The 942,403-nt window shown below is 39.1% G+C and overlaps 12 protein-coding genes, 2 long non-coding RNA genes, 4 other non-coding genes and 3 pseudogenes across 71 annotated transcripts; 8 read left to right on the forward strand and 13 right to left on the reverse strand.

The window, feature by feature from the left end:
- Positions 1-530: 530 nt before the first annotated feature.
- Positions 531-12,188, reverse strand: MYOZ1 (myozenin 1). The gene is made up of 7 exons (XM_026004721.2): positions 12,075-12,188; positions 7,090-7,191; positions 5,878-5,968; positions 4,722-4,900; positions 2,938-3,181; positions 2,398-2,563; positions 531-1,041 (listed from the first exon to the last, which is right to left on the reverse strand). Exons 3-7 carry the CDS (start codon positions 5,948-5,950, stop codon positions 810-812), a joined length of 894 nt encoding a protein of 297 aa, XP_025860506.2. The 5' UTR covers positions 5,951-5,968; positions 7,090-7,191; positions 12,075-12,188; the 3' UTR covers positions 531-809.
- Positions 8,825-9,116, reverse strand: LOC112927749 (small ribosomal subunit protein eS21 pseudogene; annotated as a pseudogene).
- SYNPO2L (synaptopodin 2 like) lies at positions 9,791-19,420 on the reverse strand. 2 transcript variants are annotated; one of them, XM_026004711.2, is made up of 4 exons: positions 19,114-19,420; positions 17,762-17,913; positions 16,797-17,311; positions 9,791-13,584 (listed from the first exon to the last, which is right to left on the reverse strand). In XM_026004711.2, the coding sequence occupies exons 1-4, from the start codon at positions 19,216-19,218 to the stop codon at positions 11,444-11,446; spliced, it is 2,913 nt and encodes a 970-aa protein (XP_025860496.2). In that variant the 5' UTR covers positions 19,219-19,420; the 3' UTR covers positions 9,791-11,443. The 2 variants fall into 2 exon arrangements, with proteins under 2 accessions (XP_025860496.2, XP_025860499.1); XM_026004714.2 differs by lacking the exons at positions 16,797-17,311; positions 17,762-17,913; positions 19,114-19,420 and adding an exon at positions 15,533-15,730.
- Positions 12,294-53,082, forward strand: SEC24C (SEC24 homolog C, COPII coat complex component). 11 transcript variants are annotated; one of them, XM_072756250.1, is made up of 26 exons: positions 12,311-12,412; positions 23,122-23,321; positions 26,211-26,293; positions 28,806-29,004; positions 31,260-31,395; positions 40,691-40,866; positions 41,076-41,447; positions 41,706-41,842; positions 43,292-43,360; positions 44,646-44,757; positions 45,193-45,320; positions 46,951-47,089; positions 47,297-47,412; positions 47,593-47,717; positions 47,865-48,056; positions 48,263-48,356; positions 48,574-48,690; positions 49,042-49,212; positions 49,695-49,791; positions 49,894-50,039; positions 50,261-50,399; positions 50,547-50,665; positions 50,761-50,940; positions 51,199-51,390; positions 51,622-51,711; positions 51,856-53,082. In XM_072756250.1, the coding sequence occupies exons 4-26, from the start codon at positions 28,833-28,835 to the stop codon at positions 51,994-51,996; spliced, it is 3,360 nt and encodes a 1,119-aa protein (XP_072612351.1). In that variant the 5' UTR covers positions 12,311-12,412; positions 23,122-23,321; positions 26,211-26,293; positions 28,806-28,832; the 3' UTR covers positions 51,997-53,082. The 11 variants fall into 11 exon arrangements, with proteins under 11 accessions (XP_072612354.1, XP_072612353.1, XP_072612351.1 ...); XM_072756252.1 differs by lacking the exon at positions 43,292-43,360 and having other exon boundaries at positions 12,297-12,412; XM_026004701.2 differs by lacking the exon at positions 23,122-23,321 and having other exon boundaries at positions 12,324-12,412.
- A 169-nt stretch (positions 53,083-53,251) lies between these two features.
- FUT11 (fucosyltransferase 11) lies at positions 53,252-59,242 on the forward strand. Of its 2 annotated transcripts, XR_003235886.2 has the most exons (4): positions 53,259-53,998; positions 54,115-54,740; positions 56,529-57,029; positions 57,275-59,242. XR_003235886.2 is itself a non-coding variant. In XM_026004727.2 (3 exons), the coding sequence occupies exons 1-3, from the start codon at positions 53,291-53,293 to the stop codon at positions 56,674-56,676; spliced, it is 1,482 nt and encodes a 493-aa protein (XP_025860512.2). In that variant the 5' UTR covers positions 53,252-53,290; the 3' UTR covers positions 56,677-59,242. The 2 variants fall into 2 exon arrangements, 1 of the variants encoding a protein (XP_025860512.2); XM_026004727.2 differs by having other exon boundaries at positions 53,252-53,998; positions 56,529-59,242.
- Positions 59,243-60,331: 1,089 nt separating this feature from the next.
- LOC140598625 (uncharacterized) lies at positions 60,332-61,584 on the reverse strand. Its single transcript, XR_012001114.1, has 2 exons — positions 61,471-61,584; positions 60,332-60,516 (listed from the first exon to the last, which is right to left on the reverse strand). It is a non-coding gene; the product is annotated as an uncharacterized lncRNA (long non-coding RNA).
- Positions 61,585-61,609: 25 nt separating this feature from the next.
- On the forward strand, positions 61,610-62,921 carry CHCHD1 (coiled-coil-helix-coiled-coil-helix domain containing 1). Its single transcript, XM_026004749.2, has 3 exons — positions 61,610-61,771; positions 61,896-62,014; positions 62,618-62,921. Exons 1-3 carry the CDS (start codon positions 61,648-61,650, stop codon positions 62,729-62,731), a joined length of 357 nt encoding a protein of 118 aa, XP_025860534.1. The 5' UTR covers positions 61,610-61,647; the 3' UTR covers positions 62,732-62,921.
- Positions 62,922-64,568: 1,647 nt separating this feature from the next.
- Positions 64,569-78,959, forward strand: ZSWIM8 (zinc finger SWIM-type containing 8). Of its 5 annotated transcripts, none has more exons than XM_026004782.2 (26): positions 64,569-65,188; positions 67,336-67,489; positions 67,742-67,836; positions 68,013-68,185; positions 68,361-68,468; positions 68,587-68,668; positions 68,806-68,926; positions 69,165-69,366; positions 69,512-69,687; positions 70,056-71,049; positions 71,829-71,960; positions 72,093-72,272; positions 72,378-72,561; positions 72,772-72,870; positions 73,453-73,577; positions 74,244-74,484; positions 74,585-74,743; positions 74,842-75,070; positions 75,243-75,532; positions 75,689-75,912; positions 76,445-76,933; positions 77,161-77,344; positions 77,447-77,623; positions 77,806-77,925; positions 78,183-78,361; positions 78,482-78,959. In XM_026004782.2, exons 1-26 carry the CDS (start codon positions 64,981-64,983, stop codon positions 78,683-78,685), a joined length of 5,529 nt encoding a protein of 1,842 aa, XP_025860567.1. In that variant the 5' UTR covers positions 64,569-64,980; the 3' UTR covers positions 78,686-78,959. The 5 variants fall into 5 exon arrangements, with proteins under 5 accessions (XP_025860567.1, XP_025860549.1, XP_025860577.1 ...); XM_026004764.2 differs by having other exon boundaries at positions 78,251-78,361; XM_026004792.2 differs by having other exon boundaries at positions 77,161-77,320.
- Positions 78,960-79,081: 122 nt separating this feature from the next.
- On the reverse strand, positions 79,082-87,507 carry NDST2 (N-deacetylase and N-sulfotransferase 2). 8 transcript variants are annotated; one of them, XM_072756259.1, is made up of 16 exons: positions 87,364-87,507; positions 86,585-86,680; positions 85,125-85,163; positions 83,681-85,036; positions 83,402-83,489; positions 82,935-83,089; positions 82,565-82,750; positions 82,161-82,289; positions 81,847-82,029; positions 81,665-81,761; positions 80,994-81,117; positions 80,681-80,855; positions 80,297-80,416; positions 80,082-80,191; positions 79,808-79,910; positions 79,082-79,711 (listed from the first exon to the last, which is right to left on the reverse strand). In XM_072756259.1, exons 4-16 carry the CDS (start codon positions 84,683-84,685, stop codon positions 79,586-79,588), a joined length of 2,601 nt encoding a protein of 866 aa, XP_072612360.1. In that variant the 5' UTR covers positions 84,686-85,036; positions 85,125-85,163; positions 86,585-86,680; positions 87,364-87,507; the 3' UTR covers positions 79,082-79,585. The 8 variants fall into 8 exon arrangements, with proteins under 8 accessions (XP_072612360.1, XP_072612358.1, XP_025860596.1 ...); XM_072756257.1 differs by having other exon boundaries at positions 80,297-80,467; XM_026004811.2 differs by having other exon boundaries at positions 80,297-80,467; positions 86,444-86,680.
- Positions 87,508-88,104: 597 nt separating this feature from the next.
- CAMK2G (calcium/calmodulin dependent protein kinase II gamma) lies at positions 88,105-142,925 on the reverse strand. Of its 17 annotated transcripts, XM_072756263.1 has the most exons (23): positions 142,678-142,906; positions 141,219-141,313; positions 130,026-130,085; positions 122,493-122,547; positions 121,543-121,608; positions 119,089-119,161; positions 118,837-118,939; positions 118,324-118,407; positions 117,784-117,878; positions 117,066-117,188; positions 113,176-113,259; positions 112,890-112,932; positions 110,279-110,341; positions 108,226-108,269; positions 100,785-100,817; positions 98,526-98,594; positions 97,327-97,371; positions 95,985-96,033; positions 94,671-94,784; positions 92,700-92,775; positions 92,282-92,376; positions 90,571-90,815; positions 88,105-90,127 (listed from the first exon to the last, which is right to left on the reverse strand). In XM_072756263.1, exons 1-22 carry the CDS (start codon positions 142,740-142,742, stop codon positions 90,583-90,585), a joined length of 1,767 nt encoding a protein of 588 aa, XP_072612364.1. In that variant the 5' UTR covers positions 142,743-142,906; the 3' UTR covers positions 88,105-90,127; positions 90,571-90,582. The 17 variants fall into 17 exon arrangements, with proteins under 17 accessions (XP_072612364.1, XP_072612366.1, XP_072612365.1 ...); XM_072756265.1 differs by lacking the exon at positions 110,279-110,341; XM_072756264.1 differs by lacking the exon at positions 100,785-100,817.
- Positions 142,926-172,185: 29,260 nt separating this feature from the next.
- On the forward strand, positions 172,186-177,962 carry PLAU (plasminogen activator, urokinase). The gene is made up of 11 exons (XM_072756281.1): positions 172,186-172,350; positions 172,578-172,650; positions 173,085-173,118; positions 173,277-173,384; positions 173,713-173,887; positions 174,072-174,163; positions 174,349-174,568; positions 174,787-174,935; positions 175,513-175,653; positions 176,005-176,153; positions 176,833-177,962. The coding sequence occupies exons 2-11, from the start codon at positions 172,609-172,611 to the stop codon at positions 177,007-177,009; spliced, it is 1,287 nt and encodes a 428-aa protein (XP_072612382.1). The 5' UTR covers positions 172,186-172,350; positions 172,578-172,608; the 3' UTR covers positions 177,010-177,962.
- Positions 177,963-220,865: 42,903 nt separating this feature from the next.
- LOC112927752 (actin, cytoplasmic 2-like) lies at positions 220,866-223,782 on the reverse strand (annotated as a pseudogene).
- Positions 223,783-247,015: 23,233 nt separating this feature from the next.
- Positions 247,016-360,554, forward strand: VCL (vinculin). Of its 2 annotated transcripts, XM_026004978.2 has the most exons (22): positions 247,094-247,351; positions 286,019-286,089; positions 313,077-313,227; positions 313,435-313,543; positions 315,662-315,784; positions 317,550-317,710; positions 326,326-326,416; positions 327,232-327,379; positions 330,864-331,017; positions 331,739-331,914; positions 335,198-335,388; positions 337,200-337,399; positions 338,543-338,671; positions 343,590-343,739; positions 346,092-346,200; positions 347,318-347,620; positions 348,868-348,992; positions 350,258-350,443; positions 353,397-353,600; positions 355,578-355,781; positions 356,199-356,303; positions 358,456-360,554. In XM_026004978.2, the coding sequence occupies exons 1-22, from the start codon at positions 247,184-247,186 to the stop codon at positions 358,600-358,602; spliced, it is 3,405 nt and encodes a 1,134-aa protein (XP_025860763.1). In that variant the 5' UTR covers positions 247,094-247,183; the 3' UTR covers positions 358,603-360,554. The 2 variants fall into 2 exon arrangements, with proteins under 2 accessions (XP_025860756.1, XP_025860763.1); XM_026004971.2 differs by lacking the exon at positions 353,397-353,600 and having other exon boundaries at positions 247,016-247,351.
- Positions 254,245-255,447, reverse strand: LOC112928808 (non-selective voltage-gated ion channel VDAC2 pseudogene; annotated as a pseudogene).
- Positions 360,555-362,021: 1,467 nt separating the features above from the next.
- On the reverse strand, positions 362,022-380,739 carry AP3M1 (adaptor related protein complex 3 subunit mu 1). Of its 6 annotated transcripts, none has more exons than XM_026004992.2 (9): positions 380,407-380,739; positions 372,935-373,210; positions 372,126-372,297; positions 369,129-369,266; positions 367,884-367,969; positions 366,726-366,859; positions 365,671-365,878; positions 364,583-364,727; positions 362,022-364,119 (listed from the first exon to the last, which is right to left on the reverse strand). In XM_026004992.2, the coding sequence occupies exons 2-9, from the start codon at positions 373,205-373,207 to the stop codon at positions 364,019-364,021; spliced, it is 1,257 nt and encodes a 418-aa protein (XP_025860777.1). In that variant the 5' UTR covers positions 373,208-373,210; positions 380,407-380,739; the 3' UTR covers positions 362,022-364,018. The 6 variants fall into 6 exon arrangements, with proteins under 6 accessions (XP_025860777.1, XP_072612407.1, XP_025860803.1 ...); XM_072756306.1 differs by having other exon boundaries at positions 379,704-380,739; XM_026005018.2 differs by having other exon boundaries at positions 379,667-380,739.
- Positions 380,740-380,858: 119 nt separating this feature from the next.
- On the forward strand, positions 380,859-875,671 carry ADK (adenosine kinase). 9 transcript variants are annotated; one of them, XM_072756308.1, is made up of 12 exons: positions 380,863-380,973; positions 408,207-408,315; positions 419,637-419,711; positions 443,930-443,983; positions 544,206-544,284; positions 614,632-614,804; positions 617,838-617,946; positions 714,777-714,947; positions 778,921-778,956; positions 788,462-788,576; positions 838,928-839,014; positions 874,850-875,671. In XM_072756308.1, exons 3-12 carry the CDS (start codon positions 419,656-419,658, stop codon positions 874,972-874,974), a joined length of 1,005 nt encoding a protein of 334 aa, XP_072612409.1. In that variant the 5' UTR covers positions 380,863-380,973; positions 408,207-408,315; positions 419,637-419,655; the 3' UTR covers positions 874,975-875,671. The 9 variants fall into 9 exon arrangements, with proteins under 9 accessions (XP_025860814.1, XP_072612412.1, XP_072612409.1 ...); XM_072756307.1 differs by lacking the exon at positions 380,863-380,973 and adding an exon at positions 401,442-401,624; XM_072756310.1 differs by lacking the exon at positions 380,863-380,973 and adding an exon at positions 401,533-402,203.
- On the reverse strand, positions 505,129-505,235 carry LOC112928950 (U6 spliceosomal RNA). Its single transcript, XR_003236824.1, has one exon. It is a non-coding gene; the product is annotated as a U6 spliceosomal RNA (small nuclear RNA).
- LOC112928863 (small nucleolar RNA SNORD2) lies at positions 584,394-584,459 on the reverse strand. The gene has a single exon (XR_003236808.1). It is a non-coding gene; the product is annotated as a small nucleolar RNA SNORD2 (small nucleolar RNA).
- Positions 795,744-795,812, reverse strand: LOC112928846 (small nucleolar RNA U2-30). Its single transcript, XR_003236806.1, has one exon. It is a non-coding gene; the product is annotated as a small nucleolar RNA U2-30 (small nucleolar RNA).
- LOC140598626 (uncharacterized) lies at positions 803,907-807,464 on the forward strand. Its single transcript, XR_012001115.1, has 2 exons — positions 803,907-804,058; positions 807,262-807,464. It is a non-coding gene; the product is annotated as an uncharacterized lncRNA (long non-coding RNA).
- Positions 872,221-872,324, reverse strand: LOC112929032 (U6 spliceosomal RNA). Its single transcript, XR_003236841.1, has one exon. It is a non-coding gene; the product is annotated as a U6 spliceosomal RNA (small nuclear RNA).
- Positions 875,672-942,403: the final 66,732 nt, after the last annotated feature.

Genomic DNA, 942,403 nt, shown 5'->3' on the forward strand with positions numbered 1-942,403 from the left:
TGTTCACACAGAACTAGGCATACTGTATGCCTGGTTTTTCCCACTTTCTTCTGGATTCTAACATGGCTCTCTACTGTATGTCATCCTTTCAGGAATCTATAAACTGTGACCCACATATTCCTCAGGCTATTCTATTGTCATCTGAGACTTTATGGCATGCTCTAGTTCTGTGATAATTGAGTAATCCCGACCATCCCAATCTCTAGTCAGCTACACAAAGAGAGCTAACACTAGCGTCACCAACATCTACTTCCTAACCACAGCACACAATAGCTTCTTAGCTTTGCCCACATATGGGCCAACACATGTGTTTGTGCACGATTGTCTTTACTCTTGAATAATTATGTCTTTGTATATACCTATGAATATGGTCTCGTGGGTGTGGATGTGGGTGTGGGTGTATAAGCAACCAGAGCTCAGGTCTGGTCTTGAAGTCTGAATAATGAATGCTTAGTACTTGACTTTAATTAGTCTCTGTGCATTGTTAGCCTCAATTTTCATCTGCCCTTAAATATCAGAGGAAGAATGAGTTCATTTCCTTGAAGTTTATTGACTGTTACCGGTGGCAGAGCAAATTCCATAAAAGAGCAGGTTCCATACAGAGCAAGTGGAAGGGGAGCTCTGAGCTGGTGAGGAAGGATGCTTGGAGTGGGGACTTGGAGTGAAGACTGGAAAGATAGATATTTCCCTCCTTTTTCCCTCCATTCCCACCAGGATACTGGATTTACAGTAGGGACATCCTGCTTAGCATTCCCTTTCAAACTGAACATGAGAAGAGAAAATTGATACAAAGTAGAGGAGGAAACACCTCACAGCTCCTCTGTTTCTCCATCCAAGGGGATGCCAATATCCACATTGTAATCTACTGGTTCCCCAGAGCTCAGCCAAGGAATAGGGGTTCGATTGAAAGAAGGCCTGTTGGAGAGGCTCTGGTTGTAGAGGACCAAGGGTTCACTCAGTAGGGGCCCCAGGTCAAACTTGGGCATCTGGAAGGTCATGCGTTTGGAGGCCTTCTCATATCCACCATAAGGCATTGCCGTCCTGAAAAGGGGACACATTATTTAATTAAAAACCTGGATAAAAGGAACAGCTTTATCAGTAAGATGTTACCCTGTTTTGAGAATGGGGAAGTTTGTAAATTTTAGTTTAAGATTGCTTCTGCCCAGTGCCTGGGTGACTCAGTCCGCTAAGTGGCTGACTCCGGCTCAGGTCATGATCTCAGGGTCCTGGGATTGAACCCTGTGTTTGGCTCTATACTAAGTGGGCAGTCTGCTTCTCCCCTTGCCTCTCCCTCTACCCCTCCCCCAGTTCATGCACTCTCTCTCTCTCTCTAACGGATAAATAAAATCTTAAAAAAAAAAAAAAAAAAAAAGATTGCTTCTGTACTCCTTATTCTTCTTCTCCTTTAGTACTCCATTCCTGGTTTGCTTGTTTCCCCAGAGCTAATAATGAGAAAAGAGGTGTAGTGGGTACTGGATAGAGAGCTTCATGGAGGGTTGTGACTCAGACACTACAGAACCAAGGGTCGTCTGAGACCACCTTAAATTACAATGTAAAGATACCCCCCCCACACACACACACACACAACTCCTACCCCACTTCCAGTGGATAGCCATGGCCTAGTGAGAAGAATTAGCATTGCCTGGAAAATTCAGGATTCTTAGGATCAAATGCAAAATGCTTCTCTAGTGTTTCCTCATTCTGCTTTCACATAGATCTCCTATCCACAGTCTAGAGAAGCCAAATTCCAAAAGAATAGATACTTAAGCTTTACTAGAGTATAAAAAAAATTAAACAGTAATGGAATCCTACAAAAACAATAATGGAATCCTAACCTTCAAAGAAAGGAACCTCCACTGTACTTTAAATATGTAATACACTATTCCCCCCCCCCCTTTTTTTAAGATTTCTTATTTATTCATTTGAGAGAAACAGAGTGAAAGCACAAACAGTGGGGAAGTGCAGAGGGAGAGGGAAAAGCAGACTCCCCACTAGCACAGGGAACCCAGCATGGAGCTCTATCCCAGGACCCTGGGACCATGACCTGAGCAGAGGGCAGACCTTTAACCTACTGAACCACCCAGGTGCCCCTATATTATTCCCATTTTACAGCAAGGCAACCAAGGCTCAGAAGTAGGGTGACTTTCCCTTGCTCAGAACAACTAGTAAGTGGCAGAGTGAACTAAAATCTTGCCTCCCAGCAAACATTTCCTTTATCAGACTGCACTGTTCCTCTGGACTCAAGTGAAAAAAGCAAAGACCTCCAGGAACGGCTCCCATGTTCCTTCCCTCCCTCCTCAGCTTCCTTCTGGAACATAAGAACTAAAGTCTCCATCCCAACTGAGGACACTTTGCCACATACTGGAATGCATCTGGTTCCTCCTTCATAACCCCTACCTGTTAAAGGACTTATATTGGGGAAGTTCAGGTTTGGCCCCATAGGCCAGTAAGTCGATGCCAAGCTCCACTTTCTGCTGAGAGTCCACCCCCATGGCTCTCTCCCATGGGGAAATATAGGTCTTGAACACAGTGATATGTTTTCCTCCTCCACCCGTCTGGTCTCCTGGCAGCCACAGGAGAGAAAATTAAGTCAATAATAATGGTTTGTAGCCAGTGGAAGTTAGTCTTACAGCCCTCCACTAGGGAAGTTGTTGAGGCTCGAGACCAAAGATATAACATCCTGGTAACTGTGCTAGTTTTGTGGAAAAATGACAGCCTGGGGTCAGATCTGTGACTGAAACTGAAAAGCCAGAAAGGTGACTGAAAGATAAGGCTTCCAGGTGAAACAGACACAACTCAGTTTTCTCCTGGGCCCAGAGAATCCATCTAGGTATCTCCACAGGCCTCCCTTGTTCCCTAAACCCAGTCCAGGCCTCATTCCTGGGAATATCTCTGCTCTAGGGACCAGACACATTACTCTTGGGTAAGGATACTTGCCTGTTCCTGTCTCGCCAACCCCTGCTGTTCCAGCACCTCCTCCTCTGCCAGTCTGGCCCCCAGGACCACCTGTACCCCCAGATCCAGACCCAGAGCCCTGATGGTGATGCTGGTCAGAGCCATGATGTGTGGCAGAGCCACTTCCCCCTGCCTGGCCTCCACTGCTGCCTTTGCTGTAGGAGAATCCCTGACCAGCTGTGCCCAGCTGTCCCCCAACAGTGGGAAGGAACTTCTGGAAGTGATCCTGAAAAGAAAGGACAAAGTGAAGGGAAGATTAGGCAATGGGTATGGGGAATATACAAAGATGCAGGTGTGCATAGCAAGGAGGAGACGGTCAGAGACAGTGGCTAACCAGAAGACACTGAATCCTCAGAGATTCCACCTCCAATAGGTGGAAGGAATGAGGATAGCCTGGCTGAGAGGAATTAAACCTTCCTTAAGGGAGAGGACGCCCCCTGGCTCAGATTTCCTACAATTACACCTTATGATGGACAACTGATTCTCTACACTTTCCTCTCCTAACCTTACCAAGACAGAGGACCAAGATTTCTGCTCAGCTAAAATGTAAAAGGGTAAGGTGGCTTCCTTTGAAGAGCTAGAGAGACCTCTGCCCTCTCCCCTTCTTTAATCCTGTCTAACAAACATAACTCTCTTCTTTCTCTTTTTCTTCCTTTCCCTTTCTCCTCTTGGTGTCCATGGAACCAGGACTTCCTGACCAAGAAACTGTAGCAGGTAGGGGGAAGGGTGATCAAAAGGGCAACCCTGGATTCAGCCCCAAAGCCTAAAAATAACCCCACCAACTCCTTCAGGAGGCTCTCCTAGCCACCCCACCATGTACACCCCTCTGTTCCAACCAGTGTAATCAGACCCAGCCAGGGAGGAGAGCTTTTGGCTTCCTAAAGTTAGATATGACCAGCTCAGCACTTTTGCTCTGCTTCTCACTTAAGGGCCAATGACAGACACTCCTGCCTCTGGCCCCATGTAGGCATCTATTTCCACTTTCCCCTGGCTGCCCAGTAAAGGTGGAGGGGGAAGAAAGGTAATGGAGAAGATCCCCTCCTTCTCAGCTATAACATCTTGTGCCTGGCACCCTTCCAATCCCTACTTCTCTTGGGAAAAGAATCCTCACTAGGGGACATTAGCGGATAGTTTCATGGAGTCCTTAGACAGATTCTTCAGATAAAAGAATGGCTCAAGGAGATGCTTATAAAAAGTCACTTAACTCTTTCTAGGGTTGCCAGATTTATCAAATAAAATCAGAGGACACCAGTTAAATTTGAATCTCAGATATACAACAAATACTTTTTTACTATAATTACACTCCAAATATTGCATGTGACATATTTATATGTAAGAGAGTATTCATCGCATATTTAAAATGAAAATTTAACTGTATCCTGTATTTTTAAAATTTAATTTAATTTAATTTAATTTTTATGTCCCAAATATTTCACGGGACGTACTTTACTAAAAAATTATTTGTGTATATCTCAACTTTAAAATACAAGACTTGGTGTTCTGTGTCTTATCTGGCAAGTCTATCTTTAACACTTATCCATACTGGGAAGGGACTTTCTCCCTGAGGGTGTACCCACCCGCTTGCTGGCCCTAAGAATTTCAGACCTGGGCTGACTCCCTTTGGAGCTGTTGGGGGTTTACTAAATCTTAATAAGCTTATATATATGCAGGGAGGGGAGGTTGGTGATATTTTGGAGATTCAGGGTCTACCAAGAAGCTGCCAGAAGAGGCAGTAGGCTATGAGAGTTGTAAAGTTCTGAACTCACCATTGAGCTGTCGGAGAAGACATCAGGGTGGTTTTCATAAATAAATTTCTCTACCCGCATCTGCCGCAGTTTGAACATCTTGGAGCCCCTATTAGTGAGCAGTGACAGCTCTTCCAACATCACATCCCTTGGGACACTGATCTTCTTGCCCAAGTTCAGGCCTGAGCTCTCCCGTCCACCTTCCAGGGAGGTGGGGAGGAAGAAACAAGGAGAGTAAAGTAGGATTTTCTAGGCTCACAATACAGATGCCATCCACAACTACGTGTGTGACTCCTGCAGGATCACAGAGGGAAGCACAGACTGTCTGTGATATCTGATCAATTGTACCTTGTTTGTGAGAAATTTTTATTTCCTGGGTTTGGAGTTGAAGATAATGCGTGGGAACTGGGGTGCAGAGCGGAAGCAGTGGGGATACTAGAATGGAGAGGGTGAATGAGGTAGAAGGGGCAGAGGCATGGAGTGTGGGGCAAAAGGACTGAGGGAACATCATAGATGGAACCATTGGGGGAAACTATAGTGCGGGAGCAAGCCCAATGGCCAACACTGTGTGGAGTTGACCACATCTAAATACAATTTGTCTTAACTCCTTTCCCTTCTCTTCCCCTCAAAGAACTCTGGCTGTAGACTGCCTCTGGGTGTTGGGAGAGCTCTTCACGTGCTTGTACTTCTACCACCCCCACCCCCCATCCCGCCCAGATGAAAACAAATGCCTGAGTATTTTTCCATCTTAAGTGCTCAAACAGGCTCCCTAGCTCTGGGGTAAAAAGTAAGGAAGTTAACCATTTATTGAGACTTCGCTGTGTACCAGTCGCCATCATATATATTCTCTTCCTCAAACATACCTCACTGACCTGTGAGTCTTGTTGTCCTGGACCTGCACTGGTGATATGTCAAGGATACTGTTGTCTCAGATTACAAGGTGAAAAGGGTGGAAGGGTGAGTGGTCAAGTGTTGAATCCTTTCTCTTTCTCCCTGCCCCCACCCCTAGAATTTCTCCGGTCTCTTCACATCTCTTCACCTTAAGACATATGTAATTTTATGATTTTTCTGGGACTCTTGGGCCTAAGATGCTCTTTTTTTTTTTTTTTCTTTTTTCTTTTTTCTAAGATGCTCTTAACAGGAAGTCCCACACTAGGTAGGTGCAAACATGCCATACCTCCAGTGAGTTCCATGATTAGCTTGCTGGATTTCCTCTTCTTGTTGGGGGCTGGGGTTCCTGAGAGCGGCATTGTGGAGGCAGATTCAGCCTGGATAGGGTGGGAAGGGGAATATCTACAATAAGGCAATACTTCTTAACCTGGGGTTAAGGGTTTCAGGTTAAGGCCTATTCCCCAAAAGTGAAAACCCATTGCTTTAGGGCTTCTCCTTTCTTGGAAGCAGGGCAGAAAGTACAGATGCACCCTCTGCTCCTACCTTCTACCAACCTCTTTCCTGCTGTTTAAATAGAGCTCATACAAGGATTAGGAACATAGTATGTGTTGGGAGCAATGGGTAAAAAAAACAACACACACACAGGGCACTGCACCCAGGTTTCATTGGCTTGGCATGACTTTAAGTTTTTATTTTCCTGGGGCTCTCAGATCAGGGGTGTCATTCCAAACTCTGGTCTTTCTTCAGTCTTCCTCAAACCCCCTCCCAGGGGTGGGGAATGTTCTGCCAGAGTTGAGGAGATTCAGCCAAAAACATTCTCCATAGGAAGGAGAGGTCATTGCTCCCCTATTGGGCCAGTTGGAGTGTGGCCTGGGAGGTCCCAGCAGTATTCCTTGCTCCCTTTCAGTCACTCCTGCCCCAGACCCCAGAACTAGAGTGGAGAGGAGGGCCAGGGGCATTTGAACCCTGGTGCGTGTCAATTCAGCAATATTATAGCAGTGTGGAATTGACGGGGGACAGGAATGTAATAATAGAATCTGGCAGTGGAGGGGGACAAGCTGGGAAAAGCTGCAGACTCCAGCTCCTCCTTGACAGAAGTTGGCACTCAGCAAAACACTGTCTTCTACTGAGCCCCGTTTCATAACACGTCTGCAGTTCCACTAACTTAATGGGGCATGCTGAGGCCAGACTCCAGGAACTGCTAAATGGGCATTCACTACACCTCTCTCAGCTCTAACTAGATTACTTTTTCCCCCATCCAGCCTCTCAGACCCCCTTCTTATGATCCCAGTGCTTCCTCCAACATGTCCATTCCCCCCACCCTCCTGGGCCCCTCTCCTTTCAACTCTGTGGCTCCCCCAAACTAGACAGCTGGGGACAAAGCATAGACAGGGGAGGGAGACAACTCTCCCAGGATCGAGGGTCACAATTGCAGACACAGATACAGCAGTCAACAGAGTAGGCTCCAGACCCTCTGGCCATAGAGCTGGAAACTTACCAGCTGCTCAGGCGGTGGTCAGCACTCCCTGGGGTCCAGCAGCTTTGGAGGACTGAGCTGCTGTGACCGGAGAACTCGAGCTGGGCAGGCGTGGGGGCAGCACTGGCAGTGGGGGAGGGAGGGCAGTTATTAATAGAGATGATGAGTACAAGCAGCTCAAATGGCACTGGGGGTACTGAGACCCTGGAACCAAGATCCCGCCCTCCTTGCCCAGAGGCTCAGGAAGGAGACAAATGGCCTTTGGGATTCTCCCACTAAGCTATCTGAGCCAGGGATCAGTGTGCCCAGGGATTCCCCTTTCTTGGCATCTAGAGTCTGAGATCCACAGAAGCCATTCAGGGAGAAATTGAAAACTGAAAGGGAAAGAGGAAGCAAGCAGAAAGTGATGGATAAGAATTCAGAGTGGGAAAGCAAGAACTTGGAGAACATGTCTGGAGAGCCACTCAAAACCAATCCAGGCTGGAGCTGGAGGGACATGAGTGCATCTTGGGGGTGAGAGGCCATAAGGTGCTATGTTTGGGGAAAGGAAGTCTGTTCATAATGGGGCTGCTCATTGAAAATTCCTTGATGTGTTGGTTTTTCCTCTGGGAAAGCCAGATCTTGGCAGAATAAGGGACCAAGTTCACCAAATCTAGTGCTTCCTATGTTGTCAGAGATGATGTGGGGAAGACTTGACCAATTTTCACCTTTTAATTCCCATTTGCTATTGGGGTGCTCAGTTCGGTTTGTTTTGCGGGATAGATTTTGAAGTCTGAGAACTACATACATGCCAGGTCCTTACTTTCTGGGGTTCCCACTTGGGATTTTCTTCAAAGGGAGGACATATCCCATAGGATCTAGATTGTCCCATTCAAACTCTTTCAGAAGATCCCTTGTGCAAGGGCACAAGTTTGAGAGCCTCCTTCAGGGAAGCCTGTTATTTACCCAGGCCTTTCCTCACTAGCTGCATGAACATCCTGGATCCTCTTCCACCCTCTCAGATTCTGGAACCAGCTGCTGCTACACCTCTGTTTCAATAACCATCCTGTTATGGCTACTTTAAGAAGTGACTTTGCACCTGCCATAATGCCCCTCTGCGAGCTCTCCACTCTTCCTGACCTTGCCCTTTTCCCATCCTGAAATTTTCAGGGTCAGGCCAGGGTCTGAAAAGTCATCCCACCTCCTTCTAGTTGACCTCTGCCCAGACCAGTTTAGCCTCCAAATCCCTCATCTTTTGTCCTCCTTCTCCATTCCATCCCAACCCAAAGAAGCAATTAGAAGAAAAAATACAAATGGTAAATAGTGATTTTGTCATCACCATCACACTACTCTCAAAAACAAAAACAAACTGAAGTTTTGGTCTCCTATGATTGAGGACCTAAATGAAGAAAATATTCAACTATGCTCAATGGGCCCCCTTCCTCTGGAATTCTGAGCCTGTATGCAGAAGCATCAGGGTCCTGGGCCTGGTTATTTGCACAAATATGCCCCCTACTGGAGTAATAGCACTTTCTTTCTCAGAAGTCCTTAATAAAAAAAAAAAAAAAAAGAAGTCCTTAATTCTATCTAGTCTGCCTCCAATGCCTTCTCTTCTACTTTTTTTTTTTTTTGGGGGGGGGGGGGATTACTGTTTATTTACGACAAACCTTCCCCATCCGTGGTCTTCTCCCATCAGAAGTTCTTTGAAAAAAATAAATAAATAAAATGAAATAAATAAAATAAATAAAATAAAATAAAATAAAATAAAATAAAAAAAGAAGTTCTTTGAAACGATGCCGTTGGCCTTGGCCAGCTGGAGGATAGAGTCATCAGACTTGCCCATCCTGCAAATGGCCTTGCAGATAGCGTGGTCTTAAACTGCCCGTTGAACCTGCCGGTCACCTTGTCAACCTCGGCCACGTTCATCTGGATGGACGCGTGGTCCTTGGCGCCGATGATGCGGTTGCTGGCGGAGCATTTCCGCGGCATGTACAGGTCCACGAACTCGCCAGCGTCGTTCTGCATGTCGAGGGTGCACCTGCTGCCGCCACCACGAGCTCCAGCGCAGAAAGGCTCTACTTTTCTTTTTAAAGACTTTATTTATTTATTCATGAAAGACGAGAGAGAGAGAGAGAGAGAGAGAGAGAGAGAGAGGCAGAGACATAGGCAGAGGGAGAAGCAGGCCCCCCGTGGGGAGCCTAATGCAGGACTCAATCCCAGGATCCTGGGATCACAACCTGAGCCAAAAGCAGACGCTCAACCACTGAGCCACCCAGGTGCCCTCTTCTCTTCCATATTAAACTCTATTCACACTGATCCACTCTCTTCCTTCCCTCTCCCATCCCACTTTCACCTTCAGGCATTGCTTTCCTATGGAAATACCATTGCTTCCTCCAGAAAGCTAGGAAATGATGATTATAAAAGTTCAGAGGCCCTTCCCACTCTCCTTGGTTCTGAAATTGAGGCCTTGCCTGGGAAGTATGGAGCAGGAGATGGAGAAGGGGAGAATCTGAATGGAGAACACAGGGAGAGAGAACCAAAGGGAACAGTGGAGGTGGCTAAATCAGAGTGGGACATAGCTGGTAAAGAAGAGCAAAAGGCCAGGCGGTAAAGGGCAAAGGGTGAAAAATAGGGCAGGAATGGAGAGAGTTCAGGAATCAGGAGATCGGGGAAATGGGTTAGAGAAGATGGAGGAGAGTCAGGATTTAGGCACACAACTAGAAGAGATGACAGAAACAGAAGGTTTGGAGCATAAGTTTATTCTTGTGCACAAATCAAAGTCTGTGACTCACACCCAATATGCAAAGGAAACGATCAATCCAGATCAAGCAGCAAATGTGGCTGATTGGTGGTGGTCATGGTGAGAGGGGAGTCCATACCCAACTAGGATCAGAGATCAGGGCCTGAAGCTTGGAAGGAACAAGAGCTAGGGTTTGAGTGATGGGGCGAGGACTGAAAAGAGGTTTGGGCTCTGGGTATCTCCTTGCCCTTTCTCAGGTCAACATAACAAGTTGTAGAAGGTAGAAGGACAGACTTAAAGGAGGTAGCAGACACTACCTATTCTTTCAACACTCAACCCACACTCTCACATCCCCCCATCATCATCCGTCCTCACTCCAACAAATGCATTCTTTTTTCTCATTTTTTCCCCTAGACCCCCAGTTGTACATGCTGAGTTTCTTGAAACCCAACTGTACTGTCTGCCAAGACAACACTCTCCTTCCTCATGCTCCTCCCTGTGGCGCAATTTCATTCATTCCACTCTGCTCCTGGTTTCTACATCACTTTCCACACCATGCCTCTTTTCTCCCTCCTTTCTATCTTGGGTACATGAGGCAATGAAGCCAATGATTTTTTCATTCTCAGGGGAAATTTTTTTGTCTGCCTTTTTCACTTCCTGGATGTTTGTAGCTCAGCATGGGCCTCTTAAGTTGCTAACTTTCTGAAATCCTGATAAGTAGAACTTTTTATTTATTTATTTATTTATTTATTTATTTATTTATTTATTTATGTAATCTCTATTCTCAGTATGGGGCTCAAACTCAGGACCCTGAGATCAAGAGTCACATGCTCCTCCAACTGAGCCAGCCAGGCACCCTCTGATAAATAGAATTCTTAGTTCTATTCCTGTTCTAGCTGGTGTATCTCAGTCCTTACAAACTGCCCCAGCCCTCAGGCCTTCTCATAATCTGTTTCACAAGGTGCTGTACCCCTGCTACAGGCATTGGTCTTTAATTCAAGTCAATGTCTTTCTCCTCACTAGACTCTCCATGAGGGGCTAGCTATCTGACCCTTCTTTTATCAGCACAAGGGTTAGACCCAGATTGGGTCTTTATTTAGACCACTCCTCTTACTCTTGCTTCAGACATAAGAACACATCTGTGCCCAAACACACTTGCACATACACACATGCACACATACATTTCTAGATCTATGCCAGCCAAGGTTGGGAAATGAGAGTGAGGAGTAGCAAGCTATTTAGTGCAAACAGAGATCAATTCAGTCCCTTTGAGGCCTGCCTGATGGTGAGCCTCTTGCCGAGGTCTCACTAGTAACTACTCTGTGTGCTTCTCATGGAACATTAAAATGAGGCTCACAAAGCACAGATGTAGAGAAATAGAGACCAGTGGAGGACTGTGGGTGGAGACTGAGATTTGGAGATCCACACAAGGAACTACAGAGACAAAGAAAAGCACAGATAAAGAAGCAGAGATAGTAGGTTGCAAAGCAGCAGGGAGGTTGGGAGCCAGGAGAATGGGACACCAACTCCAAAACGATGTCTGGCAGGAGGGAAGTTAGCCTCTAGATGCCTGAGAGAGGGCATGGGTTGGGTAGGAGAAACAACTTTAGGAACTGGATGTTCCACTTCTCCTTGGTCCTGGAAGCTGTGCCCTGCTCAGTGGTGGCCTGCCCCTGGCCTCCACACATGAGCCTGCAATCCAGTTCTGGTGGCTGAGAACCGGGGCCTGGCTACCTGGAAGCTACAAGAGCTGGGGGAAGTCCCAAGACCCCTGGGAGACTCTGGAGGAGGGGCTGGGCTAAGAACAGGGGTTGAGGCCAGTTCAGCTCTCCAGATGGGCTCATCCAATGTAGTGGCTGCTCGGGGGGTGAGCACAGTGGGGGCCAGGGGTTCTGCAGTGGGCTGGGGTGCTGGGGTGGAAAATCGGCGGATCTCCTGGACTCGGGCAGTTTTGGGGGGCCCTAAGGAGGTGGGGCCAGGAGTCTGGGGAACCTCATCGAAACAGAACATGGCACTCTTAAGTTGGTAGGGCTGGTGCCGCATGAAATCCAGAGCCTTGATACCCTGCTTGGGGGTTGCCCGAGGCCCCTGGGATTGGGCCTTATGAGGGAGAGTTCGAGCAGCTTGGGGGAAAAAGGGTGAGAGCAGTGGGTTGTAAGCAATAGGAGGTGGGGCACGGATGTTGGGTGAATATTTCCAGGAAGAGGGCAGTGAGGGTGTAGGGGAAGGACTTCTGGGCCGAGGGCCAGGGCCAAGGCCAGCACTAGGTGTAGCTTCCACCACATACCTGTCTGCTCGGCTCTGCCGCTTGGCAAACAGCTCCCCACCCCTGCCCTGCAGCCTGGCCGGCTCAGGGATTCCAGCCGAAGGGGTTGCCCCATTCACTAGCCCATCAAGGAACCCTCGTGGCGCGGGCTTAGGAGCCACCGGGGGTGGAGTCTTAGGAGCCATTGGGGGCGGGGTCTTGGGAGCCATCGGGGGCGGAGTTTTAGGCGTCACGTGAGACGGAGTCTTGTAACTCCTGCCCCCTGGTGGCTGCATGAAGTTGCAGGCTTCAGCCCCGAGGCTCAGCGCATCCTCCTCCGGACCGGATTCCGCGCCCCCGGCCCGGGGTTTTTCATCCAGGTTCTGCACCAGCGATAGCAGCTCGGGGTTGGGCGAGTTCTTCGTCTCCTCCTTTCCCGGGCGGAACATCTGCTTCCGAGTTCCCCGTCGCCTGGCTTCCTGGAGGATGCCAGTGCGGGCAGCTGGCACGGAGATGCGCTGCTCCCGAGCGCTGGGGGGCTCGGGTGCCCCGGGGCCTGGGGCGGGAGCCTCCGGGCGCGCAGCGGGTCGCAGAGGTGCCGACAGGAAGATAGAAGCGGTGGAGGTCATGGCAGCGGCGCTAGAGGGGGCGGGGGGCTCGGGGGCTCCTCCTGGCGTAACAGGACGATTGGGGGCTGGGATGTACAGGGAACTTGTGGCTGTGACGGGGCCCGAGGAGCGTGGAGTGCTGGGGGAACCGGAGGCTGGCACGTGGCTGGGCAGAGGGGTGGGCCCCGGTGGGGGGGGCTGGAAGGGCGGTGGGGCGGGGCTGAGGCCTCCCAGGCTTTCGTTCGCCCTCTTGGGAGCTAGGGGCCGGAAGATAACCGAAGTGGTACCTGGCCGCTGCCCTTGCAAGCCTGGGGTGAAGGGCCTGGCTGACCGGTTAAAGATGTTTGGAGCTGGGGTTGGGGCTCCACCGCCTGGAAGGAAGGGTCTGGGGCTGGCTACAGGGGCTGGTGAAGGGCTGGGTGGGAGCACAGTCGCCTCCGGAGGAGCACTCTGGGCCCGAGGTGGTGACTGCAGGCCCTGCCCATTGAGCATGGCGGCTGGACCATCCCGGGCCAGCTCCTGGGTGCTGGACGCGGTGCGCTGGCGCTGCTGCTCAAAGAGCTGGGCCCCTCTGCCGGAGGCCTCGCTTAGCTGCCCGCCCTGGCCCTCTGCTGCAGCCGAGCTTGGCCTGGCCAGCTCCATGTCCAGATAGGGGCTGTCCCAGTCGCACTGGTTGGTGAGGCTACGGGCGTCGGAGAAGGCCTCCTCGTCCAGTTCCGACTCGCTTGTTGGAGGGACCCCGTCTTCTTCTTCAGTGCCTGTCCCAGCAGCAGCCCCAAAGCTCACTAGGGTGTACTTCTTGGCTCGCTGCCGTCGTTTCTTAAACATAAGCACCCCCTTGGAATGGGGGTTGGGGGCTGCAGTTAGTAGGGATGCAATCGTCCGGCATTTGGTCTTGGCCTCCTTCACACTCTTCTCTTGGAGGCTTTCTGCCCGTTGCAGTTCTGAGGAGGCCAGGAGGGAGAATGGTCAGTGAACCTCTTCTAGTTCTGCTCCCTACGTCTTTCACCCCAGCCCCACCCCCAACCAGTTTCTGCAGTCCTCCCACCTACTGTCTTTTCCCTGGCTTGATCCACAGTGTCTCTTGCCTGTGGCAAAGTCCTCTGACTTGGGGGCAGAGTGGTAGGTGAAAGGTGAAGCCAAGGACAGTTGAAGGGAGTGGCTCCCTGACGCTACTCTGATCACAGCTCTCCTAACCTCTCTCCTATCTACTCTGCTTCTATCTCTCCAAAAATGTGCTCTTATCCACCCCACACACATTCTTCCCTGCCTCCCACCATTCCTGGCTGGTAATGCTGGGGGCTAGGCTGGAGGGCAGTCAATTCCCACAGCAGCCAGGGAAATGAGGCAGGCCCCAGGGAGAGACAAATTGAGACCACGTTAGAGGGCTTCTCAGAAACGTAGGGACTTATCACCTCATCCCACCCCTTACCCCTATGATAGGAACATAAAGGACCCTTGGGAACAAGAATGTTCATTTACAATTCCACCCCCATTATGTAGTCCACGTCATACACATTCATGGAAATAACACCTACCACACATTTCAACAAGAATATGGGTCTAGTGAAGGCCAATTATGGGCATATTTTCTCAGATTACTTTTCTCTCTCATTCATGTATGCCCCATTCTATATCCACCCTAGTTCACATTTACATATATAAATACACATGTACCCACACAAAAACACAGTCATTCAAATACATTCACACATGTGCATACTCCCTCTTCCCAGAGTTCTGCCTGCAGAGACCCTGTTACTAACAGTTTGAACAAAATTTTACAACTGATATTGGCCTTCCATCCACCAGGGCACTCCTCTGTGCCTCACACCCCTGCTACTTACAGCCAGGGATAGCCTCAGATCCAAGATGCAGGAAAAGTCAGAGTGCTGCTCTCCAAGGCAACCCTCCATATCTTTAGGATACTTCAAGGTCGCCAGCTAAATATATCCCATCACCACCACCCCCAGCTGGGGTGGGAGTGGGGGGGCTTCTTTGGGGGTCAGCCTTCTGGGTAGAGAGCTCTGGCAGCCACCAACAGGCAGACACACAAGGACTATGTACTAAGGGGAACCTGGGCAGGGCTTTCTATGCCATGTGGGGCCGGGGAGGTGGGGCCAGGAAATAGGAGAGGCTGCCCTGCTGCTAGGACCCTGCCTTGGACACAGATACTCTCTGATCCATGATCCCCAGTTCCTCCTGAAAAATTCTTGAAATTCCATCCACTTTCCACTCAAGATACCAAACTCCTTTCTAATTAGGGCTTTCGTTCCATGCATCCCAAAGTTTGTACCACAGAATAGTACTGCACATGAGAGATAGGCACTGGAGTCAGAGTTCAGTTCAGGTTTTTGGTTCTTGGTAGAGTTACTTCACTTCATTGAAGTTCAGTTTCCTCATCTGTAAATGAGCATGATAATGACTATCTCATAGGATTGCTGTGATGATTAAATGAGATAGTGTAGATAAATTTAGCATTTCATGGCAGCCGTAAGGCCTGCAGTGACTAACCATTACTATTAAAGCTTTCTTGACATCAGCTACACATGTATACAGACACTTTCTTGTTCACACATATATTCCCCCATGGATTCCCATATACACGCCTTCATGTATTCACATATTACTCACACTTCTCTCACACACACTCCCTCCCCATGAGTTTTCTAGAGCTCATGTGGTCACAAACCCCTTTGACATGTGGCCAGAGCATCAGCCCATTCTGAGAAAGGGGCAGTGGAACTCTCCTGAGAAAAGAAGGAAGAAGAAATCAAAAAGGAGGAACAAATAAGGGAATAAGACCTTTCCCAAAGACATCCCTTCCTAAACAATTGATATATTCTCTCCATGCTAGATCCCAGAACTCTCTTGGCTATGGGAGGGTAGTACCTGCATAGAATGGGTCCTGGAGCCCAGGAGCTGGATCTGGGGCTTTGTTGCAGCTGGCTTGGCTGAAGGGCTCTTGGCTGATGGGCTCAAAGGTCTCCATGCCGAGAAATGAAGTGTTGGCTGGAGCAAGACCAGCTTGAGCCACCCCCCACGCCTTTTAAAGCCCCTTTGTCTTGTCCCCAGAGCTGGCAGCTGAATGAGCTCATTGTGCTATTTTTGGAGCCTAGCCCCCTCCCTTCTCTCTGCTGCCCCACAAGCCCCGGTGTGATGGACGTGGACACCTGCCTACCCTTCCCCCCACTCCACCCCACTGGACAATGAGGTCTGCTTGGCTAAAAATATCCCTGAGCCACTAACTGCAGTCTTACCCAGCATGATAGGAAGGGAGGGGCACTAAAATGAGGATTGGGGATAAGCATAGGATCCTGGGCATGCATCTGGAATTTCTTTGTGGAGTATTGGACATTCTTAGGGATGTCAGACTCTAAATTTTCAATTCCTGGGCCCATGTTCCAGACTTAGATGCATAAAATTTTATGGATCAGGAATCAGAATGGTAGAGGGGAGGAATGAGAGATGAGAACTAGAGGGGTAATCCTAGATTTTCAAGGTGACAAGAAAGGTCTCTGGGGTAGAAGCATGGGACAGGGAGAAAGTTCACAGTTAGACCTTGTTCTGGTGCTCACATCAAAAATAGCAAAGAGCTTGAGATAAGTGGAACTGGCTTTTTCTGCCCAGGCCTACATTCTTGCGTGAGATAAGGAGTCAAAGATCCCTCCCTCTACCACTTCCTAGAGATCTCATGACTATCCCATAGGCTCCCAGTCCCCAGGAATCCTAAGTGAACTTACAAATGTCAAAGGTAGCTCTGAGGGTATGGCTGCAATTAACCCTGAAAAGCCCCTGCCCTGCTTCCAAATTCTCCCCTGCATCATTTCTATACTCTGCCCTCACCCTGACACTTAGCAAAATCATAGCAACAACAACAAGCAAACCCTTTGTTGGTTTCATGTTCTTTTCCAACTTCCCTCCTCATTCTGTTTCTGGATTGGGTTGAACTACCTACAGCTTTTGCCACACTGGTTCAAGGACTAAAAATTATGGGGACTGTGAGAACCATTATTTTCCCCTTCTACTCATCATTCCTCTCCACTTGTCCCCAGGACTGTATCCAAAGGAAGCATAAAGTATGGTTATGGAGGGGTAGATTTAGGACTCAGATTGAAGGATCCTGGCTTGGGAAAAAAAGGGTTCAGGCACTCACTGGCTTGCTTGGCCTTCTGGGTGTAGGTAGTAGTGAGGTCTTCTGCCACCGGGTGGGGAACAGGTCCCACCATAGGGATGAGATTTGGGCCAGGCCGGAGGGGGCCGTGGGGCAACAGCAGGGCCTCAGCTGGGGGTGGCTGAAGAGTTGCCCCATCCTCCCATGATGGGGAGCTCACACGGCTGTCACCCTGACTGGGAGGACTAGTGACAGCAGGTGCTGGCTCTGCAGGGCTGTCAGATAGGTAGACTTCATCAGGTAGGGCTCCCGGAGGGGAGGGCCTTGTGGGGCCTCTTCGGCGGGGTCGGCGGGGCTTCTCCTGGGTGGCGGGGCCATCGGCATCACTGTCTGTCTCTCCGTAGTAAGCCTCACTGTCAGGGGGTGAGAGGAGGCTTCCAGGCTGAAGAGGCTGGCGAACTGGAGCGCCAGGGGGCTCAGGACTCAGTGGAGATAAGGGTGACAACACCTGAAGCTCACCAGGGGATGGAGATCGCACTGGCCCCTCATCCTCTACCCTGGATGGGAAAGAGGACAGAACTTGAGAAATGGACTGGGTGACTGACAGCGAGGACTAGAGGGGATGGGAGAAGGAAGGAAAGGAGAGAGGGTACTGGTATAGCTGGATGATTGGGCTGGGAAGAGTGGGGATCTGAAGACAAACCAGGAGGCAAATGTGCTTGAAGGGCTGTGAGTGGACATTGGCTTAGAGGGAGATATGATGGTAAGGAGACTGGCAAAGGGCTTCAAGCCCACACACTCAAATGCCCATTTGACACCCCCAGCCCTTAATTGGAGATACACTGAAGTCCCCTGGGAGGCATAGACAAACATCTATACTCCAACACAAACGTACAAGAGTGTACTTAGTAGTAGCTAAAGCCAGGCCAGTGAGACAGAGAGCTGAGACAGGCATTGGGAGCCCTGGGCTAGGGGGATGAGGTGGCTGGGGTGGGAGGGGTCCATACCGCCGCACTGTGAGGATAAGCTGATTCCCTGAGGCATCGATGAGGCTCATGGCACTGGCATGGGAGAGGCTGGTGCAGGAGACCCCATTGATGGCCAAAAGCTGGTCCCTCTCTCGGAGTCCTGCTCTGCCAGCCTGGCTCCGTCTTCGGATCTGAGAAGGTGTTGGGAGGAGAGATTGTAGGTGAGGGAGAGCTCAAAGTGGGAATAGAATGAAAGGAGTCATGGGAAGGTCCTATGCGTGAAGCGGATATACTTTACAGGGTAAAAAAAAGGTGGGGAGGAACACAGAGCTACAGTGATGGGGGCTATGTAGAGGGAAGAAGGTGCAGATTGTTGGGAGTAATACATCATACGAGGGGAGGTAGGGCAATCGCCAAATCAAAGAGGCTTGGGAAAAACTGTAGAGGGGAAGTACTAGAAATGACAGTTGCATCCCCAAAAGATTTCCCTTCAAAGGCAATATCTTTACTGGCCAATAGTTCTCTTTTAGGCCATTGTCTACACAGTCAAGATTTTAGAACAATATTCCAGATTGGAGGGAGTCCAGCAGAATCTGGGAGATTGTCATTGTGTGTGTATGTGTGCCACGCGTGCACACACACATACATATGTTAAAGTAATGATAATAGGTGTAAAGGCTATCATTTATTGAGTGCTTACTAAATATTAGGTATGGTGCCAAGCACTCTACATGTATTATTGCATTTAATTCTTAGAATGGTTCTATGAAGTAGGTACTGTTATCACCCACATTTTATAATTGGGGAAACTAAGCCTGTATGAAACCAAACACAACAGCTTCATCTGACAGGCCAGACCTTGCCATAACCCTCCGAGCACCTAAAAAGTCTTGCCTTAGGAGAGCAAGTATCTGATGAAGGGAAAGAGGAACACTGGTGGCCTGGACAGGGTAGGGTAGGGCAGGGCAGGGCAGGGCTGGGCTGGGTAAGACAGCCTCAGCTCATCACATACCAATTTAGTTCAAGAAAAATTAGAACCTTCCCTATATTCCTGGAATTTGGAGTAGAGGCACAGCCTCAGGAGAGCAAAGACTGGATGGCCAGAATTGGGCCTCTGCTACTATGGTGCCGCCGGGAACTGAGGCAGTCTTCTTTTTTTTTTTCTCCCAGAAACCAGGAATTCTTTTCTAAAAGCCCTCTGCAAGACGCTTGTGCTCAGAAACTACTCCTCCCACCAGATGAGCATGCTTCCCTGCCCACCTGCCCACCTACCCACCCACACTCTTCTTCACAGCCTCCCACCTCTCCCCCAGAGGCCACAACATGGCTCTTCCCAGATTCCCCTGGGTTTCCCTTTCCCTGAAACCTCAATAATAGGGGCTCTCCCTTACCTTGGACACCTGTAAAGGTTTCCTCTGCTCGGCCCCCCCCTGAAGTCGGAAGCCCCAGGGGGCTCCCCCTGACAATGTGACCAGCACCTTCTCCTCAGCACCCATCGCACAGCTTGGCCTATGGCCCTCGGAGTTTGGATAGTGTCCCAGGGAGAGAAGTCGAGGCGCTGGTACCCCGTCCGGCCTGTCTGTATGGCTGTCCTGCTCCTGCTGCCCCAGGCCTTCCCCCCCACACCACACACCACGGGCAGGCAACTTGGCCCTGGGATCACTACAGTCCAGCACACATGTCCTGTCAATCGGGGCTGTGCTCAAAATAGTTGCCGGCTGTACTCCCTTCCCTCCCCCAGCTGTATTACTCCCAAAGCTAATTATAGTAAAAACCTCTGCCTTCCAATTTCCCCCATTCCCCTGCATAGGCCTTTTACTCAGGACTCTGAGTACCAGCTCTAACTAATATACATACTTTCAGGGACTGTGCCATCCCTGATAGGATCATGGACTAATCCCAACTGCTTTCCTCCAAAGCTCATTTCAAAGTGGCTGCAGCAGGGGCTTCAGTTCCATAGCAAGGAATGCCTGGACTGGTCCCACAAGTTCACAAGCTCCCGAGAAGTGTGCTCTCTCTCACGTGTGAATTTACCTGTTCATCAAATTGAGATCCATATTCCACTGCAGTGCTAAGTGCAATGTAACTTTTAAAGCTACTGGTTTCCAAAAATAAGACTGCATATAGGATATAGGATTAGATGATTATATAATGAAATAATCTATTGATGTGTATATATATATATATGTGTGTATATATATATATATATATATATATATATATATATATATATGATTCCCAGGCCTCAGCTTTAGAAATCCAGATTTTATTGGTCTGATACCTAGTATTGCTTTTTATTTTATTTTATTTTATTTATTTTATTTTATTTTATTTTATTTTATTTTATTTTATTTTTTATGTTTTCCCACTTTTGGTAACTGTTACAATTGTCCACTTTGTGACGCCCTGTTCAGTTAGCCCCTGAATTTTAGGGACTTTCCGAAAGTTAGAAGTAACTCCCTTCCCTGGTCAAAGCCTAATTACACTTTTTAAATAAGCAATGAGACAAGAACGTTTAGACACCAAGAGTTTTACAGAACAAAACAATTCTTATGCCCTACCTTTATTTTATGCAAACCAATATTATAAAACAGTAAGATGGTCTAATAATAGGTTCTGAATGCCCCATGTCATGCTACTTCTCTTCCCTTTTTTTTCCTTTTTCCTTTCCTTTCCTTTCCTTTCCTTTCCTTTCCTTTCCTTTCCTTTCCTTTCCTTTCCTTTCCTTTCCTTTTTTATTTCCCTCCTTCCCTTCCTTTCTTTTTTTCTTTTCTTCCTTTGGTATGGCCAAACGGATCCAGACTCTGACTAAGGTCTGGGAGGCAGACACAGAGGCTTTGCCAGCCTTCCCACTCCTGGCTCATGCTTCTGGAGTATCTAGTTCTTTTTATAATCCCTCTTGGGGAGAAATGATTGGTAGTGTAACATTGAGTCATAACTCTAATACCTCATTCAGTTTGGCATCATGGACAGGCTCTCTATATTATTTCATAGCAACATTAAACAAGTATACTTTGGGGATGCATTTTTAAAAATATTTTATTTATTTATTCATGAGAGACACAGGGAGAGAGAGAGAGAGAGGCAGAGACACAGGCAGAGGGAGAAACAGACTCCATGTAGGGAGCCTGATGTGGGACTTGATCCCGGGACTCTGGGATCACACCCTGAGCTAAAAGCAGACGCTCCACCACTGAGCCACCCAGGTGGGGGGGACACAGTTTTTTTTTTAACAGAATCTTTGCAAGGATGCACGTTCCATTTTTGCGTTTTTCAATAATATTAAATATATCTTGCCCTGCCAAATCTTTTTTTTTTAAATTTATTTATGATAGTCACACACACACACACACACACACACACACACACACACACACAGAGAGGCAGAGATACAGGCAGAGGGAGAAGCAGGCTCCATGCACCGAATCCCCGACATGGGATTCGATCCCGGGTCTCCAGGATCGCGCCCTGGGCCAAAGGCAGGCGCCAAACCGCTGGGCCACCCAGGGATCCCTTGCCCTGCCAAATCTTATTGGCATTAAAAAAATATTTTCTTGGGATGCCTGGGTGGCTCAGCCGTGGAGTGTCTGCCTTCAGCTCAGGGTGTGATCCTGGAGTCCTGGGATCAAGTCCTACATCAGGCTCCCTGCGTGGAGCCTTCTCCCTCTCCCTGTGTCTCTGTCTCTCTCTCTCTCTGAGTCTCTCATGAATAAACAAAATCTTTTTTTTAAAGCTTTTTTTTAAAATTTTTATTTATTTATGATAGTCACAGAGAGAGAGAGAGGCAGAGACACAGGCAGAGGGAGAAGCAGGCTCCATGCACCGGGAGCCCGACGCTGGATTCGATCCCGGGTCTCCAGGATCGCGCCCTGGGCCAAAGGCAGGCGCTAAACCGCTGCGCCACCCAGCGATCCCGAATAAACAAAATCTTAAAAAATATTTTATTTATTTGAGTGAGAGAGAAAGAGAGAGGAAGCATGAGCAGGGCAGAGGGGCAGAGGGGCAGAGGGAGAGGGACAACCAGACTCCCTGCAGAGCAGGAAGACTGATGCTGCACTGGATCCCAGGACCATGGGATCATGACCTGAGCTGAAGGTAGATGCTTAACTGACTGAGCCACCCAGGTGCCCCCTTATTGGCACTTTTATTGGTATTGTGAACTTTATAGATCAATTTACATAGTTTTGATGTTAGGTTTTGCTACCCACTGGAATATTAGTTCCTAGATGGCAAGGATTTTCTCTCTTTTGTTTAGTTTTATATCTCCAAAGCCCAGAACAATGCCTGGCATATAGTAAGTGCTCAGTTTTTACTCAATGAAACAGTGCCATGCCTTTACATTTGTTTTGGTCTTATGTTCCTCAGAAGTGTTTTAAACTTTCTTTTTTAAATCTTGTACATTTTTCTTTCCTTTAAGATTTATTTAGTGGTTTATTTGTTTATTTATTTATTTTAATTCTAGTATAGTTAACATACATTGTTATGTTAGTTTCAGATGTACAATATAGTGATTCAACAATTCTATACATTACTCAGTGCTCATCACTCCATCTATTTCACCTATCCCTCCACCCACCTCCCTTCTGGCAACCATCAGTTTATTGTCTATATTTAAAGGCTGTTCTTTTTGTTTGACTCTTTTTTCTTTGTTCATTTGTTTTGCTTCTTAAATGCCACATATGAGTGAAGTCATATGGTATTTGTCTTTTTCTGACTTATTTCCTTAGAATTATACCTTCTAGATCTATCCATGTTGTTGCACCTAGTATTGCCATTTTAAAAAGTACCACAGGAGGGGTGCCTGGGGGGCTCAGTGAGTTAAGCATCTGGCTCTTCCTTTCAGCTCAGGTGATGATCTTCCTGGTGAGATTGAGCCCCTGCTTCCCCTCTGCCCCTCCCTCTGCTCACACTCTGTCTCTTTCTCTCTTAAATAAATAAATAAATAAGCCTTAAAAAAAAAAAAAGTACCACAAATGATTCTAATGTGCAATGCTGGGCCATGTAGAGGAATTCTAATCGGCCCTACCCCAGCTGAATTGTTGCTTCTTCCATAAAGCCTTTCCTGCCCTTCTCCCAACTTCCTCCTCCCATAGAATTAATCTTTCCATTCTCTGAGCAACATATGTATCTTGTTCATATTTTTATTGCATTTCTCAGCCAATATTGTAGTTTGTTTATAGGCCTGTCTTCCTCCTAGATTGTGAGAAATTTTAAAGGACTATATGCAATAGCCCATCAACAGCCTGGAGAGTGATGCCTGATGTGACAGGTGCTCAATAAATGTTGGCTAAATTACATAACTTCTTACAGTGCACAGGTGGTCATGGAAAGGTGGATACAGATAGGTGTGCATAAACATGCCAACCCATGTTGATAACAAAATCTCTACTTATTTTTAGGTTTTTTTCTCCTTTTTCTTTTTTTCCCTTTCCTTTATTTTTTTAAAAAAGATTTTATTTATTCACGAGAGACACAGAGAGAGGGAGAAGCAGGCTCCATGCACCGGGAGCCCGACGTGGGATTCGATCCCGGGTCTCCAGGATCGCGCCCTGGGCCAAAGGCAGATGCTCAACCACTGAGCCACCCAGATGTCTCTCAGGTTTTGATTATATGAATGTACTCTAAGAAATCTCTTTCTGGTATAAATCGTAACATCATGATGCTGTAAGTATAGTTATCAAAAGCTACAGTTTCCTGGAATAGCTGCTCTACTAGTGTGCTAAATGCTGTGCCTTGGTGCATGATGTAGTCATAGAAAACACTTGGGGTTTAGTGTCTAAACTGGACTTGGAATTTTTTTCCATTTATTAGCTGTGTAACCTTGGGCAGTTAACTTGACTTCATCAGTAAAAAATGTATCTAAATATACTTTTTTATTTTTATTATTTTTTTAAATTTTTATTTATTTATGATAGTCACAGAGAGAGAGAGAGGCAGAGACACAGGCGGAGGGAGAAGCAGGCTCCATGCACCGGGAGCCTGATGTGGGATTCGATCCCGGGTCTCCAGGATCGCGCCCTGGGCCAAAGGCAGGCGCCAAACCGCTGCGCCACCCAGGGATCCCTAAATATACTTTTTTAAATTAAATTTTATTATAACGTGTGTGTGTGTGTGTGTGTGTGTGTGTGTCAGAGAGAGAGAGAGAGAGAGAGAGAGAGACCGAGTGAGCGCACAAGCTGGAGGAGGAGCAGAGGAAGAATCTTAAGCAGGCTCTATTACCAGTGCAAAGCCTGATGTGGGGCTTGATCTTACAACCCTCAGATCGTGATCCCAAATTCATGACCGGAGTGGAAATCAAGAGTCAGATGGTTAACCAACTGAGCCACCCAGGCACCCCTCCCCTCTAAATATCCTTTCACTCACTATTCAAATACTTATTAAGCCCTTGCTACATGTCAGCCATTGTGCAATACCAGTGACTTTCGATTAACTTTAAGTGCACATTAGAGTCATCTGGCAAAAAAATTATGTATGTATGTATTTATTTTTAAAGATTTTATTTATTATTCATGAGAGACACACACACACAGAGGCAGAGACACGGGCAGAGGGAGAAGCAAGCTCCATGCAGGGAGCCTGATGAGGTACTCGATCCTGGGACTCCAGGATCACGCCCTGGGCCAAAGGCAGGTGCTAAAGTGCTGAGCCACCCAGGGATCCCCCCCCAGATTTTTTTTTAAGATCCTATGTTTAAGTAATCTCCATACCCAATGTGGGGCTCAAACTTACAACCTTGAGATCAAGAGTTGCATGCATTACTGACTGAGCTAGTTGGGTGCCCCTCACCTGGAAAAAATTTAAAGCTAAAAAAATTTAAAGAAAAAAAATTTAGCTTCCCTAAAATAAGACAGTGTATATAGGATTAGATGATTGTGTAATGAGATAATCTACTAAAATTATATATATATACATATATATATACATATAATATTATATGATACATATAATAATTCCTAGGTCTCAACCTTAGGGATTCTGATTTTATTGTTCAGGCACCTATTATTGCCATTTTAAAAAGCATCACAGATAATTCTGATGGGCAACCAGGATTGAGAAACAAGAGCAATGATACAGAAAACAGTATAATGAAACACATCAGACTCTATTCTCGAGAAACTATGAATTTAGGCTCTACCATGTACTAGGAGTGCAACCTTAAGCAAGACAGAAGACCCCTACTTTCTTGTGCTGATATGAAAGGTAAGTGGGATAAATTACGCGGAAATGCTTAGCAAAGGGCACAGTCTAGGACAGGTGCTCAACAAAATTGAATTTGATAAATTACTAATCTAGATGAGTAGTTCTTAATCTTCAGTATGCTATGGAATTGTCTTGGGCCTGAAACCTTGGCTTACTGAGTTTCCCCTCTAAAATTTCTGATTCAGTATGTCTAAGGTGGGTCTGACATTTGTGTTCCTAACAGGTTCCCAGGTGATACTGATATTGTTGATCCCAGGATCACACCTGGAGAAACACTGACCTTGACTATAAATTCTTAAGGACAGGTGCAATCTGCCACTAAAGCATGTTCAGGGATCCCTGGGTGCCTCAGCGGTGTGGCACCTGCCTTCAGCCCAGGGCCTGATCCTGGGGTCCTGAGATCAAGTCCCACATTGGGCTCCCTGCGTGGAGCCTGCTTCTCCCTCTGCCTGTGTCTCTGTCTCTTTCTGCGTGTCTCTCATGAATAAATAAAATCTTAAAAAATAAATAAATAAAGCATGCTCAATGCCTAATATAGCTTCCAGCACAGAGCAGAAGTGCAACTTTTTTTTCAGTGAATGAATCACTCTGTGCCTCAGATATAACTGTTATTTACAATCACAATCACAGGAGAGCAAGAATTTTTGCTTTGTTCACTACTGTATTCCCAGAACCCAGAATATGGCTTGCCACACAGCATGCTTAAAAAGAAAGAAAGAGGGATCCCTGGGTGGCGCAGCGGTTTGGCGCCTGCCTTTGGCCCAGGGCGTGATCCTGGAGACCCAGAATCGAATCCCACGTCGGGCTCCCGGTGCATGGAGCCTGCTTCTCCCTCTGCCTGTGTCTCTGCCTCTCTCTCTCTCTCTCTCTCTCTGTGTGTGTGACTATCATAAATAAATAAAAATTTAAAAAAAAAAGATTTTTTTAAAAAAAAGAAAAAATGAAAGAGTTAAATGAATAATTCTTATTGAAAGGGTTAAATGAGGTCATGTGTTTTTAAAAATCCTACAGTATTAGCTACAATATTGCTATTCATTAAATGGGATAATAATTACTCCAGGAACTGTAGCTCTTCCAACAGGCGGGGGACATTCCGAGTGCAGAGATCATCACCCTCTGGCAGACCTCTGCATCTAAACTAAGCCACAGTATAAAAACGGTTAACTAATAATACATGACATTTACTGAGTGATTGCTATGGGGCAGAGAGATCTATGTGACTGTCTAATTCCATCCTCTCAAAAAGCCATTATTAGAAGGGCATTCAGTATTCTCTCCCATTTTACAGATGAAAGAAACTAAGGCAGAGATAGCTGCTCCAGCTGGTGACCTGCGGAGCCAGAACTCGAACACACGAAGTCTGAAGGCTGAGTTAGTACCTTCTACTATAATACGTTCCGTGATCTCAGAACCAGCAAGAGTCCTAGGTGAAAGCATCTCCGTAGACGGAAATCAATGGGGTCAGGGGTCAGCAGGAAGTGGCTACAACTAAAGATCAGAGAGGTCGCTAATGTGTCATAGGGGGATTGTGGAAGCGTTACTTAACATAGTTTGACACAGCCTTCTCGATCGCATCTTAGCGGGACTATAAAGTGACCAGAATATCTGGGGGGAAAATAAAAGGCGGAAATGCATAAGATTCTGCGGAGAATCCCCGGGGGTAGCCATGACGCGAGGTGAGCAGTGGCGCATGCGCGGCATCCGGGTTCTTCAGGCCGCGTCTACTGCAGACGTGGCAGAAGGAGTGGTCGCCCCCAGGGCGTGGGGGAGGAACTTCCGGGGACGACGCTCAGTCCCCCTCGGAACCGGAAGTTGGGCCTGGGAGCCTTGACGTTAGGAACGAAGTCGAACCTGGATCTGGAGCCGGGTGAGGAGTGGCATCGGGAGGTTGGTGGGTAGGAAAGCAGGGGAGAGGCCGGGGTACCACTGGCCTGATCGGGGTCTGGTCTGAGCAGGAAGGGAGGAGCCTGGGGGCGGGGCATGAGGAGAGACCCTCACCTCACGCATCCAGAATCCTGGATCAGTTCTAGATCTTCCCTTCTCTGCTCCCGGCCCCAGATTCCGGCTCCCGCTTCCTGCCCGGAGCTTGTTGAAGGGCGCAAGCCGTTCGATCTCCATGCTCAATGGATCAGCCCTCTCGTCGTGGCCCGAGATGCTAGTTTGGCTTCTTGGTCTTGATTCCCAGCGCTCCCAGCCTCCACAAGCTCGACTACTTTCAGAGTTCTAGGAAGCTTGCCCCGCCCCCTGGGTTGTCACTCTCGGCTGTCTACCCAGAATGGAGTCCAGACTTGAGCCTTTCGCCCAACTCTGGGGTGTGAGATTATTTCCTGGCGGAGAAGCTCCTTTCCTCCGGCCCCCGCCCTCACACTGACTTTCGGAAGATACAGGGGAAGAAGGGGTCATCTGTCAAGCTGAGTGTTGTGACCAGTGCAAGGCTTAGGATTTGGAAGAACAGTACCTGAGATGGCTTACGTTTCAAGGATTCCAGTCCAGGAGCAGCTCAGCGTTTCTGTAATCAAGATGACCCTCTCTAGCAAATGGGAGAGGCCCATTGTTCTACTCCAGCGGCTGTGAACTCTCCTGCTTCTTGTGCCCCATCTGTCTGTAGAGTAGTCGGAATAAGGCTGTTTAGATGTGATTAGACAGTCTTGTTCTTGGAATGACCCACGAAAGGCCCTCTAAGTCATCCCTCTGTTGCCGGACAAGATTGTAATAACTTCAGTGGTGGCCTAGATTCATGACAGGTATATAAGGAAAGCAGAAACGGAGTTGGAGAAGGGCATGGGATTTGAAATATTCCTAGTCCCTCTGCTTGAAGGATAGGTGATCTTTTTACACGAAATCTTTGTCATTGATCTTTGAACTGTTTTCATAGGTTATTGTGAGAAGTTTTTGTACCTGCCCTGCGCTTGGCTGGAGTCTGGTACCTTGCTAGAGTTTGTGGGTGTCCTTTACACTTAATGATTTTAGTGCTTCCGTTCTCAAATCCATACATTCTTTTGGTGGGAAGACTGGGAATGGAGTAGCATTTGAATTATTGCAGTTCAGCCAAAGGATTGCATTTCTCTAATCAGTTACTCTGTATTTGTCTTTTGAGAAGGAGGGAATTTAGCTGATCTGTTTATATGTGTAGCCTGAGTGATTAAAAGTGACTAGCATATTAGAGGGTATTCAGTGTTTGTTGAATGAATCCATGCTAGAGTGAATGAATGGAAAGTGGAACATTGTTTCATTTACTTATAATATCACAGTAGTTCATCAGTGGCAGGAGTCAGTGTGAGACTAGACGCTAGAACTCATACCACTTAGGAATGGAGGCTGTTGGGATCCCTGGGTGGCGCAGCGGTTTGGCGCCTGCCTTTGGCCCAGGGCGCGATCCTGGAGACCCGGGATCGAATCCCACGTCGGGCTCCCGGTGCATGGAGCCTGCTTCTCCCTCTGCCTGTGTCTCTGCCTCTCTCTCTCTCTCTCTGTGTGTGTGACTATCATAAATAAAAAAAAAAAAATTAAAAAAAAAAAAAAGGAATGGAGGCTGTTGCTCCATCCATTGGACCTATCTGAAGTTGAAATTTATACCCTCTTGGCAGTGACAAAGCATGGGGTTCACAGTAACAAATCTTTACTTTGAGGAAGTAATCTACTGGCTGGGCAGAAAATTACAAAGATTCTCTGGTAGTATGGGAGCAATTAGGCTGATAACTGCCTGGTAAGGTCAGTCTTTTTTTATGTCTTACTTTCTAGCCTATATAGCTGATATCTCTTTAGAAATTGATTTTGACTATTTTCTATTGACTATTGATTTTGACTATTTTCTATTGATTATTGATTTTGACTCTTTAGAAGTTGATTTTGACTATTTTCTCTCTTCTTTCTCATCTTTTAGGTGAGACCAAGTGGGGATGCACTCATAATGAACGTCAACCAGTCAGCTCCACCTGTGCCGCCATTTGGGCAGCCCCAGCCTGTCTACCAAGGGTATCATCAATCCAGCTATGGTGGGCAACCAGGGTCCACAGCCCCCACCACTCCCTATGGAGCTTACAATGGCCCAGTACCAGGCTATCAGCAAACATCTCCCCCAGGTATGTTTCCAAGTTTTCTTTGAGCTTAGGAGGGGAATCAGTAGTGTTCAGGTTGGGTGGCATTGCCCTACCTAAGCTGCCTAGAGAGTTGAGGTAGATGGGATTGAGGAACATGACTCTGGTTCTCAGTCACTGAGAATTCTGTGGACAGTCTGCCTTTCCCTGTTTTTAGTAGGTTCTGCCTTAAAACATCTAGTTGAAGCACATCTTCCAGTTTCAGTGGCAGTTCACTTCATGTGAGTGTCACTCTATACAGCCTCAACTGCCTGCTTTGTTCACAGCTGGATGGAAAGGTTGTGGTCACGACTCCTGCAGAGTCTGTGGCCAGGACTGCCGGTTCCCTTTAACCTAAAATCTCACTGAATTCACGTGTTCCTCATATATATATTGATAATGCTTCATTGGATTGATGGTTTTATCTATAAATGACCCTGCGACATGGGGAACTAATTCATGGATAAAAAGTGTAGTGGTACTTCTTATATCTTTCTACTTTCACTTGAGTACTTGAGTTTCCTCTGCTTCTGAGATGCTCTGTAATATCAGGGAAATAAGAGAAGACTAATATGGTGCTGCCTTAGGATCAGTGTTTGACTTTTATGTTACTTTTTCAAGAAGAGCAGCTGGTACTCTACAGATTGTCCATATGGCTTTTTGGAAAATGGTTAACGGTAGATCTTTGGTTAGGCTAGCTGAAGACTTAGAGTATGCCAAACATTTTATGCTTTTTAAGATAGTAAGTTCCATACAGGGATATGGGAAAAGAAGGCACCAAGAAAGCATAAGTAAGATTTGGGAAATGAATGAAGTGTTACCATTTTAAATATAATTTTGAGAAAAAAAATTGTTAAGTGGTGAGATTAGGTCTCATGTCTTTGGAAGAACCTTAGGCTGGGTTGAGACTTTGGCTGGACAGAGTCCACTTCTGATCTTTCAAGTCCTGGCTTATCAGGATGGAGTTTGGCATTGCCTCAAGAGGAAGCTTTGTTATTGAAAGGAAAACGAATCTGGTTCTGTGATAGCTAGTGATCAGGTTCAGATTAATTAGTCTGTAGGCAGGTTTTGAATTTTCTAATCTCTACTGAGGAACAGAGCAAAAGAGAACAATTGTTTGAATAGGGGTCAGCAACATTTCCAAAGTGATGTGCCAACTTACTAATTCCCTGCATTTCATGTGAGAAGGATGGTTGGGGATGGTATGCAGAAAGGTTGGGGGTAGTAGAAATAGCTTTGATGCACCCCTGATGAGCAGAAAGGACAGAGTACAGCTTTTGTGAAGACAAAGGTGGCAGCACTAATGGGAGGGCAAATCAACTGTCCTGACTGAACCACTGGGCAAAGTCTCCAAACTATGAGAACACTTTCCCGTGCCATGTGATATTGGGAGCATCAACACTTGGATGTGGGTGAAAAGATGGTTAGAATAAGTAGCATATATGAAAAAGAGGTTGACAGAATGACCTCCCCAAGAGGAACTTTTCTTTGTAATCTGGTTCAGTATATTACTTGATTATCGTTTGCACCACCTTTCTCATATGCTTTAAGTGTCTGAGTTCTGGAGTAGGATCTTTTCCTTAAAAGAACTGACTTTTTGGGGTGCCTTGCTGGCCAAGTTGGTAGAGCATGTGACTCTTGATCTTGGGATTGTGAGTTTGAGCCCCATATTGGGCATAAAGATTACTTTAAAATACAATCTCTGGGGATCCCTGGGTGGTTCAGCGGTTCAGTGCCTGCCTTTGGCCCAGGGCATGATCCTGGAGTCCCGGGATCGAGTCCCACATCAGGCTCCCTGTATGGAACTTGCTTCTCCCTCTGCCTGTGTTTCTGCCTCTCTCTCTCTCTCTCTCTCTCTCTCTCATGAATAAATAAATAAAAATCTTAAAAAAAATAAAATAAAATTTCTCTCTCTCTCTCTTTTTTTTAAAGAGTTGATTTTTTGTCTAGGGTAAGAACATTAGACTGACCTGGATTGAGTGAGAGTCTATGGTGATCAGAGGAAGCCTCAATATTCTTGTAGCTCTGGTTACAGCTTCACCTGTACTATATCTATCTAGGAGAGTAGAGACTCTGATTGGTCACCCATGTTGACAATCTTCTGTAACTAGAGTTGCATGTTCATGGTAAACTTTTGATTGCAAAGCTGTGGTATTATGCCAGGGAAGATCTGAGCTTATTTATACTTGCTTTACATTCCTTGCTCAGGGTGGAGAAGAAAGTTATTTCCCAATCATTTAGTTTCTGTCCTTTACCCTCAGGTGTGTCAAGAGCCCCACCTTCTTCAGAGGCACCTCCAGCCTCAACAGCACAGGCCCCATGTGGCCAGGCTGCATATGGCCAGTTTGGCCAAGGAGATGTACAGAATGGGCCAAGCTCCACTGTTCAGATGCAGAGGTATGTACTTGGGTCAGCCTAACATGGGTCTGATGAAACTAGAAGAATTAGGAATGGATGAGGGCCTATATCCTCTACTGTTTTTCTTTGCCTTTCTCTTAGATCCTTTTCTCTTTTCCCTCCACTTTTTTGGTATTTTGTTTTCATTTTTCCAGGTTATAGGTGCTGCTGTTGTCCACTCTGTAGATCATTAACCCGTCTTTGTACCTAAGTTCTTTTGTATATTCTTTCTCCTTCTGTGAACTTGAGTTTTTTTCTTGACTAGACATATAGCTTCCATAATTGTTGCAATCCGACCGAACCTGTCTTCAGGGAGAAACAAGAAAAAGGAATCTCAGAATTATTATTATTATTATTATTAAGATTTTATTTATTTATTCATGAGAGAGACACAGAGAGAGAGAGAGGCAGAGAAACAGGCAGAGGGAGAAGCAGGCTCCACGCAGAGAGCCTGATGTGGGACTCGATCCAGGGTCTCCAGGATCACGCCCTGGGCTGCAGGCAGTGCTAAACCGCTGCGCCACCGGGGCTGCCCGGGATCTCAGAATTATTTATGTTTCTTCTGATTTCTACTTTTCCTCTAGATCAGGCAGATAGTAGGACTTACTGGTTAAGTTTGGGTGTGACCAGTGATGAAAGGAAAGATACTCAAAGAAAAGCCATATAAATGATAAAAATTTTGGTGGCATATGATCCAATAAACAACTGTCTTTATATTGAAGTCCATTAAAGAAAGGCAGTCATCTCTGTTGGACTGTTGTTTGTTTCTTGGTAAACAAAGAATAAAGTATAACTGAGTAGGGTGTGTTGTGTGGTAATGGAAGAGTCACTTTTTGACATTTTTATTGAGTGTCCAGAAGATACATGTTTATTTTTTTATTTATTTTATTTATTTATTTATTTTTTTTGAAGATACATGTTTAGCATAGAAAGTTAGCCTATAGAAAGAGCCCGGGAAGTGCTCCCTAACCTTGTGTGTTGGAAAACACTGAGAAGCAGTATAGAGAATTCATTCATTCATCTACCCAAAAATATTTATTTTGTATTTTTATGTGTTGGATGTTGTTCTAGAGTTTGGAGATAGGGGATCCCTGGGTGGCTCAGTGGTTTAGTGCCTGCCTTTGGCCCGGGGCACGATCCTGGGGTCCCGGGATCGAGTCCCACGTCAGGCTCCTGGCATGGAGCCTGCTTCTCCCTCCTCCTGTCTCTGCCCCCCTCTCTCTCTCTATGTCTATCATAAATAAATAAATAAATATTAAAAAAAAAAAAAAAGAACCACTTAGAGTTTAGAGATAAAACAGTAAACAGACCAAATCTCTGCCTTGATGGAACTTATAATCTAGTGGAGTACACAGAGGATAACAAGTAGACAAATATCAAAAACAAAACAGAGTAAGGATAGTAAGGATATACAGAATGTCTTGTGAGGAAGTAGGGAGCTGTTTTAACTACATTGGTCAAGGAAAGCCTCCTTGAAATGATATTTGAAACATCAGTGAAATGATAAAGGGAGCTAGCCAAAGATCTGGAAGAGGAGTGTCTTGGATAGAGGAAACAAGTATAAAGGCCCTCAGGGAGAAAATTGTGGTGGATGGGAAGGAGAGCAAGAAGGCCAGTGTGGCTAGAGTAGAGTGGAGAGTGGAGGAGAAAAGACAGGAATATAGGCAAGAGCCATATCATATAGTGCTTTGTAAGCTGTAGTAAGAAGTGTAAAATTGATTTTAGTTGCAGTGAGAAGCCATTGGAGAGTTTTGAGCTGGGGAGTAACATGTTTGCATTTATTTCTTCATTTGTTTGTTTATGCAATCGATCTTTTCATTGTAATATAAAACACATACCAAAACAACCCATATAAAATAAATGTGTGGCTTAGTAAATTATTTTAGTATATGTGCTGCCGAAGTGAGCACAGGCTTAGTAAATTTTTTTTTATTTTTTTATTTTTTATTTTTTTAATTTTTATTTATTTATTTATTTATTTTAGTAAATTATTATAAAGGGAACCCCCTTATAACTACAACCCAGATGAAGAAATGCAATTCGGCCACACACCTGAGCCCCTTCCAGGTGCCTTAATTCAATCATAACTCTCTCCTTATCCCCATAAGTAATGATTATCCTCTTATAGTATCCACTTTCTTATGTTTTTAAAAATTGTCTACACCCAAATCTCTAGATACCACAGTTTAGTTTATAAACTGTGGCAAACTGTTGTTTGCCTATTTAAAAACAAACAACTTGATGTGTCTTTTAAGTCTGTAGGTTCCCTCTCTATCTCTTTCTTTTTCTATTTATCTGTTAAAGAACTGAAGCCAATTGACCTAAAGAATTTCCCACAGTCTGGATTCTCCTGGTTGCAAATTCCATCTCAGAGTTCCATGTGTTGTTCTTTGTATTCTTTGCCAATTGGCAGCTTGATCCAGAGACTTGTTTTCTTAATATCTTGTTTTCTTTTTTTTTGTGATAGTTTTGTGTTGGCAGTTGTTAGTGCTTATTAATATATATGTTTATGAATTTGTTGGGTTTCCAAGATGGTGATACTTTTAAATTCTTTTTCATTTATTTATTTGTTTGAATATAATTATTGACATTTCTCCTCATGTGTTATTTGGTTACCACTCGTGCAATTCATTTACCTTTATTTACCAGTTTATAAGAGAATGAATTGGTCCTCTCTTATTTACTGAAGGTGACCATTTCTTCCTTTTTTTTTTTTTTTTAACATTTTATTTATTTATTCATGAGAGACACACACACACACACACACACACACACACACACAGAGAGAGAGAGAGGCAGAGACGTAGGCAGAGGGAGAAGCAGGCTCCATGAAGGGAGCTGACGTGGGACTCAATCCTGGGTCTCCAGGATCACACCACAGGCTGAAGGCAGCGCTAAACTTCTGAGCCACCTGGGCTGCCCCATTTCTTCCTTTTTAAAAAAAAAAAAAAGATTTATTTATTTAAGAGAGCGAGCGAGTGAGTGTGCAGTGGGCAAGGGGCAGAGGGAGAGAGAAACTCCAGACAGATTCTGCACTGAGCAGAGCCCATTGCTGTGCTTGATCACACCACTCTGAAATCATGACCCCAGCCAAAACCAAGTCAGATGCTTAACCAACTGTGCCACCCGGGTGCACAGTTCTTCCTTCTTAATTCCTCCCAATTCTTCCTTCTTAATGTTATTGTGAATTTAAGCATATTTGCTAGGTTTCAGTCCACTGTAGTTAACCATCATTATTAAAGCTTAGAGTGCCCCATCTTTGACCAATGGGAATCTCTTCAATTTGAATCCTGAGTACTTTTGGGATGATCCTAAGGAATCTTTGGGTATGATAAGATGTTCTAAGATTATCTTATATATTTTAAACCCCAGACTAGGAATTAGCCATTTTTCCAAAAAATCCTTTATTTTGTTGGTGAGAAATGACATTTTATGGGGCACTAGGCATGTTTGTTGCTACCTGATTGGTTATGTCTGGTCCTTTTCAGTGGGCATAGTTAAGAAACACATATCTACATATATAAATATGTTGTTTTTAGTTTATATTTGTACTTCCAATTCAAATTCAAGACTATAGAGACTTCTCTTATCCTATTATATCTGTATCTCTTCTTTTTATTTTATTTTTTAAAGATTTATTTAACTATTTGAAGGAGAGAGAGAGCATGCTCCTATGTGTGCAAGTGAGGGGGAGGCACTGGGAGAGAATCCCCAAGCAGACAACGCCGCTGAGCACAGAGCCCAACACCCAGAAATCATGACTTGAGCTGAAACCAAAAGCCAGTCACCCAACCAACTGAGCCCAGGCACCCCATCTCCTCTTTTTCTTGAGGCCATGGGGATGATGGAATTAGAATATTGAAGTATGCCATAATTTCTCATTTATTTTATCCATTATTATATACAGTAGTCTCAGTAAATAGTACTAACATTATCACAAATGTGATTACTGAAAATAGTATCTGTTAAAAATTTAGCATATATTCTCCTCATTCTCTACTAATTAAAAAATACTTATTTTTATTTTTTTAAAGATTATATTTATTTATGCATAAGAGACATAGAGAGGCAAAGATATGGACAGAAGAAGAAGCAGGCTTCTGCACTACTATTTGCCCAGTTGCTTAAGCTAGCAGGTTAAAAGACATTCACACTTATTCTTTCTCTCTTGTCTCACATGCAATCCTACTAACTCTACCTGTGAAACATATCCCAAATCTCTTTCTCACCACCCCTACCACTACCATCCTAAACCTGAACTACTACAACAACCTCCTAATAGGATTCTGTACTTCTACTCTTGAATCCATCAGTCACTTCTTTTTAAAGATAAGTATTTTGGGGACACCTGGGTGGCTCAGTGGTTGAGCATCTGCCTTCAGCTCAGGGCATGATCCCCATCCAGGGATTGAGTCCTGTATCGGCTCCCCACAGGGGATCTTCTTTGGTAATGAAAATGTTCTAAAATTGGATTCTGGTGATGGTTGTACAACTTCATAAATTTACTAAAAGTCATTGAATTGTACACTTAAAAAGAATGAATGAATCAAATGCTATGGAAATTGAATTTCTTTTTTTTTTCTTTTTTAAAGATTTTATTTATTTGAGAGAGAGAGAGAGATAGCGAGAGAAAGCATGAGCAGGGGCAGTGGAGGCGGGGAAGGAGGCTCCGCTGAGCAGGGAGTCCAACGTGCAACGTGGGGCTCAATCCTAGGATCTGAGATCATGACCTGAGCCAAAGGCAGAGACACCTAACCAACTGAGCCACCCAGGTGCCCCTGGAAATTATATTTATAAACTTTTTAAAAAAATGTCATCTTGGGTGGCAGTATCAGGGAGTATATTATAGAAGCAAATGTAAAACAACTACACTCTCTCAACTCAGGCTGTAAAGGATTCTCAGAGAGAAAATAAATTGACTAGATTAAATAGAGACTATTATAGGAGATCAGATAGTGGACTAGTATCTTAAAAGCATTAAGGGAATATAATTGTCAGTGCAGAATTTTGTACTTAGCTAGGAGAAAGCACAGATAAAGACATTTACAAACAGACTGAGAGTTTACCATGTATAGACCTTGGTTGAGAAAACTATTAAATAGGGCATCTGGGTGGCTCAGTGACTGAGCATCTACCTTTGACTCAGGTTGTGATCCCAGGGTCCTGGTATTGAGTCCCACATTAGGCTCCCCACAGGGAGCCTCTTCTCCCTCTACCAGTGTCTCTGTCTCTCTCTCTGTATCTCTCATGAATAAATGAATAAAATCTCAAAAAAAAAAAAAAAACAGGAAAATAAACCCAGAAAGAATGATATTTAAAAAGAAAGGGAAATAGGAACCAAAGACGTGGAGATAAAGACCAATTCTTTGTAATGTTTGGCTAAAGGAGGAGCAAAAGCTGGCAGGAGGTATGAGGTTTTAGGGCAATTTTATTTGGCTGGATTTTTATTTTATTTTTTTATTTTTTTAAATTTTTATTTATTTATGATAGTCACAGAGAGAGAGAGAGAGAGAGAGGCAGAGACACAGGCAGAGGGAGAAGCAGGCTCCATGCACCGGGAGCCTGATGTGAGATTCGATCCTGGGTCTCCAGGATCGCACCCTGGGCCAAAGGCATGCGCTAAACCACTGCGCCACCCAGGGATCCCTGGCTGGATTTTTAAAAACAACTTAATTGAGATAAAATTCACATACTACGCAGTTTGCCCAGTTAAAGTATACAGTTCATTGGTTTTTAGTATATTCACAGATATGTGCAACCATCACCTCAGTTTTTTTTTTTTTTTTAAAGGTTTTTTATTTATTTATTCGTGATAGACAGAGGCAGAGACATAGGCAGAGGAAGAAGCAGGCTCCATGCCCGGGAGCCCGATGTGGGATTCGATCCCGGGTCTCCAGGATCGCGCCCTGGGCCAAAGGCAGGCGCTAAACCGCTGCGCCACCCAGGGATCCCCATCACCTCAGTTTGAGAACATTTTCGTCACTTCAAGAAGAAACACCATATCCTTTAGCTCAGTAGCTACTGTTAATTAGCTATTCCTTCAATCCCCCCTGTACCCTAAGCAACCAATATAGTAGTCTCCCGTTCTGCAGTCTGGAAGCAGATGATCCTCTTTCTGATGTACTATCACGGGGTCAGTAGTAACTTCATCACAGTGCCTACATCATTTACTCCCTTTGTCTAATCACGTAGGCATTTTATCATCTCACATCATCACAAGAAGAGGAGTGAGTATAGTACAATAAGATATTTTGAAAAAGAGAGAGAACATATTAAAAAGCTATTCAAAAAAAAAAACAAAAAATCAAAAAAAAAAAAAACAAAAAAAAAATAAAAAAATAAAATAAAAAGCTATTCAATCTCATAAGAAAAGTCCAAATCAAAAAACATAAGATTCTTTTTTTTTTTTTTTTTAAGATTTTATTTATTCATTCATGAGAGACACGGGGGCGGGGGCGGCTGAGACATAGGCAGAGGGAGAACACTCTTCATGCTCCCTGCATGGAGCCTGGTGTGGGACTCGATCCTGGGACTCTGGGATCACACCCTGGGCCAAAGGCAGGTGGTAAACCGCTGAGCCACCCAGGCATCCCGCATAATAAGATTCTACTATGTATCCATCAAAGTGGCAAAATTAAAGTCTAACAGTCCCAAATATTGCTAAGGATATGGTGTAGTAGGAACTGTTATTCAGTGGTCAGATGCAAATTAGAACAACTCATGTCAGATTCTGCGCTGGGCAGAGAGATTCCCAGAGATACTTTGGGGAAATAATTTGGAATTATCTCTTAAAATTAAAGATATACATACCTTATAATCTAGCAATTCACTCATAGATATATGCCTTAGAAAAATTCATGTATGTATAAATAGCAACACTGTATTATTAAAAAAATAGAAAAACTTAAATATCCATCTACGTTAAAATACTTAAGTAAATCATGGCTTATTTATTTAGTGGAATAACATTTAGTGATGAAAGGCAATGTCAGCCATTTTATTTATTTATTTATTTATTTTTTAAATTTTTATTTATTTATGATAGTCACAGAGAGATTGAGAGAGAGAGAGGCAGAGACACAGGCAGAGGGAGAAGCAGGCTCCATGTACCGGAAGCCCGACGTGGGATTCGATCCCGGGTCTCCAGGATCGCGCCCTGGGCCAAAGGCAGGCGCCAAACCACTACGCCACCCAGGGATCCCTCCATTTTAGATGAATTTCATAATCATAGTTGAACAAAAGAAGGCAAACCCAGGGAGTATGTATAATATGATTCTATTTACAAAAGTTTAAAAAAGTCGGGGTACCTGGGTGTCTCAGTTGGTTAAGCCTCTGTCTTTGGCTCAGGTCATGATCTTAGGGTCCTGAGATCAAGCCCCAGGTCGAGCTCCCTGCTCAGTGGGGAGCCTGCTTCTCCCTCTCCCTCTGTTGTTCCCCCGCCTTGTGCTCACTTGTGTGCTCTGTCAAATAAATAAATAACCCCCCCTAAAAAAAAGAACTTTTTTGTTGTTGTTTTAGGGGGGCGGGGAAGGGGCAGAGGGAGAGAGAGAGAATCTCTCTGCCCAGCGCAGAATCTGACATGAGGCTCTGAAATCAAGAGTCAGACGCTTAACCCACTGAGCCACCCAGACACCCCTGAATTACGTTGCTCTAAAGACAAGGAAATGATTATTAGGAAGTTAGGAAAGTAGTTATCTCTGGGAGAAGAAGGAGGGCTGTGATGGAGGAGAGGCTGAGATGGAGGAGAGACACTTTCGGTGCTAGTGTGTTCTTTTTCTTGACTTTGTTTTTAGTTACATTGGTGTTTGATTAATTATTCATCAGTACATATTTATCCTATGTATTTTTTTTTCTATTTCTGTTATATTTTACAATTACAAAGTAAAGTACATTGAACTAAAATCAGTTCTGGGGTTGGTTCTAGCTTGGTTTGCCACTTAACACTCTTCATGTCTTACTCTTCTATCTGCTCAGGGGCTGCCAGGACCACCACCTCCTATGCACTCATTTTGCTATGATAATTAAATTAAATAAAGCACTTAGAGATGCTTTATAAGTTGTGAACCTGTTTACAGATAATATTACTAGGGCATGTGATGGAGTAACAGTGGGTAGTTGATAGTATTCATATTAATGGAGTAGTGACCATGGAATATGATTATTCTGACACGGATTTATGAGCATTGGCTATGGAGCTAACAGTATGTTTGGTGCTGTGGAAAACAAGAAATGCTAAGCCCAACAGAGAGCTTAGGGAGGTGAAAGGTTGACTAGCATAACGCTCAGGAAAGAGTAGTTGAATGAATGAATGAATGAGTGAAAAGTGTTAAACTACAACACTAATAGGAACTAACCAAATATAATAAAGTACAAGTTATTCAGTAGAGACAAAATAAGAAGAAAGGATAAATCAGAATTTCAGTGTAACTGACTATTGTGAAGAATTTGATTCATTCATGAAATTACATATGGAGCTTGTTATGTACAATAATCTGTGTTGTAGATTTCTGCAGTAATAATATCACCATAAGTGCCAGTGCAGTTACTTGTTGATATGTAATGATACTGGAATAATTTTGTATTTATATTTTAATGTCCCATCTAATACCATGGGAATGTCCAGTGTAGCTATCCAAGTAATGAGGCTTTTGCTAGATAAACTCAGCTAGAAGACTATCTGGTTTATGTCCTGTTTCCTGTTCTAGTAGAGTTGGCATCATCTTTCTGATTAGTACAGAGTGTCAAACTCAGCTGACCTACTCTGCTCTTAACAACTTTACCAGGATAAAGTAGTTAAATACTTTGGTTTATTTATTTATTTATTTTTATATATATTTTTAAATACTTTGGTTTAAAAGTAAAACAAACTGCATTTGTTTTATCCCACATTTATTAAGTGCCTATTGTGTTAATGCATCTGCACACTTTCCAGCTTCTTCAGGACTTCTACTTACAATACTGAAGTGTTTTGTTTGTTTATTGAGGCAATTTTTCAACAAAGGATTAAGTCAGAGGAAGTGATAATCTAGTAGAGTAAATACTTGATCTGAGGGTGCTTGGCATATGTTTGTGGAGTGAACCTAATGGAAAACAAGATTTTCCATGGATAATCATAGTGTAGATCATTGGGAATGTAATGTATTTACAAGTGTACAAAAGTACAAAGCCATAAAACAGCCCAGGATGACAGTAAGATGCTGTAGAAAAGTATAGTTTCCTGTATGATATGGAGCTCCTGCCAACTTTGAAGGGTGTGCCAGCATGCTTGTCATCTCTGCCTTCCTTGTCCTCACAGGTTCCCTGGGTCTCAGCCCTTTGGGTCAGTCCCTTTGACCCCTGTGGTCAGCCAGCCAACTGTGCTTCAGCCCTATGGCCCTCCCCCGACAAGTGCACAGGTGACTGCTCAGCTGGCCGGAATGCAGATCAGTGGTGCTGTGGCCCCAGCCCTTCCCCCTGTGGGGCTAGGCTATGGTGAGTAGAAATGACCGCAGGAATGTGACTATCTCCTTCTTTTTAGAAGCATCAGACTCTGGGGTATACCTGAATCCCTTTTATTTCTAGTGTTTCTGAATGCCAGCCAATGGGACAACCATTCTTGCTCCTCATGTGGAAAAGGAGTGATTTACTGATTAAGAAGGCAAAATGACTAGGGTTCTGACTCTACCTCTTCTACTTCTCAGGCTCACCAGCATCACTGGCCTCAGCCTCAGGAAGTTTCCCCAACCCTGGTCTGTATGGCTCTTATCCTCAGGGCCAGGCTCCTCCCCTTAGCCAGGCCCAGGGTCATCTTGGGGCCCAGCCTCCCCAGCGATCTGCCCCACCACAGGCCTCCACCTTCACATCCCCAGCTTCAGGGGGTCCTCGGATGCCTTCGATGACTGGTCCATTCCTGCCTGGACAGGGTTTTGGGGGGCCCTCATTGAGCCAGCCCAACCACGTGTCCTCACCTCCTCCTCAAGCTCTGCCTCCTGGCACCCAAATGACTGGGCCGCCAGGACCACCACCACCTATGCACTCCTCCCAGCAGCCAGGCTATCAGCTGCAGCAAAATGGTGAGTTTTTTCCCAAGGTCCGTCTAGGAGCCAAAGGCTTCAGCTATTCAGGTGTTTTTTTGTTTGCTTTTAGTATTGCTTGCTAAGTAGTGAACTAGATGGACAGTTTCAGGGTATTAGTTCAGATAGTGTGGCCTTTCTCTGAATGGCTATTACCTCATAATTCTGCACTTAGAGGAGTCTAGCCATTTTCCTGAGGCCTTAAGAAGAAACAGGGAGGGATTTTGAATTTATGAATCTTGTGCCATTGTCTCTCAGGTTCCTTTGGACCAGCCCGGGGTCCTCAGCCCAATTATGGAAGTCCCTATCCAGGAGCACCCACTTTTGGCAGTCAGCCTGGGCCTCCTCAACCACTGCCTCCTAAACGCCTGGATCCTGATGCCATCCCAAGCCCTGTAAGTAGATACTTATGTGGTCCTAGGGAAGGAGTTTGTGGCTGCCAGAAAAATGAGTCAATCTAGATGAGATGTTTGCCTAGCATTTTCCGATTATTTTCCCTTTTCATTCATCTTCTTGTAGATGTAGAACCTAGATTTGATTTTTGACTCTTTGAACTGGAGCTTGAGGCCCCGGAAGACTTTTGGAGGCAATTTTACTCCATAGCTGGGCAGGAACGGAGGGGAAGCCAAGAGTGATAAGTAGTGTCAGTAGAGCTCTGGGTTGAGTGCTGCATTCTGTCACTGTTGGACATAGCATGGTAACCTCTCCCCTTCTATGGAATAGTAGCTGGGTCCAGGTCTTGTCCTCTTAGATTTGGCAGGGTAGCAGTCTACTTAATGGACTGCAGGGTAGAGCTGGTGGGAATTCTCTGATGGTAGGTGTTAAGAGAAGGAACGCCTCACTGGTTTCTCTCTGCCCCTAGCTGGACAGTATTTTAGGAGGAAACCTCCAGTACTTTTGTTGGCTAGAATTTTGCTATGTAGTTGGGGGAAAGTGATCTATAGTTTATAAGGGCAATGTGGGGGAGCTGCTTTTCCCAGGAAGAGGGTGAATCTCACCCTTAGAGCCATCATCAGAATCCTTAGGCCTTCTTATCCTACTTGGAATAGAGGCTGGGACTGTACTCCTAAGTGGGGGCTAGTTTATAGTTCTGTCTACAACATTTGCTATGTCAGTTACCTCACCATGCTTAGCCATTGTCATATTCCATTCTGTTCTCTTCCCTCTTCCTTTGGGGAATTACCATGGTGAAGGACCCTGTTGGCTAAGAGGGACCCTAGAGGATTAAGCAACCTCTCCTTTTCCCCTCCAGGGCGAAGGAGAGTCTAGTTGGATGTCAGGAAAGGCTTTTTTTTTTTTTTTTTTTTAAGATTTTATTTATTTATTCATGAGAGACACACACAGAGAGAGAGAGAGAGAGAGAGAGAGAGAGAGGCAGAGGGAGAAGCAGGCTCCATGCAGGGAGCCTGACATGGGACTCGATCCCGGGTCTCCAGGATCAGGCCCTGGGCTGAAGGTGGTGCTAAACTGCTGAGCCACCCGGGCTGCCTAGAAAGGCTTCTTTAATAAGCACAGTCCTTAGATGGGAGGTTTGGCCTTTTGGAGGGAACATCCCTCTTCCTCCTTAAGATTTCTCCCATTCAGCCCCTCCCTGTAAAACCTCTGCTTGCTTCTTGTTTGCCCTGTTATATTTCTATATCATAGTCTGAGCCATTAAAGCCTCTGTGTTGGGCCAGCGAGACTTGGAATTTCTAACCTAGAGAGGGCCTGATTTCAGCACTATAAGCTGGGCTCCAGCTATTCATGTCTAACTCATCGGGGTCCAGAGAAGTAACATCTGCTTCTTGTTCTTTTGTCTCCCTCCCTGTATTCCCCTGCTGCCTTTATTATTAAAACACTAAAAGCAACTCAATGAGCTGCCTCCTCAGCAGAAAACCAGGCACAGAATAGACCCTGATGCCATTCCTAGTCCAGTAAGTGCAGGGGGTGGTATGTGTGTGCGTGTCCTCCCTGTGTTAATGCCACCCATGCATGTCTGTGACCTCATCTTCACCTCATCCACCATGTCCATCCCTCTCCATCCTCTTCCCTTAGTCCTTCTAGACCCTTGCTTTTACAAACCAGAAGGATGTGCATGTCTCAAATCACCATGTAATGAAATAACAAGCTGTTAGCAGTGCTTTGAGTATGGGTTGGTAGATCAGGCTCTAAGGGTGGGATCAGTTGGCATGTTAAGCATTGGTTTTGGTCCTGCTGGGTCCTCTAGGAGCCTGCATGTGACATTTGATAGAACAGGACAAAGTGGAGTGGTAGGTTCTTCCCTTTGGGGATTGATTTATCTACAGCTTGTGGAGGAACTTTGGGTAGGTGCAAGTGTGGGAATACTGGCATTTCTCACAGGGGACGAGACTGCTGGTTTGGGAAAAGTGTGGGCCACTTTCTCATCTGGAGGGTCTGTTTGACTCTGATATGTTTCAACTCTTTCTGCTGTGGGATATGGAGTCTTACTCTCCCCTTACTTTTTCTGGTTTTACCAAACCATCTTAAAGTAACTGACCAAAGGTCATCAGCTACACGAAGATCTGATAACTTTTGCAAGATCTTTTTTTTCCCTTCCTTTTGCTGGGTCTGTCAAAATGTGGGGGACTGAGGACTGGGCTTGTAAGGATCGGGTCCTTAATCCTCTTCTCCCATATTGACGCACTGATGCTTACCTGAAAATAAGGCAGCATCTGCTTCCTCACCTTACCTGGTCATTTCTGTTTAATCCTCTCCTCACCCTGTTCCTTCTGCTTTCATTGAGTGTAGAGTCATTCCAGGTAGATTCATTTTTTACATGGTTACTGTTGTCTGTTTTCCAGCTCTGACTCAGATGTGTCTTGGTGAGAGGAGGGGAGGGGAGGCTTGATGGGGGAGGGAAGCAGAATCTGATCATGTTTGAAGGTTTGTGACAAGACTTGGAGCTTTCCTGGGGGGCGGAAGGGGGTGGTCGCTACTGATTGGGGATCAGGGCATTTCATAAAGAAGTCCATTCTCTAGTGTTTCCTGTCTAGCATTTTGCTGCTGACTGTAGGGTGGAAGATTGGCATTGTAGCATTTTATGTGATCTCCAGAAGGAGAACAGACCTGATGCATGAGGTATTCTTGGCAAATTACTAGTTTCCGTGCTATAGCTCTAGCCTTTTTTCTCCTGGCTCTCTAGGACCTGATAGTTCCCTTTTTTTCTGTCATCTCACTCATTCCACTTCTTCCCTACAGATTCAGGTTATTGAAGATGACAGGAACAACCGGGGTTCAGAGCCATTTGTTACTGGAGTACGGGGACAGGTGCCACCCTTAGTCACCACGAACTTCCTGGTGAAAGACCAAGGTAAGAAGGGTATTTCTCCCTGTGAAGGCTTTTTCTCCAAGATTATCAGCTTATGGATAAGCTTTTGTCGGCCTCATTTTTTTCTTGAAGATTTATATTTATTTGAGAGAGAGGGAGGGAGAGGGAGTACACATGGGGAGAGGGGCAGAGGAAGAGGGAGAGAATCTCAGGCAGACTCCTTGCCCAGTATGGAGCCCAATGTGGGGCTTGAGATCACGACCTATGCCGCAATCAAGAGTTGGATGCTTAACTGCCTGAGCCACCTGGGTGCCTCGCTTTTGTCAGTCTTCAATCAGAAACCAGTCCCTCCTTGGTCTCTAGGGGAAAAGCTGCCATCCGCTTTAGCATTTTTTGTGGTGATGGCGTGTATCAGCAATGGAGAGCTAGTGTCTGGAGGGATTCTCTGATCTGACCCAGGTTTTCTACCTCCTCCAGGGAATGCAAGTCCCCGATACATCCGATGCACATCTTATAATATCCCTTGCACATCTGACATGGCTAAGCAGGCTCAGGTGCCCCTGGCAGCTGTTATCAAGCCACTGGCAAGGCTGCCACCAGAAGAGGTAAGTCAAGGAAAGGATTAGAGTATAATGAATGGGAGGAAGAGCGAGGGAATAAGACTTCTTCCTAGAAATGATGCTGGCATTCATAATGGAAGAGGTCTTGGTTGGGTGTGAAGGGAGAGTATCTTCAATAGCTTTCTACCCCAGGGCCTGTGCCTCCTGGCATAGGTGGTCGGGATGAAGGTAAAATCCTAAGAAATTGTTGGATGGAAGCACAGTCCATATGGGAGGCAAACTATGAAAAAGAGGTAGGGGGTTCCCTGGGTGGCGCAGTGGTTTGGTGCTTGCCTTTGGCCCAGGGCGCGATCCTGGAGACCCGGGATCGAATCCCACATCAGGCTCCTGGTGCATGGAGCCTGTTTCTCCCTCTGCCTGTGTCTCTGCCTCTCTCTCTGTCTCTCTGTGACTATCATAAATAAATTAAAAAAAAAAAAATTAAAAAAAAAAAGAGGTAGGGCCAACTTGTAGGGGAGGAGACAGCTGAATGCAGAAGCTTCTCATAGCATGGTTATCTCCAAATGATTACAAGTACATTATCCTGTTTTTCTTTTTCTTTTTTTTTTTTTTATCCTGTTTTTCTTTTGTACAGTCCTATCATCCCTGGTAAGTTAGGGAATGTTAGGACAGCATATAGGAAAAAAGGGTAGATTAGGGTCTAATAGTCCTTCTCTTACCTGGCTTGGTCCTGATTTATCACCTGAAATCAGCATGAAAAGAGAGCGTGAGCTTGTCAGCTGCTCTGCCAGGCTTTGGTAGGATAGCCTCATGTTGGTAAGAGGAGGCCTAGCTTATTGAATTTAGGATGGATTTCTCTATAACTGGAAGCTCAAGACTCAGTTTACATCCTGCTTCTCTCTGTCTTGCTCTGTGTTTTTCTCATTCTGGGTCTCAATGGGGATGGTTAGACACTTGGCCGCTGATCTTTTATTTGTAGGATAACATCTACTTGGGTCATTGGTAGGTAGGTGTCACAGAAACCCAGGGATGGGGGAGGGTCAGTGTCCCAGGTACTTGGTTGGGGAAGGAAGCAAAGTTAAGATTCCTAGGGCAATGGGATCCCTGGGTGGCGCAGCGGTTTGGCGCCTGCCTTTGGCCCAGGGCGCGATCCTGGAGACCCAGGATCGAATCCCACGTCGGGCTCCCGGTGCATGGAGCCTGCTTCTCCCTCTGCCTGTGTCTCTGCCTCTCTCTCTCTCTCTCTCTGTGTGACTATCATTAAAAAAAAAAAAAAAAAAGTAAATCCTTTAAAAAGAAAAAGATTCCTAGGGCAAGAGTGAAGATAATTGAAGATAGGGCCAAAAATAAGAATCCTAGATAATCTTTGGCTTTCTCCTTATATGCCTGTGGCAGCCCCTGATTTGGTAGGTCCATTTTCACAGGTCTTCTCATTCAAGAAGTGGAATTCTAAAGAGGAGAAAGAAGAGGAAACTATAGAATTTGAACTCTTAGGAACATTCCTGTCACCAGTACCCTCATCATTTATCTTCATTCCCCTTCACTGTACTCCTTCCTTAGGCAAAATATCTTAGCTATGCCCTCCTCCTTCCAGGTCGTTCCTCTTCATCTATTGCCACATGTCTCAACCCACTGTAGCTTTTCTCTGTGTGAGCTCTTCTCCTTTGCTCCTTAGGTGTCACCCTATGTTGTGGACCATGGGGAATCTGGCCCCTTGCGCTGCAATCGCTGCAAAGCATATATGTGTCCCTTCATGCAGTTCATTGAAGGAGGGAGGCGCTTTCAGTGCTGCTTTTGCAGTTGTATCAATGATGGTATGTTCACAGAGGCTGGGACTGGGGGGTGTTTTGTACTGCATCTTCATTATTTTCTTTCTAGTTAGATAGGTGAGGTTCCATTATTCGGGAACTGGGGAATAGGGCATATATGGGGATGTGGGGCAGTAGAGTGAGCTCAGCCAGGGCAAGACTTCCTAAGATTGAGAGTGGACATTTGAATAATTTCTGCATGCTCCCCCACAGTTCCCCCCCAGTATTTTCAACATCTGGATCATACTGGCAAACGTGTGGATGCTTATGACCGTCCTGAGCTATCCCTGGGCTCTTATGAATTCTTGGCCACTGTAGATTACTGCAAGGTAAAGGAAAGTTGCATGGGGAGGAGCAGTGGGTGGAGCACATTGAGACTAAGAATCGCTGTGTTGCTGTGTTCATCCCTCACCCTTTTGTTGTCCTCTTTGATGTTGACTTCTCTCTAGTCAACTAGTTTGCTTACCAATACCCCATACCTCTCTCCCCAACATTTCCTTCTTTTGCAGAACAATAAGTTCCCCAGCCCCCCTGCCTTCATCTTCATGATTGACGTCTCCTACAATGCCATCAGGAGTGGTCTTGTTAGGCTCCTCTGTGAGGAGCTCAAGTCACTGTTAGACTTTCTACCTAGGTGAGACTTCTGGAGACAAGGTGCTTCCTTTGGACAAAATCATGGGGGTGGGAGGGTTCCGGCTTGACTCAGTAGATAGAGCTTGAGGTCATGAAGTTGGCTGGGGGAGAAGATGGCAAGTATGGGTAACGATGCTACCTTCTACAGGGAGGGAGGAACAGAAGAATCAGCAATCCGTGTTGGCTTTGTCACCTATAATAAGGTGCTCCACTTCTACAATGTGAAGAGCTCATTGGCCCAGCCACAGATGATGGTTGTATCTGATGTGGCTGACATGTTTGTGCCGCTGCTGGATGGCTTCCTTGTCAACGTTAGTGAGTCTCGGGCAGTCATCACGAGGTAAGAGCCAGATTGTAGAGATAAAGTGGGAGTGGGGTAGGTACAATCAAAGAAGACCAGACAGTTGAGCAGAGTGGTCAGCAGATGGATAGGGACTGTGCCTCAGGAGTTTCAGTCTAGAGGCCACTAGATTCTTCAGAGAATTGAGGACTGAGGAATCAATCTGGATAGCAATTTTGATTGCCTTCCATCACCTGTCTCTTCAGCTTATTGGATCAGATTCCTGAAATGTTCGCAGACACAAGGGAGACAGAAACAGTATTTGCCCCAGTTATTCAGGCTGGGATGGAGGCTCTAAAGGTAAGGCTAGAACCTTGGCAACTTCCTCTGCCTTGCTTTCCTTTGACCATCTGCTACCTTGGGATATAACCCCTGTTTCTTTAGTGATTGATGACTGTCCAGTAACTCATCACTGGCATATCTGACATATCTGGCAATGACAAAATGACGAGGGAAGGAATAAATGAATAATAGCTGAATAAAGGAAAGAATGAACAAGTAGTCCTCTCTTTCCTAGGCTGCTGAGTGTGCAGGGAAGCTGTTTCTGTTCCATACCTCCCTGCCCATTGCAGAGGCCCCAGGGAAACTGAAGAACAGAGACGACAGGAAGTTGATCAACACAGACAAGGAGAAGGTGTGGGACTGGGAGATGGGGGGAGGACTTTCCATTATAGAGGAAGGTGGTAATTCTTCACAATGCAATACTCTTAACTTTCTTGAAGGGGGACTGGGACTAGACACCCTGCTCTTTCACATGTCAAGTCCATGACTGCCAACCTTCTCTAGTGCTCCCACACCTCTCTACCCCATCTCATCTCAAAGCCCTCGATAGATTCTTTTTTTAGAGAATGTCCTACTAGTGTTGCAAATAACCTACGAAATAGATCTGAAGTCTTAGATATATTTGAATATCCTGTATTAAACATATAGTTCTCAAATAGGGTAGAGCTGAAGTATTTGAATGTTTTCTTCTATTCTTCCCCAGACTCTGTTCCAGCCTCAGACAGGTGCCTATCAGACCCTGGCCAAAGAGTGTGTGGCCCAAGGCTGCTGTGTAGATCTCTTCCTCTTCCCTAACCAGTATGTGGATGTGGCCACACTCTCTGTTGTACCCCAGCTCACTGGTGGCTCTGTCTACAAATATGCTTGCTTTCAGGTAGGATATGGGACTCTGGGTGGCAAGTGGAAGCAGGACTGGGAATATCTGCTTACACATGGAGTAGTTCTTTAGCTGCTGACTCATTAATAGGAATCCTAGTGAAGGAGAAGACTATAACATAAAGAAGAGAACCACAAGGGTAGTGGTTAGGAGCATGAGGCTTGGAATTGTCCTTAGTTGTTATTCTGGCCCTCCCAGAATACTAGGAGTCTGACCTAAGAGAATTACTCAATTATTGTTTCTTTGTTTCATCGGTAAAATGGGATTTTAATACTTAATTAGGGTTTTTCATCAGGGTCAAATAGTTATATGTAAAATACTTAATGTGGTATTTGGCATGTAGTAAATGCTTAAAAGCTATCATTATCATCTCCACTGTTGTTATGATTCAGCAGCTTGTAGAGTGGAGGGGATGCAGGGAGATAGTCCTCAGGACGTAATGTAGTCAGTGATGTGACTCTGGGCCTGGGGGGCTGCAGGTGGAGAATGACCAGGAACGGTTCCTGAGTGACCTCCGTCGGGATGTACAGAAGGTTGTTGGCTTTGATGCTGTGATGCGCGTTCGGACAAGCACTGGTCAGTCCTGGTTAGAGAAGAGCAGGTTGGGGGCTAAACCTGGGAGGGAGGCAAGTGGCATCTGTGATATCTGTAGCCCTGACCCTATCCACGTGGTCTCAGGTATCCGTGCAGTAGATTTCTTTGGGGCTTTCTACATGAGCAACACAACAGATGTGGAGCTGGCTGGGCTGGATGGGGACAAGACGGTGACTGTGGAATTCAAGCATGATGATCGGCTCAACGAAGAGAGTGGAGCCCTCCTGCAGGTAGCAGGCAGCAGGCAGGGGCTGGGGAGGAAGTGTCAAATATCATACTGGTTATAAATGGGCTGCTACGAAGAAGGTAGGAGGGAGGGGAGAGGACTAGAAGAGTCTGGGGAAGGGTGGCTCATGTCTTTCTTTTAGCTTAATAATACAGCAAAAGAACAGGCTTTCAGAGGGCTTTGGTGAGGGAAGGGTATGAGTTCTCCCCTTCTCCTTTCCCCTAGTGTGCCCTGCTCTACACCAGCTGTGCAGGGCAGCGACGGCTCCGCATCCACAACCTGGCCCTGAACTGCTGCACCCAGCTGGCTGATCTGTATCGAAACTGTGAGACTGACACGCTCATCAACTACATGGCCAAGTTCGGTGAGGGTAGAGGCAGGGATTGGGAAGTGGGATTGGGGCTGAGAGAGAGGTGACTGTCAATGATGCAGCACTCCCAGGTAGGTATGGTGGTAGGAAAGCACATGTGATGGGGTGGCCAGTCAGTGACTGTGCTGTCTCCCTTTCCAGCATACCGGGGGGTCCTCAATAGCCCTGTGAAGACTGTTCGTGATACTCTCATCACTCAGTGTGCCCAGATCCTGGCCTGTTACAGAAAAAACTGTGCCAGCCCCTCCTCTGCAGGACAGGTAGGACAAGCCCATTGAAGGAATTGCTGGGACAAATTTTTCCACCTGGGAGAGATTTCTCATGATCATTAACTTTACTTTAATAACCCCTGCAGTTGATTCTTCCTGAGTGCATGAAGCTACTCCCAGTTTACTTGAACTGTGTGTTGAAGAGTGATGTCCTGCAGCCTGGAGCTGAAGTCACTACTGATGACCGTGCCTATGTCCGACAGCTGGTTACTTCCATGGATGTGGCTGAGACCAATGTCTTCTTTTATCCTCGGCTTCTACCATTGGTGCGACTGAGGGCTGGGGTGTGAGACATTGCGTTGAGAAAGGGGCATCATAAGAGGAAGGGAGGAGTTAATATTATCTGTGTCTAACACCAGTGAATTTGTTTTTAACCTACATTATCTGATGTAATTTCCACACTAAGAAAGTTACTGAGATTTAGCTTTCTGAAATTTTGTGTGTGTGTGTGTGTGGGTGGTGGTGGCACAAATGTGTTTTATGGTCCTTGGTAAATAACCTTTTGCCCCCTTCCTCTTGTTTAGACAAAGTCTCCCATTGAGAGTGCCACTGAACCGCCAGCAGTTCGAGCATCTGAAGAGCGTCTAAGCAATGGGGATATATATTTGCTGGAGAATGGGCTCAACCTCTTCCTGTGGGTGGGAGCAAGTGTCCAGCAGGGTGTTGTCCAGAGCCTCTTCAATGTCTCCTCCTTCAGTCAGATCACCAGTGGCTTGGTGAGAGCAGGAAGTCAAGGGGAATATGGGTGTGGAAATGCATTTTGTGATATGAGTGGGAGCCAGTAAATCTTGGGTGCTAGTCCCCTTGAATAGCAGGTAGTATTTGGGGAGCAGGGAGGGTGCTGTCATTTCCCAGGCTCGTTTCAGATGATGAATACCTCTGTGCTGCCCCATGTGACTGGGCTCAGAGTATCTTTACCATAAGGATAAATTAATTTTGTGTTGCAGAGCGTTTTGCCAGTTTTGGATAATCCGCTGTCCAAGAAAGTGCGAGGCCTCATTGATAGCTTAAGGGCACAGCGATCACGGTACATGAAGGTAACACTGATCTAAACCCTGCATTTCTTACTTTGTCAAGTCCTCCCCCGGAAGGGGGGTGGGAATAAGTGATTGGATAATGGGATGTTAGGGCATATTTCATTCTTTTTGGTGCTGCCTAATGACCCTATCTTTTGGCCATAGCTTATCGTGGTGAAACAGGAGGATAAGCTGGAGATGCTGTTCAAGCACTTCCTGGTGGAAGACAAGAGCTTGAGCGGAGGAGCATCGTATGTGGACTTTCTCTGTCATATGCACAAGGAAATTCGGCAGCTACTGAGCTAGAGCAAGTGGGTAAATGGCAATAGGGTCCCAGGCCAGCTTCCAGAAAGTATCCCAGGATGGCAGAGAAATTGGAACAGTTCCGTATCTAAGTCATGTAAGCTGACCTCAATCTCTTTGGGGGGTGGGGGAGGTATAAGGAGACACCTTTCTGGGATCAAGTATCCTACCACTCTGTCATGTCCTGCTGATGGAAGGTGCCCCTATCCCCTCACTTTATCCTCCTTTTCCTGCTAATCCTGTCGTAATGAATGTAGTTTCTCAGTTCACTGTATATGATTCGGTGTTGGGGGATTTGGAGGCACCCAGACTCTGGCAATATAATATGTCCCCTTGGACCAGCCTCCAAGAAGAGAGGGGCAGGCAGGAAGGAGTGGGAATCCCAGGGTTACCATGGGGGGGGGTGCTAATTCAGCTCAGTGTCATCAACAACTTCCTATATTAGGGATGAAACATACAGGTGCACAAGAGCTGGGGTATAGACCATAGATGGTGGAGAGAAAAGTGGTTGGTCAGTCCTTCTTGGGCCTAGAAATCAGCAACCAAGTCAAAAGTTATGGAGAGTGGCTGATTAGCTTTTCTCTCTTTCCTGTAATGATTGGTGATCACTCAGTGGATAGAGGCACATTGTCACAGATGAATGAGCCTGGGAAATGAATTGCAAAGATTAGGACCTGGAAGAGGTACCAGCCTCTTTTCCAGCTGGAGAGGCTCCAACACTGGATGGTTCTGTAGGGAGCCTGGTCATCAACTTGCAATACCTCACAGAGCCAGCCCCTCTCCCACTCTGCGCTCCCACTGGAAACACTGATTCTCCAAGCTGGGAGTTGTTGGGGAGAGAGGCAGAGGTGGCTGGAGCTCTGTTCTCTCCTGCCCGGACACCACTCGAGCTGTGGTATTGACAGAGTGGCTGACAGCTATCTTCCAACCTGAACTGGCTGGGGCAGGACAAGGGCTAGGCTTGATGGTGGCCAGGCTTGTCTGCTCCCAGCCTGGGATTCCCCTGCTCTGGACCTCTCATTTCTCTTCATTGGTTTATTTTTCAATGCATCTTTAATTTGTAAAGAAATAAAATAAATTAAGATGTAACAGCCTCATTTTTACTTGTGACTTACCATCCCCCCCCATTCGTTCCTGGGAGGCCTAGCACTTCCCAGGAAGTGGCCGGCTGCGCGGAACTGCGCATGCGTCACACGCCCCGTGGGCGTCGGATCCTGTCCGGTCGCCGCTCACCGCAGGGCGGGGTCTGGTGCCGCCGGGAGGAGTTGGGGGGGTGGCGGGGCAGCTGCCAGCGGCCATGGCGGCAGGCCGCGGCTGGGCTGTGCTTGCCGTCCTCGGGGCGCTGAGTGCTTGTGCGGTCAGCGGCCCTGGGCCTGAGGCCGAGGGGGACACCGGCGGGGAGGCGGCCTGGACGGAGCCGTGGGATGGTGCGGTTTTCCGGCCGCCCTCAGCGCTGGGCGCGGTGGGGGTGGCGCGCAGCCCCGGGGCCCCGCGGCCCGGCGGGGAGGAGGCGGTGGGCCTGCCGGTGCTGCTGTGGTGGAGCCCGGGGCTGTTTCCCCACTTCCCCGGCGACTCGGAGCGCATCGAGTGCGCGCGCGGGGCGTGCGTGGCGTCCCGGGACCGACGGGCGCGGGGGCACCCGCGGACGCGCGCGCTGCTCTTCTACGGCACCGACTTTCGCGCGTCTGAGGCGCCGCTGCCGCGCCTGGCCCATCAGAGCTGGGCGCTCCTGCACGAGGAGTCGCCCCTCAACAACTTCCTGCTGAGCCACGGTCCGGGCATCCGCCTTTTCAATCTCACTGCCACCTTCAGCCGCCATTCGGACTACCCGCTGCCGCTGCAGTGGCTGCCCGGGGCCAACTACCTGCGCCGCGCGGCGCCTCCGCTAGAGGAGCGCGCCGAGTGGCGGCTCCGGGGCTACGCGCCGCTGCTCTACCTGCAGTCCCACTGCGACGTGCCTGCGGACCGGGACCGCTACGTGCGGGAGCTGATGCGCTACATCCCGGTGGGTGGGGGCGGGGCGGGGCCGGGGGGCGAGGGGGCGCGCGGCTGAGGCCGGGACCTCCGTTGTCCCGGCCGACCTGCGGCACCCGCTTGACGGCCGTCCTCTACCCCGCTCAGGTGGACTCCTATGGGAAATGCCTGCAAAACCGGGAGCTGCCCACTCCGCGGTTACAGGACACAGCCACAGCCACCACCGAGGATCCAGAGCTCTTGGCCTTCTTGTCTCGCTATAAGTTCCACTTGGCCCTCGAAAATGCCATCTGTGATGACTACATGACCGAGAAACTGTGGCGCCCCATGCATCTCGGGGCTGTGCCTGTGTATCGCGGCTCTCCTTCAGTGAGGGACTGGATGCCCGACAATCACTCCATCATCCTCATCGATGACTTTGAGTCCCCGCAGAAGCTGGCAGAATTTATTGACTTTCTGGACAAGAATGACGAAGAATACATGAAATACCTGGCATATAAGCAACCTGGGGGCATCACCAACCAGTTCCTCCTGGATAGTCTGGAGCACCGGGAGTGGGGAGTGAATGATCCTATGTTGCCTAACTACCTCAATGGCTTCGAGTGTTTCGTCTGTGACCATGAACTGGCTCGTCTGGAGGCCGAGAAAGCCCACGCAGCCTCTCCCGGGGACATCCCTGGCCCTGAACCTCACATTGCCCAGCCCTCACACATGGACTGTCCAGTGCCCACACCTGGCTTTGGCAGTGTGGAAGAGATTCCTGAGAATGACAGGTAAGGATAGCTGGGGTCCCTGTAGCGCCATCAAATCAAATGGCTGACTTACTTGCTTACTGTGGGCAGTGAGCTAGTAACTAGATTCTGAGGGGATTATTGTATAAGAAAATCATGACATGGGCTTACGCTGCCTTTAAAGTGTCAGGGAAGGGATCTCTGGGTGGCGCAGTGGTTTAGCGCCTGCCTTTGGCCCAGGGCGCGATCCTGGAGACCGGGGATCGAATCCCACATCGGGCTCCCAGTGCATGGAGCCTGCTTCTCCCTCTGCCTGTGTCTCTGCCTCTCTCTCTCTGTGACTATAATACATAAATAAAAATTAAAAATAAAATAAAGTGTCAGGGAAAAAGAAAGCGTCAGGAGTCTAGTTGGGGAGACCAGACGGAAAAACATGAGGATCAGCTTATGTGAGCAGTGTTTACAATAGTGATTCAAAAAGGCTTCAACCAAAAAAAAAAAAAAAAAAAAAAAGGCTCCAGCCAGAGCTGAGGGGGCCTGTTCGGAGCAAGTGATGGGGGAGAGACCAAGTTGGGTAGATAAGCTGGGGCCAGGCTCTACAGAGCTTGAATACCTGGCTCAGGAGCTGGACTGTCCTGAAAATCAACTCAGCTGTTTATTCAGTACCTTCCATATGATGGGGGTGGGAATGAGCAGTGCAAAGATGGGTATTTTGAGAGCTTTGTCTGCAGCAGGGTTTACGTCTGTTTGTATAATTATTAGTAGCACCTCCTTTCATTCTTAAAAGTACTCTGATTTGGATGATAAATTATGTTCACGGGACGCCTGGATGGCTCAGCAGTTGAGCATCTGCCTTTGACTCGGGGCGTGATCCTGGGGTCTTGGGATCAAGTCCCACATTGGGGTGGACTCTTCAAGGAGCCTGCTTCTCCCTCTATTTCTGCCTCTCTCTCTCTGTCTCTCATGAATAAATAAAATCTTAGAAAAAATTAAAGTATCTATTTTTTAAAAAATCTTTAAAAAAATTATGTTCACTCTAAACAAAATAGGACTGCTTTCAATAGATAATAATGAAATGGTGGGCGAATTGGAAGAGAAGTGAGGAAGCTACTGCCACACGGCGCATTGGGAAACAATGTCAGCATGGGAGGTAGGGTGGGAAAATGTTGAAGCCACTTGTAGGAAACCACAGGTGTTCAGGGAGAGGTGATAAAAATTAAGCTTAAGAAAGCAAGGCTGTTAGAATGGCCTGCAGAGACTGGCTTACACAGTGGATGGCAGCAGAGGGTTGTTTGTATACACTGCTGGCACAGTTTGGTTCTGGGAATGGAGTCCTCCTCCGCCAAGTAGTTTGTATCTATGCTGAACATAATTCATTATGATTTACTAGAAGCAAAAGTGTAAAACATTTAAAAAAGAAAATATGTTTCATCTAGACATTGGACATCACTGCACCTTCATTAAAGGTGCAATTTATACAATAACTAAAGAGGCTCCAGGCTTTACTTTCAGAGACTTCTGGTTCCATAGTCTGGCCCTTGCCCTGCCTTCCTCTGAACTCCTTCCACATTTGGGAACCAGGAGTGAGCAAGTCAGGAAGTTTAATTCATTAGGGGTGGGTTGTGTGGGCTGTGTGATAAATACACGTTTGCAATTTACTGTCACCTGTACTACTACTAGATTTACTTCACATTTCCTCCCCTTCAAAGCAGAGCCCTGTCCCAGCCAGAGACTGCTGTATCTGCTTAAGATTTCTTTGACTCGATTCAGAGAAGGCAGGACTCAGCTGTGTAGAGGTTCCATAATCCAACTTTTCTTTTGATGTTTCAGCTGGAAGGAGATGTGGCTGCAAGATTATTGGCAAGGTCTGGACCAGGGGGAAGCTCTCACTGCCATGATCCACAACAATGAGACAAAGCAGATGAAATTTTGGGATTACCTACATGAGATCTTCATGAAAAAGAACCAAAATCTCTAATTACCCTTGCAAGAGCCTTTAACTTGGTAGAGCTAAGGAGATGGAAGTCCTTATTCTACTATGGGACATAAGGGGCATCTGCTGCACAACCCTTAATGAACACTGTCTTATAATGAGTTCAAGGAATTCCAGTTATATCCACTGATATTTTAGCCTAGTGATGTGTATCCAGTGTCTCAGCTTGTGGTAATAAGGCCTCCGGTTCTTGGATTAGTGGGAAGCAAAAGCCTGAAACACCCACTCATTTCAAAGTGCTGATTGAACAGAATTTTAAAGGAACTACATCTTTCTCTAGCCATTTCATCCTCTCAACTGTGATTGGAACAATACCTTGGCACTTGGCTAAGAATGAGGTAAGATGTGTCAGGTTTAGGGTCTTAAAACTTTGATGCTGTACCTTAAACTCTTCATTATTTAGTACTTTTTCCTAATCTTTTCCTCATCTCCTACTTTATATACTGTTATGTTGGTGGTACAGCCAAACTCCTGGTGGGTTATATTCTGGTTCTTTGGAATTGTATTTTTTTATGTCATTTACTTGCCTTTGATGTCAAACTTGTTTAATTTAAATGGATTTTTCTTTCCTGCTTTTCCACAGTATCTAATGAAGATGCAATGACCTTGCCACCATCCCTACATTCATTCTCCCCTGCATTAAACTGGCTATAGATTTGACAGCTTTTCTTACTGCTATTTTGTTTGTTTTTAGAGCATATCTGGAATTCATTCTCAACTCATGCACAGAAAGATTCAATGGCTAATATATGCCATGTCAATTTAATGAATTGTCTTGCTCTATTTTAGGTTAGAGATTAAGACTGGAAATGATGACAGAAAAAAGTCTCTTTGATGATTTTTAATGATTTCGAAATGTTAAAATAGACCAGTGCAAATCAAACTGCAGATTTTATAAGTCTTAGGTTTTTTCTGTCTGCCTGATGAACTCTTCCCTCTATTTTATTATTTTTATATGCTACAAAAGTCCCATTTTCCCCAGAGTCATGAAAATTATGTTGGAAAAAACAGCCCAGCAATATAGTTGTAGTAAGTATCTCATATTATGTAGCATTTTTCATTTTATGTGAAATGGGATGAATACTCTGACTTCATTCATTCTGTTACTGATACCCTTCTGTATAACTTTGTAATACTTACCGAGGCTACATTTTGATGGAACCCATCTCCTCTTCCTAAGCACGAGGAGATGAGAGGTGAGGCAAAATAGCCAGAAGTGGCTGGCTAAATAAAAAGCTGTGAGGCAGATTTGAGGGTATAGCTTCAGCCTTTTATTGCTGTGGTTTGAAAATAAAGCTTAATGGGCAGGGGGACCATTAGCTTTTTCTGGGCTGGTGGAAAAAGAATACTTTGGATCTTAACACTACTCTGGTTGTAATGTACTATTAATGCATTAATTAGCACTAGAGAAGTTCCATCTGCCTATCAGTTTATCTGTTTGTAAATTAATGTGTATACGTACCTTTATATACACACACATACTAATTTACAACCAGATGTGTATGTGTTAGATGCTTTTCTTTTTTTTTTCTTTTTTTTTTTAAATTTTTATTTATTTATGATAGTCACAGAGAGACAGAGAGAGAGGCAGAGACATAGGCAGAGGGAGAAACAGGCTCCATGCACCGGGAGCCTGATGTGGGATTCGATCCCGGGTCTCCAGGATCGCGCCCTGGGCCAAAGGCAAGCGCCAAACCACAGCGCCACCCAGGGATGTTAGATGCTTTTCAACAACGAGGGTCTCATCCTTAGTATCATGACATCTAAGGATGTGGCCAAGGAGAACAACAATTTGGGCTGGATTTCACTGCCAGGGTGGTTCTTTTTCCATTGTATTTTTAAGTAAAACAACAGCATAGAAAGTTTGCTTAACCTGTTTGGCTTGTGCAGAAAAGAACAAGAGGGGAAGACAGACCTTCAAACACATTTATACTAAAATTGGGTATCGTAGGGACCCACAGAAGAAGTCATATTCAGGGACTCTGATTTCTAAACTTGCAATCTATTTAAATGCAGGTGCTGATTTATAATGCAAAATATACTGTTCAAGTGCAAACTTAGGAATCAGGTTTCAATATGTGCAATAAAAAGGTTAAGTGCAATTTGTAAAATCATCCTTCCCTAATTGCACCAGTTCACACTGGCATTCCTTTAGCACTTTTATGTACAAAGTGGGCCAATTGTTTAAGAATGCTTGTGGCTGGAGACTCATGCCTGCTTTCTGGATAGTGCTTCCCAGACTTTCTCCTTTAATCCTATCACCATAAAAGTATTCATAAAAGAGCAGAGTAAACCAGGTACTACATTTCCACCAGAATCAGTATCAGGAGAGAACAAACAATGTGCATTTTCTCTCGTTTGGGCCCAGCTTGCTCTGTAAACAGCAAAAGGTTTAGCATTATTGGTGGTAGAAGTGTCTGGTTAAGAATCTGTTTTATTTGTGCTGCTGGAGTGGTGGTGGAGCATGGGACTGATGCCTTTATTACTCCATATGTTGCAATTTTCTATTATCTCAGGTTTCATTTTGTATAATAAATGACTTCTTTTTAAACAGTGTGTCTATTTGGTTATATTTCTAGGCTGAGTATGATACACTTGGAGACTTGGAAAAATATGTCAAACATTTGTTCACTTAACAAGTATTTACTGTCACTATTCTGGGCACTGGGGATTCAATAAGACAGGGTCCCCCTCTCTCATGGTGCTTACATTTTAAATGGGTGTTGCTGGTAAGTAAACAATAAATGAACAAGATAATTCAAACTGTGATAGGCACTATGAAAAAACTGAAGTGGCTTGATGGTAGGGAAGCAGGAGGGGGAAATCAGGGAAGGCCTCTCTGACAGGAACTGAAACTCAACAGATGACAAAGAACCAGTCATGCAGAGATCATTGGGAAAATTAAACATCTGTGATAAATGATTTTCATTTTAGCACATTAAACTTTACACAACCAAATAAATATTGTTCCTCCACTTGAACTAAAAGCTGTTCAAGTTAGGCTCCCATTACCAGAAACACTTATTGGAGCTCATTTCTTTTTTTATTTAAAAAAATATTTTGACAGGGCAGCCCGGGTGGCTCAGTGGTTTAGCACCGCCTTCAGTCTAGGGCCTGATCCTGGAGACCTGGGATTGAGTCCCATGTCGGGCTCCCTGCATGGAGCCTGCTTCACGCTCTGCCTGTGTCTCTGCCTCTCTCTGTTTCTCATGAATAAATAAATATTTAAAAAATAAATATATTTTATTTGACAGAGAAGTACAAGCAGGGGGGAGTGGCAGCTAGAGGAAGAGAGAGAGCAGGGATCCAGATACAAGCTCAGTTCCAGGACTCTGAGATCATGACCCCGGCCAGAGGCAGATGCTTAACTGACTGAGCCACCTAGGCGCTCCTTGGTGCTCATTTCTAAATGCTCTGAGAATCCTTGACACATCTTTGAATTTTGTAAGAAGCTAAAAGTCACTTAGAAGCAAGTCTGATGAAGCTAGGCATCACAACTGAAGGATCAAGTCTGTTAATAGGAATGATGCCACCAAGTATCTTCACAGGATTGGAGAGAGGATTAAATTTGATGATAAATGCTAAAGTGCTTAAACCTCACCCTACCCAATGAGATCATTACAAAGGAGAGCAAAGGATATATAAGTAGTAATAACTTTATTTTTTTTTAGAGATTTTATTGGGGATCCCTGGGTGGCTCAGCGGTTTGGTGCCTGCCTTCGGCCCAGGGCGCAGTCCTGGAGTCCCCGGATCGAGTCCTGCGTCGGACTTCGGGCATGGAGCCTGCTTCTCCCTCTTCCTGTGTCTCTGCCTCTCTCTCTCTGTCTATCATAAATAAATAAATAAATCTTAAAAAAAAATAAAGATTTTTATTTTTATTTATTTGAGAGCAAGAGAGATTCACAGAAGAGAGAAGCAGACCCTCCCACTCCCACCCCACCCAGTGAGCAGAGCGCACTAAGCGGGGCTCAATCCCAGGACCCTGAGATCACGACAGCATCTGAAGGCCTGACTGAGCCACTCAGTCGCCTCTGTATGGTTTTTAAGTAGACTCCACACCCAGCATGGAGCCCAGTGCAGGGCTTGAATTCACAGCCCGGAATTCAAGACCTGAATTGAGATCAAGAGTGGGACGCTTAATTGACTGAGCCACCCGCGTGCCCCAGTAGTAGCAACTGTTTATATGAGCCTAATTTTTCTTTACCGCTTTGGGGTGGTCTTAAAGAGTAAAATCCAACAGTTCTTTTAGACTAGTTAAAACAGTTAAGAATTAAAAAAAAAAAAAAAAAAAGCATAGTAAGAATCTGTCCCAAACTAACATCTCAAAATCTCATATTCGGGCAGCCCGGGGGCTAAGCGGTTTAGAACCGCCTTCCGGGGATCCCTGGGTGGCGCAGTGGTTTGGCGCCTGCCTTTGGCCCAGGGCGCGATCCTGGAGACCCGGGATCAAATCCCACGTCGGGCTCCCTGTGTGGAGCCTGCTTCTCCTCTGCCTGTGTCTCTGCCTCTCTGTGTGTGTGTGTGTGTGTGTGTGTGTGTGTGTATGTGTGTCATGAATAAATAAAATCTTAAAAAAAAAAAATCTCATATTCGCTCCCATCCTCTGCCTATGTCAGCCGTCCAGAGGACGTCATCCTCTAGTTCAGCCAGCTACCACCACCATCAACGGGTGTCCCAGTTATCAGGTCCTTTCCCGGATGTTCCCGGCCTAGCATCGCCCAGAGCCCACAAGAGAGCGGTCCAGGTCAGCGCACGAGCCCCAAAGACTCTCCTTCTAACCTGCACACAGGTCTTGAACAACAGGCGTCCGATCCCAGCCAGTACCCGGCCTAGAAGGCCAAGAAACCAAGCGACCGACCCTCTTCCTCCAGGCTGCGCGCCTAAACCCGTCGGGTGCCTGGGGGTCACGCAGGGTCACGCAAGGCGACGCAGAGCCTGCCGGGAGCTCGGTGCGCAATGGCGACGCCCAGTCTGCGGGGTCGCCTGCCGCGGCTAGGAAACCCACGGAAACCTATCCTGAAGCCCAACAAGCCCCTCATCCTAGCTAATCGTGTCGGGGAACGACGGCGGGAGAGGGGCGGTGAGCAATGGGAGCCAGGGAGGCTCCAGAGCGGAAGCGGGACGGATGCACGGGGCGGCTTGTGGGAGAGCCTGAAGGTAAAGGTTTCCTTGTGACTGAGGGTGCTCTCGTTCTGCTCCTCCAGAGGCGACTTGTATCACAGAGATGTCGGTGATGATGGCGTGTTGGAAGCAGAATGAATTCCGCGACGAAGCGTGCAGAAAAGAGATCCAGGATTTCTTCGATTGTGCTTCAAGGGCTGAGGTGACAGAAGGCTTTTAGGGTGCCCTCTTTGGAGGAAAATTGGGGGGGGGGGCGGATACAAGTAATTGTTCTCCTTGCCTCTTGCCAGCTGATAGGAAGTCCTTCTCATTGTAAAAAGGCGAGGAAAATTGTGGGAGCGATTTCACTCACGCCAGAGTGGAAAAGGTTATGGTTTTGAAGGCATTGTCATCTCGAGCGATTTGTTTCATTGCTCGAAGCTTTAGCTATCCCAGATGTAAAATGAGGTTAATATTAACCCCTGCCTTACAGAATTTTGTGAGTTAAATAAATGAACGGGAAAATTGTTTTGTAAAATTTAAAAGTGTTGCTCAAATGGACATTATTGTCTGAAATAGAGTTAAAGATAATGAAGGGCCAGTTGTTTGGATTTTAGCCTAGAATGAATTGCTAGCTGGCATGGTAGTTTCAGGCCATACAGTCACCTGTAGGTCCCAAGTTCCTTTTGAAAGGGGACTGGGAAGATGACACAGATAATTCCAGGCTGGCTAATGTATTAATGTGCTTTGTGCATTGTAAGAACTGTTGGCTTAAGTCAGGATAAACTGAAGAGCTGTCATTTTTGTTTTCATTCTGTCTTTTCAGGCAGCCCGAAAGATGAGATCCATCCAGTACACGTTGGGAGAATCTGGGAATTTACCCCCCAAGAAACTGAATACATTGTTACAGAGGTTTCCTAACAAATCTCATATTAGTTGAAAATGGAGAATCATTTTCTATGACTGGACTGTAGCCACTGAGAACTATGCGGAGGTGTTTTAGAGATGTTTGCACTGCCATGCTCTCTGTATTTGAAAGGCAAAAGGGGGCAAGACACCTTTTCACCCTTCGGACTCACTGTCAGGATGGAAGTTTTGCTTTATCTTGAAATAAAATTGTCTGAAGAGAACTTGGCCTTTGTTGTAGATTAGGTTCTCCTTCCATACTTGAACTCTGTATCCTCCCCAAGACTTTGGAAGTTCTTTGCTCCCTGATTTGCCCCAGGAGCAGGACAAATTTATTCTTGCTCTGCATTTGAAGGCCTTACACTATTTAGTGCCCTTGCTTTCAGATGCAATAAGGGAGTTGAAGTCTGCCTATGCAGAGGGTTTTTTGGTAAGTATTTAGTGACTGCCTATTTTGTGTATAGCCCCTGGATGCTCCCAGAATCATCAAAAGTTCACAAACTGGTGACCAAAGTTACTGCAGATGTATTTTATTTAGCCAACACAATTAAAAAAAATTTTTTTAAATTAGATGACCACCTTCAAAAATAGGAAAATGTTATAAAAAATCCACTTTTTAGCATTCCATTAAAAAAAAGGATCTGGCAACATCAGTTTCTTCTTCCTGCATGGCAATAATTAAGTGGAGCTGATTATCATTTGTCTCCCTTCCCCAGGTACCTGGCATTGGCCTCTCCCAAATGGTAAAACTGAAACTTGTTTGGCAGTTATCTTTTTTGTATCACCTGTTCACTTCTCTCATTAAGTTACCTCCCTAGTTGCTGAAGGCATTAACTTCTGTGACCCCTTGATATCAGAAACAATTGTGTAGCATTTTAGGTACTTCTGCCCTTTCAGGCATAACTAACCTAACCTTTTCTATATATATTAGAGCATTAAATAGACAAAGGGATCAGTGGGGTTTCTAAAGCTCCAGTGGGGTAATTATTAAGATAAAGAAGGGGTCTTACTTCCCTGACCCCCACAGCTACCTCTTCCTATAGTCCTCATATCCCATGGATAAAGCACTGGGCAGTTGCCTGGTTCTGAAAGCTGAGGCTCTTGGCTGTAGGAAGAAGCCCAGTGCCTATGCACTTTGGGATGGACCTGAGTTCTGTGGACATAAATGGGAAAGAAATTTTGTCTTTAACTACAACTGAAATTTAGCACTTCAGTTAGGACTGAGGGAAACATACCACAGTATGTCAGCAATACCTATGTGAAATCATATTTTCATATAGTAGATTTCAGATACCTCAATATCATTTATACCCATCACTAGCTTCAAAATTACTGTATTTGGGTCTTAATGTGTAAATAAAGTATCAGTGTGTTACAAATTTGTTTTATTATTTTGGCAATTGTATTTCGACATAATTGGTTTCCTTTGTAATTTTTAAGTTTTATTTTGTGCATTTATAACAACTGGAGAAGGGGGGTCTAAAGACTGCCAGGCTGCCAAAGGGTCCGGAGCACAAAAAAAAGGACCCACTGACAAAACCGTACAACCATTTCCTGAAATCAAGTGCGTTCTTCTCGTGGTGCTTCCCTGAAGAGACCCTATTAAAAAGTATGATGGAATGCAGGCTTCTGGACTACAACTCCCAGAAGGTTATGCGGCCCCAGGGCCTATCCGGAGTTAAAACCGTAAACTCCACCTAATAGTTTCTGTGTTATCGCTTGACAGCCTACGTTTCCCGGCGTTCATGGCGGCTGTTTATTCCTCGGGGACATTATGGACGCCGAGTTATTGCTGGGATCTGTAGTCATTTCATATTCCTCTGTGTATTGATTTCCTCTTACGGTATCCGAGGGTGGGTTCGAGAAAAAAAGGCAGGAAATGCAGTAATTAGAAGACAGGTCCTCTACATCTGCCCGTCCCGGGTCAGGTTCCCAAGCGCGCGAGGGCGGAAGTGGTGGTGGCCGGCGCGGCCGGAAGTTCAGATCAGCTGATGGGGGAGGCGGCGCCGCAGCCGCCGAGAGGCCCCGGCTGCCGAGCGCTTCGTCCGGGCCCGGAGTCTCGGATACTGGCCACGATCCCTGTTCGCACCTCGCAGTTGGGCGAGGCCCGATTCCATATCCCTTCCAGGCTTGAGATCCTCGTCCGGCACGGCCGCCCTGAGCGCCCCGGCCACCCCCAGCCCCGGCTCGCCCCTCAGGCCCCGGGCCTCCCCTCAGCCCCCGGCCGGCGGCCCAGGCCCCGGATCCGCGGGGGGGGACCCGGCCCCGGGGGGTGCAGGCCCCATGGAGCTGATGTTCGCGGAATGGGAGGACGGAGAGCGCTTTTCATTCGAAGATTCGGACCGCTTTGAGGAGGATTCGCTCTGTTCCTTCATCTCCGAGGCCGAGAGCCTCTGCCAGAACTGGCGGGGATGGCGCAAACAGTCCGCGGGGCCCAATTCCCCCACTGGCGGCGGTGGCGGCGGTGGCAGCGGCGGTACCAGAATGCGAGGTGAGGGTGAGCGGAGGGGGAAGGGAGCGGACTGGCTCTGCTCGGGCCTTGCTGGGGAGCTGTCCCTGCTCGGGAGCTGTCCCGGCCGCGAGCTGTCCCAAGCTCGGAACGGACTTCTGGACTCGCTTTTCCAGTCTTCCTGGGCTTGGCTCCTCCACGCCAGCGCGCGCGCGCGCGCGCCTGTGTGCGTGTGTATGGGAGTGAGGGCTGGGAAATCCTCCGGTGGGTAGGATTAACGACAAAGTACATCTTTTGTGGTTCATTTGTCTTAGAGATGGGGTAGGAGAAAAAAAACTCCCCTGACTTTGGGAGTACTTACCGAGTTCAGCCCGTGGCGAGCCAGAAAAATAGAAGAGAAGGCGGGTAGGGGGTGGATCGTGAAGAAGGGAACCACTTGAGGTGTGTCGACCCCACTGCAAAGTGCGTTGGGAACTTCCTGTTAAGGGCGATGACAGCCTCTGATCCTGGCTACACCAGGAAGGGGTTCCATCCAGAGGAAAGTGTAGGTGAACTGGCCTGTGAGAGGAGATTCCATAGTTACATAGGTTCAGATCAGAGGCTTGGTTCCCAGCCATGTTGAACATCTGTCAGGAGCCCAGGCTGGGACCGCTGGATTAGAGCCTTAGATTTCTATCATCTGGGACCCCGGGGAAGAGTGTAGGTAATTGTTTCTAGAGTTTCCTTATGAAACATTCTTACTGGGTTTTTTTTTTTTTTTTTTTTTTTTTTTTGCAGTAAGCTTCTTTCATCCTTGGGTCTTTCAGTGAATTAACTGAGCAGTGCTGTGAAGATTTTTCCTTTAATTAAAGGGGATTGAGGGGAGAGTGAGGATAAGTGAAGACCCACAGCCTCAAGACTCACCACATCCTTTCCCTGCCTTCCTCACGGCACAGTTTTTGTCCTGGGCCTCAATGCAAGCCGACTTTTTTCGGCATTTGGGGGTGTGATTCTACTCCAGCCATTCCAAGAGTCCTGTTTTCCAAACTGCCCTGCAGAGATTTTTAGCGCTTTTAGCACCACTGGGACAGAGAGAAATGTACACATGTGACTCGTTAGGAGTGGTAGTGTTCAACTTCAGTTGGAGAGGTGGAGTATGTTCTGTGTACACACACCCACATGCCCACAAAGATCATAGGCAGTTTCACTGTGGGTCTTCTATGGTTTCTTTGCTTTTCTCACATTTGCATGTATGGGTAGCCTTGGGGCTTAGAGGGAAGTAACTGAAGTCATGTTGATGAAAATTTTCAGCATATCAGTATTTTCCTGAATAGGTTAAAATCTAGAAAAGCATGTCATTCCCCAAACCCCCTGCCATCCCGGGCTACCCCCAGTTGCTTGCTTGTAAAATAAGGAGATTAACTTTTTAAAAAAAGGTTTCTTTCAGTTCCATGATTTTCTGATCTGTCTTCTACTCTGATTAGCAATTTGGTGAGATATGTTTGCAATCTGTTTTTGTTTCATCACTTTTTGATTAAAACAGTGCAGGAAACATTGAGTAGCAACTCCATCCTGCTGCAGGTGATTACAGGAGCAGTAGCTAGGTTTTCCTAGGATAACCCATCTTCCTCCCCACCCCCCTTCACAGGCTTGCATTGTAGGAAGCCAAGGCTCAGGTGTGCCAGAGGACATGCAGTCTCTCTTTTACTGGACCTCTCTCTCTTAACTCCTCTGGGTTCTGGCCTATCTTCACTCCTTAGGTAGAGGTCTAGAGTCATCTAGAGAAAAAGGGATAGTAAAAAAGCAACTAGAGAAGAGAATGTCAGAGGAAGAGACATTAACAATGTAATATGAATCTAAAGTGCTAGGTATGAGGGAAATTAGATGCCGAGCCATGTGAGAGGGGTTACTTGCTAGGATCTTGGAACACACCTGTTTGGCCAGGAATTTCTGGGATATCCCTGGTAACTTCTCTTCTAGACCTTAGGTAGCAGGCTGTTGGTTGTAGTTGATTAGCTCCCCTCCCCCAGATGGAGCCTTAAGGGTTAATGTATCCTAATTGGAACGTCCCTGGGTTTTTCATCCAGATCTCCCCTTTCTTTCATAGTGAAGTGGGGCCCAAGAAGTTAGGCACTGGCATTGGTGCCAAGTAATCATGGCCCTTTTCATTTCCCCTTCTCTTTACCCTCACCCAAACATTTGTTTCCAAGATGGACTGGTGATCCCATTGGTGGAACTATCAGCAAAGCAGGTGGCATTTCATATCCCATTTGAAGTGGTGGAGAAAGTTTATCCCCCAGTGCCTGAACAGCTACAGCTCCGAATTGCTTTTTGGAGCTTCCCTGAGAATGAAGAGGATATCCGGTGAGGCTAAAGGACTGATGGTGGGGAGTGGGTCCTGATATTCCACACTGTGTGCTGGGCTTCCTACAGAACAAAGGAGATACTGTATTTGGGGCTGTGGTAAGAAGACGACAAGGGGAGGAGAGAGTGCCTGGGATTTTCCCTAAGAGGGAGTGACACTGGGGGGAGAGTGCCCAGGGCATTGTGGTGTCTGACAGGGTCTCTTGAAGGGTATTTGCTGAGTTGTGGCTGTGTCTTCTTCTTCACTATCAGGCTGTATTCCTGCCTGGCCAATGGCAGTGCGGACGAGTTCCAGCGAGGCGATCAGCTGTTCCGCATGAGGGCTGTGAAAGACCCACTGCAGATAGGTAAGGGTCCTCTTGCGCCCTGTGGCACCCCCTGCTCCTCCTATCCCCTGTGTTAGGAATGAAGGACCTACTGCAAGAAGCCAGAGCAGGTCGTCAGGATAACTGCAGGGCCAGGGTTGAGGGCAGAGAATTATGTCTCGATGGCTCTCCCTGACCATACCCATGTTTCTTCCCAGGGTTCCACCTGAGTGCTACAGTGGTGCCACCTCAGATGGTCCCCCCCAAAGGGGCCTACAACGTGGCTGTGATGTTTGACCGCTGCCGGGTCACTTCCTGCAGCTGCACCTGTGGGGCTGGGGCCAAATGGTGCACTCACGTCGTGGCACTCTGTCTCTTCCGCATCCACAACGTGAGGCCCTCCCAATTTATCCCGGCCCTATCCTACGCTCCATCCCCCCCTTCTCTGCTGCATGCCTGGCCACAATGTGAGCCCCCTCGCCTCCCTGAATCTGCCTGTCTTTCCCAGCTCCGGCGTCAGCAAGCCTTCTCTCAGCTTGTTCTATTTCTCTCCGTGTCCCCTTCAGGCTTCTGCAGTCTGCCTGCGTGCCCCAGTCTCAGAGTCCCTGTCTCGGCTGCAGAGGGACCAGCTACAGAAGTTTGCCCAGTACCTCATCAGTGAACTCCCTCAGCAGGTGAGTGAGGCGTGCCCTCCTCCAGCCCCCGAGCTCAGGACTGCGCTCATGTTAGAGTCTTCATGTTAGAGCAGTGCCTCCTGGAGTCATCTGTGCCTTTGTCCCTTTCCCCGCTCAGATCCTCCCCACAGCCCAGCGTCTTCTGGATGAACTCCTCTCTTCGCAGTCCACGGCCATCAACACTGTGTGTGGAGCCCCCGGTGAGTGTGGAGAGAAGGAAGGGCAGTGGGAAGGAAGCAAGCTGGTAGCGCAGAGCACCGCTGACTAAAAACAGCTTGCTGCTGTCAGGCGAATCCAGGCCCCTATCTCTAGGTAACTGACTGCCTGTCACCCCCAGACCCCACAGCAGGGCCCTCCGCCTCTGACCAGAGTACTTGGTATTTGGATGAATCCACACTCACTGACAACATCAAGAAGACATTGCACAAGTTCTGTGGACCCTCGCCTGTGGTCTTCAGGTAAATGGATCGCTTCATGCCTGTGTCTGTGGTGCAGGGGAGCGTCCTTCAGGCTGTTGACAGATTGACAGCACTTTGTTCTGTTAATACTTGTGGATCAAGAATTGTTGTTGTAGCGTCCTTCCCCCCACTCCATGTTTGGGGTCAGGACCCCTTTTGTGTCAAAGCCCTGGTGCACTTTCTCTTGTTTCCTGCGACCCATCTCAGGGTTAGCATTTTCCATCCACTGCCTTCACAGTGACGTGAACTCCATGTATCTGTCTTCCACGGAACCTCCGGCTGCTGCCGAGTGGGCCTGTCTGCTGCGCCCTCTGAGGGGCCGCGAGCCAGAGGGGGTCTGGAACCTACTTAGCATCGTGCGGGAGATGTTCAAACGGAGGGACAGTAATGCTGCTCCCTTGTTGGAGATCCTCACTGACCAGTGCCTCACCTATGAACAGGTAACCCTCTGGGGTTGGCAAGCCCCGCTGTGGTTCGTTTTCTCCTTCCCTTACCCTCGCCTCCCTCCTGATGGGGACACTGGGGAGCACCACTCTTTCTTTCTCCGGGCTGCTAGGTGCATCTCGGGGCCCTCTTTGTTTCCAGATAACGGGTTGGTGGTACAGCGTGCGTACCTCAGCCTCACACAGCAGCGCCAGTGGGCACACGGGCCGCAGCAATGGGCAGTCGGAGGTGGCCGCCCATGCGTGTGCCAGCATGTGTGACGAGATGGTCACCCTGTGGAGGCTAGCTGTTCTGGACCCTGCACTCAGTCCCCAGCGGTGAGTCTCTCCTCACGCTCGCCATGGCACCCATCTCGGGCCAGCCCAGACAGACCGAGCCCTCATCTCCCAGACCCATAGACGTGTTCTCTTCTACTCCTCAGGAAATGGCAGGTGCTGAGTATTAGGGTTGCTGGAGATTTAGGAGTTCTTTTTCTGAGAGGCTTTCTTCCTTCCCTCCCCGAAATAGCTCCCGCTTTCCCAGATGCCTGAGTGTTGGAGTGATGGGTACGGGCTGTTTGGAGCAGTGCTTCCCTGGGGCCTTCCTTGGGCCCCCCTTCTGGGGTTCGTGCCGGCTCTGTCTCCTTCCATCTCCTCTCAGGGCAGAATGTAGCCCCCCTGCAGCCTCCCCAACTTTGTTCCCACAGTCGCCGGGAACTGTGTGCACAGCTACGCCAGTGGCAGCTGAAGGTGATTGAGAATGTGAAGCGGGGACAGCACAAAAAGACCCTGGAGCGGCTCTTCCCTGGCTTCCGGCCAGCAGTGGAGGCCTGCTACTTCAACTGGGAAGAGGCCTACCCACTTCCTGGTGTCACCTACAGCGGCACTGACCGGAAGTTGGCGCTGTGCTGGGCCCGGGCCCTGCCGCCTCGGCCAGGTGCCTCCCGCCCTGGAGGCCTGGAGGAATCCCGGGAGCGGCCCCGAGCTCTCCCTTCTGAGCCGGCTGTGCGGCCCAAGGAGCCGGGGGCCAAGCGCAAGGGATTGGGTGAGGGGGTCCCCTCGTCGCAGCGGGGTCCCCGCCGCCTTTCTGCGGAGGGGGGAGATAAGGCCCTGCATAAGATGGGCCCAGGTGGGGGCAAAGCCAAGGCACTGGGTGGGGCTGGCAGTGGGGGCAAGGGGTCATCAGGCGGCGGCAGCAAGCGACGGCTGAGCAGTGAAGACAGCTCCCTGGAGCCAGATCTGGCCGAGATGAGCCTGGATGACAGCAGCCTGGCCCTGGGTGCAGAGGCCAGCACCTTTGGTGGATTCCCTGAGAGCCCGCCACCCTGCCCTCCTGCTGGTGGCTCCCGAGGTCCACCCACCTTCCTTCCTGAGCCCCCAGATACTTACGAAGAAGATGGTGGTGTGTACTTCTCGGAAGGGCCTGAGCCGCCCACAGCCTCTGCTGGCCCCCGTGGCCTCTTGCCTGGGGAGGTCTGTACCCGGGATGACCTCCCTTCCACAGATGAGAGTGGCAATGGGCTCCCCAAAACCAAAGAGGCAGCCACTGCAGTCGGAGAGGAGGATGATGACTACCAGGCATATTATCTGAATGCCCAGGATGGGGCTGGGGGCGAGGAAGAGAAGGCCGAGGGCGGGGCCGGGGAGGAGCACGACCTGTTTGCCGGGCTGAAGCCACTGGAACAGGAGAGCCGCATGGAGGTGAGAGGACGCCGAGAGGACGCTGAGGGTGCTCCTTAGCCACAGCTGGGAGAGGGGCCGTCTGGCTCTAGTCAGGGGTGTCAGGACTAGAGCATGGCTGTTAGAATCCTGTGGTGGGGCTCCTAACTGGCCCTCCTGCCTGCCATCCATTCTCTTCACTGCTTCCATGTTGATTTTCCTGGGCTGTCTGGTTGTGTCGCTCTGATGCTTAAAAGTATTCAGTGATTTCTCACTGCCCTGAGTTTAAAAATGAAGGCCCTTGGCATGACCTGTGAGGCTCTACTTGGTCCGATCTTTGTGTGCTTCTGCAGCCTCATCCAGCTCTTCTGTCCTTTATACTGGTCAGCTGAACCATTCCTCTAGCTTGCCATGCTTTTTCTTGCATCCTTATATTTGCACAGATTGGCCTTTCTGCGTAGAATGTTCTCCCTCACTTTACCCAGTTAGTTCCTATTCCTTCCTCAGGTCTCAGATATCTCAGAGATCCCTTCCTCTAGGAAGTTGTCCCTGAGATTGCTTCTCCACCCCAGGTCCCAGTGAGGTATCTTACCCACCTGTTCCCCTCTCGACCTTTCCCAATGGTAGCTGGCTTCACGCTGGTTTGTGTGTTTGTGTGTCTGTTTCTCTAATCAGACTGTGAGTTCCTGTGGTATACCCAGGACCAGTAGAGGGCCTAGCATATAGCAAGGACTCATGGGATGTGTGCCGCATGAGTGAGTATGGTGTCCTGCCCCTGGAAGTTAGGGCTTCAGCCTGTGTGCGGCCCATGTCCTCCCCAGGTGTTGTTTGCCTGTGCTGAGGCCCTGCATGCGCATGGCTACAGCAGTGAGGCCTCCCGCCTCACCGTGGAGCTTGCCCAGGACCTGCTAGCCAACCCACCCGACCTCAAGGTAGAGCCGCCCCCTGCCAAGGTGAGAGACTCCCACCTACCTCCCCACTTGCCCCAACCCTCTTCTATGCCCCACCCCAAGTGAGAGCCTCCTTCTCACTCCACCAAGATGAGTCAGACTCATCAGCCTGCCTCCTTGCACTTACTTCTTTAGGGCAAGAAGAACAAGGTATCTACGAGCCGTCAGACCTGGGTGGCCACCAACACCCTGACCAAGGCAGCCTTCCTATTAACAGTGCTAAGTGAACGTCCAGAGCACCACAACCTGGCCTTCCGAGTTGGCATGTTTGCCTTGGAGCTACAGCGGCCCCCAGCTTCTACCAAGGCTTTGGAGGTCAGAGGTTCTATCTATCTGAGCCTTGTACTGCAATCTCCTCAGAGCCCTGCGGCTTGATGTGCACTGGCACAACAGAGGTCTGAGCTGTGCTTATGCTGTTAGGTGAAGCTGGCATACCAGGAGTCTGAGGTGGCTGCCCTGCTCAAGAAGATTCCTCTGGGTCCAAGTGAGATGAGTACCATGCGGTGCCGGGCAGAGGAGCTTCGGGAGGGGACGCTCTGTGACTATCGGCCTGTTTTGCCTCTCATGTTGGCCAGTTTCATCTTTGACGTTCTCTGTGCTCCAGGTATGGTGCATGACTTTATAGCAAGTAGGAATCTTGGGTAGGAGTAGTTTTCTCTCAGGAGAAACCAAGAGCCCCAAAGCTCTGAATTGCCTTTGGGACCCATCAGGCAGCTTCATGAGAGGTCTGGAATGATAAGAGTCTTGGGTTCCCTACATTTTATTCTTCCCCATGATGCTTCTGTCTGGCTGACTAACTTCAACTTTCGTCCAGTGGTTTCTCCCACGGGTTCCCGGCCTCCAAGTCGTAACTGGAACAACGAGATGCCTGGGGATGAGGAGCTGGGATTTGAAGCAGCAGTTGCTGCCTTAGGTGAGTTTAGACTATCTTGAGCACAACTATGAGCTAAGCCTGTGGCCAGGAAGGGTGTGAGATGTGGCCCTGTTTTGAAGGGGCTGCATGGCAGTGGGACAGCCAGAATGACGTGTATAAGCCAAGTACTGCCTATGAGACAGTCAAGAATTTAGGAACAAAATGTGTGCTATGGCTGTTGGGTGTTATAAGAGCAGCAAAACAAAAATCTAGGAAAAGGACTCCAGGAGGATATAGAATATGGAATGTAGGTTAAAAGATCAGTTAGGTTTTTGGTAGAGGGACAAAAGACCATGAATAAAAACAGGGATAATTGAGTCTTCATGAGAGTGAGGAGTCCAACTTCCTTGAAATGATGGATATGCTATGAAGGTAGAGTGGGCCAGCTTATGAAGGTCTTAAAACGTAGATCGGAGCTAAGGCTGGGTATAATAAGTGGTGGGGACCTTCCACAGGGGATGTGGGTTGGATCAGAACTCCTTATGTCATATGCTGGTTGACTCAGTAGCCCTGGCCTGTTCACCTTTGGCATCTTGGGAGTTATGGCCATTCTCAGTCCCTATGAGACCCTTCTTCTCACAGGTATGAAAACAACAGTGAGTGAGGCAGAGCATCCCCTCCTGTGTGAAGGCACACGTCGGGAGAAGGGTGACCTGGCACTGGCTCTAATGATCACTTACAAGGATGACCAAGCCAAGCTTAAAAAGGTAGGGACAGAGGTACTGGGATTTTGATGGGCAGCAAATTTTACCATCTTTCTCAGGGGATTCCAGTACAATAAGGAAAGGGCTATACTGCCCATAGGAGATTAATGGAGAATTCTGGGGACACTTCATAAAGAGTAAGACCAAATGGGGTGTGGGGGGGGTTGCTGAGTAACTTAGTCGGTTCAGCGTCTGACTCTTGATTTCAGCACAGGTCATGATCTCAAGGTCATGAGACTGAACCCTGTGTCAGGCTCTGTACTTGGCATGGAGCCTGCTTGGGATTCTCTCTCTCTTCTCCCTCTGGCCCTCCCTACCCCACTTACACACACACTCTCCCTCTAAAAAACTAAACAAAAAAACCACTGACTAAAAAAGAAGACTAATGGTCTCAAAGGAGTGCTTGGGCTGGGGGTGGAAGAAGAAAAGCAAAGGGCATAAAGTCAGTTTTACATTTATTTCATATTTATTGAATATCCATATACTCAGTCCTATGGTTAAGTGTTAGGATACCAAGATACGTAAGCCAGCCCCTATCTGGGGGATGGGGGGGATCCTCCTATGGTTGTTAACTGGGGAGGGCTTCTGGAAGCTGTTTCAAAGAGAGAGGAAGGTAAATAGAAATAGAAGTCAGGAGCTAAAGGGGATCTTGTCTGCTTCTGTTCTCAGATCTTAGACAAACTCTTGGACCGAGAGAGCCAGACGCATAAGCCCCAAACACTGAGTTCGTTCTACTCATCCAGCCGCCCAGCCACAGCCAGCCAGAGGTCTCCTTCAAAGCATGGGGGCCCATCTGCCCCAGGGGCCCTGCAACCACTGACCTCGGGCTCTGCAGGGCCTGCTCAGCCAGGGAGTGTGGCAGGGGCTGGGCCAGGCCCCACTGAGGGCTTCACAGAGAAGAATGTGCCTGGTGAGGTGGGGGCACTGGGCAGGGGGGATGAATGGTATAGGAACCATGTTGGGGTCCCCTTTCCTGAGCTCATCCCAATGTTCTATTTTCTCTCACCTAGAAAGTTCCCCACATTCTCCCTGTGAGGGTCTCCCATCTGAGGCAGCCTTGACCCCAAGGCCAGAAGGGAAGGTTCCCAGCCGCCTGGCACTTGGCAGTCGTGGAGGCTACAATGGACGGGGCTGGGGCTCCCCAGGGCGGCCTAAGAAGAAACACACAGGTATGACAGCCTGTGGGATGACATGGAGGGAAGGATATTCCTGAAGTCTGAACTCTGGAACTTCTGGCTTCTGAGACTGACTTGTCTTGGGGGGTTAGGCATGGCCAGCATTGACAGCAGTGCCCCTGAAACGACGTCGGACAGCTCCCCCACCTTAAGCCGGAGGCCACTTCGAGGGGGCTGGGCCCCCACCTCCTGGGGCCGAGGACAGGACAGTGACAGCATTAGCAGTTCTTCCTCGGACTCCCTGGGCTCCTCGTCCTCCAGTGGAAGTCGCCGGGCCAGTGCCAGTGGAGGGGCCCGGGCAAAGACCGTTGAGGTTGGCAGGTCAGTGGAAGAAATACCCATCTCCTCTCCTCTGGCCCACCCTCAGAGCCATATCCCTAGTGTAATCCAGCTAATGTTCCCCCATAACCCCTTACCCTGGTCTTACCCGAACAACCTGGATACCCATTTCAGAGAAACCCCAATCCCCGTCCCTACCCCATTGCCCCTTCAGGTACAAGGGCCGCCGTCCCGAGAGTCATGCCCCCCATGTACCCAATCAGCCATCAGAGGCAGCTGCACACTTCTACTTCGAGTTGGCGAAGACGGTGCTGATCAAGGCAGGGGGCAACAGCAGCACTTCAATTTTCACACATCCATCTTCCTCAGGGGGCCACCAGGGTCCTCACCGCAACCTGCACCTTTGCGCCTTCGAGATTGGGCTTTATGCCCTTGGCCTGCACAACTTTGTTTCTCCCAACTGGCTCTCACGTACTTATTCTTCCCACGTTTCCTGGATTACAGGTAAACCCAGTGTCTTGATTTGGGTATGGGAGGGGGGGGGTTTATTGATAGAGCTAAGAGTCTTATCTTCATGGAATTACTGATCTCAGACACCACTTGCACTCCCCAGAGGTGCCCATACTCACCCCATTCTGATTTTTGCTCCTTTCCCTAAAGGTCAGGCAATGGAGATTGGCAGTGCAGCTCTGACTATACTGGTAGAGTGCTGGGATGGACACCTGACACCCCCTGAGGTTGCATCCCTGGCTGACAGGGCATCACGGGCACGAGACTCCAATATGGTGAGGGCAGCGGCGGAGCTAGCCCTCAGCTGCCTGCCTCATGCCCATGCATTGAACCCTAATGAGATCCAGCGGGCCCTGGTGCAGTGCAAGGAGCAGGTATTTCTATGGGCAATCTGGGGACCTGCTTTGAGGCATCTGGGCAGGGACTTTGGGCATGAGGAAAATCAATAGTTCAGCTCTTGATTCCTGTGTCCTGGAGCTCACAGATTATCCCGTTTGTCCTGTTGTGCTGTTAATGCACTTTCACATCCATTTCTTCTTTCACCATACGACTCTGAGATTAGGATTATTCCTATTTTATAGTTTAAGGAAATGGAGGCCTATGCTTTAGGGATGGAGGCGATCAGCAGGCTGGAATACTCAGGGCAGACTTTAGGGACACAGTGGAATTGGATGGGAGGGGGTGTAAGTTAGTTTGGAACTAGGACTATAACCTGGGTCTTCTACTGGTCAGTTGTTTGTTCGGCATCTGTGTGAAGCACTCATTACTCTGACATGGACTCTGAGCATCGGCCTGACCCTCTGATGCCTCCCCGGGAACCAGCCAACTCAGAGGTGGTGGAATGTCATTTAAGAGCGACCCTGAGGGAAGCCCCTCCCCTTAACCCTCTGTGTCCCTCCCTTCCAGGATAACCTGATGTTGGAGAAGGCCTGCATGGCAGTGGAAGAGGCAGCAAAGGGTGGGGGTGTATACCCCGAAGTGTTGTTTGAGGTTGCTCACCAGTGGTTCTGGCTATATGAGCAAACAGCAGGTGGCTCATCCGCAGCCCGTGAAGGGGCTACAAGCTGTAGTGCCAGTGGGATCAGGGCAGCTGGGGAGGCTGGGCGGGGGCTGCCTGAGGGCAGGGGGGGCCCAGGGACTGAGCCGGTTACAGTGGCAGCAGCAGCAGTGACAGCAGCAGCCACAGTGGTGCCAGTCATCTCAGTGGGGTCCAGTCTATATCCAGGTCCAGGACTGGGGCATGGTCATTCCCCTGGCCTGCACCCCTACACTGCTCTACAGCCCCACCTGCCCTGCAGCCCTCAATACCTCACCCACCCAGCACACCCTGCCCACCCAATGCCTCATATGCCCCGGCCTGCCGTCTTCCCTGTGCCCAGCTCTGCATACCCACAGGTGAGACCAGTGTTCTGGGGGGTTGGGCAGGTGGAAAAACATTGAGGGTTCGTGTGGGGTTGGAGTGGGGTCCTCTGGGAGAGTCCTAGGGCTGTCCTGGTGAGGTGGTGGAGGTCTGGGGGACCCAGGCCAGCCAACTAAGATAAAAAATGTAGGGACACCAGTTGTGGGACCAAGGGGGAGAGCTACATCTTAATAGAATCCTCTTCTCTTCTCCCTGTCTTTAGGGTGTGCATCCTGCCTTCTTGGGGGCTCAGTACCCTTACTCAGTGACTCCCCCCTCACTTGCTGCCACTGCTGTGTCTTTCCCTGTCCCTTCCATGGCACCCATCACAGTACATCCCTACCACACAGAGCCAGGGCTCCCACTGCCCACCAGTGTGGCCTGTGAGTTGTGGGGACAGGGAACAGGTGAATGGAGGGGAGGTACACAGGGCAGGGAGTTGGGGGAGGAACCCTCTCTGTCCCCTTTTGGGCCGGGAATTCCTCATCTGGCTTTCATCCCACCCTCAGTGAGCAGTGTCCATCCAGCATCCACGTTTCCAGCCATCCAGGGTGCCTCGTTGCCTGCCCTGACTACACAGCCCAGCCCTCTGGTGAGCGGGGGGTTTCCACCACCCGAGGAGGAGACACACAGTCAGCCTGTCAACCCACACAGCCTGCACCACCTGCACGCTGCCTACCGTGTTGGTGAGAGGAGGTCCCTTTTTGTGCCCCCACCTGCAGTTGTGCCACAAGCTCTTCAGCGACACCTCCCTCCCCACAGCTCTTAATTGGTTTACTGTGGGGTCAGGTGTACCATGTTGGGGTAGAGGATGAAAAAGGATGTACCCCCACCGTGTGGGTACATCCTGGTTCCCACCCTCTTCCAGGAATGCTGGCACTGGAGATGCTGGGTCGCAGAGCACACAATGATCACCCCAACAACTTCTCCCGCTCCCCCCCCTACACTGATGATGTCAAATGGTTGCTGGGGCTGGCAGCAAAGCTGGGTAACACCTCCTCTCCCCAGGACCATTGTCCGCCCCCCTCCCGCTTCCCCCACCTTCCTATCCCAGACCTCCTTCCTAGCTCTTGCTCAGAGTTGAGGCCTTGGTCGGGTATGTGTGCGTGCGCGGGGGGTGGGGGGGTTACCTCAGCTCCTGGGGTGGAGGGAGGCTCTCTGCCAGGCCAGAGCTGAGAGATAAAAGTTGGGTCCCTAGGGCAGAGGTGGCCACCCCCGTCTCATGCCCCTCCCCCTGCCCCCCAGGAGTGAACTACGTGCACCAGTTCTGTGTGGGGGCAGCCAAGGGGGTGCTGAGCCCGTTTGTGCTGCAGGAGATCGTCATGGAGACGCTGCAGCGGCTGAGCCCTGCTCATGCCCACAACCACCTGCGTGCCCCGGCCTTCCACCAACTGGTGCAGCGCTGCCAGCAGGCATACATGCAGGTGACAACCTAGGAAGTATGGAGTAGGGCAGAGCACTTCCTGGGCAGGCAGGGAACAGATTACCCCGTGCGCTAGGGAGGATGGGCCTGATTCTGTGCTTAGTGGCTCATCCTCTTCTAGTACATCCACCACCGCTTGATTCACCTGACCCCTGCCGACTACGACGACTTTGTGAACGCGATCCGCAGTGCCCGCAGCGCCTTCTGCCTGACACCCATGGGCATGATGCAGTTCAACGACATCCTGCAGAACCTCAAGCGCAGCAAACAGACCAAGGAGCTGTGGCAGCGGGTCTCCCTCGAGATGACCACCTTCTCCCCATGAGTCTGGCCCCTCTAGGGTCCTATACAGGGACACAGGCCTGTGGCTATGGGGGCCCCTCACACAGAGGGAGTGAATCTTGGCTGGACAGATCCTCCCCACTCAGTTCTCTGGTAGCCCAGACTGGCAGCTGCTCTTGGGCTGTAGCTTGGGGCCAAGATGTCTCAGACCCTAGAAGCCTAGGGTTGGGGGAGACAGCCCTGTCTGGGAGGGGGCATTGGGTGGCCTCTGGTATTTATTTGGCATTTATAAATATATAAACTCCTTTTTTACTCTAGTCTGCCTGGGCCTTTGCCTTCTTTCCCTTCACGTGCAGATGAGCTTTGAACCGGGGTGGGGGAAAAGACTGATACTTGCTTTAGTCTAAGTTCCTCCCACTCCAGTGAGGCAGACAAAACAGAAAAATAAGGATGTTTATTTAAGGACATTTCTAGCCCACAGCTAGGGCTCATACTTAGCTCTATGAGCCACTGTCCGGCCTCGTCCCCATTCAATGTGAATGACATTAGGGAGGCCGGGCCACAGGTAGATCCCATTGATCCCACAGTAGGGGGTCCCTCCCATAGTCAGGTATAGATAGATATACTGCTGAGGATGAAGAGGGAAATCACTGGATTAATAAGTTCCTCTACACCCTGCCTGGACCCTTTCATTCCTGCCCACCTTCCAAGACCATGGGTCAAAGGTGCCTAGTACCATGATGTGGGGTATCAAGGGAAGCCCCTTTATAAGACCCCAGAGCTGTGGGAAAGGACTGCCCTTCCCTTCTCAGCCATCCCAGGCCTGGGGGCCACTGAGGTAGAAGGGGCAGGGGCTGGGCCACTCTATCCCCCTTGTGGGCCCTGCTCTGGGCTTGCCCTTTAGGGAAGCAGGGGGCTTTTGCTGGTACAGGAGGCCCGGACATCAGCCCAGACTGGAATGCTGCAGTTCTTCCCGAAGCCATGAGGGCACTGGCTGTCCAAGCCGGCTTAGCAGCTTCGACAGATCCAAATTGTGGTTCCGGAAAAAATCCGTAAGAAAAAGGCGGGACTAACAGGAGAAAAATGGAGGCAGAAATGGTAAGGAGTGGGACAAGGATGAGATCTTAGAGGTAGAGAGGGATACCTCGTCCCAGGCTTTACTCACCTCAGTGTCCATATCTGGATACCTTCGGCCTTTGCTCTTCCCGAGACAGCGAGTCTTACCACCTTCAAGTCCCTGGCACCAGAATCCCTTATCTTCATCAAACCTGCTTGACAAGAAGAGGCCACTGGTTGGTAGGGAGGAAGGAAATTCAAACCCCAGAAATGTACACTACCTCTCCCAGCTCACAGGGACACACATCTCTTCCAAACAGACATGGTCAACCTGCTTCCCCATTTCCCCCAGATTCCTCCTCCCCTGGGTCATACTCTCCCACCTGAGGGTCCGTGTGTAGTTCAGAAAGGGTGTGATACCCAGGAACTTCTGGATGCTCTCCATTGAGGCAGCTGGGTTGGTACGCAGCTCTTGCCCATCCACAATCAGCAACTAAAGGGACAGGGATGTGGTTTCTTCTGTATTCCTTAGAAGCCTCTAGACTGAAGGAAGAGGAAGGGAAGGGGGACCCCAACAGGGTCTATTGGGGGACTGTACCTGTCCGGAGGGATAGTAAGTCAGCCAGCGCTGCAGATGGGTGGAATAGTAGCCAGGGACAAGACAGCGGTTCTGCAGGGAGCGAAGTGCCAGAGGGGCCTGAGAGGAGGCGGATATCACCTGGTAGAAGGTATAATTCAGAGCAACTGGGTCTCCATGTGCTCGCTGGTGCTGAAGGACAAGGAATAGGAAGGGAAGGGATGGGTGATTTGAGAGAATTACTCTGCCCTACTCTTGGTCTGGATAAACCTTGGTGTGGATAAACAGCATAAGAACCCCTCCCCAGGGCGACTGGCTTAGTTTCCCTACCCTCTTCCTTCTGTCGCTCTGGCAGTCACCACTTCCCTCACTTAAGCCCTAATGTATCCTTAGTTTCAGGCTCACCTGATACCAGGAATAGGCCCTGTCAGCAGGGTTGGTGAGCACAGTGATGATCTTGGCTCGTGGCAGGAGGGCAGCCCCCCGACGTGGTACAACCTCTGAGTCAAAGTAGGTGGCACTTTTTTCAAACAGAAAGTCAGTGCTGGCATTGGAAGGGACAGGGAAGAAGTCCATGTACCTAGGAAGTAGTACAGATGAGAGGCAGAGAATTTGCAAAGTGAAGGGGCCAAACATCTGTGCTAGTGGAAGTTGGAACGGGGTATTTTGAGGGAAGGGAGTGTTCCTCTGAGAAACATTCCAAGGGTCCCAGTCTCACCAATCAATGCCCTTGTGGTAATTAGGGCCGTTGAAGAACTGAATCTCCTCAAAGGTGCTGGGGCTAGGGAAGCTGCTAGTCACAGCTGGGTGCAGGCTCAGGAAGAAGTGAATAGCTGTGGTCCCTAAGCAGGAGAGAAAGTTCAGGCTATTGTGGGAAAGAAACCAGATCAACAACACGGACTTTAAGGAGATGAGAAAATAACTACTCTGGGTAGTAATATCCCCTTTGGACAAACTAGAATGAGAGATGCAAAGACTGAGAGAAGCCCAGGGAAGTGTTAGAATAGTTTTCAGCCTTGACTGGATCAGAATCACTTGTGGATTTTTCTAAATATTTTATTCATTCATCTCTCTCACACACACACACACAGGCAGAGACATAAGCAGAGGGAGAAGCAGGCTCCCCATGAAACTTGATCTCAGGACCCTGGGACCATGACCCGAGCAAAAGGCAGATACTCAACCACTGAGCCACCCAGGTGCCCTCACTTGTGGATCTTTAAAACAAAACAAAACAAAACACAGATGGTTCTGATGCACCACCAGAATTAAGAAACACTGTCTAAAGAGACTGGATTAAGGAGGAGTGGGTATGTGAAGGGAATTCTTTGGCCAAAGAATCCTTTGGGTGTAAGGCAGGTAAAGAGAAGTTAGCTAGGGATGATTCACCTGTCTTCTGGGGGCCCACAATCAGGAACTTGGGGAGCCGATCACAGGTTTTCTCCTTGGACCAGATATCTTTGTGCCTCTTGTCATCACAAGGATTCTGAAGATGAAGCAAAGAATCAGATGTCTAATCTTTTCCTCCCCACCGTCATCACATCTCTGGTCACCCTGAGCTCCACCCATACCTGCCAAAGGGGGCTTCGCTCTTGAGGGAACAGTTCAAAGTACTTTCGTGCGAGAGGGACAGGAGGAAGGGTCTGTAGGCGCAGCCGTGTCCAGCACTGGAGGAAGCGCACCAGGCTCTCAAAGGTATACAGGCCCAGCCGATCATTTCCATAATTGGACAGATGGGTCATAAAAATGCTGATCTGTAAGGGGGTGCCTGCATGTCAGAATTGGAGAGCCTACCCCACCTCAGAATCAGGCTTGGTAAGCAAAGGTCCCAGCTTCCATACACTTCGGCCCTCCAGTCTTCTAGCCCTTCCTCTCAGCACCTTACCGGATTAAGCAGCACTGTCAGAAAGAGCTCTCCACCTCGGATGCTCCTGTCTAGTTCACGAGAACCTCCAGGATATTCGTTATAGAAGATTGTGTGAGTGAAGAGGCCACACGTCTGCCGTGGCAGTACCTAGAAGAAGGGGGGGGGGGGGGGGAAGAGATGAGATTTGAAAGGTGGAATGAAAAGCAGATAAGGAACAAAAGTCCTACAGCATTATGATTCCTTGGGTTTGTAGAGGACTGAGTTATACCAGTAAAACTCCTAGTATGTGCACTATGATGTTTTACCCCTCTACCCCATATTATGTAAACTTGGACTAGAAGTTGATAGGATGGAAGTCAATGCAGGGTGGTGGTTGTCTAAACATAGGAGTTTGATTCAAGTTTGTGTTGGGGGTCCCTCACCATAATGCCATTGTGAATGAAGCCACGGCGGTAGCGGGCAGGGCGGAGATGGGGGTACTCCTCAGTGCTGGTCACCTGGATGCCCCACACAGATTTCCAGGCCTCATAGAGCTGCGTGTGGATGGGGTATACACCCGAGTGGTGGGGGGCCACAGCATACCCCAGATCCGTGGGAATCCCATGCTCCTGGGAATGGCATAGACTCTCACCAGGACCTGGTGAGGTTTAGGGAGTAGAGGGTAAAGAGGGTGGGGATGCCTCCACGGAAAGAAAAATGGACAGGGTAGGGAAAGGGTACCCATTAGGGGAAGGTTGAAAAGGAAGCATTATCTTTGGGCAAAAGTATGGGGACGAGATCCAAGTGTCTCACCAGAGCAAACTGTTTGTTGAGCCTCATCTGGTCAGCTAGCACGGAGCGATTGTGGAACAGGTGTGGCTGCATGTGGCTCCACATGTGGGGGAACCACCAGAACTCTCTGCGGTGCTTCAGCAGCATGTCGTCCCCTGCATCCTCCTCCTCTGTCCCTATGATCACACACTGACCACTGACCACAGCCAGTTGGGCCCTGTGCCCTCCTCTGTTCCGTAACAATACTGACCACCTTCCATTCTTTGGACAAGATTGTTGACCTCTGCCTACCTAAGCCTATCTGTCCCCCCGCTAACCTGTCTTCCAGCCAACCATGCTAACCTAAATTCACATCCGCCGCCCGCTCTGCACAACATTTTGATCCCAAACCCTGCCCCTTTTCTCCAACTTGTCTACCCAGGAAGATGAACAGTGAAGGGACAGATTACACTAAGACTGATATGCTGAGAGGGCAGAAGAATACTCACCAGTATGATAAAACTTGCCCGAGAAGCCCAGGTTGAAGGTGAAGTTGGGGACTAAGGTCCTGAGTTTGTTCTGGGTGGTCAACAGAGCCTGGAAAAGGTGGCAGGAACATGAGAAATCATGAGAGCACACTAAACAGAAGAAAAATGAGAAGCAGTGTACTTCCTGACTGAAAAGGGCAGAGATTATACCGATGACAAGCTCAGAGTCAGGGTAGGTAGTCTGATAGGATAGAGCTTGAAACAGCTTCTAAGGAAATAAATTGCAGGAAAAAGACTGACCTCAACATCAGCCACCTTCATGCGGGTACCTTCCTTGCCCACAAAGATGTCATCGATGTCTACTAAGATGTAGCGGTCAAGGTCTAGGCAGAGGCGCTTGCCAGTGAGGTACGCAACAGCATCAACAAAAACAAGCTTGTGGAGCCAGAAGGAAAGGCCATGGCCAAAGAGCACCCGTTGGATGCCATCATGAAGCCCCAGGTCCTGTATGACAGTGGGAAGCCGGGTCCGGCGAGGCACTGGTACTGGCACAGGGGGCTCAGCTGGCCGAAGGCTGGCAAGAAGCACTGGTTCATATGTGCTATGATTGGATTGGAAGATGGTCCAGTCATCACCAGGCAGTGGCCCAGGTTCTAGGCGGCTGGGGCGTGTGAGATGCAGTAGGGGGGCAGAAGGATTCACTTGGTAGTCCCGGAGCCCCAAATTTGAGTGTAGAAAAAGGGGAAAGCCCTTGAGCTGGGCACTCAGTAGGCTATGTTCATGGGCTCGGAAAAAGCCAATGATGCCCACACCATACTCCACACAGTACCGGTCTAGCAGTTCCCGACTCCACGCATCCAAGTTGACATACTTGAGCAGGTTTTCATAAATGACCAAGACATAGCGGCCACGGGTATGATCAGTCAGTGTGGGCATGTCCCCTCGGCCAGGTGCTAGCTCGGTGCTATAACGAAAACGACTAGACTCCAAGATGGCCACAATCTCCTGTCCCAGCTGGGAGTATGCACTCTCCACAAATACAAGGACCACAGGTTCAGTTCGGGCTGTCTCTGGTGGCCTGGGGGGCCGTGGCGGGACTGGAGGACGCACAGGGCCAGGGCCAGCTGCCCCACCACTGCTGCAGTCTCCCAAGGGCAGGGGCAAGGGTTCCTTGGCCTTGGGGCTGGTGGACACATAGTAAGCCAGGAAGCCCATGGAGCCCAGACTGAAAGCAATCAGCAGCAGTATGAGGCGGTGCAGTTCCAGCTGCCGAGCTGGGCGTACCACCTTCCACAGCTTGAGCATGGCGGGGGAAGGGGAGGCGGGGAAGGGGAGGCAGGGATGGGGACTACCTCAGGGGATGGGAGGTAGGAGTTCTATAGGCTGGGGCTCTCTCAGGAGGGTAGAAAGATAGGAAAATAAGGGAAAAGGATTTCCTCAGGGTCAGTCCCCTGAAAAGCAGGAGTCAAGTACCCTCACTTTAGGGTAGGGGAGTCAGAAGGGGCAATAAGGGGCAACTGGACAGAGTCCATTGGTCTCAGGTCACCATGGCCCCCTGCTCCATGGCTTCAGGATGCAAATCTAGCGAGGTTCCACTCTCCGTCCTGCTGAGCTCCTCACATCAAAGGTTAACAAAGTTCATCATCTCTGCTCTCACTATTTATAAGACAGAGAAATCAATGGGTTACTTCTCCACCTGAAAGTGTATCTTTAATCCATTCCCCTCTTCACGCATCTCTCTTACCTCCTGCTCACAGGATGATTTCTTTTCCAAAAAAAGCTCCTGCAGAAGAACAACACAATCCGAGTCTCATACTTTCATTTCATAGCTTGTTCCCTTTCTGAAAACACTGTCTAAATTCCCCTTCCTGAGCTAATTTCTGAGCTAGAGCAGTATATTCAAGGTTTGGAAGGGAATAAATCTCAACAAGAGATCAAACAGTCCAGGAGGCTGAAAATGAACCTGCTCTGAAAAAAGTTCCCAGCCCAAGACTGAGCAGTTGGTCAGCCAGCAGGAGCTCTGTTGGCCTGGGAGGGAGGGACGGAAAGCCCCACAAGTCCCGTGCTCCAACGAAATATCAGATAAGAGGAAACTCATGAGTCTGTTAATCTTCCTCATCAATCAAACCCAACATCACAAGCTAAAAGCACTAACGAACTTGCAGTCAGGAGGACGCTAGGGTGGGGGGAGTTGAAGAGGCAAGAGAAATGCTGCTAAGTAATCAGTCAATTCACTTCCAAATCCAGAACCTGGGAACTCTCTTTTCCATTGCTTGTGAAAAATTACTCAGCCCCTGCCCTTCACCTCACCTGCACCAGTGTCAGAGAGGTGACAAAAATGTAGCCCCAGGGCAGGCCACATCACTGGGGCCTGAGATAACCCGGAGAGCTGACTCCAGAGTCTCTCTCTCTATCACTTTAGCTTTCCTTCCTAACTTAGCCTAGGTGATACTATATCCTCATCACTGAACAGCTCAGGAAGGTCCTGAGCTAAACTGTGGAGACACGAGGGATTGAAGCCTGTTTCAAAAACAGCAAACTGAGTGGGGCTGGATGAGAGCAACAGGAGCTTAAGTCATATCCAACCAATAAGAGAGAGGTAAGGACAGTGTGATCAGAAAACAGTTTCAGGGAGGCCTAATTTTGGAGACTGTTTTCTTAAATAGATAGACTGCTTCTAGAAGCTTTACTGCTCCTCTCTCCAGCTCAGCCATTCCTCATAAGGCCAATGACTGACAATCCTACTCTACTACCCCCCTCCCAGACACACACATCTCAGGGGTGATTAGGCAGAGACAGGGTTCCTTGGAATTGGGAGATAATTTAAGAACAGCTGGGCTTTGGCCTGGGTCAAATTAATGGACGTGAGAGGAAAAAAAAAAAAAAGCTCAGGGAGGATCAAAATGGTGATGGGAAGGGGTAAATCCCAAGAGTTAAAGGAAACTGAAGGGAAAACGGAGTAGTGAGAAGTCATCACGGGGGCGGGGGGGGGGGGTAGTGGACACTCAGGGTGTCTCACCCATTAATGATAAGAAAAACAGCAAATAGTTACTGAGAGCTTACTCTTCCTCAGACATTCTTCTAAGAGCTTTCCAAATATTTAACGCTCACACCAGCCCTGGGAGGTAGGTAAGGAGTAGATACTATTATTATCCCCGTTTTACACAGGAGTAATCTGAAGTCCAGAGAAGCTTAGTAACTTGCCCAGGATTACACAGCCCAGTGAGTGGAGGGCTTCAGAGTCAGGCCCGTCAAGCTCCACAGCCGGTGCTCGTAAACCGCTGCATGTCGGCTTCACACCTAGAAGCAGCAGCGATACTCAGGGAAGGGGCGCCCCGGGAGCTACTGGGGTAGAGCGCGGGGTGGGATGGCAAACCCCGAAGCAGGGACACCGGGCAGGGGTGCTGCGCGTGTGGGCAGCGCCGGGAGGTCTTGGGGGCAGAAACCGCGGGGGTCACCGGGCCTGGGCTGGGCGACAGCACCCGGGCTTAGGGACCGGGAAGGCGGGGCTGGGGGCCCCGCGCGGGGAGACGAGCGCAGCGGCCGCTGGCGGAGGAGGGGGCGCCGAGCAGCGACGACGGGATGCGGGGCTGGCGCACCGGGGGGGGGGGGACGGACGGGGGGGTCCCTGCGGAGGAGGTACATGCGGTCACAGGTGGACGCCAAGGGAGCGCCAGCCGGGAGCCCCGGCAAGGGACGCGCTGAGGAGAGCCGGGGGTGACATCGACGCAGGCGTCGGGCTGGGAGAGCCCAGAGGGAAGGCGGAGCCCCGCACCGAGGGCACTGAGGCAACCGGGAGGGCGGCGGGTGGAAGGGCCGCGGGAGAGGGCAGCGCGGGGCCGCGCCGAGGGCCGCCCGGGACAAGCTCGCGGGTGGTGATGGTGGCAACACTGAGGGGAAGTGTGAGGGGAAGAACTGCGGGCGACCGCGGGGGGGGGGGGCCACAGTCTGAGTGGGGGTGGTTACCCTCAAGGGCGGCTCACCCGGCGGACTAGGCGGCGTCCCCGCTGGCCCCGGGCTCCGCCGCGTCCCGGGGCTGCCCGGCTTCCCAGCTCTCGGGGCCTCTGGCCGCGTCGCCGCGGCTCCGCCATCTCCGAGCGAACGCTCTGCCGCAGCCGGGCCCAACCACCGCGGCCACCCGGGGGGGGAGGCGGCGCGCTGCCGCTCGCGGCGCCCGCTCGGGTCCCCGCGGAGTCCGCGCCTCGCAGCCGCGCTGCTGAGCTGCCGGGCAGCCGAGCCGCCCTCCGCAGCGCCCTGGGCAGCCTCGGCCTCCCGGACGGCGGGCCGCGCGCTCCGCCCGCAGAGGCGCTCCCCCACCTCCCCGCCCGGTGGCACAGTCCGGCGAGCGTCGGGCGCCGGGGCTCCCGGGGCGGGGGCGGGGCCAGGCTACGGGCTCGTCCACTCCGCCTGGCGCAGGGGGAGCCGAGCGGGCCCACGGAGGGCGAGGGGGCGGGGCGGCCCCTGACGCGGGCGGGGCCGGGGGCGGGGCGAGACCCCGGCCCACCGCCGCGGGCCCGCAGCGTAGCTCCCCAGCCTGACTCGCCTTGGCCGCCGCAGCCAGCCGGGCGGGCTGCTTGGAGGCTGAGGAGTTTGTGAGGAACTTTTATTCTAAAACGGGCCCCAAGGGAGTGGGAGAAGCTACATGTCTCCGTCTGGGGCCCTGTAACCCAGGCTGCTAAATCTTAAGCCCTTGGCCATCAGCCTCCAACAGCAGTAACACAATGGACTGTTTAAAGGTTATTTTATTAAATATCTTCAGTTCAAGGTTTCATTGTAACAAAGCTATGAAGGGTCTACCAACATTCAGAACAAACACTAACTATTTTTAAATTATTTCTATGTCATCATGCAAAAATTCTGCATCAAATGCCTTCCATTTCCTGTTTTAAAAGGTGATTTTTTTTTTAATAGTCTATTGTCTATAGATGCTGACATTAGCCCCAGAAGAGGAGTAAGAATGCTAAGAAGTGGGGCTGGAGCAGCCATATGAAGCTATGGGTCTTAATGAACTCTAAGACCATTTTTCTTCAAGCCAGCAAAACCAAACCCTGTGGTGAAGGCGTCTGCGTGCTGGTACTGCAGGCTGCAGGGCAAGAAAGGGCGAGGGCCCAGGGGCTGAGGCATGCATGAGGTGCTCAGAGGAGCCTGGCTAAACCCAAGCACCAGCACCTGTGAGTCTGCTCTCTTCTCAGCTGGCTCCAAGGTAAACCTGTAGCTTTGCCTCTTCTCCCAGCTCCTGTGCCCCCTGAAGGTAGTCCAGGAAGCTAGGGCTTACCCACCTTTCCCCCAATAGTGCAGATATTTGTGCATATAAGTCTGCACAGTTGTTCTGGAGAAACCAAGGCCATGACCAATTGCTCCTCCATTATCTTCTCTGCTGTCTGCTTAGAGAATTGATCTTTCCCTCCAGGAATGGAACTCCTTGAGCACAGAGAGGGACAATGAATGTAGGAGCCTTGGCTCTGGACACCTCTTTTGGGTACATGCAGGTGAGGGGGGGTGATGCCCATGCAGATTGTCCAGCAGTAAGTCATATACTTCAGGTGGTCAGTAGAGAGGCCTCTTTAAAGAGAACACCTCTTCTTGCCAGAGCAGTCGGGTCAATCTCAAAGACAGGAAAAGAGATGGACGTGCAGCAAGGGAAGAGTAAGAAGGGAGGCAGTCCTGAGGGCAGCCTGAATGCATAGAAACAACCATCAACTCAATCCCGCTGCCTCACTCCTCCCATCCCACAGGGGCACTTGGCAGAGGGCCCAGGCCCAGATGAGGGTCAGCACGGGGACCACCACCATGAAAAGGCAAGACAAGGATGGTCCAAATTAGCACAGAAACAGAACTGCCAAAGGCAGCAAGGGGAGCCCTGACCAGGGCGTGGCTCTCTCCTTGCTAAGTTATAAGAAAACAAACACAAAGCAAAGCAGCAACCCCTCCCTCTTCCCAGCTGCAGGTATTAGGGCTCAGTATCAGGGCCCACGTGCATTGTGCATCCTATAGAAATGGATGAGTGAGTACATGTCAGACTAACACGAGGTTTCTCATCAGCTTTGTAGCGGACACACTTCTGCAGCACCAATTCTCTTCCCTTCTACACTAAATGGAACAGTATAGCAACGTCCAGGCCCTCAGTCCCTCAGTTCCGAGGCCACTGCTTCTCAGCTGCCTCCACAGCAGGCTGGGAGCTCTGCATTCTCTCCCAAGTAGGTCTGACGGCCACGATGTTCTCATCAGCCTCATTCTAGGCGCTATGCAAGTTCAGAAGAAGTCCATTCCTAGACCTGGGGCAGGCAGGCCACCTCAGGGGCTGCAATCACATCACAGCCCCCAGAGCTCTGTCAGAGTTCTCGTCTGGCCCCCCAAGTCCATGGAGGCCAGAGGCCGAGCTCACCTCTTCAAGGCTGGTGGGTGAGCCGGCTGCTCATGCCAGGACGGGTGTCACACAAACTCCTGCCTTCTTGCCAGCCCAAGGGCTATCGGTGGTTTTAAAACGCATCATGGTATGGATTCCATTTTTTTTTTTAACAATCTTTTTTTTCTTTTTTTTTCTTAAATGTAAAAAACACCTCGGTACAGCAGAGACAGACACGAAGGGCGGGCGGGAGGGCTGCATGCAGGGGCGTGCATTGGCTGCTGCCGCTTTGTAATTTAATTGTTTTAAACCTCAAACGAACAGGACTGCCGCTGTCACTCAGGCCCTCCAGAGCCACTGGCTGCGAAGGTTTGACCTCCGGCTGGGATCTCCTAATGCCCCTGTCAAAGAGGACAGATGTGGTAACAGAACAAAGGACAATAAGCACACAGATGAGTTCCAGGGACTTAAACACACTATACACATGGCCAAGTCTGCCTGAGAAGGTGGAGGATGGGGGAGAAGCTAGCATTTAAATATAACATCACTTCACATTTGCTGAGAGCAAATGCTTCACTTAGGAGTATCTTATTTAATCCTCACAACTCACAGAAATAGGAACCACTTTCTCTCTCTTTTTGACAGCTAAGGAAACTGAGGCTTGGGGTAGGGAAGTAACCTGTTCAAAGTCACCCAACTTAACTTGGAGTCCTGGGGCCAGACACAAGTCTGTCTGCCCGCCTTTGCCACGCCTCTGAGATGGTCGAGATCTCCTCCCCCAGTGTGACTTTCCTACCTCTGATCCCACCTGTCCCCTACCTCACACCCCCCCTACCAGGTGCACCTGTGGCTGAGCTCACTGCAGCGGTGCAGCAGGGGCTCCTGAGCAGTGATAGTGGACATTGAGCCACTTGCCATCCCGGCGGTGCCAGACCCGGGTCTCCTCCGATTGGCTGGTGCGAGGCCGACCCTGCCCATCGATGTACTGGGTGAGGCGGATGTAGGCGATGCAAGCTGCGTCCTCCCCAATCACGTGGACGTGCGGGTTCAGGATGGTGGTGTGGATGGGCTTGCTGTTCTTGGACAGAACTGCAGGGGGCAAGGCAAAATGTAGGAGGTAGGAGGGCGTCAGGCCCAGGCACGGATTTTCCTCCCAGCCTGCACTTCCAGGTCTCCCCCTCGTTCCAGCAACCATTCTGGCAGTCTCTAAGTCCCGCAGACACCAGAGGCCAGGAAATCTCAGGACAATAAGTCTCAGTTACCCAAAAGGAAGAAAGAGGTGGAGAACGAGGATAATAGCAACTGCTACTTTAATCAGACATTGTGCTGGGGTTTTACATACATAAGCTCTATTTCTTGGTCAATATCTTTATTATAAGATAATGAAACAGGTTCAAGGAGGTTAAGTAATTTGCTCAAATCACACAACATTTGAACTCAGATCATCTGACTCTTTAACAAAGCCTAAGATCTTTCCACTCTTCCGGGCTGATGTTTAGATTTCCTAAGGGTTGGCTTGTCCCTAATTGGCTGCAGAGCAAAATCAAGAGCTTAAGATTTCAAAATGGATTTGTGATTTAGAAAAAAAAAAATGTCCAAAGTTAAAATTGAATCACCAAAGCACCAAGCTCAGGATATTCCTGGGGTTCCCAGGTTCTTCTGGGGGAAAGCCAAAAGAAGTTTTGCCATTATCAGCCAGCACTGCAGATGGAGTTGCTTTTAATGAGATTCACATTTTAATTCATTTCAAATGTTGGATAGGGGCTACCTGAGACCCTCCTAGGGATTCTATGAACTCTGAAACTGTTTCTGGCTAATAGAATTAGTTAGGTAGCCAAGGGTTTACATTCGAAGCTGAGGCATGGAGAGGATGGTAGTTAGTAGAGAAAACAGTGGCAAAATAAAACTCAGGGCAGGATGGGGAAGGCCCAGGATAAAGTAGGAAAGAAAAGAAAAAAAAAAAAAATAGGGAAGAGGAGGGTGCTAGAGAGTGGAGAGAAGGATAGGAGGTGGTGAGTCATCATCTTATCCCTGGGACTTCCACGAACAGTGCAGAGTGCATAGCCCCTCAGCCAGGACTGTCTCCCTCTGTGTTCAGGAGGACCCAAGCCACAACTTCTGACCTCATAAATCACCTCCAGTGCCCTGCTACTTGCTTGTACATTCTTATCCTGGTTTTAATTTCCTCTACTGTGAAACCTGTAGATAGAGAGCTTCATTATTACTTGCTGACATCATCTCAACCTTATCTCAGTGGTTTCCAGTCCTCATGGGAAGAGGCGAGGCTTAGAGAAAGAGTGACCCTGACTGTGGCAACCAGCACTGCCACCGAGCTGCTGCAGAATGAAGGGACACGTGGGGTTCTGGAGCAGGTCCTTCAAAGGTGTCAGTTTAAGACCATCCTCAGGGTACAAGGAGGCAAACACAGACCAGGGTGCAGCCAAGCATGTCAAATAAGGGAAAAGCGGGCATCTGGGAAGAGGAGGTGAGCAGGGACAGAGGCAAAGGGGGTAAAGGGGCAGGCAGGAGTATATCAGCAGCACGAACCCACTCACGATTCTCAAAGTAAAACTTATGGAAATCCATCCCCTCCACGAGGTTACCAAGGGCCTCAGGCTCAAAGGAAGTGAGGCCTGGATCACAAATCTTCCTGCAGAAAGAAAAGCAGCCTGTCAGTCTCCTATGAAGACTGTCTTTCTTGTCCGTGGTGTCTGTCCTGCAGCAGGTCAGCTATGGGCTAGGCCCAACAAGATGACAAAGATCTTAGGGTCCGCCACCGGGACCCCATGGCAGGGTGGGATACTATCACAGGGTATCTACCCGGGAGAGAGGCCAGCCTAAGGGCCTGGGGTTTAATTCTGACATTGTGCCCAAGGCCCAGCTCTCCCTTTTCCCAGGGTACAAGCTGATGTTGGGGAGAAGGGAGGGCCTCGAGAGACAACGTGGGTCTCAAGGAAATGGGTCTCTACTCACGTGTAGGCTTCAAAGTCCCCATTGTTGATGGCCTCAATCAGTTGTTCTGTGATCTTAATGATCTCCTGTTTTCGCACTGTGGAGGGAAAAAAAAATCCAGCAATTTACTTCCTAAGTGACAGAGAGCCCTCCCCAATCCTTCAGAGAATCCCTGTGATCTCTATCTTTAACATCGAGGCCCTCTTCAGGGAGAGCGAGCCCACTTTCTCTTCATTCCTTCTCTGTTGTCTATGGAGCTAATGGCCCCCTCCTCCTGAAGCCCACCCTTTCACTATGGTTCTCTGGCCTTTATCTCCCTTTCCATCAACAAGTAGGATGCAGAAAACGCTCTTGTCTTTTACAATTGAGGAGGCTAGCCATCATTAATACTCTGCCTAGAGTCCGTGTATCCCATCCCCAGCACGTTTAGCCTCTAGAAGAAGCATCTCCTGATATGGCTGTCTCCATTGCCTGCTTACTTCTCTCACCTGAAGGGGCTCAGTCAGGTCTCAGTTTCCACCACACCACACCACCCCCAACCCTCACTCAGTGGTCCAGAACCTAGCCCTGGGCAACAGCCAGCCTGAGAGCAGAACCTAGCCAGTGATGAGGGCTCTAAAAGGATGAACAGAGCCCTGGGATGGATGCTTAATTCTCTTCACCTTGCTCATCTCCTCCACAGGGCTTTTTTGGGATAAAGGATCTTGGTACTATAAACACTCTTTTTCAACGGAGCTTCTCACCAGAGAGATGGCTCCATTTACCCTGGACGAGCCTCGGAAAAGCTCTAAATCTCATACCAGCTCTCATGCCAGGATGTGTCCCTCAAGAAAACCAAGACAAGGCTCAGAATGACAGGCAGGCAGAACTGGAGCCCTCAGAGCCCCCCACCCCCATGCTATCCAAAGCCGAGGAACTGCTGGTGATACCCTGCACTCATCGGCAGTTCACTGACAGGGAACAGCACTGTTAGCCGGAGCAACACTAGGGTAAAGGAGGGCTCAGACTGAGCTCAGGCTAACCCTGACCAGAGACCCGGGCTGGCCCAAGCTACAAGCCTTTCCTCACAGGAGCAAGAGGCTGCAAGACAGATGCGAGCATTAGAACAGCACAGCCGAGGGGCACAGTTGGGAGAGGACAGCACAGCCAAAGACACGACCAGGTGGGGGCCCCACAGCCACCAGCGTTGTCACGTAGACAGCTCCAGGTGAGTAAGCAGCATGTTGGGGGAACAAACAAGCTCTATCCACTTTCCAGAGGCAAGCAGGTACGTGTGTACACACACACACACACACACACACACACATTCCCTCTCCAACCCCACTGAACCCATTTGTAGGACCTGACTGGGGCCCTGTGGGTGAAGAGGATCGTGTTGATAAACTCTAAAAGGATAGACAGTAGAAGGAAAAGAAGCAGACAAAGGCATTCTCTACATGACACAACTTAGACATTCTACTATCTCATGTCTTTTTCATTACAGAGCTCTGAGGTAGGTGCTATTTTATTCCCACTTTATAGATAAGGAAGCTGAGGCTGTGGGAGGTTCAAGCTACTTCAGGTGTGTCTCACCCCAAGCCTCATGCTCTCAGTAGGATATGTTGAGCCTCAGGCAACACCGCATCCCAACATGGTTCTCGGCTACAGCAATTTCACCATCACCCCCGCTCCCACCACCTTTGACCTGATTTCTGACTTGGCCTTTCTTCCTGGCTCATTGCTGAGGCAAGGCCCACCAAATATCCCAGGGGCTTTCTATTCCTTCCCACCATGTTCTTCCACCCACTCTTGATGTCTTTGGGCCCTGGTCCCAGGGGCCCCTGCCTGGCCTTAAAGGCACCTCCAATCAGCTCTCCCACCCAGCAGAGGCCGAGCTCCCCAAGCTTACTGAGATAGACAGCTGGGTTGGGCTGACAGCTCTGGGGGGATCCCTGAGGGGCTTCAGGATGAGCCAGGGAGACAGAAGCCAGATTGTGCCTCCCTCAAACTTACTGGCTGAGGAGCAGAGAGAAGGCTGGGGCTGCATGCCTGCAGAGGGGGCTGGTCTGTCCCGGGAGCTCCGTCCTTCAGGCACCGAGCTGCCATTCCCAGTGCGGAGCGGGGCAGCTAGCCAGCCAGGGCAGGGCAGGGCAAGGCAGAGCAGCCAAAACAAACAGAACAAGGCAGGTGAGCGAGCAAGCCAGACAGGACCCAAGCCCGTGGCACTGCAGAGCCGGGGCAAGGCAACGCCTCGGGCTGCTGTGGACACTGGACCACATCCCACGCTGCCACCTCTGCCAGAGAGGCCTCCCAGCTGACAGTCCCAGGAAGGTGCACAGACTTGGGCTTGTGGCTTCCAGAGGAGCCTTTGAACAGCCTGTACAGGTACCCATGCTCCCGGGGAAGATGTCACAGGGGGCTAGGCTACAAGGTCAAGAGCCATGAAGGAGCCACTTACTCCACCAGCATCTCCAGAACTGAATTGCTCTGGCCTTAATCCCAGCAGCCCTACAAGTACTGTTTTTAACTCCCTTATATGTTTATGCTTTTTATTTTTTTCAGGTTCCAAAGGTTCAGTGCCCCTTTACTGCTCCTGGGGGTGCTCTCTCAGCTCTGTCCTGCAACTTTTCTGCGACCCTGGCCTCAGGTCACTTACTGATGGTAAAGGGAGCAATCCCAGGAGGCCGAACCAAAGAGCAGGACAGAAATTCCCACTGGTCTGGTCTGCCACACCCTCCCACACCCCCTGGCCCTCTGGCCAGGCCCAAGCTTAGGCTGGTGGTCCTCACAGGACCACTAGGACATGGCCAAATGTGGTCCTGACTCCATCATTCATGCCAAGATTTTGCGACGATAGTCGCTGATCCCAATGTGCCCAAGGACTGTTCCGGTTTTAAAGCTGAAAGTTCCACATCCTGGGAGTTGCTCCAGGCCTAGGGAAATCGGGACGACTGGTCACCCTACTAATGACTCACTCCATTTGTGGGTTACTGCTCCAGGGACTCAGGATGTTTTCCGTACTGGGATGTCCTATCCTTATCAGCAACAGGGACAGTTCTCTGAGCCCTGGCCCCAGAAAGGCCCAGGAAAAGCTCTAGTTTAGCTATTCCAGACTTGGGGTCAAAGAAGAGAAATCTCTTGCCCAGCCAGGCCAGACAGGGACCTCACATCTTAGCCCATGGAAAGTAGCTTTTCTGCCAAGCCCTCTCCTAGAGTATAAGGAGGCACCATTCTCAGTTCTGGGGACAGACAAGACAGGTGCCCCATTGGAACCAAGGTACCTGGGACACTGCTGGGGTCCCTTCCCCACCAAGGGCCAGCACCTACCTTTAAGGTCTTCATCTTCTGTGGTGGTGTTGCAGCTCTCTGTAGAGCCCTGTAGGCCAAAAAGAACACGTTTCTATACACTCAGGTCCTTGGAAACTAGAGGAACCGAGCAGAACAAAAGCAGCGTATGTGCTCTGCAGGAGGTACAGGGAAGAATCATAGAAGGCTCTATTTGCACCCTTGCCATCCGACTTTTATAGAACCTTGGATTCCCAAACTCCTTCCCTAGTCTTCCTCAACTCAGTAAACGAAACTATCTACCCTGTCATTAAAACCTACAGTCGTTGGGTTGGCTGGGTGGCTCAGTAGGTTGAGCATCTGCCTTCAACTCGGGTCATGATCTCAGGGTCCTGGGATCGAGCCCCACAGCAGGCTCCCTGCTCAGTGGGGAGTCTGCTTCTCCCTCTCCATCTGCCCCTCCCCTCTAATAGCTTGTTCTTGAGGCTGGAAGAAAATGCGTACTGCTATGAAGCAGTAGTAGCAGGCCTGCGTCATCACCCTCCTGCTGCTCCCCTCCCGGCTCCGCGCTCTTAGCTCTGCTTCATTTCCCCTGTTCTGCATACTTACTAAGCCCCTGCATTCGCAGCTCTCTGGTCTAGGGCACTCTGACCCTGCCCCAGAGTCTGCCTGGCTGTCTCCTTCCCACCATTTAGTTTTTAGCTCAAAAATCACCTCCTAAGGGAGGCTCTTCCCTGACCACTTAAGTAAAAGCCCTGTTCACCCCCTCTCTTCACTTAATGTCATTTTCTTCATAGCACTTACCACTACTGGATTTTATTTTACTTATTTGGTTTTTGGTTTATTATCTGCCTCCCCTACACCTGTGGAGAGAGATTTTTGTCTTGTCACCTCTGTAGACCAGAGCCCCGGACGGTTTGGGGCTCGATAAATATTTACTAATGGTGGTGCAAATAAGAAGACAAAGCTATTGAAGGCATAATGGGGTGAGGCAATGGAGGATGCTCTAGGGTCTGATTATACTTTTGTCTCTTTTTTTAGCTGTTTGCTGTCATTTAAGCCTCACAAGTCATGGAGGGACATTCCATTATTATTATCCTTAATTTATAGGTAAGGAAGTTGAGGTGCAGAGTGCTAGAGTGACTTATTTAGGGGCCTAAGATTCAAACCCAGGCCCATCTGACTATAGGGCCTGAAGTATAGTACCGTTCCAGGGAACAGAGCGACAAACAGGTACACATTGTCTCCAGCCTAGACTCTGCATACACCTTGGCCTCAAGGTGCAGCCTGTAGGCTGCCATCTGCAGGACCCACAGACTCTGTGATCCAGCCCACCTCTTTCCCGCTGATCTTTAAAGCAGGAGACCAGCTCAAGACCACTCACCTTGATCCCATCTGTAGCGTTGTGTACCACGGTGGTTTGTGGCTCCTGTGAGAGAAGATGAAAATTATCCTCCTGACCTGGGGGCAGTCCTACAGCTCTTCCCTGAGGGACCCCATCCTTTACCCCAGTCCCTCATAGACCACTATCATGACCACTGAGGCCTGCCTGCCAGCCAGTCCCATAAAACAAAATATTCTGGCTCAACTGGGTCCAGGCAGCTGGGAAGCCCCAGATTTAGGGGACAGTACTGGCTGAGCAAGAAGGCCAGGCCTGACACTTAACAAAAGCAGGTACCAGGGAAGCTGAGAGGACAAGGAATCTGTCCCTGATTCCTGCTAGATCTGAGTGTTCTTTCCCCACAGGACAAGTATACTGGAAGAGCTGTGGGGCTGAGGCACAGGCCAGGCCCTGCCAACAGTATTCATCAAGGGGTGGGTAGGAGGCAGGGATAGAGGGAGAGTGGACTAAGGTCTCTCAGAAAGACCCAGAATGCCCCCTCAGCAAGCTGAGCCTATGGAGCTGCCTGCTTTACCATCTTTTGCCTTCCCCAGAGTTCCTGTCCCTGTTGCGCCATGAGGTAGCATGGAGGTCCAGGTCTGCAGGAAGTAGGAGCAACAGGTACAGTTCCCCTCCTTCTCTCCCAGTCATTCCTCTGCTAACTCTCTAGTTAGTGCTACTAGCAGAAAGATCTCTGAGAGCACACAGTGCCCTCAGCACGGAGCTCTCCAGGAACTCCAAGACCTCAGCACCGTCCAGAGGTAAGGGACCCTAGCCCTCCTTCCTGTTCATAGCTTTGCAAAGGAGAGGCTGAAGCAGATTTTATAAGGAGGACTCCAAGAACTGAACGACAGTCCCAAGAAAGCTCCTACCCTCTGATAAGCCACTCACCTTCCCGGCCCCTACAGCAGACCCATGGGGGCCCAGCCTGGGGCTAAGAGGTTTAGTTGAGAGCCCTAACCACTCTTCCCCACCCTCAATAGCAAAAGGAGCAGGAGCAGCAGTTCTGCGGTGCAGGAAGGAGCATGGCCACACAGGACAATGAGGGGGAGAGGGCCCATGGGGCAGTACACAAAGCAGCCTGCTCTACAGGGATGAGAAGGAAAGGCCCAAGGAAGCCTGGGAGGGAGGGCAAGAAGAGGAAAGGAGTGGAGCAGGAGGCAGCCAGGGGCAGGGGCGGAGAAGCCGTAGTCAGGAGGTACCATGGCCGTCTGCAAGGGCGCGGGCTCTTGGGCTGGGCTTACGAGACTGTTTTTGTTGTTGCTCTGTGGCTGAGACAAGAAAACAGATGGTTTAGTTCCTCTGCAGTCACCGAAGCTGCTCAGGTTTGACTCCCAGACCTCCCTTGCCCCCGGCCTGGCCCGGAGGAGCTAGGCCTGAGGTGGCCTCCATCATACTATGTGGATGGGAGCAATGATCAGAGAGATGATCGACTGGAGGGGGGATAGTATTTGGAGGGGCCCAGAGACCTAACACTGGAGGCATCCTTAAGGTGGGACCAGCCCAAAGACTTGTTTCAAAGCATCTCTCCAGAAATCTCTGCTTATGCCAGATGCCATGTCATTGCACAATCACATTTCACAAAAAATAAATTCCGGATCTTCTCATTTTACAGGGAAAAAGAAGGGTTTATAAGAAAGCAGAACAAAATGCAGAAACTCTAGGTCCCCTATCTGTGGGCAGTCTCCTGCTGCCCTTTCAACCTGCCACTTGCATTTCCTTTCCTTTAAAACACCAGCTTGAAGCCTGATCTGAAAAGAAGAGGAACATGAAGAGAAAGAAAACCTCACCTAGAAGATGGTATCCAGAGAGGAAGGGGCGGGGGGATATATTGACTTTGGATACAAAATGCACCCACTGCCCCCACAGAGCGGAGACAAGGCTGTGCTGTTGGCCTTTCTGCCTCATAAATCTCGGTCTTGCTCAATTGGGAGTGAGGGCAGAGCTCCAAGGAGGGGAAGGTGAATCCAGGGGGGTGACTGTGGCTGCGGTCCCAGAACCCAGCCCCTAGGAGAGTAGGCTGCCCAGCAGGCCAACATTCCTGACAGCAGCAGACCACTGGACTATCTTGGGATATCTCCTTGCCTTTTGAAATGTTATACTGAGTGGCCCGGGAAGGGAGGGTTTGGGGAGGATGGTGAGGAAGGAAGGAGGCTGACCTCCAGGGCAGGGAGCCATATCTATAAGAGGCTCTCTGCCTCTTCCACTGCCCTCACCAATGTACTCTGTCTCACTGGGAGTCCCAGTGGAGCCAGTGGCCACTGAAGAACAACCTGATGCCTGCAAGTTCTTCAAAAGACAGACAGCCAAACATGTAGCTACCATCTCTGAGCCAACACAAATGAGGACACACTGGCAGGTCAGATGTGCGTCTCCTCTCCTAGGATACACACGGAAAGCTATCCAGACCGCCCTACTTCTTCTTGCCTTGAGGCTTCTTTTATGGCCCCTTGGATCAGACTTGAAGGAATCCAACCCTAGGTTCCTGTCAACAGCTAAGACGTCCCCAAACACAGGACTAAGCATAGAACCTTAAGCCAGGCACCAAGTGCTATAACACTCCACTGAACCCTGCAGGCTGGTAAAGAGGGGTCCCAGCAAGAGTCAGAAAGTGGATCTACACTCACATGAACTCTGCTCTCTTCCAATCCCCCACAGAAGAGGCAGAGCCATCCTAGCTCAGCTACTAAGTCCAATCTGTTTGGGGCTGCCTGAATGAAGGATGTCCTGCTGGCAAAGCCCAGCTGAGACAGAGACCCTGGCAGGGGGCAAAGACTCCAGGGTCTCCTTAAAGCTGCTATATCTGCAGAGGGTTGGGATGTCAACCAGGTGGCCCCACCTCTGGCTTTAATGGATGCTTTCATAACAATCCAGGCTGCTATGCTCCCCGTGGTGGCCTGTGTCCCATGAGAAAGAAGGTGACATTCTCTATAGTCTTTCAGCTGTTCCCCAACCCCTGAGGGGTGGGTAGGAAGGATGAAACGTTGGGCACACCCTGCTAACGGACGCTCGCACAGAGGCAAAGGCCCAGAGAGTGAGGCTCAGGGCTGCGGGCCTACAACCAGTTCCTCCGCCCAGATGTCCACTGGCTGCCAGTCTGTGGGAAGTGCTGGGTGAGCAGGGCCTCTCCTCCTGAGCAACAGTGAGTGAGGGTCTCTCCCTGTGACTGCCACCTGGCTCCAAGTCCCTGCTAGCTTCCTTTTCTGCCCTGGGCTGCTGGAGGCAGTCGGAGCTCTGCAGCAGGGAGTGCCACACCACACACTCCGATGCCCACTGTTGAGGCCACCGGGAGACCTCGGGCAACAGGCCCCCGCCTGGCAGGACAGGCCGCGCTTGCCCACACAGCACAGACATGCAGTGAGGATGAGTGAAGCACACGCACATGGCAGAATGGGTTTGCGTGGCTGGCAGGCGGGGGCAGGCAGCATGGATAGGCAGGTGGGTGGGCAGGCAAGGCTCACCATTAGGTGCACGCTGGAACTCGACTTCCTTTTCTGGACACACCACAGCGAAAGGGAAAGAGAAGGGGAAAGAGGAGGTAAGACGAGAAGCACAGAGATGCTGCAGGTTAGTGCACCAGCGTGGGCTCTGCCTCAGGAGAAAAGAGCGGAAGAAGGAGACCTGGAGCCCAGCACCAGAAGGATTCAAACAGCACCTAGACCACCAGGCACACGCATCCCTCCACGCCCTGGGACAAGAGCTCCGTTGCTGTCAGGTTCACAAACAGAGATTTAGTGTATTCTAAGATGCCTCCGCCTTGCTCACAGAAAGCTCTGGAAGAAGGTTAAGTCACAAGTTTGTAAAGATAACATTCTGCCAATTTATAGGTTTGGGCTTGTAAGGCGGGCTCCTTGTCAGGTTATGTGTCTTCTCTCATTACTAGGTCTGCCTGCAGTTCAGGTGAGCAGCTACTGGGCAAATAGCAAAAGCCATTCAAGGTCATATTCAGCTTCGGAAACCTTAGACTTCTGAACCGAGACTTTTTTTTTTTCTTTCTGCATCCCTACACTGCTTTTCAGAGAAAGATGTTGAGCTTTTGAAAATCATCTGATAAACAGTGAGCTGGGGGCATCCTTTTCTTTGTTGGCATGGCCACGCTCACCTAGAAGATTTCAATCTCACTGCATCTTGCAATTAGTGGGAAATGGGAAAATAGGGGTGCTGGTGACTAAAAGTGCAGTGATCATGAAGATGTCAAGATGTAACCGGGGGGGGGGGGGGGGGGTTTGCTAAAAACAGGGATTCCTTAGCCTCAGCCAGATAGATGCTCACAGATTTTTTGTTCAGATGTGAAACAAAAGCATACAAATAAAGGCCACATGGAGCAATGAAAATACATCTCAGAAGACTGTGTCTAAAAGGTGAAAGGGACTTGAGAAGTTTATAATTAGCTTGCTGGGAGACGGAAGTCCCTTCAGAACATGTCTGCCTGTTGTCTGACTACTGTTCTAGGCACAGTGAACGAGTCAGGTAAATGTTCCCTCTTCAAGAAGCTGACATTCTACTTTAGAAGACATTTTCAGGACTATAATAAATTCAAAAGAAAGGGACTACAAGTATTTAAAAGAACTTAAAATTATATCTAAAGAAAAAGAAAGCCTAGCGTCGCGTGGGTTGCTCAGCAGTTGAGCGTCTGCCTTTGGCTCAGGGCGTGATCCTCAGTCTGGGGATCGAGTCCCGCCATCAGGGTCCCTGTGGGGAGCCTATTTTTCCCTCTGCCTATGTCTCTACCTCTCTCTGTGTGTCTCTCATGAATAAATAAATAAAATCTTTAAAAAAATAAACAAAAAAGATGGCCTAAGAATAACTGGGCTGCTTCTTCTTTTTTTAAAAAAGTATCTTTATGGCCAATGTGGGGCTCCAACCCATGACCCTGAGATCAAGAGTCACATGCTCTAATGAGAGCCAGGAGCCCCCAAATGAGGCTTCTTTTACAATAGCCTTTCGTTTATGCCCAAATATGTAATTTTATTTCCAAAGTTATTCGTCAAAAAGAGGAAGTTAGTTTACATTCATATTTATCCTTTTATCCAACCAGAGTGTTTACAATGTGAGGGAGGGTCCATCTCTGTCACTTCATCGGTGCCTAGTGAAATACCTTAAAGGTAGGATATGATCAACAAACTTCCTCTGAGTTGAAGTGGGCTTGCTGACTCTGGTTTCCCCTCAGGCTAAAGCAGAGCACAGGTCTCTAACTTGCCCAACATTGTTGGAGTGAAAGCTGCGGGAGCACTGACTGGGCCCACCCTTGGTCCTGGTGGTTTACAGGCCCTGGCTGTGTGGTGCAGGCAGCTTTTACCTGGACCTTGCCTTAAGCTAAGCACTTTCAATTGTTTGCTTCATCTAATGGGCAGTAAGTTCCCAATCCTAGCTGGCTCTCTTTTGCCTCAACTGTCCTGCATGCAAACCCAAGATCCTTTTCTGCTCCAGGCCCTGACTTTACCGGCAGCCATGCATAGCTGAGCTTCTCTCAACCAGCACATTGCAGCATGGTTTAAATACCAGGTCATTTTAAAAGAACCACATCTCACTTTTACTTAAAAATTAAAATATTGATTTAAAGTTTGAAGCCAGGGCAGCCCGGGTGGCTCAGCGGTTTGGCACCGCCTTTGGCCCCAGGGCCTGATCCTGGAGACCCGAGATAGAATCCCATATGGGACTCCCTGCGTGGAGCCTGCTTCTCCCTCTGCCTGTGTCTCTGCCTCTCTCTCTCTCTCTTATGAGTGAATAAATAAAATCTTTAAAAAAATAAAAAAATAAAGTTTGAAGCCAGAAAAGGATTTGAACCTACGTTCTATACTTCCACAAATATTCAAACAGTACTTCACGAGATGCCTATATCCCCCCTCTTTTTCCCTTTCTTTCTTTCTTCTTCTTCTTTTTTTTTTTTTTTTTTTTTTGACTGGATGGCCATTCTGGCCTGGGATGAGCAAAACGCATTAACTGTCCTCAACTAGGGGCCTCTCAGGATCTGAGAGTTTGTGGCCTCTCCAGTCTTGTCCTCATACATGGCTGTCATTCTTCTACAGACACTGCGTCCCTGTATCTGCTCTCAGAGAAATCAAACCAAAATCTGGGGTCCCTAAATTCAAGAGCAAAAAGTGGTCTTGATGTTCCAACCAATGCTAAAATCCTAGCATCTTCTGAAAGCTTCTGGACAATGAAGAGGAAACTTCCTATAGACCTTAAGTGCCAGGAATTGGGAAGGGAGAAGCTGGGAAAGCAAGGTGGGATCTATACGGGACCCAGGGTCCTCACAGGTCAGCATCTTCTGGGCAACCTCACAGGACTCCCTCATATACACATGAGGTCATGACTTTGACCTTCAAGAGAGTCCAGAAAAGTCAAACCCCACACCTCTTGCTTTGTCTTCTCCTCTGCCTTTTGCAGCACTTCCATCCAACCATTCATTGTTTTATGTATATATACAAAAATATACATACATTCTAAAAGGTCTGCAGCCACGTTACAAGCAACTAGGAAAACAAAAAAGAAGGGGAAAAAAAATCCACTCCACCTGTAATCCCATATCTCTTGCTAATCTTTTTTCTTACATAATTTAAAAACATTATTATAAGCTGCATACAAGTTGATGCCTTACTTTTAAAACAAATAGTATTTTGATTTTTATTCTGATTATCAAAGTAACGCACAGTGTAGGTAAAAAAAATGTAGAAAACAGAAAAATATATAAAATAAAAGTTTCCCAAATTTCCATTGCCCAATGAAGTTACTATTATAACTTCATGGGGTTACTTCCACATCTTCTTCCATCCACATAATATATACTGAATACAATCAACATCTTTTTTCAGACAAAATTTAGATGACAGTGTTCATACTGCTTTATATCCCACTTTTTCCAATTAATATAAACATATTACATAGTCATGAAAATTAATAACTCTGTCAAGGTCTAGTAAAATGGATTTCCTGTATTTAGCCATTATTTTACTGACTTTTGAAATCGCCTCCATTTTTTTCAGTGAGAAATAGTCATGTTGAATAACCTTCTGTTTTCAGTTTTTCCATATTTTGAATTATTTTTTTTTAGCCCGTTTATTTATTTTTTTAAGTAATCTCTACACCCAGTGTGGGGCTCGAACTCACGACTCCAAGATGAAGAGTCGCGTGCTCTTCAGACTGAACTAGCCAGACGCCCCTTGAATTATTTCTTTGGGAGAAATTCCCAGAAGGAAAATTAAAGGGTAAAAACAGCAGGAACATTTTTATGGCTTTTGAAACACAGGCTGTTTCAGAAAGGGTCACTGCTATCACAAACTTAAGAGTCAAAATATGGCACCTCATTTCAACTTGTGTTTTCTCTTCCCTGACACCAGTGAGGCTAAACATCCACATTTGTTAACTAGTTTTACCTCCTTTTTAGGTTGTCAGTGCAACTTCTCTGACCATTTATCTGCTGGATTTTTTTTTTGGGGGGGGGGGACGGACTGTTATTTGATAGGGAAAGCTTTTTGTATAAAAATAATTATTAACTCATCCCATCACATCTGCTGTGAATATTTTCCTTAACCTGTTGCTGGCCTTTTAATTTTGATTGGCCATTCCCTTCTTAAACATTTGTTTCTTTGCCTTTGTTCCCACCACTATATTCAAAGTCTTTTTCTCTGCACAAAACTCACTGAGCACATAGCAGGGTCAGACATTAGCTTTCCCACATAAGCTCTCATTTGAAACAATTTAACAGTTTCTTTGCCTTGCCCTAATCCCTCCCAGGGCTCTCTAAGGTCTGACAATGTTGCACACTTCTGTTCTTCCCCCACCTCCTCTGTTCTGTTTCCTTTGATGATTCCTCTTCTTCCAGACTCTCAATGACAGAGGGCCCTGAAATTCTGTCTTTACTGAACTCTGAAACCTTCATGCGCTTTAGATTCATATGGGAGAAGGGGAGTGTTATTAAAATTCAGATTCCGCCTCCCACCCAAGGCTTCCTGAATCTGAATTCCAAGCTGGACCCTGGAAGCTGTATCTTTTTAATTAGCTCCTTACACAATTACATGGTTGCACCTGACACATCCTTGCGGCCCCAGACATCTAGAAAGTTCCATCAGAAACCTGTCTTTCAATGGCTCTTTTATCTGTCTTTTCACCACCACCATGGCTGTTACTGCTTTATTTCAGGTCCTATTTTGTGCAATCACTCTCCTTCAGCCTTTCAGAGCTACTGAAGTTCCCAGAATCATCACACTATTTCAAACCTATGTATCTTGTGCAATTCCCCCTGCCTGGAATATCCTCCCCCCTCTCCTGCCCGCTTTAACCTAGCAAGATCAGATCAAAGGAGTTCTTCAAACTCAGTTCATGGGCCATCTCCTTCAGGAAGATTTCCTGTTTTGTCTCAGATGCTGGTCTCTGCTCTGCCAGGGCCTGCCCTGAGCACATGTCCTTCATAGCCCCCCCAGACCATGCAGGACTTTCTGGCTTCCCTGTCTCTCCCTCACTCTGAACACCTTAAAGGGTGGGTTATGTGGCTGTTTTCCCAGCTTGTGAAGCACAGAACTAGCTGCATGAGTGAAGTCACGTGAGTCCTCATTCCCATCCCGAACTGCATGTCCAGTGCTGAGCTCTTTCCTGGGCTCCACCAGCTACTTCCCATCACCTTAAAAGACCTTTCCACCTGGATCTCCACCTGTCTCTGAATCTCAGTGTGGTCCAAAAAAAACTCTGGCTATCATGATGGACATTCTCTCACAACTATCCCATTTCTAACAGAGGTACCACCAATTCTTCCAACTGGTGGTCAAAATTCTAGGAAATTTGACATTATCTTAGATGGGTCCTTTTTAATACGTCCAGAGTGAACCTTTGACACACCTCTAAACAGAGCCAATATCTAATCAGAGCCTCAGCAGGACCATTATCCATAGGTAGTGCCTATTCTGATAGGTTGGTGCCTGTGTTCTTTTGATCACTAAGTATTTTCAATATTAGCCTTTCTATTTCCAATCACCTTTTCTTCACGCTATGCCCAGATTATAACAAATCCTAATTGATAGCTCTGTGTCTAGTTCCTTCCCTCTTCTCTTCATCCTTATACCCTTAGCCAAATCTTTTGAAAGCACTGCTCTTACCATAGGTTCTCTGCTCAGTGGCCTACGTGTCTTGTGGTCTGACACGCAAACCTCCAATCCCACTGCTCAACAGACCAATCCAGCTGTATTTTTGATATCCTTCTACCACTAACCCCATGTTCCAGTTGGGCAGAGAACATCAATATATATGATAGGATTCATAAAAATATTTTGTTGTTTTTAAGTTATAGAAGGAACACCTTCTCATTTTAAAGAAAACGTATACAAGGTTAAAAGAAGAAGAAGAAGAAGAAGAAGAAGAAGAAGAAGAAGAAGAAGAAGAAGAAGAAGAAGAAGAAGAAAGAAAGTAAGTGTGTCTTTCCACCTTCCTCACCTCCAATCCCATTCTCTAGAGGCAATCGCTGATGGAGCTCCAATCTTCCCACACCCTTTAAGCTTTCTCCAATAAGTTTTTGCCCAGAAGCTTCTTGGACTGCACCATGCAATGTAGGGTTCAGTACCATATACCATTCAGTGCTTAGCTGATTTCAGGTGTGTCCAATTTCCTCTTCAATTAACCTGACAACTTCTCAAAGCTAGATAAAAACTGCATCACCTCTTGTACCTCTTGTGTGCTCCTAGAACTGAGCATAGTGCCAGGCCTCTCAGAGGTACTTATGAAATATTTTATAAAGAATCACTGATTCTAGCTTCTCTCCTGGATAGAAATAGGCAAAATCTCTCGCCAACTAAACCTGCCACCTTCTCCTAACTTGGCTCCACCCATTCCAGTTCATGTCCCTCTAACTGGGGGGCTGCTGGTCACCCCCAGATCCATGTCAGCTGGTGTGTGTGGAGCCCAAGCTCCCCTCCTTGGTGCAGAAGTACACAGAAGCAGGCATGCAGAGAATGAGGGGAAGAGGAAGGGGAGCAGGGAGGGGAATGGGGCACACGTGTCTATCTCAGCTGGCAACATAAGATCCTGGGGAACGGCCCAATTGAAACTTGTTGGAATTTAAAGGTTTGGATCATTTCATAGTTTGAAATGCGCTATGGTGTAAATTGGTAGGCTTCAAGATAGCCTATCTAATGCCCCAGCCCCAGGACCCATTCTCCCCCCAAAGCATTTACAGAACACTGTGGGCTCTGTGAGGACCCCTAGGACCCCTAGAAGGTGACCTCTCCGTCACCTTCACCAAGCAGCCATTCTCACTAGAGCTTTCTGCTGGTCCCTGAGGGCCCCTGTTCTCTCCTCTTGCTGTGATCCCACAGGAAATGCTCCCTCAGCAAATAGGAACAAGCTGTGACACACTATGTCCTTCGCCTGTTTCTGAGGAGCCTGTGCCTCTACAAAGTTTGAGACACTTTCACTTAGTAGTATTTGAGCTGGGTTCTGGAAGTGCTTTGGAGATATGACAAAAAAGGATCGTGGCTTCAGGTTCCAAGCCCTGTACTCTGAGTGGACCAGGCAAACCTTGCTTTCGTTTGATAAAAAGGGTTTGTGCTTGAAAAAGAAAAAGGAAAAAAAGAAGATTACCCAAGTGACCTAAAAATCCCGAGAGTCAAGCCATGGAGATGAGGGCATGCGTCTGCAATCAGGTTCAGGATTGAGCTCTCTAGGAAACTATAATTTAGGTCACTTCCCCGGAGTCTTTACACTCAAGCCAGGGTCAAAAGAAACACATCTTTCTTCTGCCCTCTCAGGCCAATGGAACCTGCTGTTCTGAGCACAAAGGTTTCTGGTTTTAAAGCAGAAAAGCAAGGATAGGAAGGTTCCTGGGGAAAGGAGGAACAAAGCCAAAAATCCCCCACCCTTCCCCTTAGAGACTGTTGTGAGACAGTCTTGGGCTAGAGGGGTGGAGACACCTACCTTGACACCACCGTCTGACTTCTTGTTCAGTAGGCTTTTGGCAGCTGTGAAAACAAAAAGGAAAATCAAGCCTCCTGCATTGTACCCTCTCCCTAACCTGAAGTCCGGCAGCCGGATCCACAAGAGTCTGCTGTGTCTGACTTGGGGGCCAGGAGTCTCCTGGAAAAGGCCCTTCCTGGGAGCCCCAGTGCAAGAAAGGCATCTCAAGCGGAGTCAGACCCTCAGGGTGGCACCCCAGGATCTCTTCTGCCACGGAAGAGGTCTCAGCAGAAACAGGGACACACTGCACATGGAAGGAGAAACCACATTCAGTACAGGAGTTGCCTGCTGTATTGGGAACTCTGCCCTCAACAGCTTCCACCCAGGTCTGGAAGCAGAGTGCCAGGGTGAAAGGTGAGGGCTCCGTCCCTAGATGCCATGGACTTCCTCAGAACGGCCAAGCTGGAAGGATGCAAGACATCTCCTGAGAGCTCTTGAGAAACAAGAGTGTCACAATTCACGAAGGAGACCAGACGTGAGGACAGACAGACACAGACACAGAGATCAGGACCACCTACAGGAGGGTCTTGCCAGGGGGGTTGAAGCCTTGACTTGGCAGGTCCTCACCAGGCTTACTGGGTCCTCAGTCTACTCTCTGGACCCACTGAGCAGGAAGCATTGGGCAGAATAATGAGGTATTCAATGGGTTCCAGCCAGGCACAGGATGAGGCTCAAGGCTGATGGGCTTTGTGTAGGAAGGCCGGTGACACCTGCTGGTCACCATGGCCACGGGAAGGTAGCCGACCATGGATAGGAGAGTCTGGGAGGTGCAGAGGGATGGAATCAGCCCAACTGTCTGATCCACCGGGACTTCACTGGCTCGACCAGTTGCCACCTGTATGACCTTGAGTGAGTTACTTAACCTCCCTGAACCTCAGTTTCTTTATCTATAAAATGGGGAAAAGTAGGGCCTAGGTCACAGGACAGTGGTGGGGATCTAATGGGACCATGCATGAAAAGCACTAAGCAGAGTGCTTGGCACGTAGCAAGGACTCACTAGGTGTAAACCATTGGCACTATTACTGCTGCCATTCTTCCCTTCAGGTGGCCATTCCTGCCCAAGCTGGGTCCCATCTCTCTCCAGTGAGAACAGGGATCCCTCCATCACAAGAATTCTGACTTCTCAAAATGGCCTATGATCCTATTTCCAGTCATGCTGGGATAATTTGTGCAACTTATTTTTTTTAATGTATTTACTACTATGGCCTGACCACCTACTGTGTTATGTGCTCTATATCCATCAAGGTTCTGAACTCTGCTCGTTAGGATCACTGTTGGGGAGCTTAAAAAAAAATCATTATGCTTATCCCATGCCCTTGGGATTCTGATTTTCTTTGTCTGGGGTGGGGTGTCAGCCTCAGGATGTCTGACAAACTGTCCTATACAGACAGGGTTGACAGCCTTTGACATACATGACCTTAATCATCACCATGTTACTTATTAGCGTCACCAGAGAAAGAAGGAAACTAAGGCTGGGAGGGCTGAGGTGACTCGCTCGGGGTGTGGCAGGGCAAGGATCCGAACCCTGGGACGGCTCTCCCCACGGCTTCTGCACTCCGCAGCCTTTCAGACCTGGAGGCCTGCAAATGCCAGACTTCACAATTTTGAGGGGCATGGTTTCCTCTGTGAGGTCTCCCAACAGTGCTGACAAAGCCTAGTCCTAGCACTGGGCAGCTCCAGCCATGCCCAGGACTGTCTCTGGGGCTGCCACCGGCCACGGCCCTCAGGCAGGCCAGGCTCTCAGCCGTCCGGAGGAAAGCCTCCTGCTGCCCAGCTCCACGTCCCCAGGCTATTGCCTCCTGAGAGTTGGCAAGCGCCCAGCATGCATGGCTGGTTAGGGGGCTCTGTGACACCAATGCGCTCGCAGATGCCAAGTTAGGTGGTCCGTCCGGCATGCCCATCTCAGCCCGCAAGCATGGGACTCGCCTCCCTGGTGAGTGGGCCTGGCATGCTGGCCCTCCTGGTGGGGTGGCAGGGAGCCGAGGCAGGCGGTCGGGGGACTCATGCCACGTACCTTGCCCGGCCAGGCCGGCGGCGCTCGCGGCAGGCGAGGCGGGGGCGGAGCTCTGCCTGCCAACTGAGGGGATACAGTCTCTCAGTGCACAGAGCTGCCGCAAAGCCACAGGGGCCAGTCAGCAGCGAGCATGCCCCAGCACGAGGCGCGGGAACCGCTGGCCGCCCACACGCAGCAAGGCCCAGGCGGCGTGGCCAAGCCAGCCGAGCTGGGGGAGCGAAGGCGCCGGGGGCAGGCTGATGAGCAGGTGCAGCCAGCCCTGCAGCAGTCTGGGGACCTGAGAGGACTGGGTTCGGTCAGGCTGTGGGGATCACCACAGCTCTAGCACCTGTCCCACGAGCTCCTCAGCTGAGGGTCTACGGGTAAAAGCCTGAATTGGTGAGAAGTGGTATCCTTTCTGAGGCAGCTGAGCCCTAGTTTGAGGCTGTGAAGAAACATAGCCTCACCTTCAGACTGTCCCTCCCTAGGGGACTTAAATGAGGCTATTATCAGAGAGCCTTCTCCTCTGGTCATATTCCAAACAGGAGGGACACTGGCACTCAGGACCCAGGGAGGGTGCATGGCCCTTGCGCAGCTAAGTTCACTGATGGGCCCCAGCTCCCCATCCCTCTCTTAACCCACTAGTTCCTCAGAGACACAGGTTGCTTTCCCTCTTCAAAGCAGGTAGCCAGGACAGACAGTTTTTCTCAGCCTGTATTTCAGTCTTCTGAGGGTGAAGATGCCCAAGAAATGAGCCCCCAGGAAAAAAAAAAAAAAAAAAGAAGGCTGCTGAAGCAATACATTCTAGAAACCCTGATTCTACTATTAGCCAACCTGCCAGAGTCCAGGGCCAAGCTGCACCCTCTATTTGGGATAAACTCAGGAAACAGCCTGGTTCACTCCTAAAAAAACCCACACAGGTGCCCTTCCTTCTTGATTACACCTGGTGACACCTCTTTCTACAGAAGCTTCTAGAGACAGGCTCTGTCCCCACCTGTCCCAGAGTCAGGGCAGCAGAGGTCATCCTAGAATGCTTACAGCACTTTTTTGGTCTCCTCTGACCCAGGGCAAAGTAAGCTCAAAGGTTGATAGTCTGAGCAACAAGGACAGGAGGAGGCTCTTTAGGGAGGAGTGAAAAGTGCTTTGTCCTAACAGGGAGACCAGTCTCCTGAAACCAGGATACCAATTTCCTGAAATGGACAGGTGGGAAGGCTGATGTGGAGGCCATGGACAGGGCAGTCTACTGATTTCCCAGCCTGTCTTCACATTTCTTCTACTTGGAGAGACAACAGATCACCATTCTAGTTCAGCACAGAAATGCCCTTGAGTGTTCTCCAGAAAGGCTCTCATACTCCTGAGAAAGTAGAAGCTTCATATAATTCTGAGGACAAGAAGCCTGATGTGGAACTACAGCTTCACCTCTGTTGGAGGCAGCCGAGCTGTGCCCTCCTGCTCTCATTTGTGAGAGCTGAATCGATAACCATAGTCTTCCACTCATGGATACCCACATAAGAATGAGCCTCAAACTAGAAGCACAGGGAACAGGCCTGAGGTGGGACACCACTCCCCTGGCTCACTCTCCAGTCCTGCCCCTCTAGAGCCCAGTGGCTCCCACTTGGGTTAGAGCTCATGAGGCCCTAGGACTTCTCAGCTGCGGCATCCTCAGACCCATGGCCCTTATGTTACCCCGAACGAGCACAGACAAGCCCCTCAAGCTCAAGGGAGCAACCTTAGCCCAGAGCAGCTGCCATACAACTCGTCTCCACGTCAGTATAGAAGGAAAGCAAGGGAAGGAATCTCGCTATGAGAACGAGAGGAGAGAGTCTTCAAACAGTGGTGCTGGGGAGGCTGGGCAGGGTCAAGGAAGGAGTAAGGTGGGAAGAGATCTTCTGTCTTCAGTTAAGTTCTGACATTAACCATTTCCTCACAGCAAGCCCCTGTGCTTCCCCACTAAGGGCGAAAAAGATGGGGGTTGGGGTGGGGTGGGGTGGGGTGGAGTGTCTTGCATCTTAAAAAGAAACATCAAGTGATTTACAAATTACTGGTCCCAACTATCACAACTTCTCCCTCAAATTTAAGCAAGTTGCTTTCCCTCCATCCTGCTGGTCTCTATTTCTTCACTTTTACAGCTAGTAGTATTACAAAGCATATTTTAAGCACAGTCTCTAAAATGTTTAAGCATCTGGGAAAATTTCTATTAGTCATCTCTACTTAGACACAATGAAGTAGAGATCGCCCCAGTAGGCAAATTAACGGTGGTGGCTGAGAAGATTCACTACACCTCATCTCTTTCTTTTGCCCAGCACATTGTCCAATACCCTAGCGACGGGCTAAAATCTTAAAGTGCTGAGAGTCTTCAGAGAATTCAATAAGAATCCCCAGGGACAAGGAAATGGGAGGCTGGGCAAGTTACTCCTTGGGAGGATCTAGGGAAGAGAATTCATAAATATGAACCCAAAGAGAAGTCCCCCAGAATCCCATGTTATAGGACCCAGCAGCAGCAGCCCCTCAAAACAGGGTCTTCTCCATCTTGGTCAAAGTGTTGCCTGAGACACCCAGCACTGGCATGGCAACCCCTCATTCTGACCCACTCACCTCAGGAGAATTAAAGTGCACAGCTGGGGAAACATACCTGAAAAGTTTCTGGAGACAAGCATGGTCGTGAGGATGGCACCCTGGGGAAAGAAGAGAGGCCTGTGAATTCAACTGGACTCTAGAAAAGCATAGCCTCATCTTAGGCAGAGGGAAGCTGCTGGCCAGAGCTTCAAGACCTTGGGTCTTTGGGGCTCCTCCAACATGTATAACCTTCATAGCTCAGCTCCAGCCACAAAGGGAACTACCTCTTGTGATGGAGCCAGGGGTGTCCTGTCAAAAGCTGTGATTTCAGGATGCTGGCAGCCTGGAAAGGCAAGACTCACCTTCAGTTTTCTCCGAGCATTGAACTTGCGCAAGCACTCCACAGTCTCTTGACGATGCATCATGGATGCCACCGTGGATCGTTGCTAAAACGCAAAGAGACAGGCCTGTAAGCCTTCCAGCCAGGTCCTCTGCCCCTCACCCTAGTCCCGTCATCAAGGGCTGTGCTCAGCCACCCCACAGTTGATCTGAGGGTAAAATGAAGTCATAGATGGGAAGATGCTTTTAGAATAAAAGCACTACCCCAAACTCAAGGTTGTGTAAGGACAATAATCTGAATGCAAAACCACCACTGGTAATTGATGCTAGATGAGAAGGGTGGGTGAGACAGCACTCTCCCCTTCCTTGGGAAATGCAAGCTACAAAATGGAAGAGAGTATCCTGTGTGTTGCGATCCTCACGCAGTCACTCCTTCAGCAACTGTACACTGAGCACCTACTGCATTCCTCAGCAGTGAGAGAAGAGGCAGGGTTCCTGCTCTCTACAGAGAACGTTCACTCCTTCCAAGAGCCCCTCTCAACAGCCCCCTCACAAGGACCCGAAGGAAGGTGTGATCTGAGAAGCTAAGGGTCTTCACCTTGAAGCATTCATTCTTCTCGTCATTTTGGATGGTGACTTTTCCTCAATGTATCACTGCTGACTTCCTTCCTCCTTAAAGGGTCCACTGGAAATGATTTACAATGATTTCCTTGATAATTTAGGGTCAATTATTATGTAGTATCATAATATAGTGACGTCCTCAGGGGCTAACAAGTTACATAGAATGATGGAGGGGGCTATGAAAATGACTCCCAGAACAAATTATATCCCTAGTTTTTATGTACCTGTTTTTGTTTGTTTGTTTGTTTTGTTTTGTTTTTAGATTTTATTTATGAGAGAGAGAGAGAGAGAGAGAGAGAGAGAGAGAGAGAGAGAGAATGGCAGGCAGAGACACAGGCAGAGGGAGAAGCAGGCTCCATGCAGGGAGCCTGACGTGGGCCTCCATCCAGGGACTCCAGGATCAGGCCCTGGGCTGAAGGTGGCGCTAGACTGCTGAGCCACCCGGGCTGCCCTTGTGTACCTGTTTTAAGTTGCTCACCCTCTCCCTTTGCTTTTGCTGTCTTAGCTAGAAAAATAAATCTTCCATCATGTAGCCTGGTGCCAATAACCCTAATAGGGCTGCCCCACCATCCTGCCCCTTGTCCCTGACCCACTCCTTTTCCTGGATCCCTTGAAAGCAAGTCTCCCAACCTTCTCTACCCTTTCTGAGTTGTATAATTTTACTTCTTCCTCCAAACTGTAAAGTTCTCCCCAAAGAGAAATCAGAGATCATCACACAACAACTCCTTCAACCTCAGATCTCCAACCACAAAATGATTTTCATTTGCTTTTGACCTCTTTTTACTACCCCAACCTTTGCTTCCTCAATTAGCTAATATTTTAAACCCCTTATTCTGGACTATATTCTTGTCTGCAGTCTATACATTATAAGTCAAGCCTCTACTTAAACAAAAGTTTAAAAACTCCTCTGATTCATCATCTTCTCCATGTAGTACCATTTCTTTCTCTCTTCTCCTCATTCCCCCTCCACCTCATTGAAGCAAGGTTTTGGTCTCTCACTCCACGGCTTCTGCCAGTGAAATAAGGAAGCAATGGCTTTTAATTGCTCAGGGTCCATGGATTCTTTCTCATCGTTATCATGAACTCTCTGTGGCATCTGATTACGGACATTCCCTTACTGAGACCTCCTGTTTCTTTAGGATTTCCTGCCCCTGAACCTCCTCCTGCCACAGAAGGTCTCATTCCCAGCCCCCTTTGCTGGTGCCTCTAACTGTGCCTGCCTTTATGTGCTGGTGTTCAGTGGCCATCCCTTCTCTTACTGAAGCAAATACAAGTCCATCCTGGGAATTCGATCAGCATAAAAACAATCCCATTTATTTCAACACCACCCACGCAGAAACGAAATGACTGCAACCTGCATTTCCAATTTTAACTTCCTTTCTCATCTCTGGAACCTGTCCGATGTCTCCAGCTAGAGGTCCTCAGACGCCACACTCAATTGTGTGAAACTCAGATCATCATCCTTTCTTACAAAATGGCTCTTCCTCCAGGTCAGTGAATGGCATGACCCTGTGCTTTGTTACCAACTCAAAATCTGGCAGTCCCCAGGGGTCTCCCTCTCTCTCCTTCACTCTCTAAATCCAACTGGTCACTAAATCCTTTTGAGTCTATCTACCAAATGTCTCTCAAATCTGTCTACTCCTTGCCACACTAGACAGGCTCCTATCACTACTGTCAGCTGGGACCTCATCCGGTCTTGCTCAGACAATTACGACAGCTTCCTGAACTCTGTGCCCTGGCCTCCTTCTTTTCTTAGTTCCATTTTGTACACAGCTTCCAAAGTGGCCCTTCTTAACTGCATATTTCATTCCCTCTTTATTTTGTTTTTAATTTTTTTTAAAGATTTTTCTTTTTTCTAAGCCATCTCTACAACCAACGTGGGGTTTGAACTTACAACCCTGAGATCAAGAGTCACATGCTCCATTGCCCGAGTCAGCCAGGCGCCCCTTCATTTCCTCTTTAAACCTCTTAAATGGTTCCCTTTGCTTTCAGAATAAAATCCAAACTCATTAGACAGAAAATTGTATGTCATGGAATCTTTTTGGCTTCAGTTCTCTTGCATTTTTGAAGGCGTATCTTCATTTACAACCAAACTACTTAACATTCCTTAAACTTGCCACAATTTCCCATGGCTTTTCACCCTGGCTCATGCTAACCTCTATCTGCAGGTTATCATCCTGAGGAACTCCCAGCCAGCTGCTAAAAGCCAGGAAGGAGTCACCTCCTCCATGCAGCCTTCAGTAATCTTACTGCTCACCAGACAAGAGTTCCGGGCACTCATTAGATCCTTTTATGTATTCGTCACATTGCAGAATCGTTGCCTATGTGAGTGCCTAGCTCCTCATATAATTTTTAAGATCTTGGGGAAAGGACCACATCCCACTCATCTTTGTATCTCCAGAGCCCACACAGTGACTGGCAAAGGAGAGGCATCAAGTAACATGAAAAAGGGCAAATACATAAATGCATCATGGCTGTCAAGACATGTAATTGTAGCAGACCCTCTTCTTAGTTTGAAAACAGATATTTCACTTTATAGAACTTTATATAAGTGTTTATGAAAACAGTATGTCGGGATGCCTGGGTGGCTCAGTGGTTGAGCATCTGCCTTCAGCTCAGGGTGTGATCCCGGGATCCTGGGAGCGAGTCCCACATCAGGGTCCCCGCAGTGAGCTTGCTTCTCCTTCTGCCTCTCTCTGTATCTCTCACGAATAAAAAAATAAAATCTTAGAAAAGAAAAGAAAAGAAAAGAAAAGAAAAGAAAAGAAAAGAAAAGAAAAGAAAGAAAGAAAACATCCCTATTGATCCCTATTGACAGCCTAGGGAGGTCTCTCCTAGGTTGAGTTTTGTGACGGAACTTCAAAATGTTCTTTTTAACCGCCCAGAGACCCCTTTTGTTTATTTGTTGGATCTTGGACACATTTCCATTACAGCTGCGTGACAGCTGAGATCTGATTATGAACCCTAAGCTTGGCAATTCACTTTGGGTTTTGCCAGCTGCTTTCCAGCATCAACGACCTAGAATGTAAGGGTCAACCTAAGCCCTCACTCCAGATTAGAGCTAAGTCACACCTGACAAGTGGGGAAGAAACAGGTTGAAGCCAGTTAAGCCACCTGCTTCCTTGAATCCCTCCGGTCCCCATCCAGTCCCCCTCTCTCTCTGCTGGGTCCTTTCTCAGAGCCCAGGAGGACTGATTATTCTCTGCTCATAAACAAGAATGTGAGGACAGTACGGAGGGCTCATTGAGGGCTGACAACCCTAAGCTCCTCCATCCCAGGTGAAGACACTTACACAGACCCACGGATGCTTGAGAGCCTGGTCAGCTGTGATGCGCTTTGCAGGGTTTATGGTCAGCATCTGGTTGATCAAGTTCTTGGCTTCTGGAGTTACTGTGTCCCACTCTGGTGATGGAAACTAAGCAGGAAGAGGGAGAGGAGGCACATGAAATCTGTGAGCCTCTGCCTTTGTCCCAACTCCTATAAGGGATACTTATCGGGATACTCTGTACTATCTAAACCTGCCTGGGAGAGAGTTGGAGAAGGCCTGGGGCATCCCAGCACCTGTGTCATATTAAAGACTACGAGAGGAAGATAGAATCACAGTTAGAATGCCAGAATATCAGGTCAGAGCACAAAGGGGACTCCAACACATTCTGATTCAACCTCATCTCCTCACTAAAAAAAAAGACAGTGGCTCAACAACATGCCCAAGGCCCCAGACAGTGAAGGGAGCCCAGACCCTTCTTGTCCCTATGGTATGCAGCACACACCTCTCAGGCCATTCTCTGCAAATAATGGATCACAGAGCTTCAAGGGGCTCCTGGATTTTATAGCTACCAAGAAAGGATGTGCAAAGAAGTAGTTCCTGAGATAGGCTGTGCCGAGAATTGAGACCTGTGTGCCCATCCTTGGGTCCTCAAAGTCCCCTGACACTCCCTGTATCCCATGACACACTAAACATGCCCCCTCTTGTGGATACACCCAAGAGTCGAAAACAAACCAGTCCTTACATCATAGGCCCCAGCCTTGATTTGCTGATACAACTTGTGCTGATCCTCATCCCAGAAGGGAGGGTATCCCACCAGGAGAATATATAGGATGACCCCTACGAGACAGAACACAGGTCATTGAGGTCAGTCACCTACTTCACTGAGGATGAAGAAAAGCCACACAAGGCTCAGCCACCCAGAAAACCAAGGTTATACCAAAGGTAGAAGTGGATGCCAGCTGATGCTGCTGTGCCACCAGCCCCTCCTGCTATGCTTCATTCCCCATGTCACCAAGCCACATTAGGGATTTCTGCAAGCATAACCCATCCTCTAAGGCGTGGCTAAATCCCTCTTTAGGAAGGATGCATTATAATCCAGGAAGTACTTGGGGAGGAGCGTGCGATGAACACCATCATCCCAGGGGCACTAGAGCAAACACTGTAATTTCACATACACCAGACCCCTGTGGGGCCCACACGCAATAGCAATGCCTCTTTCTCACCATCGCTGGAAGTAGAGTGCCCTTAACACCAAAAAGCTGAGTGTGTGGAATGGGCTTACCGCAGGCCCAGATATCCACAGGTTTTCCATAGGGATCTTTCCTCAAGACCTCAGGGGACAAGTAACCCGGGGTGCCAGCAAAACCTGTAGCAGAAGAGAGGGTGGAGGCACACTGAACCCACTTTCTATCTCATTAAAACCATATTAGCAATTTACCCCAAGTCTCTTCTCGTTCTTGGTGCTTTGGCTACCTAAGCCCTCAGCTCATGGGCAGCAAGAGATGACTGGCTGGGTTTCTTGGATGGCCCAGGATAAAATCAGAGGGCAAGTCCATGTGCCTACCAGGAACTCCCATTCCTCCCCAGAGGCAGCAAGAATGCAGTGCTGACAACAGCTAGACTCACTGTACTGAGTCACCTAGGGCCAGGGGATGCTCCATACCCTCCCCCTTCTCGGGTCTCGGAGGAGCCCAGGACCATGAAGGCTCTGGCTTCTAGTTCTGAAAGAGGAAAGGAGATCAGGAAGAGGAGGAAGGGCGGGGGCCACATTCCAGGAAGACAGGGTCACTCTTACCAAACCAAGCCTGCTGCTCTCCCTGTACTTCGATGGCTAGGCCGAAGTCAGCCAGCTTGACGGCGGCACCCTTGCATTTACTCGCCAGCAGCAGGTTTTCAGGCTGTATGAGGAAGAGAAGACCTGGTGAGGCACCCACCGGCCCCCTCCGCCCTGAGGAAGCCTCGTTTGGGTCCCCGCAGTCCCACCACCTGGCACCAGGTGGCGCCTATGCTTCATGAGCGGGAGGCAAAGGGGGAGCCTGGGTAGTACCTTCAGGTCCCGGTGGACAATGTCATGCTGGTGGATGTGATTAACACTCTCCAGAATCTGATGTATACAATGGCTGCAAAAGCACAAGGCAAGGGAATGTCAGTGCGGGGTTAATCCACTCAGGACCACACTACAGATTCAAGCATGTAACGCTGGGTTACAGATTCACAGGAGATCACTGAACAACAGCTAAAACCTCCCACTCGGGACATCATCGCATTCAACCTATTTTACAGAAGAAGAAACTGAGTGCCAAGCCCATCAAGTGGTTTGTCGAGGGTGTCCCACTAGATAATGGCTGAGGACAGACCAGAACAGAGTCCACTATGCCTCCTTAGACGGTAAAGGCCCAATACAACCAGTCCATTTCCAAGAGACCAGGGACACTCCTGAGAAGTAGAGACCATCCAATCCCTTCCTTCCTACCTCCAACCCCCACAGTAAGTCTGTTCTTGGAGAAGAGGCTTGTGGTAGCATCTTAGGAAGGATTGTACAAGTATACCTCAGTCGTTTTGCTGGGGGTACACTTGTTCATTTATTTAAACATTTACTGACTATCTCCAGGCACTGTGCTTCGTCTCACATAGACTACAGAGATGAATAAGACCCAGTGTCCACCCTGAAGCTTATCTTCTAGTAGGGGAGATAAAACCCCAGTACACAAACATCTTTAAGAAACAATGTACTTAAGAAGGTTCCAAACAGGGCAATCCAGGAGCGTTTCTGATGATTTTGCAGAGAAAAAAAGAAAAACTAACCCAGAGTCACCTTCAGCTGCTATTTCTTTCTTTTCTTTTTTTTCTAAATAGGCTCCACACCCAACGTGGGGCTTGAACTCATGACCTTAAGATCAAGAGTTGAGTGTTCCACCAGCTGAGCCAGCCAGGTGCCCCCACACCTATTTCTTCAATCAGGCTGCCCACCTTCCAAAACATTCTGCTACATTTGCAGTCAAGCTCTTGGCAGGGAGCACTGGCAATCTAGGGCAATGGTGAATGCTGAGGGGGATGATTTCTGCCCCCAGGGGACATCTGGTAACACCTGGAGACATTGTTGGTTGTCACAATTAAGGTGGAGATGCTACCAGCATCTAATGGGTAAAGGCCAGGGATACTTCTGAAACTCTACAGTGCACAGGAGGGGCCGTCACAACAAAAAACTCTCTGGCCCCAAACGTCAGGAGTGTTGAGGCTGAGGATCACTGGCCTTGAGAATGAGGCCCCAGCCGGCAGGTCCTACCAGGTATGTGAAGCAGGCTTGCAGAGTGGTGCTGGGCCCGTGACCTGGACTTCTTATTCCTCCTCTAAAATCCAATTCCGGGGCTTCCACAAGAGCCAAGGGGTCTTACCAGGCTCCAGGACACAGCCCATGAGTAGGCCAAAGAGACTTTAAGACTGGGCTGAAGAAGCAAGTCTCCACAGAAATGTATAATTAGAACAGAGCCAGGCTAGCAGGGAGAGCCTTCTGGCCAAAAATGGCAAAAGTGCGAAGTGTCCCAGCAGAGCCAGGCCAAGCCCACTGGTACAGTCACACACCACCCCTCCCCCTAGCCAGCTCTCCCTCCTCCCCGCCAGGCTCCCAGAGCTATCACCGCCTCCTCCTGCCCCAGAGTCTGGTCCTCCCCTGCTGGCACTGGAATTCATCACACCACTTGAGAATTTTTCCTGAGGCTGAAGCATCTGAAGTTGATCAGCAAACACTGGCCTCTCAGGGTTGAGAAATTTGTGAGGAAGCTGCACTCCCCCAATCTCTAGAGGCAGCCAGAGCTGCCACATATGCCAGATAAGCTGCAGGCAGGATGATCAAAACCAGGTTGTATGGACATCACCCTCAGAGAAAACTTGGGGCCAGGGGAGGAGCCGAGGCAGGAAAGGCGGGCCACAGAAACACCCGAGAGCTGTGGTGTGGGAGGAATGCTGCCAGGGCTTCTATGGGGGACTGAAGCCTGAGGCATGCAGCCAATGAACTATCTTCCAGCCTGAGGACCCCCAGGTCAGAGCTTATCATGGTGGTCAAGAGACTAAGTGATCCAGGCTAGAATCTCTTTTGAGAAGGTTCCTGGTTGATTAGCCCAGATGTTTACACTCCTTCAGAACACAGACCACATTTCCTCCATCTCTGGTCATCCCCAGGGTGCCTTGCATACAGTACAATTTGTCAAAAGAAAAAAGCAGAGGTAGGGAGGGCCCTTGAGCAGGCTTGCAAGTACACAGTAGTGCAAAGAAAAGGTATTTTTGGGATGAAAGGGTAAAGGAGACTTGCAAGTGCTTCCCCCCAAAAAACGGATCTAACTTCTAACGTCGCCCATAAAATGCAGCCCAGGTCCAGCTGTATGGAATCTTTGCTCAGATAGGAGCTCTTCTGACCTATGTCCAAAGACTACTGAAACAGGCACAAAGCCTGCCCCCCTGAAGGGGCCAAGACTCACACTGAACTCCAGGGCCCTTGCCTTACCTGGCATCAGCTTCACTGTAGTACTCTCTGGCCACGATGTCTTCAAACAGCTCCCCACCAGTAACACTGCAACCAACAGACGGAGAGGGTCAGAGGAGGCAGGTCAGCTGGCCAACTCTAGCATCCAACAGGCAACAGGTCACACCATGGAACAGCTTTTAAAGAAATCCCAACTCTATATGCATTCCATCCAAGAGCCTAGAACATGTTCAATCCTTCAATGACATGGAGCTTCTCCTTGGGGTAACATGGGCCCTTCCTTCCTCCTGCACATTTCTGTTTCTATAACCTACAGGTTAGCTAATGCTCAGGCAAAGATGAATATACAGGGATAGAAGAGAAAATAATCAACCTCCTCAGAAAGTCATAGCTTTATTTGAGACCAGTATGAATACTAAGATACACAGCTGCCCAAGAAGGACAGACCTACTTCTAAAGTTAAAGAATAATGAGATCAAGGACACAGAGACCCAATCCTGAAAATCCTGGAGAGGCATTTCCAGGAGGTGAAGAGCTACTTTCGAGATATTAAACAACAACCAAAGTGGAGGAGAGACCAACTGGAGTCCAGTTGATGACTACTAGTAAAAGCCACCTTTTATTTCCCAGAATTTCTAAGGTCATGCGAAGAGCTGCATTCTATTTCTCTGCTAAGGACAACACACCAAGAAACAAGAAAAAAGCATCTGCACAAGGTGTGCTGCTGAACAGAAATACAAGAGTAATGCCATCCGGGGGTCTGGAGCCCTGGGGGAGACAGTGAGTGAGCAATGAGGTCCCCTCAGCAACCTGTCCATTAGCAGAGGAAGGTCAAAATCAAATCCTTTCCCTTGGGCAAAGGAGAAGGACCCTCGGCAGAGGCTCAAGACCCAGTTTAGGTCTTTTTCCAAGCCTTCATCGTGAGCCAGCTGGAGGGAAAGGCCCCCAAACCCTCAGAAAGTGGCACTTACAGGTCAAACACGAGGTAGTGAAACCCTTCTTCAGAAATACTGTCATGGAGGCGCACTGCAAGAGAGGAGATGGGGACAGAGATTAACAGAGAGAAACCTTGGAAACCTATTGCTCTCCTTTGCAGCAGCCCCACCCCGGCCCCAGACTGTCAGCCTCACTGGACGGTGTTCTGAAGGAGTGGCATCGAGAAGCAGCAACATGTCCGTCACCCCCCCTCCCCCCCAAGACGAAGTGACACAGCCACAGAGCAGAGAAACAACCGGACCCCAGGTCCAGGGCTCTGGCTGTCACTGCAGACTGCCTCAGACATAGGCAAGAGATAGACACTTTGTGGCTAAGAAGTAAGACAAGACAGAGAAAAGCAAGAGCCTTCCCAGAGGGGCCAGTCCCAGAGAGGGAGGTCCTGGGATATGATGCGTGACAGTGTAACGCAGAGCGAGAGCAAGGGGCACCTAGGGAGGCTGACCGCAGAGGGACAGACAATGACAAGACGGGAGAGCCCAGGAGCTCTTCCACAGGAGTAGTTGGGCAAAGGGGAATTAGAGGGAGGGGAAGAAGCTAGAAAGGTAGAGCCCAGCAGGAAGGCACATGGAATGAGGCTGATGGATGGTGAGCATGGGAGGCAACGTGCAGACTCAGGCAATAACAGCAATCACTGTTTCTTCAGTGCTTCTCACATGCCAGGCCTGGGGTTAGGCTCCTTGCACATGTTCCCTATTCTACAAGGGTGTACTGAGTGCCCACATGTCAGACTCCCTGCTAGCTGGTGGGATTTAGGAAGGACACGGTGGCTGCCTCTGAGGGTTTATTTTTCCGGAAGACCATCCTGAGAGGAAGATTATTCCCATTCTCCAGATGAGGACACTGGAGGCTCAGAGACATCGTATCTTCGCAAAGGCCAAAGATGCAACGGATCAAGACGTAAACCCAGCTCTCTCTGACTCCAAAGACTGGTCTACACCCCTGCTTCCTATAAGAAATGTGGTGTAGCCCACACAGCCAGGCACCAGAGCAACGGAGACCATGAGAGAGACTACCCACGAACGCACCTACAACAGCAGCACAGATGGGCCTGGGAGGCCACAGCTCGGAGCAGAGGAGTGCAGCCCCTCCTCCAGAGCTCCTGGGCCAAAACCAACCTAATGTCTTCCGAGGTCTCCTCTTCAAGCTTCTGCCCACAAAGCCACCTCGGGCGTAAATGCCAACCCCTGAGTACCGTTATAATGCAAACACGAGGTGATGCTTTGGCGGACTGTCGCCGCTGTCCCTTCCCTCACCTGAACTCTTGGGAAGGGGAACCTCTGTTTGACCTTCACACCACTCTTGGGCAGTTTCAGGAGCTCCTCACGGAGCACTTTAGGAATGGCCTGACACCAAACCGACCAGTGACATTCTTGGATACACAGAAGTCACCGTGTCTCTTCCTTGGCAGACCCCAGCTGCCAACAACCCCGGAAGACAGGCTCCATTTCCAGCATCAGACTGTTCCGTCCGGGCCGAGGCGCTTCCCTACAGCCTCTCCCACCACAGTAAAAGCAGCCAGAATGTAAAATACAGGGCTGTGGCTATCCCTCCCGCTCCATGGTTCTCAGCTGACAAGCGAGGACTTGGGCCTGCCAGGACTAGGTCGAGGGCCACCCAACTGTTTACACTTCACGTCGTTGCCTGCTTTATTTGATCTGATCTGGTTACTCAACTCTGATCTGGTTACCTCAAATTCCTCCCCAAACTGTGATTTACCAAGGGGATCAAAGGCAGGGGGTACTTCTAAAATCCCTTCTCCTCCACCTGCTCTCTCTGTACTTCAGCAAGCAAGCTCATACTTCTCTGGGCCTTCAGATGACAGGAGGAAGGCGCTACAGCCAGATGCATTCTTCCCTCCCATCCTAACCGATCATGCTCAAGTGGGCCTCCCCCAAAGCCCTGTGAGCCCCCTCCTCACTTGCGCTTCTCTGGTTTCCGTTGGTGCTGTACCCAGAGTCCTGCTGTAGCTGCTGCTCCCTCGCTTCCAAAAGGACTTTCCATTTAATTAAAAATTTGCTATTAAAAAGCATTAAAGTGTGTAATACAAATAATCCCCTGGAAATCAGCTGTCCCAGAAGCTAAAGACCAGCTTCGTTAGGGAGGTGACTAACAGTAGCAGGACAGTAAGCTAACAGTACAGCAGGTATGATGCTAACAACCACTCCCAGGGGAGTCCTGCCACCTGGCCCTGCCTCTCCCAGCATCCCCTGGAGCCCCCCAGGCCTGCCCCCTCATCCAGCACAGTGGAGCTGATAATGCAGCAAAAAGTACAGGTGCCCATGCCTATGCCAAGACAGGCAGGCAAGGGCACTTCCCTTTCTCCAGGAAGGCCACACACAGAGCCCAGGTGGCAGGCAGCAGGGCCAGGGAATCAGAAGAGAGGAGCGGCAATGGGAGATTAATCCTTCCAAGCCACCCAGCCCAGAGAATGGCTTTGATGTGTGCCCCAGAGCAAGGTACCATCAAGACAAGAAGGGACAGGTGCAAAAGGCCTCATATCTGAACAAGATACTTTTTTTTCCCATTTGTAAAGAAAATTAAGAGAACTGAGAACAAGATGAAAAACTTGACTGTACCCCTCTAAGTGCCTACTTAGCAGCATCTTGACAATCATGACCCAAGTTATAACAACTAACATTTAGTTGAGCTGTTTCTATGTGCCGGACATTGTGCCGCGTGCTTTACACACGTTATTTAATTGAGCTCTCACGTTACCTCTGTTATCCTCACCTACAGGAAGAAGACTGAGGCCCCAAAAGGAACTCATCCAAGGACATCCTAAGTGGCAGAACTGAGACGTGAAGCCAAAACAAACTGGTATCAACTGACATCCTTGATGTCATAGAATTGCCTTCGAGGGAGTCACTCTCTCTGTCCCCTTGGGCAAAGGAACTCCAACCAGTCCCCCCTTGCTCTGGCCATTCTGATCTGCTCAACAGTGTCCATGAAGTGCCTTCCCTGATGCAGGCATGGCTGCAGATGCCACGGATATAGCTGTGAGGAAGAGAAACCTCGCCCTGCTGCTGTGCAGCTTCTAGGTCAATGGGGAAGACAGGCTTTAAACCAGCACTTGCACAAACATATCACTAGGCAATACTGTGGTAAGGGCTACGGAGTAGACATAAAGGATGCTATGGATGCGTGGAAACAAATAATCTGACACCCAGCCCATTCCACAGATTAGAGGGCTTGAAGGCCAAGGGCCAAACCAAGTCCACAGGCAGGAAGACCTGAAAAAGGATTCTAGAGCATTTACTGCATGTCAGCGATAAAACGGATTAATGTTTTAAAAAAAACTATGGAGAGAAAAACAGCCCAAACACCTTAATACCTTTACTTGACGTTTCATACCTTCAAGGACTAACAACACCATAACCCAAATGCTGTGGCTATTTCTGATTCTTTAGAAACCACCCAACAATATGCCACATTTTAACTAGCAAATCTTGGCTCATAACACTCTGGAAAAGTGTCACTGTTAAAAGCGTCTGTAGCAATAGCATAGTGGGAAGGAGGCCCTACTTCCTAGGGGCCTGAGTCTCCCCTCCCCCGCTCTCCGCCAGGAGCAGGTGGGCAGGACTCCCCTCGGCAGAGATTTAGGAGCTGCTTGGACATGACTCAAGGTTTTCTTTTTTTTCTTTGCCCCTGTTTTTGCTCCACTTACTGTGAGCTCAATGGGGCCTGGGTCCGAGGCAAATGGAAGCCCTGCTTAAATATCTTATGGACTGAGCAGGGGCTGAGGATTTAGGGAAGGTCACTTCCAGGAGCTGGAGTCCCTGTTTTCACTGCTTCATTTCTGAGGCCTCCTTTGCCCACTGAATGAACCCTCTCACAACTCCACGAAGAGGCTAAATAATCTGCTGTAGGTCACAGTTAGACCAGCAAACCCCATGTTCAAACTTGGACGACATGATACCGAAGCCACAAAGCTTGCTTCTCCACACACGGCCCACGGACCAGCAGCGTGAGCAACCCCTGCAGAGCATCCCCTCACACTCCCAAGCAGGCTCTGGCCCACCCCAGGCCTACTGCATCAGAACCTGAGTTTAACACAATCCCTCGGTGATTCCTGAGCACATGAAAGTTTCAGTAGTGCGGCTCTAAACCATAACACTAGACTGTGATCGAACCTGCTGAGACAACTCAGCACGAAGGAAGAGAGAGTCTATTCATTAGAGGAATTCAGAGCAGGGAGCAAGCAGATCACAGGTAGAACGTGCTCCATTCAGACTGTAGACAGTACTACTGCCGGCTCCTCCTCTCAACTCCACACCTCTGGCCACTCTCCCACAGTTTTAGGTTCTGCAGTATGCCTCATAACCAATAAGCTTTTTTTTTTTCCATCAGTAAACTTTATTTTTTTTGAGCAGTTTAGGGTTCATAGCAAAACTGAGTAGGAAGTAGAGAAACCATCCACATACCACCTGCCCCACATATGCATAGCCGCCCTACCAGCAGCCTCCCCCACCAGACGGGCACATTTCTTAGGATTTGTTAGGATCAACGAATCTACACTGACACATCGTTGTCACCCCCAGGCCCCACAATTTACATCAGCATTCACTCCTCCAACAGGCTTTTCAACTCCTGGGATAGAATATCTATTAGGGAAAAAAACTGGAGAGGCCTGGTGCCTTGCACCAAATAGCCTTCTGAGTTCAAGTGCCTCCAAGTCTGACAGCAACCAAAGGGTGGCCATGTGATCTCTGTTCTCAGCTTCCTCAACTCTGCACCACTCTTGGGCTGGTCCACTTGTACCCCTACGGGATGGAGTTAAAGAAGCTGGAGCCAAAAGGGCCACAGCTCTGAAGGATGAGGCAGTGGAGAGAGGGGAAGAATAGTGAATTAGGGCACAGAACAGCCTCTTCTCTGCCACAAGCCAGATCAGGAACCATGGCAACCTCCGCCTCCTGGATCCACAGCCCCACCGCATCTCCAGGAGCCCCAGTTCCCACCGGAAGCCAGAAAGCCTGGGCAGCCAGCTCTCCCAGGACACAGTCCTGACTCACCCTTCTCTCTTGCTGCTCTTGACCCCAGAATAAGGCCTCAGACCAACATCTCTCAGGACCTGGGAGCAGTTGTGAAATGAAGCACGATTCTAGGCAATCAGATGCTGACGAAGTAAGTGGGCCTGGCCTGGCCTGGCCTGGCTTGGATCTTGCAGACCTCCTAACAGAGCAGATGGCTGGGGTACATGGTCCCCCAACTGCCAGGTCCCCAGGTAGCCCTGGGAGTAGGTGATAAAAAGGAAAGAGCGGGATTCCTGGGTGACTCAGTGGTTGAGTGTCTGCTTTCGGCTTAGGTTATGATCCGGGGTCCTGGGACTGAGTCCTGTATCAGGCTCCCCGCAGGGAGCCTGCTTCTCCCTCTGCAGACTATGTCTCTGTGTCTCTCATGAATAAATAAATAATATCTTAAAAAATAAAATAAAAAGGAAAGAGCTACCAAACCAAGTATGGTCTAAAAGGTCAAAAGTATATAGTTAATTTCTAGAAATGCATAAAAAGAAGGGTATAACTGTTTTCAGCTAGAATCCCATGTTTGTCCTTCCTGGTCATTTCTCAACTGTCTTCATCTTACCCTAAGCCTTCTAGGGTCGATCAGGTCTGGGCGGCAGATAACGCAGACATGGTTCTGCGCCCTGCATTGCTTACCGCACCTTTTATTCTCCTTTCTACATGAGAACAATTCATCACTGCTCTATGAGTTGATCACAAGTAGCATAAGGGAAGGAAGTTGCTGTCCTCAGACCCTGAGACCTGGGACTGGAATGTCAAAATGCTTCTGTACTTTTGGAGGACTCTAGTGACCCACATGCTTTTTCTTCCTGTTCTGGAACTTCCAGGTTAGAGGTCACAAGCTCAAAAGCCTACAGAGACCAGGTAGGCAGCGCAAACATGAGGTAACAAGGAGTGGCAAAGGAAAATGGCCAGCTGGCTACGAAGGCAGCCACTGCCCAGCCCTCACTGACTCTGGCCGCACATGGATACAGGCTCGGAAGAGCCACAAGGTCTGACTGGAAAGCCTGGGAAGCAGAATTTTTTTTTTTTTCCCCAAAATGCGAGATCTCATTTTTAAATACTGGCAAATAATAAAATATTTTTAGCCCACTGGGCTGGCCAAACAAAACATGCCTGAATTTGCAACTGCTGTGCTAGGCGTTTCTCTCATCGTCTCTCTCCTACCCAGGGTAACACACTGGTCCCCACCATGCAGTTAGACCAGGTGAGCGTCTACCTTCAGAGCTCACCCAGGGAGTTCCAGTAGTTCTAAGCCCAGGACCCGTCAGCTGAGAGGTGTTGGCCCCGCGGAACACACCACACCAGCAGAGCTCAACAGGGGCTATGCCAATCTGCTTCAGGTGTAATCCAAGCTGCTGATTGCGATCTGTAAAGCCCTGCATGGTTGGAGTTCTGGTTACCTCAGAGCTGCTCCTCGCCCCTTCGGCTGGAGTACGACCTCAGCTCTCCCACATGAGAGCTCACGTTAAGCTTTTCCAGCCTGAGGTCTGGGAAACCAGAGGCTGGGTAGCTCTGGAGGAAGCAGCAACCTTCGGCAAGTCACCTCACAGCCCTGGCCGCCAGCAGAGCTGAGCGGGCGGCCTCCGGGGCTCTGTGGGAGCCCCGAAATTTAGGCCATGCCTGAGGAGCAAGGAACACGTGTTTTTCTTTGTGATGACTCAGGGCTTTCAGGGAAAACCTAGGAGATGCTCCCTGCCCCGCCTCAAGTCAAGACTGGGGTTTCTGCTTAGACACTGCAGCCAGCCCGGCTTCCATCCCCTCTGCGAGAAGCGCCACATCAGGGCCAACGCTGTTGGCAAAGACTATTTCAGCTGAACAATGTAAAACGGAGCTCGAGTGGGTTGTGGCAGGCAAACCTCCTCAGGCTTTAGAACAACCAACAATGTGCTCTTGTGCCCCAAGTCAGGGTGGGAGCAGAGAGAAATCCTCTTAAATTTTTCTCCTTCCCCACGAGAGTGGTTCCTGCCATCCCTTCTCTAGAGAAGCCAGGCGGGTGGGCAGCTTGCTTTCCTGGCTCTGGGGAATACAAACGGGAGCACCATGGAAACCCCCAGAGTGTGCACGACACCGTAACAGGAACAAAACTCTTTCAAGTCCAGAAACAAAATCCGGACCCTTTTACGATGGCTGTGGTAGGCCCCTGGTGAGGGACGCTGGCAGGCTACTAGCCCAGAACCTCACACGCTGAGGACCCTGGACCTCAGCCCAAAGACGGAAGGAGAAGGGGAAGAAAGGGAGTCTGAAACCTGTTCCAGTACCTCACATCCTAGCCCTGAAATGGCACAGCAGGGACAGAGACCCTCAGGTCTCTGAACCAGAATGCTCCAGAATTCTGAGCAAGACACAACGGTTATCCCACTTGGACAAAAAAATTACACCAGGCAAAGGTCCAGGGACAGAACTGGTTTCAGACACAAAAGCAATGGATCTCTGTTCTCCCTAATTTCTACAAAATGCCCAAGAAATACCCTGAGGGAAGGTGCTTACCAATGTTTGGATGTTTCAAAAGTCGGCATATCCGGGCCTCACGTTCTAGTTTCTGGTGATCTAAAAGCAAAAGAAAGAAAACAAAAACCATTAGCCATTTGTTCTATTTGGGGCCACTTCGCTATTCATAGTCCTTCAATTACTAGGCACCAACTATGCACTTTTTACTAATCTGCTAAATTAATGCAGCAAATCACAGCAATCCCAGAGACAGGTATCATGATTTTTTTTTAATGAGGAAATGCCCTAGGAAAGTCCCTCAAGTTAGTGAGAGGCACAGTCAGGACTTGAATCCAGGTTTTCAACTACACCTTTGCTACCATTTTCATTACAGCAGGGATTTCACTGGGCCAGGGTGTCCAGAATCTCTTTCTTGATAGAGACACTACTAATAACAAAGTTTTACTGAACAACTACTATATGACCAGGCACCGTGCTAGGAATTTCGCAAATAATCTGACTTAGTCTTCATAGTGTCCCCTGAAACATAATGATGCTGAGAACCAAGATGATGATGAAGATGATAACGATCTGACAAAATGATAACCAGAACTAACATTTCTCGAGAGCTTACTTCTACATTAGGTAGAATCATCTTTTAAAGTATTCTCGTAACAATTCTATGAGGCTGGCACTATTATGATGCCCATTCTACAGTAATCCTGCTCCTCCCCAGGATCCTCCTGGCCATGTACTGCCATTGAGCTCTTACCTCTTGGCACTCAGGCATTGGGGTTACTCTGTTTTGGTGAAAGGACCAGAATCTAGGAATCCCCAGGTGCAAGTAAGCTGCGCTGGTCAATTCCTTCCACAGGAAAGCAGAGCTCCAGGAAGTAGAAAGAGACAATGCTACGACTCAAAGCAAGGCGGCCTAGCAGCCTTCCCCCTTCTACCTGCTAGAATCCTGCCAAACAGTTCCCTCTTTCACAAAGTCTTCCCTGTTTCTCCCAGCAGATGTGACTTCTCTCTCCGAGATTCCCCCGTCTTCCACTGCCCTTTTTATAATTTTCACATTGTACATTACGTCCATTATCTTTCAGTCACAAGCTCTTCAAAGGGTGAGGCCTTTCTGACCAATGCTTCCTAGAGTTCCTGCCATAATAGGGGCTTCATAATGATTTATCAAGAACACCAATGGTAGGGATGCCTGGGTGGCTCAGTGGTTGAGCTTGCCTTTGGCCCAGGGCATGATCCCGGGGTCCTGGGATCGAGTCCCACATCGGGCTCCTTACATGGAGCCTGCTTCTCCCTCTGCCTGTGTCTCTGCCTCTCTCTCTGTGTCTCTCACAAATAAATAAACAAAATCTTAAAAAAAAAAAAAAAAAGAACACCAATGGTAGTAACAACCATTAAACCATTATTTACTGACGATTCACCATATGCCAGCCAGAGGCATGGGTTATCCTACTTCATCCTCACCGAGACCCTGTGAAGTAAAGGATCTGATGAACTCCATTATGTGACCAATGAAGAAACTTAGGCTTAAAAAGTTAAAGTAACCCGCCCAAGGCCCCAGGCAGTGGATGCAGGTAGTCTGAGCCTCTAGCCCTTTATCACTATGCAATGATGACAGGATAAAGAAAAATGAGAACATCTAGTAAAGACTCCAGGCTTTGGGGGCATTTCTCCAGGTCCAGGCAGGTGCCTTCATATCCATATCTGCCAAGCAATTCCTGCCTCCCCTCATAAGGGCTTCTGCCCACCCAACCCCTACCTCAACAGCAAAGAGCCTCTGTAGAGCTCCCTATGAGCCCCCAAACCATCCTACCAGGTGGGTGCTATGAATATTACCATTTCACAGATAATGAAATGGAAGCCCACAGGAATTAAATAACTCGCCTGAGAGCCAACAGCAGGAAAGGGATAGAACTGGGATTCGAACCCAGGCCTGCCAAGATCATGTAGTCTGAGATAATGCAGGGATTACAGACTAAAAGGAATTCAGATTTGTTATTTTACCAATCACCCTGTTTTGTCCTAAACTTTCCCTTTAGCAACAGCCCTGCTTTGTGGAAGGAGGTGGGGACAGGCAGAGATTAGTTCCTGCTGCCCAGCTAATCCAACCCAGCTGCCCAAAGATCTGGGTCAGGCCTTCCTTTCCATCCTCAGGTTCGGCATTACCACTGACCAGGGTGCATCCAGAGAACCAGAGGGGACCCCACTCTCCCCCATCACCTGGGATCCATCGGGATCCTGGAGTTAGCTGAGGAAGTACTGTTAGCCCTGTCCAGTGGCAGGGGGGCTTGCTTCTTTCTGATCTGACCAGGAAGATGTCAGGTCTATCCTGACCTTCCTACCAGCTCCTGGAATTGGGATGGAAGTACCAAGCTAGCCAGCCCCAAAGCCTCCCCCACTCTGACTACTCACCTCACTACCTTCTGACCCACACCTCTGGGGCTTGGCTGCCCAGGCAGGTGCAGGAGAACAGCATCTTGCAATGCGGAGGTGGCTGCTGAGGGGAAGGCCTGGAAGATTAATGTTTATCTCCTCCCTTAAGTCTCTTACTGGCTAATGGTTACAGTCCCACAAGAGCAACAGCACTAAAAATAAGGGTGCTCTGGCTTTACCAGTGACTCAGAACGGAGAGAGGAGAGACAGATTCGTACTTCCAGCTCCTCGAAGGAGCTGCCCAACGTCCAGAGGGTCCTTGATAGCCACTTAATTCAACCCTATGTCCAAGGAGCTCAGTCCCTGCATCTTCTCTGAACCCTAGGCTGCTCCTTGGTCTTTGCTCTGATCCTTAGCATGACTCCACCCATTAACACAAGAGTTTTGGGGTCAGACGGCCATGGGCTGAGTCTGAACACTGCTATGCCAGGTGAGTTATTAAATCCATCTGAGCCTCATTCAATTCATTTGAAAACACTGTTCTGAATGCTATGGATACGGCAGTGAACAAAACAAGACAAAAACCCCTGCCTTCATAGAAGCTAGTGGGGCTGGGGGAGGGACAATCAGAAATGGCACGTTAAATGTCGTGGCAAGTGCAATATAGAAAAATAAAGCAGGGAAGGGGAACAGTACACATTTAAATAGGATGGTCACCAAAAGCGAGGAAGTGACATTTGATTAGACCTGGAGGAGGTGAGAAAAGGAGCCAGGCACATATCTTGGGAAAGAGTTTCCTCACTTCTAAAGCGGAGGCAGTGATATCTGCAGATTAAATGAGGTAATCGGGTAAATGCTCAGTATAGTGCCTGGCACAGAGTAAGAACCTCAGCCGTGGCTCTCAGCAGAGACACCAAGAATCGGACCCACTCTCCCTCAGGTTGGGCAGCCAGAGAGTCCACAACACACCAGCAGAGCCCTCTAACTTGGCTCGGCTGCAGCCCTCATGGGCGTGAAGGTGTTCCCTCCTGTTATGCAGGGGCTCGCCTTTGTCTACAGTCTGCAGGTGACAGGTCAGCAACAGGGGTTTCAGAGAAAGGACAGCCTAGGAAGTGCCACTGCCTGCAGGATCCCTCCTTTTCCTAGGCATCACCCTTGGTGGCTGTGGCGTCCTGCCATCCAGAAGCTCTGCTCTGCTCAATGAGCCATGTGGTTTCTGCCTACCATACTCTCCCTGCGTCTTTACACCATGCACATCAGGCCAGTACCCCAGCCTCTCCAGTGTTGTTTCCTGTCCCTTTCCCCCACACACACCTCCTGTCCTGTAGTCCCCTCCAGGACTGGTCCATGTCTGAGAAAAAGCAGAGGGCTCCACCCCAGCAGCAGCAGTGGTATTTCAGGAACAAATATGGTTTGTACGATATCTTTCCCAACTGCAAGGGCTAAAGCACAGCATCACAACCCCAAAAGCAGTGGAGCCACTAAACTGACTCGGTCCACAGTGGCAGGTCTAGGGCCTGTCTGGGCATCCTAAGGTGATAACACACCAGCTGGTGCTTTTGTCACAAAGATGGCCTTCTCCCCGAGATACCCCTCCTCCATTGACCACTGAGCTCTCTGTTCCTAGGCCTTCCAAGGCTGACCCTCTTCCCACCCACCTTTCAACTGGGCTATTCCCCGCCCCCTTACGTGGCCCAGCCCCCCCTTCCTGTTTGACAACAGCCACTTCCCGCTTTTGCACAGGGCCACTTCCTGCCTGCCTGTGTGCTGCTGCCATGGAGAGACCCACCCCTGTCGACCTTCAGCCCAGCTCGAACCACATCTCTCTGCAAGGTTTTCCCTCTCAATAGCAGAGGTAGCAACAGGAGCAGAAAGCAGAAGTGGCCGTTATCAGGGACCTGCTGGGGCCTTCCCCAACAGCCCACCCAAGCCAGAGTCAGGTCCAAGAAACAAGTATCCCTGAAGGCCTTGCCTCTCCTGCCTTTTGCCCAAGCACTTCAAGACTTGGTTCAGGCCAAGGACCCATCACAGGAAGAGCAGCAAGGAGTGACCAAGTAGTCCGTGCCAAAGGAGGCAGAGAAGAGGAAGCAGTGAGCAGACAGCGTGAGGCAAAGGGGAGGCAAAGTTCTAGAACCACATCCCCCCTAAATCCAAAAGAGAAGCCTTTTCCAAATGTACTTTCCTTCCCCTGATAGGATAAAGGGCCAGGGAAGGCTGGCCCCTGACCCTCCATGGCCCTGCACGGACATGACTGATTTAGTGACGTTTCTCTAAAACCACAAATGCCAGCACTAGCTTCAAATAAGATTCTACTGCCACCTAAATACACAACTGTCTGTAATGGGAAAGAACCCAGAGTCCCATCCCAGTTATGAGGACCCTCCCCAAATTCTAATCACAATGACACTTTTGACTTTTCAAAGGGTATTTCAAGGGTCTGTGCCTGGACCCCCAACATAAATGAGAAGGTTCCTACAGCTTCCTACAGCCTAATTTCAGATGCTTCAAGTGGAGTGCCTCCTCCTGCTGCCCTCCTGAGTGCCCTCCTCCTCCTCCTTCCCGAGTGGGAGCAGCAGAGGACCCCCCGTCTGGCCCCCAGAGCATCACTGTGAAGAGAAGAAACAAGGGCACCATAGGGATTTGGTGTCATAATCCACATTTCCAGCTGCTTATAAACAGCCCCTGGTCTTAGGCACTGACCAGTGGGAATCCCAAGCCACAATCCCACTGACCTCATCCTGACACTGCGATGCCATATCCCTTCCTCTTTGAATCTCACTCTAAAGGTGCAAAGAGTCTCCAATTAAGAGCAAAGTCCAACCAGCATGTAAGAGCATGGGTCATGGCTTTCGAATTCCTTCACACTCACACAGCTGGGACCAGTCGAGGGCCGTGAATACAGTAGGATGGGGCCCAAAATGTGGTCACATGAACTCCCCCAGGCTCTGTCCCGGAATCTGGCATCCTCCCTTTCCTTTTAGTCCTTACCCAAACAGCTTCAACAAGGTAACACAAAGACCCAAGCCCCACTTTGGCCTTTGTGTCTTCAGAGAAGCTTGAACTAAGGAGGGAAGGGAGAGAGACACCAAGAAGTGGTCTATAGCGAAAGTCTCCCCAACCAGCTTGGATGGAGAAAATCCCCATGGGGTCACTTGCAAGCTCCAAGAAGACAGGGCTCTGCCGCTGGACACTCTGGATGCTCTCAGGGCCAGAGCAGGGTCAGCCGCTGAGTTCTCCATGCCCCCAGCAGGGCTCTGGGTGCCTGCAGCCTTTGCCCACTGTTTTGGTGACATTTCCTTCATGGTAACCAGCCCCAAGTAAAACATCCCAGGAAGCAGCCCCTAAAAATAGCTCCTCCCAGGGCAGCAGCAAGCGGGGGGGAGGGGAAAGAGAGGGAGGAGAAAAGAGGGGAGCAGATGGGAAGCTGCTGCCGTGCTGATAGGACCCAGGAAGTAGAGACAGTGTTGGTGGGGGGGGGGGCAGCGGCTGGAAATATCCCCACTACAGAGGGGTCTATACCTAGAGAGGTGGGTACAGATGAGAGCCAGGCCTCAGCGAGCAAAACAGAGGGGTTTGCTCCCCCGGGCTTAGAGCTCTGGGCCTAGATAGAGGTGTGGGGATGTTATATCAGCATTCATCACAGGAACAGAATGCCCAGAATCTCTGTTTTAAAGGGAAGAGCCACAGGGTAGGTGAAAACTATATTGCTTGAGGATGCTGGGGTCAGAGCACTGGCAAAAATCAGTGGCATACTCAGAGCTCAAAATAAACAAACCAACCTTTGGTGCCTTGGTTTCCCCACTGGCCCTGGGGCAGATCTTTCTGGCCATGGGTGGACAACAAAAGGCCTCTGCCGAGAGGCACTCAAGAGGTGCAAAGTGCCCATCTCTTCCTGTCATCACCCTTTTGGCACCCATGGGATCAGGCCCTTGTCGGCCTGCCAAGGCTGTCCAGAGAGCAAGCACAGAGCTGGGGGCAGGAGTCTGTCATACCCATTCCTTCCCTTCCCTTCCCTGTCTCTAGCCTCAGCAGAGAATGGGGTCAGTCACTCACCTCTAGGGTTTCAGCACAGGTTATGATGAGAGACCAGGGCAAGCAGTAGGGAGAGAGCAAGGATGGGGCCACCTTCCAACCTCCATCCCTATCCATGAGGCCAGTACCCAAAGTCATTCTGGGAAGGCGGGTGGGATGGCAGGGTGACAGGCAAATGTTGTATGAACTGATTCACATAGCTCACAGGGTGACTGTATGACAAAACCGGCCCAGGATAAGTCTTGGCCCAGAAAAGGGACCACCAGGCTGCTTTCTCATCCACTCAGGGGGACGAGTCAGTGGAAGCTCAGTCATTTATAGACAGGATGCCCATTTCTCTGTCAACAGAAATTGACTGGCCTGTTATCCTCAGGAGGAAAGCACAGTTTTCCATACAACCTCCTTAAATGCTTCCTCAAGTAGCAGCGTCCCAGTGTTCCAGCACTGCATAGATTGCTCTTCCTCTCCAACCACCACCACCTCCCCAGCCCTCCCCTCTCCGCCTCCCCTCGCTTCACCCAGATCCTTAACAGGAAAGTCTCACTTGAAGATACCGCAAGGGACACAAATGTCATGGGGGCTACTCAGGCCAACACTAAGGGGGTGGGGACTTGCAGCTGGCACCACCTAGGGGGATCCTATTTCAGTCCCCAGGGCCAGCTGGACCCAGAAAGGGACAGTCTTTGCCCTTCTGGTGGCCAACATGCCACAACCTTCAGCCACTTAGCTTGCCGTAGCCTTGGACACAGGCTGACACCCCAATCCGGGGGCTCAGGAGGAGGCCCCTCATCACAGAAAAGCCCATGTGCACAGATGGCCACATACTGGCAGAGATGCCACCTGGAGACGGCCAGGCCAGGGTTTGTCTGGTAAATCTCAGAGAACATGACAAGAGCGATCGTTGGTGCCGTTGCTGATTTTAGATGGCATTTCTTAAAGCGTGGCTATGGGGGCCATCTGCATGAAATCTACTAGGGCACTTGTTTAAAATGTAGAGTCTGGGTCCCAACCCCAGACCTCCTATGGATAGAGCCCAAGAATCTGTACTTTTTAACCAGTACTCAGGTGATCTTTTTGCACACTAAAATTGAAAATTGCTGCTGAGAGGAAGTCCCAACATTGCCCTATAAGGCCATTACTGACAGGGAAGAAAGAATTGTAAGCTACACTATCTTCCTACATCTCGCACCTGCCAAATAGGCCCCAAACACAGGTCTTGAACCTGTGTCCTCTCCAACAGCCGTGTCAGGCCTACAGTCTGGCTCCACGGATCAGAAAGGGGGAACCCAAGCCAGCACTAGGGTACGAGGGTTCCAACAACTTGGCTCTGAGTTTCCTGAGAGTCAAAGCCAAGAAGCAACCATGATTGGTTACGTAGTCCACTGAATCCATTCATTGGATGTGTACAGGCCAGGTATGTGTCAGGCACTTTGTTGGCCCTGCCCACACAGAGGTAAAGAAATAAATAGATGTGGTCCCTACCCTTTACCTCCCAGGTCCTCAAGAAGAGGAAAGCTTTTATTTACATTTAGCCTCAATAGAAATTTCTTCAAATGGGGTATACAGATTAAATAAATAAACATAGCAAGTGCTGCAACAGATTTCAAAATATTGTTTCTGGTAGCATCTCTTAGTAAGGCCAAGTACCCACTGTAGTAAAAGCAATTGGAATCTAGATAAATGGTCCAAATACAGAGGTTCCTTATGATGCGAACTGTTCCAAGGATAAATCCTAAATTACGGAAGAAGAAAGGACCATTTGCCCTTCAACTATAGCAATATGGGGAAACGCTTTGGATGTAAGCAAGAGAGCAGGATATAAAATGTTATGCTCCACGAGGTGAAAATCTATATGCATATGAATAAAGATAAGAAGGGAATCTGAAGATTTAAAAATAAAAAAAGACATAAGGGCTCAGGCTCCTTGGGGGGGTGCTCTTAAATCTTAAAATAACGACTTATCATTGCCATCACCTGGCCCACTAGCTCCTGCATCCAAGCCTATTTTAAATGCCTCCTTCAGCCTAGTGGAGAGCTAAGCTTGGAACCATGGGCTCCCTTAAGAGCCCCAACTCCACACCTATCACTGTTCCAAGCAGAGGGAGTGACGTTATGTGACTTTCAGTGACTTTACGGAGACAGGCCTGCAGACAAAGACGGTGCTCAACACACAGCCACCCGAACTCCACAGCTGTGAACATGGGCCCCCGAGGCCACAACGACAAGAAACAACGTAGCAAAAGAAGGATTCCCATCCAGGTCCAGTCCCCCCATAAGACCAGGGGACCTCTCCCTATGCCTCCTGAGCATTTCACCATTGATGCCAGGAGAAGCAGCTTGATACCCTTTTCTTTCTCTCAATTCGCAGCACAGAAAATCACAAACAAGAAGACAGGCAGAGAGACTCAGCAGAGCGAGCCCCTTCAGCCCCTCACGGATGACTCTGGTGGGCCCACCACATTCCCAGACACAGAAATCCAACACCTGCGGAGCCCTAGACAGGGAAGAGTGAAACCCAGCTCCAGCTGCTGCACCTTTATAAAATATACAGCGTAAACTGAGAGGCTGTAGGGAAGCCATGGGCCTTCACTCCCTAACCCCGTGGGCATCAGCCCAGTGGGCGCCCTGGCCCAACTCTCCACGAGCTCACATCCCCTGTGCCCACACCTACAGCACAGCCCCCAGCTTGGTCCCTCCATCTCCAAGACAACACCCTCCCACTCTCCCACCTCCAAACGGTACTGCCACTGACAGATTCCTGACCCTCTTGTTGGCATCCGTGCCCATCAGCCGGGACCAGGCCTCTGTCCCTAAGTTAACCTGGCACATAAGCCACACAACAGAGCCCCAGTCTTGGCATAACTGTCTCAAGAGGGGGAGTTGATGTCTGAAGCATATGATCTTACACAAGAATCCTTTCCTTGAGGAAAAAAAAAAAAATCAAAGAGAAATCAAACCTCATCCAGTTTGGGCAGGGAGAGAAAGATGTCAGTTGGAGAAGACAAGACAAGGTTGAAAGGAGGTGAGGGAGGCAATAGGACATGATGACACAGGTCAGGGAAGTTCAGGGGGGTAGGGAAGGAGGAGAGAAATGACAGCTGAAGGCAGGCAGCTCCACAAAGTCACCACGACAGCTACCCTCACATCCCTGAGTGTGGCTCCCAGCGTCCCTCCGTCCCTCACCCCTGGGTCAGAGGACACTGGTGAGATGAGGAACACGAAGCATTGCATCATTAACTCAAGACACCAGACACCGGCCCCATTTCTGATGCACCAGGGCTATGCCGTGTGGGCACAGGAAGGTATCCACTCTTGCACTGCCGTCCCTGCCTGCGCCCTGCACCCTTGGCCAGAGGATGTCTGCCAAAGAGCCCAGCCCACTGTGTCATCCCCCTACCCCAGGGGAGGAGGGCATCTGACTGCCCACATTATCTCTATGGCAACCATTGCCGCCGACTCAAGGTACCCAGAGAGAAAGAAAACAAACAAATAAGTCAACTTTATAGCCAATGTAGAGAAACAGCAAGAGATGGAGGCTGGGAGACAGCAAGACAAGCCCTGTCAAAAAAAAAAAAAAAAAAAAAAAAAGACAAGCCCTGTCTGTAGGGAGGAAGAGAAGCCCTCCCAGACATGGAGGCAGACACAGCCCTGCTAAACCGGTCCCGGAACAACCAAAAACATGACAGAAGCCCACTGTCATCTCCATGGAATTTAATAGCTTCTCTGATACTTAGGGACATCAACTATATCTCTCATGCCAGAGTCGTCTGGGTCACTATTAGCCACAGTCCTCATCTTCCCCAGGGCATCTGTATATACTCCTAATATATGTGTGGCATCCTATTGCCCCATACAAATTCCTTTCACTGGGTCTAAAAACCTTTGTCCCCCTGCTGCACCGTGCAGCCTTCAGTCTTCGACTGACGATGACGACGACCCATCCAAATACCTCGGTACTCACCAGACCTGTTCACAGAGCACTTCACACATTGCTGGGTCTATACCTATCAGATGAGGTGAGTTTGGCAAGCACCCAATGCAAGGTTCAGGGAGTGTAGGATCGAGGTGTGAAAGACAGGGCTTCACTCTCCTGGCCTCCGGTACTCAGGAGGATCTCACAAAAAAGGCTCCACGGCCTGAGCCTTCACAATCCTCGGACCTGGAAGCCATGCGGCTCCCACCCAGACCAGGCCATTGAGATTTCCAGACCATGAGGCATCACCCTCCACCCAGGACAGGCTGCATCTGCTGCTGCACCACTAACTTTGTAATTTGATCAAAAAAGCAATCAAGTTCATCTGGCAGGATTTGTTCCCGAGAAGCCCTCGCCAGTAGCAGCCTCCCCTGATGTTTACAGATTCCCTTCCCTTGGGAGTCTGTTCTGCCGCCTGGTGGGCAGGGGGAGGCTGGATTTGTCAGAGCTGTTCATTTACTGCATTTCCATCCAAAGTCACCACTGGGGCATGGGGATTAGGACAGGCCTAGAGTGGCTGTCCACTGCCCCCACACAGAAGACTCCAAATTAGGAGCTCTCCGTTCCCTGCTACCACAACTCCCCACATCTCTCCCTGCCTTAAAGACCAAACTCTCTTGAGCCTTCAGGTACCATTCCTCCCTGTGGCTACCTACAGGTCTTACATCTTTTTCATTCTTTTCTACCTGAGCACTTCTGGTTCACCATGCAATTCCTTGCCTGGCTTCCAAGTCAAGCAACCCTGAAATTCCAATTCTTCTGCAGGGGCTAACATGCACAACCCCCAATTCCTGGAGCATCTTCAGAAGCTAGAGCCTTGGAGGCGGCCTAGGGAGAGGCCAAGATGGGGAAACACTCACCCCGGGCAGATAACTTCTTGGTATTGATGATTTTTGCTGCATACTCTTGCGTGGAGGTTTTCTTCACACACCTGCGGACCACAGAGAAAGCACCCCTGGAGGGAGAAGGGGGAAAGAACTGGGACACGGAGCAGAGCAGAGTGACACAAACATGCTTCAGGTCTGAGAACAGCGATGCTCCCATCACCAGCCCTTCAGTCAAAATCAGACCCACCAGCATAGTGGCCATCACCCTCTAACGTGGGGTAGAAGGATGTGACCACTGCAGGACACTGAATGGATGCGGGGGGGGGGGGGGAGGACCACCTCATCCCACCCTCACATCTCTAGTCGCTGGACAAAGCAACAGCCCCAACCTCAGGCTGTACATCAAGAGCTGGTGGGCAATGCTTAAAACACACACCTGCTGCATCTCACGGACAGCCCTGCAGTCCCGGCCAAGAGAACCAGGAGAAGGGACAGACCCTGCCCTTCTCTCAGCAGGAATAGTTGAGGGTAGGGGAAGGAGAGATTAGAAAGAGGGTATGATTGCGGGAGAGAAATCTCCCTCAATCCTGGGGGAAGGTGAGAAAGTGAGGCTCAAACCCCTAACAGCCGGCATCATCCCACTGCATCCCCGGCTCGACTGGCGGCGGGGAAAGACAGGATCTAGTTGTGGGTCTCAGACATCCATAGCTCCCCTACCCCACGATTTTTTCCACTACTTTCCCCCCAAAATGGGAGCTCGCACTCTCTGGCTCTGGAAACGTCTAGGGGGGCGGGCAGGGCGGGGGCTGCAGTGGCCGGGCTCGGCGCCGCGGGTGGGGGTGGGGGGGGCCGGGGCTGCTGCAGCGGCCAGCTCAGTGCAGAGGGGAGGGGGATGCTGCGGCTGCGGCGCGCGGCTCCCGGGACCACTGCAGGGATAGGGGGAGGGGACAAGGGGGTGCTGCAGCACTGCCCAGCAGCGGGGCTGGGATCCTGGAAGCATCACTAGCGGGGGGCGGGGCCGGGCACCAAACATCCCCCCACACTCGGGCACCGCAGCGGGGTTGGAGCTGCAGGGCCGGGGAGGGTCCAGAGTGCCAGGCGCGTGGGACGTGGGACAGGGTGCTGAGTGAGCTCCAGAGCAGGGTGAGGAGGGGGCGCGGCGAGCAGGCGGGGGCAGAGTGGGGGGCGCCTGAAGGGTGAGGGAGGGGCGGGGCTGGAGGGCGCCCAGGAACCGTCCGGGGGCTGCGGTCCCCGCGGCAGCGCGGTGTGCAGCAGCCCGGGCAGCTGCTGCAGGGCGCGGAGGGGGCTGCGGGGCAGCGAGCTGGGGGCCAGGGGGCCCCGGAGGCGGCGGGCGGGAAAGGCTGGGGGTGGGGCGGGCCGAGGGGGCGCCGCAGCGGCCGGTGCAGGGCCGGGGGGCGGGGCGAGGAGCCGCATAGCGCCCGGGCGGCGGGGACGGGGTGGGGGGCCGCGGCGCGCGGCGGGCGGGCCGTACTTGCCGAGCTCCTCGAAGAGCTGGTAGTCGTCGGTGAAGCGGGTGCAGGTGGCTGTGGTGGCCATGCTGGCGGGCGGGCGGGCGGACGCGGCGGTGCAGCCCGCGCCGACGTCGGTGCACAGTCACCGCCGCCCGGCCGAGGGAGCAAGAGGAGGAGACGGGGCTGAGCCCGGCAGCACCGCGAGACTTTACCGGGGAGAGCGAGGGAGGGAGGGACACCCCCGCGCCCGCCCGCCCGCCCCGCCCCCAGCCCCGCCGGCCCCCCGCCCGGCCCCCGGCCCGCCCCGGGGAGGGGCCTCCCGGCGCCGGCCCCGCCCCGGCCCGCCCCGCCCCGCCCCGGGAGCCGCCCGGCCGGCCGCGCGCCGGGGAGCGCGGGAGCGCGGGGGCGCGGGGGTCCCGGCCCGGGCCCCCCGGGGAGCCGGAAGCCTCGCGACCTGCGGGTTTGCCCCAGAGCCGGCCCTGCGCGGGCTCGGAACGTGCGTGCTGCGTGCGTGGGCCGGGGGCGCCGCGCGGTCGGGCCCACCGAGTTTTCCCGCGGCCCTTCGCCCCCGGCCCCGCTCCCACCCTGTGGAGAGCGCGCCAAGGTCAAAAAGTCGCCGTCAGGCCGCACCCGCCTGTGCGGGGCGCGCTCTCTCAGCAGCCTTCCCTCTGGGAGGGAAGTCTGGACCTGGGCAAGCCTCAGGGCCGTTATTAGATAAAACCCTTCAGGCACGGTTTGCTCAGGGAGACCAGGCCGGGCCCAAGGATGCAGGTGGGACTCTGCCTTCCTGCCGCTCCCGCCTTGGAGAGGAGAGACTGTTCTCTCTCAGGCCAGTAACGAGAGGGCTGAGGTGGGACCCATCACCGAGGTTTTGTGTGGTTGTGGGCCAGAGGAGCAAGCGGAAGGAAGGAGAAAGTATCCCCATTTTCTTGCAGGGCCCCCTGTATATTTTCATTTCATGGCACTCACCACATTTTGTAATGATACGTTTTAATTTGCTGCTGTGAGAGGCGGTAGAGCTAGAATGCGGTCGTCCAGACAGTGGATTCTGATGTCAGACTGCCTGCTTGGATCTCTGGGCAACTCGTTGACCGGCCGTGTGATGTTGGGCAAGTCACTTCATCTTGGTGTGTGTCAGTACGTTATCTGAAAACTGAGAAGAATGGTAGCACCTACCTCACAGGATTGTGAGTATTAAACAGGCCAAATCACATAAAGCAGCTTGAGTAGCTCCTGGCATCTAATTAGAACAGAGGTAGCTATTATTATTTGTTTAATATTTGCCTTCCCACTAAATTGTAGGCTCCAATAGAGCAGGGCCTTTGCCTCCTCTGTTCACCATTGTATACTTAGCCCTAGTCCCTCAGTAAACATTTGTGGAATGAAGGTTCTACTTTGGGCCCTGGCAGGGGGAGTTACCATCCCTTCCTCTGTCCCCACTATCTGAGGACAGTAGGAACTGAGGCACATTAACTGTCTCCGTGGAGGAGAAATGAGCTGGGCGGGTTCCCAAGCTGCCCTGCCCAGGCAGCTGTACCCCAAGTCAGGGGCCAGCCCCAACTGGGCAAGATGGAGTTGGGCCAACTGCTGCGGCTCAGTCTTGATTACAGCAGGACGCCCACTGGGAGTCAGGCCTCCATTGTCAGCGGGCTGGCTCACCGAGAAGGCAGCTGAGAGGCTCCCAGCCTCCCAGGCTGCCTCCCTGAGGGGGTGGGTGGAGCAAAGCTCCCAGGGAAGGCTCCCCTCCTTTCCTCACCCAACAGCCCTGAGAGCTGGGGAGAACCAGACTGCCCAGTGGGGGCGATTAAGGGAATAGGAGAGGAAAAGCTTTAACAGATTGCCTGGGAGGAGGGCACAGAGGGCCAGCCAGAGGAAGGGGCTGAGGTGAACAGATCACCATGCCCCACCCCTCCCCAGGGCAACAGGAAGTGAAGCGCTGGGGAGTAAGGCCACTTCCTATCTCAAAGCACTGGGGTGAGAGCCTGAGCTCCAAGTCCCAGCATGGGGCAAGGCCGTGAGATTATCTGTGGGGATGACAGTCCTGAATTTCTGTCATCCACCTTAAAGGCAGAAGTGATGTCTAGTCTGCACTCCAGAAATAGGGGCTGCATATTAGTCATCGATGTGCCCTTCCCGAGCCCTCAGGACAGCCATGCTCCTGCCCTCCTCATGCTGAAACTTTGTATTCATTAACGTCAGGGGCAGCGAGAAGATGGAGGGAGATCAGAACAAGCTAGGGCTGGTGTGAAGTCCCCTAGGGTATCCCAGGGGAAAAAAATGTAAAATCAGGACTACAACTCCCAGGTACCCACTGTGAGGGGGGCTATCTTCCTTACTGAGGGTGAGCCTTCTATGCTGGGTATTTGAGGGTAACCTTATAAAGCTCTTCTCATTGAATGTCTGGGCGAAAGGAAGAATGATGAGAAAAATAGTGGGGGAAAGCCTGGGGAATGACTCACACTACCATGTAAGTGGAACTAGCTGCCTTTCAACGAATGTTTATCGACTGCCTACTATGTGCTTGGCGATGCTTCTCATTTTGAGAAACGTCCAAATAAAGTGGAAAGTTAGGCTTTACAATTACAACAAAACTCAAATCACTCTCTCCTTTTTCCTTTCTATGTCTACTTCGCTTCTCCCTCTCTCACTACTTCTGTCAACTGGTCAGACTCTGACGTGGCCAGAGTGGCAATGTGGAGCCTAGAGACACGTTTGTGTGCACACACAAACACACACCCTCCTGATCCCCACTGCTGTAGCACCCACACAACCTCCAGCTATCCCACAGCAATTAGAGGGAAGCTACATATAAATAATAACGAGTTCACTAGCTCCCTGCACATCAGTATCTATGGCAACCTCATGGGGTCCTAGAGCTGCGCTGCTTCGGTTGCAGCCAGTCCCCTGGGCAGCACCAGCACTCAGGCTGTGCCCACAGCGCAGGGAATGGGAAATCACACAGGAAATTGATGCTCTGGTAATCACCAGAGGGGCTCCACTGGGTGGGACCCTCTGTCATTCTTCCCATCCCTCTCCTTGAAGTCTCCAAAAATTACACCACAGGATTTGCCCCATGAATTCAAGAAGCTTCCCTCCCAAATTTTCAAAAGCAATTTTAGAGTATAAAGGTACTTATTCTTCAGACCTGAGGAAAATGGGGCAATTGAAAGTGAGGTGCTTTAAATGCAAGGGGGATGACACTCTTGGAAACAGAATAATTACCTGCTTGTTGGAGGATGTTGTAAAATAAATTTGGGGAAGATTTAGTCTTGTGCCCATGAGGGGCTTTCAATCCACATTCCACAGAAACCTATAGGTTACCGGTCATGCCTCAGCAGCTGCTCAACATATATATTGGGGTTCCACATAAGATTTTGTTGAAGAAGAATCTCTGGCTAAAAAAAAATGTTCCTGAAAGAAGTTGGAAACTCACAGCAGTGGCTTCTGAAGTCCCCTCCAACTCTAAGGTTCTAATGCTAGTTTTGGAGAATTCTGGGTGGTGAGGTCATGGCCTCTCTCCAAGGACTCTGAGGAAATTATTAGTGGTGAGGTACTTGAAACTAGTAACAAAATATGACAATGAGGATAAGAGTGAGAAAGGAGTACCTAGGTGGCTCTGCCAGTTAAGCCTCTACCTTCAGCTCAGGTCATGATCCTTCAGGGTCCTGAGATAGTAGACAGAATTTGGCTGTCTACTCAGCGGGGAGTCTGCTTCTCTCTCTCTCTCTGACCCTTTCCCTGCTTGTGCCCGCAGGCGTACGTGCTCTCTCTCTCTCAAATAAATGAAATTTTCTTTTTTAAAAAAGAAGAGTGAGAAAGACAAATGAAAACTCTTAAATTTCTTTTTTTCAGTTTTATTTGTTTAAGTAATCGCTACACCCAGAGTGGTAAATGGTGTGGGGGGTTCAATTCAGATGTGCTCATACCATCAATGGGATCTACATTGGTATCTTAAACCCAAGGTGTGGCTTTATCGCCATCTAATCTGATTCCTGAATCCAGACACTTACTCAGTGGAGATACTCATTCATTCATTTCTTTAATTTTTTTTTTTATCGCGTCTGTTCCAGTCACATGAAAACCTAAGAGAATAATTTGACAAAATTCTTGCCCTCGTGTAGCCAGCACCCACTCAAATTCACGACCCTGACTGAGATCAAGAGTCGCATGCTCTTCCAACTGAGCCAGGCAGACACCCTGACAAATGAAAACATTTAAATAAACAAGTTCTAAACTAGGGGGCCTAGTGAGGGATGCCCCTTTCTCCCCTGGAAGACACATCAAATCACAACCATGCACAGAATAGTTGATATGCCCCATCCTCAGTAACTATTTCCAACAGCCATTGTCCTTAGTGAGAGTGTTTTCCCATCCCTGCTGTGTTTAAGAGCTGAAAAAAAGGATTAGAAACCACAGATTTAACCCATAACTACAGTACTTCTTAAAAGAAGAGCTGAGGAATTTTAAATGAGGGGCTGAGCTCTGAAGAATTGGGCATAGGGGCTGAGATGTTGGGTTGAGAGGCTGAGGACATTCAGGGTGAGGTCTAAAAACTTTGATGTGAGGAACTGAAGTGTCTGAGGTGCTGGGAATGAGCTGAGTTCAGAATTTTGGATAAGTTGTAGGAGTATATAATGTGAGGAACGGTGGTATTTGGAGGGAGGGGCTGAGGGACTAACAGGGAGAAACTTCCATTTTCCAGCTAGAGGACTGGTTCCAAAGGGCAGTCTGGTTTCCGCCTTCCCATCCTCAGTCCAGGTCAGGGCTCTCTCTGCCTCTCCACTGCTCCACCATCCCACTAGAGACTGTGCACTCCTTGAATACAGGGGGGTACCTTATCTTTCTCCTTGTATCCTTTTTTATTTTTTAAGATTTTATTTATTTATTCATCACACACACACACACACACACACACACACACGCACAGAGGCAGAGGGAGAAGCAGGCTCCATGCAGGGAGCCCAACGTGGGACTCAATCCCGGGACCCCAGGATCACACCCTGGGCTGAAGGCGGCGCTAAACCACTGAGCCACCCAGGCTGCCCTCTTCTTGTATCCTTAACACGTAGCACAAAGCCTGGCATATAGTAGGTGCTCAATAATTATTTGTAGAATGAGTGGAGTATTGGGACACAAGACTGAGATATTTAGGACCAAGAGGGAGCACCAGCGGAGAGGTGACAAAAACTGTCATGAGAGAAAGAAGAGATACTGAGGTAAGGGGCCGGCTGCCTGCACCTGTGGGGTGTTCAGGGCACGGAGTGGCAGGTGGGGCCCCCTGGTGGGCAGATCTGAGGCGTACAAAGTGCTAGAGGGAGGAGCGGGAGAGCCAGAGGAAAATGAATTAGAAAGGTGTGGTGAAGATAATAAAACCACCATTGTAGCTAACCTTTAGGGAGAGCTTCCTATAAGAAAGGTGGAGGCATTGAGTACTCTATTCCATTTAATCCTCGCCACCACACTCTGAGTGTAGGGGCCATCAGCCCCATTTTGCCAAAGAGGAAACTAGAGTTTAGAAAAGCAAAGTAGGGACACCTGGCTGGCTCAACTGATAGAGCATCTGACTCTCGATCTCAGGGTACTGAGTTTGAGCCCCACATTGGGTGTAGAGATTACTTTAAAAAAAAAAATAGAAAAGGGAAACAACTTGCCTAAGAGCAAACAACTAACATGTTGCTGGGGATAATGTGACTGAAGAAAAGTGAATAGAAATGGATATTGAGGGATCCCTGGGTGGCGCAGCGGTTTGGGGCCTGCCTTTGGCCCAGGGCGCGATCCTGGAGACCGGGATCGAATCCCACGTCAGGCTCCCGGTGCATGGAGCCTGCTTCTCCCTCTGCCTATGTCTCTGCCTCTCTCTCTCTCTCTCTCTCTGTATGACTACATAAATAAATAAAAAAAAATAAAAAATAAAAAAATAAAAAAAAAAAGAAATGGATATTGAGGTGAGGGAGTGGTAAATGGTATGGGGGGTTCAATTCAGATGTGCTCATACCAGCAATGGGATGGATCTACATTGGTATCTTAAACCCAAGGTGGCTTTATTACCATCTAATCTGATTTCTGAATCAGATTAGACACTTACTCAATGGAGATACTCATTCATTCATTTCTTTAATTTTTGAATCACATCTGTTCCAGTCACATGGAAACCTAAGAGAGCAATTTGACAAAATTCTTGCCCTCGTGTAGCCAGCAAGCAATGAACCTAGAAAGTGGTCCTTTTAGCCTGCAGCATGTTCTAGAGAGAACATAAAATAAAGCAATGAGATTGAGTGGAGAGGAATAGAGAATTCCTTTAACTGAGGCACTCAGACATGGCTGCCCTTGGAAAGAGACTTTTAAGGGACACCTAAACGATAGTGTCCTTATGGTAGGAGGAGGTAGTCATTGGAGGTATGGGACAAGAGCAGCCCTGGTGGAAGGAACTGCAGCAAAGGCCTGAGATAAAAATGGTCATGGTATATTTGAGGGGTGGAAAGAAGGCCTACGTGGCAGGAACAGAGTGGGCAAGTGGGAAGCCATAGGCTAACAGGACCTGGAGGCCCCAATAAACTCCATCGTCCTGGTACAACCACCCTGAGGCTCCTTCCTAATGTGCATCACAGGGAGTCCACAGGGCAGGCTGCCTCCATGTTCACAAAGGAACGCTAGCTGAAACCCCAGCTTAATACCAGAAGATACCTTCATCCAGGGTGGACATCAAAATGGGCCCAAAGCTGGAAGTGACACTGTTCCTTGTCTAACAAAAAAGGAGGGTGCTGGAGGTGAGTTTAGGGTGACCTCTTAGTGCTTCTGGGGCTCGGGGCGTGCTATGCTGAGAGGTTCTGCAGAGAGAGGCAATGTGCTCTCAGTCCATTTAGGTAACCATCTCACTACCCTGGGTAAGCTTTGGTCCCAACTCTTATAGGGGATAAAAAGATGGGCCAGAGATAGGCCCTGCCTTAAAGGAGCCTTACTCACTGGAGGCAAGAAGATAAGCACGATAATAACACAATGATACAAGAAAAGATTAGTACCATAGTACAAATGGCTGCCTGACTCACATTTCCCTCCCCTTGCCTAACCTCAGTTCTCTGTTCAGGTGTCACTTCCTCAGAGTAGCTTTTCCCTGACCTCTTGGCCAGATCAGATCCCTGAATGACAACCCCCAAAATTCCATCCACCACTTCTTCAAAGCACTTGTCCCAAGTGTAATCTTACATGTGTTTGTGTGACTAAAGACTTCATGAGGTTAGGGTCTGTGTCTCTTTATGTTCATCCTGGTATCCTCTAAAGTGCCTGGGATATAGCAGGTACTCAGTAAATGCACGAGGGTAAAAGTAAAGAACTATGGGACTTTTAATGGGGAAACAATCAGATCAGTTGGAATAATTGGAAAACCTGGAGGAGATGAAAGGAGGGGAAGGATGTTGGCAGATGGAATTGTGGGTGAGGAGTCACTGCTAGTAGAGAAAAGAGTGTGAGTCAGGCCCTGAGATACTGAGGGATAGGCAGGTGTTTGGGAAACTGGGTGGTCAGGTGAGCTAGAGGGGAGAAAAAGAATAGAAATCTGGGGACCAGCCAGATGTTAATAGTATTTGGCTCTGGGCCAGGCAGGGATGGGTTTCAGGAAGGACCAATGCCCAACTTTCTGACCAGACTAGGTCCAGAGGTTCTTAGATCCCAGATGTTGGCTAGAGATGATTATTTACCAGATATTCCCACTTGAATGTCCTGCTGTCTCCCCAAATTCAATATGATCCAAATCCAAATTAATCAGATTGAGAGACAGTATAATATGGTAGTTAGAACAATGAAGCCAAATCCTGGCCTTTTACTAACTATGGGAGTCTGCGCATTTTATGGCTTCTCTGTGTCTCAGTTTTCTTATCTGCAAAATAGGTATAATAATAATAGCACTTACCCTATAGGGGTTTATGAGGAGTGCATGAGAAACATAAAACAGTTCCTTGCATATTTAAGGGCTTAATAAAAATTAACTGTTATAATTGTTTCTCTTGCCTTGCCCATTTTTTTCCTCCAATTCCTTTAGCTCTGATGGTAACATGACTCTCCTGCCAATGACTTATGTTCAGAATCTCCAAGTCGACTTTGTTTTTGTTTTTTTAAGATTTTATTTATTTATTCATGAGACACATAAAGAGAGAGGCAGAGACAACAGGCAGAGGGAGAAGCAGGCTCCATGCAGGGAGCCCAATGTGGGACTCAATCCTGGGACTCCAGGATCACACCCTGGGCTGAAGGTGGCGCTAAACCGCTGAGCACCCTCCCTCACCCCGGGGCTGCCCTCCAAGTCAACTCTGACTCATCCCTTATCTCACTTAGAAAGCAGAGCCAGGTTTGAATTCTACCACTCACACTAGTTGTATGACCTTGGGCAAGTTACTTAAACTTCTTGAGCTTCATGTTCCTCACTGGTAAAATAAAGATGTACTTTTCACTCCAGGGTTGCTGTAACAATTTAGTGATAATATTTGTATGTTAGTGGCTCAATTCCTGATGCTAAAGGAATGGTAGTTATTATTATTATCATCCTGTATGCCATCAGGGATCAACACCAGTATGTCTTCCCCTTTAAATGTCTTTGAATCCATTCCTTCCTCTGTATTTTCCTCCCACCACCCTAGACTTGGCCTACCTCACTCTCCAGAGTTACTGCAGTAGCTCTTCTACCTTTGCCAACTCCATTTTATACTTCACTTTTCTTTCTCTCTCTTTCTTTTTAGAAATATTGGTTGAACACCTACTTTTTTTCAGGGCACTGTCTCAGTTCTGGGAGTAGAGCAGTGGAAAAAATAGATGCTGTCCTTGCCTTCGGGAAGCCTACTTTCTGGTGAGAGGCACAAACTATAAACAAATACTTAGTGTACCAGGTGGTGATAAATGCTATGAAGGAAATCAAAGTTGGGGAAGGGGATAGAGGTGCAATTTAATGTAGGGTAATCAGGGAAGGCCCCTCTGCTAAGATGAGTATATATGCAGAGATCTACGGGAAATAATATCACTTTCAGTACATCATCACATCTTTGCTGAAATGCTCTTTCTTTCAGAATTAAGTATGGATGCTCATTTAGAACTTTCTAGATCCTCTGTAATTCTAGCCAGTTTTGTGATTTCATACCACTCCCATAATGCCCTTGTTTCTATAGACATGATTAACATGTTAAGTATGTACATTGTTAGATTAATAGTATTTATCTCTGATTGTGGTTATCAGTGTGGACTTTTCCCTCTTCCTTAAGTGTGCTTTCTAAATTTTATGATGAACATGGATTACTTGAATAACAGCAAGAAACATAATGCAGTATTTTCTCCTCATCATCTTATTATTATAATCTACATATAACACTGCAAGGTAAATTTTATATCCCCATTTTACAGATGAGAAAACTGAGGCATAGAGAAGTGAAGCTGATCCTCTAAACTCAGCTCTTGAAATGTCTGGCATCCAATTTCAGGCTCACTGTGTGCTTATTTTAAACTTCAGTTTGCCTTCTCGGTTAGAGCATAGGTTTCTTAAGGGCAGAGATCTTGCTTATTCCCATATCTCCCTCTTTCTCCTTCTCATGCTTTTATCAGACTACTATGTACGGTACATAATGGGTGTTTTTTAATGGATTGGTCTGTTCCATGTCTGGTCTATTGTTACAATATGGTTTGTTGTCTTGCTGTTGGTGCTATTGTGTATGCTCTTGACCCTGGGCCCATGGGTGGAGAACCTGAAGATCCCCATGTGCAGAGGTGAGGAAGTTGGACCTCCACCCACAAAAGGGCAGTGATTCTGCTTGTCCACTAGAGGCCGCAGTAAGCTTGGGTTTAGAGAGATGTCAGGGCTGTGGATTACTCAGCAGACCCCACCCCAGGAGTCATTTCCAGCACCAAGTCTGTCCTAGAGCCCTGGGCCCCCGGAGACAGCCTATCAGTGTACCTGGCTTCAGTTTCTTCCAATAGATCATCAGATTCCCAGACCTGGAATGGTTAGCTCCAGAATAAAAGCTGCTGATGGCAGCTAGATAGCAGGAGTATGCTGGCAGGCTCCAGATGCCCCTCAATTAGCCGAATCAACAAACACGCATGGAATACCCTGTGGATTGCCTGCTGTGTACCACATAGTGTGCTAGACTCTGGGACTAGCTTGGTGAACAAGACAGACTCTATTCCTGCCCTCCCAGCTCTTATGATCTAAGGAGGTACGCAGACAAGCCTAAAAATATTGTATTGTGTGATGAGCTAACACGATTTCTGTTCCAGGGTTAGTTCTCCTTGGGTCTCATTTCAGTATGGATTATCCCATGAGATATCTACCTGCTTTAGAGAAATGAAATAAATGAAATAAATGAAATAAATGAAATAAATAAAAATGAGAGGCAGAGAAAAGAACCTTTGTCCACATTTGAGGATCCCTCTCTCAAGGGAGAAAACTTCCCAGTGGCTCTTGGCAGATCTGAGGGTGTTTGGGTTGAGTGGGTGCTGGGGGCAGGGAGGTGCTGGGCCACTTCTCCACAGCTTTTCTTCTCTCCTTTCTCCAAGTGGCCTGGGAGCTTTGCTTGGGAAGGAAAGGAGAGTCCCCAGATTTTGGACTACCATACAGAGTGTGACGCAGACTGCTAGTTTTCTCACCGATTTTTCATAGCTTCTTTCTTTTCTTTGTTCCTTTTTTTCTCAGATTATCTGTCAATCAATGTATTTATCACATGAGTGTTTTATCTCGGGTATTCCTTTTTGCCCAGAATCATGAAGTCAAGGAAGTTGCAACAGTTAGGGAGATAAGATAACTAGAGAGAGGGGACCAAAACACACTCATGCAATGCAGCGTTTTGACAAGTACAAATTGGTAGTTGCAGACACTCATTGCTGGGGTCAATCCCTAGGGCTGATGTGGTCTGGGGAGGCTTCCTTACTGGACAATGAGACCAGGGCCTTCTAGGATGAGTCCTCAATCTATTCTGGTAGGGTTTCGCTGGGGGAGATATCCTCAGAGAACAGAGGGGAAGATAAAACATCCCCCACGCCCCAGCTGTTCATTCCACTGTGCCTGGACAAGGGGCTCAGAGGCCCATGTGCTCAACATTCCTTAGAAGCAGCTTCTGAGTCAGAGCCCCAGAAACAGCTGAGGCAGCTTCAGGCTGGAGTCTTGGCTCTCTTTTCCCCTTTTCTGTCCAAAAGCAACTCCCTCCCTAGCTATTTGGATGTGACCAGAAACCCAAGCAGGGCTCTGGGGTAGCAGCCTGGCTCAGCCAGTCTATAAAGTGTATTTGGTCCCTGCATCCCCTCCGAGGCTGCAGCCCTTAAGTAAAGGTGTGTACCCAATGCCACCTCTACCAGGAAGTCTGAGGGATGAGGAAGACTCACGCTGTGCCTACAAGTCAAAGCCCCCAATGCAGCCATTGTTGAGCTCCCTCTGGTCAGGGGTCTTAACCAGGACTTGGCTTGAGTTAAGACAGCAGCATTCCCCAGGCAATCTGCCAGCACCTCCTCACTGCCTGGGCGTGGGGCCCAGGACATGCCAGGGCAATGCCAGAGAGCTGACTCAGGGGGCGGCATGAGGGAAACAGAAAAACCCTTCTCACCCACCAGCTAAGAGAGGAGATGAAGCTGCCCTGAGGCCTGCTGTGATTGCCCTTTAGTGCAGACCACCAACAGGCTCTGTGGGTAAGTCCACTCCTTAGCTACTGATCCATGAAGCACCACATTTCCCGGGGCCACCAGCAGAAAGCCAAGGCTCTCTCTCTCTCCTTTAGTTTCCCTTTTCCTATGAAGACCTCTAGATGTGCAAATCTAGGTTCCCAAACTCCTTCTGCAATTGATTTGGGCCCTGCCATCCTCACTTTCTTAAAACTGTGACCTTGAGTCACTTTGACTTTGGTGAGTTTTAGATTCCTTATATCTAAGGTGTGGGACGGGTAATACCTATTTGCCCCATAGGACTATAGTAAGGATCAAATAAGATCCTTTCTATAAAGGGAACTTAATATAACTTTACAGCACATTTATAATAAAGTATTATTATTGTCGGGGTTATTCCTAAAATGGGAATTACAGCTGCTGGCCCCTGAAGCTCAAAGTCCTCTTCTTTGCCTCTTTTGTCTGACAAGTTGTTCTAAAGTCAGTGCTGGGATCTTAACCCAGTCCAGATCCTCAGAAGCATCGACACAGGCTTTTCTGCCTGGTGCAATGGTGCCAACTTAGGGAAGCAGCACCAGCCCAGCTCTGTTAAACTGGTTCTTTCCCTTCTAATCAGACTTCTCCAGTCCAGTGTGCCTGCAGTGATGACAAAGGAACCTAAAATAGCTCAGGCTCTGCAAACACCGCTGGAGACAGCTTGGGGCATAAGGTGTTGCCTGTCACCCATGAGCCTGTCTGGGCATCCCAGCCAGGTGCAGCCTTCAACCCTCCAGGGCCTGGTGTGTCTTCCTGTATGCAGTAGAGGATGACAGTGCCTCCTGTCAGCACTTTAGGTGGCTGAATTGGATGACTACCTAGAAAGTTGGCCTGGCAAGAGGTGCCAAGGGTGGGGGCTCACGGCAACCCCCCAACTGGCTCCTCACATGCATACTCTGGCTGCACCAAGAGGCCAGGTGAGCTAAGACGATGCAGAATGGCAGCTGTCTTGTAGTCCCAGGAATGGTTGCTGACTGGGAACCAGGGGAGGTTCTGAGGACCCTGCAGCCAGCAGGCCCTGGCTTGTCACTCTTGCTGCAGAACCAGTTTGGTATAGGCGGCTGCTGGGCCTGCCTCTGCTCTGAGACTTTGCACGGGCCCTCGTGTATTCAAATGAGGAGGCATGCCGGGAGGGCTGGGCAAGAGCCGCTGACCTGATCCGCACAGCAGCATTCCTTATGGTGGAATTCCCCATATCTTAAGCAGTCATTTTCATGTAGCACTAGTCTCACCCTTAGAACTTTCTCATCCAACTTTATCTTAAACACTTTTCCTTTCCTGGGTGATTGTTATAAGAAAAATGAAGTCTAGTTTATGTCAGGAATTCCAAACCGCTGGTCTGTTGGCTAAATCCAACCCATAAACTTGTTTCTGTTGACTTGCACAGTTTTAATTGGGAAGTTTTGACATTAAAAAAAAAAAAAAATCCAGGGGCACCAGGGTGGCTCAGCGGTTGAGCATCTGCCTTTGGCTCAGGTCATGATCCCGGGGTCCTGGGACTGAGTCCTGCAGGTTCCCCATGGGGAGACTTCTTCTCCCTCTGCCTATGTCTCTGCCTCCCTTTCTGTGTCTCTCATGAATAAATTAATAAAATCTTAAAAAAAAATCTGGATTTCAGGGCACCTGGGTAGCTCAGTCAGTTAAGCACCCAACTGAAACCTCTTGGTTTCAGCTTAGATTGTGATCTCAGGGCCATTAGATGGAGCCTGGTGTGGGGCTCTCACTCTGCATGGAGTCTGTATGTTATTCTTTCTCCCTCTCCCTCTGCCCCTCCCGCTCTCACTCTCTAAATTTTTTTTTTTAATTTTTATTTATTTATGATAGTCACAGAGAGAGAGAGAGGCAGAGACACAGGCAGAGGGAGAAGCAGGCTCCATGCACCGGGAGCCCGATGCGGGATTCGATCCTGGGTCTCCAGGATCGCGCCCTGGGCCAAAGGCAGGCGCCAAACCGCTGCGCCACCCAGGGATCCCCCGCTCTCACTCTCTAAAATAAATAAATAAATCTTTTTTTTTTTTAAATAAATAAATCTTTTTTAAAAATTCCAGGTTTCAAATATTTCTTAACATTTTGTGTTCTAGGTTGGTTTCTCCCAGAACAAGTTTCAAATAGTTTACTTGGAAGGTGATTCTAGGAAACTCCAGTTAGGAAGTAGGAAAGTGGGACAGGGAAGGTAAGAGGTAAGGGTAAGGCTATTAAGGGAATTATCACCTGGGGCTTGATTCTCCTGGAGAACTCAGAGAAGCAGTGGAGAACATGTCTCAAAGTTATCTCACCCGAGAGGCAAAGGCATTAGCATATTTACCCACCAAACCCAGCAGTCACTGGCTGGGAGCTGCTCCAGTGTGGGAGAGAAGGGGCAGTGGTGGTATTAATTAATAAGGAATGTTCAGCCTGTTGTATGGTGGAAAAAAGTGGGCTCCAAAGGCCAGAAGAAGCTGGAACTGACAGCATCTGGTATGGTGTGGAAGATCTAGCAAAACTGGTCCTCAGTTCTCACTCGGCAGCAATTAGCAGGAGCTGAATGCCAGGTGCCCCATTAAACAAGACAAGAGCTCTTCTGTCTACCATAGAGTCATTACACTCCCTGCCCCACATTGTCCTACACTCCACCTGCTTTGCTCTTTACATTACCTGCTTTGCCTCTTGGGTGTTTGCATTTGTGACTCCTGGCTTATGTCTTTTTGTACAAGCTATTCAGAGCTAGAGCGGTGAATCCCATTGTTCATGTTTCCAATAACTTCTGTTTGTGTTAAAAATTTTCTGTTTCTCTAACCCTGTACTCTGAATTATTTAATTCTCTGAGTCTCAGACCACTTTACCTCGCGTTGTATAACCTGCATCAGAGTGTGTAGGATAGGTCCTCACTTTGGGGGCTGACTTGGGGAGGCCCTTTGTTATCTCTTCAATATCAACCTAATTGGCTTTCAGTTCCTAAGATGTACTGAGCCCTTTTCTGCCTCTTGTCAATACCCCTGCCTGGAAAGTTGTTTTTTCCCTTTATGACGTGCTAATGGGGACTAAGCTTAAATGTCACCTCCTCGGTGAAGCCTTCCATATCACTCACTCCTCTACCCCTTACTAGGTTATGCCCTTCCACTGTGAATTCTCATAGTGCACTGTATTCCTCCTTAACATATTTAAAATAATTACATACACATTGGTGTAATTTGTATTTATACTGGAGTCCCATCATTAATAAAGTTAATTTATGCAAACCCAACTGTACATACTCAGCAGAAAGAGCAAGAAACAAAGAATTTCCTTCATTCATTTAAAATCACACTACATCATTAAAGCCAGATCTTGACATTTACTATCTTAGGGTGACACCCAAAGTGCAAAGAGAAATAGATGTTATTTCTTGGCTTTTGTGCTTCTAAATGCCAAGGTCCTGGCAATGTAAGGTATTTTCAAGAATAATTTTGCAATCTTTGCCTCATGGACTGATTTTAGAATCTGCCACCACCCACTAATACACACAAATGTAGAAGGTCGAAATCAACTGCATTATCTATCTCTCCCTCTAGACTGAGGCTCCGTGAGGACAGACAACATGCTTGCCTCCAACCATTACTGGATCCTCAGGGTCCGGCAAAGTGCTGGACACATAGTCGGTATTCAATAAATCTTTGTTGAATGGATGATGATGGGTAGGTGGTGGATGATGGAAGATGGGTGATAAGGAGGAATGATCAGAACTGTGAGAACCAGCACTGTTGTGCAGGACACACTTGAAGAGAGGGAGATTCTTAATATGATGTAGCTACTTACCAGGCTGCAGGGAGAAGGATGAAGGGATGAGCTTGCTGAACTACTGCATTTGGACTATCTACCTAAAGGCCTACACTTTTATAAGTCTCTGAGGATTTGTTAAGTCCTGTACTCTTCCTTCCCCCAAACCAAATTCTCTGGATTAGAGCCTTATCCCAGGCAGTGTAGCTGCCTCTGAGTCACTGCACAGAACTGCTGTACCCCTCAGGGCTCAGACAGTGCACCATCTGGTGTGGATTCCTAGCCCAAATTAAAAACTCCACCCAACCCCCTACTGTGACCCTGCTCATGACTCCCTCCTTATTTTAGCCCCAAACTTGTTTTGACCCCAACTGATCTCAATCACAGTTGTTTTTATAGCTCTTGTGCTGATCCCAACCTTGATTCCCAACTGGACCTTGACCTTGGCCTGGACATAGGCTTGCTTCTGATCCTGAGTACATTATACAGCCATGCTTTTTTGGTTGTTGTTATTTATAAAAATCTTTACACATAGTATTTAATTTGAAATTAACAACTCTATGTAATCATCTCCATTTTACAAATGAGGAAACCAAGAAGGTGGAAAGTGCCTAAGGTCACACAGTTAGTAAATTGGGGATCCCAAATCAGATTCGGGTCTTCCTGCTCTAAATCCAGGGCTACCGGAGTGTGAGTCACTTAATGTCCAGATATAAGTCTTCATTGTCCTTGTGGCAAAGTAATCCTAGATAATCAAAGACCTCAAGGTACTGATAGTAGTCATAATAATAATAATTTTAACTTGCTAGGCAATTTCTTTGTGACAAGCAAAGTGCTGAGAAGCTCTTCATACATTTTCTCATCTAATGCCCACCACAAGGCTACAGAGCTTGTAGGTCTGTTTTACAAGTAACCAAACCATGGCTTTCGGAGGTTAAGTAATTTGCCCAAGGTCACACAGCTAGTTAGAGGCAAGCCAGAATATGGATTCAAGTCTCTCTGATTTTAAATGTATTTCACTTCAGGGATGCCTGACTAGCTCAGTCAGTAGAAGATGTAACTCTTGATCTCAGGGTTATAAGTTAAAGCCCCACGTTGGGAGTAGAGGTTACTTAAAAAAAAAAAAAATCTTCAAATGTAATTCACTTCAACCTTTACAAAGAAATGGGATAGCAACAGGAAGCAGCCAGGAATCTGAGTCTTGCAACCATGTACTCACCATACCTTTTGAGCCATAGTGCCAAATTCCAGGGTTTTGTGTGTTTTATCACCAAAACTGGGTCAAAAATGAGTCAAGTCTTGGTAGAACTGACTCACTGTGGTGTCTGTCAGCCCTAAGAGGAGACAGGAAGCCTCAGAGGGCAACAGCCAGATGACCACTGCAGAGTGGATGAAGGTCCCGGAAGCATCCACCACAAGCCCCACGGTGGTTAAATGTGGAAGTCCACGTGCCTGCCAAAGAAAAGACCCAGACCCCAGGCCCATTTAAAAAATTAGACCTGCCAATCCCCATTTCTTTCTCCGTACTCAGCCCTATTCCCTACCAGTGCTCCATTTTGGTCTTTTCTCCGTCTTTCATCTCTGACTCTCACATTTTATCCTTCTCCTTCATGGGCGGGCTCTTTGTTTCCATCTCAGGCCCCCATCCCCACCTCATCTCAAGACTCTGAATATCATTGATGCCACCTTCCCATGCCCTGTTTCTCTGAATCCTATTCTCAGTGCCTGGTAGATCCCTGTGTCCCCCTCTTTTTTGGCAACCATTTTTTAGTAAAATATGCATAAATGGTAAGATTTACCATTAATATATATCTTACCATAAATGGTAAGATTTAAAAGTATTAATTAAAAATAAATTAAAAATTATTAATTAATTAATTATTAGCATGGTGAAATATACATAACACTTACCTTTTTAACCATTTTTAAGTGTACAGTTCAGTGACATCAAATACTTGTGCTTTGTTTTATAACCATCATCACTATTCATTTTCAGAACTTTTTCAACATTCCAAATAGAAACTCTGTACTCATTCAATAACTCTGCATACCCTCTCCCCTCAATGCTGGTAGCCTCTATTCTACTTTTTTCTGTGTGAATTCTATTTTAAGCACCTCCCAGAAGTGGAATTCCATGATATATATGGCCTCTGTGTCCAGCTTATTTCACTAAATACAACATTCTCAAGCTTCATTCATGTTGTAGCATATATTCGAATTTCATTCGTTTTTAAGGTTGAATAATATTCCCTTGTATATATAGCATGCCACGTTTTGTTTACCCATTCATCTCTCGATGGACAGTTGAGTTACTTTGCCTTTTGACTTCATCTATTGTGAATAATGCTGCAGTGAACATGGTGTACAAGTATTTGTTGGAGGCCCTGCTTTCAATTCTTTTCAGTATATACCTAGGAGTGGAATTACTCAATCATATGGTAATTCTGTTTAACTTTTTGAGGACCTGCCAAACTTTTTTTCATAGGGGCTGTACCATTTTACATTCCTACCAACAATACACAAGGGCTTCGATTTCTCTACATCCTTGCCAACACTTGTTATTTTCCACTTTTTTTTTTTGATAATAGCCATCGTAATGGGTATGAAGTGATATGTGAAATCCATTTTGAACACAGTGGTTCAAGTATTCCAGATTCCTGGGGTCTGTTCTTCCCCCTGGGTTTCCCATGAACCTCCGCTGGCGGGCAGGATTAGTATTTCCCTGTGGCGGAGAAACCACCATTGCTGATGAGCAGTCAACACACGTCTTTCTTCCTGTACCCTCTGGTCTTTCTTCCAAACTCTGACAAGGGCTGCCCATCTCTCTGCCTTTTGCTTATGGAAAGTTGGACTGAGAAATAACACAGGCTTTGGGAAGATTATGAATTCAATATCTTTAGGCCCACAGTCTTCTGAGCTCTTTTATTCATGTAGTCTTCCAGGCCAGAGGCCATAGGACTCCACAGGGACCGACTTTATAGGTTTGAACTGCCACTGACCTCAGAACTAGAACAGTATCCAGATCCTAGGGCAAAATTGTTTCATGGTCTCATTAGGACCCAAGGGAACTGCTTATATTCTAGTTAAAACCCCCAAACTATTTGAATCAAGCCCTTTCCTTTGCTGAGCCTAGTATTCGGTGGTTTAGGTCTCCAAGACAGATCCTGGGTGTGGTGATTCACCTCCTGCATAACCCTTATGACTCCTTGAGGGGAACTTGGAAACCTGGAATTTTGGTTGGGATTCCCAGTTCATATTCCCAGAACCCAGACTCTCTGGGGCAACATTTGTTTGTATTGTTTAATACTTACGTCCTCTCCATGGACTTCTGATGTCAAGAGCAGAGCACGTCAAACCTGGCCCCCATACGGTCATAAGTTCTGAGTTTTGTTACAGCTCCAGCCTACTTCTTTGCTCATATTAGGTGCATGGTATATTTCTTTTTCTTTTGGTCTTTTCTGTCTTCTGTGAAAGCAGGTGGAAAAAACAGAGACCTACAGAGGGAAGTGATTCACCCTAGTGCATGGATGGAGTCAGCAACTGAGCTGGGAATGGGACTCCATTCTTTGACTCTGAAACCACAGCCCTCACTGTGGGCAGTCACCCTTTTCCTCAAGATAAAGCTCTCAGCTTATGCTCCACTATATGGCTTTTGTACTTGACAGGTGCCCCTGGGATTGGGCGGTGGGGCCCTCTACCCTCAATCTTCCCACTCTAACCCATGAGACTGTTATATTGACCTTCAAATATGGATTTTTATGGTACAGCCCTTGAAAGGAAGTTTCTAAGGCTCTTTCTAAAGCAAAACACATGACCTTGCAAGTTTGGAAACACAAAACGTTCCTGAAGACTAAGAACGAGGCAATTGTAGCTCTCCTCTCTTCCCTTGCATTCTTACTTCTCCTTCACTGTCCTGTCATTTCAATTCTCCCTTCTGCTACCAGCACACAGTCCTAGAGGGTAATCATTTCCCCATTCCGTCCAGCCCAAGCCTAGACAAAACCCAAGTTACTCTCTTTTGCTTCTCTTATTTCAATTGAGACTGGTAAGAGTTTTCAGCTTTACTAGAAACCTTATACATATCCTTGTTTAAGAACCTATAATGCCATGGGATGCCTGGGTGGCTCACCTGTTGAGCATCTGCCTTTGGCTCAGGGTGTGATCCTGGAGTTGAGTCCTGCATCGGGCTCCCTGCATGGAGCCTGCTTCTCCCTCTGCCTGTGTCTCTGCCTCTCTCTGTGTGTCTCTCATGAATAAATAAATTAATTAAATCTTAAAAGAAAAAAAAAAAAGAACGTATAGTGCCTTGGGGCACCTGGGTGGCTCAGTTGGTTAAGCATCCAACTCTTGGTTTCTGTTCAAGTCATGATCTCAGTGTTATAATCTCAGGATCTTGAGATTGAGCTCTGCCTTGGGCTCTGTGTTTGGTGTAGAGCCAGCTTGGGATTCTCTCTCTCTCTGCAACTCCCCACCTTGCACTCTTTTTCCCTCTCTTTCTGGCTCAAAAAAAAAAAAAGAAAAAGAAAAAGAAAAAGAAAAAGAAAAAAAAAGAAAGAAAGAAAAGAAAAAGAAAAGAATAGAAAAGAAAAGAAAAGAAAAGAAAAGAAAAGAAAAGAAAACCGATAGTGCTTTCCTAGAGTCTATGGTATCAAGTACAGACTTCCACCTGGCTTTTAAGATCTCTTACAATTAGACCTCATCCTTTCTAGCTCTACTTCTTTCTCACTACTCTTTGGTGTAAACTCTTCCTAATTGCACCAGATTTCTCACTGCTTATATACATGTGCACACACGTACACACACATACACATAGTTAAGGACTTACAAAACTTACTCTCCATAATATATAAAGTGTTTGTTCCAGCTTCTGTCATTTTCCAGGGCTCTTGTTTGGAACTTCTTTTTTCCCCGTGTCCTACCAATCCAACATGACACATCCTTTAGGATGTTTTCAGACCTAGGACATCTCTAACTTCAGTGTGTCTGTTCTTGTCTTTACTGCAATTTTGGTTAGTGGTCAGATTGGTTCATGTTAACTTTTTAAAAAAATTTTGATAAAAATACACATAAAACTTACCATCTTAACCATTTTTAAACATACAGTTCTGTAGTGTTTTTTTTTTTTTTTCAGTTCTGTAGTGTTAAGTATATTCCCCTTGCTGTGCAACTGATCTTTAGAACTTTATCTTACAAAAGTTAAACTTTATACCCATTCAAGAACAACTTCCGATTTCTCTCTCATCCTATCATCTGGTAACTACCATTCTCCATTTCTATGAATTTGCCTACTTTGGATACCTCTTTATCTAAAGATATGTAGAATCACGTAGTATCTGCGGGGTTTTTTTGACTGGTTTATTTCACTTATTATAATGTTCTCAAGATTCATCCATGTTGTAACATGTGGCAAGATTTCCTTCCTTTTTAAGACTGAAAAATATTCCAATTATATGTATGTACCACATTTTGCTTATCCATTCATCTGTCAATGGACACTTGGGTTGCTTCTACTTCTTGGCTATCGTAAATAGTACTGCTGTGACATGAGTGTGCAAATATCTCCTTGAGACCCTGTTTTCAATTCTTTTGGATATATACTCAGAATTGGGAATGTTGGATCATATGATAATTCTGTTTAATTTTTTTGAGGAACTACCATGATGTTTTCCATGGTGGCTGTACCATTTTACAATCTTACCAACGGTGCAAAAGTGTTCTAATTTTTCCACAACTTGCCAACACTTGTTCTTTTCTTTTTTTGTAGTAACCATCTTGCTTAATGGTGTTTTGATTCCTGTATATTCATTTTGTCTTCCTTAACAGATTTTAAATTTCTTCAGGGTAGGATAACATAAGTTCTTCTGCATGCCCTCAGGGCCTAACCCAGCACTAGGTACACCTTAGGTATTTGAAAGTAATTTTTGGTTGATTGAATGAAATTAACAGCTTGAGTTGAGCTTAATTCTTTTATTTTTGAATTTGGGGTAGAATTTTCTTTGCAAACAGAAATAGCAGACTGTCACAATGGACTGAATAAATCCTTAAGATGTTATGCCGTGGAGCAGAGGGTCTGCTCAGGGAAAATGTTAGTGTTGCTTCCTTCTTGACTAAAAATACAAACATCATGGTCATCCCACAAGCTGCTGGGCCCATTGTTGCTGAGGATAGTTCCCACCCTCCCTGCAAAGGAAACCCAGTTTTACTCAGGTGGAACCAGAAGACCTTAGGTGAAAAAAAAAAAAATTGAGAAGCTCAGAAGGGTGCCAGGAACTGTCACAGAAAGTAAGTACAGATATTCTCAAGTCTGCTTTATTCTCACCTCTACCCAGTTTCTCCCAATTTTCCTGAGGTCCTAGGGAACTAATTTTTCATCCACTGCTGTGACTTTGAGGGTTACTCTCATTCTCCAAACTCTTTCAATCTCTATATAGAAAAGTCCCTCCATTAGCCATCCACTTGGCATTTTTAAAATGAAATGATCATTAGGATCTAAAAAAAGAACAAGACAAAAGTGCCGAAGCAATTAACTTTTTGAGAATAGATTCTTTAGAAAAGTTGCCTCAGGCTGGCTGGGTTTGCACAAGACTCTCAGGTGTACATTCCCTTCTTGATTCATCCCTGTCTGAGAAATTCTGCCCAAAAGTTGGCCTTCCAGCCCTGGATCTTTCCCATCTCTACACTGGCCCTCATTTCAAAGGATAGAATTGGAGTGAAAGCCCCAATAGATAGAAAGTTTGCGATTTAATTGGGCATTTCCCAGGTAAAAAAAAAAAGTAAACCAACACTCCCCAGATATGCATGGACTGACATTTTCCCCAAACTTGTTTGGTGGTAAGAATCTTGTAAGATGCGTATGGAGAATCTGATTCCTAAGCCCCATTCTGGACCTAATGAATCAGAATTTCCAAGGAAATAATCTAACATTCCATATTTTTTAAGCCTTCCATCCAGGTGATTCTTATCATCAAACAAGGTCGGAAAACATAAGATTAGTGAATATTTTATATTAGAGATTCCTAGGTACCTATTCAACACAGTACATTTTTCCCTCTGTGGGAGTGGGGGTGGTAAAGAGACAACACTATCATAGTGATAACCAACACAGGCTTCAGAATCAGAAACCTAGGTTTGACCTGCCATGTATTGGCATGACTATGTGACTTTAACTTCTCAGAGCCTTCATTTCCTTATCTGTAAGGTGGGGATGGTGTTGCATTTTTGTCATTGAGAATTAAATGAGATAATGTACATGGAACTATTACCCAATGCCTGCTAAATAAAATGCACGCTCAGTAAAGAGATGCTATTATTATTTTCCCACAGAAGAACCATAGAGCATTTTCATCATTTAATGATGGGTGAATGATGGTTATGAAAAGAGAGGACTGTCCATAGATGTTTCCAGAGATCCACATGGATACATAAACATAGCCAGAAGACCCGGTGATCACTTCTCTGACTAGACCCAGCTGTGGCTGGCTATATTAAACAAAAGGAAAAACATCTTTATTAAAATCTAGCTCAAGCTAGGTAGGCAGGAACCAACACAGACATGACTTGGACAGCTGGGGCTACCCTGGGATGTCACCAGTGGTTAGAAGTAGGAAGATCCCCAGGTATAAGGACAAGCATTCCTGCCTTCCTGAATAGAATGCAATACTGCATCAGAGATAGTTCTCCACCTCTTGGAATCAAGCAGGTATGGGTATGAGTCCCAAGTCTACCATCTACCTATAGTATGACCTTGGGTAAACTGCTTAATATCTACGAACCTCTGTTTTCTTATTTGTAACATGAAGAAAATAATAGTTTTCCTTAAAGGTTGTTGCTAAGATTGAAAAAGAAATGAATGTTAAGCAAAAAAAGGAGCTTACTACCACTTATCTTTAACAATATCCTCTTGTAGGGAGCAGCCTCCCCGCCTCCCGCCCCCCTTCTTCTTCTTTTAATGATTCCTTTTCTTTTCTTTTTTTTTTTTAAGTAATCTCTTCGCCCAACGTTGAGTTTGAATTCACAAACTCAAGATCAAGAGTCAAATGCTCCTCTGACTGAGCCAGCCAGCCGCCTCCAACCTTCCTCTTCTTTAAACACTGTCACACTTTCCACCATCACTGCTCTCAGAGAAGCCTCCCTACTTGTCTACCTTCATGCTGTTCTTACACTCTGCAAACACATCTATCTCAAGGGTTCTGCTTTGTCCCTGCTCCCTCCTCTCACAGACTTCCATACATTTTGTCCTATACAACTTCTGAAAGGATACTGACCTCCCCCCAGCATTTGGCTGCCTCATCACACTGTTATCGATCACTGCTTAGAGGCAAGCAGCACCCTTCTGCAGGTGGGTAGGAAGGCAGAGAGACCGAGGATGGGGGTTGAGGGTGGTCAGGAAGGGAGGAGTAAGGATTCAGACTGAGGAGGGGAGAGGGTGGAAATGTGTCATGAGTTTCCTCAAAATCGGCCCCAGCCCTCCTGAATTCTGAATCTCATCATTTTCAGTGAATGAATTCAGATGATTCACTTCCCCTCATTAGCCCTTTATTTTCCTCTCTGTGTAATGGAAAGGGAAGTGCTTGCACTTGCTTTAAAGACCGAGAAGCATATAGAATCCAGCTTGGGGGAGCCACAAGCACATGAAATTATACATCATCGGGGCTAGGGATATATGTTGGTTTTCTTCTGAGCAAAGTTTTTGAATAACTAACTCCTGGCTGCATGTATGTCCTTAAACATCATTGACTTCTTTGGCGATACCTATTAGTTTCCCGTTTCCATTTTCAGCCCCTTCCTCCTGGGTATCCCCTCTAGATTCCAGTTAAGCAGCCATTGCCATCCAGCACAGTAACCTAAGCAGAACTTTTGGGACCAGAACTTAGCTTTGGTTCCTGGAGGGTACTCAAAATCTAGATCTGGAAAGCCATGACCAAGACTCCTTTAAGGTTACAAGTTCCTAACTGAGGAAGTAACTGGGTTTGGGTTAACGACAAAGAAAATTTTAGCCAAAGCTCAAAATATTCAAGCAGAGATCTCAGCTAATTGGCTTGGGTAGGGCTAGGAATTAGGCCAGAGATTGTGAGGCAGGGAACGGGAAGAAAGAGTAGGGGTCAGAGGCTGAAGCTGGAGGGACCAAGTTGGCTGCTCTGTTTAGGGCATGACTGACGACAGAGTATAACCTCAGAGTGCAGTCCCTGGGCTCTTTGCTTTCCATGAGTAAGGAAGCAAGTATGTGGTTTCCTCTGCCCTACTCTTTCCACTCTTTCCGCAGGCTGCTGGGGGCCTAACAGTCCTAGCACTTCCCCTATCATGTTTCAGGACCCACTGTGACAACAGCATCTTTTCCCTGAGCACTAAACTAAACACACAGAGGAACATCAGACCCAAGGAAGCTATGTGACCAGCATTTGGTGCCTCCTTCCCAGAATTGCAGAGGAATCTGTCTGCCCTGGGTGTAGGGGAAAAAGAGAAGAGCTTCAGACAACAGACAATGGAGAAAGGGGGAGGAAATGGGAGTCAGGGTTATGAGTGGTGAGCAGCACATGCAGCTGGCCAGTTGCTGGGAACTGTTGGCTAAAGACAGCATCCCCACTTAACTGGAATTCTGGGATGCACTCCAGAGATTGCTGGTCTTCTGGACCAGTACAGCCATAGTCAGGAAGGCAAGGCAGGCACTTGGGGTAGGAATTGTAGTTTACAAAGTTCATCCTTCTTTTTTCTTTTTCTCTTTCTTTCTTTCAGAGAGAGAGAGCACATGTGTGCATGCATGTGCAAACAGAGGGAAGGATAGAGGGAGAGAGAGTATCAATCAGGCTCCACACTCCGTGTGGACCTGGGCTTAATCTCACAATCCTGAGATCATGACCTGAAATGAAATCAAGAGTCAGAGACTCAACTGACTGAGCCACCCAGGTGCCCCAGAAGTTCATCCTTCTCTCTCTAGTATCTAGAACTGTACCTGTCACATAGTAGGCTCCTGATCAATACTGGGTACATAGGTGCACCTGGGTGGCTCCGTGATTGATCATTTGCCTTCAGCTCAGAGAGTGATCTCTGGGTCCTGGGATTGAGTCCCGTGTCAGGCTCCCCGCAGGGAGCCTGTTTCTCCCTCTGCCTGTGTCTCTGCCTCTCTCTCTCTTTCTGTGTCTCTCATGAATAAATAAAAATTTTAAAGTCTTAAAAAAAACACTGGGTACATAAAGGAGCAAACGGATGCTTTCACGCACAAGCATGATCTCATTCAATCTGCAAAGTGAGGCACAAGCAGAGCAGGTGTTGCCTCCTTTTGCACATTGGGAGCTGAGATCAAGAGAGTTAAGTGTCTTGCTTAAGATTGTTCAGCTAGGATGTGGCCGACCCGGGGCTAGACACTTTACTCTCTATATAGTAATATGCTGAGCATTCTTGGTGTAGCGACCCAGGAATATATCCTGTGACTTGACATGAACTTCCCTTTAGGTCCTGCTGGTCAGAAAATAGCCTTTTCAGGGGCCCAGTTTCCTGGATATAGTCTCAGGGCCAAGTTTAGACTTCCTGGTTCCCTTTGCACACCTGACATCTGCCTGATCTTTTATGAGAAGCTTCTGGAAAGGGGGCCCCTCCACCAGTCTCCGTTGCCACATCTTACTGGGAAGTTGGTCCCCTGAACCACAGAGGCGAGGGCTGGTGGTGTGACTCTGAGGGTCAGAACAGAATGAAATTCTGAAATTATGTTCCTTATTCTCTCACCCTTGATAAAAACTTCAGATAGCGAGCTCACCAAGTTAGTTCCCAGAACCTAGGCAAGCAACTAAATCATACTACACCAAGGGTTCCCCAGGAACTAGGCACCCATAGCCCAGGGAGTATTCTGGAAGGCAGTCTCCAAAATCAGCAAGAGGGCTCCCTTGAGCTGGGACATTATATATCATCTGGCCCTCATCTTCACAGCATTCTGTCTTGTACCCCAGTTTTGTACCCCTCTCCATGGAGGCAGTGAGGTAAAAAGCATGGGAACAAGGATCAGAAAACCTGGGTCCTAGTGCTGGCTTTGTCACACATCAGTCTGTATTTTTTTCTCCACCTCCTTCTTCTCATCAGCAAAGTGGGAATAATGCTTTCCAGCTATGCCACAAAGAGGAATAATTTGTATCAAAATGCTTTTTAGGGGGATCCCTGGGTGGCTCAGCAGTTTGGTGCCTGCCTTTGGCCCAGGGCATGGTCCTGGAGTCCCGGGATCGAGTCCCACGTTGGGCTCCCTGCACGGAGCCTGCTTCTCCCTCTGCCTGTCTCTCTTTCTCTGTGTCTCTCATGAATAAATAAAAATCTTTTTTTAAAAAGTGCTTTTTAGTACAAGACAGTACTATTTTTTTTATGGCAAGAAGAAAAGAGAGTAGGGGAACTTCCAGAGTGACCCAAAGCTCTCTGTTCCCACTTGTTTGCTGATCCATTCCTCATAAAGCACCTATGTGAACAAGGCACGTGCCCAGTGCTGAGAGGAGACAAAGACGTTGAGGATGTGATCCCTGCCCTCAAGGAATTGAAAAGACTAACACAGTTGTGCACCAAAAGATGGACAGAGATTTCAGAGAGCACCAAAGATCGCAGAGTGGAAAGAAAGCGAAGAGTTGGAGGCTTCAGTATTGTTCAACCAGGAGAAGGGACCACAGGGGGAAGGAAGGGGAAGAAAAGTGTCAGCTGCATAACGGTCTCCAAGCCTCTTTGTCCAGGAGGAAATGAGGTCATCCTGCTCTCAAGAATCAGCATGACAGCCTCCAGCCAAGTAATCTAGAGTCATGAGAGCTGTTGGGGGTGCTCTGTGAATCATGACAGTATGCTGGGAATTTCCTGATACCCAGTCTAGTAGTTTCGGGGTAAGTCCTCAGGCTGCAACATCTCTGTTTACATTTTGATCACATTTATTTGCAATTAAATCCAAACAAAACATGCTACAGTCCTCTCCAGGAACTAGCGAGGCCAGCTCTGAGACCTATCGCCTCTCTGATTCAGTCCCTTCCCTTGAGATGTTGGCAGCTCAGCTGGGCACAGAAAAACTCTCTACAGAGGATGATGGGTCCCCTTCCTCATGAAAGCTGGATGGTTAACCGGCACTTTCCCCAGGAGAGGCTGGCATCCTGAGGCCTCTGACAGGAGCAGAACAAAGAAGCTTTCCTCTTCCCTCCTCTGCTGCCTTCCTCTTGCCCCTCTCAAGTGGATCCAGACCCAACGTGCAGCTTTGCCAGGCAGCAAAACGCTGTAGGTTCAAGCAGAAAAAGGGACCAAGCCTTGGGCCGGGCTTTAGGGCCCTAGTGAGTTATAGGGATCGGCCCTCTTTCCTCCCATTTAATGGGGACAGTCCTTCTGGGTAGCAGGAAGTGACCCCAAGCTCTGGTTCCCAACCTTAGGGGAAACGGATGGGGTGGACTGAACCTCAGAGTCCCTGCTGTGCTTCTTTACCTATGTCTGAGGAGGGCAGCCTGGGTGGCTCAGAGGTTTAGCACTGCCTTTGGCCCAGGGCATGATCCTGGGGTCCTGAGATCGAGTCCACGTCAGGCTCCCTGCATGGAGCCTGCTTCTCCCTCTGCCTGTGTCTCTGCCTCTCTCTCTCTCTCATGAATAAGTAAATAAAATCTTTAAAAAAACAAACAAACAAACACATGTCTGAGGAATATGTGCTTGTGCATGTCTATACAACTATGTGCCCTTGCCCAGGGCAGGAAGGGCGGGTAGAGTCCTTTACACATGGTTTGTCTTCCTGGAGGCCAATCTGGTTTGATAAGCAATCATTTTTTATCTTATTAGAAGCAAGGCTTTATGATGAAGTCTGGAATACTAAGTACATATGTGTTTTTTTTTTAAAGATTTTATTTATTTATTCATGAGAGACTCACAGAGAGAGGCAGAGACACAGGTAGAGGGAGAAGCAGGCTCCAAGATGGGAGCTGGATGCGGGACTCGATCCCCGGACTCCAGGATCACACCCTGGTCTAAAGGCAGGTGCTAAACCGCTGAGTCATGCAGGGATCCCCAATACATATGTGTTTTTTAAAAAAATCTGTAATTACGTTTTTGGAATGGGTGATACAAAGGTATGTTTTCAAAAATGTAAACAGCACAAAAGGACATACAGTGAAAAATAATCTCATTCTTGTCCTCCAATTCCCCAATCCCTCCCCTCAGATGTGAAAACAGAACTTCTTACCCCTCCACAGCTTACTGTCTGGGTTAATGAGGCTTTACTAGTGTCTTTATCAATAAAGTATACTCTGGCCCAAGCAAATAAAAGGATTGTTTGTTATAGGAACTTTTTGAAACATCCATCAATACTTCAATAGAAAGCATTGATAATTTGTGCCCTTAGACTTTGCTCTCACAATCCCGTATTCCTCATCCAACCCTTGTCAAGCCCTCACTTTCAAAGACCACTCTTAAGTCAAACTGCAAGAAAAATCCGACCTTGCCTACAGGCTGCCCCTGCCAGCCACTACCAAAGGCCCTTTCCTTCCGAACCAATAAACTCGCTTGTCTTATCCACTGGTTGGATTGATGAATTTTGGGAGGCTCCTATTTGACAGACACATCCCCTGTTAGCAAGACTCAGCGAGTCCGTGTCACATGCATTTTCTTTCTTTTCAAAGATTTTATTTTTAAGTGACCTCTTACAGCAACCTGGGGCTGCAACTCGCAACCCAGAGATGAAGAGTCCCACGCTCGCCGCGCTGAGCCAGCCAGGCGCCCCTGTCACCTGCATTTTCACGTTGAGAAAGAGACTTAGCTCTAGGAGCCGCGCACTAGGTCCCTATACCCCGGGTCCCGGTCACTCTCCTAGGCAGTGGGGGGCCGAAGGTGGGAAGACTGGAAAAGAGCTGATTTAGGGGATCTGGGAAGAGACAGCAGAGCCGGCCGGAGGAGAGTCTCGCTAGTGCGGTTCGCGGCGCTCTCGGCCCTGGGGTGGAGCCGGGGCCAGGTGAGCCGGAGGAGGGGGCGAGGGAGTTAGATGCCCCTCGATCCCTCCGTTCAGACCTCGCTCGTCCCCGTCCCCTCCGCTGGGGACCGCGCTGCGCCCCGCTCCCAGCCGAGGCCGTGGAAGCCCACGGGTCCGGGTCGCGGCTGTCCCCAGGGAAGCCGAGGGAAGGAAAGGGTTGGGGAGATCCCAGGCTGGGGCGGGGCCAGGGCCGGGGCGGGTCCTGATATAGATAGAGCCCCGCAGCCGGCGAGCGGCACAGCGCGGCCCCCGGAGCCCCAGAGCCTCGCGGACTGTCAGAGCCCCAGCGGGTCCCTCCGTCCCGGCTCCGCGTCCCCCCGCCCCGCCGCCGCAGCTACCGGTGAGTGCAGGCCGCCCCGACACCCCCCCGCCCCGGCCGCGCGGGGTGCCCGGCCCGGCCCCGCCGAGCCTGAGTCAGCGCTGCCCGCGCCGGTGCGCCTCGCCGGGCATCCATCCCCCCGCGGGGAGCCCGCCCGCGCCCCGGCCCTGCCGCGAGCTGCCGGCACCCCCGGCCCACGTCCTCGCTCCCCCGCGTCCTTCTCAAGTTGACCTCTCCCTCCCGAGCAGAGCCGCCGCCCGGAGCCTCAGCCCCGCCACCATGAGAGCCCTGATGACGTGCCTGCTCCTGGGCGCCCTAGTGGTGAGCGACTCTCGAATTAGCCGCTTTCCCGCGCTGCTCCCCGCGGCCCGAGGGGGGCGGGGGCGGCCTAGGGGGCCGGAGTGCCCCGGTTCCAGCAACCGCGGGGCCGGACCCCGTCAGGGGGAGGAGGACAGATGTGGCCGTGAGCATCCTGACGGCTCAGGGAGTTCCCACTTTGGGGCAAGGGGGGAAGAAGCCCCAGAGACCGCGCCAGCCTCCTTGCCGGCTCTGTGCCGCCAGCTTGAGTCCATCCGTTTCTCCCTGCTTGAAACCTATGATCTTGCACTTGAGGGCTAGTTAGATGTGAACAAGGAGAGGACAGAGGGGCACGGAGGAAAGGGTGAGATTTGGGATTGGGGCCAGTGTTTCCTCATCTTTGAGGCCCAGGAGCCTGGGACCTTGGATGAACTTCTCCTCGCCTCCATCTCTTCCAGGGCAGCCATGAGTTTCATCCAGTGTCTAGCGCATGTGAGTATCCACCCGTTGCACAATATCTGGCTGCACAGACCACTTGCAGAAGCCTCAGGGGGCGGCCCCTCCCAGACGGCGCTGCAGGCCTGGCTCCCCGCTTGCCTGCTCCTGCGCCCCGCCCCCCTTGCTTACCCTTCCATCTCTGTGATCTCCAGCAAACTGCAGCTGTCTGAACGGAGGAACGTGCGTGTCCTACAAGTACTTCTCCAACATTCAGCGATGCAACTGCCCAAAGAAATTCCAGGGGGAACACTGTGAGATAGGTATGGGGATCCTGACTCTAACTGGGGAGCAGGGGGCACCAGAGACTTGGGGACAGGGAGGATGGGCAAGGTGCAAGAGCAGGCAGGAGTCAGGAGCTGGAGGTGGAGTGGGGAACATCTTCATCCCTGTGTGATATACACAGTGGAGCATAAACACATGCTGTTTCGTGAATCTGTGGTTGCACAAATGTGCGATGAGGAGGGAAGGAAACCCTTTCTAGTGCTTTCTGCCGGGCCTGAAATCATGTGAGGCCTGATAGGCTCTCTAAAATACCTGTCTGAATTTCCTCTTCTTTCTAATATCTCTCATCCTCCCATTCTTCCTTAGATACATCAAAAACCTGCTACGAGGGGAATGGTCACTCTTACCGCGGGAAGGCGAACACCAACACCAGGGGCCAGCCCTGCCTGGCCTGGAACTCCGCAGCTGTTCTTCTGAAACAGTACCACGCCCTCAGACCTGATGCCCTTCAGCTGGGCCTGGGCAAACACAATTACTGCAGGTGAGGTGGGAGCAGCAAAGAGTCTCTGGTAGCCCCAAAGGGACCCTGTTACCATCCCCTATATTTCCAGAGTGCTGTCCATAAGCATGAGAATAGCAAGGCCTCTGGCTGACTTTTCCCTGGAGGGGAAGAAAATGCATTCTGGGTTGGAATGACACTCCCCCCAACCTCTCTGTGTTACCAGGAACCCGGACCACCAGAGAAAGCCGTGGTGCTATGTGCAGGTTGGCCTGATGCAGCTTGTCCAGGAGTGCACAGTGCAGCACTGCTCTTTTGGTGAGTGTCACTGACCTGTTTATGACAGTCAGGTGGAAGGGGACAAACTTATATGTCCCTTTATCCCATGACAGGAGGGTGGAGGAGGGAGGCCTGCCTGACCTTGAAAAACTGGGAGGTCAGAGGACAAGACAGGGACACTATCCTACTTGCCTCCCTAAGACATCCTTTTCTTTCTTCTCCAGAAAAAAATCCTCACTCTCCTCCAGAAAAAGCAGAGTTTCAATGTGGCCAGAAGGCTCTGAGGCCTCGCTTTAAGATTATTGGCGGAGAATTCACCACCATCGAGAACCAGCCTTGGTTTGCAGCCATCTATAGGAAGCACCGTGGAGGCTCTGTCACCTATCAGTGTGGTGGCAGCCTCATTAGTCCTTGCTGGGTGGTCAGCGCCACACACTGCTTCATGTAAGTCCCTCCGTCTCTTCTCCCTGACCCTCCTGCCTTACCCCAAAAACATCCCATTCTCCTTCCCAGCAAAGGATTCCACTTAAATTCCACCCCCCCTTAAGCCCTCTCCATGCAGTCCATGGCCTTGGGGACAAGTCGTGCTCTGAGGTTGCTGTGGAGGGGAAATGACAAGATCTCATGAGATCAGACTATCTGACAAGTCTCCCCTCCCACAGTAATTCCCAGAGGAAGGAGGACTACATTGTCTACCTGGGTCGGTCAAAGCGTATCTCCAAAACATTTGGGGAGATGAAGTTTGAGGTGGAAAAGCTCATCTTGCATGAGGACTATAGTGCTGACAGTCTTGCTCACCACAATGATATTGGTGAGTGGAAAACCCTTTTCTGCCATAAAGATGATGATTGGAGGAAGTGGAGTCCAAGAAGAGAACCAAATGGGAGATTGAGGTTGTTAGGGGGAACTGAATATCCTGTTTTATATAATAAAGGGACATATGTGAGGGGCCTGCTGCTCCCCTGTAAGAGTCCTTGAATTTCCAAACATTTAGCCTCATCTAGATGTCAATGGCCCCATGTGCATATGACTTGGGCTCAGAGGCCCCTTCTTTTGTTGGATGCAACCTCTGCCTGTCCCAGGATCTGGAAATTCAGCATTGGGCTGAATTTAGCCCATCTACCTCAGCCACCCATACATCTGTATATAGCAGCCCTGGCTGGCCAAGTCTTATGTCAGCAGCTGGAACAAAGCCCTTGAGGCATGGGACAGGGGAGGCTTGTTTCAGGTAATAATCTATCAGCAGACTTTCCAGGACGACCTCTGTCCCTAACTGATTTGGGGATAAACATCCAATCCTTCAGCATTTGGAGGGGAGAGACGGTGACCGCCTGACCAGGTAGAGATCTTTCCCCCTGACTTCTCCTGCTTCCCTCTTCCCCCTTCAGCCTTGCTGAAGATCCGTTCTGATGAGGGCCAGTGTGCACAGCCATCCAGGTCCATACAAACCATCTGCCTCCCTCCATCACGTGGTGATGCTCATTTTGGTGCAAGCTGTGAGATCAGTGGCTTTGGAAAAGAGAATTCCAGTAAGTGACATTTGGGGCTGGCTGAGAGGGTCCTGGGGGAGTCTTGTCACCTGGAGGTGAGCTCAACTTGAACAAGAGAGGAATGTGGAGATAGAGATGGGAGCATTGTGGAGGTAGCAGATGGGTTTAGAGATGGAATGGGGAGCACTGTTTAGGGAGTGATGGATCATTAAGGTAAATAGATAGGGGGTAAGAGGCTATACATGAGGTAAAAGCTCAGATTTGGGACAGAAAGAGTAAAGGCTTTCCCTGGCAGGAGCACCTTTTGGTCCCCTCCCTGGCCAAGGGTCCCAGTGGGAAGGTTGGACAGACACATCTTCATGTAAACTTCTCCTTGTTTACTCCATCTAGCTGACTATCTCTATCCAGAGCAGCTGAAAATGACTGTTGTGAAGCTGGTTTCCCACCAGGAGTGTCAGCAGCCCCACTACTATGGCTCTGAAGTCACCGACCAAATGCTGTGTGCTGCTGACCCAGAGTGGGAAACAGATTCCTGCCAGGTGAGAGTTCCAGCCTCTCTTCACCCCCAGAACTCCCCAGGGCTTGTGGGCCTGTCCCTGCCAGCTTTGGGGAGCCTCTCTCCAGCCAGAGCCCCAAGAAGTCAGAATTAGGAGCTCAGGCCTTAGACAGTTTAAACTGATCTTTATGTGTTTACCAAACAGTTGTGAGCCTGGCTCTGTGCTAGGCACTTCAGGCTGGAGACAGGAAGGAAATAAGGCCATAAAAGAGGAGAACAATAGAAAAATAATGCTACTCAGTGTTCAGGGCCTGGTATAAACTGTAAATGATCAGATGTTTGGGAGCGAGGGGTGAGTGCCAATTAGGTGGTCAAGAGGGGAGGCTTTAAAGAGAATGTGATTCTGTAGGCATCTGAGGAGACAGGGGGAAGAAAGGAGAACATTCCCATTGAAAGATACAAAAATGAGAATGAGCATGGCATATTCCAGGATGGGGAGGAAAAGTACCTGAGGATGCAGATGGAATTGTGGCAGATAGCTGGGCTTTGTAAGCCAAGCAGAGTATTTTAAACTTGATATGATAGGAAATGCGGAATCACGAAGGATTTTAAAACTAAGAAACTCTCTCTTTCTTTCTCTTGGGGATGACTGGGTGATTGGGTCAGATGGGCCCCTCCTCACTTTTCCCGGGGGCTCACTTTCTGTGTCTTTGGCTTAACAGGGAGACTCCGGGGGGCCCCTGGTCTGCTCTACCCAAGGCCGCCTGACTCTGACTGGGATTGTGAGCTGGGGCAGTGGATGTGCCATGAAAAACAAGCCAGGCGTCTACACAAGGGTCTCACGCTTCCTGCCTTGGATCCGCAGGCACATAGGGGAACAGAATGGCCTAACCCTCTGAGGCTCCCCAATGGGCCAAGGGAAGAGAGGGGTCCACCCACTCCCATGCTGACTATCATTTTTGCTGTAGAACCATCTGCATCAGCTCTCTATAAGGAAGGAACTGAGGAAGATAGGCTATTACAGAGATGATTTTGCTTGTACTGCCCACCAGGGTGAGCAGCAATAGCTTGATCTTCAGATACAGGCCTGGGTGCTGAGTGCCCAGATCTCTTGAGGCCAGGATGGAGGAATGGCCCTGACCCAGGATGGTATTGACCAGTTGTTTGTCTTTCTCTGAACTAAAGCCTCCTGGAGTGAAAAATGCCATTTCCTGAGCATAGGTAGAAAGAGAGCCAGCTCCCCCAACAGCGGGCATTCATGAGGCCCACTGTTGGGAAATGAATAATTTCTTAATTAGGAAGTAGAACAGAACAGAGGTCTCTTGAGGGAGGGTGGCCACTGTTGAACAGTGGCTTGGGGAGTGGAGACACTAATGACTTGATGGAAGGGCTCTGACATTCCATGAATGTATCAGGAAATATTATATATGTGTGTATATGTTTGCACACTGGTGCATAGGCTGAGTGTCAGTGTGTGTAACAGCTAGTGTTCCTGAGTTTGACTGCAAGTCTAGATATTTCCCTAAACTGAGTGTACTTTGATGTCACATAAAATGGTCTGGAGAGGTCACTCCTAGGGCCTCTTGGGCCTCTCATGTGATGATGCCTATGAATGTATCATTCTGGGGCATGGCCTGTGACCAGCACTAAATTTTCAGTTTCATTTTTACATAGATGTTCTTTCTTGGCCAGTTATCCCTTTTGACCTTTCAGCTGAGTTTATCCAATCCTCACTGGGTGAGGTGAGGACCACTCGTGTACACTGAATATTTAATAATTATATTCTGCTATTTTTATTTATATCTATTTTTGTAATTTTGAATAAAGATCAATAAAATGTGATTTTTCTGAAGACTTTGGTTCCTTCTTGGTACTTGTATGAGAGGGAGTTGGGAAGCTTAAAAAGTGGAAAATAATGGTGGTGGGATATACCCCAGAGTTTCTTGGGGGCTGAATCTCTGGACTTAATGGGGCTTTGGGAAGTAGAGTCTAGAAGAGTTATAGAATAGGTCCTCCATATCACATAAGCACATGGTGTGCAGGCTTGATATCAACTGTCAATTCCCTCCTTAGACTGATGCCTTTGTACAGTGCACATCTTGACAGCTGTACACAGTGATCCACTAGGATAGGCCCCACCATATTCTCTTCACCCTGGTCATAATAACCCTGGGGCTGACCTCAACCAAGCAAAACACCTGCATGAGTGCAAATTGCTGATCTAAAACCCAGCCCAGCTTGAGTGTGGCATTCAGGGAACAGAAAACAATTTCCCAACATCTGTGTGAGGGTCTGGTGCTAAGTTTTCTCAGTGTGTTAATGGAGCTCATGACCAGTCACTGCTATCCCAAATATTAGGGGACTCAGAATCTAGAGCTAGGTGGTATCCTAATGGAGGTGGCCACACATTTTGAACCAAACATTGACTTCTGGAGAACTGGGATGTAGAAGGCAGGTGGAGAGATACAACTGAATGGTAAAATGTTGAAATTTCCAAGCTATGTTAATGGGTTTTGGCAGTGTTTCTTAACCAAGTCACCTAAGAACCTTTTAAAAAATATATACATGCCAATGCTCCACCCATAGAGATTGTGATTCAGGTCAGGGCTGGTGCCAGGTCTTGTGAGTTTAGAAAAATTCCCCAGAGGTTTTTCTTTTTTTCCCCAGATGTTTTTGATAAGCACTCTTGATTGAGATCCTTTGGGGACAACTGGCCAGATTACCTGAAGGTCCAAGTAAATTCAAGATATGGTCAGAATGTGTCCTCTGCATGAATAGTCAGTTTTTTGAGTGGAGTTTGAGGGTGCAATGTCTCGTGGGCTTCCGATTCAGAGGCTCCCTAGACCTTGGGCAACTGGCAAGCAGGAACCCAGAGTATTTTGCTTTTAATCCCTATAATCTAGTAGGCCAAGTTATTTATTGTAATACAGTGGTTCAGAGCATGGTTTATAGAGTCAGGTAGTCTGGACTAGAACCCTGGCTCTGACACTAACTGTGTGACTTGGGGCTCTGTGCCCGTTTCCCCATCTGTGAAAAAGAGATAATAATATCTACCTCCCAGGAATGTTACAAGGATTCATGAGTTCACAAATCTCTTAGTACAATACTGGCACCTAGTAAAGGCACAAAAACATTGGATGTTATTACAAAACTTTGTAAATTCTTAAAGAATCGAGCAAGAGCCCCCTCCTCTCCTCCACCCCAGGATTGCATGAGTGGGTTTTATGGGAGCTAAAGCTTGCCAGGAAAGAAAAGGCATGATGTGAAGCTAAGGGGCCCAGCCCAGGCTGAGCTGCTTCATAGCCTCTGCATCCCCCCCCCCCCCCCCCCGCCCCCGCCCCACCGCCTCAGGGGCCAAGAAAGATCTTGTTCCAACATGAGTAGTTCCAGCATCAGGGCTCACAGACACTGAAAACAGGAAGTCTGAGCCCCACCGGCAGGGTTGAGCAATGCTGCTGCTAACTCTTCAGACCATTTCCCAGCCACCACCCTGACCTGACACCCCCACCTCCCGGCCACTGCCGCCACCACCACCAGCACCAGTTGCTACCTCTTCCCCAATCTCTCTCAAGGCTATCCAGGGAACAGCCACTTCTCCAGCCACCAGTATTGTGGCTCTAGACACTAACCTGTCCATCCCTTTAGGGACTGCCTTCTTCTCATCCTCACTATGTACAGGGCACTGGGTTTTGTTTTGGTTTTGGTTTTTTAAGCAAATTCTATGCCCAGTATGGGGTTTGAACTTATGACCTCAAGATCAAGAGTCACATGCTCTAGCCACTGAACCAGCCAGGCACTCCTGTACTGGACACTGTAAGTTCTTTATATGAGAGGCACCTGGGTGGCTCAGTGGTTGAGCATCTGCCTTTGGCTCAGGGTGTGATCCCGGGGTCCTGGGATCGAGTCCCACCCTAGGCTTCCTGCAGGGAGCCTGCTTCTCCCTCTGCCTATGTCTCTGCCTCTGTCTGTGTCTCATGAATAAATAAATAAAATCTTTAAAAAAAATCTTCACTGGTTTAATCCTCACAACAGTCCTGTGAGGAATGTGCTATCATTACCCCCATTTTATGGTAGAGACAGTGGAAGTACTAAGGTTGAATGATTTTCCCTTTTCCCAAAACATTACATCTGGTAAGTGGAAGAGTCAGGCTTCAGAGTCTACAGGCCCTGCACTGTGACAAAGGACCTTCCAGCAGCTCCCAGCCTGGGAAAAGAAGGGCAGCCTCCTTTCAAGCTCCCTACTTCCTGGATGCTGGGTTTACAGGCTGAGTGTAATCAGAGGTATTATATTATTTTATTTTATTTATTTTATACTATATTACATATTCTCTCTCCTCTTAAAAAATTCCCAGGCCAAGTGAGGAGCCCACACTCAGCCACCAGTTTCAAAGTAAAATTTCACTCTCCTCGAGCTAACCTCATCCCTTTTTTGCTGAAACCTGATTTCATTGAAGTGGTTTCCGTTTTCACCAGAACCCCTCCTTCTGAAATATTCTGTGGCCCGTTTTATTACAAGGACTCAACTTGATTTCCACGTATGACAACCCCCCACAACAACCACGTGCCTCACCTACCTCTCCACACTCCCAGCGCGACCATCTTCCTCAACAGCAGCAAACATTTGAATCTTCCCATGGAATCAGACACAGTGGTGGGGTTTCTTTTTGTTTTGTTTTTTGGTTTTGTGTGTGTGTTTTTTTTTTTTTTATGTAACAGGTGTTTTTAAAATAACAGTACTATTGAGATATAATTCACATACCATACAATTCACCTTTAGAGTACACAACTAAATGATTTTTATATCCACAGAGGTGTGCAACACCACCACAGTCGGTGCAAGAACGTTTTTACCACCTCAAAAAGAAACTCCATACTCCTTAGCTGTCACTCTTTTTTTCTTCCCGATCCCCTCAAGCTCCTAACCCACTTTCTGCTTCTGTGGCTTTGCCTCTGCTGGACATTTCACGCAACTGGGATCATAGAATATGTGGTCTTTTGTAACTGACTTCTTTTGCTTGCCATAATGTCTTCAGTTTCATCAGTGTTGTAGCATGTATCAGGGCTGTTGCTGAGTTTTAAATAGCCAACTGGGAGAAAAGATAGCATAGGCCCCCTTCTGACCTTGCAGTCCTATTCGAGAATCATTCAACAAATTAAAAAAAAAATCAAGTACATGGGCACCAGGCATTGTTGTAGATGCTGGGGTATAAGAATGAATGGGACACAGTGCTAGTCTTCAAAGAGCTCACAACTTTGTGAAGGAGACAGAACCAAGACACAATTCAATGTGATAAATGCTATAATAAAAGTATGTATATTCACAGAACAGTGATAAAGAGGCAATTAATTCTACCTTGGGAAGTCAAGGAAGATTTTATAGAGGAGGTGATATTTTACCTGGGCCTATAAAGATGCAAAGAAATTTGCCAAACAAGGAAGAGAAAGGCATTCTAGGCATAGGTAAGATCATGAAGACATGAAAAGGCAAGGGGTTCTCAAGAAATGATGACTAGGGGTGCCTGGATAACTCAGTCATTAGAGTGTGTGACTCTTGATCTTGGGGTCATGAGTTTAAGCCCCACATTTAGCATAGAGAGTACTTTTTAAAGAAGGAAGAAATGGGGATGCCTGGGTTGCTTAGCAGTTGAGTGCCTGCCTTTGGCCCAGGGTGTGATCCTGGAGTCCTAGGATCAAGTCCTAGGACTTGATCAAGTAGGCCTACTTGACAAGTAGGCAGAAAATGGGAGGTGGGGGGAGCTGGTGGGATCTAGTTGGTGAGGACCCTTAGGCAGGGCTGATAATCAGTAGCAATCACGAAATAGCTATTGTTCCAAAATCCCTTCCATGTGGCCCTCTGCCACCCAGCCGCTTTCCACTTCATGATCCAGCAACCATAGGGTTAAAAGTGGGCAGAGGGCTCCCTAGAAAAAGCCTCTGAGACCCATCCCTACTCCAGCTGCCATCCAAGTGTTGGTACTCTGAAGACCTGCTAATTAAATGTTTTGAATACCACCTCTTGCCCATGGGTACTGTTTTTCAAAATCCAGAAAGATAATTGAGGTCCAGAAGTCATAAAAAGTTTTTTTCCTTTTTTTAAAAAAATATTTTATTTATTTATTTATTCATGAGAGACACAGAGAGAGAGGCAGAGACACAGGCAGAGGGAGAAGCAGGCTGCATGCAGGGAGCCCGACTTGGGACTACATCCCGGGTCTCCAGGACCAGGCCCTGAGCTGAAGGCGGCACTAAACCGCTGAGCCACCTGGACTGCCCAAGTTTTTTTTTTCCTTAACTAAAAATTTTCCCCCAGTAGGGGCACCTGGGTGGCTCAGTCAGTTAAACATTAGACTCTTGATTTCAGTTCTGGTCATGATCTTGAGATTATGGAGTAGAGCTGCATGTTGGGCTCTGCTCTCAGCAGGGAGTCTGCCTGGGATTCTCTCTCTCCCTCTTCCTCTGCCCCTCCCCTCCCCTCTCTAGAATAAATGGATGGATCTTAAAAAAACTCCACCCAATTTTAAAAGTAACTGTGAAAATAAAATATTCCCATAGGATTTCATAGCTGTTGTTAACATCTCTGGTTTCTTGTGTCTCCTTTGCAATCAACCTCCTCTAGTGGCCCTGAATATCAGGTTCCCTAAGGCCTCATCCTAGACCTTCTCCTCTTCCCACCTTAAACTTTCTCTCACAGTCTCGTTCACACCCAGGCTTAAATTACCACCAATAAACAGTTGACTTGCAAATGGTTATTTCCAGCCAGACCTGCCCTTATTTTCTGTTGTCTACTTGACACCCTCTTTTGGTTGTCTCACACAGGGCACCTCAAACTCAACCTGCCCCAAATTGGCCCTTTCTTCAGACCCCAACCTGGTGAACTTATTCTATCACTCTCTGACTTGGGTGATGGCACCACCTCCATTCACATCCAGAAATCCAGGAGTCTCCTGATGCTTCTCTCCCCTCACACCCCTCATCCCATCCTGGCAATTTGCCTCATAGCTCTTGAAGTCATCCCTTTTTCATTTGCACCAGTGTAGAGCCACCATTAGCTCCTGTTTCAACTACCACTATAGCTTCCCAACTGGCTTCCCCCATTGATTCTATCTCTACCCCAACTTCCTCCCACACCCCCACCAATCCATTCTGGGAAAATCTTTTGAAAATGCAAGCGTGCCTAATGACTCCCATTGCTCCTAGCTGGCTGTATCGGGCAGTGTCTGGTCCCTATTTTCTCTCCAGCTCCACCTGGAATCAACCTCTCCCAGTCTTGCTCTACTATGCAATTCTCTTACTCATCAGCCCCTTTCTTATTATCATGGGGCCCTTGTTCATAACGTTTCTTCTGCCTGGGACTTTTTTTTTTTTTTTTAAGACTTTATTTATTTATTCATGAGAGACACACAGAGAGAAGCAGAGACACAGGCAGAGGGAGAAGCAGGCTCCATGCAGGGAGCCCGATCCAGGACCGGATCCTGGACCCTGGGATCATACCCTGAGCCAAAGGCAAATGCTCAACCAGTGAGCTGCCCAGACATCTCATGCCTGAGACTTTCTTTGACTGGTTATCTCTTGTGCTTCAGAGATCATTTCCTCAAGGAAGTCTTTCCTGGGCTACCTCTATTTATATAAGATTCCTCTGTCTAGAGGCAGCCCGGGTGGCTCAGCGGTTTAGCGCCGCCTTCAGTCCAGGGCCTGGTCCTGGAGACCCAAGATGGAGTCCTGCATTGGGCTCCCTGCATGGAGGCTACTTCTCCCTCTGCCTGTGTCTCTGCCTCTCTGTGAGTGTGTCTCTCATGAATAAATAAATAAAATCTTAAAAAAAAAAAGATCCCTTTGTCTATAATGTCATGGCAACAAGTATCACCTCTTTAATGCACTTGTAATTGTTGCAATTTTGTCTTTGCTACATCAGTATTTGATTGATGTTCGCTTTTTCATCAGATTATTACCTCCACGAGGGACAATATGTTTTTGATCACTACTGTATCCCCAGCACCTAGCATGATGTCTAGAATATGGCAGACATTTAACAAATTTTTATTGAATGAATGCATTCTGATGTATTTCTTTCTTTTCTATTTGCTTCTTTTTTACCTAGTTGTGTTCACATTCTACACATAATTTTGTATCTTGTCCTTTTCCTTTGACTGTTTTGTCATAAGCCTTTTCCTAGGTGTTACAAGTATCTCCAAGCCTTATCCATACAATGTAGCTAATAACACTCATCCAACCTACCTTTCTGGATCCAGGCATCATAGGCAAAGTATGTGAAAGTTCTTTATAAACTGTATATACATATGAAGCAATATTATTTGCATTTAAAAGGAAATGTAGGTGCCCTCCCCACCCTTGCCTTAATACCTCCTTTCCTGGGGCTTTTTTTTTTTTTTTTTTTTTTTTGGTGCCCTTGTTTTGCTTGATCACCCAGTTAAAGTCTAAAATAACTCATTAACTTTAATATGCTACCAGCCCAAGGACATTGCATTTTTTTTAAAAGGACTTCTACAAGATGGAGGCTCAGGCCAAGCTGATGAGTATTGGGGGGTGGGAGGGCACTCAAGATACTCATTGATTCGTTCATTTATCTTTCATTCATGTAACAAACACTTATTGAGAGTTTCTTGCAGGCCTGGCACTGTGCTATGTACTGGATGTGGAAGTTAAAGCCCCAGTCTCAGCTTCAGTGGGAGTAAAAGGTCAATTGGGAAAAGAGACAAGCAAATAAACGGGGTACAACGTTCCTTTTTTTTTTTAATTTTTTTTATTTTATTATTTATGATAGTCACAGAGAGAGAGAGAGAGAGAGAGAGAGAGAGAGAGGCAGAGACATAGGCAGAGGGAGAAGCAGGCTCCATGCACCGGGAGCCTGATGTGGGATTCGATCCTGGGTCTCCAGGATCGTGCCCTGGGCCAAAAGCAGGTGCCAAACCGCTGCGCCACCCAGGGATCCCAGGGTACAACGTTCCTATAGCTATGAGGAAGATGTGCACAATGGTCATGGATGGATAAGAATGGGGTCTTGGAGGGCAAATATGGAAGGAGGAAATGACAATCTGAGCAGAGGACACAGCATGTGCAAAAGTAAAGAGGCAGGAGAGAGCAAGGGGGCACTAAGGAACTGCAGGTTGTTCAGGTAGATGGGGTATAAAGCCAGTTTCGTACAGGTGATTTGTCTGGAGGGATTGGTGAGAGATAGAACCCAGAGGACCTTGCCTGCCACATGAAGGACTTTGGACTTCATTGTGGTGGAGAGTCATTAAAAAGTTTGGGGCATGTGGTAGTAGTATAAAATATGGATTAAAAGAAGATTCTTGGGCCTAGATGATATTATGGACAGGGAAAGTGGGTTCAGAGACCACTATGCTGAGCCAAGTGGGAGCTACAGAGGGTCTGAACCAGGACAGTGGCAGTGGGGTGTGAGGAGAATGTGCAGATATGGGAGATTTTGTGAAGCTAGGATTAACTTGGCGCCTGGCTGGGGGGTGCAAGGAGAAGGAGGTATCACTTGGCTTAGCTTCCTGTCTTCAGACAGGTAAGATAATTGCATAAATTTATAGCTGAGGTTCTACCATAAGTGATTTCCCTAAAGCCATATCTAGTAGGTAGTTGAACAAATTAGAGTTATTACTGGTGGAATTTGGAGGATCAGTATCTACAAGGCAAGCTAGACCTGCTGATGGCCTCTGTGACTCAGTCCATCCAGTTGGAGAACTTCTTGATCACCAGGATCACTAAGCAGTGATGTTATCCAAACCTGCAGACGTTGATGCTTGTTGCCTAAACATCCCTAGTCTGTTCAGCCCTGTGACTGGGGTTCTGACTCCAGGAACTTCTCCAAAACCTCCAGTCCTGTGATGCACTGTCAGTAAGTTAGTGCATAGGCTTTTGGTACATATAAGGGGATCTGCAGACTAGCTCTAGCTGTTTGCTCTCTCGCTTCCTAAAACTGAGACATGACTTCTGGTGTTTGAGCAGGTCACATGCACTTAGCACATAGCCAATTCCTGCATGCAGAGTATGAAAATAAAATGGATTTAGTAATAAATAAAGACTTTGGCTGGTTGGGTTCCCAGCCCAATCCTTCCATCCCCCTGCCAGTTGCCCTTAATTTTTCACTCCCTCTTAATAAAAAGGACAGGGAATGACTTTCCTCTTTCATCTGGCTCTTCACATCTTTGCTTTTTGGTCTCTTTAGTTCTCTTCTCTAGAGCATGTGTATAAGCTGAGGTCAATACTATTGGTGAGCAGGACTCTATAGTCTCAGCTTGGCTTTTCCTCTAATTACTTTGATGACAAAGGTGACCTCAAATTTTCTCTTATTACTTACTTTACCTGCATGCCATCACAGGCTGAGAGGCTCTGCTAGGGTAGCTGTAAGCCCTTGAGTCCCAGTAGGGCTCGACGTGTGTGTGTGTGTGTGTGTGTGTGTGTGTGTGGAGTTAACAGCTATTGATCATATCACTCTTATTTTTCACTGGACTTTGGCCACCATCCCTGGCCTTGGAGACCTATTAGATTTGTGCTAGGATGCCCCTATGGTGAGCTTACCAGAAGTCCTTCTCTGATAGCCTTTCTTTTAACCTCCTCAGGTCAAAACTCCTTTGGCTACTTGCCTTAGCCCTTTCTTTCTCCTTGGCTGACTCTCATGGCTGAATCAGGAGAAAGGACAGAGAAAGGCATATGATGAAATAAACACTTTGCTTAGAACATCAATCTAAAGTGGTGGTTCTCTGGGGCTCCTGGCTGACTCAGTCGGTAGAGTAAGGGACCCCAGATCTCAGTTGTAAGTACAAGTTCAAGTCCCACATTGGGCATATAGCTTATTTTAAACAAACAAACAAACAAACAAACAAACAAACAAACAACAAACAAACAAGGTAGTGGTCCTCCAAGTTGGTTCTTAAATCAGCAACTTCAGCATCACCTGGCACTTGTTAGAAATGCAAATTATTAGGCCCTATCCCAGACTAACTGAATTAAAAACTCTAGAGTTGGAGCCCAACAATCTGTTTTAAGAAGCCCTGCAGGTGATTCTGTTACATACTCAAATTTGAGAATCACTGGTTTAAGGCACTTATTCTCAGACTGCAGTATGAACCCAAACTTCCTGGGGAGATTGTTAACCATAACCTGGTTAAACAAAACTGGATTGGCATCTGGGAAACTGTATTTTTAGCAAGCTCCCTAGGTGCTTCTGATATTCATCAAAGATTGAGAATCATTGATCTAAGGAATTCATCTTATCAATTAGCTGAGTCTCTTGGGGGAGAGAGCAGACAGGTGGCTGTGGAAATGTCTCTTAAAGTTCCAAATGCCACCTGCATCTTACCCTCCGGGGAGATTGTCAGAAGAGTAGGATCTGAGTATCTAATGTATTGAACCAGACTCTGGGCCTGAGATCCTGGCACTTACATTCAGAGTTCTCTAGGTAATTTTTATGCATATGAAAGTTTGATAACCCTGGAGCAACACGTTGGCAGGTGTTCTCAATGATAGTATGCACATTAGAACCACCTGGGAGCTTTAATAATGACATACTTGAGAGTCTGCTTTAGTCTGTCCAGGCTGGGGCTTCAATATTTTTACAAATCTTCCTCCTCCCTTACCCCCATCCCATCCAGCCACATCCAAATGATTTTAATATATTGTTTAGGTTAAACCATCCAGTTAAAGGCTAATGCAGATCTGGAAAGGATCAGGAAACAAGAGAAAGTGAAGGAGTGCCAAGGAAAGAGTTGGTGGAAGTCTGGAGGGGAAATTAGTTATAAATGTCAAGTTAGAAGTCTAGAGGATCTATAAAAAAAAAAAAAAAAAAAAAAGAAGTCTAGAGGAGATAAAAAGGCAGAGTGTCTCAGGTAGAAGATGAGCAGGTTGGCTTGAATGGTATGGAACTTGGTGAATGAAGAGGGTTAGTGTATTAGTTTCCTACTGCTGTTGCAGTAAATTATTACAATTTAGTGATTTAAAATAACACAAATGTATTATTCTATAGTTCTTGAGGTCAGAAGTTCAAAATTGGTCAGCAGGGCGGTGTTCCTTCTGGAGGCTCGAGGGGAGCAGAATCCATTTCTTTGCCTTTTCCAGCTTCTAGAGGCTACCTACATTCCCTGGCTCATGACTCCACATCACTTCAGCCTTGGCTTCTGTCATCACATCTTCTCTCACTCTGATCCTCCTTTTTCCCTCTTGTAAGAATCCCCTTATCCATTGTGATTACACTGTCCCCTCTCAGATAATCTAGAATAATCTCCCCATCTTAAAATCCTTAACTTAATCACATCAGCAAAGTCCCTTTTGCCACGTCAGCTAACATATTCACAGATTCCAGGAATTAAGATGTGGATATTCTTGAGGGTCATTACTCAGCCTACCACAGTTTAACCTCTGGACCCTAAAGCTTCACATTTATTTCATATACAAAACACACCCACTCTATTCCAACCTCCTACAAAATCTCAATCCATCAGGGTATCACTCAAAGTCTAAAATCTGACCTAAATTTTATCAGCTTGGGACACCTGGGTGGCTCAGTGGTTGAGTGTCTGCCTTTGGCTCAGGGCATGATCCCAGGATCGAGTCCCACATTGGGCTCCCTACAGGGAGCCTGCTTCTCCCTCTGCCTATGTCTCTGCCTCTTTCTCTGTGTCTCTCATGAATAAATAAATAAAATCTTTAAAAAATCTTATCAGCTCAAAATCCTTTACATCTCATCATCTAAATATTCTAAATAAAATATAAGTGAGACACTGGGTACAATCCATTCTGAGGACCATTTTCCCTCCATCTGTGCACTGGTGAAACTCAGGAAACGAGTCATCAGTTTTCAGGGATAGGTATTGAATAATAGTTTTAGACATTCTCACTCAAGAAAAGGGAGAAAATGAAAGGAAAAAAGGTCACTGGTCCTAAGAAATTCCAAAATATAGCTGGGCAAACTCCTTTAGGTTTCAAGGCCTGGGAATAATCCTCTGGGGCTTGAGACTCTGACCTCTGGGCTTGCCCCTCTCTCTTAGTTGTTCCATCTTTTACTTGAAGGATAATTCTGTTTGCAGCTGAGTAATTTTTATCATCTTGTTTTTTGCCTATAGAATGTTGGGAGTCTATCAGATTTCTTTCATTTTGTTTGTTCTCTGTCCCTTTCAATCCAAGTTGACATTGTTTCTGCTGGTATAAAATTCCCAAGAACCTGTAGGTCTCCCATGTATGTCACAGACATTCACTTCATTAGACAAAAGTCTCCTCCACAGATTTTTCCTGGATGGTCCCACCTCTATTTCTGGATTCTACTGAGGTGGTGGTGGGGTTTCATGAGTCACATGCCTAATATTTTCGGAAGAGTCCTCTGTGTAAATGAGTACCTTTTGATACTTCAAGGCATTAACAAAAGGTTGTCTAGTCACACGTTTGGCTTTCTCCCCAGAGTATTCATTTCTGACAGCGATTCTTCTAATTTTAGCACCCTTGCCAATCTAGATAGGCTGAGAATTTCCCAAATCACTAGTCCTACTTCTCTTTTGTTTATAGTTCTTCCCTCTATCTCTTTCTCTCACATTTTACTATAAAGAACAAAAATAAGCCAGATTGCACCTTCAATACTTTCTTTGGAAATCTCCTAAGCTAAATATCCAAGTTCATTCCTCACAAGTTCTGCTTTCCATATAACTGAAGGATACAATTTGGGTAAGTTTCCCACCACTATATAACAAAGACCCCTCCTCTCTTTCCTCCATGTTTCTTTTTCTTTCTTTCTTTCTTTCTTTTTTTTTTTTTTTAAGATTTTATTTATTTATTCACAAGAGACACAGAGAGGGAGAGGCAGAAACACAGGCAGAGGGAGAAGCAGGCTCCAAGCAGGGAGCCCGATGTGGGATTTGATCCCAGGACTCCAGGATCACACCCTGAGCCAAAGGCAGACACTCAACCACTGAGCCACCCAGGAGTCCCTTCCTCCAGGTTTCAATAAAATATTCCTTACTTCTAAGCCTTCACCAGCAACTCCTTTAATTTTCATATTTTTACTAGCATTCTGTTTGTGATGATTTAGATATTCTTTAAGACAAAATAGGTATTCTCCCTACTGTGCTCCTCACCTCCTTCTTACTCCTCATTAGCAATTTTCAACATCCATAGTTCTACTAACAAGTCTGTTCAAGGCGGCCTAGGATTTTTCTATCATTCTTCTTAAAATTCTTCTGTCCACTGCCTATGAACCAATTCCAAAGCTACTTGGTTTTTAAGGTATTTGTTATATCAACACCCTACTCCCTGTAATACTAGTCTGTATTAGTTTCTACTGTTAGCGTAACAAAAGACCACAAATTTAGTGGCTTAAAATAACCAGATATATTATTTTATGGTTCTAGAGGTCAAAAGTCCAAAATGAGTCAGTAAGACTGAAGCTCTAGGCGGAATCTCTTTTCTTGCCTTTTAGCTTCTAAAGGCTGCCTTCCGTCCTTGGTGTCAGGTCCCATATCACTCTGACTTCTGTTTACATCATGACAGACCCTCTTTTCACTCTGGTTCCTCTTGTTCCCTCTTATAAGGACCCTTGTGATGACATTGGGTCCACCTGGATAATCCAGGATAATCTCCCCATCTCAAGATCCTTAACTCAATTGCATCTGCAAAGTCTCCTTTGCCATGTAAACTGGGATTCATAAATTCTGGGGATTAGGATGTGGACATCTTTGGGAGATGATTATTAAGCCTACTACAGTTAGTACAGCTTAATAGGAGTGGAAACAGTTGCTACAGGCACAGTGAAAGCCAAGCCAAGGTGAAGATTCCCAGGACAGAGTCCAGCCTCTCCCAGGGTTTGGTTGGTCACCTCTGGCCAGCTCTGGGAAGCCCCTGGCATGGTTGAGATATTAGGTCAGGGGACATCTGGGTGGCTTGGCGGTTGGGTGTCTGCCTTGGGCTCGGGGAGTGGTCCTGGAGTCCTGGGATTGAGTCCTGCATTGGGCTCCCTGCATGGAGCCTGCTTCTCCCTCTGCCTGTGTCTCTGCCTCTTTATCTCTCTGTGTCTCTCATGAATAAATAAATAAATCTTAAAGAGAGAGAGAGAGAGAGAGAGATATTAGGTCAGGTGCTGAGGCTACCTTGGAATCAGTATGCTTATTGGTACTTCTCAGGCCCTGGACTTTCTCCTCAATCCAGAGAGAGGAGAAGGCAAATAACATTTATTGAAGCCCCATGAAGTGCCTGGGACTCAGGGGCCTTTACCCCTGTCCTCTCAGGAGTGTTGTGGCTTTATCCACGGAGGTGCTGGGAGCAGCAGGTCAGGGTGGCTCGTTCCCCATGGGTAGAGGGGGATGATAAGGAGAAAGGAAAAGGTGTTAGAGAAGCAAAGGAGCCAAAGGCTTGCCCTTGGCCCAGAACTCCAAAGTCCTTCACAGAACAGCATGGGTTCTTAGCACCCAGGGTCAGACTTGCAGTAGTTTCCACAACCCCCAATGGCTAATGTCCTTCCTGGGCAAGCAGATGTGTCATATTGGACAGCACCTCTCCCTCACTGGCACCTGTGTGGTGACTCAGACCCCCAGGTAAAGCCCAACCCCATGGGAAATGACTCAGCATTGAAACTGGCTTCCTCTAATTGGGGAAGAAGGAGGAAGCCTGAAGCTGGGCCTGACCCTCCCTCTCCCTCAGATTTCTCAAGGTAGTGAGGGAGAGGGTGAGGCTCTGCAGGTGACAGTGCTCCAGAGGATGTCCCCACAGCTTCTGCTTTTATTCTGGGTATGTGTACGTATGTGCGTGCGTGCGTTCATGTGTGTGTAGACAGTTGAGGAGATTTTGGGGTGGTGGCCATGCTGGGAACTACCAGATTTCCCCCTTGCTGTCACCCCTGCCATCTGCCATCTCCTATCATGCCATGCTGCCTTTGAAAAGAGTCAAAAGTTTGTTTCCTGCCCCAATGTATCCATTTTCTTGAGTATGGCAAGTGGGATTTGGGGAACAGAGAGGATGCATGCTGGCTGCCTGGGCTGGAGTCCTGACAGTGGGGGAGCACATAAGCACATAGTTGGACATCAGTGGAAGGCTGCCCAGTACTGTAGTGACCTCTAGGGAGGGAGACCAGGGAGCTGGAGGATGGGAGAGGGAGCCTTACTCTTCTCCATATATCTTTTTTTTTTTTTTAAGATTTTATTTATTTATTGAGAGAGAGAGATAGAGAGAAAGCACAAGCAGGAGGGGCAGAGGGAGAGGAAGAGAGAGAATCTCAAGCAGACTCTATGCTGAGTGTAGACTCTGACTCGGGGCTTGATCCCAGGACCCTGAGATCATGACCTGAGCTGAAACCAAGAATCGATGCTTAACTAACTGCACCACCCAGGGGCCCCCTCCCTATACCTTTTAATAACTCAAATTTTGTTCCATTTTCAAATACTACCTATTCAAATGGAAAGATTAATGCCTGGTTATCTGGGAAGGAAGAGAAATTTTTCCATATTAATGTTGAAGCAGTTCATCAAGTTAGGCATCAACCGTACAAATGTTACAAAGTCCCTGTTGGACATCAGGCACTGAGCAAGGTTCCAGAGCAACACAGCATCCCTTGCCTCACAGAGATCCCAGTCAGGAGAGTAGTTCAGAGAACTGGGCAATGGCCACGCAAGTGTCAGAAACAAAATGACAGGAGTGGAAGGAGGCTCTCTCTGTCCTGGCTTGGGAGGTGAAGCCTTCCTGGACTTGGTGCTGCCCATACTGAGACCTGAAAGGTACGCAGCAGTCAGCCAGGGGAGGAGAAGAGAGTACTGAGCATAAGGGACAGCATGCATGCACGAAGACCACAGGAGCCATAAAAAAGTTGACTGCTTCCCTGGAATTGCAAGCAGTCAATAGGTCTGGAGTGTTGAGCTGGAGGCAATGTTAAGGAAATGAAGTTTGAGAGGGAAGGTCAGAATGAAATGTTTTGAAACGTTTTATAAGGCAGTTTAAGGTCAGTTAGTGGTCACTCTGAAAGCAGGTGTGGAGCCCTGGGGGGAAATGGGTAAATAATAACCCACAGGTATTGGAATGCTCGTTTGTGCCAAGCACTTTAATCTTTCTACATGAGTTACTTCATTTAACCCTCCCAACACGCCCATGAGATATTTATTATCATTTTCCTCTATTTTATGAGGAAATTGAGGATCAGAGAAGTTAAATTCATCCAGAAATACTATAGGGTCATTTAGGAAATATTACGGATTCTAGGCATACAGCTAGCTCAGGGCAGAACTGGGGTCTCACTCAGTCTGTCATGCTAACTCCTCATTCATAGAACCGTGGTTCTCAACAAGGAGTGGTGATTTTGCTCCTCTGGAGGTGGAAGTTTCTGGAAACAGTTTTGGTTACCATAAGTAGGGAGATACTACTGGCATCTAGGGTTAACTAACATTCTTCAGTGCGTAGAACAGCTACACACAGCAAAGAACTATGTGGTCCCCGGTGTCGATAGTGCCAAGGTTGAGAAACCCTGAGACTAAGAATAAGCCATAGAGAGGGCAGGCACAAGGGAGGTAGCCAGAAGCTGAGTGTGAGACTTTTGGAAGAGACATTTTAAAAAAGGCCTTGAACATACTGTACTCACAGTAGCAAGAGGCAGGGGTCAGCGACAACAAAGCCTGCGATGGATTTGGCATATCCTTTTCCCAGTGTGCTCATGCTGTTCCAGAGCACCAGCCTTAAGAGCTCAGAGATAGCCATTAATGAGTTATCCTCCAGGTCACCCAGAGCTAACTCTGAAGAGTTTCCTGACATCTAACAGACCCAACACTGCTAAGGAGTCCTAGCCAGGATGGTACCTCCTCACCTGCATATTCTGACAGGCTGCAGCTCCCGGCTCTGGTCCCATTGACACATGGTAACTGAGCCCAACATGATTTTTCTTTTTGTTTTACCAATTTGCAATTTATTTATTTATTTATTTATTTTCCAATTTGCAATTTAAAAGAATGATAACATCCAGCAGCAGCCAGAGACCAAGATACAAGAAATATATTGGAAGCTCTTATTGCCTGAATTTGTTATTCTTACAAATCGCTCAGTATCCCTTCGACCTGGGTCAGGAGGAAGCATTAGGTGCTTAGCTGCCTCTTCACTGATTTAACACACCAGCCAGGAGCTTTCATTTCTTTTTATATAATGCAAACTCTAGAGTGGGCGTAGGTCTTTATATTTATAGGAGGCATATAAAATCTCATAGGATGGGGCAAACGGTTAGCTTAGCTTCCAGGATTTTTGTGTTGGGTATTTGGACTTCCGCGTGCTTTAAATAGTATTTCTTGCTTTTCTGATCTTCAGATGAACTTTTATGTATTGATTTATTTTAGAATTTTATGTATTTGAGAGAAAGAGAACATGAGCAGGGGGAGGGGCTGAGGGTGAAGCAGACTCCCTGCTGAGCAGGAAAGTCTCATGCGGTCTACATCCCAGGGCTCTATCCCAGGGCTGGATCCCAGAACCCAGAGATCATGACCTCAACCAAAGGCAGATGCTTAACCACTGAGCCACCCAGGCACCCTTTCAGCTGAACTTTTAACTGTTTCCCTCCTGATTCTTGTCTGGCTCTCTAGTTTGAGTCTTGACATAGGTGTCTGTCCTAATTGGGTTTTCTAGCAGGCCCTGTCCCTGTCCCAGACCCACATGAGTCATCAGAGTCTTGCCTCAGTCTGCCCTACTCCAGATTTTCTTCTTTCTCACAGCATTAGCCTTGAGAATAAGGAAAAACTCTCCCTAGGACCTAGGATCTAAGAGCTTTCAGGATGACCCACCTTTTCCTATATCTAAGCGTCCACTGTTAGACTTTCCTAGTGTCCACATGGAAGTTCTGTGAGGTATTAATAAGTATGAAGTGGAACAAAGAGTTTTGTAGTCAAATAAATTTGGAGAATGTTCTTTAAGTTTAGTTTCTTGGTGACAAGGCTTCTCAGGGCCTTAAAATGCTATGGATAGGCTAAATATCCAGTCAAGGGGTTGTATGCAGTTCACAATCCAGAATCCAAAACCCTTGTGGACAGATATATTCAGAATTTGGAATTTTTCATATTTTAACAAGATAATATAGCGAATGTGCTATTTTTTCCATAGCATCCCCAGCAGAGTGGAACAGGCTCTGTAATCACATACTTCTGCAGCAAAACATATGGACAGTCACACCAAGTAGGTTAAATAAAGAATCTGAAAAAAACTACACATCATTTAGGTCAAGTTTTACCCCAAGTGATGAAAAATTTTGTTTTCAGGACTTTTTTTGACTTCAACATTGTGAATAAAGGATCGTATATATATATATATATATATATATATATATATATATATATATAATGTCCCCCAAACATATTTGACCATAGAACCCCATCTTTCAGGAGCATCCAGGAGGACTAGGGTTGCATAGACTCTTCAGGATACCTGAGCTATCAGTCTATAATATAACCTTCCCAGGAGAGAGAATATTGGGGTCCTTGCCAGTCATTCACGTTGGCCTTATTATTTCCCATGACAACTAGATCAGATGGGGATCTGACAGTTGAAAGAGGAGGAAGAGATTGAAAGTGCTGAGCCCCAGAGCAGAAACCACAGATCTTGGTAGTGGAGTGTGTGTGTGCGTGTGTGTGTGTGGTGGTGGTGGTGGTGGGGTGGTTCATGGTGCTCAGCCTCCAGGTCCCAGGCAAGAAAAAGGACATGCAGATAAGCAGCACTGTGGAAATTTGGGTTGTTATTTTCTCTTCAACTGTAAAAGGTGGTTGTTCTGAGTGTTCCTGAGGAGAAGAGGCCCAGAGCATTCTGAGGGCAAGATGCTAGGTCCTGGGAAGATGATTTCCTGTTAATGAGGCGTCCTGTCTAAGCCCAGAGTGGAGGTGGGGTGGGTGGGGTGGGCTGTGCGCCTGAGGCCAGTGTCCCCTGGGTGAGAAGGAGGATGTTGGATTCCTGGAGAATTTCCAGGGAGACTTCCTGCTCTGAGAAAAACAACACAACCACAGGAAAAGGCTCTGGGGCCTAGGAGGTGGGAATAATGGCCCAGAGTGGAGGTTTTGGGGTGTCAGAGGCTTGTACACAGAACAGCTAGGAGCAGAGAGGCCTCCCTCTTGCCATCCAGATTCATCCCTGAAGCCCGCTGAATGCATCCCTCCATCTGAGGATGACAGGTTGGGAACTGGAAGAGGGGGACCAGTAACTTCTGAAACACACACCCCTTCTCCACTCTGCACTCAGTTTAATCTTCCTCCATGGCTTGGTTCTTGGAGGGCAGGGGTGGAGAGTAGACAGTAGACTAGGAGGGCCATTTGGCTAGGGCCTCCCATTCATGAAGGGCCTTATATTCAGATCTTATATGTGGGGCTTATGTATCCGTCACTCACTGGGCTTAGCAAAAAACGTGCATCTCAAACCTGTCCCATTACCAAGACCATGTCAACTATATAGTGTGCTATAAATTGTTTTCATACAGCTTGTGAACGATACCATTATGTTGCAGTATATGGGGCTGAGAGTAGGTGGGAGTATCATAAGGTTTAATTTGCTAAATATAAACACTTGAAATAAACCACAATTTTAGTAATTTGGGGGGACATTAAAAAAATATCCGGAGCCATAAAAATGGAACTAGGAAACATATTTTTTTAAATCATACAATGGAAGTACTCTGGCCCTAGCCTCACTTCTGAGAGGGGTGAGGGGAACTCCAAGCAGGAGGCTCAGAGTGCTGGCCCAGCTGGGTTCTTGGACTAAGAGCTTCTGAAGGACAATTATACCACCCCGAGGCCCTGTTGGGAGCCCTTTCCCTGCTCCTGCCAACACTGGCTCCATCTGCATTACTCTAGCGGCCTCTGCTGGGCTGGGGGTGAAAGCAGCTAAAGATGGGGTGGCGCCCAGAACTCTGGCTGGGGCGAAAGGCTTGAGGAGGGGGGATGGCCTAATGGACAGTATGCGGACTTTGCTGTCAAAAGGGGCTCAGAGAAGATAAGCTTTGGCTACCTCAAGGTTGTTTATGCCACTCTCTGGGTTTTAGAAATTGTTCTGATAGAGGTGCTGAGGAAGGGAGGCAGGTCCAGGTCTGACGGCAAGATGACTTAGCCCAGGAAGAGAAATTGTCTGTTGCTGGGTGGGGATTTATAACTAAATTTCTTGGACACCTGAGTGGCTCAGTCGGTTGAGCATCTGCCTTTGGCTCAGGTCATGATCCCAGAGTCCTGGGATCAAACCCTGTGTCAGGTTCTATGCTGAGCATGGAGTCTGTTTCTCCTTCTCCCTCAGTCCCTCCTCCTGCTCATGCTCTCTCTCCCTCTTTCTCTCAAAGAAATAAATAAAACCACTTAAAAATGACTAAATGTCTTCTCTTCTGATTTCTGCCTCCATATGGACCATTAAGGGCCTGGCCTTTCTGAGAAGGGCAGACCTCTTCTATGCAGCTGGTTGGGTCATGAACTCTCTGATTCAGAGAGAGGGAACAGGAAGCCTTGCTGAGGCCCCTTGGCCACAGCTGAGTTCTCTGATCCAGCTTTTACTAAAGAACCTTGTTCTGAGGGCAGCGGGAGCCTTACCCAGCCACTTAATAAAAATGCTTCTACTTGCCCATGTGGCTGGCATTCATCCCTGTGAAGTAGATGGGTGCATTCAGGCCCTCAAACCTTCTTTGCACATACTGGTGACCAAGTGGGATCCAGTGAGTATTTTGGATAAAAATAACACAAGGGAGCCCACAGCTTAGTGCAGCTGCCATGGCTAGTGACAAAAGCTGGTATCAGGTTATTGAGAAAATAGAGCCTTTTAGGTCTAGCAAAGGCTCACTTCAAACAGACAGAGGTTTTAGTCATCGTGAATAAAGCAGTTTATATCACCACAGTTTCCTTCCCCTCTTCGCCCTGTTTCTCATCCAATATTGCACATGGAAACTTTAAACTATAGAAAAAACAGCTTAGTTTCATACAGACTAAGAACACTTATGTGTGAAGTTTGGCTATTAAGTTGCTAGTAGTAGCAGCTTCCCCCAATTCTGTTTTCTTTCTCGTTTTGTATATCACCCAGGTCATGAGACAGGCTCAGCCACCCCTGAAATCATGCGTCCCTCTACTCACATGCCCAGGTCGGCCCTGGCTGGCCACTGCGTGGACCCCTGTGATTGTGGATTTCACAGGATGGAGACTTTGGCTCCACCACAATAAGGTGGCTAGTTTTTATCACCGGACCATAAAGAGGAAAAGTATATTTGTAACAACACAAAAAGCCCATTTCTAGAGCAGTCTGTGTTTAGGAATCCAGTTTGCTCAGACTCAGGATTACTATCTGGAATGTATAGGAAACTCCCACAGATCAACAAGAAAAAGACCAGAAACCCAATGGAAGGCAGCCTGTGTGGCACAGTGGTTTAGCGCTGTCTTCAGCCCAGGGTGTGATCTTGGAGACCTGGGATCGAGTCCCATGTCAGGCTCCTTGCATGGAGACTGCTTCTGCCTCTCTGCCTCTCTGCCTCTCTGCCTCTCTCTGTGTCTCTCATAAATAAATAAATAAATAAATAAAATCTTAAAAAAAAAAAAGAAAAGAAACCCAATGGAAAAGTGAGCAATTGATAAATTAGGAAATCACAGATGGGAAATCAGAATGGCTCGCCAGTAGGTGAAGATGCTCAACCTTAGAAACATCCTGAGCAAAGCAAATCAAAACATATTATCACTTTGTGTTAATCAGATTAGCAAAAGTTAGACAAGTCATATGTTACCTAATACCTGTTGGCAAGGTATGGGGGAGAGGGAACCACAGGTGGAAATATAAACTTGTAGAACCATGCTAAAAGCCATCTGACTCTATCTCATGAATTTAAATATGCTATCCCCAAAGAACCAGCAATCCCACTCCTGGGTATATTGCCCTGGAAAAAACTCTCAAAAGGTCCCTAATGGAACATCAACAAGCAAATTTGTTAGAGGATTGTGTGCAGAGGTGACCCAGGTGTTCAACCCCCTGGAGAAATGGTGAAGTAAAATGTATGGATGCCCATTTTGCAGAACTGTGCAGCAATCAGATTTAATGAATCAAATGTACTCAAAGCCACACAACAATATTAAAAATGTATGTCACTCCCAGGTGATGTAGGGAAGAAATATACTAAAACGTATGGTATAATACCATTTATGTAAACTAACATCATATCTGTCCAAAAAAAAAGAACACTGTCTTTTAAGAATGCCTGTAAACCCAAGGACATGTATTTTTTTTTAATAACAATTTTTAAAAAAAGAGTTACAGGGGTGCCTGGGTGGCTCAGTTGCCTGCCTTTGGCTCAGGTCATGATCCAGAAGTTCTGGGCTGTGTCCAGCTCTGTGCTCAGTGGGGAGTCTGCCTGCGCCCCTCCCCTTGCTCCTGCACTCTCTCTCTCTCTCTCAAGTGAATGAATAAAATCTTTTAAGAAAAGAGTTACATATGATGTGTAACTTTCTTTTCTAAGATTTATTTATTTACTTGATAGAGAGAGTGAGTGGGGAAGGAGCAGAAGAGAGAGTGAGAAAATCCTGAAGCTGAGTCTCCACTAAGTGGGGAGCCCAACGTGGGGCTCCATCCCATCGTCGGGCTCGATCCCATGACCCTGATGTTATGACCTGACCCAAAATCAAGAGTTGGCTGCTTAACTGATGGAGTCATCCAGGTATGCCCCAAGGACATATACTAAATGCATTATAGTGAGTATCCCTTATGGGGTGAGGAGAAGGGTGAGTATGTAGGGGGAAAAATAAAAGAAGGCACCTACTTACTGATGATGAAATAAATGTATGACGAACTGAAGAGATTTGTCCAACTTTCTGTACCAGAGACAAATGAAGTACCCCCCAAATGCTGGTCAATAATAAGAGCATCTAGAGCTTCCCTTAATGATTAGAATAGTTGGTGGCTATATAAAATTTGGATAGACATTTCAAAGGAAGACCCATGAAAATTATTGCAAAATGTTTCAGGCATCTTGGAGACATTTTATTTTATTTTACTTTATCTTTTTAGAGAGAGGGGGCATTGAGGGAGGGACAGAGGGAGAGGAAGAGAATCTTAAGCAGGCTCCACGCCCCAGCATGCAACCCAGCACAGGGTTCAATCTCATGACCTTGAGATCATGACTTGAGCTGAAACCAAGAGTCGATTGCTTAACTGACTGAACCACCCAGGCACCCCTGGAGGCATTTAAAAGTGACATAGGAATTGAATGAGTGAGAAAGCAGGTAAAGGCTTTGGCTCCCAGGTGACATGCTCAGGGAAGTCATGGTGTTGAAATTACAATGGAAGGCATAGAGAAGATGCGCAATGAGGGGAGCCAGAGCACCATGGATCTAATCCAGTTCTGGGTGAGATGCTTCCTAATGAGCAAACCTCCTGGCTGGAATTACTCTACTCAGAGAAAGGGCAGTGAGCAGGATTTATCTGACCAAAGGAGTCTTTAGAGAGATCTCTTATCTATGGGGTTCAGAAAAGGCAGTCTATGGAGAAGCACGTAAGAAAAGTAAATGTTTGGCCTGAAAGCAAGGAGATAGAAAACTGTAGGAAGGCACTCTGGACCCACATTAGTGCTACATGCAGTGGCAACTTAAGAAGCTGGTGAAAATTGTGAAAACTTGTTTGTGTCAATGCAGTGTGGTATCCTGGAATATAAAAAGGACATAAGTGGAAAAACTAGTAAAATCTGAACAGTGCCTAAATTTAGGTTAATAGTACTATACTAATGTTAATGTCTTAGTTTCGATACCTTCAGGTATGTAAGGTGTTAATGTTAGGGCAAGCTGGGTGAAAGTTACACAAGAACTCTCTGACTACCTTTGCTACTTTTCTGTGAATCTAAAATTATTCCAAAATAAAATGTTTCTTAAAAAAAAAGTGAGAGCTCCAGTGCAGAGGCATATAAAAAGAAATAAAAATAGGGAAATATGTCAATCAGGCAAGTGTTTTATAAGATGTTTGCATACATATGTGTTTATAAATGTGTGACTTTTAAAGTTTAGAAGAATTTACACCAAGTTGTTTCTATCTCTAGGTCCTATTATTACTAGGATGTGGAGCTATAGGTTATTGGTTCTTTGTACTTTTTTGTATTGTCTAAATTTCACAACAAAAATATGTAGATGTTGGGGCACAGAGGTGACTCAGTTGGTTAAGCATCTGACTCTCAATTTCAGCTCAGGTTATGACGTCAGGGTCCAGAGATTAAGCCCTGCTTTGGGCTCTGAGCTTAGTGTGGAGTGCTTGGAGTATTCTCTTTCCCTCTCCCTCTGTCTCTCCTCTCCACCCCCCCCTCCTCACTCTCTCTCTCTCAAATAAATAAATAAATCTTTAAAAAATATGTAAATGGGATCCCTGGGTGGCGCAGTGGTTTGGCACCTGCCTTTGGCCCAGGGCGCGATCCTGGAGGCCCGGGATCAAATCCCACGTCGGGCTCCCGGTGCATGGACCCTGCTTGTGTCTCTGCCTCTCTCTCTCTCTCTCTGTGACTATCATAAATAAATTAAAAAAAAATAATAAAAGTTTAAAAAAAAATAAAAAATATGTAAATGTTGTAATTATGTGAAAAAACTGTATTTGGGCCTACCTGAAAGAACAGTGTGCCAGGCTTAGAAGACACCTCCCTGGATGTCTTGCAGAGATGTCTTGCAGACCAACCTCCCCTGGGTCCCAGATTCATCCTCTTTCAGGACCAAGTTTGATCCAATCTCCTGGAGCTGAGCAGCTTTCCTCTCCCTCTGCAAGGTCTACACTGAATGAAAATGTGTGATCCTGCAGATGTTGAGGGAAAGGCTTGGATACTATCATTGGTGGTTAAAGAGCTCTGAGTATGTTTGCATGTCTGCTTGTTATTGTGCATGTAGGCAGTCGTACAGTATGGATTGTATATATAGACTGACAGTATTTTTCTTCCTTTCTTTTTGATCTTTAATATTTCTTAATTACAAAGGTAGTTAATATATATGCGCAGTGTAACAAATTCAAAAAACACAAATGTGTAAAATATGTAAATGAAAAGGTAGAAATCCTCCATATATGGCCCAAGGACTTGTTTTTTTCTTTAAATAGATTTTTTAAAAGAACGGTTTTAAGCTCATAGCAAAAGCAAGTAGACGGTACAAAGATTTCCCATATACTCCCTACACCTATCCACATACAGCCTCCCCCTCTATCAACATACCCCACCAGAGTGGTATATTTGTTGTAATCAATGAACCTGCATTGATACACCCTTATCACCCAAAGTCCATAGTTTGTATTACGGTTCACTCTTGGTGTTGTACATTCTATGGGTTTCAACAAATACATAATGACATGTATCCATTATTTTTGTATCATACAGAGTAATTTCATTGCCTTAAAAATCTTTTGTGCTCTACTTATTCACCCCTCCCTTGACACTTTTCATATCAGTAATTCAGTTATTTATATATATGTATATATATATATATATGTATATATATATCCTTTGAATGGTTATATAGTATTCCATTGAATGATGTACCACATGAGGTATTTTCTAAACCTCTGCTAATACAAATGATGCATCCACAGATACACGTGCACCCATGTCTCAGGGCAGTCTTGCTGTTTCCATAGGATAGAGTCCTTCAGTAGGATGGTTGAATCACACAGTATCCTCACATTTACCATTTTGATAGAGACTACCCTCTAAAATCATTCATTTATTCAGCAAATATATATCGGGTGAGATTTTGTGTCTGACACTTATGAGACCCTAGGTATTCAGCTATGAGCAAAACGACACAGGCTCATCCTGTGTCGCTAAACAGACATTATCACTAAACAAATAATCACATGAATTAATATATTATGGGGATTGTGGTAACTTCTTTAAAGAAAAAGAACAGAGTTGTCAGAGAATGTACAAAGAGGAAACTAATTTGTACTAGGAGTTTAGGGACAGCCTCCCTGAAGCTGAGACATCCAGGATGAATAGGAAGACTAGAGAGACCAGGGGTCTGAGGATGACTGGGGAGCAAGGGGCTTTCCAGACAAAGAAAGCCTGTGTAGAGGCCCTCAGGTGGACAGTGTGCTAAGTTGGAGGAATACCAGAGCCAGTGTCAGGGAGAAAATCTGGAGTCAAGGCTAAAGAGGAAGGCTGAGCCAGGCCACATTTGGCTCTCTAGGTTGCCTGATTTATAGTCTCCCCAGTGGAGCCTGAAGGGTTCCATTTCCCGCATCTTTGAGAGCAGCGATACTTAGAAGTGTTCTCTTACTCCATTCTGTTACTATGTGAACATTCTTTGATAGTTGACATTTCTTAATTTTCAGTAAAAGCCTTTTTGAGAAGCGAGGAACAGCTCACGTTGAAATTGTCAGATTCAAAATGTACATCAAATTTACTTCACAACATTAACCAAATTCCCCAAGTCCCTGTGCATCCCAGCATATTTTTTCTATTTTAGGACTTCAAGTATGAGAGAAATTTCCTGTTTCTGCAAAATCAATTTGTTCATCTAAAGCAAAATGTGCTTGCTCCATTCAGCTCATGTTCTGGAAGCTCCTTCTGGGGGTCCTGGATCCTGCGTTGTTCTAGCCAATGAGATGCAAGGCCTAGATGGGAGGGAAAGTGCTCGGCAGCTGGCCTTTTAGATTCACATTTTTTGTTCCATCCTCCTTGGCTACAGGAACTGTCAAATACAGGCTCCCCAGTCTGTGTGTCTCCTCTGGGCTTCCACAGCATCCTGGGATAAACGTGTCATAGTGAGCTCCACACTGATACTTAGTTTTTTTTATTGGTGTTCAATAAGTATTTTGTGAATGGATGTATTGTATCAACCGTGGGTTAGAAAACATCTAAATTGTAGTATATCATGCAAAGGAATACTATGCAAGCATCAGAAAGAATGCAGTTGATAGAGACCTTCTATATGGAAGGTTGTCCATGAGCTATTAAGAAGAAAAAAGCAACACATATAGTAAAATCTTTTTGTTCTTAAAAATTTTGCATACACATATATGCATACATATATGGAAAACATCTACCTCTCTATACATTTCTGTATTGTCTGAATCTGTTACAGTGCATTCACATCACTTTTGTAATTAAAAGAACAAAGGAACTGGGTGCCTGGGTGGGTCAGTTGGTTAAGTGTCAGACCCTTGATTTTGGCTCAGGTCATGATCTCAGGGTTGTGAGATGAAACCCTGCCTTGGACTTTGTGTTGGGCATGGAGGCTGCTTATGATTCTCTTTCTTTCTCCCCCCAACCCCCCCCTAAAAAAAGTTTTATTTTATTTTTATTATTTTTGAGATTTATTTATTTATTCATGAGAGACACGGACTGAGAGAAAGAGGCAAAGACATAGACAAGGAGCCCGATGCAGAACTCGATCCCGGATGCCGGGATCACGACCTGAGCTAAAGGCAGGCACCCAACTGAGGAGCCACCCAGGCGTCCCTAAAAAAGTTTTGAAAACTGAAAACAACAAAGGATTTGGGGCACCTGAGTGGCTCAGTCAAAGTGTCTTGGGGTCCTGGATCCTGTTTTGTTCTAGCCAATGAGATGCAAGGCCTAGATGGGATCTCAGCTCAGGTCTTGATCAAGTCCTTCACTGGGCTCCATGAAAAAAAAAAAAAAGAACAAAGGAATGAATGAGTAAGGGACTTTTTAGATTTCTTAGAGATTTGAATGGAGAAGGAAACTCTGTCCTTAAGTTTCTATCCCCTACTTGTTTACAAAGTCTGAGACTGTTCTTCCAACTTATATTTGAATAATAATGAAGAAAGGAGACATTTCCAAAGGGTGTTCATGATATAACAAATAAAAATGGTTTCTGAAGAATATGACCCCATTATTGGGAAAAAAATGTATACGTATAGAAAAAGGTCTGGAAGCAAATTGCTGATAGGGCTGTCCCTGGATGTAGGGTGGAAGAGGAGAAACCTCTACTTCCCTTGCTTGAATATTTTATAATATGCATATATATTTTTTTACTAACAAAGACAATAATGAAAGCTTAATTTCCTTTAAAAATTTTTTTTCTATATTTCCTCTTCTTTAAATATTTATTCATTAATTCAGAAAATGTTTATTGAGCCACTGTTATCAGCCTGACACAGGGCTAGAGTTTTTTCTTATTAAGGAACCCACAGCCTGATGGGGAAGACTCACAAAGAACAATGTGATGGGAATGGATGTATAACACCAACTGTCATGGGGCCCTCCATCTGCCAGAAGAGGCAAGGAATGACCAGAGAAGGCTTCAGAGAGATATTGCTTATGTTGAGTGTTGGAGAATAAAGAAAGGTTTGCCAGTTGGACAAGGTGGGAAAGGCTGTTCCAGAGAAAGGGAATACCCTGTCTAAAAGCAGCTTTTATAGAAATGTGGAGGACTGAAAGAAGATATCCTGCTGGTGAACATTAAATAGGTCAGTGCAGTAGAAGCACAGGGGATGTGAGGGAAAGATGAGCTGAGGGAACAGACACTCTAAGAACAATAAGAAGCCCTTGAAGAACCAATTGCTGCCCCCATTTAATAGTTTACAAAACTGAGTCATAAGAGGTTAAAAAACTCACCCAAGGTCACACTGGGGGATAACACCAAGCCAAAAAATAGTTGTAGAGTTTTTATGCTTCAGGCTAATGCACTTCCTGGGCCAGGACATCCTTGAGAGCCTTCTGATGTTCTAACTTGAAGCACTCCAAGTTGTTAACAGTGAAGAACAGGCCCAACCTCACAGTAGGCTCTGACCACACTGGCCACACACTTGGCACACACCCCTGTACCAGAAGCCACAGGAGAGCTTTCTCTAAGAGAGCTTTCCTAGAGAATGGCATGTATACACTTAATCTTGAATTTGATGGGCACGACTCAGAAATGATGGAGGAGGCAGATCTCTAAGACACTAGCTGTCTTGGAAAAGCCACTTTCTTGCTGCCAGCATGTTAGGCCACTTATTCCTACCCAAGACAGACAGCCATGGATGAAGCAAGAGCTCAAATCCAGAACTTTATGGTGCTGCATAGGCTTTGGAATTGGAAAGAGCCCATTCTCACACTCATTCTAAAGGCAAAAATGAAATGACCAATGACTCCATGTGTTGGCAGGGATGTGGAGCAACTAGGCTGTTTTTTGACAGTATTAAATAAAGTAAAACCTATTCCTACCTAAGAAGAATGTTCATGGCATTGTTATTCAAAAGGGCCCTAAAACTGGAAACCACCTCAATATTCATCAACAAGAGAATGGATGAGTAAACTGTGTAGTATATTCATAAAATCAAATACTGCTCAAGCAATAAAAAGGAATAAATTGATACATACAGTGTGGACAAATCCTAGAACACTATACTGAGCAAAAGAAGCCAGATGTAAGAGTATGATTTCATTCATATGAAGTTCAAGAATAGGTAAAATGAATCTATGAGGATAGAAGTCAGAATATTGGTTATCTTGGAAGTTAGGGGGAGTGGGTACTTGCTGGAGAGGGGCACAGGGGAACTCTTAAGAATGATGTAAGTGCTCTAATTTTAATCTGGTTGGTGGCCACATGGGTATATACATATTAAGTATATGCAAACGATAGTTCAATAAAGTACTGAGAGAGAGAGAGAGAGAGAGAGAGAGAGAAGCAAGTCTTGACTGTAGCTCACAGTTCTACTACTGTGAGCCCTGGGCAAATTACTTTAACATTTATGATCCTCTTGTCTCATCTATAAAATGGGGATAATAATAGTACCATTCTCATAGGGTGGTGTTTTTAAAAGATTTTATTTATTTATTTGAGAGAGAGAGAGAGAAAGCAAATGGGTGTGGGGTAGGGACACAGGGAGAGGGAGAAGCAGACTCTTTGTTGAGCAAGGAGCCAGATGTGGGGCTCAATCCCAGGAACCTGGGATCATGACCTGAGCCCAAAGGCAGATGCTTAACCGACTGAGCCACCCAGGTGCTCTCATAGGGTGGTTTTAAAATTAAATTTGTATTTTTATTTTATTGTGGTAAGAACACTTTACATGATATCTGTTCCTAACAGATTTTTAAGTATATAACACAGTATTGTTAACTACAGGCATAATGTTATACAGATCTCTAGAACTTATTCATTTTGCATTACTAAAGCTCTAAACCTATTGATTAGCAACTCTCCAGCCTTCCCTTGGCCACCACAGTTCTGTTTTCTGCTTCTAGGAGTTTGACTATTTTCGATGTCTCATGTAAGTACAATCATATAATACTTGTCTTGTAACTGACTTATTTCATTTAGTGTAATGTCGTCAAGGCTCAACCATGCTGTCACATATTTTTAGGCTTTCCTTCTTTTAAAGGCTGAATAATATCCCATTGAATGTATATTTCTTTCTTTTTTAAAAAAAGATTTATTTATTTATTTGAGAGAGATAGAGCATATTTGTGAGGTGGGGGAAGGAGGCAGAGGGGGAGGGGAGACAGAATATCTCAAGCGGACTCCACACTGAGCATGGAGCCCCGCATGGGGCTCAATCCCAGGACCCTGAGAGCACGACCTAACCTGAGCTGAAACCAAGAGTCAGAGGCTTAATGGACAATGCCACCCTGGTGCCCCTACATTTTCTTTATCCATTCATCCTTCAGTGAACATTTAGGTTGTTTCCACATCTTGACCAGTGTGAATAGTGGTGCAATGGACATAGAAGTGCCAATATTGATTGGTGATCCTGATTTCAATTCTTTTGGATAAATACCCAGAAGTGGGATTGCTGAATGACACAATAATTCTATATTTTCAATTTTTTTTTATTTTTAAAATTTTTTATTTAAATTCCAGTTAGTTAACATATAGCATAATATTAGTTTCAGATGTACAATATAGTTATTCATCTATTCTATGTGATATCCAGTGTTATCACAAGTGCACTCCTTAATTTCCATCACTTATTTCACCCATTCCCCCCAACCACCTCCCCTCTAGTAACCATCCAGTTTGTTCTCTATAGGCAAGAGTCTATTTCTTGGTTTGCCTCTCTCTCATTTATCCTTTGCTTATTTGTTCTATTCCTTAAATTTCACATATTAGTGAAATCATATCATATTTATCTTTCTCTGATTGACTTATTTTGCTTAGCATACTAGTCTCTAGCTTCATTCATGTCATTTCAAATGGCACGATTTCATTCCTTTTTTATGGCTGAGTAATAATTCATTACATGTGCGTGTGTGTGTGTGTGTGTGTGTGTGTGTGTGTGTATACCACATCTTCTTTATTTTGATGAACACTTGGGCTGTTTCCACAATTTGGCTATTATAGATAATGCTGCTGTAAACACGGGGAGGGGAGCTTGTATCTCCCCCCCCTTTTTAAAAGATTTTGTTTATTTATTAATGAGAGACACACAGAGAGAGGCAGAGACACAGGCAGAGGGAGAAGCAGGCTCCATGCAGGGAGCCGGATGTGATACTCGATCCCAGGTCTCCAGGATTACGCCCTGGGCTGAAGGCGGTGCTAAACCGCTGAGCCACCTGGGCTGCCCCCCCCCCCTTTTTTAAAGTAGTCTCCACACCCAGTGTGGAACCCAACACAAGACTTGAACTCATAACCCTGAGCTGAGATCAAGAGTGGGATGCTTAACTGACTGAGCCACCCAGATGGCCCAGGAAGCCTTTGAATTAGTATTTTTGCATTCTGTAGATAAATATCCAGTAGTGTAATTGCTGGATCATAGAGTAGTTCTATTTTTAACTTTCTGAGGAAACTCTATATTGCTTTCCAGAGTGGCTGCACCAGTTTGCATTCCCATCAAGAGTACAAGAGAATACTCCTTTCTCCACATCCTCACATACATCTGTTCTTTCCTGTGTTGTTAATTTTAGCCACTCTGACAGATGTGAGGTGATAGCTCATTGTGGTTTTGATTTGCATTTCCCTGGTGATCAGTGATGTTGAGCATCTTTTCATGTGTCTGTTGGCCATCTATATGTTTTCTTTGGAAAAATATCTTTTCACGTCTTCTGCCCATTTTTAAATTGGATATTCATTTTTGGGGTGTTGTTGAGCTTGATAAGTACTTTATAGGTTTTAGATAGTAATCCTTTATTATATATGTCATTTGCAAATATCTTCTCCTATTTAGTAGGTTGCCTTTTAGTTTTATTGATTGTTCCTTCACTGTGCAGAAGATTTTTTTTTAAGATTTTATTTATTTATTCATGAGAGACCCAGAGAGAGAGAGACAGAGAGAGAGAGAGAAGTAGAGACAGAGGCAGAGGCAGAAGCAGGCTCCATGCAGGGAGCTTGACGTGGGACTCGATCCCAGACTTCAGGATCATGCCCTGGGCAGAAGGCAGGCACTAAACTGCTGAGCCACCCAGGGATCCCTGTGCAGAAGATTTTTATTGTGATGAAGTTCCAGTGGTTTATTTTTCCTTTTGTTTCCTTTGCCTTGGGAGACATATTTAGCAGGAACTTGCTACAGCTGATGTCTAAGAGGTTACTGCCTGTGTTCTTCTCTAGGATTTTCATGGTTTCGGGTCTCATATTTAGGTCTTTGATCCATTTTGAATTCATTTTGGTATTTGGTGTAAGAAAGTGGTCCGTCTTCATTCTTTTTTATGTTGCTGTACAGTTTTCCCAACACTGTTTGTTAGAGACTATCTTCTTCCCTTTGGATACACTTTCCTGTTTTGTCGAAGATTAGTTGACCATATAGTTGTAGGTTAATTCTATTTTCAACATTTTGAAGAACCTCCACATTGCTTTTCATAGTGGCTACCCCATTTTGTATTCCCACCAATAGTGTAGAAGGTTCCAGTTTCTCTATATCCTCACCAACTTGCCTTTTACATAGCACTTGTTTTAAGAGTCAAATGATGGGCTCCTGACTGGCTCAGTTGATGAAGCATATGACTTTTGATCTTGGGGTTGTGAGTTCAAGCCCCATGTTGGGTATCAAGGGTACTTAAAAATAAAGTCTTTTTATAGAAAGAGTCAAATGAAGTAGTACCAAAAAATCTCTTAATCTAAAAGCCTGAAAAATACCAAGAGTTTGGCAAAAAATTATTCTTACTGTTGGTCTCTTACTCACCACCTACTCTTACCAGGAACAGGCCCCTGAAGCCCCACAACCCATCTTCAAAATAACCCCAGTGGCACCTCTGGTTAGCAGCACTTCCAAGCCTCACATGACTAAATGCTATCACTTGCAGAATCCATGAAGCTCCAGTGACTAGAAAGGAGTTTCATCGAATTCTGAACAGGAAGCAGCAATGGCAGCTGATAATCTGTGACCTGAATATAGCCATCCATTATCTCACTGTGGTTTCTTGTTTCTCTGACAGAGGAAACACCCACGACTTTCTTGAAGTTATTCTAAACACCCAGTTCCTTGTTTAGCTCTGGCAGGATAATGTTACCCCTGGGCACTCCTGTGCTTTGGGCTATGGCCTCCTTGCCTTCCTGGGGCTCCCGGGTGAGCAGCCAACCTGTGGGGTAACTGTCCTCTCATCTTGGGGGGCGGTGATAGGAACAAACCAGGAACGAGCCCAACCGTAGGTATAGCTGTTGGAAAAGGAAAGTAAACAAAGCAAGAAACCTTAACGACAACACCCACTTTTTGTTCTTCTTCAAGAAACCAATGAGGCAGAACTGACACACTGGGAGAGTATGTGTCACCAGTTCCTTCTTATCATCACTAGTTTCTAAATTGCACTCTATCTCCAGATGCTTCTCTCTGGTTCTGTTCTTCTCAGAAACAATCTGTCCCCGTGGGTCCACCCTCTAGCTAAGGAGCAGAGCCTGGGCCCAAGTCTCAGGTTTGAGTAGAAAATGGATGTTGACTCTTGTTTTTTGTGAAGCCCATTGTCCAGGAGGTTCTTGGCCAAATTGCACAGCAGGTAATTTGTTCTTTGGCTTCACCTCCCCCTGGCTGCCTCCTGCCCAGCCTGTTCTCTTCCAGAAGGTTTTGTGATACCATGTCACTTACTAGTGCATCTGGGAAATGCATTCTGGAGAATTATGGATTTCATGCGTTGCCTCTCTCAGGAGTACTTATATTTTAAAAGAGAACTCTCAAGACAGTAATGCTTAAATCAAGGGACTCCAGCTCTACGTGACTTCACGGGACCTGTGTTTGGTGGGGAGAAGGCCTGAGGACTCTCTCTGGCCCCCTGGTGGCCATCACTTCTCGGTAGGTTCTCTGGGTGTGGATGATAGCATGACTCTCGGTTTAAAAGACTGTTCTTTTTCTGAAGAGGAACAGAAAGGTGGAACTCCTATAATTTGGTCAGAACAAAATGGGGAAGCTGTAAAAGCAGGTGGCTACAGAGCCCAGGAAAATGTGATCAAAAGCTGCTCTCACAGGCACAGAGCTCGTGCTCAGAGCTGGCAGGCCCCAGAAAGGCTGGAGGAGTAAAGAGTCACTCAGGGATTCTGGGACCCAGTGGAAGCAACACACCACATTAGCAGGGATGAAACCAGCATACTGACTGCTTTGCCACATTGCCAGCAGAGCCCTGAGCAATCCTTCACCTCAGAGCTCATTCTCTTCAATGAAAAGATGCCAGGTGGGAAAAATACACACTGAGATGTTGATAGTGGCCCATGGGTGTGGTTTGAGAGGTGAAGTTGGTTTCTTCTCAGTGTTTAATTAGAGATGAAGAACATCTAAGAATGACAGAGTCAGAGGTTTATTGTGGGGATTTGACATCATGCAACCGTGGGAGCTGGTTCAACAGCTTGCATGCACTTGCTGCTTATGTTTTTGGGGCTGGGCCTGAAATCAGGAAGGTAGGTAGTCAGGAAGAACAAAGAGACGTGAAATATGGGGGAGCGGGAGCAAACCAGAAATTGCAAGAAAAATGTGGCACCGCAAGGGTGAAGTAGAACTGTCATATCAATCTCTCACCACCTCCACAACCTCTAGCTTCAGTGATGGCAATGATCTGCAGAAGGAGTTGGATCCTTTGGCAAGGAGCTAAACACACGTTTGACCCAGGAGGTAGACAAGTCGAAGGACAAAATCTGTTGGGAACTGTGAGTCCAACTGCCCTCCTGTGCCAACAAGATGAATCAGCAGATCTGAGACAACTTGTGTGAACTGTAATGGTGCCTGCCTCTATTCAGACCTCCTGCACAAAAACATGGCTCCTTCCCTTCTGCCCTCCAAGGCCTATGCAAATTGTCTCCTGGCCAACTCTAGCCCAGAACCAGACAAGGAAAAATATTCTGAAAAACATAGTTCCAATTTAGCTAAATTGACATAGTACAAAGCCATCATTATTCCTTTCTGTATTTGCCAAATCTTTTTCAATTAGCATGTATTACTTTGATAACTGGGAAAACAAAACTTAAAAAGCCCCTAGCATATCCAATGGTTAATAAACACGTGAAAAAATACTCAATTCTCTAATCAGCAGGAAAATGCAAATTAAAAGCGCAATAGGAGGGCAGCCTGGGTAGCTCAGTGGTTTGGTGCTGCCTTCAGCCCAGGCCTGATCCTGGAGACCCAGGATCGAGTCCCACGTCAGGCTCCCTGCATGGAGCCTGCTTTTCCCTCTGCCTGTGTCTCTGCCTCTCTCTCTGTGTCCCTCATGAATAAGTAAATAAAATCTTAAAAAAAAAAAAAAAGCGCAATAGGAGATGCCTACACATCACACCAGAATGGCTAAAATAAAAAAGGCAGACAACACTAAGTGTTGGTGAGGATATGGAGCAACTGGAGCTCTCAGACATTGCTACTGAAGTGTAAATTGGTTACAACCACCTTCGAAAAATATCTGACAACATCTATCAAAGTCAAAGATATGTATACCTTAAAAAAAGATATGTATACCTTAGGATGAGCAATTACATTTCTAGAAAACATAAGTTCACTAAAAGATGTGTCCAAGAATGCTCAGTGACATTATTAGTAATAGCTAAAAACCAGAAGCAATTCAAATGTCCACCAACAATGGAATGGATAAATAAATTATGGTGAATTCATATAATGGAGTATTATATAGCAATGGGAAAAATAGTCTATAACTACATACAATAGTTAGGATGAATATCACAACTATAATGTTAAGTGGAAGAAGCCAGACAGAAAAGAATACATACTTATCACTCCATTTATGTCAAGTTCAAAAACAGGAAAAAATTAATCTATGCTTTTAATTTATGAGTAGGAATTACCCTTGAGAGCCTAGTGACTGGAAGGGATCAAGGGAAGGCTTCAGGTGTGCTAGTGACATTCTGTTTTTTCATTTAGGTTTCAGTTATACAAAGGTGCTTGCTGTCTGAAAATTTATAGAGCTATCTATTTATGATTTGTGCACTTTTCTGTATATATATGTCACACTTCCACAAAAAGTTAGCAAAAAGAAAAAGACAAAAATTAGTAATCCCTGGTTTAGGAAATTAATCATAACAACTCTTATTATATCACAAACTGAGGGGATTCAAATGCAATATTGTGGATTACATTACTTGGGGAAAAAAAAACCCTGAGGAATATATAGACATGGGAATAAGGAGAGAGAGAATATATTTTTAAAAGATTTTATTTATTTATTTATTCATGAGAGATACAGAGAGAGGCAGAGACATAGGCAGAAGGAGAAGCAGGCTCCCTGCAGGGAGCCCAATGTGGGACTCGATCCCAGGACCCTGAGCCAAAGGCAGACACTCAACCACTGAGCCACCCAGGTGCCCCAAGGAGAGAGAACCTGGATTGGTATCTTCTTTTCAATCATAGTAAAATATATGTAATTTTTTTTTCTAAGAGAATATGTGTGGTTATACGTGTTACAGAGAAGGTACTGGTTAGTGAGAAGTGAGAAGGAAAGCAGGTTTCCTGTGTCTTTGGTTAGCTTCTGTCATGATTCATTCTGCTTCCTCAGCTAAGGCCTCATGACCAATCAGGGAAATTCACCGCCCCTTGGAGTCAGTCCTGTCATTGCCTGTGGGTGATTCTCTAGCCTCCTGAAGTCACACTAGATCTGATGACAGGAGCTCCTATGAGCTCAAGGAGTGTCATTGAACCTAGATCCCACTCTGTTCTTCCCCACTACCACAACACACACATTTAACCTCGCCAGTGACCATCTCTGCCCTCAAAGTTCTTCATTTCATCAGCAGCCATGAGAAAGACCAGGATTACAAATTCAGTGAGGGCTCGCTTTATTTATTTATTTATTTATTTATTTATTTATTTATTTATTTATTGGAGACAGGGGAGAGTGGCAGAGGGAAAGAGAGAGAGAGAGAAAATCTTAAACAGGCTCCACACCCAGCATGGAGCCGAATGTGGGGCTTGACCTCACAACCCAGAGATCATGACCTGAGTCACAATCAAGAGTGAGATGCTTAACAAACTGAGCCACCAAGGTGCCCCTGAGTAAGGGCTTTAAAGGGCAGTCTTAGGACAGCAGTAGTGGCATCAATTTTGCTTTCCAGAGCATGACATGTTTGCGTTTTTAGGCTCCTTGGGCAGTTGGTTCTTTATTTGGCTCCAACACCTTTCCTCTCCAGCACCATCTGGAGAGGGAAGGAACACAAAGCTCTTAAATATCTACACCAGGGCAGAGGTCAAGGATCACAGAAAAATCTATCTTTGACAATGCCACTGGAGAGAAACAATTGGGTACCTACTGTGTACTTGGGTATGATGCTCCCAGCAAGACACCCGCGCCTCTTGGAGACCAGCAGAGGGCTTAGGACTCAGCCAACTGCAGGTTCCCTGAACTAGAGCTTTTTAAGGGGAAGAGAAATCTGGATAAATTACAGAGGGTGACTCATTCTCCCTCTTCCTGGAAGCCCGGTCAATCTCAGATTTTATTCTACTAAAATCAGGTTAAAATAAACACCACAAACATTTATATGAAGAGAGATCTGGAAAGAATACAGTGCTTATTTTTGAGTGGTGGATTAGGGTTGATATTCCCTCTTTCTCATACTTTTTAAGGCAGCCTGTGTAATAAACACATCACCTTTAGAAAGGAAGCACTTGGAATCAAATCTCAGCTTTGCTGTGTACTGGCTATGGGAGTTTGGGCAAGTTACCTCACCTGTATGAGCTTTAATCTTACTATCTGTAAAAGGGGATAATAAAAAACCTACCCGAATAAAATGATGCACATGAAGTGCTTTCGTACAGTGTCTTATGCAAAGAAAATACTCCATCAAGGCAAAAGGAGGAGGGGCTCCGCCATGGAGTTGGGGATCGGAGTTGAATCGGACTGTGAATCTTTCTTTTTTGACTTCCAGCTGATGAGCCATCTCTTTCTCCTCTGGGTTACTGTCCTCTGCCCCCAAAGCTCAGACTCAGACATTAGAGTAATCGCCCCCAGTTAGCTCTGCTCTGGCAACATCTCTGATTCTAGAGAAGCCTGGTGCACACTGGCTACCAGATGGTTTTTTGCCATGATCTGGGTACAGGGGGACCCCAGCAGCTCAACACAAAGCTCCTATCATTTCCTCTCCTGTTCTGACATGCTGTGTCTGCTTTAAAAACCTCTAAAGATTGGCCCCTGGAGCCTCTCTCTGTGTCTCTCATGAATAAATAAATTAACAACAACAACAAAAAGGGACACCTGAGTGGCTCAGTGGTTGAGCGTCTGCCTTCGGCTCAGGTCGTGATCCAGGGGGTCCTGGGATTAAGTCCCACATCTGGCTCCCCGCAGGGAGCCTGCTTCTCCCTCTGCCTAGGTCTCCGCTCTGCCTCTCTCTGTGTCTCTCATGAATAAATTAAAAAAAAAAAAAAGATTGGCCCCTTGAAATCATACCTCTTTAGTTCCTGGTGCTGGCAACTCATTTCACTTTTTTTTTTTTAATTTCACTTTTAATAAGACATTCACTGCTAGGTCATCATCAAGATAACTCTAGAAAAGGGACATAGTCCTTAGAAGAGGCATTCTCCTTGTTTTTTTCTGGGGTTGTTCCTTTTCCTATAAGGGGATGCTTGCTCTGGCTTCCCCGGCCTGGCCTGGCCTGGCACTCAGCGCACACCCTGGGTCTTGCCTGTTGTCACACTGAGCATGCCTCCTGCAACCGTGGCTGGGGCACACATTCTCCCATATTTGGGAGTAAGCTGGAGACTTGGCGGCATGTGGGTTTCTGTTTAAAATTCCAAAGCCAGCGGGGCGTATATTATCCATTTCCTCAAATCCAAAACGCTGTAAAGCATGAGTCAGAGTCGGATAAGCTTCTTCCCAGGGGAAGTTGTGTCAGTTGGTTAGTGAGTGTAATTAAACAAGGATAATGTTCACTGGCATTAGCTGCAGATTAATGCAGAGGAAAACAAAATCTCCATCTTGAGTTTCCAATCTTCCTGCCAAGATAAGACAACTTCACCAAGTGTCACCGATCAGAGAAGGCAATCCAACCTTTTTTTTTTTTTAATAGATTTTCTTTATTCATGAGAGACACAGAGAGAGAGAGAGGCAGAGACATAGGCAGAGAGAGAAGCAGGCTCCCTGTGGGGAGCCCGATGTGGGACTTGATCCCAGGACCCTGGAATCAGGACCTGAGCCAAAGGCAGACTCTCAACCACTGAGCCACCCAGGCGTCCCAGCAATACAACCTTAATGCAATTTGAGGGGCATAGGAAGACCCTTTCACTAATTGTCTCCCTCCACATAAGTGAATAGTGCAGATATTAGGAACTTTGGAGAGGAGATGTATATTGTGATTATTTTTAAGGTATTTTGCAAGGGGGGTTACATGTTAGCTAATCTCAATGAGGGTTATTTTATCTGATTTAATCATCATCACTCAGGGCCAGGTGGTTGAAAGCAGACTCTGAGGGAATGGAACATGGGACAGATAAAATTTGATAAGCACTGGGAATGATATTCAGCTTATTGTGCTTTGCATACCACTGAGTCCTTTGGGAGGAATGACCAGGAGGAAAGTTAGGAAATAAGAGGTTGTAGGGGATATTGGAAACCCATGGTTTCTATTGCACACTTTAGCCTAGACAAACCCTTTTCCATATTATGGAAGTCACAAAATAGAAAGTCAATTCCACAAAGGCTGTTGAGATCATTTAGCCCAACCTCTCTTCAAAGGAGAGCAAACAGAGGTCCACTCAGAAAGGTTAAGTAATTTGCCCAAATTCACCCAGCAAATTAGTGGCAGAGTTGAGACTTAAGTCCCCTCTTTTCTTTGGTAGTGGAGCTGCTCCAGGAGCCACAATTGCTGACACTCAGGTTGACCTCACTGGCCCATCCTGCAAATATCCACTTGGTCCTGCCTTTTCAAATATAGCCTCTGCACAGGGGAGGAGAAGCAATGCTACACTATCTGAGAAAGTACAGTGTCCTGCCATTAAGGTCCCTCCTGGTTGAACAGCATAAATAATTCTAAAATGTATTTTTTCTTTGTTCCAGTAAAAAGTGTGCTAAATTTCATAATAACTGAGATATAAAGCTTACTGTTGACTAGACCAACTTCTGGGGTTAAAGAAAAAGGATTCTTGAATGTTCTTTTAGCTATCTGATGAAGCATTCCCCCCTCACCCACCGCCCTCCCTGCCCCGTACCTTCCACTTGACCAAAGTATTTAGAAATATACCGGTCATGGGCACCTGGGTGGCCCAGTCGGTTAATCATTCGACTCTTGATCTTGGCTCAGTTCATGGTCTCAGGGTCCTGAGACTGAGCCCTGCACTAGGTTCTGTGCTGGGCGGGGACTCTGCTTCAGGATTCTCTCTCTCCCTTTGCACCTACCCCACCCCCTACCCCCCTGCTTGCTTGCACATATATGCTCTCTTTCTCTTTCTCTCTCTCTCTCAAATAAATAAATAAGTAAATCTTTTCAAAAAGGGAAATATACTTGATATTTTTGTCATTTCTCTGTGTTTCAGTGTTTTCAAGTGCTCCTTCTGATATAGGTCAAAGCATTTTGTTTTTCTTAAATGTAAGATTGTATTCTTTCTGCCCAGATAGCAAGGAAAAGACTTTTCCAAATAAGGAAGTTTTGCTGGAGTGTGTGTGGCTCAGGCAGCAGCAGTTGCTGCCATCCTAGCTTAGTCAACTACAGTAGCTCCCCTCTCCACTAAGCCAGGAAGCATTTAGGGACCCATTAGCACTTCTGCACAGCTGAACCATTGGGGTTGGAGGTGCTGCCAGCAGGTGGTTGTGGCAACCAGGGGCACAGAAAAAAAATTGTAGAGAACGGAAGGTTTGGTTTCAGTATAGCCCTGCTCTCCACATTCTCTCCTTCCCAGACCCAGCATCTAGCAGTATTTATTCTTTATTCAGGACAGAAAGTGGGTGCTCTGATTTTTTTGGACTCAGATAGATAGAAGTTAAAATCCTAGTTCTCCATGTATAATCTGTGTGACCTTAATAACTTGTTTAGACTCTTCCCCCCCTTTTTAAAGATTATTGATTGAGTGATTGATTGATTGATAGATAGCATGAATAGGGGCAGTGGCAGAGGGAAAGGGAGAGAGAATCCCAACCAACTCTGCACTGACTGAGCACAGAGCCAGACAAGGGGCTTGATTTCACAACCCTGAGATCATGACCTGAGCCCAAATCAAGAGTCGGATGCTAAACCAATGGAGTCACCCGGGTGTCTTTCACCTTTTCCCTTTCTTTTAAAATAAAAATTATACTGCTTATCTCATGGTGTCGTTGTGAGCCATAAGTAACCTAACAAATTTAATGTATGTGGTATGTTCCAATTCCCCTTTGTAAGCTATAAAATTACTTGTTTTTCATCTTTTTAAAAGCACCTCCTCTACTATCAGAACACCTTAGTTCTGTACTTAAGCAAGGGTTAAGAGGTAAGTGCAGTTATTAAAATAATTTGTGCTAAGGTGTGAGTGCCTACAATAAAAATGTATTAGCCCAGGGGATCCCTGGGTGGCGCAGCGGTTTGGCGCCTGCCTTTGGTCCAGGGCGCAATCCTGGAGACCCGGGATCGAATCCCACGTCGGGCTCCCGGTGCATGGAGCCTGCTTCTCCCTCTGCCTGTGTCTCTGCCTCTCTCTCTCTGTCTCTCTCTGTGTGTGACTATCATAAGTAAATAAAAATTTAAAAAAAATGTATTAGCCCATATGAATTTCTGACTTCTGTAACCAGGGATGTTGTTGTAAGCAAAATGAAGAATGTCCTTGCAATAATTAAAGACATATCTTCTTTTGTAATGCTCCTTAAGTTACACCACTATGTCTTGCTCCACTTGTCCCTAAAGCCTACTCAGGCCTTTAGGATGAGAAGAGGCAAGTGCTCCATAAAAGTCTACACTATTCTGGAAACTTGATAAATAGGATCGTATTTTTTTCTTTCTAGATAGAAGAATGTTCATCATCATATTTTCAAAAATGTTGAGAGACACATATTCTTCTAGACTGCAAAGTTCAGATCATAATATAGTGAGTCTTTTTTTTTAAATTGTATTTATTCATGAGAGATACACAAAGAGAGGCAGAGACACAGGCAGAGGGAGAAGCAGGCTTCCTGCAGGGAGCTCCATGTGGGACTCGACCGGAAGCCACCCAGGCGTGCTGAGAGAATCTTAAGTAGACTCCATACCCAGGGTGGAGCCTGACTCACCGCTGGATCTCACCACCCTGAGATCATGACCTGAGGCAAAATGAAGCCGGGAGCTTAACTGACTGAGCCACCCAGGTGCCCAATTTAACAATTTTAGGTGCTGGAAAATTCTGTATTTTCTCAATTTCAATCTTTTGGGTTATAAAATATAAATTTCCCAAATTAACAAAAATTAAAATCCTGGAAAATAGTCTTTCCATAATTTGAGATAGGACAAAACACAGTGACAGAATTTAAAAATTAGACCACTATGCACAGTTTGAGCTTTCCTTCTAATCTGTCTCTTTTGCTTTAGTAGGATAAATGTAAATACATTTTGGATTAGCTTGGTGTCATTATGTGAAAAGTGGAGTGTTCTTAGTGGATATGATGTTCCTATTTAGGGTGATGGAAATGTTGTAAAATTCATTGTGGTAAGGATTGCACAACTCTATGAATATATTAAAAATCAATAAATTGTGCACTCTAAATGGGTAAGTTGCGGAGTATATAAATTATATCTCAATAAAGCTGCTACACACACATACACACAGAAAGATAGCCTCAAGGAAAGCACTTGTTAGCCTGTAGGTACTTACAAGTTGGGTGGTTAAAGGCTATAGGACTCCTAAGGTCTGGAAAATGGCCCTGGTATCCATTTGGAGATCCTAGTGAGTGGCTACTAGTTGAGTCCAAGCATTGGTGGGTCGAGCTGGGATGAGAATCTCACAAGCTCCCCATTTTGCATCCTGGTTCTTCTGACCAGAAACATGAATAAAGCAATAATAATAATAAAAAAAAAGGCTAGGAAATGGCTTCTAAAATACATTTAAGCAGTGATTTCTATCTAGTATTGCTGCTGTTTTCTTCTAAAAAATCAAATTTCTCTTTCAGTCCTATAAATAGAACACGACTTATTGAAGGGATATCATTATTTAAGATTGGAGTCGCAAGAGAAATCATATAATTACTAATTCCACAGGCAATGAATTAAAATGGAGTGCTCAAATCAGCCAGAGGGAAATGAGACAGGATCTTGGGGAAAATGCTAGATTATTAACAGAGTTCTCTTGCACTAAAACAAAAAGCCTTAGGAGTCAACATGAAATTTAGCTGGACTTGCTTTGCTTTGAAGATCCAAATGACCAATGGAATATTAAAAGGAACTCTTTGTAGATTAGGAAATTTAATACTGTTAGTAGTTGTTTCAAGATCAATTTTGGTAAAAAAAAAAAAAAATAGTACCACAAGTTCATTAATTTTTGTCTCCAGGAAATTTTTCTTCCTTGATTTATAAAATGGAAACAAATAACTAAAAGGACAATTCAGACCTTAAATCAGCAGCCTCCATTTTCTCTGAAACACCAAGAGAGCAGGGTGAAAATTTCCAGCTCAAAGCATGATTTGATAATTTAAGAATGCCTTTAAATTAGTAAACACTCAAAATTAAGGTTGACTATACATTTAAAAATAATTTTTAGAATTTCAAAAGCAATGCATGTTCATCATAAAAATACAAGAATGCAGGGGCACCTGGGTGGACAGTTAGTTAAGCAATTGATTAGTGGTTTCAGCTTAGGTCCTGATCTCAGGGTCGTAGGATCAAGCCCCATCTCAGGTCCACAATCAGGACTGAGTCTGCTTAAGATTCTCTCTTCCTTTCCCTCTGCCCCTCCCCCTACTCTCTCTCGCTCTCTAAAATAATTAAATAATTTTTTTTTCAAAAAATGTAAGAATGCAACAGCATATAAATCATTACTAATAATTACTAACAATTAATATGTGCTTACAAAGTGCCCAGCAGTAGGTTTAGAGGTATCTAATTTAATCCTTACAATCACCTAGATAATGTAGTTATTATTATAGTTTCCTTCACTTTGCAGACAGGGAAAGTGAAGTTCAGCGAGGTTAAGTAACTTGCTTAAGGTCTCATGTCCTGTGAATGGTAGAATCAGTATTTGATTTGATTTGATTTGATTTTTTTTACTGCAGCACTTTATTTTCCTCACACAATGAGGCATCCCTGGGGCCTAATGTTCTCACATGACAATAGAAAACCAAAACTTGTCCACGTCTCTTAAAGAATTTAAAGTTGTGTACAGGGCAGCCCCGGTGGCTCAGCGGTTTAGTGCCGCCTTCCGCCCAGGGCGTGATCCTGGAGACCCGGAATCGAGTCTTGCGTCGGGCTCCTTGCATGAAGCCTGCTTCTCTCTCTGCCTGTGTCTCTGCCTCTCTCTCTCTCTCTCTCATTAATAAATAAATAAAATCTTAAAAAAAAGAGAGAATTGTGTACAAAAACCTTACATAAATTAAAAGGATGAATAAATTTACTGTTGGAAATGCAAACCAATTTCCAACTCAAGGCAACTAACAACCCACTGTGTTTTGGCAGGAAAATATTTGGTAAGAAAGGAAAGTGGGTTTACCTAGGCTCATACCTTCCCAACCCTGTCAAACCGGCAAGACAGAAATGACAACTGGTTCAGGACTCTTGCCAGCCTCTGGCAAGATTTTCTAGAGAAATCTTGGAAGAGGCAGCCCTTACACATTAATATCCTGCACAGATCAAGAACCTCACAGTCAGGAGCACCTGGGTGGCTCAGTCAGTTAAGTGTCTACCTTCTGGGGATCCCTGGGTGGCTCAGCAGTTTAGCGCCTGCCTTTGGCCTGGGGCGTGATCCTGGAGTCCCAAGCTCGAGTCCCACATCAGGCTCCCTGCATGGAGCCCGCTTCTTCCTCTGCCTGTGTCTCTGCCTCTCTCTCTGTCTTTCATGAATAAATAAATAAAATCTTAAAAAAAAAAAAAGTGGGGCAGCCCTGGTGGCTCAGAGGTTTAGTACCGCCTTCAGTCCAGGGCATGATCCTGGGGACCCAGGATTGAGTCCCACATTGGACTCCCTGCATGGAGCCTGCTTCTCCCTCTGCCCGTGTCTCTGCCTCTCTTTCTCTCTCTGTGTCTCTCATGAATAAATAAATAAAATCTTAAAAAAAAAAAGTGTCTGCCTTCTACTCAGGTCATGATCCTGGGATCCTGGGATTGAGCCCCATGTCAGCAGGGAGCCTGCTTCTCCCTCCCCACCTTTTCCTCCATTCATGCTTGTTCTGTCTCTCTAGTGTTCTCTCACTCTCAAATAAATAAATAAAATCTTAAAAAAAAAAAAAAAAAAAAGAACCTCACAGTCTTGCAGATTCTAAAATGAATGGATTTCTCGTCCATAAACATGTTCTCAACCTCAGGATGAAGTATGATGGACAGTGAAGGTAGGATGGAGCCCCCGGTCTACACGGAGTACTTGCGTTCAGGAGGAGAGATGATCTCGCTCTTCATTGTGCTGGGCGTCAGAGCTGTGATCTCCTTCTTCATCCTGTCTGCATTGCTGGGGTACATGGTATTCCCACCAGACAGACTGTGTTAGCATAGATGTCATTCTGGATACCAACATCATACTTCATGATGGAATTGAAGGTTGTCTCCTAGGTATCAAGGGACGCCATACCCAGGAAAGAAGGCTGAATGAGAACCTTGGGATAGGTGGAGCCACTGTTGCCACTGGTGATCACCTGCCTATCTGGCAGCTCATAGCTCTTCTCTAGGAAGGAGGAAAATGAGGTGATGGCTATCTCCTGCTCGAAATCAGGGCAATGTAGCAGAGCTTCTCCTGGATGTCACACACCACTTCCTGCTTGGCTGCGGTGGTGAAGCTGTAGCCATACTCTGTGAGGATCTTCAGGAGGTAGCCTGTCAGGTCTTGTCCAGCCAGGTCCAGATGCAGGATGGTATGGGGCAAGGTGTGCCCCTCATAGTTGGGCACAGTGTGGGTTACCCCATCCTCAGAGGCTATGACAATACTAGTGGTGTGGCCAGAACCATACAGGGACAGCACAGCCTGGATGGCCACATACATGGCTGGAGATGTTGAAGTTCTCCATGATCTGAATCATCTCATGATTGGCCTTGGGGTTCTGGGGGACCTTGGTCAGCAGCATGGGGTGCTCCTCGGGGGCCACGTGCAGCTTGTTGTAGAAGCTGTGGTGCCAGGTCTTCTCCATGTTGTCCCATCTGGTGACGATGCTGTGATCAATGACATTCTTGAGGGTGAGGATGCCCTGCTTGCTCTGGGCCTCATTGCCCATGTAGGAGTCCTCCTGGCCCATTCCCACCCATAAGATCCTGGTGTCAGAATCAACAGATGATGAATGGGAACATGGCTCAGGGTGCATGATCTCCAGCAAAGCTCGCCATGCGCATGCCACATCGGTTGTCAGTGATGAATTCCAAACTCCTCTTCCATTGCGATTGGTGAAGGTGGTGGGAGAATGAAGAATGCAGGCCGGCTACAGCAAGTGAGCTAGAATCAGGATTTTACACCATGAAGTTGCATTCAATGTCTAAGTGCCTAAATTCCTTTATCCTTTAAGTAAAGTTCTCATCAACTTCTATAATCATCCTCCCTCAAATTAACTATTATTTACTGTTCACTGTAGATTAGAAAGATAAAGTTTGGGAAGCCTGGGTGGCTCAGCGGTTTAGAGCCACCTTCAGCCCAGGGTATGATCCTGGAGTCCTGGGATCAAGTCCCGCGTGAGGCTCCCTGCATGGAGCCTGCTTCTCCCTCTGCCTGTGTTTCTGCCTCTCTCTCTCTCTCTTTCTCTCTGTCTCTCATGAATAAATAAATAAAATCTTTAAAAAAAAAAAGAAAGATAAAGTTTAATAACTGGAGAATAACCATTAGCTTTCTCAAAAAAATATCAATGAATCAGATGTATTATAAAAGATACAAAATTAATTAGATGTATAAATGTATTTAAATGTAATTAAATATAATTAATTATATAAAATTTATTACATATATAATTAATGTATTATAAAATATAATTAAATATTCATAGACTTAGATGTAAACCCAAGAGAAATGAAAACTTATGTCTACATAAGAACATGTATCTGAATGTTCATAGCAGCATTACTCATAATACTGAAAAAGTGGAAACAATCCAAATGCCCACAAGCTGGTGATTAATAAGCAAAATATGGCATATCTACACAATGGAATATTATCAGTAACAAAAAAAAGTGAGGTACTGATACGTACTATCATATGATTGAGCCTTAAAAACATGCTAATTGAAAGAAGTGAATCACAAAGAACCACATACTGATTGTATAATTCCACTTATATGAATTGCCCAGAATAGGTGAATCAATAGAGACAGAATATAGATTAGTGGTACCTAGGCCTTGGGTTAAGGGTGTTCTAATAGGGAGTGACTGAGAAAATTGGGGATAATGAAAATATTCTAAAATTGATTGTGGTGATGGTTTCATAACTTTGTAAATATATTAGAAACCATTGAACTATATACTTTAAATGTGTGAATTTTATAGCATTTATAATAAATCTTAATAAAGCTGCTAAAACTTCGTAACAGTGGAAGAACATCATTATCAAAATCCATTTGGTTATTTCAACCCATTCTTGAAATCTAAACAACAAATAAAAATATAATCAAGAACACCTTCATAAATCAAAGTAGTTAGTTTACTACTCAGATATGACAAACTTTTAATGAGAAAACAGCTGTTTAAAACCACAAGAAACAACCACAAATTTATGTAAATGGTTAGAGGAAGAAAAGAAAGATTATACAAGAATCTAAAGCATGTCTCAGATTTAATCTAGTTTGCATTGGTTCATATTTGGATTTTAAAGATGACTTCTCTAATATGATTTTAAAATATAACAAATTTCTGGCAGGGAGACAGGTAAACTAGCTGTGAGGGCACAGTAGCTAAGCTCTGAAGATGGCCCCTGGTATACTCCCTGTTATTCATGCTTTTGTATGGTCCCCTCTCACATAGAATCTGGATTAACTTCATTCTTTTTTTTTTTAAATTATTAATAATTTAAATTAGACTTAAAGTTTCATACAAAATTTTGAAGCTAGATGATGGGTGCATGAATGCTCATACACTTTTTGCACTTTTTTATGTTTGAACATTTCTCTACCTTTTTGTTTTGTTTTGGTTTAATCAAAAAAATACAATGAAAATGACATTAGGTCAGTTCTAGACTTAAGCCTTAAGAATACTCAGCAATTTTTGCTTCTGTGCTTTTTTTTTTTTTTTTAGAAAGAGGGGAGAGAGCACTCCTGCTGTGTGTGTCAGAGGAGGCAGTGTGAGGAGGTAAAGGGCAGAGGGAGAGGAAGCCCAGCATTGGGGGGGTTTGATCTCACCACCCTGAGATCAAGACCTGAGCTGAGATCAAGAGTCCCATGCTTAACCAACGGAGTCATCCAGGGGCCCTGTTTTTACATTTTAAAAAATTCATTCATTCATTCATTCATTCATTCATTCATTCATTCATTCGAGACACAGAGAGAGGCAGAGCCATATGCAGAGGGAGAAGCAGGCTCCTCCAGGAAGCCCCAAGGGGACAGATCTCAGGACCCCAGGATCATGACCTGAGGGCAGACACCCAACCACTGAGCCACTCAGGCGGCCCTGTTTTTACACTTTTGAAGAGAGTCCTAAAGTGCCATGTAGAAAGTCTGGCTTTACTGCAGGAGAGATTGTAGAGGCCACTTTTAGGCAACCAACTTAAACAATGGAAACCTGAGTGCAGTAGAAGGGCCCAGAGTGATCCCCCCAGCTGAATATAAACAGGCCCATTAGGTGACCCACCTCAAAATATCCATAAACCCAAGCTGACCAATGGGTTACTTACACCTGGACACAGGTATCAAAAAAAAGAAAATTGCTTAGTTCTTATCCCTCCTCACCTTCCCTCTTAACTGCAGCACCCTCCAACCAGTCTCCTGGCAGTCTCTCCTTTGCTCCTTCTGCCTGCTGTTCCCCTTACAGTGTATTCGATAAACTTCCATCTCATTTGTTCTGCCTCGGGTGAATTCTGTTACCACCCGCTGCTGGCCTCTGCCCAATCGGATGGCCCCAAAGACATCACATGGAGAAGTGACGCGGGGAGGCCAGGTAGAAAAGGAGAGACCTTGAGACTGCATGGAGAAGGAGGCCCAGCTTTCCCAGCAGCCCATATATGCCCTCTCCCTCCTTCTAACCACCCTCAGCGAAGTTCCAGACATGGGAGTGTGCCATCTTGGATGATCCAGCCTAGTGGAGGCCCAAATGACAGGGGCTTCATCTGACGTCACATGGAGGAGAACTCCCAACTGAGGCTGATCAATCCACAGAATCATGACAGAGAATACAATAAAGCCACTGAATTTTGGAGTGTTTTTATTACATAGCCATGAATGATTGAAATGAAAATTTTTGTTTTGTATTCCTCCAGTCTTTTAATCCCACAAGTGTTTGCTGTTCTTAGAGCTCTTTGGGGGGAAGAAACTGCCATAGTTTTTCATTTCAAAAACCTTTTATTTATAAATAATTTCAAATTTACCAAAAAGGTGGCAAAATAGTACACAGAATTTCCATAAACCCCCCATCTTGATCCTCCACTTACTATTCTTTTTTTTTTTTTTAAGATTTTATTTATTTATTCATGAGAGACACACACACAGAGAGAGAGGCAGAGACACAGGCAGAGGGAGAAGCAGGCTCCATGCAGGGAGCCTGATGTGGGACTCGATCCCCAATCTCCAGGATCATGCCCTGGGCTGAAGGCGGCACTAAACTGCTGAGCCACCTGGGCTGCCCCCACTTACTATTATTTCTTAATCGTTTGAGAATAAGTTGTAGGCACAATGCCCCATTACCCTTTAATATTTCAGTTTGTATTTCTTGAGTGAAAGGATTCAATACAACAATCAAAATCGGGAAATTAAATTGATCCAGTAATATCATCTAATCTATATACCCCATACAAATCTTACCCATGGTCTCAGTAATGTCCCTTATGGGTCCAGGGTTTGATTTTATTTATTTATATTCATTCATTCATTCATTCATTCATTCCAGGATTTGATTTTAGAATCACATGTTGCATTTAGTGGTTGTGTTTCTTTTCTTTTTTTTTTTTTTTTTAATTTTTTTTTTATTATTTATTTATGATAGTCATACAGAGAGAGAGAGAGAGAGAGAGGCAGAGACACAGGTAAAGGGAGAAGCAGTCTCCATGCACCGGGAGCCCGATGTGGGATTCGATCCCGAGTTTCCAGGATCGCGCCCCGGGCCAAAGGCAGGCGCCAAACCGCTGCGCCACCCAGGGATCCCTGTGGTTGTGTTTCTTTAGTGTTCTTCAATCTGGAAGTTTCTCAGTTTCTTAGTCATCTTTCATGATCTTGATAGTTTTGGAGAGTCCAAACCAATTACTTTTGAGAATGTTTCTCAATTATGGGAACTTGTCTGCTGTTTCTTTATAATTTAGGCATTTCGATAGGAATCTCACAGAAGTAATGCTGTGCTAGTCTCTGGGAATCATATGAGGAGGTACGTGGTATCAATTTGTTCCATTAATGGTGATATCAACTTTAATTACTTAGCTAAGATATTGTCTGATAGGTTCTCTATTGTAACATAATTAATGATTAATTTGTAGCAAAGATCTTTGAGATCATTTGAATGTCTTGTTTCTTATCAAATTTTCACCAGTTTTAGCATTGATTAATGATTTTAACCTGAATAAATTATTATTCTGATGATTATGAGATGAGAATTTTCTAGACTTATCATTCTCTCTAGATTTATTAAGTAGGATAGAACTTTCCTTACTCTCCTATTACTGACAGTAGGGGCTCAGGATTTCTCTTTTACTCATAGGATTACAATATGTTATTGTCATTATTTATTTTGATACTCATTTTGTCCCAGACTTGACCAGTGGGAGCCCCCTCAAGCTGATTGCTATGTCTTAGGGACATGTCTCTATCACTTTTCAAACTTTTTTTTTACTTTCTAGTGTCATAAAATGTTCTAAATACATATATCTTATACTTCTCCTAGAGTCGGCCATTTTAGCAAGGAGAACTGGTTCCTTTTAGTGGATAATGTTATCTAGAAACCAAGATCTAAACATGCTCATTGTTATCAGAATGTCCTTGCTTCTAGACTTTCTTAGTGAACAGAAACACACACATATACACAGTTACATTTGTCTGTCTGTCTAATCAGGTCATAATACTGATATCTCCAATTCTTTTTTTTTAAGATTTTATTTCTTTATTTGTGAGAGACATAGAGATTAAGACACAGAGAGAGACAGAGACATAGACAGAGGGAGAAGCAGGCTCCCCATGGGAAGCCCGAAGTGGGACTTGATCCCAGTACCCTGGGATCATGCCCTGAGCCAAAGGCAGACACTCAACCACTTGAGCCACTTGCCATAGTTGTAACACTTTTCTCCGATAGTGAGAAATCTATATTTATTTGTTTGCCTAACCCTGGACATACCAAACTCTACTCTTACTAGATACCAGTGGAAAGCTCAGCCCCAGTGAAAAGAAAGGGGAAGAGAAAAGGAAAGCCTTTTTCCCCACCCATGTGTCAGAAACTTGAGCAACATATAGCAAATATCTATGTATATTCAACTTTTTGACAAAGCGGTTCACAGTTCACACTTTCTTAAATAGCAAAAGGGACAGGGACACCTGAGTGCCTCTGTTGGTTAAGTGTCTTGACTTTGGTTCAGATCATGATCTCAGGGTCATGAGATTGAGCCCCATGTGGGGCTCCATGCTCGGAGGCTGCTTGAGATTCTCTCTCTTCACCTCCCCCCTGAGCTCTTTCTCTCTCTCTCAAGAAAAAAAATAACAGAAAGGACAAGCAAGTTTGCTTAAAAATCCATATATCATTATTAACAAAGAGTTTAGCAACTAGATTTTCAGTGGCATCTCAAAAAGCAACAAAAAGAACAAAATTATGTGCTGGAAGGAAGTCGGTTTAATTTCTGTCTCCAAGACTCAGTGAAGCAACCTTGGGTAAATTTCCTAATTTCTCTGACATGTAGTTTCCTCTTCTGTAAAATGTAGATGAATGTAAAACATTATTGTTTTTAGAACTAAATGAAACGAATCCATTTGCAATGGATTGCCATGACAGAAACTGGAACTTGACATTTTTAAAGCCAAATAAAAACGATTACTTAAAAGTTATAATATAACTTAAAAGTTATATTAGCCCTTCTTGCTAATAAGTGAAGATTTGGATATGTATTGAAAGTTGACTGCCCTCTCTTCTGGAAAAGCTATGACTTTAATTATGCAAGTAAATACAATATATTCATCCTTTGCTCTTAGGAGGAAAAACTGAATAAAGTAAACAAACTAAAATACAGTGATTTTTTTCAAACAAGAAATTACATATTTGATCACGTAAATTAGGTGTTTCTTTAGTGACCTTGAAGATGAAGGTCCCATTCTATGAATTTAGGCTACCTTGAAGATGAAGGTCTCATTCTATTAATTTAGGCTGCCCTATACCTATAATTATTATGCATTCTTGGAGAGTAGTGTAAGATGTTTTTCCTGCTTTTTTTTTTTTAAGATTTTATTTATTTACTTATTCATGAGAGAGAGAGAGAGAGAGAGAGAGAGAGAAGCAGAGACACAGGCAGAGGGGGAAGCAGGCTCCATGCAGGAAGCCAGACATGGGATTTGATCCCGTCCCCAGGATCACGCCCTGGGCAGAGGGCGGCGCTAAAACGCTGAATCACCCGGGCTGCCCCACCTGCTGGTTTTTTTTTTTTTTTTGTCTTTTGTCTTTTTTTTTTTTTTTTTTTTAATGAGGGAAAGGACTGCAGAAGGGATCACAGGTATGAACTTCATCTCATGTTGGAGGATTGACTGTTCATAATGATAGCCATATTTCACATGATAGTTATTTTATTTTATTTTTTTAAAGATTTCATTTATTTATTTGAGAGAGAGAGAGCATGAGCAGGGGAAAGGGCAGAGGTACAAGCAGACTCCTCGCTGAGCTGGGATACTGAGCTTGATCCCAGGACACTGAGATCATGACCTGAGCTGAAGTCAGACGCTTAACTCAGACACCCCCACATGATTGTTTTTAAGACTGAATAAATCAGAATGTACTGATGCTAATTTGTTAGTTCTGGTCCTCTGAAAAGCAAATCAAGACGCTATTGAATATGCAAGGAATGAGGGGAAATGCATGTAACAGAAAATGGAGGGAGAACAAAGAGAGTTTGGACAGTCATTTTCCAGACTGTGGATGAAAAAGTAAAGAAATTCAGACTATAGAGGGAGGAGAATGAAGCAGGTGCCCAGGAAAACAAGTGGCCCCTGAAGAAGACACAGAAATAAAAGATAGCTGCTATTGTACTTGACCAATCCCTGATCCCTTTTGTCAGGTCTTTTATGAGACCTGGCTGCACATTTTACCCTTGGATTCTGTGGGGTATTCTTCTATTTGCAAAATATGGCTTTTTTGTTGAAGTTCTGACTCACCTTGACCTGCCTGTACTCCGTGCAAAACCTCCTCTACTCAGGGGTACTGGGGACTCTGGGTTCTCCTTCCCTGCATTGAGCCAGGGCAATTGTAAAGCTTGCACCCCTCATTTCCCTTCTTTCAGGGATCAATACCATGCACTGCCTATTGTCCAATGTTTGAAAATGATTTTTCAAATATTTTGTCTTTTTTTATATATATATAGTTTTTAGGCAGGAGGGTAAATCTGGTCCCTGTTACTCTGTCATGGTCAAATTTGGAAATTAACTTCCTATTCATTTAAGCTAGTCTGCTATTCGCAGCTAAAGCATTCTTTTTTTTTTTAATTTCAAAAAAAATTGTATTTAAATTCAATTAATTAACATATACTGTATTATCGGTTTCAGAGGTAGAGGTCAGTGATTCATCAGTCTTATATCCATCCAGCCCTCATTACATCACATGCCCTCCTAAATGCCTATCATCCAGTTATCCCATCCCCCTCCTCCAGCAACCCTCAGTTTGTTTCCTATGATTAAGAGTCTTTTATGGTTTGTCTCCCTCTCTGATTTCATCTTGTTTTATGTTTTCTTCTCTTCCTCTATGATCCTCTGTTTTGTTTCTTAAATTCTACATATGCGTGAGATCATATGATAATTGTCTTTCTCTGGGTGATTTATATCACTTAGCATAATAGGCTCTAGTTCCATCATGTTGTTGCAAATGGCAAGATTTCGTTTTTTTAATGGCTGAGTAGTATTCCATTATATAATATATATGTTTTATATTTACATATATTTATATATTTATACATATATAAAGAGGTGATACATATATCACATCTTCTTTATCCATTCATCTGTTGATGGAATCTGGACTCTTTCCATAGTTTGCCTATTGTGGACATTGTTGCCATAAATATTGGGTGCATGTGCCCCTTCGGATCACTACATTTGTATCTTTGAGGTAAAAACCCAGTAGTGCAATTGCTGGGTCATAGGTAGCTCTATTTTCAACTTTTTGAGGAACCTCCATAGTGTTTTTTTTTTTTTTTTCTCCATAGTGTTTTCCAGAGTGACAGCACCAGCTAGCATTCTCACCAACAGTGTAAGAGGGTTCTCCTTTCTCTACATCCTTACCAACATCTGTCATTTCCTAACTTGGTAATTTTAGCTATATCTGACTGGTGAGGTGGTATCTCACTGCGGTTTTCGTTTGTATTTCCCTGAGGCTGGGTGATATGGAACATTTTTTCATGTGTCTGTTGGCCACATTTGTATGTCTTTGAAGAAATGTCTGTTCATGTCTTCTGACCACTTCTTGACTGGATTATTTGTTCTTTGAATGTTGAGTTTGATAAGTTCTTTATAGCTATATTATGAAGCTGTAACCATCAAAACAGCATGGTACTGACACAAGAACAGACACATAGATCCATGGAACAGAATAGAGAACCTAAAAATGGACCCTCAACTCTATGGTTAACTAATCTTCGACAAAACAGGAAGGGATATCCACTGGACAAAAGACAGTCTCAGGGGATCCCTGGGTGGCTCAGTGGATTAGCGCCTGCCTTCGGCCCAGGGCGTGATCCTGGAGTCCCAGGATTGAGTCCCACATCAGGCTCCCTGCATGGAGCCGGCTTCATCCTCTGCCTGTGTCTTTGCCTCTCTCTTTCTCTCTGTGTCTCTCATGAATAAATAAATAAATAAATAAATAAATAAATAAATAAATATCTTTAAAAAAAAAAAGGAAAGAAAAAGACAGTCTCTTCAACAAATGGTGTTACAAAAATTGAACAGCTATATTCAGAAGAATGAAACTGGACCATTTTCTTACACCGTACACAAAAGTAAACTCAAATGGATGGAAGACCTAAATGTGAGACAGGAATCCATCAAAATCCTGAAAGAGAACACAGACAGCAACCTCTTTGACCTCAGCTGCAACAACTTCTGGCTAGACATGTCTCCAAAGGCAAGGGAAACAAAGGCAAAAATGAACTATTGGGACTTCATCAAGATAAAAAGCTTTTGCACAGCAAAGGAAACAATTGATCAAACTAAAATACAACCTACAGAATGGAAGAAGATTTTTGCAAATGTTTTATCAGACAGAGGGTTAGTATTCAAAATCTATGAGGAACTTCTAAATGATCTTGACTGAGAGGCGATAGGAGTACATGGGTGCTATACCTCAGATGAACATTTCACTAAATTTGTAAATTTCAAAATTTCTCTTAAATGAATTTCTGAAAATCATGGCGTTCTTGTACCAGCCAAAGAAGTTTTCTCCTATAAAGAAGAAAATAGAAATTCACACTGTAGTAAATATTGTTCTTATAGAGTGAACAGCTTCCGAGATTAGTGTTTTCAAATGCTAGAGCTCAGTCTGATTTTGTCAGAATCACCAAGGGATCTTACTAATGATACATATTCTTTAGCTTTAGCACAGACCAACTGGGCAGGGTTTAAAGTTTCTATTTTGAAAAATCTCCCTTGGTTGTTGCTGAGGTGCAACCAATATTTAGAACTACTGACCTAAATGTCTGGGAGACTTCGTGCCCCTAAACAATTTGCCTGTTGCCTTACCACAACACCTGAAATGTTCATGTTGCTTTTAAATGTTGAAGATTTTAAGTGATGTACAAATGTTATCAATGTGTATTAACCAGTGTTTCTTCACTTGCCAGTGACAAAGACCTAACTTAAGCAAACTGGCTAACACAACTGAGAAAAGGGAGGAGAGATTTTGCAATCCTGGCTTGCTTGCTCCAATAATTCAAATTATGTTGTCAGGGATGGAATCTTTCCATCTCTTAGAAGGCTCTCTACTTAATGGGGAAGACAGCTGTTATTAGGCCATGATTTGCAACCTGGGGGGTAGAGAGGGAAGACAGGAGAGAGAGACAGAGGCAGAGAGAGATTGAGAGAGAAATAATTTTCTAATAGCTCAGCATGAGAGTTCCCAAGAACCTCTAGCCAATCATGGATCACACATACTTACCACTGAATGAGAAAAGGGATGTGGTCAGATTCATCTGAACCATCTTGAATAGATTCTCTTTTGGAATGAAGGGTTTTGTCACCAAATAAAGATGTGACACTGGAAAGTCAAAATAAAAGATGATTGCTACAAAATGATACAATAGGGGCAAAGAACTCATTGCGCGGACCAGTGGTTCTCAAAGTGTAGTCCAGGCACTGCTTTGAGTCTCTGAAACATTTTCGGGGGGTCCACATTATTTTTCACAAAAATATGTTATTTATGTTAACGCATGATGGATTTATCATTATTTTTAAAAATGAATTAATACATATTCATCAATTTTTAAAAAAGATTTTATTTACTTATTTGAGAGAGAGAGAGAGAGAAAGCACAAGCAGTGGAAAGGGAGAAACAGGCTGCCCATCAAGCAGGGAGCCCCATGCAGGGCTAGATCCCAGGACCCCGGGATCATGACCTGGGCCAAAGGCAGCTGCTTAACTGACTGAGCCACTCAGGCACTCCTCATCAATTACTTTAAAGCAGTAAATATAAATATACATATAAATATAAATATATATTTAAGATTTTATTTATTTATTTGACAGAGAGAGAGAGAGCCCAAGCAAGAGGAGCGTCAGGCAGAGGGAGAGGGAGAAGCAGGCTCCCCACTGCAGGGAGCCCAATGTGGGGCTCAATCCAGGACCTTGGTATCATGACCTGAGCTGAGGGCAGACACTTAACTGACTGAGCCACTCAGGGGCCCCTAAAGCAGTAAAGACTAATAAATATAATCACATAAACAAAAGATCTTTGGGGACCTCGATAATTTTTAGAAGTGTATAGAGGTCCTGAGATGAAAACATTTGAGAACTGCTGGCATATGCAAAAATGAGCTGTTTTTGTTATGTAGTAGTTTTTGTTTTGTTTGTTATGTAGTAGTTTTACTCACTAGCATAATTCTGGGATCTGCAAAAACATTGCTGAAAGAAGTTCTATGTACATAAAAATCTAGGATGGGAAGTTCCATTTGATAGATTTTAAAAACCCATGGGAATGAGGGAGCTAGAACTGATTCTCCACACAGCTAAGAAAACAGTACAGTGTCCTCTGGTTATTCCTTTGCCATTATACGTAGTTAAAATTTGCAAATTAAAGGCTGTTTGGAAGTGTTTAAAAGGTGAGATTGAGTTTTAAGTCATTTTCAAAAGAATGGCAGGACACGCTAACAAATAAAATATCAGAGTGGGCAGTAATATGGGAAAGTTAGAAGCAAGGAATATTACATTTTAATAATGGCTTCTAAGAAAAATGAGTATATATGTATCCAACCAAAAGACTTCTATGAATGTTCATAGAAGTTTTATTTACATGTCAAAATGTGAAAAAGGAAAACAAATGTCCACCAGCAGTAGAAAGGATACATTTTGGTATATTTACACAACAATAACAAAAAAACAGACTATGCTAGATGTAAGCATATGATGATTCTCACAGATAAATGGTGAGTGGAAGAAACCAAGAACAAAAGAGTACATATAGTATGGATTCATTTATATAAATTTCAAGAACAGACAAAGCTAACCTATGATGATGATAGGAGTCAGATTAGTGAATATGTCTGGGGAAGGGGTATATTACATATCCATTCTTAGGTAAAACATTACCTGAAATCTTAATACAACAAAAATGATTATTATCTCAAAAATGTCAATAAATGTCTGTGGGTCAAGGACTTAAAAGCAGCTTATCAGGGTGGCTCTGGGTTGGGGTCTCTCATGAGGTTGCAGTCAAGATGTCAACCAACTTGTGGGTCATCTGAATGTTAAACTTCAATATCATTAAAAAAAAAAAAAAGAAGAAGAAGAAGAAGAAGAAGAAGCAGCGATGGTCTTGGGACCCCTGTTTGGGCCAGTCAATGGAAGGTGCAACTCTTGATCTCAGGGTTGTGAATTTGAGCCCTACATTGGAGGTAGAGATTACTTAAGGAAATTAAAAAAAAAAAAAAAAAAGCAATAGTCTTCCTACACATGCTGCTAGACTGGAAGCTCTGTCTTATTCACCGTTTTGGTGCACCTGGCACAGTCTAGCACACAGTAGGTTCCTTGTATCAGTTTAGTATCAAGGCTATCAATTTAGTCTTTTTTAGTTGCAAGTGAAAGAAAATCCAAATCAAACTGGCTTAAACCACAAGAGGAATTAATTTGCTCAATGTGCTGAGTTTTGTGTCAGCTAGCCTGTGCCATGGGGTGCCCTGATATTTGATCAAACATTATTCTGGGTGTTTTCTGTGATGAGTGTTTTTGGATGAGATTAATATTTAAATTGGTAGACTGAGGGTGCCTGGCTGGCTCAGTCTGTGGAGCATGCAACTCTTGATTGTGGGGTCATGAGTTCAAGCCCCACGTTGGGGGTAGAGACTACAAGAAAAATAAAAATCTTAAAAAAAAAAAAATTGGTAGACTGAGTAAACCAGATTGCCTTCTCTAACATGAGTGGATTTTTTCCAAACAACTGAAGGCCTGAATGAAACAAAAAGGGTAATCCTCCCCCAAGTAAGAGAGAATTCATTATTTCCTGACTATCTTCCAACTGGGACATTAGCTTGTTTCCTGGCTCCAGACTGAAACTGAAACATGGGTTTTTCTGGGTCTTGAGCCTGTTGGCCTTTGACAGGAATTACACCATCACCTCTCCTGGTTCTCAGGCCTTCACACTTAGACTAGAACTAAAACATTGCTCTCCTGGGTCTCCAGATTGCCAGTCACCCTGCAGCTCTTGGGACTTGCCCTCTTCTGTAATGGCATGAGCCAATTCTTTATAATAAGTCTCTTTGGTTCCTATTGGCTCTGTTTCTCAAGAAAGCCCTGACTAATACTATCAGTAACTGAAAAATCCTGAGGTCAGTCTGGCTTTAGGTGAGGATTGAGTCCAGAATAAAAATTTCACTGCAGACATATTTTTCCTTCTGTCTCTCGCTCTCACTTCTTGCTGTTGCCTTCAAATTCAAGCTTCTATGGTATTCTTCAGAGCTTCAAACTTTCCCCTCATGAAAGCAAAATGATTGCAGATGCTTCCTATTTTCACGTTATGCTTTGAGGGAAAAAGAAAGCTTGTCTTTGGGAGCTCCTCTCCCTGGGAGTCACTCTTTTTCATATTGGACGAAATTGGACCAAATGCTCATTCCTGAACCAATCACTCTGAGCAAGTAGATAGACAGTATTGATTGGCCCATGCCTTCAAGCACTCTCCCTGGAACTGTATTCTTATGCATCAGAAAGGGGCAAGAACTTACAACAGGAAAATGAAAAGGTTTCCTGGATCTCTTATCTTAGTTTCATTAAGGCAGATTTTATCACTTGGCTGTCCCAGCTGCAAGAGCCAGGGTAAATTAGCCTGTTTAGCTGGGTTCTGACAGGAGGAAGGGAAAATAAATTTTGAGTGGGCAGCTAGCAGTGTCTTTTGCACTAATAACAAAGAGTGGGATTGGCATACTTGGTTCAGACAAAGCATGGTTCAATCCTTAGGTTTGGGTAGAGTTCCACCTTTTCTGAGCATGTTTGCCTCTTCTGGCAGGTTAGATTTCCCAAATGTTCTCCTTAAATGTTGCATTGATATTTCTCTATGTTCCCTTGCTGAAATCTGGCTAGGCCTGTGCATGACTCAGGTGAGAAATGCTATTTGTGACTTGCAAGACTAGGTTAAAAAGGTGATACAGCGTCTGCCTACCTCTTGATCTCTTGAGAGATGTGCTTTTATAGTACTGAGTCCTGTATAAGAAGTCTGGCTACCCTGCAGTTGGCATGCTTGTGAGATAATGGTGAGGGGGGACTATGTACAAATGGAAAGAGATTCTTGAAAGGCTCTACCATTTAGGCCTCCAGCTCTCCTCAACTTTCCAGTCCAGGTATCTAACTTGTGACTGAAGGAGCTTTGGAGATGACTCCTGCTGGCTGCAACCAGAGAGACTCTGAGCTAGAACCTCCCAGCCAAGCCACTTTCAAATTCTTAAGGTACAGAAAATGTGAGAGAGAGCAAAGGATTATTATTTTGGTAATATATAGACAACAATAGATAATTAATATACCTCTCCAAACTGTGAGATTCTATAAGCTAAGTATGAGGGAGAGAGAGATGCCTATTGGGGAGGCAGCCAATGGTGTTTATCCCTCTCATAAATAATAAATGTATTAAAATGATAATTCAATGCCTATAAAAATAAAAACTCAAGGCTATCTTTCCAAGCATTATTTACAATAATGAAAAGTTGGAGGCAACCTAAATGTCCACCAAGAAGATTTTTAAATGAACTATGATTCTTGCACACTTTAAATGTAATATGGCTATAAGCTAACCACAAAAATCAAGTTTTGAAGAATATTCAATGTCATGCGCATATGTTCTTGATATAATAATGTTGAGGTGAAAATAGCAGGAATAAAAGTTGAACATTATACTTTAAAAGGGTGAATTTTATGGTGTGTAAATTATCTCAGTAAAAATTTGTATGAGAAAAAAATGAACACACACATAAAAATATATATGAGCAGAAAAAAGGCTGAAAGGGAATATATTAAAATGTTATTAGTAGTTATCTCTGGGAGTTGAAATTTTACATAATTTTTAATAGCCTTCTTTGTAGCTTTCTCACACAATGCAGAAGGTTAAGGTGCAATAAAAAAAATGAGAACATGGAAAAAGTGTGAAGCTGAAAGTGATTTAAATCCACATTGAATTTTTAAAAAACTGGTCAAAAGGGAGAAGAGCAGGATCATAAGGTAGTTCTATTTTTGAGGAACCTCACTTCTGTTTTCCATAATGCCTGTACCAGTTTACATTCCCAACAGTGAATAAGGATTCACTTTTCTCCACATCCTCTCCAACACTTACTATTTTTTGACTTTTTGATAATAGCCATCCTAACAGATGTCAAGTGATATCTCAATGTGGTTTTGATTTGCATTTCCCTGATTTTTAGTGTGTTGAGCACATTTTTATATACTTGTTGGCCGCTTGGATGTCTTCTTTAGAAAATGCAATCCCACTTCTGGGTATTTATATAAAAGAAATAAAATGTAGTTCTTGAAGAGATGTCTGTACTCTCACATTCATTGCAGCATTATTCACAATAGTCAAAACACGGAACAATTTAAGTGCTTGTCAAAGAGAAAAGAAAACGTGGTATATGTATATAGTGGAATATTATTCACCTTTAACAAATAAATAGATTCTTTCATTTGTGACATCATGGATGAACTTAGAGAACATGATGCTGAATGAAAGATAAGGATAAAACACTACACAAAGATAAAATACTACACGATATGTAGAATCTAAATAAGTTGAACTCAGAAACAGAGTAGAAGGGGTGTGGGAATAAAAGGAACGTATAAGGAATATAGTCATTGATATTGTAATGATGTGGTATGGTGGCAGATGGTAGCTATACTTGCGGTGAGCATAGCATAATGTATAAACTTGTGAGTCACTGTGTTGTATACCTGAAACGAATGTGACATTGTGTGTCAACTACACTCAAATTTTAAAACTTAAACAAAAAGAAAAAGAAAAGAAATAAGACTGAATGCCAGGGTGTGTGGGGGGGAAGTGAGAGAAATGGGGAGATGTTTATCAAAGGGTACAAACTCTAGGTTATAAGATGAATAAGTTCTAGAGGCCAGTCACAGCCTGGTGACTATAGTTAGTAATAATTTATTGTATACTTGACATTTTCTAAGAAAGTAGATCTTAAGTATTCTCACACACAGGAAAAATGTAACTACATGAGATGATGATTGTGTGAAATAGCTTGATTGTGGTAATCATTTCACAGTGTATATTGTATCAAAATCTTATGTCGTACACTTATATATGTGTGTATATGTGTATATTAAGTTTTGTTAATCACACCTCAATGAAATAGGTGGTAAAAAAGAAAAGAAGAGAAAATCCACGTTCTTTTCCTTTTTTTCTTTATTCATTATTCATGAGAGACACACACACAGAGAGAGAGAGAGAGAGAGAGAGTCAAAGACATGCAGAGGGAGAAGCAGGATCCAAGCAGGGAGCCTGACGTGGGACTCGATCCCAGGTCTCCAGGATCACGCCCTGGGTCGAAGGTGGCACTAAACTGTTGAGCCACCCGGGGTGCCCTCCATGTTGTCTTCAAAGTGATGGAGGAAGTGGTTGTGGTTTTGGGTGGGGGTGGAGGGCGGGATTTAGTGTTCATGTAGCATTTAGGGAAGAAAAGGAAGAAGTACTAATTAAGCTGTTGTGTGGTTCTGATGTGGGGACAGTGTGGGGAAGAGGATGATGAGATGGTCTGAGCAGAGATGGTACATCTGTGCGACCTGAGGGATGCAGCGTGTGTGTGTTTGTGTTTGTGTGTAAGTTATAGATTTACTCGTGTGGGTGGGAAGTCTACTAGAAAGTATTGAGAAGCTAAAGCCAATCCTTAGGCACACGATTTAGGTAGAGCAGTCCAAAAACGAATCAGGAAGAGAGAACAGAAACTAAACAAATAAATACAACCATATACAGAAGACTCAGATTTTATGTTCACCTCCTTCCTTGATTCAAATTTCCACAAACTGTATTTGTACTGACAGTTGCTACTGTGTCTCAATTTCCCAGTCTGTGTAATAAAAGAGAGCTGTGCTTCTTGTTTTCCACCTATCTCAGAAAACTGCTGTGGACTGAGAACAATCTGAAATTTCCCATGCCATGGGGCACTGTGTAAAATAATTCCCACCATCAAAAACTATTCCTCAATTATTTTTAACTGAGAAATGCTAAATTTTTACTTATCTTACAAGGTTCCCTATCATTAGTGGCCTGAGGCTAATTATACAGCAGAGCGATGCTAAGCTGGCTGCAACCACGAGAAAAAGTCATACAGTCCTTAACCTCTGTAGGTCATAGTCTTGTGGAAATTTACCTTTTTGATCCTACCTTTGAGCTGTGTGAACATTCACTTTCATCCGATGACAGTCATCCCTATCATCCAAAGTCTCACTTTCAGGGTTTCGGTTATCCATAATCAACTGTGGCCCTGAAGCAGCTGGTCTTCCTTGAAAATGGCAGAAGTTTGAGAGTCCCCTGCGCTTCATCACAGTGCCTGTCATTCACCTCGTTTGACCCATCACCTAGGCATCTGATCATCAACCAGCATCACAAGAGGAAAGGCGAATATTGTACAGCAAGATGTTTTGAGAGAAAGACCACATTTACAAACTTTTATTGCAGTATGTTGTTATAATTGTTCTATTTTTAAAGAATTTTTAAAGATTTTATGTATTTATTCATGGTAGAGAGAGAGAGAGAGGCAGAGACACAGGCAGAGGGAGAAGCAGGCTCCATGCACGAAGCCCGATGCGGGACTCGATCCTGGGACTCCAGGATCATGCCCTGGGCCAAAGGCAGGCACCAAACTGCTGAGCCAGGGATCCCCTAATTGTTCTATTTTATTGTTAGTTATTATTGTTAATCTCTTACTGTGCCTAATTTATAAACTAAATCTTATCATAGGTATGTATGTGTAGGAAAAAACAGTGTAAATAGGTAGAGTTCGATACTATCTGCAGTTTCAGGCATCCACTGGGAGTCTTGGAATGTATTCTCCGTGAGTAAGGGTAGACTATTGTACTTTAACCACTGTCCTAGAACATGCTTCCACCTCCAGGCCTTATTCTAGAATATTTGCCTCTTGACTGCTTAACCAAATATTCTTCCTTTGAAACCAGATTTAGTTCCACTGTCCCATAAACTCTTTCGTATCCTTAGGCCCATGGTGATCTCTTCTTGGTTGGTACATGACCACATGGTCTTCATTACATTTTCTGTGACTCAGTTTCATGATGGTTCTTAGTCCAGTGCTGGCTGTGAATTGACCTTGGTTAATGCTTTTCTTGTGCTGACTATGAGCTAAGCCCTTTGTATTAAAAAAGGACCAAAAAGATTATTATTCCTGTTTCAGAGATGAGTCAGTTTGGAATAGTGTGGCTAAATGCTCAGCTATAAATCTGGGGTTCTATTCCTGTGGAGAAAGAACAGAACAAATATCGGGGACATCTAGCAGTCTCTATAATAGACAGGAGAGAAATGTATAATTGGTCATGTGATAAAAGGGCAATTGTGAAAAGTGTTATGAAGGAAGAAAGATTTGTATAAATAGTTTATGCCAGGGAGTCATATAGAAAGGACTAGAAGTGGGCTTTGAAGGTAGACACATTAGTATTCTATTGCTATGTAACAAATGCCTCATAGCCCTCATGTATTATCTCGCAGTTGTAAAGGTCAGACGTTCATCCTGCATGGTGTAGCTGGGTTCAATGCTCAGTATCACAGTCTGAAATCAAGATGTCAGATGGACTGAGCTCTTGTCTGGGGGTTCTGGGGGAAAATCTGTTTCAGGATCATTCTTCTTGTTGGAAGAATTTAGTTCCTTGCAGCTGTGAGGCTGAAGTCCACGTTTCCCTGCTGTCAGCCAGGGTCCACTCATAGCTCCTAGACGCTGCCTGCACTCTTTGACATGTGGCCTCCTGCATCTTTAATTCAGCGACAGCTTGTTAAATCCTTCTTGTGGTTCTAATTTTTACCTTCTTCTTCTTCTGTGACCAGCTGAAGAAAACTCTGCTTTAAAGGGGCTGATGGGGGCAGCCCCGGTGGCTCAGCGGTTTAGGGCCGCCTTCAGTCCGGGGTGTGATCCTGGAGACCTGGGATCAAGTCCCAGTTCGGGCTCCCTGCATGGAGCCTTCTTCCCCCTCTGCCTCTCTTTCGTTCTCTCTCTCTGCATCTCTCATGAATAAATGAATAAGTGAATAAATGAATAAATAAATAATCTTTAAAAATATATATAAAGGGGCTACTGGGATTAGGTCAGACTTGTCTGGATAATGTCCCCTATTTTAAGGTCACCCATAATAGCACCATGGAGGTAAAATCCATTACATTTGCAGTCTTGTGGATTATACCAGGGATAGAAAATCTAGGCAGACATCTTAGAATTTCCCCTACCACAGTGGGCAAGATTAGAGAGGCAGAGAGATCTTTCTAGTTGGGAAAGAAATGTAGGCAAAAGCTCCAAAGGGAAACTCTACCAGTAATTTTTGGAGATTGTGATTATATCTCCTGTGACTGCTCCAGTAACCATAGCAGCTCCCTTTCACAAAGGATCTCCTAGGTGCTTTGCACAAACTCATTTACCAACCCTCTCGTCGGCTCTATAAGGGTGGAATTATTTTACTTCTTACAAGGGAAGAAATTCAGGCAGAGAGAAGAAAAGCCATCTGCCAGAGTTCTGTCCCAATCAAATTGTAAAGCTGGGATTATGGTTCAATCCCAAATACGGTTCACACTCCAAATTTGTGCTCTTTGAGCTATTTAACCCACTTGCCTGTGCATCTGGGCAGGGATGCAGAAGACAGAGAGGTTGGTCTGAGCCCAGACTGTGGAGGGCATTGATGTTAACATTCATTAAAAGGTGCCATGGAAGGGGATCCCTGGGTGGCGCAGCGGTTTAGCGCCTGCCTTTGGCCCAGGGCGCGATCCTGGAGACCCGGGATCGAATCCCGCATCGGGCTCCCGGTGCATGGAGCCTGCTTCTCCCTCTGTCTGTGTCTCTGCCTCTCTCTCTCTCTCTGTGTGACTATCATAAATAAATAAAAATTAAAAAAAAAAAAAAGGTGCCATGGAATTAGAGGACGTGTGGAAGGAAGATGTGTGCTCATGGATGTGTGTACATGGATGTTCGCAAGGAGGGGGACAGACACGGACATGGATGTGGATAGAGGGGAGCACTGGCCTGCATGTGCCATGTGGTATTTTAGGGAGGCTAATATGGTTAGCCTGGAGGTAAGAACAATATATTTCAGTGAGAAGACTAGTGCATGATTAAGCCTCTGAATCTTGCTGCTGATTTGCAGGAAATACACAGGACAGAAGAATGTGTTAAACTGCACATAAGGTATATAATCATCGACCTGGAGGCAGAGTAAAGATTACAGAAAAAGGACTGTACATAATTCCATTGCCCAAATATTACTAATGTGAAATAATAAGCAGAGAAAACAGCTTTGGTAGCTGTGGTGGGCTAGACAAAAAGTTCATTTGTTTTGATGAGAGGGTTTCTGAGAGATAAGGTGGTTTCTGAGAACTCTTTAGTAATTAAGAGTCCATTGTGGTCAGACTTGGGTTACCAGCTGTGAACTAAGGCCGGGATCACAGGCCAGGATGTCCAGTCGATGTAGTCACACAAGCTCTGCTCTCCGAAGAGCTTCACATTTGAGGTCTAATGCTCTTTAGTCCCTGTCTTGATTTTTTGTTTTTTAAGATTTTATTTATTTATTCATGAGAGACACAGGGAGAGAGAGAAGCAGAGGGAGAAGCAGGCTCCATGCAAGGAGCCCGATGTGGGACTCAATCCTGGGACTCCAGGATCATGCCCTGGGCCAAAGGCAGGCACATAACCGCTGAGCCACCCAGGGATCCCCTCTGTCTTGATTTTTAACAATTTTATCTTCGAGTTTTTATTTTAGAAGTCCAATGGGACCGTGGAGCGTGCACCAGGGGTTTGGTGCTGCAGATTTGTATGGTCCTGCCTCTCACCATCTCCTTCAGATGGGTTTTAGGCTGCCTGCTCCCCCAACATCTTGGTCCCCTAACCCCACCCGGGTAGCCTCCCCTTCCTGTCCCCACTGCTGTCCAGTGATCCCAGCTGGGTTCTGCTTTGTCCTGGGCAGGGTTCCGAGTGTGCTCTCCATAGTGACAAGGGGTGAGGCATCGTAGTGGCCGTTCCCAACTCAAGCTCCCGGTACCACCGTAGGTTTGGGGATTGTTAAGGGGCAGTGGGCCTCTTTCTCTCCCTTGATTCAGTTACTGAGCAAGCCTCAGTGTGGAGGGAAAGAAGTCTTTTGTGGTCACGCATCTGCTGTGGGTTGTAGAGGAAGGCCTGTGGGAAGGAGAAATGCCTGGCTTGGCTTCCTTGCCTCTAGCTGGGAACAGTATGTCAGTTTGGCAGCTGGCAGGAGGGGGCTCCAGGCAGCCAGTGGGTTGCATGGGCCCCCAAGTTCTTGTGGGGGTTCTGTATTCACATCAAAGCGAATCACATCGCTGATCAGGTAATGTGACATTAAATAATAAATAAAAAAAATACCATTACAAGTTGAGAGAGAGGCTGCAAAGAAGGGAATAAACCTTATATTTTAGTATCTTTTAAAAAAATGATTTACTTATTTATTTTAGAGGCGGGGAGGGGCAGAGGGAGAAGGAGAGAGGGTCTCCAGCAGATACTATGCTGAGTGCAAGCCCGAGGCAGAGCTTGATCTCACAACCCTGAGATCACAACCTGAGCTGAAACCAAAAATCGGATGCTTAACCGACTGTGCCACCCAGGTGCCCCATTTTAGTGTCTTTAACAGCAGTTTTCCCGGCTCATTGAACAAGGGGATCCACATTTTCATTTTGTACTGGGTCCCACAAATTGGGTAGCTTGACCCTTTGTGAAATTTTAGATAAACTACAGAGTTCAGATTCTTCATCTGTAAAATGGGGGAGAATAAAAAAGTACACTGCATATACCTGAATTTGAATAAGGGTTTTTCCAGTGCCTGGAACTTCTAGTGTACTAAACAAATGTGAGCTTAAAATAGATAATGAATTCCACTGCCTGTAAGGATATGGTAGCAGTAACAAGAAAGTGAAGGTATCATGAGAATGAAAAGTGCAGGATTTGGCAGCATGCACAGCAGAAACAGGGGATCTGTATTACCAGACAAAAAATAATTTCAAAAACTGAATAAGCCAGGGGTGCCCGGGTGGCATCAGATTCTTGATTTCAGCTCAGGTCATGGTCTCTGGGTTGAGATCCTAGGGGCTCCTTGCCCCCTAATCATCAGGAGTCTGCTGGAGACTCTTCTTCCTCTGCCCCTCCCCACTGCTCTGTCTCCATCTCTCTTAAATAAATCTTAAAAAAAAAAAAAAAAAAGTTGCACGGGACAACACACCCATAGTTTAGCCTCTTGCAAAATGTGGGACTTTGAGAAATATTTTCATTTGACTTGAGGATCTTCAGCTTGGACATATTAGTGCAAGTGTTACCTTGGCATGGGAAAGCTTGGGCAAAAGATAATTTGAGATAAGGAAGATATTCACCAGACGCTGTACACAAAGTGCGCCATGAAAGGATCAGTAATTTGGTCATATCAAAATGCAAAATGTATATACTTTTTCATTTTCACTTGGGCTTTCTGGGTATCCTAGATACCTAGGTGCCCTAGATAAAGACAGGTGCACAATACAGAGGCAAGTACAATGATGTTCATGCAGAAACGTTTTTTTTTTTTTTTTTTAATTCTGAAAACCAGAACTCAACCTGAATGCCCATTCCTAGGAAATTGGTCATATAAATGGTTTGATTTCGCGCAACGGAATACCACGCAGCCGTCACCAAAGAATGAAGTAGATCCATATCCATCAATGGTGAACGAGAACCAGGGGGTTTTAATTAAGGGGGGAAGTATCAAATTCCAGGAAGTGTCTAATCCCACTTACTTAGAAGACACTTACGAACAAGAAAACGACTAGGCAAGCCTAGAAGGCTGCACCCTGAGCTGCTGACCCTGACCATCCCCCAGGAAGGGAGCCGGTGGGGTGCGTGCGAATGAATGGGACACTCATGCTTCTCTATGCACTTCTGTTGTCCTAATGTTCTACCCCAAACACTTCCATGTGTTACTGAGAGGAAGCGGAGAGATTATTCCGAGGGCGTCGTGCAGAGGGGAAAGTTGAGGAGGGGGCGGGGAGACCCGGGGTCTGGACACTCCTGCGCCTGGGGAGGTGAGGAGACCCCGCCCCGCTGAGGTGATTCTGCAGAGGGGCGGAGCTCTGCGGAGCCCGGGCGGGAGGCGGCTCCTGGGGGCGGGGCCCCGGCTCCACCGCTCGCTCCGCTCCCACCATGCCCTTATAAGGAGCGCCCCGCGTTAGGGCTCCGGAATCCGGTCGCAATCCCTGCGGCGCAGCCCCAATCCCAGGCCCCTCCCTTGGGAATGGGGGCGGGGCGGGGTCTGGGCGGCGCGGGGGCGGGGGCGGAGCAGCTCGACGCGGGGCCAATAGAAGCGGCGGCCCCGGTCTGAGCGGTGCTGCCATTGGGTGCGGCGACGCGAGGGGGCGGGGCGGCCGCGGGGCTGGTTACGCCGAGGGAAGCCCGGACTCCGTAGTTGCTGCTCGCAGTCGGTCTCCCCGCGGGTCCCCGGCCCCGCCGTTCCCAGTTCTCTGTAGCCCGCGGTCCGCCGCCCCGCTCGCCGCCGCGATGCCGGTGTTTCATACGCGCACGATCGAGAGCATCTTGGAGCCGGTGGCGCAGCAGATCTCGCACCTGGTGATCATGCACGAGGAAGGCGAGGTGGACGGCAAAGCCATCCCTGACCTCACCGCGCCCGTGGCCGCCGTGCAGGCGGCCGTCAGCAACCTTGTCCGGGTGAGCGCGCAGGGCCTGGGGTGGGAGCGGGGTCAGGAGACGTCCCAGTGGCTCCCCTTCGCCGGCTCGCTGCCTGTGGCTTTGCGCGTGGGCTCCGGAGCCAGGTGGCCATGGGTTCGAATCCCGACTCCTCTGCTCTGTGACCTTGAGCGAGCCCCCAAGCTTCGGGGTGCCTCAGTTTCTTCAATCTGTAAAATGGGGGCAGTCGTAATAATGCCTGCCTTGCGGGTGTATTGTGAAGATTCAGCGAGGTGGTATTTGTAAAGTGCCCAGCGCAGCGTGTACGACCCATGGTAGGCGCTCAGTAAATGTGGTTGTTAGGGTGTCTGATGGCCCCTTTCACCCAGCCGGCCGTCGCCCCTCACGTTGACAGCCTTGCTCTGAACCCGTTTAGGCCTCCCGGGTCTGGCCTAGGGGCTGGCGCGCTCTGCTACGGATTCCCCGCCTTTCCTTCCAGGGATTCTTCTTTGAGCCGCGTTGTTCACCTTTCTAATACCTCGGTCCCTCGCCCTGAGACCCGCCGCACGCACCACCCTTCCCCCGCGCTCCGGAGTCTGGCTCTTTTGTCCACTCGTCTTCCTGGCCACTCGTCTCCCGGCCTCCTCCTCCCTTTCCTAGGCATTTCCACTTCTGCTCACACCTCTGGCACTCTCAGCCCCCCCCGCCCCCCGGCTAATTTCTATATATTTCTTTATGCAATAATTCATGATCGTAAGCCCTCTTTCCTCTTTCGTTTCACCCAGCCGCCTTTCATTTTTCTGCCCTCCCGTGGAGATTTCCACCTGGCTTTACCTGCTGTCAAACGGCGTCCTCCCCCTGGGGCCTTTCCAGCCCCGGGGGCCCTCCTCCTCGGCCCCTCCTCCTGGCAGGAAGCAAGATGGAGTGCTGGGAGAGGCCTGTGGACTCTGGGATCTGCGGCCCCTGCCGGAGAGAGGGACCGGGCGTCTCCTCCCCAGCCCACAACTTTCGTGGGTGGCTGAGTGGCCTGCAGACCCCTGGAGCGCACAGCTGTGACTAATAACTTAGGTGGTTCCTAGGGGAGGCGGAGCTCCCTCCCCAAGTGGAAGAAGAGGCGCTGTGACCAGGCTCCTAACACTCCCCTGACTAATATCACACTTTCTTTCCCACTCTGGGTGGGTGACTCAGACCGCTGCTGCTTGTGAGGGACAACTTTGGAAAAAGTTCATGCTGCTCCCCCAGCGAGCCGTGTAAATAGTGTGTTGTCAGGGGAGTTGGCAGGTTGGGAGGCAAGCTGTGGGTCTGGGTGGGGCTTGGGTTACTTATCTGATCAGAGCCCTAAATACACTCCAGGGGCACCTTAGCTGCTTGAAAGTCTTCCTCAGCCTTTGGGGGCCCTTCTGGGGCAGTTGGAGAGACTGATAATTAGGAACAAGGGGGGGGGGGGAGCTCTACTGACCAAATTCCCCTTCTTCCTTCTGTATAGATTAAGTAAGAATCTATTCAGTAGGAACACTGTATTCATTCAGAATATCTAGTTCTACATTGTTCTTGTTCTTTTTATAACTAATTTTAATCTAAGACTCCAGAGTACATTCTTATGTAGTGTTGTCTAACATGGCTGCATTCCAGGGCTCCATTTTTCAACAAATAGGAAACAATGTAAAGAGACAGGGTAATAGTGTCCCTCCATGGAGTACTTCAGGAAATGAAATCTTAAAACCACATGTTGCTGTTGGAACAGAGCTAGTTTAGTCTAGGGGTTGATATCTGGTTAGGCTATTTAGAGAAAAGTTATTTATGAGCGTCATTGCATGAATTAATAAGAATTGAATGTTGCGTAGGGAGCATTGTAATAAATCAGTGGTTCTCAGGTTGAGGTGTGTATCAGAATCACTCGTGGGGCTTCTTAGTAATAAAGATGTCCAACTCCCATTTCAGACTTAACTGAGGAGCTCAAGGCCTTTGTATTTGTATTTTTTAAAGATTTTACTTATTTATTCATGGGAGACACAGAGAAAGAGGCAGAGACTTAGAGGGAGAAGCAGGCTCCTTGCAGGGAGCCTGGATCCCAGGCCCTTAGGATCATGACTTGAGCCAGAGGCAGACACTCAGCCACTGAGCCACCCAGGTGTCCCAAGGCCTTTGTATTTTTATTCTATTTTTTAAAAGATTTTATTTATTCATGAGAGACACACACACACACACAGAGAGAGAGAGAGAGAGAGAGAGGCAGAGACATAGGCAGAGGGAGAAAGCAGGCTCCATGCAGGGAGCCTGACGTGGGACTTGATCCCGGGTCTCTAGGATCAGGCCCTGGACTGAAGGCGGCGCTAAACCGCTGAGCCACCAGGCAGCCTGGCCTTTGTATTTTTAAAAAGCTCCATAGGTGGTTGTGATATATGCTTTATTAGGAAACACTGCAAAGACATTGTGAGACAAATACAAAAAAAGTAAGGCTAGTCAGGAGCTGGAAAAAAAATTACATATAGTTACATCCCAGTACATACCAAAAAAGGGACTTGGGATTGGTGGTAGATCTGAATTAGCAGAGAGAAAGTTGGGAAGATGGTGCTGATAGTCAATAATGAACAAAGGTACTGGTAAGTCATTTCCAGGTTACAACAACTATATTGTCTGGACTAGCTCAGAAAGTCAGTTGGAGAGAAATTAGAGACGAAGTCAGCACATGACATATGGACAGTTTAACAGAGGCCTTATCTAATAAGATGAACAAAGACTGTGGGAGGGAGACTCGATAGATTGTGTTCTCTGGAGGCCAGAGGACCTACCTACAGCTTGGAATCTCAATGCCAGTTGTGGCCATTATATATATGCTACTGACTATTCTGCTGGATTATGTACATGTGTCAAATTCCCAACTAGGTTGTATCTGGAGGACAGGCTTCATTTGATATTTCTTTATGTGCTCCCCAGTACCTACCCTGGGCACACAGGATGGCCCAATAAGTATTGCTGAGGGAAAGAAGAAACTGTGGGAAGAAGGATAAATTGGGAGACCTTTTAAAATGGTTGGTCATGGGATCCCTGGGTGGCTCAGTGGTTTGACACCTGCCTTCGGTCCAGGGCGTGATCCTGGAGTTCCAGGATTGAGTCCCACGTTGGGTTCCCTGCGTGGAGCCTGCTTCTCCCTCTGCCTGTGTCTCTGCCTTTCTCTCTCTCTCTGTTGTCTCTCATGAATAAAAAAATCTTAGAAAAAAAAAAAAGGTTGGTCATGAAGGATAATGAAGCTCTGGACTTTGGGTGCGGCAGGGAAAATGGAGAAGGAATTAATTAGAAATATAGTAGAAGAGTTAGTAGAACTTGATAATAGACTTCCCAGGTTTTGTTAGGAAAAAAATATGTGAAACTGTAAAATAATGAATAAAATAATGAAAATTATTTTATAAATAATGAAACTGATTTTTGAACAAATATTATAGAACTTATATAATTCGGGTTTCTTTCAGTTGCCTTGGGAAGTTACATTTTTATTCCTACATATTTACATATTTATTATTTTTATAACTAATTTTAATTTAAGACTCCAGAATACATTCTTAGGTAGTGTTGTGTAACATGGCTGCATTCCAGGCCCTACTATTTTATGTACCATTCTTGAGTCTAAGTGATCTTTGTATAATTCCAAAATTAAAGTTTACCAGAGAAAGGTGAAATTCTCAATTGTTAAGCATAGTCATTCATTTATCAAATAGGTATTTATTGAGACCCCCTTTTAAGGTCAGAGCAGTAAGTATGATTCTAGGCAAAATAAGTTACTGGATTGAAAGTGCTAAGTGACTCTAAGGCAGTGAAATACTCTGGAAGTTCAGAGGAAGGTGAGGTTACTTTTGATGGGAGAATCCAGAAGGCTTCCTGGAGGATGTAACATTTGAGACAGGTGGGATTTGATTTAAAGATGTGGTAAGGAAGGCATTACAAGTGGAAAGATCTACTCAAACAAAGGCATAGAATTATTGAGAATCTGAGGACCAAGTTTTGACTTAGGGCATCATTAAGTTGACTGCATTTGGAGGGGCAAGACTCATTTGGATTTGTAATTTCATGTATATTTGTTTAACAAATGTATTCTGGTCACTTAATATACATACCTTATCGCAACTGAGTCATCACTTTTATTACACGCTCAGGGAAGGGTAGGATGGGAATATTTATTTACATGTCCTTTGTTCAACTCGGGATCCTGGACAAGACCATTTTTTAAAAACAGTTTTGTTGAGATTTAATTCACATACCATACAATTCCCCCATGTAAAGTATACAGTTGTTTTTGTAATATATTAACAGAGTTGTGTAACCATCACTACAATCTAATTTTAAGAAATCCATGTCCCCTCAAGAAGAAACCTTGTACCCATTAGCAGTTACTCATTCTCTCCTGGTCCCCCACCTTCCCAGTCCTAGGCAACCACCAGTCTAGTTTCTGTGTCTATGGATTTGCCTATTCTGGACATTTTGTGTTAATGGAATCATAACATATGTGGTCTTTTGTATCTGACTTCTTTCATTTTGCATAATGTTTTCAAGGTTCATCCATAGTTTGTTTGTATCAGAACTTCATTCCTTTTTGTTGCTGAATAATATTCCATTGTATGGAATAAGGCCATTTGAAACAGAGTGATTCTAATGCAATAATAAAACAAGAAAGGGGGTCTAAGAGAAAGAAGGGTGGGAAAGGAAAAATAGAGGAGAGGTAAGAAGTTCCAAGGGTGGGATGCTGTGAGCAGTGTGAAAAAGTCAGAAGTCTTAGACTGTCTTGTAGCATGGTATATAAATTTTCCTTTTTTTCTGTTGAAGTGGCCCATGACAATCTGTTGGTCTCTGTGACCCTGCAGTTGTGATAGTTTTATTAATGGGGTTTCAGACTCTTTGCCTTCTCCATTGCGTCTGAGGGCATGTGTTGTAACCACTCCTTGGGCTCATGAAATATTTATTTTGGGAGTTTTTGTGGCCTTGACTTTTATGAGCCTCACCCATATATCATGCCCTCTTGAAACCAGCTCTGGTGCAAATAGCGGCTTTGTCTTTACTTTAACCTGATAGATGGGAAAGACTGTTCTGCTCTTAAAAAGAGATCAGTGGTTTTGTCATTTGCAAATGATCAATATTAGCGTCTGAAATTATTTTTGCTTTAACTTTTTCTTTTTTTGGTTGATGTTAGATTTATTTCACGTAAAATCAATAACAACAGGGGTGCTTGGCTAGCCCAGTTGAAAGAGCATGTGACTCTTGATCTCAGGGTTGTTGAGTTTGAGCTCCATGTTGCCTGTAGAGATAACTTTGAAAAAAACAATCTCAAGAGATAATTAAATACAATGAAAACAATGGTGATAGGCCTGTGGGTGAATTTTTTTAAAAAATATTTTCCTGTATTTTCCAAATTTAAAATGAGCATGTAATTCCTACATTAAGGAAGAAATTAATAAAGTCGATAATAAGAATAGTTGTCTCATCCTTTATAGTTAATAAAATACTTTTTTAAAAAGATTTTATTTATTTATTCATGAGACACAGAGAGAGAGAGAGTGAGAGAGAGGCAGAGACACAGGCAGAGGGAGAAGCAGGCTCCATGCAGGGAACCTGACGTGGGACTCGATCCCGGGTCTCCAGGATCACACCCTGGGCTGAAGGCAGTGCTAAACCGCTGAGCCACCCGGGCTGCCCAATAAAATACTTTCATATACAATATCATGGTAATCCCTTAAGGTAGATACTTTGATGGTCCCAGTTTTACAGATGAGTATACTGTAGATCAGTGAAATTAATCTGCTGACAGTGGCACAGTTAGTTAGTAGTAGAGCTTGAACCCAAACAGTTTTTCTTACTCTGTATCCTTTGCTTTCTCTACTGCACTATTCCGTGTCCACTTAGAGCAAGGTTGTTAAATATCAGTGGACATTTTCCACCTAGAATCTGAAGCAACAAGAATGCCTTTAGTCATAGAGTTTCCATGTGTCCTGAGCCTGGCAAGATTATCTGTTTAAAGCCTGGCTTTGGTATGGCCTGCACAAAGGGCCTATATGAAAGGAATGATGTGAAGGTAGGGTTCTGTTTCACAGCAACATTCAATTTTGCGGCATTTCTTTAGGAAAAAAGTAAGAGTAGTTACAGATCATCATAGAAGTATTTATGTCTGCAAAACAAATAAAGGCTTTTTACAGTATATATGGCTGCTCAGCTTGAAAGCCTGTTAGAACTAATAGTATTTAAAGTACTTTTATAGGATTTCTGTATTTACATAGTATTTAAGGCAATCATGAAGTTTCATTTAAAAAATGAAAAACTTTGGATCAAAAGAGATAAATGAATGGGTCAGATTGTGAACTTTGCTCCAATAATACTTAACATTTACTCATGCGATTGAGAGAACAGAAGAATTTTGAAGATTATAATGTTTCTACAACTATGTTTTTAATTTTAGTAGAGCCCCAGTTTAAATATTTGTTTAAGGGGCACCTGGGTGGCTCAGTTGTTTAAGCATTCTGGCTTCTGTTCAGGTCATGATCCTGGTCCCCTGGGATCAAGCCCCACACACCATCTCTCTCTCTCTCTCTCTCTCTCTCTCTCTCTCTCTCTCTCCCTCTCTCTCTCTCTCTCTCCCTCTCCCTCTCAAGTAAATAAAATCTTAAAAAAAAAAATTTGTTTATATATCTACACATTCAAAAGTGAATTTTTCTTTTTTTTTCTTCACAGTTTTCATAAAGGTCTATTTCATTATTGGTGGGTAGTGCATTTAACAGTTAAATGTATATTAAATAATGTATAGGTGACTGCAGGACTGCAGTATTGGTAACTAGATAACCAGTTCAACTAGAAACCAGCTAACAAGTAACTGTCTAAATATTTAAAATATAGCTCTTGTTCTAGATCATCCTTTGTTTTGATCACCTTCTTGGGTGGGAAAAAAGCCTGCTGGTCACACTGGAAATATATTAAGGCCAAATCTTCTGATATCCATTCCCAGAGGTTTCTTTCAGCTGGATTAAGCCTCCACTTCTAGGGCAAGCCCAAGTTTGTGGCCTCCAGCATTAATGCTTTTCTTGTCTACCAGAACAGACAGTGTAAGCTTGACACCAGGCCTCAGAGTCTGAGTGTAGCCCACTCCAGTTAAACTAGAGTTATTGACTTTTGCAGAAATGGAAGCAGTGGGATCCAACTGGTACTTGGTTGCAGTGGCAAAGAGAGTGCATATGGTACCTGATGTCCAAGCAAGGTTTACTGAAGTGTCAAGATCTTCACATATTTTCTGATAAATTGATCCTCCAAATTCTGGCCCATCAGTGACATGAATGTCTAATTGGAAGTCCCCAGTCCTGTAGCTCACTGCAAGGTTATTTCTTTCTTTCTTTCTTTTTTTTTTTTTTAAATAATATCCAGAGTTCACTAGATTTTTCTTTTCTTTTCTTTTTTTTTAAGATTTTATTTATTCATGATAGACACACGCAGAGAGAGAGAGAGAGAGAGAGAGAGAGAGAGGCAGAGACACAGGCAGAGGGAGAAGCAGGCTCCATGCAAGGAGCCTGATGTGGGACTCGATCCCGGGACTCCAGGATCACGCCCAGGCACTAAACCCTTAGCCACCCAGCCATCCCCTGCAAGGTTATTTCTTGTCAGCTTTGATTGGCACTGTCAAAAGTCATCTGGTAGCAAGCTAGCCCTCATAACCAAAGACGACTGAACCATAGATTGCAGGTCCAGCAAAATCAAAGTCAACATTACAACCAAAGTTTATACACTCCCTCTTGTAAGAAGACTTGATTTTACTACTTTTCCATGTTTGGTGAAAATGTGGTATCAAATGTCAGTTTCAAATCTTGGCTAATCTGGTCTTCAGTTGTGATTTCTGTTCCCAGAGTGTTATCAGTGTTCTGTTTCTGTGAAAGTCGTACCCACACCATTTGTATTTGGTCTCCACGGTTCCAGTCACTTTACCAGTATCTGTATTAGATGAACCCGACGTTGAGATTTCCACAACCACTGCATAACTTTGTTTTCACATCCAGTTTCACCAACCCCAAACCATATCCTTTGTTGAAAATATCTCTGGCAGCTTTGTCAAGGTCAGCATAGATGGAGGAATACACAGTGGCCCTGCAGCTCTGTCTGTAGAGCGCCATGGCGAGGCCACAGGAAGAAGTGATCTGTGGGCAAAGTTGAGCTTTTCTTAAGGGTTTTATAAATAACACCAGTGTAACTCTAAGTGGACAAGATAAAAGTGATTGTGTAAAAGGAAAAGTCTTGAGCTATTAAACACAGTATCTTAAGTTGGCTCCTTCTGTTATAGTCCACGAGTAAGGGCAGCATTAAGGGAACTGCTTTTATGGGGATGGGACTTAATTGGTTTTCAATATTTATTTCTTATATATTTGTTAAAAAAGGAGTTTGGTCATTTTATATACTTATTTAATTACTAGTTATTTATATACTGATAAAATACTTATGCTTTATATGTATCACAACTGAGAGAGTCTTATTATTCCTTATCTTTTACTGCAGTTCAGCATAGTTCAGCATATATACGGTCCTGAGACATTCACCATACTTGATCAGTGTTTATTTTCTCCACTAGATTGTGGGTTTCTCAGTGGCAGGGATCACATCTGTTGGAGTAATTACTTTATTTCCAGTGTCAGGCTATGACCATACATGTACAAATATATATATTTTACTAAATGAACATATATGTAGTATTTGCTTTTTATGTGCAAAATATTGTAATAGAAATTTTGTGAATGAATATTCATTCTCAGCTTTTAAACATCTGATATAGCTGAATTTGAATATTCTCATTGAGTTTATTGTGGGCTTTGTCTGAAACAAGTAGAATATATACTAAGAGGAAGGAATGAATGGCTAACTGCCCATTGGTTGAGATAACAAAAGTGTTCAGGCTATTTTGGGTTGTGGATCTCTGTTTCAGAGCTATTTCAACTACAGGCCATTTACTAAATTCATAATGTGAGAATATGTTCCTATCTGAAAGAGGCATTGGGATCTTGCATTCTTTTAAAATTAGAAGTGTCTTTTTAAAGTTTAACAATTTAGACCAGGTGTTGATACATTATTTGGAGTCCTGCTGGTTACAGTGTAGTATCAGTATGATACTCTGAGTCATGAATTCCTTATTAACAGATCTTCACTTCCTTGAACCATATGGCAGGAGAAAAAGATTATCACAAAGTTGAACTGCCTCTTTTTTGCCTTTTCACTTATCTGGCCCAGTCTTTTTGTTGAACCTTGTCATGGTCATGACAGTGGGTGTATTTTTACCTAATAAGCCAGCATTAGAGCAGTATCAAAAGAAGTAGCAGTCCTTAATGAGCAAATGTCAGAGATTAGTTGGTATCACAGCAGAGTTTCTTTCAAGAATAATGCTATCTACGCTCAATATTCTTGCTGAGGAAGGGTCATTCAATCACCTCATGTTGTTTTTGGGCAGATCTGCCCTTACACCTTCTCTTATAGACAGGACTAAAAGGAGGAAACATAAATTTCAGCCTTGACTTTTTGAAGCTTCAGCAGCCTTCAGTGCTGTAGTATAAATACCTCAAAGAGAGGCTTAAGGAGTAAAGTTTGAATATGTAATAAGGCTCTGAAACACCCGGAGAAAAAAGTTGATGTATTGGAGGTAGGGTCTCCCATTGGAGGCTTTTATCTGTCTTCTTATACGTTGTAATCGGAACTGTAGAATTCTTGCAATAGGTGTTTGGCATATTGGCCCACAGAATTAAGTACAGGTAACAGAAGTTTTGAATGATCAAGGTGGCTGCTTCTCTGTCTTTTTTAGCCATTTTAGTACTTAAATAGTTTTCATTGGGAATGGTTATGGAGGGGAAGACTGTCTTATTTGTTTTTTCTTTTAAAAACGGCTTATTAAAAAAAACCATAAAAACGGTTTATTTATTTGAGATGGGGATACAGAAGGAGGCGGAGAGAGAATCCTCAAGCAGCTCCCTGCTGAGCATGGAGCCCTTTGCAGGGCTTGATCCCATGACCTTGAGATCATCACTTTAGAGATCATCCCACGACCCTGAGATCATGACCATCCTTCAAAATCAGGAGCCAATGCCAAACTTAGGCGCCTCCTCCCACTTCCATTTTTTCTTGGTAATTTATTAGAGAAGGAGGTTGAGATTAATGTGTAGCTAGGGAATTTTTGTTCATTTGTATTTTTTCATATTTAATGTATTATATCCTTCAAATAACAGTATGAATAATATTGAATATACTGTTATGCTGAGCCTCATAGTCTTACAAAAGAACACAATTTTTCTTGTCATAAAAGTGTTACATTTTTATTGTTGAAGTTTAGAAAATCTGTATTTAGTCAGTCTTCTCTCAGTTTTCTCAGCCTTTTTTAGTCTATTTGAACTTAATTTGTCTTTCTTTTTTTTTCTTTCTCTACTCCAATTTTGTATTTCCCTAGATATAAATGGAAACTAAATAATATGTATATAGATACACCAGTTCTTATCCTTTTTGACCATTTAAAAAACTCCCAAACCCTTTAACTCACTTTCCTGTTTAAAATTTTGCAAAGAAAAAAAAAAAAAAGAATTTGCAAAGAAAGTGAGGAGACCAGCTGATACAATATTACAAGATTTTGTCATGTGCAGTTTAAGAAGTCATGATGTACTTGTTGGAATGACATGACTTCAAGATAATGGAGAGGTCCTAATCTAATCTAGGTTAGATTAGAACTTCTAATCTTTACATGCTTATTAAAGATTTGGGGGCTTTAGTCTGATTAAGTCTGTTTAGGTATGTGCATTATGTGTGCAAAGAGATAGGTAGAGTATGATAGAGTAATAGATAAAAGGAGACTTGGATAATTAGATATAGGAAGTTGGGGATTTGTTGCCTTCTTTCCAGTACCTTGGTAGATTTTCGTGTCCTCCTCTGTTGGATCATCAGTCTTTGATGATTGATTTGTGTTTTTTCTTTCCCCTCCTTTTCCCATTTCATTGGGGTCTCTCCCTTTTACACTGTTGATTTCTGGAGGGGAAGGACTGGGCTATAATATTGATACTTTTGGTACTGTTCCTGGGACTGGGAGGTCCCTTGTTCATGGTATTCCTTCCATAAGCGTGTTGTGCTTTGATACTTGCTATCTCAGCTCGTCTTTCTGATGAAGATAGTTCACTATCTCTTGCCTCCTTTGGAAGGCATGGTGATTCTCTTTCCCTGCCCTCTCATGTTGCTATTACAAATGGCTATGTAGTCACAGAGAGAAACAAAGATTCATAAATGACATTATATTGTGTTGTTACATATTTGGACTTTCAGAGTCCAAAAAATTTTATGTCACTTCTATTAGAAGTCACCTCATTGGATTGGTAGGAATGTGGGATATATGTGTGTACAGAGGATGAGAGGTAGTGAATCTTAGAACTAAAAAAGTTTTACAAATATTGTTAAGGTGCAGAAAATAGAGTCTTTGGCCCTTAGAGAATTTCCCACTGATAAGATTTCCAGTTGAGTGACTTTTAAGAGAAAAGTGGCTGAATATCATCATAGCTGGCTACAATCCAAGTAAAAGTGATTCCTTCTTTTGAAATAAGTTTAACTTATTCCCACAAGTAAGCTTTCTGTGAAGGAAGAGAAATAGCACCTGTGTTCTTAGAGTTGGGAGGTTAGGGACTTCTATTATCTAGCTCCCTATATTTCAAGCCTTCTTTTTTTCTCTAATCCATCTCTGAAGAATGGCTCATCTTTTATCTCTAAGGCAGACAACATGTTTTTATTCATACAATTAAAGTAGATAAGGATATATGGATGGGAATATAATTCTTACATAGAAAAAAATTGAGACTACTAACACTTAAATTTCTTATCCTACACTTCTCTGGCCTCAAGTTGTTAACATACAGATGAAATTTATAATATTTTTTTTAAAGATTATTTATTCATGAGACACAGAGAGAGAGAGAGAGGCAGAGACACAGGCAGAGGGAGAAGCAGGCTCCATGCAAGGAGCCTGATGTGGGACTCGAACTTGGGAATCTGGGATCACACCCTGAGTCAAAGGCAGGTGCTCAACTGCTGAGCCACTCAGGTGCCCCTGAAATTTATAACTTATAAAAGATTTATCTTATCCACATCCACTCCACTAGTGAAGTTGTTTGCAGAATTTAAGTTATTCATTTTATAAGGTTGTGCACTAGTACTGGGAATACTTTATTCTTTGGAGCCATGGAGAAAATTAGAGTGGGCCAGCAGCAGAATGAACAGGTGGTGGGCCTCATAGTGAGGAAAGACCTTTGAGCATTGACCTGAGCTGCCATCTTCATGTGGTACTCTAGGCACACTGGGTTTTCATTTCCTCTAAAATGCAGTGCTATTCCTCTGCCTGAACTACTCTTCAGTACTTCTTTATTTGGGTAATTTCTATTAGTCCTCAACTTCCATTTTAAATGTCAATGTTTTAGGAACACTTTCCCTGACTTTATCTCTAAAACTAAGTTTAGGTCTGCCTATCATATGATTAGTATATTTTTTCCCTTCTTTTGCTTATCACAGTTATAAGTAATTATTTGTATGATAATTACTTGTTTAACATCTTTCTCCCCCCTAAAGCCCTAAGGGGCAAATATTGGTTCTGCTGTGTTTGCCACTGAATTTTAAGCAGCCATCATAGTGCTTTTTGGCACGTAGTAGAATCTTGAAAAACATTTGTTGAGTGAATGAATGGGAAGAGCATTTACTGCTTCCCTACCAAAACTTTTTTATGCTTTTTTGGAAAAATATGTATCATGCTGTGGGTGAATCTTGGTGAAATTTAACTGCCAATTAGGAAAGTAGCTGTAAATTGTTGCTTAGTACAAGGCATTTCGTGTAGTAGGACCATCCAATTCCTATTTCTTGAGTGAATAAATTCTAGGCATGAAGTCCTAAAGTACAGATGAGAATAATCCTACTAACACAGGAATATGCAGAATTTGTAAGTGTAAATAAACATATATCATGGATTTGAAATTCTCTATTACTTTTAATCCTTTGCAAATAAACAGAACAGACAACTTTGGCATAATGCATCTAGTATGAGTTAGCAAATACTGAAGTCAGACTTTAGATATAGATACAAGGTAAATCAGCATACAAACATGACAAGGATCTTGGGGGGCAGTAGTAGTAGTAGTAGTAAAGTCTCCAGAGCTAAACTCCTTGGGTTCAAATCCCACTATTGATTGACACATTTGAGGTATGTAAATTGGAAGAATTATTTAATCTCTTTCTCATGGTCCTCCTCTGTAAAGCAAAGCTAACCACAATACTACCTGACTCATCATGTATTTTTGTGAGTATTAATGAGTTCATAAAAATGGTTAAAACTATGCCTGACATGTAGTTGAGAGCTCAGTGACTATTAGATATATTAATATATTTTCCATGGTATTTAAGTCATATTTTAAATGTTACTCTAATGAAAAGGCAGTGTTCGTTTTTTTTTTTTTTTTAAATGTCTTAGCATAACTTCTAACTTTTGCTTAGCAAGGCAAAGTGCCAGTGAAAGCTTTCAGTAGAATTCCATATGTTGTGGAATATACAGTTTTACCAACTGTGGGGAAAATATCACTCACAGTTTAGGTGCATGAGCTTTAGACTGCCATTTTCCCATGATTAAAATCAAACATATGAATTTTTGATTGATATTTCCTTTGGTGCAATAATAAGGGGAAAAGCATATATAAGTATATATATAGCTTCCCCCCAAGTTTAGAAATAAGAAAAGGGACTTAGGATTTGATGTTTTACCCCAAGCCTTGATTGTCTTATTTTCTAAAAAAAGAAAAACTTGAAGGGATAGTCATCCACTCACTAAAATAATAAGTTGGAATCAGCCTTCCAGGTAGAGTTGAGAAGTATAATCCATTTGTGAAATAGAATTCATTTAATTCTGGAACAGCCAAACTAATGTAACAAATATGTAATGACTACATACATACTGTGCTATATACTAAGGGGGCTTAGTATCTCATGTCTGAAAGGAGGGCTAGAATTTCAAATATCCTATCAACATGAGAGTAAAGAGATGAACATGATGGTCACACTACTAGTTTGGAAGGTATACCTATTATTTCTAGTCTTAACAGTGGTTTTCTGGAAAATTTTTAACATGTATGGTTAACTTCAAAGTCTTAAATTAGTTGGCATTTTTACTGTCTACCTGAGTAATATGAAGATTGTAAAATACCTCTAGTTCCATTGTCCATTTATATATGGTTGTCTAAGATTTTGTTTCTGTTTTCTTTTTTCACCCCATAAATTAGATACTATTGTTGTCTTACACTGTTGCTTTTTTCCCCATTTACTCACATTTATGATTTTCTTTGTGATATAAGAAAAATGATGAATAGATCTTTCTTTTAGGTATATCTCTCTACTTCCTGTAGTCCACCCTACATGAATATCTTTAATGGGGTCTTTGGGTAGTATACACTCTAAGTTTTTATTTGTTTAAAATACCTTTGTCTTCTTTTTTGAAAGATAATTTCATTAGAGAAACAAATCAGGGCTGATAGTAATTTTTTTTCAGCACTTCGAAAATATTATTCCAGTGTTTCTGCATTCAAATCAGCCATTGATCTAATTATTGTTTTGCTATACATTATGATTTTCTCCCTGGGGGTTTTAAGACCTTGTTTATTATCTTTCCTGGGTTGTTTTTTTTTTTTTTTTTTTGGCTCCCTGATTTTTGAGGATTGATTTCTTTTATCAATCCCAGAGAATTCTTACACTTTGAATTTATTTTATTTTATTTTATTTTATTTTATTTTTTTGTTTTTTGTTTTTTTTTTTTTCACTTTGAATTTTTTAATTCAAAAAGAATCTCTTTGAATTTTAATCTTTTCCCTCATTTTATTATTTCCCTTGGAAACTCTGGTGAGAAAAATTTACTTTCTCACTCTGTCCATCATAACCCTTCACAGTTTATATTTTTCTTTTTTTTAAAAAAATATTTTATTTATTTATTCATGAGAGACGCAGAGACACAGGCAGAGGGAGAAGCAGGCTCCATGCAGGGAGCCCGACGTGGGACTCGATCCAGGGTCTCCAGGATCATGCCCTGGGCTGAAGGCGGCGCTAAACCGCGGAGCCACCCAGGGATCTGCAGTTTATATTTTTCATTTGGTAATTTATTCTGCCCATCCAGTGTGCTAATTCTCAAGTGCTGTGTCTAGTATGTCATTTAGTCCATCTACTGAGTTTTTAATTTAAATGACAGTATTAAAAAAAAATAAAATAAATGGTAGTATTTTTTACTTCTAGAACTGTTTATATCTTTTTCAAAATCTGCTTGCAGTTTTGATAGTCTCTTGTTCTTTCACCAGACTTTTTAAAGATTATTTATTCATGAGAGACAGAGAGAGAGAGGCAGAGGCATAGGCAGAGGGAGAAGCAGGTTCCCTGTGGGGGGCCTGATGCGGAACTCTATCCCAGGACCTGGGATCACCACCTGAGCCGAAGGCAGATGCTCAACCACTGAGCCACCCAGGTGTCCCTCATCAGACCTTTTAAAAAAGATTGTATTCTCTCTCACTCTCTCTCTCTCTCTCTCTCTCTCTTTTTTTTTTTTTTTTTGGTTTGATAAAAAATATGTTGGGAGTGTAGAAACTATAATAGCTAATACCAGGATGAGAATAGAAAGGTACTTTTGAAATCTAAAGAAATGCCAAGATAATATTGCTGTCTTGAGATTGTAGAAGTCTCTGATTATTTTCTTTTTTTTCTTTAATTTTTAAAAAAGATTTTATTTATTTGAGAAAGAGAGTGCACCAGCAGAGAGGCAGAGAGATAAGTCGATTCCCCACTGAGCATGGAGCAGGACACAGGGTTTGATCCTAGGACTCAGAGATTACTACCTGAGACGAATTCAGATGCTTAACTGACTGAGCCATCCAGGAGCCCCTTCTTTAATTTTTTTTTTTTTTATTGCAGTAAAATGATACATAATGTAGAAATTACCATTTTAACTATTTTTAAGTGTACAGTTCTGTCATGAAGTATTGTGTCATGAGGTATTGTTGTGTCATCATTACCACCTTCTGCCTTTAGAACCTTTTCATTGCCCCCAGCTGAAACTCTGTATCCATTAAATCCTAACTTCTCATTTTTCACTCCCCTGAGTCCCTGACTACAACTCTATTTCTATAATTTTGAGTTTGACTTCTCTAGGTAACTCCTATAAGTAGAATCATGCAGTATTTGTCCTTTTATGACTGGTTTATTTTACTTAGCTTAATATCTTTCAAGGTTCACCCATGTTGTAGCTTATGTCAGAATTTCCTTTCTAAGGCTAAATAATATTCCATTGTACGTACTGCATTTTGCTTATCCGTTCATCCATTAAGAGACTCTTCAGTTCCTTTTTTATGTCTACTGTGAATAATGCTGCTATTTCCTCACTCTTGTATTGTTTTCTGAGGTCTGGACTTTGTCCCTGAGGAGTAGAATCTTCTCATGGACTCAGTCAGGTAAGACTATGAACTTAGCCTCTGATTGCAAAGAGCAAACACGTAATCAAATCAGACCAAAGGCTCTTTTGCACAATATGGCAGGAAGACTGGAGGGGAAATTCATTCTGTCTTAGAGAGCCAGTATTGAAGCATGAAGCAGTTTGCCAGCCAGAGAAAAATGTGAAAGCTTTTGTGCAGGGCAAATGCAAAGATACAGAGTATGAATGAACAGTTAGGGAGTGGAGCAGCTTTAGTAATGAGACTAGTAACGTAGATTTTGCTAGTTTGGGAAGGGACTTAGGTATTAATGAATAACTAAAAAAAACAAAAACAAAAACAAAAACTCCAAACAAACAACCCAACTTTAATTTTTGAATAAGTAAAAAATTCACCTGGTTCAAAAAAAATTTTTTTAAATATTTTATTTATTTATTCATGAGAGACATACAGAGACAGGCAGAGACATAGGCAGAGGGAGAAGAAGACTCCTTGCAGGGAGCCTGATACAGGACTCAATCCCAGGACCCAGGGATCATGCCCTGAGCCAAAAGACAGACACTCAACCACTGAGCCACCCAGGTGTCCCTATGTACCCAGTATTTATCACAAAGCCAGATGTGGGACTTGATCCTAGGACTCTGGGATCACTGCCTGAGCCAAAGGCAGATGCTCAACCCCTGAGCCACCCAGGTGTCTCATGGTTCAAAACATTTTTAAAAGTATTTTATATTTATTAATTTGAGAGTAAGTGAGGAAGTGATGAATAGGGAGAGGAGAGACAGAGGGAGAGGGAGAAGCAGGAAGCCTGATGCGAGGCTCAATTCCAGGATCCAAAGATCACTCCCTGAGCCAAAGGCAGATATCTGCTCAACCCCTGAGCCACCCAGGCGTTCTATGGTTCAAAATATTTTATTTTATTTTATTTTATTTTATTTTATTTTATTTTATTTTATTTTATTTTATTTTATTTATGTATTTATTTAAAAAAAATTTTTTTTTAAGATTTTATTCATTCATGAGAGACCCACAGAGAGAGAGGCAGAGACAGAGGCAGAGGGAGAAGCAGGCTCCATGCGGGGAGCCCGATGTGGGACTCAATCCCGGGTCTCCAGGATCATACCCCGGGCTGACGGCGGCGCTAAACTGCTAAGCCACCGGGGCTGCCCTGGTTCAAAATATTTTAAAAAAGATTTCATATATATTTATTTGAGAGCAAGCGAGCAAGTGATGAGTGGGGAGGGGAGAGGCAGAGGGAGAGGGAGAGGCAGGGAGCCTGATGTGAGGCTCAATTCTAGGACCCTGGGATCATGACCTGAGCCAAAGGCATATGCTTTACTGACTCAGCCACCCAGATGCCCCACCTGGTTCAAAATTTAAAAGGTTTGGCAAGGGATTTAGTAAATAATCTCTCTCCCACCGTTGAACTCCAGCCACAGTTTTAGTAGGAAACCAATGAACATAAGAAACTCAGTGGCTTGGGTATGCTTCTATAGATGGTTTATGCATATGCAGGCAATATGTTTTCCCCTTTTATACAAGAAAGAGATAAAATTGAAGTGGGAGCTCTGAGGAAAGGGTTATACTTGTCCCTGAACTCAAGTATGCAAGTGATTTTTAATCACTCCAGTATGTATTCTAGGCTGGCATGGACAGATCCCTATGCTAGGATGTTAGGCAAAAAGCAGTAGGGGGACATATTTATAGGATCCTATTCTGTATTATCCTATATGTGGAAGAGCATGCACTAAAATGTGGTGGGAATGAGTGGTGGGATTTTAGGTTACATACTTTTTTTCTTACCATAATTCATGTTTTCCCTCTTAGCAATGAACATGTACCACTTTTGAAGTAAAAAAAGATTAATCCAGTATTTCCCCACATCTTATTATTGTTACTGTTTGTACTGTTCTCAATGCTTAGAATCATCCTCTACTCTTGTTAAGATGAGCCCAGTGTTGATGTCACTTTCTCCATGAAGCCTTTTCCAGGCTGCTCAGTTGAAATTAATCTCTCCATGAGGCTTGCCTATGTTTTTTTTTTTTTTTTTAAATCAGGTACAATCATGAATTAGAGCTGCTTATGTGCACGTATGTTTGTACTCCTCTTTCCTCTGACCTTACTCACCATACAAGTTTTGGAAGGCATGCAGTACTTCATAGAGTGGGATTACTTGCTTTTGGTAGATAATGTGACGCTGACTCCATTGTACTGCAGCACTGCAGGTTTTTCTCCATCAGAGGAGGAAGAAATAGATATAAATTCCAAATCACAGTCAGCAGAGTGATTTTAAAATTCTGACTGTGATGATATATCTATATACAACAGATGAATACTGTTTCCTAATTTGAGAAGGCTACAGAAAAGTCCCTGGAGAACAAGGAGCCATAAATAAATAAACATCATCTCTAAAACTGCCATATCTATTGCATCTCTGACACCAAAACACAAATGCCACATTTTACCTGAATTTACCAGAAAGCTTTTATCTTTGAACTAGAAGTTCCAACTTGGACTGTTTGTCCTAAAGTTTCCATACATAGGCAGATTCCTTAATTAGTCTACAGTTGTCATGTACTGATGGCACTGAGGAATGGGAATGCAGAATTCCCATCTTTCCCCTTCTTGTCCAGAAATTGACCCCTTTTATTATATTTGCCAGATAAACCTTTCCTCTTCTTTTTTCTCTTTTATTTTTCCCTCTTTTTTTTTTTTCAAGTAGTGTTCTGTTGATATCTCCTTCCATGTCTTTTTTCTTCTCTTTCCTCAGCTACCAATCTAGATTAGGCTCTAATAGTTTTCCTCCTTGATAGTTACCTACTAGTCTCTCGCTCCCATCCATTACTGCCAATTTTCATAGTAAATCTAAGTACAGCTCTGATCTCAACACTTTACTTGCTCAGAAGCTTGTACCTCCTCCAATTGTCTTTTTAAAGATTTATTTATTCATGAGAAACAGAGAGAGAGAGAGAGGCAGGCTCCTTGCAGGGAGCCTGATGTGGGACTCGATGTCTGGACCAGGATCACGTTATGAGCTGAAGGCAGATGCTCAACTGCTGGGCCCTCCTGGCATCCCTTTATTTATTTTTGTAAAAAAAAAAAAAAAAAAAAGATTTTATTTATTCATGAGAGACACAGAGAGAAAGGTAGAGACATAGGCAAAGGGAGGAGCATGCTCCCTGTGACGAGCCTGATGCAGGATTCTATTCTAGGACCCTGGGATCATGACCTGAGCCAAAGGCAGATACTCACTGAGCCATCTAGGTGCTCCTAAAATTAGTTTCAATATCCATAAATACAATTTTATTGGAACAGCCCTAACCACTCATTTACATATTTTTTATGACTGCTTTCACCCTACAGCAGTGTTGAGAAGTTGTGACAGAGGCTATATGCTCCACAAAGCCTACTATATTTACTGTCTGGCCCTTTATAGAAAAAGTTTGCCAGCCCCTGACCCAGAGTCTTAGATCTACAAAGTTGGAAATAGACCTCTGAGATGTTCTAATCCAACTTTTTCATTTTTTAAAAAGTAAGCTCAGTGCCCACCATAGGGCTGGAACTCATGACCCAAAGATCAGGAGTTACATGCTATTCTAATAGAGCCAGCCAGATGCCCTCAGCTGTCTCATTTTAACAATGAGAAAATGTATTCTCAGACATGATCAACAGGGGGATCTGGAGCAAGTACCTTTGACAGTGGAAAAGCCAAAATCAGAATCCAGTGCTGGTCCTACCCCACCATAGTGCCTTCCCTCAAAACCTGTGCTAGTCCAGTGTGACTGCTTGGCATTTCACAAGCAAATTCAGGTCCTTCTCAGTTCATTTTTTTTTTGCATATACTCCATTTCCTGCCATCTAAGATACCACCTTCCCTCCAGAAGTTATATCCATGCTTTAAGGCTCAGCTCAAATACTGAAGACTGCATTAATCTCAACAGCTGGTTGTACTCTCTGTCCACTACCCCCAGTAGTGCTAAGTTCTGCCTCCCTGTTGGCATTCCCAGGAGCCATGTATGTAGTCCTAATGCTGTCCCAGGCCATAAGCTCCCTAACTACATCTTTGTGTCACCTGCACATTGCCTTACACATAGAAATCTTAGGACACAATTTAAAGAATAAATTAATCTAAAAACGTCAGGATATAAGAGATGCCTTCAACATCTCTAGTTTATGTCTATTATGAAAAAAAAATACAGCACCACTGAGTAATATTTTTGATGGAATCAGCTGTATAGAAGAATTGATGGTAAATTTACCTATATAATAGCTAACTCGCAATTGATCATGCATACCATAGGGAGAACTTCAATTTGTCCTAAGGAAGATCATCTGATTATGTGATTATTATTTAAGATGAGTAGGTGTGTGTGTGTGTGTGTGTGTGTGTGTGTGTGTATTTTTTTTTTCCTTTTTTTAAGAGAGGGACAGGGACAAAGGAAGAGGAAGAAACAATTTTTTTTCCCCCGATATTTGATTCATTTATTTGAGAGGGAACACCAGTGGAAGGCAGTGGTGGGGGGTGTTGCAGAGGAAGAAGCAGACTCCTCTCTGCCCAATTCACGGCTCAATACCAGGACCCCAGGATCACGACCTGAGCTGAAGGCAGACACTTAATCAACTGAGCCACCCAGGGGCCCCAAAATGAGGATATTGATTACTAGGCTTATAGAAACTTGCATGCTAAGGTGGGAATTCATGCTTTAACTTCAAATTCCACACTGATAACCTTATACATTGTTGATCTCCAGGGATTCTCTGCTGTTATATCTTCCATGTAAATTTATTTTGGAAAGTTTTCCAATTATGAACCAATATAGACTTGTGTTGCTCTGTAATGAACCATTAGGAGCAAACTTGGTATTTAGTGATGACTGAAGATAAAAGGACTGTAGTTTAGCATATAGGTGCTTTGCCAGCGTTGACTTTTAATACTTTGGTTAAAACAACATTAACAATAATATGGGTAACCCAGGTGGTTCAGTGGTTTAACGCCTCCTTCGGCCCAGGGCGTGATCCTGCATGGAGCCTGCTTCTCCCTCTGCGTGTGTCTCTGCGCCTCTCTCTGTCTTTCTCTCTGTGTCTCTCATGAATAAATAAATAAAATCTTTAAAAAAGAAAACATTAACAATAATAAAATAAAAGATGAATGGACTCCCATGATAATGTAAGTCTCTCAATTCTGACTAATTCTGTTTCTTTTGCCCAACTGGAATAAGTTATCTGAGATGGTAGAGCCAGAATTACTTAAAGGTTTAGTTGTCTGTGGCAACTATTCAATAGGTAGGCTTGTAGTACTGATAATTTTGCTTTAATAAGCAAGTGAAACGAAAGGAAATAAACTTAATATTCCTGTAAAAGTCTTCTGATTAAGCCAAGTCTATGTTTAATCTATTCATGTTATATGAGGAGTAGTGATGAAATACAATCTGCCAAAGGCACAAACACAAATAGTATTGCTGGGAATGTTTGACAGCTTTTTTTTCTATCTGTACATCTTGGCCAATTTGGTCTGGATGTGCTGTAGCTGTGCTCTTATTTCACTTTTCAGCAAGTTTAGAATTGAGTCTTGCTCAGCCCCTGTGCAGTCACACTGAATATATTTGTAGTCATTGAGAAGAAAAGGTAAAAACATAAACAAGCCTAAAGGTAAAATGTTGGGGGTTTATTTAGTATAGGTACCTCAAAAAAGTCTTTTCTATGGGCGTTTTAAAGCTGGAGCCTTAACCATTTGCCACACAAATGCTTCCAAACATTGGATTTCCAGTTTTGGCTCTTTGTAAGAAATGTGTAGCTTGAGTGGAGAAGTAGAGTAATTTTGTTTCTGGGCTCTAATTTAATGGGTCAGAGTGTCTTTTACAGCCTGGAGACAAATTTAATTACTAAACTGTAAAAGTGACTGAATGATCTCCAGCTAGCAAGGAAGATGGCTCCCAACATTAGTAAAGACACTTAAAACTTTTGCCATTCGGTTACTATTTCAAAATTTGACCTACCAGTAGTTTAAAAAAAAAAAAAAGTGAAAGGCAGGGCACTTTTCAGTCAGTTGGGTGTCTGACTCTTGATTTTGGCTCAGGTCATGATCTCAGGGTTATGAGATTGAGCCTCACATCGGCTCTGTGCTCCGCACAGAGTCTGCTTGAGATTCTCTCCTCCCTCTGCCCTTTTGCCCCTCTGCCCCTATCCCTGCTCACCTGTGCTAAATAAATAAATAGATAAACAAATAAATTCTTTTTTTAAAAAAAGTAAAAGACTACATTATTTGTCAATTTTAAAAGATAATTGAGGCCAGGTTGACACCATTGATTGTTCCTAAGCAAATAACAGTTATGGAGCTGAAGCAGCAGCAGCCCTAGTGAAAACCTGTGGAAACCTTCCAGCTTCTGGGCTGGGAAACCAGAACAATGGGTATGAGTTGATAAGACTGCAGCCTGATGGTTTATAGTTGCCTATTGTGAGCCTGAAGTTTTTCTTGTCCTTGTCTTTTGATAGCTCCAGAGAATTATAGAATCATGCAGTATAACAGTAGGAAACATTACTCATCATTGAATCCCTCTCCCTCATTAAACACACACACACACACACACAGTGGTTTAGAATTAGAGCATGTATCTGCTGAAGTCCACACCATTATCAGAGTAATTTTAAGCATATCAAGTAACGTCTCTGTGCCTCTGTTCATCTTCTGTAAAATGAGATTGTAATGGTACCTACCTTATAGCGTTGTTACAAAGATTTAATAAGGTAATAAATAGCTCCTAACTTACAGCATGTGCTCAGGTAAAAAAAAAACCCAAACAAACAAAAAACCCAAATGCAACTTTTTAAAAAGGAGAAAACAGAAGTCACAAATGAATACCACAATGGCAGAGGGAAAGAAAAAGGGACCAGTGTTAATTTAGCACCTATTATTTTCCAGGCCCTGGAAAATACATATGTATTAGCTAATTTGCATACGCACCACATTCTTTAGCCAGGAGAGAGATTATGCTTTTCCTGTTTTACTGGTTAGGAGAATGAGACTCAAAGAGATTAAGTTACTTGCCCAAGGATACGATATTAATAATAGCAGAGCTGGAGGGAGACTCATTCCAAAGCCCCGTTATTTTTCCCACTGCTCAATGTTAACCTTTCACTAGGTCTCCAGTTTTCCCTACATAAAAATGGATTGCATTTTGAAAATGTGTCTACGAGGTAGGGACAAAGTTACAAATGGTGGTTACATACCCAGACTTATCTGCAAAAGCTACATTGTTATTGAAATTATGCATATTTGTGAACTAAAACTGTTAGGAAAAAGTGCATTTGCATTTCTGGCTATTATAACAGAAAAACAAAAAATATCTTTTAAATTCTATGGAATAATCTTTGAGCAAAGCAGAATTGGTTAGAGAGCAGTAAGAAGATGGAGACTGTTTTGATGCTGGTAGGGCCTTTAGGATACTTTGAGGGACTAAACATTTATAGCTCAGAGACAGTCTATATTTGATAACACTTTGATGATGTACAAAGCACATTCTTATGTGTTATTTCCTTATAATAATGTATGAGCCACATAGGACAGGTGGTAGAGTCGACCTAATTTTTCTTGGCAGTAGTTAGCTTTCTTTTTTTCTTGATTTTATCCATGATTTTTTTTTAAAGGAGCCTAGCTAGTCATCTTAATAGAGGATTAATTTGTATGTTGAAGAATGAGTGAAAATAAAAGAATGACGTTCTTCCTGAGTTAATTGTGCAGAAACAGAAGGAATTGGGATGGAGTAAAGAGTGTATGTGGGCAGATACGAAGATGGTAGAATTAAATGTTTTTTTTAAACGTATTTTTCTTTATTTTTCTTATTTTAGTTGGCACTTTTTAATTTTTATTTTAAAATATTTTATTCCTTTATTTGAGAGCGAGTGAGAGAGCATGAGTGGGGGGAGGGGCAGAGGGAGAGGGACACCCAGACTCCCTGCTGAAGCCAGATGCAGGGCTGGATCCCAGGACCCTGGGAGATGGTCACCTGGGCCGAAATCAAGAGTTGGTCACTTAACTGAGTTATCCAGGCAACCCTAGTTAGTACTATTTTTTGATACTTTGTCAGTCATTGTATATCATGGCTGTGAGGGAAGAACAGTCCAGACCCAGTCTCAATGGAGGTTCTTGTACATGAAGCATCTGCTGAAGATTCTATTCAGATCATGCAATGATCTTTTACTCCCCACCAGTGTTAATGAATATGTGATAGTTACATAATTATAAGACTGGTGTGACTACAACTGAGTTCCCATTTAAGTAATCTTTTTAATAACTAAAAAAATTAGAAGAAGTAAAGCAGATTGAGTGAAAACAATCCTTTCATTTTCCCATAATTATTATTTGCTTTCCTGTTACTAAAGGGTGAGAATTGGCAAACCTTTTTGTGATGTAGTATTTGTTTCTGTATGTTTCAAAACAAAATATAAATTGCTTTAAGTAGGATTTGGTATGCTGTAAATGAATAGGAATGTAGGAATATTTGTCATTTAATGTCTTGCTAGCAAGTTAGAAAGTGTACTTGAAAACATGGGAAATGAAAAAAACAAAAAACAAAAAACCACGGGAAATGGAGCCTAGAGGCTTGGATTCACATTCAAGCCCTGCAACTTTCTTAGAGAAATTATCTCTGTGAGCCTCCTTTCTGATGTGATGCATTTGGATTAGATCGCCAAATTCTTTTTGACTCTGCAATTCTCTGAAATGGAAGGAGCATATTTTATGTTCATTTGAGGGGGCTCAGGAGAAAGTGGGTGGTGGGGAGAACTTTCCTGTGCTGATGACGTGCTTTATAGCTAAATTAGTGGTCATCAGAGCATAAGTGTAAGTAACTGTGAAGTGTACAGAGCAGTCCTGAGTTGAGGGAGAGAATGAACTATAGTATTTGGAAATTGGAAGCCTACCCACAGCATCTTCATAAATAGGAATCTGATGAGCAGGATGCTCTGCTAACATTTTTCTAGCGTTAATTGATACAGTCAATCTTATGTTGGGTTATAATAAGCAGCTGCCGCCAAGGCAACTTAACACTAGTTCTAAGGAAAGTAGGTTGCAGCAAATAAGCGTGCTTGACACAAGACTTGCCACTGACATGGTTCCTCTGCTGTTTGTCTCATATGATTGTATTACCATTGATGCACATTTAAATTCAGTTTTTTTTTTTAAAGATTTTATTTATTTATTCATGAGAGAGACAGAGAGAGAGAGAGGCAGAGACATAGGCAGAGGGAGAAGCAGGCTCCATGCAGGGAGCCTGATGTCGGACTCCAGGATCATGTCCTGAGCCAAAGGCAGATGCTCAACCGCTGAGCCACTCAGGCGTCCCTTATTATTATTATTATTATTTTTAAGATTTTATTCATTTATTCATGAGAGAGAGAGGAGGGGGCAGAGACACAGACAGAGGGAGAAGCAGGCTCCATGCAGAGAGCCCGACGTGGGACTCGATCCCGGGTCTCCAGGATCAGGCCCTGGGCTGAAGGCAGTGCTAAACTGCTGAGCCACCCGGGCTGCCCCAGGCATCCCTTAAATTCAGTTTTTGGCAGTTGGTCAAAATTTGAACCTTTTAGGCACCTTTTAGGTGCTTTCTCGTTACTTTATAGATTATTACATCAAGAATATTGTAGACACATTTTAGAAAGTTAGTTTATGTTTTTCTGATTATGAAGGCAATACATAGTCATTTTTAAAAACGATTTATTTATTTATTTTAAAGAGGGAGAGACAGAAAGCAAGCACATGTGGGAAGGACAGAGGGAGAAGGAGAGAGACGACGCCAGGCTGAGCGCCCTACCAAGGGCTCCATCTCACGACCCTAAGATCATGACTGGAGCCGAAACCAAGAGTCGGTCACTCAACTGACGTGTCACCCAGGCACCCCCATATAGTCTATTTTTAAAAAATCTGGCAAGTACAGAAAAAGATTAAGAAGAAAATAGAGATCACCTGGAATTCTACTTTCTGTGTCGTTTCCTTCCAGTTAATTTTTTTTCAGTTAATTTTTTTTATGTGTATATGTATTTGGGGGAGAGTGGGATAATTCATTAGTGAGATAGCAAAGGCATAAGTGGACATCATGACACTCATGATGTTGGAAGTCTTGCCTCATGCACTGTGCTAATTAAGAACTGAGCGCTTTTGTTAAATTAGTGATACAAATTCAGATGCCTGAATGGCCAAGTAGATAAATGTGTGAATCAGACCAGTGAGAGGACATTGGGGAGTCGTAGGGACCATGGTAAACTGAAAAAATTCAGGACCTGATTGAAGAAAACTGCTACTATCTCCAGGTCATTGTTGTCATATGGAAATAGAGCCTAGTGTTACCAGATCTTCCTGATATCCAATAAAATCCAGAAATCTAGATTTCTTTTTAATGTGAAATTTTCCGTTTAAAAAAATACTGTGCAGATCAAACAAAGTAGGTCTGTAGATTGCACCTGGCCCATATACCACCATTTTGTCATTCTTGACATAAGTACTTCTCTTGGTCATTCTCATATAGCTCTCACAAGAAGAGTACTTTTATAACAGAAAGTATTTAGAGCACTTGGATAAGGAATTTTTCTTTTCTTTTTTTTTTTTTTAAGAATTTATCTGACAGAGAGCAAGAGAGTATGCACAAGCAGGGGGAGTGGCAGGCAGAGGCAGAGGAGAAGCAGGCTCCCTAGTTGGTACTGTTTCTTTTATCACTTTGTCAGTCACTGGGTATAATGGCTATGAGAGAAGAATAGTCCAGACCCCAACCTCAATGGAATTTGTTCTGTACATGAAGCATCTGCTGAAGATTCTATTCAGATTATGCAATGATCTTTTCCTCCCCACCAGTGTTAATGAAAATGTGATAGTTATGTAATTATAAGACTAGCGTAACTACTGCTGAGTTCCCATCCAGGGCTCAGTCCCAGGAGCCTGGGATCATGACCTGAGTCAAAGGCAAACACTCAACTGACTGAGCCACCCAGGCGCTCTGGATAGGGAATTTCTAAGAGTAGCTTCAGGAATTTTCACTCTCTTATAGGCACTAAGAGGATTGCCTAGTGTAGGAACGATAAACTCTGATACCCACAGGGACCAGGAAGTGACATAAATGAGTGAAATGGTCTGGACATGAAGATTATGGGAGTGGTGCAGAGTATATTTTCTATATGGGACATTTGGGTTCTAGCAAATTGTTTCTTTGCTGAAATGCAGATCTGACATGGCCAAATCTTTTGATATTTCAAAATCTTTATGAAATTGCTTGATTTAAAAAAAAAATGTGGCCAAAACAAAAATTACCCTTGGTCCAAATGGTGCACAAATTCCACTAGTTTAAAACTTGTGTCCTAGATCACTGTTTCCCTAAGTATTTCCTACATATCCTAATTCCATCATAGGTTAGTAGGTATTAAGAAATAACAAATTTGGAAAGTGGTCGATTAAATGAAATTAAACAGATTTCCTGACTGAAGGTTATCTTAGATCCTTAAATAAACTAATATGTTTTGTAAATTCCCAAGGAGAGATAGCTCATAGACGCCACAGTTACAATTAATATCTCTACTCCACTCATTTATCTCACCATACTTCCTGTCTCCAAAGAAGAGGTGATTTCTTGTTGGTAAATGTTAGTCTTTACCTGTTCTCCAGGTTCTTTCTCTGCCTCTTCAGAGACGTTGCTTCATAATCAATGTCTTGTTTCCGGCTTCCTTACCTTCAGCCTATCAACATGTTGGTTTTCTTCTATTTAAACAAAGTAGTAACCCTTTTCTTATAGCGCGCGCGCACACACACACACACACACACACACACACACACACACAACTTCGAATGGACTTTGGACCTAAAATGTAAGAGCTGAAATTAAAATTCTCAGAATAAAATTTCAGGGTAAGATCTTCATGACCTTGGTTCTGCAAAGCCTTCTTAGCCCCAATACTAAAAGCACAGTCCACAAAAGAAAAAAAAAAAAAAGGCAGGCAGCCAGGGTGGCTCAGCAGTTTAGCACTGCCTTCAGCCCAGGGCCTGATCCTGGAGACCTGGGATCAAGTCCCAAGTTGGGCTCCCTGAGTGGAACCTGCTTCTCCCTCTGCCAATGTCTCTGCCTCTCTCTCTCTCTCTCTGTCTCTCTCTCTCTCTCTCTCTCTCTGTGTCTCTCATGAATAAATTAATAAAATCTTAAAAAAAAAAAAGAAAAAAAATAGGCAAATTGAATGTCATCAAAATAAAAAACTTTTGTGCCACAAAGGACACTGTCAAGAATGTGAGGACAACATAGACTGGGAGAAAGTATTTGCAAAAGACACAGAACTAAAATTATAATTAAAGTATGGGTAAATGATCTGAATAGACATTTTCTCTGAAGAAGGTATACAAATGGTCAAGGGGCACATAAAAGGATATTCAGCATCATTAGCCATCAGGGATATTCACATCAAAACTATAATGAGACACCACTGCATAGGCTGGCCATGATAAAAAGAAAAAGATAATATAATATAGCAGGATGTGGAGAAATTGGAACCCTCATTCATTGCTGGTGGGAATGTTCAGTGGTACTCTCTGCCTCTTTGGAAAACATCCTGACAGTTCCTCAAGAATTTAAACATGGAGTTACCATGTGATCCAGCAATTCTACCTCTAGATATATACCCAAGAGAAATGAAAACAAACATCCACGCAAAAACATGTACACCAATGTTTATAGTAGCATTATTCATGAGAGCCAAAAAGTGGAAATAATCCAAATGTCTACCAATTGATGAATGATAAAATGTAGTATAACTGTACAATGGTTATTATTTGTGAATAAAAAGCAATGAAGTACTGATAGTATGGTCCAACATGAAAGAAGCCAGTCAAAAAAAGTCATATTCTGTGATTCCATTTGTGTTATGTATAGGCAAATATGGAAAGACAAAGTAAATTACTGATTGCTTATAGCTAGATGGGGCTGGAGAAGGGTTGGGGATAAATGAAAGGAGTGACTACTAATGGGGTGATGAAAATGTTCAAAAATTGATTGTGTTGATGGTTGCACAGCTCTCTTGAATATACTAGAAACCATTGACTCTGGCAGTTGACACTGATGACTGTTTTTCACATTCTTAAAACGATTCCTTTTGTTTTCATAGTTCGACCTTTCCCTGCATATTGCTCTCAGACATTTCCTTCTCAGCTCTTTTCACCAGCTTGCTCTTGGATGAGCTGCCATCTGTTTCTTCAGCCCAGGCAACTAAACTGAGGAATTATCTCTTCAGTTGCTTATTGAACATTTGCTTATCTCCATCTAAACACTCCACAGGGAGTAATTAGTTTCCCTCCCAGATCTGGTTTTCTCTTCCTGTATTACCTCTCTTCCCAAGTCTATTTGAGTCAGGAAGCTAGGAGTCATTCTAGATTTCTCCCTTACCCTGCACATGGAGTGTCATGTAGATAGACCTCTTAAGTCTGCCCTCATATCCATCCATACTGCTGGTGCTTTAGCTCATCAGTAGTTTGTCTTTCACAAAGACGCTAAGCTCTGTGAGGTCAGGGGCCACATGTATTTTCTTCATTACTGTCTAAAATACCTGGCACATGGTATGTTATATAAATATTTGATCAAATAAATGCACTAACACATGAACTTGTCATTGTAGTTTTTTAAATCTTTGGTCCACTTTTGCTGCTGAATTTTTCTTATTGAAATGCAAAGCTAATAATGTCTTTTGCTTAGAACCATTAAATAATTTCTCATTTCCTAGAGAATAAAGTCTAAGCCCACTTCATACAAGTCTCTCCCTAATGTCTTTCTGCTTCTCCAACTTCCTGTCATCTCTATACCTCTTCCCTGTGGATCCGTGTTCCCTGAAGTGACCGTGCCTTCACATATGCTACCCCATTACTAGAAAGCTGTCCTTCCCCAAATCCCATTACACTTGGAGAACTGTTATCAGCCTTTCTGAAGTTTCTTTTCCTCTGTGAAACCTCTTCTACCTCATCCACACAGAGCTGAAGCTTGGATTTAACTGTATTACAGCATGCATTACACTGTGTTACAGTGATTTATTTATTTAAGCATTTGTCATCTTTCTGTGAAGGGCAAGGACTGTGTCTCACTTATTTTTGTATTGCCATCACACACAGTGTTGTACACATAGGAAGTGTTCAATAAGTTCTTGATTAAATGAATGAGTTGGAAATCAGACTAGGTTAGAGAGTCCTATTTTTTCTGGATATATGGATATTTATTTTTTATTTTTTTTACAGATTTTTATTTATTCATGAGAGAGAGAGAGAGAGAGAGAGAGAGAGAGAGGCAGATACACAGGCAGAGGGAGAAGCAGGCTCCATGCAAGGAGCCCGATGTGGGACTCGATCCTGGGTCTCCAGGATGATGCCCTGGGCCGCAGGCGGCGCAAAACCGTTGAGCCCCCCAGGTTGCCCAAGGATATATGGATTTTTATTTTTATTTTTTTTAAATTTTATTTTATTTATTTATGATAGGCACACAGTGAGAGAGAGAGAAAGGCAGAGACATAGGCAGAGGGAGAAGCAGGCTCCATGCACCGGGAGCCCGATGTGGGATTCGATCCCGAGTCTCCAGGATCGCGCCCTGGGCCAAAGGCAGGCGCCAAACCGCTGCGCCACCCAGGGATCCCGGATATATGGATTTTTAAATACCTGACTCTAGTATATCATCTGTGAATGATGCAAAAGATACAGTGGGGGTGGATGGATCACAAGTCCATCCCTGCAGGAAAACAACCAAAAATGTTGCTGATGGTGGGCTCATACATTATTATCATCCTTCTGTGGCCCAGATGTGGTACTGCCCGCAGCTGCATATCATGATGGCCATTCAGTATAATAGATTGATCAACCTAGTATTTACACTGTAGAAATAGTGATTTGAGCCAAACTAAGTACAGGCAGATTGTCAGGTCACCATCAGTTGGTTTCCCTCAGTTGGCTCCATAGCTGACCTACTGTAACTTTAACTGTTCCTTAGGCTTACATTTTCATCATTTACATCTTCTTGTCCAAATATTAGAAACTTGTATTGATTATCATATCCCTGCATCCTTTAAATGTGATGTTCCTTAGATACCACTTATACTGTACAAATCTGTAACACAAGTCCTCTCTGATGTGTTTTGTCTTCCTGTATTCTTATACTTAGTCTAGCTAAGACATCTACATTAACATATTTTTTAGTCTGGGTAATGACTTTAACCAACCAAGCTGTTTTTTTTTTTTTCTGGAGTGAAACCAAATCTCTCTACATCACAGAACCAAACTGAATTGATTGTGATAAAAGGGGTAATAATAACAATAGCAGAAGACAAAGGGCCTCTCACATAGAATTTTGAACTAAAGTCACATATTGAACAAAAGATATTTAAATTAACTACTGAACAAAGTAAGAGCTCTTCAAAAGAAACAGGGCTTCCTGCCAAGCCCCCTAAAAATGCCCCCAGGCCTCTCTTACTCATTCACTACCATTATTTCAGTTTATCTAAGGATGCTTTATTTCTTATCTCATTCTCTTCCCACCACCTAGCGGACACATAGTTGGCACTTACTGCCTGTTTATTGAATTGAGCAGAATTGGGCTTCATGAGTTAGAGGCGATTCTCTGAAGAAGAAAATAAAAGAGAAATAGTTTTAGCAGTGAATAGAACCAACAAATCTGAATTTCTGCAGTGGAATAAAGCTTTGAGGTAATAAAATGTATTTACTATAAAGTTAGATTACTCTGAAGGGTTGTTTTGAAATAAGTGCTGACCAGAAAAACCTGCTCAGAACTTAGACTCCAACTAGGACCTATTTGTCATTCTTTTTTCTGCCCTTCTTTTTTAAACCCTTTATCTATGGGTCTCTTTTCGGAGGGAATAAAATTTATTTTAAGGTTGAAAAATCAGGCATCTGCTTTAATCTCACAATCATAAAGCATATAGATAAAATATACAGGAAATGAGAGCTTTTGAATTTTGTATTTGTTAATCGTTTCATACCTTGACTTGTTCTAAAAAGAATTTGAGGTCATAAAGGAGGATTTAAGGTAGAGAAGATAAAGGTAAATTTCCTTTATCAGAGAACCAAAAGGGAATTTGGCCAACCTACAGTAGATAAGTATGGAGATACCTAAAGAGATCACATAGCTTAGAATAAATATTTGAGTAATTATATGATTTGTTTGAGGTCACATGACCATTATTAGCTAAGCTGGAACTGGAAACCAAGTCACCAGATTCCTGTGTGTGTGCTCTTAACATGTATGTAGCAAAAACATTTGGGTTAACTAGTCAAGTGTTTTGGTGACTGGTGCCCCACAGGTTCGAGAAATATTTATTAAAATTATTACTGACCAGGGGAGCCTGGATAGTTTAGTTAGTTAGGCATTGGACTCTTGACTTCCACTCTGGTTGATTCTTGGCTTTATATTTTGGGGCCATAATCTCTGGTCATGTGATTGACCTGGGGGCGGGCTCTGTGCTCAGTGTAGAATCAGCTTGTTCTACCCCCTGCTCACGCTCTGTCCCCCAACCTCTTTAAAATAAATATATAAACTCTTAAAAAAAAAGATTATTACTCACCTGCTTATTTGCAAGTGTGACCTGTATTAGGAATCATATACTTCTCCATTCTAAGGCTGACCTCCAGGAGTGTGTTTTTCTGCAAGCCATGACGATTCCCGCTAGTTAACAAAGAACATATTGTGAATTAATCCCCTTCTTAATTGTTCTACTCTTTTTATTTGGAAAAGATGGGTGCTAAAAAAGCTGTTTCTGTTTAGATAGTGTGGGGAAGGAGGTGGAAAGTACATTTCCTTTCGTTTCCTGGTTGATGGCTTAAAAATGTGAAGCTGTGTCTTGGCTCTCCTAGATAGACTTTGCCAGTTGATCATAAATAGAAGATGCCTTTCTGGTCCTGCATATCTTTAGAAACTGGCTTCTTTGGAACTTCTTGAATCGATCCTTCAGTGATGGAACACTGAATTGGAAAGATCTAGAACAGAGGATGACAACCTTTGAATAAATAGATAGGTTAAGTTACATAATCCTCTCTGCTTTTCCTTGGCGTACAAAGCCTTTCCCAGGGTGACTGGAGCTTTCCTTTCTAGCCTCATTTCTTTTGCTAGACCATACTAGCCTGTTTTTCTTCTCTAGTCCACCATGTGCTCAAATATATCTGAGCCTTTGCCTATTTCCTCCTTTTTGGTTTGCTCTCTGATCCCTCCCTTCTCCATCTGGCAACCCCTGCCTTTCCAGGCCCACCTCCTTTCTTCTGTGAAGAGACCATGTAGCATAGACAAAAATGAAAGTTAATCTAGCAGCTGTGTGAAGAGTAAATTAGAAGAAAGAAGTCTAGAGGCAGGAAGACTAGTTTTAGGAGACAGGGAAAGTACCACAGACCTGAGCTGTGGAATATAGTAGCCACTAGCCACATGTGGCAATTTAAATTAAAATTAATTGAAAGAAGCCAATCTGTAAAGTCTATATCCTGGGTGATTCTGACTATATGATATTTGGGAAAGGTAAAACTGTGGAGACAGTGAAAAATATCCGTGGTTGCCAGGGATTTGGGGACTGGGAGGGATGAATAGCCAGAGCACAGGATTTTTAGCACAGTACCCTGTATGATACCATAATGATGGATACATGTCCTTATGGATTTGTCAAACCCATAGAATGTACCACACCAAGAGTGAACTGTCCTGTAAATTGTGGGTTTTGGGTGATTATGATGTAGTCGGTGGTGGGTTTACTGGAAATAACAAATGTACTTCTCTGGCAGGGGCTGTTATTGAGGGAGGCTGTTGTTGTAGGGAGCAGGGAGTGTTTGGGAAATGTCTACATCTTCCCCTCAGTTTTGCTATGAACCTAAAATGCTGTAAAAGAGAAATAAAATCTTAATTTAGAAAATTAAGATTAATTAAAATTAAATAAGAAGTAATAATTCAGTTCTTCAGTTGCACTAGCCATATCCAAGTGCTCAATAGCCACATGTGGCTCATGCCTACTGTATTGGGTAAGACAGTTTAAATAGAACATTTCTATCATAAAAGAAAGTTCATATTGGACAGCATTGCTAAAAATCCATTCCTCAAGTGAAATGACATTCATTCTACATAGTCATGCTTTTATGCATTGTGCCTTAAAAATGGGATCATTTATTTACTGTACCTAACTTAATTCTGGACTGAATGTACTAAAGATTGGAGTGATTATGGATATTATCACCATAAGTATGAATGCAGCTTAGAATAGTGAGTCAAATTTAGTGCCTATCATTTAAATACTTAAAAATAGCTTCTGAATAAGTAGTCTTTGAGTGTTTTTTTTTTTTTATTTTAAGACTTTATTTATTTATTTGAGAGAAGGGGGAGGGACAAAGGGAGAGGGAGAAGCGGACTCCCTGCTGAGCAGGAAACCCAATATTGCTTTGGGGCTCCATTCCAGACCCTGGAGATTATGACCTGAGTCCAAGGCAGATGCTTAACTGAGTGATCCATCCAGTTGCCCACCCTTGAGTATATTTTTATTATCTATTTTTCTTTCCCCATCTACCCCTAACCTCAAAAAAAGAGACATAAAATAATTACATAAAATTCATTCTTTAGTAATTATCTCCACCAGGGTCAGAAGATTGGCTCTTTGCAAAAATGTTTTTAAGGATTTGGTTGGGTGTACTCATGATTGTTTTATTTTTTGATGATAAATCTTTCCCATGTATCAACCTTCTAACATTGCTGCCTTCGAAGACCTTTCATTGCATTGATCTAGGAGTCCTTTCTGACTTTTGTCCCCTTGGTCTATTCCCCATCCCTTGCTCCTCCCAGTCTAAGAGAACATCCTATTACCTCTTCCTCCAGAAGAACGAATTCCCCATTTCCACTTTCATGTCTTAAGTCTCTGCCCTCTCTCCCCTGGATGACTGCAATAGCCTCCTAACTGGTCACCCTGCTTCCCCTTGCCTGCTAAGCTCACTTTGCCGTAGAACAGGCCAAATGACTTCTGAAAAACAAAATCAGATCATTTCAATCTCCTGTTTAGCACTCCTGCTTTTTACTGTATTTAGAAAGGATTCCACACATCTTAACCTGGCCCAAAAGGCTCTCTGATCTGGCCCTTGCCTTCTTATCCAACCTTATCACCATATCTTCCTTCACTGAGCTTTAGCCACTCTGGCCTCCTTCAGCTTCCTTGAATATACTCAGCTTTTCCTGCCATAGGGTCTTTTTCTTTTTTCTTCCTCTGGAGTGTTCTTTCCTGGCTCTTCCATGAATGGTTTCTTCTCAGCTTCATTCTCAACTCCAGTATTACTTCCTCAGAGAAGCCTTCTTTAGCCACTCTTTTTGAAGTAGGCTCCTTTTACTCCTACCCCATACTCTTCATGGCGTCACTCTTAACCATTATCTGGGATGATTTTGTTGGTTTATTTATTTACTTGTGTATTCTCTATCTACTAGTAGAATATAAGTTCCATGAGGGCAGGATACTCAGGCTGTACCCTCAGTACCTAGAACAGTGCCTGGCTTATGTAGTTGTACTCAATAAATGTTTAATAATGCTAAATAAATGAATATTTTCTAAAGGAGATATAAGAAGAAGAACTCTCTCCTCTTCTTCCCTTGCTCTGTCTCTGTCCTTGTCTCTTTCTCTCTGTGTGTAAAATAAATCTCCATGTGTCTAAATGTGAATATCCTTCTAAGCCCTTGATACTAGTATGAACTAGTGACTTTATTGCTGAACTTCATTTTTTTACTTCATGGAATCATGGCCCACAGCTTTTTGAATGGTTGATTTTAGTTGGAAAATATAGTGAACAATACATCTGGAAATACTCTGTCATGTTTTGATCTGAGAAACTCTAGAGAACCAGCTGCTGATTTGAAAGGCTTTTATTATGATACAGACAGTCTATTGTCTACGAAAGCACTGGCTATTACACAGTGGTATATGTGTTTTGCTTTTTTCTGAGCTATTAACTTGAGAGAAAACACTTGTATTCATTAACTTATGCATGACTTGTATTCCCTGAGAATAATTTATCGTATTATTTTCTTTAGGTGATTTACTGTGTGCACTTAGGGATTTTTCTTACTCGTTTTTCTTCTTTAAACTCAATCAAGAGTTAAATGGTTAAATAGTAGGGCTGAGATACTTTCCATTTTAGGTTTTAAAAAATTTCACTGATTTCTATATTAAACTGTGGTTTATATTTACGATTTAGCACTTTTACATAGCTTTACTTTATATTTATATTTATATTGAATTTCATCATTTAGTATATTCAAGTTTACCTCTTTTAGAGTACTTTAGAATATGTCATATAACTATAATGAAAGAAAAATTGACATCCAAGCCCTCCATAGGAATAATCTTGAAGAAAGTGAGTGTATCTTTTGTGGTATAATAAATACATGTGCACGTATATACAATCTGGTTAGTGTGACTTTTAGTATTTTGATATAGTTTTATGTTTTTAGCTATTACTATTTGGAAGATTTATATGAAATGACATAATTACCATAGTTGTTAGGTAGGAAATAATTACATCTAAATAGCCCAGAGTAACATTTTAATGTAACTTTTTTTTTTTTTAGATTTTATTTATTTATTTGAGAGAGAGAGAGAGGGACAGAGCATGAGCAATGGGGAGGAGGCAGAGGCAGAGGGAGAGGGAGAAGCACATTACCCGCTGAGCAGAGACACTGACATGGGGCTCTATCCCAGGACCCTGAGATCATGAGCTGAGCCAAAGGCAGATGCTTAACTGACTGAGCTACCCAGGTGCCCCTTAATATTACTTCTTAAATTGTAAAATTGTATATTCACATTTCGGAAAATTAGGAAATTCTGTATCTGTATATCCTATTTTCTAAGTATCATTATAACCACTGTTAACATTTTGTTTTGTATTCTTTCAGTGTTTTACTTCATGCATATGGGTTTTTTCAGTTTGTTGTAATCATTGTGTATTTATTATTTTTATTCCTTTTAAATGAAATGTAATGGCATAAACATTTTCTTGTAGTGTTGAGTCCTTATAACCATTGTTGTAATGGCCCTATAGTACACTATCTAAAGATATATCTTAATTCCATTAACTGTTCCTCATGGTTGGATTAGTTATTTAAAAAATATTTTAGCTTTTATAACTAACATGATAGTGAATATTTTCGTGAATATTGTTATTACCACATTTGGTATGATTACTTCAGGGTATATTCTCATTAGAGGAATTCCTAGATAGGACATTTTTTATATTTCCTAATTTATACTAGCAAATGCTTTTCCGAAGAGAGTTTGCCAGTTTACATTGCCACCAGAAGGGTATAAAACTATTCCATTGTAGAATTCAGCATTATATATTATTTTTTTTAAAGTTGTTCTATAATTAGGGGAAAATCATGTTGTTTTAGTTTGAATTTACTTGATGACTGGTGAAGTTGTGTATTTTCATATGTTTGGTTTCTAGTTTCAGTGTCATAATTGCTTCATATTTTTTTCAGTTCCAGTAACATCTGTTTTTTTTTTTTTTCCCCTGTATGGACATTTTAGCCTACTTACCTTGACTCATGTACTTCATGCATTGTTATAGAGATTTAGGGTTGCCTGGTTGGCTCAGTCTGTTGAATATGTGACTCTTGATCTTGGGGTTTTGAGTTTGAGCCCCACATTGGGTGTAGAGGTTACTTAAAAATAAAATCTTTTTAAAAAAAGACAGAGATAGCAGTTTCTCAGCTAAACATATACATATAAATCTCAGTGATAAGGGGCACCTGAGTGGTTCAGTGGTTGAGTGTCTGCCTTTGGCTCAGGTCGTGATCCTGGGGTCCTGGGATCGAGTTCCGCCTTAGGCTTTCTGCAGGAAGCCTGCTTCTCCCTCTGCCTATGTCTCTGCTTCTCTCTCTGTATCTCTCATGAATAAATAAATAAAATCTTATAAAAACCCCTTAGTGATGAATTTGTCTCTTTTTCTTTTACTATGCTCAGTGGGCCTTCAAATGAATTACTCTGAAGAAGGGGTAATACATTATGTTTGTATTCCATATTGTTATCCAAGTTTATTGTGGAAGCATATATGGGAACAATCTTGATAATTTCAAAAATCCAGAGATTTTCTTTGAATTCAGAAACTCTAATGATAGATTATATATAAAGCATATGTCTGAAATATGTTGAAGTAATAGTTTTTAAAAGTCTGAGAATTTATTACTAAATTGTGAATCTTTTTCTCCTATAGGTTGGAAAAGAGACTGTTCAAACCACCGAAGATCAGATTTTGAAGAGAGATATGCCACCAGCATTTATTAAGTGAGTAATTAAAACATTTTTCTCTTGCTAAACAAAATAATCCTCTTATTAGGAAAGAAAATTAACTGATTCCAGGAGCAACCTTTTTTTGTAATATAAAAGTGCTTACAATTGTAATTTCAACTTTTGATCTTTTAACACTCTGGTTTCCTACTGTTGATTGTATTCATTGCTGTTAGGCATTTTTGACATAATAATTTTTAATAAAACTACGACTTCTGAATTTCATTGTCTGGAATGGAAAGGATTCAGAAACATTCTGACCTTAGCAGGCATGAATCAGACTTATATGCTAAACACCTTTGCTTGGAGATAAGGGAATAAAGTAGATACAAACTTTAAAAAATTAATTTCAGTGTATTTCAGTAGCATTTTAAATTGAAGTTATACTTATATGTCATCCAAACTCCTACAAGTAATTTGCAGGTGTTTTGCCTATGAATAAAACCAGAGATAATAACTTTTCATTAGTTAAAACTTGTATCAAGTTTTTGATTACATGGTCTTTGTTCAGTGGCTTTGTTCTATGGCAGTCAGTCCTTGTAAAAGCTGATGCATATGACCAAAAAAAAAAAGAAAGAAAGTAGAACCTCTATAAGAGTAAGGTAAGCCTATTCAGTTGCAAAAAGAAGGGCAAAGGATTTGATTAGGTGCTTCAAAAGAGAGGAAATCCAAATGGCCAAAAAATTATGCCCAGGTTCTGTATCTCATTAGTCATGAGAGCAGTGCAAATTATTCTATTATAACCCCTAAATTAATCTGATTTATAACTGATAATATCAGTTGTTGATAAGGATGTGGAGCAATTTTAACTGTTATACACTGCTATTAGGAATTGGTGCACTTTGGAAAACAGTTTGGTGTTTGTAAAGTAGAAGACAGGCAATTCTTAGAAAAACTTATGTTCATGTACACTGGGATCTATATATGAAAGTATTGGTATCAACATTGTTCATGATGACCCTACTGATATATTTATAGTAGAATGGATGAAAGCAATGATGGTATAGCCATAAGTTGGAATACTAATCAGGAATGAAAAGGATTTAGAATTTTTACTTCAAAATGGTTAATCTTATGTTATTTAAATTTCACCTTAATTGAAAAATGAATGAATCTCAAAAATAATTGAGAGAAATGAATGATAGATATGTAGGTAGTCCCATTTATTTAAAGTCCGAAAACATGTAAAAATAAACAATGTTGTTTAGAGATACCTACTTATGTGGTAAAAAAATAAAGATAAGTAAGGAAATCATGATTGCAAAAGTCAGGGTAGTGGTACCTCTGGGAGGAAGGAAGGGGGTTGTAGCCAGGGAGAGGCACACAGGGGCTTCTAAAATGGTAATAATGTAAAAATAAACATACAAGTAAATAAAATGGTAATATATCTCTTGACATAAGTATTGAGTTACATGGGTGGTTGTTTTATAATTATTCATTATGTTATACATATGTTTTATACAATTTTCTGTATATGTTACATACACAATTTTAAATACAGAAGTATTCCTTTATTTTTTATCCTCCTTATGTTCTATTTTCATTGAACAGATGCAAAACTTCACCCATATTGATGTCTCCTTATTTCTAACTTACTTGAGTGGGTGCTTCTACATAACGGTGTTTCTGTTAATACTGCAAAATGTTCATGTGTTAGGAAGTAAGGGGCCAGAAGCATCTGTTTTCTGTAGAGCTTGTTTAGTGGGAGTATCGTGTCTGATTAGACTTCATAACCTCCAAGGTTTCTCCTAGCTCTAAACCATATGAGCCTACTTTGTTTTGTTTTGCTTTTTCTTTTTAAAGATTTTTAAAATTTATTTATTCATGAAAGACACACACAGAAAGAGGCAGAGACACAGGCAGAGGGAGAAGCAGGCTCCATGCAAGGAGCCCAACGTGGGACTCGATCCTGCGACTCCAGGATCACACCCTGAGCCAAACACAGGCGCTAAACCGCTGAGTCACTCAGGGATTCACAAGCCTACTTTGTTTATGTGCCATTCCATCACCATGATAATATTAAGAGGAGTCCTATCCTGTCAGTTAAACACTATAGTTAAACATATTTATGCTACATTAAAAAACACAGCTGTAGCTTTTATCCTGTTTGCCCCTCAACTTCTGGAAGGTACACAGTGTGGTAAGATAATGTACAGGGGGTTTCAACATCAGATAGGTGGGTATTCGAACTACATGACCCTGTAGAAAGTTCCTTTCAACCCTCACATTCAAGTCTATGAATATCGTTTGATTCATAAATGAATTTCTTCAGGGAACTCATTTCTGCTCATTCCCAGAGATACATCCTTGAAGTATGCTATATGCTCTGACAGGCTTTCTTGGGGACTTAGAAAAATTAAGGAGTGTGGGTTAGTCATGATAATATTTTCAAAAAAGTAGGTAACTTTAAAACAAAATAAAACTTCATTGATTTTCTTGGTGGTAATAGGACACCAATCCCTTTCTCTGGGAATTGGATATTTATTCATTTATTGGTATTGGTAATTTAAAGAAAAAGGTTTGAGCATTTATCTTGCCTTTCCAGAGACTGTTTGAAAAATTAAAAATAGAACTACCATATGATCCAGCAATTCCATTTTTGTGTATTTACCCAAAGGACACAAAATCACTATCTCTAAAAGATATCTGCACTCCCATGTGCATTACATTACTTAAAATAGCCAAGACATGGAAATGACCTGTCCGTCAGAGAATGAATAAAGAAAATGTGGTATGTTTGTATGTGTGTGTGTATATATATTTGGATGTGTATATATATGTATTTACATACACAGGAATTTTGGGAAGTGATGAAGGTGGTCAAAAGGTACAGACTTCAGTTATAAGATAAATAAATCCTGGAGATGTAATATACAGTGTAGTAACTATAGTTCATGATACTGTATTGTATATTTGAAAGTTGCTAAGGGTGGGGGCACCTGGGTAGCTCAGTGATGGAGTGTCTTTGGCTCAGGTCATAATCCCAGGGTCCAGGATCGAGTCCTGCATCAGGCTTCTTGCAGAGTCTGTTTCTCCCTCTCCCTATGTCTCTGCCTCTCTCTTTGTGTCTCTCATGAATAAATAAAAATCTTAAAAAAAAAGTTGCTAAGGAAATTGATGTTAAAAGTTGTCAACCCCCCCCCCCCTTCCAAAATTGTAGCTATCTTGCCTTCCTTGTACAGACTTTATCTCAGACCTAATAACCCTAGTTGGTGAGGGGAATTCCAACCAACAAATGTGGAATTAATGACAGAATTAGAAGGTCATAATTGTCCAATTTTAATTATGCATAATAAAATTATGCAATTTTAAACAGTGGATTTGTGTAAGGATCATCAATAGGTGAGACCATTCAAACTGGGGAAAAACCCTGGTCTTCATGGGGAATCAGGAAAAGACACTATGTTATGATCAACTGAAAAATTTACTGAGCAATGTTTAAAAGGTACATGACTAATATATTATTTGAAAATGGCGGGGAGGGTGCACCTGGGTGGCTCCGCTGGTTAAGCATCTGCTTTTGGCTCAGGTCATGATCCCAGTGTGATAGAGCCCCTGTCAGGCTCCTTGCTCATTGGGGAGGGGGGGAGTCTGCTTCTCCCTCTCCTTTGGCATGCTACTCTCCCTGCTTGTATTCTCTCTCTCAAATAAATAAATAAAATCTTAAAAAAAAAGAAAGGAAAATAGGATAGAGTACACATAACATGGTTGTGATTGTCAAACAAATTTGGGGGGGAGGGGAAGCAAATATTCCACAATTTAAAATATGGCTCTTCATGCTTTTCTTTAGAGTGCAAAATGAAGCAGAAAATAACTTTAGTAGATGCTTTGACTTGAAGGGGGAGGGGACAGAGAGAGGGAAACAGATGGAAGCAATTAATGACATCCTTGGAACTGTTGAGTAGGACATTCTTTTGGGCTGTTTGGTTGATGTTTGGAGGTTTCCAGGGCATGACAGAGCTTCCTCTGTCACCCACTTTTACAAGGACTTCTAAATAGTGTCTGCTTAGGTAACACTAAAGAATAAAATGTATTTTAAAAATGTATTCTTAGATGAATTTCTACTCCTAGAATGTTAGAATGTCAGAACTAGAGAAAACAGAAGACTTCTGGTCTGTAGACAGATTTATACTAAAGCAATCTGATATATGTTTAGAGATTATTCAGGGAAAGATATATTTTCAGGATTTTTGACATTTTTAGGATTTGAGGGTTGTCAGAATCAAGTCAGTCTATTTGAGGGACTGGTGTCATTAAGGACATGTTGATATATTGGAGAATGGGTTTAATATCAACTAAAAATTATATATTTGAGTTATAATGTTCAGTTTGCGACTTCAAATGCTTGGGCAATTCCTTATTGTAAAAGTGAGAACTTTTTAATAATAGAGCAAAATTTGCATTGTTACAGAAAACCTTTCTCTTGGGTGGAACAAAAGTTATCTGATCTTTAACCGCCCTATGAGATAGAGTTTACAATTTACTAATTTCACCCCAGATTGTAATAGCCACACTGTTGCACAGGAGGTGTAGGGCTACATGGTGATTGCCACAGAAACTGTCTTAATCTTCATAAACTTCAGGAGTATAACGGTCATGCTGTACTGTTATAATTTTGGTTAGATTTGCATAATATTGGTTAGGTTTTCTTGGTAAAAAATAGTTTGTTCTTTTAGAGACTGTCAGCAGAAGAGTATTTTGCATTATTGTCAATCATTATCAGGCAGCAGCAGCAGTAATATTTATGTGTAATTGATTGATAAATGGGCTAGACACACTAGTTGGTTAATTAAGTATTTATTGAATACCTTCTACTATGTCTAGCACACTAAGTGCTACACAGAATGGCAGTTCTTACCAGTGTATTATGAATGACCACTTGTAAGATGTATTATAAGTTATTTATTAGTAGTAATAACATGCCAAAATTTGCAAATGCTTTTTTTTAAAGTAAATTGAGCATATTCAAAATCACATGTATAACATCCCTCTCATTTCCACTTTCTAGGTAATTGTTTTTTTTTTTCTTTAGTCTTTATTGAGGTATAATATATTCACTTCCTTTTATATTATGCTTTTTTTTTTTTTTTAGTAGAAGAGATAATAATGGAATTATAGCTGTTATGCCTGGAAATTGTGCATAATCCCAGATATACCCATGGGGGGGTGTCTTACATGTGGGTTTTATTCCTCTGTGTATCATGATGGAACAAATTTCTGCTGTAGAGAAATTTTTAAAAAATGCTTTAAGAAGGGGGTGCCTGGCTGGCTCAGTTGGTAGAGCATGCAACTCTTGATCTCAGGGTTGTGAGTTTGAGATTGTTAGGTATAGAGATTGCTTAAAAAAAAATTTTTTTTTTAGACTAAGAAATGCTTTAAGAATTTTTAAAGAGCTGTAATGTGGAAGGACACCTGGATAACACAGTCAGTTAAGTGTCTGACTCTTGGTTTTGGCTCAGGTCTGATCTCAGGGTTGTAAGATTGAGCTTGATGTCAGGCTTGTGCTTAGTGAGGAGTCTACTTGCGTTTCTCTCTCCCTCTGCCCTCCCTCCCCCTCCCCCCTTGCGCAGGCACACACTCTTTCTCTGAAATAAATAAGAGCTGTAATGCAGACTGACATTCACTGTGTAATAGGTATTCAGAGGGGCACCTGGGTGGCTCAGTGGGTTAAGCATATGCCTTCAGCTCAGATCATGATCCCAGGGTGCTGTGATTGAGACCCCATGGGGCTCCCTGCTCCCCAGGGGGGCTTCCTTCTCCCTCTCTTTGCCACTACCCCCCTGCTTGTGCTCCTGCACGCACCTGCTCTCTCTCTCTCCTCCCTGTCAAATAAATAAGTAAAATCCTTTTTTAAAAAATAGGAATTCAGAGAAAGTGCTATCATTGTAGGTAGGAATAGTAGAAAGAGGCTGCAAGTAGGACGTGGGACTTGGGAAGATAGATGTGGGGGAAAGGGAAAAACTCCGGGTGGAATGAACTATAGGAACAAGTCATGGGGCCTCTGAGGAGAGGGATGGTCGTGTTAGGAGTGGTAGGATCTAAGCCAAGGTAAGTTCTGCTAGGTGATAAAGGCCCTTGGAAGCAGGCAGAGGAATTTGGAGTTGGGCAGCAGAGAAGCTTTGCAGCTTTTGAGCAGTAAGATGACAAGCTGAAAGTGATTTTTCATAATTCATAGCCAAATACTGGATGAAGAATAGGTGCTAGTGAAGGAGAGTGAACTATATGAACCTATCAGATTCATTTTCTGTCAGTGTTGATTTATTTCAGATGGATTCCTTACAGGTAAAAAATGTTTATGGCAAACTATTTTATTTGCCTTGGAAAAATTGCTGTTGTAGTGTACAATGGCATTTCATTCTTATTTCTGCAGTGGAGTGGAAATGAAGAGGAAGACAGTTTTTGTACCCTATCCAAGGGTGTTCAGTATCTGAATGTCACTTGTGTCACTTGGGAGGTGGTCTTGTGGTATGAACTCCTTAAAAAGGGCATCAGTGGCTTTGTCTGTTGGCAGGCAAATGATAGTTTCATTTTGAACTGCAAACTGTTGCCACTTTCTGTTCAGTGCTGTTATGAACAATCTGCTTGAAATCATCAAAACTTGGGTTGATTCACCAGTTTGTATTATTTTTGAAACATATTGTAATGTCTAGGCCTGTTGAATAAAAGAATGTTCCTAAAACACTATGTGAAAGGGTTTATATACTATTAACAATCTGCATGATTAGCATTAATCATATTTCCTAGAAAATTGCCTTCTTTTAACTCTTAAACTTCATTAGTCAAGCCCAATTGCACTAATATTTGTACAATTTTACCTTGATTGATGTTCATGTACTACAGGGAAGTTTGAAAAGAGTTGATACATGCTTATGCTTAATTTAGATCTCTTTAGACCTAAAGTAGTAGTGTCCTATTTTTGGATCACCAGCCCTTATATTTGGCTTTTTCTTTGCTTATGATCTTGACCACTCAAAATCATCTGTGGTGAAATTTATATTTTTAAACACTCTTTTCAGTCAAAGAGCCCAGAATATCTCCTTTTAGAATTAATTCTTTGATCATACCCTTCAATGCACTTTGCTTATCTGGTGTGATTCTAATGTTTTATATTTTAACTTGAGTTTTTTGTGATCCTTTCCATTGCTATTTAAGAAAATATTTTTGTTTCAACATAGATGGCCAAGGTTCTGTGAGACAATTATTCACATCTGCTGGCTGACTTGCTGCATTTTTGACCTAGAGCAAACACTCAAACTCCTGGGTGGCGCAGCGGTTTAGCGCCTGCCTTTGGCCCAGGGCGTGATCCTGGAGACCCGGGATCGAATCCCATGTCGGGCTCCTGGTGCATGGAGCCTGCTTCTCCCTCTGCCTGTGTCTCTGCCTCTCTCTCTCTCTCTCTCTCTCTCTCTGTGTGACTATCATAAATAAATAAATAAAAATTAAAAAAAAATAGTTCACCTTTGAACTTGCTACATTAAACATAATTGGGAACTACTGTTTTTCACAGACTTTCTCAAACAAAAATGATTTATATTTTAAGTCTTCTCAGTAATAAACTCTGAGTCACTATTACTAATTTGCAGAGGAGTTCTCAACAATTTGGTAGGGATTTGATCCTAGGTTTACTTTGTATACTCTTTATGATTAAGAAATAAACAAAACTTTAAACGTGTAATACTTTGGTTTCTATTTCTACAGAGTAATCCAAATCATATGATTGAAAGGAACTCAAGGGACCAAGGGAACACACATTTATCAAGTGCATATTATTGGGCCAAGTACTTACATATTTTCATTTTCTGAGAACATCAGCGTCATGGTATTGATAAATTAATTCAACAGGTAAAAAATTCACCCGAGGTCGACTCTGTTTGTATGTGGCAAGACACGTTTCCTGTTGGTAGTCTCATGACTTCCAAGGCCATGTTCATAATTCATAGCCAAATACTGGATAACTTCTGAGTCCATGTACTTTCCACAATCTGACCTTCTATGAAGGTCAGACTTCTGGGTACGTGTTCTTTTTTTTTTTTTTTAAAGATTTTATTTATTTATTCATAGAGACAGAGAGAGAGAGGCAGAGACACAGGCAGAGGGAGAAGCAGGCTCCATGTAGGGAGTCCGACGTGGGACTCGATCCCGGGTCTCCAGGATCACACCCTGGGCTGAAGGCGGTGCCAAACCGCTGAGCCACCTGGGCTGCCCCATGTTCTTTCCACAATCTGACCTTCCATGAAGTCCTATAGTCCATACTTTTCTCTCAGGCAGTGCTAATTTTATGCCATTCTTCGAGGATAACAACTTATACTTTTCCTAAGCATTTCCCACCGAAGGGATATTACGGATGTAATTTGTAATGTATGGCAGTGTCTTATAACTCTTAAACTGTAAAGAAGTTAAAGTTGTAACATTTCAATGTTAAAAGGAATCCTTGAGATTATTTACTCCAACTGCTTTATTTTATAGAGGAATGGAGGTCATTGGGCATGTCCACCTTACTGCCTCAAACAGAAACACTATAAATAATTAGACACAAGTATTCCCTTAACTATTATCTTTACTGTTCCTGTATAGGTCAAGTCCTAAATCAAGAAATTCTCAAGATTAAAATTTTTCTCCTCATTTGTTTAAAATCTTTATTCTTCTTTCCTTACTACAGTGAAAGAACCTTACAAAAATAGCTCCATTTCTTGAATATTTTTGGTGAACTGGGTACTTTGAGTTGTATTCTTTGATTCACCTCATCTTGCACTTGAGGAAGCTAAGACCCAGAGAAGCTCAGGAACTTGTTGCCAAGTCTTCCAGTACATCAGTGACAGAGGCAGGATTCAAACCCTGCACTAACTCCCAGGCTGTTCTCATTCCAGTATGCCAAGACTCCCTTCTCTCTTCATTATGAGAACTTTTTATAACATAATAGTTACTGTGAGGCTTAAATGAGTAAGATAATATATGTGCAAAGGCTTAAATGAGTGAGAAAATGTATGTGCAAGTACCTGGGGGGAGCGGGAGGGGAAGACTTTTGGTGATTATTAGCTTCCTTCCTTAGCTTCTCAGTCTTTTTTTCTCAGTCCTCTTCTTCAAATAAAGTCAGTTTCTTCTTAAACTTTTCTCAGATAGAATTTTCCCTTAATTTAATGTCTCCTATGGTAAGGTCTTTAAAAAAACTGAACAAAACATGATTGCTTGTTTTTATTTAAAGCTCTTTCTGTATCTATTTAGATGATAATGCAGTTTTTATCACATATAAGATAGACTCTGGTCTACTACATGAATGTAGATTTTCTACTGGTTAGCCATCTTTGCATCTCTAGAATTAATGCTACTTGGTAGTGATTTTAAAAAGAAAATACAGTCCTAAATTCAATTTGCTAATATTTTAAAAAGAATATCGCTTCTTTGTTCATGAGGTATCTTGATATATAATTTTCTTGTTCTGGTTTTTTTTTTTTTTTTAAGATTTTATTTATTCATGAGAGACACACAGAGAGAGGCAGAGACATAGGCAGAGAAAGTAGGCTCCCTGCAGGGAGCCCGATGTTGGACTCTATCTCAGGACCAGGATCATTCCCTGAGCCAAAGGCAGATGCTCAACCACTGAGCCACCCAGGTGTCTCTTTTGTTCTGTTCCTCCCAAGTTCTGGTGTCAAGGTTACTTTAACTTCATAAAATAAGATCCTTTTCTAGTTTTTTGAAACAGTTTATAAAATAAACTGTTTTTTGAAAGTTTGGCCAAACTTGCATATAAAACTGGATCTGGTGTCTTTTGGAAGAAGAAATTTGATTACTTATTCAGTGTCCTTTTTTTTTTTTCCTGTTGTTTAATCTAATTCTGGTCTTATGTTCATTTTGAGTCAACTTTGCTAATCTGATACTTTTCTAAGAAGTTACCTATTCATCTAAGGTCACAGATTTATTAGTATGAAGTTCATAGTAACTTATTCTTCTGTTACATTTCTAGTTATATCACCTTTTTTGTTAAGCATTTATTTCTGCCTTTTTTCTTATCACTCTTTTAGAGATTTATGTTTTATTATTTTCCCTCAATGGTCTGTTTCATTAAATTCTTCTCTCATATTTATTATTTACCTTAAGTTTATTATTTATTTAGTGTTTAATTGAAGTAGAGTTGACACAATGTTATATTAGTTTCAAGTGTACAGCATAAGAGATTTGACAAGTTTATATGTTGTGCTGTGTTCACAATATAGCTACTATCTGTCACCATACAACACCATTGACTATATTTACTGTGCTATACCTTTCATTCTCATGACTTATTCCTTATTAAGTTTATTTACATACTTTGTTTTCAACATTTCAGTATTTATGTTCAATCTTTCTTGTTTTTAATTAAGTATATTTTGAGCTCTTAATTTTGTTCTAAGCTCTACTATAAGTTTGGAAACAGCTATAGGTATATGTTTTGTTATTATTCAGTGTATTTAAACTAAAGAAAAGGACAAAAACAGTTTGCCCATTTCTCTCACCCTGGACCCTGGCCTCTAGCAACCAATAATCTCTTCTCTGTACCTATGTGTTTGGTTGGTTGGTCATTCATCCATCCATCCATCTATCCACCCACCCACCCACCCATTTACTTGATTGGTTGATTTCACATATAAGAGAGATGATCAAAAAAAAAAAAAAAAAAAGAGAGAGATGATATGGTATATGTCTTTCTCTGTCTAACTTATTTCACTTACCCTAGGGCTCTTGAGGTCCATCCATGTTACAAATAGCAAGATTTCATTCCCTTTTTATGGCCAAATAATATTTAGTTGTATATACATGTATATATACATACTCACCACAGTTTCTTTATCCATTTATCCATCAATAAACACTTAAGATGTTTTCATATATTGTCTATTGTAATAAGTAATGCTACAGTGAACATAGGGATGTGTATATCTTTTCAAGTTAGTGTTTTCAGTTTCTTTGGATAAATACCCAGAAGCAGAATTGCTGGATCATACAATAGTCTATTTTTAATTTTTTGAGAATGCTTCATAGTTTCCAACAGTGGCTATACCAATTTATATTCCCACCAATAGTGCACTAGAGTTCTCTCTTCTCCATATCCTCGCCAACACTTGTTACTTCTAGCCCTTTTGATAATAGCCATTCTGATTGATGTAGGTGATATCTCATTGTGGTTTTAATTTGCATTTTCCTGGTAATTAGTGATATTAGCACATCTTTTCATGTGCCTGTTGGCCATTTATATGTCTTTTTATGGGAAAAATGCCCATTCATATTTTCTGCTTATTTTTAAATTGGATTTTTTTGTTGTTGTTTCTGAGTTGTAAGGTACTCTTTATATATTTTGGATATTAGCCCCTTATCAGGTATATGATTTAAAAATATTTTCTCCTCTTTAGTAGTTTGCCTTTTCATTTTGTTGATGGCTTCCTTTGCTGTGCAGAAGATTTTTAGTATGATGTAGTCCTACTTATTTTTGCTTTTGTGCTTTTGTTTTTGTTGTTAGAAAAATCGTCTCCAAGACCTGTGTCAAGGAGCTTATCACATGTTGTCTTCTAGGATTTTCATGGTTTCAGGGTTTATATTTAAATTTGTAATTCATTTTGAGTTAATTTTTGTGAGTGATGAAAGATAGGGGCCCAGTTTCGGGGCACCTGGGTGGCTCAGTCAGTTAAGCATCCGATTCTTGATTTCAGCTCAGGTCTTGATCTTGAGGTTGTGAGTTTGAGGCCTGTTTTGGGCTCTGCACAGGGCATGGAGCCTACTTAAAAAAAAAAAAGAGGTCCAGTTTTATTCTTTTTCATGTAGCTGTCCAGTTTTACCAACACCATTTATTGAAGAGACTGTCCTTTCATTATTGTATATTCTTCACATCTTTGCCATTAATTAATTGACCATACATATGTGAGTTTATTCTAGGCTCTCTTTCTGTTCCATTGATTTATGTGTCTGTTTTAAAGCCAATACCAATACCATGATATTTTAATTACTTTAGCTTTGAAACATAGTTTGAAGTCAGGGGGTATGATGCCTCCAACTTTGTTCTTCTTCTCAGGACTGTTTTGTCTATTTGGGATCTTTTTTGGTTACATACAAATTTTAGGATTGTTCTATTTCTGTGAAAAATGCCACTGAAATTTTGAGAGGGATTATGCTGAATCTGTATATTGCTTTGTGTAGAATGGACATTTTAACGATAGTAATTCTAATTCATGAGTATGGAATACCTTTCTGTTTATTTGTGTCTTCAATTTATTTCATTAATGTCTTGTTGTTTTCAATATATAGGTCTTTCATCTCCTTGGTTAAATTTATTCCTAAGTATATTATTCTTTTTGGTGGGATTGTAAATGGAATTGTGAATTTTCCACTATAGGAACTTTAATAGTTGTAATTTTGGTTGTGAATTCCTCTAACAATATTTTAAAAATTTCAAAATTCTTTTTACTATCTTCTTATTGTTCTATTTCTAATTAATTGTGTTATGCCTATAACATGATTGTTATAATATCAATTCTTGGAAATTCTTTTGTGATGTAATATATGGTCAGTTTTGGTAAGTGTGCTATATGTGTTTGAAAAGAAAGTATATTCTCTTTTGCTTGGGTTAAGGTTTTCTTTGCATCAGTTAGGTCAACATATAAATATTATTATTTTAAGATTTTTTTTTTAATTCATTTATGATAGTCATACAGAGAGAGAGAGAGAGGCAGAGACATAGGCAGAGGGAGAAGCAGGCTCCATGCACCGGGAGCCCGACGTAGGATTCGATCCTGGGTCTCCAGGATCGCACCCTGGGCCAAAGACAGGCGCCAAACCGCTGCGCCACCCAGGGATCCCCTATTTTAAGATTTTATTTTTAAGTAATCTCTACACCCAATGTGGGACAAACAACCCTGAGATCAAGAGTTGTATGGTCTACTGAGTCAGCAAGGAGCCCCTAAATATTATTGATCAAACTTTTTACTGCCATACTATTTTGTCTGTTTGAAGTATCACTTTATGATGAGGTATGTTGAAATCTCCTGTAATAATTGTAGGCTTGTCAGTTTTCTCATAATTGTCAGCTTTAGCTTTATATATTTCAAAGCAGTATTATTAGTGATAAGTGGTTACAAGGTTATGGTTCTTCTGGGTCCTAAATTCTGTCAATTATTTATTACCCTTTTAAAAAATATTTATTTACTCAGAGAGAGAGTGAGTGTGTGTTCATGTGCACTAACAAGGGGAGGGGCAAAGGAAGAAGGAGAGAGAGAATCTCTAGCAGACTCCTGGCTGAGCGTGGAACCCTGTGTGTCCCTATCCCACGACCCTGGGATTATGACCTGAACCAAAATCAAGGGTCAGACATGCAACTGACTGAGTCACTCAAGTGCCCATTTATTGCCCTTTTTAAAGAATGACTGTTGACTGATGTTATTAATCTACTGTTGTAGACTTGTATCTCCAGATTTTTTTGTAAACCATATCTTAGTTTTTGGCTGTTTAAGTAAAAATATTCTCCTACTGTGTCTGTTCTATTTCATTTTGTGTTTAGATATTGATACTTAACTCATTCATCACATTCTGCTGTAGAACAGCGATTATCAACTTTTTTTTAACATAAGGACCTTCAAATAATAATAGTGAGATTTTTATTATTATTTAAGAATAGATAAGAATAGGGCAGCCCAGGTGGCTCAGTGGTTTAGCGCCACCTTCGTTCCAGGGCGTGATCTTGGAGACCCGGGATTGAGTCCTGTGTCAGGCTCCCTGCATGGAGCCTGCTTCTCCCTCTGCCTGTGTCTCTGCCTCTCTCTCTCTCTCTGTGTCTCTCATGAGTAAATGGATAGAATCTTAAAAAAAACAAAAAACAAAAACAAACCAACAACAACAAAAAAAGAGAATAAAAGATGTTGTGATTTCCTAATGTTTTAAAATAAAATTTTGTTTTATTCATCACAGCAGCCTTACGACACATTAAAAACCTACTAGTATCTGTAAGACACACTTGCTTCTATATTTTCTGTTTCTGCTGTAATCCTACCATGGAGGGGAAGGACCATAGGAGCCAATGGACCTACAGGGAGCAGAGTTCTTGCCTGAACCTTGCAGGCTCGAATCTCCTCTTCTTTCATAGATGCCAAATTTCAACAGGGGTGAAGGAAGTGGAGAGAGAGAGACCACGACTAATCTTTTAGGCTTTAAAGGATTCAAAGGTTATGGCTCCAACTCTAACTTTCAAATAAGCGGCCTACCAAGATTTGAAGAGCATGTGGTGTGGGCAGTAGTGACATTCTTAACTTTCCTTCCCAACATGTCACTTCCTCTTCAGTTACTCTCTCAATTCTGGCAGACTTTTGCTTTGTTTGAAGACCAAGTTAAAACTGGTTGCCAACTCTCCTACTCTCATCTGAAATGAAGTAATTTAGTGAGCCCATGGTGTTTCTGTGTGTCTTTTAGCTTTGGTTATCTCAGTGTACATGTTCAGCAAAAAGAGATTGGTGTGGCCCTTAAAAGGCTTTGAATGTTTTAAATATGATTCATTGTGGTTTCTAATTTTAGTTTTGGGTGTATACATGCAGTGTCCTATGCTATCACTGAGTTAGGAAAGGGATAGGAATAATTCGTGGATGAGGCCTGTAGGATCTTTAAATCTGGGAGCGCAGGGTTGGAACAGCCTGTTTTAGTATTATCGCAGTGTATGTGTGGGTGAATTGCGACCATGTTCTTTCGATTTGAACTAGATTAAAGTTTGTCATTGTACTCTATGTTCCCAACTCCCTCCTAAAAACTGTAACTATTCTTATGGCCTTCACTCAGGTTTCTTGATGACTAATGGCTGAGGATCCTTGACCTTTCTCAAAATGGCAACGCCAGGACCAAAGCGTATTGGCTAGTCCTAGTCCTGGGATGCCACAGAATGATTCTACTTTTGCTATTTCAAAGTAGAGTTTGTGGCAGATGGCTGGCATATAAAAGTCTCTCTGAGACTTTTGGTGATCTTCACATCTATTATTATTTTTTTAAAGATTAATTTATTAGAGAGAGAGAGAGAGAGCAAGGGAGGGGAGGGGTCATGGGGGAGAGGGTGAAAGAGAATCCTCAAGCAGACTCCTGAGGCAGGGCTCTATCCCAGGACCCTGAGATTATGACCCCAGCTGAAACCAAGAGTTGGATGCTTAACTGACTGAGCCACCCGAGCATCCCATTCACACCTATTATTTTTATTATTGCTTTTTAATGCTATGTACATACACAACGAGATCTGAGGATGAAATGAATTGCTTATAGAGGTGGCACTTCCTATTGGAGGGATACCAGAAAGGCTGAATTGTCAGTTACTGGTGCCTGAAATTTCACTGGAGCTCATTCCTCAGGTTAACAGTTTAGATGCTTAAATGCCTGGTGAAGGGAGAATTTTTGAGGTTTCAGCAGTCATCTTCACTTATCATATGTTTGACTGAGACTAGGCTCTAAATATGGAAAAGCAGAGAGAGTTTGAAGGCCTGACCCTTACCCCACACTGTGGCTTTTCTCTCAGGCTCAGGCCTGGGCTTAAATATTATTTTCAAATGATACTATATATGTAGTCATAGAGAAAAAGAATCTTAAAAGAAGCTGTTGGGGTGCCTGGGTGACTCAGTTGGTTAAGCATCTGTCACTTGGTCTTGGCTCGGGTCATGATTTCAAGGTCGTGGTATGGAGCCCTGTGTCAGACTCTGGGCTCAGCATGGAGTCTGCCTGGTATTCTTTCTCTCTTCCTCTCCCTCCTCCTCTGTGTCCCCCCTCTCGCCAATGAATAAACAAAATCTTTTTAAAAAAGGTGTTTATCGTGCCATTAAAATTATTAAATGTAAACACGTGTACCACTCTTTTTATGACCCTGCTTTTGCATTTCTTAACTTTGAAATGTGATGGGCTTCTCAAACTTAGAAGTGATCTGGGCCTTTCCTGACCTCTGAGAGACTCCACACAGATGGGAAGGAAAGGAAAGTCTCCACAAGGATTGAGGTGAGAGCAGGAATAACCTTGACAGTCACTTTTGCCTGCCAAATAATTATGCCAAGGCCAGCCTGGTTGGAAATGGCAGTGATGGAGGTGCTGGGCACTGTGGCCACAAGGAGAAAGCCTCACAGACCAGTTGAACATGTTCTTCTTTCACCTGTTTCCTTTTTATCTTCTGTAATGTTGTTTTGTGTAATATTCCTGTGGCCTGACCAACTCTCTCTCTTAAAAGGACAGGTCCCAAAATGTAAACAACCTGCTTCCTTGGGTGTGCCTCAGGGTAATCTGACTTCCATGAAATAAAATTTTCAGGTGTTCTACTTCACAGATCTTCAGTCTTTAGCAAACAGAATGTATTTGTGTGTGTATGTGACAGTATGTATAACCTAAATGGCTATACTGATTCAGTTCAGATTTTATTAAAACAGTGAATTTGATATAGGATCATTTCCCCCACGCCACCCAACATGGTTTTTTTTGTGGCGGGGTGAAGTTTAACTCGAATGTTTCAGGGAGCTTTTCAGCTTTATTTATTTATTAAAAAATATTTTATTTATTTATTCATGAGAGACACACACAGAGAGAGGGGCAGAGACACAGGCAGAGGGAGAAGCAGGCTCCATGCAGGGAGCCTGACACGGGACTCGATTCCAGGTCTCCAGGATCACGCCCTTGACTGAAGGTGGTGCTAAACCACTGAGCCACCCGGGCTGCCCGGCTTTTCAGCTTTATCATATGGAGCAGTATATGTCTAAATAGGCCCAGCAGACGGTTTCCTTTACATTATTTTATTCCACAACCCTCTCTTCTTCCCTCTGTTCAATCAGTGAGCTAAGATTTGCTAGTTGATTTTTACAGAAGCAGATTGAGATTGGCTTCAGAGTGAATGAGTTACCTGCACTTTGTGATAATAAATGGCCCTCTCTAGTCAAACCAGGTCTCTGGCAAATGCATATTACTTTTCACAGAAAGAACTCTGTGTGTGTGTGTGTGTGTGTGTGTGTGTGTGTGTGTATGTGTGCGCGCACACGCTTGTGATAGAGAATATTATTCCATTGGAAAAACAACTCAAAGAGATGCTATGCAGAGGATTGTCTTTATAAGTAGTGCTAAGCTTCTGAGGCAGAAGCAACTTGTAGCCACCTTCTCCATCACCATTTTCCTAATCTTTCAGGTAAAAATGGCTATTCCCACTCTTATGTTCCCTTGGCATGTGCTGGATATACTTCTAAATACTAATTTATATTTGTTTACATGTATGTCTTTTCCTATTGAGGTGGTAACACTTTAAAAATAGGGACTTAAAAATACTTTGTATTCCTAGGACTCATGTAGCATGTGATAGGTCCTCAATACATTAGATGAACAAAAGTATATAAGAATTAAAAACTAAAGGAATTTAAGATTAGATGCGGTCTAGGAGAACCTTTAAAAATGATTTACGGCAATCTTTATAATCTCTGGATCTGGTTTTCCCTTATATTTCTTAAATTAAAAATTCAGCATAAGCTTAAGCTTCTTGATTAGTGATCATTGAAATAAAATGAAACTGAGTAGTTTGGGATCTTTATACGTCTTAAATTGTATCAAGTTATATCATGTGTAATCCTGGAAAGAATGGATTAGTGGATTATGAGTGAACATATTTTGGGCCCTGTGAGGCTATTATTGGTCCACTGATCTAAAGCATAAGAATTTTCTGTTAATTTAAGTTGAAGACTCAAAGGCAGAGAGAAGCTTTTAACTTGTGATATTTGATTGATGTTAAAATATCTAAATCAATATTATTAGGATATACTCAAGATATATAATTATTTAGGAAACAGACCTTTTCCCTATTGTCATTCTCTAAAATGCTTTTCAAAAAATTTAGATTTGTGTTAAAAAGTAGAAGATCACTTTAAGAAGTGAGGCAGCTTGAATGTTTTAATAAAATCACATTTTCCACAGACAAAACAGACTCCTATCTTTTTCTAATCACTGGTTAGTCATGGTGGGATTTGTTTGGCTTTTATGAATGCCATTAAATTTTAATGTACAGATCAGATGTCTTATTGTAGAAAAAATGCTACAGTGTCTGTTTTAGCCCTATCATTTTACCACACAAGGGAACCATTAGTGGAGAATCAAATTGATTCCTGTAAAGCTTTTTGATTTCGTCATTTTTTTCTATTTCTTTTCTCCATGATGATTATTTCTAACTTTCATTTATTTTTCATTTTTTGTTTTGTTTCCAAATTTGAAACACTTCTGTAGTAACTGGATCATTGCAAGTAGGTATAACACAACTGTACGTAGCATTCTGTGATTATTAGGTTTGCTTTAATTTCATCAATGTTCATGTTACCTGGAAATAAAATCAGGTTTTGTGACTTTTTATAAAGTTAATGATTTTTATGGGCCTGTACTGGGTGAAAATTCCTGATTGACTGTAATTAACAAGATAGACAAGGTTCTTGGCCTTGCTGAATGTAGAGTCTTGTGAAAGATAGAGAAAACTAAATTGAGAAGTTGTGATGTGTCTCATGGGAGCATGTAGAAGTACTTGTAGAATTGGGATGGTTTCCTGAAGGAAGGGTCATTCATTATTTATTTATTTATTTTAAGATTTTATTTATTTATTTGACAGAACACAAGAGAGAGCACAAGCAGGGGGAGTGGCCGAGGGAGAGGAATAGCAGACTTCCCGTTGAGTGGGGAGACTGATGCAGCTCCATAGTAGGACCCGGGGATCATGACCTGACCTGAAGGCAGATGCTTAACTGACTGAGTCACCCATGCACCCCAGGAAGAGTCCTATAAAGACAGTCTAAGAGAATAAGTAGTGGTTAGTCAAGCAAAAGTAGGGGGTGAGGGAGAGGTGTCTGAATTAGTGGGAATGGATATAAAAAATTATTGAAGCAAGACATTAGTGCTCTTTCATCTAATGGTCTTCAGTGAGTGGTTGGTCATCCTTAAAGATCTTCTGAAATATTTCTTTTGAATATTTTAAAGTTTTCATTTATAAATTTTTATTTTTATTTCCAGTATAGTTAACATACAGTGCTATAGTAGTGTCAGGTATACAATATAGTCATTCAGCACTTCCATACATCACCCGGTGCTCATCACAACAAATGCACTCCTTAATCCCTATCACCTGTTTTACCCGCCCCCCCCACCGCCCCTCTGGTAACCATCAGCTTGTTCCCTACAGTTAAGAGTCTGTTTCTTGGATTGTCTCTCTTTTTCCCCCCCCTTGCTCGTTTATCTTATTTCTTAAATTCCAGAAACATTTTTTTACTCATAAGTTTAACTAGTTGCACAGCATGTGTTTTCTGCCATATTATGTATGATATACCTGTCTTAAATATGTTTCCATGTAATTTTGGTTCATTTGATTTATGGAAAACATCTGCCATAATCATTGGCAAGGCTAGTCCTCATTGTCTTTCTAGCCACCTGAATCAAATTTACTTTTTTTAACTTCATTTTTAAAAAAGTTTTTGCTTTTGTCAGTTGTCTTTTAAACATATTTAAATAATAAGAATTTTACAAATATTTATTCACATAGTTAGCATTTTGTTATTTATATAACATCTTGTTGTTTGTTGTCATTTTTTCCCCTGTAAATCCGAGTTTCTGTCTGGTATAATTTTCCTCCTTCCTGAAGGATTTCCTTTAATTTATCCTATAGTTCAGGTTTGCTGCTCATGAATTCTTTTAGCTCTTACATATGTGAAAAAGTCTTTATTTTATCTTAATCTTTGAAATGTTTTTTTTTTTGGGTTTTTTTTTTGGGGGGGGGGTGTATAGGTTGTGAAGTTGACAGGTTTTTTTTCTTCTGTTTTGTTTTTTTTCTTTCAGTACTTTGCTTCACTGGCTTGCATTGTTTCCAATGCAAAGTTTGTTGTCATTCTTTGTTCCTCTGTGAAAGTGTCAGTTTTTTCTAGTTAGTTTTAATATTTTCTATTCAGTCTTGGTTTTGAACAATTTTATGTATGTGCCTTTAAGCAATTTATGATGTGACTTGTAGTTCTCTTGGTATTTTTTGTGCATGGGGTTTATTGAGATTCTTGGACTGGGGCTTTATAGTGTTCATTAAATTTAGACACATTTTGGCCATCATTTCTTCAAATACTGTTTTCTGTCTCCCTCCTTCCTCTCTTTTGAGGACTCAAATTACACATGTATTAGACTGCTGTGAGTTGTACCACAGCTCAATGATGGTCTGTTCCTTTTTTTTTTTTTTTTGGAGTCTTTTTTTCCCTCCCTGTTTCATTTTGGGTAGTTTTTAATTGCTGTGATTTGAATTTCACTAATCTTGCTTTCATGCAATATCTTATCTGCTAGTAATTTATTCATTGTTTTTTTGTATCTGAGACACATTTCCAGTTGTTCTGTTTGAGGCTTATTTTGATATCTTTCATTTATCTATTTAATATACTCAAACTTTCCTTTATCTGTTGAACATACGGAATACAGTTGTAATGGTTTTTACATTCTAGTCTGTTCCGTCATCTGTGTCATTTCTGGGTTGTTCTTGAATTACTGTTTTTTCTTTTCATTGTGGATGGTGTTTTCATGCCTATTTGTATGCCTGGCAAATTTTAATTGGAGGCCAGTGTCATACTACTAAATGTTTTGTGTTCCAGTTCTGGAGTTCAGAAGTCCAAAGTGGGTTAATAGAATTGTGTTTCTTCTGGAGATTGTAGAGAATTTGTTTCTTTGCCTTTTCTTTCTTTCTTTCTTTCTTTCTTTCTTTCTTTCTTTCTTTCTTTCTTTCTTTCTTTCTTTTTCTTTTCTGTTCTGTTCTGTTCTTTCTCCTTGCCTTTTCAGCTTGTAGAAGCTACTCAAATTCCTTGGCTTATAGCGCTGCATCTCTTACCTCTGCTTCTGCCATATTTTTTTTTGCTTCTTTTGTTACATCATAGTGAAATAATACCTTCAATATGTGGTAAAATAGCTGTCAACCTAGAAATCTATACTACTGAAATGGTCTTTGAAGTAGGAAGACAAAATAGACATTATCAAACAAACAAAAACGGATACATTTTGTCACTAGCATTCTCTTAGTAGAGGAAATTCTAAAGAATGTAATTCAGACAGAATCAGATGATTCTAGATGTAAGGCCTGAGATATAAGAGGGAATGATTAGTCAAAATATGGGACAGTTTGTTGGTAAATATAAGCAAACTTTGACTTATATAACAATGTAATATCTAACAAGATTTAAAGATTTAAAATAAAAGATAGAATATTTTATACATGAAAACAATGTAAACATAAAACAAAATTTGAAAACAATAGCATAAAAGTCAGGAAAGGGATGATTGAGAATTAAGTATCCTAAGATCATTCTTTGGGAAGGAGGTAAAAATATTGACTCATTTTAGATTTTTATGAGACTGATGAGCTGCCAGCTGTATTAAGAGGACAGCTTTTATTTTAGATTTTTAACATGACAAGTATGCATGCTAAAATATTTAAGGTAAGCACAAAAAGAACAGAGTATATAACCTTTAAAATTAATAAAGGGAAAAGAAAAATATAGAAAAAACTAGCAATCTCCCCCCTCTCAAAAAAAATAAGAAAAGGTAAGGAGAAAGAAAAAATAAGTCAAAATTACAGGCCATATGGAAAATAAATAATATATGAAAATAATTCTAGGGGTCCTTGGCTGGCTCAGTTGGTTAAATGTCTAACTCTTGATTTCCACTCAGATCATGATCTCAGGATTGTGGGATTGAGCCCCACATTGGGCTATGTGCCAGGTGTGAATCCTCCTTGGGATTCTCTCTTTCCCTGTCCCTCTGCCCCTCTCTCCCCCCACCTCTCTCTCTCTCTAATAAAAAAGAAAAAAAGATTCTTAAAAAAAAATGGATGAGTTGCTTTGGTGGCTCAGTCAATTGGGCATCTGTCTTCAGCTCAGGTCATGATCCCAGGGTCCTGGGATTTGAGCCCTGTTTTGGGCTTCCTGCTTAGCTGGGAGCCTGCTTCCCCCTCTCCCTCTACTCCCACCCCCACATGTGCTTTCTCTCTCAAATAAATAAAATAAAAAAAGAAAAAGAAAATAAATATACCAGTAATATTAATAAATTTAAATGGGCTAGATTATTAAATTAAAAGTTCCTAAGCTAGATTAAAAAATGCATGTAGCTATATGTTATTTATAAAGATACAACTAAAACGTAATGACAGAGATTGAAATAGTCAAAACTGATCTGCAATATTAATGTCAGATAAAATAGACATTAAGGCAACCAACATTATTGGAGACATAGGTGAATGTCACACAAAATAGACATTAAAGCGACAAACATTATTGAAGGTACAGAGAGATGTTACATAATGATAAATAGGTTCAAGTTATATAATAATTGTAAACTTATATGTACCTAAAATGTTAACTTCAATATATTAAAATCCAAACAGAACTACAAGGAGATATAGACTAATCTGTCTATATGGTAGGACATTTCATTGCTTAGTAATTGATAGATAAGGGTAGCCCGGGTGGCACAGCGGTTTAGCGTCGCCTGCAGCCCAGGGCGTGATCCTGGAGACCCTGGAACGAGTCCCATGTCGGGCTCTCTGCATGGAGCCTGCTTCTCCCTCTGCCTGTGTCTCTGCCTCTCTCTCTCTGTCTTTATGAATAAATAAATAAAATCTTAAAAAAAAAAGTAATTGATAGATAAAACAGACAAAAAAAAATCAGCAAGGATATAGAAAATTTGAACAGGTTTAATTAACAAGTTTGAGAATAAACTATGTAAAATAGTTCACTTAAAAATTGGAGCATATTCGTTCTTTTCAGGAACACATATAAAATTTATAAAAGTTGATCATGTGTTAAGCCATCACACTAGCCTCAACACATTTCAAAGCCTTACAGTCTTACAGGCCACATTCTCTGACACAATGCATGTGAATGGTAAATCAATAGCAAAAAGATAACTTAGAAAAGCCCCTTATGCCTTGAAGTACATTTTAAAATATCCAAACAATTCATTGTCAAAGATGTCATAATGAAAATTGTTCAGAGCTGGATGATAATAAAAATGCTACCTGTCAAAACTCTTGAGGCCCATAAACATAAAAATACCCCTAGCCCCTACCCAGTTTCATTAGTAGCAGAGAAATGCAAATTAAATTCACAATAATTTAGCATTTCACAATCACCACATTGGGAAATTTAAAAATTCACATTGCCGAGTGTTGGTAAGGTTCTGGAGCAATTGTGAACACTGCTGGTTAGTGTTTTAAATTGGTGGAAAACTGTTTGACTTCCCTTGGTAGAGTTGAATATATGCATTTTCTGCAACCCCATTTTTCTACTACTAGATATACTATTAATGTGCACCAGAAGCCAGTGTAAGAATGTTCATAGTAGTAGTATTGATATAAACACCAGTAAAAAATAAGATAACCTAGAATACCTGTAATGTCAATCAGAAGTTGAATGGGTAAATAAATATGGTATATCCATACAGTGCAATATGTCATATTAGCTGTGGTCCTCAATATGATAGGTCTCAAAATCATAATATTGAACAAAAGAACAGTCACAGAAGCATATATAAGAGTATAATTAGACTTATTTAAGATTTTAATATAAACAAAACTAAATGATTCATTGTTTAGATATGTATAGATACCCAGGTATTAAAAGTATACAAAAAATCAAGAGAACAAGTAACAAAATTCAGGATAATGATTAGTTCTGAGAAATAAGGAACATTTGGTTAGGGTGGGGCGTCTAAAGTACTTGGTAATATTTCATTTCTGAAGTATGATTGTTATATCTGTGGTATTTGAATATAAAAGTATTACAGTTTTTGTGTGATTTTATTTTGTAATTTAAAAAATATGAAAATATTTTTAACTTCATTAGTAATAAAATAATGCAAATTAAAACTATGTTGAGTAAAAAACACCTACAAAATAGAAAATATTTGCAAATTATATCTTTTTTTTTTTTAAAGATTTATTTATTCACGAGAGACATACACAGAGAGAGAGGCAGAGACACAGGCAGAGGGAGATGCAGGCTCCATGCAGGGAGCCCGATGTGGGACTCCATCCCAGGTCCCCAGGATCACACCCTGGGCTGAAGGCGGCCCTAAACCACTGAGCCACCCGGGCTGCCCGCAAATTATATCTGATAAAGATTTAATACCCAGAGTATATAAATAATTCTGACAACTCAACAACAAAAGAAAAACATCCCAATTAAAAAATGAGCAAAGCATGTCAATAAACATTTCTCCAAAGAAGATATATTCCATAGGCATATGAAAAGATGTTTAACATCTTTGATCAGTAAAGAATCAAATCAGAATCACAATTATACCCAGTAGGATGGCTTTAGCCCCCCAAATCTTAAAAACTAAAAAATAACAAGTGTTGGTAAAGATGTGAAGAAATAGGAACTTTTCTACAAAGCTGGTAGGAATATAAAGTGGGTGCAGTTGCTGTGGAAAACAGTTTGACATTTTCTCAAAAAATTAACACAGACTTCCACTTGTTGGTATATATCCAAGAGAAATGAAAACCTAAATCTGCGTAGAAATTTTTTTAAAAAGATTTTTATTTATTTATTCATGAGAGACACAGAGAAGGAGAGGTAGAGACACAGGCAAAGCTAGAAGTGGCTCCCTGCAAGGAGCCTGATGTGGGACTCTATCCTAGATTCCGGGATCACACCCTGAGCCCACGATAGACGCTCAACCACTGTGTCTCCACGGTGTCCCCCATGTAGAAATTTGTATATGAATTTTAGTAGGGGCATTATTCATAATTGCCAGAAGGTGGAAATAGTGCAGATGCCTATCAATACATGGATGGATAAGCAAATTTTAAAATTTTTGTATTTGCACATATACAATAAAATATTATTCAGGTATGAAAAAGAACAAACTACTGACACATGCTATAACCTGGATGAACCTTGAAACATTTATGCTTAGTGAAAGAAGCCAGACATAAGTCACATAGTCACATGATTCTTTTGATATGATATATCCAGAATATGTAAATTCTTAGAGATAGAAAGCAGGTTAATGGTTACCAGGGGATGAAGGAAGAGGGAAGATGGGGAGTGATTACATAAAGGGTTCAGGGTCCATTTCTGAGGTGATAGAAGTTTTGACCCAAGAGAGGTGATAGTTGCTCATCATTGTGAATACATTAAATGCCATTGAATTGTATATACCCTTTAGAGCTACTAATTGTATGTTATGTGAATTTCACCTTAATTAAAAAACTATATTGGTCTATCATATTAGTGAAGATAAACTTAAGTTCGATTATATACCGAGTTGTTGAGATGGAAGAAACAGGTACTGCTGTCATCCATTTTGGGGGGAATGTAAATAACCTCTGTGGATGGCAATATGGCAATATTTGTCAAAACTGTAAATGTCTACACCTTTGATTCAACAATTCCATTTCTGGCCTGTATCCTACAGATATATACATTTTACAATGATATTATTCAAGGTGATTTATTTTAGCAGGCTAATAAATTATGGACTAGTTTATGTGGATTATTAAAGAATGAGGAGGCTCTTAATGTACTTTAATTAGAACATCTCTAAGTTAAATTATTTTTTTTTTTTTAATTTTTATTTATGATAGTCACAGAGAGAGAGAGAGAGGCAGAGACACAGGCGGAGGAAGAAGCAGGCTCCATGCACCGGGAACCTGACGTGGGATTCGATCCCGGGTCTCCAGGATCGCGCCCTGGGCCAAAGGCAGGCGCCAAACCGCTGCGCCACCCAGGGATCCCTCTAAGTTAAATTAAAGAAGTTTTTTTAAAAGATATTATTTATTTATTCATGAGAGACAGAGAGACAGAGAGAGAGAGAGAGAGAGAGAGAGAGGCAGAGACACAGGCAGAGACACAAGCAGAGGGAGAAGCAGGCTCCATGTGGGGAGCCCAATGTGGGACTCAATCCTGGGACTCCAGGATCACACCCTGGGCTGAAGGTGGCGCTAAACCTCTGAGCCACCGGGGCCGCCCTCTAAGTTAAATTTTAAGTGGGAAAAGCAGAATGCGGAGAGTATGCCTGTTATCCTATTTTTGTATAAAAAAGGTGGAAGCCTGTTTTTGTTTTTCTATGAATAAAATATTTTATTTTGAAGAAACAGAGGAGACTCTATAACATTGGTTGCAAGTAGATGGGATTTGAAAGCCTAGGAGATAGTAGAAAGAAGGTGATTTTTCACTGACTGTGTCATAGATATGAATAGACAAGTTCTATAAGTTAAATTAAAACTTTAATTTAAAAATTAAAAAGAAACAGTAAACAACTAGTTTTCTAGGAGTGATCCACAGCCACAGCAATGAGGTCTAGCTCTTCACTGATTCATTCATTCATTTATTGTTACATATGATCAGGTTGTCTATATTATTAAGCTGTATTAACATTAAACTATTAATAACTGTTTGTTATTAATGCTAGTGACATTTTAATTAACAAAATGGTTTTATAGGGTGGTTTTCAAACAGTTCAGTGGATTTGTCAAATCCATTTAGCTAGATGAATGGGAAATCTATGCATTACTTCATACTTTTTGTTTCCTCCTAATCCTTTGTATCTGATTATTAAATTTCACTTAATACAGTACTTTGGCATTTTATTTCCAGATATTAAATCTGAAACTGTTGTCAAGGATTTCTGTTCTTAGTGTAGTGTCTTTTAATGGTGTTTCAGAGATGTATAGCAACCTAAAGTGAAAGGTCCAAACCATTTTGTCATCATTTTTTGTTGCCAGGAAATAACAAAGAACAAGGGCTTAGTGCAGTGAATGAAGTGAATGAATGAATGAATGGATGGGTGGATGAATGGACGTGCAGCCCTTTATTGTTGATTTTAAAAGCTAAAACTTAGGTCCTATTATAAATTGGTCTTGGCTATTTTCCATATCAGAAAAAAAATGTGACTATGTCCATTAACGTTCTTTGTATTTGCGTGTCATATTCTACTTGGTTCTGCCAGTGGGTTAAACTCCATGTTCCTTCCCACAGGGTTGAGAATGCTTGCACCAAGCTTGTCCAGGCAGCCCAGATGCTTCAGTCAGATCCTTACTCAGTGCCTGCTCGAGATTATCTAATTGATGGGTCAAGGGGCATCCTCTCCGGCACATCAGACCTGCTCCTCACCTTCGATGAGGCTGAGGTAGGCAATCTGAGGCCCATGCAGTCCTCTTCCAGACAAAAATCTGAAAGATAGTTTTAAAGGTAATAATTGGAGGATTGCTGATGTTTTAGGATGAGAAAATGTCAAAAGGCTACCCCCTGAAGTAGCATGTTTTCTACATATTGTTCTGTATATTGTTCTCCCATATGTTCTACATATTGTTCACTCACTAAAATATGTTTACAGGTTCGTAAAATTATTAGAGTTTGCAAAGGAATTTTGGAATATCTTACAGTGGCAGAAGTGGTGGAAACTATGGAAGATTTGGTCACCTACACAAAGAATCTTGGACCAGGTTAGTTGTGTCCAGTTTTTATAATAAATTTTTTTGTGGATTGTCCATGTTTGATCAAGGTGAAAGGAGTACTCCCGCCTGCTTTTTGCAGAAGATAAATAATGATGCTTTGGGCTTTTAGGTGTCTCTGCTCTGTTGATGGAGCTGACACTGTGTTTCTACTGAGGAGGTATCATTGTTTCTGAAAGCTGAATCTGCTTTCTACAAATCCTGGCCCTGCCTAATGAATTAAACTAGACATTGCAAATGTTGCTGGAGAATGTAGGAAATACTTTTCTATTACTGTAATGCTTTAAGGCCACCCTGAATTCTGACCTCTCCATTCCACATTATACTGCATTCCTTCACTGTCTGCCAGCTGGCCCATAGCTCTTTAAGACCTCTTAGCTCATTAATTAGCCCGCCTACTATTATGGATTCATGCCCTAGCCGGAGGCTGCATAATATTATCAGACCTAAAAGGAGAGAATAGCTACTGTGACTAAATCTCATTTTGAAATGATTGTTTAGTCACCTGAGAATTGAATATTCAAAATACGTGAACAGATACCAGCTTTTTCTCTTATAGTCATATAGCATGAACTCTGGAGGGTTCTTAAAGTATGATTGAGACCAATGAAAAGGCACATCAGATGTTTAACTTGTCAGTATAAAAGATCACCTTATAAAAATCTTTTGTCGGGGATCCCTGGGTGGCGCAGCGGTTTGGCGCCTGCCTTTGGCCCAGGGCGCGATCCTGGAGACCCGGGATCGAGTCCCACGTCGGGCTCCCGGTGCATGGAGCCTGCTTCTCCCTCTGCCTGTGTCTCTGCCTCTCTCTCTCTCTCTCTCTTTGTGACCATCATAGATAAATTAAAAAAAAAAAATTAAAAAAAAATCTTTTGTCTTAGGTAAAAATGATTCTCAATTAACGGTATTTTCATGAGGTTCCGATACAGTCATTCTGTAAACCTCTGGCATTTAAGAATTTCTCTGAGCCATCAATGAAGATCACCAGGAAATGCCTTTAGAGCAGTATTCTTTAAACTTTCCCATAGGACTAGGGAAAAATTTATTTCTTCAAATAAAATCTTACGCAGAATCCCAATATATAAAAGACAAAAATGGAGCTACTCTGAATGAAGCAGGGGCAACCACTCCTTTTCCTCCCCCCTTTGGTACCCCTTGATGACCTGTGAAACTGCTTAAGAAATCCTAGGAACAGTTTGAAAACCCAAGCTTTAGAGAATCACACAGCACCTTTGAATAATAACCAAAGTAAACAAAAAGGGCTAGCAGACTGATTCCAAAACACCAGATGCTTTTGATTGCTGTCCTAACTATAATTATTTTTATAATATTTCTGTTTGTTTCTAATTATAAAAATAGTACTTGCTTATTTTGGACAAGTTGGGAAGTACAGAAAAATATAAAGATGAAAACAAAACGCATTATTGTAATTCTTAAGATTTTTTTCAGCCACTGGATTCTCAGTACTAGGCTCGCATGAGATTCTTATGTAGACACAGTGGCCAGACACATGACATGAGCCTGGTATGTGTGGTAACCAGGAAAAATATTTTTATTTATTTTTTAACAGACATATATTTACTTTTTCAGTATGTTTTGTATTTGTGAAGTATTTGTGTCAAACGTGTGAAAATTATGTCATATATAGGACTTTCATTTATTTACTTATTTACTTATGTTTTAAAATTTTTAAAGATTTTATTTATTTATTTGAGAGAGCCTGAGAGAGAGTATGAGTAGGGGGGAGGGGTGGAGGCAGAGGGAGAAGCAGATTCCCTGCTGAGCAGGGCGCCCCTTGCGATGCGGGGCTTGATCTCAGGACCCTGGGATTATGACCTGAGCTGAAGGCGGACGCTTAACTGACTGAGCCACCCAGGTGCCCTAGGACTTACATTTAATAAAGTATGTTTAATAGAAATGAATGAAATTGGATTAAGTAAGAATTGTCCAGAATATTCTATGTCATAAATGCTTACAGTTCAGTGGTAGTATCTGTTATTTAAGTGGGCATTTTGGACTTTCATCATCATTCATAATGGATTTAGGCTCAGAAAGCCAGTCTGCAATGTTTCACTACTCACCCTGCACGATTTATTCCTTATGCCTCAGGAATGACTAAGATGGCCAAGATGATTGATGAGAGGCAGCAGGAACTGACTCACCAGGAGCACCGAGTGATGTTGGTGAACTCCATGAACACCGTGAAAGAGTTGCTGCCAGTTCTCATTTCAGGTATTTTCTGCTTCTACATTATCTTACAGGGGAAAAAAAAAATGTCAACATACTCTAAACTCTGTTGTTAATTTTCCTTTACTGCTTAGTTGCCTGTCCTTCAGGCTGGGTAAGAATGAGACCTGATAGATTGGGTGTTACCACATGGCTGCAGCTGATTGGCTAAGAACCAGTATTCATCAGTATTCACCAGAAGGAGAGCTCTCCTCCTTTTCTTTGTTTGAAGCTGCCCTTCCTGTTGCCCAGCTCTGTTCTGAAGTTCTAATAGTCCTGTTTTCTGGGAGATGGAGTATCTATAGGAATTTTTACATTTTTATTCGTGTTATGAAAAAAAATTAGGAGCCGGAATAGATATTATTGAGCACTGTAGGATAAAGAAGTGAGCCCAAAGCCCTTTTCAGTGTCATGCTAACACAGTTTTTCCTAAAAGACATTTAACTGTTCTCTACATTTATAGAGTTGGTGGTTTATATACCACATGCGACCACTTTCCCACTGGGTAGAGCCTGGTGGCGGCTGTCTCAGCTAGCAAAAGGGAGCTATATTTATTGTCTAGTATCTACCAGACACCTCACAGTTTACGTAAGTTATCTTAAGTTATGGGTGAATTAGTTTAACTATCAGAAGAGGGCAGCTCTATTTTCAAAATTTTATGAGGCATGGCACGGTCATCCTCAGTTCCTGCCTTCCTGCTTTGACATTTTAGGTAGTAGCTAAAAAAGGAGAGGTGAGTATAGGAGCTCAGAACGCCCTCATATGAACTAGAAAACAAAAAAATTGTAAGTAGAGTCTTATAATCTCCATGGGAAATATGTTTTTGAGGGGCTGTTCCATGTGGTAGAAAGGTTTTGAGAGTAAGATTTCTTTCTGATCTAGGTCACTTAGTAGTGTGTCAATTAATTGTTGTTGTTTTTTTTTTTAAGATTTTATTTATTTATGAGAGATACAGATATAGGCAGAGGGAGAAGCAGGCTCCTCAAGGCAGCCCGATGGGGGACTTGATCCCAGGACTCCGGGATCACGCCCTGAGCCAAAGGCAGAGACGCCCAACTGCTGAGCCACCCAGGTGTCCCAGTGTCGATTAATTTTTAACAATTTTAATTGTTTTATGGGAAGATAGCCTTTTTCTCCAGTGCTTCAAATTAATATTTTCGTCTTCTTTACTTTTGGGGGTTAGAAAGTTCCTGCTACATGTTGAGAGAAATTCCGGAAGATAAACTCAACATTTTGGGATCTTCCATTACGATGGGATATAGCAGGATACTCCATTTAGTTTTATTGACTGTTTTCATCTTGTCCTGTTAGGTGTATGTTAGATGGGGCCAGTGTTAGGGCTGGGAAGATAACTGATTTAGAAAGACACTGGGTATTTTGTGATTGTAGGTCATCAGTATATGCATGTTAAGTTAACTCCCTGATCATGTTTTAATGATGTCTTGTACCTTAAAGTTACTGATAGTGGAACTTCATTGGCAGACTTGCAGTGTTTTTTTGTTTTGTTTTGTTTTGTTTTGTTTTTAACATTCTTTTCTGTTGTTAAGATTTCTTTTTTAAATAACTTCTACCCTCAATGTGGAGCTCAAACTTAAAACCCTGAGATCAAGAGTCACATGCTCTACTGACTGAGCTAGCCTAATATAGTCTTTTTAAGACCTTAGAAACCCAAAACATGTACTCAAAGTGTGGAACATCTTGTGTGAATGTTTTTATACAGCAAGTTTAAATTCCGAGCTTAGTTTCTGATTGTTTGTTTATTTTTTTATAGCTATGAAGATTTTTGTAACAACTAAAAATTCAAAAAACCAAGGAATAGAAGAAGCTTTGAAAAATCGCAATTTTACTGTAGAGAAGATGAGTGCTGAAATTAATGAGATCATTCGTGTATTACAACTCACTTCTTGGGATGAAGATGCCTGGGCTAGCAAGGTAAGTGTTATTGGAAGAGAAATAAGCAAACTCCTGAATTCTCCCCCTCACACTTTATCTTGTAATTGTGGGTAGTGTAAGACTACTGAGATATTATGAAATGATTTCTACTTCACTTTTCCTGGGTTTCATGAGTTAGTTGCTGCTTTTGCAAATTTCCTTTGCCCCAGGCTAGAACAAATAAATAGGCATGTGGGGTGAATGGCTGGTTGAAGACTGAGATGTGTAGCTTTTTCTTTAAGCTGGACACTCATTGGGCTGGTGGAGGAATTCTTGTAGGGTGTATACTCCCCTGGGTGGGAACCCTGCCTTATTATATGGGTGGTTGTTGCTAGGTGACCAAGGAAGATACAGAATATGACTGTTAATTTAATTTTATGGAAACTTTTCCTTAACCAATCTTTGACCTAAGAAATCTACAGAGGAGAAACTCTTGGCCTTTCTAGGTGTGTCTGTTTGTCATACCATTTTCCTTAAGGAAAGCTTAATTAAAATATTGGTTTTCATATTCGTCCTTGAGTTTGAGGGGTTCCTTCACCCTTTATCTAGAATTTCTTCCTGAACTCCAGAAGGGTTGATTCCTTCTGGAGCCTAGCAGCAGTGATCTTAGGTTGATACTGCTCTGGTCTACTTTTCCCTGTCTAGTGACTGTCTGGGAGATCTGAGGCACTTAGGTTTATTCTTTCCTTATAGGAGCCCAAGGTACAACCAATGGGGGAAACACACTGCCTCCAGGATCCAGCTTCTCCACCCAAATGATGTTTCCAGGGCCCCCCCTCGAAAAGAGGGGATTTGTAGTATGACTTCCATTGGGTGCCCAGTATGGTTGTATAGAAAGAGGGGATTTGTAGTATGACTTCCATTGGGTGCCCAGTATGGTTGTATAGAAAGAGGGGATTTGTTGTATGACTTTCATTGGGTGCTCAGTAGGGTTGTGTTTGTTCTTCAGAACACCTCTAAGGTAAGGTCAAAGCTGGGTCTTAAAATCATATTGCCCAGAAAGTGAATCTAAATATGCAGAAGGAAATTAGCTTAACTATGGATTTTACAGAGACACAAAGTTCTTGAACAAGTTTTAAGACTGTATTTTCAATCTATATGGTAAAATCATTTTATTAAGTCTTTGATATTTTACTTAATTTTGCTTTTGCATATTTGACAACTTTCACTTCCCTGTTATGACTTCTTTATGCATCTTTTTTTTGTTCTCTTGTCTGTTTTATTCTTTTTCTCACATTTAGAAGGTAAGCTTTCTCTTGCCCTCTAGTCTCTTTTTCGCTTAAAAAGAGAAAAAAGCATGTCTGTAAGGTTTTCTTGTGCTGTGTGCTGTGCCTTATTCTGTGTGCCGGTGTGTAACACTGTGCTCGAATATGTGTCAGAATGTGATTTAATAGGGCCTCGGGGCTGTGCCAGGCACTGACTCTGGCTCATATTGAATTATTGCTTTTGGGAGAGCAAAATAAAAGACATTACTATGGGATATCAGGCTTTCTGTATTTGGTGGATGCTTTCATCTTTTTGAACAGGCTCCTGAGAACTGTTTTGGCCTGGTCATTCCCACTGACTTAGTTTGAAGGGCAAGTTTCTCTAAGTAGCTGGGTGACCTCCAAGTGACCTATGGACCCTGTTCTTGGGAAATGAAACTTGTAGCAGATGCCATCTCTCTATTTGCATTTCATATCAGTCTCTGCTTTTGGAGATGTGTCATTGAGGTTTTAAACCATAATGAAAATGAGTAGGTTGAAGAGTTTAGATGGGTCACCTGTCCTTCACAGTGACCCTAGCCTTCAAAATCAAAAAGGGAAAAAGTTAAGTGTATCTAAGATTTTTCCTAACTTCAGCCCGTGGTTCACTGCATGTTCTGCTAAGCTGTGAATCATCCATAGTTCTCCATGACCTCACATTCCCCTAACCTAATCTCTTTCCTTATTCTCTCTCTTTTGCTTCTAGCAGATGAGAAATAGCAAAAAAAGAGGAGCAGGTCTTACCACCTCAATGTTTTTCTATTTTTGGAGGGGAAAAGTTATCCATCATTTAGTAAATAAGTGTTGCTGAGCTTTATTTTGTACAAGTGCCATTTGTACAAGTGAGAGATGCTGCTTCTTCTTCTTTTTTTTTTTTTGAAATGTGGTCAGTTGAGTTTTTCAGGATAAAGATGTGGCACCTGGGGAGATATACAAGGGAAATGAACCTGGTCCCCACTGTGTACATTCTTGTAGCTGTCTCATTTTTATGCTGATCTGGAAGGAACCAGACTGTACGGGGTGTTGCAAAACTATCAGAATGAAAGAAAGTAAATAAAATTAGTTCAACCAAAAGAAGCTCAAGTACAAAATGACATCAGAATGAGCAAGAAGTGTTCATTTTTAAGTCTCATTTTGTTTTTGTTTTACATTTACCTGGTTCAAAAATCAAAATGCTATAAAAAGATATACATGAAAAATCTTACTTCTGACCCCATCCCCATCTACTCTACTTCCAGCTACCCCTGAACTGTAATTACTTTTATTAGTTGCAAGAATAATGAGGAAAAAAAAATTTACCTTGAAAAGGTAAACTGGTACCAAGAATTTTGGTTATTTTTCAGTTTACTAGCATTATGCATCTTTCATTGCTCACCTGTAAGCAGTGAATTAATCAGACCTTGCCTCTATCTGTGAACACTGAGTCCCTATTCTATTTAATACGTGATATCTTTTACCTCCTCTCGACCCTACCAATTAAGAATTAACTTTGTCTTACCATACTTGTTTCATGCTTCCCCATTGGTGCAGTTTTCTCCTGGAAAGTGATGGTTCCTCTAGAAAAGTGGGGGAAGAAAGTAAGTGGAAAAAATTTTTGGTAAAAGTGCGTCTTGCCGAATAAGTTAAGTTCTTAAAGAGGCAGTGCAATAGCTGATTATTTTACCTTTTATACCTACATTCAAATTACATATTTACACATTTAAAAGTACTTTGAGTTTAAATGCTTCATTTTATTTTGAGAATAAAAATTTTCCCCTCCTGAAATCAATAATCTTCGTATAGTGATCATTAAAAATGAATTTAGTGTTCATTATGAAAGAAATTTGTGAATTAAACACAACTCTAATTCTGCCCTTTGTAAATTTAGCAATCTCTTTTTAAAATATTTATATTACTTGTCTCTTGATGCATGCTGAGAATTAAGAGGAAGTGAGAAAAATTTTAAGCTAAGAATTTTTTTACCCTACCTAGATGCTCCTACAACTGGACCTGAGTCATCCCATGCTGTTATTCAGAATTAGTTCTTCCCTTTTTTTTTTTTTTTTTGAAGATTTTGTTTAGTTATTTGAGAGAGAGGGAGAGATAGCACACAGGGAAAAGGAGAAGCAGACTGCCCGCTGAGCAGGGAGCCCAATGTAGGCCTCGATCCCAGGGCCCTGAGATCATGCCCTGAGCTGAATGAAAGGAGATGCTTCATCGTCTCAGCCACCCAGGCTCCCATAGAATTAGTTCTTGTGGATCTCCTGCCCCTGTAGGCCTAGGCTGGTGGTGGGGTAAAAGTAGTGACTGACTCACAAGATGTCTTGCACAGAAGATTTCTGTACCCTACCAGAGAAGGAAAAACTGGTTAGAACTTGTGATCTGACTTGGTCTTACTTATAGACAGTTGAGGTTTAAGTGTTGATATTTATTTCATTTTTGAAAAAATAAGGTTGTAAGTGCGGGTTTTTTTTTTTTTATTAGAATATCTACTGTGAAAATGAAACATGATTTAAGATTGACTTGATTAATTAAAACGATTCTACTTTAGATGTTTTATTTTTATTACTGAAATACAGTTGACATATAATGTTATAATAGTTTCAAGTGCACGCATAATGATTTGACAATATTTGAACTTTTTAATGAGTCTTAGACTGTTTTCTTTTAGCAGCTAATACAATAGAGGACTTATCTCTTAGAGTTTGAGATAAGTAGTTAATTCAGACATTTATCATATTTTAGCCCCTCCCCTCAAACTGAAGAAGAGCCCAAAATGTTGAAGCAATTGATATTTCCCTTCTCATCCAAGTGATCTTCTACTTGGTACATCTGATTGTACACACATAGGTGGCATTGCATTTTAGAGCTGGGGAGGTATTCTTAAAGATGAGGAACTAAAGCCTAATTTGCCTGAAGTCTCAGGGGGAGACAACTTTCTCTCGTTACTTAAATGTAGTTTGTAAGATTTTGTTCTACTGCCCATTTATTCTTTCCAGAAACATTTGTTTAAAACACGGATTAAGGAGTGGAAATGCCATCAGTAATGGAACAGAGTGGGAAGAGTGGGGAGGGGAGGTGTCAATGGGAAAAGGGAGAGTAGATTGGGCAGCAAACAAGAGGCAGTCCTTAGTCCCATATTGAAAATTTTCTAGAACATGGCATTGTAGGACCTCACTTTTTCTATCACAGTTCCTTTTGATTATCTCTAGGAGGAACTCCAGGGTTCTCAGTACTATTCTGTGTTCCTTAGAACTAACTCTATATTAAATTTCAGGAGTGTTTCAGTTCCTGGGAGAGCATATAAAAAGTAGTTCTTTTAAGGTTGTCCTTCCACCTTTTGGTGTGCGTGCGACTGCCAAGTCAGTGTGGTTTTTTCATTTAAAATCTGAACTCATAAGAATTTCACTGTAAAATGGACCTTGGGGAGGTGACCAGATTCCTGTTAGCTGTCCCTAAAACTGCGTGCCTAGATCTGGTCTTTTTTACACTCACTCTTCAAAACAAAACAAAACAAACAAACAAAAAAGAACAACAAAAACCCAGAGAAGAGAGTAGTGGAGACTTTTCTCTTTTCCAAATTTGAGATTTTACAAAGATACTCCAATGACGATTTTTTTCTCTATTAATATACTTCTTATGATGCTTATGACAGTTCTGTCAATTCCAGAGTAAAGACTGCTCTTCAAAAGAACTATATATGGGATTCTTAGAAGACCAAAATATTTGTTCCCATGGACCTTTTTTATTTTGATAGGACATTAAAGTGTAATGTGTTTAAATGATTATTCAAAACTTGATCGGTTCCAGAAAGAATCGAAAGTGGTCCTTTTGGGACCCTGGGTGGCGCAACGGTTTGGTGCTTGCCTTTGGCCCAGGGCGCGATCCTGGAGACCCGGGATCGAATCCCACATCGGGCTCCCGGTGCATGGAGCCTGCTTCTCCCTCTGCCTGTGTCTCTGCCTCTCTCTCTCTCTCTCTCTCTGTGTGACTATCATAAATAAATAAAAAAGAAAGAAAGAAAGAAAGAAAGTGGTCCTTTCAGTTACTGCTTTAAATCATCAAAATTGTCTAAAATTCATGCTATTAAAAACTCTGGTAACTAACTGAAATTGTCACTTTAAATAATGTAGCTTCATTTCAACTTTGAATGGATCCTTTTTAGGGGCAAATTAGCACCTCTTAATTTTAACTTATTTTTTTTATTTTTTAAAGATTTTATTTATTTATTTATTCATAGAGACAGAGAGAGAGGCAGAGACACAGGCAGAGGGAGAAGCAGGCATCATACAGAGAGCCTGAGGTGGGACTCGATCCAGGGTCTTCAGGATCATGCCCTGGGCTGCAGGCGGCGCTAAACTGCTGCGCCACCGGGGCTGCCCAATTTTAGCTTATTGATGTCACATCTTCTCCCACTCGGGAGTAAATTACTCACTTCCCGAGGATTAGATTCTTTCCTTGAAGTGTGGTGGCCATTCATGCTTTATTAGGAAGAAAAACGATGATTTTTGAGGGTACTGAATAGAGCAAAGCTACTATTTCCATCATGTTTCAAATCATTTTTGGGCAGTGAAGAATAAAATAAGTCATTTATGGTAGTAAGGATTAGGATTTTGATTTTTAGAGCTTATTTTCTGGTCAGTATTAACCAAAGCCAAAATCAACAAGGGAAAGACTTACTATTACTGAAGGTTAGAATCTTTGGCAACTCTTTTTGGTAAAAGAAAAAAATTCATGAATTTCATTTAATATAAAATAAAGAGGTTTGATGTCAGCAAACCTGTGATTAGTTGGATTTGTAGGACTGTTTCTTAGTTTGTAAAATTGCATTTAAATTTGAGGTTCAATGAAGTAATGAGGGGAAGCAATACCTAAAACAGAACCTATCATGCAGGAAATCCTCAATTAAAGTTAGTTTCCAGACTAGTAGCCTTTTTATTTATTTTTATTATTTTTTTAAAAGTAGGCTCCATGTCCAATGTGGGGCTCCAACTCATGACCTGGTGACCAGGAGATGCATGCTCTACTGACTGAGCTAATGAGGAGCCCCTAAAGAGTAACCTTTATTTTTTTATTTTTTATTTTTTAAAGATTTATTTATTTGTTTATTCATGATAGACACAGAGAGAGAGAGAGGCAGAGACACAGGAGGAGGGAGAAGCAGGCTCCATGTCGGGAGCCCGACGTGGGACTCGATCTCGGGACCCCAGGATCGCGCCCCAAGCCATAGGCAGGCGCTAAACTGCTGAGCCACCCAGGGATCCCCTCAAAGAGTTGCCTTTAATGCTAGAGTAGACCCACAAAATATTTGATCTTTTGAAATGAAATCAATTTCCAGTTTTTTCACTGAAAAAATAATAGCGTGTTAGAGAAATGGTTATTTAAAAGATTATAAATTATTTTCACATGGGTATAATTTCTCTTTAGAGTAGGCGCAGACTTCCCTAGGAAGAGATTATGATTTTTTCTTTTCTGTGCCTAGACAAAATCCTGTAACTTGTATTAGACCCTAGGCTATCTAATTCTCTGAGGTTGGGAGTTGTCTGAGCCTCTTTTTAAATAGGTATTGATTTGGGCCTTGCTAATCTGGAATCAAGCTAAAGCTGGCTTTTAAAGACAGGGTTTGTTATACAGATTAATGTAGAACAAGATGGAGGAGGAGTAGATATTTAAGCTATTTGAGAATACAAGCACTTCAAAAATGCCATTTGTCTGCTTGTACTAATTCAAATGGATTTCGAAATAGATACTCTTATGACTCTCCCTGCCTTCTTTTGAGAGATAGCCTCCATAATTCCATATAACTTGATAATAAACAATATTCTATTTACATTTTTTTGGTAATTTAGTTCACTTCTCTTCAGTTGCTGTGGCTGAGAATTTGTTATTTAGAGTCTTTGATAGCTGAGGTTAAGACAGAAGAACAAACTTTATCTGTTTAGATGGGGAAGGAGGAAATACTAAAGCTGAGAGTCCTTATAGTTTGAATAGATACTTTGGAAAAGCTGTGGTCAGGCTGCTGACCTTACCCCACTGGGCTCTTGCTGCCAGTGCTTATTTTGTACTAGTTTTGGTTGGATCTTGCGTGGATTAGAGAAGTGGGGAAGCTCCTCGTGCCCCCATGTGGAAGAGTGGTGATACAACACCTTTAAGAACCCCACGTTGCAGGACTGGGAAGTGAAAAAAAAAGTTAGAGATTCAGGGCATTGCTTAGAATTTCAGAGGTTAACTGTGTGCTTTGGTGTGTGGACTCTGTAAGAGCCAGTTCCCTAGAGCAAAAGGAGTTCAGCTGTCTTTTTTTTTTTTTTTTAAATTTTATTTATTTATTTATTTTAGAGAGAGACAGAAGGCATGAGTGGTGGGGTGGGGGCAGAGGGACAGAGAGAATCCCAAACAGTATGGAGCTGGACATGGGGCTCCATCCCAAGACCTGAGCTGAAATTGAGTCAGACGGTTAACTGACTGAGCCACCCAGGAGCACCTCATCTGTCTTTTAAGGTGTTAAATAGAGACTTACAAGATAGCCAGCCTGTCAGTTGTGAGGATGGATACCTGGGTACTTTTTACATTGTTCTCTACATTTTTGTGTATTGTAAAAACTTCATCAAATTATAGGTGTTATTTTTAGTGTGCTTCAGCTTTTCATGCTATGTCTTGGGAGATTTTATGGTAATTTAATACTAACTATTATGAATTCTGATTGTAAACAATAAATTGAGACCCACTTATTTTATCCTGCCTCTTCTTCCAGGTTAGGATGATAAGGGAACTTAGAATGAGGAAGATGAAGAGTATGGCAGAGAAGGCCAGAAAAACAGTTTTTTCTTGCATTACATGGAGTGGTTTATTTGTGGAATTAAAACTAAATTGCTAGATTAAAATTTTCCATTTTTTTCCCAGCCAGTAACTCCACGTTTTTCAGATTAATTAAGTATAGTGAAGCATTATCCAGTGTTTGTGTATTTCAGAACAAGATGTAAAAGAACTGTGATTTGTGGCACCACGTGCTAATGAGGCTTCCCTGATGCTGGGAGGGCTGTGCCAGGGCCGCAGTAGATGATTGTTGAGTAGAAGGCTGATAATGAGGCATGTGACAACAGGGCTTTTTCCTGCTGCAGACGTTAAGCATCTTTTGGCTTGAGTGATTTTTACCAGTTTTCACAGTTTAGCAATAGATCAGAAAACAAAATAGAATTAACTGAAGATTTGCATGCACGATGCTGCATTTTGACAGAAATAAGCATTCTGGTGTGATGAGAGTATTTTTAAGGCTGTTGTAGGACTACCTTAGTTAGCTATTGTATGTTAAGTGCTGTAACTTTTTCTCTGTCTTACTTTGTATCATAGTATCTCAGTTTTTGCAAAGAAAATAACTGTATTTCTCTTCAAAAGGACACTGAAGCCATGAAGAGAGCATTGGCCTCCATAGACTCCAAACTGAACCAGGCCAAAGGTTGGCTCCGTGATCCCAGTGCCTCTCCAGGTAATCTAGTTCTGCTTCTCTGACAGATACACTAAAAAACTAAAAGTTGAGCCAACAAAAGAAATAAAGAAAAATCTTCCCATAACCTCATTCTGAGATAACTACTGCAACATTAAGGGACATACTCTATTCTCTGATAGTTTTGAGTAATCAAAGCATTTACTGGTCCTTAAAAGGATGAAGGGCAAAGACCAATCACCTTTCATTCTGGAGGAATTAACCAAGCTGAACTGGGCATTCTTTGTTAGATTATTGGTTCACTTCTTCCCTGAATCAGAAAGGTAATTATTTTGAATAAAAACTCTTCTCTTTTAGTTCCCATTGGGCGGATTTCCATTTATGTCAACAAAGTACTTAATTAAACAGATTAAATGATGATGCCAATAAGAATTGGAAAGCAAAATTGACTCATGTAAAGACCCAAATGGGTTATTGAGCTAGGTTTTATGGATTTTCTAATCTAATATTCAGTTTTAGATTAATATTTGAATGGACGTGAAAAGCCTAATGGAGGTTAGAGGTGCTAAGTAGTATTAAATTAGTAGAGCCTATTTTCATCATCCATATTCTTACCACAAGCTGCTTATCATCTCCAGATGGATATGATTCCAAGTATCTTTTTTAGAAGTATCTGCGGTTGAAACCTCACCCTCTGGTTGTTAGGGCATGGTTAGCTATCAGATGTATTGTCTTCTATTCACTTGTCTTGTCATTTAAAATCATCCATTTCTTCATGAATGAAGTGACTTGTAAAGCATCCTTCCTAAATAATTAATGTGTCAACAGTGTAGATATTGAATATCTCTTTATTTTAGGGGATGCTGGTGAGCAGGCCATCAGACAGATCTTAGATGAAGCTGGAAAAGTCGGTGAACTCTGCGCAGGCAAAGAGCGCAGGGAGATCCTGGGAACCTGTAAAATGCTGGGGCAGATGACTGATCAAGTGGCTGAACTCCGAGCCAGGTAAAATTCCTCTACTCTTACCTGAGTTAGGTAACAGATCGGATGGCATTCCTGACAAAGTGATTCAGAGAGTAAGGGCCTGCTAATTTTACTGTGTTCTTTTTGATGAATGGATAACGGATTATTATAGTCTATGAATTCTCTTGAGATTGAAGTGAACTTTTCCTTTGAAAAACTTTTAATTTTTTTTTTTTTTTTTTTAAATTTATGATAGTCACAGAGAGAGGGAGAGAGAGGCAGAGACACAGGCGGAGGGAGAAGCAGGCTCCATGCACCGGGAGCCTGATGTGGGATTCGATCCCGGGTCTCCAGGATCGCGCCCTGGGCCAAAGGCAGGCGCCAAACCGCTGCGCCACCCAGGGATCCCCCTTTGATAAACTTTTAAAGTAGGCAGATGCCTTGTAGTAAAGTTGAAATTGAAATGGAAATCTGGTATCTTAGTTTCTATCCACAGGCTTATGATGAATAAGGGACAGTGGTGAAGTCTGGCATGGGTAGGCATATCTTTTATTAAGGATGGGTAAAAAGAAACATAAAGAGTGAAAATATTGGAATTGTTTCGCATTATTTAAAAAACCACTTAAGTAGGTTATCATGTATGTTGGTTATTTCTAGGATTTTTTGAGTTTCTATTTCATCATTATTCATTTGGTTTCATAATTCTTTTACCTACTTCAAGGCTTGACTTCTAGAACTTTTCCCCCTGTATACTATATATAGTTTGTTATTAAGAAAACTCAGTATAACATAGGCTTCTTTGGAACCCACCCGTAGAATCAATGAAGTTCTAAAAGATCCTCATTTTTATGGAATTTTATAATATGGGCATTCTTGAAACTCAATTTCAAGAATTGAAATATGGGGACTACTAGTGTGGCTGAATATTAATTTGGCTTCAAGAATGTCATGAAACACCTTGAGATAACTGGAATATGCAGGGTCTCCAAACAGGCCTCAGAAATACCCCTTGACAAGTTGTACACTGTTAGACCTGGTTTCAAATGTATTAACAGAATAGACATAAGAATACAGTTCTTGGGGTACCTGGTTGGCTCAGCTGGTCGAATGTGCTACTCTTGATCTTGGGGTTGTGAGTTTGAGCTCCACATTGGATGTAGAGATTACTTAAAAAAAGAAAAAAAGAATATAGTCCTTTTTTTTTTTAAGTTTATTTTTTAGTAATCCCCCCACCCAACATGGGGCTTGAACCCATGACCCTGAAATTAAGAGTCACATGCTCCACTGACTGAGCCAGCCAGGTCCCCCAAGAATACAGTTCTTAAAGGCGTGGTTCTTAACCTTTTGGGTCAAGATAATTCTTATCTGATGAAAGCCATTAATCTGTACGTAAAAAGGTGCCCATAAACATGCCTGTGTAATATGTTTAATTTCCAGAGGTTCGTGGATTCACCGTAGCCCTGGAAGTTCCAGGGGTTTCAGGTCAAGAGTCTTTACCTTGTAGGGAGAAGGAACTGCATAAATAAATGCGGTCTCACTGAGCTCAATGAGCCTTTTTCTCCTGCTGTGAAGCAGTCTCCCCTGTCATGAGCATGACAAGAACTTTACAGAAAGGACAAAAAGAAGTTCTGTTCCCATTCGGAGAATTGCCAGTGCAGTTTGACAAGATTCTTGGCTCTTCTAATTTCTCACTGCTGGCTCTTTTGTCTGCAGCCTTTTCACAGTGTGGTAGACAGTTTTCACTTGGAATTCTCGAATACACAGTTGTATGTGTTTAGAGAAAGATGAATTTGAGCAAGAGAACAAGGTGGTTGCTGTATGGGATCGACTGTAAATCTGTAAAGAGACAAGGCTACAACAGTGATGAGCTGTGGGCCTGCTTCACACTGGAGCTTGCAGTGTCCTTTTCTGATGAAAGATTAGCAAGCTATCTCCCTGTTAGCCTTTCTTAAATATGCCTAGCTATTTAACATTTTAGTGGCTGAGCCTCAGCAACAATTTCCTCATTGATAAACTTCTTTTCTGTTGCTAGGGTTTCTAGGTTGTAAGGATGTATTTTTCCTCCATGGGACCCAGTAAACTTTTATTTTGAATGAAATATTATAAATATTTTTTACATTTTCACACTTGGACTTTTGTCCTGTAAAAAGTTTCTCATCACGAATGACTAGAGTTGAAAGAAAAAAGCAAATTAAATTGTAAAAGGTCCCAAAAGCCTTCCACTCCTCAGCACATCTAAGGGGAAGCCTCAAGTACAAATGAAACATACTTGGCAAAAAAAAAAAAAAAAAAAAAAAAAGAAACATACTTGGCAATAAATATTATTGAGTTCATGACTTTACATATTGGTATAGATGAAAAACAAAGATGAATTTTAGGAGAACAGATAAATGAATGACAGATCTATGCTACTATTAAGGGGAGCTATGATGTTTTGGAGTTCATCCTAAAGTCAGAAACTTAGGTTAGGAGGATAAGCTTGCCTTTCTACCAACTGATAAAGTTCCCCACCCCATCATTGAGAGTACCAGGCGGAGCGGCTTAAAAATCTGAGTTTGTGAAACGGTGGCAAATCTTACTTTGTTATGACTTGGGAAGTCTCTTACAAAAAGAAAACAAGTGTCTAATGATGCACCTCATTTTTAATATAGCGTACCACTTCCGAGAGAGGAAAATAGTAAAATTAGTCCTTCAGGAGAATGATGGGAAAAAAAAAAACCCAGTTTCTCACCAACAGTGCTTTTTTCCTCCTTAGTACCAACTGGTTTTGATATTTATAGATTGCATAGGAGTGGAAGGTAGACATTTACAATTATTATTAGATTTATTATAATAATAATGACAGTTAAATAGCAGCAGTAGTTATATTATTTGTATGGCTTTGTTGCCACAGTGTTCTATAGTTTACCCTTTTGCTTGAAGCCACTCTGTTGGGTAAGCTGGGCAAGTCCTGTTACCTACCCAGTCCTCATTTTATAAGTGAGAAAGCTAAAGCCTGTCATAAACAAGGTTCACAGGTCCCAAGACTAAGAATTTGAACACAGATCTGCTTGGTCCCAGTTTGTTGTGCTTTTAGTAGCACTGGGCATGTTACTTCCTGAAATATTTTCGATGTATACTTGCCCATAAATAAGACAATCTAATGGGATTTTTTTTTCTAAAGCACACATTACTATGGTAACAAACCCTCCATAGCAAGAAGATCACAAGCACATTTTCCCCCTGAAGTTCAGACTTGATTATGTAATCACCATCAAGAGGAGAATCATTATTATCAAAATTTGCAGGCTGGTCTTTAAAGTGGTTATGCAGTTCCAGGAAGCTAATGCATATTTTTAAAAGCAAAAGGAGAAAGTAGATGATTTGGGTGTTTTGCTTTATTTCTGTGTTTTCTTGTGCTACCCCAGATTTGCTGGAGGAAAGGAAAAAGACAAGCATGTTAACAAAAATGACATATTTGTGCTTCTCATGATATTTTGCCAGTAAGTATTTGAGAGAGTGCAATGACAACATCTGTTTTGAACAGAGGACAAGGAGCCTCACCAGTGGCCATGCAGAAAGCGCAGCAGGTGTCTCAGGGTCTGGATGTGCTCACAGCAAAAGTGGAAAATGCAGCCCGCAAGCTGGAAGCTATGACCAACTCAAAGCAGAGCATTGCCAAGAAGATTGATGCTGCTCAGGTAGTAATGATGATTTTCAGGAGGGGTGGGAAATAAATATCCTGCATCTCTGTCTGTTTGTCTGTCTTTCTTATTTACTGTGGGTGGATAACGAGTATTTCTAAGTGATGACTGATTCTCGGCATTTACCAATGTTAACACCTCTCCCTGTCACCACAGATTTAGACTCATGTTATCTCTATTTTGAAATAGAGATCTTAATTTTGAATACTTTGATTAGTTAAAAGAATGTACTCTGAGTACCAAGAAAATCCTAGTTCCTGGTAGAGATCACAGAATATGAAAACTGTTCTTTTTTTTTTTTTTTTTTAAACTGTTCTTTATGTTAAAATTCACAACTATATTTAGTCATATCACTGTTAAAGGGTTAGAGTTTTCGGATGCTACTCTCCTGTAAAATGATTTTCATGCATTTCACAGAGAAACACAAATGTTTGAGCAGGTGAATTAATAAGGTGTGATTAAGTCAAAGATAAGATAAAGCTTGTGAAAATATTTATTCTAATGGGTATGGAAAAAATAACTTATAACCAGATGAAGGATAGATTTGATTTTACCTGAGCCAAGAACCTGTGTAAAACAATAAGAATTAGCATTATAAAAGTGATCACTGGTGTGCCTTGTGATTACTTTTGAGATCTTTCTGATGGCCTTGTTAAGTTTAAAGAAATAGTTTCTGAGGAGATCACAGTGTGCTTTTTTCCCCTTTCTGTGTGTGCAGAATTGGCTTGCAGATCCAAATGGTGGACCAGAAGGAGAAGAACAGATTCGAGGGGCTTTGGCTGAAGCTCGGAAAATAGCAGAGTTGTGTGATGATCCTAAAGAGAGGGATGACATTCTACGTTCTCTTGGGGAGATATCTGCTCTGACTTCTAAATTAGCAGATCTGCGGAGACAGTATGTATTTAATTTCTGATATTGCCCTTTAATCTCTCTTTTCCCCCTGGCATGTAGATGGTTGAATGCTGTAGGTTAAAGGCACATATGATGTTCTTCCAGTATATTCCTGTTGATTCTGTATGACATGGCTAGGTCAGATATTATTTCCATTTTATTATTGCCATAACTGAGGCTTAATGATTTATTGCTGGTCAGATGGTTTTAAATGAATAAATTTAGGATGCCAAGAACTCCTTTTTTGAGATCTACTTTTTAATTTCTAAGCTAGGACTTTTCCTGCTACATCATGTTTGTGGCATAACTGATTTCCAGGCATATGAGGAAAATAATTTTTGTGGCTCTCTAAGAAAAGATGCTGTGGAGGGGGTGGGGAGGGGAGGCATAAGAAGACACTTTTTTCTTTCCCCAGCAATGTTATTTCTTATGTAACTATTATGAAAGATCCTTAAATATGACGTCCTCATCACAGCTGCTGCGTTTAAAGACTTTCATGGCATCATCCACTTTGATTATGTAGAAAAGAGGTGTAGCTTTGTTCTTTTGATTGGTATTTTTCTCTCTTAAACAAACTGCAGCACGTGCTGAAAGAACATTACAAGAGTACAATGTCGAAGTAAAAGTTTCTTCTTCCCCACCTCAGTCCTCTAGCCTCTTCTCCGGGGTTACCGTAGTCAAGTATTTTGTGAGATTTGGGTTTTCATTTAACTTGCATATTTCATTTCCTATTCTTCCATGGGAGAACCTAACCTTTTTTCTGTGACAGGCACCTTGGAGTTCTTTCAAGTCTTGTATTGACCAAGAGGACAATGGTGGTTAAAAAAAAGCACATTCCTGTCTAGCTAGGGCTGTGAAATAGGAACTGAGTGGAAGCAGAATAGACATGCTTTAGGCAGAAAATTGTGATGAGACCAATTTAAATAATAGCTCAAGTTTGATTATATACCAAGCTTGATCATTTGGGGATGACTGAATTGTTTAGACTGAGAAAATAAATAATTTGACAATTGTACAATATAATGTCTGTGCAGTTAGGTCTATGTTCATTAATATTAACCTATTTATATAATCTGTTTACATTCTTATTAGTTTAAAGATACTGAGAGGAGAAAACTATTTTAAAGACCTTAACACAATTCCATATACATATCAGGTACTCATTATGTTTCTTAATGATGAAGAGAGAATTGGTGGTAATGGTATCAACAGCAAATGTCCCTGTGTGGTCACATGCCATCATTCCTTATTATAACATGTACATATACATAGCTTCCTGGCAGCAGGAGCAGCCATGATCAGAACCATGATAAATAACCTTCTTTGTCCAGCTCTATAACGGAGAAGGTATTGAAATTTAAAGTCACAAAGGAGTTCTTAGGAGAGTATCTAAATTAGTCATTCTGGCAGGTAGAATAATATTTTCATTTTTATTGGTGAGACAGAGAAGATTCATCTGAAGTTTTCTCTAAGTAGACTTGAGATATAAAATGCATTAGACTTGGTATATGTTAATAGTGGTTAGAACCTGAAGTCTTTGGAGTAGGGTTTTGGGGGCAGTAATCTCCCTTTGTGATACATAATTGTGGTTTTCTTTTTATTTCTGTGTTGATGGTCTTGTTGAAGTTCTTTGGTTGCAAGGAACTAACTCAAGTAAAAAGTGGAAGTTTATTAGAAATATGTAGAGGCAGCTAATGGAGCTTGATAGTTTGAAGTATGGCCAGGTCTAGTGGCAATTGCAAGCTTCTCCCTCCCTCTCTTGATAGTTGTATGGTATGCTGTCTGCTTCACTCTGTGTGTTGACTTTATTTGGGTTCTTTGTCTAGCTTTCACCTACCTGTTCCAGGCATAGTATGGCTTTCCAGTTCCAGATCCACCACTAGTTGACTATGTAGTGTTTTTGAAGTATGGACCAAGGACAACTTACCTTAAAATCATCTGGGAAGGTTGTAAAAAAAAAAAAAAAAAAAAGTACACCCTGGACCCCTCACCAGCATACTTGATCAGAATCTCTTTTGATGGTAGATTTAACAATCTGCATTTAAAACTAAGATCCCAGGTGACTTTTAGCCATACTGGAATTAGGTACCTTGCTTGACTGTGGCCTTGTTGTCTTTGAGTTAGATAACCAGTTTAATCAGTTATAGCAAAGATTGGAGAATTACTTGATAGCAATGTAAGTTTCTAAGAGTGAGGACTCAAAAGTTAGAGCGCCTAGGTTTGAATCCCGAGTCCACCAAAGAAAGTGATAGACCAAAAAAAAAAAAAAAAAAAAAAAAAAAAAGAAAGTGATAGACCTTGGGTAAGTTGTCCAACCTTTTGGCACCTCAGTTTTGCTTTTTGAATAGCGAGGATAACTTTGGTGTTTACCTTATAGGGTTGTTGTAGGATTAAATAATAGGAGTGTTTGCAGTAGTAATTATCAGAGTTGGAACTCAAAGGACTGTACTCCTGGGCACCTGGGTGGCTCAGTTGGTTAAGCATCTGCCTTTGGCTCAAGTCACGATCTCAGGGTCCTGGGATTGAGCCCCACATCAGGCTCCCTGCTCAGTTGGATGTCTACTTCTCCCTTTCCCTCTCCCTACCTCCTGCTTACCACACTAGTGCTCTCTTTTTCTCTCTCTTTCAAAAAAAAAAAAAAAAAAAGGATCATACTACTACTAGTTCTATAGCTAGTTCTTTTTTTTTTTTTTTTTTAAATTTTACTTATTTATTGATGAGAAACACAGAGAGAGGTAGAGACATAGGCAGAGGGAGAAGCATGGTGTAGGACTAGTCCAGGACCCCAGGCTCACAACCTGAGCCAAAGGCAGATGCTGAACCACTGAGCCACCCAGGTGCCCAGGAGTACAGTCCTTTGAGTTCCAACTCTGATAGTGCCCCCTACTATAGCTAATTCTACAGGTGCCCCCTACTATAGCTAGTTCTACAACTACTTCAACTACTGTTATACAACATACTGGCTACTTGAGCCCACCTAGTTCCTGAGGGAAGTAGTATTTTCTGCAATGGCTGAGTGTTGCTTGATTGAGCTCAGCTAACCAGATGGTTGAGCTTGATTGAGGTAGAATGACTCAATCTCATATTTAATGTTTTAACTGGGATAATGCAATCTGAATTTAAATTATTAATTTCTTATTTTAGTGCCAAATAAACCATTCTCCTTCCAAACTAAGCTAATAATAATGATTAGCAATTTATCATCTCATTAGCATTTGTATAGCAATTAAAATAATCTCAGTGTAAATAGTGTCTGTGACAGGATGGCTTTTTTTTTTCTCTTCAGGGGCAAAGGAGATTCCCCAGAGGCCCGAGCATTGGCCAAACAGGTGGCCACAGCCCTGCAGAACTTGCAGACCAAAACTAATAGGGCTGTGGCCAACAGCAGGCCCGCCAAGGCAGCTGTCCACCTTGAAGGCAAGATTGAGCAAGCACAGAGGTGGATTGATAATCCCACAGTGGATGACCGGGGTGTTGGTAAGGTCATAGTGCACTTAACCTTCATTAAACTGGTCTCAGTGAAAATAAGCAAGTTGTTGATAGAGATCTTGTTCATCTGTAATTAGGTGCAGAAAGGGTTCTTAGCTCCTGGTAAGTAAGTCATTCTACAACATGACTCCATTTCCAAATGTAGCTGATATGATTCCTGTGATTTAATCAAAAAGAATTAGCAAATAAATGATCTTGCTATGGGCAAATAGAAAGGTCCTTAGATTGGAATTGAAATTTTGAAGTAATTATTTTCAGTATATAACTGTGTATACTTCTATTCTATTATATTTCTATTACAGTCATTGGAAAGTACCCAGTTAAATGTAATTTTTGAAAATAAGTAAGAGGCACTTAGGTACCAAGGTTATTTTCATTTGTAAGGGCTCTTGCATCACTTGTCACCAGTGGAATTGATAACTGAGAATTTTGATTTTGGGGAGATTTTAGGGATGAATCTATAAGAATTTAGGTCATTTTATGATAGCAAGCCATCTGAAGCTGAAAGATCTGTTTACTTTATTAACTGTATTAACTGTATTTGTTGGATAAAAAGATAAATTTTTAAGTTGGTGATTCCCAGTGTTGGGGAATCAGACAGATGCATAATTTACTGGGGGAGGAATAAATTGGTATAAATGTTCTGAACAGCAATTTAGTATTACATGTTAAGAGCTTTAAAAAAGTTCATACTCATTGACTTAGCAATTTGACGTAGAGGAATTCATTATAAAAAGTAATTAGACATGTTTCTAAGGGATTACACACAAGAATGTATATAAATATAAATGTTTAATATGTATGTGATCAATAATTATAAGTAATATAAAATATTATATAGATTTTTTTTAGGTCATGATTTTTTTTTTAAGATATTTATTTATTTATTCATGAGAGGACAGAGAGGGGGTGGGGCAGAGACACAGGCAGAGGGAGAAGCAGGCTCCATGCAGGGAGCCAGATGCGGGACTCGATCCCCGGTCTCCAGAATCAGGCCCTGGACTGAAGGCAGGAGCCAAACCGCTGAGCCTTCCGGGCTGCCCTTAGATCATGATTTTTAAAGAATATTCAGTGATGCAGAAAAATGCTCCCATTAAATAAAAGAAGCAAGAAAAATTAATGTAAAGTATGATCTCAATTTTGTAAAAGAGAAATGTATATTTGTATAGGAACATGCAATGCATCAAATAAACTAGAAAATTTACAATAACAAGGATGGATCTAGACGGTATAGTGCTAAGTGAAATATGTCAGAGAAAGACAAATCATTTCTCTCATGATTTCACTCATCTGTAGATTTTAAGAAACAAAACAAATGAACCAAAAATTGAAATAAACTAATAAAACCAGACTTAACTATAGAGAATAAATTGATAGTTACCAGAGAGGATGTAGGTAGGGGAATGAGTGAAATAAATGAAGGGGGTTAAGAGTATACTTATAGTGATGAGCACTAAGTAATGTACAGAATTGTCAAATCACTATATTTTACACCTGAAACTAATACGACACTGTATGTGAACTATACTGGAATTAAAATGAATACATATTAGTAGAATACTTTTTAAAAAGACCAGAAGGAAATGTTCAACTGTATCAATTTTTGAGGATTATGGTGAATTATCTATTCTTATTTATACTTTTCTGAATTTCCTACAGTTTTCTATTATGAGGGGCAAAAACCCCACAAAATGTTATTAATTAAAAAACAACAACAACAAAACCCCAACAATACAGTAGTTTACCACACTTGCCTTCTTTGGGTCTACGTGAATTACAGTGCTTTCCTCTGGATCCAGGTCAGGCTGCCATCCGGGGGCTTGTGGCCGAAGGGCATCGTCTGGCTAATGTCATGATGGGGCCATATCGCCAAGATCTTCTTGCCAAGTGTGACCGGGTGGACCAGCTGACAGCCCAGCTGGCTGACCTTGCTGCCAGAGGGGAAGGAGAGAGTCCTCAGGCGAGAGCACTTGCCTCTCAGCTCCAAGACTCCTTAAAGGTAAAACTTGGAAGCATATATCATTACATCTGTGTGCTTACCATTATTGACAAACTAGGGAGGGAGAGAGATTTTTAAAATACATAATTTCTTGAGACTGGCAAAAGTGAAGAGTGGATCGAGGAGGATATAAGGAAGTCCAGAGCTTATTAGGAAAAAGCTCCCTTGTGTTTGACAGCGGCTGAAGTTTCTTTCTGAGTTTCAGTCAAGTGGGAGCTCTTTCGGGATATTTGCCCTGCTGTCACCTGTACTTCTTTATTTGGTCCATATTTTTCTTAAAATGGACTCCGTTTTTAATCTTAGGTAGATTTATTTAAAAGAAAAATTTATAATAAACCTGAAATCATGAGCTTGATGAGCTAGTTATATTTTTCCTAATATTCTTTAAAAGAAAACATGGAATTATTAAAATAAGAACACCAATCTAACACCTAAAATCATCTCAGGTATCATGAACTACTCATCTTGAGAAACAGTGGGAGAGACTGAGACTTCTTTGTATAAATCCAGAACACTTAGATCAGACTAAGTGTGATAACTACAAAAAGGAGCCTTTTCATGACTTCTAAGAACCGTCTTTAGACTCATGTTAAGAAATGGATACATACACTGGTTATCAAGTTATTCCAGAAACTTAACTGAAAAAACATGTATCCCAAAGAAATTTCCATCATTAACTTATTTACTTGTAATGTGAGAAAATGCTTAGAAATTTGGGACTGTGTCCACCCAACCATCCTTACAGCTTCTGTGGTCATTATCAGGCTCCTCCAGCATTGGGAGTGGTGAGGAACTTCATTTCATTTCAGGGTCTTCTTTGGGTTCTACCCCATGAATCTCAGTATGATTTCTTAGAGGCCACCAAGAAAAGAAGTAAGATTTCTTGTTTGGGTGGAGCAGTCTCCAGGGAAATGTGGGTCCTGTCTTACTCTTTCTACCAGACACTGATCTCTTAGAGGATAGGACTCATATCTTACACCTGTTCCGTGCTGGCGCAGTACTTTGTACATAGTTGATAGTAAATACTTACTGAATGAAAGATTGAATGAATGAATGAATGAATGTGTCACTGAAGTGAGGACATTGGCAGATGTGCTTTTTGGACATTTTTGGTAATTTTTATTTGTAAACAATGTTTTTAAGGATCTGAAAGCCCGGATGCAGGAGGCGATGACTCAGGAGGTGTCAGATGTTTTCAGCGATACCACAACTCCCATCAAGCTGTTGGCAGTGGCGGCCACTGCACCTCCTGATGCTCCCAGTAGGGAGGAAGTGGGTATCCGAGGTCTTCCATTTCTTCTCTTGGCCAGCTGTAAACACACACACACTCATATGTATTTGTATATTTGTAAAGGCAAAGTGTGATTTCTGTGTGCATCAGGGGCAGTGGTTGGGAAATTGTGGATGAAGTGTGGGAGGGCAGAAGAGGGAAGGCCTTGCCACATCCTCCTTAGTCATCAGGTGTATCAGTTAGGTATGTCTTTAGGACATGTCTTCAGTTGTAAGCTGCAGAAGACCTGACTATCAGAGACAAAAACAAATGGGTTTTCTTTTTATTGTGTGACAAGAAACATGGAGATAGGTGATCCTTGACAGGTTCAGCAGTTTGTCATCATGAGATCTGGCATACCTGTGATTTTCTTGGTCTTTTCCTAATGGTGTGAGATGACTGCTATAACTCTATGCATCATGTTCAGAGCAATAAGACACAAGGGGTAGGGCCCTCCAGTCATAACCGTCCCTTTTATTAGGACATTTTATTCTCAACACAGAATTCAAGGCAAACCTTTTAAATGATTTGATGTCATTCAGATATTAAGCCTCTTCCGATGACTCCTTCCTCTTCCAGAGTAAAGCCAGCGTCCTTTAAATAACAGTAAGGCCAGTGATGTGCTGGCAGGACAGCACTCCAGGAAAGTCTAAAGACCAGAACACCCTAATTTGTAAAGCTTGTTTATTTCCATGATGTAAATATTCCCATCATGACTGTTTGTGGAGTCACTGAAAGCAGAGTTGGGAAGGAAGAGATGGGCATGTTTGGCTCTGATGAGCTGGTGTGAATTGTTCTCGAAGCTTCCGGGGCACCACGGCAGCTGGTTCCTGCCTACTTCTCTGACCTCACCCCTCATGCTCCTCTGTCTACATTGACCTCCTGGTGTTGTTTCCCGGGCTGCCATGTTTATGTCTACTGTGTTCTCACCTTGGGGCAGTTGTACTTGTTCTCTCTGTTCCTCCCATAGATAATTATTTGTATTATTCATTCCCTTTCTTCATCTCCTACTGAAATGCCACTTTTGGGTCACTGCCTAAGATAGCAACCCCAGCCCCAGACCCGGGGATTTCCTAATCTCCATATCCTACTTTTCTCCTCAGCATTTTTCAACATTTGACATGTTTACTTCACTTTTTGTTTGTCTGTCTGTCTCCCTCACAGTAGCCTGAGAGGCCATGCAGGCAAGGAGTTTGTTTTGTCATACTTTATTCCCAGTTTTTTTTCTTTAAATATTTTATTTAAAATCTTTATAAGAGGGATCCCTGGGTGGCGCAGCGGTTTGGCGCCTGCCTTTGGCCCAGGGCGCGATCCTGGAGACCTGGGATCGAGTCCCACATCAGGCTCCCGGTGCATGGAGCCTGCTTCTCCCTCCGCCTGTGTCTCTGCCTCTCTCTCTCTCTCTGTGACTATCATAAATAAATAAAAAAAAATTAAAAAAAAATCTTTATAAGATTTTATTTATTTGAGAGTGAGCGAAAGAGAGAGCAAGAGAATGAGAGCATGAGCATGAACAAGGAGAGGGGCAGAGGGAGAGGGAAAAGTAGAGGGAGAAGCAGGTTCCCCACTGAGCAGGGAGTCTGACTTAGGGCTCGATCCTGGGATCATGACTTGAGCTGAAGGCAGATACTTGATTGACTGAGCCACTCAGACCTCCCTTTATTCCCAGTTCTTTTTTTTAAATTTAATTTTTTAAAATTTAAATTCAATTAGCCAACATTTAGAGCATCATTAGTTTTAGATGTAGAGTTGAGTAATTCATTAGTTGCATGTAAGATCCAGGGCTCCTCATATCACATGCCCTCCTTAATGCCCGTCACCCAGGTAACCCATTCCCCCATCTTCCTCCCCTCTAGCAACCCTCTTTCCCATAGTTGAGTCTCGCATGATTTGTCTCCCTCTCTGATTTTTTCCCATTCCATTTTTCCTCTCTTCCCTTTTGATCTTTTGCACTGTTTCTTATATTCCTCATATGAGTGAAACTATGTCGTAATTATCTTTCTCTGAATGACTCATTTCACTCAGCATAATACCCTTCAGTTCCATCCATGTCATGATGTAAATGGTAAGATTTCATCCTTTGTGATGGCTGAGTAATATTCCATCTTGTGTAGTATATATCTATCTATATCTATATCTATATCTATATCTATCTATATCTATTTATATCTATCTTCTTTATCCATTCATCCACCGTTGGACTTCTTGGCTCAAAAACAGACACATAGGGACACCTGGGGGGGTCAGTGGTTGGGCGTCTGCCTTTGGCCCAGGGCATGACCCTGGGTCCTGGGATCGAGTCCTGCATCGGGCTCCCCACAGGAAGTCTGCTTCTCCCTCTGCCTATGTCTCTGCTTCTCTTTCTGTGTCTCTCATGAATAAATAAAAACAATCTTAAAAAACAAACCAACCAACCCCAAAACAGACACACAGATCAATGAAACAGAATAGAGAATCCAGAAATGGATCCTCAACTCTAAGGTCAGTGAATCTTCTGACAAAGCAGGAATGAATATTCCCAATTCCTAAAACAATGCCTGGCACATTGTTGGTGCTGAATGAATGGAAGTAAAGCCTTTCCCAGAAATCTTCCAGGAGACTTTTGCTTATGTTTCACTGGCTAGAACTCGGTCATATGGCTGCTCCAGCTGTAGGGGAATCTAGGAAAGCAAGTATTGGCAGCAAAGAAGAAGGGGCTGTTGGGTCAGGCACCTAAGACCATGTAGAAGTGGTGGGTGGAGGTTTGTGTTATTCCTTTTTGCTGATGACCCCCGTTTTCCTTCTTTAGCTTAGGTCATGGCACAGTTCAGCTCATGGTCCCCTTCGACTAGGATGATTTGCTATTTTTTTCATTCCAGAATTCTCTGAGTCTTAGACTAGTAGAAAGAGTCTCTGCTGGTTCCTTGGTATGTCAGCATGTGTTGTCCTCCTGTCCCCCTCTCTCCTCTCTCGGAAATGTGTGAGTCGCCATTGAATCTTCCCACACCAATAAATATCTAAGGCAAGCTAATTTGATCTCACAAATATTCCTTGAATCCTTTACGTTTTCCATTCATGTTGCTACAGCTCTTGTTCTGATCCTTATCCCCTGTTGCCTAAATGACTGCACAGCTGTGACTGGTCTTCTTTGAATCTGTCACTAAGCCACCAATAAAATAAAAATACAGATTTGACCCTATTTCACTACTTAGCCCTTTGGCAGGCCTTCCCTCTCGCATAGGATAAAGCCAGAGTGCCAGGATCTGCTCCTAGTACTCTCTTTATGCCTGTTTCCCACAAGCGTCTGCTTTTCAGTTCATGCCCCAGTAGCCTTTAACTGCTTATAGTTTCCTACAGACTCTGTCCTTTTTCTCTTCCTTGTCTCTGTTCTTTTGGTTTCTAATTATCTTTCCCTTCTTTTTGGGCTAATTCCTATTTATCCTTTATCCTTTTATCCTTTACTTCCTGGATAGATTTAAGCACCTTTCCTTTTGCTCTCATGATGTCAGTGCTTAGGTTTATGATTGTACATCATACACTCTAATATAAGTATCTGTTTATGGGCCTTTTTTTACATCTCAAGGATGTGAGCTCCTGAGTTGCAGAAATTGTGCCTTATTCATTTTTTGTATCTTCAGCATCTATTCCAGTGTTCTGGCACATAGTAGGTGCTCAGTAAATTTTGACTGAGTGATAAGAAAAGCAGGCCAAACAGCCAGTTAAATCAGAGGATGCAGCAGACAGGGCTGGAATTGGGATGATTAAGTAGGGTAAGTGAAAGCCTTGTAGATCCAGGTGTGGGAGACCAGCCAAGATAAGAAACAAGGACTGAGGCTAGGAGATCAGAGGTTCAGACAGAGATTCTGAGCATTAAATGGCAAGAACCCAGGTGGCTGAACCCAAACAAGAGGCCAGTGTGGGCAAGAGACTTGAGTGGGTCAACCCAGCACCCTGGCGATTAGATTGGAACCTGCTGCTGAACCAGGAGAACTTTAGAGCTTAGAGATGGTCTGCTAAGAGTCAGAACTGCCCCAGTGGGGCAGGTAGATCCTCGGGGGAAAGCATAGAAGAGGATGGATCCTGTCAGCAGTTTCTGACATGCTCTGTGTAGAGTGTAAACCTGACCGGGCACTGGTATGCCTTGTGTTTTCAAGCACTGTTACCCTAACAAGCTACAGAAGAGCTTTTGTCATTTTATCTGAGTTAAATAGTCCCCTTCATCATACTCAGCCTTGCATTAATATCCACATCAAAGGATAAGTTAACTTTTTTTTTTTTTAATTTGAGAGATGAATGAACAATTCAGTAGGTGGTTTTGTATTCAGGGTAATAAAAATCAGCCTTCCTTGCCCTAGTCTCAGGCCTGAGTGTGAGCACCAGCTATCATTTTTCCCATGGAGGTCAGGAGCAGAGTTTTTACAACATTAATGGTAATGGATATGAGAGGGATGCTGCCTTGAGGCGGCTGGAGTTCAGGTTAGGACGAGGATGTTCTTGGCCTTTAATATCCCCAGCCAACTACACTGGAGCCTGGGTGGGTTTGTCTGTCTTCCTGAAACTACAGGATAATACTTTTGGGAACAGGGAATTTTGAAGTCTGTGGCCTTCTTATTGCAGACTACACGGTGCTCTGTATCCTGTCTGCACTTGGTGAGCATTGGTTGAACTGAAATTCGAAGTTGGGTAGGAAAAAAAAAAACAAAAACTAAAGTTGGGTAGGCTGTGCACATGCACGCATGTGATGCTTATGGCCAAACCTCTGAGGACACAGAGCAAGATCTGGCAATCGCCAGATTGTTGTCTTATTGACTAAGGTTTGATGTCATCTGTGAAGTTGTTGCTTGAGTGGTTACTGCCTCTACTTAAAGAGAGTTTTTTCTTTGGCTTCTTGACTTCTTTTACTGAAATAGATTTTCCTAATTTCTTTGTTTTTTCCTCAAGGTATTTGATGAGAGGGCAGCTAACTTTGAGCACCATTCAGGAAGGCTTGGTGCCACAGCGGAAAAGGCAGCTGCTGTTGGAACTGCTAATAAATCCACCGTAGAAGGCATTCAGGCATCAGTAAAGACGGCCCGAGAACTCACACCCCAGGTTGAATTTTGTTCAGTTTTCGTTGTTTCAGTACTCACCGTATAGTGTGCAGTAAAGGTCAATTATAGAATAGTTTCTATACATTTTTGAACACTTACTCTACATTGTCATGAAAGAAACAAACTCACAGTGTCAAAATCATTTTTGTATTGTTTTAGCTTTCTACAATGATCATAGATTACTTTTGAGAGTAGAAAAAAGTAGTAAAGCAACCCCTGCTCACACACACCCATAATTTGGGAAATATTTGGATAATCTTGAGAGGTTAAGTCTATTTTGATTGCAGAGCGTCTGCCTTCCCCACATCTCTTTGAGGATATTTTTAAAAAATCCAGTTGTGTTCAAAACTTGTTTTCTTTTTTTCTACTTCATTATATAACCACGTTATAGCCAGTATGCTGTGAATAGTATACTGGTAGAGTGGGAGCAAAAGAAAACAAATTGGGTGGGAATTGAAGTTCTAATATGTGATAAGTATTCTTAAAAATACCAGTCCAACATCTTTTAGTGTGATGTTTGTACTTTTTTTTCTAATCAAATTATAGAGAATTCATTTAAAAAATTTGATTTATTCAGCAGATATGTATTGTGTGCCTTTAGTATATCAGGAGCTTTACACATCTGTGATACTGGCTTTGGTGAGAACTTGCAGGAAGGGATGGAAAAAACCCACACCTCTTTATTGTTTGTTTTTTTGCCCACGTGGCACGTTAACAAATTAGATTCTCTTGAAAAATCACACATGTCCAACTTTTAAAAAATATTTCCATAAAATATGAACATGTGTAACTTTCTTTAAAAATTTCCATAAAACATAGAACATAGGCATTTCTGTATAAAACTGGGATTCCTAAAAAAGAGAAACAGAAAATTAAAAATACCAACTATGGAAAGAGTAAGGATTTTGGAGACAGATCTAGACTTGCATCCTCTGTGACTCTGAGTTTAATCATCTGTAAAATGGAGGGAATTCCTTCCTAATGGATATTTTGGAGGATTAAGAGGATATGTGTGTAGCCTGTAACTTACCAAATATTCGGGCAGTGTTAGTTCCTTCCCCAGCTCCTCTAACTGGTTCGCCGGGAGCTCTTGAGCAAGTCGCTTACATTTTCTAAGTCTTGGTTTTTGCATCTGTAAGTTGGTGGAATTACCTACCCATCCTGTTTCCTAAGGGGTGTTGTGAGATAATGGATGCAGTAAGATAATGCATGTGGAAGTACTTCGTGAACTGTAGCCAGTTCCTTTTTTTTTTTTTTTTTAAATCTGTAAATAGCAGTTTTAAGTAATTTGCTGTGTCTCTCTTGGTGGTGCTTTTTAAGATGGAAAAATCTACATCAAGTGTTTATTTATTTCTTTTATTTTATTTATTTCTTTTAAACATCAAGTGTCTAAACATAAGTCACTTTTTTTGAACTTTACAAATTTATTTATTTTTTTTATAAATTTATTTTTATTGGTGTTAAGTTTGCCAACATATAGAATAACACCCAGTGCTCATCCCATCAAGTGCCCCCCTCAGTGCCCATCACCCAGTCACCCCCACCCCCCACCCACCTCCCCTTCCACCACCCCTAGTTCGTTTGCCAGAGTTAGGAGTCTCTCATGTTCTGTCTCCCTTTCTGATATTTCCCGCTCATTTTTTCTCCTTTCCCCTTTATTCCCTTTCACTATTTTTTATATTCCCCAAATGAATGAGACCATATAATGTTTGTCCTTCTCCGATTGACTTATTTCACTCAGCATAATACCCTCCAGTTCCATCCACGTCGAAGCAAATGGTGGGTATTTGTCGTTTCTAATGGCTGAGGAATATTCCATTGTATACATAAGCCACATCTTCTTTATCCATTCATCTTTCGATGGACACCGAGGCTCCTTCCACAGTTTGGCTATTGTGGACATTGCTGCTATAAACATCGGGGTGCAGGTGTCCCGGCGTTTCATTGCATCTGTATCCACAAATGTTGGAGAGGATGTGGAGAAAGGGGAACCCTCCTGCACTGTTGGTGGGCATGTGAACTGGTGCAGCCATGTGTGGAGATTCCTCAAAGAGTTAAAAATAGATCTGCCCTACGACCCAGCAACATAAGTCACTTTGTATATGTTCTGAAGTATCAAGTGAACGCCACTTTGTCATTCTGGTACCTTCTCAGAATCAGCCTGTGACTGTAAAACCTTTTGCTCTGGTGAGCGGTTGCAGAGACCAAGTGTTCCTGCATTCGGCCTGAAAGGCTTGCCCATTTTTGGCTTTCTAGTGCCATCTGTAGGTGGAGAGAGGGGAAAGCTTCGCTGAAGGTTTGTGTCCCAGTGCGAGAGCGCCCTAGGGCTTACAGGTTGTTTTGTCATCCACAGGTGGTCTCAGCTGCTCGCATTTTACTTAGGAATCCTGGAAACCAAGCTGCTTACGAACACTTTGAAACCATGAAGAACCAGTGGATCGATAATGTTGAAAAAATGACAGGTAGGCTTGTGTGCCAAGCTCTTACTGTGGAGCCTTTGAGGAGTGCATTCGCAGAAACTCAAGCAGGACCGGTTATGTGACTGGGCTGTAATTGGAGGAAGGGACGGTCACGTGCCCGACAGTGTACTTGGCCCTGATTAAGGCCGCAGAGCAGCGGCAGCTTCTCATTCAAGCCTTGCAACTTGTTTGAAGAGAGGCTCTTTGAGTCCCTCTTATTTTAATGCTGCCCTCCCTGTGTGATGTGTATTGTTAGGGCTGCTATCTCCTCTCTGAATAGTGCCTTTGCTCCGTCTGAACCAGAGTTTGGTTTCAGAGGCTGGGAGGCGGTGTTCGCGGACACAGTGAGCAGCCCTGTCATTTTCAGTGGGTTCACATTTCAAGGAACCACAATAGCTACCATTTAATACACCTTGTCTCAGAGTTTCCTCCAACTTATCAACTACGTAGTTTTTTTAAAAAAGAGGAGAAGCCAACCGCCAGCAAACGCGTGTCCGTGCAACTGAAGCGGCACCTCCGAATCTTCTTCACGGTCTGTGGAGGGAGGCCTAGGAGAGGAGGGCAGAAGGGAGGGATGCGGGCTCTCCGGCTTCCCCGGCTGAACCTGTGGTGACGGGAGCCACGGCAGCCAGAGATGAAAGTGGAGCTCCTGAGGTGTCGGAGGAGAGGTAACAGAAACAAGAAACAGCCGCCCGGGGTTATTAGAATCCTCGGCGTGGCTTGTCTTGGGCACTACAAGCTGCCAGCACGCAACAGATGGCTGTGGAGTGAGGAGGGAAGGGAGAAAATGTTATTAACAGAATGTGGAGATGCCGCAGAGGCCTGAGTCGCCATCCTCCTGATGTCGCTGCGGTTCTGGTGGCCTGTGGTCGACTTGAGAAGGCCAGTGACCACGGTTGGTATGAGTGTTGTGAATCTGTACAGCCTCCTGGACTACATCTTCACTCTTTTTTTGAACTAAGGTAATCATCTGGAAGCTTTTGCTTGTTTAGGAAGGACTCGGAGCTGAAGGAGAGAATTCTGGGTGACATTTTCACGTGAGACTCGAGTGGACAACAGGGTTTTTGAGCCGCTGTTCTTCTAAAGTAGAAACGAAATTCCATTTCTGTTCTCCTGACAGGGCTGGTGGACGAAGCTATTGATACCAAATCTCTGTTGGATGCTTCCGAAGAAGCAATTAAAAAAGACCTGGACAAGTGTAAAGTAGCCATGGCCAACATTCAGCCACAGATGTTGGTCGCCGGGGCGACCAGCATTGCTCGCCGGGCCAACCGTATCCTCCTGGTGGCTAAGAGGGAGGTGGAGAACTCTGAGGATCCCAAGTTCCGTGAGGCTGTGAAAGCTGCCTCCGATGAATTGAGCAAAACCATCTCTCCAATGGTGATGGATGCAAAGGCTGTGGCTGGAAACATTTCCGACCCTGGTAAGCGATGCATGGTGCGGTTCACCTCCCTCGAGAGGTTAACTCGGGAAGCTGACAGGGTGCCGAGACGGTGTGCAACCACCCCACAACCACCGTGTCCAGTATCTGAGAGCAAAACCTATAGATCTGTAGTTTGAGATTGCTAGATCACTCTTTTGATGTCCCCCCAAAATATCACACTCAATATTTTCTCCAATATTGGCAGGTTTTATTGTGAGTTAGTTTCTCTGGGCCAGCTTTTCTGTGCTTTCTTAATGTTGTCTGACTAGATAGCTCCTGGCTCTGTTTAGTCATTGTTTTGGAAATTGCTCAAAAGATGCAAGAAAACCATTTTATCAACCATTTAGCTTATGTAACTGGCATTAACTTCTCTTCTGCTTTTCTTAAACTGTCTTTTCTCTGTAAGACATTTTCTGTTTCTGCCAAATCTGGAGGGCTTAAGTTGACCTGTAGATCTCCTTGGTAAATATCCCGATCCCACACCAAGGAATCTAGATTTTTCTTTAGCTGAATTCTGAGCACATTTCCAGTATTACTAAAGATGTTACTGCTTCTTTGGTCAGAAACATCTGAATTCCTCCGTGTTCTGAGCATCCAGCGTGTCTAGCCTTGTCTCCGAGTAACCCAGGCAGCGTAAGGGAGTGGGAAGGAAGGGCGGCCCTATTCATCCCTACCCACGCCTTCAGCCCACCGTCACTAAGAACACACTCCGTTTCCTAGTTGGAGTTTCTAGTAGTTCGAGTAGAATTCCTGAATCCCAGGTGACTGGACACCGTAGCAGCATTTGATCAACATAGGGGTTAATACACTTAATGCCAGGTTGAGCAAAGAAGTAGGGAGAAAGGTGAGACGTCCTCCAGGGACCGTATGCCCCATCTGAAACCAGCATCTCTCCTGTTCTGACTTGGCAGCCTTATCTCTTGACTGCTTCATCATTATAGGAGAAGTGGTGAGCACCACCTGAGCCCAAAGTGATCACACCCAGGAACGTCTTGAGTACTTGTTAATTGTACAGGCCAGAAGGCACCCTGCAGCGCAGGGACTAGCTGGTTTGTGACTTCTGGCTCTTTGTAGGCCTTATGGCATCTGCCTTGCCGTGATGTCCCTTCCCCTTCAATCACTGCCTGTGATGCTTCCTGGCAGCTTCACATCCAGCTTTTGTTAATAGAAACCAGTTCTTCTGCTGGACAGACAGTGCTCCAGGGCACTGACCTGCCCAGCTGAAAGTGAGGGCGTCTTATGTTTAGGCCTGCAAAAGAGCTTCCTGGACTCAGGATATCGGATCCTGGGAGCTGTGGCCAAGGTCAGAGAAGCCTTCCAACCTCAGGAGCCTGACTTCCCGCCTCCTCCTCCAGATCTTGAACAGCTCCGTGTAAGTAAATTCAGGATGACGGGGAGAACTGAGCAGAGGGTGTTGGGACTGTAGCAAATGTGCTCTGCAGCCTCATTTACTAGGTGTCTCTGTTTAGCTTTTACCTGAAGCTTAGGCGCACAAGTTGTTTTTAATTCCCAAATCAGTAGAGCACCTCACCCCCTGCACCCCGTTCTTATGCATGGGATGTGGGTTGGCTGACTGTGCTGGGGACCCACTAACGTGGAATAGTTGGCTTTGGCAAATGTGCGTGTGATGAGTGCTGAGGTCCTGGATGAGTTAATGAGGAGTGGGGAAATCATCTGGTAGTGTGGAGATGTTTTGTGTTCCCAGCTGACAGTGGTGAAACTGAGGTAGCTAGACGTGTGTACCTTCTTTCCTTTCCTTGACTTTTTTTTAGTAATAAAAGTAGTACAGTCTTTGGTTTTTTTTAAAGCTTATTTTTCCCCAACTATAATTTAAAGTCTTTTGATGCATCCCCGGAGTGCCATAAATTATTCTTCCATAGGTCAGTGGTTGAAGAGGAGGCTTAGTTGGGCAATATCTTATAGATACAAATCTTAGGATAGGAAATAGTGATTATTCTAACACTACTGGAAATAGCTGGACTTTGGGAATAGTTCATCAAGGCAACCATTTGATTTACTTTTGCATGTTTCATGTCAGTAAAAGATGTGAGTTTCTAGGTTGGTTGGGGACAGAATTGGGTCATTTTGCCCGAGCTAAGACACAGTGCTTCCGTAGCCTCCAATGCTTCAGCTTCGTTTGAGTCTCTGGAGCAGGGCTGTTGGTGCGTGGTGAGGGCCAGGGTGGGGGCTATTCTGAGACCTGGCTTTGTATGTGATCAGCAGATTCATGACACTTAGACTCAGGACCTTAGAGATCATTTGGTCTAGCTGCCCCTCGTTGCCAGATGGGAAAGCTGAGGCCCAGGAGAGAAGTTAACTTGCCTATGCAACTGGCTTCAACAATCAGGACCACAAATTAGATCTTCTCTAGGAATCTTCAGTCCCAGAGAAGTGGTGCTATGTGTGCCTCCCTGGGATGCATCCAAAACTGTAGCTGTTGGCTTTTTATGGAGAAGCAAGGAAGAAAGTATGCATCTGTTGAGATTGAAGCAGGTGGTCCCTGTGCTCAGTGTGGGTGGTCTTTTATGGAATGAGTGTGGGTGGCTTTTCTGGGGATGCTTTTTAGAGGAAAAGGAAAGAATTCTAGAAGGGAGTAGTTCCTAGGGTTTTACTTACAACCCAGTAATTCTTCCTTAGCTGGCAGATGAGCTTGCTCCTCCCAAACCACCTCTGCCTGAGGGTGAGGTCCCTCCGCCCAGGCCCCCACCACCGGAGGAGAAGGATGAAGAGTTCCCTGAACAGAAAGCCGGGGAGGTGATTAACCAGCCAATGATGATGGCTGCGAGGCAGCTCCATGATGAGGCTCGCAAATGGTCCAGCAAGGTAAGTAAGGAGGCTTTTCTTGTTGGAATAGGATGAAGAAGAGCTCACAGCCCAGGAAGAAGAGTCTGATTGGAAGGTTACCCTCTCTCTGCCTTGGTTCCTGCTGTTGCCAATAACATGATCGCCCTTTTACTTGTGGTTTAGTAAGATATTTGAGAGGAGGTTCCTTTCCTCTGTCCATGCAAGTGTCTGCTCCTGTGACCCTGGACACTTGGGGTCTTTTAAAAATTGCTTTTCTTTCTTGGGATTGCTGAATGTGTTTAGATGCTCTCTTGCTAGTTATCAGCGCTCCAATCGTGAAGTAGTCTTCTGGGGGCTCTGCTCGAGTTAGATGAAGTGTTTGTTTCCCTTCTATTTTTCATAAAAGCAGGTTGATGGATGTCTTAGAAGCCACATGCTTTATTCTTTTTCTCAGAATCATCTTACTCCTCAATTGCAGCCCGCTCCAGGCTAACTCTAGCTCCACAAATCTCAAAGTGTCAATATTAACGTGGTTGGTGAAAATGTGGATGCTGCTGCAGCAGCAGTCATGCCCCATGACTGCCTCTATCCCCCTAAATGATGAAGAGTGCATGGTAGTTTTTCTAGATAAGAGCTAAATATTATTGCTAGCCTGACAGTGAGATGTAGTTCTACCTCAGTTCTAAACTGTTTGTCATATGACGCTTCCTTCTAGATCTTCATTCCCACCATTTATTTGCCTTTTCACGCCCTCAGCCGTCTCAGGCTCTTGTATTAAATGCAGTTCTCCAGGGACCTTTTGCAGGCAGCTGATCTTGGGTTTTTCCAGGCTGGGAAATTGACCTTGGTTTTTTAACTCCGTATTTTTCTGTGCTGTTAGCTGTGAGCCCAGGTTCTAAGAAGGAATGAATAGTGACCTTGCTGGTGTTGGGTCTGATCGTGGAATTATTTGCAATCATATCTTTCTACCTGGGGCATGCACACCTCCAGGACCATTAGCAGTGCATGTGGAAAGTGGAGTGGAGGTGACAGCAGAGGTTGGTTTTACTCAAAGATTTTAAAGGAAATTTAAATTTCATTATAATAAACCCAGATATACTGTGTAGCTGGACACAAAATATATGTGAATTATAAATAAACTTACAGGGCACATGGCATCAGCCTACATATTTACCCCACTCTGCTGTTTGTAGCCAGAAGTCTTGAGGCCCGACTGTCTCGGGAGGTTTGGAGCATTGGGGGATTGGTGACTTTGAGCTGTGTGAAGTCAGGAGCTCCTTGAACCGTGTGCATTTGTGTATCTGTCATTCTGACTTTGTACACGGTGAGACTCTGAACTCCAGCAGCAGCGAGCTGCCCTCTCCTCTAAGGAATGAGGATGAGTCCTGGTTGAGACAGAGTTTAGGGAAAGGGTTTAGAATGTACCTGAACCCCTTGTTTGCCCTGAATTCTGGAACTTTGTCATCGCCTTTTGGAGACAGGTTTCCTGTGCAGGATAAGAATTTTAGGAGTGACAGCAGCCTCGAATAAACTTCAAGTAAACTCTTTCTTCCTCTTGGTTAGATGTGTTTGATATAAAGAACCTGTGTTCAGGGGCACCTAGCCGGCTCAGTTGGTAGAGCATGTGACCACTGATCTCAGGGTCATGAGTTTGAGCCCTACATTAGCTATAGAGATTACTTTAAAATAAATCTTTTTTCTTTTTCTTTTCTTCTTCTTCTTCTTCTTCTTCTTCTTCTTCTTCTTCTTCTTCTTCTTCTTCTTCTTTTCTTCTTTTCTTCTTCTTCTTCTTCTTCTTCTTCTTCTTCTTCTTCTTCTTCTTTCTTTTTTTTTTAAGAAGAAACTGTTTTCACCATTCTTCATATGCATGGTTTGGCTTCATTGAGGCAGTTTCTTTAATTTTCTTTCCCCTCCGCCTATTTCAGCATCCCATCACACTGCCTCTTGCCCTGGCCTTCCAGAATCCCCATCCCTGGTATTAAATGCATTCTTGCCCGCTCATGGGTCCTGTTCTCTCATGGGCACTAATTTGGGCTCCTTTCAACTCAGCCTTGGTCAGTTGCCACACTCATGTGTTTTCTGTGAAGTGTGTAAACTGAGGTTGGAGTGAGAATGCTAGTGAGCAACAGGAGAGATTGAGGTTGTACCCAAGGAACAGCTTTCTGAGTCAACCCTAGCAGTGGATGTGGTGTGAGGTCGTGGAAGTGTTGTCTCTGAAGACCTTGAGGGGATAGAGAGAGCTGGTCTGCAGTGTGGGCTTTCCCTAAGATGGAAAGCTGGATGTGGCTTATTCTGGAGGCTCCTTTCAGCTGGCTGATTGTATCTGATAGGTCCTCTTCACGCAACCATTGTGTTTGTTTTCTTTGGCTCTTTCCTGGTTTGCCATCCGTTGCCTCTGATGTATCATTTTAAATTCTGAGACTCTTTAACTCCTGAAGGAAATAATGATCTGTGGCCTGGCAACTGCAGTGCTGACCCAAGTCACTTCCTGTGTCCAGGAAGATAGAGAACAGTGCCCAAGGGAGCCAGCAAGGGATGATCACTTTGTTCTGTTCAAAGCAAGTTGTGTGGCTGTATTTGCTTTTTCCCCCCTGGATTCCTTTTAAAGGTAATCAGCCACTATTGTTTGGTTGTTTGGCTCCTCTGAAATGTCGTGACATGAAAATTATTCTTGGCAAGTTTAACTCTGGTGGTAAGTTATAAAAAAGGAATGCCGCTTGCTTTCTTGGTTTAAATTTTTTCTCTGGAAATCTTTTGCCACGGGAGTGAGCCTTTCTTTCACTCACTGAGAACGGAGAGGGCTCGGGCTGGTGCTGGAGGCTGAGAATTCCCCTTCTGTGGGGCTGGGTTCATCTGGCTTCTGGAGAGAGGCCATTCTCCTTTCCATCCTAGGCAAGCTTTGGTTACTAAGCCAGCTGATGCTCAGCTTCCCCAGTCCTACTGCTCTTACTAACACTGTCCCTGTTTCTCATCCTTCCTGCCATCGACCAAGCCGGGTAACCGAGCCGCTGAGGTGGGTATAGGCGTTGTAGCTGAGGCAGATGCGGCCGATGCTGTCGGGTTCCCTGTCCCCCCTGACATGGAAGACGATTTCGAACCTGAGCTGCTGTTAATGCCATCCAATCAGCCGGTCAACCAGCCCATTCTGGCCGCGGCTCAGTCATTGCATCGGGAAGCTACCAAGTGGTCTAGTAAGGTACTGATTAGCACCCCAGTGGGGGCTGCTCCATATGCATCCGGCCATGTGCAGCCTTGACACATTGCATCACTCATGGTCTGTGCGAGTCCTGTGAGTCTGGGCGGGCGGGCCTCTGTCTGCACCTTGTTGTTAGGACTGGCTTCACAAGTTTGATAGGTCTGCTAATGCCAGAGTGATTGGATTGCATTATGTTTGGGGCTAGAGATGGGGTCACTTTCTGAAAGGATTCCTTTTCTTACTGACCTTGGGGCCACAATTGGAACCTTAAGCCCCCTTGGGAGGCCATGGATATGTCTCTCAATGACATGCAGGTTGGGGACCATTGTAGACCGTTAAGAGGTCACCTGGCCTGACCATTGAGCTTTGCCTGCCACCCCCTCCTCTGCTGACCTGTCACTGATGGCTCAAGCAGAGCTGGTCAGGGTGAGAAGCAGCTTATACGGCGGGGTCTCTGGGGCGGACTGCTTGCTGCCCTGCACTTGGCTGCCTGGCAGATGCTGGCCTTAATAGGAACCCACAGGGAAGGGGCTTCACTGACTGCTTGGGTCTTTCGGTGGGGGGGTGGGGGACAGGGAGCACTCAGGGCTGCAGGACAGGCAGCCACAGAGCTTCCACCTTGGGACTGAACCCACGCTAGTTTGGGGAGTGGAGGAAGAGGGTAATCACTTTTTTCCTTTTGAAGGTAGCATGTTGCAAGAAGAAAGGGTTTGGAGAGTGATGGGTAATAACTAACCCTGGCACTACACTGTCTTCTAATCAAGTTCGTGAAACCCTGCAATGATCCCAGGTCTACACTGGAAGAGACAGCCTTGTCTAACCTGCCCCTGTTCTCGTGACTTCTTCCCGTACCTCTGTTCTCTCTGGCCCCAGTTACTGCCTGCGATGATACACGCCTCCCTGCACAGTGATCAGCCACTTCCTGATGCCTGTGGGGGTGTCTCCCAGAGTGCCCTGCAGTGGCATGGTTTGTGTATGCCTCACGCCTGGTCTAGAAATTGAAATGCATGAGGGGAAAAATGAGTAGGGCCTGACCTTTTAGGTCGTTTTGAACATTGCAGTGGTTATTTTTGGTTGTTAGCAGCCAAAAAGCTGCTCCTTTTGAGGGCATAAAGTAAATTTCATGTACATTTCTTGATTATGACCCACGAGGGTTTTAATGAATCCAGATGCCGAATTGAAGATAAACCGCTAGTAGTTGGAGTGGGGGGTTCCATTTACAGCTTGACTCATGAGTTTTATTTTTTTGCTCTTAGCTGAAGGTTTCTTTAATTGAAGCCACTTAGCTGAGAGGACTGATTCTCAGCCTTTTCAAATGTGATAAATTAAAATAACATGTTCCCTTAGGCTGACAGGACAAATAAGAGGCAGTAGACGGGAGGGCAGGAGCAGTCTAGGTGAGAAAGTAGATCTTTTCTCATCAAGGCTGATAATGGTTACTTGGTTTAAATTCTAGCTCAGCGGCAACAGTCCGTCCTTGGCTGTTATTGGCCATGAGGGTTAGGGCGAAGGGGATGATTTCAGCACCCGGAGAGGCTCCTCCGTATTTTTCCCCTCAAGCCAGCTCTACTGCTTTTCCCCTACAGAAAGAAAATGCCTGTTTAACCAACTTCTTGGTCCCGTCCTCATTTTTATTGACATGATTAACTTGGAGATGCTGAGGTGCTCGTTCATTGCCATGCCGGGGCGCACATGTTGCCCTTCCAGACTAATATCCGGGTCTTCCCTTTCTCAGTGGGGTCATCTCTTTCTTTCTGCCTCTCTCACTGAGTGCTGGGAGGAGTGTCCTGGCTCACCCTTCTCTCTGTTCTCCTGTACTGTCCATGTCACTTAAGAGCAGTCCCCTTATTCTCTCCTCACCCTTCCAGAGGCTGCTAGCGCAGCAGGCTCCCTCCTCTCTTCTCTGTGCTTCTACCTTCTTCCCTAACTTGGCCAGAGTGTGGGCTGAGCTCACATTATATCTTTGCTTCTCTCTAGGGCAATGACATCATTGCAGCAGCCAAACGCATGGCTCTGCTGATGGCTGAGATGTCTCGGCTGGTAAGAGGGGGCAGTGGTACCAAGCGGGCACTGATTCAGTGTGCCAAGGACATTGCCAAGGCCTCAGATGAGGTGACGCGGTTGGCCAAGGAGGTTGCCAAGCAGTGCACAGATAAGCGGATTAGAACCAACCTCTTACAGGTACTCAAGAGAAATGTGTGTGTGTGTGTGTGTGTGTGTGTGTGTGAGAGTGTGAGTGTGTCAGAGTAGGGGTTGTGGGAGGGAGAAAGCGAGAGAGAGAAGACTGGATGAGCAAGGAGGAGGTGGAGGAGCTCTGAAGAGGCAGCAAAAAGGGGAAATACACGTATATATTTGGGAAAGACAGATTCAGGACAATTTCCTTCCTAATCAAATGAAAAAATGATAATGGTAGCGCATCATTCTGAAGAGAGGGACTAGACTGCTTCTGGGGAGAAAGCAAGTGGGATCCTGCTGCTGATTTACCGAATGCCTTCTGCATGCCAGCCTCAGGAATACAGCGGTGGATAAGTCTTGCCCTCAAAGAGTTGGCGGGCAAGAAGAACGTTAGAAACATACTAAATTAAGTTTCCTTTTTAGGTATGTGAGCGAATCCCAACCATAAGCACCCAACTCAAGATCCTGTCCACTGTGAAGGCCACCATGCTGGGTCGCACCAACATCAGTGATGAGGAGTCTGAGCAGGTATGTGTCCTCTGCTTCTCGTTTCTTGCCAGCAGCTTCTGTGCCATTTTATAGTAATTTAATCCAGGTGAAGGAAAGCTCTTGTGTGGCTTTTGTCCCTCTACAGATGGGAAGTCGAGGCCTGGGGTTAACCTCAGTTCTTTTCCTCCAGGAAGTAGCTTTGGCTCTCTTGAGGCCTCCAGTGCCTATTCACTCCTTTGGCTGGAGAGCATTTCTGCTTCCTAGCTCCCCGGGATATCAGTACCTCGAGGAGGAATCGTGCTGGCTTTTCAGGGGCATGAGACAGGTGTGTGCTGAGGCCGAGATGACAGCTCAGAGGAGGTGTTTCTCTTGCTTTCTTTGACAGAAATTGCAATAAGAGTGGCAGGAGGGTTCTCTGAAGTGATGGCAACCGCTTTTTTGGAGTTTGTCGTCCTTCACTGCCTCCTGGAATTGTGGCCCAGAACTATTGGGAAAGCTCTCATGTGAGCACCTCTTCCTCTCCTTAGCTCCCCTTTGGGAGGCCGCGCTGTGTGCCATACGTCTAGTGTCACCTCACAGTAGGTAGCACATCTTTTGTTGAGCTGCGCAGATAGGCTCATCGTACATGGGTGAGCATGTGGCTGTGGATTGGGCGCTGTAGTGGAGAGTTAAAGAAACAGACACAGTCCCTCTCCTCAGGGAACTCACAGGTAGTTCAGGAGGCCAGCCCTGATCTCTGGGCCAGGAGACAGAGGCTGCCGTCTGGTGCCAGTGGTGCTGCTTCCACTGCCTTGTTTTAGTCCAACAGCTCTCCCCCCTCCCCCTCAACGAGGGGGACACCATGGGGTTGGATCTTCACCCCTAACTTCCATGTATTCTAGGCAGGGTCTGGGCACTTGGGCTGTTCCTTGTCATGTGATCTCATCTGCACCAAGTAAAGGAAGTGGAAGCAGAGAAAGAAGGATAAAGATTCATGGTTTCAGACCATATTGTTTAATTAACCAACACAAATGTATTTGGGGAATTTCTCCTATGTTCCTCCTAATATTACAGTAAAAAGAGAAACTAACAGTGTGGTCGAACTGCAAAACCACAGGACTGCAAGTCAGATGTTTTGAGTCCTCATCCTGATGATTGTGTGAGTTTGGTTGCGAATCTCTGAACCTATCTGGGCCTTAGCCTCTTTGTGGACCGAGTGAAAAGATCAGCTGACCAGGAATTTAAGCCCGTAGTTATGTGTCTCAGAGCCAGTGAACCCTCAGAAACTGTGTGGACAAATTTTATACACGCGAGCATTTTCCAGGGAAGACTCTACAGAATTCCTCAAAATCCTCAAAATCCTCAAAGCGTCTGTGGCTCAAAAATGGTGTTTTTTTTTTTAATCAAAAATAGTTAAAGATTTAAAAAAAAATTACTGTCCTAATAGATCAATAAGTTCTCTGAGTTTCTATGTTGGAGTATTAGTGTGTTTGCAGTAAGCTTGTGTGTCTAAATTTATGTATTTAGACTTTCATGGATTTATAAGATGATTGGTTTGCTCATTTGGTTAATTTTTTCATTCATTATTAAAATATTTATGAAATACCCCTTTTTGTGCCAGGCCCTGTCCTAACACGGGGCATAGCAGCAAACAAAAGTGACAAAAATCACTGCCCTCGTGGTACTAAAATTTGATAAAATCAGGTAAAATAGCAGATAAAGCAAACAACTTAGGTAAAATTTGCATATAGCGTATCAGTAATGATGGATTCTGTGGAGAAAAATGAAGAATTGGAGGATGAAGAATGCTGCCACTTGGGAAGGTGTTTGTATTTAAAATAAGGTGAACAGGGAATGCCTCTCAAAGTGACATCTGAGCAAAGATCTGAAGGAGGTGAGGGCTAAGCCGTGAGGGAAAAGCATTCCAGGTAGAGGGAACAGTAAGAGCCCGAGGCGAGGCGGCAGCTTGTTTGAGGACCAGGAAGGGAGTATGTGCTAGAGGCCAGCTGCGGGTATAGTACATGATCATTGATGGCCGTTTTTGGAGAAACCTCCCCCCCCCCCCCCCCCCGAACCCACCAGTGATGTGACAAGTATGGGGGATGCCAGCTGCGGGTCGGGCAAACTTCAGTCCACTCCTAGCTTAAGCCAGTTCTGGAGGTAGGGCCACATCAGGGACTATGAGTAACGGAGCGTTTCTCTTTGCTTGCAGGCCACAGAGATGCTGGTTCACAACGCCCAGAACCTCATGCAGTCAGTGAAGGAGACTGTTCGAGAAGCAGAAGCTGCTTCAATCAAAATTCGAACAGATGCTGGATTTACACTGCGCTGGGTTAGAAAGACTCCCTGGTACCAGTAGGCACCTGGTCACACCTGGCTGGCACAGAAACCCCTACTAAACACAATGAAATGGTCTGAGTCCCAGAAGATGCTGAGAATTGCTAGGGGGTTAAAAGCCACCCACATCCTGGCCTGACATAACAGAAAGGAGTGGGGCCTCTTCACTTTAGAAACCTTGTATACTCTTGTCATGGACACTTTGAAACGTGTCTCCGTACACAGCCTGTATTCTCAAACACAGTTATACTCGTAAGCACTCTGTCCCAATAGGAAGACTGGGTTTCTAGCCCACGGACTTCACATAAGCTCAGAATCCACGACTGAACACTAGCCAGACACCCTGCTCCGCCCTCATTCTCTAGGGGACAGTTCCTTTTCTGCTTCCTTTTAACTACCCCCCCCCCTCCCCCCCGCCCCGGCAAGTTAGTTAAGAAGGAAATTGCTGTGCCTCCAAAATGTGTTTTGGGCTTTCCACGTTGCCCCTGACCCTGGCTGTGCTGTCTGGGTCCTTTTCAGAAGTGAGCTTTGCTGCTACAGGGGAAGATGGCCTCTGGGGAGCCCCAGCATGTGGGGCCTGGATTCACTTCTTGCCCTTCTCGTTTCATCCTTCTAATTTCCCCTAGTGCAAAACCAAATTTTGCTCTCAGGAGGAAATCGCAGAATCACATTTGTGTGCTTCTGTCTTTACCTTGCCCCTGAGCAACGTCTGTGCTAAGGAAGGTTCCTGTCCTGTAGCCCGCCTCGGCCTGCCAAGGTAGCCATCCCACACACTGTGTGTCCTGGTGCTTTCTGCCACCGAGGGGCAGAGTAGCCGGGTGCAGCCCTGCCCATCTTCCCAGCAGGGCTGCGCCCAGGCGCTTCATGCTTCGTCACTGCCTGCAGAGGTCTGCGCTGAGGCCTTAGCATTCATTCTTAGCTCTTACTGTTCCTTCTGAGCTGAAATGCTGCATTTAGTTTTTAACCAAATCATGTCTCCAATCCTGGCTTTTGTATTCCTCCCTCATTATTCTTCCTAGACAAGATTTTAAAGATATGTGTTTGTTCATTGTAATTTTGAAAGATCCTTTTTATCCTTTTGAAATTCAGTCCTAAGAACTGGTGCTTGCCACCCCCGGAATGTTTAATAGAAAGGCAATCCTGTCTGAAGGGCACTTCCTACCTAAGGGAGGTTGGCACTTGCAGACTGGAATTCTGGCACCGTTGGGGATGAATCAGTGGGAAATAGTCCTCAGTATATTCTTTCCTCCCTTAACCAAGCCCCTCTATCCTCTCCTCCCTCCCAAGTAACGAATGTCCGTGAGTAATGAGTATAATATTTAATTATCACCATACGTTTCCTATTAGCAAAGTGAGAAGAATTCTTTTTTTTGCACTTAACACTGCTGTCTAAGCATTGCCCAGCACATGAAATCGTACTTCTTCCCAAAGCCAGAACTGGATGAGTAAAGGAGTAAGAAACCATTGCCTGAATGTCCTTCCTTCTCACCTCCAATGTGTTAAATCCCAACATCGAATGTATAAACCTTGTCCTCAGTTGGTACTGTACACTCAGGCTTTCCTCTATTTTCCTTTAACTGATGAATATTATTTTCAAGGCCCTCAGCATATTTGTATAGTTGCTTACCTGATATAAATGCAATATTGATGCCTTTAAAGTATGAATCTATGCCAAAGATCACCTTTTGTTTTATGAAAGATTACTTAGAGGAAATAAGAAAAATCATGTTTGCTCTCCAGGTTCTTCCAGTGGTTTGAGACACTGGTTTACACTTTATGCTGATGTGCTTTTCTCTAATATCAGTGCTCCAGACACAGTGAAGCAAATTGGGGAAAAAAAAAAAAAAATCCCTGAAGACTGATTAGAGACATCACCACTAAAAAACTACATTTATAAGCTAGGATTTGTTATATGCAAATATTTTCTGCCTCTTCTTTTGTTCTGTTTAAAACAATAAAGTGCATTTGTATAAATAATGCTTTAAATGATGGGTATATTATTTTGGCAAACACGTTTAGATCAGCTTTCTCCTTTGTTTGAAAAATGGCCAATGAAACTAATCCTCAGGATCTGGAAATGAAACGCTTTTATTTAACCCAGGTGTTGTACTGGATGAACAGTGTATCCTACTCCTGTAGAGCAGTAGTGTATTTACTTAATGAGCGAAAGGACAACTTTGGGGATTACATGCTAGAAGGAGGTGATCAAGGTGAACAATAGGAAGGAAACAGATGATGTGGATTATTTCCTGGTTGAAGTGGTGTGTCTTTATCTTAATGCTAGCCAGTCATGGAGACCATCACTCCTGAGAAGCTGAAGCTTTACATGTGCAGGAATACCACAGGTCTGTTTTTTCAGATTTCAAAGTCCAATATAGAACAATAGGGCTGTGGAGATCCGCCAGGGTTATAAGGCAGACATAGCTTTGGGGGACATACTTATCTTGCTTGAGGAAGTAGGAGTAGGTACTTGGGAGTTAGAATGGGCACATCACTGTTTTTGCCTGATTTTCCGGATCTGAAAGGAGATCGTTAATGAGGGGTAGTGCTGTGGACTACATTTACTGCTGGTTTAGAAGCATTGCTGACTAGAGAGGCCAATTCCAAACTGCTGGAGTTAAAGAGAAATGTCCAAGGCTACAGAATTAGCTCGGCAGTATCTGAAAACAGTATTCATGGTCTCATTTTTGTAACTCACCGTATGTTCACGGGTACTGCCTTCCTGCTACATTATATTTTAGTTGTTTTCTCAAACCAGAGGACTCCAAGAACAGTGAAGACCAGCATCTTCCAAGGGTTGTTCTGTAACACCACTTTAGGAATGAATCCATCGCATGGATTCTGTTTGGATAAATGATGGTAACTTCCTTCTGTAGAGAAATGAGCATCTACTTCATTTGCTCTTAGGGTATCTCCTTTAAGAAATTATAAAATGAGGGCTGCCTGGGTGGCTCAGGGGTTGTGCATCTGCTTTCGGCTCAGAGTATGATCAATCCCAGGATCCAGGATGGAGTCCTGCACTGGGTTCCCTGTGGGGGACCTGCTTCTCCCTCTGCCTGTGTCTCTGCCTCTCTCTGTCTATAAAAGAATTTATAAAATGGGGCAATTCTGGGATTAGCTGTAATTCTGCATTTGAAAAATATTCTACTACTAAGTTATTTGTGGATCTTTGTTATTAGTAGGTGGTAGTGGTGGTGGTGATAGGGAGAGTAACTTTGATCACTTACTGCTCAGTCTCTGGCGAGACAGTGATGCTCAGAGAAATTATCCATGGCTGTTAACATTTTGAGGTTAAGAGAGGAGCACTTCCAAGTACTTTGCTGCAACCCTTACAGCTTATGTGATGATACAGAACAAAATCTGATCATGTTTAGGCTGCTCTGATGCTGAGGCGTACCCATCTGAGAATGCTCAATCAGCAGTCAAGCTAAAAAAATCAACTTGTTGCTTTCATCTTTTTATTGACAGTATAGCCAGATTAGAGAAAGGATTTACTGGATTCAAATGAATAAATACAATAATTTAATTGTAAAAGGAAACAATCTACTTGAAAGTTTTAGCAGAAATTGCTAGATACAAAGGACTCTTGGCATATAATCTGCTTACTTATATATAAGAGAAGACAGCACAAAGAAAATTGGACAGTCCAGTTATACATGGTTGAGATTCGGGATTCTGCAGAAAGAAAATGTACTGATTGTTCTTTTGAGATAGGACATTAAAAGACATTAAAAATAAAAGCAACTGGGCTGTGTAACCAACGTTAGGCAAAGACAATAAATATTTGGCAACATCTTGATTTTAGCTGCCAAGCTAATATTGGTTACCCAAGAAATTTCAAATTTTCAAAAAGTGCCATTTCCTAGTAGGTGAACGGCAGGCTGGGTACCCTATGGAGGCAGAGGTAAGAACGCTGCTGTCTGCTGGGCTCTCTCTGGTAGCCTCGACCACTAGCCCTAAACAGCAGAGTGGGATGAATTTAAGGGCTGTTCTTATGATATGGGAGGAGTTAGAAGCCGAGAGGAAGGAAAAGAAGGGAGTCACAAGAAAAAAACTAACAGCATAAGTAAGAACCAGTGGGAACCATGACAAGCACTTGTATCTTCCAGCCTTCCTCTCTCCTTCAGGTCTAATGAGGCCAAGTGACTGGGCAAGGACTTCAAAGCCAGTGAGGTTGAGTGAAATGATACAACTCTAGACTGACTTCTCAGCCAAGACGATCAATATGGTTTCATCAGTGTCACTGAGGATCTTGTTACTGCCTCAATATCATGTACTGTGTCAGTACAGCAGAGACGCTCAAGTGACAATTATGACAACAGTCTGAGGAAGGAATCTACTGACTACTGTAGCCTTGGGAAGCACACAGTATGAAACAGGAGCTCCCCTTGAAGGCAAGGGATACAGGTAAATTCAAGACCTTAAGAACAACAATAAAAAAGAGAAAAGATTAAAAAAAAGTGACCATAGTGAAGCAGGCACATTTTTTTTTTCTTTTGCTGAACTAGGGCTTGAGGCCTTTAGGCTAAGATGGTTTAAGTGGTGTTGATAAGCTTTCTAAAACATGAAGGTGGCAAAGTTCACTTAAGTTTCTCTTCTACCCTTTAATTTGCTTCAAATCTCAAATGCTTGTGCTTGCAATAACTTCCTAAAAGCAGAAGTAGTGTTCCCTTTTATTGCCTTAATAAAGCATTTGCCCCTTTGATACGATTTTTTACTATGCTATCTAACAGCTGAACTAGTGGCACAAAACTGAGATGGGTACTTACTGCAGCAAGGTCCCTGTAAATCAAAATCTTAGCTTTACATAAAAATCTTATTTATAAAAAATACAATACCAAGTACAGTGAGAATGAAGCACGGAGCAGTGGTGCTCCCTGCCAGGGCCATGTGGAAGTGGCTTTTGCTACAGTGCTTGCTTAATGGCACAAGTGAAAAGCTGAATAAGGCAAACACTTGAAGAGGCAGTTTTTTGTAAACTTCTTGGGGTGGGGGGAACTTCCTCTGTGGGGATAGATGCTGATTTGGGATGGCTAAAATCAGGTGTGATGTTTGGCTGCACTTGATACATCACATTACAGATTAAGACTGCTCCTGCTGAGACCAGTTCACTTGTTTTTGGGGAGAGGTTATCACTGTAGCCTTTTGCCTTTATTGTCACGATGTGCAGCCTCCAGCTGACGCCCCCCTATGGAAGCAGTCACCTCCAGAATCTTTCTAACTGAAAAGATATAAAATAAGCTAAGTCATTCAAAGTTTCCTTAGCTGAAAGCTCCTTCAGAACCCTACATTGATTACTAAGCAACTTCATTAGCGGTGTGTAGCATGATAGGAATGCTTTGACTAGAATATGTATTCCCACCCACTTGGTACCTAACAGTAATAAACTATAATGACACTAGAAAAACAAACGGATCTTGAGGAATTTTGGCCTCTTCTCATGTTCTCACTTGGAACTTTCCAGCTTTCGTGACATATTTGACTCCTTTAAATGGCTTATATTTCTCTCCATACATGTCCAAGCGGTTTACTTTTAAGCCTGTGTCCAAAAAAAAAAAAAAAAAAAAAGGTAAGGAAAGGAACAAATTATTTTCCTGGCCATACCAACCAACAATTATTTGTCTAGCAATGAACACTACTGAGTAAATCTGACATTAACCAAGTGTCCCTTCTACTATTCACAAATTATAGCACTGTGGGGGGATGGTTTTAGTTCAGATTCCCAAGTGGGCAAAGAATGTCTTTTAAGGATAAATCTTTCTGTATGAATGACTCCTCCCTTTGTGCTTGGATGAAGAGGGTGCAGAGGAAGAAAGCTGTGTGAAATAAAGTGCTCTGCAAATCACTGTACCTCGGACTATGGCCCCACAGCACGGTGTGACAGGCAAACTGGAGCTATTGTTCTTTCTAGAGAGGAAATGCTTGTACCCTTCTAAAATCCAAATAGTTGACCCCAGCAAAACTCAGGTAAACCGCAAACATAAGTCAAAACTTATCCTTACCAGAAATAGCAAGCTGCTGGATCTTGAACTGTATGTTGAGACTTGGATTCTCTTCTGGCTTGGGTGCTCCAGACTGTAAATTTACCAGTCCTTTAAGACTCGGGAGCTTTTGTGGAGTAATTTTTCCCACATCCCATGTTAGTACCTTAAAAAGGCATAAGAAATACAATCTGAACCATTTACTAAAGACAAATGTTCAAAGACACTATAAACTTCTGTACAGAATGACGCACAGTATCTTGGAAACAAGGGACCTGGGATCTTCACAGAGTCTTACCACTAATCAGGTCTGTGACTGAATGGTGAGGGCAGAGAACCAACATTTGTAGAGCATCCACTTTTGGATACAGCACTGTGCTTAGCACTATTCATACATCTCAAAAAGGCCTATGATGTAGGTTTTGTCTTCTTTTTACAAAGAAACTGAGGCTCTGTGGTCAACCTCTGGGGAAGTTCTTCAAATTCTGAGGACTGGTTTTTACTTTAAAAAATGCCTTTTCACTTAGCAGGCAGCTCAATGACTCTGCTGCTGAAAAGAACCACACTTTTTACCCAAGCAGGAATCTGAGAGAAAACCATCTTTTTTACAGTTTCTCTGCAAACCCTGTGCTAGAGGCACGTTTACGTATGGTTATGTATGGTGAGGAAGCAGCTATCCTAGCCAGCATTCCCTGTGGAAGAGTATGAATTGCTTGTAAATGAAAAAGAAAGGTCTTAATGATCAATTTCTACAGAAAATCGAACAATTAATAGACTACAATACTAACTTCTTATACCCAGATCATGCTTTTCTCTTTTTAAAAAAGCTTTCTACGTCTTCTTCCTTAGTGAGTATGTCTCTAGATTATCAGTGGATGAGGAAAGGCACACTCTGAAGGAGAACAGAATGAGTCTCACGTTTCTGTTCATCTCCTCAGCAGCAGATGCGGGATTCCCTCCATAGCCAGTGGCCGAGTACAGGTTGTTCTCAGGTTTTGTGAGGAACTTTAGTTTTAACAAAGACATTAACCCTTCCTTCTGCCCTCCCTGCCATCAGAAAATAAAGACTGCAGAAACATTTGCTCACTCTTGATTAGAGCTAGCTGTACCTTGGTAACTGGATCAAATGTATAGCTGCCTTGTGTTGGTGTCAGGTTCATATTCAGCACAACTTTGGGCATATGAACTGTTACTGTGATTCCTTCAATAGTTTTCCCCATATTCTGCTTTGGTCCAATTGTAATATCAAATCTACCGCAAGAACTGTTCTCCTTAAAGCTGATGCTATGTTTCACATACACCGGTATTGCCACTAGACTGAAAAGAAAAAGACAGATACAACCACAAACATAATTAATTGTGTGAGACAGCTCCTGAGGTAGCCTGAGAACCTCAGTCCAGAGTATTCCACTCCTTTGACTCTACCACAGGGCCATATACCCCCAGACCTGGAGGGTCAGCATTCACTAGTACTCACCAGAGAGTTTGAGCACCACCACACTAGGAATTACACAATTTCTGAGCAAGAAGTATCAAATCAAGACAGGACTCAAGATAGGATAAACAAGTGGCACAAATAGCCCTAGTTTGAAGAAATTAATTAAGGTCCCATAGAAAAGAGAATTTAAAATTAAACTAAATGAAATTGTCCCTATGTGGTAAGAGCCAAGAAATAACTCCTCTGCTTTTGAGTATTACTGATGCTACCCAAACGCCTTCTGATATTTTCAAGGGACAAACCATTTACAACCCACAATGCCATTTCATTCATTTAAACCTTAGTACCTGAAAGAGTGACCGGAAGTCAGTTAATTGGGCGACTGCCTAGAGAATTAGAGATGTATCTGTCTCCCTCTGTTAGATATGAAGTCTATAGACCACAGTAAAATTATGGCATGGGTTCAAGGTTTTGTGTAGGTTGTGCGCAGTCCAAAGTGTTTGTTCTCCGGTATATGTTTTGCTAGTACTTTATATTCTCACATTCAAAGAACACTGATTATTTTAGATACATATTTTCACCAGTTCTTCCTGAGTTTCCTAATGAGCCATGGCCAAAGAGAGCAGTGATGAATTCAAGTATCCACCTGTCAGAATGAAAAAGGTAAGGGGACTACCCATCACTCTGATACATGATAGCAGATTTCTAGTTGATGCATCAACGTACTTTTGTGAGCTGACACGATACGATATGAGTCGGAAATTTCCATCTGGAGGAATAAATGACAAAACTCTTTCAGATTCCCAGCGCTTGAACCGGATGCAGGGGTGGAAGCTGACATCGTCGAGAAGCCGTGGGTTCTGCCAGGAAAACAAGATGGCAGTATTCACTGAGTGTGCGGAATAGGGCAAGTCTGCTAGGATACTATGAGAAATTAATATACTCCCTAAGGATAAAAGTTACATTACGAGTTTGTTACTATGACCACAATAACACACAGTTAACAGTTTCACAAGGCTTTGAGATTTCAAATATATTTTGTAAAGCAGGGGAGGGGGCAGAGGGAGAGGGAGAGACAATCTTCAAGCAGATTCTCCACTGAGTGTGGAACCAGATGCAGATCTCGAACCTCACAACCCTGAGCTGAAATCAAGAGCCGGCTACTTAACCATCTGAGCCACCCAGGTGGCCCGCAAATATTTCATATGTTATTTTGGTTGAATTTCAATTACTATTAAGTAGAAAATGTGAGCCATACTATCATTTCCATTTCACAGATGACAAAAATGAAGTTGGAAGAACTCAAGGTCAAAATGAGACAGCAACAGAACTTTGTTCTCTTTTCTTAGTAGTGTATCATGCCAAGTCTAAAATGATGCAAAAGATCAGTGCCCTTTCTTATCAGTAAAGCAAATAATAATTCAGTGAGATTACAGATTTGCAGAAGCCATCCAGCCATTTAAGCCACTTCTAACATAGCCAGGAGAAGACTTCTCCTCAGCCTTTCCATAAAGGCCATGCTCATTACGTAAGCCACTGTCTTGGGAAGCTGTGCTAAGAATATTTCTGAGATAGGGGTACCTGGGTGGTTTAGTTAAACAGCAGGCTCTTGATTTTGGCTTAGGTCATGATCTCAGGGTTGGGAGAGCAAACCCCATGTCAGGCTCCCTGCTCAGCGTGGAGTCTGCTTAAGATTCTCTCTTTCTCTCTCTCTGCCCCTCCCCTTGCTCATGCTCTCTCTAAATAGGTAAATAAATCTTAGAATATTTCTGAGATAATACTTACAATTTAAGATACAAACATCTCTCAGTATTTATCATTTCTTTCAGTACTTCATATATATTAGGCATACAAAGATCTACAGGACAGGAGAACAAAACTTACCATGAAAGAAAGAGAAAGGTCAGGCATTCCAGATAGCTTAATGCAAGCATCAATGACCCCCTGAATTTCTGCAAACACTGTAGATCCTGAAGAAAGGAAGTGATAACATCACTGGAATTAGAGTCTAGTAAAGACTAGAGCGATCACTGTCTCTGAAATAATGGAAACATCGCCTCGGTGTCAGACATAATGAAACTTGCACATCTACTAACAAGTTAGTGGGACAGAGGATCCATTGCACCAGTTATGACAGTTTCTTCACTAAACGCCCACACCTAACTGGTAGGACTGGGGTAATTCTACGGAATATCAAACCTGCCTCTGTCTTGACATAGTCAACCTTATAAGACTGCTGGATATGAAATTAAAATGTTTTTGGGGTGCCTAGGTGGCTCGGTCTGTTAAGCAGCCGGCTCCGTCTGTTAAGCAGCCGGCTCCTGATTTCTGCTCAGGTCACGATCTCAAAGTCCTGAGATGCAGCCCCACCTTGGGCTTCCTGTTGGGCATGGAGCCTGCTTAAGATTCTCTCTCCCCTTCCGCCTCTGTCCTTCCCCATCAACTCTTTCCCTTTTAGAAAAAAAAAGTGTTTGAAGTTAAGATATTTTTAATGGAATTTAAAAATGAGGCAAATTTCTCATTGAAATGGACTAAGCTGTTAACTTTGAATAGGAGCCATTATTCTGTAATAATGTAGCTATTATTCTGTACGATAGAATTTTTATAATGAAAAGGGCACTGATTGAAGAAAAAATACTGGCTATAATTCACAATAACTCATTTTCACACAGCAACTAGCTGTGTGACCTTGAGCAGATTTACTAAACCCTTTTGAGCCTCAGTTTCCTTATGTATAAAATGTGAAGGTTGGACTAGATGTTTTTAGTAAAATTTATGGTTCTAATAGAGTAAGCTGTTTTGTCTGAGGTCTTCAGAAGTACTGTATGTAAAGTGGTAGCAAAAGTATGGTGCATGGTAGGTAATACAATAAATGTTGAATAAATGGCAAGAGGGAGAGGCAGACAGGGTAATAACTGGCTTAAAGTAAGGCAGCATGAGATCTGATTTACAAAGGTTTGGCAGATCTCAGCTAGTGGTTATGAAAATTATATGTAGCCTCTTGGCAAAATAAACAGATTTTAAGCTATCAGGAAGTGAATGCCTTTCTGCTGAAACCATACTACCAAGAGATTTCAATTTTGTCAGCTCAACTGTTTTTCCCAAATAAGATCACATGCACACAATTACCTGATTTATCTATAATTGCATCTATTTCTTCAACGACATCAAAATAGGCTTCATTATTTGTGTACTTTACCCCTGCCCGGCGCCATGGGATGTTGGACAGCTGCCCAGTGGGGAGTGTGTCCCCAACATTACTACTGCCTAGAAACCGGAAAAGGAGAAAGCAAAGGTAATGCATAAAATAGTCATCAGGAAAGCTGTTAACAAAAAAATAAAAAAAAAAAAAGGAAAGCTATTAACAAGGGTGATAGGCTGGCTCAGTTGGTAGAGTGTGTGACTCCTGACCTTGGGGTCGTGAGTTCAAGCCCCACACTGGTGTATAGTTTATTTTAAAAACAAAAAAAGAAAGAAAAACTATTAACAGGAAAAATAAAAGAATGCTTTAGTTGCTTCTTTAATGTTTACGTTTTCTTCATCGAAGTTGTGGATGGTTTCCAGAATTGCTGGAATTGCTATACCGACATGATCAAATTTCTAGGGGACAGAAATAGGCCCTGTGGTCCTCTATGTGCCAAACCAGGTTAAATTCATTTACCTATCTTTTGCTTCCTGTGTGTTAACAGTAACCTAACCTAATTCTAGTGGCTCAACAACAGAATCTCGTCCTGCTGCCAGTGATGAGGAAAAGAGGCTAGTTGTTGTAGAACCTTCTGCTGATAAAATGTCTCCACTGAGAATAAGTGATATGTAGGCCCTTTGGTATTCAGCTTAAATTCTACATGAGATGCTGCCAAGCAGGCCTCAGCAGAGTAACTGGATGAAGAACACACTCTGGCCTTTTCCCATTTTAAGGTCAGCACAACGATATGGCTGTAATATGGCTAAGGTTTAATATAGGGCTAATTTACTGGTAAATTGACATATGTCTGAAAGTAAGTCTGATTGTCTAAAACACACCCTTGAGCTGTGACATATTTAACATTTTGGTTAATTTACATTTCCAATTCAAAAGTAGTATATGCTTAGTAACAGCAACACATGGAAAGCTCAGAAAAGTGGCTAAAAAGAATCTATCTTTCTGTTATCAAAATACAACTACCATTAAAAGTTTGGTATAATTCTTTAAACATTTCCCTCAAAAATAGGCTGCATTTATTTTTTTCTATTTTGGTAAGTTTGTTATTTTTGACTGCACCTTAAAATATAGTTGCAATCATACTGTATATACAATATACTGTATATATATAATTAGATTTTACAGTCTAATTATGATTGGTGTTTGTGTCTCATTACTCAGTAAAAAAACAGCTCTGCTCCTGTTAAATAATTAATACAATTCTAGGTTTTTCATGTTGTGTCTTTTTTTTCTCATATAGTTCCATCTACAGAATGCTCTTATTCCTCCCTCTTTCCCTAAATTCTGCTGATTCTTTAGGGCCCTGCATTGGGGCCAAGCACCACAGTTCAGGAGGGATTATTTCCATCTACTGAACCATTCTCTTGAATGCACTGCCTTAATAACCTATGTATTTTCATTCTCTATTTTAGTAACTATAAAATACATGTTTATTTTAGAAATTAGAAAGTATTAAGCAAAAATAAAGATAGTATGTTGTTCCTTAGTTGGAGACGGTCATTGAAAATATTTTAGAACTTTTTTGTCTGTAGGAATGTTTATGTGTAATTAACAGAAACTTTTATAGTTTTATGTTGGTATTTTTTCCATTTAGTATTATATCATGTGTACTTTCCAATGTCACTGTATTGTTTATAAAATATGGAATTGCCTTTTACAATGTTATATTATTATTTACATACTTTAATTTTTTTCTAATTTCCCATCCAGAGTCTAAGTTTTAGGTGCATACATTCTATCTTATCTTTCCTTGAATTTCTCCTAACGCTCAGCTTTGTACAGAAGATGAATAAAGGCCTCTTATAGGCCTCTCTTGTCCCATTTTTTTAGGTCAGTACACTTAGAGCAGGGTTTAAAATGGTAGACAGCATAACTGGTGTGTTATGTAACATTTCACAGAAATCTTTCTCTAGAAGACTTCAATACTCTCAAAAAATACTGTCATCTGGATGTACCTAATTTCTAGCTATATTCAAGAAATAAAAATTACAAACTTATAACATGGAGCACCTGGGTGGCTCAGTGGTTGAGTGTCTGCCTTTGGTTCAGGTCATGATCCCAGGGTCCTGGGATGGAGCCCTGCATCAGGCTCCCCACAGGGAGCCTGCTTCTCCCTCTGCCTCTCTGTATCACTCATGAGTAAATAAATAAACGTCTTTAGAAAAAAAAAGAAGCTTAAAACAAAGTACAAGGTCACAATGCATGAGATCTCACTGACAGACTAATTTCCCATCTTTTGTTTTAATAAATCTTCTGCATGTATAAAACAAAGACTTGGAGGAGATAATATATACTCTGTGGTGGAGAGTCTTAAATTTTCTATATCCTAGTAATTTGGGGGTAACAACATAATGCTAGTTTTATAATGCTATTTATAATTTTAATTTTTCTCCCAGTTTTATTGATATAATTGACATTTAACATCGTGTTAAGTTTAAGCTATACAACATGATGATTTGATACACTTATATACTACAATTATAACCCAATATAGTTAGTTAACATCTTCATCACATCATATACAATAATGCTAATTTAAATATTAAAATGCCAGTCTATAAATAGATTAAGTGTTCTTCTAAGTAGCTTCACATATAGGCTTTCCTTTTATAGCCTCACTATATTGGCTTCTTTAGGATTAACTGGGAAAATTTATTCAGGCTTATTATTTAGTGTTAAGTAATAGTAACAATGTTATTGTGGTCTTATAGAAAAGCCTATAATAAAAGAGCAATTATCAAGTTTTCTTTATCATTTAAGACCTAGTCTCCTCATGAAAAGAAATACACATTCATTTCAACAATACTACTAACTTTAACTCTGGCCAAACTGAACTACCTTAATTATTTGCCAGATCAAGCAACAAGGAGTTGTTTATAAAGTGTTAATTGCTTAGTTCCTAAGGCAGCACATTTTCACCTTACCTGTAATAGAGTTGACGACAGAACGTAGAATTGTTGGTGGTTTAATCAGTTCTTTCAAAATATTAGATTCAGTAGCCAGTGGAAATCCATTGTCTAACATTTCTTCCAAGAGCTCATATACAATGACCACATTATCCTTAATTGCAGCTTCCGAACACTCACCAAAGTAGTCCTTAACAAAATGTACATAATATTGTACAATGGAAGGCATGGAGAAAGGCTTGCTAAACACTCTTTGTTTAGAAGGATAAACTTACAGTAGCGTAATTAATTAAGATGTTGAAATATGTAAATTAGAAAAAACCCTCTATAGTTCTATACGCTATTTCTCAATATCTTCAGATTGAATTGAATTTCCATTACATTGAAACATTAAACTAGGATGCGAACTATTAACTTAATTTGCTCTGACTGGGTACCCCTAAAACATAGATAAGTTTTCAATTATTTGGTACATTTAGCAAGATAATAAAATGTAAATATTAAGACGATTACATAACCAATAAAAATCTTGGGGCCATTCAGAGAACTGTATGTGGAGGGCATTACTGTTTCCTGATGACACAATTTGTAATACATATAAAAAATATGGCTTCCATGACCATGAGATTACGGTGTTCTACTGAAATAGTGAATGGAACAGCCATGTATACTGCTATACACCCTACAAAGAAAGGGTTTATGAATTTATTCTTAGTTGAAAAGAAGAAACAGGATACATCCAAAGCTGATTACTTAGAGAATATAATCATTTATCCCACCCCCAACTAACTTTAACTTAAATTCAAAAGATTTGATGAGTAACCAACCTGAAAAGTGTCGGCAACTCGATGTAGGAACTCAATTACAAAGAGAGGTGGCACTTCAGTCTGTATGACAGACACAAAGAAGAGCTTATCCCTGTAGATACTGATGAGGTAGTGATGAGGTGTTGAAATGACAGGTGGTACATTTTCAACATCAGCAGCTTTCTCTTGAGCTTCAAAGAAATAATCACAGACAGACTGGCTCACAACGCTCTTCCAGTGCTTCTCTAGAAATATGTCACCGGAACAGTTTATGAGAAATAGACTGTGGATCATTTTCTAGGGGGGGAAGAAAGTTTAAATTTAATGTACATCAAAAAGTATCCTTGTACTATTCTGATACCCAAACCAGACAAAGGCAATACAAGAAACTATAGACCAGTATCATGTAAGAATAGTTATAAAAATCCTTGACAAAATACCAACAAACTAAATCCAGCAACATATACAGATTACACACCTTGACAAATGGGATTTATTCCAAGAATGGAAGACTGGTTCAACATATGAAAATCAATCAACGTAACACACAGTATACATAAAAGACAAAACATAATCATTTCAAAATGTGTAGGAAAATCATTTGATAAAGTCTAGCACTTGCTTATAATAAAATGACTTAAACTAGAAAAAGAAACACTTTAAAATGGTGGGTTTTATAATATGTGAATTATATTTCACTTATATTCTTACTATGACACACAAATCTACTTCCAGGTGGATTAAACATAAATGTGTAAAAATGTGCACCAAAAACACACATAAAAATGTAATGTTGTAGTGAAAACCTGGAACAACTCAAATATTTATTAATAGTACAATGGAAAAATAAACTATAGTGTATTATTAAAATGAAACACTATACAGCAATGAAAACAAATAACCTATTGTTAAATTAAGCAAATACGGATGAATCTTACAAATACAATACTGAACAAGCCAGATGCAAAAGGATACATAAGTATGATTCTATTTATATGTGGTGCTAGAACAGACAAAATTAATCTATGATTTAAGAAATCAAATGCCATCTTTTATGGAGGAGAGAGGGAGGCAGTGACTAAGAGGGGATGGGGGATATTTCCTAAGGTGCTTATAATGTTTAATTTCTTGATCTAGATGATAGTTATAAGTTATATTCATTTTGATAATTCATTGGGTTTTATATTGTGACATACAATTTTCTGAGTATAACTATGTCAAATAAAAACTTTATTATCCTTGCAAATGGGGGATAGTAGAAAAATATCTAATAACCTTAATGTGTTCATTTCTTTTATGTAGATAACATCACTTATCAGGTGTTTAGTCTCGTGGTCCACTAATTTGAAATTATAGTATTGTATAAGTGTACTCCAACTGTAAAAAATTTAAAACGCATAGTTTCTCTGCATGAAGATAAATTACAAAGAGGAAAGGAAGACTTTCCAGAATGCATTCATTCAATTCCATTGTCACAGAAGACAATGACACCAACCTAATTCTTTTGAGAGCAAGTCATTTATTTTATGAATGCAGCTGACATTTAAGGACTACCTGGTGATTATTTCCCCTTCCCATTTGGCACAGTTTCAGAAGTTTTTAGATAAATTACTAATTACTAAGATGTGTTTTAGTAGCTACTGTATTAATAAATATGAACATTAAGAGTCAGGGTTCCTGTCACTAGAGAAAAACAATGTTTCTTTGTTCAAAGCCATCTCTATTTAGTCAAGCAATCAACATGAGCTGGTAGCAATAACTCTGAAGCTTTTTACCTACTAAATTTTTCTAGATTAATACTGAAACCTATTAAATTTTTCTACTTTATCTAGTCGGATGCTCTGTTTAAAGGTTTGCTTTGTGTCAGCCTTATAGTTCTATTCAGGTGTTAAATAGTGTCACTGGAATGTAGACTTACTATGTAGAACCTACTAACTTTAGCTATAACCTCCGCTGATACACTTTTTAAAAAAGTGAAACAGGAATATCCAAGGATAAGATTTGCAACTAAATTTGTATTATGATAGCTTTTCTTGGAATAAAATCTTCATCTGAAATACAAAGTATAACTGAAAGAAGAATATTGTAATCCACTCAATGAGATTTAGATTTGAGCACTTTGGGTTAGCCGGTTGTGGAATATGGTACTCTTTGAGAAACTAAATTTTCAGCTCTATTCAAAGTGTTTATTCATTAAGGATAAATAAATATCTAAAATGTCTTCTAGGCCAGGCACTATACTAGGCACTTACTTACCTACATTATCTCATTGAATCTTTACAACTCAATGTTACAGATATTGCAGTTATCCCTGTTTTACAGATAAGATGATAAGGTCTTAGAAATGTTAAATCAGATCATACAATAAGTATCAGAGCTAAGGTTCCAACCCAGGCCTGGATGAATCTTGGGCTCCTGTTCCTACCTGACTCCTGGAGACTAATTATTATGAACACACATAATGCAGAATTGTCCAGTAGGATTTCCTGCAATGGTGACTGTCTTATATCCGTGCAGTCCAATATAACATCCACTGTCGCCACTGAACACTTGAAATGTGGCTAATGCAACTGATGTACTGAAGTTTTAATGTTAACTAATTTAAATGTATATAACTACATGTAGCTAGTGGTTATCATATTGGACTGAGCAGCAAATGTGCTCTTTGAGCTTATAATATAAGAAGAGCTGAAGGATATGTTTCTTTTTTAGTTAAATGCCAAAATGTCTTCTAATGAATTATTTACAGCAGAAATTATATTTAAAACATCTGACATAAGTTATCTTATTAAACCATTTATTCTATAGAAAGTATAGTTCACATGGGTTGGTGGTACTTTGTGCCACAGTACACCCTACAAGAGTTGTTTGTTCTTGAAGCAAGTGGCTTCATAGTTCCTTTATTTTAGAGGCCAGGTTCCTATTCATCCTCTTACTGGTAAAAAATTCTTTCAAGGGAGTTTGCACTCCTGGAAAGTTGTTTTCGTTGGTAACAGTTCTAATCTCAGAAGAATACAGTAAGTTAAACCAGCCATCTGGATTTATTGCTTAGTACTTAGTACTGGGATGAAAGCATAACACTTGTAGCTCTCAACATTGTTTGGCTTTAAAACCAAATTCACCTTTCTATCATAAGAAAAGAGAGCTTAGAGGTGCTTGGGTGTCTTAGTTGGTTAAACGTCTGCCTTCAAAAAACAAACAAACAAAAAAAAAACGTCTGCCTTTAGTTCAGGTCATGATCCTGGGGTTCTGAGATGGAGCCCCATGTCAGGCTCCTTGCTCAGCAGGGAGCCACATTCTTCCTCTGCCCCTCCTCTTGCTCATGTTTCTTTCTCTCTCTAATAAATAAAATCATTTAAAAAAGAGAGAGATTATTTATTCTATTCCTTTATGACCAAAGGCTAATGCATATAACAATGAAATAAATGTCACATGTGACAATATAAATTAGCCTGTTTCTTTAGTTACTTATTCTTTTGGTAGCTATAGTTACTTCTTTTCATCTTTTTAATAAACTTTCTGGGAAAGCTACACACTGCAATCACAACCATTTTTTGGTTCTTAGTGACTTTTGAATCAGAAAACAGAATGCGACCAGCTTATTTTAAAGCCACTTGAGAAAGTTCCATCAGAGCTTTGACTGCAGCTTAAATATTTCATAAATCCTCTTTACCAAATGTTGGACACTCAACCTGATGATTCACAAACAATGCAATTATAATACAGACGGTCCCTGACTTATGATGGTTTAAGATTTTTCTACTTTAAATTTGTGCAAAAGTGATACGCATCCATTAGAATCCATAATTCGAATTTTGATCTTATTCCAGGAGAGCAATATAATACTCTCTTGGGATGCTGGGTAGAGGCAGCAAGCTGTAACTCCCAGTCAGCCACTTGATCCAGAGTAAATGACAAATACACTTACAACCATCCTGTTCTTCACTTCAGTATTCAATAAATTACAAGAGACTCAACACTACTCCAAAATACACTTGGTGTTAGATAGTTTTACCCAACTGTGGGCTAACAGTAAGTGTTCTGAGCACATTTAAGGCAGGCTAGGCTAAGCTATGGTGCTCAGTAGGTTTAGGTATATTAAATGCATCTTTGACTTACAGTATTTTCAGGACATAACCTCATCATAAGTTGAGGAAGATACGTAGTCAAAATATCCTTCAAATAGTGACTAAAAAAGAAAATGCATTCCTTCTACATATAACAGAATGGAGGCACAGAAGGGCCTATATGCAAGGTAAGAGAATGAGATTAGAGAAGAATCTAGCACCTCTGATTCCCAGGCAATATTTTGACCATTTACTCATTCAACAAGTAGTTCTGAATATGTTTTATATATAGTAGGCAATGGCGATAAAAGAGTGAACAAAGTAAGAGTACCTGAACTCAGAGTGTTTAGAGTTCAGCAACGAAGGCAAACAATACAGTAAGATGCAATTTCTATGACAGGGGAAATACAGTGTCCTTCAGAATTCCACAAATCTTTGAGGTGACAGAGAACACAAGTAAAGAAATCCAGTACAAATTTAGCAACTTTAGGAGGTGAAGGTAGGTGGCAAGATGAGATTGGGAAGGAGATAAGCAAATACTGGTTCATTTAATTGTCAGAGCAGTTTTTTATGGTAGTAATTAGGGAATTCATGAAATCCAATTGACAGTTAAAAAAAAATTGCACTGTAGAAATTTAATAGGGCACCAGTTCAGAGATGAATTATGGTGGTGGCCTAGACTACAGTGTTGACAGCAGTGATGAAGTAAAATGAAAAGATAAATATTCAGGCTTAAGCAAAGATTAGGTGGATTTGGACGCTGGAGATGAGAGGGAAAATGAGGCATTTAGCTCTGATCCTGTATATTGACCTAATTCTGGATATATTTGACCCAAATGGATATATTCAAAAAACTATTATAAATGTAGGTCTAGTGCTTCAGAGAGAAGCTGAGTTGGAGACATGCCTGTGAGTACACGTGCCTTTTGTTAATGGGAATTATAGCTACAAGAAGAAAAAAAAAACTATAAAGAGATTATGTGCATAGTAAGAAGGGAGCCTATGGAAAGAATTCCAACATCTGAGTAGCAAGTGGGTCAAGGAAGTGGGCCTAAAAAAAGGCTGAGAAGATGTGGCTAAAGAGCAGTAAAAAAGAGGGGGCTAACAGTTTTTAGTAACTAGAGGTGTTAGTCTTGTTTCCAGAGGAACAGAATACTACACATTTTAAAGGGCACAAAGAGGTCAAGCTATAAGAACTGAACATGTGGTGTTTTTTTTTTTAATTACCTGCTGAAGGGCTTTTTCAGACTCCCCTTCAATTCCGTAGAATTTTAATATTATATATTTATGTATCTAATATATTGTAAAAATACTATGTTTTATATATGCAATGATTTTTTTTTTTTTTTGCCTCACAAAAAGCAATTTCTGTCCCTATTGAAAATTTATAAATTAACATATAGAGGACATTGGTGATCTTAGTAAAGGTAGTTTAGTGGTAGTTCAGTGAAAGGCAGGAACAAGACAGGCTGAAATGGGCTGAGAAATAAATAGCAAGAAGTGGGGAAATCAGAGATAAGGAGAGAAGATGATACATTCAAGAACTCTAGCTGTCAAGAGGCTGAAAAGACATGAAAATAAATGGGAGTATTTCACACAGTTAAGAAAGAATATTTCTAATTGCTGAAGGAAAGGTGTGAGTAGAAGGGGAAAGGTGGATGATGTAGGTGGAAAAAACTGAATAAAAGAGGCTCCTGATAGGGTAGGAGAGGATGGTATTGGGTAGATGAAAGGACCTACCTTCCCTCATAAGGGACACTTTTCCTCTTTAAACAAAAGGGAAGAAGTTTTGTACATTTGGTGGTAGGAAGATGATCGCCTCTATTCTCTCTGTGCAATAGGAGAGATCATTTGTAGAGGGAGAATTCCTCTTCTCTATAAAAGCCATCTGCTACTCATGCACTGAGGTATTACTGAGCTACTTAAAAATATCTAGCCTGGGGAACTCTGTGTATAATGGCAAATGTTTAGAAATATTCTAAAAATCCTAAGATTCAGTAAGAAAAAATCAGCCTTCCTGCAAAGAGAGTTTTCCTACCAAAGGTATGTAAATTTCAGGTACTTCCTCATTCATCTCTTTTCCCAGCTTTTCCTATAGTCTCAATTGAGAGTGTCCTCCTTCCTCCAAAACGAATTCTTCCATTTTTAATTTTGATCCCACTCCCTTCTCTCTCTTCTTGGATCTTATCTCCTCTTTCTTGAATCTTTAATCTTACAAACCTTGGTTATTGTTTTCTGCCCCCAAACATAATGTGCCTTGTATTCTTTAAAACAAACTCAGGGGACAGCCCGGGTGGCCCAGCGGCTTAGCGCGCTGCCTTCAGCCCCAGGGCGTGATCCTGGAGACCCCTCATGGAGCCTGCTTCCCTCTCTCTGCCTGTGTCTCTGCGTCTGTCTCTCTCATGAATAAATAAATAAAATCTTAAAAAAAAAATAAAACAAACTCAGGACTTGACAGCCTCAATAATGACTTGCTTCCTGCTCCAAATGACGGATTAGTTTACACTCGCAGTTAGTATCTCCTACCAGTTACTCACTATATTAAAGCAGTTCTCTCAAATAGCCTATGGACTCCCTAATCATCGAATCTAGCTACCTATCCTCAGACTTCAACTTCCACCTTTAATCCTTGCAGCATTTCGTGTCATTGATAACTTTCCCCCAAACCCAAATAAATACTTCTTACCTTCTTACAGGAAAACTTCACCTGGTTTAATTCTCACCTTGAAAGTTTCTTTTCGGCTTACTTCCCAGCCTTTTTTTTTTCTTTTGATTTTTCTACCGTTCACACCTAAGACACTGTTTCAAACTCGATATATCCCAATCTCCACAAAATTCCTCCTCATGTGAGGGCTCCTAATTTTAGTGGCTCCACCTCCTTAATCATATAGGCTACATATGCTTCAACTTCGGGCACGATCCAAATCCAACAAATCCTACCAGCCACAGCGCTCATCACTTTAACACCATCAGTTTGGATTCCTGTCACCTCTCCTGAAGCCCTGGGACAACCTCCTCACGGTATTCCCTACCCCGAGCTCATCTGGGCGCCACCCTCTGACTGGACGTCTGTTCAGGTGTGTCAGGGGTTTTGTCTTCCAACGCAGAAGCCTGGGGCTGAGGTCCAAGCTGTTGGTACTCCGGCTCACCGTGGATGGCAAGATCTTCTCCCCGAGCCGAAGCACGGCGAGGGACCCCAACGAGTCTGAACCTCTTGGGCCTGGGACCCGAGCAGGCCGGGCTGCAGGTGCACCTCTCCCTTCCGGCCCTGCAGGCGAGCAAGCCCGGAAGGCCGAGAGGAAGGCGCGGTCAGCATCAGAGACTCTCCCGCAGCCCCGGCTGGAGTCCGGAGCCCCAGCTACTCAGACTGCTCCCCAGTTTTCGAGCTGTTCCCTGTCCGCAGACTCCCCGCCCCCCCACACTCACCCCGACACCTGGGCCAGCCAGTGATTCGGCGCCAGGTCCACTCCGGACCGAGGCTGAGGCAGCTGAAGAGGCCGCGAGGACCCCGAGCTGGGCTGCCCAGTAGATTGCCTGACTGACAGCTTCAAAGTAACCAACTGGGGCTACGGTATCGGAAAGATTACACGAGCAGAAAGACGTTGGATGAGAAGAAAGGTGTCTCCTGAGGTTTAGGATCTAAAATCTTCTCGATCACTCAGAACCCAGAAGAAAGGAGGGTTTCGCCCCATGTGGACTCAGGCGCTCGGACGCAGCCTAACTCAGTCTGGGGTCCCCCCGACTAGTTGGGTGGGCGGGGCCAGAAGGAGGCTGGGCCAATGGCTGTGGGAGGGAGAGCCGCGGAGTGGAGCCAGTCGGGAGGGGCGGGGCTCGGAGAGAAGGAGGCGGTGATAAGGAGAGGGGGCGGGGCCAGAGAGCCGAGGGGCGGGGCGCACGCCGGGAGCCCGAGCGGGGTGGGCGCGCGAAGATGGCTGCGGCCGACGAGGAGCCGAAGCCCAAAAAGCTGAAGGTGGAGGCGCCCCGAGCGCTGAGGTGAGCGCTACTCGACGTCGGGTGGAGGGTGACGGCGCCTGCCGCTAACCAGGGCCCACGTGGGGTTGCGCGGCTCCGGCGGCGAATGGCGCTCCGGCTGCCGGCGTGGGGCCAACGCGCAGGACCGGCTGCTCGGCGAGCTGCCCGCGAGGCTGTGACCTTCTCGCCCGGCGCCGGCCCGCTTTGGCCGAGTAGCCGCCTGCTCCGGGAGGGCTTCGGCTGCCCTTGGCCAATCAGAGAGCCGGTCTGGGGGAGCTTCGCCGGCAGTGGGCAGGCTGAGGGCGCCACGTGGGCGCTGGTGCGACCCTGGCGGACCTGACCGGTCCGGAGCCGCGTCCGCCGCGGCCACCTCCTGTTCCCTGGGGGGTTACGACGAGGGGGCCCAGCCACTGCCCTCCCTTGGGCCAAAGACAGAATTCCCGGGGATTTTTCGTAAAGTGTCGCGGAAGGGCGCCTTGACCTTCCTTTTTTTGTACCTGCTCTGAAAGTGGACACCTTTGAAGACCACCTCTGCGGGACCCAGATACCCCGCCTCCAAGGCTTTGCAGGGGTGGTATTTGGCTGAATAGATAGGGAATGTTGACTTTTCTTGTTTTCTTTGCACTTTTTGGCAACAGTGCTGCTGCCCCCAACACCTGCCTCAGTGTGATTGATGTGGCAGTTTATTTGCAGAAGATAGTTTGCTAAAATGTTCCCTCCTAATAAGTACAAAGTGCAACATGCACAATCCTGGATGATTTTGAAATATTTGTTGGAAGGCATTGACTTTTCTATCTAGAAATAGACATAAATTGATTTAAAACTGTTGGGACCTTCCTTGATAGTACAAAATAAGTTTCATTTTTTTTTCCCCCCAACATCATCCACCTTCACCTCCCGAAATAATGAAGCATTGTGAAAAGAAAAGGTCAGTTAGGGACTTGGTAGTGTTTGCAAGCTATTTTGAATGGATGGTGATCAAATCCCTGGGAGTGCCTTTAATGTATTCCTACTATCCTCAGAGTGTTAGTGTGCCTACCTTATGAAAAGAAAATAAACTTGTTTTTCTTCTGACAACTCAGGATGTTCTATTTTTAAGTTTTCAAACCATAGAATAAATAAAGCAGAGGCCTTTTGAATCAGACTTACCTGGGTTCAAGGCATGTGCTTTCCCTACTTTGCTCATTATTGGGCTATTTCTTTAAAAGGTATGTCCTTCATACAATTTCCTCTACCAAATTGAGAGACAGATGCAACTTTTCCCTACTACCCACTAAACATAGGGCCCTTCGATTTTCCCTTATGCTAATTCATTTTCAGAGCACTTTCCTGTTTGATGAGGAAATTGAGGTACAAATGAAACAGTTAAGGAAGTGAAATATCAACCCAGAGCATCTGGGTGCAAGTCCATTGGTTGAAGGTGGATACTATAATTATCTTCATTTTACCAAGGAGGAAACAGTCATAGAGACATTAAGTTGATCAAGGTCACCTATCTAGTAAGTGAAGGGGTTGGGATTTAATCCAGGTAGTCTGATTCCAGGTCTTTGCTCTTAATTATCATGCTACACTTAACTAACCAATTATCCAAAATTCCTTGTGAACTGTTAAGTCAATTTTTGTTTCTCTACTTTTGCTTCTTTTTTTTTTTTTAGTGTACATAACTTTTTCTGTTATTGCAGTATATAGGCATATCATACTTCTTAAATATATAGACTCTATTGTATATGTCTTTAGTGTTTATTTAAAACTTGTGAAAGTCCTGGGGTACCTGGCTGGTTCAGTCATTAAAGCATGTGACTTTTGATCTCATGGTCATGAGTTCAAACTCCATGTTGGGCAAGGAATTTACTTAACAAACAAAAACATGTTAAAATCTTTTTTTAAAAAAATTTTTTAAACGTTTTTTTTTTTTAAGATTTTATTTATTTATTCATAGGGACACACACACAGAGAGAGAGGCAGAGACACAGGCAGAGGGAGAAGCAGGCTCCATGCAGGGGCCCCGATGTGGGACTCGATCCTGGGACTCCAGGATCACACCTCGGGCTACAGGCGGCGCTAAACCGCTGTGCCACCAGGGCTGCCCCCAATTTTTTTTTTAAAAGTCTTTAGGCTAAAACTCATTTTATATAATACCTACTTAGTACCACTTTTAGACATGAAGTTAAAATCTTAGACACTTGAGTACTTGAATAAATCTCTTAATTTTGTGTGAAGACCTTTTGGGATTAGCTATTCCTACTTTTATTATATTTGGGTTTAAGGGTTGCAGTGTGATAATGTACCAAGTGGTTGGATTGCATGCATTATCTGTGACTGGCTTGACAGTTAAGGGGCGAGCTGTTTTGGTTGACTTTTTTTTTTTTTTTTTAAGATTTTATTTATTTATTCATGAGAGACAGAGAGAGAGAGAGAGAGAGAGGCAGAGACAGAAGCAGGCTCCATGCAGCGAACCCGACGCGGGACTCTATCCTGGATCTCCAGGATCATGCCCTAGGCTGGCTAAACTGCTGAGCCACTGGGGCTGCCCGTTTTGGTTGACTTTTAAGGGGAAGGGCTTATAAAGCCTAAGCAAAGTTTAATGTGTAGAATGAATCAGTGGGGAAAAATGTATGAGACATGTTTGTAGATGTCAGAGAAAGGACTTAGGACTTACTGAGAATTTCAGTTAGCTCTAGGGTAGTAGTTCTCAGCCAGGTGAAAATTTGCCTCCAGGGGACACTTTGCAATGTCTGGAGACATTTTTGGTAGGAGAGCACTACTGACACCTAGTAAGTAGACTTCAAGGATGCTGCTTAACATCCTACAATGCACACAAAACTCCCTACAACAACAAAGAATTATCTAGCCAAAATTAACAGTAGTGTTGAGATAGAAAAAAAACTGCTCTAAGAGAGAGCATCTGACAAGTCTAGCTTCCCTTTTTCAAATATCCATTATTTTTCTGTTGAATTGCTTTTCAGGTTGTAGCAGTTACTAAAGTTGTGAATAAGCAGGCTCTAATATATTTTCATGTTGGGTTGGGGAATAGAAGGGGTATTAATTGAATGCCAGACATTATTCTAGGTGCCTTATATATATTAATCTCGTTTAATCTTTCCAGCAACCCCATGAGGTAGATAACAATCCTCATGTTACAGAGGAGGTATTGGAGCTGAAAGAAGTTGAGAAGCATTTTCAGGAACTGATCCCTAGATAGATATGTTCCATGATGAATACCTACGTTTAGGACTGCTCATTTTCTTTTCTCTCTTGGAAATTTCATACCAGTTCATTTCTTTGGCAGTCTCCTTTAAGAGGATCCTGTTCCTTCGAAAGCTTATTGAACACATGCCAAGTCTGTTTTTTCCAGTCTTTAAATGGCTGCTATTTTAGGTATAATGCTAAAAATTAGGTGCTAATATGTTGAGAGGTAAGACGTAGGTACCTCCTCCTGGGAAATGAAAAGGTTTGGGAAAATGATACCTGAGCGTTCTAAAGATGACAAGGAGTTAACCAGGTATGAAGTAGGGTGTCTGGCTTTATAGGAAAGCTTGTTTGGAGGTAGATCAGAGAGAGCTGCTTCTGTCGGGTAATTACAGAAGTTTGGTCTGACTGAAGCAGAAAGTAGAGGGCATCCAGGCTTTGTACTGGACATTTATTTACAGGATCACGTGTGTGATTGCTATGTCCTTAAGTTCTAAGAACCTCGTTTTAACTATCTGCTGAATATCTCCTGAGTGTCTTGCTGATCCTTCAAAGTCGTGTATATCAAACTAAGTCCGTCTGTTGTCCTGAATCTGCACCTTCTTCCATGGCTCCTGCGTCTGTTAATGGTACTACTAACTTCTCTTTCTCCAAAATTTGGAATCTAGGTATTTGCTTCATTTTCCATTCACATATAGTTATCAAAGTTGGTCTTTTCTTCTTCAGAAATGTCTCATAAATGCCTTTCCTTTTCCATTCTGGCTGCCACAATTCAGGCGTAGACTAAATCTTGCTTAGGTTTTGTTGGCTTCCTAACTAGTCTCTCCACCTCCAATGTCAAGTTCTTCCTAATCTTCAAGCATAGCTCTACTTGTTCATCATAGCAAATATTTGTAAGCTCTGAAGTTGATGTTAAGAAGGGTTGAATCCTAAGGCCCACATTATAACTCTATATGACATTAGCAATTAAAGATTGTTTCACGTCATGACTTTTAGTAATGTTAAAAAGAAAAGAAACTGCAGTTTCCCAATCAGCAAATACTAAGCTTTTCTCAAATTATTGCTTCCAAACCATTTCACTTTCCTGGATTCCTTTTATTCTTTCCCTGTGTCCTACCTCACTAAGGACTCTGTGTTTTAAAATTGTATGGGAAACAGGATAAAAAGTCTATGAGTATCTGAGGTAACAGTTTTAGTAACCACTTTTTCTAAAACACATTTTTTTTTCTTTCAGAAAATTCTCTGGAAGATTATTTTTACAAACTGAGTACACTGTTCCAGGAGTGGTCTGTTTTAAGGATAAAATGAGGAAAATATATGCAGACTGGAAAGGTGCAAAGATGATCATGTGTCCTTAATGTGTTACACAGTGCCTGGTCCTTAGGACCTATTCAGTTAATGCTTGTTGACTGAATTAGTAGCCCAGCATAGAGTGGGAGTGATAACCTTCACTTTTCTAGACCTTTTATGTTTAATAATGCAGCCTAAAATTGAAGTTGGTGGATCTTTTTTGAATGATACCACATGCTGTTCACTTATGTTTAGAAATGTAATCTTTTAAGCTTAAGGCTTTGGACTATCAAGGAAAATGGAAAACAAAAGTCTCCTGAGGGGAATTGTAATATCCGCACTATCATGTGTTATCTAAAAGAGCACCAAGCTTGGAGGTCATGTGATCTGGAAGTGAGGTGGCCTATCTCAAACCACCAGAAGAAAGGAAGGGAAAAGTTTTGAGCCTGAAAGTAAGCATAACCATCAGGAGATAAATTCACTCAAAATCTAATGGAATTAGTCAGCAATTTAAAATGACTTTAAGTATTTCAGAGACTCTTAAAAAGGTAAAGTAGTAGCCATTTAAAAACATGTTATGAATAAAAAATTAATAAATATGAAATAAATAGCTAGGTCAAAGAATAAATCGTTATTGAAATTAAGACAAAAAATAGGAAAAAAAAAGATAAAAAATAGGTTGATAAAACTTTATGCTAAACATATTTGAAGGGAAAATTAGCGAATTGGAAGATAGTACCAAATAATTCATCCAGATGTAGCACAGAGAAATAAATAGGAATTAAGAGATAGGAGTATACCTTAACTTCTGAGTGTTCCAAAGAGAGGAACTATTGTGAGTGGTGGAGAAGATATATTAGAAGAGATGATGGCTGAGAATTTTTCCAGACTTTTAAGTTCACTGTTCTCAGGTTGAAAAGGCATTCCACTTTGAGGGGGGCACTTGATGGGATGAGCACTGGGTGATATCCTATATGTTGGCAAATTGAACTCCAAAAAAAAAAAAAAATTTAATTAATTAATTTTAAAAAAAGGGTATTCCAGGTACATAGTAACATAAAAGCAAAAATCCACACTAAAATTATAGAGATTTTGATCCTAATTAATATGTATAGAAAGAATCTGAAAATTTAGTTACTTCTACATGGAAAGATTGTAGTTATTTTTGTTTTCTTTATTTTTCTTTTTTTGTATTTTCCAGCTTTTCTGCACTGCACATGTATATTAGGACTCTGGATTTTAAGCTGGAGAAACTTGATGTGCACTAGTTATGTATCCTGGGCGAGTGCTGAGTGGCTAAATATCACCATTATGGAATGGAACTCTGGGATACTAAGTAGACCTGGAACTTTATAAAATAAGTAGTACTATGATTTTATTATAGGTTGTAATCTCTTCATCTATATTTCTGAAATTCCAAAAGCTCTGAAAACTGGAAGTTTTTTAAAAAGGTTGAGATGAATTAATTTGACAAAATGTGATATGAGACTCTCTGTAGAGTTTATCTGTCTTACACAGATGTGTATGCTTTGTTGTAGAAATGTTAGTCTGTTTGTTAATGGCATTCTGCATGAAACTCTGGGTGGTTTACCAAACATACAGTACATACAGTGTATTGTCTTCCTGAAAGCTCTAAAATTTGGAGTCTCTTAAAATTCTGGCCCTAAAAATATATCTTGCCCACGGAAGTCAGCAAAAGGACTGTGGACTTCTATTAAAATTTTTAATTGCTTTTAGAAGTTTTTAGAAACATTCTTATCAGTCAGTTGCTGCATTTTCCCATTCTACACATCTATGATTTTAAATAGATGTTTTTATTTCAAAGATCTCTTTTGTCTAGCCCTATCATAAAACTGGTACTGGATATGTCATCAAGTTATTAGGCTTTTCTTCCTCTCTAATACTGACTGACTAAAGATTTTTCTTCAGCTTCTGGATCTCAAGATTTGAAAGGCTTATTTTACTGAAATTTCATATACTACTTAGAGAAGATATTTTTGAATATTATCCAAAGGATATTTAAAGTTGTTGCCCTCACATATTTTTTGATGTTTTTGCTTGTACTTGTTTGTACTTGTGGCCTTGTATGATTTGTCTTCATCTAAAAAGCAGTGTAATTAGCTTTCAGCATAAGAACATCTGAACATGTGAGTTTCCATTTGCAATTTGGCTTTCATTGCATGCATGCTGATTTCAATATCTTTTCTAGAATAATACAGTATGTACAGGAATTTTCCTTTAAGAAATTTTTACCTTCTCAAGTCCCATCAGTTTGATTACTGTAACAACAGGATCTCACTATTTAGCCACATTTAGTTACTAGTAAATCCTGCTATTTTGCTGTTACCTGCAATTGCAGGATTATAGATAGGAAGGTAACCTATGTGATCATTGATCATTGATCACTCACAAAATTAGGAATGATTAGAAATGATATTGAAGTGATTATTTGGCATTCTAGAGACTGAGGCTGGACTTTAGTGCATCCTTATTAGAACCATTTCTAAGTCTCTAAGGGACTCAATTTAACTAACATAACTGGTAACTGCAGCCAGTTAAGACTCATTCTAGGAGTGCATCCCCTGCCTCCATTGTTCTCGGGTATATTGGATTTATTTCTCATGTAGGCCATCTTTTTTTTTTTTTTTTTAAAGACTTTATTTATTTATTCATGAGAGACACAGTGAGAGAGAGAGGCAGAGACACAGGCAGAGGGAGAAGCAGGCTCCCTGCGGGGAGCCCAATGCGAGACTCTATCCCAAAACCCTCTGGATCACAACCTGAGCCAAAGGCAGACGCCCAACCGCTGAGCCACCCAGGCGCCCTAGGACATCTTAATATAACAAGAAAGATGGCATTTCTCTGCCCAAAGTCAAAATCTCCTGAGCCCAGTGGAAGAGATTTTCCATGCCCAGTGGAAGAGATTTTCCATGTTCGTGTATCAGTTTTGAAAATACTGCCTGGATTACATACCCACCATTGAGCCAGTTACTGTATCAGAGGTGGGGATTTTGGGCAGCCTGGGATATATTCTTACTCCTCATCCTGTGTGTGTTGTGTGTGCCCATGTGGATGTGGGTGTGTGTGTGAGCATGGTGTTTGTATGTATGGGGTAGTAGATGGAGTTCAGAGGAACACGCTTAATCAATAACTCTACTAGGGCCTTGTAGAGTGAGAGAGGTGCTGTCATTCCTTAAGCATGAGAAAAATCCATAGCATAGAAAAATCCATTTCTATAGCATGTGTAGAAAATATCTGTGAAAACAAACAATCGCCCTACTGATAATCTTATTTCTTAAGGTCCGGCCAAAAAAATTCTCCTGATCATCCACTTGGGAACACCTCCTCTGGCTGTTTATACTTTGCATTACTGCTTTGTATACTGTGCATGTTTTGCCTCATTTACTGCTGCTTGAAATCAGGAAGCTAGTTGAATAACTCTTAGTGCCTCATAATTAATTACTTCATTGCAGTATAATAGGCTCTAAACTTTTTTTGAATAAATGAATTCTTAAGTAACTCTTTAATGATGTTTTATGATTGTTTGTAGTACTCAGTGTTGCAAAATGGGTTCATGTTATTACCTGTAAATTCTTACTTGAGAACACTTCATGGACCTTTCATTTTTTTGTGTACAAAATAAATCCAAAGCCACAGGACAGTAGAGGGAAGAGATGTACTCCTACATTGCATTTCTGTTCTTTCTCATGACTGTAGTGAATTTTGACTATAACAATTTCTTGCATTTGTCCATGGGGAAAATTCCTTCAGAAGTAAAAAAAATACTTCTACACAAACATTAAGGCCCTAAGGTCACTGTTTTCTTTACTTTCTCTCTCTCTCTCTCTCTCTCTCTCTTTTTTTTTTTAAAGATTTTATTTGTTTATTCATGACAGAGAGAGACAGGGGCAGAGACATAGGTAGAGGGAGAAGCAGATTCTCCACAAGAAGCCTGATGTGGGACTCCATCCCGGACCCTGAGATCACTCTCTGACCCGAAGGCAGACACTTAACCACTGAGCCATCCAGGCATCCCTTACTTTCTTTTTTAAATATAAAATTACTTATTTGGTGGAGGAATAAATTTTCTGAAAGAATTAACAAAGATCTGAGTCACCTATCAGAATGATTAATGTTTTTCCTTTGGGTTAGCAAGTACCTTAATTAGTGAGACTATTTGCAATGTAATCAGAACTCTAAAAAACATAGAGGGTTAACAATACTATTCTTAGTTTTGTAGCATACTGTGTAAGCGAATGTACTCTGTAACCAATGGATAATACCACAAAATGGTCTTTTAAAGAAATTTGTCTCTGTTGACTCATCCAGGAGGGGTCACTTGAAAACAAAATATGGCAAAAGAATTAAATTCAGATGTCTTAGTTTTCTCAAATTCCTTTAAGCTTAATAAAGCAAAATGTTTTACTCTGAGTTCTAGAGCTGGTCTGAAAAACCATGTAAATTTTTGAGTAAACAAGTTGAAATACAAGAAAATTATTTCCTTTAAAAATAAATAGTTCAAATATGTTGTCTTTGAAGTTAACCACATTAGAAATTTGAATGTTTTTTGTTTTATAGGCGTGACTAAGGGAAGTCTTAGATTCCTCCTAAAAATAGAATTTTTCAGAAATTGTTTCTCCTAAACAGACGAGACCTTAGTTATAATTTTTAGTTCTTAGTTTTGTTGAAGATTAAAGCTGTTAAGCTGTAGAAGTGATGCAGGCTTCTACCCTCAGTTATGTGTCTGTTCTCACACACTCAAAATAAATGACTATATTGCATTTTAGCATGGGATAGCACGTTGATTCACATGAAAGTATACTGACAAATTTCTACTTTGTCTTGTTAATTTTACTTAGCACTTTCTTACCCAAATGTATGCATCTGGGTAGTGTACATTTAAAATATTAAAACAAAACATAGTTACACTATTTAATGCAGTAAGTAGTACTCAATGTTTAGTATTAAAAATAGTATTTTAGTAAGAAAAAAAGGAAAAGATTTGTCTTTCTAGGGTGTGGGTGGGGAATATAGGTTCTTCTCTACATGGTAGGTTTGACTTCATTGGGTCTTCCCTATGTTTGAACATTTTAAGGATACTCTATAGAGAAATATATAAACTTCAAGATTTACACTCACAGATCCTTAGAATCGGGAAAGATACTAAATTTTCGTGGCTCAGCCTACTACATTAAGCAGGAATCCCTTCTTTAGCACTCCTCTTCCCCTTGTTGTATACCATTCCTCACCTAGATTCAGCACAAATAGGGGAAGAAGAGTACATTTTCCACTAATGGAAACACATACACACCTGACCTTTGACTTATGTGAAACTTAAATAAACTATATTCCTGAGAAGACTTGCTAATATCCTGTATGTAGATATCAAGTCCAATTCAGAGCTCTTAAAATGATCTGTTAACCAAGATGTTGGATCTTTACACTCATAAAACAGGTCTGTACTTGTAAGCAGGCGCTTCTAGCTTTTCCCTTTGAGAAGCTATTCCCTTTGAGAAGTGTTTCCAAAGAACTCTGGTGGGAGTGAGGGTAGGAACAGGGGTGGGAGGTGATGACAGTGCAAATTCCTTGGTAGGGTGGGCCCTCCTAAAGCTGAGGTTTCCCACAAATTATGGAGTTGGGGTGTGAAAAGAACAGGTCTCAGCCAAGATGTGCTACTGAAATTCTAATATACAATTTCATGTGATTTTTAGGAACCCCCCTTTTTTTTTTTAAAAGGTTTTATTTATTCATGAGAGACCGACAGAGAGAGAGAGGGAGAGAGAGAGAGAGAGAGATTGAGAGGCAAAGACACAGGCAGAGGGAGAAGCAGGCTCTATGCAGGGAGCTTGACGTGATATTCAATCTCGGATCTTCAGGATCAGGCTCTGGGCGGAAGGCGGGCTAAACCGCTAAGGCACTCCGGGGCTGCCCTTTAGGAACCCTTTGAACATGTTTTAGAATCTATATTAGTGCCTGATGAAGTACTTAAAATCAGCCTATTATGTTGTGCAGTTGAGAGAATTGAAGCCCAGAGAGGTTAACTGATACCTACTCAGGTAACACAGCTAGTTACTTAAAGCTATGAAGTATTTGAGTTGAGATTTGATTTCAAGTCATAAAACTTCCCATTGAATTTACCTTCTGGAACAAGAAATGAAGTATCTGTTTTCTTTCAAGTTTTTGGATTGTTTTGAGATAAGAATAACATGGTAAAAATTTTATCAGGTGCTTTCCTTAACATTTTCTTACCTATCCTTGAAGGTAACCTTTAGCTGAGGAAATAGAGGAGACTCTAAGAAATGAGCTCTCAATTCACACTCAGGACCTAGGACTCATATTTCCTGCTATTCACATTACACTTATAAAGCTGTAAATCGAGCACTTATCAAAGTGAATTCTGTGTGTGCTAGATAAGCACACTTTTTAAATAAATTCTGTGGCACTGTGTTTAGTAACTTTGTTTAGATTTTTGTCTTTCAAGTTCTCTCATTGACACATATGTAGCCCTTCCTCCGTCCCCCTACTCCTCAACAATACTGTATTCCATTGTGGGATATACTTAATGGTATGCTTTGCAAATGGATTAACCCCTTGAACTTGAATTTGGGGCAGATTTCTAATTAAAAAGCCTTGAGCAAACCAATTTTGCTTATGTTTAAGCGTTAAAATGTTCCAGTTGACAGAACAATTTCTAATATGTTTTAAATTACTTTGGAGATTTTGCACTTTCCTCTGATACTAATAATTTCAATCTTGTCTTTAGCATTATTAATTATTATAATACTGTGAAATAACTGTTATATTGAAAGTTTAATATGCCCAAGATTACACAGTGAGTGGCAGAGATAGGATTCAAACTTGAATCTTATTAAAGATTTTTCATAATTAGCTATAATATTCAGATATTATATAACCAACAGGAATCAATGGTGATTTGTATGATTAATATTTTTAATCATTAAGCACACCCTTTGCTTCAAAAAGTATTCCTATATTATACATGAAACAAGTACTAGTAATCCTCTAGAAAGCTATTAATGTTTTTAATACTATTAGTAATTTGAAATCCTATGAAAATGTTGTACCAGATATGAGATGGCGCTGATGAGAAGGTCTCTGGTGTGTACGTGTTTCCATTAGTGGAACTCCTTTTCAATAAAAATGACCTGCAGTCATGATTAGCCTTGGACCTCATACAAATAATAATAAAGGCAACCTTTTAAAAGAAGTGAAACATTCAGTTAGTCTACTTTTAAGAATAGGACTACTACATTTCATTAAATTAAAATGTTATTTAAACTCTTCAGTTTCATGATGCTTGATTATCATAGGAAAAAGGAAATAGGGGAAGAGCAAGAGAGATGTGTGAACAGGAAGGGGGAGGTAAAGGGAAGTGATAAAAAAGAAAAAGTCTCAATTCCATTTAGTTATTTTTGATTTCTGTGTAACCTCCAACCTCAGACACTTCATCTCTTTAGCTTTTCATTCAGTTCTGAGCTGTGAATGAGAATTCAGGAGAAGCTTCTTGTTATGAACTAGGTGCTGTTAAGGTTTTTGTCTAGCTTTGTGTATGCACCTGTGAAGTGAGTAATATAAACTGAAATGCTTTTCAAACTAAATCATGACTCAATTTGGTTGTAGCACAACTGGTATTTTATAAAAGGAAAATAGAATAGAAAATACCAGTGCATTGAATATGGTAAGCATTAGTATTGCTTTGTGAAACATTGTTCAATTAGCTCTAAGTATAGCATAGTAGGTTGCAATAAAAAAAAAAAAAAGTATTTTTCACAGTGAGTTTGGTTTTCTATCCCAAAATGTAGTGGCTTAAAATAACAACTCCTGTATTAGAGTTCATTATTTTGTGGGTCAGGAATTCAGACATGGTTTGGCTGGTTGATTCTTCTCTGTGTGGTACTGACTAGGATCACTTGGAGGTATTTAGCTGACAATAGGTCTGGTCTGGAGTGTTCAGATTGCCCTTACTTGCCTGATGTTTTGTTGAGGATGGCTGGAAAGCGGGGCTCAACCCTGCTTCTCTTCCCCTCCATATAGTTTGTGAACCTCTTCATGTAGTTTCTTCAACCTCTTTGTTGGGCTTCTTACCTGGCAGTTCAGGTAACAAGACAGGAACTGGCAGTCCTCTTAAGGCTAGCCAGGAATCTGTTACAGCATCATTTCATGTACTGTACCCTGTTGGGTAAAGGAGTCCTAGGCTAGCCCAAATTCAGGGGGAGGGGACATAGATTCCTGTTTCCAAGAAATTGAGTCCATTTTTAATCTGCTACAGTTATGATAAAATAATTTTGAAGAACATGACTGAATTATATTTCCAAGCTTTTAATTCTGTTATTGCCTCTTGAAAGATGATTACTTTTGATAGTCTCCCCCTCCCCATTGGAAAGTATGTCTATTTTTGGTTTTAAAGTTCAGAATTTAATGTGTATATTATTTTTCCATGAAATACTGAGTATTTTTGGTTTTTGAAGAAATGATTTAAGGTTCAAAGATATATATGAAGTCTGAAGTTTGCTGTCTCTACCTAAAAAGTCTATTTGACACGCAAAAGGAGCTGCCTTCTTACAATGCATGAAGATTACATTTGGATTTAATAGCTTCCTTCATATACAGGCCGTCTGAGGCTGTTATGTTTGTGTTGAAAACAGAAAGTGAGATATCTCCTTCTGTTCCCCACCCCTATCTCACCATCCTTCAGTAAAGAAAACAAAAATGTTGAATAAAAGAAAATGTTAGAAAATCATTCCATTATTGTAAAACAACCAAATAGAAATGATTACTCTTTAGGACATTTTTCAGATAAAATGCATATTCAATTTGAGACCACATTTATTTTTACTCTTATAAAGAAAATGGTAGGGACTGGGGGTTAGAAAAAGGAGATACTTATGGCCTATGTAAGTAAATTTGTTTTGGAACCTATTGTGAACATTTGTGATTTCAACTTCTGAGTCTTGAGAGGTCTTGATAAGGAAGGCCTCAGTAAGGCTTAAATTAGATTCACATAGCTGAATGGCTAGGATGGGGAATTTGCTTAGCTTGATAGTAAGCTTAGCCACTTGATACTCATTGTGTACCCCTAAATTCTTGCAGAGTGGTTAAAGAATGATTTTGTTAAAAATCACTCTTGTGATTTTGACAAATGAAATTGTGGTTGAAATTTTGAAAAATAAAAAGAGCTCTAAGAAACAATTCATCTTTTTTTTTTGGAGATTTTATTTTTTTTATCCATGAGAGACACAGAGAGAGGCAGAGACATAGGCAGAGGGAGAAGCCGGCTTTCTGCAGGGGGAGCCCAATGCAGGGCTTGATCATAGGACCCTGGCATCACAACCTGAGCCAAAGGCAGACGCTAAACCACCGAGTCACCTAGGTGCCCTATTTTTCTTATTTTAAAGAGGAGGAATTAGTCCTAGCAATATTCTTCCTTGTAATTAGTTACCACAATATGCCCCCCACTGTTGACTCCAATATGGTTCCTCTTTTGGGGTGTTGTTCAATAAAACTGCATATTCAATTCTGAACATTTATTTTTAGTCTACCGATAGGAAATAGTAGGCACCACAGAGTAAGAAAGACTAGAAGGAAAAATCTGTTTTAGAAGTTTCTATCTCCAATTCTGACCTCTCCCAAAGCTCCAGTCTTCTGAGCTTCTTTCTCTTTTGCCTTCTCCATTTATCTCAGTAAACAGCACCATTTGTCCAGTGTAGTCCACATTTACCCAATATATTCCAAAGTCTAGGAGTTCTTGATTCCTTCCTTTTCCTTAGTCTGTCATATTTAGTTCACCAGCAAGTTATGTTATTCTGTCTCCAAAATGTCCTTCTGTGTCTAGCAGTATTATTTGTCATCTCTATTACTGTAGTACACTTCTAATTTGGTCTTTCTCCTTTCATGCTCCTATAGTCCATTCTTTCCACAATAACCTAAAGTGATCTTTGAAAACAAAATTAGATCATGTTATTTGTCTGTTTAAAATGTTAAAACGGTGTTAAAATTAACAGTGGCTTCTTGTCATGCTTATTATAACAAAATCAAAACTTTGTAGGCTTATAAAAGGGAACATGATCTTCCTTGTTCTCTGACTACAAACATTTTTTCTCTCCCTTGCCTTTTGTTTCACACCGGTCTTCTAGATCATTTTAGTGCTATCAGTAATGGCTTTCCTCCACCTGGCTTTTCCTTGTCATTCAGTGCTCTCCTGCTGGAAGCTTTCCCTGACTATCTAAAGGAGCCTTTCTCTCCATTTATCTGCTGGTTTTAATTTTCTGCATAGCACATATGATCATTTGATGTTCTTACTGTTGGATTATTCATCCGTATCTCCTCACTAGAATGTAAAGGCATTTCATGTGCCTTTAGTTCAGCTTGATTGTAGCTGAATCTCTAGTGTCTGGAGCAGTTGAATAGCTGTTTAATAAATATTTGTTGAGTTAATGAGTGAATAATTGCTAAAAGCTTGTTTTTAAGTACTGTAGATCAGATCTGTAGTGAAATAAAAATAAGAAAGATCTATAGAAACTATGTAAGATTTCAACAAGACTTTGGGAATAGCTGTTCTTTATTTTGTGATGTCCATATATATATTTAAAGATTTTATGTATTTGAGAGAGAGAGACTGAGAGTGAGTGGGGAGAGGAACAGAGAGAAAGGGACAGACTCCACGCTGTGTGGAGCCCGAATGAAGCTTGATCTCATGACTCTGAGATCATGACCTAAGCCAAAATCGAGTCACTTAACTGAGCCACCAGGTGTCCCTCCTTCATATATTTTTACGTTAAAATGCCCTTTCTTTAATGAAATGGTGATGATACTCAATTGTATAATTTAAAACTGTGTTCTTGGCAGTATAAATAATTGGGTAGCACTGTTATCCAAAGCACTGGGGGTTTTCTTTGAGCTTCAGAGATTTGTAGTTCCCTGGAAATAAAGCAGCACTGTGTAGGTGTTCCTGGGAGGGAGTTTTGCTAAGAATTCTTACTAAATAAAATTTAGTCAATCAAACATTATTATATTCTTCAAATTTTCCTTGGAAATAAATGATCAGATTCCATTTAAAGATTATATTGCTTGAATATGTAATGTTTAAGTGAAATGTGACACAAGAATCTACAGCTAATAATTAAAAGAAAATAAAAATAGCCGACCTTTTATATATAATGTCTTTGAGGAAAGAGTTAATACACTTAGCAGTGTTTCTTGGAATAGTCTTGTCTGTAATGAAAGCTAACTAAAATTGCGTTAAAACTGATCAGCTCTTTAAAAAAAACGCTAGTTGTATTGAGACACAAGTGAGCTTTTTTCTTTCCTTGGCCAATAAAAACAGAAATTTCAGGACTTGAGATGTCACCTATAACAAACTTCTTTGTGTTTCAGGTAAGAAAACTGATGGCCAAAGGTTATAATGTTCTTTATAAGGTCCAAGATTAAATAAAATTCCCATCTCTCTTTTCCCAGGCTTGAACCTTACACTGTGGCACACTACTTATTTTTAGGGAGACAAATCTGAAGAAATTTTTTTTTTGAAGTAGGATATAGATTGTTTTGAAAGTATTATTTTATTAGCATTTTAATTTATAGGAAACGGGGAGATGTATTTTTAACTAATATGCAGGGAAGGCATTCCACATTCAGTATTGTGACAGCTGCCCTCATAAGGGCTATGCAGAGCTCTAAAAGCGGTATTTATGCTTTTAATTTTTGTCAGTTAAGATTTAAAATTAACCAAGAAAATCATAAAGACATTTTTGTTGTTTCTGTTTAAGCAGTCTTTATACATGAAAAGATGAGACATGTATAAAAGTAAGCCCAGTTTCTTTAAAAATAAGTATAGCTTTGATGGATTGTGATTTAAAAAATACAATTTTAAAAACAGAAGGAATAAGTTTTGTATTTTTAAACCATTTCAGGAAGATAATTAAAATTTAATAATTATGAAAATTTTACATTAATAAAACCACTTATAGTAGAAAGTTTATAAGCTGATGAAAAAAGTAAAAATTATATACTTCCACTTTTCTGAGAAACCCATGATGCTTTATTGGTATATTTTTTTCCAATCTTTTTTCTTTGCATAATGGTATGAATTTTTTTTAACACGATCAAGATCATACTCTACATTCTTTTGTTTGTTTATTTTGTTTCATTTAACATGAGTATTTTCCTACATCCTTAAAAAGTCTATAAAAACATTTTGTAATAGCTCCATAACATTCTTCTGCAATTTATTTAACCATTACCCTATTTTTGGCTATTTAGAATATCAGATATTTTCTATTATTAATGCTAAAATGAATAACTGGGAGTACAAATCCTTGTTTGCATTGTTCTATTTTATTTATGATAGTTGCCTAAAAAAAGGAATTGGTGGCACTTACTGCCAAAAAGTTTTCTAGAAATGTATTAATTTATACTCCCGCTAACTATGTATGAAAAAGCTGATTTTATAGCATCCTTTGAAGAGAACTGTGCTATCACTTTGGGCCTTGAAGCATTTGTTGAAAAAATGTAGTAGGGTGGGTCTATGTATTTATTTATGCTATCTGGAGGCACTCAGCTGTTTGGGGTTAGTTATCTATTTGCTTTTAAAGTGGCTATCTACACTGTTAAATAAAATAGAATACGTATCTATCCAAGAGCAAGCTATCTGGACCCACTTATCTTGATGCAACTATTTATTTATTGGTGCAACTATTTAAGCTGTACGGAAGTTAATGAAGGATCCAAATTTTAGTTGGCTGATTTTTTCCCTAAAAAGCTTTCCCTTAAAAGCTTTTAAGTAAGGGCACCTGGGTGGCTCAGAGGTTGAGAATCTGCCTTGGCTCAGGTCGTGATCCGGGAGTCCTGGGATCAAGTCCCTCATTGGGTTCCCTGGAGGGAGCTGGCTTCTCCCTCTCCCTATGTCTCTGCTTCTCTGTTTCTCTCATGAATAAGTAAATAAAATCTTAAAAAAAAAAAAAGTAATAGTTACTCGGTAGCTGTTTGTGTGTGTATTTGCATGTGAGAGAGAGAGAGAGAGAGAGAGAGAGAGAGAGAGAAAGAAAAAGGGAGGGAGGGAGAAATGGGAAAGACTGGGTGGAAGAGAGGATAGGGAATGAGAAGAAAAAGAGTGGAAGGCCCGAGAGAGAAAGAATAAAGAGAATTTCTGTTTTTGCCTGGAAAACCATGTCTTTACTTTTGTCCCTACCTGATTGACTCTGAAAGAACAATCATACATGAGCCCTGTTTGCTGAAATAACATTTTTATGTCTATACCTGCTGAAATGGGACTGGTACCTAAAATACATTTTAAAAGAATAAACTTTTTGAAAGTTGTGTTGACTGATTATAAGTAAAAAAAATTTAACATTTTGATTGTTAGATGAAGAGGATGTGATATAGTTTTATTCTGATTAAAGATTTGAATATTGCAGTCTCTAATCTTTCCTTAATGAATTCAGTGTATTTGTTAAAAATAAAATTTCAAGTCTAGCTATTTTGGCACCAAAATTAATTTAAAAATTAATTTAAAAAACTTTTATTGTTAAAAATCAAAAGTGGGAATCACTAAGTATTTTAGGCATGAGGAAGAGTGCATTTTATATTTCATAGAGCCAAGTTCATGTTAACTTTCATGTTTCGCAGAGATGGAATTTTTACCAGTGTGATTATAACGAAGTAGTACTCACACCACGTGCCAAGGGCTCCAGTAGACACTTTACTAGAATTAGTTAAGTTTTAGTTTTCACAATGCCCTGAAAAGCATGTAATGGGTAAACTGAGGGACAGATAGGTTAAGAACCTGTAATATATAAGCCAAGGTCCTGCAGTTGGTAGGGAGTCAAGAGGGTTTCCAAACATTGTCTTGCTGCCTTTATAGCCTTTCTACCCTCCTTTACAGCCTTGACACTTAACATGGTCCGTTGACTAGAAGCAATTGATGAGGTCTGGGTGCATAAAGAACTGGCAAAATCTTGGCCACAGAGACTTAGTGAGTTTAAACCTTTATTTTAACGAGATCTCTCAAATCATATGTATGTATAATAAAGCAGCACCACAATACCTCCCATATTAAAAGTACATTGAGATTTTGAAATCCTTTCTAAGGATTATTCCTGATTTGATTTTAGTTCATGTGGACTACCAACATTTTCCACAAGAGGAGGAGGGAAACTATTAAATTGTTGGTCCTCTGCTGCTTTGATTCAGATCCTCTTTAATCCAGAGGAACAGCTGATTTGTTCTGCTTGTGGACATTTAGTCAAAGTCTCACTCAGCCAAGCATAGTTATGTTTTTAACAGTCTTTAGTCATGGACTAAACACACCAGATTTATAGTTCATGGGTTCATTCTAGATAGTCATTTACCAATTTGAAGAGAACAATGCTAAAGAAAAAAGTATTTTTGAATAAAACTGGAAGTCTTTAAATCTTGATGTTTAGATGGTTAGCAAGGAGCCTCAGATCTGTATAAACTGATCTCCCTAATTGCCTTTTGTGAATAGAATTATTCTGTCAGAAGGGTAATGATAGGCAAGAAAAGAAGGAAGTCTAACTTGGACAGTAGAACAGCAGTGTCTAGTAGAAACAATGCAAGATGCATATGTTTTAAGTTTTCTAGTAGCCACATTAAAGTAAAAAGAAACAGTTTAAATTTATCTTAATATATTTTATTTAACCCAGTGTAGTAAGATATTGTTACAACATGTAGTCAGTAATACATTTTTTTTTTGTACTAAGTCTTGAAAAACTTGGTATTTTATATTTACAGTGTCTCACTTTGGGTGCTAAATTTTCACATAAATAGTGAGATACAGTCCAATGAAAAAAATTGATGGAAAATATTTTACGTTGCTTTGGTTTTAAAATTTAATTAAAATGAAATAAAATTTAAAAATCAGTTTTTCTGGTCACATTAGGCATATTTCAGTATCATATGCTGGATTATGTTTCTATATATAACTGATTTCAGACCTGTGTAATTGATCACACCACCCCATAGGGTCAGTAAGTGAACATCACTGGAGACTACAGTGTGTTAATATAAATATTACTTTACACAGAATAAGGAGGGAATAAAGAAAGCTATTTAGGTCATAAAGCCTACAGTGATTTTGCTTCCTCTGATCTTTACCGCAGTTGAAATTTACCTGTCTCCTTATTGCTTCAGAATCAGTTTGGCCCCACTAAATTGTAAGGTTAGGGCCAGGAGTTAGGGTCCTTTCATTTCTGCCCACCCCACCCCACCCCCGCCCCGCCCCGCCTCGCCTCTGTGGCATTAGATGCTTGCTTCAGAGCTTTGCATACTTTTCAGAAAAGTGTGGTAATTTGAGAAGCGTGGCGAGCAGTATCATTTAAGTGGGCTAATTGGCCCAGAGGCTTTGAAACTTTGTGTACCTGCAGCACCTGGGCCTCACCTTTTCTAGATTCTGAGGCACAAAGCTTACAGTGGGCCCTGGACACTTCCGCGTTAAATAAGCCGTTCTAAGTGTTTCTGAAGTCCAAGAACGGTGGGGGACCACCGGACACAGCAACTGATTCTGAGAGGCTGCGAGTTCGAATTCAACACATGCTGCTGTTGCCACGCGTTCGGTTTCCGCCAGGCCGAGGTCCCCCCAGGAGGTGGCCGCTTTTCTTCTGCAGATGGGTTTTCCAGGCTGTTCAGTCCCATCCGCGGGGGCTGCCCGACAGCGTCCGCGCCCCAAGCCCGGTTCAAGCGACCTGAGCGCAGAGGTAGACCGTGGCCATGTGACTGACAAACCGGTTGCCAGTCGGGGCGGCCATTTTTGAGGCGGGCACCCAACCTCGTGCCCCACCAGCCGGAGATGGGGGGAACCTTGTTACGAAGACCCAAGATGGCCACCGCGCCCGCTAGCCACCCGGCGAGCCGGCGAGCCAGGGAGCCGACCCGAGACACGCGGGCGGCTCGGCCCGGCGGGCGGCGCCCGGGGCTCCTCTCGGGCCGCCGGCCGTGGGCGGAGCGCCCGCCCCCTCGCGGCGCGGCCAATCAGCGCATGGGGCCGGCTCGGCGGGGGCCGCGGGCGTGCGGGGTGTGTGAGGACGCGCTCCCGGTCGCCGAGCGCCGGAGCCAGGGAGCAGTTGCCGTGGTACCTGCTGCCGCCGTCGCCCGTGCGGACGCCGAGCCTGAGGCGAGCGCTGGAGCGAGGGGCAGGAAAGTGGAGCCATGACGTCCATCAGGTAACGAGAGGGCGGCAGTCTGCGGGGCTCGCCTGCTGGGCGGTAGCCTCCCGCCTGCTGAGAACTGCCGCCGCCTCCCTGGAGCGGTCTGCAGCCCCCGGTGGACGGGTCCCCTCACCTGGGAGGTTCTCGCTGCACTTTCCATTTGGTCATTTCTGCTCTCAGAAGTTTTTGGGTCTCGGGCACATGGCGGAGCCCTGTTAACTAGCCGCACCGCTGAGGTGACCCTCGCCCGGATTCCAGGATTTGAAGCTTGCTTGCGTGTGTAGTGGATTTCTCATGGGGGAAAAAATGCAGCACCTTTAACCCCTCAGGGGTGACCCAGCGCCTGAGGAAGTGTGACGTGGACCGTGTGTGGCCATGCTTGCATGTCATGCCCTCTGACAACTTCGTTGGTGGCCATGAGCAGACCAGCATATTTGGCCCTTCCCTGAAGCAGATTGATCGCCCCTAAGTTGCGAAATTGTGTGTCCCTCAAAGGTTAGCTTGTGGCTGGAATCCGTACTCTGGTTCCCCAAGGTGCCATCTGTCTACCTACTTTTATCGGAGAGTCACGAGTGGAATGACTTCGGTGAGGCGGTAGGTGTAGCCTGAGAGCAGTGAACGGGAGGAGACTTGCCCCCAGTAGCTCTTCCAAAGTTGTGAAGATTTGTTTTTTTTGTTTTTTGTTTTTTTGTTTTTGTTAATGATGGCAGCTTAATGGGTCGCTCCACTTTCTCGGCAGGTAGCTAGACTGAATGTTTATGCTAATGCGACTATTTATAAAAAGAGATAAATTGCTTTATTTACCCAGAGTTCTGAGCCGCCTCTTTTAAAGTAGACCTTGGCATTCATTGTCCCAGAGAAGGGGAGGCTCCAGCACAAACTGTGAAGGAATAAAATAAATTAATTTTTGGTTTGTGAGCTTCTAGCCGTCTTAGCCTTGGTGATTTAACGGTTTCTTATTGGTAATTTTGACTATATAATATTTAAGAGATGACTTGGGAACCTAATCCTCAGGTAAGACAAGATGCGACTGTGCTGATCTCAGATACACTTTCTTTCTTAAATTGTGTAATATCCGGACACAGACAACGAGTACTTACCTCATTATGCGGGAGGAGAAATCCAGGTACTAGAACTCGGAGACCCGCCTGGAAAGGTTTCACAGTAAGTTATATTGGGACCTAAGAGTCTAGCTTTTATGCTAACAGCGTTTTAAGACGAATTAACATTATGCTGTCAAACCAAGTAAATCTCCCCTCACCCCACTCCCATTTCCATTCCCATCCTTGCAGCCTGCTGCTAATTAGGAGTGTGAGTCAAATACTTTCTGTGTTCAGAACCCGTTCTTATGTGGACTCACATAAGAACTAATTGACCATTGTCTTCCTGGTTGCTCTTCAGTGGAGAAACACAAATCCAAAGCTTCTACTCCTTGGCATGTGACAACAGGATGGGTGTTTTAATGTTGGGGGTCTAATGGCTGTTGTGTTCAAGACTGAATAAGGTTTCATATCAGCCTTATTTGACTTAATGGAAGGATCATAATTGCTAATAGTTAAATTTTATGGTTTCTTCAGATTTAGTTTGCAATTTACGTAGTCTTGAACTATAGTGATGACCCCCACAATTAAAAAAAAAATTTTTTTTTTTAAGATTTTATTTATTCATGAGAGACACAGAGATAGAGAAGCAGAGACATAGGCAGAGGAAGAAGCAGGCTCCTTGCAGGGAGCCCGATGTGGGACTCCATCCCAGGACTCCAGGATCACACCCTGAGCCGAAGGCGGATGCTCAACCGCTGAGCCGCCCAGGTGTCCCAAATACGTTTTTTTTTTTTTTTTTTTTTTTTTTTTAAGATTTTTTATTTATTCATTTGACAGGGAGAGTACAACCAGGGGGAGAGGCAGGGGGAGAGGGAGACTCCCCATTGATCTGGGAGCCCAATTTGGGGCTCTGTCCCAGGACTTGGAGATCATGACCTGAGCCAAAGACATACGCTTAACCATTAGAGCCACACATATGCCCCTTAAATATGTTATATAAACCAGATACCACATTTACACCTGAGGAAACAGACCAAGAGAAATTGGGTGCCTGGTTTGAAATCATTTAGTAGCAGTTAGGAATTGAATCCAGACATCCATGATGTAGTACACTGCATGATACTTTTATAGGAACAATATGCTACTTAAATTTCCTGAAAAAGCTGTTTCTATGAACAAAATTTGTCAAGTATTGTGAGAAACAATTATAGCAACTTTTTTGCTTTACTCTAGTCCTCTAAGGAGCTTGATAACTTAGAACTTAGGTTGATGAGTAGACAGGGAGACTACGGAAGTTGAGGCAGCTCTGCACGAGTTGGTCGTCCTACAGATACCAGCCACTTTCCACTGAGGACTGCATTCAGTGCAATTGTGTCAACTTTAGTTTTCACCAACATGGTATTGTTAGGCTTGCTTCCATTTTGTGCCTAGTCTAATAGTGGCCCAAAAGATAGGTATTATTGATTGGCTTTTTCCGGTGAGGAGAGTGATCAAGATAAAAAATTATCCAAATCTGACTTTATGTCCAATGGTGCCTTTTACACCACTTGAAATATTTGTTCCTGGGCAGCCCGGGTGGCTCAGCGGTTTAGCACCACCTTCAGGTCAGGGCCTGATCCTGGAGACGCAGGATCTAGTCCCACATTGGGCCCACTGCATGGAGCCTGCTTCTCCCTCTGCCTGTGTCTCTGCCTCTCCCTCTCTGTGTGTGTCTCTCATGAATAAATAAATAAGACCTTTAAAAAAAAAACACTCATTCCTAAATATTGTAATATGTAACTCTTTGCAATGACAGAATGTAAGATTGGAAGCCATTGAGGACCATGGTCAGCATACCTAGGTTCTGAGAGTCTTTTTCTTTTTTTTTTTGAGTTAACCATTTTCCTTTTCTTCTCTGGATATTTGTTTAACGAAATACTCAGTGATGATGATACTAATATGTATCTCACAATGTTGTGAGGTAGGTATGAAAGTGCTTTTAAATTTTAGGGCATTTTATAAGTTTTATAAAAATTCTGTCATTAAAGCAATTTGAATCTCATAGAGAATAGTGTTATCTGAAAAAAATTAAATTTTATTTTTTCTATTTTTTAAAGATTTTATTGGGATCCCTGGGTGGCGCAGCAGTTTGGCGCCTGCCTTTGGCCCAGGGCGCGATCCTGGAGACCCGGGATCGAATCCCACGTCGGGCTCCCGGTGCATGGAGCCTGCTTCTCCCTCTGCCTGTGTCTCTGCCTCTCTCTCTCTCTCTCTCTCTCTCTCTCTCTCTCCCCGTGTGTGACTATCATAAATAAATTAAAAAAAAAAGATTTTATTTATTTATTCATAGAGAGAGAGAGAGGCAGAGACACAGGCAGAGGGAGAAGCAGGCATCATACAGAGAGCCTGACATGGGACTCGATCCAGGGTCTCCAGGATCATGCCCTGGGCTGCAGGCGGCGCTAAACCCCTGCGCCACTGGGGCTGCCCAAGTTTAAATTTTAAAGTAGGAAGCAAACTCCCTTATGTTTCAAGAAACTGAAGCTAGGAGATACTGTTATTTGTTTAAGCTCAACCAAACAGTTGCAGATCTTGAACTAGAATCTAGATCTCTAGATACCTGGTTCAGTGCCCTTTACAGTGTAGCATTCATCTATTCGAAATTCATAAATAATGATTTAAATCAAAAGTATTTTTTTTAAACTTAAGATCTTTGAATGGATTTGGCTGTAGATACTGTCTCTTCAACTTGCTGTTTATATTCTACTCTGCTGAATCATTACTGTTGAAGAGTCTGAATTACAGCCTCTAAAACCAATAATCCTTTTGAAGAATAACTTTTGTCTTTTCTTATATATCAGATTCCAGTTGACCTTAATTTGGGAAATGATAGAACATGTTTGATAAATTGATACTTTTGTAATTTTTTAATTGACCCAATAGGAAAGTTGATGCTTGAGTTAAATTCAGGAGACATTGGGAAAATGTGCAGTGTCATGACTAGTTCAATGAGAATCTTAGAGGGCATTTTTCCCTTTTCCTGTCTCTATACTGGACCTTGAGGCTCAAAGTGAAGGGTATGTCCTAGTTAGGCAGTGGTAGAGCTTAAGATAGAACTTAGGTCTTTTGGCTCCTACTTTATGTGCTTTTCATTGAGCAACACTGTTTCAAAATACTGCTATGAATATTGCCTTGTTTTCTTAACATCACTGTCTAGTTTGATTTTGAACACTGCTTTAGAGCTTGATTTTGTGCCAGAGAAGACTAGGAAAAAGATAGGGAGACGGGGAGAGTGTTTGCTATAGAGCTAAGGAACCCTATTCTTTGGCCTGCCTAGACAGGTCAGATTTGGTCTATTCTGGGACTTGACATGATTGTACCCTACATGATGATTCTGGAACTACTTTTGTGGGTTAGGCCTACATTGGAAAATTTATGTGGGCTGTGGGTTGGGTCTTAGGGTATTTTTCTCCTAACACTCAAGACTTTTGAGATGTATCCAATAAGATCTGCCAAGCCACTCAGATGGCGAACATTCATACGGAGACTAAAATGTGGCTAAGATTGAAACTGCCTTGCTTTGTTGAGTTGGTTTCTTTGGAGCCTTTAAATAGAATTTTCAGACTCCTTGCAGGACCTGTATCTTTTATAAGAATTGTAAATTTCAGATTACTATGCAAACTTTTTTATGCTATAGGACTTCTTAGGTAGATGAGCTTTTATTTATTTTTTTTAAAGATTTTCTTTATTTATTTGAGAGAGAGGGAGACAAAGCCTGCTGTGAGAGAGCTCAAGCAGGGTGGAGGGGCAGAGGGAGAGGGAGAAGCAGGCTCCTCGTTGAGCAAGGAGCCCAACGTGGGGCTCAATCCCTGGGCCTGGCTCAATCCGAGAACCCCAGGATCATGACCTAAGTTGAAGTCAGATGCTTAATGGACCAAGCCACCCAGGTGCCCTGAAAATGAGCTTTTAAAATAAAATGAAATTGTTTCATTTATGAAATATTCTGAAGAACTAAAACAAATCTTTCTTTTCCGGAACTGTGCAATGTTGTCAGTTGTTAATGCTCATATTTGTAAATAGGTCATCTTTGTTTGAAAAGGCATACAAGGTTTTCTAACTACAAATCTTTCCAGCCACTGTATTGCTACATTAAGAACAGTTAAAGATAAAAGGGAACCAAAATGATTGCCTAGACTGTTTGAATTTTAACCCTTTCCTCCATCATTCGTTAACAATCATGTTTCTTTATCTCTTCATGCCTACTTGGTTTTAAATTGTTATTTTAACAATACTACAATAAAACATAAGTATGAGTTTTTATTTTTAAATAGCAAAGCTAGCTTATAAATAGGATGACCATATGTCTCAGTTTGCCCAGGACAGTCCTGCATCATGCTAGTTATCCTGGCAAAATTATTAATAGATCTTCCTTTATTCTCAAAAGTGTCCTGTTTGGGTAATAAATTATCTGGTCACCTACTTACACTCTGTAATAGTTTTGTTGTAGTAGATTTTGGTCATTGAAATGTTCTTTGAAATAGGACCATAAGATAGTGGAATATTAGCTTCTTTTTGGTTAGATATGGGTAGTTTTCATTAGTCAGACATTTTTATTGTACTAAGAGTTCTGGATGTCTAGATGTAGTATATTAGACGTGGAAGCACATAATTTGAAGTTGGGAATCATTTATTTGGCCTTTTGCAGATTATAAAATCCTTTGAACCTCCTGTTTTTGTTAAACAGAAATAATTGTAATGCCTATCCTATGGGGTTATTGTGAGGATTTAAAGACAATAACATAAAAAAAAAGTAACCTATAAAAATGCTTACGCTACACATTATATGTATTAGTCATGTTACATATGTGCTTCTGAAAATTGAATTTAAAATGAACAATTTTGGGGTGCCTGGCTGGCTTAGTTGGAAGAACATGCAACTCTTGATCTCAGGGTCATGAGTTCAAGCCCCATGTTGGTTATAGGGCTTACTAAAAAAAATTAAATGAACAATTTTATCTGGTTTAGGGGCACTTACTATTTCACAGAGCATAGTCTTTTAGAAATGTTTTGCTGTAACAAGCAGCAGGGACTACTACAACTACTATTAGTTGATATATGTGGATTTTTTTGGGGGGGAGGGCTGAAATTTGAACATCTACATTTATGTTGTAGAGAGTCATCTAGGATGATGCTGGACAGAGCGAAGAGATCTTTTTTTTCTGTCAAAAAGAGATTACATGTTAGTATCTCAGTAGATGAGAGTATAAATTTTATTTTTTTAAAAAAAGCTATATTAAATGAGTTACTGTATCAGAGATCATTTTCTTGAGCATGCAGGAAGGAATATTCAGAATAAAAAATGGAAGGATTGGCCTTACAGAACCTAAGGGACCCAGGTATTTCCCTGGTCTGTTCACTTGGCTAGTGAAAAAAATGCCAGTGATATAATTTACATACAGTTAAAATCACAGTTCCTAAGTTCACTGAATTTTGAATATGAGTATATATATTTATTTATATAACTACAACTTAGGTCAGTATATAAAACATGTTCATCTACTCTGCTTCTTTTCAGTCAATCCTACTGCCTGTCCCATCCAGGCAACATTTTTCTGACTTCTTTCGGTAATACTGGTTTGCCTGTTGTAGAACTTCGTATAAAGTGAATGGACTGAGCCACCCAGGTACCTCACATCCTACAAATTTTGATATGTGTGTTCAGTTCAAATTATTTTCTACTTTTAATTGTGATATCTCAGATCTATAGGTCATTTAGAGATTAGTTTCATGGCATAGCTTATAGTCTGTTCTGCTGAATGTTTCCTGTGTCTTTACTCTTTAATTTCACTCAGCAATATTTTGAGGTTTTCAGTGTAGATGTTGTGTACACCTTTAATTAAATAAATGAATATAGCAGTTACCGGGTGTAGTGTTCTATACCAGATAGGTCAAGTTTAGTTGTTTTGTTCACTTAACTGTTATTAACTGTTATTTAATTGAGATATAATTCACATACCCTAAAATCTAACATTTTAAACTCTACAGCTCAATGGTTTTTACTATATCACAAGGTTGTACAACCATTACCACTAATTCCAGAACATTTTCATCACCCCAAAACTAAACCTTGTATCTGTTACCAGTTAATCTCCAGTTCCTCTGCCCCTTCCCTTGCAAACCAGGGAAACTTTGTGAATTTGCCATATTTTGGACGTTTCATTAAGCAGAATCCTATTTGGCCTTTTGTGTCTGACTTCTTTCATTGAGTATAATGTTCTCAAAGTTCATTTATGTTGTTGCATGTATCAGCATTTCATTCCTTCTTATGGCTGAATAATCTATAGTATGTATATAACACATTTTATTTTTAAAAATATTTTATTATTTGAGCAGGAAAGAGAGCATGTGTGTGAGCACAAAGTGGAGGAGGGGGAGAGGGAGAAGCAGATTCTCTGCTGAGGGGCTCCATTCTAGGACCCTGGGATCAAGACCTGAGCTGAAGTCAGATGCTTAACTGATTGAGCCACCCAGGCGCCTCCATATATATACTACATTTTGTCTATCTCTTGATGGATATTTGTATTTCCACTTGTATATTATGAATAATGCTGCTATAAACATTCGTGTATGTTTTGGTGCTGTCACATGTTTTCATTACTAGTACTTAGGAATGGAGTTGCTGGGTCATATGGTAAATATATGTTTACTTTTTCAAGAAACTGCCCAACTTTTTTTCAAGCTAGCTGCACATTTTCAACAGCAATGCGTGAGGATTCCACTTTCTCCATATTCTTGCCAATACTTGTCTTCCAGTCTTCGCTGAGAGGCTCTGTGTGAGGCATATGTTTAACACTCAGAGGGACTTAACCATTCTGCCATAACCTTTATTTCCTCCTGCTTGTGCAGAGGCTTATGGCTCAGAGATGATTGTTTAGGATCTTTCAGGTCTTTCATGAGCATGCCACAGCTCTGGGCACATGTACATTGCCTTCTAGATTCTCAGGAATATTCAGAACTTTTCAGAACCCTTTATGGACATCTCATGCCCCCACTTTTCCTTTTAAGTTTTTTGGTTAGCTTCTTGTTTGTGCCAACTGCTTCAGACAGCTAGGATGTTAAACAATTGCAGCTGATTGTTTTTGACAAATTCTCCTGGAGAAAAGGGTGTTAGAGCTGGGCAAGCTGAGTCAGGTCAAATAATGAGAAGCCTCCGGAGTAGGGTTTTTCAGAGAACTGCCTGTAAGCTCAAATAATAGCAGTTCTCTGAAAATAGGGCTTTGAAAGAGCTCCAATCCTGTTCTGACCCCTCCAGTAGCTGCTAGGCTTCTAGTTTTCACTGTGCTTGTGGGCTTTTTCTTTTTAAGGCTACCATGGAGCTAGGAAGAGGGGGATGGGAATAGGGCAAGTTAAAATGGCACAAAGCTTGCTGTTTTTAGTGAGATTTGGCCTTTTTCTTTTCTTTAATGCTTCCTAGATTGTTGTAAGCCTTTGTTTAATATTTAGAGTTCTGAAAAAGTTGATATTGATTTTTTTTTTTTTTTTGACAACTTGTTGCTTTAATAGAAGAGATAGTTTTTGGAGGCTCTTATTTCTCATAATGTCACCCTAATTGTGTTTTAAAACATTTTTAATATACTCTTTCTTTTGAAATACTTTAAGACTCACAAGAAGTTACAAAAATAGTACAGAGTTCCTGTGCACTCTTCACAACTTCTCCTAATGATACAGGACTATAAAGTTAACTACAAGTGTTATTGGAGTGTTACCAGTTTTTGCACAAACAGCTTTTTAATGGTGGGGTGGTGGTGGTATATAATTCTGTGAAATTTTAACATGTCTAGATTAGTGAAACCATTAACACAGTTAGGATCCCAAACTGTTCAGTCACCACAAAGAAACTGCTTTGTGTTATCTATCCCTCTATGTTCACCCCTGCTCCTCAAGTCCTGGCAATTACTGATCTGTTCTTCAACAATATAGTTTTGTCACTTTAAGAGTGTTATATAAACGGAATCATAGAGTATGTAGCACATAGTACAGATTTTATTTTCATTCATGTATGCCTTTGAGACCTATCCAAGTTGTATTGTAGTTCATTACTTTTTATTATTCAGTGTTTGTCTATTGTATTGGTATACCACAGCTTACCCACTCACTTGTTGAAGGACATTTGATCATTTCCAGTTTTTTCAACTATTACAGATAAAACTGTTGTGAACATTTGTGTAAAAAGTTTTTATGTGAACTTAAGTTTTCATTTTTATAGGATAAATGTCCAGTAGTGTGATTTCTTCCTTATTTTGTGTTTTACCAATTACTGAAAGAGGGATATTATGACTGTATTTGTCTCATTTGTTTCTCTCAAGTTTTTTCCCCCAAGTATTTTGAAGCCATTTATTTTCTTGATGAAATGACTTATTTATATGAAATCCTTTTTATATGGTGCCACTCCATGTTTTAAAGTCTACCTTGTCTGTATAGCATAGGGATTACTGTTAATAGTATTGTAGTAGAATATGATAACAGATGGTAGCAATTCTTGTGGTGAGTATAACATGTATAGAATTGTTGAATCACTATGTTGTATACCTGAAACTAATGTAACATTGCATGTCAGCTATACTTTAATAAAGTCTACCTTGTATGATAATAATATAGCCACTGCAGTTTTCTTATAATTAGTGTTTGGATAGTATATCTTTTTATTCAGTCTTTTATTTTCAAACTTTCTATGCCTTTATATTTAAAGTGTATCTTTAGTAAATGATGTTTAATTTGTTTTTGTTTTTTAAAATATTTTGACTATTTATTTGGAGACAGAACAGGCAAGCAGAGGCAGAGAGGGGCAGAGGAAAGAGAGAGAGAGAATCTCAAGCAGATCCTATGCTGAGCATGGAGCTTGACGCAGGGCTCAATCCCATGACCCTGAGATCACCACCTGTGCAAAAGCAAGAGTTGGATGCCCAACCAACTGAGTCACTCAGGCACCCCTGTTTAACTTGTTTAATCCATTTACATTTATTTATTTATTTATCTATCTATCTATTTATTTATTTATTTAAAAGATTTTGTTTATTTATTCATGAGAGACACAGAGAAAAAGAGAGGCAGAGACACAGGCAGAGGGAGAAGCAGGCTCCATGCAGGGAGCCTGACGTGGGACTCGATCCCGGGTCTCCAGGATCACACCCTGGGCTGAAGGCGGCACCAAACCGCTAAGCCACCAGGGCTGCCCAATCCATTTACATTTAATATAATTACTAATATGGGTGGGTTTTAGAATATCATCCTTTTGTTTTTCATATGTTCTTTATATTGTTTTGTCTTTCCTGCCTTCTTTTCTAAGTTGAGTATATTGTAGTTTTTCATTTTATATTCTCTGTTGGATTTTATTGTATTATTGTATAGTGATTGCTTTAGGGAGCGCAGCATTTGTTTTTAACTTATCACAACCTATCTTGAATTACTGTTCTGTCATTTAACCCTTAAAAAAATTTATCAAAGAACTTACAGAACCTGAGGGAATGAATGAATAAAACTTTGGAAGGAAGGGCAGCAATACTTAGAACTCCAGAAGCTATCATCCATACTGTGAACATCACCCTCTGGAGTTGTACAGGGGACAACTTGTGCACCTTTACGTGGGAACCTTTTGGTATGAATTGGGCAGAGAAGATTTTCTAAAAGAGGTGTCATTTGTGAAATTTAAAAAGATCAATGGGGCAGCCCTGGTGGCACAGCGGTTTAGCGCCGCCTGCAGCCCGAGGTGTGATCCTGGAGACCCGGGATCGAGTCCCACATCGGGCTCCTTGCATGGAACCTGCTTCTCCCTCTGCCTGTGTCTCTGCCTGTGTGTCTCTCTCTGTGTGTCTTTCATGAATAAATAAATAAAATCTTAAAAAAAATTTAAAAAGATCAATGGGAATTTGCCAGGCAAAAGAATTAAGGGAAGGATTTTACAGTCAGCCTTTTTCAGGGAACAGTGAAATATTATGATTAGCAAATAGACTGTGTATGTATTAGAATGGTGAGAGATAAAGGTAGAGAGGCAATGTATTTCATTGATTTTAATATGCACATTTCTTTCCATTATAATATCTGTGATATTAGCATGAATTTTATAACTGTATCTTGCCAATCACCATGAGAAATTGGAACATATATTACAGTTCATGGCATCTTAGGTTTGATGAAATTTGGTAGGTTCCAGCTGGATTCAGTATCTTTTATGTTAGTTAGAATTTATGTTGTAGATTTTACCCTACATATAATTGGAAGCTAGGCTAAGTAGAAAGATACAATAGGTTTGTTTGAATAATACAATTCTGGTGATACTGTATAGGATTTATTGTGGCTAAAAGGAATTAGTAATATAAGGATTTAGGCAAGATTTGTAGAGGGCCTAGTTAATAGTTAAAAGCAATGCTAGTGGGATGTTGTGGAGGTTCCTAGTTGATAAACTGGTTGAAGAACTGTTTGATAAAAGAGAAAATGCAGTTACTGGTAAGGTAGTACTTGTTAGTGGAGAGAGAATTCACATATAAAGCTTATTAGTATTTATTCTGGTACCATGGTGCAAGTAAACATTTTTGCTAGCCATAGGGCTGATCAACATTAATTTATCAATAGCCTAAACAAATTTATCTTAGGAACTTTTAGTCTGATATCTGTGTTAGTGCATAAAATTTGTTAGCTGTTGAGCAAAATAATAATTATAGGACAGGTTTATGTTGGCTGGGAGCCAGAATTATTAGGAATTTAAAAATTACTGACCAAAAAAAGATGTTCAGTGTCTTTCACCTAGCATCCATTCCTGGAAAAAGACGCTGATAACATTTGAAACAAAATAGTAATCACAGTGTGGGTCAGTCGTAGTTTTTGGCCACAGCAGACACCATCTTGTTTACATCTAGTAGAACAAGATCACAATAAATGATCTTATATAGATTGTTTATATAGATTCTTTGTTATTGAAGAAGTGTAATACGTGTCTTAGTTTGTACTGGCCAGGACACTAGTTTGTGTTTGTATTTAAGAAACTGGCCATTTTGAAGAATTAGTGTTTTTTTATTAGAGTTTTGTCATAATAGAATGAAATCCTGTTAATAATATGATGAAGAGTAAAGTATTTGCTTCTGGAAATAATTGTGTAATTTTTTTTAAAGTAATCTCTTCCCCCAATATGAGGCTCAAACTCAACAACCCCAAGATCAAGAGTCACATGTTCTACTGTCCGAGCCAGCCAAGTGCCCCAAGAAATAATTGTATAATTTTAGCTTACTGTATGAAGACACTTCTTATGTGCTATTTTACATTTACAGAGGTGTCCCCATCTCTTAGGCTAGCCATTGTTGCTGCAGCAGGGTCCACACAGGCTTTGGGCAGTTATAGCCTAATAGCATTTCTCATCAGGACCCATGCTACATATTTCTTGTAATGGGAGACAATAGTCACTGTATAAATTCTCTCTTTTGTCCTTTAGATAGGGGTCTCTGAATCACAGTTCAAAACTTTTCCAGAAAAGTTTGAGCTGCAGTCACCTGTGGTGATAAGATTGAATGTTATCATCTGTAATTGTGGCCAACTTGGTAATATCTTCATAGGCTTTTGCTTTTTCTTGTTTCACTCCCTCATCTCTCACCTCTTCTTTTTGGAATCACTTTTCAATAATGGCCTTGTTTATATGCCTTTGTCTCAGGCTCTGCTTTTGGGAGAACTTAGCCTAAGACAGTTTTTTACTTATTTTTTAATGTTTATGTATTTATTATATTTTTAATGTTTACCTGTTTAATGTATACTTGTTTATTGTTACCTGTTTATAATAAAATATATAACCATATGGAAGAGAAGCATAGGGCAAGTACCAATGTATAGGTTTTTCAACACCACCAAGCAATTAACTCAATTTTGACTCTATCTACATGGAGATAGTGTTAGATGCCACAAGTTAAGGGCTCAGTCCCAGGAAACTGTCCCCTCCCACACTTCACATTCCAACCATAAGTCCAGGTTGTTATATGTACTACTACTTTTTTTTTGTTGTTTTTAAAGATATTTTTATTTATGAGAGACACAGAGAGAGGCAGAGACACAGGCGGAGGGAGAAGCAGGCTCCATCCAGAGGGCCCGATGTGGGACTCGATCCCGGGACTCCAGGATCACACCCTGAGCTGAAGGCAGACGCTTAACCGCTGAGCCACCCAGGCGTCCCATACTTCTTCTTCTTCTTTTTTTTTTTTAAAGATTTATTTGTTTGTTTTAGAGAGTGAGCATGCATGCAAGTGGGTGGGGGAGGAGCAGAGGAAGAGGGAGGGAGAGGGGTCATAAATCTCAAGTAGACTGCAATGTGCTGAGTGTGGAGCCTGATGCTGAGCTTGATCTCACAACCTTGAAATTATGACCTGAGCTGAAACCAAGAGTTGGACGTTTAAACTGACTCAGCCATCTATTATCTATACTTCTGACCAACCAGTTATAGATTAGAGATTCCCACCACCCTCTTCTTGGGTTCAATAATTTGCTAGAGTCGCTTGCAGAACTCAGAGAAGCATTTTACTTATTAGATTACTGTTTATTATTGTCAGATGACAAAACTAAAACAGTTTGATGTCCTTTATTCAAGGGAAAACTGCATGGATTCAGGGAGTACAGTGCCTTATATGCAGTGGAGTACTCCTTCCAAGGGATTTTGGGCAAGAGTATGTTTTATAGAGTGTTAAAAGAAGCAACAATGGAATGGTGTGATTGGCTAGGGTTGCATATCTGACCTTATTTAGAAAGATTAAGGAAAAAAAGAAATAAGTATAGAGTTGGCTGGTGTTAGGAGAGGAGGTGACTGAATATACTACATTTCTGGTCAGTTGGACCATTTACAGAAACACGAAAGCTTAGTTTGCTCCTGAGGCACCCTGGGCAGGAAGGAGATAGCTCCATTTTAGGCCTAGAAATTATTTTAACATAATAATTTATGAGGAACACCCAGAAAGAAGAATTGCATAAGCCAAGCAAGGTATGTGGGAAAGGATGGGAACCTCCATGCTCTGTGGATGAGCCACTTTCCCCAAATCTCCATATATGTTTACAAGTCTGGAAGCTCTCTGAAACTCAGACTTTTGGATTTATATGGAGGCTTCATTACATAGGCCCAGTTGATTATATCTGTGGTGATTGAAGCAAGTCTCCAGCCCTTTTCCCCTTCCTGAAGGTGAGGGTGGGACTGAAAATTCTAATCCTCTAGTCACCTGAGGTTCCCTTTGCAACCAGGCCCCCAATCATCCTTAGGTTACCAAGTTTTCCAAAAGTAACCTCATTAACATAACAAGACACCTTTATCCCACTCCTCAGAAATTCCATTTTTAGGAGCTCTTTTCCAGGGACCATGATTGAAGGCCAAGTGTGCATTTCTTATTCTAAATCACAGTATCACACAATTTGGGAGTGGGGAAATGGAAGTTCCATGAGCAGTGTGACCTTCCCGATAGTTGTATTCACCAGTCTAGCAGCTTTTACATCATTTTAATTTATTATGTTTTTAAGATTTATGTTAAAATGTTGATTGGCATCTTCTAGTATATTTATTGAATTACTCTTGGGGAAGTGGTTTAGGTGTACAGTTTAAGAATTAGAAATAATTTTTATTAAGTTAAGACACAAAGCCTCTGTGAATAAGATTTATTTAAATATATAAAACTACTATTACCATTTGTTGGAGATATACAGAGAAAATGGTAAATGCTCGTTGAACATATTTTTTCAAGTTCACTGTTTCAATAACAGTAAAAGTAAAATCCATATAACCCTTCCCACAGAGGGAAGGAAAAGAAATCCAAGAGATCTAGTATGCCTGGGTGGCTTAGTTGGTTAGGTGTCTGCCTTAGGCACAGGTCATCATCCCAGGATCCTGGGATCAAGCCCCTCCTCAGTGGGGAACCTGCTTCTCCCACTCCTGATCTCCCTTCTCTTTGCTTGTGCTCTCTACCTCTCTCTGACAAATAAATAAATAAATCTTCAAAAAAACAAAACAAAAAGAAATCCAAGGGATCTAAGTTAAGACTTTATTTTAGCCTCAGAGGAGCTTGTGTTCCTCAATGGAACACAGTTTTTTTTTTTTTTAAATTTATTTTTTTTAATTTTTATTTATTTATGATAGTCACAGAGAGAGAGAGAGAGAGAGAGAGGCAGAGACACAGGCAGAGGGAGAAGCAGGCTCCATGCACCGGGAGCCCGATGTGGGGATTCGATCCCGGGTCTCCAGGATCGCGCCCTGGGCCAAAGGCAGGCGCCAAACCACTGCGCCACCCAGGGATCCCCTGGAACACAGTTTGTAATGCAAATACTAACAGTCTTGTGGCTTTATAATAAAAAATGCATTACAAAATAAAGCAGATTCACAAAATGAAATACAGCAGTTTATATCTGTTAGTAGTAGAAAACGAATTGAAATTGGAATCAACAGAATAACCTACCTGTAATTGAAAAGTCCAGAGAAAGTATAGATTTCAGGTGAAGCTAAATTGGTCCCATAACTTCATGAATGACCCAGTTTCTTTATGTTTTTCCATTCTGCCCTCTGTAATGTTGGATTTATCCCAAGGCAGCCACCTGGAGACCTTGAGGTACTTAAAGAGGACAATACCGTTTGCATTTATACCTACTAGAAAGGAAGAGATTTTGTATGTGAGCACTCTTAGAAAAAAGTCTTGGGGTCCTTTTTGATTTGCTTGGCTTAGGTTACATGCCTATCTCAGACTGATCAGGAAGAGTAGAGAAATACACTGTGCTGTTTGGCTTAGGCTTTGCTGTGCTTCAAGGTTAAACCAATCAGGCTGGAGTGGATCAGTTTCACCCAGATCTCTTGAATGAGGAAATTTGGGGTGAAAGTAGGAGGATGACAAGGAATAGATGACAAGCACACAATTCTAGCTTATTAGGAGAATGGCTTCCAATGACTTTAGGTGACTATATACATTTGGCAACAAGGCAAAGCCTGTTGTTTAGTTTATTAACAAATAATAAAAGAATAAATTACCAGTTAAATTTTTTCCCAATCATTACTCTTAATAATATATAAAAAATTACTTTCAGTCTTATTTTTTTTTTTAACTTTCAGTCTTAAGTTTGAGCAATTCAGTCCCAGCATATTCTTGTGCTTTGTGTAAATATATTCTTGTCCATTTGCATTCAGGAAAAAAAAAACTTTTGCTAGACAAACAAGTTTAGGAATACAAGTTTAAACAGGATTCTGAGATTCAGTGTGCTCCTCTTTTCCATGAATTTGAAAATTCCCATATGCATTCAACTATAGAAACCTTAGACCCACAGAGGGTGCATGGATTTATTAATATTTTACTAAATTTTCAAATGGAGTGCAATGGACTATTTTGGGAATGCAGGAGATGTTCAAAGGATTGACTTCTGAAAAAAAAATGTAATTATACTCCTTAAAACCAAGCAAGGACATGTTGGGGTAGAGATTGACATGAGGGTAGCCAGATACTTTGTGATGTTAGAAATGTGCCATATTTTGATTCTGGGGGTGGTTTCATGACTATATACATTGACCCAAACACTAAAAAAGATTGAATAAAAAGAAACAGCCAAGCATTCTAGTAACACCTTACACTTCTTTTTTAAAAGCAAGTTCTGGGGAAAAAAAAAAAAAACAAGTTCTGGGAATTTTTTATCGTTTGAGTAACAGTACACAAATCAGGCAGAGAAGTTTCTAATGGTCAAGTTTTACTGTATTTTTATATTAAATTTTTATTCTAATTACAAATAGGACTTAAGTCTGAATAGATCAGTGTATTTTCTTTTAATTCTCCCCCATTCAGCTTTCTTTAAAAAGAAAAGGACAAATATCACTATTATATATTCAGCCATAGTTGTCTAATCTGTGGTTTTATTTTGTTATTTTTAAAAGTTTTTTAATTTATTTATGCGGGGGGGGTGGTGGAGAGCAGGGGGAAAGGGAGAAGCAGACTCCCTGCTGAGCAGGGAGCCCAACCCAGGTGCCCAATCCCAGAACTATGGGATGATGACCTGAGCCAAAGGCAGACACTTAACAGACTGAGCCACCCAGGTGCCTCCAATCTGTGGTTTTAATATGATACTGTAATACAGTCTTCTAAATTGTTACAGACTGTAATCATAGGTTATATCCCATATTCTTAAACTCTGGGGTACCAGTTTTAACTAATATTACTGATGGTATCCAAATGGTAAGGATGGTAACTGGTTTGGAAGCCACTGGAAGAGATCTTCAGCAAACTGGAGACCAATGGCAAATTAGAAGCAAATTTCATTGAAAAACCAGGAGAATTCCTCCCATCAAGGCTGACCCAACCATGGCCACCGGTTCATTTCTTGCTATCAGTTGCACTCCTGTTTAAGGCATCACTTGTAGTGGAGTTCTAGCTTTCCCTTGGTTTTGAGCCATACTGTGATCATTGTGGAAACAGACTACTTCAAAGTCTGTTAAATGTAATTACTTCATTTTTGGTACCCATCGTGCAAGTCTCCCCACAGTCATTCCCAGTTTGTCAATAGGGCCTTTGGCTGGACTCCTGTAGGAAATTCTGTAACCTTTCTAATAACTTTTGGTAATTGTATATCTAACAAACTAAAAAGAGTTAATTATCTGTCATGTTTGTTGAGTATGGAACTTTGTTAATGCTAGACTTTAAAAAAAAAGCATTGAAAGCGTTTTAGTCATTAGCTGCTGAATATTATGGAAAAAGATCACTTGATCTGATTTTCTCTTTTATTTCATCCAATTTAAAAGTCATCATTCTTTCTAAATGGCTTGTGCTACCTCTAAAATGTTATCTGAAACGTAAAAGGCAAATCAAAGGTTTAAATAAGCTAGTATGTTAGGTTTATTTTTAAAGTAAAGTGAAGATCTTTATTTTTATATTTGTGTGCATTTTATATATCAACTTATTTTCAGAAATATTTCTAACTTATGCTTACATTTGTGTGTGTGTGTATGTTTTGTTTTTTTTTTTAGTGAAAATATTCTCTTTGGAATGGGAAATCCTCTTCTTGACATCACTGCTGTAGTGGATAAGGATTTCCTTGATAAGTAAGTATTAAATTCTTCACAAATACTGTGTGGAACTTATTATATCTGTAGGAAAACTGGTGAAAACTTTAGACTCTAGCACCTTCACTTGAAGGAGAACTCAAATTTAAACTCATTAATAGGAAATTTAAACTCCTTAATAGCAAGTTGCACTATCATTATTTGAGTAACTGACCACAGTTTTCTCTGGGAAAAACTTAGGTACATTTGTTCAATCATATTGCTGGTTTCACTTGAAATTTATTTCTTATTCTGTGCAGGGAAAAAGTATATGTGATTTACCCCATTATTTAATTCCCAAATTTTTAAATTACTGTCCATGTATTATGTCTGTGATGTACTATAACCTTAAAGGAGAGAAGAAATGGGATTAGAGAAGACAAGAAGAATAAGCAGGACATAATTCAGAGGTCATGAATCTATATTCTTTCTCCTTTAAGAGTAACTTTTGATATTTTTAACTTAGCTGAGAAATCAGTTTGTATTTATTTTTCTGGCTGTCTGACACCATTTGATACAAGGAAAAAATTAAGTAGTAAAAAAAAGATTAATAATGAGAAAGCAAGTTCTGTACCCACAGGGCAACAATTTTAAAAAATGAGGTAAAGTTCACTTAAGATTTATAATTTTAACAATTTTAAAGTGTATAATTCAGTGACTACCATCACATTTCTGGTGTTGTGTAACCATTGCCTCTGTCTACCTCAAAACGAAATCTGTACAAAATAAGCAGTCATTTCTCTATCGCTGCCTGCCCTTCTTCCATCTCTGTCCTGTACCCTGGTCTTTTGGGAACTACCAATTTACTTTCTGTTTCTATGGATTTGCTTAGGACATTTTACTTTATATAAATAGACACATACAGGATGTAACATTTTGTGTGTCTTAATTTCACTTAGCATGATGTTTCTCAAGGTTTCTCTAAGCTGTAGCATGTTATCAGTACTTTATTCCATTTATGGAGGAATAATATTCCATTGTATGAATATATACACACTATCCTTTCATTGATTCATGGACGTTTAGGTTGTTTCCTTTTTTGTCTATTGTAAATTAAGCTTCTATGGACGTTTGTGTTTGAGTTTTTGTGTGGACATATGTTTCATTTCTCTAAGATGTATATATTGGAGTGGAATTGCTGAGTGATATGATAATTTTGTGTTTAACTTTTTGGGGAACTACTTTTTTTTTTTTTTTAAAGCAAAGTTTATTGGGTGATAGTACAAAGCTGCTGAAGAGGGGAACCAAGGAGGTTTCTGTTGGAGTTTCCAAGTCTAGGGATTTAAAAAAAAATTTTTTTTTAAAGATTTTTATTTATTTATTCATGAGAGACAGAGAGAGAGAGAGAGAGAGAGAGAGAGAGGCAGAGACATAGGCTGAAGGAGAAGTAGGCTCCCTGCAAGGAGCCTGATGTGGGACTTGATCCCAGATCCCGGGATCACTCCCTGAGCCAAAGGCAGACAGATGCTCAATCACTGAGCCACCCAGGCATCCCTGGGATTTTTTAAAAAAAGATTTTATTTATTTTTTTATTCATGAGAGACACACACAGAGAGAGACAGAGACATGGGCTCCTTGTATGGAAGCCTGCTTCTCTCTCTGCCTGATGTGGGACTCAATCCTGGGACTTCAGGATCACGCCCTGAGCTGAAGCAGGTGCTCAACCGCTGAGCCACCCAGGCATCCCACTACCTAACTTTTCTACACTGATCGCACCCTTTTACTTTTCTATCACTATTGTACAGGAATTCTGTTTTCTTGCCAAAACTTGTTCTTTTCTCTTATTTATGTATTCATTATTTTTAAAGATTTTATTTTTTGGGGCCACCCGGCTTCCTTGTTAGTGGAGCCTGCTACTCTTGATCTTAGGGTTGTGGGTTTGAGCCCACATTGGGTATAGAGATTACTTAAAAAATAAAATCTTTTTTGATAGTTTACTTTGATGCAGAAGTTTTAAATTTTGATGAAGTTTACTTTTTCTCTTCTGTTCTTTTGTGGCTCTGGTTTTTCTGTCATCTGTGAGAATTCATTCTAAATCCAAGGTCACAAAGACACATGTGTATGTTTTCTTCTAAGAGTTTCATAGCTTTTAGCACTTAAATTTAGGTGTTTGATCTGTGTTAATTTTTGTATAAGATGCTTATTAAAAATTCAGTTGAGGGATGTCTGGGTGGCTCAGTGGTTGAATGTCTCTTTTGTCTCAGGCCATGATTCCAGGGTCCCGGGATCAAGTCCTGCATCTGGCTCCCTATGGGGAGCTTGCTTCTTCCTCTGCCTATGTCTCTGCCTCTCTCTGTGTCTCTCATGAATAAATAAATAAAATCTTTAAAAACAAACAAACTCAGTTGATTCTTTTGTATGTGGAAATCTAGTTGTTTCAGCATCTTTTCTTAAAGAGACCATTCTTTTCCACATTGAATGCTCTTGGTACTCTTGATGAAAATCAATTACCCTAGACTTGTAGATTAAGCCTGGATTCTCAGTTCTATTCCATTGATCTATATGTTTGTCCTTTTGCCAATACCACACTGTTTTGATTGTTGTAGCATTGTAGTAAGTTTTGAAGTAGTTAGGTTAGGGAAAAGCCTATTGATAAATAGTGTAACACTTACTGGTGAAAGGCTGAATGATTTTCCCTAAGATTAGAAACAATTTAAAGATGTTGACTCTTACTTCACAATGTATACAGTGGTCCTAAAGATTCTAGTTGGGGCAATCAGAGAAGAAAAAGTAAAAGACATGTAAAATATTTAATAAAATCTACAAAAGAGCTACTACTAGTTCAAGAACTATTATAAAGCTAGTAATATTCAGGAATCAATTTTACAATAAAGTTTTGCAATAAAATTTACAGTAATCACAATAGTGATATTACCATAAAGATATTATTGGCATAGAATAGAAAATCTGGAAAAAGGTCCACACAAAAATGGACAACTGATTTTTTTGCAAAGGTGCAAGGCAGTTTGGTAGAGAAAGGATTATCTCTTGAAGATATCTATCTGGTGCTAGAACAATTGAATATACACATATAAAAATCCCAACTTGGGAATCCCTGGGTGGCTCAGCGGTTTAATGCCTGCCTTCAGCCCAGGGCGTGATCCTGGAGTCCCGAGATAGAGTCCCACATTGGGCTCCCTGCAGGGAGCCTGCTTCTTCCTCTGCCTGTGTCTCTGCCTCTTTCTCTCTCTCTCTGTGTCTTTCATGAATAAATTAATAAAATCTTAAAAAAAATAAAATAAAAATCCCAACTTGGACCCATGTTTTGCATCATATAATTAATGGATAAAACTAAATGTCAAATCTAAAACTATAAAACTTCTGGATGTTAACGTAGGAGAAAATCTTTCTGACTGTGGTTTAAATCAAGATTTCTTATATATAAAATGAGGAGCATGTTCTATAAAAGAAAAAAAATTGATGATTTGGACTTTATCCAAATGAAAAATTTCTGCTATTGGAAAGGTACTGTAATGGGAATGATAGGACAGACTACAGGCTGGGAGAAAATCTTTGCAAAGCATATGTCTCACAAAGGACCACTGATCAGACTATATGAAGAGCTCTCAAAACTCAATCAGAAAAGAAACAACGCAATTAAAAAATGGGCAAGAGATATAAACATTCACAAGGATATATGGATGGCAAGCACATGAAAAAATGCTCAACCACTTTTGTTATTAGGGAAATGAAAATTAAAGCCATGATGAAATACTACTACTCAATTGTTAGAATGACTAAAATTTTAAAATTGAGCATACTAAATATTGACCAGGTTGTAAAGGAATTGGAACTTTCTGCTCATGGCAAATGTAAAATGCTGCGCTGAGTTTTATAGTCTTAATTAAAAAGTTAAACGTACATCAGCTGTTTGATTTAACCATCCCATTCTAAGGTCTTTATCCAACAGAAGTGACAGCAGATGTCCATACAAATACTCACCAATGTTCATGGTAACTTGGTTTTTAATAGCTGAAATCTGTACATTACCTAAATATCAGCAGGTGAATTATTAAGCTGATTATTTACTCGTATGGTGGAATACTAGTCAGGAATAAAAAAGGGATGCATTGAATATTGACTGGATGATACTCCGAATAGTTGTGTTCATTGAAAGGTGCTAGACAAATGAGAGAACATATTGTATGATTTCATTTATATAAGATTATGGAAAATGCAATTTAATCTGTAGTGGTAGAAAACAGAATATTTGTTTTATGTGCATGGGGCAAGGTGTGATAGAATATGGGAGGGAGAGATTATAAAGAGACAGGAGGGAGTTTCTAGGGATGTGTTCATTATTTTGATTATGTGATGATTTCATGAGTATAAATATCAAAATTTATCAAAATGTATACTTAAAATATATAGGGTGTAATATGTTAGTTATACCTCAAAGCTTTATAAACAACAACAAAAATCAATTGAACATCAACTCATGAATTTGAAGTTAGAGCTTCGGGATCCCTGGGTGGCGCAGCGGTTTGGCGCCTGCCTTTGGCCCAGGGCGCGATCCTGGAGACCCGGGATCGAATCCCACGTCAGGCTCCCGGTGCATGGAGCCTGCTTCTCCCTCTGCCTGTGTCTCTGCCTCTCTCTCTCTCTCTCTCACACTGTGTGCCTATCATAAATAAATAAAAATTAAAAAAAAAAAAATGAAGTTAGAGCTTCTTCATTTGCTTAGTGTGAGAGATTTTGTTCAGGAAATCAATTTATTAGTCCCTATTTAAATAAAATGATATATAAAAGTACAAAGAGAAAGTAAGAAATTTGCAGTTTTATGATGTGTATGACCGGTGTTACTATTTTGATAAACATGCCTCCAGGTATCTCTTAGGCATATACAACCTATAGGTACATGTTTGTGTTTATGGGATAATACTGTGTATAAGGTAATTTGCTTTTTTCTTACTCTACACTATATTTTGGATATTTGTTTTTATTTTTATTTATTTTAGATTAAATTTTTTTTTAGTAATCTCTACATCCAGTGTGTGGCTCGAACTCACAACCCCAAGATCAAGAATTGCATGCTCTACCAACTGAGCCAGCTAGGAGCCCCTGGATATTTGTTTTTAAAAGTTCATGCAAATGTGAGCAGAATGATTATGATTTGGCAGCTGTGTGCTGATACTACCGGTAGCTCAAGTAGCTTCTTTGTTTCATTAGCAGCTGATCCTAAAAGGCCAGCTGAAGCTTAATATTTTTATTTTGGGAGGGTTTTTATTTTTAACCTTGATTTTTAAATTAGTACTTGGAGATTAAAAGCAAGTTTTGGACCCTAATCATAAATGTAAAGACTTTCATATTCTTAACCCTAATAATTTTTTGTAGAATATACTTTGAAAGTATTGTTTATTATTTTAGTAGACTAGGTTTAGTTTACATTTCAGACTATGTTTAAGTATTTTTTACATTTGGGATGTGTAAAAGTAAATTTTTCCAGGAATAATTTCTGGGAATGGGTACTAAGTAAATGAAATAAATTTGTATTTATTAGTATCTTACACTATGAAAATGAGTTAACCATCAAAGTTTTTTTGATAAAGTATGTGTTCTGTTTCTGATTTTTAGGAAAACTCTCTGGCTTTTTCAATAAAAAAATTCTTATCAATATACAACTAGTGCTAATTAAAAAATAAACTACTGAAGTTTTATAAGGAATAACGTTAGTTTTTTGCTGTTTCTTCTACCTTTCCCCTTGCTTTTATCTTATCCCCCCATAAATGCTATTTTTCCAAAAGCAGCCATTTTTAATTCTGTTAGCTGTTTTTTCCTTTTATCTGGTTGGTTCTAAACAATACATTAATATTTGCTGTGTATGATTTTGATAAGGATGTTTGATTGGAGAGGTAAAGAATAAATGTTCCTTTAACATAGGGAAAGGTTACAAGATCATGATTTCATTAGGATGGTTTCCAGAACACAGCATTCTGCTAGAGTGGCACCCTTGATCTTCCATTCCCTGTGGGAAGAGATAACCTAATCATGTTCCTGATGACAGTGGAGAGGATTTGCTCTGTCCTTTGGAGAACTTTGCTTTTGCCATTCTTACCAGAATTTTTATAATCTCTTGATGTTTAATTTTTGAAGAGTCTGATTACTTACCTCCTTGCTGACCAGGTTTTAGTAATTACTAACAACTGCTATACATTCTTGAATGTTGACTGTGACACTAAGTGAACTGAAGGTTAATTTCTTGTGCAAACCATCTGTCTAGCAGTCCCAAGCTTAGGGACTGTTTGAGGTCTATCTTATTAGGTATTTCTTGGGTTTGGTGGTTTTTATTTATTTACAAATGTATTTTTAATTTTATTTTTTTAAAAACTCTACCCCCAAGGTGGAGCTCAAGCTCACGACCCCAAGATCAAGAGTAACATGTTCTACTTACCAACTGAGGAGCCAGCTAGGAGCTGCTTAAGTTTGTCAGTTTTAGATATTGTATATAGACTCCTTATTGTGATAGCTTGTGAAAGCTTTAGCTTTCTTTCACCTACTACCATTTCATCTTCCTCATATTATTAAATTATGTCCAAACAAATCAATAATCATTGTGAACAAAATTGTGGACTGTGATTATGTATAAAACTTTTTGTTTTTCTTCCAGTTACTTAATTTTATCTTGTATTCATTTGCACTATTTTCTGTACAATTACTGAAATTTTCAAACAACTCTAATATCTGTCACATGCCTATTAACCTCTCGCCCTCTGACTCCTCATTCCTCAAAATCAGTAAGTCTCCAACCTCTTTTTCTCTGGTGACCTCCTGTTTAGAATTCTTTATCTTTGTGCTCCAAACTGGACTGGTTGTAGTATTAGACATTTTTTTCCCCTTTAAACAGCAGTTTTCCTTGAACTTCCCTGTGACTTAACCATTTTGGATCTCTTGTTTCCTACACCTCATATCTTCTTAATTGGTTTTCTGTGTGTGTGTGTGGGGGGGGGGTGTGGGGGTGGGGGGGCATAGCCTCAGTAGCTTCCTAAGAGAAAGAGTATGTGTACATTTTTACATATAGTACATTTTTTTTAATCCTTGCATATGTGTGATAATCTTTAAAAATTTTTTTCCTTCACATCTTATTGATTGGTTAGATAGAGTTTCCTTTGCAAATTTTGAATCTATGTACCATTGCCAGCACATCAAATGCATCTCCCTCCTTTATAGATCACAGTTTTTTCTCTGTGGAAGCTTTAGTAGTGTTGTTTTGTTTTGTTTTTGCTATTAGTTAAATTATTATTATGTAACATTCTTGTGTTATGGATTTAATTTTTTTTTTCCTGTCCAAGCATATTAGAGATGATTTTATTTGTTTTTTGAAGGTTCCTCTTCTATTTCCTGCATTATTTCAGTTTTCTATGGATTGGTTCTTTTCTGATTATTTGTCATAGTCTTTCTCCTTCACAATGGAGACTTTCCACTAGTATTAGGTGATTTTTGTCTATCAATTCATATTTAAGGATAAGATATAAACAGTCATTCCATTTATAGGAATAAAAAAATATGAAAGGATATGGTCAAAACAGTAACAGTTGTGGAAGAGTAGATTGGCTAGGTAGTTATTTTATTTCAACACTCTGTACAATTTAAAATTTTTATAACATTCTGAATTGTTTTTATAATTTTTTTAAAAAAAAATTTTTTTTTTTTTAAATTTATTTATGATAGTCACAGAGAGATAGAGAGAGAGGCAGAGACACAGGCAGAGGGAGAAGCAGGCTCCATGCACCGGGAGCCCGACATGGGATTCGATCCCGGGTCTCCAGGATCGCGCCCTGGGCCAAAGGCAGGCGCCAAACCACTGCGCCACTCAGGGATCCCGTTTTTATAATTTTTTAAAAAAGCATGTGGGATGCCTGGGTGACTCAGTTGGTTGAGCATCTGACTGCAGATCAGGTAATGATCCCAGAGTCCTGGGATCCTGGCTTTCATGGTCAACGGGGAGTCTGCTTGTTCTTCTGCACCTCCCCCTGCTTGTAATCTGTTTCCCTCTCTCTCTTTTTCTCAATTAAATAGGGTCTTTTTTTTTTTAAATGCTTTAATAAAATTATCTATTGCTGTGTAACATGTTACCCCCAAACTTGACTGCTTAAAGTAACAAACATTTAGTATCTCTCAGATAGTTTCTGAGGATCAGGAATTTGAGAGTGTGGCATAGTTGGGTGGTTCTTCTTTAGGATCTTCCATCAAGTTGCAGTCAGTCTCTTGGCCAGAGAGGCAGTCATTTCAGGCCTCAGCTGTGGCTGGTGGATTTGTTTCCCAGCTGACTCATTATTGACTGGCCTCCATTTCTAAGAGCTTTTGAACTCAGGGACTCAGTTCCTTATCTCATGGACCAACATATGATTTGAGAGAGGAAGAATCATTTTCTCTAGATGGAAAACTAGTCTTTTTTTTATAACCTAATCTTAGGAGTGACATGATATCACTTTTGCCAAATGTTATTGGTCATACAGACCAAATCTGGTATAATATGTGGGAGGGCACTACACATGAATATGAAAAATAGGAGGCAGAGATACTTGGAGGGGCTAACAGAAGAAATACTGTGATAGCCAGCCTCAAAGATGGCTCCCAGTGATCCCCTCTTGGTATTCCCTTGAGTAGTCTCCTCCCACACTGTGTCAGGGCTGAGCTATGTAAGGAATGACATACGGCAGAGGTGTGATGGTATGCTACTTGACAGATTAGGTTGTCAAAGACTGTGGTTTCCACCTTAGGTGTTCTCTGACTTGTTTGTATGCATACTTTTTCTTTTGGATTACTCATTCTGGGGGAAGCTAGCTGCCATGTCTTCACATTCAGGCACCCTATGGAGAGACCCAGGTGACTGCAGATAAGGCCTCCCTGCTCTCACAGGGAGTGAGGAACAGAGACCTGCCAGCAACCATGTATGTGAGCTTATAAGTGGATTCTCCATCCTCTGTTGAGCCCTGAGATGACTGCAGCTCTGGCTCACAGCTTGATTGTATCCTCTTGAAAGACCTTGAGCCAGAATCCGTTAACTAAGGCACTCCCGGATTCCTGACCCTGAAAAACTGTGTGGGATGATAAGTATTGTTTTTATCTGCCAAGTTTTTTTTTTTTTTTTTTAAGCATTTTAAAAAACTTTTATTTATTTGAGAGAGAGAGCACAAGCTGGGGCGACAAAGGGAGAAACAGACTCCCCTGCTGAGCAGGGCGCCCAGCCCAACCCTGGGTTTGTTCTCAGGACCCCAAGATCATGACCTGAGTGGAAGGCAGATGCTTAACCTACTGAGCTACGCAGGAACCCTCTTTTATTTTTACCTTTTTTTTTTTTTTTTAAGATTTTATTTTTCATTTATCAGAGAGAGAGAGAGAGCTTGAGTGGGGGGAGGCACCAAGGGAAAGAATCTCAAGTGGACTGCACCGAGCCCAAAATGGGTCTTGATCCCACTACCCTGAGCTCATGACCTGAATCAAAATCAAGAGTTGGATGCTGAACCGACTGAGCCACCCAGGTACCCTTAATCTTCCAGGTTTTGGGTGAATTTGTTACATAGCCAAAGGATACTAATAAGTATAGCAAAAAAAAATGTTTTTTCTTTTTCTTTTTTAAAAAAATATTTTATTTATTCATGAGAGATACAGAGAGAGAGAGGCAGAAACACAGGCAGAGAGAGGAGGAGGCTCCATGCAAGGAGCCTGATGTGGGACTCAGTCTCGGGACTCCAGGATCATGTCCTGGACTGAAGGAAGGCAGGTGCTCAACCACTGAGCCACCCAGGCATCTCCCCCAAATTTTTTTTCAAATACACAGCCCACACCCCACATTCAAAACCTCATTGAAAGGTTGGTATGCATAGGTTGAGTTTGTTGACTAATAGGACTTTATTTTGACTTGATTATACTAAAAGCCTATATTTAAGGGGTGACCCCTAATATTATTAGTATTTGGAAGTCTGTGCTCTGAGTCTCTTCAGTTTCTTTACAGAAAAGTCTTTCAAGCCTCATTACTTTATTCTTTGAACTGGATAGGGTAAAAGAGCAAAGATAATATAATTGACTAGGTGGTTTGATCTGACCCTCCTTATCTTTCCTGTTTTGCCTGTTGCCTCTCAGTTAAGAGATGTTTCTGTTTGGTTTCTAATTTATTTTAGGAATTGTCAGTTGTTTTGGTGAGATGATAGTCTGTTTCTCTACTTGCCTTATCCAGTTCCTATGAGACTTAGGGCTTCTGCAAGTAGCTAACGCTTGCCTATCATATATAGCCTCTTTCAGTTGCAATTGAGATTTTAATTTTTTCAGCTTAGCTAAATTCCTCATTCACTTTCATTTTTCCTTTTTTTTTTAAAGATTTTATTTTATTTTTTTAAGTAATCTCTATACGCAGTGTAGGGCTTGAACTCACAACCCTGAGATCAAGAGTCTCATGCTCTACTGACTGAGCCAGCCACGTGCTCCTTGCTCTCCTTTTTCTGAAGATTGAGCCTGTAGATCTTTACCTTTCTTTTTGTACCTTTATTATTATTTTAACAGAATCTTGGGAGAAAGTAGATAGTCTCTTTGCCATAGTTAAGTGAATGTCCAAGGGGTGTATGTGTGTAATATTTCACAGTCATTATATGTGTGCTAGCATATATATCTACGGATTTGTAGAATTTTTGAGATGGATTGGAATCTGGAGATAACTCTTTACCCATTTTATAGCCAAGGAATAGACTCAGAGAAGTTCCATGTTTTGCCCATGATTATAGTTAGCAGTATAAACCTAAGATGGAATCTGTGTCTCTTGACCCTTATTCCTTTCCTGTTCCACCATGCCTTCTAACTACCTTTATTTCTTAACTAGATTATTAAATTATTGATAATTAAAGGATATTGTATGAGTTAATAATAACTACATGCCAGGTTTTGAGGATTTTAAATGAGTAGGCCTGGTTTCTGCTTCATAAATAAACACTGGATAAATAAATGATTATCTTCCTTTAGGTTCAAATCTCTTTGATTGCTGGCTTAATTCTCTAAGTATTTAATAATATGTTAATTTATGTGATCTTGTAATTTCTTCAACAAGCAATGTTTAGTATAAAAGAGTTTTTTTTTTTGTTTGTAGTTTCCTTTGACTTTCTTGGCTCTCATTCTTTTCTGCTTCCTAACTAATCTCTTATTGAAAGGGAGCTCAGTGGTTTTTTTTTTTTTTTTTTTTTTTAAATTTATTTTAGAGAGAGAGAGGGAGTGTCAAGCAGACTCTGTGCTCTGCATGAAGCCCATCATGGAGCTCCATCTCCGGACCTGGAGATCTCTACCTGAGCTGAAAGAGTTGGCCGTCTAACAAGCTGTGGGGCTGCGGTGCCCTGTACTAGGTTTATGATTAAATATCCATAGTAGAAGCCTTGCATGCAGGGTTTATAAACATTGTTGAGGAGAGACACAATTAAGAAAAGTATCTTAGTAAATCTGTAAGATAAGTCTGTAAACTCTTGTATTTTAGGTACATGATAACATTGTTCTGGGTGCATGTTAGGTACTTCGGAAGTAGCATCTCACTGAAAAAAATTTTTATGAAAAGACCTTTTTAAAGTGGGATTTTAGGGCTACTGGTTGGCTCACTGGTTGAGCGTTTGCCTTTGGCTTGGGTTGTGGTTCTGGGATTCTGGGATTGAGTCCCATATTGGGCTACCCACAGGGAGCCTGCTTCTTCCTCTGCTTGTGTCTCTGCCTCTTTGTGCCTCTCATGAATAAATAAAATCTTTAAAAAAATAAATAAAGTGGCATTTTAGGGGTGCCTGAGTAGCTCAGTTGGTTAAGTGGCCGACTCTTGATTTCAGCTCAGTTTATGATCTCAGGGTTATGAGATTGAGCCTCCCCTCAGGCTCTGTCAGCAGGGAGTCTGCTTGAGGTTCTCCCTCTCCTTCCTTCTGCCCCTGACCCATACGTGCTCACCTACTCTCTCTTTCTCTCTCTCAAATAAATCTAAAAAAAATAAATAAAGTGGGATTTTAAGTGTTCAGTATTTAAAATTAATGAGGGAATTAAAACTTTCTTTTTTTGCCTTTAGATATATTTTTCATATAATGTGTTTGTCCAGCTTTCATAACAGTGTTTTAAAGAATCAGAACCATCATATGCTAATGATCTTTGGATATTGGCCTGCGCACTGCAAAGAGCTGAATCTAAAGAATGGCCGATCCATCCAAAAAATATTCAAGAGTATAGAGAAAAAGAGTATAGAGAAAAATAAGAATATAATGAAATTTTAAGAATTAATTATCTGACAAAAATAACATTTATTCAGCGTGTATTAGGTGTATATGGTATCAGTTTAGTCGTCTTGACAACTTTATGAGGTAGATATCTCATATAAAGAATAATTTGGATTTTTTTTTTTTAAAGATTTTATTTATTTATTCGAGAGAGAGAGAGAGAGAGAGAGGCAGAGACACAGGCAGAGGGAGAAGCAGGCTCCATGCAGGGAGCCTGCCATGAGACTTGATCCCTGGTCTCCAGGATCAGGCCTTGGATTGAAGGTGGCACTAAATTGCTTAGCCACCCAGGCTGCCCTAATTTGGATCTTAAGAAATTTGTTCGTGTCCCAAAAAAACACCTAAGTCATTGTGCGGAGATTTGAAATACAGGTTTGTCTTAATTGTAAAATCTCTATTTTTTATCTCTCTTCTTAATTTTCTGTTACCTTACTATGGAAATGTTAATTTGAAAGTGAAAAATGCAATTATATATCCAGGTTTTTTCAGTGTAAGTTATGGTAGATATGTAAAGGTTTATAAACTTAGTGAAATTGTGTTTTCCTTCAGTAGTGTATAGTTGAGAAAAACATGTGTAATTCACTCTAAAGATTATTAATATTTAGTTTTAATTAATTCATTAGAGTAGATTAATAAATCCCGAGTGAGACTTTGAAACATTCAACAATTCTCTCCTTGACTAGGATTTCAGAACAATGCGCTTCTTGTATGAGTTGGTATGTTGCCTACAATTGACCTGTTTTCAGAATACAATAAGCATTGCCATCATTCTGAAATACAAATTAGATACTTATTTGTATTTAAAAAACTTCTTCAAAAATATCCTATTGTTCATTTAAAGATTGTAAAGCCAGTTTTTTCCCCGGAATTAAAAAAGAAAAGTAAGAACTTTATCTCATTAAAAGAAAAGCAGAATTAAGTTACTCAGTTTTGATGTGTCCAATTTGTCAAAATATTAAGACTGAAAATAAGTAGGAAAACTTAAAGCAGGAAGTAGGCTATTGAAAATAATCTTTTTAGCATACTGAAGAGACACATTGGGTGTAAGGGGAGGGTGAAATGTGGTGTATATAAATACTTCCAGATGAGTGTTGACTAGTTAATGGAGAGTAAAGGAAGAAGTATATAGATAAAGAAGCAAAGGAATGTATGACAGGTTTGTTTTGATTTTTCCTGACACTAGATAAATATCACAGAAATAAGGGTATGAAGAGAATTAATGACAAGCTGATTGGGAAGTAGAAACCATCATTAGAAATGAAAATAGTTTTAAGAAAGGAAGTTAGAATGAGGAAATATATTTTTCCTACCAATCTAAATCTTTAATAATGTAATCTCATAAACCTTGGGTAAGTCTTAATTAAGCATGAATGAAAGACATTACTTAATATTCATTCCAAAGATACTCAAGGTAATAATAGTCAGTTGTAAATTTCTGGGTTGATTATTTAATACCAAAGATTACAACTGGATAATTTGTATAAATCAAGATGAATCATTTCTATAAATGAACATATGTTAGGTTTGAAGTAAAACAATATTTGGAGTGTCAAGTGATACTCCATATATAAGATTAAAAGCAAGGAGGGGGCAAGATGGTGGAAGAGTAGGGTCCCCAAGTCACCTGTCCCCACCAAATTACCTAGATTAAAAGCTATAATTGTTTTGCTTTAAAACTAATTATGAAATGCTCTGACACTTTTGTAGTTAATTCTTTGTAAAGCTATTTTGCATTATTTCTTCTACAAGTTTTAACGTTATGATTTGTATACTTAGGTCTTTAATTGACTTGATTTTTTTTAATGATGTGAAGTAGGGGTCCAGTTAGAATTTTTTTTTTTTCTTGAGGGAAATCAACTGTCATATCACTATATTGTTGATACTCCAGTCTTTACTCAGTGATCTACAGTGCCAATTTTTATTTATATATAGCTTGGTTTCTCGATCCCCAATTCATTTTTTTTTCTAGTCTATTTGTTTGTGCTTGAACTAATGCAGCTTTATTTTTATTTTGTTACTGAAGCTTTATAATAAATCTTGATGTCTGATAGGGAAAGTCCCTATACTTTGTTCTTATTCAGGAATGTTTTTAGTTATTCTTGGCCCTTTTGTACATACATTTTGGAATAAGATGTCAAGTTCTAAAGAAATTATTTTTGGAATTTTGTTTAGGATTGTGTTGCATTTTTAGATTAGGAAAAATGAGATCTTTACTGTATATAAGTTTCTATCTATGCAGATATACATCTCAATTTCTTTTAGGTATTTTATATATTTTAATAACTCATAGGCTCTACATACATTAAATACAAGATTACAAAATGGTTAGGTGGTTTTTTTTCAGATTTACACATCTTATGGTACTGATCATTGCTAAATTTGTTAGCTTCAAAAATTATAGGGACACCTGGGTGGCTCAGTGGTTGAGCATGTCCTCCTTTGGCTCCGGGTGTGATCCTGGGGTCCTGCATCTGGTTCCCTGCCTATGTCTCTGCCTCTCTGTGTCTCTCATGAATAAATAAATAAATCTTTAAAAAATTATAAAAATAATTGTGTTTTGGAAAAAATCCAAACCATGTAGAAGTGATTAAATTTAAAACAAAATGTAGTGTAAGTTATTACCTCTACAGCAGATTGGCCACTAGAATTTTCTGTGATGATGGGAATGTTGTGTATCTGTGCTGTCCAATATAACAGATAGTCACATTTAGCTTTGAACATTTGAGATATGGTTAGTGCAACTGATTAATTGAATTTTAGAATTTTATTTAATTTTAAATAATTACATTTATTTTTATTTTATTTTAAAAAGTTTATTATTATTATTATTATTATTTTTTTTTTTTAGTAATCTCTACATCCAACATGGGGCTTGAACCCACAACCCCACAATCAAGTCATACCCTGTTCTGGCTGAGCTAGCCCCTAGTTAATTAAATAGTCATATATGATTAGTTGTTACTAATATTAGTGCAGCTTAGGTTTTATTACAAAATTGTATCATTTTCTTCACAGATACACATTTTTTTGTTAGATTTATTCTAGGTATTTTAAAAATAAAGTCTATTGTGAGTGGAATATTTTTTCAATAACATTTTTTAGATTATTGCTGGTATTTGGAAACGTTACTGAATTTTGAATTTTTTTTTTTTTAACTTGGTTACCTTGTTACCTTCATTAAAAGAAAGATGGTCTTTGGGCTATTCTGAATTCTAGGTTCTTAGATTTTGGGATGAACTGGCATTTGATTCTGAATTTTTAGATTATTTCACATACTAAGTGATTAGTCTTGAGTTGCTCTGAAGCTTCTCAAATAAGATCTAAACTATGGAAATTGAATGAACACAGACTCATTTATGGGGCCTTTATTTTGCTCCATAGATCATTAGATGATACTCGTTGTGGATTCTCTGATGTTCAGACTCGACTTTGGATATTGAGAAAATGGTATTTCTAAGGCTTACCTAAACACGAATACATTTTTAATAGTTCATTTCAACTAAATACAAATGTTCTGGAGCATGTGCTTTGTGGTCAGCACAGGCCAAGTATTGGGAGTACAGAGTTTCTTGCCTTTAAGCAGCTAGTAAGTCTGAAAGACAATTGTAGAAAGAAATCACCTCATTAATGTGACATTATAGGTAGAGATTTAAGAGTGTGCTTTGGAGCTACTTGCAGCTGTGTGACCTTGATTATGTTTCTTAATCTGTGGAAGATCGCTTTTCTTGTAAAAAACAAGGAATATTAAAATAGGATGTTATAATGTGAGGATTGAATGAGATAATTTATGTGTTTCCCAAATACTAGCTAATGTTATTGTTGGCTACTAAGGAGCTTGGAATGTCTCTCTTGTCTTTTTTATGGGCAGTGGAGAGCACTTAAGGAGTTTAAGCAGGGGAATGACTGGTCGGATTTACGTTTAAAATTATATAAAGCATGTGTCTACAGTAGATGGGTAGATTTGAGGAGATAAATTAGAGGAGGCTGTAGTGGTAGAGTTGTTGATGGATGGCAACCTGATCATTGTAGTTAGGAAATGATGGTTTGGAGAAAGTTCAATAATACTTCAGTGTTATAAAGGTAAATTTAATGATCGATTAATGAAGAGAGCAAAGGAGACGAGGATGACATTCCAACTTTGGTTTTGGTGACTGAATAGATGATGGTATTTGCAATTGAGTTAGGGAGTATGGGAGGAAGACATGTTAGAGTGGAGAGATTGAGTTCAGTTTTGTTCATGCATGCAATAAATATGTGATATCCAGGTAGACCCATTTGGGAAGATAGTTTGATTTATGTTTCTGGTGGGTAGAGGATTCATGGCTGGGAGTTGTGTAATGAATAAGCATTATATTTAATTTTACTTTGATACGATGCGTTCAATAAATGTTAGCTGTTACTGTCATTGTCATCATCATATCCTCATTAAAATAGATGGTATTTAGAGCAATCAATAGGCGCACCTGGCTGGCTCAGTCACAAGAGTGTACAGCCCTTAATCTCTTGGGGTTATGAGTTTGAGCTCCATGTTGGATGTAACATACATAGATACATACACATACATATATACACAAACTAATGGCTCACTGATACACATCCAAAGGGTCTCCTGACTAAGGTTTTACTAGACAGTAGTAAATGGCTCCTCAGGGTCCTAGAAACCTTGCTCCCAAATTCCTTAGAGACTTGCACTATCTGTAACTCTCTCCCAACTTAAAAATATATAGTCAGTCACTCCTCCCAATCCCAGTGCAGCTTTTTCTGTCTACTGGTCCTAGACTTCTCAAGAATTCTTTCTTGACTATGTGCTCCTGAGCCCCAACTTTTCACATCATGGCCCAGTAGCCAAGCAGGGACATGTTACAAGCCAAATTTTAAAATTTCCTTTAATGAAAATATGTAGCTAGTCATTTTGAATACTTATCAATGGTTTTTAAAAATAAAAACATAAAAATTTAATAATAAAGAGTGTAGTTCTATTTAAGTGTAAATCTAGTTTGTCTTTTCTTCAGCCTTCTGTAATTGAGTTATAATCCTTATTTAGTTTACTAATGAGAATTTAAAATATTAGTTTCATAAACCTTGTAACTTTTTGCTATTATTTTCATTCTAACCCTGTGGTTTACTCTTTAATCGGTTTCTTTGTAAGCTTCTTAAATTTCAGCCTTAGTCTGAAACATTGTTGTGGTGATTAGCATTTTTGGCCTCCCTTTCTTTCCTTTCTAATATGGTTTGATGAGTTTATTCTTTAATTGCTAGGGCTAATTTAACATGTTATTTAAAATTTTGCCACACCTACACTGTCTGTGCCAATTCTATAAAACTTTGCATGCCACCATTAGTATTCTTTGGAGCATGTGGTAATATTTATAGATTTCTTGGAATCTTGTTTAATTCTTAGAGGGCAATCTCAGTTGCAGGTATTTATGGAATATTTTATTGTTGTGGTATGTAGCTAGTTGTAGCTTGGCATTAACTATTTGTGTGACACTGGGTTAGCCATTTCATTTATGACTGGACTGTTTTTGGATTTCACAGTATCTTCAAGGACCTTTCTAGGTTTGAAATTTTATGTTATGCTAATCTTCAGGGAAAGCACATTTGAATAAATACTCTGTTTCAGTCTCAAGGCCCAACCTTTATTACTGTTAGTTGCATATTGCTGCTATTCTAGCATAGCTTAATAGTTATATATCATATATTGATACATTTTACTTATGTGTTCTGATATTTAATTATAAACCTAAATAACCATACCATTTTCCATTACCCTTGATGGAAATGCCATTATTGGATTTTATTCTTTTTTTGCTTCAAATGTGTCTTCCTTTAACAGCTCAGACAGACAGGGATGAAAGAAATTATTCCTCCTTCCCCTCTCCTGCTTCTTCCCCCCCTCCCTTATTTCTCTCCTTTCCCTCTTCCTTTTTTCCTCTTTCTTTCTATCCACTTGTCACCTGTTGCTGTCCATATTTATACAATAAAAATACTTAAATTTATTTAAAAAATTCTCCACAAGGAAAGTTTTTTTTTTTCTTTTAAAGATTTATTTATTTATTCAAGAGAGACACAGACAGAGAGAGAGGCAGAGACACAAGCAGAGGGAGAAGCAGGCTCCTTGCAGGGAGCCCAATGTGAGACTTGAGCCCAGATCCTCGGATTACGATCTGAGCTGAAGGCAGGTGCCCAACCACTGAGCCACCCAGGCATCCCATACACAAGAAAAGTTTTGAACTAATCTTTGGAGGCTTAAATGTTCATTGCTTGAAAAATTAAAGTGAAACCTCATCCAGATGAATATTATGACCACATTCTAAAGTGGTATATATGTATTTGTTTTTAATACATTTTTTCTAATTTCAAAAGTAATTTGCTTATTATTTACATTTTGAAAACATGAAGAAGAGAATAAAAATAATTTGTAATGCTGTATAATATTTTGAAGTTATGTTTCCAATTCTTTGGAGGAGTATATTGCCATTTTTCTTTTTTTTAAACTTAATCTTGAACCATTTCCCCATTGTGCTGTAATCTACTGATTATAAATGTGCTTTCTGTAGTATTTGCTTACAATTTTACTTTTCCATAAATAATGCTTGTACACAACACTGACATACTTGTGCACAACACTGATGTTTTCTTTTTTTTTTTTTTTAAGGTATTAAGCCTTTTTTAAAATTTTTATTTATTTATGATAGGCACACAGTGAGAGAGAGAGAGGCAGAGGGAGAAGCAGGCTCCATGCACCGGGAGCCCGACGCGGGACTCGATCCGGGATCTCCAGGATCGCGCCCTGGGCCAAAGGCAGGCGCTAAACCGCTGCGCCACCCAGGGATCCCAACACTGATGTTTTCTTAATGGAAATTTGTAGCTATGCATTTGTTTCACAATGTGAACACTTTAAACTTCCCTCCATATTTGAGCTAATTGAATCAGTCATTTTACAGAGGTGAAAGCATTTCAAGAAAAAGGGGAGAAGTATTTATTATATGTTCACTGCTGACACTTGAACACTTCATGTATTATCTTATTTGATACACATAGCAACCCGGTGACATAGGTAGTTTTATCCTTACAGAAATTAAGTGGCTTGCCTACTTCAAAAAACTAATTACTAGCAGAATTAGGACAGTAACACAGGTCTCAGAGGTGTTCTGTGGGGGCTAGAGGCAAATAAAGAAGGTGCTTCCCTGTATTCTTTCCAGCTTCCTTATCTTCTGTTGATTGGAATAAGTGCTTGTCTTTATCCTCTGGTAAATTCAGGCAGAAGAAAGGTTGAGAACTGCCACTATACCATTTTGCAATGTCTGGCTTTTTAGAGGCCATGTTTATGTTTGAATTTAAGAAATAATAAAAAAGCAGAACATCTATCTCATGTTTAAGAAACAGAACCCAACTAAAAAATAGACTGTACTAATTTCCTAAAATGCAGTGTGCAAGAGTCAAGGAAGAGATAAGGAAGATAAAATTGATTTAAAAATATCCCCAGCAAAGTTGAAGGAAAGTTAAAGTTACAGAGATGTGATGAAAAGTTAACCTGGTGTGGAGCAGGGGGAAATCAGATGAGAGAAAGAAATGTTATGGGAAGAATGATCGCTTGAAGTTTGGGATTAGAGAACTAATTTGCTTGGAGAATGGTTCAAAGTGGGTCTTGCAAATTTATCCTTGAGGATCTGGAAACATACTCTGTGAATTAGAAAAGTAAAACTTTCCTTTTAGTGTTTTGATCAAAATCAGGCTATATCCCTTCCTTGCCTGCTTCTTGCCTATGTGGACTCTTTTTTTCCCCTGACTTCCTTCATCATTACCTTTAAAAGTCTCATCTTGAGACTTTTAGGATGTTTTAGGATATTTTGTTTTGATTTAATGGGAAAAGAACAGAGAAGAGAGGTGAAATGGGGAAGGAAGAGAAAGTTGGGGAACAGATAAAAGCTGTCTCTTTTTTGACTGTCTTAGGAAGGAGACTTGTTACTCTGTTTTGTTCGAACATTATACATTGTACTTCACTTTATTGTAACCTTCTCACATCACAAGCAATTATTTTTATTCTAATTCACTTACTGAATCTTGAGGTCCTTAAGTGCAGGAAATGTTTGTTCTCTATCACTAGCCAGCTGGAGAAGGAAAGTAAAGATTGATTGAGTTGCTATTGTATATGTACAAAACACTTTGCTATCTATCCAATCCACTGGTTTCAAACTTTTTAACTTTTTTTTTAAAAAAGATTTTATTTATTCATGAGAGACACACAGAGAGAGGTAAAGACATAGGTAGAGGGAGAAGTAGGCTTCTTGCAGGAAGCCTGATATGGGACTCCGTCCCAGGATTCTGGGATCAGGACCTGAGCCAAAGGCAGATGCTCAACCACTGAGCTTCCTAGGTGCCCCTAAACTTCTTAACTTTCATAAAAATGTTTTAATAAACTTCCTCACTCATTAGGTTAATATTTATGATTTTTTATTGTAATGTTAAATAAAACTGATAAACATTCTTTTAGTGAACTCTAAATACTATAGGGGTTTGATACCTACCATTGTCCATTTATTAAAAACATTTTTTTTTTTACCATTATCCACTTATAAAAATATACAAGCAGGCTCTTTTCTTAGCTTTTTAAAAAGATTTTATTGATTTATTCATGAGGGACACACACACACACACACACACACACACACACACGCAGAGGCAGAGACACAGGCAGAGGGAGAAGCAGGCTCCATGCAGGGAGTCCCATGTGGGACTTGATCCCGGGACTCCAGGATCATGCCCTGGGCTGAAGGTGGCGCTAAACCGCAGAGCCACAGGGGCTGCCCAAATTTTTATTTCTATTACACTTTTTGCCGCCAGATTTTATCCTGTGTAATGTGTTTTTGTGCGTGAATTATCTTTTTATGTAATATATTATGCATATATTATGAAGACAATATATTTTCATGTATTAAAGCCTTTCATACATATTAATCACCCTATCATAGATCTCCACAACAAATTATGCCTGTATATTGAATAAAAAATATTTCCTAGTCATTAAATTATATTTAACATATAGTTAGTAAAACAACATAAATGTAATAAAATTTTGTTAAATATTAAGCAAGGAAACATTTTATTGGAAATGCATCTTTTAATGAGGTGGATGAAACTAATTTATTTCATTTAGTTCAACCTTTCTTGGATAAATAATATTGCTGCAATAAGACAATGTTTAGCATTAATTTTATTTCCCTTTTTTCTTTTAGAGATGTGTAGAGGTTCAGGATAGGCCCCCCTCAGAATGTGACACTTTGGTATGTGGATTATTTTGAGCTGAAGGCGCTTGAGAACCTGTGGGTGCATGAGAAACTGTTGCCCCTCCCTTAAATGGGCAGAAGAATCTAAATTGGGGATCTTTCTCAGAATAAAGATTAACAGAGATAAATTATATCTGAGTGACACATTTATATAATAGGACAAATATCTAATTACTCACACATCTCTCTCTCTCTCTTTTAATTGAGAGAAAGAGAGCAAGGAGGGGCAGAGGGAGAAGGAGAGAGAGAATCCTAAGCAGGCTTCATGCTCAGCAAAGAGCCTGACTTGGGCTCCATCTCATGACACTGAGATCTTGACCTGAACCAATCAAGAGTCAGATTCTTAACTGAGCCACCAGGTGCTCCCAAACATCCCTTCTAATTGCCCTGTACATTCCTTTCCTTGAAATCCCAGACCCCTACCCTCTTTTCCTTATTTCAGAATGATAGGTGTACCTCATTTTGTTTGACTGTCTTTGGGATTTCCAAAACTATGTGGACTCCTCATACATACACCTATTAAATTTGATTTTCTTCTGTTAATCTGTCAATTTGGTTCTTAGACTAGCTAGAGGGACCTTGAGGGGGTTAGAGGTCTTGCTCCCTAAGAAGGGGATGAGGAACTTGCTCCTTATCAGGTGAAAATGCTGAAATATATGTTCACATAATTCATTGGATGGTAAATGAAGAAGAGTGTTGTTTCAGCGGCATCTTGAGCTTCTCTATTATCAAATGATCTATCATCAAAAATTACTTTTATTTGTCTATCAGCTGATTATTTGATTAGGTCCTTCAGTTTTTTTGGAAGCAAAGAATTAGAAACCACCTGACTTTCCAGTCATTAGAGTCATTAAAGACATGCAATTCTAGGAAATATACCAAAAAAGGCTTTGGTAAGACTTCCTAAATAGCTAGTAATTATATCTTTTAGTGCTTTACCTATTGGCATATGTTTACCTAAACATTTTAGGAGATGTTGGGGAAAGTTAAATATTGTTAATTTCAGAAGGATTTTTTTTTTTGATAAAATATTTTTATTGAATGCCTTAACCATGTTTTAGTCAAAACTATTCATCTAGTTAAAGGCTGTTATTTGCCTTGGAATCATTGGTAAAATTGTTCTTCATTGTCAAATCAGATTTACTTTCATGGTAGAAAAAAGTCTGGCTTCATTTTTCAGTTCAAATAAATGATTTGACTTGTTTTTCTGTAACATCCATGTTCTGATATTTAATCATTAATAGATAAATGGAAGATAAGGAACCTTGTTTTAAATTTGTTGCTTGGAGGAAATAGTTCACACTTTCTTATTTTTTTTTTAATTGGAAACTCTCTTAGCTTTGCTTCACAGGACTCTTCCTATGAAGAGTCTTCATTGGACTTCATAGGACTCTTCTTGACAAATAATGCATTCTTTGACAATGTACATGGGATGGAAAAGATAAACTTTTTAAAGAAAAGTGAAATCAGCTTGTGCCCCATTCCATGATATATCTGAAAATAGGACATCCTGTGACAGTTCTCCATTTATATTTTGTAGCTTCATTCTTTACAGAAATAATGTATAAAACAGTAATCTCTGCAGTTTATGGTATTTTACTTAAAGAGGCTTTGCAGGCAAAAATATTATGAACTATTTCTTGTTAAGGACTTCAGAGGTTTTTATACCCCAGCCACTGCAGTATGCTTCTTTTCAGGAGGGGTGAGAGATTTGCCATTCTTTTTATAGAGTAAAGGTACTTGTGAGGGAGAGGCAAGAAAGGGGAATCCACATGACGTTTCTGCTAGGGCCTCTGACCCAGTGTCAGGCAGCTTAGTTTTTAGGAAAGGGTTGAATACAAGTGAAAATTGAAAACCTGGGAATTGCCACTCATTGTTTATTTTTGTCTGTGTACTCCTCAGAAATCTGTTTACCTTTAGCACTACAAATATATGGTAACTTAGAAGATACTTGTTTTATCTAGAGCAACTTCTGTTTTATAGACAGGGAAAGTGAGACTTAAAGAAATGAAATAATGCCAGTGGTTATGAAGCTAATAAGTGGGTAAGTAAAGGAACTACATTATTTTTCCTCCTATGTTACACCACCTAGGACATAATGTGGTACATAGATTTTTACTATGTATTTAATGAGTGAATAACTGCATATTGTTTTGTTAACACTTAAATACTTACTGTAATATTTTCTTGGAATTTTGAACTTCTGGATGAGTATAACATTACAGATTATTCGCCTCAGAAGAATACTGAAGATACCTTGTGTTTTTGAACGTCAGATTGATCCTACTTCAGTTCTTGGGTGGTGTCTGTGATACTGACTAATAGAACAGCAAAGAACTTAGGCATTAGAGTTTAAGCAATTAAGACAGAGACCTGGGGCAGCCCGGGTGGCTCAGCGGTTTGGTGCAGTTTTCAGCCCAGGGCGTGATCCTGGAGACCTGGGATCGAGTCCCATGTTGGGCTCCCTGCATGGAGCCTGCTTCTCTCTCTGCCTGTATCTGCCTATCTCTCTCTCTGTGTCTCTCATGAATAAATAAATAAAATCTTAAAAAAAAAAACAACAACAGAGACCTGTAACAGTGTGGTAGTGCTTGTTTACAGGGGTTAAGTAACTGTATGTTGATAGCCATAGGGAGATGTCCATGAGGCAAATGTACTTGTGTGTTTATATGACCAGTATTTTTTTGTTTCTGTGTTACAGGTATTCTCTTAAACCAAATGACCAAATCTTGGCTGAAGACAAACACAAGGAATTGTAAGTACATTAAAGCCTAGGTGGTCTATAGTTCGCTCTTCTATCGAGATGTATAAACAATCTGATTTTTTTAATTATATAAAATAAAAAGATGCAATTAGCGCTATGATCTTACTTGTAGTAAGAGTAGGATAATTTACATTACATAAAGTTAACATGGGAAATAATTCTGCTTGTGTGCACGTTACAACATGTAGTATCGTAGTCCATCATCTAGACTAAGGGCATTTTGGGAAATATGTAATTTCATGATCTTTCCTCAGATAAAATATTAAGTTGTTAATTTTGGCTTTTACTCAATTGATTTCCCCACTCTCATGATTAAGATGGCAAAATATAATTTTATTCCTTTATGAAAAGTTAAGTGCCCAGTACTGATTGACATAAGGCAAAAACACTTTAAATATGAAGTTTGAAATATGAACAAAGTTTTGTTCCTTTAAAAATTTTAATGTTCTTAGGGTTCTTTCAGGTCAAAATAACTTGAACATAAGATTCTGGAATACCTCCATGGCTATTTTTCTACTCTGTTGTTGTATTTAAAAGATTGTTATTTCATAGGAACTTTGAGGTTTTTTATTTTAAAAAATGACAGGTTTGGGGGCAGCCCAGGTGGCTCAGCGGTTTAGTGCCGCCTTCAGCCCAGGGCATGATCCTGGAGACCCAGGATCGAGTCCCACGTCGGGCTCCCTGCATGGAGCCTGCTTCTCCCTCGCCCTCTGTCTCTGCCTCTCTCTCTCTGTCGCTCATGAATAAATAAATAAAATATTTAAAAAAAATGACAGGTTTGGGAATTTTAAAAATTCATCTTAATATTTTTAGTATTATGACATTGTCCAAAGAGGACAGCTAAAAAAGAATTTATATGCTTCTATTTTCTAGTTAGTCTTTTTTTTTTTTTTTTTCCCATTTTGGAGTAAGAAAGTTCTGATGACTTTAATTATTATGCAAACACCTGATGTCAAATAATACTGTAGAATTAAGAATTTGAGGAATCTGTGGCTGGTTATACACCTTCAAGTTGGACCACAATACTCGATAATACTTAAGGTTCTGGGGCCTGTGGGTGGCTCAGTGGTTGAGTCTCTGCCTTTGGCTCAGGTGGTGATCCCAGGGTCCTGGGATCGAGTCCCGCATCAGGCACCCTGCCAGGGAGTCTGCTTCTCCCTCTCTCTATGTCTCTGCCTCTCCCTGTGTCTCTCATGAATAAATTAATAAATGAATCTTAAAAAATAAAAAAAAATACTTAGGATTCTATCCAATTAATAAGTATATTGGTGGATTTTACGTGCTTCCTTGGGAATTTCCCTAATGTTTGACACTCCCTAGTGTTTAAAGATATGTTAACTTTGAATACAGGTCCCTTATGGTTTAGTTTAATGCAATCTTTAATTTGTTTACATCTATATGGAGAATAATTTTTTTTTGATAGTGTCCCTCAAGCGTATTATTTTTAGGCACAACATAGAGAATAATAGTCAATGATATTGTAATACCATTGTGTGGTGACAGAGGGTAGCTACACTTGTGGTGAGCATACAGTAACCTAAAGGTGTTATGTCACTGTGTTGTATAGCTGAAACTAATGTAACATTATATGTCAACTCTACTCAAATAAAAAGTGCACACACAAAATATTTTGTTCTCAGGTTGTATAGTTTTTTTTTTTTTAAGATTTAATTTATTTTTTTCATGAGAGACAGAGAGAGAGGAAGAGACCTAGGCAGAGGGAGAAGCAAGCTCCATGCAGGGAGCCCGATGGGGGACTCAATCCTGGACTTGAGATCACACCCTGAGCCAAAGGCAGATGCTCAACCGCTGAGACTCCTAGGCATCCCTGTATAATGATTTTTTAAAGTACTTTTAAAACTGCTTTTAAAAATCTTTTCAGAATTATTTCATCCTTCATATGAAGACATTGTAGTAAGTGTTAATCTTAACATGATAGGACCAATGTGTAGGGAGATGATTTCTTCAAGAGTTCTTACAGTCAATATATCCCATTATTATGCTAGCTTTTCAATATTTTCATATTTGTTCTATTCTCATTTGACTATAATCTCCCTTGATAGAGGGTTATCAAGTATACTGTCCTTAAATTTTATTCAATTTCTTTCTTTACTGCCAAGTATAATCAATGAGGTTGGTGATTGTCACTGTACCATTGGTTGGTTACTTGTTATTTATAGGTCTGATAACAGAGCTCTTTTGGTTTGGGAATTGAGTAGTCAAGCTAGAGACTCCTTTGGCCTTTCTAGACTATGACAAATATTAGAAATAACAGAAAACTGCTTTTAAAGAATATATTCATATTATTTAGTATGTAACTTATATAGTATGTTAATTCATTTAAAATTTTATTTACCGTCTATGATATAGTTCACCCCTAAGGGTAGACTTTTTTTTTTTACTTAGATTTTATTATGAAAAAATTTAAATATGCAGTATATATTCATCCATGTACTCAGCAGCTAGATTTTATCATTATCATCACCTGTCTATCAGTATATATTCACCCATGTACTCAGCAGTTAGATTTTATCATTATCATCACCTGTCTATCCATCTGTTTCTTTATCAGTTTTTCCATGGAACTACAGACATCAGAATGTTATCCTCTATATATTTTAACATGCATCAACTATAAGTCAATACTTTGTAGAGCTTTTTTCTTTATGTGAAAATTTCATGCCATGAAATGCACACATCTTAAGCATACATTTGTTGAGTTTTGACAAATGCATAAATGTTTGCAACCTGGGACACCTGGCTGGCTGAGTTGGTGGAACATGGGACTCTTGATCTCAGGGTCTGAGTTCAAGCCCTACACTGGGTGTGGAGATTACTTAAAAATAATATCTTAAAAAAAAGTAAGTGTGTGTAACCCAAACCTCTAGATATAGAACATTATCACCACCCCAGAAGGTCTCTATATGCCTCTTTGTATTTAATCTCTGCTCTTATTCTCCCAGAGGTGAACTGTTATGATTTTTCTAGCACAGATTAAGTTTTCTCTATTCTAGAATTTCTTATAAATGGAATCATATACGTATATGTATATACACCCTGTTTTATATAACTTTTCACTCAGTATTAAATTTTTGACATTCATCCATATATCAGTTAACTTCTTTTCATTGCTTATTAATATAATCCATTTGTTTATCTGTTCTCTTATTGGTACATCTATACTGTTTTGTTCTGTTCTCTTATTGGTACATCTATACTGTTTTTCCAGTTTTTGGCTACTGTGAATAAAGTTGCTTTTGACATTTTTGTTCAAGTTTTTTTGTGAGCATATTTTTATTTCTCCTGGATAATTAGGAGTAGATTTGCTGAGTCAATAGGATAGTAGTTTTTTTTGGGTCTATAAGAAACTACTAGATTTTCTTCCAAAGTATACATGCCATTTTGCATTCTTTTCAAGGTATGTAGTCTTATGGTAGATTAATAGCTCAATTTCTTTTTTCTTTCTTTCTTTCTTTCTTTCTTTCTTTCTTTCTTTCTTTCTTTCTTTCTTTCTTTCTTCTTCTTTCTTTTTTTAATAGCTCAATTTCTTAATCTAATGTGATTGTTTGGAAAATAAATTGTATATAGTGACAAGAAAAATACATTAAAAATTTTTTTTAGAAAAATATGTTATTAATGATAGATATTTAGATTATTAGACCTTTTTTGTTAGGACTTCTTAAAAAGTAATAGAAAATGACATTTTTTAGGTTACTCTTTGCTTTAGTTATTTTATTTCAATTAAAAAGGTGGTAGAGGGGATCCCTGGGTGGCTCAGCGGTTTAGCGCCTGCCTTTGGCCTAGCGCGCGATCCTGGAGTCCCGGGATCGAGTCCCACATCGAGCTCCCGGCATGGAGCCTGCCTCTCCCTCCTCCTGTGTCTCTGCCTCTCTCTCTCTCTCTCTCTCTCTGATAAATAAATAAATAAATCTTAAAAAAAAAAAGGTGGTAGAAAGGGGTCTAAAATCTTATCAGGGGCTGCATGACTTGTGTCTTAACACTTATATATTACACATTTTATAGAAAACACAAATTTTGTTGGCCATTGTAAAATGACATCTGTACAATTGGATTAGTCTTAAATGATGTTATTTTTCCTTGGCAGTTAAATTAACTCTGTGGAATATTACCCAGTTATTAAAATGTTTTTAGGAAAAGATTAATATCATAATGATTAATTAAATGAAAAATCTTGCTTGTGTATAGCCTAGAATAAAATTACAGAATAGTAGATTTTGAGGTGACTGGATTATGGATGAATTTTATTTTATTCTTTTGTACTTTCATGTGTATTTTGTTTTACTTATTTATTAAAATATTTTTTAAGTACGCCCTATGCCCAGTGTGGAGCCCAGTGTGGGGCTTAAACTTATAACACTGAGGTCAGGGTCTAATCTGAGATCAAGAGTCGGTTGCTTAACTGACTGGGCCACTTAGGTGCCCCTATGTGTATTTTAAATCTTCTTTAATGGGTTGTGTTATTTATTTCTCTGGCCAGAAAAGAAAAAAAAGAACTTAATGAAAGAGATGAAAATTTCCTAAGTTTAAATTGTTAAATTAATATACTTACCTATTACGAGGTGCACTTTTTCAACTTTGTAATTGAACTACGTGAGAAAAGATAGTAAGGGTCTAAAGGGCTGAAAGGGTCTAAATTTAAAAAAACAACAACAAATATTTGTATAAATATAACCCAAAGTTTTCCTTCTTCTTTCTTCTAAATAACTAGTGTATATGTAACTAAGGGTCTTATACTTGATAGTATTGTCACTTTATTGTTTTGGCATTAGTTGATCATCTTAATTCTTTGGATATTGGCTCTCTGATATGTAGTTTTCAACGTATACACTATAGAAAACTCTCAGTTAAGTATGCCGCTGTTAGAGCATACTGTTAATTTTTAAAAATTTAACACCAAAGCCCTTTATGAAGGCTTCTCTTAAGTAATTTTATTTTTATCTTTACAATTAAAATTAACCAAGATGTCTTTGTCCTCAAGACCAAACTTTTAAAAAATACCATGAAAAATATAGATCTAAAACAATTTAATTGTTCAGTTAATAGTTCCATGGTTTGTTCTCATAAACATTATTATTGCTTCTTAATTTTTCTGTTAAAGGCAGTTTTGATTCATCACGATATTATAAAAATGCATTGGTAGCATCACATTAACCAGCTTTTTGAAAATGTACTTTAGTTTTGTGTATACCAATAGGTAAGTACAGTGATTAACACTGTGTTGGTATAAATTTATGTGGTAATATTAATTATATTTTCATTTAAACTATTCTTAGTTCCCCAAACGTGGTGATTCAGATTCTATATAAACTTAGTCACTTATGCTTCACAGTTACACCCTTTATTTTTCTGTCTGGGGAAATTGGACATTTAACAAAACAGGGAAGATTGGTCAGCAATGTCTGTGACCCTTGTTTTTTTTTTAAGCAGAATGTTTTTTCTCCAATTCCTGTTTTTAAATGTTCTACAAAGTAAAGATTCTGGAAGATGATTTTAAATAGGGAAAGCCAACCAATTTGGGATGTAATTAATCCAAAGCTATGGAATTTATACTTTGTTCTATACATGGTCCAATAATGAAATGGTTTCATTAGTCTTCCACAGATTTTTCTTTTTCTTTTCTTTTCTTTCTTTTTTTTTTTTTTTAAAGATTTTATTTATTCATGAGTGACACACAGAGAGAGAGAGAGAGAGAGAGAGAGAGAGAGAGAGGCAGAGATACAGGCAGAGGGAGAAGCAGGCTCCATGAAGGGAGCCTGACGTGGGACTCGATCCCAGGACTCCAGTCTCATGCCCTGGGCCAAGGGCAGGTGCTAAACTGCTGAGCCACCCACGGATCCCCTTCCATAGATTTTTCTTAGAGTATTAGTTTTGTAAATGTAATAATTTAAAATAGAAAATCATCACTATTTCATTTAGTAAATATTTTTTCACCTACTTACCTGTCACTCTGCTAGGTACTATTTACAGTAAAGATACTGACTTCATTTCTAAATGGAGATTTACTCTCCAATTTAATATTACCTTATATTGCAAAACAGTTTCATAAATTGGAGATTTTGTAATACTGGATTTTCTTACTGCTGGATATACCTGCAGTTACAGAAGATAGGACCGTTTTGTTTCCATGAATATTTGTTCAATTTATGAATATCCAAATTTTATATTACCTTGACTAGAATATGGAGATAAGAACATACAGATTCAGATAAGTTAAAAATTGACTGGAGTGAGGGGCAAATTGTAAAGGCAAATAGACATAAATTCAGAAGTATCCATGCAGCTTTAAATACAGACAGAAGTAATTTGATCTGAGGATTTTTTTGTCAGTTTGCTGTACTGTATGAGACAGGGGGAAAACCTTCTTTAAAAGAGATTCACTTTATTTACTTGACTTTTCAAGATAGCTGCCAAGATAAAGATATATCAAGACTCAAGATAATGCCTGTGAATTTTTACAGGCGTTGTATTCTGTTCTAGATGAAGGATATTTTCCCATCTCATAGTGAGTGAATTCTTTTTAATGATTATTTTTAATGTCAGAAACTATTTTGTCTCAATATCTCACTTAAATTTTTAAATTTTGTCCTATATGAATTATATTGTATTTAAGTTTTTCTCAATTCAGATTATGATGAAATGGAAGATAATAAATGAATATGTTCATTAAAATAAATGAATTTATTCACCCTTCAAGGGGTATGAAGCACAAGTATTGCCAAGAACACTGGGAAACCTTGATCTTTGGTTCAGTGTAAAAATATAACGTCTTAGAGAATAGCTCCCAATTTCTAAATCAGCAGGAGAGATTTGTAAGTATTTAAGTCACATGTTTAAGAACATGTTTAAGGGCACCTGGCTGGCTCACTTAGTAGAGGGTATGACTCTTGATCTTTAAGTTTTGAGTTTGAGCCCTGTGTTGGGTGTAGATTTTGCTTAAATCAAAAAACAAAAAATTCATGTTCAGAGCTCTTAGAATCATTAACATCTGATATGCTCTTAAATCCATTATTAATATTCTGACTTAGCAGTTCTTTGAAAACATCAAGATTGTTTTATAAGAATAACATCAGGATTGATGCCTGTAAAGAGGGACAAAACTAGCAAATGGAAGTTGAAATTGAAATAGAGAACATTTAGGGCACCTGGGTGGCTCAGTTGGCTCAGCATCAGTCTGCCTTCGGCTGAGATCATGATCTCAGGGTCCTGGGATGGAGTTCCGGGCCGGGCCCCTTGTTCCTCAGGAGACTGCTTCTTCCTTTGCCACTCTCTGTCACTCATGCTCTCCCTCTCTCTTAAATACATTAATAAGATATTTAAAAAACACAAATAGAGAACATCTAGTGTCAACCATATGTCCATTAAAAATTTTTAAATGTGGAAAAAAGCCACGTAGGAACAACAACAAGGTTAAATGTTTAATATTTTTTCAATATTCATAAAGAAGTTATAACATTTAAAATATCATAGATTTAAGGATTTATTTATTTATTTGAGAGAAAGAGAATGCATATGCAGGCACAGGCTTGCAGTGGGGAGGAACAGAGGGAAAGGGAGAAAGACTCTCAAGCAGACTCCACCAGCTGAGCATCGAGCCCACACTGGGCTCAACCCCAGGACCCTGAGATCACCACCCCAGCTGAAACCAAGAGTGGGTAGCCCAACTGACTGCATCACACTTGTTTCCCTATCATGTATATTTTTATGGCCCCTTTCTCAAGGGCCACTTTCTTTCATGTCTTTTAAATTACAGAATTTTGATTCTAGAAATAAACACCAGAACTAATACCCATTTTTTATAATGAGTTGGGTGGGATTTATATGACTTGTTGCAGGTTACACTGCTGCTTACTGACAGTACTGGACCAGAACCCAAGTCTCCTGATTCCTATTTAAGTGCTTCATCTGTCATACCAAGCAGCTCCCTAAGTATACAGTGGTTGGTTTTTGTTTTTGTTTTGTTTTGTTTTTGATGAAAAGAGTTGATATCCATTGCAAGACTCAGTAACTGATTATAAAGGACTCAATAGCTTTATCAAGACTCAATGACTAATTTTATTGTATAGTAATGTGGTTTTAGAAATCAGCTTAGACCAATAGTTACTACTGAGTGAGCAGAAGAAACTCAAGTATTTGTAAGCCTGACTTCCAGATGCAAGTCCCTTCTCATTCTTCCATGGAAGTGGTATGCTACAAAGGTTTTTGGCCAACTTGATTCTAAAAGCTTTGAGAGATATTATGAAATAAGTCAATTTTATAGTTATAATTTAGTTTAACTGTTACACATTTACAACCACCTATAATGTGAAATAATTTTTTTTCTTTTTTACTTTTCAATTCTTTGAACATTCACAATCTACATGGTATGTGAAATAATTTTAAAGTTATTTCTTTTTTTTATTCTTATTCCTTTGAACATTCAGAATTTTATCATTGACGTCTTTGTCACCACTAGAACCTTTTTTCTCTAGGACACATTAGTCTTCTTTGATCTCATTTGATTCCATGTATGATACTTTCATTGGATGTTTCATCCTAAGCTGTAAATGCCTCTTAATGAGAAAAGTGTTTTTTTTTTAATTCATTTTGATATACAGTCATGATCTTTGTAAGATAACTGTTTACTATATTGCTTTTTAAATTGATCTTTAAAAGGCTGTAACATTTACCATTTGTGCTTATGAAGCTATGCTTCCAGGAGTACATACTAAATGTGTGTTAGATTTTTTTTTGCTCATTTTTAAAAATAATACTATCAGGTATCTTCTGTGAGAATCCCAAACTCGCATTGATTGAATTTATTTCAGGCAACTATAAATGATTCTCAACTTATCTGTGGCCAGAGTTTATCCTTTCTGGTGAACTTTTGACTGTGCTCTCACTTTAAAATTCTAGGATTTCATAGTTTCTTCTTATCTGTTGTTATACCTGGATTATGAAATTTATGAAAAATTTGCTTATTTTATTGTTTGGAACAAAATTATTAACCCTGTCAGAAAGAAGTCATTACAGGAGGCAATTTTAGGATTTATATTCATGAATGTATGATAGATGAATGAAAAAATATAAGATATTATTGGTGAAATCTTAAAACCTTAATCCTAACTTGCTACCTTCTGCTTTTGAAGAAATGTGTGCTGCTTTGGACTTAGCATTAGAAGAAACTTACGTATGAGTTTTCCCATAGACTATAATCTTGGTGTATCAGTTCCACTATGAGTATTAAGAAATAAGGAATTTATTATAGGAATTAAACCTATATTCAGTTGTGGGGAAAACTAGGGAGGTAAAGGCCCACCAAGAATCAGAGAAAAGTCCAGTCCTGGTGTAGGTTCATGAATTGAAGCTTTCAAGAATCCACCTGCCAGAGTTAAACTGTGAGGAGCCTTGTAGGTTAGCTCTTTGCAGTTACCGCCTCAGAATTTTCAGTGAAACATCTGGTAATAGGCTTGGGACTATTTAGGAAGGTGAGCTAGAAGTGGAGTGGAGAAAAATAAAAGCAAATTGGAATTCTCTGTCTTTCATACCTGTGATCAGTAACTACCTTTAGAATGAAATGGCTGCTGCTTTATTTGTACCCCCCCCCCAAATTGTACACAGTTTTTTTTGTGTGGTTAATTCCTAATGTGAAACCATATAGGGAAGGAAATTCTAGGAAATACACTTCTGTTTGACACATTGTAGAACTTGCTACACTTGGATAAATCATTAATTTTCTGAATTTAATGTCTTTATTTGTAAAATAGTAATAATTCCATGTTTGTCATATTAAGTTTAATGAGAGTTAAATGAAATTATATATGTGAAAAAGTTTTGAACTGTGAAAAGGTTATATAAAAGTTACTTGTGTGATACAAGTTTTTGTGAGTGTGATGATGTTTATGAAGGCTCTTGAACTGGCTTTTGTTCTTGGAGTAGCTGCCTCTCAAATATCATTGTGGGAATAGATTAGTGCTTTGACATTTTATTATTATCCATTAAGCAAATGATTTCTTTAATTAGCTACTTTTCTTTTACTCTTTTCACTAATCCTATTGTTTAGTTTCTGAGTTTTTAGCCTGAAATTCATTAGGAAAAAATGCCAATGGACTTCTTTGTTGTTTTAAATTTATTATTATTATTATTATTTTTTCTATCTCTTTGATGTTTTGGGTGGAAGGTTGGGGTGTCTCCTGAAACTTTATCCAGAGCATTTTAGTCTAAGTGTAAGTTCATTGATCCTTTGTTACAAACAATTTACTTGATAGTATTTCAGAGTGTCATATCTATGGGGCGAATATTCATTATGGTCAATCTGGGATGGAGAGAGCAGAAACTGCTGATATGTTGAATTCTTCTTTACCTTGGTCTACACCAAACAGGAATATTTTGAGAATGAAGACAAATTTCTGCCTGAAAAATAATGTAAGGGTTATGTCAACACTGTCTGTTTCTCTTAAGGACTGAGTCAGACTTTTTTAGGAATAATACAGATTTGGAAGTTTTGGGGAACTTTTAGTGTTTACTAGCAGCTGATCTAATCCTTGAAAACATTTTCTTTTTACTAACTGTAAGTATTGATTTGTTTTTGGAAAGTATGAACAATTAAATAACATGTATTAAAAAACAAGGAAAAGAGGGCCTTATTTTGGTTACTTTTGTGCTCTAATTTAATCCTCATAGCAGTCCTAGAATGTAACTATTATAATCATTCCCATCTTATGGGAAACGGGCTTGGAACAATTCCATAACTTCTCTTATAGTAGAAAAGGATAGACTGATTTGATTTCAGGTCTATTTTATTGCTTTGTGCTATGCCCAATTAGGCAAAAATTAGGAGTAAATTAGGAGAAAGAGTATTTTTGACTTTTTGGGAGGAGTAATAATATTTAAAATAAACACACCTGCCTCACAAAGCATTTGAAGGTACTTGTGATGGATATTACATTTCATAAGTTTTAATATGGTTTAGTAGAAATTTGCCTTAATTTGTAGGTAATACTGTATTTTGGGGGGTTATTAATGTCTAAGGTAAAATCTTAGAAGATAATCTGAGCTCAAGTTGAGGAATGGAAATCCGATATTTCTGGGATCCCTGGGTGGCTCAGCGGTTTAGCCCCTGCCTTTGGCCCAGGGCGCAGTCCTGGAGTCCCAGGATCAAGTCCCACGTCGGGTTCCTGGCGTGGAACCTGCTTCTCCCTCCTCCTGTGTCTCTGTCTCTCTCTCTCTCTCTCTCTCTCTCTGTGTCTATCATAAAATAAATAAATAAATCTTAAAAAAAAAAAAAGGAAATCTGATATTTCTAATAGACTAGGTCATTTCTTGAAGTTCAGTGTATATAAATTTATTCTTTGTGATGCTAGCTCCCTCTGTGGAACTTCATTATGATTGCAACTTGACTTTTTCAATTATTTAGCAAAATGATTGAAACATTTAGAATAGATTTTAAATTTTTCTTGTATAATTTTACTTTATATCCTAATAACTCCAAGTGTTTTTCTTGTAAGAATGGTACTTTTATAAAAACGTCTCACCTCATACATAATGAATTTTAATAGCACATGCAAAGTGAAACCGCCTTGCTCAAACATTCCTGCAAGTTCTGTGCTTTTTTGTTTGGGAAAGCCAGAAATACTTGCAATTTCTAGGTCTGTAGCTCTGTGTCAGGTTAGACAGAAGGAGATAAAAAATGCCTAATAGGGACGCCTGGGTGGCTCAGCGGTTGAGTCTGTCTGCCTTTGGCCCAGGGTGTGATCCTGGGATCCTGGGATCCTGGGATCCGGGATCGAATCCCACATCAGGCTTTTTTGCAGGGAGCCTGCTTCTCCATTGGGCTGTGTCTCTGCCTCTCTCTCTGTGTCTCTCATGAATAAATAAATAAAATCTTAAAAAAAGAAAAAAGAAAAAAATGCCTAATGGGAGATTTGGAAAAAAAATATTTTGGAGTGTGGAGTTTGAATGTATGGGCTTTATTTGTATGTGTGTGGTTTGTTTTGTTTTGTTCTTTGAGTTTTTCAGTGTTGAATTGGGTGAGAAAGTATTCATTAAAGGATTTTTTTTTTTTTTTTTGGTCTTGTTGAAGAGAGACAAAATTTCTGCCTTGTAGAAAGAGCAAAGAGGTATCTTAGCAGGATCCGAAAACTCAACAAAGAAATGTAGGAAATATCTTTCATATATTTCTGTAAATTTATGCTCTTGTAAAGAAAATTCTTGGGCAGCCCCAGTGGCCTGGCGGTTTAGCGCCGCCTGCAGCCCAGGGCATGATCCTGGAGACCTAGGATCGGGTCCGTGTCAGGCTTCCTGCATGGAGCCTGCTTCTTCCTCTACTTGTGTCTCTGCCCCGCCCCCCCCCCCCCCCCCCCCCCCGCCGTGCCTCTCATGAATAAATAAGTAATCTTAAAAATTTTTTTTTTTATTAAATCCTACTACTGATTTCCCTCTGCAAGAGTGTGTATATTTCTTTTACCACCACTTTTTCTCATTTGTTTCCCAAACTATTTTATATTTAAATATTAAATTGTATAATTATTTTTTCAAAGATATTTTCCATTCTAGAATGAGGGCAGAGGGAATATGATTAGCTTCCAAGATGGAATTTAGAAAAATGGACAACTGATATCAACCATAAAGCTAGGGACTAAGATGTAATGAAGATAGGAAAGCACTAAAGTGTATGTGCTCTTTGAATTTATAAAAGTTTGACTATACCTTTTACTTACTAAGTAGGATTGAAGGCGTTATTAGGATCATGCATGGATAGGCTTTTAAATAATTTTGTAGGATAATTATCTTTGAGCCCTTCATTAGTACTAAACATATTTATTCTGTTAAAGTATAATGTAGTTTATACAAACACAGGCATGCAGCATGGTGGTACAAAGAAATTCATTTTTATATTTGTTGACCTTAACTGATATCAGATAATTATTTAAAAGAATAGAACTAGTTTTATTAATACAACAAATCCATCCTTTGTTATCCTTAAAGCATATGTTATGTCCTTGAAATAGTAATAATGTTTTCTTATGTCAGTAAAAACTTTGTATCAATATATTTTTGCTGGGAGTTATTAGATTTTCTTTGCCACCCGCCCACCTGCCTGTCCTCCCTCCTTTCCTTTCCTTCCTTCCTTCCTTCCTTCCTTCCTTCCTTCCTTCCTTCCTTCCTTCCTTTTCCTTCCCTCCTGAGAGAGAGCAAGGAGAGAGGAGGAGCATAGGGGAAGGGAATGGGAGGTGGAAAGAATTTCAAGCTGACTCCATACTAAGATTCAGTGCAGAGCCTGGGAGGGGTTCGATGCCATGATCCTGAGATCTTGACCCGAGCCAAAACCAAGAGTTAGATGGTCAACTGACTGAGCCACCCAGGCACCCCTTGTTTTTGTCTTTTAATCATTTACCTTCTCACAATTTTAAGGATAACTAACCCATCTCCCACGAGTCTTTGGAAGAAATATGGAGTGAACTTCTTTTATATTATTAGTGGCTATGTAAGTCTGTGTCATTTTGAATTTGGTTTAACCTTATGTGTCACATGTATAGTAGTAGTGCTTTCCAATGTTAGTACTTCCTGCATTATTTAAAGTATTCTTAATGTGAACTTTAAAAATTGGGCTCATCTTGTTTAATACTTGTGAAATTATGAGTTTTATACATTTATTTAAATATAGAACTATTAAAAGAAAAATGTATGTGTGCCACTCAGTATTGTCTCAAGTAGTAGTTCACATGTGCTTCCTGATGTGATACACAGAGGACAGAATATCACATGTATAATGTTCCTACAAAAATGCATGAACTGATTATGAGAGAAACATCAGACAGACCCAAATTCAACAAAACAGCTGGCCTTTATTCTTTAGAAGAGTCACTGTGGTGAAAGATAAAGACTGAGAAACTTCTAGGTTAAGAGATGTCAAAGAAACCTAACAAGTAAATGTAGTACATGGTCCTGGATTGTATCCTAGGAGGAAAGGAAGGATATTATTATAAAGTATGTTGTTGGAACACTTGGCAAAATTGTATATGGACTGTAGATTATAGTATTATAGCAATATTAAATATCCTGAATTAATAAATGTGTTAGGGTTATGAAAGACAGTGGTCTTAGTTTTAGGAAATAACACACAGATATTTGAGGGTAAAGAGTGTTGGTGTCTGCAGTGTGCTCAGCTGGTTCAGCAATAACTGTGAGTAATAATAAATAGTAATATATATTACTATATATACAGAGAGATAAGTCAAACCATGTTATAATGTTAAGTAAATTGAGGTGAAGAATATACAGGAGTTAGTACAATTTTTGCATTTTTTTGGCAAGTTAGAAATTATATCAAAATAAATTAAAAAATGATATCTCAGCTATCACCAGGGGTACACATACTATATTCTTGGAATCACTTGGCCATATGTATTAGTAGTGGCTGTAGTAAGTACATTTTTTTATACAAGTAAAGCATTTTTATTTTTTTTAAAGGTATATTTATTAGAGAGTGAGCATGACTGAGGGTAAGGGCAGAGGGAGAGAGAGAATCCACAAGCAGGACCCTGAGGTCATGATTTTCACCAAGACTTGGTTGCTTAACCCAGGCATCCCACCCCTATTCATCTTTTAAGGCTTAACTCAGATATTAATTCTTTTGGTAGCTTTCTCTATTGTATAGTCTTGCCTGTACTCTGGGTTAGTTTGGTGCAAACCATCAGACAGACCAGAATTAAAATCCTGGTTTTGATAATTACCAGTTGTGAGACTTTGGGTTAGTTACTTATTTGTTTAAATATTTCTTCATCTAAATTGTGAGAATGATGACACTTAACCTTATAGAATTATTGTGAGGATTAAATAATATACACATAGAGAATTCCCTGATGCCTGGTGTGTGAATAACTACTTCTACTTTTATTTTTTGCTTACCTTCCCTGTAGACTCAGTGCTTTGAGCACAAGGTTCCTATTTTATTCATCTTTATATCCTTAGTGCCTGGCATGAAGAAGAAACTTAGTAAATATTTGAATACTTAAAGACTATTTTAGTCTGCAGAGTATCTGTGATGTTTTCAATTCATATATTTATTCATATTTTACCATTAAGTGGGTTTATTTACAGTAATTTTGGTTGTTCTGGGTTTTACTACAAGGTTGATGATTAATGAAACAATTTTGTTTTCCAAGTTTTGTCTTCATGAATGTAATCAAATTTAACAGCAGGCTACTTATGAAAATCAGAATCCTGAGTTAAATTAAGTGCTTCTCTCATTATTCCTTAAATATTATCAACCTAAGTTTCGTTAGAGAGCAAACATATTTTTTTTTTCTAACATTTGGGTTGACTTTGTATATAGGTGCCTCTAATTCTAGAAGGCAGCTGGTGTTGGTGATTAAATTTGGAACAATGTTGTGATTGCTCCCTTAGGTCTGGATTCAGAGAGAACTTTTTTAATGTCAACTTTATTTTTTTTAATTAGATTCTTTTTCCTTTTTTAAAGTATGTACTAGATGAGAGGATAAACTTTTCCAGAACAACTTCTCTCCAAGTTTGGGAGATACTTATACTATTTATGCCTTTGGATATATAAGTAACAGATACCCAAAACAAAATAACTTAATCTGTAAATGGAAAATTTTATTATTTAACACAATAAACCAGAAGTAAATATTGGTTAATTCAGTGCTTAAGGAACATCATCAGGAAGCCTTTCTTTCTGAACATAATTGGACATAATTTTCAGCCTCTTCCTTAATTTCATCCTTAGTAACCCAACAGGACAACTTTAAAAAGAAACAAAAAATTATTTACTGTCTCTAAACCAGGGAAGGCATGTAAAATATACATGCAGAAGAATGGTATACAGGCATAAAGTGTTGCCTTGGTTCATGCTTTATATTTGAAAAAATATGCTGCATATTTTTAGGGAATCACAGTGGGGAAGTGATTACATTTCTACTGTTGTTTGAAAACATCATTATGGTATAGATTTTGGGAGTAGGAGTTTATTTATTTATTTATTTTTGGGAGGAGGAGTTTAAGTCTTAGTACTTTGGGGGATTTTATTCTAGGCTCATTACTCAATAACTTGTTTAGAGTTATTTTACTCAGTCACATAACAAAGGTAGGATTAGATCTTCTCCATAAGAATATTAATACCGATGTAAAAAGGTATGGATTAGCTATTGATGAAAATTTAAAAAAAGCTTTTTTATTAATGTGAGACTTGGAAAATAACAGTAATAATGTTGCAATTCCTTAAAGATTATAGTAGTATCTAATTTTACAATATTCCTGAGACATGGGTAATTTTCAGCCTCTCTCTAAGATTTTTATATTATTTTTAATTATTATTTTTGGCATGTTTCTTATTTCCCTTGTTGATTCTAATTATGCCCTCAGGAGTTAGCATAGAATGAATTTATTTATTTATTTAATATTTTTTATTTGAGTTGACATACAATTTACATTAGTTTCAGCATAGGTGTACAGCATAGTGATTGAATAACCTATCCAATGTTATGTTTTTCTGTACTCATTACAAGTATAGCTATTATCTGTCACCGTATTACATTATTATAGTACCGTTGAGTAAATTCCCTGTGCTGTACCTTTTATTCTCATGACTTATTTATTCCATAACTGGAAGCCTGCAAGCATATTTTAAATTTATTATGTTTTCTATAAGGCATCTCATCAAATACTTAAAGGTGATTAAACATTTTTTAGGGGTAGAAACTTTCATTTGTGTGTCCAGGGCTCAGCAGGCCATTATATTCATGGACTTGATGGAGAACTTAATGTTTATGTATTATATTATATAATATATATTATATATATTTTATGTTTATGTGTTATATATATAAATTCCATTCCAATTAAAAATATATATTTCCATAATCATTTTACCTGGACTTGCATAAATCAAGTATTTATTTTAAAACTCTAATAATTTAACCTTGTAAACCCATTGTTAGTGATTGGAAAAAAATATACTGTATGAGATGAAGTACTTTTTTTAATTTAAAATTTTTTTAAAGATTTTATTTATTCATGAGAGACAGAGAGAGAGAGAGAGAGAGAGAGAGAGGCAGAGACACAGGCAGAGGGAGAAGTAGACTCCATTCAGGGAGCCCGATGTGGGACTCGATTCCGGGTCTTCAGGATCTACCCCAGGCTGCAGGCGGCGCTAAACCACTGTGCCACCGGGGCTGCACTGAAGCACTTCTTTTTTATTGCTAATTTCGGGTTACACTGGGAAGCCCCTATGTGAAAATATAGGTCTGCTAACTGTCTTTTTTGTTCAGTCTGGAATGATTTATTGATATTGTAAAAGAAAGTTTATCAGTAAGACTTAAGATTCTGTTGGATTCTGGGGATCATTTCATTGATTTTGATACCGGTATTGTTGGCAGTATAGTCATTATCTCCTGATGTCCACATCTGTGTAAAGCCATTATACAGTTTAATTTCAAGAATGACTTAGCATACATTTTACTATCAATCTGTAGGAATTTTTTTTAGAAAAATTTTTAAAAAAACTTATGGTATTATGGTACTTAGTCCCTACCTTTGCTTATGGCCATTTTATGTATTTGGTGGTAAATTTTTTGGTGTTAAAATTGTGTTTTATCATGAATGATTGATTAAAGTGAGTGATTCTATTTTCCATCTACAAAGTTATTTATAAAGTATTAATGTTTTAGGTTATGCCATTCTTCTCTTACATCAGTAATGAAAATGCCCCTCAGGTTTTTGAATGTTTTCAGCTATACAAAACATTTAGTACCATTCCTTTAATTTTAGTAATGAATAAGCTGAGGCATAAAAATCATAATTGGCAAGGAAAAGACCATTACTGAGTCTTCCCTTTAGTCCATTGTTCTTTGTATTTTACCAAATTGTAGTCATTTTTGCAATATATACATTATAGAGACATTGGATTTTGAATTGATGCCCTTTCAGAAAAGCAGCAGATTTGTCCTTTATTTTCAGACTGGATTTTTAGTTTGAATACAGGTTACCTAGTTATCTAGTTATTAAATATTTTATTTGTTACTTTCTTGACCTCTTTTGAAGTAATAGCAGTCTTTCATCCTATGAAGAATAGGGGACTAGAAACTTAACATACTTGTTCAAGATCACAGTGTATGTGTTGAAACGAGAGTAATCAAATCAGCTGTAGCTCTTTCGTTCTTTTATCACCTTTACTTTTGTTAATGTAAGGTAATTCATGTGAATCATTTAACTAGTTCTCATGTATGGGGATAGTCAAATATGCACATTATTTATATTTGGCCTATTATAATTTTTGTAAGTTGAAAATCTGATCTTTTTCTTTCTAGGATTAAAACCTTTTAATGATTTCGCTTTTCATGAGGAAACCTAAAGAACTTTCTTTGCTTTTTAACCCTTAGTTCTTGCATCTTCTTTGCAGTTCATTGAACATGTCCCTCTTGTCCATGTATTTGCACATACTGCTCCCTCTAAAAACCGCCTTTTTGTAGGTCTCTCTCCACTCCAGATCCTTTTTAAGATTCAGATCTTTATTTGGAAAACTTTGATCTCTGTTAAAAAACAAAATTTGAGTAAATTTAAAGCTCAGATTTGCCTTATTTGGTGATGTATTAATCTGGCACCATCCCATCTGATGAAGACTGACTGGGTCCAAGGACTCAGAGGGGTGATCCACAGGACCAGCCAAGAGGGTCCTTGGCTTCTATGAAGACATAGAGTGTAGATATTAACAGAGTATCAGGGAGACTCAGAAAGAAAGAAGAGTGAGTCTTTTACTTTGGATCTGTGGTTTTTGAGGGTGGATAGTCTGGTCCCCTTTGTCTTCTCAGTAATCTAGGAACAAAGAGAAGTATTTAGGTGTCCCCCTTAAGTCCCTTAGACCCTGGAGTCAGGGTCTTTATGAGTCAGTGGTCTTAGAAAGTTCATGATGACCCCACCTAGTCACTTATGTTATGTATTGTGTTAGAATACTCCAAAGAAATTAAGTCCCTTACCTCTACAAAGAGGACATACATTTTCTGTTCTATAGGATGTGAGTAAGGCATGGGTGTAGGTTCTAGCAAAAATAGCAGGAAAAGGAGAGGGGGGTGGGAGGAAGCAGTTTTTTATGGTGGTCCCTTTAGTTTCCCTATCTCATATCCAGCAATAGAAAGGAGCCCCATTGAGCTGCAGGAAAGTAAAGGTTTTTATTTTTTTATTTTTATTTTTTAAAGATTTTACTTATTCATGAGAAACAGAGAGCGGCAGAGACAGAGGCAGAGGGAGAAGCAGGCTCCATGCAGGGAGCCCGATATGGGACTCGATCCTGGGACTCTGGGATCATACCCTGAGCCAAAGGCAGATGCTCAACCACTGAGCCACCCAGGTGTCCCAAAAGGAAAGGTTTTTAAAGGCAGACAGGGAATGGAAAGAAGGAAATTATTAGCAAAGAATCCTGATAAGCACTATAAGATAATCCATTGATAGACCCCTTTTGTTCCCCCTTAAAAGTGGTTGCTGGATTGTGGAGTGCAACAGCCAAGAAAGAAATCTTGAGTGGTATGGTGCAACTTTAGTAAGGTTTACTTATGTAGCAAAAGGATAGGACCCATGGGCAGAAAGGGCTGCACTTTTGCTGTATAAAGCTGGTGATTATATGTGTAGTGCTCAAGGGGGAGGGGACATACAGAGAGTGTTAGATCATAAACTACTTTTGCGAGATTTCTATGGTGCTTATCATTCAGTTTGATACTAACTATTGATGAAACATACAGGCAGTCCTGAGGCCCTTTAAGAATGTAGCAGCCCTTTAAGAATGAGCGTCTACCTGGCCCAGTTGGTGGAGTGTGGGACCCTTGATCTCTGGGTTGTGAGTTTAATCCCCACGTTGGGTTTAGAGATTACTTAAAAATAAAATCTTAAAAAAAAAAAGTAGCAACCAAGACATATTTGATCCTTATTGAAAGTATGCAGGTTTTATAGGTCAGCCTTCTGGCCTAACGGTGAACATTTTCCTGCTTTTGTCCTTCATTTTCCCCCTGACCTTTTTGGTCCTTTAATCTTTAAGGTCGTTGAAGGGCGAAAGAATCCCCTTCTGTAACTTCTTCAAGCTGACAGGGGTCATAGGAATGTTCCTACCTATGGACTGAATGAAATTGGTTACTGTATGTTCCTAACAAGTAACCACTATGGAGACCATTGCTGTAGAGTCCAGAGTGGACATTGGGATCCAGAGTTTTGAGTGGTAAGGATCATCAGTTGGCTGAACGAAGGAGTCAGAAAATGCTTGCATGTATCTTGATTAATAGGAGAGAACAAAGTGAAAGAGACAACATTTTAGGATTAATATAATAAAAGTAAGAAATGTGCTAAGAAGACTCATAAAGGTTGACCATAGTCCACGTCCCAGCTAAGAACTAATCACTGAGAGAACTAGGAGTTATACATTGTCTTAATTTGGGTGTGTATTAGGCTAAAATTTTGGATACATTAGCAGAGTCATCTGGGATACATATACAACATTTAGTCTCAATGTTGTCACAATAGCTTCCTTTTTGATTTGCAGTCAGGATATCAAGGGCCATTAGGTTTTGGAGTGCCACTTTTCAAATTTGTGAGTGACTTTGTGTTGGGTTTTGTTAAAGGTGGCTGTTGTATGTTTGACTAGTTTTTATGTAATTTTTATGTCAATAGAGTTGGCTCCCAGGACAGTATGGCTAAGGAAAAAAAAAACATTAAGAAGCTTTCTTTCTTCGCCTGATGTCTAATCTTAACACTATCCTAATTATGAGAAATTGCTGGCAAGCAGAAGATGACTTGTCTTGGGGAGATAAGGGCATCCCCACATGCATTCTTTAATCCAGTTAAAAGGAAAGTAGGGTACCACTAAACACCTGGGTGTCTTAGTCTGTTAAACATCAGGCTAACATCAGGATTATGTTATCATCTGCTAAACATCAGGATTTTGGTTCAGGTCATGATCTCAGGGTCTTGAGATGGAGCTGTGTTGGGCTCTGCTCTCAGCAGGGAAGTCTGCTTGAAGATTCCCCTCCACCCCCTCCTTCTCTCTCCCTCTCTCACTCTGCCCCTCCTCCTGTTCTCACATTCTCTCTCTTTTTCTCCCTCTCTCAAATAAATACTTTAAAAAAAAATAGGAAAGTGGGGGTGTCTGTTATCTGTACAAGTTAATAGCTAACCTCATAGAGTTACGTATGCTTTGACTTTTAAGGAATTTTTTTCATCTTAGCCACATAGAATCTATCAAGGTGATAATTGAGTTATGCAGTTGTTGGGGAGTCCATGAAACAAACAAGTTTCAGCAGTGGCTTGGGAATATTCCTTAAAGTCCCCATCCTGAGGCACACTAACCAGATATTTGGCTCCAATTATCATAGCCATTAACCCAGAAAACTAATGATGGTGAAAACCCTACATACAACAAGAGTCAGACAACATTCATCCAGTTCTCTCAAGATATATTTCAGATTTGACACACAAAAGAAGAAGCAAACAAAGAGGAGACAGATGACTCAGGAAAAACAAAGGGAGGCATGTACAGGATCTTGGCATCAGCCTATTTACAAGAGAAACAAAGGGAGGGTGTACAAAGAGAACAGGAGAGAACATAGGTAAGGTTATAGATTAACAGTAGAAGGGTTTGAGACAGCTGAGCTGATGGTGGGTTGAGGGGTAGAGAGTAAGGAGAGGAGTGTCTTTAGGCCCCCTAGAAGACTAAAGGGCAGATTAGCATTTTGGCACAGGGCCATAAAGGCATGACTTTATCAAAATGAATTTTGATTCATTTTCCTTGACACTTACAAAAAAGTCTAATTGCTAAATAGTATTAAAGTTTAAGGGCCCATTAATGGATACCCCCCCCCCCCTTTTTAATCATCCTCCAGAGAATATCGAGGCCAGGCATTATTATAGAAGAAGATGAAGCACTTCTTTAAATCCTGTTGTCCAAATTGACTTCAGTGTGTTATGAGACAGCCCAGAGGGAATCCTTTGAGATTGAGGGAGTTGATCTGGTAGTCAATTCCTACAAAACAAGGAGAGTACATTAACTACCTAAGAGTCCATTTACCAAAATCTCCCTTGACTTTGAATAGTATACCATCAGGAATATTGCCAAAAGTTCCTGGTGTTCATAGTGGCTTGGGGCATTTCTCTTTCTTGATCACTTTGGCACCTTTGTACTACCTGAGAAGGGATGTTGACCTCCCTTTGCTTCACCATTATATTCTAGACTACAGCAGTTGCTGGTGAATGGACTGAATTGCTACAGAGATCAGGACTGCCTCTTTCCATTTTGGGGGAGCGAATATGTTTGGTGACCAGTAATAATACCCTCTGAAAGCCTCTGGATCTAGTATTAATTGATGAGGTAGAGGTCTTGGCCTTTGTTAAGAGCAGCAGCTATTTTATATTGTATTAAGCATTGTATAGTACTTTAATTCTGAGAGCAGGACCGAGAATGCCTAACAGCCCATGGGTAAGGACAAATGAGATACATGAAAAAATGAAAGTATGGAACTCCTATCTGATGCAGGCAAGTGTCTCATGAGCTCTATCCATGATCCAGTCCCAAGGGAATGGTCCTCCATTGGGTGAGTGCCCCAACTGGTCTCTTTCAGGAAGCACATGGTCAGACATAACTTGGATTTTATGTTCATTGAGGGGTCACACAAGGTTATTTAAGAGGAAACCTTACATGGGAGTCTTGGGAATGGTGGTCATCCTAATGACAAATGTGGCTGTCCTCTGACTGACAAGAATATATGTGTTAAAAGAACAGGAAAAAGTAGGAGAGTCTGATTTCTGAGCCCAAAGCCATTATGGCCAAGGCAATAGTGCTAAGCTAGGTGACAGTATTCTATCTGCCCATAGTGTAGCCACAGGCAGGAGGCTCTCTCCTGAACACTTGGGTGAGACATATTCTAAAGATGTGTTCTGAAGGGTCATACTATTCAGGACACCTCTGAGAAAGGGAAAAGAACAGGTAAGAAACGAAGACTGGGGTAAAGATGACTTACCAAGTTGCATTGAGGCTCTTGGATTTACTCTGTAATCCCCATACAGGGCCACCAAAAAATGTGGGATCTTTCAGCACAATAGCCAAGAAGGAGTTCTTGAGACATTTTACTGTGCAGCTTAGCAAGTCTATTTAAGTAGCATGGGGCCAAGACCTGTGGGCAGAGAGAGAGGGCTGCACTCTTGCTGTATAAAGCTGGTAGTTATATGTGTAGCGCTCAAGGGGGAGGGGACATGCTCAAGGGGGAGGGGACATGCAAGGAATATTAGATCATAAATATCTTCGAGTTTTTACTTGTAAAACTACTTTTGCAAGGTTTCTATGGTGCTTATCATTCAATTTGATATTAACTATTGGCGAAATTCACAGGCAGTCATGAGACCCCTTAAGAATGTAGCAACCCTGGGCAGCCCAGGTGGCTCAGCAGTTTAACGCCGTCTTCAGCCCAGGGCCTGATCCTGGAGTCCCAGGATCAAGTCCCTTGTCGGGCTCCCTGCATGGAGCCTGCTTCTCCCTCTGTCTGTGTCTCTGCCTCTCTCTCTCTCTCTCTCTCTCTCTCTCTGTGTCTCTCATGAATAAATAAATAAAATCTTAAAAAACAAAATGTAGCAACCAGCACTTATTTGATCCTTATTGAAATTATGCAGGCTATAGGTCAGGTCAGCCTTCTGGGTTAAAGGTGAACATTTTTCTGTTTTTATCTCTCATCAGGAGGACAACTTTGCTTAAAACAATGCAAACTACAGGTTAGCTGGTTAAAGGTTGCATTCTTGGTGGGGTGAATGGGACACAGAGGGGTATTGTTAAAACTTCAGTTAGGTTTGGCAGTAAGTCTTGGTTTGCTGATGTGATGGCTTAACAATAAGTGACTTCATTTTGCTCTAGTGATTTTTAACAATTCATTAATTCAGGAACGAGGCAGCACCCAATCTAGCAAAAAGAAAGGAGATCCAAGGAACTATACAAAATGAAAGACTTCTAGGCAGAAGGGAGTGAGAACAAGAAAATTTTACTAGACAAAAAGCAATTTGTTTTTTTCAGTTACCTTTCTTTAGGAGATGGGGAGGGTCTAATTAGGTAGATTACCTACATAGTACTGATCAGGCCATTCCTGATTGATTAAATATTTCATTTCTGGGAAAGCCGAATCTGTAATTAAATCTTGGTTTGGTGATGTAGGTCTTAGTATATGTTACTCCAGTTTAGGCTTGTTGTCTTCTTTTTAACGCCTCCTAAATCTAGGTTATATGCAGATTTTATGTTAGTTTAATCATTTTGTAATTCCTTGTTTACTTTTCTTTTGTCTCTAGATTATGAGCTACCAAAAGCGAGGGTACTTTTACTTTCATATCATCAGAACCTGGTACTATAGCAGACATATTCTAGGAACTCAATACATTTTAATGACTATTTATCATAGTTGTATGTCTCCAACTCTGTTCTTTTTTTCATAGTTTTTGCCCTAAATGTTATGATAGTACCTCATATGATAACTTTGCCTCCAACCTCACCCTTTCTCCTGTCCTTATTTTACATTCTTTTTTTTTTTTTACATTCTTCTTTTAATGTTTATTGTACTTTTGTTTCTGTCCCACTGCTTGTCCAACTTTCTAGGACACTTATTTGTCCCATCACTTGACCATATTATTAAAACACTTGAGTAGTTCTCCCATGCCTACAGTTTGAATTATAAGTTGCTAAGCATGATTTTGGAAACAGATTGAATCAGTCTTTTCTCTTTGGCACTATCCCCTGCCAACAGCCTTCTACCTTTAGCCCTCGTAAGAATTAATCCCTTGTTATTGTATATGTACCTTTATCTGTGCTCTTCTCCCCCCCCGCTGGAATCTTAGTTGCCTGATACTTCAAACCTTAGTTGCTTCTTCCAGAAAGCTCCCTCTTCATCTCTGATAAATTTGCTCCTAGGGGAGTCTGGGTAACTTAGTTGGTTAAGCTTCTGCCTTCAGCTCAGGTCACGATCCTGGGGTCCTGGGATCAAGCCTGACATCCAGCTCCCTGCTCAGTGGGAAATCTGCTTCTCCATCTGCTCCTCCCTACCCCTTCTGCTCACTCTCTCTCTCAAATAAATAAATAAAATGTTTTAAAAAATTCACTTCTGGGATCCCTGGGTGGCGCAGCGGTTTAGCGCCTGCCTTTGGCCCAGGGCGTGATCCTGGAGACCCGGGATCAAATCCCACGTCGGGCTCCCGGTGCATGGAGCCTGCTTCTCCCTCTGCCTATGTCTCTGCCTCTCTCTCTTTCTCTTTCTCTGTGTGTGACTATCATAAATAAATAAAAAAAAAATAAAAAAAATTCACTTCTGTTGTACTATAATTTGTCTGTGTTATCTTTTCTGTTAGACTGGACTTCTTGAGGCCTGTGACTATTTCATATCCACTTCTGCTTTTTGAATGCTGTTGGAGTGAACTGAATGCCTGTAGTTATGGAATAAGTATTACTTGAAATGGAACTTAAATTTTAAGAAAAATGATGCTTTCAGGAATTTTAGGAAAATGATGTTAGTTTTTAAAACATAATCTAAAATGATGAGATTTTTATTTATAGAAGGACTGTTAGATAATTTAAAATGATTCTGATTTTTTTCTGTTGAATGTTCTGGGAAAATATGAAGAAGATTTTGATCCATAATGTAGTCCTTTTAAAAATAGAGTTAATTATTAGAGCATTCTAGAGCATTACTTTATTTCCATGTTCATGTCATCCTACCTCTTATTTGTTGTCAAGTAAGGGAGAGAAAGTGGTGAAGTAGGGAGGAGGAGAGGAAGAATTGGGAAAGGGAGAAGGAAGAGGGGTAGGTTGTGTGTATGTGTGTGCATGAGAGAGAGAGAGAGAGAGAGAGAGAGAGAGAGGTTTATTTTATTCTTTAGTGTGCAGACTTTTAATCTCTCTGCTTTTTAATATGGATGCATAGCCCTTGTCTTCAGAAATTTCTGAATTCTTTGGCAATTCTGCAAATAAACTTATTTGCTTATTTCTTCCTTCTCCTACCTCCTTCTCTGGTGGTCTAGTTCAGCCATCAGTATTTCTGTTACTTTAAGGACTTTAATATATTATGGATATTTTTCACCAAAAATGGGGTTCTTGAGTGGCAGCCTGGGTTGCTTAGCGGTTTAGCGCCGCCTTCAGCCCAAGGCCTGATCCTAGAGACTGGGGATCGAGCCCCACGTCAGGCTCCCTGCATGGAGCCTGCTTCTCCCTCTGTGTCTCTGCCTCTCTTTCTCTCTCTCGGTCTCTTCATGAATAAATAAATAAAATCTTTAAAAAAAAAAAAGGTTTTTGTGAATGTATTGTCATTTTACTGTAAAGAACAGAGATAAACTTTAAGTCTTTTGTATTGAAGCAGAAGTTAAAATGGTCAGCATATTTTTAATGTAAAAGTTGTATAAATTAAGATGTTCAATTTTTTTTACATTAGGAAACAACAGTATAATTAAAATGGGAAAGAATTGGTACATCTGGAAGGTGCTTAGAGAATGAGGGAAAAAAAAAAGCAGCTACACTGTAAGCGCCAAAAGAGAATGGTTTGTATCTTTTGTATGTTTCTATTTGCTTTGCATTGTATACACAGTGCCTAGCATAGTATAAGGTAGTGTGTGGTTAACCAGTAGTTACTGGAAAGACATAATAGGTAATTTTTATCATTGGAGATAAAAGTGCATCTAAGAAATATACTGCCTTTTTGCTTGGCTTCAGTATTTTGATCCTGCTTTCCTTCTCCATTTCACCTTGTAAAGCCTGATATGAAAATTACCAAAATAAAAGACAGCCTTTCTTCTGATTTTGTCTCCTGTTTGTTTATATTACTTCTGTAGTTGTTACATGTTTATTTGGCTCATTAAAATTGGGAGTTAATTTATGTTTTTGACCATTACCCAGTACGTTGTTAGTGCATGGAAAGCTTTTATTGTTAATAAACCTTGAGATCAGCCTTATTAATTTCAGCTGATAATTTCGACACGCCTATAAAAAAATTAACTCTAGAATAGTGTAAATAACAGACCATACTATCTTTTGTGAAGGTTATTATGTTCACATCTCATCCTTTTCATTGAATAGTATGGATGTATTATATGAAAAATATGAATTATTTTTGTATTGAATATGAACACTTCTTTTTTAAGCTAAGACTACAAGGTTAAGTTATGAGGAGATTTTATCCTTAATGGTATCACAGAAACATTTAACTTCTTAATAATTAAGAAACAATGCTGCAACCTTGGTTCAGTTTTTAAATATATTTGTGGTTGCTAATTAACTTACTTTTCATCATTAATTCATAAGAATACTTAAATATTAAGTAATATTTATTTAATTTAAGTAATGTCTACACTCCATTTGGGGCTTGAACTGATTACCCCAAGATCAAGTCACATACTCTATCAACTGAGCTAGCCAGGTGCCCCTAAAATTACTCCTTAGGTAACAAATAATTTAAATATTAAAGTATTAAAATAATTCCCTATTAGGCAGTTTTTTTCAAAGAAGTATTAATAAGGTAAATGTAGACAATTATTTTAAAACTAAGGTGATACCCACCAGATGGTGCTATTTTGCTGGTTTTGTTTGTGTAATTACAGAGTATGAATGAATACAGAACTAAAAAGTGTATGGAGGATCTTCTAATATTTTTAAGGCATACTTTGGGGATAGAAGAATTAACTCAGTGGAAAGTATTCAAACACAAACTTATATATATGGGGACGCCTGGGTGGCTCAGTGGTTGAGTGTCTGCCTTTGGGTCAGGGTATGATCCCGGACTTGCGGGATCAAGTCCCACATCGGGCTCCCTGCATGGAGCCTGCTTCTCCCTCTGCCTGTGTCTCTGCCTCTCTCACTCTGTCTCTCATGAATAAATAAATAAATCCTTAAAAAAAATTTATATTCAGTACCAAATTTTATCTTAAAGGTAAAAACTATTGGCTAGAGTTACATGCCAGAGAAACTTCTATTTAATCTAAAATTAAGTAGATATACTTAAGGTTGATATAATGTAAATCCTATTAACTATCATAATTCCATATGCATAAAAATGTATTTCTAAAAGGGATTTTTTATTACCAAAATTTATGTTTTAGTTTTCCTTACATTTTCAAGTAAACAATATTACTATCTGTGTTATTTACAAATTAAGGGATTATATTGATTTTGATCAAAATTATTTTATGTCATCTTGAAATTTTCCAAATTTTCCAAATAAAGGAGAGAAAATTACACTTGAATTCATTATTTTTACAAAAGAAAAGGATGACTCTTCTAAATTAATTTGTATATTAGAAAGAAAATAGTATGTTGTACACTGTTCATTTAGATGCTACAATTGAATGACTGTCCATTATAGGCTAGCAAATGAAATACACTTTTCAGTGAAGTACGAATGATTCAGCTTGTATTCCTAGGATTCTAGTCTACTTAATTTTTCTCATCTTATTATCTCTTCTGTTTTTATTTGTATCTGCCCATGAAATTGAAGTATGAAAGTATGTAGGTGCTGTTGTAACAATTTACAAAAGTCATTATTGATCAACAATGATTTTATTGGAATGTGTGAAATTAGAGATTGAAGTTGCTTTTATTTCTTAAATTTGATTTTTTTCTTTGTGAGATACACGTGTTACTTTGAATTCAGTGAATGAAACATCTCACTAAAGGCTAGTAAATATAGATAGATTTTCTTGTATTCCTAAACTTTGTGAATAGTTTAATCATAATTATGTTATCATCTTCATAATACTCTTAAGATTATGAACCATCATATTGCTTTATCTTATAACATTTGTCTTTTTTTCTTTTAGTTTTGGAATCCTTTAGATCTCACCTGTAAGAGTATAAAGTTCTTCCTGCTTTAGTTTCTCTCATTCCGCTTAGAACAGTGCTTTACATATAGTAGATGATCAGTATATATTTATTACATAAGGAGTAATTTTGGGGGCACCTGGCTGGCTCAGCTTAGTTGGTGGTGGAGCTTGATCTTGGGATCATCAGTTCAAGCCCCACATTGGGTCTACATAGAGATTACTTAAATAAATAAATAGGATAAGAGAGTAGTTTTGTTATGGTAAATATTATTAGAAGTATTATAATACAAAGGAAATCATTTTGATAGCTTTTCCTCTGTAGGAATTTCATAGTAACAAATAGTATTCTATATTCTGTTGTTTTAATCTTCTTTTCTGAGATGGCTTTTTATAGTTAGCTTAAAAAGGGTCATCTCCCTGAAATATCTCAGAGTCATAATAGTGATGCATACTATCAAAGTGAAGTTAGGCGTATTGTCATTTAAAAAAAATCAATATGGTGTCATGTGGATCTTGAGAATTACAGATGATCTAGTGTGGTACAGAGCTTCTTGGGAGGGTTCATAAGACCTTTTAGGGGGTCCATGAAGGCAGAACTATTCTCAAAGTGTCCTTTCATTTGTCCTTTTCATTCTCATTTTCTCATGAATAAAGTTTTTTTCCAAAGGTTACATGATATGTGATATTGATTAAATGGGTAAGCGTAGGAGAAGCTAGCTGTCTTATATTAAGCCAGACAAGAGATTTCTAGTAATTATAAAACAATGTTACTCTTCTCACTAAATTTTTTTAGTTTGGAAATACTTGTTTTTCATAAAATATTACTTATGTTGACATTGAATGTTTCTATTATTTAAAAAAATTAATAAACATTTAAAAATTTTGTTTTAGTTTTAATGTGGTAACCAGGAGTAGGTCTAAAAGCTCTTTGAAGTACTGAATGCTTTTTGTATAAAGAGGTGTGAGATCAAAGCATATGAGATCTTCTCCTAATTCTTTATCTTCATTTCACCAGTGAGGGTATTCTGAGGCTCAGAGGAGTTAAATGGTTTAGTCAAGTATACTCAGTTGTTTTTGGCATAGCTGATACTTGCATCACTGACTCTTGACTCTGATTTATTTTATTAACTGTTTCACTATTTAGATATTCACCAACCTCATACCAATTCTGATCTCCTTAAATTGTTTTTTAGTTAATATTTTACCTTTATTAAGTACATGAACAAATTGGGAACATTGATATGATTTTTCAGCTACAATAAAATTGTGTCTTTTTTTTTTTTAAACACATGAAATACCTCGTATAACCTTGCTATAAAGTATGAACTTTCTAGTAGGAAAAGGGAATTGATATGTGAAATAGTGTAGCCTTAGTGTCAAAAAAATAAAGTTGAGGGCAAAGAGGTAACCTCTCATATCTTAGAGACTCTTTTACTACCTTCTTTTTTTTTTTTTTCCCCCTTCATCAACAATATAACATTGGTTACAAGCTTCCCTGGACATTTATGGCAGTATACTCATAGAAGAACAAAGTATTCTATCCTTAGGTTTCAAAAATCAAGAGGATAATGATTGTATATTGCTCTTTTGTTAGCTGTGTATTATTTTTCATGTTGAAACCCATGATTGAGAGGATGGATTCTAAAACATTCTCTTTTTTTTCATGTTGAAGGAATTTAAAATCATGTCAGGAAGCTGAATTGAAAACCTGGATAGTTTTAACTTGGAAGAAAGAGAACCAGGACATATATGATAATCCTCCTTCTTCATTTGAAGAGCTTTCTTCATGTGGAAATGAGATTAGATCTATTGATTTATTTGTGAGACCTCAAGGATAGAAGAACCAGTGAGAGGTGGTATAGACTGAATTATTTTAGCTCAATAAAGGAAAACTTTCTAGTAGTAAAGAAATACAAAAATAGGATAAGCTTGTTTTGGAGGTAATGAATTTCCTTTCTCAGGAGCTGTTTAAAATATGGACCAGGGGCAGTCCTGGTAGTGCAGCGGTTTAGCACCCCCTACAGCCCTGGGGTGTGATCCTGGAGACCAGAGATCGAGTCCCACATCAGGCTCCCTGCATGGAGCCTGCTTCTCTCTCTCTCTCTGAATAAATAAATAAATAATCTTTAAAAAAATAAAGTATGGACCAGATGGATTACCTGGTAGAAATGAACTGGGTTGGCACATGAATCAAGGAGACACAATTAATTCGGTTAAATGACTCTTTTTCTTCCTATTTTTATGTGCTTGGGTATAATTTTTGAAAATAACTTTTAATTTTAAGAGTTTTATTAATTTTTGAAATAAGAGTTAATTTTAAAAAGACAGTTTAGTAGATATATTCTACTCTTATATCAGTGAGTCAATAAACCTGAAGACTGGGATGCCTGAGTGGCTCAGTGGTTGAATGTCTGTCTGCCTTTGGCTCAACTCATGATCCCAGGGTCTTGGGATTAAGTTCTGTATCGGGCTCCCCACAGGGAGCCTGCTTCTCCCTCTGCCTATGTCTCTGCCTCTCTCTCTGTGTCTCTCATGGATAACTAAGTAAAATCTTTTTAAAAAATTAACCTGAAGACTTTTACGGATCTGTAATTTTACCATGAGCAATTTAATTGATTTTCCTAAGAGTGTGTATGTATTTTTATTTGTTCCTTTCGTTGCTGGCCATTTGAGGAAATGATTGATTGGTAGCAAAAATTTGGAAGAGAAACGGATAATAAGCACCAGAAAGGAAGATAAAAGTCATTTTAAAAAAGATTTTCATTTTTAAGGAACTTTTTATTTTAAGTAGGCTTCACGACTAACATGGGGCTCAAACTCCCAACCCTGAGGTCTAGAGTCACATACTCGGGGTCCTGGAATTGAACCCTGTGGCAGGTTCGAGCTAAGTGGGAAGTCTGCTTGGGATTCTCTCTCTCTCTCTCCAGCCCCCTGTTCGCACTCTGTCTCTCTCTCAAATCTTTAGAGAAAAAAGAAAAAAGAAATCATAAGAATTATGTATGTTATAGACTGATAGTAGTTAAAATTTATTGGGTGCTTGCTATGAAGCTTAGCTAACATGCTAAGTATTTTGCATTTATCATCCTATTTAATCCTCATACCAGTGTATATTAAATATTACTACTCTTTGGATTTTTAGGAGAGAAGGTATCTTGACCAAGATTTTATAATAAATAAGTGGCTGAATGGGTAGTGAAACAAATGTCAGTAATACTTTACAACCTAGGCTTTTAACCACTATGCTATTTGTCTGTCTTGTAGAACATGAGAGCTGAAATGGATCTGAAGACATCTAGCCCTGACCTATAATTAAATATATGTCATAGCTGAAATCTGTAATTTTTGTCACAATTAACTATCCAGTTTAGTTAATAAAAAGCATACCCAGCACCATTCATTACTGCTGTTGTCCTTGCAGCAGATCTGGTGTGTGTGTGTGTGTGTATGTATGTATGTAGCAGGCTGATCCTTCTACCATGTGAGTTGAGTAATTCCTTATCAGTCTAGTCTAATTATGGTTGTCCCTTTTTTTTTTTTAAGATTTCATTTATTTATTCATGAGAGTCAGAGAGAGAGACAGAGAGAGACAGAGAGAGAGAGAGAGAGAGAGAGAGAGAGGCAGAGACATAGGCAGAAGGAGAAGCAGGCTCCATGCAGGGAGCCTGATGTGGGACTTGTTCCCGGGACTCCAGGATCACACCCCAGACTGATGGCGGCGCTAAATTGCTAAGCCACTGGGGATGCCCTATGGTTGTCCTTTTTTTTTTTGTTTAGTTTAGATATAGGCAGATGATTCATATCTGGCCAATGAGACGTGAGGGGAGGTTTAATGAAAAACTGCTGGGAAAGGCTCCACCCACCCCAACCCCCCATTTCTAGATGTTCTCCATCTAAGTGGGTGCTTGGAATTGTGAGAGCTACTTTGTAATCATATGAGGGCTAGTTGAGTATGAAATAAAAACTCTATATAGCAGAATGAAAAGATGGAGAGAACCTTGATCTTTAGTGTTCTTGTTGAGCTAAATTACCCAATCCTAAATCTACCTTGTTTCATGACTAAATCTTATGTGAAATGGGAGGAAATTTTTTAGGCCATTTTGAATTGAATAGATAAAAAAATTAAGTAAGTAAGTAAATAAATAAATATTTACAACTGAAAGAAACTTAACTGGGGTCTAAAGTATTTACCCTTGACCTGAGATATAATAAAAAAGGTATTGTAAGGCTTGCATTACTATTAAGGTGCACTTAAAATGGGAATAGTAGACAGTTTTAGTATCAATGTGCCTAAGTTCATTGGGGTATAAGCTAGAAATGATCATATTCTAGAAAATAGGTATTATATGTTAAAGTAGCAAAGTGTCATTGAGGAAATAAGTTTGATTATTTTGATAATAGCTGAATAGATAAAAGGAATAGGAGACTTTTTCAAATTAGGGTAGGAAATAGATATGGATTTCATTTGTAGTCCGTTAATAAGCGTCAGGATTCCTCACATAGACCCTTCCAAAGCCCTGAGAGGATTCCAAGCTATGTGTTTACCTAGCTATATTTTTTGAGAGTGAGGTTTGCAAAAGTTAGATATTTTAACCAGTTAATTTTCCCTCTATCATACAGTCATGTTGGGTAGTGTCATAGTGGCCAGAGGCATTTTTGGGATCTGGTTAGGGGGAAGTTTAAAAGGGGATACATTTAAGTGGAATACATGGTTTGCAATTGCTTCTGTGTATTGTTAAGTTCTTACTAACTGTTTCTGGCATAGTAGGACTTGTAGGAATATTTCTTTTTTTAAAAAAAATTATTTGTGACTAACATGGGTAAGTGAGTCTGCAGGGGCAGGGATAGAAGGAGAATATATTTTTAAAAGAATTAATTAATTAATTAATTAATTAATTATATAGAGTGAGCAGGTACATGATGAGGCGGAGGTAGGGGGTGGTGAACAGAGGGAAAGGGGCAAGCAGACTCCACTGTGTGTAGAGCCCAACTTGTGTCCTGATTCCACAATCCTGAGCTCACCACCTCAACTGAAATCAGTAGTTGGTCACCCAGGTTATTTTTTAAATGACTTGCCAAATTTATCATTATGAATGTTTAAAAACAAGTCTATAAATGGGTAAAGAAGCAAGCAAAGTCTTCACTTTTACAATGGGTTTGCAAGGCTTTGTCTTTGTAAGCAAGAAGAGTTTTTTTGCTGGAAATTCTTTTTGTACTTAATCTCACGGGAGTATTGGTACACAGATACCCACATACCATATTTCATGAGATTTTCATCAACCTGATTTTGTGTAATGCTAGTTCTATAAGCATATAAGTGCCCAGCCAACTAAGGCACCCAGGTGCTCCTGGAGGGAGACTCTACATCTGACTCTCAGACTCCATAGTGAGTGTAGAGCCTGATGTAGGGATCATGTGGCCTGAGTTGAAACCAAGACTCAAGTGACTGTACTGCCCAGGTACCCTTCAGGAATATTCTGTGCTGATGGCTTTGCAATATGTAGTTACAAGGCCATGGGTCTTAGACCAATCTAAATATGTTCTTTGGGTCTAGAACCAGAAATATTTAGGCAGAGGATGTGAAACATGGTTTAAATTTATGTGGAGTCAGAAGCTAATTTGGAAAATTTTTCTAGCTCTTAGAATTCATAAATGAAAGAAACTTAAGAATTCCTACATAAAAGAAGCTTTATAGGAGTTTTCACAAATCTGACAGCATTTCTAAGAATGTATATGACTTTATCAGTAATAACTTTTAAAACTGGGTCTAGAACTTTTAAAACTGGTCTAGAACTTTTAAAACTAGAATTCCTACATAAAAGAAGCTTTATAGGAGTTTTCACAAATCTGACAGCATTTCTAAGAATGTATATGACTTTATCAGTAATAACTTTTAAAACTGGGTCTAGAACTTTTAAAACTGGGTCTAGAACCAGAAATATTTAGGCAGAGGATGTGAAACATGGTTTAAATTTATGTGGAGTCAGAAGCTAATTTGGAAAATTTTTCTAGCTCTTAGAATTCATAAATGAAAGAAACTTAAGAATTCCTACATAAAAGAAGCTTTATAGGAGTTTTCACAAATCTGACAGCATTTCTAAGAATGTATATGACTTTATCAGTAATAACTTTTAAAACTGACAAAAACTTTTCTTAACTATCAATAATAAAAACTGATCAAACACAGTAGCAGAAAGACCAAATTCTTTTTATTTTCTTAATATTATAAAATTTTTATGTCAAAAGGCAATCAAAAGTATGCAGCCAGAAATGTAGGAAAATATGAGCATTCTAGAAGTTGGTCAAGCAGTTTGTAAAAAAAATGCCAATCTTTTTGAAATTTATGGTGTTTGTGGTATTTGTCAGCTTTTAAAAATTTGTAATTTTTTGAGTTTTATTTTCATATTCTAAATAAGTGCTTACTTCACATCTAATTTTGTATCCTTTTCCTTAAAGAGAGTTCCCCAAGTTGTAAAAGATACTGGTCCACAAAACCTAGATCCATTCCTCAAAGGAAACAAAAGATTTGTTTTCTGTAAGTGTTGAAATAGTTAAGTGACAGGTAAGGGAGTCCCATGTTTTAGTTTTTTTTTTTTCCCCACGTTTTAGTATTGTGATAGAAGAAAAAATTTGAAAAGAACAGAGATTGGGGGGGGAGGATAGAATAGAATGTAGCCATTTGAACATCTACAATGGGCTAGAGTGATAATATCTTAATCCCTTAAAATTTTATCAGATTCCTTCTGGTACATGACTGTGGCAGCCTTGATGATATTTTCTTCATTAATGTTCTTCAGAAATTAGAATGGGAGAGATTTGATGAGGGGAAAGAAGGCCTCCACTGTTTGCCAGCTAATGAAGAACAGACTCACTCCCTATTGTATAATAAAGAATTTGGTTTTTGCCCTGGGTTCCTGGTACAAGCAACTAAAACCCTTGGAATTTCCCAAGTGACAGAGTGTCTTTGTTATGTACGAGCTACTTGGATAACTGTGCTATCACTGTCATTATGCTAATGAGGTGACTCATGGTGAGCCCTAGGTCACTTGAGGGCAAACTGGTCACCCAGGATGATCAAATCATGTGATTGTTTAGAGGGTTGGGACTTTGAGCCAGCCTAACTTTTGGGAAAGGGGTTTGGAGATTGTGTGGCCAGTGACTGAGTCAGTCATGGGAGTGAAATCCCAATAAAAACTCTGGACATTGAAGCTCAGTGAAACTTCCTTGTTAATGAACAGATTATTTGCCAGTAATGTATTGTACTCTGATTCCACAGGTAGAAGGCTTGGAAGCTCTGTGTTTAGGACTTTTCTAGACCTCACCTTATTTGTCTCTTCATATGGTTGTTCTTGAGTTGTATCATTTACAAGAAAACTATAATTGTAAATACAATTGAACCCTGAACAATACAGGGTTTTAAGGATGCCGATTGCCCATACATTTGAAAATCCATATGTAACTTTGTATATGACTTAATTACTAGTAGCCTACTATTGTCAATTAACACATATTTTGTATGCTATATGTATTGTAGACTGTACTTACAATAAAGTAAGCTAGAGCAAAGAAAATGCTATTAAGAAAACTGTAAGGAGGAGAAAATACAGTACTGTTTTGTAAAAAACTCAGGTCTAAGTGTGACCTGCAGAGTTCAAACCTTTGTTGTTCGAGGGTCAACTGTATAGCACTTTTCTCAGTTAATGTGAATTAGTCTAGTAAATTATTGAACCTGTGAAAGGGTAATAGAAACCCCCAAATTTGTAGGCAGTCAGAAGTGGAGGTGGTCTCATGTGAAGGAGTCATGCTGTGAATTGTGTCTGTTAACTTGTGCAGTTTGTGCTAACTCTGGGTAATCAGTACCAGAACTGAATTGCAGTATACTAGTTGAGGTTGGGAAGAAATACCTTTGAAAAGACAAATACTAAAATTAATTGCCAAGATGCTGAACACACTTTAGGACTTGGTAGTTTGTATTACTAAGCAAAATACATATACAAACATGTGAAGATATTCACCTTTATTCATAGGAGGTAGAACATTTTATTTTTTAGGCGTCTAACGTGTTCCAGTGTTTCATTGTCAGAAGATGTTAATCTCCTAATTCCCATTGTTGTGTCATTTAGGATTGGATTTGCTTATACCAAAAAGTCCAGAATCACAGCAACAGAAACAAAGTAGAACTTTATTTTTCTTTCATGTAATAGAAATCTGGAAGTTGGGAGCTCAGGTTGGTTTAACAGCTTTTTTATAGTCATCAGGAACTGAAGCTCTGTCTCCTATGTGCTGGTTTCCATTTTTAGGGTCACTTTATGGTGACTGTTACTTCAAGACATGTTAGGTCTTATACTAGGTCTTATTTAGTCTATAACAAACAAACCTAGTCCCTGACATCATGGAGTTTTTAATGTGTGAAGAAGCGTCTTGTAAAACAATGTGTAGTAAGCTTCAAATAGTGGTTTTTCTTGGGGAAGGATAGAGGTGATTTCTGAACAGGATAAATGAGTAGCAATGATGCTATATCATCATCATTATATGATATAATCAGAAAACTGTGAATGAATTTTTTAAAAAGATTTTATTTATTTATTCATGAGAGACACGCAGAGAGAGAGACAGAGACACAAGCAGAGGGATAAGCAGGCTCCCTGCAAGGAGCCCAATATGGGACTCGATCCTGGCACTCCAGGATCACGCCCCAAGCCGAAGGCAGACACTCAACCACTGAGCCACCCGGGCGTCCCAACTGTGAATGAATTTACTTCAAATTGTTAACCTTAAAAATAAAACTGCCAGTTACTTTACCAGCAAAAATGGGTTTATTTGGGTATAATAGAGAATTGCAATTCAATTCAAGCAAGCTACAGCAAGACCATAGGTGAGTCCAGGGAACAAAGGAGAGTTATGCTCTTTTATAGGGGAAAGAAGGAAGTTGGGAAGACTTTTATAACAAAAAAATCATTGGGGGTAAACTGGGAGTTCAAAGTATAGTGCCTTTCATTGGCTGAGTTGTGACAGTCTCTTGTTGACTTGGGTATTGCCTACGGAGGAGAAAAACCTTTCTTCAGCTGGATGAGTAAAGTAGTAGCTAAAGTAGTAGGAGGGCTCCTGGGTGGCTTAGTCAGTTAAACGTCTGTCTTTGGCTCAGGTCTTGATCCCAGAGTCCTGGGATGGAGCCCCGCATCCATCTGGCTCCCTTCTCCCTCTGCTCGTGCTCTCTCCCTCTCACTTTTCCTCTCAAATAAATAAATAAAAAAAATCTTAATAAAGTAGTATGGATTCACAAGGTACATCACTTCCTGTTGGGCTTGGAGTTGACCTTGGGCTTGGAGTTGACCATGAGAGGTCCCCATCTGTCCTCCTGGCTTCATTTTAGTGAGGTTTCCCTTTATGACTTTTTTACAAAATTGATAGATAATCATATAGTATGCTAAAAGAAATAATAAAAGAATTTATGTAAGATACAGAGCTAGCTTAGGGGACGGAATGATTAATTTCCCATAACATCAGTATTGAAGATAACAAGATAGTCTTATGCATGACTTGAAAACCTCTATCTGGTTTCTTCCCGAACCTTCTTTTTATTCAGGCTTTATTTATTCATGAGAGACAGAGAGAGAGAGAGACAGAGACACAGGCAGAAGGAGAAGCAAGCTCCCTTCAGGGAGCCCTATGTGGGACTGGATCCCAGAACTCCAGGATCACACTCTGAGCCAAAGGTAGATGCTCAACCGCTGAGCCACCCAGGTGTCCCTCTTATTCAGGCTTTAGTTTTCTGGTTAGGCCCAGGAGTTCTTTTTACAGTTTCTTGATTGTGCCCTGCCTTCAATGCCTACTTATTTTCTCATCTGAAATATTTTTGCTCTGGCCGATATGCTAACTTCGGTTTGCCTTAAACTCAGCATTCCTTAAAAGGTTATTGAGAACCTTTGTGATCCTCCTTTCTCCCATCATGCTAATTAACCTCTCCTGAGCTCCCATGTTAGTATTCTTTGTATTGTATTGAAATTATTTTCAGTTTGCCGTTTCCTCTAAATTCTGTATTATTTGAAGATAGAAACTGTGTTTTCTTTCATTGCTACTGAAAATAATAAAACATTTACACACAAAAAAATTTTAATGTAGCGTGCTCACCTGCACATGTGTTATGGGATTGTTAATGGCAACCGTCAAGAAAGAATTCTTGAGATATTTTACCTTGCAACTTAGGTTTATTTAAGTAGCACAAGGCCAGGACCTGTGGGCAGATGGGGCTGTGCTTATGCTGGGTGAAGTTGGTAGTTAAATGATTAGTGTTCAAGGGGGAAGGGATATGCAGAGAGTATTAGATCATAAATATCTTTTGTGAGTTTCTACTTGTAAAACTACTTTTGCAAGATTTCTCTGTTGTTTAACATTCATTAACTATTGGTGAGATATACAGGCAGTTAGGAGACCTTTAAGAATGCAGCAACCAATGCTCTGCATCACTTGCCATCAGGGAAATACAAATCAAAACCACAATGAGATACCACCTCACACCAGTGAGAATGGGGAAAATTAACAAGGCAGGAAACAACAAATGTTGGAGAGGATGCGGAGAAAAGGGAACCCTCTTACACTGTTGGTGGGAATGTGAACTGGTGCAGCCACTCTGGAAAACTGTGTGGAGGTTCCTCAAAGAGTTAAAAATAGACCTGCCCTACGACCCAGCAATTGCACTGTTGGGGATTTACCCCAAAGATTCAGATGCAACGAAACGTCGGGACACCTGCACCCCGATGTTTCTATCAGCAATGGCCACAATAGCCAAACTGTGGAAGGAGCCTCGGTGTCCATCGAAAGATGAATGGATAAAGAAGATGTGGTTTATGTATACAATGGAATATTACTCAGCGATTAGAAACGACAAATACCCACCATTTGCTTCAACGTGGATGGAACTGGAGGGTATTATGCTGAGTGAAATAAGTCAATCGGAGAAGGACAAGCAGTGTATGTTCTCATTCATTTGGGGAATATAAATAATAGTGAAAGGGAATATAAAGGAAGGGAGAAGAAATGTTGGGAAATATCAGGAAGGGAGACAGAACATAAAGACTCCTAACTCGGGGAAACGAACTAGGGGTGGTGGAAGGGGGGAGGAGGGCGGGTGTTGGAGGGGAATGGGTGACGGGCACTGAGGTGGACACTTGACGGGATGAGCACTGGGTGTTTTTCTGTATGTTGGTAAATTGAACACCAATAAAAATTAATTAAAAAAAAAAAAAAAAAGAATGCAGCAACCAGTACTTTTTGATCCTTATCAAAACTATGCAGGCTATAGGTCAGCCTCCTGAACTAAAAGTGAACATTTTTCTGCTTCTATCATTCATCACATGCTCTCTTGCTCTGTGTGCCTAAATATATAAAAAACTATAATTTTTAAATATTTAAAAGTATAATTTTCCTTAAGAAATCTGGACTTTTGGATCGCTTTGTTCCACTTAACTATGTTACATAAATTTATAAAATTTATTTTATGTTTTTGAAGATTTTAAAGTATCTCTACACTCAACGTGGGGCTTGAACTAATGATACTGAGACCAAGACCCACATGCTCCTCTGACTGAGCCACCCAGGTGCCCCTAAAATTTATTTTAAATGCATTTGTACTGAACATGTACATGAAAGTTTTGCTATACATTTGAAAAATACTAATATAACTAATAAAATAACAAACTTTTAGCAGCTTTTTCTGGAGGCTGTAACTTCAGTAAGCTATTCTATTTCATATTTTTTAGTTATTATCAATTTTCAAAATTATAGAATTCATCCTTTTTTAGCTCCATGTTCCTTTCTGGTTCATGTTCCTTTTAAAAGATCAAAATGATTCATAAGTATATAGAAAACAAATATTCCTCACAGTTCCATACTGAGATAACTAATACCAATAATTTGGTGTGTGTTTTTCCAACATTTTCCTTGAAGAGTATTTGATATAAGCAAAAGAATTTATATCATGTGTGAAGCATACCAATGAAACAGAGCCATATAAAACAAAATTTTCATGAAGCCATCACCCAATTTAAGAAATTTAATGATATTAATAGCTTTGAGACTTCTTGTGTACTCTGCCTAGATCTTGTTCTTCCAAATCTGCCACAGAAGTAACCATCCTCCTGAATATAGATTTGGTGTTTTTTTAAAAGTATATTTTCTTTATAGTTTTACCATAAATATGTATTCTCAAACAATGTTTTTCAGTTTAGTTTTTAAACTGTATAAAATTAATATATTTTTGTATATTTCTAGATTTTTCCTTGTTGATACATATAGCTCTAGTTTATTTTTATTGTTGAATACTAATATTCCACTGTATTAGTATACATCATTTTATTTTTCTGTTCATCTTTGGATGGACATTTATGTCATTTCCAGTTTTGTGATTATGAACATTCTTATATGTGCCTCTTATACATATGTAAGAATTTGCTTAAGGTAGTGGTTATCAAAATACTGTCAATTGGAACTATTTTTTGTTTTTTTTTTTTTACTATATGTGCTGCCGAAGCGAGCACTTGTCAATTGGAACTAATAGCAAGAAATATATTTTACATTGACATACACATACAGACACATACACACACCCTCCTCTGATTGAAACGCACATTTCAGGAAATAGTACTTTTAATACTAAACATAATAATGAAAATATGAGAAAGTTAATAACAAGTACAGTTTAACAATCTTTAAAATAGCAATACAAACATGAATATTTAGAAATACTTTGTTTTGGAAATATACAATTTTGGAAATTTTTGTGAAGTGTATTCTTGTCTGTTGATAAATTCATTTTAGTTCACTGCATGCACAACAATGCAGTGTGTTTATCTGGTATTCTGTTGAGCCTTTTGCTTTTCTGTGTTTTGCATTAAGTCATTAAATCACATTTGGAATCCTGTATGTACTAGTAGGCTGTTGTCTATGGTAATATATCTTTCTATTTGGCAATAGAGATTTCCTAATCCAGGGACGCCTGGTGGCTCAGTGTTTGAGCATCTGCCTTCAGTTCAGGGCGTGATCCTGTGGTCCCAGGATCAAGGCTCGCATTGGGCTCCCTGCATGGAGCCTGCTTCTCCTTCTGCCTCTGTCTCTGCCTCTCTCTCTCTCTATGTCTTTCATGAATAAATAAACAAAAATCTTAAAAGAAAAAAAAGAAATTTCCTAATCTAAAGTATTTAGTTCTGTTTGATTGGGCATCAATTCTAATATAATTATTGATTCATGGTCTAAAAATTGGATTTTTAAATCTAAATGTTTTTCTTTAATGTTTCAAGTTTCTCTTTCAGAAATTAATCATGAAATGTTTTACACAGAAGTTAGAAGTTACAATATATTTTATTTTTTGCTTAGTTTAAACCTGTCTTTATTAGTAATATTCTCTTCATTAAGCTTGGGAACATACAGTGACTAGAATTTTTAATTTTAAGTTTTATTTGCTATAACATTAAAGTCTTTTGGTATCCTTGAGTATGTCTGATGTATTAAAATATAACCTTATTACCTATAGTTTCACATTTATTTCTTTTAGAGCATTAACATAATCACTTAAATATGCTTATTTTGTTCCCCAATTTTTCGACAGTATTTGCCAGTTGAGACTTTTATTCACCTGAATAAAAAACTGTCCTTTACCTGCATTTCATACCATCTCCTCTGTTTAGCGTTCTTTTTTCTGAACAACCAATAAATGCACTTCAATATTGTATTATAAGAATGATTAGTTCCAGTCTCTGAGCAAAATACTTTAGAAAGTCAGCTATTCAGTGAGTTTCTTTTATTACATTAACAGCTTTTATTACATTATACCCATGAGGTCTGGTGGAATTTCTGTGCTAAAGCTTTATTATATAAAACAATGATCCTAACCAACTCTTTGTTTTAGTAGCCTCTTAATTTTTAAGAATGACTCTACCCTTTTCTAGTCATATTTGCTGTTATATCACTTAAAATTCTTGTAGATTTTTTTAGTTGAATTTATATTGCTCAGCAGCATACTTCATAATTTTATAAATATATTTAAGCCAGTTACATGAGAGGTTAAAATGTCTACAATGTAGAAAATCTTATATGAAATAGTCTTCACACAGGTATTTGACATAAATTGAAAAAAATCCCTATCAAATTAGGTTCTGAAATTTATATGATGAAAAATGAGAAATAAATATTGTTTCTTGTTATTTCTACAGTAGCACAGATATTATGTAATAGTATATCATCACCAAAAGATAAAGCTTTTAGTTCATCAGATCTTTTATTATTATTTTTTAAAGATTTTATATATTTATTTGACAGAGACCAAGAGAGCACAAGCAGGGGGAGAGGTAGAATCAGACTCCCTACTGAGCAGGGAGCCCAGTGTGGTTGGTGCTCTATCCCAGGACCCTGGGAACACCCTGCACTGAAGGCAAATGCTTAACGCACTGAGCCACCCGGGTGCCCCAGCTCTTTTATTATTAAAATGAACATGCTCTTAAATAATACATTCTCTGCACAGTGCTACATAAAAAAATGTTCAGTGGCCATGTGAGTCACTTTCTTTTGCTATGTGTTAGGCAACTAAATGGTGATGACTAGAATGACTAAGTATTGGACTGATAACTTTGTCATTTTTCTTTCTCTGAAACTTTCAAGAATATAGAGCATGGGGATCCCTGGGTGGCTCAGCGGTTTAGCGCTGGCCTTTGGCCCAGGGCATGATCTGGAGTCCCGGGATCGAGTCCTGCGTTGGGCTCCCGGCATGGAGCCTGCTTCTCCCTCTGCCTCTGTCTCTGCCTCTCTCCCTCTCTCTCTCACTCCCTCTTTGTCTATCATGAATAAATAAATAAATCTTTTTTTTAAAAAAAAAGAAAGGAAAGCCTTAGAAGCACAATAAAACAAACAAACAAAAAAAACAAAAAAAGAATGTAGAGCATGCTGTTTTTCCAAGTGTCTTGTTACTTGTGAAGATTTTAATCTTTCATTTGTAAGGTATTACTACAAATAATACCTGGTTTATAATTTTTATTTTTTGTGTGTAGCATTTTCAATATTTATCCTTCCCAATCCAGCAACTAAATTCGAACATGCCTTCGTAGTTTTTTTTACTTCCTCATTTTTCTTCTTAAAATAAAGCCATCTATTTTAATGTAACAATTTGCTCTTGTTTAATTAAGGTGTTTAATATTAAAATTGTGAACTTGAAATATGTTCTTCTATAATATACCTCAAAAAATAGTTTTTTTCTAAAGATTTTATTTATTTGAGACAGAGACAGGATGGAGGGTTAGAGTGAGAGGGAAAAGCAGACTCCCCACTGAGCAGGAGACCCAATAACGGGGCTCGATCCAAGGACCCTGAGATCATGATAGCTTAACCAACTCAGCCACCCAGGTGTCCCTCAAAAAAAGATTTTTTTTTTTTTAAAGATTTTATTTATTTATTCATGAGAGATACACAGAGAGACAGAGGTAGAGACACAGGCAGAGGGAGAAGCAGGCTCCGTGCAGGGAACCCGACGTGGGACTCGATCCCGGGTCTCCAGGATCATACCCCTGGCTGAAGGCGGTGCTAAACTGCTGGGTCACCAGGGCTGCCCCCAAAAAAGATTTTTAAGCTAAAGGTAGTTGACGCTTTTATGGCCAACGGATAATATTTGTTCCAAAACTTTTGATAACTGCAGTGAATTAGGTTAATATAAATACACTATGCAATATTAGCCCTCCTGTTATGGTGATGGTAAAGTGGACTATGAAAAAATTAGATGAGACATCAGTGAGTGAAATATCAAATCAACCTATTTTTGTCTCATTGATAATAATAACTCCACTAACAGTTAATGCCATCTCTATAAACTGCACAGTTCTTAGCATTCAATAAATCTTAGTTGAATAAATCAAAGGCTAGGGAATGGATGAAGGAAAAATGAACTGAATGTCCTGTAACTTTAATTTTATCAGAATTGCCACCAACAAACTGACTCTAGTATTTAGATACTAAAAGGATCTCAAATGAGCAAACTTATTTTTGCAATTATATCTTCATGAACTGACAGGACCCTTATTTGTCAAAACATGTTGCTTCCTTTCAGATCATTCATTTGAGACTGTTGGATGTTAGTTATTTTTCTAGACATTTATGTGTTGATTAGTCAGTATATTCACGTCAGGGGCTACGGATTCAGAGGTAAATACGACAGTCTGCTTTTGGGGAGTTCATAATCTAGTGTGTAGCCGATGAAGAGTCATAGTGGAGACCTGGAGTACAAACTGGGTGCTGGCATCAGACTCAAGTGAACCTTCAACTGTGGTGACGGGCTTAAGCTTAGTTGGAGAATGAGTAAGATTTCATCAAGTGGAGGTGGCAGAGAAAGACTTCTGACTTGGACAGCATGTAAGAAGATGGAGAAGCCTGAGTATATCACATTCGTTAGTTTCTGTCTTTCTGGAGCATTCTGTACGTTGGATTGAGTGTTCTGAGATGACAGAAAAGCAGGCAGGGATCATTTCATGGAGAATGATTAGAGGATTTTAAGCAGGTGGTCTCTTCAAATTTGCAGTTTGAAAGAATGCTTGATAATTACCGTGGTTATACTTTTGTTGGCAGATTTGGCAAGAATAGATTGTTTTGATAGGATAGTGAAGTAATGCAAAAAGGAATTTGGAGTGCTATTTGTATTCAAAGTTCTTTATGAACACTAACCTATCTTTGTAACTAATTTAGAGAAGTAGATACCTTTGGGAAATTTTTTCAAGTTTTTGTTTAAATCCCAGTTAACACACAGTGTAATGTTAGTTTCAGGTATAGAATTTCGTGACCCAGTGCTCATCACAATAGAAATTAAAAAAAAAAAACCAAAACAAAACATTGGGGGGGAGGGCATCTGGCTGGCTCCATTGGTGGAGCCTTTGACTGTTGATCTTGGGGTTGTAAGTTGGAGTCCCACATTGGGCATAGAGAGTCCTTAAAAATTTAAATCTTTTTTTTTTTTTAAAGATTTAAACTTTTTCAGGGTTTTACTTTCTCAGATAATTGGACTAATGAATTAAGAGCAGAAGTGGAAAAAAAAAAGTGAAACGTGTTTTTCTGGGTGGGAGCATTTATTTAATGAGCAGTGCAAGACTGTCCAGAGCTCTTTCCATCTGCTGTGGTGATTGGTGGAATTTTAGATGATGACTGCTCCGTCATCTTGGCTACTGAAATAAGAAGACATAGAATAGAAGGCCCTTAGGTGGCCCATGGGCATACAATGTAAATGAGGAAAAGACCTTATTGTTTTAAGCCACTAAGATTTTTTACTTGTTACCTGATAAATTATTACCTGAACCTTACCTTACCTGTCTTCATTGATGCAACCTGCATTTTAAAACATTCTTGGGATGCCTGGGTGGCTCAGTGGTTGAGCATCTGCCTTTGGCTCAGGGTGTGATCCCGGAGTACCCGGATCGAGTCCCACATCGAGCTTCCTGCATGGAGACTGCCTCTCCCTCTGCCTGTGTCTCTGACTCTCTGTGTGTCTCTCATGAATAAGTAAATAAAATCTTTAAAAAAACAATAAGTAAAACATTTTTTGCTTAAAAATAAAGTTAGTTTAGATGGAATAAAAGTTATAGAAGTATAAACTTCTAGAAAATTTTTTACCTGATTTGATTTAGAGACATTGAAACCACAGTAGTTCATGTATATTGTAATGGAAAAATTTTCATAATATGTGGAGTTTGTGAGGTGAGTTATTGCAACTATCTATAAAAAAGTCATTTTGAAAGAGATCAAAATTACTTATAATTTGTTGACGTGAATACAGCAAGTGTGGTATGAATCCATTATAAAATTGGGTAAAAATTAGACTACTGTAATTGTATAGGTCACTGAATTTAACCTTACATTATATTTTAGCGTATTATTTTACAGTGGGTGTTTAATAAGAAACCCAAGTGGTTCATTTGTACTTTGATATTCACAGGTTCTAAAATAATCTAGATGTACATATTTGATAAGGAGTGTGGTGATATCACTATTTATTTGAAAATATGAGTTACTAAAGCAATTCAGAATTTATTGGCATCAGTTAATTGTTTCGGGTAATCATCATTATCCAATATCATTAGAATAATCATCTATATAACTATAAGTACCTTAATCTTTCTATAAGATTCTCTTTTGGTGTTTTGATAATTATCATGTCTAATTATGAATAATGAGTAAAAATCACACTACAAATATACAAACCAATATATGCTTAAGTTTGTTACCATTTGCTGATATAAATTAGATTTCCACACTAAATGATCCCTGTTTCTCTAGGCAATAAATTTAAACTATAGAAAAAAATGCAGTGTAACTTGTACTGTAAATAAACTATTAGCAATGAACATCACAGTGAGAGCTGGTAGTATATGAATTATTCACTGCAAACTTATTATCTCTCTGTCATTAGCATGTAAGATAATGAACCTAATTACCATGGCTTTAAACTCGGGGGAGTTAGCAATTTATGTGTGGAACTTTCTGGGCTGTAGTTACCACCCACAAGGGGACTGATAGAACTGCAGACATTATTTTTGTGTTTTGTGGCTGAAATACTCTTTCTCCTTACTTCTTGTTGGTGAATTAGTTTGTATTTATTTTTAAGGTAAGATTTACGGGTTTTTTCTCTTGCTTGAATACCTTTTAAAGGAGTTAAGAGAAATATTTAAGTGTTTTAGTATGTGTTCTTTTTAGTCTAATTTAGTACTGTAGATAGACAAAAAATTATTGGTATGCTTTCATTTACTCACATAGTTAACATCACTTATTGATAGTAGATTAACATAAATAACGTGATAACTTAAAAAATCTAGGCTAAAAAGGTTAATAATCAATTTTCTTCTGTTAAAGGATTTTGGACTAAAATGATTTACTTTGAAAGTACTTGGTATTAGCATATAGTCCTTTCTAATCTATAATATTGTATCTCTGATCTTAATTTAAGGTTTTGATGAACTTCTTGATTCTATTTTCTCTCTTAGAGTGTAAATTATCTGTAATAAGACATCCTAATTAAAGTTGGTAAATCTACAACTGCTTCAATTATACACTAATCAATTATACACTAATTTAATTCTACTTATCTGGGTACAGTGCATCATTAATTGGTTCAGCCTTAATATAACAGATTTAGAAATGATCAAAATTTGAAGCATTTTATTTAGCTAGGAAACAGTAAAGGATCATAATGTCAAGTAATTCACATATGAACTCTGATAAACTAAGAAATTAATCTTTTTAAAAATGAAAGTCTCATCTGCCATTTATGTTCATTGTTGAGTGCCGTGGGATGAAATGGTGATTATATAATATCTTTAGATATTAATAGTATAGTTTTTATTCTATCTTTTAAATTTTTACCTTTTACAATTTTTATTTATCTATTTTTAGTTAAAAAAAAAAAAAGTAGGGGATCCCTGGGTGGCTCATTGGTTTGGCGCCTGCCTTTGGCCCAGGGCTCAGTCCTGGAGTCCCGGGATCGAGGCCTGAGTTGGGCTCCCTGCATGGAGCCTGCTTCTGCCCCTCTCTATATCTATATCTATATCTATATCTATATCTATATCTATATCTATATCTATATCTATATCTATATCTCTATCTATCTATCTATCATCTATCTATCTATCTATCTATCTATCATGAATATATAAATAAAATCTAAAAAAAACCCAGCACGGAGCCCAACACAGGGCTTGAACTGATCCAGAGAATAAAACCTGAGCTGAGGTCACGTGTCAGACGCTTAACTGACTGAGCCTACCATGTGCCCCTTTACCTTTTTTTGAATGTTACCGGCTTTGTTTTCTATAGCACAGTTGTATGTATAATATCGTATGGATATATATACCTTCATTGCTTTTCAACTTTTTCCTTGTCATGACTCACACAGAATATTTAATAGTAGTTTGTTTTGAACATGTAAACATATGTTCAAGTATTTATTTTTTTCAGAATTATAAGAAATAAGATGATTAGGTATAATTACCTTGAAAATCTTTAGCAAAGTGATCTATTGTTAAGGTTTTATTTTTGTTGAGGTGGTGACTTAAGTGTTCCTTAGAATGCTTAGGAATGAGTTATGAACTCCGTGTGATAATATTTCTCAAATAACTGCTCATTGAATTGATTCAGATTAAAATTCATTACTCATTCTTTCTCTACATACATATATTACTAGGAATACTCCTTGGCCTACCCCACTTTCTTCTCAATAAAATAGTATCCTTTAAGTGCACTTAACCTTTATTTCTTTATAAGAACGTTCTAGGTGGAGTTTTCCTAGGTTGTGATGACTAAATGCATTTCACCCTTTTGAGGAAGTTATTCTTGGTGACAAATTTCAGGGAACGCCATGGCCTTTGATTCATGGTATCTCAGGGCCACGTTTTAAAAATTCAAAGGTGATAGATGTGTACATGGTTAGAAATAAAATAGAATAGATGGTCTTATAATGAAAAGCAAGACAAATCCTGCTCCATGTTTCCCCTCTGCCATTCCCCTAAAGGGAGCCACTTTTAACTAAGTCTGTTTTAGTGCTTATTGTGGTTATCTCTACCTATAATAAGATTATATAATACTTCTTGATATATCTGCTTTGCTGTGGTCTTCTATGATTAGATGAATCTTCATCTTATACCATCTCAACCTTTTCTTCACCCTGTTTTGATCACTTTCAGTTTCTAAACTGTTTATTTTACATCTTCAAATTATGTATTTCATGTTTTATTAACTGTTTCCTGTTTTCTGTCTCAGCTTCTTTTAATTTTAGCGTCATCAAAATTGATTATACTAGGAACTTGGGGGATCCCTGGGTGGCTCAGCGGTTTGGCGCCTGCCTTTGGCCCAGGGCACGATCCTGGAGACCCGGGATCGAATCCCACGTCGGGCTCCCGGTGCATGGAGCCTGCTTCTCCCTCTGCCTGTGTCTCTGCCTCTCTCTCTCTCTCTCTCTCTCTCTCTCTCTCTCTGTGACTATCATAAAAAAAAAAAAAAATATTTAGGAACTTGGTCATGTAGCCCCAAAGGGGCATCAGAATTTTTTAAATTAAAGTAATTGTTACATATGGGTAAAAAACAGATTGTCCTGCCCTTTTCTTGTTGTTAGTGAGCCCTCTTGCCCCAACAATAGACCCCATCAGCTAAAAACAGAAATAGAAAAGATTGCTTACTTAACTCATGCTCAAACTAAAATCCTTTGTTGGTTTATTTCTTATTGCATTCTTTTTTAGGCATTGATGATGTTTGCAGTGACTGTAGTATTCCAGTCACCTGACCAGAAAAGCCCTGATAGCAATAGGATGCCTAGAAGACTACACCCTACACGTCCTATTCCCTGCCCCTGGTCATGGGCTGAACACATACCACCACCTCCCCCCCATCATGACCTTTGCCTGCTCTTTTGCATGTACCCCCTTGGCCTCTCCTCATAAAACTTTAGGTGTCCCTCTTGCCAGTGGAGAGGTCTCATGTTAAGGCTTGGCCTGCCACTTCTCCTGGCTGCTGGTACCTGAAATAAATTTCTACCATTCTCTTTTCCAAACCCTTGTCTCTTGAGTTACTGACTTTTCTTGAAACAAGTTTATCCTCTGGCAAAAGTGTTGGCAAACCCAGCCAGGAGCTGTGCTTTGGATTTGACCAACCCTTTTAAGATTCCCAGGGATGGAGCAGTTAGCCATGGTGGCACTCTAGTACTTAACGCATTCATTTCCTGAGTTAGTGGCTGTGGTAGATCATTCAGTAACACTCTCAGTTCTCTTAGAAACAGCCACTTTTAATATATTAGTTTAGTCCTTCTGATACTACTTCTGTCTAATATTGTTATTCAGCTTTCCTTGATGAGCCAATTTTAGATGTTATCTGTTGACCTTTTTATGGCAATTTGGGATTCAGATCATATTACATACCTACTCTTGCTAAAGTTTGGGAAGTTATATAATAATTTTGGTTAAACCTATAAACAATCTTATTTATTGTAATGACTAGGTACTAAATAACATAATGCATTATATTGCATTTATTTACTTAAATACATTTTTTTGTCCTTTCTCCTATCCTGTATTATTTATTGCCTTGCTTATTCGTTTGCGTAGTTTTCTATGGGCTAAATTGCTAATTTCCCTCTCTGTTTCATCAGCTTTCTCAGGCACTGCTTATTAATTTTTTTGGAGTACTTAAATATAGGCCCCAAAAGCTTAATTAATATTTTTCTTTTGATTTCTTTCCCTCAATCCTGTTCTTTCTGTCAACTTCTTTCCCTCGATTCTGCTTCAGTCAGTTTTTGTTTTGTTTTTCACTCTCCACAGCTCTCTGATTACACTTTTGTTTTTGCTCTTTTGTTTGAAAAATTACTTTTTGTTTGTTTTTCCTCTTACTAGTTTATTACCTCATTTTGCTAAAGCATATCTTCCAGAGATTGCTTAAGGAAGAAAGAGTGGAAAATAAAACTTTTGAGCACTTGGAAGTGTATAAAATGTCTTTATTCTATCTCACATTAGATTGGTATTTCAACTAGGTATGGAATTGTAGATTGAAAATAATTTGTCCTTAAAAATTTGATGATGCTCCATTAGTAGCCAGTGATGTCCATGAGAAGACTGATGCACTGATTGCTGAGGTTTTATATGTGATTTTTTTTTTTCTCTTTGGAATTTCTTAGATAGGATTTTCTCTTTCCCTGGGTATTTTAAGAGATCTTTATGTAATATTTCTTAGAATAGCTCTTATTATTATTATTTTTTCACTGTGTTGAGCCTGTGATTGGCCCTTACAATCTGGAAACTTGAGTGTCCTTCCTGCCATTTTGTTGTACATATTGGATAATTTCTACTTCACCATTTCTCTGTTCTTTCTCCCTAGAACTGTGAATTCTTTTTATTCACCAGTTCCTACTTAATGAATACTTTGGGTTTTTCTAATTTTTCACTACCAAAACTGCTTAAACTTACAATCTTTTTGCATGGACTTTAAAAAATTGTGCCAGTGTATTTAAGTATTAAGCATATTTATTTACATGTGTTACAATGTAATAGGTGCAAATATGACATTTAATAGTTCTAAAAAGCTTTCTATTCTCTGATTATTGCCGAGATTGAAAGAATTTTTGTCTTACTGACCATTTGTAATATATTTTGCAAAGACTCCTTTTGTATTCATTCTGTAGACAAAGCTGTTTGGTCATTTTCTCCAGCATTCCCCCTGATATTTGTCTTTCCAGTTTTAGGATTCTAATGGGAGAGACCTAGCATGAGAGAATCAATTCAAGGGTTAATGGGTCAAGAAAAAGATCTCTTTTCCTTTAGGCTAACAGTGATTGGCCTTAGTCATCCACTCCAAGCCTTTTTCCTGGTTTTGACATTTTTTAGACGGGCTTGTTCCCAGCCATATGGAGCATTGAGAGAAGACCTTGCTATAAGACATGAGATTTTAATCTTAAAATTGGGATTTGGCCTTCATCCTCTTTATCCTCTGAGACATGGAGAGAGTGGGTTGGTTCCCTTAAGGCGGAGGAAAGAGGAGCTTTGAAGTTCTCCTACCTGAACTTCAAGTTCTGATACGAAGCTTCAAAGTTTAGAATTGCTTTTTCAAGCAAGTTTATTTCCAGTTTTTCATTTTACTTTGTCTTATTATTGGTTTGTTAGACTTCATGAAGTGAAGTGAAGTTCATGTGGAGCACATTAGATACTCATGATAAATGTAAATAGGTAGTTTTATTCATTGAGTCTTCATTTACTCATCCATATTATTTTAATCTTTGGGGATATAGTGTGACACTATACTTGCTCTCATGGAACTTACAGTCCCAGGGATTGTTGTAGGAGTCTAATTGATAAAACATGTATTTTGTGCTTCTCAACAGGATTGAATAATTCAAGAAGAATTTTGAATTCAGAGACAGGCTTTCTTTAAATGGAATGCTATGTTTGTTTCTGTTTTCATGAACACATTTATTAGCTTTTGATTTTTAAAACTAGAAGAGAGCAGAATGTTTTGGCAGAAAGACCTAATATGTGATCCTTACAAGTTCTTCAATTGTTGCACAACATAAACATTCAATAAGGGGTTCAGCAAAGTAGATTAAATGTTATTTAAAACATATGTTTTAGTTGACCTCATGGCTGAATGGCCTGGTTCAGGAATCCATGAATTATCCCAAGGGTAATTCTTATATAGCAAAGTTTTTTGTTTTGTTTTTTGGTCTTTGTTTTTTCATGCTTAAATACTTGATTTCCACAAACACTGCATAGGGGAATTGAATAAGAAGTCAAAAAGTCATAAGAAAAAGAGAAACCTTGCAATTTTACTGCTTTTACAAGGAAGTAGAAAACTTTTTTTTTTTTTTAATTTTATTTATTCATGATAGACACACAGAGAGAGAGGCAGAGACATAGGGAGAGGGAGAAGCAGGCTCCATGCAGGGAGCCCGACGTGGGACTCGATCCCAGGTCTCCAGGATCAGGCCCTGGGCTGAAGGTGGTGCTAAACCACTGAGCCACCGGGGCTGCCCAGAAAACATTTTTAAGGATAGGCTATGCTTCATCATGAAAATACAGTTGGGTTTTTTTAGACCTTCACAAATTTGACTTCATTGTCTTTAGTAGTGGATGTTAGTAGTAAACTGAATGACAGGGAGAGAAAGAATAAACTGAATCTCTAAAACTTCAGGTGGTTGTGTTGTATAGTTTGGAGCATGGATTTTGTTGTTTTTAGACTTTCCTTGTGACATTTTAAGTACATAGTAAAATTGGACAATACCAATACCCCTGTACCCAATATCTTAACAGTGCTATATTTGTTGAGGGTTTGAGTGTGGTGGGGGTGGGAAATAAAACATTACAGTACAGTTGGGGGCCTTCTGTCCACTCTGCAATCCCATTCTCCTCCACATTCCAGAGGTGACTGGTAGTTTTAGCTGTTTTTGGTGTTTTTAACTGTAATACTTTTCTTAGTGCTTAAACTATATGAATGCATTCATCAACAATATGAGGGATTGATTTGCAGGTTCTAAAACATTATGTAAGTGCTTTTTACTGTGTCTGTCCTTCACATTGCTTGCTTATTGATTTATTGATTGACTGATTGATTTTTATTTTTTAAAAAAGATTTATTTATTTATCTATCTATTTATTTATTTATTTATTTATTTATTTATTTATTTATTTATTTATTTATTTATGATAGAGAGGCAGAGACACAGGAAGAGGGAGAAGCAGGCTCCATGCCAGGAGCCTGACGCAGGACTCGATCCCGGGACTCCAGGGTCACGTCCTGAGGCAAAGGCAGAAACTCAACCACTGAACCACCCAGGTGTCTCTGTGTTGCCTTTTTAATTGCAGTATAATATTCTTGAGATTTATATATGGTAGCATATTTATTTTTAACATAACTATTAACATCACTTCTTTCTTCCCATATAGTACTATATGACAATGCCAGTTTATTCTGTTGAAGACTTATAAGTGTTTCAGTATTAGGAACACTACTGTAATTAAAATTCTTGTATTTATCTCTATGTGCATATGTGAGTGATATTCTAGGCTGTATTGTTCAATACAGTAGCCACTAACCAGATGTGGGTTTATAAATTTAAGTTAATTAAAATGTAATACAATTAATTTTGTTCCTTAGTTACACTAGCCATATTTGAAGTGCTCAATGGCCACATGTAACTAATAGCTAATGTATTGTATATTACAGATAAAGGACATTTCTCTTACTCCAGAAAGCTCTGTGGGACAGTGCTGCCTGGGATTTATATGGGCCTGTGGCATTGTTGGTCACATACCTCTTACATTTTACTAAATTGCAAAATTGTGCTTACCAACAGTATCTGAGCATTCACTTTCTCAATTGTCTTGCTAAGAATTAGTATATGTAAAAATTTTACTTTATTTCAGTTTTAGTAGGTGTAAAATGTATTTCATGTGGTTTTAACTTTAATATGCTCAACTCACATTTTAGAAATGTGTTTATTTGCCTAAAGATTCCTGTTTTGTGATTGCCACTTATTATCTTTACTAAATCTTTTTTTCTGTAGGAATATTTTAAAGTTACTATTTGTAGATGTTCTTTATATTTTATGCATACTAATTCTTTGATATCTGTGTTCTCTGTGTGACTTGTCTTTAATTTTGTGGTGTCTTCTGTTTCATACAAGTTTTACAATTTGATGTAATCAATTTATCAGTCTTTTCTCTTATGCTTTTATGCCTTAAGAAATACCTTCCTATCCCAAGTCAAAGAGTTTCCTATATGTGCTCTATAGAGTTTGATCTTTTCATCCAATTGACTACAATTTTTGCATAGAGGCAGAGTTTGAGACTGAAGTTCTTTGTGCATGGATAACCAATTATCCTGCCATTTTTTGATCAGTCCACTGTGATTTGTTGAGTTTTCTCTATGTGTGTAAGTTAGTTTCTGGGCTCTAATTCTGTTTCATTGGTCTCTTTATCACTATGCCATTATTTCATTTGAATTTTCTTAAGATAAAAAGAACAGTCGTGGCTAGGCCTCTGGCTCCCCCCCCCCAAAAAAATGATTTAACTGATGATAAGCTGGAGGATTATAATTCATAATTCAAAATATTAGCAAATGATATTAGTACAACTAGCAGATGTGAACAAGAATATTTTTTTCTGTGATGGTATTTGAGGAAAGGTTGGCTTAACTTTGAAAGAATAAAAAAACCGTTACATATTTAATCCAGGGCTTTTTTTTTTTTTTTTCTGTGTCTAAAGACAGAGGAATCTGTTCCTTTCCCTCAGTACCATCCTTCCCCACTGCCAATTTACAGCATCCAATGTGGACATTCTTGGAGACCATGTCTCCATCTCTCTTGCTGTTCTCTTTTGCCTTTCTCTCTGTCTTTGTTGTTTAGAAGCTGTTCAGTTGGCCCTCAGTTCTTCTTCAGGAGGAATCATTTTGTAAATAGGTATAATCTTATGTATTCCTTGAAGAAGATGAGTTCAGGGTGTTCCTCTATCGCCTTCTTGGACTAGAACTGGATGATTACTTTTTGGAAAAAAAAAAAAAAAGTGGTTTGGCCATAGTATGAAATGAAGAATTAAGGAAAAGCAGCATGAGCTTTATGAGTAGTAATTAGGAAAATGAGCTTTAAAGTCACACTACCTGTCCAGTGATCTGTGAGCCTTGGCATGTGAATGGGATACTCATAGTAGTCACTTTAGAAAGTGCTTATGAAAAAAAAAAAAAAAAAAGAAAGTGCTTATGATGACTGATGTTAAACACCAGTTACCTGGCAAAGACAACTGGACAGTTGTTGAAAGAGGCATGAGAGGAGAGTTAGGACAATGTATGTACAAGTGAATAAGAAAGAATTGGATTTGGAAAGATTTATCACTAGCAAAAGTGAAACAGTAAGTCTAATAGTGACCAGTACAGGACACTAGGTGGTGCCATTAGCCTAGACTGCTTATTTGATATGTCATGGGGCTGAATAGCCTCAGGGTAGAAAGACTGATAGGCATTCAGAAATTAAGACATTAGTCTGGAATTGCTGATATATTAAAGGTGTGAATTATATTATTAAATATATTTTGAAGTAATATAGTAATACAGTTTTTCATATTTTGTCCTCCAGTGATCATTTTGAATAATTTCCTTTTTTAAAAGTTTGTCTTTCAGATAAACTGTATTTTAAAAGTACACATCAGGGCAGCCCCAGTGGCGCAGTGGTTTAGCGCCGCCTGCAGCCTGGGGCCTGATCCTGGAGACCCGGGATCGAGTCCCACATCAGGCTCCCTGCATGGAGCCTGCTTCTCCCTCTGCCTGTGTCTCTGCCTCTCTCTCTGTGTCTATGAATAAATAAATAAAATCTTAAAGAAACAAATAAAAGTACACATCAATTTGTTTCCAATTTAAAAATAAAGATTATATGTAAAAACCTATTTCTCTTTAGAACTCTTTTAAAACAAGATAACTGAAGTTTCCATATTGAAATGATGTAGTCAGAGCTTAGTCTTTTTTTTTTTTTTAAGATTTTATTTATTTATTCATGAGAGACAGAGAGAGAGGCAGAGACACACAGGCAGAGGGAGAAGCAGGCTCCATGCAGGGAGCCCGATGTGGGATTCAATCCTGGGACTCTAGGATCATGCCCTGGGACGAAGGCAGGCGGCAAACCGCTGAGCCACCCAGGGATCCCCAGAACTTAGTGTTTTATTAAGCTGCAGGCGCTTTATTTCAGGTCTGTGTGCAACTCCATTAAACTTTTTGAAATACTAAAAATAGTTCCTTGATTTCTGTTAATTTTTTTTAGGTTGCAGATTGAGAATAATTAAGTACATCATTTGATTTTTGCAGATGGTTTACACCGTTAAGTTTTATTGATAGGTACATTGAACAAGTGACAGAAATCCTCCAATTCAGACTGGCTTAAGCAAATGGAAATTTATTGGGTTACATAATTTAAAAGATCGTGGTATGGCCAATTTCAGGTGAAGCTTGATCTAGTGGCTCAAATAATGTTTTTGGACCTTCTTCAACTGTTCCTCTGTTTATCTTGGTATTGGCTCCTTTTGCAAGTAGGCTCTCATCTCCTGGAGGTAGGGTAGCTGCCAGCAGCTATCAGTTTACATCCTTTTCACTTTTTTGCATCTGTTCTAGTGGCTCCAAGAAAAGTTATGGTATTAGATCATATTAGGTCTGTTTAGCTTGGCTTGAGGTACATACCTACTTCTGTAGTTGGAGATAGAATTAGCAGTGCTGGAAATATATGGATTAAGCATGTTGGAGAGAAAAAAATCTCTTAACACAAAAGGAAAAAGAAGAGTGTTGGAGAAATGGTTCCCCAAAAAGCAAATTTGGAGTCTTGTTTTGGAAATAAAGAATAGTTGTGAAATGACAGTCATTTATGTAAGAAAGTTATCTTAAAACTGTTTTCACTTTTTAAATTTCATTCTTTAAAATTTGTCTTTACTAGTTATGTGACTTTTCAGGCTCCATTTCATTATTGGCAAATTGTGGTTATAGTTATTTTGATGATGAGATAAGATAATGTATCTGAAATACCTTTCCTAGTGCCTGGCATATATTAGATATTATAGAAATGTTAATTTACCTCTGAGTATGACTGTAAGCCAGATACTTGGGTTTTATCAACAGTGCTATGTTTTATATTTGTCTATAATCTGTCAATATTTCAAATGTAGTAGCTATTATGATAATTTTTAAAAATTACTAATTTATTTTTTTAAAAGATTTATTTATTTATTTATGAGAGAGAGAGAGAGAGAGAGAGAGAGGCAGAGACACAGGCAGAGGGAGAAGCAGGCTCCATGCCAGGAGCCTGACGTAGGACTCCGTCCCGGGACTCCAGGACTATGCCCTGAGCCAAAGGCAGGCGCTAAACTGCTGAGCCACACAGGGATCCCCCTTAAAAATTACTAATTTATAGATTACTATTATCACAGCTTAATATGACAGTTGAAAGGTACTGTCCTATTCATGCCTTATTTAAATTTTTATACTTGTACTGAATGTGTAGATTTCATTCATACAGTATTTTGTAATTAATCTATTTTGGGAAATATAAATTTCTTTAACGACAGCAATAAATATCGTAAAATTATGATAAATGGTTTTATTGTTTAGACAAATAATATAAACGGCTTCGTGTGTTTGAGGAATAGAAGAAAGTTGGCAGTAAGAGAGAAAGATGAGTGATTAAATATTGTTTAAACTTGTTTTTTAATTAAAGTGCTTCATTGCTGTGTATAATATTCAGAAATGTATTTTAAATGTAACATTAATTTTTCAATTATCATTTATCTTTATTAGAAAATATTACTTATATTTATCATAATTTTTTTCACCAACTTTTTTCACTTCCATTTATGTTAACTGGTGTGTACTCTCAAGAAAAGAACCCTTATAATGGTTTTTAAACTATTTGAACATTAGATACTTGGTAACCCACATTTCCAATAACTAGCAATATACATGAAACTCTTGATAATGATGGAATAGAACTATTAATTTTCCTTATAAAATAACATAGTGGTACATCATTATATGACTTATTGCATATTTTAATGTGGTTAGCTACAAGTTATGTTACACTGGTATCTTTTATTCATAATTGACAAATATAAACGTGGAATGTAAAAAAGTTTTTTTTAATCAGATTTCATCATATAAAATATTATACACAAAATAAAGCCATATCAGACCAAAGGATGTTGTAAACAGCTGTGGCCCTGTCATTTTATTATTGGTTATTGTGTTTCTTATTCTGTACTATGTTTGCTTGTGTTTTAATTGCAATTTATTTTTAAGAATATCGTATTTGTGTGAAAGCAGTAGGGATACACAGTGCTAATAAGGAGAAGAGGTATCAATCTGATGGTTATTAAAAGTAGAGAATTTTTTTTTAAAAATCACAAATGATGAAAAATTGGTTTATGCAACAACAGGAATTATTTTGAGGACAAAGCCAGTGTGTAAAGTAGTTGCCATTGCCATTGCTGTAAAGTAGTAAAGAGGTATTGCTTAATGGGTTATATCTATTGGTATTTACCATATGAGAAATTAAAAAAGGGGCACCTGCCTGGATCTGTTGTAGTGACTCGTGATCTTAGAGTTGCACATTCCAAACCCATGTTGGGTATAGTTACAGAGTTTAGTTTAAAAAATTATTTTAATTAAAAATTTTATTTTTTTTAATTAAAAGTTTTAATGGAGACATTTGAAAATATTAATACATTTAAAGGTAATTGTCATAAACCCATTATTAACATGAGTAGCATAAGTAACATAGGTTTGTAAAAAATACCTAATATTTTCCAAAACCAAAAATATTGTAAAAAGACTGGTATTTTTTTACATTTTTCCAAATCTCTTTACTGTTAATGTAATAGAAGGCAGGTGGAGTCTCATCTGCTTCTGCATTCAATCTGTTGCAATATACTGATTGAAATATAGGATGTAGGGCAGCCCCGGTGGCGCAGCAGTTTAGTGCCGCCTGCAGCCCTCCAGGGGTGTGATCCTGGAGACCCGGGATCGAGTCCTGAGTCGGGCTCCCTGCATGGAGCCTGCTTCTCCCTCTGCCTGTGTCTCTGCCTCCCTCCCTCTCTCTCTCTCTCTGTCTCTATGAATAAATAAATAAAATCTTTGGAAAAAAAGAAATATACGATGTAAATATACATGTTGAAATATTGATATTGATTAAAATATATGAATGAAATATTACCTCACACAGATACTTAGAGTATAGCAGGTATAGCTAGTAAGAGGACAGTAGAAGTTTGGAGAACAAATTTAATCTCTGAAAACTCACTTATTAATACTCTAGATATGTTACCTTAAACGTTTTTCAAAACAGAAAAAAAATACACCAGCATCCATTCCATTAGGCACTAGAATGATGTTTTGTTATGTACCCTCTGGAAAACTTCACTGGACAGTTAGTTGTACAAAAATAACATTCAAAAAGGACAGACAGTTTTAATCTGTGAATTCCCTGTAAGAATTTTAGAGATCCATGTGATTCTTGGACCATGCTTTGAGAACTGCTGGTCTATGCAATTGAAAGTAATCAGTAACAAATATTGATAGAAATTCTTTTGAATTTACAGCAGAGCCTGAGTATCATTGTCTGTGCGTCATGAATTATTATAGATATTTATTGATTCCATGTTAAAAATTCGAGTGTTTGAGAGTTCTAAAGTCTAAAGCAGCATATAGATGCTGATGATCAAATTTGCCACAGCCAGAGATAGTTCTTTGGGGTTAAGGTCCTTCAAATCCATGTGAGAACCAAGTAAGTGGCAGGGCAGCAATTTTGGATAGCATCACTGCTAAAATTTTCTTATGACACTTGTGCAGAGATCATCAAGAAGAGAGAAATTATCTCTCATAACCAATTTTTAGCCTAAACAAAGCTGTAATATTTTGGAGAAAGAAGCCTGGTAGAATGTGTGTGCCATCAAGTTAGGGGTAGAGGATAACTCTGTAATCTTCTATCAGAACTATATATAGGGGCTGATTATGTTAGATTAAGGAACTAATGCGACTTAGCCTACTTATAAATAGGGATTCTTTCTATATTTAGAAGTTTTCTTAGTATACCACATATTCGGCCTGATATCAAGTTGTGGGCTTTTTGGATACTTCCACATGGACAATTGTTAACATGAAGCATGGAGACAGTATCTTGTAGTAATTATCATTTCTTATGTTGGAAATTTTAGGTCTAATTCTACTGATCATGTACTTTAGCCATTTACATTTTCCTTTTATTTTTTTTTTTAAGATTTTATTTATTCATGAGAGACAACAAAAATATGGAATGCTTCACGAATTTGCATGTCATCCTTGTGCAGGGGCCATGCTTATCTTCTCTGTATCATTCCAGTTTTAGTATATGTGCTGCCAAAGTGAGCAGTAGCCATTTATATTTTCCTGCTCAGAAACTAAAAGCATTTGTTTTACACTTTAATTCAGGTTTATTTTAAGGCAGTTTTGTTTTAAATATATCGTTTGTTTATCTAATAATTGTGGTTATTTGGTATGACAAAACCATTTGGTATTGTCATATTTAGCTTCATCTTCTCTTTGTTAAGTTCTGCAAACAAATACTTATTTCTTCTGAGTAGAAACCAACCAACACTGCAAATCCATTGATACTACATTATTTGGAGAGATTTAACATGTAGGGAAAGCTTAATTATTCATACTATACTCATGTTATGATGTGTAAATGATTTGTTTACTGTCTTTAATGTGACTCAGTCAAAATCTGTGTAGGTAATTTGCATAAAGGGGAAGTATTGCTAATATCTTTTGCATTACTGAATGTTACATATAAAATTAATTTTCCTTATAAGGGATGTGATCTATTTTTCATTCTTTATTTCTGTTTCTTCAGTTTCTATGAAAATATAGATTTATCTTTTTAATATAAGAGGAGTAGAACAAATGATGGGAAACATTACTAGTTACTTGCAAGATCTGAAAGTGTTTGCTTATCAACTCTACATCTCAAGCATTTTCATAATTCTCTAATAGTAAACAACAATAAATAGATTAGGTAAGAGGAAAGGTGATGATCCTGACATTGAAATTTTGAGTATAACTCTTACCTCTTGGAAGAGTACTCTTATTTATAATGTTTCAATGACACTGGTCTTTATCTTGTTATTTCAATAGGTACTCATTCCTACCTTGAGAGTTTTGCATATATTGTCTATTCTTTTTGGAATGCTCTTCCTTATTCGTTCTTTTGGACTTCTTTTAGTTAGTTCAAATGACGCTTCTCATAGCACTTATATATGAAATGACTTTGTTTTCTTGTTTATTATCTGACTCCTCTAAGTACAATGTAGAAGCTCCTTAATGGCAGGAGCTTTGTACTATTGACTTCTATATCCAGCTCCTAAGAAGCAGTTGGCACACAATAGGAACTTAAATGTTATCATATGAAGGAGGATTGTATTTAAATGCAATGTATCATGAAACCATTAAAAAATGCCTTATTTTCTAATTCTGATTATAATTTAAAAGATAATATTATAAATGCTTAGTTTTATAACCCTCATATAGTGATATCTTACTACTTATTGTGATGGATGAATTATAATACATTCTGTGTTTAATTCCAGTTTAGTTTGGTGGAAGTTTACTACTTGGTTTGCTGTTAGATCATTTTGGCAGTATTCCTATTTAATTATTTCATTTACAGTCTTAGCAATTGATAAATGAATTGAGGTCCTGTGCTTGGAGTGGGGCTTCTACCTACATCCAGCTTCAGTATGTCTGTGATTTATAGTAACACCTCTTGTGAGGTCTTTATAGTGCACATACTTGGCGACAAATGTTTGGGCTTTTGCCTTAAGAAAGTTCAGTGGTATAATCAGAAGAAGTAGAAAAGAGTAGAAGTAGAAAGTACAAAAGAGGAGAGGATTTTTAGAATGGATAAAACGTGTTCCTAAGTAGACATAGAGCATATAGACATAGAGTTGTGCAGCTCAGATCCTCCCTCAAGGAGGAATTGCAGCCTGGCTATGGGGAGAAAAGAATTCAGAAAGGTTTCATCCTTCAGCTCCTTCATAGTTTGCCTCTCTTTCTGGAAGCCTCCCTTGCCTAAGTAAACCCCAGCCTTCCCAGGGCAGCTCCCATCCTGCAACTGATCAAGATGGAGATGTAAGGTTCCAGCTATTTTGTTCACACCTGAGATAACTAATACATTTCTAGAGATCCCTGCCAGGTTGCCTGAGGTTTTGTGAGGTTTGTACTGTAATCTGACTTCTGTTTTACAGTCCTGCTTCCCCCCCTTCTTTTTATAGGGGCTGATCCCTAATAAACATCTTGCACCCAAAACTACTGCAGTGTCTGCTTTTAGAGAATCCAGATTGTAATAGGGAGGTTTTTATAAATCTTTTGTAAAATTTTATACAATTTTTTTCCCTTGTGAATGTGCATTATTCTGAAAAGGTCTGTAGCTTTCACAATAATTCTTAAGGATAGATTGAAAATGACAGGTCTTTCTCACCAAAGACTTAAGAATGAAAGGCTTTTGATTTTTTTGGATTTAGGGTCAAACATTGTAAACCTTTGCTTTTGGTCAGCATTCAAGCCAAAGCTCTGTTGATATGGGAGCATTCTCCAATGACACAGCAATTAACTTCCTGGCAAAGGCCCCTGGCGCTGGTTATAATATGCTGCTGTGATGACTCTTGGAAGCTTGGAGAAGTGATGGCCTGTATGAAATGAAGTAAAGATATCAGGGCTGTCTGGCAGATAGTAGAGCAAGGAATCAAAAGGTTCAGAGAAATGAGCATGCTAGAATGGATCTACTGTATTAAGACCAGACAGACATTTTGTTTGTCAATAATGCAATAATGCAATAAGGAAATGTAGAGTGAAGGGAGCCACCAGCATCATAGAGAGAAGCCTCAAGAGTGGCTGTTTATTGTAGAGGGAAGCTGATGGTGGAAGATGCCTTTAGAAAACTGGAGTCTAATAGCAAAGGGGATGAATGGATCCTGGAGTAGTAAAGGCTGGGGAGCAGCTCTTAACTGTCAAGTGAGGATGATGCAGTAGTTATCTGTTCTTGCTGTACAGATTGCTATGAATTTAGCAGCTTAAAACACCAATTATAATCCCAGAGTTGTGTCAGAAGTTAGTACCATGTGCTTTAACTCTGCTGGTTCTTTGCTTGAGGTTTCATAGGCTGAAATCAAAATGTTGGCAGGATTACATTCCTCTCTGAGGGTTCTAAAGATGAATGCTTCCACACTCATTCAAATTGTTGGCCAAATTCAGTTATTTGGAATTGTAGGACTGAGGCCCCATTTGTTTGCTTGCTTGCAACTCATGGGTCTTTTATCTCTTTAATCTCTGCTGTATCTGTAGTTAACGTGTGTGTTTCTAAATTGATGTTTAACCTTTACTTTCTATTTAATTGATATTTGTTCTTTCTTTCCTTTACAGTCTTTGAGTTAAATCTGTTGTTCTTCTAAAATCTTAATATGAACACTTAGCTTACACGTTTACAGCTTTAGGTTCTCTTTTCTGAGATTTGCAATGAAAGCTATACATTTTTCTCAAAACACCTGTTTTATATCATCCAGATTTTGCAAGAGTGTTTTATCATTCATTTCTAAGTATTTTAAATTTCTCTTAAGATTTCTTTTTGGCCTGTTGATTATTTGGGAATTGCTTGAAAATTTGAAGTTAGGACTTTTAAAAGGATGTCTTTTTAAAATTGCACATCATTGTAGTTAGAGAACAGGTTCCATGTGATAATCTGCTTTTAAAAATTCTGGAAATTTGTCTTATATCCCATTACATTGATTATTTTTGAAACGTTGTGTGTGTTCTTGATAAGAATAGGCACTCTCTAATTGTTAGATGAGGAATTCTATGTATTTAATTAGGTCATTATATATGATCCTCTCATGATCTGGCTTTTAAATTGTTATTTCTTGCATACAATTTTTGTTTATATCCTTGACTGGTCAATAATAAAAAGATGTGGGTAGAAACCTACTGGGATGCTAGATTTGTCAATTTCTTTTTAAGATTTTTAAATTTTTGCTTAATATATTTGAGACTTTTATTAAGTACATACACTTTTAGAATTACTATGTCTCCCTAGTATACTGAACTTTTTAAAAAAATCGTTATGTAATATTCCTTTCTATTTTAATTGGTAGTAATTACAGTTCAACTTCTTTCTTTTCTTTAACATTCGACCAGTATGTCCTTTTTTATCTTCTTTCACTTTAGAACATTAGGTGTCGGGGATCCCTGGGTGGCCCAGTGGTTTAGTGCCTGCCTTCTGCCCAGGGCATGATCCTGGAGTCCCGGGATTGAGTCCCACATCAGGCTCCATGCATGGAGCCTGCTTCTCCCTCTACCTATGTCTCTGCCCCCACCCCCCATGTCTATCATGAATAAATAAACAAAATCTTAAAAAAAAAAAAACTTTCTACAAGGTTATAATTTGGATTTTTCTCTGCTAACTTTATTTTTGTTATATAATAGAATGTATTATTTACTTAAAGACTTCTGAATTTGGTTTTTACTCTTAATTATTTGATCCATCCAAGAGTTTATTTTCATACACAGTATGGGGTATGGATCCTATTTTATTTTATTATAAAGATTTTATTTTTAAGTAATTTCTACGTCCAATGTGGGGCTTGAACTTCCACCTAGAGATGAAAAGTTGAATGTTCTACCAACTGAGGCAGCCAGAAGACCCCTGTTTTATTTTTTATAGTAGGTTATTTGGTTGTTCCAGATTGTTTATTGACTACTACATCTCTTTCTCATTATTTTGAGATACCACTTTAATTATATGTTACTGTCATATCTCAATTTACATGTTTATTATTGCTTGTTTTGGACTTTTTCTCATGTTCCATGGATATGGCTTATTATTGTGTGACAGTTTAATTATTGAAACATCATGAAAGTTTTGTTTTCAATTGGGCTATTGTCCCGTATTTCATTATTTTTTTTTTTTTAGAGCTTCCTAGTTTATTGTTACTTATTTTTCAACATTTTATCATGTTGTTTCATGTATACCACTCATCCCACAAAAATAAACAAAAACTATTTCTATTCTTCTTGATAGGATTATTATATTAAAATTAGAAATTAAGTGAAAGTAAATTGATGTATTAATACCGAGTCTTACTAAAGAAGAGCATGATTTGTGCTTTTATTACTTCAGATCTTCTGTTAATGCCTTCAGGAGTGTTTTAAGTATATTTTCTTATAGGTATTATATATTTTTAAAGTTTTGTGAATCCAAGATCTTTTAAAAGTGATTTTGGTTTATGTAAATGCAATTTCCTGACTTCTATGCATTATTTTTCTTACTCATGTACTTTACCACCTTTTACTGTTTGTAAAATTTCTGTTAAATTTTTCTGAAAAAATTTTAAGCTCTGCAATAATAACAGTTTTAAGTAGTAATAGATTTATTTCCTGATTCTTAATATTTATTCCTCTAGTTTCCTTCATTTTGTTTAATGGCATTGGCTGGTATTCTAGTGTGATGCTAAATGGTAGTGGTGATAATGGAGTTTCTTGTCTTAGTTCTCACTTGGCAAATTAGTAGTAGAATTGTGCCTTTCATAGTACTCCCCTCATCTTCAAAAAGTGTATTTTGTCTATCACTGGACTCTCACAGTGTACACTTATGGTTGTCCCATACCATCATTGATTATCCCATCTTTTCCTCATTAATTTGTAATACTTCCTGATATGCCCCAAATTTTACTGAAAATAAAGTGCAATTTTCATTTTCCTTGATTTTTCATGATTTCCAGTAGGAAGAAAGTGTTCCATGCACATTAAATGTTCTTGTCAGAAATTTCAAACTGAAAATTGGAAGCATCCTGATTTGAACTACAATTCCTTTTTTTTTTTTTTTTTCCTTTGTGTAGAACTGAAATATTTTGAGTTGCTCAGATTTGAGTGATCTTACTATTATTGCTTAGGGTCTTGGCTATCATAAAACCAACTTACCTAAAGCAGATTTTTTTTTTTTTTTTTTTTTTTGGTGCTAAGCTATTTTAAGTCTCAGTAGTTAATTTCATTTTTATTTTTTGTCAAAATTGTGTTTGTATTTTCAAGACAATGCTCTATTATCTTCTAGCTTTTAGTGTTGCTGTGGTGAGATCTGATGCCCTTCTGATTCTTTATCCTTTGTTTGAAACATTTGTTTTATTCTACAAAAGCCAAAGCCTAATTTAGGCTCTTTGTCCTGATAATGTCTTTGTAGGGGTCTCTTTTCATCCATTTTGCTGGACACATTGGTGATGGATTCTTTTGACATGGATCATGTCCATTAGTTCTGAGACATTTTCTTGAATCATTTGATTTCTTCCTATTTTCTTCTCTCTCTCACTCTTTGTTTTTTGAACTTCAGTTATTTGGTCATTGGACATCTTGGATTGGTCCTCTAAATTACTTTTCTAATTTTACTTTGGTTTTTGAGAAATACACTGTCATTTTTATTTCAATGGTTTTAAAAATAATGTTTTGTTTTGTTGTGCCTTTTAGTAGCATCTGTTCTTGTCTCATCTCATGGATGCAATATTTCTTGTCATCTCTCTGAGGTTATTAGTAATAAGATAAAGTTTTTCTCAAGCTTCTTTCCCATTGTATATCTCTCTTTCCTCCATGTTGTCATTTTTAATTTTTGTTTATTTTGGCCTTCATCTTTCACTGTAGAGATTTTAAATATCTGGTGATATTTGTCTCTTTGCCTATTTTTAAGAGTGGCAAATTGAGGGCTGCCCAGGTGGCTCAGCAGTTCAGCGCTGCCTTCAGCCCGGGGTATGATCCTAGAACCCCGGATCGAGTTCCATGTCGGGCTCCCTGCATAGAGCCTGCTTCTCCCTCTGCCTGTCTTTGCCTCTCTCTGTCTCTGTGTCTCTCACGAAAAAATAAATAAGTAAATAATAAAAAAAAAAGAGAGAGAAATTGAAAGACAGTAAATGTACTGTGGGTGTGTAGGAGTTGCAAACTCCTGGGCTTGAAATTATCTGACTGGGCTGTTTTGTAGCAGAATTCCATGTTGATACCAGTAGGTGGTTTCTTAAACTAGTTTGGTTATAGAAAGGTTCCTTTCATAACTGCCACTGGAATCAAAAAAGAAAAATATTAGAAGATTCCAAAGATTTGTGTGTCAGCTTTCAGTTTATTCTCATATTTTCAGTATATTTTTTGCCTTCTTTTTATCCTCTCCAGAAAATGGACCTCCAGTCTTTTGCCTGGATAAGAAAGAGGGTATTTGCTTTGATGTGCTGAGTAGAGAATGGATTCTGGAAGTCTATTTCCGTCTTAGAGTGTTATGTCCTGCCTTCACTCCCATTCCCAGAGATTCTTAATGCCAATCAGTGCCTTTTTAGGGGTATGACAGCATAAATTTGATTGCTGCCCAATTTTCTTCTGCTTTTCTCCATTTCTGTTTATCATTCAGCTTTCTTGGGTGTGTTGAGTTAATCATTGTTCTTCACTCTGCTTTACAGTATCCAGATTTTTGTCACCATTGTTTCCATTTTGTCTTTGAAAATAGTTTTAGTGGGGTTCAGGAAGAATCAGAAGTTTGTGTATGTATCTAATATCTTGGTTTTTACTTAAAGTGTGACATATTTTAAATTATTGCTTTTATCTTATTTTGTATTTCTTAATTTAGATAGAAAATTATTGCATTACATAATAGTTTTCTAGTAAGTTATTCAGTTGATCAAAATTGAAATATTAATGGTTACAAAAAGAGTTGGCCACATTGGCATATGTAATATTCATTCGAAACACGTAAAGGAAATAATGACTCTTGTGTATTATTATATGCAATGTATGAAAATAACATTGATTTGATTCTTCATTTTTGATACAGTTGATTTGATACTTCAGCTTTTATCACTTACCATATATACCAACGTGCTTTTTTTTTTTTTTTCTTTTTAACCAATGTGCTTTAATGGAAGCTGGGTTCTTCTTTACCTTCAGGGGCTGAATTTGAATTAATCTAAACCAATCATGGTAATTTAATTCCCTTTGTTAGTGATTGATTTAGTAAAAAGTGGCCAGCAACACTTTAAGTTTAATGAAAAAGTTTTCCTTACTATTTTTTGTTGTTGTTGTTCTTAGATACAAAGAAGGGGCAGTCTTTCTTAACTTTGGATATTAGATAAAGTGATACTTGCAACAATTATAGCTAGTTTTGAACCACTAGGGGACAAAGGTCATCACATTAAGGGTGGCACAGGGAAAACATGGATAAAACCTACGCCTCTACTGATGTGTTGTAAATTAATCCCAGAACTATTGTAGCCCTGGATGTTTTGTTATATGCGGCAATAATTCTTCTGATTGTCTTTAAAAAAAAAAAAACCATCAAAGTAAAATGTTACTTGTATGTAGCTAAAAAAATTCCTAACTAAATAAATGTTTTCAAGTTCAAATTACGTAAATATTAGCTCAAAACTGCAGTTTTCTGAAAAGTTAGTAATTATTGTTTTTTATTAAAATGAGCCGAATTAGATATTTATATCATGTTCTTTGATTACTGTTGTCTTTGTCCATAACTTTTGTGGATCTGACATCTTAGCTGTTTGGTAAAACTTGTAATTTTAATCTTTTGTTTTAGGTATGATTCAGGTTGACCTGACATTTTAATAAGTCTGGCTCTTAGGACTGATTAAAGAAACATCGTATTTGTTAAAATATGTACATTTTCTTCATGAAATTGGTTTTTCTTTTTATCTGTGATGCATCTTGCCAAAACTTTGAAGCATATGTTTTTGATACTGGCATTACATTTTTAATTAATATTTTAGATGCAAAAGGTGACAGTTTAAAAGATTGTTTTGTTAGTGGCTTATCCTTAAAAGCAAGTGGCATTTGGTTTTATTTTACAATAGAATTTAATCTTATATGTTTTTTGTTAAAGTAATGTTAACCAAAAAATCTCTTATTGAACTATTTGTGGTGAGCTTTTTAAGGATGTTTAAGATTTCACATGGAGTTTAACTGATCACAGATGAAGTTGTAAATTAATACCTCATGAGTGTATTTGACTTCAGGGCATTGTTTGTGAATCAAAACTGCTTTGTTCCTGTAAACTGTGAAAGAGGTTTAAGCATATGGATTAAAATTGCATGGTGATTCCAATGTACTTATGAAAAGACACTCTAGTTGGATCATTTAAAATGTACTAAAATATTATCAGTGGCTATAAATTGTAATAATTCCCTTAAGCTTTTAAGGATTGCAAGATTTAGTTTTATTCCTTTATTGGATTTAACCACGTTAATAAGAAATTGTTTTGTTGCTTTTAAAACTGTACATAGCAATAAGAGTAATCATTGATGTATGATGATAATAAACTAAAGTTTCCCAGATAACATATATTTTTATGTGTTCACGACTATCAAATATATACATGAAATTTTTTTCTTGTTTTCACTTAAGTCATTCTCTTAACAGACCCTATAGAGTGACTGATTGTTCATTGATATCTTCTATATGTTTATTAAATAAGTGTTGTTTAGTGTCAAGTCAGATTTTTGTTGTTGTTATTTTTATTTTACAATGTATGAAAGTCACCTCATGTAGAATGTACTCTCTGGCCATGACAAACTGAAGTTTCTATTGACAAAATACCAGAAAAATAGAGAAATCTCGTTCCAGAAGACAGTGGTAAACTAGAGAAAGCAGAAGTAAACTTTAATTAATTTCTTAAGTCAGTGAGACAGGTGCTAGTGTTAGGTCATGCTTAAAGAAAGGTTGTTGGGAAGCATTTTGAGTGTCATCCTTTTAGACCCCTTCACATTCTTTGAAAACTTTGGTAACTGTTTTCTTCTATCTTCTTAATTCTCATGTGGATGGTATTTCCAGCACCAGTTATCACACTTCCTTAAATTCCTCTATTATAACTGCCTTTATCTCCATTTCACTTGAGCAACCCACTTTCCACATTCTGAACCTAGTCCATGCCCTGACTGTTTAAAAATTTTTTTTTGTACCAGCTTTCTGTTTAGCTCCTTTGTGTTTTTCCTTTGTATTCTCTTTATTTAGCCTGAATGACATGGTTGGTTGTTTCAACTACATTTTGTCATTGCCTTCAGTTCTCTCTCCCTTTTGACCTTGCCAGTTTCTAAACGTGGGTCAGTTTAATTGCATACCTTGCTTCTTGACTTTTTATCACAATTAAGGATTTTTCAGTCATACTAGACGTTTCAGTCATCTTTGGTTCTACTCCTTAAACCTTCACAAGCAGATTGTTTGCCAGGTATTATTTATCATCTGAATGTCTCTTAGATCTCACCCTTCTTTGCTACTCATGTTTATTGCTCCTATCATGATCTCTTGCATTGAGTCCTATAGCCCGTTCTCTGGCTGCATTTTTCCAATGCCTTTCCTATCCCATCAACACATGAGGGATTGGATTCCCATCCAGCCACCTCTACCCCTTCTTAATTAAAAGACGCTCCTTTCAATAGTAATTCTCAATTGAGGCACCAGATACTGAGTCTCTGTGTAGTACATATTTAATTTTGAAAGCGCCCTAAAATGATTCTCTTCCTTTTTTCTTGAGGTTTTGCAGGACTTCCTCATTTGTACCTTCTCTAGTGCTACAGGAGTCATTCTTCTGAAACATAGATTTACTCACTTGACAAATGTATAGCAGCTTTTTGCTAAGTACTGGATTAGTTGCTAGAGTAAAGAAGATGAATGCTAAGTTGTTTGTCTTTGAGAAAAATATGAATGTCAAAGTACATCTGTCGTTTACTAGAACTTCTGTTAAGTGTTAGGCACTTCCTGGATTCATTCTTATAAAAGTCCTTCAGCGTAGATGTTATTAGTCATTGTACAGATGAGTGAACTGTATCACAGAGAATTCTGAGCAATCACACAGCTAGTGATTCTATAAACAAGTGGTAAGTGTTATGATAATTACTTGAAAAGGGACCTCTGAGAGCATAGAGGAGAGATACCTAGTTTAGGATTGGAAGATGAGCAATTAAAGTAGGCTTAATTGATACGATGATGCCTTAAGTGGTGTCTTTAAGACAAGTGTGATGCTAGTTAGAAAAAATGATACACAGAGAAGTGCCTGGGTGGCTCAGTTGGTTCAGTGGCTGACTCTTGATTTCAGCTCAGGTCATGAACTCTGGGTAATGGGATGGAGCCCTGCATCAGGCTCTGAACTCAGTAGGAAGTCTGCTTGAGGATTCTCTCTCTTTCCCCATCTATTCCTCCCCCAACTCATGTGTGCACTCAATCTCTGTCTCTCTCACCCTCTCTCAAATAAATACATAAATAAATAAATAAGTACAATTTTTAAAAATGATACACAGGAAAGTAAGTGTGTAGCATGGTTGTACTTGTGCACAGTCTCTGCAAAAGATATGCAGAGACACAAGAAAGCATTTTATGGGAACACCTCATTGTGACTGAACCATAGTGCTTGAGCAGATATAAAGTCATTAAATCAGGTTTATTATATATATATATATATATATATATATGTATGTATATATATATATATATTTATACACACACACACTAAGTTTAGATTTGTTTTTAGTAGAGTTGACTTTAGGGGAGTTAGTTGATTAAACATTATGAAGAATGGATTAGAGCAAGGCTTTTCTGAAATCATAAAGGCCTATTAGTTTGTTGGAATAGCCTAAAAATAAATAAGGAGGTCCTAAAATGTGCCAGTGATATTGAAGGAGGAAAAGGGTGGAACTCAAAGACTCTTTGGGAGGTGGAGTCAACCAACTTAATGGTCTAAAAAAGTGAGTGAGAGGAATAATGACTTTTCAAGTTATACTCAGCCCAGAAGAGTAGTTGTGCCAATCCAAGAGATAGATGTAAATTTATCTTATTTTGAAGTGTGTTTTTTAAACATCTTGGCCAACTTATAGCTTTGAGACCTTTTTGTTTATCAAGCCTTACCTGAATACCCAACAGGTCAAGTTACATTTTGGGAGGGAGCATAGTGGAAGTACTAGAACTTGCCCATCTAGTAAAATCTCTTGAGTTTAAATACCTTCTGAACCTTCAGTTTTCACATTCTCCAGCACTGAAGATAAACTTTGGCTAGAGGTCATGTAAATCAGTATTGTGGTTTATAAAACAAGTGGCCATAGTAAATAGAAGTAAACTTTAAAAACTTGATTATGGAATTCTTCACCTTAGTCTGTGTTTTGCCTGTTTATTGACTATTAAAATATTTTTGTGAGGTTAAGCTATACTAGAGATATCTCTTTATATATAGCTTTGGAGTAGAATCTTGATAACTGTTTAATACAGTAGAAAATGGGAAGTAAATTGGGTAACATTGTCACCTCACCTTCCTTTCTTAATATCCACGGAAGTTATTTTGCCTTAAATTCTGTAAAAGATTATTTATATGAAAAGTTTTCTAAGCCTGTATTGCAACTGAATGGGGGAGGATGGGTACTTTGAAAATTAATGTCAGTAGCTAGGAAATGAAAATATCAGAATGAAATAGCTCATACTTCGTTGTTGAGTTAAACCATGAAGTTGTGACATAGAGCCTGGATTAAGCTTTATTTCAATTCAGCTATCACACACACACAAATACAACAAATGTCTATACTACCTAAACTATACATTCCCTGAAGTCTTTCTCATGGCTTCTTTCATGAACCATGTATGATTTTTGTTATGACACTTTGCTTTACACATAGTAGATATTTGATATATATGTGTTGAATTGAACTGAATAAATATTTTACCTCTCAAAACTGTGTGAAGATGAGACCTCAAACAGATATATCCTTTAAACTGAGATGAAGGTTAAAATTACTTAAAATTTATCCTTATTTAAAAATAACATGTTTCTTTCTGATTGGTAAGAATTTGGAAAATATATAAAAATAAAATAAAAAATATAAAGATCAGTAATTCCACTGAGAATAAAATATGATTGTCATTGTGTATTTCCTTTGAACTAATTTGTTAAAAACAGTACTGTATTTTTTGAAGAAGTGAGTACTTCAGGAAAGTTTGCTATCAGTTTACTTTCTTAAATTGGTGCTTTTCAAAAACTTTGTCTCTGAAGTGATCTCCTGTAATGGATCTGCCTTTTTTTTTTTCTTTTTTAAGATTTTATTTATTCATGAAAGAGAGAGAGAGAAAGAGAGAGGCAGAGACTCAGGCAGTGAGAGAAGCAAGCTCCTTGCAGAAAGCCCAATGTGAGACTTGATCCCGGGGCTCCAGGATCATGCCCTGGGCCGAAGGCAGGTGCTCAACCGCAGAGCCACCCAGGTACCCAATGGATCTGCTTTTGATGATTTTTTAAAAGACCTCCACCCCCTAAAAAAATAGGGAAGACAATTCTCCTTTATTGAAAAAGAAGACAAAATGTATGATGTCATAGTATACCTGAAAATTGATGTATTTCTATAGATACATGGACAATTAGTAGTTTAATCATCCTTAAGATAATATTTCTAAACTCTTTTAGAATTCTTGGCTACATGTGACAAGAAAACTAACTAGCACTAGCCTAGGCTGAAAAAGGAATTTAGTAACTCAGATCACTGAAATGTGCACAGAAAAGTACCAGTAAAGTTGGGCCTTAGGGGTAACTAAATCTAAGGACTCAAAAGCTGTCAGATTTTTTTTTCTTCAATTTTTCTCTTTGTCTCTGAAAAGTTATCTTTAATTTGTTGAACTACCTTTTCTTTCCTTCAGGCTTTTTTTTTTTACTTTGACTTAATGTGTTTTCTTGGTTTTGTACTAGTTTTTCTTCTTGCTTTTTTGAAAAATTATTAGTACTGTTGATTAGTAATTTTGTATGTTTTTAAATTTTTATTTATATGCAAGATAAATATCCAACAAAAAGTGGTTTGGTTTAATATTTTTATAAGATTCACAAGGTATTTCTCTATTTTTCCTCAAAAGAGTAATCTCAAATGAAACATCTGTGATAGGATTGTCATTTAATGGCTAAAAAAGCCTTTCAATTTATACTAGGGACCAGTAGATGAATTTTAATATTTGTGACCAGTATTCATATTCTAGGGCTTTATATGCTTTTATGAAAGAGGTGTTTTACCTACAGGAGAAAAATTAATTTCATTTTTTCGTGATTTACAAAATTTCCACCATTTTTGCTCAATGCTTTCTTTTGAAAGAACTATGTATTGATTTAGGCTTTTCTTGTTGATCACCTAATGTGCTAAATGTGTTTTGTTAAGGTGACCCTTTAAGATTGCTCTTATAGACTAAAGAGAGGCACTGCATTTTCTAATGTTGTGGAAGAGGTTATATTTAGCTGTTGGTATTTCAAGTTGGAACACTTCATTCTACTGTGACTTTTGTTAATGAGTCATCTGGAGAAAATGGGCTGCCTCTTGCTTTTAGGAAGAGTCTGTAGCAAATAATAATAATAAGTTAAACACTGTAGGAGATTTTCTGCCAAATAGCAAACTTAAAATGGAAACTGTTTCATAATACATTTTATTGCCCATATGTAAAATATATGTTAAAGGATGCAAAAGCATTTGTGATTATTATCTTCAGCTGATAAAAACAAGATAATAATCATGATGTCACATACAACAAAAAGTAACCATTTTCTACCAAAGCATTGTATAGATTGTTACAACTTCTAGGTAGGTGGGAAGCTAGCATAAACTCAATGAAATTCTCTTATATACAGGACATATAGCAGTGGTCAAATCTTTTTTAAAAAATTTAATTTACTTAATGTATTTATTTAAAAATTTTAATTCCAGTATAGTTAACATACGTGTTTTTATTAGTTTCAGGTAACAATTTGGTGGTTCAGCAATTCCATATGTTACTTGGTCCTCATCAGGTTGATACCTGTACTCTTAATCCCCTTCATCTATTTCACTCATGTGTCCACTCATTTGCTGTCTGGAAACCATCAATTTGTTCTCTATATTTAAGAGTCTAGTGTTTGGGTTTGTCTCTTTTTTGTTGTTGTTTATTTCTTAAATTCCACCTATAAGTGAAATCACATGGTATTTCTGTGACTTATTTCATTTTGCATTATAACTTCTAGATCCTTCCATGTTGTTGCAAATGTCAAGATTTCTTTCTTTTTGTGGCTGAGTAATACTCCATTATATAATACACACACACACACACACACACACATACCCCACATCTTATCTATCAGTGGACTCTTGGGTAACTTCCATAATTTGGCTGTTGTAGATAATGCTGCACAGGGATCCATATATCTTTCCAAATTGGTGTTTTCATATTCTTTGGATAAATGCCCAGTAGTGGAATACTGGATTATATGGTAATTCTGTTTTTAATTTTTTGAAGATCCTAGCAGTGGTCAAATCTTAATGATAATTTTTAGTAACTGAGGAAAGTTTTATGATTATTAAAGTAGTAACTTTTTAAGGTATTTTTATTTTACATTTACTTAGCTTTTTCCCATTTTTAAATTTTGGTAAGATACATATAACATAAAATTTACCTACTTAACCATTTTTAAGTGCAGATTTAGTGGTATTCAGTGTGTTCATACTGTTGTGCAGCCATTACCATCATCCATTTGGAGTTCTTTCTTTTATAAAGCTGAATGTTTATACCCATTAAACAGTCACTCCTCTTTCCCTCTTTCCTCTAGCCCCGGGCAACTACTATTCTACTTGCTGTTTCTTTAATTCTGACTACTCTAAGTACCTCATATAAATGGAATTATGTAGTATTTGTCTTTTTCTGTGCTTGGCTGATTTTACTTAGCATAATATTCTCTGGGTTCATCTATATTGTAGCCTGTGTCAGCATTCCATTCCTTTTTAAGGCTGAATAATATTGCCTTGTACATATATGCCATATTTTGCTTATCTGTTCATCAATAAACGGACACTTGAGTGGCTTTTTGAATGATGCTTCCTTGAAGATGGATGTACAGATATCTCTTTGAGACCCTGCTTTCAGTTTTTTTGTGTATATACCCAGAAATGAAATTGTTGAATCATATGATAATTCTACTTTTAATTTTTGAGGGAACTGATATACTATTTTTCACATTGGCTATGCCATTTCACATTCCTACCAACTGTGCACAAGGGTTCTAACCTCTTCATATCCTCGCCAACACTTGTTGTTTTCCAATTTTTTGATAGTAGGGTTTCTAATGGGTGTGAGGTAGTATCATGTAATTTCGATTTGCATGTTCCTAATGATTAGTGATGTTGAGGTTTTTTTGTTTTGTGCTTATTGGCCATTTGTGTATGTTCTTTAGAGAAATGTTTATTCAAGTCTTTTACCCATTTTGGATCAGGTTGTTTGTTTTGTTGTTGAGTTTTAAGGGTTCCTTCTATATTCTGGATGTTATTTTCTTTTTCAGATATATGATTTGTAAATATTTTTTCCCATTCTGTGGGTTGTCTTCTTACTCTGTTGATACTATCTTTGATGCACAAAAGTTTTAAATTTCCTGAGGTCCAATTTGTATATATTTGGTTTTGCTTGTGCTTTTGGTGTTATATCCAGAGAATCATTGCCAATTCCAGTGTCTTAAAGCTTTTCCCTTATGTTTTTTTCCTTTTTTTTTTTGAAGATCTTATTTGAGAGAGACAGAGAGTGCAGATGGGAAGGGGCGAAGGGAGAGGGAGAGAGAGAATCACAAGCAGACTCCTCACTGAGTGGAGAGCCTGAAACGGGGCTTAGTCTCAGAACCCAGAGATCATGACCAGAGCCCAAACCAAGAATCAGATGCTTAACTGACTGAGCCCGCCAGGTGCCCCATTTTTTTACAAAGATTTATTTATTTATTTATTTTAGAGAGAGAGATAGAAGAGCACAAGTGGGAACGGGAGAGGGAGAGAGAATCTAAAGCAGACTCCATGCTAATAAGTGCAGAACCTGATGCAGGACTTTATCTCAGGAGCCCAAGATCAGAACCTGAGCTGAAACCAATAACTGGTGGCTTAACTGACTCCATCACCCAGGCACCCTGCCCTATGTTTTTTTCCTAAGAGTTTCATAGTTGTAGCTCTTAAAATTTATACCTTTAGTCTATTTTGGGTTAATTTTTTCTATTTGTTGTTAGGTAAGGATCCTATCTCATTTTTTGCATTTAAATATCCAGTTTACCCTGCACCATTTGTTGAACAGACTATTGTTTTCCCATTGAATAGTCTTTGCATCCTTGTCAAAAATCATTTAACCATATATGTGAAGGTTTATTCCTGGATTCTCTATACTATTCCATTGGTCTGTATGTCTCTCTTTTTGCCATTACACATTGTTTTGATTATGCTATGGCATAGTCCTTTGTATCCTTAATTTTAACAATTTTGTAGTATTGGAGAACCAGTTGTATTTGAGAGATTGATTGGCTGATTTGTTCTTTCAGCATTTATGTAATGAGTGTGCGTGTATTTGTTATATTCTAAACTCAATAAATTCAAGCTGAACTCCCTACTTTTTCCTCGCTCCCTATCCCCAAACCTCTTCCACTTGCAGCCTTGTGTTTCACTTGATGGCAACTTTATCCTGGGTGTTTTGGCTAAAAACCTTAAAGGTAATGTCAATTCTTCTCTTTTTCTTATAGCATGTATCCAGCCCTTCACACATTATCCTGGATTACCTTTGAAATATATCCTGAATTTAATCACTCTGTTCCATGCTTTGTGCCACTGTCATCCTTTGCCTGAATTATTACAATGGCCTCTTACCTAGTCTCTCTCCATCCACCCATGCTGCTTTTCTTATATTCTCAGCCCAGCAGGCCGGTTGACTTTTTAAAAACATAAGTCGGGGATCCCTGGGTGGCGCAGCAGTTTAGTGCCTGCCTTTGTCCCAGGGCCCAATCCTGGAGACCCGGGATCGAATCCCACGTCGGGCTCCCGGTGCATGGAGCCTGCTTCTCCCTTTGCCTATGTCTCTGCCTCTCTCTCTCTCTCTCTCTGTGTGTGTGTGACTATCATAAATAAATAAAAATTTAAAAAAAAAATAAAAACATAAGTCGGATCATGATACTCTGATAAAAATAGGCATAGAAGTGGCAGAGAAGGAAATATTATTTGCAGATGAAATTATTGTATTTTTTGAAAAACAAAAAATAGAAAGTAAAAAATAATTAGAATCCAACATTGGCGTGGTGAGTTATTACAGAATCAACATACAAAAATATATTTTAATACTTTTCTAAATACAGAGAGTCACAAATGATAAATTAAGAGCAATATAAAAATATAGTCAGATATCAAGAGACTAGTGCAAGTCGGGTTTATTCCAAAATGAAAGGATAGTTCAGAATTAGGGAATCTATTAATATGATTTACCATGCTTCTCCAAATGCTTCTCAGGGGGGTTCTGTTGTTTGCTTAGCAACTCCAGACCAGCTAAACCAATGAACTCTGCTATCTGGTGGCTGAGCCATACTTTCTCAAATGAGGTCTGATCCATTATAAATTTTTCCTTCCTTGGGTACTCTTTAGTCAGCCCTGGAGTACCAAATGGAGCTTTCTTTTTTTATCATAGTTAATAATTCTTTATGTTAAAATTTCTCTGTTTAACTTATTGTGTGGTTTTAATCTTGCTGGGCCCAGACCAGTGTACCATTAGATTTTTGGAGAAATTTTATATGATTATTTTCATAGATGCTAAAAATGCATTTGCAAAATTCAACATTCATTCTTCTTTTATTAACTTTTTATGAATTGAAGTATAACACACATAGAAAAGTATACAAATCATAAGTGTACAGCTGAAAGAATTACCTCAAAGTAAACATACTTGTTTAAACACCAACCAGTTCTAGAAATAGAACTTGGCCAGCAGCCCAGAAGCACCCTTGGCCCCCCCTCTTTTTTCCCCAAAGGTATCTACTGTCCTGACTTACAACACCAGAGATTAGCTTTGCTGTTTTGAACTTTAAATAAATGGAATCATATAGTGTGTATTTTTTTTTTTTTAATTTTTTTTTTTTTTTTTTTTTTTTTTATTTATGATAGTCACAGAGAGAGAGAGAGAGGCAGAGACACAGGCGGAGGGAGAAGCAGGCTCCATGCACCGGGAGCCTGACGTGGGATTCGATCCCGGGTCTCCAGGATCGCGCCCTGGGCCAAAGGCAGGCGCCAAACCGCTGCGCCACCCAGGGATCCCTAGTGTGTATTTTTTGTCTCTGGCTTCTCTGGCTCATCTCTCTTCATGTGATTTATCCACATCATTGCATGTAGTAGTGCTTTTGTTCATTTTTTTTTCTCTATCCAATTCCACTCTACAAATCCGTCTGAATTTAATTTTATATTCTACTGTTGATGTGTATTTGAGTTGTTTCAGGTTTGACTTTGTTACAAATAATATTAGTAATGAACCTTCTTGTATGTGTCTTTTTGTGTTCATGTGCACACAATTTCTGTTGGAATTATAGGTAGCAATGGAAATACTGGGGGCACTAGGTATGCTTGTCTTAAACCTTACTAGGTACTACCAAAAGATATTTCCAAAGCTTTATATTCCTATCAGCAGGACTGAGGGTTCCAGTTGTTCTGCTGGTATTTTCAGTCTTTAAAATTTTTGTTTTAGCCATATTGGTGAGTGGGTGACTAGTGGTATTTTAATTATACTTCCTTGACCATGACCTCTAATAAAATTAAGCATACTCTTATTTGTATATTGACCATTTGGATATACTTTCTTTGTGAATTGCAAGTTTTTTTTTTCTTCCAGTTGTCTGTTAATAATCTTTGATCAGTTCATAGGAATTCCCTATATATTCAGATTATGACAAAATGCCTTTTCTAACTTGGTTCTTTCACTCTCATCATGATACCATTTCATGAATAGACGTCTTCATTTTAATGTGAATACTCTTTATGGTGTTCCTGTCCTTTTTTACTCTCTGGACTACCGTGCCTATGTTTTGTGTATTCCTTAAATATTTGGTAGAATTCAATGATAATGCTATCTAAACCTGGCATTTTCTTTCTTAGGAATATTCCATTTAAAAAACTAAGCACTTTTTAAAACTTTCCAGTTATTCTTGTGTCAGCTTTGGTAAGATTTGTATTTATAAGTATTTGTACATTTTGTCTAAATTTTAAAATGCATTGACATACTCCTGTTCATAATATCTTTCTGTGATCTTTTAACATTTAAATGGTGAATGGAGAAAAGTACCATTTTACATTTCTACTAATGTTTATTTGTTTCTTCTTTGTAAGGAGGTGCTTATCAATTTTATTAGCTTTTTCAAAGAACCGGCTTTGGCATTGTTGTTTCCTTATAGAGCAGGCTTGCTTGTTTTCTGTTTCTACACATTCTGCTTCTTGTTAATTTCTTCTTTCTACAATCTTTGGGTTTATTTTGCAGTTCCTTTTGTTTTTACATTCTTGCAGATGATTGCCCATATTAAAAGTATTTTTTATACATGGCAAAAAAGTGCATAAAGTCAGAAGATATTTTATCAGCTGATAAAAATAATTGTCAAATACATCAGAGTCCAAGATCTTTATATGTAAAGAACTTCTAGAAATCAATAAGAAAAACAATTACATATTAATGAACAAAGTCTGTGAAGTGATGATGGATAGAAAAGTTAATATTAATGGTATGTAAACATAATGAAAGAATGTTCATCCTTGTTCGTAGGAGGAATTGAAAATAAACCTCTTATGATAATTCTTATATTGGCAAGGAGTATAGGGAATAGGCAGTTTCATAATGTGGGAGCATAAATTACCACAGCCTTTTTGAAGGAATAGTTTATATTACTTATCAAACTCATAAGTCTTATATGCCCTTTGATCTATAAACTGTATATATGTGTAAGGATATTTGTTTTTATATTACTAAAGACAAGCAAAATTAGACAAAACCTAAATGTTTATTCTATAGATTAAGTTGTAGCTATGCAATGGAAAACTATGAAGCCATTAAAAAGAGGTAGACTCTAGGTGCTGGTTGTATGGAACAAGCTCCAGGAAAGACTGGTTGCTAACATAAAAAATTATCAAGAGGAGTTTGTAGGTAAAGTGTTTGTGTTTTGTGTGTACGTAGTGTATTTCTGAAGTGCCTGTATATTTTACAGGTAAATGCTTAGAGTTTATTTTGTTATCTTTATGGAATTGAATTGACTGCATAGTGCCTTGAATGTTGTATAATAAACATTTTGTAAATGTAAAATAGAATTTTTTTTTTTATGATTCAGAACCTGTTCACATATTATGTTTGATGATCCTTTTCATTTCCGTTTATGGTAAATAGGTTTAAAACGATCATTTTATTTACCTATTACAGAAGAGCCCAAGAGAATACATGACTTCTTTAAAGCAGGGGTTGGCAAACCACAGCCTGTGAGCCAGATCTGCCCCTCCACTTGTTTTTATATGGTCTGTAAGCTAAGAATGGTTTTAATATATATATATTTTAAAGATTTGCTTATTTATTTTAGAGAGAGAGAGTGCTTTCACACATAAGTTGGGTGAGGGGCAGAGGAAGAGAGAGAATCCTCAAGCAGACTCCCTGCTGAAATGTGGAGCCTCACGTGAGACTTAGTCCCAGGACCTTGAGATCAGCCAACTGAGCCACCCAATTGTGCCCTGTTTTCTTATATTTTTAAATGATTGTAAAAAGAAGAAGAATATTTTATGATGTGAAAGTTATTTGGAATTCAAATTTCACTGTCCATAATTGAAGTTTATTAGAAGATACTCATGTTCATTTATTTATGTATTGTCTATGGCTGCTTTCCCACCACTATGGCAGAGTTGAATAGTTAAAACAAAGATTTGATGTGACATTCTCATTGCTTCACACTGCTACTTGGCATACTACACATTCCAGTGAAACAGTTACAATTCAACAGTGTTTGAAGTGTCACATGTGTTACTGTGCTGTGACACTTTTTTATTTCTAGTGCATACCCATTGTGTCAAAACAAGAAAGGGAGAGACAAAGAGATTTTGAATCTCATGGTTTTTAAGGGGTGGTGGCCTATGGGTTATTTTATTAAATTAGATGGTAAAACATTGGGCTTATTAAACTCTATTAAAAAAACACAGTATACATTGCTATCACCAGGCTATGTAAGCACTTACAGTATTCCAAACTCACAGGAAAGCAATTCTTACAAAAATTAGAAAATTTAAAGTATAATACCTTATCACAACAGAATTTTTTCACACATATAAACAAAAAAATCAAAATGAGACTACATCCAAAGTAAGGTTTAGGAATGTCTCATTTCTCAGCCAAGAAATGAGAGCCATTTACCAATGGTGACTTATAAACTGTGTTTTATTGTAGTAGAAATGTGTTTAGAGAAAATAGATTTAAGACTGTCAGTTTTTTGGTGGCAATAGTTGCTTTAACAATTGAGGGCATTGGTAGCAATATCAGTAGTCAATTAAAGAAGAAGTTTATGATTTTGAGTGGTTTTCTTTAGCTTTTGGTGAGTCAATAGGTGTTTACTGACATTGTTCACTAGTTTTTTATTCACAGAGGTGATACTGAGTTTCAAGTGATTTGAGAATTAATTAGCCTCTATGAAAAGTCTCTATCAAACAACTGCAGGGAAGACTGTTTTCAAAGAAGTTAAGAAAATGCGATTTCAGTATAGAGTCTAAAGTATAATCTATTAAACTGTTATAGGGGATGATGTGTAAAGATACATGTGGAACAGAAAAAGAGAGTTAGACACATTTACAAGGTTATGAAAATGTAAGGCTTTAAACCCTATGACTATTCATTGTATTATTATAATTACAGAATTGTAGAAAATATTTGGATCTGTCATTTATTATTGAACTATTAATGTAAACCGTGAGCTTCAGGGATGCCTGGGTGGCTCAGTGGTTGAGCGTCTGCCTTTGGCTCAGGGCGTGATCCTGGAGTCCCAGGATCGAGTCCCACATCCGGCTCCCTGCGAGGAGCCTGCTTCTCCCTTTGCTTCTCCCTCTGCCTGTGTCTCTGCCTCTCTGTCTCTCTCTGTGTCTCTCATGAATAAATAAATAAAATATTTTTTAAAAATTGTCTTAAACCGTGAGCTTCATTTGACCTCATGAAGAGATAGTTCCATAGGTTTTTGTCAGAAATTTGAAATGTTTTACTTGCCCTACCATTTGATTGTTGCTGTTATTTTGAGTTCAGAGTCAAGAATCAAAGTTTTCAAGATAAGCCCTGTTAAGTGATTTTGTAGAACATGAAATAGCTTTGAAAATTACCTGTTGTTTCAGTCTTTTATTGTTTCTAAATGATACTGATAGTGTTTCTTAATTGTGAGGTCTATTAGCACTTATACATTTGAAACTTCCACTATGGTGGTCATTTGACAGCAACTATTGTAGCTTGAATCATGAATAATGTCAAGCTACTTTATATTTGTCTCATCAGAAGTTAAAACAAGAAGTAATATCTCCATTCTCACACTATTTATAGCAGATATATTTTTCAGGCTGAAACAATATTTCCAAGAGTATTTTTCAGATCTTGATGGTCTGAAAGTACAAGGATGCTTCCTTATTTTAAATCTTCTAACAATGCAGTTGGGGAGCCTCTATCTAATTTTGAGTTGGAAGTGATTAATCTACAAGGTAGTGACATGCTAAAAGGCAAATATCAAGAGACTCCTGTAATAGAATTTTATAAATGCCTTCTATGTGAGGAATATACTCAATTAAAATCATATGCTTGTGGATTGATATCAGTATTTGGCAGTATCTATTTGTGTGAAAAGACATTTTCAAAGTTGAAATATGTAAAATCTCATAATAGATCAATGTTAACAGATGAACATTTGCAGTCATTTTTACTCATAGGGAACAGTAACTTTGAACACCAATTAAAAGAAATGTTATTCTCCCTCAAAGAATTAAATTTTTCTTCCTAGTAGGCCTAAATTACAAAACAGACTAGCAAGCAAAATACAAAACCCTATGCAATTATATTTGAAATTTTATCAGCAAAAATGTTTTTGGAAATTTGTTTTCTCCCTTGTTTTCCAACCACCTAAAGGTATCCTTGAGTTCCCTCTTTACTGACAAAAGCCTAAATTATTTACTACCTGGCCTTTTATAGAGAATGCTTTCTAACCTCCCCTCCTCTCCAGAAAGAATAACTGTATGTCTAATTAAAAATCAGTTATGCAGGGATCCCTGGGTGGCGCAGCGGTTTGGCGCCTGCCTTTGGCCCAGGGCGTGATCCTGGAGACCCGGGATCGAATCCCACGTCGGGCTCCCGGTGCATGGAGCCTGCTTCTCCCTCTGCCTGTGTCTCTGCCTCTCTCTCTCTCTCTGTGACTATCATAAATTAAAAAAAAAAAAAAATAAAAATAAAAATAAAAATAAAAAAAAAATCAGTTATGCATTGTATTAATTGTCCTTTATTCTCATTTTGAGTTACTGCATTTAGAAAGTACTAAAAATGTTCAAAAATGGTAAAGTTTATTATCACATAATGTAATTTAAATCTTTGAAATATAGGAAACAGATTTATCTATAAATTATGTATCAGTATATCCTGTAGGGTATACTGTAACACTCTTCTGTAATAGCTAAATAACTTTGAAATTCAGGGCTTTGCCTATTGTATGTTGCTTTTTGCTTTTGCTTTCAAATTGGTTGAGGATAGTTTGTTCAGTTTTTACTTTTGAAATTCAGTATGTACTGAAAAGAATATATTTCACGTTGTATTGAGTCAAGTGTTAGTGGTTGTTTTAAAAATAGTATGAATATGTTTTTCAAATTAATAAGCTTTATTGGTAGTTTTATTGTAAATTCTGTAAAAAAAGATAGGAGTTTTTGGGGCGCCTGGCTGGCTCAGTTAGTAGAGCATACTGACTCTTGATTTCGGGGTCATGAGTTCAAGCCCCATGTTGGGCGTAGAGCTTACTTTAAAAAGAATACATGTGAGTTTTAGGATCTCATGTATCGTGCCTTGATATAGTCTATATTGTTTATGTTGGCAAATAGTTTTTTAATGAAACAAACTTTTGCATTAATATTATCTTAATGTAAAAGAAAGCTACCTCTTCAGTTTTTTAAAAATATAAATTACCCCATTTCTTTCTTACAATAGCTGTCTGAGAGTTTATTATTATCACATAAGAATTTACAGCTGGGGAAACATCTTTTACAAAAGAATATTTGTAATCTGAACCCATCACCCAATACTCTACAATAGCAATTACAAAGGATTATTGACCATTGCTTTCTGGTTGCTAATAACTTAAAATCATTATATTCTCATGATTTTTTAATAATTAAGCTCTTTTTATTTTATAATTGAGCCCTAGTGTTTATTTTGAAAGTTTCCTTTTATGGAGCATTTTTGTCTCTTGGCACTTTGCTTTCGAATTATAGTTCCTTTTTTCTTTTTTTTAAAAAGGTCTGTTTATATTCAAAGGGATTAAAAACACACTTCCACTTTTAGAGCAGATTTATCATCTACCCTTCAGGCTGTTCTTTAACATGGAGCTCTTAAGAATGAATATCTTAAGATATTCCCCAGATGTTTTAAACTTCAGCAAACTTGTGGTTTTCTTTATTGGAATCTCTGTTTGTAGTATTCAGAAGATGAAAGAAAACATCTCTTTAGTATCTAAACACTTTTCATATTGGTTTTAATATCTTTTGCTGCAAAGGCATGCATAAGATAAAACTTTTATACCGATAATTTTTCAAAATCCTTGTTCTTAAAAAATATCCAAACGAGAATTCCATTAACAGTAACGTAAAAAACAATATTGTATGGCTCTATGTGCATTTGAATCAACATTGTTACGTGGTTAGTATTGGTTTTGTATGACTTTAACATTCGGTTATGCAATAGATTTTATTTATAATTATTTAAAAAGGTAGAGATTGAGAATATTTTGCATCAGATGTTTCCCAGGATTTGGGGAAGTTTGAATTTAAAATTGTAAAGATGTCATTTAGTTTTTTTAGATGATAGCCAAATTGAACATTTTCTGCAAAATCAGCAAGTTTTCCTTCACAATTAATTGGTAACATTTATTAAATGTTTACTGTGTTCAAGGCACTGATAGTCCTCACAATCGAGTGGTAATGTTTTGGATTAATTGAAAGAGAAGTTTTAAATGGAAGAGTGAAATAGTACACTGCGTGTGCACACACACACTTTTTCTCATCTTGAACCTGTTGTAGAAGCAACTTAGAGCACCTTAATCTAATCTCAGTTGTTCAGAAATAATTTGATTTTGTTTTTTCTCTCTAGACGCCATAATGTCTAATTATTAACCTAAAATCTATGCCTTAATAAAGTTTTCATTAATAACAATGTTCTACATTCTTGTCTTTTTAAAAGTTCTTTTGCATTAATTTTTTTAATCTAGTGTCCTGTAGGTAGACAGAGGCAAAATTCAAATCAATGTCAAATTCTTTTTTAAAATATTTAAGAAAAACTTAATTTTGTTAAAATGTGTAGAGATTGGTAGTCTGCAGTTTCTTAAAAATTCAATAGCAGCAACCAGCAGCAAGAAGACTGTCACTTAATCCTTCCATAAGTCTTCTGTCCATTCATTCATTTATTTATCAAGTTTAAAAGAAAATGTTTTAATCAAGTTTTTCAGCATGTATGTATCCATTATCTGTTAGGCACTGTACTTAAATATCATATAATGCAAAAACAGATATGGTCTTTAATACCATGTTTTACAAATGATGAAACCTAATCTCAGGGGGATTTAAGTTACTTGTGCTATGTCAGATAATTGGATGAACATGAAATTAAAGCCAGGTCTGTCTGACACCAGAGCTTTTGCTTTAAACCATTAAGGAATGCTGCCTACCCTAATGACTTGCAATATGAAATCCTACTTTGATCCTGTTGATAACAAATTTGCCTTTAATGTCCTTTAGTAAGGAATTTAGCTATGCTAGATATTCCTTCCTTCTTGATATCTCACTGTCTCGAGGCTCTTTTTTTTTTTTTTTTTTTTTGCGAGGGGGGCAAGGGATAGGTGGTGTTTCTCTTCCTCTCTGTTGGTCCTTTTCCTTATATATAGTGATATTCCATCCAGTTTCACCCTCTGGGTTCTTCTTATATGTCTGGGCATAGATTTCTGTGAGTTTATACTACTTGGGCCTTCTGAACTTCTTGAGCCTGTAGGAGTGTGTGTCTTTAATCAAAATTACTAAAATTTTTCTGTGGTTGTCTTTATATCTTCTATTTCTTTGTTTCATCTTTTGATTTTTGCAGATGTGTCAAGAGCCCTACGACTCTGGAGTTCTCTTCTTGGCTCCTCTAGCCAGAGAACTGGGGCTTTATTTTCCCAGTTGTGCCACATCCATCCATGACTGATACCATGTCTGGGGCTAAGTAATAGGAAGATTCAGGGAGAATAGTTTAAATTTAAACTTATTCATGAATTCTTTTTTAAAAAAGTTTTTAATTCCAGTTAGTTAACATACAGTGTTATATTAGTTTTAGGTGTGCAATATAGTGATTCACCAATTCCATGATCTGGTGCTCATCAGAGGTACACTCCTTAATCCCTGTTACCTGTTTAGCCCATCCCCCCTTCCCTCTCTTCTCTATAATTAAGAGTCTGTTCCTTGATTTGTCTTTCTTTTTTCCCCTTTGCTTATTTGTTTTGTTTCTTAAGTTCCACATATGAGTGAAGGTGTAAGGTATTTGTCTTTCTCTGACTTATTTCACTTAACATATTCTCTCGCTCTGTCCATGTCATTGCAAAGGCAAGATTTCATTCTTTTTTATGACTATTATACATACACACATATTCCACATCTTCTTTATCCATTCATCAGTCTGTGGACACTTGGGCTTGTTTCCATGATTTGGATATTATGGATAATGCTGCTGTAAATATAGAGGTGCATGTATCACTTTGAATTAATGTTTTTGTGTACTTTGGGTAAATACCCAGTAGTGCAATTACTGGTTCATTTACTAGTTCTATTTTTAACTTTCTTGAGGAGCCTCCATACTGTTTTCCATGGTGCCTGCACCAGTTTGCATTTCCACCTACAGTGCAAGAAGGTTCCTTTTTCTCCACATCCTCGCCAACACCTGTTGTTTCTTGTGTTTTTTTATTTTAGCCATTCTGACAAGTGTGAGGTGATAGCTCATTGTAGGTTTGCTTTGCGTTTCCTGGCTGGTAAGTGATGATGAGCATATTTTCAGTTGCCTGTTGGCCATTTGTATATCTTCTTTGGAGAAATGTCTCTTCATATCTTGTGCCCATTTTTTAATTGGATTGTTTGTTTTTTGGATGTTGAATTTTATAAGTTCTTTATGTATTTTGGATACTAACCCTTTATCGCATATGCCATTTGCAAACATCTACCATACTGTAGGTTGCCTTTTAGTTTTGTTGGTTATTTCCTTTGCTGTGCAGAAGCTTTTTATTTTGATGAAGTACCAATAGTTTATTTTGCTTTTATTTCCTTTGCCTCAGGAGACATACCTAGAAAGAAGTTGCTACAACCAATGTCAAATAGACTCTGTTCTCTTCTAGGATTTTATGGTTTCAGGTCTTTAATCCATTTTGAATTTATTTTTATGTTTGGTGTAAGAAAGTGGTCCAGCTTCATTCTTTTGAATATTGCTGTCCAGTTTTCTCAACACCATTCGTTGAAGAGACTGTATTTTTCCCATTGGATATTCTTGCCTCCTTTGTCAAAGATCAGTTGACTATATAGTTGTGTGTTCATTTTGTGTTTTCTCTTTTGTTTCATTGATTTGTGTGTCTATTTTTTAAAAGATGTTTGTTTGTTTGTTTCTTTATTCATGAGAGGCATAGAGAAAGAGAGGTAGAGACATAGGCAGAGGGAGAAGCAGGCTCCATGCAGGGAGCCTGACTTGGGGCTCGATCCCGGGACTCCAGGATCATGCCCTGAGCTGAAGGCAGGCACTTAACCACTGAGCCACCCAAGCATCCTGATGTATGTCTATTTTTGTGCCAATACCATACTATCTTGATGACTACAGCTTTGTAATATAGCTTGATGTCCAGAATTGTTATGCCTCCAGCTTTGCTTTTCTTTTTCAAGATTGCTTGGCTATTCAAGATCTTTTGTGGTTCCATACAAATTTTAGAATTATTTGTTCTAGTTCTGGGAGAAATGCTGTTGGTATTTTGGTAGGTGTTGCATTAAATATTAAACTTATTCAATGAATTATTAAACTCAAATATCAAGTTAAGTTTTAGATGTGTACTTTATTTTCTTTATATAATTTTATTTATTTTTTTAAAAGGTTTATTTATTCATGAGACACAGAGAGAGAGATAGAGAAAGAGAGAGAGAGAGGCAGAGACACAGGCAGAGGGAGAAGCAGGCTCCATGCTGAGAGCCCTACAAGGGACTGGATCCCCGGTCTCCAGGATCAAGCCTTAGGCTGAAGGTGGCGCTAAACTGCTGAGCTACCGGGGTTGCCCTTTCTTTATATAATTTTAGTTTTCTGTTGCAATTCTCCATTCTTTTATCTAGTTATGTATTTTTTCCTTGTTTCCTTGAAAATATTAATCATAGTTATTTTGAAGTTCCTTTCTTTATTTCCAGTGTCTATATTATTTCTGAAACTTTTTCTCTGTTTCCTTTTTGTTTGTAGTCAAATTATTTTGCCTCTTTGCATAACCATCAGTATCTATAATTATTCTAAGAGCTGTAAATCTTAGAGATAACAGAGTGTTTACCCTTTTCTCTATGAGTCTGATATGGAGTGTTGAGAAGGCTGATTGCCTTAATAAAATCAAGGATTATGCTAGGTCAAAGTTGATTTTCAGTTTTGGTAGATTCAGTCAATCCTGTTTGCCTCTGTTTCAAGAACTTGACCCTCTTGGACTTTTATTAATTTTTTAATTTATTTTTTAATATTTTTTAATTCATTTATTCATGAGAGAGAGAAGCAGAAACATAGGCAGAGCAAGAAGCAGCCTCCCTATAGAGAGCTGATGTGGAACTTGATTCCAGGATCCCAGGATCACAGCCTGAGCCAAAGGCAGATGCTTAACCACTGGCCACGCAGGTGCCCTCCCCATCCTCCCACCCCCCACCCCCGCTTTGACTTTTAATTGAGGCTATTAGGTCTTTGTCTTGTCAGCTCTGAAACATGGCCCCAGAAGTGCTCTTGGAGATTTCCAACTTAATTCTTTATCCTTCAGCCTAATCCACTTGAAAATTCGGCAAATATCTCAAGTGGGAAACTGACCTTTCATTTTAGACCCTCAGTTTCCAATTTATCACTTTAGTACTAATTAAGTGGCTGAAATCCCTATCTTTTTTTTTTTTTTAACCTCCTTACCCTCCAGCCCCATCTCAGTGTTCTGTTAAATCCAAGGTCTGAATTTTCAGCTTCTAGATGTAAGCAGTATAGATGTGTCCTCTCCCATTCCCCAGGGTAAAAGTATCTGTGTTATCCTTAGATTTTATTCTCCATTCCTCCTAGGGATTTCATTTTTTGCCTCTTATGTTTTTGATCTTTCTCTGTTCCTGTCTTTGTTTTTTAAGCCCTGCCAGACTTGGAGAACCTTCTGCTTTTCAGGTGATTTTGGTTAGCCTTCTTAGCTTACCATTCAATTTCAGAATTCAGCAAATGTGTTATGGGACAAACCAACTGTGTGTTTGAGGTCCTTGAAATGTCAGATTTTGTCTCTCTAACCCTATGCTATTGACTATAAATTCAGGCAGGTTGGACGGACAATCATCTGCCAGTTCTAGGCTGCCCTCTGAACAGTTCTCACCTCCTTGGAAATGTATTTATTCGATCCTGTTCCCTCTGTAGCTTTCTGATACCTTTAATGATTTAAGATTTATATTTTATAATTTATATGATTTTTCTTGTTGTTGTCAGTAGGAATGCTGGCTGTGACCTGCTATATGCTATTCAGAATCAGAAGTTCCATATGTTATGTTTTGATAAGAGATTTAAGTGTGTGTTTCTGCTGAGTGATATATTTTAAAATTTGATAGAGAAAAATGATTAATTATTGTATGAATACTTTCTCATTGTATCTGTTACACATGTTTCTAGAATTTTTCTATGATCAGAGAAACTAAGGCCCCCTTTTAAACCATGGATTTTGTGATAGAAATAACAGCTGAACCAAACCAATAAAGGAGGGAAAAAATATAATTTGTGTTTTGGAACTGCTTGTGGACATATGGATGGCACTCTAGGTTTACCAGGAAGCTACATGCTTCATTTTGAGAACCGCTGTCCTGCACTATTTCTCTTTTTCTCATATGGCTTTTTCTGGTATGGTTTAAAACTGTCAAGCAGTTTTACTATTTAATGAAAATTGTAAATTGGTTTAGTGAAATTTTGTTGTGTTTTTATAATGAGTAGAAAATGAATATACATATGCATCTGAGTTTAGGAATAATTCATTTTATTGTAATTATCTATACTTAAATACAAAGTGCTTTTCAACAGTATATTTGATTATCTTACATGCAAAAAATCTTCAGTAATAAATGAAAAGAATTAAACCTTTAAACATTATAGAATGGAATAAATATCTAAGCAACACATGCTTAAAAGTGCATTCTTATCAAAGAAAATAAAATTAGAGGTTGGAGAAATACCTTTAAATTACAATTCATATGAACTAATAGCTTAACCTTAGTTTTGAATGACTGTTACTTTTCCATCTTTTAAAAATATGGTTAAATATAAACACATGTGGGAAATGTTCTTTTGGCTTTTATCAAACTGACATTTAAGCAAATTTTTTTCAACCTTACTAAACATTTGTGGTAAAAGATTTCAAAGCTTTGACTCTTACAATTTGCCTATGGATTTGCCCCCTCCCCTGCATTATTCTATTAACATTTGGTCTTAATAAGTATAATCTGTTTAGAATTACTGATTTTTTCATTTTATTATTTGTTTAGATGAGAAGTTTGGGAAAGAACTTCATCAAAATCCTACTTGGCAGTTACGAATGCTTTCTTAAGGAAATTAAATTTTTTGAGTTTTTCTATAAAGGTTTTATTTGTCTTATTTTACTTTCTCTGTGAGCTATTCAAAATTGTTGATGTTTGTTTCTGTGCTGTGATGATGTTAATACAATGTGAGATCTTTTTTATCTCCTGGTATATGCTGACTCCTTTTTTCCCACATTGTATTAACATCATCAAATATTTAATATTTCCGTATTTGATCATTTCAATTGATAACTTTTCTGGTGTATAGTACCAGGCTGAGGTGATACTGTATCTCAAAAGATTTGATATTAAACCTAGCCTCAGAAGACTAGTGGTGGGATGCCTGGGTGGCTCAGTGGTTGAGCATCTGCTTTGGCTCAGGGCGTGATCCTGGGGTCCTGGGATCGAGTCCCACATCAGGCTCCCTGCATGAAGCCTGCTTCTCCCTCTGCCTCTGTCTCTGCCTCTCTGTGTGTGTGTTTGTGTGTTTCTCATGAATAAATAAATAAAATCTTAAAAAAAATAAAATCTTAAAAAAAAAAGTGACAGGTAGTGGTTAGTCATAGCTTTGCCTGCCAGATGTTAGTGTTTGAAAGCTTCTCCTCTTCCTCGCATTTTAGTTTTTTCTCAAAGAGCAAAACAGATACATAGATAGCTATCATATATTAATTGTCAGAAATTATCAATTGTTTATAAAGTATTTAATAACATGTGATGTAAGAGTGAAAAGCATTGCTTAGAATTTAAATTCTCCTATTCATTATCAGAACAAGTATTAAAACTTCTTTAGGGGTATGTGGCATATTGCTTTTTGCTTTTTTCCGTAAGGTTAGTTCACAAGAAATTCTGAATTACATTCCAGTGACATTAATTTGTATTTAAATTTTTCTTTAATAAAAACACTGTCATTATAAAATGAATATAAGCACATGATTAAATTTTAGGAAATATAAAAAAGGAAAAAGGTTTATATAAAAAATACCATTGGCATGTTAATATATTTTCTTCTGGCCATTCTGTTAATAATTTCTAAAGAAAAATAATGAATGTTAAATACATCTCTGTTTTGATCATCTTTTTTCTTTTGATTTTTTTGTTCATTTATAGATATCTGAGCCTTAACCTTTCTTATGAGAATATTAAAATAACATTTCAAGATTGAATTAAATTATTAATACTAATATATGTAAAATATCTTAAAATATTTTTAAAAATATATAAGTAAATATATTAAAAATATGACCATTTTTCATATTGCTTAACATCTTTATATTTAAAATTTTTTATTTGTTCAGTTTTGCTTTTATATATTAAAGTTTTAAATACTTCTATATTCTATATATCAAATTTGTTTTTATTCTTTTCTGTTTCCATTATCTGGAAACTGTTGTCTAGAAGTTTGATAAGTACTGAATCCAGTTTTTCCTCTGGCATTTTATTTAAGTAACATTTCCTCGAAGTTTTTAAACATTATGAAAACTATATATTTTATTAATTTGGGTTTTACAAATAGACTACTAGTAGGAAATGGATCAGCTACTGTTCTTTCACTGTCAGTCGTTTGACTGACATGTTTGATATGCCCATTCCATTCAAACAAAGAGATTTAACCAAAAGGAGAAAGTAGGAATGAATTGATCAAGTACTAATGTTGCCAGATTTTATTCCCTATAGAAAAAAATCACAAATGGAGGAGCACCTGGGTCCCTCAGTTAATTAAGAATCTGACTCTTGGGGGCACCTGGGTGGCTCAGTCATTGGGCATCTTCCTTCTGCTTGGTTGAGGACCCTGTAGTCCCAGGATTGAGTCTTGTATTGGGCTCCCTGCTCAGTGGCGAGTCTGCTTCTCCCTCTCCCTCTGCACACTTCACCCCAGCTCATGTTCTGTCTTTTAAATCAATTAAAAAAAGAAAAAGAAAAGAATCTGATTCTTGATTTCGGCTTAGATCATGATTTCAGGGTTGAGTTCAAGTCCCCGTCAGGCTCTGCATTGGGTATGAAGCCTTCTTAAGATTCTCTCTCCCTCTCTCTCTCTGCCCCTCTCTTGCTCCTTCTCGTAAAAAAGATATATCACATAATGGAAATATGTTGAAGTTTCTCATAACATGTAAAGCTATTAAATAGTTTTTCATCCCTAAGCAACTTAGGAAGTACTTAGTTTTTCACACAGTTGCTTAGATTATTTACTTATCAAGTTATACTCCTAGTGTCAAAGCTCACTGGTATTTTAGCCTGAATTTTTGGTTTCATTCATTAAAGATACTCAGACCTTCTTTCCTCAGCATTTTCCATTGGCTACATTGATATTTTTGACCCAGACAAGATAGACCATTCACAGTCAAACAAAATTTTGTATCAGCTAGAAAATTGTACAGAGAAAATCAGGATGTAACTTACGTGCCCATTGCCTGCAAGAGATAAACAAAACAAAATAAAACAACAAATTTTGCCTCATTAAAATCATTTCCCTAAATAGAAATGTTTCTTGGTTTGTCAATATGTAGAAATTCCCTTTGCTCAGTACAGTTTTTCTTCTTTCTTGTATTTCCATTCTCAACACCATCCACCTGCTCATCCAAACTGGAAATCTCAGAATTGTCATCTCTCTACCACATCTTCCACTTCCAGCTATTTATCACATGTTATGTCTTAACCTCAGAATTGCTTCCTCACTTCAATAATTTCTCTCTAGTGCCTTAGCTCAACATCTGATCTTTGGTATGAACTATTTGAAAGGTGGCAATCTGCCTCCTTTTATTCTATGTTGTCTTCCAAACAGTGCTGTCGTCATTTTTAAAAACAAGTCTGCCTTTTACATTACTAGCAGATTTTAGTAATTCCTGCCTGCCTCCTGAATAATGTCTAAATTTATTAGCCTGGCAGAGAGAGTTACCTTTCTGTTGTCAGTTTTTACTACTTTGATTTTGGCCTATATTTTAGTCTGTGTTTAAATTGTTTCTCCGAATATGTCATGTTTTTGTTTTACCCTCAGTCTTGAATATTTTTTCTTCCTTATCTGTCAAACTCGGTTCAAATGTTAAATTTTCCCTGCCTTTTTCATTCAGGATCACCCACTTCTCTCTAAAAAGCTCTATGCTTTTTATTCAGCTTTGTTCTGTATGTAGTTCTTTTTAGATAATTTTATGGAAAATTATGTTCTTCCATTATAAAATGTAGATTAAAAAATGTGTTTGTTGCAAAGCAGTTTATATGCTTATTGCAAGGTCAAAATAAATGTGTACAAGATCCATAACTGCTCCAACTTCGGAAATAACCACTGTTAACACCTTGGTTGTACTTTTCCAGATCCTTTTTAATATATATATATAAACAATATATTAATTAATATATATTAAGTATGTATTAGATAATTAGATAATTGTAATATACACATGTATATTGTAATTTTATTGGATTATATTGTGTGTTTTGGTAACAATTTAAAAAATTTAACTGTTTAGTAGAAGTGCATATACACAGTAAAAATAAGGTGAAGAATTAAACACTTATGAGACTTGTAGCTTTGGGAAATGGACCTACCCTGCCTTTCACCAGTCTTGGTTAGAATTTATTAGGTCAGGGGTGCCGGGTGGCTCAATGGTTGAGCACCTGCCTTTGTCCTTGGGCGTGATCCTGGAGTTCCGGGATTGAGTCCTGCATCGGGCTCCCTGCATGGAGCCTGCTTCTTCCTCTGCTGTGTCTCTGCCCAACCCCCCCGTCTTTCCCTCTCTCTTTCTCTCATGAATAAATAAAATCTTAAAAAAAATTTATTAGGTCAAAATTTGGAATAAGACTGTTTGCCCACTTATACTATTACTACCCACTATGATCTGTGCATGTTATGGAGGTCCTCAGTTTCTGCACTAACGCAAGAAAAAGAAAAAAAAATTGTCATTGTTCACAAATGATGATTATGTGTGTATGGCAAAACAGGTCAATTATTGGAATTAATTAGAGATGTTAGCAACTTGGGTAGATAAAAATTGTTATATAAAGAATTATATTTCTGGGGCGGCTGTGTGGCACAGTTGGTTAAGCATCCACTCTTGGTTTCGGCTCAGGTCTGATCTCACGGTGGTGAGATTGAGCCCTTTGTTGGGTTCTGTGCTCACTGTGGAGTCGGCTTGGGTTTCTCTGTCCCTCTGCCCCACCACCTTGTGCACATATACTTGCTGGCTCTTTCTCAAATAAATAAATCTTAAAGAATTCTATTTCTAAATATCATCAACAAATACAAATTAGGCTTAAACAATATCACGGTTGTACTAAAACGCAGAAAATATGAAATAGTGACTAAGAAAAGATGTGCAAAATTTATGGCAAAAATTGTGAAACTGAGAAATATTAATGACCTAAATAAATATATTGTGATGTACACTGTGATCAAGCATTAGATAGTTTACTACTGGAAAGATTATTGCTTTATCATATATGTGAAAAAAAATTTTTAAGTAATCTTAGTCAAAATTTCTACAAATTGTGTTTTGGAAATTGACATCTTAGTTGTATTGCCTTCTTTATGCTTTTTATATATTTTAATTTTTCTACTGGTTGATTTTATGACTTTAATGTACTTAAAATCTCTTTTGAAAAGTTGATTATTAACATTTGAGATACTTATGGACTCTAACTGAAGGCCAGAAAGTTAGTAAACATTTTCTTTCATCTCACCCTTCTTCCATCTTCAGAATGTCAATGTTATATATAATGGTTTTACATTTTGTAAATGTCATTAATTGTTACATGCTTTATCTCAGCATAGATTCTAAAATTGAAAACCAAACAAAACCTTATTGCCAAATAACTAGTAACTAATATTTTCTGTATAGTAGCATGATTGGAAGAATTCATAGAATAGAAACTACAGGGATCCCTGGGTGGCACAGCGGTTTGGCGCCTGCCTTTGGCCCAGGGCGCGATCCTGGAGACCCAGGATCGAATCCCACGTCGGGCTCCTGGTGCATGGAGCCTGCTCCTCCCTCTGCCTGTGTCTCTGCCTCTCTCTCTCTCTCTGTATGACTATCATAAAAAAAAAAAAAAAAAAAGAATAGAAACTACAGTCCTTTATTAAAGTTTTTGCTACTGAAAGGAGAATTTTGGATGTAATATAATATAACGGGCCCTCTTTAAATTTCTTTTTGGATTCTTTTATTTACTTCCAAAGTCATACACAGTTCTCACCCTTCCTTTCTTCCTTCTTTCTTCCTTCCTTCCCTCCCCCTTTCTTTATTTTTTAACAACCCATGCTATCTTCTTTCTTATGTTTCTTTTTGGTTGTTACAACTCCAGCTTAGTAATTTTTCTCATATAAATGCTAGGCAAAACAACACCTACATGTGAAGCTTATATTTTCCCATATGAGTTAGTAATCTGAGTGGATATTGAATTCTATTTGGAGAATCTTTTTTTTCTTCTAGCATAGAATATAATTTTTTTTTTTTAAGTATCCTATATTCTTTAAGAAGTCTGGTGTGTTCTGATGCTTACTCCTTTTCAGGTAATCTTTTATTTTTCATTCTAGAAGGTCTTAAAGTTTTCTCTTAATATGGAGAGTTCTGGAATTGAACAAGGTATTGTTCAAGTATAGATCTTAGTCCCCTCCCTAATAGAATTGCTTCATATTTGGACAAATCTGACAATTATATTTTTTTATCTCTTTTGAAAACTTTTTTTTTTTTTTTTGAAAACTTTTTCTAATATTTCCTTCTTATTCTTCATTATCTCTAGTCTCCCCCTCATTCTTCTTGAATGGATCTTGGGCCACCTAATCTATTCTCTGTGCCTCTTAATTTTTCTTCCATATTTTTCATCTCATTTCCTACTGATTTTGGGGTATTTTCCTGGGTGTTTTCAGCTTTCTTACCTTCATATTATTTTTTTATCCATGTCCATTTTTATTGCTTATATCATTGATTCATCTATTGATATTTATAAAAATATTTAAGTTTTGTTTTTCCAAATAAGGTTACATTCACTGATTCTGGGAGGACATATCTTTTTGGGGGTCATGACCTATTTGTAATTCAACCCATTATAAATATGATCCAAAATCTTTGGAAGAATTGGTTTTTGAAAGTGGTGGTACTTCAAACGAACCTTGTATTTGATCACTGTATGTTTACTTTACCCATTTACTCTCCTTTTCTCCTCTAATCTCTAACATCACTCTTAACTGATATCTAGTTTAGAAAGTAAGTAGAAGAGAACTTCCCTTGAAGTGCTGCAACTAACCACCTCTGCACCTGTGGCTATATACTTTGTCTTCTTTTTGTTTTTACATTAGTATTATTAGTGGTATACAAATACTGCTGTCAAAGTTCTGGGAGGTTTGTTAATTATGTTTTTTGGCATCTTAAGAGTTTTATAGATAGAATCACAAGGCGTTTGGAGGTATGGGAGTGGGTATAACTCCATGTTTCCTATCTCTAATGTAACCATATCTGTATTTGTCTTTTATTTTGAGGTTCTGTGGAATGTTTCATTTTAGTGAAAGGATCTACTTCTACACTTACAGTTTTTAAAGGTTTAAAAATACGTTTCAAGACTCAAACATTCCTTTAATATTATACTCCTATCCCAATCTCATATTATACTCCTATCCCAATCTCTTTCTTTTTTGACTGACCTGTATCACTTGCTGTCTACATTGCATATATTTTGTTATTCAATAATTTGATGTTTTCTCATTTTCTCTATTTTCTCATGTGTATTCATCCTTTTGTCCCTCCAAGGCTTCTTAGTCCTTTGAAATTAAAATTATATACTTATGCCCCTTGGATTTCTCCCACAGACTCTAACATGCTAGAGATATGATATGAGTATTGACTTGATATCCAGGTTAATAAATGCCATCTATTTTGAGATTTATTCAGTGTCCATAGCCCTTTGGCTGGGTATGTGTATTAGCAGGGGTGTTCATGGATCATCTATGAAAAGCTTCATGTGTAGTGAATGCATGTATTTTCCTGGAGAGAAGTTCTATAGGTTTTATCACATGTCAGAGTAGCAAAGCATTAAATCACTTCTCTTTATTTTTATTTGGCAGATACAGAAATTATGTCGGCAAGCAGTTTGCCTAGAATTATACAACCCAGTGTAGTTTCCCAGTTTTTTAAACTATAAACTAATTGTCTTTATGATATCTAAAACTTTAAACTTATTAGAATATACACTTGTAAGAGTTCTAGAGATCAGCACTTAAAATGGGAAAATATGCATTGCTTATAATTTATAAATTTTTATTTTTACCTTTTTTTAGTTTAATGGTTAATAATGGACAGTTTATATATTTTAAATTTTTATAATTGTATATTTGTGGAAAAAATTTCATAAGTATGGAAATTCAGCAAAGTTGTTTTTCATACATATTTCAATTCATTCAACATAATCATGTAATTCAAAATATTTTACTAATTGCGATTTAATATACTTCTAATCAGAAAAATTAGATTGTGACAACTGAGAGATGCTAACTTTTTTCTACTGTGATTTCCTTGTAGGTTTGATGAACTTGTAAAAAAATTCAAAGTCGAATATCATGCTGGTGGCTCTACCCAGAATTCAATTAAAGTGGCACAGGTTGGTTAATTATTTTAAAAGTTATAAACAAATGGATTCAAAATGATTCTAGACTATATTTTATTGTTATAGAATGGTTTTTTTGGTTTTGAATAAGATTTTAGCAATCATTGCCCATCTAATTAACAAAATTATTTAAATTGTTCATTTGATTATTGGTGAGCTTGAACACCGTTTAATGTGTTTAATTATCAAATCTATTGTGTTTTTTTTTTATAATTTTTCAGGTGTTAATGACTTACAGGAATTCTTTATATTTTATGGATATTATTCCCTTTATCTGTTGAAAGTATTTCTTATTTGTTTTTTGTACTTTAACTCTGATTAGTTAAATTTTAACTTTAACAAACTTTAACCCAGATTACTGTGCTGGAGTTCTTAGTTTTAATTTTTTTTAGTTTTTATTTATTTAAAGGACATTCCTATAACAAGATACCACAGATTTTCTTGTGTCATATGCAGATATATAAGCATATCTTTTCTATACATATATACATACGTAAACATGTTTTATGTATGTGTAAATTCATATCTCTGTATATATACCCATATCTTTATTTTCCAGGGGATAATTGGATAAATTTATTTTGATATATGTTCTTCAAGTCAACAGCCTAATCTAATCTTGAATGAGACTGTGTACTTTTAATCACAAAGGACATAAAAAGCTTTATCTACCTCTGGTTCTTACCTCTGCGATTTGAAAACTAGCTCAAAATCCTACTCACTGCAGTTGTAGGTCATCTCTGATGGTCTTAGGTCATTTTGAGTTTTCATTGATTAATGTTTTCCTTTTGAATTTTAAGTAATTTTAAAGACTAGACAAGTGGAAAATTGACAAAAGTTGAACAATTTCTGATTTCTTTGAACTAAATCTTTGTTGATTTAGACATACAGTGTAATTATCCCACATACATTTTTTTTAAGATTTTATTTATTTAGTTCACGAGAGAGACAAAGACGCAGAGACATAGGCAGAGGGAGATTTAGGCTCCCTGTGGGGAGCTGGAATGCAGGACTTGATTGCAGGATCCCAGCATCACGACCTGAGCCAAAGGCACCCACTCAACCACTGAGCCACCCAGGCACCCTTCCCACATACTTCTAAAGCTCAGATTTCAGCATACTATTAAAATATTTTCAATTGTAAAAATTCATCTCCAAAGTAGTCTGGTCATTTGTGTGGAGTGGCCTGAGGAGAAGGTCTTTGTGTTTGTCAGTTGATTTGTATTGTTTTTGTAAAACCTCTTCCTGCTAGTCCTTTGTGAGCTCAGGTTAACAGAAAGAGGATAATTTATTTTTTTTTGTCCTTAGGTTATGTATTAATTGCTTGAGCTGCCATAACAAAATACCATAGGCTGTGTGGCTTAAACAATAGAAATTTATTTCTCACAGTTCTGGAGGCTAGAAGTCCAAGATCAGGGTGCCTGAATCAGGATTGATTTCTGGTAAGGACTTCTTCCTGTCTTAAAGATGGCTACCTTCTCACTTTGTCCTCACATAGGCTTTCTTCTGTGTCCACTCAGAAACAGATCTCTTGTATTTGTTTAACTTCTGGTAAGGACACCACTCCTATTGGATGAGGGCCCCACACATGGGACCTTATTTAACTTTAATTAAAGGTTCTGTCCAAAAACAGTTACATTGTGGTTTAGAGCTTCAATATATGCATTTTTGGGGAGAGGAGCAGTTCTGTCCCTAACAAATAATTCTTTTAAAGCTGCAATCTATCAAAGCACAACTTTCATAATATTTTATGAGCCTTGTAATAATGTATCCTCGTAATACTTTATTTGTTCCTAGGTTTAAAAAAGGAAATAAATGGAATTTAAAATTTGAGGCAATTCATCCAATATTTTTATTTTGTTACTAGTGGTAAATCTGAGGTTAAATCCAATCCTGATTGCCAGACTATTCATTTTCTTTTTCACCATATGCAAAGCAATTCACCTGACATATATTGCTCTGTATAAAGCTCTGTGCTACATGATAGACACATCAATAAACAAGAAATATTCCTTGTTTACAAAGTTTTGGGTTAGATTGGGAAATTTACCATTTCTTTTTTTCTTTAACCACTGTCCTAAATTTTCCTCTTCTGTTCTTCCTCTTTTTCTTTATTACTTATTAAATTCTTACTAAATGTCAGGTAGTGAGATGTTAGTTAGAAGTTAGTAACACACTCAGCCCATACTTTTGAAGCTTTCATTATAATGGAAATATATATGGGGACACAGTGGTGAGGTGCAGAGAGGGAATGGTAAACTATTAAGTACAATATAATTTTATAGGAGAAATCCTCTCTATCCCTAAAAGACAGATAAACCCATTTACAAGAACCAAAGTAAAAAGACATCGGTACTCACATATGAGATTTTTCCAGTTTCTAGAAACCTAAAGGTAAAACTGTCTTTCCAAGTATACCTCCAGTATAATATTCAGTTGCTAGTTGAATCACAACAATTCCCATTTCTCAGTAGGACTTTTATGTCAAGTTCTAGATTTTAGGGAGGTTTTTTTTTTTTTTTTTTTAAAGATTTTATTTATGTATTTGATAGAAAGGGATAGGGCACAAGTAAGGGGAACGGGAGCAGAAGAAGCAGGCTCCCCACTGAGCTGGGATCCTGATGTAGAACTCAATCCCAGAACCCTGGGACCATGACCTGAGCTGAAGGCAGACCCTTAACTAACAGCCAGCCAGGTGCCCTAGATTTTAGGAAGTTTTAAATTTGAACTAGGAAAACTAAAAGAGATACCCATGGATAGCAGTTTTTCTCTATGTAACTTGAACCCTTCCTCCCCTGGCATGAGATTGACTATTATCAGTCTATTTTGTGAGATTTTTTTCAAATTGTTGGTGGAACATCTCAGAGGCTGCCACAAGGAGGCACGGGTGATGCTTGATTTGTTCTAGATTTGTTGCTTTAAAAGTAGAGCTGTTCTGCTTTTTATTTTGTACATTAGATTTGATAAAAGATTTAATTCTTTTAAAAGTTATACTGCCCACTGTACTCATCAGGATGGCTACTGTCACATCAACATTTTTTTATGTTTATGTTGGCAAGAATATAGAGAACTTGAAACTCCATACACTGTTGGTGAGCATGTAGAATTATGTATACACTATGGAAATTGTATGCTTCCTCAGAAAAATTACAAGGAGAATTATCGTCTCATCTAACAGTTCCACTTCTGAGTATCCTATGGACTGAATGTTTGTGTCCCCTTCCAAATTTATATGTTGAAGCCCCAACTCCCAATGTAATGGTGTTTGGAGATGGAGCCTTTGAGAGGTTATTAGGGACTTAAATGACGACATGAGTTATTTAATCATGAAGAATTAGTTCCTTTATAAGAAGATACACCAGAGAATTTGCACTGCCCCTCCCTTCCACCACCACATGAGTATACAGTGGGATGGTGGCCATCTACATGCCAGGAAGAGAATCATCTCCAGGAACCAAATTGACTACTCCTGGGATCTTGGATTTCCTATCCTCCAAAACTGTGAGAAATAAATTTCTGTTGTTTACACCATCTAGTGTATAGTATTTCATTATGGCAGCCAGAGCAGACTAAGATTATGTACTCAAAAGAATTGAAAGAAAGGTCTTGAAGAGATAGTTGTATGCCTGTATTCATAGCAGCATTATTCACAGTAGCTAAAAGGAAAATATTGAGCTATTAGAAGGAAGGAAATTCTAACACATACTATAACGTGAATGAATCTTGGCATTATGCTTAGTGAAATAATCTAGTCACAAAAGGCTGACTACTGATGATTCTCCTTATATAAGATACCTTGGGTTGTCAGATTCATAGAGATGGAAAGTAGATTGCCAAGGGTGGTGTGAAAGAGGAATTATTGCTTAATGGTTATAGAGTTTCAGTTTTACAAGAAGAAAAGCTTCTAGAAATGGATAGTGGTAATGCTTCTTGAACAATGTGAATGCCACTGCACTGTGCACTTAACTGATTAAAGTTTGCATATGTCTATTTTACCTGAATTTAAAAAAAAAAGAAAATTTAAAAATAGATTCTAGGGGAACCTGGGTGGTTTAGTCGTCTAGTCCTGGGGGGCCTATTGCTCAGGTCATGATCCTGGAGTCCTGGGATTGAGCTCTGCATCGGGCTCCCTGCTTAGCAGGGAGTCTACTTCTCCCTGTTCTCTGCCCCTCACTCTGCTCATGCTCTCTCTCTCTTTCAAATAAATAAGTAAAAATCTTTTTAAAAAGTAAATTCTAGAAATGCTTCTGTAGACAATGATATCTGTGTGATTCAAGTGATGGATTTCATTTGCTTATTCAGCAATCAATGAGGCAACATAACAATTTAAGAGCATGGGCTTATTCTTGGGACCATGGGAATACGTAGGAATTGAGTTTGAAAAAAAAAAAAAAAAGAACTGTGTTTGAGTTCAAGCATTGTCATTCTAATGGCCTTGAAGCCACGAGAATTTATTCAGCTTTTCTGGGTCTTTCATCTGTGGGTTAAAGCTTATCTTGGATGTTGTAAGGATTAATGTGATAATATTTATAAAAATTATACTATTTTTTTAAAGGAAAGTTTGGAAACCACTAAAGTTGAAGGCCTTTTGTTTTTGTTTTTTTGCAATTTTCTAAATGTTCTTTATCTTAACTTAAATTTACCCAGTTATGAAAAAAAAAATTTACCCAGTTATGGATAGGACAACCAGAATTGTGGTTCTCATCTGCTTAAAAACAGTAATTTCAGTCTAGCCCTTGACTGAACGTCTTGTTTTGCTTTTCATTTCCCCTAATATTTTGAGACTACTTTTCCTTTCCATCTGACTGATGATCCAACTACATAATTGCCAAATTATAACTTATGTCTAGGATAACCACATAGTTTTAAAAAATAGTACATTAGAAGTACTTCCCTTCAGAAGGTCAATTTCTCAGACTTTCCTTGGTAGTCAGTAATAGGAAGAACTGATTCATTTGTACACAAAGCACATATTTATTGAGTTTCTGCTATGTGCTAGTCATTGTGCCAGGTAGTAGTTGGTAACTTAAGCTCTCTTGTCTAAATTTTAAGAAAACTATGAAAAAATAGTTAGAACTTTAGAGTGAACAATCCCAATATAGTCCTAATTGTATCTAATTTTTTTTTAAGATTTTATTTGTTTATTCATGAGAGACACACGGGGGCGGGGGAGGGACACAGGCAGAAGGAGAAGCAGGCTCCATGCAGGGAGCCTGATGCGGGACTTGATCCCAGGTCTCCAGGATCAGGCCCTGGGCTGAAGGCAGTGCTAAACCACTAGGACATCGGGGCTGCTCAGTTGTATCTAATTCTGATACAGTTTTGTTCAGTGAGGACATTGAGGTTGAGCTTACAGCTGTCTAAAAAGTCTAGGGAAATACAATAGAAAGGGGTTGAAAGGGATAGCCCACCAGGGAAAGTACTGAGTTTTGTTTTGTGTTTAGTGCGTTTGATTGTTTGGTTCAGGGCTTTTCTTATCCATTTGAGTTCTCCTTCACTCCATACAGGTTTGCATTTTTCTATCACTCTATATTATTAAAGAAGCACATATTGGACAGCAAGTAACAACCCAGTAGAGCTACACTAACTAACTGTCTGCCAGATGCTATGAACTGGAGATCTGAAATAGAATGAGATCTATTCTAAGGAAAAAAAATTCAATGATCGTCTAACTTTTCATAGACTGCTTAATTCTGCATGTTTCTTGATGGTATATACCATGTGAAATATGTATTTTCTGTATCTCTGTGTGTTTATGTAATATACATTTTGAAAATACTCAGTTTTTCTGTATACACAAGAAAAAACCAGGGGATGGAATTCATAAATAGTAAACTGGTACCATAAAAGTTTGAGCCAGAAGTCATCAACATTTTTAAAAGCATAGATAATAAATAATCCAGGAAATAGGCAAATCTGATGTGCTATATATAAGCAACAAATGAGCTTATAACCTGTAAGACTGCTAAGGATAGACTAAAGAAAAACTGTTGTAACAAATAAGAGTATTACTTATAGAAAGGGATAGAAAAACCATTTCATGATCATATACCAATGGGCTAATACTTGTATCATCCCAAATTGTCCACTCATCAGTGACAGTATGTTCTCATTCTGGCCTCCCACACACTACCCAGGAAAGGCAAATAAAACCTTAACTATTTAGCAGGTCATTTTTCAAGCGTTATCATCTTTGCTCTTGAGTTTCTCTCAGGGAACATATGCAGTGTGTATGTGTGATACTAAGCCCTGCTGTCTGTGGCACCCTTGCTTAAACTGTGACCCTCTTAAATATACGTACACCATCATCATCAGGGAAGGATGATGAGGTGAATGGACAGGTTATTTGAACATTCAGCTAGTGAGGTCCTTAACTTGTTTGCACCCTAATGTGTTACGCTGTGATTGTTAGTTTCTCCCACTGCTTCTTGCTGTTTGTTTATTTAAATGGATAAATGTGTACTATTAACATCTTAATTTGGTTGATAGGCCCTTTTTGTTCTCTGCCTTCTGGGATAGCTGGTGCGTTTATGTATTTGGAGACTACTAGTACTTCGAGGTAATTTCCCCACACAATAGTAGGTTTAAGTGGATTTCTCCTTGTTCCATGGTTTAATAATGCCTTACACGGTAGCTATGGAAAAATATGCAGAAATAGTGAAAGAGAGGATTACTTGCAAACATCCTCACTTCTATGAAAGAAGAACTAAAAGTCATACAGAAAGTAAAGGTTAACTTTCTAGAGTTCATTTTGTCAGATCTGACCAACAATCATACTTTGATACATAAAATAATGTGGAAATCGTGTCAACAAGAAAATGTTCCCATTACTTCTGTGATACTTTGATTTGTTAAATTTGTTTGTTCTTGAAGATTTTAACGTAACCACAGGCAACATAAAACAATGTTAAGATGTCCATATACAATTCTAGACTTCTCTCATCTGCATGTTTGACAGTGCAAATTTAAATTTTGGAAAATTTTATTCGGTGTAAACTTCTTTTTAATGAAAATTTTAAAATCTTCTCTGAAAAGAATTCTGAACCTCTTATATAGAACACTGCTAAAAGGTGGTATAATTTGCTTACCTGTGAAATTGATGCTTTCATAGTGAGCATTTTGGGACATTCTATTTTTCTCAATATGTACAAATGCATTTAATATGATTTTTGACCATAAAGGAATAGAAGGAGGTAGCCTCCTTGGACATGTGCCTTAAAAATGGCTATAATTGTTGTTGGACTTAGAAAAGATATCCTGCAGTAAAATATTTTTAAAGTGTGAGACAAGAATGTCCTGTCTAACCTAATTTGGCAATACATTTAGGATGAGAATAGGGGAAAGGATTATACTAAAACAAATTTATATGCCATTTCTTCAAAAGTGTTCAGTGGTATTTGAAGAAGTGATAAGGAGACTAGAAAAAAATTTACACAACAAACAAATGTCTCATTTTTGTATAATATGATTACTTTGTAACTCAAGGTAGAGGGAAAAAAAAATCACCCCACCACAAAAGGGCAGCCAAGTTAAATAAGACCTTCTCGATTTCTTTACTAAAACCGTAACTCATTTGGAATGCAACTTTGACAGCATAAATTGAAATTACTAGTGTCCTTCTGAAATCATGCTCATTTTACACATGGAAAGCATATATAAGTAATCTGTCAATACAAAACATGATTGATAAATAGTTGGAATACTAAAACAAGCATTTAGATTCAAAGGAGTTGGATATCTTGTGCAGTTTGAAACTAATTCTTATGTATCTAAATACCTGTCATTGCTATTAAGTACAGTCCTAAGCATTCTGTGCTCAGATGCTTTTATTGAGAGATATGTAGTTTGGTATCATCACAGGACTGACACCAAGAATTTGGACTTGATACAAGCAGAGTGGTCAAAATGAAATTTAAATTTAACCATATTCAGTTTTACCACACTAAAAAGAAGGCTGTCCTAATGGTTCTACCCAGTTCAGAAAAGTATTTTGGAAAGGAGATACAAAGAGTAAAACTATTCCATTTTCTGGAACAAAAAGAAACATGTTATTTTTTTCTAAATACTGGTAATATCTGTTTAATCCAACTGTCCTTACTCTTCTTTTTAAAAATTTTATGTTTATATATATTAAGAATATACAGTATGGCCTATAAAATTTAAATTCCGACAAAGAGTTAAAAAAAAAGGTAAAATAAGTTGCTGTATTTATTTTAACAGAAGAAACTAATTAGTATCATATTTTTTCATGCATATTATTTAATTAGTTCTTTTGATTATTACTAATTAGCACTATTAATTGTTCCTTTGTTTAAATAGTAGCACTTTTATAACAGAATAATACATACTTTCAAATAGGTATTTTATTGTTTTACTCAGGCCGCCATAACAATACCACAGACTGAGTGATTATCCAAGAGAAATTTATTTTCTCAGAGTTCTGGAACCTAGAAGTCCAAGATCAAGGTGTCAACAGCTTTGATTTCTTCTTTTTTAAAGATTTTATTTATTTGAAGAAGAGAGAGAGAGAGAGAACGCATGCTAGTGTGCCCTCCTACATACACACAGGAGCATGGGGAGGGGGAGAAGAGAAGGGAGGGGGAGAGAAAAATCCCAAACAGTCTCCACGCTGAACACGGAGGCCCAGCCCCACGTGCAGGGACCATCCCACAACCCCAAGATGATGACCTGGGCAGAAACCAGGAGTCTGTCACTCAACTGACTGAACCACCCAGCTGTCCCAGTTTTGATTTCTTCTGAATCCTCTCTCCTGTTGCTATCTCTTTGCATAATTATCACTCTGCACACCTCTGGGTCTCTCTATGTGTTTGTGTTTATTTTTATAAGGATAGTGGTCAAATTGGCTTAGGATCCACCATAAGGGCCTCATTTTAATTTACCACTATAAAGGCCCTATCTCTAAATAATGGTAGCATTCTTAAATTCCAATACTTAAGGCTTCAACATATGAATTTGGGTAGGACACAATTCAGAGCATGTCAAATACTCATTTGTATGTTTTTTTTTTATTTTTGCTAGTGTACCATTTTGATTTTCTTATTTACTTTTGTGTATGTATTTTAGTTATTTTCTTAGTGGTTACTTTGGAGATTGCAATTAACATACTAAACTTTTAACAGCCTAGTTTAAATAGTACCAACTTGGTGTCAATGCCATATAAACCTTCCTCTCCTCTGGCTTTCCATACTCCACCTTTATATTGTTATTCTCAGTAATTACCTCTTTATATATTGTGTGCCCATTAATATGGATTTATGATTATAGTTTTATTCATTTGCCTTTTAATTCCTACAGGAATAAAAAAGAAGTTGCAAACCAAAAGTGTGGTAATGCTGGCTTTTATATTTATCTGTGCAGTTACCTTTGCCAGTGTTCTTTCTTTTTTGTTATGTCTTCAGGTTACCATCTAGTGTCCTTTCATTTCAGTCTCAAGGACTAAAAGATCATTTTTGTAGGACAAGTCTTAGGGGATATCTTAATTTCTCCTTTATTCATAAAGGATAGTTTTGCTGGATATAGAATTGTTGGTTGACATTTCTTTAAGCAATTTATATATCATCTCACTACTTTCTGGCCCCCATGGTTACTGATGAAAAGTCAGCTTTTAATCTTATTGAAGACCCTTTATTTATGAAAATTCATTACTCTTTCTGGTTTTAAGATTCTTTGTCTTTAATAATTTGGTTGAGGTGTGGTATGAATCTCTTTGATTTTATCTTCCTTGGAGTTCTTTGGGCTTCTCGACATGTAAATTTATGTATTTCATCAAATTTGGAAAGTTTTAGGCCATCTTATTTTCAGGTATCTTTTTCTGTGCCTCTCTCTCCTTGGATTTCCATTATACATGTTTGTCTGCTTGATAATTGTTTTTTTGATGTTTCTATTGAATGAGTTTGGAACTGTCTACCAGTTTGTTCCATAATTATTTATTATATCATTATCTATATATTTTGGTATGTCCATTCTTGAGTTAGCATTCTAAAAGTTTGGTTACTCTACATGAAGGCCAGTGGCCTGTTGTATTTTTATTCCCACACCAGAGCTTTTGATTTTCTTAAACTTGGCCTGCTTAACTTACCTATTTTACCTTTTTGCAATCCTTATTTATGCTACTGTTGTGTACTCTCAAACGTTGGATTCTCACAGCAGCTTATGAGATAGACAAGACAGTGTGGTCTCCATTTTAATAGGGAAAGATTCTGATTAAATTAGACAAAAATGCCATGATGAGTAAGCAAAGCAGAATTAGATCAGGTGTTTTAACTGAAACTTCTGATTGCTCTCCTTAGTGAGGATTTTTCTCTCTTCCTTAGAAAACTTCAGTTCTGACTTGTGTATATGTTTGAAGTTTTAGTGTTTTCACATACCCTCTCCACTTCTGACAGCTTCAATTTAGGAAGAATTGGAGGTTGTCAGGGAAAATCAAGTGTCCATCATTTTAAATATAGTTCTGAAGAAATCTTTCATGCTTCTTAGGGACATCAGTTTTCCTTGATGTTTAGATACCTTTTTGATCTTTGAACATTTATGCCTTTTTCTGAATTATTGAATTTTTCAGAAGTCTGATGACCATCTACATGTGGTATTCTTATGTTGTTTCAAGTTATATAATTTCACTTGTTTTTATGTTTCCTGCAGATTGATTTACTGATTTTTCTAATGTTCTGTAGTTGTTAAAAGCTTGTCATTGTTTGTTCAGGGCATCTAATCAAATGTATTTGATATTTTATCCTTTGTTAACCATAAGTAGATCATCATTAGCATTGTTAAACAACAAAACTGAAATTGAGGTCTAATTGACTTTATTAAATGATTTGTGAATCAGGCAGCATCCCATCTCACAAGTAGAAGAAAGCTCTGTTGAGTTGCCAGAAAGGAACAGTTTTTAAAGGCTGAAAGGGAATGGAGAAAAGGAAATTATCAGGAAAGAATGTTGCCCTCCGAATGAAAGGGATCTATCAGTACGTTTCCTAGTGCTCATCAGGAAGTTCCATGTTGATTGGTTAAAAGGTTACATTTTGGGGGGTATTGAAATTGCAGTTAGATATAAAGTCTTGGTTTGCTGATGTGGGGCTCTTGACATAAGTGACTTCATTTTGGGCCTGTGCTTTTCTTTTTAGTAGAATAAATTATTACTTCTCCTTGTCATCCCCCAAAATGTTGGGGTTATGTGGATTTTATGACTCTCTATTAAATAATAAAGAATAACCTTTTTCTATTATTTTAGTAACTACCATCTTTGTAAATAAAACATATTTTCCTGTCATTTAAAGCAAAGATCTTTGAAATAAAGTAATGCTTCTTTCTTTGCTGTACTCTAAATCATTTTATAGAAGCTACTATAAATATATATGTATATATTCCTTACCCCATCTCCATTTGTCTTTAAGTAGTAGAGATGACACTATGCCTCTAATTACAGGTTTTCCTATAATCGTGTATATAAAACCATCAGCAGTGGATCTGAATTTTTTTCTTCAGATAACATTAAACATTTAGCTTGGATTCTTCTTGAATTCTTAGATCCTTAGTCTTTTTTGAAGTCCTAACCTGGTTCTCTGATCATCAGCTTCCTGGTTTTCCAATTTCTCAGGTCTTTCGTAGGTAGATAAGTCTCCATATTTATATTTAGTTACTATTGAAATTTTAACCACATTTTTAATTAAGTTTTGAGAGAACTATATACCTGTATGTTTATATTTTATACGTGATTTCACCTGGAGGATAGGGGAAGTGCTTTGTTTTTTTCTTTGATGCAAACATGTAATGAACCAGTTTTCAGAATTGTTTTTTAAAGCTTTCCCAAACTATGTACATTGAGTTCCTAAAAACTTTTTTTAAAAAAGTTTCAAGAATTGCGTTTGAATGAGTAGAAACATGTTGAACCAAAAATTATAAAGCTGGTATTTCAAGAACGATGTAGCATTTCCAATGAGTCATAGTATTTAGAAATTAAAATTGATGAAAATCAAGAGCTTCATATTTGTTTTCTTTTAAAAAAAAGTTATTTGTATGGCTTTTCTGTATTAATATATATTTCCAATTATCTCTTTTTTTGTGTGACCTATTTTACCTGAAAAAAAGATTAAAAGGATTTTTATTAGATATACTTCTGGGAATCTGGGAGCAGTCCAGACTGCTTACATTTAAAAAGAAGAAATGATATTGGAGTGATCAAAGAGAATTCTCCATTCTAATGTCTTACACCTGGAACAGTTATAGAAACGTCACTAGCACAACTGTATTTATAAATATCAGAGCAGGATGTAGCAGATGGTGATGCAACACAGAGGCTTGTCAAACCTTATGTCATTAAAAAGGAGGATCTTCTTGGTGCCAATTTTAAGATTAATGAATAATTTTAAGTAAATTTGGGTCTTACAAAATAAAGTTGACTATTTGAAGTGATTTCTTTTTGCAGTTGAAAAAAATTTAAATATGAATACGTCCTTTCTTTGGTAATCTTTTCTCTTTGTTGGATTAGTTTGTGAGAGACTTCAGTAGCTAAAATAAGGTGAAAACAGTATTTTGTTTTCCTAAGTGATATTTTGATGGATTTATGACATTTTGAAATTTATGTCAGATTTTTAGTTTTTTTAAAATTTATTTTTAATTTTAATTATTAATTTTTTATTTATCCAAAATCTATTTATTGAGAGTTTCCCACTCATCTCGATTTGGGTACTTTTAGTGTTGCTTTCATCAGAGGAGCATCCTTTTGTAAGCCTTGCTTTTCCTCCTGTACACTGACTGATGACAGTGGAATAGCCAACACACAAAACTACCATTTGTGCATGGCTATAGACGGTAGTGATTTTGTATACTTGGGTACTTCATGTCCATGAAGTAGGAGTTGGGGGCTCAATCCACACTTATTCTTGTGCTTCCTCTTCTCCATTTTCCAGGGAAGGGTGGAGAAGGTCCTTTGTGAAGGGCATGTTCTTGTGGGGAGATCATCACCATAAGAGAGGCTGTCAGGTTTATTAATGTAAAGCAAAATTCATATATCTTCTCCTTCCTTCTCTTTCTTCCTTACGTCCTTAATCCTTCCCTTTCCTCTTTATTCTTCCTTCTTTTTTTCCTTTATTTTTTTTTGTTCCTTAAACTATTTTATACCTTATATTAAGATTACAACTATAAACCTTATAAATTTCATTCAGTGTGGTGCATTATTCTTTTGTATGACATTAAACTTGGGTACAATTTGAGATTTTGTTTTCCTGCCTAAGAGGAAAACAGAAAGACTTCTGTAAGAAATAATAAAAGTGATAGTTTCTAATTTCATCTAAAACTCTTGCCTTGGTTCCATTCCTTTTCATTCAGTTTTGGAATTAGAATACAGAAACTTTAAATATCTTATGTATAATGTTTGAGCTGAAAAATAAAGTTAGACCTCTTTGGGAAGAGAAAAGTCTCATTTGTTTAGTTGGTTGGACAATGAGGATGGTCTTTGCCAATTAAATTATATAGTTGTACTGTCAAGCCACCCATTTTTTTAAAGAAAAGCTTTTCCAGAGTATTTCTGTGTTCTTTGGTACTTTTGTGGTTTTTTGTTTGTTTTTTTGTTGTTTTTTTAAAGATTTTATTTATTTATTCATAGACACAGAGAGAAAGAGGCAGAGACACAGGCAGAGGGAGAAGCAGGCTCCATGCAGGGAGCCTGATGTGGGACTCAATCCTGGGACCCCAGGATCATACCCCAGGCTGCAGGCGGCGCCAAACTGCTGCGCCACCGGGGCTGCCCTTGTTTTTTTTGATTTTTTGTTTTTTTTTTTTTAATTTTTATTCAGGAGAGAGAGAGGCAGAGGCACAGGCAGAGGCAGAGGCAGATGGAGAAGCAGGCTCTATGCAGGTACCTGATGTGGGACTCAATCCCAAACCCTGGGATCAAGCCCTGAGTCAAAGGCAGATGCTCAACCACTAGGCCGCCCAGGCGTCCCTCTTTGGTACTTTTGATGTTGAAATACTTGAGATAACAAAGTAAAACACCACATAGTCTAAATTTTAGCAAGGCATAGTGATTAGGGGTGTAGAGGATGTGCTGTGGAATTAAGCAAAGCTGGGCAAGCAAAAACTTGAGCAAGTCAGCTAACTTCTTAAGTTTCAGTTTCTTTTTTTGAAAAATAGGAATAATCACAGTGATTTTATAGCCTAATATTTTTAAAAGCATAAAGTTGTAGGATGCCTGGGTGGCTCAGCAGTTGAGTGTCTGGCTCAGGGTGTGATCCCAGAGTCCCAGGATCGAGTCCCACATTGGGCTCCCTGCATGGAGCCTACTTTTCTCTCTGCCTGTGTCTCTGCCTCTCTCTTTGTGTGTCTCTCATGAATAAATAAATAAAATCTTTAAAAAAAAAAAGAGTAAAGTCATAACTCTTATAGAAAATAGACACATCAACAATTTACTTAGTTCACAATTAGTGAACAGATAAGATATTGCAATTGATTTAAAAGAAAATTTAAAGTCCAGAGACATGTGTGGTTGATGAAATAAATCTAGAAGTATTACAAAACTGACTTTTTGATGGGGTGGCAGGTTTTAATTCTCTTTATAGTGTCAGATTTTATTTACTGATATAGACGACAATTATTGCTGTAAGTAAGTATAGACTTATAAAATAGCTTAAAGATGATAAAGGGTATAAATCCCATATAATCAGAAATCTAGAAAGCTGTGCTCTAAAAAAAAAATGCATAGGCTTCTGCAAATATCTACAATCATTTTGTCCATTTAAAAATCTTTCAAAGTTTTTTCTTTGATGGTACTTAACTCCATGTGGTGTGATGTTAGAATTAGATGATATAAACAACATACCTAGTTTGGTACTTACACATAATGAGAGCTTAATAAATTGTAGCTTTTTTTATGCAATAGACATTCCATTAATTGAATTAAACTTAATTTTAATTCCAGCAATTTGATGAGAATGTATTTTTTTTGATGAGAATGTATTTAAAGCAATAAAATATAAAATGAAAGGCACCCTACTGAATAGGAAGAATCATTTGCAAATCTGATAAGGGGTTATATGCAGAATACATAAAGAACTCATAAAACTCAATAGTAAAAATAAAAACAAGACAACAAATTTGATTTAAAAATGAGCAAAAGAGAGGGGTGCCTGGGTGACTCATTTTGTTTGTTTAGTGTCCGGCTCTTGATTTTGGCTCAGGTCATGATCTTGGGGTTGTAAGATCAAGTCTTGATCTTACAAGCAGGCTCCATGCTGGGCAAGTCTCTCTGACTCCCTCTACTTCTCTCCCCCACACCTCAAATTGCTCTGCTCGCTCTCTCTCGAAAAATAAAAATGAGCAGATTACAGGAGAAATTTTTTCAAAGAAGACATACAAATGGTCAGTAAATATATGAAAAGAGACTCAACAGCACAGATCATCAAGGAAATGCAAATCAAAACCACATATCACGTATCACCTCCCACCTCTTGAGTTGCTATTATTAAAAAGACTAGAAATAACAAGGGTTGGCAAGGATGTAGAAAAAAGGGAACTCTTGTGCACTGTTGGTGGGAATGTAAAACAGTGCCACCTCTATGAAAAACAGTATGGAGTTTCTTCAAAAAAAGAAAACAAAACAAAAAACTAGAATTACTATATGATCCAGCAATTCCACTTCTGGGTATTTATCCAAAGAAAATGAAAACACCAATTGAAAAAGTTATATATCCTTCATGTTCATTGCAGCATTATTTATAATAGCCAAGATATGGAAACAACCTAAGTGTCCACTGGGGGAGGAATGGATAAAAAAGGTGTGATGTATATGCATGTGCACACACATATTGAACAAAATGTTATTCAGCCATAAAACAAATGAAATGTTGCCATTTGTGACAATATGGATGGACCTTGAGGGCATTATGTAAAGTGAAGTAAGTCAGAGAAAGAGAAAGACAAATAGCATATGATCTTGCATGTGGAGTCTAAAACACACACATACACAAAACCAAGCTCATAAATACAGAGAACAGACTATTGGTTGCCTCAGACTAGGTTGGGGGAGTGGGTTAAGGGTATCAAAGGTACAAACCTAAAGACGGATATGTGTGTGTGTATATACAGGACATTGTGAAGTAGAGTGAAGAATTGGTCCAAGGAAACCTATCACTTTCTCCTCTTCTTTTTGAATCCGTCCCATGTAAAACATTTACAATTCAGTATATAGTGATACAATCCTTGCCCTCATTTTCATAGATTTTACCTGGTAGTAATTGCTGTTCATTCCATTATGGACTGGAATTTTCTTCTTTCTCAGAAGTCTCTGTGAGAAAATTAGCAGGCTTGAAATAAGGGAAAAGATTGGTTGGTTGGGTAGGTATTATCTGACCACTGAGAAACTCTGTTCCTTAATAAATAGAGGCGGGTTGCAGATGGTGTAGATAGTTAATAAAACGTTGCCATTCAAAAAACAGAACTTTGGGGACGTCTTGGTGGCTCAGCAGTTGAGCGTCTGCTTTTGGCTCATCCCAGGATTGAGTTCCACATCGGGCTCTTTGCGTGGAGCCTGCTTCTCCCTCTGCCTGTGTCTCTGCCTCTCTCTCTCTCTGCCATAAATAAATAAATTATATCTTTAAAATAAAGTAATTATAGTATTTAGAAATGATTTAACAAGTTGTAATAGAAAACTGAAAATATTGAGAATTTGGAAATTAAAGATTTGGTAGAATAAACTTAGATTTGGTTTTATAAAAACAATATAGTTCATTTCTTTGTGAAGATGAGATACCACTTACGCAAATAAGAATTACACTTGTATGTTTTATTAAAAAGATCAGATTACTTTTCACTTACATTAAAAATAGTAATTATTCATATTTATTGGCCAGCAGGGTTTTGTGCTTTATGTAATAGTTCGCACCTATTCTGTATTAAAAATCAAAGGAAATGTTCTTAAGGTAGATAACGTAACTAACATAGGAAAATAATATTTGAAATTAGAGTTATTTAAAAGTACTGGGGAACTTAAAAGTAGCATCTCCATGAAGCATTTATGTAAATGTGTCATGTTGACTTAAATGATGAAAAATTTTAAAACTTTAAATATGTAGAGCACTTCTTTAAATTATTTAAAATGGGTCATTTTCCGTTCCCAAAATTTACAGATTTAATCCTACCTTGAGGAAAATTTTACTAAACGTGAAAGATCATAGTCACTGATAGTGTAGTTAGTGTTGCAGTTTTTTTAAAGCAAGAACTGACCATTCTTAACCATCTCCTTTATGTACCTCAGAGATGAATCTTAATTTTGTAGCCACATTGGCTAAAAGTTATGTACAGAACTTGGGACACGTACAAAGTTTCTGACTTGATAGGGCTTATATTTTTGGAGAGACTGTGGTAGGTAGGGAAGCAGGTTCTGCTGTTGGGCACCTTTACAGGTAATTAAACCTGGCATCTTAGAAGTTGTGGCAGATTTACACTTTAACGTTACACACCTGCAGATAAGTAGGATTCCTTAAATTTTTTAAATTGGTTTTGTTAAACTTATGCTAGAAAATTGAAAAGTAAAGAAAGGAAAAAATGACCAATAACCTCTTCTTTTGTTTTCTTCCAGTTGTATGTAAGTCAGTCTATGTGTTTATTAATAGTTCTACAATTTTATATTTGTTTGGGGGGGAAAACATTTTGCTTTGTTTTTTGAGGTAAATTTAGTTTGTACATGTAGTTTTACAGAGCCACCAAAACACAGTCTCAGGGAAAATAATGTAAAAATAGTATTCCAACTAAAAGAAAATAGACTAAGAACAATATATTTCTTGACTTACGTGCTTAGTTCTGGGAGACTTATAATTAAAATATATGGGATCCCTGGGTGGCGCAGTGGTTTAGCGCCTGCCTTTGGCCCAGGGCGCGATCCTGGAGACCTGGGATTGAATCCCACGTCGGGCTCCCGGTGCATGGAGCCTGCTTCTCCCTCTGCCTGTGTCTCTGCCTCTCTCTCTCTCTCTCTCTGTGACTATCATAAATAAATAAAAATTAAAAAAAAAAATAAATAAAATATATGACAGACTTCTTACTGTGTGTGATCTTGGGCACATTATATAGCCTTCCTATGCTTTACTTTGCTCATTTGTACACTGTAAAATGTACATTATACATTTGGGGTGTGTGAGTGAAGTATAAAATAAAGGAATGAATAGTAGGTAATGTGCTTGCACAAAAAACTTTGTTATGATAGGTGTTATTAGGTTTCAGTGTCAACCACATTATCAAAGATTATGTGACCTAATTCCTCAATATTTTCACAAAATATTTCTGTGAAGTAGGTGGTGCACATTGATAAATTGTATGGACAAAGTTGGTTTCAAAAGAGTCCTGTATTCATATTTCAGACACTTTTATTTTTAGTTATATATTTATTAAATTACTGATCTGCCTACTGTAGCTTTAAAAAAAATTTTTTTTATTGGAGTTCAATTTGCCAACATTTAGCCCTACTGGAACTTCTTAGAAGCACATATTATGGGTTGAATTTTAGATATCAACATATGTTCATCCTGGATTGAAATGTATGTTACCATTTCATAAAAGTTAAATGTACCAGTCCTCTCCATCATTCTTTTAATTGATGATGAAAGCTTGTCTTTAACAAAATTAAGTGAATCTTTTGCTTCAATTTCATAAAATATTCTATTTGTATTTTCCAAAATGTGATATATACATTTTGGATATTTAAAAGTATGTTCACAAATTCTTTGACATTCCTTCATTTAGAAGGTAGAACCTAATTTCTCTGCTCTTGATTATGGGCCAGATTTAGTGACTTGCTTCTAAAGAAAAGTGTGGCAATGACGGCGTGCCATTTCTGAGGTTAGATCATGAAACACATTGTTACTTCCACACTATTTTCTTTTGAAATGCCTATCAGGTCAACTACCATGTCATAAGGACATTCAATCAGTGTATGGGAAGTCCCACATAGGGAGGAACTAAAGCTTTCTCACTACCAACCAGCACCAAATGCTAGCCATATGAAAGAGCCAGCCCTAATCAAATCTTCATGATGATTGGAACTCTGGCCAACTTATTCACTACAGCCTAATGAGATATACTCAGCCAGAACTGCTCTGCTAATAAGCTACTTTCAAAATCCTGAGCCATAAAAACTATGTAAGATTATATTTCCACTATGTTTGGCAGCAACAGATAACTGATGTGTATAAAATCCAAAATTTTAAATGTACAAGGGGGTGTGTCCTGAAAAGTAGAGGGATTCCTCCCCACCCCCCGCCCTTTGGACATATTCGGCTTGCCCAGTTGATTTCATTATATGGGATTCCTATAGCAAGTTTTTTATACATGCTTCCAAAAATACTCTGTTCCTTTAAATCTATGTGTATATATCCGTTGATGTGTATTTTCTGCATGTATTATACTATATACATAGTTTTGTATCTTGGGTTTTTTTCTTACCGTGTATTGGAAATCATTCCACATCAGCACAAAATAGATCTGGCTAATTCTTTTTAATGGCTGTAATGGACTATTCTATGACAGCATTATCCTTTATTCAACTGTCCTCTATGTTTGGACATTTAAGTGGCTTACCAAAGGCATTTCAGAGAGTACCTTAATATATATATCATTTTCCTTTTGTGTAAGTATATCTTTATTGTTTATTCTTAGGAATAGAATTGCTGACTCAAAGAGCATAGGTCTAGTACTTTTTTAGAAGTTGCCAGCTTTTTCCATGTTAAAATTTTACCAATTTTTTAAAAAGATTGATTGATTGATTTGAGAGAGAGAGAGTGAGACAGCACAAGTGGGATGAGGGGCAGAAGGAGAGAATCTTCAAGCAGACTTCCTACTGAGCATGGAGTCCCACATGGGACTCAGTCCCAGGATCCTGAGATCATGACCTGAGGCGAAATCAAGAGTCAGATGCTTAATCAACTGAGCCACCCAGGTGCCCTGAACATGTTTGTTTTAATACATCCTTACTAATTCAGAATGTTATTCAGAATATTCTTTATCAATGTGGTATGTGGAAAATATCCCATTGAAGGTTTACATTTTTATGGATGGAGTGAACTACTTTTTAAGAGAAATAAATTGCCAAAATTCGCTCTAAAAAGATGAAAAATCTAAATGGAATAATGCCCATACAAGAAGTAGAACAGATTATCAAAGAACTTTTTCTCCACAAGAGTGATAGCCCTAGTTGTGTCATTGGGAAAATACACCAAACCTATGTGTGACAGATAAAATTTAAAAATTTTTTAAATAACTTGGGAGCATAGGAGAAAAAAAGGTTTTTAGATTTTTTTAAAACTAGTCTCACATTGATTCTATAACCCCACGTGGATAGCAGAAAGAAAAATAAGTGAGCATAAAACTAAGAGGAAAAATATAGATTCTCTTTGCGACTATTACAAAGATCCCCAAATATTTGGAAATAGAAACTAGTACCACATTATTAATAATGACCAAGTTGGGAAGTAGGGCTAATTCTGGGAATGCAAGGATGGTCTCTTTGCGACTATTACAAAGATCCCCAAATATTTGGAAATAGAAACTAGTACCACATTATTAATAATGACCAAGTTGGGAAGTAGGGCTAATTCTGGGAATGCAAGGATGGTTCAGTAATACAAAATTTATTATTTTGGTCATATATCAATAAACAAAGGAGCAATAGAATCTTTTCTGAAGATTCTAAAGCAGCATCTGTTGATGATGATAGATATGATTCTTTAACATGATAGATTTATCTCTTTCAATTTCAATGCCAGCATCATATTTTATAGATAAATTGGGGAAATAGCACTATCTTTAGTGATTCTATAGTGGAAAACCCCAGTAGAATACAATCAAGAGTTATAAACAGAGAATCAATAAATTAGCTGGATTTAAAATTATTGAGGCACTGAAATTAATAGACTATATACAAACTACAAACCTCATTTACAATAGCAAACAAAAGATAAAGTACTTTTGGACAGATTATTATTATCATTACCATTATCATTTCTTTATTTAAGTAATCTCTACACCCATTGTGGGGTTTGAACTCATGACCACTGACTCTGCCAGCCAGATGCCCCTGAATATTATTATATTTAACCCTGTTTGTCAATCATGTCTCTCTTCCCCGAACATTTATGTTTCCTGTTGAAACGTTATTATTCTTGCCTCTTGTTTTATTTCTATTTTCTCTCTGTAATTTTATATCTTTACTGTTTTGAGCTATAAGAATAATAGCAGGAACATTACAGATTATATATTTTAATGTATACAGAAATAGTATACATTAATATTGTAGCTTAAATCAAAAAGTACAAAATAATTTTTGGCTCTTGGCTAACTTATAGTTTTTAAACAGATGCAGGCCAGTGCCTAAAATTTAAATGTATAAACCATCGTGTGTTTTAAAATTTTTGAATCATGCTTCTGCTTTGCAAACCACTGTTGATTTTTATTTCTCACAAATGTTGTACTCTTAAATTATTGGAGTGATAAGTGATTATACAAGATATTTTACTTCAGTTGAAAGCATGGCCAGAATAATTTGATCATGTTTCCCAGAAGAAAAACAAAATAAAAATCAATGGCAATTCTATATTAACTTTAGCTTATATGTGTATTTCTATTTCTTTAACTTCAAATCTTTTGTTGCTGTTAACTGGATCATATATCTTGTGTTTTAGCTTAATAGTAATTTTGCTAATGTAAATATGTGTTTAGTAATATCATAACTATCAAGCTGATGCTCTCTTAAAAATTGTTGATGATAACAATATAAGATGAGGGGTGTATAGTTATGAAAGACCCTAACATGATTGTGTATCTTTTTATTTAAGTACAAAGCATACTCATATTGTTTCTATCACCAGTATTTTTGTTAATGGCGTAGCACAAAGAACAGTATTATGGTGGGAGACTATGAAAAGGTAAATTTATGGTTAGCTTCCAGATCTGCTCTAGAGTTTATTACCATCTGGTCTCTTTGGAGACTATTATAATTATTCATGGGAATGTTTTCAACACACAAAAAAAGCATGATTTGTGTATTGGCAGAAAGTAAAAAATACCAGTGGTTTAAACCATATGTAGTTTTCTTAGAGTTAGGCAGGGGAAATGAACTGAAGAACTAATTGAGAATCATCAGTAGTGATGTGGTTTGTCTCAATTTTGTCAGAATTTATTCATAATGAACAAAATATTGCAAAACAAGAAAAACTAATGGTAATATAAATACAATAATAACTCCATTTGTACTATTATTTTACCTTCATTTTAATCCATGAAATGTAAGATGGCCTGAGATAAATCTTGGTGTGAATCTCAGAAACAAAATGAGGAAAATACCAAATTTTGAGAGCTTTTAAAAATGAAAACAAAAATATTCATGTTAAAATGATTTTGGAGCTGAGCACTGGAACAATGCCTCTCTGAAAGGTATTTGTTATGAATTTAATGCAAACATTATTTTAAATAATTTTACATGTCTTGGACTAGTGTAAAATTTTTCTGAAGCTTGAGTTGATATATTTTTTTTCTTGAGTTGATTTAATGGTAAAAGCATAAAAACAAGTATCTTTTCACTTTTCCATTCTAAAAGTTGGAAAGAGGTCTATAAAAAATGAGATGACAAATCAAAAAATAGAGATCATCTATTTTTATTCAGCTGTTTTAAAACAAAAATGCCTGGTAGGCTGGGAATATACAGGAAATTTAAATTTGTGATTGAGAATAAGAAACGCATTTGTGGTTTAAAAAAGAAATACCAGTATGTCACATTAAAGTTATGATATCCACGGTATTGTGCAGTTAGCAGGAAAATGTATTACATCAGGGGGTATGTTGCACTTTAGAGAGCTAGTGTGGGGCTGCTGAATGAAGAGAATAACTCCATAGAAGGCATGAACATTAATAATCCAGTCAGAGAGGAAGAATTTTGCTGTCTCTCATGTAACATAAAACAGATGTTACATTCTATTAAAAACCTTCTTAACTAAAATGAATGTTTAGATCACTGGTCAATAGGAGAAACATGAACAATGGCAATTTAATGATTTTAAAATTTATTCTGTTTGTCAGTTAATACTGGTGGTAGGGAGGGTGAGGGGAAGCTTGCCAAATGTTAATATATTTTGGATATCTTAATTTAGAAAGTTGAAAGGCAACAGTAAACTGTATTAGTATTTATGTGGTTTTGCAAGTTTAAACTGTTTCCTTCTCAAGAATTGTAAAAACAAGAGATTTAGAAACACAGTCCAGAGTCAGTAAGTTTGAATAGGTTGTTTAAGTATATCTAAAAGTATAATCAATTAACTGTAAACGAGTATTGCAAACATTAAGTGGTTGGAAATTGAAAGTAGACACACACAAAAGGCTATGTGGGGATGTTAATACAAAGTCCCTAAGTATTCTTCTTTTTTCTCATTCATTCATTCATTCATTCATTCATTCATTCATTCATTTGAGACAGAGAGACAGAGAGGCAGAGACATAGGCAGAGGGAGAAGCAGGCTCCATGCAGGGAGCCCGATGTGGGACTTGATCCCGGGACTCCAGGATCACACCTTGGGTGGAAGGCAGACGCTTAACCTCTGAGCCACCCAGGCATTCCCCCCCCGCCCTTTTTGTCTTTTAGATTTACTTTTTTTTTCAGTATCTTTTTCTGTTTAAAAAAATTAGGTGTAATTTACATACAGTTAAACTGACCTTTTTAATGCACAGTTCCATAACATTATGACACATGCCATGTAACCACTACCAGAAATAAGCTATAGAATAGTTCATCACCATAGAATTTCCCCATGCCCCTTTGGAGTCACCCCTCCTCCCCCTCACCTCAGCTCTTAGCAATCGCTACTCTGTTTTTGTTGGTAGAGCTAGTAGTGCTTCTTGGTTGGTGCGCCAAGAATAAGGCTCTACCTGCTTCTTTTCCTGGGAGATTTCTGAGCATTGTTTATACAGCTGATGGACTTAAGATATGAGGTAACAGACTTCATTACTGTTTGCTGTAAAATTGGTGGATTCCCCAGGTTTGATGTTCCTCACCTGCCCGTGCAAACCCACTGCATACATAGCCATCTATCTGAACCATATCATCTTCCCCCTGTAGGACATGGAGGAGGGGTAATTGGTGCAGATATGTTTATATTCTTATACTTTACCATGAGTAATAAAGTCTTTTGTGTTTGACTCAGTTGTCTCATGTCTTCTGCCTTCATCTGTGAATTTAGTAACAGCCTTTTTTGTTAGCCTTTTTAAAAAGTGTAAAATCAAATCCCATATCATATTTTTCTGTCCCTCTGGTTCTGCCTTTTTCAGTGTTTCATATTGCGGAATCCAGCTCCTAGCCAAAAACTTCTATGTGATTTTTCAGGCCCAATCAGAGGCATTTATAAAGGTTTTATGTACCTGGTTTTAGTGGGAAAGCCTGGTACAAACCCAGTACATTGCAGCTTCTGAAGGCAGTTTCAGTCAAGGACTCATCCCTCACTGACCAGCTATGTTCTTACCTATATCTGCATTCCTGACCCCTGCATCTTCATTTGAGGACCTCTTTATTTGGGCCTTTCAGAGAGGTCTGCCTCTGTCTACACGTTCTTACTGGGGAAGTGAGTGAGACTGTAAAGACCCCTTTCTCTGCTGTAACGTAGTACTCGGGATTTTTCCACTCCTAGCCCGATCTTCCCTGGGTCATAAAGCTGCAAGAGCCTTTTATTGGGATCTCCCCACATCTGTGCTGATACACTTGATCCTTGACTAGTGTGCCGGTCCTTGAGGGAAAATGGAAGTGGAGAGCTGGTACTTCCTCTGATTTAACCTATAATTGTAACATAGTAAGTGATACATTTTGTCTTGTCTAAATGGACTACTGTAGGATCTGGCAGCTTAGCTCTCTCCAACTCATTGGAGTTCTTGACACAAATGAACGGAATCATATAGTGTATAGCTTTTGAATCTGGCTTCCTTCACTTGGCATAAGTGCATCTGAGATTCATCCATTTTGTTGTGTATAAGTAGTTTATTTCTTTTACTGCTGACTAGTATTCCATCATATAGATGTGCTGCAGCTTCTATATTCATCCCCAGTAGAGGAATATTTGGAATGTTTTCATTTCGGCTATTTTGAATAAAGCTGCTATAAACATTTGTGTGTAAGTTTTTGTGTTTACATTGTGTTGTTTATTTTCATTATTACTGAGTTTTGAGAGTTCTTTATATATTCTGAATCCAAATCTTTCATCAGATAAGTGATTTGCAAATACTTTCTCTCATCTGTTCTTATCTTTTCATTTTCTGAACAGTATCTTTCAATGAGCCAAAGTTCTTACCAATTTATCAGTTTGATTTTTATTGATTATGCTTTTATGTATTATTAAGAACTCTAGGCCTATCTCAGGGTCAGAAGGATTTTCTCTGATACTTTCTAATAAAAGCTTTATTGTTTTAAAATGCTTTTATGTTTACATCTCTGATCCATTTTGAGTTAATTTTTGTGTGTAGAAGATGAGATATGAATAAGGTTCCTCTTTTTCTCCCACTTTGGCTTATGGATATCTAATTGTTCTAGTCCATACCCTTTCCTGAGTTTTTTAAAAATTGTTTTAATTGCCTTTATGCTTTTCTTGGAAATCAATTATATGGTTGTATTTCTGTACTCTCTATTCTGTTCCATTGATCTGTATGTTTATGCTTTCTCCAATATTATGCTGTACTGATAACTACATCTTCATAGTAACCCTTGATGTGTTTGGGATTTTTTGTTTTTGGTCTCTATAATCATGTTAAAATGAGTCTGAAAGTTGAAATTATTACATTTTACAGGCTGAGCATGTCTTATAGTTACATATAAATTTTCACTGTTGTTGGATTTTGATATAATGTATATGTTAGAAAATGTGTTTTCAGTATGCATAGAAGTGCTATTAAATTAGTTGAAGGGGGACAGCCCCAGTGGTGCAGCGGTTTGGCACCGCCTGCAGCCCAGGGCGTGATCCTGGAGACCCTGGATCGAGTCCCACGTCGGGCTCTCTGCATGGAGCCTGCTTCTCCCTCTGCCTGTGTCTCTGCCTTTCTCTCTCTCTGCATCTCTATGAATAAATAAATAAAATCTTTAAAAAAATGGTTGAAGGGGATTTTGAAATAAGACTAATAAGAAAAAGTAAATAGTAAAAGGAAAGCTTATACATCTTATTGTCCCTACCTTTTTGTTTTAAATATTTATTTTTAAAGGAGACTTATTTTGTTCTGGTGAGTGGTTTGATTTTTATAGATTTTTTCAACAATGTAACCTTGGACATAGATTTTAGAACAAATGGTCTATATGATAGATGTAGGTAATGCTGGCAGGGGTGGCAGAGAGGTGATTCAGGGAAGACAGTGCAACTAATAAAAAGTAATTAAGCCAAATACCCTGCTAGGTTGTTGTTTTATCCTGTGGGGAAATTTTGAGAAAAATCAGTGTCAAAATTGCTTTCAGAATGAACTGACAGGAAGTGTGAGTGTATTTCCTGTTAATGGTTGTGGAGTGGAACCCAGAGAATTATTCACCTGCCTTGTGCTCAGGTGGGCATAGCAGCTTTCACCAGTTCAGGAGGAAAGCTCTTAGGCATAGACAGGCATAGCTGTTCAAAGTAACCTGGAACAAGGGCAAATGGTTAGGTCCAAAGGATATAGGAGGGGCACTGACAACATTTGATGCATACCCTTATTACTTTTAAGTTACTTTCCTGGATTATTATAATAAACAACTTTAGTCAAATCATCCCTTTAATGATATTTTCTAGATAAATTAGATTATAGTTTCTATACTTATGCTTGTCTCTACTTTTTATTCATACAGCTTCATTAATTTCTATATATTTATGCCTGTTGTCATACTATTTAATCACCTAGAAGAGCTTCCTAACTGCACATTTAGAGTTGTTATTGTATATTCCCTCTTCAGATCATGTATTTTAAAATGTTAAATGATAAGAGGGTATATATAAGATGACAGAAAAACATATAAAATGTTTTCAATATCTTTAGCCATCAGAAAAAGTATGAATTAAAACTACATGTGAAATCCCTGCATATATATTTGAATAACTAAAAATTAAAATTGCTGACAATAACATGTGCTAGTGGGAATGTAAAATGACATAGCCACTCTGGGAAACAGTTTGGCATTTCTTATAAAATTAAACATACATTCCATATGACTCCAAATTCTTGAGTATTTATCATAGAGAAATGAAAACTTATGTTCACACAAAAAACTTGCTACACAAATATTTACAGCAGCTTTATATGTAATTGCTCCAAATTAGAAACAATCCAAATAACCTTCAACAGGTGAATGGATAGATGGACTGATACATCTAAGATAGAATATGACTCAGCTTTATTTTTATTTTTTTTTTGAAGATTTTATTTATTTATTTATTCACGAGAGACACAGAGAGAGAGAGAGGGGGGCAAATACACAAGGCAGAGAGGGAAGCAGGCTCCATGCAGGGAGCCCAACGTGGGACTCCATCCTGGGTCTCCAGGATCACACCCTGGGCCGAAGGCAGACGCTAAACCACTGAGCCATCTGGGCTGCCCTATGACTCAATTTAAAAGGGAAAAAAGTATTCAGACAGACAGCAATATGCATGGATACCAAGGGCATCACACTGAGTTAAAAGAGCCAATCTGAAAAGTTGGTGTTCTGTATGATTTCAATAATATAATGTTCTTGAAATTTAAAATGTATGTATAGTATTGGAAGACAGAATAGTGGTTGCTAGAGGCTAGGGATGAAGGGGAAAGGAGAGGATAGATAGTGTGAATATAAAGTTGTCATACAAGGAGTCTTCTTGGTGGTGATGGAACAGTTCTATATATTGAATGCGGTGGTGGTCTCATAGATCTATATGGCTGATAACATTGCATAGACTATAAATACACCCAAGCAAGAATGTCGATAAAATCTAGTGAAACCGGAATGGATTCCGTAATTTACTATTATACCAATGTCAGGTTCCTGAACTTGAAAATGGACTGTGATCATATAATATGTTATCATTAAAGCAAGCTGAGAGAGAGTAACATGGGAGCCCTCTGTATTATTTTTGCAACTTCCTGTGAATCTAAAATTAGTATGTGGTCATTGCATAAGTCCTCTTTATTCACATACTTTGCATCTTATATCTAAGCTAATTCTCTTTCCATGACAGAATAATCCCATGGTGTGCAGTTTTTTTTATACAAAGCAAAGGCCTAAAAGACTACAGAACTAATTGCATGAAAATAAATTTTGTTAACTATTTTGCGTTGGTCTATTTTTTACCTTCTTCACAAAATTCTAGGGATCCAAATGTAAATAAAAGTTTTATTTTCAAAATGATCTGCTTTATAAACAAAACAAGAGGACCTTCCTGATTTCTTCAGAATTCTGTGCTATAAATTGAAACTTTTGGTGGTCAGCTATCTCATAGACATAAACATAGTATCTTCTCTGTAAAATTATTTTTCTTCATTTGACCAATTTGTACCCATTTAATGTGTCTCAAGCTTAAACCTTGTGGAGGTCTTACCTTTGATACTCCTCTTCAAATCTATGTTTAGTGCCACTCATATGCTCTTATATCAGGCTGGATTCATTTTACAAATGTACAAAATGACCAAATAATAGGCAAGTTAATCACCCAATTGAAACAGTGGCATTTGGTATAAAACCTCAGAATACATCCTAAATCTTAAATGTACAAATAAATTATTCAAAACATGAGACCACCCAACCCATTCTAGTGATATTTAACAGAGATATATTTGTAACTGGTAGAAGACGAATCACTCCCTGGGTACAAGATCAATTGCTGTTCATTTTATTCACCTGAAGATAAATCACTTTCACAGATTTTGCAGACTTCTCTTTTTCCTGATAAAATGATTTATTAAAGTGGAGGTTTCTTTATTATATCAATGCTGGCTTACTCTCCCCTTTATAATACTTCTATATTGAAGGAAGCCAGAGGCCAATCATAGTCTTGTCTGTTCTGCTCTTTATTTCATTGTTATTTTAAAACCCGTTGATGAAATTTTTCTCCATTTTGAAGGCCCATTTTTCTCCTACATATGAGAGAATTTTAAATATTTGAGATGATGTTAATGTATTTTATTACTTTAAATTGTCTTTAGTTTGATTTTTTTAAAAAACTTACTAATTTATATTCATTTAGCATAATTTTAGGATTCAGCCATATTGACCAGAAAAATAGTATTTTTGGGGTGAGTGGGAGAGAAGGAAAAAGGTGTAAATAACTGGTTAAAAATCTAAGGAAATGTTTTCAGTGTTTCATCATGTATATACATTTGCATTGTTTATATTATTATATGAGAACTCACTTGTTTCCCTATATTCCCATATACTGTTTGACAGTTTGAGTAATGTGACAGTATTCATTTCTGCACCTCGTGACTTTTCATTCTTAAAATATTTTCTAAACCAGGTTCCAAAACATATATTCTGATTTCTAGTTTGGAACTCTTAATGTTACTATTCAAAATAGTAAGCAAATGAGGGGGTAGTACTCTTCTGCTTCGAAAAAGTAAATAGAAGTTTGGACTCATTTGGAAAATTTAGGATATGTAGCTTTAATGTATATATATATAATGTGTATATATATATATACATATATATATATATCATTTGGGTATATAGGTTGACAGATTAGGGGATCAGAATAGAGTGAAGAAATAAACCTGAGTAGAAATGGAAATTCAGAAGAGTATGTAAAAAGTGGCAACCAGTGTAGGAAAACTGAGGAATTGTTATTTCAGGAGAATTACTTTCCACTCACTGTGCTTTCTTACTGTGTTAATAATTTTTATAATGTGCTGTGTATTATCAATTTAAATACATAATTTTAAGAAATTAAAATGGCTAGCATATTTATACAGTAGCAGTTTGCTCAATATTTGATTATTGCCAGTTTGCAGAATATAATGGTACTGGTAATAGTACAATATATAGAACATTGGACTGTGCCTTTCAAATACTTTTTTTTTTTAATAAAGATTTTATTCATTCATTCATGAGAGGCATAGAGAGAGAGGCAGAGACACAGACAGAGGGAGAAGCAGGCTCCATGCAGGGAGCCCAATGTGGGACTCGATCCTGGGACTCCAGGATCATGCCCTGGGCTGAAGGCAGACGCTCAACCGCTGAGCCACCCAGGGATCCCCTCCTTTCAAATACTTTTAAAGAAAACACAAACTTCTTCCCTAACAAATATTTCTTAGTGATTTTTAATATTAACTCTTGGTCTTTCAGTAAGCCCTGTTTATCACATCCTTTGCATCTTTTATCTAAGCTAACTCAGACATATGCCCTTCTCCTTTATATCAAAAATTTAGAGAGACACAGTTTATGCTTGCCCCTATTCGTGAATACTTGTCCTCATTTTCTTGTGCTGTATATAAAACCCTGTGAGATCAAACCTTAGTTTTCTACTTATATTTCCTTCTCCTTGATAGAATACCAAGTATATTCAGTGATGTCCTGGATTTGTTTCTTTCACACTTAAATTAATTTTTACTCTGATTTCACCAAAATTTCATATACTTGCCATAGTCTACATTCAGTGGATTTTTATAATCATTACCCTTGTTTCTTGCTGTTTCTGTTTTTGTTGGTGTTTTCTTTTGCTTTCTGCTTATGGCTTCTTCAAAGTTTTTTATGTTTGGATGTCCTCAATCCAAAATCCACCATGTGTTGGCTCTTATGTAGTTGCTTACATAATACAAATAACTATTCTTGGAGTTTTGTGTATTTATTTGGCTGTCATTGTATTGAAAATTGTTTTGACAGTTCATTTATGAACTTTCCTAGTGCAGAAATGTGCATTGCAAGATCAGCATGCCCAGGCTTGTGGTGTTATGGATATATGTGTATTTTCAAACGTTTAAAGATTTTTAAAATGTGTAAAGCATATAGTTAACACAAATGTCACCATTCCTTGGTTCTGTCTATAAACTCTCCTCCCCTAAAGGAAATTAAACTGCTATTTCAGGACAGGTGGCTCAGTGGTTGAGTGTCTGCCTTCAGCTCAGGGCGTGATCCTGGGATCTGGGATCGAGTCCCACATGGGGCTCCTAACAGGAAGCTTGCTTCTCCCCCTGCCCCCCCCCTTCTCTCATGAATAAATAAATAAAATCTTTAAAAAAAAAAACCCTACTGTTCCAATTAGCAAAAACAATTTCTAACATAGGTCTTTCATAAAAGTGAATTGGTATAACACAAACTTTCATGAAGTGAGGAATACTTCTTGCTTCATGCCATTTTGACTTTTGCAAGGTTTCATAGGAACACTCCACCTTCAGATCCTGGGAGAAACTTGTATTTTTTTTTTCTATCTTTTTACTTTTAATCTATTTGTAACTTTTCATCTAAAGTATGTGTTCTATAGACATACATACATGTCTTCATTTTTAAGATTTATTTATTTATTTGAGAGAGGGAGAGAGTGTGCACACAGTGGGGGAGGGGCCGAGAGGGAAAGAGAATCTCAGGCAGACTCCCTGCTAAGCACAGAGCTGGAACAAGGGCCTGCTCCCTCGACTCCAGGACCACCACTCAAGCTGAAACCAAGAGTCAGACACTCAATCATCTGAGCCGCCCAGGCACCCCCATAAATGTCTTTTAGATATAATTATCATAACTATTGCTATGACACTGTAAAATTTGTCCCTTTATATTACTTACATGAAGTCAGTTTGCTCTTCCATAAAACATCTTCTACTCTGTATATAAAGCACAGCTTGTTTTTTTACTAAGGCCTTTGAGAAAAACATTTGAGTATACTAGCTTAAGTTTCATTGCATTTGGGATGCTTGGGTGACTCAGTGGTTGAGCGTCTACCTTTGGCTCAGGGCGTGACCCCGGTGTCCTGGGATCGAGTCCCACATTGGGCTCCCTGCATGGAGCCTGCCTCTCCCTCTGCCTATCTCTCTGTGTCTTTCATGAATAAATAAATAAAATCTTTTAAAAAAATGTTTCATTGCATTTAAAAATTCCCGTTATCTAATATGTCAAAAGTTCATGTTTATTTCCCTTATTTTCATGACATGGGTCATATCACGAGAACAAATAAAAATAGTTATTTGTAGTTTGATGAATACTAGATTTTAATCTTATTATATAGTAGATATATTCTGTAATGGAGATATAAATATTAAATATAACATTTTAGTTAAATTTATGTACCACTAGATTTTTCTCTGAATATTAAATTTTTGTATTGGTAGTTTATTGCCATTTACAATTGTATGCTACTAATGATGTTGGTAAGTGCTTCACAGTTACAATAAACTGTAATTATAAAACATGGGTGGGCATATGATGTCCTTCGACAGATGAATGGATAAAGAAGATGTGGTGTATATACAGTAGAATATTACTCAGCCATCAGAAAGGACAAATACCCACCATTTGCTTCGACCTGGATAGAACTGAAGAGTATTATGCTGGGTGAAATAAGTCAGTCGGATGAGGGCAATCATCATATGGTTTCACACATACGTAGAATTTAAGAAATAGTGAAAGATTATAAAGGAAAGGATGGGAACTGAATGGGGAAAATTAGAGAGGAAGACAAACCATGAGAGACTCTTTTAACTCTGGGAAACAAACAAAGGGTTGCGGAAGGGGAGATGGGGTGGGGATTGGGTAACTGGGTGACAAATACTAAGGACACTTGATGGAATAAGCACTGAGTGTTATACTATATGTTGGCAAATTGAATTTAAATTCAAATTTGAAAAATTAAAAATAAAAGGTTCCATTAAACTTTAAAAAAAATATGGGTGGGCATCATCTATAATTGATTAATTAGCTTATAAATAATGCAAACTAATCTAAACTTCTGTTGATTTCCAGTTTCTAATCAATCTGACTTGAAGTATTATTTTTATGTATTTTTGCCTTAAAAATATCTTAAATGTGGAAAGAAAACACTAATATTTTATTTTTTAAAGATTTGCTTATTTATTTATTTATTTATTTATTTGTTTATTTATTTATGAGAGAGAGAGAGAGAGAGAGAGGGAGGCAGAGACACAGGCAGAGGGAGAAGCAGGCTCCATGCAGGGAGCCTGATGCAGGATTCGATCCCGGGACTCCAGGATCACCCCCTGGGCCAAAGGCAGGCACCAAACCAGTGAGCCACCCGGGGATCCCAGAAAACACTAATATTTAAATGCAAAGTTAAATTTAAAAAAAAATTTTTTTTAAATTTTTATTTATTTATGATAGTCACACACAGAGAGAGAGAGAGAGAGAGAGAGAGAGAGAGAGAGAGAGAGGCAGAGACATAGGCAGAGGGAGAAGCAGGCTCCATGCACCGGGAGCCCGACATGGGATTCGATCCCGGGTCTCCAGGATCGCGCCCTGGGTCAAAGGCAGGCGCCAAACTGCTGCGCCACCCAAGGATCCCTAAATGCAAAGTTAAAAGTATTCTATAATGTAAAAAAAAAAAAAAAGCAATCTTGTTTTTGAAATGTTCAGTTTATTTGATTTTGTGTGTATAAAAGTTCTTTAGGGATTTAAAAATGCTTTTCTAAATTAAAAAAAAGGCATAGAACAGAAATAAAGCTTTAAAAATGCTCTAAATCCTTATGCATTAAAAAGTTTTCACTTTTTTAAAAAAGCATCACTTTAACACTGCGTAAACTATGTATTCAACAAATTGGTATATGGATTATAATACAAGCACCTAAATCTCGGGCTTTACTTAGTCTCTCTACTGATTACTACTGTTGAGTATAAGTTTCATATGAGAATAGGAAAAAGGGAGCTCATCATTCCCCTGAGCATCTGGAATAAGTTCCTGCCAGAGGCAAGATAGTAATTTTTATCTTTTTGTCAGTATAGCAAACCTAGTATTGGCTGAAATGAATCACATGCACAGACTCAAATACTCTCACAGAAAGATTCCAGTGTTTGTGTGATTTCTTTTGCTGGAAAAATTGCATGTTTTTGACTCCTACATAATTCCTTTATCAATAGTAAAAATTTCCTCATGACATAGATCCTTCAATCTTTTTTTTTAATATTTTATTTATTTATTCATGAGAGACACACAGAGAGAGGCAGAGACACAGGCAGAGGGAGAAGCAGGCTCCATGAAGGGAGCCCGACATGGTACTCGATCCTGGGTCTCCAGGATCACGCCCTGGACTGAAGGTGGCGCTATACCGCTGAGCCATCAGGGTTGCCCCAGATTCTTCAATCTTAACATTTTTTGATAATTAATCATTAAGTCCCTGAATATTATATTATTATCATTATTATTAAAACACTTATTGTTTTGAATGAATATTACCTCTGAATACTGGTAATCTAAAAAACATGAAGTTTACTTCAACTCTTTTGTGGTTCTTTGGAGGAAGACATCTTTTTGTATAGTCTTAAGAAAATCTTTGTAAACCTCTTGGATGATAGAAGCACTCATAACAAGTGACAGTTACGGTGGGAGCTCACAAGATAGGTCTTCTCTGTGCTCTACCATCAAGTAGATAAGTGATCTTGGGGAAGTGCTTCAACTTCTTAATCTATTCACTGATTATTTTAATCTTGATTACTTAGGCTCATTATGGTTCCAAAATTTCGTGGCATCTTTGTATTTTTAATTATAGTTTTTAAAATCTAAGTAAAAAACCCATATCGGATTCAAAGGGAAAGTTCTATTAGCACTTAAATTAAATTTAAGTTGCTAGATATCTTACTGCTTCTCACTTTTCACTCACGGCTTCCACTGTGTGTGATTATGATTATTTAAGCCATATGCACTTAATGCATTAAGTCCAAGCAGAGGACTGTGGTAAATCAGTAAAACTTCATTCTGAGTATTTATTCATTCTGTGGATTTGGTTGTACTGTGGTCAATTTTTTTCTAATTTTATATGCATATCTTGGGAGTTATTTGGCCACGCTCACATGGCTTGATACACTGATAAGTAATGCTAAGTGTTCAAGCACAGCTTTCCAGACTAAGTTTATTTCTACAGGTTAAACCACCTAGTTGCTTTTTTATCATTTCACTTTTTAAAATTATTAACAAAGTATGTATAAGTCAGCTTTTTAAAAACTGCCACTTGAAGGATAATAAAATGACCCAGGGAAAGGAAGAAAAACATATTAGATGATATATAAAGTTTATACTTAGTCCTATGCAATCAACAGTTAATGATACAATGTTTGTAGGCTAGGCTTGCTTTTGTTTTATTATAAGCCCTTTTGATGTAGTGGTGTGGCTAGAAATGTAGAGTGTGGATCCAGATGAGTTGGGGAAATTTTACAGATAGAATTTTCAGAAGCTGAACAGAAAAGCATATTGTCCTTAGAAGGTTTTAAAAAAAATTATTCAGATTTTCCATTAAGCTTTTTAGATCTCTCAACCATCTATTTTTTTCTATTACAATTTTAGCCCGTTCCTTTTATATTGTCTTCAGTTCAAGTTGGACAGTTGATCCATATTCTTTCTAATTTTCATTATATTTAAAACTGAAGTTTTCTCAATTTTATTTTCTTAAGCAATTATTTGTTAGTGGACATTAGGTACTATTTATAAATTCCCAATTCTTGGTTATAGTGCTACTTATTTATCTTATCATATAACTAAATACATATGTTTGTCAATCCACAGTAAGAAATGCAGTTTACATCACTTCTAAAGATGCCTCTGTGTGTGTGTGTGTGTGTGTGTGTGTATAACTAAAATTTTTCATTAAATAATTTCTACCCTTAGTACCTTGCAGGGCACTTTGGTTTTTTTATTCTGTTAGATATAAAAGTGATGGCTGTGATCCATTATGATTATCATCATCCATTAGTGCATCACAGACTACTACTTGAAAATCACTGAAAGATGTTGATTAGTATAAATGGGGAATCTTCTCCATCTTGCTCACATAGTAGATATATTACTGGGTTATTTTATAAAATACTCATTTCATAGGATAGTTTGCATCTTGTTATATAAAGGTTTTTCCATTTTTTAATTTTGTATCAACTGAATCAAGAACTCTAATGTTCAGTACATCTTTAGCAAGCCTATTTCAAGTCTTTCTGTCTCAAATAATTACTCTATATGTTGGTCACTTCATTGGACACCTTACCTCTAAACCTTAAAATACTTCAATATAGCTTCATTTCATCTGTTATTACCCCCATTTCAAGATGGAAAACTGAGTGTTGGGAGACAGTTCATGCATTTTTCATATGCCTGCACAGTATAAGTCTTATAAGCAAAGGCATTTACATTGCGGGTGTTTTGTATAAGGAGAAATTCCTGGGTAGTGAAATGTGTCCATCCTTGGAGAAATCCCAAAATTAAAATTAAAAGACCTCACCTTCCCCTTCCTGTAGGAGATCTGCCTTTATACTAGAGTAATGCACTATCTTTCTTTTCTGGAGCAGAGCAGAAACCTTTAGAAGATCAGAGTTTCTTAGTTTTAGGATTACTCTCTGTGCTGCTCTCTGCTGCATGTACCAGTAATATCCAGCCTTCACTGCATTGCCCCATGAGGATTGGAACTCAGGGAAATAGAACTAAGTTATTGCTCTGGCTGCTGTTTTTGCCATGAGCAATAAATTTTCTTTGTCTCTGATCCAGAGGTCTCATGTCCTCATGTCACTGTGTGTGTGTGTGTGTGTGTGTGTGTGTGTGTGTGTGTCTGTGTGTAGAGAAAAAAGGGGAAAAGAGATAGGCAGACACTAATTTGTTAATGTATGTAAGACTATCAAATCCTTGATGGTTTCTGAATTAATACTTGTTTATAGGAAGTGCAGGGCTGTGCTTTTAGTAAATTCAAAACTGCAATTTGGCCTTAAGCCTTATATAGGTGGCTAACAAAACTAGACAATACAGTGCCAATGACTAGAATTTAGCATAAACAGATAATACAAATATTTTCTGTCACATTTCTGTGTTTATGGTCTATGACTCTGAATATTTTTCTCCCCACCCTTATATGTTAAACTAAAAAAAAGTGGTAGGCTGGGATTGGAGTATCTAGGATGAAATTCTATTTATATGGATAAAATTTTGTAGCCATATGTATATATTTCATAATACGTTGAAAAATAAAAGTGTAATCACCTTTAATAATAAAATAAATTACTTATTAAAAAATCTAATTAATGCACAGAATAAAAATAATTCTAGAATTTTTGAAGTTAACGTATTTCTCAGTAACTAGAATTATTATGTAAACTATAAAACTGGACTTAATTTGCCATTTATTTATAATAGTTTAAAAACAGAATCTATCTCATAATTGTGACAGATGCAAAATTGGAGTATACATCTATATTACCTGTTATGGAATTGACTCATATCCATAAATGCTGATTTCAAATGACAGGGTTTATGTAATACTTTGGGTATTATTAATCCTATGTTTTAAGGCATAACTCATAATGCAAGTTGACCTTATGGAACATTTAAGGGAAATTCCTTCATTTAGCATTATATAGGTTCTATGTGATATATAGGACAATTGATTTAATATTAACATCTGTGTCTATTTCAAGCCTATTGTCCACTTGAAATTTTTATATATATAGAATATAAAATAGTTTGCGCAAACGCATATGGATTAGTTTATTAATATAATTTTATATTAAAAACCCTTTATACCCACTTAAATGTATATATAATTTGCATTACATGTATTTCATAGTAGGAGATAAGAAATAGACTAAACCTTCCATTCTCGGAGGTAAAAATTCTTTATCCTGTGTTTGGCTACATGAGGAAGATGAAGGTATTTTTGTTTTCCATAAGTTATCAACAAACACTTATTATAGATACATCAGCAGATACTTACTACATCTCTACAGATCCATTCATAAATATAACCACATTTCCTAAAGTATAGTTAGAACTGTCTGACATGGATAATTATGAGAAAATAATTAGCAACATACATAATTTGTAAATATTAACTAGTTAGGATATTCTGAATCGTAGTTATTCCAAATTGCATATCATGCCAGAAGAAATCAAGATGATAACAGAATAAGCGATGGGTAGAAACTTGCATAAAATCATATTGTTTGTACAGAGGCAGAATGACCCAGTTTGTTTCCTTTATTCACTTTTCTTATTTTCTTCAGAATTTATTTAAATAATTTATTCCGATCTTCAAATTCCTGCCCAGTCTCCTGTCCCTTTTATCAGAAGACAGTTTCTCAACGTTTCCTACTAAGCAATCATTTTAGCCATTAAGAAGTATTCTCAATGTCTGAACTCTCTGTATTTAAATGTAATAAGTTATTTTTTAGTCTTCATACTAAATATCCAGTACCTTTTGAAATTTTTAATATAGAACATTTCCACTTAGCAATTCTTCATATGATAATATATAATTATAGAAAGTATAATTTCCTTTGTTGATTAACTGTTACTGGTTAATGCTGAAGTAATTGCTGATATTTGTTTTCTCTGTTCTCTTTTTTAAAAAATTACCACTTGCTTTCTTGTTAGTACTTTACAAACATTTACCAAGTTAATGTGTCAGTTGTAAAACAGATATAAAATTGTTTTTGGAAAAAAAATTTTAAATGGAAGTGTTTTTGGCAGTAAAACTTTTTCTTTGAGAGTGAAGGGATACTGGATTACAATCAACATTTTTAGATATTTCATATGTAGAGAACCAAATAAAATTATAAAGTTGATATAAATATCAATGTGCTATGCAACTTCACACTTTATATGTTCATGTCCCCAAATTGGAGTGTTTTAAGAAGCATGAAGAGTTCTCCAAATTAGTTTATGTATTGCTTGTCTCGTTATGTTCTGTAGATTTTTTAAAATAGTAATTCTGCAAGAAAGGCAAGGAAAATTTGCTTTGGAAAGAGTGAAAACTGCAAATGCATTTTATGTTCTATGACAATGTATATTGTATCTAGCTGGTAAACTATAATCATTGTTGTACTCTGCATTCAGAAAATGTAAGCTGATAGGCATAATGATAGCTATTTTGTAAATATGAATCTTTAAGCATTAGTTGAAATCTAAAATAGTTACCAATGGATGTTTTAAAAATTTGCCTATAATCTTTAAAACTGGCATTTTTAAACTGTGGTTCATGGATTATCAGTTGGAATGGAAGTCTGTTTATGGACCTATAGGAGGCCCATAAATCCATTGAAGGATTACATTTAAACATGTGGGGTTTTTTGGAGAATACTTAACTTTTATCATAGTCTAAAAAACAAAAAAACAACAAAAAAAAACAACCAAGACCCACTGATTTAAAAATCACCGATGAAGGCCATAGGGGATCCCACTGTATATACAGTTGATCCTCATTATTTGTAGATACTATGTTTGCAAGTTTACCTACGCAGTAAAAATTTACTTGCAAATACCAAATCCGTACTCAGGGCACCTTTGCAGTCATTCACAGTTATAAACAGAACAGGAAAAAAAAAAAGATGATGTGCACATTACCATCTGAAGTAACACTTTACCTTCTTGTTTCATGATACTCATAAACAAGTATCCTTTGCATGGTATATTTAGTGCCATTTTCCCATTTTTGTGCTTTGTGATTTTGTTGTTTAAAAAGGCCATCAAGCATAGTACTAAAACGAAGTCTAGTGTTCGTAGCTGCCAGAAGGCTGTAATGTGCTCTAGAGAAAATTTTGTTAGATGTGCTTTGTTCTGGCATAAGTTATAGTGCTTTTGATTGTGAATTCAGTGTTAACAAATCAAATATTATGATGTGTGTATATATGTATGTATGCTTATATATAGCTATATATACAGCTTTTTATATCTGTATATATAAATAAAATAATGTCTCTCTAAACAAAACACAAAAAACAAAATTATGTAGTGATATTAATTGGTTGAAAAATAATGTAACCAAGGCATTGCAGGAACCTAACCCTGTAGTTCCCATAGGTACAATGTTTCCATATTCATAAATTAGAGCTAAGGAAGCTAATCTCATTGATCTTTTGAAGTCTTTTACTCCCCCACCCCCCCTAGATTTGCCAATTCCACATCAAACCACAATTTCTTTTTCACACCATGTATTCCATTTGGAACATTAATTATGTCTAAATAATTAAGTGTTCAGCAATGAATATTCTTTTATCAGGTCATTTCTGAAAGATGATTGCTATCATTTCACTGAAGTGTTTCTTTTTAAACTTAATATTTCATAATGTACTTTTTTATGAACATTTACTGATGTTAGATCAGGCTGTGTATGCATCATTCATCTCTTAATATCTTACATCACATGCTTTTAACATAACCATGATAACTGCTGTTGATTTAAGTGGACTTCATGTTTATACTTTGTAGCTCTGCTAGAATTCATTGATCTGCTTCAGATTTCTGCCTGAAATGTTTTTACTGCTCATTATACCATATATTGGAATATAATACCATATATTGCTCTAGGATATTTGTAACCATTTACACTGAGTTTAGTCATTTTATCTGAGGGCTTGCTAATTTGTTAATAGATGAAGAGTTAGAAACATCCTTATCTAACAGTTATGAGCTATATATTTACATACTTGACCATATTCAGTGAATCAAAATGTATTTTTCATTTTTCAAAACTAAAGGAATTTGAGGCTCCCTCTTTCTGACAAATGGAGTAACAAATAGTAGATTGTCTCACCTGAAATAATAAGACAAGTTCTATGGTCATGTCTATAGATGCATAAAAAGCATTTGACAAAATCTAACATTGATTCCTTATAAAAATCACTTTACAGAGTGGGAATATTGGGGAGACCTCAGCCTGGCAGATGGCATTATTAAGAACCAATGGTAACATTGTATTTGTTGCTGAAAGGCTAAATGCTTTCCCACTAAGATTAGGAACAAGACCAGAATGTCTGCTTTCACCACTATTTAACATTGTAGTGGAGGCTCTAGCCAGAGTCGTTAGACAATAAAAAGGAAAACATCTAGATTAGAAAAGCAGAAGTAAATCTGCCATTATTCACCAGTGATATAATCTTCTATGTATATTATCCTATGGAATCTACAAAAAAAAACTAGAGCTAATAATTGAGTTTAGCACATTAATAGAATTCAAGATCAGTATTTTCAATCGAGTGTTTTTTCTTTAGCAATAAAAAATTTGAAATTTAACAAAAAGCAGTGTTTACCATAACATCAGTAATATAGGGGACAAATCTGACAAAAATATGAAACTTGTTTACTTAAAACTATAAAACGTCACTGAAGAAAATTAAGTGGACAGATTGCTGAGATAAGTCACCAGTAGAATGATCCATAAAAGAAAAAAAACTAATTGTATTTTGGGTATATACGTAGGTCAAAATTTACATAATTTTATATATTTTTTAAATTTTTTTTAAAATTTTTATTTATTTATGATAGTCACACAGAGAGAGAGGCAGAGACATAGGCAGAGGGAGAAGCAGGCTCCATGCACCGGGAGCCTGACGTGGGATTCAATCCCGGGTCTCCAGGATCGCGCCCAAAGGCAGGCGCTAAACCGCTGCGCCACCCAGGGTTCCCCATAATTTTATATCTTAAATTTGTGCAAATAATTTGGCATTATTTAAACCTCTATAAAGCTATTAAAACATATCAACAAACAGAAAAACTAAGGAAATTTGTGACCACGTAACACAAAATGATTTGTCTAAAATCAACTCAATTTTTAATCACAAGATAACCTCTAAAAATGACAACATCACTGAACAAAAGTTAATGAGTGTGGTATCTAGATTGTTAGATGCAAGTTAGCATTATTTCTTTGAAAACCAGATCTAGCTTAAGGATTCATAAGCTTGACCAACTTTTTTACTTGTTAAAATACATTTGCCTACAATGTCTGGAATAGCATTCGAAAATCTGGGCAACATCATTTGAACCTTTTTTCTACAATTGCTCCAATAGATTATGATTAGAAATGAGTTTCCGTGTTTAGGGTAGAAAATATTTAAGAATTATTTATTATAAGAATTTTTGGGAACCCTGAGTGGCGCAGCGGTTTGGCGCCTGCCTTTGGCCCAGGGCGCGATCCTGGAGACCCAGGATCGAATCCCACATCGGGCTTCCGGTGCATGGAGCCTGCTTCTCCCTCTGCCTGTGTCTCTGCCTCTCTCTCTGTGACTATCATAAATAAATAAAAATTTAAAAAAAAATTTTTAAAAAAAGAATTTTTATTAATATTTTTAAAGATCATATGGAGTAATGTTAACATATTTTAAAATATTCTTGAAATTTTTATTGTGGAGATATGGTAAACTATTAGTTTCAGGGTAGCTTTTTAGTCATGTTTCCTTTTTAAGTACATTATTGTTTTTTTCAAACAATACATTATAATGAAAAATTCACAATGAAATGTGTGTAGAAGTTGCAAATTTGGGGTTTGGTAAAAATGTAAAATCAATCACATTTATATATTAGAAAAATCTTAAACTTTGCTGCCCCACTCATGCCAAAAGATAAAGTCAATTCCCCTCAACTTTCTGAACTGGTTTAGATTTCTAACATATGTAGTTTGAAAGGATATGTATTTGTTTGTACTTATATTCTGGAAAAACTGGGAGGTTTAGCCATAATGCTGACACATCAATGTATGAAATAATTGATAATCAATGTATGAAAGAGATTGTTTTTTGCAAGAGAGAATTCATACATTAAATTAATTACATTCTTTAATTATGTACATGTCTTGGCTAAGAAGGAATTTCCATTGTGTACCTATTTCTTAGAAATGAGTTATGAATTATCCTGTAATTGAAATATTCTATTTTTTGTGGACCTTACAAAATAATCGTTTTTATGAATAATGAACTTTTTTGTGTGTCTCTTAATAACTTGTAATTTTTAATACCAGTTGACTCCTTGGGGGCGAGGTCCACATAGTGTTACAGCTGTTAAAGTGAACTAAATGAAGACTTACAGTTCTTAAAGTAATAGTTGCATGTGTTTTTTACTATATATTTTGTTACTTAGTGCCTGTATGATCATTTGTTATTGTTATTTAAATCCCAACTCTGTCTAATAATTTATGATAATCATTTATGATAATCAGTACTTTTTATTTTAATAAAAATTCCATTCATATTTTCACATCAGTTATAGTCTCAGTTATTGTTTCTACTTGCTCTCCTCAGAACAATGACTTTATATTATATCTCAGCATGATTTTTACATGTACTTCAGATACTTCCATGCTGAGTTAGTAGGCATTTATTGAATGCTTAATATTTCTTTATAGCATTGATTTGGAATATGTTTCTTGAATTTTAAAATATTTCAAGTCACTTATCTTACTCTTTGAAAACATAAAACTTTTATGAGTAACTCATTTACGTTATTTCCATTTCAAGTTAATAATACTAGGCGTTATTTGGAAAACTAGGAAAAAATTATTGTGAAATGACAATTCTCCAATATTCTCAGGATAATTTAACATTTCTTCTTTACCACTCTTTTTTTGTATGTGTTATTTATTTGGGTCCAACAGAAGTTGGATAAAATGCCCTTTTTAATAACTTTTATATCTTAATAGTCTAAAGATGTTTAAGTGAATTGAATTGTGGCTTGTATAGGTATCTATTAAGGATTCCCAAATTGGAAGGTAAGGAATAATCTAACAGGTGGTGGCCTGACTTCATTGTTGTAATTTAGTAATCATCCTAATTTCAGAGTTTGTTGAATGTGATTCTTTTTTACCCCATGCTCTCATGTCTACATGCTCTACATTATCATCCCTTATGGTTCTGTGTATGAAATCTAAAGTTCTAGCATTCTGCTGTCTGGCTAAAGCTTCTCATCCTTTGTAATCTTTCCCTGACTTTTCTTGTATTATTTCAGTTCTTTGATTATATAGAATTCTCCTACCCCTTGTACCTCTTAAGTTTCAGCGCCTTCTAATCTGCCTTTCTACCGCACTTAGATAATGCATCTGACCTCAGTTAAATTTTTCCTCTCAATTTTTGTGTCCTATAATTTCACAGTGGCTGTCTACCAATTCTAATTCAGTCTAACTTTCTATCTACCACTTTTTTATACCTTAGGATATTAAGACTATTAGGTGAAAATCATAATAACATTATACAGGTGAGTCCTTTTCCAAATTCTTGGTTTTCAGACCCTCACTTTGCTCATCCTAAGTAACATTTTTGAAAATTGTAGATTTTATCTAGAAATTCTTTTGAAAATTAATGTCTTATATAATTTTAAATAAATACATTATTATTCATCCACTTGAAGGAGACTCATTTCCAAAATAGGAATGCATTCTAGAAAGTTGAGGAATATAATTGATAGGTGAAAACACTACTGTATGTTCTACTCTGCTTGCAAATAGAAATGTGGTTCTTTTATTTATCACCTGAAATAAGTAGAACAAATCTTGTCAAATTTTGCATTAAAAACACTGCTTTATAATTCAGATTTTTACAATGATATACAGGATAAGCACTTCAAAATATAAAAGCAGTTCCATGATTTTGATAATTATCATTGTATAACATGCTAATATTAGGGTAAACTGTGTAAAAGGTATGTGGAAATTCTCTTATTATTTCTGCAACTTTTCTCTAAGTATAAATATCACATCACAGTGTAGTTATATTACCATACTGGTTACATAAAATTTATGTATTAAAAACTGATATAAAAACTAAATTTCCGAGGCTAGGAATTTGGGTGGCTAGGTGGTTGAGTGTCTGCCTTTGGCTCAGATCATGATCCTGGGGTCCTGGGATCAAGTCCACATCCTGCAAGGAGCCTGCTTTTCCCTCTGCCTATGTCTCTGCCTCTCTCTGTGTCTCTCATGAATAAATAAATAAAATCTTTTTTTAAAAAAAACAACCTAAATTTCCTAAAGCATATATGTTTTTTAATTATCCAAAATTAAATTATAAACCTATTCAATGAGTCCATCTATATGCAAGACATTTTCTAGGCATTATAAAGGAATGACACATGTCTGCATCTGCAGTACTTTCTGTTTCTTACCCAATTGTCATTTTTCTTTGTATTTATTCAAATTTTTATTTCCTGCTTTATCTTCCCCTACCCTCACCAAGCAACTTCATATCCTACTCTGTAAATATAATAGAAATCACCAGGTTTCCACTTCATCTTCTCTTCAAATTTGTTTATATAATTTTATCTTTTTAACTCCATTATGCCATCTTTTTCATTCTCTAGAACCTCAAACTGTTATCCTTTTCCCCCTTTCCCTTATCTATGAGATGTATAGACGGAGTATTATAAAAAAATTTTTCAAGATTTATTTATTTATTTTAGAAAGGATGGATGAGGCAGAAGGATAGTGAGGGAATCCTAAGAAAACTCCCTGCTTATTAGAGAGCAGACACTGGACTCTATCTCGGGACCCTGAGATCATGACCTGAACAGAAATCAAGATTTGAACCCTTAACTGGCTACCCAGGCACCTCTGTACTTTAAATTTAGTACGAGGTTACCACTCATTGTTTATTCAATACCTGCAGTCTAGGATCTCAATTTTACCTCCCTTTGAAACATGGTATTTTTTTTTTTACAAAGGTCACGAAAAATATAGTTGTCAAATCCAATGACTGTTGAAAATCTGGATCGTAATTGACCCACTTGTTTAATTTGTTGATTACTCTCTCAATTTTGAAACTTATTTTTCTTTCTTCCATTATCTTTCAGGAAAAATGATACTCTTTGTTCTTTGCTTATTAATTCCTTGATGTCCTTTCTCTGTACCCTTTACTGACTTAACTTTTTCTGTCAATTTTTGTTTCTAATCTCATAAATTATAAAGATATAAAATAGATTAAAAGGCCAAAAGGATTGTAGGTGAAGGAAAATAAAGTGAAAACAAGGAAAATATTTGCAAGATGTATCAGAAAAAGAGGTAGTATGTCCCTTATATGAAAACAGATTCTCGGATTCTTTGCATTGGTTAAGAAGAAAAGAAAATCCCAACTGAAAAGTAAATAAAAAATATAATGAGTAATTCAGTTTACCTAAGAAATGAATTGTTTATAAGTAAATGAAAAGCTCCTCACTTTAATTAACAATAAAAAATACAAGTTAAAATAAAAGTTATATTTGTTGTCACGTTGTATTAAAAAAACTGATTAGAATTCAGTGTTAGGAAAGATAGAAAGCAAAGAACTCTTTTATACCCTTCTATACTATTTTGTATGGCTATGAAAACATACCATGATCTCATGGGTCATGGGGTGAGCCCTACTTCAAGCTCTGTGCTCAGTGGAGAGTCTGTTTGAAGAGTTTCTCTTTACCCTGCTCTCCACTTGTGCACGCCCTTTCTCTTTCTCTAAAATAAATAAATAAATCTTTAAAAAACAAAACAAGATAGTGCAGCTGCTTTGGGATATAGTCCGACAGGTCTTCAAAGGGGTAAAGATACAGTTACTATATGATCCAGCAAATCTGGTATATACCCAAGAGAAATGAAAACATGTATTCATAAAATCTTGCATACTAATGTTCATATGTTTGTCATAATAGCAAAAACACGTAAACAACCCATGCTCATCAACTGATTGAATGGAAAAGTAGATGTAGAGTATCCATCTGATAGAATATTGGCTGTAAAAAAAAATGAAGCACTGATTCATACCACAATGTGGAAGAACCCTGAAAACATTATGTTAAATGGAAGAAGCTATATACAAAAGCCCATATATTTTATGAATCCATCTCTGAGAAATGTCCTGAATATGCATATTTCTACTGACAGAAAATATATTAGTGGTTGCCCAAGGCTTCTGGGTATGAGATGTGGAGTGTGACGACTGTGTTAAGAGGTTCTTTGGTGGGGGGGTTGAGAATATTCTAAAATCAATGTAGTGATGCTTGAACAACTCTGAATATACTAAAAGCCATTGAAGTGTACACTTAATTTTTTAAAAAGATTTTATTTATTCATGAGAGACACAGAATGAGAGGCAGAGACATAGGCAGAGGGAGAGGCAGGCTCCCCACAGAGAGCCCCAATGTGGGACTTGATCCCACGACCCCTGAGCTGAAGGCAGATGCTCCACCACTGAGCCACCCAGGTGTCACTGAATTGTACACTTTAAATATTAATTGTACATGGACTATATCTCAACTAAGCTGTATGTTAAAAAAAATATTTTGATCTGTTTAACTCTTCTATCCATACATGACTTTTACTGTGATGCGTTGGTCATTTGCAGAGTTTTTATTACGCAGATCTTGCAAACGTTTGTATAAAGTCTCATTTTTCAATATCACTATGAATCGTAAGAAAATGGTCTTTTATGTATTGAGAATCTCCCTGTGGTGTATACAAGTTTTACACAATTATAATTTTCAGTTAAAAGCTCAAATTTTATTATTAGCAATATTCTTGACAGTTATTTTTTAAGTGACAGTCTTACTTTTTTTTCATTTTCAAGAAAATGTCTGCCAAATACCCAAGTCTGAATAACTATCATTTGTCTGTCAATCAGTTTTTTCAAATAAAAATTTGGTTTTTTTTTTTAAATAAAAAGAGCAGTTCATATAGAAACGCAACTGAACAAGTGCTTTTTCTCAGGAAACCATTGTAATCTATTCATACACAGAATTAAAAAGATGTATATTTAAGGGTCATTGTTTAATAAAAACCAATGATTTTTGCTACTTCCTTAAAAAATTCTTAAATTTATTTGGTATCTTTTTAATATGAGCACAGGGTTGTGATAAATCCAGTACAACTTGATTCCATTGCCCTTTTTTGTTCTTAGGTAAGAGCAGTCTCATAATGAATTTGCAGTATGAAAGCAAATGTCAACATAGTAAAAATGCAGATAACAAACATCTCAATATTGTGAAAATTAAAAATTAAAAAAGTTGACTTTGTGGATACCCTGACAAGTTCTCAGGGTCTTCCAGCAGTCTTCTGATCTTTTTTCAGTAGCTGATTCTCAGTAATTTTTCTTTATTCCTGACTTCTTTATGGAACTACAAACCTAATTTGCAATAATCCAGTAGGTATCCCTACATTAATATCTTTTTAGTTCTATATGTTCAAACTCTATTCACAACTCTCTGGCATTTTACATTGCACTTGCTCCTTTTGTTCTTATCTTTTCCTGTTAACGACATAACTGTCCATCATTCATCCAATGAGAGACATTATAGTCATACTCAACCTACATTCTCTCACACCTCTGACATTTAATCAGTCCCAAATCTTGTCCTTTTTGCCTCTAAAAAATGTTTCTTACGTCTGTTTCCTTTCCTGATAATACTTAATATTGAGATCTTTGTTTCTTAATACCGCATGGCTTAGTAATTGGTCTTCCTGTGACCTGCTCTGGTCTCCTCTTGTTTTTGTCAAAAACAGTGAAATGTCTTGGATTTTACCCTACTTGCAAGCTAACAAGTTAGTCTTCCACAGTTTCATAGATGTTGACAGAAGACAAGAGCCTACTGTGTCAGAGACAAATGAATTTTTCTCAAGGCACAGCAAGCAGCATGAGTTTCATATTCCCATTGGTTCTGCTTGTCCCCCCAGTGACCGAGGGGCAACGTGGAGATTGACCCAGGTGGAAGCTGTTTTCATAGTTTATATCACAATTGAGTAATCTTGAACTTGAGAAACCCTTACCTTTAAAGGTGCTTCTTGGAAATCTGCCCAACCTTTATCCTAAGATAAAGTCACTATCTTTATCTTTTAAGACTGTTCGCTATTTAAAAAATAAAAACTAAACTAAATTTGTTAAGACCTATAGAGACAGGATAGACCCATAGAAAATTTTCTCCCAGCATTTTTTGGTTAGTTTTCTGAACATCGTTGCCAAAATTATCTGCCTAAAATACATTTTTATCATGTAACTCTCATCCCAGCTTGCTTTTCAGTATTATGGATGATTAGTCCATCATAAAATATGCTGATATGGACTCTCTGCCTTACTAATTCCAAGTAACATAGTATCCCTCTGTGTTTTTATACATATTTTTCCCTGTTTGTAATTTACTTTTCTTTTACTTGTTCTCAGCCTGATCAAATCTTCAACCTTCAGCAACCAGCTTGTCATTTTCTCTTTGACGTTTTCATTACCCTCAAACTTCTTGGTGCTCTCAGAATATTTGCATGTCTCTCTTATAATGCTCATTATATTTTAGTAGTTTCCATGCTGTCTCTTCCAGTAGACGGTGAACTCTTTAAGGTCCTATTTGAGCTTGTATTCCCTCATAGAGTACCTTAGATATAATAAGAGCTTAATAGAAGTTTATTGGATTAACAGGTATATAATTACATGGTGTGTGCCCAGTAACATTTTTTATTCCGATGATGTTATAATTGAGCTACTGATAATATCCTCCTTGAATTCTTTGCATGTAAATCTTTTTCCTGAAAGAACTGTATACATTTTAATTGTCAGATGTTACTATGTAATTATCTGATATTACTTTGCAAAAAAATATACATGGTTATTTTCCATTGCTGTTTATATTGTTGTAAGAATAGATTCAGACAGGCTAAAGTGTGGGCCCACCAGAGATACAGATATGCCTGGGAAATTGTCCTGTGATTCACCTGGTCACAAATTAACACTTGCTACTATGATCATGTTATTACCACTTATTTACACTTGGTAGATTCGCAGGCTCAAAGCTAATGTCTTTTAGATTCAATCAGGAAAGACCAGAATAGCATAAGCACCTCAACAGTATGATGAGAATGGCAAAGAGAGTTTCTTGAAAGACATATGGCATCCTCACTCTGAATAGGAAATAGCATCAACACATCCTTAATACAGATATGAAAGCCAACGAAGATTGTTTCTGTATTTGCAAAGTGCCATAGTTTTTCTATGTATAGCTCTCTTGATATTTTAAAAGCTTATATTCTCTATCTAAATTAAAGGAGTATGTGTATTATTGCCTATATCTATGGTCATTATTCTCTCAAGCACTGCCATCCTTGTGACAAACTTTCGATCTTTTTCTTACTGATTTTTGAGAGTGCTTCATACATTAAGGATAATTCTTGTGCACCCTCTACTCTCTGCCACAAACACATACTTTTTCCTGGGTTGGTGATCTTAGGTTTATATCTGGTCACAACTAACAATATTTTCCTTTATACTATTTGGCATTCATTTAGGAAATATGTCCATGTTTTAAGGTTTTAAAATAAGTTGCTGAATTTTGTACATTCCTGGTTTTTTAATTTTTGGTTAAAGGGTGAGGGGGAAGAGTTTCCCCCCCCCAAAATGACTTATGTACTTATTCTAACTCAGTGTATTGAATAATTTGCTCTTTTACCATTTATATGAAATGTCATCTTTATCCTTTACTGCTATCGGTAATTACCACTGGATCTATGTTTGAATTCTGTCTTTTCCCATTGATTTCTTTCAGTGTCAGTACTAAATTGTTTTAATTGTGGTTGTCAAATAATACATTTTAATACCTGGTAGTAAATCCTTCCCTCCAGCCCTCCCCACAGTCGTTTTGTTAAGTAAACTCTATACCCAATGTGGGACTTGAACTCAGAACCCCAAGAACAAGAGTCCACTATCATTACTCACTTTTCATAATGTACATTCATATTATCCCTTCAGATGAATTTAAGGATCATACTGAGTTTTCAAACTATCACATGAGAATTTATAGGTTCACTGGAGAGAAAATAACATTTTTATAATAAACTTTTTAGAATAAATGTTTGTCTTCTTTTTTCCTACATCAAGATTTCATATTAATTTCCCACTTTATATGTGTGTATGTATTTTTATTCTAGAAAATTTCAGTCTTACACAGTAGAATGGTATAGGGGCATCTAGGTGGCTCAGTCTCTTAAGTGTCCAATTCTATTTCAGCTCAAGTCATCTTCTCAGGATCCTGAGATTGAGGCCCACATGGGGCTCTGCACTTAGCAGGGAGTCTGCTATAGATTCTCTCTCCCTTTGCCCCACCCCCTAAGTAAATAAATAAATCTTAAAGAAAAAAGTAGAATAGTGTAATGAACCCCATGAACCCATTATCTAGCTTCAATAAGAATCAACATTTGGCCCAACTATTTTTCTTTTTCTCATATGAGGCAAATCCCAGTTCTCTTGTCATTTTATCTTTAAATCCTCAGATTGCCTTTCCAAGAATGACACTTAAAAAGAAAACCATCCTGGGCAGCCCGGGTGCTCAGTGGTTTAGCACCACCTTCAGCCCAGGGCCTGATCCTGGAGACCTGGGATCAAGTTCCATGTCGGGCTCCCTGCGTGGAGCCTGCTTCTCCCTCTACCTGTGTCTCTGTCTCTCTCTCTCTCTGTGTCTCTCATGAATAAATAAATAAATAAAATCTTTTAAAAAACCGTCCTATTACCTTGAAATATTAATTTCTTAATGCTATTTAATATCCAATTCTGATTTAGATTTTCATAATTGTTTCAAAAATACACATTTGTGATAGGTTTATTTGAATTAGGATCTAAATAAGAATCAAACATTGCATTTATTCTTTGTATCAGTAATCCTTTATCCCCCCTTTTAAGGTTTTTTTTTTTTAAGAGAAATGGGGTTATTTGTAAAATATCTCACTCTGTATCTCATTAGTTGCTTCATATTTAGTATTTGCTTATAGTTAGAGCTAGATGTTTGTGGGTTGTTGTTTTTTTGTTTTTTGTTTTTTTTTAAGATTTTGTTTATTCATGAGAGAGAGAAAGGCAGAGACCCAGGCAGAGGGAGAAGCAGGCTCCATGCAGGGAGCCCGACGTGGGACTCAATCCCGGGTCTCCAGGATCATGCCCTGGGCTGAAGGCGGCACTAAACCGCTGAGCCACACAGGCTGCCCGAGAATGTTTTTAAATATATTTTTCAGTAACTGAACATCTTACCAAACTCTCTTTACTATTTCTAATAATTTTTTAATGGATCTTCTTCAGGGATCATTATAGAATAATGGTTTGAACTTGGGCTTTGTTTGTAAAATGTTTAGATTCAAGTCCTGGGTTATTTACACTTTCTGTGCCTCAGTTTTTTCATCTGTAAAAGGGAGATTATAAGTGTACTACCTCATATGGTTTATAATGAGTTATTTTCCATAATATGCAGAAATTAAGTATGTAAATTTTCCTTTTCTTCTGCAGATTGTGACATTATGCTTTTACCTTTTCAGTGTTTTTAGTGCTTTATTTAATTTTAGGATGTAATTATAGTGGTATAACACTTTAAATCATGGCAGTGGTAACATGCATCTTTCAATAATATTAATAAGTAATTTTGGGGAAGCATTATTTTATTCTTGTTTTAAAATAAATAATTGATAGCATAAAAATAAATGTTTGATATCTATTGATCTCTTGCTATCTCTTGATTTCTTATTAAGATAAAACTCATCAAATACTTATTGAGTATCTACTTATTTTGCAAGTGCTGGCATTGCTGAGCAAAACATAAAAATTCTTGCCTTTATGGAGTTCATACTTTAATAGAAACAAGAAATATAATGAATGTAATATATGAGGAAATTAGAAGGTGATAATGAATTGGAATAAAAAGTAGAATGTGGTATTGGGAATGTTGGAACAAAAGAAGCGTTTTACAGTATTAAATGGGGTGTGTGGGAACAGTTTCCTTGAAAAGATGAGATTTGAATACAGACTTTCTAGATGAGAGAAGAGCCATCTGGCTAGCTGGGGAAATCCAGTCTGGTAGAGATGTCAGCAGTTGCTAAGGGAGAGCATGTTTGGCATGTTTCAGAATCCTACAAGGAGTTGAGTTTGGTTGGAGCAGAATACGACAAGTGCAGGAGATGAGGTTAGAGACAGCAGGGGGTAAAGGAGATTGACTTGATCCTGTAGGGCCTCATAGACTAATGTAAGGATTTTTGCTTCTTAATCAGTGATATGGAGAGCATTATAGGATTTCAGCATGGCATTCACTGACTTAACATTTTAAAAGGAAAATGTCAAGGATGGAAGCAAGGAGATTAGGAAACCGTTACAACAATCCAGGCAAGAAGTTATCGTAACTTAGATGGTTGGTAGCAGTGGAATTAATGAAAAGTGGTTGAAGAAAAAGGGGTTAAAATCTGGAAATAATTTAAGAGTAGAACCAATAAGCTTTATCAAAGGACTGGGTAGGGATGTGAATAATGTCTAATTGATTTACTTCCTCTACTTTTATATACAGTAGCAAAAGTGATCCTTATTTAAATTTGATAATTTTGCTTTTTTTGTTAAAGGTCCTTCAGCGACATCCTATTGACCCTGAATAAGATTTATTCTCCTTCCCATCACCAACAAGGTGTACATGATCTGAAACTTGAATATTTTTCCTAATTTATATTAGCTACTCTCCATCCCTCAGAGTTTTAGCCACACTGCTTTTCAGTTGTTTGAATATGCCAACCTCTTTCTTGTCTCAGAAGATTTCCTTATTGATATTCCTTTGGTTATTGTCTATACAAATTCTTATATTTCAGAAAACTGTAGTTTTGCTATTTGTCAGGGATATGGGTCAAAGGAAATCTGAAAAAGTAGCTTCAAAGACATCCTCTACCCTTACCCTGTTTTTCCCTTATCCTAAAGTAAGAAAGGGTAAAAGAAATCTATGGTGTGAGTTCAGGTTTACTACCGTAAGTGTTTAAGAAAGGTCCCTGTTACCATGACAACAAATGCATGAATTTCAAGATGAAAATTTTCAGCATATGGTAGTGATAAAATTGTAGCATTCCTATTCTCTTAGTATAGAATTGCTCTTTGTCAAGTTAAAAAATATACTATGAAAATCCCTATTAAAATTAATTTTAAAATGTTTCTTTATTTTCCAATCATTTATTGTAATTTGAAATTATACCTAAAGAATATACTTTCATAATTCTGTCATGCAGAAAATTAAGCATTTGGTTTGACATTAAAATTTTTTTTCAGTCTGTATTAGATTTTGCTTAAAAAATTTTAAAAAATCTTTGCTTAAATGGTAAATAAAGTGGTAAACAGTTTAATGTATTGGGAGTTTTTGACAATGGAAAACGACTTGCCACTTTATAGATTCCTTTGCCTTAAATGCTTTCTAACTCCAGTGGAGGAAAGCTGTTAAGCTTTAAGTGCTCTGTCATATTTGCAGGCTTTTATAGTAGAAGAGAACAGCAGTGAGCAATGATGATGGAAAACGATGGCAGGTAGACTTAAAACACCATAAAGCACAGACTATTGTGTGTAATGCCTTGAATTGAATCCCTTTTGAATGAAATGATCAGCCATATGTGCCACCCTTATGGACCCTGTAAGAAGAGGAGAAGAAATGTGCCCTAATGCTAACTGTGCATGAAATTGCAGTGTTAGGAGATATTGACCAGATGTTTCAATCTCAACAAATAGCTTGTTATGTGACTGAGTGAAAATATCTTTGCTGCTTTGATCACATACACCTTGAAGGAAGGGGTAATTTAATAGAGGCTGTCATAGTTCATCATTGTCAATAAACTTTGACTTGACCTTTGCCTTATGTTTTTGATGTTGCTGCTGATAGGTGTTGATGGGCAGATGTTTACTGCCTTGAGGGATTTTGCTTTTTACAACATGTATGTTAGAAATAGTAAAAGAGAAGGATTTTTCTCAATCCTTTTCTCGCTCTTTGGTTGTTAGTTGGCATGTTTCTCTGTGGATTTTGTAAAATTTCTGGGCAAATGCACCTGAGTAACATTCTTACCTCTAAAAACCACTGTGTTTTCTATATAAAGGTTTCTTACCCTCCTTACCTCTTTGTCCCAGTTTTAATTTGCCATGATAAAATTCTATTTAGATTTTTTTCCTTGATGTATATACCATATATTCTTCAGTTCTTTTCATAGCTTGAAGTGATGGGTCTTTCAGAAAATCACTATAACTTTCTAACTTTTACAGTGAAGGACAGTGATAACCAGAGAAATTAAGTACTTCCACAAGGTTACACAGTTATTCTTTTTCAAGCCAGTTAGTTCCGACTGAGGTCTGATGATAACCCATTCCATGATTTTCTTCACTTCCCTTTCTTTCCTCATATCCAGAGTAAAGACTGAGTATAGCTTCTGAAATTATACAGACTGGTGTTCTGCCACTGACTCACTTTCTCTGGCTTCCTCATTCGTGAATTGGAATAATATTTACCTTGTGCATGGTGGTTAAGATTAACTGAGAGATAACTTAGTAGGTAAAGAACTGGCATAATGGTGGACATATAGTAGGTACTTACTAATGTAGCTCTTAACTCTTTGTTCTTTCTAATTCACCTTTGGCTAATTATCTTTTTTGCTAACCTTTAGGTTAATTTTTTTTGTAAGATTTTATTTATTTATTCATGAAAGTCAGAGAGGCAGAGACATGGGCAGAGAGAGAGAAGTAGGCTCCCTTCAGGGAGCCCGATGCAGGACTCGATCATAGGACCCTGGGATCACACCCTGAGCTGAAGGCACATGCTCAACTGCTGAGCCAGCCAGGCATCCATAATTTGGTTTTAGTGCATTTTTGTTAAGTTGCTCTGGGAAAATGTTTGGAATATATGCCCAAAAATCATATTATTTTAGTAATTAATTTTAAATTATAATAAATATATGGATGAATAAAAATGTCCTTTAAGAAGTTGCTTAGGGGCTCAGGGAGGAAAAAGTATTTTGTAGCCCTCTCAGGGTCCCTAGCTGGGTCTGAAAATTAAATGGATAAAATATACAGACTTATTTAATATAAGTTTGTTGTGACAGAGCCTTCATTAGGATGTGAAGACCGGATGAAACAGTTTCACCTGAGTGTTTTTATGCTAGGTCTGATGAATAGTGGGATACTTAGTAGAAATATGATAGGTCAGAGATATGAGGCAAGTGTAGTAAAACCAAGGGAAATTTAGAAAGGCCTTTTTGTTAAGATCTTTTGGTCCCTTTGTCTTCGGAGATGAGGGTGATCTTTTCCTCCAAGTATAGGGAGAACACCTCTCATGTGTTCCAGGGAAGAAGGAGAAGAAGGTCAGAGTGACTGTCCTGCTTCTGCTATTTTCTCAAATTCCTCCAGCCAGTGTGCCATAATTTGGAGTATGTTCTGAACCCCCATCAGTGTATTGCCACATACTTACAACATCATTTCATTGCAAAAGGGGATTTAGTAATTTTGCTTAATGTTATGGAAGTGCTGTATTGAATTCTGAAATGTCTGAAGATATTTTCTAAGACTTTTCCTAAAAATCAGATTTTTCCTTAAGAGATCTTCTTCTAACATAAAAGATGTCATTGCATATAAGCAAGAGATTAAAGGAAAATATATGAGATTTTTAAAACCTTGGGAGAATATGGAAATAGAATGTATACTATCATTTGTCAGAAATCTTGTTACATAAAGGCTTCTGGTGAAAGGCATATTGAATAAAAACCAGAGGCCTTTTATAACACCATATTTAGTCACTGTGTTCTTTTTTGTCATCTGGTTTTGGAGACCTTTGAAAATAAATCTAGGCTACTTATTTTTTTTTAAGATTTTTATTTATTTGAGAGAGAGAAAGCAAGCATCCAAAAGAGAACAGGAGCTGCGGGGAGGGGCAGAAGAAGAGGAAGAGGTAGACTCCCCAGGCAACAGGGAGCCCAATGTTGGGCTCAATCCTAGGACTCCGGGATCATGACCTGAGCCAAAATCAAGAGCTGGTCACTTAACTGAGTGTACCACCCAGGTACCCCTTTCCTACTCTTTTTGATGTGACCTTCTCTCTAAGATCCTTAGGATCCTCCTATTCCATCATCTTCCGCAAAACTCCTTAATAGTAATATACCTTTTTGGGTAATTTTTATATAACCCTAAACTGTAAGCTTAGAAGAAGAGAGAATTATACATTTTCTGTTCATTCATTCATTTGACAGATACATAGGTATATGGAATATGGAGACACCCTTCTAGATGTAGAAATGTACCCAATAGGTTTCAGAGAAGTCAGGAAAACAAGTGTGTTGAACAGAAAATTATAATTAAGTGGAATTGATATACTTTCCTGTGACAAAATAAAACATGGCATTTAGTCTAGTGTTCAAGAATAACTCACCCAAGAAAGTGAGGCCTATACCCTAAGTCAGAAAGAACAAGAGATAAAATATGAATGGAATATGAATGAATGGAATGGTATTGGCACATTGCATTCCAGAGAGTGAATACCATTAGATGAACTTGGAGAGACAGTTGATGGTTCAGTCATAAAATTGTTTATGTTTGAACTCTGTTTAATAGAAATGAGTAACTATTGAAGGACATTTTTGAAAGATAACTCAAAGTATAGTGAATTGGAAGGAAGCAGAGATGAAGGCAGGGAGTTGAATCGCTATATATTGTACACCTGAAACTAATATAACACTGTTAACTGGAATTACAATAAAAACTTTAAAAAATAATAAATATAAACAAAAGAACTAAAGGCAGGGGACCTTTTGCAGATTGTCATGTGGTTAGATTGGGGAGAAGAATGGGGCATGATTGCTAATGGACACAGGTTTCTTTTTGGAGAGATGAAATATCTTGGGAGTGAGTTAGTGGTGATGGCTATATAACCCTGTGAATATATAGGAAGCAACTTAATTATACTCTTTAAAGTGGTAACTTTTGTGCTATGTGAATATATTTCAACAAAACACATTTTTAAAGCTTTCACAGTGAGAGAAGATGGTGGCTTGCACTTGGGTGGTAATAATGGAGATAGAAGTAGAAATGTGTAGGGGCAACCTGGGTGGCTCAGTGGTTGAGCGTCTGCCTTTGGCTCAGGTCATGATTCCGAGGTCCTGGGATCGAGTCCCACATTGGGCTCCCCACAGGGAACCTCCTTCTCCCTCTGCCTGTGTCTCTTCCCCTCTCTTTGTGTCTCTCATGAATAAATAAATAAAATCTTGAAAAAAAAAGTAAGAATGTGTAGATTTAGGGTCATAGGCATTTGGATATTCAGGTCAGTAATCTGAAGGCCCGTCTAAATTAAAAATAGAAGTGGGGAGTCTCAGCATATAGATAGAATTTAAAACGTAGGGGTAGATTAGATAATATCCAGAAAAAGTATATAGTGTGAAAGGACAGATAATCTTTGGATCCAGACCTGCAGAACCTCAAGGATAGGGAAAAGAAAGGAGGCCTACGAAAGAGAAATGCTGCTTTATCCATTATTTACTACAATAATGCCCAACACCTGGTATATGATCACAAATATTTATGGAATGAATTGAGTGACAACAGGCTAAAATATTTTTAAATCATATCTCAGTGTCCTGTTACCATCATCATCAGCATCAGTACTGTTTAACAGGCACTAGTATAGGCACTTTGTGTACATTATTTTAATTAATAATTTACTGCCATACAACTGGATGAATTTATATTTACCTGAGTCTAAAGTTTATGCTTTTTCTTACTAGGCTGAAGTTTCCTAAAATTTCTTCTGAGAAATAGATGTTAACAGGTATTTAACAAGAAAAATAACTAAAGATTGTTAGGAATAATAGTAGGACTCTCATGAATCAATTTTTATTAATAGGACACCTGTCAACAAGGGAAACCACAGTTTTGTTGGGAAAGAAATATACTAGTTACTGAGAGAGCATAGTTTCTTTAATAATATTTATGAAAATTTTGTGTTTCACTGTGTCACTTTGTAGCATACCAGTCATCTGAGACAATCAGTCCTTTAAGCCATGTGATATATGCTGTTTTCCTAACCAACTACTTCAATTTTGATTTCCTCATAGACCTTTGCATTCTGCTTGTTGTTATTTCCCAGTTGACATTTAATTTCTTTTCATTTTCATTGTGGTTTACAGTTCTCCTGAAGTTCCTTATTGGGTTTTCTGATCTAAAATTGCTTATCTTTGGTTTATCCTTCAACTATTTTAGTATCATTATTTTAGTGTCATTCTTCATTATTCTATTATGAATTAAAGTATATAGCATTATCTTAGAAGTGACTGGCTCTTAAGCATCATTGTCAGTTATATTGTCCTAAATACTGCATTAGGTGGCAAAGAGGAAATTCATCTGGAAGGTAAAGTTAATATTGATAGAAATCTTCCTTTTTTCCCCCTTTTTATTAAAAAGATTTATTTATTTAATTCAGAGACAGAAAGCATATGTAAGTTGGGGGGAGGGGGCATAGAGAGGAGGAGAGAAATCTTCAAGCAGACCTTATTGAGTGTGGACCAGACCCAGGGCTCGATCCTGGACCTTGAGATCGTGACCTGAACCAAAACCAAGAGTCAGATACCACCTGACTGAACCACCCAGGCACCCCCTAGAAGTCTTTCTGTATGTTGTTAAAGACTCTTAATATGAAACTTAATATGTCATTTATTCAGCACATATTTAAATTCAGTTGCAAATTTTCTCCTCCTGCTTCCTTACCTTAATAAGGCATCATCTCTTATCTCATTGCTTTGTTCAAAAATCCTCACATGCACCCTTCTACAAAATGCTGCCTCAGCTTCTTTGTTTAAAGGTTTTATTAATTTTTTAAAAAAATAATGGTTCATCATTTCTCCTTTTCATTGTTTTTGTTAACACTTTGCTCTTTTATTTTCTAATCTGTGTGCTAAGGCCTCTTGTGTTCTATAACAAACCCACATCGGGTCCACAGGGTATTTTATATTTTCTAGCAAAACAGTGACATCTATCAGAAAGAGCATGAACCACTAGCTCCAGATATTTCTGTTTTAACATTAGATTGAGAGCACCTGCGTGGTTCAGTGATTGAGTGTCTGCCTTTGACTCAGGTCATAATCCCAGGGTCCTGGGATCAAGTCCCACATCAAGTTCCTATGCAGAGCCTGCTTCTCCCCCTGCCTTTGTCTCTACCTTTCTCTGTTTCTCATGAAAAAATAAATAAAATCTTATATATATAAAAAAAAAACATTAAATTGCTACATTCCTTTGGTGGTATCATATACTCTACATATACTCTGGGTTTTAGGTGGTAAAAAAGAATATAAGATTCTTTACTTAAAGATTACTTAAAGTACTGCACAAGAATCAGTGTGAAACAGGAAATGGGGCTGGTGGCACTTGATCTGATACCAGGGTTTGAGAATTTTACAGTGCGTGACATGTGCTAAATTGTTAGGAAATAAATAACTTATTAAGTTGTTTGGAACTAACTACTTAATACATAGAATTTCTTTTGCCTTAGGGACACCATGATAAAATTCCTAAGATAGGAACAGAGGCATGTGCTCTATGCCTCTACTTTCTTTCCAGGTTATAGTCATTTTTTAATATTTTACCCATTCAGCATTGATGAACTGATCATGTCACCTGTCTCTGGAAGACTTTACTGATCCCCTCAGCTGCAACTAATCTCCCTCCTGGGTCTTTTCTGTTGACATTCTGCCCTTATCATTGGTTTTTAAATTGAGCTCAACTAATTCACATATTTATAAAAGGTTACCAATTATGGCCATGGCTTTCTTGATCTCCATTTAAGTGTACTTCTAGCATAGTGTGAGCCCTTTCATTCTCTGTATAAAAGAGATCCAACTATAATAAGTATCATTTACTGAACTAAATTGCATGGCTTGTTACTCTAATTCTTGGAACATCCTTCTAAGATCAGAGATTATATTATCCACATTTTATATTTGAAGAAATTGGAGTTAAGCAATGTTGGGTTACTTCACCCTGACGTATCTCCCAACCTTTGACTCTTCTAATTCCCTTTCCTTTACTGTTGATTTGTAGAATCAGCTTTTTGATATCTTCAGAAATCCTGTTGAGGTACCAGTTGGGTTGCAACAAATCTATGAATCGGTTTGGGGAGAATTACTCTCTTAAGAATATAGAGTTTTCTAATCCATGCATATAACATAGCTTTCCATTTATATAGGTGTTTTTTCCCATTCAGCAAACTTTGTAATGTTTTATGTATAGGTCTTATACACATTTTCTTAAATTTTGTCCCAATTAGTTTTGTTTTTTAATGTGATTGTAGATGACAATGTTTTCTTGATTTTAATTTTCAACTCTTCCTTCATAGTATGTAGAATTACGTTAGATTTTTATATATTGATACCGAATCCTGAAGCATTTATGTAGACTCCCTATGATCTCATCTATTTCTTAAATATGCAAAGATTGGAGTTTAGCCAGAGCCTCAGGAGTTTATAACACACTACTCGCTGAAACGTTTTTTTCACAATTTCTAGTCTCTTGACTCTCCTTGAACACTTACCTCTGTCTCCTCATTTCACTAGAATGCCTGGCTTTGTTTGGCTTCTTTCTCCTGGCACCACAGTCTGGAAATTGCCTACTGGCAGAGAGCCTACATGATGTAAGAGCCTACCTCGTTTCTTTTCTATCAGCGATCACAGTCCTGCTATACTTGTGGTCCAGTATCTGAAAATTCTGTGCTTGTTGTCTTCTAGTCTTGCTTTCTAGTTACAACATACATGTAATTCTGGACTCTTTTAGGAAAGTTAAAGATAGGTGTTTAAGGATGTACTATACATATATTAACAAAGACAAGCTGAGCAATTTGTTTTAGCTAAAATGAGAAACATAATGAGAGGTTATGAGAAGAGTTGAATCTCTTCTGGAGAATCTGAAAATATAGTGATGTGACTGTATTAGGGACACTGTCACTTTCATCTTCTTTTTTTTTTTTTTTTTTTCACTTTCATCTTCTTATCCTCTACTAAACATGCATGAAATACTTATTGACTGGATGTCAGAATGGTAGGAAATTGATTGGTTAGGTATTGGTAATATATTGTGTGAGATAAAGAAGTACTAAAATTTTAATAAAACTCATCAAATTTATAAATTTTTTTAAAAATTATTTTTAATTTATTTTAGCTCTCTCATTATAGCATCTTTAATTACTCAGCTAGGTTATTAAGTGCTTTGAAGCAGTGAACCTGGCTTCTGTTAGTTCTGTGTGTCTACTTTAGCCTAGTAAACTCTCACAGTAGATTGACAAACTTAAATGGAAATCACTGATCAGTAGTAAAGTCCTCATATTTTGTCAGTTTCCCAATACACTAATATCAGAAATAGGATGTTAACCAATTTCCTGTGATAAAATATTCCATAATAGAATTACTACAAAACCTGCTGAATATTTGTATTGTTTTTCATTTTTTTGTCTTGCAGGTTTTAGTAATATTGATTGGTAATGGAAGTGTTGTAAGTCAGATTTAAGCCTGATAGTGAGTTGGTATCCTCCCTTTTTCATACCATACTTTGAACATGTAAACTTGGATTTAATTAGGCTTAATTACAATATAATGGCTTCTCTTTCACTGAAGTTTCCTATTTTTTGATGGCATATTAAGTTAAATAATCATACTAAAATTTGTTATTGATTTTGTTTTTGTATTTTACCACATGAAACAGACATGGTTGATCATTTGGCATGCTTTCTACATGAATAAAAATATATGTATTCATTTATCCATTGACAGACACTTAAGTTGCTTCCATATCTTGGCTATTATAAATAATGCTGTTAGGAACATGATGTATATAAAAATATCTTTTTGAATTATTATTTTTTTTTTTTGGAGAATATTCTCAGGATAGAACTGCTGGGTCATAAGGTAGTTCTATTTTTATTTATTTATTTTTTTACTTTCCTTTTTTTTTTTAAAGTAACCTCTACACCCAACATGGGACTTGAACTCATGACCCCAAGAGGTCAAAATGCGCATGCTCTACCAACTGAGCCAGCTAGGTACCCCCTGTTTTTAATTTTTTGAGGTACTCCAAACTGTTTTCCACAGTAACTGTACCAACTTAATTTCTACCACTAGTGCATAAGAGTTCTCTACATCCATACTATTATTCTATTATTATTATCTCCTGTCTTTTTGATGATGACCTTTTTGTTTTTTGTTTTTTGTTTTTTAAGACAGGGGAAGGGAGAGGGAGAGAGAAAATCCTAATCATTTTAGGGCATGGAGCCCAGTGTTGGACTTGAGATAATGACCTGAGCTGAAATCAAGAGTTGGATGCTTAACCAACTGAGTCACCCAGGTGCCCCAATAATAACCATTCTAACAGGCATGAGGTGATATCTCAACGTGGTTTTAATTTGCGTGTCTCTAATGATTAGAAGCATTGAGCATCATTTCATATACCTGTTGGCCAGTCATATATTTTCTTGGAAAAATGTCTTTTTGGGTGTTTTGCCCATTTTAAATTTGATTATTTGTTTTTCTATTGAGTTTTATGGGTTCTTTATATATTTTGGACATTAATCCTTATTAAATATATGGTTTACAAATATTTTTCCCCATTCCATACGTTGTTTTTTTCTCTTTGTTGATGGTTTCTTTTGCAATGAAGATTTTTAGTTTAATGTAGTCTCATTTGTTTATTTTTGATGTTGCTTGTGCTTCAATTGCGATTTCTGAAAAATCATTTCTAAGACCCATGTCAAGGACGTTTTTTTCCCCTAGGTTTTCTTCAGAGTTTCATGATACTGGTCATGCATTTAAGTCTTTGATCAGTTTCAAGTTAATTTTTTGAGTCGTGTAAAATAGGGGTCAAATTTCATTCTTTTTATGTGTGGACAGCAGATTTTCTCAGTACCATTTATTGAAGAGACTGTCTTTTCTCCCTTGAGTATTTTTTTTTTTAAGGATTTTATTTATTCATGAGGGACACACACAGAGGCAAAGACATAGGCAGAAGGAGAAGCAGGCTCCCTGTGGGGGAGCCTCATGTGAGACTCGTTCCAGGACTCTGGGATTATGACATGAGCCAAAGGCCAGATGCTTCCCCAGTGCCCTCTTGACTTCTTTACCAAATATTAGTTGGCCATATATGTTTGGGTTTATTTCTGGGCACTTGAATCTGTTACATTGATTTGTCTTTTTATGCCAATACCCTGCTGTTTTAATTATTATAACCTTATAGGATAGCCTGAAATCAGAAAATATGACATCTCCTGCTCAGACCTTTCTTCTCAGGTTATTTTTGGATATTTGGGGTCTTTTCTTGTTCCATCTAAATTTTAGGATTGTTTATTTATGTAAGAAATAAAAGGCCTTTGGACTCCTAATAGGGATTGCAATGAATCTATAGATGGCTTTTGGCAATATTGACATTTTAACAATATTAATTCTCCCAACCCATGAACATGGGATGCCTTTCCATTTATTTGTGTCTTGTTGATTTCTTCATCAGTATCTTATAGTTTTAAGAGTAGAGATCTTCAACTTCCTTGATTAATTTTATTCCTAAGTATTTTATTGTTTATTTGATACTATTGTAAATGGAATTGATTTTTGAATTCTCTTTCAGAGAATTTGTCTTTAGTGTATAGAAATACCACTGATTTTTATGCTAATTTTGTCTTACAACTTTACTGAATTGATTGATTAGTTCTAGCTTTTTTTGTTATGATTTTCTATATATAAAATCACACCATCTGCAAATAGAGATGATTTTAACTTCTTCCCTTTCAATAATGATGCCTTTTCTTTCTCTTGCCTGATTGCTTTAGGTAGGATTTTCAGTACTGTGTTAAATAGTGGTGAGAGTGGGCATTCTTGTCTTGTTCCTGATCGTAGAGAAAAAGCTTTTAACCTTTCAGCATTGAGTATGTTGTTAGCTTTGGCCTTATGATATATGACCTTTATATTGTTGAGATATATATATTTTTTATTCTCCGTTTGTTAAGTGCTTTTATCATGAACGGATACTGAGTTTTGTCAAATGCTTTTTCTGTGTCTGTTGAGACGGTTCTATGATTTTTTTCTTTCATTCTATCATTTGTATATGTTGGACCATCCTTACATCCTTAGGATATATCCCACTTGACCACGGTGAGTGATTCTTTCAATGTGGTGCTGAATTCAGTTAGTATTTGGTTGAGAATTTTTCATTTATATTCATCAGGGATATTGTCCTCCAGTAGTGTCCTTATTTGGCTTTTGTATCAGCATAATGCTTGCCTTATAAAACAAATTTGGATGTGTTCCCTCCTCTTCTATTTTTTAGGAGAGTTTGAGAGAGGGATTGATGTTAATTCTCATTTAAATCTTTGGCAAAATTCACCATTGAAGTCATCTAGCCCTAGGCTTTTCTTCATTTAGAGAGTTTTTGTTACTGATTCAATCTTCTTACTAGTAATTGGTTTATTCAGATTTTGTATTTTATCCTTATTCAGTCTTGGTAGAGTGTATGTTTCTAAGAATATTTTCATTCCTTTTAGGTTGTCCAATTGGCTGGCATATAGTTGTTCCTAGTAGTCTCTTATGATCCTTTTCTATTTCTGTGGTATCAGTTATAATGTGTCCTATTTTGTTTATAATTTTGATGTTTTCTGTTCTCTTTTTTTTTTTTCTCCCCTTTTGGTTAGTCTAGCTAAGGATTGCAAATTTTGCTTATCTTTTCAAAAAATCAGCCTTTAGTGTGGTTATCTTTTTTATTGTTTTCTGTTCTCTATTTCTTTTATATTCTGCTTTAATCTGTATTATTTCTTGCTTCATCTACCTTTGGGCTGTTTGTTCTTCTTTTTCTAGTTTCATAATGCATAATGTTTGATTCTTAATTTAGGATCTTGCTTGTTAATGTAAGCAGTAATTAGTATAAACTTAACCTAAGTTCTGGTATGTTGTTTTTCCATTTTCATTTGTATCAGAAAAACTTTCTTGTTTCTCTTTAATTTCTTCGTTGAGCCATTGGATTTTCAGGAGAGTGCTGGTTAATTTTCCAGTATTTGTGAATTTCCCAGATTCCTATTGTTACTGATTTCTGGTTTCATGCCATTGTGGTCAAAAAAGATACTTGGTATGATTTCAGTCTTATTGAACTTGTGAAGACTTCTTTTGTGGTCTAACATATGAACTATTATAAAAAATACTGCATATACACTTGAGAAGATATGTATTCTGCTCTTGGATAGAATGTTCTATATGTATCTTTAGGTCCATTTGATCTGTAGTTTTGTTGAAAAACGCTATTACCGTATTCTCATTCTCCCATTCTCTCATTCTCTAGCTGGATGATTCATTGTTGAGAGTGGGGTATTAAAATTCCTAACTATTATTGTATTGCTTTTCATTACTCCTTTTAGCTATGTTTCTTTCTTAAATATTTAGGTGCTCTAGTTTTAGGTGCATAAATATTTATAATTTTTAAAGTTTATAGATAGATCGGCCCCTTTATCATTATGTAATGACTTTCTTTGTCTCTTTGTACTGTTATTAGTCTAAAGCCTATTTTGTCTGATATCAGTATAGCTACTCCTGCTTTGTTTTGGTTACCATTTCTGTGAAATGTCTTTTTCCATCCCTTCACTCCCAGTCTATATATGTCTTTAAGGCTGAAGTGAGTCTTTTATAGGCAATCTTGTTGGATTTTTATTTGTTTTATTTCTTTAAACTTTTGTTTTTAATTTTTTTTATTTATTTATGATAGTCACAGAGAGAGAGAGAGAGAGGCAGAGACACAGGCAGAGGGAGAAGCAGGCTCCATGCACCGGGAGCCTGATGTGGGATTCGATCCCGGGTCTCCAGGATCGCGCCCTGGGCCAAAGGCAAGCGCCAAACCACTGCGCCACCCAGGGATCCCTGTTTTATTTCTTATTTCAGACATTCTGTGTCTTTGGATTAGAGAATTTAACCTGTTTATGTTTAAAGTACAGTATTACTGCAGCACCCCCCCACTCCCATTCTGTAGTTTCAGTTACCTATAATCTGGGTGCAGATGATCCTAGTCCTGTCATATCATTAGAATATCAGTAGTACTATATATTTTTTTCATCAGTAGTACTATAATGCTATGTGTCATAGTGCCTATGTTATTCACCTTACTTAATCTCATCATCTAGGCATTTTATCATCACTTATCATCCCAAGAAGGATGAGTAAAGTGGAATAAGATATTTTGAGAGACTGAAACCATATTCACATAAATATTGTTACAGTATATTGTTACAGCTTTTCTATTTTATTATTAGATATTCTTAATATCTTACTGTGCCTAACTTATAAATTAAACTTTATAATGGATGTATATATATATAGAAAAATTGTATATGGGGATCAGTACTATCTGCAGTTTTAGGCATCCACTGGGGATCTGAGAACATACCTTCTGCAGATAAGGGAAGGCTACTGTAATAGGTAATGACTTACTGTTGCCATTTTGTTAATTGTTTTCTTGATTGTTTTGTAGAGATGTGTTATTCCTTATTTCTTATCCTATAGTCTTTGTTCATGTTTTGATGTCCTTCAGTAATAGTATGCTTTGACTTTTTTGTCATGTTATTTTGTGTAATTGCTGCAAGTTTTCACCTTGTGGTTACCATGAGGCTTACATAAAGTATGTTAAAATTATAACACCCTATTTTAAGCTGATAACAACTTAACTTGATTAGAATTCCTAACTTTTACACTTTTATTTCTCTTCCCCCTCACACTTTAGGTTATTGCTATTAAAATTTGCATATTTTTATATTGTGTAACTAATTACAGATTATGGTGTTTATGGTTATTTTTACTACTTTTATGTTTTTAAACATAAACTGAAGATCTAAGTGGATTGATTATACATTCATAATTACCCTATTACAGAATCAAACTTTGACGGCATATTTATCATTACCAGTTTTATGCTACCTTCTTATATTATTATGATACTAATTAGCATCGTGTCTACTCAAAGAATACATTTAGCATTTCTTATAAGCTAGGTATAGTGATAATGAACTCCCTCTGCTTTTGTTTGTTTGCGAAAGTCTTTATCCCTCCTTCGTTTCTGAAGGACAGCTTTGCTGGATGTAGAATTCTTGATTAACAGGTGTTTTTTTTCTTTTAATAATTAACTTTGAATGTTTCATCTCATTTTCTCTTAGCCTGTAAGCTTTCTGTTGAGAAATCCACACATAATCATATGGGGGTTTTCTTGTGTATAGCTTCTCTCTTTCCTTTTCTACTTTTAAAATTCTTTTCTTTGTCTTTAAACTTTGACAATTTAATTATAATGTGTCTTGGTGTAGCCCTGTTCATATTCAGCCTGTTTGGATTTTCTTGGGCCTCATAGAACTGGATGTCCATTTCTGTTTCTGCGTTCAGGAAGTTTTCAGCCATTATCCTTTAAATATACTTTCCTTTTTCTTTTCTCCTTCTGGAATTCCCATAATGCACATATTACTTCTTTTCAGTGTATCTCCTAAATTCTGTAAGCTTTCTTTTTTCTTTTTATTTTATAGAGGGAGGGGAAGGGGAAAGGGAGAGAAAGAGAATCTTAAGCAGGCTCCATGCCAAGTACAGAGCCTGACTCAGGGCTTGATCTCACAACCCTAGGATCATGACCTGAGAGACAAAATCAAGAGTTGGACACTTAACTGACTGGGCCACTGACATACCCAGTTCTGTAAGTCTTCTTCACTCTTTTTCATTCTTTTCTTTCTTTTTGCTCTTCTGAGTGAATGATTTCAAATGTTCTACCCTCCAATATTTTTTGGGTTTGTTCATTAAATGAGTATATTAAAAAGTAATAGTATATTGAAAGTTACTTGTATTTCTTTTCTATGGGGTTATGTTAAAAATTTATATTTTCTTTGATTTATTGATTTCTGTTGTACTCAACTTTATCATTTTTTTCCCAAATAAATTTAAAATTCAAGTTGAATTGCACTTTCAAAAATTTATAATTTTAGCATTTCAAAAGGACACTTTATGTATAGTGGCACATTCAGAGGAATTGTTCTTATTTCTATTTCTTTATTCCTTTCCCACCCACCCTGATAGAAAACCATTTTTATTCAATTCATGGTTTATGTTTCTGTGTTTCTTTTTACAAAATAAGCAAACTTAAAATTAAATATAAATTCTGAAAGAGTATGAGTATGTACTATAAAGATATCTATGATTTTAATTTCCAGTCTCCTAAAACACATGCACACATGAAGACACACACTTTTGAACTCTGCTCTTTAAAAAAAAAAAAAAAAAAAAAAAGAATTTATTTAATCATGCGACACACACAGAGAGAGGCAGAGACACACAGGCAGAGGGAGAAGCAGGCTCCTGCTGGGAGCCCGATGCAGGACTCAATCCCAGGACCCTGGGACCACAACCTAATAAGCCCAAGGCAGATGCTCAACTACTGAGCCACCCAGGTGCCCTGCTCTTTTTTTTTTAATCTTCATAAAAGATCCTGGCAATTACTCTATATAAATGGATTACTCTGTATAGTCTGTCTTTGATTGTTTTTTAAGTTGCTGTGTGATGTTCCATTGAGGAGATTAATCAGTTTATTCAACCAGTCTTCTATGTATGGGTATTTAGGTTGTTTCTAACATTTTGGCATTACAAATGATGTCTCAAAGAGTACTTATGCATATGTTGCATCATATTTGTGGACATGTATCTTCAGAACAAATCCCTAGGCAGTTATTGTATATTTATCTTACAGTTTTGTTATTTTTTTGTCCCTTCATCCCTTTAACTCTCAAATATACATGCATTTCTTTTATATTTTAAGTATTTGAGAATGTGGTAAGATTTTTATGTCTTTTGACTTAGTATGTGGGGTGTTTTGCTCATATAGGTTTTAGGAACAAACAAATCGATGGCAGTTTTATTATAGCTAATGTAAGTATTACAAATCTTAAGAATTTGAGCTAATTATGAAAAATAATAGTTCATAGTATTTTTAAAATATGCATTTTAAAAGCAATCTACTGTTAGTTTATAACAGAGATGCTAAAGCTTGAGACTACTGAAAGACTGAGATCCTAGAATTAGAATTAACACTACTTTTGAATTTTTAGAACAATTTAGTAGACTTAATCATACTTTAGCTTAATTTACTTATGAATTACAAGTGTAACACTAATAGTGACCACCACAGCTAGCATACATTGTTTACTGTGTGCTGCATACTATGCTCAACACTGCATATACGTGAATTTAAGTTATTTAGTTTAATTCTCAACAACCTCATAAGGTGTACTTCTATATTTTTCCATATTTAAGTGAGGAAAATGAGGTATAGAAATGTTAAGTGACAGGCTCTTACTCATATAGGTAATAAGTAGCAGAGGCAAGATTTGAACCCAGATGGTCTTTAGTATAGATTCTGAGCTTTTAAATGACAATGCTACTCTATTCATTTTGGGACTCACTTTTATTTTTCTGTATCAAGTTAGCATTGACCTAAAGTCTGTGTGACTGAATTTTGAATTCTTAACCACTACACCCTATTTCTGTCCCTGAATGTAGTGTAAGATTTTATGTGGTTGTTATGTCAAATTTGTTATCATAAGCATTACAGGATTGGAATTCCATTTGTAACAGTCACAGCATCTAACAAAGCATCCCTTTTATTCCACCATTCTATGTGTACTATATTTCTGAGCCATTAAAATTATTTATGTTCCTGTTTTTCAGTGGATGATTCAGCAGCCATACAAAGCAGCAACATTTTTTGGATGCATTGGGACAGATACATTTGGAGAGATCTTGAAGAAAAAAGCTGCTGAAGCCCACGTGGATGCTCATTACTATGAGCAAAACGAGCAAACAACGGGAACTTGTGCTGTGTGCATCACTGGTAGCAACAGGTCAGTTTAATTCCAGGGGAAGGTTTTTTACTAACTGGATATTTTCACAGCCGTAGACTTTGAATTCCAATCTGAATTTGGAATTTAGATCTCACGTTTTAAATTGCTTTTAGTGTTTTAATAACTCTTCCTCCTGATTTCATTTTCCTTTAAAAAAAAAAAAACCTTGTACCTGTTTTTGTATCATGAGGCATGTGAAATGAAAATTTTGAGATTATCTATTCCAGTCTAATTTTTGTAATTAGATCAGAAAAGGAAAATAAGGAAAACGTTTTTTTTCAGTGTTTTGTGGTTTCTTGCTGAAACTGGGATGAAAAGAATGCTCTTTTTACCATATCCTGCGATTGGAATATTCAGATACAAGGACAGATACACACATGTATTTTACAACATATATAAAATACTACATTCTATTTAGTGTCATATGAATTAGGTCATCTAAAGCATTTCTGACAAATAGTCATCTCTCCATATCAGACAACCTCAGTTATGGGTAATGTACCAGTCAAAAAACAATTCACTACATTTCTGTACAATTTTACTTTTTAGAAAATTCTTCTTTATATAAACTTGAAATCTCTGTCTCAGGACTTTCCATATATTAGTTGTATTTATGCCTTCTGCAGCCTCATGGAGGTTTTTCTTTAGTATATCCTTGCATTGTTACCACAGTGTTCATCAAACAGTCTTTTTTATCCTTTGCAAGGGAAAAACAAAATAACTTTTCTAGCTATTATATTATTAAAATTGGCAATGATGATCTCTTTCTAAATAGAGATTCACTAGAAATTTCATTTTCCTGATACATAGAAATATTTAGTGTGTCCTCCTCCATTCCTTGCCCTTCTTTCTCTCCTTTCTTATTTGCCTCTTGTCTTCCTTTATTTCCTCCCTACTGTCTCTTCCCCTTATTCCCTTCGTCTTTCTTTGCTCACTCCTTGACCTTTAGTAGATGTATGCTAAGGACCTGACACTCTCCTGGCCAGTAGTCATTAAATAACTAAATTATAGCTTTTTAAAATAATTAGGGTGCCAAAGTCATTTTTAAATCTTTCCTGTGATTTTATTTTTTTTGTGTATAGGGAACTTTATCATTTAAGGTTTTAATAAATAAAACCACTTATTGTTCAAACATTGAAATATACTTATTTAGACCTTCTCCCTTTTCAGTTTTCCTAAACCCAACTTTAATATGCAGATACACTTTTCTGATTAGTGAGAAATAGGTCAAGTTTTGCCTGTTACCTCTCAGGCTAGTGTAAAATGGCTAAATTGTTTTTGTGTGCTAAATTGCTCTTTTAGAGAGAAGTTATGATGATATTAGGTTTCCCAGATGTCAAAAGCTTAACTAATATACTAATATTATGGTATGGTGATTAGTAATGTTCAGGTGGTATTGGAAGTCAAAAACTGGGGGGAGGCTCCCACTATCAAATTCATCATCAATCAAATTATAGAACCTCATAGATACGGATAAATTGTTTTGGATAGGGCTGATAACTCTTACTATTGCTATCCAAAACCTAGGAATCAAAGAATTGGGATAATGCAGTATTCTTTTTTTTTTTTTAATTTTTATTTATGATAGTCACAGAGAGAGAATGAGGCAGAGACATAGGCAGAGGGAGAAGCAGGCTCCATGCACCAGGAGCCCGACGTGGGATTCGATCCCGGGTCTCCAGAATCGCGCCCTGGGCCAAAGGCAGGCGCTAAACCGCTGCGCCACCCAGGGATCCCCTGCAGTATTCTTTTTAATTGAGGTTCTTGCTCTCCAGACTCTGAATCACATTCATTTCGATAGTGAGAATACTTATATGTTGGAGAAACTATCAAAGGATAGTTTTATTATCAAAATAGAATTTCATAACTGGTACCAGAAGTGTTTGCCTTTTATTTTCATATATACCCATTTCTGTCAAAATTTTGCTAACATCATGATTACTGAAATGCTTTTTATAAATTAGGATTATTCTTAATTTTGTAATATGGTAATACTTGCATATAAATATACTGATTCATATTTTTCTTATTTTTAATAATCTAATGAGCATAAATTGAATTGATATCTTTCAGTAGTCATTTGGCATGTGGATGAGTAGAAATATGTTTTGGAAGAGTATCAATTGTTTTTCTTAACAGAGGAACCAACCATATTATAAAAATCTCAAGGGATAAAATGATGTATCTATTTTTGACCATGATTGTTCCCTTTTGATTAGAAAGAATGAAAAAATGGCAAGTTATTTTCTGATTTCTGGGTCAAAATGAGAAAGAAAATATTTTTATTAATTTGTACTTAGCATAATTACTTTATTAACTTTAATTTTTGAACAATAACAAAAATTCCAATCTGGCACTTGTAGCAAGATTTTAAATCCAGTATCCTGCTTAGATTTTTCAGCTGCAAAACTGGACCAATATTGGGAGTTTTCAACTATAGAAAACTAATTTTAATGTATTCTAGTCTTTAAAATGTTTTGGTTTGCAAATTAATACCTCATAGTAAATAGGGCCTACATTTCTTAGGTGTGATTTGTGAAATTAATCCTATACTTAGCTTTTCAAGCATTAGGTTAAATAATCAATGTATATAGTATGTTGATACTTAAAAACTGAAGTGTTCAATTGTATATATGTATGTATATATCTTTTTTGCATAATTTTTTTTGGCATAGCCACATAATATTTAATTTCCCAACTGCATTTTGAACTACTAAAACGTAGAAAATAGATAATCTCATCATTTTAGTACCAAAGGAAACATAAATTCCAGTTTCTCAAAATACCAGATGGTATTTAGAGCAAGGATTGATATCTCTATTTATCTCAAAGGCAACATAGAAGTCTCAAAAAGTGCTCAAAACAAATTTAATCTTATTTAATTTATTAATATCAGTGTATAGCAGTTTTGAAAAAATAAGAATTAAAATGTAAAACATAATTTGCAAAAAGTATTGCTAATTAATTGTAACGAAGTACATGACAATTTTAGCTACAGTATGAAAGCCTACTTGCTTTTTGTTGTTGTTTTAGGTCACTTGTAGCCAATCTCGCTGCTGCCAATTGTTATAAAAAGGAAAAACATCTTGATATGGATAAAAACTGGACACTGGTAGAAAAAGCAAGAGTTTATTATATAGCAGTAAGTATTTACCTGTTTCATATTTCTGGTACATAATTTATACTGTTAATTATAGTTTGTAATTGGATATACATTTTTAAATAGTTGTCTTTTACTTACCCTGCAATTTATTTACAGCATATGGTAGCTTCTCTATTACAAATACAGAACAGAAACATGATCATTCTATGGTAACATTATTTGTATTACTTAACATTCAAATCTACCTCCTTTTGGATACATTATACATAGATATTTCTTAACTAATTATCAGATTCCATATTTAATCCAAAGATCTTAAGATCTTTTGAGATAATTCTACAGATTTACATTCTGTATTTTTAGGCTGCTTGTTGTGAATGGTACATGCATTGTGTGGGAAAATATTAGTAGTATAAATATGCACTGCAAACAATTTGAGCTTATTTGCCTAAAAAATCTTAATTGCTGTTTATTCCATAGTAATTACCATGACACGTTTTAATTTAATATTTCAGAAACATTGATCGTGACAAATCTCTTAAATCTGGGACTAAGGGCAGCATGTAATTTGAATTATTAAATATTCTGACATAAAAAATAATTGGTTTAAGAATTGTCTTCTAAAATAAGATGGTACTAAAAATCCTCCTCAATTTATCATCCCATGAATACTTTGTTTTTATTTAATATGTGTTAAATGTGGCTAATCACAAATAAGTAGATACCTATGAAAAGTTAAGAGTACCTCATATGCATATAATACATGCTTTTGATATAACAGCTGCTGCCATTCACTACCTGAGCTGTGAAACAGCTGCAAAGACGTGTAAAAAATTGATTATCCAGTAGGAGCATGTTTATTGAAAGTATAATTATTTCTTTCAGTCTAATGTTAATGTCTCCTACAGCATGTTTATGTTCACTGCTTTAGGCTTTACAAGGTTGTTATTGATTCTCCTGTATAGCAAATCCTACCCCTTTATAATGTCAAATAAATACATTGAGGGGATTTTATAGAGGAAAGTCATATTAGCTCTTTAGACAGCATGTGAGAAAACATTTCAGAAAATTAAAAAAAAATTCCCTCTTGATTATTTTCTATTTTATTTCTCTATATGGTCTAATTTTTTTGTTGTTATCTTGGGAGTGTGTTTTTGTAGTGTGTTTCTTTTGGGGGGATTTCTGTGCTATTTCAAACCATTATACATTTGAAAGTCTGATTTTCATAGAACACATGGTCTAAAATTTGATATTATTTATATTGGCTATGAAGTATGACAATAATTATGGTAGAAAACTATATTTACCAGGCAATTATATTTCTATTTAGATATATGGCAGTTGGACTCCAAATTATGAGTGGAAACACTCAGTTTTAACAGTTATGTATATCTACCATTGGCCAAGCCTGGATGAATAGGATGAATAGAATTTTTATAGGAGTATAGACCTATCTTGCAAACAATTTAGAGTTTCAAGAATTATGTACGATAGTGCATTGAGCCAACTTCAGGTAAAGTAGAATTCTTACAATAGTAATAACTACTTATATAAGTCCAATTTTATATAAAATGTAGAGTGATTAATTTGGGTCAAATTAATAAAGGAAATTGAATTATTTTTGAAACTTGTCAAAAAACAGCCAGAAACAAATATCAAAATGGATTCCAGCTGATATCTTTGTTAGTGCTTAGTTTCTATTTCAGCAATTTTATAAAAAGAATGGTGTTTTACATTGCCAAGTAAATAGTTTGTGGAGAGTTTGACTATTAAAATAGTTCATATAGGATACCTTGGATGCGGGATCCCTGGATGGCTCAGCGGTTTAGCGCCTGCGTTTGGCCCAGGGCGTGATCCTAGAGTCCCGGGATCGAGTCCCACATCGGACTCCCTGCATGGAGCCTGCTTCTCCCTCTGCCTGTGTCCCTACCTCTCTCTCTCTCTGTGTCTCTCATGAATAAATAAGTAAAATCTTAAGAAAAAAAAAAGGATACCTTGGATGCTGTGTATTCTATAACTATCTTGCTATTTACTAAGAGCGCAATTCTTATTAAAATCTGTGTACTCTCTTCTGAAGTGTAATGATATTTGTATAAAGATGTTCTGCCATTTTATTATTTCTTAATTTTTTAATGTTTTAATTTTTTATTTAAATTCTAGTTAGTTTAAAAAATAAATTCTAGTTAGTTAACATATAGTATAATATTAGTTAGTTTCAGGAGCAGGATTTAGTGGTTCGTCATTTACGTATAATACCTTTGCAGTTCTTTTAAACCTTTAATTTCCTTTGAGGCCAGAACATCCAGTGTAGCCTTTCCTTTAGTAGATGCTTAAACCACAAGTTTTGATTGAGTAGATATATCTGTACTCATTTCAACAAATTAGTTGGGTTCCTCCATATTGGTTCTGTAGAGTCAGCAATCTTCTCACAGTGTCATTATAAACTACTGAGGTTTGACAAGTTAAAATTCTAGGAACTCTTTAATTTCAGAATTTCTTGGTCCAAGGAAGCAGCTCAGTATATCTATTTAACAAATTTCCATAATTAAGACATCTGTCTACATTATGTAAACCAGATCTACATACTCAGCTCTTCTTTCCATGATTTCATAAATTAATAATGGTCATGAGCATTGAGAAAATCCAAAACCTTGATCATTTTCTCTGTCATGTAATTCAGTCAATCTACAATGCAGAGTTCACATCAAAAATTTTGCTGACAAAAAGCTGAAATGAAATATGCATATATCAACATTTTCTTTTGGTTTAAGTAAATGTTTACGTCTTCTTTTATCTTCATAGGAGGTGTTCCATTTATAGCATGTAACCTCAGTTTACCCTGTTTAGACCAAATTCCCAAACTCCTTACTAATATGTGATTAAGAGTTATTGGTTATGGTGATAGCTAATTGCATTTTTGAAAAAATAAATTTCAGGTGCTCTTCATCTTAGCATTAGGATTTAAATATTTGCACTCTATCCTATAACTATAATCCTCACAGTCTTGTTTCTCTATTTAAATGAGTTAAATGCTTCACCACCACCAATTATTTTACCCAGTCTTCCCATTCCTTTATTGTTTAACTTTGAATATCCCTCATTTGGCTGCATTTTGTTCTCACTTTTCCCCCAAGAAAGGAGTCAGAGCTTCTCCATTCTTGAGTTCTTACTGACTTCTTGTTGCTTTGTACAAAAACAACTTGTTTGGTATAGTATTTCGTGAAACAAAGTACTACTATGTAGATAATGCTTCATTTTCCAGCACTTTTTGTGGGACCTGAACCCAGGCTGATTTTTATTTCTGTTCTTTATTATTTGCTTATTCTGTTTACTTTAGATTTAATTTGCTCTTCTACTCCTCCTCTTCTGTCATCCCCACCCCCCATTCTTGCTCCACCTGTTCTTTGTTTCTTAAGGTGGAAGAATAATTCATTGATTTGAGTCTTTTCTACTGTAGACATTTGGTGCTATAAATTTCCTGTAAGAACCAGTTTGGCTACATCCCCCAAATTTTAATGTCATGTTTTCATTTTCATTCAGCATGTAAAATTTTCTACTTTCTCTTTTACTTATTCTTTGACTCCTGAGTTATTTAGAAACCTGTTGTTTATTTTCTAAATATGGAGATTTCCCAGAGATCTTCCTTTTGCTCCTGTTATGGGTTTGTATATTCCTCTTTACAGTTCTAATCGGATTTTTCTTCAGTGTGTTTAAACTCTGTTATTAGGTGCCTAAAGGTATAGAATTGATTATTAGGTGCCTAAAGGTATAGAATTGATTATCTGACCCACTTGCCATTTTGAAATATTTATTCCTGGTATTGTTCCCATAAGTATTTTGTCTGATACTCTGATATTAATAAAGCCAATCCAACTTTTTTTTTTTACTATTGATATCTTAGTATATCTTCTCCCACCCTTTTAGTAATCATTTGTGTTTTTATTTACAGTGCATCTCTTGTAGACAACATATTGTTAAATCTTAATTTTTGTCCAGCCTGACAATGTCTACCTTTTAACTGGAATGTTTTTACCATTACCATTAATGCAATTATTGATATGGTTAGATTTTAGTTCATCATCTTTGTATTTGTTTTCTGTTTGTCCTGTTTGTCCTTCATTCTGTTTTTTCTCCTGCCTTCTTTTAGGTTAATCCAGTATTTCTATTTCTTTCATTGCCTTAATATCTCTTACTGTTTTTCTTTCTTTTAGTGACTGCATTAGGGTTGAGTATATATATATACCTAGATATATATTCAATAGATATATATAGATATATACTCAACCCTCTCTCTCTCTCTCTCTCTCTCTCTCTATATATATATATATATATATATACATATATATATAGGGTATATGTCTTTAACTCATCACTGCCTTCATTTTTTTTTTTAAGTAAGCTTTCTGTCCAGTGTGGGTCTCGAACTCATAACCCTGAGATCAAGAGATGCATCCTAAAAAAAAGAGAGAGAGATAGAGATGCATCCTCTACCAACGGAGCCTTCACATAATGCTATAAACTTTCACATACAGTAGAAGAACCTTACAATAGCATAATTCAGTTTCACCTCTCCAAGCCTTTATGCTATCATTGTCACATTTTCCTTTTTTTTAATTTTGATTTTTTTAAAATATTTTTTATTTATTCATGAGAGGCACAGAGAGAGAGGCAGAGACATAGGCAGAGGGCAAAGCAGGCTCCCTGAGGGGACTCGATCCCTGAACTTAGGGATCACGCCCTGAGCCAAAAGCAGAGCTTAACCACTGAGCCATGCAGGCTCCCCAAATTTTAATTGTTTTTGAACAGCTTTATTAATATATAATTAACATACCATAAAACAGACAAATTTTACTTTTACTTGTGTTATAAACACTATAACACATAATTTTTGTTTAAATTGTCAAATATCTTTTAAAGATATTTCAACAATTAAAAAACATATTTACTCATTTAATTACCACTTCCAGTTCTCTTCATTCCTTTGCTTAGAATTAGATTTCCATCTGGTATAATTTTCCTTCTGCCTAAAGAACATTTTTAGCATTTCATATATTTGGGTCTGTTGGTGATGAATGCTTTCAGCTTTTGTATGTTTGAAAACATCTTTATTTCACCTTTATTTTTAAAAGAGATTTTTGCCAGTTCTAGGTTGACAGTTTTTTGTCTTTCAGTACTTGAAAAATGTTGCTTTACTGTCTTCTCATTTGAGTTGTTTTTGATGAGAAATCTGACATTCATACCTTTATTCCTTTGCATGTAACAATTCACACCCCCCTAATCCTGGCTGCTATTAAAATTTTTTATTTATTACTGGTTTTGATCAATTTGATGATATTATACCATAGTGTATTCTTTTTCATGTTTCTTATACTTGGGTTTAACTTCTTACAGCTGTGGATTTATAATTTTTATTATGTTTGGAATATTTTCAGCAATTATTTTAAATATATTTTCTGCCCAGCTGCCCCCCACCTTTGGGTTTCAAGTTACCCATGAAGTTGTCTCATAGCTCAGTGATACCACCCTTTTCCTTTTTTTTGGATTCTTTTTTTTTTTTCCTCTCTGTTTTACTTTAGATATTTTCTTTTGCTATGCCTGCTAGTTCACTAATATTTTCCCGTATAGTATGAACTATCATTAATCCCATCCAGAGTATTCTTCATCTCATTTGTTATTTTCATATTTGTAAGATTGATTTGGGTCTTTTATTTCTTCTTTGTCTCTACTTTGGACACATAAAATATAGTTAAAAGAACTATTTTTATGTCTTTCTCTGTTACTCTTTACATCTATGTTGATTCTGGAGTAGTTGTAAGGATTGATTATCTTCCTTATTGAGGATTGTGTTTTCCTTTCTCTTTGTAGGTATAGTGATCATTAGCTATCATTGATAAATCTTCTTAAGGTTTTTTTCTGGGATGCAGTTATGTTACTTGGAGCAAGCCTGATGCATTTTGATCTTGCTTTTATGACTCGTTAGGTGAATCCAGAGTAGAATTCATTTAATGGCAATTGTTTCTTAATCAGGAACAATTCCCCCCCGCTTAGGGACATTTGGCAAAATCTGGAGATATTTATTATAGTGATGAGCGAGTGTTGCTACTAGTAAATATAGGACAGGAATATTGCTAAGTATCCTATAGTGTATGAGACAGCACTCCACAATAAAGGATTATCCAGTTCTAAGTATCAGTAGAGCCAAGGTTAAGAAACTCTGGTCTAAAGCTACATGTTCCCTACTACTGAGGCAAGACTTTGCTGTGCTCTATGCAATGCCCCGTTAGTAATGATATTTCCTGCTCTAGATGGTGGAAACAGGCACTGTTCCCAGAAGTGCATATGCTCAGGCACTGTTTCCTCTAATTCTTTTCCCTCTCATTCTTTTGGATGGCTCATTCCTAGGTTCTGATCTGATGAATGTTGGAGAGGAATCTCTGCAGATTTCCAGTTTTCTCTACTGTCCTAACCTCTGCACTCTAACTTCTCCATTCTTCCCATCATTAGCTCCATCTCCCTAACTCCCTAGGCTCTGCCCTTCCCAGTGCTGGGCTCTGGTGCCTTTAGCCTGGGAACTCTCACAAAACAATACTTATCCAGTGTTAGGGCTCACCTAGATGGTTTCCCATCTCTCAGAGATCACTATTTTTCATCCTTGATGTCCATGGTTTTAAAAACCATTGTTGCATGCATCATGTTTGTATTTGTTTTTGTTTCATGCTGGAGGATATATATATATATATTTATACACACACACACACACAATCCCTGTTTCTCCACTGTCTTCTGCCTTGCATTGTTTTTAGAAAGGAAGTCATTCCTATTTTTTTTTCCATATCTATCCCTATCTATCTAACTGCTTTTAAGATTTTCTGTCATTGGTTTTAAGCAATTTTATTATGATGTTACCTTTGTATTGTTTTCTTTCTATTTCTTGTGAATGTGGTTTATTCAGTTTAGAAATTTTTCTGTAAATATTTTCACTCTCCAACCCTATCTCTTCTTGGAAACTCCAAGTAATATTAAGCCACTTAAAATGTTCCTTACCTTAGTATACTCTTTTAATTTTTTTTCTTTCTCTTCTTCATTTTGTATAATTATCATTACTGTGTCTTAAACTTAATCATTTCTGTTACAATGTCTATTCTGCCATTAATCCCATCCAGTGTATATTTTATCTTAGACATGATAATTTTCGTACCTGGAAATTTGATTTGGGCCTTGTTCATTCCTGCCATGACTACTTTACATACTCATGTTGCCATCTCTCTCTCTCTCTTTTAAAGATTTTATTTATTTGACAGCGAGAACACAAGCAGGGGGAGCAGCAGAGAAAGAAGGAGAAGTAGATTTCCCACTAAGCAGGGAGCCTGATACAGGGTTCAATCCCAGGACCCTGGGATCATGACTTGGGCTGAAGGCAGGTGCTTAACCGACTGAGTCACCCAGGCACCCTGCCATCTCTCAGTTTTAACTTAGGTAGTATAGTCATAACAACTGTTTTTAATGTCCTTGTCTACTAATTTTATTCCATGGTTGTTTTTTTTTTTTTTTTCTGGTTCTTACTTTGACATTGGGTTTTTTTGTTATGCCAATATACTGAAGACTCAGTTGGAAACCCCTGCAGATCTCAAGTTCTGATTTCACATCTCTTCCTTTTATCACCTCTGTCCTGTCCCTATCTGGACTAGCATGTGCTGACCTCCGTAGTCTCTCCAAGTGGAGACAAATGACTCTACTTAAAGCTCTCTCCTTCTGAACTACAGGTTAGAAGTTGTCTTTAGGGAGTTTGAGCAATTGTAAGAGTCACCTGATTTCATTCCATGTTTGGTTATTATTCAGTGTCTAAAGATTGTTTCAAATGGGTCCCCCCCCAATTTTTATAATTGTTTAAGTTTAAATTGTTTAAATGTAAATCCATTCCCTGTTATTCTATCTTGATTGGAAACTGAAATCCCCACGTTGATTTTTCTTTTACCTTTCTTAGATGACTCTCTTTTTCTGCACGATTGCCTAACTTTCTTTCACTTTGAATTTGAATATGTTAATAACATAACCATGATTTATCTCCCTCTCTATTGTTCTATACCAATTTTCATGGAACATGGTATTTATTTCAAACTGCAGATTTAGTTCTCAGTTAACCTCTTTTTTTTCTTTCCCTGTCCCCAAATTTTATTTTTCCTTCCTTGAACTATTTGAGAGCTAGATTGACAAAAACTATCACTCATAAATGTGAGAGCTAGATTGACAAAAACTATCACTCATAAATGTGTTACAGGGAATAATCAAATAACAGCAAAACTTTCAAGTTTTGGTGAGATGAGTTTTACAATTTTTTTTTAGGGAGTGGGGAGCAGAGGGAAAGAGAGAGAGTCTGAAGCAGGCTCCATGCCCAGCACAGAGCCCCACATGACCCTGAGATCATTACCTGAGCCAGAATCAAGAATTACAGTTAACGACTAAGCTACCCAGACACTCTGAGAAATGAGTTTTAAATTGGTCTTGAGGTTGATTCAACTTCATAAGTTCCCCCAAACTATTATTCTAGATTCTTTAAAATTCTTCCGTTACCATTTTATCAATTAAAAATAATTTTTAAAATTCTCATCTAATAAATATATGGTAGTTTATGTATAATTACTAATGTTAGTAATTTTTCTAATCTTTTCAGTCAGCCCTTTATAGTGTTTTAGACTACATTGTGAATACAATGAGATTTTACGTAGAAATCTATGCATTATTTCTAATAACATTCCAACTTTCAAATACCAGTCAGCTTGCAAGTTTAGACTGGTATTTAGACAAATACCAGTCAGCTTGCAAGTTTAGGGAGAGTTTTAAACTTCAGAGTTTGGGACACCTGGGTGGCTCAGCGTTGGAGCATCTGCCTTTGGCTCAAAGCTTGGTCCTGGAGTCCCAGGATTGAGTCTCACATCGAGGTTCCTGCATGGAGCCTGCTTCTCCCTCTGCCTATGTCTCCGCCTCTCTCTCTCTCTGTCTCTCATGAATAAATAAATAAAATCTAAAAGAAAATAAACTTCAGAGATTAACAGATATTTAAGAAATATGTTTATCAAAAGCTTTCAGTACCTTGTGACTTATCTGACATAAATTTAACTAGATGTGTGCCCTTTTTTACTGATTAAAAATTAAGCACTTTAAATGAAAGAATAGAGAATCATAGTTTGTCGATCATTGTCTGAGAATATGGGATTTGTAGTTTGAATTTTCTTTCGGCAATGATGTTTATTTTCTTCTTCCTGTGATTGTTCCAGTCCCATGGCTGATTACAGATCTCCTTTTCCTTCTCTCTATTTATTTTATAACTTTGTCTTGACCACTTATCTCTTTACAGCCTAGAATCCTACCATTTTGAGGAATATGGTTTTTGTGAGAGTAGGGTGTTCAAGAAAGTGCTACTAATGTTTGCCTCTGGAATAAAAGAAGGTATGATTATAAATGAGTGGAAGGCACATGTTGGAGAAGTTTACAGCCTTAGAAAAATGGAATAGAGTTCATAGTTTGAAAGAAATAGGAGTATTTGTATATAAAGGACAAGTAATAATCACTATTTGAGTTTTACATCTCTTATTTTGTTTGGCCTCGTTGGGTTTTCTACTAAAATTTTTAATGTTGGGCAATGCGGGTGGCTCAGCAGTTTAGCGCTGCCTTCAGCCCAGGGCATGATCCTGGAGACCCAGGATCAAGTCCCAAGTCGGGCTTTCTGCATGGAGCCTGCTTCTCCCTCTGCCTATATCTCTGCTTCTCTCCTCTCTCTCTCTCTCTCTCACACACACACACACATACACACACGAATAAATAAATAAAATCTTAAAAAAAAATTTAATGTGCCATGAGTAATAATTTATCTTAGAACTGTTGTTTAGACTCAATTACACTTAAATATCTTTGTCAGTTATCTGAAAGCAATGACCAACATCCTTAAAATGAGGTATTATTTGATAAATTGTAAGAATTATAGTCTAAGAAATCATATATTTGAAAATTTTCTTTTAGAAATGTTTTCTATGAATGTTTGTTGACAAATTAGAACAAATGTATAATAAAATATGTAATTACTATTTTTTTTAGGTTTTTCTTATCTTTTGATAATATTTACCAAAACATGTTTACAAGTAAAACTTTGTTAAGAATTTTAAAATTTATTTTGATTATGCTCAAAATTTAGTATGATATTCCTAGCTCTGTTGTGAAAAGATTTGTAAAAGGTTCTAGGGAAAGTGAGTGGATTTGTCTTATAATGATAACCTAATAGATACCTGAAGTAATATAAAGAGAAATGAAAGATAACTATTACTTTAATATGTATGTTTGAGATTTTTAGTCCCCCCCACAAAAGAAAAAAACATCTGGACAGTTGAAGATACAAAAGTTTTACTGACTTGTGGACAGTTACTTAAACTCATTGTCTTAATATTTAATAGTCCCTGGCAAAAGGCTTTATAATATTATCTTTTGAAGCTGTACTTTTATAATGAATATACTTTGGCAGAGTAAGTAAACTAATGGAATTAAAAAAAAATAAAGCTGTTTAGTAAATGACAACTGATTTAATGATATCACAATTCTTTATGAAACAGTTAGAATTCAAAACACTTCTTGGAATTTATTAATTAATCTTTATAACATTCTACTGAGATTATTGCTTAAGGAGATAGGGCTGAACTACCCACTGACTTTTCATTTTTTCTGTGTTCTAAATGTAGTTTTCAACCTTATATATTGGAACTCTCATGATAATTGGTCAAATCAGTGATCATCATTTGGATTTGATCTTGTATTTTTTTTAAGATTTTATTCATTTATTCATGAGATACACAGAGAGGAGAGAGAGAGAGAGAGAGGCAGAGACACAGGCAGAGGGAGAAGCAGGCTCCATGCAGGGAGCCCGACGTGGGACGTGGGACTCTATTCCAGGTGTCCAGGAACAGGCCCTGGGCTGAAGGCGGCACTAAACCGCTGAGCCACCTGGATCTTGTATTTTTTGCTCAAGTTTTTGACCATCCTATTCTGCACTGCTTCATTAATTTTATTAGGGGTTACTTTGAATTGTTAAGTCTTTATTTGGAAACACCCTTGCAGATGCCCTTAAATATTATAAACTCAAAAAAGAGAGAGAGAGAGAAGAAATATGTAAAGGGTTTCTTTTCCCCCTCTGTTGAGCATTTTGTGTTTCATATAATTCCTGACACTTGGAATACCCAAATCTTTGTCGTACAGTGGTTTAAAACTTTATGTGCCAACTATGTGGTAAAGACATTTTTCTTTGCCTCAGATATAATATAGAGAATACAAGAGAAAGATTGTTAATTATGTTTCTTCTTAAAAATTAGCATAAAAGTTCAATTTTTAACTATAAAGAATTTTCCATGTGTGTATTAATGTTCAGGGAACTGCACAAATGATTAATGTTTTTACTTCTTCCTATAGGGACAGTCTTTGATTCTTGCTAGAAAATTTTTCAAATGAGAGTGTGATTATAGAAATCCTATTTGTATTCATTTTTAATTTCTCTAAATTTGGGGGGGGCATGTTAAATGCTTATAATATTATCACTTTTTTAGACTAATATTTTGTGATTTTTATAGATTAATATTTTCTCCAAGTAGTGTAATTTACTCCTATATTCCTGTAATTTTTGTTAAGTCTTATTTTGGCAAGTTATCAAATGTAAAACTCTAATAAGGGGAAACAATCTTTGGAATACTACAGTAAGATTATTGTTAGATAAATAGAATAATCTTTTCACTCTGTAGAAGTAAGATAGTATTGGTTAAAGAAGTTAAAGATAAAGATCGGACATTTTTGTGTTTTGAACTTGTGGCATTATAATGAGGCCCTGGAATTTTATGTGAGGTTAGAAACCACACTATGTGCTAATTGCCGTAGAATGGCAAGAAAATAAACATGTGTATAGCACTTAGTTGTTAAGACAGTAGGCCCTTATACAGAGCCCCAAATGAATTAACAAACCATCTACTGAAATGTTTCCACTTCCATGTACTTTATTTATATATTTCAGACCAGTCAGCAATTGACTGAGAAGATGAAATGTTTACTAAATCTCTTTAATAAACATGATTAAGAGAGGGAAAACTTATAAACATTATGATGGCAGTATACATTTTTATGTGTTGTCATATCTTTGAAATTTTATGTAAGTTGGACATAAATAGTCTAGTATCTGTATGTATAAGTCTGTTTTTCAACATATTTTTCTCTGCACATTATAGAGCCTTTATAGCTTATATAACTTAACTCATGTGTTCTGTTGTCTCTATTCTAGATGAATAAAATTGGCTTTAATCTTTTTAGAAAAGCTTTACTGAGATATTTATATACTGTAGGTTCACCGGTTTAAAGTGTACAATTCAATGATTGTTAGAATATGTACAGAGTTCTGCAATCATTACCATAATCTAATTTTAGAACATTCACATTACCATAGAAAGAAACTTTGTACCCATTAGCAGTTATTCCCCATGGCCCCTGGATTCAGTCTTATATCTACAGCTCTCATAATAATTTCAGTGATATTCAGGTATTATGGCTACAGATGATATAATTGTTCTTAAATAAACAAATAATCTATGTCTTTGTTCTCTGACGTATGTAATGGAAGTCATAATAAGTCTATTTTGATTTCTTGCTGCTATGTATTTCTCTTTTGCAGGCACTGTAAAAAGGGTCTTTCAGGCTTTTGTTATTTATTTGTTCTAGATATAACTGTTTTGGGGTCAGTTCTTTAAAATGTCAATTTTTTTATTTGGATGGATGACCTACAGTAGATGAAGTTTTTAAAATATATATATTTGGTAAAGTGGGATGAAAAAATAAAAAGCATTTCTCCTCCAGTACTTAGGAAGGCAAGTTTATATATAAATTCATATTTGCTGTTACCCAATTTGAGACCAATACAGGTTTCTCAGCTGTTAAGTATAGCACATTTGTCTTTAACCTCTTGTGTCCATCATGTGTTTTCTCTTTACCCCTTAGAACTAGCTCCTGGAAGCAGGAAGGGACTTCCCCTCTAGACTTCGAGGACATATTAATACTATCTTTTTCTCTGACATTGTCCTGATATTAGCAAATCCTAGATAGTTGGAAGATGTTATAAAAGACAGATCGCTGCTTTTCCAAATTGTGTTCCTCTTGTCCTCCATACAGATTTCTGGCGCCAGTTTTTCTAGTCATTTTGATATTCTTTTTTCAAAGTATTTCTTTCTTCATTCTATAAAGAATTTAAGATGATATATCATTATAGTATTGTTAAGTTTAAAGGAATGTCAAAAACAATCGAATAGAACATAAAATGTACAATAACCCACCAAAAATTTCCTAGTTCAACTATTGTAGAAAGATACGCATGTAATAAAGTAAAAGAGCATCATCTATTTCATTATTCATTCCTCAAAAATATTTTTACACTTACATAGCTTCTTGTAAGGTTAACATTTATTTATTTAATTTGACAGCTGTAATAAACTAAATTGAATCCTTAAAATATTATTTTACTTGTGAATATAGCTAGCATTTCTCAGGTAGATTGATATTCTTAGAGTGGTAGTTTTTAATCTTGTCTTAGTTTTGAACCCTTCCAGAAAAATTTATTTACTCATAAATTGTTCATTTAATTTTTGGAAGTTTATAGATTTTAAAAGACTTTTTGCTAATTCTTGGAGACCAGGTCAAAAACCTCTGTCATAGTAAATAGTGAATTAAATTGATACATAGTCTAGTTACAGTTCCATATTAAAAATTGTCTTTTCTGAATTTCTAAAACTTTTCTGATTGTGAATATATATTTACTTTCTTCAATTAAGAATTGATTTTTGTAAAAATATATTAGAGTGGGGAGTCAGATTCAGTAGTGAAATAATGTGGTTTCAGGCCAATGATAAACAGAATTCTGTAACATTCAAATATCTTCATTTGCTTTCTCCTAAGAATATGTGTAAATTTCAACTACCTTAATTAACCAACAGCCTTTAAATACTGTTGCTCTTTTATAAATATTCCGTTATGTCTGTCATGGTGGTCATTGTGATATTTTTAGGTAGACTTGTAGCATTTTCTCTTTCTCAAATGAGCTGAATTGGGACTATACTTTGTGGGAAGTTTTTTATAAAGTATGTAGACATTGCTAAGAATTGGAATGTCCACTGACTTATTAGTTTCACAGATGCTTCCATAATACTTAATGTACTCTTGGGTATATTAAATTATCATATCCTGACAGGAATCCTGAAACATGTCATTCTTATATAGCCATATTTCTGAGAACTAATGCAAGGTATCAGCGAACCATATCTGACATGCCATGTTAATTTCCATAACTATTATTACTGGAGTTGGTAGTATTTCTAAGGCATAAAAAAATCTTAATAAACCTACCAAGTAAAAAGGTAAAATATCTGCCTTATCATTAGGTTTCCAATTATGACTTCCTTCAAGCTCAGTTAACTCATTTCAAAAATAATCAGAAACATCTTTTTTTCTGCTGTCATGGATTATAAAATAGTTATTTAAGTATCCAGTATATCAAAACACAATATTTTGATTTATTCTATTTTCATTGTGTCTAGTGTTCATATTTGTGAATGAGAACCTCATTCTGCCATCTCATAACATATTTACGTATACATATGATTTCTGCCATAAGTAGAAAAGAAGCAGCTGACAGATACATAGGTTAATTTGCTTTTTAAAATTGCAGCAAGTTGTTCTGTGATTCTTTTGTGTGTTTGGGGCTATTTCATAGAGAAAGAATTTGTCAAGCAACATTTAAGGAACATTGGCCTTTTGTACCCTTTTCTAAATAAACTTAAACAGAAACCTATCAACTCAATAATAAAATATTTCTTTGTAAATTCTCACCTGTAAATTATTGATAATGGAAGGAGCACCTTTTTCATCCTTACATCCCCTTCCCCTCCACACAGCTTTTAGATTGTAGATAAACTTCCCAGCTCAGTAATTAACTGAGCTCAGTCATTGCACCCCATATCATGTGATTTTTTTTTTCCAGTGGAATACATTATTAGAGCACTTACCCAGCCAGTCTAGCTGCAGCAGCCCAGGCGGCAACAGCAGTGCCATTTTTCACAAAGAAAATGTTGAACAGGAGCCAAATGTTTGGTGGCAGTCTGTTGCTAGGAAATCAAGGTCCTGAGGCGATTAATGACAAAGCAAGCAATAACAAGAAGGCAGAATTACAGATTTAAAAGAGAAAAAAGTGGTTGGTGTTATAATTACCCAAAGAAATCCGCACTCATTAAATTGGCTGTTTTTATGATTGACTTTAATTGGAGGTTAGCTCAGATATTTAGCTCCTTTCCCACCCCTTTAAACACACACAGGCACATAATCTGTAGAACTGCAGACTTGTTTTTCTAAGCATTGAGAGGAGCTTGCCCTGTAATTTGATCCCCACTGACAGATGCATTTTCTATGCTGCCATTTTGAATTAACCTATTGTAGAACAATTTTCTTCAGCCCTGTTGAATAAAACATCCAGTCTGATTACCTCCGATGGATTTGATAGAGTAAAAGAATGTACTTCTCATTGAAGTAGATTGTTTGCATGGACTCTACTGATTTTGAACTTTGCCAATAAGCACAATCATTTGTAATAAATTTTCAAAGAAATTTGTGGGGAGAAGGTAATGAGAGTCACCATTTCATAGTTTAATGTTTGGGCACCTGCATCAAAACAGTACTATTCTTACAAGATTGTTATTTTTCCAATAAGATGTTCATAGCCATTTAAAAATTTTTTTTCTGAATCTCCATTTAGACTGTTGATATTTTTAGGAATAGAATCTTCTATTTATGTGCTCTAAAAGGATCATTTCCTCCCCACCAACAGTGTTTTAATTACAGGACTCAATGTGACTCAAAGCACTCAATTATAAAAAAATATTTTATAATTTTTTAATTATAAAAAATATTTTAATATATAAAATATTTAAAATGATGTTAAGATCTGCTCATTTCAGTCTGTGACGTGTTTAAAAATAATTTTTTATTTGAATTTTCTGGGATTTGATAAAGCATATTACCAAAAAAGCATTGATTAGTTTTCCTGTACAATACCAGAGGAAGCATCACAGTTTATTTACCTTTCAGAAGCCTTAAGAATAAAGTTACATGATGCCACTGTGCTCCAGATTTCTAATCAAACCCTGGAACAAAAGAGCCAAGCACATTCTATCTGACAATACACACACTGCTAATCAGATGCCAATGCCAAGCTGTCTGCTTTGTTAAATACTTAGCTTCCTAGAGGCAAGAAGACAGCTGCTATAAGTATGATGAAATTTGGTAGTTCAATCTATTTTTACTACCCTTGGGCTACTAAGATAGTGTTAATTTAGACCACCCCAATTTGTACACTTTAGGGAGTTTTTTAAAGAGTTTGTAATTAAAATGATAAAACATCATTATTACATTGAAGACCTTCTGTAAGTTTTACATTTGGCAGTTACCTACTGAGATAACCCCAGCATGTAATTTACAATGATGTAATGGTTGTAATTGCATTTTGGAAAAAAAGAAGAGCTATAGGAGACAAGTGCTTCCTTCAGAAGTGTTTTGATATCTGCTTCGATATCATTTAAGTCTACTTCTATCCCAAAATTGCCTACCTATAATTGACTGTAGCAGCCATAAACATTTAGATACTATACAAATATTTTTTAATGTTATCAACACAGATACTACCACCAGGGGGAGAAAGCTAAACTTAAAAGTCTTTAACTGATGTTACTGCCAGCAAATAGATTGTACTGCTTAGACCGATATAGTTAACCACCTTACCAGATGACACTGCCTTTGGGGACATGATTCTAAAATTGTACGTGAAATCTGTACAGACTTTTAACACATTATTTAAGTAAGTAAAATGGAAACTTTCCTACCTCATGTTTTGTTGTGTTTTGTTTTTTGTTTTTTGTTTTTTTATTAGAGTACAAATTAGCAGTCTGAACATTTTTATTGTTCTTGTATTATCTGTTGTTCTGTTTGAGGAACTATCCTTCTGAAATTGAATCTGTGATACTGGGTAGCTATCCTATAAGATATTTTTTTAGTTTATTGTCATTGCAATATAGTTTTGTTTTAATATCTCTCTAATAAACCATTAACAATTCAATCCTAAACATAATCTATGAGCAAAGATTGTGGATTCTTCCCTTGGAGAACATTTTATAAATGTAGAAAACAGGTGCTTGGGATGAGAACCCAACTCTAAACCATGAACAATGTCAAAATTAACCTCATAGTCTCACATGTTTTATAGTAATGCCATGAAAAAGCTAATTAAAGAACATAGGTGACTTTCTCCAGTCTAGAACTTTTAAGTGATAGATTATAAGCTCTCAATGCTAATAGCTTTTAAGCTGTGACTCTCCTTACAGTGTTAGGCTTTATTCTGTGAAGAATCATGATATTTACATTTTTAATCATTTTTAATGACTTTCAGTCATTTCAGATATTAAAATTACAAAAGATGGGTAAGGGTAAGGAAAATAGTTGACTACAAAGAGGACACACAGATTAATTTTTAGGGTTATAGAACTATTCTGCATACTACTATAGGGTAGATACTTGATGCTGTGCATTTTTAAAATCAGTAGAACTGTACATCAAAGGAGTTAACTGTAATATATGCAAAATTTTTAAAATGTTGTGAATCCTAGGATGTAGCACAGTCTGTGACAAATGACTCTACCTCTATTACAAATATGTAACATTACCTCACTTGAAGGGGTGGGTGAGAAAAAGGAGCCATCCTAAGTAAGTTTGGAAAATGGTGTCTTGACTGGAAAATATGAAGCTGAAGACAAAAGAACATTACAGAAGCACTGTATTTTAGTTGGTAAATTTGTTTCTTTCAAGGGCATGGGTTAATAATTCTGAACCTGCTTTGCACATATACTGAGGTTGAACTAGTATCTAAATAAATGATGATGTTGGGATTCACGTTTCACACGTGAAGAGTGGGAAATTACAGATAAACAAGAGAAGCAAGGGGGAGAGTTGGAGTAAAACCCTGTGTTACTGGATTAGAGTTGGCGATAATCTTATAAATTTATGTTTAGGGCATCCCTGGTGGCCCAGCGGTTTAGTGCCGCCTTCAGCCTCGGGTGTGATCCTGGAGACCTGGGATCGAGTCCGTGTCAGGCTCCCTGAATATTTTTTTTTAACTTTTTTTAAAATTTATTTACGATAGTCACACAGAGAGAGAGAGAGAGAGAGAGGCAGAGACATAGGCAGAGGGAGAAGCAGGCTCCATGCACCGGGAGCCCGACGTGGGATTCGATCCCAGGTCTCCAGGATCGCGCCCTGAGCCAAAGGCAGGCGCTAAAGCGCTGCACCACCCAGGGATCCCAGGCTCCCTGAATAGAGCCTGCTTCCCCCTCTGCCTGTGTCTCTGCCTCTCTCTCTTCCTCAATGTCTGTCACAAATAAATAAGTAAAAATCTTTTTTAAAAAATTTGTTTAGCTTAATGTATATAAATGGATAAATGCAAATATAATTATAGATACATATTTATACATGGATTACAGACATATATTTCCTAGTTCTGTCCACTGAGAAGGCTTAGAAGCAGTGATATGCCAATAGTGACAAACATACCTCACACCTTCATCTGGGTTTGTAAATACCATTCTCCAATAAAAGGATCTAGGGTTCTTTGGAGAAGTGGCTGATTCTAGGGCTAGGACAGGGGAAAATGCAACATGAACACAGAGTGTCTCATATTCTTCCCCCAAACACATAGCCCTAATCTAATCATGAGAAAAACATCAGACAAATCCAAACAGATGGACATTCTACAAAATACCTAAAGAATATTCCTCAAAATTGTCAAGGTCACAAAAACAAGGAAAGACTGAGAACTAGTCACTGACAAGAGGAGGCTAAGGAGACATGACAGCTAAATACAAAGTGGTTTCTTGGATTGGATCCAGAACAACAACAAAAAAGGGATATTATTGTGAAAACTGGTGAAATCCAAATTGAGTCTGGACTTTAGTTAATAGTAATGCAACGAAGTTGTTTTCATAGTTTTGACAAATGCACAGTGGTAATATGTTAACATAGGGCAAACTGGTATATGGGAACTCTATTTATTATGTTTGGAGTTTTTCTATAAATCTAAAATTTCTTCCAAATAAAACTTTAAAATAAAAAATATGTGTACCTCAGTCTAAGAAACAGAACTTTATTAGTACCTTTGAATCTCTATGTGCTCCTCGTGATCCCATGTCTTTTTCCACATCAAAGGTAACCATGGCATCTTGAATTTTGTGGTTATTATTACCATACTTTATAGCTTAACCACATATGTATTCCTGATCATTCTATTATATCTCTTCAGCTCTTCAGCTCTTATATAGTTACCATATCTTTATCTTCTTCACTATATTCTTGATACTTTCTCCAGATCTCCTTTATCATATTTATCTTTGTGGTGGTGTCTAATATTCTGTTTTATCTGTCCACTGAGTTTTAATATACATTTCTTTTTTTTAATTCTCAGTTCTTTCTCTCCTATCTGCTTCTTTCATCATTTTGATAAACTCTTCACTGCTTTCTATATTTATAATAATTTTATTTCTTTAAATACATTAAACTTACTATTTTCTATTTTGTGCCTAGCCTAATATTTAAACTTTTGCTGTTCTGATTTTGTTGTCTGTTGTTTTTCTAGCTCGTACTTCAGGCTGCCTCACTTTTTGTATGTGAGCTCATGTTCATTATTTGTGGTACTTTGCAAGGCTGACATGAAGATATGTTTCCAAAAAGGATCTGCATTTGAATCTGCCAAGAGCCTGGGGATACTGTCAACCTGGGAACACACTGAAATAAATTTTAGGCTTGAGTTTTGTAGGCTGCATAGGTATCATGAGTTCCAGATCCATAAACTTTCATGAGGGTGGGCTTCTGCTTAAACTTTCAGGGAAGATATTTTTACTTCTACCCAGCATCAAGTTTGAAACAGGCAAATTACCTTGCTGATTCTTCTGTGGGATAGATGTAGTTCTAAGTTCTACTGAACCTGCAACTTTATATAGAGATCTCCAATTAGACTTCCTGTGTTCAGTATACCTAGGATTTCTCTCCTCGATCTTGGGCTCAGTAGTATGCTGGTAAATATTTTAAAACTGGTTCTCCAAAGGGCAAAAAAAAGTCCTGGTTTGTACTATTTTTGAATTTTACATTATGGCTGATTTCAAGCTACCAATGTGAAGTCACTGAACATGAATTTGGGTAAAGATATGTATAGGTAGTTTTCACAAGCTGGCTCCAGCATACCACTGCCAGCTCTCTGTACATGGCTGTGAAAACTGTGCTCAGTTCATGGGTTTGCCATATCCCCTGAATGAAAGACATCTGAGTGTTTGCTTACCTCCCTGGATTTCCATTTTACTTCATTTTAGTTTTCTAAGTATTCTGTGTCAACCAAGTAATATAATTAAAACAAAAAAGATTCTTTACCATTTATTGATGTTTTTAGCAGAGGGCTGTGTTATAGTACTTAAGTCAGCTTTACTGTCAGAAATGAAGTTCCTTCCTCTTGTTTGTGAGTGTAATTTATTGTTTTTTAATTGTAAACATAATACATGATGATTACATTATACTTGAGAAATATTTTTTAAAAAGTATATTAAATTCCCCCACAGTTCTATCATACATGTTTATATTTTGTGCACACTTGTGTCTTTTTGAGTTTTTATACAATTTGCATTGTACTTTATCTACTATTTCATATGACTTTCATTTCATAATTTTAAAGGATGTTTGCTCATGTCACTAAATATTCCTCCACAATATCCCACACAAATTATACATGAGAATAAAAATAAAGGTCTATACAGATGAGAATTAATTTAATCCAGGAATCTAATCTTTTCATCATATAAAAATAATTTTCTTAGATTATTCATTGCAGCATAGTAATGATTGCAAAATACTAGAAACTATATAAATGGCCAACCATAGGAGATTGGTTGAATAAGCCTATGGTACTACATACAATAGTCTAGTATGGCATGATCTCCTGGAAATGTTACATGAAAAGAAAAGCACAAAAGAGCATATATAGTGTTACCTTTTATGTAAGAAAAAGGAAAATTAAAACATGCATATATGCAGAAAGGATAAAGCAGAAAGCACAATCAGTAACCTCAAGTGGTAGACTAAAAAGTGCAGGGGAAAAGATAATGAAGGGGCATGACACTTCTTGGAGTATTTTTTTGTGTGTATAATTATGGTAGCACATTAATATCACCTATTCAGAAGGTTGAATAAAAATATTATCAGTAGGGTATGGGACCTAAAACTGTAAGCAGACTTAAACAAATGAACTTAATTGGCAAAAGTGAAATGAATACTATAATCACAGTGAAGATAAGAAAGAAAAGAAGGAAGAAGGGAGGACTAATCCAAGTAATTTATGTGCACAAAGTTGGACTATATAGATCTTCAATTTGGGGCAGAGTAGCAGAGGAAAAAATTATTAGAAAAACAAATACTAAATCCTTTTTAGTAGATTTGTTTAACATGCAAACTAATTCTAAAACTTTTTTGAGCACAGGAGTAAATGAGTTGATACCCATTAGGGACCTGTGTTCTTACTGTGGAAAAAGACATGCAATGTGGAGTGGGAGACCCTGGGGGATGGATTATATTAGAGGTGTCTGTGAAGACATAATGAATTCCTCTTTTGGATAGTTTGTTATTGTATAGAAATGAATCAGATTGTTGTATATTGATATTGTATCCTCCATCTTTATGGATTTTTTTAAAGAGTTTTTGGTGGAATCTTTAGAGTTTCTATATAAAATAATTGTGTTACCTGTAAATAGAAATAGTTTTACCTCTTCTTTTGGATTTGGATGCCTTTTATTTCATTTTCTTGCCTAATAGCTCTGGCTAGGATTTTCAAACTATTGAATAAAAGTAGTGAGAGTGGATGTCTTTGTCTTATTTCTGATCCTATTAGAGGAAAGGTTTTCAGCATTTCATCATTGAGTATGATGTTAGCTGTTGACCTGTCATGTATGGCCTTTATTATGTAGATACGCATTGCATCATCTATACCCAGTTTTAGTTTTTATCATAAATGGTGTTGAATAATGTCACATGCTTTTTCTGCTATGAAATGATTGTATGATAGTTTGCCTTCATTTTCCTAATGTGTATAATGTTTAATGATTGGTAGGTGTTGAACCATATTTCCATCCCCAGAATAAAACCCCCTTAATCACCATGGATGATCCTTTCAATGCCATATTGAATTTCATTTGCTAATATTTCACTGAGGATATTTGCATCTATTTTAATCAAGAATATTGGCCTATAATTCTTTTCTTGTGGTGCTGTTGTCTGATTTTGGTGTCAGGGTAATACTGGCCCCATAAAATGAATTTTGAATTTTGAAGTATTTCCTTCCTTTTTTTTTTTTTGAGAAGGACAGGTATTAAATCTTCTTTAAATGTTTTGTAAAAGTCACCAGTGAAGCCATCTGGCTTTAGACTTTGTTTGATGGCAGGTTTTAAACTACTGATTCCGTCTCCTTGCTAGTAATGGTCTATTCAGATGTTCCATTTCTTCATGATTTAGTCTTGGAAAATTGAATGTTCCTAAGAATTTATCCATTTTTTTCTAGGTCCAATTTGTTAGCTATACTTGTTCATAGTAGTTTCTTCTAATCCTTTCAATTTCTGTGGTTTCAGTTGCAATCTCTTCTTTCCTTTCTCCTTTTATTTATTTGAATTCTCTAGCTCAAGGTTAGTCAATCTTGTTTATCTTTTCAAAGAACTAACACTTAGTGTCACTGATATTTTCTATTATCTTTTTCATCTGTTTCATTTTTTTTTTTTTTAAGTTCTCTTTATGCCTAACGTTTGGCTTGAGCCTGATGCAGGACTAAATCCTGGGTTTCAGGATCAGCCCTGAGCCAAAGGCAGATGCTCAACCACTGAGCCACCCAGGTGCCCCAGGTCCTTTTTTTGTTTTGTTTTGTTTTAATTCATTCAGCCCTTGTCTTTTGGTTGGTGAATTTAGTCCATTTATATTTAAAGATATGTTCTTACTGCCATTTTGTTCATTGTTTTCTGGCTGTTTTGTACTTCCTCTGTGTTCCTTTCTTGTGCTGTCTTCCCTTCTGGTGATGACTTTCTTTAGTGTTATGCTTAGATTCCTTTATATTATATTTTATGTATCCACTACAGGTTTTGCTTTGTGGTTACCATGAAGCTAATATATAACAGCTCAGATATATATAGCAGTTTTTTTAAAATGTGATAGCAAGTTAAGTTGAATGCATTCTAAAACTCTATATTTTTATCTGGCCCCCCAAATTTAATGTTTCTGATGTCACATTTTACATCTCTTTATTTTGTGTATCTTAACTGATTATTGTAGTTATGATTATTTTTACTAATTTGTTATTTTAACTGTTAAAATAGTTTTGTAAATGATTAATCCCCTACCTTACTTACACTTACCAGTTAGATTTCTACTGTTATATGTTTTCTTATTACTAATTAATGCTTTCCATTAAGCTTAAAGAAGTACCTTTAACATTTCTGTTAATATCAGTTTAGTGGTAGTGAGCTCCTTTAACTTTTGCTTGTTTGGAAAACTCTTTATCTTACCTTCAATTCTGAGCAATAATCTTGCAGAGTAAAGTATTCTAGGTTGGAAGTTTTTCCCCTTCAGTACTATGAATATATTTTGCCACTGCCTTTGGTCTGCAAAATTTCTGTTGAAAAATCTGCATAAAGTGTTATGGGGGTTTCATTGTGCATAACAACTTGTTTTTCTCTTGTAGTTTTTAAGATTCTCTCTTTAATCTGTAACTTTTGACATTTTAATTATAATGTGTCTTGGTGTGGATCTCTTTGCATTCTTATCTGGACCTCTGTGGGCTTCTAGATCTGGGCATCTGTTTCATGCCCCAGGTTAGGGACATTTTCAGTCATATTTTTTCAATAAGTTTTCTACCCCTTTTTCTCTCTTCTCCTTTTGGGACCTCTATAATGCAAATGATATTCCACTCAATATTTCCCTTAAGCTAGCCTCACTTTTTAAAAATTCTTTTTTCTTTTTGATACTCTGGGTCAGATCTACTCTCCTGTCTTCTAAATCTTTGATCTTTTCTTTTGCTTCTTCTAGTTTATTTTTCAGCTCAATTATTGTATTCCTCAGCTCTGTGAATTCTGTTTGGTGTTTTCTTATACTTTCTGTCTCTTTATGGAAGTTCTCACTGTGTTCATTTACCCTTTCTCAAGTTCAGTGAGCATCTTATGACCATTACTTTGAATTTTTTATTGAATAAATTACTTATCTCCCTATCATTTTTTTCCCCTCAGATTTTATCTAGTTCTATTGTGTGGAACTTAGTGCTCTCTTTCCTCATTTACTTGACTTTCTGTTAGTTTTTATGTGTTAGCTGAAATAGCTACCTCTCCCAGTCTTGAAGGAGTGACTTCCTGTAGGAGATGAAACTTACCTTTGAACCTTGCCCTAGCTTGTGGTTATCTCTCAAACCTTTGTGATTATGTAAGCAACCTGATTTATTCTTGATAAGTCCCAGTTATTGAGGGTGTGCCAAGATCTGTCAGTGTTCAGAAGAAAGGATCTCAAAACTGTGGCGTTAGATGAGTGTATAGGCTCCTTTTGGAGAGGTACCAACAAGCCAAGGGAGAGTGTGAAGATGGGGACCCCTGGCCTATTTTCCCTTAGACTACCTCTATAATATCTAGATGTGTGGCAAGCCTGAAGCCTGTTGCTCAGGCTGAAACTCAAGGACAAGTAAATAAGCCTTTTCAGAGAAAGATTGGGAATGTGTTTCAGTCTGTTGTCTGTGTGCCTTGATGTGGTAGCCTGCCAAAAACTCTCTCTGATTATTAAAGTCCCATGGAACTAGAAATGCAGGCCTTTTTTGGCCACCAGAGAGTGTTCAGGGAGTGTCCCCTGTGTAGTCTGCTCATGCCTGCTAATCTCAGTGAGGCAGCAGTAAAGTGCAGGGCTAGTGCTTACCTGCTGGCTTTCTCAGTCAAGAGGTACGTGCTGACACTGTCATTGCAGAAGAGAACTAAAATGGCACCTATCAGAGTTTCCATCCTAAAGAGAGTCCCAACAGGCCCCTACCCCTCCAGCAGGCACTCTGAGATTACCAAATGAATTTCCTTTACATACAGACTGTATTTTTAAACTACTGTTTTGCAGTGGTCATAGGGCAGGTCAGTTTGCTGAAGAGCCTTTTAAGAAAAATATCTAAGTTCCTTTATTGTCCTTTGAGCTTCCTGGACATGAACCCCAGTAGTTTTCAAAGCCAGATGTTTTGGGGACTCATCTCTCCTCTGCAGGTCAGGCACTGGGGTACCTGCTATGTGGTACAAACCCATCAGTCCTCACAGAAAAATCTGTTTTTCAGATCTTCTTGATCTGAAACCCAGGGATGGGTTTTTGGTGAGACTACATCTCTGCCTCTACTACCTGTCTCAGTGTGTCCCTTTACCATTTGTTGCAAAAAAGTTGTACAGCTAGTTTTCAGGCCTTTTTCAGATGGGATTTTTCTATATGTAGCTCCACATGTGTATTCCATATGTAGTTCCATATGTAGATTCAGTGTGTCCATGGGGAAAAAGTGAATTCAGAATTTTCCTATGCTACCATCTTGGTCCACCCTTCTTCCAGCCACTTTTCTAAGAGAATATTTTTGAAACCATTTAGGAAACTGATTTTGTGTTGTGTAATGTCTTATTACATTGACTATATGCCTCTTAGAGTACTAAATTATTTACCTAAAATCACCTTCAGATTTAACACATGATAGTAGTTTAATATATAGTTATACATATAGCTCATATGCATATTATATAGTTAATGTATACATACACGTGTGGTTTATACATAGTTTTGTTATAATTGCATCTCCCTTTAAATCTCTATGTTCTTTCCATTAATTATGAACTATTTTTATATGCATGCAAAATATGGTTAGAATTATTTGAAAATATCTGCAAATTCTTCAGACAAGTGTCTTTATTATCATAATTCATATCTGTTGTAGAAGTAAAGAAGGAAGAGATTAAAAATATATCTATCAAAAAATATCTATCAGCTCTTTCAGTCACATTGAGTGTAATATTAATGTATTTTAAGGCAAGAAAATTTTCATGAGAAGGGAGGAAAGAGGAGAACAGAAGGAGGAACTCTTTAATACAGAGAGAAATGTTTTGTTGTCAACCATAATTAATTTTACAAATAGAAAAAGAAAGGAAGTTTGACTAGTGGTATTCTGAATCTCCAAGTTTGAGATTGAGATTTGAGAGGCAGACTCCTCACTGAGCAGGGAGCCCAACATGGAGCTCGATCCAGGACCCTGTGATCATGACCTGAGCTGAAGGCAGATGCTTAACCAACTGAATCACCCAGGCATCCCAGGTCTTTTTTTCTTTTTTAACTAAATTTTTATTTTGAGATAATTAAAGATTCACATGCAATTGTAACAAATAATACAGAAAAATATCACATAGCCTTTACACAAGTTTTCCCAAAGATAACGTGTATAATATTATATAGTAGAATATTACAGCTATTATATTGACATTGATATAATCCAGAATACCAAACATATCCCTCACAAGGGTCCCTGATTGTCTTAATTCAGGCTATTATGACAAAATACTGTAAACTGTAACTTAAACCCTATAAGTTTGTTTCTCACAGTACTCAAGGTTGGGAATCATGCACTATGTCACCTTTTGATTGGCTTTTTTTTTATTCAGCATAGTCCTCTGGAGATTCCTCCAGATTGTTCCATGTATCAGTGGTCCATTCTTTTTTATTGATAAATAGTATTCCATGGTATGGAAGTGCCACAATTTAAGTATTCCTTCATTAAAGGACATCTAGGTTGCTTCTTGTTTGTGACTATTACAAATTAGCTACTATAAATATTTGTTTATATTTGTTTTCATATTTCTGATCTTCTAAGCTTCACCCATCACATTCTGCCCATCACTCAATAAATAAAGAATGACTTGCTGGTAAGATGACATTGAGAAGAGATCTAAAGATCTAAAGTAAGTGAGGGAAAAAAATCATTATTTACAGTATGTTAGTTATTGGGCTTTTATGTGGGTCTATTCTATGGTACCTTTAGTTCCTTTTATTTTAGTTGGCTCCAAACTACTATATCTTTTGAATACATATAGATATTTTGTAATCATTTTATGACTTCTAGAGCTGGTATGTATATATCATCACTAACAACCTTCTAATTTTTTTATTTCTAATTTTTTAGCATGTAAAAAATTTTATTAAGTATGTATCAGTTTTAGAAAAGAGTATATAGGAGCACATGGGTGACTCAGTGGGTTAAGTATCCAACTCTTGATTTCAACTCCAGTCATAAGCTTGAGCTCTCTATGGGGTTCTGAGCTCAGCATGGAGTCTGCCTGAGTTTATTTCTCCCTCTGACCCTCACCCTGCTCAAGCTCTCTATAAATCAATCAACCAATCTTTAAAAAAAAGAAGAAGAAGAAGAAGAAAAGAGTAAATAAGTCAAGTACTAAATATTTTGGTGCTTGACTACTCTGGGACCTTTTTTGCTTCCTAATTTTCATTTGTACTCTGCATTCCTGAGGTTTCCTTTCATTAACTGTAAGGCTTTATTCAACAAGGTGACGCATCAATACCATGTATTTTCTAGTTGGAAGTCCTTTGGTTCAATGCAAGCAAACACTGCCCATTAATTAGCAATCCAACATAGAATTATTCTGTTGATGAGAGAATTAGCAAAATGGATCATCCATAAGTGTTTATACTGCAAACAGTGAATCAGAAATGTCATAATCTCATTTCATTAAGAAATTTACATACACATCAGATTTTAGAGTGCTCATTCATGATGAAATTCTACTTCCACACTGTTTGTGTTTGGAAACATTCAATAGCCAGTCTTGAATTTAAAAATTTAATTGAATGCTTAAAGAATTACAAGTGTTCGTTTCCTTAGCTCTAATGCTAACCAGAGTGCTTTTCTAAACTGCTGAGAATGGACTGAAGATTCTGCTGAGGGCTGTAGATACTTATCTGCCTAATTGAGCCATCATTTGTTGACATGAGGAAAACCACGTGACCTGCTTTAATGCATTTCTCAGTAACAGCAGGAGGCAACAATGTAGTTCATCCAAAAGTAAAACCAGCAGCAGTATTATTAGACATGTGAAAATAGCATTGGCTATTGATGGTTTTAGTAAAAGAATAGTAATAAAAAAGCATATAATCATATAAACAGTATAGAGTGATTTTTATTCTCAATTATCTTGAATCTAAATGTTTTCATCATTTAAGTTAGTCATTCAATAAATATTTACTGATGTTTATAATTGCTTGGATTGTTAAGGAAATTGTTGGCTTGTCAAACTTAATTCACATAAGTTAATGGTAAAATGTGAAATTAGTGCTAAATTATGGAGTGCTAAAGCAATGCAGTATTTTTGAAAGTTTTTGAATAGGTAGAGTAGTAAGATCAAAACTGTGCTGGCTATATTAACCTGACCCGGGTTGAGAGAGATTACTTAGAGGAACGCTAATTAGAAAAGTGTTACGTTAGTGTAGGTCAAGGCAAAAGAGATAAGGACCTTAACTAAGATACCGGTAAGAAAGAAGAGAACTCAAGAGCTTTTGGAAAGGAATGTGTTTGGCAGACTAAAATAAGTTAGAGGTTATGGTCTTGGATGAATTGAGAGAATATGGCTCTATTAATAAATCCAGAGGAAGAAATGACTGTCTAGGTATAAGGAGTTTGTTTTAGGACATATTGAAATAGAAATGCCAAGTTACCCATAGGTTATCTAAAATGTAACTCTGGCTATTTAGAACTGAGAGCTAAAGGCACAGATTTAGGAGTCTGCTATAATGATGGATTTGATAAAGTTTTTAGAGTATTGAGATTATCAAGAGGAAGAATATAGGAAGAAGACTATCAAAAGCAATACTTTGAGGGATGTTACCTAAAAGGAAAAGAAAAAGTAAAACCAACAGAGGAGATAGAGAAGGATGGCTGTGAAAGATAAGAGTTCATTACTGAGTGAACTAAGTAGTAGACCTTGATTATAACATTGGCGACAGTTAAAAAACAAAACAAAACAAAACACTAGACCAAAGTGTGGTCTGGGAAAAATTTGATCCCAGCCTGCAGTGAGCTAAACACGGAAACTGAGAGTACATATTTAGAAACGTTTTAGCAAGTGGACATTGCCCCCAACATCCAGGTGCATGATCACTGGATTCCTCATTAAACAGGGAATGGACAACTTCAAATGGTGGGAAACACCTGTAATGAGCTACTTGTGGTATAATCTGCACATGAGTCATGCACAAAAGTACCATATTATTAGTCCAGGTTTGAGTAGCTTAAAATAACCAATTTGTCCTTTACCACAGAGAGTTTGAAAAGGACTACATCAGAGAGATGATGATAGTAGCAAATTACATAAAGTTAATGAGTGCTAGTGAGAGGGAAGTTTCACTTAAAGACATAAGAGATTGGCATTCGTATATTGTCTGAAAAAGATATGATAGAACAGAGGAGTATAATGATACAATATGGAAAAATGATAACTAATGGATAAAATTAGGTCAAAGGCATATAGATAAAGACCTTATCCTTTTTTAAAAAAAGACTTTATTTATTTATTCGTGAGAGACAGAGAAAGAGAGAGGCAGAGGGAGAAGCAAGCTCCCCAAGAAGCAGGGAGCCCAGTGTGTGGGACTTGATCTCAGAATCTTGGAACCATGACCTGAGCTAAAGACATCCACTTAGGGCAGCCCGGGTGGCTCAGCCGTTTAGCACCACCTTCAGTCCAGGGTGTGATCCTGGAGACCTGGGATCAACTCCCACATCAGGCTCCCTCATGGAGCCTGCTTCTCCCTCTGCCTCTCTCTCTCTCTCTCTCTCTCTCTCTCTCTCTCTCTCTCTCTCCTCTCTCTCTGTGTGTGTCTCTATGAATAAATAAATAAAATCTTTTTTTAAAAAAATGACATCACTTAACCAACTGAGCCACCCAGGCACCCCAAGGCTTTATCCTTGAGGAAATATATGTACACTTATTCAATATTTTATGTGTTCTAGATACTATTTAATTTTATCTCACAGGAATCCAGCGAGTTACGTGGAATATTATTGGTATAATTTATCCCACTCTACCTGTAAAGAAATTTGCAACAACAAATTTTAAGTGTCTTATCCCTGATCACATGGTGAGAGGATGGAAATATTTTCATGCCTAGTTCTATACTGTATCTACTATGATGTCTGGAAATAAGGACAGGAAATAATTATTTGAGGAAATAATGACTGAAGACTTCCCAAACTTATTGAAAAACATTAATCTACACATCTCAGAAGCTCAATGAATGCCAAGTAGGATAAGTACAAAGACACATAATAGTCAAATTTTTGAAAGACAACAGAGGGAATCGTGAAAGCAGCAAGGAAAAAAAGTCATCACATAAAAGGGAACACCAGTAAGATTTTAGCTGACATCTCATCAGAATCAGTGAAAACTAGAAGGCAGTGAGATCACGTATTTAAAGTGCAGAAAGAAAAAAAATATCCACAAATGACCTTTTGTCCAGCAGAAAGATCTAAAAAATGAAGGCAAAATACTTTCCCTGATAAGCAAATCTAAAGAATTTGTTGCTAGCAGATCTGCCTTATAAGAAATGCTAGTGAGTTTTTCAAGCTAAAAGTGACAATAGACAGTAATTCACATTTATACACAATAAAACAAAGAGTACCTAAAGGTAATTATGTAAGTAATTATGGAAGACAGTATCATTGCATATTTCTTTTTCTCAACACATTTAAAAGCAAATGTATGCAAATATAAATTAAAATATATAAACATTTTATATATACATTTATATGTATTATAAACTATATATTGTATATAAAATTGTATTCTTTATAACTTATCAGAATGTAATATATATAACAATAACAGCACAAAGGAGGTGGGGTGGCAACAAACCTGTATTAAAGTAAGAAAACGACATTAAATGGTGACCTAAGTCCACAGGAAGAAATTAAGAGAACCAGAATGATAAATAAAAAAGTCGGTGTAACAAACTCTATAAATACATATTTCCCTCCTTTCTTCTCTACAAGACATAAAATTATATAAAATAATATATGATAGCAATTCATGTAGACTTAAATAATGTATGTTGTAATATATAGACTTAATATGTGTAATAATAGCATGAGAGAGGAGGAGATAGTGTTATATAGGAATTGAGTTTCTATATCTTACTGGAATTAAGTTATATAAATCTTAAATAGATTATGATAAGATGTATATTGTAAGCCTTAGGACACCCCATGAGAAAATAACAAAAAATAAGAATTAAAAATTATTAAAGAACTCATACAAATATGCTCAGCTGATTTTTTGACAAAGATAGAAAACCAATTCAATGTAGGAAGAATGTCTTTTCCAAAATGTTGCTTCCAGAATTGAACATCCATAGGCAAAAAAAAGAACCTTGACCCAAACCTCACACAATACAAAATCAAATCAAAATACATTGCAGGCTTAATAAATGTAAGATGAAAACTATAAAACTTGTAGAAAAAGACATGGGAGAAGACCTGGATCTAGAGCTAAGCAAATTTCTATTCTCCGTTGTACTAGGGTTTCTAGCCAAAGCAATTAAGCAAGAAAAATATATCTAGATTAGAAAGGAAGAAGTAAAATAGTCTGCTATAAATTGTGTCCCTCCAAAATTCATATGTTGAAATCTAATCACCATTGTTATAGTATTTGGAGTTAAGGTCTTTGAGAAGTAATTAGGTCTTGAAGGCAGAGCCCTCATGAGTAGGATTATTGCTCTTATCATATTATTGCTCTACGATGTTGCATACAGAACTTATGATTTTGCATACAGAAATAGAAAATGAGACCAGGAGACGTACTTCTAAAACCTAACTTTTTAAGACAAGGGAAACAAAAGCAAAAATGGACTATTGGTATTTCATCAAGATAAAAAACTTTTGCATAGCAAAAGCAACAGTCAGCAAAACTAAAGGGCAACCTGTAGAATGGGAGAAGATTTTTGCAAGTGACATATCAGATAAAGGGCAAGTATCCAAGATCTATAAGGAGCCTATCAAACTCAACCCCCAAAAGCCTAATAATCAGGTCAAGAAATAGGTCGAAGACATGAACAGACATTTCAAAGAAATACCAATGGCCAACAGACCCATGAAAAAATGTTCAACATTACTCAGTATCAGGAAATATAAATCAGAAACTTTAATTTTAATTCCAGTGTAGTTCACATCCGGTGTTATGTTACACTAGAGTGATTGAACAATTCTATATATTACTCAGTGCTCATCATGATAAGCATACTCTTTAATCCCTATCACCTATTTTACCCATTCCCTTACCCACTTTCCCTCTGGTTAACATCAGTTTGTTTTCTATAGTTAAGAGTCTGTTTCTTAGTATGCCTCTCTTTTTTTTCCTTTGCTTGTTTTCTTTCTTAAATTCCACATGTGCGTGAAATCATATGGTATTTGTCTTTCTTTGACTGATGTATTTCATTTGGCATTATACTCCATAGATCCATTTGTGTCATTGCAAATGGCAAGATTTTATTCTTTTTTATGGCTGAATAACATTCCATTTTATATATATGCCACATTTTCTTTATCCATTCATCTATTGATGGACACTTGGACACCTTCCATAATTTAACTATTGTAAACAATGCTCTAGTAAACACAGGGATGCATGTATCTCTGAATTAGAGTTCTTGTATTTTGGGGAGTAAATAGCCAGTGGTGCAATGATTGGATCATATGGTAGTTCTTTTTTTTATTTTTATTTTTTTTAAGATTTCTGAGAGAGAGAGACCAGATAGTACAAGAGAGCACAAGTGGGGAAGAGAGAGAGAAGCTCAGCAGGGAGCCCAATGTGGAGCTAAATCCCAGGACACTGGGATCATGATTTGAGTAGGAGGCAGACTCTTAACCAGCTGAGGCAACCAGGTGCCCCTTGTAATTCTAGTTTTAATGTTTTTGAGAAACCTCCATACAGTTTTCCTTGGTGGCTCACCAGTTTGCATTCCTACCAACAGTGCAAGATGGTTCCTTTGTCTCCGCATCCTCATTAACACTTGCGTTTCTTGTGGTTTTGATTTTGGCCTTTCTGACAGGTATGAAATGATATCTTATTGTAGCTTTGAGTTGCAGTTCCCTGATGATGAGTGATGTTGAACATCTTTTCATGTGTCTGTTGGCCAACTGGATATCTTCTTTAGATAAATGTTTCTTTATGTTTTCTGCCTATTTTTAAATTGGATTGTTTGGGTCCTTTTGGTGTTGAGTTGTATCAGTTCTTTATATATTTTAGATACTAACCTCTTATCAGATATGTAATTGGCAGTATCTTTTCCCATTTCATAGGTTGCCTTTCAGTTTTGTTGATTGTTTCCTCTGCTGTGCAGAAGGTTATTATTTTGATATAATAGTAATAGTTTATTTTTGCTTTTGTTTCCCTTGCCTCAGGAGACATAACTAGAAAAATGTTGCTGTGGCCAGTGTCAGAAATTACTACCTGTGCTCTCTTCTGAGATTTTTATGGTTTCAGGTCTGACATTTAGGTCTTCATTCCATTTTGAGTTTATTTTTGTGTCTGGTGTAAGAAAGTGATCCACTTTCATTCTTCATGTGTCTGTCTGGTTTTCCCAACACCTTTTATTGAAGAGACTTTCTTTTTCCCATTGGATATTCTTGTTTCCTTTGTCAAAGATTAATTGACAGTGTTATTGTGGGTTTATTTCTGGCTTTTGTATCCTATTCTATTAATCTGTATGTCTGTTTTTGTGCCAGTACCATACTGTTTTGGTCAATACAGCTTTGTAATATAACTTGAAGTTTGGGATTTGATACCTCTAGTTTTATTTTTCTTTTTCATGATTGCTTTGGCTGTTTGGAGTCCTTTGTGGTTCTATACAAATTTTAGAATTGTTTGTTCTAGTTCTGTGAAAAATGCTGTTGGTGTTTTGATAGGGATTACATTAAATCAATAGATTGCCTTCAGTAGTATAGACATTTTAATAATATTCTTCCAATCCATGAGCATGGAATGTCTTTAATTTCTTTATGTCATTTTCAATTTATTTCATCAGTTTCTGTGGTTTGCAGAGTATAGATCTTTCACCTCTTTGTTTATTTCTAGGTATTTTATTATTTTTGGTACAATTGTAAATGAGGTTGTTTTCTTAATTACTCCTGCTGTTTCATTACTAGTGTACAGAAATGCAACAGATTTCTGTACATTGATTTTGTATCCTGCAACTTTACTGAATTCATTTTTTCCAGTAGTTTTTTGATGGAGTCTTGGGTTTTCTATATATGGTATCATGCCATCTGTAAATAGTCAAAGTTTTACTTTTTCTTTACTAATTTGGATACCTTTTATTTCTTTTTGTTGTCTGATTGCTAGGCTAGGACCTGCAGTACTATGTTGAATAAAATGGTGAGAGTGGACATCATTGTCTTCTTCCTGACATTAGAGGAAAAGCTCTCAGTTTTCATCATTGAGTGTGTTGTTCACTGTGGGTTTTCTGAACCTGCTTTTTGAGGGTTTTTAATCATGTAACATATCAAATGCTTTTTCTTCATCTATTGAAATTATTGGTTTCTATCCTTTCTCTTATTGATATGATGTATAACGTTGATTGATTTCTGAATATTTAATTACATTTGCATCCTGGGAATAAATCCCATATGATCATGGCAAATTATTTTTTTTTAATGTACTTATGGTCTCAGTTTCTTAGTATTATTGAGGACTTGGGCATCTAAGTTCATCAGTGATATCAGGCTGTCATTCTATTTTAGTGGAATCTTTATCTGGAGTCAGGATAATGCTGACCTCATACAATGAATTTGGAAGTTTTCTTCCTCATCTGTGTTTTTTTTTTAATAGTTTGATGCTGATAGATATTAAGTCTCCTCTTAGTGTTTGGTAGCATTCACCCATGAAACCATCTCGTCCTGGACTTTGTTGGGAGTTTTTTGATTACTAATTCAGTTTCATTGCTGGTAATCAGTCTGTTCAAATTTGTTCTTTCTTCCTGTTCCAGGTTTGATAAATTATATATGTTTCTGAGAATTTATCCAGTTCTCCTAGGTTTTCCAATTTGTTGGCATAAAATTTTTCATAATATCTTCTTGCAATTATTTGTATTTTTCTGGGATGCCTGGGTGGCTCAGTGGTTGAGCATCTGCCTTCAGCTCAGGGCATGATCCTGGCGTGCTGGGATCAAGTTCCTCATTGGGCTCCCTGCAGGGAATCTGCTTCTCCCTCTGCCTACGTCTCTGCCTCTCTGTGTCTCTCATGAATAAATAAAATCTTTTTAAGAAAGCAACAACAATTATTTGTATTTCTCTGATGTTGATTGTTATTTCTCCTCTTTCATTTTTCATTTTGTTTGGGTCTTTTTTGCTTGTCTTTAGTGAGTCTGGCTATATAGGTTTATCACTTTTGTTGATCTTTTCAAAGTACCAGCTCCTGGCTTCATTGATCTGTTCTGTTGTTTTTTTAGTTTCTATATCATTTATTTCTGCTCTAATCTTATTATTTCCTTCCTTTGATGGTTTGGGGTTTTGTTTGTTTGTTTGTTTAAGTTGATTTAGGTGTAAGGTTAGATTGTTTATTTGAGGTTTTTCTTGGTTCTTGAGGTTAGGCTTATATTACTATAAACCTACCTCATAGAAATACTTTTGTTGCATCTCAAATATTTTGGACTATTGTATTTTCATTTGTTACCACGTAATTTTTTATTTCCTCTTTGATTTCTTGGTTGACCCATTCATTGTTTAGTATCATATTATTTTGATGTTTGCTCTTGATCAACCATCTGTTGCATGGTATCGTTGTAAGGCTCAGGATTATCCTTTTTCAGGAAGTCTCAATCTTTAAAGTATATCTGGAATTTATTTATTCTTCTTTTATCAGTAATTATTACTCTGTTATCAGATATTATTATTTTATTCCTGGCTTACTGCATTAACTAGTCTCCTCAATTTTACTTTCTAACTCTTCTAAGCTATTCTCCACAGAAGAATAGGAGTGATCTTTTAAAAATGCACATTGGCATAAGACACTTTGGTGTTAAAATCCCTTGCATAGCTGCTAGTTGCTCACAGAACAAAGTCTACACTTCATGCAATGATATATAAGACCCTAAATATCTTCTTTTTTCTTATAAGTCATACCATCTTATTCTACTCCTTCCCTCATTGACAGTTCATTAAACATCAGTATCTTTTCCTTCTCAGGTTCTTCAGTCTTATCACCCAAGTGTTCTAAGGGCTGACTTGTTGAAACCCTTCAGCTTTTTAACTCAGGTATCATCCTCTCACCAAGACTTTTTCCGGTCAGCTATCTAAAATTGCTTATCCTGCTTTCTATGAACTGTTGCCATTGTTCACTTTCAGCCCACCCACTGCCTATCATATAACCATGCTCGTTGCCTTTATTGAGTTATCTCATTTGGCATTATTTTTTGTCTAGTCCTTCCTTGAATGCTAGCTAGATGAGAAGGTGTAAAGTAAGTCCTTGCCTGTGTTAATAACCGCATAACCTGTAGCACCAAGTATATAGTGTCCAGTATTTAATATACATTCAGTGTGCATTTGTACATGCTTTTTTCTTTTTTTTTTTAAGATTTTATTTATTGAGAGAAAGCATGAGCTGGTGGGGGAGGGGGGGTTGGGCAGAGCGAGAGGGAGATGCAGGCTCTCCACTGAGAGCCTGATGCAGGGCTCCATCCTAGGACTCTGGGATCATGACCTGAACCAAAGATCCTTGACTGACTGAGCCACCCATGCTCCACAGTGCTGAGCACATTGTAAGCAGCCATATATCTGTGTGTGTGTGTGTGTGTGTGTGTGTGTGTGTGTGTGTGTAAATACTTAGTTGTTGTATTTCTGTTTTTCTTTGTTTTCATTGTTCCAATTACCTCCTTTCTCCCTTCTGTTTTAGATCATATAATTATATTTTTCTTAACTTTCATGTGGGCATATTCAAGTACATACATATAGCCAGTATTATTTTCTCCCTAAGTATATGTCTTCTGTATAAAATTTTCTTCTTCATACCATGATCACTATTTTAAAAACTATTTGATATGTTCCACATAATGCTTCCGTTTTTTTTTTTTTTTTTAAATGTTAGGTTAGACTGCCAATAAATGTTAACTGGATTTGCTACCTTTGGTACATGTTCTGAACCAAAATTTAATTCTAGAGCTTGGGGTCAGCAGTTTTCCAAATGTGTTAAAACTATAATCCTTTGTAAAATGTTATATGTAAAATAGTGAGCAATTTTGTATGTGCTAAAAGCTGAGAAAGTTATTACTTCAGCTTTCACCACGATGACTTGAAGAAAGTTTATCAAAAAGGATTATAGAAAGAGCAGATTTTTAACAACTGTCTGATATATAACCAGAATCCCCATGTTCAACTAAAACAGACTTGCCCTAGGCTTTCTAGAGCATAATGCCCTTAGCAAGTAGCTTTCAACAGCTTTTTCAGGAAGCAATATTTTCCTTCAGTAAAAGGGTCACTGTACTGTTTTTCTTTTTCCTTCTCCTGTCTTATCTTTTGAATTCAGGAAGTACTTTAAATTTACAGGCAGCTTTGAAGGCATGAAGCAAGTTCAGCCCCAGAAGTATTTCCTGTTATGGCATTAATCTAATTCCATGAAAGTAGAGCTGATTTTTCATCTGTAAAGTAGATAAAGTGCCTCGAGCAGCCGACCATTATTCTGGGTTATCATGATAAAGAGGCTTAGTTTTGACATGAAAGAGTTTATCAGCCTAACCAGTGGAAGATTTCATCCTTTTTGTTGAAAGATATATTAATGGATTATAATCTGTCTTAGCTTCCAAAAGAAAGTTTGCCTTTATATTAAAAGTGTTTACTTAAATCAGCAAATATGGTTTTCATGTTTATAAAGTATGTAATATACAATAAATCAAACAAACATACTAAGGGCATCACAAAAATTAAATCTCTAGTGTTAAACCATTTTATGTTCATTTAATGTTCAAATTAATGTCCCAATTTGAAATAATCACATATTTGCTTTACAAACCAACATGGCTGAATTTCAGTATATCTAAATGTGTAATTTCTAGGGCACCTGGATAGCTCAGTCAGTTAAGTGTCTGTCTTTGGCTCAGGTCATGATCCCAGAGTCCTGGGATGGAGCCTGGCATTGAGATCCCTGCTTAGCAGGGACTCTGCCTCTCCCTGTCCATCTGCCTCTCTGTCTCTCAAATAAATAAATAAAATCTTAAAAAAAATGTGTAATTTCCTATAAGCATATGTGTTTGGTATTAGTGATTCATGTTATTAGGTCATATAATATAGAAATAGCTTTTCATAACGTATTTCTTTTAATAATTAAATAATTAAAGCTTTTTGGTTGTTTTGTTGACTAACTTGAATATATAATATATGGAAATAATATGTAATTCAAATGGTACAGGTTCATCTCTTGCCCATCTCTCACCTAGTTCCCCACCAACCTAAGATATTTAGATGAATCTTAGTGACTTGTTATAGGTTAAGGAATTCTTTTATTTGGAAATGGATTCCACTTTGGATATATATGCAATGTTTCTTGAATAATAAGTATTTCAATACATGCTTGTTATATGTCAGTACATTACTTATTTAGTCCCTTCAGTAACTGAGTTAAATTCTGTTTTCCACTTGAAAAAGAAACCAAAGCTCAGAGAGGTTAAATAATTTGGTCAAGATTATCCAACTTAAAGGTTGTATATTTGGAACTGAAATTCAAGCCCTCATTATAAGTTCATCAAAGTAAACCAAGATTCCCCAGTTTTGCCTCTTATACTTGTGAGGAACAAAAGACCCATTGTTCACTCATTTCACAATAAGAAAATTAAGTTTTATTATTATTTTTTTAAAGATTTTATTTATTCATTCATGAGAATACACAGAGAGAAAGAGAGAGGCAGAGACACAGGCAGAGGGAGAAGCAGGCTCCATGCAGGGAGCCCGACATGGGACTTGATCCTGGGTCTCCAGGATCACGCCCTGGGCAGTAGGCAGTGCTAAACTGCTGAGCCACCGGGGCTGCCCAAGTTTTATTATATTTTAATGAGGTGGTATTTTTTATTTTGTTTAATATATGTGAACTACTTATCATGTTCTTAAACCAAAATAAGGACATTACTTTAGGGGTGCCTGGGTGGCTCATTCAGTTAAGTATCTGACTCTTGGTCTCAACTCGGGTCTTAATCTCAGGTTATGAGTTCAAGCCCCACATTAAGCTCTACGCTGGGTTGGAACCTGCTTTAAAAAAAAAAGATATTGCTTTACTGTAGATATTAATACTTTAAAACTTAGATTATCTAAACGTGAAGAGTCTTGCCTAATCAAAGGCATACTGAGTTCTAAACTTGGGATTAGGAAATTTGGAGTTTTGTAATAGTCTCACTGATTGAAAGCATAATTATTTATGATCATTATTTTTCTAAAGGGTATTGAATGGGGCACCTGGGTGGCTCAGTTGGTTAAGCATCTGCCTTCAGCTTGGTTTGTGATCCTGGGACGAGTCCCATATTGGGCTCCCTGCTCAGCAAGGAGCCTGCTTCTCCGTCTCTTGCACACATCCCCCCAGTTGTGCTCTCTCTCTCTTTCTTTCTCTCTCTCATTCTGTCAAACAAATGAATGAATGAATGAATGAATGAATGAATGAATGAATAAAATATTTTAAAAATAAATAAATAAAGGGGATTTTGAATACTACCAGTCCATTCTGTCTTAGGGATTTGTTAAAGTAATGAGATCAGACATTAAATGTATCAGTTTAAACATCATCGAGACTGCCTACTCTGTGTATCCTGTTAAGTAATGTAGCAGATACAAACATGAAGAAAACATGGGTTCTGTCTTTATTGAACTACCAATTTCTTTTGGAAGGTTAAGATCTATTACAATATAAATTAGAGTTAGTATATGTGAGAGTTTCCTCAGCTAAGCTGTCAAAGCGGACAACTGTAATTTCATCACTGTACTAATTCTGTAGCCTTACAAACTCAAGTCCTTAAATCTGCTTTCTGAAATACATACAAAACAGACTTGTCAATAAACACATGAAAAGATGCACATATCTTTAGCTGTCAGAGAAAAGGAAATCAAAACTGGAATGTAATTCAACGTCACACTCACAGATGGCTATAAACAAAAGACAGATAATAACAAGTGCTGACAAGGATGTAGAGAAAGTAGAACCCTCATGTACTGCTGGTGGGTATATTTGCAGTTACCCAAAAGGCTGAAAAGAGTTACCACGTGACCCAGCAATTTCACTTTTAGGTGTATACCCAAGAGTAATAAAAGCCTGTATCTATACAAAAATGTGTACATGAATGTTCATAACAGCATTATTCATAATATCCAAAAAGTAGAACTGTGATATGATTATTGCATATCTCTCTGAATATTCTAAAAACCACTGAATTGTGCACTTAAAATTCATGCATTGTGTGATATGTGAATTAGACCTCAATAAAGTTGTTTAAGAAAAAGATGGTGGGCAGCCCTGGTGGCTCAGCGGTTTGGCGCCTCCTTCAGCCCAGGTTGTGATCCTGGAGACCCAGGATCAAGTCCCACATCGGGCTCCCTGCATGGAGCCTGCTTCTCCCTCTGCCTGTGTCTCTCTCTCCCTCCCTTCCTCCCTCTCTCTCTCTCTCTCTCTCTCTCTGTGTGTGTGTGTGTGTGAGTCTGTCATGAGTAAATAAATAAAATCTTTAAAAAAAAAAAAAAAGATGGTGCTAGAGAACTTTTAGACTACTTACTTAGACTTTTTGGTATATTAAGAACAAAGCATCCAAGAAATTAATATTTAGAAGTATATTTATTTGTAGTATTACAGACATAAATTTAGAGAGCGACACCCTGAAGAAATTTATAAGGTAAAAGTATTACTGCTGTTTTGTTATTATTTGTATCAAACATCACTGATATTGTTAACTTAATTATTTCACTGAAAGTCCTTATTGGTTAAATACATTACAGTATTTAGAATGAAACTCAGGGATCCCTGGATGGCGCAGCGGTTTGGCGCCTGCCTTTGGCCCAGGGCGTGATCCTGGAGATCCGGGATCGAATCCCACGTCGGGCTCCCGGTGCATGGAGCCTGCTTCTCCCTCTGCCTATGTCTCTGCCTCTCTCTCTCACTGTGTTCCTATCATAAATAAATAAAAATTAAAAAAAAAATAGAATGAAACTCAAATGTTGGTAATCCAATGAGGAAGAATTGATATCAGAAATCCATACATCACCTATTTCTTGCCTCTCCATTTCAGGTATATACAACTGACCTACCAATTAACATCATTATCTCTTGGGCACTTCATAGACCATCCAGTGTGAATAAATGAGCAACATGCCCAAAGTTTATTGTAATTTAGTTATTTGAGCCCAAAATTCATTTCCCCACAGAAATTGACCCCATGTACAAATGTGGGTTAATTTCCCACAATTCTCTGTAAACGCTTAACACTTAAATGTAGCTAAATTGAAGCATTAATTAGTTAGGAAGCAGGGGACCTGTAGTGAAAGCAGAGGAAGAGAAGTCTCTTGATGGTAAATCCTTTCTTGAGGTTTTGTACTGTTGATGAGGCATGTTTGTCCGTTTTGTGATGAACACATATTTGGGAGTTAGTAGTAGACTCACTTATCTTCTCTTTAATCATGATCATATAATAGATAGGAACCTTTAAAGAGTAAACATCTTTCAGTTGCTTTCTAGTCTTCCCTGTTAAAAATAAAGAGGTTGTTACTAACCTAAGTAACTAGATGTGGAAAGCAATGAGAGATGTAGTAGTATCCTCCAAGGCAGCTTCTCCTCTGGCAACATCTACAACTGCAGTATAAACATATAACTTATAATGTGGAATAAAGAAGATTTTGTTTTTTAAAGAACCATGCCTTCTTAATTCAGCCTGAGTTTAGCATCCAGTAATGATTTTAAGAGTGTTGGTCATTAATATCTTGATCCAATATTTTTCATAAAAAAATAACAATTTTTTTCTCTAATGCTTTATTTGTCTGATTGCTTTATTTCTTGCCAGGAATCACAAGATCCATTTACTGTGACAGTATAATAATTTTCACAACAGCTGATTATAGTGCACATACACTCAGAAGCTTAAAGATATAGTTTAGAAAAGAAAAAGACATTGAGAATAAACACTCTGGGAGGATTTATATTTTAGTGTCATAATCGCTAATTTAGAAAAATAAATGTAAATAATGGGTTGTAAATAGGTTGTTTAATATTTTCATAAAGAATTAATTCATTACATACACAATTAGTTTTTATACACTTTCACAGTAGTTTTTTCAAAAAATTTTTTTCTTTCCCTAGTCCAACATGAAATTTACAGATGGTTATACACAGCCTCTGCTGAAAGATCTGTTAAAATCAGCTGTCCCTGGCTTGACAGCTCTTGAGTACTTAGTGATTAACATGTTAATATCAAGTGTGAATGTCATTAATGTAAATATAATTTCATTACTAACACCTTATGTTTCTTATTATTTATTCTTTAAATGAAGAATTTTCCACTTAACTAAGCAATTATTATGTAATTTTTATTTAATAAAGAATAAAGCCCTGATGATCATAATAATAAAACCTATATTTGTTTATAGCTTGCTTTCATATTTGTTCTTTTATATATTTTTCTATTATTACACAATATTTTTTAAGTGCCTTTGAGTGAAAGAAAGTGGTTGTAATGTAAAAGAAGCTTCTTGGAATGTCAGTAATATCACATGTCTTCGTATGTTTACACCTGCTTGAAGGAAAGAGTAAATTATTTCCTGAGAACCCCACAGTTATATAGCTAGTTCCACCTCTGATCTGCTCTGAGGCATTTAACCTCTCTTAACCTTGGTTTCCTTATTTAGAGGAAGTGGCTGTTGAGCCTTACCTAAATCATAAAGTGAGTGCAAGTAATTGTTTACTGAGAATTCTAAGAAAGGGTAATGGAAAATGTCAAGTATAAGTGAAAGAGTTATAACTGCTCTCATCTCTCAAAGGGATTGCAATTCACTCAATGAACTTCTATTATTTTTTAAATGTCTGCCTTTTTAAAAAACTGTTTAAGTATGAATACATAAATGAATATATATAGTATTTTGATATGTTACCTTCGTAGTGATTTTGAATCAATCGAAGTATGCAGCTTAAACGTATTTTTTATTACACTTAAATAGTAGGTTAGCCAAAACCCAGTAAATAATTTGGGAATAGATTCTGCAAGGGGAGAGCTAAAGTGGGTGGTTTAAAAGGCTTTAACTTTTTCTTTTGTGCTGATTTAAAACTGATAATTTATCTCCTTATTCTAATTACTTGAACTTTGTTGGGGAGAGGAGGGGAGTGGTCTGCCACTAATTGTGTAACCCAGGTGTAATTTACTTATTTTCTCAGAAATCCTTCCAACCTGCCCCCTCCCCTTAATAGGCTGATGTTCATTTTTAATTTCCCAGAGAGAGATATGATATGCAGCTTTTAAAAATCTATTTGCCACTCAAGCTATTTTCAAAGAGAACTTATTAACAGATTGTGAAATACTAAGGCTAGGTTGCATGTGGAAGAATGGTACTAGATGATGGTAGAAAAGTTAAAAAGTCAGAAGGACCTTATATTCCATGCTTAGAAGTATAAACTCTATACTGTAAGCAGTTGGGAACCATAAAATCCTTTTAAGAAAGAGTATGATATAAACTATAATTTGGAAGAATAGTCATGAGAGGATGGATAATATACATTTGCATTTAGCCTTTTATGCTAGTAGTTTCCAGGTGCATAAAGTGAATGAAATAAGAAAAACAACAATCTTCAAATAGTCTTCAGTTTCTTGTTACTTTTGGAGCTTTGAAATATGCTGAGACAATTGTAAATTTATTTCATCAACTATATTTGCTAGTCTAGTTTATGTATTATGAAGATTTTAAACAAACTTCTACATTGATTTTGTAAGTATATGTGATTAGCAACCATGTTCCTCACTTACTGTTATTTATTTATTTATTTATCTATCTATCTATCTGTCTATCTATCTATTTATGAGGGTCTCATTGAAGGGAGAAGGAAACCATCTCAAGCAGAGTCCCTGCTGAGCGCAGAGCAGTTGCAGGGCTTGATCCCATGACCCTGAGATCACAACCTGAACTGAAATCAAGTCAGTCGCTTAGCCTACTGAGCCACCCAGGTGCCCCCTCAGTCACTGATTTTATTAAGGAAGCTTTGGGTTTAGGTTTTTATTTTTGTAATGCTTTACTGAAAGCATTTCAAATCTTCTGCCTTTCCAGCAATAATTTCTTTTTCTTTATTTAAATTCAATTTGCCTCCAGTAATAGTTTCTGTCAAACATATTTTATGATGTTCACACTGATTGTTAAATTAGCAGCTATAATATTTGTTGTATTTACTTAAATATCCCTCCATTCTCCTATTCCCCCAGAAGAATGTAAATTGGCTATGGACTATTCCAAGGTCACTGAATTGAGATGATTCCTAAGTTTTGATTAATATCCTTCTACTCTGTTAATTTCCCACCTTAGTTCCCTCATCTGTTAAATGGAGGTTATGACGGTACTTACCACAAAAGGCTCTAAAAAATCCAGAGGTGCCTGGGTGGCTTAGTCGATTGAGTATCTGACTTGGTTTCAGCTTAGGCCATGATCTCAAGGTCATGAGATCAAGCTTCTCATGGGACTCTGCACTCAGCAGAGAGTTGGCTTGAGATTCTCCTTCTGCCCCTCCAAAAGTCATTTAAAAATACATTTAAATATTTAATAAAATGGTCTAACATTATAAGTGCTCAAGGAATGATTCATTATAGTGTTAGGGAACCATGACTTTCTAAGAATCTATGATGCAGATGAAAAATTAGAGCTTTAAAAATAGGCTTGTATTCAAATGCTGATTCTGCCACTTATTAGCTGTGTAACCTTGGACAACTCCAAGCCTCAGCTTTTCCATGTGGAAATGGGAATAATAATGTTTACTTTATTTAATTATGAGGATTAAATGAGACACACGTGCGCGTGCACACACACACACACACACACACAAATATATAGCTTCTGGCATATGATAAATACTCCTTTTATGTCCACCTCCTCCCTATGGACTTGCTTGACCTCTTGTCTTGCCCCAGGAACTTTCTACATAAAACCATGTCGTCTTTCATTGTGATACCAGTACAAAGATCTTTTTGGAAATCACCAGCAGGCTCTTAACTCCATAGGCAGAAGCCAAAACTATCTTATATAGGTAGAATCTATTCTCTCAGGGAAACTTGGACTATGATTTTAAGGCCTTCCAGCTGATTCAGTCTGCCTTTCCAGATTATCAAGGATACTCCTTTACTAGATGTCAACTGATTAGGGCTTTTTAACTACATTTGAAAAATACCTTCAGAGTAACACGTAAATTAGTATTTGATTGAATAACTGGAGTTTGTAGCCTAGCCAAGTTGTTACATCAAAAACATCACAGAGGATAAATTTCTGTGAAAGAAATAGCAGGGCCAGTGTATTTGGTCTTTGTTTTTATGTATTATGCATGTTGCAACATTTTGGGGTTTATTTAACTCTTAATTTTTTAAGAATCCATTATATACCTAGTATTTTGCTGAGATTTTAAAAGGAAACAGAGGGTATCTTAAGTTTTTTTTTCCAAATCTTAAATCTTAGTTCATTCAAATACTGCCTGAAATCATTGTAAGGATTGATAGAAGATAGAGGTAAAACTTGAATCACAAATATTGTTGCATTGACAGAAAAGGATGATCTGTTCCAGTGTGTGATTAAGCATAGATTGAGGCAGGAACATGTTTGGTGACTAAAAGGATAAAGAGATAATAATATCAAGAATACACTAGGCTGTGAGCTTTCTAAAAGCTAGTATTGTATGTTATTTATCCTTGTATCACCCTGACCTGACACAATACCTAGGGGGAAAAAAAAAAAGGTGTTCAAAGATTGTTGTTTAAGTGGATTAAATAATGAATAAAAGGATAACTTCAAACCTGTCTGTGTTAATGTGTTAATAGTGTGATTCATCTATATGCATTCAGTGGTGATTGTACTTGGAATCAAAGCACCATATTTAACTTAGTTAAGAATCCATACAGTCCAGGGGTAACTGGGTGGCTCAGTGGTTGAGCATCTGCCTTTGGCTCAGGTCATGATCCCAGGGTCCTGGGATCGAGTCCCACATCAGGCTCCCCACAGGGAGCCTGCTTCTCCCTCTGTATGACTCTGCCTCTCTCTGTGTGTCTCTCATGAATAAATAGATATAATCTTAAAAAAAAAAAAAAAAAGAACCCACTTAGTCCAACTCCTAAATTAGAGAAAGCCATTTTCTAACACATCTCACAAGAATGTGAACCTTCTGAGGGCAAGAATTATTTATACAATTTTGGATTTCTTCTTAGTGCTTTATTGCTTTGCATTTTAAAGATATTTAATAAATATTCCTTGTTGAGTTCACTGAAAATGGGATACAGAAGAAATCCAAACTAGTTTTGCAATACATCTCCTTTGAGACTAAAAAAAACAAAAATATTTTAAATATATTATGTAATTGATCAGTAAGCTGATTTTTTTCAGTGTTCTTACTTTTCTGTATTTAAAGTTTATGTTCACTTATTTTGTCTTAAAGCATAAAATTTCTGTGGTTTGGTAACTTTCAGTGAACAAGACATCTTTATAGCTTTTCTGTGGAACAAGGCAAAGCGATTGAATATAAAGGAAAGCTGCTATAGTTTTATCCTACTGAGTACAAATATTTGTTTGGGGATTAAAGGTTTATGAGATAAATGGTTTAAAGATTAATTAACTGTGCTATCTTTTTTTTACCTTCCTATCTCATTTGTAGGTCAGTGGCCTGTTAATACACAGAAATTGCTTTATTTCCCACTGTTTTTCTACTTCCAACTATGTATTAGAAAAATGTCAAAGGAACAACTGGACATCCTTTCTCTTTTTTGTGCTTTAAAATCTGTAAGAATTATGGCTCTACTGCTTTTTTTTTCTTTCATAGTTAAATTTTTTTTTCCTGGGATTTTATGTAAAAGATAAAATAATAGTTCTACTTATTTTATGATTTTTTTTCAATCGATCCTAATTTTATAATTCCAGCCAATAAGATGCAGACATTTCCTTGTAGGGAATGGGAAGGAGCAAAGGATATCTTACTCTGATGGCTTATTAGTGATTTTATTACTAGAAAGATAAACACTGCCTTATTGTTTATTTTTGCCAGTAAAGTTATCTACAAACTAGGTAACAAAATGCAGAGCAGTGTATTTACTTTTTCACCTTTTCCCAAAGAGATGATAAAAGCAGTGTTCCTGTGGAACACTTGGCTAACTGCACTCTTTGTTGGGGAGTACTGGTAGCTTTTATCACATGATTATAGATATGGTGAAAAATGCTAATGATGAAAGATGAGTATACCCATTTCTTGAAATGTGACGAAAAATTTAGAAATGAAACCTATTTTTCTGAGGTGACAGCTAGATTAGCAGTTCATTTTCATTACATATCCTGATCCACTTTTTCCAGTATTTCAGAATAAAAGATGGAAGTAGAAGGGCTAATATATAGCAAAGCTACTAGAGTGACTATTTGAGTATTTTATAAAGAAGTAAATGACAGAACAAAACTATCCTAAAATGAAAGAATAAAGTGCTAGGAAGTGTGAAAGGGAGAAAAAGAATACACAATTCTTTGAAAGAATATTAACATAACTCTTAATATAAAATAATGACTATATTAATACTCTTTAAGAATTTATTTATTCATGAGAGGCATGGAGAGAGAGAGGCAGAGACACAGGTAGAGGGAGAAGCAGGCTCCATGTAGGGAGCCAGATGTGGGACTTGATCCCAGAATTCTGGGATCACACCCTGAGCCGAAGTCAGACGCTCAACCCCTGAGCCACCCAGGCGTCCCTGGGTATTGATTGTATCAATACTTATTTATTTTTTCCTGTATCTTGGGAAAGGAACATGAAAGAACTTAATCAGAACCAGTATATTGATTAAATATTTCAGTTGCCTGTTTGCTTATTCATGATGGGCCCGCTATAATTAATTGTCAATAGTGTAGACATAATGTGTTACAGAAAAATTAAGTTACATATAGTCATGCATGATTAAAAGAACAGTATACCTTATTTTGAACAAATTGTATTTTAGTGACTTTGCAACTAAGAAAATAGACTTGGTTGACAAGAAAATATGAAAGACATTTTAGATGAATGAATTTTAAATTTTCAGATTCACCTATAATTTTATCTGTATTTGGATTATATGTTATTAGCTAGAATGTGGAAATAGGCATTCATTCTATTTATTGACTTCTCCTGAAGTACTGAATTTATGGTTTAAAAAAAAAAAAAGCTTTGTGGTACTGCTTTCTTTAGAACTGTTAATGATTTGCTGTTTGTTACAGAATTTTTAAAATTAGTCTCTAATTGATCACACATGAAAGTGGTAGGAAGAAATAAGGTTAGATTTTTAAGTTTTCTGTTTATTTTAACATTATATTATCCATGAATTTATAAATAGATACAGAAACACAATCCTTTTGAGATATATCAGGAAATTTACAAATGAGAGCTTCATATTACTTCAAAACAGTAATAAGACTTTTATTCTGTCTTGTATTTTTGAGAACAGTCTTTCATGGTAAGTTGATTCTGGTTGAACATTTTCATCCTAGATTATGTCATAACCACAAATTTTTTTTAAAGATTTTATTTATTTTGAGGGAGAGAGATGGCACGAGTGAGCTTGAGCCAGGGGAGGGGCAGAGAGAGAGGGAGAGACAGTCTGAAACAACTCCATGCTTAAAGCAGAGCCCAGTAGGGGGCTTGATCTCATGACTCTGAAATCATGAGCCAAAATCAAAAGTCAGTTTGAGCCACCCAGGCATCTCTCCACTAATTTTTAATATAGATATTTTATTTTGACTGCCTTATGCACTTAGCAGTTATAATTAGAATAGCTCTTAAATAAAAAAATTCATTTGGAACAAGTAATAGACAAATTTCTGTTTTTCTTTTTGCCATAGACTATTAAGAATTTTTCCCATTTTTTTTTATGTTATGATAATCACTGAAGTTTTCAACAATGATAGTGGTAATATCCCCATAGAAAAAGAAATGCCTAGGTTTTACTATAATGAAATTAGAAAAACTTAACGTAAGCTTCATACTTTATAGATGTTTATACACAGATATTTAATCAGATGTAATTCTAAATTCTTTATTTTGCAGTTATTTAACTTTATATTTATTTGACAAACTATGGTTTAACATATGGACAAGAGAGTAGTCTTATGGTAATAGAGATAAAATTCAAGCAAAACTTATAAATCTTCCTGAAAATCATACAAATGAGATGATTTCTTAAAGGGTCAAGAAGTTATTAAATTTTAAAAGTATGAACACCTGGTACCATGCAGATGTTTTATTTATTTATTTATTTATTTATTTATTTACTTACTTATTTACTTACTTACTTTATTTTATTTTTTATTTTTTTAAAGAAAAGTCCAACCAGTGAACAGCTAATTTGCTCAACATTTAGGATGCAGTTCTTAGGACTAAGAACATTCATCCCATCTCCTTGACTATGGCTCTAATTACCTCAGCTTGGACTGATCAATATTTGATCTTTTTCCCACCGTGCAAACATGTTACTCTGACTGTCTCTTTCTCTTCCTTTTGGATAATTTGCAGCCATGTGAGAATGGTTCGTTTTGTTTGTTCTCTCTGGCTAGAGGCCAGGGGTCTCTTATTAGTATAATGCAGTTCATTGATGTGAATTTGTTGATCTCCTGGGTAGTTTTTCACAAATTTAAGGCAATTAAAAGCTTTTATATGGCATTTCACTTGAAGTTATTAGTGGTCTTTCAGTGATTTTGCTTTTAAAAATTACTTCATCATTTTATGATTATTTCCTTTTCTTCTCATTTCTCTCCCCTCCCAACCTATAAAATTCTAGAAAAAAAGGATTGAAACAACCATTTCATTGATTGATTTCATAAAAAGTAGCAACTCATAAACTTGTAATTTAATAACTTAATAATACTTTAATTAACACAATTTTTAAAGGACTAATGAAATTTTTGGCTTTGTTTATAAGACCTGTTTTAAACTTATGGATATTCATGATAGAAGCCATAATGAATTTGGAAAACAATGACAAGAATTGAATCTAAAAATTATTTAGTAATTGCCAAAAAAACTTTAAAAGTGTACATATATATATAACTTTATATATATAATTTTATATATATTGTTTTTCTTTAGCGAGGCAAAACACTTTGTAAATTGGAGTTTTATTAATGCTTAAAATTTTCTCATAGGTAGCAGATACCTATATGTTTGGTTTCTTAACTTTTGCAGTGAATGGACCTTTCTTTAGCACATCAGAAGTAAGTAAAAGTGTTAAATGAAGACCACCAAAGTCTTTGGGACAGTTATAGCTTTGATAAAAGATAAAAATTGTTTGGCTTGCTTTATACATACTGGAAATCATTGGTGCCATTTCTTTATTCTTTCCTCATTTAAAAGAATTGTGTATTAGAATTGTTTTCCTGGTGTTTGCTAATGGTATAGTTTCATTTAAGTACTTGATTCAATTTGTTTCATTAGTGTACTTGATTATTTTGGAGAAACCATCAGTAGAGAACATTTGAGGTAAGGATTTAAAGTTACTGCAATGAAAAAAAATTAAAAAAATAAAGTTACTGCAGTGAGTGTATGAAATGTAAATAATTTATAGAAACATTCTTGATATTTTATATTTTTTCCTTTAAAATATGTGTAAACCATTTGCTTCGACGTGGATGGAACTGGAGGGTATTATGCTGAGTGAAATAAGTCAATTGGAGAAGGACAAACATTATATGGTCTCATTCATTTGGGGAATATAAAAAATAGTGAAAGGAAATAAAGGGGAAAGGAGAAAAAAAATGAGTGGGAAATATCAGAAAGGGAGACAGAACATGAGAGACTCCTAACTCTGGGAAACGAACTAGGGGTGGTAGAAAGGGAGGTGGCCAGGGGGTGGGGGTGACTGGGTGACGGGCACTGAGGGGGGCACTTGATGGGATGAGCACTGGGTGTTAAATATATGTTGGCAAATTGAACACCAATAATAAATAATTTTATAAAAAATTAAAAAATATGTGTAAAAATAATGAATATTTATGAGGAACTTAATTTTCTGCTGTTTTAAGATAAGAATATTGTATTGGTTAAGAGAGGATACCTTGGAGTTAAACTATTAGGACATAGAATCAAATTTTAGTACTTACTAGTTGTGTTAACTAGTTAACTAGTTAACTTTGAATGTTACTTTTTTCATCTGCAGTAAGGGGACGATGATAATACCTACTTCATAATGATAAAATGAGGTAACATGTTTAAGTTGTCAGAACAGTGCCTAGCCCACAAGAATGTTCATCAGCTATTTGTTATGAAGGTATTTTGTTATTTGCCAGACTCGATGTTAAGTTTTATATATTACATATTTATTCCAAAGCAAAGTCAAAGGAATTCCAGTGAGAGAAATTAGATCCCAATGAAAAGACAATCTATATATAAGAGAAATAACATTTGACTCGTGCTTACTTGGTATAATAAAGACAGTTATTTATAGCTCTCTGGAACAGAACTATGTATAAAGCAACCTCACAGTTCAGAAAAGGTGGTTAACGTTCGCATTTATGGTTGAGTTATACTAAGTAAATAGCATCGGCCTATTCCTTGGCTGTTCAGGAACACCTTAGAGAGCTAAAGTTCTCATTTATATAAAAAGAAAAGTGATTTGTTAATTCGAGTGATACAATAAGTGACTGTCACTTGTGTAACGTAGGAAATGTTTAACTTTCTTTTTGAAAAATACTGCTTCACCTGAATTACATGAATATTTCTGAAATGATTTTTTTTTGTCGTACATTGCAATGACCTGGCTTTGTTGCACACAAAACTATTCTCTGCCTCTTCCTCTAAGTAAATCTTTAAGGGAGAATTTAATTATCTTTTTGACTACAAAATGGCCTTCCTTTGTCTGATTTTTGCCCTGCCTATCTTGCCTGTCTTCATGCAGTGTTCTCCTAGCTACAGCCACTCTGGACTTCTAGATTTCATTCTTCTTTGCTAGAACAACTCTCATATTCCCACCTTCCGTTACCTAATTAACTCTACAGTTCCATCAGATTTTGTCTCAGTCATCACTCCCTGATGGGGTCACTTCCATTTAATACACTCTCTCTCCTAAATCCATTTGGCATTCACAGATTCAACAGCAAATACTAAGTGAGTCCATTCTCTATGCAGGATACCAGTTATACTGCAGAAATAAAAATCTTTGCTTCATTCCAGAGAAGCAAAGGAAAGGAGTAGGGTATAACAATTATGTAGTATATATTTAGGTGGTGGTAAGTACTTTATGGCATTCCAGTGGCAGTAAGTACTTTATAGAAGAATAAACCAAGAAAATCAGGTAGAACTTAACTGGCGGGGAACAGGAGTAGTCTCTTCTAAACACTGTTCTGGGAAGATCCCTTTAAATTCTAACAAAGACAGAAACTGGGGACAAGTCATGTATATATCTGAAATACCAGTGTTCAAGACAGATGGAATAGAGAGTAAAGAATGCTTGATATTCTAGAGAACCAAGAACCATTTGTGAACAGAAAGAATATTTGTGGCCCCTAGAGAACCAAGAACCATTTGTGAACAGAAAGAATATTTGTGGCCCTAAAAACACTGGTTAGCACATAACATGTGATCAGTAAATTTTTATTGAATTACAGGCTGATGCTTGAAATATTGACCCAGATCATTGTGTTATTCTCTTGGCAAAACAAGCAAACTGTTTATTTATTAGCTGTTTTCTTAATTGACCTAAGTCCTTGCCTTTCAAACTGGCTTGAGAAATATCATGGGGATGCCACATCTTCTTGAATGTAAAATTGGGAGTAATTTTTTTAATTTTGCGTGAAAACATTTTAATGTAGTATTTCCGTGATTTTATTTTATTTTATTTTATTTTATTTTATTTTATTTTATTTTATTTTTATTTATGATAGTCACAGAGAGAGAGAGAGAGAGAGGCAGAGACACAGGCAGAGGGAGAAGCAGGCTCCATGCACCGGGAGCCCGATGTGGGACTCGATCCCGGGTCTCCAGGATCGCGCCCTGGGCCAAAGGCAGGCGCCAAACCGCTGCGCCACCCAGGGATCCCATCCGTGATTTTTTTAAATGGATGATTAAGAAATGCTCACTTTAGATTTATTCCTCAAATCTCTCATGTTCCCACCCACATCCTGTTTGAAGTTACTGCGCTTTTCTATCATTCAGCTGTGGATACTTTGAGACCTATTCCATAGAAAAGTTGTGTATTCTCATTTGTTTGGCTTTGGGGAAAAATTTTTTTTTAAGATTTTATTTATTTATTTATGAGAGACACAGAGAGAGAGGCAGAGTCACAGGCAGAGGGAGAAGCAGACTCCATGCAAGGAGCCCAATGTGGGACTTATCCCTGGACCCCAGGATCATGACCTGAGCCAAAAGCAGGTGCTAAACCACTGAGCCACCCAGGCTGCCCTCCCTTTGAAAATCTTATTATTGCTCCATACTTCTAGTAAGGTGATGCAGATGCAATTTGGTATAGACATTCTACATCTTACACCTGTACTACAAGCTCCCATTTGTCTCAGTCCCCAAAATAAGCAATAATAAATAATCTTTCTTTGTCATACTGCTTTTGGAATTACTCATGTACCTAAACTTTAGGACCAGACCACAGACCATCTAGTTTTCTTCCGTAATCATAGAGTTCTTTTGATTAGTTATATTTAATATGGGAAAAAATATGAATCCTTAGGGCACCTGGGTGGCTCAGTGGTTGAGCATCAGCCTTTGGCTCAGGGCATGATCCTCAGGTCACGGGATCGAGTCCCACATCAGGTTCCCCACAGGGAGCCTGCTTCTCCTGCTGCCTATGTCTCTGCCTCTCTCTCAGTGTGTCTCTCATGAATAAATAAAATCCTAAAAAATGAAAAAAAACATGAAATACTTAAACAAATCTTGATTAAAAGATTTTTTCTTTAAATATGCACACGTATACTCTACCTTAACATATGGTGAAAAGTAATTTTGTCCCAAATTATGTTTCATAAGAAAAGAGTTTTATTTCCAAAATAGCTGGCAAATGTAAGGATAGGCAAAAATTTCTTTACAAATTTCTTTTTTGTGGAACAAAACCCTTTTTTCATAAAATGTCTTTTTACATCTCAGGGGACACTAGGGTTTAGCAAAACATAGTTTGGAAAATACTCATACAAAAAGTCAGCTTTCTGTAGTCAGGAGTCATACATTTTCACTGCTAAAATAAGGCAGTTATTTTTTCCCCTCCTTGCTTAATTGCCATGCCAACCTTTATTGGTTCTTTCTTGTCTCCCAATGATTTAAAAAGAAAAAAAATATCTAAATATGTTCCTACCCACACCTCCACCCCCATGAGCACTTCTTGCTTTTAGCGTCCCTCTAAGAGTATTTCTCCCCATAATTACACTTTAAGAAATACAAGACAGTCTGTTTTGTTTTCAAATTTCAAATTAGTAAGAGATTTGGGTTTGGGAGCTTGTTTCTCTCTATGGCTACCTAACTGTTCCTTTACCCCAAGGGGAAAATACTGTGAAAGAACACCTGCTATTGAGCACTCTTTGAACATTATTCTCTCAGGCTTACCCCAGATAAAGTAGTTTTTGATGGAAAAACAAAAAAGTCCTTGTGATACCTCTGTATACCAAAAGGTCCTTTTGACATAAGCTGTGTGATACTAACACACACACACACACACACACACACACTCACTTGCTTGCTTGCGAAGTCATTTTGGTTGCTGGGGGTAGTGGGGAGGGTGGAGGTTATTTCATTTGTTGTGTTTGTGCTTCTGCTGCTTTGCAATTGTGAAATTTCAGACGTTAATATATCCAATTTGTGGGTTGTATTTTTATTTATTTCACATGTATATTACTGTTGCTAAAAAAAGTTATATGAATGTTAAAAAGATTGTAGTTTTTTCAGATGCTCCTTAATTCCATTTGATTTTTTTATAATACAAGTAATGGAGAGATTCCTATTCAAAGATGCTGAGTTTTTCCTAAAATTTCAGTTAGGATTTTATATTCAATGTAACTTTTTCCATCTCACTCAGAGTGCCAGATTATCCTGTTTGTCTTATCCCTACTATGTACAATTTACAAACTCTGCTGCAAACAGTGTAGGATAAGCACAGTTGTCCCTAAAAAACATGATATCTGCACGATTTTTGTGTGTTTATGCCTTTTGCTCTGTGAGGTTACTCCTTCAGGGTGACATGATGTGCTGTGTATATTCTAGTGAAGTGTTCCTTTTATTTCATTAATTACAAACAGCTTAAGAAAATATTTAAAGTAAAACTATAATTATTAGTCCTGGTAGTCTCCATTTTACTGAGAATGCCTTTGTCAGAAATTATGTCATCACAATGGACTGTTAGCCAGGAAGTTCTGTCTAGCAGATGAATGAATTAGGAGTACTCAGTTTCTAATAAAAGACACTATTGTAATATTGAAATACTGCTGATGAGGCTTGCCAGTTTTCTGTCTTTAAATTTACAGAACATCTTCTGTGATTAAACTGAGGAATACTTAGAGTAAGTCCTTGGAGTAAACCAACTATAAACTTGAGAAGCCAGAAATAGAAAATGATATTTCCTTTTAACAATGTCACTTAAGTTCCCAACTTTTCTTGGTTCAGCTGCCAGACACTTGTTCCTTTGTCTCAAAAACTGTTAGCAAAAAACAGTAAATATACTTCTTCCTTTACTCGGCTAACATCTGATTTTATCTGTACATTGGTTACATTTTAAAACTTTTCTCACCATCCTAGTCTGAAGGGCTTATGTAACCCTCCGTTATGATTGTCAGGACCAAGACTTTAATTATATTTGTTGGAAAAGAGTAAAGTCTTGGCAATTCTATTTGCAATTCATTTCATTGTTTCCTTCCAGTTTAAAATGTGGAATATTTTAGGTATATCACTGACCCTTCTGGATCTCAGTGCTATGTTTTTTGCAAATTACCCCTACAGTGGTAGAAAGTCTTATAAACATGTATTCTTTTTATGCCTGACATACAACTCTACTAATAGTAGGTGTTCAATATAATGAATGATGATTTGGAACACATACATTTTCAAAGCAAATATAACTCTCCTGCTGTTTCATCAGCTTTCTTAGCTAGATTTAACAGTTCCTAGACTTTGTGACTTTTTACAATTAATGGTAAATTCAATATGCATTATCTGTAGTAACCACAGAAAAATGTTTCAAAAATATTGCTCCCCAAGACTTAGCTTCCTTACCAGTAATAAAATATCTTATCTGTACTAGAGTTTTATTGTACAGTAATTACAGCATTTTCATATGCTGTATCATAGCCTGTTAACTAAAAATAAATGGGTAGTTCAAATGGAAAATGAAATTATCCTGTTGCTTGAAATATCTTAACTCAGGTTTTATTACAGGTTGCATATGGTATCTGTTAGAACTTTGAACCTATCTTGGTTGTTGAATTATTATGTGGATTAACTGTTGCATTTGAAAGTTCTTGACTTTAAAAGCATGTCTGTTTTAAATCTTATACAAATGTCTTACAGGTTTTGAGAACAGTCTAATCTCTTTGTTGTGTCTTTTTTGTTTATTTGTTTGTTTTTACACTAGAACTCCAAGTGCTAAGCCCCAGCCAATTTGCATTCAGCATTGCTTTGGATAGTTTTATGTTATCATTAATATATTTTTTAAATTATTGAACTATATTATAGGGAACATGAAAATGTTTTTAACCATTGGGAAATATAAGAAGTCATGCAACATATTAAGACACTCATTTATCATGGTATTCCCACAAAAATACGTTTTTTTAAGAGTATGTTTGAAGAGCTTTTCTAAAATTCTGATCAACTTGTAGAGGGAAAAACGTATAGGAAGCAGTTTTAAAAAATATAGAGACCACATTTTCTCCTAAAACCGACTTTTGAAGTTTTGGAAAATAATTCAATAACTAATATATATTTTGTATCTAATGTCAAAAATCCACATAATTTTTATGTTTTTGCCCTCAGGTAGAGTCTTAGTTTAGTCATACCTGAGCCATCCACTTCAAAATGAAGAACAAAGTAGTTCATTGCCATTCACAAATTTAGTTTTCATAGCTTGACTTGCATTTGCCATGATCTTAGGTAATGAATGAATCAAAGTTAATGTTTTAGCATCCATTGTGACATATTTTTTTGTTCTCTACAGCATATCAAATAACATTTGCCCTTCTGAAATGATAAGAACTTGGATTCTTTCTGAATATTTACATTTAAATAAGAAGAACAAGGCTTTGTGGGAATAAAAAACTGATTAGCTTTAGGTTTAGATATAGGCATGAAGGAAAGATGACTCTCACATAGGATAAAAACAGAAGTATAAATTAGCATATCCATAATTTATGGATATAGGGATTTGTGGTATTTCTCAAAGCTGTCTTCTCAAATTCCAAGATGGTGATGACTCAGATATTATCAATAAACATGGGGGTAGAAAACCTAGACAACTAAACTATAAAGTTCTTGAGAAATTTCTACCTAATGTGATTATTTTATCTTTGTACATTTTTTAAGCAGAGAACGTCCATATACTCTTTAGCCAGATACCAATCTTTTGTGCATTATCAGTTGAATCTCTATACTTTTCCTTATTCCCATGGTTATTAGGCTAAAAGCAAATCTTTTTGTGTAGCTCATGGCATGCATGTAAGGTTTATTCTGTTTACCTCTGTTTAGTCATGGCCTTACCTTTTTACATCCTTCTAAATCACCTTAATCTTTAAGGAATTAGGCAAACTATAAATAAAATACTAATAAAATTCAAGGAAATGATCCTAACTTATTATTTGAGAACATATAGATCCTAAATGTGTTATAAGAGAAAAATCAAGCAAAACCTCCTAAAGTGACGTTTACTAAATTAGAAAGGACCACTCCTTTTATGATTAATCTGAATTGGTGTTTTCTTCGGACATCCAAAGATTCATGTACACATGTGTTACTTGTGTGCTTCGAAAATTATACACATGAAGCATTTGTGCTAATGAGTAATGACTACCAAGAAAAACTTCAGGAATATACATATGACACTCAACTTTTTCTGTATGCTTTGTGTTCTGATTTCTGGAAATTTTCATCTTTGTGAAAACAAGGTCAGACTGTGCTCTTTCTGTCAATTGAAATAAGAATTTATAAATTCATGGAATGATACTGTTTTAGAATTTTATTGTATATTTGTTTCCATCATACCTTGAAAGAATATTTCATGAACTTTTAATCATTTTTATTCAAGAGGTAATAGAAGCAGAAGTTAAAAGATAACTTATCTTTAGAAATATGCTCTTTAGGGGCACCTGGGTGGCTCAGTTCAGTAAGTGTCTGACTCTTGGTTTCAGCTCAGGTCATGATCTTGGGGTCATGAGATCTATTCATTGTATCAGGCATAACGCCTGCTTAGGATTCTCTCTCTACCTCTCCCTTCCCTCTGCCCCTTCTCCCACATGCACACTTGTGCTCTCAAATAAATAAATAAATAAATAATCATCTATGTTTTAAAAAAAAGAAATATACTTAAATTTAAATGCTTTGTATGCCTAATTGATTTCTATTAAAGGCTTACTTTGTGCCTGGTACTCTCCTATGTGCTGAAAATATAGGAGTGACCAAAATCATTAAAAATTGCTACCCCCCAGAAATTAACATTTAATGGGTAAAGACTTAGATAGCATATTATATGATAATAAGAACTATGGAGAAAAATAAAACAGAAAAGCAGGCTTAAGAGTGCTGGTGTTTGGAGAGAGGAGTTACAGTTTCAAAAAGGACTATGAGGAGAATGTCTTACCCAAAAAGGTAACATTTAAGTAAAAATTTGAAGACGTTAAAGGAGCCAGTCATGCACATGTTAGAAAAAAAAAAAAAATCGAGTCCCAGGGAATAAATAGCAAGTATAAAGGCACTATGCCAGGAGCATAACATATTTAAAAAGCAGGGAGGCTTCCTGAAACCAATATTACACTATGTGTTAACTAACTAGAATTTAGATAACAATTTGTGGGGCACCTGACAGTTCCGTTAAGCCTCTGCCTTTGGCTGGGGTCACGATCCCAGAGTCCTGGGATCATGCTCCTTGCTCAGTGTGGAGTCTGCTTCTCCCTCTTTCTTTGCCTGTCCGCCTGCTCTCTCTACCAAATAAATAAAATACTAAGAAAAAAAAACTTTGAAAAAACAAACAAACAACCAAAAGGAAACAAGGAATCTAATACAGCTTGTGAGCGGTGGGAAAAGTAGTAGAAGATGTAGTTACAGAGAGAAAAGAGTTTAGGGGCATACTGATTAAGACTTTGGAGGCCATTGTAAAGACTTTAGAGGGCTTCATGTAGAGGAGAAAAATAACCTGACTTGTATTTATTTAGTAGGGTTATTCTTGCTGCTCTGTGGACAAGGAACTGAATGGGGCAAAATATAAAAGTTTGGAAATCAATTTAGAAGCCATTGCAATAATCCAAGTGAGAGAGATGGTGGATTGGATTAGGCCACTAGCAGTGGTGAGAATGATTAGATTCTGAATATGGTTTGCAGCTAAGTATGAAAGAATTTTCTGTTGGACTAGAAGTAAGGTATGTGAGGAAGAAATAAGTAAAAATGAAACTTCTGTTAACTGAGGTGAGGGAAATAGGGAAAATTTGTTCTAGTTTTATATAAATTATGGGAATTATGGGAAGGTCAGTGAGTGATAGCATTGACTAATTTAAAATTTCTCTTTGTCTCAGGCTCCTTTTGGACATAGAATTTGATACACTTCTATATTTATAATGAGTGAATTATTTTTAAATTCATTGATTTCATTATTTATATTATAATGAATTATGAAGAACATTAATGGAAATACAATTTGAAGTTCTTTTCTTTCCTTACTAACATTTTTTAAAAGCATATATAATGTTTTTTGTCTCACTAACATATTTGTACACCCTCCCCCTTCTTGGCAAACTTGTTTGAAAGTATAGTGTTACATGTTATGTCATGGGTATACTGGAGCACATGTGTTCAATGCAGTTCATAAATGGAAGCAGCTGGTTTCCTGTGTAGTTAAGAGAAGGCATGCACACAGCTGAGATCTTCAAACTTCAGGATTCATTGGATTCGGTTTCTGTCCTATATAATCATGCTGTGACTTCAATTAGTACAAATGTGTAACAAGCTACCTTAATGGCTTGAAAAAATTATTTTGTTTCAATAGTTTAACTGCTAAACCTGGTTAATGTTCTTTCCCTCTGCATTGTCTGAACTCACCCTTCCTACTCCTAAAAGTGAACATTACACCTATAGTCTTAGTTTTATACTCAATTCTGAAAAGACCTTGGCAAGGGAAAAAAAAGTTATCATCTCAAAGGGAAAAGCTGAATTCATACACAGGAACTGCAGGATTACTTTGGCGTTTTACTAGTCCCTTGTAACACTAGCAAGTCCCATAAATACCTAATGGAAAAACAGCAGAAAATGAGATCTGCAGCAGCCTTTTGAGATCGAATTTATGTTGCTGAACATTTTTTTGAGGTTGAGTGTAAAGGTCAAAAGAAAGTGGATAGATTAAAGTTGCTGATTTTTGCAAACTTAAGGCCACGTTTAAAGGTTTCTCTTTCCACAGCAAGAAAATTTCAAGATAAATGGCTTTGCTTCATTAGCTGAAATGTCATATCTTCATTTAATATGTTACATCAGACATTTAGTGATTTAGTAGTATTTACATGAAATAAATAAAATCCTCAATCCAATTTAACAAATCTTGATAAAGAAATTAATTTATGAAATTGCAGATCTTCCCAAGAGTAAGATGATAAATGAATATATATGGCTGTATTACTCTGTATGTATACATATTTTTGAGATGATTAACTTAAGGTACTTTTGGAAAATATAGAAGGAAAATATATACATCAAAATTGTATCTTTTGTAAGTATAGATTATTGATTGATCCAGCAGTGTAATTACCCATCTCTCTCTCTCTCTCTCTCTCTTTTTTTCATTTATTTTATCTAGCATAGTATTTCAGTGAAAGTAATGACCTCAGAGGAAGAACAGTGGCTATCTTTTAGCATCAAAATAAAATTCATGGGTAATTTTACTGGTCCCTTTACCTTCTAAATAACCCAACACTATATCACTGTTGTAAGTCTGTATCAAAGAAACTGTGAATTACTATGGTACTTGACTTGGTGCAGTGAAAAACAATGAACTGCCATTTCTGGACACCTCATCTTGAGTTGATAGGACATAAAGTCACAGCAAGTGTTAACCTGAAGTTAGGGATTATTTATATCTCGAGGGCTTTCCTTGTGTCTTTGATTTCACAGTCCAGATTGCCAGTCATTAATACTTAAAATCCAAAAGAATGAAGCAAAATTTTTTACTTACTACATTCAGTGCTGCACTACAGTAAATGGAAATTATCCAGATAATTTCAAAGTGGAATAAATTAAATCTTTCCTTTTTATGGTAATTAAAAAATAGTAAAACCATTTTTATCTCTAGGAATTAGGCTTATAGATAACTCTTCACTTTGTTTTCCTCTATTTGAATTTTTCATAACAAATATTTCATAAGGACAATATTCTCATTCATTTTCATTTACAACTATATGTTAAAGTTTATCTTATAGTGCCTCAGAATCACAATTTATATAAAAATTTATTTCTGCAGGATAGTTGAGCTTGCAATCTCAGTTTATTTCAGTTGAATAAGGTAACTGTCATCTTTATGGAACTAGATAGAGGTCACATACCTCATTAGTCTCTGACAGCCAGTTTCAAGTTCAGGTACTACCCCATCTTTTTTCCCTTATACCACATTTCCTCATTAGTTCTCACTACACTGTATAGGCAATTTCCTCCTCTTAACTTTTTGTATTTTATTACACTGTTAAAGTACAACTATACTTCTCTTCTCAAGTGCCCTTTTCCATTCAGTACTGTTTCTATTCAAGGGTCCCAGGTGGTCAATGATTCTGACTGGGGAGAGGGAGATGGTGGTATTATAGCTAGTGGTATTAAAAGGCCCTTAGGAAAGTAGATAGATGTACAGTTATGACCCTTAAAGAGAGTCTCCCTTCACCCTCTCAGACAAAGGCTGTGCCTTAACTGACTTATTGCCATTCTTATTTTTGAGGCCACTCAATAGGGATGTCTTTGGAGTATTTTTGATGTTTTTAAGGTGAAAAACTCAAATAAAAATGAACCAAAGGTCCTTTACCTTCATTTAGTTAAGGCCTTTATTTTTATTTTTATTTTTTTAGTTTTTATTTAAATTCCACTTAGTTAACATAACAGTTGTAATACTAGTTTCAGGTGTATAATATAGTAAATCAACACAATTTTAATAAACTTATGTTCCCTAAGCCTTCATAAGTACTGTCTAGTGATCCTTTCAAATATGACATTGCTGTCATGTTGATTTTTAATGATAATTGTTAATGGAATGGTTTTTAATATTTTAGCTAGCTATAGAGGCAGCAGTAAAATTTATGATATATATTCTGTGTTCATTGATGGAGCATTCATGAGGGAGTCTGTATTGTGTATTTAGTAGAGCACTAGATGGCAAATCAGGTCTCAAATGTTAATCATTTTTTCTGCTAATGTTCAAGTTTAATAAATTTTTTGGGCATACACTTCTCCTAAAATGGAAGATTATTTTTAAAGTCTCTTCTAGCTTTAAAAATCTATAGTTTTTTAGGGCAGCCCGGGTGGCTCAGCAGTTTAGCACCACCTTCAGCCCATGGCATGATCCTGGAGACTCAGGATCGAGTCCCACGTCAGGCTTCCTGCATGGAGTCTGCTTCTCCCTCTGCCTGTGTCTTTGCTTCTCTCTCTCTGTGTCTCTCATGTATAAATAAATAAAGTCTTTAAAAAAAACTACAGTTTTGTGAACAATTTTATTATGGAAAATATGAAATCCTAAAAATACATTGAGTAGCTAGCATATTGAACCCCTATGTACCCATTACCCACCTTTTTATGTTTTTATCATATTAAAAAAAGATAACCAAGATGATACTTGTATTAACTAACCTTATTTATAGTAATCATTTCATAATATATGTGTCAAATCATGTCATGAAACAATCTTACACAATGTTACATGTTAATTATATCTCAATAAAGCTGGAAAAATATATCAATATGGATAATGGATGTTTATTTAGTTTTGGGGTATAATCCAATACTCCATTAATTTTATTGCCCAAATATTGGCTTTGACTATTAGGAGCTCTTTCAGGCTGGCTTCTGTATCCTTGTGACAGACCTCCTCCTCTTTTTAGCACTTCTTTACCTTCTGGTACTTGCCATACCTCAGCCTATTTATTTTTCCAAGAAACCCTGTTTCCATTTATTGAAGAATGGTATTTTAAAACTGACATCTGGACATTAGGTTTGCTACTAGTTCTCATTGCTTCTGGGTTCCCTCAGCAAATAGAGCTGGGAAATGTATTTATGTGTATTTGCTCATGTATTACATACACAGTATGTTTATTTCCTGTATGTATGTGTCTGTGTGGCATTTTCCTTATTTGTAACGTTTTTCTCTAAGAGTGAGAAAGCTGGTACTCATTGACATATATTTACATTACTTGCTCAACCCTGGTATACCTGCAACGTAGTTTCAAATTGCTACTTTCATACTCCTCTTATAAACAAATTTACAAATTAAAGTACAGTGTTTATATACAGTGCTTTTTTGTTTTTGTTTTAGCTTTATAGTATCTAAACAAAGTACATTTTGTTCAGTTAATTCCTTTCTTCCCTACCACCTTCAATAAGATTACATCATACATATATAATATAGTTAGACTAATTTGTCACAGTTGGCATTGCATCCTAGGTTTTCCCAGAATTCTAATTGATATTTTAACATCTGCATTCCCTAAAAGTAACTTATTTAGACATGCAATTCTCTAGGTTTTAACAAATAGTCATGGATACACCAGTGCAGAGCCATACTGAATAATTTTTCTCTTACCCTAAGACTTCATGAGTGTGGCTCCTTTATAGGTAGCCTCCACCCCATCCACAATCCGTGGAAAAGCAATCAGTTTTTCATCTCTAGTTTTGTATTTTCTACAATGTCACTTAAATGGAATCATCATACAATATGTAGCCTATCGGAAGTGTCTTCTTTCACATAGCTAAAAGCATTTCCGATTCATGCATGCTGTGTGAATCAAGAGTTCATGTTTATTATGTAAAATATATTTTGAGGGGCTGAATTATATCATTTTTTATTACGCTTTCTGTTTTATAAGGGGTTTTTATTTGTATCCTTAACAATGGCCTCCCCTCCCTTTGGCTCGTGTTTGCATTTCTTCCAATAATTTATAAGGCTTGTGTTTTTATTCTAAGATTACCTTTAGATTTATAACTTTATATAAAATAAAGCTTTTTAAGATATTAACTATTAATCTTATGAGGAATTCTTCTTTTTTTTTTTAAGATTTCATTTATTTATTCATGAGAGAGACAGAGAGGCAGAGATATAGGCAGAGGGAGAAGCAGGCTCCACGCAGAGAACCTGATGTGGGACTCCATCCCAGGACTTCAGGATCATGCCCTGAGCTGAAGGAAGGTGCTACACCACTAAGCCACCCAGGTGTCCCCGTTCCTTTTTTTTTTTTTTAATTTTATTTAAATTCGATTTGCCAACATATAACACCCAGTGCTCATCTCATCATGTGCTCTCCTTACTGCCTGTCATTCATTCCTTTTTCCTACAAAATGTTACTTTCCTTTTGTACTTTTAAGTATACCTAGAACTGCAATTACATGATTTATCAATTTTTCAGAATCTCTTTGACCTTAGACTATAAAAGATAAGGAAATCTCATACTCTTACCTTTCTCTCCCAACTACTGTATTTTATATATATCTTTATTACCCAGGTTTATAACATTTACATTCTGTTCTATAACCATAACCACTCTGGTCCACTCATATTTTTTGGTCTTATTCTTAACAGTTAAAAACATTCATTGCCAAGTATTTTGTAATAGTTAAGTCACTTTATCTCTGTTTTGCTGAAGTTTATTCTCAGTTATTTTCCTCTGAATGCCACATAGAAACTATATACTCCAAGGTCTTTTAAGTTCAAAATTTTTATTATTCATTTATACTTAAATGACACTTTAGTCAGATATAAAATTCTTAGCTAGGTTTTCCTTGAGATGATCAGAATTACTTCATTGTCTTGTGGCTTTATATGATGATTTGAATAGTCTGAGCACTCATATATATTTATTTCCTCTTCATTGATAACTCTGTTATCTAGCCACACATTTCTACCACCTGATAGATATATTCCTTGTTTATTTCTTTGTTGTCTCTATCCAACCAAATGCTAAATCAGTAATAAAGGGATTTGGTCACTATCCTCAAGCACGTTATATCACGTTTCCTTTCATTAAACTTTGTTGATATCTAGGGATAATTTGCCATACTTTCTAGTGACATTCAGCTATTGATGTAATACTCTTATTTTTGGTTACTAAATTTTAAGTCTAATATCAAAAATATTCTTAAATACATTCATAAGGTGAAAATTTTAATGTCATTAAAATGTCCATTCTCCCTACACTTAGCTGTAAAGCCAATGTTGTTCCAATGAAGATGCAAATGAGATTCTTGGAAACTTTACTGTAAGTTTCCGTGGAATGGCAAAAAGCCAAAAAAATTTAGATACTCCTGAAGAAGCACAGTAAGAAAAGATGGGACATATCTACAATATGTGCAAATATTTTACAGCTGTATTATTTAGACAATGTGCTATTGGCAGTGGTAGACAGACCCCTCATACATAGTAACTTGATTAATGAAAGAGCTAGCATTGCAAGTGAAAAAATAGTTCAGCAACTAGTGATGCTGAGCAATTATTTTTTATAAAGAAAAAAACAAAACTGCATTCCTGTTGTATACCATTCACAAAAACCAATTTCAAGTGCCCTATAGATCTAAATAAGTTAAAGTGTTTCTTGAAGGAATATCTGTGTATGACTTTCGTGGTAAGGAATGATTTCTTGAGCAGGACACCCAAAGCATGAAGGAAAAGACTTTTAAAGTTTAATGCTTTTGAGATGCCTGTGTGGCTTAGTGGTTGAGCGTCTGCCTTTGGCTCAGGGCATGATCCTGGGGACCTGGGATGGAGTCCCACATCCAACTTCTTGCAGGGAGCCTGCTTCTCCCTCTGCCTATGTCTCTGCCTCTCTCTCTGTGTCTCTCATGAATGAACAAATAAAATCTTTAATAAAAAAAAAAACAAAGAAAATAAAGTTTAACACTTCGAAATGCTGCACAGCACTAAGTTTAGTAACTCTTACTTTGGAAAACTATTTCATTATTTGTTACGGTTGAAGATATGAATTCCCTACAGCCCAGTAAATTTTATTACTTTTGGACACTAATTATATTATATATCTGCAACTTTATCTCATGAGCTATGTACAAGAGCTCTGTACAAAAATTATAAGCATAATGAAAAATTAATAAACAGAACTTAAAACTTAAACATACATTTTAAAGATGTTCATGAGTTAGAAGACAATATATATATATATATATATATATGCCCTCCTCATAGAAGACTCGATCTTGTAAAGATCCAATATCAATTCTCAAACTGATCTATAGATTCAATGGAATTCTGGTAAAAATCTTAACAAGTAGCATTGTGTATATGTGTAGTTTGACAAATGGATTCTTAAATGTTTTGGAAATTCAGAAGATCAGTACTATCCAAGACCCACTTAAAGACAAACATGATGAGAGCCCCCTGGTGGCTCAGTTGGTTAGGCGTCTGAATCTTGATTTCAGCACAGGCCGTGATCTCATGGGTGGTGAGATCAAGCCCCATGTCCAGCTCTGCACTCAGCAGGGAGTCTGCTTGAGATTCTCTCTCCTTCTCTCCACTTATTCACTCTCTCTCAAATAAATAAATCTTAAAAAAAAAAGCCAAGATGAGGGAAGCTAATTTCCTATGTATAAAGAGCAAAAATAAAAATAATAACAAAAGTAATGAAGATACTCTGATAGTGATGTTTCAGTAGTGGAAGGGAGTAGAGAATCAGAAACACACCCACAGATATCAGGCTTTCATTTTGAGTAGTGTGTTGAAGCTAATGATACATGTTTTAAACGAAAGTCCTTTCAATAAATTGTTAAAACTTTATCATATATTCTTTTAATCAAAATCTATTGCCTTGAGAGACAAGAGTGTTGTAGATTATGGCCTTTGAGGTTAAACCAGAGTTTAGATCCCAGTTCAGTCATTTACTTACTATCTACTTGTTAGAAGGCAGTTATTTAACCATTGTGGTTCTTAGTTTCTTTATCTATAACCTGAAATAATAAATTTTCTCTCTCAAGATTTGGATGACAATTAGAAATAACAAATGTAATCCTGTCAGCACAGGCTATTCCCTTGATAATGTATCCTTGTTATTATGTTTCTCAGGAACAATAAGCACTCTTTATTTTTTTTTTAATTTTTTTTTTTTTTTTATGATAGTCACAGAGAGAGAGAGAGAGAGAGAGAGAGAGAGGCAGAGACACAGGCAGAGGGAGAAGCAGGCTCCATGCACCGGGAGCCCGACGTGGGATTCGATCCCGGGTCTCCAGGATCGCGCCCTGGGCCAAAGGCAGGCGCCAAACCGCTGCGCCACCCAGGGATCCCAGCACTCTTTATTTTTTATAAGAATTCACATTTTGCAAATCTGTGACGCACTATTATATTTAAGCTTATCAAATTGTGCCTTATGTCATCGTTGCCATTGGATCTTTTTTTCTTATGTGGAACTCCTTATTCAGAATGCTTCCTAATCAGGATTAGTTTTGCAGTTTGAGAAGAACCCTATTGTTGCCTTGTATTTTTTTTCTATTTTTTAAATTAATTTTTTGAGTGCAGACACACAATGCTATATTAATTTCAGGTGTACAACATAGTAATATGACAACTTTATACTGTGTCTTGCTCACAGGTGTAGCTATCATCTTTCGCCATGCAACACTATTACATTATCCTTAACTGTATTCCTTGTGCTGTGCCTTTTATTCCTGTGACTTCGTCAGTCCATAATTGGAAGCCTGTATTTCCAATTCCCCTTAACCCATTTAGCTCATCAACCTAGACCCCTACCCTCTGGCAACCATTAGTTCACTATATTTACAGGTCTGATTCTATTTGCTTCTTTACTCATTTGTTTTTTATAGTTTCCACATATGAGTGAAGTCATATGGTATTTGCCTTTCTCAGTCTAATTTATTTCATTTAGCATAATATTCCAGGTCCATCCATGTGTCTCAAATTGTTGCTTTCTATTCTTGAAGCGGTTTTGTAAACATTGATTATCATAACTTGATGAAAGATTGAAAGCTCTCAAAATTAATATTCTTGAAAAAAATGCAGTTTGGTTTAGGTAAGGGTTAGGTATAAATATTTTATAGTAAGCCTTTTTTAGTAATTCTTGTACATGCTAAATGTATTATTTGCTATAAAGAATATTTTCTTGTGTGAATTTATGTTTCAGTTTAGGAATGAATAGTTGCTAGAAAAAAAAAAAAAAAACACACAACATAACTAATCTTAGGCCAAGATTGTCCAGATTTATAGCCTGATTTCACTACTAGCAAATGTGTGGTCTTAGATCAGTCATTTGACATATCTAGGCCTCACTCCTCAAATATCAAATGGGGTATTCTTCTACTTTTATGGTTCTAGGTCTCACATTTAGGTCTTTCATTTATTTGGAGTTTATTGTTATGTATGGTACAAGAAAATGGTCCAGTTTCATCCTTTTGCATGTAGCTGTCCAGTTTTCTGAATACCATTTGTAAATTATCTTTTCCCATTGTACATTCTTGCCTCCTTTGTTATTCATTAATTGACCATATTAGCATGAATTTATTTCTGAGCTCTCTGTTTTATTCTACAGATCTGTGTGTCATTTTTATGCAGGTACCATATTGTTTTGATTACTCAAGCTTTATATCTTGGAGTCTGGGATTGTGCTATCTTTAGCTTTGTTCTTCTTTCTCAAGATTGCTTTCACTATTCAGGGTCTTTTGTGATTCCATACAAATTTTCATATTACTTTATATACATATACATAATATATATATATATATAATATATACATATATATATATAATATATACATAATGAATACAAGTGTTGTGCACAATAGGGATTGCATTAAGTCTATAGATTGCATTGGATATTGTGGTCATTTTAACAATATTGGTTCTTCCAATTCATCAACATGGAATGTCTTTCCATTTGTTTGTGTCATCTTCAGTTTCTTTCATCAGTTTTTTAGTTTTTGGAATATATGACTTTACCACCTTGGTTAAGTTTATTACTAGATATTTTATTGTTTTGGGGATAATTTTAAATGAGATTATTTTTTAAATTTCTTTCTAGTGCTTCACTAATGGGGTATAGAAATGCAATACATTGGGCATCTAAGTGGCTTAGTTGGTTAAGCGTTTGCCTTTGGCTCAGGTCATGATCCCAGAGTCCTGGAATCAAGCACCACACCAGGCTCCCTGCTAGCAGAGCCTGCTTCTCCTTCTTCCTCTGCCTGCTACTCACCGTGTGTTTCTCTCTCTCTCTCTCCTCTCTCTCTCTTTTTCAAATAAATAAAACCTTTGTTTAAAAGAAAAGAAGTGTAACACATTTCTGTATATTAATTTTCTATCCTATGACTTTACTAAATTTATCTATCAGCCCTAGTAGTTTTCTTGGTGTGGAGTCTTTTGGCTTTTTGTATATACAGTATCATGTCATCTGCAAATAGTGAAAGTTTTACTTCTTCCTTACCAGTTGGATGCCTGTTGTTTCTTTTTCTTGTCTGATTGCTGTGGCTAGGACTTATGGTACTGTGTTGAATAAAAATAGAGTAGACATCCTTGTCATGTTCCTAATCTTACAGGAAAATCTCTCAGTTTTTCACCATTGAGTATGATTTTAGTTTTGTTTTTCTCATATGGCCTTTATTATGTTGAAGTATGTTCCCTCTAAACCTACTTCATTAGAGTTTTTATCATGAATGGGTGTTGTACGCTGTCAAATGCTTTTAATGCAACTACTGAAATGATATATGGTTTTTATCCTTTTCTTGTAAATGGGATGTATCACATTGATAGAATTGCAAATATTGAGCCATGCTTGCATTCTTGAAATAAATCCCACTTGATATTGGGGAATGATTTTTCTTTTTTTTTTTTTTTAAGATTTTATCTATTTATTCATGAGAGACAGAGATTGAGAGAGAGAGAGAGAGGCAGAGACACAGGCAGAGGGAAAAGCAGGCTCTATGCAGGGAGCCTGACATGGGACTCAATCCCGGGTCTCCAGGATCACTCCCTGGGCATGAAGGCAGGCGCTAAACCACTGGGCAGCCAGGCTGCCCAGGAATGATTTTTCTTAAGGGCACTTTTGGATTCAGCTTGCTAATACTTTGTTGAGGATTTTTGCATCTGTGTTCATCAGAGATACTGGCCGGTAGTTTTCTTTTTTTGTAGTGTCTTTATCTGGTTTGGATATTAGGGTAAGGCTGGCGTTGGAGAATGAATCTGGAGTTTCCCTTCCTCTTCTATTTTTTCGAAATGTTTGACATGAATAGGTATTAACTCTTCTTTAAATGTTCTGTAGAATTCACCTGTGAAGCCGTCTGTTCCTGGACTTTTGTTTGTTGGAAGTTTTTTGATTACTAATTCAATATCATTGCTAGTAATTGGTCTGTTCAATTTTCTATTTCTTCCTGATTCAGCTTTGGGACATTACATGTTTCTAGAAATTTACCCATTTCTTCTAGGTTGTCCAATTAGCATATAATTTTTCATAATATTTTCTTATAATCCTTTGTATTTCTGTGATGTTGGTAGTCATTTGTCCTTCACATTTGATTTTATTTAAGTTCTCTGTCTCTCTCTTTCTTTTTTAATGAGTCTGGCTAAAAGTTTATCAATTTTGTTGGTCTTTTCAAAGAACCACCTCCTGGTTTCATTGATCTGTTCTATTGTGTTTTTAGTCTCTATTTCATTTATTTCCACTCTAATCTTTATGATTTTCTTCCTTCTGTTGGCTTTGAACTTTATTTGTCTTTTTCTATCCTTTAGGTGTAAGGTTAGGTTGCTTGAAATTTTTCTTGTTTGTTGAGGTAGGTGTGTATTGCTATAAACTTCCCTCTTCGAACAGCTTTTGCTGCATCCCAAAGATTTTGAACCATTGTGTTTTCATTTTCATTTCTCTATGTATTGTTTATTTCCTCTTTGATTTCTTGGTTTACTCATTTATTGTTTAGTAGCATATTATTTAACCTCCACATATTTATGGAGGTTATTTATGTTCTTTCCAGATATTTTCTTGTGATTGATTTCTAGTTTTATACCATTGTTGTCAGAAAATATGTATGATATGATTTCAGTATTTTTTAATTTCTTGAGACTTGTTCTTTGGCCTAACACTTGATCTGTTCTTGAGAAGGTTCCATGTGCACTTGAAAAGAATGTGTATTCTACTGTTTTTGAATGAAAATTTCTGAAAATATCTATTAGGTGAGAAAATAGGCAGTGATTCTTTGATACCAGCTGTAAACATATTTTTCTAGATATGTCTCCTCAAGCAAAGGAAACAAAAGCAAAATTAAACTATTGGGACTATACCAAAAGAAAAAGGTTTTACACAGCAGAGGAACCATCAACACAACATAAAGACAACCTACTGAATAGAAGATATTTGTAAATTGTAACAGGTTATTATCCAAAATATATAAAGACTTACACAACTGAATACCAAAAGGGCACAGTACCTAAATAGGCATTTTTTGGAAAGAAGATTGATGGGTGGATAACAGACATTTGAAAAGATGCTCAACTCATCATCAGAGAAATGAAAATGAGAACTACAATGAGATGTCACTTTACACTTGTTACATGGCTAAAATCGAAAACAAGAAACAAGTGTTGACAATGATGTGGAGAAAAGGGAACCCTCATGCACTGTTGGGAATGCAAACTGGTGTAGCCACTGTTCAAACAGTATAGAGTTTCCCCAAGAACTTAAAAGTTGAAGCAGCATATGATCCAGTAATCACACTATTGCTTACAGAATTTGCTTACAGAATATAAGCAAATTCCAAATAAGGGTATTTGCTTACAGAATACAAAAAGACTAATTCAAAACAATATATACATCCCTACGTATATTGTAGCATTATTTAAAATAGCCAAGATAAGAAAACAACCGAAGTATCCATCCATAAATGAATGGATAACAAAGGTGTGGTATGTATATATACAATGGGATATTACTTAGCTGTAAAAAAAAAATGAGATATTGCCATTTGCAACAACATGAATGGACCTAGAGGTATTATGCTTAGTGAAATATGTCCATGAAAGATATATCCTTTATGATTTTATTCATGTGTAAAATTTAAGAAGAAAAAGAAACAAGAAAAATACTCTGAAATGCCAAAAACAAATTGATGGTTGCCATTTATATATTTATTATAAATATATATAAGAAATATATATATTTTATATATATTTACTTTAATAGGCATCTCATAATGTATAGAATTGGTGAATCATTATATTCACCTGAAACTAATACAGTACTGTATATTAATTAGGCTTTAATTTTGGGGATCCCTGGGTGGCACAGCGGTTTGGCGCCTGCCTTTGGCCCAGGGCGCGATCCTGGAGACCCGGGATCGAGTCCCACGTCAGGCTCCCGGTGCATGGAGCCTGCTTCTCCTCCCTCTGCCTGTGTCTCTGCCTCTCTCTCTCTCTCTGTGACTATCATAAATAAATTAAAAAATAAAAAAATTCTTAAAAAAAATGTTTTAAAAAATTAGGCTTTAATTTTAAAATATATCAAATAGGGTAATAATAGTACCTATCTCTTAGAGTTTTGGTTATGATTAAATGAAGTAATATATTTGAAGCACTTAGGAAAGAGCCTGTACCATATAATACCTTAAAAAGTATAGCTGCTGCTATAGTTACAGTTCTTGTTCTTGTTATGTGGATCTTTGCTAAGTGACTAATAGTGTAAGGCTGAGCTGCCACTGAGTTCACAGTGTAATAGTTTGGATCACAGAGAAGATAATTACACATTTTATAGTAAGAAAGTTCATATAGAACACTTTGCTTATATGTGGGGCACCTGGTGGTTCAGTTGGTTGAGCATCTGACTCTTGATTTCAGCCTTGGTTGTGGTCTCAGGGTCGTGAGATCGAACCCTGCATCCATCTTGTGTTGGGCGTGGAGCCTGCTTTGGATTCTCTCTCTCCCTGTTCTCCTCCTCCCTTCCTCTCTCTCTCTCTAAAAATATAAAAATAAAAATAAAAAAAAACACTTAGCTTATATGCCTAGTCATCTTTTCTATCATATTGAGTTCTATAATATAAAAGGTAGATTTCAAAAACATATTAGAGGGGCACTTGGGTGGCTTAGTCAGTTGAGTGTCTGCCTTCTGCTCAGGATGTGATCCCAGGGTCCTGGGATTGAGTCCTGTATCAGGCTCCCATGAGGGAGCCTACTTCTCCCTCTGCCTCTGTCTCTGTGTCCCTCATGGATAAATAAATACTTTTTTTTTTTTTTTAAGAAAAAAGACGCATTAGAATATCCTTAGGAGAAAGCTTATATGATGAGCATCCAAAAAAATACTACTCAGATAAATTCAGCAAATTTGTATCAGTAAAGGAAGGTCATCAGTTTTGGGTAGAGATTAGAAAAGTGAGGAAAGGAGACTTATTCCTAGCTGAGATAATTACTTGATGAAGGGTTACAGGTACCCTTAGTATGTATATAGTATATTCAGTGGACTAGACTGTATATGTATGTGTGTGTGTGTATATACATAAATTTTAAAAAACCTTTGGAATGTTTAAATTTGAATTAAATTCTGATGTTATGAAATCATTTCCCTCTGCACCCTGTCTTTGATAGCACTTTTTGAAATAGGGATATATCTAGTTCTAAAAATGCTGCTGTTAACTGTGCCAGACTCAGAGCAGGATGGGATAATTTTCTGATTTCTGTGATCCAGTTGGATCACAGTGTCATGGCTCACCCTAAGTTCTGTGTAGAACTACTAAATGCTAACTCACAGAATTAAACCAATTTCCATTTTATCCGGTTAAAATGGAATGCACAGAATTTTTTTAGGCCTAAGACACAATATTATATCTAATTTACTGAAACCACTAAATGTCAGGTAGAGAAAAGTCTTGTGTAAGTAGGAATAATATAGTGGGGTTTGAAATGCTTTTTAAAGAAATTCTATAAAATCATGTAAAATGATTTGCGTTTTATAAGTTTGTTAAATCACAAATAGCCCACATCATTTTTAACATGATATAATATTTGAGCCCATATTTTTGAAAGCATTATAGCATTTAACCAGTAGTTCCAAAAATGAATCATTTTGCCAGTCATAATCTATATACTTAAAATTCTTTCCCTTTATGTTTCTTTTTAAATTTTTTCTTTTCTTTATTCTGAATTTGGAAAATATTTCAATCAGTAAAAATAAACATGTTGTAAATGTTTTAGAAAAGATTTTCCAAATTAGATAAAAATGTTTGAGGAAATAAAAGCTTCTTTATGCATTCATTGCAATATTGATTTTATCAGTGTGTTTCTGTAAAGATTCTTAAATACTAACTCTAAATAGGTTCAACACATGGTATATATTATGTAATTAATGATAACGTAGAACTATGTTAACCCACAAAATATTGCCAGAGATTTACCAACAGCCACAAATTTAATTATACAGAAGAAAATTGCAGTTGAAAATGTAGTCTTTTGTCTTTTTACATTCTTTCTTTATATCTAGATGGTACCGTATTATATCCCAGTGCAGCATATGATCTCCAGAATACATTGCCACAATTAGAAACAAAGCTTCAGAGCCTGACTTAAGCTTTAATGGTTACAGTTATTTCCATAATGCTAGGGAAAAATAAATCTTTGATCCCAGTATCCCAGCTTCAATCCCCTATTCAAAATAATCCAAAAGGCCAAAGATTTCAATACCTTTCATCTCTGCCTAATAACAAAAGTTCTTTGTTTTTGTTTTGTTTTTGATCCTTGGGCAAGTCAGTTGGTTGATGTTTGTCTTCATTTTCTCCTGGTAGGATTCAAGAAGATGATCCCAAAAGCTTCTTTTAGTTTGAAACTTCCATAGATTTTTCTCTTAGTAACTCACAGATTGCAACTCAGTATATCCATACATCTGTGATATTTTAATTTTTATCTTTTATTTATAAGAATAATTATGTATTCTCAATGGAATGGAATGTTATCCTTTTATTTTAAAAATGTGATACATTTCATTGGTCACTCAAAATAATGACTTTGAAATTCTAATAGTAAGAGTTTGATAATATACAAGCATTTATCAATTAAATATTAAATACTATAGCAGCTTAAAATGGACACAAGAAAAATCTGTTATACTACTTGAGCTATTTACAAAAGTCTTGATGGTTCTAATGAGATAAAGATCCTAGTGTTTTTTCACTTTTATCCTGAAATTCCCTTCATTTCTGATTTGTGTTGAATACCATGGATTCTTCTTCTTTTTTTTTTTTAAAGATTTTATTTATTTATTCATAGAGATACAGAGAGAGAGAGAGAGGCAGAGACACAGGCAGAGGGAGAAGCAGGCTCCATGCAAGGAGCCCAATGTGGGACTCGATCCAGGGTCTCCAGGATCACGCCCTGGGCTGCAGGCGGCGCTAAACCGCTGCGCCACCGGGGCTGCCCCCCATGGATTCTTCCTTAGTTAAATTCTTGTTTTGAAGTTAACATCGTCTATTAACTTTCTGAGAAAGAATACCAGAGAGATAAATATTTAGAAACCTAAATATTTCAAAATATCACTATCAATTATTCTCACTCAAGATTAATAGTTCGGCTGCATATGGAATTCTAGGGAAAAAATCTATTTAGAATTATAAAAAATTGATATATTATATTCTAACCTCAAGCGTTGCTTTTGAGAGGCATCTAAGTGACTCAGTCAATTAAGCATCTGCCTTCAGCTCAGGTCATAATCCTGGAGTTCTGGGATCGAGCCCCACATCAAGCTCCCTGGTCACCAGAGAGCCTGCTTCTCCCTCTCCTCTGCTGTCACTGCATGCTCCTCTCTTTCACTCTGTCTCTCTCAAATAAATAAAATCTTTAAAGAAAAAAACTGTTGCTTTTGAGAAGTCTTTTTTTTCCTAACCTTTGTATGTGATCTGATTTTATTTTTTCTAAAAGCATTTATAATCTTCGTCTCTGGTTTTCTAAATTTTCCTGACCAATAAAATGATATTTTCATTCCATATATTTTGTGCCTTCAGATATTACAATCCATGATGTCATTATCTTCTAGTTATATTTTTTTTTTAATTTTTATTTATTTATGATAGTCACAGAGAGAGAGAGAGGCAGACACACAGGCAGAGGGAAAAGCAGGCTCCATGCACCGGGAGCCCAACGTGGGATTCAATCCCGGGTCTCCAGGATCGCGCCCTGGGCCAAAGGCAGGCGCCAAACCGCTGCGCCACCCAGGGATCCCTCTAGTTATATTTATAAAGGAATTTTGTTTTACTTTCTCATTCTCTGTATTGTTTTCAGGTGATTTTTGAGAAGAGAATGGAAATGTCTCACATTAGAAATGCTGTCTGAAAACCAACTCTACATATTTTAATTATTTCTCATTAAAATCTATCAGTAGCTAGTAATAGTTATAATAAATGAATTTTTCTTTAATCTCTGACTTTTAAATAATCTAATCCATTTAAATAAGTATTTAAGAATCAATAATATTTTATGGTCTGAGATAGATTGATTACATTCTATTTGATTTGAGGAAAAGTGTGACTTTTTTTTTTTTTGCAACTTTCTAAATAAAAATAGCAACACTGCCAACATTTGGCCAAAAATGAAGATTCATCTCATTTCATGTACATTTATGAATCACCTACTATTTGCCAGAAATAGTGGTATTTGTTCTCATTGAGCAAATATAGTCCTTCTTAAAGACAAATGACTTCAGATTTTCTCAGTTCACTAAAGTTTGCCTGTGAAAAACACAATTTGTTTTTAAATTTTAAAAAAGTGGTCTGTGTCTTTTGAAGAAGGTCTGTGTTTTTATTGTAATGGTTACCCTCATACTTACACTTTCACCCTTTTTTTTTTTTAGTTTTTTTTTTTTTTAATTTTTTTATTTATTTATGATAGTCACAGAGAGAGAGAGAGAGCCAGAGACACAGGCGGAGGGAGAAGCAGGCTCCATGCACCGGGAGCCTGATGTGGGACTCGATCCCGGGTCTCCAGGATCGCGCCCTGGGCCAAAGGCATGGGCCGAACCGCTGCACCACCCAGGGATCCCTTTTTTTTTTTTGAGTTTTATTTATTTATTTGAGAGAGAAAGAGAACAGGAGCACAAGCAGGAAGGAGAGAGAAAGAGAGAGGGAGAAGCCAGCTTCCCGCGGAGCAGGGAGCCTGAGCAGGGAAGCCTGACACTAAGCTCAATTCAGGTTTCTGGGATCATGACCTGAGCTGAGGGCAGACACTTAAAGGACTGAGCCACCCAGATGCATGCCCCTGCTTATTTATACCTTTTTAAGTTATCTTTTCTAAGTCCCTGTTACTTTGCTTAACCTTTTACTGTCTGGTTTGTCTGTTTGGGTTGGTATGCTTTAACTCTCATTTATTGTGTATGTAACAGCCCTTGATTTTATTCTGTTTCTTCCTCTGTCATTTTTAGTAACATTTACTTACGTTATTTTTACTTTTCCTAACATAAAATTTGTACCTTTTTTACCCTATTTTTATTCTAATCATAGATGTGCATAGTTTTAAATGTTTTCCATCATTTCAAAACTCCTCCTCTAATAGACTCCTCAAAACAACTCAAGGGCACAGAATTATATAAACTCTATATAGTAAAATCTTGTCTTGATGTTTTTTTAAATATTTTTTAAAGATTTTATTTATTGATTCATAGACACAGAGAGAAAGAGGCAGAGACACAGGCAGAGGGAAAAGCAGGCTCCACGCAGGGAGCCCGATGTGGGACTCAATCCTGGGTCCCCAGGATCACACCCCAGGCTGCAGGCAGCGCCAAACCACTGCGCCACCGGGGCTGCCCTTGTCTTGATATTTAAAGGAAAGCTTGTCTGGATATAAAAATCTTTGGTATATTCTTTGTTTCATTGAATTTTTTATAATTTGCTGTTCGTTTGTTGCCTTGTTTCATATGTTGGTTATGAAAAGTCTGATATCAGTCAAATTATTTTACCTTTATAAATTATTTGATTGCTGTACCTGGAAATCTGGGTTTTGTTCTTGGCATGTAATCGTTTCACTCTGATACATCTACAGCTTGCTCATTATAGATTCATTTTCCAAGGTATCCAGTGGACCCTTTCACTGTCTAGATTCAGGTCTTTCTTATTTTTTAAAAGTTTTCTGAGCTATTAATTTTAAATATTAACTTTGTTCTCTTGTACTTTGGCAGAAGGGGGTTATTCCTCCTTCCACTGTCTTATATTTCTATTATTCTTCTCTCTTTTTACCACCTTATTATCTTATTTTCATTTTCTTTTAGCTTCCTGCCTTTCTTCAGTGTCCCTTATTAAATTTTCATCTGAGTTTTTTCATCCTTGAGCACCCTGTAATTTATTCTTCACTTCTGAATTGATTTTATCTTGGTCTTCCTTTCTCTTTGCTGAGTTCAGTCAACTCTCTTTTTGTTGTTTTGTTTATTTCTGTTCCTAGTTTTGGAATTTCAGATTCATGATGGGTTTTCATATTTTCAAATGCTTATTTGACTATATTTCATTCCATTTGTGGTATTGCCTTGTTATTTTCTTCTGCATCAGATTGATTTTTCCCTGATGGAGTTCTCCTCAGTTGATATGTATTGATTTTCATTTCTGATGTTTGGTAGCTAACTGTTACTCCTTCTCTTGATCAATGTGAGTGTATGTATGTGGTGGGGGGCAGGAGGTGCTTATTATGGTGCTTTAAGTGATTCCTAGTAAAAACGGTACCCTCTTCCATCAGTGTATCAAAGTGCAGATTCTTTGGTAGATTTGCTTTGTGGAATGGGGATAGGAGTTGTTTTCAGTATATTTTTCTTCTGGGATAGGTTAGGGATTGTGAGTTCTCCAACTTTGTACTCTCTTTCAAAACCCTAAAGTTTCCCCTTTCCTTCTTTTCATTTTCATTGCTCAGTTGCTAGAGAGGCTTCTTTATTACCTTCTTTCTGTCAGGAAATGTGCATTTTAAAGAACACTCTTTTAAAGTAGTGTACTTTGAATTTCTTACTCTGATCTACTTGGATGGATACCCGTTGAATATTTTTGTATTTAGGATGGATATCATCATTCTGGCAGTAGTTTTAGTTTGACATTAGGCCCAGTTACCAAATTCTCTTTACCCAACCGTTTTTCTCAAACTACCTTTCCTCTCCATAATGCCTAATGGATGGGTCATGAAGTGAAAGATCTTTATATGGAACATGGTAATTTTTCTCTTTTTAATTATAGTTATTTTGATGTTTGGGCATTCATTGTAGTTTCACATTATGCTGAAGGCATGTTTTTTGTAGATTTATTTTTCTGTATTTCCTTGTTCTGTTTTGTCTTGGAGAGAGATAAGACTTAGATGGCAACCATTGCTTCAACTACCTGGTATTCTCAAATTAATATGTTTTAACTTTATACCATGTTTTTTCCCAGCCCTCTCTCCAGTCTAAGTAAACTTATTCATTCAAAAAATATTTAAGACATTTTTCTAACTACATGCCACGCATTGCTCTAGAGATACAATAATGGATAAAACAGATGTTCTCTATCTCTCTGCGACTATCATAAATAAATAAAAATTTAAAAAAAAAATAAGATAATGTTAGGTAGTGATGAATGCTGTGTTTAAAAATAAATAAAGCCATATAAAAGTGACAAGTTTGGGTAAATTGTAGTACTATCTAGAATAGTTGGGAAGATCTCTTTGAGCAAATTATGTTATAGAACAGTAATGTATAGGGCAGCCGCGGTGGCGCAGCGGTTTAGCGCCGCCTGCAGCCCAGGGCATGATCCTGGAGACCCTGGATCGAGTCCCACGTCAGGCTCTCTGTGTGGTGCCTGCTTCTCCCTCTGCCTGTGTCTCTGCCTCTCTCTCTCTGTCTCTCATGAATAAATAAATAAAATCTTAAAAAAAAAAAAAGAACAGTAATGTATATCTTCTTATATTAACATTTACCTTATGTAAATCACAAAGATTTTACCACTGAGCAGATTTCCATGACAAATAGAATGGGTGGTGTGGTATTATGGAACATATACCAAATGGGAAGACTCTAAGAGAGTACAACCTCAGATCGTCTGCTCTTCAATTGTTTTCTCACCCTGCTTTAGAGAATTGATATTGATAGAGAATTATTTAAGGAACATAGAGTCTATCCTTTTTTCCCATCTGCATTGCTTTCACTGACTTGCTTTGATATCAAGGCTATAGTCTTTCACTGAAAAATGGTACAGTGAATAGACTGATCCTGCTATGAAGAAGTTGTAGACTGCTTGTCTTCTGTGTTAGTCAGTGTTCTATGTGTTATGCACCAAATAAGAAGTATATTTAATAACCAAATATTTCTCATACAAAAATGTATTTTTCATCTCTTCAAGAATGGAAGCTAGGTAACTAGAAGTCTTATATTTTGCTTTGGCTCTCAAGAAACATAACAGCAGATTCCGAGTTAATTCAAGACTCCTGTACTGTGTATTTCATTTTACAGCCAAATTTAACCTAATCTGCGTTATATTCTCCCTGAGAATTCTTCCTAAGTTGTCTCATTGTTTATAGAACATGGCAGGGGTGTCTATATAAACAAGTAAGCAGGTATATAAGGCAGTAAACTGGAATTCTAGTGCTTCCTCAAATCTTTAGTTGTATGACTTTGGACAAGTAGAGCAACCTCTCAAGAAGTTTAATTTTAAATATTTTAGCTGCAGAACACTGTTTTCATCAGGAAACTTGGAAGCTTAATAAATGGACCAAATAGTAGCAGAATCACTGTGTTCAGGCCAATGTCATAGTTACAGGCAAACTAATCCTAATTTAGGAAAAATATTATTTATTTTAATTCTATTATAGTTAACATAGAGTGTAATATTAATTTCAAGTGAACCCTATAATGATTCAACAAATCTGTATATTACTCAGTGCTCATCAAGATAAATGTACTCTTCATCCCCTTCATCTATTTTACACATCCACTCACCCAGCTCCCCTCTGGTAACCATTTGATTGTTCTAATTAAGTGTCTATTTTTTGGTTTGTCTCTTTTTCCCCCTTTGTTTTGTTTCGTATATTTCTCTTTCTCAGACTGACTTATTTTGCATAGCATTATATTCTAGATCCATCCATGTTGTAGCAAATGGCAAGGTTTATTCTTTTATGGTAAATGATATTCCATTGTGTGTATATATATATATATTTGTATATTGTGTATATATATATTTATGTGTGTACATCCATATCTTTGTCCATTTATGTCAGTGGACACTTGGGCTGCTTCCATAATTTGGCTATTAAAAATAATGCAGCTATAAACATAGACATGCATATATCATTTTTTTTTGCATATATCATTTTGAATTAGTTTTTTCATACTGGGTAAATACCCAGTAGTATGATTACTAGATCATACATACAGTAGTTCTGTTTTTAATTTTTTGAGGAACCTCCTTACTGTTTTCTATGATAGCTGCACCACTTTGCGTTCCCATCAACAGTACACAAGGTTCCTTTTTCTCTACATCCTCACCAACACTTGTTTCTTGTGTTTTTAATTTTAGCCATCCTGACAGGTTGAGGTGCTACCTCATTGTGGTTTTGATTTGCAGTTTCTTAATGATGAGTAATGTTGAGCATCTTTCCATGTGTCTGTTGGCCAACTGGATTTTGGAGAAATGTCTGTTCATGTCTTCGGCCTGTTTTTTAATTGTGTTATTTTAGGGGGGTATTGAGCTGTATCAATTCTTTATATATTTTAGATACTAACCCCTCCCTTATCAGATATGTCATTTCCAAATATCTTCTCCCATTCAGAAGATTATCTTTTAGTTTTGTTGAGTTTTTCCTTTTGCTATGCAGAAACTTTTTATTTTGTGGTAATCCCCAAAAGTTTATTTTTGCTTTTGTTCCTCTGGCCTCAGGAAACATATCTAGAATTAATCCTAATTTTTTATCTAGATAGAATTAGAGCTACTTCTTGGAACAAAAAGATACAATCTGTTTTTCCTCCACTACAGACAGGTTTTATTTTATTTTTTTTAAGATTTTATTTATTCATGACAGAGAGAGAGGCAGAGACACAGGCAGAGAGAGAAGCAGGGTCCATGCAAGGAGCCTGACATGGGACTAGATCCCAGGTCTCCAGGATCACACCCCCGGCGGAGGACCACGCTAAACCGCTGGGCCACCAGGGCTGCACGAGGTTTTATATTTTTAATGGGTCCCCTGTTTGCAGTCTTCATAAAGATTTTTAGTTTCTCTATGTTGAATAAGAGTCTTAAGGATAATGAATGGATCTTTTATTATACTAGATCAGTGGCTTTCATACTTGTAACATACATGAAAATCACCTGAAGGACTTGTGAAAACAGGTTGTTAGGCCCACCCACAGTTTCTGATTGCATAGGTCTGGGGTAGACCCTAAATTTTTAATTTTTACCGACTTCCTAATGATACTATAGCTGCTGATTCAGCAATTATACTTTGAAAACTACTGCCTTAAATCAGTATTTAAAATGCATTTTAGCTACTTTTTCTTATCTTAAAAATTATATCAAATCATATAACCTGGGCAGCCCAGGTGTCTCAGCGGTTTAGCGCTGACTTCAGTCCGGGGTGTGGTCCTGGAGACCCGGGATGAAGTCCCACATTGGGCTCCCTTCATGGAACCTGCTTCTCTCTCTGCCTGTGTCTCTGCCTCTCTCTCTCCCTCTCTGTGTATCTGTCATAAATAAATAAATAAAATCTTTTAAAAAAATCATATAACCTAATAATAGCTGGAACACAATGTTTAAGTAATATATGATCTGAAAAATATTTCATTAACATACAAACTTTAATGTCATAAAGTTTTCATAGCTAATATCAAGACTTATCTGTACCTTTTTGACTTCTTGTGCTACCATTGTAAGTAACTGGATACTAAGCCATTAGCAATCAGGGTTGGCTTCAGGAATAAAGAAATTATTCAAATCTAAAAGCAATCCTTTGCTTTTGACATCCTGGCAGCATCTAAGGAGAAAATATCAGAGTCAATATAAGTGCATTTATTGACTGTTTAGCTCTTTTTTATGTTTAAGGTGCACTTTTGATATATATGTGTACATTATTGATTGCTTCTAAAAAATATTATGGAAAAAATGTGTTAGGAATTAAGTCAAATGTCCCAAACTGGATAGATGGACAAACACATTGTGAGATATCTTTGCAATGAAATATTATTAGGCCATAAAAAGTAATAAATATATAACATACTACAATATGAATAAACGTTAGAAATGTTATGCCTAGTAAAAGAAGCCAGACATAAAAGATCATCATATAATGTGTGATTCCATTTATATAAAAATCCAGAATACATAAATCCATAGAAACAAAAAACAAATTAGTGGTTGCCAGTGGCTAGGAGTAACTTTTTAATGAGAGGGAGTTTCTTTTTTGGGGTGATGAAAATGTCTTGAAATTAAATAGAGATGATAGATGGTACAATATTGTTAATGTACTAAATGACATTGAATTGTTCACTTTAAAATGATTAATTTTGGGGTTCGTTGGTGTCTCAGTTGGTTAAGTATCAACTCTTGATTTTTGCTCATGGTCGGGTGATTGAGCTCTGAGTTGGGCTCTATGCTCAGCAGAGAGTCTACTTGAGATTCTCTCTCCCTCTTCCTCTACCTCTCCACAATGCACATGCACTCTCTCTTGCTCTTTCTCTCTCTCTCAAATAATAAATATTTTTAAAAATAAATAAAAATGGGTAATTTTATGATATGAATTTCTTTTTTCTTTTTTTTTTAAGATTTTATTTATTTATTAATGAGAGACACAGTGAGAGAGGCAGAGACATAGGCAGAGGGATTAGCAGGCTCCATGCAGGGAGCTGATGTGGGACTCAATCCTGGGACTCCAGGATCATGCCCTGAGCCAAAGGCAGACACTCGGCTGCTGAGCCACCCAGGCATCCCTATGATATGAATTTCACCTCAAGTAACAGTTGTTCATTTTAAATCTGAGTTCTATTTTTTTAATACCCCTCTTATTTATTTATTTAAGTAAACTCTGTACCCACTGTATGGCTTGAACTATACCCCATGCTCTACTGGCTAGCCAGCCAGGCACTCCAATTATTATTTGTTTTTAAAAATTCAAAAATTGTCTTCAAAAACATTGGTTAGCTTTATTAACACATTCCACCACTTCCTCTACTTCTAGGGAGAAGCTCTGAGTGAGATTGAGGGGAGGAGATGGGGAGCAACAACAACTAAAGCTAGATATCAGTAGCCTATGGAAATTGGATGTAATACTCAAATGTAAGCAACTTGTGTTGTCTTAGTGCTAACCTCAGAAAATAGTCAGATGTTCTCAATTCAAGATAGGACATTAGGAAATGTAATTATAGTTTCATTCTCTCTCTAAATCCACTTTAAACTTCAATTTCTTCATGTTCTTTATTAAGAGGAAGCTAACTCCCATTACTGTTCTACATTGGATTTCCTGCTAATATCTCTCCAACTTTCTTTTTATCTTAGTGGTTGTTTTCATTTTCACTTACTGGGTATTTCTTTCTTTTCCTTTAGTTCAAGAGTCAGTAACATGACCCTTGGGCCAGATTTCACCCACCGCCTATTACTGTGAACAAAGTTTTATTCAAACACAGCCATGCTCAATCTTTTATGTATGATATATAACTGCTTTAGTACTATAACAGCGGAGTTGGGTATTGCAGTAGAAATCATCTGCACCACAAACCTAAAGTATTTTCTATTACACCTTTAATAGAAAACATTTGCCAATCTTTGCTTTTTGACTAAGTGGAAGGTAAAGAACAGATTCTAAAAAGTGAATAAACATCACCACAAATGAAAGTATATAGAAAAATATAGGATTTCTACTTAGGTTAGCTAGAAGACCCATGTGGTCAGGGTAAGAGTTTCATGAAGGTGAATCGTCAGAGGTAATATAGGAAAGATAGATTACTCTAGAGTATTTTTAATGCCATGTCAGGAATTTAAATGTATTATTAGAAACTGAGCCATTTAAGGTCTTTGAGCAAAGGAATTTTGCCAAAACAGGAAACTGTTGCAGTAGTGTTTACAAAGTAATGAGAGTATATTAATGAGAAGTTAATACTAATGTATTAATGAGAAAGATCACATTAAAGAGTTACTACAGGCTTAAGAATTGATTGGCAATGGGTGCCTGGGTGGCTCAGTCGGTTAAGCATCTGCCTTCAGCTCAGATCATGATCCCAGGGTGCTGGGATTGAGCCGGAGTCAAGCTCTCTGCTTAGGTGAACCTGCTGCTCCCTCTCCCTCTGCCTCACCCCCACCTGTTCATGAGTCCTCACTCTCTCACGCTCGCTCTCTCTCTCTCTCTAATAAATAAATCTTTAAAAAGTGATTGGACACTAAACATTGGGTTTTGGGAACAAAGAATAATAATTCTTAAGTTCAGACTTAGCATAAAATAAAAAATTGTTTACACACATTTAGATGGTGAAGAGCTAATTTTTATGGAAGGTTTAATTAAGTTAACAGAGAGACTATAACACTACGTAGGTTAGAAAACAAATGCAAATTGATTACTAGGTATCATTATTACTAAAGTTGTTAGGGCACAATAGCCACAGGCAAGTTTTCATTGGTTGTATTTTATTTCAGGATACCCCACTGCCATCAACTAGTCAGGGTCCATCTCTATAAAATCCTCTTACCTCTGCTCCCCAGAATGTCATGGTTATACCCAGATTTACATGTTATTTCATGCAGAGTAAATTATTTCCATTTTCTAAATACTCTGAATCATACCCAAGAAGGATTCTAGCTCTTTCAAATAAAAATGCTCATCAAGATATTTTCTTCAACTAGATCCATAGTTCCCAAACTGTGCAATGAGACCCCTCAGAGTACTGTGGCAAATTCACAAGAGTGCTATAGAATATTTTATCTCAGAGTAATGCACAAGTTCAACATTATTAGTGATACATTCCTTTCGGATAATATCCTATCTTGGAATTGGCTGCCATAATTTTAAAAAGCAAGTACCTCCTGAAAATCAGTGCAGAACAGGAAATAAGGGTTACACTATTCAATTAGAATCTGAGGCTTAAGGAGTTGTGTGATGCCCAAAGCACATATCCCATTAATAAGTATTGTGGTTATTTTTGAAGTAAAAAATATTTTGTAAATTTTTTTTTTATTTTGTAAAATTTATATGTATTATTTTCTCAAACCAGCTATTAAGTTGTTAGGCTTATCTACTTACTAGGTTATTTGAACCTGTTAAAAATGAAAAAATAAAAAAAACCTAGAACTGTTAGGAGTCTTAGAGTACCATGAAAAAAAAGTTGCTTATACCCTAAGGGTCCTGAGAACTGAGAAAGTTTCAAATTCTCTAAACTGAAGAGTTGTCCAACTCTAAAATGAATACATTCTTCTCTTAGCCTGTGAAAATGCAACAGTCCTTTTTTCTTTTCTTTTTTCAAAATAGCATTTCAGTTACAGGGGATCTAGGTGGAGTCTCAGTAAAAAGCTAATCAGATATTTTTAAATTATTTGTACAACATACGGTGCTTTGTACTGGAGCAAACATTTAAAAAGTACACTTAAGGTTATATACAGTCAGGTAAGGGAGATAAGGCAAATGCAAGTTGTTTAAAAATAAAATAGGGTGCCTGGGTGGCTTAGTCAGTTAAGCATCTGCCTTCAGCTCAGTTCATGATCCCGGGATGCTGGGATCGAGCCCCATATCAGACTCCCTGCTCATTGGGGAGCCTGCTTCTCCCTCTCCCTCTCCTGCTCCCTCTGATTATGCTTGCTTTCTCTCTCTCTCTCTCTCTCTCTCTCCCTCTCTCTCTCTCTCTATATATATATATACACACACACACACACACATAGTATTTATATGATATTAAATATTTTTTAAAAGTAAAAATAAAATTCTTTTGGTTATTTCATAATATTACATATTAAAGAGGTTCAAAGAGGAATGAGTGCATCTTGCTGGAAACGTAGTAAGTCTTTGTAGGATAAAATTTAGATTTCAGGGGGCCTTGATGGAGGGTCAAAATTCCAACAGGTAGAACCAGTGGGTATTTCAGATAGAAAGAACAACATAAAGACCAGAAGACTTATTTTGGGAGAAGCAAATCATTCTGTATGATTGAAGCAAGGACATATGTTGTGGAGTAATAGAGGTTACAGCTGGTTTACTGTGGAAGTTGGGAGTATTTTGTGGAGAGTTTTGAATGCTGGGGTGTGAGGCATTTGGATTTAATTTTCTAGGAAAAGAAGAGTGATTAGGGTGATTAATCTGTCAGCAGGATATAGGATGATTAAATCAAGGAAAGAACGGAGGCAGAGCTTTTGGAAAGGGAATGATGGATTTTGTTTTATGTATTTATATTTCGAAGGAAATACCAAACTGTATATCAACGTTAAAGAACGTACTTTGTTCAGCATTGCAACTAAGAGTTATAACTGTAAAACTCACCATTCATACAAAAACAAAACTTTTTAATGTTCTTCATATTACTACAGAAATAATAAAATGGAAATATTTGTGAAGTGCATATAACACGACAAATATTGTATTAAGCACCCATTTAGTTCTTATGATGACTTTGATAGTATCTACTATTCCCATTTTTCAAATGAGAACAGTGAGGCCTAGGGAAGTTACATAACCCAAAAATCACAGTTAAAGAGTAGTCAGATTGGCAAAACTGTTAAAAATAAGTGTACTGTTGGAGTGTCTGGCTGGCTCAGTCAGTAGGACATGAGACTCCAGGTCTCAGGGTTGTGAGTTCAAGCCTGACATCGGGTATAGAGTTTGCTTAAAAATTAATAAGTGAGTAAGTATACTGGTTTGTTTAAACTCTCTGGTACTGAAAATTGATCAAATCCTATCAGATTATTTTCATTGGCTTGGATGTGGCTCCTCTCTTATTATTTTATTTTTCATATCATTCTTGATCCCTAATCCCATTCCTCTTCTCACCATGGGAACTCTAATGTGTTTGATATGACTTTTATATCCTTGAAAGAAGTATCATTTTTAGATGTGTGTTTACATTATACACAATATATAAAAGTATGAACTATGTAACTTGTCCAATCTGATGTATATATTTCTAGTTTATTGCTTTTAATCTTTATATAATAGTGGGCATTTACCACATTTTCCTTATCTTTTCCCCTAGAGATGGACTTGCAGGATGCCTAACACTGCCTTTCACTTCCAGCAAAGCTATGATTAACATCCTATGTATGTCCCCCTAAAACCTATCTTCTTTCCACTATTGCTGCCTCCTATTACATGCTTTTTCAGGGGATTATTTCAGATGGAAGAAAGGCTAACTTCTACATTCATGGAATCGTTAAGATTGCAGGTATTTTAATCCCTAAAAAGATCAAAATATATGTAGAATGAGCGATTTCACTGGCGCTTCAAAAGGAACCATCTAGGCAGGAAGACCTAGGTAAATTATTTGGTTCCATTGATGCATTAGGTTCAGTCAGTGATAACAAGCATTTGCTAGTGCATTTGTTCTGGCTTTTTTCTTTTAGTGATTCTATTGCTGTCATTGGCATGAAGTAGTGCATATCGTAACATTGTAATTGTAAACGATTTATACATTATCTTAATGGTTGTCAAAGTCAGTATTTTTCTTGACAAGCACATAGGAACTATACTTTGTCATAATTCATATTTGATCCTCCCTCTCCTATAAGGAAATACATTTTACACTCTCTGGGAGATTTACTAAACATGTAGATCCTATTAAGGAAACATATTATTTGGTTGTTGTATTTGTTTTTTGGCTTCTCGATTATTCATTCTTTCATCCTTATTCTCTGACACGCATTACTATGGCATCTTCATCAAGCTATGGAAAACAGACTAAACATGTTCTTTAGAATAGACAACAGTGGTGTGCCTTGAAACACAGCATCTGGTACTCTCAGTCCTCTCATCATTGGTTGTCTAGGTTTGAGGGCACTCTTTGGTTGTCTAAATATTTTTCTGTTACCATACTCCCTATTTAATTTTCTTCTTTGCTGTTATGAATAGTGATTTGTATTTATCAAAGTCAACAATCTCCTATTTAGTTTTTTCCTTTTTTCAGCCATGTACTTGAAGAAGTAAAATAGACTTACTCCCAGCTGTTGATCTGCTTTTGCTCTTACTCTTGTTTATTGAATCAAGCTAATTACCATTTATAAACATCTCTTGTTTGTATAAAGATTTACTTCAAGTAATAAAATATTTTGTCTTTTAAATAATTTTTATCAGAAGAGAATTGAATATCACCAAAATTTGAAAAATAAAAAATATATATTATAATTACCCACAATTTTTCTACTCACATTTAACCATTTTTACTCTGTATATTCTCTTACACTTTTTTCCTTTTGATTTAGTGTAGTATGTAACCATACTTTGTACACACCATTTGTATGCCTTATGTATCATTTAACATTTATGTGGTGTAAACATTTTCCATTTTTCCACTTAGTTTTCATAATTATAATTTTTTCCATAATCATAATTTTAAAATTTTTCAAAATATTCTCTAGAGTAGCAATGTCCAATGGAAATATAAGTCACAGATAGTTGAAAATTTTCTAGTAACCACATTGAAAAAATAAAAAGAAACAGGTAAAATTAATGATGTAGTCTATTTAATCTGTGTAAAATATTTTTCATTTTAACATGTAATTATATAAAATTATTAATTATATTTTGACATTCTTTTATTCATACTAAGCCTTTAAAATTGATGTTTATCTTAAATTTATAACAGTCGTTTCAGTCACTAAATTGTCAATGATCAAAATGAAATGTAGCTGTACCAAAACAATAAAATGATGTTTAGCAGAAAAATATTTTCCAGTTTCTATTTCTAAATGATTAAAGAAATTAAATTAAAATCAAACCCCACAGTCACATTAGTCCATTGCATGTGCCCATTAGCTACATGTGTCTTCTTACATTTAAATTAAAATTAAATAAAATTTGAAATTCAGATCTTCTGTTGAAGTTGCCACATTGTTCTTAACTAGCCACATTTTAAATGATCAACAGCCAGGTTTAAAGTAGGTGTATATGCCAATTCTTTCTTGACTATTCTTCCTCAGTCATTAAGTACATTGTTTCCAGGTTTTCCGCAAAATAAATAGTATACCAATATGTTCATGAATGAATATTTTCCCATATTTTAGATTATTTCCTTTAAAGTAGACTCTCAGAAAGAGGATTATTGGGTCAAAGAGTGTATATTTGTTTATGGTTCCTCATGTGTATTTTCAAATTATTTTCTGAGAAAGTGTCAATTGCGCTCCCATTAGCAGTATTAATATATTAATTTTACCCGCCTTTCTTCATCACTAAAGAATCTTTCTTCCTCATGTTGTTTCTTTAATTGTTAGAAAGAAATACTTGTCTATAAATTTGTTAGTATATTACTTGTTCACTTTTAATGGAATGCTTTTTCATGTTCTTGGCTCATTTATTTATTGATGTCCTCATATTTAATTTTTAATCTATTTTTAAAGTTCTTTATAGACTACAGATATTAACCGTTTGTCATATTTACTGTCGACATTTTTTCCTGATCTTTTGTTTGCTTTTATATACCCCTCCTAGTATTGGAAGAGAATCAACTGAAGGCTTTGATTTTTCTAAGGATATCTTTAGATAATTTTCTCTCTTTAGGCTCAGAAGTCATTCCCACTCCAGAAGTTTGATATTTACTTGTTTTATTATAGATTGTCTGTGTTTTTTTTAAAAAGAAAAAGACAACTGGTTAAACTGGAATTTATATAGTTCTGTATTTGCAAGAAAGAACTTATAACTAAATTGTAAGTTCTTAACCTTTAGTCAAAATCCAGTGCTTACTCACTACTTATAGATAAAACTCAAAGGGTTACTGACCCTACGTCTACTGCTACAACTGTGTGTGAAATTTTACCCAAATAAATTCAAATAGACTGGTTTGAATTCTTGAAAATAATATCTATTTCTACCCTGTTATATTCTAATTAGAGTACTTTTTTAAATAAAAGGTCCTTTTCTGCCCAATAACTGTGTGCTTACATTTGATAATTATAAGGCATGATACTCTATGTAGCTTTAGTCCCTTTTTATTTATTTATTTATTTAAAGATTTATTTATTTATTCATTCAGAGAGAGCCAGAGAGAGGCAAAGACACAGGCAGAGGGAGAAGCAGGCTCCATGCAGGAAGCCCAATATGGGACTCAATCCCTGGTCTCCAGGATCACACCCCAGGCTGCAGGCAGCGCTAAACCACTGCGCCACTAGGGCTGCCCTTTAGTCCCTTTTTAATCAATATTTTTATATTTCGAAGAGTTACAAATCCCTAAAATTTACAATCACATGACCACGTGTGCACACACACATAAACACACACACCTCTATTCTTCAGATAATTGTTAATGGAAATAATAAAAAGAATTTGTGCTCTTAGGTAAGGACAATTAAAAAGCCCAAATGAGGGCAACCCCGGTGGTGCAGCGGTTTAGCGTCGCCTGCAGCCTAGGATGTGATCCTGGAGACCCTGGATCGAGTCCCATGTCAGGCTCTCTGCATGGAGCCTGCTTCTCCCTCTGCCTCTCTCTCTCTCTCTCTCTCTCTCTCTCTCTCTCTCTCTGTGTGTGTGTGTGTCTCTAGGAATAAATAAATAAATAATCTTAAAAAAAAAAACCCCAAATGATTTTCCTCAATTAAGATACATACTGGTAAAGAGCAAGAAGAACAATTCCTTTCCTTATCTTTTTTTTTACTTTTATTTTTTTATTATTTATTTATGTTTAAGATTTTATTTATTTATTCATGAAAGACACACAGAGAGAGAGAGAGGCAGAGACACAGGCAGAGGGAGAAGCAGGCTCCATGCAGGGAGCTGGATGTGGGACTTGAACCTGGGTCTCCCAGATCACACCCTCGTCAAAGGCAGGCGCTAAACCGCTGTGCCACCCAGGGATCCCTCCTTTACTTATCTTTTAGTATATTAAGGAATTTAATTATTTTACATCCTCCTATGTAGCATCTAAACTACACCAAGAAATCCTCAGAGTAATTGGATGACAAATTTATTTACAGTTGATTCTTGAAGAATGCAGGGGTTAGGGGTACAGCACCTAGCACAGTCAAAAATGTGCATATAACTTTTGACTCATCCAGAACTTAACTACTTAGTAGTAAACTCTCATTGACCAGAAGCCTTACCCGTAACATAAACAGTCTATTAAATACATAATTAAGTAAATAAAGTAAGCTAGAGAAAAGAAAATGTTATTTAAAAACTTATAAGGAAGAGAAAATACATTTATAGGACTGTATTGTTTGTATTTATCAAAAAAAAAAAAATCTGTGCATAAGTGGACCTGCACAGTTCAATCTCAAACACACATATTAGATTTCTAAGCATCAAGTGTGGCTGTGCTAAAATGGTTCTTTGGCTCTGCCTTAGTCTTTCCCCATCCCTCCTACTCCTTTTCATTCTGTTTTGTTTACCTTTTTTTTAAGATTGTATTTATTTTTTCATGAGAGACACAGGCAGAGAGAGAAGCAGGTTCCATGCAGGAAGCCCGATGTGGGACTCGATCCCGGGTCCTCAGGATCACACTCTGGGCCGAAAGCAGGTGCTAAACCTCTGAGCCACCCAGGGATCCCTTGTTTACCATTTTAATGAATAAAATCATCTTGCCTCACATTCAATACTGATTAATATTATCAGATCTTTTAAGTGTTAGAATATGCTTTGCTTTCAGTTGCTCATAGGGACAAAGAGTAATAGGATTAACTGTTGTATAGATTGAAATCCCAAATTAGAAATTACAAAATTTTCTTGATTATATACTTTTCTAAACTAGAGCCATATAAACGATTGGCCTGTTTATATTGTAAACCTGACACTTGAAAAAAAAAATTTCTAAGGGCACTCACTGTTTTCATTTTTAGTGATAATACAGTCTAGAATGTGTGGCCTAGCAAAGGATATAAATCTAGGAAGAAAAATTATGGTTGGCATCAATTTTAAGTCTTTGTACTAGAACAGAACACAAATCCTAAATTGTTTAAATACTAAAATATTTACTTTAAGTAAAACAAGAGACTATTCAAAAATGGGATTAGTTTAAATTGTGAATTTTCCTCGTTTAAAAGCTGATAGTTTTTTGTATATTCTTTACAAAATTAACAAAACAAAATGGAAGTTATATTGTCCACGTCACAATACTCTTGTGTTGCATTTTAAAGTAAAACACACATACACACATTTGGAATGAGGCCAGATTTAGACTCCGGGGGCATACTGTTCAGTACCTTAAATTACAATCAGATGTATTTTAGCACAGATCAAATTTTCAGTCCAAAGTTGGTGAGAAGCCTAATTATTTGACCAGGTTACTATTTGTGTAGGCCCTTCTATGGCTGTCTGTGGTTAATCCACAGCTGGCAGAAGGCTAGCTTTGGGAGGTTTTTATTTCATGCTGGAGCAGTCTGGGGAGAAATGGGGGGGGTGAGGGGTTTAAACACTCCTCATTAAATGAAAGACTAAAAAACAAGTACATACTTATTACTATGGAGACAAGATGCTATATAAACTGTTCATTTTAATTCCCCAAGTGACAAAAATAGCAAAGGAAACAGCTTGGATGTTCATAGTTTGCAAGTGACATGGTAGTCGATTAAAAAAGTAAGGTGAAAACATTTAAAAAATAATGTTACCTACAACTAAGACTTGTTACCTTTTAGAACGGTTGAATATTGCTAAAGAATAAATGGATTGGGATTTTTAAATAATGAGAAAATATTATGTTATTATAATAAGGAAACATTCTTATTAGGATTTCATTAGTAATAAACAATTATACTATAAAATTCTTTCTTAATATCTCAGAGCTTATAAGGGCAATAAACCCCTTCATATCCAAGTGTACATGACTCCTGCCTCAAAATTAATTTTTTAGTATCCTCTTAATATTCAATTTGAAAGTAATAGAAAAAATACTTTTTTCTTTTTAAACTTTTTAGAGTTTACATGATGGATGTGGTTAGTCCCTCAGTTATAGTTCAACATTCCAATAGCCTTTTTGTAATTTTAAAAGAAATTTAATCTTATTAGATTAAATCTGTATGCCATAAGTACTTCCCCTTAATCATCAAATTCGGTGGCTTTCGCTCTTTTCTTTCCTACCCATTGATAGTATTGGGTACCTTTAAGTATATTCTTAAAATTTCCCTTTTGGATTTCTCTGTCATCATTTCCACTGTCCTCAATTGCCTTCCTCTGATTCTTTATGTTTTTCTTTTCTGCTTTTGACTGTTATGAATTGTTGCTGTCCAGATTAACATTCTTTCAATTTTCACACAAGGTTATTAGTCCTTTCTTTTTTTTTTTTTTTTTTTTAAAGATTTTATTTATTCATTCATGAGAGACAGAGACACAGGCAGAGGGAGAAGCAGGCTCCACGCACGGGGAGCCCGACGTGGGATTCGATCCCCGGTCTCCAGGATCGCGCCCTGGGCCAAAGGCAGGCGCCAAACCGCTGCGCCACCCAGGGATCCCTAGTCCTTTCTTTCAAGGAAATCTTCATTACCCTTCATCTATCCTCACCCTGCCTGAAAGACTCCTAATGTGCCACTCAAGGCCTTTTGTGTTGTTGTTGTGGGTTTTTTTTTTTCAAGTTTTTATTTATTTATTCATGAGAGACAGAGTGAGAGGCAAAGGGAGAAGCAGGCTCCCTGCAAGGAGCCCGATGTGGGACTTGATCTCGGATCCCGGGTCTTACCCTGAGCTGAAGGCAGACTCAACTGCTGAGTCACCCAGGCATCCCTGCCTTTTGTGTTCTTAACTGGCCTTTTTGACTTTATCCTCTGTTGCCCTTTGTGTAGTCAGTCTTTACTCATGCGCCATTCAAATCAATTTCCTATATAAGCATCCATGTCTTTGCTTACACTTTTTTTTTTTTTAAGATTTTATTTATGCACTCATGAGAGACACAGAGAGAGAAAGAAGCAGAAACATAGGCAGAGGGAGAAGCAAGCTCCCTGTGAGGAGCCTGATGAGTGACTATCAGAGGACCCCAGCATTAAAACCTTAGCCAAAGGCAGATGCTCAACCAATGAGCCACCCAGGTGTCTCACTTACACTGTTTTTTATCTAGGAAGTACAAAATTTTTTTTTTAAAGATTTTATTTATTAAGAGAGAGACAAAGAGAGCACAAGCAGGGGGAATAACAGAGGGACAGGGAGATGCAGACTCTCCACTGAGCAAGAAGCCCTGCTCGATACTCGATAAGTTATAATTAAAATATTTTTCTATTACTGAATTATTTTCTCATTATTTGAAATTTTCAAATCAGAATCTTCCCTATTTTTTTTAAAGATTGTATTTATTTATTCATGAGAGACACTGAGAGACAGACAGAGACACAGACAGATTTTATTTATTTATTCATGAGAGACAGAGAGAGAGAGAGAGAGAGAGGCAGAGACACAGGCAGAGGGAGGAGCAGGCTCCATGCAGGAAGCCTGACTTGGGACCTGATCCCAGGACTCCAGGATCATGCCCTGGGCCGAAGGCAGGCGCTAAACCGCTGAGCCACCCAGGGATTCCCTCAAATCAGAATCTTCCTAAAAACTTCACCTTAGGTGTTTCATAAGCTAACAGACTAATGATCTTAGTAAACTAACTTCATTTCTAAACTAATTTCAGTTTTTAACAAGTAGTATATTACTTACAAGAATCCAAACTATTTATAAGAAGCTAAAAGGATCCAATCTGCCTTTACGGTTTCTCTAATTTAAATGTAATCATTGTCTCAAATGAGACCTTTGAAATTTTTTTTCTTCTGTGGATTCCCAGAATTCTTTCAGTATTGATTATAGAAATCTAATATAAAATAAGTAATGGATTATACTCTGACATAATGGCACATATTAAGCATATTGTACTCAAATGATAGATTTTTCTTCTAATCAAATGCTGCTGTTTTCTGCCTTGCATTTTATACCTGTATTTTAAAGTTCATAATACATAGACTTTTGCATTTTTTATAGGTGCCTTTTATTCTGACCAAGAATGACTCTGTGGAGATGGCATTTTTAATTTCCCCTCCTTTTTTCTTTATCCAGGGCTTTTTTCTTACAGTTTCCCCAGAATCGGTATTAAAAGTGGCTAACCATGCTTCTGAAAACAACAGAATTTTCACTTTGAATTTGTCTGCACCATTTATTAGTCAGTTCTACAAGGAATCATTGATGAAAGTTATGCCTTATATTGACATACTTTTTGGAAATGAGACGGTGAGTTGCCTTTTTAAAAAATAAGTGCCTGATGTTTTTCTGGGCTTTTTTGGGTTGGGGGAGGTATTTTTTTGGTTTGTGTGTAAGTTTAGAAATAAAAACTAAAATACTTGAAAAAATATAATTGAAAATTACACAACAAAACTGCCTCAGTTTAAACCCCTCTAATTTAATATTTGTAATATTTTCTTCACTATACACTAGTTTTCTTTCATAGTAAGAAATTGGTCTTTTAAAGGATTATTGAGGTTATAATTTACATACAGTAAAATTAACTTTTTGCTGTACATTTCTGTGAGCTTTTGCAAACACATACATGACATGTAGCCATGACCACAATCAAATCACTTCTGTCAACCCTTTCAGTCAGCCCTTCCCCCCCTTATCCTGATCCCTTCACATCAACTGATTTGTTTTCTGACCAGTTAAATAATGTTATCCTCTGCAATTCTCATGGATTCAGGTAAGGGACATTTGGTCTAAAATGAATGTTTATAAATTTAAATATTTATTAAAAGTGTGAGTCCATTTAATAAATTGTGAGTAAATGTTGATATATTATCATTTGTATTGAATTTTGTTATTAATATCATTTTTGCTAATATTTGTATGTTGTATTTGAAAGTGATAATATAGTTTTTTTTTAACTTTCATCGTTTTTTTTTACCAAGATTATACTTTGTTTTATTCAAAATTACTGGAAAGTAATTTTTTTTGCTCATATAGTATTTATAGCCTCTGTTTAACCTATAGACTTTAAACATCCATGGAACAGAAAAAAAAAAAAATAGAGACCTTCAGTAAATCTTCTTGTGACCTGGGCAGTATCACTTACCTTTCATGAATCTCAGGGTCTTTATGTGTAAAGTGAACATATTGTACTGGCTATCCCAGAAGTCCATTTTGACTCAAAGTCTATAACTATAACATAGTTTGATTATATTCACTAATCTTATATCCAAATAAGATAACTGTGTTGTCTGTATAGAATAAAATAAATTTGACCTGGACATAATTTATGAGATTACCTTGGTGATTTGTAGAAATAATATGGTCTGAATATCTTCAAAGACACTTTGAAGGATTTAAATGCTACATTTTTGATGATTCACAAACTGACATAATGGCAAGAAATAGTGGTAATGGCCTAAGTATCTGCTAGAAGTCTCATTTGATTAAAATCTACATTTCACATTTTCTTTATCTCTAGTTTTATTTTCTGAAGAAAAAAGGAAATAACTAGGAAAAGTGCTAATCTGGCCTTTTAAAATAACATGAAAGAATTGGTCATCAGTATGGTGGTGTGAGAATCCTTGGGAGAAATTGCTATTTGAACTCAGTTCTTTGTTGTCAGGAAAGATCAAATGGCAATAGTTAAATGTATTCTCTGTACTTTAGAAGACAAATTCTTAAAACTCTTAAAAAGATAACTATCATTCCAAAGAATGAGCCTTTAGAATTAAACTTGAGGGAATTGAATACCATCAAAAGTTGAATACTGACTTTATAATATCAAATGACCACAATTAAGAAAGCAATGGGGAGGAGCCTTAAAAACAAAACATTGGAGCACGCAGAAAATTGTTTAATAAGAGCTCACATTTGGGGCATGTGCATGGCTCAGTTGGTTAAGCATCCAACTCTTGGTTTCAGCTCAGGTCATGATGTCAGGGTTATAAAATAGAGTCCCATATCAGACTCCTTGCTCAGTGCAAAGTCTGCTGGAGATTCTCTCTCTCCCTCTCCCTCTACCCCTCCCCTGACTTCTGTGTGTATGCTCTATCTGTCTCAGAATTTAAAAAAAGAAAAGAAAAAAAACACATACACACACATTTGTGGGGTTTTTTTGTTTTTTTTTTTAATTCTTTTTTTTTTAATTTTTATTTATTTATGATAGTCAAAGAGAGAGAGAGAGAGAGGCAGAGACACAGGCAGAGGGAGAAGCAGGCTCCATGCACCGGGAGCCCGATGTGGGATTTGATCCTGGGTCTCCAGGATCGCACCCTGGGCCAAAGGCAGGCGCCAAACTGCTGCGCCACCCAGGGATCCCCCACACATTTGTTAAACACGTTGAAAAAAGATAGAAAGCATTTACAGAACCAGAGAATAACACTAAAAGTTTGGCATAGATTTGAAAGAATAGAAAAGAATAGAGGCCCAGGATTATTAGGTTTGCAGAAAATGCTGATATCAAAATGGTCCTCACTTTAAAAACAAAAACCAAAAAACAAAAAAAAAGCCTCCAAATGCACAGCAAGAACAAGAAAAAAAAAATTTGGACTTCATCAAAATTAAAAACTTTTGTGCATCAAAGGACACTATCAAGAAACTAAAACCTAAAGCCAGCAGAAGGAAGGAAATAATAAAGATTAGAGCAGAAATAAATTATATAGAAACTAAAAACAAAAATAGAACAGATCAGGAGCTGGTTCTTTGAAAAAATTAATAATATTGATAAACCTTTAGCCAAACTTATCAAAAGAGAAAAGAGAAAGGATACAAAAAATAAAATCACAAATGATAGAGGAAAAATAATAGCCAACACCACAGAAATACAAACAATTAGAATATGATAAAAACTATAAGCCAACAAATTGAACAACCTGAAAGAAATGGGTAAATTCATAGAAACATATAAACTACCAAAACTGAAACAGGGAGAAATAGAAAACTTGAACAGACCCATAACCAGCAAAGAAATTAAATCAAGGGACGCCTCAGTGGCTCAGCAGTTGAGTGTCTGCCTTCAGCTTAGAGCATGATCTCGGGTCCTGGGATCAAGTTCCATATCAAGCTCCCTGCATGGAGCCTGCTCCTCCCTCTGCCTGTGTCTCTGCCTCTCTCTCTCTCTCTCTCTCTCTCTCTGTCTCTCATGAATAAATAAAATCTTAAAAAAAAAAAAAAAGAATCAATAATCAAGAAACTCCCAACAAACAAAAGTCCAGGGCCAGATAGTTTCACAAGTGTATTTTACTAAATATTTTTTTTTAAGTTAATACCTATTCTTCTCAAACTATTTCAAAAAATAGAAAAGGAAAGAAGGCTTCCAAATCCATTCTATGAGGCCACTATGAGTGTTGAATGTTTATAATGTACACCTGAAACTAACATACTGTATGTTAACTAACTGGAATTTAAATAAAACTCAAAAAAATAATAAAATGAAAGCCTGGAATAAGAAGAAATATTTACAAATGAAATGTCTGGTGAGGGATTAACATCCAGAATATATATCTCAACAAGAAAACAACCCAATTCATAAATTGTCAGAGGACTTTAAATAAACATTTTTCCAAAGAAGATATACAAATGGCTAATAAGCACATGAAAAGATGTTCACCATCACTAACCATTAGCGAAATGCATTTAAAAACCAAAATGAGATACCACTTGATACACATTAGGATGGTTATTTTCAAAAATATGGAGAGGAGAAACATTTTGCCAAGGAGGTGGAGAAATCAGAACATTTTTGCATTGCTGATTGGAATGTAAAATGGTACTGCTGCTGTGGAAAACAATTTGGTGGTTCCTCAAAATGTTAAACGTAGAATTATTACCATAGGATCCAGCAGTTCTCCTAATAGGCATATACCCAAAAGTCCTGAAAACAGAAATTCTAATATTTGTACACCACTATTTATGGCAGCATTATTTCCAGTCGCCAAATGAATAGATAAAATTTGGTGTATACATAAAATAAAATATTATTCAGCCTTAAAAAGAAATGAAACTCTGATGAATAATACAACATGAATGAATTTTGCAAACATGTTAAGTGAAACAAGCCATACACAACTACTGGATTTTCCTTTAAGGACTCCTCGTAGGCCACAATAGCCAAACTGTGGAAGGAGCCTCGGTGTCCATCGAAAGATGAATGGATAAAGAAGATGTGGTTTATGTATACAATGGTTTATTACTCAGCAATTAGAAACGACAAATACCCACCATTTGCTTCAACGTGGATGGAACTGGAGGGTATTATGCTGAGTGAAATAAGTCAATCGGAGAAGGACAAACAGTGTATGTTCTCATTCATTTGGGGAATATAAATAATAGTGAAAGGGAATATAAAGGAAGGGAAAAGAAATGTTGGGAAATATCAGGAAGGGAGACAGAACATAAAGACTCCTAACTCTGGGAAACGAACTAGGGGTGGTGGAAGGGGAGGAGGGCGGGTGTTGGAGGGGAATGGGTGACGGGCACGGAGGCGGACACTTGACGGGATGACGGGATGAGCACTGGGTGTTTTTCTGTATGTTGGTAAATTGAACACCAATAAAAATTAATTTAAAAAAAAAAAAGGACTCCACTTAATATGAGGTGCCTAGCATAGTCAAATTCATAGAGACAAGACAGTAGAATAGTGGTTGCCCAGGCATTATGGGAAAGGGGGAATTGAGTTATGTTTTGTGGGTACACAGCTTCTATTTGGGATAACGAAAAGGTCTGGAAATGGATAATGGTGATGATTGTACAGCATTATGAATGTACTTAAGGTAACTCCATTTGAACACTTAACATGGCTAAAATGGTAAAATTTTATCTTATATGTTGATACGATTGATTCTACAAACCAGTAAAGTTAGACTAGCGCTTACAGAATAGGAGAGAGATTATGCTATTGTAACCTATATGTAGTATGGATTTTTTAAAATATTTTATTTATTTATTCATGAGAGACACACAGAGAGATAGATAGAGGCAGAGACACAGGCAGAGGGAGAAGCAGGCTTCGTGCAGGGAGCCCGACATGGGACTTGATCCTGGTTCTCCAGGATCACACCCTGGGCTGAAGGCGGCACTAAACCGCTGAGCCACCAGAGCTGCCCTATAGTATGGATTATTGAAGGAATCGTTTTTCCCTACTTAGAAGAGGAAGTTGTAAAATTACAAGCTATAAGTCATGTCAGGATAGCTTTTTACTTTGTTGGTGTAATTACTATTCATTAAAATTCATTTCAGTAGATATGTAGTATCTATTATGGCAGGCCAATAAACAATAGATGTATAGTAGATTTGAGACCATGTCATAATATGGATTATAGGATAATAAATATTGAATACAGGGCAATTAGATATATTTGGTATTTTATTGAACCAATCTCAAAATAAATAGATTTCTGGTGGTATGCCTCAGTATTTACTCTAAGCTTTGCTCAGCTATCCATGATTCAGATAAAGCTGTATTTGCAGATAATGCAAATGCAGAGAATGCAAATAATGCAATACTTTAACAAATATCAAGTAAGTTGAATGTCAAAATGAGACTTTGGAAAACTTTAATAGACTGGAAATATCAGTTGAATGATGAAATTTAATAAGGATAAATGGAAATTATTCCATATTTGATTATAAAAAGCAGTTGTGGCATTGTTTTATTTCTTTAATCTCATCTTTCATTGTTCTCCTTGAATACTTTAGTAATAATAAACTATCTTTAGGTCTCCAGGAAAAATAGGGATATTTTATTTCTAAAATGCAATGAAATGTAAAATATTTTCCTCAGGGAATACATAAAGGATTGTTTTATCTTTCTTTCTCCCCCTCACCCCCAAAACAACAATCAAATTTGTGTTTATTGGGTCGCCTGGGTGGTTCAGTTGACTAAGCATCTGCCTTTGGCTCAGGTCATGATCCCAGGGTCCACACACACACTCTCTCTCTCTCTCAAATAAATAAATAAAAATAATAAATAAGGTCTTTTTAAAAATCTGTGCTTACTATAAATTTTCAAAATATCAACAGCAGAAACAAACTTGGCTCTTATTTTCTACCTGATACCACCTTCCGTTTTACAGAAGTTGTACACTACTAATGATGCTTTAAAACTTTCCTGATAGCCTTAATACTAAAAATTTGAAAACACCTTGTCCACCAAGGTTCTCTCTTCACATTGATCCTTGTGAGACAAGAAATGAATGAGGTGATCCCTATGATTACCTCAGCTTAGTGCTTGGAGAGAATTTCCAGGCTAAAGCACAAAGTGGGGAACCCTCTGGGCAGTCTCTTTTGAATTGAGGAGATGGAACTGAAAATTTGGGAAATCTGACAGCTGGACAGCTAGAGTTTGCAAGTCAGAGTATCAGGGAGAAAAGAGCTACATAGAGAACACAGATTTGCAGAGTCCCACCCAAGTCTTCAGCTGAGAACTAATCGGTACATATTTGTCAGGAAACTGGTGAAGTTAGGAACCACCTGAAAAGATTAGGAAGAATAATCCTCAGAGTGCATGTAGAACCTGTAATCACCCCATAATTCATGGGGCTCCAGATAGAGTACTCAGAACACTAATGCAGCAAATTAGACTAGAGTAGAAGATATTGCGGTTCCTCTCCTAGCAGTATTATTCCAATATAATTTAACCACCTGTATGTAATGGACAAATTCCTTGAAAAACATATGGTAACCAAAGCACACTCAAGAAAAACTAGAAATGGGGCTATTCAGGTTATCTATTAAAGAAATTGAATTTTTAGTTAAAAACCTTTCCCACAAAGAAAATCCTAGTGTCAAATTGCTGCGAACACAAATTTAAGGAAGAAATAATAACAGTGCTGTTATACAAACTATCTCAAACTGTTGAAGAAGAAATCGTACCAAATCAAAGAATTAAAAAGCTACAGACCAATATCCCTCATAAAAATAGATGCAAAAATTATTAAGATAATTTCAGCAAATCAAACCCAACAATATATAGAAAGGATAATCATGACCAGAAATGCAGAAATCAATTAATATGATCCACCTTAGTAAAACTGAGAAGAAAACATGATCATCTGAATAGAGACAGAGAAAACAATTGATGAAATCCAACATCCATTCCTGATAAAAAGCCCTCAGAATACTAATAGAAGAAAACTTCTTCAGTCCAACAAAGGACATCCACAAATAATGTACAATTAACATCAGACTTGGTGATGAAAGACTGAATATTTTCCTTATAAGATCAGGAACAAAACTCTAAACTTCTATCCAACATTGTACCATGCTAATAAGGCATAAAAAACATACAGATTAGAAAGGAAAAAGTAAAATTATCTCTATTATCAAACACCGTAATTTTTTTTTAATTCTATAAAATCTGCAGAAAGCTACTTACAACTAAAAGAGTTTAACAAGGTTGTGGGGTACAAGATAAACATACAGAAACAAATTGTATTTCTATATGTTAACAGCAAATACTCAGAAATTGGTATTAAAAATACTATTTCTGGGGCTTCTGGGTGGATCAGTCAGTTAAGTATCCAACTCTTGATTTCAGCTCAGATCATGATCTCAGGGTTACAGTGGGGCCCCACATAAGGCTCCATGCTCAGCAGAAGTCTACTTGGAATTTTCTCTTCTGAGAAGAGAAATAAATAAATAGGAATTCATTAATTAAAACATACTTTTCTGAAACCGGGCAGGGCGCCTGGCTGGCTCTGTTGGAGGAGCATGCTACTCCTGATCTCAGGGTTGGGCAATTCGAACCTGTGTGTAGTGTAGAGATACTTAAATAAAACTTAAAAAAATAAATGAAAAATTAAAATGTTATTTCTGATATCATAAAAATGTATGACATATTTGGGTTAAATCCAAGAAAAGATGTGCAAAGTTTGTATATACTAAACACTACAAAACATTGTTGAAAAAACTTAAAGAGAATTAAATGAAGATCAATAGCACGTTTGTAGATTTTAAGACTATTGTTAAGTATCAGTTCTCAAATTGGTGTAAAAACCCAACATAATTTAATCAGAATCACAGGAGGTTTTTTTGGTGGAAGTCAACAAACTTATTCTAAAATTCATATGGAAAAGCCCTGGACTAGAATAGCCAGGCCAACTTTAAAAAAAAAACAAAATCAGAGGACCTATATTACGTGGTTTCAAGACTTACTATAAAGCTATAGCAATCAATACATTGTGGCATTGGCGTGAAGATAGACAAATGGATCATGAAACAGAAGGGATAGTACATAAATAGACCCATAATTGATTTTTCAACAAAGTTTCAGAGGTCATTCCACAGAGAATAGTCTTTTTAACAAATCATGCTGTAGCAATTGAATATCCATATCCAAAAAGCATACTTAGGTCCTTGCAATTCGAGTGTCCAAAATTAAAAAGTGGGACTATACCAAATATTGGCAAAATATAGAGCTAGAATTGTCATATACAGCTGGTAAGAATGTAAATATTACAACTGCTTTGAAAAAGTTTACCAGTTTCTTAGAAACTTAAATATCCACCTGCCATATGACCTTGCTAGTCCACCTTTGGGTAATTTACTCAAGAGAAATGAAATCATATGTTCCTAAAGAAACATAAACAAATGATCATAGCAATTTTATTTGGGGTTTTTTGTTTTGTTTTGTTTTGTTTCTAGCAATTTTATTTGTAATACCCAATGTCAGGAAGGAACCAAAATGTCAATCAACTGGTGACTGGATGAACAAATTATTACATATCTATACAGTAGAATACTACTCAACTATGAAAGAAGTGAATTATTTTACATGCACCTTACATGGTTGAATCTTAGAATATATATGCTGAGTGAAAGAAGAGATGCCAGACAGAGGTATACTGTATGATTCTATTTAAATTAAATTCTCGAAAATTGAAACTAATCCATAGTGACAGTAGATCCATGGTTGCCTAGGGATAGAGATGTACTGTGAGGCAATGATCACAAACAGATGTTAGGAAAATATTGAAAATAATGGATGTGTTCCTTATCTTGATGGTAGTAATGGTTTCAGGACTTGATTCATGTGTCAACACTTACCTACCTACTTTTAATTTGTGCAGGTTAGTATATGACAATTATATCTCATAAAGCAATTTTTAAAAATATATACTGTGATTCCATTGATAATAGTTTAAAAATAGGAAAAATTATGTAGAGTCACTCAGATAAAAGGTTCCAAAGAACCAATGTTAAAATGAATAAGTACCAGTTTATTTTTTGTTAACCATGTATCAAATTTCTGTTATTTCCATGATAGATTTCCTTATATTTCGGTGGTGTTATCAAGCCAAAGGAGGAGTTCTTTGATAGTCCTGGGTTTTAATCTTAACAGACTATTAAAGATTATCATACCCCACCATTGAGTAATGCTTTAAAGTTACATATGTTTTCCACAAAAACCATCAGTTAGGGCCACCTGGGTGGCTCAGTCAGTTAAGTGTCTGCCTTTGGCTCAGGTCACAATCCAAGGACCTGGATTGAGCCCTGCTCAGTGAGGAGTTTGCTTCTCCCTCTTCCTCTGCCTCTCTCCCCTCCCCATTTGTGTTCTCACAGGTGAACTCACACTCTCTCTCTCCCAAATAAATAAATCTTTAAAAAAAAAAAAAGCTGTCATTTAATCTACACAATCTGTGGCTGGTTTTTAATGCATAGAAAGTACTCCTTTTTTTTTAGGTGGTATTGGAAGTGTTATTACAAATGTTGATCTTGTTCCTCTCTTAATTAAGTTTTACTTAACTAGCTTGCTTTGATAATACGCACTTCTCATTCCCTTGATTAAACATAACAAGAAGTTCTAAGTAAATGAGGTAGAACTCGTGGATATTAGGCTCTTCTCTAGTATACCACCTTACTTCTCCTCCCACAATGTTCTTTATTTACAAAGAGTCTATTTATTTGTTTCTAAACCTTTTTAATGCAGTTTGTCTTCATTATTAATTATTCAGTTATATAATCTGATAAAATGTGAATACAAATAGAATGAGGATTTGTTTAATGAATGAAATTGGGGTACAAAATTCAATAAAGATCTTTTTTTTTTTTTTAGATTTTATTTATTTATTCATGAGAGAGAGAGAGAGAGAGAGAGAGGGAGGGAGAGAGACACAGGCAGAGGGAGAAGCAGGCCCCATGCAGGCACTCGATCCTGAGTCTCCAGGATCAGGCCCTGGGCTGAAGGCAGCGCTAAACCGCTGAGCCACCCGGGCTGCCCCAAGATAAGTTACTTTAAAAAACTGCTCTTGAATTAGATATGGGCATAAAAATTATAAAATATTAAAAGAAGCAAAAATTTATAAATATCTATACCCAGAAGTAGCTTTTAAGTGTCTACAAGTTTTCACTCTGCTTAAAAAAACTGAAACTGGAAATTATAAACTATGAATCATGAATCTGGTTCTATAAGAAAGATTCTAGAATATCAGCAGACACTCAAAAATTTTGACCCTCCTTTAAATATTAGCAAATGATATATATTTATATATTAATAAAATGCATAACTTTAATCAACTTGTTGATTTATTAGTCAATTACTATTCCTTTAAATCTTCATGTGTAAAGTGAGGGATTTGTACAGAAATACTACATGATTCTTTAAATTTCCTCTTAACAGCTTAAAATGTTTTTTAAGACCTAAGCATTCATTTTCTCACACATACTAATATTTAGTAACACTGACCAATTTTATTCTAAGTCAGCAAAGTTCTTGTTCTGAAATCTAAAATAAAATGCCTATCATATTTAATTTTAGATACTCTTTTTTCATGGTTAGTATTTACAGGCTAACCTGTAGTTAAAGGCTGTAGTACCTTTTGAGTTAGATTTTTCCCATTTCTTAATCCTATTTCTTTAATCTGATTTGCCCAGAGAAAAGGATATTCTTCTCCAGGGAATATCTGAAAATATTTGGTTGGGCAAATCCAGGTGCAATGTAGAAGTGTCCACAGGAATACCTTGCTGCATTAATGTGATAAAAACAAAGTATAATTATTAAGTAATATAATTTACTTTTTTTCCTTTCTTTTCTTTCATTGTGGTAAAAAACACACAACAGAAAATTTACCATTTTTAAGCGTACAATTCAGTAGCATTAAATATACCCACAATGTTGTTCAACCAACAGCACTATCCAATTTCCAGAACCTTTTATCATCCCAAGCAGAAACTCTGCATATTTAACAATAACTCCCCACATCCCTGATAACCAGGATTCTATTGTCTGTCTCTATGAATTTGCCTCCTCTAGGTTTAAGTAGGATCACACAATAGTTGTCTGTTTGTATATGGTTTATTTCACTTAACTTAATGTTTTCAATGTTTATCCACGTAACATGTCTTTATCCATGAATTTTGTCTTTGTTTATTAAGTTATCCCTTAATAGACATTTATTTTTGCCTTTCGGTTTTTGTGAATAATGCTGCTATAAATAGTGCTGTACAGGTATCTGTTTGAGTACCTGCTTTCAGGATTTTTAGGTATTTACCTAGAAGTGGAACTACCAGATTGTATGATAATAATTCTGTGTTTAACTTTTTGAGGAACCACCAAATTGTTTTTCACAGCAGCTGCACCATTTCTATTCCCACTGGCAAAGCACAGTATTCAGTTTCTCTATATCCTTACTAACACTTATAACTTTCCCCTTTTTTTGACAGTAGCCATCCTAATGGATGTAACATCTCTGTGTGATTTTGATTAGCATGGTTTACTTTTGACTGAGATTCAGAAATGCATGGAAACAAATTTCTCAAAAAATTTTAGTGACCTGTTGACATTGCATTTTATACTCTTAAACTGCACACCTGAATTTAATAATTTAAGGTAGTTTTGAAACTAGTATATAACTTCTTTAAATATCATATTTTTGTTTCTGACATTGTCAAAGTTTAAAATATTTCCCTTCAACAACAAACATTTGTTAGTAGAATCACATGTAATCAGCTTAATAAAGAACTTTCTATACACATATAATTGTATCTATTGATGCTTGCTAATGCAAGCTGCTTTGTAGTCATTATCTAGCAATACATGACTAAAGAACTTGATTATTTTTCTTGTTTTTCATTTTTATTAAATTCAGAAGTTTTTTTTTTTTAATAGTGTCACTTTGCAAATGGTTCTTCAGAGTAATACCTTTCAAGGCTGCATAATCACTAGATAATTAACCTGCCAGGATTAAGTACACTCAACTTTGCCTCAGGATGCTTAACTCTCAAATAAGGTCAATTATCTCATGATAATAACTGCTTTGTCAAGAATTACCACTTAATTCCACGGTGAAACGTCACATCACCCATACAATACACTTCAAGATTTTTTAAATAGTAAAATACCGCTTGAAAATTGGGCAGAAGAATTCAGCTTAATTATTTCAGACAGATTGAGAATGATAACATTCTAGATAAAACTCCCTCTCCTATACCTAGTATTTTGAATCTCACAGATGATTTCTGTTTATAAAGATTATATATTATTCTGTTTCATCAGTCCTTTTGCTGGCAATATTCCCATATCGTACATTATCTTGCAGGGAAATCCATTTTAAACCTCTTGACCCTACAGAGGATTCACTATATTAAAAATCTCTAGTATAGGCCAGGAAACTAAAATTACTCTTTCCTGAATGATGATTTGACCTTTTTTAAAAAAAATCTGTTTTATCAATGAATGAGTCACAAAACAGAGAACATAATTCTACAGTTTGTTGATGTGATTGTGTTGTTGTTGAATAGCTCTTCGATCTCATTAGGACAGTGAAATGCAGCCAAAAACAGGAATGCTACTGGCAAGAACGCATCAGGACATTTTGAAAGAAATGTAAAATTGGCTTTAGGTATTCGAACCCATGTTTTCTAAACCTGACTAATGGCTGTCTCCTTATTAGTAAACCCTTATAATCTTTTTACCAAACCAGATGGTTATAGGTTAGGCTTTTTTTCTCTGTTTATCTTTCAGGCCGGGGCAGATTTCATTGGTATGTGTTGTTTACACTGTTAAGTCCATTTTAATCTAATATCCTTTTTAAATGATGAAAGTTAATAATTTAAAAAATAATAGTGCTTTTAATTGTCATTAACCTTTGATAAGCTCTGTCTCATCTAAATTTTTTGTCAGTTTTTGTACATCTGTAACATGGAAGATATTTGCGATTTCAATATGAAATTTGTGTAAATCTATAAATTATGTGTGAAAATATATAAAATATGATAAGTGCTATACATGAATACATCTTCACTCAGATAATTTCTTTGGTTAGAAAACTTTCTGTTCTTTGTGAGTTATTATTTTTAATTTTTGGAAGTTCTTTGTCTTTCAAGTCTATGCATTTTTTTTAAGATTTTATTTATTTATTCATGAGAGGCTCAGAGAGGCAGAGACATAGGCAGAGGGAGAGGAAGGCTCCCTTTGGGGAGCCTGATGTGGGACTCTATCCCAGGACCCCAGGATCATAACCTGAGCCAAAGGCAGATGCACAAACACTGAGCCCCAGGCACCTGTGCATATTTTATTATAAGGGAATTCTTTTTTTTTTTTTAATTTCTACATCTTTCTGTCAAATCTAAGTCCTTAACATAAATGATTTTCAAACATTTTCAGAGCCAGCCTGTCACCAGATCCATATTCTGACACTAGAAGAGATGGCCTTTATATATATATATATATATATATATATATATATATATATATATATATATAACTTGTATCAAGGTATTCCCATCATTAATGTGGATAATAGGACTGTATCTAAAATGGTAATGCTACCCTTTTACATATACAGAAGTGCCTTGTTTCTTCCAAGGAAAAGTAGAAGTCACCTTCCTTAGACTGTTCATAGAGATCTTTCCATTCCTCTTTCTTTGCTACAAACAGCAAGAGGAGCCTTTGACACAGACAAAATCTAAGGTTGTTACAAGATCAGTCAAGGAAGGTGGCAAGAGTTGTTTTTGGAGAAGATACATAACCCCTTCAAAAAATAAATAAAAACTTATGGTGCTCTTATAAAATTCTCATATATTTATATTTTCTGCTGGGGATAATGAAATTTCAGTTAACACAGTACTATGGCATTATAAGATTGCTATTTAGTTCCTAGATTTAACTTTCTCTTTAGGGTCTTTCTGATATATTTTACTGGTCTGGGGGAAAAAATGAGATTCAGAGTAACACAGGAGAGGCTCCTAATGTCAATAGCATGTTGTAAAGATGTGCTATAGGAAGGATTCAGAAAGAGCCAAAGGCTATGTAACTGTGTGATTTCCATCTCCCTTCCTTTCTACTTAACTCCTTTTCTCTTCTGATTCCCACCTATATACTCTTCCTTCCTTGCTCCCTTTCACTCCATCCCTTTACCAATTATATTGCCTCTCTATAGAGGAAGGTTTTTAAGTCATTCCCAGACCACCATCCATTATTGGTAAAAAGCCCAGTAATTTTAAATAGCTTGAATTGTTTTAGAGATAATCATATTTTATCTAATGCCATAAATACCACATTACTCAGTATTTTAATTAATCTTTTTATTTGTTCCAGTTACTGTACTACGAATTTGTGACTGTTGTACTAATAACTATCTAGTATGCCATGATGTAAAAGTAATGTGTAAATATTTAAAGTTCTTATTTAATTCATTTTTAAGTGAAATTGACTTATCCTCGTATATTAAAATTTTAAATTTATATGACAGTGGAAGGAGCATTGGACTTTATTCAGAAAATCTGGTGTTTTTGACTCAGCTTGAATTTTTTCTGTGCCACCTTTGACATTAAGAGGATAATTAGCAAAATTTAAATAGGTTCTGAAATTAGTAATAGTATATTATCAACAATCACTTCTGAACTTTGATGATTCTGCAGTGGTTGTATAAAATGTTCACATTTGCAAAATTCCTAATGTCCTTATTCTGATTCAGACCTATCCCAGGATCCTATATTGCATTTAGTTTTCATATTTTCTTCATCTCTTTAATCTGGAACAATTCCTTGGGTTTTCCTTTGTCTTTTATGACCTTGACACTTTTGAAGAGTACTGGCCACTTATTTTATAGAATGTCCTTCAATGTAGGATTGACTAATATTTCCTCTAATTAAGGCTTTTTTGGCAAGAATATCTCAGAAATGCTGTTGTAATGTTTTTTCATACTGTATATTAAGATTTCAACACTTTTCATTATTGGTCATATTTTGATTACTTAGTTAAAGAGATGTTGACCCAGTTTATATACTTTAAAAGTATTATTTTTCCTTTTGTATTTTTTTTTTTAAGATTTTATTTATTCATGAGAGACACTTGGAGGCAGAGACATAGGCAGAGGGAGAAGCAGGCTTCCTGTGGGAAGCCCAATTTGGGACTCAATCTCAGGTCCCCAGGATTACACCCTGAGCCAAAGGCAGATGCTCAACCGCTGAGCCACCCAGGTGCCCCTCCTTTGGTAATTTAATTATATAAATATCCTGTGGGAAAATAAAGGGGATTACATAAATATTTTGTTCTTTTGTCATATTTTACCCATGACTTTTAACATCTATTTGATGATTCTTGCCTCCAATAAATTTTGTGGTCTTTGCCACATGATTATTTTTTTCATGTAAGGTGATTTTTCTGTGCTGCACCTTCTCCCCCAGTTATTAATTTCGTAACTTATTTTTTTTACTTCAGTATAATTTATGGATGTTTATTTTATTCTGTGGATTATGATCCATTGCAGTCATTGTATTGTTTCTCCAAATATCCTGATTTTGGCCATTGGGTGCTTCTTCGTGTTGGCTCATCTGTTCTTTTGATGTTCCCTCATTAACTTTTGAGCACTATACTTTCTGGTACCACGAGTCATTCCCCATTCATCTTATCTTTTCTTTGTCTCAGCCTGGAATCATCCATTTCTCTATAGAGTCCTGGAGACTGATTTATTAGAAACTAACATTTAGACACCAAGAGCTGGGAACTAGATGTGCTCAGTGCTGCTGGTTGGTTGTCTTACTTCTGGGTCCTCTCAGCAAACAGAACTAAGAAATGTTTATATATGAATATACACATCTATATTTGCCTATCTGTATCTCTATTTATATTAAAAAACATGACACCATAATGATTCCTCCAATTGCAGTCCAACACTACAGGGTTAAAGGTAACTTTCCTTCCTTCCTTATTCCTAGTTCTTTTCTTCAGCAGTAAGAAACCTGGCTTTCATCATCTACAATTTAATGACTTATTTGCTCACATCTAAAGTATATATAAGGTAGTTTCAGAATTGCAAAAGCACCCTCGGGAGAAAGTGAGCATATTTTGTATATAGGAGGGGCATGAATTGTGGACTAGAAAATAGACTGTGATGAGCAACCTATAAAATGTCCCCCATTGCTCCCTTCCTCCTAGTATTCATGATCTTATGTAGTCTCCTCTCCGTGCCTGTGGGGCTAGATAGAGTGACTACTAACAAATAGACTGTGGCAAAAGTGATAATAGATCATTTCCAAAATTACATTACAAAAGTACTGTGACTTCTGTCTCATTTTCACTCTTTCTCACTTTCAGAGGCCTTACTCTTGGGAAAGCAAGCCTCCATGTTTTGGGTAACCCTAAAGGCTCATGTAGCAAGAAACGGAGTCCCCAGTCAGTAGCCAGGGAGGATTTGAGGGCTACCAACAGCCATCTGAATGAGCTTTGAAGCATATGTTCCCTTACACATGAGATGACTGCAGCCCTGGCCTACGCTGTGGTTGTTAGAACGACCTTGATTAAAGGTGCCTAGCTAAGCCAGCCCTGGTTTTCTTATCCATAGAATCTATGAGATAAGTGTTTCTTGTTTAAACCACTAAAGTTTGGAGCAATTTCTCATGCAATAATAGATAATTAATACTTGCTGTGAAAAAGAGACTTATGAACTAGACTTTACTATTTGTGTATAGCTCTTTTTGTCTTTAGCTTTAGACTATATTGTCAAAACACTTTTTTTAGGTTACTTAGGTTAGTTCTTTTTTTTCCCCTAATCCCTCAGGATGATTATGATACTTAATTACAATAAAGTTCATTTGTTACTATTTGCATTCTATTAGGATTCCCCAACATTCTGAATTATTTAATTTTTTTCAAGTGTGGGAAACATTTACATGGTTTTAAACACCAGAACTGTGCAAATAGCTTACTTAAAAGTATCACTCCCCAGGACCTCATTTCTCATCTACTTCTTTCTTCTATCTCTCATTCTTCCTACTCTGTCTTCCCACTTACTCTCTGCCCTGTAGATAATCTCATTAGTTTCTGGCTCACATTCTTGTATTTCTTTTAGCATAACATTGGAGAAACATGTATATTTTCTTATATCCCTTCTTTGTTACATGAAATGCAGTACACTGTAGGTTCTCTTTACATTTAGCTTTTATTTGTTGTTGTGAATTTTATCTTGGAAATCATTCCATAAAAGCTCAGAGAGATTTTCCTCACTTTTTTTTTTAAAGTTTTTATTTATTTATTCATGAGAGACAGAGAGACAGAGAGAGAGAGAGAGAAAGAGAGAGGCAGAGACACAGGCAGAGGGAGAAGCAGGCTCCATGCAGGGAGCCCGACGTGGGACTCCATCCTGAGTCTCCAGGATCATGCCCTGGGCCAAAGGCGGCACTAAACTGCTCAGCCACCTGGGCTGCCCCCTCACTTTTTTTAATAGCTGCATTGTGCCTCATTTTCTGAATATACCAGAGTGTATTCAGTCAGTTTCTTGTCTATGGGCATTTGGGTTGTTTCCAGTATTTTACAGTTAAAAGCAATCTTTAATTGAATAACTTTATGCACTCATATTTTCATGATCTTTTTTTTTTTTTTTTTTCAGGGTAAATTCCTACAAATGGGACTATTGGGTCAAAGGATACATGCATATGTGATTTTGTTAGATGTTGCCAAATTGCTCTCCAAAAGAATTATAACTGTTTTCATTCTCAACAACAATGCATGTGATTGCCTGTTTCAAATGGAGTTATTTTAATGTTTGGTTATCGAATGTTTATAAGACATTCACTAACAGGGTTAAATACTAGCCTTATTTAAAAGGGGCACTGGCTGGCTCAGTCAGTAGAGCATGTTATCCTTGATCTTAGTCATGGGTTCAGGTCCCATGTTGGGCAGAGACCTTCCTTAAAAAAAATTTTTTTTTACGTGCTGTAAGAATTAAACTGACTTAAGACTAACATGATTTAACTCTACCAGCCAATTCATTTTAGCACAATAAAAATAATTCAAGAAATAAAAAGTGATCCTTCTTTAAGGTATAGACTTTAAAGACTCATTTCATTTTTGCTAATGTTTAAAAACATTAGATGAATATGAATGAATCCCCATTATATACTCTTTAGTTTCATTTTCTAGCCCTTTATTTTTATCTTTATGTCTTAACTTGTATCCCACAAGCTCCTCTTTTTCCTGTACTACATTAACTATTTTCCAGAAGGCACTGTAGTCATTTTTGGCTTTGTGTCCTTTCATAGCCACTCTCTCTCTCAGTCTTTATCCTCACTCCTCTCCAATTCTATCTGGCAAACTTGTACTTATCCATTAAAATTCAGTTCATATATTGAAGTGCCTGGCTGGCTAAATCAGTAGAACATGGGACTCTTGATCTTAGGATTGTGAGTTCAAGCCCCGCTCTGTGTATAGAGATTACTTAAAAGTAAAATCTTTAAAAAAATAACCTCAGTTCATATATTACCTCCTTCACATCTTCTCCCCCACTTTCTCCTACCCCCCTCCACCATTACTCATCTAGTTTCTTTTTTAAAATGTGATTGTGTAATATTTTGTGTCGTTATAATAATGAGTTTGTTTAGTAATGACATCTTCTTTTTTAAGATTTTATTTATTTATTCATGAGAGACACAGAGAGAGAGAGAGAGGCAGAGACACAGGCAGAGGGAGAAGCAGGCTCCATGCAGGAAGCCCGATGTGGGACTCAATCCCAGAACTCTGGGATTACACCCTGAGCCAAAGGCAGGCACTCAATCCCTGAGCCACCCAGGCATCCCAGTAATGACATCTTAATGGGTTTTCTTTTATACTAGGATGTGTTCCTTCAGCACACTTTCATTCTTCATTAGAGTCCCACTCCCTAATATATATATATATATATATTTATTTATTAAATATTAGATAAGTGAGTGTATGAATTTTTTCCTTTGTATGGAGAGTTTGAATCTTTGCAAATTATAGAAAATAATTATCTTTACAAATATTTATGCTCATACTTAATCACTACTTTTGATCTTAGAACGATCTAAGATTTAAGATTCCATCTTAAATCTGAATCTACCAAACTAAATTTTACAACTACTTTATATTTGACAACATTTAAAATATTTTTTAGAAAAAAATATTGACCCTTGCTTTGACAATTTTATATATTCTATGTAATATAGTAATGCAAAATTAAAATTAACCTGTAATGAATTAACTTTGAATTTCCTCTTCACTACTAACTTATACTTTTCTTTTCCCTTCATAAAATAGAACATTGGGGCAGCCTGGGTGGCTCAGTGGTTTAGTGCTGCCTTCAACCCAGGGTGTGATCCTGGAGACCCAGGATCGAGTCCCACATCGGCTCCCTGCATGGAGCCTACTTCTCCCTCTTCCTGTTTCTCTGCCTCTGTCTCTCTCTGTGTCTCTCATAAATAAATAAAATCTTTATAAAAAATAAATAACATAGAGCATTGTACATTATATGAGCTATTAAGTTGGCTCTTGAATTTGAATGACAACTCTAAAATTCATAACTCTTGGAACCGTGTTAAGAAATGTTTTGTAGATATGTAGAAAGTAAAACTGAAAAGTACTGAGCCCTATCAATTTTTTGTTTAAAAACGCATACATCTTTCTTGTTCTCTAGGCACTAGCACTGGGTAACAACATGGACAATGTATGCTTGCTTGTGTACTTTGCTTTTACTTGATCATTACTTTTTACCTTAGTTTTGTTTCCACCGCAACAGGGTAGGCTGCAATTCAATTCTGATAGTAACTACCCAAGTTTAGTCAGATTATATAGGTTTAAGAGCTTAATTCTCCATAAGTCTGACCCTACTTAAGATTCCAGCTGAACTTGAGCCACCTACACTTCTGACCAACTAGGCTACAAGTTCAGGGATTCCCACAACCTTCTCAGGTTTAATAATTCATCTAGATGACTCACAGAACCCAAGAAGGCACTACACTTACAATTACAGCTTTATTATAAAGATACAATTCAGAAACAGCCAAATGCAGACATGCATAGGGAGGGGTCTGGAAAGATCTTAGAATGCAGAGTTTCTGTGACCTATCCTCTTATACTCAAGGCATATCACCTTCCTACCACATCAGTGTATTTGCCCACCAGACAGCTTCATTAAGCCTGTGTCCAGAATTTTTATTGCAGTTTTATTACATAGGTATGACTGATTATATCATTGGCCATGTGATTAAACTCAATCTCTATTCCTCCATCTTGGGAGGATAGGTAGACCGAAAGTTCCAACCCAATCTTGAGGCTATCTAAGGAACCACAATGAGTCACCACATAAGAAAGACAATCCTATCAGTCAGAAAGTTTTAGGACAAGGACTAGATACATTCTTTATTATACTATATTAAGGGTATAATACTGAATAGAATATTATTTGCACTAGCTTTGTAATTAGGATAGGAGAGTATAGAATCTTATAGTCTAATCCATAAAAAATGAGATAAAGTACAAATACACGGAATTTGAAATGACAGATGGAAATAATGAAAACTGAGAAACTTGTAAAAAAGTTTATTTCAAGACCACAGCCTGGGTGGTAGAGACACTCACTGCTACAAGATTGTTTCTTTATTGAATTAAGAAAACAATCTCATTTATAGTTGCATCAAAAATAATAAAATACTGAGGAATAAACCAAAAAGTGAAAGACCTATACTTAAAAAATGATAAAACATTGATGAAAGAAATTGAAAATGACACAAAGAAATGGAAAGATATTCTATACTCAAGAACTGGAAGAACAAGTATGGTTAAGATATTCATAGTAAAAAAAAAAAGATATTCATACTATCCCAAACAATCTACCGATTTAATGCAATCCCTATGAGATTACCAACAGCGTTTTTCACAGGACTAGAACAAATAATCCTAAAATTCATATGGAACCACAAAAGACCCCAAATAGCCAAAGCAATCTTGAAAAAGAACAAAACTAGAGGTATGACAATCCCAGATCTCAAGATATACTACAAAGCTGTAGTAATCAAAACATTATGGTACTGGCATAAAAATAGACACATAGATCTATGGAACAAAATAGAAATCTCAACATACCAGAATAGCTAAAATTAACAAGTTCTGAAACAACAAATGTTGGGAAGGATGTGTAGAAAGGGGATCCCTCTTACACTGTTGGTTGGAATGCAAGGTAGTATAGCTACTCTGGAAAACCATGTAGAAGTTCCTCAAAAAGTTAAAAAGAGATCTACCCTTCAATCCAGCAATTGCACTATTAAGTATTACCCAAAGGATACAAACATAATGATCTGAAAGGGCAGATGCACCCCAATATTTATAGGAGCAATGTCCACAATAGCCAAATTATGGAAAGAGCCAAGATGTCCATCAACAGATGAATGGATAAAGATGTGGTATTATATATATGTATATATACAATGGAATATTACTCAGCCATCCAAAAATGAAATCTTACCATTTGCAATGATGTGAATGAAACTAGAGGTTATTATGCTAAGCGAAATAAGTCAATCAGAAAGATAATTATATGATTTTACTCATGTGGAACTTATGAAACAAAACAGAGGATCGTAGGAAAAGGGAGGGAAAAATAAAATAAGATGACATCAAAGGGGGAGACAAACCATAAGAGATTCTTAACTGTAGGAAACAAACTGACAGTTGTTGGATGGAGGGATGAGTAACTGGGTAATGGGCATTAAGGAGGGCATGTGATGTAATGAGCACTGGGTATTAAATGCAAAAGATGAATAAGTGAACTCTACTTCTGAAACTGATACACTATATGTTAATTAGTTGAATTTAAATGAAATAAAAATTTAAAAAACAATAGAAAGCCCAGAAATAAACCCACAGATATATGGTCAATCTAAAACAGAGGATACAAGAATATGCAACGGGAAAAATTCTCTTCAACAAATGCTGTTAGGAAAACAGAACAGCTACATGCAAAAGACTGAAATTGACCACTTTTCTTATTCTATACACAAAAATGAACCCAAAATGAATTAAAGATCTAAAGTTGAGACCTAAAATTGTAAAAATCCCAGAAAAGAGCAGAGGCAGTAATTTCTTTGACATTGGCTGTGGCAACATTCTTCTAGATATGTCTCCTGATGCAAGGGAAACAAAAGCAAAAATAAGCCACTGGGACTACTACATCAAAATAAAAAGCTTTTGCACAGTGAGGGAAACAGTCAACAAAACTAAAAGGCTACCTACTGAATAAGAGAAGACATTTGCAAATGACATATCTGATAAGGGGTTAGTATCCAAAATATATAAAGAACTGATACGGGCAGCCGGGGTGGCTCAGCGGTTTAGTGCCGCCTTCAGTCCAGGGTGTGATACAGGAGACCTGGAATCGAGTCCTATGTTGGGCTCCATGGATGGAGCCTGCTTCTCCCTCTGCCAGTGTCTCTGCCTCTCTCTCTCTCTCTGTGTCTCTCATGAGTAAATAAATAAAACCTTTAAAAAAAAAAAAAAACTGTTACAACTCAACACCAAAAGAATAAACAATGCAATTAAAAATGCTTAGAAGACATAAACAGGTATTTATCCAAAGAAGACATACAGATGGCCAATAGACACGTGAAAAGATGCTCAGCATCACTCATCATTAGGGAAATGGAAATCAAAAAGACAATGAGATATCAACTCACACCTGTCAGAATGACTAAAATCAAAAATACAAGAAACAGCATGTGTTGGCAAGGATGTGGAGAAAAAGGAACCCTTGTGCACTGTTGGTAGGAATGCAAACTGGTTCAGCCACTATAGAAAACAGTATGGAGGTTCCTCAAAAAATTGAATATAGAACTGTATTATTGGGTATTTACCCAAAGAATATAAAAACACTTAATTCAAAGCAATATGTGCACCCCTTTTTTATTGTACCATTGTTTACAGTAGGCAAAATGGAAGCAACCCAAGATGAATGGATGAAGATATGATGTGTATACATACACACAATGGAATATTTAGCCATAGGAAAGAGTGAAATCTTGCTATTTGCAACAAGATGGATGGATCTAGAGGTGTAGTGCTAAGTGAAATAAGAGAAAGACAAACACCATATTATTTCATTCATGTGGAATTTAAGAAAGAAAACAAATGAACAAAGAAGACCAAAAAGAAAACAAAAAACAGACTTTTAAGTATAGAGAACAAACTTGCAGTTACCAGAGAGAAGGTGGCTAGAAGGATGGCTGAAATAGGTGAAAGAGATTAAGAGTATACTTAGTGTACTGAGCACTGAGTAATGTGTAGAATTATTGAATCACTTTGTATCCTCACCTGAAACTAATATAACACTATGTTAATTATGCTGGAATATAAAAACTAATTTTTAAAAATGTTTAAAGATTGTTTCTTTATTGTCATAGGCCTCTTCAGTGGATAGTGTTAGGAAATATGGTTGTTGGGATCCCTGGGTAGCTCAACAGTTTAGCGCCTGGGTTCGGCCCAGAACGTGATCCTGGAGTCCCAAGATCGAGTCCCACACCTGGTTCCCTGCATGGGGCCTGCTTCTCCCTCTGCCTGTGCCTCTGCCTCTCTTTCTGTGTGTCTCTCATGAATAAATAAATAAAGTATTTTATTAAAAGAAAAAAAGGAAATATGGTTGTTGCACATGCACATGCGCACACACATACTTATAAATGTATATCTGTATCTGTACACATATCTGTATGTGTATTTAATATTTTAACCTAACCCATGAATTTGTGCTGTTACTTCCAGTTCAACTTTCAGGCTGTAGGGTTTTACCTCACATCTCCTATAGTATATGTTTTATTCCCCTTCTTTCACACTAAGAATGCCGATTCTTTAGAACATAGGACATGAGGGCAGCCCTGGTGGCTTAGCGGTTTAGTGCCCCCTTCAGCCCAGGGTGTGATCCTGGAGACCCAAGATCGAGTCCCACGTCAGGCTCCCTGCATGGAGCCTGCTTCTCCCTCTGCCTGGGTCTGCCTCTCTCTGTCTCTGTCTCTCTTAAATAAATAAATAAAATCTTGGGGAAAAAAAAAAAAAGAAAACTGTTCTCTCAAAAAAAACAACATAGGACATGATAGATTTAGAAATTCACATACTTGCTAATTTGCTTTATGCTATTGAACTTACACAACAGTCTCATAATACTATTCTTTTTTATTTTTATTTTTTTAGATTTTATTTATTTATTAATGAGAGACACACACGGAGAGGGAGAGAGAGAGAGAGAGAGAGAGAGACAAAGACACAGGCAGAGGGAGAAGCAGGCTCCATGCAGGGAGCCTGATGTGGGACTCGATCCTGGGTCTCCAGGACCACGCCCCAGGCTGCAGGGGGCGCTAAACCGCTGTGCCAACGGGGCTGCCCCTCATAGTACTATTCTTAATGCTACCACTACCAATGTGATTACCGAAAATATTTTTAATTTTTTTTACTTATGATCTCTATATTTTCTCCCATTTTTACAAGTTGTACTACATTTTTAGAGTATATAGTCATTATGTTATTCTCGCACTGTTAAATTCCCATTTATTCTTAGTTCTATAAGTAACTATATATTTAATTACTGCCCTTTATGCTGTGTTGATGTTTCTTTAGTAGTTTTGATCTGAAGCTTATTGTATAGTGGCTTCCTTTTTTTAATATTTTATTTATTTATTCATGAGAGACAGAGAGAAAGAGAGAGGCAGAGACACAGGCAGAGGGAGAAGCAGGCTCCACCTGAGCCACCTGGGCTGCCCTGTATAGTGGCTTCCTCAGGAAAACCTCATGGGAGGGAACAATATTCCTTGTGTTATCTCATGTTGCTAACAGTTTGTAGGCTTTATACATGAAACTTAGTCTTACTGGATATAAAATTCTTGCCTCCTTTTTTCCTTCTGTGTTTTAAGCATATTGCTTCCATTTCTTTCCTGTCACAGTCTGATAATAAAATAATTTTTCCCCTTCTAAGTTACTTGATCTTTGTGCCTTTTTGTACAGATTCTTTTTCCTTAAAGTGATTAAGTAGAGCATGTCTTGGTGTGTTGTTCATTCTGGGTCTAAATGCTCAGAACATAATCTGCATGCCTTTTCAATACATAGTTTTAAATTTGGGGGTTTGTTTTTTTCCAGGAAAGTTTTCTTAAAATACAGCTTTTAGTATTTGTTGTATTTTCTTGCTTTGGTTTTCTTTTTTCAGGCACTCTTTATCCACATGCTCCTTCTTTGCCTGGCTTCCATAATCGTTTCTTTTAAAAAATGTTTATGTCTTCTATAGTTCCATTTTTAAATTTTCTCTTTTTGTCTTCTTTTTCTCATAAAAAAATGTTACTTAATTCTGACCATTCTAGTTTTCTCTTCATTTTGAAATTTTTTTATTGTAATTCTTTCCTAAATTCTGTTACTTTATTTCTTCATTTTTCTCATTCTAACATGTTTTTTTCATGGTGTGTATAAGTTTCTTAATCTCTTTTAGATTGCCTTAAAATAGTAAATTATAATTTTAGTCTATTTTATGAACAATTTCTGGCATGCTTTCGTTATATGTAGAAATTCTGTTCAGTCATTATGCACCATCTCTTGAAACTATACAATATCCTCTATGTAAGTCTTGGGAAAAACAAAAATGAACTTGAACCTTAATATAAACTCTGCAAATCTTACTACCATAGTAAATATAAGAGGCAGAGAAAGATGCTAAATAACATCACTTGAGATGTATTCAACACTGAGACATTCTACAGGCAGATAACTCAGTTCTAAGAGAGGAAGAGAGAAAATGTAGAGGTTATAAGAAACATGACAGATATGTCAACCCATGACAAAGCATAGACTTTGTGTCCCAATCCCAGTTGAACAAATTGGGAAAAAAAAAAAAAAGAAAGAAAAGAAAAGAAAAACGTACAAGGCAATGGGGGAAGTATGAACAGTGATTGGATTATTTGTCACTACTAAGGAAATACTGTTAATTTTTTTAAAGGATAGCTGGTGAGGATCCCTGGGTGACTCGGTGGTTTGGTGCCACCTTCAGCCCAGGGCATGATCCTGGAGTCCCGGGATGGAGTCCCACATCAGGCTCCCTGCACGGAGCCTGCTTCTCCCTCTGCCTGTGTCTCCGCCTCTCTCTGTGTGTGTGTGTGTCTCTCATGAATAAATAAACAAAATATTAAAAATAAAAAAATAAAGGATGGTTAGTGGTTTGTACTTATGTTTTTAAAAATAATAATCTTTATTTTAGCCCCCCCTAAAATGTATCTAAAACATACTTATATCTGTAGGGTGATTAGAGTATATCTCACTGAAAAAGTAGTGTTTGAGCAGAGATCTGGAGGACATATATCTGAGGGAAGAGCTTTCCAGGCAGATGGACAGTAAATGGACTTCAGTGAGACTAGTGTGGCTATAAAGGGAAAATAGTAAGAGATGAGATCAGACTGTATGGCGTGCTAGATTCTTCAGGGTCTTGGAGGCCAATTAAAGGACTTTAACTTTAAAAAAAAAAAAAAGGACTTTAACTTTTATTTAGATAGGAGGGAAATGGTAAGACTTGCCTCTTAAAGTGATTATTCTGACTGCTATGTTTATTAGTTAAATAAATACTTTTTCAGTGACTCTTATGTGCTAAATTCTGAGAATCAAAACCCAAAAATACCTACCTTCCTTAGTAAGAAAGACTACGCTAGAAAGGGGGCAAAGGCAAAAGCAAAGAGACTCATTGTTAGGTTATACCAATAGTCTAAGCAAAAGATGATAGAGGTTTAGATCAAGGTTTACATCAAGGTGGCAGTGGCAGCAGTAAGGAGAATTGTTTAAGTCTGGATATATTTTGAAGATGGAACCAACAGGATTTACTAATAGATTGAAAGTGAGATGGAAAGAAAAAGTTAAAGGGGTGCCTAGGTGGCCCAGTTGGTTAAGTGTCTGACTTCAACTCAGGTCATGATCTCAGGGTCCTGGGATTGAGCCCCGCATTGGGATTCCCTCTCAGCAGGGAGTCTGCTTGTTCCTCTCCCTTTGCCCCTCCCTTTCCCGCTCCTGCTCACTCAGGCATGCTCTCTCTCTTTCCCTTTCTCAAATATAAATAAAATCTGTAAAAAAAAAAAAAAAAAGTCAAGAATGGCTACATTTTCTTGTTAAAATGGCACATGGATCACACCTGAGCCAAAAGCAGCCACTCAATCACTGAGCCACCCAGGTGTTCTTAGATGTACATATTAATACCATATCTCTTTGCTACATGTACTCTCCAGTTTAATATGGTTATTAGAGTGCTAGCCTATGATCAGTGGAACCTCTAATCTGTTAGCAGATTAAGCTGTGTGGCAATGACAAGTCCATTTACTTCTCTAGCCCTTAATTTTCTCATCTGGAAAATTCTAATAAGCATACTCTTGTTCTGTCAGGATTAAGTAAAATATGTTAATGTGATTTCAGAAATACAAAATGTTATATAAAAACAAGTCAGTGACACTCTATTTTACTTCTCTCTGTTAATGCAGAATACCATGGAAGTAAAGTAGAATCTATATGATCCTAAGCACAAGCATAAGTCTAAAAGAATATCTTTCACAATTTTGATAATAACCAAATTGTGTGCTTTGGTAAAGGGATCAGTATTAAAACAGAATTTTGGGGTGGAAATTTTAAATTTGGGGTGGATTTTGAAAGGAATAGAATTGAAAGTTTGCTTTCTTCCTTTTAGTTTAAGGTACTCTCTTAGAGATATCATGTCCTTCAATTTGAACAGTTTATTGAGAGCATATGCTGTGTCAGGCATGGTATTCTGTACTAGGTATTCTAAAATCTCTTAAGAATGTTAACACTGGGACACCTGGATGGCTCAGTAGTTGACCTTCTGCCTTTGCCTCAAGTCATCGTCCCAGTGTCCTGGGTTTGAGTCCTGCATCAAGCTCCCTGCAGGGGGCCTGCTCCTTCCTCTGCCTATGTCTCTGCCTCCCCCTCTCTCTGTGTCTCTTGTGAGTAAATAAATAAAATCTTTTAAAAAAAAGTGTTAACACTGCTATTATATACAGTTACCACAGTCTCTCTCTTTTCAGAATAGGAATCTGCAATATGTTTTCACGTATTAAGTTCAGTTTCAACTTAAAGGTCCCAGCTAATGTAAATAGTTTAAAAAGCCTAAGTTTTGGGCAGCCCTGGTGGCGCAGCTGTTTAGCGCCGCCTGCAGCCCGGGGTGTGATCCTGGAGACCCGGGATCGAGTCCTATGTCGGGCTTCCTGTATGGAGCCTGTTTCTTCCTCTGCCTGTGTCTCTGCCCCTCTCTCCCTCTGTCTCTATGAATGAATAAAATCTTTAAAAAAAAAAAAAAGCCTAAGTTTTGTGGTAACCCTGTATACTAATTTAACAAGCCCAGGACTCTGGTTTCCACCAAAACATTTGGTCAGCTTTTTTCCTCTCTGATTTTAATCCATAGTGTAGAGAATGCTAGGGGACTAGGACTTTAGCTCCCAGTTGTCAAATTTTCTACCTAAATAACAGAAGACTTTTTTTTTAAGATTTTATTTATTTATTTATTCATGAAAGACACCGAGAGAGGGGCAGAAACACAGGCAGAGGGAGAAGCTCCCTCTGGGAGCTCCCTGCAGGGAGCCCGATGTGGGATTCGATCCTGGATCCCAAGATCATGCCCTGAGCCAAAGGCAGACATAGCCACTGAGCCAGCCAGGTGCCCCCAGAAGACTTAAATCTATCATCATTTCCTATATGCAAGAGCTGATTAACTCCTCCTATTTTTTTAATTCCTTTTCTTTGGAAAAATGTTCTAATGTTCGTTTAAAAATATGACTGATTATAGGATTTGTGTTAGGTATTTTCAAGCCCAACAGATATGCTGTTTTCATTACTGTTGTTTTATTATCAAACTACTATTCCTTTTGAACTATATGAACTATTTTTTAAACAATAATAAATGTTTCATTTTGAGAGGCAGTATATTTTTTCAGTAATTGATCTGGATAAAACTAATTTAAACAAAAACATTAGTTAATAAAGTAGATACTAGCAATCATTTATTCAAATTAAGGCAGAATTCTTAATTTGATAAATAGAATTCTTTTATTTATAGCATCAAGCCAACTTGGGTTGATAGTAATAGGAAATTAATTTCTTACCATATAAGGAAATACATATTATCTTTCTCTCGGCATGGTATTAATACAAAAATGACCTCTTCTGTTCCTACCTCTTCCAGGGAGAACATTGTTTACCCCTTCATAATCAAACTTCATCTTTGTTATGCTCAAGTCAGAGTTTATATGTCTTATTATGTGGATTAGAAATGCACCACAAAGAATACTACAAAATAAATTAGAATTTTTGCTTATTGTTGACATTTGACAGGTACAAAATGGGTGAAAAAGATATGAATTTACCAGAAACATTATCAAGACTGAATGGTGCTTAGTATTATTTTTCAAATAGCAAATGGAAGAAGTGGAAGATCTATGAGGCAGGGTTGCCTTTGAAACTGTGATTAAAAAAAAAAAAAGAAACTGTGATTTAATGGATTAATTATTGTATGGCAAGCATATAGGAAGAGTTAGGCCTTTTCTATAAATATTCTCATCTCTATTTCTTTAGATACTCTCAGATTTATGTTAACTGATCTCAGGATTTTTATTTATTTATTTTCTAAGCAATAGAAAAATAGTCCCAAGACATTGCTGATTTTAGTTATCAGATTGCCTTTGTCTATGTAAGATAAGTAACATGAATATTTCTGGAAAGGTTACTTATGCCTATATCAAATTCAAGTTAGAGCCTTTAAAAATTCCCTGTATTATAAGATAATAGAATGTTCTTGATAGTAGGATTAAAGAGTAAACTTGTATTAGTACATGGACAAACTGTTTTCACACTCACTTTTTGGTATTTCTAATTCTTAGGAAAGTAATTGAGAATATATTCAATCTTCTAATTTATTTTATAATAATTTAATAAAATGTTTAAAATGTTTCTCATCTTGGAAGATTATAAAACATCAACATGGGACATCAAGATAGATAAACTTGACAAATTAATGAATTGTGAATTATATATATATTTCATCAAAGTACCTTTAAGTGACTCTTTTTTTTTTTAAGATTTTATTTATTTATTCATGAGATGCAGGGAGAGAGAGAGGCAGAGACACAGGCAGAGGGAGAAACAGGCTCCATGCAGGGAGCCTGATGTGGGATTTGATCCCGGGTCTCCAGGATCATGCCCTGGGCCGAAGGCAGGCACTAAACCACTGAGCCACCCAGGGATCCCTTTTATTTTTTTTTTTAAGAATTTATTTATTTATTCATGAGACACAGAGAGAGAGAGAGAGAGGCAGAGACGCAGGCAGAGGAAGAAGCAGGCTCCATGCAGGGAGCCCAATGCGGGACTTGATCCTGGGACTCCAGGATCATGCCCTGAGCCAAAGACAGACGCTCAACTGCTGAGCCACCCAGGCACGTCCCTAAGTGACTCTTTTAAATTTCCAGCTTTAATGATAATAATGCATGACACTGTAAAGAATGAAAAATATAGAAACATGCAAAGAAAAATTCAAATTAACTTTCATCATATCATGCAGCATTATCAACTCTATATTTTTCATGTGTTTTCTTAGTGTTTTTTTCATACATATTTCTAAACTGTTCAGTTGAAATGATTCACGTCTTAGAGAAAAGTTGTAAGAAGAGGACAATTACATTTCTCCCCATACTTTGAGCATTCCCTCTCTCTGCATATATGCATCTAACCACAGTACATATTCAAATGTTTTTAGTTCTCCCCAGAATACCTTTTGTAGCAATTTTGTTTTCCTATTCCAAAATCCAATCCAGGAGCATTCATAGCCTTTATATACCATAGCTCTTGATTTCCTTTAATCTGGAACAGTTCCTTGGTCATTCTCTCTCTTTCATGACCTTCGCATTTTAAAGAGTAGAACCAACTGTTCTATATAGGCAAAGTTTCTAGAAATTGAAGTTATTTCTATTATTATAATTTTATATCCTTTTTCTCATTTAGTATTACATTTTTAGCATTTTCCAGTTTTATTAATTGCTTTCAATTATTTTGTGTAGCTATATATATATATATATATATTGCTATATATTTTTTATTTTCATTAGTCTTGTATTGGACATTTTTACATTTTCTCATTTTTTTAGTATTACCAGTACAGTTGGGAGGAACATCTTATAAACAAATCTTCATTGTAATTTAAATTTCTGAATACATCTATGAAGTGTTTAAGTGCTTACAATATAGAGCAATAAAACAAAAATCCTACAGAAGACAATAATTAAATGTTAATCTCTATGATTCTGAATATAATTAGAATGGAAATTTGGAAACGGGAGGAATTACCAGATAATGAGGTTGCCCAATTTAGTGAAAAGAAATATGAGATATCCATTTAATTTTGAATTTCAGGTACGACACACAATATTTGGGACATCCACTAAAGAATTATTCATTGCATATCTCAAATTCAAATTTAGCTAAGTACTTTGTATTTTATCAGTTGACCATACCAGAGGACTAAGTGTTCAGAAAAACTTCATGATAGTGATGGAGAGGAGTGAAGACAATGTTTCATAGAATGAATGGCTTGAGAATGCCACTGAAGCAAAAGTGAGTATAATATGTATGAGCTTAGTCCATAAGGATAAGGACTTTGTGTCTCATTTGCTACTGCATCCTCAACCCTTTAAACAGTGCCTTCACACTCGGTAAATATTTTCTGAACAAAATAATGAATGAATTTACACTATGAATAAAATCAGGCCTTTTGGAACAAAGGTTACCTGTTGAATCGAAGTTAATAAGAATCAAATTTCCATGAGTTTGGAATACCTGGCAGATGAATATGGGCTTCTTGCCTTTCTTTACTTACCTGAAATAGAAATGTGAAATATAAAGATTTTTTTAAAAAGAAATGTAATGATTTATTAAGTTTCTCAGTGAACAAGAATAGACATGATTTCTACCCTCATGGATTTTACAGTCTGGTGGAAGTGACAAACATTATTTAATTAAACCATTCATTAATTTATAATTACAGACACAAGTTATGAGAGGGAAGTACTTTGTTTTGAAATCACACAAAATGATGGTATATTCTTAAAAACCTGACTTGAGGATGGGTTATGTTGTGTCATGAGGGATAGATCCAGTTTCTTCTGGCAGCCTGGGTGGCTCAACAGTTGAGCACCGCCTTCGGCCCAAGGTGTGATCCTGGAGACCTGGGATCACGTCCCGTGTTGGGTTCCCTCCATGGAGCCTGCTTCTCCCTCTGCCTGTGTCTCTGCCTCTCTCTGTCTCCTTCTGTGTCTCTCATGAATAAATAAATAAAATCTTAAAAAAAAAATCCACTTTCTTCCATGAACACTTTATTCGTTCACTAATTTTCCCCTCGTTTATAGAATATTCTTTAGACTATCACACTTGGTTCTTGCACAGCTTTGGTTTTTTATCTTAATATATGGGTCATTTAATAGATTACAAATTCTCTGAGAAAGAAGAGATAAGAGTAAGCAAAAAGGTGTTTAGATTTTTATCACCAAGTTTCATGTATGTAGTAGGTGTAAATTATTTACATGTTGACCCACTGAAATTATTATGGAGCTTTTGATAGTAGTAGATATGCCATATACATCTAAGAGATTATTTCTTGATTTTTTTTGAGCATCTTGAAGAAGTTTATGATGTCTAGATGTCATTCTTAGTTTATAGACCTTGAGTGACAATTTTAGGTTGGAGATAGATGTCCAGTGATTTGTAGTCAGGGAGCTTCAGTAACCATTGTCACATACTAACTTTAATCAAAGCAGTTGCTTTTGAATATGCCTACAACATATATTGAAAATCTGGGGATCCCTGGGTGGCGCAGCGGGGATCCCTGGGTGGCGCAGCAGGGATCCCTGGGTGGCGCAGCGGTTTGGCGCCTGCCTTTGGCCCAGGGCGCGATCCTGGAGGCCCGGGATCGAATCCCACGTCGGGCTCCCGGTGCATGGAGCCTGCTTCTCCCTCTGCCTGTGTCTCTGCCTCTCTCTGTGTGTGTGTGACTATCATAAATAAATAAATAAATTTTTTTTAAAAATTTAAATAAAAAAAAAAAAAAAGAAAATCTGACTGCTTCTCAACCACCTCTGTTGTCTTCTTTCTGGTTCCTAATGTTATCACTTCCTTGAATGACTATGGTAGCCTCATAATTGCTCTCCCCCAGTCTTGTCCTGCTTGCAACAACAAAAGGAAGATACCAAAAGTTTTTAAGCAGTGGTGGTAGCATTACGAGTTCTGTGCTTTGACATGGCCTCATTGTGTTTAATAGATTGGAATAGAGGCATAGTAAATGTGTGTGGACTTGGCATAAGAGGGAATCCTGATGCTTTTTTTTTTTTTTTTTAAGATTTTATTTATTTATTCATGAGAGAGAGAGAGAGAGGCAGAAAGAGAAGCAGGCTCCATGCAGGGAGCCTGATGCAGGACTCGGTCCCAGGAATCCTGATTCTTAGCACAATCAGTTCTTAAAGACTTTATGTTCTTGGTAGTTAAATAATATCTGTTTGCCAATATTATTACAATTGACCCTTGAACAACATGGGTCACTAACCTCCCTCATACTGTACTTTTGTAGAGAATAAATTAATAACTTAATAAAGCTACTTTTTTTCAAGGACACTATTAAGATAACAAATAGGCCAACCATTGATTAAGAGAAAACACTAAAAAAAAAAGAGAGAGAGAGAGAGAAAACACTTACAATTCATATGTCTGACAAAGGATTATATACAGAATGTATAAAGAACTCCTACTGGGGATCCCTGGGTGGCTCAGCAGTTTGGCGCCTGCCTTCAGCCCAGGGCGTGATCCTGGAGTCCCAGGATCGAGTCCCACATCGGGCTGCCTGAATGGAGCCTGCTTTTCCCTCTGCCTATGTCTCTGCCTCTTTGTCTTTCATGAATAAATAAATAAAATCTTTTTAAAAAAAATAATAAAACTCCTACAAACCAGTAAGATGACAAACAGCACAATAAAAAAATTGGGCAAAATATGTGGACACTTCACAAAGAGAATATAATGGCCAATGAGCACATGAAAAGGGGCTCAACATCACTAGTCATGAGTGAAATACAAATTAACAGCACAGTGAAGATACCATTGCCTACCCACTTAGTGGTTTAAGTTAATAGGACTACCAAGTGTTAATGGGGATTACACAAAAGAATATTTGCATTCTATATTCCATTTAAACAATCTGTGATGGAAGTCAGTAGTTTCTTCTTTATTAAGGAGGCATAAGGATTGACTAGTGAGAGTGTAAAGAACTCCCTGGAGTGATGGAAATGTTCTGTATCTTGTTTGGGGCGAATATTTAAGATCTGTGCATCATATTGTGCATTTATTATATATACCTCGATAACAAGAAAACAAAATGCTATAAAAGCCAGTTGCAAGCCAACCAAGTGATTATATTAATGTCTCACCGTTTTTTACAAAAAAAATAAATTTTGCTTCTCTGTTTCCAGAGAGAGAAAAGTTTTATTTAATTCTTTTATATATTTATATATGGCATACAAATTATGAAAAGATTATCTAAACAAATTGACTAAAGGTTACTTGTGGGAAAGGGTGAATATTTTCCCTTATTGCATATGCATTTTATTGAGGGAAAAAGGTTTTTTCATGGTAGGCTCTTCTACTCTGTTCTCTTATCGTTTCTTGTGGTAAAATGTGAACTATGATGTTTTAACAACATAGAGAAGTAATTATACATTGATGAGCTCTTTTTCTCTTCTCGTATTTTTTCTTCATAATGAAATATTTAATATGTATCAAAGAATATATGTAACACGTTACAAAACTGATGCCTCTGCCTCCCTCTTCATTTGAAGTATTTGAGGCTTTTAGCAATCCCTTGCAGAGATAATGCCTATTCTAACTTTTGTATTTTCATTTCCTGTGTGTGTATGTATATATTCCCTTTCATATGTATATATATATGTGTAGGCATACATATATATGTGTATATATACATATATATTTTTATACAATATACTATGAGCTTTTTTAGCTATACAGAAATGTATTATGGTATTGCTGTTTTCATTCAGTAATAGATTTCTGTGATTCATCCATGTTGCTGTATGTAGCTAAAGTTTGTTAATTTACATTGTTATATAATTTTCTATTGTTGAAATATCTTTTTGGTCTCATTTCCTTTCTCATCCTTTGACCCTACCTGTTAAGTCAGCAATATCATCAGTGACTTCACATGTATGGAATGCTTCTAACAAAGAGTTGTAATTATGACTTGGAAATATAGATGCCATTAGAAATTCCTTCTCTTCCTATAAGCATAGTAAGTTATGTGATTTGCATTTTTATAGTAGGGTATGAATTATATAGTTATAATGACAGCTGCAGAGTAGAAAGTTTTAACACACTAGAATGAAATGTATCTTGGAGACATTTTTGGTATCTGAAGATCCACATGCCCCATATGGTGCCACTGAACCAATGAGTTTGAAGAAAATATTCTTACTGCTGAAACAGCACAAAGTACAAATTACTCTTTTTTATACAAACTTATTATCTTTTCAGCTAAATTTCTATATGAATTATTATATGTATAAATATATTGATTGTAAATATAATGTGCTTTATTTAACATGAGATTTTCCTCCACATTCCAATAAAATGGTACTGTATTTTCGAAATTCAAAAGTTGTAACAAAAAGAAGTTGTAGGTCAAAGTTAATAGCAAGTTATAAGATACAAAGCTTAGAACATTGTCGTACACTATAAAGAATAACCATAATTCTGATGGGTGTTTTTAGTAGTCCATTTTGATATTAACATTTGTTGTAGTGAAGAGTGTTTAATTTCTCACAGAATATGGTCCTTTATAAAAGAACCCCAAAGTACTTACCTAAAAACATAATTTTATATATATTTAGATAGGGCTTATTTTATTAATAACCATAGTGTTATAGTCATTGTGATAAGCTATTTTATTAACTTAAGATAGGCTTAAGATAGTATGGTATTTTATATAAATTTAACTTTTTAATATAATTTGTATTAGAGGCTGACTTTTTTCTCTTTTTTCTTTTTTCTTTTTTTTTTTTTAGAGATAGAATGTGTGTATGAGCAAGGGGCTGGGGGCAGAAAGAAAGAATTCCAAGCAGTATCCCCTGCTTAGGGCTCCATCTCATGACCCTGAGATCCTAATCTGAGCCAAAACCAACAGTCTGACACTCAACAGACCTGAGCCACCCACGCGCCCCTTATTACATTTTTAACTCATTCAACTAATTAACCTTTTTTAAGTCGTTGATGTGATATCCCTTTAGCTGTTCCACAAATCAGAATCATGGATAAAAAGAGGAAGAGAGGGAGGGATTGGAGGACAGAGTAGATTATTAGAGAAACTTGTTATGACTTCTGTTCCTAAGTGGCATCATACAGAAAGCTTAAATATGCAGTATTATAAGTATCTCATTAAAATGTGGAACAATCAGAGACTGATCTAAAGGAAATCAAAGATAATCAGGTGTTAGGAAGATCTTTTTAGGTTGCTCTGGTGAGAAAGGACATGGAAGTGAAATAACTCTGATGTCAAGTCAGAGATTTTTTCCTCCCTAAACCAGCCTAAAAACTTGACTGAGTTGGTCCTAACAGTAGACTCAGGCTCCTAGAGAAAATAGGCAAACCACTGTTTTTCTGTTGACCAGACTGAGACTCCATTCATCTCTGTATCAAATGGTACGTTGCACATACTTTTTTAGAAGGCTAGATCTCTAATAACAATAACAGTAGTTCTCTATGAAGCAACTGAAACTCTGGATGAAAGACATTATGCATTTGTTTTCTTGAATGGGAAAGGCATTATGGGGAGTGAAGGCTTATTAACCTCATTTAAAAAAATGGGAGAGGTGGAATTTTATTTTAATAAGTCATGCAGCAAGGAAATTTAAGTTATTGCAGCTCTAGGACAGCAATTACTTAAATATTGACAACTTATACATGTTTTACATGCCCGTTTGCTCTCCTGTTCACTACTGAAATGTAGTTACCATAGCAATGAACGCATCACATGGTTCCTGTGCTAGTTCTAAAATAGAGAACAGCAATATGCCATATGAGCCATGCTTATTTTCTACATAAGGACTGCATATACAACTTGAGGCTATTCCATACCCTTCTCAGTGCAGATAGCTTGTCATTGATTTAGAAAGCTTTTAAAGTAAAAAGCAATTGGCAAGAGTACATAGCAAGTCTCCAACCTTTCTTGTACTATATGGTATATATTCTTTGCCACTGAGCTAAAAGAACAGCTTTACTAGCTTCGACCAGCAGGGACTCTGCTATTGTATATTTATCCAAATATCTTCTACTGGAATATCACTACCACTCAGAAGATTAGACAGGAGGGGCATATATACTATTCGTGGAAACATTTTCTCAGTCTTATTGACCAATCCTTAACCAATCTGAGCTTTTCTCCTACTGTTTCCTTTTATGTATCAAGATTTAAAGAAAATAGGATTCTTTTGAGAATTTGAGGAAGGAGGATGCCAGGCACAGTTGGAGATATGCTATTAGTTCCCTTTTAGGACCATTATTGCTCTATAAGATTTTAAGTATAGGTTACACAGCAGTGTATCTATAGAAAAAGACTTGAGATTTCTGTGATTGGTGCTGTCAGGTCCCCACTTCAGCATTACTCTTGCATTCTTTTAGAGTATGTATAGACTGTCAGACCTCAAGAAATAAAACAGGAGCATACCCCTATTACTGTGGATCTTACATATTTACGTGAAATAGTCCCAAGTGCTATGACATGTTAGTGAATGATGCTACTGTGTAACTATTTTTAACATGTATAAAATAAGGAAAATAAATTTCAGTTGAGCTGCCAGTTATACTACACCTATTGTCACTAAAACTACAAACTAAAATTTTTAAATATTGTGTATGGAAACTACTAGAAACAGCAGCACTATAGATAGTGGATGACTCCAGTGCTTTGTTCCATCATTACCTTATACTCTTGACTGAATTTTGTGAGAGGTAAGTCACAGGTCTTCACACACAAATTAGTAAATTTAAGAAGCTAAATAGGCATATATATTGGGCTGCCTCCTGCTATGTTGATTGCTTCATATTTGTGTTTGCTTTTTCATCCCCTTTATAATTTAAAAAACATGTAATTTAGTATTATGTAAACTATGTAGGGGCACCTGGGTGACTCGAATGGTTAAGTGTCAGACTCTTAATTTCAGTTCAGGTCATGATCTCAGGGTCCTGGTATCGAGTCTTGCATTAGGCTCCACGTTCAGCAGAGAGTCCGCTTGAGGATTCTCTCTCTCTCCTTGCTCCTCTCCCTGCTCGCTCTCACTCACCCTCTCTCTCAAATAAATAAATAAATAAATCTTCTTAAAAAAAAAAAAACTATGTAATATGGGTACTTTTATATCCAGATAATTTACAACAAAGTAGAACAAATGACCAGAGATGTCATTAAAATCTTGTACTTGAACCTTATTTTTTTTTTCTTGGTCATTATTTAAAAATTATAAACTACATTGATGAACATAGGGGAAGGGAAAATAAGATAAGATAAAAACAGAGAAGAAGGCAAACCACAAGAGACTCTTAACTATAGGGAATAAACAGGGTTGCTGGAGAAATAGTTGAGTATAATTGCTAATTGGGTGATGGGCATTAAGGAGGGCACTTGATGTAATGAGCACTGATGAATCACTAAATTCTACCCCTGAAACTAATAATAACACTATATGTTAACTAGAATTTAAATAAAATCTAAAAATCTTTTTATTTAATTAAAAAGAAATAGATAAAAGACTTTCTAAAAAGAAAGATTGTACATTGCAGAAAGGAAACTCATTTGTAATCCCACCACATCTCATAGTGAGACAATCTCTTAGTTTTCGCTATGCTCTTCCAGATTATTTTTTATTATAAAAAGTATTTAAAACATTTCTTTTGAGAGCATACTATACTTCTGCGTTGCATTTTTTTCTAACAAAAAACCTAGTCACTTTTCTTGTTAATAAAGACTATATCTTCCTTATTTTTATAATAGTATTATTATATGCCTGTACCATAGTTCTCATATAGAAGGCTATTGGAATGTTTTCTATTTTTTGTTACTGTAAATAATTTAGTGCTATGTTAATATATGTCTGTGTACCTTTATGTAAATTTTTCTGTAGGCTCAAATTTTAGAACTGTAATTTCTGATTCTTATGAAATGAATATTTTAAATTTTAATAAATTTTGTCTAATTCCCAAGAGTTTCTACCAAATCATATCCCTAATTTAAATGTGTGCTGTTAAGCTTTGCTGAAGTGATCAATTTTAAATGACATCTCGTTGTTTTAATTTGCATTTCTAGAGTTATTGTTGAAGTTTCACATATTTTCATGTTTCCAAGCCATTTGTCTTTTCATCTTCTGTTTGCTCCTTCTTTGTCCATCTTTCTTTTGGATGGTTCAATTTTTTCCTAACTTTTTTGTGTGTTTCCTTTTTTTTGTTCACTAGAAAAAAATTCTTACCTAACTTGTAAATATTTCTTCCAGCTTGTATTTTGTCCTTGTTTTTGGTGCTTTCTGGTATATAGAGGTTTTTAATCTGTATATAGTTAGATTTGTTAGTCTTGTTTTATAGCTTCTAACCTTTATTAATTTTGAACTGTACATTTCATATGGGTCTCATGTACATATTTGTTTACTTGTTTACAGAATCTAACCACATCTGAGTCCTATAGTATATCAGGTGCCTGCTAGATGATGAGTCAATACTCTATGTACAGTCTAAGGACATAATCATATTTGCAACAGTGTTTTAGTGTAGCAACAGATCAATTCTCTAGAATGGTTAGCAGGCACTTCTGAATGTTGCTGTAAGGTAAATTAACATAACGTGACCAAATCCTCTAGAATTATCAGTGACTACTTTTAAATATTGCTATAAAGTGAAAGTAATGTGTAACATGTAAAGCAAAAGTAAAAAGTTACATATAACAAACAAGTAGTCTGTCCTTTTTTGAAATTCAATTAGTCTTTTATGTGTCTTAATATTTACTTAATTTTGTGGCTTATATATCTACACCTTTCCTTATTACGATATTATGAAAGACATGGCTACTGGCATTTCACACAGAGCAGGAAAAAAATCCTTTATATAAAAGCCAAACTACAATTATCCTCATTCTATATACTGTTCTAGAAATTATTCAATCAACAAATATTTATTGAGTACCTGTTTTATTGCTAAACTCTTGCAAGGAAAAGAAGTGGTGGAATTTTTTTAAAATTATGGGGCTCGAACTCATGACCACGAGATCAGGAGTCCCATGCTCCACTGACTGAGTCAGCCAGGTGCCCTGTAATTTTTTTTTTCTTAATGTGTGAGTTATGAACCTATCTTCAAAGAGTTCATGATGATCTAGTTTAGAATACGTAGCATAAGTACTTTAAAAGTTAAATGATGGGGTGCCTGGGTGACTCAGTCAGTTAAGTATCTGACTCTTGATTTTGGCTCCAGTCACAATCTCAGGGTTGTGAGATTGAGCCCCGTGTTGGACTTCATGCTGGACATGGAGGCTGTTTAAGATTCTTTCTCTCCTCTGTCTCCTCTCTCTCCTCTCTCTCTCTCTCTCTGCACTCCCCCATCCCTAAAAAAAAAAAAAAAAAGTTAAATCATAAAATAAATTATAATTACCCAATGACATATAAAGGCCCCTTCCCCAAACCAAAATAAGACAATGGAAAAAAACCTGTCTTGTCTCTTCTGGAGCAGTAGCCAATGATATTGTGATAGCATCGTGTGGTGACAGATGGTAGGTACGCTTGTGGCGAGCACAGCATCAAGTATAGACTTTCTGAATCACTGTGTTGTAACATTGCATGTCAATCAAACTTTAATTTTAATAAAATGATATTTTTTAAAAAAGAAATCATCAAGAAACCTGAATATGGCCAGTTTACAAGTACGCAGAATGCACAGTCATCTGAGAGTTTATGAATTTAAACCTGCTTTTTCCACCACTTGCCAGTTACTCCTTTGTGTTAAACCTTTCACTCTTATTAAAGTTGAAGTACCTTCTGGAAATTTTAGCATTCTAAATGTTGGCAAGTATTACCACCGTGTGAATAAGTTTAAGATTCTTTCCTCATCTCAGTTTTGGACAGAAGATAACAGACAATGAGAAGACTATTAGTTTGAGGTAAAGGAAGAAGATGAACAGTGCAAATCTGGGGATAGGGCATCAAAGATAACCTTTGAACACCTCAAAGTTTCCTCTGAATATAGACTTCATCTGCCCAATATACATGTGTCTGCTTTTCAGCTCCACTCATCTTTTTTTAAGATTTTATTTATTTATTCATGAGAGACACAGGCAGAGGGAGAAGCAGGCTCCCTGCAGGTTGCCCAATGTGGGACTTGATCCTGGGTCTCCAGGATCACACCCTGGGCCGAAGGCAGAGGCTAAACTGCTGAGCCACCCAGGTGTCCCTCAGCTTCATTCATTTTATTGAAATTGATGGGAATTGTTAAAATATTTAAAAGCATTTCCTGTTTATAATTTATATAGCATCATTATATGAGTCAGAGTTAGAGAAGCAGAACCAGTAGATATAGACATAGGAATTTGTTACAAGGAATTGGCTTATACAGTTCTGGAGGCTAACAAAGCAAACCCAAAATCTTGTCAAGAAAGGAAGATCATAAATAGGTTGAAACCCTGTGGATATAAGCTGGTTAGTCTCTCAGCTCAGGGAAAGCCTAAGCTCTTTTATAGGGTTCACCAAGCCCATGTGGGATAATCTCCCTTTGATTAACTTAAAGTCAACTGATTAGGGTATATAATTACATTTGCAAAATTCCATCACAACAGCAGCTAGATTAGTGCTTAATTGAGTAGCTGGGGAAGATAGTTCAGCCTAACCAAGTGGACACGTTTGGGGGGGGGGGTGGAGCCATCATCATCCTTTAGACATCATTTAAACAATAATTCTTTCCTTGATCATAATTCACAAAAAAAATACCTCTGCTACAAATGGTAATTCCACAAATATTTTCATTTAATGTAATCATACTACAGTAACCCCAGGTCACACTCAGAAAATAAGCTTTGTCCGTGGTCATAAAACAAGACTTAAAACTAGAAGGGTCAGGGATGCCTGGATGGCTCAGCAGTTGAGCCTTTGCCTTCGGCTTAGGGCGTGATCCCGGGATCCTGGGATTCCAGGATCAAGTCCCACATCAGGCTTCCCACAAGGAGCCTGCTTCTCCCTCTGCCTGTGTCTCTGCTTCTCTCTGTGTGTCTCTCGTGAATAAATAAATAAAATCTTAAAAAAAAAAACAAAAAACTAGAAGGGTCCTAACTTTAAGAGACCATCTGAATCTATCCCTTCATTTAACAGTTATAAAATCTGAAGTCCATTAAAAACTGTCAACTTAATTTTTGTTTTTTGATACCACAAAAGGAAATACCTCACTTAGGAATATATTTTAGTTGACTTAGGCTTTCACTTGAGGCCCTATAAGAATCATCTAAGAAAGTGGGTGGAATATTGAAAGTACTCCATTTTCAGTTCAATTAAACTAATTGCCACTTTAGATTCCTATTCTATATGAGAGATCTTGACATATAGAAATATGTTTCTTAGGGTACAAAACTGAAAATCTAGATATATAATGAGTTTTGTATACATTATCAGAATGAATTTTGTACTCTTTGAAGGGTTCAAAACATGTTCTAAGAGGTCTTGTATTTGTGACACAGTTTTACCCTTTCTCCATTGCCTTGCCTTCCAACTTTACCTAATAATTTTTTATAATGGATCCCTAAAGTTTGCCCTCTGATATTATGGTCTACAGTTAGGTTCAAGTGACATTTAGCTATGAGGGTTTTTTTTTTTTTTGTGTGTGTGATTAGTCATTTATATCTGATGTTCTTGAGCACTTGCACAAATTTCTTACCATTAAAGGTCCCTAAAAAAACATTTATTAATACAGAAAATATTTAAATGCCTGCTATGTGCCAAGCACTTACTTCTCCTGCTAAAACAGTGAACAAAATAGATAGTCTAGGAGGAAAGTAAGATAGTGAAACACCAGCATTAATTGTGGAGAATATCATCACAGGAGAAGTATAAAGATACAATTCATGTCTTCTTTATGGCCTATTGCCTGACACATAGTACATACCTAATAAATGCTTTTTGAATAAATAAGGGCTATATGGCATTTTAAAGGAGTCTAGGCTTCTTAAAAATATGTCTATCAGGTACTTTGTACACAACTAGGGTAAGTACAACAGGTAGAAAAGCAATAAAAAAAAAGTTCTGATTTGGGAATGGATTCAAGGACTAGAGTATATTGGAATAGGTGCAAATCCATTTCCACTGATTAACAATTTGTCCCATTTTCTTTAGAGATGGTCTTATTCTCCTTGTCAGTGACCTTTAACCTTTGTTTAAAATTAGTGCATCAGTTTGTGCTAATTGGAATTGCCAGTGACCAAGTGAATATGACATATCTATAAAAGAACAGAGAAAATTAGGTCCTTATTATGTTACTGCATCACTAATCCAGGCTTCCAGCTAAATGCCAGAATATAAATTAGATCCCTTATCAAATGTGGCACATAAAATTTTAGGATCCTTTTTAGTGTAGTACATGTGCTTTCAATAAATGCCTGCTTTGGCAAGAAATTAAATCAGTGTTCTTTGTGTCAAGTACACTTGCATTATATTTTATGCTCTATAACTTTAAAACTGTCCTTGCAAACCAGGTCAAGGACAAAATTAAATTTCGTTTCTGGATTTAGTTTTACATTCAACAAATACCATTTTTTCTTTGGTTATATTGTGTTATGGGTATTTGCTTTATTTTGTTTTTTCACTTAGAACAAAGTTCAGAATCCATAACACTGTCTCTCTACTATTCTCCTGCCACATTGGCCTATTTTCAGTTTTTAAAACCATTGAACTCTTTCTCCTATCCTCTAAAGCTCTTTGCAAATGCTCTTCCCTCTGCCTTGACCTATTTTTTCCCCACTATTCAGTATTATTCACCCAGTTAAGCTTCAACTATCATTCTCTTTGAGATTCCCTCTTCATCCACACCACCAACCAACTTTAAAATACAGTTTTAAACATCTCCCTTAATATTACTATATTACTAATTCTTAGCAATCCCTGGCATATAGTGGGTGCTTATTAAGTGAAAGGATAGCTTAATATATTGAGTACTTACTGTGTTCTAGTCACTATAAAATCCCCTCAAGGGGCAGCCCGGTGGCTCAGCGGTTTAACACCGCCTTCAGCCCAGGGTGTGATCCCGGAGACTCAGGATCAAGTCTGGCTTTGGGCTCCCTGCATGAAGCCTGCTTCTCCCTCTGCCTGTGTCTCTGCCTCTCTCTCTCTCTCTCTCTCTCTCTCTCTCTGTCTCTCATGAATAAATAAATAAATAATCTTTTAAAAAATCCCCTCAAGGAACTTTCTCAAGTCTGAGTTTCAAAGGCCCATGTTACTTTGTAAATGACATACTTACTTTCACTTTAGGAGACAAAATTAACAGTTCTGAGTGAAATAAGTATAAAAGATACAAGGATATACATTTATATAAATGCATGTATACAAATGTTTGTGTATGGCAAGTTGCAAAGTAAAGTGAATATTTTACTGTGGTTACTGTCAAGAAATCTTGTAAAGCTACTATTTTAGTTAATACTGTTGTACAGTAATTTCCTAACAAGTATGTCTAGAAAAACAACCTGTTTCACATATCAACTTCCCCATGCATTTCTCTGCTGTCTGTATCTTTGGCTTCTAATAGTTCTTTGCTTAGAATCAAAAGTTAGAATCTCTGAAATCTCCCAGAAAAGACTGTTTAAATTAAATGAGTCCATCAAGATTTGGAGGAAAGTGATTTGAAAAAAAGAAAATATATTACATTCTACCTTTAATTTTCAAAACCTGAAAACAAATGGTATCTCATCTATTCTTTTTGATGCGCATGTGCCCCAATCCTGTGATTTCCTTAGCATCCTATAATAGTTTTTGCTTTTATGCTTTTGGTGTTTTTCTTCCCAAGATGCTCTTTCAAGGTCCAACACAGAAATCCTGTTTCTTTAACAAACTTTTCCTGACTAATCCTATTCCATGTCTTCTTTTACTCTGAATTTTTTCACCATGTTAGTATATATTTCTCAACTTTTGTACACTATCCTATCATATATTTGGTCAAATGTACATTTTTTTTCTTGCGAATAGCCTTTTTGTATGTGTTTTTGCTGTGTTCTTGCTCCTTAATCTCACATGACCCACACACAGAGCTCACGTCACTTTAATCTTATTTTCCTTAATTAAACGAAATACAAATTTAAATCCCTCTCCTGGGGAATTAAATATGTCATTACTGGGGTACTTTCCTTCACCTCCTTGGGGTTCTGACAAAGTAAAACATTTGCAAACATACACACACATACACACACACACACACACACACACACACACATGCTGAATCTTCTGTCCCCATTAGCTCTACAGAGAGATGAGTGTTATCCCTTAAAGATCATCAGCTCTGCTGTGTCTTGGAATGTGAGAATCTTGGCCAAAGCTGGTAGCTATAATAGCTTAGATATGACTTCCTCTATTCAATATTTTCTGTTGGTCCTTCAAGATTGACATTTTATGGGGCACCTAGATGACTCCATCAGTTAAGTGACCAACTCTTGGTTTCGGCTCAGGTCATGATCCTGGGGTCATGGAATAGAGCCCTGTTTTGGACTCCACACTCAGCACAGAGTCTGCTTGAGATTCTCTCTTGCCCTCTCCTCTGCCCTTCCTCTCATGCACTCTCATGCACTCGTGCTCTCTCTCTCTCATTCTCTCAAATAAATAAACCTTTTTTAAAAAGAGAGAGAGAGAGATTGACTCTTTTCCTTCCCTATTCTGTCCTCGAGGACCCTAAGAAAATTGCTTAGTAGCATGAGCAGAAAAGGTATATAGACCTTGTAGCGCCCTAAATTATTTAAAATATGGTTTTAAAGGCCTGGGAGTCTGGGACACCTGGGTGGCTCAGTGGTTGAGTGTCTGCCTTTGGCTCAGGTCATGATCCTGAAGTCTGGGGATCAAGTCCCCCATCGGGCTCCCTGCGGGAAGCCTGTTTCTCTCTCTGCCTGTGTCTCTGCCTTTCTCTCTGTGTTTCCCATAAATACATACATACATACATACATATATTTACATACCTTTAAGAAAAACAAAAAAGGCCTGAAAGTCTGAAGGTCAGGTGAAAATAAAAGGATTGAGAAGAGAAAAGTTAGAGCCTGGAAAGTCAAATTTTAGGTCTTAGGATTCAGCCTGGCTCCAGTAGTGCTCCAGGAACATTACTGTATCTTTAACATGTGCTTGTTGAGTTGATGAAACAGTATTTGCATAACTATTCCCTACAACTGAATTATGAGAGTTAAAGATTTTAACAATTCAAGATTACTGCCTATGATACTGGTGATCTTTTATACAAGTGGTTATGTCAAAAACAAAACATAAACCTGTTTTAGGAAGAGGAACAATGTTACAAGACTCCACTTGCAATTCTAGTTTTCAGATTAATGAATATGATACAATTAAGATGGAATAAAAATTTTAGGAGACAGTTAAATAAAATCCAAATTGGATGTGGAATAAAGGCCAAATTGTTATTTTCAGTCATGTGGTGCATATTTCCATATGTTCTGAAAATCCTCAAGAACTTGGCACAAAGTTCTGCTGAAATAATTTCTTCTTCATAAATGACAGGTGCCTCATCTTTTATTGTACTATTAATTCAGAATCCCATCAAGTAAGAAAATGCAGAACATAAAAGATAAATTTATAAGCATTCGCCTAACTTTAGCCATAGAATCATTACTTTCTATTTCCTTCCTCTCCTTCACCTTCTGGCCTCCTTATGTCTTTATTTTCTCCTTCTTTTCGTTTTAACCACAATCACTTCTCTATCAGATGGTTCTTGTTTCTACTTCTGAATACATTTAAATGCCATTTATAAAATCATAAATTCTTATTTAATTTATGTTTAAAAATCTAATGGGATTCAGCAGTAGTTTGAAACTGCAATATAATTATTAAATGTGGGTTTTAATACCAGTGATGATTCACATTTTCCAACCTCCATATTTTACAATTTGTTTTTCTTGGCAGGGGTATAAGTATCCATGAATAAGGCGAAAGGTTTCTTGAATTTTGGCTTTTAAAGAAGGAATGAATCTTTTACTGTCTTCTAAAAAGTTACTTTACCATTTACAAAAAGATACAAGCAGTAGAAAATGACAGATACTTAAATCTATTCACTGATTTATGCCAGTTAGAGTCGCTGGACTTTTTCCTTCTGAAACCCTCCCTGATAGGAGGCTGTCTGTGGTTGTTAGGGACCTTCCAAAAAGTCATTTTTATGGTCATTGAATTTTAGAATTAGAAGAACTTTAGGAAGTATTAGAAGCTTCTCATTTTCAAGATGAGGAATCTGAGAAAGACAGTTTGTGTCTTGCCCAAAGTCACATGAGAGGTAAAGTAAGAGACAAAGCAACAATTGGAAATCAAGTTTCTTGATTCCAGCTCTAGGACTGTTTTTATACTATTATTTTATGAACATGGAAAGCAAGCTGATTGTTTACCTAAAATTCATTATATTTTGTGTATCTTAGAACTTGTCATTTCTTTTTAAAAGATTTTTAAAGAATTTGTTTATTTATTTTAAAGACAGAGATTGTGAACAGGGGGATGAGCCAAGGGGTATGGAAAAAGAATCTCAAGCCTACTGTCCACTGAGCGTGGATCCCAATGTGGGGCTTCATGTCACAACCCTGAGATCATGACCTGAGTCGAAACTAAGAGTCAGATGCTTAACCAACTGAGTCACCCAGGAGCCCCAGAACTTTTCATTTCTATGCTTTATTCTTTGAGTTAAAATATTTTGTATTAGTCATCTGTTTTCTGATTTGCCATCTAAGAATCATTTGTCTTCCCTTTTCTATCCAGTCCACATAATACTGCTATGTAAGCTAATCTTTCTAAAATGTGGTCCTAACTATGCCACTTACCTGCTCAAAAACCTTATTATCTCTCACCTCTTCAATCTGCCTACCACATAATTAAATGAATTAATAAATCCATTGTCCTAACTTATTAAAGACTAACACTACCTTTCAAATCTTAGTGCTTTCTGCTCTTCTACTCATCCCTTATGATCCAGCCAAATTGGACCACTTGCTATTCTCAGAATACATCTTTCATTTTCTATACATTTGTGTCCTTCTTTATTATGTCTTCACCTAGATTTTTACCTATCTTTCTAGAATTATATCAAATTCTGGGGCACTTGACTGGCTCAATCAGTAGAGCATACAACTCTTGATCTTGGGGCTGTGAGTTCAAGCCCCATGTTGGGGCAGGGTTTACTTAAAAAAAAAAAAATTCGCTTCCACTATAAAGCCTTCTTTTGTTCTCTTTCCTTTTAATTTCAATTGTAGCCTGCTACACTTGGACTTTAGTTTTTGCTTTCATCTTAATTATTCTTATTTTTGGTTAATCAGATGAGTTTAGCAGGGTGCCATATAACCGTGGAAATAAGTGGTATCTAATATGTTCATTGGTTGCTAAAGTTCTTGAAACAGATGGAAGATAGTTATTACCACCCTCTTTTATTCCTACAACAGATAATCAAAACTCAGCCCAGATCATCACAACCAAGAGAAGTCCTACAAGTATATATTAGGATTTATTTACTAGAGAAAATAGAAAGGCTTCATTTTAAATTTGTGAAGTGTACCATAGTAACTTATTGCTGGTTATAAGCTCATTTAGACTTCTGTTTTTATCCCACATGCTGTAAATTTTCTAATTATCTTGCATGTCAGCAAAGTAAAATAGTAGCTTGTCATAAAAGTGCTTAGTTGGTAACTTACCAAGTCCTCAGACTGAATCATGTTTACTATTTACCCTTGTTACTTAATCTGTATGTAGGGTGTTTTATTGCTTTTTGTTTAATTAACTTGTTCGTTTGTTTTTTTTGCTGTTCTTGCCCACTTCTATCATAAATCTTTTGACACTTATCTTTATATTGTACTCTGATACCCAGTATCTTCCAGTGATGTCTGGACTCTATATATCTTTGAAATATAATTATAGTTTTAAAATTCAGAATAAGGGGCACGTGGGTGGCTCAGTAGTTGAGCATCTGCCTTTGGCTCAGGTCGTGATCCCAGGGTTCTGGGATCAAGTGCCACATCAGCTCCCTGTGGCAAACCTCTGCCTATGTCTCTGCCTCTCTGTCTCTGTGTCTCTCATGAATAAATAAATAAAATATTTTTAAGTAAAATAAAATTCAGAATAGGATATTCTTTTAGGAAAACTATCACCCTGATTATTTGTGTATTACTTGGAAGTGAGGCAAATGCCAACATCCTTTATGGTAACTTTCCAGAGCAGGACAACTGCAGATATGCCCAAGATATGAATTGTATAAATACTCTCATAGAACAGAGCAGACCAGCAGTTTATGAAATATTTAGCCAAATTTTAGATCTCATTCTTGAAAATCTCAATATTCATACATACAAAGATCTTTTCCCTTTTTAAATAACATTCTTTTGATCAGTTTAACTGATTCCAGTGCACATTTATTAATCATACTACGTGCAAGGCAGGGTCCTAGGATAAGATATAAAACCCAGTTCTCAAGAAGCTCATAAACTAGGAAAGAAAATAGACCATGTAAATAAATTATAATGTGATGCAAGAAATAGCATAATAGAGGCATATACAAAGCCTGTCAATGAACTCTGATCCCCAAAACAAAGTATGAACACAAGAAATCAAGTCAATATAAATCTACTGCAGAGGTATTTCTTCTTTGCTTAATGTAGGCAAGTGCTTTGTCTTTATCATTTGATAAATCAACAAGGATTTATTATCCTGTGCAGAGCAATATGTTAGATGCTTTGAGGATACAAAGTGAGAAAGAATTTTTGCACTAAGAATTTATAATCTAGTAGGAGAGATAAACTGTCTATACAAATAACGGTGTTTCCAGTATGCACATAATTGCCGTAAGAAAAATCTTTACAAATTGCGCAAAACTCTTCTGCAATGCAGAAAGCCACTTCTGGAGATAGGGAAAGGAGAGACCATGAACAATTCAAGAAGGCTTCCATTAAGCAGAAGATGGCTGAACTAACCCTGGAGGGATTGGTAGGATTTTGACAAGGGTGGTTGAAGGATATTCTAATTCATTTAGTGCCTACATGTGCAAGGTAGCATGAAGGCAAAAAAGCCTGGGGCATGTTCAGAGAATAGCAAGTATTCTAGTTTGAGTGGCATCTGGTACATGTATAAGGGAGTAGTAAAGGATCAGGCTAGACAGGAAAAGTAGGGACACTTTATGGAGGACCTTTGAAAGTTAGGCTATAGAACTAGGACTTTTATCAGGAAGCAGTAGTAGGTAGCTTTTTGGGCAAAGGCTAATCGAAGTTGATATTTAGGAAGCTGAATCTAATGGTCATGTGCAAGGATACATTCAAGCTGAGAGTGACTGGTACTAAAGACTGGTTAAGTGACTATATAATCTAGGCAAGAGGTAGTACAGGACTGACCTAGGGTTGTGTTGGTAGGAATGGAAACAGAGTTCCAGATATTATAGGCCTTATAGTTGGTAGAATTTGAAACCATCAGAGGCAAAGAGAAAGTGTCAAAGGAACTCTGAAAGTGAGACAGAATATATGATGATGATAGCAAATCAAAGTAGTAAAGGAAACTACCCTCCCAAAAATGTAAAGAGAAAACAGATCAGAAAATCAGTAACTGAATTCTAGAGAAAAATTGTCTTTAGGGAATTTAACCAATGAGAAAGACGATAAGCAACATTAAAATAAGAGAAGAAAGGGAAAGAAGTGATTGGGTGGCTCAGTTAAGCCCCTGATCTTGACTTCAGTTCAGGTCATGATCTCAAGGTCATGAGATTGAGCTCTGCATCGGTTCCGGCTTAGCCTGGAGTCTGCTGGAGATGCTCTCTTTCCCTCTCCTCCTGCCCCTCCCCCCACTATCTCTCTGTCTCTAAAATAAATTAAATCTTTTTTTAAAAAAGGAAGGGAAAGAGGATATGTAACCAAAAAGTTGGGAGGAGAGTTTCTGGGAGAGTGTAGAAAATTCAAACTCTGAAATATCAGTTAAGTCTCATTTCTCATCTATTAAATTATGCATTGAAATTGGGAAATCCGAACAAAAAGAATTTGAATGTACAGGAGTAAGTTGGGGGAAATTGTCCAAAGACCCAAAGGAGGTGAAATATTTACTCAAGAAATGAAGAAATTGGCAATGCAAAGATATTTGGAGAGATTGAAACTAACCCTCCAAAAGACTAGAAGGAAATGAGTACTCATTTTATTTTTTAAAATAATTATTACTAAACTTTACACTATGCAGAAATCCTTCTTTCCTCAAGAAAAGCAATTAAGTCCTATTCAAAAAAGTCAAGAGGAAAGGCTAAGATTAGTGAGAACACAGTCTCTGAAATGGATGTATATAGAAGCCAACTTGTAATACAATGTACAATAAGTCAAAATTGCTGTTAACAAAATCCCATGTTAGCCCAATCACTTTATAACATTCAGTGTAATAAAAATGCCAGTATTTTGTTACTAGCTCTGTGCTGTATTACCTTCAATTACCAATGTGTTGTTGACACCCAATGAAAACTCATCCTTTGTCATGGAGACTCCAAAACTCCACAGGCAAGCACTAAGATTGGATAATGTGTTCTTTCAGATTCTGACAAGAGGTAAAAAGATAGACATTTCTTGAATTCTAGTTTTTAGACTAAAATAATTGTCTCCCATTTCATTATCAAATGCAATATGAGCTTTTCAGAAATATTAATCTTTTCAAACCTATTTCTTTTTCATACAGCAAGGGTAGTTGAAATCACACTTTCCATCTAACATTTATTGAGTTCCGTGCTACATTCTCTGTTGAGTGTTTTCTACCATTTTTCTGTGATTTTTTTTAATAGCCTGACTTGTACCCTTGGCTAATTTCTTTTTCATGCACATTGGATTTTTTTCTTTGACTTCTTTGTAGTTTTTGTTTTTTTCCTGAAGAAACCTGTGTTGATCATTACTTCCATGTTATCCTAGCTACTTCCCAATGGCCATTGTGAAATTTTTTAAGTTTGTTTATATGTTGGACTTCTTTCTAAAGCACACATAATTATTATCTGTCAGCTAGCAAGAAGGAAGGAAATAATGCTGGTTATTGGTAATAATTCTGTCTTCTTCCTCAGCAGACAGGAGATCCAAGGAGTAGGGAAGTTTTTGTGATAGGTCCAAACCTAAGATCAAAACAACTAGAAACTGATGATCTCTGTATTCTTCTGACATATCTCACACCTTACCCTCACCACTTTGCTCACAGTAAGGTTCATAAAAACAACTCTGCCTGTCCAGTTGTCCAAATCTGTGTTTTATGTATTGTTTGCATTTTATTTTTACCTACTTTCTAAAAATTACTTTTTTACAACTTCCAAACTAGAATAAGTTGAGCCATTAGCATGATCCCAGGGAATGGGCTTTATAAGCAGTGGTATCACAACTTGACAGTTTGGGATTGAGAAGGATCATGCATGGAATATGGAAAATATAAAGGATATTGGTATGCCTTTGAACTGAGAGAATCCTTAGGCAGTTAACAAGAATGCTAATCTCTCCCCACTGGAGATCTTCCTTTTGTCTAATGCTTAGCATGGGGTCCATAATGCCTTTCTTGTTGTCTTGCATGCATATTTATCTAAGTTCATAAGAATTGGTTATTTAGCTGACTTTTATTGTCCTTTTTTTTTAACATAGGTGATTTGAGTTCTAGGTTGTTGGGTTTTTTTTCCCAGTGATTAAAAGAAATAAGACCTGTCAAAAGATGCACATTTTACTTATCTTAATGCTAATAAGCTAGAGCCTACTCTCCATAGGGCCTTCAATTCTTCATTGGTAACTTAAGAAAAAAATACATAAATATCCTAATAGCATAACTCAGGGGTCAGCAAACTTTTTCTGTAGAAGTCCAATTAGTATGGTCTCTGTTGAGCTAGTTAACTCGGCTGTGGTAATAAGCAGAGACAATCCTAGACAACATGTAAATGAATGAGCATTGCTGTGTTCCAGTAAAACTTTATTTATAAAAACAGGCAATGGGCTGAATTTGTCTTACAGGCTGTGGAACTTGGGCACAAAGTATTGATCATACATTATAAGAGATCCCTCTATTGGGTGAAAGAGAGGATCAGGGAAAACATTTTTTAAAAAAGGAAAGATGGGGATGCTCAGCAGTTGAGCGCCTGCCTTCAGCCCAGGGCATGATCCTGGAGTCCTGGGATCGAGTCCCACATTGGGCTCCCTGCATGGAGCCTGCTTCTCCCTCTGCCTATGTCTCTGCCTCTCTCTGTGTGTGTGTCTCTCGTGAATAAATAAAATCTTTGAAAATTAAAAATAAAATCAATAAAAATAAAAACAAATAAAAATTAAAAAAGAAAGATGTTAACTACCTACCTGGAGCTTTCTAGTTGGTAATCTAAAAAAAGCAAGAGGGGTAGCCCCAGTGACACAGCGGTTTGGCACCACCTGCAGCCCAGGGCGTGATCCTGGAGACCCTGGATCGAGTCCCGCGTCGGGCTCTCTGCATGGAGCCTGCTTCTCCCTCTGCCTGTGTCTCTGCCTCTCTCTCTCTGTCTCTATGAGTAAATAAATAAAATCTTTAAAAAATATATATATATATATATAAAGCAAGAAAATGACAATTATATAGGATATGTAAAGTAAAAACGGGTTTAGAACTAGAGTTATTCTTCAGAGGGCTTCAATTATAGATTACTGATAGAGTTTATGATTTAATGCAGCAGCTCCAAGTATAGGAACCATATCCTTTGTACAATAACATGCAAAAAGCAATGTATGAGATGCTTAGGATAAGTGATCAATCTGATTTGTCTTTGGCTTGGTCATAAACTGTTCTAACCAATAAATGGAGAACTGCAGATTTGTTAACGTGCCAGGATATTTTAAGATATGTACTTTAAGACGGATCCACATTGAACCTCTGCTGGACTAATGGAGTAAGCAAGACCAGATTTATCTTCTTCCTTAAACAACCTGACAAAATATATAAAACAACAGTCTCCAGACATTAGACAACAGGCAGCACGAGACAGTGATCACTCAGAGAAGGTCAACAAATGAGAAAATCCTACAATTGCCATAGCATTCCATTTAGACAGAGTTTCTAGTCTACAATGTGAGAAGGGGCTCCCAAACCTAGAGGTCCAACTGAACTGAAAGAGTTAAGCACTGAAGGATGCCAAGTTGGCTAGAATTTATAGCAAAGAGAGACGCCTGGGTGGCTCAGGAGTTGAGCCCCTGCCTTTGGCCCAGGGCATGATCCTGGAGTCCTGGGATCGAGTCCCACATTGGGCTTTTTGTGGGGAGCCTGCTGCTTCTCTGCTTCTCTCTCTCTTTCTCACTGTCTGTCCGAATAAATAAGTAAATAAAATCTTTTTTAAAAATTTACAGGAAAGAATTCCAGAAAAAAGTACAGAGATAAGGCACACACACTAAATATCTGCAGAGAGTTCCCTAGAGTCTTCAGCTGAATACTGATCAGGATATGTGTATGAGGAAAGTATACAAAGTGAAGGATGAAACATTGGAAAGAAGCAGAGAGATTATTCCCCCAAGTTCACACAGGCTGATAGCAGTTTCTGTCCCCAATAGCCAGAGTGGAGAAACTGCTAATGAATGGGTTGTTTTATTGAGTAGTCAAAAAGATTATATCATTAGGGTACCAGGTTTGCTCTAGATTAAAGGCTGCTCTCATTTAACCTACCAAAGCTTAAAACTAAGCCTAGAAAGGATCAAACTATTTCCAAGTAACCTGAATTTCAGAATAAACCTCAAAAATGTGTAAAGTAGGGATCCCTGGGTGGCGCAGCGGTTTGGCGCCTGCCTTTGGCCCAGGGCGCGATCCTGGAGACCCGGGATCGAATCCCACGTCAGGCTCCTGGTGCATGGAGCCTGCTTCTCCCTCTGCCTGTATCTCTGCCTCTCTCTCTCTCTCTGTGTGACTATCATAAATAAATAAAAATTTAAAAAAAATGTGTAAAGTAGTAGAAAATATCCAGCACCCCAAAACATAAAATTCATAATGTCTGGCATCCAGTCAAAATTATTGAGAGGCAAAGATGCTGGAAAATGCAACCCAAAATGAGGAAAAACATCAATCAATAGAAACAGGCTTAGAAATGGCACAGATGTTAGAATTATTTGACAAAGATTAACATTTTTAAATATATTCTGTATTTCAAGAAGATAAAGCATAAGCCTTAAGAAGAGACTATATACATATATACATATATATGTATGTATGTATAAAGATTGAACTTCCAGAGAGGAAGAATGCACTGGATGAAATAGACATTGCAGAAGAAAAAAAATAGTAACTAGTGATCTTTAGGACAACATCAGAAGCTATTCAAAATTAAACACTGACAGAAAATAATAGTCTTTGAAAAAACAAACCATGCATGAATGAGCTGTGGGACAATATCAGGTGATCTGATATACATATTTGGAGTCTTGGGAAAGAGGAGAGTGAATGAAAAAGTATTTGAAGTCATAAAGGTTGCAGATGTTCCAAATGTGATGAAAACTATAAATTCACAAATCCAAGAAACTCAACAAATTCTGCTCAAAAAGCAGAAAAAACATGGAGAAAACCATACCAAGAAACATCATAATGAAATTGCATGAAGTCAGTGATAAAATCTTAAAAGCAGCCAGGTTGATTTTTTTTTAAGACACATTATATACAGAGAAGCAAAGATTAGAATGACAGCAGTCTTAGCATCTGAAACAGTGCAAGCTAGACAGACCTTAGAGCACTGAAAGAAAAAGAAATTGACAACCCAGAATTATATACCTAGCAAAAATATCTAAAAAAGAAAAAGAAAGAAAAAGAAAGAAAGAAAGAAAGAAAGAAAGAGAAAACAAAGACTTTTGTTTTAGACATATAAAAGCTGAAATAGTTAATCAGTAGAAAACCAGCACAAACCATTTAGAAAGGCTCAGATCTAAGTGCTACCTATAACAATTACTGCTATATAGTCTTGGACATACGTTAATTTCTCTGAAGCTTCAGATATTTATCTGTGATATGAGAAACCTATTTTGGGGATTTTTATGAGGATCAAATGAGGTAAGGAAAATAATTTACATTTGTTGAGTGTTTCCTTTGCGCCAAGCATGTGTTGTCTCATTAAAAATGGAAATACAGTATCCAATAAGAGGCCCACTGGTCTGAGATTTTTCTTATGCTATCATCTCTTCTCTTCAGTAACTGAAAAACGCGGGTTATTCTAGAATTTACCCAAATAGCTAGTCAATCAAATTCTGTTGAAGTACTTTTCCTAACTTTGTTTTCCTTTAGTTACCACCATTAAATATGCTTTAAGGTGGGAATGAACAACTCTCCTTGCTATAATAGACTCATCAGCTAATAAATCACTTTGTGAAAGGGTTAGGTATGTCCTAAGCTAAATCTAATTTTTTTCGCTTGTGTTTTGACTGCTAATGTTTTTTTTCAGTCATGTTTATTGAGGTATAATTTATATACTGTCTATGTAACTTTTATTATAAACCTATTGGATAGGGGCCATGAATGTCTTTTTAGCTTATACTTTGCCCCACTGAGTTTTTGGCACTCCATAAATGTTAAATAATATTTCTATTCAGCATTCTGCAGACAGGAAGCATATGGTAATAAATGTCAGAGCACAGGTTGAAAATCCCCCCAAAGTTGTGTGTTATATTTCTTGGAAAAGCCAGTACAGAAATTGTTGTGAATAAAACTTATTTTAAAAAGCAGTTCCCAAGCACATATTTTACTTAATGATTTTTCTCTACCCTTCTTTTACTTTATTTTCAAATTACTTTTCCTCTTCAAAACTAGTTTATTAAAAATAGTATAATTTTAATGGAGTGCTGTAAATATATATAAATGATTTTTTAGATAACATAAAGAAAAGGTAATTCTTAGTCTGAAGGGACAGCATGAGGAAATATTTAAAAGCTTAAGCAACATAAGTCTTTATGATATATTGTATGAAAAGAAATAAACAGCAGGTAGTTTTTTATTAAATATCAGCATGACTTATAAGTGTATCACTGCTACAGCTGTTGCAGACCTTATAATAGTATTAGACTTTGACTCAAAAATATTTTTCTCACCTGAGGATCTGGCACTACTTAAATATCATACTCTATTCTCAGTAAGGTAATCATTGCTTCAGAATAATGAAAGACAGGGATGCCTGGGTGACTCAGCAGTTGGGCATCTGCCTTCAGCTTGAGGTGTGATCCTGGAGACCCAGGATTAAGTCCCACATCGGGCTTCTTGCATGGAGCTTGCTTCTCCCTCTGCCTATGTCTGCCTCTCTCTTTCTGTCCTCATAAATAAATAAATAAAACCCTTTAAAAAAATAAAGAATAATGAAAGACATTGTAAATTGAAACTAAACCTGATGCCAAAAAACAAATCTTATGTGAAAAATAGTATATCCCAGTTATCTGTGTAGAAGAAATGGTTAACCATAATCAATTATGCAAAACCATTTTGAAAGTATGTATCTTTGCTCACCCTAAGATTGATGTGTTGACCACACTTCGATTTGATTTCTGTGAGGATTTTTGTTTTTATTTTTTGTTTTTAAGATTTATTTATTCATGAGAGACACACAGAGAGGCAGAGACATAGCGGTTAAGCCTACTTCTCCCTCTGCCTATGTCTCTGCCTTTCTCTTTCTGTGTCTCTCATGAATAAATAATTAAAATCTTAGAAAAAAAAAAACAAACAAACACTGCACCCTTAGTGTAGGTCTTCTGAGTCTAAACACTGTACTCTTTTTATTTTTTTTAAGATTTCCTTTTTTTTTTTTAAGTAATCTCTACACCCAATGTGGGGCTCAAACTCACACCCCAAGATCAAGAACCACAGGTTCCACTGACTAAGCCAGCCACGTGCCCCCACCCCTGTACTCTTTCCATTTGCCCCACTGACTAGTACTATCTTAAACTTAAGGCCATTTGAAGAGAGCATTATGCATCTAAATATGTATACAAATATGTGAATTTTATTTATAGAAAGATAACATTCTTAGGCTCTCACCTACACCATACCATTTAGGATTTACAGCATTGTTTCAAATTTATGGAATCAAAGTCTAATACCATTGTGAGGTCTGCAATATCTATCATAGTGACACACCTCTAGGTTAATAGTATCTGTTAGCCTAAACTATACGTAGGAGAATGCAGAGATAACATGTTGAATGGAGAGATAACAAAGTAAAAACATAACTGGTTTGGTGGCTCCATTTACCCTTGACTTTTCCCAAATCTCTGAACTCCTGTGACTTGAGTAAGAAGCATCCCCCTCCTCTCCCCTTGGAATTTTCTTCTTCTCCCGTGCTTTGGACAACAAAGTAGTTTATTTGGGATGGATGGTTTACTTTCTGTAGACAGTCAGAAGTTACCTTGCTTTGGTCCTGAGTTGAATTTTCTCCTTTTTTGTTTCATTCCATGAAGTTTCAACCTATACCAGGACCCCTCATATCTGAGATCAAAAATAGTGGTAACATTAGCAAGCAGGTAATGGTTCTAGCTGGGTTCAGTGACTTCAGGTACAGAGCAGGAAGTGCAAGGGCAAGGGCAAAAGAGAGGTAAATTTTGTTTTTAAAGCCATTTGCTAACTTCTCAAAATAACTTCATGATATGTTTAATAGGACCATAGAAAACTATCTTTCTTAACAGAAGCTAAATAATAGTTCCTACAACTAAAAAGTAAATTTTACAAAGTCAGAGGGTACAAGGTCAATATACAGAAATCTTCTGTATTTCCATATAACTAGTAAAAAACAATTGGAATTAAAATAAGAATATGGACAACTTATGATTTTAGTTTAATATTGTTTATAGATCATTCTACTTTATAAATTAAAACTGCAGTATTATCAGACAACTGCAAAAACAAAACCCAGCTTTCTCTTCAATTGAATATAAAGGAAATAGCTCTTTGATAAACACAAACATGCAACCAAGTTTCTCCTTCCTTTCTGTATAATCTGAGGATTGTGCTTTCTAATAGGGGCTTGCTAATCCCTTTAAATAGCTCGTAATGTAAGTATTCCATAGTTTTCGTTAACCATGAATTTCAGCTTCTTTTTTTTTTTTTTTAAACCTTAAAACCCATATTTGGTGGTTGTTTCACTAGCACTCTTTTAGCCTGGCCGATGAAGCAGCAAGCCTACTGCAAATCCTAAATAGATGAGAGTCTGAGGCTTTAATTATATGTCATTTTATTCACAACACTCAATTCCAGGAAGGAAAAAATGACTTTGCTGTTGTAAAAGACATATTATGTGAGTATCATTCATTGTAAACCAAAAATGATACTGTATTAGAGCACAGACAACAATGGGAACTAATTCTGAAAATGTGACCTGTCTAGGAAACTGAATAATAGTGAAAGTTATCAAAATGGAAAGAAGTGTTAATGTGAAATCCAGCCTTCTCAGAAATACTCTTTCCTGGCCTGTTTGGTTTTGCTTTTGTTGCTTGTCATGCATGAATGAAAGTGCTATACTCTCAGGAGAGCAGGAAAGCCTCTGTCGGTTGTTTATTTCCTTAATCCCTCCTCCTTTGTGATTTTTGATGTCAGATCTAAAATGGAAAGCCTGTAAATATAATGATTATAACATGGATAATCACCTGCATTAGGAACCGCCCTGCTTCTCTATTCTAACCCTAGCTGTTCTCCACACGTCACATCCACTCTGCAGTTGGATTTTAACCTGACTGTTTCATTAGATTTGTGAACTCAGTACGTGGCGCCCTGGGGCAGCACAGATGGGGACGTGCTTGTTTTCTTTTCTCACTTTTACTGCAAAGACACACTAAAAAGTCCTTTTCAATTTAGTATTATCAGTTCACTTGGAATTAACCCTGATATTTGGAACCTGCCTTACTCTTCTGCCAACCGTCTATACCCCTTTTTGCTTCCCTACTTTCAGACCTAATGCCTTTTCTTTCTGTCCCTCCATGCAGTGAATCTGAGGACTAAAATTCTGGTTAAAATTCTTACTAGGTCAAACTGTCCCCCTATGTTGTTGTGTTATTTGTTTTGCTGGGAGGGAAAAATAAATGTTGTTTCATCATTGTATCTACAAACACCTTCAGATCAGAGGTTAGCTGTGGGAAAGTCTACGGTGATGTGAGCCAGCTGCCTTCTCTAATGGAGTGACTGGGGGCACCAGCTCAAGATCAAAAGAAGGTGGGAGGAAGTCAGGAGATAAGATCTTAGCTTTTCAATGGTAGGGCACAGCTCTGCAAACCTGTATGAGGGGGCGCTAAGATAAAAAATTGAGTTGACTTTTCTTCAGCATGTCCTTCCTCAATCAGAAATATATTGGTGCTTCAAATAGTTTACAGATGTGCAAGTGTCCTAGGGCCTGGTTTCCTTAAAGAATAATGATCTGACATTTATAAATGTGTCTTCTTGCAATTAGTCCGTTCCACTGTACCATAATACATCAAAGTTAATTGCTTCTTATATCTGTGTGAGCATAACTGGACCTTAAAAAAGCATTTTAACTACTGTATGTTGAATTTTGAGTTTTTATGTCTTAGTGTGAGTTTTCATCATACTGATTCTTCATATTAATTTTGTCTTATAGTTCTCTGGGCTTCTTTCTTGCCTCTGATGAAGCTCTATATAAATAAGCTAGCAGAGCTTTTCAGTTATCTTTTTTTAGAGGAATTTATTTATTTATTTATTTATTTATTTATTTAAGAGAGAGGGAGAGAGAGCATGCATGAGCATGGGGGATGGGAGCAAAGAGAAGCAGACACTCCACCAAGCAGGAAGCCCGACATGGGGCTGGATCCCAGGACTCTGACATCATGACCCGAGCCAAAGGCAGACACTCAACCGACTGAGCCTTCTAGGCACCCCATCAGTTATCTTTTTGATGTAAGAATTAGCTTGATCAATTCTTGGGTTGGGCAGCTTGGAAAAATATTACATTGATATCTTTTGAGACTTACTCTTTTCCTTCAAATCCAGGCCAGCAAGTATTATTGACTATATGGTGTACGAAGTTCTATTATAAGTAAATTGTCAAAGAGGCCAACGTTGGGCAGCCCGGGTGGCCTAGCGGTTTAGCGCCACCTTCAGCCCAAGGTGTGATCCTGAAGACCCTGGATGGAGTCCCATGTCAGACTCCCTGCATGGAGCCTGCTTCTCCCTCTGTCTGTGTCTCTGCCTCTCTCTGTGTGTCTCTCATGAATAAATAAAATCTTAAAAAAAAAAAAAAAGGCCAACCTTGCATACACCAATTGTTAAGATCATAACTCCGTTTTTCATTAATCTGTATCACCAAGGCTAACTCTATCAACGTTTGCTAGTGAACAGCCTAAGGAATTGTACTTTCAGCTTATCTCTTTCTATTAACTTCAGGGTTTAGCTGTAATCATCCATTTTGACTTTTTCAAGCCCTCTCACAAGGGGTCTTTAAATCTATATGTCATTAATATATTGGACCATAAGCACATACATACTTCTTTCCCCAGTGTTTTCCTTAACACGTAGATAGTACCCAAATTTGTGCTGGAGACACTGACTTACTTTCTGCCTTACATGGTTTGGTGCGGCAGTCGTTTCAGTTGAGTTGGATCTGCTCACTACTCAGGCTCAAATCCCATCCTTCTATTAATATCTCTTGGCAAAGATAATTTTGGAGGAATGTAAGTTAAGATGTAGAGGCTCTTGACAGTTGTCTGCAGTATTTTTTTTTTTTTTTCATTTTCGAGAGGGAAGTTTAGTTGAAAAGTATTATTGCTTCTATTTTCTGTATCAGTCCTAAAATTAAAATATATGCAGAAAGTATAAAAAGGGAAAGGATCTGGTTACACAGATGTGTTTTTTATCATTTGATAGTCTGTTTTAAGAGCATTAGTAGATATGGTAATGTTCATCAAATTGTGCCCTTAAGATATTTAGGAACCTAGAAAAACATTGTGAACTTAAAGTTTTTAACTAGGGGTGCCTGGGCAGCTCAGTTGTTTAAGAGTCTGACTCTTAATTTCAAGTCAGGTCATGATCTCAGGGTCATGAGATCCAGCCCCATGTCAGGTTCCACACTCAGGGTGGAGTCTGCTTGAGATTCTCTCTCCCTCTGCCCTTCCCTGCTCTCACACACACACACTCTATCTCTAAAATAAATAGATAAAATCTTTTAAAAACAAAATAAAAATTAAAATGTTAACTATTCTTTAATGTTCATCTTCTGTTACCCTGTCATCTATATAAAAGAGAAATTGGGGAGGAGGAAGATCATGTGCTATAAAAGTTTTCAAACAAAAATTAAAAAAAAAAAAGTTTTCACACAGACAAAATAGAAATACTAAATGCATCTAGATTTTTATTTTTTTTAGGAAAACATCTCCCAAATCTGACTATGTAATTCTGAACAACCTCAGTGAGAAAGAAAAAATGGGAGAATAGCAAATATCCCAAAAAGTGGCACAATTTTTAGCTCCATGAAACACTTAGGTTGGAAAAAAAAGCAACAAAATACAAATTTAAAATGTGCATCAAATAATAAAGACAATGCTAACAGGCAAATGATATGACAATATCTTGAAAATTTCAGTGATAAAATACATCTAGATTTAATAGTTGGTAACATTTTGCTATTTTTACTTCACTTTAATTTTTTAAGTATTCTAAAGTAAATTACATTATCATGCCATTTTATCCCTAAATACTTCAGAAGAAGCTTCTAAAATTAAGAACATTTACCTTATCAAATTACTAATTCCTAATGTTATCTCAATCCTGTTTCTTAATCAAATTTATCTGATTGTCCCAAAATGATGTCTTTCTTAGATGGTTTGTTAAAAACAGGATTCAGTTAAGGTCTGTACATTGCTCTTTGTCATTTTTCCCTTCCCCAAGTTATCATGACATTGATTTATTGAAGAGACCAAGCTGTTTGTCCTGTAGAATGTCCTACTTTATGGATTTGTCCATTTATTTTCTCATTGTACCATTTAACTTGTTCTCCTATCCTCTATATTTTCTGTAGACTGCCAGCTATATGAATTAAAGTTTTGATTAATTAATGTTAAAAATGTGGTCAGAAAACTTTATAGATGGAGTGTGTCCTTTATATTGTATCATAATGGAAGGCACAGAATATTTGGTGATTCCAGTATTAATGATGAAATCTGATAGATCGATCACTGGGTTATAGGTGATGACAGCTTGATCCTTCCATTATAAAGTTATACTTTGCTCCTCGTGACCGGCATATAATCTCTGATATTTTGATTCCATGAAATACTCAGCTTCCCATCATCCTTTCACCTAATAAAGTTAGCATCCATTGATGATCCTTGCCTGAATAAATTTCATTAGGGATTGCAAAATGGTGATTTTCTGACTCTATACATTTATTAGCAGACATTCTTCTCTGCAGAAGAGCTTTCTGAAAGGTATTGTTTCAATTAAAAACATAACCACCAGTATGTTCCTTAGGTTTCAAATGATTGTCTTTCTTTGCTGAGGTCAAAACACCTGAACTCACTGTGACAGCTACAGTAAAAACATGCACTACATCTTCTTTATTCCAACTTGTGAAGTGTGTTGACATTATGCTGCCTTTTTTTCATGCCAAGGGAAAAAAATCTTTTTTAGTGTAAGAATAAAAATTGAACTATGTGGGTATATTGAGATAATTGTGTAAAAAGAAGACTGTTTGAATGAGTTTCAAAATGGATTATTTCTTCATTACCTAGCACTTTATAATTAACTGTTCTTTTTTTTTTTATTTCAGGAAGCTGCCACTTTTGCTAGAGAGCAAGGCTTTGAGGTGAGTTAACCCACAATTGCACACTAAACAGATCCTAAAGGTTTTTTCTAGCTGATAATGAAGTTCTTTTGGACAGTGATTGATGTGCTATTATACTCTCAGAGCCTCGCAGCAGTTGCCATGGAAACTTGGCAGTCGTCATGGTTTCTTTGTTCTGCCAGCACAGTGTTATGACGCACTCTGCTAGGTCTGCACCCAACATCGCCTACAGATGTTATTTATTGAATTTTGAAAAGCCTCTTGGGAAGCCAAGAGGTTGGGCACGGTTTCAAGCTGCCTCTGCAGATATGGGGCCTGTCAGTTTGTTCAGTTAAAAAGCTACCTCATTAGCTGTATTACATTTCATAAGGATTCACTGCTAAAGCAGTGGTGGAGCAAGACTAAATAGTGAAATATAATGTCATTTAAATAATTTCACCCCTACCACATGTAGATTATCATTATGCAAATTAATTTCCAAAAGGTTGTACTTAACAGTTGTTATGAACTGATTAATCTAAATCCTGCTCATATAAACTTCCTATTTTAATCTTTTTTTTTTCATCTCCATCTCTCCTTTTTTTTTTTTTTTTGGATCACATGAAACATATATAAATCTTCTGAAACCAAATATCAATAATTGGCTTTAGTTTCCAAGTCCTAATTCTGTTTTCCTAGTGGAAGTATTAGTTGTCAAGATTCAAAACTCCATGTGGTTGTTGTTGGCAAAATTAGGACAACAGACAAGACCATGATTTTATCTATATAATATCCATCTTCTAGTTGATTGTTAGAAAACACTGACTCTAATCTGAGCCCAGGTAACTGACACAGAATTCATAAACTGAGTTTATAAGTTTTATAAGCATCATATTTATTGAGGCAGAACTATGGAGAATGCTGTGTTCTGTACAGCAACTTACAATGTTGCGTGGTAGTAATTTTTAAAAATTAAACTGAGTAGAGCTGGAATATAGAAATTCTTTCTTTACTTACATGCTCAGTATTGTCTACCATCTAGAGAATCTGTGAGCATTGATTAGATATATCAGTAAGCTAACTTTGAACTCTTTAGAGAAAAGTGTTGTATGAATTTGTGATGGAACTATTATTTAAATGTACTAAAGACAGATTCATTATCGAGCAACAAAGTAAAATACATGTGCATGTTACCCATGTCATAGGACTTGACAACCAGATATAAAGCTTCCTCTTCTTGGAGGAAGACAATAGCTTGTGTTATAAGTATTCTATGAAAAAAGCTAGATCCTATGAAAAAACCATATCAGGCAGGAAAGCTTGCCTCAAAATACTTGATTATTAGAACTCTGATAGCTTCTTGGGAGTTTTCTTTTTTGGTTTTAATATATTCTTATAAATACAGGGTTGAGTCACATGTAGAAAGAATAAAGATTTCCGAGTATTTTTTTTTATCTAATTTAAGTTTCACTTTGTAATTTCCCAAACTGGCAATTGGTATTCACAAGTAGATATACTCAGGGTAATATTCAATTTAAACATTAAATGTTTGATCATGAAAATATAAGTAAATGTTTTCAGTCATGTCTTAAAATTTCACTAATGTTAAGTTTTAATATTAACAATTGATATTCTCTTTTGTTACATCAATATTTTCCTAGATAAAAGCTAGTAAAATGTAAATTTATAGCTTGTTTTCAGTGTTACCATTAAAAAAACGTATTTTAGTTCTAGAAAATAACTGGTTTTGTATATGCTTAGAAATATAACATGTTGCATAACAAATGATCATGATTCTGTAGTACCTGCAGATAATAATTTTTAAATAGTTTATTAAGCCTAATTCATACTTTTATTGACCACTTGAGCTACATGCTTTGAATATGCTTGGTTTAAATTCAGTCTTAGCAACAAACTACTTTTTCTATTTTCTACTAAGTGGCACCATATTAACCTATCCATTAGTTCTTATTTACTGATTCTAGATTTTTTTTAACCATAAATCTGCCATAATTGATTACAGCATATAAACAAAGTGATGATATTCATAATAGTATGTCTTATTACATTCTAACATAGCAAAACTACTCTTGGTGATGCTGACAGTGATATGTTAGATTAGGTAAAGCATACCATGTCTTGATGTGTCCCTTCGTGAATTCCCTAAAATACTACAAGCATTGAAGTATATATAAGAGCCGTGAGTAGAATATTTTTATTAATCCATATATGGAATGTTATCTAGAGGAATTCAATGATTTTAAAAGGTCATTAACGTTTCCTTAGCCCATTAGACAGTAATAGGAAAGCCTAAGTTTAAATTTGGTGTTTTTAAATAATCAAACAAGAAAAAATCACTTTATCTTAATGGTTTAATACCTATTGAAATGTGTTAATGCTCTCAGATCTACTGTGACAAACTAGACAAAATCTGCATTTTATCCCTCTCAACCTTAATTTTGCCTCTAAATTGGGGCATGAATGAGGAAAGAAATGAGAAGATTAAAAAGAAAGGTGAGCATTTTTTTTCTTTCCACCAGCTCTGCTGTCCTACCCTCATTTTCTATTATAAATCCCAATCAGTTCCCAAAGCCACTGAGTATTGCCACTAGTGATATGTCTGTTAACAGACCAGTCCAAATGCCTCTAAAAATACCAGTGTTTATTCATCAGGAAATATCTTCAGTGGTATTGTTTATGATATTCTGGTTAGCTTCTCTGCAAATTTTAGATAATCTTTCTTTTAAAAAAAATATTTAATCTTTAAAATGAATTGGGCAATTTTCAGTAAGAAGAGGCAGCTTAGGAGGGCACTGGAGAATGAGATAAAAACTGGAGCTGGGCAGAGCACAAAGCAGGAGAGGATATATATATATATATGTGTGTGTGTGTGTGTATATATATATATATAATAGAAAATTGCATAGTGCCTGATTTAAATGACAGACCTGCTAAGAATTTAAAGTGACAATTCTTGAGGTAAAAAGTTTCATGAGGCCTTTTATTATTCTGTAAAATCAGTTCAGACTGCAGTGTGTTTTTAAATCAACTTTATCTTGAACTGAACCGATTAAAGGTTTGTATTTTTAGAACCTAAATAAAAATAAGGTTACTTAAAAATGTTTCATTATGAAACCTTTTAAAAAGCTGTATTGAAAATTGATTTATTAAATAAAGAAAATATCTCCGTAAACCTAAATATAATATACTTTGTATATTCTTTGTGCAATGGACTCTGCCAAATGATGAAGATAATTCAAACCTTCTCTACTGGGTCATTTATTCAGTTTTACTCCAAGCAACGAATCTTAATTTATTTTAGATCTCTAAGATATATTACTTCTGACCATCAAGGAAACAAAGCAGTCCTTTTCCCAACTTTCCCCCATAGCCCCTGACTCTAACCAGAGGATCCTGGACTTGAAATCTTTCTCTGACCATTGATGACTCTATCATCTCATACCACTGAGACAGAAAGTATTGAATTGTGCTATCCAGTATGGCATCCATTAGCCACATACAACTATTTAAATTCAAATTAATTAAAATTAAATTTAAAAAATGTTTTTTAATTAAATAAAATTTAAAACTCAGTTCCTAAATCTCAGTGGGCACATTTCAAGTGTATGTATGTACATAGCTAGGGACTACCATATTGGACTACGCATATATAGAACATATCCATCATCACAAAAATTCCATTGATCAACACTGGATAGAAAGTCCACAGAGTGTTCAGGAGATATTGATTCCCAAAGTAGTCTCTGAGATTTTTCTAAGGTTCTTGTGTTCCTCACAAATACAAAGAATACAATGAATGATCACCCAGAGTTTCTGGAAATAAGACACTATGTTAGGTCCTGCTGGCTAAGAGAATACAATGCTGCTTTTCTAGGTGACCGAGTCCCAAAAGAAGACTGTTTTTTTTAAAAGAGTAGGTTAACAGAAAGAGAAAGGTCATCTTTTAACTCTCTTCATTTAATCATTTATTCATTCAGTAAATATTTACTAAGCACTAACTCTGTACCTGACACTTTGATGGACCCTGAAACAAGACAGAAATGACCAGAAAATATACTGTGAAAGAGAATGTGGGAGAGGTTTCTATGTTTTAAATACAGTAGTCATGGAATGACTCTCTGAGGAAAGTAAAACTTGAAAAATATGGATATCTAGCATTGACAGAAAAAAGCAAAGCAAACAACAGGGAAACAAATTTCAAACAGAGAAAACAAGAGTACACAGGCCCCCAAAGGAGAAAGAGCGTAATGTACTGTGAACTCCAAGAACTGACAAAAGGCCAATGTGACTGGAATGAAGTAAGTGAGGAGGAGGTGGTAGGAGATAAGACTGGGGACTGACACGTCATGTGAACACCATAATTATTACAGGAGTTTCTATTTGGAAAACAAAAGAATGTGATATGGTTAAGTGAGGCAATGTGTGGGAACACCACAATTGCTATTCCATAGGAATAGGTAGATTATACAGTATTAACATTTGTATCATCAGCTTGTTAAAAATGGAATGAAGAGAGTGTATTCTTTAATTTGGAAGACAATGCTAAATTTAAGGTGTGTGATCACCAGTGACAATAAAAGCATAATTTAACATTTATAAAATGCTTCACAGTTGATAAAACCTTTCCAACATATCATTAATGCATTTAATACTCATACAAACCTTTTGGGAGTTAGCATGTTATGCCTTATCAGTTCAACAGATAAAAAATAGGTTCCATGACTTGTTCAAGGTCACACATAGCTAATACATCTGGAGCCAGAACCAGAGCCAGCTCTTTAAGTCTCGTACTCTTTATAAACTACACTTATTTCTTTCTTTCTCACATCCTAACATATTGGAGGAGGAGATTTGATTTCCAAATGACCTTGGAAATGAGAAATATCTTGGAAGTCAAAAATTGAGAATCACTAGGGTAATATACAAGCCAGAATAATTAAGGGAGGCGGGGAGCAAACTTAAATACAAGATCAGCAATGATTTGTGCATGTGGCAGAAAAATTATTTCAGTTCAACATGCTATAGTCTTGTGATAACAGAAAGCACACTGCCGGAATTCAAAAAAGCAGTACAATCTGCAGATAGCATGGAATATCCGTTAAGAGTGTAATTTCTGGAGTCAGACTCTGTGGGTGCTAGCCCTGCCTGGCACTAGCACTTAGTATCTTTATGGTCTTAGGAAGCTTCTTAACCTCTCTGTGACTCAGTTTATTCACCTACAGAATAAGGATATGGTAATAATACCCACCGCCTATAGAAATTAAGTTTAGTGAGTACTTTAGAGTTACATACATGGCTCATAGCTAAATTGTATGAGCTTTCTTCTACTCCTCCCCCCCTTTTCCTTTCTCTCCTCCCTTATTAGATACCATAATTGAATTCCCAATACACAAAACTCTTGAGGCCCTTTTTAGAGATTTGGGGGCAACCTCAGGATATAACAGTTTTGGAGAGTATTAAAATGATGGTCATTAGAGGAAAGAAATTAATATTTATTAACTATTTAGCATGTGCTAAATATTGCATTAAGCTCTTTCACTTACCTTCTCTTCTTTCTTCACAACAATTATGTTCAACTTTTTATTTTGAAATAATTTTACACTAAGAAAATTAGCAAAAATAGTACACTTAGCCTTCCCTAATGTAACATTTTACACAAATAAAGGTATAATTATCCAAACAAAGAAGTTAGCATTAATATGATACCAGTAACTAAACTACAGTTTTTATTCTGATTTCACCAATTTCTCCTTAATTTCCTTTTTCTGATCCAGAATCTAATCCAGGAAAACAAATTGCATTTATCTGTTATGTCTCCTTAGTTTCTTCCTATCTGTGACAGTTTCTCATTCTTTCCTTGTTCATGATCTTGATCCTTTTGAAGAGTACTTGTCAGGGCACCTGGGTGGTTTAGTCAGTTATGCATCTGCCTTCAACTAGTGTTGTGATCTCAGAGTCGAGCCCCACAATGGACTCCCTGCTCTGCAGGGAGCCTGCTTCTCCCTCTCCAACTCCCTCTGTTTGAAATAAATAAATAAATCTTTTTTAAAAAAAGAATATTTGTCAATCATTTTATAGGATGCCCCTCAATTTGACTTTTTCAGATATTTTCTGTTATTTAAGTTGAGGTTATGCATTTTTGCCAGAAATACCACATAAGTGATTTTCTCTTCTAGTGTATCGTATCAGGGACATAGATGACATCCCATGCCTTAATGTTGATGATGTTAACTTTCATCACTGGGTTAAGGTGGTGTATGCCAGCTTATTTTTTGTAATGTTTTGCTTTCTTATTGTATTTAATAAATATCTTGGGGACGATATTTGAGGACTATGCAAATATCTCATTTCACCTACTAATCTGTAATGAGAAGTATCTTAGAGGAGATACTTTGAGACTATGCAAATATCCGGATTCTCTTCAAACTTTTGCCCACTAATTTTGGCATATTTCTTTCCCAATGTCATTTTTTCAAAATATTTATTTGAGAGAGAGAGCGCGCGCACGGAAGGGAGAAAGTCTTTAAAGCAGACTCTGCTCAGAGCATGGAGCCTGAGGCAGGGCTCAATCCCATGACCCTGAGATCACAACCTGAGCTGAAACTAAGAAAAAAAAAAAAAAAAGAAATGACTGTGCCCCCAGGCATCCCCAAATGTCTTTCAACATAATTATTTTCTTAGTTTTGTAGATAAGGAAATGGACCCTCGTAGAGGTTTATTTACCTCCTCAAATAGCAGAAATCCAGGTGTGTCACACTCTCAAGTCTCCTGTAATTTCATAATTCTGTTAAGTGTTAGCCCAAGTATAAGGAAGAAGAGTCTACAGAGAGATGGAGGTAGCAGCAGAACTAGAAATATGTAACTTTGAGAAGACAAAATGGAGATTTTAAGAAAAGATTCCATACTAGATGGGGATCAACTATTGAGGCCAAAGCAATGGCTTCTCAAAGACATAGTAAGAAATTTAAATTTGGTGTTCACTGACAGTGATCCCCGAGTAACAAAGGAGTTTTGTATGAACTGTGGATATGGATACAACTAGAATAAAGCTTAACCATTCTGTAAAGATTTGTGTTTTATATTTGGGAAGTTTATTTCAATCTTGAATTGCCATTTTTGTAAGATTTCATTTGAGAGATAAGATAGGTTTCTTTGAGGGATGCCTCGGGGGCTCAGCGGTTTAGCACCTGCCTTCAGTCCAGGGCGTAATCCTGGAGTCTCGGGATCGAGTCCTGCATCCGGCTCCCTGCTTGGAGCCTGCTTCTCCCTCTGCCTGTGTCTCTGCCTCTCTCTCTCTCTCTCTCTCTCTCTGTGTGTGTGTGTCTCATGAATAAATAAATGATCTTTAAAAAAAAGAAGAAGAAGGAGGAGAAGAAGAAGAAGAAGAAGAAGAAGAAGAAGAAGAAGAAGAAGAAGAAGAAGAAGAAGGTTTTCTTTGATTAGATTACCAAAATTCCCATTAAAAAATATATCTTACCACTGGCTTGGTAAAAGACAACCATGAATTTTCATTCTTAAATAATTCCTTATAACACATTGAAGAAAGACCTCTATTTTAAAAATATCCACTACATGCAATGGTATTCTGTTCCCAAGTTGATAAAATGAATGTGTTTCTGGGCTTTACCCCTTTATCTTTATTAAATAGGAACTGTACTCAATCATAAGCAAAATGCTGACAGTTGTGAAACTTAAGTGTGGTAAGGAAATTGGGAAAATATATGTCAGTCATTTTAATTTAATATATATGTTTATTTGAGAGAATGAAAATATCATCATTATGTGACTTCTTTTAATTTTAATTTTCTTTTTGGGGGGGGTCCTTTCAGCTGTTACTAGTCATTTCTAATAGTTTTTCCCTAAAGAATTTCTTTTCTCATATTATCAGGCTTAGTTTTGTTCTAAAATGAACAACACAAAGAAATACTCAGCATGTTTGAAAGGTCAGCAGCATTGTCTTAACCACACATGGCTATTCTTTTCAGAAACAACGGTTGTCTAGAATCATCATGTTAGGTATAGTAGAAGCTTAGCTTCATTTATCATCTGGAATTTCTTAAGTATGTAGTGAACAAACAGCATACAAATATTTCACTAAAGATTTTCATACCTTTAAAAATATCATAGTTTCTGATGTTCTTTGTAACCATTATGATTTGTCTACCTCTGTTCTAATTAAACATCTTGATACCACTCAGATATATTTCTCCTCTGGTATGTGTTACTCTCTCCATAACTCTTTAAAACTACACAGTGATACACTACCAGTAAAGCCCAAACTATGGATGGATTAGGGGCCCACTGAATTCAGACATGGATTTTTAAATTATCTAAAATAGTTGAAAAGATGATTCTAAAAACCCTACTGATAATAGCTCAAGAATTAGATTTCAAGTCAGAACATTTATGATGTAAACTTCATGTTCTATATGATCTGACAAGTAGTATCAAGTTCCTAGACTTAGTTTGGATTTTTTTTACCTTTAATCTTTTTTTTTTTTTTTAAGATTTTATTTACTTATTCATGAGAGACACAGAGAAAGAGAGGCAGAGACACAGGCAGAGGGAGAAGCAGGCTCCCCACAGGGAGCCCAATGTGGGACTCAATCCCAGGACTCCAGGATCACGCCCTGAACCAAAGGCAGATGCTCAACCACTGAGCTACCCAGGCATCCCTACCTTTATCTTTTTTATTTTTTTTCCTTTATCTTTTTTAAATAAAATAAAGTCTGTAGGAAACAGCATCTCTTTCTCTCATTTTAGAACTTGGAAAAATTTGGCAGTTTAGTAACATTATTTCCATTGTCAGCATAATTCTCTAAACCTCTAAAATAATTAAGTATTCCTTTTTTTTTTTTTTACAAATCTCTCTTTAATTAGAAATTGAAAGTTGGCTATTTGCTGATAATAAGAAATTATTGTTAATTCTTTTTAAAAATACAGTAGTTATGCGGTTATGTGTAAGTCATTACCTTTCAGGGGTACATAATAAAACATTCACAGATAATATTATATTGTATCTGGGATTTGTTTCAAAATAATATGAAAGGCAAGTGGGTGAGACCGTAGATGAAATAAAATTTATCATAAATTTAAAATTGTTGGGATCCCTGGGTGGCGCAGCGGTTTGGCGCCTGCCTTTGGCCCAGGGCGCGATCCTGGAGACCCGGGATCGAGTCCCACGTCGGGCTCCCTGCATGGAGCCTGCTTCTCCCTCTGCCTGTGTCTCTGCCTCTCTGCCTCTCTCTGTGTGACTATCATGAATAAATAAAATCTTAAAAATAAAATAAAATAAAATAAAATAAAATAAAATAAAATAAAATAAAATAAAATTGTTGCAACTTGATGGTGGTCTCTTGGAGGCTATTGTACTATTTATTTTTGCATATGGTTAAAATTTTTAAATAATAACTTATAATAGGGGGTGCATATTTCTCATATTTTGAACATGACAAGCTAAATCCTTAATCTAAGTTTTGCTTTCTTGTACTAGTTATGAAAACTTTTCCTTCCTCTCTATTAATAGACTGAAGACATTAAAGAGATAGCCAGAAAGACACAAGCTCTGCCAAAGGTGAACCAGAAGAGGCAACGAATCGTGATTTTCACCCAAGGGAGAGAAGATACTATAATGGCTACAGGTACATGTGGAAATTGTATGCAAGCACAGTATAATGAAGATTAGTCATTTATAACAGAATTCTATACTCTCTTATAATTTATTTGAAAATAACACACCCTTCTTTTTTTTAACCACCTCCATGCATTTTGCTTACCCCATTACCACCCCTGTGTCTGGCAACCACCAATCTATTCTCTGTATTTATGAGTTCAGTTTTGTTTTGTTTGTTTTAGATTCCACATACAAGTAAGATCGTACAATATTTGTCTTTCTCTCACTGAATGATTTAACTTGGCATAATACCCTTGGGGTTCATCCATATTGTTTAAATGGCAGGATTGTCTTCTCTTTTTTATGTCTGAATAGTCTTTCTGTGTGTGTGTGTGTGTGTGTGTGTGTGTGTGTGTGTGTGTGTATGTGTTTCACATTTTCTTCATTCATCCGTCAGTGGACTATTGTCTTAGCTATTATAAATAATGCTGCAATGAACATGGGGGTATAGATATATTTTTGAGTTAACGTTTTTGTTCCTTTCAGATAAACACCCAGAAATCATATGGTAGTTCTAAAATGAATATGAAGTAAAGTTTTCTTAAATATATAAGCCTGAGGGGTGCCTGGGTGGCCCAGTCAAGCATCTACCTTCAGCTCAAGTCGTGATCCCTGAGTCCTGGGATCAAACCGTGCATCAGGCTCCCTGCTTCTCCCTTTCTCCCTGCCTGTACGCTCTCTCTCTGTCTCTCTCTCTCTCTCTCTCTCTCTCCCTCTTTCACTCTTTCTCTCAAATAAATAAAATCTTTAAAATGTATTTGTGTACACACAAACACACACACATGCATATATTCCTGGAAAGGGTCAAAGAAAAGATTATTGTCAAATTTTGGGGAGAAGAAACCCTAGAATTCATTTATTCCAACTTTCTTACTTTAGAATTGTCAAAAGCAACATTCACAGACTTACTTAAGAAAATATCTATTTCATATTAATTCCCTGAGTGACAAATAGTGGAGTTATAGATGAGATTTATCATGAGTTAATAATTGTAGAAGCTGGGTGATGGGTATATGAGGGGTGGTCATTATGTTATTACCTCCACTTGTATATATGTTTAAAATTTTCTATGATCAAAATTATAAAAAAAAAACAGAAATAAAAGTAAAAAATAATTTCCAATCAAGAATCAGATATAGGGATGCCTGGGTGGCTTAGTCAGTTGAGTGTCCACCTCTTCGTTTAAGCTTAGGTCATGATCATGGGATCCGGCCCCACATTGGGCTCCATGTTCAGTGGGGAGTCTGCTTAAGATTCTCTACTTCTACCTCTGCCCCTCTTCCCACCCATGCTTGCTCATTCTTTCTCTCTCTCTAAAATAAATAAATAAATCTTTTTTTTTTTTTTAAGAAATAAAAGAATCAAGAGATACTAAGTGATTTTCCCAAGATATATTGATATGTTTGCTCAGCCTTGAATTCTAGGTGGGAATTAAAGAAAGGAGGGCAATCCAGTAGTATTAGCAAAGAGGATCATATAAGCAAAGGCATCAAGTACCATGTAATCTTTTATTACTGTGACAGAAAAAGCCATGCTGTTAATTTGTGCAAGAGAGAAAAGAAATGTCATGAAAAGACATCCCTGCGTTGATAATAACTATCTGGATTGCTGTCTTCATATAGGATGTGGCCTGTTCCTGTCTTAGCAATGAATACTGTTTAGAAAAGTGAAAAACATGCAGACTTCTTATCTTACAGGAACTGTAGTACTGCCTTCAGATTCATAAAATGCTATTTGGTTGCTCTTTATAGAGACATTTATTTTAAGGCTTTAGATATTCCAGATATACATATTGTACAAGTGTCTTCTTCATCGTGAATTTGCACAATTTCCCCAAAGTTGAAATCTTTAAAATTAGCCCCCCCTTCCTGTGATTCAATTTCTTTGTCAACTCATTTTGTTCTTTATTAAATCTATTAAACCATTCTTAGGAATACTTACTAGCAGGAATTTATTTGAGGAGAGACATTGGCTAATCTTTGCTCTTCCTACTATATGAAAATGAACTTAAATTAGAGGATGCACTATATCTGCAATGCATGATAAATACAAGATGGATAGAGAATCTGTTCAGTGGTGTCAGCTACAAAAGCAAACATGATAAATGTTAATGCAGTTTTGAGCCCTGGGATAAGCTATTCAGTGCACAAGCATAGCTGAATCTCTTTGCTATGTTGTTATTCATGGCAGCCAAATAAATGTCAATAATAAAAGAGAATTAAAGATTTTCATTTCCCAGAGGCAATCCTCTAATACGGCTTGATCTTTCATTTCATTTGTAATTCGTTCTCATGTCAGGATGCAATCATTCGCCAGGCTCTGGGTGTCATGTTAAGTCATTTAATAATGATTAAGAACATAAAAATGCTTGGCCTGTGGGGCAATTCACAGAAGAGATGCCAATTTGTTATTGTTTTTCCTCCTTTGCTCTTGAATATGGATCAGCTTTTTCCCACCTCCTAGCATTAAAATACTAATGGAAGATGGGGAGGGAAAGTGTCCCTTAATTTACCATAAGTGACATTCCAGAATGGCACAAGGCAGTGCTAACACACTTATTAAAACACTAATTAGGAATCGTTGTTCCTTAAACTTCACACTGTAGAGTACTTTTAAATGATCATTGCTAAGTTTGTGGCATTTAGCAATAATGTAACAAAATCAGTTTTCTTGGTATTTAATGCTAGAGACCTTTCTCCTTTTGAGATTTTGCGTCTATAAACCACTTTCTGTTATTTTATACATGTAGTTCTTTGAATCCCTCTTTACTAAACTGTGGATCTGAAGTCTTTAACACTCATTTTTTTGGTTGGCTCTATTTCAGTTGTGTATCCACTTTGTATATCCATCTAGCCCAGAGGTTTTGTCACATATCAACCATTGTCTCATTGCTTGCAAGCTAATTGAGTTCCAAGCTTTTTTGGGGGTGGGGGTGGAAGGTGGCAAGGAATGCTGGAAAGTAGTAAGAGTAAGAAGCCAGAAATGACAGGCAGGAAAGAAAATATGATTTTGTACATTTTGATCCTTTTTAATGTTGAATGAACCTATTAGGTATCATGGGAGTCAGGTCAAGGAAGTCATTCTTGTGTCTATAAATATAGAAAAACTTAGACTAAAGATTTGTATTACCTACTGGACAGCAACTACTAATGGGGTCTTCATGTATTAACACCTTATTATATTAACAATTACAAAAATAAGTATTTTATATACATGCATACGTACATACATCCACATACATAGATATATGTCTTTACAGAAAGTTTACATTTCTCCAACTTTCTGTACAAAACATGTCCCTAAAAATTGGAAAAAGCAATAAGATTTTTATTCTAAGTTGAAAATAATGCATTTCACACTTTGGCTCTTATGTGACACAATGAAATAGGTCCATTGAAGAATAAATTGTAGACTTTTCTGAATACTTTGAGAATTCTTTCTGGGCTGTTTGAATTGTAATTTTGCCCAAAAGGAGAAAATAGACTAGGTCAGAGGTTTTCAACTGGAAGACAGGGGCTGCCATGTCAGACAGAATCACCTAGTAGACGTTTGGTAAATATAGCCCTGCCTTCATAGAAGTATGTTTACTTCAACCTGATACATCCCTGTGAAGAGGACTAGAGTATACATCCTCGAAAAGATATATAAGAAATATGGGATGTAGAATCTGGGGGAAGGGCAGTGTAGGGTTGTGTATTTGTTGAAAAGGTAAAATAGCAATGCTGTCTATCTGCCATCTCACTTTGAGAACCACTGGATTAGGTGATTTGATGTTGCCTCACGTTTATGCTTTTGTGGGATGATAGAAACAAAACTTTTTAGCAACTAAGCGTCTAGTACTTCAATAAGTCAAGTCTTGGTGAGTGCTTCTCTCTTTTGATAAATTACAAAGTATCATGTACTCATCTAGTATTACTAGCAATCTATGTTTATCATTTTAAATAATCATTGCATTTGATTGCTTATAATTTAAGATAGTCACATCATAGTGCCCTTGTCATTTCCTTATAAGTAAATGGGGTTATTGAAGTTACTTGTCTTCATGTTCCTGAGACCTGAAAGAAACTTGTCACTCCATTTGCTAGTTAAGTTTTCATGTTCTTTAATAATACTCAGTGCTGCACATTACTCTATAAGAAAAGGTCAATGTGCTTTGCAATCTAGTAGACATAAAGTACAGAAAATGTGGAATAGGAAATGCGAACTCTAAAGGAAAACAACTTCAGCAGCTGGAAGAATAATGTCAGCACATCATCACAACTCCTACTCCTACAATATATCATTACAAGTCATTTTGAAAATGTTATTATACTATAGCCAAAGTAATTTTAAATGATTATCTTGTTGGCATAGTTTGGTGATGGTGTGGATAGAACAAATTAAGTAGCATTCTTTCAAAATGTCTATGACATTCATAGAAAAAAGTTCTTTGGATTTTTGAAGTATTTATTTCTTAACCAGGAGTATAAACAACTAAGTTATTAACTCATGTTCTGTTTTAGTTTTTTGTAACCACAAAAGACAAAGTCCTTTAATTAGGCAAGGAGGTAAAAAAATTTAGAATAACATATATGGAACTGTTACATTTCTGACGAAGGAATGTCTTTGGGGAATGGTTTCTGTAGTTTAGTGATCTCAGCCCTAGCCCTGGGAGATTAGCCTAGGCAAATGTTAACTATTATACCATTATTTTGGAAGGACCTTTAGTCAGATTTATTGAGGTATAGATTACATAGAGTGAAATACACGTATATTTTACTAAATAATCACCATAATCAAAATATAGAACATCTCATACAGTTTGTTTTTAAGTTTTATGCATCTGAAGTTGGTATTACTAGTTATTAAGTGAACACACCTGTGTCACTACTACCAGATCAAGATAGAACACTTGTAGCACTTTAGAAGCAACTGTTATTTTGGCTTCTACTACTGACACTTAGTTCTGTCTCTTTTTGAAATAGAATCACCCAATATATAGACTTTTTCATCTTACTCTGTCTCCATCCTTTTTTGAGTGTTATCTTACTTTTTGACAACCTATGATGCTTTAGGTGCTTGTCTTTTTCCTTTTCATTCCTGGAATCAACCACTTCTTCAAGTAATCCTGGTTCCTTTAATTAGCAAACGATATTTAGAAACCCAGATCTGGGTGCTAGACATGCTCATTGCTAATTGAGGATCATTGCTTTGGGACCCTCTTAGCAAATAGATTGGCAATATATGTACATATGATAACTCATGCATACATATCCATCTGTATTTATTTCCATATCTATCTATCTATTTATATATTTGAATTCCATGAGTTGAAACTGCTGATACCTTTGATTCTGGTCCAACAACAGAGTTCATTCTCGCCTACACCCTTTCCTTCCTTTTAACTTCTTCCTCTGTCATTGAAAGTTTTGGCTCTCATTATCTAAAATATATTTACTTATTTGTTCCATCCTAAAGTAGTTTTGAATTACTTACCCACACTCTTGTGCGCAATATATTTACTTTCTAGAGTTCACTATTTGTTTATAAAGTTCTTTTCATCTTTAGTGCTCTGATGTCCAGTCAAAATACTGTTCCAGAGTCACTTCAGATTAGTGCTTTTATTCCATCCACTTCAGTGTGTTTACGTTATTCATTTGTAATAAAGTTTGGTTTGTTTCTAAGAGTTTGTATTGCATTTTGGTTTCCTTTCATATCTAGGTTGGTTTTGTTAGTAAGTGCAGTTCACCCGTCATGGTGTCAAGGTTCTGTGTGCTTTAACAAATGCATAAGATCATGAAACTACCACCACATAACCACAGTTATGCTACAGAAGAGTTCCATTTTTTTACCTCTAGTTTTCTGAAGTGGTGGTACCAATTGATATGCCCACCATCAGTATATAGAATGGCTTTTATTTTTCCACATTTTCATCAACATTTTCTACTGTCCATGTTTTTTATTTTAACCATTCTGGTGAGTATGCTCTGGTTTCTCATTGTGTCTTTCATTAGATTTTCCCTAAGTTAGTGAGGTAGGGCCCCTTTTCATTTGCTTATTAGAATTTAGATATCTTCTTTTGTAGAGTTCCTGTTGAAGTCTTTTGCCCATATTAGATTGTCTTCTTGATATATAATTCTATTAGCAGTCTGCATACAAGTCTTTTGTTAGATAAATGTATTGCAACTATATTCTCCCACCTTGTGGCTTTCCTTTTCAGACCTTCATATCTTTTGAGAAATAAAGCTCTTAATTTTAATATAGACCAGTTAATAATGTTTTTCCTTTATGGGAAATACTTTTCATATTCTTATAAAGAAAATCTTTGCATATTCCTAGCTCATTAAAAGGTTTTCCTATTGTTCTTTTTTTCCCCTAAAAATTTATGTTACTCTTTTCATCTGCATTCACAGTCCTGGAATTAGAATTAATTTTTATATATGGTATGAGGTAGAGGGACAATTCATTTCTTTTACCCATATGAATAACCAGTTGACCGACCATCATTTATTAAAAGGAACAACCCTTACTGCAGTAAATTGATACCTTTGTCACATTACACATTACCTTATATCTGTCAGTCTTTTTCTAGACTATTCTATTCTGTTGTTTTCTTTATCTTTATAACCAGTTTAGACTCTTATTTACTTAACTTATAATTAGTCTTTTTATTTGGTAATGCCAGACTTCTAACTTTGTTCTTCAAGCTTATCCTGGCTTTTCTTGACCCTTTGCATTTCCGCATAAATTTTAGAATCAGATTATTGTTTTCCCCCTGAAATTTCTTAATTCTTACTAGAATTTTATTGAATTGAATTATATATCGAATATCTTAGCCCATTTGGAAATAATTGACATCTTTACAATATTGTGTCTTCCAATCCATAGAGTATTTTACTCTATTAATTTAGGTGGTCTTTAATTTTTCTCAAAATGTTAGTTTTTTTCAGTATAATGGTCTTACATATATAACTTTTATGAGATTCCCTCCCCCCCCCTTTTTTTTTTTTGTATTTTCTTTATGTGAGCTCTATGCCCAACATGGGGCTTGAACTCATGACCCTAAAATCATGTGTCACATGCTCTACCAACTGAACCAGCCAGGCATCCCCATTTATTATTTATTTTTTTGGTACTATCCTTTTTTTTTTAATTCTGAGCTCAGATCAAATATAGAAACATTCATAGTTATAAAGATCAGTAGAAAACCTTTCCATCATTACTAATTAGTCAGAAAAACTGATTAGTCTTTTATATACACACAAATTTACCCTCCAGTCTTTTATCTATCAACAAGTCCTCAGTTATCCACTGTCACCTTTATACATACAGGTACATCATTTTTAAATAACATACTTTAAGTTTCCAATTGTGTTTTACTGGAATATGAATTTTTATAATTGCTTTGTTTCTACTTATTAATTATAATAATATGTCTGTTGATTCTTTTGGATTTTCTGTGTATATAATGATATCATCTATGAATAATAACAGTTTAATTTCTTCTTTCCCAATCTTTGAATTTATTTTTTATTTTTCTTACTACACTATTAGCACAGTGAAGCACAATGACTATGAGTATAACTGAAATGGTTATAGTGAGTATCTTTGTCTCATTCCCAATCTCCCATGGAAAATCTTCAGTATTTCATCAAAAAGGATAAAGTTTGCTGTAATCTCTTTATAGATACTCTTTAACAGATTAAGAAAGTTTCCTTTCATTAATAGTTTACAAAGAATTTAGTTGTTGATGATGTTAAGGTGTTTTTAGTCATAAAGGGAGTTGAATTTTATCAAATAACTTTTCTGTATCTATTAGAGATTGCTATATGATTTTTCACCCTCCCCCTTTTTTAATGTGTGAATTACATCATTCCATTGGAATGGTAAACATTCCATTTTTCCATGCATTATTGGGATAGTCCCAGTAGAGTCATGATATTCTTTTAATATATCGCTGGATTTTATCTGATTATATTTATCTCAGATTTTTGCAGTGTTATGAAAGAGTTTGTTTCTTAATTTTTCTCTCTTGTAACTTCCTTGTTAGTTTGTGCAGGAACATTCTAATAACCTTATGAAGTGAATTAGGAAGTGCCCTTTTTCTGTTTTGGGAGAGTTTTATAAGCTTGAGGTAATTTTTATGTAAATATTTGAAAGAGCTCACCCATCAAAATATCTGGGCCTAGAGAATACTCTATTGGATAGTTTTTCATTACAGATTCTTCTTTAATTGAATAGGAGTGCCCAATTTTCTATTTCTTTCTATGTCAGTTCTGATAAATTGTATTTCTCTCAGGGTTTGTATATATTTCACCTAAGTACTCAAATTTAAAATAAAATTTAAATAATATAATAATATTAAAATTTAAATAATATAATAATATTAAATTTTAAATAAAATTATTTCTAGTATTCTTCCATCTTCTTAATTACTGTAGGATCTATAGTGATGTTCCTTTTTAGATTCCTAATCTTGGAATTAAATGTCTGCTCTTTCTCTTTTCCTTGATCACTCTTCCTTTAAGTTTATGCTAATTTGGATTTTCAAAGAAATAGATGCCAAGATGAGGCTTGACACTCAAAAGATTAATGGAAGGAAACACCTATAACAGAAGATAAATTAGAAGCCGGAGGAAACAGGGAAACCTATCAAATTGTACAAGTCTGACCCTTGTGTTAGGAGGACCAAAGGAAGGTTGGGCAGAAAGACACATAGATTGCAATGTAGTTAGGTTTTGACAAAGCCAGAGAGGAATCCACAAGCCAAAGTTGCCCAACAAGCAAAGTTGCCCAAAGGAATCCCATGTATCTCAAGAACAGGTCTCTATGCTACTCCTGTTGTGCTCAAGGGAAACATGGCCTCAGTATGAATGCAGTGGTGAATTTCAGACCATAGTTCCACTTGGAATATCTGAGAGGCACATTTTCATGGCCATGACAAGATTTATCAATTTTATTAGTCTTGTAAAGAACGAGGGCAACTGGGTGGCTCAGTCTGCAGTAAGCCAAGGTCATAATACCAGGGTTCTGGGACTAAGCCCCATGTCCAGTTCCCTGCTTACCATGGAGTCTGCTTCTCTTGCAGAGTCGTGCTCTCTTGCTCTCCTTCTGAAATAAATAAAATCTTTTTATGAAAAGAAAAAAGCCAACCCTGCCTTTGTTGATTTTCTGCATTGAATGTTTTATTTTTTTAATTTTGCATACTTTTTCTTTATTCTATTCTCTACTTACAAAATTTCTAAATTTTGATATGTCTATTTTATTATTTTTAGTTCAAAACATTTTCTAGTTACTATTGTGATATATTCTTTAGAAGTTATTTAGGAAGTTCTGCTTAATTAATAAATATCTGGAATATATTTAGATATTTTCTAATTATCTTTTTGTTTCTGATTTTTGGTTTAACTTTATTGTGGTCAGAATGATTTTATTTAGTTCTTCAAAATTTGTTGAAACTTTGTCGTATTGAACATCGTGTGATCAGTATTATACACATTTTTTGTGCATTTGAAAACAATATATATGTTGCCATTCTTTTTTTTTTTAATATACCAACATTCTTAAATATAGTCTTACCATATACAGAAAGGTCAGTTTTGTTGAGTTTGTTGTCCAGATCATTTATACTCTTGTTTAGTTTTTGTCTGCTTGTTTTATCAGTTATTGAGAAATGTTTATTAAAGTGTCCTCCTATGGGGAGCCAGTGGGGCTCAGTGGTTGGGCATCTGTCTTTGGCTCAGGTCATGATCCTGGGTCTTGGGATCAAGTTCTGCATCGGACTACCCACAGGGAGCTTGCTTCTCCCTCTGCCTATGTCTCTGCCTCTCTCTCTGTGTCTCTCATGAATAAATAAATAACATCTTTAAAACACAAAATAAAATAAAAGTAAAGTGTCCTCTTATGATTGGGATTTTTATATATCTTGTTTTGGTTCCATCTAATTCTGCTTTATATATTTTGAAGCTTTCATTCATGTGTAAGCTATACATATATGTATGTAAATGACGTGTAAGTTTAGAATCTTTCTATCTTCTTGATGGATTGAACCTTTTATCATTTGGAAATATCCTCCATTACCTCTAATGATGAATATCTTTTGCATCTCTTATTAGTTTAACTACCAGTTTTATGTTGTTTTAGTGTTAGCATGGCTTTCCAATCCCTTTACTTTCAACCTTTCTGTTCTTAAATACAAGATTTTTTTTGGTAATTAGAATGCACTTTATTGTATTTTTTTTATTCATTCTATCTTTTAATTGGAGTCTATTTATATTTAATATACATTACTCATATAACTGGATTCCTATCTCACATCTTACTCTTTGTTTTCCTGTTTGTCTCACGTGTTTATCTTCTTTTTTTCTTCTTTCCTGCTTCTTTTGGAATTGAACAAGGTTTTTTTTTATTCATTTCCTTTTCTATTTGCTTGGCAGTTGTATATCCTTTTGATGTTTGCCCTAAAGATTACAAAAATGTATCCTTGACATATTGAAGTCAAATATAAACTATAAGGTTTGCCACTTCTCATACAATGGAAGATCTTAGAAGATTTTAATTCCATTTAAGACCTCCAACCTTCTGTATTATTGTTGTCAGTCACCTTAATTCTACATTTTAATGCCTTGTAGTGACAAAATACTGTTATCATTTTGTGCAGTTGAATTTTACTCTTTACATTGTTGTTCTTCTCCTCCTGCATTTCCATGTTTTCATCTGAATAATTAAGAATTATTTTATCATTTTTCTTCTGCCTCCCCTGCTTCTTTTATTATTTCACCAAGAATGTGGATTCTCTTAGTTTTTGTTTGCAGGGTTTTTTTTGTTTGTTTGTTTGTTGAGAAAGGGGAAGGGAGCAAGCATGGGGGCTGCTGCAAATGAGAGCGGGGAGAGGGAATCCCAAGCACTCTCCATGTTCAGCACAGAGCCCAACGTAGGGCTTGATCTTAAAACCCTGAGATCATGACCTGAACTGAAAACAAAAGTGGGATGCTTAACCGATTGAAATACCCAGGCGCTCCTGCAGTTATCTTTTATTTTGCCTTTCAGTAAGTATAGAACTCTGTATTAGACGGTATATTCTTTGACTCTTTACAGTGACTTCCATAATCTTTGGATTCTTTTACTTTTGTCAAGAAGTCAGTTGTTAGGGGATCCCTGGGTGGCTCAGTGGTTTAGCACCTGCCTTTGGCCCGGGGCGCGATCCTGGACTCCCAGGATCAAGTCCCGCGTCAGGCTCCCTGCATGGAGCCTGCTTCTCCCTCTGCATGTGTCTCTGCCTCTCTCTCTCTTTCTATATATATCTATCGTGAATAAATAAATAAAATCTTTAAAAAAAAAAAAGAAGTCAGTTGTTAGTCTTATTCTTGCTTCTTTAGATATATTTCCACTTTCTCTGTCTGCTTTTTAGAATTTTTCTTTGACTTTAACTTTGGACTTGGTTCTGGTTTTCTTGTATTTATCCTGCAGAGTTTTTAGTACTTGGATCTGTGGTTGATGACTCTTACCAGTTTTGGAGATTTTCCAACCTTTATCTCTTTGGATACTACATTCCTCTCTTTCTAATTGGAACACCAGTTACACATATCTTAGTGACCTGGCATTTAGTTCACTATCCTCCCTTCTACTTTGTCCAATCTGCATTTCAACACCTCATTGAGTTCTTTATTTCATTAGTCACATTTTTTACTTTCTATATTATTAGATCCTTTTTTTTATTACCATCAGTTCTATACTATAATCATCTATCTTGTCATTTATTTTTTTGAACATGTTATTGACAGTAATAATAAATTGCATATCCAAAAATTATATCTTAGTCATCTATGAGTCTTCTTTTGTCTTCTTTTGGGAGGGCCTCATGTCTTGGGTTGCCTGATAAATTTTCATTAAATACTATATATTTTCCATAATAAACTATAGCATTTCTGTTGGTGGTATTATTTTCCTATAAAAAAACAGCTAGAGCAGATAGTTTGAGGACTGAACCAACTCCAGGTTGAGTTACAGCTTTTCTAAGGCTTTTAATTTGCCTCCACTCCTATGCTATAGCTCTCCTGAAATCTCAACTGAAATTCTACAGTATTTACTAGGGCCCATACTTGATAGGTTGTTGTTAGCACCATATGAGTGCTAAAAATGCTACTCTGCCTTTTAGAGGCCTTCTGCTTAGTGTCTTGCCTTCTTGTCCTGTAACATTACAAATTTGGCAAATACCTTTCCTTCTCCTAAAGAACATGATACCTCAATTCTGACTGCCTTAGCAGCCCCAAACTCCAGTTTTTGTCTCAGCATCCTGGAGATTGTCAAAAGCTCTGTTGACTTTTCTGTCTCTTATTAAGAGCCCTTTTCCTAGATTCTCAACCTCTAACCCAGTGCCAAAAATTTACAAGTGCCCTGAGGGGGAAATCAACTTTTTAAATGTCACCCTAGCTCCTTAAGGTTTTCTACTCCCAGCAACATTATCTTACCAAGTCTTGGCTACTTTGACAGTGCTCTCATACCTGCATTTATTTATTTTTTATTTTTATTGTATAGCTTCTCTAGCTGCTTATCGTATAGGAAGTGATTTATCACAAGCTATGGCATTAGAGCCTAAATTAAAGTTCCTAGTCAATATTTTTAATTGTAAAATAGAAAAATATATGGCCCAAGAAAATTAAGTGGATTCATCTGTTATATAAGGTTCTTAGTTGATTTAGCAATACTACCATCCATAACCTACTTTGAGAATGGCTGGATGCAATAATTTACACAAGATCCCAAAGTTAGAGCCAAAAAAACTGGATCAGACCAAAAAACTCGGGCCCAAAAAAAAGTCAAGCAGCCCAGGTGGCTCAGAGGTTTAGTGCCGCCTTCAGCCCAGAGTGTGATCTTGGAGACCTGGGATCAAGTCCTGCCTTGGAGCCTGCTTCTCCCTCTGCCTGTGTCTCTGCCTTTCTCTCTCTCTCTCTCTCTCTCTCTCTCTCTCTCTCTCTCTCTCTCTCTCTCTCTCTTTCTCTCTCTCTCTCTCTCATAAATAAATAAATAGAATCTTAAAAAAAAAAAAAAATCCCAGCCTCTTGAATCCCAACCCAGTCTAATCTGTTCTATACTACATTGCCTCATTTATTTACAGCAGTAGTTCTCAACCAGGAGCAGTTTTTCCCTTCACTTTTGGTTGTTACAGTTGAGTGGGCAGTAGGGAAAGGACAAAAGCCAAAGATGCCACTTATATATCCTGTAATATACAGGACAGCCATCAACAACAGAGAATTATCTGGCCCAAAATAATAGGAATGCCAAGATTGGGAAAACCCTGGTTTATAGCTTATAGTGTATCTGAGAATGTATATTTAAAGGATCACTTTCTGCCTCTTCATTACACTTAACCATTAGAGCAATACCAATAGATTTTTGTATTCTAAATCTTCCTGTAGGAATACATCCAGAGACCTTTTGACTCAAGAAAATGTACATATATGATCTAGTATATATTTGCTTAACTCTGTTTCTCAGAGCTTCAGCCATATAATCTCTAATTTTAAGACTTCTCTTCAGTTAGAATTTTTAGAGCTGGTTAAAACAGTCCCACGTGGAGGTGTGTATACATATCTTATAAATGCATTATGTGTATGTGAAGGATATCTAATGATAGCTACATTTACCTACATGTTTATAGATATATATGTACACATTAACTTAAATGGTTCTTAGATAATGTATCCATCTTCTTTTAAAACTCCAAAGTCAATTTCTATAATTGAAAACTCTTGAAAATGTATTATAAATGGATATTTATCTGAAAAGTATATTACCAAATGTTTTTCAGAATAATTACTGTTTTTGCCCAGTGAGTGATTTTTCTAAAATTCAGTTAGACTCCAAAATTTATTTTTCAGAACATTACAGCTTGGCGGCAGAATTTTATTTTGGCTGAAACATGGCGTGTATGTCTTTGGCTCAGATAAAAGTCTTCGGAGGTGTAGCAGAAAAATCTGATTCAGATCATTGAACAGTTAAAATTTTCTTAGGTTAAAAGAAAAAAAGTGGTTGCTCATTGGACATTAAAAACTGCTTAAATGAAGACTTATCTATTGCTTTATTCCTTTAAGCCTTAGCCAAGACAGTTTATCCTAATTAAATTTCTTTAGAAGTGTACATCATTTTTTATATTCATTGACCTTTGAAGTAGCCAAAATAGAAGCCACTATTCCTAAGGATTTTCCCCTGTTGTCTAATCTTGGCCCATGAAGTTTATTTAGCTTTTTTCTGCTTCTGTTAAGCTATTTTAAGTTCTTATATTCAGTGCCTTTCTGGTTTAATAAGCAATCTAAAGCCCTAAGAAAATGTCCTAATTTGTTGTCAAATTAATCATTTAGCACTTAGCCCAATATTCAATTTATTTATCTTTTTTTCTTTTCTTTTCTTTTTTTTTTTTTTTTTTTTTTTTTGAGAGAGAGAGAGAATGCATGTGCAAGCAAATGGGAGAAGGAGAGAGGGGAGGAGAATCTTAAAGAGGCTCCACACCAGCATGGAGCCCAATACAGGGCTTAGTCTCACAACCCTGAGATCAGGACCTGAGCCAAAATCAATTCAGACACTTAACTAACTGAGCCACCCAGGTGCCCCTGATTTACTTATCATATTAAATTTTGCCTGTATTTTTATTTCATTTAGTTCTAGAAAACTCTACCCTTACCTACCTATAACAAAGGGAAAATTTTTTTTAACTGTTCTCTGAATAGGCAATACATCCATATGGTTCAGAATTCAAAAGATACAATAATTAGGACTGTTCAACTGTCCAGTACTTATGAGGAAGTAAAAAGTTTTTCATTATTAAGATGACCATAAAACTTAACAAAACTCAGATATATTTGAGAGTGAAAGAGGGTACCATTAATTATACTAGGGCTATCCTGAACAAACCAGTCCATATTGTCATGCTCCTTACTATACATAGTAAAACAAAGATATTTAGTAAAATGAATTCTTTTATTGCTTAAGTTTTTGTGCTGTGCTATTTCTAACATTTCTTCCAATTCAAAGATCTTTGTTTATGTGCTAAGAATATGCCAGGTAAAATAGAACTTAAAGAAATCTGAGACTCTCTAACAGGATAAGTGGGAATGGCAAAATACCAATAGATAAAACAGTAAAGTAGCAGTACAAATGAATTCAGATCACTGTGGTTTTACTGAGCACCTACTGTGTGTCAAGAATTATGGTTATAAAAATAAATGAGACAAAAATTCTATTTCTTGAAATCTAGGAGAGGCATAACCCACTAACACAGTAAGAGAAGTAGTATATGACTTTAATGAACTACCCTTTATAGGACAGAAGACACAAGGAATTGGAGAAAGTTTCACAAAGAAGTGGTGTTTTAATGAGGCTTTGAAGAGTACAGTTCATTTTTGGCAAGTTGAGATTCCAAAGGAATATAAATTGATGGAATAACAAGATAAAAATGCAAAGAGGCCTTAAAAGGTATAATGTATCACAGAGAATGTCAAATATTGGGGAGAGATTTGTGGGTAAACATGAATGATAATTCGTGATAGGTTTTTTAATGCTTTGCTGGGCAGTACATGATTAAGTGCTTAAAGTACATACAGAAGGAGCGATGCCTGAGTGGCTCAGTGGGTTAAGCATCTAATTCTTGATTTCAGCTCAGGCCATGATCTCAAGGTCATGAAACTGAGCTCCGCATCAGGCTCTGCACTCGGTATGGAGTCTACTTGAGATTCTCTCACTCTGCCCACCCTCTCTGCTCGCTCTTGTTCTTCTCCCCTCCCCATTAATTAATTATCTTGAAGTGCATACAAAGGAAGAAGAGATCATTTGGGCTGAGAAACATCTTGTGTTCAGTTTATCATAATGCACTTTTATTTGTTTATAAAGCCCTGTTTCGGAGGGATCAATGAATACTAAACGTGAAGATATTTTTATTTTCTAATTAAATGCCAAAGAATAAAAACTGCAATAATCCCTCTAAAAGGTATTAATAATGAATAAACCTGTGGGGTTAGAGTGAGACAAATTTGATAGGGTTAGGAAAATTATAGAGAAAAGGAGCTATCTATAAATCATGGTAAGAGCACTAGGGAAAATGCCTTAGAAAATTAATAAAGATTGGTTTGGTTTAAAGATGATAAACAAAGACTAATGTGAAAGGGTAATGAATTCAGCCATGGAGACAGTTCATACTAAAGTGCCTTCTAAAAGAAGTGCTACTGGACTAGCTTTATTAAATATTTTCTTTCCTTAAATTAAGGAAAAAGAGTCAGTAACCCATTAATAAAATTTGTAGTTGACACTAAACTAGGAGATAATATATCTATTAATAAAATTATAGAAATTCTGATACTAGAAACCAGAAATAGAAGTTCAAAGTAACATTTAAAATTAAATAAATATATTCATCCCATTTTAAATCTACATAGAAGCAGCAGGTAACACTAGAGAAATGTCTTCATTTTCAGGAGATATTCATGGTTTAGTGTTTAATAAGTGAATGATAGACTCCCCTAAAATTGAAAGCAGTAGAAATATGTCTTCACTAAAGAGTCTACATTTACAAGCTGTATAATGTGATTATAGTCTATGATTCAAGGTGTTTTTTTGTGAAATTTTTCTTTTTTTGTTGTTGTTGTTGAATGAAATTTTTCATATAAATCTTTGTCATTGAACTTTCTAGAGAACACTGTTCCTTCTGTGACTCACATTTTAATGAAGAAACTGTTCTGTTTTAAAATGGTCTTATTCCTTCTAGATGTTGCTTAAATATGTAGAGTATAGCTAGGTCTTAAGGAAGATTGGATGAGGAACAATGAATGGAGGCCTAGACAAAAAGTCTAGTTCCCTGAAACAGTTACATGGACCCCTAGCAAGGTTCATGTCAAAACTCCTGGTTAATATGAATATGCCCCTGAGTCCTAGAAAGTAAACCATGGCCTTGACCATCTGTGACTTACAGTACTAGGATTAACCATTATATTTCCACCATAAATTACAAGTCATAGCATGATTATTGTGAAAGATCAACAGTGCTCTTTGTTATGATCGAATAGTTTTGCAGTCAGCTATTCTGGAATCTGTTAAGCCATTATAACAAATCCATATAGGCTTAAGATTTTTAGAGCCTTGGCTATAGCTACTTTGAGAATTTGACACAAAGGCTAATCAAAAAGCTTTATTTTGAAATAACCTTCAATTTATCCATTCCTATCTTCACATTCCACTATAAAGAATATCTACATTTAGATTTTTTTAAAGATTTATTTATTTATTTATAAGAGAGAGAGAGAGAGGCAGAGACATAGGCAGAGGGAGAAGGAGGCTCCATGCCGGAAGCCCGACGTAGGACTCAATGCTGGGACTCCAGGATCACGCCCTGGGCCAAAGGCAGGCGCTAAACTGCTGAGCCACCCAGGGATCCCCTCATTTAGATTTTTTTTAATTGGATGTTTTATAAGTACAAAGAACTATTTTGAGGGAAAAAGATAAAATGTTTATTTATATAATATATATTAATGAAATATATTACTATATTGATTTATATTATATATTATATAGATATATTAATATATGTTTAATATATATTAAACTTTAACTGAACATTCAGCTGCAGTAAACTTTTAGAAACCTACTCATTGGTATGTCAGCATAAGAAGTGGATCATAATAGGGTCATTAGGTTTATTTGACACGTGATAGCAACAACCCAACCCAGCATACACTTGTAAGCTATCTATTAAGCATAAAGGCATTTGTCACCATTGACAGTACTGACATTTAATCTGGGATCTGTTCACAGCTCAGTTTTCCATGTGTTACTAGATGTTATTTGGTGGTTTCAATTCAGAATCAAAGCATAGCTAGCTTTTCTCTTCAAGTTAGGCTAAATTTTACCTGAACAGGGGAAAATGGAAATATTATATAGATCTTGTTGGGGTGATAATTTTCCTCCAGATGAATCATGCCAATCAAGGTTTCGAGAATTGACCTTTTGTGCTGTTTTTATAGTTTACAAGCCAAAGCTGTGATAAAGTAGATTGTAGTAAGTTAGATTAATGGGCTAGGAAGGAAGCATAGCGGATCGGTAAGCATAGTGGATCGGTTCAATAGGAAAGTCAGGAAAGCAGAGCCAGTGGGGACTGGGAAAAAACTTAATTCAGGTGAGGCAGATGTTGAGATAAAGTAGATCCAGGAATTGGTAGCAAGTCATTTTAAGTACAGTTTCCAAGGGTATAGCAGCCTCAGCAGTTCTGGTATGAACACACCAAGTTATTATGTGAGGTAGGAGTGGTTGTGGAAAAAGGAAAAAAGCTCTTTCTCAGGAGGCTATCGGTATCATTCAGAGAAGTCTATTCTTATATAAAAGGAGTTGTATTGGTCTTCTAAGAGGAAAGGTTGCCAGAAACTGGCAAACACTAAAATGCTTAACAAATACATTGGAGTTAGAGCAGTTTAGTTTTTAGAAAGTGGAGCCTAGAATGCTAGGAAGGATAATCACTCGGGGCTAAGGATAGACAATCTAGATTGAAGCCCAGGCCAGTTCTAAGAATTGATTAGTACAGAAGACAATTTGTTAAAACAAAAGCTCTGCAGTTCCAGTTGGGCTAGAACTTACATCTTAACATCTAAAGTAATTCTATGCTCTACTCTTGATACATATCCTGTCCTTGTTAGGACTATCTTAAAGTTGGAGTACCCAGCTCTGCAAGTACAGCCTGAACTGTAAAGACCCAGGAAAGTATAAGGAAGGCAAAATGAGGAAGGACTTCATGCAAAAATGATACAGGACTTGAAATAACAGGTATCTGAACATGTCTATGACAAGAACCAAGTTGCAACTTAACTGAAATGCTATATTGAACCACTGCTGTTTCTAACATATACTGTGCTGGAGTTTTATTGGAAACAAAGGCATATGGCCGTTTAGAGAGCTTATACATAAATAAAGCAGGTAGGATACACACTAGAAAACTATACATAGAAAACATTATTTGAATTTTACCAAGAAATGGGCTGTAGAAATAAAATAATGCAAGCATGAGTTCACTATACATAGTGATCATAATGATTTGCATAGTGATTTGTGCAATATAAGTGAGGTTTTGGTGCAGACAAGAACTAGAAATGACCTTAGAGATCATCTGGTACATCTTGAAGTTTGAAAAATAATTGAGACCCACTGCTGGTGGGAGAAATTTTGTACAGCTTTCCTGGGTGACAGCTTGAGAATACATATCAAAAGCCTTTAAAATATGCATATCCTTTGACTCAGTAATTTTAGTTACAGGAATTAATCCTATGGAATAATTTAGCATATGCACAAAGATTTACATACAAGGATATTCATAACAGCATTGAACTTAAATTTTTAATGTTTCTAAATTTTTATTTTGCAGCAAAGAGATTGCAAAAATACAGATCTTCCATATATCCTTCACTCAGCTTTCCTAAACACTAACATTTTATATAACTGTAGTACAATTATCAAAACCAGGAAATTAATATTGAAAGAATATTATTTAAAAAGCTACAGACCTTCTTCAGATGTTACTAGTTATTTCACTAATGTTCTTTTTCTGGTCTACAATATACAATCCAGGACCCCACACAATGCATTAGTAGTTAGTCAATTTCTCTTGTTTTTTCTTCTAGGTTTCTCTGTGAATGGAATTTAAAAATACATGAATATATGCATACATCTATACCTATTTCTATATCTATTTGTCTATATCTGTGTGTGCATGTATATATGTGTGTGTATATATATATTTTTTAATATGAGTTCATACTGATATTGCCTACTCCAATATAACACAACAGCATTTCCCCCCACAGTTAATTTTAACTTTCTAAATGGTGTGTATAAGGTTATCATGGCTCTGTAGATACTGTGGTGTCTCTTTACAAAGATATATTTAGTGAATTGTCTCTCTCCCCACATCTCTTCTCCATTCCCATTTTCCCATTCTTCCATCCTTTTTCCACCTACCGCTTTTTTTTTATCTTTACTTTTTTTATCTTTACTTTTTATTTTTATTTTTATTATTTATTCATGAGAGACACAGAGAGAGGCAGAGACATAGGCAGAGGGAGAACCAGACTCCATGCAGGGAGCCCATTGTGGGACTCCAGGATCACGCCCTGAGCCAAAGGCAGACGCTTAACTGCTGAGCCACCCAGGCGTCCCTTCACCTACCTTTTGAAGGCAACTGAATTCATTAGTTTCTGATTTATCCTTCCTGTATTTCATCTTATTTTTCCCCAAACAGCTTTATTGAGATATAATTCATATACCATATAATTTACACATTTAAAATGTATAATTCAGTTTTTTTGTATATTCACAGTTTTACAACCGTCACCACCGTCAATTTTAGAACATTTTTGTCACCCTAAAAGAAACTCCTCAGTTTCTCTAACTTTTGCCAGCCCTTTGCAACCAACATAAATTTATTGTCTTTCAGTTCTAAAGGCTGAAAGTCTCTAATATCATCATGTAGAGTGATAAAGATATCATAGGGCCATGTTTCCTCTCAAGTCTATAGAGAAAAACTCTTCCTTGTATCTTCCTAGCTTCTTGTGGCTCTTGACAATCAATCCTTGGCATTTCTTGATAGTCCTTGGCTTATAGCTGTATCTCTGTATGTCCTCACTTCTTATTTAAGGACATTCTTAACTCATTACATATGCAATTACATCTGTCTTATTTTTTTTTTAAAGATTTTATTTATTTATTCATGAGAGACATAGAGAGAGAGACAGAGGGAGAAGCAGGCTCCCTCTGGGGAGTCCGATACGGGACTTGATTCCAGGACACCGAGATCACAACCTGAGCCCAAGGCAGACACTCAACCACTGAGCCACCCAGGTGCCCCTCAACCAGGGCTTCTATTGGAAAACAATTATACACTTGACGGGATGAGCACTGGGTGTTATGCTATATGTTGGCAAATGGAACTCCAATAAAAAAAATATACAAAAAAAAAAGAAAGAAAGAAAAAAAAAAAAGGAAAACAATTATACATATTTTTTCACACCTTGCTTTTTCAGTTAATACATCTTGGAGATCATTCCATGTGTTTAGGACTATGTAATATTCCATTTCATTAATGCACCATCCTTTAATTTAACTAATCTTCCCGTGTACATCTTGGTTATTTCTAGTCTTTTACTGTGACAAATAGACTAGTGCTATGTGTAATGACCAAAATAATTAGAAACAATACAACTGTCTATAAACAGTAAAATAAATAAATGATACACTAATACAGTGGGATATGTAATGAAAAGATAATTAATGAATAATATTACACTTAACAATATGAATGAATATAGCAAATACAATGTTGACCAAAGTCAGGCCTGAAAAAGTGAATCCTGACTTCGAACTTAGATAGTAAAAATAGCTCCTATTAGACCATTCTTTCTTCAGGTAGCAATTGTAATGCTGAACAAAATATAAAAGCCACAACCTGGGAACACTAGAAAACAAGGAAAATTAGGCAGAAACTGAAGCAAAGGTGTAGTCTTAAGTTTTCTCTTTTTGTGGCTTTTATCTGTAGTGCAAGCCCAAGTTGGCATTAAGTGGCATGCCTAAAACTTGATAGAAAACATGCAGTCTGACTGACAGGTTAGAATTTGAGTCTAGCAAAGATTAACTGCTTATTTTATGGGGAAAAAAATCAACTCTCTTCATGGAAACACAGTTGTCTGGTCTCTACAACAGGGGTCAGCAAACTTTCTTAAAGGGTTTAATATTAAATATTTTAGATTTATAGGCCAAGTGGTCTCTGTTGCAACTACTCAACTATGCCATTTTAATGCAAAAGCATCTATAGACAATACATGCACAAATAGGCATAGCTGTGCTCCTCTAAAACTTTTTTCACAAATCAGGTGACCTGCCCACTGGCTATAGTTGGCCAACTCCTACTCCACAACGTCTCATTTACAATATTCATGGTACAATCCAAATTATAAGACATACAAAGAAACGTGTACAATGAAGAACAAAAGAAATCAGTGGAACTGGGTATCTAACCAAAGGAAACAAAAACATGAATCCAAAAAGATATATGCAGCTCTATGTTCATTGCAGCCTTGGCATTATTTACAATAGCCAAGGTGTGGAGGCAGGCAGCCCAAGTGTCCGTTGATAGACAAGTGCATAAGTAAGATGTAGTGTGTACGCATACACACACTGGAATATTACACAGCCATAAAAAAAGGATAGGGTTGTGTTATTTGTGTCCATCCACATGGATGGACCTGGCAGATACGATTCTGTGTGAAATAAGTCAGACTGAAAAAGACAAATACTATATGATTTTACTCATATGTAGAATCTAAAAAACAAAATGAATGAACAACAAAAAAGCAGAATCAGAAAACAAAAAGTTAATGGAAAAGAAGAATTTATTTAACCCAATATAGGTAATGAGGTAACATCCTACTGTGTTCCAGGCACTAGTAACATACTCTATATGTGGCAGTGTCTATCTCCAGGGAACTCACAATATATGAAATAGAGATATGTAAAGAAATAATCACAATTTGTGGTAATAAGAACAGTAGTAGATGAATACGTAAGGTGTTAAAGACCTAAGAAGAAGCAACAATTGCATGGAGAAGTCTAAGAAGTGCTTTCTAGAGATTTAACAGTAGGGGTATTTGAGGCTTGATAAGCAAAGAAGGAAAAAAATTCTATGCAGAAGAAACAATGTATGCCAAGGCATAGGCAAAGAAGAGTAAAGCATCATGCACTGGGGAACAGATTTTATATGCCTACAGTGCAAGCTAAACATAGGTACAAGAAGCTAGAGAGATAAAGAAGGACTGCATTACTAAAGGCAAAAAGACATCAGGAAAGAAGGTTTAATAGGACTTAGCGATTATGTAATAAGACAAAAGTGATCGAAAGATGATAATACAAAAAGATAAGAACTCAGTATTAAGAATTACATAGTGAATAGGTAGTTTTCATCTGAGTGATGCATATATCTAGAAGGTCTTTTTTAAGTATGTATGATGAAAAACAGTAAATCAATGAAAGTCTGAATATAAAATACTCACATAGATTCTTAAAGTCAACCAACAACCTAGAATTGATTATTATGCCAGTTGACCATTGGAATAATTACAAACTGTAAAAGAAAAGAAAAATTACCTGAATGAATATTTTTCTCAGGAGAAAGAAGAAATTTTTAGATACATATGGAATAACTGAAGAAGAAACAGAATTGCTCTCAATGTTCCAAAGGTTTGGTTTTAAATAATCAAATTAATTCCTCTTTCATTTGTTTTAAAATACTGTTGTTTCAAGAACCACCAATTATCAGCTAATGCTGGAAGTCTGTAATTATGTGTTAATGTATGACAAGACTGGCAATCTCCACAGAAGACTGGCACTTAGCAGAATGCTTAAACCTGCTAGTGGTCCAATGAATCTGTAGCTCAGAAATTTTCCTAGAAAGTAACCTCTGTTGTTCAAATTATATATCCATTTGTAGAGGAAAAAAACCTACTGAGTACAGGCAGTGTTACCTGAATTATTATAGAGTAATTGATTAGAAATCCAAATCAAAATTCAGTGCTATGGATTCAGATGCATGGCTGCTTGAAGCCTGGAGGGCAGAAAGAGGTAGGGGCTTACAAAAAAACACAAAGAAGGGATGGATATGTTCATTATCTTGGTTGTGGTGATGGCTTCATGGATGTATACCTATTCTAATTTGTCAAATTATACATTTTAAATATGTATAGCTTATTGTATGTCAGTTTTACCTCAATAAAGCTGTTAATAAAAGAAACTAATTTAATTTTAGATTAGTCAGATATATTTTTTAGTCCTGCACCATTATCCATATAAAAAAGTTAGCCGTTATTAAATACATATACACAACTTGAAATCTAGGCTGAGTTATGATGAATTGAGTGTAGTGATTTTTAACTAGAGTCCTAAAGTAATATACTTTATTAAGCTGTACATTTGCACGTATGTTTTTGAACCTATGTTGATTCTGGTGATCATTTTCCTTGAGAGTTGGTATCTATAGAGTGGATGTTAAACTGGCTTTTTATTTTTATTTTTTTTTTAAGATTTTTATCTATTGGGCAGGCCCGGTGGCACAGTGGTTTAGCACCGCCTGCAGCCTAGGGCGTGATCCTGGAGACCCTGGGTCGAGTCCCACATCAGGCTCTCTGCATCGTGCCTGCTTCTCCCTCTGCCCGTGTCTCTGTCTCTCTCTCTCTGTGCCTCTCTGTGTGTCTCTATGAATAAATAAATAAATAATCTTTAAAAAAATTTTTTTAGAGATTTTTATCTATTAGACAGAGCATGCACGTGAACAAAGAGAGCAGGAGAAGCAGGCTCCCCACTGAGCAGAGAGGCTCATGTAGGACTCAATCCCACGACCCCCAGATCATGACCCAAGCCAAAGGCAGACGCTTAACCCACTGAGCCACCCAAGCGCCCCGTTAAACTTAAGATGTTTAAGCAGCTTTTAGAATATATCAATATCACATTAGTTTGAATATTTTTTCCTTGTGAGAAATGCAGAATGATCAGTGTTTCGGGTGCCCCAATCCTAATAAACACTTTTATTTTTTTTTCTAATAAACACTTTTAATAAAACTTTCTTCTAACCTTTATATATTGTTGCTTTATTAATGTGCTTTTAGAATCAGACTATTTAATAGCTTTCTGACAATGTCATCCTGGCTGTGGTTGAGACCAATATGAACTCTAGTTATTAAAGATTAATTTTGTAGGTAGAAAACCTAGATATGTTAGAAAATATAGGACTTTAATAAAGAAGTTCAAATTGGGCTATGAGATGTAAGAGAAACTTTCAAAAGAATTTGCTATTTGGTGCTTGGAGTATGGTCAGTCAGATGCCCTTAAAATATTGCTAGAGTATAAATAATTAAAGTATTTATATCCTTTTATAGAGTAACTTCAGTTCATGGAATTTAATCTAAATAAAAATACAGGAGCCACTACATGTGAAGATATATTTGTTTCATTTTTATATATCATAGTAAAAATTAAATAATGGATAAATTTAAAATAATGGATAAACTATGTTATTTATTGATACTACCATTAGAAATAGTGCAACAATTTGAGACTATATGTATGTTAGATGAAAAATAAACCAAAACAATGGGTTCGTTTATTTTGTGAAGCTTTGCTACTAAAAATTTGAGGACTTTTCTTTAAGTGTAAAAGAATCAGAAGATAAAATTTCCATTACCATCAAAATAACAAGCATGGTTATGGTAGGGGGTAAGATAATAAATATTATGTGTTTCCCATATCTTACTTTTGTTTTTTTAATTATTAGTCATTTTTAAAAGAACATGCTCCTTTTAATTAACAAATTTAGCTACCCTAAAGTAACATAGACAACTAGTGGCTGAAGCTCTGGGGTTTCATTAGTGCAGTGATGACTTAATTAACAAATCCTCTATGAACAAAACCTCTTTCCCAGGACTGGCCTTGGTGCAGCAGGCATGAGGGAAGGATCAATTTTCTCTGAGCTAGATTGGTGGCAGCAGGGACTAATGAGGCAGGGCCTTGAAAGTGGCTCTCTCTCAGATCTAACTCCTCAGGGGTTGGCTAGAACTGATGCTGAGGGCACTGCTGCACTCCTGGGACCTACACAGCCTGGTTACCCAGGTGTTGAAAAAACGATTTCTGTGCCAAGACCATATGTGGCTTTTAAAAGACTCCACAGGATTCTTGCTTTAGGCAGAGCATTCCTAGTGTGGAATGAGTAGGCTAGAAAATAGCAAAGAAGGAATCCCATGTGCTAGGGCGCTTCCAGTTGTCTTCCGTGTGCTCACTGTACTGCTTTTTCAATTCTCTAGGCTTCATTTTATTCAACTGTAAAATGAAAGGACTGACTAGAAAATCTCTAATATATCTGGCAGTTCTAATGGACTATGTATCTAGATCACGAGTCAGTGAACTTTCTGTAAAGGGCCAAATAGTAAATATTCTCAGCTTTGCGGTACAGGCAGCCTCAGTCACAACTACTCAACTCTGCTTCTGTAGCATGAAAGCAGCCATATATAACAATACATAGAAGCAAATGGATGTAGCTGTGTTCCAATAAAACTTTATTTATGGAAATAGGCACTAGCCAGATTTGACACACACCACAGTCGGACAACCCCTGGTCTAGATATTAATATAATGGAAATGTAATTAAAAGAATTCTTTAGTGGATAGGATGTAAACCTTATTTCTGTGGCACCATTCTTTCCTTCATTTTTCTTTTAAAGATTAGTCGAATATAAAATGATATTTCACTATCAGGGTTTCACACCATGAGAAAAGGATAAAAATATCCTGTCACCAAACTGTTGTATTAAATTGTCTGCAATAGAGAAACCCTGAGGTTTCTCAACTAAGGAAGAAAATGGTGTCCACAACACTTAGGATTCATTTCAGTCTTCAGAATTCTTTGGGTCTAGTAGGACAGTTCAGTGTTTGCTCATTTTGTTTCTGATAAAAAACAGCTAAATCATGCCTTTCATTAAAATGTAAGCTGCACGGTTTAGCACCTGCCTTTGGCCCAGGGTGCAATCCTAGAGACCAGGGATCAAGTCCCACATCAGGCTCCCTACATGGAGCCTGGTTCTCCCTCTGCCTGTGTCTCTGCCTCTCTCTCTCTCTCTCTCTCTCTCTCTCTCTCTCTCTCTCTCTCTCCATCTATCATGAATAAATAAATAAAATCTTTTAAAAAAAAATGTAAGCTGCAGACCCTGTGGGGTGTGTGTGTGTGTGTGTGTTTCAGAAAGGAGCCACTGCCTTGCTAGGCCAACTTCAGTTCTCCATCTGTCTTAGATTGGGCTTATATCTTGGCCTTAAGTTGCCAGGATTCTAATGTGGAAATCAGCCTGTCTTCACTTTGGAGACCTTTGTTAGTTCTCCTACATCAGGCTTCAGCTATTTTGTCTTGTATATTTATATCAAACTTTACTTCTGTTTGCTGTAACAACAAAGCAACCATGGTTAAGATAATTAATTCAGGCCTATTATTACATGAAGAGATCAGCACAGCGACACTTTATCTGCCTAGAGAAGTCTAAAATATTCTTGTTTGCCAGCTTGCTTTCATCTCAGCACTGTTTGGACTCTGTACTTTTTAAGCTGCAGTTCATTAATTCCTTAATGGCCTATCCCACTAAACAGAGCTATAAGCCCAGCAGAACTGACATATTTGTGTACTTACAACTTATCCAGAGTAAGCAGGTCCACCATCTCAGCATGGTGACAACTATAACCCTAACTTTAATGCAGCAGTTTTCAAAGTATGAACCTATTAGAGGTCTCTGAGACTCCTTCAAGTTGTCTCTTCCATGAAGTCAAAGCTATTTCACAATAATATTACAGTATTATTTGCTTTTTTAACCCTCAATTTCAGTAGAGTTTTCCAGAGACTACATAATGTGTGATATAGCAACAAATTGAATACTAAAACATTTTTTTTTAATTTTTTTTTTTTTTTTTTTATGATAGTCACACACAGAGAGAGAGAGAGAGAGAGAGAGAGGCAGAGACACAGAGGGAGAAGCAGGCTCCATGCACCAGGAGTCCGACATGGGATTCGATCCTGGTTCTCCAGGATCACGCCCTGGGCCAAAGGCAGGCGCCAAACCGCTGCACCACCCAGGGATCCCTGAATACTAAAACAGATATGAAAACCCAGCTGTCCTTTATTAAATCAAACATTAAAGAGATCAGAAAAAATATAAATGGCACTCTTTTCACATTTTTGTTTAGAATATAGTATTACTTTTCATAGAAATATGTTGAAGTGTAACTGGTTTCCTAATATGTCCTTTTTAATTTCTAATACAGTAAATATTTATAAATATAACTCATAAACAAAAGCTGTTTGAGGTTCTCAATTTTTAGGAGTATAACAGGAGTCCTAGAATTAAAAATTTTGATAACACCTACTCTAATATAATACTCTCAGTTGTGATGCTCTGATTTCACGGCTACCAATGCCATCCTCAACATAAGACCATAAATAAATATCCACTGAAATTCCCCCAGTCAGGAGATTACGGATGTTAACAATTTAGTTATTATCCTTCCAGACCTCTTTCTACTGAGGACTTCCATGCACACATTACATAATTTTACATATATAGGATTATACTATACTTTTCCAAACTTCATCTCATGAGACACTTCCATTTAATTAGTAAGTCAAAAACCTAAGGTCTTGAAAAGGGAATAGATATCATCTTATCATATTCCCAAATCAATGCAAGAATCCTCTTTAAAATACTCACTACCTAGTAGATCTATCTATTCATTTCAGTTTTATAAACTCCAAATTGTAAGAAAGTTTTTCCTTGTTGAACAGAATTTTGTTTTATCATTTCTGTCCATTGGTCCTAATTCCACTTTCAGGACTGTGTAGAATATATCATAGCCATCTTGGCTGTGCTGCATTCTGGATATTTTCTTCTTTTTTATTTTATTTTATATTATTTTATTTTATTTTATTTTATTTATTTTTTTTTTTTATTTTTTTTTTTATATTTTCTTCTGATCTATCTTCCAGTCACTGATTCTTTTCTAAGCTGTGTCTAAGTTTCTGTTGAATATTTATCCACTGAATTATTTTCAATTTCCATTTAAATCTATTGATGCTTAATTTCAATTTTTATACTTTATACTTCCCTGCTGAAGTTCTCAATTTTATTTTTGACACTTGATCAGTAAACATAGTTATTTTAAAGTCTCTCTTTGATAAATTTACTATCTGGAACTATTTGAGACTACTTTCTATTATACAGTTTCTGCTGGTTTTAATTTCTTTCCTTGCCTCCTTATATTACTATTTACAATTTATTTTTTATAGTGAGCAAGACAGTGTATTTGGAAAATGCTTTGCAGAAATAATTTAAGCCATAGGGTGATTCATGTTTGTTTTGGCAGTTACAGAAACACTGGCAAACTAGAGTCATCTTAATCTAAGTTTAGGAATTCAGTATTGCAAACTAAGCTATAGTCCATTGCGTAGTCCTGTCTACTTCCTGTTCACCCTTAATCATAGATGCAGCCATTTGGGTTTCCTTGCATAAGGAGGTTTTACCAAGACCGTTTGTCTTGACAGCCTCTAGATTCCAACTTTTGTCTCCTACTAGTATCAAACACCAGATTCCTTTCTGGGCTCTATCATCCTTGATATCCCATTCTGATAATTCTTCGCTCTTTTATTAGACCCTCAATGCCTTCAAGTACATTTTTAAAAACATTTTACCCAGATGTTCTAATTGTTCTTCTTGAAATAGTTGGCCTAAATTATGTAATCTGCCATTATCAAAAGCCCCTAGAACCTTCTTAAATTAATATTAATACTTCTCTGGCCTTCTGTGATACTTAGGAAACAGGGTCAGGATGTCTTACCAGGACATCCTTGTATGCACGTCTTTTCTGTATCACATTCGTCCAGGTACTCTTAAGGGTACTTCTTGAATGTTTAGTCTGGTATTATACTTGGTTCAGACAAAGAGAAGGCATTATTCAAATAAGCAGTTACTCTATAACCTTCATCTCATAATTTTAAATTGTTTGGATTAAAAGTCAAAGTGCTGCCTTTTTTATATTTATTAAGTAGCCTAACAAATAACCCTCAAAATCTTAATGACTTTGATTAACAGATACTTATTTTTATGTTACATTCTTGTTCTATACTGGGTTAGCTGAGTCACCACTCCATGTTGTTTATTCTAGGACCAAAACTGAGACAGCCCAATCCAGAACATGCTAATTATATTAGAGGTGAAAGGATGAGAAAACTACATAGTAGTTCTTATAGCTCTTGCATCACTTCCCCTCATATTTCATTAGCTGAAGCAAGTCACGTGGCCAAACCTGATATTGATCAGAAAGGAAGTATAATTTTTAACAGATTACAGTTCTGCCACAGGGATAAGCCCTGTAAAGGGGGGGGACAGTGAATGCAATATACATTGGCTCCATTTTCCTTCACGGGTTTATATGTATTCTGGTCTTCTTGTTTTAAAACTAATGCTTGAAATAAAAGGTCTTGTTGTAATTTAGAATTTCAACCAACTGAAAACAAAACATCAAAACAAACTATTGTTTAAACCTTGAATTAAGCTAAAGAATTGGGTTTGTTTTAAAAACCACTCTAGGCTCTTTTTTAAAATATTAATTCTGTGTGTGCCCAGTTTCTTTCATCTGGTATTTCTCTAAATTCCTTTATCTCGTCTCTTATCCAACCAGTCGTAGGGGAATTAGCTCTTTGGGTAGTTAAATCTTCAATATTGACCTCTAGAGTGGCCCAGTTTTGTTTTCCATTTTGTTCATCTACTTTCATGAGCACTAAATTTTCCATATTAGCTTTTCTAGGATATTTATTTAAACAATTTTGTTTGTTTGAACTTTAAATTACATTATTCCCATTTATTTGCAATTCTTCTGTCTTCTAGTTGTTTTAATTGCCCACCCACCAAAGGTACATTTATTGTCTCCTACCCTGTCATTCATTATATATGCCCACAATCTAAACTCAGAGTTCTCCCTTATAATTGTGACACTTTTCTAGCTGTTCTCCTATTACTTGTTCAAAACATTTTTGGATTTTTGGAATGTATGGAGATTTTCTTCAGTGTTTGAAGTTTTCTAGTATTGTCATTTCATGGATCAGAGCAATTCCTAATATTCTTGTATGGGGCGTCTTATATAATTTTTTTTCATGACTAAAGAACAATATTAAGCAACATTGGAAATTTTATTATTTCTTAACCTAAAATATAATCGTTATTTAATGATGGGATGCGAATATATGTTCTGTGAAAGGGAGAGAGAGATACTCCAAATAGAATTCCAGTGTCAAAAAGCAGCAAGTGCTACCACTGTTTTGTGACCCCTGAATGTTGTCTGCTCTCTTTGTACTAAATCTAATAGTAATTGATCCCAAAGAAGATCACAAAATTCCCCATTATTGGCTTTAGAAATGCATTGATGAGTACCTTGTTTGATGGGATAAAAGCTTCAATAAGTGATGCCCCCACCTGAGTGGTTAATTTCAAAATATTGTTTGTCTAACATATTGTTGTCAGTGACAACTGAACAAGAACTTTTAGGAGCAGTTGGCTGTGCAATAATAGCAAATTTCAAGGCTATGCAAATTGTGCCAGTTCAGCCCCGCTCTTTTCTCTATTATCATATCAATTGAGTCAGTTCATAGTAGACAAAGCAAGGTTGTGGGAACCACCTAGAGCATCATGCACCATTTAACATCAATGCAGCATACATGAACATCTGCAACTTCAGTCTTATTAACAGAGGATAGAATAGAAGGCAATAAACAGCTTTCTTCATCATTTAATTGCAAAATAGTATTTCCTAATGTTTGCATTGTTTATCAACAGGAACTTCATCAATAATTGTATAATTATGGCTGCCTAGATTACAGTGGTCTCGTACATCTTGTCATTTTTTACAGAAGTCTAAATTTGAACACACGATTCAAGACTAATTTCAAATCCCTTGAAATGTGAATTGCATAATACAGATATTTTGTGTAGCAGAAGAATGGCAGTTTATGATTCCTCAGTCACTTTGGGGATTAAGTTAACACAGAGAAGAGAAAGAAAGGCAGCAAAAAACATGAGGAAGCCACTAGTTAGATTCAAACACAGACCCACTGAACATGAGAGTAGATTATGTTCTTTAGAATTAATCACAAGTAATTAGATGTTTGCTTTAGGCCAAAATTGGGCCAAATTAAAACACGATTATTATGCCGAGGTCTTCCCCTCAGCCTCTATGTTTAAAGGAAGAAAATAGCAGAAAATCACGAGAAAAAAAGCAATGGTGGCCAAAGCTAGAAATTCCAAATGGCAGAGGAAAGGCTTAACACACCTGTTTAGCCTCTACCTCTGTTGCTTTTTTAAAGCCTGATAATGCCACCACTCCTAACTAGAAAAACGTGAGCATTTACCATTAGCAGCCAAGTGTGTTCTTTAGGTTCTGTGGCAGCAGAATTCCTTTTTTTGCACACAATGGGATATATCCATGAAAAAAATGAAGGGAAATAATATAAGTAGAGTAAGTTACTGGTGTAATCAGTGGGAGTTTTCTCACAATTGAGCAGGAATAGGAAAATACGAAAAACAATGGATACATTGAAAGCAAATAAAAGCAAGGGGCTATTCTGAAAGCTTGTCTTATTTAAACAAGAAAAATCTCATATTTTTATTTAAATTAATTTTATCTTTAGGGAAAATCTGAGGTCTGTTCTAGAAATTGCTTTTGAAATGCTTTAATTGGTGATTAAGATTCCTCTCCCACACAAGAAAATTAAAAATCTTAAATTGAGTAAGCCCCATTTGAACTGTTTCTTCCCAAATGATCAAAAAGAAAACTCTAGAGTTAGACTGTTTCCTCCACCTGATTAGTCTGTACTTATGCCTTTAATAATTCTTCATTCGTTTTCTAGCAGGAAATCTTTCTTCCCTTCTCAGATTTTTTAAAGATCATAAAAGGAAGGGGAGAAAGCACTTATCTAGTAAAGTATCCAAAGAGTAAAGGAAGATAGAGTTTTCACCCCCTTTTTTGTGGTTCTTGAGTATAATGAACATAGCAGAAGCTTTTGAATATGATAAGTAACCTATCATTTCCTCTCTCTGAGGGATGCTAAGAACTGGTTTGTTAGAGGTAGTAGTTTGACTTGTAATTATTTAACACTGCAAAAGATTCCTAAAATAATTGCAGCATTTACTATAAACCTGAAAAAGGGGATCCCTGGGTGGCGCAGCGGTTTGGCGCCTGCCTTTGGCCCGGGGCGCGATCCTGGAGACCCGGGATCGAATCCCACGTCGGGCTCCCGGTGCATGGAGCCTGCTTCTCCCTCTGCCTATGTCTCTGCTTCTCTCTCTCTCACTGTGTGCCTATCATAAATAAATAAAATTTAAAAAAAAATTAAAAAAAAAAACCTGAAAAAGTTCTAGCTCTGTGCAGAATGAGGGTGGAGATTTTATATACATATATACATATTTATGCCTCTCACCTGAATACTTCAGAGAGCACATTTTTCTAGGCTGAGGCTTTACAATAAATGTGCAGTACCAGTTCTGACACATGTATACCTTTCCTTTGAAGAATTTATATGCAGACATTTTTCAGAAACCCTTTCTAGAAGCTATTTATCAAAACTGCTAAGATAATAACTTTGTCCTAATGAGCCCTAGTCTCTGTTTAGGGAATAATCGATAAACTACAAATTAATGTTCCATAATTCACATTACAATGCACATGTAATTATTTTGAGATGAGGCAAACTCTATGCATTTAATTTACAGCTGTAATTAAGTAAACTCATTTGATACTAATTAGGTGAGCCTAAAAGGATCATAGGTTCATATATTTAATTATCAAAATATAATCAGCAACCAGTTTTTGAAAAGGTTTCCTATCTTGAGCTCAACACTGAGCTTTGGCCACACTACAATTTTATCTTCTTGGAACTTCAACATATTAAAATGCATTGTGAATAAGAGATCTACTTAGTGAATTTGCTTTTTTGACAATTATATTTATAATTTAACATCTGAAAAAAATGGGCTTCAGAATACAGAAGTTCTATATCTGACAAAACTGTCCATCAGAAGTGAAGGAAAAATTAAGACATTTCCAGTTAAACAAAAGCTAAAGAAGTTCAGTAGTAGGAGTTCAGGCCCTATGAGAAATACTGAAGGGAATCCTTCAGCTGAAATGAATGGATGCTAGAGTCACTCATAGCCATATGAAGAAATAAAGAACTCAAGCAAAGGTAACTACATTGGTAAATATAATAGACAATACTAATGTATTTTTGGTATGTAACTCTTCTTATTCACACATGATTTAAAAGACAAATACATTGAATAGTAATTATAAATATATGTTAATTGGCACATATGTATAAAGATGTAATTTATAACAGTTATTTTGAACTACTCACAGCAGGGAAGAAGCTGTATAGAAAGAAAGGTTTTATACCCTTTCTTGAAGATTGAAGCTAAGTTGGTATCAACTTAGGAATTGGAGGAATTGCAGTAATTGGCACAATTACTAGATTCAAACTAGATTGCTGTATATTTAGGATGTTAGTTATAATCCCCATAGTATCCACTAAGAAAATATCTAATGAATACAGAAGTTTTCTCTCTTTTGTTAAAATAATATATAAAATTTGGGGGCAAATTTTACAGGCAAACTCTATAGCTCAGTTGGCTGAGCGTCCAACTCTTGATTTTGGCTCAAGTCATGATCTCAGGGTGGTGGGATGGAGCCCTGCATCAGGCTCCACACTGAGTGTGGAATGTACTTAAGATTCTCTCTCCTTCTCCCTCTGATTCTGTGGCTCTCTCTCTCACTCTCTCTATAAAAAAGAAAAAATAGTATATAAAAATCAACTTATTATAAAATGTACTTTGATTTCTAGAAGTCTTATAAATTCTACTGGCAGTCAATCATCAAGTATTTATTGAATACCTAAAATAAGGGGCTTTCTTCTAGCTTTAAATAGTGTCCCTGTTTCTTCCCACTAAATTCATAAACATATAATCAGGGAAGAGTTATCTGATATTTAGAGTGACTTCCTAATGTTAGAATATGCTAGATAAAATGTTCACATTTTCATATTCTCCAGCCACATCTGTGCTTTAAGGAACATGAAAGCTTGTGCTCATGATTCCCTAAAGGGATAAAAGTTATGTCTGTCTCCATGTGTTTAAAACCAAGACACCTGGCTATGGTGAGTAGAAGCAACCTATGTGGTCAAGTGTATGTTCCCTTCATTCTCAAAGTATTTAGGGTATTGTCATCACTATCAGAAATGTGGAACTTTCCTCAGACACTCAAATTTAGACTTTTAGAATGAGCTAACCAGAACATGGGGTCTTTTCCCTTTCCTTAGCAGCAGCCACTATAGTAAAATAAAAAATAATTGCCAATACTTTCATTATATATTATAGCCGACATAGAACATTTACCTAAATATTATTTAAAATGAGGTATTATCTATTTGATGAACAAATGGTGCACCTAAATGGCTTAGTCGGTGAAGCATCTGACTCTCAGGTCATGATCTCAGGGTTGTGAGATCGAGCCAAGCCCCACATCAGGCTCCACACTGGGTATGGAGCCTGCTTGAGATTCTCTCTCTCCCTCTCCCTCTGCCCCTCCATGCCTGTTCATGCTTACATGCTGTTTCTCTCTTTTCCTCTGTCTCTACCTCCCTCCTTTCCTCCCTACCTCCCTCAAAGAAAAAGAAAAAAAGGATGAACAAATGAGAATCTGACCTGTAAGGCTGTTGTTGCTTCTTTTACGTCTTTGGGAGTACAGGACTTTGTCTTTTCAAAGAATTAACTAATACAGCACAAATTTCTTCTGTCCAGATATAACCAACATTAAAGCTTCACATACTACACAGTTAAGACACCAGCCTTGCTACACTGACTTCTGTAGCCTGACCAATTTGTATATTGTTTCTGGATCAACTAAGGAAGTATAAATAGTATTGTCATCTATGAATAGGCCAAATCTAGCAGATGCCATTTACATAGACTAGAGTATAAATAGCTATGTGATATAATAGCTATATGATGTGGTGTTACTAAATTGAATTGTCTACCATCTTCTTCCAGTCTGAGAAACAAAGATACTGATTCTTAATATTGTTTGATGGAAAAACTGTGAGTAGTTCAAAATAACTAGCAAAGTATAAAGACTTAACACCTAATGGCTTCTCTTCTCTCTGAGGGTAAGAATTATTTGGTGACTTGAGATGACATTTAAAATGATACCTTGGAGAGGGAAACAGGAGCACCAGCTAAGGATCATTAGTAGGAGCAATTCTAAGAGGAATTGCAGTAATTGGCACAGTATTTGGATGACAAACACCAGCCTGCTTTGACATGGGTTCTTTATCATTTTTGTTTGTTTGTTTTTTCTTTATCATTTTTTTAAATAATGTTATGCCATTCTTCTTAATCTCCAAAGAGACATGAGTATGATCCTTAGACTATTCCTGCAACTTTTTAAAAATCTAATGCTGCAACTTCCATTCATAAGGAATGATGAGAAGTACAACCAACTTTTAAAAGCATTGTAAAATATGGTACTTGAGAGGGTTTTTTTAACAGGTAATTAACCATACATTTACACATTTTAATCTACTTTTAAGTGCAAGAGAGATTGGAAAATGACTCAATAAAGAAAAGTATTCTGTTTAAATTGGGTAAAATGGTTGTTTACTGGTATTTATCGCTATACTGCAAGTAGTCAAGTTATCTACGATTCCAATTTAGTTTATTGGACAAAAGATAGTACTCATAACTTTTATCCATGTTTGTCAGAGCACCCACTGAAAATGACCCCATACTTTAGGGAACTTTTAACTTTATTGTAAAGTATAGAATATTCTAAAAATATTTTTCTTTCAGCATAAATCTGTGACATCCCCTTGAAACATTACCATGCCTACAAACCAGATTGCACTAAAACATCAGTGATATTTCAGCATTGCTTTCTTGCTCTAAGATTTCTTCTAATCCATAAAAGAAAGAGAGAGAGAGAGAGAGAGAGAGAGAGAGAGTTTCCTGAGTACACTGGTTCCCTCATACTTGATGCAGTTTTTACTTTGTAAACTTCATAAACATTTGTGATTGCCACCGCCAACAATTCAAACAGAAATCTTACTGATGGGAAGTCCATCAGTAGCTTTTCCTTTAATAACAGAGCACAACTTTGCATGTGCATATCATTTTGAAAATCTTTACTATTGTACTCAGAAGGAAATACATGACATTAAGAAGGGGTACATTTAGAATATCAGTAATGTCTTATATCTTCCTACTGCAGTGATTAGGACTAAACCATACACAAAAAATTTAAGAAAGCTGTTGCTGTTTGTTCACTCAGTGTTTTTCATAACCATGAAGCCTTGGTTCAAATTATGTAACAAATGCCTATTCCTGTTCTAGTTTTAACAGCCTACAATTTCTGTATAAGGAAGAATCACATACATATAGATGTTGGTTGGACTTATATGGTATCTTTATGAGGTGAATCCCACCCTTGTCACTATGATCCATTTGATTACCCTCATTTGATCCTTAACCTAAGTGTTAACTCCAAGTCCCTATTATTAGAACCTTCTGTCCTTAAACAAGATCTGAACCTAGGTTTATTGAATCATAAAAGTGTCTTCAGGGGCAGCCCGGATGGATCGGCAGTTTAGTGCCGCCTTTGGCCCAGGGCATGATCCTGGAGACCTGAGATCTAGTCCCATGTCAGGCTCCCTGCATGGAGCCTGCTTCTCTCTCTGCCTGTGTCTCTGCCTCTGTGTGTGTGTGTCATGAATAAATAAATAAAATCTTTAAAAAATAAAAGTGTCTTCATTTGTGAATGATGGAAAACAACTTGCTTGAATGTACCATTCATATATTTTTATGATTTCTCCAGGATGTCTTCAGCACAGTTAGATCTGGAAAGGTTTTTAGAACAAATTAGGCAACATTGAATTTATTCACTATTGAAATAGCATATTACCTTCTGATTTTCAAGTATTCATATGATTTCCTTTCATACAAGCATTTAGAATACATGATTAAATCCTAATAACTCTAAAAAAGACAGGATCATGGACAACTAGAACCTTTAGTTTACTTGGTTTACTTATCTAACCTAGAGAAGCATGTTATAATTAGGTATCACTTATTCAGAATCATTAAGAAAATATATATTGAGCTCATACTCTACTACATGAGAAAGAAACTAGTCTTAAGGAAGTTAAAATCTTGCAGAAATAATCATTCAGTAAAAAGTGTTTATTGAGCACCTACTGTGTACCGGGACTTGGTTAAGTTATGATTCCTACCTACAAGGAGTTCGTAGTTTAGTAGAAAAAATTCATATGAATAAGTAAAACTATAAATATGATAAATCCGTTCTTAGAGATATGTAAAAGTTATAAATGATGGCATAAAAGAGGAAGCAGTCATCTCTGCTTCTAAGCAAGACCCTGAGAAGTCAGGGACTGCATCCAAGAAGACAACCTTATCTGGGATTTGGAACTAATAGGGAATGATGATTTGAGCGGTAAAGCTGGTATGATATAGGTATAAAAAAAAAAACATGACATGTTTGAAAAATTATGAGTATGAGAGAGACAAAATCACAGCTCGGGAAATGGCAAGAGATAAGGTTAAGATAAGATAAGAGATAAGACTTCAATAGAGAACCATCAAAGGGCTTTTAACAGGAGAATAACATGATGAGATTTGTATTCATGAAAAACTAGTCTGTTCATTCAACAAATGTTTCCTGAGTACCTATAATGTGCAAAGCATAGCTTTGGGTGCTAGAGATCATCAGACAAATTGCCTTTCCTGTAGCCCTTCTGACCTAAGTAGCCAAGGTTTGTGCCATGAACCCTAGCTGCTTCCTTGGGCATAGCTGAATGAATCAGGGTTAAGAACCTCAACAAGGTTAGGCAATCTATAGATGGCCAGTGACCTATGAGCTAAGCCACAGAGGAAGCCAGTTTTTATAAACCTGAGAATGGAGCAAGTGCATAGAAAAAAGCAAAGAGAGAACAGGTTGAAATGAACTGCTTTAAGGTTAAAGAGATAGACTTCATATAGTGAACCTATTAAAGGTATCAGAAATCTCGGAAGGAAGGAAGGAAGGAAGGAAGGAAGGAAGGAAGGAAGGAAGGAAGGAAGGAAGGAAGGAAGGAAGACACCAAAAAAGGGGGAAATACGGTTTTAAGGCAGTAATTCCATTTATCATTATTTTCTTGGTCACCTTTCTTACGATTTTTTTAAAGATTTATTTATTTATTGAGAGAGTGTGTGTACACACACATGAGTGGGGAGAGGAGCAGAGAGAGAATCTTCAAGCAGAATCCCTGCTGAGTGCAGGAGCCCAATGCAGGGTTTGATCTCACGACCCATGAGATCATGACCTGGGCTGAAACCAAGAGTCGGATGCTTAACCAACTAAGCCACCCAGTCACCCCTTCAGTCACTTTTCTATGGAAAACTATTTTCATATTCAAAGCAAACACTCTTCTACTCGTTACCTGTCCATATTCAGCACTGAAGATTTTAACTGACGTTTACTTGAAACATTTGTAGAAAATTCAAAGAAAACATGAACAAACTGAGAGGCTTTACTGCAAACAATGATCATAGTGCTCCATATCAAAACCATGCCTTCAGGGGATCCCTGGGTGGCGCAGCGGTTTGGCGCCTGCCTTTGGCCCAGGGCGATCCTGGAGACCTGGGATCGAGTCCCACGTCGGGCTCCCGGTGCATGGAGCCTGCTTCTCCCTCTGCCTGTGTCTCTGCCTCTCTCTCTCTCTCACTGTGTGCCTATCATAAATAAATAAAATTAAAAAAAAAAAAACATGCCTTCAGTAGCAGCAATTTCAAGTGTGATCTCAATCTCCCATACCCAAAAGTCTTATTTTAAGATTAATAATTCTTGTTCATTTATTCATTAAATGATTACTTTGTGCCAACTTTTGCTCTAAATGCCTTATATGTGTTAAGTGATTTAGCCTCACAGAAATGCTATGAGATAATTAGTGTTAATGTCCCTGTTTTGTACATGAGAAAATTGAGGCATAGAGAGTTTGGCTTGGTTATGAGCTAGTATATGGGAATTTACTAGTAATTGGGAATATGAACCCGAGCAGTCTGATCTATATTTTTAATACAGTATTATACTGCCTCTATTCTCTGTGGAGTATTTATCTACTTAATTTGGTCAAATTTAGTTATTAGTACCCAACTTAGAAAGGGAATTTAAGGGATGCCTGGGTGGCTCGGCAGTCGAGCATCTGCTTTGTCTCAGGGCATGATCCCAGGGTTCCAGGATTGAGTCCCGCATCAGGCTCCCTGCATGGAGCTGACTTCTCCCTCTGCCTGTGTCTCTGCCTGTCTCTCTGTGTCTCTCATGAATAAATAAATAAAATCTTTTAAGGAGGGGGAGGGGATTTAAATGTCAGTTAAATGCTATATACTGCTTAATCAAAATCTTGCTTTTTTCCCATGCTCACCTTTTTTTCAGAAAAAAATGATAGCTCAAATGGTCACTTTGGAATCCCATTTTATTTTCTCTCTCTGTCTCTGTCTCTCTCTCTCTTTGATCCCAAAGTACTTTGCTCCAAGACCCTGAGCAGTTGACAACCTCTATGAGCCTCAGTGTCTTCACTTATAAAGTCAGGTCAATTTGTGGGATTGCCGTGGGAAATACATGATATGAAGTATATAAAGCACTTGCTGTAGTGTTAGTGCACAGTAAGCACTTGAGTGTCACTTTGCTAGCTCACAAACTGCAATTGTATCCCATTGTTTGATGTATTAAATCCAAAAATTTGTCTTCCTAGAGATGGCTGGACCCTACCCATCTTGCATTATTTCTTTCCTTACCTAAGCTTATTTCTTTCTCTGTACCTCCTGGAATATATATATATATTTTTTTATTTCCTCTCCTCTTCACTATCCATATCTTCCTAGCTTAAGTTCAGTCTTCTCCATGAAACCATCTCCAGTTAATTAAATTCACATTGTTTCTTTCCTTTGAAATCCTGTTGCAGTTATAATAAATATTACATTGTATGATACTTCACAAATTCTTTCACATGTGCTAGATTTCTTTCAGTATAGATTATAAGTTATTTCAGAAGATAAATCATGTCTTAATATTTCCCTAAATCTCCCCCAAAGCATCTAGAAGGATATAAGGAGCTCATGGCAAGTGTTCAACAAATACTTGTTACCTGATTGAAGAAAATAAGCTCCTAAAAACACCTTATAAAATTGTTTATCAGTATATACCAATATATATTACATTTATACATACAAACACATAAGAGGAGGTGAAAACCATAGCCCTTTGCATTCTCTATAATCCCTATAGAGAGATCCATCAGAAATGGAGAAAAGTAATAAACCATATTTAAGAATTTTTAAAAATTGTATAGGGCTTTATATTTGAAAGGGTACTTTCATAACATTAATACTTAATCCATATAAGAATCACAGAAAATAGCTAGAGCAAGTATTATCCTCATTTTTCTTTTTTTTTTTTCCTTGTTTTAGGAGAGAGAGCACATGCACAATGAGGGAGGGAGACAGAGGTAGAGAGAGACTCTTAGGCAGACTCCCTGCTGAGCACAGAGCCCAACATGGGGCTAAATCCCATGACCCTTAGATCATGACCTGAGCCAAAATCAAGAGTCGAACACTTACCTGACTGAGCCACCCAGGCACTCTTCTCCATCTTCTAAGTATAATAAAATTGTGGTTATTTGTGCAAGGTCTTGAAAAGTAGCATCATTGACTCTACTCCCAACCCCCACCATTCTGTCCATTCTATATAAGGCTGCCGTTTTTAAATCAAAGATGGGACTATGTCACTCCCCTGCTTAAAATCTTACAGTGGGGACACCTGGGTGGTATAGTCAGGTAAGCCTCGACTCTTGGTTTTGGTTCAGATGGTGATCTCAGGGTCCTGATATCAAGCCCCACATCAGACTCCATACTCAGCACTGAGTCTGCTTAAGACTTTATTACTCTCTCCCTCAGCCCCTGCTCACCCCTACCCCCACGCCAGCCTCGCTCCCACATGCATGCTCCTTTCTCTAAAATAAATTTTTAGGGCAGCCCGGGTGGCTCAGCAATTTGGCGCCTGCCTTTGGCCCAGGGCATGATCCTGGAGACTGGGGATCGAGTCCCACGTCGGGCTCCCTGCATGGAGCCTGCTTCTCCCTCTGCCTGTGTCTCTGCCTCTCTCTGTCTCTCATAAATAAATAAATAAAATCTTTTAAATAAATAAATAAATAAATAAATAAATAAATAAATAAATAAAATGTTTAAATCTTAAAAAAAATTAAAAACCTTCTAATGGTTTCCCATTCTATATAGGATGAAATTCTACCAACACCCACACACTCTTGATCTCTACACACTCACTACACTCTAGTGATAGTAGCCTTCCTAAACTTAAAAAGGGTTAGTTCACATAGCTTGTTGCTAGCCCAGAGCCTCTGCTCTTGAATATTCTGCACCTGGATCTTCACAAGGCTAGCTCTTTCTTGCTATTGAAATCTCAATTCAAACATCACCTCCTCAGTAAAGAAGTAGCAACCATCTAAATTAATTTGCCTCCCCAGTCATATTTTATCATATAATCCTGTTTTATTTTATTTGTGGCATTTATTATCTCAAATTATCTTTCTCATTGTTTGTTACTTGTATACTGTCTGTCCTCACTAAAATGTAGGTCCCATGAGAGCAGGGGTTTTGTGTGTCCTATTCACATCTGTATTCCCAGTCTGGGTGCCTGACATATGATAAGCTCTTAATAAGCATTTATTGAATAAAGTAGCTGAACCAAAACCAGACTAAAACCATGGGTCTTTTGAGTCCTAATCCAGTGTTCCTCCAACCATTCCATTTATCCTGCCTTTCATGAAAGCACTTACACCTTTGGAGCTACAATAAGAATTGATGTTCAGAATAATGACATTAACATGTGCTCTAGGATTCTCTATTATCAAAGAAAATTTTCATTCAGTTCAATAAACTAAACTAATTAAAGCAGGGATGTCATGGTATATTATTATATTAATACATTTAGAAAGATTTCTAACTAAAAAGACTTTCTGCTTTTTCTTTAGTTAACCAGAAAATTAAATTAACCCAGAGCTCTTCATTCCCCAAAAGTCCTTGTTAATTAGGATTGTTCTATAAATCTCTATTATTAGTAGAATTTGTCATCTGTTTCATTACCCTGTTTATTAGGGCAGGCTGAGCAGGGTGTCTTTGCTCATATCCTGGTATGTATATCCTAATGAAAAGAAAAGCATTTCCTGGATTCTCACTTTTTTCTTATTCTTTGACACAGGCATATTTCATGCTCTTGGTATAACAATTTAGTTTTCTTATGTCAGTTCCCTATAAAAAGTCGGAATGAAATTATTGACTTTGGCTTTTAAATAAAGCCAAATAATTAAATTTAGGGTCTACTTAAAAAGCATTAGTGCTTTGCAACATTGTGTATAATAGCAGAAGACTGAAAACAACCTAAAAGTCCATCAATAAAAGACTGCTTTAATTTATTTAAGTATATCCATACAGTGGACTATTATGCAGCAATAAAAATGCAGACATTGTCTACTTACCAACAAAGAAAGATTTCCAAGTGAAAAAACATGGTCCAGAGGCACCCACAAAGATGGGTACTTTTTTGTTTAAGAAGGGAGGGCAGCCCGGGTGGCTCAGCGGTTTGATGCCACCTTCAGCCCAGGGTGTGATCCTGGAGACCTGAGATCAGGTTCTGCATCAGGCTTCTTGCATGGAGCCTGTTTCTCCCTCTGCCTGTGTCTCTGCCTCTCTCTCTCTCTCTCTCTCTCTCTCTCTCTGTCTCTCATGAGTAAATAAATAAAATCTTAAAAAAAAAAAAATAAGAAAGGAGGGGTGGGCACCTAGGTGGCTCAGTAATTGAGCATCTGCCTTTGGCTCAGGTTGTGATCCCGGGGTCCTGGGATTGAGTCCCACATCAGGCTCCCTTTGGGGAACTTCTTCGTCTGCCTGTCTCTGCCTCTCTCTGTGTCTCTCATGAATAAATAAATAAAATCTTTTAAAAAGAATAAGAAAGAAGAGGTGCGTGGGTGGCTCATTAAGCCTCCAACTCTTGGTTTCAGCTCAGGTCATGATCTTGCAGTTGTGGAATTGAGCCCCGCATCCAGCTCTGCTCTCAGCATGGAGCCTGCTTCAGATTCTCTCTCCTTCCCTTTGTCTCTCTCTCTCTCTCTGTCTCTCAAATCAATAAAATCTTTTTTAAAAATGAAAAAAATAAGAATGTGTTTGCTTGAATGTGCATAGAGAAATTCTGGAAGGATTTACAGAAAAACAATAGCAGTGATAACCAGATTGGAAAGCAATAGGATTAGAAACTGGATGAATAGGAGATAAGAGGTGAGAAAATTTTTTTATAGGATACCTTTTAATAAATTTGTATTTTTTAACTCTGTGTATGCACTACCTTTTTTTTTTTTTTTTCCACTACCTATTTAAAAGGTTAAATTAAAAACAAACATAATGGGCAGCCCGGGTGGCTCAGCAGTTTAATGCCGCCTCTAGCCCAGGGCCTGATCCTGGAGACCTGGGATCGAGTCCCACTTCGGGCTCCCTGCATGGAGCCTGCTTCTCCCTCTGCCTGTGTCTCTGCCTCTCTCTCTCTGTATCTCTCATGAATAAATTTTTAAAATCTTAAAAAAAAAAAAAAAAAACGTAACTAAAAAGCACTGTGTAATTCTGGACTGAATCCTGTAGTGGACGGGGAAAAAACTGCTGTAAAATACAGGACAATTAACAAAATTGAAATATGGAATATAGATTATATAAAATAACAATATTAAGCTTTTAAATTTATCAACTGTATTGTGGTTACTTAAAAGAATATCCTTATTCTTAGAGATACATACTGAATATTAAGTAAAGGCATGATATAAGCAATTCATGCTCAAATAGCTTAAAACAATAAATAATAATATGTACATATATATGAAAAGATTAATTAAACATTGTGGCAAAATGTTAAAAACTGGTAATCTGGGCAGCCTGGGTAGCTCAGCGATTTAAGTGACACCTTCAGCCCAGGGCCTGATACTGGAGACCCAGGATCAAGTCCCACATCCAGCTCCCTGCATGGAGCCTGCTTCTCCCTCTGCCTGTGTCTCTGCCTCTCTCTCTCTCTCTCTCTCTCTCTCTCTCTCTCTCGCTAATAAATAAATAAATAAAAATCTTTTTTAAAAACCTGGTAAATCTGGATAAACATTATATGGGAGTTCTCTGTATTTTTCATCAAATTTTCCTATTAGTTTAAAATTATGTTCAAATAAAAGGTTAATAAAAAAACAAGCAAACAGGGCAGCCCCCGTGGCGCGCGCAGTGGCTTGGCGCCGCCTGCAGCCTGGGGTGTGACCCTGGAGACCCGGGATCGAGTCCCTCGTCAGGCTCCCTGCATGGAGCCTGCTTCTCCCTCTGTCTGTGTGTCTGCCTCTCTCTCTCTCTGTGTCTATGAATAAATAAATAAAATCTTAAAAAAAAAAAACAAGCAAACAAAAACATTAATACTGTGGAAATTACATCATTATAAGGAATGGCCATGGTAGAGGAGCCACTGTTAAGAATTTCAAGAATTCTGATTTTTACCTAGTCATATTTTTAACTTTGTGGTGAAGATTTTGCCATCACTTTTCAATCTTTCCCATGCCTGGTGATGTTCAGTCAGAGGCAGTGGCAGAGGTTGAAACAGCTGCTTGCAATTGAAAACACCTGTCTACCTTGAGATTGTAAACACCTCATCCTGCTATCTATCTTCCAACAGTTATATCTTTCCTACAATTTAAAGGTGACATAAAAAAGTGACCAAAAGAAGGGACAAAACATGGCATTTTAAAATATCTTGAACAAAATTTTCTAAGGATGTTAATTATCATTGGGTTATATATATACAATTATCATTGGGTTATATATATACAATGCTAAAATACGTAGTTAAATTTAGTAGCAGTAGGGCTACAGAAGCATTTAATCTAGTAGTTTGGCATTGAGCAACTGAATTTTATCATTTTTTCAGGTAAATATTGCATGAACTTACTATTTCTACTATAATTGACTTAGCATTATAGACATGTGAGGATGTTTTGATTCTAGACAGATAGCTAATAAATGATACCAAATAAATCTGTTATCAACTGAAGTATCCTTTTTTGTTTCCTGTCTGCTTAAGGAAGCTCATGATCCTGTAGTTTTATAGAAATCTGAAAAATAGGAATAATAATTATTACCATTCCTTTTCCTTCTCACTTTACAAAATGTTTGGAAAGATTTGAGAAACAATGGCTCTGACTTAACCTTTTTTTTTTTTTTTTTAAGATACAAAAAATTATTTCGGGTTCTTGGCTGGCTTAGTATAGCGTGCAGCTCTTGATCTTGGGGTTGTGAGTTCAGGCCCCACACTGGGTATAGAGATTACTTAATAATAAAATATTTTGACAACAAAAAAGATCATAAGCTATTTTAAAAGTCACTAATTCTTTTTATTAGTAATTCCATGTATAATTAGCAATATTCTTCCACATATCATACATTTACTACTTTTTATGTTTATTTTTTTTATAAGATTTTAGTTATTTATTCATGAGAGACACAGAGAGAGAGAGGCAGAGACACAGGCAGAGGGAGAAGCAGGCTCCATGCAGGACTCGATCCTGGACATGGGACTCGATCCCAGGTCTCCAGGATCATGCCCTGGGCCGAAGGCGGTGCTAAACCGCTGAGCCACCCGGGCTACCCACACTTACTACTTTTTAAAAGCTTTTTATCTGACTATAGTTGACACTCAGTGTTACATCGGTTTCAAGTGTACAACAGAGTAATTCCATAGCCCTATACATTATGCTATGCTTGCCACAAATGTAGCTACAATCTGTCATCATAAACACTATTCCAGTACCATGGACTATATTTACAATAGCCAAGATGTGAAAACAACCCAAGTGTCCATGGATAGATGAATGGATACAGAAGATGTGGAAAATATATATATATATATATTTTTTTTTTATTCATGAGAGACACAGAGAGAGGGGGGAATATTATGAAGCCATAAAAAGAATGAGGTCTTGTCATCTGCAACAACATAGGTAGATCTAGAGGGTTTTGTGCTATGTGAAATTAAGTCCTACCAAGAAAGAGAAATGTCATATGGTTTCACTTATATGTCGAATCTAAAAAATGAAACAAATGTATCAAAAAGCAGAATTAGACTTAAAAATATAGAGAACAAGCCGATGGTTGCCAGAGGAGAGGGAGATAGAGGGATGAACAAAATGGGTGAAGCAGAGTAGGACATACAGGCTTCCACTTATGGAGTAAATAAGTCATGGGAATAAAAGGCTCTAATGTATCTTAAGCTCTTATTTAGAAGCACTTGATCAGAGCTAACAGTGTCATTTTTCTAGAACTAAGACAAAGCTATTATTGCTACTTCAGGCCCATTTCACACCTAAGTGAGTCATGAAAGTGTCCTGGGCCTCATTGGCTGAATAATGTTCATGCCTATAAGTGTATCTTAAGATTTAGTGAGGTATTTCATATGTTCATACAACACATGGTCTAGAAGGCTATGGAATAGGTCATGCTGGTAAATGCTGTCTAGTTAGTTATGTGAGATTTTTTTAGATGTATTTATTTATTTGAGAGAGAGAGAGAGTGCATGGGGAGAGAGGCAGAGGGAAAGAATCTCAAGCAGATTCTATGCTGAGTACAGAGCTCGAGGATGTGGGCTGGATCTCACAACCATGAGATCATGCCCTGAGCCAAAATCAAGAGTCAGACACTTAACCAACTGAGCCACATAGGTGCTTGATGTGTTGGGGATTTTTATTTATTTATCTTTAAAGTATTTTTTTTATTTATTCATAAGAGACACAGAGAGAGAGAGAGAGGCAGAGACATAGGCAGAGGGAGAAGCAGGCTCCACGCAGGGAGTATATGGGACTCGATCCCGGGACTCCAGGATCACACCCTGGGCCGATGGCAGGTGCTAAACCACCAAGCCACCCAGGTGTCCCATGTTGGATTTGTGTGTGTGTGTGTGTGTGTGTGTGTGTGTTGGGGGTTTTTTAATAGCTCTGTAAACTAACAGATCATTTCATTTCAAAAAAATATCAGAATGTCCCAACAATATAATTGAACCTAAATATTATTGAATGTTGTTAAATCCTTCTTCAGTAATTCAACACATTTCAGGATCTTGCAAATTTTCAGGGTATTTTGAAAAGAGCTTTCGTAACATAAGAGCTAGATACAGAAGGTAATAGAGACTAGACTATATCCATTCCAATTCATGACAGCTCTTTTACAGTCTTAGTATTCTTATATATTTATTTGCATCAATAAGCAGAAAAGGTGAAAAATAATTCTTTGTGTTTCAAGAAATTGAACTTCTATGTCATCTAAGGATAAAACATCTCAAAGATATACACATATATCCAGAAAACCATTCGTTTAGAATTTTTAGTAGTTAAAAAAAAATTTTTTTTTTAGTAGTTTAGACCAAGAAGTCCTGATTCTTAAGAGCAAAGTTCCAGGTAATCTCATCCATTTTGAATTAGGTTCTATTCATAAATAAAGATTTATCCAACCAAAAATCCATGACTTTTTCAAAGAATTCAAGGAATTATATCTAATTATGGCTTACTTACCATTTATATGTAATTATTTTTCAAATCTACAATCCAATAGTTAATTCTTCCATTAACACTTACATTACCTGAAGTGTTTTGTAGACCTCTTTTATTATTACATAATGTAATGGCATCATTAATTTAGCTCATTTTACTAATCTAGTGGCTGTTTGTTCCTACTTTATATTATGACTTATACTTGGAAGTAATAAAATCAGATTTCTTTATAAATATTTATGGTATAGTCCTTTTTCCTAAATCAGATGGTAGCCCTTTCCGAATTATTTCTTTTTTTTTTAATAAATAGAGAGAGAAAGAGGCAGAGACACAGACAGAGGGAGAAGCAAGTTCCATGCAGGGAGCCCGACGTGGGACTCGATCCCGGGTCTCCAGGATCACACCCTGGGCTGAAGGCAGGCGCTAAACCACTGCGCCACCCAGGGATCCCCCCCGAATTATTTCTAGTAAAGTCTAGTTACCTTTTTTTTTTTTTTTACCTGTGTAGCAGTATATACTGCATACTCCTTAGAAAATTTAATCCTAGATATTTATGCCTTAACTTTCAATTAATCAAAGTCTTGCTAACTACCATGTAGGTCCTGGTGTTACAAAATGTGGAAAGCTAGTTACTTAAAGGGTTTAAATAGATGCTTCTCAGCGTCTGCAGTCATATGGTCAAAAGGGATCACTAAATGAAGAATCCTCTTCTTGAATATCAATCTTTCCAGTAGGATTTTATTTTCATTATCATATCTGTATTTATCTCTTCTTGAAAGTATCCATTAGGGATGCTGGGTACCTCAGCAGTTGAGCATCTGCCTTTGACCCAGGGCGTGATCCTGGAGTCCCAGGATCAACTCCCACATCGGGCTCCCTGCATGGAGCCTGCTTCTCCCTCTGCCTATGTCTCTACCTCTGTCTCTCTCTCTCTCTCTCTCTCTCTCTCTCTCTCTCTGTCTCTCATGAATAAATAAATAAAATATTTTTTTAAAAAAGAAAGTATCCATTAGTACCAGGTAACAGACCACAGACAGAAATGCCTTTTGAGATTCTTATATTCTTTATTGAGACCCTGAGGTGATCAATATCTCCTTTTCCCTCTCTCTTGATCTTAGAGGAGATTGAAGTTCACAAGTCTTTGGCCACATCTCTCCCCATAAGTGATGCAAATTTGTGATTTCAGAAATTCTGGCCACCAATAAAAACTACTGTCCAGTCTTTTCAGATGTCCTCTGGGCCAAATTTCATCACAAATAACTCCATTCCACTGTCATGTGCCAAGTTTAAAGTTCTGTATTAGGTTACTTTATAGTCAAAACAATCAAGCCCTAGTCCAGACTACTATAAGACAAGAACCATTGCACTGTCCCTTTTGTTCTACCTAGCTTTTCCTTTTGCTAGTTGACAGATAGTTTAAAGGAAATAGCGACTCCTTGTAAAAAGTAACCAGATTCAGTTATTTGTATAAGCCAACTAAAATCAGCAATTCTTAACATTGGCATGAAGAATTATAACAGAATAGTAGTTATATTTTTATTATGCCATTGTGATTTTCTGTAGAGAAACACCCAAGACTCGTTATTTATATATTTTAAATTTACAGCTCTTTAACTCTATCCAAGATTTCACTGCCAAGAATGCAGTCAAGTTTGAAGCTTTATTAGAGATCCAGGATCCAGTCCTTACAAATATTTTCTTTCATTGTAGTTTCTGTTCAAGTATTTGTACTGTCCAAAAAGGTACTGCTGTGGTTTATAGTCATTCCCAAAATATGTGATCGACGTAGGTATAACTCTTAACAAAACACATACAGTATGTGTATGCTGAAAATTACCCATAAAAAGCGTTGTTTACAGATGAAATTGCACCTTGGTTCCCAAGTACTCGTGTACAGAATATGGAACTCATGTTGCCTCTCTCTCTGAATGATGAATGATGAAAGAGTTTCGAACTTTACTAGGTGAGTTTGTGTATTGAGTGTTACAAAGAAAAGTCAGTCTGCCTTTCTTTGGCTCTACTTGCAGAAAGTGAAGTCACCGCTTTTGCTGTCTTGGATCAAGACCAGAAAGAAATTGTTGATACCAACGGAGCAGGAGATGCATTTGTTGGAGGTACAGATTCATTTATTTCATACTTATAAGTTAAACGTTTCCTTTAACCCTTGCCTTTACCACATAGCCAAGGTTTATGAATTTAATAGTTTCTTCTTTTAAATAATTAACTCCTAATGTTCTTTCCATATGCTACTGTCGCTTTGAGTATTAGGGTATTTTACTATAGGAAGAATACTTATTTTTGACTTCAACATAATTTGCTATTGTGCTGTACCCCAGTCATCTTCACAAGATTGTATCTGTGAGAATATTACATAAACAAACTGTATCAAGTACAGTATGTATATTCTTAGCCCTTCAGTCTTAAATGTTAACATATTGCTTTTCTTTAAAACAAATTTTGGTAAATATTAACTAAGAATGATGTCTTTGGACTATATCATTTGGTTAAAACATCTAACGCAATAGTTAAATGTTTATAAATATACTAGGAAGAGTTAAATTTTTGTCTCATCAAGGCTTAGTAAGAACTGGCGCAATTTATAAGGACTGTCATTTTTTTTGTTTGTTTGGGTTTTTTTTTGTTTTTTTTAAGGACTGTCATTTTTGGAATGAGTACTCAAAAATAAGATGAAGACAATAGGAGATTCTTAGCTTGATGAATTGGATTGATCTAAAATCTGGTTCAAAGGTTCTTTTTTTTTTTTTTTTCCAAAGGTTCTTTTGATGTCTAAACCCCTTCTAGTTAAGTGTAGGTAAGCTAGACTCTCTAGAAAGCTTTAAATTCCTGAGTGGTAATCCAGAAGAGTCCCTCTCAATCTCTCTTTATTTCTTATAATATCAAGCTGAACAAGGAAAAAAGGCAAATAGAATTGATCATTGTCCTCCTTTCCTTAAAAGATAATTTGAATCATGGGAAACTTTTTTTTTTTTCAAAAAAAATTTTTTAAAGATTTTATTTATTTATTCATGAGAAACACAGAGAGAGAGAGAGGCAGAGACACAGGCAGAGGGAGAAGCAGGCTCCATGCAGGGAGCCCGAAGTGGACTCAATCCTGGGACTCCAGGATCAGGCCTTGGGCTGAAGGCAATGCTAAACCGCTGAGCCACCCAGACTACCCTCAAATTTTTTTCTTAAGATTTTATTTCTTTATTCATGAGAGACACACAGAGAGAGGCAGAGACATAGGCAGAAGGAGAAGCAGGCTTCATGCAGGAAGACCCATGTGGGACTCAATCCCAGGACTCCGGGATCACGCCCTGTGCCAAAGGCAGATGCTTAACCGCTAAGCCACCCAGGCATCCCATGGGAAGCTTACTTATATTATGTGATGGTTTTAACATTGTATTGTTTCAAATATAGATGTTCTTTTGTTTTAATGATCTTTTTCACCAACATGCCACCTCTTCAATGAGCTGTTAACCAGTATACTTATAGCATGCCCCATGCCCTATTCTTTAGAAAGAGTACATACTGCAGATAACATTCTACTTTACTGTCATGTTTGTATCTTTTGTCTTTGCTTAGGGGCTTCATCATTGATTAGAGTGTTTACTAGCTATTTTTTCCTATGCCATATTTCTTCAGAGCTATAAATCCACGTAGGCTAAAAATATCTTATCCAGAATCGGGCTAAATTCTGTAATACATTAAAGAAACACTATGGATTTCTTGCGTAAAATTAGTTAAACCAGGGACACCTGGGTGGCTCAGTGGTTGAGCACCTGCCTTTGGCCCAAGGCATGATCCTGGGGTCCTGGGGTCACGTCCCACCCACATCGGGCTGCCTGCATGGAGCCTGCTTCTCTCTCTGTCTGTGTCTCTGCCTTTCTCTCTGTGTCTCTCATGAATAAATAAATAAAATATTTTTTTAAAAAAATTAGTTAAACCAGAAATCTTAGTACATAGCTTTTATTTTTTTTTTTAATTTTTATTTATTCATGATAGTCACCAGAGAGAGAGAGAGAGAGAGAGAGAGGCAGAGACAGAGGGAGAAGCAGGCTCCATGCACCGGGAGCCTGACGTGGGATTCGATCCCGGGTCTCCAGGATCGCGCCCTGGGCCAAAGGCAGGCGCCAAACCGCTGCGCCACCCAGGGATCCCAGTACATAGCTTTTAAACCTACCCATTGTGTGTGCGTTATTTAAGTACTTTAAATATTTAAAATAGTAAGTATTCTTTTTTTTTTTTTTTTTTTTTTTTTTTTAGTATTTCGTAGGGCATATCATGAGGCCATCATAAATAAGATGGTGACCTAATTAGTCAGTACCTTGGGTCCTGGGCCACCTAGCCCTGCAAAAGCAGGCTCCTTTATGAATGCCTAACTACCTATAATGTTCCCAGACTAGGTAAGAATATATGGACTTCCTGAGGGAGAGAGAAGTCATTCCTAGGGTACTAAAGTAGGAACAGCTAGCTACCCATTTGTACTATGGTAAGAATAATAAATGAACTACTTCATGAAAACACTTGGGCTGTCTGTTAGAGAATTTTCAGCCTCTTTTTTATCTCACTCTACCTACCTACATATTTACTGTTGGGGTATAGTGAAGTAAGTAGTAAGGGAAGAGTGTGGAACAGGGATCCATAACATTTTTTTTGTAAAGGGCCAGATAGTGAATATTTTAGGTTTGCGAGTCATATACAAGCTGTATTGCATATTATTCTTGTTTTGTTTGTTTGTATGCTTGCTTGTTTGCTTTTGGTTTTGGTTTTTTATAACACTCTAAAAATGTAAAAACCTTTTGTAGCTCTCAGTTATACAAAAACAGGCCACAGGCTGGATTTGGCCCTCAGGCTCTAATTTGTCAACCCCTTGTGTAATATGTTGGCAGCTTCCTCACTTTATTCACTTTCATCATACCCTGGATCCGAACACTGGGTTTCACTACGTACTGTTGAAATCACTATAAAGTGGAAGGCAGGCTGACACTAGGCAGGACTTTACTGGTAGCCATTTTTCTCACTTTAACCCTACTCTGATCAGTTTCCAGGATAATTAGATCCTGAAAGACTGAGTCATGTAATGACATGAACACTCTAGTGTCATTTTAGCACTGAAATACTTATTTTGGCATGTTTAGCACATTCATGTAAGTCATGCTCTACAGTATAGTAATAGATAACATTTATACAGTACCTACTAGCCAGTAAGCATCTTAAGCATTTCACATATGTTAACTTATTTAATGCTCATAAGCACTCACTGAAGTAGGGATGTTTTGTTTTGTTTTTAAGGTTTATTTATTTATTTGAGAGAGACAGCAAGCATGTGTGTGCGAGCAGGGGGAGGGGCAAAAGGAGAGGGAGAGAAGCAGACTCTCCTGAGCCCAAGCCCCATGTAGGACTTAATCTCACGACTCTGATATCACAATCTCAGCCAAAATTGAGAGTTGGACTCTTAACTACCTGAGCCACTTGGGCTTATTTATAACCCCATTTTACTGATGAGAAAACTGAGACAAAGGAGTTGGATAACTTGTACCGTCTCAAAGCTAGAGAGTAACAGAGCCAAGATTTGATCCAGGAAGTCTGGTTCCAGAGTCAGGGCTCTTACTCACTGCACTATATTGCTTCTCTAAACTTTTAGGGAAATCTCATCATTGGGACTGAGAGCGACAGACCAGCCTTACTAACAAAAGCTAGGTTTTGCCAAAGAGAATCTTTCTGTTATCTGAATAGATGATTTCATGTATTGAACAGGAGCTTTTGTTATCTGATAGGATTCTGAGGACTCTAGGGTAAGATTGCTGCAGAAAAGAAAGAAAATGAAAGGGGAAATAATCGAAGGACTATAGTCCCCGGTGAGTTTGAACCAGGAGCTTTTTGCTAAGCAGTAGAATTGATTGCACTACAGAGATACAGAAAGACAGATCATAAACTTGCTGGGTCAGCATGGAATCTAAATACAAGGAGCTATATGAATCAACCATTTAATAGCACCAGGCTAATGCATTCCTCTTACAATAGAGATGGTCTTTTCCGTTGGAAATACTAAAAAATCCATTGGTTAAAAACCCCTACTTCCATCTCTGCACTAGGAAAAGCCTTTCTAGTAGGATTGGAAATACTCCAGCTGTGGAAACATACTTCTCTACCTTGAACATGAATGGAGAGGCGATGGCAACTTTTACATTTACTATGTAGTTTCTTTGTCTTCACTATTTTATTACCTGATTAACATATCTCCTCTCTGATTGACACATTCTATCTTTAGATAGATAATATATTCCTCCTATTACTTTTAAGTTTTGCTGACTTTAAGAGTATTTCTGTCTTTTGTGACTTTGCATAACTGTATTCCAGTCCCAATTTCAAGTTCTTGGATAAAGCCTCACTTCATCTACCCTGTGCTAATCACATATCTCAGTACCAGAGTGTCATATGTTCTTATTAGCCACATAAGAGATATATAACTACAGTACATCATAGATTTTCATGTATAATGTTAAAATGAATACCCCAAATGTACATAAATTAAACTCATAGTTCCATCTCAGGGGTTCAGTAACAGTGACAATTCCCTCTAGCCTCTACAAGCATGCCTCCTTGTTCTATTTGGAGATCTTAAGCACTCTGTAACATTTGCCCTTTATTTGTCCGTAGCCAGGCCTGATGGAACTACCCTTTTCACATTTTCCCTCAAAAGCCCAAGTGCTACGATTGTACCCTTGGAAATGGAGACAATTCTATAATCTCTAAGTGTGATTTCCTAATTTCCCAGGTCAGGAGAAAATTTCTTCTTGTTGTCCTGCTGTGCTTTGTCACAGCAGGTCTGCCTTTTCATTTGGAACCCTCTTTGTCACTGCCATAGTAACAAATGGAAACATTGAGAACATTTTGTGACAGGCACTGTCATTGTTCCTGGTGAAATCTCTTCCCCTGTGTCTTCCCAGTAAATGAAACTGAGAAGAAAAATCATAACAAATAACATGAAAGGGACCTAATCAATATGTTCCCAGTGGGCTGTCAATACAAGCCTGTGTTAATCTAATATGATTTAGTTGTATGTTTTATGGCAGCTGTAGGAATATGGACTAGATCTACAAATCATCTTTAGACTAAAAGTAAGTACACCTTTGACAGATTATACCCAAGCACATATATATAGCTCTCAGATAAAAGACTGAAGACCTCACCCAAGGACCAACATTCTTAGGATTAAAAAAGCTTTGTTAAATGTGGTTAAGAGCCATATATAGCTTAGAACAGTTTCTTTTGAATGACAGTAAAGTAACTCTGCTACCTGTAATACTTTTTAAGTTTCTCATGGCAGGTTTAGCAGGGAATATGTATTACCCTAAAAGATAATATCTACAGCATATACATGAACTATTAAAGCCACTTAGCAATCACAACATAATTATCCTATTTCCCCATCTAATAAAAAGAAACATTAATTATACTTTCTAATTCATGTTCAGAAAAGAATTTGGGGGGCACCTGGGTGACTCAGTCAGTTAAGCATCTGCCTTCAGCTCAAGTCATGATCTCAGGGTCCTGGGATTGAACCCCGCCCTCCCCACATTGGGCTTCCTGCTCAGCAGGGAATCTTTCTCCCTCTCCCTCTGACCTTCCTCCCTACTTGTACTCTCTGCCTCAAACAAATAGATAAAATCTTTAAAAGAAAAAAAAGAATTTTGGTCAAGGAAAAAAGATTTAAGTTTCTAAAACAAGGATGCTACTTCCTTCTCTTGTACCATATGTCTATACTTATGAGAGTCATGGAGATTGTCTAAATTATCTTTGTATTTTCTGGTCTCACCTTTTTTTTCCCAAACATGTGTGGCTTACTCCCCCATTCTTAATGGCTAGCAGCTAAACTGTGCTCTGCAAAGAAGTGGTACAGAATTCTTGTGGGATTTTTTTTTCCTCCACCACCTCTTTTCTTAGCTTCCAACTCAGAAAACTAGAAAATAACTTAAATATGTTATTTCTAACACTAATTCACTCAAAAATCAAAACTTTCATAAGACCATTGTATGCAGAGGATTTATTTGATGGTGACCAAGATGAGAGCTGCATACTGCTACTCACCCCAGCCCCATCACACCCCTACCCCCAAGGAAACAATAAACCTTTCCCTATCTCTTAACTATAGTAGGACATCTTTGGTATTTTATTTCTTAAGTAGCAATTTTCCTTAAAATCATCAACTGAGGTATGAAATTGACTTCATCATTAGGAATATGAATTCACCACAGCAGCTCAAGTTCATGGGGGTGGAAGGGAGATTCACACCATACACACTCAGAGAATACTTCATACATGATATTCTAGTGTTAACATCCAGACATTGAGAAAAACTGATGGGGACCAGGAACAAATTTCAAGAACATTGGCTAAGATTATTTAAGCTTTTGTTGGTTAAAAGAGGTAAATACGCTTCTCAAGTCATGACCAAAAAAAGAGAGTTCACATGGAATACTGGATGATTTTTAAGTTATGAAGTCTGGAACTTCTCCAAACATGAATGTTTCCTCAAAGATCTAATATACTGGATGGCCTCCACTTAGAAGCAATTATAAATAGATAATAGAATTCAAAAGGCTTTGTCTTCAGGAGATTTGGGTAAGACAGAGATTGTCTGAGCCATATAGACTCTCAGACCCTGAAATTCAAATATGAACCTAAGTTTCCTATATTTGAAGATTACTAAAAAATGTTTATTCCAAGAAAACAATGTTGATATTTATAAGACTGCATTTCGTGGCAGAGGACCAGAGGAAATGTCATAAATAAAGTTAATTTTTTTAGACAGAATTGTGACATGGCAAAATATATGTGTATCAGTTTCCTGGGCTAGAATATTTGGGAATCAAATGGAACTAACTTGAATTCATTAGTGGCCCCAGCTGCTATTACATGGATTTGGTCAATTTTACCTATGCTACATGTCTAATTAACATACCATGTATTAGTTGTATACATAATCAACTACCCTCAAAACTTAGTGACCTAAAACAACAACCATTTACTTAGCACCACAAATCTGTTGATTGGCAACTGGGTCTAGGCTCAGCTGGACAGTTCCTCTAGTCTCAGAGGTACAAGAGACTAAATATGCTCCATATCATAGTGAAAACCTGGATTAAAACTCAAAGTTTGACCCCAGAGTTCTTACCCCTAAAATTATTTTTGTTATACTCTGGTCTATTAATATATCATATTATCTTCCTCTCTGGGGAGGAGAAATAATAAAAATGGTTTTCTAAACACTAGTCTATAGACTGATACCTATCTATGACCCAACATTTTATCAGTCAGTACCAAAATGAAAAAAAAGATAGAAGCAATATAGTAAGTTTTCATGAAGCTAAAGTATTCAGCTTTAAATCTTGTCTCAATTATGTTTGAATTTGGTACAATATACCTTTTATTGGCTTTGTAATTAATAAAATCAAAATAAAATCAGATTAGTAGTACTGGCTAATCCAGGGACCCAGGAGAAGTCTTAGTCAAGGTAAATAAGTTATTAGGAACAATTTGCCAGACTCTTTATATGGAAATTTGTAGGGGTACCTGGATGGCTCAGTCAGTTAATCATCTGCCTCAGTCAGGTCCCAGGGTCCTGGGATGGAGTCCCATGTCAGGATCCCTGCTCAGCAGGGAATCTGCTTCTCCTTCTCCCTCCTGCTCCTGCTCACTCGTGCTCTCTTTCTCTCATAAATAAATAAATAAATAAATAAATAAATAAATAAATAAATAAATCTTTTTTAAAAAAAGAAAATTTGTGTGAAACATAACCTCTGATGTTATAAAGCTGTTTACAATCAGTAGGTCTGAGTAAACAAAAATTAGCTACACTGCTACTAAATTCACAACTCTACTTACTTCAGAATATGAATTCCCAAATCTGTGGTATGAGTACAAGCTATTTTTCTTTTAATTATCCAGTTAACATTGACATTTTATAGAGATGAGACATGTTTTATTTCTAGTCCATGAAATAGATGGCAAATTAAAAACCAGTTTCTTTCATCAAACGCTCTTAAAATTTTAGAACCACCCTGCTGTGAGGAATTGTCAGTTGATCAAATAACAGTTTTTCAGTTGAGTTAAATAATAACAATATGAGTTATCTTGCTTAATGAATTAGAGCGTAAATAAGCTCACATAAATAAGCTTGCTATCATCTCCTTATTCGAGGAGCTATGACCTTGTCCTGATGAGTCTTTTTGTTTTTAACTATATCATTTAATATGTTAGTGCTGAAAGGGAATATTTTTAAAATCACATATTTTGGTTTTCAGGTTTTTAAACTGTTTTCAGTCATGAGACTATGTTCAAAGGAGGTCTTATCTGAATCAGAATGAAATGAGATTAAACAAACCCTTATGTGGCCTTATCTACATTTTATTTGGTGGCTCATAAAGTAATTCCCTGGAATAACTCAATGTTGGGTATGAAAACCATTTTCTGTTCAGAAGTACCCATTTGATGGATGAGGAAAGTGAGTCCCAAAAAAAGGGATGCAATACTGGGATCCAGATCTCCTGACTCATTAATTCATGGTCCAGTAATTACACTTGTTAATAACCCAAATGAAACTGTCCATCGAGCAGTCTGTTATATAGGTCGCTTGGAAATATATAGGTCAAGAGTCAATATCCCAAGTGGATAGAAGCCTTTGATGTACTTTTTCTTGGCATGTGGGTATCCAAGATGTTTAACTTCAACTTAAAAACAGAAGCAAATCCTAAACTTTTATTTTGAGAACCACATGAAGAGATCACACATTAAGTTGAAAATTCAGATTCTAACCTGATCTCGAACATTGCTGTTTCATGATTTTTAAAGCATTATTTTGAAAGGGGTTGGGGCAGACGGACAACTTATCTATAGGAGTAAAACATACTGTTTAGTGGTCCTCTTCAGGGTCTTTCCTGAATTGGGAGCATTTAAAAGTGTTTGGGTTTCAATGTTTTGTTTTGTTTTGTTTTGTTTTTAATTCAAATGCAGTATCGCGTGCCATGTTAATAGAATTTGACAGATTTCCATAAAGAGGAAATAAGTTATCCTTATAGTCTAGCACCGGCCACTTTCTTATATATTATACTATGCTGCTCAGTTGCTCACTTTCTGTGGGAGGATGTGTGGTGCTGAGCTATTGCAAAGGAGCCTTTGCTCTCAATTGACTTCCTGTCCATGTCAGTCACTGCACCATCTGACACCACTTAGGCTTTGGTTTTCATTATGCAGATATCTACTAAGTCAGACCTTACCCTGGCGGCAAAGTAACTTTTTAAGTTATTTCAAAATTTAATGTTTGTTGACTTTCTTTTTCCAGAAAATCTGTGTTTTCTAGCATATGGGTCATAACTTGTTACTTGAGTTCATGACTAGTTGGTAATCAACATGAAGTCAAAGCATAACAAAACAAAATTTTACTAAGTAGACTACATAGAAAATGAAAGAAAAAGAGTTTACATGTAAAGCACTTTTCTGCTGGGGGAAACCATTACTTTGTCACATCTGGGTAGTCTAAGCTAGCCAAATTGAAGTGGGAATTTCCTGCCAGATGTTAGTCCTTTGAGCAACCTGTGAACATCTAAAAGAGGGTATAAGAGTTCTTGTTTGGTAGGACTACAGCCACTGTGGAATCTCGCTCCTAATAGGTAGCAGACATTTTTATGTACTATCACTAGTCAGGAGGTTGTGTGGCCTGTCTAAAGCTAACACTGTTTGGTCTTGCTAAATACATAAATATGGAAGGCCTAATTTGGAAAGTACAACATCAGGTCTCACAGATATCATAGCAAGAGGGAATACTACATTGCAATGACCTCCCAAATGTAGATGATAAAAGTTTTGTTTAATTAACAAAAAGAAGGTAAGACTGAGCCACCCAGGTACTCCAGATAACTTGAATAAGGTCATTTTACAAAGTCACTGAGGACCAAAATAAGCCTCTAAATATGAAGGAAAATAAAGAATCTGAAACAGCAAGGAGAATACCAAATATTTACATCAGCTTCCTGTTCCAGATGCATATGGGAATTAGGAAGCAAAAATTTCATTCAGAAGAGTTGTGCACAAAAAAGTAGAAATGCTTTTATCCAATTGAAACAAGAAACATTTTTAAGGGGTTGGGAGACTTTCCACATGATCTCACTATTTTTGTCATCCTCTGTAAAGGAAAATATTGACATTTACCAGACTGTTTGCTCCAGCTTTCTGATCTCCTGCAGTTTATTTTTATAACAACCTTATCGATGGGCCTCTTACCCAGCTCTCTAGGTTTAACTGAGTTGAGTCGATTTGTTACCACAGCTTCAAGTAGCTGTTACAGAACAAGCAAGACATCCTAATAAAGCTGTAAATGTGTTTACTCAAACAGAGTATTGATTTAACTTGGAGAGGGAGAAACCGGTGCTTAGCACAGTGTCAGGGTAGATGAATTTCACTGCAGCTTTTCATTGTCATCTGTCATGGTTGTGAAACACTAAGTAAAGCCATCAGAGGATAATTAGAAGTACCAGAAATTTAGCCCCTAAAATCAGTTAACCGCTTGGGAGTTTTGTGGCTTAATTAGCTTTTATTAAAAATTTCCTCTAGTAATAATAGTCAAGCACTTTTAATGGTGCTTTCAGGTAGAGCAAGATTTCAAAGTTGTGACTTGTTAAATATATGAATTTAATTGGTAAAGGTTTTCCAGACTTTTTCTCACTCTAGTAATTAGGCTAACAGCAGAACACAATGTAAAGGGATGTGATCTATACTCATACCAGCAGGAGAAATAGATGATTTTTCTGAAAAATCAACTTTAAAGAAGTAGTAAAATATTTAAAACACATGTTGTTGTAGAAAAATATCCTGTTAACATCTTTATTAAACCTAAATGTTTCTGTAGCACAACATGACATAGACACATAAAACTGTCAATGCCACCCTTGTTTCTAAATACCATTCTTCATTAAAGAAGAATCTAAAATATTCTAGCTTGCTATGAATTAGTCATCATCTTAAAGATAAAAGTTGATGCACATCTGTGTAAAGGGAAAGGTCAGACTGAGGGATTGCTTACCTTCTATAGAAACCGAATTAGCTATTGAATATGATGAAAGGTATTCATATAAACACTCTGCCAACCCTCTTGCAAATGGCTAGAAAAATGTCATGGTTGAAAAAAATCACTCAGCTAGGATGATGAACACAAAACTGAAAACTTATTTAAAATAAGTTTGGCCATTAGGTTTAAAATTAGTCTTCCTCTCATATCTGTAATCCTTTATTCATTGCAGTGTAGTAAACTTCTCATGCCTTTTGGTACTACTGCATCAATAAAAATGATGATAATCTGAAGGATGACCTCTTCTAAAGCCTAGAAGCAACAGACTCTGTCAAAAAGGACAGTGAAAGATGTTGGGGGGGTGCAATTCTTTGCCTCTGAAATGCTATGTAGTTATAAGCCAGATTCTACCCTGAGTTAATTAAGTCTTTAAGCCACAAAACAGTAGATTATAAAGTTTTGTTACATAAGAGAGTACCATAAGAGCTCTTTCAGAAGACAGAGGAGGAAATTGGATTTTCACAGTTGTATTTATGTGTTTATAATTTAAGTAAGCCCAACATGAAGCTTGAACTCAAGAGTTGCATTACCAACTGAGCCAGCCAGGCGCTCCTTCACAGTTGTATTTAGATCTTTATTCTATATTAAAGTATTCAAAAGCAGAGGAAAAAGAAAGGATATAGACTTATGATTGTAACATATCATCCTATTTTTTACATGTACACTTCAAAATCCCCACAATACAGCCATATATTTTGTTCTATTCAATCTTCTTTAAGAATGACAAGTATGTGAGGGAGCTTGTTTGGCATGGAAGGGAGGGCAAGAGATAGTTAGGCAGCCATACTTTGGAATTAAGGCACTGTTTCATCTAACTCCTTTGAACAAAAAGATCAGAAGCCCATTTCATTTAGCTTAGGATAAGGAATGTTTTGTTTTTTTTTTTTAAGGAAGACAGTATAAGATAATGATTAAGACAGTGGGTCACAAGATACAGGTTTGAGTCCTGGTACTGCTATTAACTAGTTGTAGGCTATGGACAAGTTACTTCACATTTCCTAAGCCTTAGTTTTCTCATCCATAAAAATGAGAATAATGAGTACCTGGCCTCATTTAGGGTATCATGAAAGTTAAATAGTGCTTGTAAAGAACAGTGCTTGACACATCATAAGGCCTCATTAAGTGTTATCTGTTATAAAAGGAATTTCAAACAAGAGCCAGAACTGGACAGGTTTTCACTGAGAGTGGAGCTAGATGGTAATTCTAGATTCAAATCAATTCTAGAGACCTGAACAGCAGATATTCGTGGATCTTCACTCCAGTGCTTACACAGTAATGTTAATCAGCTGCTGTTGCATTTGTGCTTCCTCCTACCTCACAATCAGCTTTCTGGTCTTTCTTTGCTTTCTGTTCTGACTCCTGAAAGAAAACACTAGGTTAGCTCAATTTTTGTGCCATTCATAAGTAGGACACTGGCAGAATCAGAAGTTGTTTGCTCTTGGGTCAGATGCCCTCCACTTGGTTCAATTAGTAGTAGGGGTTGATTTATATGCACAAAATACATCAACCGACCTCCTCAGCAATGCTAGAGGGGAGGTGATTTTTTTTCTTAAAAGGGTAATGGATGGATGGGCTTTATAAACATATATGTTTGTATGCCAGTCTACACCCTTTTTCTCATATTTATGGTCCTGAAAGTCTGTCTACAGTAGAATCTACCTATCATACAATACATGAGACATCAAATACCCCGAATCTCAAGCTAGAAACCTAGGATTCAATTTTTTTAAGTTTTTATTTTGATTCCAGTATAGTTAACACACAGTTTTATATTAGTTTCATGTGCACAATGTAGTAATTCAACAATTCCATACACCACCCAATTCCATACATCACCCATCACAAGTGCACTCCTTAATCCCCATCACCCATTTCACCCATCCCCCCACCAATCTCCCCTCTAGTAACCATCAGTTTGTTCTCTGTAAATATGAGTCTGTTTCTTGGTTTGTCTTCCCCCTTTGCTCATTTGTTTTGTTTCTTAAATTCCACATGCAAATGAAATCATATGATATTTGTCTTTCTCTGACGGACTTATTTCACTTAGCATTATACTCTGTAGTATAATGTATCCACATTTTTGCAAATGGCAATATTCCATTCTCTTTTATGGCTGAGTAATATATATACACAATGAAATATATATATATATATATATATATATATATATATATACACATTATATTTTCTTCATGCATCTATCAGTGGACACTTGGGCTGCTTCCATATTTGGCTATTGTAATTAATGCTGCTATAAACATAGGAGGACATGTATCCATTTGAATTTGTGTTTTTGTATCTTTGGGGTAAATACCCAGTAGTAGTAGGGGTAGTTTTCTTTGTAACATTTTGAGGAATCTCCATACTGTTTTCCAGAGTGGCCACACTAGTTTGCATTCCCACCAACAGTGCATAGGTGATCCATTCCTTTCCATTTGTCCATTCCTTCAGTGAGTTCTTTGGTGTCAAGTTTTAGAATATATCTCAAATCATCTTACCCCAAATCCATCCACTTTTCTCCTATCACCTGAGATCAGGCCTGTTTTCTACTTACTATAATGGCTCCTAACTGATCTTCATACTTTCACTCTTTCTTGCTCTCCATTGCATTTTCTACACAGTAGCCAAAAAAACTCTTTTAGGAAGAAACTGAATTACTTCACTTCCTTGCTTCAGTGGCTTCTAGTTGCACTTAGACTAGAAATCTAAACTCCTGTAGTGGCCTGAAAGGGTCTATATGATCTGCTATCCATGAATCTGTATTTCATGCTGCTCTCAGCTTTGCATATGTGCTCTGGTGGTACTGATCCTTCTCTTTTAGGTCTTAGACACTTTGCGTGTAGAGGTCCTTTAGCCTAGAATTGTCTATCCCTACTCTTTACATGGCTATCTCTTTCTCATCCTCAGTTTCAACTTAGAAGTCACCTCTTCTCTAATTATCCTGTCTAATGAGGGTCCCTTTACTATTCTCTACTGCTACACATAGTTATTTTCCTTATTAGCACTTAACACTCTCTGGAATTATCTTATTTACTTATTTATTATCTTAGTTATCTTAATTACTAACTGATTACTTGAGTTTTTTTTTAATCTCCCTCAATAAAATATAAGCTTCAAGAGAACAGGGACTCCATGTGTCTTATTCACCAGTGTATCCCCAGGACCCAACAGAGTGCCTGGCATAGAGCAAATACTCAGTAAATATGAGTTGTATAAATGAATCAGTCACATGGCCACCTGCAAGCAAACTTGCACTGTACCATTAAATAAAAAACATTCTAGTCAATATAACTAAGAAACTGATTTAAAAAGATTTTGTCAGAAGGTGTGGAATGGAGGGATCCCTGGGTGGCGCAGCGGTTTGGCGCCTGCCTTTGGCCCAGGGCGCGATCCTGGAGACCCGGGATCGAATCCCACATCAGGGTCCCGGTGCATGGAGCCTGCTTCTCCCTCCGCCTGTGTCTCTGCCTCTCTCTCTCTCTGTGACTATCATAAATAAAAAAATAAAAAATAATAAAAAAAATTAAAAAAAAAAAAAAGAAGGTGTGGAATGGGAAATAGCAGAGTAGGCCATACTTTAGTATCAAGTCGCCTTGATTTAAGATTAACCCATGCTAAAAAAAAATTTTTTTAATTTAAAAAAAGATTAAGGGCAGCCTGGGTGGTTTAGCGGTTTAGCGCCGCCTTTGGCCCAGCGCAGGATCCTGCAGACCGGGGATCGAGTCCTACGTCAGGCTCCCTTCATGGAGCCTGCTTCTCCCTCTGCCTGTGTCTCTGCCTCATTCTCTGTGTCTCTCATGAATAAATAAATAAAATCTTTTTAAAAATAAAAAAGATTAATCCATGCTAACATCTGTATGTAACTAATCCAGTAACAGAGAGGCTGATCACAGCTACCTATTTCTTACTGCTAGTTAAAATAGAGATAAATATGGAGGGACTCAGTAGGTAGAGCATGTGGCTCTTAATCTCAGGGTCATGCGTTCTAGCCCCATGTTACATATAGAGATTACTTTAAGAAAAATAATGGAGGTAAGTATGGAGAGTAAACAAACATATGTTAGGAAAGAAGGCAACATTTAATATCAATTGTCCTAAGGATTTATAATACAAATAAGAAAACTCATTCTCAGGGTCATAAATCTATATATCAGTTCCTGCTATAATAGGCAGTGGCATACAAGTCAGAGGCCCCACTCAAGATTTCACAGAATATAGTGAAATTATTCTGTAGATCTTTAAATTTAGTTTGCCAAAATGCCCAGTGAATATCCAGTACATCAAATAACAGCGCCTCTGTCCTGTTCTACCTGGGATCTTTGCTGGCATTCCTCCACTGACAGGTTATAGGAGTGGAGTTAAAAGTAACTCCGCCCCAGAGAAAGCAATAAGAATCTCTAGTGAAGAGCACTTGACATGAACTGAGTCTGAGAAATACCCCATGTTTCCTTATCCACACAGTTTCCTCAGCTTCAAGCCACAAAATTGTCCTTAACTGCTTAACTTTTCATCAGTACCCACATCAGATCACTAAACCTGTTTTTTTCTCCTTCTTGTCCTTATTATCTATCACCTAGAATAGTAGTTCCCAAACTTGAGCATGCATCAAGATTACCTGGAAGATTTGTTAAAAGACAATTATTGCTGGTTCCTATGCAATTTCTAATTCAGTAGGTCTAGGGTGGAACTTAGGTGATCCAGAGACCACACTTTGAGAACCACTTCTAAAATACTGCACTAGATTCCAATTTGATCTCTCTGCCAACAGTCTCTTTCCTAGTACGTTCCTACTTCACACTTTTGCTAGGATTATTTTTAATGTATCTACATAGCTTTCTCTCCAAAAACTATAAAATTCTCAAAGACAAAGACTGTGTTTTATCCATCTTTGAATCATGATGTCTAGTAAGCATTCAATAGCTGTTGACTGAATAAATCAAAGCTTTTTGTTTGTTTGTTTTTGTTTTTTGTTTGTTTTTTTTTTATCTATCTATGATAGTCACACAGAGAGAGAGAGAGAGAGAGAGAGGCAGAGACACAGGCAGAGGGAGAAGCAGGCTCCATGCACCAGAAGCCCGACGTGACATTCGATCCCGGGTGTCCAGGATCGCGCCCTGGGCCAAAGGCAGGCGCCAAACCGCTGCGCCACCCAGGGATCCCAAATCAAAGTATTTTTAATAGCATTCTAGATTTTTACTTCCTTTTCACTTCTTATAATAAAACATCAAGTATAGGAGTGGTAGTAGCATGAGTCTAATAAATTCAGGATTAAACTAATCAAAGTTTTAAGTATGTATCTTATTTTCTAAAGCAACTATATGTATAAAAATACAGTCTTTAAGTTGACTTTCTCATGTGCTGTGTGGCAGCATGTATCTGGTAACTATTGATCTAAAAGGTATAGCAGGCCAGTTTAAGAAAGCACATAAATCATCGCTAAAGTATAGATATCTAAGGAAGATGGAAAACAAAGAATTAAAAAATCAAATTGACCCAGAAATGACTGAGAGCAAATATTTTACAGGGAGAAGGATAGGGGGAATATAGAATTCAGCACAGTTAGTTGCTGTAAAATATTATATCAGGTTTGCTTTAATTACATGGTAATGTCTCAAAGAACAAAGGTAAATTACATGATAACTTATGTTACTACTCCCACATTATCTCTTAATAACTATGTAATTAACTTGTCACTACTATACACTGTGTAGTTTGATATTACTCATGTATAAAGAACATTGATAACAAATGAATGAGCTGAGGTCGGGCAAGGGATGGAGACAGTAGGGAAATCATAGTATTGTAACAGACAAGAATTCAAATGACTCATTAGATCATTGACCCAGTCCTCAAGGATCTGAGCCAAAGCCCTCAAAAGTACCCACAGAATCTGAGGTGAACCATGTAGCTATCTGAAGACAAAAAACATACAATAAAGTAAATAAATTAACCAAACAGTGGAATAGATAAGTGAGTTTGGTATAATGCATTTACTTTTAAACAGTCCATTTTGTTTGAGGAGGTTTTCTTTTTAAGTAAGTCTTAAGAATTGTTTTTAATGGAAAAAGCACTCTTTCAGCCATATCATTTTACCAACTTATTGGGTTTATAGGTATGACCCATGAAGTGAGGATGTGCAGCACCAGGAACTCTCATTCATTGCTAATGGGAATGCAAATAGTACACCCAGTTTGGAAAACAGTTTGGTAATTCCTTTTTTTCTTTTTTAAGATTTTATGTATTTATTTATGAGAGACACAGAGAGAGAGAAGGAAACAGAGACACACACACACAAAAAAAAAAGGAAACAGAGACACAGGCAGAGGGAGAAGCAGGCTCCATGCAGGGAGCCTGACATGGGACTTGATCCCGGGTCTCCAGGATCAGGCCCTGGGCTGAAGGCAGCGCTAAACCGCTGAGCCACCTGGGCTGCCCCAATTTGGCAATTTCTTATAAAACATCCCCTTACTGGGACGCCTGGGTGGCTCAGCAGTTTAGTGTCTGCCTTCGGCTTAGGGTGCGATCCCGGGGTCCTGGGATCAAGTCCCACGTTGGGCTCCCTGCAATGGGAGGGCTTTTATTTTATTTAAGAATAAATAAAATCTTAAAAAAAAAAAAAAAAGATTTAAAAACACCCTCTTTTTTTTTTTAATTTATTATTTATGATGGTCACACAGAGAGAGAGAGAGAGAGAGAGAGAGAGGCAGAGACATAGGCAGAGGGAGAGCAGGCTCCATGCACCGGGAGCCTGATGTGGGATTCGATCCTGGGTCTCCAGGATCGCGCCCTGGGCCAAAGGCAGGCGCCAAATCGCTGCGCCACCGAGGGATCCCTAAAAACACCCTCTTAAGGCAGCCCCAGTGACACAGCGGTTTGGCGCCGCCTGCAGCCCAGGATGTGATCCTGGAGCCCCTGGATCGAGTCCCACATCGGGCTCCTTGCGTGGAGCCTGCTTCTCCCTCTGCCTGTGTGTGTCTCTGCCTCTGTGTGTGTGTGTGTGTGTGTCTCTCATGAATAAATAAATAAAATATTTAAAAAAAAAAAACACCCTCTTACCATACAACCCAGCAATCATACTCCTTGGTATTTACCCAAATAAACTGAATGTTTATGTCCATGTTAAAATGAATACACATGGATGTTGATGCAGCCTTTATCTTAACTGACAAAACTTGGAAGCAACCAAAATGTCCTTCAATAGGTGACTGTGAAACAAACTGGCACACCCGTACAGTGGAATACTGTTCAACCACAAAAAGAAGTGAGCTATCAAGCCATGAAAAGACAGAGGAAACTTAAACACATAGTACTAAATTAAAGTCAATTTGAAAAGTCTGTATGTTGTGTGATTCCAACTATATGACATTCTGGGAAAGGCAAAACTATGGACACAGCAAAAATATCAGTGTATGTCAAGGACTTGGAGTCGGAGTAGGGAGGGAGAAATAGGTAGGGCATAGGGTTGTTTTGTTTCGTTTTGTTTTAAAGATTTTTATCTATTTATCTGAGAGAGAGAGAGAGCATGAGTGAGAGAACACAAGCATGAGCAGAAGCAGACTCCCCATTAAGCAGGGATCCCAACATGGGATTCGATCCCAGGCCTCCAAGATCATGACCTGAGCCAAAGGCAGACTCATAACTGACTGAGCCACCCAGGTGCCCTGGCACAGGAGTTTTTTAAGGCATCAAAACTATTCTGTATGATACTATTACGTGGAAAATAGATCATTATACATTTTTCAAATCTTAGAGAATGAACAACACAAAAAGTGAGCCCTAATGTAAACCATGGACTTTATAGTTGTTAATAAAGAACCAATATTGGGCCACCTGGATGGCTCAGTCAATTAAGCATCTGACTCTTGATCGTGGCTCACATCACAGGGTCATGAGATGGAGCCTCGAGTGGGACTCAATGCAGATTATAGAGTTTGCTTAAGAGTCTCTCTCCCTCTTCCTCTGCCCCTCCTCATCAGCTTGTGAGCACTCGCTCTCTCTATTAAAAAAAAGAAAGAAAAAACAATGAATCAATATTGGCTCATTAGTTGTAACAAATATACCACACTAATGCAAGATGTCAACGATAGGGGGAAACTGAGAGATGAGGAATAAGAGGGTATAAGGGAACTCTGTAAACTTAAAAATGCTCCAAAAAATAGTTTGTTATTTTTTTTTAAGTACCAAAGTGGAAAAGCTTTTTTCCCACCTATCTCATTTTATCAGTATCTTCGGAATATGTGTGTGCCCAGTGTTTCTCAGCTTCATCAGCTATGGTGTGCTATGGTGCTGAGTGTCCTATGGCCAGTGACCTCGCAGTTTTTACCAAAAAGCTTGTTTTCATTGATATCACATAATAGCCACTCTATCCAAGTACAGTGATCCTTTCTGCTTAATTCTGTAAGGAATTTTCCCAGCAACCCCTGCTAGGGAAGTATTGGTCCTTGAATTTCCATTTCAAAAGATGCAGACTGATTTACTTGGCATATAGTTTCTATAGATGAAGACTTCATTTGGGGAAGAAAGACTCCACTAAAGTCTCCTCAGAAACTTTCTAAGATGTGCCCCCTAACACAGCCTGTGTTTCCCTAAGTGTAAGAATACAGAAAGTAGTTAAGATCTTTATGTCCTTGAGGAATCTTCTGAGAAGAGTGACCAATTTCATTGTACTTACACTGATACTTACACTGATTTACTTTGTGGAAAGCTCTATTCCCAAGTGGCTGTAATTATTAATGAACTCTAAAGGCATAAGTGGAAAACTGTTAGAACAATATCACTTAGCTGAAATTCTTGAGTGTTATTCTTAACTCATCTGAATAGTCAAATATCCCCATGTTATTGTTTAAAATAATATTTGTTGGCTTTTTTGAATTATAAAAGTAATATTACTTATTATAGAATAGGAGATAAGAAAAGCAGATAACAAAAAATCATCCTTTAAATCTGAAAATGATAATTGTCTTTTTAGATGCACATAAAATTTTTGCCTTTTTTATTTTGAATAAAAATGTTTCTAAAGTGGGGGCACCTGGGTGGCTCAATCCATTAAGCATCTGACTCTTGATTTCAGCTCAGGTCATGATCTCAAGGTCATGAGATTGAGCCCCTCTCGCTCATTAGGCTCCACACTGAACATGGAGCCTGCTTAAGATTCTCTCTAAAAAAAAAAAGTTTCTCAAGTGTATTGCATGGATCTGACCAAAGATGAAAAATGGAAAGAAAAACATAGTATAATTGCACTCTGTAAAATCTTTGCAATTCTTCTATAAATCTAAAATTATTTCCAAATAAAATCCAATTGTTTAAAAACAACTGGAACAGGATGGATTACTTAAGACATGGTAGTAGAAGGGATCCCTGGGTGGCCCAGCAGTTTGGCACCTGCCTTTGGCCCAGGGCATGATCTTGGAGTCCCAGGATCAAGTCCCACATCAGTCAGTCTCTCTCTCTCTCTCTCTCTCTCTCTCTCTCTCTCTCTCTGTCATTAATAAGTAAATAAAATCTTCAAAAAAAAAAAAGACATGGTAGTGGAACAAAAATACAACTTTTTGGAAAAAACAAAGATTGGTCTCTACCAATCATCCTACTCAAAAAATTTCCAGATGGAATAAAGAGTTAAATGACCACAAATGAACTAAAAGAAAAGGTAGTCTAATATTTATCTGATATCATGGTGTGGAAGACCTTTCTCGGCCTAAATTTAGTGGGAAATTTACTAAAGAAAAGATTAATATATCTGTATCACAGTAAAAATAAAAGGCAAGTGACAGAGTAAGGAAAAGTATTTGCAACATATATAGACAAACTGGGAATGTCTCCTAAAAATCAATAAAAGAAGAGAAGTATTCCAATAGAAAAAGAGGTAAAAGTTATCCTCAGTTGTATTTCTATAAAAAAGAAATACAAATGGCTAGTAGACATGAACAAAAAAATTTTCAGCCTCCCTTATAAATAACTGTAAATTAAAACAAGATTCTGCCTTTAACTTTTCAAATTATCAGAGTTTTTTTTAAGATTTTTATTTATTTTATTTGAGAGAGAAAGAGCACAAGCAGCAGGGAGAAGCAGAGGGAGAGGGAAAAGAAGGCTTCCCACTGAGAAGGGAGTCCCATGTGGGGCTTAATCCCAAAATGCTGAGAGCATGACTTGAGCCAAAGGCAGACGCTTAACCGGCTGAGCCCCCCAGATGCCCCCAAACAGATTTTTTTAATAGCAAGGATGCTATTGGGAGTGTACATTTAATAAGATCTTTTTGAAAAGATATTTGGCAATATGTATGTAAAGCCTGAAAAATTATTAATTACCCTTAAAGAAATTTATCCTAAGGAAATTTAAAATGTGCACAATGATTAATGCCATAAGAATGTTATACAAATATTCATCACAATATTATTTATAATTTAAAACATAGAAACAACAGGGACGCCTGGATGGCTCAACAGTTGAGCATCTGCATTTGACTCAGTGCATTATCCTGGAGTCCCAGGATCAAGTCCCACATCGGGCTCCCTGCATGGAGCCTGCTCCTCCCTGTGTCTGTGCCTCTCTCTCTTTCTCTCTCTCTCTCTCTCTCTCTCTGTCTCTGTCTCTCTCTCTCTCTCTCTCTCTCTGTCTGTCTCTCATGAATAAATAAATAAAATCTTTAAAAAAATAGAAACAAGCTAAATATCCAATAATAGGATTAAGTAAATTATGCCGTATCCACATTTAAAATGCATGGTCTCTAGGAATATTTAAAGATATGGGAAAATGTTCCTAATATACTTTTTATTGCAGAAATAATAAAATAAGTAGAAAATACAACAGTACAAAAAGATAGATACATTACAGAAAAGTAATAGATACAATTAAAAGTAAACATTGCTCCTAGTCAAATCCTCTAATTCTCCTCCTTGAGGCAGCTTTCTGCTAGTTTCTGTCAAATCCATCCAGAAATATCCTGCATATATACAAGTTTGTGTATGTGTAAGTATCCCAGTTTTTATCAAATGAGAATACTATATACTGTGCTTAGTGTTCTATACCCTTGATCTTTCATTTACTTATATCTTGAAGATTGTTTCATAGCAACACATAAAGATCTACCTCATCCTGGCTAACTGCTTTATATTATTCCATTCCATGGATTTAACCACTCCCCTCTTCAAACTGATGGACTTTTTTTTTTTTTTCAAACTGATGGACTTTTTAAAAAAACATTTCACTTATTTATTTGACAGAGAGGGAGAAAGCAGGTAGAATCAAGAGACTAATTGAGAAGTGGAAGCCCAAGGTGACAGCTGTCACTGACGTGAGCCACAGTGGCTGTCAGAGCTCTTCACTAAAATGAAGAAGTAGGGAGAACTCAGCAGGTGCGGTGCGGCAGGACTGATGAAAAGTGCAGCTGAGTTGGAAATTCAAGTGCAAGAGTCAGATAGAGGTGGGCAGTGGGATTACAGAGGGTCAAAGCTCAGGGGAGGGAACTGGCCGCCACGGGGTTCTAGGAGTCATCAGCCCAGAGATGTGAACTGAGGCTCCGGGGGCAAGGGGACCCCACCCCCACCCAGCAGGGTGGGGACTCTGCAGGGGAGAAGAGGCAGTGGCCAGAACCCCGAGAAATGTTGAGGTGTAAGGGGCTAGAAGAGGTAAGCACTACATAGGAGCAGCTGAGAAGCCGAAGGAAGGCCAGCCCGTTTCTGTATGTATGTATATATGTGGGGTTTTTTTTTTTAAGATTTTATCTGTCCATTTGACACAGAGAGAGAGAGAGAGCAAGCACAGTCAGGGGGAGGAACAGAGGGAAAGGAAGAAGCAGACTCCCCACTGAGCAGGGAGCCCAATGCAGGGCTCCATCCCAGGACCCTGGGATCATTACCCAAGGCCAAGACAGACCCTTAACCTACTCAGCCCCTTGATGGATTCTTTTTAACATAAATCATAAAACCTTTGTAAGAAGAAAGAGGGTAGATATTACCCTTGCCAAGTAATCAAACTTAACATTACCAAGGATGGAACAAATCAACATCAGGTACCCCCAATGGAATACCCTAAGAAGGACACAGTATCATTTTTGTAACACTCCTACCAAACTTGTTAAACCTGAATCTAATTATGAGGAAATATTAGACAAACCCAAATTGAGGGGTATTATGCAAAATAACTTAACCAGACTCTTCAAAAATGCCAGTTTTGAAATGCTGAATAGGAGGGAGTACTTTTCTAGATTAATACAGACTAAAGGAACATGGCAATTAAATGGAACTATGGATCTTGGATTAGATTCCAAAGCAGGAAAAAAATCTATAAAGGATATTACTGTAACAAGCAAGGATATTTTAATATGTTCTATATATTAGATATAGTATAGTATTAATATTAAATTGGTCTTCTTTATTACAACAATGCTGCAGTGAATGCATTATACATATGCCTTTGTACACATATATGCATATATGTAGCTTAGAGGCCATTTCCAATTCTTAGAAGAATTGCTGAGCTTGAAGGCTTTGTACACTTAGTTTTTTTTGTTTGTTTGTTTGTTTTAAGTTTATTTATTTAACTAACCTCTACACCATTGTGGAGCTCGCACTCACTACCCCAGGATCTAAAGTCACATGCTCTTCTAACTAAGCCAGGCAGGCACCTGTACACTTACAGTTTTGATAGATATTGCCGAGGTGCCCTTCAAATAAAGTGCTAATTTACACTCCAGTATATAATTATGTTTGCTCTCTTTGATAATACAGTATATAAACTAATTTTATCTTCACTAATCTCTTAGGTGAAAAATAGTATCACATTGTTTAGATAATATCTTAAGTGGAAAAAGGCTACATGACAATATCTATAGTAAGATATTAAGATATGATATTCGTGATTAGTACTAACTAGATATTAGTATCCAGAGAACAAAATTGATTTGTTTTTTCCCTTTTCCTTGAGGTATCTTTGGAGAAACAAATGTTTTTATTTCAGCATAGTTGAATTTTTTAGTCTTTTACTTTATAGTTTGTGCTTTTTGTGTCTTATTTAAGAAATCCTTCTTACCTCTACAACATTAGTATATTCGTTGTTTTCTTCTAAATGTCTTACAGTTTTGCCGTTCACATTTAATTCCTTGATACATCTGGATTTTTTAAAATATGGAATAAGATAATTTTATTTTTCCAAATCAAAAACTAGTTGCCTAAACACTATTTTCTAATAAACATCCTTTCACCATGGATTCACAATGCTAATTCTATTGAAGCTTAATATTTCCCATTTGCATAGGCCCATTTCAGAAGTATCTTTTCTGGGACACCTGGGTGGCTCAGTGGTTGAGTGTCTGCCTTCAGCTCAGGGGGTGATCCCAGGGTCTGGGGATCGAGTCCCACATCAGGCTTCCTGTGAGGAGCTTGCTTCTCCCTCTGCCTGTGTCTGTGCTTCTCTCTGTGTCTCTCATGAATAAATAAATAAAATCTTTTTTAAAAAATATATTTTCTTTTCCTTTGCACTATTTATCTATACCTATGCCAATACCACATTGTATTTATTATTAAAGTTTTATAATAAATGTTAGACCTGGGGAGCACCTGGGGTCTGAGTGGTTAAGCGTCTGCCTTTGGCTCAGGTCATGATCCCAGGGTCCTGGGATCAAGTCCCATGTCAGGCTCCTCTAGGGGAACCTGTTTCTCCTTCTGCCTATGTCTCTGCCTCTCTCTGTGTGTCTCTCATGGAAAAATAAATAAAATCTTTAAAAAAGTAAATAAGTATTGGATCTGGTGAAGCAAGTCTTTCCTTTATTTATCTTCAGTAGAAATGTTTGGCTATTGTTGCTTCTTTGTTTTTCTTACAGATTTTAGGATCAACCTTTGCTGACATTTTGTTTTGTGATATATATATATATATATATATGGGATCCCTGGGTGGCTCAGCGGTTTGGTGCCTGCCTTCAGCCCAGGGCATGATCCTGGAGTCCCACGTCAGGCTCCCTGCATGGAGCCTGCTTCTCCCTCTGCCTGTGTCTCTACCTCTCTCTCTCTCTCTCTCTCTCTCTCTCTCTATATATATATATATATATATATATATATATATATATATATCATGAATAAATAAATAAAATCTTTAAAAATAATAATTATTATATATATATAGACTTTTGTATATTTCTCTTATATCCAGTAATTTTTCCAGAGTAGAGTCTCCTAAGTCCAACAATTTATAGATTATTTGGAGTTTTCTATATACAGTTCTCTTAACTAAAAATAGCAAATTTATTTCATTTTTTATACTATTTTTTTTTCTTAGTCTTAGATCTCCATGGTGTATTAAATAGAACTGATTATTGGATGCCTAGGTGGTTCAGTTGGTTAAATAGACTGATTACTCTCTATAATGGGACTACGTGTGTTTTATGTACTTCTTAATTCTACTGTTTTGTCCTATATTTATTGGTTATTATTTTTACAATCAGGAAAAAACTTTCCCTTGCTTTCTTGAATTAGACAGGCTCTAAATAAAGTCCTAAGGAGTGGTCATTGAAAGTGTAATATCCATGACCATGGCAACTGCTATTGCTTCAAGTCTTGTACCTGAGATATTACTCTATTTCACATTGTTAGTTTTCTCTGATGTTTAAATTATATGGCTTAGAAAAATTATATGGCTGAAAAACTACTTCAAACACATATGCATTTGTTTATATTGTCAGGTAAACGAAGCACCATCCTTTCTAAATGTATAAGAATTTAAATTTAGCCTAAAATGTGATTTTTTTTTAAGAAAATTATATATACTCTGTAACTGCTTTCAAATGTTTTACTCTCCATATACATAATGTGGTCTACCATATATAAAAGAGTTTGGGGACTATGTAAGAAATAAAGAGATAATCAATGATATGTACTTATGCAGTATCATTAGAGAAACAATTTGAGAATAATACAAGATGCTAATACTTGTAAAAGGTGAATTATTAAATTTTATTCTTCCATTGTGTTCAGAAAAGATGATATGATTTTGATCCTTTTATATTTATTGAGACTCGTTTTGTGGCCTAAAGTGTGATCTATTCTGGAGAATGTTCCATGTGCTCTTGAAAAGCATGTATATTCTATTGTTTTTGAATGGAATGTTCTGTATATATGTTACATCCATCTGGTCTAATGTGTCATTCAAAACCACTATTTCCTTGTTGATTTTTCTGTCTCAATCTATCCATTGATGTAAGTAGGATGTTAAAGTCCCCTACTGTTATTATATTACTGTCAGTTTCTTCCTTTATAGTTGCTTTATGTATTTAGGTATAAATAGCAAGGATAAACTCCTGTTTGGGGTGCATAGATATTTATTATTGTTCTTCTTGCCAAATTGTTTCCTTTATTATTGTGTATTGTCCTTCTCTGTCTCTTGCTTTTACAGTCTTTGTTTTAAAGTCAGTTTTGTCCAGGGAGACCTGGGTGACTCGGTCAGTTGAGTGACTCTTTATCTCAGCTCAGGTCTTGATCTCAGCCCCACATCAGGCTCCATGCTGAGTATAGAACCTACTTAAAAGATAGATGATAGATAGATAGATAGATAGATAGATAGATAGATAGATAGATAGAGTCTATTTTGACCAATGTAAGTATTGCTACTGCAGCTTTCTTTTTGCTTCCATTTGCATGGTGTTTTTCTATCCTTTCAGTTCCAATCTGCATGTGTTTTTATGTCTAAAGTGAGTCTCTTGTTGGCAGCATATAGTTCTGATTTTTTTCATCCATTCAGTCACCCTGTATTTTGATAAGAGCATTTAGTCCATTTTCATTTACAGTAATTATTGATAGATATGTACTTATTGCCATTTTGTTACTTATTTTCTGGTTGTTTTTGTAGTTCCTCTCTGTTCCTTTCTTCTTTTCTTGCTTCTCTTCCCTTGTAGTTTGATGGCTTTTTTTTTTTTTTTTTTTAGTGTTATGCTCAGATTCCTTTCTACTTATTTACCTTTTCTTTATTAAACACAAGAAAAATCTGGAAAGAAAACAAATACATGAAGTAAATAACATGCTACTAAACAATGAATGAGTCAACCAAGAAATCAAAGAGGAAATTAAAAAAAATACATGGTGAAAAATGAAAACACAATGGTCCAAAATTTTGGGGATGCAGCAAAAGCTGTTCTAAGAGAGAAGATTATAGCAATACAGGCCTACCTCAAGAACCAAGAAAAATCTCAAATAAACGACCTAACCTTATACCTAAACAAACTAGAAAAGAAAGAAACAACGCCCAAAGCCAGTAGAAAAAGGACATAATAAAGATTACAGCAGAAATAAATGAAATAGAGACTTAAAAAACAATTGAACAGATAATGAAATTAGAAGCTTGTTCCTTGAAAAAATCAACAAAGTTGATAAACTCTTAGCTAGACTCATCAAGGAAAAAAGAAAGAGGATGCAAAAATTGAAATGAAACAACAACTAACACCACAGAAATACAAAGGATTATAAGAGAATATTATGAAATTTTATATGCCATTTTTTATAACCTAGAGCAAATGGATAAATTCCTGGAAACATATAACCTTCCAAAACTAAGTCAGGAATAAATCAAAAATTTGAACAGACCAATTACTAGCAATGAAACTGAATCAGTAATCAAAACAACAATGACAAAACACCTTAATTCTTTCAAGCTCATAAAGTCTGTGTGGCACAGCTTTCTTGATGACAACCAGAAAAGCTTAGTCATTCTTTTTGTTGTGAATATGAATGAACAATAATGGAGCCTACTGGACTTTTAGTTTTACCCACCATGAAAACTATTGGAGAAGGAACTATATATGGAAAAGAAAAATTGACTTACAGACTTTGTTCATTTCCTTCTAAAATATCCCTAGCTCTTAAGTGCATTGATTAAGGCTTTCATACCTACTGACAATATTTCTTACTTTTCTGTAAATGACACTGAGAAAATTCTAAGTATTATATCTCTTATACAGTAACTACATAAAATGGACAAATTAAGTCAGGAAATTATATTGCCATTTGCCCACACCAGCCATTCCACCTCTCTGTGCTTTGAGGAAACTAGCCTAGCGCCTCCTCTCTGCACAGTTTTAAACATATTTCAGGTCTCATCACAGATACTACATTCAGTTATCCTAAAATTGATCACTCTCCTTAACATCAGTAAAAGAAAAATCCAAATGAAAGTAACCAGAAGGTAGGGTGCCTGAATGGCTCAGCCACTTAAGTGTCTGCCTTTAGCTCAAGTCATGACCCCAGAGTCCTGGGATCGAGTCCCGCATAAGGCTTCCTGCTCAGGGGAGCCTGCTTCTCCCTCTCCCTCTTCCTGCTGCTCCCATGGCTTGTGCGCTCACACTCTTTCTCTCTCTCTCTCTCTCTCTCTCTCTCTCTCTCTCTCTCTCTCTGTGTCAGATAAGTAAATAAAGTCTTTAAAAAAGAAACCAGAAGGTAATAAGCTATACTAATTGCTAAGGGACAGAGGTTCATTCTGATAGTTCTGGATCTGTGATTGTTTCAAGATTCAGAGCCAGCCAGTACTAGCCCTAGGAACCAAATTCATTGTCAATGAGAAGCCTTAACCCACCATCTGCCTCAACAGCTTGAGACCTAAGGTCCATGACATGACCTAAATTTCAGAAAAGTCAGAGGAGTTGTGGGATAAGCCTATCAGCAGAAGGGTTAGAAAGGAGTTACACAGATCCCACAGAAAAGGAACCAAAGTAGAAAGGCAACAACTGGCTCAGCATATGAGTTTCTGACTGGAAACCTATGTTGATGTTTCTTGTTCTCCAGTGTTATACCTCCTGTTTCCATTCTCTTGACTATGTTGAAAGGCATATATGCAGAACGTTACCCTTCGATTTCAACATAATGTATTGATGAGGACCATAAGAACAGGAAAGAACCATCAACAAAAGAGGGTTCCTAGGGAACTTTTTCATGTAGAACACATATGCCAAGTCAGTCATTTAAGATTTTTCTTGTTGAACTCCTGATAGACCCAAAATCTTTACTAAAAGAAAGCAAACTTCTTTTTTGATATGTATCTGTAAGCCATACTTATCTGCTATAGTGTGTGCTAACCACTCTTTAAAATTCACCACATTCATTGACTAAGCTGTGAATAATCACTTTGTTTTCATGCTGACATAGCATTTGTATATATTAAATACATACCTAAAAAATACTTTATTAGAATAATATCCCCAAAATGCAAATACCTTTTAAAAATAGAGGAAGATCAGGACACCTGGGTGGCTCAGTGGTTGGGCATCTGCCTTCAGCTCAGGTCATGATCCTGGGATCCTGAGGTCGAGTCCCACATCAGGCTCCCCGTGTGGAGCCTGCTTTCCCTCTGCCTTTGTGTCTGCCTCTCTGTGTCTCTCATGAATAAAATAAATAAATAAACTGTATTTTTTTTTTAAATCACAAGGAAATAGACAAACCCAAAATGAGAGTCACTCTGTTAAATAGGAAGTAGGGAAAGACTATATGCTTCAAAAATGTCCCTGTCATAAAAGTCAAAGAAAGTCCAAGGAAATGCTCAATATTAATAAAAAACCAAAAACATAACAAATCCTACATTACATTCTATCCTAGAAGGGGATAAAACTGGGATATGGAGAGTAAGATTAGACAACAGTATTCTAACAGTGTTACTAAAGTTAATAACTGTGATTATGTAAGAGAATAGCCTTATTCTCAGGAAAGAAACATTGTATTTAGAAGTAAAGAGGAATGATACATGCAACTTGCTCTCAAATAGTTCAGGACAAAACCTGTATAAAGAGAGAGTATATGTGCACAAAAGGAGCAAAATGTTAACAGTAAGTGCATCTGGGTAAAGGTTATGTGGGTATTTTTCACATTATTTTAATTCTTGCGACTTTTCTATAAATTTGAAATTATTTCCAAATAAAGGGTTTTATTTAAAATACACTTTAGGTCAGTTAATAATTAAAAATTCTAACTTAAAAAAAATTGTTTTGGGAAACATTTCCAGTAAGTCAAATAAGCCAGACACAAAAGGACAAATATTGTATGATCCTCCTTACATGAGGTACCTAGAACAGGCAAATTCATAGAGACAGGAAATAGAGTAGCAGTTGCCAGGGGCCAGAAGTGTAGAGGAATAGAAAGGTATTGTTTAAAGAATATAGAGTTTCTGTTGAAGTGATGAAAAAATTCTGGAAATTGATAGAAGCGATAATTACACAACTTTGTAAAATGATCTTAATGCTATAAATTGTTCACTTAAAAATGGTTAAAATGGTAAATTAGGCTATATATTTTTTACACAATTAAGAATTAACCTTAGAATGTTTATTCATGTTATCATGGGATTCTTTATGATTCTTAAAATATAACCTCCCTTTGTTTAAACCACTTTTACACAACTTTTAAGATTCCCATCAGCTACTTTATGAAGGTTCCACTTACAATTGATTATATTACATCTATAGTTTGTCTTGGTTGGTTTTTCAAAATAGATTATTAAAAATTGTTATTCACCTGGGGCGAAGGTCTTAGCTTTTTTCTGCATTCAGGCTTGCCACTTGTCAAAGCAAATGTCTCTTCAGAGTACTTCACTTTAGTCATCAGCTAGCTCTTCTCTTAGAAAGAGGATGCTGGTACTTATGCTTCACAAAAATATTTCATAAACATAAGCTTTTCTTTTTCTCACAAAGATCATACCAGAAGGAATGAGGAAAACAGATGTTGCTTATAAGGCTTCTCATAGATGTGTTTCCATTGTAAGCTGATCTGAGTCTGAATTTGGCGTCTGCTCCATTCACTGTGTGGGCTGAGCATTTTTAGTCTCACAGTTTGGCTGAAAGTTAATATTGACCTTTGACTGTTACCTGAAAACTCAATGATAAAATACTCTTACTAAACCTCTTGAGGGAGTGATTTCACATTCTAAGCAAATGTCTTCAAAATATATCACTCCATTAACCAAATTAATTTTATTCTTTGGTTGGGAATACTTATTTTACTAGATACAGAGCATTCCCCAAATCTGACAGGGAAAAAGCTTGTGTGGTCAGAATGGTAGAGAAGAGAAGACGTAAATCTCTTATAATGTTCTCTTCAGGTTATTATACCACAGCTTCTCAATTAATCTTCACCCCCATCAGGCTGCCAGGGCCAGGGAAGTCTGGCTACAGAACAGTTTCTCATTATCTGTTCTTCTGAGTATGTGCGTACTGCTAAGCAGTTCACGTTTCCCTTCGAGGGAAAGTAGCCCCAGATTCTTCTGTCCTTGACCTGTCTTATTTGTAACTACAACACTTTTTCCCCTTTTTCTCCTTCTACAGTTTTATTGTACTATAACTGATATACAATGAACTGCACATATTTAAAGTGTACAATTTTACCATTGTTAACATAGTCATACATCCATGAAACCAGCACGGTAGACATATCCACTACTCCTATGCTCTTTTGCATCCTGCCTTCCTGCCTCTTTTCCACATTTGGATCATTTCCAGTTTGGGGCTATTACAAATAAAGCTGCTGTGAACATTCACTACAAATCTTTGGGGTGAATGCATGCTTTCATTTACTTTGAGTTAAATGCCTAGAACTAGAATAACTGAATTATATGGTAAATGTATGTTTTTAAGACACTGACATACGGTTTTCAAAGTGGTATTATCATTTTATGTTCCCACTATCAGATGAGAGTTCCAAATGACCCACACCCTTGTCAACACTTGTATTGGTTAGTCTTCTTAATTTTAGCCATTCTAATGGGTTGACAGTAGTATCTGATTGTGATTTAAATTTACATTTCCTAATGACTAATGGTGTTGAACATCTTTTCATGAGTTTATTTGGCATTTGTTTACCTTTTTTGCTAAAATATTAGTTTCAGCACTTTTGAACCCATTTTTAAATGGGTTGTTTCTTGTTATTGAAGTGTAGATGTATTTAATTTGGCAGAGTCCAGTTATTTTTTTCCTTTAGAAAAGCTTGTACTTTTTATGTCTTACTTAAAAGATTTTTGGCAAATTCAAAATCATTAAGATTTTCTGTTTTCTTCTCAGAATTTTATAGTTTTAGCTCTTACATTTAAGTCTAGATCCATTTCAAGTAAATTTTTGTAGGTGATATGAGGTAAGGGTTGAAGTCGTTTGTTTGCTTTTTCAAATATGCCATCCAGCTGTTCTAATACCATTTGTTTGAAAGATTATCTTTTCTCCACTGGATTACTTTGATACTTTTGTCAAAAATTAATTGACGATAGGTTTATTTCTGGGCTCTCTTTATGCCAATAGCATAGTGTCTTGATTATTTTAGTTCTGCAATAAGTTTTTTTTTTTAAGATTTATTTATTTATTTATCATGAGAGATGGGGGGGTGGAGCAGAGACACAGGCAGAGGGAGAAGCAGGCTCCATGCAGGGAGCCTGACGTGGGACTCGATCCTGTGTCTCCAGGATCACTCCCTGGGCTGAAGGTGGTGCTAAACCACTGAGCCACCCCGGCTGCCCTACAATAAGTTTTAACTCAGGTAGTCTTGTTTTTCAAAGGTGTATTTGACTAATCTTAGTCTTTTGCATTTACACATAAATATTAGAATCAGCTTGTCAGTTTCTATAAGAAAAGCCTGCTGGGACTTGATTGATATTACATTAAATCCATTGAAAATTTTCTTAGAGCTATTAACAATATTGAATCTTCTGATCTGTGAACACTTGATATCTCTCCATTTTTGTAGGTTTCTTTTACTTTTTTCAGCATTGTTTTGTCATCTTCAGTGTGCAGGTCTAATACTTTTATCAAGTATTACACATATTTGACAGTGTGGTAAAAGATATTTTTAATATCACTTTCTAACTGTTGCTAGTATATACAGTTACTATATATACACACAGCATGATGTATATATAGTATGGAAATACAGTTGATTTTTGTATCCTGCAACTTCACTAAAATCACGTCCTTGTTCTAGTAACTTTTTTCTAGAATCTGTAGGGTATTCTCTAAAGACCAGTAATTTCTCAATCTCAGATCATAGACATTGTAAGATATTTAGCAGCATCCATCACTCTACTCATTAGATGCCAGTAGCACCCTCTGCCCCAGTTGTGAACACCAAAAATTACCAGACATTGCCAGATGTCTTGGGGTGGTGGGGGAGCTATTGAAAACTATAGACAATCATGCCATCTGCAAATAAAGACAGCTTTACCTCTTTCTCCATCTTGATGCCCTTTTTTTTAAATATGAGGCACTTCACAAATTTGTCATCCTTGTGCAAGGGCCATGCTAATCTTCTCTATATTATTCCAATTTTTAGTATATGTGCTACCAAAGTGAGCAATTGATACTTTTTATTTATTTATTTTGTTTGCCTTATTGCACTGGCTAAAGTGTCCAGTACAATTTTAAGAACAAACATTTTTTCTCTTGTTCTTGATCTTAAGGGAAAAACATTACATCATCCACCATTTTTTAAAAGTTTGTTTATTCATGAGAGACACAGCAAGAGAGAGGGAGAGATATAGGCAGAGAGAGAAGCAGGCTCCATTCAGGAAGACCAGTGTGGGACTCAATCCCAGGACCCCAGGATCACGCCTGAGCCAAAGGCAAGTGCTCAACCACTGAGCCACCCAGGCATCCCACATTATACACCGTTTTAACTGTCAAGTTTTTTCCCTTAGTGCCCTTTTTTTAAAAAAACATTTTTATTTATTCATTCATGAAAGACACAGAGAGAGAGGCAGAGACACAGGCAGAGGGAGAAGCAGGCTCCACGCAGGGAGCCTGATGTGGGACTCGATCGGGAGATTCCAGGATCACACCCTGAGCCAAAGGCAGAAGCTCAGTCACTGAGCCACCCAGGTGTCCCTCCCTTAATGCCCTTTATCAGGTTGAGGAAGTTCCTTTCTATTCTAGGTTGCTGAAAATTGTCATTAGAAATGTATATTGAGGGCAGCCCGGGTAGCTCAGTAGTTTAGCGCCGCCTTCAGGCCCAGGGCGAGATCCTGGAGACCTGGGATCAAGTCCCACATCGGGCTCCCTGCATGGAGTCTGCCTCTCTCTGCCTGTGTCTCTGCCTCTCTCTCTCTCTCTCTCTCTCTCTCTCATGAATAAATAAATACAATCTTTAAAAAAAAAAAAAAGAAAGAAATGTATGTTGAATTTTGCCAAATGCATTTTCTTTATATTAAGTGATCTTATGGTTTTGTTATTTATAGTAAATTACACTGATTAATTTTCAGATGTTAAGCCAACCTTGCATTCCTAGAACAAACCCCATTTGATAATAATTTATTATCTCTCTTTTTTTTTTATCTCTTTTAATATACTATTGGATTTGATTTGCTAAAATTTTCTTTAAAATATTTGCATTTTTTTGTATCAGAGTAATACTGGCCTCAAGGAATAATTTGGGAAGTATTTTCAGTTTTCAATTTTCTGAAGAGGTTACTGTATAGCATTGATATTATTTTTACTCCATAAATATTTCGTAGAATTCACCAGTGACACCATCTGGACCTGGAATTGTCTTTATGGGAAGCTTTTTAAGTATAGAATCAATATATTTAATAGATACCAGGCTAATCAGGCTATCTGTTTCTTTCTGAGCTTTAGCTTTGATAGTTTGTGTCTTTCCAGGAATTTGTCCAATTCATCTAACTTGACAAATCTACTGGCATAAAGTTGTTAGTGTTTCTTTATTATTCTTTTAGTGTATATAGATTCTATAGTGACATCACCTCTCTTATTCCTAATACTGGTAATTTATGTCTTGTCTCTTTTTTTACTGATCATTCTGCCTACATGTTTAATTTTGTTCTACTTAGACTCCCAAATCCACCTTTTCAACTCAGTGAGACTGTCGAGCTCTGCCTAGGTTGTTGCTCCTTGTGTTGTAGCCTGGTAACTCTCTAAGGGGAAAAGTACATCAGTTTTACAGTTTATCCCGTTTATTTCCCTTCTTTCATGGATCTTTTACAGTATTTGAAAATCTTTGTTTCATATATTTTGTCCTTATTTTAGTTGTTTCTGGAGAAAGGGTAAATGTGGCTCTTTTTATTTCCTCTTAGTCAAAAATAGAAGTCCTCAACACTATTTTCTGCTTTATCACACTTATTTTAATGTCAAGTTGGTCCATGGTGTTTGACTATAGAAATCATTTCACTGTTGCTTCTGGGAGTAAAAGGGAGATGTAAGATCCTTTGTAACTCTTCAGTTCTTAAATCTGTACTTGTAGAGACATCCAGATGATAGAATTTTGTCCAAAAGCAATATGCTAGGAATAACAGCACATAAGGAATCCAGAGAGATGGAAAGAGGGATAAATAATACTGTCTCAACTGTAAAAACCCAAGGTAATATTATTTGGCCAGTACTTCCTACTCAGAACCTCTTTATCTCAAAACTGAAGGAAAGTGTGGTGATGTTTTAGGTGTACAAAGATTAGAATGACTGATGGTGAGTGGTCCTGTCCCAACTTGACCTCTTAAAAGAAATATTGAGGGAATGGGACGCCTGGGTGGCTCAGTGGTTGAGCGTCTCCCTTTGGCTCAGGTTGTGATCCCGGGGTCCTAGGATCGAGTCCTGCATGAGGCTTACCGTGGGTAGCCTGCTTCTCCCTCTGCCTATGTCTCTGCCTCTCTCTGTGTGTGTCTCTCATAAATAAACAAATAAAATCTTTAAAAATATATATTGGGGAAGCTTATGATGTTTGGAGGAAGAACTCTCTAACACTTGAGGTTTAACATTTAATATCAACACTGAAGAAAGGGATAGGTACATAGACCTTTTTTTGGCCTGACTCAGTATGATATTTCTGATGCTGTTACACAATATTCATGTTCTTCCCTTTTGTCTGTGTTTCAGGTTTTCTATCTCAACTGGTCTCTGACAAGCCCCTGACTGAATGCATCCGTGCTGGTCACTATGCAGCAAGCGTCATAATTAGGCGGACTGGCTGTACTTTTCCTGAGAAGCCAGACTTCCACTGACAGAAAAGCAGGAAACCCAAGCCCAGGAGTACAGACAGTGCTCTGATTGCTTCCTGAGAATTCCCATATTAATAAAGAAGAAAATTATCTGCCATCTTTTCCTACTATAATAATATTCATTCTTAATTTAGGGAGTATAGTAATGCTCAGTAGAATCTTTATTCTCTCAACAACCTAAAAAAATAATGTCTATTTCCGTAGTTTGATAGTGCTACTTAAATGTTGATTAAACAGGAATACAGCATTTCAATGAAAATTTTTATTTCATTTTCAATTACTTTGTAAATTCATGTGTATTTAGCAAATTGATCAGTTTTTTTACATTTCTGCTTTGAATGCAGATGCAATTTAATATAATAGATTTTTAAACAGGAATTAATGCTAACACATCAATCTTTAGCTTTTTATACAAGTATATTTAATTTAGGATTGTGTGTATGTATATATGTATGTGTGTATATGTATACATACATATATGTGTACCACATATATAAATAATAAATGGTCAAATAAGGTACGGAAATATATATCTTGCCAAGTTATGCCAAATAATCTCTTTAGCACATACTCAAACATGTAATAAACTTTGGATAATTAAATAGTTTGCCAAATTATGTTATGATATTCAAATTATAATCTTATATTTACCTATGATACTCTGTGATTTGATACAAATAAAAAACTTGTCATATGGGAATTTTTTTCTGTCTTTGCCCTGTGCTCAATAAATTAAGGAAATAAGATCATTATTTAATATTGGGCCCTGAAATGATATCTAATTCATTGATGGTGATAGAAAGAACAACATAATACATTGAAAAATTAGTATTTGAGTCAATGAGTCACTGTTTTAGGGAGACAGAATTGCATAATAGAACCTCTGGAGTCAGATTTAATTATCTTTATATACCCTGGGGCAAATTACTCAACCTCTTTTATCTTCCCTTCTATAAAATGGGATAATACAAGATCGTTGAGATTACTTGAGAGAGAATACCAAGTATATAATGCTAGCTGACATGCCTAGTAAGTGCTTAATAAGTACCTGCTATTTTTATCATTATAAATATTGTTGAGTAAGAAAAAGATGAGGTGCCTGGGTGGCTCAGTCAGTTAAGTGTGAGACTCTTGGTTTCGGTTTGGGTCGTGATCTCAGGGTTGTGAGATCAAGCCCAGCATTGAGCCCCACATCAGGCTCCATGCAGTCTGCTCGAGATTCTTTCCTCCTCTCTCTCCCTCCTCTTCTCCTCCCCGTGACTTACACACGTTCTCTCTCTCTCTTTCATTAATTAATTAATTAATTAATTAATTAATTAAATCTTTTTTTAGAAAAAGAAAAAGGTGGGATGCCTGGGTGGCTCAGCAGTTGAGCATCTGCCTTCAGTCCAGGGCGTGATCCTGGAGTCCCTGGATCGAGTCCCACATCAGGCTCCCTACATGGAGCCTGCTTCTCTCTCTGCTTGTGTTTCTGCCTCTCTCTCTGTGTGTCTTTCATGAATGAATAAATAAAAATATTAAAAAAAAAAAAAAGACAAGCTGGGTGCTTGAGTATATTACAAAGTAGGAGAGAAATTTTAAAAAGCAGGAGTAGCTATTGTGTTTTCTTATTTTTCCATCTATCTTTTTTTAAGATTTTATTTATTTACTCAGAGAGAAAAAGGAAGGCAGAGGGAGAGGGAGAGGTAGACTCCCTGCAGAGCAGAGAGGCCCAGTGTGAGGCTCAGTCCCAGGAGCCTGGGATCACAAACTGAGCCAAAGGCAGATGCTTAACTGACTGAGCCACACAGGCGACCTGATGTACCTTTAAATACTGCTTTATTTCTCTGAAAAAATCAGAGTTAAGACTTTTTTTTAGATCAGGGTGAGGGAAATACATTTTTTATCTTAACTAACGTCAAAGCAACTTTACCTAAAAGCTATTTTTCTTACCAAGTTTTGCAAAGCAAGTATTGTAATTTTTTACCCTTCTGAAACAAACATGCATAATGGAAAGATTGTTTTAGACACAAGCTACAAAGGAAGCATGTGTTTGGCTGGCGGTCTGAAACTACCACCAGTGTTGAAATATAAAAATAGGCACTTATGGGGATCTCTGGGTGGCTCAGCAATTGAGTCCCTGCCTTTGGCCCAGGGTGTGATCCTAGAGTCCCAGAATCGAGTCCCACATCAGGCTCCCTGCATGGAGCCTGCTTCTCCCTCTGCCTGTGTCTCTGCCTCTCTGTGTGTCTCTCATGAATAAATAAATAAAACCTTTAAAAAAAGATAGGCACTTATTCATTTATGTTACTATATCACCTTCAGAAAAGTGTCCATTTAGTAATAATTCCATTAGATAAAGTAGATTTAAAATGTAAACTTCTTTTAATGATTCAATAGTTCTATGTTCTAGTCCTCAGCTTTGTATCTCCTTGGACAAGTTCTTGAACACCTCTGAGCCTTGGTTTTCTCAACTGTAAAATGAGGAAAACCTATCCACCCCTAGTGAGAGGATGTTAAGAGAATGCATATGTAAAAACATTTTATAAATGGCTAAATAAATTTAAATATGAAAAGCAGTTTGATATCTTTCAAGGGTACCAAAGCAATCTAGTGGGGAAAGGGAAGTCTTTTCAATAGACAACACTGTAACAATTAAATATCTATATGAGAAAAAAAAAATGAACCTTACCTCACACCATACATAAAAGAGATGGATCATGGCCATAACATAAAAGCCAAAGTATTCTGCTATTAGAAGAAGATACATGAGAATATTTTCACAACTTGAGTATAGGCAAAGGTTTCTTGGAGAGGGCTTTGAAAGCACTTACCACAAAAGAAAAAAATACTGATAAAATGAACTCGAAAAAAATTTTTTTGTTCATCAGGACATCATTAAGAATATGAATAAACAAGCCACAGGCCAGGATAAAGTATTCACAGCACATACATTTCGACAAAGAACTTATATTTTAGACTATATTAAAAACTTTTACAACAATGAAAAGACAGATGACCTTACAAAAGAAAATATATGAATGGCCAATAAGCTCATGATAAAGTATGTAGCATCATTAGTCATAGAGAAATGAACATTAAAATTTCAGTGAGTTAGTTCTGTACTAGAATGACTAAAATTTAAATGACAACACCAAATGTTAGAGAGGATGTGAAGCAACATTGCTAGTGGAAGTGTAAAATGGAACAACCATTTTGGAAAAAGGCCTGGAAGTTTCTAATAAAATTAAACACACCTATTCTTTGAGCCAGCCATTCCACTCTGGTATTTACCCAAGAGAAATGAAAGCATATGTCCACAAAAAGACTTGTATTAGACTATTTATAGCAGTTTTATTCATTGTTGCCAAAAACTGGAAACAGCGTAGTTGTCCAACAGCAGGAGAATAGATAAAAACTGTGGTATATTCAAACAATGGAATAATACTCAGCAAAAGAAAGAAATTACTGACAAAACAACATGAATCAATCTCAAAAACATTTTATTGAGTGAAAGAAGCCAGACATGAAAGAGCACAAACTGTAAGATTCCATATAAAGTTCTAGAACAGGCAAAACAAACCTATAGTGAAAAAATCAGACCAAGATTGGCTTTGTGGGAGAGAAGTGGAAACTGGGAAGGGAGATGAAGGGCATGTTAGCTGACATTGAAGTTCCATGTCATAATAGGGGATACACAGGTGTATGCATTTGTCAAAACTTGGAGAATGTCCTACTTAAGTTCCATGATTGTTTAATCACACATACAAAAAACTCAAATAATGAACTCTAGTTTATCATTAATGATATACATAAAAAATAGAGATGAAGTGCCTTGATGTCTTCAACTTACAGTGGAGTGCAGCAAAAAATAAGATGAATGGAAAGAGGGATGAAGAGATACATAGCAAGTACACCAAAATGTTAAATTTTGTAGAATGTAGGTTGTAAATACGTGTTTGCTTTTCAACATTTCTGTGTGGTTGGAATTTTTCTAATTGGAAAAAATATAAAGTATTTAGGAAAACCTATGAAACTTGATCAATAGCAGCATCTCAGGAAGAAGATAAAACAGAACATAATACAAAATCTTCCTCAAGTTATGATGGGATCACATCCTAATAAACCCATCAAAAGTTGGAAATATTTTACTTACAACTTAAAATGCATTTTAAGTTGAAAATGCATGTAATATACCTAACCTATTGAACATCATAGCTTAACCTCACCTACCTTCAATGTACTCAGAATACTTACATTAGCTAGAGTTGGGCAAAATCATCTAACACAAAGCATATTTTATAATAAAGTTGAATAGCTCATGTAATGTTTGAATACTGTACTGAAAGTGAAACACAGAATGATTGTTTGCATCCAGAATGGTTGTAAATGTTTTGGTTGTTTGCCTCATCTGTTTAAAACCCTCTGCCCCCTTCAGTGTCAAGAAGCCTCCACCCTCTTTGACTATCTACTACTTAACCACTTTAATAGCCTTCCTACTGCTATCCCTCCTTGTAACCCTTCACCCCAGCCCAAACATATAACTATGCTCATGCCTCTGTCTGGATTACTGTTTTTCTTCTACAAGATCTCAGTTGTAGATCCAATCCAAAAGTCAGGTCCTCTAAAAAGTTTTCTCTAGGGACGCCTGGGTGGCTCAGGGGTTTGGCGCCTGTCTTCAGCCCAGGACTGATCCTGGAGACCCAGGATCAAGTCCCACATCAAGCTCCCTGGATGGAACCTGCTTCTCTCTCTCTGCCTGTGTCTCTGCCTCTCTCTCTGTATTTCTCATGAATAAATAAATAAAATATTTTTTTAAATAAAAAGTTTTCTCAAAACCTCCAGGTTAGGACAGCCCAGGTGGCTCAGTGGTTTAGCCCCGCCTTTGGTCCAGGGCGTGATCCTGGAGACTCAGGATCGAGTCCCACATTGGGCTCCCTGCATGGAGCCTGCTTCTCCCTCTGCCTGTGTCTCTGTCTCTGTCTCTGTGTCTCTCATGAATAAATAAAATCTCAAAAAAAATAAAAAATAAACCCCCAGGTTAATTGCTAGTATATGCCTTCTTCTAAGGTAGGACTATCCACTGCCACATAGTAGATGCTGAATAAATGTTTGCTCATTGAAGGCTTCTCTCATTTCTCCAGATCCCTGTGGTGAGTTAGAGACTCAGGGATGGCAAAGTCACCAAACATTTTAGCTGCCAGGACAGCTATAATTGTTTATATTATCTGCCTATATTTCAGATCACATTCTCTATGATAGAACCCTCTTTTCTTTCCTATTTATCTTCATTCTTAAAAGTCTGTTCCCTAAGTTGGCAAGAGAAAAGGGTACCCAGGGTACGACAGCTGGACCACTTCTCTTCCCATCCAAACTACATAATCTATATGCACATAAATGAAGCATGATTGTGTGATATGGTGCAATCTTTTATCCTTTGTGACTTCTTGATCTTTTCCTATGTCAGGAAAATCTGGGATCCCTGGGTGGTGCAGTGGTTTAGCGCCTGCCTTTGGCCCAGGGTGTGATCCTGGAGACCCGGGATCGAATCCCACGTCGGGCTCCTGGTGCATGGAGCCTGCTTCTCTCTCTGCCTCTCTCTCTCTCTCTGTGTGACTATCATAAATAAAAATTTTTTTTAAAAAAGGAAAATATATAATGTAACTAGAATTTGAGAACCAGGCTCTAATTTAATCCCTGCACTAATTAGCAACTAAGGGGGGAAATTATTACACCTTGCTGAGCTTCAGTTTCCGCTCTTTAAAATGACTTTGCATGAGACATTTTGGAAGACCTAGTATAATGTATAAATATGCAGGAGTCATTCATTCATTTAGCAAACATTCACCACTTAAATGTCAAGTAATGTGCTAGATGTAAGTATATAGCGCACAATAAAAATGCAAGGTTTTTTTCTTGCAAGTGTGTTTTGGACTGTATTATGTTTTTAATATTCTATATAGTGGTGTTTCTTCCCCACTCCGCCCTCATTTGGTCAAAATAATTTGCTCTGATTTCCTTCTTTAAGGTCTGCTAAGTATTATAGAGTGGTGGTTAACAGCATGGGCTTAAACCAGACATTCAAGGTTTGAATCCTGACATTGCCACTTTTTAGCTGTGAGACATTGGGTAAGTCGCTTAACTTATTGGTGCTTTGCTTTCTGAATCTTTAAAGTGCAATAATACCTACCGCATTAGGTTTCGTAAAGAATAAAAGTGTTAATATGTATAAGTCTTCAAATGTTATTGAGCATTAAGAAATGTACTTAATAAGAAGTGGTGGTTATTATTATTTGCTAACTATGGTTCATAGAGTACCTACTTACCTTGCCATGAAATCAATCCTGTCCCAGGTACAAGAAAGCAACTAGATTAGAGACCTTGTTTCTCAACTATATTTTTAAAATAAGTAAGTGATTATATTCTTATAGGCCTGCTCTACCCAGTATGGTAGCTACTAGCCTCATGTGGCTATTGAGCACCTTAAATGTGGCAAATGGGAAGAGTAGTGCTGCAAGTATAAAGTAAGCTAAATTTTAAAGATTTAGAAGAGAGGCATCAGGGAAAATAACTGAGAAAGGAATGCCATAAGTCTACCTCTCTATAAGAGCAACTAAAAACTAGCAAAAACTATGAGAATCAGATTTTTCAGAATTCTGAACAGTAATAAAAAAAAAACTTGAAGCAACTTGGGAGCACAAGACAAATGGCTGCATACATCAACTATACTCAAATTAAAAAAAAAAAATTTAAATGGCTACATCTTAAAAAAATAAAAAAATAAAAAAATAAATGGCTACATCTTGATAATGGTGAGCTACATGGCATTTTACCTTGCCCTACTCCCATCTTCCACACTCAAAGGAATGCAAGAAAGAAGAAGAAAGTATTGGCCTATACATAGAAAAAAAGCAACCAATATAAAACTGTCTCTGAGGAAGCCCAAACATAAGACTTACTGGACAAATCTTTAAATCACCAGTTTAACCATGTTCAAACAGCTAAAAGAAAACATGTCTAAAGGAAAGCATAATGTCTTGCCAAATAGAGAATATCAACAGGGAGATAGAAAATATAAAAAGAAATTAAATAGGGGCACCTGGTTGGCTCAGTCTATAAAGCATGTGACTCTTGATATTGGGGTTGTGAGTTAAAACACCACATTGGGTATAGAGATAACTTAAACATAAAATCTTAAAAAAATAAGGCAGCCCGGGTGGCTCAGTGGTTTAGCAAAACCTTTGGCCCAGGGTGTGATCCCGGAGACCCGAGATCGAGTCCCACGTCAGGCTCCCTGCATGGAGCCTGCTTCTCCCTCTGCCCATGTCTCTGCCTCTCTCTCTCTCTCTCTCTGTGTCTCTCATGAATAAATAAATAAATAATTTTTTTAAAGATTTTATTTATTTATTCATGAGAGACACACAGAGAGAAACAGACACAGGCAGAGGGAGAAGCAGGCTCCACGCAGGGAGCCCGATGTGGGACTCGATCCCCAGGACTCCAGCACCACGCCCTGAGCTGGAAGGCAGACACTCAACTGCTGAGCCACCCAGGTGTCCCAAATAAAATCTTAAAAAAAAAAAAAAAAAAAAAAAACTTTAAAAAATATAGATACTCTGAAATTAAAAATTACAATGACTGAAATGAAATCACTAGAGGGGTTCAGCAGTGCATTTGACAAGGCAAAAGAAAAAAATCAGAGACTTGAAGGTAGGCCAACTGAGATTATCTGAGGAGCCTAAAGAGTAAGAAGACAAATGAAGCCCCATGGTACACCATCAAACATACCACTATACTCATAATAGGAATCCCAAAAGAGGAGAAGAGAGAAAGAATATGTGAAGAAGTAATGGCTGAAATATTCCCAGATTTGACAACAAACATAAATCTACCTGTCCAGTAAGATCCACAAACTCCAAGTAGGATAAATTCAAAGAGATTTGCAATCAAACATATTAAATCGAACTGCCAAAGGACAAAGACAAAGAATCTTGAAAGCAGCAAAAAAAGAAGAGACTCTCACATACCAGGAATCCTCAGTAAGGTTAACAACGGATTTCTCATCAGAAATCAGGAAAGCTCTCCCTCTGCCTGTGTCTCTGCCTTTCTCTTTTTCTGTGTCTCTCATGAATAAATAAATAAAAATCTTGAAGAAGAAGAAGAAGAAGAAGAAGAAGAAGAAGAAGAAGAAGCAGAAGAAGAAGAAGAAGAAGAAGAAGAAGAAGAAGAAGAAGAAGAAGAAGAAGAAATCAGGAAAGCTAGGGTGCCTGGGTGGCTCAGTCAGTTGAGAGTCTCCCTTCGGCTTAGGTCATGGTCCTGGGGTCCTGGGATTGAGCCCTGAGTTGGGCTCCCTGTTGGGCGGGAGTCTGCTTCTCCCTCTGCCTCCTCCTGCTCATGCTGGCTCTCTCTCTCTCTCTCAAATAAGTAAACAGACAAACGAGCAAATAAATAAATAAATAAATAAATAAATAAATAAATAAATATTTTTTAAAAAGGATTCAGGGGGTAGCCCCGGTGGCGCAGCGGTTTAGCGCCCCCTGCAGCCCAGGGCGTGATCCTGGAGACCCTGGATCAAGTCCCACGTCAGGCTCTCTGCGTGGATTCTGCTTCTCCCTCTGCCTGTATCTCTGCCTCTCTCTCTCTCTCTGTCTCTATGAATAAATAAAGTTTAAAAAAAAAAAGGATTCAGGAAAGCCGAAAGATCAAGAAAATGAAAATATAAGCCACGGGGGGGATCCCTGGGTGGCTCAGCAGTTTAGCGCCTGCCTTTGGCTCAGGGTGTGATCCTGGAGATCCGGGGTCAAGTCCTGCGTTGGGATCCCTGCATGGAGCCTGCTTCTCCCTCTGCCTGTGTCTCTGCCTCTCTCTCTCTCTGTATGACTATCATTAAAAAAAAAAAAAAAAAAAAAGTCCTTAAAAAAAAAAAAAAAAAAGATGGTCAACATCACAGGTCATCAGGGAATTGCAAATTAAAACAACTTCACACCTATTAAAAAGGCCAAAACCCAGAATACGGAAAACACAAAATGCTTCTGATGACTTTAAGCAACAGGAACTCTCATTCATTGCTGGTGGGAATACAAAATAGCGCAGCCACTTTTGAAGATTGTTTGGCTATTTCTTACAAAACTAAACATACTCTTATCATACTGACCCAGCAATCACAGTCTTTGGTATTCCACCCAAGAGTTAAAAACTTACATCCATCCTAAAACCTACACACAGATGTTTATACCAGCTTTATTCATATTTGCCAAAAGTCGGAAGCAACCAAGATGTCCTTCAATAGGTGAATGAATAAACTTGTACATACAGGCAGTGGAATAATATTTGGTGCTAAAAAGAAAGAAACTATCAAGCCATGAAAAGATATGCAAGAAGCTTAAATGCATATTACTAAGAGAGAGAAGCCAATCTGAAAAGGCTACAAACTATATGATTCCAATTATATAACATATTGGAAAAGGCAAAACTATGGCAACAATAAAAAGATCAGTGGTTGACGGGGCACCTGGCTGACTCGGTCAGAAGAGCATGTGACTCTTGATCTCAGGGTCATGAGTTCAAGACCCATGTTGGATGTAAGCTTACTTAAATAAAAAAGAAACTTAAAAAAAACTAAAGATTATTGGTTGCCAGAGGTTGAAGGGCAATGGGATGAATAAGCAGAGCACAGAGGATATTTAGGATAGTGAAACTGTTTCTGTATGATATTGTAATAATGAATACATGTCATTATACACTTATTCAAATCCACAGAATGTGCAACACCAAGAGTGAGCCCTAACGTAATATATAGAGTTGGGTGATAATGATGTGTCAATGTAGGTTCGTCATTTGCAAAAATGTACCACTCCTGTGTGGAATATTCATCGTAGGGGAGATGGTGCATGGAGGGGAGGCAGGGAGTATATGGTAATTCCCTGTACTTTCTATTCAATTTTGCTGTGAACCTAAAGCTGACCTGAAAAAAAATATATTAAAAATAAAAAAGCGGTGGGCTGACATATTCAAACTGCCGACAGAAAAAAAAAAAAAAAAAAAACTATTAGCCAAGAATCCAGCAAAAATATCCTTCAGAACTGGAGGTGAAATTGAGATTCCCAGAAAAACAAGTTTGGGGTGTTCATTGCTGGCCAAACTGCCCTAAAAGATACCCTTTGTCCTTCCAGCCGAAATGAAAGGACATTAGCCAGTAGCTTGAATCCACACAAAGAAATAAAGAACACTGGTCAGGGTAACTACATGGGTAAATATTTTTTAGATAATGTATTTTTATTATAACTCTTAACCTATTTGATTTAAAAGATAACTACGGGGGATCCCTGGGTGGCTCAGTGGTTTGGTGCCTGCCTTTGGCCCAGGGTGCGATCCTAGAGACCCTGGATCGAGTCCCACGTCAGGCTCTCTGTATGATGCCTGCTTCTCCCTCTGCCTGTCTCTGCCTCTCTCTCTCTCTGTGTGTCTGTCATAAATAAATAAATCTTTTAAAAAATAATAAAAAATAAAATAAAAGATAACTACATAGGGGCTTTCTTTTTTTTTTTTTTTTTAAATTTTTATTTTTTATTTATTTATGATAGTCACACACAGAGAGAGAGAGAGAGGCAGAGACACAGGCAGAGGGAGAAGCAGGCTCCATGCACCGGGAGCCTGACGTGGGATTCGATCCCGGGTCTCCAGGATCACGCCCTGGGCCAAAGGCAGGCGCCAAACCGCTGCGCCACCCAGGGATCCCTACATAGGGGCTTTCAAGTCTGTGTGGATTCTTTGTAGGTATGCCTATTAAATTTTATTTTCTCCTGTTAATCTGTCTCATATCAATTTGATTCTAAATCTAGCTAGAAAAGGGCACCTGGGTGGCTCAGCGGTTGAGCATCTGCCTTTGGCTCAGGTCGTGATCCTGGGGTCCTGGGATTGAGTTCCGCATCAGACTCCTCACTGGGAGCCTGCTTCTCCCTCAGCTTATGTCTCTGCCTCTCCCTCTGTGTCTCTCATGAATAAATAAATAAAATCTTAAAAAAAAAAAAAAACAGAGTAAAATGGTGGTTACCAGCATATGGGTGGGAGGAGAAAAGAGTGATGATGTTTAAGGGCGCAAACTTGTAATGAGTAGTAAATAAGCCATAGAGAGCTAATAATACACAGTATAACAAATATAGACAATAAATTTGCACTATAATTATGTAATATGAATATCACATTGGCAGTCATATATAATGTATGAAAGTAACGTGTTGTACACCTTAAACTTAAACAATGTAACCTGTCAGATTTATTCAGTTAATAAAGTGCAAATTAAAACAAGAAGTATCTCTTCACACTGATTGGAATCAATAGAATTAAGTTAAATTAAATCAAATCAAACTAAAACTGACCATAACATATATGTATTGGTGAGGGTGTGGTGGAACTAGACGTCTCATATACTCCTAGCAGGATATAAAATGGTAACACCACTTTAGAAAGAATTTTGGAAGTTTCTTAAAATATTAAATGTATACCTACCACATAATCCAAACATTACATTCAGGTATTTACCCGAGAAAAATGAAAGCACACATTCATACAAAGATTTATGCATGAATGTTCATAGCAGCTTTGTTTATAATAGCCCTAAACTGGAAACAATCCAAATGTCCATCAGTAGGTGAATGGATAAACAAATTGAAGTATATACATACAAGAGAATACTACTCATCCATATATATGAATGAATTATTAATATATTCAAATAATAAGGATGAATCTTAAAGTAATTATGCTCAATGAAAAAAGCCAGACACAAATCAGTACATATTGTGTGATTTCATTTATGTAAGATTCCAAAAAATGCAAACTAAACCATCATGACAGAAATCAGTTTAGCGTTTGCTTGGGAATAATGGGGTGATAGGGAGGGGGAAGTGGGAAGAATGGGTTTCAAAGAGGCGTAAGGGAAATTTCGGAGTGATGGATATGCTCGTTATCTTGATTATGAGATGGCTTCACAGCTATATACATATGCCGAAACTTACCAAATCATATACTTTATGTACATTTCATTGTATGTCACTTACACCTCAATAAAACTATTTTTAAAATTACATGTGTTAATAATATAAAATGGTATAGCTGCTATAACAAAAGTGGAGCAGTTCCTCAAAAAGCTAAACATGGAGTAACCATCAGACCTGAGCAATTCCACTTCTACATATCCACCCAAGAGAAATGAAAACACATGTCCACACAAAGAAACTTGTGCATGAATCTCCATAGTAGCATTAATCATAATAACCAAAACTCAGCAGCAGCTCAAATGTCCATCAACTGATGAACGGTAAATAAAAATGCTACATCCACCTAACGGAATATTATATTCAGACATAAAAAGAAATCAAATACTAATACATGATACAATAGGAATGAATGTCAAAAGTGTTATGATGAGTGAAAAAGCCATCACAGAACACCATATGCTACATAATCCCATTTATATGAAAAGTCCAAAAGAGCAAAATCTGTAGAATCAGAAAATGAATTAGTAGTTGCCTAAGCCTAAGGGTGGGAGAGACCGGGAAGTGACTACTGATGGATACAAACTTTCTTTTGGAGATGATGAAAAAGTTCTAAAATTAAAATATGGTAATGGTTGCACAATTCTATAAATATACTAAAAACCATTGAATCATATGCCTTAAACACCTAAAACTAATGGCATATAAATTATATTTCAACCAAAAGCTGTGAAAAATTGCATATATGGCTGGAATTATATTTTTGTTGTATAGTACCATTTCAGAGAAACACAGCTTGGTGCAAAATATGGGCCAGAGTAAGTAGGACATCATAGTGCTCATGATATGCCTCCTCTGCATACAATAAGCACTCCATGGAAATTTGCTCATTATTAGCATAAGACAAATGTTGCAGCCAATAAAAATTATTAGAGGTAATTTTTTGACCCCAGGATTTTTAAAAATCATCATGTGTAAAAAGATTTTAAATAGCCTGTTTACATTTTCTAAATAATAATTAAACTCTCTAAAGTTAGCTTGAATGTACAAATTACTTTCAAGTCTAGAATAGTTTTTGTCTTTAATGATTTTCATGTAATGACTGAAGATGCCATCACCCACTCTGCTCCATTTACATCAGAGTTTTCTTTCCATCTTGTCAGATTGCTGCCTTGGGAAAGTTCAGACAGAAGCAAGCTTTCTAATCACGTGCCACCTAATGGTGCGTCAATATTTGGCTGTCTCAGATCTTTAAGTCCGCCAAATGAATTTTACTGAGTTTGATGCCAGAATCAAATAACTTTATGGTCATAAACTGAAAGCATGATGTCTGTGTGTGTTTGGGGCATGAAGATGACTGGCAGTTTATTTTTTCCAAAAGGATGGAACTGTCTTCCTTTCCAAGGGAAAAGATGATCCTAAAATATCCTGTATGGAAAATAAAGAAATGAAAGCTTTGATAAGCATAGCAGTCCCACAGATGTCCATGTCCTAATCCCTGAAAACTGTGAGCATATTATGTAACGTGGCAAAAGGGACTTTGCAAATGTAATTAAGGTTACAGACTTTAAAATAAGGAGATTATTCTGGATGATCTGGGTGAGCCTTTAAAAGCAGAGAACTTTCTCTAACAGGAAGTAGGAGAAATGAGGCAGAAGGAGAAGTCAGGCAGATGTGAAGCATGAGATGGGTGCAATGCACCATTGCTGGCTTGGAAGACATAGGAGCAATGTGACAAGGAATACAGGAAAGCTAAGAAGCTGAGAGGGGCCCCAGGGCTCCAGGCTGATGGCCAGAAAGGAAACAGGACCTACAACCCTCAGCCCTACAACCATAAGGAACTGAATTTGACCAACCACCAGAGTGAACTTGTTAGAGGATTCTTCTCCAGAGCCTCCAGTAAGGAAAAAAGCCTTGCAGATATCTCAATTTGGGCATTTTGGAATCTGAAGGAATGTACCACCAGACTTGTGACTACAGAACTGTAAGATAACAAACGAGTATTGTTTTAAGTTTCTGAATTGTGCCAATTTGTTACATGGCGGTAAAAAACCAATACAAGAGTTACTGAAGGACAGCCCGGGTGGCTCAGCAGTTTAGCGCCGCCTGCAGCCCAGGGCGTAACCCTGGGGTCCCAGGATCGAGTTTCGCATCGGGCTCCCTTTATGGAGCCTACTGCTCCCTCTGCCTGTGTCTCTGCCTCTCTTTCTCTCGTTGTGTCTCTCATGAATAAATAAATCTTTAAAAAAAAAAAAAAAAGTTACTGGATAAAAAATTTAGGAACCCTGTGTGCTTAAAAATTCTTTGCCAGGGAAGATAAGGGGAGTGGTGCTTAAATTTTAAAATTGGAAGACACATTCAGGGATATAAATAAAAATATTATGGGAGGAATCATATCACAGAACCAAGGCTTTGGGCTCGCAAACTGGCTCTGACATCGGGCTCTGCAGCAAGCATGGAACTGGTCTGATAGATTTAGCTACGGTTGTGCAAATTCAGAAAGATGCAGAGGATAAAGAAAAGAAGTGGGCAACATTGGACTTTTATTCGTGTCTGATGTCTGCAATTCCTATGGAGAGGTTCTATGAGAAAGGAATAGCCTTAATGCTGCTTTCTGCCCCCTGCTTGCCATCACTGGAGTTTTCTACTCCATACAAAGCCAATTGGTCATCCCTGCCTCCAGTCATCAGCCCAGCCTGGCACCAACCAAGAGTATTGGAAAGCTCTAGAATGGGGTCATACTTGGTGGTCCTCCCTAGAAAAAGCCAGTCCTTCCAAGAAATGCACATACAAGGCCACAGTTCCCCAGAGAAAAGGCAGGACCAAAGCATGAAATACATCTCTTGCCATTTGGCTTGTTGCTGTATAAATCTTCATTCTGTCTTGTTTCCATAAATTCTTCAAAGGTCTGAGACTCAGGAAACCTGGGGCATTTGCCCAAATTTAGTCTTTCAGCTTGAACATGATGATTGTTCAAGTCATTGCCAAGGAATAAGAGTGAAACAATTAATTCCAAAGCTATATATGCTATAGAAATAATGGTGAGGTTTCCAATTTATTTTACGAAGCTAACATACACACATACCCTCCACAGGCTAGACCAGACTAGTCTCACTTATTTATATGGAATTAATACACTTACAGCCTAAATGGAATACTACTAAATCTAACCCATCAGTACAATATGTTAAATAATATTCCATTACCAAGCAGAACTTGGCCCAGAAATGGAAATATAATCAATATTTTAGAATTTATTAATACTATATACAGTGTCTGTTTGGTACATAGCATAGTCTTGGTATCTAACAAAATGACTGGCATGCAGTAGACAATAAGTATTTGCTGAATGAATATTCACTATCAATAATCCATTTGAAAGTAAAATGAGAAGAAAAAGATCCCATTCAAAGTACCAATTATAGCAATTCTATATAAGTATATAAAAATGTATGTGTATATATATATATGTGTGTGTGTACATGTATATGTTTCACCCAAGAATAAACTTAACAATATGTATTCAATATTTACTTGACAAAAAAATTAAAGAGCAAAATTTTACCAAGGTACATAAAAGGAGATAAATGCATGTGCAACAATGTGACTACACTTAAAAAATACTGTATTGTATACTTAAAATTTGCTGAGAGTAAACCCGAAATGTTCTCATCACAAAAAGAAGAGAAAAAAAAGAAAAAACAGAAAGGAAAAGAAAAGAAAAAAGAAAATGTTAACTATGTGAAGTGATGTGTATGTTCATTACCTTCATTGTGATGATCATTTCACAATGGATTTGTGTATCAAATCATCAAGTCATACACCTTAAATATATACAATTTTAAATTGTCAATTCTCCCTCAATAAAGATGGAAAAAGGAAGAAATATTTCTGAAATAATCCTGAAAACAAAAAAATAAAACATGTTGTATTAAAAAAGATAAAGATAAATACACAAGAGACATGCCACATCTGTGGATAAGAAAATGCAATTATTATAAAGATGTCACTTCTTCTCAAATTAATTTATAAATGTAATGCAGGTCCCATTAAAATCCAAAAGAGATTTTTGGAAGAGGTGAGTCAATGAATTTCAGGAGGAAAAAAGAAATATGAGGAATATGAGGGGATATTTTAAGTACTAAAACCTATTATAAAGCCAGAGTAATTAAACATCGAGATTTGGCATATATCAGTAAAATAAAACTTAAAACCTTCCAACAGACCCAAATATAAATAACTATTTAGTATATGATAAAAGTAGCATTTAAAATCAGAGGGTGAGGGATCCCTGGGTGGCGCAGCGGTTTGGCGCCTGCCTTTGGCTCAGGGCGCGATCCTGGAGACCCGGGATCGAATCCCACGTCGGGCTCCCGGTGCACGGAGCCTGCTTCTCCCTCTGCCTGTGTCTCTGCCTCTCTCTCTTTCTCTCTCTCTGTGACTATCGTAAATAAATAAATAAAAAAAAAAAGAAAGAAAAGAAACTTTATTTAAAAAAAAATAATAATAAAATAAAATAAAATCAGAGGGTGAAATAGGTGAAGGGGGTCAAGGAGTACAAACTTCCAGTTATAAAATAAATATCATGGGGATATAATATACAGCATGGTGACTATAGTTGATAATACTGTATTACATATTTGAAAGTTGCTAAGGGAGTAGATCTTAAAAGTTCTCATCACAAGAAAAATAATTTATAACTATGGTGATATATTAACTAGACTTAATGTGGTGATCATTTCACAATATATACAAATATCAAATCATGCTGTATGCTTGAAATTAATATAATATTATATGTCAATTATATCTCAATAAAAAAATCAAAGGGGGAAATATGCTAGCAAATAGTGCTAGGATACTTGGCTTCTGTTTGGAAAAATTAAGCTTGAGTTCCTACTGTATGCCAATCATCAAAGTAAAGTTCCAAATACATGAGTTATTTTAAAGATTAATTGGTTGATTGATCGATTTTAGCGGGGCAAGGGACAGAGGGAGAGGGAGAGAAAATCTTAAGCAGACTGCACTGAGCACAGAGCCTGGCACAAGTCTTGAACCCATGACCCTGAAATCACAAACTGAGCTGAAACCAAAAGTTGGAAGCTTAACTGACTTTACCACCCAGACACCTCTAAGAGTTAATTTTTTAAAAAGATTTTATTTATTCATGAGATAGAGAGGGGGGGAGTGGGAGAGAGAGAGAGAGAGAGGCAGAGACACAGGCAGAGGGAGAAGCAGGCTCCATGCAGGGAACCTGATGTGGGACTCGATACCAGGATTCCAGGATCACTCCCTAGGCCGAAGGCAGATGCTAAACAACTAAGCCACCCAGGGACCCCTTAAAATATTTTAAAAATCAGGGACACCTAAGTGGCTCAGTGGTTGAGCATCTGCCTTTTTGGTTCAGTTCGTGTTCCCAGGTCCTGGAATCAAGTCCCACATCTGGCTCCCTGCATGGAGCCTGCTTCTCCCTCTGCCTGTGTCTCTGCCTCTGCCTCTCTCTGTGTCTTTCATGAATAAATAAATAAAATCTTAATAAAATGAAATAAAATCTTTTTAAAAATCATAAAAGATGCATAGTTTTGCCTATATAAAATTTTAAAACTTATATTTGATTTTTTTAGATGAAAAAACAAACCACAAACAAGGGTAAGATATTGGCAATATGATAGATAGACAAAGGCTTATTATCTTTAATTTGAAAAACAGTCTTGCAAAGCAGAAGGAAAAATATATACAACCTTTTAAATAAAATGAACAAAAGACAATTCACAAAAGAACAATACAAATGAAAAAAGTGTTTATCCTCACTAATAAACATGAAAATACAAATCAAAATAAGTTATCTTTTTATACTTCAGACTGGCAATGATTTAAATAATGATAATATAAATACTGGGAAGCAAGGACTTCAGATGCTGTAGAAAGTGGTTAAAAGCTTTTAAAACATGACCTAAAAAAATAAAATAAAATAAAATAAAATAAAATAAAATAAAATAAATAAATAAATAAATAAATAAAACATGATCTAGAAATGCTGTATCTAGAATTTTTTTTCTGAAGGAAAGATCAAGCAATGTATGTAATGATTTTTGTTCAAAGATATCATCATGGAATTCCTTAAAATATTTTTAATGGAAATAATTAAAATGTTGTGCAATAGAAAACTGCTTTGGTAACTTATGGTCAAGTATATGATGGAATACCACAGAGCCCTTAAAAATCATGTTCAAGAGGGGCACCTGGCTGACTGAGTCAGTAGAGTATCCTGCTCTTGATCTTGGGGCTGTGAGTTCAAGCCCCACATTGGGCCTAGAGCTTACTTTAAAAAAAAAAAAAAAAAAAGTCCCATTGAAGAGTGTGTTCTCCTTGGTAAATATCAGAATGTTCAAGCCATTGGGTTCTGGAGTCAGACCTATATTCAAAACCTGTCTCTTCACAGATTTGTGTCCCCAGGCAACTGTGTAACCTCTCTCAACTTCGATGTCCATACCTACCTTTTAAAGTTGTTGTGGGGAGGGGTGCCTGGGTGGCTCAGTCAGTTAAGTGTCTGACTCTTGATTTCAGCCCAGGTCATGGCCTCAGGATTGTGAAATCCAGCCCAGTGCTGGGCTCTGTGCTCCACAGGGAGTCTATTTGATCTTCTTTCCCTCTCCCTGTTCCTCCTCCCCTCCCCCCACTGTGCTCATGCTAGAGGGCACGCAGGGTCTGTCTCCCTCGCTCAAGTAAATAAATCTTTAAAAATTAAATAAAATTGTTGTGAGGATAAAATAAATCATTTTCTATGAAGTGCTTATAAACACAGTGACTGGCATTCAATGAGTATTCACTGCTCTTATATATGGTGTGACTGGATTCTAAATCTTGAAGGCAGTAATGCTAGCATACAAAAGACTTTTTTTTTTTTTAAGATTTTATTTATTTATTCATGAGAGACATAGAGAGACAGGCAGAGGGAGAAACAGGCTCCATGCAGGGAGCCCGATGTGGGACTTGATCCCGGGTCTCCAGGATCACACACTGAGCTGAAGGCAGTGCTAAACTGCTGAACCACCCAGGCTGCCCACAAAAGACTTTTAATAACCATCCTTTTAAAAGTAAAATATGATAAATATGATGGTGAGGGTTGACTGGGAAAGTTATACTTAGGTCGAAAAAGAAGATGTGACTGTAAAATAATGACATTGGTTTTATTTTACCCTATTTTCTTTAAAAATTTTAAGTAATCTTCACATCCAACATGGGGCTCAAACTCACAGCCCTGAGACCAAGAGTCACATGCTGTATAGACTGAGCCAGCCAGGTGTTCCCCCCACACACACACACTTTTTTTTCTTTTTGACATTGGTTTTGTATGACTTAATTCAAACACTCAGGAGAAAATGCCAAAAGAGAGCTTTCAAAAGTTTTAAACAGTAGCAGCATATTGAAATAAATGTAGATAGTCTCAGGAGGTGAATTCTTGGAAAGACAAGATTCATTTAGATATAAATGTTCTGTTCAAGGGTATGGGTCTCTTTATTTTCATGCTGTAACCCTACAGCCTTTTCTACATGGTCCACCTCAAAATACCTTTAGTAGTTGATTCACTCAACAAATACTTTCTGAGTACCTAGTGTGTAGTAAGGACTGCCACAGGTTTAAGGTCTTTGCCATTGGGGAGTGATTTATTGTGGTTGGATGACATGGTCTCACCTCCCCAAGGTTCACAGTGCCCTGGAGATCCTGGTGCTGGGTCACCCAGGAAAACCCCAGGCTTACCTCCTTGGGAATAAGGAGGCCCTGGCTCTGTCTGCCACATGCCCAACTGTGTGATCCCAAACTGGCTTGTGAATCTGTATCACAACCTCCTCATCTATAAATGAAAGTGTTAGGAGGATGACTTTTGATTTTGTTCTTTATGCTACAAGTACAAAGAAACTAGTGACCCAGGACACACACACACACACACACACACACACACACACACCTGAAAGATGTTTCACAAATGCCAAGGCCACTCCTAGCTGTGTTTTTCAAAAAAGGTCTGGCAGAGAAATAAAGGCTCAGCTCGTTGGTGGCTGCCAGCCTTTGGGTTCTTAGGCAAATTGTCTTACCTCCCCTATGAAATCAGGTTCTTGGCGTAGATGATCTCTGAAGTCCTTCCATTTTTGAAATTCTGTTTTGCGATCATTCGATTCTATTCAACAATCATTATTGAGCACCCTGTGCCAGGCACTTTCTAGGCCCAGGGGAATGACTCATAGACTCTATCATGTGATGACTCACCACCTTATTGAATCAGACAAGGGGATGTAGCACAGAGATGGAAATAGGTATGTGTATGCTTGTTCCAGGGTAGGCTTATAACATGCCGGGAGGTCCTTAATAAAAGGCCATGATCTTTGCCTATCTTCTATATGGGCCTTGGCCATTTTTTTATGGGCATTGAATATCCTAGAAGTCATCAAACACATACTCTCACCACATTTCTGTCCCCTGTTTTGAAGGAGAGGTGGGAGCCTCTGTCCATTCTCTGTGGCCAGAACCAGCTTACGGCAAGCTCTGGTGTCAAGGACAAATGCTGCCTATGCTGAATGTGATGAGGGACAAATACAGAATACAAAATACAGCTAATGGCTAAATTGATTATCTTTCTAAAATCTAAATGTTGTTTTTTAGCCCTCACTCCCCCACTTTGGGAGGGCTTTACTTTTATCAGTTAGGTCTTTCAAATCAATATCATGCAAAACAAAATTACAGTCATCGAAATCCAAAAATGTTTCCTCATTTAAGATCCACAGCTGAACCCATTCGACCACTTCCTATCAGAAGATACTCCCTGAACTGTCAGCCCCAAAGTTCCCACTGCCCAACAAGGCCAAATGCTACACACACACACACACACACAAAACAAACCCTCCAAGCCAATTGACTTTATTTCTAATGCCAAACACAGCTTTGAAATACAGGTTTAGACAGCACTCGGACTGCTGGTGAATAATTGCTTCAACAGGATCAGCCCTTTAAGGGCCAAAGGAGTAAACATGATCTTCCACGTGAGTAAAGTGCAGTAGCTGTACACAGATGAGACACATTAAAGGTCTACCTCCAGCTGCACAATCAGAAGTAGACTCTTTCCTTGCTCAAGTGTGAAAGCCCATCTATAAACAGCCTTCACAGCTCTGTGGTGCCAGACAATTGGACCATTGAAAGACAGGACCGGTAAGTGTTCCCCATTTCCAGGGATTATTCTGCGAGGCCCTGTAGAAATAGGGTGCTTTGTCCTGCTTCCCCTTTATGTGAATAAGTGTCTCATTCTTCCAGAAGCCACTGCTCCTGCTCCGTCTCTTGCTGTTACTGTTTACCTTCAGCAGCAGCAGGGAAGCCAATGTAAGGGAGCCAATCACAAAACAGTAGCATTCCAGTGCTAGGGGCCTAGCATTCTCTCCCTAGGCATTGCTATTTGGCTCATAGACCCATTACTCAGAGTGGACTCAGGATGGTTTGGGGTAGAGGTTTTCTGGGAAGCAATAAAGCCACCCAGAAAGCCACAGTAAAGTACCCAACCCGAAAACAACCATTGAGACCTAACATACACCAGCAGTTTCCAGGCCCTGGGGCAAGAGCTCTGTTTGTGACCAAGTCCCTGCTCTCATGGAACACCCATTTAGTGAGGCCACAGAGATAAGAACTAATTACATCATATGTCAGGTGGTGTTCAGGGCAAGAGAGAGAAATCGGGACAAGGGGAGAGATGCTATCCTAGATAACTGCTCAGGGACGGTTCCTCCAACAAGGCAATATTTGAATGAAGAAACAGATTGAGTCATGTGCATTTCTGAGGCAAGAGAGTTGCAGCCAGAAGAACCAGTAAGGAAAAAGGCCCCAGTCAGGGTGTGCTTGGCATTTTGAGGACCTGCAGGTGGCACTTTGAGGAGCTGGTGACAGAAATTCCTCCCACAGAGCCTCTAATAGAAGAAACTGAGGTAGATGACGAGTAAGGAGCTTCCTTTTATTTTTTTTAATTTTTGAAGTTTTTATCTTGATTTTTTTAAGTAAGCCCTATCCCCCAACGTGGGGCTTGAACTCATGATCCTGAGATCAAGAGTCGCAAACTCTACGGATGAACCTGCCAGGCACCCCGGGAGCTCCCTTTTAAAATTGCTGGTGACAAAAAAATAAAATAAAATAAAATAAAATAAAATAAATAAAAATAAAATAAATAAAAATAAAAATAAATAAATAAAATTGCTGGTGACGATCTCTGTGTGAACAGCGGGTTGATCCTGCCCATAACTGGAGCTCATGTCTTCTAATCCCTCCATCCAGTCTCCTCAACACATGTTTTCTCTAGAGGGCCCCAGCTGCTGAAATCCAAGCAGCCTCACAGACCAACCACAGCAGGATGAAAATGAGAAAAACAGGCTGATCTTAAAAATATTCATAAAGAAAAACAAGTCTTTGGCTAATTTCTGTTGATCGTTTACTAAGTTAAAAACACTTTATATAATATCTTGTATGTAGATGTGATTATCTGCCTTATACACATGAGTTACCTGGAGCAGGATTTGAACCCAGGCTGTCTGACTCCAGAGCCCATGTTCTTTACCACGGCATAGCATCTTCTCCTGTGCGCTGCAGTCGTGTGTTAGATACAACAGACCCATTGCTAACCCACTGGTTACAAAGTGTTGCCAGGGAGCAAACCTCCGGATTTGGTTTGAGATTGCACAGGGACCCCTGATAACTAGCAAGTTGTTTGTATACAGCGGCTGTCACTTACTTCCTCACCGCCTACATGTCTCCTAAATGTGTGCCATGTCTCCATTGCAAGTTGGGCCATTCCACAAACCTACGAGGTAGCAAATTGCCATCTTCAGCCCAACTCACATCTGAAGCACCACGGTGGGCCCTCCAGTGATGAGCCTAAGTGCTTTCTGCCAAACTGGTGCCATATGTGTAGCTGGCACACATGATATGGCCCAAAGAGGTTAATATTTGTTTCCTTTTCTCCAAAAGACTTTTAGTACATGGAATCAGGGCAGCCCAGGTGGCTCAGTGGTGTAGTGCCTGCCTTCGACCCAGGGCATGATCTGGAGTCCCGGGATCGAGTCCCACATCAGGCTCCCTGCATGGAGCCTGCTTCTCCCTCTGCCTATGTCTCTGCTTCTCTCTCTCTCTCTCTCTGTGTGTGTCTCATGAATAAATGAACTAAAAAAAAAATAGTACATGGAATCATGGAATGTCAGAGTCAAAATAGACCTGAAGTTCTCTGAGACCAATCTTCCTCTGATCATTCCTGTCTACTACTCCATATTTTTGCCAAGTGGTCATCCTGTTCGTGCTTGAACAATTTAGTTTCCAGGGAACATACCACCTCCTGAGCAGCTCTTCAGTCTCTGGGCAGCTCTGGGCAGCTTCCTTACACTGTGTCAATATCTGGCCTCCCTCAGTCTCCACCCTGTGAAATTAATTTGTACTCTTCCCGGGAGGCTATGCAGTATACCTCTAATCCCTGTTATGAGGAAGCCAAACATTTGCTATATACTTCTGTTAATATAGCCTAAAGTCACAGCTTTTTTGACACTTACATCATACTGTTGACTCACATTGAGGTTTTCTTCAACTAAAACCTGTGGGGGTTTTTTTTAGTTTATTACTGTTAAGCCATATCCTTGTGTCCCCACTAGCACGCTTGATTTAATGGGTTATAAGACCTTATATTTATCTTTATGAAACTTCCACTAGATGGGCATTTATTGATTAAGTCTTTCTGGATCACAATGTTATGCATTTTCTTGCTATTCCTCCCACTTTCACTTCACCTATGATTATTTAGGGAAGCATCTGTCAACAGGGTTTCAAAATCAAATACCTATGGAGACCAAGGAGGTGACATAAGTGGATCGATGAGGCTGGAGAAGTGCACACTCTGTGTGAGTGCTATGGGCTCCGTGAACAGGGGAGCAAAGCCCCTTGGCCTGGGTGGGGATGGGGGGACAGCTGCTGCTTACTCCAGCTGACTATTGCTCTGCAGAAATGCAAATGTACTCTTGCCAGATTTCCAAATTGCATAAGAGAATTTAGAATTCTGAATTTTAAAAAATTACTTGATTTTAAAACATTGACTCTATGTTTTTTTTAACAGCATGTGAGACAAAAATATCCTTAGAACAGATACCCTGTGGGCCACCAGTTAGCAACCAATTCATTCATTTGTTCACTCATTCATTCATTGTGAAGCTAGTTGAACTATAATGATGGTGGTTAAACCTGTAACATGCACTAGAAACCACCTTCCAAGGTGATCTGAATTCACTCTCAGCCTCTGGATGTGGTCCTTCCACCACCTGCAAAACCACCTGCTTGGGTTGAAATCCAGCCTTCTTTTCACAATCTTGCCCAGCTATCCTGGGGACTCCTCCACAGAGAAAGTGACTCATCTCAGAAGAGAATATATACAGTGTAGGAGGGCAGAGCTCAAGCCCTGGAGTCAGACAGTGCTGCGTTCTCATCATCCCACTGTCACTTCTGTCTGTGTGGCCTTCGGCAAATCCCCTCACTTCTCTCTGCTTTAGGTTTCTCATCTGTAAAATGGAGATAAGAATAGTATCTACTTCATACAATTGATATAAGTACTTTACAAAATTAGAGTAGAGTGCTTAGCTCAGGATCCAGTGCAGAGAAAGTAATCAGTAAATTTTACCTATTCCTGTTTGTGGTTATCATTATTATTATAGATCACCTTATTATCTCTGATATCTACTGCTGATGGTGACCAGACGAGAAGAGCCTAGTGAGCAGAGAAGAGACGTCCTTAGGAACCCATCTTTCTTCCGTCACTCATGACCTCCTCAGCCCAGCAACCTCAGAACATCACTAAAGCTCCTCTTAGAGAAAATACCTCCAATGGTGAGAGCAGAAATTTTAACTTCGTTTGACACAAACCAGATCATGCCACTCCTCTCCTTAAAAACTTTTGGTGAGGGGCACCCAGGTGGCTCAGTTAAGCGTCTGCCTTCAGCTCAGGTCATGATCTCAGGGCCTTGGGATCGAGCCCCATGTTGGGCTCCCTGCTCTCAGCAGGGAACCTGCGTCTCCCTCTCCCTTTGCCCCTCCCTCTGCTTGTGCTCTCTCTTTCTCAAATAGATAAAATCTTTAAAACAAAAACTTTCGGTAAGGGTTTGTTTCCTACCAAATGGAGTTTAAATTCCTTTGCCCATCATTTGCAGTCCCCTCCCATGTGGCCTCTGCCCACATCTCCAGCTCTTCTCTCAGGAGACCTTCCCCAGGAGTAGCCTCAGGAGTTGCGTGCCTACCAGCGGCCTGGCCTTCCAGACCCATCCCATGAGCTCTTCCAGGTGAAGTGCCTTCACCTTGTTCTTCACTGACTAAATCCTATCCATCCTTCAGACCAACCCTGTGAAGGATTTTCTTCAGAGTGATGAAAAATGTTTCCTTTGAAAATCTTTAGCGTTTTCTGTTTCTACTACTTATTTGGCATTTAGCATACTCCTTTAAAAAAAAAAAAACCTTCATTTTATTAATTTATTTTTAAATATTTTATTTTTCATAATCCTTACATCTAGTATGGGGCTCGAACTTACAACTCTGAGGTCAAGAGTCACACACTCCACCAACTGAACCAGTCAGATGCCACTACGCTTAGCATATCCTGCTTTCTATTGTTGCTCAACCGATAAATCACAGAAGAATGACTAGGGCTTGGTCTTTTTTGTGATTCTTCTCTCAACACACACCCACACACACGCGCGCGCACGCTCCACATAGCACAAGGCTGAGAACACTGAGAATGCTCAATAAAGAAACATTTTTGGCCTCAATGAATGGCCTGGAGGACTATTCCTTTCAACAATTATGGCCCAATAAATTATCCTGGCATTGCCTCCTGGAGGGAAAGGCCACACCAAGGCTCCCACAGATGGAGAAATTGCTCTGTCTGCCAAAACCCAGATGCAGGGCAGCCGTGGCTCTGTTTGGCTGTCTACCTGAATCAGAGTTTAACAACTTGGCCTGCAATTTTACAGCCTGAGTCACCAGGATCAGCACAACAGCATGACTTCTTTGTCCACATGCTGGTGCCAGGTGTTGAAGGAGGACATGGTGGCTCCTCCAGCTCAAGGAGACCTGTAGGGGAGGGGATAAGTGCCCCCCAAGCTCGGAGGCCAGGGCACTTATCTGCAAAAGGACCCTAACTGGGAAAAAAGAAATGGGGAGAGTTTACAGCATGAGGATTCTGGGCTGGATACTGCAGGAGGAAGTGCACCAAGCTGGAGGTTGAGATGGTGGGGCAGGGAGGGGGATATAGAATCACCTTTAAAGTCATGACTAAACTGGACAAAGTTAAGAAAGAGGGCCTAGACTCAGTCAGATTTTATGTCCATACTGTAAGAGTTATGTTCCTAAGAAGGTAAAAGAATGCAAGAGCCCATTAGATTTATCCAGATTTTTTTTAAGTTTATTTATTTAGTTTAGTCATCTCTGCACCAAACATGGGACTCAAACTTATGACCCCAACATCAAAAGTCTCATGCTCTACCCACTGATCCAGCCAGGCACCCCAAGAATCCACCAGACTTAAATCTTTAGAATTGAGGTTACCTATCTTAAGAGCCAAAGAAATGCAGTATCCAAATAAGCACTATAAGGGTTGAAGACTTCTGCAAGTAGAGGTTAGAAGGTCTCTGGCTTTGTCAGTTGTCAGCATTCCCTTTTTTGGGTTATAGAGTCAATGGCACAGCAACTATAAATAGGGTTCATGGCAGTGCTATGCTGGTTAAGATTTAACAACCAGTTCTCTAAAAAAGCCCTGACTTGTAGCATTTGCAGATTTCCATGGTGTAAATACACCCAACATAGCCAATTTCAAATTACTAACACAAGGCCCAGAACATGGAGCTGGGAAGAGACAGCACAGCTGGCTCTTGTGATCCTACGCGAGTGGCTCCAGCACTAACACACACGGATTCCCTGAATCCCGTCAAGGTCACCAACAAGAATCTCATCAGCCGCCCACTTCTCTGGTGCTTTTGCAATCTTAAGCAAGTCAATGCAGCAACCTTAAAAAATACACGCGAAGATAACTCCAGAAATTGTGTGAGATACTAGAATCCCCTTAATGGATAATTATCTTAGAATTAAGTATGGGAATGTTGAAAAGAAGAATACTCATGGTATTAATATGTTCAAGTTGAGATGTTTGTGCTTATTCGGTTTTTTATGTACTTACCATGCTGAAAGGAATTTGGCCTGTTCATGTAACAGCTCAGCCTTGTGACTGTAATTTCAAGTATGCAGTCAATCTTTCTCTTCCTTCCCTTCCCCGACTGTCCGAAAGCCATTAGGTGAGGCAGAGCAAAGTAGATTCATAGTCAGTCCTCATTATTTGTGGATCTCATATTTGCAAATTCACCTACTGACTAAAATGCATTTGTAACCTCAAAATCAATATTCATGGTGCTTTTGCAGTCATTCACAGACATGCACAGCATGGCAAAATATTTGAAACACCGCGGGAACACCTTCCCAGCCAAGGCCAAACAAGGTGACATTCTGCCTTGTTTCAACTCTCGTATTGTCTTGTCAATATTACTGTTCTTTTCTTGTCTACTTAGTGCCACATGTTTCACATTTTTGTTATTTATTGCTGATTTCACTATTTAAGATGACCACTGAGCGTAGTCCTGAAGTGCTGCCCACTTTTCCCAAATGTAAGAAGGCCGTGATGTTACAGAGAACATGTGTGTTAGATAAGCTTTGTTCAGGTATGGGTTATAGCGCTGTTGGCTGTGAGTTGAATGTGAATCAACAATATCTATTAAGTAAGATGCCTTAAACAGAAATGCACATAAAACAAGGTAGGTTTGATTGGTTAACAAGAATGTGGCCGGAGGCCCTCAGGAACCTAACTCTGTATTTCTCTTAGGAGCAAAGATTGGGCATTCACTAATTCAGTGTTTGCAACAACTTTATAGAACAGAACTACCTCAAATGAGAACCTACTGTATCTTCAGAATGAGTGAGGAGCCACAGCTGACCAGGGCAGGATGAGGAAGGGATCCATGCAGGGGGAGGGGAGAGGGTCCAAGCAGGGAAAAGAGGGTGGCAGCCCCGGTGAGAGACTGATTGACTAATAAATACATAGCGATTGACCAAATAAGTAAACATATGAAGGGTAATGGAAGCCAATTTCCTCTTTGTTTTTTCTGTGCCATGGAAAGACCAGGAGCAGCATTACCCCAGTGGCAATGGGCATACCCTAAGGGTAGGTCCTGGCTTCTACATACTCTTTTTCATGGCTCCTTGGAGAAATGGATGATTCCAGGGCTAGGGTAGGGAAGGTGCAATATAAACCTGAAACATCTTATTATGTCATGTAGCAAAGGAATGCTCAAAAAATTACAGCAACATGTCAAAAGAAACAAGCCAGCTTGATTAGAGATACTACAGGAATCAAAAAAAATGGAGGTAATGGATTATAACCCATTGAACAAAATAAGAGACATGGAGGCATAAATAAACAAACAAACAAGGAGTTTTATAAAACTTTAACAAAATCGGGATATTTGCATAGCTTCAAAATATTAAGCTACAAAGGGACGAAAAATTAAGTCTACAGTGAACACACCACCGTACTCAAGTAATCAAAGTGAACATGATAAAACAATGCGAAAAACTGAAATCACACACCAATTGATAGAATGCAGTAGGAAGAACACAACATTGCTTCTGTAATATTCCTGCCCAAGATACATAGCCTGAACCTACATGAGGATCAGATATACCACACCAGGGAATATTCTGCAAAATAATTGGCCCACAAGCTTCAAAAATATCAAGGACATGGAAGTCAAAGACAGGCTAAGGAACTGTTCCAGATTGAAGGAGAACAAAGACACATGACAACCACATGAACACATGATGCTGAACAGGATGTCTTTGCTCTAAAGGACATCGTTGGGACTAGAGACAAAACTTGAATGGGGTCTGAGGGTTAATTATAGTGATGTGTCAGTGTTAATTTCCTGATTTGAATGGCTGTGTTGTGGTTATATAGGAGAATGTCCTTGTCTGTAGGAAAGCACACATAAAAGATTCAGGGGTGATGAGGCATCAGATTGGCAACTGCTCTCAAATGGTTTAGAAAAAGGTCTCTGTATTATACTTTCAACTTTTGTACAAATTTGTATTTGTTTCAGAAAAATGTAATCAAATCATTGATTTACATTTATGATTTTTAAGTAGAAAACTTACCAACTTTATATATGGTAGTAAAACATTTCAGAGAAATTAGGTTCACCATATCCGTATGTTTAATTTATTAGATTTATAAAAATTACTTAAGTCCTTAGGGAGAGTTTGTCAGTTAGACAATTGAAGTACTTTTTAAAAGGAAATAGAATATATTACATTTATAAATGCAGTTTTAAATGGCTGAAAGTATTTAACTGAATTTGTAAATGGGACCAAATTATTATTTAAAAGTTCCTTAAAAGAAATTGCTAAAGTATTCCAGACTTATAAATAGAACAGCATCCTCAACTCAACTTAAAAGTCTAATGAAGAATGACTTGTGAAATCCACAGTAAATACAAATAGTTTTTTTCTGGTTATTATAGATTTAACAATTAACAAGCATTGCTTCCACACTAATTTTGTGCCTAGAGCTGCTAGGATGAAGAAGAAATATGAAACATAATCTCTGACCTGCTAAAAAGATCGTAACTATTCCGTGCCATGAGATCAGCACATGGGAGACAAACACAAATAAAATGATATAGCAAGTGTCAGAAACTGATATTATGTGGCATATCCTTGCCTAGAAGGCAGAACTGCAATCAAAAGGAAAATAAATGGAGGCAATTATAATATGCAGCTCTAATACTCAGGATGGAAGAGTCTACGTTACAAGAACAAACAAACCTTAAATTCTCAGAGGCTTAACACCTAGAGTTTGTATCTTGCTCATGCAAATTAAATGCAGGCCAGTAGGGATCCAGGCACCTTTCATGTCAGAGCTCCACAATCTCATGGCTCCCAGAGTTACTGCAACAGGGAAAAGAGAAAGAGAACTTACACCTGTTCTTAGATGCCTCAGCCTAAAAGCTCCAGACTAGAATTAATACTACAGTCCCACCTAATCAAAAAAGCTCTGGGAAATGTAGCCCTTCTGCGTGCCCAGAGAGGGGAAGAGAACCTCAAATATGTTTTCTACCACAGCCACATATTTGGAAAAGGAATGGTACTTAGCAACACAGGTTTTGCAGTCATATGGACCTAGTTTGAACCTAGATCCGCATCATTAAAATAATAGTTTGACTTTGAGCAAATAAGTTCTCTGTGCTTCCCTGTAAAATAGACTAATAACAACTACCTCAGATGGTAGTTGCAGGAATTAAAAGAAAATAATATATCTGATCTTGAGGTAAAGGCCCCAAAAATAGTGGCTGTTGCTGTTACCATTATGACTAAGTCAACCATTAACTGAACTTACTACTTAAAAAGCAATGATGGGGAGCCCCGGTGGCTCAGCGGTTTAGCACCGCCTTCAGCCCAGGGCTGATCCTGGAGACCTTGGATCAAGTCCCACGTCGGGCTCCCTGCATGGAGCCTGCTTCTCCCTCTGCTTGTGTCTTTGCCTCTCTCTCCCTCTCTCTCTCTCTCTCTCTCTCTCTCTCTCTGTGTCTCTCATGAATAAATAAATAAAATCTTAAAAAAAAAAAAAAAAGAAAAAAGCAATGACTTTCCTTTTACCTTGGATGTATCCAAAGAGAGACAGGCCTGCAATTTATTCAGAATCCTGTGGGACAGATTCAAGCTTCAGAGAGGGGGTCAGCCTAAACTTAGAAGGATCTTGTATGGAGATTCTGTTACATTCTAAATGCTCTAGAAAATATATATTTCCAAATTATATATCTGATAAGCGTCTAGTATCCAGAATATATAAAGAACGCTTATAACTAAGTAACAAAAAGAAAAACAACTCCATTTAAAAATGGACAAAGAATCAGAATAGCCATTTCTCCAAAGAAGACCTACAAATGGTGAATAGGTACATAAAAAGATGCTCAACATCCTTAGTCAACAGGAAAATGGAAACCATGGGGCATCTGGGTGGCTCAGTCAGTTAAATATCTGCCTTAGGCTGAGGTCATGATCCCAGGGTCCTGGGATCGAGCCCTGAATCAGGCTCCTTACTCAGCAGGGAGCCTGCTTCTCCCTCTCCCTCTGCTGCTCGCCCTGCTTGTGCTTGCTCTGTCAAGTAAATAAATAAAATATTTTTTTAAAAAAGGAAAAAGGCAAACCAAAACCACAATAAGATGTCACTTCACACCACTAAGATGACCATATTCTAAAAGATGGACAATAACAAGTGTTGATGAGAATGTGGAAAACTTGGAAGCCTCCCACACTTCAGCTGGCTATGTAAAATTGTGCAGCCATTTTGGAAAACAGTTTGGCAGTTCCTCAAAAAGATAAACAGGGGGATCCCTAGGTGGCTCAGCGGTTTAGTACCTGCCTTTGGCCCAGGGCCTAATCCTGGAGACCAGAGATCCAGTCCTACATCAGGCTCCCTGCTCCCTGCATGGAGCCTGCTTCTCCCTCTACCTGTGTCTGACTGTGTGTGTGTGTGTGGGTGTGTCTCTCACGAATAAATAAATAAAATATTTTAAAAAATTAAAAAAAAAAGATAAACAGTGTTACCATATATGATCAAGCAATTCCACTCTTAGGTATATACCCAAGAGAAATTAAAAACATAAGTCCACACAAAAAACTTGCACACAGATGTCCATAACAATATTACTGATAATAGCCAAAACGTGGAATCAACCCAAATGTCCATCAACTGATAAATGAATAAATAAAATATGGTACACCATATAATGGAATGAATATTACTCAACTATATAATAAAATAAACCGGGCAGTCTGGGTGGCTCGGTGGTTTAGCGCCTGCCTTCAGCCCTGAAGGCATGATCCTGGAGTCTCGGGATGGAGTCCCACATGGAGCCTGCATGGAGCCTGCTTCTCCTTCTGCCTGTGTCTCTGCCTCTCTCTCTCTCTCTGTGTCTCTCATGAATAAATAAATAAAATCTTAAAAAATAAAATAAAATAAACCATTAATAAAAGTCACAGCATGGATGAACCTCAAAAAATTATGCTAAATGAAAGAAGTCAATTTCAAATGATCATATATTATGCAATCTTATTTATTTGCAAATGTCCAGAATAGGCAAATGTATGGAAATAGAAGGTAAATTAGTGATTGTCTAGGGCTAGAGGTGTTGGGGGAACATGAGAGTGTAACTACTAATAGGCATGGGTATCTTTTTTTTAAAGTTTATTTGTATTTTTTAGTAATCTGTATATCCTACCTGCGCCTCAAACTCATGACCCCAAGATCAAGAGTTATACGCTTCCCTGATGGAGCCAGCCAGGCACCCCAGCCATGTTTGTTTGTTTGTTTGTTTGTTTTTTGGCAATGAAAGGTTCTAAAATTGATTGTGGTTATGTTTGCACAACTCTAGATATACTGAACATTATTGAAATTTTACTTTAAAGGGTTAATTGTATGATTTGTGAATTATATCTCCATAAAGCTGTTATATTAAAAAATACTGGGTAGGGATCCCTGGGTGGCGCAGCGGTTTAGCGCCTGCCTTTGGCCCAGGGCGCGATCCTGGAGACCCGGGATCGAATCCCACGTCGGGCTCCCGGTGCATGGAGCCTGCTTCTCCCTCCTCCTGTGTCTCTGCCTCTCTCTCTCTCTCTACGTCTATCATAAATAAATAAATAAATAAATCTTTTTAAAAAAATGCAAAACACATATCTGATAAAAGACTTGTATCCAAAATATACAAAGAGCTCTTAAACTTGATACAAAACAAACAACTCAGTTAAAAAATGGGCAAATTAAAAAAAAAAGGGCAAATTACCTGAATAGACTCTCACCAAAGAAGTTATGCAGATGGAAAATAAGCATATGAAAAGATGCTCAACATCACGTCATTAGGGAGTTACACATTAAACAACTACATGACTCTTAGAATGACCCAAATCCAAAGAAAAGACAATACCAAATGCTAGCAAGGATATAGAGCATCGGGAACTTGGATTCATTGCTGGTGGGAATGCAAAAATGACCCCACCTCAAAACACAATTTGGCAGTTTCTTACAAAATTAAACATAGTCCTTTCATACAATCCAGCATTGCACCTCAAGGTATACCCAAGGTATTTAGGTATTTATGTCCACACAAAACCTACACATGAATGTTTATAACAGCTTTATTCATAGTTGTTGAAGACTGGAAGCAACCAAAATATATTTCAAAAGATAAAGAGGTAATAAACAATTTGTAGTAACCCACAATAGAATAATATTCTATGATAAAAAGAAATGATCTATCAAGCCATGAAAAGACCTAAAGGAACCAGGATTTGGCAGGGCTACATCCCAAACAGCCCTATATTGCTCATTTGTACACAGGTGCTGTTTTTGCAAGTGTCAAAGCAGCAGAGTGGTTGCACAGATGACTTTGGAGCCCCTTTGCGGGTAATAGGGCAGCTTTCTAGAAAAGTCACCCCTTATGTATGGAATGCACTTTGGAGACCAGGGCCTCTTGGGAGCGTCTGGGGTGGAAACCCTGAGCACGGATACTTCTGCTGGTGGTTTGCCTGTGTCCCATTGACACCTGCATTTGGGGACCCTCCATAAGGTCTCTGCTGAGGACAGAGCCCGAAATGCACGTAGACACCCAAGAATTAGTTGCAGCTCTGTCTCCAGCCTGCAGAGAGCTGTCACCATGTTCACCCTCTATGGGGTGCAGCTTCACCGGGGAGGTATGCAGACTTTGTCTCCCTCTATGTGGCTGGCCCTTGTTGGGCGAACTGTGCTGAGCCCTCATGCGGGGGGGGGGGGGGGGGGGGGGGTAAGGGACCCCAGGGAAGGGGGCACAGCTTTGTGGTGCCTTCATGTAGAGACCAACATGAGATATCCCATGAAACGTGTTTTCCTGATGAAATTCTCCCTGACTGGCCTTTTAAAAATAAAAAATTAAAAAATCCCTATTGCTCTAAAAAAAAAAAAGTAAGTGCTTAGTAAGAGAAGCCCGTTGGAGAAGTCTATGTACTATATGATTCCAACTATATGACATTCTGGAAAAGACAAAACTATAGAGGCAGTAAAAAAAATCAGTGGTTGACAAGAGTTCAGGGAAGAGAGGGAGAGATTAGTAGGTGGAGCGCAAAGGATTTTTAAGGCAGTGAGAAGCTACTCTGTATGATATTGTCATGGCGGATACTTGGGATCATGCATTTGTCAAAACTCATACACAACATGCAACATGAAGAGTGAACCCTAATATAAACTATAGACTTTAGTTAATAATAAGGTATCAATATTGGCTTATCAATTTTAATGAATATGCCACATTAATGGAAGATGTTAAAAAATAGGGGAAACTGTGTTAGGCGGCCGTATATGGGAACTCTCCCTACTATCTACTCAATTTGGTGTAAACCTAAAACTGCTCTAAAAGATAGTCTGTTGATTTTAAAAAAAAAATCCTAAGGAAAAGAATGTGGCAAACAGAAGACAGAGAAAAATACACAAGAGCATAATACAATTCAGACAAAAAAATAAAGAACAAATGGTACTCTTTAAGTTAAAATTTTTTTTTTAAATTTTGAGTCCATGTGCTTGCCAACTATGATGTTTCCTCTCTTGCAGAGGCCAATGTCATGGTACAATGTCTCCCTGGTGGTACTCTAACATTCAGAACAAGACTGATGCCACCATAGACATCAGATGCTCTCCTGACAGCCACAGGGAGCCGGGGAGACCTCTCCTCTGAACATTTAATTCAGGAGGAAAAAAAACATGTCCTCCACTTCCATCCCAAATTTAATAGTCACTAAAAATTATTCTGTATCCCCATGATTTATATTCTTTTTTGGTATGTGCCCATTTAGAATAATGAGCACTGAGAGAAGCAGCCACCATGGGCTCACACAGAAGCCACCCCATTTCCTTTCACTGCCAAGGCTGTGGGCAGGATGCTGTCCCTGACAGGCAGGAATAAACCAGAACTTGCTTGACCATTAGGTCTCAATCGAGAAAAGAGCAATAGCTGCACGCACTGTCAATGAACTAGGGGCCATGGGGCAGCAGTTCCTCATCTTGCAGCCTGGCTCACGTGGGATGTCTCTCAAAGTCACAGATGCCTGGCCCCACCCTGTTCATTCATTGAGCAGATACGTATTAAACATCTTTTTTGTGCCTCGCACTGTTCTGTTTACTTGGGATACAAGACTGACAAAAAAAAAAAGACAAAATTTCCTGCTTATGTGGAGCTCACGTTCTACTGGAAAAAGAAAGAAACAACATACACACGAACTTAGATGATGTGGAAGTTACGTGGAGTTAAGGGCTGTGGATGAAAGACAAAGGCCAGGCAGGGACAGGAAGAGTGTTAAGGAAGGTGAGAGGAACTGGTTGCAATTTTAAATCCAGGGCTCAGGGTTGACCTCATGGCAAGGATTATATTTGAGCAGAGACCGGAGGGGTGAGGAGGAGGGAGTTCACCACCAGCTTCCGGCAGAGGGAGCAGCATTTGAAGGGGAGGGGATGAAGTCTATTGTAGGATCTGCAAGGACTGGCCTTGGCTAGACCCTCGGGGCGTCCATCCTCTGCCACTTGGAGGTGGTACTACCTGGTTTCCCTTTCTCTGTGCTGGGGTTCGAGGATTGGGTGTGTGATTACGAGGGGCGCTTCTGACTTGAAACTCTGGGTGGCAGGTTAGAACAGGGGTGAGAAAGAATGGAAGGGTTGACACCAGTGGAAACCCCTCTTCTGGGGATCCCTGGGTGGCGCAGCGGTTTGGCGCCTGCCTTTGGCCCAGGGTGCGATCCTGGAGACCCGGGATCGAATCCCAGGTCAGGCTCCCGGTGCATGGAGCCTGCTTCTCTCTCTGCCTGTGTCTCTGCCTCTCTCTCTCTCTCTGTATGACTATCATAAATAAAAATAAATAAATAAATAAATAAAAATTAAAAAAAAGAAACCCCTCTTCTGACTTATCAAAGGGAGTGACAGTGGGCAGCCACCAGATTCCCAAGCAGAGCGAGCTTGTGGTTAGGGCAAGTTGGGCAGTACGCGTAGGCCCGCCAACTTGACTCATTAAGTGCATTACACAGTCTGATTTTGCACAGGCTCGGTTTGGGTAAAATATGTGCTATTTATTAATATGTACATATTTTCAACCATTGTTTGGAGAGAGAGGAAAACTTGTTGCTTTGGGGAATTGTATCTACAAAGTTCATGGAAATTGATATGTCAACTCTTTACTTATAAAAATTGGAGGATTCATGCTTGAAATATAAAAGGTGCTGAATATGACTTCATTTCACACTAGTAGAATGCTAGTCAAGATAAGATACATTCCAAACAACCCGAACCTCTGTGATTCATAACAACAAAGGTTTATTTCTCACTTGAGCTACATGTCTATCATGAGCCGGCTGGAGCCTCTGTTCACATCTCCTCATTGAAGGGCCCAGGTTGGGGAAGCAGCTGTCCTTGCAAATATTTCCAGTCACCATGCAAAAGGACGGATCTCAGAAGGGTCTTGCACTCACAATTAAATGCCCCAGCCAGGGCACAGCACTTCCCCCGAAGGACTCTTGAGCTTTGAGTCACACACATGGCCCCACCCAACCACCAGGGGGCTGAGAAATGCAATTCTCTAGCAGAGAGCTGGAAGCATTTGGTGAATATTGGAAATGACCCCCCTAAACTAGCAGTACTGACGTATTCAGACAATTGGCCACAAGCAAACCCAACCAATGGGGAACTCAGCCCACACCAGCCACATCTGAGAAGGAAGCTATTGGCTGGGGATTCTTGACCCAGCACATTAGAAACACTTACCAATGACTAGAGACAAAAAATAAAATGGTATGGTTGTATTTGTCACAAAAGAATGTGTCTCATTGGGAGAGAACATGACAAGAGTAGACTTTGTATCAGTTATCGAAAAAGATAAAAGCAGGTGGCACCCTGCCTCCTACCTGGTTCCAGCCTAAAACCTTCAGAGAATAACCACCACCACCTGCCTGTCTCAGGAGCAGTTACTCCAAAGAAAAATGCCATGTTCTGTTCTGTGCAGAGTTTGAGGATGTAGCAGGGAATCTGTAGCAGGCTGGATCCAGCAGGCAGGTAGCAACGTATTTCAGGCGAGAAGACAGGTCTTAGAGACACACCTTGAGAAGTCATCTGCATCCAGGTGAGGGCCCAACCGGGAAGAAGGGGAAGAACAAAATCTTGCCAATGTCATCAGACCCTGAGAAAGAAAGAGCAGGATGTCAGAGGACCAAGTGGGCAACCATCTGGAAAACTGAGGGAGGAACCACCTCCAGGAGGAGGGTTTGGAGGGGAGAGAACTGTATGGATTTGCTTTCAGGGGTTGAAGAGACTACTTCCAAGCAGAGGGGATGCACAAGCAAATGCCAGGGGTCTCAGCTTAGACACTGCAGCCCTGGAAGGCCTCCCCAACTTCCCTAAACTGCATCAGTGACCTCTAGAAGTGTGCCCTTCTCTCTTCCCTGTCCCTTGCTTTAGACTGGGGCTTCTTGGCCCCCCGGGACAGTATTTTGCTTGCTGTGACCTCCCCAGGGCCTACTCCAGTCCCTGATACTTGGAAGGCACACAAAGATGTTCTATGAATGGAGAGTCCATGAACAGAAAGAAAGTACATCCAAGAAACTAGTGAAGACTAAAGCCAAGGGTTCAAAGGGGGGCAGGAGGGGATAGAAAATAAAGAAGCAAAGAGAGATGCCATTTGATTTCATTCAATAAATAATGTAGTCAGTCCCTCCAGGTGGTCGGAGTGGGTACAGAATGTGAGGTGACACAGGTGCTGTTTTCACAGGGCACACAGTCAGTGGGTGGGGGGGTGAGGGAAGCCCGAGGAGAAATGCATCGAGCGCTGTGGATATCTCAAGCGGGGAGAGATGGAAAAGCAACCTGGATGACTTGGCATTTGAGATGGTCAGTTAAAAATGCAGGTGGCTTTCCAGGGAGGGGAAATGGAAGGATGAAAGGCTCCAAGCCGGTCAACTGCCGCCTCCCAGACATGTAGGATGTTAACATCTAGCGCGAGAAGCAGGAATCACTGGTATGTTAATGGTGGAGAATGAATTCTTCTTCATAGGAATTATTCTGTGTGAACCTGAAAATGTGAGCACAAGGGAATGACTCAAACCAAAGGCAGAGCCTCTGCTCTTCTCTGTGTGGTCACTGAGCTGCTGTCACCAAGAAACAAAAATGCTCAAAAGAACAAATGCAAACAGAAGGTGTCAAAAGACACCTTCCTTCCCCTTCACACCCACTTAAGAAGACGGACACAAGGGAAGCCAAAAACCACTTTATCATTGACTTCGTTGGAGCCCTACAAGAAAAACTTGTAGCTAATATTCTTTCAGAGAATCTGGATGGGATTTTTAGACTTTATATTTGGAAATTAGTGACTGTGATTTATTTGCCACAGTCACTTATCAGCTTGGGATCCTGGGGAACTAAACAGTCACTTGGATTGGCCAGAGGACCAGTCCCTCTCACAAGGGCCCCTAAAATTCTTCCTTTTCTTTTTCTTTTTCATTTTTTTTTATGATTTATTTATTTGAGAGAGAGAGAGCGTCCGTGTGAGATTGAGTGGGGAGGGGCAGAGGGAGAGGAAGAGAGAGACTCTCAACAGAATCCCCTCTGAGGCAGAGCCCTATGCTCCCAGGACCCTGAGATCATGACCTGAGCCTGAATCAAAAGTTGTTCACTCAACCGACTAAGCCACCCGGGGAACCCCCCCTAAAATTCTTCGAATCAAATTCTGCAGGAGGCTGGGACCAAAGATTGGGAGCCTAGAGGCCTTCTCAGGCCTGCTGACACTTGGGGCCAGTTCAGTCAGCACTGAACTGTGGTGACTACAGCCAGGCAAGAGGGGCACAGCTGGGGGTGGGACATTAGTGGAAGACACAGCTGCAGGCAGGCTTGGGCTGTCCCCTAGCAGAGCACAGGGGAACTGGGTTCTAGCTCCCTGTCGCCTGGCGGTTCCACCCCTCAGCATCCAAGAAGGCAAAGGGCCTTCCAGTTTTTGGTAGTACTTAAATGTGAACCTAGGCAACCTTCCCCAGCTTCTCCTTGTAAAACAGCCTCCTATAGCTGTGGGAAGTGGCAGGATCAAAAAGTATTTGTACCCTCTCCAAAAATAAATCAAAATCCCTCCTTGATCTAAATAAAGTGACTTAACAAGTTTTCACTTAATTTAGAGAGAAGATTTGCATCCAATTTAACAATCTACCTGCCAAAAAGATGCTTTATGGAAACCAACGCAGAGTTATGAACCTCTCAGCAAACTTGTTTATAATGGAAATCACAAATCAGTAGCAATGATATAATTATGTAGGATATTTTACAAAAAAATAAATTCTCAGAAAAATAAAATAATTTCTCCTAGCGTGTTTAGAGATACTTTATGTTCCACAGCCTCAAAACCAATCCTGGACTATTGGGAGACCATGACATGGTATGTAATAATGACATATTTTGGGATCCCTGGGTGGCGCAGTGGTTTAGCGCCTGCCTTTGGCCCAGGGCACGATCCTGGAGACCCAGGATCGAATCCCACATCGGGCTCCTGGTGCATGGAGCCTGCTTCTCTCTCTGCCTATGTCTCTGCCTCTCTCTCTCTCTGCGTGACTATCATAAATAAATAAAAATAAAAAAAAAAGATAATGACATATTTCTTTTTCCTGGTGGGTCTAAGTATTCACATAGGCCCTTATCTTCATTTTTGGGGGGAAATCAGATTTACAGGTCATTAAAGTCTAATGCCTTGTATGTAGGGGCAGGTCATGCCAGCTTCCCCCTGGAGTGGGCACCACGGGCATGCAGTGAAGAGGAGCGATGTACAGCAGACTGCAGACTGGAGCACCAAGGCCTGATAGGCTCTGCTGGACCATCCTGAGATGACCCCAGATACATTCAAAGCCAAATACATTTAAGCCAAATACATACATTTAAGCCAAATAAATGTTTGTTTTCTATAGGACACAGCATTTCAGCCCCTGGGAAGGCAAAAGACAGGGAGAAATCAGAAATTCCCACATGCCAAGTAAATGGACAGTGCAGAGGATAGGAAGAGTGCTGAATGAGAAGTGGTGTTTCCCAAAGTATGGTACCTAAGACCACTTTACAGGACACACAAAATAGTCTTTGTAAAAATTAATATACACACAGGGATGCCTGGGGGGCTCAGTTGTTAAGCGTCTTCCTTCGGCTCAGGTCATGATCTTGGGGTCCTGGGATCAAGTCCCGCATCGGGCCTCCCAAGAGGAGCCTGCTTCTCCCTCTGCTTGTGTCTCTCCCTCTCTCTCTCTGTATCTCATGAATAAATAAAATAAAATAAAATAAAATAAAATAAAATAAAATAACACACATATATATACAATAAATATATATAAATATGTATTTATATATGTATATTTTTATTTTTTATTTTTTTATTTTTTTATTTTATTATTATTATTTTTTATGATAGTCACAGAGGGAGAGAGAGAGGCAGAGACACAGGTGGAGGGAGAAGCAGGCTCCATGCACCGGGAGCCTGATGTGGGATTTGATCCCGGGTCTCCAGGATCGTGCCCTGGGCCAAAGGCAGGCGCCAAACTGCTGCGCCACCCAGGGATCCCGTATATATGTATATTTTTAAATGAAGGCAAGTAAGACAGGATTTTCGACTTATGATATTGGTATAAAACTTCTGTTTGGGGGCGCCAGGGTGGCACAATCAGTTAAGCATCTGACTCTTGGTTTAGGCTCAGGTCATGATCTCAGGGTTTTGAGATCAAGCCTCCAGTCTGGCTCTGTGCTCAAGCCTCTGCTTAAGACACTCTCTCCCTTTCCCTCTGCTCCTCCCCCACACTCATGCATGTGCTCGCTCTCTCTCTCAGATAAATAAAATCTTAAAAAACTACTTCTGTTTTGAGGACATTTAAGTAAAAGAGCAGTTCATTTATGTTATTTTAGATTTTATTTATTTATTTGAGAGAGAGAATGAGTGAGAGAGAGAGCACAAGTGGGGAGAGGAGCAGAAGGAAAGGGAGAAGCAGACTCTGTGCTGAGCAAGGACTCCAGGATCATGATCTGAGCCAAAGGCAGACACTTTACCCACTGACCAGGCGTCCCAAGAGTAGTTCATTTATTTTTTTTTTTTTAAGATTTTATTATTTATTCATGAGACACAGAGAGAGAGAGAGAGAGAGAGAGAGAGAGGCAGAGACACAGGCAGAGGGAGAAGCAGGCTCCATGCAGGGAGCCCGACGTGGGACTCAATCCCAGGTTTCCAGGAACACATTCCGGGCCAAAGGCAGGCGCTAAACCGCTAAGCCACCCGGGCTGTCCTGAGTAGTTCATTTAAATAAAGCTTTTCACAAATAAAAGTACAGCTCAGCTAATGATAAGACAGTAATACTGATACCCCATTGTAAAGTCTGGAAAACACTGAGCAGAGAGATAGGTGTCCTGGGTCAGCTGGGTACTTTTTCTGTCCCAGAGTGAGAAGAGTCATTCATTTAATATGTGAATTGCGGGATCCCTGGATGGCTCAGTGGTTTGGTGCCAGCCTTTTGCCCAGGGCATGATCCTGGAGTCCCGGGATCGAGTCCCACGTCGGGCTCCCTGCATGGAACCTGCTTCTCTCTCTGCCTGTGTCTCTGCCTCTCTCTCTCTTTCTCTGTCTCTCATGAATGAATAAATAAAATCTTAAAAAAAAAAAAAAGTGAATTGCAAGGGTGCCTGGGTGGCTTGGTTAAAGAGCAACCAATTCTTGATTTCTACTCAGGTCATGATCTTAGGGTCCTGGGATCAAATCCCACATGAGGCTCTGTGCTCAGTGGGGAGTCTGCTTGGGGATTCTCTCTCTGCACCCCCCCACCCCCTTGGGTGTTCTCTCTCTGTCTCAAATAAATAAATAAATCTTTAAGATGTGAACTGCCATCCCCCAGGGAACCAAAATGACCCAAAACACCATGACTCAAAAAATATAGTGAAAGAAATGACAATGAAATTAGAATGCCACACTAGAAAATATCTACTTAACAGAAAAGAAGGCAGGAATGGAGGAATAAGGAATAAAAATGACTTAAGACATGTAGCAAACAAATAGCAAAATGACAATTGTAAATCCTATATTATTAGTAATTAAATTAAATGTAAATGGGTTGAACACTCCAATCAATAGGTAAAGATTTTAGAAAAGATAAAAAGGAATCCAACTATATTTTGTCTACATCACATTTTGTTTTTTAACTTCTTTTTAAAAGATTTATTTATTCATGAGAGACACAGAGAGAGAGAGGCAGAGACACAGGCAGAGGGTGACAGGCTCCCCGTCGGGAGCCCTATGTGGGATTCGATCCATGATCCCAGGATCATGCCCTGAACCAAAGGCAGATGCTCAACCGCTAAGCTACCCAGGCACCCTGTTTTTTTTAACTTTTTTAAAAAAAGATTTTATTTATTTATTCATGAGAGACACAGAGAGAGAGGCAGAGCCACAGGCAGAGGGAGAAGCAGGCTTCATGCAGGAAGCCGGATGTGGGACTCAATCCCAGGACTTCAGGATCACACCCTGAGCTGGAGGCAGGCGCCAAACCACTGAGCCACCTAGGGATCCCCTTTTTTAAACTTTTTAATTTTTTTTTTAAATTTTTAAAAAATTTTTATTTATTTATGATAGTCACAGAGAGAGAGAGAGAGCCTGGCACAAGTCTTGAACCCATGACCCTGAAATCACAAACTGAGCTGAAACCAAAAGTTGGAAGCTTAACTGACTTTACCACCCAGACACCTCTATGAGTTAATTTTTTAAAAAGATTTTATTTATTCATGAGATAGAGAGGGGGGGAGTGGGAGAGAGAGAGAGAGAGAGAGAGGCAGAGACACAGGCAGAGGGAGAAGCAGGCTCCATGCACCGCGAGCCCGATGTGGGATTCGATCCCAGGTCTCCAGGATCACGCCCTGGGCCAAAGGCAGGCGCCAAACCGCTGCGCCACCCAGAAATCCCTAAACTTTTTTAAAAGGACTGTATTTACTTATATGAGAGAGAGAAAGAGACCACAAGCAGGGGGAGGGGCAAAGGGAGAGAAAGAAGCAGACTCCCTGCTTAGCACAGAGCCTAACAGGGAGCTCAGTCCCAGGACCCTGACATCATGACCTGAGCCAAAGTCAGACATTTAACCAACTGAACCACCCAGGTGCCCCTATTGTTTTTAATTTAAAAAAAAAAAATTTAAGAAATCTCTACACTAAATATGGGACTAGAACTCGACCCTGAGATCAAGAGTTACATGCTCTTCCAACTGACCTAGCCAGTTGCCCCTACAAGAGACACGATTTAGGGACGCCTGGGTGGCTCAGTAGTTGAGGATCTGCCTTTGGTTCAGGGCAGGATCCCAGGTCTGGGGATGGAGTCCCACATTGGGCTCCCTTTGAAAAGCCTATTTCTCCCTCTGCCTTTGTCTCTGCCTCTCTCTCTCTGTGTCTCTCATGAACAAATAAATAAAATCTTTAAAAAAGAGAGAAAGAGACACATTTTAGATTCAAAGACACAAATTGGTTAAATGCAGAAAGATGGAAAAATATATGTCACGCAAACAGTAACTGAAAGAGCTGGGATGTCTACAGAGGTATCAGATAAAATGTACTTTATAATAAAAATAGTTACTACTGACAAAGAAGGTGATATAATTATAAAATGGCCAATATATTAAGAAGACAAAACAATTAAAATAAGCATATATCTATGGATATATGTGTGTGTGTGTATATATAAAACAAAGCCCTAAAATATATGAAGGAAAAACAGAACTGAAGCAAGAAATAGACAATTCACTAAAATAGATGAAGACTTAATATCCTACTTTCAATAATGGGTGGAATAACTAGATAGAAGATCAACTAGGAAATAGAAAAATTGAAAAACACTATAAACCAACTAACAGACATCTATAGAATACACTAACAATAGAAGAATATACTTTCTTCTCAAGTGCACATGGAATATTTTCCAGATTAGACCATATGTTAGGCCATGCAATTTTTTCAATAAATTTAAAAGGATTGAAATCATACAAATATGCCTCTGATCACAATGAAATGAAAATACAAATCTATAACAGAAGGCAATTTGGGAAATTCACAAATATTTTGAAATTATACAATACACTCTTAAACAACCAGTGGGTCAAAGAAGTCACAGGGGAAATTACAAAATACTTTGAGATGAATGAAAATGAAAGGCCAACATACCAAAACTTATGGAATGCAATGAAAGCAATGCTTAGGAGGAAATGTATGGCTTTAAGCACCTATATTAAAAAGAAGAAAGATCTCAACTTAATAACTTAAACTTTCACCTTAAGAAATGAGAAAAAGAAGAGCAAACTAAACTCTACACAAACAGAAGAAAAGAAATAAAAAAATTCAGAGCAGAAATAAGTGAAATAGAGAATAGAAAAACAGAGAATATTAACAACCCAAAAGTTAGTTTTTTGAAAAGATCAATGAAATTGACATTTAGCTAGACTGATAGAGACAGGGAAGACACCATATCCAAGTTATTAAAATCAAGAATGAATTGCTACTTGTACCCAAAAGAATGTTCTATGAATAATTGTATGCTAATAAATTGGCAAACTAGATGAAATCAACAAATTCCTAGAAAGAATCAACTACTGAAACTATTCAAGAAAAAATAGAGAATCTGAATAGAACTATAATAAGTAAAAAGACCAAATCAATCATCAAAAACTTTCCAACAATATAAAGTCCAGGACCAGATAGATGGCTTCACTGGTAAGTTCTATCATCTGTTTAAAGAACTAACACCAATCCTTCACAAAGTCTTCCAAGAAATAGAAGAGGAAGGATTACTTCCAGACTCATCCTATGAGACCAATGTTACCCTCATTCCAAAACCAACATAAAGAAAACTACAGACCAAAATCCCCTAAGAATATAGATGCAAAATCCTCAACAACACACTAGCAAACCAAATCTAGTGACATATCAAAAGGATTATATTCCACAACTATGTAGAATTTATCCCAGGAATCCAAGGTCGGGTTAACATACAAAAATCAACATAACTCACTTACTTATAGAACAAAAGACCAAAAACAAATGATCTCAATAGATGCAGAGAAAGTATTGACAACATTCACCATTTTTTCATGATCCAAACACTCATCAAACTAAGAACTTCCTCACTCTGATAAAGGGCACCTATGAGAAACTCTCAGCTAACATCATACTTAATAATGAAAGATTGAAAGCTTTCCCTCTTACATTAGGAACAGACAAAGATGTCCGTTCTTGCCACTCGAATTCAACAGTGTAATGGAGGTTGCAGCCAAGGCAATTAGGCAAGGAAGGAAATAAAGGCATTCAGATTTGAAGAGAAAGAAAGAAAACTATCTCTTTCACAAGTGATAAGATCTTGTATATAGAAAATCCTATGGAGTCCAGAAAAAAACTATTTTTACTAATAAATAAGTTCAGAAAGGTTGCAGGATACAAGCTCAATATACCAAAATCAATTGTATTTATATACATTGGCATTGACAGATCCAAACTTGAGGAAACAATTAAATTTACAACTTAATATTTTACTCAAAAAGAACAAAATAATTTAGAAATAAGAGTAACAAGGGTGCTTGGGTGGCTCAGTCAGTTAAGCAGCCAACTCTTGATTTTAGCTCAGGTCATGATCTCAGGGTTGTGAGATGGAGCCCCGTGTCAGGCTCCCAGCTCAGCTGAGTCTGCTTGTCCCTCTCCTTCTGCTCTTTCCTCTGCTCTCTCTTTCTTTCTTTCTCTCATAAATAAAAATAAAATCTCTAAAAAGAAATAAAATTCACAAAGAAGTATGGCACATTGAAAACCACAAAGTATTGACTTAATAAAAGGATACCTAGGGACACCTGGGTGGCTCAGCGGTTGAGCTCAGGGCGTGATCCCAGAATCTGGGATTGAGTCCCACATTGGGCTCCCTGAGAGGAGCCCGCTTCTCTCTCTGCCTCTCTCTCTCTGTGTCTCTCATGAACAAATAAATAAAATCTTTAAAAAATAAAAATAAAAAATAAAAGGATACCTAATTAAAAACAAGCAAGGATCTGACTAGGTATTTCTCCAAAAAAAGATATACAAGTGGCCAATTAAGCACATGGTAAGATGCTTAACATCATTAGCCATCACGGAAATGTGAATCAAAACCACAATGAGATACCATGTTGCACCCTCTCTGATGGCTATAATAATGATAATAATATTAATAAAACATAACAAATGTCAAGAATCTGGAGAAGTTAAAACTCTTGTACATTGGGAATGCAAATGAGGCAGTGTCTTTACAAAACAGTCTGGCATATCCTCAAAGGTCCATCAAAGAGTACCATATGACATAGCCATTCCTAGGAAGAAAGCAAGACAAATGAGAATGTATGTTCACACAAAAAACTTGCCCACTAACTCTATAAAACGTTATCCATCACAGCCAAAAGCCAGTGTATGTATTTAACGTAAAAAATAAAAAAAAAAAAAAGTGCTCTTTTGGGAGTGTTTCATTAGCACTGCCTGTAGCATGAGTCTGTAGGTCCCACAAATGTCTGATTTTGTTCATCACTGTATATCCTCATGTAGCAGAGGGCTCAACACAGGGGAGGTATTTTTTTTTAATATTTTATGTATTTATTCATGAGAGACAGAGAGAGAGACACACACACACAGAGGCAGAGACACAGGCAGAGGGAGAAGCAGGCTCCATGCAGGGAGCCCGATGTGGGACTCCATCCCGGGACTCCAGGATCACACCCTGGGTTGAAGGCCGCGCTAAACCGCTGAGCCACCCGGGCTGCCCGGGGAGGTAGTTTATAAATAGTTGTTGAGTTCATGAATGGATACTTTGCAAAGAGGGGTGCCTGGCTGGCTCATGTAAAAGCATGTAAAGGATGTTGCTCTTGATCTCAGGGTTATGAGTTCAAGCCCCTTGTTGGATGTGGAGCCTACTCATAAACAGACTACTCAAAAAAAAAGAGGAATAACTGCAAAGAATGGGAAAGCCAAATAATGTGGCTTGCTCTTTCTCTCCCTTTATTTATTTAAAGATTTTATTTATTCATGAGACAGAGAGGCAGAGACACAGGCAGAGAGAGAAGCAGGCTCCACACAGGGAGCCCGAGGTGGGACTCCAGCCCGGGACTCAGGGATCACGCCTTGGGCAGAAGGCAGGGGCTCAATCACTGAGCCACCCAGGCATCCCTTTCTCTCCCTTTAGAACTAAACCATATTCATGGGGCACCTGGAAGGAGAGAAAGGAAAAGTAGAACAGGGCAGGTGGACTTGAGCATCCAGGGGAGAAGCATATTTAACTATAATTTATAATTGTAATTATAAATTGTAAATTGAGTGGTTGGGGTGTGCCTCGCATTAAAGGTGACATCTGAGCCAAGGCTTGACGGAAGTGAATGAGGGAGCCATGGAGCACATTGCAGGCAATGTCAGAAAAATAATAGTTGGGATGGAGGATACCAATCATGGAGAAGCTTGTCCGCCATTGTGAGGGTTTTTCTTTCCTCGTGAAATGGGGAGCCACTGGAGTGTTTGGAGCAGAGGAGGGGTGCAATGATCTGACTTACATTTTAAAATGTTGAATCAGGGTGCCTGGTGGCTCATTTGGTTAAGTGGTTTGCCTTAGGCTTGGGTCATGATCCCAGGGTCCTGGGAAGGAGGCCCAAGTCAGGCTCCCCGCTCAGTGGGGAGTCTGCTTCTCCCTCTCCCTCTGCCCCTCCTCCTGCTCAAGTTCTCTCTCTCAGATAAATAAATAAAATCTTAAAAAAAAAGTTGATTCATGTATTTGATATTTATTGTTACATCTGATTCATTCATTTTAACTTCTGCATGGTGTTCTACTGTAGGATATACATTTATTTATTCACTCTATTAGTTTAAAATGTCTCCATTTTTATCATACACCATGATACAGTCGACATTTTTTTATTTGTCCCTTGAGCCCATGTGGGAGAATTTTTCTAGAAGAATTACCAGATCATGGGGTATTTGCCTCTTTAAGGTTATTAGTTCTTGCCAAATTTCTCTGCAAAGAGCATGTCCCACTTTACATGGGTATCAGTGTGTGTGAAGTTTCATTCACCGCCTAGCCTCCTCGGCCCTTAAAATATCTCTCTGTGGTTTCAGTTTGCATTTCTCTATCCCCGGTAAAGTTGAGCACCTTTCCACACATTTATTTGTGGTTTGGGCTTTTCTTCTAATCACCTGATCATGTCCTTTGGTCAATATTTTAAGATTCTCCTCCCCTTTTTAAATTTTATTTTTTAAAAGATTTTATTTATTTACTCATGAGAGACACAGAGAGAGACAGGCAGAGACACAGGCCAACGGAGAAGCAGGCCCCATGCAGGGAGTCCGATGTGGGACCTGATCCTGGGTCTCCAGGATCAGGCCCTGGGCTAAAGGCGGCGCTAAACCGCTGAGCCACCCCACTGCCCTCCTCCCCTTTTTTTAAATTGATTTTTTCAAGTTCTTTATATATCCTAGATATTGAGCTTTTGTCAATTGTACACAATCTGTTGTTGATTATATGTAATGTAAATATCTTCTCCCCTCTCTGGCTTGTCATCACTTTTTTTTTTTTTTAAGACATCTTTTGTTGTACAGAAGTTTCTAATTTTTATGCAGTTGAATATTTGAATCCTTTTAAGGTTTGTACTTTTTTGGGCCTCATCTATGCCAGGGTCATAACATTTTCTCCTATGCATCCACGCCTTATTTTGTTAGTACAATCAATCTGGTTAGTGTTAGGAAGGAAGAGGAAGACTATCCGTCCCTTTAGAGGTGACTGCATATCTTGCTTGGATTCTTTAATGCTGATTTCATGTTTTAACTCTCGGTGGGCCATTCCCCTCACTTCCAGGCTCCAGGGAAAGCTTTCCTGAAATATCCAAAGCCTAGGAGGATTTTTATTTAGTGGGTCCGAGGTGGGGGTCCTGGGGTCTGCATTCTGATACCCACCCCAGGCGATGTTGATGCAAGAGGTCTCCTTTTAAGCTGTTAGGCAGTGCTTAAACACCCTTCCAGGTGTCTGGCAACTGGAGAGTGATCCCACTTTTCCCTAGCTGATGATTTAGCTTCACTCTGCCTCCTGTTCGTCTTTGGTGAAAGTCCCTCCCTGAAGAGTTCTTCCACTAATGATGAGCCTCATGATGGGTCCCATGTGTAAAGGCTTAGCCTGGGCCTGGCTTGTGGCAAGACTCAGGAAAAGGCAGATGTTCATTAACCCGCAGGTCTGGCGAGCTGGCACTGTTGCCCCCATCTTGGACAAGTCACTTAACCCCCACAGAGTCTAGATTTCATCATCTGTACACTGGGATTAATCTCTACTTTAGAAGGTTATGGTAAGGATTACAAATGGCAGATAAAATGCCCGGGCCTGTGCCCGGCATGTGGTGCTGTTACGGAGTCCAAGCAAGCTGAGCACTCATGTTTTTAATTCAGGGTGAGCTGAAACTTGACATTCAGAAGCTGTTCTTACTGGTGTGCCACAGCCCCTGGGCTGTGCTGGGCCATCTCCTCTGTCCACTTCCAATTTCTCAAACAATCCTGGACATACAGGCTTTCAGGAAAGGTTTGCTGAACTACTGTTTCTTTCCAGTGTTATATACAATTCTTACATTCCATCAATAGCTCCAAAGAAGCCACAAAACTGGAAAAACATTCTTATTATTTTATTTAACGGGTTCTTACACAGAGCTTATGATATGCCAGGCCCTGTTCTAAGCGCTTCATATGAATTAACTAATGTAAAAAACTGATCTAAAGAGCAACTCTAGGGCAGCCTGGGTGGCTCAGTGGTTTGGTGCTGCCTTCGGCCTAGGGCATGATCCTGGGGACCCGGGATCGAGTCCCATGTCGGGCTCCCTGCATGGGGCCTGCTTCTCCCTCTGCCAGTGTCTCTGCCTCTCTCTCTCTCTCTCTCTCTCTCTCTGTGTGTGTCTCATGAATAAATAAATAAAATCTTAAAAAGTAAATAAATAAAGAGCAACTCTATATGGAGTAAACTGAACCGGCCAGTGTGCTGTATTCAGGATGGTGGGGTTAGGCACCTGGCAAGAAGGTGACTCACTGCTGGTCCTTCCCAAAGCTTTCGGCCTCTGATTGTGGTGGTTTAATACAGTGGGAAGGACACTTTTGAATCGAAAATCATATATCCTGGAGCAATATTAGTTGTAAATCAGTTTTATATTTTAAAATGTATCCTGCTACTTCATACCTATTAGGATGGCTGCTGTAGGGGATCCCTGGGTGGCTTAATGGTTTGGTGCCTGCCTTTGGCCCATGGTGTGATCCTGGAGTCCCAGGATCAAGTCCCACGTCAGGCTTCTGCATGGAGCCTGCTTTTCCCTCTGCCTGTGTCTCTGCCTCTCTCTCTCTCTCTATGTCTATCATAAATAAATAAAATCTTTTTTTTTAAAAAAAAAGTATGGCTGCTGTAAAAACAAATAAGCAAACAACATAAGAAGTGTGTGAGGATTTGGAGAAATTGGAACCTTTGTGGTTCACTGTTGGTGAGAATGTAAAATAGTGCAGTTGCTATAGAAAACAGTACGGCAGTTCCTCAAAAAATTAAAAATAGAATTACCATATGATCCATCAATTCCACTTCTGGGTATATACCTGAAGACCTGAAAGCAGAGATGAGAAGAAATATTTGTACACCCATGTTCATAGCAGCATGATCACAATAGGCAAAAGGTGGAAGCAACCCAAGACAATATGGTATATACATACAATGGAATGTTAATTCAGCCTTAAAAAGGGAAAGAATTCTGACACATGCTACAACATGGATGAACCCAAAGGACCATATGCTAAATAAAATAAGCTAGACACAAAAAGACAAATACTGTATAATTCCACTTATCTGAGGTACGGATCTAATCAGAGACAGAAATAGAATAGAGACAGAAAGTGGAATGTGGTTGCTAGGGGCAGGGAGGAGGACTGGAAGAGGAAGCTATTATTTAATAGGTACAGAGTTTCAGTCATGCAAGAATGAATGCAATTAATGCCTAAATGTATATTTAAAAATGGTTTGGATGGTAAGTTTTATGTTATATGTATTCTATCTCAAGGATAATAATATTTTTTTAAAGTAGAAAAACAAACAAAACTACTTCTGTGATGGGGGAAAATGGGTGGGAAGTTCCAGAGGACCAGTGACTTGTCTATCCTATTCAGCATGGTGTGTACTTGAACACTGTCTGGGCTTGTAGGTACTTAAAGACACCACATGAATAAATGAATAATATAACACACACACGCACATATGCACACACGCCCCCACAAAACCTGGCTAACGCCTATAGCCAAGTAGGGAATCCTAAAAGAAATGGAAAATGGTGTTGGGAGGAACAGAGAGGGAAAAGGTGGGGAATAAAGGTAAAGGCCAGTTGTTCAAACTCTGCTTAATCCAGGCAAGAGCCAAAGCTGAAAGGCAGCTGGAGAGGCTGGGATGCTTTCCTGGGTGGGCAGCACAGGCAAAGCGTCTGGAGGGTGGTCCTCAAAAGACCGATGGGTCCCTAAGGCTGTGGATGGCCCCACCAACCTCCCAGGTCCTGTGAAGTAGGACTGAGATGTTAGCTGGGACTCCTCTCACACCTCCCCACCCTCCAACAGTCACCATGACTTTTTTTTTAAGTTTTTTTTTTTTTTTTGTCATCTCTGCACCCAACACAGGGCTCAAACCCACAACCCCAAGACCAAGAGCCACATGTTCTTCCGACTGAGCCAGCCAAGCACCTTGGCTTTTCTGTGTGACTTCCATCCTACCTCGTAACTGATCCTTCCTTTCTGCCTTTTTGCCACCGGCCTGTGGCAAATTGATTTCTAGTCAGCCTCCTCATCCCTAATCCTTCTCTTCAGCTCGATTTATACAAAGTAATCTTTCTGAAAGTCAGTTTTCATACTTTTAAAAAGTCAGTAATGCACCTCCTTCTCTACCTACTAAGATCTAAACTTAGATGTTTAAAGAACTCTGTAGATCTCTGCCCTTACGCAGCTGACATACAGCCTGTGCTTGCTCTTCCCCAACCTATCAGGGCTTTTTCGTGGGTTGTTTTGTTGTTGTTGTTTTAGTTTTTATTATGAAATATTCTAACATATAGGAATTTAGAGAATAGAAGGAATCTCTACGTAGCCCTCTTGTAGCTTCAGTTCATGGTCAACACGTGGTCAGTCTTGCTGCATCTTGACCTCCTGCCAATTTCCTGGTCCCACACACTACCATTTTTTTTTTTTTTTTTTGACTGATGGGCTTTTTCAAAATCTTTGTGGGTTCTTTGTTAGATTTTCAAATAACATTCCTTTTTTTTTAAGTAATCTTTCCCCATCGTGGGGCTCCAACTCCTCACCCCAAGATCAAGAGTTGCATGCCCCACACACTGAGCCAAATGCCCCTCAAATAATATTTCTTATAAAACTCATATCACAAATGTACTGAACAGAGAACGTGAAAGCCTCCCATATCTCACATTCCTGAGCTAATCATTGCTTGTAGTTTAGGTTTTCCAGATTTTTAGCCACACGTATATTAAGATATAAACTAATTTTTTCACAATATTAAGAACCCTATTTAAGCTGCTTCACAAATTGCTTTTCCCATTTGACAATACATCTTGGGCATGTTTCCTAGTAGATCACACAGATCTACCTTGTTCTTTTTAAGCTGATTGACAGCCAATTGTACCACCCCATCAGCCCCTTTTGGAGGACAGTTGAGTGAGCAGTTTCCATGTTTTCCTTATTACAAAAAAAGGTACAGCAAACATGCTTTGACATATTTCTTTTTGCACTTCTGCGAGTGTTTCTACAGGAGATTCCCAAGGTGGACTTGTTTGATCTGCAGGTAAAGACACCTTAAATTCAAACAGATGTCATAAAATATATGAAAGTGTATAAAAGTATTTTGGGCCACATTCCTGGGTATAATGAATCTCTCTGATCTTTGCCAGTCTGATCAATTTAAACGGATATTTCATTCTAGTTTAACTCTGTATAATTCTCTGTGAGTTTGAGCCTCTTCTCATCCATGAAGCAAACACCAAGAGGGATGAGAGGAGAAGAGAAACAATGGTGTGGGAGAGGCTGAGCCCGGAGAGTGGGCAGACGCCAGTCCGCCCAGTGCCCAGAGCTTCTGGCTGACGTGACTGTGAACCATACTTTGAGTTAGAAGGTTCAGACTAAGGAGTGATTGAGGTCACATTCTCTGCATTCAGGCTTGGTGTCCTTCAGTAGAGGCTGAAAGCCTCTGGCCTGTCTCTGCCTGCATTTCTGGGAGGAGTCTTTCCTCTGAGAAACCAGGCTCCTGACCAGCCAGTTCCCCACCCCCAGTCACACTGGGCCTTTCCTTTTCAAATGCACCAGTGCTCAAGTAGGGTTTCCATCAAAGATGGTGGACTTTGGGCTCCTTGGATGATGGAGATACTTAAGTCATCAACGGAATAAATTTTTGTAAAATTGGAATACCCGAAGTTCCCTATTTCTCAATGTGTACAGTAATTGATAACAACCAGCACCACTTGCTGCAGAGGACCTGAATTCAGAAAATCCAGTCCGCAGCCACAAAATCAACTCCCTGAGTCAACCAGCATTTCCCAAAGGCTTCCTGACTGTTGTCAGGTAGTATTGTTGCTAGACACAAGGATGCAAAGGGTGAAAGACACTTGGTCTGGGAGGGGATGACTTTTTAATTTTAAAATAAACTGTCAATATCCAAATAGTCTAAACAGATGCAAAACACAACTGACAAAAAGGGAGTGAGCCAAGCAAGAGAGACACCCTGATCGGTGTTCAAAAGAATAAACACTAGGGGCATCTGGCTGAGTTAGTGAGGCATGCGACTCTTGAGTGTGTGGTGGTGAGTTCAAGCCCCATGTTGGGCCAAAGGATTATGAAAACAAACAAATAAAACCCTCCCACCGAATCCAAGACAGAAACAAAAAAGGATAAACACTATATGCAAAAAAATGTGTTTTACGTGTTGGAAAGTTTCCAAGATAGTACAAAAAAATGTAGAAAACAGTGCATTAGAAAGTAAGCTGCAAATGAATATGAACTATAACGCAAAACCTTGTTTCAAAAGGTGACTCACTTGATAATTTGGTTACACTATACAAAGAAGCATGAGCAATTAAAGGTATTTTTATAAAAATGCATAATCTGAATCCAATCAGGAGAAAACATCAGAAAGCCCAAACTAAAGGAAATTCTACAGAACTGGCTTGTAATCTTTAAAAATATCATAAAGACCAGTTAGAAGGAATTCTTCTAGATTAAAGGAAATTAAGAAGACAAAACAACTCAGTGGAGTCAGGATTGGATCCTGGTCTGGGAACAAAAAAGCTATTAAGGGCTTTATTGCGACAATTAGTGAAATTTGAATATGAACTGCAGATTAGATAACAGTAATTTAACAATGTTAAATTTTCTGAATTTGATAATTGTACTGTAATTATTTAAAAGGCTGTCCTTAATGTTAGCAGCAAAGATAGAAATATTTAGGGGTAAAAGTCTAAATTCACCCTCATGGTTCATTAGAAAGATACCAACAGTATATATCATATACAGAGAGAGAAAGCAAATGTAGCAAAAATAATTGGCGAATGTAGGTGAGGAGTGTACGGAAGTACATTGTTTTTGCAACTTTTCTGTAAATTTGACATATTTTTTCAAATAAAAAATCTGAAATAAAAAAAGCCTTGACGATATGCAAAAATATGAAATTATCTCCGCTGTCTCTGGTCTGGTTGGAGTGGTAGCGCAGACTGGCTCCCTTATGCTTTCTGGGAAGAGGGGGCGAAACCATGAGAGTAGAGTATCAGACGCCTGAACACATCCCTTCTCGTGTCACAACGAAGTCCCTCGCTTGTGAAATATGACTCTTAGAAAACCCATACTGATGGCTAAACTCCAGAATGCAGTCAGTCCAGGGACAAGGTTTAATTTCGTACCTCTGCTCAATTTTGCCCCTGATCAGCCAGGAATATCTGGGACCCAGGCAGCATGGCCTAGCATGGCCCACCTTGGCTAAAGGCTATATAAATAGTTCTGTACTCTCTTCTTCTTCCATTTTTTTTTAAATTTGAATTTTCTTGGTTCTTCCTGGTGAGGCCAGGAATGCTCCAAAATCTCCATAGATTAGAGTTAAACATTTGCATGACACAATCTGAGCCACCTTGTTCTCTGCTGTTGGAAAGGGACTTTCCTTTTCCTCCCAGGCCCCTGAGACCAGTTGAGGGTCTTCCAAAGCTGATCCAGGCCCCTTGGATGGGGTCTTGCCTGTCAGCCCGCTCAGTGGGGAGCCAGAGCATGGTGAGTCTGCCAGGGGCTGGGCTGGGGCTGAGCTGGGTGGGAGGCCGGGGGTGGATGTCTCAACTCATGCGCTCTTGGATGTTGAGGCTGTTGAACTCTGAGGCTGAGATATTACTATGAAAATTCACTATGTTTTTGTCAGAATTTGAATGTGACTGTCTTGTGGCAGGGGCAGATGTTGGTAGAAATTGAGAATGTTTCATCCTTGTGTATATGTAAATTTACCTACAAGGGCACAGGTTCTTGGCACTCATTCTCAAGGTGGGACTACAGTCACTGGTGGGTGGCCACTGGAGCTTCACGGGGTGAACTAGATGAGAGTCATGGTCCCTTGCCCTGTAGGAGCCCAGAGAGAGTGAGAGTCAGCGGTTACAGACAATAGAGTGTGTTACAGCACAGGAAAAGCAATTGTTTACAACCTAGACAATTTATTTTTTTAAAGGTGAATGGCAAAACGACCAAAAGAAAGCTTAAAAATAAGTGATAACTGGAGGAAAAACACATTTGCATATGTGTCTGAGGGCTAAAACAATGCAAAAAAAAATAAATAAATAAGACCCACTACTCAATAGAAACTGAGGCCAAAGGTACTTGAGCCGACAATTCAGTGAAAAGGAAATACGAATGGCTCTTAAACATATGAAAAGGTGCTCAACATCACTCATTATAAGAGAAATGCAAATTGAAATTTCAATGGGATACCACTTTCACCTTGGCCAAGAATAAAAGGTTGATAATTTTATTGTAGAGAGCTGGGGAAACAGGCTCTCCAGTATTTGTTGGGAGTGTGCATTGGAACAACCTCCCTGTGGGGCACGTTGGCCATAGCTTTCGAAATGTAAAATGCACATCCTTTGACCTGACAATTCCAATGCTAGGCACTTATCCTGCAGGCACACTTAAAACTTGCAAAATGTCATACTACTCAGTGAAAGAAGCAAGGTGCAGAACAGTGGATATCGTGTGCTAGCACACAGTTTATATATGAAAAACTATGTAGCTGTAAGAGAATTTTATTAACTTTTCCCCTAATGCCTGGTACATGACTGGTTTTCATGTTTTTATAAGTAATGTTAGATAGACTTCTTTTGTACATGAATCTCTTCCAACATCTCAGATTATTTTCTTGGGACAGTTCAGATTGCTGGCCCAAAAGAATTTTTTTTTTTTTTAAAGATTTTATTCATTTATGAGAGACACAGAGAGAGCGGCAGAGACACAGGCAAGGGAGAAGCAGGCTCCCTGGAGGGAACCCAATGTGGAACTCAATTCAGGGACTCTAGGATCACGCCCTGGGCCAAAGGCAGGTGCTCAACCGCTGAGCCACCCGGGTGTCTCCTACCCCAAGGGAATTTGTAACAACCATTGCAGCAAGCATTACTGTCAAGTGGCCTATATGTTTTTCTCTTACCTACAACAGCCCTGTGAAGTAGGGAGGAGCAGCCCCATTTTTCTCCTATTTGAGGAAATTGATTTAAAAGAGGCTAAGTCGAGCCTGGGTGGCTCAGTGGGTTAAGCATCCACCTTTGGCTCAGGTCGGGATTCCAGCATCCCAGCCCCCTGGCATTGGGGCTCCCTGCTCAGCGGGAAGCCTGCTTCTCCCTCTCCCTCTCCCACTTCCCCCATTCGTGCTTTCTCACTCTCTCATTCTTTCTTTCTCAAATAAATAGATAACATCTTTTTAAAAATTTTTAAGAAAGAGGGAAAGTCACTCATCCTGGGGCACACAGCTGGAATGATGGGTGGTCAGGACTCCTATCTGCTTGGGTCCTTAGAGCTCCACTTATCTGAGTGGATCATTGGTACGGCTCTAGGTAAACTTTGTCAAATTACTTTCTGGAAGTCACCTACCAGGTTACACTTTCTTTTTTTTAATTTTTTAAAAAAATTTATTTATGATAGTCACAGAGAGAGAGAGAGAGAGGCAGAGACATAGGCAGAGGGAGAAGCAGGCTCCATGCTCCAGGAGCCCGATGTGGGATTCGATCCCGGGTCTCCAGGATTGTGCCCTGGGCCAAAGGCAGGCCCCAACCGCTGATCCCCCCAGGTTACACTTTCAACTGAGGGCTAAATTTGTCACCCTCAGGCCAGTGTTGGGGATTCCATATTTTCATCTTGCTATTTTGGAATGGGAAAAAGAATAGCATCTCACATGTCTTCAATAACTAGTGAATCTGAGCATTTTCATACATTTATTAGACGTTTGTATTTTCCCTCTTTTGTTAAGTGTTTGTGGTCGACTATGTATTTTTTGAAATCTATAAAACTTTCTTGGCACGCCTGGGTGGCTCAAACGTTGAGTGCCTGCCTCGGGCCCAGAGTGTGATCCTGGAGTCCGGGGATGGAGGCCTGTGTCGGGCTCCCTGCATGGAGCCTGCTTCTCCCTCTGCCTGTGTCTCTGCCTCTTTCTCTCTGTGTCTCTCATGAACAAATAAGTAAAATGTTAAAAAAAAAAAAAAATTCCTTAAAAATGTAACCTGTCAATTCTTATCTAGTCTCAGTTGAGACACCTGCTGCTGTGGGCAAAAGCAGCAGGGGAGGCAAGCAGGTGGGGCGTTCTGGTTCCGTGTCCTTGCCTTTGAGCTGCAGACCCAAGACGAGGAGACCTGGGACAACCCCCCTGGGAGAACTGGGGCACACTGGGCCAGGTGCCAGCAAGGACTTGGGTGTGGTGCTTAAATAATACCAACACTAGGCTGTCGCATCTATGTATCGCTTTCTGCTAGCGCAAGGAATGGTGGTGATGGTCTGGGGCCACCATCCCGGGAACGTCCCTTTCCTTCCGTTTGGTGAGGTCAGGCTGCTGATGGCTTTAGGACTCGCGTGCTGCAGGGCCCGGAGGCAGGCTCACATTTTCAGCGCAGAGTAGAGCTCCTCCAGGAGCAGGCCTGTCACTTCCAGAACCTTCTGCATGGCCACTGGGCTGGGCGAGGGCTCCCGGACTGCGAGGGGGTGCAGAGGCCACGCCGGGCCTGGCTCACTCTTCCCGGCTGCAAGGGCGCAGGCCCGCGGTCTGGGGAGGCAGAGGAGCCGGTGGGCCCCTGGGGAGGGGCGCGGGGTTGGGGGGCCAGGCCCGCGGGAAGGGAGGCCAGGGCACCAGCCGCGGGAGGGCGAGCGCAGGCTTCGCACTGGGGATCTGGGCGCCCGACAGCGGCCCTTCAGCAAGGTGAATTCTTTCGGAAAGGGTCTCATTCACGCGCTGCCAAGACATCCGCGACCTATTCTTGAATTCGCACAAAAATTAAAAGCAAAACAACAGCCCGGCTAATTTAGCAACTTGCGGGCTGCAGCTGGTGCTCCTTTGCTCGCAGCAGCGCCCGGCCCCCGCCCCCGCCCCAGCCCCCGCCCCCGCCCCCGCCCCAGGGAGGTCTCGCCGGAGTTATTTTGTATCCCGCAGCTCCAGGCCGGATTGTGACAGCTGAGTGACTTAGCTGGCACCGTGGGATGCGGAATGACAAAGGCGCGCGGAGCATCGCCCGGCGCGGGGGCGGCGGGGACGGCGGGGGCGGCCACGGCGGGCGCTGGGGGGCGCTGGGGGGCGCTGGGGGCCTGGGGGGCCTGGGGGCCTGCGGGCCTGGGCCCTCGCTCGCTCCCTGGGAAAGGATTCTGGGAGGAGTGGAGAGGCCTCTGCGCGCCCAAAGCTCTGAGGGCAGGGCCCCTGCAGCCTGGAAGGGGACGCGCCCCGGGCTCTGCCGCCCCCGCCGGCCTGTCCCTCTCCTGCTTCTGCCCCACACCGCGCTGCCCTCGCTGGCCTCCCTCCTTCGGTGGCGCCAAGGGCCTGGGGCCTGTGTGCCCCGGGGAGGCCGGGGGTCTCGGGGTTGCGCCTGGCCCGCGGGCCCCCGGGGCATAGGACGGGCTCGTTGCTCCCATGGGCGCCCACACCCGCGGCGGCCTCCGGGCGCTCAGCACCTCCAGGCCACGGTTTCCCGGTCTGTACAATGGGCGATAAGAGCGGTATTTAAGAAGAAATATTGCGATGATCAAATGAGCCAGTTCAGGGAAATCACTTAGCACTCTAAGTACTGCCTAAGTGCTAGCTATTATTAACAATATAGTTACACCGAGCTCTCGGTGCCGTGCTCAGCAAACATGCTCCCTCAGGACACTGCCACACGCCGTTTCCACACTGTTTATCCTTAGGGGTGTTGCGTGGAGCCACAGAATCCTACAACCCAAGGACCAGAACAGTCCCCCTACTCCTTTAATTGGCAGGGAGAGAATGTGCTTCTCCTAGCCACGTTGCCAATCAGCTCCCAGGTCATTTGTCGTTCCTGGGAGCTCCAAGACTAGGCTGAGGAGATGCAAAGGCGCTACTGCATGGGCTAGGACAGAATTTCCCTCTCTGAAGAAGCAGCTGTCTTCCCAAGGAATGTCCGTATTTCAAAAAAGCTCAACTCAGGTGCAGCCAGGGTGGCTCAGTGGTTTGGCGCCGCCTTTCCGCCCAGGGCCTGATCCTGGAGACCTGGGATGGAGTCCCATGTCAGGCTCCCTGGATGGAGCCTGCTTCTCCCTCTATCTGTGTGTGTGTGTGTGTGTGTGTGTGTGTGTCTGTGTGTCTCATGAATAAATAAAATCTTAAAAACAAAAAAAAGCTCAACTCATACGGCGTTGAGAAAGTTAATTATTTGGAAGCCAACCAAAATGGTCACACTGAAGAGCTAAGGTTATTCTGACTTGCTTTTCTCTCAGGTCAGGGCAAAGCAGTAAATTCTAGCCTGAGAATGCCACTACTGCTTCTGGCTTTCATAGCTTTTTTTTTTTTTTTTTTTTTTTAAAGACTTTATTTATTTATCAGAGACATAGAGAGGCAGAGGCAGAAGCAGGCTCCATGCAGGGAGCCCGACTTGGGACTCGATCTGGATCTCCAGGATCAGGCCCTGGGCTGAAGGCAGCGCAAAACCGCTGAGCCACCCGGGCTGCCCACTTTCACAGGTTTTATTCACAGGGAGAAACAAATCTGCTTTTCAGTTCTTTCCATCTCATCAATAGTTTTGCTGAAGTACTATGGGGAAGTTCCAACGCAACTTGGTAGAGTTGATGTATCCATCACAACCATGACCAGTGGGCAGTCAAGTGGGGCCCTTGAAGGATAATTAGTGGGGAGGGAAGTGCTTTTATCTCAATGACATAGTCATTGAGATTCAAGAAAGGTATTTGTAAAGTATTGTATTTTTGGGACTATATTAATTTAGATTTTGGGACAGTACTGTTTACTGTAGTAGACAAACTTCAACATCACTTTGGCTTCACATAATGCTTATTTCTCCTATTACATGTCAAACCAAGTGGTGGGGAGTGTGTAGAAGGCTGGGGAGAATCTGCTCCATTCAGTCACTTAAGGATCCAGGCTAAAGGTGCCTCTGCCAACTTGTAGCTCCTCATCTGGGACCCATGGCTTCTGAGATGCTTCTGAAGGGAAAGAGGAATGGAGAGTGACTACCCTGGTTCCTTAACTGCCTTGGCCCAGAAGTAACGCATGCCACTCCTGCTCATCATCCACTGGCCAAAACTAGCCACACCGTTCTAACCTAATTGAAAGAAGGGCTGTGAAATGGAAGGGAGCACAGGGAATATTTGGTGAACATGATCTATCTGCCAGAGATTGAGATACTACAAACTACAAATAAAGACTGAACTTGGAATTGATATTTCAGGTAATCTGTTATGATTCAGGAAACAAAATCAGGAGCCCATTTAGACTGTTTTAAAGTTTATCACTCACTGTGTGGCGTTACAATGGAAAGGAAACAAAAGATCTCAGTCTCAGCTAATAGATATATGTCAAGTCACATCAGCCACTGAAGAGCCACATGGAGCAGATTAATAGGTCACAAACTCTAGAGGAGGGGGGCGGTTAGAGCTTTTGTGGGAATAGAGAGGAGCTCCTTAAAGCATGGAACTCTTGGTCTTAGGTGGGACTGGTTCCAGTCTAAGTATATATGTATATACATAGTAGCAAAAAAAAAAAAAAAAAAAAAAAAAAAAAAACCAAATAGCAAATGTAGTATATGATAAATAAAACACACTCATTGCTCAAATGCTAAAATGTTAAATGTTTAAAGATACTCTTCAACAAACATACTAGGCTTAGAAAAAGTGGTTTTAGATTTGGTAACAGGAAGTACTGTTTTACAGTGGCTAGGAAATGTACCTATCCAAATGTCATGTACCTAATGAATGCCCAAGATGTGTAAAACACTGCCTAAGAAATCTTTAAGCTTATGAGGTTTACAGTCTAACTTATGAATTTTAGAACATAGGCTTTAGATAGGCAGATAACAGATTTCTTTTTTTTTTTTTTTAAGATTTTCTTTATTTATTCATGACACACACACGCAGAGAGAGAGAGAGGCAGAGACACAGGCAGAGGCAGAAGCAGGCTCCCTGCAGGGAGCCCTACGTGGGACTGGATCCCGGGTCTCCAGGATCATGCCCTGGGCTGAAGGCGGCGCTAAACCGCTGAGCCACCTGGGCTGCCCAGATAACAGATTTCTAACCTCTATTTTATTCAATATCATTTATTATTACCATGTGCAAGGCAAATTGGAGAATATAAACCAAACCCAATCGCAACACTGAAGGAATTTCTGGCCAAGGCTGTTATGATCAAGCTCAACCATGTTTTCCCACAAGCAGTTTGTTACTAATACCAGGAAAGGGGGAAAAAAAAGAAAAGAAAAAAAGAAAGGCATCAAGCTGGTAAAATGGTTGACCAGGCTGATCCCTTTGGCCTTCTTTGGGATGTTTTAGGTTTGCTAAGTTGAATGATGGGAGGTTGACTGCATTGAGCTCCCAATGGCTGGAAAGACTGTATCAGGCTCTGTAATTCCATTTAAAAATTGGTATGTTTCCAGACATGGAATAATAATAATAACCTTCTCATAGGCTCAACATTCTTTTTCTTTTTTCCTTTCTTTTCTTTTTTTTTTAAAAGATTTTATTTATTGTGTGAGAGAGAGGGAGAGAGCACAAGCAGGGAGGAGGAGCAGAGGGAGAGAGAGAAGCAGACTCCTTCTCCCTCTCCTTCTGAGGGAGCAGTGAGCCTGAGCAGTGAGTCTGCCACTGGGCTCCATCCCAGAACCCTGGGACCATGACCTGAACTGAAGGCAGATCTTAACCCACTGAGCCACCCAGGTGCCCCAGGCTCCACATTCTAGTAAGTTCTTGTAAGTTACTTTTTACTACCTAATTTCCTTAGCTGAAAATTTTATCTCAACCTCCACTAAAAATACAAATATTGACTTCTAAAAAGTTAGAAGAAAATGTCCCAAAATATTGTCTTTCAGTGTAAGGACCTACAACTAATGTTTCTCCTTATTTTCCTTCTCTCTCTTTTTTTTTAAATTATTCATACTTTGTATAACAAATATGTATGACATTTTTACAATAAAAATGCAGTAGGAAAAAAAGTTATTCAGAAGTTTCCTTCTTTCATCAATCCTTCAGGTACTTTAGGGATCCCTGGGTGGCGCAGCGGTTTAGTGCCTGCCTTTGGCCCAGGGCGCGATCCTAGAGACCTGGGATCGAGTCCCACGTCGGGCTCCCGGTGCACGGAGCCTGCTTCTCCCTCTGCCTATGTCTCTGCCTTTCTCTCTCTCTGTGTGTGTGTGACTATCATAAAAAATTAAAAAAAAAAATCCTTCAGGTATTTTACATACAAGAATAATGACCTTTTAGGAATCACAGGGTAAGTTAATAATACATTAATAAAGGTAGAGACTTGTACTTTACTTTCTTTTTTTTTTTTTTTTTTTTTTTACTTTACTATTTAAATAAGTTGTAGAATTTGGGGCCTTAGCTAAGACCATTTTATATATATGATGTAAAATAACCTCCATTTAATCTCTTCATAATGTCTCAAATACTTATTAAGCATCTACTATGAATCAGGCACTGTACTGAGCTCTGAGGATACATATCCCATGCAGAGCAGACTGTCCCAGAAAACTCAAGTTTTAAGGCAATGCTACTTCATGATTTGCCCAAGAACACACATTAGTTGGTGGCAGAAACGGGTAAAAATCTGGTGTCCTACTTTTAACTTGGTGCCCTCTTCCATATTCCCTTGCCCCTGGCCCTCTGAGATCTATTTTCTTTCTGTATTGAAGATAGGATAAGGGAAAACCACCTTTGATCAGTTGAGCATATTGTGTAGGGTCTATTGGGGAAAATTGTTAGTGGTTAGACTCAACATGATCTATAGTTTCTTAACCCCTGGAAAAGTGTAGCTTAGTGATTCCTAAATGTACTCAGGTCAGCAAGCCAGACTCAGAGATAAGGTTTCACTGTCTGCATTGAAACGGGGGGAAAAAAGAGGAAGAAAGAAATTGTACTTGTTCATGTAAAGTTGCCCACTTTCGTTTCATGGGGGGTGGGGGAAGCTACCTTTATTCAGAGAGTATGTTTTTCTTATTATTTTGGGGGCTATAGTGCCTTTTTTTCTCTGTGATGACGCAGATAGTGGATGGCAGTCAGTTCTTTAAAAAAAAAAAATGCCTTTATTACCAAAATGAAAAGTTGGCAACTCTCAGTTTCCTCCAAATTTCAAGGTCCAAATAACTGAGAATAATTAAATTAACTATTGGGGTAGTTGAAATTTTCTCAGGTAAAGCCTGGTGCTAAAAGCTGAATCTTTATTAAGACTCTTATGATTAAAAAAAAAAACAAAAAAACAAAAAAACAAAAAGACTCTTATGATTAGTTAGAGGCCACCACTTCTTTGAGTCTCAACAAAAATGAAAAGATCCCCGAGAACTCTGCCCTCTCTAAAATTAGCAACATTTAGTGAATTTTGAGATCTTTTACCACCCTCCTCTCTTCTTCAGTTTCGCACTTAATGTTCAGGCATCCTGCTGGTTTATATAAATCAATGGTTTTTTACCCTGCCAGCACAGGGTGCTTAAAAAAAAAAAACAACATGACGACTGAGGAGCAACAGGCTTGGCTTAGTCAGTAGAGCATGTGACTCTTGATCTCCCAGGCAGGAGTTCAAGCCTCAGGTTGGGCGTGGAGTCTACGTAAACAAAACAAAACAAACAACAACAAAACCCCCCTGATGAATGGGCCACACCCTCGGGTATTTTTATTTAAGTGGCCTCAGGTGGGACTTTGGCTCTAGGCTGTTTGAAAAATTCTTCAGGTGATTCTAATGTGCAGCCAGGCCTGGGAACCACAGGTATGTATGCATCCTGTTTCTTTATTAAGTAGCTTCTGTGTGTCAGGTGCTAGGGCAGTTACCCAGATGATTCAGCTGATCTGTGCAGTAGAAAAGCTAGTGAGGAAAACAGAAGGGCAACATGTGACAAGACAGTGTGGAAAGCACTTTCATTTATTCCATAATTCAACAAATAATAACAGCGCACTTAACAAGTGCCAGGGCTGCGGTTAAAGTATGCTCAAAGTCCTACCAGCTACCTGAAAAGAGCAGGAAAACTTCATAGAAAGGCAGCAGCCAAGCAGGGATTTGGAGGACTCCTTCAAGGTCTTCATCAGATAAGGTAGGGAGGGCAGGCATGGATGCATGAGGGAACAGCGTGTGCCGTGTGCCGTGTGTAGAGGAGTGTGCTGGGCTGGGAGAAGCTAGAGATGAATAACTGGTTGTGTGCAGATGTACACAGCCTTAGAGGTAGATTAACAAAGCAGTGTAGACTCCATCCAGAATGCATTTGAGAGACATTAAGGGTTTTTAAGCAGGAACGCACAAATGGGAGGTATGTACAGACACCGGTATTTGGGATAATATAGGCCGTTCATTACATAAAGCTAGAGATTAAATTTGCCACCTGATTTAAAACTGATGATTTGGCCAATCGTCCCCCAAACCCCTCTGCCCTTGACTGACATAACTAGCCACTGTGATCCTAAGGGGACACAGTTTCTGGTCAATGAAGACAGGGGATTCCATGTGGCACTGGAAGTGGGGTGCAGACCAGCGCTTTTTAAGTGACCAACTGAAATAGGTTCATCATGCACTGAGGTCTGGACAATCAGTTGGGGTTCCCTACTCCTGCCTCCCTACCTAATTTCCTTCAGAAAGACCTGTTAGTGTCTGTAGAAGTGATACTCTTATCACGCTGTTTGTCTGACTTGCCTCAGAGCAAGTAAACAAACCCAACAGATCAAAACCCTCCAGGTTCCCTTCAGCTCCTGAAGCCTCTCTGCATTCTTTATCCTTTCTGAGGACTCAAGGACAAACAGATCTGACCATGGAATCATCCCAGTACTAGGGATGTACTTAACCTGGTTAGGACATTCACAGAATAAACATTCCTTTCCAGCTGGGGAAGAAGAGGATTCAGTTTAGCAGTGGTTCTCAAACTCTGTGAGCACAAGCTTTAGTCAAGTCATAGGCTAAAAATGTAGAGTTGGGTGCCCCACTTGACACCTACTGGATCAGAATCTCCCGGGGAAGGTCAAGGAAACTGTGTTTTAAGCACTCATTCCCAGATCATTCTGATACCCACGATCTATGGACTTCACCAAGCAGTATGAATGCAGTTGTTGGTAATTCTGGCCTGTAATTTGGCCAGGTGGCCCCTGGCAGCTGTTTTGGGGGAGGGAGGATGGGTTAAGTGAGCCCCTGGATTCATAATCCTCAGCACAGTTAGCTTGCAAATTCTGCAGGATGTTGGTTTTCAGTTCAAGTTATTTCTAGGTTAACTTCTTAATTGAGCTGTTTAGCTCAGCAGAGGACTTGAGATACCACAGATAAGAGAGAGGTTTAGGAGTAAGCATTAAGTATCTCTGGCTGTGTCTCTGTTATCCTTTCCAGTTCCACTTATCTGAAGAGCCAGGATTTCTCAAAAGACAAGTAACCTTAGAGGGAAGTATCAAGGGGAAAGCAACACATTCCCTTTCCTTGCCGTGCCCATTAGAAAACTATGTTAAGAAAAGAATCTCCAAAAACACATCAAGATGTTGAATAAAGATATGTCTTTCTTCCGTGGTTGCCAGCCTCTGGGGTTAGTGGAGCACAAGCTTAGAGAAATAAGGTCCATTTCTCTCTAAAGGTGTCTCCCTGGAAATTCATGTGGCTAACTCATTAGTGATAGCGGGTGTTAGATGCTCATAAATCTCCCAGAATTCATTGGCTGAAGACATCTTAAATGTGGACTTTTCGGCTTTTAATGTCTTTGGTTGCTTCTTTACCATACTTCAGTTTGAGTGCTCAGATTTGAGGTTTTGAAACTTGTTTTTAATTAAGACATGGTTTATTTTTATTGCTTGAGATAAAATGCCGTCTGGGGGACTCAAATCTAAGTTACAAAATAAAGTGCATCTGGGCAGACCATAGGGGGACAAAAAGAGCATAAAGGCTAACGTGTCTGCCAGAATTCTTAAGTTTACTTAGTAACTTCTTGGAGAATAAAAACCCCAGCACCTGCATTATAAAAAGAGTATACCTTATAAATGTCCTACTCTTTGAAATACCTAAATGAATTAGGCTGAATTATGAACTAATGGCTTGTAAAAATTCACCTTGAGCCAGCTACTGAAGATACTAAGTAAGAGATAGAGACAGAGGAAACCCAACCCGCTGTTTGTTTGTTTTATTAGTAATGTAGCTCAAAAGTAGCCAAGCCAGTGGTGGATGGGGGAACTTTCCCTGTGTTTTGTATCCCTGAGCTGAGCCTGTGAATGCCAAGATTTAATCTAAAGAGGTTTGTGTTTTAAAAACTAACAACCAAGTAATAAAACACCTATAAAAGGGGTTTATAATGGAACCGGTGACAGTTTTGAGTGTAGTATTACAACTCTTCTGCTCCCCTCTCCCTTTTTCTATCCTTTCATCCGACTCTGTGCCCTTTGTCTTCGCTCCTTTCTCACCTTGTTGCCAAGAGGCATGTAAGTAGGGGCAGCTCACACCCCAAAGGAGCAGACATCTTTAAAAAGTGAAGTGTGTATTGTGCTCTGCATTTGTTGACACGGTGGTGCCGCTTGTTTTGTTTGAGATAAG

Source organism: Vulpes vulpes, chromosome 4 (genome assembly GCF_048418805.1).
Source record: "Vulpes vulpes isolate BD-2025 chromosome 4, VulVul3, whole genome shotgun sequence".
Lineage (NCBI taxonomy): Eukaryota > Metazoa > Chordata > Mammalia > Carnivora > Canidae > Vulpes > Vulpes vulpes.

Excerpts from the sequence above, each read along its gene's own strand:
- MYOZ1 (XM_026004721.2), bottom strand. The coding sequence starts at position 5,950 with ATGCCGCTCTCAGGAACCCCAGCCCCCAACAAGAAGAGGAAATCCAGC. Across the intron at positions 2,564-2,937 it reads GGTTGGCGAGACAGGAACAG|GAGACCAGACGGGTGGAGGA; the intron begins GCAAGTATCCTT and ends TGTGGCTGCCAG. Across the intron at positions 1,042-2,397 it reads CAATATAAGTCCTTTAACAG|GACGGCAATGCCTTATGGTG; the intron begins GTAGGGGTTATG and ends TCCCCTTTTCAG.
- SYNPO2L (XM_026004711.2), bottom strand. The coding sequence starts at position 19,218 with ATGGGTGCTGAGGAGAAGGTGCTGGTCACATTGTCAGGGGGAGCCCCC. Across the intron at positions 17,914-19,113 it reads AACCTTTACAGGTGTCCAAG|ATCCGAAGACGGAGCCAGGC; the intron begins GTAAGGGAGAGC and ends ACACCTTCTCAG. Across the intron at positions 17,312-17,761 it reads CTTATCCTCACAGTGCGGCG|GGTAGAGGATGAGGGGCCAG; the intron begins GTATGGACCCCT and ends TTTCCCATCCAG.
- SEC24C (XM_072756250.1), top strand. The coding sequence starts at position 28,833 with ATGAACGTCAACCAGTCAGCTCCACCTGTGCCGCCATTTGGGCAGCCC. Across the intron at positions 43,361-44,645 it reads CTGATGCCATTCCTAGTCCA|ATTCAGGTTATTGAAGATGA; the intron begins GTAAGTGCAGGG and ends TCTTCCCTACAG. Across the intron at positions 47,090-47,296 it reads TTGCAGTTGTATCAATGATG|TTCCCCCCCAGTATTTTCAA; the intron begins GTATGTTCACAG and ends GCTCCCCCACAG.
- FUT11 (XM_026004727.2), top strand. The coding sequence starts at position 53,291 with ATGGCGGCAGGCCGCGGCTGGGCTGTGCTTGCCGTCCTCGGGGCGCTG. Across the intron at positions 53,999-54,114 it reads AGCTGATGCGCTACATCCCG|GTGGACTCCTATGGGAAATG; the intron begins GTGGGTGGGGGC and ends TACCCCGCTCAG. Across the intron at positions 54,741-56,528 it reads GAGATTCCTGAGAATGACAG|CTGGAAGGAGATGTGGCTGC; the intron begins GTAAGGATAGCT and ends TTGATGTTTCAG.
- CHCHD1 (XM_026004749.2), top strand. The coding sequence starts at position 61,648 with ATGGCGACGCCCAGTCTGCGGGGTCGCCTGCCGCGGCTAGGAAACCCA. Across the intron at positions 61,772-61,895 it reads ACGACGGCGGGAGAGGGGCG|AGGCGACTTGTATCACAGAG; the intron begins GTGAGCAATGGG and ends CTGCTCCTCCAG. Across the intron at positions 62,015-62,617 it reads ATTGTGCTTCAAGGGCTGAG|GCAGCCCGAAAGATGAGATC; the intron begins GTGACAGAAGGC and ends CTGTCTTTTCAG.
- ZSWIM8 (XM_026004764.2), top strand. The coding sequence starts at position 64,981 with ATGGAGCTGATGTTCGCGGAATGGGAGGACGGAGAGCGCTTTTCATTC. Across the intron at positions 75,533-75,688 it reads CCACGTTTCCTGGATTACAG|GTCAGGCAATGGAGATTGGC; the intron begins GTAAACCCAGTG and ends CTTTCCCTAAAG. Across the intron at positions 78,362-78,481 it reads GCCAGCAGGCATACATGCAG|TACATCCACCACCGCTTGAT; the intron begins GTGACAACCTAG and ends ATCCTCTTCTAG.
- NDST2 (XM_072756257.1), bottom strand. The coding sequence starts at position 84,685 with ATGCTCAAGCTGTGGAAGGTGGTACGCCCAGCTCGGCAGCTGGAACTG. Across the intron at positions 83,490-83,680 it reads TGAAGGTGGCTGATGTTGAG|GCTCTGTTGACCACCCAGAA; the intron begins GTCAGTCTTTTT and ends CACCTTTTCCAG. Across the intron at positions 81,118-81,664 it reads TGTGGGCCCCCAGAAGACAG|GGACCACAGCTATTCACTTC; the intron begins GTGAATCATCCC and ends TCTCCTGCTTAG.
- CAMK2G (XM_072756263.1), bottom strand. The coding sequence starts at position 142,742 with ATGGCCACCACAGCCACCTGCACCCGCTTCACCGACGACTACCAGCTC. Across the intron at positions 117,189-117,783 it reads TCAAGGCTGGGGCCTATGAT|TTTCCATCACCAGAGTGGGA; the intron begins GTAAGGACTGGT and ends CTTCCTGCTTAG. Across the intron at positions 98,595-100,784 it reads GTTCCAGCGTGCACCTAATG|CCACAGAGCAACAACAAAAA; the intron begins GTGAGCCTTGCC and ends TTCTTGTCTCAG.
- PLAU (XM_072756281.1), top strand. The coding sequence starts at position 172,609 with ATGAGAGCCCTGATGACGTGCCTGCTCCTGGGCGCCCTAGTG. Across the intron at positions 172,651-173,084 it reads TGCTCCTGGGCGCCCTAGTG|GGCAGCCATGAGTTTCATCC; the intron begins GTGAGCGACTCT and ends CATCTCTTCCAG. Across the intron at positions 173,385-173,712 it reads GGGGGAACACTGTGAGATAG|ATACATCAAAAACCTGCTAC; the intron begins GTATGGGGATCC and ends ATTCTTCCTTAG.
- VCL (XM_026004978.2), top strand. The coding sequence starts at position 247,184 with ATGCCGGTGTTTCATACGCGCACGATCGAGAGCATCTTGGAGCCGGTG. Across the intron at positions 317,711-326,325 it reads AAGATGCCTGGGCTAGCAAG|GACACTGAAGCCATGAAGAG; the intron begins GTAAGTGTTATT and ends TCTCTTCAAAAG. Across the intron at positions 355,782-356,198 it reads TTAGAACCAACCTCTTACAG|GTATGTGAGCGAATCCCAAC; the intron begins GTACTCAAGAGA and ends TTTCCTTTTTAG.
- AP3M1 (XM_026004992.2), bottom strand. The coding sequence starts at position 373,207 with ATGATCCACAGTCTATTTCTCATAAACTGTTCCGGTGACATATTTCTA. Across the intron at positions 364,728-365,670 it reads CATTTGATCCAGTTACCAAG|GTACTAACATGGGATGTGGG; the intron begins GTACAGCTAGCT and ends TGCCTTTTTAAG. Across the intron at positions 364,120-364,582 it reads CCAGCAGCTTGCTATTTCTG|GCTTAAAAGTAAACCGCTTG; the intron begins GTAAGGATAAGT and ends TTTTGGACACAG.
- ADK (XM_026005029.2), top strand. The coding sequence starts at position 380,909 with ATGGCTGCGGCCGACGAGGAGCCGAAGCCCAAAAAGCTGAAGGTGGAG. Across the intron at positions 617,947-714,776 it reads CAAGAGTTTATTATATAGCA|GGCTTTTTTCTTACAGTTTC; the intron begins GTAAGTATTTAC and ends TTCTTTATCCAG. Across the intron at positions 839,015-874,849 it reads AGGAGATGCATTTGTTGGAG|GTTTTCTATCTCAACTGGTC; the intron begins GTACAGATTCAT and ends TCTGTGTTTCAG.